Genomic DNA, 1153433 nt, shown 5'->3' on the forward strand with positions numbered 1-1153433 from the left:
ATCTTTCCATTTTTTTAGGTCTTTTCATTATCCACTACTGTTTTATTGGGTCTTCATACAGTTTAATTCTTTCATTTGATTTTTTAAAATTTCCATTGAGGCTTTTTGTAAATTATATCCTCTTACTGGTTGTGGTTTATATTTTTATTTTGATTTATATATGATAATTTTGTATCCATCTTTGTTTATAATGTATTTTTCATTGATTTTATTGCTTTTGAAGGAATTCATCAAGTCATCTGCAAATGAATTATGGTTGGCCTTCTTAAATTTTACCTCTAATTTCTTTAGCTTCTCTAATTACAGAGTGTGTCCAGATCAGTGTTAAGTAATAGTGGTAACAGCAGATATCCATGCCTGGTGTGGATGAATTAATAAATGAAAGCAAATATGCTATTACGAGAAAGAGTGTTGAGAATTACCATCTTCTTCTAAATGCAAACTCATTTTTCAGTGCTTCAACAACATGATTCATCCTCAGAAGCCACACTAATGCAGAGACTGAATTTATTTTCATATTCTTAATAGTAAAATTCATTCACTTTTTACTGCAGGTAAGAACCACTTTAAGGTTTCTCTCCCACTTCTGATTTTTGATTCCTATGGATGTGATATAATCAAAGGGAATTGGAGTACCTGACTATTTTGGACTTGTGATCATGGCTGCCTGCACCAGTTCTTCTAGCTGTCATCTTTTGGGGTGCCATGAACCCTGAATCTATATAAACAAGTATAGTTTGGGTGTCCCCAATTGCTGAGAATTTTAAGTTTCACACATAACAAGAATTCAGGAACTTCATGCTGAAAAAATAGAAAAGATTAAAATTAATGTCTTATCAAATGAACTATCTCAAAGAATCTCAAGTAATGCTGATATAAATGAAAAAAATTAGAACACTTTCTTTCCTTCTTAACTCAAGTACTTTCAAGCACCAGTCTAACGGATGACATCCTGGTCTACCGTCAGGAAAGAGCTGATAAAAAGGCAGACACGGGGAAGGCAGATAGCATGGTGGTCTGCACACCGGGGCCCTCTCCGCCTTCTCCTGCCTCCACGGTGGTCCTGACTGGCTGCCCCAGGGAGTGGCAGGGAGCGACGTGGATGTACAGTTGACTGTGGAACTCGGTAAGGGCATTCATTTCTGACACATACATTGCTTTCAGCTTAGATTTTCTCACCACTGGCCAAGAGGCGTAACACACTTGTGTTTACACGGCTTGAGGTGCCTTTTTCATCTTTTCACTAGTTCCTGTGACTAATGAGAACTAGTGAATTACATTTCTTATGCCTTACTGACTTTTAGGGATTTATAAGTTACCAACTGGTATTCCTTCCCCTTTGAGTTAGGCTAAGAAGTTTTTCTTATCTGGTATGAAATATCTATTCTCTCTAAGTTCCTCTCTGCCTCCAATCATCTTGTTTTGTACCATCATCCCCACCCCCTCTACCCAAGGAAGAAGATAGTGATTGTCAGATTAAATATTATCAAGGGAATCTGACAAATAAGGACTGAGGAAGAGTATGTGTGTATGTGTGTGTGTGTGTGTGTATAAAAGTAATAGCAAATAATAAAAAAAATTTGTCTTGGAAACAACTTTTGTATTATATTTGCCTGTTTTTTTGCTTTAAAACTTATGAACATGATTGGAGCTAAGAACTGGAATTCAGACAAGGCTTGCTTATCTCACACTTCTGTCACAGTCATTCTCACACACCACTTTACATCAAGCAACCCCACAAATCCCTCCTGGGGATGGAGCCATGGATACCGCACCTTCTCCCAAGGCTCTCATTACCTGGAGTGCAAATGTTTGGACGGTGGTCCCTGTTTTGTTATATACAAACTGACCTAGAAAAATTTCTTCTCCTTCACATTGTTTCAAGACGCCCTATAAAGAAAGCAACAGACAGGGAGGTTGTAATGAATGTGTGTTCTGTTAAAATAAACGGAGTCAATTGTCTGTTTAAGTAACAATTCCCCAGACATCTTTGGTGTCCACCAGGGACACACTGCTGCGCTGCATGTCAGCACTGGGTATGGAAGCGGGGGAGGATTGTGAGGCAAGAACCAGCCTAATTAAAGGGCTGAACAGACTAAGATGGAGAGAGACAGACAGACGGGATGAAGAGACAGATGACAGCACATGTCAGCATTGACTTTGACCTCCTAACTGTATTTACTACGCTTTGGGTAAAATAAACCAAAAAATGAGCCCCAACATCGACCCAAAACGCGTTAAACTTCACCAGTTTGCTGAACTTTGATCACACAGATAGCTCCATCCAAAAAGTAAGCTTTTGTTGATATGTGTGTGCAATTTCCCTTGTGCTTTTGACCTTTCTTCTCTACCCTTTAAAGCTGAAGATTTATGAGGAGAGAGAGAGCACACTGGTGGACATTATCTTGCAAATCTAAAGTTTATGGTTAGAGTCTTTGAATTGCAGCACCTCAACAAAAAATAAAGTTTCATGAGTTCAATCATTTTGTAATGAAAATCATAATATTTAAAATATGAGTCAATTTTGTAAAAGAATTGGGACTTCCCTGGTTATCCAGTGGTTAAGAATCTCTGCCTGCCAATGCAGGGGATGCAGGTTGGACTCCTGATCCGAGAAGACCCCACACGCCACAGGGCAACGAAGCCTGTGGGCCACAAGTACTGGGCCCTCGCTCCGAGCTCACGAGCTGCAGCTACTAAGCCTGTGCGCACAGCTACCGAAGCCCAGAGCCCAGACCCCACTGTCCGCAACAGAGTAGCTCCTGCTTATTGCAACTACAGAAAGCCCACACGCAGCAGGGAAGACCCAGCGCAGCCAGAAATAAATGGATAACTAAAAGAACTGGATACATCATGATTAAATAATGCCCCACAATTATATATACTTTTCATCTATACAATGACATATATAAACATACATATTTCATATTTGACATATATATATATCATCTCATATAGTTCCTTTAGCCTGTTCAGAGAGATATGCTAGTTTTATTTCAAACCTTCTTTATGATCCTGTTTTAATTTCACTTGGTTCATAAATGTGCTAATATTGAGAAAAACAGTGAGAAGTATTTTGTCTTACTAAAAGGATTTTTTTTTTCACTCTTTAAATATGGTCAATTTCTTAAAGGATTCTTGCCTGAAGGATTCACTCATAATTCCTCTCTAATGAGCAACTGTGTGCACTTTTCTGATACAGGTTTGACCTGCTCCAATCCAGTATAACTCAACTACAAGTGTCTGTAGACACCGACTGTGAGTGCCAGCAGGCTCGCATCAAAGGATGGCAATCTGTTTTACAACTCGAGAGCCACAGCATCTAAAGGTGTTCCAACGACACACAAGGCAGGTAAGCGCCGTGTTTAACGCTGAGCCCCCTTCAGAGAGGGACCCTGAGGGGACGGAGTAAGGCATAAACCTCTGAGGGAAACACGGGCGCAGACCCGAAGAGAAAAGCGTCTGGAGACGGCCAAACGGCGCACTGGCCTAGAGGAAACTCAAGTCGCGCTGGCTGCAGGGGGCAACCAGCAGCACGCTGGAGCTGGTGCTGACTCCCAGTTTAGAAAGGGCCAGAGGTGGGGCCACGGTGTGGAGGCCAAGCATGAAGCTGGGAGTCCCCTCATTTGAGGGTGGGCTGATGATCTTTTTAAAAAGCGATTAAGTTTTCATCGCACCGGGTCTTCGCTGTGTGCGAGCTTTCTCTAGTTGCGGTGAGCGGGACCCACTCTTTAGTTTCTGCGCATGGGCTTCTCACAGCGGTGGCGCCTCTTGTTGCAGGGCACAGGCTCCAGGCACACAGGCTTCAGTAGTTGCAGTGCGCAGGCTCAGTACCTGTGGTGTGTGGGCTTTAGTTGCCCTCCGCAAGTGGAATCTTCCCAGACCAGGGATTGAACCCGTGTCCCCTGCATTGGCAGGCAGACTCCCATCTGCTATACTACCAGGGAAGTTCCTCTGATGGACTTTTTAAGGAGCATTTAGAGCCTAGCCATCACTCCTGTCCTGGTGCAGAAAAGAACTGTCGTTTTCTTCCCACCTCCAGGACAACTGACCTCAAGGGCATCCTGCAGAAATAACAGGGGAAGGTAGATCCTATCATGAATGATGGGCTGTGCACTGCCACACCCAGGGTGTGGGCGGAGCTGAAAACCCCTGGGCACAAGGTTGTAGGATTCCTGGGGTCAACCTTCTAGAAACCACACTCTGGGGTCTCCAACCAGACCATCGAGCTGTGAAGCTTGCTGTCAGCTTGCCCATAATGTGTGCAGAAAAAGCCAGCTTTTGACTGTTCAGCTCTTAAATGAGACAGACAAGCATCACCAAACACACGAGGAAAGCACTTAGCAAGGAAGATGGAGCCCATATTATAAATAGCAAGGGAGGTACTTGGGAGTATGTGAAGGAGCTGAAAACATGGAACAAATCTACATCTGCTCATATCTTCAGACGTTGGAGGGAAGTATTGCAACCATGAAGGAAGATATTTAGATTCTAGAAAAGGGAGCATTTGCAAAAAAAAAAAATCAGAATAATCATAACAGCAGAATTTAAATATTCAAAATTAGGTTTAAAATATAAATTGATTAGATATTCCAAACAGTAAAACAGAAAACCAAAGAAGAAACATTAAAAACATTTTTAAAACAACAGATTTAAAACAAGTCAAATCCTCAGAGAGTGGAGCTGAAATCCCCTGATAACAGCTGTGCAGCAGGCCTGACCAGGCACCAGGTGGGAAGAGATGTGAGCAGACTGCTCCCGAGGGATATCTTTAAAAAATAAAGGAACTTCCCTGGTGGTCTAGTGGTGAAGAGTCTGCGTTGCAGTGCAGGGGACATGGGTGCGATCCCTGGGAAGGATGCAGGGAAGGGATAGTTATGGAGTTTGGGATGGCTACGTACACACTGATACATTTAAAGTGGATAACCAACAAGGATCTGCTGTAGAGCACAGAGAAAGAACTCTGCTCAGTGATGTGGCAGCCTGGTTGGGAGGGGAGTTTCGGGAGAATGGATATGTGTATATGTACAGCTGAGTCCCTTTGCTGGTCACTTGAAACTATCACATTATTAATAGGCTATACCCCAATACAAAATTAAAAGGTTTTAAAAAAAGAAAATGTATTCAAGGGCATTGTATGACTCAGCTAAGAACAATACTGTTCACAGACTCACAATGAACACATTGGATGTGTACTGAAGCTGAGATATACCATCTGCCAGTGTCTCACACATGAAACACAGATTTATCATGTGATCTAGAAACTCTGCTCCGAGGCACAAACCCAAGAGAAATGAAAACTCAGGTCCACAGAAAGCTTTGTACCCAGTGCCTCACAGCAGCACTGTTCATTGTTCATAACAGTTAAAAGAGTGGGATCCACTAAGATGTCCAGCAACTGCTGAATGGATAAATAAAAATGGATATTTTACTATCCATATAGTAAAATATTATTCAGCAATTAAAAATGAAATATTGACACATTTTAGCCTACATAGACCTTGAAAACATTATGCTGAGTGAAACAAGCCATTCACAAAAACCATTCACATACAATATGATTCCATTTTATAGGAACTATCCAAAATAGGGCTTCCCAAGTGGCTCAGTGGTAAAGAATCCGCCTGCTAAGCAGACGACATGGGATCTATCCCTGGATTGGGAAGATCCTCTGGAGAAGGAAATGGCAACCCGTACTTGAGCAGTATTCTTGCCAGGAAAATCCCATGGACAGAGAAGCCTGGCAGGCTGTAGTCCAAAGGGCTGCAAATGGTCAGACATGACTTCGTGACTAAACAACAATGACAACATTTGAAAGAGGCAAATCTATAGATACAAGAGAGACTAGTGGTTGTCAGTAGCTGGGGCAGTGAGGTGGGGGATGAGAAGTGACAGCTAAGGGGTGCAGGGTTTCTCTGGAGAATAGTAAAAACACTCTAAAATTGATCATGATCATGGTTACGCAACTCTGTGAATATACCAAAAGTTACCAAGTGTACACTTTACCTGACTGAATTGCTGATGTGTGAATTATATCTCAATAAACTTGTTTTTTTTTTTCTTTTAAGTTAAGACATAAACATTTTGGGAGAATTGGGAGAGGCATGGAAGAGAACTAATCTCCATTTTCCATTCAAGGAAGTCAATTGTAACAATCAAAACTGAAAAATCAAGGAATAACAGTAATAGCAAATATGAAGGGAGTAACCACACAAGCAGCCCAAACTCTGGCAAGTGAAAGCTTCCAGGGAGTAAAAATTGGTGGGAGAAGTGAGACAAGGGAAAATCTTGTTTCATTTTCATCTATGGGAATTGTACACATAAAACTTGGATCTATTTCTGCTTTATTGACTATGTCAAAGCCTTTGACTGTGTGGATCACAATAAACTGTATAAATTCTGAAAGAGATGGGAATACCAGACCACCTGATCTGCCTCTTGAGAAATCTGTATGCAGGTCAGGAAGCAACAGTTAGAACTGGACATGGAACAACAGACTGGTTCCAAATAGGAAAAGGAGTTCATCAAGGCTGTATATTGTCACCCTGCTTATTTAACTTCTATGCAGAGTACATCATGAGAAACGCTGGACTAGAAGAAACACAAGCTGGAATCAAGATTGCCGGGAGAAATATCAATAACCTCAGATATGCAGATGACACCACCCTTATGGCAGAAAGTGAAGAGGAACTCAAAAGCCTCTTGATGAAAGTGAAAGTGGAGACTGAAAAAGTTGGCTTAAAGCTCAACATTCGGAAAATGAAGATCATGGCATCCAATCCCATCACTTCATGGGAAATAGATGGGGAAACAGTGGAAACAGTGTCAGACTTTATTTTTCTGGGCTCCAAAATCACTGCAGATGGTGACTGCAGCCATGTAATTAAAAGATGCTTACTCCTTGGAAGGAAAGTTATGACCAACCTAGATAGCATATTCAAAAGCAGAGACATTACTTTGCCAACAAAGGTCCGTCTAGTCAAGGCTATGATTTTTCCTGTGGTCATGTATGGATGTGAGAGTTGGACTGTGAAGAAGGCTGAGTGCCAAAGAATTGATGCTTTTGAACTGTGGTGTTGGAGAAGACTCTTGAGAGTCCTTAAACTGCAAGGACATCCAACCAGTCCATTCTGAAAGAGATTAGCCCTGGGATTTCTTTGGAAGGAATGATGCTAAAGCTGAAACTCCAGTACTTTGGTCACCTCATGCGAAGAGTTGACTCATTGGAAAAGACTCTGATGCTGGGAGGGATTGGGGGCAAGAGGAGAAGTGGACGACAGAGGATGAGATGGCTGGATGGCATCACTAACTCAATGGATGTGAGTCTGAGTGAACTCCGGGAGTTGGTGATGGACAGGGAGGCCTGGCATGCTGCGATTCATGGGGTCGCAAAGAGTCGGACATGACTGAGCGACTGAACTGACTGACTGAACTTGGATAAAATTTTTTAAAATAGCATTAAGTAGTAGTAATCATCTGGTCCAACCCTCTCACTTTGCAGATGACAAAGCTGAGATACTGGAAGTAATACACAGAAATGTTTAGCTGCACAGCTCAGATGAGACCCCAGCTCCCAGTTCCTAGCTGATCACCTCCTATAACCCCTTCTGAAGGAAGATTTAGACAGCTTCTCACATAGACAGAAAATTCCTTGGGTGCGCTGGAGATGTTTCCTGAGGGGGACACCTTCTCTGAGATGTGCTCCATGGTAACAGCAGTTGGTATGATCTTCCTGGCAAGCTTGATTAGGGCATGACCCTGGGAGCCTGGAAAGGCCCAGCACTTCCCAGGGTGGACGTCCGGCTGGAAAGAAAGCACTGCATCAATCCCTGACTTGCTTATATATTTCCACTCCTACAAGGTTGGCCAGCTAATCACTACTGACTATAGATCTTGCTTATGCCTATAATATGAAGGCACTGTGTGAGACATATCAAACAGCAAAGCTGCCAGAGTCCCACAGGTGTGCTGATGTCAATCAGAACCTTTATTTCATGTGTGTCTTCTTTTGTTGCTCTAATTAAGACTGTAAGCTGCTAAATGCAGCCGGTTGGTATGAGTGGTGATAGCACTGGAGAAGATAGTGCTGGTTGTGGTAATGAAGAGAGAGGTGACAGTGACGGCAGGTGACGGTGATGATGGTTAATGTGATGGTGGTGGTGGTGGTGCTGGTGATGGTGGTGATGGTAGGTGATAGTGGTGATAATAGTGGTGATGGTGGTGGTGATGGGTGAGCATGATGATGGGGTTGTGATGATGGTGGTGGTGATGGTGGTGGTGGTTGGTGATGATGGTGGCGATGGCGATGATGGTGGTTGTGATGGTGGTGCTGGTGGTGCTGGTGCTGGTGGTGATGGTAGGTGATAGGTGATGATGATGATGGTGGTGGTTGGTGATGATGGTGGCGATGGTGGTGATGGTGGTTGTGATGGTGGTGATGATGATAATAGAGATAATAGAGATGATAACGGTGGTGACAGTGATCCTGGCACTGGTACTAAGGAAGAAAAATGATGTCCACCATTTTCTAGATCTAGACTGTACTCTGGACTGAGATTTATAGGTTTGCCCCTGAAGGTATTTCTAAATTAGAAATAAATTCAGGTGTGTAATTATGGTTAAATACTCTCCTGTCAGTTGGTATCAAGGGCCTTTTGAATTGAACTGAAATGTTAATGAAAATATTACTTGGAATTGGGCTTTATAAAAATGTGGTGACCTGAACAGCACAAAGCACAGTACTTGCACTCAGGGGTCACTCACCTTCAACAAATATTTGTCAAGTGACTGAAGTTTTTGGTGCAAAACGAAGACTACAGAATCAGCTTTAAGAGAAGATATGGAATGTATATGTCCTACTTGAGAAGTACATAGTCTAGTTCACTGATCTTAAAATAGTAATCAAGTAGCTAATCATAGTTTTCTGCCCATAAAATAAGAAATAATGTATTTTGATGAGTATAAAAATGCATTTTCTGCCCATGTATTTTGATAACTATAAAAATGCAAGGAGATGGTTTCAGGTTCTCTGACAAGTTCAGAGCTGCATCTCTTTCAGACATTAATATTTTCATGATAAATAATAGGAACAAGGTCCTAAAATATAAACAGGTTATTTTTAATTTAACTCTTACCTGGAGAATGATGTCTGGAGGCATTTCATAATTTAAGAAGCCAATCCCATGCCAGTACAGTTTTGCTTTATTATTTTTGTAACTTTCTGAGGTCCCAGCTTCAACAACAGAGGCTCCTGATAAGATAAAATAATTTTTAAATTAAAAAAAATCACACAATTCAAAACACCATTTAGATTTTAATGTGGCTGGAAAACTATTACTGGGCAACTCACAAATGAGGTAAAACTCATACCAGGAAATTGGTGGTAGAAGTATGATTTTCAGCTTTAATTACCACTGAAATCTTGTCACTTTGAGAAAATCATGTTTGTTCTGTGGTTTCACAAAATTTCTGGAACTGACATTATGATAAAAAAATGAAATCTGGAGCCACTGATTTAGACATGGAACTATTAGGTGGATTGTGTTTATTACCTAAAGAAACATGGATCCCCACATTTTAACAGCTTTTGTGATAAATAAACCTGATTCACTCAAAAACAAAAGCAGAAAAACCAACTGTGTCATAAATATACTAACAAGTTGTATTTATAATGGCCTTTCTTCAGATTCATTGAGTTTTAATTTTAATCAAAGAAATAAAAAATATACTCATCAAATATTATCCCTTCAAATTACTTCATTTTAGAAATAAAAGGTGTTTTAAGAAATAAAATGCAAATCACTTCCTTAAATTCCATCTGGGTATCAAAACACAGCATTAAAAAAACACAAGTATGAGTGAATATCAAATCACCAGTGCTTTTTCTGAGAAGGCAGGCTTTGCAATAGTGAAGTTTGAGAGTGTTTACAAATTCTGGATGAAAGGCCTTTGTCAGCTATTTGGTTTGTAATACTGCCTCCCAGCCCATGACTTGTCTTTTCATTCTTTTCAATATCTTCTCGCCAAGCAGAAGTTTTAAATTTGGATGAAGCCCAAATGACCCATTCTTTTCCTTTTGGAACTATATGTCCAACTCTTTGAGCACCATCAACTTGCTTTTTCCCTACTGTCAAAAGTTAATCAGTGTGGGATTATTTCTGGACTTCCTATTATGTTCCATTGATTTCAAACTCTCATTACCGCAGCTTTATAATATTGTAGCTTAACATCAGGGAGTCCTCCAAATTTGTTCTTCTTTCAAAACTGCTGCAGCTATTTTAGAGACAGTTCGTAGACGTCTACAAACAGTCGTGCTGGGATTTTGATCAGGATTGTATTGAATCACCAAACTAGTCAGAGAATTGCCATCTTAAAAATATTGAAACTTTTAATCGACAAACATGGAAGATGTGCCCAGCATTTAGGTCTTCTGTTATTTCTTCCATTTGTGAGTTTTGTTTGTTCATCTGTCCAGTTTTTAGCACACAGATCCTGTGAAAATTTTATTAAATTTACACCCAAGAATTTCATGTCTTGCACTGTCATTGTGAATAGGACTGTTTTTGAATTTTCTTTTCCCAATTTCTGATCATGAGCATTTAAAAATGAAATATACACGGTTGAACTTACTAATGTCACTTATTCTAATAGAGTTTTGATGATTCTCTATGTAAATCTCTATGTAAGTAATAATTATTTGGCAGAGTCTTGATGGCTATACATGGTATCGTGTCATCTGCAAACTGACACGATAGTTTTACTATCATGATAGTTTTACTTCTTTTTCTCCCATTTGGATGCCTTTTACTTCTTTTCCTCTCTGATTGCTATGTCCTGGATTTCCAATACGATGCTGAACAAAAGTACGAAAGTGGTGAGAGCAGGCATCCTTGTCCAGATTCCGATCTTAGAGGAAAAGCGTTCAGCTTTTCACACTGAGTACGCTGTTAGCTGTGGACTTGGCATAGATGCCTTTACTACGTTGAGGTAGGTTCCCTCTGTATACTTTGTGTTCTTTTTAGTGATTGCTCTGGCAATATTAATACACATAACTAACTTTTCAAAGTCAGTTTGCAGTTAATATCTTACCAATATGTGTAAAATTCAAAATTTTATAACCATAGAGTTTAACCTCACCCATTGACCTTCCCTCAAGACTTGTCACATCTACATGTATTAAAACCCCATCAGGGACTTCCCTGACAGTCCAGCGGCTAAGACTCTGCACTTCAAAGGCAGGGGGGTCCAGGTTCGCAAGTCACGGAGCAGCTAAGCCTGTGCACCACAACTACGAGCCCACGTGCTGCAATTCCGAAGCACACGTGCTGTGACTACGGAAGCCCGCAGGCCTGTGCTCAACAAGATAAGCCAACGGAATGAGAAGCCCGTGCACCGCAACAGAGAGTAGTCCCCACCCACCGCAACTGGAGAAAACTTGGCACAGCAGCAAAGACCCAGGGCAGACCAGTATTTAAAAAAAATTTTTTTTTTTAAAAAGGACATTACATAGAGTTGAGACACTATCACTTAATCACTAATGGTGCATTGAGACCAGTCATTAGCAGTCATTTTTGTATGTAGAAGACAAAATGCAACGAAGTTTGTGATGCTTACGCAAACTTGCTGTGGCAGGCAGGCTTTCTCTGTGGTCCTCTTCGCGGACGCTAGTGAACGGAGATCGTTCTGAACTCCTGACTTTTTATACCCAGCTTAACGTTTCTTTACTCACCTGCTGACTTAAGGGCATAATCAGCCATCTGGACTTGATCTTCTCTCAGCTTTTTCAGTATGTAATTCACCAAGTTGGACATTTCCTATACAAATTGTAAAAAGAGTTTCCTGTTAAGAATCTCCATCAATCACCTTCTTGAGTCTTGACAATTTACTCTATTGATTCGGACCTACGTTTGCTAATCGGCCAAACACACACAGGTTCTTCCTCTCCCCTCTGCAGATCAGTGGGATCCGTGTTTCACAGGCAGCTGAGGTATCGGGGAGCTGAGAGTTGCTGGGCCACTTGCCAAGGTCATGGAAGAAGGCTGGATGTCAGTCCCCTGAGGAGTACCCCAAAATGCTCGCACAGTGGAACAGCCCAGTGAGGTTGTGTGTGCGACCTGCTGGGCCCCCCTGCTTAGCAATGAAGACTGGAGTGTTCTGTAGCTGTTTGGGAATTGAAGGCAGTTTACACAGAGCACATGATTGCTTGTGTTAGAAATTATTCCTCTTTTAAATCAATATTGGGTTATAAGGATGTTCTCAGTCTTAAGAAACCAAGCATCCTGAGAGAATGTAACGGTCTGAGTTCTAAATGACAAAGCACTTTGTCCCAGGGCCGTGAGGATGGGGGCTTGGAGGCAGTGGTGGTCAGCGTCAGCAGAATGTGTACTTCAAAAAACAGAATCTCAGGAAAAAGAAACGAAGCCAGTGCTAACAGAAGGAGAAGAAGTAAAACCAAGCTCTTGGTCTTCATCATCATGTTGCCTGATCTGGTGCTCATCCGGTCAGATACACTAGCGTTAGGTCCCTGAATAAAAATATTTTACTATTTAAGTATTTGTGTATAAACGTTCAGAGACTGCCATTTGTGAATAAGCAGTCTTTTTTTTTTAACTGCAAAATAAAACAGTCAGTTACTTATTTGGGTGGAAAGTCAGTCTTACTGCAATACAAAATCTTCCCTGTGACACAGCCATTATGAAAAAGTGTGCTTCTAGGGGTGAGCCTTAGTAAAAGTAAAGTAGGGGCTTCCCTGGTGGCTCAGATGGTAAAGAGTTTGCCTGCAATGTAGGAGACCCAGGTTCGATCCCTGGGGTGGGAAGATCCTATGGCAAAGGGAATGGCTAGCCACTCCAGTATTCTTGCCTGGAGAATTCCAAGGACAGAGGAGTCTGGCGGGTTGCAGTCCAAGGGGTTGCAAGAGTCGGACATGACTGAACAACTAACACTTCACTTTACAAGCTAATGTAGAAAAGGAATTTTCAAGAAGAAAGAAGACAGACCACACATCCCAGCCATCAATCATTACATTTCCCCATCACATAAGTTGTCCACTTTCTGAAAGGGGACACGCCCCTGCCTCCCTCCCACGCTCACTTACCTCGTCGATGACCTCGGTGTGGTTCCAGCCTTCAGCGGGGTCTATGTCGGCATTCCAGCTGTAATTGTGCAGACCATCCTGCATGTCTCTAAGCAATGCCTTCAGAACATCTATTTGTTCAATTAAAAAGAGAATTTCCCGGAAGTTGTTTTCCAAAGTCTGGCTCTCCTTCCTGTGAATGGAGACCTTCACTGTGAAAGGAGGAAGCAGTGGGCTCCTTGCCAGCCCCATGCTGGGCTTCAGGGCCAGCAAAACCAAGCAGGGCTTGGTTCTCTCTCTTGCAGAAGAGAGAACCCTGAGTGAGGGGTGCCCCCTTTTCTAGAGAACGGCCCTGCGCTGTGCATGAGGAGCAAAGACATTTCGGGAAGCACTCCTGAGGGCATCGCAGGCGTGGGCTGCGCTCTGTGCAGGGAAGGGGGGCTCAAAGGCCTTCACTCCTCCCATTCCTCCCTCAGGGATTGAGGCCACGCTGACTTGAGCTGGGCAACTCCACAGTGCCCCAAACCCCCCTTCTCACCGCCTTAGGGGCAGGGCACCTTGCACTTTGAGTGGAGTACAGAGCAGGGGGATGCCAACCAAGCCCTGAAATTCTGTGAATCAGCCTTTAGAGACGAGTGACTGAAAGATTCAGGGGCCCAGGTGTGGGGCTTAGGGAGTGGGGTGGGGGGGCAGCTGCCTTTCACCAGCTCAAGGGTGCAAGATTTTACTTCCCAAGAATCGGCTCTGCTACTCGTACAGTTTGAGAGTTACTGGTAGAATAAGAAAATGTCAAACCAATGGGTATTTCTTTATGTTGAAAAAATGTAAGTACTGTCATTACTTATTGTGTGTGTGTGTGTGTGTGTGTGTGTGTTTAGTCACTAAGTTGTGCCTGACTCTTTGTGACCCCCATGGACTGTAGCCCGCCAGGCTCCTCTGTCCATGGGAGTTTCCAGGCAAGAACACTGGAGTGGGTTGTCCTTTCCTCCTCCAGGGGATCTTCTCCATCCAGGGACTGAACTCATGTCTCCTGCATTAGCAGGCAGATTCTTTACCGCTGGCTTTCCCTTTACCAGGGAAGCCACTTCTTTCCCCCCAGTTTATGAAATGGGCTTCCCTCATGGCTCAGTGGTAAAGAATCTTCCTGCCAACGCGGGGATGCAGGTTCAATCCTTAGGTCGGGAAGATGCCCTGGAGAAGGAAGAGACAACTCGTTCTAGCATTTTTGCCTGGGAAATCCCATGGACAGAGGAGCCTGGCGGGCTACAGTCCATGGGGTTGCAAAGAGTCAGACACGACTGAGTAACTAAAAACAACAAGCAAACAAAAACGTATGAATCAATATATGGTCACAATTTGGAAAATGTAAAACTGCTGAAGAAATAGAAACTGTTAATAGTTTTTGTAAAAGTTTTTATCTCATGCAAAAAAGTTGTATTAAATAACAAAATAATTTTGTGTCCCACTACACTTCTCAGATAACCAAATATATTTTAAATTATTTTAATGGCTTCATAATTCTCTATTCCAGGTATTTAAAACCTGGCTTATTTTTCTAATTTTATCCCATTAAAAAAAATAAATAATACTGAAAGCATCTCCCAGTGTACGTTCCCCTTCAAGAAGGATCCACAGAAGTAGAAATTAGCTTTATAATTTTGCAAAAGCATTTCAGTGTTTGGACACACGCCAGAAAGTCACATACATGAGAACATCTCACTCACTTTAAAAGTTCCAGTTGCTCTTTTGGCATTCGAAGCCTGGCCTGAAAAATAAAACAGAGCAAAGCGGTTTCATTCCAAATCCTGCCTACTCAGGCGGAGTTATTTTTTCCTATTTGTGGAGGGGGAAGGAAATCACACGACCACCCTTGATAGACACACCTAGCCAGCAGGACCCACAGTCTCTTAAGACACCTACATCTTCCTGCAAAGAGTGATATTTAGAGGAGATGCAGAGACATCCAGCCCTGAGGCTTGTCCCTGTAAACAGTGAGGAGCATCCCCTTTCTACATGAGGAAGCTGGCTGCTGGAATCCATTAGCCATGACATCAGGAGGATCACAGATGCTTATCTAACACCGACAGGGTGTCTCAGAAGGACCGTCTTGTGTGTGAACAGGTGGTGCCCCAGCCAGGCTGACGATGCTACTGATGTTGAGGATGTGCACGGCCTCGGTGGAGGCAGTCCACACAGGGACAGCGGACCGAGGGTCTGCTCAGGCTGCCGTGCCCCAACCCTGGTACCCCCACCAGCTCCTCTGTGTGGGAGGCTCCACATGCCACTCAGGATCCCCCAGAAATGGCTGAAAAGCTAGCAGTTTAAACTGACAGAGGTGAATTCTCTCATGGGCCTGAAGGCCGAAAGTCCAAAGGCAGGCTGTGGGCAGGGCCGTACTTTGCTCTCAGGCTCCAGAGCTCTGTTTCTTGCCTCTTCCACCTTCTGGCGGCCCTGGGCTTCCTGGCTGGTGCAGCACCATCCAGGCCTCTGCCTCGTCCCCACGGGCCCTTCGCCCCCGGGTGTTTCTCCTCTGTGTCTCTCTTCTGAGGACACATCTCAGTGTGCTTGAGAGACCATCTGGGAGAGGCAGGACGACTTCATCTCAGGATCCCCAATTACGTCTACAGACTCTTTCTTCAAATAAAGGTCCCGTGGGCAGGTTCTGGGGGTTGGGCCATGAAATAGCTTCTCGGGGCTCACTTTCACCACAGGGACCATCCACGTGTTCTCTGACAAACGAGGCCCATCCTTTCAGCAGACAAGTCTGCTTCCATGTTTCAAAGACTCTGGCTTCCCATCAGTTTGCTGCCAAAATGGTTCAAGGGGCGAGGGACATCTTATCCACACCACTGTACACTGCACAGAAAACAATCACCTCACTTTTTTTCTCCTGCTGAGCATTTTAATTTCGTTTTTAAAATTTTTATTGGACTATCGTTGCTTTATGACGTTGTGTTAGTTTCTGCCATACAGCAAAGTGAATCAGCTACCCGTATACACGTATCTCCTCTTTTTTGGATTTCCTTCCCATTTAGGTCCCCACAGAGCATTGAGTAGACTTCCCTGTTCTATACAGTAGGTTCTCATTAGTGAGCAATTTAACTTATTACAGGCTCTCCTCGATATTTTTCTTTGTACAGAGATGTGGAGTTGGGAGCTGAAGCTGGGAGCTGATTTTTGGTAGGGATAAATTCTTATTTCCAGTGTTTCAGTTGCTGTTTGAATAGGTTTCCTTTCGCTAGGGGCAGTGTTTTGCATTTCTGTTACTTTTTTCTGTTTTACCCTTAAAAGAACATATAGAAAGTATGCCTTCACTAATTTGCTGATAAATGAATTTCAGAGTTCTTTGAAAGCTAACATTCTCCTAATTTTTAAAAGCATTTGCCTCATTCCCAAAAGGACTTCAGGTGGCTTCCACTTTACGAACAAACATAGAATAAAAAGTCATTGAACAAAAAGATGAGGCAATGAAAGTGAATAGAAAACAAGGACTGGAAAAGGACGAAAACGTGTGAAAGATGAGTGTGACTTCAATTCCTGGAGTTCTCAGCTGTGGCCCTACATCTGTTCCTAACATTGTAACAGCGGAATTGGGTGCGGGTGGGAGGGAATGGGGAAGACAAGAGTTGACAGCGGCCCACAGGGAAAAAAGAAAACCTCAAAGATGTGGCAGAGGCTGCTTTGCCTATGGCTGGTAATCCATCCCTTCCATGAGGCTCCTGTGATAAGAACGTGCTGGGTGTCTCCTAAGAACTTTCCCAGGGCTTCTTCCTGGCAGGTGGGCAGAGCCCCATGGAAGGTTAGGACAGCCATCCAAAGCCTTCATTAAGACTCTGCAGCAACTCCAACAAAGCACCTGCTGGCCAACCCTAAACATGCCCATTAAAGGAGGACCAGTGGGCATCTGCAGTCAGTTGAATGGGTGTAGAATTGGCAGCCTCCTGAGAAATGACAAGGTGAAGGAGAGAACGCAAAGGAACAGCTGTGGGCAGGGCCACAGCCTTGCTTCTTCTTGTTGTTTCATTGTTTTACCCTTAAAAATATGGAAGACTTATCAATTAAAAATAAATAAATATTTTTAAAAATATGGAAGCCTTCACAAATCTGCAAGTCGTCCTTGTATGGGGGCTGTGCTGATCTCTGCATTGTTCCAGTTTTTGTATATGAGCTGCCAAGCTGAGCGCTGTTTTGTTTTTCCAGGTAAGGTTGACTGAGATCCAAAACTTTATGTCTTAGAACGTGGCTCCGATACTTAGAGCTGGGACAGATTGGATGCAAGAGCTCACAAATGCCTCACATGGCCAGTACTTCTTCTTTTAGACAAAACTGTCAAAAGTTAGGGCTTCCCAGATGGTGCTAGTGGTAAAGAATCTGCCTGCCAATGCAGACGACAGAAGAGACGCGGATTGGATCCCTGGATCGGGAAGATCCCCTGGAGGAGGACATGGCAACCCACTCTTATATTCTTCTCTAATCCCGTGGACAGAGGAGCCTGGCGGGCTACAGTCCTTACGTCGTAGAGTCAGACAGAACTGAACAACTGAGCATGCATGCAAGTTATCTAATTTTAAACCCTGTAACTTCCAGGTGAATCCTGGAAGCTATCGGATTGGCCAAAAGTTCGTTCAGTTTTTTTCCTGTAAAATGGCTCTAGTAGTGTTTAGCTGTCTTTAACTTTGTCTTAAACAATTTTGTTAGGTTGTATTGTGACTGCTGACATATCAGTGTGCATTTTAAAAAAAATTATCAAATTGGTGAATTTTTGTGTGGCCATTTTAATATTGAAGACAGAAGGAAAAAGGAACAATTCTGGCATATTATGTTTGGCATAATATGCATATACCATTTTGGGCATATTTAATATATCAAGAAAGATAAAAATGCAACTGAAACACAAATATTTGCGGAGAAGCTGCTGTGAGTGATCGAACACGTCAAAAGTGGTTTGTGAAGTTTTGTGCTGGAGATTTCTGGCTGAACGATGCTCCATGTTCGGGTAGACCAGTTGACAGGGATTAAATCACGACATGAAGTGAGATTACTCAATGTTATATCATGTGGGAGATAGCCACCATACTCAAAATATCCAAATCAAGTGTTGAAAATCATTTGCACCAACTTGGTTATGTTAATTGCTTTGATGTTAGGGTTCCACATAAAGCCTTCTTGACCATACTTCCACCTGTGATTCTCTATTGAAACATAATGAAAATGGTCTGTTTTTAAAACAAATTGTGATGAACAATGAAAAGCTGAAGAGACTGTGGGGCAAGTGAAATGAACCACCACCAGCCACACCAAATGAATATGTACTGCTCTCAACTAGACCAACTGAAGTTAGTACTCAATAAATAGTGTCTAGAATCAGTCAACAGAAAGCCCATAATCTTCCATCATGATAATGCAAGACAGCATGTTTCTTTGATAACCAGGCAAAAACTATTGCAGCTTCGCTGGGAAGTTCTGATTCATCTGCTCTATTCACCAAACACTGCATCTTTGGATTTCCATTTATTGCAGTCTTTATAAAATTCTCTTAATGGAAAAAGTTTCAAAAACATTTTGGGAAAATGGAATTATGAAGTTGCCTGAAAAATGGCAAAAGATAGTGGAACAAAATGATGAATACATTCAATAAAGTTCTTGGTGAAAATGAAAAATGTGTCTTTTATTCTTACCTAAAAAATCAAAGGAACTTTTTGGCTAACCCAATACAATGATTGCAGATTGCACCTGCAGTTAGATCATTAAGCTTGCTGCTTTACATAGAGTTTTAGATCTAAACCAATTAAATATTTGGAGCAAGTAATTTGCAATCACTGGTCTTAAGCCCTTCATTGTGATGGTGAGTATATGGTCCACTGAGACTGTACTGTGTGTGACAGCTGAACTGTGTCCTTAGCGTAAGTAAACAGGACAGACCAATGGCCACGCACAGCAAAGCTGGAGTTTGTCTTTCATCTCTGGAATTTAGAGCTGTGTTGCTTTAGGCACACACAGAAATTCCCTCAATTGTTCTGATCCAGCATCTTGATCTATAAATAGATTCGCTCCCATTGGAGGATAAAGTGATACCTGTATTTAATGTACTTACAAATAACTTCTGGCGCATTATCCTCCCGTTCTCCATGGTGGGAGACTGGGGGGTGGGGCACATCTAACTTTCTGAAAAGCAATATTGGGACTTTCCTGGTGGTTCAGTGGTTAGGACTCCATGCTTCCACTGCAGGGGGCATGCGTTCGATCCCTTGTCAGGGAACTAAAATACTATATGCCTTGTGGCAAAAAAAAAAAAAAAAAAAAGTATTGATTAATTAAGATTCACTATTAAAAGGTCACCTAAAAATTGTGAATATCCTTCCTGTATCCTTCTTTTAGTTTATCCTAAGTAAAAAATCAAGAATGAGTGAAAAGATTCAGCAACAATGACATTTATATTGACAAGTTGAAAACAATTCGATTGTTGAGAAATAAGTATTTGTTGAATATATTATTTATTCATTGGAATATTAGTTAGCAATCAAATGCTGTTAAAAATAATATCTAAGGACTCCCCTGGTGGCTCAGTAGCCAAGACTCCATGCTCCCAGTGAGGGGGCCCTGGTTCTATCTCTGGTCAGGGAACTAGATCTTGCATGCTGCAACTGAGACCCAGCACAGCCAAATAAATAAATATTTTTTAAAACAATAATGTCTAAAGACAGGGGAACATCTTCAAATCTATTGTTAGTTGAATTTTAAAAAAGGCTGAGAAACAGCTTCTATTGCATGTAGCTTGGGATCTATAAAGAAGTCACATGGAAATGAGTCACAGATTCATATGGTTTGTAGCAGAACTTTCTTCTGTGTGAAAAACAGGTTAACCATTGGTTATTGATCATAGTAAAATGCTGATGCTGTTGTTTAGCTGCTAAGTCGAGTCTGCCTGTTTTGAGACCCCAAGCCTGCCAGATATCCTCTGTCCACGGGATTTTCCAGGTAATACTGGAGTGGGTTGCCATTTCCTTCTCCAGGGCATCTTCCCCAGCAGGGGACAGAACCTGTGTGTCCTGTATTGGAAGGCGGATTCTATACCATTGAGCCACCAGGGAGACCCAGTAAAATGCTACCCGCGTGAAAAATACCGGCTTTATATGCTCAGCCTTAGAAATTAAGGAGAAGGCACTGTCGAGTGTGCTGATCCACCTAAACCCATGAAGTGGAGAGGAAGGTGGCCTTTCAAAATGACAGCACTCTCATTCATTCCTTCATTGACTCATGCCAGTGTCTGTGGAGACTCCGTGTTCCGGGAACACGGGTGTCAGGCTTGCACAAGCTCTCTGCTCATTTCAACAAGTCCACGGTGAAGTAGAGGCAACACTTGATATACGGGGACTGTCACCAGTAGGCGGCTGGCCACAGAAGCCTCTCCCAGGTGACACGTGAGCTGGGCTGAAATGCCAGAGAGGAGTTACTCCTGCAAAGATCTGGGGCAGAATATCATAGGCAGAGGGAGTATATTAGTCAGGGTTCTTCAGAAAAACAGAGCAGGATGTGTGTATTTACACAGAGAGACTTACTTTAAGGAACTGGCTCATGTGATTGTGGAGGCTGGGAGTCTAACATCCGTGGGGCAGCCCAGCAGGTCCATGACTCAGAGGAGAGCTGATGTTGCAGCTCAGGTCTGAAGGCATCTGGAGGTGGAATGTCTTCCTTTTTAGGAGAACTTGGTCTTTTTCTCCTAAAACCTTCGACTGATTAGACAAGGCCCACCCACCATATGGAGGATAATCTGTTTTACTCAAAGTCTACCAATTTAAATGTTAAACTTACTTTAAATATACCTTCGGAGTAACATCTATACTAGTGTTTGACCAAACATCTGAGCACCATAGCCTAGCAAAAGTGGCCCATAAAATTAGGCATCACAATACAGTTGATCACGATTTGGCAATAATTGGAGGTCGCCATTGACCATGTCTCATCTGTTTTTCTGGTGATGAGCTCTCTCTGGCTCCTCCTGTGAACCTAGGGCCCTGGGCTTTGATGTGGGGACCTCGTGGTGTAGGAGTTATCTCGGGTTTCCACAGACCCACAAGGAGATGCCCTTCCATCTGGGACCTGATTCTCAGATTCTCAGTGTGGGCAAAAGGAGCAGCATCCTTGAACCTGTGGGTGCTTCCCGTGTGACCTGTGAACTCCCCAGGGAACGATCCTCACTAGGCTGGAAAGCTGCAGGGACCACACGAGCTCCATCTTCCCCTTTAGGGGCTCCTCATGACAAGCACCCTGAGATTCAGAAATTGCTGGATGAACCAGGAAACAGAGAATTTCAAAAGCCCCAAGGGAACTCAGGTCAAGTTTGCTGATGGGGTGAGTTCATTGATCTGTCCCTTCTTCCGACAGAGCAGTGGTTGACTTGATTGAAGCTCCTGTCTTTCTTCCCCTCTCTTGTCTTCAGAGGCCAAAGTGTAGGATGGACAAGGCTCCTCCTGGTGCACTGGAGAGCCAGGGCATGGACCAGAGAGCAAACACCAGTGTCCGGTCTATTCTCCTCTAGCTAGCTCCAGGACCAACGTGAAGCCATTCCGTCCAGGGCTCCAGGCAGGGGTTAACTGAAGTGCTATCTGCCAGAGCTTCCCTTGGGGTGCCAGCTTAGTTTGTTTGGGTTGCACCAGAACACCAGAGACTGTTCAGCTTGTGAAGAACAGTTGATTTCTCACAGTTCTGGAGCTGCAATTTCACGATCAAGACACCAGCAGAGCTGGGGTCTCTCTTTTTCGTTGTATTGATTCATTCATTCATTTGACTACACTGGGTCTTCACTGCTGTGCACAGGTCTTTAGCTGCGGCAAAGGGGAGCTACTCTGCACGGTGGTGGGTGGGCTTCTCATGGCGCTGGCTCCTCTTGTTACGGAGTGCAGGCTCTAGGCTCACGGGCTTCAGTAGTTGTGGGGCACGGGCTTAGTTGCTCCTTGGCATGTGGAATCCTCCCAGACCAGGGATCAAACCCCTGTCCCCTGCATTGGCAGGTGGATTTTTAACCACTGGACCACCAGGGAAGCCCTGGGTTCTCTTTCTTTATAGTACTAATCCCAGTCAGGGGGCTCCACCCTTATGACCTAATAACTTCCCAAAGGACCCACCTCCTAATACCTGGGGTTTGTTGTTGTTGGTTAGCTGCTAAGTCACGCCCAACTCTTTTTTGACCCTCACGGACTGTAGGTCGCCAGCTCCTCTGTCCACACAATTCTCCAAGCAAAAATACTAGAGTGGGTTGCCACTTCCTTTTCAGGGGATCTTCCTGACCCAGAGATCGAACCTGAGTCTCCTGCATTGGTGGGTGAATTCTTTACCACTAAGCCAATAGGGAAGCCTTAATACTTGGATTGCCGCTGCTACTGCTGCTAAGTCACTTCAGTCATGTCTGACTCTATGCGACCCCATAGATGGCAGCCCACCAGGCTCCCCCATCCCTGGGATTCTCCAGGCAAGAACACTGGAGTGGGTTGCTATTTCCTTCTCCAATGCCTTGGATTAGGTTTCAACATATGAATTTTGGAGGTGACACAGCAATCAGTCTATGACATTCTAACTCTTGCCCCCAAATTAATGTTCCTACATGCAAAATACATCCTTTTATCCCAACAGACCCCAAAGCCTTCATTCATTCCAGCATCAACTTATGTCTGAAGTTCAATGCCTCAACTAAATATCATCGAAGTCAGATACGGATGAGACCCCACATACAATCCATCCAAAGCAACCTCCCCTCCAGCTAAGATGCTGTGAAATCAAACAAATTGTGTACTTTCAAAATACAGTAGTGGGATCAGCATACTATAGACATTCCCATCGCAAATGGGAGAAACTGGGAAGCAGAAAAATTGATGAATCAGAAACATCCAATCTGTGGCAGGAGTTTACAGGGATTGGAGACTGTGGAGGATTTTTAGAGTCTCTTAGTCACAAAACCGGAGAAGGAAATGGCAACACACTCCAGTACTCTTGGCCTGGCAAATCCCATGGGCGGAGGGGCCTGGTAGGCTTCAGTCCATGGGGTCCTAAAGAGTTGGACACGACTGAGCGACTTCACTTTCACTTTTCACTTTCATTCAATGGAGAAGGAAATGGCAACCCACTCCAGTGTTCTTGCCTGGAGAATCCCAGGGACAGGGGAGCCTGGTGGGCTGCCGTCTATGGGGTTGCACAGAGTCAGACATGACTGAAGCGACTTAGCAGCAGCAGCAGTCATAAAACCACTTAGTAGATCTCCAGTCCCAACATTATTTATTTTTTTTTTTAAAATTATTGGAGTACAGATGATTTACAATGCTATGTTAGTTTCTGGAGTACAGCAAAGTGAAGCAGTTATACATATCCATGCATGCTAAGTCACTTCAGTTGAGACCCTATGGACTGTAGCCCACCAGCCTCCTCTGTCCATGGGATTCTCCAGGCAAGAATACTGGAGTGGGTTGCCATGTCCTCCTCAAGGGGATTGTTCTGACCCAGGGATCGAACCAGAGTCTCTTACACCTCCTGCATTGGCAGGTGGATTCTTTACCACTCAGTCAGTTCAGTCGCTCAGTTGTGTACGACTCTTTGCAACCCCATGGACTGCAGCACGCCAGGCTTCACTGTCCATTAGCAACTCACAGAGCTTGTTCAAACTCAAGTCCATCAAGTTGGTGATACCATCCAACAATCTCATCCTGTCGTCCCCTTCTCCTCCTGTCTTCAATCTTTCCCAGCATCAGGGTCTTCAAATGAGTCAGTTCTTCACATCAGGTGGCCAAAGTATTGGAGTTTTAGCTTCAGCATCAGTCCTTCCAATGAATATTCAGGACTGATTCTTTTAGGATGGACTGGTTGGATCTCCTTGCAGTCCAAGGGACTCTCAAGAGTCTTCTCCAACACCACGGTTCAAAAGCATCAATTCTTTGGTGCTCAGCTTTCTTTATAGTCCAACTCTCACATCGATACATGACTACTGGAAAAACCATGGCCTTGACTAGATGGAACTTCATTGGCAAAGCAATGTCTCTGTTTTTTAAAATGCTGTCTAGGTTGGTCATAACTTTCTTCCAAGGAGCAAGCGTCTTTTAATTTCATGGCTGCAACCACCATCTGCAGTGATTTTGGAGCCCAGAAAAATTAAGTCTCTCACTGTTTCCATTGTTTCTCCATCTATTTGCCATGAAGAGGTGGAACCAGATGCATGATCTCAGTTTTCCGAATGTTGAGTTTTAACCCAGCTTTTTCACTCTCCTCTTTCACTTTCATCAAAAGGCTCCTTAGTTCTTCTTTGCTTTCTGCCATAAGGGTGGTGTCATCTGCATATCTGAGGTTATTGATATTTCTCCAGGCAATCTTGATTTCAGCTTGTGCTTCTTCCATCCCAGCATTTCTCATGATGTACTCTGCATATAAGTTAAATAAGCAGGATGACAATATACAGCCTTGATGTACTCGTTTCCTGATTTGGAACCAGTTTGTTGTTCCAAGTCCAGTTCTGTTGCTTCTTGACCCGCATACAGGTTTCTCAGGAAGCAGGTCAGGTAGTCTGGTATTCCCATCAATTGAAGAGTTTTCCAGTTTGTTGTGATCTACAGAGTCAAAGGCTTTGGCATAGTCAATAAAGCAGAAGTAGATGTTTTTCTGGAACTCTCTTGGTTTTTCAATGATCCAGTGGCTGCTGGCAATTTGATCTCTGGTTCCTGTGCCTTTTCTAAATCCAGCCTGAACACCTATTAGATGTTCTATTAGATAGTCACATGCAAAACCAATATAACACATGTCTAGTTGGACTCTCTTTGTAGCACATTAGATTTTAAATGAGTAACAGACAAAATGATTTAAGGAAACATCACCTGGTAATTGTAAAGCCGTGAACCATATTCTGCAATTACAGCATAAATTTGTCTAGATTTCTGAGGAAACGCTTTCTCTTTAAGCTTCATGTGATTTATAAATCCTGTTAAAGAAAAGATCAACTTCGATTAAAGAGTTTATCTGGAAATACTTATATTTTACATTGATGAAACAATTTATATTTTCAGGCAGCACAAGAAAAAAATAAAATTCCTTCTCTGTGTCCATTCAGGCCTTCTCCCTCCCTCCTTGATGTATGGTGTGCATGCACATTACACATTAATCAGAGTGCCTCAAAAATGGGGATGAACTTTATATAAATATCAGTATGTCATTTTAACATATGAGCCTTTGTCTCAAAAATGTATATGACTGTGCCTTCAACTTCTAACACATGGAACAGGTCTCAGAGCTTCTAAGAGTCTGTCTCGTGGGATACAATCCTCAGTTTAGCTTGGATAAAATTCCTCTTTTTTCTTAACTTGATTGTTAGTTGAATTGTTGTTGACAACATATATTAATAGAAATTCCTCTAAGGAGGGAAGCTATAGCAAGTTACTTTTTTTTTTTTTCATTTTTCATTGTGTTGGGTCTTCGGTGCTGTGGGGAATTTTCTCTAGTTGAGACCAAGGGGGCTCCTGTCCATTTGCAGTGCTCAGGCTTCTCGCCGCAGTGACTCCTGTTGTTGTAGAGCACAGGCTCTACGGTGCACACGCTTCAGTAGTTGAGGCTCACAGGCTTAGCTGCTCCTCGGCATGTGGGATCTTCCCGGACCAGGGATCAAACCCTTGTCCCCTGCATTGGCAGGCAGATTGTTTATCACTGGACCATCAGGGAAGTCCTATGTCAGGATCTTGAGGGACAATAATTTTCAATGGCAGCAAAAGGTGCTCAAAAAATTGTTTCTCCATTGAAACAATCATCAGCTGGCAAAGACTATCAAGATCAACTTTATTGGAATTCCAAAACCTAATCACAAGCTTGCATCAACCAGAGGACTGAAGGAAAGGGCAGATTATTTTTGGCAAGAGAGCAGTGTGGCATTATCACTCACTTGCATACTATCTCCCAGAATGGTGGCAGTGGCTTTGTGGGTGGCAGCCAATATTTCTGATGCAGCTTGCTTGTGCCAGGGATCTAACACAGACCTTATTCTTCAACTACTTTGACTCTATGTGCTTATCTGCCTGGTGTTGCCCTGATTGTCTAGTGCAGAGGCCAATCTTTGTTTCCATCCACTCCCATGCACTAGAAAAATCTTCTGGGAGGGTATAATGACTGTTGAAAGAATTAAAGACATAAACTGGCCATGACCATCTGAGCAAGGGACTGTGAATGGAGAAAGTGGCAGACAGATCCAACATCATGGGAGAGAGAAGGCAGAGGATGAAGGCTCATGTGGGAACAAGGGCTTGGAAGGGAAGGGAGAGTGCGGTATGCGTGTCCAGGACTGGACACATGCTCAAGAAAGATCCCAGAGAAGACCCCAGGCTTACACCTTAGGTGGATCTGTGGGCTGCATGCAAACAGGAGGTGAAGATTATGACAGAGTTGTGGGTGGCCCAGTTTGGCCTTGAAATAATGTCCCAGCTTAGAGCCAAACAGCCCGGACTGGGAGAATGGTTCTCACATCCTTGCTCTTTCTTTCTTATTCATTGATCCTAGGAAACCTGTCAGGACATTGGTTGACCACTGTGATATCAGAAAAGTGACCATCACTAAACAAACAAATGACTACAGCCCTCAACAAGTAATAAAGCAACCTTTGGAAAAGGGGAAATGCCAATTCCTAGAGTTACTGCATTATGAAACTGAAATGTCTGGTTTACAACACAAAATTACAAAGCATACAAAGAAAAGTACAGCTCATTAAAGGGAAAAAAATTTGACTGACATCTCTGAGGAAGCTCAAACTTTGAACTCACTGAACAAAAACTTTACAAATCAACTGTCTTAAATATGCTCGAAAACTAAAGGAAACCATAGAAAAGAAGTAAAGAAAACCAAAGAAATGAAGTATGAATGAAATGAGAATATCAATTGAAAAATTACAAAAGGAAACAAGTTCTGGAGATGTAAAGTACAATAGCTGAAATGAAAAAATTCACTAAATAGGCTCAACAGCAGATGTTAGCGGGCAACAGAGAGATTCAGTGAACTCAAAAATAGAACAACTGAGATTATCAAGTGTGATGAGAAACAGGAGAATTGCAAATCCAGAGCTAGGCCTATACATCTAGGGCTGACTGAATTTTTTGACAAGGGTAACAAGACCATTCAATGGGGAAAAATATCTTTCCAACAAATGATGCTGAGACAACAAGATATCCATTTGCTAAAAAATGAATTTGGTTCATTTTTAATTCATTTGCTAAAAAATGAAATTTAAAAATTCATATTATATATAAAAAGTAACTCAAAATGGATCGATTAGCTAAACATAACAGTAAAAATCATAAAGTTCTCAGAAAAAACACGGGGGTAAGCTGTCATGACCTAGAATTTAGTAATGGATTCTTAGATATGACATCATTAAAACTGAAACCTTTTATGCATCAAAGGACATTACTTAAAAAGTGAAAGGACAATCTATTGAATGAAGGGAAATATTATGTATCTGAGAAGAGTCTAGTATCCAGAATATATTTTTAAAAAACTCTTACAAGTCAACAACAAAAAGACAAAACCCCAATTAAATGGGCAAAAGATTAGAAGAAATTTTCTCCAAAGAAGAGGTATAAATGGCAAACAAGTATGTAAAAAGTTGCTCAATATTAGTTTATATCATTCATTGGTGGTGGTGGTGATTTAGTCACTAACTCATGTCCGACTCTTGCAACCCCATGGACTGTAGCCTGCCAGGCTCCTCTGTCCACAGAATTTCCCTGGCAAGAATACTGGAGTGGGTTGCTATGTCCTTCTCTAGATACCAGTCATTAGGGAAATATAAAGTACAGAATAAAAAATACAAAATCCCAGTGAGACAGCACTTCACATCCACCAGGATGGCTACAGTTGTGAAAAAAGAATGGCAAGTGTTGGTGAGGATGTGGGAAAACTAGAACCATCACACACTGCTAGTGGGAAAGTAACATGGTGCAGTTTTTCCGAAAAACAGTGGCAATTCCTCCTTAGCAATTTACTAGTAGGTGCATAACCCATAGAATTGAAAACAGGTATTCAAACAAAGGAGCAGTGGCTGCGATGGCGCAGGAGCGGCCAAGAGGAACTACTCCACGTCCAAGGTCAGGGGCAGCAGCTGCGCTTTGCTGGAGCAGCCGTGAAGATATACTCCACACTCAAGGTAAGAGAAACCCAAGTAAGACGGTAGGTACTGAGAGACGACATCAGAGGGAAGACAGACTGAAACCATAATCACAGACAACTAGCCAATCTGATCACACAGACCACAGCCTTGTCTAACTCATTGAAACTAAGCCATGCTGTGTGGGGCCACCCAAGACAGATGGGTCATGGTAGAGAGGTCTGACAGAATGTGGTCCACTGGAAAAGGGAATGGCAAACCACTTCAGTATTCTTGCCTTGAGAACCCCATGAACAGTATGAAAAGGCAAAAAGATACGACACTGAAAGATGAACTTCCCAGGTCAGTAGGTGCCCAATATGCTACTGGAGATCAGTAGAGAAATAACTCCAGAAAGAATGAAGGGATGGAGACAAAGCAAAAACAATACCCAGCTGTGGATGCAACTGGTGATGGAAGCAAGGTCCAATGCTGTAAAGAGCAATATTGCATAGGAACCTGGAATGTTAGGTCCATGAATCAAGGCAAATTGGAAGTGGTCAAACAGGAGATGGCAAGAGTGAACATTGACATTCTAGAAATCAGTGAACTAAAATGGACCGGAATGGGTGAATTTAACTCAGATGACCATTATATCTAACACTTTGGGCAAGAATCCCTTAGAAGAAACGGAGTAGACATCATAGTCAACAAAAGAGTCTGAAATGCAGTACTTGGATGCAATCTCATAAATGACAGAATGATCTCTGTTCGTTTCCAAGGCAAACCATTCAATATCACGGTAATCCAAGTCTATGCCCCAACCAGTAATGCTGAAGAAGCTGAAGTTGAATGGTTCTATGAAGACCTACAAGCCTTTCTAAAATAACAACCCCCAAAAATGTCCTTCTCATTATAGGGGACTGGAATACAAAAGTAGGGAGTCAAGAAACACCTGGAGTAACAGGCAAATTTGGCCTTGGAGTACAGAATGAAGCAGGGCAAAGGTTAATAGAGTTTGGCCAAGAGAATGCACTGGTCATAGCAAACACCGTCTTCCAACAACACGAGAGAAGACTCTACACATGGGCATCACCAGATGGTCAACACTGAAATCAGATTGATTATATTTTTTGCAGCCAAAAATGGAGAAGCTCTATACAGCCAGCAAAAATAAGACTGGGAGCTGACTGTGGCTCAGATCACGAACTCCTTATTGCCAAATTCAGACTGATATTGAAGAAAGTGGGGAAAACCACTAGACTATTCAGGTATGACCTAAATCAAATCCCTTATGACTATACAGTGGAAGTGAGAAATAGATTTAAGGAACTAGACCTGATAGAGTGACTGATGAACTATGGAGTGAGGTTCGTGACATTGTACAGGAGACAGGAATCAAGAACATCCCCAAGAAAAAGAAATGCAAAAAAGCAAAATGGCTGTCTGAGGAGGCCTTACAAATAGCTGTGAAAAGAAGAGAAGTGAAAAGCAAAGGAAAAAAGGAAAGATATATCCATTTGAATGTAGAGTTCCAAAGAATAGCAAGAAGAAATAAGAAAGCCTCCCTCAGTGATCAATGCAAAGAAATAGAGGAAAACAATAGAACGGGAAAGACTAGAGATCTTGTCAAGAAAATTAAGAGATACCAAGGGAACATTTCATGCAAAGATAGGCTCAATAAAGGACAGAAATGGTATGGACCTTACAGAAGCAGAAGATATTAAGAAGAGGTGGCAAGAATACACAGAACTGTACAAAAAGATCTTCACAACTCAGATAATCACGATGCTGTGATCACTCACCTAGAGCCAGACATCCTAGAATGTGAAGTCAAGTGGGCCTTAGAAAGCATCACTACAAACAAAGCTAGTGGAGGTGATGGAATTCCAGTTGAGCTATTACAAATCCTGAACGATGATGCTGTGAAAGTGCTGCACTCAATATCCCAGCAAATTTGGACAACTCAGTAGTGGCCACAGGACTGGAAAAGATCAGTTTTCATTCCAATCCCAAAGAAAGGCAACGCCAAAGAATGCTCAAACTACTGCACAATTGCACTCATCTCACACGCTAGTAAAGCAATGCTCAAAATTCTCCAACATAGGCTTCAGCAATACGTAAATGGTGAACTTCCAGATGTTCAAGCTGGATTTAGAAAAGGCAGAGGAACCAGAGATCAAATTGCCAACATCTGTTCAATCATCAAAAAAGCAAGAGAGTTCCAGAAAAACATTTACTTCTGCTTTATTGACTATGCCAAAGTCTTTGACAGTGTGGATCACAATAAACTGTGGAAAATTCTGAAAGAGATGGGAATACCAGACCACCTGACCTGCCTCTTGAGAAGCCTGTATGCAAGTCAGGAAGCAACGATTAGAACTGGACACGGAACAACAGACATGTTCCAAATAGGAAAAGGAGTACATCTAGGCTGTATATTGTCACCCTGCTTATTTAACTTATATGCAGAGCACATCATGAGAAACACTGGGCTGGATGAAGCACAAGCTGGAATCAAGATTGCCAGGAGAAATATCAATAACCTCAGATATGGAGATGACACCATCCTTATGGCAGAAAGTGAAGAAGAACTAAAGAGCCTCTGGATGAAAGTGAAAGAGGAGAGTGAAAAAGTTGGCTTAAAGCTCAACATTCAGAAAACGAAGATCATGGCATCTGGTCCCGTCACTTCATGGCAAATAGATGGGGAAACCATAGAAACAGTGGCTGACTTTATTTTTGGAGGCTCCAAAATCACTGCAGATGGTGGCTGCAGCCATGAAATTAAAAGACGCTTACTCCTTGGAAGGAAAGTTATGACCAACCTAGACAGCATATTAAAAAAGCAGAGACATCACTTTGCCAACAAAGGTCCATCTAGTCAAGGCTATGGTTTTTCCAGTGGTCATGTATAGATGTGAGAGTTGTACTATAAAGAAAGCTGAGCACTGAAGAATTGATGCTTTTGAACTGTGGTATTGGAGAAGACTCTTGAGAGTCCCTTGGACTGCAAGGAGATCCAACCAGTCCATCCTAAAGGAGATCAGTCCTGAATATTCATTGGAAGGACTGATGCTGAGGCTGAAACTCCAATACTTTGGCCACATGATGCGAAGAGCTGACTCATTTGTAAAGACCCTAATGCTGGGAAATATTGAGGGCAGGAGGAGATTGTTGGATGGTATCACCGCCTTGATGGACATGAGTTTGGGTGGACTCTGGCAGTTGGTGATGGACAGGGAGGCCTGGCGTGCTGTGGTTCATGGGGTTGCAAAGAGTCGCATACAACAGAGCGACTAAACTGACTGAAACAAATACGTGTACACACATGTTCTATACACAACACCCAAAGGGTGGACACACTGGATGTTCATCCATAGCTGAATGGATAAACAAACTGTGGTCTATCCATACATTGCAATGTTATTCAGCTACAAAAAGGAATGATCCATCTACAATAGGGATGAGCCTCAAGAACATGAGCTTAGTGAAAGAAGCCCAACGAAAATGGCCATACATGGTATGATTCCATTTATATGACACATTCAGAACACGTGTGTCCTTAGAAATAGAAAGCATATTATTGGTGGTTGTTGCCAGAGGGTGGGGGTGGGGTGGGGCTGCGGATTGACTAAGAGTGTGGGATTTCTTTTGGCATTGATGAAAATATTTTGGAAATAGAAGTAGTACTTGCACAACATTGTGAATGCACTAAATTCCACTGAGTTGTTCATGTCAAAATGGTTCGTTTTATATTATGTGGATTTCACCCTAGCAAATAAAAATGGATGCAAGTTCAGTTTAATTCCATTGAAATCATTAACACGTCAGTGGTGGCTAAAAAGGATCTGGCACTTTTGTGGGCAAATGAGTAACCTTACAGTGAAAGTGAAAAGTGAAAGTGAAGTCGCTCAGTCGTGTCCGACTCTTTGTGATCCCATGGACTGTAGCCTACCAGGCTCCTCCGTCCATGGGATTCTCCAGGCAAGAGTACTGGAGTGGGGTGCCATTGCCTTCTCCAGGGGATCTTCCCAACCCAGGGATCGAACCTGAGTGGGGAAAGACAAAGAAGCAGTTTGTACGCACTAAGAAGATGTATATATTTCAATCTTAAAAGATGTCAAAGCAGAGACTTTGCTGGCAGGCCGGTGGTTAAAACCTCCCCTTCCAATGAAGGGATTGCAGATTCAGTCCCTGGTTGGAAAATAAGATCCCACATGCCTCTCAACCAAAAAAAAAAAAAAAAAAAAAGTAAAACAGAAGCAATATTGTAACAAATTCAATAAAGACTTTAAAAATGGTCCACATCAACAAAAATCATCAAAAGAAAAATGTCTAAGGGATATAGGGCATTCGTTTCCAAAATAAGGAAAATTCTGAGCACAAACAATTCTACTGTTCACAGGGCGTGTTCCTGACACAGGCAGGGCGGTGGAGCCTCAGAAGAGCAGGCGTGCGTCACTGGACACAGGGCTGGGGTAGGGCTGTGGGAAGTCTCAAGGGCAGAGGGCTCGTGAGTCAGGAGCCAGCAACAGCCACGGGGTCGGGGGAGGGCTGCTGAAGCTCACAGGCTGAAATCAGCAGAGGTGAAGACCAGACAGATGGAAGCAACAGAGCCAGACAGCGTGCAGTTCTCAGTAGAACTGGAAACTTCAAGATGAAGTTTAGAGGTCTGCTGAGATGGGATGGGTGCTCAGGGCACTAAGATGCAGCTGACGGAAGGCTGGCACAGACTTCAGAGAGCCCTCAGTCCAGGTATCCACGTGCAAGCCCAACTGAACAGCCCCCGTTGCTGCGTAAAACGGCATTTTGTGGCGATAGCTGGGTGAAACTCTGACTTCCCTGGACACTCTGCAATTCAAGGTGTCCGCGTACCACAGAACAATTCCTCATTGTACTAGGATTCATGGTGTGTGATATTTACAGCCAGAAAATGGCAAAGCATGTGTTCTAGCATTTCTTCAAGAACCCCATGATGAGTCAGTCTCTGGTTGTCAAAATCCTTCAAGATAAGTCGCCCAGATTTAGAAAAGATCAATTCTATGTGTTTGCAATAAAAATATCAAGGATTCCTAACTTCAAAGCAACTTCTCTTATTTTGAACCATGATTAGTAACAGGGAAGAAAAAAATCTGACTCCATATTGGATCTGTTTCTTTTACTTTAATCATTGCTTCCCACGGCTTTTGTCCATTAAAAAGATATTGTCTATACATAATGGCTTGCCTTGGGGAACCCTTCCCTACTGCATGAATGTTAAACTAAAGTGTCTTTGTTCAGCTCACTGGGAGACATTCTGACCCTGCCCACTTGTGAATGACAGCAGGAAAAAGAAATGAATGCATCCCTTCCCTGAGGATGGCCAAACCAGGAGGTATTTTGCAACACTTATGGCCTTTTGATTTCCCAGATGGCTCAGATGGTAAAGAATTTGCCTTTAAAGCAGGAGTAATGGTAGTGTTAGTCGCTCAGTAGTGTTAGTCGCTCAGTTGTGTTCAACTCTTTGCAACCCCATGGACTGTGGCCTACGGGTCTCCTCTGTCCATGGGATTCTCCAGGCACGAATACTGGAGTAGACTGCAATGCAGGAGACCTGGATTCAATCCCTGGGTTGGGAAGATCCCCTGGAGAAAGAAGGGATTGGCAACCCATCCAGTATTCTTGCCTGGAGAATTCTATGGACAGAGGAACCTGGTGGGCTACAGTCCATGGGGTCTCAGAGTCGGACACGACTGAGTGACTAACACTACCACTACTACTACTACTCGGCACTGCAGGACTGAGTGACTTACACTTTCGCTTCATGGTCTTTTTACTTTACTTCCTTTCCTCCTCCTCCTCCTCTGTTTTGTAAAAGAAACTGGCATCCAGACCCCATAACATAGTACTCCAGGACTCTCATCCACCATCTTCTCGGATGCCCAGCTTTCTGAATGAAGTCTCTGTTTCTTGCCTTGATACCCTGCCTCCCGATTTATCGACCTGTTCTTGTCAAACAGAACGAGCTTAGATCTGGTAACAACTCTAAGAGAAATAAAGTTCTCACTAAGTTTTCAACAAAGAAACCCAGATCACTTTTACAAGAGAACCTGAGTGCTGCAACCACTGAGCCCACAAGCCACAAGGAAGACCCTGCATGACGCAATGAAGACTCTTCATGCCGCAACTAAGATCTGATGCTGCCAAACAGATTCATAAATAAATATTGAGCGGGGGGAAGGAATGGTTCAAGAGCATTCAGTCACTTCCAGGTTTCTGGGGCATTTATTGCAAATGTGAGTCATTCCCCTGCCAGCTCTCTCATCACACACACACCCTGTGAAATGGCTTCAAGGATCGTTGCTTAGTAAGACTCACCTAGAAGAAGTAAGGTCAGTATAAACACCATACCCATGACAGCCTTCCATGATCGAGTTAACCTAAAAAGAAGAAAAATAACAGCAAAAAGAATTTAGCAATACACCACTCTTAACCTTTAATTTGAACTTTAACCTCTACAACCAAGTCAACAGACATGACTAGGCTGAGCATGTGAGTTAATTTAGTTCCTAATCCACTGTGAAACTGAGTGAAAACAGTACTCAGAGTGGTATATATACATATTCACACATATATACACCATACACAGCCCTCTCTTTCACACATATTACTGCCCTGTTGTTGCAGGTTTTTATGCCTACAAATGCTTATGAAGAAGAAAGCAAAGGAGGTTATCCTAGAGGTCTGCAATGTATCATCAGTCCAGAAGAAAAAAGAAAAAAAGAGTCTGGACTGAGTCCACGAGGCTCCTCTGTCTATGGAATTCTCCAGGCAAGAATACTGAAATGGGTTGCCATTTCCTACTCCAGGGGATCTTCCCCGCCCAGGGATCGAAACTGTGTCTCCTGCTCTGGCAGGCTGATTATTTACCGCTGAGCCAGCTGGGAAGTCCAAAGAACTATGTCAATGAACACAAAATTCTGATAAAATTCTCTAAAGCAATCCTAACCCTTTCCCTCACTTTTTATTGAAATATAACATACATAAAGAAAAAAGCACAGATCATGGCACAGCTCAGTGGATCCAAAGGCCAACTCCACCCTCCCACTGGCAACCAGTGGGACAAGAGCTTTTGTAGACAGGAGGCGGCTCCATGCAGAAACAGCACAGTCAGCTCCCACAGCTGTCTTCAGATTGGTCACGGATGGTCTGACCAGCATCATCCTGATTCTTTTAGGTACAGTTAATCTTCAATTTCAGGGTCCATTTTTCCCCATGTCTTTGAGGTCAGTTCTCAGAATTTCGGCAGTTTAAGTTGTGGGTTCACCTTGGAAAGTCTGGTCATTATGCAGTTAACTCCTTCTATCTGAGGTTTCAATATCTATAAGACAGCTCACACGATATGGCTCAGAATATTAGGAACTAAAAGGTCCTTGACTATGCTTAATGACTACATTATTATTATCTGGTCTCCTTCATTTTCCTTTGTTTCTGTATTTCTCATTTCCCTGATTAAACTTATTCTTTGACTCAAGTTTTCCACAGACAAAAGGCAGGTGGAGGACAAGGGGCGTTGGGACAAGCACCATGGGGTCCTGCTCTGTTGGGCCAGAAATTGCTGGGTTTGTGCATATCCGGTCTCAGCAGATCTTTCCAAAGAGTTTCACAAAGTGATTGCAGTGACCTTTCCACATCCAACTTTAAAGATTTTTTTTTTAAGGAGAAAAAAAAAAAAAAAGAAAATGGCTAAAATAGACTAATCTCACTGAAACAGAAGGCTAGGAGCTTTGGGACAAAGTACTCTAAGACAGCAAATTGAAATTTCTATTTAAAACATATAAAAACCAGTTGATGATGAGTCATTCATTAATTACAGAAGGCACCTTGATGTAGCAGGAGAAGCACTGAGTCACAGCTCAGAAAAGGGGGTGAAGCTGTCACCGACTGTGCTGGTCACACAGTGAGGCCAGACCATACAGAAAGGTGGAGTTTGGAGCAGAGAAAGTTTTATTGCATGGTGGGGGGCAAATTTTGTTAGGAAGTATCATTACGAACAAAGCTAGTGGAGGTGATGGAATTCCAGTTGAGCTATTTCATATCCTGAAAGATGATGCTGTGAAAGTGCTGTACTCAATATGCCAGCACATTTGAACAACTCAGCAGTGGCCACAGGACTGGAAAAGGTCAGTTTTCATTCCAATCCCAAAGAAAGGCAATGCCAAAGAATTCTCAAACTTCCGCACAACTGCACTCATCTCACACGCTAGTAAAGTGATGCTTAAAATTCTCCAAGCTGGGCTTCAGCAATACGTGAACTTTGAACTTCCAGATGTTCAAGCTGGTTTTAGAAAAGGCAGAGGAACCAGAGATCAAATTGCCAACATCCACTGGATCAACGAAAAAAGCAAGAGAGTTCCAGAAAAACATCTATTTCTGCTTTACTGACTATGCCAAAGCCTTTGATTGTGTGGATCACAATAAACTGTAGAAAATTCTGAAAGAGATGGGAATACCAGACCACATGATCTGCCTCTTGAGAAATTTGTATGCAGGTCAGGAAGCAACAGTTAGAACTGGACATGGAACAACAGACTGGTTCCAAATAGGAAAAGGAGTTCGTCAAGGCTGTATATTGTCACCCTGTTTATTTAACTTATATGCAGAGTACATCATGAGAAATTCTGGGCTGGAGGAAGCACAAGCTGGAATCAAGATTGCCAGGAGAAATATCAATAACCTCAGATATGTAGATGATATCACCCTTATGGCAGAAAGTGAAGAAGAACTAAAGAGCCTCTTGATGAAGGTGAAAGAGGAGTGAAAAAGTTGGCTTAAAGCTCAACATTCAGAAAACAAAGATCATGGCATCTGGTCCCATCACTTCATGGCAAATGGATGGGGAAACAGTGGAAACAGTGACAGACTTTCTTTTTAGGGGCTCCAAAATCACTGCAGATGGTGATTGCAACCATGAAATTAACAGACGCTTACTCCTTGGAAGGAAAGTTATGACCAACCTAGATAGCATTTTAAAAAGCAGAGACGTTACTTTGTCAACAAAGGTCCATCTAGTCAAGGCTATGGTTTTTCCAGTGGTCATGTGTGGATGTTAGAGTTGGACTGTGAAGAAAGCTGAGCGCTGAAGAATTGAAGCTTTTGAATTGTGGTGTTGGAGAAGACTCTTGAGAGTCCCTTGGACTGCAAGGAGATCCAACCAGTCCATCCTAAAGGAGATCAGTCATGGATGTTCATTAGAAGGACTGATGTTGAAGCTAAAACTCCAATACTTTGGCCACCTGATGTGAAGAGCTGACTCATTTGAAAAGACCCTGATCCTGGGAAAGATTGAGGGTAGGAGGAGAAGGGGACGACAGAGGATAAGATGGTTGGATGGCATCACCGACTCAATGGACATGGGTTTGGGTGGACTCCAGGAGTTGGTGATGGACAGGGAGGCCTGGTGTGCTGTGGTTCATGGGGTCACAAAGAGTCGGACATGACTGAGTGACTGAACTGAAGCACAAGCCACCTAATTTCACCCAGTACAGAATCTCTAAGTAGCTCATCCACTTACAGAAAGCAATAGTGCCCATTGTCTGTCCAATGTGTTATTGTTATTGTTGTTCAGTCGCTAAGTTGTGTCTGACTCTGTGACTCCATGAACTGCAGCACGCCAGGATTTCCTGTCCTTCTTCATCTCCCAGAGTTTGCTCAAACTCATGTCCATTGAGTCAGTGATGCCATCCAACCATCTCATCCTCTGTTGTTCCCTTCTTCTCCTGCCTTCAATCTTTCCCAGCATCAGGGTCTTTTCCAATGAGTTGGCTCCTCACATCACATCAGGTAGGCAAAGTATTGGAGCTTCAGCTTCAGCATCAGTCCCTCCAATGAATATTCAGGGTTGATTTCTTTTAGGATTGAGTAGTCTGATCTTGCAGTCCAAGGGGCTCTCAAGAGACTTCTCCAGCACCACAGTTTGAAAACACCAATTCTTCAGCACTTGGCCTTCTCTATGGTCCAACACTCACATCTGTACATGACTAGTGGAAAAATCATAGTGTTGAGTCCTGTCCCCCAGGCCATAGCTGGGAGGCTTTGCACCAAAACCACAGAAGCAGAGCCCAGAATCAAGGTCACCTCTGAAGCTGACTAAGCCCCTTTGTAACCGTTGCCAAAAGCCCCCTAATAATCACTAACAAGCTTCCTGATTCCCAATTAGGTAAAGATGCCCAACCAATCAACTAGTGTCAGCTTTCCTGTAGGAATTTTCTTTGCCTTGAGGCTATAAAAATTGGCTATTAACCCACAAAAACTGTCAACCGTCCCTGGTCTGCCAGGAGGTTGACCCGCTGCGCTTGCAGTGCCCACATTATCTCTGTTCTTTGTTCTTAATAAACTCTCCTTTCTGCAATACTCTGTCTGGAAATCCTTTTCCAATCCCAGCTTAGACTGCTTCAACACATAGCTTTGACTATATGGGCTTCGTTGGTAAAGTGGTATCTCTGCTTTTTAATACACTGTCTTGGTTTGTTGTAGACATGTGCTAAAAGCAACAGAGAAGAAGGTCGTCCCAAAAGTCTCCTCTGAAGGGACACGAAATCTTGAAATCACCATCCTTCACATCTCACTGGTCACATGAGGGATCCACTGTCTAAAGAGAGTTACTCAAAGGTCATAAGACCCTCCCAAGGGACTGGCTTAAATGAACATTAACCAAAGGTTCACTAAGCTTTTTCATTAAACCTTAGCTGTTATCCGTGGGGTGGTTATTTCATTACTCTCTGTTTTCTTTTACCAGCAGGCAGTGCCTTCAAGGGCAAAGTTGATGAGGCTTGGGTTTTGGGGCCATCCAAGTGGTCCAAGATTTCCTGCTATTTCCCCTTCTTCCAGTTAGAGGAGGCACAGTTGTTAGCTCAAAACGTACACCCACTAACAGCCCGTGTAGTTAGTTCTCACCCAGGGATGTAACAAGCGCCCTGCATGTAAAGACTTGCAAAGCATGGTGCTGGACCTTGCACCTGGCAGAGACTGAGCAGGAGGCCACTGACAAATGATCGACCAATGAGGCTGCAGGTTGCAGTCATAACTTCACACTGCCGGTGAGACTCATTCCTTTAAAAAGAATGTCTTCTCTTCCACAGACTTCGTCCCCCACTTGCTGTGTGTGCTGTGCCTAGTCCCTCAGTCATGTCTGACTCTTTGTGTTCCCGTGGACTGTAGCCCACCAGGCTCCTCTGTCCATGGGGATTCCCCAGGCAAGAATACTAGAGTGGGTTGCCATGCCCACCTCCGGGACATCTTCCCTCCCACTTGCTGTAATTAACCCCTACCACAGAAGGAGACAACAGGTCAGAAAGTACTGGGATCCAGAGAAATCTTCAGAGGTTCTCTCTATAAAGGCAGGTTATTTTCCAGGGGGACGAGCACACGTGATACATGACATGTACACTATCAAATCTTAAGGAGATCACCCTGCAGTTACGTACCCGCTGGCGTCGGGGTTTTCCTGCTGTGGGAGCACAGCGCTCCCACTAGAGCCGCTGCTGGCGTCCTCAGAGGGAGCCCTGAAGAGCCTGGAGCTCCCCCTCGAGTTGGGTCTCCCACTCATCTCCCCCAGCCGAGTAGCTGATTGCTGGCAGCCTCTTTGCTACTTGATGGAAAACATGAGGTGATACAAAATGGTTTGGGATTGGCTTGGGGTTTTGCCTTCTTCCTTCTCGGCTGTTTCTCCTTCGAGGGGGAAACTGTGAGTGAACTAACCCTGGAGGAGGCACCCCAGCTCTTCTGTTGCATCACCTTCTGTGACACATCACAATGGCTGGACGCCCAGAAAGGGGGCACGCGGCCTCCCCACCAGCCAGCACCCAGCCCGAGTGTGTATCACAAGGCATCACGGCAGCGGCTCCCAGACACACCGCGAAACGCCAGGGTCCCCCAGGCCCCACGCTTCTGCCACAAGAAATCTCTGTTTCACTGTGCTTGCTTCAATACTTTTTCAAAAAATTAAATATCACGAACATAATATCATGTTCTGGGATCTTCCTTTCTTTCCTGCAGAAAAATGAAAATTGATATACAAAACGTTTTTGTTATTTTACCACATAAATATGTATCCATAAATGTTTTCACGCTGTGAATTCAAATGATAAGCTACTCTCAGATATCTTAGATTACTGGTCTTGAGAAATACTCACTTCAGATTACTCATTTTAACTGCTGTATAGTATTTTATCACACATATATCTGTCGATGACAGACAAATTCACAATCTGAAAGTTAAGTTTTTTTCAGTGGCCTTATTAAGGGCTGGGCTTTCCCAGTGGCTCAGTGGTAAAGAATCAGCCTGAAATGCTGGAGACACAGGAGAAATGGGTTTGATCTCTGGGTCCGGAAGATCCCCTGGAGGAGGGCATGGCAACATGCTCCAGTATTCTTGCCTGGAGAATGCCATGGACAGAGGAGAGTGGCAGGCTACAGTCCACAGGGTTGCAAAAAATCATCCACGACTGAAGTGACTGAGCTCAAATGCCCTGAGGACTAGACCAACACAAAATTTCTCAGGTAGCTCTGAGGAACTGTCCCGAAGAGGTAAGGAAGGAGCTAAGATATATAGGGGATTTTGCTGAAAATCAAACAGACTCACATGCAGTAGAATATCGAAAGATGACTGCTAATCACACATCTGAACTAATGGATTAATGCTTCTCCATTAATGGGAAGATACAAGAGTCTGGGCTCACTGAAATCATGCCTTTGACATAGACCTTAACTCTACAGGGCTAGCATCCTGCTTTTCTCCACTGTGAGTCCTGTCGGCAGTGACCGATGGCCTGATGGTCGGGCAGCATTCCTTCTTTACTGGAATGGCAGGCAACACATCACAATTCACTTTCCCAGTCTTTTATCATTTGCTTTTGGTTTTTTAGCAACACGATCAAAGTTCAATGCCTGCCTTTGTCCCGTGCACACCACAAGGGCTTCCCTGGGTGAACCTCCGGAATGGAATTGCTGGAATGATGAGCATGCTTACTTGGGGCATAAAACTACAGGCTGACAGTTATTTTCCTCTGAGTCCTTTGAAGATGCTATTCCATAGTCTTGGACTTGGCTGTTGGGGATAAAAATCCTGCCTAATCTTCATCTCTCCTTATTCCTTTTTTGTGTGACAGACTGTGTGGCAACTTGGTTTTTCTTTTCCCTTTGGTCGTTTTCAAGGTTTTCTGTTCATCTTTGATGTTCTTCAGTTTCACCAATGTACCACATTGTGATCATGGTTTTTAATCTTTTCTCCTTTTTGGAGGAAAAAAATCATACGAACTGCTGAGTCCATGTCTCTCCGTGTCTGTCATTTTGATAAATGTTGCCTTTGTCCTCTCCAGAGGCTCTGCCAACTAAGTTTCCACTGGAATTTATGATATTTTCCTCTTATTCACCAACATGGTATATTATCAACCTTTTAATCTTTGCCAATTGAATACCTTTGTAAAAACGGTACCTCAGGAGAGTTTCTTTTTGCATTCTGATGAGTGAGTTTGAGCTTTTTTCCCCACGTGGTTAAGACCCACATTCTCCTGGGTTCTGCTTTTCTTGTTTACCTGTTTTTGCTTTGTTTCTTTTGCTTGGAAACGTATTTTTAAATTCATTATCATTCTTTCACTTAGGTCTTTGTTTTTTTAAATTTTTATTTATTTTTGGCCATGCTGGGTCTTCGTTGCTGTGCGTGGGCTTTCTCTCGTTGCCAGGAGCCGGGGTTGGGGGTGGCCACTCTCCAGATACAGTGTGTGGGCCTCTCATTGCAGTGGCTTCTCCTGCTGTACAGCATGGGCTCCAAGGCCCATGGACCCCAGCAGCTGTGGCACTTGCGCTCAGCAGTTGGGGCGCACAAGCTTAGTTGCTTCGCTTGCATGTGGGATACTCCCAGACCAGGGGTCAAATCCGTGTCCCCTGCATTGACAGGTGGTCTGCCAACCACTGAACCACCAGGGAAGCCCTCATTTATGTCTTGAAGTGTATAGTTATTTCTTTAAGTATGTACTTATTTTAAAAGTCATTTTCAAGCAACTGAATTAAAAATAAAATCTGCCTGGAGATTACTCATTTTCTGATGAGTCACCATCTTTCCATGGCTTATTTCTACAGTGACTTAGGGTTGTGCACGGCAGACTTATTTTGAGTGAAGAGTTTCCTATTTTCACTCTTGTTCGTCTCTGATCCTCTGTGTTTATTGGCCTCCCATGACTTCCAGAGTTGTAAATTATTTTCTATTTGCATTTCATCTACTGCCATTATAAGTTTGGAAATAGGAGGTACTTGAGACCTTGGAAGGAAAGTTATGACCAACCTAGATAGCATATTCAAAAGCAGAGACATTACTTTGCCAGCAAAGGTCCATCTAGTCAAGGCTATGGTTTTTCCAGTGGTCATATATGGATGTGAGAGTTGGACTGTGAAGAAAGCTGAGCGTCGAAGAATTGATGCTTTTGAACTGTGGTATTGGAGAAGACTCTTGAGAGTCCCTTGGACTGCAAGGAGATCCAACCAGTCCATTCTGAAGGAGATCAGTCCTGGGTGTTCATTGGAAGGACTGATGCTAAAGCTGAAATTCCAATACTTTGGCCACCTTATGCGAAGAGTTGACTCATTGGAAAAGACTCTGATGCTGGGAGGGATTGGGGGCAGGAGGAGAAGGGGACAAAAGAGGATGAGATGGCTGGATGACGTCACCGACTCGATGGACATGAGTTTGGGAGTTGGTGATGGACAGGGAGGCCTGGTGTGTTGTAATTCATGGGGTCGCAAAGAGTCGGACACGACTGAGTGACTGAACTGAACTGAACTGAGACCACAACCCCAAAGCTTGTATTTGGCAGAAGACCCCAACCTATTTGTAACTGTTTATTTTAAAAAATATTTATTTATCTATTTGGCTGGTCTTGGTCACAGCATGCAGGACCTTCATCACACCGTGCAGGTCTACAGGTCAGCAGTTGCAGCATGTAGGCTCAGTTGCTCCACTTGTGATCTTAGTTCTCCCACCAGTGATCAAACCCATTGTAACTGGCAGAAAAAACTGGGAGTTGTCTCATACAGTAGGCCTGGCAGTGAATGCAGGCAGCACACAGAGACAGATGTCCAGGACATCCCTAACGTTCCAGTGACTAAGGCTGCACTTCCACTGCACAGGCTGTGGGTTCGACCCCTGGTCCAGGGAGTTCCTCCTGAAAGCCAAGTGGCATGGCCCCAAAAATTAAAAAAACATTGGTTTCTGATAGCCTGTAATAACTTAGCTTTTTCAATAATAAATCATACATGATAAATGGCCTTACTATTTTTAAAATATGAAGTATTTCTTCAAAACTAATACAATTACCTTAGCATTATATATAAATTGTTGCATTCAGTTCAGTTCAGTTCAGTCGCTCAGTCGTGTCCGACTCTTTGCGACCCCATGAATCGCAGCACGCCAGGCCTCCCTGTCCATCACCAACTCCTGCATTATAGGAATTTAAATTAAAACGATTTAAACTGTTCTGTTACTTTCATATATTTTTTTACTCTGTCTCTTTTCCAAAACATTTTACTGTTACATCTTAAGAAAGGTAATCTGTTTAAATTTATTGTAAAATGTGAAGTTTTTCTACCAAAGAGAAAGATCATTATCACTTTAACACATAATGGAGGGGAGATGCTGATAAGGACACAAAGAAATCCTGTCTCATTCTGTGCCAACCACAGATGATAATCTTGTTTCCACAGATGATAATCTCGGTTTTCAACTGGACTGAAAACCCAAAATGCTACCTAATACTGAAATACATAAATGTGTCGAAAAGGAAGCATTTGTCTTGAAATGATTAGATTATCATCAAACAGAAAACACCAAATTTGGAAATCCCCCCCATTTTATGAAACTGTAGTCTAAGGAATATGCTGCATATTATGGAGGATTGAGTCTCCTGGGAATGATGTTTAGGGAAAGGAATTTATATACTGGGTTGGAAGATGAAACAAGGATGGGCTTGAGCCTGAAGATGTGTCTTAGGAGTTTAGAAATATTAGCTTCAGTCAACAACATGAGCAAACCAAGAGCAGGCAAGAAGGAAGGGTCCGAGGGCTGTTAAAAAATCGGAATTTATACTCAAATACATGTTTTCCTCTTCCCCAAAACTCATAAACAGTTTATAATCATATACAATATCTATGTAAGATACAAATCTCTAAGAATTTATCCATATATAAAATAGAGATAATACTTTAAACAAACATCTACAAATAATTGAATATTTTTTCTCCATAAACTGCTGACTAAATCTGTACATGAAGTGAGATTGTATACGAGGAAAGGCTGGATCCTTCTAAAAACTCTGGGCTATTGTATGAAAGAAAGATCATATGTGTTAAAGTATAGCAAATAAACAGAGAAATCTTCACAATAGATTTTTCTTGTGCCATGTTTTCATTTGTATAGCAGCTCATTTACGTTCTTATTTAATTTGGCATCTGCAAATACTTGTGATTTCAGTCGCATTCCAAAAGTCAGAACTTTATTCTGAGGAATGATCACTCTTCATTATAACTCAAATCATGATTTCAGCTAGTAAAAAGGGCTGTCAACGTGAGTAAGTTTCCTTCTCGTCTGTTAACCAAGCTCAGAAAGAGAGAAAGATATTCTTTAGGCAGGATGGCTTCAATCAGTAGGATACACTATTTTAAAAAACCACCTTCTCTTGGCGCACAGTTCCCTGGGTAAACAATGCCCTGACTTATGCAACAGGAAACCCTGTTATACTTAGTGAGAGTCTACATGTCTACCTGCAATGGGACAAACATTTGACATTGAAAAGTGACGTCTTGCTTACTTTCAAAACTGGGTCAGCTGAGGATCCTGAAAATATTATATGAGAGCTGGATAACCCACAGTGAGAGTAAATTCCTGTCACAAGAATTCTCTTCTCCCTACCAAATGGTTACATCACCTCTCTTCTGCTAGATTTCTAATGCTTAACTTGTGTAGTAGCAAAAGCAGCGCCTTGTTTAAAGTTGCCAAATGACCACCGTTAAGACATCGTGATTTTTCTATTTTAGCAAAAGACAACCTTAGCTCCAACTGCTGCCTGGGCTGGTGGAATCACAGAAGGACTACAAACCAAGTTTCCAAACCAGAAATACTGAAAAAAATAACGTATGAGGAAAGACGTGTGCATAGTAATTTTCCTACTAATACACAACTGGCAGAAATGGCTGTCTTTTGAGTTTCCCCAGGTACTTACTCGTCCTCTTTTTAACAATGTATTAAATAAATCGGAGATGGACAAGAAAACCGCTGTTGGGTTTTCCAGGACGTCAGGTGGGCGGAGGTCTCACCAGGAGAACTCTGAGGCTGGCACGCCCCAGCAGCCACGCTGCCAAGCCGGCGCCACCACCTCGACAACCCCCAAGCCCCGGGCAGTTGACTGTAGGCGCCCAAGCCATGCCCCTGACGCGATTGGCCTGGCCTCACACTGCGCCGATTGGCTGCCTGTGCTCCTTCCGCGGCCGCCGGTTGGCCCAGGCCGTTGCCCTGGCGACGCGGGTTGCTGTAGTTCCGCGCCTCTCTGGGAGTTTGGGATTGGTCTCAGCAGCCAGCGGGAACAGACTGGTCTCAGACTTTGCAGGTGGCACCCACCCAGACCCTAGGTCGGCAGGTGAGCGGGGTCAGACGGCCAGTGGGGTCGGGACCGGGAGGGACCCCTGTCTCCTGAAATGGGGGAGCCCCGGGCCGGGGCGGGACTTCGGAACCTGCTGTCTCCTGCTGGCTACTCTGCGTGTGTGCCCATGATGCATATACCTTGGCTGGACGCGCCCCTGTTGATGGCTTGCCTGGGCATGCGCGCACTACCTGAATGGTGAGACTCCTGCATACCTGTCAGGTGGAGGAGGACGGACCGAGTAGGGGTGCGGACCCAGCCTCTGCAGCTCAGTCCCGGCAACGGTTCCTGGCTCACCCGTGAACACCCGGCCCAGCGTGTCTCAGGGCATGAGGAATACCAGCAAGGAGCTGCATGGGGCCGCGAGCCGCTACGCTCCCTGCGGTGAGTGACCAGAGGAGAGGAGATCTGCCTTTGTTCTGCTACTGGACAGGCTCACCTGTATTCTGCATGCGTGTGTGGAGAAGGCGGTGGGGAGGGGACAGGACTAACACGGGGTACCATCAAAGAAAGCTACACACTGCCCCTGTGCCCCTGGGTGGAAGTAGGCTTAAAAGTAAGGTGGGGATCTAGGGGTAGAGGGGAACTTGACTTCTGGGGTTTTTTCGTTTGTTTCCCTATTTTCAACAAAAGAAAGCCAGGGTACCGGCCCACTGCTGTTAGAGCTACTCAGTTCTTGGAGCAATAGCATCTCTGAAAATTTCTCTGTATGGGTAACCGTGTGTTGAGTTGGACACTTTCATTTTCAGCTGCATCCTTATGTATTTCATTGATCACCTATCTCTTGCTCCTAATTTAGACTCCAACCAGGGTAACTGTCTCCTGCTTTAAGCGGATTAACACAGGAATTAAGCCTCCGGCGGAGGTTGGCACTGCAGTGGGCTTCTCATTGTGAAGTTGGAAGAAGGGAAAGAAGAAGACCTAGCTGCTGTGGTCTGATTTTGACTTTGTTGTTATTCTTCCACATCTCGTGAAGGGCTGGAGTAGGAGGATGGAGAAGAGGGCCCTGAAGCTCTGTTGGAAGAGGCGGGGTAGGGGTTGGACTGCAGGCAGCGGGGCCCGAGTGTGGCCTTCACAGGGTCCCTGTGCTTCTTGCCCAGAGCTCTACTGTGGCCGCTACTGATGAGGCTGTGGCTGTGCTGGAATGGAGGGGAAGGGGCACAGGAGGCCTGGGTCCCAGTCTCCACTGTGGGCTCTCAGCCTGGTTTTCTGGTGTCTCGGCGCCCTACTGCGTAGCCTCCCCTGTGTGCTAAACACTGTCACACTGACATTGAACTTCAGGACAACCTGCTGAGGGGTTGTTAGCTCTGGTCTGCAGATGAGAAACCTGAGGCTTAGAGTTTCAAAAACCTGCCCTGTTCTCCAAGGCTGAGGCTGGTTGCCAGGATCCTGCCTTTGGGTTGCCTCTCATGGCTCAAAGACCAGAGAACTGCAGGACTGAGTCACCCTACGGTCATCTCTGAGCCGGGCTCCTTGGGACAGGGGAGCCGGTAAAGAAATCTACATGGTCGTGAGTGATCTGGTGCCAGACAAGTACTAATCATGTGTGTGTGTGTGTGTGCACGTGTGTGCACACGTGTGTGTGTGTGTGTGTGTGTGTGTGACAGTTGGTTCACAGTGACTCATGTGCTGACTCTCTGCAGGGCACGCCATCATAAACTGCCAACCAAATCAGAGCTCAGTTCCTGCCCGAAGCTTCCAGTAATGAGATGTAGAAACTGTTCTCTGTGGATTAATTAGTAATCAAAATACAGAGAGGAAAAATAAAGCAAGAACTGAATGCTTTCCCTCTGAAAGAAAATATTTGAGCTGAAGACAATCAGATATGATGCTCCTAAGCCCTTCCTCCTGGATCTAAAACTAACTCTGTGAGCTCAGGCAAACTTCTTGAAAGCTTTCCTGTTGGGTTCCCCCCACCCTTTCTCTTTTCTCCTTCTCCTTCTATTGTGTTTTCACTATAGTTTTCATCTCATTATTGTTGTTCAGATATTTTAAAGATTTTTCCATGAACATTCATTTTTTACGCAGTGAACTCAGCTTTAGTTCTAAGTAGAAATTGTGTGGCTAACTTTTAGCTGTGGAGGAAGGCGACTTCTTGTTCTTGGAATCCGTGTGTGCTTGTGTAAAGCCATCTTATTCAGCCTGTTTTCCTGTGATCCTGCTGTATCACTCGGAATTCTCCAGAGCCCAACAACATCTGTGCCTGTGTGTATGTGTGTGTGTGTGTGTGTAGAAAGAGAAAGGGAGATTGACTGAGACATAGATTTATTTTAAGGAACTGGCTCACACAGTTGTGGAGCAGGCCGAGAAGGAGCTGATGCTACAGTCCTGGGTTGGAAGGCCGTCTGGGGGCAGAATTCCTTCCTTCTCAGGAGACCTCAGTCTGGGAACTGTGGCCTAGCCAAGTGAACGCAGGAAATCACCCATTGCACCTGCCAGGAGCTGGTCCTGTGTTAGACCCTGACTGTCATGCATTTTGGACAGCTGGTTCCAGTAAGCTCTTAAATTCTAGAGACACTTGTGCCATGGTAGTGGTGTCTTTTTAATTTCACATCCCTTCTAGATTTTGTTCCCCTAGTTCTCAGTCAGCTGTGATGTCTGTTCTTATATTTGGACACGTGGGTTCATCAGTTTCGGATGCAAAGTGTCACCAGAACACCAACAGTCCAAGTGTCTTCTCTCTGTGGGATTATGAGTGGACCTGATAACTGCAGGTCCCTGGGCTCCTGCTGACACCTCTTGCTCCTGGCAGGGACCCTCATAGGTGGTCACCAAAGCCACCTGCAGGGTTCTGTCCTGGGTGCCCACTGAGGGGCCTCAGGGCTCTGCCAAGGCCCGTTCTGCTCACCACACATGACCACTCTCTGGGGCAGGTAGGGGTCAACAGATCAATGGGGAGGGAGGTGAGAGAGTAAGCTGGCCTTCTCTTATCCCCCTTTGTCCTCCCACCCTCGTCTTTATCCGATCTCAGATCCTAGAAATCTCATACGCTGTTTAAAATGTATTTGTTTATTTTGCCTGCACTGTCTCTTCGCTGCTTGCATGGACCTTCCCCAGTTGTGGCGAGCAGGTGTCTCTCTGCAGTGGCTTCTCTTGTTGGCAGAGTGCAGACTCTAGGGCACACAGGCTTCAGGAGTTGCAGCACGTGGCCTCAGTAGTGTGGTGCACGGTCTTAGTTGCTCCAAGATTGCACAAGGGATCTTTCCAGACCAGGGATGGAACTCACATCCCCTGCATTGGCAGATGGATTTTTAACCACTGGACACACGCTTTATCTGTACTCATCGCACGTCAGTTTTGCGGGACCCAGCTGGATGTTTCCACGGGAACCATACTCAGCCCCCGATCAGTCTGCAGCCTGAGAGGGTTCCCACAGCACGAGGTTGCCCAGGGCAAAGCCCCTGCCTCTCTGTTCAGCAACCCTTCAGGGTGCTTCTCCCTTTTCCCGTCTGACCTCTCGGGATGTCCTGCTTCCCGCCTCGAGCAAAAGGAAAGCTGAGGGGCTTGTGTGGAGAGGGTGTGGCCAGCGTCTGGGAGGAGGGCCTGCCAGGATGCCCCCCTGGGGGGTGGGTGTCAGGTCAGGTTGCTCACCATCTAGCCTTCCTGAGGTGGCACTCGGTCCTGCTCCTGTCAAATTAGCAAACATGTTCACTAAAGCTGTGACTTCTGTCTCAGTATGTTTGTTTTAATTGAAGTATATAGCTGATTTGCAATGTGGTTTGTGCTAGTTTCAGATGTACAGCAAAGTTATTCAGTTACACACACACATATATATATACATTCTTTTTCAAATTCTTTCCATTATAGGTTATTAAAAGATATTGAGTATAATTCCCTGTGCTATACAGTGGGTCCTTATTGATTATCTATTTTATATATAGCAGTGTGTACATGAAAATCCCATGGATGGAGGAGCCTGGTAGGCTGCAGTCTGTGGGGTCTCGAAGAGTCGGACATGACTGAGTGACTTCACTTTCACTTTTCACTTTCACTCATTGGAGAAGGAAATGGCAACCCAGTCCAGTGTTCTTGCCTGGAGAATCCCAGGGATGGGAAAGCCTGGTGGGTTTCCGTCTATGGGGTCGCACAGAGTCGGACACGACTGAAGCGACTTAGCAGCAGCAGCAGCAACATGTGAATCACAACCTTCTAATTTATGCCTCCCCTCATCTTTCCCCTTTGGTAATCATTAAGTGTGTTTTCTATGTCTGTGAGTCTGTTTCTGTTTTATAATTGAGTTTATTTGTATCATTTTTTAAGATTCCATTTATAAGTGATACATGGTATTTGTCTTTCTATGTCTGACTACTTCACCTAGTGTGATAGGCTCTAGGTCCATCCATTCTGCTGCAATGTCATTAGTTCATTCTTTTTTATGGCTACGTAGTATTCCATTACATGCACCACATCTTCTTTATCCATTCATCTGTTGATGGACATTTAGGTTGTCTTCATATCCTGACTATTGTAAATAGTGCTGCTAAGAACATTGGGGTGCATGTATCTTTTTGAATTAGAGTTTTCTTCTTTTCTAGATATATGCCCAAGAGTGGGATTGTAGGATTGTATGGAAGTTCTATTTTAGTTTCATAAGAAAGCACCATAGTATTCTCCATAATGGCTGCGCCAATTTACATTCCCACCAGTAGTGTAGGAGGGTTCCCTTTCCTCCCCACCCACAGCATTTTTTGTTTGTAGACTTTTTGATGATGACCATTCTACAAAACTACAATGACCTCATTGTAGTTTTGATGTGCGTCTGTCTGCTGCACTCAATATGCCAGCAAATTTGGAAAACTCAGCAGTGGCCACAAAACTGGAAAAGGCCAATTTTCATTCCAGTCCCAAAGAAAGGCAATGCCAAAGAATACTCAAACTGCAGTACAGTTGTGCTCATTTTACCTGCTAGAAAGGTTATGCTGAAAATCCTTCAAGCTAGGCTTCAGCAATACATGAACTGAGAACCTCCAGATGTACAAGCTGGATTTAGAAAAGCCAAAAGATCAGAGATCAGATGATTCGTTGGATCATAGAAAAAGCAAGAGAATTTAAAAAAACATCTACTTCTGTTTCACTGATGACGCTAACGCCTTTGACTGTGTGGATCAGAACAAACTGTGGAAAATTCTTAAAGAGATGGGAATACCAGACCACCTGACTTGCCTCCTGAGAAACCTGTATGCAGGTCAAAAAGCAACAGTTAGAACTGGACAGGGAACAGCTCACTGGTTCAAAATTGAGAAAAGAGTACGTCAGGCTGTATATTGTCACTCTGCTTATTTTATTTATATGCAGAGTACATCATGCTAAATGCCAGGCTGGATGAAGCACAAGCTGGAATCAAGATTGCCAGGAGAAATATCAATAACCTCAGATAACACCACTGTAATGGCAGAAAGTGAAGAGGAACTAAAGAGCCTCTTGATGAAGGTGAAAAAGCCGGCTTAAAACTCAACATTCAAAAAACTAAAATAATGGGATCCAGTCCCATCACTTCATGGCAAATAGAAGGAGAAAAAGTGGAAGTAGTCACAGGTTTTATTTTCTTGGGCTCCAAAATCACTGCAGACGGTGACTGCAGCCATGAAATTCAAAGACACTTGATCCATGGAAAGAAAGCTATGACAGACCTAGACAGCATATTCAAAAACAGAGATATTACTTTGCTGACAAAGGCCAAAATAGTCAAAGCTATGGTGTTTCCAAGAGTCATGTACAGATGTGAGAGTTGGACCATAAAGAAGGCTGAGCACCAAAGAATAGATGCTTTCAAACTGTAACGCTGGAGGAGACTCTTGAGCGTCCCTTGGACAGCAAGGAGATCAAAGCAGTCAGTCCTAAAGGAAATCAACCCTGAATATTCATTGGAAGGACTGGTGCTAAAGCTAAAGCTTCAATACTTTGACTATTTGATTCAAAGAGCTGACTCATTGGAAAAGACGCTGATGCTGGGAAAGATTGAAGGCAGGAGGAGAAGGGTGTGACAGAGGATGAGGTGGTTGGATGGCATTACCAACTCAATGAACGTGAACTTGAGCAAACTCTGGAAGACAGTGAAGGACAGGGGAGTGTGACATGCTGCGGTCCATGGGGTCACAGAGTCGGACATGGCTTAGCGACTGAACAACAGCAATAATTGATGATGTTGAGCATATTTTCATGTGCCTGTTGGCCATCTGTATGTCTCCTTTGGAGGAATGTCTAGCTTTTCTGACCATTTTTTGATTGGTTTTTTGGGGGGCTTTTTGTTGTTGTTATTGCATTGTATGAGCTGTTTGTGTATTTTGGACATAAGCCTTTGTCCATCACATAGTTTGCAAGTATTTTCTCCCAGTCCATAGTTTGTCTTTTCATGTTGCTTAAGTTTCCTTTGCTGTGCAAAAACTTGTAAGTTTGATTAGTCCCCTTTGTTTGTTTTTATTCTATTGCCTTTGGAAACTGACCTAAGAAAACAGTGTTATGATTTATGTCAGAGAATGTTTTGCCTGTGCTGTCTTCTAGGAGCTTTATGGTGTCATGTCATATTTTTCTCTCAGCCATTCTGAGTTTATTTTTGTGTGTGGTGAGAAAGTGTGTTCTAGCTTCATTGATTTAAATGTGACTGTCCAGCTTTCCCAATACCACTTGCTGAAGAGACTGTCTTTCCCACCTTGTATAGTCTTGCCTCCTTCGTCAAAGGTTAGTTGACCACAGGTGTGTGGGTTTATTTCGGGGCTCTTTATTCTAGACCATTGATTGCTTTGTCTGTTTTTGTGTCAGTACCACACTGTTTTAATTACTGTAGGTTTGTAGTATTGTCTGAAGTCTGGGAGAATTATATCTCCAACTTTTTCTTTTCCTCAAGATTGGTTGAAAATTCTGGATCTTTTAATATTCCATATAAATTTTAGGATTATTTGTTCTAGTTCTGTGAAAAATGTCATGGGTAATTTGATAGGGATCACATTACAGCTGTAAATTGCTTTGGGTAGTATGGTCTTTTTAACAGTATTAATTCTTCCAACCTAGGAGCATGGGATATCTTTCCACTTCTTTAAATCATCTTCAATTTCCCTTACAATTAGCAGCATATGTGTCTTCTGCCTCCTTGATCAGGTTTATTCCTAAGTATTTTATTTTATTTATTTATTTTTTATGCTATTTTAAAAGGGATTTTTTTTTTTTACTTTGTGATATTTCATTATTAGTATAAAGAAATGCAACAGATTTCTGTATGCTAATCTTGTATCCTGCTATGTGGTTAAATTTATTTATCATTTTTGGTAGTTTTTGTTTGGAGTCTTTAGGGTTTTCTGTATATAGTATCATGTCACCTGTGTATAATAACAATTTTACCTCTTTTCGACCAGTTTGAATACTTTTTATTTATTTTTCTTTGTTGACTGCTCTGCCTAGGATTCCAGTACTATGTTGAATAGAAGTGGTAAGAATGGGCATCACTGTCTTGTTCCAGAGTTTAGTGGGGAGGTTTCAGCTTTTTACCATTGAGTATTATGCTGGCTGTGTGTTTGTCATAGTAGCTTTTTATTATGTTGAAATAGGTCCCTCTATGCCCACTTTGGTGAGAGTTTTTATCATGAAATCTCAGTGTTTTAAAAGTCTAAGTTGATCAAATCTTGGCCAACTTTTGGCCACATAGTCCAGAGACTTGCCCATGTTTAAGTGATTTTGGATCTTTCAGGAATGTGTGGGTGCATGATGCATGCTCAGTCGTGTCTGACTCTTTGCGACCCCATAGACTGTATAGCCCATCTGGGTCCATGGGATTTACAGGCAAGAATACTGAAGTGGGTTGCCATTTCTCGCTCCATCAGGAATGCGTACTTCCTGACATATCCAGAAATGCAGTCAAGTCCCAATTCAGGGAAGATTGAAGGAGAAGAGAGATAGACAATTAGGGAATTTGGAAACCTCACTGGGAGGCTAAGACCCCCAGGGAAGGGCTCTGGTCTCACTGCTTTGGGACAGCGGGGCAGCTGGGCGCAGAGGCCAGCCGGCCCCCTCGAGGGTGTTCTCCTGCTGGGCACTGTGGCTGCTGCTGGTGGCCTTTAGGATCTGCCGACTCCATGACCACAGGGAGACGCATCAGGTAACAGGTGTTCAGAAGAGGGCAATTTCTCCTTTGCCGGTGTCCTGGGGAGGGTGAGACAGCCTCCTTGATGTCTCCTGGGCAGGGGGCCAAGCCAGCTTGGGCTCCGTGAGTAACATCCCGACCCTGGGCCTCCTCTTCCCTAGACTGGTATTACCACCTTCCTGTGAAGCAGTCAGAGAAGGCTGTGGACGCCCCGCCAGCATCGCAGATTCCTGGCCTCAGCGACCCGAGGGAAGCCCCCAGTGGGCACACGCTCGGGCTGCGGAGGTACTGGGTGAAGGAGACAGACTCGGAGTACGTGAAGCTGGCCAAGCAAGGTGGCCGCCCTGGTGAGTGCTTCTGTGTGTGGGGGCGGTGGGCAGGTGGTGTGACCTTGTCGTCTGGACATCCAGATGCCATCTGTGATCTGGACACTTGTTACTGTCAAGTGTAGGAATTTTGCCCAAGGTCATAGGGCATCCAGGTCACCTGATACAGCCCAGGGTGCAGACTCTTCAGGGACATGCTGCCGTTTATGGGAAAGACCGACTGGACTGTGCATTCACCAGACTGGGATTTTCTTTGGATTTCTCCTGAGCACCACCCTGGGGTGACTCCCACGCCAGCCTCACTGTCTAACTGCAGAGTCGCTGTCTCTGCACTGACTGTGGTCACCCTTCTGGGGGGTAAGAAGGGGTTGCCCCTTCTGCACTTGCCCGTGAAGCATCTTTGCTTCCTGTTGCTCGGTCTCCTCATCCCTCAGGGGTATATTAATATCTCCTGCATGGTAGAGGCTGATGAGTGTCAGCGGTGATGTTGACAAACATCCGGCCTTTATCCATGATTTCGCTGAGCAAGTCTTGCTCAGTTGTCCTAACTCAGGTTGCTGCTCAGGTTAGGAGTCACGTCTGGAACACCTTCGGCCGGGCCTTTGTGGAGAGCGACCCTGAGAAACGCTGACCTTTCTCTTTCTGGCCGCTGTTCCTTCCATGAAGGTTGTCGCGGAGAAGATGGGCTACGTGGCAGATGGTGGCATCTGGGCTGTGATGCTACAAAGCCCAGAACAGACTGTGTGACTCATTGCGTGTGAAGCACAGAAGCAGGGTCCCCTCCTCACTCTGAGCCTCAGGCTAAAAGAACATCAGTGGGACAGCTGGCAAAATCTGAATAAGATCTGTAATTGGATAAAAGGATTGCATCACACTGACTTCCTGATTTTGATCACTGCGCTGTGATTATGTCATAACTGTCACTGGAAACACCCCACGTGGTCCCCCAACGAGCAACAGACAGTGACAATACTAATGGGGGAGAGAAAGAACGAGCAAATGGGAAACGAAGCATGGTGTTTGGGGAATCTGGGTGACGGGTATAGCGGAATTCATACCTTATGAGGGAACTTTTGTCTACATTTGAAATATTTAAACAATGAAAGTTCACATATTAAAAAAGTTTCAAATGTCTACTAATAGTATTGGCCACTGACCCCCCCCTCCCCCCATAGCAGGCAAAACCTGCTTAGCAGGCAAACCAGTCACTCCCAGCTGGGGCCCATCGACCTCCTGCCTGAGCTGCCCCTGTGAAAAGCCTCCAGCCTGGGGGAGGGGGACGAAGACCTGGCAGCAAGTGGGTGGGTTGGGAGCTGGAGTGAGTCTCTGTGCCTCTCAGCCTGGCTCTGAAGGGGACACCGGTTAATAGGACCCCTACTCTCGTGATTTAGAGGGGCTGGTGCCCGCTTCCCACCAGAAACCTGGAGGCTTACCCCAGAAATGCCCCGGGTGTGAAGGAGTAGGGACAGAGAACAGACCCTCCTGGGCTGAGAGAGGAGACAGCAAGCGACCCCCCGGCCCCCCAGCCCGATGAGTTTTGTCTCCACAGTCACTGGCATGGAGCAACGACACCCCCCACCTCCTCCAGGGACGCTTGGATGGGAGGAGGAGGTGGTGGGGCAGAGGGAGGGGCTGTTCTCTGGGCAGGCAGCGCTGGCAGGTGAGAACCAGGGACACCCTGACGTCCGCCCCCCGCCCCCCGCCCCCACCCCCACACAACCCCGACCCCAGTCAGAGAAGCTCAGGAGGAAGCCCAGTTCCCTTGTCAGCAGTGGGGACGTGCTGGCTGGTGATGCTCAGGCTCGGATCGGGGCGGTGATGCTCACCGCCACGTCTTTTTGCCTTCGAGATCTGTTGAAGCACTTTGCCCCCGGGACCACGAAGGGCTCCCCAGTGGCCTACTCCTTGCCAGACTGGTACATCCACCACAGCAAGCCGCCGACGGCAGACCAGAGACAGTGAGTGTCCTGACCCCCGCGTTGCAGCCACCGCCCAGCCCGGCACCCCCAGCCTCTGACTTCGCTCCCGGCCACTCTGCCTGCAGCCTCCTTGCCGCTGCAGCCCTTTTCTCTCTCATCCTTCCTGGCGCTCTGCTGGCTGCCTAGCTTCTCCTGGGCCCTGCATCCCAGAGGCTTCCCCGCTTCCCTGCTGTCTTTTCCCTCCCTTCTTCCCTCCCTTCCCTCCCCCTCTCAACTCTTCCCCTTCCCTTCCTCCTTTCCCCCCGCTAAGAGTTGGAAGTTTATCCTAGCTGAATGAGGAGCCAAGAAAATGAGGGGTGGGGGGAGGTGGGCGGGGCCTGGAGAAGGTCAGTACCGGGTGCTGGAGATGGGGGAGCAGGGGAGGGGGAATCCGGAGGTGGTCCTAAGCAGCTGGCCGGGCCCTTTCCTTTGTTTCTGCAGGGTGCCTGCTGTGTCCATACCTGACTACATGGTTTATGAAGAGTTTAACCCAGATCAGGCCACTGGCAACTTCGAGTCCAGAATGGGCCCCTTTGACTTTGACATGAAGACGATTTGGCAAAGAGAGGCCGAGGAACTTGAAAAGGAGAAAAAAAAGGTGACAGGAGCACCAGATAGATAGCATGGCGTTGCTTGTCAGCTGTGTGTGTCTCGTGGCCCCGGAATCTGCCTTTTAAGTTTGATTTTTTCAAAGGCCAGTTGTTGTTCAGTCACTCAGTCATGTCCCACTCTTTGCAACCCCATGGACTGCAGCACGCTAATCTTCCCTGTCTGTTACCAACTCCCAGAGTTTGCTCAAACTCATGTCCATTGAGTCGGTGATGCCATCCAACCATCTGATCCTCTGTCATCCCCTTCTCCTCCTGCCTTCAAACTTTCCCAGCATCAGAGTCTTTTCCAGTGAGTTGGCTCTTCTCATCAGATAGCCAAAGTACTGGAAAATACAAAGGTCAGAGGCCAAAATAAATTAACTTCCTTTTCTCCTTTTTTTTTTATAATAACATTTTAAAAATATAGATTTATTTATTTTAATTGGAGGCTAATTATTTTACAATATTGTATTGGTTTTGCCATACATCAACATGAATCCGCCATGGGTATACATGTGTTCCCAATCCTGAACCCCCTCCCACCTCCCTCCCTGTACCATCCCTCTGGGTCATCCCAGTGCACCAGCCCCAAGCATCCTGTATCATGCATCGAACCTGGACTGGTGATTCGTTTCATATATGATATTATACATATTTAAATGACATTCTCCCAAATCATCCCACCCTTTCCCTCTCCCACAGAGTCCAAAAGACTGTTCTATACATCTGTGTCTCTTTTTCTGTCTCGCATACAGGATTATCATTACCATCTTTCTAAATTCCATATATATGCGTTAGTATACTGTATTGGTGTTTTTCTTTCTGGCTTACTTCACTCTGTATAATAAGCTCCAGTTTCATCCACCTCATTAGAACTGATTCAAATGTATTCTTTTTAATGGTTGAGTAATACTCCATTGTGTATATGTACCACAGCTTTCTTATCCATTCATCTGCTGGTGGACATCTAGGTTGCTTCCACGTCCTGGCTATTATAAACTGTGCTGTGATGAACATTGGGGGTACGCATGTCTCTTTCAATTCTGGTTTCCTCGGTGTGTATGCCCAGCAGTGGGATTGTTGGGTCATAAGGCAGTTCTATTTCTAGTTTTTTAAGGAATCTCCACACTGTTCTCCATAGTGGCTGTACTAGTTTGCATTCCCACCAACAGTGTAAGAGGGTTCCCTTTTCTCCACATCCTCTCCAGAGTTTATTGCTTGTAGACTTTTGGATAGCAGCCATTCTGACTGGCGTGAAATGGTACCTCATTGTGGTTTTGATTTGCATTTCTCTGATAATGAGTGATGTTAAGCATCTTTTCATGTGTTTGTTAGCCATCTGTATGTCTTCTTTGGAGAAATGTCTGTTTAGTTCCTTGACCCATTTTTTGATTGGGTCGTTTATTTTTCTGGAATTGAGCTGTAGGAGTTGCTTGTATATTTTTGAGATTAGTTGTTTGTCAGTTGCTTCATTTGCTATTATTTTCTCCCATTCTGAAGGCTGTCTTTTCACCTTGCTTATAGTTTCCTTTGTTGTGCAGAAGCTTTTAATTTTAATTAGGTCCCATTTGTTTATTTTTGCTTCTATTTCCAATATTCTGGGAGGTGGGTCATAGAGGATCCTGCTGTGATTTATGTCAGAGAGTGATTTGCCTATTTTCTCCTCTAGGAGTTTTATAGTTTCTGGTCTTATGTTTAGATCTTTAATCCATTTTGAGTTTATTTTTGTATATGGTGTTAGAAAGTGTTCTAGTTTCATTCTTTTTACAAGTGGTTGACCAGTTTTCCCAGTACCACTTGTTAAAGAGATTGTCTTTTCTCCATTGTATATTCTTGCCTCCTTTGTCAAAGATAAGGTGTCCATATGTGCATGGATTTATCTCTGGGCTTTCTATTTTGTTCCATTGATCTATATTTCTGTCTTTGTGCCAGTACTATACTGTCTTGATGACTGTGGCTTTGTAGTAGAGCCTGAAGTCAGGCAGGTTGATTCCTCCAGTTCCATTCTTCTTTCTCAAGATTGCTTTGGCTATTTGAGGTTTTTTGTATTTCCATACAAATTGTGAAATAATTTGTTCTAGCTCTGTGAAAAATACCATTGGTATTTTGATAGGGATTGCATTGAATCTATAGATTGCTTTGTGTAGTATACTCATTTTCACTATATTGGTTCTTCCAATCCATGAACACGGTATATTTCTCCATCTATTAGTGTCCTCTTTGATTTCTTTCACCAGTGTTTTATAGTTTTCTATATATAGGTCTTTTGTTTCTTTAGGTAGATATATTCCTAAGTATTTTATTCTTTTCATTGCAGTGGTGTATGGAATTGTTTCCTTAATTTCTCTTTCTATTTTCTCATTATTAGTGTATAGGAATGCAAGGGATTTCTGTGTGTTGATTTTATATCCTGCAACTTTACTATATTCATTGATTATTAGTTCTAGTAATTTTCTGTGAGTCTTTAGGGTTTTCTATGTAGAGGATCATGTCATCTGCAAATAGTGAGAGTTTAACTTCTTTTCAATTTGGATTCCTTTTATTTCTTTTCTGCTCTGATTGCTGTGGCCAAAACTTCCAAAACTATGTTGAATAGTAGTGGTGAGAGTGGGCACCCTTGTCTTGTTCCTGACTTTAGGGAAATGTTTTCAGTTTTTCATTATTGAGGATAATGTTTGCTTTGGGTTTTGTCATATATAGCTTTTTATTATGTTGAGGTGTGTTCCTTTTATTCCTGCTTTCTGGAGCGTTTTTATCATAAATGGATGTTGAATTTTGTCAAAGGCTTTCTCTGCATCTATTGAGATAATCATATGGCTTTTATTTTTCAACTAGTTAATGTGGTGTATTACATTGATTGATTTGCAGATATTGAAGAATCCTTGCATTCCTGGGATAAAGCCCACTTGGTCATGGTGTATGATCTTTTTAATGTGTTGTTGGATTCTGATTGCTAGAATTTTATTAAGGATTTTTGCATCTATGTTCATCAGTGATATTGGCCTGTAGTTTTCTTTTTTTGTGGCATCTTTGTCAGGTTTTGGTATTAGGGTGATGGCCTCATAGAATGAGTTTGGAAGTTTACCCTCCTCTGCAATTTTCTGGAAGAGTTTGAGTAGGATAGGTGTTAGCTCTTCTCTAAATTTTTGGTAGAATTCAGCTGTGAAGCCATCTGGACCTGGGCTTTTGTTTGCTGGAAGATTTCTGATTACAGTTTCAATTTCTGTGCTTGTGATGGGTCTGTTAAGATTTTCTATTCCTTCCTGGTTCAGTTTTGGAAAGTTGCACGTTTCTAAGAATTTGTCCATTTCTTCCACGTTGTCCATTTTATTGGCATATAACTGCTGGTAGTAGTCTCTTACGATCCTTTGTATTTCTGTGTTGTCTGTTGTGATCTCTCCATTTTCATTTCTAATTTTATTGATTTGCCTTTTCTCCCTTTGTTTCTTAATGAGTCTGGCTAATGGTTTGTCAGTTTTATTTATCTTCTCAAAGAACCAGCTTTTGGCTTTGTTGATTTTTGCTATGGTCTCTTTTGTTTCTTCTGCATTTATTTCTGCCCTACGTTTTAAGATTTCTTTCCTTCTACTAACCCTGGGGTTCTTCATTTCTTCCTTTTCTAGTTGCTTTAGGTTAGAGTTATTATTTATTTGACTTTTTCTTGTTTCTTGAGGTATGCCTATATTGCTATGAACCTTCCCCTTAGCACTGCTTTTACAGTGTCCCACAGGTTTTGGGTTGTTGTGTTTTCATTTTTGTTCATTTCTATGCATATTTTGATTTCTTTTTGATTTCTTCTGTGATTTGTTGGTTATTCAGCAGCATGTTGTTCAGCCTCCATATATTGGGATTTTTAATAGTTTTTGTCCTGTAATTGACATCTAATCTTACTGCATTGTGATCAGAAAAGATGCTTGGAATGATTTCAATTTTTTTTAAATTTACCAAGGCTAGATTTATGGCCCAGGATGTAATCTATCTTTGAGATGGTTCCATGTGCATTTGAGAAAAAGATGAAATTCATTGTTTTGGGGTGAAATGTCTTATAGATATCAATTAGGTCTAACTGGTCTATTGTATCATTTAAAGTTTGTGTTTCCTTGTTGATTTTCTGTTTAGTTGATCTATCCATAGGTGTGAATGGGGTATTAAAGTCTCCCACTATTATTGTGTTATTGTTAATTTCCCCTTTCATACTTGTTAGCATTTATCTTACATATTGTGGTGCTCCTATGTTGGGTGCATATATATTTATAATTGTTATATCTTCTTCTTGGATTGATCTTTTGATCATTATGTAGTGTCCTTCTTTGTCTCCTTTCATAGCCTTTGTTTTAAAGTCTATTTTGCTGATATGAGTATTGCTACTCCTGCTTTCTTTTGGTCTCTATTTGCATGGAATATCTTTTTCCAGCCCTTCACTTTCAGTCTGTATGTGTCCCCTGTTTTGAGGTGGGTCTCTTGTAGACAACATATATAGGTGTCTTGTTTTTGTATCCATTCAGCCAGTCTTTGTCTTTTGTTTGGGGCATTCAATCCACTTACATTTAAGGTAATTATTAATAAGTATGATCCTGTTGCCATTTACTTTATTGTTTTGGGTTCGAGTTTATACACCTTTTTTGTGTTTCCTGTCTAGAGAAGATCCTTTAGCATTTGTTGGAGAACTGGTTTGGTGGTGCTGACTTCTCTCAGCTTTTGCTTGTCTGTTAAGCTTTTGACTTCTCCTTCATATTTGAATGAGATCCTTGCTGGGTACAGTAATCTGGGCTGTAGGTTATTTTCTTTCATCACTTTAAGTATGTCCTGCCATTCCATTCTGGCCTGAAGAGTTTCTATTGAAAGATTAGCTGTTATCCTTATGGGAATCCTCTTGTGTGTTATTTGTTGCTTTTCCCTTGCTGCTTTTAATATTTTTTCTTTGTGCTTGATCTTTGTTAAGTTGATTAACATGTGTCTTGGGGTGTTTTGCCTTGAGTTTATCCTGTTTGGGACTCTCTGGGTTTCTTGGACTTGGGTGATTATTTCCTTCCCCATTTTAGGGGAAGTTTTCAACTATTATCTCCTCAAGTATTTTCTAATGGTCTTTCTTTTGTCTTCTTCTTCTGGGACTCCTATGATTCGAATGTTGGGGTGTTTAACATTGTCCTGGAGGTCTCTGAGATTGTCCTCATTTCTTTTAATTCATTTTTCTTTCTTCCTCTCTGATTCATTTATTTCTACCATTCTGTCTTCTATTTCACTAATCCTATCTTCTGCCTCTGTTATTCTACTATTTGTTCCCTCCAGAGTGTTTTTGATCTCATTTATTGTATTATTCATTATATACTGACTCTTTTTTATTTCTTCTAGGTCCTTGTTAAGCCTTTCTTGCATCTTCTCAATCCTTGTCTCCAGGCTATTTATCTGTGATTCCATTTTGATTTCAAGATTTTGGATCATTTTCACTATCATTATTCGGAATTCTTTATCAGGTAGATTCCCTATCTCTTCCTCTTTTGTTTGGTTTGGTGGGCATTTATCCTGTTCCTTTACCTGCTGGGTATTCCTCTGTCTCTTCATCCTGTTTATATTGTTGTGTTTGGGTGGCCTTTCTCTATTCTGGCAGTTTGTGGAGTTCTCTTTATTGTGGAGTTTCCTCACTGTGGGTGGGGTTGTACAGGTGACTTGTCAAAGTTTCCTGGTTAGGGAAGCTTGTGTCGGTGTTCTGGTGGGTGGAGCTGGATTTCTTCTCTCTGGAGTGCAATAAAGTGTCCAGTAATGAGTTATGAGATGTCAGTGGGTTTGGAGTGACTTTGGGCAGCCTGTATATTGAAGCTCAGGACTGTGATCCTGTGTTTCTGGAGAAATTGCGTGATATGTCTTGCTCTGGAACTTGTTGGCCCTTTGGTGGTGCTTGGTTTCAGTGTCGGTATGGAGGCGTTTGATGAGCTCCTGTTGATTAATGTTCCCTGGAGTCAGGAGTTCTCTGGTGTTCTCAGGATTTGGACTTAAGCCTCCTGCTTCTGGTTTTCAGTCTTATTTTTACAGTAGCCTCAAGACTTCTTCATCTATACAGCACCATTGATAAAACATCTAGGTTAAAGATGAAAAGTTTCTCCACAGTGAGGGACGCCCAGAGAGGTTCACAGAGTTACATGGAGAAGAGAAGAGGGAGGAGGGAGTTAGAGGTGACCCGAATGAGATGAGGTGGAATCAAAAGAAGAGAGAGCAAGCTAGTCAGTAATCACTTCCTTATGTGCGTTCCACAGTCTGGACCACTCAGAGATGTTCATGGAGTTATACAGAGAAGAGAAGAGGGAGGAAGGAGACAGAGGTGGCCAGGAGGAAAAAGGGGGGAATCAAAAGGAGAGAGACAGATCTAGCCAGTAATCAGTTCCTAGGTTTTCTCACCATCTGGAACACACAAAGAGATTCACAGAGTTGGGTAGAGAAGAGAAGGGGAGGGGAGGAGATAGAGGCGACCTGGTGGAGAAAAAAAAGGAGAGTCAAAGGGGAGAGAGCAGTCAAGCCAGTAATCTTGCTCCCAAGTAAAAATGGGTACTGAAGATTGGGTTCTTAAAGGTACAAAATTGATAACAAATACCAAAAATCAAAGATTAAAAATCTAGACGAGAGGTTGGATTTTCAAAAATACAATATTAAAGAAAAAAGTCACAAAATTAATATATATATATATATATATATATATATATATATATGAAGTTTGCTTTAAAAATAGGGTCTCTTTTTTTTTTTTTTTGCAAAGTAGTAGTAGGTTATAAAAATGAAAATTAAAGGAGTAATAGAGGACTTAACATTTTTTTAAATTTTAAAAAATGATAGTAAAAATATATCTAGGACTTTCTTTGGTGTTGTTGTGGGCAGTTTGGGGTCAGTTCATTTTCGGATAATTCCTTGGTCCGCTTATATTTCTCAAGATCTATAGGCCCCTTCCTAAGTAGTCAGTACTAAGTACAGGGTTTTAATCTATTGCACCTGTCACTTCCAAGGCGGTTCCCTCTGTTTTAGCTTCTGTTTGCTGGTCTCTTCAGTGTCTGATTTCCGCCCTGACACAAGAGGGCGGTGGTGGACACTTTTTTACGCTCACTTGTTCAGTTGCGCTGTGGGGAGGGAGGGACACTGCAAACAACACTGGCATGTGCTCGCATGTCTCAGCCACACTGGGCCTGCCCCAGCTCACCGCACATGTGCCCTCCCTGCCCACACTGCTCAGGCTCTAGGTTGCCCTGCTGGGAACTGTCTGAGGCCGGCCCCGGGTTGTATGCACCTCCCAGGTCTAAGCTGCTCAGGTTCAGGCACTTGGGTAGTCCTCAGAGGTGCAGACTCGGTTGGGCCTGCATTTTGTGCCCTTCCCAGGTCTGAGCAGCTCAGGTGACCAGGTGTTTGGCGAGCGTGGTCGCTGAGACTTATCGCCTCCCCCATCCCTGCCGCTCGGTTTTCTGGGTGTACAACCAGCACACCTTCTCAGGCGGATGTTGACTGTCCAGAATCCCAAGAAGTCTTAGTTAGTGAAGAAGCCTGCTTGCAGTTTGGTAGATAATGCCACTCTGGGGCCGCGATTGCCCCCTTCCAGCTCTGGCTGCCTGTCACCGGAGGGGGATGGTCTGCAGCCCACTAGCCCTGTTCAGTCTTTTGTTCTATGAGCGGGTCTGACGGGGTCTTAGGTTAGGGCTTTTCTCGTAGCTCTAGTCAGTCCTTTGTTCTGTGAGTGGGCCTGGTGGTGTCTTAGGTTAGGGCTTTGGGTGTGGTAGCTATCCTGCAGTCTGGTTTGCTAGCACAAGTTAGTTCCCTCAGACTGCCCTCGGGGCATTCAGGCCTGGTCCTTACTCTAAGCAATGCAGCCCGCGCCTCCCTGCCCAGCCCCTGCCTGCTAGTGGCGGGTGCAGGCGTCTGTGCTGCTTCTCCGCTGGGGAAGTTACCGCTGGACATGTAATCTGTGGGTTTTAATTACTTATTTATTTTTCCTCCCAGTTATGTTGCCCTCTGCGGTTCCAAGGCTTGCCACAGACTCGGCAGTGAGAGTGTTTCCTGGTGTTTGGAAACTTCTCTCTTTTTAAGACTCCCTTCCCGGGACAGAGCTCCGTCCCTACCTCTTTTGTCTCTCTTTTTGTCTTTTATATTTTTTCCTACCTCCTTTCAAAGACAATGGGCTGCTTTTCTGGGTGCCTGATGTCCTCTGCCGGCATTCAGAAGTTGTTCTGTGGAATTTACTCAGCGTTTAAATGTTCTTTTGATGAGTTTGTGGGGAAGAAAGTGGTCTACCCATCCTATTCCTCTGCCATCCCAGGACCGCCCTATCCTTTTCTCGTTATGAACATCAAACCTGTGATGTGAGACTGCCTTTTGTTTAAGGAGCTGACATGGGGAAAGTTAGCCATCACTTCTCATCTGCCCAGATAGGAAGGACATTATCCAGTTCCTGAATGAGCCCATTCTGTTTGAGGGTTTAAGGTAAAATTCCCCAGAATACTGTGTGGACAGGAAGGGAAGAGGAGACAGTGCTTTGCAGCTGCACAAACCCCACAAGTGTATTTGACCTTGAAGGAATGCTGGCTCCAGGGTGACACACTTTTAAGGCATTTCTGTTTCAAGGGAGCCATGGAAGGCCATCCCTGGTTGGTGGCTTTATGGTGGTGTCTCAGTTCAGAGGCCATTGGTCACAGCTCCCGGGATGTGGGGATCTATGGGTAAGCTGGTGATGTTCATGTTAAAACTAGCAGCCGTGTCCCGGCAATGAGCCAGCCTTGCCACCCTCACACTCACACACACACACACACACACACACACACACATACACACACACACAACAACCCTGCCTTGCCAGGGAGTAGCCTTGAGGCCCACTTCCCAGTGTCTAGTTGGAGGAGAACCCTTGGAAGTTTATTTTGGGGCTTGGAAAATTGAGCCCCATGTGCAGGGTCAGCTGCCTATATTTAGCTGGCTGTTTGCCCCCAAGACACCCAGTCCCAGCCCTGAACCTGGGTCTTGGCGTTTGCACAATCACTGAATGAGCTGCTCTCAGGAACATGCATGTTTCTGGCAACACCTCCCAGCAATACCCCGAGCCTTCAGATAGATGGTAAACAGGGTTGGTGCACATGCCCTGTTAAAGGCTGAAATGCTGCATTGCCCCCAAACCATGGACAGAGTTATCCAGGTGCTGAGAAAGTGCAGGGCTGAGAAAGTGTGGGGAGCAAGCCCGTTCTATCCTGTGTTTCTCTGCACAGGTGAGGCTCAGTTCAGTTCAGTTGCTCACTCATGTCCGACTCTTTGCGATCCCATGTACTGCAGCACCCCAGGCTTCCCTGTCCATCACCAACTCCTGGAGCTTGCTCAAACTCATGTCCATTGATGATGTCATCTAACCATCTCATCTTCTGTCGTCCCCTTCTCCTCCCACCTTCAATCTTTCCCCAGCATCAGGCTCTTTTCCAATGAGTCAGTTCTTCACATCAAGTGGCCAAAGTATTGGAGTTTCAGCTTCAGCATCAGTCCTTCCAAAGAATATTCAGGACTGATTTTCTTTAGGATTGACTGGTTTGATCTCCTTGCAGTCCATGGGACTCATCAAGAGTCTTCTCCAACACCATAGTTCAAAATCATCAGTTGTTTGGCACTCAGCTTTCTTTATAGTCCAACTCTCACATCCATACATGACTACTGGAAAAATGATGGCTTTGACTAGGTGGGCCTTTGTTGGTAAAGTAATGTCTCTGCTTTTTAATATGCTGTCTAGGTTGGTCATAGCTTTTCTTCCGAGGAGCAAGCGTCTTTTAATTTCATGGCTGCAGTCACCATCTGTAGTGATTTTGGAGCCCAAGAAAATAAAGTCTCTCACTGTTTCCATTGATTCTCCTTCTATTTGCCATGGAGTGATGGGACTGGATCCCATGATCTTAGTTTTCTGAATGTTGAGTTAAAGTCAGCTTTTTCACTCCTCTTTCACTTTCATCAAGAGGCTCTTTTGTTCCTCTTCACTTTCTGCCATAAGGGTGGTGTCATCTGCATATCTGAGGTTATTGATATTTCTCCCTGCAATCTTGATTCCAGCTTGTACTTCATCCAGCCCAGCATTTCATATGATGTACTCTGCGTATAAGCTAAATAAGCAGGGTGACAATATACAGCATTGGTGTACTCCTTTCCCAATTTGGAACTAGTCTGTTGTTCCATGTTTGGTTCTAGCTGTTGCTTCTTCACCTGAATACAGGTTTCTCAAGAGGCAGATCAGGTGGTCTGGTATTCCCATCTCTTTCCATGGTTTTTTCTATGCTTTTTCTGTTTCTTTGCTTTTTCTATGATTCAGCAGATGTTGGCAATTTGATCTCTGTTTCCTGTGCTTTTTCTAAATCCAGCTCAAACATCTGGAAGTTCACGGTTCACGTACTGTTGAAGCCTGGCTTGGAGAATTTTGAGCATTACTTTACTAGTGTGTGAAATGAGTACAATCATGTTGTAGTTTGAGCATTCTTTGGCATTGCCCTTCATTGGTATTGGAATGAAAACTGACCTTCCAGTCCTGTGGCCAGTGCTAAGTTCTCCAGATTTGCTGGCATAATGAGTGCAGCACTTTCACAGCATCATGTTTTAGGATTTAAAATAGCTCAACTGGAATTCCATCACTTCCACTAGCTTTGTTCATAGTGATGCTTTCTAAGGCCCACTTGACTTTGCATTCCAGGATGTGTGGCTCTAGATGAGTGATCATACCATTGTGATTATCTGGGTTGTGAAGATATTTTTTGTATAGTTCTTCTGTGTATTCTTGCCACCTCTTCTTAATATCTTCTTCTTTTGTTAGGTCGATACCATTCCTGTCCTCTATTGTGCCTGTCTTTGCATAAAATGTTCCCTTGGTATCTCTAATTTTCTGGAAAAGATCTCTAGTCTTTACCATTCTATTGTTTTCCTCTATTTTTTTTGTTGTTGTTGTTGTTGCATGGATCACTGAGGAAGGCTTTCTTATCTCTCCTTGCTTTACTTTGGAACTCTGCATTCAAATAGGCATATCTTTCCTTTTCTCCTTTGCCTTTCACTTGTCTTCTTTTCTCAGCTGTTTGTAAGGCCTCCTCAGACAAACTTTTTGCCCTTTTCCATTTCTTTTTTCTTGGGAATGGTCTTGATCCGTGCCTCCTGTACAATGTCACAAACCTCTGTCCATAGTTCATCAGGCACTCTGTCTATCAGATCTAATCCCTTGAACCAATTTGTCACTTCCACTGTATAATCATGAAGGATTTGATTTAGGTCATACCTGAGTGGTCTAGTGGTTTTCCCTACTTTCTTCAATTTAAGTCTGAATTTGGCCATAAGGAGTTCATGGCCTGAGCCACAGTCACTTCCCAGTCTTGGTTTTGCTGACTGTATAGAGCTTCTCCATCTTTGGCTGCAAAGAATGTAATCAATCCGATTTCAATATTGACCATCTGGTGAACGTCCATGTGTAGAGTCATGTCCTGTGTTGTTGGAAGAGGGTGTTTGCTATGACCAGTGCATTCTCTAGGGAAAACTCTGTTAGCCTTTGTCCTGCTTCATTTTGTACTCCAAGGCCAAATTTGCCTGTTACTCCAGGTATCTCTTGACTTCCTACTTTTGCATTCCAGTACCCTTATGATGAAAAGGACATTATTGGGGGTTTTTTTGGGTGTCAGTTCTAGAATGTCTTGTAGGTCTCCTTAGAACCGTTCAACTTCAGCTTCCTCAGCATTACTGTTTGGGGCATAGACTTGGATTACTGTGATATTGGTTTGCCTTGGAAACAAACAGAGATCATTCTGTCATTTTTGAGAATGCACCCAAATACTGCATTTCAGACTCTTTTGTTGACTATGATGGCTACTCCATTTCTTCTAAGGGATTCTTGCCCACAGTAGTAGATATAATGGTCATCTGAATTAAATTCACCCATTCCAGTCCATTTTAGTTCACTGATTCCTAAAATGTCAGTGTTCACTCTTGCCATCTCTTGTTTGGCCACTTCTCATTCACCAGTCACATCCTCAACTGGGCGTTGTTTTTGCTTTGGCACCGTCTCTTCATTCCTTTTTTTTTTAAGTTTTATTTATTTATTTATTTAACTTTACAATATTGTATTGGTTTTGCCATACATTGACTTGAATCCGCCATGGGTGTACATGTGTTCCTCATCCTGAACCCCCCTCCCGCCTCCCTCTCCATCCCATCCCTTTGGATTATCCCAGTGCTCCAGCCCCGAGCACCCTGTATCGTGCGTCAAACCTGAACTGGCAATTTCTTTCACATATGATATTTTACATGTTTCGATGCCATTCTCCCATATCATCCTGCTCTCGTCCTCTCCCACAGAGTCCAAAAGACTGTTCTTTACATCTGTGTCTCTTTTGCTGTCTTGGATACAGGGTTATTGTTACCATCTTTCTAAATTCCATATATATGTGTTAGTATACTGTATTGGTGTTTTTCTTTCTGACTTACTTCACTCTGTATAATTAGCTCCAGTTTCATCCACCTCCGTCTCTTCATTCTTTTGGGAGTTATTTCTCCACTCTTCTCCTGTAGCATATTGGGCACCTACCGACCTGGGGAGTTCATCTTTCAGTGTCCTATCTTTTTGCCTTTTCATACTGTTCATGGGATTCTCAAGGCAAGAATACTGAAGTGGTTTGCCATTCCCTTCTCCACAGGTGAGGCTGCCAGCCATCAAGTCCAAGTATCCAAGCAAAGTGGGGACCCCTCTTGGCCACAGAGAGCCTGCAGGAAGCAAACTGTCCTTTCCACCCATGTAAGTGCATGGGCTGGGCAGCGCAGTCTGGATTCGGTGTGGGTTTGGTCTTTGGTACAGGTGGCAGGCACCCTCCCACACCACAGGCGGATGCCGCCTAAGGCTACTCACCTCCCAGCAGCAGGCTTCAGGGGTGTCCCTGCAATTGCACAACCTCCCGCGGCCCGGCCTGTCCACTGGCCTCTTCTCCCGTCTCCCCTTCCCTCCTGACGCCCCTGGACCCTATGGCCCCCTTTGTCCCCTTGTTGTCTCATGCGCCTGTGAGCGCGGGCTGAGTTGTCTCCTCCATCAGCCCGAGTGCTGCCTTCCCCCTCTCAGGAACCCCCTCACCCAGGCTCACCCTGTCAACCTGGGCCCACTTGGCCTAATACGTGTGTGCTGCTCAGTCCTGCCGCCTTCTGTCCCTGGGGCCTGGCCCCCGGTGTCCATGCCAAGTGAGCCCCCGACTCTGCATTCCGCTGGAGCATCCATCAGGTGCCCTGACGTGTGTGTAGTTGCCTGGCTAGAGAGAGGGCCCCTAATGCCTTCTATTTCTCTTCACTTTCCCAGAATCCCATTTTAGTGCCAGAACCAATGCCGTTAATTGTCCGACTAATTCTTCAAATGTCTTCTCCGCTAGTAGGTGGAGGGGAAGGGGAGTGATCAATCAGTCACATTATGTGTGACAAATGTCATGAGAGCGCCGCACTCAGACTATGAGGGCAAAAAAATTCTATCATCTACCTAACTTTCCATCTCTCTGTCTATCCATTCGTCCTTCTATCTATTCCCCTAATCATCTATCATCTGTGCAGAGAAGCAGAAGATAATCTGTAATGTGAACTGGGCAGAACTCATTAAGAAAATAATAATTTGTTGCAAAGTGGTAGAGTCAGAGTCACTCATCCCTCCCCAGGGACAGGGCAGTGCTTTCTCCGGAGAGCTCTCCAGAGAATGCTGGAATTCTGCTTCTTCTCATTGTCTGTTCTGAAGAAAGGCTTTTGGAAGCTGAACTAAATGTGAGCTGAACTAAGTATAAGTGTCCAGGGCGTGCTTGCTGGTCACTTCTTTATGTTTAAAAGTGGAGAGAGATTGAGAAAGAGGTGGAGAGAGGCAGGGAGAGAAGAGAACCATCTCTATTATGTCTTTAGGAACAATAACACATGTAATTTACCATGAATATGTTTGCTTCTGGATTTTCATTCACCTTTGTACTTAAGTACTTAATTTTTCTCTTTTTGAGACCTGGTCAAAGACCCAGTTCACCTACAAACTTTTCCAAACTGATTAGCAATGGATATAAGGATGAGTGGTTACAGCAGCAAGCGGACTCAGACAAGAGGGCCCCGCAGACCCCTCAGTCCTCTGTCTCATCTCCGTCCCCACTGGATGCTGAGCCGCCCGCAGACCCAGAGGCTCCCGGAGACACCACGGAAGCCGCAGGTGAGGAGCATGGCCACCGAGGCCCCTTGTCTCATTCACTGTATCATAATGAGTGATCCAAAAGCCACATAAAAAACCTACAGAAGTATTGAGGTTACAGGCACACATGAGGATAATATGTATTTTATTTTTTTCCCTGTTTATTCGGATGAATAGCAAAAGTCATTATTTCTGTAGCTTTACATTTTCTTTTAGTTGTTGAAAATTCCGACGCTTCTTGTGTTGTACCACACACATAATATCGATTTTAGTCTCCTGGATCCAAAAGGTTCTGACCCACGCAATGACTGGTCTTCTCTGGGGCAGCTTCAGAAAAAGCCATGGTTTCTGAAAAGCACTAGCAGTTCACGGTGGAGTCGTGCCATTGTCAGCACTTCTTACACTTTGTCATTAAACTTTACGTATCAACAGTTTAGTCCTTTCCCTGAAATTTGCTACCCAGAAACTCTATTTGATTTTTAACAATCGCAGTCACAGGGACAGTTGGTCTTATTTTTTGGCCACGTCCGTCTTCAAATCCATCGAGTACTATGCTTAGTTTCTGTGGTTCAGTCGCCAAGTCACGTCCAGCTCTGTGACTCCATGGACTGCAGTAGGCGAGGCTTGCCTGTCCTTCACAATCTCCCAGAGTAGGTAGCTCTAGGAATTATTGACCGTTTACCTCTAGGAAACTTATTTTCACCCTGAGGCTTCAGTTCTCCGATTAAGGAGGCAGGAACTGTGTTATGTCCCTTCAAGCATCTCAAATGTTTTATATATAAGTGATCTCTGTGCACCTTCCTGTCCAGTGGGCACCTCACTGCCCCAGCCACTGTCTTAATGACACACTCCCTCCACTGTCACCATGATGCCATCTTAAGTCATACAACTTTTTTACTAATTTTTAAGTAATTATTAAAAGTAATTCTTTTAAAATTAGCCTGTTTTATTGAATTGAAAAACTAATGTACTTGTTCTTTATTCCAGAGTCTTCTCCTCTGAGTGAGTATTTTTAGAGAAACTGACCTGCGTCCAAATATAAAACGTGTCTTAGACGCACAGAACAGTCGATGGACATAGTTCTTGAACCTGAAGCTGACATGTCTCAGAAGCCTATGAGATCCCTCTCTAAACTGCTGGTGTCCTAACTACGAAAGCTGGTGCCATCTACCCCTTTAAAAAGTCGAGTTCTAGCAACACAGTCTGGGGACAGCAAAAGGAGCACTTACATTATTACAATAAGACTGGTCTTTTATGCAGATCACACAAGATAAAGCATAGTATAGTTCACTTTGCTGCTGCTGCTGCTAAGTCGCATCAGTCGTGTCCGACTCTATGTGACCCCATAGACGGCAGCCCACCAGGCTCTGCCGTCCCTGGGATTCTCCAAGCAAGAACACTGGAGTGGGTTGCCATTTCCTTCTCCATTGCATGAAAGGGAAAAGTGAAAGTGAAGTCGCTCAGTCATGTCCGACTCTTCACGACCCCATGGACTGCAGCCTACCAGGCTCCTCCGTCCATGGGATTTTCCAGGCAAGAGTACTGGAGTGAGGTGCCAGAGACCTACATTTTATTAAGCACCGTGTGAGAGATGTGGGTTTAAATAATGGTAAAGAAGTGAAAGGGGCTTCCAAGATGACTCAGCGGTAAAGAATCCGCCTGCCAGTCGGGAGACACAAATTCATCCTCTGGGTCAGGTCTTCTCCCTGGAGAAGGGACTGGCAACCCACTCCAGTATTCTTGTCTGGAGAATCCCATGGACAGACAAGCCTGGCAGGCTACAGTCCATGGGGTCGCAAAAGAGTCAGATACGACTTAGCAACTGAGCACAAAGAATGAAAGGCCACGAGAGGACCCCAATTTAAATACAGATGTGGCAGGCACCAAGGCCCACCTACGGAGGGTCTCCAAGGGGTTTTATTGTCATTTTTCTGCATCGTCTTAAGTAGATAGAATTTACTTCACCACCACCAAAATATGTTATCTGGTTAAAGAACATTAGTCTAAGGTTATATACTTCCTACTGGGAAATAAATCATTGCACGTGTTGTATAATATCTCAGCACACGTGGGACTGACTCAGGGACCACCAGCTGCCTGCGAGTTGGAAGCCGGTGTTTCTGACACGTGATTAGTCCTTGTGGGTAGGACAGTACACTAGAATTTTATGTAGACTACAGTTAGAATCCGGTAAATAGGATTACTACTTTAGTAAATCAGTACAGAGACATTTCTTTTCTTTTATTTAAAATAGATTAATAAGTTAGGGACTTCCCTGACAGTCCAGGGGTGGACTTCCCCTTCCTATGCAGGGGTTGCAACTTTGACCTCTGATCAGGAAGCTAAGATGCTACCTGCCTCCTGGCCAAAAAAAACACAAAACATGAAACAGAAACAATATTGTAACAAATTCAGTAAAGACTAAAAAATGGTACACATGAGCCTCTCAGCCTTCTGAGATGGCCCACACTCTGTCTGGGGACCCTGTTTCTCTCTAAATAAACCCACTTCTTACCTATCAAAAAAAAAAGATGGTACACATTAAAAAAAATCAGCTTGCAAAAAAAATACAATTAATAGGTTAGATTTTTAAATTTATGAAACAGGCCATCTTAATATCTTTACTTGTCAACTCTTTGTTTTATATTGCAGGTTCAGCAGCACCTCCACCTGACTCAACACCCGTGGAGCTCAAATAATCCCGGACATAAAGGGCATCCTGGATCTATGTTACAGCTATAGTCACAAGTCCCCTGTTATAGTTTATTAACACAGATTTTACAGAGTGACCCGTCTTAGAACAGATGTGAACTCCCTGCTGCGTGGCGGTGCTGGTGTTGGGTTTTGTTTCTTGCGTCTCTCTGGGATGGCAGGCAAGTGGCCTCTGCCCCGCTGCGCCTTGCCGGCCTGGGATGTCCCAGAGCTGCTTCCTCCCCATCCTCAGCAGATAGCACGTCACCTCCTGCCGTGTGAGCCTCTGTGGGTCCTACCTCTTTTGAAATCCGTGGTTTAGATGCTTAACTGGAAAAAAACTCACCAAAACTTTTTCACTGTTTTGGTCTTGAAATTTTTGTAGAAATAATTTTTCTGTTACAAAACAGCATTTAATTCCAGAATATTGTGATATAGTTTATATTAAGAAAAAGATTGATTTGTTATACCTTGAAGTTTTAAACATTTAATATAAAAACATTGCTGCATTTTCTAGTTTTAAATGTTTGATAATATTTTTTGCATCAACTGAAATTCATAGTAGCGAACATTTATTGTTTTGCATTAAGTAAAAATGTTTAAATACTTAATTTAGTATTCTTAACAAAAATGTTTTAATACAGAGACAGTTCTCTCATTTTATAAATTTCATTGCCATTTAAATGTAAGTAATTAGCATAAAATGTAATTTTATATTTTGTACATTTAATTCATTAATAAAATAATAATTTTCTGCTGGAAGATTTCAGACAGCCAAGTAAAGTCAGAGATATTTTAGCTTCTTTCCCAGAATAAACTTATCATGTACTTGCTCACCTCAAATTGAAGTTTTCAATTAATTCTTCATTTAAGGACACTGAGTTGAGCACATGGATCTGTATCCTTGAATCAGCCATAGGGAGATTGTGAGTGGTGTGTGTGCTGAACAGAGAGAGTTCGCTTTAGGGGAAGGTGCCAACTTTCTTTCCTTTGTGACCTTTTCCTTCCTCTTCTTTAAAACCTACCCCATCCTCACCCTTCCCTCCCCAAGAAAAAACCATCAGGAACAGATACAGTAGCTTAGTGTTAATTGCTCTGTCATGTCCAACTCTTTGTGACCCTATGGACTGCTGCCCACCAGGCTCCATGGGGATTCTCCAGGCAGGAATACTGGAGTGGGAGAAGATCCCTTCTCCAGGGGATCTTCCCGATCCAGGGATCGAACCCGGGTATCCTGCATGGCAGGTGGATTCTTTACTGTCTGAACCACCAGGGAAGCCCCATACAGTAGCTTATGACTATTTAATTCTCTTTTGAGGGTATTAGAGTACAGAAACCTGTGGTTTAGGAAGAGGACAGAGTTGGAGCAGGGAACCTGTGACCAGACCTTGGTTCCATGCAAGGTCTCTGGTGTCTGTTACTGGTAAAAAAACAACCCTGCAGTTAACTTTCTGCTTTGTAATAAACAACAGACTTTATGAAAACAGAGGTTTTGCACATTCCATCCAATTATTTTGAAGCAAAGGGCTTTTGCCAAAAGTAAGAAAATACAGCAAAATCATTCTAAAGAAAAATTGTCAGCTTCAACTAGCAAAAAAAGCGTTTAATGAAATACCTCTTTTCACACATGTGCATGCAGGCATGGGCAAGCACACCCTTCCAGGGTCCTGATGGTTTTGTGACAAGCATCTGGCAATCTCAGCTCACCACAGACTGCTCTCAGAGCTTAGCTCCAGGCCTCGGTTTCCTTCTTTCTCAAAAAGAGATACGTCCTATCCAAAGGCTGTTGTGAGCATTAACCAAAATAAAGTTCAGCGAGGTTCCTGACACAACATCTGACACAGTACTCAATCATTCTCTCGGCTTTCAGATCCAGTGCTCAGTTCGGTGGTCAGCTTACAGTGAAGGGAGCCCAGACCCACAGAGGAAAAGCAGCGTCCCTGGAGAAAGCCGTGACTCCTACCTCTGTCAGCTGGTGTACTTTCCGCTTATACACAGCCTTGAGAACTGCTGAAATGGGCCCATGAAAAGCAAAGCAGAAATTAGTGGAAAACTGAAAAGACCAGAGAAGCACTTCAAGGAGGAGAATGCAGAACAAAAGCAACCGTGAGGCAGCATGGGAGAAAGCAGAAGTGAGTGTCAGGAGTTAGAGCAGACATGAGGATGGAAGAGAATGAGGCTCTGAACCCCTCGATAGGCCTAACCTGAGTCCGAAAACAGTTTAAAAAATTTGCCAGACTGTAAAAAAAGTAAAAGAAAGTCCAGATGGATTCATTGGTGAATTGTACGTTGAAGAATTTATAATTTAATTATAATTATATAATATATAAAACAATTATATGTAATTATTTATAATTATAAATGATTATAATTAAAATTTATGATTAATATATAATATAAACATATTTATAAATATATAATTATAATCTGTAATTATATGAATTAATTATAATTATACTAATTCTACAATCTCTTCCAGAAGATAGAAGCAGAAAGAATAAGTCCTGAATCATTCATGAGATCATCATTATCTGTATACTAAATTCAGACAGACATTACAAGAAAATTATGGATGCAAATTAAAATATCTCTCATGAACATAGATGCAAAAATCTCTAACAAAATATTAGCGAGTTAAATCCTAAAATACGGACTTCCCTGGTGATCCAGTGGCTAAGACTCCATGTTCCCAATGTGGGGACTCAGGCTAGATCTTTGGTAAGGGAACCAGAGTCCAGATGCTGCCTGCTGCAACTAAGAGTTCACGTGCCACAGCAAAAGATCGCATGTGATCCAGTGGATGCTGGCAATTTGATCTCTGGTCCCTCTGCCTTTTCTAAAACCAGCTTGAATATCTGGAAGTTCACAGTTCAGGTACTGTTGAAGCCTGGCTTGGAGAATTTTGAGCATTACTTTACTAGCGTGTGAGATGAGTGCAATTGTGTGGTAGTTTGAGCATTCTTTGGGATTGCCTTTCTTTGGGATTGGAATGAAAACTGACTTTTTCCAGTCCTGTGGCCACTGCTGAGTTTTCCAAATTTGCTGGCATATTGAGTGCACCACTTTCACAACATCATCTTTTAGGATTTGAAATAGCTCAACTGGAATTCGGAGAAGGCAATGGCATCCCACTCCAGTATTCTTGCCTGGAAAATCCCATGGACAGAGGAGCCTAGTAGGCTGCAGTCCATGGGGTCGCCAAGAGTGGGACATGACTGAACAACTTCACTTTCACTTTTCACTTTCATGCATTGGAGAAGGAAATGGCAACACATTCCAGTGTTCTTGCCTGGAGAATCCCAGGGACGGGGGAGCCTGGTGGACTGCCATCCATGGGGTTGCACAGAGTTGGACACGACTGAAGCGACTTGGCAGCTGCAAGAGCAGCAACTGGAATTCCATCACCTCCACTAGCTTTGTTCATAGTGATGCTTCTTAAGGCCCACTTGACTTCGCATTCCAGGATGTCTGGCTCTAGGTCAGTGATCACACCACTGTGATTATCTGGGTCGTGAAAATCTTTTTTGTACAATTCTTTTGTGTATTCTTGCCACCTCTTCTTAATATCTTCTGCTTCTGTCAGGTCCATACCATTTCTGTCCATTATTGAGCCTATCTTTACCTATTAGTCATGATAAACACATTCACAGGATGGATTGAAGGCTTTCCCACCCAGACTGAGAAGGCTAAGGAGGTGATAAAAAAAATTGCTCCATGAAATCATTCTGAGATTTGGCTTGCCCAGGTCATTACAAAATGACAATGGGACATCATTTACTTCTAAGTTCATCCAAGGGGTCTCTAAAGCTTTGGGCATTACTTATTATCTCCATTGTACCTGATAGCCTCAGTCTTCAGGAAAAGTAAAAAGAGCCAACCAATTCTTAAAATCAGCAATAAAAAAGATAACCCAGGAGACCTCCCTGGGATGGAAGGAGGCTTTACCAGTAGCTGTCCTCCACACCTGTATTGACACTGTTTCCACTGTTTCCCCATCTATTTCCCATGAAGTGAGGACCAGATGTCATGATCTTAGTTTTCTGAATGTTGAGCTTTAGGCCAACATTTTCACTCTCCTCTTTCACTTTCATCAAGAGGCTTTTTAGTTCCTCTTCACTTTCTTCCATAAGGGTGGTGTCATCTGCATATCTGAGGTTATTGATATTTCTCCCAGCAATCTTGATTCCAGCTTGTGCTCTTCCAGCCCAGCGTTTCTCATGATGTACTCTGCATATAAGTTAAATAAGCAGGGTGACAATACACAGCCTTGGTGATTGCAGCCATGAAATTAAAAGATGCTTACTCCTAGGAAGAAAAGTTATGACCAACCTAGATAGCATATTGAAAAGCAGAGACATTACTTTGCCAACAAAGGTCCATCTAGTCAAGGCTATGGTGTTTCCAGTGGTCACGTATGGATGTGAGAGTTGGACTGTGAAGAAAGCTGAGTACCAAAAAATTGATGCTTTTGAACTGTGGTGTTGGAGAAGACTCTTGAGAGTCCCTTGGACTGCAAGGACATCCAACCAGTCCATTCTGAAGGAGATCAGCCCTGGGTGTTCTTTGGAAGGAATGATGCTAAAGCTGAAACTCCAGTACTTTGGCCACCTCATGCGAAGAGTTGACTCATTGGAAAAGACTCTGATGCTGGGAGGGATTGGAGGTAGGAGGAGAAGGGGACGACAGAGGATGAGATGGCTGGATGGCATCACTGACTCAATGGACACGAGTTTGAGTGAACTCTGGGAGATGGTGATGGACAGGGAGGCCTGGCATGCTGCGATTCATGGGGTCGCAAAGAGTCGGACACGACTGAGCGACTGAACTGAACTGAACTGAACACCTGTATTGCCCCTAAGGAACAGGTTGGTCTTAATCCTATGAGATGCTATATGGATGACCTTTTGTTTATGTCAATGACCTCTTCCTAGATCCAGAGGCTCAGACCCTCTGGTCTTATACCACGGCCATTGGGCAATTCCAACAGGATATACGCTTGTGGGGTGTCAACCAGGAACCAAAAGGTGGCTCTAAAGAGCCACCATTATATGCTCCAGGGACTCAAGTCCTAATTAAAGTCTGGAAAGATGGGTCCCCAAAGGCTCAACTGCAGCCGACATGGAAGGGCCCCTACCCTGTAATACTTTCTACCCCTCTACAGCAGGCAAGGTACCAGGACACGACTCCTGGATTCACTACTCATGAGCCAAGCTGTGGAAAAAAACAGAAGAGGACACTCAATACACCTGTGAGCCCCTGGGAGATCTCAGATACCTATTCAAGACTACAAATGAGTGCCATTCTAATGAACACCCCCAAAATCTGGTGTCTGGGGATAAGATTTCTCAGGAGAGCTCTAAACAGCCAACACAGCTTGAGAGATTGTACTCCAAAACAGACAGGAGACAGATCTCCTGATCCCTGAACAAGGAGGGACTTGAGCCAACTTGCATGAGATGTGTTGTTTCTGGGTAAATATTTCCAGCTAAGTTAAAGAAAGTCTTACCGTCCTCAAGAAAAACATTCACATTCTACAGGAACTCAAAGAATGAGCTGGAGAGTTCTTGGGTGACTACAATCTCTCTTTGGTGGATATTTCTCCTGGCTAGGGGGAATTTGCAGTTGGCTGACTGAACTGAACTGGCAGTTGGCAGAACTGATGCCCCTACTAATCCCTGTTATCACCATATTGATGCTACTTATGACTGCTCCATGTATTATCAATTGTCTCACTCATTTTGTCTCTTTCCAGGTCAACAAGCTACAAAATGCAGTGCTAGTCAACAAGAATATATAAAACTACACCAACCATGGAAAATATTACTCACCCTTAGATGGACACCTCTATAAGGACTCTGAGGCTTGAGACTAGCAAGAGGGAGAGGCCCAATGCCCCTTGCCATCCTAGCTCAGCAGGAAGCAGTAGGCAGAAAGACCTTGATGCCCATATTTCCAAAGAATTATGCCTCCCATTTTTTGAGGAGGGAATGTTAGGTAGTTAGATTAGGAAAAATGAGGCTAAAAGATAAAGAAGAGAAAAGCCCATGAAAATTGAACAAATAAAGGTCCAAGCACCAGAGTGAGAACCTCAGGTGAAATAAACAGCCCTCATGGCTAGCCCAGTTTACAAAGGGCAGGCTCAGGGGGAGGAGAAAAAACATAAAAAGAGGAGCCAAAATTGAGCCTAAGGCTTCTCCTCTCCACTCTGCGCTTCTTTTGGGTCGACCTGCTCTCATGCCTTGAGGATGTATTTTCCTTTGCTTGCCAAATAAAACTGAGCTGTAACACTGATCCGTTCATCACTTCAAATTTTTGCTATGGCAAGGCAGAACTAAGGAAATTACAAACTCGCCCCAACAATAATAATTAATACACCTAGACAGAATATTAAAAAGCAGAGACATTATACTTTGCCAACAAAGATCTATCTAGTCAAGGCTATGGTTTTTCCAGGAGTCATACATGGATGTGAGAGTTGGACCATAAAGAAAGCTGAGCATCAAAGAATTGATGCTTTTGAACTGTGGTGTTGGAGAAGACTCTTGAGAGTCCCGTGGACTGCAAGGAGATCCAAACAGTCCATCCATCCTAAAGGAGGTCAGTCCTGGGGGTTCATTGGAAGGACTGATGTTGAAGCTGAAGCTCCAATACTTTGGACACCTGATGTGAAGAACTGACTCATTTGAAAAGACTCTGATGCTGGGAAAGATTGAAGGCAGGAGGAGAAGGGGATGACAGAGGATGAGATAGTTGGATGGTATCACCAACTCAATGGACATGAGTTTGAGTAATCTCTGGGAGTTGGTGATGGACAGGGAGGCCTGGTATGCTGTAGTCCATGGGGTTGCAAAGAGTCAGACATGACTGAGCAACTGAACTGAGATATAACACCAAAGGCATAAGGTGTGAGAGAAATAATTGATAAGTTGGGCTTAATTAAAATGAAAAACTTCTGCTCTGGGAAAGACATTGTTAACAAAATGAGAAGATAAAACAGACTAGGAGAAAATATTTGCAAAAGATGAATCTGATACAGGACTGTTATCTAAAACATACAAAGAAATATTAGAGCTCAATAACAAGAAAACAAACAACCTGATTGAAAAATGGACCATGATAGACACCTCACCAAAGAAGATATGCAGAGGGAAAATAAGCATATGAAAGGATGTTTCATGTCAGATGTCATCAGGGAAATGCAAATTAAGATGAGATACCACCTATTCAGTTCAGTTCAGTCGCTCAGTTGTGTCCGACTCTTTGCGACCCCATGAATTTCAGCACGCCAGGCCTCCCTGTCCATCACCAACTCCCGGAGTTCACTCAGACTCACGTCCATTGGGTCAGCGATGCCATCCAGCCATCTCATCCTCTGTCGTCCCCTTCTCCTCCTGCCTCCAATCCCTCCCAGCATCAGAGTCTTTTCCAATGAGTCAACTCTTCACATGAGGTGGCCAAAGTACTGGAGTTTCAGCTTTAGCATCATTCCTTCCAAAGAAATCCCAGGGCTGATCTCCTTCAGAATGTACTGGTTGGATGTCCTTGTAGTCCAAGGGACTCACAAGAGTCTTCTCCAACACCACAGTTCAAAAGCATCAATTCTTCGGCACTCAGCTTTCTTCACAGTCCAACTCTCACATCCAAACCTGACCTCAGGAAAAACCATAGCCCTGACTAGACGAACCTTTGTTGGCAAAGTAATGTCTCTGCTTTTGAATACGCTATCTAGGTTGCTCATAACTTTTCTACCGCCTATATGGATGGACAAAATCTGATGTTGACCACACCAAATTCTGGGGAGAATATGGAGCTATAGGAACAAGTGTTTCATTGCTGTGGGAATGCAAATTGTGCAGCCACTTTGAAAGGCAGTTTGGCAATTTCTCACAAAAAACACACTCTTGTCATAGGATCCAGTGTTCAGACTCCTTGGTATTTACCCAAATGAGTTCAAAACTTGTCTACGCATGTACCTGCACTGGTTATTTATGGAAGCTTTATTCCTAATCATCAAAACTTAGAAGTAACCAAATTCTTCATCAGTATGTGAGTGGACAAATAAACTGTGGTCCATGTATACAATGAACTATCACTCAGTGCTAAAAAGAGTTGAGTTATCAAGACTTGAAAGGACACAGAGGAGCCTTAGACATGTGTGACTAAGAAAAGAAGCCAGTCTAAAAGGCTCCAAACTATATGATTCTAACTATGACATTCTGGAAAAACACAGAATTACAGGGACACTAAAAAATCAGAGCTATCCAGAGGTTGGGGAGGGTGGGGTGAGTAGGTGGAGCACAGAGGATTTTTAGGGCAGCAAAACTACTCTGAATGATAATGCTGGATATACTCAATCACTCAGTCATGTCTGACTCTTTGTGACCCCATGGACTGTAGCCAATGGAGCTCCTCTGTCCATGGGATTCTTCAGGCAAGAATACTTGAGTGGGTAGCCATTCCCATCTCCAGGGGATCTTCCTGACCCAGGGATTGAACCTGTGTCTCCTGCATTGCAGGCAAATTCTTTTACCCCTGAGCCACTGAAGAAGCCCATAATGGTGGATACATGTTATTAAATATTTGTCAAAACTCATAGAAATGTACATTACTGGAAGTGAACCCTAATTTAAAACTGTGGACTCTAGGTGATTATGATGTGTTAATACACGTTTGTTAATTGTATCAAATGTACCATCTGGTGCGGGATGTCGCTTGTGGGGAAGGCTGTGCACGTCAGGAGTCATGGGATACACAAAACTCTCTACACTTGTCACTTGATTTTGCTATGAAACTAGAACTGCCCTAAATGTGGTGGCAATACTCACTTCTCTCCTGCTCCCTTACAACCCACACAGAATGCTTCACTTCCCATACTTCTGGTCATAAACTGTGTGTTTATCCCCCAACAAGCAATTCTCTGCAACGGCAGGTGGTATCTTACAAATTAACTTAATTCTGACCCTATCTTATCTGGAAATAGTGTCAGATCCCACAGGTCAAGGGCTCAGTCCCACAGAACTGCCTGCCTCCAGCACCCACCCCATGCCCCCAAGCACAAGTCTAAGTTGTCACCTCTACTCTTGGTCAAACTGCTATAAATTGGGGCTCCCAGGATCCCCTCCTTACATTTGATAATTTTCTAGAATGGCTCACAGAACTCCAGGAAACCCATTTGTTATAAAAGAATGTGATAAAAGATACAGATAAGCATCCAGGTGGAAGAGATATACGAAGCAAGGTATGCATAGGGGAACACCAGAGTAGTCCTCTCTCTCTGGACATGTCAGCCTCCTAGCACCTCCATGTGTCCACCAACTTGGAGGATCTCTGGACCTGGTTCTTCAGGCACTTTTATGCAGGCTTCATCACTTAGGCCTTAACTCCATTTTCAACCTCCCTCCCCTATCTGGAGGATAGGAGGTGGGAGGGAAATGTTCAGCCATCTTCATAGCTTAATCATTCTGGTGACAAGTCCCATCCAGGAGTCATGTGGAAGTCAACCAGAATTGACTCATATAAGACACACAGATGGGAAAGGGAGAAATACACCTGTCTATTTGCAAATAACATGATTTTCTATGTAGGAATTTCCGAAGAGGAGAGTGAAAAAGCTGGCTTAAAACTCAACATTCAAAAAACTAAGATCATGGCATCTGGTCCCATAACTTCATGGCAAATAGAAGGGGAAAAGTGGAAACAGTGACAGAGTCACTGCAGTAGATGCTTGGTCCTTGGAGGAAAATCTATGACAAACCTAGACAGCATATTAAAAAGCAAAGACATCACTTTGCAAAAGTCCACATAGTCAAAGCTATGGTTTTGACAGTAGTCATGTATGGATTTAAGAATTGGACCATAAAGAAGGCTGAGTGCCAAAAAATTGAATGGTTTTGAACTGTGGTGCTAGAGAAGACTCTTGAGAATCCCTTGGACTGCAAGGATATCAAACGAGTCCATCTTAAAGGAAATCAACCCTGAATATTCATTGGAAGGACTGATGCTGAAGCGCCAATACTTTGGCCACCTGATGTGAACTGCTGACTCATTGGAAAAGACCCTGATGCTGGGAAAGATTGAGGGCAGGAGGAGAGGGGGGCAGCAGAGGATGAGATGTGTTAGATAGCATCACCAACTCAATGGACATGAATTTGAGGAAGCTCCAGGAGATAGTGGAGGACAGAGGAGCCTGGTGTGCTGCAGTCGATGGGGTTGCAAAGAGTTGGATATGATTTACTGAGTAAACAATCACAACAACCTCCCAAAGGCCCTATCTCCTAACACATCACATTAGGGGTTAGAACTTCAACAGAGGAACTTGGGTGATGTAAACAGTCCCTAACACCAAGGGTGGAGAATTCTCACTAAATTGACTCATCAGGATTCCTGCTAAACCTGGAACGAGCAGGCCAAGCCCACAGTGGTGCCTGGTCAGGAGGAAGACTCAGGATCCTGACTTACTCTACCCAGTAGAAAAGCCTCTATGTGATTACAGTAATCATAACAGGCCAATGTTGACACATAGATGACCACAACTTCTATAGAGTAGGAAGCCCAAAATCCCTACACAGACATGACCAACCAGCTTCTGACAAAGAGGCTGAGGTTATTCAGTGCAGGAAATACAGCCTTCTCAACAAGTAGTACTGGAGCTCCACCAAAAATAACTCCAAAAATCAAAACCCAAAAAAATTCACCCAACCATCACATCTAAAAAGTGACCATAAACATGAGTTTTACCTTAAAACTGTAACATTTTTAGGAAAACAACAACAACAAAAGAGGAAATCCCCAGGATTTATGATGCAGCCAAGAGTTTTTAAGACTTGACAGCAAAAGCATGACCTGTAAAAGGGAAAACAGATAAAAATCCCATTAAAATTTTAAAAAAAGCTGCCCTGTGAAATCTATACCAAGAGGATAAACAGACAAGCTACAGACTTCAAGAAACTGTAAATGGTATCTCCAAGAGAACTTGTGTCTAGTACATACAAAGAACTCTCACAACTCAACATGAACAGGGAAAAGAAAAATAAAAACAAGCAATTTGAAAGTAAGGAAAAGACATAAACAACAATTTCAAAGAGGATACACATGAAAGACACTCAATACCATTAGCCATCAATAAATGCAAATTAAAACCACAATGAGATATCATGGCATGAGGATTAGAATGGCTGAAACAATGAAATGACATCAAGTACTGGTGAGGACTCAGAGAAACTTGACTTCACATCCACTGTTGGTGGAAATGTAAAATATTACAGGCACTCTGGAGAAGAGTCTGGCAGTTAAGAGTCTGGCAATTTCTTGGAAGATTAAATGTGCAATTATCATACAACTCAGAAGTCAGCCACTTGGCTTCTATCCCAGACGAATGAAAATTTATGTTCACACAAAAACCTGTACATTAAATTTCATGGCAGCTTTGTTCTTTATGGCTTAGAGCCAGAAATAACCTAGATGTCTTTCAGCAGGTAGATGGCTAAGCAGCTGGGGCAGATCCATGTCATGGAATGCTGCTTGGTGAAAGAAGGGAATCAACTACTGATACACGCAGTGTGGACAGATCTCTGGAGATTCTGCTAGATGGAAAACCTAGGTCCAAAGTTAGACACTCTATGGTGGTGGTGGTGATTTAGTCGCTTAGTTGTGTCCAACTCTCTGCAGCCCCATGGACTGTAGCCCAGCAGGCTCCTCTGTCCATGGGATTTTCCAGACAAAAATACTGGACTGGGTTACCATTTCCTTCTCCAGGGGATCTTCCACACCAGGGATTGAACCTGTCTCTCCTGCATTGCAGGTGGATTCTTTACCAACTGAGCTACCAGGGAAGCCCCTGCTGTTGTTGTTGTTCAGTCCCTCAGTTCAGTTCAGTCACTCAGTCGTGTCCGATTCTTTGTGACCCCATGGACTGCAGCACACCAGGCCTCCTTGTCCATCACCAACTCCTGGAGTTTACTCAAACTCATGTCCATTGAGTCGGTGATGCCATCCAACCAGATCATCCTCTGTCATCCCCTTCTCCTCCCGCCTTCAATCCCTCCCAGCATCAGGGTCTTTTCCAATGAGTCACCTCTCCACATCAGGTGGCCAAAGTATTGGAGCTTCAGCTTCAACATCAGTCCTTCCAATGAACACTCAGGACTGATTTCCTTTAGGATGTACTGATTCAATCTCCTTGCAGTCCAAGGGACTCTCAAGAGTCTTCTCCAAAGCATCCAAAGTCTTCAAAAGCATCAGTTCTTTGGCTCTCAGCTTTGTTTATAGTCCAACTCTCACATCCATACATGACCACTGGAAAAACCATAGCCTTGACTAGATGGACCTTTGTTGGCAAAGTAATGTGTCTGCTTTTTAATATGCTGCCTAGGTTGGTCATAACTTTCCTTCCAAGGAGTAAGTGTCTTTTAATTTCATGGCTGCAATCACCGTCTGCAGTGATTTGGGGACCCAAAAAATTAAAGTCTGCCACTGTTTCCACTGTTTCTCCACATATTTGCCATGAAGTGATGGGACTGGATACCATGATCTTTGTTTTCTGAATGTTGAGCTTTAAGCCAACTTTTTCACTCTCCTCTTTCACTTTCATCAAGAGGGTCTTTAGCTCTTCTTCACTTTCTGCCATAAGGGTGGTGTCATCTGCATATCTAAGGTTATTGATATTTCTCCCAGCAGTCTTGATTCCAGCTTGTGCTTCATCCAGCCCAGCATTTCTCATGATGTCCTCTGCATAAGTTAAAAAAGCAGGGTGACAATATACAGCCTTGATGGACTCCTTTTTCTATTTGGATCCAGTCTATTGTTCCATGTCCAGTTCTAACTATTGCTTCCTGCCCTGCATATAGGTTTCTCAAGAGGCAGGTCAGGTGGTCTGGTATTCCCATCTCTTTCAGAATTTTCCACAGTTTATTGTGATCCACACAGTCAAAGGCTTTGTCATAATCAATAAAGCAGATTTTTTCCTGGAACTTTCTTGGTTTTTCAATGATCCAGCAGGTGTTGGCAATTTGATCTCTGGTTCCTCTGCCTTTTCTAAATCCATCTTGAACATCTGGAAGTTCACAGTTCACGTATTGTTGAAGCCTGGCTTGGAGAATTTTGAGCGTTACTTTACTAGCATGTGGAGAAGGCAATGGCACCCCACTCTAGTACTCTTGCCTGGAAAATCCCATGGATGGAAGAGCCTGGTAAGCTGGAGTCCATGGGGTCGCTAAGAGTCAGACATGACTGAGCAACTTCACGTTCACTTTTCACTTTCATGCATTGGAAAAAGAAATGGCAACCCACTCCAGTGTTCTTGCCTGGAGAATCCCAGGGATGGGGGAGTCTGGTGGGCTTCCGTCTATGGAGTTGCATAGAGCTGGACATGGAGTTGCATAGAGCTGGACATGACTGAAGTGAGTTAGCAGCAGCAGCAGTTACTAGCATGTGAGATGAGTGCAATTGTGTGGTAGTTTGAGCATTCTTTGCCATGGCATTTCTTTGGAATTGGAATGAAAACTGACATTTTCCAGTCCCGTGGCCACTGCTGAGTTTTCCAAATTTGCTGGCATATTGAGTGCAGCACTTTCACAGCATCATCTTTTAGGATTGGAAATAGCTCAACTGGAATTTCATCACCTCCACTAGCTTTGTTCATAGTGATTCTTCCTAAGGCCCACTTGACTTCACATTCCAGCATGTCTGGCTCTAGGTGAGTGATTAAGCCATCATGGTTATCTGGGACATTAAGATCTTTATCTGGGTCGTGAACATCTTTTTTGTACAGTTCTTCTGTGTATTCTTGCCACCACTTCTTAATATCTTCTGCTTCTGTTAGGTCCATACCATTTCTGTCCTTTATTGAGCCCATCTTTGCATGAAGTGTTCCCTTGGTATCTCTAATTTTCTTGCAGAGATCTCTAGTCTTTCCCATTCTATTGTTTTCCTCTATTTCTTTGCACTGATCAACGAGGAAGGCTTTCTTTGCACTGATTACTAAACAAGGAAGCTTATCTCTCCTTGCTATTCTTTGGAACTCTGCTTTCAAATGGGTATATCTTTCCTTTTCTCATTTGCTTTTTGCTTCTCTTGTTTTCACAGCTATTTTTAAGGCCTTCTCAGACAGCCATTTTGCTTTTTTGCATTTCTTTTTTTAAAATGACCAGTTTTAGCAATGAAGGACAGATCAGGGGATGCCAGGGTTTAGAAGTTGGTATGGGTGTAGGCTGTCAAACGGTGACATGGGGGTCTTTGGGTTATGAGATGTTCAGCAGCTTGACTATGCTGGTATCATGCACACAACAAAGTCGTACAGAACAAAAGAGTACAAAAAAGTTGAGAAATCTGAACCACATTGCGGGGGGGGGGCTCTGTTAATTTCATACTCTGGCTAAGATATCTACTACAGTTCTGCAAAATATTGCCATGAGGGGAATCTGGGTAAGGCTACAAGAGGCCCCTCTGTGTCATTCCTCTTTATTCACATACTGAAAGTGAAAGTGAAAGTTGCTCAGTTGTGTACGACTCTTTGCGACCCCATGGACTAAAGAGTCCATGGAATTCTCCAGGGCAGAATACTGGAGTGGGTAGCCTTTCCCTTCTCCAGGGGATCTTCCCAACCTAGGGATCAAAGCCAGGTCTCCTGCATTGCAGGCGGATTCCTTACCAGCTGAGCCATGAGAGGCTCAAAAACAACAAACATTTATCTCCCACAGTCCTGGAGACAGGACGTTCAGGACCAGAGCATCAGCAGACCCGGTGTCTGGTGAGGCCCCTTCCTGGTTTATAGCCGCCCATCTGCCCTGAGTCCTCACCTGGAGGAAGGGATGCGCATCTCCGTGTGTCTCCTCTGTGAGGGTACCAGCCTCATCATGGGAGCTCTACTCTTGTGACCTCATTGCCTCCCAAAGCCATCACTTTACAGTTAGGGTTTCAACGTGTATGTTTCCAGGGAGGTGGAATTTACACATTCAGACAATAATGGACATAGTAATGTACAATATCATCTTAATACGATTTCACAATTTTCTCAATAAAAATTCAGTTGAAAAACTGCAGTGGGCCCATGGGCTACAGTTTCAGGGCTAAGGCACTGGGAGGTGACTGAGGTCAGGGGCGACTCCTCAGAGATGATCTCGAAGTCGAGAACTAAGCCAGGAAAAGTTGCTCAGACAGGGTGAGTGTGCACTGAGTGGGCAGGAGCTTGGGGTGCCCACCAAGGACCTTCCTGTTTCCTCAGCTGAGAGGGTTATCTGTTGTAACTGGAAAGAACAGAATTGATTCCAAGTTGGGTCTGTTTCTCTTCTGTTAACATTTGCTTCCGTTGCTTTTGTTATTATTATCACTAAAAGGATGCTGTCTATAGGTGTCAGCATTGTAATGGCCCGCCTCAGGGAACCTGCCCTTCTGCTTGACTGCTAACCTAAAGTGTCCTTGTCCAGCTCACAGGGGGACATTTTGACCCTGCCCACCTGTGAATGGCTGCAGAAAAGAAGAAATGAACACATTCCCTCACCAATGCTGGCCAACCCAGGAGGTATTTTGCAAGACTTACGGCCTTTTTACTTTCTCACTTCCTCCTCCTCCCTGCTCTCTAAGAGAAACTGGCATCCAGACCCCATTAAGACAGTACTCTAGGGTGCTAGCTCGCCATCTTGGCAGGGGCCCAGCTTTCCGAATAAAGCTGTGTTCCTTGTCTCAACACTCTGAATTATCGGACTGCCATGTGGTGAGCAGACCGAGCTTGGACTCAGTAACACTGTGACAAACTAGGGCAAATTTCAAAAAGTCTCAAGTAAAAAGGTGACTGTGGGTACTGGGTGGTTCTGTGTGGTGGGTGAGGGATGCAGAGACATGTAATTTGACAGGAACCTGTTACTGACTCCAAGCTGGATCTGCTGGACACACACCAGGCCAATGAATAGGAGAGATGAGGTGCTGACGCAAGGAATATGACTTTATCCAGAGAGCTGGCTGACCAAGAAAATGGCAGTCGAATGTCTCAATATAACTATCTTGTCAGGGTCTGGATGTCTGGTTCTTTAATAGAGTCAGAGAGAGAGAAGCAAAGAGGAGCTAGTCAAAAGGCAGCAGAGACAGGGAGAGGCAGAGAGGAAGTAAAGTAAAAAGGGTCTTCCGTCTTGCAAAACATCTCTGGGAAGGGCCAGCCTTCGGAAGATCAGTCGCTCAGTCGTGTCCGACTCTTTGCGACCCCATGAATCGCAGCACGCCAGGCCTCCCTGTCCATCACCAACTCCCGGAGTTCACTCAGACTCACGTCCATCGAGTCAGTGATGCCATCCAGCCATCTCATCCTCTGTCGTCCCCTTCTCCTCCTGCCTCCAATCCCTCCCAGCATCAGAGTCTTTTCCAATGAGTCAACTCTTCGCATGAGGTGGCCAAAGTACTGGAGTTTCAGTTTTAGCATCATTCCTTCTAAAGAAATCCCAGGGCTGATCTCCTTCAGAATGGACTGGTTGGATCTCCTTGCAGTCCAAGGGACTCTCAAGAGTCTTCTCCAACACCACAGTTCAAAAGCATCAATTCTTCAGCGCTCAGCTTTCTTCACAGTCCAACTCTCACATCCATACATGACCACAGGAAAAACCATAGCCTTGACTAGACGAACCTTTGTTGGCAAAGTAATGTCTCTGCTTTTGAATATGCTATCTAGGTTGGTCATAACTTTCCTTCCAAGGAGTAAGCATCTTTTAATTTCATGGCTGCAGTCACCATCTGTAGTGATTTTGGAGCCCAGAAAAATAAAGTCTGACACTGTTTCCACTGTTTCCCCATCTATTTCCCATGAAGTGGTGGGACAGGATGCCATGATCTTCGTTTTCTGAATGTTGAGCTTTAAGCCAACTTTCTCACTCTCCACTTTCACTTTCATCAAGAGGCTTTTTAGTTCCTCTTCACTTTCTGCCATAAGGGTGGTGTCATCTGCTTTTCTGAGGTTATTGATATTTCTCCCGGCAATCTTGATTCCAGCTTGTCAACGAGGGACAGGGGAGATACAAAAGCCTGTTATGATTGGTAGGTTTGCTGCAGAGAGAAGCCAGTTCTGACTCCATGTTGAAAACTATTTCTTTAACTTGCCTTTCATTGCTCTTGTTCTCTTCTTTTTTTGTAACCATTCACAGGTGGACAGGGTCAGATTATCATTTTATGAGCTGAACAGACACTTTAGTCAGGCAGAGGGGCAGGGTCCTTTGAGGCAGGCCATTATGTACGATTATAATAACAAGAGCAACGAAAGGCAAGTTAAAGAAATAGTTTTCAACATGGAGTCAGAACTGGCTTCTCTCTGCAGCAAACCTACCAATCATAACAGGCTTTTGTATCTCCCCTGTCCCTCGCTGACCCCTGCAGAAAGGGCATTTTCCCATCTGAGGGATGACTTCAGAAAGTCACCAGTCAGCACACAGCACAGCCAAGGTCACCAGGGGAAAAGTCACCACGGATTGAGCACCAGTTAAAAAATTAACTGACTATTCCTGAGCGGCACAGTGAAGGATTTCTGTGTGAGACAATGGTTTAGAATGAGGTAGAAAGCGATGAGGATGAAGGCTCTGCAGGCAGAGCTGTGGGGATACTGCTGGGCCCTCTGCATCTTTGGTGCGGTGTCCCAGAGGGGACATTCAGGCTGGTGGCCGGGGGTGGGGGCTGCTGCCCTCGGCTGTGCACCGCGCACAGCACTTCCACTCGTGCCCCTTTTTCAGCAGGGGGCACGAGCCTGTCAGCAGGCAGCATCAATTTGGGGACTGGGGGCGCTCTGATGTTTGGGTGGGTGAGTGGTCTTGTCACCTAGTCCAAGTTCGCTCTGTTAGGCAGTAAGTAAAAGGTGCTCAGTTGTGTCTGACTCTCTGCAACCCCATGGATGATACAGTCCAGGGAATTCTCCAGGCCAGAATCCTGCAGTGGGTATCCTTTCCCTTCTCCAGGGGATCTTCCCAACTCAGAGATCGAATCCAGGTCTCCCGCATTGCAGGTGGATTCTTTACCAGATGAGACACCAGGGAAGCCCAAGACTACTGGAGTGGGTAGTCTATCCCTTCTCCAGGGGATTGTCCCGACCCAGGAATCAAACCAGGGTGTCCTGAATTGCAGGTGGATTCTTTACCAGTTGAGACACCAGGGAATCCCCACAGGGCAGCCGATTAACTGAGAGACAAGATGCTGAGGCAAGGAATAGGACTTTATTCGGAAAGCCGGCTGACCAAGAAGATGGCAAACAAATGTCTGAAAATAACCATCTTATGGGGGGTCTGGAGGCCAGATTCTTTTTATAGAACAGAGAGGGAGAGGAGGTGAACAAATAAAGTAAAAAGGCCATTAAGTTTGCAAATATCTCCTGGAATGGCAAGCCCAGGAAAGGGATGTGTTAATTTCTTCCTTCCTCCCATCCACAGGTGGACAGCATCTGAAAAAAGGCATTTTAACAGTCAGGCAGAGGAGCAGGATTCTTGGTATGAGCAGCCGTTATGTATGATTATAATAATAAAAGCAACAGAAAGCAAATCAGAAACAGTTCCAACCCAAATCAGGATTGGCTCATCCCTGCCACAGCCTGAGAACTCTGTGGGTGACACACAGTTACCTGTGCAGGGAGGGGGGCTCTTCTCCTCTGTTCTGTCTCATGAGCAATCAAACGCTGGCTGTGCCCCACTATGTTGTTTCATGACCTCCTGATGGGGCTTGCCAGCTACTTGGAAAACACTGTTCTTTGGGGATTCCACCTTCACTCAGTGAGGCATCCAGGGCAGCCCCGGGATGGACAGGGACTTGGGGAGTGGACCCAAGCAGCAGGAAGCCTCACTGAGTATCTCTGAAATACTATCAGGTTTAAGAGAATCCGGCTTTGGAATTAGTCTGGGGTTGCCCTTACTCCTTGGGAGAAAAGTTATGACCAACCTAGATAGCATATTGAAAAGCAGAGACGTTACTTTGCCAACAAAGGTCCATCTAGTCAAGGCTATGGTTTTTCCAGTGGTCATGTATGGATGTGAGAGTTGGATTGTGAAGAAAGCTGAACGCCAAAGAATTGATGCCTTTGAACTGTGGTGTTGGAGAAGACTCTTGAGAGTCCCTTGGACTGCAAGGAGATCCAACCAGTCCATTCTAAATGAGATCCATCCTGGGTGTTCTTTGGAAGGAATGATGCTAAAGCTGAAACTCCAATACTTTGGCCACCTCAGGTGAAAGTTAACTCACTGGAAAAGACTCTGATGCTGGGAGGATTGGGGGCAGGAAGAGAAGGGGATGACAGAGGATGAGATAGCTGGATGGCATCACTGACTCGATGGACGTGAGTCTGAGTGAACTCTGGGAGTTGCTGATGGACAGGGAGGCCTGGTGTGCTGTGCTTCATGGGGTCGCAAAGAGTCGGACATGACTGAGCGACTGAACTGAACTGGGCTTCCCTGGTGGCTCAGATGGTAAAGAATCTGTCTGCAATGTAGGAGACCTGGGTTTGATCCCTGAGTCAGGAAGGTCTCCTGGAGAAAAAAGTGGCAACACACTCCAGTATTCTTGCCTGGAGAATTCCCATGGATGGAGGAGCCTGGCAGGCTACAGTCCACGGGATCGTAGAGTCAGACACATGCATGACTGAATAACTAACACTGCTTTAACCTTTGGTGAGCCCGACTGAGGGTGTGTCACACTTGGTGTGGTCTGCCCTTCTAAGGAAGACAGATTCTGCAGAATCAGGAGGAGTTCTCTGAAGGCGTCCAAGTGGGTGGGGTGGACTGGGATGGTGACTGCTGGCTGTCCTTAGCTTTGCTGGCTGTAGGGGCAGCGCTGGAGCTGGTCGGGGTGTTGCAGAGAAGCCAATTCTGACTCCATGTTGGAAACATTTTTAGACTTGCTTTAAGTTGCTTTTGTTATTATAATTATACACAATAGCCTGCCTCTGAGGACCCTGCACTTCTGCCAGATTGTAAATTAAAGTGTCCTTGTTCAGCCCATAGAAATAATCTGTCCCCGCCCACCTGTGAATAACTTCAACAAAAAGAAAAGATTAACATACCCCTTTCAAAGGCTCTCATTTCTGGAGATGTTTTACAAGACTGAAGACCCTTTCACTTTACTTCCCCACTGCCTCTTCCTCTCTGCTCTGCCTTTTGACTTCAGATTCTGATTGCTTCTCTCACAGGCTCTGTAAAAGAACCTGGCATCTAAGCCCCCACAAAATGGTTATTTGGAGACGTGAGTTGGCCATCTTCTTGGTCAGTCTGCTTTGGCTTTCCAAATAAAGTCCTATTCCTTGCCTCAACACCTCCTCTCTCATTGGCCTGTCCTGCAGCAAGCAGAGTGTGAGCCTGGACTCAGGAAACAGGCTTGACTGGGTTCATCTGTATGTTTTAGAAATGGCTGGAGGCAGCTTGTTTCCAGGTGTCACATTTACCAGGTTCTAACTTAACAGAAGGAAAGTTATGACCAACCTAGATAGTATATTGAAAAGCAGAGATACTACTTTGCCAACAAAGGTCCGTCTAGTCAAGGCTATGGTTTTTCCAGTGGTCATGTATGGATGTGAGAGTTGGACTATGAAGAAAGCTGAGCGCTGAAGAATTGATGCTTTTGAACTGTGGTATTGGAGAAGACTCTTGAGAGTCCCTTGGACTGCAAGGAGATCCAACCAGTCCATCCTAAAGGAGCTCAGCCCTGGGATTTCTTTGGAAGGACTGATGGTAAAGCTGAAACTCCAATACTTTGGCCACCTCAGGTGAAAAGTTAACTCACTGGAAAAGACCCTGATGCTGGGAGGGATTGGGGTCAGGAGAAGAACGGGATGACAGAGGATGAGATGGCTGGATGGCATCACCGACTCGATGGACATGAGTTTGAGTGAACTCCGGGAGTTGGTGATGGACAGGGAGGCCTGGTGTGCTGTGCTTCATGGGGTCGCAAAGAGTCGGACACGACTGAGCAACTGAACTGAACTGAACAGATTGTTAAGTCCTTGGTGTTTGGTTTTCTGGCTCAAGTGCAGCCTGTTGGAAAGAAAAGGACTTCATCTCGCAGGGATAGCAGGCCACTGCGTGCACTCCCCAGAGGCCTGGGGCTCCTGGGGGGGCGGGGCGGTGGGGTGCCTCCCAGGTCCCCTAGTGACAGGACTGGCAGGACCGCCTGCGCTGGCTGGAGGCCGGGAGGCAGTTCCGCTGCCTCAGCCGGTGGCTCTGAATGAATGAGTCATTTCCTCCCGCCCTCCCGGGCGCTACTAGGACCAGGCGAGTCCCAGAGTGAACCCGGGCCAGAGAGACCCAGGGGACCACCTTTGGCCTGTGGGGCCCACTCTCATCCCCAGCCCAACGCTAGCTCCACACCGGTAACTCTGGCACTCGCCCCAGACAATCCGCCTGCCCCACGCTTGCACTCGGGGTGGGTTCCCGCAGATACCCTGGCTCCGGCCGGAGCGGTGACCTCGGGGGGTCACCTCTGTCCCCTAAGTCTCTGCTGTCAGGAGGGGAAGAAGCCGCAGGGAGGTGTCGTGGGCGGGACGAGTGGCTTAATGAGTAAGCGGTTGGTCTCCGGTCACCCGCCGTCGCCCGCTGCGCAGCAGGAAACCCGCCGGGGGTGGGGCGGGGGCGCCGGGATGGGAGGAGCTGCGGGCCGGCGGGCGGGGACCCCCGGGAGGCCTGACTCCACCAGCTCCCCAGTACCTCCCGACACAGGTCGGGCAGTCTCTGCGCGGGGAGCCTCGGTGGCCGGAGTCCAGTTTTCGGGAATCACCCTGCCGGTAAGGCGACTCGGTGCGAGGACGCAGGGCCATCGGCGGGGAGGGTGCGCGGGTACGATGTGCCGGGAGAGCGCACGGGGAGCGAGTGCGCGGAGCGAGCGCGGGGAGGGCGTGCTCCGAGGGTGTGCGGGGAGGATGCCCCGGGAGGAGGTGCGGGGAGACCGTGCGGGGAGACCGTGAGAGGAGGACGTGACAGGAGGGTGTGCGGGGAGGGCGCGCGCAGAGGAAGTGCGGGGAGGATGTTCCGGGAAGGTGTGCTGAGAGAGCGCGCGCGGAGGACGTGACAGGAGGGTGTGCGGGAAGGGCGCGCGCGGAGAATGTGACAGGAGGGTGTGCGGGGAGGATGCTCCGGGAGGATGTGCGGGGAGGACGTGACGGGAGAGCGCGCGGGGAGGACGTGACGGGAGAGCGCGCGGGGAGGACGTGACGGGAAAGTGTGCGGGGAGGATGTGCGGGACGGAGGGCGCTCATCTTTGCCTCCGCCGTTGGGGTGTCGGGGCTCCGCCAAGATGCTGGGTCCACCCGGTGCATGAGATGCGCAGTCCAAACCGAACGAGATAGGTCCCGGGACACCTGGAGCGTCCCCTTCTCGCGAGGGGCGACGTTTTGGAGAAAGACTGTTACCAGACCTTCAGAGTTAAAATGAACCCAAGTGTGTGCGTTGAGCCAACAGATTAAGTGTCACAGCGTAAAATACTGGCGTCAAGGTGTCCGGCAGGTCAAAAGAGAAAACTTCACAGTTAAAGTACCTGACAAATATGATTTGCACCGGGGAGCGGGTCTGTTTGCCGCTCTTGAAAGCGGCCGGTTGCTTTTAAGACGGGCGTGTGGGGGCGCCTCCCCAGCTCTGGGGTCTGGGCGTGTCCAGGTAAGTCAGAGTCCCCGCCCGCAGCCTTCTCCTACCCGCTCTTTCCCAGCCCTGGCCGTCTTTCGCTTTCCTCGCCAGAGGTCGGCTCTGCCCTGGGCAGTTCCCGGCTGATGGTGACTTGCAGAGAAACCCCCTCTGAAATCCAGGCTGGAATGGGGCCATATCCTGTTAGCTGGCTCCAGGCGTAGTGACTCTGCGCTCTGAACTCTTCGGCTGTTTTCCGTCCTCCCGGCTGCCTCTCCGTCCCCTTGCCCTGGTCTCCCTTCGCAAGTCTTACCCCCCCTTGCTGTGTTTCCGGGTCAGAGACCTTTGATTCCATTCATTGGCTGTGACCCTGGCTTTTAAAAGATTTGCACTTTCCCTGAATAGAAAGAACCATCGCCCAGTGGGTTTCCCACCCTGCCAACCCCTCCCAGGACTGCCTTGCCTTTCTCTCGGGCTGCCTGACTCTTAGCAGAGGGCCCCCTCTCCCACTTCTGGGTCAATTCCACCCCCCTCCTCCGGCCCCACCTTTCAGAGGCCAAACTGACCTTTTAGTTGTCTTTCTGCATTCGCTTGAAGACTGCAGACTAATTCAAACAAGTTTATCAGACATGAATTATATTTTTTATTCCAGTACTCTCAACTCTGGTAGGCATTGAAGTAGCACTTTAGTTGAAACAAAGTAGTTATTCTTTACATTGGCTTTTGTCCAAGTGAACTTTCTCATTGTCCTAAAATTAAAAAAATTTTTTAAACAGAACAAATATACAACAAGAAAGTGAAACTTTCAGTTTTTCTGCTTCCTAAAGATAAAGGGCTTCCCTCATAGCTCAGTCAGTAAAGAATGCAATGCAGGAGACCTGCAATGCAGGTTTGATCCCTGGGTCCGGAAGATCCTCTGGAGAAGGAAATGGCAATCCACTCCAGTACTCTTGCCTGGAAAATCCCATGGACAGAGGAGCCTGATGGGCTACAGTCCATGGAGCCACAAGAGTCAGACACGACTTAGCAACTAAACCATGAAAGACAAACCCTGAACATCTTTCTTGTCTCCCCTCCCTCCTTCCTCTCATATACACACACATTTGCTTTTGAAATATGTTCATTCAAAAAAAATATATAAACTTTTACACACTAATCTATATGCCCAAAGTAATCCGCCTGTCTGAGTTGGATTAAATAGGTTAAAACTAAAATAAAACAGAACAACAACAAACACAAAACAAGAAAACCAAAACCAGCTGCCAGCTGGAGGGCTTTTTGATTTTGCAAGTTGGATTTAGCAGAGCTAGAGTGAGGACCCAGTTAAGGAAGTGGTGCTGGTGGTTTAGTCGCTAAGTCGTGTCTGACTTGCAACCCCATGGACTGTAGCCCACCAGGCCCCTCTGTCCATGGGATTCTCCAGGCAAGAATACTGGAGTGGGTTGCTATTTCTTTCTCCAGGGGATCTTCCCAACCCAGGAATAGAACCTAGATCTCCTGCACTGCAGGCAGATTCTTTACCAACTGATCTCTGAGGGAAGCCCCTGTAAGGAAGGGGTGGGGTCAAACTAGGTTACATCCTGTCTCACAGAAGAACAACAGGCAATGGAGAAATGGAAACACTCTCGGACAGCCCTCAGTTAGGAACCAGAGTGTGAATTTCAGAACCTTTGCATTCTCTGCACTGATGGTTGGCAAGAAGGTGACTGATAGCCTCCTGTATCTCATGTGGAAATGTTGCCAAGCTCTTGGCTCCCACTCCACCAATGCTGAATAGAAAGATGGAGACAGTTTGGAGGAAATAGAAGTGACTTTATTCCTGTTTGCTGGGCAAGGGGGAGAACATAGCAGGCTAGCACCTCAAGTACTATGCCCCGCTTCTAGCGGAACCGAGAGACTTTAGAGCCTGGGTCTCGTCGTCTAGGATAGATGATAAGGCTCACAGTGATGAAGGTCTTGCCTTCTTGCATTATTTCAAAACAGTCACAGCTGGCAACAGGCTGCCTGGTAATTGGGTCCATTTGTCTCTGGGTTATGAGCTTCCCTGGTGGCTCAGCTGGTAAAGAATCTGCCAACAATGTGGGAGACCTGGGTTCAATTCCTGGGTTGGGAAGACCCCTTGTAGAAACGGAAAGGCTACCCACTCCAGTATTCTGGCCTGGAGAATTCCATGGACTGTATATTCCAGTTAGTCAGTCATTCAGTTCAGTCACTCAATCATGTCTGACTCTTTGCGACCCCATGGACTACAGCACACAAGGCCTCCCTGTCCATCACCAACTCCCGGAGTTTACTCAAACTCATGTCCATCGAGTCGGTGATGCCATCCAGCCATCTCATCCTCTGTTGTTCCCTTCTCCTCCTGCCCTCAATCTTTCCCAGCATAAGGGTCTTTTCCAACCAGTCAGTTATTTGCATCAGCTAGCCAAAATATTGGAGTTTTCAGCTTCAGCATCAGTCCTTCCAATGAATATTCAGGACTGAGCTCCTTTAGGACTGACTGGTTGGATCTCCTTGCAGTCCAAGGGACTCTCAAGAGTCTTCTCCAACACCACAGTTCAAAAGCATCAATTCATCAGCGCTCAGCTTTCCTTATAGTCCAACATTCACATCCATACATGACCACTGGGAAAACCATAGCTTTGACTAGATGGACCTTTGTCGGCAAAGTAATGTGTCTGCTTTTTAATATGCTGCCTAGATTGGTCATAACTTTTCTTCCAAGGAGCAAGCATCTTTTAATTTCATGACTGCAGTGATTTTGGAGCCCAAGAAAATAAAGTCTCTCATTGTTTCCCCATCTATTTGCCATGAAGTGATGGGACCTAATGTCATGATCTTAGTTTTTTGAATGTTGAGTTTTAAGACAACTTTTTCACTTGGTTTTTTCACTTTCATCAAGAGGCTCTTTAGTTCTTTGATTTCTTCCATAAGGGTGGTATCATCCACATATCTGAGGTTATTGATGTTTCTCCCAGCAATCTTGATTCCAGCTTGTGCTTCACCCAACCCAGCATTTCTCATGATGTCTTCTGCATATTAGTTAAACAAGCAGGTGACAATATACAGCCTTGACAGACTCCTTTACCAATTTGGAACCAGTCTGTTGTTCCACGTCCAGTTCTAACTGTTGCTTCCGGACCTGCATACAGATTTCTCAGGAGGCTGGTCAGGTGGTCTGGTATTCCTGTCTCTAAGGCTTTGGCATAGTCAATAAAGTAGAAGTAGATGTTTTTCTGGAATTCTCTTGCTTTTTCGATAATCCAACTGATGTTGGCAATTTGATTTGTGGTTCCTCTGCCTTTTCTAAATCCAGCTTGAACATCTGGAAGTTCACGGTTCAGGTACTGTTGAAGCCTGGCTTGGAGAATTTTGAGCATTACTTTACTAGCATGCTGCTGCTGCTGCTGCTGCTAAGTCACTTCAGTCGTGTCTGACTCTGTGTGACCTCATAGACGGCAGCCCACCAGGCTCCCCCGTCCCTGGGATTCTCCAGGCAAGAACACTGGAGTAGGTTGCCATTTCCTTCTCCAATGCATGAAAGTGAAAAGTGAATGTGAAGTCACTCAGTCGTGTCCGACTCTTTGCGACCCCATGGACTGCAGCCTACCAGGCTCCTCTGTCCATGGGATTTTCCAGGCAAGAACACTGGAGTAAGTTGCCATTTCCTTCTCCAATGCATGAAAGTGAAAAGTGAATGTGAAGTCGCTCAGTCGTGTCCAACTATTTGCGGCCACATGGACTGCAGCCCACCAGGCTCCTCTGTCCATGGGATTTTCCAGGCAAGAGTACTGGGATGGGGTGCCATCATGTGGTAGTTTGAGCATTCTTTGGCATTGCCCTTCTTTGGGATTGGAATGAAAACTGACCTTTTCCATTCCTGTGACCACTGCTGAGTTGTCCAAATTTGCTGGAGTATTGAGTGCAGCACTTTTCACAGCATCATCTTTTTAGGATTTGAAATAGCTCAACTGGAATTCCATCACCTTCACTAGCTTTGTGCCCATCTTTGCATGAAATGTCCCCTTGGTATCACTAATTTTCTTGAAGAGATCTCTAGACTTTCCCATTCTGTTGTTTTCCTCTATTTCTTTGCATTGATCACTGAGGAAGGCTTTCCTGTCTCTCCTTGCTATTCTTTGGAACTCTGCATTTAAATGGGTATATCTTTCCTTTTTTCCTTTGCCTTTGCTTGTCTTCTTTTCATGGCTATTTGTAAGGCCTCCTCAGACAGCCGTTTTGCTTTTTTGCATTTCTTTTTCTTGGGGATGGTCATGATCCCTGCCTCCTGTATAATGCCATGAACCTCCATCCATAGTTCATCAGGCACTCTGTCTATCAGATCTAGTCCCTTAAATCTATTTCTCACTTCCACTGTATATTCGTAAGGGATTTGATTTAGGTTGTACCTGAATGGTCTAGTGGTTTTCCCTACTTTCTTCAATTTAAGTCTGAATTTGGTAATAAGGAGTTCATGATCTGAGCCACAGTCAGCTTCCAGTCTTGTTTTTGCTGACTGTATAGAGCTTCTCCATCTTTGTCTGGAAAGAATATAATCAGTCTGATTTCGGTGTTGACCACCTGGTGAACGTCCATGTGTAGAGTTATATCTTGTGTTGTTGGAAGAGGGTGTTTGCTATGACCAGTGTGTTCTTTTGGCAAAACTCTGTTAGCCTTTGCCCTGCTTCATTCTGTACTCCAAGGCCAAATTTTCCTGTTACTCCAGATATTTCTTGACTTCCTACTGTATAGTCCACGGGGTCAGAAAGAGTTGGACACAACTGAGCGACTTTCACTTTCAGTTTATTGGCCTGCAACTGTCTTTCTGCAATGCAGAAAGCTACAAGGGTTGATGTATTGCACGGGAGCGCAGGGAATGTAAGCACCTGCAGGCCGTAGTTTATGGAGTTAAGGGTGGTAAGTTGGCTTTGTGAAGTAGAAATCTCGTTACAGGCAGCACAGATTCTCTGCAGTTAAAGTAGAGCCAGGAGTGATGAACTCTTTCGGCACTCTGCTTCCTCTCTAGCCTGTTCACTGCTCCCTTTACTTTCCTTGTTCTCAGGAGAGAAAAACTTCCTATCTATTTTTGCTACAATAGAAACAAAGAGTAGTTCTGAGCAATTAATGATTTTAAAAAGAACAAAAAGGGAGGGAACCAGCAACCCTTTTCAGGCACGAGAAGTCACTGTAGCAAAGACCAGAAAGCAGTCATAAAGACCCCAGTTCTGTTCCAGAGGTAAAGATCATCCTGGTGAATATTCTTGAGCTGTTTTGCTCAAACCCACTCAAGGGCTCAACCAGCAGATGAGCCTCAGGAATGGTGATGCTGACCTGTGCTGACCCCCGAGATGTGCTCAGCAGGTGCCTAGATCTTGTCAACCTAAAGCGGATTTAGGAAGGGGGCCCCTTCCAGGGCCCGAGAGTGGGCTCTTGTCTAGAACTCAGAAATGAATTGTGCTAGGAGATGCGCATGCTGACAGAGCAAGAAACTTTCTTTATTGGGAAGGGGCGCCTGGCCGGAGAGCGGCAGGGTAAGGGAGGGAACCCAGGAGAGCTACTCTGCTGGATGGCTCCTAGTCTCGGGTTTATATGGTGATAGGTTTAGTTTCCGGGGTGTCTTTGGCCAGTCATTCTGACTCAGAGTCCTTCCTGGTGGTGCACGCCTTGCTCACCCAAGATGGATTCCAATGAGAAGGATTCTGGGAGGTCGGTGGGAGATGTGGGGTCGCCTTTGATCTTTCCTGAATTCTTCTGGTGGGTGGTGTTTGTTCTTTGTACCTTACCAGGACCTCCTGTCAGAAAATAACTCTCGGCAGATGGTTACTGCGGTGCCTGGCCAGCAGGAGCAGTTTCCATCTGTTTCTCCTAACAGTGACTTTGCCTCTTAGTGCTAAACTCTCTGCTCTTCGGGCAAGATTGCTGCTGGTTTTGCACATACACAGGATGCTGGAGTGTGTTATCCACTGGGCAAGGGCACCTAGGACTCCACTCTACAGGGAAGGTCACACATGCCCTATGGTGAACACACGTGCCCTTTGGTGAACACACGTGCACCCTTGGCTTAGGCCATCCCATTCTGCTACTGGGGGAGACAGCGCTTTGAGGGCTAACTCCCTGTCTCTTTGCTTGTTACCAGTAGTAAACGCTCCTGCTTTAACCAAAGGCTCCTGGTGTGTTCAGAGGTTCCGCACCCCTGGCATTGGGTCCATTGAGTCTCCTAGCAGTCGGCAAAGAGTCGACATTACTGAGACAACGACAATCAGGAACCCTCCTGCTCACAGCAAAGCCTGGGACTTGCGAGCCCAGAGCCAGGTTCTGAGGTCTCTGGGAGGCAGGACCTCTGGGCTTGGAATCTAGTGGAACCCTCCTCTTTAGAGAACAGAGGTTTCCTAGAAAGTGAGAGGGGCCGTCTTCAGAACACCTGCAGCCCTTGGGACAATGTTAGAAGAAATGTTTTCTAAAACTGACTCCAGGACAACCACATCCTCAGGTGCAGGGTCTAACCCATGGAGCCCGCCCTGCTGTGGGAAAGCCATCAGCTCTTCTGGAAGCCCTGTACCAGCTGACCATACTGGACCACTGACCAGTGAGCATACTATCACCCTGAGCCCTGCTGACCCTAGTTAGATCAGACCTGTGAATGACAAGAGTTGAAAGTCAGTGCTTCCCCAGCAACCGATCCCTAATTCCTACCTTCTCCTTGTCCACAAGCACTTCCACCTTGGGTGATGCCTGTGGGCATCTTGTATGGGAAGCCGGCGCCTCTGATGAAACATTCAGGTTGGTACATCATGTGGCCTTCCTTCCCTGCAAATCCACTGGACACAGGCATCCCTTACAGCTTCATCTGAATGCCACCTTCCAGCCCTTAGGATTCACCTCCTGGATCCAGGATGCACCAAACTTTCCTGTTGTGATTGCATCTCTGCTCACCCTCTGTGCACAGATCACATGTTGGGGAAGAAAAACTTCTATCCATTTAGATTCTATTCTTGTTGTTGTTCAGTTGCTAAGTCTTCCGCATAGAAGTTAAATAAAGAAAGTGAAAGTGAAGTCACTCAGTCATGTCTGACTTTGCGACCCCACAGACTGTTGCCTACCAAGCTCCTCTGTCCATGGGATTTTCCAGGTAATAGTACTGGAGTGGATTGCCATTTCCTTCTCCAGGGGATCTTCCCAACCCAGGGATCAAACCCAGGTCTCCCGCATTGTAGGCAGATGCTTTACCATTTGAGCCACCAGGGAAGTCGTTAAATAAGCAGGGTGACAATATACAGCCTTGATGTACTCCTTTCCCAAATTTGAACCAGTTCATTGTTGCATGTCTGGTTCTAACCGTTGCTTCTTGAACTGCATACAGGTTTCTGAGGAGACAAGTAAGATGGTTTGGTATTCCCATCTCTTTAAGAATTTTCCACAGTTTGTTGTGATCCACACGGTCAAAGGTTTTAGCATAGTGAGTGAAGCAGAAGTAGCTGCTTTTCTGGAATTCTCTTGCTTTTTCTATGATCCAACAGATGGCAATTTGATCTCTGGTTCCTCTGCTTTTTCTAATCCTACCTGGTACATCTGGAAGTTCTCAGTTCATGTACTGCTGAAGCCTTGCTTGAAGGATTTTGAGCATTACCTTGCTAGCATGTGAAATGAGCACAATTGTAAGGTAGTTTGAACATTCTTTGGCATTGCCCTTCTTTGGGCAATGATTCTATTCTTGGAGACTGCAAATTAAAAAGACAGGTTACCAAGAGAACAGACCGACTTGAATTTACATGTGTATGGGAGAATTCAGAGAAAAATGCAATCTTAGGAGGTGGTTAGAATCCGGGGCTTACATACCATCTTAATGGAGGTGGGGAGAGGCAGAGAGGCACTTGGGAGAGAAAATGCCTTCTTAGAAGAGGGTGGGGCAGGAAGGGCACTTATGCAAACACTGAGGAGAATTCAGAGACAAATGCAGTCTTAGGAGGTGGTTAGAATCCGGGGCTTACATACCATCTTAATGGAGGTGGGGAGAGGCAGAGAGGCACTTGGGAGAGAAAATGCCTTCTTAGAAGAGGGTGGGGCAGGAAGGGCACTTATGCAAACACCGAGGACCTTGGAGAGAGAAGTGGTCACTTGAGAGAGATGAGCAATAAGACAGGACAATATCTGTTTGGGTTTTTTCAGAGAAGAGGAGATTAGTTTTTTCTAGGAGGGGTAGTGACACGTTTGGAAAGTCCCAAGGTTCAGGCATGTAAGGGCTTTGAGGACCTCAAAGTCTTGAGAACAGAATAGTTGTTAGGTAACAATGGCTTATTCTGGAGCCCTTTGTGTGGATCTCATATGAAAGCCTCTGACTGCCATTCACTGCGCCCAAGATTTCAGAGCCCCCAGTCACCTCCAGGATGGGGTCACGTTGGTGGTGACACCTGGCCGCCCTTGCGCCTGGTCCCGGGCCAGCGCCCAAGTTACCTCTCTCCACCCCGAGCCTGCTGAGCTGCTTGGCTCTGCATCCTCCACATGTCTCATGGGTTCAGGTCTCCTCGCTGTGAATACTGTTTGTCCTGTCCTCTCTCGGCTGCATCTTTCCTGGCTATTTCGAGGAATCCGGGATCATTAAGAAACAACTCGTTCCTCACGTTGAACTAGAGAAGTTTGTGCCTTTACCTGGCTCTCCCTAGGCCAACAGGCATTGGAGTTCATGTTCACACATGTTTACTACACTGGACTCAGAGTCCTGCATCTTGTCCTCTCTCTATACACACAACACGTGCTGATACAAACCTTAACAGGTACACCTGTTGGTGATTTTACTTGAATGACTAATGAGTGCAATTCTTAGCACCTTCTCCTATCTTACAGATAAATAGGAAGGCATTGTAGTTGTTCAGTTGCTAAGTTGTGTCCAACTCTTTGTGACCCCATGGACTGCCGCACACCAGACTTCACCATCTCCTGGAGTTTGCTCAAGCTCATGTTCACTTAGTTGGTGATGATATCCAACTATCTCATCCTCTGTTACCCCCTTCTCCTGCCTTCAATTTTTCCCAGCATCAGGGTCTTCTCTATGAGTCTGCTCTTCGAATCAGGTGGCCAAAGTATTGGAGTTATAGCTTTATCATCAGTCCTTCCAATGAATATTCAGGGTTGATTTCCTTTAGGATTGACTTGCTTGATCTCTTGACTGTCCAAGGGACTCTGAAGAGTCTTGTCCAACACCACAGTTGGGAAGCATCAGTTCTTCAGCACTCAGCCTGTTTTATGGTTCAGCTCACATTTGTACATGACTATTGGAAAAACCATAGCTTTGACTATATGGACTTTTGTCAGCAAAGTGATGTCTCTGCTATTTAATATGCTGTTTAGGTTTGTCATAGCTTTCCTTCCAAGAAGGAAGCATCTTTTAATTCCATGGCTGCAGTCACTGTCCACAGTGATTTTGGAGCCCAAGAAAATAATCAGGCTTTAGTATAGTGAGTGAAGCAGAAGTAGATGTTTTTTCTGGAATTCTCTTGCTTTTTCTATGACCCAATGAATGTTGGCAATTTGATCTCTGTTCCTCTGCCACTTCTAAATCCATCTTGTACATCTGGAAGTTCTCTATTTACGTACTGCTGAAGCCTAGCTTGAAGGGTTTTGAGCATTACCTTGCTAGCATGTGAAATGAACACAATTGTATGGTAGTTTGAATCTTCTTTGGCTTTGTCCTTCTTTGGGATGAAAGCTGCTGACCTTTTCCAGTCCCATGGTCATTTCTGGGTTTTCCAAATTTGCTTTCATATTGAGTGCAGAACTTTAACAGCATCATCTTTTAGAGTTTTAAATAGTTCATCTAGAATTCTATCACCTCCACTAGCTTTGTTTGTAGTAATGTTTCCTAAGGCCCACTTGACTTCACACACCAGGATGTCTGGCTCTAGGTGAGTGACCAAACCATCATGGTTATCTGGGTCATTAAAACCTTTTTTGTATTGTTCTGTTTATTCTTGCCACCTCTTAATATCTTCTGCTTCTGTTAGGTCCTTGCCATTTCTGTCCTTTATTGAGCCCATCTTTGGATGAAATATTCCCTTGCTATCTCCAATTGTCTTGAGATCTATAGTCTTTCCAATTCTATTGTTTTCCTCTACTTTGCATTGTTCACTTAAGGGCTTCTTATCTCTCTTCTCTGGAACTCTGCATTCAGATGGGTATAGCTTTCCCTTCCTCCCTTGCCTTTTGCTTCTGAGTTACTAAAAAGGTGAAGTAAAAGTATGAGGCAAGCACCTGAATCCCCCCTGACATTTCCGCTCCGGCCACAGCTGTACTGGGTGAATAGGGGTGGGCAGCACCGGGTGGCACCTTTTGTGGGTGGACAGCACTGTGGTGCTGATTCAGTGCTAGCGTTTCTCTGCCACGGAGGAAATGAAGTGGGTGCCACACAAGTATTGACCTGGGGTGATGCCCAGGCTGAACGTCAGTTGTACAACATCAAGGGTGTGTCCTTAGGAAATACATAAGCATATTGTCTGTTGGAAGAAACAGGTGCATGATAGCATTAATTCAGTACAGCAAATGAAAAAGCAGTTGTCAAAAATGTTCCCTAAATTCTCTGAATGAGCTTACCTATGATGACTTCTAGTTACACTGCACAAGGACTTCCCTGGTGACTCAGATGGTAAAGACTCCCTGCAATGCAGGAGATGTGGGTTCTATCCCTGGGTTGGGGAGATCTGGAGAAGGAAATGGCAACCCACTGCAGTATTCTTGCCTGGAAAATCCCATGGGCAGAGGAGCCTGGCAGGCTACAGTCCATAGTGTTGCAAAGAGTCGGACAGGACTGTGAGACTTAAACTTCCAACGCTCTTTAAGTTGTGACCTGAGTTGAACCAACTGCAGTGCACCCTGGTGGGCTCCCTCTCTCTTTGTCTGCATTAACCCCAGGGGGACAGACTTTGGCCTCGATGGTGAAGGACCTATTTTCTGATTCCTTTGATGGCTGGAAAAAAATAATGCATCTTCTTGACAAAAAATAAAACACCACCACACAACTTAAAAGTTGGGAATTAAGTTTTGTTTGATGGACTTACTGAGGACTTAGGTCTGGGGAACAGCCTTTCAGGTAGCTGTGAGGAATGCTCCAAAGAGATAAGAGTGGACCCAGGATATATAGGAGTTCTGCTGAGAGCAAAACAAAAGCCAGACGTTTAAGTTGAACATCAGAAGATTATAGCCAATCGCAGAAACCAGACATCTCAAGTTAATGATCTCAGCGCTTTTCTATGTATGGGAAGATGTAAGAGGCTGGGCTTCTTGAAATCATTCACCTGATGTTCATCTTAACCTCCTAGGGCCAACGTCTTGTTTTTCTCCATCCTGAGTTTCCTGGGGTGCACCATGGGGATGGCTGCCTTGGCTGAGGACTTGGTGGAGGCAACATTGTTTACAGCAGTGACTGGTGACATCCTTTTACCCACAAGCTTCACATACACATTAAAAGATTTATTTATTTGGCTGCACCAGGTCTTAGCTGAAGCCTGTGGGATGGAGTTCCCCAACCAGGGCCCCTGCATGGGGAGCTCGAAGTCTTTGCCACTGGGCCACGGGGAGTCCCCTATACATTTTTATTAACTTGAAAATTTCTTCTGAACTTCCACCTTCACATGGTTCCCTGATTGGTTATTCTTACGCATCACCAGGGTCTCCTTTTACAGAAGTGGGGCGCTCACTTTGTTGGTGGCCTGCAGAATAAGGGTGAGTCTGAGTGAGCAACCAGTCTGCCTGTGACAGCGGTGTGGCTCTTGGACCCCGTCTGTTCCAGCTGGTCTGAGGGCAAGTGAATTGAGAGAGGGGAGGGACTTCCTTCACCCCCTCCCCATCTTTGACCTTTCACTGGGTGAGTGGGGTAGCCATATCATTTATCCTCCACACCCAGCTCCTTCTGAGAGTGACATACGGCTCTGGTGGTTGTACCAGGATTCCTTAGGCAAACGTGCATGCATGCTCACTCCACCTGAACATCTTAAGATATTTAGTGAGGAAGTTACCAATTACAACATTGCAAAGGCTGTAATCTTCTCTGCACAAAGTTGGTTAAATAAAGCTTTCTTGTCGGCAAAGCCAGGACCTGGCCCCAGGAGGAGTTGTCTTGGGGGTGGGGAGCTCACAGCCTGGAGGGGAACACGTGTCAGGCACTAAACTGAGTCTAGGAAGCCTACCACACTTCAGGAAGGAGCTGAGGTCCAGGGTGGCAGAGGGCAAGGATAAGACAGAGAAAATGCATGCTCTGCTTCAGAGGGAAGCAAAGAACTGGGCTAGAGAGTAACACTAGCAAGTCCAGACAGGATGCCTTCTCTGTGGCTAAGTTTCAATTCCTGGAAAATAGGGATGGATTCTCCCTGAGGACCCCTGGGCTACCCTCTGAACTCTGTGATTCAGCTGCCGCCCTGTGGGAAGGCACCTCTCACCCTTCCTCTTTCCCATACCCGCCTCCCCCATACCACCCCCAGAGGAAGAGCTGGCAGACCAGAGGGGGCAGATTGCAGGAGGAGGTGACTGACTCTCCATGACCCTCTGCCCGACTTCATCTCTCAGGGGACAGTGAGGGCCAATAAGGAAGGCTGTGGGCTGGTGCTCCGGAAGACGTGTCTGCACTTACTACAGACAATGAGATGGATCCCAGAGGGGCGGTAGCTGCTGCCTGCAGGGTGCACGTGACGAGAGTGGTGTTTCCTGGATGCCAGGCTTCTTCAGAAACTGGGCTGTCTGCGTCTCATTTCATCCATCTGCCTGCTGGATGCTGTAAAGGCAAACTATGCCCTTAAGAGTTTGATCACTGAGCACAATTCTGATTTGTTTTCCCCACACCATCAAGCAGTTCTCCACACCAGCTCCTACACCATCAGGGAGTCCTACAGTTGGATTCAGTTCTGACACTGTCTACCTGGGGACAGTGTCAGACTCCACAGGCTAGGGGCTCAGTCCAACAAGACTGTCCGCCTTCCCCAACCCCAAGCCCTGCACTCCCATCACAAGTCTGGGTTGTCACCTGGCTATGGATGAGAGGTTCCCAACAACCACCCTGCCCTGCCCAACTTGGGTACAATCAATTTGTGATGGACTCAGGCTGCTGGGCTTCCCAGGTGGCACCAGGTTTAAAGAACCCGCCTGCCAATGCAGAAGACCTAGAAGACACAGATTCAATCCCTGGGTCAGGAAAATCCTCTGCAGGAGGGCACAGCAACACGCTCCAGTATTGTCTGGAAAATTCCATGGGCAGAGGAACCTAGCGGGCTACAGTCCATAGGGTTGCAAAGAGTCAGACATGACTGAAGTGACTTAGCACGCATACATGCACAGGCTGGCAATTCCTGAGAAGCGTCCTATAAATGCTAAGGGAGGATGAAGTCCAGGTGAGGAGAGACAAGGTAACTCTCCAGAAAAATCTGTGCCCCAGACCCAATTATGATAATATTCTTTGGTCTTCAGCATTTTCTAAAAATGGTCAAAATTTAACTGTGTAACAGCAGCCATCGATCCTTTTCTCCAAAAGGAGACCTTCTGGGTTTTCGCTTGGTGGGTTTGGTTTTTTGATAAGTGGCTGGTGGGGTTCCAGGTTGAGAGCCTGAGCTGGGGTTGCTGGGGGTGGCTCCATGCAGAATCCACTCACCGTGTTCACCTCTGGCAGATCCTCAGGCTCAGCGCTGCAGTGTCAGTAAGATAACTCTGGTTACCTCTCATGGCCTTCCCTTCTTCCCGCTCTGAGTTGGAGCAGGGCGGTGGGTTGATCCATACCTGCCCCAGGTCCTTCCCTTCCCTCCATGGCAGGCTCTGGAGAGCTGCTGCCTTTGCTTGCTCCCTTCCTGCCCTGAGCTGGAGGAGAGTTAAGATTGTAGAAGGATGAGGCAGCCCGGTGTAGTCCGCTGGGTCAGGGCTGTCTTGCCCCAGGGATTGCATGAGACGCCAGCCCACACTCTGGGTATATTTCCACCAGCTGCTCTCTGAAATTAGCAGCCTTCCTGGTTGTTACGTGCTGGCACGTGATGCAGAAATGTAGGATTCCTCTCGAAGGCGCTGGCCTTCCACAGGTTAACGTGGCCTTGCTGACTGAGCGACAGTGGTTCCTATTGGGAGGATTAACTAGCGTTCAAATAATTAAACAAGGAGCCCACTGGACCGTGGTGGCTCTAATGCTGAGGCAGCCCGTGTCAGCAAACTGAAATCTAAGCGATAAATGCCTCAAGGCTGCAAATTCAAAACAATACGAACAACCATCACACACAGCCATCTGGGCCTCTTGCTGCGGCCGTCAGTCACCTACTCGCTTTGCTCCCACCTTCTCTCCGTGGGTCGCTCTCCAGCTCCCTGGGTGACCACGGACTGCGATCGCTGTGCCCTCAGATGAACTCCTAAAATGTTCACTATTACCTTCTCACAGACTCTGCCGTCTTCTCCTAGGGTCCTGCCTCAGCTGAGGGAATGGCCTCCACCGCGGCTGAAACGGAGAAGCCGGAAGATCACAAGTAAGGTGACCTGCGTGCTGCCTGGCCTAGGCTGGTGGGGATGACCTCGAGCCCACAGGAGCTGAGGCGTGTGGACACTTTGGTTCTTGGGTCTGAGGCCGAGCGGGGTCTGGGGGACTGAACGCTGGGTTGGCTGGCAGCTGAGCTGGCTGAGAACGCCTGGCACCTGGTGCCGGGCACAGCTTGCAGCCTTGGAGTGTTTGTCCCTCAAGGATTCAAGCGCTCAGACCTGTATCCAGTGGGGTTTCCTTACTCCCGGACACTCTGTTTTTTTTTTTTTTTTTTTGAGCTAAATTTTATCTGGGGCAAAAAGAGGACTGCAGCCTGGAAGGCAGCCTCAGATAGCTCTGAGAGGCCACTCCAAAGAGGCCGTTGGGGAAGGTCAATACATAAGATTTCGGGGAAGGGGGAGCTCAATGCAATCCAATGATTACTTTATAAGAAGCTTTCTCCTCTTGGACACTTTCTGAGTCACAGTCCCTGCTGCCCTCCCAGCTCTCTTGGTTCTGACTTTCAAACACTTTCCTTATTTCTTTCCAGTTGTTCATTATCCACTGTATGATTCACATGGCCACTCTTTTATGTATATTAGTGCATTGCTGGTACTGATGAAAAAAAATTAATAGTCAATATGAGAAAAAAAAGGAAAATTATATTCCAGTTAGCCTGAGAATTATAACCCAGGAGATGGCTTTTCAAAAAGCTCTAAGGACTGTTTTGCCCAAAAGAGGTCAACGGTTTTGAGACAAAGTGTAGTAACATCAAATGGTGTATTACTGGGGCTCCTCAGGTGGTGCTTGTGGTAAAGAATCCACCTGCCAGTGCAGGAGATGTCCGAAATGGGTTCAATCTCTGGGTCGGGAAGATCCCCTGGAGAAGGGCATGGCAACCTCCTCTGGTACTCTTGCCTGGAGAATCCCATGGTCAGAGGAGTCTGGCAGGCTATAGTCCATAGGGTCACAAAGAGTCACGACTGAAGAGACTTAGCATGCCTGCATGCACGCACACACGACATATTACTGACAGTTTACACAATCCAGATACACGTCCACAGAGCAGTGAGTCATGGGTTGTCATGACCCCTCACAAGATTAAGGAGGAAGATGACAGCTAAAAAATTTATGGCGTTTTGATTCCACTTGTTTGACTTAGTATGAATAGAATGCTAGATTTGTAATTTATGTATCAATGGCACCCTACTCCAATAATCTTGCCTGGAAAACCCCATGGACAGAGGAGCCTGTTGGGCTGCAGTCCATGGGGTCGCTAAGAGTCGGACATGACTGAGCGACTTCACTTTCACTTTTCACTTCCATGCACTGGAAAAGGAAATGGCAACCCACTCTGGTGTTCTTGCCTAGAGAATCCCAGGGACGGGGGAGCCTGGTGGGCTGCCGTCTATGGGGTCGCACAGAGTTGCACAGACACGACTGAAGTGACTTAGCAGCAGCAGCATTCACTCAAAACTTTGATATAGTTCCGTGTATTTTGGCATCGGTATTACTGCTAAATGTCTAGAAAGTTTGTTACCTTGGTGATTTAAAAAAAATTTAAATGAGGCTTGAAAGTTCTAATTCAATTTTGAGAATATGAAGAAATACTATGTTATAAAAAAATATCTAGGAAACGTGTTATACAGTATTGTTAACTAAAGTAGAGATTTTGTTTAAATCTAACAAAATTTTATGCTAGTGTCCATTGTTTTCATCCCTTATTCAAGATTCATGTGTTCAGTTGCACTGAGCAGCTTCAGCTGCATGCAACAAATTCTGGTAAATTCTCTTTTCATTTTTATTCTGTTACAAATATTTTCTAATTTTCCATTTTATGGTTTCTTAGATACACACATCATTTAAAATGGACATTTAATTTCCAAATACATGGGATTTTTAAAGTATCTTTGCTATTAATTTCTCATTAAATGCTTTCTTCTCTGCAATCAGCCCCTGTGTTTCTTTAGTCTCCTAACTTTATTGAGACTTCCAATGGCTAAGTCAAAGATCTCTGTCGGTAAATGTCACATTGCACTTGAAAATGTGGGTTATTTTGAAATATCTTTTGATACTAATTTCTAACATAATTCCACAGTAATAAGAGAACAGACTCTGTATGATTTCAATACTTTTAGACCTAAAGGCCATCCAGTAAGAGAGGAGAAACCCACCAAGTTAACCTAGGAGTACTGGACAGAGGTAATTGGCCACGAACTCAGCAATTAGTTTGACTTTCGAAACTTAAAAATGACTGAGCCCAAGGAAGAAATACTTCTGGTTTATAAGCAAAAGTGTGAGCAATTATTAAAGTAATTAGCTTACAGGCCTGGTCTGGCATCTTGGATCAGATGTCTACTTCAGATATCATAATTTTCTTGTCCTGGTCTGGCAGTATTAATCTTAATCAAAGTCTAAGGAAGCCTAATAGAGTCCCTTCCAAAAGTCCTTTATCTGATGTCTTTCCCACATGTATAATCCCCTGGTTGCAGGCCATGGTACATGTGATCTTCGTTCAAAGATAGATTACTGTAATAAGCTTCAGAAACAAACTGTACCATAATGTAGCACAGCAACAAGGAGTCATCTGAGAAATGCATCCTAGTCAGTAAATACAGACCTCAATTAGTAATTATTAATTAATTTTATTACCTGATAAAGCTGATGAGAAGGGAAGAGTTTCCAATTTCTGGAGAGATCAGGTAGAAAAGATAACTGTCTGAATTGTACTTACTAACGTGTAATTTACCAAATTTCTGTAATTAGCTTGAGGGGAAGAGTTTCCCTGTGTCTGGAAAACAGGTCCAGTGGTTAGGACTCTGAGCCTCCAGTGAAGGGGTCACGTGTTCAATCCCTGGTTGGGAAACTAAGGTCCCATAAGCTGCTAAGCAAGGCAAAAAACAAAATGAGCAACTCCCCCCATCAAAAAAGTAAATAAATAAAAACCACCGACCAGGAAGTGAATCCAAGTCCTGGTAGTTAAAGTGCCAAGTCCCAACCACTGGACTGCTAGGGAATTACCAGAAAGTTCTTGCTGTGGAATCTTTTTGAAGATGAAGCGGTCTGTAAATGACAAATGACTTAAAAAGGCAAGGTTAAAGGTCTGATTACATTGTATTTGGTAAAGAAACTTGGCTATTTCTGTGACATACAAAATTTTAACATAATAACTACAATTATGATTATAAACATTATCAGGATGTACCAGATTCTAAGGAGTGGCATATAATTTCTAGAACATGTATATTAGTAATACTTAACCCACACAATGTAACCTAAGAATATTTACCACGACAATGCTGCCCATGTAATTTAACATACCAAATAAGCCTCATGAGTTTAATTTTACTCTCTCTGAGATGCTTCAGGGGTCCTTTCTGAAGAATCCCAAAGTCAACCTCAGGGAGAATTTGGGAAGTCTGTCAAAATAGTAAAAAAGTTTTAAAACACTTGGTCAAATAGGACCTTAGGTCACTGTGGAACAATACTTAATTCACTTAACCAAAGTGAGAGCACAATCTTTCAAAAGCAAATACAGCTCACCTGAAAGGCAAAGACGTACAATCCAGTAGGGAAAACGGCTTGATATTCCAAGAGAACTTTATTTTTTAAACATTAAAAAAAAATACGTATTCATTTTTCACTTATTTAACTGCATTGCATCTTAGTTGTGGCATGTTGGGAGCTAGTTCCCTGACCAGTGATCGAACCTGGACCCCCTACACTGGGAGCGCAGCATCTTAGCCACTGGACCACCAGGAACGTCCCTCCAAGAAAACTTTATTCTCTTAGCACAGAGAGAAAACCAAGCTTCAGTTTCGTATCAATTACTCTTAGTAACAAAATATATTTAATTGAATTCAGTCCTCACTATACATAAAACTCTTTTCTCAGGATTCCCTTCTAAGAAGGGCTCCTTGGTTCTCTTCTTGGAGGTTCCTCAGGAGGTCCTCTGGAGCCTCACACAGGTTGGTCACCTGCTCACGTCCTAATCCCACATGGACACCTGCCCTTTCCTTCCTTCCCTGCAGAGTCTTTGGCCCATTTTCAATTTTGGGGGCTGCCCCGGGAATGGCGCTTGCAGAGATAACTTTACTTGAAATAGTAGGGTCCTGAGTGCTTCCTATCATTGACAGCCAAACACACCCTGTCCCCACTGTCCTCTCCCTGACCTCTGCCCCCAAGTTGAGGACCCTGGGGGCTGATGGAGTGGGGATACTATGAAATAAAGGCTGGAGAAGGGGACCTGGGCACCAGGTGAGGTGCAGTGACCCCTCCTTTGGTTTCAGAGTCCCTTCCTCATCTGCCAGCCCCTTTTTTAGAAAATGTTTATTTGTATTTATTTGGCTGTGCTGAATCTTAGTTGCAGCACGTGAGATCTGTCTTAGTTGGCACATGCAGGATCTCATTACCTGACCAGGGATTGAAGCCCAGGCCCTCTGCATTGGGAGCATGGAGTCTTAGCCACTTGCTCACCAGGGAAGTCTCTCTGCCTGTTTCTTGACCATGCGACCCTAGACATCTGGGCCAGTTTGTCCAATAGCCATGTTTTTCCCTCCCTGCTGATAAACCCCTGGAATCATAAGTCAGGTTTCATTCCTTTTGCATGCCACCCATTTCTTTTACAGAGTAGGTGCTCAACGAATATTTGTTAAATAAAGTGACAGAATAAAGGAAGATACAGTCAAGTTTGAAACTGTGTGTAGGCTAGAGGAACAGTTTTCCATTAATATGTCTTTTACTTGTTATTTTAAAATCCTTTTTAAAAATGGAGTACAATCTTTAAAAAATTGAATCACTATGGTAGACCTGACTCTATTACAACACTGCGGGTCAATTAAGCCTCAGTAACAAAAGTAAGTCTGGGCTTGTTCTGTTCGCTATTATGTCTCCAGAATTACACCCTATTTCCTTCTCTTCCTGGAATGAAAGAGGAAAGAAAGCTTTCGTATTTTGAAATAAGTGACAAAGTTGTTTGGTCACATCCTGTTTTGTCAGTTCCGATGCTTGCCTAGTAACGCTTCTGTTTGTAGTCTGTCTTGTGAACATCCTGAAGGAGGCCAAGAACCATAATTGTAGTAAAACAATTACCTTTAAAGGAGCTTCAGATGCTGTGATTGTGTTGCGACTTCAGAATTTCAGCTTGGCCTGGAGATTCAGAAGGCATTCAGGGAAAGCTTGGGATTTGTCCCCGCTGGATTTGGTCCCCTGGAAAGAGACCCCCTGCCCCAGGAGGGTGGGCTTGGCTGGGACTGGTTGGGGTCCAGCACAGACTGTGGCTTGGGCAGGTGGCCTCTTCTGAGTAAGACTCTCCCATCTCTGCCCCAGGGCCGTCCTGCGAGCCAGCCATCAGCACCTCCCCTTTAGAAAAAGATCTGTCTCTCTTTAATATTTTGTTTGCGTCTTTAAAATTTTTTTTAATTTTTTTCACTTGATAATTTTTATTGACATGTCTTAACACAAAAAATAATGCATTTGCATTGCAGAAAAATGTTTACCTCTTTTTGTATTGCTTCTTGACACTGTTGGGCTGTGAATTAACTTGGATGCCATTCTAAGGAAATAGGAGGGAAATGTGAGAAGGGAAAGGAAGAAGTGATGAGATGCAGAAAACAGAGGAGCAAACACCTTTGGTCTAGAGCCTGGTCTAGAGCGAGGACCAGTGGATGCCAGGAAAACAGGGGCTAGAGACAGCAGAGGAGGTGGCCTGGGTCAGTCGCATTGTGGTGTTTACAAATCCCAGGACGCTTAGACCTTCTCCTGGATGTTTTTTTCTCACAGTTAGATTGAGAAGGAAATGTGATCAGTGGGTTCTGAGCAGAAAGTCTGACTCAGAAGGAAGAAATAGAAGGTCCTAACTGCTGTGAACTGGGGCCCCGTGCTGCTTCCCTCTTTGCCCCTGGCACTGGGCAGCACACTTGTGTTTGGGATCTGGAAGGCACAGGTGTAGAAGGAGGTGTGTCTAAGGCTGCAGATGCAATCTAGACCTCGGCATCATGTTTAAAAATAAAGTTTTATTGGAACACATCCATACCCATTTGCATGTTGTCTGTGGCCACTTTGATGTGACAACAGCAGGGTTGAGAAGAGGTGATGGAGCCCATATGACCTTCAGGGGAAAAAATATTTACCATTTGGTCTTTTTTGGGAAATGTTTGCTGACCCCTACTGCCAGCTAGCAGTGTACCGTCCAAGAGAAATACAATGCAAACCACACAAAGTTTCAAGCAGCTGCAGAGAAAAAAACAAAATGAAAAGATGTCTTTTCTCATCACTCTCTTTTGATGGTTGTACCAGCTAAGTGCTGGCTAATGGCAAGGAAAGGAAAAGGAAAGGCGTCAGATTGGAAAAGCCATCTCTGAGTGGGAGGATTATAGGCCATTTTTTTACTTTTATTTCCATGCATATTTCCTGTGATAAGTATATTATTTTTAACACAAAGCCACATTTATATGTTGAGTGAGCTTGAGTTGGGTAGCAACTGGCTACACTCTTTATAGAGTGAATTGGCATTTTGAGCTTTGTATACCATTCGGTGCTCTTGTGAGTTCTGTCTGATCACCCTCCAAAACCAGCCCTGGAAGTGAAGAGGGGGTGAAGGGGAGGAGTGGGGGGAACTCAGATGGAGCAGAAGCCTCTGTAGGTTGGGGTTGTCCCGCTGCTGGGTTCCACGTGCCTCTCTGGCACAGAGTGCCTCAGTGGTCCAGTTGGCCACTGGACACTGGTTCTGTAAACTGTCTCCTTTCCTGTTTTGGGCAGTGACTTGGTGCAGCTTTGCAATCCCCACATAGCAGCAATGAAGGAAGACATCCTCTACCACTTCAGCCTCAGCACTAGCACGCACGATTTCCCAGCCATGTTTGGAGATGTGAAGGTAAAATGCTCAGGGCTTTCAATTCTTGGAATTTGTCCTAAGATCACTAATATTCTTAAAGCTTCATTGAGAGACTAGAAAAGAGCAGACATTAAATCTTTTCTGGGGGACTGAGGGATAACGAGGAGGAGCAGTCACCATGTCTGCTTGCTGTCTGTCATTTAAGATGCACATCGATTTGTTGAGCTGCTTCCTTCAATGACTTAACCTGCTGAATGCAGCTTCCAGGCTCCCCTCGTCCGGAGCCTGAAGTGCCTGGGTCCAGAATTGTCCTCATAGAGGACTTTTAAAGTGGACTAAAGTTTAGGATTCTAAACTGAAACAGGCCGCTGACCCTAGATCCAGGGCTGCCTCATGGGATCATAAGGTCATGACCAGGTTATGTCCCACTGGCCACCTGGTTCTTTCATGCTGTTTGTTTCAAACTGAGGGACGATTTTCCATTTCCATTCTTCCCTTAAATCTAACCTATAATTTTTTTCTAGACTGTAAAAGTTTTCTTTTTTATGTTTAGAGACTAATAATTCTTTGATCATTGAGTCCCTAGGAGTGACTTATTTGTTTTTCTTTTGTGAGCTTTCTTGTTTTGCACTTTGCAGACCGCAGGTTCTGTGTCTCTGAGATTTACCCGCTCCGTCCACAGCTACGACTCCCCAAGCCCCCACTGGCCCCTGACTCTTTCTCAAATTGGCCATTGGGTTCTCTGCCGGCAGGTGAAAGAGCGGTTAGAAGTCCATTTTATGGATAGGCTGCTTGCACACTGAGGGTCCTGCCCCACCTTATTCCGAACCCAGATGGATGCCCACACAGCTGCCGCCCACACAGACGGATGGACCCCGGGCTGGCGTGGAGCCTGGATTTAATCTGCCCAGCGAGGGCGAGGCTGTCCTGCATTTTGTGCGTCTGATTGCTTCACACTGTTGGGTCCAATAGCAATGAACTGAGTCCACGAACCAGTGCTTCTTACATCTGAAGGAATGCTGGAATCACCAGGGGGCCTCCACGGCACACAGATTACTGGCTCCCCATACACAGCGGGTCCGGGGTAGGCCAGGGAAGGGACCTGCACTTCTAGCAAGTTCCAGGAGATGCTGCTGCAGTGGGGGGTCCCACTTTGAGGACCCATGCTCCTCAGACGGGGTGCATTCCCTCTGCTGACGGGGTTCTGTTTTCTGTCTGCAGTTTGTGTGTGTTGGAGGAAGCCCTTCCCGGATGAAAGCCTTCATCAAGTACGTGGCCATGGAGCTGGGCTTTGCCCACCCGGGTGCTGACTATCCCAACATCTGTGAGGGCACTGACCGCTACGCCATGTTTAAAGTGGGCCCGGTGCTGTCGGTCAGCGTGAGTACCTGCCCTGGCGGGAGGCCGGGGCTCCCGGCTCTGCAGGCTCCCCGCCTGCCCTGCACACAGCCCGGCAGGGGGGGCAGGGGTGAGGGGAGCCTGGAGCTGGGGCCTGCCTTCAGGACAGGCCAGGACACACATGGACACACATGGTGGTGCACGCCCACCCGGCTGTGTGCACGCGGTGAGGACCCAGGGTGGAAACCAGGAGGACCTGCCTAGACCGGGGCCCCAGGGAGAGCCAGGACCGGGACCAGGTGGCCCCCGCCCTGGCCACCTCACAGGGACTTACATCACACATGTGTGATTCAGCAGTGAGTGAACACATATCTCTGGTGTTTCTCGGTTCCCGGTTCTGGTTCCTTTGTAGGCAGGAACATTAAGCAAATGCTGCCATAGAGTAAGGCTGCCCAGAGGGTGCCCCTGCTCTGAGTAGCTGAGATGTTTGGCAGCTTCAACAACACTGCACACACCCAGGAATCAAGACGTGTTCAGATCTGGATACTAATAATCCATGGAAGCACTTCCCACATGCCAGACTCCATGACAAACACATCCTCCAAGGACTGCTCCACCTTGGATCAGCTCCTGGTGGCCGTGACTCCAGCAGACCTCTGAAGAAGGGCGAGGGTTGGGGGTGGAGAGGCAGCGGGCTTCATAGGGCGGAGCCACAGGCCAGCCATTGAGGATGGCTGCGGCAGAGCATGTGGAGAAAGGGGAAAATGTGTGCAGGGCTTCCCAGGCCAGAGGGGCTGCTCGTTACCTGGCAACCGCAGGCTTCTGGTCCTCAGCTGAGATCCGTTCTATTGTTTGTGGTGCATCAGATGGGGTCATCCGTTCAACAGCATCATGCAAACCTTCCCCACATAGTCATAATTTTTAACTACGTTTTGAAGTTCATCTTCTTTACGACCACTTAGCAATGCACCACAGGGCACACAGAGACTCCACCGGAGCGTGACGCTAGTGTTTCTCCCTGGTTCTAGCACGGGATGGGCGTCCCCTCCATCGCTATCATGCTGCATGAGCTCATCAAGCTGCTGTACCATGCTCGCTGCTCCGGCGTCACCCTCATCCGCATCGGCACTTCCGGTGGGATAGGTCAGTGTGCCGCGCATGACCGGGACCTTCTGGGGGTAAGGGGGGGCATCGAGGAGACCCAGAGCTCCTACCTGGGCTGTGCCCAAGTACAGCTCAGCAGCAGCAGCAGGTGTGACAACATGTTTGTTTTGTTATTTGTGTTTTTTTTTGTTGTTGTTTTTTGGTCCAACTACTTCTCCCAACCCATACCCCAGAAATAGCTGCAGAAAGCTTCCAGGCCACCCGCATGTGAAAACCCATTCTTTTCGGGGTATACTCTCACGCCTTCTTGTTTGCTTGATTCTCTCTTTTTATTCTTTCTACTCCCTCATTTCTCTTTCTCCTTCAATTCGCTCACTCCTCCCTATTCTTGCAAGGATGTGAAGTACCTTATGAGAAAACCTACAGGAAACTCAAAGGGGGAAGAAAGAGATGGAATACAAAATTAAGATAAGTGTTCTTAAATTGCCTAAAAGCCCTCAGTGCTCATCGTAATTTTTTTTTAACATCCCCAAATGCTTAAACTTATGTTGAGTTTTAAGCCAAAGTCGTTGAAACAAACTTGTTTTATGTAAGTTGTCCTGCTTTCAGATGTCCCAACTCAGGGCAGGTTTTTCTGCTGAAAAATGGGTTCTGACAGTTCTCACTCCCATCAAGGAGCTGGGAGCTGCTGGGAGGCCTGGCCTCTGCATTGGTTTTTGACTGTCTAGGCCTGACTTCCCCTGGATTTACGGTAATTTGAAAATTTAGGTTTCCTTGCTGTGAATGGGGCTTCTGTAGGCCCTAAATCTTCTTGATACATAGTCTCATTTTCTTTCCACTACATAGACAGATTGATAGGTAGCATCCATGTTTGCAGATTGTCATTCAAAGTTTAACGGGGTTCTCAGAAAACACCCCAATGACTAGGGAGGGCCCTGCCCACTTAGCTGTGGTACTTTCCAGTGCGCAGGCTCTCCTTCATGCACGTGGCACCAGTATCGCCAGAAGCGCCGCCAAACTTTTCCTGAGTTCTTGCTCTGCAGGGATTTTAAAACCAATAACCAGAGAATGAATTCTGGAGGGAGTAGGGTGGGTTTTGAGTCTCCCAAAATTGCTCCATAGAAATGGACAGATCAACTAAAGAGCTGGACCCCAAATCCTCAACAGCAAAGTGTGACATGGCATCTCCCCAAATCCCAAAATAGGAATAGTGGGTGGGTAGCACAGGCCCCCACTCAGGAGGAAGCATGAGAAACTCTGGGGTTCCTGATGGATGTGAGAAGAGAATTCTGAAATAGCCAATGGGTATCCTGAGAGAGTGCAGGGTCTGAGGAAGAGCAGCTGCACCTAGAGGAGGGCTGCACCCTCCAATTTGAGGCCTGAAGCGGCTGGAAAATCCTGGGCACCATGAATTCATAAAAGCCACCATCTGAGGGTTCTTCCAGGTCCACACTTGGGGTGGGGAGACACTTGAGAAGTGTCTGTGTTGAAGCAGCAAGGAAAGTCCAGATGGACACACAGTGGGGTGAGCAGAGCCAGAGCTTGAGGATTGGTCATATTTTTTAATGTTTCATGAAAGCAGCTGATATGGGGGTAAGGGCGTGGAGCCCTGGAACAGCTCTCATGGCTTCTTTCTCCTTAATGTCTAGGAAAACCAACATCCCATTAAAGCAAGTAGTGGTGAGAAATGCTAATGGTCAAATCTCAAGCAAAGTTATTAACAGTCCAAAGACGGAGGAGCAGAATAATGTTGGTACAAATGTGGAAACACCCAGGGAGGCCCAGAAAGCAGATCCTCACCAGGGGTCACTCCTGGAGGGAAGCCAGAGCATCAGGGGCTGGTGGCCACAGGAACCAGTTTTGGGGGAGCCTGGAAATTCCTTACAGTATTCTTGCCTACTTTTGTTTTACTCAAAACCTTAAATACTAAAGAAAAAAAAAAAAAAAAAAACAACTACAAAACAGGGACCAGCTGAACACTTGCTGGTAAAGGGAGCCCCAGAGAGTTCCAGCAGCAATTGTTAAGACGCTGCTCAGTGGGGTGCATAGGCCCTTTTTTGCACTTTTTCGTATTTTCTGTATCTTCTACCCATTCGTTTCTTTTACCATCAGGAAAAATAAATCTGGTGTCGAAAAGGGGTCCTTACCTATTTCTTTTTAGGGCCTGACTGACCTTTCAGTGTACCTATGAATGGACCAGGCCCTTCCCTGCCCGACCCCCGCCTTGCTTCCTTCAGGTCTGGAGCCCGGCTCGGTGGTCATCACCCGGCAGGCAGTAGACCCGTGCTTTAAGCCGGAGTTCGAGCAGATTGTCCTCGGGAAGCGAGAGGTCCGGAACACGGACCTGGATGAGCAGCTGGTGCAGGAGCTGGCGCGCTGCTCCGCGGAGCTCGGCGAGTTCCCCACAGTCGTGGGCAACACCATGTGCACCCTGGACTTCTATGAGGGTGAGGGGCGCTCTGGGCTCCTGCTGGGGGTTTGCCGCGGACTTGTGCTTGCTTCGCATGCTTTCCACTGCGGGCCGGATTTTGAAGGGGAAGCAGGCCGGGCGGGCTCGAAACCACCTCTGAGTCTGGGGAGTGGGATGGGCGTGCAGTGGGTGTTTACTGCGTGCCCGTGCCGAGTGCTCCACGGTTTTCCAGGGCAAGGCCGCCTGGACGGGGCACTCTGCTCCTACACTGAAAAGGACAAGCAGGAGTACCTGCAGGCAGCCTACGCGGCCGGCATCCGCAACATCGAGATGGAGGCGTCGGTCTTTGCTGCCATGTGCAACGCCTGTGGCCTCCGAGGTGGGATCCCTAGGCCGCCCCCCGCCCCCCCGCTGAACCCCCTGCTTCTCCCCGCTCCTCACGCAAGTCCTTCCGGGGATTACCCGCCCACCCTGCCCCCAAGGCATGCCTCGGGGCCGAGTGCATAGCGCACCTCTCTGCTCTTCAGATTGACACGCGCTGCAAAGCAGGATCCGCAGTGTCTCTGCTGGACTCAGGTGCCACTAAGGAACCAGAAAGATGAGAAAGCTGCCCTCTGCCAGCTGTCCAGTGAATCTGGCCCTCAGAGGTCCTGGGATTTCTGAGTTGTAGTTCCTGGCCTCAGCCCTCCAGTCCAGCTCTGCTTCCAGAAATCCTGCCATCCCTGTTGTCTCATCACAGCCTTTCAAGGCAGTACAGGGGCCCGAGCTAGTCCTGAGGTTCGCTGAGGGAATCTCTTTGGGACGCAAAGGCAGCCGGAGCATGAGACAGTGGGACAGGATGCTCTGCATCCCACACCTTGTGAGGAGTGGAGGCTGGTCTCCCGGGATTAAGCTAGAAATCCCCCTGTTTGTGCTGACCTGACGTTTGCTCCCTGCAGCGGCCGTGGTGTGCGTCACCCTCCTCAACCGCCTGGAAGGAGACCAGATCAGCAGCCCCCACGAGGTGCTGGCCGAGTACCAGCAGCGGCCCCAGCGGCTAGTAGGCCAATTCATCAAGAAGCGCCTGATGCAGGCCTGATCCCCCAACATTTATCTAGAGGGCGTTTGTGGTTCCTGCAAATAAAATCATTGCCACAATCTCCTCTGTGTGACTTCCTGGATCCTTTATACAAGAATCTAGGGAACTGATTTCAGGTCAGAGGCAAAGAAAATCCTGCCTTAGCTATGCAGATTAAAAAAAAAATTTTTTTTTTAATTTATTTTTTGGCTGTTCTGGGTCTTGATTGCTGCGTGGGCTTTGCTCTAGTTGTGGTGAGTCGGGGCTTCTCACTGTGGTGGCGTGTCTTGTGGAGCACGGGCCTTGCGGCATGCGGGCTTCAGGATTTGTGGCACACAGGCTCTGGAGCACTGGCTCAGTGGTTGTAATGTAGGGGCTTAGCTGCTGCCAGACAAGTGGGATCTTCCCGGATCAGGGATCTAACTTGTGTCTCCTGCATTGGCAGGTGGATTCTTTATCGTTAAGCCACCAGGGAAGTCCAAGGATTTTTTTTTTTAAAGCTTCGTTGGAGCATGCCCCCATGTTAGCCTGATTTGGGTTTTCTTTAAGAAAGTTCCTCAATATTTGAAATATTTCTAGGGAGCTTTTTCAGACTTGCAAATACTAATTGTAGTCAGATTTCACTAAGTGAGACTCAGGTCCACTTTGCCTGTAAGCAGCCCTGCATCAGTGCCTCCGTGTCCCTCAGCTTCCTCCTGGGGTCAAACGCCCTTCTCCAGACTGGAGGCGGAAAGGGATTGGAGGGTACTCCAGGGTGTCCTCTCCTGTCTCAGACGTGTCTGGCAGTAGCTGTTTTTGGGGTATCCCCAGGTCCCCCAGCCCAGAGGCAGGTGCCCTGGTTGCCTTTTTGGCACATCTACACCCTTGTAATGTTCGGTATTCAACTCTGTTTTAGGTTCTCAGAGGGCTGTTTTCTGATTGTACACCGAGGCCTGCACCTGTGCCTTTTTGGTTTGGGGAATCATGTGGGGACCGTGGTGTTGATGTATGAGTATGGTCCATGCACTCTTCAAAAAGCCTCTTTCCTGAGATTTTGAGGTTCATCCCAAATTGAGGGTTGGTAATCAAGTCATTCAAGAGGCACCAAGCTGGGCGCCGGTCCAGATGCCAAGACCCCTCTATTACAGGGAGGGGCCAATAATGACTCCATGTTAGAACTTTTACTTTAACTCTTGCTTCCCTCTTGCTCCTCTTCACAAAAAGGATACTGTTTATACATAATGGTTTGCCTGGGGGAGTCCTGCCTGGCTGCCGGAATATTAAACCGAAGTGCCTTTGTTTAGGACCCTGTCCACCTGTGGATGGCTGCAGGAAGGAATGAACACATCCCTTCCCCAAGGCTTGTCATTCTAGGAGATATTTGCAAGATCAATGGCCTTTTAACTTTGTTTCCTCACCTTCCCCATCTCTGTTCTATAAAAGAACCTGGCATCCAGACCTCAAGGTGGTTACTTTGAGACTTTAATCTACCTTCTCTGTCAGCCTGGTTGTGGAATAAAGTTGTATTCCTTGCCTCAGCACCTGCTCTCCATTAACTGGCCTGTGGCGCAGTGAGCTGAGTGAACCCCCTGTAACACCTCCTGGCTCCCAGTTGCTACAGGCCGCAGTGTGGAGAAGGAATGCCTGCGGTTTTTCCCTCGGTCCCCTCAAGGGGTATCTGCTGCACCCCAAATTTGAGGCTGTTCCAGAAGGAGCCGCCTGCAGCCCCCCAGCAGCTGGCAGGTCCTGGAATATGTGTGTCCTCTCGCGTTTGGCAGCCTCTGACTCTGGCTCAAGGCTGCAGGAGCTGTTCCCAGGCTCCTGTCACCATGCTCACATCTGCCCCCCAATTCCCAGTGCCCCAGGCTTCAACGGAGACATTTCCAAGTCCGTCTGCTCGCGGGTCTGCTGTGCCCGCAAACCTGGGTGCAGGGGCAGACAGGGTCAGTCTCCGAATGCCTGGCTGGTGGGCTGGCTGGCGGCCCCTGCAGCCCAGGTGTGGGGCTAGGACCCCGTGCGTGTGGTCACCAGGCTCAAGTCCCGTGAGGAGCCGCGGGGACCTGCAGGTGGGTCCTGTGTGTGCCGCTCTCACGCAGGTGTGGACGTGGGGTGCCCCGTGTGAAGCGGGGAGACGGCAGGAGCTTGGCAGTCAACAGCACGAGAAGCTGTTTACAGCCAGAGAAACGGAATCCTGCGACCGCAGTCCCTGCGGCGTCTCCCGGGCCGGCAGTCCCTGCCCCGCGTCCACGGATGGAGCCTCCTGAAACCTGCTCACTGGTCCTCTCCCCCTCGGCGGCGAGGACGAGGGAGGGGGGGCTCGAGACTAGGTTCTTCCTCACAGACGCCGAGGCCACGCGGAGGCGCCCGGCGGGACCTGCGCCGCTCTCTGCTGGCCACAGTGGGAAGGGGTTGGCTCACCCGCGGGGCCGCGCTGTACCCACCCAATGGGGTAAAAGCAGCTGATCACACCTATTTCCAGCGACACATCCGACCCTGTGGACTAATAGAGATCCGGGTCGACCCCAGAGCTGACGCTCCCCCGCCCTCGCCGCCCACCCGTGCCCGGGTCCCCCCCTCCATCCTGCGCTGGCAACCGCCCTCCCCGCCCACCCGCGACTTGCCCCCCACCCCCACCCCCGCTCCAACTCCCATCCTTCGCTGGCAGAGAGAACGGGCGCCAGAACTGAGGCGCAGGGCACCTGGAGAGCTGGTTCAGCTGTGTGGGTGGTGCGACTGTGCTGGTGCGGTGTGCTCGGTGCGCGCACACAAAACAGAAGTCCACGTACGCACATGCTCCGTGCACACGCGGGCCCCGCAGACATTCACCAGGTAGAAAGCGAGTGGTACTCAGTGGCCTTAACGTCCTCCCGGAAAAGGAGAACTTCGGCCTAGGTCCCACCCACTGGGCCAGCCTGGGAGCCCCGACGAGAGTGGGGCACGCCTGCTCCTATTAGGGTCTCCTCCAGGTGGCGCTAGTGGCAAAGAACCCGGCTGCAGGTGCAGGAGACGGAAGAGACCGGGTTTCCATCCCTCGGTCGGGAAGAACCCCTCAAGGACGGCACAGCAACCCACTCCAGTGTTCTTGTCAGGAGAATTCCACGGACAGAGGCCCCTGGTGGGGGTCCGTAGGGTCTCAAAGAGTCAGGCACGACTGAAGCGACTGAGCACACACGTACCAGAAAGTGGTTTAAAAAGAAAAGTTTTTAAAAGGTTAGGTACGGCTGTCACTGGGCTCCAGAATCACTGCAGATGGTGACTGCAGCCATGAAACTAAAGGACGCTTACTCTTTGGAAGGAAAGTTATGACCAACCTAGACAGCGTATCTAAAAGCAGAGTCATTACTTTGTCAACAAAGGGCCGTCTAGTCAAGGCTATGGTTTTTCCAGTGGTCATGTATGGATGTGAGAGTTGGACTATAAAGAAAGCTGAGTAGCGAAGAACTGATGCTTTTGAACTGTGGTGTTGGAGAAGAGTCTTGAGAGTCCCTTGGACTGCAAGGAGATCCAACCAGTCCATCCTAAAGGAGATCAGTCCTGGGTGTTCATTGAAAGGATTGATGCTGAAGCTGAAACTCCAATACTTTGGCCACCTGACGCAAAGAACTGACTGGTTGAAAAAGACCCTGATGCTGGGAAAGATTGAGGGCAGGAGGAGAAGGGGATGATAGAGGATGAGATGGCTGGAAGGCATCACCAACTCCATGGATGTGAGTCTGAGTGAACACCGGGAGTTGGTGATGTGACAGGGAGGCCTGGCGTGCTGCAATTCATGGGGTCGCAAAGAGTCAGACCCGACTGAGCGACTGAACTGAACTGATGACTGTCACACAGGCATCAGTGAAACATGTGTGGTAGAAGTGAAGGGTCCCTCCATCTGTTCAGGTGTGTGCGGAGGGAGCAGACTTTGTGTCCAGAGGGGCCCAGGTGCCACTGGATCAGGCACAGTGGGAGCTGTACGCGGAGGCTGGGTCTCCCATCCTGTGTGGGCCTTTAAAAGAGGCCTGTGTTGCTCCTCTTAGCCCAGAGGGAAGGACAGTGCTCAGCCCACGGTGCTGGTGTAGTCTTGCCCACGCCCTCGAGGCATGGTCTGCTTATGCACAAGTGTGGGTGAGCCTGGCTCCCTCGTGACCTGGGACAGCTGTTTTGCTGGAATTCGCTCATCAGTGACGTTAGATTCCTCTAGTCATGTGGTGTGACGGACCCAGACGTCAGGACCACCTGGCCCCGTGGAGGGCGCCCTGGACCGCTGTGGAGCTCCTCCTGTCACGCTCACGCAGGGCAACTAGGGGGTCCTGAGGTGCTTGCTGCCCTGGGAAGGCCTCTGGCACAGTCGGCCTTGAAATGCCGCTGGCATGCCTTCCTTCTGAGGTTCTCCCTCTGTTGCTGTGGGTGCTGCTGGCCTCACTTTACTCTGCTCTGCTGACCCCTGAGGCCACGGAGGGGAGCGGCCCATCCCACCAGCACTGGGTGAGGCTCGGGTCTAGGAGTCAGGGAGGCACAGATCTCTGAGTCTGCTGGTTCTCATCCTCAAGGGCTTCCTAGCCCCTTCCCTCAACCCACCCCCCCCCCAGGCTCAGAGGTTCTGTGACTCCTCTAAGCCTCATGGCTAAAATGTCAGTGGAAAAGGTGCAATGGAAAATGGAAATGGGCAATGGTCAGTGGAAAATGGCTGTGGAAAACAGTACAGCAGAACCTCAAAGAATTACACACAGAGTCACTGCGGGATCCAGCAACTCCACGTCTGTGTACCTGGATGAAAGGACTGAAAGCAGGGATCCGAACGGACGTTGGGACACTTGTGTTCACAGCAGTGTTATTCACAACAGGCACAAGGTGGAAATGGCCCAAATGCCCATCAATGGATGACAGGATAAACAAACTATGTCCATGCAGACAAATGGGGCTTATCCAGCCTTAGAAAGGGAGAAAGCTCTGTTACGTGCTGTAACTCAGAAGAACCTTGAGAACACTATGCTGAGTGAAATAAGCCGGTCACAAAGGACAAATACTGTAGGATTCTACTGATATGAGGTTCCTAGAGTTGTCAAGTCCATAGAGACAGAGGTAGGATGGTGGTTATTGGGTCTGGGGAGGGGAGATGGGGGGTCAGGGTTTACTGGGGACAGCGCTTCAGTTTGGGAAGATGAGAAAGTTCTGGAGCCTCCCCCCTGCCCCAGTGTGCTTCCCTGACCATCTCCAACACCAGGTGGGTGGGTGGGTGGCTGATAATTAGATTCGATTCTGACACTTACCTACCTGGAATTATATCTGATTCTACAAGTGGAAGGGAAAGGTCTTGACCGCAGTGCCCTTGTTTTAGATGCCAGCTGCAAGCAGGGTCCCCAGGCTACCCACACTTCAAATCTGGGGCTTTCTGTGATGCTCTCAGGTTTGACATTTGTTAGAATGACTGAAAACACTTGGCGAAGTGCTGTACTTACAAATGTCATTTTAGCACATAGGCTGTAAATGAACAGTGGACCGGGAGCCCAGGTCTAGGAGTGCCCAAGTACAGGCGCTCCTGTCCCTAGGGCTCAGTGTGAGTCTCCCTCCTATACATCCATGTGGTCACCATCAGGAAGCTCCCTCAAGAATGGCGTTCAGCATTGGTACGTTGAGTTTCCATCATCCAGAAGGAAATGGCAACCCACTCCAGTGTTCTTGCCTGGAGAATCCCAGGGACGGGGGAGCCTGGTGGCTGCCGTCTATGGGGTCGCACAGAGACGGACACGGCTGAAGCGACTTAGCAGCAGCAGCAGACACGATGGAATAAAGCACTGGCCACAGGAGTGAACGCAGTCCCCAGCCCTGCTGCCCTCCCCTTCCCGGACGTCAGATACAGCAGAAAGGGGGGTGTTACTGTTCAGTCAGCTGAGGCCGCTGCAGCACACTGCCACAGACTGGGAGGCTTGAATGATGGGAATTCATTTCTCACAGTTAGGGAGGCTGGAAGTCCAAGAGCAAGGTGCCTGCTGACACTGTTCCCTGGCGAAAGCCCTCAACCCAGTCTGTAGTCTGTTTTCTATAAGAGTGTTAATCTCTTAATGAGGGCCCCGCCTTCAAGACCTTACTGCACCCTCATCACCTCCCAAAGGCCTCACATCCAAACACCATCGCGTTGGGAGTCGGCGTTTCAACACATGATTTCTGGGGGGACACAGTCAGTCCATGGTGGTAAAACAAGACATTCCAAGGATTTCTGAAACAGGATAAAGGCCAGATATATGTTTATTAGCTCACAATATCATCTAGGTTTATCATATTGATAAACCTAAGTATCCTTAAGGCAGTGGTCTTTAAGTTTTTTGGTCATTTATTCCTAAATATGGGTTCCTTGATGGCTCAGAGGTAAAAAAATCTACCTGCAATGCAGGAGATGCAGGTTTGATCCATGGGTTGGAAAGATCCCCTGGAGAAGTAAATGGCAACCCACTCCAGTATTCCTGCCTGGAAAATCCCATGGATAGAGGAGCCTGGTGGGCTACAGTCCATGGGGTCACAAAAGAGTTGGACACAACTTAGCGACTAAACAACAACAACAAAATTCCAGAATATAATTTGAAAATCTGTGTACCTCCTGGGAAAACTTTAGGTCTACATCTAACTTTTATCATAAGTTTAGTAGAGGCAAAGGATGTAATATCTGGGATATCTATTGTACTTTTGCTTTAAATGTATCCAGTCAAACCTCAGAGCGGAAAAGTTAGCTCATTTGATTTCAGATGTGTCATATATTCTAATTGACAGAACTCATCCAGTCAGTCATAATAGACTTTCTGTCAGAAGAAAAATTGATTCTTTTCAAATCTATTCACATTTCTATTTGAATAGAAATCAATTTCAAGTTCTACTCACATACACATTATTAACTAGCAGTTCTGTTACTCTGAGTTGGAGGGCTGTCTAGACAGGCAGGAATAGATGAACAATAGGGAACAGATGCCAGGCCTCCCAGCCCTTATCACCTGGAAGAAATAAAGCATGTACCCAGTGCCTCCCTGCTTTCTACCAGAGCTCTTCTGGCTCAGTTTCTGGATTCTCTCTTGAGCTGTTAGACATTCTCACTTGGTCCGTAGATTTGGCCCCAGAAGTTCTTAGACCATAACGTGTACTTTTTTTCCCCTTCAAATGGAAATAAGATTTATTCATTTCATGTACAAGGAATCAGGAGTTTGATCCAATAAGAGGGCAGTTACAATAAATCGAAAGCCACTGAGTATATAACAGTTTGACTTTTTGAACTTGACCTGATTTTTCTAAAAGTATAAATCCCACACAAACAGCTTTTATGAATTATGCCAAATCAACTAGTTTTCAGAGGTGTGTAACATAAATCTTTAAGGAAGCAAGAGAAGATGAAGAAACGTGGCCTTTGTTCTTTAACAACAGAAAACCTGAAAGGGAAGAGAAAATACACACATGCCCAAATTAATTTCCACGTTGAGATGATCGTGGATGCCAAGAGATGTTTTAATACTAAATATCACCTTTTTCAGCTCTTAAAGAATTGCCACAGTAATTCACAACTATGAAAAGGGTAGAGAAGCTGCTGAAAATTGCTTTTTAAAGTAATCTGTTCTTTTAGGTTGTATTAACACTTTCACTTTTCACTTTCATGCATTGGAGAAGGAAAGGGCAACCCACTCCAGTGTTCTTGCCTGGAGAATCCCAGGGACCGGGGAGCCTGGTGGGCTGCCGTCTATGGGGTCGCACAGAGTCGGACACGACTGAAGCGACTTAGCAGCAGCAGTGGCAACAGAAGTATTGGGACTAGACCAGAAATGACTTACTAGGTAGATTCTTACAGATTCTTGGGATGGGAACTACAGTTTAGCTTACATGGAAATTTAAACATCTAGGTATTTAACATGAAAATCCAGGTTTTCATCTTGTCTTGAACAGCGGGAGCGCCACAGGTGACTGGAGCCAGGGGCTGTTCTGCTCAGTGGCAATCACCTGGGATACTGCCTGGACGTGCAGCATCCCATCGGGTTGGAGCCACGGGGCCCAGAGGGGGGAAAGGGGGGGCTGGGGCGAGGGGGTCGGAGGGGTACAATGGGGGTCCACACTCGGGGGTCGCTCTTGAGCAGGCCCTGTCTCTGCACACCCATACAAGCGTAGGAGCACGAGGAACCCCAGTAATGAGGGTCGCCCGCATGTCTGGGTGGGTGACATTTAAACCCATACCCTTAAAAATGTAAGAATGAGTAAGTTTAGCTGGGTAAAATGCCTTGGAAATGAATAGTATTGTTGGAAAACTGCATTCAGTCCAGCAACGTTTTCCAAAACTGGAAGGATCTTTCTCATTTTCTGGAATAATAATGAATTTCATCTAATGAATGGACCTGAGTTAAAATCTACTCTAGAGCTGGAATATAGACTAGAACACATACTCAGCCCTCAGGTTGCTGAGCATTGAAGGAGAGGAGGACATTTGGCATTAAACAACTGGGGTAGAGTCTGCAGTGATGCCGGCGGGGAGGGCTTGATTTCTCTTCAGACATATGCTGTTATTTCAGAAGATGGTTATCAGCTTTCCAGGTCCTGGTATCAAGAGCCAGGGCACTCCAGTGAAGTGCTGAAGCTGCTTTGAACTCAAGGATGCCCCATGGTTTACACTTGTCACAGTTTCCCTGAAGCAGGTTACTGCCTACCACCTGGCTGTTTGCAAAGACCATCAGTCCTGTGATGCTAAGCAGCACTGAGCAGGCCAGGAAGTCTGGTGGGGAAGCCCTGCCAGAGACTGTGGTGCAGGTGGGTCATGGCCGCTTCTGTACTGAGCGTGCTCAGGTCCCAGGGCATCAGTGTGCCTGAGGTTTTATGAAATGAGAAAAATGTCCCTGCCCTGAGTCCAAGGAGAGAATAGATTAACAGGGTTTGCAGACTTTTAGCAGCTTCTCTGGAGGGTGCTTATCCCTTAGAGATAACTTCATGTACCATAATCAATCCAGGCTCCCTTTATAACCAATGTTTGGGGTCCCTTAAAGAACAGTTTGCCAAATGAGCTGGAACAAGTAATTCCCCAGCAGGACACTGCTATTTCATAGGACATGAAATGAATTCTATTACTGCTGATCCCGAAATGACCATAATCTGAATGGCTTGCATAGTGATCATGTTGTTCCTCTAAGAAATATTTATCATATGGTAGCAGAACATTGTCCTGGGGGAGGGTGTTCTGTGTGGGATTCCCTGATGCCTTTGGATTGAGTCACCTTGAATCACATGGAGCTCAGGTGTGTTCCCTTGAAGAAGTATGGCTGCCCTGCAGGTGAGCTCAAAATCACTCAGGAAACAGGAAGGAACTGAAGCCATAGCCCCAAACCGTGGTTCAGGATGCATGATGCTGAACTTGCAACGTGAATATCACTTGAGAACGTGTTGAAAATGCAAATCCCCAGGCCCTCGGTGGACTGAGTTAGAAAATCTGTGTGGGACACAATCTATGACCTAACAGCCCTTCTGGGCAGTTCTGATACAAGCTCCTGTCTGAGAACAGTGTACAAAACCTAGGGGAGCTCAGTTAGTTCTGCTGATGAGGAGATTCTGACCATCTCACTTGGGACACTGTCGCCTCCAGGTAACCACTCTGCCCTCTGTTGTTCATAACTCACATTGCAAGTTGTGCAGGTGGAGCTGGGTTGGGATCAGGGTCACTTACTGGCTGCTGCCACTTTTCTGTGGCTCTCCCTCTTTGCTCTCTTTTAGGATTAGTTTCACCTCCATGCAGTATTGAGATGACTATGGGGTTTGCAAGTGTCACATCCAAAGTCAAGGCCATTGCCCCTGATGTCTTCTTCCCAAGAGCCTAGACAACTGTCAATGAAGTGGCAGTAGAGCACCCAGGACCAAATGAAACCACTGGGTTGTGTCTTGGGGGCTCTGAGGACCTCTGGTTCTTTATGTCTCTGCACAGGAAGAGTTCAGCAAGAGGCAAAGTTGTAGATAAGAAATGATTTATTAGAATAAGACGCTTGTGAGGTTGACAAGCAGACAAGCAAGAGGGTGCCATGCCCTGAGAACTGAGTGGGCCACAGTTTTATAAGCAAAGAAAAAGTGGGGAGGAGGAAAACACCTTCTTCTTCCTCATTCTTCAGTAGAAACGCTTCCATCATCAGCTCCTCCTCCATGTCGGCGAGGGGAGTTTTCTCCTCCCTATGTGGTCAAGCCAAGACAGTCGTGGCACTTTGCAAAAATTATTTCAGGCCTCAGTATGATGAAGGTCTTTCACTTTGAAATATCATTTTTCCATAAGTGCTTGTTCATGCCCTAGGGTCATTAACTTCCTGAGCTCATTGGGCAGCAGGCGGGGCTCAGGCCACCATTGTTTTATTGTTTGGGGGCACATCTCATGCTTTTGTTGCATGGTAACATTGCTAAGCAAGCCTGCTTGATTTTGTAGTTATACAAACCTACTTCCTTGAGTGATCGTTAACTTACAGGAGTCTCCCATATATTTTTCTTTACTTACAGTCCTCTGGTGGGATTAACTATTTAATTGCCTACTTTGTCCCTGGGCTTCCCTGGTGGCTCAGTCAGTGAAGAATCTGCCCGCAATGCAGGAGACCTAGGTTCCATCCCTGGGTCAGGAAGATCCCCTGGAGAAGGAAATGGCAACCCACTCCAGTATTCTTGCCTGGGAAATCCCATGGACAGAGGAGCCTGGTGGGCTACAGTCCATGGGGTCACAAAGAGTCGGGCATGACTGAGCGACTAAACCACCACCACCACTTTCCCTGTCAAAGATGTCTCATGTGAGACCCCTGCCCCAGTTCTGTGGGAGGGGGACGAGACTGCCTAGGTGGGTCAGTTGAGGTTTGCTTCTGAAACTGGGGATTATGTACTTTGCTTTAAGTCTCATGCAGCAGCTTGGCCTCCAGAACAGGAAAAGACTGGAGCTCTGCCAGCTGGTCCTTTCTGATTTACATACAACGCAATGAACCTTTAAAATACACAGTACTATGGCTTTTCACAAACATTTTGGAATAAGTGTAGATACAGAAGTTGCAAAGACAGTCCAGAGAAACCCCACAACCCTTCACATGGTCTCCCTCAGTGGTTATGGCTCACATAACTGGTGTAACACCAGAATCAGAAAATTGACATGGGTGCGATGTGTGTATATGGTTCTGTGCTATCGTATCACACGTGTAGGCTCAGGAACCACAGTCGATAACACAGAACTGTTCCGTGCCCACAGAGACTTCCCTCTAGCTCCCTCCTGTAGTCAGACCCAGTCCCCGCCCCCACCACTAAGACGGTCTCCATCTTTACAACTCTGTCATTTTGAGAATGTCACAGAAGTGGAATCACACTGTATGTGACTTTTGAGGTGGATGTTTTTCATGTGATTCATCCAGGTTACTGCCTGTATCAACACTTAATTCCTTTTTATCTTCCAGGGTGTGGATGAATGACAGTGTTTAACTCTTCGCCTGCTGAAGGACATTATGATTGTTTCCAGTTTTGTGCTATTTTATGAATACAGCTGCTATGAATGTTTAGGTACAGGATTTTGTATGAACATAAGTTTTCATTTCTTGGGGATAAATGCCCAGGAATATAATTGCTAGGTAATATGCTAAGTGTATGTATACTTAATTTTTAAAGAAACTACCAAATTATTTTGGTGGCTGCACCATTTTGCCATCCCATCAGCAATATAGGAGAGATCTAATTTCTCCACATCCCTGCCAGAGTTTGCTGTTTTCACTGATTTTCATTTTAGCAGTCTTAAGAGGCAGGTGGAGATATCTTATGTTGGTCTTAATTTGCATTTCCCTGATAATTAGTGGTGTTGGACACCTTTTCATGGCCTTATTTGATATTTGTACATCTTTTTCCAGGAAATGTCTCTTCATGTCTTTTGTTTCGACAGCTTTTAATATATTCTAAATATAAGCCGTTTGTCAGATTTGGTTTGCGATTATTTTCTCCCAGCCTGTTGGCTTCTTTTTAAATTCTCTTATCAATGCTTTTCACATGGAAAAAATTTTAATTTTGATAAAGCCTAATTATGCATTTTTTCCTTTCATGGATTGTCTTTTTGTGTTATGTCTCTTTATTCTTCATTTGTTTTTTTCTATGCTAATTATCTTTTTCCACTCTTTCCTTCACACCAACGCTATGAATGTTGCAAACTTTGATATTGTTCACAGGTCTGGAGGCTCTGATTATTATTATTATTTCAATCTTTTTCCTTCTATTGTTCAGACTGGATAACTTTTATTGATCTATCTTCACGTTTGCTGCTCTTTCATCTTTCACATCCATTCTGCTACTGAGCTTCTTCAATGAATTTTTTCCTTCTGTTATTTTATATTTAAGTTTTAAAATTTCTCATTTGGTTCTTTTTATACATAATAATTTTTTTTTGCTGAGAATGTCCATCTCTCCAGTTGTTACAAGAGCCATTGTCTTTAATTTAATGAAGCATGGTTATAATAATTACATTAAAGTGAAACTGAAAGTCACTTAGTCGTATCCAACTCTTTGTGACCTCATGGACAATACAATCCATGGAATTCTCTAGGCCAGAATACTGGCATGGGTAGCCTTTCCCTTCTCCAGGGGATCTTCCCAACCCAGGAATCGAACCCAGGTTTCCTGCATTGCAGGTGGATTCTTTACCAGCTGAGTCACAAGGGAAGTCCTGTGTTAAAGTAATTATTTAATGATTCCAACATTTGGGTCATCTCAAGGTTGCTATCAGTTGGTTGCCTTTTCCCTTGAGAGTTCTCTCTTTAAGGTTTTTCTGGCTTTTAAAAATAAATGACCCAATCAAAAAATGGGCCAAAGAACTAAATAGACATTTCTCCAAAGAAGACATACAGATGGCCAAGAAACACATGAAAAGATGCTCAGCATCACTCATTATCAGAGAAATGCAAATCAAAACCACTATGAGGTACCATTTCACGCCAGTCAGAATGGCTGTGATCCAAAAGTCTACAAATAATAAATGTTGGAGAGGATGTGGAAAAAGGAACCCTCTTACACTGTTGGTGGGAATGCAAACTAGTACAGCCACTATGGAGAACAGTGTGGAGATTCCTTAAAAAACTGGAAATAGAACTGCCTTATGATCCAGCAATCCCACTGCTGGGCATACACACTGAGGAAACTAGAATTGAAAGAGACACGTGTACCCCAATGTTCATCGCAGCACTGTTTATAATAGCCAGGACATGGAAGCAACCTAGATGTCCATCAGCAGATGAATGGATAAGAAAGCTGTGGTACATATACACAATGGAGTATTACTCAGCCATTAAAAAGAATACATTTGAATCAGTTCTAATGAGGTGGATGAAACTGGAGCCTATTACACAGAGTGAAGTAAGCCAGAAAGAAAAACACCAATACTGTATACTAATGCATATATATGGAATTTAGAAAGATGGTAACGATAACCCTGTATGCAAGACAGCAAAAGAGACACTGATGTATAGAACAGTCTTTTGGACTCTGTGGGAGAGGGAGAGGGTGGGATGATTTGGGACAATGGCATTGAAACATGTATAATATCATATATGAAACTAATTGCCAGTCCAGGTTTGATGCAGGATACTGGATGCTTGGGGCTGGTGCACTGGGACAACCCAGAGGGATGGTATGGGGAGGGAGGAGGGAGGAGGGTTCAGGATGGGGAACACATGTATACCTGTGGTGGATTCATGTTGATGTATGGCAAAACCAATACAATATTGTAAAGTTAAAAATAAAAAAAAATTAAAAAGAAGTTTTTCTGGCTTTTAATGTATGTTGAGTGATTGTGGGGCTTCCCTAGTGGCTCAGAGGGTAAAAAGTCTGCCTGCAATGCATGAGACCTGGGTTCGATCCCTGGGTCAGGAAGATCCCCTGGAGAAGGAAATGGCAACCCACTCCAGTACTCTTGCCTGGAAAATCCCATGGACAGAGAAGCCTGGTAGACAACAGTCCATGGGATCACAAAGAGTTGGACACGACTGAGCGACTTCACTTTTATTTCTTGAATGATTGTGAATTCTATCCAGGGCACTCCTGAATATTATAAGACTGGGTCTATTAAAATTTTCCAGGGAATGTTGATTCACTTTGTTTTAGCAAGCAGTCAACACAGTCAGGTTCACTGTGCAAGTCCTGAGCCATCTTTTGTGGGCTTTGCTGCCAGTGTTAATTTTCAGACTTTGCAGTGCTAGTCTGGTCTGCTTCACACGTGTGTCCCCCAGGGTCCAGTCTGAGTCCTGAGCAGTGTCGACTTGGAGTTCTGTTTGCAAGCCCTTTGCTATATTGACATTTTTTCTATTCCAGGACTGCACAGCTCAGGGGGATCCCAGGGCTTCATGAACAGAGCTGCAGGCTCTCCTTCTCTGCCCCATGTGGTCCGAGATGTTCCCCACACAGAGGTCCCTGAGGTCGCCTTCTCCTGGTGCCCCGGCTGGGAGCAGGGCCTTTAGGGTCCTTGTGCTGCTGCTGCCCTTCCCTGCTTTGGGGTCTACGTCTGTTATGGGGTACACCAGAGGCTCAGGAGGCTCACCAGAACTCCATGCATACTGTGAAGCCTCTCTCTAATGTTGCTGCATGCTGGCTTTCTCTAGATGTGGCAGGTGGGGCTACTCTCTAGCTGTGGCAGCTCCTCCTGTGGCTCACAGCTTCAGAGTACAGCCTCAGTAGTTGTGGCACGCAGGCTTAGTTACCCCACGACAAGTGAAATCTCAGACCAGGGGTCGAACCCGTGTCCCCTGCATTGGCAGGCAGATTCTTATCCACTGGACCATCAGAGAAGTCCATGAGGTCGCTTTGTACCTCCTCTGGCTCAAGGAAGAGGTTTTATTCTAGGAGCTTCCCCATCTGAGTTTCTTCACATTCCCAGGACTTGGGGGACCCTCAACTGTCAAGCAGGCAGTACGGAAGGAATGCCTCCCAAACCCCTTAAAACAAAAAAGAAACTCACCATCATAGGGATCAGTGTTTGAGTTTGATTTGCTATTCAGTTTTCCAATAGTTACTTTCCATATTCTGTCCAGGAGTTTTAGCTGCTCTCAGTGGGACACGAAGGGTAGAAAATGCCTAATCCATTGTAACCAGAACCAGACTGGACAACTGAGCTTTTAGGTCAAGAGGCCACTGGTCCAGATACAAGGCAGAGTTATTTGGAGGGCTATTCTTTGATTTTTGTCTGTGTGTCTCCTCTTCTGGGAGTCCACATAAAGTTGTCTGATGCTAGTAGATGGGATTCTTGGGGAAACCTGAATGGAAAGATTTTTTTTTTTAGAGGAGACCCTTACCCCTTCTATCTTCCTTCTCATGTTATCTCCAGGGTGGGGCTGGGACACCACAGCACCAGCCAGCAGGGTGTGAGTGTGCAGGGGGCTGGCGGTCCTCTGTCACCTGAAGCTGTGCAAGGGGCCCTCCTGTCATGAGGCTGGTGGAGTGGAGACGGCAGTGCGGCAGAGAGGGGCAGAGGAAGCCCACCATGCATGTGGCCCCATGCTTCCCAGTTGGAACTCCACTCTCAGGACTTCCCCTGGTGCTGAAGTGGCTGATATGCCTCATCCCCAGTGCAGAGGGCCCGGATTCAATCCCTGGTCGGGGAGCGAGATCCTACATGTTGCAACTAAGAGTCTGCATGCCACAACTAAGAGATCTTGTGAGCCAGACAAATAAAGAAATAATTTAAAAGAGCTCAACTCTTTGGCCATGGAATAAACGGAGATCACATTTCATGTTTTCTCCTGGAGAAATACAACTCAAATGGAAGGTACAAGAAGCGTGACTCAGGCCTCAGCTTGTCTAGAGGGGACTACAAGACTCCTATCCATGCCCTTATATTTGGGTCATAGGTTGGGCAACTCTCCTCTCAGTATTCTTAGTGGATTGTTGATGGTATCTTTTCACTTTCTTAGCTCAGTGGGCACCAGGTGGCATTAGAGGATGAAAACCACATATTCCAGTCAATTTATTACCTTTTGAATGCACATCCTTTAGATACAAATTGGTGTTATGGTGTTCTATTAGAGAAAAAAGAGAAACTAATTCAGATTCATGGGAAATTATTGAAATTAGAAAGAGAATTTCAGTATCAGAGGAAAGTACATTATTTAAATTGCCCATGAGGTTATTATTTTTCAAGATTTATAATAAAAATTGCAATTAAATAAGGTACAACTGGGTCATGAAAATTCTTTCTGCTATGAAACTTCTAATTGCTTATTGTCCCTAATTTTAATAAAACTTTTAAACAGAGACAAAGAGGCAATTTTACCTGAAGATCCTGAAGAATTTGCATTATAACTTTCAAATGACATTACCATATCCTTTCAGAGGGACCAGCCATGTGTATAAAGTAATCTCCTGCATTCAAGCTCGCAGCATGCTCTCTGAAGACATGGTTGTCTCTCTGGGAGCCTGGAGAAAGCCCCTGGGGAAGCTTCCCAGCTGGTGCGGTGGTAAAGAATCTGCTTGCTGATGCAGGAGACACAAGAGATGAGGGTTTGATCCATGGGTCAGAAAGATCCCTTGGGGTAGGAAATGGCAACCCACTCCAGTATTCTTGCCTGGAAAATTCCATGGACAGAGGAGCCTGGCCAGCTACAGTCCATGGGGTCGCAAAGAGTCGGACACAGCTGAGCACTCGCTCACTCACTCACTGGGCTGGTGGAAACTGGCCTGTTTAAGGAGAGTGGGAGAAGTGCAGCTGGGATAGAAGAGGGTTGGAATCAGCCCTCTGACCCTCCCCTCTGTGTGCCTGGCCTCACATCCACTTTGCTAACCTAACTCCGTTTGCTGGGAGTCAAACCTTCATGCAAAGGATCCAGCTGAGTGGCAGTGGGATGAACGAATGGTGGGTGGGGTGAGGGTGGGCAAAGAGCAGATGCTGGGGGCAAGCCCTGTGATCACTTCTGAAGCCAGATGTTATCTTTATAAACTGGTATGTGATGCCTTCTGACAAACGGTCAGTGAAGAGAACCCTGATTTGTAATGACTGGACCTGAGGCAAACTGTGTACCCAGCACAGATTACTCAGGAGCCCGTGCTAATGCAAGTGACCAATTCTCTCTCCAGGGAAACATCAGCTTTACAGAAAATCTCCAGGAGTTCCATTCTCAGGATCCTTTCATACAAAGACTTTTCTGCTAACTCCATGATCTCCTGAGTGTATTCCATGGCCAGAGGTATGCCCAGATCTGGGTAAGTTGCCAGCACCAGCAAGCCTCACCTGCAGAGACACAAATGCAACTCTAGCCTCCCAGACCCCTGCTGTAAGACCCCTGCATTGGCTTCCTAGGGCTGCCAAAGTACAACACGGCAGGCCGGGTGGCTGCACATCTAAGGCCAAAGTGTCAGCAGGGCTGGTTTCTGGTGAGGCCTCTCTTCCTGCCCTGCAGATGCTCACCTTCTGGCTGGGTCCTTGAGTGGCCTTTCCTCTGTGTGTATGTGGAAAGAGAGTGATCTCTGGTCTCCTCCTCTTCTGGTAAGGATACCAGTCCTATTGAGTCAGGGCCCACACTTACAACCTCATTTAGCCTTAGGGTCTGATCACCCTAAGGGTATGATCTCTAAATACACATCTGGGGTTAGAGCTTCAACATAAATTTTGGGGGACACAATTCCATCCATAACACTCTCCTTTTCTTCCTCCACTCACCTTGTTATATAGGTTTCACACTTCCTGTTTCCTAATCATCGATGAACCAGCAAACCTTCTTTCTTGTGCATTATAAGGAAGAGGAAGGGTGAGCCTCCTCTCATGCTTTCTTCCACTAATTGTCATGGTGACATTTGAACTTTCATGCTTCTCTCTGGATGTGATGGCCCTTGATTAGAGAATGTGAAACAGGAGGTTGTCTGAGTAAGATGGCTGGGGTGTGTGTGTTTGTGTGTTGGGAGCGGGCAACAGGTGGGTGCTCTTGGTGCTGGACAGTCTGGGAGCCTGCTGCACGGGGGTATGGGTGGGGAACCCTTCTGGGAGAGGGCAGGCAGAAGGCGGGATCACTGTAACCCAGGATCCACATGGAGGGACAGGAGTGGGAGAGGGGCAAGGAGTAGGAGGGTGGGAAGAGGGAGGGGAGGGTGACGGAGGGTCGGCGTCGTGAAAAGTGCCCCGTGGGTCATGGCCAAGGTAGCAGCACTCAGCGCCTCAGTGAGCATGACACAGGCTCCGTGCCGGGGGCTGTGCCCCAGGTGGGAGTTCCTGGAGCCCAGGTTCCTTCCTTCTTTTCGTTAGGGTGTGCGTGGGGATGCGGAGTCTTGCAGGCCCCCGTCTCCTCCGCAAAGCAGCCACTCCCCCTGTGGGGGCACCATTCGGACTGCTGGAATCTCAGTCTCGGGCCTCGGCACCGCTCCATCCAATCCCCAGCCGTCCTGCTATACAATTATTACTACGCGATTATTGTTTACAGCGTGAGGCTGTCTACGGGCTCAGCCGGCTGCTGGAGAAGAGCAGACAGAAGCTGGCTGGGGCTGGCACTGGGTTGGTTCGCATCCTGCGAGCTTTCTGGGGGGCAGGGAGACGGGAGAGGGGTAGCCTTGCAGGGGGTGTGGGGGCAGGTCACCACCAGGGGAACCTGCGCGCGCCGCTGGCCCCCAACGACCACCACTGTCCTCTAGCTCGGTGGAGGTTTGGCTGGACTCACCTTGGGTCCCTAGCCTGCACGTTACCCTCGGAGGGTGCGTTCTCGAAGCGGTGGGTACTGGGGCGGATGCGCGCCGTGTGGAGGGCGAGGAGTTCAGGTCGCTGGGACGGATCGGGTAGGCGGGTGGTGTCCCCTCCACCCACGAGCTGGAGCAGCAGGCTGGCCGTGGGGCCGCCACATCTCTGTGTGCACATGTGTGCACGTGCGTGCCCGTGTGCCTACACCTGGGTGTGCGTGCGTGTGCGTTCATGTGTGTTTGTGTGCCTGTGTGTGTACGTGTGTGCGCGTGGGGAGCCGCCGCCGTAGCCGGGGGCAGTTGTGCGGAGCGCTGGGGAGGGTGGGCACCGTCTGGGAGGAGCGTCTGCCTGGCTTCGCTCAGGCGAACCAACCGCAGCCGCTCCCGCCTGACTCGTGGGGACGTGGACGCGGCAAATTCACAGATTTGGCCCCACGAGGGGCCAGCGTGGTCCAAGCTGCCAGGATCAGACGCTGGTTCTCCGGCCGCGCTGCACCCCACCTCATCCTCGGGTAAGCGCGGCCCGGTGGCTGAGGACAGAAGAGTAAGGACAGCCACTGAAAAGTAACTCCCTGAGGGACACGGGCACGTGACATGAAACTGGCCATCTGACAGTGAACAGTGCATCCACAGGCTGCGACCACCTCTGTTACCTGGTCCCATAGCGCGGCCTCCCATGGGGAGGCTGACCTGCCACCCGCATCGGTACCCCGCCTCCCCATCTCTCTGCTCCAGCCCTCTTCACGGCTTCAGCTCAGTGGTTTTGTCTCCTCTGCCCACTCCCGTGTGCAGGACTCACACGTGTGGCCTCTCCTGTCCGCCTTCCTCCACTGGGTACCCTCAGTGTTATTGAGGTGTCTGCATTTCACTCTGTTACACGCATGTATCTACCAACATGTGTTGATCCACTTGTGGCTTCCTGGACATGAGTGTTTCCAGCTTTTGGCAGTTGTGAATGTGCTGCAGTCAACGTGGGTGTGCCTGGACCCAGACGAGTTCCCATTTTGGATTCGCAGCGGTTTATACTTAGCACTGGAATTTCATAGTCACCTGGCAATTCTCTGTTTAACTAAAAGTCACTTTTTGAATCTTGGACAGTGGCCCTGGGAGCAACCCCTCCTCACTGGTGCAATTGGGACCTGAATGCCATGCTCATGGCATGGTTCCAGAGAAGGATGAGTGAAGCCACGTGCAAGTGAGCAGAGCACTGGCTGCTATAAGATGAAATGGGGAAACTCCATGCTTGGGGGCTTTTCCTTACACCGGATTTTTTGAGAAGAATGACGGTCCCCTGGGATGTGAAGTGTTGTCTGCAAAAGGGTTGGGTTTTAGGGAGGAGTGGAGGCATCTGTGGCTGGAGCATCAGGCAGGACTGTGTGCTTCCCCTCCACCCCCATGACCTTCAATTTGGTGCTTCAACCTTGGTTAAAAATGAAAGAAGTGCTCAGACCCTCACTTGGGTCCGACTCTTTGCAACCCCATGCACTGTGGCCTGCCAGGCTCCTCTGTCCATGGAATTCTCCAGACAAGAATCCTGGAGGGGGGTGCCATTTCTTCCTCCAGGGGATCTTCCCGACCCAGGGATCAAACCTGAGTCTCCTCTTTACCACTAGCGCCACCTGGGAAGCCCAACAAATAAAAGAACATTTAAATTTTTATTTATGTATTGGTCTCCTGCACAGCAATGTGAAATCTTAGTCCACAACCAGGGGTGGAACTTGCACCCTCTGCGTTGGAAACCCAGAACCCTAACTACTGTACCACCAGGGAAGTCCTCTAGAATACCATTTAAAAATGATGTTCTTTTAAAAAATAGGTTTGTAGGATAATTGACTCTGCTGAAGCCTGTGCCCTTTGCTGTTGCAAAGCCCACTGATAGAGCATTGGTAGCTTGAGACAATGGCTTTATGAAATAAGAGACCACAGAAATCCTGTTGCCTGACATCCTCCTGACCACAACACCAAGTCCACAGGAACCCAGGAGCCTTGGCCACTAGGAGGATGGAGCAAGTGCTGCCCAGCTGAAATCTCCAGCTGGTTAGGAAGCTAAAGGTGTGGGGAAATCAGCCGGGCTCCGCAGCTTGCTGGTTCTCACTGCTCTCCACGGCGTGCCCAGAGCTCTGTCGGTTGCTTTTCTCCAGGGGCAGCGATAAATTACAGATGGGAGAGCATAGGGGGTTTACTCACAGAACCAGGAGAGGTCAGCCAGGGCCCCTGGGCTTTTGGGGGAAAACAGATGAAACACGTGGATTAAGCGGGGCGTGACAGCGCAGCGGAACTTGAAGTATGTTCTTTCCATCCCCCGGAGACCAACACTGCTTCCCTCGGTCCTCCCATCTCTTTCCCACTGATGATCTGCCACTGGGCGTCCGAAATGGAGCCTGTTGTGGATTGGTGTGATAGCGGGGGTTTCAGGGGAGGGCAGGGGTAACTCCATCCGGTTAACATCAAGGGGAAAAGGGGCAGCGCTAATGTGAGCATTGCTCCTGGCCGTGCGCTCCGCAGCTGCAGCTGCGTGGGTGCTTGGAAGTGCGCGTGCCTACAGGGCCCGGAGGCTGCCTTCTGCAGCCCCACTCTCCCCGACGCTGGACTGAGTGAGAAGGTAAGATTTCTCAACACACGCAGAGCAGGAGGACATTCGATGCCCGCCTTGTTCAGTCACCTGCAGGTTGTCTTGCATCACTCACTTTTGTTGGAATTGACTAATCCGCACCGGCCTCGCCCAGGAGGCCAATATAAGCCGGGTGCTTGGGGCCGGAGTCCTGAGCGCCCTGGAGGGCAGGCATGGGGCGGGCGGGTCGCCAGTTCCGGGCCCTGGTCTGGAAGAATTGGTTGTGCAGGGTCAGGCACCGGGTGAGTGCTGTGTGTCCTCAGGGTTCCGGGGTCGCAGAGGCTAGTGAGGTGCGGGCGAGGGGCTGGTCTGGCTCACTTAGGAAATTGCGGACACTGGATTATTGAAATCCAGAACCTACCCCCCAGGCTAAAGTATTATTAACAAAAGCTGAGCCTTCCTGACCATCTGTAGCATTGGGTTAGAAAACTGCTAGTTTATAAAAACTTTTTTTTTTTTTTTTTTTTTAAAGAGAATTTGAACTGTACTCGGTACTTTGAGCATCTGTGGTAAAAATTGAACTGCAAATCTTCTGGTTGAAAGGACAGGGCATTACATCCTTTTAATGCATAAACAGAACATCACAGGTATGGACTGCAAACCAGGAGGCTACACAGCCTAGGTAACCAGAATTGGCAAGAAGCATCCATTCTATTATTCTTTGATGTTGTATGTTTAGTGTTAATCCACATCTCTTGGGAGCTGCATCCAAATTGCAGAGCAAGGCTCTCCTAAGAAGACTGGACTTGTTCAAACCAAATTTGTGCTGATGCTACATAAATATCCTGCACAGGTGTGTTTTAATGACGTAGAATCAATGGCTTATTATTACACTTGGCTTTATTCCTATGCTTTAATTTAATAATTCCTATTATTAGACTATGCTTTATTCCTAATGCTACAAGATTAAAATGAACACTTGGAAATGTTATTTCCAGTAGAAGTAGACCTGCGGTAATATCTGCATCATTTCTGATTTTAAGGTCCACACTTAGCGTGTGGAGTTTGTGTGTGTGTGTGTGCTGACCAATTCTTCTTTTGGAAGAAATTCAACGACTGACATTGAATTTCATTTTGCTAAATCCTCATCTGCAAAATATTCTTGCTTCCTCAAAATAATGTAAAAAATGTTTTGAAAAGATGCTTTCTTTCTCATGCAAAGATCTTCAGGATGAAAATGATTTCAGTTGGAAATTTGCGCAGAATTTTGAAGGTCAGAAACTAACAAGTCAGACTTTGCTCTTGATGGATTGTCAGTGCACTGGTGTCTGTGAAAGTGGTTTTCAATTTATGAAAAGCAGATTTTATTGACATTTAGTTGGTTTGGGGGAATGAAGCCTATTTTCCTCTGAAAGAACATTGTGGGTAGAAGTCAGGTTCTCAGGCTCCACACTTTCTGCTTTTGGTCAACTGATTTAAAGCTCAGAACAGCTCAATAGGGCAGGCCTGTCTCTCCTTCATTATCAGACCCTTGAATTGTTTAAATATTTTCACGACTGAATGCTGCTGAAATAAATATCCCCATCAAAAATATTTTATGCATGTATTGGTCTGTTGACCACTCATTTCAATGGTAGCTCCTGTAGCCCATCATTCTTTGCCTTATTTTTCTTAGTATTTATCACCTCATAACACATCATGAATTTACTGATTGGTTCATTTGCTCTGGAACTCACATTAGATTGTCAGGTCCCTTAGAGCTGAGAGTTTTTTCTGATTTGTTCACCAACGTATTCCCCAGCACCCAAAACAGTGCTTGGAACAAAACCAGTGTTCAATAACTATTTATTGAATGAGTGAAAGAAGAAAGGAATATAATATTTATTGCATCTCTGCTGTGTGCTAATAATAGATGCCTGCTGAAGCTGCCAAAGGTGTGCCCTGCTCTCATGGAGCTACAGGTTAGGACAGAGAAAGTGATGGGGTCTACAAGCGCGTGTGTAATGAACCCGCCTTTGGGGAAATATTGGGAAGAGCTGTTTGCACACAGTCATGCACTGCAGCGCTGTGTGTAACAGCAAAGGAGTATTGATGACCCCAGGGTTTGGTGCTGAGAGCACGTCCCACCTCACCCTCACTCCTTCGCTTGTGGAGGCAGATCTCCCTGTGAAGGGAGAGTGAAGGATTAGAGTCGGTGCGTGTCACGTGTTCGCAGCAACGCCTAGCACAGGAGTGAGACCTGTTTTCTCATTTGGCCAGTTTCAGAGATGGTAGAGGTGGGGGTCTCGGACATCTGGGGGGGTGGGGGGTGGGAGATGACCCAGAGGAGTGAGAGAGGAGAGAGATCCAAGGGCAACTTGTGGCTCCTGCCGCATGAGTGGGTTGGAATGGAGCCCTGGGGACCACACGCAAGGAGGAGTTCACATCTCACGCGATGGCCTTGCACAGATTGAGGCCAGGGCCCCTCTGGGCGAATGTCTTTGACCTACTTCTCACAGCTTCCTCCTGGTCCCCAGTGGTCATCTGTAAATTCTTTGTTCACAGCAGCTTCCCGACTATGAGAATGGGGTGTCGGCAGAAACAGCGTGGGGGTAGTCAATCGGACCGAGTCACTACATGGCCTCAAATAAATGTTTCCTTAGTGAATAAAAATTGACACTGCATGTAAGATGAGCATACCACTGAAGGAAGTATGTTTCTTTTTATATTTACTTTAAAAATCCCTTCATTTTTATTAATTTTATTATTATAGTTCCTTTAAGAAACCTTTTATTAGTGACATTTCAAACAGAGAAAAATAGTAGGAATAGTATGGAATGAATGAATAAGACCCATCACACTTATATTAATTCTTAGTTTTATAGATTTTTGAAATGCTACTGTTTCTGGAAAAAGTCGGTTTTAAATCAAGCACATTTTTATAACTACTTTAAATTACTTACTTTTTCTCTTGAATGTTATTTATTATACAAACAGCACCATAACAATAAGGAAAAGTTTAAAAATCACCTAAAATTCCATTATCCAAATGTGTCTGTTACTTTTGTGGTCTTGTCTTTTGGTAGGTGTTATACAACATTTTTCTGTGGTTAAAATGCTAGCTTTCTTTTTCACTTAACATTGAATCACAATATTTTAAAAGTTGCTGCTTAGTCTTCATATTTAATGGTTATATTGGACAGTAGTTTATCAGTTGGATAGAAGTTTATACAGTTGGCATAATTTATCCAACTGTATCCTGGTGTTGGGTGTGAACATTCCTCCCAGTGTACTAGTGAGAATAACTTCTTGGTGCCTGAAGGATGTGTCTCATGCTGACTCATTGCTCTGGAAGGAATTTCCTGGAGTAGGTTTCTGGTTCAGATGTAGGACGCATGCATTTGGGCAGGTCCACGGCAGTTGGCGGTGGCCCCAGAGGAGACCAGGTGGGACACTTCTAAGAAAGCTTTCCAACACTGACAAATATCTCCTGGCAGTGACCCATGCTTTTCCACCTGAATTTATGTATTCATTTTTATATTTTTGTCTGTAAGTTGATCTGTCCACTGAGTCTCATTTTAATAATTTAATAATAAGAACCAGATAATGTAAGCCAAGTGTCTACTGCTTGGATGTCTCCCAGCTCTGCAGTCTTTGAGGTTTTTCCATGTTTTATTAAGGAGAGGCTGAGCAGTGCTTGCTCAGCAGAGATGGCTCTGTTCCTCCAGGCAGCCTGTGGCTCATGGAGCGGTGACCGGCTCTGGGCTGAGGTTGCCTCCTGTGCTCTGCACCTGCGGGAACCTTCCTTTCTGCCCTGCAGCTCACCTCCTGTGACTCCCCTCACCCTTGCCAACTCCATCCCCAGTTGGACCAGCCTCTAACTCCTGACTCCTGAAGGAAGGCTAATGCAAGCTTTGGGCTTTGGTGAGCTTTTACTGGAGACTCGGCTAACAGAGGGCGCTTGGAGTGTGGTTTATTGCAAGGACACTTTCATCCTGTAAATCCATGGTCCACTCTCAGCTGTGGGTTGAAGGGAGCTGGTGGAAAGAATAACACTCTCCTGGTTACCATTTAACCAACAACACACTTCTGCCTGTCGACACACATCCAGACCCACGCCCACACGTAAAGGGCTGTCTTCTTGCCATAAAGGACCACCTGTGTGGTAAAACGCATACCTCTTGTACAGAATTATGGTGTCTTCACCAGGGCTGCTCCTTCTGGCTTGGCTACAGGAAGCCCCTGATACACGAAGCGGGGGCAAGTTCAAGCTTCAAGCCTCCCTCTAGAAAACCCCCAGGAAGACCACGCACTCCAGGCTGCATCTGGACTCTGTCTCCCTCCCATCTAGGCTTTTGTCTACCTGCCTGGTCCTTAAATCGACCCCCGGATCCCACTTCTCCTTAACATGTAAAGAGCAAACTCAGTCTCAGCTCTAATTCCTTGAAACCTGAGGACTTTTGTGTGCACGTGTCTGTGTTTTCTTTACAGAACAAATCCCTCATATTTCTTTGAAATTTCAGGTGCTAAAAGCCTAACATGGTGTTAAAGAATAATTTCCTTTGAGAAACAACATGTGAAGTGAATTGAAAGTCACTCAGTCGTGTCTGATTCTGTGACCCTATGGACTATACAGTCCATGGGATTCTCCAGGCCAGAGCACTGGAGTGGGTAGCCGTTCCTTTCTTCAGGGGATCTTCCCAACCAGGGATTGAACCCAGGTCTCCTGCATTGCAGGCGGATTCTTTACCAGCTGAGTCATAATTTCTGTATATTTCTAGAATTGTGAAAAATTATAGACATCAAGTCCCAGAAAGTAAAGAAGCTCTTACTTCTTTTGGAAAAGTACTGAAGTCTTAGAGGTTGATGTTTGCTGGTTTTGTACTGTTCAGTCGCTAAGTTGTGTCTGACTCTTTGCAACCCCATGAACTGCAGCACACCAGGCTTCCCTGTCCCTTCACCATCTCCTGGAATTTGCTCAAACTCATGTCCATTGAGTCAGTGATGCCATCCAATCATGTCCTCCTCTGCTGCCCCCTTCTCCACCTGCCCTCAATCTTTCCTAGCATCAAGGTCTTTTCCATTAATAGACTCTTTGCATCAAGTGGCCAAAGTATTGGCGCCTCAGCTTCAGCACCAGTCCTTCCAATGAAAATTCAGGGTTGACTTCCTTTAGCATTGACTGGTTTGATCTCCTTGTTATTACAACTGGAAAACCATTCAGAAGAGTTCTGTCCAGCTAAAGAGACAAAGCTGACCATCTTTCTACTGGGCGTTGCCTCTGTGTACGTCTGCAGGGTCCTCAGGGCTGGCCTGGTTGCCCTGGGCCCTGGGAGGAAACAAACCCAGTCAGGGAAGGTCAGCAAAGGTCATTTGCATGTGTTTTCAGTTTACTCAGAGCACTGATCTAGGAAACAAGCGAGTACGGAAACGCAGGCACCCTTGCGGAGTGTGGGGCAGCCCCAAGCTAGGCAGTTTGGGTTTGTTTGCTTTGCCCTCCGGTCATAATCATGATCTCAGCAGAGCCCTTTCTTTCATTCTAATTTATCTTAATTTGCTTCTAAGTCTCTGGCAGTAGCTCGGTTTTCCTCCTTTGTGGTCTTTCGAAGCTCTGGTGATTAAATAAACAATGGAACAAAAGGTGATTTTGAAGGGCGCTTCGGGAGTGCTTGCAAAGGAAGCCTCTTATTCAGGGTTTTCTTTGGCTGGAAGTGTTCTCGTTGTCCTTCGTCACTGCCTGAGTTTAACAATGTAAGAATATCCAGTCTTTTTAAGGTATGGGAAACTGACGGGATTTCAAAACCAAGGCATCCAGTTTCTCATTTTTCAATTTGATTGTCAGGGTGAAAAAACACATCTCTTTGCTTCACTCTTTCGCTAAAATGGTTACCAGCATATTGAAGGGAGGGGCTTTCCAGGCCGTGCTAGACATAAACAAGCTGCCTGCCTGCCAATGCAGGAGACATAAGAGACGTGGGTTCCATCCATGGGCTGGGAAGATCCCCTGGAGAAGGAAATGCCAACCCACTCTGGTATTATTGTCTGGAGAATTCCATGGACACAGGAGCCTGGTGGGCTACAGTCCATGGGGTAGCAAAGAGTTGGACATCACTGAGTGACTGACACTTTTACTTTCTTTCATATGGGAGGGAAAGTGACAAGATCTTCACGGGGAAGATTGTTTCTAGGATGGTGGGTTAGCTTCTGTGGGGAAAAAAAATCAACTGAAAACCACAGAACAAGCGCCTCCTTCTTATTTGATGGAAATTCTGGAGTTTCCCTGGTTTATTTAGTTGTTTTCTTTAGCCTGGATAGGCCTGGATTTTGCAATGATTAGAAAGACTAAAAACAACCAAACAAACCAACCTGACCTCCTGGTAACAATAACTGCAGAGACAGAGGCAGAGGACCTTGAGGCTTGATTGATGCAATTGTCTTGGAGCTGAGGCTGCCTCCTGGGGAACCTTCTAGACTGAAGAGCACCTTTTCCAGCCGAGGATCCAGGGGCCACTTTGTAGGGCCTTGCTCTGAGGTCAGCTCTGCGCTCTCCACTCCAGATGCATCTCCTCCCCCCTTGGCTCTCACCTGCTGGGGACCTTTCCTTCCTGCCCACCTACTGCTCCCGTCACACCCATGCGCCCTGGTCCTGGGGTGCACTCACCAGCAAGGACTGGTTTGAAGCTGAAGCTCCTGGCAAGAGTCTGACCTGGATACCCTAGTCTCTCCCACTGCCAATTTGGAAAAGAATCGTTCCTTAGGGCCGGTAGGAGGGAAGCGGAGGCAGGGTGCCTGCATCTCATCTTGAGCTTTGTCTCAGACTTGCAGAATCCCAGCTGAGTGTGGGGCAAGGGGCTGCCGAAACAGCAAACCTGGGAGTGAAAGCAGAGTTGTGCTGTGACCAGGGTGAAGCTGTGCGCAGGGAGACCTTCCTCCGCTCGTCTCCTCTAGCCTGGGTCTGGGTCGTGCTGCCCAGCCCAGTGGCCTCAGACCATCACCTTCTTTAGATCAGGATCCAAACTTGCCTGGTCTTGACACAGCCTGCCTGGCAGGTCCCATTTCAGTGCCTGGGTCTGGAGCCTCACTGCTGGGGACCCCAGGGCTTCCTCCCGAGTTCCTCCAGTGAACACCTTCAAAAAACATGTGCAAGGTTTATTTGTTGAGGGCTAACCCACTCCAGTGGAGAAGGCAATGGCACCCCACGCCAGTACTCTTGCCTGGAAAATCCCATGGGCGGAGGAGCCTGGTAGGCTGCAGTCTATGGGGTCACTAAGAGACACGACTGAGCGACTTCACTTTCACTTTTCACTTTCATGCATTGGAGAAGGAAATGGCAACCCACTCTAGTGTTCTTGCCTGGAGAATCCCAGGGATGGGGGAGCCTGGTGGGCTGCCGTCTATGGGGTCGCACAGAGTCGGACATGACTGAAGCAACTTAGCAGCAGCAGCAGCAGAGCTAGAGAAAGAAATGGCAACCCACCCCAGTGTTCTTGCCTAGAGAATCCCAGGGACGGCGGAGACTGGTGGGCTGCTGTCTATGGGGTTGCACAGAGTCGGACACGACTGAAGCGACTTAGCAGCATCAGCAGCAGCAGAGCAGCTGAGTTCTAGAAGGTTGCACCTGTATGGCTGAATAGGACAAGACGCTACAAACAACAAGGATTAGGAAATTCTTTCCTGCTGGGGATGGTTTGGCCATCTCCATGGGGAGCTGCTCGAGGGCCCTGTCTCTAGTGCAGCCTTATAATCTGTCAGTCTCACAGCTGGTGTGGTGTCAGACCCAGACACACAGGCGTGAGCTCCCCTCCTGAGGTGGCTCCCTCGTTCCCAGCCTGCTGAAAAAGTAAGTCTTAGAATAAATCCAAAATAGCAAGATAAGCCAAAGGGAACTCAAATTACCATCCATCTCGAGGGTTTGTGCTACCTGTCGGTGGCTTCTCTCCAGAAGGGATGTCACGTCCTGTGACGCCAGTGGTGTGTCCAGGTTCTGTCTCATGGCCCTGTCGTTCTCCAGCTATTGGAGTGTGTGTGTCATCTATGTGTGCATAGTAAGGCTTATTCAGTAGTCTACCTTGAGGGTTAGTGTAAGAAGGAGGGATATATATATATATATACACACACACACACCTATATATACATATATATATAGTTGCATATAAACTGCCCATTCTCTTCCAGTTTCTTTTTAAAAATTTTATTTATTCTAATTGCTGCACTGGGTCTTAACTGCAGTGTACATCTTTAGTTGCAGCATGTGGATCTTCCTCGTGGCATGTGGGATTAGTTCCCTGACCGGGGATTGAACCTGGGCCCCCAGCACTGAGAGTCTTAGCCACTGGACTGCCAGGGAAGTCCCTCTTCCAATTTCATAATTAGAGGCTTGGCAATTTCTCTTGCTCATTGGTTATTAAGACCTCGCTACATGTATTACCAGTTTCTACGCCTTGTTGTTCTTTTTTGGTGTTTCCTTATTTTTACTGTTCAGATTGAATTTGTGTGTTTTGTCTCTGTTTCTCTTTGAAGTCTTTTGTAATTCCCAAAGTGCAGGAATTTCATACTTCATTCATCCTTAGGTTTGACCAGCATTCTCCTACAGCCTTCTAGTTTTTCTACTACTGAATGTACTGTTCTAGACTTCTGTCTACTCAGAGTGCACATTTGAGCACTGTATAAGACTTTAGTTTATCTTTGTGACAGAGTCCAAGTTCAGGTGACCTAACAGTATGGTTGAATGCTTCCTTGCCTCCCTGAACCAAAAACGTTCTTTAGTCATATGGTTTGAAACATAGTTGAGTCAATTTTGGACTTCCCATGCTGTTTCATGAACTTTCCATGTATATCTGTTATTGCACCAGTTTCATTTTTTAAAAAGTATCTATACTTTAATATGGGCTTCCCTGATGGCTCTGCAGGTAAAGAATCCGCCTGAGTACAGGACACACAGGAGGCTCGGATTCGATCCCTGAGACAGGAAGGTCCCCTGGAGGGGGGAAATGGCGACCCACTCCAGTATTCTTTCCTGGGAAATCCCATGGACAGAGCCTGGCAGGCCATAGTCTGTGGGGTCACAAAGAGTTGATACAATGGAGCAACTGACTCATGCATGTATACTTCAGTATGTTCTATTATACTGCTTTTGTAGAATTATAATCTTTCACAGCTCATCTTTGCTTTTGGAGCATATATGCTCACCAATTATATTTTAGCATCATTTTTGAGTTAAAAATGGTACCAATTAAATTTGGATCAGAATTGTGTTTGGTGTGAGCAGGTGCTTGCGGGGAGAGGGTGGTCTCAGCCCTCCTCTCCTGTGCCTTGTGGTAATCTTGGCCATCTGTGTCCCTGTGGATGGAGCAGTCAATCCCTGGATGTGCTTCGCTTTGCCTTTTTCCTCGCCTGTAACCTTTGCCTCCTTGTGGCTGTAGCCTTTTGTATGACTTAGCTGTGGCAGGAAACAATATCAAAATCACTTTTGGGGGGTAGGTATTTTTCCAACTGTCTCCTTAGAAGCATCCATTGAATTGGAATTTTTGTTTCAAAACATCTGCACATCTACTGCTTTGAAACAAATAATTCACCTGACTTCTGGAAAGGATGCACCAATGTGTGCCTCCTAACAGTGTTCCCTTTAATTTGGGTGACCTGTTCGCTTGTTTCCTTTGAATCCTTGAGGGAAGAATCTATTTCTCATTCATTTTTATGACTCACTCCGAACTCTCCCCACCAGTACTGAAAAGAAGGAACTGTCTAATGAATGTTTATTTTTTTAATTAAAAAAAATTTAAATTAATTTTTATTGGTGTATAGTTGCTTTACAATTTCGCATTAGTTTCTGCTGTGCAGCAAAGTGAATCAGCTATATGCATTTAAACGAATGCTTAATGTATGGGTTTGAAAGAAAGGCAACTGTTTTTCAATATAAAGCTCAAAAAATCAAGGAAAGAGAGAGTTTATTCGTTTCTCCCTTTCAGTACCAAACTAACTCCATAACCAACTTAAAGGTTTGCAAAAGGTCCTCTTGGCCGGGAAGTTTACACTCTGAAGGAGGGACTGTCAGAAGACTCGGTTCTGAGCAGCTGTGGGCTTCGACCAGCTCAGCTGATGGTTGCCATTGGACTTTGGCTTATTCTTTGTCTGAACCCCTTCTCTTGCAGTGTTTTATAGCAGGGACCTTATAATACTTCTGGGAAAGTCTCCTTTCCTGAGTGCCTGGCATCCAGAAACCTGAGCACTCCAAAGAGACACAATAGAATTTCATCCTTATGTAAAGCCCTTTGTTTCCAAGGAAAAGGGCGGCAGCCTAATTATAGGTTGGACTTCAGCTTCCTCGATATTTGAACCTTATTAGGCTGTTTTCCTCTTCTCAGCCAGTGAGATCTCTGAGATCTCGTGACCTGCTCCTCCCTCCAAGGACCCTCTTTCCTCCTTCATTTGTTTACAATTTTGCTTTTTGTCCCCAAGTATTTTATTCTTTGTGCTTTTCAGCCATAATCAAACCCACATGCTACCAGAGCAACTTGGAGGTTTTAAAATAGGGTTTAAACTCAGTCCGCAAGATATTTTCTTCAAGTGAGATGGAAAGTTAGCGTATTTAATTTGCAGGCATGAGGCTCAGTCTCCAGATTCAGGTTCCATCACAAACAGGTTCAGGGGCTCCAGGGAAAAGAATTTTCTCTGTGGTCCCCAGTGTGTGAAGCCAGTGCGTGTTTCCTACCTCACCGATGTTGGGAGGATAAAGTGATGGATGAATGAGCACTCTTGAGCACTCAGGGCGATGACAACAAACGGTTGGAGGAAGGCCTGGTCCTCTTTACGGCGGTGTCTGCCTCATTGCCTCCTTGTGTGGGCTGGAGGCTGGGCTCCACACGCTTTCAGAGGCGCTCACGCCTTCCTTCCGGGCGAGGATTCTGGTCCTATGCATTCTTTGCTGTTTCCCCAGCCCTATGAGCTGTACGCGCCGCCTAATGAGGGAATTGGTTCACTTGCTTACAGCTCTAGTGCACCAGTATTTTATTGATCCATCCTCCTAGTCTTTCTTTTTTTCCTGCATGACTTCCTCCAATTTTTTCCATTCACAAATAATGCTATTGTAGGTAAAGCATCTGTCTACGATGCAGGAGACCCAGGTTCAATCCCTGGGTTGGGAAGATCCTTTGGCGAAGGAAATGGCAATCCACGCCAGTACTATTGCCTGGAAAATCCCATGGACAGAGGAGCCTGGTAGGCTACAGTCCATGGGATCGCAAAGAGTCGGACACGACTGAGCGACTTCACATACGTACGTACGTAAGCAGTCTTGAACACACCTTTGGAAAACAACTGTAATACCTTTTCAAAAAGTAAGTCTTATGTTGAATCTTTTTTTATAAATTAAAACTAGTCCAATATAGGGAGTTCCTTGGTGGTCTAGTGGTCTGGAGTCTGCTCTTTCCTTGCTGTGACCTGGATTCAGTCCCTGTATTTCTATTGATTGTTACTTTATGTATATTGGCTACATTTGTTAAGCATATAAATGCATAACATTTTATAGCTTCCTATTGTAAGGCCTCTTTTATTATGTAGTAATCCTCTCTGTGTATAGTAATACTCTGTGTCTTCAAGTCTCTTGTTTGATATTACTGTAGTTCATTTATTATTTACCTAACTGTATATTTTTCATCTCTGCTTTCATCTGTTCTATATCCTTATGTTGAATAAACTGGTTTCTGGTTATCTGAAACTCTTACCCTCATTTTTGAGAGATGAGTTTTCTGGGTACACAATTCTAGATCAACCAAGTTTCTCCAAGGGATCTAAAGATACTTAATTCTCTTCTGGTTTCCTGCTGTTCGTGAGTTTTTGTAAGTCTCATATTCCGTTGAGGTCATGTGTTGTTATCATGTGAATTGCTGCTGAGATTATCTCTTTGACTTCTGTATTTGAAGTTATTAATGTGGATTTCTGTTTCCTGATACATGTTCTATTTCCTTTATCAGTGAAATTTGTGTATTTTATGTGTTCTGGAAAATTCTCAGCCATTAGTTATTTAAATATTGCCTCACCTGCTTTCTCTCCAATCCCCTTGAGGGAACTTGCTCCTTTGTAATTCGGTCTTAAAGATTCAACTCATGACTTCTTATTTCTTTTTAATTAATTTTTTTGGGGTCAGTTCCTCTTTCCAGGTCTTTGGAGATTTCTTTTACTCTCTCATCTCTGTAAGATCAGCAATACAATAAAACTATATATTTTTTTCAGCAGGTGTTGCCCTATTGTTCTGGTCAGCATAATATTTGAAGCAAAGTGATACTGGATTTTTAATTTGGTCCCATTTTCATTTCAGCTGGATTTCATTGCTAAGCCTTTTTATCGCCTCAGGGTTCATGGTTAATAATTATCTGTGTGCTTTTACCGCGTTTGAGTCAGTTCTAGTGAGGTGGATGAACCTAGAGCCTATTGGACAGAGTGAAGTAAGTCAGAAAGAGAAAAACAAATACCTTATATTAACGCATATGTATGGAATCGAGAAAAATGGTACAGATGAGCCTATTTGCAGGGCGGGAAAAGAGAGGCAGACATAGAGAACAGACCAGGATACAGCGGGGAAAGGAGAGGGTGGGAGAAATTGAGAGAGTAGCATTGAAACATACACATTACCATTTGTAAAGCAGATAGCTGTTGGAAAGTTGCTGTATGACACAGAGAACTCAGTGTGGAACTCCGTGACAACCTAGAGGGGTGGGATAGGGTAGGGGTGGGGAGGAGGTTCAAGAGGGAGGGGATACATGCATACTTATGGCTGATTCATGTTGTTGTATGGCAGACACCAACACAGTATTGGAAAGCAATTATATTCTAATTAAAAATAAAAAAAAATTATTGATGTTCTTTTATGGTTGTGAATGTATGTATATTGGTTTTTATTTAAGGATCATTTTGGCTATGTATCATATGATTATCACACTTTCTTTCTCTTAGAACTTTGTAAATATTGATGCATCATTATCTAGCACTGGATATTTTGAGGACATGTTTGAGGCCAGGTAGGTATCTTTCCTCCTCTGTGGATATTTTCACAGGTATGACCTAGAGCCAGACATCCTGGAATGTGAAATCAAGTGGGCCTTAGGAATCATCACTACAAACAAAGCTAGTGGAGGTGATGGAATTCCAGTTGAGCTATTTCAAATCCTAAAAGATGATGCTGTGAAAGTGCTGCATCCAATATGCCAGCAAATTTGGAAAACTCAGCAGTGGCCACAGGACTGGAAAAGGTCAGTTTTCATTCCAATCCCAAAGAAAGGCAATGCCAAAGAATGCTCAAACTACTGCACAATTGTACTCATCTCACATGCTAGCAAAGTAATGCTCAAAAGTCTCCAAGCCAGGCTTCAACAGTATGTGAACCTTGAACGTCCAGATGTTCAAGCTGGATTTAGAAAAAGCAGAGGAACCAGAGATCAAATTGTCAACATCCGTTGGATCACTGAAAAAGCAAGAGAGTTTCAGAAAAACATCTACTTCTGCTTTATTGACTATGCCAAAGTCTTTGACTGTGTGGATCATCACAAACTGTGGAACATTCTTAAAGAGATGGGAATAGCAGACCAACTTACCTGCTGCCTGAGAAACCTGTATGCAGGTCAGGAAGCAACAGTTAGAACTGGACATGGAACAACAGACTGGTTCCAAATAGGAAAAGGAGAACGTCAAGGCTGTATATTGTCACCCTGCTTATTTAACTTATATGCAGATTACATCATGAGAAATGGCAGGCAGGATGAAGCACAAGCTGGAATCAAGATTGCTAGGAGAAATATCAAAAACCTCAGATATGCAGATGACACCACCCTTATGGCAGAAATCGAAGAACTAAAGAGCCTCTCGATGAAAGTGAAAGAGGAGGGTGAAAAAGTTGGCTTAAAACTCAGCATTCAGAAAACTAAGATCATGGCATCAGATCCTATCACTTCATGGCAAATAGATGAGGAAACAATGAGAGACTTACTTTTCTTGGGCTCCAAAATCACTGCAGTCATGAAATTAAAAGACACTTGCTCCTTGGAAGAAAAGTTATGACCAACCTAGACAGCATATTAAAAAGCAGACACATTACTTTGCTGACAAAGGTCCATCTAGTCAAAGCTATGATTTCTTTCAGTAGTCATGTATGTATGTGAGAGCTGGGCTGTAAAGAAAGCTGAGCACCAAAGAATTGATGCTTTTGAACTGTGGTGTTGAAGAACTCTTGAGAGTCCCTTGGACTGCAACAAGATCAAACCAGTCGATCCTAAAGGAAATCAGTCCTGAGTATTCATTGGAAGGACTGATGCTGAAGGTGAAACTCCTGGCCACCGGATGTGAAGAACTGACTCATTGGAAAAGACCCTGATGCTGGGAAAGATTGAAGGCAGGAGGAGAGGGAGATGACAGAGGATGAGTTGGTTGGATGGCATCTCCGACTCAATGGACATGAGTTTGAGCAAGTTCCGGGGTTTGGTGATGGACAGGAAGCCTGGCATGCTGAAGTCCATGGGGTCGCAAGGAGTCCAAACGACTGAGTGACTGAACTGAACTGTTTTTTCTTCATCTTGGGAGTTCAATAGCTCTAGGGCAACTGCAGCTTTTTTTTTTTTGAATTATAGCATACTCTTTCAGTCTTGAGACAAAATTTTCATCAGAGTTTTCTCTTTTTAGGAAATTCTACTGTTATATCTTTGAGCATATTTTTCATTACATTTGTTGGATTCTCTGTTTTAAGTATAGCACTTACCATTATATTGTGGAGTTTTTGCTTTCCAAAGCTGATTCTATTAGCTTTTTGTATTAATATTTTGCCTTAAAAATGTTTTTTTAAGAATTCACTGTTGTTATCTCAAACTGTTTGTCTAACATAGAAATGAAATTTAACCAGTGTCTATGCTCTTTTTTCTGGTTTCTAAATCCCTTAGAATTCCACAGTGATGTTTTTTGTTGTTTTTTTCCCCTTAGATCTGTAACCACTTTTTTCATTTAGCATCTTTTTCCTAGGCTCTTATTTCTGAATGTTTGTTCTTCTCACATTGTTCTTTGTGAAACAGGTGTACAGAAAGTCTTCATGTTATTTGAGTTGCTTCTTTGCCAGTCATGCTCCTTGACTGTCTTTTGCTTTGCTCTTTTCCCAATGTTTAGACAGCTGTTTTTCTTTTCATCTGACTCATCCTTGGGCAGCTTAGCCCAGGTGATGCATTTGTCCTTGACTCTCTTTTCCATACACCTGAGATGAGTTTGATTTCTCCCTTAAACTTGGGTGGAGCGTCTGAGCAAATCTTTCATGTGCCAGGTTTCTCCAGCAGGAAGGAGAGAGGCTTGGGGAGCTGGTGGGGACGATGTGCAGTCATGTTAGCCTTGCTATGCTCTGAGCTCTCTTTCAACATCTTGTCACTCATCTGTGTCCAACTCTTTGCAACCTCATGAACTGTGGCCCGCCAGGCTCCTCTGTCCATGGGATTCTCCAGGCAAGAATACCGGAGGGAGTTGCCATTCCCCTCTTCATGGGATCTTTCTGACCCAGGGATCAAATGTGGGTCTCCTGCATTGCAGGCAGATTCTTTACCATCTGAACCACCAGAGAAGCCCTCCTTCAACACCTTGTTAGAGGTTTTGTATCGTATTCACCTATCCAGTTAGGGAAGTTATTCTCTGACTGTGGGTTCTTTCCTCGTTTTTGTGTACAGCCTAGGGAGTGTCTCCAGCAGTTAGCTCCTTGTTCACTTTCTGCCTGTCATTCGAATATCCCCGGCAGCAATTTCCTCACTTCCGGGGTCAGAAGCAGGAGAAAAGGGGATCCCTTCAGGGCACCCGAGTGGTGGGGAGATGCGTGTGGTGGGGAGAGTCACTGGCTCTGGAGACTCTGGGCCGCACTGGGACTGAGCCCTGGTGGGTGATCCCCACTTAGAGGTGACCCCCCTCCCCAGCTCCTCTAGCGTTTCTTTTCATTTTTCTCTCTCTTTATGGTGTCCGGAAAAAGGACAAGTCTGTGAGGAGATTTCAATATACCTTTTCACCCAGGGCTCCTTTATGTGTACATTTGTGTGTAGGTGTTGTTAAGGGCTCCCCACAAATGTCGTGGTATTCTGAGGGGCCTGAGGGCAGCGCTCCCATAAGCGTCACTGTGGGATGTGGGATGTGGGCTACAGAACAGGCATTTGGGCACTTCCGGTGAGAGCTTCTCTGCTGGCACTCACGGCAGGAAGAGGGGACTTTGTGGTGGTTTGGAAGAGCAGTCCCTGTTTCGTGAGCACTAGTGGGGCTTCCATAAGGCTGTCTTCCTCGAGAGCGGGGCCTCGGGCAGCATCTCCTTCTGGCTGCCTCTGGCACAGCTTTGGGACCCCTTCCTGCCGCTAAGAAGCCGTGCCCAGGGGGCCTGCAGCGTGGGAGACCTGGGGAAGCACAAAAATTAACCCGAAAGCAAGAGTCAAGGACAATAACAACACATAAGAGAAAAACATGACAGGAAAATCTGATGAGACAGGGGAGGCTGCTTTTATGCGCTTGCGGAGAAATAGTCCTGTGAAAGGAGGTGAGTCACTCACTCACAAGGCACAGCCGCACAGCACACCTGGGCCGGCCATCGTTTTCTTCTGAACCAGGGAAGTTCACATTCAGACCAGTGGCAGATTTTTCCTACCGTTGCTTCTCAGAGGGTCACTGATTGGCTTGTAAATGAAAAAAAACTGAGTTACTATAATTTTACGTTTAATTGGAGTTTTAGTTAGCAAAGAAGCCTGCTTACAGTTTTATAGATAATGTCTCTCTGGGGCTGCGATTGCCCCCTTCCGGCTCTGGCTGCCTGTCACCGGAGGGGGAAGGTCTGCAGCCGGCTATCTCTGTTCAATTCTTTGTTCCGTGCGCGGGCCTGGCGGTGTCTTAGGTTGGGGCTGGCTTTTCGCGTGGTAGATATCCCACAGTCTGGTTTGCTAGCCCAAATTATTTCGCTCAGATAGTGCTCAGGGTATTCAGGCCAGATTCTTACTCTAAGCGATGCAGCCCGCGCTGCGCCTCCCTGCGCCTCCCTGCCCAGCCCCCGCTTGCTAATGGCGCATGCAGGCATCTGCGCTGCTTCTCCGCTGGGGAGTTTTACTTTTATTTCAAGATCTACAGAGAAACTTTTCAATTATAAGTCTACCAATTTATTTACTGGTAGATAAGAAGTAGATTTATTTACAGAGAAACATACCCCGCAGAGTGTGGGCCATCTCACAAGGAGAGAGTGGTTGCGTTTTATTTTTTTTTAAGTATTATTCTCATTTGAAACTAGAGATGTGCCATTGATTTTATGACTGGGATGACAAATATTTATAATTTCACAGTTGCCATTGCCTATTTTAATTTGGCTTTGACAAGATCGTTTAAATTATGGCGGTTTTTATGTGTAGAGAAAAAAAATCTAGATACTAAAAATAAAGAGATTGATAAACTGATTGCTTAAAAGATTTAGACAAGGGACTTCCCTGGTGGTCCAGTGGTTAAGAATCTGCCTTGTGATGCAGGGGACGCAGGTTCAATTCCTGGTTGGGGAACTAAGATCCCACATGCTGTGGAGATACTAAGCCCTAGTGCTGGAACTACTGAGTCCTCGAGCCGCAACTAGACAGTCCATGTGCTGCGAGGAGAGATCCTGCTTGCTACAACTTAGATCCAAATAAATAAATATTTCAAAAAAGATTTAGACAATAAAAAGTCTAATATAAACAAGTTGGAGAAAATATTTTTATTGATGGTCTTTGGTTATATCTACCCATTAAAATCTAAATTAAAAATCATACATACTTTGGCTCAAAAAATCTTATTTAACAGTGCTACCTCAAAAATATACTTGCAAAAAGTCAGCCAAATGTACAGAAAGCTCACAATAGCACTGGTGCCGAACAGAAAACTTTGCAAATTCCATAACTGGGTGATTGGTTAAATACATTAAAATTTACCATATCTTCTTATGTCATCTTTAAAAACAATGGGGCTGATCTACAAGTACTGATCCAAAAAAATTGTTTCTAAAAATACTTGTTACATTTATTTATATTTGTAAAAAATGAGTTAAGAAAACTGTGTAAATTTTTTGGGAGAATGGTTGTATTCTTCCTGTACTTTTTGAATACCTAACCATGTATCTATTTGTGAATTTATAATATCAAAAAGGGTGGGACTTCCTGATGGTCCAGTGTCTAAGATTCTGTGCTCCCAACGCAAAGGGCCCAGGTTCAATCCCTGGTCAGGAACTAGACCCCATAAGTCGCAGCTAACAGTTCACATGCCACAGTGAAGACCAAGGATGCCATGTGTGCAAGTAAGACCTGGTGCAACCAGATAAATGAATGTTGAAATAGAAGGGTCTATATGAGTTTTGACTGTATGAGCCATTTTCAGTTTTCTTTATATTTATTTGTTTTAAAAAAGGCTATCTTATATTATTGGGGGCTTCCTGGTGGCTCAACTGGTAAAAATTTTATTATTTTATTTTTAACATTGTATTATTTACTTTTATTTATTATTTAAATTATAAAATAAAAAGTTAATAACAAAATAATTATATTATAGTTATAATAAATGTTATCATTATGTTATTTAAAATGCTATTAACATTTTATTATTTATTAATAATAAAAAAAATTTTAGTACTAACTTTTTTTAACCTCCCCAATTACTTATGTATTTATTCTTCCTAATGATGTCAAGTTATTCTTTAATATGAGGTATAGTTTCAATCTTGCACATTTATATTTAGCCAGAATTAATTACAGACACCCCACCATCCCTGGACTTCAAGAAATGACTCATTTGTTACAGAGAATGAACAGGTGACTTAAGTTCTTCTGCAGAGTGTTTGACCAATTAATTTGGTTTAATTACTATCCTTTGAGCCAGAGGGATCAAAATTATGCCAACCTAGACAGCATATTAAAAGCAGAGATGTTACTTTGTCAACAAAGGTCTGTCTATTCAAGGCTATGGTTTTCCACTGTATGGATGTGAGTGTTGGACTATAAAAAAGCTGATGGATGTGAACTGTGGTGTTGGAAGACTAGAGTCCCTTGGACTGCAAAGGAGATCCAACCAGTCCATCCTAAAGTCAGTCCTGAGTATTCATTGGAAGGACTGATGCTGAAGGTGAAACTTTTTTGGCCACTTAAACTTGACTCATTGGGACCCTGATGCTGGGAGGTATTGAGCGCAGGAGGAGAAGGGGACAGTATGAGATGATTAGATGGCATGACTGACTCAATGGACATGAGTTTGATTAAACTCTGGGAGTTCACAATGGACAGGGAGGTCTGGCATGCTGCAGTCCATGGGGTCACAAGGAGTCGGACACGACTGAACTGAACTGAGCCAGAGGGTGCCCTCCCTTAAACATTTCTCTTTTATCAGGGTGGGTGGTGTTGGTTTTCAGCACTTTCTCAGAGAACTTTCCATAAGGATACAGTTTCTGGCACGAGAAATTCTTCCTCATGACTCATTTCCAAGAGGGTGCTTTCTTTTCTTCTTTAATTACACCAGGGATGGAAACATTCTTTCCCACCTGAGTTTTGTCTTTATGGTTTCAGATCACATGTGCTCACCTGGTCACACAGGTGACCAGGAAGAAGGTCTGCTGGAACTTCTGGGGAAAGGCTGGGACCAAAGCCTAGGATGTAGGGCTGTGGTAGGTCAAAGACCAACGCAGTAAAGTGACAGGAAGCTCACTTTAGTTCAAAGCATCATGATTTTGAAGTCTGAAAGAACAAGACATGCTTTTTCATGCTGACAGCATCCTTAACTTCCTAACCTGCAGATTCTTAGGATTTTGTCTGTGCCATTATTGATCTGTGCCTTGCTTGATCTGTGTCTGGCTGTAAACTTTTGTATTTATAAACTGAGTGGAAGCCAACAGAAAACATTATGCACCAGAAACCAAGTGAAGAATGTTGGCAATAAAAATAATCTTGTGATAATTGAGGATTTTCTATTAATTTTTCATTAGGCTATTCTTCAGGTGTTTCCTTCTTAAATAATTAAATTCCATGTATCAATGTTAGTTCCTTTTCTTTTGACTTTGAAAATTCAGGATTATACAAATAATTGCAATCCATATGAGTGGCTCTTTTGCCACCTGTGTCAAGAGATTTGACTTCAATAATCTGACTTTTCAGAGTTTGTTCCAATCTCAAGAAAGTGATTTAAAAGAAAATTACTTTTACAAAAAAATTTATTGACAAAAGATGTCAATTATGATGTGTTCATTTGTAAGAATGTTACATAACCAGTAAGATGATAGTTAAATACAGTGTGTGGCAACACGTGAAAATATTCATAAGATGAAACCAAGTGTCTGCCACCACCAACCCTGGAAAAATAGCTACTTGGATGGAAAAGTCAGACATGTTAAAGAAATGAGAAAAATAAAAATAGTGAATCTGTTGGAGTGTGAGAAATATGGATGAAATTATTTGTTTAATTTCTTTAATGTCATAAGTTCTTCAATAAATAAAAATGTGAGGAAAAAGGGGAGGAACAGAAGCCAGGTCTGGTAGGAGAAAGACAAAGCTCTGACAGTTGTGGATATGGATACAGTGAACAGGGGCTATCTCTGTGGGGCCCGTCTCAAATGATTGTTCTTAGGTACACACAGGAAGGATGACAATGACTTCCTTTAAAGGAAGCCTACTCTGGCCTACGAACCCTCCTTCAACAGGGGGAGATCTCATAATGCTTTGTGATTTATTTAGACACTAATTTTTTGGACAACTTTCCAGGTGCTCTCCCTGGCTGAATTCTTCTGGCCTTGTATCCTGTTCATGATTCTGACAGTACTTCGTTTTCAAGAACCTCCCAGACACAGAGACAATTGTGAGTTTCATTTTTATTATAATTTTTGATGACCAACATCTAGAGAAGAAAATGCAGCATTCTTTTTTTTTTTCTATTGTTCTTTATAAATTCTGAATCCTGAGTGAAATGAATGGATAGGGTTCTCTTGTTTATACCTCTATTTCTGGGATATATGCCAGTAGGCATCTATTTAGGTTTTTTCTCTTAAGAATGATATTCACATTTGCCCAATCTAACAGATAGATTTACTCCTTAAATTAAGCTGTCTCAATTCAGGATATAGGTATATAAGTCATTATAAACATAGAAAGAGTAGAGGAAGAGGTAAATGTGGGGGAGATGCATTTCATTTTACCAGCGTGATGATGGTGATGATGATGGTGGTGGTGATGGTGATGGTGGTGATGGTGATGATGGTGCTGGTGGTGATGGTGATGATGAAGATGGTGGTGATGAAGATGATGGTGGTGATGAAGGTGATGGTGGTGGTGATGGTGGTGGTGGTGGTGATGGTGGTGATGGTGATGAAGATGATGGTGATGGTGGTGATGATGGTGGTGGTGGTGATGGTGATGATGAAGATGGTGGTGATGAAGATGATGGTGGTGATGGTGATGAAGATGATGGTGATGGTGGTGATGAAGATAATGGTGATGGTGGTGATGGTGGTGATGATGGTGGTGGTAGTTTTGATGGTGATGGTGAAGATGGTGGTGATGAAGATGATGGTGGTGATGGTGATGAAGATGATGGTGATGGTGGTGATGAAGATAATGGTGATGGTGGTGATGGTGGTGATGATGGTGGTGGTGGTTTTGATGGTGATGGTGAAGATGGTGGTGATGAAGATGATGGTGATGGTGGTGATGAAGATGATGGTGATGGTGGTGATGATGGTGGTGATGATGGTGGTGGTGGTGGTGATGGTGATGGTGAAGATGGTGATGATGAAGATGATGGTGATGGTGGTGATGAAGATGATGGTGATGGTGTTGATGGTGATGGTGGTGATGATGGTGATGGTGGTGGTGGTGATGGTGTTGATGGTGATGAAGATGATGGTGATGGTGGTGATGATGATATTGGTGGTGGTGATGATGATGACAATGATGGTGGTAAAGTGTTTAGAAACCATTATAAATAACTTCCTCTGCTCCAGGTGTTTTATCAGAAAGACCATTTAGTTCATCTGGTTTAAACCTCAACACTCCTTGAGAAATGATTGCCTGTTTTGTTCCTATCATGCTTATGCTCACTTGAAATATGGATAATGTGGTTAATTCTAAAAATGTTATATGATTAGAAATTATTAAGGGGTGACTTTTATCTGAAATAGTATGTCACTATTCAAAATAGTAAATTAATGTATTTATTCATTTGGCAAATAATGTTTTGAGTGCCTTTGTGTCCAAGCTTTGCTCAGGATGAAGTGGTGGACACAGTATTTTCCCTGTCCTTCCAGAACTTACTGTAGGGTCAGACTATGATAATGCAGTGAGATAGTGTCATGTTGGGACTCCACACAGGGTACCAGGAGCACAGAGGAGAAGTGGCTGCTCCGTTCTGAAGAAGGGGTTCTGAGGAGTTAGCAAATGTGAATCTTTGTCAGATGAAAGAGTTCAGGGGAGGACAGATCTGGGCAGACCAGATAGCATGGGGGAAGATCAGAAGAAAAGGAGTTTATATGAATGAGAAGCAGACATGTGGCTGGAGGAACAAACAGGTTCAGATGAGTAAAAGCTTTGAAGGATGTGGAAGACGGTGACTTCCCAAAGGGTGCTGAGGGGGCTTCCCAGGTGGCACTAGTGGTAGAGAACCTGCCTGCAGTGCAGGGGCCATAAGAGATGCAGGTTCCATCCCTGGGTCGGGAAGATCCCCTGTGGAAGAGCGTGGCAACCTACTCCAGTATTCTTGCCTGGAGAATCCCATGGATAGCGGAGCCTGGTGGGCTACAGTCCATGGGGTTGTGAAGAGTCAGACGCGACTGGAGTGATGGAGCACGCACACACACACACGTCTGGGTTGGGATTGCTGAATCACATGGTCATTCTATTTTTAGTTTTCTGAGGAGCCTCCACTCTGCTCTCCACAGTGTCTGCACCAACTTACACTCCCACCAACCGCGTGAGAGGGTTCTCTTTTCTCCAGAAAGTGGTTTATTGTACCATTTGTCCTGAAAGCCCTTGGATCCTATCCAGTTTTTCTAAACATCTTCGCGTTAAATGACCTTTAGTAACCACACTCAAGTTCTTAAGAATCCAAGAATTCCTCTGCTTTTATATGAGACGAAAGGAGGTGTTTGCTCTGATTCTTCCAACCCACAGCCTGTTCACAGTGTCTGGAGGTGAGGTTGAATGACGAGGTATTGACACTCCCTCAGCAGGGAGAGGAGTCTCATGCAATTGTGCTTATGGCCAGGCAGAGCCGTCCTGCCTTGCAGCCTGTGGGTAGGCCCTGGAAGAAAGGTGTTAATGTAAAAGGTTTCTGTCCTTTCTTTTTCCTGTTGGGTTGCTGAGGTGTTTTGGGAGAATGGCATTGAAACATGTATAATATCATATATGAAATGAGTCACCAGTCCAGGTTGATGCATGATACTGGGCGCTTGGGGCTGGTGCACTGGGACAACCCAGAGGGATGGTACAGGGAGGGAGAGGGTTCAGGATGAGGAACACGTGTATACCTGTGGCGGATTCATGTTCATATATGGCAAAACCAATACAATATTGTAAAGTTAAAAATAAAATAAATTAAAAAATAAGTAAAAATAAAAATAAACTAACAACAGGACTAATAATGTAATAACGTGATATCACATATTACTGAACTCACTAGGTATTCCATTTCTGGGACCAGTCGTATGGACTCATTTCTGTCTTGTATCCACATCCAGGCTATTTGCAACCCCGGGATCTGCCCAGCCGGGGTGTTTTCCCCTTTGTCCAAGGCCTTCTTTGCAACACCGGGTCGAGGTGCAGGAACACAAGCTATGAAGGGGCTATGGAGCAGCGTTTTCGGTAAGAGAAACACAAACATCCTTTTCACGGGAAGCTCCTGAATAGAACTGACATGAGGCTTTTAGTTCAGCCTCAATAATTTGGGGTGGGCCAGCCATCATAAGAAACACAGAATTTAGAGTCACCAGGAAATCGGCTTTATGACATTCAGACTCACATGCAAACAACCTCCATAATGGTTCGTTTCTAGTAACAGGTCTTTCCACAGCTGTTCCAAGAGTCACAAAGTGATTGCTGATTAGCAGATGCGTTTTGCTTGTCCTAGTTTGTTTTCTGTAGGTTAAAACTCTGACCTCAAAATTACCCTCTTGGCCAACTATGCATTTTTGGCACCAAATGCTTGAAAACAAGTATTTGTTTGAGTTACCCACTGGCTTTTCCTACTGTGCTATTTTGGACCAGCATCTGTTCACAGCTGAGATACGCTTGACCTGGACCAGGTGACAGTAGCCATCGTGACTCTGGATGCTGAGCCTGGCCTGTGTTTACCTGTGGCAGCAGTCTGGCACCAAAGACTAAAAAGAGAAGCAATGGGAGGTATTTTATGTGAGAAGAGTCAAAATACAGAAGGGTTTTAACTTAGAGCTCCCTGAAGGCTCTGGAAACTTCTCTCAGTGGAGTTAGAAATGAAAAGAAGCAGCTGAGTCATCAGATAGTTTGAATTTTTCACATGTGAATCATCTGTCTTTGCTTCCTCCATCCTTCCTGCTGTTGACCCGTCTATGACATTGAAGTGTAAAGCATGCAAACATAAGTGATCTTTAACTTTCAACTGTAAGTTACAAGAAGAGAATGCAAAGCTTCTAGGTAATTTTGGACACATCTGGTATGATATTTTTAAAGGGTGGGTGCTTACATTTTTTTTGAGAGAGGTAATATAAACATATGATATTAAGAAAACCATTAGAGAGTAAAGTGTAAAGTTATAACCCTGGAATACATGCTGGCCTTTTTCTTTGTTTGGGAAAGAAAGTGCCTTTCTGGGAAAATGAGAAGTGTTTGAGGCTGATCAGCGTCTCTGTTTCAGGTCTCTCTCACATCTCTTCGTCACTTAGAGTGGGAAATTTGTGTGTCCTTGAAGGGGGAAAAGTGGGGCTTTGCACGCAAACCATATCGACCCCATCTCTTCTTAGTTGTGTGCTTCTGAGCAATTTACTTAATGTCTCTACATTTGCTTCTCACTCCCCTCCTTCCACATCGTGAGTGTTGAAGTGCTGGCAGGGTAGCCCTCCTGCGGTGGGAGTTAGCACTCTCCCATCCCTATGGCTCTGGCTCCAGCAGTCACACCGACACTGGAGTCTCCACATCAGAGAATAGCTCTGCCTTTGTCTCTCAGGCCACTCCACACCCTCACCTGCACTTACTGAGAACAGGTGGTCACACAGCCTGCAGAGACCTCTCCCCACATCCTGAGAACCACAGTACTTTTCAGAGCCTTGGACGCCGATGAGCAGGAAAGAAGTCCCTCCCGGTTCTGGGCTCTGTCCTCGGACCTGCCCCCTCCACTCAGAGGCTCTCATTGTTTTCATGCTGGTCCAGGACGAATTCAGTGGACTCCCAAAACCATAATTAAAAATTCACTTCTGATCACTTTTTGAGAATTGTCTCAGATTATGAATATCTGAAAGCAAAATTTAAATCTATTTAAACATCACGGTTAACCAGTTTGTGGATTTCTGTGCCCTTTGTGATCCCTGGGGAAAATTCACTTTGGGCAGGAATCTCAAATTTCATCTGATCTAGGATCAGTTCAGTTTAGCTGCTAAGTCATGTCTGACTCTTTGTGACCCCGTGGACTGCAACATGCCAGGCTTCCTTGTTCTTCACCATCTCCAGGAGTTTGCTCCCTGGGGAAAGTTCACTTTTGGCAGAGATCCCCAGTTTCATCTGATCTAGGTTATGATTATGAAAATCCACTTTCAGATTCCTGGTTTTATTACAGAGCCAATGCTCAACACTTAAAAGGTGATTTCAGAGTTGGAATCGTGAACCATGGATCATGACTCCACAGATTAAGTGGGTGTGTGGCAACACAAGGAATCGCTCTTCATTGTTTACAGTCAAGCTGATGGCAGAAAAGCAATGGAAAGTGCTTCACGGAGCGAACGCACTGTCTGAACTTGCCCCCTGCGCCCTTTCACTGTCAGGACCCGCAGGAGCTGCTCGCCAGGCCAGGCCGTCCTTCATTCTCATCCCAGCCCCTTGAAGGGTTTCCATCCAACTGTTCCTGACTATTCCCTACTCTTCTCACTTTCTTATCTTCAATATTTTAATTTTTCTTCTTCCTCGATCCCAGATCCCCCAGAGCCATCTCGCTGACTCCACCTCACTCCAGGAAGGCCTCCTGCTGTACATCTCACTTACTCCCTGACTGCGGCCGCCTCCCTCTTGGCTTTTCCTCCGTTGGCTTTTCCCTCTTGGGATGCTCTTTATAGTGCCTTCCAAGCTTTAGCCTCTCTAGTGTATAGTTTTCCTGATCACAGGGTCCAGCCCCTTTGCCATGAGTTGAATCATCTTTTTCCAACCAAAGCAGCTAAGAATTTGATGCTTGTCTCATCAGCGACTCCTCTGACAGCAGGGAGGACTCAAGTTCAAGGAAGGAGTAAGGTGGCCCTTTCCCATACTCTGTCCTTCTCCTGGGGGCCTCCTTTCTCTCACTCTGTCCCCACCCTCCAGCCTTTGGAGGCAGGCTGCTCCCCGTGGTCCAGGTTCCCCATGGGGAGAAACCTTGTGGCCTCCGAGCAGCGTGGATTCTCTGGCTACACCTGTTGCACCAGAGCAGAGAGCCTGCAGGTTCCTGATCCAGGCTCTCGCACACCTCCCTCCCCTCCTGGCCTCGGAAAAGAGGGGTCACAGTTAGGGTGATCACAGACGGGGAACTGCCCGCACCACTCCACGGTGACACAGATGCTTCCGTTGAGCAAAGGCGCTTCCTTTTCTGCCCAGTTGGAGGGTCTGCCCCCTGTGCGATGAACTTTCTCTTCTCTCTTTCTCGGGCTTTCCCAGCCGTAATCCCAGCTTAGTCCCTGTCCTTACGCCATTCCTCTGTCTCTGTAGTGTTGGCTCTAACAAGCCACAATGAAAGACAATTTTGCGGGGTCCTGGGTGTGTTTTCAGGCCCTGAATTTCCCGTGTTTCAGTGAAGCGCTGGCTCAGCGCGTGTGAGGGATGTTCCCCTGGGCACGGAGCCCCCCTCTCTGACCTGCGGTCACCCAGAGGTCCTGGTCTATCCTCTGGCTGCGTGTGGGTGGGTCTCCCCCCAGGAGCCCCCTCCAGGCCCAGCTGAGCTTCCTCTCTTTGGTGTTCAAGAACTTGGGGAATCAGATGTGTTCCTCTCTCCATAAAACTTGGATTATATTTAGAACATGTTTATCTCTTTAGTTAATAAAGATAACTTCCTTGGAGAAGAAAATGGCAACCCACTGCAGTATTCTTGCCTGGGAAATCCCATGGACAAAGGAGCCTGGTGGGCTACAGTCCACAGGGTTGCAATAGTCGGACACGACTTAGCAACTAAACCACCATAAAGATAATTTCCTACATTATCTTCATTATCTTCCAAAAGTACGGGTTTCCTTTCACGTGTAAATCTCTCATCCGTCTGGGCTTTATGTCTTTGAATGATGTCATAGTGATCCATTTTAGATTTTTTCCATTTGGATTTGTGATTGCTGTAGCACTCTTTAAGGAAATCGCCCATCTTGCCCTGATCTGCAGTCCTGAGGGTCTACGTGTCAAGCCTCTTGTGTGCCCTTTTTCCAATGTCTGTTCTGTCCAGCAGGCCATCCCTGAACTATTCCTCAGTGTCTTTTTTATGATAATGTCTGACATCTGATGTCTGACATATTTTGCTCTGCTCCTTGAGGGAAGTCTCTGCTCTTCCATTTAAATTTATAAATTCATTGTCAAGGTCAATGAAAAAACCCTATTGGCATTTTGATTGGAATTGCATCAAGTCCCATGGTTAAATGACACATCATTTAATTTATAGCTTCATAATATTTTTGCTTAAAAGCCATGCATATTTTTTATTGAGTATGATCTGATTATACTTTTAGTTTGCATTTCCTTAATCATGGATGATGTTGAGCATCTTTTCATATCTTTATTGGCTGTTTGACGTTCTGTGTATAAATGGTTTGTTCAAATCCTTTTTTGGTGGTTGTGGGGAAGTGCACTGCATGGCATGTGGGATCCTAGTTCCTCCACCACTGATCAAACCCTGCAGTGGAGTGTGGATTCTTCAGCCACTGGATCGCCAGGGAAGTTCCCTGTTCAAATCTTTTAACAATTTATTGTGTAATTTTTGGTTTTACTGCATTTTTAGAACTCTTTACTTACTTTGTTTGTAAATCTTTTATCAGAAAAATGTGTTGTGAATATTTCTTCCAGTCTGTGACCTTTTTTGAAGAGCAGAGTTTTTTTCATTTTGATGAAATTCAGTTTATCAGTTTTTTTCTGTTTTGGTTTATGCTTTAAAAAATTAAAAAAATTTAGGTATAGTTGATTTACAATGGTGTGTTAGTTTCAACTATACAGTAAAGTGATATATATATAAATGTCTGTATCCCTTTTTAAATGTTCTCTTCAATTATAAGTTATTATAAGATACTGAGTATAGTTCTAGTGTAGGAACTATAGTAGGTTCTTGTTGATTACCTACTTTATATGCAGTAATGTGTATATTTTAATCCCAAACTCCTGATTTATCCCTCTCTTCCCCTCCCCTTTGGTAACTCTACGTTCATTTTCTATGTCTATGGGTCTACCTGTTTTATAAATAAGTTCACTTGTATCCTTTTTTAAACTCCACATATAAGTGACACTATGTAATATTTGTCTCTGTCTGACTTACTTCATTCAGTATCACAATTTCTAGGTCCGCCCAAATTGCTGTAAATGGCATTCATTATTCCACTCACTTTTATGTCTGAGTGTTATTCCTCCGTATATATGCACCACGTCTTCTTTCTCTGTTCACCTGTGTCCACTCATTGGTCGATGGACGCTGGGCTGCTTCCGTGTCTTGGCTATTGTAAATGGTGCTGCTGTGAACATTGGGTGCATGGATCTTTTTGAATTATGGTTTTCTCTGGGTATACATGCCCAGGAGTGGGGCTGCTGTCATATGATAGCTGTTTTTAGTTTTTCAAGGAACCACCATCCTATTTCCCACAGTGGCTGCACCTGTTTATATTCCCACCAACAGTGTGGGAGGGTTCCCTTTCCTCTATACCCTTGCCAGGGTTTATTGTTTTTTATAGATTTTTTGATGGTGGCCATTCTGACCACTGTAAGATGCTATCTCATTGTAGTTTTTATTTGCCTTTCTCTAATAGTGATGCTGAGCATCTTTTCAAGTGCTTTTTGGACCTCTGTATGTCTTGTTTGTCTCTTTTGTATTTTTCTCTAACAATGAAATATTTGTGTAACTGAAGATCATTACAATTACCTACTGCAGTTTCTGTTAAAAGTTTAATAGTTTTAACTTTTGTTTGGGTGTATGATGCATTTTTGAGTTAGCTTTTGTATATGATGTAAGTGTTGCGGTTTATCTTACATTTGGTTGTTTAGTAGTTCTAATACCATTTGTTGAAAATACTAACATATGCCCATTAAATATAGTTGGCACCTTTGTTGAAAACCAGTTGATCTAATAATATCATGTAGATCTGCTTTTGTTCTCTTTTATTTCAATGGTCTTTACGACTATCCTTAGGCCAATACTCTATAGCTTTAGAGAAAATGTCTTGAAATCAGGTACTATATGTGTCCTTCAACCTTTTTTTTCAAAATTATTTTAGCACATCTGTGAATTTCCATATATATTTAAAAATCAGCTTATTTATTTATACATGAAAGTCTGCTGGGATTTTGATGAGGATTACATTAAAAAATAGCCTTATAGAGATTTAATTCATATACCATAAAATGACACATTTAAAGCATAAAATTCAATAGTTTTTAGTGTATTTACAGAATTGTGCAACTATCACCACAATCAACTATAGAAAATGTTGAATCACTCAAAACAAACAAACAAACAAACCTGTATCCATCAAAGCTCACCCCTCCTTGTCTCCTCATTTTCCCTACTCTTGGCTTCAGGTCAGTTCAGTTCAGTTCAGTCACTCAGTCGTGTCCGACTCTTTGTGACCCCATGAATTGCAGCACGCCAGGCCTCCCTGTCCATCACCAACTCCCGGAGTTCACTCAAACTCACGTTCATCGAGTCGGTGATGCCATCCAGCCATCTCATCCTCTGTCGTCCCCTTCTCCTCCTGCCCCCGATCCCTCCCAGCATCAGAGTCTTTTCCAATGAGTCAACTGTTTGCATGAGGTGGCCAAAGTACTGTTGGGTGGCATTAAATCTTCAATATCTTTACTGATTTTTTGTTTGTTCTATAAATAATCAAGAAAGGATTTCTAATCTTTGTAATTGTGGCTTTTTCTGTTTTTTCAGTTCTACTGATTTTTGCTTCATTTACTTTGAAGCTCTGGTGTAAGTGCATGCATGTTAGAGTCAATCTTTTCTGTGTTGATTCATTTATCATTGTATAACTTAATCCAGTTATCTCAGTTATTAGACATGCATACAAGACATTGTACATGCAATATATCACACAATATGTTATATGCATTATACTATATCCATTATGTAAAATACTATAATACATAATATATGATATGTTAATATAATCTCTTTATCCCTGGTTGTATTTCTTGTTTTGAAGTCTATTTTGTTGGTATTTACATAAGCCCTGTAGCTTTCTTTTGATTAGTGTTACATGATATATCTTTTTTTCACCTCTTTTACTTTCTGGCCATCTTTAAATTTTATTTTTAAAATGTAATGGCGTAGAGTTGGTTCTTTCTTATTATTCAGTCTGACAGTCTTTGCCTTTTAGTGTTTAGACCACTTGTTTTTATTATATTGGATTTACTTTTGTTTCCTTCTTTTGCCATCTTTCTGTATTCCTATTTTTCTCTTTGTTGCTTTTGTTTATGAAAATTGAATATTTCGTATCCTTTAATGTTTCTCTATTATTGACTTATGAACTGTACCTTTTTGTTATATTTTTCTAGTGGCTTATGCATTTTCATACTAATGTAGATGTATCTATAGGAGTGATTACTAGAAGCAGAATTTCAAGTCAAGAGAAAAATGCATTTTTTATTTTAATGGCCTTTTGCAAACGATCCTATATAGGGATTATAATATACTGCACTCTACCTTTTGAAATATGAGGCTATCTCTTTCTTTAGTAAGGCCAATAGAGGGTCTGGTTGAAATTTTAGATTTCTGCCAACCTGATTTTTTATTAATTTCTTGATGAGAAATGATATCTTGGTGCATGTTTGATTGGGTTTTCCCTATTATGGAGGATGTTGAACCTGTTTTTATATCTTTGTACAATTTATACTTATTTTCATGGCCTTTGTCAATTCTTCTCATTTATTATTTTTCTTCCTGATTCCTAGAGACTCTTTACATATTAAGGAGTTAAATCCTTCATCTGTTGTATGAGTTGTAAATATTCTTTCCTGAGTTTATCATGTATTATTTGACTTTATTTTTCTTTAACTTTCATTTTGAAATAATTATAGACGTAAAGGGAGTTGTTCCTCAAATAGTGAGATCTTATGTAACTATTGGGCAATATCAACATAGGAATGGGGGGACTTCCTTAGCAGTCCAGTGGTTAAGATTCTACACATCCAATGTAGGGGAATGAGTATAGATTCTGTCAGAGGTAAATTTTCAAAAAATTAAAAATGTCTTTTGTATAACAGATATATCACTGAGTGTTACTTCATTAATTACATGATCAGTAGGAAGACAAAGTTGGTTCAAGGAACAGTTGAGAAACTAGTTATGTCAACCTTTAAAAACACGAATATTAATTCTGTAGGTAAGACACAAAGCTTGTTTGGGTCCAAGAAGGACAATAAGGCAATAACTTTGGAGGTGATCTTTTTAACAGGAAAAAAGTCTTCAAGTCGCATGTAGCTTCAGAGCTGTATTCTCCAGGAAAAGCAAATAATTCCAGGGTGGACATGGATTAAAAAAAAAAAAAATAGATCTAAAGAAAGTGCCAAAGACTTTTTACTTTATTTCTTCCTTCCTCAGTTGGGAATTTCTCTAACTTTCCCTCTCTTTTAAACTCCAGATCGATTACAGGTTTCAAAAGCCTTTACATCCTTGAGACTCTGCTTGTCAGCACTTGTCCTAGGTTACTGGTGGGCAGTGAAGGGAGGCGTCTGGCTGGCCTTAGCGGCCACAAGGCAGCTGAAGGGCATTCAAGACAAGACAGTTCCTAAGAGAATTACTTTTTTGTATTGGGATCTGGCTGTCTTAAGAAACAATCCTAATTCTGTTAGACTGTGCCTTGGCAGTAAATGAATGAGAAAAATTTACACGTGTGCTCAGTCGTGTCTGACTCTACGTGACCCATATGGGCTGGATATACCCCATCATGTTCCTCCATCCGTGGAATTTTCCAGGCAAGAACTGCACTGGGTTGCCATTTCCTGCTCCAGGGAATCCTCCTGACCCAGGGATTGAACCCACATCTCCTGTGTCTCCTGCATTGCAGGTAGATTCTTCCACTGAGTCACTGGGGAAGATCCCAGTAACAGACATTAGCAGAATTTATAATAGAAACAGTGCTTCCCAGGCAGTGCTAGTGGTTAAGAATCCGTCTGCCAGTGCAGGAAGGAGATGTAAGAGAGGCTAGTGCGATCCCTGGGTTGGGGAGATCCCCTGGAGAAGGGCACAGCAATCCACTCCAGTATTCTTGCCTGGAGAGTCCCGTGGACAGAGGAGCCTGGTGGGCTACAGTCCATGGGGTCACAAAGAGTGAAGCAATTTAGCACACACACACACACGTAATAGAAGCAACTGTCCTGTTTATCTTGCTTGCTTTTTCCTGCAGCTCTTGGGCTGAAAATGTGTCTGTCCCAGCATCAGCTGTATTATTTCTGCCCTTTATTTTTAATTTTAAAATTGTTTCACAGTCCTACTTTATATGTAAAAATTACTTATTTATTTGGGTTGCACTGGGTCTCCATTGCTGCACACAGGCTTTCTCTGATTACGGAGGCTGCTCTTCATCGCAGTGTGTGAGCGTCTCATTGCAGTGGCTTCTCTTGTTGTGGGCTCTAGGGTGTGGGCTTCAGTAGTTGTGGTACACGGGTTTAGTTGCTCTGTGGTATGTGGGATCCTCCTAGACCAGGGACTGAACCTGTGTCCCCTGCACTGGCAGGTGGATTAGTAACCACTGGACCACCTGGTAAGTCCCTATTACTGCCCTTTAAAGAGAGCTGGGAGCTGGACTCTGTGCTAAGATTTTACATAGATTCCCTCTGCTGACCCTCCAACAACCTTATTAGGGTTCAGGTCAGTTCAGTTGCTCAGTCATGTCTGACTCTTTGTGACCCCATGGACAGCAGCATGCAAGGCTTCCCTGTCCATCACCAACTCCTGGAGCCTGCTCAAACTCATGTCCATTGAGTTGGTGATGCCTTTCAACCGTCTCATCCTCTGTCATCCCCCTCTCCTCCTGCCTTCAATCTTTCCCAGCATCAGGGTCTTTTCCAATGAGTCAGTTCTTACATCAGGTGGCCAAAGGATTGGAGTTTCAGCCTCAGCATCAGTCCTTCCAGTGAATATTCAGGACTGATTTCCTTTAGGATGGACTGGATCTCCTTTCAGTCCAAGGGACTTTCAAGAGTCTTCTCCAATACCACAGTTCAAAAGCATCAATTCTTTGGTGCTCAGCTTTCTTTATAGTCCAGCTCACATCCATACATGACTACTGGAAAAACCATAGCATTGACTAGACAGACCTTTGTGGGCAAAGTAATGTCTCTGCTTTTTAATATGCTGTCTAGGTTGGTTGTAGCTTTTCTTCCAAGGAGTAAGCATCTTAATTTCATGGCTGCAGTCACCATCTGCACTGATTTTGGAGCCCCCCAAATAAAGGGTTTTATTATTTAAATCATAACCTATTAGGGTTATGATCCCATTATTTGAATGATGACTTTCTAAGGGAGACATTGCTTGAGAAACATTTTGGCTTTGGGGACCCTCAGAGGGCTTCAGTTTCCTTGTCTGCAAACTGAGGGAGGGGCCTGAGTGATTCCTCCCACCTCTGACATCCTCAGGTCCTTCACTGAAATCCCACGGGGGTTGCTGGACGTAGCGTTTGGCTCGGGGCCCTTTGAGAGGGTGGTTTCCTACTGGTCTGAGGGCCACCTGCAAGGTGGCCTTTTCTTGTCTTCCTGAATCAGATCTCCTTTGTCCGCTCTTCCATTCACGGCTCCTCCGATACCTGGCAGGGTCCAATGTCACCTGATAAAAAGACCAAAGAAAGAGTTGGACTTGGGAAGGAGGAAATTGGTCTCCGCACAATGCCTGTTTCAGCCCTGGGATTTCCCCGTGTGTGCTAAGTTGCTTCTGTCATGTCTGACTCTTTGTGACCCCATGGACTGTAGCCTGTCAGGCTCTCTGACCGTGGTATTTCCCAGGCAAGAATACTCGTGTGGGTGGTCCTTCCCTTCTCCAGGGGATCTTACCGACTGAGGGGTCAAACCCATGTCTCTTGTGTCTCCTGCACTGGCACGTGGGTTCTTTACCTCTAAGCAACTTGGGAAGTCTCTGCTTCCTTGTAGGTGGTGACAATTAAAGGCTGATGTCCCAGGGGGGCTGATGCAGCAGGTAGATTTACCTGTTGACAACCGTTCCTCCAGTCACAGTGTTTGAGAATTTATATAATAAAAGGTTTGGGAGTTAAAAAATCTAATTGGATCTATAACTTTTAATCAGGAAAAATTTCTCCCAATTTTACTTATTTTTTCCTCTGATGTGCTAAAAGTAATTGGACACCTACTTAAACAAGCTTCCAGCAATTTGTGAAATGATTCCTTGTTTTATTTTAAATCAGCAGTTTCTTACTGACTAAGGTAAGTTCCCACTGAATTTGAGAATGGATGTAGATAGGGTTCAGTTCAGTTGCTCAGTGGTGTCAGACTCTGCAACCCCATGGAGTGCAGTAGAGGGTAGATTGTGCTGATTTTAAAGGTCATGAGAATGTTTTCTCTTTCTCAGTCATGAAAAATAATTTTTCCTCCACATATGACAAGTATTAATATAAAGTTAAGAAAAAACAGCAGTTTTATCATTTTTTAAATTAGAACTACAGAGTGTTGCTAAAAACAAAAATTCACAAGTAGATTTTAAAGGTTGAATTGGCTGTATCCAATGATTCATGAATCGAGCAGCACCCTATCTGGTCAGTAGAGAGGGCTCCTTGTCTTGCCTTTAAAAACCTCACAAGCAAAAAAGAGCATTTCAAGCTTAGGCAACCTTCCTGTGTGGAAAGAGAGGGTCCATGTGGCAAACTGTCTTTCTTTGGGGATGGAAAGGACCACCTCCTTGGTGTTGATCAGAGAATTTCACACTGAAATTACATCCCACAGGGTTATTTTCCTGGGGAAACCGACCTGCAGTTAGGTTGGGGGTTAAGTCTTGGTTTTAGCATGGGGGACCATCCGGGGCCTGTGTATTTTCCCACATCATGAAGTCAGCCAGGATCGTCCCTATTAGAACCACTAGGAGGGCGGGTTAAAATGCAGAGTCCTGGGCAGCCTCCTGGCCGAGGGTGGGAGGCAGACTCAAAGTCTGTACTTCACAGACTCCCACTCAGTTCTGACCATTTCTGTGGAAGTCTGCTTCCTGGAACCCCATTTTTAAAGATGAAAGGAAATCTTTTCATAAGCATGTGATGTTATGTTAACGCTTCTCCTAGAACTTGACATTTACATTGGGCCTAGATCTTACCCTTTTAGATCATTGCTCTGATGGACATTATTGTTGGCACAGTTTACATTCCTCAGTATCTTCTAGTGGTAAAATTATTCAAGGCTGAAATAAATTGGAGAAGGAAATGGCAACCCCCTCCAATACTCTTGCCTGGGAAATCCCATGGACAGAGGAGCCTGGCGGGCTACAGTCCTTGGAGTCGCAGAAGAGTCTGACACGACTTAGCAACTAAACAAACAACATAAAATTAAAGGGAAAAACAAACAAACAAACCGGGAGAGGATATTTCTTATAAATATGACAAAGGGAAGCTGTGTTTCAAACATGAGAAGACAGGGGACATCCCAGCAGAAAACGGGGCTGTGGCCTTGACCACCCAGTGGGGACGGCCCTCTTCCCTCCTGATCGCTAGTCCTTGTGACCTGGCCTGACATGTGTCCTTTTTGTCTGGGGCTGCTCTGCTTCTACCCACAGCTGACCTCTCCTGGGGAGGCACCCCCCAGTGCTCCCTGGACATCCCCCTGAGCCCCTCTGCCTGACGCCCCATCTTCATAATGCCCAAGTGGGTCTAAAATCAGGGGTGAGACACACAGACTTGTCTCTGGGCTGCCCTGCTGGGCTCCCTCTGCCCGCCCAGAGCTTCCTGCTCACCCCAAGCTCAACGGAGCCTCGGGATGGTTGACCCACCTCTTGGTTGGACTTGGCGTTTACCATGGGGCTCCTCCTGCCTCTTACACCTGCAGGGCCTCACTCACTGCTGTGTTGACCCCCGGCATGTTGCTTGAGGCATGCGGTGTAATCAATGAGAGGAATGAAATGACTAATAAACATATAAAACGACTGAGCCTCACAGATAATAAACAGACCGAGGACAGCTTTCTAACTGTATTGTTTTTCATTTTAAAAAAATTTATTATTATTATTATTATTGGCCATGCTGCAAGACATGCAGGATCTTAGTTCCTGACTAGGGATCAAACCTGTGCCCTCTGCAATGGAAGCATGTAGTCTTAACCACTGGACCATCAGGAAGTCCCTTTTATTGTTATTTTTAAAACTGAAGTATAGTTGATTTACAGTGTTGTGCCAATAACTTTCTCATTTTAAATTGGCCAAGGTTTTAAAAACTATTGATGTGGCTGTGTCTGGTCTCAGTTGTGGCACACGGGTCTTCATTGTGGGGCAGGGACTGTCTAGTTGAGCTGCACGGGCTTAGTTGTCCCGCAGCATGTGGGCTCTTAGTTCCTCGCCCAGGGATCCAACCTGCATCTCTTATATTTCCAGGAGGATTCTTAGTCACTGGACCATGTCCCTGGACAAGTTTTTAAAAATTTTTATTTTATTTATTTTTTTAAAGACAGTATTTTTATTTTTAATATAAATTTATTTATTTTAATTGGAAGCTAATTACTTTACAATATTGTATTGGTTTTGCCATACATTGACATGAATCACCATGGGTGTACACGTGTTCCCCATCCTGAACCCCCCTCCTACCTCCCTCCCCATCCCATCCTTCAGGGTCATCCCAGTGCACCAGCCCCGAGCACCCTGTCTCATGCATTGAACCTGGACTGGCGATCTGTTTCACATATGATAATATCCATGTTTCAAAGCCATTGTCCCAAATCATCCCACCCTCTCCCTCTCCCAAAGAGTCCAAAAGACTGTTCTTATACATCTGTGTCTCTTTTGCTGTCTTGCGTACAGGGTTATCGTTACCATCTTTCTAAATTCCACATATATGCATTAATATACTGTATTGCTGTTTTTCTTTCTGGCTTACTTCACTCTGTATAATTGGCTCCAGATTCATCTACCTCATCAGAACTGATTCACATGTATTCTTTTTAATGGCTGAGTAATACTCCATTGTGTATATGTACCACAGCTTTCTTATCCATTTGTCTGCTGAGGGACATCTAGGTTGCTTCCATGTCCTGGCTATTATAAACAGTGCTGCGATGAACATTGGGGTACACGTGTCTCTTTCAGTTCTGGTTTCCTCAGTGTGTATGCCCAGCAGTGGGATTGCTGGGTCGTATGGCAGTTCTCTTTCCAGTTTTTTAAGGAATCTCCACACTGTTCTCCATAGTGGCTGTACTAGTTTGCATTCCCACCAACAGTGTAAGAGGGTTCCCTTTTCTCCACACCCTCTCCAGCATTTATTGCTACAAGTTTTTTTTTTTTTTTTTTTTGAGTCCATTATGGATGAAGGTCCAGGAGAGTGGGCTGTTGGGGCATTGGAGGAAGTATAAATGGGCACAGGCTCAAGTGAGGACAATTGGGCCTTTTGGTACCAAGAACCTTAAACTGCTGAGGAGACTCACCTATAGATGAGTTCTACCTGGGTATTTACTTCATTTATTTAAAGTTCTCCTAGGTTCCCAGCTGCAGCTGCTCCTCACCAGAAGGTCGACAACCTGGCCTTCTTAAAAGAGATACAGGACCTTGCCCAGGAAGTTTATGAAGTGATGGACAAGGCTAGAAACTTACAAAAACTCTGGGCAGAAAGATCCAAGACTCCAGGCAAGTAAATCTCTCAGACTCTTCACTTCATCCTGGTACTTGGGGTTGCTCATTTAGCTAATGAGAACAAAAGACATTCATTTAAATTTTTACCGTAAGTATATTTGGTATATAATTTTTACCACAGGCTCTCTGAAGCCATTGTTTAGGGCTTTTTTTCTGTGGTGGTTCCCTTCGGCAGGCTCCATTGATTAGGATTGGTGATTCACTGCATCTCCAGCCCCTCACTCTCTGATGGTCAGGGGTGGTCACTGGTGCGGGGGGAATGAAAGGTCCAGCTCTGTTACCAACTTGGGTTCTTGGGCTCCTCGAAGTCAGTAGAAATTGATCAGAGACCAGATGAGAAATTCAGGTGAGGCTTTATTGAGGCCCCTGCTGCCCAGAAGAGAGCGAGATCAAGTGACCGGCTCCCTTAAGTGGGACGAGGGTGGGGCGGGTGAGTGGGTCATATTGGGTGATCTGCCCCTGGGAGGTGCAGTCTGCAGGGCTCATGTTCAGGACAGTTGGATTGTGGCCTTTTTTATCCTGTTCATACTTTAGCCCAACTGCAGGAGATGTTTGTCCCAAGTAGGCCCCAAGTCCAGCCTGTCTCAGCAATGTGTCTCGGCTTTTCCAGTGAAGCCATCTGCACACCCAAGCGCCCAGGCATGTCCTCAGTGTTCAGAGGCACTGGCATCACTTGGAGGTCACAGGGCTTTTTGAAGCTCTCCTGTCAGGAACAAGGACTGACACACAAAGAGATGCTCCCATCACACCCTCCACTCGGGAAATGAGAGTTCTAGGAGCCTGTGTTAGTAGCTGGAAGCAGAGGCCAGAACATATTTCTTATTTGGTCACAACCAGATTCCAAATATAATCTGAAAGTCACACTTTCATGTTCCTCTCCCTCTTCTATCTTTTTCTTTCTCTTGTTTTTCTTTACTCTCCCTTTATCCTCTCTGTCCTGTTCTGTACGCTCACAATGCCTGTGGAATTGGAGACTGAGAAAATAATAGATGGTTATTTGGTGATTCCATTTAATTTATTGGTTATTCCAATAAATAATTAATGGCAAATGGTTGAAATTTGGTTTACCAGTTAAATCACTTCCCTGGAATTTAACAACAATGTGTTTTGAAAGGAGTGACTGTTTTCTTCAGATTTACTTCTCAGGTTGTTGTAATCATCTCTCAGAGCAGGACTCTGTGATTGGCATTTGATTTTGGAGCTAGAATAGGTGCTTGGCATGTGCTGTCTGGCTGCTGCCTGAACTAATATCTCTGACGTCTTCTTTTTGTAGATTCTCCTTATGGTTCCAGTTTTTAACAGTAAGTATTTTAACAAAAGTTTGAAACTTAGTCTTCAGAGACATAATGGCATTGACTGAAAAAAAAAAGCTGAGAATTATGTTTTTAAAATATTTTTAATTTTTGAGTTTTTGGCTGCATTGTATGGCCCAAAGGATCTTAGTTCCCTGATCAGGATGGAACTCATGCCTCCTGCAGTAGAAGCACAGAGTTCTAACCACTGTACCGCTGGGAAAGTCCAAGAACTATTTTTTTTTTTTTTTTTAGAATTATGTTTTATTCAGTGGACTTGCTGAGGACTTAAGCCAGGGACAGCTTCCCTGATGGCTCAGATGGTAAAGAATCCGCCTGTAGTGCCAGAGACCCAGGTTCGATCCCTGGGTTGAGAAGATTCCCTGGAGAAGGGAATGGCAACCCACTCTGTATTCTTGCTTAGAGAATTCTATGGACAGAGGAGCCTGGTGGGCTACAGTCCATAGGATCTCAAAAGAGTCAGACTTAGCGACTAATGCTTTCATGTACACTTACAGTCTCAGTTCTCTCTGAGGAACTGCTCTGAAGAGGCAAGGGAGGAACCTGGACATGTAGGAATTTTTGCAACACAGACAGGGAAGTCGGAACATCGAAAGATTCCTGTTGATTAAGGAAAAAGCAGATCTTGTGTGAATGAGCTCAGTGCCTCTCCATGCATGGGAAGATGCAAGAGTCTGGGCTCACTGAAATCATCCTTTGGATGTGCATCTTAGTTATCTGGGCAGTGTCTGGCTCTTCTCCATCCTGAACCTCCTCAGGGTGCGCAGGGGAGGGGTGTGGAGTTGGGGGGTGGGAGAGTGGCCTCGGATGCAGCGCCTGCTGGCTTGATGGTTGCAGCGTTCCCTGTTTACTGATATGACAGGTGACATTCTTCTTCCACTACGGTTAAGTTCAAAGCACTGATTTTAAGTTTATTCTTCAAATACATCTTTCTAGTGATTTGATTGTTAGTTAACACTGTATAGAAGCTGTATTTGAGATAGCCAGAATCGTGCAGGAGATGGATTAAAAGGCGAGTTTACTTTTCTGAAGGAAGGTCGTGAGTTTAGAAACCCAGAGGGTGAACATGGCGTTGGGTGACGCAGGGCAAGTGGCCCTGCTCTCCCACTGGAGGGTGCCCAGGTTCCGTCCCTGGCAGAGAGCTAAGACACCGCAAGCCACAGCATAGCCAAAAAAAAACAAAAAAAATGATTCTTGTGTATGGCACAAACCTTTGACTTGCATTAGACACACAGCCTTCAGTTAAGGCCCCAGTCATCGCCGGGGGACATTTTGCTTTCCAAGGGACATTTGACAGCGTGGAACGTAGCTTTGGTCACATGTTGGTGGGTGCGGGGGGAGGACGAATTTTTGTGAGGATGGAAGTATTCAGTTATTGACACTATAACTGATATAGTCATGATTATGCTCAGCTGCAAGAACAGAAAAAACCCAGATAACAGTAGCTATTCCAGTTTTGTTCAGATTTGAACAGTTCATCATCTGTTTCTAAATCTATCTCAACATCTTAGAAATTGGTTCAGCTTGTTACAAAAACAGACGTCTACCTCTCTTCCCTGGTTCAAACTTCCACAACAGTTAAAAAACCAACCTCACAGAGTAAATTTAAAATCGGGTCTGTTCAAAGTAGTGACTCGGGAGGTGCGACTTTGGCCCCCAGGGTCTCTACGTTCTTACAGCTGTTGTGGCCCTGCGCCTCCCCGACTCCCACATGGCATTTTGTTCCATCAGATGGATCTCAATAAGACCGAGGAAGTGATTGAGAAGCTAGAGAGTCTCCACCAGCAGCCTCACCTCTGGGACTTTCTGCTTTTACTGCCAAGACTCTACACAAACACCTTCCACGTTGCAGATGTCGTCCTCGCGGGCGGACACCTACTCCACGCGGTTCTGACGTAAGTTAAAATGAGAAATGCAACCAGCTACAGAGGATTTGGTTCATCCTTCTCACTTTTTTTTGTTGTTGTTTGTTTTGCTTTGTTTAGTTTTGGCTGCGCTGGGTCTTCTTTTTTGTATTTTCATCTTTTTCCTAATTTTATTTTTAATTGGAGGATAATTGCTTTGCAATGTTGTGTTGGTTTCTTCCTCCTCACTTTTTTATTGAGAAAATACATCTCTGAATGATTGCTACAAGAAAAACAGGCATTATATCCCTGGAATTATATCACCCAGAGATGGCCGAGCTCTTGCTTCGCCACACCTGCCTCGCATTCCCTGTATAAATATTTTACATAAGTGCAGTGATGCTATTCAGAGCATGTGCTCCCTGATTTAAACAATATAATGTTGCATCATTAATGTTTCCTGTGTCCTGATAGTCTTCAGATGAATAACATTCCATTTTGATAAGGTACTGTAGACCGCAGTTTACTTGATAATTTAGAACTGGTCTTTGGTTGTTTCTGAGCTTTTCGTTACTGGAGATGTGACATGAACATAATGTTACTGAGTCCAAGCTTGCTAAGCTTGCTCTGCTCGCTGCATGACAGGCCAATGAATCCAAGAGATGGGGGGTTGAGGCAAGGAATCCGACTTTATTCCGAAGGCTGGCTGGCTTACTGAGAAGATGGCCAACTACCGTCTTGTCGGGGTCTGGATGCCGGGTTCTTTCATGGATCACAGATGGGGGATGGTGGGGGCACAAAGTAAAGAGGCCATTTAATCTTGCAAGTATCTCCTAGAATGGCAAGCCTCAGGCAGGGGGTGTGTTAATTTCTTTCTTTCTGCCATCTCTAAGTGGACAGGGTTCTGAACAAAGGCACTTGTCAGGCAGAGGGGCAGGATTCTCTGAGGCAGGACATTGTATGAGAGTAATAATAATTATTATTAATAATAATAACAAAACAACAGAAAGCACATCAAAGAAACAGTTCCTATAAGGAGTCAGAATTGACTTCTCCTGCAACAATAACACTTTAAACTAGTTTCTTAGTAAATGATGCTCAGTCTTACCAGTTGTGGTTCATGGAGCGGCATGCTGGTCTCCTGTGATGGACCTGACCCCATGTTACCCTGGGTTGAGATAGGAGTGAGATTTAAGCCCCCAATTAAAGTAACAACCTTTTGCTTTCCTTTCCCTTACCTTATTTTAAATAGCTGCTGCTCATCAATCACCGCTTTCACGTCTGTGTTCTTGCTTCCTAGTTACACCCAGGGAAACGAGGGCTACCTGGGGAGGGGAGGGATCTGCAGTTTGAGCAGAAAGTTTACTGTGTATAAAAGATACCCGGAACAAAGCTGGGGCACTCAGCCTTTGGAGGTGACTCTGCTGGGCCCACAACAGTGCTGAATAAACCCGGCTGTTCTGCATCTTTGAGTGCTGCTTATCTCTTTCTGACACATGGTTTCCATAACAGGGTGACCTTTGAGAGGACCCCTTCCCAGGTGGCTTCCCACATTTTAATAATGTGGTCTTCCTCCCCTCCCCAAATCGGACTCTGTGTAAATCTTTTGTACCAATAGGGTATTTTATTAGTAAAAGTTGATATTCTTTCCAGATTTTAAACCATGACTTGTTTTCTCTGCCATCAGTGAGAGCAGTCAGTGTTGTCCTCAAGCCAGGGGGGAGGAGTCCTTTTTCCAAAGGGGGCCCCTGGCCTCTGCAGCAGCCGGAGCTCCCTGTGCAAGGGGCCAGAGCCCACTCTGAGAGCTCCATAGGCCCCTTCCCTACCCACCATGGAGGGCAGCTCTCCCCACTGGAGTGTGCACCCCCAGGTCCCTGGGTGGTCCAGGGGCTGCTGTGGGCAGGAGTATAAGGTAGGGGTGTGGATGGTGCTTGGATGTGCAGGCAGGAGGTCCAGGGGTGCAGACGGGGCCTTTGAGATTCAAACAGAGCTGAGGTACAGGCAGAGCTGGGGAGTGGAGGGCGGGGGGACCAGGGACTCCTACCCCTTCATTCTGGTGCATAACTCAGAATCAGAACATTATGAAGTTGAACAAGGCTTCCCACAGGGTTCTCCAGTAGGCAGGGGGTCCCCGGATATTAGACTGAGTGTCCAAACTTGACACAGGAGGGCTGATGAGCACTTTTCTGAGGTCACAGCACTTGGCACCTGTCGGCTTCCCGAGTGGACCAAAGAACGCGCTTAACTTTTGTTAACTTTTGGTCCAGGGAGTCGGGGTCACACTCCAGCCCTGTGAGTTCCAGCCACATCCTGCTGGGGTGGGGCGGGGCGGGCCAGGGGGATGCCACCTGTTTTGCTAATGGTGTTCTGGTTCTGCTTCATTTCCAGGTCCTTATCAGCTCTAGAAGATTTAGATTGGCTGCCTCTCAACCACACCTTTTTCAGGGTCTCTGAAATGGTGCTAAAGGCGGCTGTTTCAACGCTGGCATCCCTGCAGGAGAGTGGAGCCATGGCCACAGGTGTGGGCATCTTACCACTATTGTGACATTTCACTGTTGTACTGGTTAAATTTATCAGCAGCCACCACAGAGCTCACATGCTGCTCAAAGAAATGATTTAAATAAAATATCAAATGCAAGAAAGAATCGGTTGTTTCTGATAGAGGTAGACTGAAAATTTGAAACTCAAAACAGCTTGATTTTCTACCAAAATTCTGCAGTCATTTCTAATAAATATGTTATTTTTAATTAAAAAATAACTGATTTTAAAACTCTTGGATTGTGCCCTCTAAGAATAGACCTGTCATTGGTTCTTTTTTTTTTGGTTGTACCACTCGACTTGTGGGATCTTTGTTCCCTGAGCAGGGATGGAAACCTGGACTCCTAAAGGACGTACAGAGCCCAATCCATTGGATTGCTAGGAAGTCCCATTAGTTCTTTGATTTCAGCCTTTCTTCCCTCCTGAACTCCTATTATTTGAAAAATATTTGAAGTATTTGAAAAACAATAAGAGCAGAAAGGTGATATGGATTTAGAACCATCCCCCCACCCCCAACCGAATAGTCTTTCCACAGGAAAAGGTGAAATGACTTAGCTTGACCCAGGTATCCTTTCTTGTTTCCTTAAATTTTCATTTTCTTTTATTTTACTGACAAAATTGTATATATTCAAAGTGTACAAGGTAATGATTTGCTATATGTATACATGGTAACATGATCACCAAAAACAAGTTATTTAAAACATTCAGCACTTCACACAGTTGCCTTTTTTGGGTGATAATGATGTCTGAGTGATAAGTATATAATACGGCATTGTTGACTGTAATCCCAGCGTCATGCAGGAAATCTCCAGCACTTACCTTTAACTGAAAGTCTATACTATGACCAATATCTCCTTCCTGGCACCTCTGCACACACAGGAAGTACTCGTTTTAATCTCAGAACCTGTTTTTTCCCCAAGCCAGATTCCTGGGTAGCCGCCCCCTCCCCTCCACTTCAGAACCTACCCAGAGTTCCCTGTGACCCTGACTTCCTGGCATCTTCACAGCAGTAATTTCAGGGCAGGTGAAGTCTCGTAGGAGGGCTTGAGGTGGAGGCTTGTGTAACTGTAGCACTCAGCTGATGCTTGTTGAATCATGATCTGAAATGACCTAGAGTGGGTTTCCAGATGCAGCTTCATCTTGGAATTTGTGTGCTTTTAGGTTTGAAGTTGCCATACTCCCCGGAGGTCACCCGACCTTGGAGGTCTCAGGTGTAGATTTTGGGGCAGGGGTTGCCACTTCTGTATGGTGTTGCTGGGTTACTTGGGTACCTTATGGGTTTTATATCTTGATTAGCTCTGTTATGGGAAACTTTTTCTTTGGTTTTAAATAATTTTTATAAATATAATTTTAAAGACTCCACAGTATTTTGTGCTATAAATAAATCATATTTCCTTCCTTCCTCCAGTGCCAGACACTGAATTGGTTTTCAATATTTAAACAGTGTAAAATCAGTGCAGTAATATCATGGTTCGTGACTTTTCCTTCAGGCATTTATTAGGTTTCTTCAGATAGATTTTTTAAAACAAAATTATTGGGTTCAATATGTGAATTTCATAAACTTCTTGCCATTCCCTTTTCCAGGGAATCTTCCCGACCCAGGGATTGAACTCAAGTCTCCTGCATTGCAGGCAGATTCTTTACTGTCTGAGCCACCAGGGAAGCCCATTATCAAATTACCCTCTAGAAATTTGTGGTCATTTATGCGCCAGGAGGTGGCTCAGTAGTAAAGAATCCACCTGCTAATGCAGGAGATGCAGGAGATGAGGGTTAGATCCCTGGGTCGGGACCATCTTCTGGAGGAGGAAATGGCAACCCACTCCAGTGTGCTTGCCTGGAAAATTCCACGGACAGAGGAGCCTGGCTGACTATAGTCTATAGGATCTCAAAGAATTGGATAGGGCTGAGCATGCAAGGAAGCAAGTGATGTATCACCGCAATCTCTGTAGCTCTGGATTAGCTTCTGTTTGCTCTTCCTGTGAATGGTCCAGTTGGCCTTTGCACTGCATTTGCCTTTCTGTTCGAAGTGGAAAAGACATCATTTTCTAAATGACTTTCGACCTGTCACAGTGCTGCTGCAGCCGACAGTATAAAGCACTTGTTGTCTTGCAGAGTCAGGTTACAGCCTGTCCGTGAAGGAACTGATGTGGGACCCACAGAAGGTTCAGGCTGACCTGAAATCCCAATTTGGCTTTGATGACCTTCATGCAGAACGAGTCCTGAATTACTCTGCTGACCTAGACGAGGTACGCACGCTCGGCTGCTCTCACGCTTTGGGTTTCTCCCCAAGGGCAACTCTAGAACCTTCTCCTGGGACCTCGGGGCGGGAGTTCCCTTACTGAAATCTGGCTCCTTGGACCCGGTGGGATGCTGCTGTGTCTGACTGTTCTAGAACTGCTCCTTCCCTCTTTCCTTGACACGTGATCCTGCCTCAAACACAGTTTGGATGTAATAGAACACCTCTAGGCAGCAGGGGGACAAGCCAGGCCCCTGAGGGTGGGAGGTTGTGAAGGCCAGTGGGGTCCAGATGGGGCAGAGGGCATGAAGGGACTGCTTTCCAGGCAGAGCGATGCCTGGGGTCTGGGGAACCAGCTGGCTTCACCAGATCAGAGCCTCACTTTCCAAACTGTAAAATCAGGGGCTCTGACCCACTGACCCCTCCAGGCCCCACTAGCAGCTGCTCCTGCTGGTCTGGGAGGCCCTTACCTGCTGACCCTTTGGTCTCTTGGCACATCTGTGGGTGCTTCTGCTTCTCGCAGGGCAGGAGCCAAATACTGTAGCCCTGTCTCCTTCCTGTGCCTGCTCCCTCAGACCCCTTTCCCACCTCCAGATAGGATGACACCATGATTGTTATAAAACTATGTAATAGAGGAACACAGTTCACTCCAACAAGAACATACATGTTTAATAGCATTGTATTAGAGAAACTTCATGTGAAGGTCATTCACAGGAATAAAGGGGGTTTGGTTTCAAAATATTAAGTGATTTCTGACTCAGAACTCTGATCCAACTTCATCCGGCTCTGATACTTAGAAAATGATTTTGGCAAAGCAAATTTGTGAGTCCAAGGTATCAGTTAAACTGGGCCAGCATGTGGGTGCCTTTGGCCCAAGGGAGTGGAGATGAACAGTTTCTGAAATCATCCTGTGTCCTGGAGAAACTGAGATTCTCCTGAAAAGGGTCATCAGCTTACTGCTGCGCTCTGAAGGCCTCCCCTCCAGGTAAATGCATGTGAATGATAGCGCTCTGTCAACTTGTTATGTCTTCAGTCAAACAAATGTCGGAGCTTTTTCTTCGGCAAGATTGTGGTATTATTAGGAGAAAAACATCCCAGGAAAAACACGCTGATTTCTAAATAGTTGCTGTATCATTGGCAGATCCCCACAGACGGTTCCCTGGAGCAGATGCTGTGCTCAGCCTTGTCTGGCTCCTCCGAGGATGAAGATGACCGAGAGGGTCGCCCTGCAGACTGTGACCCTCAGTGGTCAGCGGCCAAAGACAACCTGGTCCAGGCGGTCAGCCGGCTGCACCTCTACAGACAGGTGACGTCCACAGTAGACACCTGTCCTGGCGTGCCCACACCGAAGCACTTTCCTCCTGAGTGTTTCACTGCTGGGTTTAATTTATTTATCTAACCCTTTGGATTTTTTTCTGGGTTTGGTTTCTTCTCCTGCCCCCCCCCATTTATGTACTTTTGGCTGTGCTGGCATTTTGCTGCTGCTCTAAGACCTTTCTCTGCGGCAGGTGGAGGCTACTCTCCAGTTGCAGTGTGCAGGCTTCTCACTGCAGTGGGTTCTCTTGTGATGCGTGGGCTCTAGGGCACACGGTTCAGTAGTTGTGGTGGGTGGGCTTAGCTGCCCCGCAACATGTGGGATCTTACCCACGTGATCCCTGACCAGGGATTGAACTGGTGTCCTGCACTGGCAGGCGGATTCCCAACCACTGGACCACCAGGAAGTCCTGAATTCTTTTTAATACTTTTTTTTTAAATTGAAGCATAGTTGATTTACAATGTTGTATTAGTTTCAGGTGTGCAGTTTTATATATATATATATATATATTTTTTTTTTTTAATTTCAGATTCTTTTCCCTTAGAGATTCTCATAAAATATTGCATATAGCTCCCTCTGCTATACCGTAGGTCCTTGTTGGTGATCTTATTTATACTTATTATTTTATTTTATTGTGTGGAGAACACTGAACATGAGATTTACTCTTTCACCTGATTTTTAAGTGTCCAGCACAGCAGTGCTGCCTACAGCTCAGGCCATCCAGCAAAGCCCAGCGAGGGTGCACCTGGCTTACTGGAGCTTTACAAGAGTCAGTCCATTCATCACTGCCTGCCCCCTTCCACATCTTTCTGTGGGGGAGGCCTGAGGAGCCCCACAGCCTGGCCTCCTTCTGCAGCTTCATATGCACACAGACAGCACCAGGGATCCCTCTTTATTTTATTGAACTATAGTTGATTCACAATATTATGTTAATTTCTGCTGTTTAGCAAAGTAAATTTCTGCTGTTCAACTATATATACACACACATTCTTTTTCATACTGTCTTCCATTATTGAATATAGTTCCCTGTGCTATACAGTAGGGCCCTGTTGTTTATCTATCCTGTATGCAATCATCAGAAAGTTGAAAGGGACAGCAGTGACCTGACCAGCATTGCCACGGTCAGTGGAAGCCTTGTCTGGGTGGCGAGCTCGTGGAGAAACGGAAGATAGTCACCGCACAGCCCTGTTCTCTATACATCCCCATCCTTTCAGTCTGGGCGGGAATGCCCTGTTTTAGTGTAATGTTGATAACCCACAATATGAACCGCCTTTAGAGCCCCCAAGTTCATGACATAAAATGATATTCAGTAACTGTGTATTAGCTATATAATTTTCAGACATATGAATATATTTATACCATTCCACATCAGCTTAGTTTTTAAGATTTATTTCACTTATTTAGAAGTGTACATTATTACCTTCGGACTTCCTGATGGCTCAGCAGGTAAAGAATCTGCCTGCAGTGCAGAAGACACAGGAGACTCTCCAGGCTGGGAAGGTCCCCTGGAGGAGGAAATGGAAACCCACTCCAGTATTCTTTCCTGGAGAATCCCACGGACAGAGGAGCCTGGCGGGCTACAGTCCATGGGGTCATGGAGAGTCAGACATGACTGAGTGACTAAGCACTGTTATATTACCTTTTCTTTTGAAAATGGGGAGAGGGGAAGGAAAAAGAGAAATTGGGCCAACGAAACAATTGCATGCATCCGTTGTAGCAATTTGCAATTTTTAATTTCTGAGTAGAAATGAAACCCTAATACAGTTGTTAACAGGTGTTTCAATCTGCCAACCACATAAAAACAGGCCATCTGTCACCTGGAATAGTCTGTTGTTATTCCTGTCTTTTTTCCTCTTGTTTTTGGCTGTGCTGAGTCTTTGTTGCTTTGGGTGGGTTTTCTTCAGCTGCAGCAGTGGAAGCTGCTCCTCAGTGTGGTGCATGGGCTTCTCATTGCAGTGGCTTCTCTTGTGTTGGGCACAGGCTCTAGGGGGTGTGAGCTTCAGTAGTTATAGTTTGTGGGCCCGGAGGTTGTGGCTCCCAGACTGTAGAGCTCGGGCTCAGTAGTTTTGGTGCGTGGGCTTAGGTGCTCCTTGGCATATGGAATCTTCCCAGACCAGGGATCGAACCTGTGTCCCCTGCATTGGGAGGCGAATTCTTATCCACTGTGCCACCAGGGAAGTTCTGTTACTATTTCTTAACTAAACTCTATCATTTCCAGTTTATTATTGTTGATAACAATGTTCCTGTTTCTTGACATTCAGGTATTTGATCAGCAGTGGAAAGGCAGCCTCTTCCAGCAGGTCCTGGCGGGGATTGGCCGTGGCCTGGAGGCACTGAGGACTCAGTCTGGGGAGGGGAGCCAGCCCTGGAAGGTGGTCAGGGCTTTGCAGGCCGCTCTCCTCCTCCTGAATGACAGCGTGGCAGCAGATGGCCCCGAAGGCAGCCACACACCTACCAGGATGTAAGGCACTTTTTCCTGTTTGGTTGTTGACGAGGTTTGACAACTCCAGTTTTAAAGAGTGCATGACTCTTAGGATGCTTTCTCTGTAACCCCAGTTAGACAACAAAGGGCTAGTTAGCAGCTGCAAAGTGCGAGGCTTGTATTGTGGACCCTGGTAGGATTGTTTGCAGCAATCTGCGTGCCTGTACGCCAAGGAGGCCTGGCGTGCTGCGATTCATGGGGTCTCAAAGAGTCGGACACGGCTGAGTGACTGAACTGAACTGAACTGACATGCCTGTACAGGTTTAAAAACAACCAATGAGGGTACAATGTTTGAGGCGGTTTTCAGATTCTTGACCTTTAGGTCTTATGTCTCTGATATTTGTTTTAAAATGAACAAAAATATTTTAAAGGTCCTTTCCTGTAAGGAAGTACCTATTTCCTTATTTCTTTATAACTTTTTGTGTAGTTGAAATGTTTACGTGAGGTCCAGAAATATTTCAGAAGTAGGAAAGGTGGGTCACGTGTTTTCGTGTTTAAGATACTGAAACCAGCACTCACATGGAGGAGGGAGGAGTCTAGAGTGGCATGGGGTCTGTTTCTTCAGCAGAGGTGGCTGTTTGTAGTGATTTGATGAATCTTGTGTTGTTCGGTCGCTGAGTCACGTCTGACTCTTTGCGACCCCGTGGACTGCAGCACGTCAGGCTTCCTTGTTCTTTACCATCTCCTGGAGCTTGCTCAGACTTGTCCATTGAGTTGGTGATGCCATCCAACTATTAAACTCCTAAAGTTAGGGCTTTCCTTTGAATAGAACAAAACTTGAGTGGTTGCCCAGGGCATGTGGGTGCTGTGGTGAGGCTTCCCACAGGAGGGAGGGGCAGGCACCACAGGAGGGGTGAGGGGTCAGCCAGCCGCAGACACTTGCCCGATTAGCTGGAGAAATCATGAGACACATGGTCCTGTCTCATGAGAGCTTCACATACAGAACACGAACGAGGGCATTAAAACCTTCCCTGCTTGGCTGTCTACTTTAAAGCTGTTAAAAATAGCACCTCTGTTACTTAATGCACATCAGTAGAGACACTGCAGTGGGTCATCTTAACAATCCTGCCAACTTCCAGTGTGTCCTGGCACTTCTGCCCAGGGTCCTGCCTGGATTGTGATGGACCACACTGTTGGGGGCCCCAGGAGCCCTGCCCCCGCTCTTGGCTTCTCAGGGATTCGGGGCATCAGTGACCACATCGTGCTCTGAGCCCACTGACCAGGCATCCTCCCGAGTGACCCAGAGTTGGAGGAATGCGACTTGCCCGCGGTCATCCTGTCAGGCCCTGTTATGGAAGCCACCTAACAGGGTGCAGGGGTCTGGTTGGAGCTGGGCAGCCTGGACTCCACCACACACCATCTGGACATTGAAACACTCTTAAAATACACTTCTGTGCAAAACTTTTTCTAATAACTCAGGTTTCATGCAAATGTCTTTAAATCTCACCTGGAATTTTATCCTAATCCTTGTCTCTTCTACCCACTACTCAGAATAAACTTTTCTGTTTTGGGGTAAAGAGAGTATTTAATCCATGTTCAGCCTAAAAGAATCTCCAAATTGGAGGATTCAGGGGATACGATCTGTCAGGAACTTGGTTATCTGTGTCTGTGGGGACGTGAAATCCTGAAGCTGTGGGGGATTCTCCTGGGAGCGGGATTTTATTTCCCAAGGAGGCCCGTGAACTGCTTTCCATCGAGTTTCATTTGTATATTTCCGCCCTCAGATTACTGTATATGCAGAGACTGCAGCGCGTCCTCCGGAAGCTGCCCCCGGGGCCGGCCCTGACGAGACTGCTCCAGCTAGATGGGGCTCTCAGGAACGCAGGGGCCCAGGATCTACACCTCGTCCGAGGTAACTAGTGCCAGGCTTATTTGTCCACACTGCACATCAGGGCAAGTGTGAGCGCAGGGAGGGCAGACTCCAAGCCGCCAGACACCTGTCGGGTTTGCAGGTGAGGTGCAGGCGTGGAGTACATACTGCCCGAGGTGCTTCAGACCTGGCACGTCCAGGCTGAATAAATAGCTTGTCGCCTTGGAGGTCACACCCTGCTGCTCCCTGTCAGCCTCCCTGGGGCCTGGATGGGCTCCTTCCTGGGACCAGGTCTGCTGTCCCATCCACTCCCATCCCCGGTGCTTGGGCGGGACTGATGCTCGCACCCCTCCTCTGTTCCCTCCCCACGGCCCTGGCATCCCCCTGGGCTGAAGGCCTTGTCCCCCTCGTCTGCCCAGCACTGTTCCCTGACTGAGACCATGACTGTGGTCCCAGGAGGCGGCCGTGTGCACTGGGCAGTCAGGGTTCTGTCCCTTCTCATGGTGGAGGGGGAGCGAGGTGGCTGACGGAACCTCCCCTAGTGAGTCTTCAGAAAGAGGAGCCAGGATCGTGGTGACTTTCTCAGCTCCCTCCTCAGGGAGACAGGAATGTCTGACCGCAAGTCTGGGTGCTGACACGCCTGCTTCCAGGGTTCAGTCTGTTATTTGACAGCCACATGTTGAGTCAGGCACGGAACAACCTGAGGGGCTGAACAGTAACCCGTCTTTCTGTCCTTCAGAAATCCTCATTTGCCTCGAGGCTTCTGCCAACAACTCTAGATCCCATGGACCTGGCCAATCGAAACTGGAAAAGGACATGCTTTTTAAGGAGTTAAAGCAGGTAAAACAGCAAAGAATCATAAATAAACAACTTGGCTAGAACACTCGAGAAAATCAAGTGGCATTTCCTTTTGCTCCTGCTTTTCTAGCAAAGTAAAGAGAACAGTAGGCAGTTTTTATGCCTTTTTTTGGCCATATTGTGTGGTATGTGGAACTTCCCCAACCAGGGATGGAGCCCGTGTCCCCTGCACTGGCAGGCGGATTCTTATCACTGCACCACCAGGGAAGTCCCAGTAGGCAATTTTAGAGGAACTTTGTTTTCTCTTGTAAGTCTGGCTCCTGTTCGTGGCCTCTGGCTCAGAAACTGTCTCACGTTGCTCTCCCTGCCTCTGTTTGTCTTAGTTGCTGATGAATAAGAATGCCACTTCTCTCTGCCTTGGTGGGTGCTTGTTGGAGACGGGAGTTCCCCTGCGTCCCAGAGTGGCTGGCGTCCAGGAGGCCCTCGGGGGACTGACCTGTGGTCCTCTCCCCTCCAGCGAGGCCAACGCTTTACACAAGCTGCTTGGGTCCGTGCAGGACTCTGTGAGTACCCACCATCTGGCCTCTTCCGGGCCTTGGGAGCTCATTCCTGAGGTAGATTCACTGAAGATATCCATCCTGGAGCTGTGGTTTTATGAGGCAGCTGCTGATGTCGTCGAGCCCCAGCTTCCCCGGGACCCCAGACCTTGTCTGGCCGCCTTAGGAGGTTGTGTGCCCCACCTGGCCAAAATCTACTTGATGTTGAACGGATCTCCCCAAGAGCACCCAGGACTGTCCCCAGGTCACATCTGCTTCCCTGTATCCGGCTCCACTTCCAGGTGCAAATGCCACAGCGGGTGGAGCCGTGTCCTGAGGTCAGTCAGCGGTGGTCCGAGTTATAGCTCCAGTGGCCAGAGCTTGGTGGGCATGTGCTCTCCCTACGTCGTGCCCAGGACCTGGGGCTGCCTTCCCCCAGTATCTAAGTGTGCAAAGTGTGCAGCATTAGTGAAAAGGACCGTGTCAAGTCCAGCCCACGTTTTTCCTACTGAACACTGTTGTGTCTGCCCAGTCATGTCCAATTCTTTGTGACCCCATGAACTGTAGCCCGCCAGGCTCCTCTGTCCATAGGATTCTCCAGGCAAAAATACTGGAGTGAGCTGCCATTCCGTTTTCTCCAGGTTATCTTCCCGACCCAGGGATCAAACCTGGGTCTCCCGCATTGCAGGCAAATTCTTTACCTTCTGAGCCACAAGGGAAGCCCTACTGAACACTGGAAGTTATATGAACGTTCATCCTTTTTATTGATAGTTCATCTCACTTTCAGTATTTCCTGTTTCACGTTTATCTTCTTTCATATAAACCATGGAATAAAATCGGTGAAAAGATGAAACTAGTGAACTGTAGTAGTAGCAGTAGTGTAGTTGCTCAGTCGTGTCCAACTTTTTGTGACCCTGTGGACTGTAGCCCACCAGGCTCCTCTGTCTATGGGATTCTCTAGGCAAGAATACTGGAGTGGGTAGCCGTCCCCTTCTCCAGGGGATCGTCCCAACTCAGGGATTGAAGCTGGGTCTCCCCCACTGCAGGCAGATTCTTTACTGTCTGAGCCACCAGGGTAGCGTGTCAGTCCAGTTGGTGTTTTCTCCACACCTGCTCTGTGAGGGATTGTGGGTGGAGGGGTGCACGCCGGCCTGACTGAGGAGGGCGGGGGGCAGCCTGGGTCCCTGGTGGGGCGCATCCTCCCGGATGAGTGTATGAGCTCGTAAGGAGGCTGGGGACTGGAAGCAAGGAGAACTTGGGGAGAGTGCTGGCCAGAGGCAAGGTGTGTGCAGGCACAGAAGCCATCGCCTGTTGGCACAGCCGTTTTCCTGCTCTCAGTTTGTAAACTCTTTCCCATATCTGTAAGGCCTATGTCATGTCGCCCATGGGCTTCCCAGGTGGCTCAGTGGTAAGGAACCTGCCTGCCAATACAGGGGACTCAGATTCCATCCCTGGGTCAGGAAGATCCCCCAGAGAAGGGAATGGCTACCCACTCCAGTATTCTTACCTGGAGAATTCTGTGGATGGAGGAGCCTGGCAGGCATGGAGTTGCAAAGAGTCAGACACGACTAAGCACACAGCACACTTGGAGCCAATAGAGCCGGCATCTGCTGGTGTTGTGAGGTCGTTATGTTCATATATTTATGTACATGTGATAGCCTTTCTGATGGGGCTTAGGCTATGTGTCACTAACGAACCCCTAGAGTGTAGCAGGTGGTTCTGATGGTCCCACCAGATGCCTCTCTTTTAGCTGCGGGAGCCTGGGGGTAGTTGCAACTGGGTTGGGGCGGCTGTCTCCTCCAAGTGCCAGGGTCCCTCTGCTCCTTGTGGCCTCTTCATGTGGCCCCCAGCAGGGCAGCCACACTTCTCCTGTGGCAGCCTGGGATCCCAGGCAAGAGAGTGGGGCTGGGAGCCGATGTCCTCAGAAAGGGTGGGGCCGGAAGGGCCGTGTCCTTCTGCTCTGTGCTGGTTAAACGTGGGTCCCAGCCTGGCCTCGATGAGCTGCAGGGACCGGTTACAGGGCTGTGATGCTTGGAAGTCTGCTCCACTGGGATCATGTGGGCAACAAGCCAGTATAGACGGGCTTGAAGAGTAGGTGCTCTCTGGTTGATGTCTGCCTGCAGCTGAATTTGGGGTTTGTTCAAGTGAACAGACACACAAGTCCAGGACTTGGTGGTCCCAACCCTACGTGGTGCAGTTCAAAGGGACCCGCTGCTGAGTGAGAACAGGGCAAGGCTGCATCACAATTGCCCACAGTTTAATCACTTTATGGACCACAAGCCATGCTGTATCTGCCTTTTCAGAGTCATCTTTTGCAAGCAGTCATTACTGGGCACACAAGTATGCCAGTTTCAATACCAGAAGATGCCCCGGACTGGCAGGACCTAGGGGCACAGCTGCAGGAAGCGAGCCTGCCCTGCACTCGGCTCCTGCGGCTACTGAGAGCTGATGTCTCCGCTGCTGACTGTGCAGACCAGCTTTTCTCCACAGTGTAAGTAGTAGCTGTTAGGTGGAAAACATCTGCACTATCGGAAACCGAAGGGATTCCTGTGGCTTCCTTCTATATGAGCGATAGGTCAGCATGGCATATTCTACTTATAAATAGTCACTTAATTTTTTTTTCTATTTTAAAAATATTAGCCTGTTTGGTACTATTGGAAAGCATCTACAGGGTATAAAATAGTAAACAGTCCCTTTTAACCATTGGCTTAATCTTTCACAGGAAATCTAGAACCCTCATTTAGTCCAAGGAGCTTTATTTAAGAAAAAAATATATATATATATTTTTGGCAGCTTTGGGTTTTAGTTGAGGTGAGAGGGCTTAAGGTTGCCTTGGGGCATGTAGGATCTTAGCTCCCAGACCAGGGTTTAAACCTACATCCCCTGCACTGGCAGGCAGATTCAGTAACCACTAGCCCACCAGGGAGGTTCCCCAAGGTGCTTGTTTACCAGGTCACCCAGGATGCTTGAGTGAATCGCCAGCAAGTGGCTTTCAAAGGAGCTGTGCTTTTCCAGAAAATCCGCCTTGCTTTTATTTTCTCAAACCATGGATTGTACGTGTAATGAATTTCCATTCTCCTCAGCTGCTAGGATGTTCAAAGTCGAATATGTCAAATGGGAAATGTGTTTTTTGTAACTCAGAACTCGCTTCATATCGTATCCTTTAATTTCCCACTTTCTCCTCTCTTGGCTTGTTGTCTTATGTTTTATGTATTTCCATAAAATAATTTTTCCTCATTTTGCAAATCAGGATCGGAATGTTCATAAATAAGAAAACGATTTCAAATGTTCTAATGTCCTGTACAATCGGACTGTCAGACATTCGTATATATTTGTACTTAGATGAGTTTGTGATAAGACCTTCTGGAAAATCATTATTAAAAGTTGTTTTTTCTGGATTGGTTTTAATTGCAGGATGTTTGATACACTTGAGAAAGCACAATCATTCCTGGAACACACACACTTTTGGAAAGCCTTTATGGGGTTTATCAGGAAGACTTGCGAAGTGGCTCGATATGTGAATAAGCAGGAGGGTATCCAGAACAGTTCACTGGGTAAGTCGGTGCTCTGGACTCCAGCCATGTGGGTGTTTTCCCCATTTGCTGTGGCAGCACAGCTTCCTCAGAGACAAGCAGTCCCTCCGAGGGGAGGGGGCTGACAGCGGGGGCTTGCCAGCACAGGCACACTGAGCTTTCCCGTTTACTCTATCAGTGGTAACAAGACTGACCACAGGTCCCAGCACAGTGACTGCTTCCACTTTAAACTGGCCCAGTTTGGCCCATAAATACTTATCTGTACAGACTCATCGTAACCCAGCCTTTGAAAGTCCAGATGCTCTGTGTGCGGTACCACCTCCCTTGGCAGTGTGCCTGCCCCAAGTACCCGTGGCAAGTAGATTCCCCTCTCTCCTTACCAGTGTCAGAGCCAAAAGCCCCTTAAAATATGAACTTTACAACTTACAACTACAGAACTCACAGAGAATCATACTGGTCTCCGAGAAGCTGTGCTTTTAGAGAAGATGCTGGCAGGGATACACCTCCATCTCTGCGTCAGCTTCTTCTGGGTCTAGAGCTGGGGGTGTGCTTCCATCTACCTTGGGAACCACGTGCCTGGTTCTCCTGTGTTACATAGGCTCTGGTCCCATGCGGTCATCAGCATCTCCTTGGAGCCCCTGTGTCTTGAGCTTGGGGATTGGGGCCTGGGGATGACAGTTTCCTGTTCCTTTTCTGTGGCCGTGTCCATCTAACACTCCTTCCTTCCTCCTCAAACTGATCCGAGGGGCTGCTAGAGACCCCATGTCTTTGGTTCTTGGTATCAGACTCATCAGCTGTGAGAGGGGTCCCTGCATTCACTGTTGTTACTCTCCAGGCTATGTACCCCATATACAGAGCTGGGTCCACGTGGCTTCTCCAGTGGGATGGCCGTGTTCTTCTGTGTTGGGTGCTCATCCTACATGTTGGGTTTCCCTGGTGGCTCAGTGTAAAGAATCTGCCTGCCAATGCAGGAGACAAGGGTTCAATCCCTGGGTCAGGAAGATCCCCTGGAGAAGGAAATGGCAACCCTCTTCAGTATTCTTGCCTGGGAAGCATTCTTGCCTGGCAGGCTACAGTCCATGGGGTCACAGAGTCAGACATGACTTAGCGACTAAAAAACAACAACCTACATGTTAACTTCCTGCTTCAACACCTTGTCCTCCTTTTCATCGCATATTTCTGTACAGTTCTACCATTTCCAGAAACACGGGCTACAAACATACTCACCATGAGCCAGAGGCCCAGGTTCAGAAGTCTCTAGTATTGATAATCACACACAATCCTCATGGCAACCTATGAGTTGGGTATAACTTCATTCCAGAGCTCATGCAGATTACATCCTGCCGGAGTCCAGCTCCAGCAGCCAGGGAATCAGCCTGAAGGGATGAGCGGTGTAGGCGAGTAACGATGCAGCCTCTCATTCAGCTTTCTTGGACTGCATGTTTATTTCAAGCTTTAGGTTCTCTTTTATACTTTGACAAAAGCATTAGGTCAGAGGTTTGACATTTTCAATTTCCCCTCACCCAGATTTATTGTCTCCATAAATCACTGTTGCCCTTCAAGCAGAGTTTCTGCTTCAGGGGTTGTCTCAGAATTGTGTTTGCTTTAACTTGTGATTACATTTCAACTCGTGCTTATATCTGGGCTGCATACCACAAACCTCAGTTTATTTCTTATCTTTGTAAATCCTGTTTGCCCCTAGTATCCTGGTCTCACTATCTCCTAAAAAGGCTTCTAGCTATTAATATCTCTAAAATTCCTAATCTCTATAAGCTGTAGTAAAATATGCTAACATTATAACATTCCTTAAATCTTTAGCTTCTAACTATTTCTAATTATTCCTAAGCCCTAAATTCAGCAAGCTCCTTTGCTATAAACATTTCCTTCACAAATAAGTTTCAGATAACAATCCTTCCCATGGCCTCAAGCTGTGGCCTACGTGCTCATCCTGGAACACTCTTTTGTAAAGATCCTTGAACAAATGTCAATGATTAACTTTATGAATTATTCTCTGAGCACAACTGCAGAAGGCTTTGTGCCTTCTCATGTCCTCTCAAGAATAATAAGCACCTTAATATTCTTTTCAGTCAACTCAGCCGAGGAAAGGAAAAAACAAGTCAGAATCACAAGATCTAGGTCCTTCATCCTGGGTCCATGCCTGCGGGACAAGGAGAGGGAGTTGGGGCCGTGCCTCCATTTTGTCAGTAATGGCTAACACGGCTCCCGACAACATCCCTGGAGGACGTCACAAAACTACTAAGTGTCAAATCCAGAAATCCTCACTGTGGTGCCTGCAAGCTTGACCAGTCGCTTCCCTTTGGAGGGATCCTTGCAGGAGCTTAACTCTGCCTAAACATGCTCCATTGCAGAAATACAGCCTCTTCTGACAAAGAACTAAGTTTTGTTGGTTTCTGCTGTATGTTTTTTTCCTATTACGCTAATCTTTTTTTTTTTTTTTTTGGTCTTTATTTCCTTCCTTCTAGTAAATTTAGTTTGATGTTCTTTTTCTAGATTTTTGATTCTCAGATTTTCTTTTCTAATATATGCTTTTAGGACTATACATTTTCCCCTCTGCAAAGTTCTGCATATATTCCATACATGTTGATACATCATGTTTTACATCAGACCTGCAAATCTTTCTGTATTGAACACACTCAGATTTTAAGGCTTTGGGTAGTGAATGTATTGTCAGGCAGTTTTGATGGTCACATGGAAACATTATTTGATTAATAATGGTCAAGGGAAGTTAGTGGCTCTGGGCCCTTTCCTGACTGTGTTGGATGAGTTACACACTCCTGATTCACATATATCTTTGCTATTCAAAGTGTGGTCCCTGGGTCAGTGGCATCAGCACCGTCTGAGAGCCCATGTCAGATGTACTGAATCAGAGTGTGAATGTCAAGACAACATAGTACTAGGACAAAGCCTATTGGTCAGCGTTCATCTTTAGGTTACACATTCCATATTTTCCTTCCTCCAGTAGGAAACAAAACCAACTGCACGTGATAAGAATTTGTTATTTATCTATAATGGTTCAGTTCAGTTCAGTCATTCACTCGTGTCTGACTCTTTGTGACCCCATGAACTGCAGCACGCCAGGCCTCCCTGTCCATCACCAACTCCCGGAGCCCACCCGAACCCATGTCCATTGAGTCAGTGTTGCCATCCAACCATCTCATCCTCTGTCATCCCCTTCTCCTCATGCCCCCAGTCTTTCCCAGCATCAGGGTCTTCTCAAATGAGTCAGCTCTTTCCATCAGGTGGCCAAAGTATTGGAGTTTCAGCTATAATAGAGATACTAACTAAGTGTTCTAATAACTGGATTCTGTTGTAAGCATTTAAACTGTGCAGTGCAGGCAGTTTTGCAGGCAGATGGAGTTGGGAGCAAACCCTGTTTGTGATACAGACTTTACTGAGTGAGTTATTGGCCTCCCATTGCAATCAGTTTTCTCCTTGGTGACATAGAAATTATACGGTCTACTTTACTGGGTCCTTATGAGGATTAAGCAAGCTAATGTACATAAAATGCCTAGTGCAGTACTGTTAGGCAGTTGCCATAGATGCTAGTTCCTTCTTCTCCCCACAGAAATGATGCCAGAGTAGTACTGTACCACAAACAGTGGCCACGGAATTCACTTTACTGGATCCTATTTTTATTTTTGTTTAAAAAAGTTATACCATACAGACTGGTTTTTCTGGTAGCATTTGCTTTAAAAAAATCTGATATTAATCATACACACCTGTGCTCTTTTTCGAGATGGTTACCATCTTTTTCCCTGTCTTAAACACTTATGAAATTATATACACATAAGCCAATCAATTGCAGTGGGAACTCAGTGAAGCATAAAAACTGCAAGTTTTACGTAATTTTTCCTCTGAAATAGGTGCTAGAGAGATTTAATTACTTGCCTTAAATGAGAAGGATTTCTTTTTAAAAATTAGCTTTATTGAAATATAATTGCTATGTATAACAGATCACATGTGTTTAGATCATGGCATCTGGTCCCATCACTTCATGGGAAATAGATGGGGAAACAGTGGAAATACTGTCAGACTATTTTTTTGGGCTCCAACATCACTGCAAATGGTGACTGCAGCCATGAAATTAAAAGACGCTTACTCCTTGGAAGGAAAGTTATGACCAACTTAGATAGCATTTCAAAAGCAGAGACATTACTTTGCCAACAAAGGTCTGTCTAGTCAAGGCTATAATTTTTCCAGTGGTCATATATGGATGTGAGAGTTGAACTGTGAAGAAAGCTGAGCGCCGAAGAATTGATGCTTTTGAGCTGTGGTGTTGGAGAAAACTCTTGAGAGTCCCTTGGACTGCAGGGAGATCCAACCAGTCCATTCTAAAGGAGATCAGTCCTAAAGGTGTTCATTGGAAGGACTGATGCTAAAGCTGAAACTCCAATACTTTGGCCACCTCATGTGAAGAGTTGACTCATTGGAAAAGACTCTGATGCTGGGACGGATTGGGGGCAGGAGGAAAAGGGGACGACAGAGGACGAGATGGCTGGGTGGCATCACCGACTCAATGGACATGAGTTTGAGTGAACTCTGGGAGTTGGTGATGGACAGAGAGACCTGGCGTTCTGCGATTCATGGGGTCACAAAGAGTCGGACACGACTGAGTGACTGAACTGAACTGAATAACAGATCTCACGTGTTTAGATATACTATTTATTGGGTCCTGACATGTGTGTGTGTATCCATGAAACTATCATTATAGTTAAGACAGGGTTTTGCCCACCTCTTCCCAGTGTTAATTCCAGCCCCGACTCCTGTCCCCAGGCAACCACTGGTCTGCCCTTGGTTGCCATCAACTAGTTTTTTCCTTTTCTAGAAATATATATAAATGGAATTATATAGCGTGTTCTCTGACATCTTTTACTTACTGTCATTAATTAGAACTAATTAGCTTCGGCTTCATTCATGAGGTGGTACGCGTACTCTTGACTGCTGAGTGTGGATACATCACAGATTGTTTATCCATTCACATGACTTACAATTTGGTTCCTGTTTTGGGCTACTGAAAATAAAGTTTTTTTTATGGAAATATGCTTTTTTTCCCTCTAGAAGTAAAATGGCTGGATTATATGGTACGTGCATGCCTAACTTTTTAGGAAAATGACAAACTGTTTTTCAAGGTTGTACATTTTGCAGTTTCAACCAGCACCTTTTCTACCAGAGAGCTCTGATCCTGCCACATCCTCAGCAGCACTTGGTGTGGTCAGTGTAGAAACTTATAGCCATTCCAGTAGGTGTGGTTTCTCATTATGGATTTCATTCGCATCTGTGACTAGTGATTTGAACAGCTATCTTGATGTGTGCTTACGTATCCTCTGTGCATCATTAGTCATGAATTGTCTATTCAGATCATTTCCCCAGTTTTAAAATTAGTCTGTATGTTTCTTTATTGTTGAGTCTGAAATTTCCTTGTAAAGGTAAGATATAGAAGCCTTTTAGCACATATGTCCATTGCTAATATTTTCTCCTACTCTCAAGCCTGTCTTTCCACTTTTCTCAACAGTGTCATCCAGGAGCAAAAGGTTTGATTTTGATCAAGTTCTTCTTATCTTTTTCTTTTTTCCCCAGTGGATCATGGTTTTGGTATTGTAGCTGAGAAGTTTGCTAGCTCTCGAGGTCACAGAGATTTTTGAGCTATGTTTTCCTCTAGAAGGTTAATAGCCTTAGGTTTTAAACAAGGTCTATGGTGCATTCTGAGTTAATTTTTAAACATGATGTAGGTGTATATCAGATTTTATTATTTTTTGCACATGGAGATCCAATTGCTCCAGAAAAATTTATTGTGACAATTCTTCTCTCTCCACTGACTACATTTGCACTGTTGTTAAATACACTGTGCAAATTCATGGGTCTTTCTCTGCACTGTTTCATCTGTTCCAGTCATCTCTGCACCAGTATCACCTGATCTTGATTATTATAGTTTAATGGTAAATCCTAAAGTCAAGTGAAATCTTTCCAACTGCGTTTTCTTAAAAAAAAGTTTTTAGCTATTCCAAGTCATTTGCAATTTCCAATCTGAATGCTTGTCAGATTCTCAAAATCCTGCTAGAACTTTTTAATTGGATTGAATTGAATCTATCAGTAAATTTAAGGGAGAATGATATTTTTCTGGTAATAATGAGTCTCTGACTCATGAACATAGAGTATCTCTCTGTTTATTTGTGTCTACTTTACTTTCTCTTAACAACTTGTAGTTTTTCATTGTAGTTGTCTTAATGTTTTTATGCTATTGAAATGCTAATGAAATATATATATAATGTTAAACCAACTTTGTATAAATGGGACAAATCCCAACTGGTAAGGTGTAAACCTTTTTTTATATTATTGAATTCAATGTGCTAAAATTTTATTTAACACTTTACATTTGTGCTATGATAGATATTAGACTGTAGCTTTGCTTTCTTTTAATATCTTTATCTTATTGTGTTATCAGAGTGATCCTGGCCTCATGAGTTGAAAAGTGTTTTCCCCTTTTTAGTTTTTTGTAAGAGTTTGTGTATTTTTTCTCCCTTAAACATTTGGTATATTTCACTAGTGAAGCCATCTGGGCCTTTTGTTTTCTTTGCAGGAAGATTTTAAACTACAAATTCAATTTATTTAATAGCTAAAGGCCATTCAGATGGTCTATTTCTTCTTGCATGGGCTTTGGTAGATTGTATCTTTAAGGAATTTTTCTCTTTCATCTAAAATGTCTAATTTAGTGTTTTTCATAATATAGCTGACCTTTGAACATCATGGGTTTGTACTGCACTGGTTCACTTGTGCGTGGATGTTTTTCAGTAGAAAATGCTACAGTGCTGTGTGAGCCGCAGTGGGTTGAATCTGCAGATATGGGGGATGCGATCTGGAGGGCTAACTACACATGATACATGGGTTTTCCACCTTGTGGAGGGAACCCTGATTCCCATGTTGCTCTCTGAATGTTAGAGAATCTGTAAACTCTTTGCCTCTCTCACACCCCTTCTCAGTAACGTTGCCTTTCTTTTTGCTTGACCCTCTGTCAGAGGTTTGTCAGTGTTACTGATCTCAAACAAGAAGCCTTTGGTTTTGTTCATTTTCTGTTCATTGTTTTTCTTTTTCCTATTTTCTCGGTTCCCACCTTGATCTTTAAGATTTTCTTTTTTTACTACTGCAGGTTTTAAATGACTCTTTATTTCTCTTTTCTTAACTTGGAAACTGAGATCTTTATTTTTTCCAATACAGAAACTTAATGGTATAAATGTCTTCTTAAGTACATTTTCTTAGATGGCATCTCACAAATATTAGTATACTGTACTTTCATTTTCATAAAATTTTAAAGTGCTTTTTATTTTACCTTTTGATTTCTTTTTTGGCCTGTAAGCTGTTTTCCAGGTATATTTATGTCATTGATTTTTTTTTAAATTATGGAAGTATGATAACACATTTATAGGAAAACTTGGAAAATACAGAACAAAGTTTCACTATATTACAATTATCTTTTCAGTAGATAAATTAAGACTTTAGTTGAAGTTTCAATATCAAACTCTCAGAAATTAATAGGCTGAATAGACAGAAAAGTAGAAGGATATTGTAGACCTGAAAAGCTCTATGAACCAATTCAACAAAAGTAAGATTTATACAATTTTCAACACAACAGTAGGATATAAATTCTATTCAATTTCTCAGACTATAAAGTAGGAGATACTGGAATTGATAGGGACATAAAACAAGGTGCAAAAATTCATAGTCTAAAGGTATTGAGATCATATAGAGTCTATTCTCTTATCACTGTGGAATTATGCTAGAAATCTATATCAAACCTCAATAAAGTTAAAAAACTGAAAATATACAGAAGGTGATTGCAGAGAAAAATGCATTTAAGTGAGAAATTATTATCAAAATGAGAAATTAATATCAAAGATTATGTTTATTGATATATAATTATGTCATTGATATATAATTTAGTTAATCAATGAACATTCTTTGTATGACTCTAATCTTATTAAATTTATTGAGATTATTTTTTATAGTCTAGAATATGCATGATCTTATAAAATATCCCATTGCTTTTGGAAAGAATATGTACAATGTTGTTGTCACGTGGGGCATTCTTTAAGCACCAGTTAGATCATGTTATCTGATAGTATTGTAGAAATCTGTATCCTGATATTTGTCTTCGTCTTCTATCAATTATTTGGAGAGAGCTATTGAAATTTCCAACTATAATTGTGGCTTTGTCTATTTATCCTGTATTTCATCAGTTTTTGTGTCATATGGTTTGAGGCTCTGTTATAATGTGCATAAAGATTTAGAATTGTTATGTCTTCCTGATTAATTGTTGCTTTTATGGTTATGGAATAACAATGATACTATCATCTGACATCTACTTCATCTGAAAGCTTCCTTTTGAAAATGTAGGGTGATATGTCTTTTTCATCTTTTTACTTTTAAGTTTTTATGTCTTTTATTTCAAGTACATTTTGTACATGCAACATATAATTAGTTCTAGTTTTGTCTGACCTGACAAATTTTGCCCTTTAATTGGGGTTTTTAAGCTAAGTATTATAAACTGTTTTATGTGATGAGTCCTCTTATCTACTAATTCTACTTGAATTCTGTCAGTTCTGGCTAAGTTTTGATTAATCAATTTTTCTCCTAGTTATGGGTCACCTTTTCCTGCTTTTCTGCATGCCTTGTAATTTTTGACTGAACGCTAAATATTATGAATTTAACCTTGTTTTGTGCTTGTTATTTTGTTTTCCTTTTATTGAAAACATTGCTTGAAATAGTTTGATCCTTTAGGGTCTTACTTTTAAGATTTGTTGGGCAGGGCTGGAGCAGTGCTTAGAGAGGTTGTAAATATCCCATTACTAAGTCACGACCTTTTTTTTTTTTGCATCTTACCCTCAATGTCTAACACATCATGGATCACTCCAGTCTGATTAATGGGTTCAAAGTTTTTTCCTGGTCCTGTGTGATCACTGGCCAGTGAATTGTTCATTTATTTATTGGCTGTGCTGGGTCTTTGTGGCTTCATGTGGGGGTTCTTGCTGGTTTTGATGTGTGGGCTTTTCACTGTGGTGGCCTCTCTTATTGCAGAACACAGGCTCAGTACTTCTGGCACAGTGGCTCCTTAGCATGTGGAACCTTCCCGGACTAGGGATCAAATCCGTGTCCCCTGCACTGGCAGGTGGATTTTTCTTTTAATTAATTTTTTTAATTGAAGGATAATTGCTTCACAGTATTTTGTTGGTTTCTGCCATACATCAACATGAATCAGCTGCAGGTATACGTATGTCCCCTCTCTCTGGAATCTCCCTCCCACCTCCCTCCCCATCCCACCCCTCCAGGCTGTCACAGAGCCCCGATTTGAGTTCCCTGAGTCACACAGCAAATTCCCACTGGCTGTCTATTTTACACATGGTAGTGTATATGTTTCCCTGCTACTCTCTTCATCCTCCCACTCTGTTCTTCCCTTGCACCCCTGTGTCCACACGTCTGTTCTCTGTGTCTGGAGGCAGATTCTTAACCACTGGACCACCGGGAAGTTCCTAAATCTTTAATTTTGGTGTGGGTCTTTCCCTGGTCTCAGGGAGCCCCTTCTCGTGCACGGATCAATTTGTCCTCAGCTGTGTACTTGGAGAGGGCAGATGGCAGAAAACTCGCTTCCTTAGTTCTGCTTCCCTGTCCTGTAAATTCTGCTATCTCTTGGACCCTAAACTTTTTCCCCTCAACTCAGGACGCCCACCAGGCCCCAGCTCTGTTCCTGCTGTCTGAGTCACAGCCTGGAAGGTCTCACCTTGCTTATTTTCTGTGGTTTGTGGGTCTCTGTCCTACATTGCTTGATGGCCAATGGTACCTCATCTTGGCCGCAAGTGGAAGACAAATGAGAAGGACTTCTAATCCTCTTTTGTTATACTTTCAACCATGTTAACTGAGATACTGTAGCATTTTTCACTTTACTAGACTTGACCTTTTATCCAATTTGAAATCAATATATGAAATGCCTTTCTATTTAGGTTTCTCTGAGGAATCTCCTTGTTATAAAGAAAACATGGATTGGAAAAGCATCAGTGATAATTATTTTGCATTTTTGAATAACTTGTTCAGGACTCCAACAGCTTCCATGTCCAGGTGAGTTTTCAGAATTCAACTTCTAGGTCTTGACTTAACTATTATTTGAAATAAACAAAACGCTTGCTTTAAAACATGAGATCCTGATTTAGCTGTTGATAGTCTTTCATATGTATTCAATTCTCAGTAAATATTTGTATAATAGAATATATAACTCATGTTTCCATGGATTTTGAAAGGAAACAAATTAGAGGAATAAGATTTCCATTTGATAATGTAGTTTATTATAAAATCCCCCCACTACAAAAAAATCATTCTTTGAAAAATAGTCTTATCTATTTACTTAGAGTTTACACTGGGGGTCAATGATTTAAGAGTCTGAAGTTCTGGAGACTTTTGGGAGAGAAGTGATCTTTGGACCAAATCTGCCAGATTATATACTGCTATACTGTTTCAGTGCATGTACTGAAATGGACATTTTAATATATAATCATGGATACTGTGTATAGTTTAAAAGCACACGTTATTGTCTGTGGGGTGTGTTGGGACATGATGTGACAGAAGCTTTGCCTTAGAGTAGTAGTTCTCAAACTTGGAAATGGATAAAATTTATCTATAAAGTTTGCTGAAAATACAAGTGCTTGAACTTTGCCCCAGACATGCTAAATCTTGCTTATGTGTGGGACTCAGATTTCTGTAGATAGGAAGAATTCTATAGGTGGCTCTGGTATAGGTCAAAGTTTAAGAAGCATCCCATAACAAGTATCCATCACTGGGATCCATCACTCCTGGGAAGCTTTTTTTTTTTTTTAAATTAATTCTTTTATTGAGGGATAATTGCTTTACAGCATTTTGTTCTTTTCTGTCAAATCTCAACATGAATCAGCCATAGGTATACATATATCCCCTCCCTTTTGAACCTCCCTCCCATCTCCCACCCCATCCCACCCCTCTAGGTTGATACAGAGCCCCTGTTTGAGTTTCCTGAGCTATACAGCAAATTCCCATTGGCTATCTATTTTACAGATGGTAATGTAAATTTCCATGTTCTATCAAGTATTTAGAGAAGAGCTAATGCCTATCCTTCTAAAACTCTTTCAAAAAATTGTAGTGGAAGGAACACTTCCAAACTCATTCTACGAGGCCATCATCACTCTGATTCCAAAACCAGAGAAAGACAACACAAAAAAGAAAACTACAGGCCAATATCACTGATAAACATAGACGGAAAAATCCTGGGAAGCTTTTTAAGCTTAGCTATTAGTGGGCACAGGAGGAATAGCAGGGGACGGACCCTCTGGAGAATCAGCCCTTTGCTCACTTGAGTTAGGTTTATAATACCTCACTTTCCTGAAGATCTTAACTACTTAATAACACAGAAAGCCAGCAATGAAACTAGTCTAGATGCTCCAAGAGCATGTTTTAATTTTATATTTGTAGATCCGTAGCAGCTGGCACAGTGTCTTTAATGATAGTAGTAGCAGTGTTAGTTGCTCAGTTGTGTCTGACTGTGACCCCATGGACCGTAGCCCACCAGGCTTCTCTGTCCATGAAATTCTGTAGGCAAGAATACTGGAGTGGGTAACCATTCCCTTCTCCAGGGGATCTTCCTGACCCAGGGATTGAACCCAAGTTTCCTGCATTGCAGGCAGATTCTTTACCATCTGAGTCACCACGGGAGCCCATCTTTCATGACAGGGGCTAGGTACCTAGGTGTTGACTTAATGAATGGATGAAGAAGAATGGACACTAAGCACAACTAATATTAAGACAGCTGAGCCTGAAATGAGAAAACGCAGCCCATACCTGGTTCCTGCTGTACAACAGCAGTTTGAATTTGCTAACTTAAAAAATCCTGAAATGTTTCTTTCCATATGAAATGGAAATAATGATGTTTACTTCGAAGGGCTGTTGTAGGAATGAACTAAGATGATAGTCGAGAAAGTGCTTAATAAACTGTAAGGTGATATAAATGTGGGAGGCAGCATCATTATTAGTAGCAGCAGTTCTGACTCGGTTCTCAGTCATCTGACTACTACTGCTTCATGACCTCCAGTTGCTAATGAAAAACAAGATCGTTCTGCATTCTTCTGTACCAATAACACAATCTCTTCGTGCATGTATTTCTCTGCCTGGCTGAATTTGAGTAAGGCTTATCTCAAATTCTTCATAGTCGAGCTTTCTTTTTCCTAATGGAATTTTCTCCAGGAAATGTTTTCAGTGTTCCATGGTTCAAACTAGTAGCTCTCTGTTCTACAAATAGTAGTAAACTTAACTGAGCCTGTAGTTTTTCTGCTTTCAGATCTCAGCTCTGAGAGAGGAAAACGATTCCTGCATCTCATCCATCCTCTCTCTATTTTATGTCAGGCTGGGTTACACACAGGATTATAGAATTAAGCAAGTTCAGAAAGTAATTCACCCTTTAAGGCAATAATAGCCAAAACAGGTCAAAATCCTGTACCCACAGTTCTGAAATCTTAAAAAGTCTGAAAATTGAAGCTCTTCTTATGGTTGGCAGCACAGCTCATTCTGCAGACTTAAAGTGTTTGTTTTTTTTTTTAACTTAAAAAAAATATTGGCTTTGGGGACTCTTCACTGTGGCATTAAGGCTTTTCTCTAGTTGAGGTATGTGGGCTTATTTGCCCTGCAACATGTAGGATCTTAGCTCCCTGAGTAGCGATCGAACCCGTGTCCCCTGCAGTGGAAGTACTAAGTTGTAACCACTGGACTGCTGGGGAAGTCCCAGACTTAAGTGTTAAGGGTCTGTTGCCCACACACACTGAGCCTCTTCTGAAGTTTCCCTGCAGAAGTGTTGGTGGGCTGATAGAGGGCTGCCTGGTGCCCATGGGTGGAGGGGCTGTGAATGCACGTGTGGTAGACACAGGCACAAGTTTCCTTCCTAGAGTCCAGAACACACAGCCCCAGGACTTCAAAAGTGGGTGTGTTGTTCCTGAGTCTGAGAAGTAACTCCTTCAAGTGAAGACTCACACTGTAAGTGTAGATTTGTCATAATTGCTGAGCTGCTCCTTTGAGACCTCTTTGTGTTGTAAAAATAAACTCCTGGAGGAGAAGTTTATTTTATACCATCTAAAACAATAAGTTTCTCATAGTCAGGAGTACAGCATTGTTTACAGAGCACTGTGATTGCTTTTTAGAATGAGAAATCTCAACACTTGTCCTTGGATCATACAGGGGCAAATTGTCTTGCCATTTGGACAACTTCTATCACTAGGACACTCTGAGATGTAATAAGGAATTGAATGCTAAGATTCTTCTAGAATAAATAGCAGACGTTAATGACCATGCGTATCAACTCATTGAGTAAAATAACTTTAAAATGCATTGTTTTTGGTGCAAGAAGCAGAATTTAAGCTAAAAGTATGCAACTACATTGTAGATTGCTAAAACATTTTCAGGTGTTCACATTAATTTAATCTCTGTGGGAAAATATATTGCCTAGTAAATATTTCATTTATGTTTTCCTGTAAACAAGACTGCATATTGTCTGAAAATTTGATAAGTTGAATTTTTCTTAAAGGTATTTTTTTCTGGTACTGAATTGGTTCTGTTAATATTGTAGGGTCTTAAATTATACAAAGGAACTTCTAGTGATGGAAAAGAAGTTGCAGACCCATAAAGATGAGCAAATAAACTTCCTTTTATCTTTTATGGAATTTTTGGAGAAATTGCCTAATCCATTCAACTTATCCAATATTCTCAAATTCTATAACCTCCCATCTGTCCCTGAGATGACTCTAAATACAAGTCATTTGTGGCTAAATCATTCAGCAAGTTTAGGGAGAGATATACCTGGCATGGATACTCAGAAACTTCTGGAAGTCAGCAAAGAGATGATTGAAAAAATAGAAACTCATGAAAGTTTCTGGATAAGGAAGGAATCAATAAATATCTTGAGATTTGTGGAGTTAATGCTTCTGGGCATGAACCCCAAGTTTCTGGCATTTTGGATGCATGGCGCTTCAAAAGAAAAGAGAGCTGAACTGGGACTCTTGCCTGCACTTGCAAATTTGTCTGATTCAGAAAATGAGATGATTCATAGGAAAAGCTTTAACTTTTCCCAATTGTTTCATTCAGATTGGCCTCAATCACCAGCCATGAAAATGGACTTTGTTCATGTAATTGAAGTGATAATAAATAGTCTCTATGAGTTTGGATTTCTGAGCCAGGAACAAGTCTCAGAAACTGTGGACACACTCTATGCTATGAGGAACGCATCCAGTCTTTTCTTAGCCCTTTCTGAACCTCAAAAACAAGACATTGAGAAAATTTTGACTTGTGTATATCTACATGTCTTCCAGGACAAAGATTCAGCTTTACTTCTGCAAATTTATTCTTCATTTCACCAGTATATGTATAAATTCATGGGCATTCAGAGCAGAGAGTCTTTGCTTTTTCTCCTTATGCAAATCTCAAAACACATTTTGGATATCCTAAAGCAATTTAATTTCCAAAACATCAGCAAAGCATTTTCATTTTTATATGAGACAACAGGGGTCCTCGGGAGGATTTCTGAAGTACCTTACTGTCAACAATTGCTTTCAATTTTTAACTTTTTGGAGCTTCAAGCCCAATCCCTGGTGTCCACAGAGGGCCCTGCAATGGAAGTCATCCATGCTACTTTGAGAGGCCTCAAGCACCTCTTCATGGTGGATGACGGTTTTCGTAATTCTGTATTTCAGTATGTGAGTCAACTCTTTAATGGCTCAGCAGAGGCCCTGCTGGGTGATGAATGCTTTGTTCTGGATAATAAAAGCATTTCTTCTGCAAATTATTCACCAGCTGAGGGGTCTCCATTTATCCTCCCATGGGCACAAATCCTTTCAAACTTCCCAGCAGATGGCAGTGAGTTCCACGAGTTTACAGCTCTTCATTGCACCACTCTGTGGCTTCACACGTGGACCGAGGTCTGTGGACACATAGCTCAGATATTTCAGCTGGACACGAACGTTTTCACTCCTCTTCGTGTTGGTCTCAGTCAGCTTTTGGATGAACTGGAAAGTCATAAGAAAATTCCTACAAGCTGTCAGGAAGTAATTCCCAACCATCACCCTGCTAGACTCATCTTACATTTGTTTAAGAATGTAACTCAAACTGATGGCTTTCGTGATTGGAATGATTTCCTGAATCTCAGGGATCTCTGGGTAGCACTGGGTGATGGATTCGTTCGAGTAAAGTTGCTTAACCTGGACCAGATAGAGAAATCCCTTTTCACCATGGAAACTACCCTGAGTCAGCTGAAGTCACTAGATACCAACACGAGCAGAGAGTTTTTATATTCTCTGCTCAACATGTTTATTGAGTTGAGCAATACCTCAGCATCTATAGATAGAAGTGTACATTTGATGAATCACTTTCTCTTAAGGAACCTCACAAATTATGAAGTAAAGTTTGCAAGTGTCATCACCGACCTAAGAGACACGGTATTATTTCTTAAAAATATGTCCCACAACCAAGATTTATTGTCCTGTGCTGACATTTTCCAAAATGTCACTGAGTTTATCTTGGAAGATGGTTTATTGTATGAAAATTCTTCCCAGAGGGCATTCCACATTCTGGCCATGTTGAATTCCACATTTTCCTCTGTGGACATAGTTAGCAGACTGAAAGGATGTGCCACATGGGTCAGCGCTATAAACCACCTGTGTGCTGTGTATAACTCCAGTTTTTCACAAGGCCATCTTCACGGTGTTCTGCAGAGTCTCAGAGAGGTGAAAGACAAACTGAACTCTACTTTGAAGCTTGTTACTGGGATGTTGAATATAATGATGGAGCCATGCTCACTGAATAGGTCACATATAAACTGTGTGAATGTTTACTTAAAAAACGTGACAGACTTTCTAAATGTTCTACTCACCGCAGTCTTTGGAAAAGAAAAGGTACCACATTTTGAGATTTTATTAACTCTTTTAAATGATTCCACAAACCAAGTAAGGATGATTATCAACAACGTCTCAAGAGACTTTGATTTTGTACCTCAATCTAACTGGACACATTTTACTGAATTAATTCTAAAACCCATAGAAATGTCAGATGAAATGCCTCTTCAATTTCAAAATATTTGGCTGCAATTAGTAGCTCTAGGGAAGGAAATTCAAAATCTTGTGAAAGATATTTCCCCTAACAACCTAGAAAATAACACCTCATATAAAGCTGAAAAAAATTTAAACATAATTGCTACCAGTCCAAAGGAAAAGGATATACACAGCTTAGGCAATTCATTTTACCAGTTAGCTAGTTACCTTACCTTCAATTTATCTCACGATCTCCAAAGTTCACCCAAAATAATTTCTCAAGAAGTAATGAAAGCTGTGGGTCTCAGTATTCAACTCATGAAGGATTTGTTCAACTCCCTAAAACCCTCTGCTTATCACAATATTCCACAAGAGCCAGGTGACTTGCAAATTTTAAAGAAGATGACTTCTGTCCTGCACACTGTTAAGAAAACAGACATATATCTGCTAGTAGATCAGCTTGAACACATTAGTGAAAGCATGATGGATTTCTTTAAGAACATCAGCAGGTTAGGTGCTAGCAATTTGGGGATCAACTTCTTTGTTGACTTAATGGAAAAATTTGTCGACAGCTCACATTCTTGGAGTATTAACCACCTGCTGAGGCTCTCACGTCTGTTTCCTAAAAAGGGTGCTGATGCCCTGGTGGATGTGTACTACATGCTCCCGCATGCCATGAGGCTCCTGCGGGGCATGGGCGACAAGAACATCACAGAGGCCCTCAGGGATGTCTATAACTTCACACTCCTCCATGGCATACACCTGTCAGATGTCACCAAGGAAGACTTCACTGCTGCGATAAAAACTCTTATGGACACAATTGAATCAGTATCAGCTCAACCGGGCATCCTTTCGGAGACATTAACTTGTCTTCCTGTGTTTTGGTGCTGGAATCATACAACTTCTGGGTTTCAGCAGAACCCAAGATCAGACGCCTGTAATGCTCATAAGCTCACATCTTCCTTTTACAGCAAAGTAGCCAGTATCCTTGACCACCTCCACCTGTCTCCCCATGGTGATGATTCACAATGTTTGAATGAAAGCTCACAGATGGAAATAACTAGGAAAGTAGCCTGTGTAATTCATGAACTAATGGACTGGAGTTCCATTCTTCTAGAGCTGTGTGAAGTTTTCCACGTTAAAACTCCACTTGTGAAATCTGTGCAAGAGTTTTGGCATAAGGTGTTACCATTTGTCCAGCTTTCTGGAAATCAGAGCAGTGGTGGCATCTCTGAGCTCTGTCCTGGTTATCTCATAAAGCAAGTCGCTTTGCCAATCATAGAAAAATTTAAAAACTTCAACTTTACAAAAGTCACATCAGATGAAAACCTTCTTGAAAAACTAGTTAGTTTAAACAAGGTTCTTAATGTGGATGAAGGAGAAGAAACATCTGTTCGGTATAATATTTCCTTTCATTTGAAAAGGATAACAGACTTTCTTTCTAGGAAGGAGAACCTGGTAAACAGCACCAATTCGCTAGTTTCTCCTTTCATGACATTGCTGAATGCAAACCTCACAGGCAGTAGTTTAGAAGCATTATCATGTTTTATTAAGAAAAGCAAAGCAGCTTACAACTTGGAAAAACAATGGCTTGAGTTTGAACAAATCATGAAAGATCTAACCCATAATTTTAGTATCAGACCCCTATATTCTAAAATTGACAACATGATACAAAGGACTAATTCAGTGGCTCTTCAAAACATAACCTTACCACTTGCTCATTTTTTGGAAAGCCTGGATTTATCATCATTGAAGACATTAGAAATTATTGAAGATTTTTTACTGGTCATAAAAAACTGGTTTCATAAATTTGCACATGAAGATTACTTCAAAATGATACAAACATTGTTTCTTCTTTCGGCTAACAAGAGTTCAACTGATGATATCGCTTTGGTGACTAAAGACATTGCTACCTTTTTGGGTTATCTCAAAAATGTTTCTAGAGAAGGTAATTTTGATGTTGCCCTTCTTACTCGTCTGCTAAGTCAAGAACAGCTAACTAATTTCTCAGTTGTTCAGCTGCTTTTTGAAAGCTTCCTAATTAATTCAATCAATAACTTAGCTGAGCGTTCTCAAGGAGCAGCCTTGAACTTAAGTGATGCTGACCTTCAAATAATGAATCTCATTAACCTCGTCTTGAACCACACACAATCAGAAAATGGTAAGAGAATCGTTCTCCCTCCAAGAAGCAGAGTGGGTTTCATGGAACAGCTTTTGAAAACATTCTTCTTTTTACTAAAGGAAAATTCTGGGAACAAAATATTTCTTCTGCTAAAAGACATCCACAAAGATCTCTTTGCAGAGATAAGGTGAGTTTATTTTTGCTTGTAGAGCACCTGTAGTTGTACATTACAATCCAGTTTATTTCCTCGAACTTCTACGAAAACTTGGAATGATCTTTGAACTGAATTTTGTCTTAATGAACATTTTGGAAAAACCAAGGTAAAGTATCTTTGATGATTGTCATCTAACTAATAAACCTGTATACAAATGTATATATTATAGTATTATGTTTTATTATATTTCAGATTATGAAAATAGTTGTTAAAATTATATTTTATATGGAACTGAAAAATTATTATATACATTTATGGATATATGCAGTGTGTATGTGTGTGTGTGTGTATAAGTGCTAAGTCATGTCCAACTCTTTGTGACCCTATGGACCATAGCCCACCAGACTCCTCTGTCCATGGGATTCTCTAGGCATGTCCTCTTCTAGGGATCTTCCCCACCCAGGGATTGAACCCAGGTCCCTTATGTCTTCTGCATTGGCAGGCAGATTCTTTACCACTAGCACCATGTGGGAAGCCCAGATGGATATAAATCAGGGTCATATTTTGAATTAAGGCATGAACCGTCTAATTACGAATGAAGGGCTTAAATATTTTCATTCTAATAAGTTTACTATGATGTTTATATTTGGAATTGATAAAACTCCAACATTTTAAAACTGATAGTCACACTATATTTTTTCATATATTATGTTTTCATCCACTTTTAAGCTTGCCAATGAAAAGACTGGAGGGAAATTCTCATTTATCTAGGATATCTATATCAGTAAGGTGTCAACCTCAGAAGCAGAACGAAAACAAAGATTTCATACCAGGACTGGCTTCTGCAGTTTTGGGGTTGGCTCAGCGAGCCTAGAATCAGCAGGGCAGGCCATTAGGAAACAATAGAGCCTGTCCCACAGATAGGGGCTGCAGGTTCCCATCCACAAGGGCTGGTCAGGGGGTAATGGGATATGTCCAGTCCAGGACATGCCCAACCACTCACCCATTAGAGCCCAGGAGGTCCTAACCCTCTCGAAGACCCTCCATCTATGAAGTCAGCCTTTCCAGGGCCACATACCTTTGCACTGACTGGGTCTTTAGTCACATCTGACAAATCTCCCTAAGCAGCACCTATCTTAGTGTTTACAATGATACAATGTGGGCATCCTGACTCTCGTAAGTGGACCCCCTGTGAAGCCCAGCAAAGCAGAAACACACCGGAGAGGGCTCTGCGGCTGTCACGTGGCCCAGCTAGCCGCCACTAAGCCAAGCAGCTTGCCAGGACTTGGGATATTCAGAAGGATGTTCCCTCCCACCCTGAGCATCCCATTTGATCATTTCATGTTCCTTTCCTTTCTAAAGGCAAAAGTGCACGGCTCTTTAAGTTGTTAGGTTTGAGGCTTTGCAATGGATTGATACATAAAACCCACCCACTCTTTTCATTATTTGGCAACAAAACATTAATTTTCATCTGGAATGTATTGTAACATTTCAATTTTTCAGTATTATCCTCCTATAATACTATTGTAAAGCCCCCGAGAAATCACTGCAGTTTACACTTGAACAACCTCATGAGCCCAGTTATACTTGGATTTTTTCAATAAATACATGCTACAGCACTACCCAATCCATGGTTGGGTGAATCCGTGGGTAGGGAATGGCAGACACAGTTTTTAATCTATGTGGAGGCTTAGTGCCCATAAGCTTTGGATTGTTCAAGGGGCCACTGTGTAAGCTTTCACTCTTTTCATTACTAACCATGAAATTAAAAATATATATTTACAGTTTTGTTCCAAAGGATAAAATTCTAGAAAATCTGAAACTCGATCATTTTCTCACCTCCATGAAAGAAGATAGATTGGTGAGCGCTTTTTCAACTTTAAAGGAGACTGTGTATCATCTAATAAAGAACTCATTTACGTTAGATGATGGAGAATTATATTTTGATAATCATCAAGGACTGCAGCTCCTGGGAGATTTATTCCACACTCTTCTAAGGGAAACATCAATGAAAAACGAGACTGAAAATGATCTGGAGTTTCTTATGGTGCTGAATCAGTTGCTTTCCCATATGAACAGTTCTGAGGACCTTTTCAAACTCAATCAAGATCTCCGGTCAGCTCTTCACCTCGTGAGAGAAACCTCCATAGTGATAGCACATTTCATGGACACTCTTTTAAGCTCTCCTGTTAAGGACTTCCGTGTGCTGTACCCTTCCCTCCAGGAAGTTATACTTGCAAATCTAACCGATTTGCTTTCCTTTGTAAACAATTCATTCCCCCTAAGGAACAGAGCAACATTAGAAATTACCAGGCACTTACTGGGTGTTATCTCAGGAGCAGGTGGAGGGAACTGTACCCTTGACCCACTCTTGGAGATGTCTGACACTCTGACCATGCTGGCCGACGATGGTGTAGAGATGAAAGGTCTTGCCACGTCAGTCACCTCCACCGTGAAATTTCTTAAGTTAGCCAAGAAAATCGCAAGAAAGGTGGCCACCATGTTTCAAACTCATCTCATTTCCATTGCCAATGACACCATGAAATTCTTTGACACTCTTTATTTTCTTTTGCTACAAAGTGTTCGAAATGTTGTCAATGAAATGATTACTTTAAAAAAGGCAGATCATTTAATATTTGAAAATATAGATGACTTGTTGATGCTATTTCTTGACTTGGCCTTTGGGATGATTGGAGTTAAGCCTAATATTTCCCAAGACTCAGATATCCTCAATATGTCATCTGGCATATTCACATACATGAACCAGTCCAAACATCTTTATGATATTAGGGAAGAAATAGCTGACTTTTTAACTTCTGTGAAAATCAATTTGGGAGACGTGGAACGTCTCCTGGCTGCATTTAAAAATGGGGCCCAAATATTTTCTGTGGATTCTGTCAATTTATGGGAAGAAATCCTTGATTGCTTAGTTCTTATAAATAACATCACCAGCCATATAGACTTCTTATATTCTAACCCAACTTCCACTCATAATTTCCCTCGAGATACAAAATGGGAAATAACTCATGAAGTGATCCTGTTTCTGCGTGAAATCCTGTCCCAAAACAGGACAGAGCTAGGGAGCTACTTGAGAACGGTGATCAACCTCATCTCGGTCACGCTTTGGAATGACACAGGGAAGGACCACAGGGGTGTTTTGAATCTGTTGCTGACATTGGCTCCGCATCCAGATGACCTTCTGAAACTCATCAGGACAGTGGCAGAGGCCTCCCGTGAAGCGTCACTTTTTAACACCTCTTGGATTCAGAACGTGACTGAGCAGCAACTCCAAGAAGCGATCCAGACCCTGCTGAGGAAAATAGCTCTCATGAAGAAAGAGCTTCTCCTCAACAGCTCTCAGTGGACGCACTCCATGAGCACTTTGCTTCAGCCCTTTTTTGAAATTTTTATTCATGCAACCACTGGAACACATGAGAAGACCCAGAAAGAGCTGGTTGACATTCCCAACATCCTCAAACCATTATCACGTTTTGAGAAATACCGGAAGGCATTGATCGCATTGGTTGAATACTGGCAGAGGGTCTCGCTGATTGATCAAAGGTAATGAAACACCCAATTTGTTTTATTCTGCCTGCCCGCACCACCCCTCCCCCGCCACAGTAACTATAAAACAGAAGCAGGCAGGAATCACACTGATCCAGGGTAAGTATAAGTTCAGTTCAGTCGCTCAGTCGTGTCCGACTCTCTGTGACCCCATGAATCGCAGCACGCCAGGCCTCTCTGTCCATCATCAACTCCCGGAGTACACTCAGACTCACGTCCATCGAGTCAGTGATGCCATCCAGCCATCTCATCCTCTGTCGACCCCTTCTCCTCCTTCCCCCAATCCCTCCAGCATCAGAGTCTTTTCCAATGAGTCAACTCTTCGCATGAGGTAGCCAAAGTACTGGAGTTTCAGCTTTAGCATCATTCCTTCCAAAGAAATCCCAGGGCTGATCTCCTTCAGAATGGACTGGTTGGATCTCCTTGCAGTCCAAGGGACTCTCAAGAGTCTTCTCCAACACCACAGTTCAAAAGCATCGGTTCTTTGGCGCTCAGTTTTCTTCACAGTCCAACTTTCACATCCATACATGACCACTGGAAAAACCATAGCCTTGACTAGACGGACCTTTGTTGGCAAAGTAATGTCTCTGCTTTTCAATATGCTATCTAGGTTGGTCATAACTTTCCTTCCAAGGAGTAAGCGTCTTTTAATTTCATGGCTGCAGTCACCATCTGCTGTGATTTTGGAGCCCCCCAAAATAGTCTGACACTGTTTCCACTGTTTCCCCATCTATTTCCCATGAATTGATGGTACCAGATGCCATGATCTTCATTCTCTGAATGCTGAGCTTTAAGCCAACCTTTTCACTCTCCTCTTTCACTTTCATCAAGAGGCTTTTTAGTTCCTCTTCACTTTCTGCCATAAAGGTGATGTTATCTGCATATCTGAGGTTATTGATATTTCTCTCGGCAATCTTGATTCCGGCTTGTGCTTCTTCTAGCCCAGCATTTCTCATGATGTATTTTCCTATAAATAAGGAACTTTTTAAACAGACTTTTTATATTCTAACCCAAATTCCACTCATAATTCCCTCAAGATACAAAGGGAAAGAACTCATCATCCTGTTTTTGCATGAAATCTTGTCATGAAACAGCAGAGAACTAGGGAGTTACTTGAGAATGGTGATCAACCTCATCTCAATCACGCTTTGGAATAGCATAGGGAAGAACCACAGGGATGTGGTCTTTGAGTTCAGCCTTCTTCTCCCTCTGATACTGGCTTCCACAGGAATGATTCAAGCCCAGTCCCTGCTTGCTATTTGACTAGTCAGCACTTAAATATGATTTGAATTTATTCCAAATCTTTCCATTCATTTTCCCCAAAAGTAAAAACCTCTCATTCTATTCACACATCCCAAGACTAGGTAGCTAACTGGCATTTCTGGTCCCCTGCTCTGGCAGCCAAGGGTCCTGCTACTTGATATGGAAATAGAGATTTGGGACCACTCAAGTCACACAGAAGTCTGCCCTTTCAGTGGTAACTGCCCACTGGGCAAGGCCAGATTTCACCCCTCCTCAGATTCCATCCAAGACCATGTGGTTGACCCACACCCAAGCACCAGCCGCCCAGCCTGAATGGTGGGTCAGGGGAATGGCAGGTTCCTGGAAGGCCCAGTGCTATTGGCCGTCATGCTCTGGAGGCTGTCTGCTGCCCAAGGATGTGGGCGAGAGCAGATGTGCCCTGGCCCATCCTCTCTGTGTGTGACACACGGTTCCAGTGGTCTGTGGGCTCCGCGGTACCGATGGCTCTGTGAGCCCCAAAGGGAGATGGAAAGTGAACCCTCACTCACCTGCCAGACAGCCTGACCTGCTCTCCTCTATCCCTGTTGCCACAGGGCTGCACCTTGAATCCACTCCTTCTTAAAAAGTTGGAAGGGTCTCTCCTTGGATAGTGAAGCAGGTGTTTATTGGCATGAAGAGCTATTAATAGCAGTGCCTTGGAATTTGAATGCTGGCTTTCAGAGCCTCACTGTTTCTGATCCTAAACTCTGTCTGACTTGACACTTGTCTCCGAATTTTTATTTGAGCTGGAGGTGATTCCGGCAACCCCTGCTCCCCACCAGTCCTGGCTTTCACCCTGAAGTGTCCAGTCCTTCATGGAGGTACTTTACACCGTGGCCCCAAGACTGGAAACTAGTGGGCTGTGATCTGGCTGGGTGTGGTCATCCAAGGCACAGTGCCCAGTTTCATTCCACTTTAGTGATTCCTTCCTTCCACTATTTTTTCCCTGTCTTTTTGTTGTTGTTCGGTCACTCAGTGACTCTTTGTGACCCTATGACTGCAGCATGCCAGGCTTCCCTGTCCTTCACCATCTTCCGGAGCTTGCTCAAACTCATGTCCACTGAGTCGGTGATGCCATCTCCTGTCTTTACTTTTTTTTGATCACTGCCTTCTTGATGAGGAAGATACAAAAAGTCCAAGACAGAGAACCCCTCTGGTAGGGAGGGAATGCCAGGATTGTTGGCAACAAAATGATGCTCTGAATGAAAACAGGAGACCTACTGTCTCCTCGGCTGTGTCCTCTGATGTCTGTGGAGTGAGTGGCCCAGCAGTGGGATGGTTCTTTCACAAGTGTTACACATGCAGTCACTTAGAGAAGCTGGTCTTCACCTCTAATATTCCTGTCTGTTTCCCCCAAGTGTCTTGGATACCTGTCAGGCTTTCCTGCAGTCCCCGAAGCCCCCGGATGCTGTGGTGACCCTGTGGAGAATGGAGACGCTGGCCCAGCGCATGCTCCTCCTCCTTGCAGGTGAGCTGCTCTTGGGAGAAGGGCTGGTTGGTCCCCGCCTGTTTCCAGAGCTCAACTGGCCACAAGATGGTTGGATGCCCTTGAGCTACTCTTGGGCTCAACTGCAGCCTTCTTGCCAGGTTCCCTAGACCCTGAGGACCTCCTCTCCCCCTGCCCCCAGCACTGTGACCTCCAGCCAAGGTGAACATCCCCCTCCCTGCTCCAAGCTCTGCCTCTGCTCATGGAATGTGCTTCCCTGTCTCTGTGGCCTCAACTTCAGCCACGCCCTCTGGCTGGAGCCAGGGCATCTCTTCCAGGAGGAATGCCTGCGTCCCATTTGCGTCCTGTTTGCTTGTGGTGACCTTGAGTTGACCTCTATCTAATGTGGTATTAAGGCTCCTATTTCTTAAGTCTCCCTCCTCTGCCCGAGTCAATGTTCTTTGGAGGCAGCAACTGTGTCTCCGTCTCCTGTGCGTGCCCAGTGCCTGGCGTGGAAGATCACTCTACTGACAGGTGCTGGGTGGTCCATGCAGTGACTCAACTCCTAGAACACTTTCTCTGAAGTCCTGGCACTGAGTGCTTGTCTTTAAGTTTGTTGGACCCTCTCCTGCATTTGTTTGCTACCTCACTGAGAACAGGATCTGTTACTCATTCAGTTCTGTCTCCATGATACTCAGCATAGAGTCTGTGACAGTGAGTCATTGCTACTTACATTGTAAACGAATTCATTCATCTAAGATCCTTCTTACCAAATCCATTACTACAGATTTCAGTGACATTTCCCTGGCATACCATTGTGGAAGGAAAGTACCACGAGCTGCCTCGTGGGGCTCCTGGGTGATTTTTAGATCTTTTTCCAAGACGTGAACCCTGGCCTCAGAGCACATTTGGACCATAGACTGCACAGTGCTGCTGGAGTGTATTCACCCACGCATGCATGTTGCTGCTTTTTCACGCGTAGGCTCCTAAATGAGGCTGCACCCAGACCTCTTTTTTTTTTTTTAATTAAAACAATGTGTTTTTGGCCACATTCCTTTGTGGCTCAAATGGTAAATAATCTGCCTGCAATTCAGGAGACCTGGGTTCAATCCCTTGGTAGGGAAGATCCCCTGGAGAAGGGGATGGCAACCTACTCCAGTGTTCTTGCCTGGAGAATTCCATGGACAGAGGAGTCTGGCAGGATACGGTCCATGGGGTCATAAAGATTCAGACATGACTGAACGACTAACACTTTCACACTTGCTGCTGCATGTGGAATCTTAGTTCTCTAACCAGGGTTGGAACCTGTGCCTCTGCATTGGGAGCACAGAGTCTCAACCACTGGGTCACCAGGGAAGTCTTTGCACACAGCTGTCTTGGTGTAGTCGGGCCTAAAGTCCTTGACAGCAATGGTGTCAGGGATGTTGGGGAGATGGGTGTGAGCCCAGAGGAGGACACGAGGAAGCTGAGGTGGGCTGATCAGGAGAAGAGAGGAGCTGGGGTCAGTGGAGCAGGCTGTGAGCCCTGGGTCCCGCGTGGAGCCTGCCAGGCCAGCTCTGCCCCCTCCCTGTCGTCCCAGGTGGACCTGACACCTGTCTCACGCTGCTGCCTCCTCCTGACTTACTCTCTGATGACTGTAATTACTTAGATGATTATTCTCAGGTGAGGCGTTATGTCCCCTGAGAAGCTCTTCTCAGCACCCCTGCCTGGGTTCGGTGGCCCTGTGTCAGGCCCCTTAGCTGTGCCCTCTGGGCAGTGAGCCCGTGGGCTCCTTGTGACTGCATTTGAATGTGGGGACTGGAGCCGGCAGCCACTGGCAGATGCTTGGTGAGTGAACACGTGAGCACGTGTTAGCAGCCCTCTTGGGCTCAAGTCTCTGTCCCCCGGGACTCCTGCATGAGCGTGGTCTGTGAATTTTGCTCTGACATCCTGGAGGGAACATGTGGCCCTGGCAGGCAGTGTCCAGGCCCAGGTGTCCCTGTGTGGCTGTGTGGCACTGGAGGACACCCTGCAGAGGTTGCTTGGGCTCAGTGCAGGAGTGACCACACCCGCCACCAACAGTGATCTAGGGCCTGGAGGGGGTTGACTAAGGGTGTGCGCAGCAGAGGCTGGGGCTTTGGGAGGAGAGGCTCGTTTAGGGCAGGACCCAGCATATCAAGTGTTAGTGTTAGTTGCTCAGTTGTGTCAGACTCGGCAACCCCATGGATGCAGCCCGCTAGGCTCCTCTGTCCATGTGATTCTCCAGGCAGGAATACTGTGGTGGGTTGCCTTTTCCTCCTCCAGGGGATCTTCCCGACCCAGGCATCAAATCTGGGTCTCCTGCATTGTAGGCAGATTCTTTGCCATCTGAGCCACCAGGGAAGATGTCAACTTTGATCTCACATTAAGTTGAATCATGGTGGCTGGGGCAGGGGAAGGACCAGGGCTTCCAGACCAAATGGGCCGGGGTCCAGTGCCTGCAGACACAGGCTGGCCTGAGCTGGACACAGAGGCTGGAGCTCGTGGCTATTTCCAAGTGAGAGGATGAAATCAGTGAGGCATGGATGCATGGGTGCCTGGCATGTACTAGGCCTGCTCCTGGATTCTGTTAAGAGGGCAGGTTGAGTATGGGTGGCCCTGCCCACCGTGAGGACATCATCCCACAGCTTACGAAGAGCTGTTTGTAGCGAAAAAGGGTAACTTAGGGTCTAGCACAGGCTTAGCTTTGATCCACTCACTCACCTCTCTTTTGTAATACCTTCTTAAACCCAAGAATCGATGAATCTTTTAGTGGCAGAGCAGGAGAGGAGTGAGGCTGGTCTGGGAGGCAAGGTGAATTCATTTTATAAGTGAAATCCCAGTTGTCATGTAGGTTTATTTTTTTCTTTAAAGAAAAATCTCTGTTCCCAGCCAGAGATGTTATGAGTGTTGTTGCTGTATTATGCACCTCGGCTCACCTTTGGGTGGCTGACAGATATTCTCACATGCAGAGCTCGCACTCTAAAATGTGGCTGCTTATCTGACATAGTGAACCCAGCCACACTTTAAAGCATAATTATTTCACTGTTTTATAGTCAGCTAATGTAATGGCTTTTAAATAAATTAAACATTCATCAATACTTGAATTTATATGTATTTTGCCATTCTGTACTGCATTTGCTAAATTAATATAGCACACTTGAGTCACTTCGTTACTGAAGATTAATTTCTAATTTTTATATTTCATTTCAAGAAAACCCAAGCATGTCATACTTAAGCATGAGTAACATTCAAACTTCATCTCCACTTTCCTTATTAAGTTGTCACTCCATTCTGTAGTGACAGGCCCCGAGAAGTTACAGGGTATTGGGTAGAATGGGCCAAAATGGGCAAGTCGTCCTCCTCTGTCACACAGAGGGAATACAGTCAGATCTGTTACAGTGACTGTTGACAATGAAACAGTGATTGGTGTGTCACAGAGTTAAGTTCAGCAACACCATGAGGAAAGTAACATTTTTGTCCTTTGGATCTAGTACCTGAAATACGTTAGAAAAGTCTGCCTGGGAACAGGGTGTGTAGTTTGACGGCTCTTAAACCAAAAGGGACCTTGTAGTCACCTTTGACTTGGTTTGATCTGGTTTCCCAAATTGGCAAACAAAGGTCCAGAGAGTGTGAGTGACTTGCCCAGGGCCTGGGGTGTGGGGGAGAAGTCAGAGTCCCTCTTCGGTGGAGAGGCATAGAAGGGATGACCAAACAGAGAAGAGGGTCCGGACAGGGAGATGGGCCAGGCATGGGGGTGGCCTGATGTGACCAAATGCTGGAAGAATGCCAGTAGCAGGTGGGAAGAGCCAGGACTGGTCGAGGGGGCAGGTCTGCAGAGGCCAAGTGAGGTGCAGCAGGAATGGGCCTGGAAGGTAGGGGACAGAGGTTAGCATTTCCAAGCCTCCTGGGCAGCTGCAGGACAGTGTCAGTGGTGGGGCAGCTACATCTCCAAAACAGAGGGTCCATTTGTTCTCAAGGCTTCCCTGGTGGCTCTGATGGTAAAGAATCCACTTGCAATGCAGGAAACTTGGATTCGACCCTAGGATTGGGAAGATTCCCTGGAGAAGGAAATGGCAACCACTCCAGTGTTCTTACCTGGAGAATCCCATGGACAGAGGAGCCTGGTGGGGTCACAAAGCATCAGACATGACTGAGTGACTAAGCACACACACATTTGTCCTCAAAGATACATGCTGGATGCTTCATATACCTTCAGATCAGATCAGATCAGATCAGTCGCTCAGTTGTGTCCGACTCTTTGCGACCCCATGAATCACAGCACGCCAGGCCTCCCTGTCCATCACCCACCCCCGGAGTTCACTCAGACTCACGTCCATCGAGTCAGTGATGCCATCCAGCCATCTCATCCTCTGTCGTCCCCTTCTCCTCCTGCTTCCAATCCTTCCCAGCATCAGAGTCTTTTCCAATGAGTCAACTCTTCGCATGAGGTGGCCAAAGTACTGGAGTTTCAGCTTTAGCATCATTCCTTCCAAAGAAATCCCAGGGCTGATCTCCTTCAGAATGGACTGGTACCTTACCTTATTCATTTTCCATTTTAATAAGAGATTACTTGTATTTTTAACAATAATATGTTGGGTTTCAAAATCAGAGAAATAGCAAGATTAATGAGAAAATATAAACTGGGTGGTCTGCTTCTGGAAAGTGTGAATTTGGGTTTATTCTATGCACTCTACCTTGTCTGCAGTTCAAAACCATTTTAGAAAAAGAATTTTTGAGAGACAATGTAAAAATGTAAGAAGCAGGACTTTTGCTTCTTTTTTTTCCCTATGTGAAAGTGACAGAAGTTTTGTTATTCGTGAGAATACATTTCATCTTCTGTAAGGTGAAGACACAGAAGCACGTGTGAAGCCAGGGGCTGCACGCCTGTGGATGCGCTAGGTTTGCGCATGCGCAGTGGAGCCCTCTGTGATTCAGCAGGGTGGGTCGCGAGGCTGCGCTGAGCAGCGTTGCGAGCAGCCGGGAAGCAAGGCAGTTGTAGTCCTGAGAAGATAAGAGGTCAGGAGCCTGGGGAAGGAGCCGAGAGCGAGTGAGATGGAGCCGCAGGTTCCTTCACCAGCTGCCTGCTTTAGGAAGAGCACGTGGCCCAGGGTGGAGGCGAGTTGGGGGGAGGGAGTGGCGAGGGACAGGCCTGTCAGGGTGTCACCCTGTCCTGGGCATGACCTGGGGGCTCTGGACAAGGCACAGTGTCCAGAGGTGTTGAGTGTGACTGACAGTCGGGTTTGTGAGGAGCCAGGTGGTACTCCCAGGATGCCGCATCTAAAGGGTGGACGGTGGGGGCCTGCTGTCCATCGTGTGTGTGTGTGTGTGTGTGCGCGCGCACGCGTGCGTGCACGCATGTGTGAGTGAGAGAGCTCGAGCAAGCGAGAGACGCACCTTCAGACTGAGGCCCTTCTACCTGTCGCTACTCCAGGCCCGTTGGTGAAAACCAAGACTGCCCTGGGCAAAGTGGGTGACGGGGGCACGTTGCCCAAGGGGTGCGAAGACGGGGGCCGTTTGGGGCGGGGGAGAAATATCTTAACTTCTATACTTTCAGTTAGACCAGAATAAAACAGTGTTTATTTAGTTGCATTTGAGACTCAAAAGGAGCAGCGTCCCCCTCATTTCTGGTAGTTTTAGAATTCTTTATGAATCTGAGTCATTTTGAACCTTTTAACAGTGCCTTCGTGAGAGCCGAGGAGAACTGCATACTGATGGCTTCTCTGTGTGTTTCCTCTGCAGAAAACCACTCTCTGACGAAGGACATATTGTGTGCCGCTCTGCACTGTGAGCAGAGCGTGGCGAGGCTTCTGCTGTTAGCTGCCCTGCGAGCGGTCGTTCTGGGGCACGACCATTACCAGGTTTGGCATCTTTGATGACTCAGAGACCTCCCTATTCCTTATGACTGGCCTGTGCAGGACAGTTTCCTGTTCCAGGCTTGCTGGCGTGGTCCTAAAGACAAGGGACCATGGTGCAGAGCTGTGTGGGGAGTCAGGGCTGCAGACTGGGTGTCCACACCTCCTCCCCCAGGTCTTCCGGCTGCTGCTTGAGTGGCTGGCACAGGCTTGGGAGAGCTGGTTGTTAAATGTTTAAGAGTTTTGCAAGTTGGTTCTTAAACATAGACATCATTAAGAATCCAATTATATATGGTAAAATAAAGTTGAAAACAAAGACTCTAAACATTAAGATTCCTCACTTCTAATTAGTTTAGCATGTTTTGCTCTTGTCTGAGAAGGTTGGCGTTCTTTTATCTGCACAGTGGGCCTGCTACTGCTGGTCTCTTCCCCATCCTGTGTTCAGTGACGTCATGTAGCCTGTTTGAGTAGGTCATGCCGAGAGTCTGGCAGGCAGAAGGAACATGGGGGCAGAGGAGAAAAGCCATGTGTGCGTGAGTTTGCCACCAAGTAGGAAGCGAATAGTCTGGTCTGATGGACTGCCCAGCCCCACCCTCCCCAGGCCTCAGATGGACAAGACTCCGGCCAAGGCCTCATGCTCTGAACACCACTGGTCCCAGGCTTCTCGTCTTCCTTGCTCCACAATTCAGAGGTTCTGTGTGGTGGCCCCTTTAGGGGACTTGCGTTTTGGTGCTCATATCACATGCAGAGTTCATTTGTGCCCAGGAAATCCCAAGGCAGGGACTCAGAGGCCAGGACTCTCTACTTTGACACCTCAGAATTCTTCACATTTGACTTGCTTGGAACGCACATTTGTTAGTTCTCTGATCATCTGAACAATTCATGACTTTCCTTTGTGAGAGTGATCAGTGGCAGTTTTGAGAAAGATATTTAGAAGCGTTATTAAAATGTAATGTGTTCTCTCAGCCTTAGCACCATCTTTGGAGAAACCTCTGTGCCATGAGAGTGAAGTGGAGGGAGAAGCCATTGTGCAAAAGAAAACAGATGAGGCGGAGGTCCAAGCAAACGTGTACACCCATGGCAGCCACAGAGGCAGGAACAAGGGAAGCCAGAGGCCAGGGACGCTGGGACAAACTGCTGGACTGCATGCCTGCTATCCAGAACTTGTCTCAGTGGATCTGGAACTTTGAATGGTCTCCATGGCCATTCTGATCTCCTCAATCACCTTTGAGAGACTCAGCTTGCTTGTATCAAAGCAGCCCCTTTTGGTCCTTTGCCCTGGACCTGTGACATTATGGGCTAGTTCTCTTCTCAGTTGTGGCTGAACGTAACGTGTACAATACATCATCTCTTTTGCTGTCTTAGCTGAAGGAAAAAAAAATAGTATGTGTTGATTTACATGAGATAGGGGCTTCCCTGGTGGCTCAGTGGTAAAGAATCCGCTGGCCAATGCAGGGAACTAGGGTTCAATCCCTGGGTCAGGAAGAGTTCCTGGAGAAGGAAATGGCACCCCACTCTGGTATTGTTGCCTGGAGAATCCCATGGACAAAGGAGCCTGGCAGACTACAGTCTACGGGGTCACAGAGAGTCAGACGTGACTGAGCATGCGTGAGTTACATGAGATGAGATTTCCCCAAATCCCCACAACCTGGGACTGTGCTTGCAATATCAGGAAGAACTGGGTGATGAAATAAATCAATTCTGATGATGTGAAATAAATGATATACAGCAGAACTATATTTAAAACGGGTAACCAACAAGGACCTACTGTATAGCACAAGGAATTCTGCCCAGTGATGTGTGGCAGCCTGGATGGGAGGGGAGTTTGGGGAGAATGGATCCATGTATATGGATGAGTCCTTTGCTGGTTATCGGAAACAACCACAGCACTGTTAATTGGCTATACCCCAATACAAAATTAGAAGTGTTAAGTTTGGAGGAAAAATGATATATAGCAGAACTGCTGAGTCCAGGGAAGTGTGTATAGGTTTATATGTGTCTGTACATACAAATACATGTGATCTCCTGCATTTGGGGTCATTTTATATTTTAAGTGAAGTTATATTTGCCAGTTAGTTTTATGAATTATAGGTATTTTACATTCTTATCAATTTATAGGTATTGTATACTTTATAAAATGATCAGTCTTTTATACAGCTGTTTATGCTTGTAAAAGATGCTGATAACGTGTCCATGGAGTCTTAAGAGTCAGGGCCTAGACCAGGGATTCTTCCATGGGGTTTCTCTAAGCACCCACTTCTCCTGCCAAAGAGTGGCCTGGCACCTTCCTTGAACAGTGTCTGTTTTCAGGCTCTCAGCTGGGCAGTGCTGGTCCTTGCCATGCCCTTGTGTCCGCTGGGTAAATGGCAGGGCCAGGCAGAGCAAGGCTCTCCTGGTTCCCAGCCAAGGGCTCCTTCCAAGACCTTGCAGTGTGCACCCAGGCAGTTGGGCAGGATCAGACATTCTCCGTCTCCTCTGCCCTGTTTCCTTAGAGTGAGGACGGTGGACTGGCAGCTGTGTAGACAGTAGACTGACGGTCCATGTGATGCTCGGCAAGGATGCCAGCGTGTCTGGTTGAGTTCATGCCAACAGTCTCCAACTGTATCACTGCTGTGTTTTCTAGGAATTGGAAAAGATATGGACCTCTCCCCATCAACTAAGCTGTGAAGGCCTTCACAGGAATCTCTCTAGAGCCTTGGAAAGCTTCAGAAGCAGTTTGGAAGATGCCAGTGAGCAGGACTGTGAATGCCAGTCTGGGCCGGCCTCCAAGCCACACACGTATGCCCTGGTGGGGCCCAAGCTGCCTCAGTCTCTCTCTTCATAAGGATGATGTCGTGCATTAGTAAATTATGAATCTCAGGCAATAATGTATAACATACACCGTTAATGGCTCAGAGGGTAAAGCATCTGCCTGCAATGTGGGAAACCGGGGTTTGATCCCTGGGTCAGGAGGAGCCCCTGGAGAAGGAAATGGCAACCCACTCCGGTACTCTTGCCTGGAAAATCCCATGGACGGAGAAGCTTGGTAGGCATCATGGGATCACAAAGAGTCAGACACGACTGAGCAACTTCACTTTCACACACCGTTAATGTACACATTAATGCATGTATTTTCTCACCCACACCAAAGTTTCCCATGACTTTTAACTTTTGAAATTGTAAGTGGTAGGAGCAGCATTAGTGCTGAGGCTGGCTTTATTGGGGAACAAGAAATTGAATCAAAATGTCAAGATTCAACATTACAATATGGTAGTAAAGATGTTCTGTAGAGTCAGGCAGTGATTTTCCAAAGCATCTTCATACTGGGTTAATTTTGCTCTGTGTTCTCAAAGTGTTAACCCTCAGAAAAGGAAGTTGGGGACTTGTTTCTGAAAGTGACTTATTCCCAGAAAAAATGGTGTTCCTCTGACTTTTTGGTATCCTCATTTCTCATACATTCCATGGTCTACCCTAACTGTTCTTTCTGCATTTATGAGAAGCCATTTGTTATGCATCCTTACTCTCCTGCCTCCTCCTGCTTGGCAGGGGGTGTCATGATATTAATGGGTGTCCACACACAGACACATCGTGTGTCCAATTATCTGAGAAATTTTAGGGAAAGGCAATCTTGTTATCTAGCTCATTTCCTGGGAACTGAGGCAGTGTATTCAACGAACATTGTTCCTGGGGCTTTATCTTGCCTAAATTAGCTTTAATTTTCTGCCATTTTAGGTTGGCCCAAAGCCTGGAGAAGACTTTATTGTTGTCTGGGAATCCCATAATGACTTTTCTTAGCAATTTCACAGTAGCTGAGGGTGAGTATGTAGCTCCTCCAAGTGTGCTTGATTAAATATTAAATTTAGTTTCTCACACAAATATATCATTAAAATAAAACATGTAAAGGGTGAGTTATGCTATCTATATGTGGTAAATAGCAATTTAGAGCCTGGATGCTCTGATGTATTTGGGGCTGAGAAGAAAGTCCTAGAATCCTGGGTACCAAAACGAAGAAAGGATGAGAGACGCTTCTGTGGTCCAGGAGTCTCCCTGGCCCTGTCTCCCTGTCTCCCAGTCTTATAGATCCCGAAGCCCCCTTGCATCACCGTGTCAGGTCTGAAGAATTCTGGCAAATCTCTTGTTCGGAAAAGTGAGATGAATAGATATGTGGGGAGAAGTGAGTTTCCTTGGTCACTGTTCCCTTGGTGGGGACACTTCTTTCTAGAGTAAAATTTAAAATGCATGGGTCTTAGAGGAAGCAACTGAGCAGAATTGCCACATCATCTGGGGTTTTGTTTTACTTCTGATACAAATGATCGCAGCACCCCCACGGAAGAGTAAGGTTTGACTTTATTTGGTGCTTGTTATGGGCTGGATGGAGTGGAAGAACGGTCCTTGCCAGGTTTTCATGTCAGATCTTATCTTCACTACTTCAGTCAGGAGTAGCCCGAATATTTATTATTATAAGATTTCCTTCCTTCTGATTGTCTTTCAGATGTAAAAGTAAAAGATTTGATGCAGAATATCAGCAAGTTAACTGAAGAGCTCCGATCTCTGCACATCTCAGATGGAACCATCAACAGTATTTTAGAAGCAAACATCTCCCACTCAAAGGTGGGGTTGCCACTTCTGTTCATGGCTGGGGCTGCTGACTAACCCCTACCCCACGGCTGGGGATCCCCTGTGAACTGTGTGTGTGTATTTGTTAATTGCTCAGGTGTGTCTGAGTCTTTGCAACCCCCTGGACCGTAGCCCATCAGCCTCCTCTGTTCATGAAATTTAGCAAAGAATACTGGAGTAGGTAGCTGTTTCCTTCTCCAGGGGATCTTCCTGACCCAGGGATCCAACCTGAGTCTCCCGCATTGCAGGCAAATTCTTTACCATCTAAGCCAGCAGGGAAGCCCCTGAACCATGTAAATGGAGCCAGAAAGGAGATCACAGAACACGCTGGCAACCCAGGGGCATCATGATCTGCTGCCAAGACCTTGGAGTCTTCAGTTTCATAATAGTGTCTTTACCAGAGTTCAGTTCAGTTCAGTCACTCAGTTGTGTCCTACTCTTTGCAACGGCAGCATGCCAGACTTCCCTGTCCCATCACCAACTCCTATATCTTGCTCAAACTCATGTCCATCAAGTTAGTGATGCCATCCAACTCTCATCCTCTGTCGTCCCCTTCTCCTGCCTTCAGTCTTTCCCAGCATCAGGGTCTTTTCTGATGAGTCTATTCTTCACATAAGGTATTGGCCAAAGGATTGGAGTTTCAGCTTCAACATCAGTCCTTCCAATGAGTATTCAGGACTGATCTCCTTTAGAATGGACTGGTTGGATCTCCTTGCAATCCAAGGGACTCTCAAGAGTCTTCTCCAACACCACAGTTCAAAAGCATCAATTCTTTGGCACTCAGATTTCTTTAGGGTCCAACTGTCACATCTATACATGACCACTGGAAAAGCCATAGCTTTGACTAGATGGACCTTTGTTTGCAAAGTAACATCTCTGCTTTTTAATATGCTATCTACGGTGGTCATAGCTTTTCTTCCAAGGAGCAAGCGTCTTTTAATTTCATGGCTGCAGTCACCATCTGCACTGATTTTGGAGCCCCCCAAAATAAAGTCTGTCACTGTTTCCATTGTTTCCCCATTTGTTTGCCATGAAATGATGGGACCAGATGCCATGATCTTGGTTTTCTAAGTGTTGAGTTTCAAATCAACTTCTTCACTCTCCTTTTTCACTTTAATCAAGAGGCTTTTTAGTTCTTCGGTTTCTGCCATAAAGGTGGTGTCATCTGCATATCTGAGGTTATTGATATTTCTGCTGGCAGTCTGGATTCCAGGTTGTGCTTCATCCAGCCCAGCGTTTCTCATGATGTACTCTGCATATAAGTTAAATAAGCAGGGTGACAATATATAGCCTTGATGTACTCCTTTCCCAATTTGGAACCTGTTTGTTGTTTCACATTTGGTTCTAACTGATGCTTCTTGTCCTGCATATAGATTCCTCAGGAGGCAGGTCAGGTTGTCTGGTATTCCCATCTCTTTAAAAATTTTCCACAGTTTGTTGTGATTCACATAGTCAAAGGCTTTGGCATAGTCAGTAAAGCAGAAGTAGATATTTTTCTGGAACTCTCTTGCTTTTTTGATGACCCAACGGATGTTGGCAATTTGATCCCTGGTTCCTCTGCCTTTTATAAATCCAGCTTGAACATCTGGAAGTTCACGGTTCACATACTGTTGAAGCCTGGCTTGGAGAATTTTGAGCATTACTTTGCTTGCGTATGAGATGAGTGCAATTGTGCAGTAGTTTGAGCATTCTTTGGCATTGCCTTTCTTTGGGATTGGAATAAAGACTGACATTTACCAGTCTTGCATCCACCGCTGAGTTTTCCAAATGTGCTGGCATATTGAGTGCAGCACTTTCACAGCATCATCTTTTAGGATTTGAAATAGGTCAACTGAATTCCATCACCTCCACTCACTTTGTTTGTAGTAATGCTTCCTAAGGCCCACTTGACTTCGCATTCCAGGATGTCTGGGTTTAGGTGAGTGATCACGCTGTTGTGATTATCTGGGTCATGAACATCTTTTTTGTACAGTTCTTCTGTGTATTCTTGCCACCTCTTCTTAATATCTTCTGCTTCTGTTAGGTCCATACCATTTCTATCCTTTATTGTGCCCATCTTTGCATGAAACGTTCCCTTGGTATCTCTAATTTTCTTGACAAGATCGCTAGTCTTCCCCATTCTATTGTTTTCCTCTATTTCTTTGTATTGATCACTGAGGAAGACTTTCTTATTTCTCCTTGTTATTCTTTGGAACTCTGCGTTCAGATGGGTATATCTTTCCTTTTCTCCTTTGCCTTTAGCTTCTCTTCTTTTCTCAGCTATTTGTAAGGCCTCCTCAGATAACCATTTTGCCTTTTTGCATTTCTTTTTCTTGGGGATGATCTTGATCACTGTCTCCTGTACAATGTCACGAACCTTCATCCATATTTCTTCAGGCACACTGTCTATCAGATATAATCCCTTGAATTTATTTCTCACTTCCACTGTGTAATCGTAAGGGATTTGATTTAGGTCATACCTGAATGGTCTAGTGGTTTTCCCTACTCTCTTCAATTTTAGTCTCAATTTGGTAATAAGGAGTTCATGGTCTGAGCCACAGTCAGCTCCCGGTCTTGTTTTTGCTGACTGTATAGAGCTTTTCCACCTTTGGCTGTAGAGAATATAATCAGTCTGACTTCGGTGTTGACCATCTGGTGATGTCCATGTTAGACTTGTGTCTTGTGTTGTTCGAAGGGAGTGTTTCTATGACCGGTGCATTCTCTTGGCAAAACTCTGTTAGCCTTTGCCCAGCTTCATTTTGTACTCCAAGGCCAAATTTGACTGTTACTCCAGGTATCTCTTGACTTCCTACAAATTTTGCATTCTCGTCCCCTATGATGAAAAGGACATCCTTTTTGGGTGTTAGTTCTAGAAGGTCCTGTAGGTCTTCATTGAACTGTTCCACTTCAGCTTCTTCAGCATTACTGGTTGGGGCATAGGCTTGGATTACCGTGATATTGAATGGTTTGCCTTGGAAACGAACAGAGATCATTCTGTCATTTTTGAGATTGCATCCAAGTACTGCATTTCGGACTCTTTTGTTGACTGTGATGGCTACTCCATTTCTTCTAAGGGATTCTTGCCCACAGTAGTAGATATAATGGTCATCTGAGTTAAATTCACCATTTCCAGTCCATTTTAGTTCACTGATGTTCCTAAAATGTCGATATTCACTCTTGCCATCTCCTGTTTGACCAGTTCCAATTTACCTTGATTCATGGACCTAATGAATGGTTGTTGCTGACCCATGAAAAGACGTAGGGATTCTTGGCCTCCGGAAGAGAAGAACTCAATCTGGGGCCAGAGTCGAGGCTTGATTGCTCTGAGCTTTTGGGCAATAGAGTTTTATTAAAGTGTAAAAGGGATAGAGAAAGCTTCTGACATAGACATCAGAAGGGGTCACAAAGAGTACCCCCTTGCTAGTGTTAGCAATGGAGTTATATACCTTATACCTTTTAATTAGTTATTATAGTGAATAAAAAAAATGTCTCAAGTTTGTGAAAATTTTATGAGACCTACTCTCACAATTTACAGTTTAGGATAACAAGATTAGAATTTAACAATAGAAAGATCCTCCAGACCTACTGCCATAATATACATTCTAAGATATCAGGATTAGTCAGAAGGTTTTCAGGAAGGAGAAACTGTCCTCCAGCCGGATACATTGTTGTTATGTAATCCCTAGTACAGAATTTAAACTGAGTTTTGTAATTGACTGAGACTACGGAATGCAGAGGAAAAAAGTTTTTCCTTTCTCCTCCTTGAGAGTTCCAGACCCCCAATCTCCACTTTGAGAGCCCCAGACCCCTTTCTCCTCCTTGGGGACCCTGAACTTCTTATCAATCTGCCTGGGAATTGACTCTCTCACTAGCATTCCAGGTTCCTATGCACTGTTGTTCTCTACAATTGTTGTCTGGACTTGACCAGAGTTAGAAAGGGTAAAATTGGTGGTGATGTTCGTTCCTGATTCCCAAACTGATTTCCTTTCAGTAGGGAATGGTCTGCAAGCTGACAGCATGTTGGAGCAGTGTGACAGCAGCGGGCAGGCCACCACCTGGTGGGTGAGGAGCACTGAGGGCCCAAGAGTAAGGAGATGGGGATATAGGCTGGGTTTGCCCATGCAGGGCAGAGCAGGTGAACTTCATCTGGATCCTCCGCAAGTGCTTTGCTGAGATCACCTTTTGGCTCTCGCATGGGGGTTTACTTCCCTGTTGGTAAAGAATTTGACTGCAGTGTGGGAGACCCAGGTTTGATCCGTGGGTCAGGAAGAACCCCTGCAGAAGGAAATGGACAACCCACTCCAGTATTCTTGCCTGGAGAATTTCATGGGCAGAGGAGCCTGGCGGGCTATAGTCTGTAGCAACTGAAGCGACTTAACACCGCACAGGTTGCTGCCTGATTAGCAAGCGGCCGCCAGGTGTCACTGACGCTCTGCCGCGAGAGGGCTGGGCCCTGCAAGGGCTTGAGGTCTGAGGTGCCTTTGCGGTTGAGGTGGCTGTGCGGTGCTTTCTTGTGTGTGTCCTTCTGACCATGTGGGTCACTGCGGATGGTCACCCGAGTGGCTGGATGGTGAGGCTATCGGCAGGGGCGTTTAAAAAGCTTGCATTCTTGGGATTCAAATTAGTAATGTAAGTTAGTAATATTTGCTGTGCTACCTAAGTGGATACATGAACTCTTGTGTGCCTATAAATCTGAGATAATAAATTCATGTTTGGTTAAGTGACACTTGGGCCCTAGATTCTTCTAGATTGTTAGGTTGATGGCAGCATCTCTTAATACATATTATCAGTAGTAACTTCGGCATTTCTCTCTTTGAACTTCTCTGCCTTTCCCTGGTTGGGAAGACCCCCTGGAGAAGGAAATGGCAACCCACTCCAGTATTCTTGCCTGGAGAATTCCGTGGATTGAGGAACCTGGTAGGCTACAGTCCACGGGGTCTCAAAGAGTCTGAGTGGCTTCGCTTCGCTTCGCTTCGCTTCGCCTTACCCTCAGCCAGTGTTGAGTTCGTCACCTACCTCAGAGGTCTCAGAGCTTCCAGAACGTGGAGTCCGCAGTTCCCCAAAGGCAGCAGGTGTCTGATGGGCTGGCTTGCAAGATAAATAGATGTGTTTGTGCAGCAGAGTTCCAGAAGCATGTGTGAGGTGGCGTTTCAGTGTGAGCCATGCAGTGAGGGAGCCCCTGGGCGTAAGGAGCTGCCCCGAGGATGGGGCTGAGGGCTCAGATGGAAATGGGGAGAAACCCCCACTGTGAGAAGTCACGGGAGAGCCACAGGTTGGCTGACTTGGGTCAGGGCTCCCAAGGAGGCAGAAAGGGACGGAGCCGGCCGACCAGTGGGGACACGGGCATCCGGGAAGCCCCTCTCTCCCCACGCTCTGTCCGTGAACGCCTGTATCTCCAGGTTAAACCTGAAACATAGACTCCTGGGTCCTGGAGTCCACGTCCTGGGACTGAATCCCCTCCCCGCGCCCGAGGCCAACCAAGCTTCCTATGCTGGGATGCGGTGTTCTTGGCTCAGGTCAGCAGTGACTTCCTCCCTGTGTGTTCCAGGCCACATTTTTATTCTTTTAAATGTCACAGCGAGGTCTAAGAGTTCAGGACCAAATAGACTGAGAGAGCAACCAGAGGCGCTTCTTCTCCCTGGATGCTCTCAGCTGGGGAAGATTGGGTTCTAGCATCCTCAGCAGCTTTGTCCCTTCCCTCCCCCCAGCACCCAGGTACTTATGGAGGGAGGAAGGGAAGGGCTGCCCCGGCTCCGATCTCTCCTGGGAGGCTTCTAAAGGGAAGAAGTACTCTGAAACCTTGTCTTATTTATGTCCCTCGGGCAGAAATGCGTGCATTTGGTGGGCCTGGCACAGTTTCTCTCTCTCACTGGAGGAGGCTGTCACTGAGCATCAGGAGCGACTGGTGCTCTGTTAGCTGAGAGATGCCTGGTCCGGATTCAGCCAGCTCCACACGTCCCATTTGTTACAACACACGAGGCTTGTCTTCTGGAAAGCTGCAATGGATAGTTCTTGGTGTAACTCGTTTCAGAGTGGACCCCGGTAAACAACTGGCTCATTCTGGCTTTTCTCTTCCCTGAGAGAGAAAGAAAGAATTACTTTGTGAGTGGAGTTAAGAGTTTCTGGCCCAGGCAGAGGACTGTGGCCAGGTGTGCCCTTTAGGGGGCTTCCCTGGTAGTCCAGTGGCTGAGACTCCGAGCTCCCAATGTAGGAGGCCCGAGTTTCATCCCTGGTCAGGGAACTAGATCCCAGGTGCTACAAGTGAAGATCCCGCATGCCACAGTGAAGATCTAAGATCCTGAGTGCCACAACTAAGACCCTGTGCATTCAAATGCATCAGTAATAAATATATTAAAGAAAAAAGGCACCGCCAACCATGCAGCATTTTACCCGAGGGAGCTGGTGCTAGCCTTGCCTGCAGGTAACCCCACCCCTGTGGCTTCAGATTGGAGCTTACATAAGGCCCTTTTAACTTGGGGAGCTTCAGACCCCCACTGTCAGTAAAGAAACAAAAATGTTGAATGGCCCCTCTAATGGGGCCTCTCTTTCATTACTCACACTTAGGTAAATATTTTTAAGCCTAAGTCTTAAGATTGATTGCATTAATTTCTGCAGAAAGTATTTCTTACCGATTCTGGCCAATTATTCTAACCATCAAGGTGTTTTCAGTCCTGATCCACTTTGCAGAGTGTCATTTGTCTCTCATCTTGGCTAGTCACAAAGGAGAAAATCACACCATCTGTATCTCATTCGTGTTATCAATGTAGAAAGAGGCTTGTGACCTGAGCAGTTGCCAACTCGCACCTGTTTAACAGTTTGGGCTCTTAGACCAGCTGTAGCACAACTGGTAACTTGTGTGTGTGCTAAGCCACTTCAGTCATGACCTACTCTTTGCAACCCCATGGATTGTAGCCCACCAGGCTCCTTTGTCCATGGAATTCTCCAGGCAAGAATACTGGAGTGGGTTGCCATGCGCTCCTCCAGGGGATCTTCCTGACCCAGAGATAAAACCTGCATCTCCTATGTCTCCTGCATTGGGCGGGAGAGTTCTTTACCATTAGTGCCCTGGTAACATACTAATCTAATAACTCTGCTTTTGAAAGAAAATGACTTTGAATTGATCTGGCATGATTTTAGCAATTGCCATATTCTTAAAGGGCTCGTGGCTAACCCAGGGTCAGAATTCACACCAGGGCTGACATTATCTGACAGTCATTTCTAAAGTTTAAAAGATAAAGCTAAGGTGGTTTTACCTTTCTTCTTGACTTCTAAAACACTCTTGGTGATAGACTGTTATACTGTCTGAAGCCCTGGGAGGAGGGGGCCCTGGGGATGGGCCGGGGTTGGGGTCTTGGGGGGGAGTGGAGTTTCCCACCAGGCCTGCAGCTGGTGGGTGACTGTCTTGGGGGCAGGCCCTCCCCCTTACTGCCACTTCAGGACAGGATGGGGGGCTTGATGCTGGCCCATAGACTTTTTATAGGAGTATGGAAGCAAAGAAGGAATTCACTAATTTAACTCTCGTTCTTAAATTCAATACTTTTCAATCAGTAAACCCATCTAATTCTTACACATCTTTCCTCACATTCCAGTAAGTCAAGCTCTGTTTTTGCTGTTAGCCTCCTGTCAGCTATAATGGATGTCACTGGGCTGTGTGTCATTTATAATGATCTCGTTTGGTTCTCCCCTTGGAGCACTTTTGGGTCTTGTTATCGTCTCTTTTGCTCAGATGGATAAACTCAGGCTAACAGTGTTGACCTCTGGGAGGTCCCACAGGAGGAGTTGGAGTTGCCTTATTCTGGACCCTTCCTGAGTCCTCCCCATGGTCTTCCCACTGCGTGTGGCTGCAGCTCTTCCAGATGGTCTAGGAGCCACCTACTGCCCTCTCATTGCACCCATCCAGGCCTCTTCATTGTGCGGGCAGATCCGAGCCCGATGGGACCCTGGGAGCCGGGCCCCAGCTCCTCTCTGTCCTGTAGAAACTGGTGCCTAGTATCCAGTCCCACTTCTTTGCTTTGACAAAAGCGGAGGTAGTCCAGTCACCTCCTGTGATGTTCCCCATCCTTCCCCGTCACTGTCGGTGCTTTTCTTCTAGTCACAATTAGGCTGAGAACAGTGATTCCTCCCAGTGTTTCTGTGCGCCTCTGAGTCTGAAATTACCAGCTGTGCAAACCCACCTCTGAACTGCTGCTCTGAGCGCAGTTAGCGTTTTGGCAGATCCCAGGAAACAAGCTCCTGCTGAAAATGCAAATATCTCTCCTGGCGATCACTTCCACTTTTATAGGGAGTCTGTGAACGCAAATGAATGTCTCATCGAGTGTGTGTGTGTGTGTGTGCTTGGATCACAGTGGTGGGGAGCTGTCTGCCCTGGACCCCTGGCTCCTTGAAGTTTTCCAAGCAAATGTGGACACGTAGGAAAGGTGCTGGCAACTTGGCATCCGCATGTTTAATTAAACTGCCTGGACCAGTCTGAGCTGAAAGATGACTGACTCTAAAATGGATTCACCCATGATATTTTGAGTCCAACAAAACTGAGTATTTTCTCTGTTTTTCCTACTCCCTGCCTGTTTCAGGTGCCTTTTATGCATGGAAAGTGGTCACAGTAAAATTAAAAACAAAGATAAAGAACGAAGTAGGGAGGCACAGAGCAGGCATGGAAGCAGACAGCGTGCAAGGCGCTGTTCTGTATGTGGTGTGGCCGTGAGGTTTCTGCATGAAGGCAGCCCCTGGGCCCTCCCCGTTGGTTGAGAGACATGTATACAAGTTTTAAGACAAATGTTGTCTTTAGGGCTAAATTCTAAATGATGCATGGAATATGATCTTTCTTGGGGACCACGCTTGATGCTGAGATGGTGCAGAGGGACCCTCACCAGCTGGTTCTGGTTGGTGCCCACATGAGACCGGGGCAGTGATCCCGACTCAAGGAGAACGTCCATGGAAGTCTGTTTTACAGAACTGGCCAAAGAGGGGCTTCCCTAATCAAAGTGAAGGGTGGATGTACATTACCCCCCCAACCCCTCTTTGAAACCCTCTTTCAACCAGAGGCATGCACCTTCCCTTAGAGACCGTGATGGAACAGTGGAACAAGGATATCTTTCCCAAGGTACACCTGTGCCTCGTAAGTCCCCTATGGAAAAAGAGCTTTTGGTTAATTAGGTATGAAAACAACATCTTTCTCAAAGATTCAAAATGTCCATCAGCATATTAAATTCTCTCTCCATTTGTGATGGTTAGTTTTATATGTATATAGGGCTAGGCCACAGTACCCAGATATTTGGCCAGATAGCAATCTAAGTGTCCCTGCGAAGTTATTTTTTAGATGAGATTAACATTGAAATCGTAGACTTTGTGCAGATGGTGGTTGTTGTTCTATTGCTCAGTTCTCTCTGACTCTTTGCAACCTTATGGGCTGCAGCACGCCAGGCTTCCCTGTCCCTCACCATCTCTCCGAGCTTGCTCAAACTCATGTCCATTGAATCAATGACACCATCCAACCATCTCATCCTCTGTTGCCCCCTTCTCCTCCTGCCCTCAATCTTTCCCAGTATCAGGGTCATTTCCAATGAGTCAGCTCTTTGCATCACGAGGCCATCATGTTGGAGCTTCAGCTTCAGCATCAGTCTTTCCAATGAGTATTCAAGATTGATTTCCTTAAGGACTGACTGGTTTGATCTCCTTGCAGTCCAGTCTTGAGCAGATTACTCTTTGTACTATGGGTGGGCCTCATCCAATAGGTTGAAGAACTAAGTAAAAAGACAGAGGCTTCCCGGGGAAGGGGGATTCTGCCTCCAGGTGGCTCCTGGGGCTAGTCTGCCATGTTGGCTTGTCCCTGGGCTTCCCTGATGCCAGCCGACCGTGCAGAGCATGGTCTTGCCAAGCCCCGACAACTGAGTGAGCCAATTCCTTAAAAAAGTCTCCCAGAAGATGCGCATCCTATGGTTTCTGTTCTCTAGAGAACCCCCATTAGTCCATCGTTCTACCTCTTAATGATGCTGGGGGCTTTCTATGGCATTACATGAAAGCATCTGATGAGTTCTCCATGTTTAGAAGGCTCCTAATAAGGGAACAGTAGCTCTTGTTCACAGAGGGTCCCTCTTGGCTGGAATGTTTTGCAGTAATCACAGCCATCAGAGTATGAACACAACAGGAAGTCTGCTGCTTGTTTTAAATTCTGCTTTATAATTTGTCACATTAACCAGAAGACCATTAACCGGAATTCATTCCCAGGCAGAGACGCAGCCCCGGCCTTCTCACAGAGGGAACAGCGGTGTGCCCAAGAGCAGCACAGCTGTCCTCGGGCCCTGCTTTTCACACTGTTTGCTTTTTCTTTTCAAAAATGATAACTGCCTTGGAAATCTGGTTTCCAGTTGGAGATGGAGGAGAAAAAATGGTTCACGCTGATAACAGTGAAAAAAAAAAACAAAAAAACTGATAACCTGAGAGCAAAGGCTAAGACTCACTGTCAGAGGGAGAGACACAGACATGACTTCTGAGAGCACCTTGGGTGGAGGGTGGGAGGCAGCTGGGGGCCTGAAGGTCCCAAGTCATCACTCTGTTGCCTACGGATTCAGGGGATTATGTGTACATTTTGGAAACCTTTCCCTTCAAAATGTTTGAAATAACACAGGGTTTGGGGAATCCATGAAAATGCAGGTAAAGCCTCAGCATCTTGGGAGAATGGGCTTTCCAAGGTCTCATCACTGGGGCGTTCTGAGTCCGGGGACTCCACATCTCAGGCATAGTCATGTCCAACCCTCGTGCTTTGACACAGGTGCTGCCCAGTGCCCTGACAGTGGCTTTGTCTGGAAGTTGCAACAGGGACATTCTTCAGCTCCTGCTCCAGTTCCCTGAAGATGGGAAGTCCGAGTCTGCAGCAAGGGAGCTGTGTGGCCTGCCCAGGGCCCAGGTGTTTTCCATGATCGTGGTGTTGGCTCGAAACCTGGACCTGCGGAACTTCGTTTACAAGGTAAGGGGAAGGCGGGTGCTGGCCTGGCTTGGGCAGCATGAGGGGCCGGTGTGGATGCCTCAGGGCCAGCAAGGCAGGTGCAGAGTTCACAGCCTTGGCCTGTCCCCGAGCCTCCTGGGCACCACCTCTGGGTCGGGGGGCTTGGAGTCAAGGGTTGCTCAGGAGATTTTCTAGGGCCCTTGCAGTTAGACCCATCAGGACATTTGGCGCAGCATTGGTGCAGTCAGCGTGCTCACTGTGGAAGGACCAGTGAACAGAGTCACCACCCGAGCTTAGCACCTGCTCCCTCCTCTTTGAGGAGCACTGGTCTGACTTTCTCTGGGAGGCTGGGTTCTGCTGCCCATCACCCCTAGTGGCCCCTCTGAGTCAGAGCCATTCCCCTACCTTGGCCATGACCTCCTCTGCCCCCCGTTACATCCTGGGGCACACGGACTGTGTCCCATGAGGGGACGTGCCCACCTCTGCTGTGGCCTGTCCAGGAGAAGGTGTGCAGATGGTAGGGGCATCGGGCAGCCCCTTCCTGTGTGAACCAGCTTGTTACCTCCCCCACCGCCACCACATGCCCACGCCCAGCAGGTGAGGGGAGAGAGATGGGAGGAACCGACGGTTATAGTGTGAGTGAGAAGGAGCTGAAGGTGACCGTGGGGACAGCTGCCTGGGGAGCCCAGCCCCTGCTGCACACAGGAGTTATGCCCGAGGGATTGCACGCACATGGCTCATGGCCTCGATCTTGCGCTCTTGGTCCTGCCTCGTCTACAACTTCCTCATCTTCCGGCCTCCACTCTGTGTATGTCTCCAGACCCTTCACCCTTGACCTCTAGGGGCTGGTCTTGCTTCAAGTTTCTCCCCAGGGAGATCAGCCGACATCTGGGCCGATCGGAGTTAGCACGGTGGCTTTGGGCGCTCCACATCCCAAAGGACAGTTTCGGGCTCAGGAAAAGGCAGATTTGCCAGTCCAGTCCTGTTTCCTCCGTGGCCTCCCTCTTTTCAGTAACTCCAAGAATCCAGTGGGTGGATGTTGTATCATACACACACACACGGAACAAAGAATAACTCTCAGGATGAGAATTAATTCTGAACATTTCAGAATTTTCATTTCAAGCTCACAAGCAGGAGAATGAGCATGTCCTGAGTCTCCATGACTGGTGAGGCCGCCCCCACCGAGGAGTGTCCGGACCTCCAGCTCACGTGCAGGCGGGTGGGTCCTGTGCTCAGCAGGCCTCTTCACTGTGCCACGTGCACTTTGGGAAACATGCTGCCCGGCAGAGGCCAGCTCTCTTAGGCACACAGAAGCGACCGATTTGAAACTGGTGCTTCTCGGGCCCAGATAGTTACTTTGACAAGGGCCATAGGGATGGAATACTGGGTTGGAGTCGCTCTCCCAGACACCATGAAATGGACACCACGGTTAGTAGCACCAGCTCCTTCTAGTTTCCCGGCTCCAGGGAAGCCTGTTGGTCCATGGTGATGCTCTGGTGTTAGAGCCCTATGGACGCACATGGGAGCCACACCAAGCCCAGGCATCAGCAGGCTCAGCCTACGCCCCGGGCCTCTCGACTGACAGCGAAGCTAAGGTGCATTTCACAAGACACCATTTGTGGTTAATGTCCAGTGTGTTCCTCTGGCCTTAGCTGCTGGGTCCCAAATCTAGCCACGCAACAGCCAGTGTCCCTGAGGGCAACTTCTCAGGTGCGGCTGCAGTTAGAAAGGCGGTGGAAATGTGACAAGAGCCAGCGCTCCCTTTGCTCCTGTCCAAGGTGTCTCTGTTGCCTTAACTGAGGACAGTCGCTTTGTTGAGTGTGTGAGGGACAGAGCGGGGCTTCTGTCCCGCAGGTCATGGGCAGAGCCAGCAGCCACGTGGCAGGTGCAGAATTGTTAGGGGCCAAGGCCCGAGTATGCAAACCTGGAAATTCAGATGAGAGCAAAGGGAGGAGACCTACTGTGCAGCCTCCACCTCTGTGGGAAGAGGCAGAGTTTGCTGACTTACCCATTCATCCAGAGACTGGTATTTTTTGGAAATTTTTATTTATTTGTTTGTTTGTTGACATTTTCTCCTAACACAGTCTCCAAAAAAACTTTTTTTTTGATCTGGACCATTTAAAAGTCTTTATTGAATTTGTTGCAATATTGTTTCTGTTTTGGTTTTATGGCCATAAGGCATGTGAGATCTTAGCTGTCTGACCAGGGATTGAACCCACACCCCCTGCCTTGGAAGGCAAAGTCTTAACCGCTGGACTGCCAGGGAAATCCCATGACAATCTTTTCAAAAATTTTTTAACCTTTTAAATTATAGTTGGTTTATAGTATTGTGTTAGTTTCAGATATATAGCACAGTGATTCACTTATACATACATGACTATTTTTTCAGATTCTTTCCCCTTATATGTGTGTGTTCAGTCATTTGAGTTGTGCCTGACTCTTTGCGACCCTGTGGACTGTAGCCCACCAGGCTCCTCTGTCCACGGGATTCTCCAGGCAAGAGTGGGTTGCCATGCCCTCCTCCAGGGGATCTTCCCAACCCAGGGGTCAAACCCAAGTCTTCTGCATCTCCAGCACTGCAGGCAGATTCTTTACCACTGAGCCACCTGGGAAGCTCCATTCCCCTTATAGGAAAGGGGAAACAACCTTATGGATTATTACAAAACATTGAGTAGAGTTCCCTGTGCTAAGCAACCAGTATTGCCAAAGGCTGTTCTAGTCCCTGTGGCCACATCAGTGACCACGACAGGCAAAAATCCCTGCCTCCATGGAATTTACATCCCCAAACCAAGAGGATGCCATGCATAAGTCAAGTGTAGAGCATTCAGTGGTGATGGCACAGGTGGGTCCCAGGATAAGGAGACACTGACGTCTCTAAAGCACCCAGGTTGCATTCCTGGCCCTGATCATCCAGCTGTGATGCTGTGGGAACCCTTGCATCTCTCTGAACTCAGGTTCTTCACCCACAAAACCAGCCCCAGCACACAGCCTGCAGGGGCAGGGAGGACTGGAAAGGATGTGTGCTGTGACCTAGGAGGACTGGAAAGGATGTGTGCTGTGACCTAGGAGGACTGGAAAGGATGTGTGCTGTGACCTAGGAGGACTGGAAAGGATGTGTGCTGTGACCTGGAGGACTGGAAAGGATGTGTGCTGTGACCTAGGAGGACTGGAAAGGATGTGTGCTGTGACCTAGGAGGACTGGAAAGGATGTGTGCTGTGACCCAGGGAGGCAGTGGATAGATGGAAACTGTTTCACACGTAACAACTATCTCATTTTGACTCTCTTCTTAAATTTCCACTCAGGGCACCCCAAAGACAGAAATATTTTTTTAGACTAAAAAAAAATGTTTTTAGTTCTATCATTTTTGCTGCTGTTTTCCAATTCATTAATTTCTGCTTCTATCGTTATTATTAAATGTTTCCTTTTTTGATCTCTTTAGGGGTAATTTTGTTGCTCATTTTCTAACCTCTTAAATTGGATGCTTAATTATTCAATTTTTTTTGTAAATGTAAGTATTCAAGGTTAAGACTCAGCCTTTAGATACAGATGCAAACTATTTTGGGCTTCCCAGATGGTACTAGTGGTAAAGAACCTGCCTGCCAATGTAGGAGATGTAAGAGATGCAGGTTCCGTCCCCGGGGTGGAAAGATTCCCTGGAGGAGGGCATGGCAACTCACTCCAATACTCTTGCCTGGAGAGTCCCATGGACAGAGGAGCCTGGTGGGCTACAGTCCATGGGGTCACAAGGAGTAAGACACGCCTGAAGTGACTTAGCACACACGAACTGATTGTTTTATTTATTCATTTGTTTGTTTATGGCCACGTTGCAGGTGGGATCCTAGGTCCCTCACCAGGGATCAAATCCTTCCCACGTGCAGTAGAAGTATGGAGTCTTAACCACTAAACTGCCAGAAAAGTACTAGAAAGAATTTTGAAAGTGGTTTGAATTTTAACAACAGGTCCCATCTGCCCGTGCTTTACGTGCTGACAATCCCAGTGCGGTAGAGTGTGCTCCAGAAATGGAGCCGATAGAGAGGACCTCACAGGGCACAACAGAGGTGTCTCCCAGGCTCAAGAGGATAAAATCCAATAACACTCTTCACTCCCTTCACTGTCCAGCGTTGGTTACGTCGTGTTGTGTTTCTTTTGAGACTCTGCTTCCTGCTGAAGCCAGCAGCCTGCTGAGGGCCCTGCTGGACGTCGTGTCCAGGCTCAGCCACCTGCTCCCCAGAGCTGGCCGCGTCCTTGAGCACCTTCCAGCATTCCTCCATGAATTTAAGATCACTGCTTTGCTGGATGCACCCGACTTCCAGCAGGTGGGTGTTTGGTCTTGGCCCCGAGAAAGGTGTGGACCCTCTGTGTCTTTGTGTTTGCTCCTTTGTTTTTCTTTCTCTTTCAAAGTCTGAAATGTGCATTGATGACCAAGCATGGGGCTGAGGGGACCTCTTAATGGTTCTGGAGGCAGCAGTGTTATGACATCGTGATGAAGACCAAAGCCTGGGGTGTCCTTCAAAATCCAAGGAAGCAGACTCCAGGGAGGCACATCCATCCACGCATGTGTGTTTTCTGTGACCTAAGAAATCACAGAATTGATCATCCACACAAATGAGATTCCAGGGGCTTTTTTAGCTTCTCAGAGAATACATTGCTTTCAAAAACCTCAATACATTTATTTGCACACAAATAATTGGGTTACAGATTACATATTGCAAATACAAACACAAAGTCCAGTGAGGTTAGTATCCTGAGGTTCGTTTTGCTTGGACTCTGTCTGCCTGGAATGAAATGGTGGGGAGGGGGCTGTGTGGGGGCCTGCTGAGTGGGAGGGGCAGGATGAGGGGTGGGTGGTGTGTCCTTGGACCTGCCGTGGAGGCAGTACTCGGGTTGGTCATCAGCTGAGGGCTGCTTTGATGATCCTCAGGCATCTGGGAAATTTGGTTGTAGAGACACATATTCATACTATTGGTTAGTCTGAGTTAGTGATATTTATTGAGTAATAATTTATGTGTGTGTATGACATTTGTCTCTTCAAGCATATAGACTAGCAGAATCAAGGGCAGAAAAGACTAAAGCTCAGATACTGTATTTTTGACGTGGTGACAGTCTTCTGTGTTCCTTTGGAGGAGGGACGGCAGGCTCAGGAGCCTTTGAGGGAATCACTCTAAGCCACTGTTTGCCTGGGACTTATTTTTCTTTTGTTCTCAGACTTCACAGAGTAACCAGGCCAGAAGTTCAGCCATTGGTTCTTTCCAGTCTTTGATGAAGATGGTTTGCAAGGACCAAGCGTCTTTCTTTAGCAGCTCTGACACCTTTCTTAACTTGCCTAGAGTTCATGAACTCTTAGGAGATGACAAAGAGAAATTCAACATTCCTGAAGATTCAAGTAAGAAAACAGTAATCCATATGTGTTTAGATTAATTTGCATTTTGATAATTAGCCCTGCTTTGTACAAGATACTCAGTCTGTGTGGCAATTGGGAACATACTTGCCAAGAATTTCCTGTTCCACCGTCCAACCTGTATCCTTCATTTAGTGTAAAGTCAGTAAATGCTGGTCTGGCAGTTGGCTTTGTAAGACCCCTGCACCCTTGAGCACAGGCTAATTCTGTTGCCTGTGATGCCATGGAACTGGGTCTTAAATTCTGGTGCACCTGAAGCCCCAGCCCTTTGGGATCCCGGGATAGCTAGTGACAGTGAGAGGTCCGGGCTTCGGTTCCTGCAGGATGGCTGTCTCACAAAGCCTGGAGAGCTGTATGTGGCCTCCCACAAACTTGCCTTCTAGATCAAGCTCAGTAGCAAATAACGGCAGAGTTAAAAGTGATTTCCTGGCCCTACTTGAAGTGGATGCATTTTGATTAGAAAGACAGACTAAGGGTAAGCGTGCTGATAAAGGTTTAGACTGTTCAGTCCCACCAACAAGTGGGGTGTCTTCGGTCCAGTGACTTCACGTCTCAATCATGTTCATCTTGTGTTTAACATGGAAACTTCATACCTGCCTCCTAAGGTTATTATGAGAGGCATTAGGAGTGACGCCTGCTAACTGCTGAGGACCGTGCTCTAGTGTGTCCTAGTGTATGAATTACTCTTCCATGCTTCCCAGCAAGTCAGCGGTTTAGGACACACACACTCATCATCTCATAGTCTGTAGGGGCCACAGTCTGAGCACTGACTAGCTGGGTCCTCTGTCGGGACTGACAAGGCTGCAGTGAGAGTGTTCATTGGAGGTGGTTGTTGGTAGAACTCACTTTCCTGCAGGTGTAGGAGCCCTGATGGCTGCATCTTTAAGGACAGCAGTGCATCTCTTTCACAGGGGGGCTTCTGGACTCTTTTAAAGGGTTTGGCTGATGGTTCAGCCAAGATAATCTCCCCTTTGACCAACTCCGGATAACCTGACCATGGGTGTGTCCACATAAGAAGGCATGTGTGCCTTGAGGCCATCTTAGACTTCTGTCTGCTGTACCCAAGACCCCTCTTTCTGTACTTGTGCCTGGGATGGATGGAGGTGTTGATGGGTCGAGGGGAAAGGAGAGTGTTGGACTGTGTAGAGGAGGAGCTGCAAGGTTCCTGAGAGCTGCCTAGAGACAGGGTGTTGGTGTGTTCATCAGCTGATGGGTAATTGGGTGGCTGTTGAACAACATATAGTGTGGCAGTGTAGATACACATTAAGGCTACTAATGTGGATACTTTTGTTGTCTCCTATACTAATCCTCATTTCCTCTTTTTTCTTACATATGGGTTTTTTGACGATTATTGATTTGTTCATCAAATCCAGTCATTCAACCATTTATCCATCCATTTATCCTTCCATCTTTCCAACTATGGATCCATTCATCCTTCCATTGATCCATTGATACAGTCATCCATCCACCCATCAGTCCGTCCATTCAGCCATCCATCCACCCATCCACTCATGTATCCATCCAGCCATCCATTTATCCATCCATCCAGTCATTCATTCACCTAACACTGAGGACCAGTCTTTCTGGGTTCTTTCATACATTTATTTCAGATGATTATCCCACTAACCATAGGAAATATTAATACCTTCATTTTTCAGTTGACATGATAGAAGCTCAGAGAAGGTTAACTGACTTGCCCAAGTTCACACAGCTCCCAAGTGGCAGATGTCAGGATTCTTGGTTTCAGATTTCTCTTTATGTTCATATTCTTTTATGTTTTCCAAGCTAAAAATTGCCACCATCTATATTAAGCTTATAATTTCAAGTATAAGTTGTTAAAATATCAGTAAGAAGGATAACCTCTATACTTAATGCTATAAAAGTCATTATGGAATCATGTACTTAATTTATATTTTGTGAAATTATTTCTTTCAATTTTATTGTGTTTATTTAATAAAAGGAATTTGCTTTTATTTTCAAATGGGGAATTTAGAAAGATGAAACTAATAGTGAAAATTATCATAACAGTAATTTTCATACACTGGATATTACAGATAATGGTATCAAAGCTAAGATAATATTCTCATTTTAAATACTCTCTTTGGGAGTAAAAGAATGGGTTATACTGAAGCATTTATCACTAGCTTAAAACCTTTAATATTTGATTACTAATATTATCATGGTAAAGGTGCCACCTTCATTAGGTACCTATTGGTTTCGTCAAGTAAACCTTCCATTGAAAGCAACCAGCACCACAGCAGGTATGAGTGCCATCACAAGGAATTGATATTTGGTGAAAGCTAGGCTCTTTAATGGAGAAGGCAATGGCACCCCACTCCAGTATTCTCGCCTGGAAAATCCCATGGACAGAGGAGCCTGGTAGGCTGCAGTCCATGGGGTCGCTAGGAGTCGGACACGACTGAGTGACTTCACTTTCACTTTTCACTTTCATGCATTGGAGAAGGAAATGGCAACCCACTCCAGTGTTGTTGCCTGGAGAATCCCAGGGATGGGGGAGCTGGTGGGCTGCCGTCTATGGGGTCGCACAGAGTCGGACACGACTGAAGGACTTAGCAGCAGCAGCAGCAGGCTCTTTAATGTAACAAAAGTAGTCAGTACCTCAATAGTTAGTCAGTAGTCAGTAGTAGCAACAGTTCTTCATAAATGCAACAAAGGAAAGCCTGTAGCATTTCATAAAGCTAAATCTTTAGGATTATGAAAAAGCCTGTAGCATTTCATAAGAAAAACCTAATTCTAATCTTGATACTGTGACTGTTGAAATGAAAATTTTCTAGATTAAACACCAGATGCATTCCTTTTACATCACTGTTTTCATTTTCAAGTGTCTTTGTCATTATTTGGTAGCTTTACTGATGATTTAGTTTAAAAATGTGAAAATCATATTTCCTTTTCATTCAAAATATCGATGGGAACAAAGTTTTGAGAAAAGAACTGCCGAGGACCAGCCCCGGCTGATCCAGGGTATTCAGGGAGACGGTGTCGACCTATTCAAATGGTAATTAGAGATATAAAGAGTAATAGAATGAGGATAGCTCAGTAAGAAAATTCAGTGGAGAAAAGAGGCTGAGTAGCTTGGTTTACGCGAAAATCAATATAACCCGTGACACCAGGTTAGCTCTGACCACGGAGGCCATGGCGCCCTCTCGAATAGCGGAAGGTGCCCCACCTTAGACACCTTCTCGAGTGGGTCTTAGAAGCCCAGGCAAATAAGTGGTCACAGAGGATATCCACGCTCCAGATGGAGACTTCAGCCGGAAGTTAAAGGAAAGAATGACATGGGGAGACAAGCATTGGTGAGCAAGGCCCCTAGCTTTATTTTTAACAGGGGCTTTTATACCTAAGTTACACATAGAGGATAATAGGGGATGCAAAGTCAGCAGTCTTTGATTCTTATAAAAACCAGGGTTTCTTTCCTGCAAATTTATAGTATACAAATGGTTTAGGTGATTTACATCATCTTCTGGCCAGAAGGCCTACTAACATTTTATGACTCTTGACAAGGACTTATCAACAAAGACTTATTTTCTCTAAGAGTAATTATTTTAAGGTTTGGCGCCATCTTCCAAAGATAAAATTGCATTCCTATAGGGCAGATGTGTAATGGGTTTACAACAAAGGAAAGAATTTATTACCTTAAGGGTCTAAAGTTACTAACACCAAGGCCACTACTTATTTTTTCTATATACCAACTATTAATTAATACACATTCAAGGATGCAATTCAGGGATGTGAAAACTTGGCAACAAGCATTGACTCATCAATGAAATCCTTTACTAGTTTATTCTGACAGTTTCTAACTCTCTGAGAGGCTCTAAGCTATTTGAATATCTTAAACTTCCCGTGCCTCTGGAGGCTAGGAGACTGTAAACAATCGTATGCATAGCTGCAGGAGTCCGGGTAAACTTGTCAGGCGAGTTAGAGAGCCATCTGAGGGGTTTGGATTTAAACACTCCTAATTGCCCAGGAACTTTATTAATTGGAGCTGTAAGTTAACTCTTTGACAGAGAGAGAGCGAGATGGTGGTAGGGGACAGCCCCCAGTAAAGTCAGAGGTGAGAGCACAAAGCAATAAAGTAGGCAGACTCTGGTTTTTTTGGGGGAAAATGCTCGAGAATATCCGGGCGGACTCCTGAGGCTCGATCCCGCCTTTGCGTATGCCGAGCCTCCTTCCTCATGACCTTTGTCACGAGCGGAATGCCTCACCGGCTCCCGGCAAAGAACTGCTAAAGACAGGGACCAAAAAATTATTTCTGACCTGACTGCCCCAATTCAGAACTGAATCATGAAAAAAATATATAAACCACTCATTTGAAAATGAGGTGTCATGGCTATATAAGTGAATTCTCCTGTATCATGAGTAACACTTTTTTTTTTTTTTTTTAATGGTGACAGCACCATTTTGCTTGAAGCTTTATCAGGAAATTCTGCAGTCTCCAAATGGCGCTTTGGTGTGGTCCTTCCTAAAACCTGTATTACATGGAAAGATACTGTATACACCAAACACTCCAGAGATTAATAAAGTCATTCAGAAGGTGAGTGTGACTGAATAAGTGTGTTACAGACCGTACAAGAAGTGCAGTGGGGAGCAGGCTGCTAAAATATTTATCATGATTGTTGTATAGCTCGTATTACACACAGTTTTCTTATGTTGATGACAATTCATTTTGCTTTTTGTTTTGTTTTTTTTTTTGCCTGTGCCCTTTGTTGTTGAGCTTAGATGTGCTGCATCATTCTCTCAGGACATCTGGGGGGAGGAGGTGTTATTTAGAGTAACTAATGCAGGGGGAACAATTAGACAGAAAGAAGGAGGCCGGTCAGGTGGTCCCAGGAGGATGTGGAGAATAGGTGGGCACCTGGTGATGAAGGGAGAGTCAGACCCTGTGTTTGTGGTCTGGGTCTGGTCGTGTCGTTTCTCAAGTTGGTGGTGAGCCTTTGGTGCCCTCACTTTCATTCCTTGGTCCCCGCCCCACTCCACCTGATGGCAGGCAAGCTCAGGTGAAGAAGTAGAGAGCTTCCCTGGAGGAGTTTGGGCATTGCACAGCTCTGCGTTTTTCCTTTCTTAGGCTTCTTACCTTCTCGTGCATGCTAAATTGCTTCAGTCGTGTCTGACTCTTTGTGATCCCATGGACTGTAGCCCGCCAGGCTCCTCCATCCATGGGATTCTCCAGGCAAGAATACTGGAGTGGGTTGCCATGCTACTGCAGGGGACCTTCCTGATTCAGGGATTGAACCCGGGTCTCTTATGTCTCATGCATTGGCAGGTGGGTTCTTTACCACTAGCACCACCTGGGAAGCCCCATTCAATTCAGGATTTATCATTGGTCATATTTACGCTTTCTTCTGAGATGATGGTGCTGTGTTTTCCTGCAGTCTCATCTTTTTTTCTGATAGTGGCTTATGAGTCCGCAGACACTTTTGAGGGGCTTCAGGAAGCCATGGGGCCTGTCAGACCTGAGGAGGAATCACCAGTCCTATTAGTGCTGAACTTCCAGGCTTCAGATGCTACTCACAACTTAAAAGCTGAAAAGTTAGTGGTGGTCATCCAAGCAGTTGGGTTATTTTGGGTCCAAGTAGGTTTTACCAGTTCATGTTTCCTTTCCCTTACGGCTGCCATGTGGAGTCTCTTTCCCACCTGTGACTCAGCTCAGGGGCTGTATTTGCCACTGTTTATTCTGATGGGGAAACAGTGGCTGACTTTATGTTTTTAGGCTCAAAAATCACTGCAGGTGGTGATTGCAGCCATGAAATTAAAAGATGCTTATTCCTTGGAAGGAAAGTTATGACCAACCTAGACAGCATATTAAAAAGCAGAGACATTGTCAACAAACGTCTGTCTAGTCAAGGCTATGGTTTTTCCAGTGGTCATGTATGGAGGTGAGAGTTGGACTATAAAGAAAGCTAAGCACTGAAGAACTGATGCTTTTGAACTGTGGTGTTGGAGAAGACTCTTGAGAGTCCCTTGGACTGCAAGCAGATCCAACCAGTCCATCCTAAAGGAGATCAGTCCTGGGGGTTCATTGGAAGGACCGATGCTGAAGCTGAAACTCCAACACTTTGGCCACCTGATGTGAAGAGTTGACTCATTTGAAAAGACCCTGATGCTGGGAAAGATTGAAGGCAGGAGGAGAAGGGGATGATAGAGGATGAGATGGTTGGATGTCATCACTGACTCAATGGACATGAGTTTGGATAAACTCCGGGAGTTGATTATGGACAGGGAGGCCTGGTGTGCTGCGGTTTATGGGGTCACAAAGAGTTGGACACGACTGAGCAACTGAACTGTGCTGATTCTGAACGTGCTTGATAACTTCTGCTTTTATCTTGAGAATGTCCATTTGGAGGGGTATTTACCGAAAGCCTGGGCTCTCACAGTGAAGTGACGTTAATCTACACGGGCATCAGGCATTCATCCTTTCAGGCCTGTGCTTTAGAGGGGCCTAGAGCCAAAGCCAGTGTTATTCAGATAATCTCAGTGCATTAAGCTTTTAAGGACTGTGGGTATTTTAGAAATTTCACAGAAAATGGCTCTATATCACAGCTTTATTTTAACTTCAACTTAAAAAATTCAACAAAAAGTTATTATTGTTATAGTGAATATTATTACACATAATATCATTGATAACAATATTATATGCACTATAGTATTATATACTGGGCTATATTCTGCACTGTAACAGCTAGTGTGACCATCCTCTTGTTGAAGAGCTCACCCTGCAATGGGGAAAGAGAAGACAAACATCTGAGGAAATAACCCAGAAATAATGTGATGAGCGATTCATTCTGAGAGCAGTGTTCACAGGCTTCCTTCCTGGTCTGTGGGTCAGGGTTCAACCAAGAGAAACAGCAGGGAGAGTTAAGAGGAAGCGTTACCACTGTATCAAGGTGCTAGGGTGATGGGCCGGTCAGTGATGTGAAGAGAATTTTAAAGCAAGAAGCCTCTCTGCTGGGCTAGGAGGGTGTCCGAGGAAGGGACAAGACCGGACGTGGCCTCCAACCAGGGTTGGGGTCCCGACCTCCCTGGGGAGAGTGTGGTTCTGGCCAGCTGGGTGGCCAGGTTGCCCAGGAGCCTTCCTGGTATGGTTTCAGGGGCATCTGCGTACTGGGGGCTGGAGAAGGTCTACACTCGGTGACTCTCAGTGAGGTTGGACCAAGCCAGGCCTGGGGGCATCATCTGCATCAGGGAGTCGTCCACAAGGAGGTGCCAGGCCAGCAGCAGCCCCTGCTTTGGAGGAGAGCCTGGAAAGGTGCTGTGTGCGGGGGGCCAGGTGCACGGTAGCTGGGTAACCAGGAGGCTCTGGAGGCAGCTGCCTGCTGGGTGGGGACTCCACACTGAGGTCAAGAGGAGAAACCTCTGAGGGAGCTTCTGGCAGGTGCTGCCTGCCAGGGGGAACTCCACAGTGAGATCAAGAGGAGAAGCCTCTGAGGGAGGCTCTAGGGGAGCCGCCTGTCAGGGGGGTACTCCACAGTGAGGTCAAGAGGAGAAGCCTCTGAGGGAGCCTCTGCGGGGAGCCGCCTGTCAGGTTGGGGGACTCCACAGTGAGATCAAGAGGAGAAGCCTCTGAGGGAGCTTCTGGAAGGTGCTACCTGCCAGGGGGAACTCACAGTGAGGTCAAGAGGAGAAGCCTCTGAAGGAGCCTCTGGAAGGAGCCACCTGCCAGGGGGGGACTCCACAGTGAGGTCAAGAGGAGAAGCCTTTGAGGGAGCTTCTGGAAGGAGCCACCTGCTGGGGGAGACTCCACAGTGAGATCAAGAGGAGAAGCCTCTGAAGGAGCCTCTGGGGGGAGCCACCTGCCAGGCGGGGACTCCACAGTGAGATCAAGAGGGAGAAGCCTCTGAGGGAGCTTCTGGAAGGAGCTGCCTGCTGGGTGGAGACTCCACAGTGAGATCAAGAGGAGAAGCCTCTGAGGGAGCCTCTGGAAGGAGCTGCCTGCCAGGGTGAAGACTCCACAGTGAGATCAAGAGGAGAAGCCTCTAGGGAGCCTCTGGGGGGAGCTGCCTGCCGGGTGGGGACTCCACAGTGAGATCAAGAGGAGAAGCCTCTGAGGGAGCTTCTGGAAGGAGCCACCTGCCGGGTGAAGACTCCACAGTGAGATCAAGAGGAGAAGCCTCTGAGGGAGCTTCTGGAAGGAGCCACCTGCCGGGTGGAGACTCCACAGTGAGATCAAGAGGAAGAAGCCTTCCCAGCAGCCCTCCAGATCTCTGTGGCAGAGCCTCATATCGAAGCAGCCAGCATGGGCCAGCCCTGCCCTTCAGACCGGGCCTGAGTGTGGACTTGGAGCGGGGGGATGACCAGATACCCACATAGTGGGTCCTGCGTGGGCTTCTTCATCTTAGGGACCTGGGGCTCCTGAGGGATAAGGAGTTCCCACAAAGCTCCTGGAGAAGGAAATGGCAACTCACTCCAGTATTCTTGCCTGAGAAATCCCATGGACAGAGGAGCCTGGTGGGCTACAGTCCATGGGTTCGTAAAGAGTAGGACATGACTGAGCATGGTTGCACATGGAATTAAAGTACAAAGCTCATCAGCTCTTAAATGTTAAGTCTCAGTTTATCAAATATATATTGAGAGGAGGTGGAGGGAGAGATACTAGGGAGGAATCCCTGCTGGAACCTCATCCAGCCCTCACACCCACAAGGAGTGTTAGCAGTGACCTCACTCACTCCTCGGGTGAGTCTCAGGGGCTAGTCAGCATGGCAGAATCTCTCAGCAGGGGCAGTGGTGACTTCTGAACCTAGGTCTGTGTGTCTCCAAGGCCCATGTTTTTCTTTTCTGTCACACCTCACTGTATCCCTACCCTAGGATGCAAGTGCTAGCACAGCAGCTCTGTCCTCAGAGGAGTGTGTTGTGGGCAAATGGGACACGGATCCCCAGCGACAGCACTGGGCAGCAGGGTGGGGAGCAGACTGCTTCCCACAGGATGGGTGGTTATGGGAGGTCATGGTAGGGGAGGCTGGTCACTGCTGGCCTTAGGGCTTCTGATGGGGTGAGGGGCGGGGGTGGGGGCCGTGTGGGTGGACACCCATTCCTGCTTCTGCACTCAACACGTTCAGATGCAGATTGAACCACGTGCTTCTCCAAGGTTCCAGGAACCATCATAGTCACTTTCCCAGATCCTCTCTCGTTCACATCTCAGAAGAACCCAGTAGGGCAGGTGCTTGTTGTTTGAAATCATTGAGTTGTGTCTGACTCTTTTGTGACCCCACTGACTGTAGCCCACCAGGCTCCTCTGTCCATGGGATTCTCCAGGCAAGAGTACTGGAGTGGGTTGCCATTTCCTTCTTCAGGGGATCTTCCCGACCCAGGGACTGAACCCACATTTCCTGCATTGGCAGGTGGATTCTTTGCCACTGAGCCATCAGGGAAGCCTGCGGGTAGGTGCTACTAGGTCCATTTTACAGATGGAACATAGTGAAGGCTGGTGAGGTTTACTCTCCCATACTGATTAGCTGGTGCATGCATGCTCAGTCACTCAGTTGTGTCTGACTCTTTGCAACCCCATGGACTGTAGCCTACCACACTTCTCTGTCCATGGGACTTTCCAGGCAAGAATACTGGAGTAGGTTGCCATTTCCTCTCCAGCGGATCTTCCTCACACAGGGATCAAACCCATGTCTCCTGTGTCTCCTGCCTTGCGACTGAATTCTTTCGCTGAGCCATCAGGGAAGCCCTCATTAGCTGGTACATGGAAGCATATTGTGGACTCCATAGCTAAATGCTTTTCACCAGCTGTATTTACAGTGTTAGGTTGTCATGTGGGAAAGAGCTTGTGCCCTGCAGCACCCTTTACTATTATCAGCCTGGGACACTAGATTCCTGATCAGATGCTCTGCACGATTTTATGCCTGTGTGTATTGGTGCGTGGTGTTTATGCACCTTCAGCACGTAATTGCCTTCAGGGGAACTTTGGGAGGATGAGAATCAGCCTCACAGGTTACAGATGGAAAGAGGCTACTGGTGTTTTAACCATTAAATGGACATAAAGCCTGATGATTAAGTAACTGAATAGAAATGAAAATTCTGCTTTCTGCTGCTTGTCAAAGATGAACGATGTCCGTGAGGTGGGAGCCTCCCAGGACTGGAGTCTGTAAGTGAACCAGGCACAGGCTGGAGGCGCATGCGCCCTGCACACAGGACTGTGTGTGTGCACAGAGCACTGTGGCCCCAGGAGGCAGCGACTGTCCCCGGGGAGCCCCTCAGAGGGAACAGAACTCGCACTCATTTGATGTCTGACTGCAGGCATCAGATCACTCATCTGAAAGTAGGTCCTCAGCGTTCACCCCAGAACGAGATTCTCGGGTGGGTGGAAGTGTTCAACATGAAACATTTTATCAAAATGCAGCAAAGTTGCCCAGAGAAAAAGTAATTACGTTTACGAATAGACTAGTTTGAAGTAATCCCTTGTAAAGCGGCGGTCCCTTGAGAAAGCAGCATCAGTAGGTCTGGGAATACACTGTTCTGTGAAACCAGATAATCCCCAGCCCCCGAGATGCATGCTGCTCCCAGAGACCTCGGATGTCTGTGTGCTGTCATCATTTTGTCCTCAAGTCCAAGGCCACGGGTTAATTAAGGTGACAGCTGTGAGATGGCTGAGCCAGGACAGACAGCCAGCCAGCCACATCCAAGCACCATGAGAGATGATCACCTTCAGCAGGTTGCTTTGTAAACCCGGCTTCAGAGCTGAGATGGTTTGCTCAGGGTCTCTCCACAGTCCTTGGCCAACCTGGCCTCCAGCTCATGTCCTTTGACTCAGAAACCTTGTTCCTCCTCCAGGTCCCTCAGGCCTCATTCCCCTTAGAAGCATTAGGCAAATATTCTGAATGCTGAGGAGGGAGCAGGGTGATGTAAATAAGAAAATAATGAGCAGAAAAAATAAGTCCACAGCTAAGATCTCATGCTGAGATCCAGTCACCTCTTTCTTTCTTTCTTTTTTTAAAGTCAGAATTAACTGCAAGTAAGACAGGCTATTTTCTAAAACCAGCAGTTATTAGGTGATTGATAGGTGAAAAGAGAACCCAAGCAGTTTCTCCCAAGGAGGTAGAAGTGAAGATAAGACTTGAGGCTGTGGCATTTCTGAGAATTGTGCCCACTTCCAGGTGGGGCTCTGAGCTCCGAGCCTCCCGGTCTCCCTACAACCGTCTGAAGGTTTTGTTCAAGTTCTTGATTCTGTAAGTTTTCTATTTCACCAGTTTGGGGAAGTTTTCAGCCATTATTTCTTCTGATAGCTTTTCAGCCCCACTCCTATCTTTCTTGGACTCAGATACAAACATGGAACCTTTTGTTATTGTCTTACAGGTCCCCAAAGCTCTGGCCGCCTTGTCTGTTTTTTCCTCTTGCTCATATTGGTTGATGTGTAATATCCTGTCCTCAAGTTCACTGGTCCTGTCCTCTGTCATTTCTACTCTTCTACTTGAGGTCATCTGGCAAATTTAAAATACTTTTTGTTACGGCGTTTTCCAGTTCTGTACTGCCCTGTGCTTATCTGTCTTTCTAATAACTTGTATTTTCTTGTTGAGATTTTCTGCTATTTAATTTGCTTCAAGATAATTTTGAATTGCTTGTTGAAGCATTTCTATGATGACAGCTTTAAAATACTTGCCAGATCGTTCCAGCATCAGCTTTGTCTCAATATTGGCGTCAGTTGACGGCTTGTGAGTTCTCTGGTTCTGTGTGCAGCAGGCGATGTTCGGTTGTATTGTGGGCATTTTGACTGTTGCGTTCAGAGACTGTAAGAAATACCTTTCATTTTTGCAGACAGTCTGTTGTTTAGGTTTAACACACAGGTCTCAGCCTTGTTTGTAGGCTGTGACTCCAGGGACGTCTAATCATCACAGGCTTTGTGCTGTTATTTTGATCTGCTCGGTTCATCTGGTGCCCATGAGGCTTCCAGTAGTTTCCAGTCCTGCTGCCTGAAGTGGGGAGGGCTTCTCCAGGAAGTCTGTGCCTTTGCCTATTTCACTGGAGACCACCAGTTTGTTCTCTGAATCTCTGAGTGTGTTTCTGTTTTGTTTGCTGATTTGTTTAGTTTTTTATGCTAAGTGAAATAAATCAGAGAAAGACAAGAACTTAAATGTGGAGTCTAAAAAAAAAAAAAATGAAACTAGTGAATATAACAAAAGAGAAGCAGGACTTTCCTGGTGTTGCAGTGGGTAAGAATCTGCCTGCTGGTGTAGGAGACATGGGTTTGATCCCTGGTCCGGGAAGAGTCCGCTTCCTGTGGAATCGTAGTTGTTGTCTGTGGAGAGACTAAGGCACAACTAAACCCATGTGCCTCAACTGCTGAGCCTGTGCTCTAGAGCCCGAGAGCCAAAAGTACTGAAGCCAGGGTGCCAGAGCCTGTTCTCTGCAACAAGAGAAGCCACCGCAATGAGAAGTCTGCGAACAGCAGTGACGATTAGCCCCTGCTCACTGCATCTAGAGACAGCCCGGTGTGCAGCAACAAAGATCCAGTGCAAATAACAGTAATAAAAAGACAACCCTTAAAAAAAGCAGCAGACTCACAGATATAGAGAGCAAACTAGTGGTTGTCACTAGGGAGAGGGGGTGGAACAGGGGCTGGGGAGCAAGAGGTACGGACTCTTATGTATGAAATAAGTTGCACGGGTATATTGTACCACATAGGGAATATAGCCAGTACTTTATAATAACTAAAATAGAGTATAATCTTTAAAAATTGTGAATCACAATATTGTATACCTGTAACTTATATATATTGTATAGCAACCATACTTTAATTAAAAAAAAACAAAACCAGAAATGGTCTTCAGATGTGCAGACTCAGCAGTGGTTTTCCCCTTCCTGTGATAACTGGGCCTGTTATCTAGCCCTTTCTCTGCTCTGAGTTCCAAGTCCTCCCTGGCTTAGATCTCTTGCATCTGTCTTGATTGTCTCTGACTTGTCCTTTTCCTTCTTTGTCTCCAGCCTCCTCTGAGGGCTGGAGTGGGGTCTGTGTTATGGCTCCAGACCAGTCCCCAGGCTGTCCCCTTTGCTTTGACTCCGAGCCTGTGCTCAGCCTCTGGGTTGCACCTCTTCCTGTGGGGTCGTTCCCGTGTCATCACGGCCTCCTCACCACCTCCTCTGTGCTCCTGGATGTTTCTTGAAATACACAGTAGTTGCTCCATACATTTTTTTCCTGTCTTACCCTAAATCAGTTCCAGATAAAGACCTTTATTCTGACGCATACACTGGCCTCGTCTTTTGAATAGAAGGATCTCTTCATGTGCCCCTTGGTGTTTCCCATGCTTGCTCATCCTTAGGAACAGAGGCTCACACTTACCCACAGACGTCATGTGGGTCCACACCTCCCAGGGTCATGTGAAGGCAGAGGGGAGGTGTATGGACAGGCTGCACCTCCCTTTATGGCTCAGACCCCAGCAGCCGAGCAGAGGGTGGGCACACGTGCAGGGCGGGGAGGGCAGTAGGCAGCAGAGGCAGCCATGTGCTGGTGAGCGCTTCATCCTGTCCTGGACTCCTGGTGGGAATTAGCAGCAGGAGCCCCTCGCTTCTTTCCAGCCCCTGAGCTGGCGTGACCTGTGCCCTTGTGACCTCAGAGGTGTGTGGTTGGACTCCCAAACCCTCTTTAATCTTATCTCTTTGCATTTAGACTGTTTTTGATATAGAAATATAGTAATGTGGCCATAGGCATCTTCATGGGACTTTCCAGGTGGCTCAGTGGCAAAGAATCCACCTGCCAGTGCAAGAGACGCAAGGGATGAGGGTTCGATCCCTGGGTCAGGAAGATCTCCTGGGGAAGGAAATGGCAACCCACTCCAGTATTCTTGCCTGGGGAATTCCATGGACAGAGGAGCTTGGCAGGCTACAGTCCACAGGGTTGCAAAGAGCTGGACACGATTAAGTGTGCACACACTCACACACACACACACACACACACACACACATAGAGGCATCTTCATGGGTATAGCTTTGTATTTCATTTCAATTATTTCCTTAGGACAGTATCCTTTTATTTTGAGAGAAAAAGGCAAGGAAGTTTTTTGTAGGTCAGTGACTATGAATATTTTTTATGATACCAAATTATTTTACAAAACCCTTATGCTCATTTGCTCTGCCAGCAGCAATAAATAAATAAATAGAGTTTTGCACTACTGGTGATAATGTAAATTAATACAGGCACTATGGAGAACAGTACGGGAATTCCTTAACAAACTAGGAATAAAACTACCATATGACCCAGCAATCCCACCACTGGGCATTGTTGTTGTTCAGTTGGTAAGTCGTGTCTGACTCTTTGTGACCCCATGGACTGCATCGTGCCAGGCTTCCCTGTCCTTCACCATCTCCTGGCGTTTCCTCAAACTCATGTCCACTGAGTCAGGGATGCTGTCTAACCATCTCATCCTCTGACATCCTCTTCTCCTTTTATCTTCAGTGTTTCCCAGCATCAGGGCCTTTTCCATTGATATGGCTCTTCGCAGCAGGTGGTCAAAGTATCGGAGCTTCAGTTTCAGCATGAGTCCTTCCAGTGAATACTCAGAGTTGATTTCCTTTAGGATTGACTGATTTGATCTCTTTGCTGTCCAAAGGACTCTCAAGAGTCTTCTCTAACACCACAGTTCAAAAGCATCAATTCTTTGGTGCTCAGCCTTCTTTAAGGTCCAACTCTCACATTCGTACATGACTACTGGAAAAACCATAGCTTTGACTGGATGGACCTTTGTTGGCAAAGTGATGTCTTTGCTTTTTAATGCCATCTAGATTTGTCATAGGTTTCTTTTCAAGGAGCAAGCGTTTTTTAATTTCATGGCTGCAGTCACTGTCTGCAGTGATTTGGGAGCCCAAGAGGATAACATCTGTCACTGTTTATACTTTTTCCCCTTCTATTTCCCTGGAGTGGCTACCCACTCCAGCATTCTTGCCTGGAGAATTCCATGGACAGAGCAGCCTGACAAACTACAGTCCACAGGGTTGCAAAGAGTTGGACGTGACTGAGTGACTAACACTTTCATACTACTGGGCATATACCCTGAGAAAATCACAATTCAAAAAGATATATGCACCCCAGATTTCATTGCAGCACTGTTTACAATAGTCAGGACATGGAAGCAACCTAGATATCTGTTGACAGAGAATGGATAAAGTTGTGATACATATATGTAATTGACTACTACTTAGCCATAAAAAGAAATGAGTTGAGAATCAGTTGTAGTGAAGTGGACGAACCTAGATCCTATTATACAGAGTGAAGTAAGTCAGAAAGAGAAAAACAAATACTGTAATTAATGCAGATATATGGGATCTAGAAAAATAGTACTGACGAGCCTATTTGCAGGGAAGAAACGTAGACACAGGCTTAGTGAACAGACTTGTGGACACAGCGGTGGAAGGAGTAGGTAGGATGGATTGAGAGAGTAGCATTGTAATGTAAAAACATTACACACCATGTGTAAAATAGACAGCTGGTGGGAATTTGTTGTATGACACAGGGAGCTCAAACCAGCGCTCTGTGAAAACCTAGAGAAGTGGGATGGGATGGGAATGGGGAGCGAGGCTTGAAGAGAGGGGATATATATAGTTATGACTTATTTGGGTTGCTGTATGGCAGAAACCAACACAAAAAAAGCAATTATCCTCTAAATAAAAAAAATTATCCTCTAATTAGAAACAGTTTTGCTTTCTCCTAAATAGAGTTGGGTATCATAAACCAGATCATAGATGCTAGTTGAGAATGTATGGTTGAGGAGGACGTGTGGGCAGATGTTGTCTTATTTAGCCAGTGTATACTGGAACATTCATTCTTAGAGTGACCCGTACCCTGGAGACTCCATGGTGAACAGATGGGCAACATACAGTGGAAGGAGCCTGGAGGAAGGGGCACTGGCACGGTCACCTTATCCGGTGACGTGTGGCCTTGGAAGATCTTTGCTCTGATGGCCAAGTTGCACACAATGTGTATCTCCTTGTTGTGGCAGCCACAGGGCTGGAGGATCTGCCCAGTGCAACACAGCTGAACTAGAGACACACCCTGATGTGCTTTATTTTGCAGGTAAATCATACTTTTGATTTTGTGGGCAAGTTGAAGACTTTGTCAGAAACACTGCTGAGTGCGTCCAGCATTTTTCAGAGCAGTGGAAACGGCCAGATGCTCCACCAGCTGCAGGTGAGGGGTGGCTCCTTTGCCACCAAAGGCTGGGAGACCCCAGGTGTGTCTGCAAAACCAGAGGTCTCTCAGAGGGCGCTAGAGAGTCACCTGCGGCTTGGCTTTGCCGGGTGACTAGTAATGTTGATGTAAAATTGGATAAGTGAGAAAACTTCTTGTAAATGATCAATTGTTTTGCCCATGTAAGATCTTACTGCTGTGAGAATGATCAATAATTCATTAATATTTATTTGTGCTTTAAATTCCATATTAACTTAAAGCTGGTTTTTTTTTTTTTTTTTGAGCAGAGAACAGTTTATTTCAGGGCCATGCAAGGAGACAAGTAGCTCGTGCCTTGGTCTCAGTTTTTTATTGGAATATATTTGCTTTACACTGCTGCATCTGTTTCTGCTGTACAGCAAAATGAATCAGGCATACATATATGTATATCCCCCCTTTTGGATTTTCTTCCCATTTAGGTTCCCGCAGAGTATTGGTGAGAGTTCCCTGTGCTATACAGTAGGTTCTGTTAGTTATCTATTTTATACATAGTTATCAATTGTGTATATATGTCAATCTAAATCTCCCGATTCCAGTTCATCGGCCCTGCCAACTGAAAGCTTTTTGGAAGGTTTGCATGCTTTTGAACTGTGGGCCTGTTAAACCCTTCATTCCCTAATATTCTGTATTGAGAACATAATGTATTCCAAAAAATCATGGACTTTAGCTTCAAATGTCTCAACCTCTTCAGAGAAGGACAATCACTAATTACAAAACTTTAATCAAGGTAGGTCACATGATAACTTTCTGGGGCATCTGTGTCACTCTAACTTGAGCTTGAGAAAATATACCTACGTTTTGTTCTTGTTTGGTTTGTTTCTTATCCACCAGACGTGTAGTTCTAGGTGGTCCCGAGCAGGGACTCAGAGCTGGAGAGTCTTGGATTCCCAGCCCTGTCCCCACTGCCGTGTGATCTTGAACTTCTCTGTGCCTTGGGCTTCTTACCTGTGAAGGGAGGAAAGAACCACAGTTTTGAACTGTGAAGCGATTTAGATTATGTAAATCGAACAGGACTGAGTGGCTTCATTTCCACTTTTCACTTTCATGCATTGGAGAAAGAAATGGCAACCCACTCCAGTGTTCTTGCCTGGAGAATCCCAGGGATGGTGGAGCCTGGGGCTGCCGTCTATGGGGTCACACAGAGTCGGACATGACTGAAGCCACTTAGCAGCAGCAGCAGCAGCACCACCACCAAAGCACTGGTACGTAGGAGAAGATGTCTCTGCATCTGGGTCCTTCCCAAAGCAGATACTGAGATGAGATTGCATCTGTGAGGATTTTGTCAAGGAAAGAGGTGTTGAGGCAGAGGCAGGGAGGCAGGAAAGTAGGAGAGGTTGGTGAGGCAGGAGAGGCAGATGAAGCAAGGGAGTCAGGGGAGGCTGATGAAGCAAGGGAGGCAGGGGAGGCAGGGGGGCAGGGAGGCTGATGAAGCAAGGGAGGCAGGGGAGGCAGAGGAAGGCAGGGGAGGCAGGGGAGGCTGATGGAGGCAGGAGAGGCAGGGGAGGAGGGGAGGCAGGGAGGCAGGGGAAGGCAGGGAGGCTGGGAGGCAGGGGATGCTGATGAGGCAAGGGATGCTGATGAAGCAAGGAGGCTGGGGAGGCAGGGGAGGCAGGGGAGGCAGGGGGGAGGCTGGGGGAGGCAGGGGAGGCAGGGAGGAAGGGGGGGAGGCAGGGGAGGCAGGGGAGGCTGGGGAGGCAGGGGAGTCTGATGAGGCAGGGGAGGCAGAGGAGGCAAGGGAGGCAGGGGAGGCTGGGAGGCTGGGGAGGCAGGGGAGGCAGGGGAGACTGGGGAGGCAGGGGGAGGCAGGGGAGGCTGGGGAGGCAGGGGGAGACTGGGGAGGCAGGGGAGGCAGGGGAGGCAGGGGAGGCTGGGGAGAAGGGGAGGCAGGGGAGGCAGGGGAGGCTGGGGAGGCAGGGGAGGCAGGGGAGGCTGGGGAGGCAGGGGAGGCAGGGGGGGGCAGGGAGGCTGGGGAAGGGGGAGGCAGGGAGGAAGGGAGGCTGGGGGCAGGGGAGGCAGGGGAGGCTGGGGAGGCTGGGGAGGCAGGGAGACTGGGGGGGCAGGGAGGCAGGGGAGGCTGGGGAGGCAGGGGGGAGGCAGGGGAGGCATGGGAGGCAGGAGAGGCAGGGGAGGCTGGGGAGGCAGGGCAGGCTGGGGAGGCAGGAGAGGTGGGTGAGGCTGGGGAGGCAGGGAGGCAGGAGGCTGGGGAGGCTGGGGAGGCAGGGGAGGCTGGGAAGGCAGGGGAGGCAGGGGAGGCTGGGAGGCTGAGGAGGAGGCTGGGGGAGGCTGGGGAGGTGGGTGAGGCTGGGAGGCAGGGAGGCTGGGGAGGCTGGGGAGGTAGGGGATGCAGGGAGGCTGGGAGGCAGGGGAGGCAGGAGGCTGGGGAGGCAGGGGAGGCTGGGGCTGCTGGGAGGTAGGGGAGGTAGGGGGAGGCTGGAGGGCAGGGGAGGCTGGGGAGGCTGGGGAGGCTGGGGAGGCAGGAGGAGGGAGGCAGGGGCTGGGGCTGGCTGGGGGGCTGGGGAGGCAGGGGAGGCTGGGGGCTGGGGGGAGGCAGGGGAGGCAGGGGAGGCTGGGGAGGCTGGGGAGGCAGGGGAGGCAGGGGGCTGGGAGGCTGGGGAGGCAGGGGAGGCAGGGGAGGCAGGGGGCAGGGGGGCTGGGGAGGCAGGGGAGGCAGGGGAGGCAGGGGGCTGGGGAGGCAGGGAGGCTGGGGAGGCAGGGGAGGCTGGGGAGGCAGGGGAGGCAGGGAGGCTGGGGAAGCTGGGGAGGCAGGGGAGCCAGGGGAGGCAGGGGAGGCAGGGAGGCTGGGGAGGCATGGGAGGCAGGGGAGGCAGGGGAGGCTGGGGAGGCAGGGAGGCAGGGGAGGCTGGGGAGGCTGAGGGAGGTAGGGGGGAGGCTGGGAGGCTGGGGAGGCAGGAGAGGCAGGGGAGGCATGGGAGGCAGGGGAGGCTGGGGAGGCAGGGGAGGCAGGAGAGGCAGGTGAGGCTGGGGAGGCAGGGGAGGTAGGGGGGAGGCTGGGAGGCAGGGGAGGCAGGAGAGGCTGGGAGGCAGGGGAGGCAGGGGAGGCTGGGGAGGCTGAGGAGGTAGGGGCTGTTGGGAGGCTGGGGAGGTAGGGGAGGCTGGGGAGGCAGGGGAGGCTGAGGAGGCAGGGGGCTGGGGAGGCAGGAGGCAGGGAGGCTGGGGAGACTGAGGAGGTAGGGGATGTTGGGAGGCTGGGAGGCTGGGGGAGGCAGGGGAGGCTGGGGAGGCAGGGGGTAGGCTGGGGAGGCTGAGGAGGCAGGGGAGGCTGGGGAGGCTGGGAGGCTGGGAGGCTGAGGAGGTAGGGGAGGCTGGGGAGGCTGGAGAGGCAGGGGAGGCAAGGGAGGCTGGCGAGGCTGGAGAGGCAGGGGAGGCAAGGGAGGCTGGGGAGGCTGTGGAGGAAGGGGAGGCAGGGAGGCTGGGGAGGCTGGGGAGGCAGGAGAGGCAGGTAGGGCAGGCTGAGAGGCTCAGGAGGCTGGGGGGACGAAGGGAGGCAGGGGCTGGGGAGGCAGGAGAGGCAGAGAAGGCACAGGGAAGGCAGGGGAGGTTGGGGAGGAAGGGGGCAGGGGGAGTCAGGGCAGGCTGGGGAGGTAGGAGAGGCAGGGGGAGGCAGGGGAGGCAGGGGCTGGGAGGCTGGGGAGGCAGGGGAGGAAGGGGAGGCAGGGCAGGCTGGGGAGGCAGGAGAGGCAGAGGAGGCAGGGGGAGGCAGGGGAGGCTGGCGAGGCAGGGGAGTTTGGGTGCTGGGTCCCCAGTCAGCAGATCTGGCCCTGCAAGATGTGGGTTGTGGGGCCGGGTGGAATTGGCCCCGCCAGTTCCTGTGTTTGGTGAGTGCCTCCGTTGAGCTGAAGTCAGTTACCAGGGGACAGGTTCCTGTGTCGGGGCGCCGTGGCTCTTAGGCGTGACTTTGGTGATGGTCACGGCTGAGAGCAGCCTGGGGAGGTGTGGCCTCTGGGCAAGGATTTCCAAGCATAGCAGTGGGCCTTGGCCGGTTCCGTTCCTGGAGTTGGAAGTCTGTGATGCTCTTGTGGTGGGTATGGCTGTTACTGCTTTCTTCTTTGTTTTCCCGTGGGTTTGTCTGCTGACATAAAGATCAGGAGACATTTTCTGTTATGAATCATATAGGGTAAATACTTCAGGCTTTGATAAGGGCTCTGCTATAACTACAGATGATTACATGCAATATGTGTGGGTGTGCTTAGTCCCTTCAGTCGTGTCTGACTCTTTGTGACCACATGGACTGTAGCCCGCCAGGCTCCTCTGTCCGTGGGATTCTCCAGGCAAGAATACAGGCGTGGGTTGCCATGCCCTCCTCCAGGGGATCTTACCAACCCAGAAATCAAAGCCATATCTCCTGTGGCTCCTGCATTACAGGCAGATTCTTTCCCACTGAACCACTGAGGAAGCCCTACATGCAGGATAATAAACAGCAAATCGAGTGTCTAGAAAGTAGCATGAGACATGTGAGCAGGAGAGCACATGACAGTGCCCAAGTCCGTCTCAAGAATCAGGTGGTTTGTGGAGGGGTAGGGAAAAATTAGGAGCTTGGGGTTAACAGACAGTCACTACTGTATATAAAACAGATAAACCACAACTTACTGTATAGCACAGGGAACCATATTCAATATCTTGTAATAACCTAAAATGGAAAAGAATATGAAAAAGAGTAAAAGACTACACATACGTATAACTGAATCACTATGCTGTACAACTGAAACTAATACAACTTTGTAAATCAAACATACTTCAGGAAAAGACAAGGAGGCCGTTTCATGGCGAAATCTTCAGTTTAGCTGAATGCTGTTTACACAGTAGTCAAGTTAGAAATTAAAGCCAGTTATTCAGTCACTTGAAGAACTTTTTGCTAAGAGAATGAAGTGTGGTGAGTGGCTCTATTTCTTAGCATCAGGATCGCATTCAAGGAGCATCCGTAATATCCTTGGACTTTCAATAAGTGATGTCAGGGCCCTTCGCTGGTCTGGCTCTGCCCCCAGAGGGCCAGGTTAGTATTCTGCTGATGCCGGCAACCCTGACTGACTTTTTCCTTCAATTAAAAGCATCTTTTTGTGGAGATGTTGCTGAGATTAAACGACTAATACATATAAAGTGCCTTCCACAATGGTGGGTGAGTAGCTAGTGCTCAAAGAAGATCCCTGGAGATGTAAATGGCAGCCCACTCCAGTGTTCTTGCCTGGAGAAATCTATGGACAGAGGAGCCCGGTGGGCTACAGCCCATGGGGTCACAGGAGTCAGACACGACTTAGTGACTGAACAGCAGTAGCGGCAGTGTAAGAATATAAACAAGATTTTTAAAAAGCAGACACTGAGGTTTCATCACGCAGTCCTGTCATCTGTAGACAAGAGGTGACTGTGAAATTAAAGAGCTAAATGCAGAAGGTGGTTCTTATTTGAAAATTGTCAGAAGTCCTCAAGTTATAAAGTTGTTTGGTAAAGGTAAGTCAGGATAACATCAGTGTTCTCCAGGGAGCTAACAAATCCCCAAATTAATCCCCACTCAGAGCTCCCCCTCCCTTCAGCTGATCCTGCGTTGGCGCCCTGCACCTACATTTTCACTCTCAGTGGCCTGTCGAGTATAGTAAGTGGGTGGTACCCCAGTGGGCGTGTGCATGTGCCCGCTGCAGGGTAAGCAGGCAAGAGGCCATCAAGCTGATGAAAGTAATCTTGGAGAACCTTCCACAGGGAAACCTTTGACCAATGAGGTGGAGCTGGAACTGTCCATAGTGAAAGAAGATGTGCATGATGATATGAAATGTGCTTCCAAAGAGAAGGCTTTGAATATTGCAGATTCAAGACAGGGTTTGGGAAAAGGCTGAAACCTTTCGTCAGTGTTTTTGTAACAATGACCCCCTCTTTATAACTGACCTGTGGAAAAGGCAACACAAAGGATTTATATAAAGGACCACCAAATAGTTTTGTTAGAAAGATTTGAAAGAAAAATCAACACTGAATTCATTCTTTGTTTTTAATGAGTGTGTCCTAAGTGATTCAGGAGTGTTCAACTCTGTGATCCCATGGACTGTAGCCTGCCAGTCTCCTCTGTTCATGGGATTCTCCAGGCAGGAATACTGGAGTGGGTTGCTATGCTCTACTCCAGGGGATCTTCCTGACCCAGGGATCAAACCTGCATCTCTTACATCTCATTGGCGGGAGGGTTCTTTACTACTAGCACCATCCAGGAAGCCCCTTATTTTCAATATTAGTGCATAATTACCACTATCACTCAAATTGTTTTCAGTCTTAATGCATATTTACAATTATAACCTAAGTGGTTTACTTTTGTTTTTCAAGTAAATTCCTGAGCAAATGTTGTCCTGTTATTCACTGGGGTGTTTTAAAACCCTTTACAGAGGACTCACTTTTTGAGCCATTTTCCCGTATCATGAAACTTGAGATAAACCTAGCAAATATTATTTGACGAGAGGAATGGTGGGATTATTTTTGTTAAACTATATTGTTTTCCTCTAGGAAGCCCTGAAAAACAAATTTATAAGAAGCTTTATAAAAAGCCAGCTGCACATTGATGTAGGCAAACTGACTGAAAAGCTTCAGATCTTCGGTAAGTGTGGTGGATGGTGTGGTGGGTCCACCCTCCGGCCAGGAAATTTCTGGGTGACACAGATAAGCCACTGCTTCCTCCCCCAGTTTCTGGTTTCTCATCTGTTAGATGAAGAGCTTGAATTAAATATACTCCATAGTTTGCTTATAACTGAAGTTTTCTTACTTGCTGATTCAGGGCTTGAATAGTAAGGGACTTAGTTCAAAAGGAAGGGTTCTGATTTAAATATATGAATTGTGAGGTATAACACAAGTTTATAAAAGAAATGGCTATCACTGAGTTACTAAGTCAGTTGAAAGCATTTATATTGATTTGAGGATTTGAAGCTCTGAAGCTTAGATAAAAAATTCATCAATCAGCAAATGTTTATTGCATGCCTACAGTTTATCAATCCGTGACTTCATTTAGATACTCAACAACCGTTTTGTGAACATGCAGGAGAGTCAGGCTCTGAGCGAGAATCTGATTTTCCAGGTGCGTCCCAAGGATGCTCCCAGGAGCATGGACCAGTAGATGGAATGGAAGTACTTCCAGGAGGGGAGGAAGGGTGTCAGGCCATCCGAGGCCCCCGGCATTGTGCTTATGCCCAGGACAGGGGCTGCGTCTGCCTGGAGCATGAGGGTTAGTGGGGGGCAAGGCATTAGTGATTTATGGCCTTAGAAAGTTTAACAGTATTTTTAAATAGATATTACTGCCTTGAATCATGTTTTCATATAGTTAAAAGCAGACTTGAAAACACAGTCATTCTGGAAAACTAGCAAGTGGCTCCCTTGCGAGCTGTGGGGCGAGGATCATGCTTCCTGTCCCGACACTGAGGCTCATTACTGTGTGTGCCTGCAGCCCCACTAGGGCTACCTGGGGGCGCAGGGACCAAATGCTTCTCCAGCACCCTGCTGATAACCCATACCACTTCTCAACAGGTTTCTATTTTCCATATTATTCAGTGAAGTGGTTTTTTTTTTTTGGTTCTTTAATTATTTGAAGGTTTATAACTTAATTTAGAAATATTTGGGATTTTCCACTTATCTTTATGTTACTGATTTCCAGCTTCAGGTCACGGTGGTCAAAGCATGTACAGTCAATATGACTTCATTTGTTCCAGATTTGTTGACTTAATGCCCCTGCATGGTTAGCCTGGCTTCTCCATATAACAGTTCTATGTGGGGACGGGATGCAACCCTGTATGCCCTTGGTTTTTGTAAGCCTGTTCTATTGGCTATTAAGAAGTGCGTGTTTATATTTCCCGTTATGGTTGTGGATTTGTCTATTTCTCCTTGATTCTGTCAGTTTAGGCTTGATTTGTTTTGAGACTGTATTTAATTTTCTACTGAGAACATGTAAGATCTTTATTTTCTTATGTTTGTATTTAAAATTTTTGTTTCTTTCTAGCAGTTTTACTTTACATTTTACATCATGGGTTTCCTGGTTTGGTTTTGAGGCACTTCTTGAATTAGTTTCTTGATATCGTACATTTCGGGAGAGTCTTATTCATTTTCTCTTGGTATGTTACTTCTGAGCAATTTTCTCTCTAATTTTCCTCTGAAACTCCAATTAAACACCATGAAAGATTTTATTTGTCCATATGCTTATTTTATCTTTTTCTCTTGTTTTCTAATCTTTTTTTCTCTGTGCTTCAGCTTGAGGTCTTTTTTTTCGTGCTTTTTTAAAATCCGCTTATTCTCACCTCAGCTGAGAGTTCTTTGTTTCATTTGTCCCGTTTCCCAATCTAAACTTGCAATTTGATTCTGGGTTGGTTTTTTTTTTTTTTTTTTTGGCCATACCTCTTGGCATGTGGGATCTTAATTCCCCAACCAGGAATTTAAATCTGTGCCCCTGAAGTGGAAGCGCAGAGTCTTAACCACTGGACTGCTAGAGAAGGCCCTGGAGTTTTTTTAATAATAGTTTTCAGTTCTTTGCTGAAATTCTCCTGATTTGATCTAATTTTTGGACAATTGTATCCAAAGATTTTTGAAACATGTATTGAGTCTCTTGTTAGTTTTTCATCTTTTTTTTCTTCTAGGTTTTTGGTTATTCTGTTTTATGATGTCCATGAATACTAATAAGTTGGCAGTATCTCTGGAAGCTCTTTGAAGCCTTCACACAGATTTTTAAAAATCATCTGTATTTTCTAGTTGTTTGTCTTCAGCAGGTTGTCCATCACTATCATTAATACTTTAATATTGGATCCTTTTAGTCTGCAGGCAATTGTCCTTCACATATCAGATATTTTCCTGTCATTTCATTGAATCTTTCACCTGTATGTAAAAAATAATGTCATTTTAATCTTTAGGTTCATTTTTGATCATTGTTTCTGTTTTTTGTTACTCATTTTGTTTGAATTCTCTCTTTCATGTTGGAGGGTTTCCTTAAAATGTTTGGTGAGGTTAAGAACGAGGCGCTGAAACCCAGTTGGATGCTTCTCATGTGCATAGTGCTTATTTGGCCTCAGTTTCCTTCTGTGGGTCTCAGCTGAGGGAGGGTTTGTCCCCAGGGGCACCTGGCAGGGTCACAGCTGGTGAGCTGCTCTGGCCAGGACAGCTCCCCTAACAGCGGTGGCCCCAGATATTGGGAAGCCTTCGTCTGGAAGAGCCAAAAGCATCAGGATGGAGGCAGTTGTTGAACATCATTTTTAGGGCCAGAAATCGGGGACCTTAGGTCTCCTTGGAGAAGAAGATGGCACCCCACTCCAGTACTCTTGCCTGGAAAATCCCGTGGACGGAGGAGCCCAGTAGGCTGCAGTCCATGGGGTCGCTCAGAGTCGGACAGGACTGAGCTACTTCACTTTCACTTTTCACCTTCATGCATTGGAGAAGGAAATGGCAACCCACTCCAGTATTCTTGCCTGGAGAATCCCAGGGACAGGGGAGCCTGGTGGGCTGCCGTCTATGGGGTCGCACAGAGTCGGACACAACTGAAGCGACTTAGCAGTAAGTCTCCTTGCTGGTCACGGCTCACACTAGTGTGTCTCAGGCCCTCAGTCATAAGCATCGAATGGGAAAAATGCTCAGCTTCTCCTGGCAAAGCTTGGCTGAAATCACTGTAGAATCTTGTCCCCTGTGCCTGTGTGAGCCTCTGAGTCTTGCTGCCTTTGCAGGCTGACTGGGACCCCATGGCCTTCCTATACCTCCTGCTCCTTGGTCCTGTGTGTCTTCCCTCCGTCTCGTTGTGTGTGATACAGACCCAGGAGAGAGAAGCCAGCCTGGTCCAGGCCTCTCACGGTGGGCTTTTGTGCCCTGTCCTGTTTCCATCCTCTCCTGTGGAGGTGCCCCCCCAGCACTCCCCAGCACCCTCGTCAGGCAGGGGAGGGCATTGCAGTGTTCAGACTCAACAAATGGTGAAGACTTGAGAGGCTCTTGTGGTACACTTGCTCCGTTGAGTGAGAGCTCTCTCCACATACATGCTGCTGCTTTTAGGGGTTGAGGGAGGGCTCTGCACGGGACCCTGAAGCCTGTGGCATTTGTGTGGTGCTGCTTTTCTAACAATACACATGTACACACACAGCTATAATGATTCAGTTATATAATGATTCAGCTATGCCAAGCCCACTTAAAGCAGCTTTGGTTCTGTCCCTGGGAGACAAGCAAAGCCACACTCTGCAGAGCCCAAGTCACTCCTTATTCCATGAAGCCTCTGGAATGACACACAGTGAAATTTCTGGCAACCTTCCTGGGCAAGCTTGTAGAGCACACATTCCAAATGACAGACGATCGGCAACACAGAAATGCCCCCTTGGCCCCATGCTGCCAAATCGAACACTTTGCCATTCTCTATCAAAAACAAGAAAACAAAAATCCCCAACAGTCAGAGCCCCTCAAGAGTGTGCAGCCCTCCTATTTTCTAGCTGTTGAGCTTAGTTTCATTGGGAAGAATTGAATTAAGATTGGTGCCTAGTTCTCCTCTTCAGCAGCTGGAACCATGACAACAGGAGGTACTCAGTAAGCACTTACACACACGAGGTACCCATGAATGCTTAATCCTCAGGACGATCCCATAGGGGATTCTGATTTCTTCACACTTCAGATGAGAACACAGACTTTGACATTTCAGACAACTTTCCAGTGTAAACATGGAGTTACAGTAGAGCTGATTCAGGAGCAACACTGGATCTTGTCCCCATTGCAGAACCCGCTACCCGGCTGCCCTGAGAAAGTACAGAGGGGGGCAAGGCCACCTCTCGCTCAGAGCTGGCTTCTTCCAGCCCATGTCTCTCACCTTCTTTCCCTTGGTTCTTCATTCCCTCTGGCCCCTGCTACTGACTTGCCCATTGGTTGCAACCTCACCTTCTGTGATTTAACTGTTTTCTCTCCAAGTATCAACATCACAGGGAGTGTTTGTGAAAGTTTGCCCTCAGCATGGAAGCAGCAGTTTTAGCATGGAACAGAACTGGACTGTTTCGAGTAATTTTCTCATGAGGGAGCTTATTTGCATAATCCCCGCTGTAGGAACCGTACATGCTGTGCCGAGAAAACTTGCTATGTCCTCGTTTTATGCTCCTCAGGAGGGAAGTTGGACGCCATGTTGAACCACACGGGCGCCGGCCGCCTGCGCTCCCTGGGCCGCGTCCTGGTCGACCTGGCCTCCTGCGTCCGGCTGAACCGCTTCCGGGGCCTGGCCTCTGCTGCCGCCCTGGAGGCCACAGCACAGGCGCTCCTGCGGAAGAACACTTTATTGGCCAGTAAGTATTCAGTTAACACGCATGCTCATAAGGGCAGTGCTTGCATATTTCTCCCCAAACGTGTCATATCATGGCTCCAAAAGAAACGGAGTGCTTCCCAGGTAAAACGAGTAAAGCAGAATTGGTTGCCTTGAGTTGGTGGAAAGATCGGCCTTGTATGCTATTTCCAGTGTCTGTTTTTCCCAGTTTATTAAACTAATTTACTAGTTTATGGTTAAATTTCGCATGACACATTACACGACACGTTACGCTTTTCTTGATTAAATCTATGATTTCTTACATCTCTGTTATTTTTACCATGGTGTCTCAACATCGTTGGTGTCAGCGAAGAAGAGACGGTGGCTAGTTCAGGTCTTATTGAGTCAACATGAATATGATGTATTCTTGTATTCCTTTTGAATAAACAGTGAATTGTTTCTATTCAGCTTTGTGTTAGTTTTCTAAGGCTGCTGTGACAGTCTCACAGACTAGTAGCCTAAATAGCGGAAATTAATTTTCTCACAATTCTGGCGTCCAGGTACGGGCAGGCCTGGCTCCCTCAGAGACCTCGCTCCTCGGCCTGTGGACGGCTGTCTGCTCCCTGTGTGTCTCCTTGCCTCCCCTCTGTGTGTGTCTTTCCAAAATTCCCCTTCTTATAAGTATCCCAGTCCTTCTGGGCTAGAGCACATCTTGTGACCTCATTTTCACTTGGTGACCTCTGTAAAGGCTCAGTCTCCAAACAAGGTCATATTGTGAAGTACTAGGGGTTAGAGCTTCAACTTATGAATTTCCGAAGGGCGGACTTCAACCCACAGGGGATTTTATATAAGAAGTTGGAAGAATTACTATAGCAGAACACAGAAACCAAAGACATCAATTCTTAGGGACATATTTTATCCCATGGAAGGAAATCCTGATTATTTAAGCAGGCTCGTGTGATTTTTCAAGTCCTGAAAAAATGCAAAGGAAATTAATTTTTATGTATTTATGACACCACAGTGTTGGTTTTATTAAAATAAAAAAGACAGTTCTTTTAAATTACGGATATCATTTATGAATATTGACATAAAAATCTTGAGCAAAATGCAAGCATATGAAAGCAGTACTTTAAAAGGGTTATATTACTATGACCAATGGAGATTCATTCCTGAAATCTGCGAATAGGTTAACAGACACAAATTAATCAATGTGATATGTCACTATAATAAGATGAAAGGAAAAAAATCATCTCAATGCAATAAAAGAATTCCACAGAATTCTACATTGTTTCATGATAAAAACACTTAATAAACTAGAAATAGAAGGAAACCTACCATGATAAAGGCCATATAAGAAAAACCCACAGCCAGCAAAATATTCAGTGGTGAAAGACTGAAAGCTTTCCCCCTAGAATCAGGAACAATGGCCACTTTCGACACTTCTAGTCAATTTTATGGACTTCCCTAGTGTGTCAGTGGTAAAGAATTCACCTACAGTGCAGGAGACATAAGAGATATGGATTCGATCCCTGGGTCAGGAAGATTCCCCTGGAGTAGGAAATGGCTACCTGCTCCAGTATTCTTGCCTGTAAAATTCTGTGGACAGAGGAGCCTGGATGGCTACAGTCCATGGGGTCATAGAGAGTCGGACGTGACTGAGTGCACACACACATATACACAGTCAATATTATATTAGAAGTTGTAGCTAGAGCAAGTACTCAAGAAAAAGTAGGGAGTTAGGAGGTCTTGGTTCTACCTAATGGCTGAGGGCTGTGTCACACAGATTAGCCTCATCTGCCCGGAGTGAGGCCCCTGCATGATGGGGGAGGGACTGAGCTGAATGTCTTGGATGGTCTGGTCAGACCGGTGCTGACGCGCTGTGAGCCTCTCCTAGGTTATGATGACCCCTTGTTTGCCCTTTTCTGACCTTAGGCATCATATTCAACAGTTCCTTAGTTGGTAAGAACCTCAGCTCAGAATCTCTGCAGCTACCGCCCCAGGTCACCTACAGCATCCGGACCAGTATCTTGTATAGCATGAGAACGGATCTGGTGAAAAACCCTTTCTGGAAGTTCCACCCTCAGAGCCTCCCAGCCGACGGGTTCAAGTATAATTACATCTTTGTGCCATTGCAAGACATGATCGAAAGAGCCATCATCTCGGTGCAGACGGGGCAAGAGGCCCTGGACCCGGCCACACAGGCCCAGGCCATCCCATACCCCTGCCACACCAGCGACCTGTGAGTACCCTGGCCATGGTGGGGGGCCCTGTGTTGGGAGACCGGATAGAGGAAAATCCTGGAGCTTCTGCATAGTCGTTCCACTACAAAGCATTGGAAGAAAATCCATTCTCCATTTTGATTTCCTAAGGCTCATTTCTATCTGAGCCATCCAGATAGAAGAAGAATTGTTGAGACAATGTGTTCGGTTAAAACTGACATCAGGCATCTGTAGCCTCAAACACCCCTTGGAATAAGTTTGATGAGTACTATTCAAGGGGGCTTCCTCCCACCTGAACTAGGGAATCAGAGAAAGCGTGTTTGTTCTTCAGCAGAAATCCTTACAGTTTAGGTCTGCGCCACCCACATGTAGGGGTGGGGGATTCCCAGAGGCTTGAGGCAGTGGCTTAGTGGGGTCTGTGTTGAACTGGGTGATTCGGTGGGTGATCTCTTGGGGTGACAGTGAGGGGAAGGTCAGTTGAGGGGACCCAGGGCAGTGCCCACCCTTGGGATGCCCTTCTGTTTTCGACACTCCAGAGTGAGACACGGGTGGTGATGGGGTGGTGCTGTGTTTAGAGAGGTGTGCGTGCATTCTCATCCTTCCTCCTCCTTGATTATCCCAGTGGGTTAGTAAACAGGACTGGGAAAGGAGAGGATGAAATCAGACTCCCTTCTCCAGGGCTGGGGAAGCCACACACTTCTGTGTGTGCATCTGGCACAGGCTGGGAGGGAGGGCACAGCCCTGATGTGAGCCTTGAGAGCCCCAGATTCACCCCTCTCTGAGTGCCTTCCTCGCCCATATCATGAGTCACAAGGGACTCGAGCCCCAGTGCTGGAGAGGGTGGTAGAGGCAGAGAACCTGCATCAGCCTGGCACTGGGGTCATGGGTGGGTTGGAGGTAGATGAAGGGGAAAAGGCAGTTAGGAGGCCAGGAGGGTGAGCTGGGGTGAAGTGTAGTGGGCAGTGGAGGTTGACCACCACCCTGCACTTGCACCGATGTCATGCATCTTGAGAGACAAGAAAAAGAAAGCGTATTTCTCCAGTGCTTCTTTCTGCATGTACAGTTTTGATTCAACATGCTCATCATTTTCTGTCTTTGAACTCCCGGGACGCTGCTAATAGAGGCAGGGCACAGAGAAAACTCTATTAACAGGGGCGTTATTAACATGCAGATCAGGGATTCGCCACCTTCAGGAAAAGCGATGGTGACAATGAAATGTTTATGAAGATCAGAGTATCCTTTTAAAAAGACTTTAATGAAAATGTTTGATTTCCTCATTTCAAAATTTGTTGACAAGCTTTTGTTTGGGTTCCAGAGTAAGGATAAATACTCAGAAGAGTCTGGAACAGGTTTGTTTAATTCATGCTGTCCAGATAACAGGGAGGTGACAGATAGTCCTTTCTCTGAGGTCACTTAGACATCCTTGATTTAATATGTTTCCTTTTTTGTTAGGTTTTATGAACAAATGGCTGTCAAGAGTTAAGAAAATAGAGGGAAAAAAACCATACTTCATACCCTTTCCTAAATCATAAGTTGGTTTATTTTGTTTGTGGAGTATCCTTGCTTACCTTGTGATACATATTTTATATACTTGAAATCATGACATCTTGCTAAGAGTGCAAGTTTTTGTGCTGTTTCTTCATTTGAAGCCATTTATGGAGCATTTGCTATGTGTCATGTATGTATTGGACTGTCGTACTTGGTGGTGAAAATAGGTGTTGCTCCTGCCTTCTGGAGGCTTGCAGACAAGGATTAACCAGGACCATGTGAACCCCGAGAACTACGGTCACCCTCCCCTGTAGGATGCCCCAGGGGTGAGAGTCAGAGGACCTCTTCTTGCCCAGTTGGGAAGCTGGTGGAGGTGCACATGCGTCAACATTGTGTATCAGCCTCTTCCCTGAGGTCCGAGTGAGGATTTGAGGCCAAGCAAAATGACCGCGGTCCTTCTCCCCTGCCTCCTGCTCCTTCATTTTCTCTCTGTCTGTAGTTACTCCCTTTTCAACACACTTCTGTGTGTTAAAAATTCACTCGGGGCACACGTAATTTCCTTATTTTCTTGTTCTGTTGTTATCTTTTCAAAGAATTGCACTTGGACTTTATCAATTCTCTTCTTTTGTCTTACTTACTTGTTGTTTCTGCTTTTATTTTTATTACTTCTTCACTTTTATGTATGGTCAATTGTTATGCTGTTTCTTTGGTACTTTTAAAAAAGATATTAATTTATTTATTTGGCTGCATTGGGTAGTTGCGGCATGCGAGGGATTCTCTCTAATTGTGGTGCATGGGCTTAGTTGCCCCTCAGCGTATGGAATCCTCCCAAATCAGGGATTGAACCTGCACCTCCAACATTGCCAAGCAGATTCTTAACCACTGGACCACCAGGGAAGCCCGTGTGTCTTTGATAATTGTCTTTGATAATTGAGACTTGTGTTTGATTCATTATTGTTAATGTTTTTTTCTTCTCTTTAATTTATGTGTTTGCCTAAGGTGATGACTTTTCTTTCAATCTTTATTTTAACCACCTCCCATGGATCTGATATATGACTTAAAGTTCATTGTTTTGTAGACACTTGCAGTATGGGTTTCTATAATCTTCTTGACCCAAGAGCTGTTTAAGTAAAATTTCTTTCAATTTCCAGATGGAAATTCTCTGGAATTTTAGGCATATGAAATTACTCAGCTTACTCCTAATAAGAAAAATTCAAATTAAAGCTAGTCTGAGATAGCATTTAAAAAATCAGATTGACAAAAATCCAAAAATTGCATCATACCCTAAATATTGCTGATAAATCCTAATTCTTGCATTTGCCACCAGAAGATACTGTCTTAATCCTTTTCATTTTTTGAACGTATGGCATTTTCCTCTATCAACTAATATATAATCTGATGAATGATTTACGGGCACTTGAAAAGAATTTTTAATGTCCTGTTTTTGTAGTGGAAAATTTACCTGCATTAACTTTGTTATTTAGGAGTTCTCTGTCCTTGTTTTGTCTACTTCATCTGTCCTGAGCTAAAGAGAGAAGTCACAGTCCCTGCTTCTGGAACGTGCCCTCGATTTTTCCTGTGGTTTGGCCTTCTAGTCTTGAGGTTGAGTTGCTCTGTGCAGAGCTGTGAATAACTGTGTTCTGGGTCTTTCTTATGTAGTATGTCTTTAGTATGTCTCATTAGTATGTCCTTAGTAGTATGTCATTCTACTTTGTATATGGTTAAATTAGTGGTTTCTGCTTTTCCTCCTTTCTTTTCTCTCTCTGGATTCTCATTTGCTGCCATGCCTTTTGCCCATCCTGTCATCTTAAACTTTTCTGAAGTGTTTTCTTTCAGGCGTGTCTGTTGTGAGCAGCACATAACTTCTTACACAGGTGAGGTTAGCTGTTCAACAGTATGAAATGGAATTTCATGTGTATATGGTCTTAATTGTGTCTTATATTTTTCTTATTTATATTTAGTCATGTTCTGCTGTTCTAGTGGTTGCCTTGTAGTTGTAACTTTGTATAAATATTATCAATCCTTTTTTTTAACCATGACCAATAAAAAACATTTTTCTTCTTCCACTAAAGTCTTCCTTTGTACCATTAGAAGATGACTGACCTTGTAGTCTACATTTGTCAGTGTTAAAAAAAATAGCCTTTAAAAAAAAAGATTGATTTCTTTGTATGTGTTGACTGGTGGGTCTTCGTTGCTGTGTGCAGGCTTTCTCGAGTTGCTTCGGGCAGTGGCTTCTCTCCATTTGTGGTGTGCGTGCTCCTCACTGTGGTGGCTCCCCATTGTGGAGCACAGGCTCTAGATGGATGGGCCTCAGTAGCTGCAGCTCAGGGGCTCTGGAGCGCTGGCTCGGTAATTGTGGCATGTGGGCTTAGTTGCTCTGCAGCCTGTGGGATCTTTCCAGACCAGGGATGGAACCCATGTCCCCTACATTGCAAAGCAGATTCTTAACCCCTGGACTGCCAGGGAAGCCCCAAACAAATAGCCTAATAATAGCCTTTTATTTTGGATTTCATCAACTTTATTCTTCCTCTCTGGCTCATTTCCCCAATCTTGCAATTGTTGTTTTTTGTCTCATTTTTACATTTCCAGGAACAAAACATTTCCAGTCTGTCTTGTCACCTTATTTTTAATATTTGTTTCAGTCTTATTTTTACTGGAAATACAGTCACTTCTTGCTTTATCCTTTCTTTATCTTTATCCAAAAGAATGCACAAAAGTCATTCTTTTGTGGGCTGGTTTGTCTTCTGGTAACTTCCTGAAGAAGATCTCTTGAGATGATTTAACCTGAGTTCTTATATACATTTTTTCATGTAACTCTCATGTGAACTTGATTATGTTTAGCAGCTTTTTCGAATAGTTGGCCGTCTCTTCCAAATATGTATCAGAATCACAGTGTCAGTTTTTCCTTCCCTTGTTGGTTGGGACTCATTTCCAGGAGCAGATTGGAAAGGGGTTGAGTTATACATCCATGTATTGTAATTTCTCTTCAGTTTTTTATTCTCTTTAATTTGCATGAAATGGCCTCACTCTGAAAAGTCTGTGCAAAACATCTGGACTTCTCTGGATCTTGGATAGTGACTCCAAGAACCCCAGAGTCTGGTTCCTCCAATTCCAGGCCCCTCATGACTCTCTCTTTACTCTGTTCTGTGAGGTTTAGCACTTAGTATCCTTCAAAATCAGGGTACCCAGCAGTGGTTCTGCCCCAGTCATAGGGTCAAATGAGGTTGTGTTCCTGGGTGAACCCCAGGGCTGTAAGGACTGCAGGATGAAGTGTGGGAGCTGAACTCACTGAGAGCATCTTGGGGCAGCCTGGATGCTGACTGGCCCGTCCCCACAGGTTCTTAAACAACGTCGGCTTCTTCTTCCCCCTGATAATGATGCTCACGTGGATGGTGTCTGTGGCCAGCATGGTCCGAAAGCTGGTTTATGAGCGGGAGATCCAGCTGGAAGAGGTAAGCAGCCTGGGGGAGGGGAAGGGGCAGCGACTGGGGGTGGCCGGATACCCTGTGTGTTTGGCTGGGTCCCACTGTCCCAGGAGAGAAGCCGCATGCCCTGCCAGAGCTGTACAGTTGACACATCTGGTTCACCCACAGAGAGGGAGCGAGGCTGCAGATGGTCCCGTTAGAGTCAGCAGCGTTGGTGCTCATGTGACCTAGACGGACATACAGACAGAATTACCGTCTTCATTTACAGTTGAAATTCTTTGTGTGTAGCCTTGCTATTTTCGTTAAAACTTGAAACTATCAAAACTGCTTTTAAGAATGAAAGTTCATAACAGCATCCAGAAAAGACCAAGCCTCCCGTTCATCTGGGCCGATGCCTGGGCACACGCGATCCACGTGTTCATTAAAGAAAAGGGAAGGTGCAGAGAGTACAAAGTGCATCTCATTCCGTTTTGACTAGAATCGCACTTCCGTTTTGTAGGTAGTTTACCTGTGTGGAACACATGCATTCCTGGATTTCTGTGTTTCTTCCCCGTCCAGCTGCTTCCCCTGGACCTCGGGGTTAGTGAGGCTGTGGGGCTGCGGGTGCATCCAAATTATTCTCATCTTCGAGTATTCAGCCCCACACCCAGAGATGTCACCCCATTATAGATGGGCAAGCAGGAGGTTAGTGGATAGATAAATTTTAGTGTCATGATTTTAACCTGAGTTATTTTGCAAAACTCGCTCTAGAACCTGAGCAGTAAGCCTCAGAGAGCAGCTTAAGGCTTTGTGTTTCCTCATCCATTTTTCTGTTTGTTTTTATTAAACAAACCCAAGACACACCAAATGACAAATAAAAGAACACAATCGACGGAAGCTCAATAAACAAGGGAAGGCAGCAAGAGTGTGGCTGGTCAAGCTGGGGTTTTGGGTCCCTCCTTGAGGTTGGTCTAAGGTCACCTGGTCCCAGTTCTTACCTCTTCACAGCCAGCGACCTGCTCTGCTGGGGTCTCATTCAACTAAACGCCGACTCTGGGCAAAGTGTCTGGTGTGCTGCCTCTGGGGCCAGGTGTCCACGACAGCAGCCCCTTCCCCTGGCCCCACACAGCTGTGGCCTTCCCGGGAACCTGCCCTGCTCGCTCTCAGTCCCCGTGCTGACCTGCTGTCCTCTCTGTGTTGACAGTACATGAGGATGATGGGCGTGCACCCGGCCGTCCACTTCCTGGCCTGGTTCCTGGAGAATGTGGCTGTGCTGACGGTGAGCAGTGCCGCCCTGGCCCTCATCCTCAAGGTCAGCGGCATTTTCACCTATAGCAGTGCCTGGATCGTCTTCCTCTTTCTCCTGGACTTCGGCGTGTCAGTGGTCACGCTGAGCTACCTCCTGAGCGCGCTGTTCAGCCGCGCGAGCATGGCCGCCCTGTGCAGCAGCCTGCTGTACACGGCCAGCTTTCTGCCCTACATCGTGCTGCTGGTGCTGCACGACCAGATGGGCGCCACTATGCAGACGCTCCTGGTAAGTGTGTTGTCACTCAGTCGCCCATTCGTGTCTGACTGTTTGAGACCCCACAGACTGCAGCACACCAGGCCTCCCTGTCCTTCACCATCTCCCAGCGTTTGCCCAAGTTCATGTCCATTGAGTCGGTGATGCCATCCAACCATCTCATCCTCTGTTGTCCCCTTCTCTGGTCTTCAATCTTTCCCAGCATCATGGTCTCTTCCAGTGAGTTGGTTCTTTGCATCAAGTGGCCAAAGTATTGGAGCTTCAGCTTCAGCACCAGTCTTTCCAATGAATATTCAGGGTTGATCTCCTTTAGGATGGACTGGTTGGATCTCCTTGCTGTCCAAGGGACTCTCAAGAGTCTTCTCCAACAACACAGTTCAAAAGCATCAGTTCTTCAGTGCTCGGCCTTCTTTAAGGTCCAACTCTCACATCGGTACACAACTACTGGAAAAACCATAGCTTTGACTAGATGGACATTTATCGGCAAAGTGATATCTTTGCTTGTTTAATATGCAGTCTAGGTTTATCCTAGCTTTCCTTTCAAGAAGCAGTCATCTTCTAATTCTGTGGCTGTAGTCCCCATCTACAGTGATTTTAGAGCCCATGAAGAGGAAATCTGGTAAGTGTGCTGTGCTGTGAAACTGCAAAACAGGACTGCGTGTCCCCGGCAGCACACAGCCCACGCTCTCCACGTGTCAGCGCACCGTTTCAGCTCTGCAGGGCTTCCCACCTCCCATGGCCTGTCCTCCCAGCTCAGGGCAGCCTTGCCATGGGTGGGGCCACTGAGACCACAGAGGACGGCCTGTGAGAGACCGTCACTCGTTACATGACGGGGACTGTCCTCTGAAGACTGTTTCCCTCAAGAGCATCTTAAAGGAAGCCCTTGACTCTGTGTCTCTTTATGTGGAATGAAACAGATTTCCAAAGCTATTTTAGAAGTAAGAAATACACATTTTTCCTTGAAGTATCACGAATTACTTTGCATTAGGTGGAAAGAACTCTCCTTTGGCAGCATCAGTCATTCATTTAGAATGTAGCTCTCAAAGCATTAGAGTACTTGCTGGTCTGTGATATAAACACTCAGAAGACAGACACTCATCTGCTTTTTGATGACGCCTGGCAAGCATGGTGCTGACACACAGCAGAGACACAGGGCAGGAGCCCCCCACTGGAAGGGAGGAGGAGCTGGGGTTAAAGGTGTTGTTGTCATGTCATGCAAACCTCCCACATGCTCAAGGGCAGGGCAGGTCCTCCCCACAGGCCGGGGAGTGTGATTGGAGTCCCCCAGCTGGAGGGAGGATCTGAGGAGGGACCAGGGGGAGAGTCAGGCAAAGACAGAAACCTCCAGGTGCTGTATGTTTTTCTCTTGAATGTGGAATCCAAAATATACAACAAAGGACCATATAACAAAGCAGAAGATGACTCATGGATACAGAGAGCAAACTAGTGGTTACCGGAGTGTGTGGTGGTAAGGGAGTGGAGGGAGGTGTAAGGGAGGGTAGAGGATTAAAAGGTGCAAACTGCTAGGGACCAAATGAACATTCCGAGGATGTGACATACAACACGGGGTAGAGCCACTATTTTATGGGAACTCTATGTGGAATATCATCTGTAAAAGTATTGAATCACCATGTTGTACACTTGAAACCAACAGAATACTGTTAAGTCAACTGTGCTTAAGTTATTAAGAAAGACTCCCAGTGCTGCCAGGGGATGACCAAGGCCTTCAGAGGTCTCCCGGCCCCCTCACTGGGGCGGGGGTCACAGTCTGCTCATTTCATGCCTCAGAGTAAAATATCAGTGCTTCCAAGAAAACGGAATTATTTTTCTCTAACATCAGTACGCCCTTCAAACCCACCTGGTTTCCGCAAGTCATAAGCATAGACGGGCACGGTGTTCATCAGTATTTTACCCCCTGGTACGTGCTTCTCAGTCGGGATTAGTTTGTGTCCTGCCTGTAGTCATTCATAACCAGTCATCTTGTGTGTTAAATAGGTGTTTGCCGAATAGTGGAAACACCTGGGACCCCCGCCTCCCCACCCCCAGTGCCCCCTCACATACTCCTTACATGGGGAAAACAAGCCATCGGCCAATAAAACATCCGCCTGTAAAACTCAACAAAACTTGAGTTTCAAGTGATGTTTTTTTTTTTTTATTTCAGTCCTTAGATTTAAGATTTTATGTACATGAAGGCTGATTTCCTTTTTATATGCTGAAATTGCTTCTAGCAAATAAAAAGTCTGACTCCTGTACATTATATTTTTAAATGTGAGATACTTTTCCAGTAAGGTTTTTTTTTTTTTTTTTCCTTAAACACAAGACCTTCCACTGGAGATGAAATAACATTTTCCTCCAATGCACCCTCTTCTCACGTAGAATCGTGTGTGTTCGGCGTCCAGTCTGCCTTCAGTGTGCTCCAGGGCCTTCACTTAATAATAAAACACAGTGAATTGCTCTATTCCATTTTCCACTGTTTGGTGTTATAGGTTTCTGTGTACAGTGCGTTGGATTTATGACACTTCAAACACTGCAGTAAAGAGAAGTAATTCCTTTTAACATTAAAAACTGGCTTGTTGTCACACTTTTCAGAATGGAATGATGCGTGGCCCAGTCCTGGGTTCAGACGTTGGAACCACCACCTGGAGTGGTGGTTTACATCATTCGCGCCTGAACGTGCAGTGGTTTCTCTCTTTGAATTCAGTGCTGTGGATTTTCCCTGGTCCCCAGTCAAGCACTAACTCTCTGTTTTTCTCTTCTCTCCCTCAATCTGCGGGCAGTGCCTCCTCTCCACAACCGCCTTTGGACAAGGAGTGTTTTTTATTACATTCCTAGAAGGGCAAGAGGCAGGTAAGAGGACGCAGTTTTTTAAGTAGTGACTCTAAGTGACTCAGGTTTTTGGAACTGTATAGTTATCATGTTTCAAGTGATAGAGTAGAGAGTGTCAGTTACTAAGCAGAAGGTTTGGAAGGAGATTCTGGTGTTGGTTTGCTGCTGCTGCTGCTGCTAAGTCACTTCAGTCGTGTCCGACTCTGTGCGACCCCATACACGGCAGCCCACCAGGCTCCCCCGTCCCTGGCATTCTCCAGGCAAGAATACTGGAGTGGGTTGCCATTTCCTTCTCCAATGCATGAAAGTGAAAAGTGAAAGTCAAGTCACTCAGTCATGTCTCTTAGTAACCCCATGGACTGCAGCCTACCAGGCTCCTCCGCCCATGGGATTTTCCAGGCAAGAGTACTGGCGTGGGGTGCCATTGCCTTCTCCCACTGATCACCCTACAAACATTTAAAAAACCGTTGGCAATAATCTTCACTTATATTGGGATTTTGGCAACTAAAATTCTAGACCAGAGGAGACGTGTATTTCTTAGATGTTTATATGATTTTTGTGGTACATTGAAGATGCAGGGAAAATGTATACCATATATGAAACCAAACTCCAGATCTCATTACATTAGCTCATGAATTTGTGCCTGTCTTGAAATTCTCAGACTTTTCGGTAAAACATGTTGAACTGTCCTGAACTATACAACACTAAAACTGTATTAAAACAGATGAGTCATCCTGAAATGACCTATCCTGAGTTCTTTGAACTGATTTTTAAACTAAACAGGATCATGAGAATATGGAAGAAATATGGTTACTGTTAGAGTGTTTGAATATTTTGATCCAGATTCCAATAAGTCCACAATGTTGCAACATTTATTTGCTCATTTATTGGCTGTGTTGGGTTGTTATGTGTGGAGTTTGCACCAGTTGTGGCAGTACTCTCCAGTGGCTGTGTGCGGGCGAGCAGGGCTACTCTCCAGTGGCTGTGTGCGGGCGAGCAGGGCTACTCTCCAGTGGCTGTGTCTTGGGCGAGCAGGGCTACTCTCCAGTGGCTGTGTGCGGGCGAGCAGGGCTACTCTCCAGTGGCTGTGTGCGGGCGAGCAGGGCTACTCTCCAGTGGCTGTGTGCGGGCGAGCAGGGCTACTCTCCAGTGGCTGTGTGCGGGCGAGCAGGCTACTCTCCAGTGGCTGTGTGCGGGCAGGGCTACTCTCCAGTGGCTGTGTGCGGGCGTGGCTGTGCAGGGCTACTCTCCAGTGGCTGTGTGTGGGCGAGCAGGGCTACTCTCCAGTGGCTGTGTGCAGGCTTCTCTCCAGTGGCTGTGCAGTGGCAGGGCTACTCTCCAGTTGTGGAACATGGGCTACTCTCCAGTGGCTGTGTCTTGGGCACACCAGTGGCTGTGTGCAGGCTTCGGTTGCAGTGGCTTCTCTGGCCTGGGCAGGCTCTGTGTGGCCTGGCAGGCTCTGTGGTTCCAGTTCTCTGGCCCTGGAGCTTGGGCTCTGTAGTTGTGGCACATGGGCTTAGGTGATCCGTGACATGCGGGATCTTCCTGGGCCAGGAATCCAACCAGTGCCCTTTGTACTGCAAGGCAGGTTCTTAACCACTGGAGCACCAGGGACGCCCTGAAACATTTATTTTATTGAGTTCTAGGTTAGTACCATCGGAGAAGGCAATGGGACCCCACTCCAGTACTCTTGCCTGGAAAATCCCATGGGTGGAGGAGCCTGGTAGGCTGCAGTCCATGGGGTCACTAAGAGTCGGACACGACTGAGCGACTTGACTTTCACTTTTCACTTTCATGCATTGGAGAAGGAAATGGCAACCCACTCCAGTGTTCTTGCCTGGAGAATCCCGGGGACGGGGGAGCCTGGTGGGCTGCCGTCTATGGGGTCACACAGAGTCGGACACGACTAAAGTGACTTAGCAGCAGCAGCAGCAGGTTAGTACCATAGGAAAATTGAGAAAGATGAATATTTCTTGTAAAAAAAATTAAAGAATCTGCCTGCAATGTGGGAGACCTGGATTTAGTCCCGGGGTTGGGAAGATCCCCTGGAGTAGCAAACGGAAGCCCACTCCAGTATTCTTGCCCGGAAAGTTCCACTGATGGAGGAGCCTGGTGGGCTGCAGTCTTGGGATCGCAAGAGTTGGACACGACTGAGTGACTGAACCACCACAGAATTAATTTTAATCCAGCAATACCTTGCAAACATATTGTTAGAAGAGAATGATTCTTTCCTACTGCAGATGCTGTATCCTATTTATATATATTCCAAGAACAATAGTATAATTTAGAGTGGGTGCTCAAGGACTTTTCATCTTGTTTTTAAACAGGTTTATTTCCCCTAAATATAGACTTTTTTAGTTAAGCAAGTAAGCTAGGTATAAGCAAAGCAACCTTTAAAAATTTTTAAATGTTAGATATTCAAGTGTTGTTAATAGTCACCCACCTGCTGTCCTTGTCGGTGTGAGATGAAGCCAGAACTTCACTGGAAGGCCAGGACCCATGGCCTTGACCTTCCTTTTGTTTTAGCTGTGCTTAGCTTTGCTTCGGAGAAGGCAATGGCACCCCACTCCAGGACTCTTGCTTGGAAAATCCCATGGATGGAGGAGCTGGTAGGCTGTAGTCCATGGGGTCGTTAAGAGTCGGACTCGACTGAGAACTTCCCTTTCACTTTTCACTTGCATGCATTGGAGAAGGAAATGGCAACCCACTCCAGTGTTCTTGCCTGGAGAATCCCAGGGACGGGGAGCCTGGTGGGCTTCCGTCTATGGGGTCGCACAGAGTCGGACAGGACTGAAGCGACTCAGCAGCAGCAGCAGCAGCAGCTTTGCCCCTGGGCGCAGTGGACTCAGGTCATCAAAGTCTGCCCTGAAAGAGGATGAGCAGTGCTGACGCTGACCTTTCTCTTCCTTCCAGGGATTCAGTGGGATAACATGTACCAGTCTCCAAAAGTGGCAGGCATGACATTTGGATGGGTTTGCTGGATGATTCTGTTTGATTCAGGACTTTATTTTCTATGTGGATGGTACTTGAACAGCTTGATTCCTGGTAAGATTTCTGCACTTTATGACAAAATCAACTTAAAAAACAGTTTGAGCAATGTATGTGAATATTGGATAATTATTTGTTCTTTAAATAAGACACGAGAAAGGGAGTTGATAGGATGTGTTTTAAAGGGAGCTGAGCATGTTTGAGGAAAAACTGGTGCTTCTGAATCCTGAGGCAACCGAGACCCTGTGAAGACAGGTGGTGGAGGGGTCCCATGGGCCCACCGTGCAGCTCCCCAGCCTGGGGGCTGCAGAAGATGTAACGGCAGAGAAGCTGGTTCTCAAGATCATGTGTGTGAGGAGGATAGAGGTGAGGGAGTGAGAGCAGGAGAGCCTGGCACTCATGTGTCTTGGGTCCCTGGAGCCCAAGGTCAGGGGTTCAGAGAGCGCCGTGAGGTAGGAGTAAAAGGACCTGGTTCTCAGCCAGGCCAGTGGGTGGCAGGACCTGGAGGTAAGCTGGGCTGGCAACAGGGGGCTGAGCGGGGGCCTGGTGGTTGGGAGTCCTCCAAACCAGAGTCAGTAGTGTTGTGTGTGGAGGTGATGCAGGGCTGGCTGCCCAAGGCGATGGGCCTCCCCTTCGGTCAGTGGGGGAGGAGGCGCTCATGCCACATGCCTGGCTCAGCCCCAGGCAGCAGAGAGAGCGCTTCAACCTTTTTTAGTTTATGTATTTTAGAAATAGCTTTTAAATGGTATCATACTTTCTTGCTGAAATTGCTTGTGGTTCTGGCTATTTACTTTCCAAACAACTGGGCATTTCAAGCGGCATCTAACCTTTAAAGTTAAGAACTAAAAGAGATTCTAATCATATACAAGTTGAAAATGAAGGGATAGGAGAAAATAAAAAACCTTCATTCTGTTTACAAAAATATATTCTATGCCTGGAGAGTTTATGCACCATTTAAGGATGAGTAAAAATCAAAATAAAATGGGTCATTGAAAAGATTATTTTACATATGAGCAGGAAAAGTGATGCCCAAGAGGTAAAGATATCATAATTTAGAAATGTGATTTATTCTGGAAAAACTTAGATTGCACTGTTGTGATATTTGAATAAAATTTAAGAACAGGTGGATCTAGGAAATGAGAAAAAAAATTAACCGAGGAGGCCAAGGTGAAGGGAAGCTGGAAAAGGCTGGATGTTACCAAGAAGCTGGTTAACCACGAGGGATGTTGTAGAAGATGGTGGGATGTTGGTTTGAAATACACAAGAAGTGGTGCAGAGGAGCGGCCATGCAGTCAGGACAGGGACATGCCCAGATGGTGCCGGGAAAGTGATGGATCAGGCAGCCTGTGAACCCCAGACTCCCACCCCTAGACAGATCCAGGGGGAGAAGAGGAACCATCACGTTTCAATGAGAAAAACCTGATTTGGAAAGTAAAGGCTCAGCACATTGCACACAAAATAATAATTAAAAAAAGCTGTATTTAGATGCAAAATGGCAGATGTCTTGGAGTCCACAGAAAAAGAAAAGAATTCGAGGAGTGTAAAGTCCAGGGAATCGTGTTGCCCTCGTCTAGGTGAAGATTATTAGCAGATTTGTCCCTGGATCCAGAAGAAGCTGAGTTTTTCCTTAGCGCTAGGGCCTTGAGGCAAGAGGTCCCAGGTTCTAATTTTCATATATTCCAGTGAGGCAAAGGGGCTTGTGATGCTCAGCAAGGGCTTGACCCCCAGTTCCCGCTGGGACATTCCAGTGGAGGAAGCCCAAGTCTTAAGTGGGAAGGTGCTTCTGTCCAGACCTGAGGCCAATGGACGGGGACTGGTCAGACAGGGACTTCAGAGGCTTCCTGGCAGCACCTGTGAATGAGCCTGGCATGTTGCTCAGGAAGAGGGAGAGAGACAGAGGCACATTCAGAAGACAGAGTGACCAGAGGGAGGTGGCCTGGTTGGGACCATCCTGCAAGTTTGGGGAAGCTTTGGGGAGGAACTGGGTAAAATCTGAAAGTAGGGAGGCAGCAGCTGTGGGAAAGTGCAGAGGACAGGCTTTCGATCTGATGATGATTCTTGTGGATGTTGGGACTTGAGAGGGGGGGCATCTGGGGCTCAGAAAGCCCTGCTGTGCAGGAGGGGCAGGGCAGGGTTGGAGTAGGGTGCCAGAAGGGGCCAGCACACGTGGCGGGGTGTGCCTCTATCTGTCTGCCTGTCCTGGGCGCCGAGGACCTCCGCCACAGGTATGGGCTCAGATGGGGGCACCTGTCTCCTCCCGAGGAGGTGGGGGCACCTGAGACGGGGTGGAGCTGGAGGGGCGGGTTCGTGTCTCTGCTCCGCCCCCCAGCTGTCTGCCTGCCCCTACTTGCTCGCTGTGACAGGGATAACCTGGGAGACACAGGTTCCAGCTGTGGGAAATGGAGAATCAGAGACAATGGAAAAGATAGAGAAAACCAGGGTGTCCCTAGCTCAGTGTGAGAATCAGGTGAAAAACAGGCCCATCAGATGACTGGTCACAAATACACATCCGTGAACATCAATGCCTGACTCTCTGTTGTCAGTAAATAGAGACTGCAGTGGGGAAGGTAGCATTAAAATAAATAACAGTGTGACTCAATGGAGAGGAGAATGTTTGTCAAATTAAATATTTAAAATAGGTTTGAATAAACGGAAAGAGATGCCACATTCCTCAACGTGGCTACTTGTCATGAATATGTTGATTTTTTCCAAGTTGATGTATAAATTTATATAATTTTAAATTATATAACATTTACTATGAAACATGTCAATGTAAAATAATGAAATTTACATAATCATTTAAATTAAAAATACTGTTACAAGGGATTTGTTTTTAATTGATGAAATGTTTCTAAAGATAGCTAAAATATGACTTGACAACAAGTATCAAAATTTACTGAAAATGATAAGAGAGACAGGCGTCTGATGATTATGTAAAACCTCTATATTTGACAGGGATTAAAACAATGGAGTACTCATGCAATAATAAAGCAGTGGAATATATTGAAAATTCAGTAACCAACCCATTTATATATAGTAATTTACTCTGGGCACTGAGATCATTTCTGTATCTCAGCCGTTGTAAACAGTGCTGTGGTAGAAATACATGTGCTTACACTTCATGGGAAATAGATGGGGAAACAGTGGAAACTGTGTCAGACTTTATTTTTCTGGGCTCCAAAATCACTGCAGATGGTGACTGCAGCCATGAAATTAAAAGACGCTTACTCCTTGGAAGGAAAGTTATGACCAACCTAGATAGCATATTCAAAAGCAGAGACATTACTTTGCCAACAAAGGTCCGTCTAGTCAAGGCTATGGTTTTTCCTGTGGTCATGTATAGATGTGAGAGTTGGACTGTGAAGAAGGCTGAGCGCTGAAGAATTGATGCTTTTGAACTGTGGTGTTGGAGAAGACTCTTGAGAGTCCCTTGGACTGCAAGGAGATCCAACCAGTCCATTCTGAAGGAGATCAGCCCTGGGATTTCTTTGGAAGGAATGATCTGAAGCTGAAACTCCAGTACTTTGGCCACCTCATGTGAAGAGTTGACTCATTGGAAAAGACTCTGATGCTGGGAGGGATTGGGGGCAGGAGGAAAAGGGGATGACAGAGGATGAGATGGCTGGATGGCATCACTGACTCGATGGACGTGAGTCTCAGTGATCTCCTGGGGTTGGTGATGGACAGGGAAGCCTGGAGTGCTGCGATTCATGGGGTCGCAAGGAGTCAGACATGACTGAGCGACTGAACTGACACTGTTTCAAATTCATGTTTTCATGTTCTTCGGATAAATATCCAGAAGTGGAATTGCTGGGTCATATGGTAGATCTAGCCTTAATTTTTTGAGGAATTCCCATGCTGTTCTCCATAGTGGCTGTACCAATTTACATTTGACTAACAGTGTAGAAGGTTCTTTTCTCCACATCCTGGTTATTTCCTGTATTTTTGATCACAGCCTTTCTAACTGGGCATGAGGTAATACTGTGCTTTTCATTTTTCTTTCCTAATAACTACTGATACTGAACATCTTTCATGTGACTGTTGGCCTTCTCAATGTCTTTTATTGAAAAATGTCTATTTAGAGCCTCCACCTAGTTTTTTATCATAATATTTTCTTTGATGTTGTGTTGTATGTTAATAATATATTAGATGTTAACCTCTTGTCAGATATATGAGTGGGTTTCCTCATTCCTGCTCTTAAAGGGATAGCTTTCAATTTTCCACCAGTATAATGTTACCTGTGGGTTTGTCATATATGACCTTTATTATGTTGAGGTATCCTCCTTCTGTACCCATTTTTTGAGAGTTTTTTTTTTATCATAAATGCATGTCATGTCCTTTCAGATGCCTTTTCTGCATCTTTTGAGGTTATTGTATGATTTTTATCCTTCATTTTGTTGATATGGTGTATCAGGTTTGGTATCAGGGTACTAATGTTGGCCTGGTAAAATTAATTTGGAAGCATTTCCTCCTTTTCAGTATTTTGAAAGAGTTTGAGAAGGGTAAGTATTGAGTCTTCTTTGAATGTTGGATAGAATTTACCTGTGAAGCCACTGGGCCTAGAGTTTTGTTTTGGGGGATGTTTCTATTACTGTTTCAGTCTCCTCCTAGTGGTCAGTCTATTCAGATTTTTTCTTTAAAATTAAATTGAGTCAGTCAGTTTATTTCTGGCTGTGCCGGGTCTTCGCGCGGGCCTTCCGCAGTGGTGGTGAGGGGCGCTCCTGTCTAGCTGCCGTGCTCAGGCTTCTCACTGTGGCGGGTGATCTCATTGTGGAGCGTGGGCTCCAGGTGTAGAGGCTTCAGTGGTCACAGCGTGTGGGCTGCAGTGGTTTTGGCACATGGGGTAGTTCCTCTGTGGCATCGCCAAGCGGATTCTTAACCACTGGGCCACCAGGGAAGTCCTGTTCAAATTTTCCGTTTCTTTACATTTCAGTCTCCGAAAGCAGTATGATCCTAAGGATGTTCTTTTTCTTCTGGGTTGTCCAGTTTTTTGGTGTGTAGTTCTTCATAGTATTCTCTTGTAATTCTTTGTATTTCTGTGGCATCCACCATAATTTTCTGTCTTTTTATTTCTGACTTTGTTTATCTGAGCCCTCTTTTTTCTTAGTGAGTCTAGCTGAAGGTATGTCAATCTTGTTTTTATTTTCAGAGAACCAGCTCTTAGTTTCATCAATCTTTTCTGTAGTCTTTTTAGTCTCTATTTATTTCTGCTGATTTTTAATTATTTCTTCCTTTATACTGAGTTCCAGCTTTGCTCAGTCTTCTTTTTCTGGTTCCTTTAGATTTACGGTTAAAGGCTAGGGCTTCCCAAGTGGCTCAGACAGTAAAGAATCGCCTGCAGTATAGGAGGCCCAGGTTCAATCCCTTGGTTGGGAAGATCCCCTGGAGAAGGGAATGGCAACCCACTCCAATATTCTTGCCTGGGGAATGCCATGGACAGAAGAGCCTGGCGGGCTACAGTCCTTGGCATCACAAAGAATCAGAGCGACTTAACACTTTCACTTTTTTCACTGAGGTTTAAGGTTAGATTGTTTGAGATTATTCTTGTTTCTTGAAGTATGCTTGTATTGCTGTAAACTTTCCTTTTAATATCACTTTTGCTGAACCCCATGGATTTTGGTATGCATACTTTCATTTCCCTTCAGGTATTTCTTGATTTCTCCTTTAACTTCTTTATTGACTTGCTACTGAACTGAGCTTGATTGTGCTCAGTAAGGCCAAGCTACTGACCCTGAGTTGTGGTTAAGGAAAGTGCAGCCTTTATTGCAGGCACCAAGCAAGGAATCCAGGCAGCTAATGCCTCCAAGCCTTGAACTCCCCAGAGGCTTTCAGGGAAAGGTTTTTAAAGAAGAGAGAGGGAGAGGGTTGAAATGTGTGTGATCAACTCATGGACATTCTTCTGATTTGTTGATAGTGAGGTAATTAGGAGTCAACATCATCAACCTTCGGGTTCCAACTAGTCTGGGGTCCATGTGCTTTGGGGCAGCATACAGTTAACTTCTCCCACCTGGTGGGAGTTTCGGTATCTGCAAAACAGCTCAAAGGACATGGCTCAGAATATTATCTATAGCCCTTGAAGAGGAACTGAATGCCCTTTGACTTTGTTTCATGGCTAAACAATTATTATTTTGTCTTGCTTGACCATTTCCCTTTGTTTCTGCATTTTTTCAGTTCTCTGATTAAATTTATTCTTTGGAATGCAGGGAAGGTATAGGAGGTCAACGTTTTTCTACAGCAAGAGCCAAGTGGAGAGCATGGTAGTGGTGGCAGAGGGGTTCTGTCCTGGGAAGACCCCATAGCGTCCTGCGTGGTTACAGACCCAATAGCTGTCCACTAGCATCCTATTTAGTCTCCATAAATTTGTGATTTTCCCAGCTTCCTTCTTGTAGTTAATCTCTAGTTTCATATCATTGTGTTTGGAAAAGACGCTTGAAGATATGATTTCAGTCTTCTTAAATTTATTGAGATTTGTTCTGTGTCCCAACGTACGATTTATTCTTGAGAAAGTTCCAAGAGCATCTGGGAAGAATGTGTATTCTGCTGCATTTGGATGGAATGTTCTGTGTGAATCTATTAAATCCATGTAATCTAATGTTTCATTTAAGCCTGGTGTTCTTTGTTGGTTTTATGTCTGGTGGATCTATTAATTCATGTAGGTTGAATGTTAAGTTTGCTTAACACAGTGGTGTTGCTGTGTTTAGGTCTGTGGCTGGTTACTTTATATATTTTGATGCCCCTGTGTTAGGTGCGTATATGTTAATAAGTGTTATATAAAGAATGAGTGTTATCACTTCTTGAGGACTCGTCCCTTTTAACGTGACATAATATCCATCTTTGTCCTTGGTTATCTTGTTTGGCTTGAAGTCTATTTTGTCTGTGTAAGCATAGCCACCCTACTTTCTTTTGGTTTCCATTTACTCAGAGTATCATCTTCCACCTGTTCACTTTGAGCCTGTTTTCGTTTATGGAGCTGAGCTGAGTCTCCTGGAGGCAGCATATGGTTGGGTCTCATTTTATATTCCATCCAGACACCCTGTGTCTTTTGCTTTGTCAGTTCAGTCTGTTTATGTTTAGAGTGATTGTTAATGCGTGAGGACGTAGTGCTGGCATTCTATCTTTTGTGTTTTGGTTGCTCTGTATCTCCATTATGCCTTTTCCCGTGTGTCTGCCATTTTAGCCAGGTGATTTCCCATGAGGTTTTCTCAGTCTCCTCCTTTTTGTGTTTTATGTACCTCTTTTAGATCTATGTTTTGTGTCACTCACGAAATAAGAAGTTTTGTGTAAAATGTATCAGATAATATAGTCCTTTTACTGCTGATATTTGGCATCTTAACTTCATTTGCTTATATGGGTTCTATCCTTTCCCTCTGTCCCATTTATCTTTTTGTCTTCTCAAATTATCCCTTATGATGTTGTGAGCTTGTGACCAAATTAGTTATTTTTACTGCATTTTAAAAAGTTTTATTCTATAATTGTTTAACAATCTATTCTTATACAGTTTCACTTGTCTTTCTTTTTTTCTTTTTTATGACTGTGCACTGCATGGCATGTGGGATCTTAGTTCCCTAACCAACCAGGGATTGAGCCCTCCACACTGGGAGCTCCGAGTCTTAAGCCCCGGAACACCAGGGAACTCCCAGAGTTTCACTCCTCTGTCTGCTTACTGTCTACCTTACTCAAAGTTTTGTGTACTTTTGCCTCTTTGATTCAGATAGAAAAGCTTCTTTCAACTTTTCTTGTAAGGCTGGTCTAGTGGTGATGAGCTCTCACAGTTTGGGAAGATTTTATTTCTCTTTTGTATCTGAAGGATAACTTTGCTGGACGGAGTATCCTTGGCTGAGAGTTTGTTTTCATCTTTTAATCTTTGGCTCTGATATTCCACTCTCTTCTTGCCTGTAGTTTCTGATGAGAAATTTGCTGATAGCCTAATGGGGATTCCTTTGCAGGTTTCTGCCTTTTTTAGAACCCTGGCTGCGTTTAAAATTCTTTCTTTGTCATTTTTGACAGCTCTAATGTGCTGTGATAAGGTGTTTTTGTGCCGAGGTAATTACTGCAGCTTTATGGACTCACATACCCAGTTCCTCCCCTGGGTTTGGGACATTCTCAGCTCTTGTTTCCTTAACTAAACACTCTCTTCCCTCCTTCATCTCTCATCTTTCTGGGACACACGCTACCTTTATGGGCCTTTCCTGGTGGGGTTAGATAGTTCCTCTGGAATTGTTTAATTTTTTAAAAATCATAGTTTTCTCTTCTTCTTCTACCTGAATCATTTCCAGATTTTTATCTTTGGCCTCAGTACTCTCTCTTCCATGTGGTCTGCTCTATTTCCAGTGCTTCCTGTCTCATCGTACTTATTGAATTTTTTACTCCACAATTTTTGTTTGGTTCTTTTTTAGAGTTTCAGTCTCTTTGGCAAAGTATTACTTCTATTCCATTAATTTTATTCCTAAGCTCATTGAACTGCCTTTCTGAGTTTTCTTATAGCTCATTAATTTTCTTCTTGAGAGCTATTTTGAATTCTCTATCAGTTAGATCAGATACATCCACATCTGTCATTTCCTCTTTGGCCGAGCCACTTCATTCTTTCTGGAGCTATTAGTAATTGCCCTTTTGTCTTCCCCAGTAGCATACTGGACACCTTCTGACCTGGGGCAGAGCTGGGGGGCTCATCTTTCTGGTGTCATATCTTTTTTCTTTTCATACTGGTCATGGGGTTCTCCAGGCAGGAATCCTGGAGTTGGCTGTCATTTCCTCCTCCAGTGGACCATGTTTTGTCAGAACTCTTCACTGTGACCTGTCTGTCTCGGGTTGCTCTGCATGTCATGGCTCATAGATTCATTGAGTTGTGTAAGCGTCTTCACCACAACAAGGCTATGCTTCCTGAAAGGTGATTCAAGCTGACTTGGAACTCAACATTAAAAAACTGAGATAATGACATCCAGTCCCCATCACTACATGGCAAATAGAAGGGGAAAAAGTGGAACTGGTGACAGATTTTATTTTCTTGGGCTCCAGAGTCACTGCGGATGGTGATTGCAGCCATAAAATTAAAAGATGCTTGCTCCCCAGAAGGAAAGCAGTGACCAACCTAGACAGCTATTAAAAAGCAGAGACATCACTTTGCCAACAAAGGCCCACATAGTCAAAGCTATGGTTTTTCCAGTAGTCGTGTATGGGTGTGAGAGTTGGACCATAAAGAAAGTTGATTGCTGAAGAATTGATGTTTTGAATTGTGGTGTTGGAGAAGACTCTTGAGAGTCTTCCAGTCAATCCTAAAGGAAATCAATCCTGAATATTCACTGGAAGGACCCATGCTGAAGTTGAAGATCCAACACTTTGGCCACCTGATGTGAAGAGCTGACTCACTGGAAAAGACCCTGATTCTGGGAAAGGAGAAGGAGGCGACCGAGAATGAGATGATTAGATAGCATTGCTGACTCAGTGGACACCTCCCGGAGATAGTGAAGGCAGAGGAGCCTGGTGTGCTGCAGTCCATGGGGTCACAGCGAGCCAGGCACGACTGAGGGATTGAACAGCAACAACAACAATAAATCAGATTACTAAATTCTTTAAGTTTGATTTCTGAAGAATTGTCATTTTTGTCTCTGCGATACCATGCTATCATGGTTTCTTTGGCGTGTGTGTGTGAAACTGGATGAATTTCTCTTCTGCTGGTACATTTGAAGTAGTAAACACTTTTCTCATTTTCAGTAACGCTTTTTTAACTTTGATTCTGAGTTCAGCAGATTGATGACTAGAGGCCTTTTTCCTGGATTTTCAGTAGGTGGCGCTGTAACTCAAGTTTTTGGGGTCTCTTCCCTGAGTGGCCTCTGGCTGCATTTGAGACAGCGTTTCCACACCCACAGCTCTGCTGGATGCTTCCCCACTGCCTGTTGTTGCTCCGTGTGTCTCTGGGGTCATGGGTCTCTGCTGTCACTGGCGTTGCTGCTGAGGGGGCACTGGGATGGAGGATGCTCCCACCCCCATGGTGGGGGTTTGCCGGGGTCAGGTCACTGCGCCCTAGTATGGAGAGTTGGAGTGGGAATGAGCTGGGGTGGCTGGCGTCTCCCTGGGTCTGGGGTTGTCCAGTTGGTTTGTGGGTGCCATTGCCTCAGGCAGGGGATGAGGCGGCTGGAGCGGCTGGGGTTGTCAGCCTCTTCCCTGTGGCTGAGGGCACCTCCATGCTGGAAGTTGGGGTCCTGGGCACCACACCCCTGCTGCTGTGGTTCTCTGCCTGGAGCTTCAGCATCAGCTGCTGTGGTCCCCAGTGGAGAAGGGGTGTGAAGGACAGAGGAGCCTGGTGTGCTGCAGTCCGTGGGGTCGCAGAGTCGGACATGACTGAGTGACTAACCAGCAACAGCAGCAAATCAGTGGTGTCACTGACTTTTGTGACTTTAAGTTCGGTGTCTGGAGAGCTGTCATCTTGTCGCTGTGATGCCATATTACCATGGTTTTTAGTGACCTGACCTCACGGAGCGTCCCCAGTTGGGGATTGCAGGCCCCGCCTCCGCTGCCCTGCTAATCCTGCCTACTCGGTATGTTCCAGTGCGCCCACCTTCAGACACACAGGTGTGGGGGTCTCTCCAGGGTCCTGGTGTGCTGGGCAGAGGAACCTTGGCTGAGTCATGGATGTTTTACTAGTTGTAGATTGAAGCAAGGAGATGAAGAGGGCATCTTATGCCCCCCTGATGCTGATCTTGAATCAAAGTTGACATTTTTAATGGAAGAGAAAGAATATAGAATTCAGTCAATCCACTAGTGAGAAAAAATATTACTCATTCATAAATTCATCAAAAGTGGTATCATTAAAATAATGAAAAAATAGGAAAAGTATGGTTTTAAAGAGAAGGAAGGCCTTTTGCACTGTAATGCCAAGGACATAAATGATAAAAATCACTAGTTTCTGACTCACAGAATGAACCATAAGAACGAACTTACGGTTGCCGGGGCAGGAAGAATGGTTGGAAGGGAGAGTTAGGGAGTTTGGGATGGACATGCACACACTGCTATATTCAAAATGGTCCAACAAGGACCGACTGTGTAGCACAGGGAACTCTGCTCAGTGTTACGTGGCAGCCTGGATGGCAGGGGGATTTGCGGGAGAATGGAGACATGTGTATCTACGGCTGAGTTTCTTTGCTGTCCACCTGAAACTATCACAGCGTTGTTTATCAATTATACGCCAATATGCCTGGAGAATCCCAGGGACGGGGGAGCCTGGTGGGCTGCCGTCTATGGGGTCGCACAGAGTCAGACACGACTGAAGTGACTTAGCATAGCACAGGGTAAAAAGTTTAAAAAAGACACAAAAAACAAAAAAATCACCAGTTTCTATTATAAGAATTTCAATCAGTATTTCAAAAATCCAAATGAGAATTATACACTTTTCAAAGTTATAAAAGCTATTTAATGAGTATATGAAAATTGAAATTCTCGAGTCAAATTTTAAAAACATATATCTCAGCAGATATCCTAGCAAATAACTTGAACCATTTGTTAGAAAGTAAAGTTTATATTTAGTGAATTTATAAAAAACTTTAATGAGCATACAAAAGTATAAATTTGCAAAATACATAGAAGACAGTTTTTTTCCTCTATGATAAAAATTACAGTAATTAATGCAGAAGATAAATTGTAAAAACTGACTATATTTTCTTTTATGTTTTCTCAGCATGCTAAATAATTTAATAAGAGGAAAAGAAAGCAAAAATTTTTGTTGAGGTGGTGGTGCAAAAGACAACCTAGAAAGGAGAGAGGCATGTTTGGGAATGTGGCTGGAAGAATCTACTTCGTGGTTTTGGTGATGAAAAACTATTTCTTCCTATTCTTCTTTTGAAAGGTGTAAGAGACTTGGTTCTGTTTCTCCTGGAAGGAACTAAAAGAACAGGGAAAAAAAGTGAAAGTGTTAGTCCTGCCCAACTCTTTGTGACCCCATGGAATGTAGCCTGCCAGGCTCCTCTGTCCATGGCCAGAATACTGGAGTGGGTTGCCATGCTCTCCTCCAGGGGATCTTCCCCACCCAGGGATGGAACGCAGGTTTCCTGCACTGTAGGCAGATTCCTTCCTGTGTGAGCCACCAGGAAGCCCCCGAACAGAACTGTAAGTGAACTGTGGATGTTCCGTGAGCAGGTAGTGTTGCAGGAAGGGAGACCCCTTCCAGGGCCCGAAACTGGGCTTTTGTCCAACACTTGGAAATGAATTGTCCGAGGAGACACATATGCTGACAAAGCAAGAGATTTTATTGGCAAAGGGCACCCGGGTGGAGAGCAATAGGGTAAGGGAACCCAGGAGAGCTGCTCTGCTGCGTGGCTGGCAGTCTCGGGTTTTATGGTGATGGGATTAGTTTCCGGGTGGTCTTTGGCCAATCACTTTAATTCAGAGTCTTTCCTGGTGGCGCACGCATCACTCAGCCAAGATGGATACCAGGGAGAGGGATTCTGGGAAGTGGACGGACACGCGGTGTCTCCTTTAGACCTTTCCTGAACTCTTCCGGTTGGTAGTGACTTATTAGTTCCGTATCCCTTATCAGGATCTCCTGTCATAAAACAACTCATGCAAATGGTTACTATGGTGCCTAGCCAGGGTGGGCGGTTTCAATCAGTGTGCTTCCCCTAACAGTAGGAGGCAGGGTCTTTAGAAAGACGATGATGTGTTGTGTCATGGGCGATGAGATCCACTGGGTTTGCATTGGTACTGTCCACTTGGCTCTGGATAGAACAGAAAGACACAGGATCTTCCCCTGCGATTGGACATGGGTGTGCCGGGTTCGTGGGCCTTCAGACTCAGACTGAGACTTGTACTAGCAGCATTCCACACCCCCAGTTCTCAGGTCTTTGGGTTTGAACTAGAACCGCTCAATTCACTGTCGTGGCCTCCCGCTTGCAGAGAGTAGGTGGGACTTCTCAGCCTTAATGATTGCATGACCCAAGCTCCCATGGTAAACTTCTTTCTGTCTGTCTCTACACAGATAGACACTCACACACACCCCTGCTTGATTCGGTTGCTCTGGAGATTGCTGAGTGACACACCTGCCAAATCATAGCGATATCAATAGAGGGTAGAATGGGGCTCACTAGGGGCTGGAGGAGAGGGGGGTGGGGGCCTGGATGGTACAGGATGAAGGTAGCTTTGGAGATGGCTGCACAACAGTGTGATGAACTTCACATTCCTGAATTGTTTGCTTGAACTTGGTTCAGACGGTAATTTTGTGATATATACTTTATAATAGTTAAAAGAAGAAACCGAACCCTTGAGGGAGATATCTGGTGCTCAGAAATCCCACTTTCTAAATCACGTTTAAGGGGAAGAAAAGGAAGCTTGGGCAGGCTCCTGGAGGAGGGGAGGTCAGCTCAGAAAGGCTGAGAGATGGCAGGAATTTCTCAGGAGGGAGGAAGTGCTTAGTCATCCCTTGTTGTGTGAGTCTGCAGAAGATCAGCCAAGCTGGTGATTTTTAGAGAGTATTTGATATTTTTCTAAAAGGTAAATAAGGTCAACCTAGGGCTCAGAGGGGAAGGAAAAGTCATTTTCCTTAAGTGACCAGGAGACCTAAAAGCCCAAGTTGCTTATCTTTTGGAAAGAGCATGATCATGAGGGCCACTCTGGGTTGGGGATTCCATGCCTCTGGTTCCTCTCTTGCTGGTCGCCTAAGGCCCACGTGTCTCCTGGCTCCTCTGCTGTCCCTGCTGCAACAGCCACTGTATCCAGGCACCAAACCTGCTGCCCACTCCTCTCCTGGTACATTTCTGTCCCTTAACTTCCACCAGTAACGTGAGCACCAAGTCAACCCTCTCCTCCCACCTCAGACCAGGGCAGAACCTCACCCCTGAATCAGACCCCCCATGCTACCCCATGCAGGGGACACCTCCACTCTGCCTGCAGGTCTTACGAGGTCTGTAACCTGGATATGCTTGGGAGTCCCTCCATGTCACACTCTACTCCTCACAGAGGGGAGTGAAGGCAGAGAACCTGGAAGCAACCTTTGCATGAGGAATGCCCCTCTCTGCATTTTGTGTAGAGAATTTGAGTGGGTTTTTCTCTTTCTGGCTGAACTAGCGGCTAGTTAGGAAGAAGACCAAAGTCTATTTCAAGATAAAAGATCAAAACTCCAAGATCTTTGTAAGAAGATATAAAAATAAAAAGACACAGAATTTACCAGAGATGACAATAAATATTTTTCCTTTTTTTTTTAAATCATGAAATTCCTTGATTCTTCATTTCAGAAGTTAAAAGAACAACTGTAATTGGTATTTTATGTACCCTTAAATAACACAGAGTATTTATTTTCAACTTTGATGAAGTCTGCCAATAATAACAAAAATGAAATTGCTAGAAAGTATCAGTGGACTCTTAGATCCATAAGTACTAATTACAGTTTCTGGGCACTCTCTGACTCAGCACACTTATTTTTTTTTTGGGGAGGTGAATAAATTTTATTTTCTATGATTTTCAAAGCCTCTTTATTTAAGTAGGATACATTAATGATAGAACTAGAAGGATTTCTAAAGGGCATCAAGGTGACAAATGAGTTTCAAATGAGTGACAAACGATACTTCCAGTGTCATTCAGTACTCTCTTTTAAGACAAATATTTTGTAACACACCCTTGAAGATGAAAGTCACAGACAATAAAGCCTACCTATATATTATATATATATAAAATTCTTGCAGGTAATTTAAAAAATTAGTGTAATGTCTTAACTATAATATAAAAGAGAAAGCAATTCATAATGAAATAATATATGAATTCTCAATGGTCAACCCAGACTTTATTAAAACACAGAATGAGGTAGATACTCAGATTCTGGGCATAAATTTGTATTTAAGGGAAGGAAAATGATCAGAAAGCATTGGTATTAAAAGTAGAAGAAATTTATGAGAGGAGATGAAGATAGAGACTAAAATAAAGCTAATATTAAGATAAGGAATACCAGATAAGACTTGTTTGTATATGATAAAAAATATGGAAATAACATTAATTAAAATAGGAAAAATGTGAAAGGAAAAATTAGGCACAAATGGAGTGGATAAAAGAATGCTATTTTGGTAAATTATCTGGGTCTTATTTAACAGTGTACGATCAGATAATTCCTTAGGTCATTTCACAGGACTGGTAATGATGAAGCAGCAGATACATCTGTCTTACAATTTGACCTCATGTCAGAGCCTCCATTCAGACTCCAGGTTTTTGGATTTTAGGTATTATATTCTGTTGCCAGTGACAGGAAGTAGAGGGTGGGTGGGACAAAAGAGCATTAATAAAGGGGGTTTGAGGAGAAGATGGGGTGAATACCTGAGAACAGCGTCAGAGGGAGATTGAAATCTAACAGGAAGCCTGCATATGAATCATTTTAATGTGCAGTTTTACACAATGGATTTCTTATTATTGTACTATAATGCTTATATATACACATATAATAATAATGCAAAACCGTTTCCAGAAAACCTTTACGGATGAGATTTAGTGCATTCATAAAACTGCCACCATAAGCACCTTTGGTTCTGAGTTTGCTAGAAGCATCTCAGCGCTCTTGTCCTGTGTCTGTGGGTCCTGTGCTGAGCTGTGGCCACCGTCATGCTGCACTGCAGACCAACAGCAAGTTGCTGTCACACTCGTGATGGGGTTTCCTGAAATGATGAACAACTTCCCCATCAGATCATCTTTCACTTGGTGTTAAGGCGGTTGCACTCCTGGAGAATTCAGTATGTAATGAAATTACACAGAAGCTCTGGGTTTATGTGTCCGGCACTCACATGAACAAGGGCTTGTCCCCTGTATGAGTGTGTGTGGTGGTCTCACAGGACACAGGTCAGGGACAGGCCTTCCCTTTGTAGGATACCTGCCATCTAGGTGCCTGCCCACTGGAGGGGATTTGTGTAGTCCCTGCTCATTCATCCGTTCATCAGGCCTTTTTATTTCTAAAATAAATACAAATTCCTGCTAATGTGATGTGCTGGGGCTTTCCTGACCCTGGAGAGACTGCAGAGGCAGGGACCCCTTCTCCCCTACAAATGAATCCCTGGAGACGGTGAAGGCTCTGCCCATAAGCATGCCTTTCACACTCAACACAGGAAATCTGGGCCATACGCCAGCCTCTGCTACGTGCTTCCACCCTCTGGCCACTGTCCCTGCCCTTGTCACCCAAGGCCAGGAACAGACAATCGGGGGAGCCCTGTGCCCAGAGCCCAAGGGCATTACCCAGACTGACTGGTCCTAAGCCCGCTTACCCATTCCTTCCAGGGAAGCCACAGTACAAACTGTTGTCCACGATTCCCCTGGCTTCCTCTGCTCCCTGCCCAGCTCTGGTGCTTCCTCAGGAGGCCCTGCCAGGTGTGGCATGTCCCTCCTCTTGAGAATGGGGTTAACCAGACTTGGTGGCCTCACTGTGCCTGAATAATAATGATGCCCATGTTTAAAAACACCCATTCACTCTGTCAACCCAAAGAACCCCTTCCCACACATCCAGGACTCCCTGGAGGGCTCCCAGGCACTTGGTGCTCAGTCACTTCAATTGTGTCTGACTCTTTGTGACCCCATGGACTGTAGCCCACCAGGCTCCTTTGTCCATGGGATACTTCAGTTGTTTTCGACTCTTTGTGACCCCATGGACTGTAGCCCACCAGGCTCCTCTGTCCATGGGATTCTTCAGGCAAGAATACTGGAGTGGGTTGCCATTTCCTCCTCCAGGGGATCTTCCCGACCCAGGCATTGAACCTGCATCTCCTGCACTGCAGGCAGGTTCTTTATCAATGAGCCATCAGGGACGTGCCACTGAGGCACTTGGGGATGAGGACAGTCACCGTGTGACAGTCTCCCTGGGTAAGAGGGTCTCCCCGGCTTGGGGGGTGGGTGACAACTTTCTGTCTGTCTCACACACACGTGTGTGCACACCCACACAAGTGCTTTCTCTGCATTTTTTTTTCTTGGTGCAGCAATGGTGTGGAAACTGAGCCTGGCATTTCCTAGGCTCAGTATCTGAGGGGCATGCCCTGCAGACCCAGAGTCACAGATGACCGAGTCACAGGTCACTGCTGCCAGCAGGGTTCTGTGTCTACTGCAGGGCCCCCAAGCTCCACTCAGTGCATGAGCAAGCATCTGGTCCTCCTTGGGAGTTCATTTCACGAACTCTTCTTATGTATCTCCAGCCGGATTGGGTTTGGCCCCAGCTGTCTCATGTCCCTGGCTTCTTCCTGCACCGCTATCAGAGTAGAGGAAACATTGATTCGCTTTCTGGTCTGTGCAGGCTCCCGGTTTACACTCTCAAGGAGCCGACTCTGGATGGACTGAGGGCCTTCGCTTGTATTAATGCTCCCATTATACTTGGTGACGTGAGCAGGGCGCTCAAGAACAGGTGTGACTTTAGGAGCAAGAGCCAAGGGCAGGGGAGAGCTGATCGGCCTCTGTGGTGCCTGGGCCTTGGCCCCTCCCTGTCTATCTTAGATTAATAGGTTAATTAGGAGGATTTAAACGTCCAGACAGAGCAGAGCGAGGGTGGTTTAATTAGCAAATAAGCCATTAATATTCAGTTTACTTCTAATTTGTTTTTCTAACTGAATGGCCTCTCCCATTCTGCCCCCACCTTTCCATCCCTGCAGCCGTGACCCTGGCTCAGGCCTCAGGCATCCCATCTGGACCTCTCAGCATCCTCCCAATTCCCGTCCAGGCCTCCAGGCGCCACCCCCCAGCCCCACCACCTCACTCCTGCTAATTCACAGCCTGTGCCTAACCCCATGCATCTGATCCCACCTGCTCTTAACAGGCAGGGCCCCTTCTTCTGGCTGTGGCTGTTCCTGAGCTTGGTTATGGTCACCTAGGCGAGGTCCCAGCAGGAAACTGCTGCTGCTCGAATGGGCCAAAGGGAGAGAAGGCAGCCGCTGGCATCACAAACTAGTTTTCCTTATATGTTTGGTGCTCACTCTCTTTTATTTCCATGAACTTGTCATTCACACGAGTGCCCAAGGCTCCCACCAGGGGGTTGAAGACAGTGGAGTCCAGGAGCCAAGGCAGGCACTCTGCTGGTTTGAAGGGGGTGATGGGCAGGTGCTCCCAGAGGCTGCCTGGCAGCTCATTGTGTGGCTTCTGCAGCCTCTTGTCCCAGACCGCCTTGCTGCCTCCCTTCCGCTTGGAGAGGAGAGGTGACAGCCCTGTCCCCATGGACAGTGTTTTCAGGACCCTGGACAGTGCCTGGCATAGCATGCAGGTGCAGGGCAGGCTGTGATGTGACCTAAGGCATGGTCATTAGTATGTAAGGTCCTGGGGAATAGTCCGTGTGCTCTGTTCAGTTTGGTCTGCCATTACAGAGTACACAGACTGCGACTTACAGGGGTGTTTATACTCTCACAGCTCTGGGCTCCAGACATCCATCTCCTCTTTCCATCTCCTTCCTGTGTCCTCACATGGCCGTCCTTTTGTGGGTGTCTGAGTCCTGATCCCTTATAAGAACACCAGTTCTGTTGGGTCAGAGCCCACCCCCATGACCTCATTATATCTTAATCACCCCTTTAAAGGTTCTTCCTCCAAATACAGTCACAGTCCAAGGTACCAAGGCTAAGACTCCAACAACCCATGACAGGTGGTAAATACCGGACCAAACACCAGCTCAGCATCTCCCTTCACATCAAAAGACAAGGGACCCGGTGCTCTTATTTGCAGTCACCTCTTTGAATCTTTTGTGTGGAGTGTGTGAGGGACTGTGTGTCTCTTCTGTGCTTTATAGTCAGAGAGCTAAAACATGAAACAGTCTGCATGGAGGTCTTTATCTCCTCAAGCACTTGCAGAATTTAGACCACCATCAAACTTAAGCTAGTCTGACTGTGTTGAAAGAAAACTGAGAAGCATTAATAATTAAATCTCCTTTCATTTTGACACATAATGGGGTAGTGACTATTAAGTGGACGAAATGAATTTGGAGAATCCATTTGAAGAATGGCAGTATGTTTCACATAGAAATGTTAGCACTCTGAATTATCCTTCTCTGTAGGGTTTTAATTGATTAATTCCTTCAGCTTTTAATCATGTCTAGTAATCCATGCAGATGGCAAAGACATACAGGAAGAGTGACAGCTAAACAGGAGGGGGAAGGCTGGGGGAACATTCCCCAATTATTTAACGCTAGTCTTACTTCTTTTTTTTATTATTATTTTTTTAGTCTTACTTCTAATAAATACCTGCCTGTTTGTTGAACACCTGCTCAGATGACTTTTTGTGGGAAGGGGATGTGAGGACATCATGGAGGGCCCTGGCCAGGCCGAGGGAGGCTGGGGGCTGATGCTCTGTCCCCTGTGGTCACTGGTCCATGTAAGGGATGTGGATGGAACATGATAAGATGGGATAAATTTTTATAGTAATTTAGCTAAGATATTCCACTACAGAATCTTCTTCTAAGTAGAAAAACAAGCAAATTGATTTCAACTCATCTTATTTTTTTAGGAACTTTCGGTTTGAGGAAACCATGGTATTTCCCCTTCACCGCATCCTACTGGAAGGATGTGTGTGGGCTAGTGATGAAAAGGCAGAGCCCGGCCAGTTCTAAGCTGTTCTCCTCTAGTGAGAACTTGGATGGTCAAGGTGGGTAAAGGGCGTGTTGGAGGTGTCTTTCTCCTTCCAGTCAGCTTTGGTTTTGGTTTTCCTTTCCAGTTGAGCCTTTGCAACTGTGAGTGCATGGCTGCCCAGAGACCTGCCTTCCATCCTAGGTGGGCAGGAACCTGTGTGTGAGTGTCACTGTTCACAGCATCCTCTGTGCCTCTGCTGTAACTCAGCTAATTGAAGCTCCATTAGTAACATGACTTTGTGTAAATAATAAAAGCAACGATGGACAGCTACTGAGGTGTAATATACTTTAGAATGTTCAGTGTTTCACAAGTGCTAGTTTATTCCAGGCTCCATGATAGAGAGACTGTTGCTGTCCCTACAGACGGGGACATGCTTCCCAGGAGACTCCGTGGGCACCTGCCCTGGCCTGGGGCTCGTTCACAGAGCACAACTTTTTGGGGAAAAAAAATCTATGGATAAATTGGTTCTCACCATGATAATTTTGTACTATGAGTCAATACTGTAATTTTCTGACTATACAAGTCAGAAATACAAATCTTACAGAAAATTTGGATCAGCACCACCTATTAACCTCTGGAGACTTTTGAAGTCTTCTCAGGGTGGACTGCATTTTCCTCACAAATACAAATACAAATCTTACAGAAGATTTGGATCAGCACCACCTATTAATGGTCACCTCTGGAGACTGTCAGTTATGTGTAACTAATCTGATATTGTTCTTCTGTGTATATGTATATATAAACACGTGTGTGTTTATTTTTATTTTCTTGCAAAATGTATAACGTAAGGGCACAGAACCTTGCAGTCAGTGCTTTCATTTAAGTTTAGCCATCATATAATGTGCCTGTTGATTTAGGTAGAGAAAGATTTTGGAATTGTTTCATAAGTTTCACAAATTCAGGCCCGAGGTAGCCGCTGGGTTATCACGTGTGAACATTGATTTGGAGACTTTTGAGGTCTTCTCAGGGTGGACTGCATTTTCCTCACAGGCTCATCCCTGCAAAACGGGAAAGGAGAGCTGGAAGGAGGCTCCCCCGGCGTTGTCCTGCTTTCCGTGACCAAGGAGCACGATCGCCACAAGGCGGGGGTCTGGGACCTGACCCTGACCTTCCACAGGGACCAGATCACTGCGCTGCTGGGGACCAACGGGGCTGGGAAGACCACCGTCATGTGCGTCCCACTCCCCTTCTCCCGCCTTCCCTCCAGGGCTTTGGTTCTTAGAGATGTGTTTACCTGTGAGATAGGGGCTGGATCCCTTTTTTGTTTGTTTATTTTTGTTTAGTTTCAGTTATTGTTGTTCAGTTGCTAAGTCCTGTCTGACTCATTGTGACCCCACGGACTGCAGCACACCAGGATTTTACTGTCTCCTGGAGTTTACTCATATTCACGTCCACTGAGTTGGAGATGCTATCCGACCATCTCCGTACAGAGTTTACAGACACATCAGAAAGACAGCCCTCTCAATAGAGCTGCTGCAGGTCTGAGCAGGCTCAGGGGTAGGGGGGAATCTTTTAAAATAGATTTAATTCTTCTTTTATTGCCTGCAAAATATTCATGGGTTTACTTTGGCCTTTGAAAAGTCTTATGACATTCTTTACCCCCCTCCGACTAAGTTTAATTCTGCTTGCATACTTAGAGGAAGATGAAATTTTAATGATGTTTGCAAATTTTTTAACACTTCAGTATTTTTCTTTTTCATGTTCTGCTTTTTATGTAGTTGTGTTTTTGTGAAGCCTTTATTTTTGATATGGGATCCAGTGGTTCCAGATTTGCTTAAAGAATCGGATCATGTGATCCCAGAGAAAGAATGAGCTGAAACACTCACAGTCCACAAAACAGCCCCAAGTTGGCTGTGGAAATGGGGTATTTTTAAGGCCAAACCACCCAAATTATGGAGTTTCTGTTTTGAACAAGTGACTTTCTTTTTGTTCTGTATTAGTAGGGCTAAATAAAGTATGCTTAGTTAACACAAGGAAAGGGACTATTTGCTTCAAGATTCTTAACAAAAGAAGAAAAATAACATTCAAAAAGCTTCAGCAATCTCTTATTGACAATAAATTGAAAAGAAACATCTCTTTTCTTGGATGCTGAAAAAGAACTGAAGATTTCATGAAGGATGTTTTTAGTGTTTTCAGATTGGGAAATGTTGCACTAATAATGACTCCGAAAGCCAGCCTCCACACTGAGTTTTTACTAATGCACGTTTCCTGCAAGAAAATCTGGAGTCTGTGTTTTGCACAACGAAGAGAATTAAATTAGGAGTTTTCAGATGTTTTGAGGGTCGCTGGCTGCACTGCTTTTAGTGACTGTTGGAAATCGGTCGTGAGTCTTCCCAGCAATGTCTCTTCCTGGCACTTTTCGGAGGAGAGGCTGAGAGGCTGTTTCCGGGCTGGTTGTCACCATTTGAAATGAGGCACTCCGAGGTGCACTGATATGGTTATACTCTGTGTCATTGTATTCCCCGGTGAGGTCTGAAAACCATATAGCCAACAGCTGTCAGTCAAGGTTACTGAAGTGCAGTTTATTCCCAGGAAACAGTATATGTCCAGGTGTGCATCTGATGAGCTGGGCTTGGCTAAAGCTGCACAAAGGCCGGGGGACAAACAGGATGCCGACATGTGAACTCTCCCCCTGCTGGCCCCTGGGCCTCCTGGATCCTGCCCCCTGAGTGACCACAGTCCTGCTGTTTGAGGCTGTGGTTCAGTTAGAATTTTCTAGCATTTCCTATAATGGAGTCGTACTGAGTCTCCTGTTGGTATGATGCTTGGAGACCCACACGTGGTGCTGTTGGATCAGCTGTCAGGTCCTGAGGAGTCCATGCCATGGAGACACTACAGTTTATTTATCTTTTCATCTGTTGGCGCAGTTGAGGCTGAGTCCAGGTTTTGGTGATGATGGACATTCACGTACATCATTTGTGTGGACATAATATTTTAGGTTCTTTCTGTAAGTAGTTAGGTGTGGTTTGCTAGGTGCTGTGGTGGGTATATGTCTAACTTTTTAGAAAGAGAACATAGTGTAAAGCATGAATAATAAATGACCTGAACTAGGAGATGGCAGTCCTCAGGTGTCCTGTGGGCCGGCAGACAGGAGCTTTGGAGACGAGCTCTTGGCTTGTCATGGATTTGACATTGGCAGGTGGGTGACTCAGGCATGGAGGCAGGAAGCTTGGCTGCAGGGCTGTGGGGGGCTGATGGAAGTATGAGCTGCTGCTTGGCTCACATCTAATGATGACTTGGGTGGTTACGCCATCCATTTAGGCTGTTTCCTCATCTGTGAAGACCCTTGAAGTCATCATCGAAAACTCTCAGCAGGGATGGTCATTGGGCACAGAGCATCCTAGGCGAGCATAACCCGATCACAGGCCCACGTCCCACCAAGCTCTGTCCAGCTTTTGTCTCACCATGTAGCAGGCGCTGGCGGGGGAGGCTGGCTGTGAGCTCCCCACGGGATGCAGATGTCCTTGGGGCCGCCGGGTGGTCAGGGCAGCAGCACATCCAACTCCCGTGCCCCCACTGACGTGTCTTCTCTGCAGATCCCTGCTCACAGGACTCTACCCTCCCACGTCCGGGACCATCACCGTCAATGGCAGGAGCCTGCAGAAGGACCCGTCTGTGGTCAGGGCGGAGCTGGGGGTGTGTCTGCAGCGGGATATCCTGTTCGACCGCCTCACGGTGCTTGAGCACCTGCTGCTCTTTGCCTCCCTGAAGGCACTGCGGGGGACTCGCCAGGAGCTGCGTGAGCAAGTCCACAGGTGTGTGACACCACCTCTGTCCCCTGCCCTCCATCCTATGTGGGTGTGGGGGGTGCAGGGAGATGCCTCACGAGCATCACCGCTGCCTGTATGTGTGAGAAGAAAGCGTTAGCAAGTGGTTCTAATTATGGAATTACGACCCCAAACCTGGGATCAGAAAATGTCCCAGGGAGGATACCGAACCTGGTCTGTCCTCAAGGAGGGAGCAGACAGCATGGGGACTGAGGTCTGTGTCCAGAGTGTGGGTGCCTGTGGGTGTCCTGAAGTGAAAAGGACGGGTGGGGGAGTGAGGAGTGGGTTAAGGAGCCTGAGCAGTCCTGCCGAGGAGTCTAAATGTCACCCTGCAGATTCGGGGTTATGGACTGGAGGGGGCAAGCAGCCCGGGGCCTGAAAGACGTACCTGTGACCCAGGGTGGGTACCAGGCCTGGCTGGGGACGGGACATGGAGAGGCCATAGGGGAGGCCCAGGTCTGAAGGCTGTTGGAGGCCAACTTGACAAACTGGGCGTCCAGGGTGGGGAGGGGAGAGTCTGGGGTCCGGATACATTCCAAGGGGAGCAGAGGACATGCGTGTGGGGAGAGGAGGCAGGGGCTGGGATGGCAGGACGGGCCGGGGTCACGGAGCTCCTCCAGTCTCACAGAGACTCACAGAAGCGGAGCCCACAGGGAGGAGAGGACCCGAGGTCCCTAGTCAGGAAACAAATTGGTGTCTCCAGGGGGTGAGTGTGGCTGGGGGGCCGAGGGGGTAAGATATGGCTGGAGTGGGGCCTGAATCCAGTGGGGGAGCTACTGATCTAGAAGACGCGGGGTGGGGTTGTATGTGTGACAGCTGTGGCCCAAGCTGGGCTCTGCCCCTTGAGGGGACCGTGAGACCACAGTGTGGAAGCTCCTCACTCTCAAGCCAAGTTCATGAAGCAGGATATCAGTCAGGCCTGACCCATGGGGGACCAGGCCAGGGCGTAAGGACAGATGGTGAGTCACTCATGTGCCTTAGAAGAAGAGGGGCCCCTGAGGAACTATGACTGTTACTGCTTATTGCTGCCTTAAAATATGTTTGCAAGATTGGTTTTGTAAAATAAGGATTTACAGTCATGTGGTTGGCAGCTAACTGGTGTCTAAGGCCGTTCACCACCACAGCAGGACTGACTCACATCCCGTCTTCAGAAGTGGCTGCTGATGACAACCACACCAGTGATGATGGGGACTCAGATACACAGGAAAACATCTACTTTGCACCAGTCAAGCCTGTCCTAAATGACAGCAGGAACTTAGGGAGAAATAGTGCACATCTCTAAAGGACAAACTGGTTACATGCTACCTATACTTTTAAAAAAATTCCCAGGCCACCAATTTTCATTCAAAGTCTGCACCTACCCTGGACCATGGCAGACTTTGCTGTGCTGGGGGCTGGGCCCAAACCCAGCTCTTAAGGATGCTCCGAGGGCTTCATCTTCTGATGTGGGCACAGCAACCTCACGGGTTATCAGTTTGCTGTGAGTTACCTGGCAACGACGCTGGTGTGCACAGAGGTAGGTGGGGAGAGATCATGTTTTAGGATAGCCATACTCAATTAGAGGAGCAAGGGCTGAAAGCCCTGATTCAGAGGCAGGGCGATCAGTGTCAGCTCCTGTGGCAGCACTTGGTTCCCCTAATGGCCATCTTGGTTACAATCGAGCTGATGCAATCTGGGGTAGACTCCTTAGAGAGAACATTTGTCTAGAGTCAGGTCTTTACCATTTTGCCTTTTATTTGAAGGAGAAGGTAGAAGTCAAGAGGGGAACTTAATCAATGGGATATCATGATGCAGTTAGTGTTAGTCCTGAGGATTCTGGCAAGCATCACAAGGCATGAGCTGCAGGCTGGCTTGTTTGATGGTGATGAGACCCACAAGGGCATGTGTGCAGGTGGACATAAGCAGAGGACACAGCATTGAATCCTGTATGCTGCCATGTGAAGAGGATGGAGGGATGAAGAAGGACCTGCCAGGAATAACCGGGAAAGAGGAGAAACTAGTCCATTAAAGAGCAGGGATCAGTGAGGAAGGAGGAGGGATCAGACCATTAAGGAGGGAGAGGTCTGGTGCATCAGATGCTGCTGAGGGTCAAGTAACATGAAGACTGAAGCTTAACCTCTGGACTTAGAGTGAGGAGGTTGCTAGTTGACTGGATCAGAGCCATCTTGGTAGCACAATGGGGAGGGAGGTCTCTCTGGAGTCAGGGGAGAAAGGATGGAAGAAGATTAGAAACTGAACTCTTCTGAGGAGTTTTATGCAAAAATGGAGCAAAGATTTGCGACAATATCAAGATGAAAGAGAAACAGACATTTCAAATACTGAACAAACCACTGAGGCAACACAAGGTGGGTGGCTTTCTGGGTGCCATCCTGTGAGCAGTGGTTGGGATCTGTGGGGGGTGGCCGTGACACTGTGGCGGGCAGAGCCTGTGGACACAGGAAGCAAGGAGGGGGAAGGGAAGAGAGTTCCATTTTGTGGGAGTGATAGCTGGAGGCAGGGACCGGCTGGCGAAAGGATGTGTGGGAGAGGATGGGTGGAATTGAGCCTCTGGCGGGGCCGTGGATGCTGGAATCAGCCAGGTCCAGGGTGTGGTTTGGTCCTGAGTGGCTAGGAGTGTGCTGACTTCAAGATCAACAGAGAACGGGGAGGGTTTTGGTTTAAGGTAGAAGTGTAATTAGGATGTGGATGTTTGAGAACATCTGACATCTCACTGCCTTGTTTTTGTTTTCTGTGTCAGTCAATCTCTGGTTAATGGAACTAATGGGATTAATCCCCAGAGGGTCACCTCCTCTGGAGCGGGAGCCACCAGGTGGGAAGGGATTGCTGGCTTCTAATGGGAATAAAGGTCAAGACAGCCCCCTGCTGAGATGGGCCACTTGTCCTCTTCCTCCCAACTGGGCTGCTGTCCACAATGGGAGCATCTGACAAGGGCAAAAACTGCTATAAATGTAGGTTGAGGTTCACTCCACAGGAAATGCAGAGCCACATGGACTAACGGTCCAGTGGGCCTACTGACAACCAGACCTGAGAAGGAGCCTGGGCTCCTTCTGGGTCTGGATGAGGAATCTGTCAACAGTGAAACGTTTACTCATTGCTCAGGTGCAAGTACCTGGGATTTTACTGGTGTTTGCATGAGAGTTTTGCAGTTTTCTGGGTCCCAACAGTCTTGAAGCTCAACTGCATGGAACCTTGTAATCCCTCCTCTCCCTGACTCCTCCTCCTCTGGCTGCTCCTTGGCCTCGGGGAAGTTGTGACTGGCCTGTGGCTCAGACGGAGGGAATCTACTGGGTGTGGTGCTCAGAGGAAGGTTTCCTGTGTGTGTGTGTGGGGGGGGCGGATAGGGGGGGACGGTGCTGCTGCTCCAAGAGGGGGCTTAACAGAGAGTGAGATGAAGTAGGTGGTGACAGTTTTAAGTGTTCACGTGTTACTGGGCACATGGTGCAGAGTGAGAGGATGCTTGTGAAGTGGCGCTTCCTATGCATCGGAAGATGCTGGGTGTCTGCAGTCAGTGCGGAGATTGGAAGTTCGTGGAGAGAAGAGGGCTGGTCCTCATGTTAGCGGCATCTGTCGCTCCTGCTCTGCAAACCTGGGCTGCGTCCCCAGGTACTCAGGCAGGAAGGGGCTGATGCGGAGCTAGTGCTCCTGGGCCAGGTCAGTCTTCTGTAGACGCGTGGATGGACAGTGGGCGGCCTCTGCCTGTTGCTCTGACCACACCTGCCCATCGGCCATCCTCCCCAGGGTCCTGAGGGGATGGAGGTCCCTTGGCAGGTGAGCGAATCCAGAGGGGACACAGCACGTACTTCCTACAAGCAGGACCCACCCGGCACGCCCTGCTGCCAGGGCCTCATGCTGGGTCCCTGGATGTGGTCGTATCTGGTCCCCAAGGAGGCCGGCACTGTGGCGTCAGGATCATGGGCACGTGGTTCTGAGTCCCGCCATGTGTCCGCGGATGAGAAAAAGCCGAGTCCTCGCGGTGACTGTTTCCTTCCAGAGTGGGACGTCAAGCGCCGCTGAGGAGTCCGGGAGACTGAGGGCTCTGTTCTCGTTTCAGAACTCTTCAGGATGTGGGGCTGACGCCACACCAGCACCAACAGGCTCGAGTGCTCTCGGGAGGCACGCGAAGAAAGCTGTCCATTGGCATCGCCTTCCTGGGCGCGTCGGGGACCGTGGTCTTAGATGAACCCACCAGCGGGGTGGACCCGTGCTCCCGCCGTGGCATCTGGGACATCCTCCTCAAGTACCGACAAGGTGGGGCTCAGCGGAGCGCTAGTTTTCTTCCCGCGATATCACGGAGGAGGGCGGTGCTTTACGTTCTCTTTCCGTCCTATCACCGTGAAGGGCTGTGCTCCATGTCCTTTTCCCGCGATATCACGGAGGAGGGTTGTGCTTTATCTTCTTCATCCTGTCACCGTGAAAGACGATATCGCTCTGTTTTTTCTTGGGTATTGAGGTGGAGAGGAATGAGGCCCATGTCCCAATAATGATACATATTCCCAGGGAAAAGAAAAATTCCTGGAACTTTCCTGTCAGTCCAGTGGTTAAGTCTCATGGCTTCCAGTGCAGGGGGTGCAGGGGAACTAAGATTCCATGTGCTGTAGAGCATGCTTCCCCCCACCTCCCCCCAAACAATAAAAAAATTACCCAGGGGCGCATAGAGAAGAGACACATCCATCGTGACCTCCCCATGGTATTGGGGGTCTGGGGGTTGCTCAGAACCAGCAGTGGTGTCTTTCGAGCATGTTACGCATGATACGAGCGGACACAGCACTCATCCACAGTGGCTTCCATTCTGGAGTAATTTTGGGATTGTCAGAAGGGGTATCCCAACTAAAATCTGGAAAAAAAGAGTTTCCTCACTTTTTTCAGTGAGGAAACTGAGACACAGAGAGAAGGGTGTGGGGTTTGCTTAAAGCCAGCCTCAGAGGTGGTTCACCCAGCCAAGGGAGGAGTGGACATCTGGTCTGGAGGCTTCAGGTTTCTCGTCTTTGTTAAGGTGAATTTCTAACTTGAGATGGGCAGTTACTGATTTCCAGCTTCTCATTTCTCCTGTGTGACAGCCAGAAAACATTGCTATGGGCATTTTGTATAGAAACACTGGAATTTGGAAAGAAACCTCAGGAATAGGGGAACATATCTTGTGCTTCTAGACAGGTGTGGGAGCGTCAGTGGCAGGGTTATTGCTGATTCTTACAAAACACAGTTTTGCTTTTCTTTTTGCCCTTTTGGGTACAAAGCCTTTCTGACTTGACCTGAAACCTTCACTTCCCTGAAGTTAGGGTTTGCTCCTTAAGAAATGCAAGGAGAAGGGACCCAAGAAAAGTCATCAAATTCTCTCCTTAGGGCAGGAAAGATGCCCCTGCCACTTAAAGCTTAGTCTGGGGTCAGGGAGAAGCCCTGAAAGGACCATCTTATCCTTTCTATTCCAGAAATGTAGAGGAGCTGCAGAAGGACACAGGAAAATCAGATGCAGGCGTGGCTTTCTATTCCTTTCTGGGCACTGGCCTGCGCTGGGCGATCATTCCAGGACCATGAGGTTGTGCCGGGGGCACAGATTCATCGGACCTGGTGCAGCTACGTCAGAGCTCATGAGGCCAAGCAGGACCCTGGCCCAGGGCTATGCCCAGTGCAGGTGTCCTGAACTTTCACAATTCCCAGCTTCTGGACTGATAGGGAGCAGAGCCTGCCAGGGAGGCTGCCTGGAGGGACTAGGTGGGCCCTGGAAGCTGGGAGAGTCTAGGGAACGGGCAGCCAGCTGGACTGAGGAGCCCCAGGAAGTAGGAGGTGCTCGAGGCCATGGACTGACCTTGTCTGAGGCTCTGCTGTACAGGTAGGGCAGGGACAGGTCTGAGTCATCACCTGGGGCCAGGAGACACTGACCACACTGCGCCTGAGCACCTCGCCTGCCCATTGCTCCGAGATCCCATCCATCCACTTACCTAAGGCCTTCTGGGGAGGAAAGTAGAGACCAGAAATGAAAACTCGTGACTTTTGAACACCATTTAAAGGACTGATGGAGTTTTGAGATAAATGTAAATCATTGCCCTGCTCCTGGAGTGGGGGCAGATGACAAGGATGGGTGAGAGGCAGACAGATCAGTAGATTTTGTTTCCCTGCTCGCATGAATTGCATACCGCTCGAATTTCATACCACAAGTTCATGGCTCTTGTTTACTTGAAAAATCAGAGTTGGGGTCTTCATGGCTCAGCTGACAGAACATTTGAGTCACAAGCTTAATTTTAATTGGATACAAAACTAGATCCAATAAAAATCTCAGAAATAGGCAACTTTCTTCAGATTCTCTTCTTATGAGTTAAATGTTTTCTCACTGTTCTTGGTCGTTTGGCAATGGTTGTCTTTCAGGGGCTCCTTGGAAGACTGGCTGACGTGCAGAATCAGGATCGGGTGGGGGGTCCTAGGAGGGAAATATGTTTTCAAGAATCAAAATGTAGTCGTTTCTGGAAACAGCTCCAAGCCTCCAGGCAGCTGGGCCACAGCTTTGTAAACCAGATCTAAGCGCAGCATGAAAACAAGCGACCCCTGCTGAGTAGAAGAGGGTTCTGCTGGCAGAATTCGGGTGTTTGGGGCTCTGTCTTCCTGGGGCCTGACCCTTGTTTCCTGCTGAGTGACAAGCAGTGCCGACTGCCTGGTGACCAGTGCTTCTGTGCCTGCCTTAATGGGAGCAATAAAAATGGAAAAGGTACCAGAGCAAATCAGTCTGCTCGTCCCCCTCCTGCTCCACACGTCCTATATGGCCTGGAGAAATGATCTCACCCTTCTGGGCAAACAGTTTTCCTGTTTGCAAGTGGAGGGGATCATGCCGCTGGTAGGGTGGTGTGAGGTGTGTGTGAATGTTTACAGATGAGCACCTGGTACGTGGGTGCCTGGCCAGTGGCCGTTCATCAGTGCTGTTAAACAAGAGAAGTGGGTGTGGGAAAGATCACTTCCTGAGGAGAGGGGTTCAGAGGCAGCACCCGAACCGGGGAAGCAGTAAAGACGTGTCTTGCAGAGTGACACTTGTCCGTTGAGGGTTGAGGTGTGTCTCAAGTTGCCTAAATGTCCACTGAGAAGCATCAAACATCTGTGAACTTCATCTACATTTTTGGGGAATTTACATTCCAGCTGACTTTAATTTTTAGATGATATGATTGTCTGCAAACACGTCATCTGGTCTCTTAACTCCAGATCAGGGACTGAGCATATTTTCTTAGCCTTGAAGGAACTTGTGTTGTGAGGGGATTTGGCTTCGGCCTTTGGGACACATCGCTGGTGAACAATAGAATAGGCACATACCTTTTAGGTAAACTGGAGAAGGAAATGGCAGCCCAGTCCAGTATTCTTGCCTGGAGAATTCCATGGACAGAAGAGCCCGGCGGGCTACTGACCATGTGGTGGTAAAGAGCCAGACGTGACTGAGCACACGTACACCACGTGGTGAAAGTAGCCACCATGCCCCCTGCTCCTCGTCACTCTAGGGTCTACATATCATGGTTTCCTTTTGATGTAGTTTTTAAAAGATGAATTGAGAATCCTGGTCTTTCTATCTTTCTCTGCTATTTAAAAATATAAACTCAGATAGAGTTAAAATTGGGCTTCCCAGGTGGCGCTAGTGGTAAAGAACCCACTTGCCAATGCAGGAGACATAAGAGATGCAGGTTCAATCCCCAGGTTGGAAAGATCCCTTGGAGGAAGACCTAGCAACCCACTCCAGTATTCTTGCCTGAAGAATCCCATGGACAGTGGAGCCTGGCAGTCTACAGTCCATAGGGTTGCAAAGACTCAGACATGACTGGAGCGACCTAGCACACAGGCACGCAGAGTTAAAATCATGTTCAGTTTTTGCTCTTGGAAAATTTGCTTTTGAGATAAGAATCAATCAGTGTGTTTATTCAGTAAACCAGAATAGGTAGAATTGGGCTTGATATAGGCCTGTGGGGGAATGTATTGAGTTGGCTAAAAAGTTTGTTCAGAGTTTTCTGTCACATCCCCAAAAAACTTCTTGGCCAAGCCAATAGAAAGTAAAAGTTCAGAGAGTGTCCCTTCATGTAACTGACATGAAATTTATGAAAATGCCTTCCAGGCTCTCTGGCCTCGGGCCCCCTGAGGTCAGTTTGGGCCCTTTCCTCCCCCAGAAAAGGCTGGAAAATGTGACCAGATGTGAGAATTCATAAAGGATACATATAAGCTGATCATTTGTTTCTGCAAAAAGTGGCCACATGCCCTCTTTCTTCCTGGGGAGGCCCTGGCTCATGCCCACCCCTCCCTCGCCCCCTGCCCAGTGCCCAGAATGCTCTCTCTGTGGCCTTGGCTGCTGTGAGCTCTTCCCAGGAGGAGGTAAGTGTGGTGCCCCCCATGACTCGTGGTCACATCACTTGACAAGGGCGTCGACTGGCCCCTTGGATGCTACCCTGCCCTTCACAGTGCTTACTGATGTTCTCACGCAGCAGCAGCAGTGCTTCCATAGGACAGAGCTTCTCCCAGCATCCGGCAGAGGTGGTAGTGAGGTTGAGGGTGGAGGGTCAAGGATCAGAGGACAGAGAAGGATGTCCCGTTCAGCTGTCTCTTTGTGAATTTCTCTTCTACATCCACTCAGTGATCTGTCTCGGGGCTCACACATGGGGCGACTGGACCCGGGGACACCCTGACTTGCCCCTTAGTGTCACGCCTGGTGATGGTGGGTTTGCAGAAGCCACGTCCTAACCCCAAGGTGTTTCCGGGGCTCTGATTTGGGGGGTGATCTCAACTGACTTAAAACCCTGTGATGCTCTTGACACCACCAACCCCCTGCCCCAGCTCCTCCACTGGAGGGAGGGGATGAACCCCTGGTGTGCCGTGCGGATCTGATGCCCCTTTTTCTGGGTTGCAGGTCGGACGATCATCTTCACCACTCACCACCTGGATGAGGCTGAGGCACTGAGTGACCACGTGGCTGTGCTGCAGCGGGGGCGGCTCCGCTGTTCTGGGCCCCCTGCCAGCCTGACCCAGGCCCATGCCCAGGGGTTCCGCCTGACGCTCAGCAGGCAGGTGAGACCCTGGTAGCGGACACAGGGAGACGTGGCTCTCCTCGGTTGGGGGAATGGAGGAGACAAATCGAAACTGTTCCTCAGTTACAGCATTTCCACGTTGCAGTCAAGTCATTCAGCAGATCTTCATCCCAAATCCAGGCAGGGCCTTGCTGGCTGTGGATCTTGGGGGAGGTGACAAAATAGGGGGCGTGCTTTCTGCACAGGGTCCTTGGGGGTCTCAGTCTTTGGGGAGGAAACAGTGTGGCCGAGAGAGTGATAAACAGAGCATGGTCACTGGTGGGCGCGGAGTTGGGAGGCAGGGAGGTGGGAGGGCCTGGGATGAGGCTGGGAAAGGAGGGGGTAGTTAAGTGGAAACCTTTGTGTACAGAGGCCCTGATGCTAAAATAAGTTTTACAGCAATGAGTGGGGCCTCACAGACGCTTTCTGTCTGCCAGGAGGAGTCAGGTGGGATTCAGGGCCCCTGATGGGAAACAGGGTTGGCCTGAGAGGCTGGCTGGGCACCACCATGGCCCCACCTGTTCCCAGGTAACTTTCTGACCCTGATGCTTGGTTAAGAGGCTAAAGCTATACCATAGAAAGGGTGAAGTCAGAGTTCTCAATGAGAGACATCCTCATTGCCCTGTGTCAGCTGGGGGCGGGCCGGAATTGCTCTGGGGCTGGGATTCAGGGCTGAGGTCTCTAAGTTGCCCCCTACCCCCGCCCCGCCCCTGAGTCTTGATGGTCTGACCCTTGGTGGCCCTGAGTCCAGGTTCTTATTTCCTCTCTATCTTATCTTCCTCTCTATTCTATCTTCCTCTCTATTCAGGGGGAGTGTCTTACTGTCCTGGGGGAGGGGGCGTTCCTCCATGGGTGGGGGTCCTTGTCTCCCTTTTAGAAAGGCTCAGCCCCATATCCTGTGGTCCAGTTGCTGGGCTGGAGTGGCTTTCAGGATTCTCCGTAGGCAGCGAGGGTGTCCGTAAGCATAGACCTCCTGGGGGCCTGTCTCATGTACCTGGGGACCAATTAGTGTTACATCTTGCCTGGCCAGCTTTCCCACTAGATTTAAATTTAAAAAGGAAAAGGTGCAATGCATCCTGGAAATGCTGTTTCTTGATTTTGCTGCTTGGATGAAATTTCAAAACAATTTGCTTAGGGGTAGAGGTGAAACCAGTTAATGTAAATTTAGTATGTTTGGGTTTGCTTTCCTTACTGTTCCCCTGCTTTATTGGGGGGTAGCCTTCTGTTCCAGAGGCTGATGACCCGAAGGACACAGCTTGTGCCACGTCTCTGATCCAGACCTACCTCCCGCAAGCATCTCTTCAAGGCAGCAGCCAGGGCGAGCTGAGCTACGTGATCCCTGAGGGTGCAGACAGAGCCTGCTTCAGAGGGCTCTTCCAGGCCCTCGACCAGAACCTCCACAAGCTGTGCCTGACAGGCTACGGGCTCTCAGACACCACCTTAGAAGAGGTACCTGCTGATAAGAGATACTCGAGCAGGCTTTTCTGGTCTGTGCTTTGCCGCTGTGCGTGGGAGAGACAGCAGGGAAGGACGTGCTGGGCACCCTGTGCATTTTCATTAACTTCCCAGCTCTGATTCGTGGCAGGCATGGCATTTATATGAATTTAATGCACTCGATAGGTGACTGGTTCTTTAAGGGGGATAGCATTTTTATATTTGAGAACTTTGATTTCTTTAATCCAGAAGCACTAGTTCTCCAGACAGTTTCAGCAGCGGGAGGCTGGCTGGTCCTATTTGCTCACCTGGAAGCGTCCTCTTTTCTCTCTGGACCTGGTTCTGCTCAGAAGTCCCAGCCCCACCCTGGGAAAAGATAGGCAGAAGCTCACCCATGGGAACGATGCTCCTTCCACTCTGCTCCCCTCCCATTCCCCCTCCTCCAAGGGAAATCATGCTGGTGCCTGCCCCTCAGAGTATGGGTGTGGTTTCTTCATGAATGCTCCAAGGAGCCAGAGGCAGGCTTTTCCTCCAGGAGGAAGTTGCTATTTTGTGTAGACAATCCAATGGCAAGCTGTGTGTGAGGGCCTTGAGGTTGATTGTGAGCCAGATCTGAGTTTTACAAAGCACTGCAGATTTCAGATGAAAGTCAAGTGCTGAAGGTTAAAAACGTCTGGAAAGAACCTTGGGCCACCTTCTCTGTATTACCCGAGAATAGTAATAGAGTAACACCTGGGACTTTCAGTGGCCACGAGAATTAAAATACTGAGGCTTCTAGAATGTCAAAGGCTGAACTTCTGGTTGGGTTTTGGAAGGGATTTGGGGGCTGAAGGCACATCCCTGGTTGGGTTAGTGATGCAGTAGTTAAGGCAGCCACTTGTGTGTAAATCAGTGTGACTCCAGGTGACAGCGGCCACTGCAACTTTTCTGTTGAATTGCTGCTGCGAATAAGTGGTCATAAAAGATTGGAAAGCAGTAAAAGATTTGCAGTGCTACAAGCAGCTTTTACGCATAGAATGTATTTGATTTTCCCTTCCTAACTCTGTAACTTATTATTCCTGTTCTAAGGTTGAGGCTCTGATAGGCTAATTTTACCCTGGATTGCAGGGCTTATAAATGATAGTGCTGCTCTTGGACCTAGGTTTTCTGAGAGTGGGTCATGTTGAATGGGTCACCATTGGGGGGATGCTCTGGCTTCCATGGACCATCAGCTGTCCTCTTGTTCTTGTTAAAAGAGCAGCTGAGGCCTATAGGACAACAGGGGATAGCCTGATTCACAACCAGGAAGGGTGGATATGAGCTGCTTCCTCAGCCAGAGCTTGGAGTCCTGAACCCTCTTTGTCAGGGCCGGCTTTCCCTCTGTCGTCCTTCCAGCTGAGACACGGATGCTTTCCCCATTGAGAGGCAGCTCTGATCCCACGGTCCTGGAAGCTCTGTGCACCTTCTCTGCCTGCCCCACTATGGTCCTCTCCACAACCCCCTCTGACTTGCCATCTTGCGCCTAGGATGCTGAGGGTCTTCTGTGCCCAGCTGCACTCTGCTGCGCTGGTGCACGCTTGGCCCAGTGGCTGCTGATCAGCATTGCCTTGAGAGCTTGCTTGGAGGTTCTAGTAAGGGAGCACAGCTGCTTGTACACCCTTGACCGAAGCCTGATCCTTCTCTATCAGGGATGGTCGTCCTCTTCACCTGAGCTCGCAGCTTCAGAAGGGATACCCATGGAGTGGTGAGGGAGGAAGGGCAAAGACCCCTAGGCAGCCAGGTCAACCGAGTCACCCTGGCGATCAGCGGAGTGACGGATGTCGCAGCCAGATCGCCCTCACATCCTGATGAGTGTTTGCTGAGTGGCGGGGTGTCCGGCTTGTGGGGACAGCCTGTCACCATGGAGGTGGTGAGTCTCAGCCCACACCTTTCCCCCTCCAGTACCTGCGGCCTCGGATGAGTCATTCAACTCCTGAGCCTCAGTTTTGTGGTCTTTGAAATGGAATAATTATTCCAGGAATTACCCGTAATAGTTAAATGCCTGGAATGAACCAGGCAAAGCAGTAAAGGTCCTTCTTGCCTTGGAATGTGAGACTGTTGCTGCGGCTTTGGGGTAACAGTGGAATTAAATTGCGTGTATGCTCCAGGAAAAGGCACCTCTTGCCCAGGGCCTTTGGCTGTCATCCGACCTGCCTGTGTGGATATAGCAGACGGGGCATTTCCCAGACCCTCTCCCACGATGCCTGAGTCAGCGGGGTTGGGGTTCTCCTTTGACCTGGGTGGATGGCCCGGGCAGCTGCTTGGAGCCCCGATGGGTCTGGACTGTGGTTATGCCACACACCACTGGCACTGTCCTCTGAAGTCTGGATGACCAGTCTGAGTCATCCAGGAACCTAGTCACTAGTTACTAGCAAGCTCGTGATCTGTACAGTTAGGAGCCTCTGTGTGGTGTGAATCACAGCTTCTCTGCAGATGGAGAGGAGGTGCCTTTGGGTGTTGTTTTGCCAGCCTAGGTCACCTGAAAAAGAAGACGAGTTTTTTTCAAATTGTTAGAAGAGGGGTTTGCCAGTCACGCGCAGACGTGTTACGCACTGTCTCTCTGGAGTCATCTTGTCGCTGGATGTTTCCTAGGGTATGTTGCCTGGTGTGGACAGATGGACACATGTCCTGCGCTCGCTGGACTAGCTAGGGCTGCCGGGCCTGAGGGGGCATGGCTCAGCCTTTTGGACCAAACACACTCACCAGTAACGAGTGTTCACCCTTCTCACGTGTGTGCTCACTTATTTACGGCTAAAGCCATAGCTAGAGCAAGTGTTCCTTCGTGTTAGTGGCATCTTCCTCTGCTGCCCGGGAAACAGGGAACCTCAGGAATCCTGTGATGCTTGTTGCGAGGTGGAGGGAGGTGGTGGGGAGGGATCGGCCTATTTTATGGCTTTAAGCATCCCAGGGAACGTGGTGAGGAGGGTCTTTAAGTTCTGGGCAGATGCTCAGCTTTTAAATGTTTCATTAATCAGTACGCTTCATGGAACCAGTCAGTACTGTCTCGAGGCAGCATGAACATCCAAGAAGAGGCTTACTGAGAACTATGCTTTATGTAAATCAGATCCTTCAGTATTCTTAGTAACTCCCTCCCTTCCCCCTCTCTCCTTCCTTCCCTCCCTTCTTCCCTTCATTCCTCCTTCCTTTCCTTCCCTCTCTCCTCTCTTTCTTTTTCCCTAATCGCTTCCTTCTTTTCTTTCAAATGATGGTTGTGGCTGCATGTTCCAGCCCTGCCCACAGCAAGGAAGCTTCTGGAGGAGAGATGGCAGCCCTGCTGTTTACCTGTTTGTTTGTATCACTATCATCTGCCAGGTCTTTTTAAGCCAGTTGTCTCCTTCATAAGCGTTATTCTTATTGCATGCTGAGTTGCTTCAGTCCTGTCTGACTCTTTGTGGCCCCAGGGACTGTAGCCCGCCAGGCTCCTCTGCGTGAGATTTTCCAGGCAAGAACACTGGAATGGGTTGCCATGTCCTCCTCCAGGGGATCTTCCCGACCCAGGGATTGAATCTGGGTCTCTTAACGTCTACCTGCATTGGCAGCAGTTCTTTACAACTAGTACTACCTGGGAGGCCCCTTATTTCGGTAAAAGCTAGACAAATTGATGGAAAATTGACTTGAAGTGCAACAGCAAGCTGTGGCCTGCTGAAGCAGAGGAAACAGTGAGGTGGCCTCTGTCAAACTGTTGACCATGGCTACATGGCTGACCTAGAACATGTGTAGTGATGCCTTAAATGCTAGGGATTCTTATCTGCTGACAGGGTTCATCTCGGGGTAGAAGTGGAGGTTTCTGTATGCTCCCTTCATGCCTGGGCGATGATGACCTGCCTCAGGAAGCCCTGGTCTGGCTGCCTCGTGGGATGGCCCTCGAGGTTTTGACAGAATTCAGGGAGGCCCAGCCCAGGCACTGGACGTAGAGCCCACGGGTTGTGGTCCTGCCTTCAGGCTATGGGCACGTCTGCCCCCTGCGCTCTGTGCCTCCACTGAGGAGCAGGGAGCTGGGCTGACGGAGGGGACCCCAGCGTAGGCCTGGTGTGGTTCAGTGTGACTGGGGCCTGCGTGGGAGACTGCAGCCTGGGGCCACTCTCCCTGGATGGGGCATCCTTGGGGCCTCCACCCCATCTCATGGGAGTGTCCCTTCTCCTGCTGGGCTCTTTCACCTGCCAGCCTCCTCTCTCAGCCTCCCCTGGGTCCCCCTCTCGTGGCTTCTCCCTGATTTCTGACTACACCCAGCTCACCCCCATCTCTTTCCTCTCTTCTCCGTGGAGACCTTCAGCTTGTTAGGAACCTGCCCAGAATTTAATTTATTTCTATTTTCCTTTATATAATTTGCATTTATTTATTTATTTTTGGCCAAAGGGCACATGGGACCTTAATTCCCCAGCGGGGACTGAACCTGTGCTCCCTTCAGTGGAAGTTCAGATTCCTAACCACTGGATGCTGAGGGAATTCCCTTGCCCAGAATTCTAAATTAGGTTTGAAATCTCATTGCATTTATATATGTGTGTGTGTATATAAAAGAATCAGGAGTTACCCAATTAACGCTATTTATCTCAAGCAGTATCCATTTCCCCCATAACCGTTATCTTTATGGCTACATAATTTCTAGCATCAAGCAGTTCCACGATGCAGTTTCTCACTTCTGCCCTGTAGGGCACTTAAATCGTGTGCAGTGTTTCCATACTGTCAATAAGATGATGCAGAGCTCGGTGAACAGGGTGTGGGGGGCGTTCTGCTGTCCTCGCCTTAGAGTCAGAAGTGTGATTTCTGGGACAAAGTTAGGAACCTTCAGAACTGTAATCATGCACCTGTTTGTAAGCCCAGCGTTTTTTCCCCTGGTAACCCCTTCCCCGAGTCCCCGAGTCGTCCCCTGTCCCACTGGGGAGGAGGGAGTGTGAGGTCCGGGGAGTGAGCGGGTCTTGCTGTCAGGGGAAGCCGGTCTTCCATCCTAGGCTGGAACTCCACGTTTCTCATTCCTAAAGGAGACAAATCTTCCCTAACTTTCACACGCAGTTTTCGTCTGGATCGAGTAATATAATAATACTGAGTACAGGTTACAAATAACAAGGAAACACACAAAGGTGAAGACTTACCAGTATTACTTTTTCTGCTGCTGTGTCCAGAGTACCCGTGCAGTGATTTATTCTGAAATTAAAGGTTTCTTTATATTTTTAATGTCATGATCAGTGTTCCATCATAGCATGACTTCTAAAAATGGTTTTTATGCTGTATTCCTTAAATATTCCTTTCTGTTTAGTATCTGCCTTTCTTCTCCAAAATATTTTTACTTTACCCATACATGTTCTTTTTGAACACTTCTTTGATTTTGTTGAGCTATAGTTGATGTAAAATGTTGTGTTAGTTAGTTTCTGGTGTACAACAAAAGTCATTCAGTTATATCTATCTATCTGTCTATCTCAGATTATTTTCCATTATAGTTTATCAAAAGATATTGAATATGGTTCCTTTCAGGCATTTTAAAATCCTCCTTCTCTTTACTCTCTTTTTTAAAAAATATATTATTTAAATTGCATGCAGTAAAATGCACTCTTAAGCACTGTGGCAATTGCAGAGGATCATGGGACCTCCACCGAACTGGACACACAGAAGGCTCCGTTCTCACTGCTTCTCGAAGGAGTCATTCCGCCAAAAACCTCTCCTCCCTGTAAACTGCCTTTTCTCTTCTAGGGTCCCCTCCCCACACCTCACATCCTGTTCAGTTCAGTTCAGTTCAGTCGCTCAGTTGTGTCCGACTCTTTGCGACCCCATGAATTGCAGCACGCCAGGCCTCCCTGTCCATCACCCACTCCCGGAGTTCATGCAAACTCACGTCCATCGAGTTGGTGATGCCATCCAGCCATCTCATCCTCTGTCATCCCCTTCTCCTCCTGCCCCCAATCCCTCCCAGCATCAGAGTCTTTTCCAATGAGTCAACTCTTCACATGAGGTGGCCAAAGTACTGGAGTTTCAGCTTTAGCATCATTCCTTCCAAAGAAATCCCAGGGCTGATCTCCTTCAGAATGGACTGGCTGGATCTCCTTGTAGTCCAAGGGACTCTCAAGAGTCTTCTCCAACACCACAGTTCAAAAGCATCAATTCTTCAGTGCTCAGCTTTCTTCACAGTCCAACTCTCACATCCATACATGACCACTGGAAAAACCATAGCCTTGACTAGATGGACCTTTGTTGGTAAAGTAATGTCTCTGCTTTTGAAATGTGCTATCTAGGTTGGTCATCAGTTTCCTTCCAAGGAGTAAGCGTTTTTTAATTTCATGGCTGCAGTCACCATCTGCAGTGATTTGGGAGCCCCCAAAAATAAAGTCTGACACTGTTTCCACTGTTTCCCCATCTATTTCCCTTGAAGCGATGGGACCAGATGCCATGATCTTAGTTTTCTGAATGTTGAGCTTTAAGCCAACTTTTTCACTCTCCTCTTTCACTTTCATCATGAGGCTTTTTAGTTCCTCTTCACTTTCTGCCATGAGGGTGGTGTCATCTGCATATCTGCTGCTGCTGCTAAGTTGCTTCAGTCGTGTCCGACTCTGTGCGACCCCATAGATGGCAGCCCACCAGGCTCCCCCGTCCCTGGGATTCTCCAGGCAAGAACACTGGAGTGGGTTACCATTTCCTTCTCCAATGCATGAAAGTGAAAAGTAAAAGTGAAATCGCTCGGTCGTGTCCAACTCTTAGCGACCCCATGGACTGCAGCCTCCCAGGCTCCTCTGTGCATGGGCAAGGTTATTGATATTTCTCCCAGCAATCTTGACTCCAGCTTGTGCTTCTTCCAGCCCAGCGTTTCTCATGATGTACTCTGCATATAAGTTAAATAAGCAGGGTGACAGTATACAGCCTTGATGTACTCCTTTTCCTATTTGGAACCAGTCTGTTGTTCCATGTCCAGTTCTAACTGTTGCTTCCTGACCTGCATATAGATTTCTCAAGAACTTCCAGATGTTCAAGCTGGTTTTAGAAAAGGCCGAGGAACCAGAGATCAAATTGCCAACATCTGTTGGATCATTGAAAAAGCAAGAGAGTTCCAGAAAAACATCTATTTCTGCTTTATTGCCTATGCCAAAGCCTTTGACTGTGTGGATCACATCCTGTTAATCATCCCCAAACAAGCCCAATGAGGAGTCACAGAACCAACTACTCAATTACTTTGAAAGTCTCATCTGCTCCTCCAGTTTCTTGCAGTAATTTCCACCTGCTACGTTTAGTACACGCTTTGTGTGTAATAGGTACTAAATAAATATTGATTGATACAGTCTCATCTCTCTTCTCTCTCTCACACACACACAGATACTAAAAAAGAAGGTATCTGTTGTTAGGGGCAGCCAACATTTTATATATCTCAGATAGGAGATTTAATGAAATATAATTTTATAGTATATTTGGATCTATTTGAGAAAGCTTTAAAAATGGAAAAAAGATTAAGCCCCTTAAAAAAATTCTTTTGTTTGGTATTGTCTATAAAATACCCATCTCCACCAATTTTGTGTCTTTACACTTGGTGAGTATTGACTTTGCGTCCTGAGTCTGTGATCGATTACGGTTAGTGGGGCTATGACTGCACCCAGGACGTTTTCTTTTGTTTGTCTGCATTCTGCCTGACGACTTCCTAGTGGGTGGGGAGGGGCTGCCAGCGGCACGCCTGGCTCTGCAGCTGGAGCCCAGGCTTCACTTGAGCTGCGATCATGTCCTTGTAAGTCACGGTCCCGAAACAGGCCCCAGGCCAGTGAGACTGGGATGTGGAATTTGATTGTGGTCGTCACTGTCTTTATTTTGGCAATTACATACCCACCCCTCTATCGATGCTTTCAAATAGTGGTGCTGGAGAAGACTCTTGAGAGGCCCTTGGACTGTAAGGAGATCAAACCAGTCAATTCTAAAGGAAATCAAGCCTGAATACTCATTGGAAGGACTGATGCTGAAGCTGAAGCTCCAATACCTTGGCCACCTGATGCGAAGAGCCAACTCATTAGAAAAGACCCTGATGCTGGGAAAGATTGAAGGCAGGAGGAGAAGGGAACAACAGAGGATGAGATGATATGACATCAGAAACTCAATGGGCAAGAGTTTGAGCAAGCTCCGGGAGGGGTTGGTGATGGACAAGGAAGCCTGGAATGCTGCAGTTCATGGGGTCATAAAGAGTCAGACACCACTGAGCGACTGAACATCAACTCCAGTGCAAGGGATAGTGTTTACTGTGTGGGGCTGTGGGCCAGGAGAGTGGGAGCCCCCAACCTGCAGATAAAGTCTGTTTACAGACGTCTCTAAGGCTAAGACAGAATCTGCTGACGTAATGCACATAGGGTGAATATGAGTAGCATGGTGTTGAACAGACTAATTTTTGGAGCCGTTTTAGGTTCACAGCAGTGGAGCAGAAGGTACCAAGGTTTCCCATACATCCTCTACACTGCTGCACCCCCCTCCCTCCCAACAGCGTGTCCCTCCATGATTAGTGTCCTGCTGCTGCTGCTGCTGCTAAGTCGCTTCAGTCGTATCCGACTCTGTACGACCCCATAGACGGCAGCCCACCAGGCTCCCCCGTCCCTGGGATTCTCCAGGCAAGAATACTGGAGTGGGTTGCCATTTCCTTCTCCAGATTAGTGTCCTAGGGCAGTTTTAATATACCTGAAGTTTTTAGTATTTTAGGAAGTCAGACTGGCCGTGTGAGATGGGCAGTTTCTTTCCACCGAGCCTGCAGAGTTCCTCTAGGAGGGTTTCCGTTGTCTCTCTGTCAAGAGGATCCTGAGTGTCATTCCCTCTGGTGCCTGAGCTTGGATGCCTTCATCTTACACAGCATTAAGAGGATGGAAAAAATCAAGTCCAGAGTGGGAATAAGGACCTGACATTCATGTTCTAGTTATTTACTTTTACTCTTTGAGAACAACTTTCAAGAACAAAGAACCCCCAGGCATTCTTCGCCCATCGTGTTTCAGTCATCCCACTCTTGCCCTTAAGAGCAAAAGGATCTGATTCATCAACACGAGTCTTGCTCAGCTCACTGCCCATCTCGGCAGCAGCCATCAAGCAGGAAGAATCCCTGTTCCCTTGACTTAGTGATCTGGATGTTCCTGCAGATGATGGAGCCCTCACTTTGCGGTGCTGTGGGTTCCTCCTGTTCACCTTCTGGCTGGAGAGTCACAGGAGGCCCGCCTTGTCTCTTTGCTCCCCACTGCCTGGTGCTGGAGGTCCATCCATCACACTGTGACCAGAACGTTGATCGTCCAGGTCAGGCAGTGTCTGCCAGGCATTTCCCCTGGAAGCTGTTTCCTTTTTCCATCATTATTGCTTATTTTGTAAGGATATGCTTTGAGATTCTTCAAATTCCCATTCTTTCTTTCTTTCTTTTATTTTTAACTTTACAATATTGTATTGGTTTTGCCAGATATCAACATGAATCCGCCACAGGTATACACGTGTTCCCCATCCTGAACCCTCCTCCCTCCTCCCTCCCCGTACCATCCCTCTGGGTCGTCCCAGTGCACCAGCCCCAAGCATCCAGTATTGTGCATCGAACCTGGACTGGCGACTCGTTTCATATATGATATTATACATGTTTCAATGCCATTCTCCCAAATCATCCCACCCTCTCCCTCTCCCACAGAGTCCAAAAGACTGTTCTATACATCAGTGTCTCTTTTGCTGTCTCGTACACAGGGTTATTGTTAGCATCTTTCTAAATTCCACATATATGCGTTAGTATACTGTATTGGTGTTTTTCTTTCTGGCTTACTTCACTCTGTATAATAGGCTCCAGTTTCATCCACCTCATTAGAACTGATTCAAATGTATTCTTTTTAATGGCTGAGTATTACTGTATACATGTACCACAGCTTTCTTATCCATTCATCTGCTGATGGACATCTAGGTTGCTTCCATGTCCTGGCTATTATAAACAGTGCTGCGATGAACATCGGGGTACACGTGTCTCTTTCCCACTGGTTTTAGCCCTTCTCCATGTTCCTTGTGGCTGAGACATCTGCCAAGGGGACAATTTCCTAACCCCAGTGTGGAGTCTACATTTTTAAATTGACATTAACATGAGGAAGCACTGTATCTTCACCCTGTCTGTTGATGTCCATAGTGACGCATGGCTTCCTATTTTGTTCAGTGAGCTACAGTTCACTGTGATAATTATTCACTTGGAATTCATATCGGATTTAGCCAGTGGACCCCACTGGGCTGACCTGTGTCTTCTAACATGTCCCCCCATCTTTGAGCTCCAGATCCTATTGTAATTCCCAGGAGCTAGAGTCATTGTCTCTCCCAGGAGCCTGGCTGCTGGATGCCATCATGGTCAGGAGGGGGCTGCTCCCTCTGATCCCTTCCTGGTGGAGTCTCAGGCTCTGCACTCACTCCAGCTCTCGATATATACTGAGAACCACTCGGAACCTCCAGAGCCGGCATATCCCTGGAACCCTGGAGCAGGTGATGCCTTTGTGGAAGCAGAGATCGCAGCGATGAGCTTTGAAGACAGAGGAAGGGGCTTCGAGCCAAAGAAACAGGCCACTAGGAGCTGAAAAAGGCAGCAGAGGGCCTCCTTCCTCAGCCCCTGCAGAGGGAACCCAGCTCTGCAACATCCTGATCTTAGTCCTTGGGTCCATTTTAGATTTCTGACCTTCAGGAGTATAAGGTGGTAGATGTGCACTGTCATAAGCCCCATGTTTGTGACAATTTGTTATATCAGCAATTGGGAATTCATCAAGTTCTTTGAAATAACAGAAGTCCTTCTGTGTGCACGGTGTGACCTGGCAGCAGAGAGCCCTGCCCAGAATCCCATGCCTGGAGAGGCTTGGCCAGTGACTGTCTTATTCTTTATCATTTAAACCATCTCCATGATTTTATCTTCCATCGTTTAAAAAAAAAAAATCTCTTTGGGGAAGCTGAAAGACGCAGCTTACGCTACATTGGCCAAAGTTAGGCAGTTCTTCCTCTGCTCACGTTCTTCCTGCAGTGATGCTACCATTGTCTTACAGAGGCTGGTCAGTTTTGTGAATTTCTGCAGCATCCAGGCAGAAGGTGTCTTGCACTGGCTGTCTCAGGATGCAGTCCATCAAGCTGGCATTTTCAGTGCAGGTCAAGTTTGGGGTCTAACCGTGCTTGATGAGGGCACAGGCTCGGCCCTGCGGTCTGAGGATTGATGGCCCAGTTGACATTGAGGTGACCTGGGACCATTATGGAAGTTGGATCCTGCAGCTCTTCTCAATTACCAAAACACAAATCCCCGAATGAAGGCTCCCCAACACCCGACCTTCTGTTCCTTTAGAGGTGCCATAGGCTTTGTTCTTAAATCCATAGTTTTGTTAAATTGTCAGTTGTTTTCACACTGTTTAGTGTCCCTGATATTTAATTTGGTTATTTCTTTCTTCTCAGTTTTATCGACATATAACATTGTATCAGTTTAAAGAGCACAACATTATGATTTATGTATATATTCGGAAATGATCACCATTATAAATTTAGTTATATCCATCGCCTTACATAATTGTGTTTTTTTTTGTTATGAGAAATTAAAAAAATTATTCTCTCAGCTACTTTCAAATATACAACACACTATTGTTACCTGTAGTCACCCTGCTGTACATTATCGCCCCAGGCTGCTGAGACTAGTCCTTACGACACAAGTTCTGTGTTGTACGGATCTGTCCGGTGGTCTGTGAGCTTCTGAGAGCAGGGCCTCTGCCTTTATTTTGTTTCCTCGTCCCAAGTACACAGGTACACATGCACACACACACACTGCCTTGCTAGGAAAGGAGAAAGAGAGGGAAACTGTTAGAAGAGCAGATGAAGATGATTATCAAGACTCCCTCCTTTGTTTTCAAGGTATGTTTTGCATAATTCACAATTACATTTCAAAACCCAGTGAAAATTCCCATTAAAATGAGGTACAAAGGAAGCCTTTGCTCAGTGAATGAATCTTGAGTTGCACTATTTCTCCTGTTTCTAATTTCATTCTTGGTAAACGCATCAGGTGAATGCTGGTTTCACTGGGCCTCGGCGCTCTCTTCTTACGGGGATGACCATGCCGATCTCATTGGGTCAACTTAATAATTAAGTGATGTGACACTTTGCAGGCGTCCAGCTGTCATTATTCCTCCTCCCATCACTCTTGGGCTCAGATATCACGAGCTTCTCATTTGGCTAGCATTGTCTTCCCAGCTTTACATGCAAACACATTCACTTTTTGCAACAATTCTATTTTTTGTGTCTTATTATTAATACCGTTAATGAGATGAGGCAGTGAAGGTGACACATGGCACAGCGTTGCTATTCTCTTATTATTAAGCTATTGTTCCCACTTGTAGTAATTGTGAGGTCTGCAGCTTTTCCTTGGGGTCTTACTGGGAATCAGCAAGAGGTTATCTTACTAATAAAAGCAACCTCATCAGATCGAAAGTAATGACAGCTCATGGCTCATCACTAATTCGGAGGACTCAGACTCCTCTCAACAGGATTCTGCCCAAAATAATTCATCATATGTACTGAGAAGGCAGGTCTCTCCCCCTTGCCAGCTGCTTCTCCCCTGGCAGCCTCTCCCCATCTTCTCCTAGGGGCCACGGGCTCCCAGGAATGCCAAGAGTCAGTCAATATTTCTGTGCTCATTCCCCGAAATAAACTCAGTCAGAATGGAAATGCTGTTTGCAGAGTTCAGAGTCCAGAGAGGGGGTGACTTGAAGTCACAGTGGGAGCCCACCTGGTGGGGAGGCTGCAGCGGGGCCGAGGTCAGGACCCCAGGGCTTTGCAGCAATGGGCAGCAGCGAGGGGGCATGTGTGTGGTGATGCCACCAGGGGAAGGGCAGCACTGGGCAATGCCTGGCTCAGTGATGGTCCCCAGGAGAGGCTGAGTGGACTGTGGCTGAGCAATGAGTGAGGAAACCCACTGCCTGCTCCCGGGTCTGTGGCCGTTATGCACTGAGTTACTGTCACTCTGGTCTCGGGATGTGTGAGTCCTCTGTCTGTGGCGCAAGGCTGACCAGACCTTTGCTGGGCGTGGAGCCCCTGCCTCAGAGCCCAGCGCCTCTGCCCTCTCCACATTGCCTCTCCTCGCACCCTTCGAGGGTTCTCATCAGGGACACCCTCTCTCCTCTGCACGTGGCCTGTCCCCTCCCCTGAGCAGTCACCCACAGACTCCTGTCCTCGCATCTCCCTGTCTCCAGGCGCATGCTTTTGCACCTCGCTCGTACTGATTTTGGGCCTAGTCCTTGGATTAAAAATTTTTTTTATGGAAATATAGTTGATATTCAGTGTTGTGGTAGTGTTAGGTGTACAGAAAGTGATTCAGTTGTGTGTATGTATAGTAGTAGTCACTCAGTTGTGTCCTACTCTTTGTGATCCTACGGACTGTAACCCACCAGGTTCCCTTGTTCAAGGGATTCTCTGGGCAAGAATACTGGAGTGGGTAGTCATTCCCTTCTCCAGGGGATCTTCCCAATCCAGGGATTGAACCTGGGTCTCCTGCATTGCAGGCAAATTCTTTACTGTTTGAGCCACCAGGAAGCTGTGTGTGTGTGTGTGTATACACACACATACATATATGTATATATATATGTGTATGTATATATATGTGCTGTGCTGTGCCTAGTTGCTTAGTCATGTCTGACTCTTAGCAACCCCATGGACTGCAGCCCACCAGGCTCTTCTGTCCACAGGGATTCTCCAGGCAAAAATACTGGAGTGGGTTGCCATGCCCTCCTCCAGGGGATCTTCCCAACACAGGGATCCAACCGAAGTCTCTTGCATTGCAGGCGGATTCTTTACTGTCTGAGCCACCAGGGAAACCCATGAATATTGGAGTATTCATGAATACTGGAATATTGGATCCTTCTCCAGGGGATCTTCCTGACCCGTGAATCAAACCAGGGTCTCCTACATTGCAGGCAGATTCTTTACCAGCTGAGCTGCCAGGGAAGCCCATATAATACATATATATGTGTGTTCATGTGAATATGTATATATTCTTTTCCAGATCCTTTTCCCTTATAGGTTATTACAAGATATTCAGTATAGTTCCCTGTGCTATACGGTAGATCTCTGTTGGTTATCTGGTTCTTTTATAGTAGTGTGTATGTAAGTTCATTCCAAACTCCTAGTTTATCCCTCCCTCCTTCCCTGTTGGGTAACCGTAGCTCTGTTTCCTATGTCTGTGAGTCTGTTTCTCTTTTGTAAATAAGGTCATCTGTCTCATATTTTAGATAGAATGTATGAGCAATTTTTATGATGTCTTTCTTTTTTTCTGCCTTTCTTCACTTAGTATGATCATCTCTGTGTCCATCCATGTTGCTGCAAATGGCATTATTTCTTTCTTTATTATGGCTGAGTAATATTCCATTGTATATATGTACCACATTGTCCTTATCCATTCCTCTGCTGATGGACATTTAGGTTGCTTCCATGACCTGGCTACTGTAAAGTGTTGCAGTGAACATGTATCTTTTCAAATTATGTTTTTCTCCAGCTACGTGCCTAGGAATGGGATTGCTGGGTCATGTGGTAGCTCTATTTTTAGTTTTGTAAGGAACCTCCATACTCTTCTTCATAGAGAATGCTCTACATTCCTACCAACAGTGTAGGAGGGTTCCCTTTTCTCCATACCCTCTGCAGCATTTATCGTTCATGGACTTTGATGACAGCCACAGCCCTTCGGTCTGAACAGTGAGGCAGCGCGTCGGCGTCCAGCACTAACCAATTACTGACTTCAAGCCAGTTTATAGGACAAACCTGTTTAGGTATTAAGAGGTCCCAGAGCCTGTGGAGAAGACTCTGTGGTGGGGATTGTCACACGTGGGCCCACCCACTCTGAATCCGCGGTGCGGCTCACGAGTTTGTGGCCTGATTCTTCCTGAGTTTCTCAGATGCTGGACAGTGCTTCACAAACCACAGTTGAATTGGATGCTCTGTGTGATCGGCCCCACCACGCTCTGCCCATTCCTTCCTGGCGGCTTGGCCAGGACCGAGGTGCCCTGAGGTTCAGACTGGTTTTACTCACCTTTGTGTCCTGTGGGCAGGACCAGGTGGCCTTAGAGTTCTGTCCCTTAACTGAACGACCAAGTAAAATATGGTGGCTGTTTGGTGAATATTGTCATAATGACCCAGTTGGGTAATTGAGGCAGAAGAGGTACAATGTGGAAGGGAACATAAAATAACGTGAAGCTCTTTTCCATTTTCAAAAAGGTGTTTCTGCATCTTTTGCAAGATTCCAAGAAGCAACCTGATACTGCCCTGAGCTTGGAGTCGGCACCCCCAGAGCCTGGTCCTGGTCACCGTAAGTCAGGGGACTTCTTTGCATTTCCACTGGGTGAGGGGGTGGGGGTGTGTGAGGTGAGGCCCCCACCCTTACCGCCACCTTGTTTTAACAAAGTAAGTCAGGAAGAGAAAGACCAATACTGTATATTAACGTGTATATATGGTATCTGGTACCAACAGTCCTATGTTCAGGGCAGCAATGGTGACGCAGATGTAAAGAACAGACTTTTGGACTCAATGGGAGAAGGAGAGGGCGGGATGATTTGAGAGAATAGCATTGGAACATGTGTTACCATACGTAAAATCGACAGTCAGTGCAAGCTTGATGTATGATGCAGGGCACCAGAAGCCGGTGTCTGTGATAACCTGGAAGGATGAGCTGGGGAGGGAGGTGGGAGGGGGGTTCAGGAGAGAGGGTTCACGTGTATGCCTGTGGCTGATTCGTATTGATCTATGGCAAAATCCTTCACAATATTGTAAAGTAATTGTCTTCCCATTAAAATAAATAAATTAAAAAAAAGTTGGAGAGGAAGAGATTAAGCACAGTGAGGGGTGTAATTGAATGGAGGCAGAAAGCTTAGTGTTTTTCTTTGACTTGAATCAAACATCTGTGTGTTTGTGGGACAGCTTTACATTTCTTCAGAACTTAATTTATCATAGAAGCAATGTCTTAGTGTAGAAAATGAGGGTAACAGAATCAGTCCATTTTGTTTTCCTGCCTCACGAACAAGCCAGTCCAATATCATTCTCGATGGGCACCTTATGTGCAGGGACTTGGCCAGGACGGGTTTACATGCAGAAAAATCCAAATGTGAGTCTTGCTCCCTGGAGCCTCTGTCCTCTTGGGACTGAAGTGTGTTCTTAAGTTTCATGTGCAGATCTCCATGCACAGGCGTCAGCCATGGAGCAGAACCCTGGTGTGTGACTAGGCCTCAGTGAAGCCAGTTCCTACCCGACCTGTGGGCAGTGACCCAGAAAGGAGGACAGAGCTGGGCTGAAGAGGCCTGGAGGAGGACAGACCTCAGAGGCTTCCTCAGAGACTCCAGGCACATAGAGGGCAAATAAGTGACCAGAACTAAGTGCTTCCGGATGTTGACGACAGATGTTTGGTAGACTGCATTCTCACAAGCAGTGTATGAGTTTCCATCGGCCCTGCTTCCTTTTCAGCTCTTGGTACTGTCAGGCTTAAAAATTATCTATTTTAGGCATCGTAATTGGTTTGTAGGGATCTCTCATTGTGGTTTTAATTTGCTTTTCCCTAATGATTAATGATGTCGGGTGTATCTTATTCTAACAGCTCTATTGAGATAATAATTTTACACGCCACACAGTTTGTCCATTTAACACAGTTCAGCAGTTTGTGGTTTATTCAGAGTTGTGTATCCCTTGCCCCCCTCAAGTTCGGAGCAAGTTGCACTACCACAGGTAAACTCTCCTCAGGTTACCTGTCACCTCCCCTAAGCCCCGTGTGCTCCAGTCATAGGTCAGCTGTACTCTGCTGTCTGTGTCTGCGTGCCTGTCTGCTCTGGACATTCGTACAAGTGGAGCCCACGGCACGTGGGTGTCTGTGTCTGGCGTCCTTTACTCGGCCTGATGTTTCCCAGTGATCACGTGCTGGTCTGTCAGTGCTTCATCCTTTGGTGGCCAGACCATGTTCATTGTCCAGGTGCACCAAAATTGGTTTGCTCTTTCACCAGCTAATGATCTTTCGGGTTGCTTCTAATTTGGGGCTATTACGAAGCTGCTGCCATGAGCATCTGTGTATGAGTTATCTGTGGACGTACGTTCTCTCCTGGGCGTGCATCTAGGAGTGAGATCACTGGTTAACCATGTGAGGACCTGCCGGAGTATGATCTTCCTCCAGTTTCCAGCAACAGGTACCTCACTTCCTCTTGAGCCTCCTCGGTGGCATCTGTAAAGTTCAGGTTTCAGACTGTCTAAAGAAGTTTAAGCTGACTTCACTCAGTATAATAATCTCTAGGTCCATCCGTGTTGATGCAAATGGCATTATTTCATTCTTTTTAGTGGTTGAGTAATATTCCATTGTGTGTAAATGCCACATCTTCTTGACCATTCATCTGTCAGTGGACATTTAGGTTGTTTCCATGCCTTGGCTATTGTGAATAGGGCTGCGGTGAACACAGGGGTGTATGTATCTTTTTGAGCTATAGTTTTGTTCAAAATATGCTCAGAAGTGGGATTGGTGGATCGTATGGTAGCTCTGTTTTTAGTTTTAAAAGGAACCACTGTACTCTTCTCCATAGCATCTGCACCAGTTTACATTCCCATCAGCAGTGTAAGAGGGTTCCCTTTTCAACACAGTCTCTACAGTATTTATTATTTGTAGATTTTTTTTTTTTTGATGATGGCCTTTCTTTTTACTGTGAGGTGATACCTCATTGTAGTTTCGATTTATATTTCTCCAATAATTAATGATATTTAGCATCTTTCATGAATTGGAGAAGGAAATAGCAACCCACTCCAGTGTTCTTGCCTGGAGAATCCCAGGGATGGGGGAGCCTGGTGGGCTGCAGTCCATGGGGTCACACAGAGTCGGACACGACTGAAGTGACTTAGCAGCAGAAGCAGCAGCATCTTTTCATGTACTCTTGGCTATTTGTATGTCTTCCTTTGGAGAAATGTCTTCTTAGATCTGCCCATTTTTTTGATTGGATTGTTTTTTTTGATATTGAGTTGCATGAGCTGTTTATAAATTTGGGGGACTAATCCCTTGTCACTCACATCTTTTGCAAATATTTTCTCCCATTCTATGGTTGTTTTTTTGCTTCTCTTATGGTTTTCTTTGCTGTGGAAAAGCTTTTAAGATTAATTAGGTCCCACTGATTATTTTTGTTTTTATTTCCATTATTCTAGGAGATGCCTTGGAAAAAATATTGCTGCAATTTGTGTCAAAGTGTGTTCTGCCTATGTTTCCTCTAAGAGTTTTATAGTATCCATTTTGAGTTTATTTTTGTGAATGGTGTTAAAAAATGTGCTGCTTTCATTTTTTACATGTTTTCCCGATACGATTTATTGAAGATATTGTCTTTCCTCCATTGTATAGTCTTGCCTTCTTGGTCATAGATATGTGACCGTAGGCATGTGGGTTTATTTCTCGGTTTGCTGACCTATTCCATTCATCTGTATTTCTGTTTTTGTGCCTGGGCCATACTGTGTTGATGACTGCAGCTTTATAGTATAGTTTGAAGTCAGGGAGCCCGGTTCCTCCAATTCTGTTTATCTTTGTCAAGATTGCTTTGGCTGTTCAGCATCTTTTATGTCTCCATACAGATTTTTAAGATTTTTTGTTTTAGCTTTATGAAAAATGCCATTGGTAGTTTGATAGGGATTGTACTGAATCTGTAAATTGTGTTGGTTAGTATAGGCATTTTGATAATATTCATTATTCCAATCCAAGAACATCATATATCTTTCCATTTGTTTGTGTTATCTTTGATTTCTTTCATCAGTACCTTATAGTTTTCAAATACAAGTCTTTTGCTCCTTAGGTAAGTTTATTCATAGGTATTTAATTCTTTTTGAGATAATGGTAATGGGGATTGCTTCCTTGAGTTCCGTTTCTGAATTTTTGTTTTTAGCATCAAAATGCAGCAAAATTCTGTGTATTAACTTTGTATCCTGAAACATCACCAGATTCATTGATTAACTCTAGTAGTTTTCTGGTAGTATCCCTAGGATTTTCTATCTATAGTATTATGTCATTTGGAGACAGTGACAGTTTTACTTCTTTTCCAATTTGGATTGGAATTTGAATTCCTTTTTTTCCCTTTTGTTCACTGATTGCTATGGCAAGGAATTCCAAAACTGTATTGAATAATAGAGGTGAGAGTGGACATCCTTGTCTTGTTCCTAATCTTAGAAGAAATTCAGTTTTTCACCATTGAGAATAATGTTTGCTCTGAGTTTGTCATATATGGCCTTTATTATGTTGAGGTAAGTTCCCTCATGGTCAACAAAAGAGTCCGAAATGCAGTACTTGGATGCAGTCTCAAAAAGGACAGAATGATCTCTGTTTATTTCCAAGGCAAACCATTCAATATCATAGTAATCCAAGTCTATACCCCAACCAGTAACTCCGAAGAAGCTGAAGATGAACGGTTCTGTGAAGACCTACAAGACCTTTTAGAACTAACACCCCCAAAAGATGTCCTTTTCATTATAGGGGACTGGAATGCAAAAGTAGGAAGTCAAGAAACACCTGGGGTAACAGGCAAATTTGGACTTGGAATACAGAATGAAGCAGGGCAAAGGCTAATCGAGTTTTGCCAAGAGAACACACTGCTCATAGCAAACACCCTCTTCCAACAACACAAGAGAAGGCTCTACACATGGACATCACCAGATGGTCAACACCAAAATCAGATTGATTATATTCTTTGCAGCCAAAGATGGAGAAGCTCTATACAGTCAGCAAAAACAAGACCAGGAGCTGACTGTGGCTCAGATCATGAACTCCTTATTGCCAAATTCAGACTTAAATTGAAGAAAGTAGGGAAAACCACTAGACCATTCAGGTATGACCTAAATCAAATCCCTTATGATTATACAGTGGAAGTGAGAAATAGATTTAAGTGACTAGATCTGATATAGTGCCTGATGAACTATGGATGGAAGTTTGTGACATTGTACAGGAGACAGGGATCAAGACCATCCCTATGGAAAAGAAATGCAAAAAAGCAAAATGGCTGTCTGAGGAGGCCTTACAAATAGCTGTGAAAAGAAGAGAAGCAAAAAGCAAATGAGAAAAGGAAAGATATAAGCATCTGAATGCAGAGTTCCAAAGAATATCAAGGAGAGATAAGAAAGCCTTCCTCAGTGATCAATGCAAAAAACAGAGGAAAACAACAGAATGGGAGAGACTAGAGATCTCTTCAAGAAAATTAGAGATACCAAGGGAACATTTCATGTAAAGGTTGGATAAAGGACAGAAATGGCATGGACCTAACAGAAGCAGAAGATATTAAGAAGAGGTGGCAAGAATATACAGAAGAACTGTACAAAAAAGATCTTCATGACCCAGATAATCATGATGGTGTGATCATTGACCTAGAGCCAGACATCCTGGAATGTGAAGTCAAGTGGGCCTTAGAAAGCATCACTACGAACAAAGCTAGTGGAGGTGATGGAATTCCAGTTGAGCTGTTTCACATCCTGAAAGATGAAGCTGTGAAAGTGCTGCACTCAATATGCCAGCAAATTTGGAAAACTAAGCAGTGGCCACAGGACTGGAAAAGGTCGGTTTTCATTCCAATCCCAAAGAAAGGCAACGCCAAAGAATGTTCAAACTACCATACAATTGCACTCATCTCACAGAGCTAGTAAAGTAATGCTCAAAATTCTCCAAGCCAGGCTTCAGCATTACATGAACCGTGAACTTCCAGATGTTCAAGCTGGTTTTAGAAAAGGCAGAGGACCCAGAGATCAAATTGCCAACATCTGCTGGATCATGGAAAAAGCAAGAGAGTTCCAGAAAAACATCTATGTCTGCTTTATTGACTATGCCAAAGCCTTTGACTGTGTGGATCACAATAAACTGTGGAAAATTCTGAAAGAGATGGGAATACCAGACCACCTGAACTGCCTCTTGAGAAATTTGTATGCAGGTCAGGAAGCAACAGTTAGAACTGGACATGGAACAACAGATTGGTTCCAAATAGGAAAAGGAGTCCATCAAGGCAGTATACTGTCACCCTGCTTATTTAACTTATATGCAGAGTACATCAGGAGAAACGCTGGGCTGGAAGAAGCACAAGCTGGAATTAAGATTGCTGGAGAAATATCAATAACCTCAGATATGCAGATGACACCACCCTTATGGGAGAAAGTGAAGAAGAACTAAAAAGCTTGTTGATGAAAATGAAAGAGGAGAGTGAAAAAGTTGGCTTAAAGCTCAACATTCAGAAAACGAAGATCATGGCATCTGATCCCATTACTTCATGGCAAATAGATGGGGAAACAGTGGAAACAGTGTCAGACTTTATTTTTTTGGGATCCAAAATCACTGCAGATGGTGATTGCAGCCATGAAATTAAAAGACACTTACTCCTTGGAAGGAAAATTATGAACAACCTAGATAGCGTATTCAAAAGCAGAGACATTACTTTACTGAAAAAGTTCCGTCTAGTCAAGGCTATGGTTTTTCCAGTGGTCATGTATGGATGTGAGAGTATAAAGAAAGCTGAGCACCGAAGAATTGATGCTTTTGAACTGTGGTGTTAGAGAAGACTCTTGAGAGTCCCTTGGACTGCAAGGAGATCCAACCAGTCCATTCTAAAGGAGATCAGTCCTGGGTGTTCTTTGGAAGGACTGATGCTGAAGCTGAAACTCCATTACTTTGGCGACCTGATGTGAAGAGCTGACTCATTTGAAAAGACCCTGATGCTGGGAAAGATTGAGGGAAGGAAGAGAAGGGGACGACAGAGGATGAGATGGTTGGATGGCATCACTGACTTGATGGACATGAGGTTGGGTAAACTCCGGGAGTTGTTGATGGACAGGGAGGCCTGGCATGCTGCAGTTCATGGGGTTGCAAAGAGTCTGACATGACTGAGTGGCTGAACTGAACTGAGGTTCCCTTTAGGCTTTACTTTCTGGAGAGATTTTTTAAAAATCATAAATGGGTATTTAATTTTGTCAAAAACTTTTTATGCAACTATTGAGATGATCATGTGGTTTTATTCTTCAGTTTGTTAGTGTGGTATATCATACTGATTTGCAGGTGTTGAAAAATCCTTGTATCCCTGGGATAAATCTCACTTAATCATGGTGTATGATCCTTTTAATGTGTTGTTGGATTTGGTTTGCTTGTATTTTGTTAAGGATTTTGCGTCTGTGTCCATCAGTGGTATTGGCCTGTAATTTTCTTCTTTTGTGTTGTCTTTGTCTGATTTTGCTATCAGAGTGATGGTGGTCTTATAGAATGTGGAGTGTTCCTCCCTCTGCAACTTTTTGGAATTGTTTAAAATGATAGGTGTTAGCTCTTCTCTAAACGCTTGATAGAATTTATGTGTGAAGTCATTTGGTCCTGGGCTTTTGTTTGTTTGGAGTTTTTATTTTTGTATTTTTTAAATTTTATTTTATTTTTAAACTTTACAGTATTGTATTGGTTCTGCCATATATCGAAATGAATCCGCCACAGGCATACACGTGTTCCCCATCCTGAACCCTCCTCCTCCTCCTCCCCCATACCATCCCTCTGGGTCATCCCAGTGCACCAGCCCCAAGCATCCAGTATCGTGCATTGAATCTGGACTGGTGACTCATTTCATATATGATATTATACATATTTCAATACCATTCTCCCAAATCATCCCACCCTCTCCCTCTCCCACAGAGTCCAAAAGACTGTTCTATACATCAGTGTCTCTTTTGCTGTCTCGTATACAGGGTTATTGTTACCATCTTTCTAAATTCCATATATATGCGTTAGTATACTATATTGGTGTTTTTCTTTCTGGCTTACTTCACTCTGTATAATAGGCTCCAGTGTCATCCACCTCATTAGAACTGATTCAAATGTATTCTTTTTAATGGCTGAGTAATACTCCATTGTGTATATGTACCACAGCTTTCTTATCCATTCATCTGCTGATGGACATCTAGGTTGCTTCCATGTCCTGGCTATTATAAACAGTGCTGCGATGAACATTGGGGTGCATGTGTCTCTTTCCCTTCTGGTTTCCTCAGTGTGTATGCCCAGCAGTGGGATTGCTGGATCATAAGGCAGTTCTGTTTCCAGTTTTGTAAGGAATATCCACACTGTTCTCCATAGTGGCTGTACTAGTTTGCATTCCCACCAACAGTGTAAGAGGGTTCCCTTTTCTCCATACCCTCTCCAGTATTTATTGCTTGTAGACTTTGGATCGCAGCCATTCTGACTGGTGTGAAATGGTACCTCATAGTGATTTTGATTTGCATTTCTCTGATAATGAGTGATGTTGAGCATCTTTTTCATGTGTTTGTTAGCCATCTGTACGTCTTCTTTGGAGAAATGTCTATTTAGTTCTTTGGCCCATTTTTTGATTGGGTCATTTATTTTTCTGGAATTGAGCTGCAGGAGCTGCTTGTATATTTTGGAGATTAGTTGTTTGTCAGTTGCTTCATTTGCTATTATTTTATCCCATTCTGAAGGCTTTTTCACCTTGCTTATAGTTTCCTTTGTTGTGCAGAAGCTTTTAAGTTTAATTAGGTCCCATTTGTCTATTTTTGCTTTTATTTCCAATATTCTGGGAGGTGGGTCATAGAGGATCCTGCTGTGATGTATGTCGGAGAGTGTTTTGCCTATGTTCTCCTCTAGGAGTTTTATAGTTTCTGGTCTTACGTTTAGATCTTTAACCCATTTTGAGTTTATTTTTGTGTATGGTGTTAGAAAAGTCTGTACGTGTCCCTAGATCTGAAGTGGGTTTCTTATAGACAGCATATATATGGGTCTTGTTTTTGTATCCATTCAATCAGTCTATGTCCTTTGGTCGTAGCATTTAATTCATTTACATTTAAGGTAATATCAATATGTATGTTCTTATTGACATTTTGTTAATTGTTTTGGGTTTATTTTTGTAGGTGTTTTTTCTTCCCTTTCTCTTTTGTTCTCTTGTGATTTGATGCCTAATTTTAGTGTTGTGTTTGGATTGCTTTGGTGTGTGTTTGTGTGTGTGTGCATGTATAATGGAGATTTTCAGTTTGCAGTTGCTATAAGGTTTTGATATAGCAGGCTATATATACATACACACATACATATATACACACACACACACACACACACACACAAGATTGCTTGAAGTTACTGATCTTTTAGTTTCAAATGCATTTCCAATATCCTACATTTGTAGTCTCTTCTTACAATTGCTGGTTTTACATCATATTTGTGTGCAAAATATTCACTTATCTCCCAGTCTCTGAGGTCAGAAGTCTGGAGTCTCCCAAGGCTGAAATAGAGGTGCCATCTGCTCTACATTCTTATTTAGAATCCTCCTTATCTGGATCCTCTACCAGATTTTCTCAGCTTGTGGGTAGAATTTAGGTCCTTGTGCTCATAGAAGGCAATGGCAACCCACTCTAGTACTCTTGCCTGGAAAATCCCATGGATGGAGGAGCCTGGTAGGCTGTAGTCCATGGGGTCACTAAGAGTTGGGCATGACTGAGCGACTTCACTTTCACTTTTCACTTTCATGCATTGGAGAAGAAAATGGCAACCCACTCCAGCGTTCTTGCCTGGAGAATCCCAGGGACAGAGGAGCCTAGTGGGCTGCTCTATGGGGTTGCACAGAGTCGGACACGACTGAAGCAACTTAGCAGCAGCAGCAGCTCATAGAACTGGGCTCTACCATGGTTGGCCAGCAGTGAATGGATTTGCTCTCAGATCCTATAAGTCACCCTCAGGTCTTAGCCATGTGGCTCTCACACAAGAGGATGCATTTCTTCTTCAGACTGAACAGGAGAAAGTCCCTGTTTTGGTTTTTTTAAAGGCAATCTTAATTAAATATGTAAGTTTTTACTTCTGCTGTTGTGTAGCCTAAGTGTAGGAGTGACAGCTGTTAGATTCAAGGTCTTCCCCTATAGTCAAAGGAAAAGGCCTGTAACCCTTTATGAAGGGTCAGCCTTTGGGTTCCTTCAGACTTATATTATTGTAACTGCCGAGCTTATTTCCATGTTACTAATTAATTTGGGCCCCTCTTCATATTTACAGTGATTTGAATTTGTTTCAAAATCCTGTAATTGTTTACTTTTCCCATGAATCATTAATTTTTAAAAGTAGTGTTTTATGTGTGTTTTTACTAACAGAAACTGGGTGTATCTGACCATAAAGGGCACAGTTCTCAGGCACACAGTTGGGTGAACTTCCCATGGTGCACCTGTGCAGCCATCACCCAGGCTGGCTTGGCTGGCCCTCATGTCCTCGCCAGTCAGACCTTTCCTCTGACAGTAGCGCTCTAACTTTCAGTAGTTTTGCCTGTTTTCTTAACTTCATATGAGTGGAATAATACAATATGCACAAAATTGTGTGGGTTTTTTTCCTATGTTTTATCTCTGAGATTCATCTGTGTTACTGCTTGTGTAACTTCTGTGTTAATATTCCGCTGTAGATATCATAACTTGTCTCTGTTTTATATAAAATTTTTATTTTAACTGAACAGAGGCATTATTTTTTCTTTCAGTACTAGAATGTTGCCTAAGGGGTTAATTTTTGAGTCTTCAGTTTTTTATGTCACGTTAGTTAAATGACTTTTATATATATGCACAAATTTAAAGAAAATATGATTATGCTCTCATAAACATTTTGTCATTGTTGAGAATTTAAGATATTTACATTGAAAATGTATTGCCTACATATATATCCTCTTCATTCTGGCTATATGTCTCTTTTGAAAATGATAATTCCATGTTCTGAATTTGGGGAACATTATGAAAATCCATGTAAATATGTTAGAAATAGACATACAAAAAAGCTAACATTACTTGAAAAAGAGGTATGTTTTAAATTTTAAAGAGAATCCCGAGGAAAGAAAAAAATTATAGTGTTTTCCATTACTGTTGTAAAATATGATATAAAAATGTAATCTCATTTATCATTGAAATTACAAATTATGGAACTGGAAAATACATCATTTGAAAATCTATTTAAGTATTTCATTACTAAAAAGAAATGAGTCCAAGAAACATTAAAACAAATTTGGTACCAGATTGCCTACATTTACCAATTTTATCATATTCTGCAAAATCCTCCTGTTCAGCTCAGCATGAGGCCTGTACCTAAGTAAAATTTATGCTACTTCCTGGAAGTAATTTTATCAGAAAGTTAGATCAGGATTTCGGAGACTGTGTGTTTTCATGTCTTCTGGGTAAAATGCTTTAGTGACTATGTTTGTCTATTTTTGTTTGCGTGATCCCCATTAGGGAAACATGATTTCTAGAGTAACCACTTACAGAAAGGTTCCTCTTCCAACGAATGCCCTGGAAACTTACTGTTTGTCATGTTTTCCTATACCGGGGGCACCCCCTACCTCTGCAGATACCCCTTCTCTCTACACACCCCGTGTCTTCAGAAACAGCCTGCCAGTAAGTCAGTTCTTATTTCTCTGAGAGACTGATGAAGGCAGAATAAAATATAGAATATAGACTTAATCCTTGGAGCCCCAGTGCTCCACAGAGATGAGCTGTGGAGTCTAGTCCTGTGTGGTGAGGCAGGCGTGGGAACTGCCCCCACATAGAGGCACCCAGAGGGCGTCAGACCTGTGACACACACACTGTGTGTGTGTTCTCACTACACACCCGCAGCCAGCCTAGAGGCAGGCCTTCCCACCTGTCTGGGTGAGGAGGCTGAGATTAAGTTATCCTGTCTGTCTGCCCACCCTTAGCAGGTCCAGCAGGAAACGCCCATCCAGGTGCACTACCTGCTGTTTCGGTCTCTTTGGATCCTTTATTTTTTGCAAAGGCTTTTCCAAGATCTAATATACTTGGGTTTATTATAATACTTGATGTATACCTAGAGAACTGGATTCACTGGTTGACTTACTGAAAAATTTACTGAGCACACATCAAAATGTTGACCCAGAGAATTTGTTGAGATATTGAGCACTGAACTTCACCCCCAGATTCCCAGTTTAGTTGTTTAGGATGGGGGCCAAGGACCTGCATATCTGATGAGCTCCCAGGCATTGCTGCTGCTCCAGGCCCCACACCTTGAATCCACTGGTTGGGTGGAATAGTTGGGCAGTTCTACTTAGAATCACAAGTTTCAAGTCTGTTGGCTCTTTCTGCTGCTTTCTAGCAGGGCATTGGTGTTGCGGACTGAATGATGAATGATGAAAGAAAGTGAAAGTGTTAGTTGCTCAGTTGTGTCCAACTCTTTGTGACTCTATGGACTGTAGCCCACCAGGCTCCTCTGTCCATGGGATTCTCCAGGCAAGAATCCTGGAGTGGGTTGCCATTTCCTCCTCCAGGGGATCTTCCTGACCCAAGGACTGAACCCAGGTCTCCCACATTGCAGGAATACTCTTTATTGTCTGAGGCACAGGGACTAAATGGTGTCTGTTAAAGTACTGGTCCCACCACCTCAGCAGGTGAGTGTGTTTGGAGGCAGGGTCTTTAAAAAAATCATTTTTTTTAATGCAATCTTTTAAAAAATTTATTTATTTTAATTGGAGGCTAATTACAATATTATATTGGTATTGCCATACATTGACATGAAACCGCCGTGGGTGTACATGTGTTCCCCATCCTGAACCCTCCTCCTACCTCCCTCCACATCAAATCCCTCTGGGTCATCCCGGTGCACCAGCCCCGAGCACCCTATATCATACATCAGACCTGGACTGGTGATCCATTTCACATATGATAATATACATGTTTCAGTGCCATTCTCCCAAGTCATCCCACCTTTGCCTTCTCCCACAGAGTCCAAAAGACTGTTCTATACATCTATATATCTGTCTCTTTTGCTGTCTTGCATATAGGGTCATCATTACCATCTTTCTAAATTCCATATATATGCGTTAGTATACTGTATTGGTGTTTTTCTTTCTGACTTACTTCACTCTGTATAATAGGCTCCAGTTTCATCCACCTCATTAGAACTGATTCAAGTGTATTCTTTTTAATGGCTGAGTAATATTCCATCGCGACCCAGATAATCACAATGGTGTGATCACTGACCTAGAGCCAGACATCTTGGAATGTGAAGTCAAGTGGGCCTTAGAAAGCATCACTACGAACAAAGCTAGTGGAAGTGATGGAATTCCAGTTGAGCTATTTCAAATCCTGAAAGATGAAGCTGTGAAAGTGCTGCACTCAATATGCCAGCACATTTCGAAAACTCAGCAGTGACCACAGGACTGGAAAAGGTCAGTTTTCATTCCAATCCCAAAGAAAGGCAATGCCAAAGAATGCTGAAACTACCGCATAATTGCACTCATCTCACACGCTACTAAAGTCATGCTCAAAATTCTCCAGGCCAGGCTTCAGCAATACGTGAACCGTGAACTTCCTGATGTTCAAGCTGGTTTTAGAAAAGGCAGAGGAACCAGAGAGCAAATTGCCAACATCCGCTGGATCATGGAAAAAGCAAGAGAGTTCCAGAAAAACATCTATGTCTGCTTTATTGACTATGCCAAAGCCTTTGACTGTGTGGATCACAATAAACTGTGGAAAATTCTGAAAGAGATGGGAATACCAGACCACCTGACCTGCCTCTTGAGAAATCTGTATGCAAGTCAGGAAGCAACAGTTAGAACTGGACATGGAACAACAGACTGGTTACAAATAGGAAAAGGAGTCCATCAAGGCTGTATATTATCACCCTGCTTATTTAACTTATATGCAGAGTACATCATGAGAAACTCTGGACTGGAAGAAACACAAGCTGGAATCAAGATTGCCGGGAGAAATATCAATAACCTCAGATATGCAGATGACACCACCCTTATGGCAGGAAGTGAAAAGGAACTAAAAAGCCTCTTGATGAAAGTGAAAGTGGAGAGTGAAAAAGTTGGCTTAAAGCTCAACATTCAGAAAATGACCATCATGGCATCTGGTCCCATCACTTCATGGCAAATAGATGGGGAAACAGTGGAAACAGTGGCTGACTTTACAGAAAAATAAAATAAAAATGCTGGAGATTTTACTCACTGCAGATGGTGACTGCAGCCATGAAATTAAAAGACTCTTACTCCTTGGAAGGAAAGTTATGACCAACCTAGATAGCATATTCAAAAGCAGAGACATTACTTTGCCAACAAAGGTCCGTCTAGTCAAGGCTATGGTTTTTCCTGTGGTCATGTATGGATGTGAGAGTTGGACTGTGAAGAAGGCTGAGCGCTAAAGAATTGATGCTTTTGAACTGTGGTGTTGGAGAAGACTCTTGAGAGTCCCTTGAACTGCAAGGAGATCCAACCCGTCCATTCTGAAGGAGATCAGCCCTGGGATTTCTTTGGAAGGATTGATGCTAAAGCTGAAACTCCAGTACTTTGGCCACCTCATGCGAAGAATTGACTCATTGGAAAGGACTCTGATGCTGGGAGGGATTGGGGGCAGGAGGAGAAGGGGACAACAGAGGATGAGATGGCTGGATGGCATCACTGACTTGATGGACGTGAGTCTCAGTGAACTCCGGGAGTTGGTGATGGACAGGGAGGCCTGGCGTGCTGTGATTCATTGGGTCACAAAGAGTCAGACACGACTGAGCGACTGAACTGAACTGAATATTCCATTGTGTGTATGTACCACGGCTTTCTTATCCATTCGTCTGCTGATGGACGTCTAGGTTGCTTCCATGTCCTGGCTATTATAAACAGTGCTGCAATGAACATTGGGGTACACGTGTCTCTTTCATTTCTGGTTTCCTCGGTGTGTATGCCCAGTAGTGGGATTATTGGATCATATGGCAGTTCTATTTCCATTTTTTTAAGGGATCTCCACACTATTCTCCATAGTGTCTGTACCAGTTTGCATTCCCACCAACAGTGTAAGAGGGTTCCCTTTTCTCCACACCTTCTCCAGGATTTATTGCTTGTACACTTTTGGATGGCAGCCATTCTGACAGATGTGAGATGGTACTTCATTGTAGTTTTGATTTGCATTTCTCTGATAATGAGTGATGTTGAGCATCTTTTCATGTGTTTGTTAGCCATCTGTATGTCTTCTTTGGAGAAATGTCTGTCTAGTTCTTTGGCCCATTTTTTGATTGGGTCATTTATTTTTCTGGAATTGAGCTGCAGGAGCTGCTTGTATATTTTTGAGATTAATTCTTTGTCAGTTACTTTGTTTGCTATTATTTTATCCCATTCTGAAGGCTGTCTTTTCACCTTGCTTATAGTTTCCTTTGTTGTGCCCAAACTCATTCTATGAGGCCACCATCACCCTAATACCAAAACCTGACAAAGATGCCAGAAAAAAAGAAAACTACAGGCCAATATCAGTGATGAACATAGATGCAAAAATCCTTAACAAAATTCTAGCAGTCAGAATCCAATAACACATTAAAAAGATCATATACCATGATCAAGTGGGCTTTATCCCAGAGATGCAAGGATTATTCAATATCTGCAAATCAGTCAGTATAATACACCACATTAACAAATTGAAAAATAAAAGCCATATGATTATCTCAATAGACACAGAGAAAGCCTTTGACAAAATTCAACATCCATTTATGATTAAAAAAACTCTCCAGAAAGCAGGAATAGAAGGAACATACCTCAACAGAATAAAAGCTATATATGACAAACTCACAGCAAACATTATCCTCAATGGTGAAAAATTGAAAGCATTTCCCCTAAAGTCAGGAACAAGACAAGGGTGCCCAGTTTTGGCCACAGCAATCAGAGTAGAAGAAGAAATAAAAGGAATCCAAATTGGAAAAGAAGAAGTAAAACTCTCACTGTTTGCAGATGACATGATCCTCTCCATAGAAAACCCTAAAGACTCCACCAGAAAATTACCAGAGCTAATCAATGAATATAGTAAAGTTTCAGGAAATAAAATCAACACACAGAAATCCCTTGCATTCCTGTACACTAATAATGAGAAAATAGAAAGAGAAATTAAGGAAACAATTCCATTCACCATTGCAAAGAAAAGAATATAATACTTAGGAATATATCTACCTAAAGAAACTAAAGACCTATATATAGAAAACTATAAAACACTGGTGAAAGAAATCAAAGAGGATACTAATAGATGGAGAAATATACCATGTTCATGGATTGGAAGAATCAATATAGTGAAAATGAGTATACTACCCAAAGCAACCTATAGATTCAATGCAATCCCTATCAAGCTACCAACGGTATTTTTCACAGAGCTAGAACAAATAATTTCACAATTTGTATGGAAATACAAAAAACCTCGAATAGCCAAAGCCATCTTGAGAAAGAAGACTGGAACTGGAGGAATCAACCTGCCTGACTTCAGGCTCTACTACAAAGCCACAGTCATCAAGACAATATGGTAGTGGCACAAAGACAGAACTATTGATCAATGGAACAAAAGAGAAAGCCCAGAGATAAATCCACGCACCTATGGTCTCCTTATCTTTGTTGTGCAAAAGCTTTTAAGTTTAATTAGGTCCCATTTGTTTATTTTTGCTTTTATTTCTTTTACTCTGGGAGGTGGGTCATAGAGGATCCTGCTGTGATTTATGTCAGAGAGTGTTTTGCCTATGTTTTCCTCTAGGAGTTTTATAGTTTCTAGTCTTACATTTAGATTTTTAATCCATTTTGAGTTTATTTTTGCATATGGTATTAGAAAGTGTTCTAGTTTCATTCTTTTACAAGTGGTTGACCAGTTTTCCCAACACCACTTGTTAAAGAGATTGTCTTTTATCCATTGTATAGTCTTGCCTCCTTTGTCAAAGATAAGGTGTCCATAGGTGCGTTAAGTGAGGTTACACGAATGGGTACTAAACCTGTATGACTGGTCTCCTCAGGAAAGGCGATTTGGCCATAAAAAGAGACACCAGAGAGCATGCCTGACTGGGAAGAGCCATGTGAGGACCCCATCTGCTGGCCTGGAAGGGAGGCCTCAGGCACAGCAGCTCTGCTGGCACCTGATCTTGGACCTCCAGCCTCAATGCCAGAGATAAAGCATATTTCTATAGCTGAATCCACCAGGACTGCCTACTTTGAAAGGCTTTCAGAGCAACTGGTGCAGCCAAACAGCATGAGGTGTTTCCCTGCTGTGCTCTTCACACAGGACACAAAGGTGGAGTTGCAGGGTCCAGCCCTGTGGCTCAGCCACACCCTTGGTGACCTTGACCTTCTGCCTGCCTTGAATCCGCTGACCCCAGGGCATGGTGATCAGCCTCTGCACCCCAGGCCTCTCCTCTCTCCTGAGTGGTCACATCCCTGCAACGTCCAGTGTGTTGGTCCTTCACAGGTTTGACCAGGCTGAGTTCTCTTCACTCACTTGCATGGTTCTCACTTTCTTCCGAGAGGCTTCTGAACGCCTCTAGACTGCGCAGTGGCGGCAGGGGATGGATGCTCGGTGACTGGCTCTCGGCCGTCCAGCTTGCCTCCCTGGGCTCCCATGGTACTGGTGAGAATTCAATCACTGGAAATTGCACCCTCCTTGTGGCTCTGGCCTCCCCCTTGCCTCTTCTGCCACAGAGAGCACTGGCCTCTGCCCCCCTACCCCCCACCGCCCCTGCCTGCTCCACTCCTTCTTCCCTTGTCTCCTCCCAGGAGAGAGAGGGTCCCCCTTCCTGGGTGAGCACAGGTCCTCTGCCCAGGACAAGAGCCTCCGACCTTCTGAGCAGAAATCCTTTCCTTTGTCTTTTCAGTCTCCTATCTCCTGAGTCTCTCCCATCAGGGCTTACATAGGCTCGTGGGTCTTCCTTTGGAAACCAAATGGCACATGAAAGCAGAAACTTTCTCCGCAACCCCTGCCCCCACAGACCCGCCCGCCTCCTGGCTTCCTGCAGGGCTCCCCCCTTCACACGGACAGTGAGATACCCTCACATCCACCCGCTGTGTCCTGTGCCCACGCCGCTCACCCAGGGTTTGCTCTGATTCCCCAGTGGCCCTGTGCCGCTTGCTCTGAAGGCCTCACTGCTGACCTGTGAGTGGCGTTCAGCCCTGACTCTGTGCACAAAACCCTCTTTCCTGGAACCTGGTGATGTCGCACGTCTGCAGGCTCCAGGCCCCGGCCTCTCCTCTTGTCACCCCTCTCTGAGCTCCACTCTCTGCCCACGGCTATCTCTTCCTGGCCGGAGGCGGCAGTGTCTGTCTGCTCGTCCCTGTAGCTCTTGAGGAATCTCTGGTTACACCCCCCAAACCCAAGCTGGGGCTGTGACCACCTGCTTGCAGCTCCATCCAGGAGCCTCTCAGCCCCTTCCTCTCTGTGTGGTCCAGCCCAGCTCATGATTCCCACCTGTCAGTCTTCCACCCCTTCAGAGAACATCATCTCTCTTCACTTGGTTTACATGACAATCACTCCAATCCCACTCTCCACATAGCCAGAGGCATTGAAGTATTTGATTGCAAACTTCCTACTCAAAGTTTTCCGTTTTTTGGCACCCAGATTCTGCCCACAGACCTGATCGATCCATAGCTGGCAGTGCCTCCCAGTGTCTGTGCTGCAACCAGCCCGGATCCCTTCCATATCTTGAGCTGTGGGGCTCTGTCTGGCCCCTGGGACCTTCACCTAGCCCTTCTCCTGCCCCCAAGACCTCTCCCTTCCCTGCATCTCTGAGCACATCCCAGCTTCGGCTGGTCCAGTTGTTCCTCATTTTTATTGCTAAATAATATTCCATTATAAATATATATATATGTATAAAACGTGTGTACAGGGTTCTGACTTTTCCACATTCTTGCCAAAAGTTTCTACACAGCCAAGGAAACAACAGAATGAAAAGGTAGCCTACAGAATGAAAGAAAATATTTGCAAACTATGTACCTGATAGAGGTTAATATCCAAAATATGTAAGGAACTCCTGCAATCAGTAACAAAGAAACAAATAACTTGATTTAAAAATGGGCAGAGAATCTGCAATATTTCCAGAGGAGACATACAGATGGACAACAGTTAAATGAAGAAATTCTCAAAATCACTAACCATCAGGAAAATGCAAACAAAACCATAAATGGAATCACCTTATATGTGTTAGGTTTGGCTATTTTATATATATAAAGCAGGGTAACCTGATGTTTATTAAAATGGCAGATTTTTATGCCTGACTTCCACAAATTTGGGGCTTCCCTGATAGCTCAGTTGGTAAAAAATCTGCCTGCAACGCAGGAGATTCCGGTTCGATTCCTGGGTTGGGAAGATCCCCTGGAGAAGGGATAGGCTACCCACTCCAGTCTTCTTGGGCTCCGCTTGTGACTCAGCTGGTAAAGAATCTGCCTGCAATGTGGGAGACCTGGGTTTGATCCCTGGGTTAGATAGATCCTCTGGAGAAGGGAAAGGCTACCCACTCCAGTATTCTGGCCTGGTGAATTCCATGGACTATACAACCCATGGGGTTTCAAAGAGTTGGATGTGACTTTAACTTTCCACGAATTTTGATTCCAAAAACTTAGACGTTTGCTTTTTTAAGCGTTCATCCCAGTTTACTTTGATTTAGGTAGTCTGTGGTCACTGCTATAAAAGCACCCTTTAAGAATCTCTTTAAACCAAATTTGATGTGAAACTTCACAAATTCATCTAATAGTGAATGTAGGAAACAAGTGTTTTCTCCCTATAAGGCTTTGCTGCTGAGATCCCATTGATATTCTGATAACTCTGGTTGTCAGCATCACTTTATCTAAACTTCTTTCTTTCCCCTCGATTTAATCTTCTGTACTTCGTCTATAATTACTGCTTTTGTGATGATGGGAAGCAATTTTGGCAGTGAGTAATCTGAAGGCTCTGCGGCCTCTCCTGTGGTTTTTAAGACCATCCTGTTGACTGCCATCCTACCGGGAGGCCAATATTCTCTGCCTCTTCATTGAGCTGTTGCAGATTCTGTATATCTCCTAGGGCTTGGCCTTGGCATTAGATGCAGAGCTGTCTTTTCTTCTTTGTCCACATTTCCTCAAACTTCAAATGCTTCCTTCTCTGTAAGAGGTGGTGGTGGGGTGGGGGGGGGCGGAAATTCGTGTCTGCTGCTGCTTACACCTGCCAGAGAAGGTCTGTGTGCCAAGTTCGCTAAAATCAGCAGAGAGCTACTGGCGGGGTGCTTTGCAGAAAATGGTCTGCCAAAATAAAAATGGGATTGAAATAGACTTGGGTGGAATACATGCTAGTGGCAGGTGCCAGAAAGCAGCAGCTTTGGTCACAGGGGACTCGGGAAGCAGGGAAAGTGTGTGGAGCTGGCATGCAGATCAGAACTGCCAGAGCAAGCTCCCGAGGCTGGTGATGTTTGTGCTCAGTTGGGTCTGACTCTTTGTGACCCCATGGACTGTAGGCCGCCAAGCTCCTCTGTCCATGGGATTTCCCAGCCAAGAATATTGGAGTAGGCTGCCATTTTCTATGCCAGGGAATTCTCCTGACTCAGGGATTGAACCCACATCTCTTGAGTCTCCTGCATTGGCAGGTGGATTCTTTACCACTGGCGCCACCTGGGAAGGTTGGCGATGAATAGTTACCATATCATCCTCATTTCCTGAACTGGAGTCTCATCTTCTTGTGAAATATTTGACAGAGAATGTGTTTTACTTCTCTGAAGTGTAGTCATTGCCTCAAAAGTCATGGGACCAACTCGGGTAAATCAGACAGGAGAGCTCTGGGCACCTTTAGGGGCCTGCCAGTCCTCAGGAAGCTGAGGATAGATGTGCCCTGGATGCTTCCCGCCCCCTCCACACACCCCCCCTGGCCGGAGTGGGTGGAGATTGAGTCGGGCATCCTGAACTGGTACCTTGTTTGTTCCTCCCTGATGGTTGCAGCTGCCTTGGGGGTATCTGAGCAGCTGTATTTACGTCTCTAAACACCGCAGGGTCGTGTCGTTGCTTTGTCACCTGCTTCAGCGTTGTTGTTTATGCTGATTAAAATCAGATTGAGATGGAGCCACCAGTGGTGTCTTGAGGACAGCTTATGAGGCCCACTAGGCATGACTGTCATAACCAAGAGGGTACGGGGCCTGGGGAAATGCACAGGGGTTGTTTGTCAAGTAGGGAGAAGGGCCTGGGGTGGGGGTGGGGGAGCCACAGCCCAGTGAGTTACAAATAGATGGGGATGCTGGATCCAGCCATGCCTTCATCCATCTAACCCATGCAGAACAGAGCCCGAGATGACGGCCAGGGGTCAAGATGGGGGTGCAGTGGAAAGTGTCCCCAAGTCCTCTTTCCTAATCATGTGTTAGAACTTTGGAGGGAGCTCAGATTTGAAAACCCAAGAGTGAGGCCCTTTAGATACTTCTGGAGGACCTGACTTTGGTGCACTTAAGACAAAATGCAAATTCTGAGCTTGTGACTTGCCCAGGTGATGTTTGCAGCTCGTGGCAGAGCTGGGATGCACCCTGGTTCTCTGAAGGTCAAGTCACTGTTTTTTCAAGGTAAGTTTAAACAAAGGGATTTCGGCAACCTTTACATTATTAAAAAAAAATATGGCTAGGTATAAGGGGTGACCCTATGCCAGAATAAAATGCTAATTTGATTCCTTTAACCTTTTGGTTATTACAGTCATGGTGGCTTTTAAAAATTTTATTAAAGTACAGTTGATTTACAGTGTTGTAAAAGTTTCTGCTATACAGCACGGTGACTCAGTTATACAGATATATACATTCTTTTTCATATTCTTTTCCATTATGGTTTATCCCATAAGATTGAATATAGTCCCCTATGCTAAACAAACTTGTTGTTCGTCCATCCTACATATAACAGTTTGCATCCGCTGTTCTCAGACTCCCACTCCTTCCCTCCCTCACCCCCCACCCCTTGGCAACCGAAAGTCTGATCTCTATGTCTGTGGGTCTGTTTCTGTTTCGTAAATAACTTCATGTGTTTCACATCTTAGATTCCACATGGCAGTGACTTCATACAGTGTTTGTCCGACTTGCTTCACTTCGTATGACAATCTCTAGGTCCATGCGTGTTGCTGCAGTTGCCATGGTTTCATCCTTTTTTATGGTTGAGTCATATCCCATTGTATATATGTACCACATCTTTCTTCCTCTGTTGATGGACATTTAGGTTGCTTTCACATCCTGGCCATTGTAAATAGTGTAGTGAATGTTGGTGTGCGCGAAGCCTTTCAAACCGTGTGTTTCTATGCATATGTTTCCAGGAGTGGGATTGCTGGTCATATGGTCACTCTATTTTTAGTTTTTAAAGGAATCTCCATACTGTTCTCCATAGTGTGGGAACCAAGTTACGTTCCCACAAGCAGTGGGAGAAGAAGTGGAGGGTTCCCTTTTCTCCACACCCTCTCCTGCATTTATTGTTTGTAGACTTCTTGATGATGGCCATTCTGACAGGTGTGATTGTAGTTTTGATTTGTGTTTCTCTAACATTGCAGCCATGAAATTAAAAGATGCTTATTTGTTGGAAGGAAAGTTATGACCAACCTAGATAGCATATTCAAAAGCAGAGACATTACTTCGCCAACAGAGGTCCGTCTAGTCAAGACTATGGTTTTTCCAGTGGTCATGTATGGATGAGAGAGTTGGACTGTGAAGAAAGCTGAGCACCGAAGAATTGATGCTTTTGAACTGTGGTGTTGGAGAAGACTCTTGAGAGTCCCTTGGACTGCAAGGAGATCCAGCCAGTCCATTCTAAAGGAGATTAGCCCTGGGGGTTCTTTGGAAGGAATGATACTAAAGCTGAAACTCCAGTACTTCGGCCGCCTCATGCGAAGAGTTGACTCATTGGAAAAGACTGATGCTGGGAGGGGTTGGGGGGCAGGAGGAGAAGGGGACAACAGAGGATGAGATGGCTGGATGGCATCACTGACTCGATGGACGTGAGTCTGAGTGAACTCTGGGAGATGGTGATGGACAGGGAGGCCTGGTGTGCTGTGATTCATGGGGTCGCAAAGAGTCGGACACGACTGAGCGACTGAACTGAACTGAACTGAACATTTAACGATGTTGAACATCTTTTCACCAGTCATAGTGCTTTTTAAAGAACCAAATCAAGGATATATACCTGTACAGAAACTGGAACGTTCAGTGGCTTGTCATGTAGAAAATTATTCTATCACATACTTTTTTCTTTTTTTAAAGGAAAATCATGTCTAAGAAAATAGTATGGTTATTACAAGAAACGAACAGGTAAAGTGCTATAAAATTTGGGTAAAATAGAGTTATGAAATTATTTTCAAAACAGTTTAGATAAAATAGACTCTATTTGTTAGCTTTTTAAAGAATTCAACATAATATTGGATTTGCTTTATAAAAGAATAGTTAGCAAAAGTCACAGTAAGTTATGTGGTTTTACGTTTTATATATTTTTATATTATCGTGTTTAACATTTAAGAAGTAAATGTATTTTGGGTTTATGTCATATTAATAAGCCTATAATGTGTCACAAAACTTCCTTTTAGATTTTTCCTCATTCTTTTTCAATTTTCTCTTTTTCTCTCTTTCCCACCCCTGTTGCCCACTTTCCTTCCTTTCTTAATTGGAGGATATTTTATTTTGTTAGTTTTCTTCTTTAAATGGTATGAATTCTTATTCATAATTCAGTCAGAATTTGCATAAATGTGGTACAGTTATCATCTTTACTGGAACAGAGATTGGGAACCACCCCAGCTGCATCTTTTGTGTTCTGAACAGGGTCACTGGTGGGACAACCCCTGCCCAAAGGTCAGTGTGTCCACATGAGGCCCGGGTGTCTGGGGCCCGATGCTGGAAGCTGTGTCCCTGTGACATGTTTTCAGTGTTAATGCCCATCTACAGGTGTCCACTGGGTTAACTGAGAGCATACCCCCCCAGGAACCATCCAGCACTGTCAGTTTTCCATACAGCTCACTGATTCTAGTTTTTGGACTGGTGAGAACAGATGAAATGGTGTAAGCTTTTTACTGTCTGCTAATAATTTTGAAATCCCAGGTCATGACCGGGGTGCAGTAGAAAACATCGTTGTCCCTCCATGTCCAAGGGGTGGGCGTGGTTCCCAGACCCCGTGGACAGCAGAGTCCCCAGAGGCTCAAGCCTCTTCTGCAAAATGGTGTAGTATTTGCATATAATCTACACACACCCTCTTATATTTTTAAATCACCTCCAGATTGCTTTCAGGGCTTCCCAGGTGGTATAGCAATAAAGAATCCGCCTGCCAATGCAAGAGACGCAGGTTTGATCCCTGGGTCAGGAAGGTCCTCTGGAGACGGGAATGGCAACCCACTCCAGTATTCTCACCTGGGAAATCCCACGGACAGAGAAGCCTGGTGGGCTACAGTCAGTGGGGTCACAGAGAGTTGGACATGACTGAGTGACTGAACATGCCTGCTTACAGATTACTTCTAATACCTGATACAAATGTAAATCCTATATAGTTATCAGTTCAGTTCAGTCCAGTTCAGTCACTCAGTCGTGTCTGACTCTTTGCAACCCCATGAATTGCAGCAAGCCAGGCCTCCCTGTCCATCACCAACTCCCGGAGTTCACTCAGACTCACGTCCATCGAGTCGGTGATGCCATCCAGCCATCTCATCCTCTGTCGTCCCCTTCTCCTCTTGCCCCTAATCCCTCCCAGCATCAGAGTCTTTTCCAATGAGTCAACTCTTCGCATGAGGTGGCCAAAGTACTGGAGTTTCTGCTTTAGCATCATTCCTTCCAAAGAACACCCAGGACTGATCTTTAGAATGGACTGGTTGGATCTCCTTGCAGTCCAAGGGACTCTCAAGAGTCTTCTTCAACACCACAGTTCAAAAGCATCAGTTCTTCGGCACTCAGCTTTCTTCACAGTCCAACTCGCACATCTATACATGACTACCGGAAAAACCATAGCCTTGACTAGATGGACCTTTGTTGGCCAAGTAATGTCTTTGCTTTTGAATATGCTGTCTAGATTGGTCATAACTTTCCTTCCAAGGAGTAAGCGTCTTTTAATTTCATGACTGCAATTACCATATGCAGTGATATAGTTACCAGTGTGTGACAAATCTGAGTTTTGCTTTTTGGAACGTTCTGGAACATTTTTTCTTGAATATTTTTGATCTGAGGCAGATAGGGAGGGCTGGCCACATCCATAATACCCAGCTTACCATGTTTCTGTCTCAGAATTCGTTTCTTCTCCCTGGAGGTCCTCTCCTACACTAGGCATGCCTCCGTACCCATCAGAGAACATTTTTTACTCCTTGAATTTCTGGCAGTGACAGCTCTTTGGAGAAGTCTGACCCACTGTTGAACAGAGTACACTGTGTTGGTCTTGTTTAATTGTCATGTTTTGTTACATTTAACTCTATTACAGGACTAAAAGCTTTGAGGACTTTATTCAAAGAGACAACCTAAGGGTGTAGCAAAGCACTTATACATAATAAAGTCCATGGTTTGTTCTCCCAAATTTACCTTCCCTTCACAATTTCTCTTGAACTGGGTCTGTTTATAAGTAAGTGAAACGTTTGAATTACTATATTTAAGATCCACTTCAACTGTAAAATACTCTAACTCAGTGAATAAAGAAAGATACTATTTCTGTTTCGTAAAATCATACCTCATTTCCCAGATAAATACACAGTCTTTACAAAATAATTATTGATTAGTAGTGGTTTCATCTCTAAGTCATGTCCAACTCTTGAGACCCCATGGATTGTAAGCTTACGACATGCATAAGTATTCACTGTTTAAAACCCAGAAACTATGAAGAAGAAAGTTGAAGTAGATAATCTTACTGCACAAGGAGTTACAAATCTTTAGTAAGTAGATTGAAAATGTGTATAGCACTTCAGCTTTTTGAATCTAAAAAAAAAAAAATCACTTGGTCAAATTCAAATTATGTATAGAGTGTAGCAATTCATAAAAGACAACTTTTCACTAAGGAATATACACAAAACAGTAGCAATTTATTCTCCATGTGTTATGTTGTAATGCATTTTTCTCTACTGCATGGTTGTATTATAAACTGTTGAGTTCATCCCTGTGTGTCGGACATTTGTTTCCAGCTCCTTGCTACTGTTTTCTATAGGATGTAACAAACCACCTTGTTTGCTCTATTTGATGAATTTCTCTTGCTTTTTTGACTAATCCCACTCTTGGATTGGAATTAAGCTGATCAGACGGGGCTCATATTTGTTTCCCCTGGAAAGACTGGCCAGGTCTGTTCTTCCAGCACTGCTGCTGATGTGGCCAATTTCCTAAAACCCTCAGTGATGGTAGGGATTCACCTTGTTTTTAATCCTTACCATGTTGATCATCTGAAAACTTATTTTCCAGATAAATTTTCTTCCGTGAAAATATCTGATTTCCCAGTAAGCATATTTTTACTATTTTGTAGTATTTTTTAATGACCTGCACATTCAGATATGCTGTTAGCCCAGTTTTCTTTTGGAGTACTCATTTTTAGAAAATTGATTTAAAGGCATTACATTTGTAATGCTTTATTTTAAATTCTTTGAGAATATTTGGATGAAGTTGGTGATGTGGAGATCACACTCTGGGGTGTATGCAGAGTCCTTGACCTTTTAAGTTATTTCTTAGTAGGCATTAATGTTTCAGCAATCGAAGCCATCTGACCCAAAAAAAAAAGAAAAAAAAAAACCTTTGTACATCTTACCTAAGCAATATGATGGTCAGGGTAAATGAGGGTGAATAATTATGGGCATAATGGGAGTCCTTGAATATAATTGGACTCATAAGTCAAATGAGACAGTTCATAACAGTTTGGCCCAGTATTTCAGTTTTGTCTGTTAAATTATTCATATGAATACTTTTATGAGTTTAGCCATGAATATTTGATTGGTGTTGATTCATGACATCAGCTATCTTAGCTTCAGTATCTTAGCCCTTTATTTTTTCCATTTATGTACAATTAATGATTATGGGAAGCTGGGGAAAACTCATTTTTCTTAATATAAGGAACACCTTTCTCTGCAGACTTATTGGGGCTGTCTGATGAGTATTTACTATTATTGGTAGTTTAATAAGTGTGGTAATAATAATCCTCACTAAGGGAAAATACTATAAGTCTGTATTTTACAACTGAGGGAAATGGCATTCAGAGAGGTTAGGTAAGTTTCCAGAAGTTACACAGCCTGTTGGCTGAGATTGGATTCAAATCCTAATTTACGTGGATTAAAAGATGAGGCTGTACCCACCCCACAGTGATGGCCAGAGGGCAGAGGGCCATTCTCTGACTCGGGTCCAGCTCCTCCATCACCAGGGAATCCAACACCCACGTAGTCACATCCTCTTTCCATTTTGTAGCATCTGCTGCATAGACAGACCATTTGTGATGTGAACAGGTGTTTACAGTCACGGCCTGCGGTGCATGTGTGTGAGAAGGTGCGTGTATGTGAGAAGATGCACAGTATGGAAGCAGCTGCCGTGGCCAGACATGCACTCAGAGGATGCTCCTTAGAGGCTGGCCCAAGGGGTGTGACTCCCAGTGGACAGTGTCCAGAGGCGTGGCAGAGACCAAGCCCCAGAGTCCACCAGTGACTTCCGGTTTGAATGGAAAGAATGAGGCATTCTGTTCTGGCAGAGAAAGAGCTCCTGAGTCCAAGGCTGTGAACATCGAGCAATTATCTCAGCAATCGTTTTGGAAATCTAGGGGTTTGGCAACCGGCAACATCTCAGTTATTTCAGCTTGAGCTAGATAATTCACATAATTATCCTAATAGATCTGCACGCATAATGCCCAGCATCAGTATTATTCCACACCAGAATCTCCTAAAATGATTGGGAAGGGGGTGTTTTATATTCACATCTGTATTTATGTGAGAAAGGATCATATTTAGCTTAGTAATACACCTTTTTCTAGCACTAGAATCTTTCCATCTGCTCATTTAATAAGTGCTTCATGAGTTACGTACGAATCCCCATTGGTTGTGCATTATATCAACCATTCAGAAACCCAGCTGAACATCAGGAGCCTCTGGGAAGTTTTTCTTTTTTTAACTTTCTGAGTCTTTTTATTTTATCAGTCTGAAGATCTGATTCTGTTGGAGGTGGACCTGGGCATCAGCATTCTTCAAAAAGTTCCCCTGGAGAATCTGATACGTAGTTGAAAGTATTAACCGCTGTTTCCACCACACAGTGCCCACCCTTGTTAGAGAATGCTCCTTGTTTTACAGTACAATATTACTTTATATCATAATGTGCATCCTGTCATGGGACCTTCAGTCCAGTAAAGATCTGTAATCCTTCAAGTGGCTGGTAAAGATCTCCATGAGTCAGTATCTATCTTTATTTTATATTCAAGATTTATTTATCTCATGGGAGTATATTTGTTTTACACTACTGTGTCAGTATCTGCTGTACGGCAAAGTGAATCAACCATATGGATACATGGTCACCTCAGAGCACTGAGTAGAGTTCCCTTTGCTGTACAGCAGGTCCTCATTAGTTACCTATTGTATACATAATGGTGTGTATATATCAATCCCAGTCTCCCAAGTCATCCCGCTCCCTGGGCCCCACTTGGTATCCATATATTTGTTCTTTACGTCTGTCTCTATTTCTTTTCTTTTTAGAACAATACTCAGTTTTTGAATTAATTAATTTTTGGCCGCGCTGGGTCTTCACTGCCGTGCACGGGCTCTCCCCAGTTGCAGCGCGTGGACTTCTCAGTGCAGTGGTGTCTCTTGTTGCAGAGTGCAGGCTCTAGGCACACGGGCCTCAGTAGCTGTAGTGTGTGGGCTCTCCAGCTCAGCTTCAGGAGGGGTGGTGCACAGACCTGGTTGCCCTGTTGCAGGTGGAGTCTTCCCTGAGTAGGAGTCGAACCTGTGTCCCCTGCATTGGCAGGTGGATTCTTAACCACTGGACCACTAGGGACGTCCATGTGTCTCTATTTCTTCTTTGCGTATTAATTTTTAAGCTGCACCTCTGCCACTGGCCACATATACTCTGCATCTCACACAGAATATACCATGAGGGTTAGTACGTCATGTTCATCTTTAAACATCCACATTTTCTTTCAGACATCTCCGGAGTCTTAAAGATTCTGCTTCTGCACTTTCCCCTTAAACCTCCCAAGACTGTGTCCTTGGCACCACCCCTTCAGCCCCGCCTGGGCTCCGCATGATTGTTTTGTCGTGTTTACCTTGTGTTGGGTTATTCATACTTTTGTCTCAGTCCCTACTTTATGCCTTTTTTTGAGGCCAGAAATCAGACCACCGGAGCCTGCCACGCCCTGGGGCTCACTGAGGACCTGCAGATGAGGGATTTTCCCGACGTGTGTTCCACACCTCCACCCACGTGCCTTTGCACCTCTGTTCTCAGTGCCATTATGAACCATTTATCTTTCAAATGATAGTTTCTGTAGAAATATTTTCTCTGGGACTTTAAGCTTATTCATTGCTTTTTTATTAACTATATAGCAATTTGATGTTTGTATTAATAAGCAGTATGATCAATTTACCATATCTGTTCTTTTTTTTTGTTTTGTTTTTTGGCCATTCTGCATGGCTTGTGGACCTCAGCTCCCCGACCAGGGATTGAACTAAGGCTGCCAGAGGTGCAAGCCCAGAATCCTAACCACTAGGCCACCAGGGATCTCCCGTATCTGTTCTTTCAGAAATCCACATTTCTAGTACCGTGCCTTAGGAGGACTCACTGGGGGCCCATGGACCTGGCCGGTGGTTTGAGCAGCATCGTCCTCTAGACATAGCTGGAGACAGCAGGCCTTGGGCGCCTCAGTTTGCTCCTGCCTGGCGTCCTCGTTGCTGGACACAGCCGCTGGCATCACTTGTGGGAATGGGGGCAGGTTCACTGTGGGGTGTGGACCCAGATGCCCAGCCTAAGAGGGAGCCTGGTGAAGGACCGAGCTAGGGCGTCAGCTTGCACTACTTCCTGGGTCTGCATTTTGCCCCTCTGTTCACAGAGGCCATTTTCAGATCTGCCATGTCAGGAAGGGTGGCCCGGACTGCTGAGACTGACAGGCTATGAGTGGATGAATTAGAAGCTGGGACCCCCTGCTGCCCCAGAGGTTGCCCCAGGCTCCTCCCCACTTGGGATGTCTTGGATGGGCAGGGGACGCAGGTGCGGGCTTCATGGGGACCTGGGTGGAGGCAAGCATGTGCTGCCTGGATCTAAAACGAGATGTACCAGTGTCAGGGGTAGGGACTCAGGGTGTGGACAGAGGCAAGAAGCCTGGAGATGACGTCTCATTTGGGTGGCACCGTCTCTGCCACCCCCAGCCCTCCGTTGGTGGCTTAGAATTGAAGCTCATATCACAGGCTTTGTTTTAATCTGCAGGAATAAACATGAAGCCTTTCTCCCTGTCCTTTCCCATCTGCCCACCCCCCTTCAGCTGCAGGAACCAAGGGGGGCTACCATGATGTCTGTCCTTGTGTTTGATGTTGTGAGATGCCCTGTGTGTGAAACTTCCCAGGGTGTCCTGACTTAGGGTATACCTGAGACTGTTGGTGCAGGGACTTGCAGGATGAGAGCAGGGTGGGGGCTGTCACGGATGCTGCAGGAATCCCAGGGACTCAGACCTGCCACATCTTCCTCTCCTTGCAGACCGCACACCTGCTGGCACACCCCTGGTGCAGGGTGGCCCCCTACTCCTGGCACAGACAGCTGCCCTCCTGCGGAAGCGGCTTCTCCATGCTCGCCGGGCCTGGAAGGGCACCATCTCCGACCTACTGCTACCTGTGCTCTTCGTGGCCTTGGCCATGGCCTTGTTCATGGTCAGGCCTTTGGCCATCAACTACCCTCCCCTCAAACTGGCCCTGGGTCATTACGACAAGGCAGAAACCTACTTCTTCAGGTAAGAACCTTTCCTTGTTTTCCCTCCTTGTGCTTCCAAATTACATCCGGACAGGTTATGAATAGTGGTAGCTCTGATTCTTGAAGAATTTCAAATATACACAAGTTGTTATCATTTTGGAGGTCTGTGTACTTGAGGGTGAGTGCTGAATAGTTTTTGCTTTTTTGGAGTCTGTCCTGTGATAGATGCTAGGGGCACACGAGGCAGACCTGGTCCAACCTCTGTGTCCCTGGGGGTCCTGCCCACCCCCCACACCCCCAGGTAGCCAAGTCCCCTCTGTGGAAAGGGCCATGACTTCTGATGTGCAGGGGGTTGGGAACACAGCTGCCCACAGGCCCACAGGACTGGGACGGCTGTTTCTGGTCCAGGATGGTTATGACTTTAGAAGAGTACGTGTGTGCGTGCGTGCTAAGTCACTCAGTCGTGTCCGACTCTTTGCGGTCCCATGGACTGTAGCCCACCAGGTTCCTCTGTCCATGGGATTCTCCAGGCAAGAATACTGGAGTCGGTTGCCATTTGCTTCTCCAGAGGATCTTCCCGACCCAGGGATCAAACCCTCATCTCTTACATCTCCTGCATTGGCAGGAGGGTTCTTTACTACTAGCGCCACCTGGCAAGCCCTTAGTAGAGTATACAGATTGCGTATTTCACACTTCAAGGCTGCTTCGAGACACTGGCCCTCAACTGTGCACGCCGCTCTACAGAGAAATGTCTGGATTTTTCTCTCTAAACAGGATGGGTCCAGGCACTGCTCCAAGTCAGAATAGGTCCTATTTCTGCCAGCATGTTCAGGCCAGTTCGAGTGTTGCCACCAGATATGTTTATGTAGGAATTTCTCAGAGCTTCGAGGGGTGCTGTTTCACTCACGTGGAGTTGGGGACCCGAGAGGTGTCCCTGGCCCCTAAGACCCTTGTCCTGGGCGGGCTGGCTCTGCCAGATTGCGTTCAGAGCATCGCTGCTGGGCACCCGCCATGGTGTCTTTACACTGAGCGCCAAGACTGGCCCGTCCTCCTTCTGGGAGGCAAAGCCCAGTCCCGTCGGAGTGGAGACCAGGGCTCGGGGCACCTGGCCCCGCCGAGCCTGCGTCTTCATTGGGCTGTGCACGGTGTGGGCAGCCAGGAGGTTGGGTTACTTTGCTTTTGTCAGATGCGAATCTTGATGAAAATACTGAGCTTCATGAGCTCAGCTCTGCGTGCCTGCTGACCTTTATGTCAATTTTGGAATGAGATTTAAACAAATATAGGCCCAAAAGGGAAAGCTGAGAATACACTATTTAGTTTTTTCTATCTCCCATGGTTATTGGTATTTGCCTCCCCCATGGAGTCTGGGTTTGACCAGCAGAAAGCCCTCTCCATTGCCTGCCTGTGTGAAGGATTCTGTGTCTGTTCTGACTAGTCCTTTCCAAGTGGGGTCCTCCTCTCTGGCCATGTACTTTATTTGCCTTCTCTCATTTCTCGTTTATGCTATGCTTTAAATGTGTAAGACGAATGTCTAATAATGCCTTCTCTGGCCAAGTGTTCAGATTTCTGTCACTCTCCTCAGCGGTATAGGAGGAGCTTGTATCCTACTGAGCCTTCCTCAGCAACCAGTGCAAAGAAATAGAGGAAAACAATCAAATGAGAAAGACTAGAGATCTCTTCAAGAAAATTAGAGATCCTAAGGGAATATTTCATGCAAATATGGGCACAATAAAGGAAAGAAATGGTTATGGATCTAACAGAAGCAGAAGATATTAAGAAGAGGTGGCAAGAATACACAGAAGAACTGTACAAAAAAGATCTTCACGACCAAGATAACCACGATGGGGTGATCGCTCACCCAGAGCTAGACATCCTGGAATGTGAAGTCAAGTGGGCCTTAGGAAGCATCACTACGAACAACGCTAGTGGAGGTGATTCAATTCCAGTTGAGCTGTTTCAAATCCTGAAAGATGATGCTGTGAAAGTGCTGCATTCAATATGCCAGTAAATTTGGACAACTCAGCAGTGGCTGCAGGACCGGAAAAGGTCAGTTTTCATTCTAATCCCAAAGAAAGGCAATGCCAAAGAATGCTCAAACTACTGCACAATTGCACTCATCTCACATGCTAGTAAAGTAATGCTCAAAACTCTCCAAGCCAGGCTTCAGCAATACGTGAACCATGAACTTCCAGATGTTCAAGCTGGTTTTAGAAAAGGCAGAGGAACCAGAGATCAAATTGCCAACATCCGTTTGAGCATAGAAAAAGCAAGAGAGTTAAACATCTACTTCTGCTTTATTGACTACATCAAAGCCTTTGACTGTGTGGGTCACAACAAACTGTGGGAAATTCTGAAAGAGATGGGAATACCAGACCACCTGACCTGCCTCTTGAGAAATCTGTATGCGGGTCAAGAAGCATCAGTTAGAATCGGACATGGAACAACAACTGGTTCCAAATTGGGAAAGGAGTGTGTCAAGGCTGTATATTGTCACCCTGCTTATTTAACTTATATGCAGAGCACATCATGTGAATTGCTAGGCTGGATGAAGCAGTAGCTGGAATCAGGATTGCCGGGTGAAATATATAACCTCAGATACACAGATGAAACCACCCTTATGGCAGAAAGTGAGGAACTAAAGAGCCTCTGGATGAAAGTGAAAGAGGAGAGTGAAAAAGCTGGCTTAAAGCTCAACATTTAAAAAACTAAGATCATGGCATCTGGTCCCATCACTCTATGGCAGATAGATGGGGAAACAATGGAAACAGTGACAGACTTTATTTTTTTGGGCTCCAAAATCATTTGCAGATGGTGACTGCGGCCATGAAATTAAAAGATGCTTGCTCCTTGAAAGAAAAGCTATGACCAACCTAGACAGCATATTGAAAAGCAGAGACAACTTTGCCAAAAAAGGTCCGTCTAGTCAAGGCTGTGGTTTTTCTAGTAGTCATGTATGGATGTGAGAGTTAGACTATAAAGAAAGCTGAGTGCTAAAGAATTGATGCTTTTTGTTGGAGAAGACTCTTGAGAGTCCCTTGGACTGCAAGGAGATCAAACCAGTCAATCCTAAAGGAAATCAGTCCTAAATATTCACTGGAAGGACTGATGCTGAAGCTACAATACTTTGGCCACCTGATGCAAAGAACTGACTCCTTGGAAAAGACCCTGATGCTGGGAAAGATTGAGGGTAGGAGGAAAAGGGGACAACAGAGGATGAGATGGTTGGATGGCATCACTGACTTGATGAACCATGAGTCTGAGCAAGCTCTGGAAGTTGGTGATGGACAGGGAGGCCTGGTATGCTGCGGTTCATGGGATCACAAAGAGTTGGACACAACCGAGTGACTGAACTGTTATATCCATTATAAGCTATAACTATTTAACCCTCTAAGTTATAAGCTATACAACCCTGTAACTATGTTGAGCTTTTGAATTACAAAGTATGTTTTTTGAAGCAAGTACTGTAAGAGACAGGGTAGCCTAAATTTAAAAGTAAATCATGCATGTTCCTGCTAGCCCTACCTACTGCAAACCTGTTGGTGTGTCATCGACTCCTCGTTACATAAAATATTTTCCAATCCAGGCATTTTTACTTTTGGGCTTCCAAGGTGGTGCTAGTGGTAGAGAACTTGCCTCCATTGCAGGAGACACAGGAGACACTGGTTTGATTCCCGGGTCTGGAAGATCCCCTGGAGGAGGAAATGGCAACCCATTCTCCCATTCTTGCCTGGAGAATCCCATGGACAGATGAGCCTGGCAGTCTACAGTCCTTAGTGTTGCAGAGAGTCGGACAAGCTGGAAGTTACTTAGCACACATGCATGCATTTTTACTTTTATAGTGATGAGCTCACACTGTAACACTGTTCATCATTTGCTTTTCTACTTGATAATGCATTTGTGGATCTATTTTTGTACAGTGGTGCCAGTTCCTTGGACTTGCTGTAGAATGTTGCCTGGAGGGGCTGAAATTTATGTCAACAGTCTCTATTTGGGGGCATGTATAGATTTGTTTATTTATTTAGGTAAGTGTTCCTACTATGGACAGTGGTGTAGGAATACTTTGGATTTATGCAACTGTCCATTTTTTCCATTACCATACATTTCTGTCACAAGTTTTTCCAGGATAGCATCAGTAATTTCAGGGAAGATATTACCAAATTATCCCTGGTGGCTCAGTGGTAAAGAATTCACCTTCTGGTGCAGAAAACATGGGTTCAATCCCTGGACTGGGAGGATCCTCTGGAGGAGGATATTGTAATCCACTCCAGTATGCTTGGCTGGAGAATTCCATGGACAGAGGAGCCTGGTAGGCTGCAGTCCATGGGCTTGCAGAATGGGACACAGCTTAGCCACTCAGTCACCCTCACCACCAGCACCAGCCACCACCATCCTTACAAATGTGCACTAACTTACAGTCCCATAACACTTTTGTTTTATTCAACAATATTGATTACACATCTGTGTGTGCATGGTCAGTCTCTTCAGTTTTGTCCAACTCTTTGTGACCCCATGGACTGTAACCCAACTGACTCCTCTGTCCACGGAATTCTGCAGGCAGGAACATTGGAGTGGGTATGCCTTCCTCCAGGGGATCTTCCAAACCTAGGGATCAAACTTATGCCTCCTGCACTGCAGGTGGAAGCCCTATTATGCACCTACTGTGTGGCAGATACCATTCTTGGTGGTCACACACATGTGAGTAGAACAGGCTAAAGTCCCCAGGTTTGTGGGAGAGGGGAAGCTTGTTTCTCCCAAGTGTTCTCTATTACTTTTGACTCCGTGACTTGCTACTGTGTTTCTGTTAGGCAGCTGTTAGGTTTCTCTTAAGACTGAATGTTCCCAGTCGCTTTGTGGTTGTTCTGCATTTAACTTTGCATGTTGAATAGATCAAGCATCACATACAATTAATCTCCACTCAGTGTTTTTCCCTCTCCTCTGCCCCATCTTAACCTTTTCTTCTCAAGCAGGTGAGCATTTCTCTTCATTGGGCTCATGGCACTGAAATGCTTCCAGTTGGTTGCCAATACCAATTCAGTTTCTCTGCTGTGTTATTAATTTGGTAATTATGATTTTTTTGTTTGTTTGTGAGCATTTCTTCCAGCTCTCACAGTATTAATCTTTCATAAAAGTAATGCACTCCAAAATTATTTTGAGTCTGAGAGTTAGAGATCTTTTAATATTTTCTTCCATTTCTAAGAGTAAGTCTTTCAAGTGAGAACAAAGATATTTCTCATGTTGCATAAATTATGAAACAGAGGAGCCTACATATTCGGTGCTCATTTTCTCATATTTACAGATGGGGACCCATCAGAGATTGCATATTTCCCTTCTACTTGTCTTTCAGTTCAGTTCAGTTCAGTCGCTCAGTCGTGTCCGACTCTCTGCAACTCCATGAATCGCAGCATGCCAGGTCTCCCTGTCCATCACCAACTCCCGTAGTTCACTTAGACTCACATCCATTGAGTCGGTGATACCATCCAGCCATCTCATCCTGTGTCGTCCCCTTCTCCTCCTGCCCCCAATCCCTCCCAGCATCAGAGTCTTTTCCAATGAGTCACCTCTTCGCATGAGGTGGCCAAAGTACTGGAGTTTCAGCTTTAGCATCATTCCTTCCAAAGAAATCCCAAGGCTGATCTCCTTCAGAATGGACTTGTCTTTAATTTCAGACTAAACAGAAAAGAACAACTTTACAGGTTGTTACTTTTTGTTTTAGTAGAGTAGGAGTGTACCTAAATATGGAGGTGGGGGGAACTAAGATCCTGCGGGAGATCATTAATTTTCCTGGAAACGTTCCTTCCTCGTCTGAATTCTTGTCTTTTACGTTTGCTGTGGGCCAGAGGAGAGCCTCTGCCCACTTCAGTGGGCACAGCTGTGCTGCTGAGGGCTCTCCATAGTCCTCACTGCCTGCTCTGGGTCCCAGATGCCCTAGTGGGGTGACCCCATGTCCTGGTTTGCTAGAGGTGAGGTCTGGCATCGTGGTGCATAAGTTAATCATTCCCTTTCGTGCTCAGAAGTTTGCTCGAAACCCTATGTCTTGGTTTCAGAAAGAAAACCCCGTGTAGGCGTGTGAGTCTCAGTCACTGTTACTTTATTTATTTAGTTTGGTTCAAGGTGTCTATTCATTCAGTGACTTTGTTTTTGTTGTGGTGAAATATGTATGACAAGAAGCGAAACCATGTAAACTGGTTCTAGCTGTGTTGACCTTATATTCATTGAGTGTCTGTGCTCTTTGGGTTTCTCTGGCTGCTGGGGCCCTGGGGCCGTGTTTGTTCTGAGATGCTTGGGTGGTGCAGAGGGGCCCAAGCTGTGGCGGTTTCCTCCTCTGCTTCCTCCACACTCCCTGGCTCAGGAGGAGGAAGGCGTCTGCCCTCTCATTCAGCTTTTCCTCTCCTCTTTGGGGCCAAGAGACCAGGGAGGTTGTGGTCAGCAGGTCTCTGAGGGCCATCCTCTGGAGGACTGGCCCATTCTCTTCCTTGCCCCGGGTGCTTTGCAGCTGTTCTTCAAATGCCATCCCTGTGCCACCTGGCCCTGAGATTGCTCTGCCTGAGGAAGTGCCCACGAAGCCCAGCATCCCCTGGAGCCGATGCCTGTCCGATCCAGGGCTGGCTCGGGGCAGCGGGGCACTGGACAGCAAGCAGGGTGGGGAGAGTCACGTGCAGGTCGCTTCCTCCCAGAAGCCCCACATTTCTTGATTTGGTTTGATTGCCAGGAGCTATACCTGGGGACTCTTGTTAACAACACAAAGACCTTTGGGATGATGTGTAGTAATCCACATTAGCTCAAACAAGCCCCTGGGCCATGCTGCTGCACGTGAAGTTTTGAGATGTGCTGACATGGAGAGGAAGCAGTGCCCATGTAGGAGATGCCTCAGGAGTCCCAATCTAGCGCTATTTCCAATTCCTGCAGTCTAGTAAGGACAGGCTTCTCATGCTTCCAGCAGTGCTCTAAATACAGCTAAGAGTTTGAAGAGAACCAAAAAAGGAGTTAAAGAACAGGCCACGGGCTTGATCCCTGGGTAGGGAAGATCCCCTGAAGAAGGGCATGGCAACCTACTCCAATATTCTTGCCTGGAGAATGCCATGGTCAGAGGAATCTGGTGGGCTACAGCCCATAGGGTCGCAAAGAGTTGAACACGACTGAACCGACTTAGCATGCATGCATGCACAAAGAACAAGCATTTGAATTTTATGGCAACATGGATAATGTAAAGCTAGTTTTTTTTTTTTTTTAAGTGACCTTTAGACCTAAGCAAAAAAGTGGTAAAAGTAAGCCATAACTTTGAAACTTGCTTTCAATAATTATCCCTAGTAAACAACTTCGTGGATCAATATTTTTTTCAGGAAAAAAATTTCAAACTTTCATATTTGTTCTTGGATTAATGGGTCAAAAGAGTGCAATTCAGAGTATTTCCACAGATGCCACAAATAATGTTTTCATTTTACGAGCCACATTTCCTTGGAAAATATGTCCCTTTCCTTCTAAAAGTGTTTTCTCATTTGTCAGAAACTTGAAGACTATTTATACAGAGGTCACACTGCCTACTTATGAGATGTAGCTTTGCCGTAAATTTCAGTATCTTTCATCACTGCAGAGTTCTGGCCATGGCTGTAGGGAATCAGATTAGGCCAGCTGTAAACCACCTGGATATTTTAAACTCATGGTTATATTTCATGCAGTGGGGAAGGTGGCATTTTCCTGTAAATAATTATTCGTTTTGGTTTTGGATGCTGTAGCAGTATTTGCATTCCATCTTAGGTCTGAAAGTAAAGTTGTCCTCAGCAGAAATATATGACTTATTTGGTGTAATGAGTTGTTATTTCTTTTCCATTAAAACTGGTCCTTTCTCAAAGGTAAGAGGTCCAGCAAGATCCAGTTGAGAGAAGTAAGATAACTGGGTGGAGATGAAGGATTAGGTCAATGATTTCAGCATATCAGCAAGATCACAATTTGTTCACAGATGGCTCAGATATAAAGAATCTGCCTGCAAGGCTGGAGACCCGGGTTCAATCCCTGGGTGGGGAATATCCCCTGGAGGAGGAAATGGCAACCCACTCCAGTGTTCTTGCCTGGAGAATCCCATGGACAGAGGAGCGTGGCAGGCTACAGTCCATGGGGTTGCAAGGAGTCAGACATGACTGAATGACAACACGCACGTGCATGGTTGTGATTAATCGTAGTACGACCCACTGCTAATCAGCCTAATTGAGGCAGGTTTGAAATACTGTTTCCTCTGCATTTTCTCAAGTCAAGATGTTTTGTAAAACTGATGTATAAAATTTACAGTTAAGTTTGTTTCCACATCTCCGCCAGACTAGAAGAATAGTGTGTCTTATCTTTGATGGTGTCTTCAATAAGGAGATTCCATCCATGGCTTGGTTCCCATGGATGCTGCTTGAAATGTTAATTAACTTCTGAGATTCATGCCAGTAAAATAGAGACTATAATTCATTGTGTACTTAAAGCATACCTAGAGCTTCTTATTGGAGAAGGCAATGGCACCCCACTCCAGTACTCTTGCCTGGGAAATCCCATGGACAGAGGAGCCTGGTGGGCTGCTGTCTTTGGGGTCGCACAGAGTCGGACACGACTGACGTGACTTAGCAGTAGCAGCAGCAGAGCTTCTTATCAAGAAAATACTCAGTATAGTTTACATATTCATGTCTGACTCTTTGTGACCCTATGGACTGCAGCCTGCCAAGCTCCTGTCTATGGGATTCTCCAGGCAAGAATACTGGAATGGGATGCCATTTCCTCTTCCAGCAGATCTTCCCCACCCAGGGATCCAACCCACATCTCCTGTGACTCCTGCATTGACAGATTCTTTACCATTACCACCACCCAGAAAGCCTGTATAGAAACATTCAGTCGTGTCTGACTCTTTGAGACTCCATGGACTATACAGTCCATGGCATTCTCTAGGCCAGAATACTGGAGTGGGTGGCCTTTCCCTTCTTCAGGGCATCTTCCCAACCCAAGGATCAAACTTAGGTCTCCTGCATTGCAGGCAGATTCTTTACAGCTGAGCCACAAGGGAAGATCAAGAATACTGGAGTGAGTAGCCTATCCCTTCTCCAGCAGATCTTCCCAATCTAGGAGTTTAACCGGGAACTCCTGCATTGCAGGCAGATTCTTTACCAACTGAGCTATCAGAGAAGCCTGTAGAGAAACACACAGAAGACCAAATATAAGAAGTTTTGTCACTGGGCTGTGTAGTAGAGCAAATGTTCATAGCAAACCAGAGCTCCGGCATTAAGAGAATAGTTTTATAACTTTAATATGTTAACATGATGTAATATTATGCAGCCTTTCAAGTTAATTTTTTAAAAACATGCAGAAATGCTAGAGTTAGTAATATTTTAAGTGAAAAGATGAGACAAATGATGCACTCGAGTGCAAATATATAAAAATGGGTTTATCTGTGGTGGCAAAACTGTGCTTTTACGATGCCTCTTCATCCTGGTTGACTTCACCATAAACAAAGTGAATGATGAGCTCTAACTGCTGCGCTGGGAACACGTGCCTGGCCTGGTGGGCCTGGGGCTGGCTCTGAGGCAGAACATCCTGAGAACTCCCGGCTGAGTACTGACCTCCCCCATTGTCCTTTGTCTCCCGATGAGCAGCAGTGAGAACGATGGCCTGGAGCTCACCCGGGTGCTTTTGCGGAAGTTTGGGGATCAGGATCCGCCCTGTGCTGACTTATACCCAGACCTGTAAGTACCTGACACCCTTTGCAGAAGAGCAGGCTCGAGCTGGCGACGCATAGGCTGGCAGGATCTCCTGGCACCTGTTCTCACTACAGGGAGAGCAGTAGCCAGATGAGAGGGCGAGGACTGAGCATGCCTGATGCTGGCTGTTGATAAGATGACCTAAGAGAAACTCCATCACTCTCCTTTCCCTTCCTTGGTAAATACAGGCTTTGTATCATTGCAAAATCAATTAGTAAAATCAATATTGAATAGCATTCAGTTAACTTACTAAAACCTCCAAAGAATAAACCTGTAAAAAGAATAAAGTAACAATTAAATATGAAATAGATATTGTTAATATTTATTATTTACTTTTTAGGTAAAACTTGTACCTATGAAAAGATTAATTGTGTTTTTTTTTTTTTTTTTTTTTTAACTAAAGAGAGTTAAAAAGTCAGTAACATCAGTGTGGGGTGAATTACTTTGAAAACTTTTTTTTCCTAAGATTTGAAAATGATATTAATAGTATAGAGATGAGACCTTGATAAAGCATGCCTTTCTTCATAAACAGTCTTCTCTCTTACTTTGCTTGACTGTTATTTATTGAGGATCATGCTGTTGTAGGAATCAGGATTGATGGAGGACTTAGGAATTTACAAATGGGGAAGTGATAAAAAAACCATAATGATGTATTAAGTACTGAAGTGTATGTTTTTCAGTAATAAATACTAAAATCCAGACAATAATGCCGTATCGGTGCGTGTTCTCCTAATTTGTGATGACTCGTCTTGTGCATTATTGATGTTGGTAATGAACATGAGACTGAATACCTATTACTGGTCTCAGTGAGGAAGAATTAATAGAAAGTTAATCACATTGTTTCACTTTAGTCTTCTCTTGAAAAAGGAAGTAATTAATTTAACTAAATAAAAGCTTCCATGGTGATGCTTTTATTTCCCTTCCGTCTAAAGAAACATGCAGGATGTAAAAACTGTCTACCTTTGAGAAATTGAAATATAATCTGGGGCCCTGCAGGGTTTAGTCTGGGCCCAACCTGGCAACAAAGAAGAAAGAACAGTTGGCAGAAAAGAAAAAGATATTTATCTGGCCTTTCTAGAGGAGGGAAAAGGTAGAATCAGTGCTAAGACAGGAGACCATGTTCCAAATTCTGTTCAGACGTCAGTTTTACCCTCACGAACTGTTGCCAGGAGTCCGTGGCCCCCAGGCCCTCCTGCCTCACCCCGTGCCCCCGAGCTCTGCCCCTGCCCCACAGCCTGCAGATGCTCACTCTTCCCTCCTCAGCCTTTCCTCCCACTTCCTGGGTCTGCTTCTTCTTCTTGTCCCTTAACTCCCTTCTAACTGTTAACCATTTCTGTGCTTTTCCTTGGTCAGCATGACCAAAAGCTGGAGGAGGGTGCTATACAAGGAGGCGCTTTGCATACTTACATCAGTAATAATTTCTGTCCACGTCTCACAGTTAAGTCTTATTTACCGAAATCTCAGGTTGAAACAAAAGGTTTTATTTAAAACAAATAATTTTCCTTCTATAAATGTAAAACAGTATTGAATTCAGTGTCTACATTTTCCATTGTGGGCAGACTTTAGCCATCATTTGATTATGAATTAGCAGACACATTTTAAGACAGTAGACGAGATTCTGTGTATTGACTGTTTTTCTGCTCAGACTCTGAGCTTCTGCTGAGGGAGCATATTGAACCCCCAACTTTACCTCTTCTCAGGCAGGAAAGTGAAGAAAGTGATAGTCGTTCAGTCATGTCCAACTGTTTGCGACCCCATGGACTGCAGCTCACCAGGCTCGTCTGTCCATGGAATATTGGAGAGTGTTGCCATTCCCTTCTCCAGGGGATCTTCCCAACTCAGGGATTGAACCCAGGGCTCCTGAATTGCAAGCAGATTCTTTACCATCCAGGCTGCAGAGGACCTGGGGCAATGGAAGGTGAGGTCAGGAATCTAAAGCACACCCAGAATGCACATATCGAGCACCCAGGAAAACTGGGGGAGACTCAGATTCTGGGTGGGGCCACAAGAGCCTACATCCCAGCTCTGCTGAAGACACTCTTGAGTGATGTGGGCGTGACTCACCTCCCTCTGCTCTTTTAGCATCACTGTGCTCCCACGTCTCGCAAGAGAGCAAGTGTCACCTCAGACCACAGGGTGTCCCTGTGCCGAGACTTTTGTTCCTTCAGGCAAGTTTGTGTCAGAACCTTCCCTCTTGAGAGTAGGTCCTGAGAACCTCTCTCTGGCACTGAGATGCAAAGTGCACATTTGAATGTTGAAAACTGCAGGCAGGCGGGCCTGCGTCAAGGAGACCCACTCAGTCCAGCCTCACCAGATGTGACAGACAGAGGGACCATGTCAGACACCCCCTTGGGATGACATCACTGCTCATGTGTCCTGTGAAGCCTGGCTGGTGTTCCACACACAACCCTGGGGTCCTGATGTTGGAGGGGTGCGAATAAGTCTGATCCTACATCTCCCATCTCCTGCGCCCTCTGCGAGCACAGCTTCCCAGGACTTCCTGGAGGCTGGGAGGCTGCCATATCTAGAACCTGCTAAATGCTGTTGCTGGTCCCTGTGCAGCAAGGTGCATCTCTTTACTGTCTAGACTGGAAGCTAAGAGAAAAACCAGTGGAGGATTTGGAAGAGACAACGAGACATTTTGAAGAAATGCATTATGTTGTAAATACTTGCTAACAGTCATCAAAGACCAGCAGTGGAAGCAAGGAAGGCTGCAAACTTCAGGAATGTAAATGGAGTCATTTTTTTCCAAGTGATTATCAGATACAGCAAGCAGTCTGATTAAGCACATCACTGCCTTGGCTACTGTCTTCTTGTCACTTTCAAGGCTCAAAACAGGAGTCTCTATAGGTTGGTTGACCGAGAAAGTCACACCAGGGAAGCCTTGAAGTGATTTTTGATATTTCAGAAATTTACATGGAAATTATATTTTGCTGACCTCGTTAATAGAAATGGCAGATTTCCTTTCATTGGCCTGGACGTTTTTCACCTTAATGTTCTAACACTAGAGCCACACCGCCTGGAGCAAAGAGCGAGGGCTTGGAGCACGTGAGACTGTCTTCCAAAGGGTGATGTCGTGTGAACCCCTGACCTCTGAGAACCCCAACCCTTCTTCCCAGAAGTGAGGTTGCAGATGTTTGTGGTGAAAACATCTAGCCAGGTACCTGTAGTTCAGTGAAGGTTAATTTCCTCCTTTCTCTCCCAGTTTGTGAGTAAATAACAATTTTTAGTACTAAAGCAGATTTCAGTTTGTAAACATTGCTGAAAAAAAATCAAAACAAGAGGACTAACAAGGAGAACAGTGACAGGGAGCTTTGGAATACAGAGATTCTGAAACTCTGCAGTAAGTTGGTTTCATAGCAATTTCTGAGGCACCACCGTTCTTCATGACAGAAATTTAATACTAGTCGCTTTTCTTTAAATGATGATCAGTTATGATGTCACACGATGAAAAGGAGTTAGCAACTTCCTGTGTTTAGGAGTTGCTGTGCTGAGGGTACCTGGTTTGGCCACCAGGAGTCCTGGGGTCCATGACAGCCCACCGGGAGCCTTAGTGGCAGATTCAGTGCACGAACAGAGAGCATCATTTAATATAATGGAAATAATGTGATTGTAATAAAGCATTGTCATCAGATTAACAGCTCAAGCTGTGAAAACAAATGTGAGCACTCTGCCTTCTGCATCACGGGGAGATGATGCTCTTGTGAGCCGTGCTCCGGTCTGGGGGATGCTGTCATGGAGATGCAGCAGCTCTGTGATCTGAGTATCATCTTACCTTCTCCTTCGTTTTGTCAGGGAGAATTCTTCCTGCTGGCACACCGACCCCTCCTCTCACTGGGGAGTCCAAGAGTCCTGTGGCTGCCTGGTAGGTTACCTCAGTGTTTTTGATTTTTTAAAAGCCTAAACCTCAAGGAACAGAAGTGAGTTCACCTATTCTCCCAATTCACCCAACCCTCCCCTTCCCCTGCCACCCCTTCCACTTGTCCATTCTGTACATCTGCATCTCTATTCCTGCCCAGAAGACAAGTTCATCTGGACCATTTCTCTAGATTCCATATATATGCATTAATATATGATATTTGCTTTTCTGTCTCTGACCTACTTCACTCTGTATGGCGGACTCTAGGTCCATCCACATCTCTGCAGAAGTCCGACTCTGTTCCTTTTTATGGCTGACACTACTGTGTGTATATATACATATGTGTGTGTATACACACACACACGCACACACATCTTCCTTCTCCGTCCATCTTTTGACATTTAGATTGCTTCCCTTGGTGCTCTGTGATGAGCCAGGTGGGTGGGATGAGGGGAATGGTGGCGGGGGTGGGGGAGGTCCACGAGAGTGGGAATACACATATAGCTGATTCCCTTCCTTGTTCAGCAGAGACTAACACAGTATTGTAAGGGATTTATATTCCAATTAAAAAAAAATGAGTTCACTCCCATCTGAAAAATCTTTGTTTTTGGTAACTACATGAACTTTCAGACTAAATGAGTCTTAGGTTTCCTTGATTGGGTGCTTCTTGGAAAGGTGTCATGACGTGGTTTCCAGGGTGACCCTCCCATTCATTTTCCACTGGTCGCAAATCAGCGACAGTCCAACAGCGGACCTAGAATGCACTTCAGGGGGGAAATTTCCCAGAATTTCAAGGCAGGGTGACCTCAGGTTTCTTGTATTTTTATTTGAGTTTTGAAAGCTGGATGTTAAAAACTAAGATATCACATGGCTCTTCTAACTATGGCTGAGCAATACAAAGGCACACAGAAGTGGGTTACCCCTGTTACAGTGAGAGGCACGCTGTCCAGTCTGTTGAGAAGAATGGAATGAAATTTATGTGGAAAACTGGTTGGAACTCATCTCAAAGGAAATCTCAAGAGGCAGTTAGTAAAGGGCACAGGTGTATTGGCTAAAATCAAGAAACAGATATGGCGATCCTAATTTATAGGAAAAAAATAAGACAAACAAAAATCTTAATTTAAATTGAATTTTAAGAAAATGACCATGTGAGCATGTTTATAAGTCTTTTCTGTTTAGTGGTCCACAGGGTGTGTGTTAGTTGCTGAGTTGGTTCTGACTCTGCGACCTTATGGATGGTAGCCTCTGTCCATGGAATTCTTCAGGCAAGAATACTGGAGTGGGTTGCCAGTCCCTTCTTCAGGGGATCTTCCCAACCCAGGGATTGAACCCATGTCTCTGCATTGCAGGCAGATTCTTTACCGTCTGAGCCACCAGGGAAGCCCTCCTAATAGTGTAGTGACTTTCGAAAGGCTTCCTTTCGATGGACCCGGTCTCCTTTCTTCTCTTAGAGCGAATGTCTGCACTCAGGTGAGGCAGTCACACAGCACCGTGGATGTAGGTAGGGCCCACCAGAGACCGCTGATGGATGCCGCATGCCACCCTTACGGCCTGGGCCATTGGTGATGCTATTTGCTGCTCCTTTGTGGTGACCAGCTGCTCTGCTCAAGTTCTTTATGGACCCAGTGATTGGTTTCTTCCCCATCTTGTTTATTCCATTAACTCAGGAACCCTATAAGTTTTCACTCCATGCTCTGATTCTTTGGCCTTGATTCACTCATTCTGTTAGACTGGTACTTTTTATTACAAGCTGCCTGAAATTTATTGGAATTAGATTGGGTGTCAGTATCAGACAAATGAATGAACAAGTACCAGAATGGTTGATGTTGAATTCGCTTGAATTCACATGAACTGTGAGATCTCAGAAATATGTGTGCAAGGAGAAAAGGATTTCCTGTGAAAAAGCTCCATAGCCAAGGGAGCTTCAGAAATGTCAGAGAAAGCCCCATGTAACGGGTCTCTTTGCCATAGCTCCTGCAAGATGCTCAAATCACAAGGAGTGGGAAAGAGGCAGCTTTTAATTTATCTGACTAAAGAATCCTTATTTTTGTATGTGTGTGTGGGGTGCCTAGGTGCCTTGGCAGAATCTTCTGGAAATGCTAGTCTACTTGTTAGGAGCCAGAGGCCCTCAGGAGAGAGGGAGTCAGGTGGTCCCTGCTGGGCAAATATTTCCAGGTTCCAGGCCTCTGAGTGGCTGCAGAAGAGGAGTTTGGTCTCTGTTTCAGGCATTTAGGGAAGAAACAGTCTTTTGAATTTTCTCGGTTATTGTCCTCTGACTCTCTTGGTGGTTCATCAAATGCAAGATGACCCCAGTGAAAACATATTTTCCCTTTTGAGTTCTTACCCATCTGCCCAACTTATATAGAGGAAAGGATTGAAAGTCCCCCAGTGTAACTAGGGGCAAAGGTTGCAGTGGAATTCTGGTATAATTCTCAAATGTAGGTGACTCTCTTAAGAGAGACATGAGGAATCAGAACATATAAAAGGCCATCGATGAGTCACTGAAAAAGTGAGAGCTGGGAAGAGTCACATTTGCTTTACTTAAGTGGTATCGGGGAACCTGCATGTGCGTGTGAACGAGCTTCTACTTCCCATCTTTGGAAATGATTGCAGAAGTGCCCCAATGCGAGCACCAGGGCTCCCTACCTGACCAACCGCCTGGGCCACCGGCTTCTCAACCTCTCTGGCCTCCCCCTGGAGGAGTATTTGCTGGCGCCGATGGAAAAACCAAGGTGGGTTTGAAACCTCTGCTATATCTTTCCTGTTCTCAGAGTTACTTAGGAAATCTGATCATTTCAAATGCTGATGTTCTTCAATGCTCAGAAGTCTCCTGGTAACCTTGATACTCATAAAAATTCTGAAGCCGTGCTGCAGAACTTAATCAGATTCCTCCTGCTGACTTTCACTCCGGCCCCGGGGGGAGTGGGGGAGTCATGTTCATGGAGTGTCACCTAGGGGAGCCAGAAGCAGCTTGACTGCTTTAGAGGATAAGCCCTGAGACGTTCACAGCATAATGAGGGAAGCTCTCCATGGTATCCTAACGTCCCTCTTAAGAGATTTTGAGGAAAGCTTTTGTTCTGTGCTGCATTTCCTTGAGCTTGAGAGGGGGAATCTAGATGAGAGGATAGGGATGAGCTGCTCATTGCTTTAAATTACAATCATACTCACTATTCCATCAAATGTCCTGAGACCCACCCCCCAACACAAAAGCATCATTGTATGGGGTGTCTGCGATGCCTAGAACATCCTCCCACCCCACCCCCAGGCCCTTTTTCCTTCTGATGCTTCCCGGACCATCTCTGGCCCCTGCTGCCCTCCCGTTGTGCCTTTAAACACATCCAGGAATCTCTGATTTTTGAAGGTGGGCGCTTGTGTGCCTAGGACTTAGAATAGTATCTGGTATACAAAAGGCACTCAATCAATGAATGCTTGAGTCTCTGAAATGAATGACTGAGTTAAATTGAGCTGAGTAGGAATCTATCCTTATTCTTTTGCCCCAAATTTCTGCTCAAAATCCAGGCACAAAGGTAGAAATTTGTTGTTTTAATCTCCTTTTATCCAGAGCCTGGGAAACAAAGTTTAGTATATGTTTTTATTTCTAATGTCCAATATTTTTAGAAGCTTCATAAGTGCTAAATATACTATATAACCCAAGGGATATGGAGAGAAAATTCACCCCACATGCCGGGAGAAACTCACAGAGCTGTGTAAGAGATGAACTGGCAAAAAAGACAGTTAAGGCCCAACATAGCAATCAACACAAGAAATGGAAATTAAGGTGTTGTGAGAACCCCAAAGAGAAGGCGATTCACCCCAGTCGAGGTAGCCAGGGATGCCTTCCTGCAGGACGCAGTGTGTGCACAGAGAGTGAGAGAAGCGAGAGGAAGAAAACTGTTCAAAGCAGGCTGACTCAGGAGCAGGGCAAACCAAAGGGGACTGAAAGCTGATTTTAGGGGAGACGGCCATTAATGAGAACACCAGCAGGGCAGGCGAGCACAGCAAAGCCATGCACGGGGCGTGTGTCCTCACACCGCGGGGAGTGCTGAGAGGCTCTACTCTAACGTGGGTGAGGAGTGGGTGATCTCATCCATCCCTGCTAAATAAGCAGCGCCTTCCTTGGATACCTGCCTGGGGCCAGGCCGCATCCCGCAGCGGGCTGACCCCGGGGGGCTGCGATCCAGAGCCTGGAAGTTCCGCAGCCACTGTTTTATGGCCTCCGGTGTGGTGGGTGGGAGACACCCTCTGTTAGGAGGTGTCTGCCTGGTGCTGCCTGGCGGAAGCTCTGACCTCTTGTTTACTTCCCCAGGCTCGGAGGATGGTCTTTTGGAGTACAAATCCCCAATCAAGTTCAAGACACGAATTCAAATATGTCAAAGCCCCAAAATCTGGCAAAGGTACAGTCTTTCCTTTTTTCCTTTTTTTCTTGTTTTAGAAAGCATTCAGGGAAACTTGCTTTGTAAATATCTTTGTGGGTATAGGCAAAATCAAACCAAATACCAGTGTTTGTTACCCTGAAACACAGCCAGTTGTATGTGAGCTTTCTCTTGAAAGAGAAAATGAGTCGTTTCCTTTAGACTATCTAGAAATATATGAAATAGGTCACTGTTTTTTGTAAAGATGAGAATTCACTTGATAGACCTAAAGCAAATAAGGAAAGTAATCTGCTTTTAAAGATGCTTATCATCAGGGTAGGGCTTTCCAGGTGTCACAAGTGGTGAAGAATCTGCCTGTCAGTGCAGGAGACAGAAGACATGCAGGTTCTATCCCTGGGTTGGGAAGATCCCTTGGAGGAGGGCATGGCAACCCACAGCAGTATTCTTGCTTGGAGAATCCCACTGACAGAGGAGCCTGGAGGGCTACAGTCCATAGGGTTGCAAAAAGTCGGACACGACTGAAGGGACTTAGCCACAGCAGCAGCAGCAGCATCAGGATGACAGTGATCTTGATACATGTATTTATTGACCAAAAAGTTCATTCGGGTTTTTCCTGTAACATTCTGAACCAACTTTTGGGTCAACCCAATAAATTCCTTTTCTTCCTGATGACTGGATGGACCCAGAGTGGTGAGCACCCCTCCCAGGGGTTGGATTTTTAAGCCCTCCAGGTCTGGCCCTATGAAATGAGGAAAATCCCTTTGGCATTACCAAGAGTGGCCAGGAAAGACCCCCTTACCCACCAGTACCACCCTTACCCCCTTCGCCACCAAGGAACTCAGAGGCAGGTAATCAGGACAGGTTTCCCTAAGAAAAGAGGTTGGTACAGCCTTAAGATGGGAAAGATTTGAAGCTCTCAGTCTGGGTGATTGGGGAAATAGTCTGGTTTTGGTCCCAATTTTGAGAGAAAATGGGAAAGAGTAAGTCGTGGGAGTGGTGTGTGTGTGTGTTAGTTGCTCAGTTGTGTCCGACTCTGTGACCCCATGGACTGTAGTTCTCCAGGCTCCACTGTCCATGGGATTCTCCAGGCAAGAATACTCGAGCAGGTTACCTACTCCAGGGGATTTTCCTGTCCCAGGGATCAAACCCATGTCTCTCGAGTCTCCTGCATCGGCAGCTGGATTCTTTACCACTGAGCCACCTGGGAGTGATATCTGCTTGTACACCTGTCATATCACCGATGAAATGTTTGCCTTGTCGTGGGGCCTTTCGTGGTTCATTGTGACTCGGAAAAGCTTTTCAGGATCCAGGCTTATGCCTGTTGAAGGATTATTCAGTGAAATAAGGTGCTTTACAGGTTTTTAACAATGTAATCCCTGGTGAAAATGTTAACATTCATACTTCACAATCTAATCACAAAGAAAAGTTTTAACAGTTGTATTTCACAATGTAATCCCTGATGAAAAATTCTGGTCCCTGTGTAGACTGTTCAGACATCCCTCATTTCAGCTGAGGTTTGTTCAAATCTCTCTCACGCTGCAGGCCACACACAGGGAAAGATTTATAGCTTAAGATGAAAAGATCAAGATTCATAGCTTGATAGAAAAATAATCTAAAATACCTTTGCTGGCTTTTTGAACACATGATGTGACTGTTATTAATAAACCCAGTTTGTAGGAGGAATCTGCCCATTTCCTCCGAGAACATTTTTTAAGTTTCTAATCTGTGTGAATACCAAGCCTCCTGCTGACAGTGGAACGTCCTGTCTGTGCTTCTAGGGTCTGGGGCAAGGCAGCCAAGGCTCTCCTGTGTCTCTGCTCCCGTGACAAGGGCTCAGCACCCTGTGTCTCCCTGACACTCGCTCTTTTTCCTCTTTGTTTGTCTTCTGTATCGACATGTTTGAGCAGTGACTTCTGCAGCTTCTGATGTTGTTTGACATGGACTTTGCCATACTCAGGTGTGCAAGTATCCAGCCCTTTGGGGAGAGAGCCTCTTTTCAGGGAGCTCAATGATCGTGAGTCTGCATTGGACTCTAAAGGGCATCTGGTGTCTCAAATTCCTATAGCATTGTTGGTGGTTGATGTCATGTCAAATTATTACATTAACCTCTTGGTAATTAACCACCAGCCTTTTACTTTGGCCTTTGGGGTACATTCATAAGACCACAGAGTTTACGATTTTCGCAGTCTTTTTGAGGAGAAAATGGGAAATTTGCATATGAATAGGCTTAATACTTAAAATTCATCGTATTTTAGAATATCTCTCACAGAACCTTTATGAATGATTTCATTCACATCTTGAGTGTTCAGCTGGTTTAGTTAAACACCCTCTAGAATGTATTTTGTTGTTGTTCAATTGCAAAGTTCTGTCCAATTCTTTGTGACCCCATGGACAGAGGGAGCCTGAAGGGCTACAGTCCATGGGATTTCCTGGGCAAGAATAGTAGAGTTGGTTGTCATTTCCTTCTCCATGGGATCTTCCGATCCAGCAATAAAACCTGCGTCTCCTGCATTGGCAGGTGGATTCTTTACCTCTTAGCCACCAGGGAGACCCTTTAGAATGTATACACTTCAGTTAAAAAAGCTAAACACACTCCCCTCTTGTTTGGTGTTCATTCTGTTCTGTTCTCGTGTATACTTTTATGCATTTGAATATCCATCCAGAGATTTTTTTTTTCCTTATAGTAACTTAGTTGCCTCTCTGAGGAACTGTTCCTGGGGATCCTGACATGAAAGGTCTGTTTTGAGGTGTCATGATGTGTTCCTAAAAGGAGGTTAACTTCCTCCTTCAGCTGTTGGATTTATTGATCCTGTCTTAGAGACCAGCAGGGAAGGAAGTCCCACAACTTATTTAAGATCATCATGAAGCATCTATCACTTACTTAAAAGAATTTATAAAATTTCTCCCAAGCAAAAGCCAGTTTGTAGTAGAACCAAAATGATGTTCAAATTGTTCCTTGGAACTCTGTATATTGTCATCTGTCCTGAAAGTGATGCCAGGGTCGTCAGGACCATCAGCAGCTGGCCGTCATGGAGCTGGGCGGGGCTTTTAGGGGCTGTGCTCTGCACAGAATGCCGAGTCTCCCTCTGGTTGGGGAGACTCCCTGACTGGATCCCACCCGGTCCCCTGGCACTGTCGCCATGGCCGTGTTCTCAGTGCCTATACTCAGGCTAATGGAGCAGCTCCTCACTGGCCCCCTGCCTGCAGAGAGCAGGGCTGGAGCCCTCAGGGGCCAGCATGGCAGCACCCCCTGCCCTCTGACCTGGCCCCGTTGATGAACCCTGGCGTCTCCTCATCTCACTGAGGTCTTCAGGCCGCATTATGGCTCCTATTAGGACAGGTTTCACCCTCTATGGTTAACGAGCATTTTGGGATGTCAGGGTCCTCAGGGTTATACCCTTTAGGTCCCTGGAAGCCCCTCTGTCGCCTGAGAGGGTCATTGGGCACCACCCCTCCCTCAGCAAGCATCACCAAGTTTCACGGCCACGCCTGTGACTTAGTGTTGATCATGAGGCAACCCTCTTGACCTTTGGCCTAGAGACTGTGTCCCTGAGTGGAGAGGTTTGTCAGCTGCTGGTCTCAACTGGGATGATGGTGGGGACCCAGTCCTGGTGGTTGCCTGGGGCACCACGGTGACAGCAGAGGCACAGGGGCTGAGCCCAGGTCGGAGACCCACAGCCATGGCTAGAGGAGAAACGGAGCATGAACTCGACCCAACACAGAAGCTGAAGCTGATGGGGAGGGGTGGGCGAGATGCCCAGGCTCTGGGGTACCCCACCTCCACCATAGCTATCCCACTTTGGTTTCTGTGTTTTTGTACACTGTATTTTTTTTTAATACAATCCCTATACAGTAAATCCTTGTTGCTGTTTTATTTTAATCAATCACTTAATTTTTAAAGATGAAAAAAAATTTTTTACCAAACCATGAGGCAGGTGGGATCCTAGTTCTCCAACCAAGGATCGAACCCAAGGCCCCACACTGGATGTGCGGTGTCTTGGCCACTGGACCACTATGGAATTTCCGTGTACAGTGTCATTTCTAAGCTGAGAAAAATGTCACCCTGCTTTTAAAACAAAATTTCAAACAAACTAATTTGAAGGCCCCATGTCTAGAGCAGAGAACACCCCTGGCTTTCATGTTTTTCTCCTCCAGTTAAGCAGTTAATGGAGCCAAGATGGTGGTGGGGGGAGCAGGCCGTGGACTGTGGTTCCCGTCCACAGCAGAGGTTTTATACTGTATGTCCTTTAACTTTAGCAGTCTTGCATTTTGCGTCATTGTATCCAGACGCATAGCTAGTCCCTGTATGTTAGCACATCTGCAGGTGTGTGTGTGTTTGAGGGTGGGGGTGGTGAGAGGTTGACTGGGGGCATCCTGCAGGGCCTGGGGTCACTGTGTTGGCTATAGAACGGGGGCAGATACCCTCTGGTAAGTGATCTCAGTCCAGGGCAGGGCGGGCTGCCCTGTGAAGGGAACCCATGCTTTCCCCCACTTTTCAGAATCCTGTGTCTGAATTACACCCATTTGTGAGTCTGTGGATTTTTGTGTTACCAGTCTCAGATCCACTTGAGCACAACTGAGGGCATCAGCAGGTTGTCCTGGGTCTGTGGATAGTCGGTCTTGAGCAGAATTTCTTCCTTCTTGGAGTTGGAAGGAGTGACTGCTAAGGGTTTCCCTGAACCTAAGAAACTATTTGAAGATGGGAGTGTGTAATGGCAGCTGCTGTGACAGAGGGCAGGGTTCTGCCTCCTTAATCACCCAGGGAGGTGGGCTTCCTAAGAAAGAGTTGGGCCACTGTCCTGCAGAGAAAGGCATTTTCATGAGCTGTCACTGGATACTTAGTTCCCCCCATGAACTCAGGACCCTGGTGGAGACAACTGGTCACCCTGTGATGGGGTTGGGGAGGGGAACGGGTTGGAAGCCCAGGGACCTGAGATTTGGCCTGAACTTTGCAGAAACTGTGAGAACCTGTACAGCTTCCTCTGAGTAGAAACCAGCGAGGGAGCAGCTATAATTCCACAAAGAAGACTGTCACAAAAGACAGTGTCATCTAGAGAAATGAACTTGAATTAGGGTCAAAATTTGCTGGTTGATTCATTATCTCTTAAAGACATTCACCAGCATTCCACTGAGTACATTAAAATTTTTTTCATTAAAATATCAATATTGTGAGATATAGATATACTGATGGTTCAATTAGTATTTTTTATGCTACTCCTTATTTCAATTTTAATAACATTGTCTGTCTCCCATTTTCTCCTTCACCTTCCTCCTGTCTGACGGGCCTGCTGCGTTATTCTCCATGCTCAGCAAATGTTCACTTCAATTTATTTTGAGGAATAATGCTCCACATTCAGTTATTAATTTGAGAGTCATCATTTTTTTCTTATCATTTCTGTGCTTTTAATTTGCAGGTCAGATTTCATTAGCTTACCAATGGAGAAAGAAAAAAAATAAATGGGCTTAGATTCCTTTTTTTTGCTGTGAGAATATAATTATAGAGCAACACTCACATTTGTTCTGGGGAAAATTAATCTATTTTTAGCTATAAATTATATGCTGGAGATAAATATAAAATTAGCAGGCTGGAATTCACTGCTCACTGTCAGCCATGCGGGACCATTACACGGAGGCCTGTGTTCAGGTGCTGGAGAAGCAAATTTACATGTGTTCCTTATATGTGAGAACAGCTTATGAATAGACTTAAGAACTAATTTCAGGAGGGCCATTAAGTTATCTTTCTCTTTTAGGTGTGGTACAACCAGAAAGGCTTCCACTCCCTGCCTTCCTACCTAAATCATCTCAACAATCTTATTTTGTGGAGGCGCTTACCCCCGACCGCAGACTGGAGACAGTATGGTAATGTTATTCTGTGTGCATTTTCTAATTCACTACTTTCCAAAGACAGTGTTGTTAATGGGAAAGAATCACAAAAAGTTGTGAGCAGAAATGTGAAGAGTGATGCGAAGTTTCTATTTGGCAGCCAATCCGTGTAGAAGCGCGTACACATTGAGAGGCTGTGGTGGCTTTTGTGTGTGTGTGTCCTTCAGTGTCTTTACCTGTGAAGTTGTGACCTCAGCTGTGAGATGACAGGAGTTGAAGCTGACTAGAAAGCTCAGTCCCAGTGACTTAGCATCCTCCAGAAGCAAGAGTAATTGCTCTTTCTAAAGACACTATCGTGTGGTCCAGGTCACCATTACTGATGGGAAGGTGCTCATCGCTTACCATAATTTACTTTATGCTGAGCCCTCCACTCATCAGTCACCTTTGTTGACTATGAATTCACTCCCTGTGCTTTCTTCTTTTGGTAAACGACACGGGTCCATTTCTGGAACCCAGAGTGGATTTATTGGTTTAAGGGGATGTTATATGCTTCACTTGAGTAGTTTATCAAATTCATTCAGTTCTTTGGAAAAAAAAAAAGAAAGAGTGCAAGCAGATGTATAAATACCAGCAGGTCATAGCTGTCATAATTTATTTACATGATTTTTTTGAAGCATTAATTCACATAGAAATAAATGTTAAACCATTTCCCCAGTATGCCATGACTTTATTCCAAATTCATTCTGCCGTATTTGTTTTCCCCCCTCCACCAATTTTCAAAATAAAACAGGTTTAATTATTCTGTGGCACTGCAATTGTTTGGGGATGGCAGTGCATATAATATAAAAATGTGTATGCCCAAGTGAAGTAATAAAGAATAAAGAGTGCTATGGAAGAGGAATAGCAGAGTGGTGTTTATTGTGTCTGAAATGTACTAGGGGCATTAGATATTTTTATATCCATGGTCCCATTTAGTGTTTGTGTTAATTTGTAAGGTGGGTGGCATTTGCCTCTTTCACTGTTTAAAAACCTGAGATTCAGAGGAATCACCCATTACCTGCTTGTTAAGTGAAAGGGCCACAGTTCGGTTCTAGGTATGGCTGATAACACAGCCTTTGCCTTTCTGTTGCAACAAACTGAGAGGGTGCTTCTAATAGGCACAAATGGAACATGCTTCATGGAGGGGAACATGCTTCATGGAGGGGAACATGTTTCATGGAACATGGGGGGAACATGGAACATGCTTCATGAAGGGGAACATGCTTCATGGAGGGGAACATGCTTCATGGAGGGGAACATGTTTCATGGAACATGCTTCACGAAGGGGAACATGCTTCATGGAACATGCTTCATGGAGGGGAACATGCTTCATGGAGGGGAACATGCTTCATGGAGGGGAGCATGCTTCATGGAACATGCTTCATGGAACATGCTTCATGAAGGGGAACATGATTCATGAAGGGGAACATGCTTCATGGAGGGGAACATGTTTCATGGAACATACTTCATGAAGGGGAACATGCTTCATGGAGGGGAACATGTTTCATGGAAAATGATTCATGAAGGGGAATGTGCTTCATGGAGGGGAACATGTTTCATGAAAATGATTCATGAAGGGGATGGAGGGAACATGCTTCATGAAGGGGAACATGCTTCATGGAGGGGAACATGCTTCATGGAACATGCTTCATGTTTCAGGGAACATGCTTCATGAAGGGGAACATGTTTCATGGAACATGCTTCATGAAGGGGAACATGCTTCATGGAGGGTAATGTGTTTCATGGAACATACTTCATGAAGGGAACATGCTTCATGGAAACATGTTTCATGGAGGGGAACATGATTCATGAAGGGGAACATGCTTCATGGAACATGTTTCATGGAAACATGATTCATGAAAGGGAACATGATTCATGGAACATGCTTCATGGAGGGGAACATGCTTCATGGAGGGCAACATGTTTCATGGAACATGATTCATGAAGGGGAACGTGCTTCATGGAACATGCTTCATGGAGGGGAACATGCTTCATGGGGGGAGCATGCTTCATGGAACATGCTTCATGAAGGGGAACATGCTTCATGGAGGGGAACATGTTTCATGGAACATGATTCATGGAGGGGATCATGCTTCATGGAGGAGAGAATGCTTCATGGAACATGCTTCATAGAGGGGAGTGTGCTTCATGGAACATGCTGCATGGAACATGCTTCATGGAGGAGGTCACTAACACTGGATCAGGAACATGAGCAAAAGTGTGACTGATGTCAGGATGCTACCATGGGTACTAGTGGTGCTGATGTGAGAGAAGTCAGAACATCTGCTCAAGTTACTGGAGGAAGTTCCAGTTGACCTCATCCCGAGGGCGAGTGTACAGGAGGAGCACTGTTGATCTGTCTGAGAGGGCCTCTGAGGCCAGCTTCTGCTTGACCTTCACTGACAGGGGAGGATGATGGCCTTTATGCGGTGGGCAGCCAAAAGCCTTGGTCTGTATCTGGGAATGAGGATGACAGGATCCCAGGAGTGTGTCAGGAAGAATAATCTGAAGCCACATGGTAAAGGGAGGGGCCCTGGCTGCTGCCACATGCCCTGCTGGAAGGATGCTGCTCCCAACTTAGGAGTGACCCAGGTAAGGCCAGGACGCCTCAAGGCAAACAGGTGAAAATTATCAGCTTCAAAGAGGTGGGAGGAAAGGTTGAGCCTTTGGAGAAGGGAACAGGAAGAAAAATTAAGAATTTGACACCAGGACATTTAGAGGAAGAGCTTAAAGGATTAAAATATAAAGCTGAGCTTTTAGTAATGAATGATGTAGTGGTCAGTACTGATGACCTGGGAATGATTCAGGAGCAAGAGACAGAGTAAGGGATTTATACAAGTTCAGAGGTGGTGGGTTCATGTCACATGTCAGGTGAAAATACATGTGCAGCAGGATTCAGACAGCTGGAGAGATAAGGGCAGGAGAGGGGTCATGAATAAAAACCATTTAGCTCAAACTGACATGGAGACAGGAAAGTCGGGGTGAGAGAGGGTGGGAGTGGGAAGGAGGCAGAGGGGCTGTGGCCCCTGAGGTAAGAGATCTCGGCACAGAGTCCAGAGAAAGGTAGAGTGTCAGGAAGAGCAGGAAAAAAAAATCACCCAGTATTCCAGCATCTCCAGGAAAATGGGTGTGCGGTGCATTGGCTGGTGGCTTCTGTGGACTAGACGTGGGGACTTGTGGAGATAGAATCAGAGGGAAGGAGGGTGGTGAGGGAGGCCTTTTCAGGAATTTAGGAGGCCAGATGGATAAACTCTGCTCTGTGGGAGGTTGGCTGTGAGGAAGGATGATCAGGGAATGTGCGTGTCATGTGTGTGCATGTGCGTGTGCATGTGTGTGCATGCATGTGTGTGTGTGTGTGTGTACAGCTGCATGTAACATAAGCAGCGATTGGGCCTAGGGACAGTGTGACTAGCCCACAGGCGCCTGCCGATCGTGTCTTCTCCGTCCTGTTTTCTGGGGTCCCAGGCCTTCCTGGTGAGAGGGTCAGCTGAGAAGTGTCCACTGGTAGTAGACTTTCTGTTCCTTTGTTGTAAGGTTGTGTTGACTTGAAGAAGACATTTATTATCGGCTACTGGCAACTTCTTGAGCAGTATGTTATCTGTGTCACATCCCAGTTCCTCGTGGCATGAGTACGTGGTCCTCGTGGGAAGGAAGGTCTATGCAGTGAATCGGGAGCACAGTCCCTCGGGAGAATGTGTGGGGACCTGTCATAGCCAAGTGTTGATTAAGGACTCTGATGAGCAGGGCTCTGCACAGAAGCCCCTCCTCACACCCCTGTCTGTCTGTCTGTCTGCGATGGACAGACAGCGAGCTGTTAGCTTAGCCATTATGATGACTCAAGAGCTCATGGGCCATGGGACTCAGGTAGGGCCATGCAAGCGGAGCCTGAGTCCTGAGCCCAGCAGAACTGGGAACCTGATCAATGGGCATCTTGGCAACAACTGCTGATGAACCGCTCTGCATACAACATACCTGCTTCTTGTCTCCAAGGCCCTGGGTCCTGGCACACCTGGATGTCCCCGCCTTCAATGGAGGAGCTTTCTGAGCCCTGACCTAGCCTGCCCACCCTGCTGTGCCCCAGCAAATTTGCAGCTTGTCAGGGCCCCCCTGATTTTAAGCGTGAAACTCAATGTAAAGCAGGTGACTAGCCTCGCCCAGCACCTGGAGTCATCGTTAGATGACTGGCAGGCTGGTGGTGGTCTAGACGAGTAGACGTGTTCATGCACGGACTCTGCAGGGAGGCTCTTCCACGTGAGTCCACGTGTCCTGCTTGGTGACTGCCCACAGTGGCCTGGACATCTGTGGGTTCTGGGCAGAGCCATGCAGCTGGGGAGGGGGCAGGCGTGGATGTGGCCTCAGTTCATCTGAGGAGTGGGAGTTACAGAATGCGGCAACTCAGAGGCTTTGTTCTCATGTCAGCAGGATAGTCACACGGTAAGGTCAGACCCCGGGAGACAGTGAGGGACAGGGAGGCCTGGCGTGCTGCAGTCCATGGGGTCACAGAGTCGGACACAACTTGGCAACTGAAGAGCAACAACAGCAAGGTCATGTGATGATGTTTTTCTGGGTTCCGAGGGAAGTTAGAAGTCAGTTGAGGCCAAGTCCCCCCAGCCTGGACAGCTTCTTCCTGCGCCTCCCACCATCGGTCCATCTCTCTGCCCTTGGGATCCTGAATATTCTCAGTATCTGCACCACCTGCCCCTGTGTCAGCCTCGTGGGCGAGTCCCTGGACTCCCACTTGCCCCCAGCCCCACAGCCTCATGTCCTCTAAGTGCCCACGTCACCCACAGGATCCGTCCTTCAGATCACACACCCACCTGCCTTCCTGCATCTCCTATAATCAAATAAAACAGATTCCTCCTACAACCTGAGGCCCCCCACTTCTGGCCAGACAGCTCCTCCTGACTCTCTTTCTTCCGAATTCCTCTCTGCCACGTCCCTCCCTCCTTTCTTCTTGGTTCTTGAGAAGCCTGACTGTTTGTCATACCCTCCTGGATGAAATAATAATAAAACCTTCAAACCCAAACCCAAGTTCAGTCCTGCTTGCCCACCGCCGGCACCTCACTCCCCCTTCACGTTGTGCACACGTCTGCATCCGCCTGGCCCCAGTCTGGGTGCTCCCCTTGGAAAGTATTTTTGTTGAGATTTCACTGATAGTGATTCAAGAGTAAAGACATGGTGAAGATGCTGACGCTTTGCTGGGGGAAGCATTTCTAAAGCGGTGAGGTTGTCCTGGCCCTGTGTTCAGGCATCAGTGCCTGTGTTGGCTCCCACGTCAAAGGCCGCCTTCTAATCTGCTGCTGACCTGTCACTGCGCCCCGTTCCTGCCATGCTCCCCTCCTACCCTCTCTGTGGCCAGCACGTCACCCCACTGACCTGCTGCCCCTTCGGGCCTGGTTTCTGCTCAGCTTCTGTCCAGAGCACCTCTTTTCAGTCTTCTTCACCTTAAAAATTTCTGCCCAACTTTCTACATTAAAAAAACCAAAAAACTGTATTGAGATACGTTTGACATATGAAAAATTGTAAACACAATATAGACACCTTGATGAGTTTGGGGTAAGTATACACCCTAAAACCATCATCATGGTCAGGCCCCTAATGTTACCTTTGTCTCCCTTCTGTCCCACACATCTGTCTGTCCATCTGTCTATTTCCCTCTATCTCTCTACTGTCACTCTATGGTGGCTCAGACGCTAAGGAATCTGCCTGCAGTGCTGGAGACCTGGGTTCAATCCCTGGGTTAGGAAGGTCCCCGGCCTGGAGAATTCTGTGAATATTCATTGGAAAGACTTATGCTGAAGCGCCAATACTTTGTCCACCTGATGTGAAGAGCTGACTTATTAGAAAAGACCCTGATTCTGGGAAAGATTGAGGGCAGGAGGAGAAGGGGATGACAAAGGATGAGATGGCTGGATGGAATCATTGACTCAGTGGACATGAATTTGAGCAAACTCCAGATGATAGTGAAGGACAGGGAAGCCTGGCTTGCTGTGGTCCTGGGGGGGGGGCGGGTCACAAAGAGTCGGACATGACTTAGCAACTGAACAACTACAGCAATCTATTATCTATCTATCTATCCCTCTATTATCTATCAATTTATTTTGTGATTAAAAACATAAAATCAATCCTTTTAGCAGATTTGTAAATGCACAATGCAGTGCCTTAAACCCTAGGCTCTGCACAGACTAAGACTTACCGCTTGTATAATTAAAACTTTATACCTTTGACAAAACCCCTCATCTCCCTTCCTCCAGCACTTGATAACTACTATTCTATTCTCTGCTTCTAGGAGTTGAACTAGTTTAGAATTTTCATGTAAGTGGGATCATGTAGTATTTGTTCTTCTGAGTCTGACCTGATTACTTCAAGGAAACAATAAAATGAAAAGTCACCTTATGGAATGGGAGAAAATATTTGCAGACCATATAGCCCATGGACTTAATATCCAATACATATAACACCTTTGACTCAATAGCGAAATAAATGGGCAGAGGACTGAACAGATGTTTTTTAAAGAAGGCATGCAAACGGCCACATGGGCTGAACTGAGGGCACCTGGCTGAGTCGTACTTCGGTTACTGCGGCAGGGAGACAGACAGAGGGTGAGTGGGAGCCACAGTCAAGGGCGCCCCCCTTGCCTCCTCTCTGAACTCGGACACCGCTGCCCGGCACGACGGACACCTGAGTTGGGGGCAGGAAGTATGGTCCTACATCAGGAGCCAGAAGGAGCTTGTCCGTTCCTCCCACACCCCCCCTCCTCTGCTCCATACCCCACTTTCTGAATCCCCTTGGAGGGGACAGTTTGCAAAGGTGCTCTCAACCCCAGAGAGGGGAAGGTGACTGGGGCAGGGCACACATGGGAGCAATGATGTGCCCGCAGGTGGGGGTGAGATGAGCCTGTGAGCAGGAGGGAAGCAGGTTATGGGCTACTTTTTTTTTTTTTTTAACACAATACAATTTTAGTTATGGTAAGAGTAAGCCTCTCTACTCACAGGATTGTTTTAAGATCAAAGTAATTCCTACATAAGACGGTTTGGGGGAAACCATGCAGCCAAACAATTCCAGTTGCTGGTATTTTTCAGGAGGAAGTAATGAGCATATAATTTCAGAATTATCTTTAAAGCTATGCTTGTATAATGGTTTAAAATAGTTTTTAAAAATTATAGCAACATACATACCTCCAAGCAGGAATTTGATATAGTGGAATAGTGTAGAGAGACAATAGGTATCTATGTATATAACACACACACACACACACACACACACACACACACAGATTCAGAAATATTAATGGTGGCTTTTTCTCTGAGTAGATGAATCACAGAATGTTTAAAATTTTCTGTCTCATACAGTAAGTTATGAATTTTCTCCCATGTATGTATAACTCTTAAAAAAAAGACTGCTTGGAAAAAAAATTAGTGTTTCACAGTAAAAACAGCAATTAGATAGCTCTCCCCAGAATTTTTATCCTTAAAAATTTCACTGTTCAAAGCCTAGAATGGAACAGTAAATACAAGGCCACTTCCTCAGAGTGATCAGAAGGAAAATATGTTTAGCAGAGTTTCCTCACTACATTGCTTTTGATGGAATAAGATGCACACCCCCTAGGAATAAACCCCTGAGTCCTGGTGAGAGAGCCCAGGCCTGAGAACTGGAGGTCAGCTCAGATCGGTCCAGCAGAGTTTCTGCCCAAAGAGATGTCGGGTGTCAGGAACTGGCCGTCAGCACTGGCCTTCAGTTTGTTCAGAGATATTTGAGAGAGAAAATCCGGTCTCACCCAAGTGGAGGTGACGAGCTCCCTGTGCTGAGAGGGCCGTAGGCACTGAGGTGTCAGGACCAGCCCCTGGCCTCATTGAGTAGGAGTCAGAACAAAAGACAAAACCAGCTGTCAAACCCAGCACGGGGTCAGGGACCTGCCCCACGTCTCATGGAAGGAAGACACCGCACACACTGAGAAGGGGCTACCAAGGGAGCATCCTAGGATGAGCTCACGTCCGCACAGATCCAGGCAGATGTGTGAACTCATGAAACAGAGGAGAAGAGGTGCAGGAAAGCCAGCCCACGTTGCAGGGCTGGGGCAGAAGACAACTGCTGCGATGCGGATGGTGGCACACGCTTTCACTGGATGCAGAGTCACCGTACTGATTGCAAGTCTTCCTGTCCCGCCTGCAGTCTCCTCAGAGCACAGAGGGAAAGCATGATGTCATTAAACTGAGGAGGAGGAGGAGGAGGAGAGCTACTCGGATTAGGTAGAGAAAGAACACAGACAAATAATAATTAAAGTAACAAAGAATGATGAGAGAAGAAAACGTGCATCAGAACAAGACACCATGACTTTGGACAAACAAAGCGTTTGCCATAAATCAAGCAATATTCTCAAACTGGAAATGATGAGATAGAAATTATTGATAAAAAAAAATCTGATGATTTTTCTAAAGTTCAAAGCTAAAGAACAGTCTCTTTTACAAAGCTGTAACAGATTACTTTTGAAGTAATACAAATAAGATTGGCTTCTGACTTTAAAAAATTTCCTTTGACACCTGCTCTTGTACTCGGGGATTATTTAGAAGTGTGTTGTTTAAATTGTAGTCTTCTGGAATTTTCCTGTTACCTTTCTGTCATTGACTTTTTGTTTGGGTCATCATAGTTAGAGCACACACTCTGCATATTAATGATTTTATGTTGGCTGAGGTTTGTTTTATGGTTCAGGTGTGGTTTATCTTGGTGAAGTTTTCATGGGGGATGGAAAAAATGAGTATTCTGCTGTTGTTGGGTGGAGTGTTCTGTATATATCGATTAGGTTTTACTGCCTGTTTTTGTGGCTGAGTTCATCGGTACACTTGCTGATTTTCTGTCTGGTAGTTCTGTCATATGCTGAGTGGGGTGTACTGAAGTTCCCAAATATCATTGTGGATTTGTCTGTTTCTCCTTTCCACTGTGCCAATTTCCGCTTCATGTATTTTGAGGCTCTGATGGTTGGTACATAGTTATGTGTTCTGGGTGGACTAATTCATTAGTCACTGTGTAGCATTCCTCATTGTTACTATAATTTTACCTGCTGTTAAGTCTACTTTAATTGATATTAATACAAATTTTCCTGCTTTTTAAAATTAATATTTGCACAATATATCTTTTTGTTCTTTTATTTCTAGCCTATGTCATTATATCTGAAGTGAATTTTGTGTAGACAGGGTATAGTTGGATCTTATTTTTTAATCTACTCTTACCAATCTCTGCCACTGAATTGGCATATTGAGACCATTTATATTGAATGGATTTACATTTTGATTCTGACACTTTATTATTTGTTTTCTTTCTTCTGTTTTCTTTTTCATTCGTTCCTGTGAAGTATGGAACAGTTTTTGGGATTCTGTCTGGTTTAGCTGTCATATTTTGATTTTCTCCCCTGATCTAGTTTTCATAGTGATTCTCGGTGTTACAGTGTACACAGGTGACTAACTGGTTTTGGCATTTGCCACTTTGCTCTGTAGAAACATTCCTTGAACTTAGGCCCCTTAGGTCTCTCCATTCATAAATTATAACAGTCTTAAGTATTTACTTATAACTGAGTGCCATCTTATATCCTGTTCAAACTATTGCTTATGTCACAATCTGTGACTTGAGAAACTCATGTGATAAAGGCCAGTCTGCTATGTTTATCTCCATTTTTAACACATCCTGATGTTGTTCTGTCACTTCATGGGAAATAGATGGGGAAACAGTGTTAGACTTTATTTTCTGGGACTCCAAAATCACTGCAGATGGTGATTGCAGCCATGAAATTAAAAGACGCTTACTCCTTGGAAGGAAAGTTATGACCAACCTAGATAGCATATTCAAAAGCAGAGACATTACTTTGCCAACAAAGGTCTGTCTAGTCAAGGCTATGGTTTTTCCTGTGGTCATGTATGGATGTGAGAGTTGGACTGTGAAGAAGGCTGAGCGCCGAAGAGTTGATGCTTTTGAACTGTGGTGTTGGAGAAGACTCTTGAGAGTCCCTTGGACTGCAAGGAGATCCAACCAGTCCATTCGGAAGGAGATCAGCCCTGGGATTTCTTTGGAAGGAATGATGCTAAAGCAGAAACTCCAGTACTTTGGCCACCTCATGTGAAGAGTTGACTCATTGGAAAAGACTCTGGTGCTGGGAGGGATTGAGGGCAGGATGAGAAGGGGACAACAGAGGATGAGATGGCTGGATGGCATCACCGACTTGATGGACATGAGTTTGAGTGAACTCCGGGAGTTGGTGATGGACAGGGAGGCCTGGCGTGCTGCAATTCATGGGGTCGCAAAGAGTCAGACACGACTGACCGACTAAACTGAACTGAACTGAACTGATGTTGTTCTTTCCTTTTGGAAGTTCTAAGTCTTCTTCTGCTATGATTTCCCTTTTGCTTAGAAGATTGACTTTTGCTATTTTAGAGTGTAGGTTTCAGTTCAGTTCAGTTCAGTTGTTTAATCGTGTCCAACTCATTGTGACCCCATGGACTACAGCACGCCAGGCTTCCCTGTCCTTCACCAACTCCCAGAGCTTGCTCAAAGTAATGTCCATCGAGTCGGTGATGTCATCCAACCATCTCATCCTCTGTCGTCCCCTTCTCTTCTCACCTTCAATCTTTCCCAGCATCAGGGTCTTTTCTAATGAGTCAGTTCTTGACATCAGGTGGCCAAAATATTGGAATTTCAGCTTCAGCATCAGTCCTTCCAATGAATATTCAGGACTGATTTCCTTTAGGATGGACTGGTTGGATCTCCTTGCAGTCTCTCAAGGGACTCTCAAGAGTCTTCTCCAACACCACAGTTCAGAAACATCAATTCTTTGGTGCTCAGCTTTGTTTCTAGTCCAACTCTCACATCCATACATGACTACTGGAAAAACCATAGCCTTGACTAGATGGACCTTTGTTGGCAAAGTAATGTCTCTGCTTTTTAATATGCTATCTAGGTTGGTCATAGCTTTTCTTCTAAGGAGCAAGCATCTTTTAATTTCATGGCTGCAGTCACCATCTGCAGTGATTTTGGAGCCAAAAAAAAAAAAATAGGGTCTGTCACTGTTTCCATTGTTTCCCCATCTGTTTGCCATAAAGTGATGGGACTGGATGCCATGATCTTCGTTTTCTGAATGTTGAGCTTTAAGCCAACTTTTTCACTCTCCTCTTTCACTTTCATCAAGAAGCTCATTAGTTCTTGTCCGCTTTCTGCCATAATGGTGGTGTCATCTGTGTATCAGAGACTATTGATACATGGAATAACAGACTGGTTCCAAACTGGGAAAGGGGTACGTCAAGGATGTATATTGTCACTCTGCTTACTTAACTTATATGCAGAGTACATTATGTGAAATGCCAGGCTGGATGAAGCACAAGCTGGAATTACGATTTCTGGGAGAAATATCAGTCACCTCAGATAAGCAGAGAGGTTTATTAATGGCAAATTCTCTTTTCTTTCCACTGAGAATGTTTTAATTTCTCCTTCATTCTTGAAGTATATTTTCTTTGAATATATAACTCATGGCTGTCAATTAGAAAAGAAAATTCTGCACTTGAAAAATATGCCAATTTCTTTTGGATACCATGGTTCCAAATGAGGAATCAACTGTGTTTTGAGTTTGTGTTAACCATCTCTTTCTCTGGCTGATTTTAAGACCTTGTAAAATTATCTTTAATTTTTGGAAATTTAATTATAATACATTGTATGGATTTATTTGTGTTTTCCTGTTTGGGATTCACTGAAGTTTCATTTAGGATTAGCTCTGGACTTTGTAGGGTTACCTCTTCTGCCAGTGTAGCAAAGTTTTCAGCCATTATGTCTTCAAGTGCTTTTTCAGTCCCTCTCTTTTCTTCTTGGACTATGATAATAAAAATGTCAGGTCTTCTGTTAGTTTTCCATAGGTTCCTTAGTTTCTGGGATTTATTTTCTTTGTTTTTTAGCTTGGGTAAGTTCTGTTGTTCATCCTCTAACTCACTGATTCTATCATTCTATTTCCACCCAACTGTTGAGTATATCTAGTACATTTTTAAAATTTCTGTTACTTTCAGTTTTAGAATTCCCACATGATTATTTTTATCACTGCTATATTTTTTTTTTTACTGATACACTAAAATATTTTTTACATTTAAAGAGAATTCACAATTACATGCTGAAACACCTTTATGCTCTGTGTTGTCAGATAATTCTCACATCCTGACTCATCTCAGTGTTGGTGTCTGTTCATTGTCTTTTCTCTTTCAAGTTGTGATTATTCTGGTTCTTGTTATGAAGGATATTCTAAATTGAATCCTGGACATTTTGGATGCTAAATTATTAGATTATGAATCCAATGAAGTGGTTTGGTTTGGTTTTTAAGCAGGCAGTCCTTGTTGAAATCTAGCCTAAGAACGAGGTAGATAATGTATGTTGAATGTACCCCTGGGCCCTGCAACAGATCTGCCTTGTTTTGGAGAGTGGGCTCAGATATACTGAGCCTGGCGAATAAGGCACCAACATGCACTGTCTCATTGCTCCCAATTGAGGGTTTAAGTTCATCTCCCAGAGGCCCCTTGGCATTCCAAGTGCCCCACCTCACAGCCCCCTTAGTCTCAGTGGTGCTGGTGGGATGGAGGCATGGCCCCTGAAGGGCTGTAGGGCGGGACTGAGCGTGGTGGTGAAGCAGGGCGCTGGCAGCCCTGCCCCACGTGGCCACGTTGTTGGTGCCCCAGGTGGATCGGGGCTGGGCTTCCTGCTGCCTTACTGCGCTCCGCCTCCCTCAGTCAGTCTCACTGGCCAGGTGTGGGAAAAGGCTCAGCTCACCTTTGGATGCTGGCAGGGGATCCATGGTGCCAGCTGTCTCTATAGGTAGGAGGGGATCCACTTGCAGATGGGACCTGCTGTAGGACAGTTTTCCTAGAGACTTTTGGCTGGAATGGCGGGTGGAGTGGATATTGCCAGGAGGGTTTTCTTTCACTGGGCCACACTTTTCTGACTTGCTGGCTTCTTGGAGCCAGCACAGACAGAATGTCTTTCCCTGCTGGCTGTTCCCACTTGGAGTTAGCGCTTGTCTGGGTGTGTGGGGGCAGTGAGTAACCCGGGGACACGCAGTGTCCTTCCCTGTGTCCTCAGATCTGCCTGTCACAGCTTGCTCTGAGTTCTGTTGTGTGATGGCCAAGGGTTTGTGGTCTCACAAGGGAGTGGAGGAGCCACAATTTGATTTCTGACTCTAACCATAGTCTCCAAGGCAGCAGGTCCTGTAACACTGCCTATAGAACATGGTGGGAAAAAGCCAGGCACCCAAACTCCTGCTCAGTGGTAAAGAATCCACTTGCAATGCAGGAAATCTGGGTTTGATCCCTCAGTTGGGAAGATGCCCTGGAGAAGGGAATGGCCACCCACTCCAGTATTCTTGCCTGGAGAATCCCATGGACAGAGGAGCCTGGCGGGCTACAGTCCATGGGGTCGCAAAGAGTTGGACACGAGTGAACTGTTAACACTTTGACCAAACTCCATACATTGTGAAAGTGTTGCTTGTAAAGTAAAGAGACCACAGAAATACCCTTCTGTGGGATGTAGCTCAGAAGCATATCATCAATATTCCTAGGGAAAACGAATGCCCAAAGACAGTCATGTAAGGGATTCATCAGGAATAATATCACAGAAATATTGAATCCATAGAGTGAATAAAATAATTTGGTGAACATCAATTCTAGTGAAGCATATAGATTATGCACATGTTTGCATACATGTAGCAAAAAATTGTTTTTGGAGAATCCCAGGGACGGGGGAGCCTGGTGGGCTGCTGTCTATGGGGTCGCACAGAGTCGGACACGACTGAAGCGACTTAGCAGCAGTAGCAGTAGCAGCAGCAAAAAATTAATTGAAGGTCATGAATGAGCCATGAAATAGAAGATACCTAAAGTGAAATATAATTTAATAATAATGTGTGTATGGACTAAACCTTGGACATTTTGAAATGATTAATATCAAAATGCAAATAGTATTTAATTCTGGTTGGTTTGGGGGTGGATTATGGTTTAATTTTACTCTCTACCCTATTCTTTATCTAAAATCTTTTATGATTGGCATCTACTACTCAGTAAGCATAATAATTAATCTTACTATTGATAACAAAATCTTTTTTTTCCAGAAGAGATTAAGAGAAAGAAGAGACAGAGAGAAAGCCATCAAAATGCCTTCTAGTCAGAAAAGTTCATACATTTCTCTTACTACTCTGTCAGATTAAATAAACTCTTCCATCTCTCATAGTGAATTAATTAAAAGAACAAAAACTTTTGCCCATGAGTTGATGCCAAAGCCAGTCTTTTCTTTAGGTGTAGATGTTTACAGACATCTGGGCATTAGTACTTGCAAAGGTAAGTTTTACAGAAGAAATGAACCCAAAAGTGACTGCTTGAATTGGAGACAAGTTAAGTACTTTGCTATTGTAATGAATATTGGACAAAAGCACAGATGTGCATTTTTACAAATGACACATATACAGACTCTGGAAACCATAGAAGACGTGGTCTAATGAAAAGACTAAAAACTAATTTTATACATTTGTACATTGCCATGGGCCAATTCTTAGAAAAGCTGGACTATAAATGGCAAGAATAATCAAAGAAAAATCAGGCAAGTGTATTCAAAATGTACTTTTTGAAACGTCGTTTCTGAAAGCCTTTGGAAGAGACATGTGAGTGATTTCCTTTCATCCTGTGCAGTGCTGGAACCATGGTCCTTCTCGAGGAGCCTGGGCCTTTCCCTCATAATCAGCTCCGAGTTGTTGCCTAAGCGCAGCTCTGAGTACACGTGATGTGACGGAAACAAAACCCAGTTACAGGGCTTGCTGTTGCAGTTCCATGGTTCCTACAGCAAGGGCATCACAGGCTGTAAATGCAGACAGTGGATGAGCTGGGCTCCAGGTAGTCAGGATTGTGGCTGTCGCTCGCCTACTGATTGTGTTTGGCCTTAGGTGGCTCAGATGGTAAAGAATCTGTCTACAATGCAGGAGACCCAGGTTCGATCCCTGGATCAGGAAGATATTCTGGAGAAGGGAATGGCAACCCACTCCAGTGTTCTTGCCTGGAAAATTCTATGGACAGAGGAGCCTGGCAGGCTACAATCCATGGGGTCACAAAAGAGTCAGACATGACTTTCTCTTAGAGAGGCCACTGGAGCCTCCTCCACCTCAGTTTCCTCCCTCCTCTCAAGCCTCCTCTCAACTCTGCAGCTTCTGAGCGGCTGGCTACAGCCTCTCCATCACGTTAGAGAATTCACTAGAAGCTCACAGAACTCAGGGAAGCCCTGGCCCTACAATCACAGTGTTATTCTGTTACAAAGACTGCAAGTCAGAAACACCAGCCAAATACAAAATGCTGAAGATGCAACCTCCTGCCTCAGAGGTCAGGCTGGCCCACAGTTTCAACCCTCTAATCATATGCTTTTTTTATCTCTTCTGAATCTACCTCCTTGGACTAACTTCTAGAACATTGTAGACCAAGTCCATCTTCTGTGCTTATGACAATCCTCTAGCCACCTGAAGGCATTTTCAGGCTCCCTCTTGCTTCAGGGGTTATTTTCAGGTTAGTCAAGTCCAGTGTTCTCCCGTGTTGCTAAAATAAAATATTTTCCAAGCTGCTTGTCAGCGAGCTGCATTTTTCTAGATGTTTTCTCGTCTAGAACGTGCTGTTCATCCATGTAGCCCTGAGTGTCGCACGGCATTGCCAATGCCTGGTGGGACCCTTGCCAGGTTTTGGCTGGATCTGCATGTTTTGAGCACAGTCCTCAGTCCCTTAGCTGCTGGGCCACCTCTCAACAGGGCTGGTGGATGCTGAACCGCTTGTCAGGTGACTCAGCACCTGCAGGAGCCGGAGCTGGAGGATACCTAAGGAGGGGGAAGAGCCTTGTTCCGGCAGAGAAAGACAGAAGAGGGGGTGTCAGTGGTCCCGATAGGCAAGTGGTCAAGAGCAGCAGAGTTGGCTCATGGCAGATGCGTATGTACATCATGTCTAGGGGCTGGGAAACCCACTCCGGGCATTTGGTACACAGGCTGAGAGTCTGTGGGAGAGCAGCCAGACAACATTAATTTAGAGTCCAGAAATGGTTCTGGAAAGCTGGACCAGTAGCTCCCACTGTTCTCTCTGCTGTGAAAGCTGTTGCTTTGGTGTGTGGCTGAGCCCAGGGTGGGAGGAGAGAAGCCTGGAGTGGGAAGGAGGCACGGGGGTGGACAGGGATCAGGGTGCCTGGTGGCAGGGCTGGTGGGACCCTGGCTTCTATTGTCTCTTCTGGCACCAAGCTCTTTAATTATGTTTACTTCTGCCCCATGTGTTTCCATAAATATTTGGCATGCTGTCATAAGAGAGTGCAAAATACAGATCACTGGCTAGAGCCACCAGAGGAGGAGACGTGTAGGGGAGCTGGGTGAGATGGGGCAAGGATGCAGTGATGAGCTCCATGTGCAGCTGCGCCTCAGCTCTGCACCTCTGAGATGACCAGTCAGAACAGGAAAAAGGGTTGGTCTTTATCGTTGACAGTAAGACGAGATGCCTGATGCCCTGGAGTTCTTCTGGATACAACACTGATGGAGTTTGCTGGGGTGGGGAGCACACATGGATGTCTCAAAAGCCTTCATGATGAAATCCTGTTTTTTAAAAAATGATTTTATTTTTAATTGGAGGGTAATTACTTTACAATATTATTATGGTTTCTGCCATACATCTCCATGCATCAGCCCTAGGTACACACAAACCTATTGATACTTTTGAACTGTGGTGTTGGAGAAGACTCTTGAGAGTCCCTTGGACTGCAAGGAGATCCAGCCAGTCCATCCTAAAGGAGATCAGTCCTGAATATTCATTGGAAGGACTGATGCTGAAGCTGAAACTCCAATACTTTGGCCACCTGATGCAAAGAACTGACTCATTTGAAAGGACCCTGATGCTGGGAATGATTGAAGGCAGGAGGAGAAGGGGATGACAGAGGATGAGATGGTTGGATGGCATCACCGACTCAATGGATATGAATTTGAGCAAGCTCTGGGAGTTGCTGAAAGACAGGGAAGCCTGGCGTGCTGCAGTCCATGGGGTCGCAAAGAGTCAGACACGACTGAGACTCAGCGACTGAATTGAATTGAACTAATACACGAACCTAGAGCCTATCAAGGAGAGTGAAGTCAGAAAGAGGCAAATATTGCGTATTAACGTATATATATGGAGTCTATAAAGATGGTACAGATGATGAAGTCCTTTTAATCAACAAGTTGATGGCAAGTTCTCCATATTAGCTACTGTGGTTACAGCAATTAAAAGCCTCAAAAAACTAACAAAGCAAAAAACAAAACAATCCCCAAAGCAAAGCTGGGCCAATGGAGTGTTTCAGGTTTCTGTCTAGACTTGGCTTGATTTGGAGGAGAAGTTTTGAGTATTTCAGTGGTTTCCATGAAGGAATACCCTTGGTGTATTGTTGTTTGGTCTTCTTGAGCCTGGCTCCCCACAGTAAACCACGGGTAACACATTACCCGGGCCACAGTGACGGACAGTCCGTCGCTGTGACGTGTTAGCACTGAGGCTAGCGTGTAGGGCAGATGTGTTCAGTACCTGTGGGTGGTTTCTGGGAGCAGTGGCTGCAGAAGTTCTAGTGCACGCTGGTTGACCTGCTGGCTGCGACTCGCCGTTGTCCAGGTGGAGGGACTGGCCCTGGCCAGGTGGGCAGGCAGCACTGGGCACAGTGCCTCGGGTGGCTAGCAGGGGGGGCTGTCCCTGGACCGCAGGCTGGGCTCTCTCACTCATTTTCAACTTGTCTTTCGTAGGAATCACGCTCTACAGCCACCCGTATGGAGGGGCCTTACTGAACGAGGACAAGATGTGAGTTGAAGGAACAGAGGGAGGGCTGGCTAAGGAAGAGCATCTTGGGGTTGGTAGGGGTGCTTCTCATCCCTCTTCTCATCTGTGAGTGATGCTGGCAGATGCACTGAGTGGAGCAAGACTTGGGCGTTGAGTGCAAAGCGTGAGGACAGGGATGAGTGAAGGAGGGCGTGCATCGGCTGAGTCTAAAAGGGATGCGCGTGTTGTATGGCTTAGTTCCAGGTGGAAGTTGTTCTGAGGGGATGATTCACCAGAGCCCATGGGACCCAACATCTTTCTCAAGTGAAGATTATAAGCACAGTGTTTACTGAGGTCACCATAACAATGCATCTTGACAGCTCCCGTGAGTCTTTCCTCGATGTCCACATGGAGATGGTGCTAGTGAGCCCCTTTATGTACAGACCCGAGAGTCTTCTCCTCCCCGTCTCCCTTCTCTGCCACACAGTGAGCAAACCTTTAGTGAAAAATGGGTGACAAGAAAAAGTATTATTTATGCACTTCCTGTGACTTACCAGACGGGGTGGGAGGACATCGATCTGCCTGATGGGCGACCTCCCCTCACGTCCTGAACATGGCAGGTGGTCCTCACGCTTGCATGTGGACTCTTGGGGTCCTTTCTTTACCTGACGCCTGCCCCGGATTCTAGGCGTGGGCCTGTCAACTTCGGTTATACAGTAAGACGTGATGGACGGTTTGAGCTGAGCCATTCAGTCGGGCTCTGACCATCCCCGAGGAGGAGGTGGTGGTGGGCCAGAGGTGTTAGCGATGCTCCAGTTAAAAATGGCCCAGGAAGCACAGTGCGTGTCATCGCCGAGCACCACCATCTATGCAGAGCTTCAGTGCTTTGAGAGCTTAGGTTCCGAGGTGGGCTGATCGCCTCCCTGCTCCCATGGGAGCTGCTGTCCAGTGAGGTGGCCCCAAGTGGGCAGAGGGCACAGCTCAGCACGCAGGCCAGGTGGCAGGGGTCATCCGTTTTACCTGAGCGCAGACTCAGTGTCATGTCAAGGCTCTGAGTGGGCAGACGGGCACCTGCGGGAACCCTTCACTCTCCTCTATGTCCTCTGGATGCTGGGAGCTGTAACCCAGGCCTTGAAAGGTCATCAAGGGGATTTAGTAAGAGAATCCACACCCTTAGCCAATATGCTGGCTGGTCCGGTTTATTTATTTTTTTTCCTTTGAGGAGAGATATATATATTCACAGTGTAGGCAGAGCTCACTGGCTATTTGAAAAGTAAATGAATGAATCTGCATTTTTAATTTTTACCTCACTTTCTTACAGTAAAATAAAATCCATATGAAACAAACACTTAAAAGTAAAACTTTAAGATAATGAAAGAAAATGTCTGAATATTTTTGTAATTTTCATGAACTAAAATTTTCTAAGCCCAATGCAAAGCCTATAAAGTTAAAGAATATATTATATAAATTATATAAATATATATATTCAAAAGTAGAAAGTAAGTCTGTCAAGAAATAAACTTTAAAAAGTGAAGAGAAAACAAAAATATTTACAACACATCTGGCAACAGCTAGTTTTATTGAGATTGTAGGACCTTCTTATAAGTCAGTAGAGAAAGGATGAAAGATCTTTTTTTTTCACTTTTTAAAGAAAGTAAGTGAAAGATTCTTTAAATTCTGTCATGCTTTACAGTTTTCAGAAGTTTCACACATATGATTTCATATCATCCCATAATAATTTTTCCCCACCCTGTCCTCCCTTCGGGCTGCCCTGGTGCTCAGGTGGTAAAGAATCTGCCCGCAGTGCAGGAGACGTGAGTTCTATCCCTGGGTTGGAAAGATCTGCTGGAGAAGGGAGTGGCAACCCACTCCAGTATTCTTGCCTGGAGAATCCCATGGACAGAGGAGCCTGGCAGGCTACAGTCCACAGGGTTGCAAAAAGTCAGTCCTCCCCATCCCTGTAACCATTCAACTGATAACTAGCAGTTCACTGACTGTGGCAGCAGGAGAAGCCCCGGGTCCCTGTCAGCCGCTGATGCCTGTTCTGCTCCTGCCCGCAGCCTGGAGAGCATCCGCCAGTGCGGTGTCGCTCTGTGCATCGTGCTTGGCTTCTCCATCCTCTCTGCGTCCATCGGCAGCTCCGTGGTGCGGGACAGGGTGACCGGGGCCAAGAGGCTGCAGCACGTGAGCGGCCTGGGCTACAGGACCTACTGGCTCACACACTTCCTGTTTGACATGGTAAGTCTCTGGCGCTGTCCCTCTGTGTCCCTGCACCCCCGGGAGGCGTGTGTGCGTGCGTGTGTGTGTGTGTGTGTCTCCACCTTGCTGGCCAGTTCCTGGGAGCACATTTGACGTTAAGCCTCCTCTCTGCACTTCCCAGTCATGTTGCTTCTGAGGAGGGGAAGATGGATATAAGCTGGGATCTGTGCAGCTGTGGGGACAAAAGATGTAATTCCCACCCAGACGAAATGCACAGAACTGTATAAGAGATGAACTAGCAGGAAGACGGTTAAAACCCAGCATTGCAATCAGCACAAGAAATGGAAATTAAGGTGTTGTGAGAACCCCAAAGAGAAGGAGATTCACCCAAATCGAGGTAGCCAGGGATGCTTTCCTGCAGGATGCAGTGTGTGCACAGAGAATGAGAGAAGCGAGAGGAAGAAAACTATTCAAAGCAGGCTGACTCAGGAGCAGGGCAGACCAAAGGGGACTGAAAGCTGATTTTAGGAGAGGTGGCCGTTAAGGAGAACACCAGCAGGGCAGGCGAGCACAGCAAAACCCTGCATGGGGTGTGTGTCCTAACACCGTGGGGCGTGCTGAGCGGCTCGCACTCTAACGTGGGTGAGGAGTGGGTGATCTCATCCATCCCTGCTGTTTAAACAGTGCCCTCCTTGGATGCCCGCTTGGGGCCAGGCCGCGTCCTGAAGGCTGACCCTGTGGGACCACGACACAGAAGCATGGAATCGGGAGTAACTGCTCCGCGGTCGTGTGTCCAGAGGGTGCAGAGCAGGCGGGGCAGTGCCAGTTGCCCAGTACTGGTTCAGGGACCTCCGTGGCTGCCCATCGCCATGCCTGCTATTTAATGATGCAGAGTGACCCTTGCTTCCAAGAAGGAGAAGGGGCGGGATGTACCTGGAGAGCATAAGAGCAGGCAGGAGAGACCCAGAGCCTCCCCCTTCCTGAAGTCATGAGTCGACTGTCCTCCTCTCCCTCCCACTAACCGTGGCTCCTCTACTCTGGGGGCATAAGTCAGGGAGCACTGCTTTCTTCTCGGTTTCCCACCTCCATCCAGTCATTCCCCACCTAGTCAGTCACTCATTTAATGGAGGCTTTTGAGGTTTTGCTCTGGGCCAAGGTGTGGCTCAGACGGTAAAGCCTCTGCCTGCAATGCGGGAGACCTGGGTTCGATCCCTAGGTTGGGAAGATCCACTGGAGAAGGCAATGGCAACCCACTCCAGTACTCTTGCCTGGAAAATTCCATGGACAGAGCAGCCTGGTAGGGTATAGTCCAAGGGGTGGCAAAGAGTCGGACACAACTCAGCCACTTCACTTTCTTTACTCTCACTTTCTTTAAGGTGTGTCTGAGGTGTTGTGGACAAACCATGAACAGAGCAGAGAGGGTCTCTGCCTGTAAAGAACTTGTGTTCTTATGGGCGGGAGCAGAAAGCAAGTAGATAAATACAAATAAATACACAGGATGCAATCGTCTTGAGACTCGGTTTGTCAGAGGTGTGGGAGAGGGCCACTGGACAGAGGGTGACGAGATCAGAGCTGTGGTCTGACGCTTCAGGAGGGGCACTGCTGCTGGGGGGTTTTCCACGGGTTGTCAGTCCTCGGGGGCTGCTCCCTGCAGGAGGGGTTTCTAGCCTTGGCTCTTAGTGTAGGAAGAAGCTGTGCGTCCTGGCAGGGGCTGGGTTCCTGCCCTTTCCCGTAGGAGGTGGGTGTGGGCGGTGTAGACATTAGACGTTTATCTCGTGGCCCCTCTAGAGGCTGGAGTCCCAGGTCCCGGCGTGGGCAGGGCTGGTGATACTCCTGAGGCCTCCGTCCAGGGCTGGTGGACAGCCGTCTCCTCCCCACGTCCTCGCTCTGGGAGCCTGTGTCCTCATTTCCTCTCTCTGTAAGGACCCCCACCCGGTGGAGTCAGAGTCCATCCTCACGACCTCATTTTACATGAATCTCGAAAGGGACATGTTTCAGTCCCAAACTGTGACTCTCCAGGCCTGAGTCCACTGCTGTAACCGTGTGCTGGGCCAGACAGGACACAGGCTAAGTGGGAGCCGAACCGAGAGCTTGTGGTCAGGCGTGCGTGCTCGGTTACTCAGTCATGACTGACTCTTTGCGAGCAACCCCGTGGACTGTAGCCCTCTAGGCTCCGCTGTCTATGAGGATCCTCCAGGCACGAATACTGGAGTGGGTTGCCATGCCCTCCTCTGGGAGATCTTCCCAACCCAGAGGTCTAACCCAGGTCTCCTGCTTTGCAGGCAGATTCTTTCCTGTCTAAGCTGCCAGGGAAGCCCAAGAATACTGAAGCAGGTTGCAATGCCCTTCTCCAGGGCGTCTTCCCGACCCAGGGATGAAACCCGCATCTCTTGTGTCTCCTGTATTGGCAGGCAGAGGTCAGGAGATGGTGATAGACAAACCCTTGTGCTAACAGGCCCTCTCCTCTTCATTTCTCAGCTCTTTTACTTGGTCTCCGTCTGCCTGTGTGTCTCTGTGATCATGGCCTTCCAGCTAACCGCCTTCACTTTCCGGGAGAACCTGGCGGCCACGGCCCTGCTGCTGGTACTTTTCGGGTATGTGATGGGACGCGTGGCTGCAGAATTACGGCTTGTTTTCTGAAGGAGAACCCCCCGGGGCAGCTTTGAACCTGCTGCCGGCTTCATGGTTTTCTCTCTTTCCAACCAATTACGCTGTTGCTTCTAGGGGCACGGAGCTGAGCAGCCTGAGCAGGACGCCTGGCGCCTGCTCACGGTTGGGGGGCAGTGATGGGGACAGCTTGGCCCCATCTGTCTCAGAGCCCGTCATTCCGTCTCTGATGCTCCTCTGGGGCTCAAACACACCACCCACTCCGCTCCGGAGCTGTCCTGGAACTCATGAAGCTCTACGGCTGCCGTATTTCTCCCTCTCCTGGTCTCAGAAGTTTGGAAATGTTTTGTCTAACTTCTGTCTCTTTATTATTTTTCTCACAGCATCAAAGTAACAAAAGCAGAAAAATCATTTTACAAATTTCTCCTTTGTACACACTGATCAGGATCCTTGCTAGCAGTCCCCAGAGTGTATCTGCCAGGCAGCAAGAATGCATAAGATCATCATTTGACTCTAGATCTAGGCTAGGTATGTGAGAGATGCTTGATAATAGTAGGGAAAAAATTAACTTGTGACTCACTGGTAAAGAAGCCACCTACCTGCCAGTGCAGGAGACATGGGTTCAATCCCTGGATCAAGAAGATCCCCTGGAACAGGAAATGACAATCTATTTCAGTATTCTTTCCTGGAAAATTCCATGGACAGAGGAGCCTGGAGGGCTACAGTCCATGGAGTCGAAAGAGTCAGACACGACTGAGTACACACACATGCACACATATACACTTATATGTGTGTGTGTGTGTGTGTGTATATATATATATTTTTTTTTTTAACAGAGCATTCTGCTTTTATCTAAGCCAAAGTTTATAAAATGGTTTTTACATAGATGACAGTTGTATCAGCAATTCAGACTTTTCAAAGCATCTAATTAGGGAACAGTTATATCCTTACTGGGATGGATAGATGAATAGATGAGGGACAAAGAGAGAGACAGAGAAACCTTAAGCTAAGAATTCTCTGCACGTTCATGACAGCAGCACTTTTCAAAGGATTTCAGGAGACTCACTGGTCTCTTCGGGTTGAGGCACAGCCATGGGCCCAGAGAGGGACATGTCAAGTGGAGGGTCCTAGGTGAGGGGGACCCAGAGGACCTGGAAAGGTGACTCAGGCCGGTTCTGGGGGGGAAGCACAAAGCAGGGACCCACCAGGCTCTCAGGTGACATCCCAGGGCTGGTTCAGTTTTTAGACAGGTCCTTCCTCCACTGGAGCCCAGGAATTTGCAGGACCCTGACACGGTGACTCCCCTGAAAGAGGAGAGATCCCTGGGGCCCCAAATGCTACCACGTCCCCTGAGTGCCCCAGTGGACAAGCGTGTTGACTGACCCCTCCTGTCCACAGAAGGAGCCCCAGAACCACCTCAAAAAGGCTGATCCCAGAATAAGCTGAGACCCAAGAACACAGTCAAGCATTAAAAGGGGCCGTTTGTTTGGAATCTGGAAAAACTAGGGATTGTGTAAGTGATCAGAGTCTCATAAGATATAATAGGAAAACATGCCCAGTTACAATTTTCCTTTTTCTTTTCTTTCTCTCTATAGAGGAAAAATCAATATTTAAGCTGGAAAGGGAGAATAAGCATCAAAAAGTAAAAAGAAAGTAAACCTAAAAATCTCAGAGAGAAAAGAGAATCTAACTTATATAAAAACATGAAACCTTAACCACTATTTAGTGCACATTTAACACTAAAGGATGAGAGCACAGAATCCTGTTCCACGTCTTGGAAAATTCCTGCTGTGTGGGGGGAGGGGCCAGTTTCAAGGGAGTAAAACCCCGTAAATGGGAGAATAATGGTTAGCAGGCCTCTGACCTCCAGTGTTAAAGTATTAAAATGGCATTATAGTTTAATAAAAAATGGAGGATGTTAGAAGCTACCATAGGTTTCATTAAAAATAGGTTATGCCCTTTGTGTGTGTGCTCAGTTGTGAATGACTCTCTGCGACCCCAGGGACTGTAGCCCGCCAGGCTCCTCTGTCCGCGGGATTCTCCAGGGAAGAGTACTGGGCTGGGTTGCCATGCCCTCCTCAGGGGATCTTCCCAACCCAGGGATTGAACCCACGTCTCCTGCACCTCCTGCAGTGGCAGGCAGATTCTTTACTACTGAGCCACTGGGGAAGCCTGCTGAGTGGCACACAGGCTCTTAATTCCCTGACCTGGGATGGAACCCGTGCACCCTGAGTGGAATCGCAGAGTTCTAACCACTGGATGGCCAGGAAGTCCTTGAAACAGTAGTTTTAAGTTGTTGGGGAGGGAGTGTTGGCTCATTCTTGGAAGGAATTTCACAGCAATTACAGCTGCCTCCCACAACTGGCTCACAGACTGCTGCTGCTCCTTGTGTTTCGGTTAAAATCTGCTCTGGCTGCTGCTGTCTCATGTGCTCATCCAGAGAGCCGCACAGCGGCAGGGTAGCGCTTGTTTATGTCCTGGGGGACAGAGAAGGACAGAGAGTGGCCGTGTGGGGCTGAACGTGAGGCAGGGCTGCTCTCTGTATTTCAGATGGAGACCATGGAGCCATGACCTCTTTGGTAATTAATTTAGTTTATTTTAAAATTAATTTTTATTGGAGTATAGTTGATTTATAGTGTTGTGTTAGCTTTCGATGTACAGCACAGTGAATGAGTTACGCATACGAAGCTCCAACATTTTGGCCACCTGATGTGAAGAGACAACTCATTGGAAAAGACCCTGATGCTGGGAAAGATTGAAGGCAGGAGTAGAAGGGGGTGACAGAGGACAAGATAGTTGGATGTCATCACTGACTTGGTGGACATGAGTTTGAGCAACTTCTGGGAGATAGTGCAGGATAGGGAAGCCTGGCTTGCTGCAGTCCATGGGTTTGAAAAGAGTGAGGCACGACTTAGCAACTGGACAACATATTTCCACTCTTTTTAATATTCTTTTCCCATATAGATCATTACAGAGCATTGAGTCGAGTTCCTTGTGCTATACAGTAGGTCCTTATTAGTTATCTATTTTTTACATAGTAGTGTGAATTTAGTTCAGTGATCACTAATCATTGAACTGTTTGATGCAACAGCTAATTAAGACCAGTTGCATTAAAGCACTTACCTTCCTCTTGTGTGCTCAAAACTCATTTTCTTCATGCCTGAATTATGAGGCAGACTGTTGACAGAAGTTTCTAACATACTGTATGATTTTATGTTTAATATTAAACATATATAATATTAGTATTTTCTGAAATACAAGGATGTATTTTTGATCCAGGGGCAAATACCATAGCTTTCATGTGGATAAGGAATTACACTCAAATCTAAAACTATTTCAAGAGCCTGCTGAGCCAGGGAGAGGGACTTCAGAGTTAAATGGTAGCTGTATTTTTAGTTTTTAAAGGAACCTCCATACTGTTCTCCACAGTGGCTGTACCACTTTACAATGGAATGTTACTCAGCCAATAAAAATGATGAAATGATGCTAACATTGCAGCAGCATGGATGGACATAGAGATTGTTCCGGATGGAGTAAGTCAGACAGAGGAGAAATATCGTATGACGTTCCTTCTGTGCAGAATCTAAAAAGAAATGATACAAATGAACTCCCAAAACAGAAACAAACTCACAGACTTAGAGAACAAGCTCCTGGTTGCCAAGGGGGAAGGACAGAGGGAAGCGATAGGTATGGAGTTTGGGATTGGCATTACGCGCGGCTGGGCTTACTAGGTGGCGCTGGCGGTAAAGAACCTGCCTGCCAAAGCAGAAGACTCAAGAGATTCGGGTTCGATCCCGGGGTCAGGAAGATCCCCTGGAGGAGGATCCAGTACTCTTGCAGCCCACTCCAGTATTCTGGCCTGAAGAATCCCGTGGACAAAGGAGCCTGGTGAGCTACAGTCCATGGGGTCGTAGTTGGACACTAGTGAAATGACTGAGCACACACGTACACACTGATATATTTAAAATAGATAACCACCAAGGACCTACTGTTTAGCATAGGGAACTCTGCTCAGTGTTATGTGGCAGCCTGGGTGGATGGGGAGTCTGGGGGAGAGTGGATCCATGTACATTTGTGACTGAGTCCCTTTGCTCCACCTGAAACTATCATGACATTATTAATCAGCTCTACTCCAATATAAAAAAGTTAAAAAACATTAATAAACATTTTTTTAAAAAGTCAGTGACTTCTCTGCTGGCGTCCACATTGAGGTACCAGCTTCCTTTGCTTGGTGGGGTAGGTGGGTTGGGGAGGTCACAGGAGGAAGCCGAGGGGAGTCAACCGTGAATAAATCCTGGCTCTGTGCTCTGGAGAAGGAAACACGAAGAGGTGTTTTCCTGTGAGGAACCTTGTGGGTGTTTTCCTACAGCGTGAGGCCGTCTGAAGCCTGTGGGGGCCACTTCTGGGCTTCGCTGTCCACTGCCCAGCTTCGGGTCACACAGAAACGACTCCCACTTCAGCTCCACGTCCTTTCCAGCTGTGGGTTCCCAGTCAGGCATCTGAGCCTTGTCAGTGCTGTGGTAAAACGGGGCCACGGCTCCCACCTGGGGGGCTGTAGGAGTGGGGAGGTCAGAGCACACACTGGAGGCATAAGGCATGAAGCCCGTGAGGGCACCCCAGAGAGGAAGCTTTCCATTTTCATCTGAGGTCCTCTTTTTGTATAGCGTTCTCCGCTTGTGATAGCTTTAATTCTCACTCTGACAAACAGGTGTCATGTCTCTTTGCTGAGAAGCTGTGAGCGAGGAGCAAGGCCAAGCTCGCCCCACCGGGTGGGGGAAGTGGGCCTTTCTTTGGCTGATGAAGCTGCACGCCCAGGCCTGGGTTTGACCCAACCCAGGCTCTGATATTACGGAAAATGCGCTTCATCTTTAGAAAATACTGCCAGCTTTATTAAGTCAAGTGTGCTTCTGTTCATTGAGGGAGGAAGACTAACCAGCCAACAGCATCTCGTCTATGATTCAGTCTCTAGAGAAGGAAGAATTGCAGGTCGAGGAGCACGGCTTTTCACTTTGCTTTTCAGGTATGCCACTCTTCCCTGGATGTATCTCGTCTCGAGGATCTTCTCCAGCTCGGACGTCGCTTTCGTCTCCTACATCTCCTTGAACTTCATCTTTGGCCTCTGTACCATGCTGATGACGGTCATGCCCCGGCTGCTGGCCATCGTCTCCAAGGCTCAGGTCTGTGACCCTCTGCATGGCCTCCCAGGGGCGAGGGGAGGGAGAGAGGGTCGACTCACCCCGAGACCATTCCTTTTCCAACTGGGCTTCACTGCAGATGTGCTGGTGTCCACTGTCTTTACCTCCAGAGAGAGACAGGGACTCCACTTAGCAGAAACATCTGTGCCTTGACACGCAGCAGATCCAGGCTGGCAGCCGCAGGCAGAAGATGAGTTGTTTGTGCTCCTGCTTCCTGGGTGAAGGGCAGACTGAGCAGTGCATTCACGGCCGCATCCCTGTTTGTGGATGAATGACCGATCGATGGTTGAAAGAGTGGCTGTTTGTGTGAAGTGTGTCCTGTCTGGGCATCATGGGAACAGGGCTCAGACATTCCTGTCTTTGGGCTCGGATGCTCCGGTCTGGCAGCCCACTCCAGTACTCTTGCCTGGAAAATCCCATGGGTGGAGGAGCCTGGTAGGCTGCAGTCCATGGGGTCACGAAGAGTTGGACACAACTGAGCGACTTCACTTTCACTTTTCACTTTCATGCACTGGAGAAGGAAATGGCAACCCACTCCACTGCTCTTGCCTGGAGAACCCCAGGGACTGGGGAGCCTGGTGCGCTGCTGTCTATGGGGTCGCACAGAGTCGGATCCGACTGAAGCGACTTAGCTGCAGCAGCAGACCATACTCTCAGGCCACAGCGGGTTTGGATTTTCCAGGTGATTGTGCCCTCTCCCCTTGGAGCCCTGGGACAGATTTAGATTTGCTGCTCTCAGAGTTTTGGAGCAGAAGGCTTCCCTGTTACTGGACTCCTGGCCCAGGAATATTTATCCGGGTGAGGAGGTGCCTCTCTCAGGGAACCCCTTCCATCAGGCTGTCTGTATCGGGAGGGCCACTTCGGGGTTGTCACTCCAGCAGGTATCAGGGTCCAGTGGAACCCAGCAGTGCTGGCTACCCCCTCCCACCCGCTGACTCTTGTTGGGCCAGGCTCCTCCTTGTGAGGCCTGCTGGGTTTTGTCCACAGTAACTCATCTTCTCTCTTTCTCAGCCTCCCCTGGGCTGCCTGTGGGGATGGACTTCAGAGTTTGAAGCCTCCTCTGCCTGTCTTTCCACACTTTCCCTTCTTGGCTCTGGCCACACCGTTCTCTCCTGACTTCCTACTGTCTGTGTGGGCCCCGTTCCTCACTAGTCCTGGCGTTGGATCCACTCAGAGGCTGAGAAAACAGCCCCAGAAAGGCCCAGTCTGGAGGACAAGCTGCTGGTCAGTGTCCAGCAAGTTGGAGGCTGAGCTCCCTTCCTGTGCCCAGACGCACTGGGACATGATTGATTCTACAGCAACAGCTTGTGTTCTTTTCCTCAAGTTTGTACAGAAGCAGCGAGCTCTGTAAACAAGCGTTTTTGGATCCAATTGAAGGAAACAATTTATTCTGGTGATTTTTTTAGATCTGTTATTGACACTAATCTGTATTAGTATGTCTAGACTTTAAATAGCAAACTAGCAGAACGATTCATTGACTTTAACTCGAGAGAGCATTGAAGTTAGTGGAGGCAGAACAGAGCTTCCTTGTCCCCATCAGAGCGCTGATATACCATGGATCTCAGTCATGAACTAAATGGGAAGACAGGCAGATTCGAGGTAGACAGTCCCTGCCCTGGGGACGGGTCACAGACAGAAGAGGAGGAGGAGGGGTCTTCTAGACCTGCAGAGCAAACCAACCCAGAGTCTTGAGGTCCTGAGACTGAGGTCAGTGGGATGCCTTGTTCCCTCCCGTTATAAACAGCTTTGTTCACTTGGAGAGAAATCTGCAGGCAGTAAGTTGTTTGCAAAAAAATGAGTCAAGCTCAATTGTTAACAGATAACAAAAGGCATTTCCTTGCTGTTGCTGAGGTCTTTTTTTCCCTTTGCTCTTTATTTTGATATGCTCCACTTAAAAAGATCAACATCATAAGTGGGTGATTTTCAGATATTCCTTTGTAAGTTCAAGAGGTAACATATTCCTATGAAAACATGACATAAGATGAGAAAGGGGACTAGGTTTTCAGACCAGTGCCAGAGACCAGTACAGCTGGTATTAACCACTATGTAGACAAACAATCGGAGAAGGCAATGGCACCCCACTCCAGTACTTTGCCTGGAAAATCCCATGGACGGAGGAGCCTGGTGGGCTGCAGTCCATGGGGTCGCTAAGTCGGACACAACTGAGCAACTTCACTTTCACTTTTCACTTTCATGCATTGGAGAAGGAAATGGCAACCCACTCCAGTGTTCTTGCCTGGAGAATCCCAGGGATGGGGGAGCCTAGTGGGCTGCCGTCTATGGGGTCGCACAGAGTTGGACACGACTGAAGTGACTTAGCAGCAGCAGACAAACAATACTGTTAATGTGAGCATTTTAGTTTTGACCAAGTCACAGTTTATAAGCAGATATGCACAGAAAAGGCATTTGGGACTCTAATTCAGGCTGCGGCGCATCTGTCTCTCCCACTGCGGAGGTTCTCTTTTGAGGGATGGGGGATGCAGGTAGGTGAAAAAATCATAGTTTTTTTTTTTTAATGTTTATTTATTTGGCTGCGTTGGGTCTTGGTTGCGGCACGTGGGATCTTGGTTGTGTCGTGTGGATCTTTCATTGTGGTGCACGGGCTCTCTAGTTGTGGTGTGCCTACTCAGTAGTTTTGGCTTTTGGAAAAAACTCATAGTTTCAGTAATTTATGTCTCTACTTTATCAATCTCCAATTGATAAAGTAGAGACATTATGAATCAGACACTTGTGAATTGCTGTTCTGTGACTTTGTGTGGCTACACTCAACACATGTGGGTTATTTACCAAGTTGGTGTTATGAGTTGCAAATAGCTTCGTTCAAGTGGTAAGAGATAGTGTGTGACTTTCTTGCAGTCAGATCTGAGTCCTCACCATTAATTAATTATTCCCTGAACTGTCAGATCCTGAGTTAAAAGCTATAATAGTCTTCTGTTTCCATCTTGTTAAAACGGAACCCTTTGAAGTCATATATTATTTGATCCAGGGACATAGTTTTATGAAAAGTGGGATAATAAGCCCCTTTAGGACTGCTTGAAATCTGTAAATAGTGGTAGTTGGTCAAGACTTGAACCAAAGGATCATTAAATGAGCCTTTCATGTTTTTCTCATGTCTGCATGCAAAGGACAGTAAACTGTGATGTAACAATACATGCCCCCCAAAAGTCATTTTTTGCTTTATTACTCTTATTTTTCAGCTTATTTTTTTATTGAAGTAGAGTTGAGTTACAATGTTGTGTTAATTACTACTGTGCAGCAGTACAGTGACTCAATCGTATGCATCTGTACATTCTTTTTCATGTTCTTTTCCATTATGGCTGATCACAGGGTACTGAATGTAGTTCCCTGTACCATACAGTGGGGCCTGGTTGTTGATCATTCTTTATATTGTAATAGCTTGCATCTGCTAATCCCAAACTCCCTCTCCACCCCTCCCCTTCCCCCCTGCCCTTGGCAACTGCAGATCTGTCCTCTATGTCTGTGAGTCTGTGTCTGTTTCACGGATCAGCTGATTTGTGTCGTGGTTTGGATTCCACATATGAGTAATAGCATATAACATTTGTCTTTCGCCTTCTGACTTGCTTCACGTAGTGTAATAACCTCTAGTAGCCTCCATGTTGCTACAGCTGGCATTATGTCATCCCTTTCTATGACTGAGTAATGGTTCATTGTGTGTGTGCACCACATCTTCTTTATCCCTTCATCTGTTGAAGGACATTTCGGTTGTTTCCATGTCTTGGCCATTGTAAATAGTGCTGCTGTGAGCATCGGGGTGCATGTATCTCTTCAAATTAGATTTTCACTGGATATGTGCCCAGAAGTGGGATTGCTGGATCATATGGTAGCTCTGTTTTTAGCTTTTTAGGGAATCTTCGTCCTGTTTTCCATAGTGGCTGCACCAGTTTACTTTCCCACCCCAACAGTGTAGAAGGGTTCCTTTTTCTCCACACCCTCTCCAGCATTTGTAGACTTCTTGATGATGGTCATTCTGACTGGTGATATCTCATTGTGGTCTTGATTGGCATTTCTCTAATACTTAGCAATGATGAGCATCTTTTTATGCCTATTGACCATCTGTATGTCTTCCTCAGAGAAATGTCTCTTTAAGACTTCTGCCCAGTTTTTGATTGGGCTGTTTGATTTTTGGTGTTGACCTAAAAGCCTTTTTTTTTGGATTTTCTATTGTCCTTGAACCACACTAGTAGAGACAACTCATTGTGAACAGCCGTGAGTTTACATTGTAAGGGAACACTGGATGGTATTGGCTGTAAGATTGAGGGTTTTGTATGTCTTCTTTACGAAGAGCTCTCATTTTGACTTCTCTTTCTTTCACTGCACAGAATTTACAGAACATCTATGACGTCCTCAAGTGGGTCTTCACTATTTTCCCTCAGTTCTGCCTGGGTCAGGGGCTGATAGAACTCTGTTACAATCAGATCAGGTACGACCTGACCCATAACTTTGGCATCGACTCCTATGTGAGCCCATTTGAGATGAACTTCCTGGGCTGGATCTTCGTGCAGTTGGCTGTACAAGGCTCGGTCCTTCTCCTCCTGAGGGTGCTGCTTCACAGAGACCTCTGGCTGCAACCCAGGTACGTCCTGCAGGGCTCGTCCTTGATGGAACTAGTGTCTGAATAAAGATGGAGCAGCAAATCCATCCGGGAGGCTGCGGGACAAGAAACATTCTGAACAGTGTCGTACCCACACCTCATAGTTAGGGTTTGACAGTTTTTGTTTGCTTTGTTTTTGTTTGTTTTTTTCTTTTCATTGGTGAGTTTCTGACATTAGGAAGGGGAATGACAAAAGAAAAGATGTCAACCTCTGAGATAATCCACCCAATTCTTAATTGGGTGAGATAATCAACCCAACCCATTAGTCACCTTAATGAATTTTCCTTCTTACAATTGCTCAGTTTTCCTCTTACTCTGATTGTAGCACCTAGGGTGAATTCAGTTGATCCCATAACATACTCTTGACTTCCCTGGTGGCTCAGATGGTAGAGAATCTTCCTGCAATGCAGGAAACACTGATTCGATCCCAGGGTTAGGAAGATCCTCTGGAGAAGGAAAGGCAACCTGCTCCAGTATTCTTGCCTGGGAAGTCCCATGGACAGAGGAGCCTGATGGGCTACTTTCCATGGGGTCTCAAAGAGTTGAACATGACTTAGTGACTAACACTTTCACTTTCATAACATAATATCATTTTGTGGCAAAATAGCATCAACTCCTAAAAGCAGGTGTGTAAGAAAGTCAGTGCTGATAACCACTTGCCCTTTGAAGATCCTCTTGTTCAGTTCAGTTCAGTCACTCAGTCGTGTCCGACTCTTTGCGACCCCATGAACTGCAGCACGCCAGGCCTCCCTGTCCATCACCAACTCCCGGAGCTTACCGAAACTCATGTCCATTGAGTCGGTGATGCCATCAAGCCATCTCATCCTCTCTCATCTCTTTGTCCTCCTGCCTTCAATCTTTCCCAGAATCAGGGTCTTTCCCAATGAGTCAACTCTTCACATGAGGTGGCCAAAGTATTGGAGTTTCAGCTTCAACATCAGTCCTTCTAATGAACACCCAGGACTGATCATTAGAAGGACTGATGCTGAAGCTGAAACTCAATACTTTGGCCACCTCATCTTGAGTTGACTCGTTGAAAAGACCCTGATGCTGGGAGGATCCCTTGTTATTAGCACTAAAAATGTTTTATTTAATTACTGTTATTCAGTAATGGTGCTGATAATGTCCTCCTCTTTGTTAGGTGAGAATGAAAGTCAGTAGCCCAAGGGGTGTGTGTGTATATGATGTGTGCTGTCCACGTGAGTTTGTGTGTGCCCATGTCCACACAAACACATTCTTATACCCGCATCTCTATATTTTCAATAGGATCACAAGTGGTTTTGCAAGGATGTGTGAAGTATTGACAGATAACACATTTTAAATATTAAGCAAGGAGTGTACTTTCTTATGTAGGGTCCACAATGGCATGTCTCTCCCTCTGTAACCCTTGTGGCCTGAATCTGTGGAGTTGCTCTAATAAAGGGATACTTCATGGAGAAAGTACTAATTAGGACTATATCACAGGAGAAACTGTTAAATATTATAGACCTAGTAGTAACACTCCATGATGATTTCCTTATAGAATTTCTCCCCCTCAGTCAATTCATCAACATACTTCCTTTAGAATCTGCTAAAGTGGAGAACCATTTGAATAGCCATCACAAACCTCTCTTGAGTTAGCCACAATCCCTCTGGAATCTAGATTTCCAATACTGGCAGAGGTTGAAATAGAATTCTGTGTGTCTTTCAAATGTAATTGGTCCTGTATTCGGCCCTCCATAGTTTAATCTATTTTAAAACTTATTTTGTAGAAACCCCTTCAGCAGATTTCAGGGTATTCAATCCTGCTGCAGCATCAAAAGATTTTTCTGTAAAGACTTTGGGTGTTACCTTACATGAAACCCCATGGACTGCAGCATGCCAGGCTTCCCTGTCCATCACCAACTCCTGAAGCTTGCTCAAACTAATGTCCATCAAGTCATTTGACGCCATCCAACCATCTCATCCTCTGTCATCCCCTTTTCCTCCTGCCTTTAGTCTTTCCCAGCATCAGGGAATTTCCAAATGAGTCAGTTCTTTGAGTCAGGTGGCCAAAGTATTGGAGTTTCAGCTTCAGCATTAGTCCTTCCAATGAATATTCAGAACTGATTTCCTTTATTTATTTATTTTTACTTCTCTGTACATACTTTTATTAGAATCACTAGTGAAATACATTTTATTGCTATTTGGCAATGATGATGCTTATCAATTAAGGAAAATGTTCTACCAAACACACTAATTGACAGGTTTGATCTCCTTGCAGTCCAAGGGACTCTCAAGAGTCTTCTCCAATACCACAGTTCAAAAGCATCAATTCTTTGGTGCTCGCTTTTCTTTATGGTCCAACTCTGACATCCATACATGACCACTGGAAAAACCATAGCTTTGACTAGACGGACCTTTGTTGGTAAAGTAATGTCTTTGCTTTTGAATATGCTGTCTCGGCTGGTCATAGCTTTTCTTCCAAGGAGCAAGTGTCTTTTAATTTCATGGCTGTGGTCACCATCTGCAGTGATTTTGGAGTGGAAAAGTATAAGTGAAACCAAATATTAGAATAACGTCCTTGTTATCTGCAGTAAATAGTCAATATTTGTTGTTCTTTGTCATTGTGAAGGTTACAGAATCCAGAAATTAAATATAACTTAGACACTGGGTTACCTGTCACTCCATTAAGAATGACAATGATCTGACCAAATTAATATGTTTTTAAAATGTAGATCTAACCAGGTCACTAATCACTGCCTGAAAGCTAAGTCCAAGGTTCTCAGCCAGGCCCTTCAAGCCTGGCAGCTCATGCTCAGGGCCGCTCCATGTGATGTCCCTTCTGTCTCCACCTGTGACATTGGCCCTGATCTCCAGTCTGCGCTGGTCCTTTGCCAGGACGGCCTTCCTCATCTCCAGGACCCTCCCCGTAGGTCCTCCTGCCTCTCCAGCCCAGCATGATGTCCTGCCAGTGTTTCTGTTACAGCTCGCATTTACCATCAGGGCCGTCAGTGTTGTTTTAACGTGTTTGTTCCTCTCCTCTACCTGACTCTATAAATTCCTTGTGCAGGAAATATTTTACACTGTTGCAGTGAATTCCTGGAAAAATAGGAACACCCTACCCTCTGCATCTGGGCGGACAGTTCCTGCAGCCCTCCTAAGTGGACTGTCTCCCGCCTGACTTGGTGCCGGTTCCCTACTGCCCTTGCCCACCCGGCGCCTGCTTACAGCCTGCAGTCCCTCTGTCAGCCTGTGTTGTCTGCCCAGACCCAGGACCACATCAGAACCTACACTCCAGCCACACACGAGTCAGGTTGGGTGGGTTTTGGTCATGGGGTGGGGGGTCAGGGGGAGGTCCCTGTTTGTTGTCTCTCTGGTCTGGAGGCAGTTTCTGCTCTCTATATCCCAGTTGCCAGCTGGGTCTGAGCAGCCACATGGCCCAGGGCAGCGTCTCCCTTCTGATATCAGCTGCACTAAATCCCTGCAAGGACCTGCTGCACCAATGCCCACCAGGCTCCTTCCTCTTGACACAGATGCCGTTTTTCATGATTGTCAGTTGGAGGATGGCCAGGCAGCTCGTTTCTGAGTACAGGGGCATGAACTGCATGTTGTGTTGTGGGGAGGAGGCCAACGGGCAGTGACCTCACTCAGAGCCCCCCACCCACCAGATCCACTTGAGATGAAACCAGTAGATGTGCTGGAGCCCCAAGCCCTAAGAGCAGACTCTCTGGCCTGAGACCAGGCAGCAGGCACAGAGCTGCCCGGTGATGCTAATGAGGAGATGGTCGAAACTGCTGATGGGTCTTGGAAACAGGAAGGGATAAGGTGATGTGTGTCCTGGTGGAGTGAGAGACAGCCTCTGGATGACCAGACAAGGCTGAGGGCCATAGAACGCACCCTCACCTGGGGAAGGGCGCCCAACAGTCAAGGTGAAAGTGTCAAATTCAGTGAGTGTTCGTAAATTGAACACAGCTGCGATACCTTCCCCCAGTCAGTAGCACCTGAAGTCCCCTCAGAACCCCCTGTCAGTCAGCCACACTCTGTTTGCTGTTCAGTCCCTAAGTCGTGTTTTTGCAGCCCCATGGACTGCAGCACACCAGGCTTTCCTGTCCCACTCTATAGACGGATTCATTTCTTATGCTTTTGAACGTTATATAAAATCCATAATATAACACATACTCCTGCATGTGTAGCTGTATTTTCTAATCATCTGTGTTGTGTGTTGAGAAAATTATATGTTTGTCGTGATTTCAGGTATGGAAAAGATAGTACAGGGAAAGGGGCTGGGGGCACTGGAGTCTAGCTCTAGATATTTTATTGTATTTTTAATACTTTTAAAATTTTAAAATAGCTTAAGACTCATAAGAAATAGCAAAATCAGTCCAGAGAAATTCTATGACCCCTTCACCCAGCTTCTCCCAACAATACTGTGATAGGATAAAACACAGTACACTACAATATTACATTGATAAAACAGGAAATTGATGTGGGTGCAACACTATCTCAGTGATCTGTACTCATTTAGTTACTAAAATATTGGCTTATTACAGTTTGCAGAAATTGGGATTTACTCGAAAGGCAAAATGCACCAGAAAAGAAAATCATAAAGATTAGAAAGTGAGCTGGCTCAGATTTAGGGGAAATAAATCAGAGGCGAGAGTTAGCTTTGTGCTCACCTGACAGGTGTCTGTCGCGTGCCTCCCGTGTATTCTTTTACACAATCCAGCGCGTGCTGCGGAACTGTAGCACTTGGAGACTTTCATGTATAATCTAGTTTATCAAGGGGCTTGTTTGCTCCAGGGCTTTCCTGCTGACTCAGATAGTAAATAATCCACCTGTTAATGCAGGAGACCCAGGATCAATTCCTGGGTTGAAAAGACCCCCTGGAGAAAGAACTGGCAACCCACTCCAGTATTGCTGCCTGGAGAATTCCGTGGACAGAGGAGTCTGACAGGCCATAGTCCATGGGGTCTCAGAGTCATACACAACTGAGCAACTAACTCTTGGCTTCACTTGCTCAAAGTGGTCGGACTAGTTGATTTCTTACAACTTTGTGATAAATTATTTGTCCTCTGGCACAAAAGTCTGGCGTGACTTTATTGTTCATAAAATCAGCAAGTGGTTTGAGTTTGGTGTCCATCCGTGTCACCGTTTGGATGATCTCTGACCTTTCTTTCCCCCTTTCCGGCGCATCTCCCAGGTGTGAATTAACTCTGAATTATCTATCCTCCCAGGGGCCACTCTGCCATTCAAGGCACAGTCACATCTTCCAAGGACATAGATGTTGAAAAAGAGCAAGTGAGGGTGCTGAAAGGCAGAACCAGCGGAGACACTCTGGTGCTGTACAACCTCAGTAAGAGTTACAGGGGCTTCTTCAAGAGCACGACCGCCGTGCAAGATATCAGCTTGGGCGTACGCAGGGGAGAGGTAAGAGACTTCTGCCTGTACCTTTTCTTCTGCAAACAGGCCTCAGTCTAATTGTTGATCTTCTCATGTTATTCCCTTAGAATATCTGACATCACAACTGAAAGCATCTGCACATTTTAGGAATCTCTCCTGGATCTGTATAAAGAGTCGGTTGACTTTCGCTAGTGAAAACTCTGCTGACTGATTGATGGGGTTTATCCTCTTTCATAATTTTAAAAATTTAAGTGATCAAGGTTGGTGTTGTTCAGTTGCTAATGCATGGACTGTAGCCCACCAGGCTCCTGTGTCCATGGGATTCTCCAGGACAGAATACTGGAGTGGGTAGACATTCCCTTCTCTAGGGGATCTTCCCAACTCAGGGATTGAACTCGCATCTCCTGCTTGGCCAGCGGGTTCTTTACCAGGGAACCACGAGGGAAGCCCAAGTGACCCAGGACTTTTCATTGTTGTTTGGGTTACAGGGTGACTCTCCATTGAGTGCAAATATTTTATAAATCCGATTAATTAAGGAAAACACTTCTAACTCCTGTTTGAACTTCAGTACTCTTTAAGTGGCCAATTAAGCCATCTAGTAAAATGTTACTCTGAAAAAGTAAAAACTCTCACACACCACAGCTAGCTTAGAGTTGTTTTTCATGAACGTGGCATTAATTCTAGTAGAAGTGTTTTTTCTGAACTGACAGAAGCCACGTAAATTGTTCCTGATGCATGCTTAATGCATAAAGGGAAGTCAGTTCTGGAAGTGATTATTTTTAATTAACTGTTAAAATAAATGAGACTATCTTGCATTCATATTGTTCCAAACTTCTGAGGAATTCAAAGTAGGTTATATGGGTATCTGATTGGTATCAGATAAGTTCTGATTGGTATCAGATTGGTAAGTTCTGCCGTGAGTGGATCTGAGGTAGAGAGGAGCCGAGAGAGGATGGATCCGTGCCTACCCAGGGACATGGCACCCTGCACCGAGGTGTGCGGTCAGACAGGACAGATGTTAAACAAATGTTTTTTTGCAGGGTTTGTGTTTGCTGCTCAACTCTAGGACTAGTATTGTGATTTTTGCCATCTTATGGAATTATTTTTTTACCCTCGCTTAAAAAGTAAGCAACTTCCATTTTGCTATTACTTCTCCATGACTTCTATGTTTGCTCAGTGTAAAGAACCTGCTTGCCAGTGCAAGAGATACAAGTTCAATATCTGGGCTGGGAATGACTCCCTAGAGCAGGAAGATCTTCTGGAGGAGGAAATGGCCCACACCAGTATTTTTGCCTGGGAAATGCCATGGACAGAGGAGCCTGGTGGGCTACAGTCCATGGGGTCTCAAAACAGACATGACTGAATGACTAACCAACAGTTCCTTCTTCGTGGTAGATTTAAGGAGTAAGAAAAAAACCTTGAAAAATGTCCTAAGAGAAATGCTCCAGATATCTTAAATGGTCCAGGATGCATTCATCTTGGGATTCTATTCACTAGGCTTTATTTGAATGTCTGAGTTTAATGACGTAGATGTAAAGAATTGTGCAAAAGCCTACGGAAAACACCGAGATGGCTATGCTGTGCCCCTTTCCCTCCAGGAATTAATAATTGGGCAGGCTGTGGGAGGTCATAAACAGTGCCCAGTGTGATGTAACAGCGGATCAAGGTTGAAAGGCGCAGAGTGAAGTGAATGGTCTCAGAGCCATAAGTCTAGAGAGGGCGGCGGGGGTGGAGCCTGAGAGCAGGGAGGCAGGAATGGGCGGAGTGGGGAGGCAGGAGTGTGAGAAAGAGGGCTCTGCTAAACTTCAACCTCAACCCGGAGGGTAGAATGTGCTCCAATTACCTAATGGTGTTGTACCTGGGGCAGCAGCTCAGGTGTGGTCTGGCTGACAGTGACAGGGGACAGCACAGATCTGCAGCAGGATGGCCCCATGTTTCAGAGGGTAGAAGAGACCCACTAAGGTGGGGAAAGCATAGGTGTTGAAGCAGACTGCTCCCAGAGCTACAAAACAGGGCTCTGTGCTAACTAAGTGGGCTCAGCCACAGGAAACCCAGGATTCAGGGAGCCAGGAAGCCAGCAGTGCCCAGACATCGAGAAACAGGTGTCCTGGAAGGAGGTCAGTAAGGATAAGCGTCTCGGCTTCCACCACAGCATCTCCAGCTAAGAATAGCCTAGGTTCAAGGTAGACACTGGGCTGCAAAAGACAGCAGGGCTGTGTTCCACACAGAATATGACACAGTCATGCAGGAAAAGGTGACCTGACGCTGAGTGAGATCATATGGAAATAGAGGGCTTTCTTCACTAGTTGTCAGGCTTAGGCCATCATCAGAGTTAGAGGACAGAGAGAGGTTCAGAGACAGAGGAAGGCACTGGGATAGTCCTGACTATGATGATGTGACTCCTAAAAATCCTGTGCTAACCAGAGGGATACAGGAACCTGTGATGTGGGCCCCTGTCTTATCAGACAGGATTCAGCATAATTTGTGGTAATTGCACTTACTTGTCATGCTCTTTCATTTTCCAGACGTGAATATATTGTCTGTGAATTAATGCTGAAATTATACCGCTCAAATGTCACAGTGATTTCAGAAGTACTGTGTGAGCTATAAAGTGCTTTATACACTTATTTTATGATTGTAAAAGGCTACAAATAATACAAACCAAAAGTAGCACAAAAGGAGTTGAAAGCAAGTGCCATTTCTGATGTAATTTTGATTTTATGGTCTGTTTCTTTTTCTGCCTTCAGTGCTTTGGGCTTCTCGGGGTGAACGGGGCTGGGAAAACCACCACTTTCAAAATGCTGACTGGGGACCTGCCTCCAAGCTCGGGACACGCCGTCGTCAGGACTCCCACGGGGTAAAGTCCACGTTCCATCACGTTATTGCCTGTAGAGATGATCATCAAATCTAGAGAATCCCAGCCTCCCCCCATCCTGTGCTCTAAAGTCAGAGGAGGTCATTGGCCTCCAAATTTATTTCCAGTGACCACTGCTCACAAGAGGGGAAAAAGGCCTCTAAGAGGGAATGAAATGGACTTGATGTTTCCAGCCAGAGGGTGGTGAAAGCAGCCCGGGGCCACCCTCTTCCAGCAGTGATGCTGGGTGCTCTGCCCCATGGAAGCCGGGCGGGTGGGAGTGGCCGGGGCCGGCTTCTTCTGCTTTGCCACGGACGGGGTGGAGCTTCAGAGGGCTCACTGCAGTGCAGGGGCTGGCAGGGGCGGGGTAGTTTCATTTGTTTTACCCCCAGACTTTGCCTTTCTGGCAGTTCAGCAGTTTTCCGCCTGTCCCATCTGTGTGCCGTGCGTATGTGTCCTAATAACCCTTTAGCTGTTCCCCACGCCCACCCTGTACCCTGCTCTTCTGAGCATCAGTGCTGTACGACAGGTCCCGGCACATATCCTTCTGCTTTTCCTGCTAGAGCGAATTAATTGTAACTTGATAATAGATTTCAGAAACCTCTCATGGAACTGACATAAAGAACGCGACAGGCATTGTGATATGTTCTCTGAGGGTCATTATATAAATAGCCACCAAGTTCTCAGTTTCATAGTCTGTCTACCAGGAATCCTAGAGTTATCTCTTAATAGACTTGGAAGTAATTTGCTTGAGATTTTTATATATAGGTTCAAATAAATTCATGGAAACAATTTCAAAAATATCATAAGTACTCATTAATTAGCTAATTTTTTTTTTTGCATTGACAAATAGTTATCATCCATCTATGACGTGCCAGGCACGAGGAGAACAGAAATTCATCCTCTAATCCTAAAATCCAGTGTTAATATTTGTATGTCTCCTGCTCGTTGTTTATACACAGGTGTCCATGTGTATGGATCTGATTTTATCACTTTCTGCATATGTGTAGGCATGTCAAGTGTAGGTGATTAAATATGTGGGGAGAAGTGTATTTTAAAATCAGACACGATTATAAAGATCACTGTGTAGACTTCATCTACACTTATTCCATGAACAGTTCATAATCCTCTTCAGGAATAGTTATTAAAAGGTTTAATTTTTCACAAGCCTGGTGGGCAGGCAATTTCATTGTTAGATTGATTTGCATTTCTTTAATTACTCGTGAACTTGGCAGAGTGCTTTCCCTATATCTGTCTGTTCCCTAGGGTTTCTTTCTGCCAATCACCTGTCATGACTATGGTTCTTTTTTATAAGGTTGTCTTTTTTACTCATTAGGTAAGAGTTTTTAATATATTCAACTGGCAATATATTCACATATTCAATATCTTCAACGTGCTTTATATGTTTCAAGTATTACCTGTTAGTGGTTCCTTGTATTTTAATTTTGTTATAGACATTCTCAGTTTTGATAAGACAGTTTGTTCTTTTATTCCTTTGTTATTTCTTCCTTTTTGAGTCTCAGGAAATTCTCTTTCTACGATGATAAAGCTATTTTCTTTTCAGAGGCTTCTTTTCTACATTCATGTTTATTATTTGCATGGAGTCTATATTTGAACATATAATCTGATTTTTTTTCCAGTCCAAGATTCCAGTTCCAGTTTGTCTAAGGCCACCTTCACAGCCATGTGTCTTTTGTCTGTTTTTTTCTTTGCACCGAGTTCGCAGCTAGGCTGGGACTCACTTTCCCTTCTTCTGTTTCAGATGTATACTGGTGAGTTGGTCCCTCCTGACTGTTTTCCTAGTTTTTTTCATTTCCAGAATAATTTGGACCACTTTGGTACCTTTATGAGTTATCATTTTTAGAATCATTTTGGTAACTTGTATAAAAGTGTCACAATATTTGAATCTTGATTGGAATGGAGTCAAATTTATTTTATATTTTGAAGAGATTTACATCTCTATGGTAGTTTGTGTTCTTTATCCTTAACTCTGGTACAGAGCCATTCATTCAGGTCATTTAAAAAAGCGTCATTTACTTGTTTTGCACTTTTCTCTGTAGAATCCTTGCATATCTGTTTTAGATCTGCAGTGAATTTGTCCTCATCAGGAGGTAATTCATCTCTTGAAAATGCAAAGTGTTAATTGTGTCAGATTCTGTGCGATCCTGTGGACTGTAGCCTCCCAGGCTCCTCTGTCCGTTGAATTCTCCAGGCAAGAGTACTGGAGTAGGTTGTGATTTCCTTCTCCAGGGGATCTTCCTGACCCAGGGATTGAACCCATGTCTCCCATGTCTCCTGCATTGCAGGTGGATTCTTTACCCACTGAGCCACCTATGTAGTAGTATATATGTCAATCCCAAACTCCTAATTTATGCCCCCCCCACCCTTACCCTTTGGTAACCATTCGTTTCTTATGTCTGTGGATCTATTTCTGTTTTGCATATAAGTTATTTTTTTCAATGTAGAGAAAAAATGTAAAGCTGTTTTCACAATTCACACTGGAGTTTTGACTTTATATTGCATTTATAGTAATAGATTAACTTGAAAATAACTGGTATGTGAATGTTGGTCTTCTCTGCAAACCTTCTATATTTTCCATTCATTGAAACAAATCTAATTCCTTTTAAAAAGTATTTTATTCCATCCAGAATACAATATTTATCCTAGTAATTCATGAAAATCTTCTGTTTCTCCTATAGTAATGCTTCTGATTCCTGTTTCCTTTTTGGTTTCCTTAAAACCATTCAGGCAATGTTCAATGGTAGTGTATCTTACTCACCTAATAATAGTGTTTCTTTTTATTTTTTCCCTCCTCTATTTTTTTATTCCAACTTTATTGAGATATAATGGACATACAGTAGTATCATTTTATAAACCTGTGTAAATTGAAGGAGTACAGCATAATGGTGTACATGTATCATGGAATGGCTTACGTATATCATGAAATTAGTATCACAAATTTAGTGATCATCAATCATCTCATATAGATATAAAAGAAAGAGAAAATTATATTTTCTGTGTGATGAGAATTCTTAAGCTGTCTTCTCTTAACCACCATCATGTATAGCACACAGCGGTGCTAATTGTATTCATCGTGTTGTACATTTACATCCCTAATACTTATTTATCTTATAACGGCAAGTTCGTGCCTTTTGGCTGTCTGCATCAGATTCCCCTTCCCGCCATTCCTGCCTCTGGTGACCCAAATCTCATCTCTTTTTCCATGAGTTTGTCAGTCTGAAGTGTAATTGGCCTATAACACTATGCTAGTTCCTGGTGTGCAGCGTAGTGATTAGCTCTTTCCATACATTACGGCAATATCACCAGGGTGATCGAGTTACCATCTGTCACCACACAAAGTTATTATGTTATTATTGACTATATTCTCCACACTGAACATTTCATCCCTGTGACATATTTATGTCACAAATAAAAGATTGTCGATTATCAATCTGTCCTTTTATTTCTGCAGCACAGTCTATTTTGTCAGGAATTTAAATATTTTATTTGTTAAATTTCATGCATCATTTAACCTTCGATTCATAACAAAACTAGTTGTTTTGTTAAAAAAAATCTGATGTTAAATCCGTACTATTAATTTGTCATTGTTTAGTCATTCAATCGTGTCTGACTCCTGGGACTGGGCTCCTCTGTCCATAGGGTTTCTCAGGCACGAATACTGGAGTGGGTTGCGTTTCCTTTTCCAGGGGATCTTCCTGACCCCAGGGAGGGAACCTCGTCTCCTCTATTGGCAGGCAGTTTTTTACTGCTGAGCAACCATGGAAGCCCTACTGTTAAGTTACTTCTATTTTTTTGTTATTTTGACAACAAAATATTTCTCTCTTCAATGAACCTATTTACTCTATTTCTTTTTTTTTTTTATTTATTTATTTTTTTTAATTTTATTTAATTTTTAAATTTTACATAATTGTATTAGTTTTGCCAAATATCAAAATGAATCCATCATAGGTATACATGTGTTCCCCAGAAGTATAGTTGATGTACAATGCTGTGCTAGTTTCAGGTATACAGCAATTTGATTCAGTTATACATATAGTCACAATTTTTCATAGTCTATTTCAATGTAGGTCACATTACAGAGTATTGAGTAGAGCTCCTTTATTAGTTACCTGTTTTATACATAGTAGTATATATTTATCAATCCTGATTTTCCAGTTTATCTCTTTCCCACCTTCCCGTTTGGTAACCATAAATGTTTTCTACATCTATGACTCTATTTCTGTTTTATAACCTATTTACTTAATTTAAAATTTTAAGTACCTACATGGAGTTATAACTATGATCATCTTAATATTTGTATTTTTCCTCTCTCTGTACCTGTATAGTTGTGATTTTTTCTATTAAATTGTCTTTGTACTTTCCAGACTATGACTGTTTTACTTTAAAAAAGAACGAAAGATCAATTTACTTAGTAATTCAAATGTTTTTCAGTTTCAAATTTATTAAATTTTGTCATTTTTAACAAAGTCACAGATCAGTTTATTTTACCAAAGTTTACAATCGATATTTAAAAAATAGATCTTCCATTTTATTTTGCTTCAGCTGAGAAAATCACACACCAGTTTTTCTAAATAATACCTTCTAAAAAATTCTTGTTTTTAATATTTTATTTTTAAACTTTTTATTTTATATTGGAGTATAGCTGGTTAATAATGCTGTGAGAGTTTCAGGTGCACAGCAAAGTTACTCAGCCATCCTTCCCAAACTCCCCTCCCAGCCAGGCTGGCCCATAACACTGAGCTGAGTTCCTGTGCTCTACAGTAGGTCCTTGTTGGTTATCCATTTTAAACACAGCAGTGTGTACATGTGGCTCCCAAACTCCCTAGCTATCCTTTCCCTCCATTCTCCCCACCACCCCCAGCAAGCCTAAATTCATTCTCTAAATCTCTGTTTTGTAGATAAGTTCATTTGTATACTTTCTTTTTAGTCCGCATTAGGTTCATTTGTATTATTTCTTTTTAGTACACATTAAGGGATGTCATGTGATGCTTCTGTTTCTCTGTCTGACTTCACTCACTATGACAATCTCTAGGTTAAATTTTGTCATTTTTATTAGCCTTTCCATCATACTTTTCTCAGTTTAGTTATGTTGTTTTATTTCTAACTTGATTTGAATGAATTTTAAAATCTTTTTCTTTAAATAAATTATCAAACCAAGTCTATACATATGTTTCTTTGTACAGATTTATTTTAACCTAAAAATTTCATAAGTGATATTATTGCTGTCATTGCTCTGTACATAATATATATAATTTTGATTTCATCTTTCCAAAATTTACTTACAAGGATATTTCTACTATCTCAAAATCTTGTGTTTCTTGGTTTAATGTATTTTTTTAAATGCCTTTTAAAATTTTTAATTGAAGTTATAGAAAAGAACATTTCAATGAATTTTTACAAAAGTGGAATACTTTTGTAATCTGTGTCTCTCTCAAGAAACAGTTCAGGACTTTTGTTCAGTAGTTCAGTTGTAGCCAACTCTTTGCAACCCCATGGACTGCAGCACACCAGGCTTCCCTGTCCATCACCAACTCCTGGAGTTTGCTCAAACTCATGTCCATTGAGTTGGTGATGCCATCCAACCATTTCTTCCTCTGTCATCCCCTTCTCCTCATGCCTTCAATCTTTCCCAGCATCAGGGTCTTTTCTAATGAGTTGGCTCTTTGCATCAGGTGGCCAAAGTATTGGAGCTTCAGCTTCAGCTTCAGCATCAGTCCTTCCAATGAATATTCAGGACTGATTTCCTTTAGGATTAACTGGTTTGTAGTCAAGTGACTCTCAAGAGTCTTCTCCAACACCACAGTTCAAAAGCATAAATTCCTCAGTGCTCAGCCTTCTTTATGGTCCAACTCTCACATCCATACATGGCTACTAGGAAAACCAAAGCTTTGACTATATGGATCTTTGTTGGCAAAGTAATGTCTCTGCTTTTTAATTAATGCTGTCTAGGTTTATCTTAGCTTTTCTTCCATGGAGCAAGCATCTTTCAATTTCATGGCTGCAGTCACCATCTGCAGTGATTTTTGAGCCCAAGAAAACAAAGTCTGTCAGTGTTTCCATCGTTTCTCCATCTATTTGCCATGAAGTGATGGGACCAGATCCATGATCTTCATTTTTTGAATGTTGAGTTTTTCACTCTCCTCTTTCACTTTCATCAAGAGGCTCTTTAGTTCCTCTTTGCTTTCTTCCATAAGAGTGGTGTCATCTGCATATCTGAGGCTACTGATATGTCTTCCAGAAATCTTGATTCTCGCTTGTGCTTCATCCAGTCTGGCATTTCCCATGATATACTCTGCAAACAAGCAACGTGACAGTATACAGCCTTAACATACTCCTTTTCCAATTTTGAACCAGTCCATTGTTCCATGTTTGGTTCTAACTGTTGCTTCTTGACCTGTATACAGGCTTCTCAGGACACAGGTGAGATGGTCTGATAGTCCCATCTTCACAGGACTGTACCCCTTAAATCCCTATCCAGTCATTTTTCCCCTTCAAAGCTAACTCCAATTATATTTTTTTAATGTAAATTAGTATATTATTATAAGGCAAGCTTTTATCACTAAGACTCTGACCACGACCCAGAACTTTGGCAGGTAACCCAGAAGCCAGTGTGCCTGCCCTGTACCAGCGACATCCCCTCTATGTAGAGGATCCTGTGTGGCTTTATCTCCTGAGATTGCCCTGGACACAAGCGTTTAGACTTGCTCATTTGTAAAGATCTCATAGGACTTTTCAGACTCTCAGTTTACAGGTCCCCTCTTCCTTTCTTTCTTTTCTTTCTAATCTGCCTTTGATCCTGGGCCGTTGGATTTGGAGAGAGCTGCCTGTGGATCACACGATTGCATACAAATGATGTGGCCTGATGTGATGTTCTGTCCTGTTTCTTACAAGTTGCTGCTGGGTCCAGAGTTATAATCAGTCTTTGGGTCTGTCCTTTGGCACAAGTAAGCAGGAGGTAGTATTTTCGTGTTTTGATTTTTCATCAGGAAGCATATAATATTTGGTCTTGTCACCTTTTTTGATGCCTAATGCCAAGGTTAATGCATTAATTCATTGGAGATTGCAAAATGGTTATGTATTAACTTGTCATTTTGTTTTCATTTACTAAATGGAATAATTTTATAAGTAGTTTCTGTTCCTATATTTTATTTCACTACCCAGAGGTATATTTCACATAAAAAAAGAACAGATAAATGCTTGCTTTTGTTTTTCATTTCTATCTATTCAGTTTTCAAGATAACCAATTCCAATCACCCTGAGAGGTGAAAAATTAGGAGTTGTTTGCTTGTTTGTATTTGGTTGTATTATTCTAATTTTATTCTGATAGATTTAGAATATATCAGACATTTACTTGTGTTTCATTATTCCTTTCGCTTCTTAAGATGGCATTTTTCCTACCTCTCCCCATTCCTCCAGTCTGGCTTCCTTATCCTTTAACTAGGAATGATGTTCTTAGATGTCGGAGATTCAGAGAGGTCTGATATCCAGCAGCTGGTGTGCACTCCTCATGCAAGGACTGTTCCCATTCTTGGCTTCTGTGAGGACAGTTGGAGACCTGAAATCATATCTGTCTTACTCCAAAGACTGTGTGTCCATTTGTTCTGCCATCTATTGGCTCTTGTTTGCTTTGTTGTTTTTAATTTAATTTTTGCTTTATGTTATAGTTGATTTGTATGGGCTCTTAACTGTTATAATCATTGCTGTCTGTGGACAGAGACTTCATTAAACTTCAGTGAGTCTGTGACAATTGATTAAAAAGTCAGTATTTGGAACTAATTATGTTCAAGAACAGAGAATAGAAAGAACTGATAAGTTGAGTGAGTGAGTGAGGTCTGTGGAGGTAGGGTTGTAGATCCCAGTTGTCACCCCGAAAGGGAACCGAGCCCTGTGCACCTGAGGCTCTCGGGTGGTGCATCGCTCATTTTCCTATGCAGCCATACGAGTGAAAGGTGCTTTTGCTGCTTCTGCGGTGCCCTTTCCCCTCCAGTTTCTCTGTTTACACACACATGTGCGCTCAGTTGCTCAGCTGTGTCCCACTCTCTGTGACCCCATGGACTGTAGCCCACCAGGCTTCTCTGCCCATGGTGATTCTCCAGGCAAGAATGCTGGAGTGGGTTGCCAGTTCCTTCTCCAGGGAATCTTCCTGACATAGGGATCAAACCCGAGTCTCCTACATTGGCAGGTGGATACTTTGCCATGGAGCCACCAGGGAAGACCCAAATAGCACAATATTACTGCTTATCTGAACATGAGGTACACATGTGCTCACTGGCTAAGTATACATGGCCAAAAGGATCAGAATTTCAAAAGAAAACAAAAGTATGGGGTTCATTTTATCAGCCCTGCAAGGCTGACTCTCTCCTTAATAATCCCATTCCATCATTTGTCAAGTAATTGGAAAATGAAATTCAAATAGCTGATCTTGAAAGGAAGAATAAATTTACATCCTTATAATGGTCTGTAAGACCCTTATTATGCTACATATCTGTGTAATTAGTTTAATTATAACTAGGTCACACTTGCATTCATTTTATTTTTAACCTTGATTATTTGTAATGTTAATTGTACATTGGTATTCAAGGGAGTAAATGGATAATTAGAACACAATGGAATTTTTAACAATTTAGGGAGTTGGTATATACCTTTTATGCCTAGGAAGCTCATAATTTAACTGTTACCTAATTGAAACACAGCAATTCATTCATTTGTTAGATTAGGGTTCCTTTGGCCTCTCCTTTGAAATTATGTTATCAGAAACAGTTGTGTTTTCCAATTTATTAATTTCTGTGATTCAGTTCAGTTCAGTTCAGTCACTCAGTCCTGTCCGACTCCTTGCGACCCCATGAATTGCAGCACGCCAGGCCTCCCTGTCCATCACCAACTCCCAGAGTTCACCTAAATTCATGTCCATCGAGTTGGTGATGCCATCCAGTCATCTCATCCTCTGTCGTCCCCTTCTCATCCTGCCCCCAATTCCTCCCAGCATCAGAGTCTTTTCCAATGAGTCAACTCTTCACATGAGGTGGCCAAAGTATTGGAGTTTTGGCATTAGCATCAGTCTTTCCAAAGAACACCCAGGACTGATCTCCTTTAAAATGGACTGGTTGGATCTCCTTGCAGTCCAAGGGACTCTCAAGAGTCTTCTCCAACACCACAGTTCAAAAGCATCAATTCTTCGGCACTCAGCCTTCTTCACAGTCCAACTCTCACATCCATACATGACCACAGGAAAAACCATAGCCTTGACTAGATGGACCTTTGTTGGCAAAGTAATGTCTCTGTTTTTGAATATGCTATTTGGTTGGTCATAACTTTCCTTCCAAGGTGTAAGTGTCTTTTAATTTCATGGCTGCAATCACCATCTGCAGTGATTTTGGAGCCCCCAAAAATAAAGTCTGACACTGTTTCCACTGTTTCCCCATCTGTTTTCCATGAAATGGTGGGACCGGATGCCGTGATCTTAATTTTCTGAATGTTGAGCTTTAAGCCAACTTTTTCACTCTCCTTTTTCGCTTTCATCAAGAGGCTTTTTAGTTCCTCTTCACTTTCTGCCATAAGGGTGGTGTCATCTGCATATCTGAGGTTATTGATATTTCTCCCAGCAATCTTGATTCCAGCTTGTGCTTCTTCCAGCCCAGCGTTTCTCATGATGTACTCTGCATGTAAGTTAAATAAGCAGGGTGACAATATACAGCCTTGATGTACTCCTTTTCCTATTTGGAACCAGTCTGTTGTTCCATGTCCAGTTCCAACTGTTGCTTCCTGACCTGCATATAGATTTTTTAAGAGGCAGGTCAGGTGGTCTGATATTCCCATCTCTTTCAGAATTAGCCACTAGAGAATGCCAAGCTTGAGAATATGATGTGATTATTATGATTTGGTTTAAAGCGGTATAACGGCAGCAGTCACTAAGTGGAACACTGCAGGCCAAACCCCACCCTCCCTGTCCTTACCTGAGCACAGTGTTCAAGTGCTGACCAGCTCCATGTCGTGGGCTTGGCTTCCTCCACCTTATCTCATAATTGTAACAACCTTGAGAGGAGGCTGCTACCCTAATTTGAGGGAGAAAGAAGCTGAGATTCAGAGGACTTGAGCGGAGGACAGAAGGCAGACTCCCGGGAGGAGCAGAGGACATGAATCCATGCTCATAACATATTGTCAGCAAATAACTGATGGTTGGAATCTAGGCCCATTATTGGGACAGCAGGCCAACAGGAGACTGAGGTGCTGACTCCGAGCCCAGCTGGCCTGACCTGGTCCCTCCTGGAATAAGCTCAGATTTGGAGGCTTCTCAGCAGGTGTAAATCAGCTCTGGGAAAGGACCCTGTGCATTGCTGAATGTGTTTATGTCATATCCTGTCAGCATTGTGGAGGCTGTGCCATTTTTTTTGCTGGTCCTACTGATAGATGATTAAAGTAAAAGATAAAAGATAAAGTTAGTCACTCAGTCGTGTCCGACTTTGTGACCCCATGGACTGTAGCCCACCAGGCTCCTCTGTCCATGGAATTCTCTAGGCAAGAATACTGGAGTGGGTTGCCATGCCCTCCTCCAGGGGATCTTCCCAACAGGATCCCAATGGGATCGAACCCATTGACTCTTTTTACATAGTGGAGAAAAGGAAAATCCTGTTTGCGTTTTTCCTTTCAGTTCACCTCTCTTGTCTGTTCTTGATCCTAAGATCAACTTCCTTTCCCACACCCTAATCACTCTGATCCCAATGATAACTTCTGATCCCAGTAATAACTGTATATAGTTCTACATGCTACATATGCTTCCCAGGTGGTGCTTCCGGTTGTTGTTCAGCCACTCAGTCATGTCTGACTCATTGTGACCCCGTGGGCTACAGCACACCAGGACTCCCTGTCCATCACCAACACCGGGAGCCTACTCATGTTCATCGAGTCAGTGATGCCATCCAACCGTCTCATCCTCTGTCGTCCCATTCTTCTCATGCCTTCAGTCTTTCCTAGCATCAGGGTCTTTTCCAATGAGTCAGTTCTTCACCAAAGTATTGGAGCTTCAGCTTCAGCATCTGTCCTTCCAATGAATATTCAGGATTGATTTCCTTTAGGATTGACTGATTTGATTTCCTTGCTGTCCAAGGAACTCTCAAGAGTTTTCTCAAACACCACGGTTCAAAAGCATCAATTCTTCAGTGCTCAGCTTTCTTTATGGTCCAATTCTCACATCCATACATGACTAGTGGAAAAACCATAGTTTTGACTATATGTACCTTGTCATCAAAGTAATGTCTCTGCTTTTTAATATGCTGTCTAGGATGGTTATAGCTTTTCTTCCAAGAAGCAAGCGTCTTTTAATTTCATGGCTGTGATCACTATCTGCAGTGATTTTGGAGCCCCCTAAAATAAAGTCTCTCACTGTTTCCGTTGCTTCCCCATCTATTTGCCATGAAGTGATGGGACCAGATGCCGTAATCCTGGTTTTTTGACTGTTGAGTTTTAAGCCAGCTTTTTCACTCTCCCCTTTCACTTTCATCAAGAGGCTCTTTATTTCCTCTTTGCTTTCTGCCATAAGGGTGGTGTCATCTGCATATCTGAGCTTATTGATATTTCTCCTGGAAACCTTGATCCCACTATGTGCTGCATCCAGCCCTGCATTTCATATAATGTACTCTGCATGTGATTTAAATAAGCAGAGTGACAATATACAGCCTTGATGTAATTCTTTCCCAGTTTGAACCAGTCCATTGTTTCGTGTCCATTTCTAACTGTTGCTTCTTAACCTGCATATATGTTTCTCAGGAGGCAGGTAAGGTGGTCTGGTATTCTTATCTCTTGAAGAATTTTCCACAGCTTTCTGTGATCCACAAAGTCAAAGGCTTTAGCATAGTCCATGAAGCAGAAGTAGATGTTTCTCTGGAATTCTCTTGCTTTTTCTTTGATCCAGCGGATGTTGGCAATTTGATCTCTGGTTCTTCTGCCTTTTCTAAATCCTGCTTTAACATCTGGAAGTTCACGATTTACTTACTGTTGAAGCCTGGCTTGGAGAATTTTGAGCATTACTTTGCTAGCACGTGAGGTGAGTGCAATTGTGCAGTAGTTTGAACATTCTCTGGCATTGCCTTTCTCTGGGATTGGAATGAAAACTGATCTGTTCCATTCCTGTGGCCACTGCTGAGTTTTCCAAATTTGCTGGAATATTGAGTGCATACTTTAACAGCATCATCTTTTAGGATTTGAAATAGCTCAGCTGGAATTCTGTCACCTCCACTAGCTTTGTTCGTAGTGATGCTTCCTAAGGCCTGCTGACTTCACATTCCAGGATGTCTGGCTCTAGGTGAATGATCACACCATTGTGATTATCTGGGTCATGAAGACTCTTTTGTATAGTTCTCCTGTGTATTCTTGCCACATTTTCTCAATATGTTTTGCTTCTGTTAGATCCATATCTTTTCTGTCCTTTATTGTGCCCATCTTTGCATGAAATGTTCCCTTGATATCTAATTTTCTTGAAGAGATCTCTAGTCTTTCCCATTCTGTTTTTTTTTTTTTTTTTTTTTTAGCACTGATCGCTAAGGAAATCTTTCTTATCTCTCCTTACTATTCCTTGGAATTCTGCATTCAGATGGGTATATCTTTACTTTTCTCCTTTTCTTTTTGCTTCTCTTCTTTTCTCAGCTATTTGTAAGCCCTCCTAAGACAACCATTTTGCCTTTTTGCTGTTTCTTTTTCTTGGGGATGGTTTTGATCACCGCCTTCTGTAGAATGTCACGAACCTCCATTCATTGTTCTTCAGGCATTCTGTCTATCAGATCTGATACCTTGGAATCTATTTGTCACTTCCACTGTATAATCATAAGGGATTTGATTCAGGTCATACCTGAATGGTCTAGTGGTTTTCCCTGCTTTATCAATTTAAGTTTGAATTTGGAAATAAGTACTTCATGATCTGAGCCACAGTCAACTCCCAGTCTTGTTTTTGCTGACTGTATAGAGCTGCTCCATCTTTGGCTGCAAAGAATATAATCAATCTGATTTTGGTATTGACTATCTGGGGAAGTCCATGTGTAGAGTCTTCTCTTGTGTTGTTGGAAGAGGGTGTTTGCTATGACCAGTGCACTCTCTTGACAAAACTCTATTAGCCTTTGCCCTGCTTCCTTTTGTACTCCAAGGCAAAACTTGCTTGTTACTCCAGGTATCTCTTTACTTCCTACATTTGCATTCCAGTCCCCTATGATGAAAAGAACATCTTTTGGGGATGTTAGTTCTAGAAGGTCTTGTAGGTCTTCATAGAACCATTCAGCTTCAGCTTGTATGACATTACTGGTCAGGGCATAGACTTGGATTACTGTAATATTGAATGGTTTTCCTTGGAAACACAGAGATCATAATGTCGTTTTTGAGACTGCATTTTGTACTCTTTTGTTGACTATGATAGCTACTTCATTTCTTCTAAGGGATTCTTGCCCACAGTAGTAGATATAATGGTCATCTGAGTTAAATTCACCTGTTCTGCTCCATTGTAGTTAACTGCTAAAATGTTGATGTTCACTCTTCTCATCTCCTATTTGACCACTTCTAAATTTACCTTGATTCATGGACCTAATATGCCAGGTTCCTATGCAATATTGTTCTTCATAGCATTGGACTTTACTTTCACCACCAGTCACATCCACACCTGGTCATTGTTTCCACATTGGCTCAGCCTTTTCATTCCTTCTGGAGCTATTTCTCTGCTCTTCTCCAGCAGCATATTGGGCACCTACTGACCAGGGGAGTTCATCTTTCAGTTTCATCTTTTGTCTTTTCATACTGTTCATGAGGTTCTCAAGGCAATAATGCTGAAGTGGTTTGCCATTCCTTACCCCAGTGGACCACGTTTTGTTAGAACACTCCACCATGATCCATCTGTCTTGGGTGGCCCTACGTGGCATGGCTCAGTTTCATTGAGTTAGACAAGGCTGTGATCCATATGATCAGTTTGGTTAGTTTTCTGTGATTGTGGTTTTCATTCTATCTGCCTTCTGATGGATGAGGATAAGAGGCTTGTGGATGCTTCCTGATGGGAGGAACTGGCTGTGGGGTATACCCAGTCTTGCTCTGATTGGCAGGGCCATGCTAGGTAAATCTTTAATCCAATTTTCTGCTGATAGGTGGGCCTGTGTTCCCTCCCTGTAGTTGGCCTGGGGTCAAACTGTGGTAGGGGCAATGGTGGAAGTCCTGTAATCAAATCCCACTGGGCTTCAAAGTCAAATTCCCCAGGGGTTCTCAGTCCCTTTGCCAGATCAGGTAGGAAATCTGCTGTGGGCCCTAGAACTTTTGCAAAAGTATGAGAACTTTGGTATAATTGTTCTCTAGTTTGTGGATTGTCTGCTCAGTAGCTTTGTGGTGGGGCTAATGGTGAGCTCTTCCAAGAGGACTTATGCCAAACGCCATGCCTCCCAGGTCTGCTGCAGCCAGAGCTCCTGTCTCCTTGGCAGGCCACTGATGACCCATGCCTCTGCAGGAGACACTCAAACACTCAAAGGCAGGTCTGACTCAGTCTCTTGTGGGGGGTCACTGCTCTTTTCCCTGGGTCCTGGTGCATACAAGGATTTTGTCTGCCCGCTCCGAGCATCTCTGGTGGATATGAAGCTTGATTCTAAACACGATTGTACCTCTCCTAGCATCTTGCTGGGGCTTTTCCTTTACCCTTGGATCCAGGGTATCTTTTTTCAGTGGGACCAAACATTCTCTTGTCGATGGTTGTTCAATAGGTAGTTGTGATTTTAGTGTTCTCACAGGAGAAGATGAGTGCACTTAGTGGTAAAGAATCGCCTATATATTTATATATTGCATGTTAAGTATGTTTTTTATATAAAATATATATTAGACATGATAAATATATATATTTAAATATTCCTTTCAGAAAGATATATACCAAATTTTATCTTTCTCAGATATAAATACACTTAAATTATAATACTTATATGAATATTTATATACTGGTAATGAATTTAAAAAATTTTTGATAAAACTCAGATACTGTCATTCACACTTTAGAAAGTGAACAGACTGTCCACAAAAATAGTTTGGAGACTTGAAGAGTTTGCACTTAAAAAAAATGTAGGTCTGATTAGTCTGTATAAATTTCTCTGGCAACAGTAGTTAACTTTTAACCTCCCACTCAAAAAACTTTACCACTGCAATTATTCCCTATTACTAGTACCATGGTGATCATATCACCAAATTTTCCCTGAGATCAGTGTTTAATGTTTCTCTTAGAAACCTAGAAATAATGCAAATATATATAAACATTCATTAGTCAATGGGGAATTATTTATTTAAAAAAATTATTTATTTTAATTGGAGGCTAATTACTTTACAATATTGTGGTGGTTTTTCCCATACATTGACATGAATCAGCCATGGGTGTACATGTATCCCCCATCCTGAACCCCTCTTGCAACTCCTTCCCCATCCCATCCCTCAAGGTCATCCCAGTGCACCAGCCCTGAGCACCCTGTCTCATTCATCGAACCTGGACTGGCAATTTTTTTATACGTCTCAATGCTGTTCTCTCAAATAATCCTGCCCTCGCCTTCTCCTACAGAGTCCAAAAGTCTGTTCTTTATTACATCTATGTCTCTTTAGCTATTTCACATATAGGGTCATCATTACCATCTTTTTAAATTCCATGTGAAGTGAAGTGAAGTTGCTCAGTTGTGTCCGACTCTTTGCAACCCTGTGGACTGTAGCCTACCAGGCTTCTCCATCCATGGAATTTTCCAGGCAAGAGTACCGGAGTGGGTTGCCATTTCCTTCTCCAGGGGATCTTCCCGACCCAGGGATTGAATCCAGGTCTCTCACGTTGTAGGTAGACGCTTTACCCTCTGAGCCACCAGGGAAGCCTTTAAATTCCATATATATGCATTAATATACTGTATTGGTGCTTTCCTTTCTGACTTACTTTGCTCTATATTATAGGCTCCAGTTTCATCCACCTCATTAGAACTGATTCAAATGCATTCTTTTTAATAGCTGAGTAATATTCCATTGTGTATATGTACCACTGCTTTCTTATCCATTTGTCTGCTGATGGACATCTAGGTTGCTTCCATGTCCTAGCTGTTGTAAATAGTGCTGCAATGAACATTGAGGTACACGTGTCTCTTTCCCTTCTGGTTTCCTCAGTGTGTATGCCCAGCAGTGGGATTGCTGGATCATAAGGCAGTTCTATTTCCAGTTTTTTAAGGAATCTCCACACTGTTCTCCATAGTGGCTGTACTAGTTTGCATTCCCACCAACAGTGTAAGAGGGTTCCCTTTTATCCACACCCTCTCCAGCATTTATTGTCTGTAGACTTTTGGATAGCAGCCATTCTGACTGGCGTGAGATGGTACCTCATTGTGGTTTTGATTTGCATTTCTCTGATAATGAGTGATGTAGAGCATCTTTTCATGTGTTTGTTAGCCATCTGTATGTCTTCTTTGGAGAAATGTCTGTTTAGTTCTTTGGCCCATTTTTTGACTGAGTTGTTTATTTTTCTGGAATTTAGCTGCAGGAGTTGCTTGTATATTTTTGAGATTAATTCTTTGTCAGTTGCTTCATTTGCTATTATTTTCTCCCATTCTGAAGGCTGTCTTTTCACCTTGCTTATAGTTTCCTTCATTGTGCAAAAGCTTTTAAGTTTAATTAGGTCCCATTTGTTTATTTTTGCTTTTATTTCCATTACTCTGGGAGGTGGGTCATAGAGGATCCTGCTATGATTTACATCAGAGAGTGATTTGCATTATGTTTTCCTCTAGCAGTACTTTGCCTGGAAAATCCCATGGATGGAGGAGCCTGGTAGCCTGCAGTCCATGGGGTTGCGAAGAGTCAGACACGACTGAGCGACTTCAGTTTCACTTTTCACTTTCATGCATTGGAGAAGGAAATGGCAACCCACTCCAGTGTTCTTGCCTGGAGAATCCCAGGGACGGGGAGCCTGGTGGCTGCCTTCTATGGGGTCACACAGAGTCAGACACGACTGAAGTGACTTAGCAGCAGCAGCAGCAGGAGTTTTATAATTTTTGGTCTTACATTTAGATCTTTAATCCATTTTGAATTTTTTGTGTGTATGGTGTTAGAAAGTGTTCTAGTTTCATTCTTTTACAAGTGGTTGACCAGTTTTCCCAGCACCACTTGTTAAAGAGATTGTCTTTTCTCCATTGTATATTCTTGCCTCCTTTGTCAAAGATAAGGTGTCCATAGGTGTGTGGATTTATCTCTGGGCTTTCTATTTTGTTCCATTGATCTGTGTTTCTGTCTTTGTGCCAGTACAATACTGTCTTGATGACTGTAGCATAGTCTGAAGTCAGGCAGGTTGATTCTTCCAGTTCCATTCTTCTTTCTCAAGATTGCTTTGGCTATTTGAAGTTTTTTGTATTTCCATACAAATTGTGAAATTATTTGTTCTAGTTCTCTGAAAAATACCATTGGTAGCTTGATAGGGATTGCATTGAATCTATAGATTGCTCTGGGTAGTATACTCATTTTCACTATATTGATTCTTCCGATCCATGAACATGGATCCATTTATTTGTATCCTCTTTGATTTCTTTCATCAGTGTTTTATAGTTTTCTATATCTAAGTCTTTTGTTTCTTTGTGTAAGTGAAGTTGCTCAGTCGTGTCTGATTCTTTGCGACCCCTTGGACTGTAGCCTACCAGGCTCCTCTGTCCATGGAATTTTCCACACAAGAGTACTAGAGTGGGTTGCCATTTCCTACACTTTGTTTCGTTTGGTAGATTTATTCCTAAGTATTTTATTCTTTTTGTTGCAATGGTGAATGGAATTGTTTCCTTTATTTCTCTTTCTGTTTTCTCATTGTTAGTGTATAGGAATGCAAGGGATTTCTGTGTGTTGATATTATATCTTGCAACTTTACTATATTCATTGATTAGCTCTGGTAATTTTCTGGTGGAGTCTTTAGGGTTTCTATGTAGAGGATCATGTCATTTGCAAACAGTGAGAGTTTTGCTTCTTATTTTCTAATCTGGATTCTTTTTATTTCTTTTTCTTCTCTGATTGCTGTGGCTAAAACTTCCAAAACTATGTTGAATAGTTGTGGTGAGAGTGGGCACCCTTGTCTTGTTCCTGACTTTGGAGGAAATGCTTTCAATTTTTCACCATTGAGGATAATGTTTGCTGTGGGTTTATCATATATGGCTTTTATTATGTTGAGGTATGTTCCTTCTATTCCTGCTTTCTGGAGAGTTTTTATCATAAATGGATGTTGAATTTTGTCAAAGGCTTTCTCTGCATCTATTGAGATAATCATATGGTTTTTATCTTTCAATTTATTAATGTGGTATATCACATTGATTGATTTGCAGATATTGAAGAATCCTTGCATCCCTGGGATAAAGCCCACTTGGTCATGGTGTATGATCTTTTAATGTGTTGTTGGATTCTTATTGCTAGGATTTTGTTAAGGATTTTTGCATCTATGTTACATCAGTGATATTGGCCTGTAGTTTTCTTTTTTTGTGGCATCTTTGTCAGGTTTTGGTTTTAGGGTGATGGTGGCCTCATAGAATGATTTTGGAAGTTTACCTTCCTCTGCAATTTCTGGAAGTTGGAGTAGGATAGGTGGTAGCTCTTCTCTAAATTTCTGGTATAATTCAGCTGTGAAGCTGTCTGGTTCTGGGCTTTTGTTTGCTGGAAGATCTCTGATTACAGTTTCAATTTCCATGCTTGTGATGGATCTGTTAAGGTTTGTATTTCTTCCTGGTTCAGTTTTGGAAAGTTATATTTTTCTAAGAATTTGTCCATTTCTTCCAAGTTGTCCATTTTATTGGCATATAGTTGCTGATAGTAGTGTCTTATGATCCTTTGTATTTCTGTGTTGTCTGTTGTGACCACTCCATTTTCATTTCTATTTTTATTGATTTAATTCTTCTCCTTTTTTTTCTTGATGAGTCTGGCTAATGGTTTGTCTATTTTATTTATCTTCTCAAAGAACCAGCTTTTAGCTTTGTTGATTTTTGCTATGGTCTCCTTTGTTTCTTTTGCATTTATTTCTGCCCTAATTTTTATGATTTCTTTCCTTTTACTAACCTTGGGGTGCTTCATTTTTTCTTTTTCTAGTTACTTTAGGTGTAGAGTTAGGTGTTATTTATTTGATTTCTCTCCTATTTCTTGAAGTAGGCTTGTATTGCTATGAACCTTCCCTTACTCTGCTTTTACTGTATCCTATAGGTTTTGGGTTGTTGTGTTTTCATTTTCATTTGTTTCTATGCATATTTTGATTTACTTTTTGATTTCTTCTGTGATTTGTTGGTTATTCAGAAGTGCGTTGTTTAGCCTCCATATGTTTGTATTTTTAATAGTTTTTTTTCCTGTAATTGACATCTAATCTTACCACATTGTGATTAGAAAAGATGCTTGAGATGATTTCAATTTTTTTGAATTTACCAAGGCTAGATTTATGGCCCAGGATGTGATCTGTCCTGCAGAAGGTTCCATGTGCACTTAAGAAAAAGGTGAAATTCATTGTTTTAGGGTAAAATGTCCTATAGATATCAATTAGGTCTAACTGGTCCGTTGTATCATTTAGAGTTTGTGTTTCCTTGCTAATTGTCTGTTTAGTTGATCTATCCATAGGTGTGAGTGGGGTATTAAAGTCTTCCACTATTATTGTGTTACTGTTAATATTCCCTTTCATACTTGTTAGCATTTGCCTTCCATATTGCAGTGCTCCTATGTTGGGTGCATATATATTCATAATTGTTATATCTTCTTCTTGGATTAATCCTTTGATCATTATGTAGTGTCCTTCTTTGTCTCTTTTCACGGCCTTTATTTCAAAGTCTATTTTATCTGATATGAGTATTGCTACTCCTGCTTTCTTTTGGTCTCCATTTGCGTGAAATATCTTTTTCCAGCCCTTCACTTTCAGTCTGAATGTGTCACTTATTTTGAGGTGGGTCTCTTGTAGGCAGTATATATAGGGTCTTGTTTTTGTATCCATTCAACCATTCTTTCTGTTATGGTTGGGGCATTCAACCCATTTACATTTAGGGTAATTATTGATGAGTATGAGCCCGTTGCCATTTACTTTGTTGTTTTGAGTTTGAGTTTATACACCTTTTCTGTGTTTCCTGTCTAGAGAAGATCCTTTAGCATTTGTTGAAGTGCTGGTTTGGTGGTGCTGAATTGTCTCAGCTTTTGCTTGTCTGTAGAGCTTTTCATTTCTCCTTCATATTTGAATGAGATCCTTGCTGGGTACAGTAATCTGGGTTGTAGGTTTTTCTCTTTTATCACTTTAAGTATGTCCTGCCATTCCCTTCTGGCCTAAAGAGTTTTTATTGAAAGATCAGCTGTTATCCTTATGGGAATCCCCTTGTGAGTTATTTGTTGTTTTTTCCCTTGCTGCTTTTACTATTTGTTCTTTGTGTTTGATCTTTATTAATTTGATTAATATGTGTCTTGGTGTGTTTTGCTTTGGATTTATCCTGTTTGGAACTCTCTGGGTTTCTTGGATTTGGGTGGCTGTTTCCTTCCCCATTTTAGGGAAGTTTTCAACTGTTATCTCCTCAAGTGTTTTCTCATGGCCTTTCTTTTTGTCTTCTTCTAGGGCTCGTATGATTCGAGTGTTGGGACATTTGACATTGTCCCAGAGGTCTCTGAGATTGTCCTCATTTCTTTGAATTCTTTTTTCCTCTCTGCTTCATTTATTTCTACCATTCTATCTTCCACCTCACTTATCCTATCTTCTGCCTCCGTTATTCTACTGTTGATTCCCTCCAGAGTGCTTTTGATTTCAGTTATTACATTATTCATTAAATATTGACTCTTTTTTATTTCTCCTAGGTCCTTGTTAACATTTTCCCACATCTTCTCAATCCTTGTCTCCAGACTTCATTTTGTTTTCAAGATTTTGGTTCATTTTTTGCTATTATTATTTTGAATTCTTTTTCAGGTAGACTCCCTATCTCCTCCTCTTTTGATTGGTTTGGTGGGCTTTTATCATGTTCCTTTACTTGCTGAATACTTCTCTGCCTTTTCATCTTGTTTAGATTGCTGTGTTTGGGGTGGCCTTTCTGTATGCTGGAAGTTTGTGGTTCCTCTTTATTGTGGAGGTTATTCCCTGTGGGTGTGGTTGGACAAACGGCTTGTCAAGGTTTGCTGGTTAGGGAAGCTTGCATCGGTGTTCTGGTGGGTGGGGCTGGATCTCTTCTGTCTGGATTGCAATGAAGTGTCCAGTAGTGAGTTTTGAGGTGTCTATGTGTTTGGTGTGACTTTTGACCCCCTGTATTTTTGTGCTCAGGGTTTGTTCCTACATTGTTGGAGAATTAGCTTGGTATGTCTTGCTCTGAAACTTGTTGGCTCTTGGGTGGAACTTGGTTTCAGTGTAGGTATGGAGGCTTTTGGATGAGCTCTTGTCAATTAATGTTCCTTGGAGTCAGGAGTTTTCTGGTGTTCTCAAGTTTTGGATTTAAATCTCCTGCCTCTGGCTTTCAGTCTTATTCTTACAGTAGCCTCAAGACTTCTCCATCCATACAGCACCAGTGATAAAACATCTAGTTTCATGGTGAAAAGATTCTTCACAGTGAGGGACACCAGAGAGATTCACAGATTTACATGGAGAGGAGAAGAGGGAAGAGGGAGATAGAGGTGACCAGGAGGTGAAGAGGAGGAAGCAAAAGGGGAGAGAGCAATCTAGCCAGTAATAACTTCCCTATGTGCTCTCCACAGGAGAGGAGGGGGAGTCAAAAGGAGACAGACCATTCTAGCCAGTGATGAGTTCCCTAAGTGTTCTCCACAGCCTGGAAAACCCAAAAAGATTCACAGAGTTAAGTAGAGAAGAGAAGAGGGAGGGAAGAGATAAAGGCGACCTGGGGGAGAAAAAGGAGAGTCAAAAGGGGAGAGAGCAATCAGGCCAGTGATCACACTCTTAAGTAAAAATGGGTACTGAAGATTGGATTCTTAAAGGAACAAAATTGATAACAAATACCTAAAAGTGAATATTAAAAATCTAGAGTTTTGACTCTCAAATATATAATATTAAAAAAAATCTCAAAAGTTATTAAAAATATATGAAATTTGCTTTAAAAATAGGGTCCTTTTTTTTTGCAAGGTAATAGTAGGTTTTAAAAATGAAAATTAAAGAAGTAAAAAGAACTTAAAAAAATAAAAAATGATAATAGTAAAATATATCTAGGAATTTCTCTTGAGCTATTGAGGGCAGTGTGGGGTCAATTCAGTTTCAGATAGTTCCTTGTTCCAGCTTATACTTCTTCTCAAGGTCTATGGGTCCCTTCCAATGTAGTCAATGCTAACTACAGGGTTTTAATCTGTTGCACCTGTCACTTCCAAAGCAGTTCTCTCTTCTTTGTTTATTTTGGCTTCCTCTGTTTGCAAGTCTCTTCAGTATCTAACTTCACCCTGACACAGGGGGGTGAAGGTGATCATTTATTTAGGCTCACTTGTTCAGTTGTGCTGTGGGGAGGGAGGGACACTGCAAACAAGTATCACCGGCATGTGTGAGGAGTGCTCGCAGTGTCTGGGCCACACTGGGTTTGTCCCCACTCACACCGTTTGTGCTTTTCTGGTCTACACTGCTCAGTCTCCAGTTTGCTCTGCAGGGGAACTGATAAAGCAGGCCCTGGGTTGCATGTGCTTCCCAGGTCTAAGTCGCTCAGGTTCAGGTTCTTGCTTATTCCACAAAGGCACAGACTCCTGTGTTTTTTTGCCCTTCTCTGGTCCGCACAGCTTAGGTGACCAGGTGCTTGGCGAGCACACTCTTCCCAGGTAGGCGGTGTGCCTTATCACCTCCCTAGTCCCAGCTGCTCGGTTTCCTGGGTGCACAGCAGGAGTGCTGTCTGAGGTGTGCTGTGTGTCTCCTCTGGGGAACTGATCTCTGGCTGTGACCCTCCTGGTGGATGTCAACCGTCCAGGATCCCAGGAAGACTTGGTTAGCAACTGAGAGCCTGCTTGCAGTTTGGTGGTGGATGCTGTCTCTGGGGCCAAGATTACCCCTCACCTTCTGGCTCTGGCTGTCGCCCACCTGCCTCCCTGCCTCTGGCAGGGGATGGGCCAGTCCACAGCCAGCTAGCTGTCCTCTGGTATTCGCTCAGTCCTTTGTTCTGTGAGTTGCCTGGCAGTGCCTTAGGTTAGAGCTTTTCACAGGGAAAGTTCCCTCTCTCTCTTTCCTCTCCCCACCACCACCCCCCCACAGTTTGGGTTGGTATCTCACATTAGCTCCCTCAGATTGTCCTCAGGGCATTCAGGCCTGGTCCTTACCCTAAGCAATTCAGCCCACGCCTCCCTGTTCAGCCCCCGCTTGCTGGTGGGGACGCGAGCATCTGGGCTACTTCACTACTAGGAGTTGCAGTTAGGCATGTAATCTGTGGGTTTTATTTAGTTATTTTTTCATCTGGGTTATGTTTCTCTCTGAGATTCCAAAACTCCCCACAGACCCACCAGTGAGAGGGTTTCCTGGTGTTTGGAAACTTCTCCTCCTTCTCGACTCCCTCCCCAGGACAGGTCTCCATCCCTCACTCTTTTGTCTCTCTTTTTATCTTTTATCTTTTGTTTCACCTCCTTTCAAAGACAATGGGCTGCCTTTCTGGGTGCCTCTTGTCCTCCGCCAGCATTCAGAAGTTGTTCTGTGGAATTTGCTCTGCGTTCAAATGTTCTTTTGATGAATTTGTGGGGGAGAAAGTGGTCTCCCCGTCCTATTCCTCCACCATCTTAGGACTGCTCCCCTATTTCTGAACATTAATATAAAATTCTTCATGCAAAATACAGATATATTTAAATGTGGAAATTCTGCATTTTTCTGTAAGCAAAAACACTAAAATTTAAAGGCAAAAACAAGCATCTAATGACAGGATACACATATAAAGTAGTTATAAGTTTGACTGAATACTATTTATTGACAGTTAAGGTGAAAGACTGGAATAATCTTACAATGCTCTTATTACTAGTTAAACTGTGATTACTTTATAAGTGCCTATCTGAGACCACAAGAAGGAAAGGGAATCCTGGTTCTATGACTGAAGAGGAAACTCACAAAGCAGAGTGATTGCTTGGGCTGGTGCTCTGGCTGCCTGACAAAGCCAGAGCACCTCTGGGTTTGGGAATTGGAGGTTGTGGTTTTAAGGTCCCTGAAGGTGAAGAGATGTGGCTGCAGCTTTGTACAAGGGAAGACTTTGAACCTATAATCAGTATAAATCTAGCATCACTGAAGGGCTGAGTCCTCACTGATGCAGTGGGCTTTTCAAAAGCTGGCAGAGAGAGAGATGATAAGAAAACTTGTTGGTTTCAATTGTGGGTCAGAGTTTAAAGGCAAGGTTTCCCCTGGGATTTTGAAACTCTGGGATTCTACTGACTGTGGGGAAGGGGGTTTAATTTAACTACCTCTGGAAGGATTTTCATCTCTCCCTACACAAGAATGTAACATAAAGATAACTTCAGGCTGATGGTCCCCATGGGCACCTGCAAGAAGACAACATGAAATTTATTTGAAAGGGTGCTTCCACCACCCAGACTTTATGGGAATTTCATTTAAAAAAGCAGAGTCCCACTAAAATAGAGTTTCCAATCAAACATTGTAGAACTCAAAAAATTATCTATTGAGGATATACACTGATGGGTATGACAGAGGGAACGTGTGTGCATGCTAAGTCGCTTCAGTCGTGTCTGACTCTTTGCGACCCATGGACTGTAGCCCTCCAGGCTCCTCTGTCCATGGGATTCTCCAGGCAAGAATACTGGAGTGGGTTGCCTTGCCCTCTTCCAGGGGATCTTCCCAACCCAGGGATTGGCAGGCAGGTTCTTGACCACTAGCGACATCTGGGAAGCCCATGACAAAGGGGACAGTTAGCCTCAAAGAATCTAATACAATAGAATTGTAACCTCATAGAGAGCTTGCAACATGAAGGAAGCAACAGGACATCATAAAAAAGAAGCGATTTGAAAAAAAGGATCACTTTCTAAGGTTGAAAAAGATGGTCATTGAAATAAAAAATAAAATACAGTTTTTGTGTTGAAAACAAATAATACACAGCTTATAAAAAATATGTGAAAGAGAAATTAAGAGATATGAGGGGTAGAAAGAGAAGATCTAACACGTGTTTAATCAGATTTTTGAACAACAGAAAAGATAGAATAGAATAAAGCTACCACTGGAAGAAATTATAGCTAAGACTTTTCCAGTACAAATAAAAAGATGATTCTTCAGGCTGAAAAGCACTATGCTTCTCAAGCATAACAAATAAGAAGATATTCATACACATCTTACAGTGAAACGGCAGAATTCCAAAAGTAAAGAAAAAAAGGAGAAAACATAGATCATCATAAAGGTGTGAAATTAGACTTGTACCTGTTCAAAATAGTCATTACTAAACATTCATGGCTTCTAGGCTTCAATTTAAATAAGTTAATTTTAAATTTAATTTCTTGGTAGCACTAGCCACATTTCAAGAGCTTCAACAGTTTCTTCTGTTTTAGATGGCATAGAGGCAGAACATTTCCATGGTCACAGGAATTTCCACTGGGCAGTGAGGACATACACCAAAGCCACCCTCTTAGCAGCAGGATTATACATAGAAATAATGGAATAATAGCATGAATGAAAAATCTGAAATTTCTGGATAGGTCAACAGTTGTTTTGTCTCAGTGGGGAATGACAGATAATTTTTATTTGTTCTTCATTCTTTCCTCTGTTTTTCAGCTCATATCATGATCCTATGTTAAACTGTCAGATATTTAAGTAATAAGCAATAGAAAAACTTAAGATACAAGGCTTTCTCTTCACATTTCAAACCAGCATTTTCTGAACCTGCTCTATTTTAATATGTACAAGTGATAGACTTTTTCCCCCTTAGTTTCTCCCTGTCTTAAATGATCACTATCATAGGATTCATGGGAACAGTAACTATAAAGTGCTGTAACTCCATCAAATTGCTAAGCATTATGGAATTACAGCATTTAGGAACTTATATACAGGTTCCTTTGCTTCATTTAAACCACTGCAATACCTATATAAAAACACATGGAGCTCATTTATTGCTAGTAAAAGCCTTATCTTCCTTTAGATTGACAGGAATCCCAAATTAGAGTAATTTAAACCATAAGCTCACCAACTAGGAATTGCTTGAACATGTATTTCTATTTTAAATAAAATCACAATTTAACAACACTAATACAGTTAGAGAAACAATGAAGGAAAACCTTGTATAATCTTACATTAAAGTTATTTTCATTCTTGTAGTCCCAGTTTTGCAAAAGAAATGTAGCTATGTGTCTATATACACATGTATATATGCAGATATACATAAATACGTAGTTGCAATAACAATATTATTTTGGAGCTCAGAATGCAACTTTTTAAAATGGAAAATACCTTCAGGATGTAAAGGATTGCTGACCTTTCATATGGAGTGTGCAGCATGACTTATTATTTCTTGCTGGGGCTTTATCCTATGCCTGCAAAATTGCTCTGTTCTCCTGCCGTGATGTGCCAGTATAATTGCCTCATCTTAGGCAATCTGTGTGTTTCATTACAAACCGGTATTAGAGGAACTCTGAATGTCCCCTGGCAGAGCTGTGTCCTTAAACATTTTTTTAATTAGGGATAATGCTCACTGAAGAGGGACATTGAAGACAATTGCTTCCTTTCTTAGATACTGAAACACAAAAGCCTTGTGGAGGTCTCTGTAAATTGAGAATATATTTTTCTCAGGCTGCTCTAACATGGAGCCATATTTCCTTTAATAAATAGACTAGGCTACAAAGAGTAGGGGGCATTAGGAACAGCAACCTCAGACATTTGATTTTTCACCCCAAGATTTTTAAGTGTCAAAAACCATCACATAGAAACTCTACTCAATACTCTATAATAACCTAAATGGGAAAAGAATTTGAAGAAGAATAGATACATGTATACACTGAACTGAATCACTCTGTTATACACCTGAAACTAACACAATGTTGTTGGTCAACTGTACTCCAATATAAATAAAAAATTTTTAAAAGTCACAAATTTAGAGCTTGTATCTTGAGCTGTACAAGGGTTCTATTATGAGCTTGGAATATTAAAATAGAGTTGGTTGTCTCGGCTCAGCCACTGTCTGTGGACCCTCATCACCATTGCTGGTACCCCTGCCACATGGTGACAGCCGTTCCCAGCATCTTGTGGGTCCTTAGCACCTCTCTAATTCACTGTGCTCAGTTGCTCAGTCATGTCTGACTCTTTGTGATCCTTCGAATCCCTGAGGGGAGGAGGAAGTGGCAACCTACTCCAGGATCCTTGCCTGGAAAATCTCATAGACAGAGGAGCCTACTGGGCTACCATCCATGGAGTCTTACAAAAGAGTCAGAAACAACTTAGTGACTAAATAGCAGCAACATGTTAAGATTGGTGAAGAAGGTGGTCACTTCCATGACATACCTGTGGCCAAAAACCTAAACTTAGGGGTCATTATATATCTCTTAGTCTGATGCTAAAGATTTCTGGTTCCTCTCATGAACTATACCTATAAATATGTTAGCTACCTAGATTGCATTTCACATGTCATTTATAAGATTAATTTTCACCATGCTCTAACTGAAGCAGCATGATTAATATGACTGAGGAAAAATGATTTAAAAGATTTTTCTATTGACTTAAAAGTGAGAGTCGTCATTATATTTTCTGTCATTGAATTGACAATCTGTAAGGACATGACCATGTGAATGGAGACAATGCAGACCACTGTGTGATTAATCAAATATTTAACTAGTCATGTAGGTGAAATAAAACTGTAACCTTTGAGATTACAGCAGAGACATTATTTTGCCCACAGAGGTCTGTTTGGTCAAAGCTATGGTTTTTCTCATGTATGGATGTGAGGGTTGGACCATAAAGGAAGCTGAGCTCCAAAGAATTGATGCTTTTGAACTGTGGTGTTGGAGAAGACTCTTGAGAGTCCCTTGGACTGCAAGGAGATCAAACCAGTCCATCTTAAAGGAAATCGGTCCTGAGTATTCATTGGAAGGACTGATGCTGAAACTGAAGCTCCGATACTTTGGCCAACTGATGCAAAGAACTGACTCATTTGAAAAGACCCCGATGCTGGGAAAGATTGAAGGCAGAAGGAGAAGGGGACGACAGAGGTTGAGATGGTTGGATGACATACTGACTCGATGGACATAAGTTTGTGCAAGCTCTGGGAGTAGGTGATAGACAGGGAAGCCTGGCATGCTGCTGTCCATGGGGTCACAAAGAGTCAGACATGACTGAAGGACTGAACTGAACATTTGAGATGTATTAAAATAGTAACTAAAATTATAACACAGTGCTTTAAATCTCCAGCCATTGCCATTATATCTTAACTGCACAAAACAGACATTGTTCTATGTGTTATGTATTTTCATGTATAAACCATGATCTTGACCTTCAGGAATCTTCCTGGGTTAAGGGCAGTGTTTTACATTTGGAGCATAGGAGAGACTCTCTCTTGATCTAAATCTTAGTTTTGCAACTGACTAGCTATGTGAGCTTGGGTGAGTTATTTTGTCTTCATTAAATATAATCTTTTGATATTTAAAATGAGAAAACAATAGATTGAAATAACTTACCCCAGGGGTCTATGTGAGGGTTAAATGAGACAGTCCATGGCTAGAACATAAGGAGTGATCAATAAATTTTTGCTGTTTTTATTACTGCCTTTGTTGAAGTTTTGACCTTAAGATGTCTAGAAAACAGGAAGAATGTCATGAACTGTAACAGCCTGGTTCAGCAGAACACTTCTATACTCCCTCTCTCCTTCAAGCTCATGATTAGATGGTACATAGCTGACATTTTTGTGCCATGCCTATCATGAAATGTCTGAATATTATATATTTTCACAGAAAATTCAACTTTTCATGTACTCCCTTGTGTATCAAGCATTTTATATATTTCTTGTTTTTATTGTTGAACAAAAGTCCGTTGAAACAGTTGTTTTCTACTGTTTTCTTTTCTTTTTTTTTGCAGTGGATGGCACCACGGGTTGAATGACAGTATGTGTGTGTTTGTATGTAAGTGTGTGTGTAATATTACACTCAGTCGTGTCTGAGTTTTTGTGACCCCACGGATTGTAGCCCGCAGGCTTCTCTGTCCATGGGATTCTCCAGGCAAGAATACACGAGTGGGTAGCCATTTCCTTCTCCAGGGGTTTTTCCTACCCAGGAATCGAACCCGGTCTCTGGCATTGCAGGGAGATTCTTTACTGTCTGAGCCACCAGGGAAGCCCTAGTATTACACTGTTATATATATAATAATGTTCTAGGGATGCCACAGCAAAATTACATAGACAGGTGGCTCAGGCAATAGAAATTTATTTTCTTGTGGTTACTTTTTTTAATTAAAAAAATTTTTTTGAAGTATAGTTGATTTGCAATGTTGTGTTAATTTCTGCTGTATGGCAAAGTCACTCAGTTATATATATATATATATATACACATATATGTATATGTATATATATATATGTATATATATATATATGTGTATATATATATGTATGTATTCTTTTTATATTCTTTTCTATTCTAGTTTATCACAGGATATTAGATATAGTTCCTGAGCTATACAGTAAGACTTTTAGTTTATCCATCTCATATGTAATAGCTTGCATCTACTAACCCCAATCCTTCTCTCCCTACTTTTGCATGGTTCTGAAGAGAAGTCCGAGATCAAGGTGTCTACAGGTTTGGTACTACAGAGGCCATCCTCCTGAGCTGGCAGAGGGCTGCTTCTTGCTGGGTCCTCACCTTCCTGGGATCTGTCTGACTTTCCAACCTTATGACCATATTTAGCGTCGCTTACCTCTAAGGGCATGTCCCCAGAGTATTTGAAAGTCCCAATCTGAGGCCCTGGGGTTAAGATTTCATGTTTTCTACACAAGGACAAGTCATCACTGCTCTGTTCCTCCCCTGCACCCCTGCTGTGTCAGCTGTCACACCTGGCACCCCACAGGGCTTCACTCCATCACATGGCAAATGGGACAAGAGAGCTGTCAGCTGAGATTTCATCTCTCTGTCTTCCTCCTCCCCAGTTCAGTTGCACAGTCATGTCTGACTCTTTGCCACCCCAGGGTCTGCAGCACGCCAGGCTTCAGGCTTCCTAGAACTTGCTCAAACTCATGTCCATTGAGTCGGTGATGCCATCCAACCATCTCATCCTCTGTCTTCCCCTTCTCCTCTTGCCTTCAATCTTTCCCAGCATCAGGATCTTTTCTAATGAGTCACTTCTTTGTATCAGGTGGCCAAAGTATTGGAGCTTCAGCTTCAGCATCAGTCCTTCCAATGAATATTCAGGACTGATTTCCTTTAGGATTCACTGGTTTGATCTCCTTGCAGTCCAAGGGACACTCAAGAGTCTTCTCTAACACCACAGTTCAAAAGCATCAATTTTTGGGTGCTCAGCTTTCTTTATGGTCCAACTCTCACATCCATTCATGACTACTGAAAAAAAACATAGCTTTGACTAGACTGACCTTTGTTGGTAAAGTAATGTCTCTACTTTTTAATAATGCTAGATTGGGCATAGCTTTTCTTCTGAGGAGCGTCTTTTAATTTCATGGCTGCAGTCACCATCTGCAGTGATTTTGGAACCCAAGAAGATAAAGTCTCTTAGTGTTTCCATTGTTTCCCCATCTATTTGCCCTGAAGTGGTGGGACCGGATGCCATGATCTTAGTTTTTTGAATGTTGAATTTTAAGCCAGCTTTTTCACTCTCCTCTTTCACATTCATCAAGATCCCCTTTAGTTCCTCTTCACATTTTGCCATTAGGGTGGTGTCATCTGTGTATCTGAGCTTACTGATATTTCTCCTGGCAATCTTGATTTCAGCTTGTGCTTCATACAGCCTGGCATTTCATATAAGTTAAAGCAAGGTGACAATACACAGCCTTGATGTACTCCTTTCCCTATTTGGAACCAATCTGTTGTTCGATGTCCAGTTCTAACTGTTGCTTCTTGGCCTGCATACAGATTTCTCAGGAGGCAGATAAAGTGGTCTGGTATTCCCATCCCTTGAATAATTTTCCACAGTTTGTTGTGATCCATATGGTCAAAGTCTTTGGTGTAGTCAATAAAGCAGAAGTAGATGTTTTTCTGGAATTCTCTTGCTTTTTCTGTGATCTAATGGGTGTTAGCAATTTCATCTCTGGTTCCTCTGCTTTTTCTAAATCCAGCTTGAACACCTGGAATTTCTCAGTTCATGTACGGTTGAAGCATAGCTTGGAGAATTTTGAGCGTTATTTGTTAGCATGTGAGATGAGTGCAATTGTGCAGTAGTTTGAGCATTCTTTGGCATTGCCTTTCTTTGTGATTGGAATGAAAACTGACCTTTTCCAGTCCTGTGGCCACTGATGAATTTTCCAAATTTGCTGGCATATTGAGTGCAGTGTTTTCACATCATCATCTTTTAAGGTTTGAAATGGCTCAACTGGAATTCCATCACCTCCACCAGCTTTTTTGCAATGATCCTTCCTAAGGCCCACTTGACTTTGCATTCCAGGATGTCTGGCTCTAGGTGGGTGATCACACCATCGTGGTTATCTCAGTCATTAAGATTTTTTTTTTAGTATAATTCTTTTGTGTATTCTTGCCATCTCTTCTTAATATCATCTGCTTCTGTTAGGTCCATACCATTTCTGTCCTTTATTGTACCCATCTTTGCATGAAATGTTCCCTTCGTATCTCTAATTTTCTTGAGGAGATCTCTAGTCTTTCCCATTTTATTGTTTTCCTCTATTTCTTTGCATTGATCACTGAGGAAGGCTTTCTTATCTCTCCTTGATATTCTTTGGAACCCTGCATTCAAATGGGTATATCTTTCCTTTTCTCCTTTGCCTTTTGCTTCTCTTCTTTTCTCAGCTATTTGTAAGGCCTCCACAGATAGCCATTTTGCTTTTTTGCATTCCTTTTCTTGGGGATGGTCTTGATTACTGCTTCCTATACAGTCTTGCAAACTTCCATCCATAATTCTTCAGGCACTGTATCAGAGCTAATCCCTTGAATCTATTTGTAACTTCCATGGTATAGTCGTAAGGGATCCTCCTCCCCAGATTCCACCATTCCCGCCTTCCTCCTCCTGCCCCTCTTCCTTCTCTTTTCTGGAGGAGCTAAGATGGTGAGTGTACAACACACAGAAGCCACGTCTGCTGGAAACTGAACAGACACTGCCTTTCTCGTCATTGCATTCTGATCTCCTCATTCTGTATTTCACCCTGTCGCTTTAGGGCAAGTAACTCTCCTACTCATTTCAGCTTTCCTCTGCATTGCACTTGGTGGACTAAATTAGAAACCTCTTCCAGTGCAGCACGGGGTGTGGGCTCTCCCAGGAGAGCCAGGCAGGCTTCTAGAATAAGATCTGCATGTGTCATTCTTCATGCCCACCTTCTGTAGCAGGAATGCTGGAAGTGCATTCTGAGAGAAAACAAATACTATAATCTGAAATACTTATAAGAATCAAGAAAACAAGCAAACTAAACACACACCACTTTGTTAACATCCTCATGGAAGTAATTGACATTAACACTCTGAATTCCCAGACAAATTTTTATGATTGGAGATGAGATGATTTTAGTTTTTCCTTTCTAGTTATGATGTTCAACCCTAGAGTAACGCATAGCAATGCACAATACTGTCTTCCCCACCTAAGTAGTAGAGATGGTCACACAAGACAAAATTCTGATTCCTTGTTTATATCAAAATCCTTTTGGATCTGTATCTTATTCAGGGATACAAGAATGAGATACAATTAAGATTTGAATTTTAAAAAGGGTTATCCATTTATTCCCATACCCATGCATAGTTGATGTTTATTGATTTGAAGTGACCCACTTAGCATTTAATACACTGTTAGGTTTATTTATATAAACTTGATATGTTTATGTGCTTTAAGTTTCAAACTCGTTTGCATTTTCTGGCACAAATTCTACCCTACATCTTTCAAACTATGGTTTTATAATATATTTTATGATCAAAGCAAGTTCCTTTATCATTAGCTATCAGAATTTTCCTGTTGTGAAATCTACATAGATGTAAAGACTTGTTAAAACATTGAAAATATTGATGATTCTAAGCCTTCTTATTTAGGACTATGGTTGCTACACTTTTTGCAGTTTTCTAGTGATTCTTCCAGAGAAGGCAGTGGCACCCCACTCCAGTACTCTTGCCTGGAAAATCCCACGGATGGAGGAGCCTGGTGGGCTGCAGTCCATGGGGTCGCGAAGAGTCGGACACGACTGAGTGACTTCCCTTTCACTTTTCACTTTCATGCATTGGAGAAGGACATGGCAACCCACTGCAGTATTCTTGCCTGGAGAATCCCAGGGACAGGGGAACCTGGTGGGCTGCCGTCTCTGGGGTCACACAGAGTCGGACACGACCGAAGTGACTTAGCAGCAGCAGCTGCAGCGATTCTTCATTAAATTTTAACATAACCTGCATATTTCACATTCTGGATGTGTCTTCATATTTTATGTAATTTGATAGTGCTGTGAAAGAAATTTTCCTTCACTTATATTTTTAATTGATTAATGTTGATATCCAAGGAAACTAATTTTTTAAAGCTGTTTCCATTTTGTAAAATTGTTGTATTTGATCTGTTATTTTCCTAGTTAAGTATCAGCATTTTTTCTTGGTAGAGAAAAATATTACTTCTTATTTTATAATATTTATATATCTAATATTTATCTCTATATTTTATATGATTGAATTTATTTGAACTAGAATTATGCTAAACCTGCATAGGTAATAAGTATCTTTTACTAAGAATTCACTTTTCTGAATTTTTCCATTAGGAATGATTGCTGATTTTATCTAAATCGTGAATATCAGTGATCTTTCATCATCTGAACTATATTATTTTACATATTTTTTTAAAGGAATACATATGCACAGTGGTTAACTTTTCTGTTCAGTGTCTATAATATTCAGTTCATAAATACTACTTGTAGTTGAGCTCTTTTGTTTTTTGCACTAAAAGTCTTAATGAAGACTCTATGGGTTCTTTTAATCAGTAAAAGCTTGCTTCTTTTGATGCTTAGACATCTTCTTGATTTTTTTTTTTCTTTTATAATTTCCCCACTTGTGTTTCTTTGTTATCTCTTTCTTGGTCTTCTTTATTCAGCTGTCATGTCTCCTAGAATGAAACATTTTCTCTTCTCTTTTCAGCATCTTTGTTTTCTAGTTCTACTTTCTGGGAGATTTTTCTCAACTTTTAATGTAATCATTGCTTTTACATTTTTACTAGTTTATTCTCTGTGGTTATTTATTTATTTATAAAACATGACATTCTATTTGGTTTTTTGTTCCCCCTCTCATTAATCCAGAGGTGACTGGATCTTTTTCCTCTTCCAACTTGATCATATAAAGAGATTTTAGATTCAGACTGTTGCTAAATTTTTGTATTGTTCTTTCTCTTTTTAAAGAAGAAGGTGCATGTGTGCCGATGCATCATTTATTTAGATATATGGCTGTTTTAATTGGTGTCAGTACTGATCATCAGCTTTTCCATTTATATTTATAGTGTCTAGTCCTACCTAGGTTTTGTTTGTTTGTTTTAATGAAGGATAACTGGGATGTAGAGATATATGTGTTCTGGTTGCTGGAGTATCAGAGACTTGCCTCCGTGATGAAAGACAACCTGAGTGTATGGATGTCCGCAGGTCCCATGGTCTTTCTCAGAAGCTCTGGATGTTGCTCCATTGCCTGCTGCCTATAAGCCTCACTTTGCTTCCCTTTCAGATATCTGTATTGTCTTATTTTCTTTCCCCTTAAATTTACCAGAACAAGCAAAAAAACAAAACCTATTAACTATTCTTCAAGAATTAGAGAATTCATAGTTTTTTTTTAATTTTGGATTATGTTTAGCCCTCTCTCATATGTTTTAAATTAAATTCGAGAAGATAATTTTGGTTTCCTAACTGTCCTTCTTTATTTGAAGTTATGACCTGTTATTCTCATCCTGGGAGACTTTTTATTTTGATGCCCTTTTACCTGCCGTTTCTCTCCGTGGACTAATGTTTCTCTTTCACTGAGGCTGCTCTATCTCATGTTCTACCAGGATTGTCTACATATTTCCTAAATGTTTCAGACACCCTCTTGATGAATTTTCTGGATGTTGCTCCCTTTTCACTCTTCAACACTGTTTTTAGGGGATATCATTTTACTTCTCTTAGCAAAGGTGTGCTCTTTCTTAAGTTGATGTTTCTTGGAAGCAGTGGTAAGCAGGCTTCTCTATGCAGGTGGGACTAGTTGTGTATAAAATTTAGAGATGCCTGCAGGAGAGGGGCGGAGAAGGCAATGGCAGCCCACTCCAGTACTCTTGCCTGGAAAATCCCATGGATGGAGGAGCCTGGTAGGTTGCAGTCCATGGGGTCGCGAAGAGTCGGACACGACTGAGCGACTTGACTTTCACTTTTCACTTTCATGCATTGGAGAAGGAAATGGCAAACCACTGCAGTGTTCTTGCCTGGAGAATCCCAGGGACGGGGGAGCCTAGTGGGCTGCCATCTATGGGGTCGCACAGAGTCGGACACCACTGAAGTGACTTAGCCGCAGCAGCAGGAGAGGACTGGCTGCAGGTCCGTGTGGGTGGCCAGCAGGTTTTTCCCTTTTGTTGGCCCCTTGTACTGAGGTGGCATTGATTCTCGCCTGTGCTGCCTTGTCCTGCAGCTCTGAACCAGCGTAGAACATAGACACGAGCTGGGACTCAGAGCGGCACCTGAGGTTTCTGGAGCCCTGTCTTCTGGTGGCTGTTCTTCTTTCTTCTCTGACCCAGGATCCAGGTGCTGCATCTGTGGGTGGGGGAAGGTGGATGTGGGTTTACCCGCCTTTCTTCACGTATTCTCTTCTATGATTCAAATCCTTATTATGAACTGGGTTTTTAATAGTTTCTTAAAATCCAAGTCCTTTGGTTATAACTATTAAGATGCCCTCTAATATTATTATAGGTTATTACATTGCTTCTCTGTATGAAGAGATTTTGTTGAATTTTATGGGCTTCCCAGGTGGCACTGGAGCCCGCCTGCCAGTGCAGGAGACATAAGAGACGGGAGTTCAATCCCTGGGTCAGGAAGATCCCCTGGAGGAGGGCATTGCTGCCCATTCCAGTATTCTTGCCTGGGAAATCCCATGGACAGAGGAGCCTGGTGGGCTACAGTCCATGGGGTTGCAAAGAGTCGCACATGACTAAAGTGATTTGCACACATGCATATAGAGCCATCTTAAGGTAAACATTAGGGATGTAATTTTTAAATGGAAGTTTGACCTCTGGTTGTAACACTGATAATGAAGTAAAGTGAGAATTGATGTGGATTAATATGAATTAACATTTTTTTCTCCGAGATGTAGGCAAGGTTCAGTGGTAACCAAACCAGGAGAGAAGAGTTGAGGAGAAAAGAAAGAGGCCCAAATAGTTCTGGGAACATAGTGCCATACATTTTGAACAGGGGCATTGAAAGAAGATTGAGAAGTGTGAGTCAAGATTTTCTGAAGATTGGAGTGTTAACCAGCAGTAGAGTTGCAAACTAAAAACCAAAAAAAAAAAAAAAAAAAAAAAAAAAACCACTGAGGGCAGAAGATCAGGGCTTTACTGTTGTTTCTTCTTTTTTTAAATTTTGTATTCAGTCTTATGTTCCCTGCAATATATGCTCTTTTCTAAAAGGGACAAATGCATCATATTTATGTTATTTTTCCTTTTATTCCTAGACAAAACTGTAAAAGGTAAATATGCTTCCTGAGACAGACAGGGATGAAGTTGTGCTTTTGATGTAAATTGTTGCCTTTGAATATGGTAGATGATTATCCAAATTATTTAGCATAAATAGTAAACATTTGGTATTATCTGTCATAACACTGATGTATTATAATTTCCATGGGGAAGGATGATGCTTTTTAGCCTCTAGATCACAAAAGAGTATATTTTAAAGGCTGTGGGCTTTGTATGGATACTATTTAATACTTTGGTCTAAAATATCAGTTTCCTTTTTGCATTCTTTTTATCAGGTAAATAATTTTTGTGATGTTGCTTCAGCATTTGTCACCCTCCTTTTAGCTCTTTCGGAATATGCAGTGCATACATGTGGTAGAAATACTCAAAGACTGTAGATTATGGGGTAACTGGGTTCCCCAGTGGGCCGGTACCCCTCTGGAGGGTTCATGCTTCAGTCTGTGCTCCTGCTTGCCTAGACATTGTGGAGGGAGAGGGAATGAATGGGAGTTAGTCATCAGCATCTATTTCTCAGTTTCTGAAATGGTAATTGGTCTACATTTTGGCTGCCAGCCTAGGGTCAGAGGGGGCTATTTCTATTTCCTGGAAAATAATTTCATCCAAATGTAAGTTTATTTGCTTTGATATGGGCAAAATAATGTCTTCTTATTGTTTTACTTTCCTCTATATTTGTAATGTCATTGTTTTTATTTCACATTTTAAGCTTTGAGATTTTTATCTTTTTTTTTTTCCTTAGTGGAATGGATCTTTTGTTTACTTTTTTCAGCTATTAATTGTTCTAGTTTTTGTTTCCAGTTATTTAATTTCTGATTTTTATTTATTCTTTCCTTCAATGTCCTTTTAAATTTTCTCTAGCTTTTTAGTATGCTGCTTAATTCATTAAATCCAATTAGTTCTTCTCTGTTATTGAAAATTTTAAATCCATGAACTTTCCTCTGATCATTGTTTTTGACAGTATTCCACGTATGATTTCATTTTGTTATTTTCCATATATTTTGCACAGTCATTTGATTTTTCATTTTGGAAAGAGCTTTCATTTTGACATTTCAAAGTTCGCAATGTTTGGTTTCTCCGCTGGTTTATTTCATTCACTAGGAGATTTTCACAGGCCCTATTTCTTCTTGGTCTGTTTTTGTTTCTGTTGAATGCTCCTTTTTATTTTCTGAATGCCTCACATTTCTTCTGACAATTTTGAGGGTTTTCAGACTGTGTTCAACTTCTCTGGTTTCTTCTACAAATATAATTGTATATAATACATAATTTTATACTTTATAGAGACTATTATCTCCTCAGCATCAGTAAGTTCAGTTCAGTCGCTCAGTCGTGTCCGACTCTTTGCGACCCCATGAATCGCAGCACACCAGGCCTCCCTGTCCATCACCAACTCGCGGAGTTGACTCAGACTTATGTCCATCGAGTCAGTGATGCCATCCAGCCATCTCATCCTCTGTCGTCCCCTTCTCCTCCTGCCCCCAATCCCTCCCAGCGTCAGAGTCTTTTCCAATGAGTCAACTCTTGGCATGAGGTGGCCAAAGTACTGGAGTTTCAGCTTTAGCATCATTCCTTCCAAAGAAATCCCAGGGCTGATCTCCTCCAGAATGGACTGGTTGGATCTCCTTGCAGTCCAAGGGACTCTCAAGAGTCTTCTCCAACACCACAGTTCAAAAGCATCAACTCTTCTGTGCTCAGCTTTCTTCACAGTCCAACTCTCACATCCATACATGACCACAGGAAAAACCATAGCCTTGACTAGACGAACCTTTGTTGGCAAAGTAATGTCTCTGCTTTTGAATATGCTATCTAGGTTGGTCATAACTTTTCTTCCAAGGAGTAAGCTTATTTTAATTTCATGGCTGCAGTCACCATCTGCAGTGATTTGGGAGCCCCAAAAAATAAAGTCTGACACTGTTTCCACTGACTCCCCATCTATTTCCCATGAAGTGATGGGACCAGATGCCATGATCTTAGTTTTCTCAATGTTGAGCTTTAAGCCAACTTTTTTACTCCACTTTCACTTTCTTCAAGAGGCTTTTTAGTTCCTCTTCACTTTCTGCCATAAGGGTGGTGTCATCTGCATATCTGAGGTTATTGATATTTCTCCCGGCAATCTTTTTTTTTTTTTTTCTTTTTGTGACCCCATGGACTGTAGCCCACCAGGCTCCTCTGTCCCTGGGATTTTCCAGGCAAGAATACTGGAGTGGGTTGCCATTTCCTTCTCCAGGGTCTCCCGGCAATCTTGATTCCAGCTTGTACTTCTTCCAGCCCAGCATTTCTCATGATGCACTCTGCATATAAGTTAAATAAGCAGGATGACAATATACAGCCTTGATGTACTCCTTTTCCTATTTATACTCCTCAGCATAAACAATAGCAAAGTCCATACGTTCCCAATTTCAGACATCACCCCCTCTTTTCTTTTTTTTTAACGAATTTTCTCCTTTCACTTTTTACCCCTAGCATTTTTTTGTGGGAGGTGATACAGCATCACTGATGTAGGAGTGAGAACTGGACAAAAGCAGAGACTTTGGTGTCACTTGGTTGTCAGACCTTTACCGGTGTCTCCACGTGAAGCAGTGTAACTCATATATTAGCTTTTTCTCTGACCTCTAAACTTGTAAAATAATGACCTTGAGTTTTCCAGACTGTTTTTTTTTAATTGAAGAAAATATGTTAGAATTTCAAACTTTAAAGAATGCCATAAAATTGAGGCATTATCATCTTATGTCTGCTGTGTATCAACAGCTTATTAGCACTAAAAATGAAATTATTTTGCTAGTAGTATTATTTGTAGCTTGTTATTTTCTATGAGACTCAGTAGATTTTGACACATGACATAGTAAAGTAACTTACATGTCTAATGTAGGCATTACAAGTCTCACATTGAGAAAATAAAAACCATAGCAACTTTGCCAGTCCTGCTTAAATATTCCAACTATTAAGTAGGTAGAGAATATAAACATTCCCAGTTTGTCAATTTTTATGAATATCCTGGTGTTTTAGTATTTCTTTATATGAAGATTCATTATAAAATTTTATTTTTCTTAATACATACATATATGATTGAAGTACAGTTAACATGCAGTGCTTCAGGGGCACAGCAAGGTGATTCAGTTATAGATATACACAAATATTATTTTCAGATTATTTTCCATTAAACATTATTTATTACAAGATACTGGCCATAGTTCCTGTGCTATACAGTAAATCTTTGTTGCTTGTTTCATATCTGTTCTTTTTATTTAGAAATCTAGTATTCCATTCACACCGAGTCAAACCAGTGGAATCAAAATGTCAAATTTTTTAGCCTTGTATAATTTTAAACAGAGCTACCCACTATTAGAATAATTTAAACTATTTAAAGAACAAAAAAAACACTCTTCCTGACAATATGTATTATAGTCAGAAATAGATGCTGTATTTCTACTCATAGTGCATTTAATATAATTTGAATCCACATAGGTACAAATATATGCAAGACATATTACAATTATCCTGTGAGCCAGTGACCCTCAGGCTTACTGTCCTGATCCTGTGAGCTCCGGTGACTTATTCCGCCTTTAACCCTGACGTGAGGAGGGGTGTGTGTGGTGACGTGGTGCTGCAGACAGGGCGGCGCTGCTGATGCCCGTGGTTTCCCACGTGGACCAGCATGTCTCATTTTACGTCTGGCGTCAAGTGAGAAAGCGCTGAACGGACAGACCAGTGACGGTGCAGCAGGAGACTGGCAGAATCCCAGCATTTGTTCTTCAGGAACAAGTCTTCAGTGTATCCACCTCATCTTTCCTGGAGTAAATGAGTAGATTGAAGACTTGTGCACCAGCAATGTGTCTAAGGCAATGAGCCACTTTGCTGCCAGAAGTTTGTAGTGTTGCCTTGGGCAGGAAGGCAAAAATCTCAGCCATAGAAAAATATGATTGGGTATCATTTTACTGTTTTGAAAGGACATTACTTAATCAGGTTGCTGGCTTCTCCCTTTGTCAGTTGCAAAGAGATAATAAAAATAAATACAAGTCATAGCTTCTGCTGCTGCTAAGTCACTTCAGTCGTGTCCGACTCTGCGACCCCATAGACAGCAGCCCACCAGCCTCCCCCGTCCCTGGGATTCTCCAGGCAAGAACACTGGAGTGGGTTGACATTTCCTTCTCCAATGCATGAAAGTGAAAAGTGAAAGTGAAGTCACTCAGTCGTGTCCGACTCCTAGCGACCCCATGGACTGCAGCCTACAAGGCTCCTCTGTCCATGGGATTCTCCAGGCACTCCCTAAAAGAGTGACCGTGTTCTCCGAATGTTGCAGGTGTGCTTGTGTTTAAGTACTGATCTGAAGGACCTGAGAGAAGTCAGGTCCTCTGAGTAGTAGACAGTAGAATATGTGTGCTGTGTGTGGTATGTCTGTGTGTTTCTGTGTGTGTGTGTCTGTGTGTTAGTGTGTGTGTTTATGTGTGAACCAGGGGAATGAACTTATTCTGTCTTCAGAGAAGGAGCTAAAACATGTTATTGATTCCTATTTAAGAAACAGAGCAACATGTCAGCATGTCACTGTAAAGCCACATCAAGTCATCATGGGGGTTAACCTCCCGGAAATCCAGTCGCTGAGTTTGTTCTTGGGCTCAGGGGTTTCTCCTGACACAGGGCTCATGTCCAGGAGTCAGTGACACTGACTCACAGTCCAGTTGCTCAGGAATCATGTTTGAAGACAGCCCTGCACTCACCTGACGACAGAATGGGGGTGAATTAGTGGGTAACCTTGCAGTGAGATGTGGACGGTGTCAGCAAAACATCAAGCATTTTGAGGGCAAACAGGTTTAAAATACTGACAGGAAAGCAAATCAAACCAGGGCCACCAAACAGTTCTTTCTTGGCTCTTTTTGACCTATTTTGGCAGCTTACAAACTGCTGATGATACAAAGAAAATTAACGGCCTGAAGTGAAAAGTGAAACCCTGGTAAAACCTTTCCCAACATTAAACCATTGGTTTGGTAAAGACCTCTCAGAATGCTCCAGACATTTTATTTAATTTTCATAATTTCATGCCGTGTTATTAAATAAAGAGAAAAATAGCCTAGTCAGCATGCATCGTGGTAAAAGCCACTCGAAGTTCATTCTTATGTCAGACCTTCAACTGAAAAATATCTTGCCTTTCTGATCGGCACTAGAGCATAAAGCATACAGTGTTATGACCTTTCTTATTAGTTTGAGATAACTGAAATGCAAGTATGTGGAAACTGAAAAATAGATGTGAGCATTTTCCAATAGCACATAGATGTGATTGACAGTGATTTTGATTTGGAAAATGTTTGGCTAGCATCACTCATGGATGAGTTGGGAGATTAATATCCACAGGTTCATCTTCTTTTAGGTCAGTTAGAATGAACTCTGGTTTGGTCCTGTACTCTGGCCTTACTCCATAGCTTCATTGTCATATGATGCCCTTTTGTACATACAGGGGATTTTTTTCTCTCTCTCTTTTTTTAATTAACTTTTATTGGAGTGTAGTTGCTTTACAGTGTCATGTTAGTTTCTACTGTACAGCAAGGTGAGTCAGCCATACGTACACACGTATCTCCTCTTTTTTGGACTTCCTTTCCATTCAGGTCACCGCAGAGCACTGAGTAGAGATCCTTGAGCTACACAGTAGGTTCTCCCTGGTTATCCATTTTATACATAGTATCAGTAGTGGATATATGTCAATCCCATCTCCCAGTTCATCCAATCCTCCCCTTCCCCTTGACATTCATATGTTTGCTTTCCCCATTCATATCACTGTTTCTGCTTTGCATATGAGATCTAGATGTTGAATATAGAGAAATGGTATGTGCATGTATACTGAGTTGCTTCAGTCATGTCCAGTTCTTTATGACACAGTGGACAGTAGCCCATCAGGCTCCTCTGTCCATGGAATTCTCCAGGCAAGAATACTGGAGTGGGTTGCCATGCCCTCCTCCAGGGGATCTTTCTGACCCAGGGATCAAACCTGCATCTCTTATGTCTCCTGCATTGGCAGGTGGGTTCTTTACCAGTAGCACTACTTGGGAAGGCCGAAAAAATGGTATAGATGATTTTATTTGTATGTATGTTTTCACAAGGCTGTGCCCACTCCGTCTCTGGTTTATAGCTTGATGTCATTGAAAGTGAGTCATGTTCAAGCTGAACTTGAGGTGTCAGGTTGATCTCTTCGAGGCCTTATTTCCCCCGAAATTTTGATAAAAAATGTTTTCTAGTTACAAAGCAGCAGGTATTTAAGCTAATGAGATAGAGCTAAGGAAACCTTGACATGCTTTGACTTCATGTGTCTTTAATGCTGTTTGAGCAACTAGCTCCACTGCGGTTCAGGAGCCCCACAGAGATGAATGCCAATTCATAATAAAAACTATAGAACTGACAACTATCCTGTGCCAGATGTGAGCAGGGAAGCGATTCCTTCTCACTCAAAGCAAATGCAAACATTTTAATCGCATAGCAGGCAGAAGACACCCTGCTCTAAAAGGAGAGGGTAAAAGCACTTTATCTCACTCCATTGTGAAATCTTGTCCTTAGTTAAAAGCTATCAGTCCTGTGTGACTAGAAATTAGGCTGCAGTCACTGGGCTAAGTAACGAGTAAGTCTGAAAAGAAAAAGGACCAGACTCTTTCCATGGCTGGACCCCTGCCTCCCCAGCCCACCATCACTCACTTACTCTGAATTGTTCACCTCTTCCCAAGTTCAGAGATACCAACACTGGCACTAGTGGTAAAGAACCCACCTGCCAATGCAGTAGATGTAAGAGACATGAATTCAGTCCCTGGGTCAGGAAGATCCCCTGGAGAAGGTCATGGCAACTCATTCCAGTATTCTTGCCGGGAGAATCCAACGGACTAGAAACTTGGTAGGTTACAGTCCATAGGGTCTCAAAGAGTCAGACACGACAGAGTGACTAACACTTCCACTTTCCCAAATTCAAAGATACCAACTGGAGGGTTACAGGCAGGGTGTGGGCAGAAAGTCCTAAGCCCACTGAATATTGAAAAGGTTAATTGAAAAAGCTATTCCATCTCTTTAAATGGTCAGAATGTTTAAATTCATACAAGCTTTATATTGTTAAATTGTCAAAGACTTGAGATGGGGAAAGTTGTTTCAGGAAACCATGAAAACTTACTCCTGCAGAACTTAGGGTAAGATTTCTGGGTTGGGAAGATCTGCTGGAGAAGGGATAGGCTACAGATATGCAGATGACACCACCCTTATGGCAGAAAGCGAAGAAGAACTAAAGAGTCTCTTGATGAAAGTGAAAGAGGAGAGTGAAAAAGTTGGCTTAAAATTCAACATTCAGAAAACTAGGGTCATGGCATCTGGTCCCATCACTTCATGGCAAATAGATGGGGAAATAGTGGAAACAGTGAGAGACTTTATTTTTTTGGGCTTCAAAATCACTGCGGATGGTGACTCCAGCCATGATCCTTGGAAGAAAAGCTAGACAGCATATTAAAAAGCAGAGACATTACTTTACTGACAAAGGTCCATCTAGTCAAAGCTCTGGTTTTTCTAGTAGTCATGTATGGATGTGAGAGTTGAACTATAAAGAGAGCTGAATACTGAAGAATTGATGCTTTTAAACTGTGGTGTTGGAGAAGACTCTTGAGAGTCCCTTGGACTGCAAGGAGATCAAACCAATCCATCCTAAAGGAAATCAGTACTGAATATTCATTAGAAGGACTGATGCTGAAGCCGAAGCTCCAATACTTTGGCCACCTGATGTGAAGAATTGACTCATTAGAAAAGACCCTGATGCTGGGAAAGATTGAAGGCAGGAAGAGAAAGGGAAGACAGAGGATGAGATGGTTGGATGGCATCACTGACTCAATGGACCTGAGTTTGGGTAAACTCCAGGAGTTGGTGATGGACAGGGAGGCCTGGCATGCTGCAGTCCATGGGGTCACAAAGAGTTGGACATTACTGAATGACTGAATTGAACTGAACTGAACCCACTTCAGTATTCTTGGGCTTCCCTTGTGGCTCAGCTGGTAAAGAATCAGCCTGCTATGTAGGAGACCTGGGTTCAGTCCATGGGTTGGAAAGATCCTTTGGAGAAGGGAAAGGATACCCACTCCAGTATTCTGGCCTGGAGAACTCCATGGTCTACATAGAACATGGGGTTGCAAAGAGTCGGACACAACTGAGTGACTTTCACTTCACTTCACTTCTTAAACAGTAAAAATTGTGTTGTGTGCTGTACTTAGTCACTCAGTCATGTCCAACTCTTTGCAACCCCACCGGCTGTAGCCTACCAGGTTCCTCTGTCCATGGGGATTCTCCAGGCAAGAATACTAGAATGGCTTGCCATGCCCTACTCCAGGGTATCTTCCCAACCCAGGCATTGAACCCAGTTCTCTGGCATTGCAGGTGGATTCTTTACTATCTGAGCCACCAGGGAGTCTTATAAATTAACATGTACAACAGTTTTTTAAATTAAAACTGCATTGAGATATTTAATACCTAGAACTTCTCAGTGTATAAGGTGTGGTGGGTTTTCATCATGTTAGCCCACCCAGATAAGCACATAAGCAAGAAATTAACCTTTGCCAGGACCCAGAAACCACCATCACGAACTCAGTCGAGAGCCCTCATCCAAACTAAAGCAGTGTTCTGACTTTTATCACCTAGATTATAGTTCTCCTGTTTTAAAACTTTATAGACATGAAGTGATACAGCATATGCTTTGGTGAGGGGCTCCTTTCCAGCAGTGTTGTGTTTGTGAGATGCATCGTGTTGTTACGTGTTGCAGTAGTTCACTTGGTTAATATTAACAGAGACGTGTTGTGAGCATTTATTGTTGTTGAGTTGCTCAGTCATGTCCGACTCATTGTGACCCCGTAGGCTGCAGCATGCCAGGCTTCCCTGTCCCTCACTATCTCCCAGAATTTGCTCAAACTCATGTCCATTGAGTCAATGATGCCATCCAGCCATCTCATCCTGTCACCGCCTTCTTCTCCTGCCCTCCGTCTTTCCCAGCATCAGGGTCTTTTCCAATGAGTCAGCTCTTTGCACCATTGCATTTGTTGGGGAACATATAAGGCATCCCAGTTGTATACATATTAAGGAACATGGCTGTTTGCAGGGAGCATGTGCGTTTTCAGCCTTTGTGGCTACTGACAAACTGTTTTGCTCTATGATTCATATACCATAAAATTCATACTTTTAAGTGTAGAAATTTGGTGGTTTTTAGTAATTCACAAAGTTATGCAACTATTTCTACTAATTCCATATCATTTGCATCACTTTTTTTTTCGCCATGCTGCTTGGCAAAGAGGATCTTATTTCCCCCACTAGGAATCGAACCTGTGCCTCCTGCAGTAGAAGGGTAGAGTCCTAACCACTGGACTGCCAGGGAAATGCCCATTTTCAGGTGGCCATTCCCTGTTGTCCCTCCTCCCTGTGGCAGCTATCAGTCTGCTCTCTGTCTCTGTGAATTTGCCTATTACAGACGTCTGTAAGAATGGACTCACACAGCATATAGCCTTTTATGTTTGGCTTCTCTCACCTAGCGTGTTTCCAAGGTTCGTTTGTGTTGCAGCCTGTGTCGGTCCTTCACTCCTGTTTATGACAACAGTACTTAATGGTATGAGTCTTTCAAATTTTGTTTATCCACTCATCAGTTCAAGGACATTTGGTTCCCTGCTTGTTTTGTTATTATGAGTAAGCTTCTATGAACATTAATGTACATATTTTATCAGACATATGTATTCAGGTCTATTGAGTGTATAACCAGAAGTGGAATACTGGGTTGTATAGCTAGGTATCTAAGCGTAGCATTTGAGAAACTGCCAAACTGTTTTCCAAAGCAGCTACACCATTCCTGGTAGTCATATACGAGGGTTCCGATTTCTCTACCTCCTCACCAACATGTACCATGTTTCTTGTTTTTTAGTATGGCCATCCCATGGGGTGTGAACTGTATTTTATTATGGCTTTGATTTGTGTTTCTCTAATGACTAATGATGCTGACAACTTTTTCTATGTTTATTGGTTATTTGGAGAAGGAAATGGCAACCCACCCCAGTGTTCTTGCCTGGAGAATCCCAGGGATGGGGGAGCCTGGTAGGCTGCCGTCTGTGGGGTCACACAAAGTCAGACACGACTGAAGCGACTTAGCAGCAGCAGCAGCAGTACATCTTCTTTGAAGAAATATACATTCAGATCCTTTGAATATTTTTCAAATTGGGTCACTTTTTAAAAATTACTGAGTAGTATGAGCTGTTTACATTCTAGAGTCAGCCCATTATTAGATATATGATTTACAAAAACTTTCTCCAGTTGCATGGGTTATCTTTTATAGTCTTGATAGTGTTTTGAAACAAAAAAAATAAATTTCAGTTTTATGCAATTTATCTTTTTTGTATTTTTTCAGATTCATTGTGGTATAATTGATAAAATGTAAATATGTTTAAAGTGCATATGGTGATGACTTGATATATAATATATAATGTGAAAAGATTTCTCTCATCTACTTAAAGAATTCATATATTACACACTGATTTTGAGTCCTGAAGTTTTACTGAATTTGGTGATTCATTCTAACAGTTTTTTTTTTTTTTTCATATAGAGTCTGGATAGATGCTGTCTTTTCTATTGTTGCTTATCCTTTTTGTGTCATATCTAGGAATTATTGCTTTCTCCAAGATCAGGAAGATTCAGGCATATGTTTCCTTCTAGGAGTGTCATAATTTTGGTTCCCATGTTTAAGTTTTTTTTTAATCAATTGTGAGTTGATTTTTACATATGGGGTGAGGTATGGATCTAATTTGTTGGTGTACAATATTTACAGTATTCCCTTATACATTTTTTTTATTTCTGTAAGTTTAATACTAATGCCTCTTGTTTAGTTTAATACTAATGTCTCCTCTTTAATTTTGATTTCAGTAATTTGAATCTTCTCTCCTTTTTCTTTGGTCAGTCTAGCCTGTGGATCCTCTTGTGTTTTTTCAAAGAACCAACATTTTGTTTTGTTGATTTTCCTATAATTTTTCATATTCATTTTTTGTTGTGATTTTATATTTTTCCCTTCAGATTGCTTTAGATTTAGCTTGCTGTGATTTTTTCTAATTTATTACTGGGAATGTTAGGTTGTTGTTTTGAAACTGACTTTCTTTCATATATATATTGCAACTGTTTCTTTCCCTATATGTACTCCTTTAGATGAATCTCATAAATTTTTATATGTTTTATATTTATTCTAGTCATCTCAAAATATTTTCTAGTTTTCCTTCTTTGGCATATCATTTTCTTGGGAGCATGTCATTTAAATTTTACATATTTGTGGTCCTCTCAAATTTCCTTCTTTTTCTATTTCTAATTTCATTCTATTGTAGTCAGAAAGCGTATATTGATTTTTTTAATAAGCTCACAAATATTTTATCTGGAAAATGTTTTAAGAGCATCAGAAAAAGAATGTCCATCTGCTGTTGTGGGTGAGGAATTCTATAAAAGTCTCTTGGTCCAGTTGGCTATAGTGTTGTTCAGGTTCTCTGTTTCCTTCTTAATTTTTCTGTCTGATTTTTCTATCCATTATCAGATGTGATATTCTGAAGATTCCAACTTTTATTGTTAAATTGTTTCTTCTTTACTTCTGTCAGTTTTTTCCTCATGTATTCAGGGGGCTCTGTTCTAAGGTAAAAACATGTTAATATTTGTTACATTTTCTCAAGGAATTGAGGCTTTTATTATTATGTGCTTTCCTGTGTGTCTATCAAGTTTTATACTACAATTTATTTTGTCTGATACTAGTATAGCCACTCCAAAATGCTTTTGGATACCATTTGCATATCTTTAAAAAATTTGTTGTAAAACATACACAGCATAAACTTCACCATCGTGACAATTTTTAGGAGTACAGTTCAGTATTAAGCTATGAAAAGTTGTGGAAGAAACTTAAATGCATATTACTAAGTAAAACAAGCACATCTGGAAGGACTATATATCTGTGTAATTTCAACTCTATGGTGATCTGTAATAAGAGTCAGAGCTATGGAGACAATGAAAGATAAGTGATTTCCAGGGAAGATGGAGAGAGGGGTGGAGAGGCTGAGCACAGACTTTAGGGCAGTGAAGCTGACCTGTGTGCTTCTGTGGGTACCTGACATCATGACTCTGACAAAGCCCACAGCATGTTCAACTCAAAATGCAAGCCCCAGGGTGGATTGTGGACATTTGTTAATAGGAGTATCAGTCAGTTTTAACAAATGTGCCATAGCAATGAAGATGATAATTGGAGGGGGGTGATTCTAGGTGACCTCCTTCATCTTCCTGTACTTTCTATTCCACTTTCCCATAAACCTAAACCACTCTAAAAATTAAACCGATTAGTTAAAAAGGTAATAACCTCCTCTCTTCCTTTTTTATATTGTCAATTTATCTTTGTACAAAAGTGTTAAAGAATGAAAACAATGGTAGACTTGTATGGGCCACATAAAGGTGTTAGAACTGGTTCTGTAGCCAGTTCAAGGCAGCGGTGCCTTGCAGGGTTTAGTTTTCACATATACAAAATGGAAAGTGGTGATTAAAAAAGAAGATGAGGGGCTGGGCATGACTCATACATGCATGTTGATCTAAAACAGATAGAATAAATAGACTGCTGGTTATTTTTCCAGCAAGGGTGGGTTTGGGGGATCATCAAAGAAATTATGATTTGGGGTCTGCAACCATGGCAATGCATTGGCAAGTCCCCCTGTAAAATGCAGAAAAGAAAGCTTTTATAGAATGGAAGGGAGGGTGGGTGGAGCAGTAACAAGGAGCCTGCAGCTGACTTTCCATTGGCTGAGTCCAGGCCAGAAGAGAGGTCCCTCTGCCTGTGGGCCCTGCCGCTGTCACAGGGCTTGAGAGCTCCCTGCTGGTCTCCTATGTATGTTAGCCGCCTAGTCATGTCTGAGTCCATGACCCCATGGACTGTAGCCCACCAGGCTCCTCTGTCTATGGAATTCTCCAGGCAAGAATATTGGAGTAAGTAGCCATTCCCTTCTCCAGGGGATCTTTCCAACGCAGGGATCGAACCCGGGTCTCCCACATTGCAGACAGATTTTTTACCATCTGAGCCACCTCAACTAACTTTGTTTGACTGAAGTTTCTGTTTCTTTATTTTAAATATATCAATAATTATGAGGTTACCTTTGAGGATATTGGAAATGTTCTAGAACTAGATGTTAATAGTAATGATGAGTGTATAGAATGCTTTTAATATTCCACTAAATTTTATACTTAAAATGTAAAATGGCTAAAATGGTAAATTTTGTATAATGTCTTTTACCACCATGAAAAATAAAAAGAGGATAGAAAAAAGTTATTGAGTGAAGTTTTTCCAGAGGCAGTGGTTCAAAACAAAACCTGATGTTACATATTGAAATAAAAAATTCTAATATGCCAGTAAATTTGCTGAAAAAGATACACACCACTGTATGTCTTGTGAAATCTCTTAAATACACTGATAAAGAAAATTCCTAAGAGTGATCGAACAGATGAACATATTTTCTAAAGAGTAGCAAAAATCAGGCTGAAATAAATTTTTGCTATTTGAAATTTAGGGAAAAATTTTACACAAAACCAAATTTTCTTGCATTGTTTACTTGTTACCAGGTACTTGTACCACTTAAATACAGATTAAAACATTCAGTCAGTAGTCATGTCCAACTCTTTGCGACCCCATGGACTGCAGCACACCAGGCCTCCCTGTCCATCACCAACTCCCAGAGTTTACTCAAACTCATGTCCATTGAGTCGGTGATGCCATCCAACCATCTCATCCTCTGTCGTCCCCTTCTTCTCTCGCCTTCAATCTTTCCCAGCATCAGAGTCTTTTCAAATGAGTCAGTTCTTCGCATCAGGTGGCCAAAGTATTGGAGTTTCAGCTTCAACATCAGTCCTTCCAATGAATATTCAGGTCTGATTTCCTTTAGGATGGACTGGTTGGATCTCCTTGCAGTCTAAGGGACTCTCAAGAGTCTTCTCCAGCACCACAGTTCAAAAGCATCAATTTTTCGGCACTCAGCTTTCTTTATGGTCCAACTCTCACATCCATACATGACTACTGAAAAACCATAGCCTTGACTAGACGGACCTTTGTTTTGCAAAGTAATGTTTCTGCTTTTTAATATGCTGTCTGCTCCTGCTAAGTCACTTCAGTCGTGTCTGACTCTGTGCGACCCCATAGACGGCCTCCTACCAGGCTCCTCTGTCCCTGGGATTCTCCAGGCAAGAACACTGGAGTGGGTTGCCATTTCCTTCTCCTGTCTAGGTTGGTCATAACTTTTCTTCCAAGGAGTAAGTGTCTTTTATTTCATGGCTGCAGTCACCATCTGCAGTGATTTTGGAGCTCCCCAAAATAAGGTCAGCCACTGTTTCCACTGTTTCCCCATCTATTTGCCATGAAGTGATGGGACCAGATGCCATGATCTTAGTTTTCTGAATGTTGAGCTTTAAACCACCTTTTTCACTCTCCTTTCACTTTCATCAAGAAGCTCTTTAGTTCTTCTTCGCCCTTCCATAAGGGTGGTATCATCTGCGTATCTGAGGTTATTGATATTTCTCCCAGCAGTCTTGAATCCAGCTTGTGCTTCCTCCAGCCCAGCATTTCTCATGATGTACTCTGCATAGAAGTTAAATACGCAGGGTGACAACATACAGCCTTGACGTACTCCTTTTCCTATTTGGAACCAGTCTGTTGTTTCATGTCCAGTTCTAACTATTGCTTCCTGACCTGCATACAGGTTTCTCAAGAGGCAGGTCAGGTGCTCTGGTATTCCCATCCCTTTCAGAATTTTCCACAGTTTATTGTGATCCACACAGTCAAAGGTTTTGGCATAGTCAATAAAGCAGAAATAGCTGTTTTTTTGGAACTTTCTTGCTTTTTTGATGATCCAGCAGATGTTGGCAGTTTAATCTCTGGTTCCTCTGCCTTTTCTAAAACCAGCTTGAACATCTGGAAGTTCATGGTTCATGTATTATTGAAGCCTGACATGGAGAATTTTGAACATTACTTTACTAGCATGTGAGATGAGTACAATTGTATGGTAGTTTTAACATTCTTTGGCATTGCCTTAATTTGGGATTGGAATGAAAACTGACCTTTTCCAGTCCTGTGGCCACTGCTGAGTTGTCCAAATTTGCTGGCATATTGAGTATAGCACTTTCACAGCATCATCTTTCAGGATTTGGAATAGCTCCACTGGAATTCCACCACCTCCACTAGCTTTGTTCGTAGTGATGCTTTCTAAGGCCCACTTGACTTCGCATTCCAGGATGTCTGGCTCTAGGTCAATGATCACACCATCATGATTATCTGGGTCATGAAGATCTTTTTTGTACAGTTCTTCTGTGTGTTCTTGCCACCTCTTCTTAATATCTTCTGCTTCTGTTAGGTCCATACCATTTCTGTTCTTTATTGAGCCCATCTTTGCATGAAATGTTCCCTTGGTATGTCTAACTTTCTTGATGAGATCTCTAGTCTTTCCCATTCTGTTGTTTTCCTCTATTTCTTTGCACTGATCACTGAAGAAGGCTTTCTTATCTCTCCTTTCTGTTCTTTGGAACTCTGTATTCAAATGGGTATATCTTTCCTTTTCTCCTTTGCTTTTCACTTCTCTTCTTTTCACAGCTATTTTTAAGGCCTCCTCAGACATCCATTTTGCTTTTTTAGTCATTGAATGACTAGATTCACTTTTTTTTTTAATGAAAGATGATCATAACAGCTTCTGTAGTAGTCATGATTTCTCAGCAAGTTTTTCTTTACATAATGTTCCATTTTGAAACTGTAAATTTTCCTTTCTGAAGGGTTCTCAGGAAAATTTATAGACTTTATGATTCTGTCTATGTAAAAATGCGTAGAAAGACATCAGTGTTTCATGTTAAATGTGATCACATTTGAGTAGTTTAAAAAGGTCCATGATGAATATCTATTAATAATAAAATTAGGATAAAACAGGAGCTCTTTTCCTTTGAGTAAGTACAGTTTTGTATAATCCTCAGCAAGTACTCGTGGAGCATTGCTACACTTAAAGGATTAGCAGGAGCATATCAATGGTAGATATTACCTGAGGGCTGAGACCATGAATTTTTCCTTTTAGCCTCTATTTTTCTGTATGTTCAGTCAGATATATATTATTGCTATTGTAAAAGTGATTTTAAAAAAATGTGGTACTGAGTGATAGCCTCACCATGGATTTATTAGATGTTCATATAAATTGTTTTGGTTGGGAGAATAATAGCTGTGATGGCCATTTATGGAGCAGCAGGCACTGTTGCCAAACCCCTAGGGAATTTGACTTTGGAGGCCAGTGGGATTTGATCACAGAAGTTCCACTGGGGAAACAGACTCTTGGAGGGCACAAACCAAACCTTATGTGCAGCCAGATGATGCTGGGAAGCTCTATGCCTTATGCCTGTTCTTTGACATCCAGAGCATTCGTGGCATTAGAGCTAGGTCTGTCCTACCCACACATGGACTGCTACTAGTTCACTGAACCCATTTATACTAAGTTAACTAATTGAATTAGACAAACTGCAACAGGGCTTCCCAGGTGGTGCTCGTGGTAAAGAGCCTGCCTGTCAAGTCAGAAGATCTAAGGATATGGGTTTGATCCCTGGGTCAGGAAGATCCCGTGGAGGAGGGCTTGGCAACCCACTGCAGTATTCTTGCCTGGAGAATCCCATGGACAAAGGAGCCTGGAGGGCTGCAACCCATAGGGTCACAAAGACTTGGACACGACTGCTAAGAACCACTTAGCACGCGCTTAGTATACAGCACAAACTGCCACAAGCTTGTGACCGGTGAGCCGGTTTTAAGAAATGGGTGATGTTTGTCCAGGAAGTTGGATCTCTGTATGCTGCTTCTTCTCTTGGCAGAGAGGATGTGAATCTGTCTCTTGCTGGTGCAGCTGGCATCCGCATTGGCTACTGTCCACAGCAGGACGCCCTGGACGAGCTCCTGACGGGCTGGGATCACCTGCACTACTACTGCTGCCTCCATGGGATTCCAAAGCAGTCTATCCCCAAGGTAAGAGCCTCCTGGGGTTTCCTGAAAGAGGGACCAGCAGAGGAGTGCGTGGCAACACCTGGGTCCCAGGCCAGCTCTCTCAGCCTGTGATGAGGATCCTCAGTGTCAGATTAAGTGTCCCTGAAATATATTTCCAATATTGTCACACTGAAGTTAACACAGATATGAAGTTAACACAGATATTCATGATGTATATTTAGAATAGGTCCCTGCCCAGAGAAGAAGCCGTGGGTAGGAGTAAAAGCCCACATCCATCTGCAGTCTTGTTTTCTATAGGACCCCCTCCCCCACCAAGCATCTTTTACATTTAGTGGGCTGTTAATTTATACTGAAGAGCAAATAGCATAGACTTGGATCCCAGGGCCTGTGGAGAAGGACTTAGCTCATGTGTGGATTTGGTGGGTGGATGGAAAGGATGACTTCCTGTTGAGGGGGCTGCCAGCCGCATGCCTGGGCAACTTTCTGGAGGGTTCTGCATCTCCTTTCTGGGGGGTCCAGGGGGCAGATGTGTGGCGGGAGCCACAGAGTCCCCCTTCCCTTCGGGGCTGAGGGAGTGGGTGCCACTGAGAGAACCAGAAGCAGCTGCCCTTCTGTCGCTTCCAGCTGTGGCCAGTGAGGCGGAGCTGACAGTCTTAACTGACAGCTCAGGCCAGGGGGCCTCAGACTGGCAGTGGTTTTACCTCTTCTGCACCTCACTGTGGAGGGTGTGAGGTGCTGCTTGCCTGTCTAGATTCTGAAGTTGGAGCAGAAATAAGGGGCGTGTGGGATGCATTTTCAATGAGCTTCTGCAGGAGATGGAGCAATCCTGGGGTTCCCAGGAGACAAACCCACAGCCATCTCCTTCACCAGCCCATGAAAATTCATTCTCTGTGCTGCCGTGCCGTGCCGCAGCCTTCCTTTCTTACTTATGCTCTGTGACTTGAAGTGAAACCAGAATGAGATTTTTCCATGTCCCTAGAGGGGTGCTAGTCCACTCACCCACCTCCCATCTCAATAAAGCAAAGACACGTGTCTGCCCAAAGGACCCTGCTCACCACAGTTTAAGCAGCTCTTGACATCCAGGGCTAGTTGCTGGCTCAGCCTTTAATGGGTGTTCATCTCCGCCAGCTCCCATGGCTGGTTTCTGATTAAAGAGGTGGATGCTTGGCGAGCGCTCAAAGCTAGCTTCCCTGTTGTCCCGGGGAGGCGGGGGAAGCACGCCCTTTGAAAGCATTCTTGTTAAGACAGTGAAGCTTGCTGTCTTCCAGAGCAATCGCTTCTGACCCTCAGCTGTCTTGCGAGCTCGCTGTGCTGAGCGCCTCCACAGAGAAAAGTTATCTTAATGGTCGCCAATTAGGAACTGGCTTCATTTCTTTCATAAAATGGCAAGTGATTTTTGCAGATAGAATAGCTGCTTACTCAGAGGTTTCTAAGATGTCAGCACATGTGTTCCGAGAGGAATTAGCTCCCCTGATGACAAATTCCCCTCTCCTGTAAATTTTAGAAATATGTGAAATATAGAAGAGGCTTGTCTGTTCCAATGCACTCATCACTACATGACCAGAAGGAATTTTGATAAAAGAGCAGAAAACAATAGTTCTCTTATTGTGGGCAAGGCACTGTTCTGTTTTACAACCACCATGGGAGCTGTGCAGGGTGTATTCCTCATTTCAGAAATGGTGGGATGAGATGGTGAGATAGCATCACTGACTCATTGGACATAAATTTGAGCAAACTCTGGGAAAGAGAGGACAGAGGAGCCTCCTGTGCTGCAGTCCATGGGGTCTCAAAGAGTCAGTCGGACACGGCTTAGTGACTGAACACAGGATAGGAAGCCGCCCAAACCAGTGGCTGGAATGTGGGTGGTTTGTTTTGAGGGCAGACGGACTGGCTCCGAAGTGTGGGTTCTCAGCACATTTGGGTGGCTGGCTGATCAGACGGAGTTTCCAGTGCCCCGAATGGCTCAGTCTGGATTTCCGCACCTGGTGAGTGGCTGAAGGAGGGAAACCTCATGAGGTTATGGCAAGGCTCCTCTGACGGGGAGCTGTGCTGGGTTTCAGGACTCCCAGATCTGGTAGGAGGCTTTCCTGGTGTCTGCGCTGTACTGGGCCCTCTTCTCGCTGTCCTCGCTGTCACACGATGCCCACCCTTATGTCTTCTGTGATTCTGGAGGCAGAGCCCCTCTGGTTCTGGGGAAGGTCCGCCCCCAAGCATCCCCCCACCTGGTGCTGCCACTGTGCTCCAGGGTCCTTGCTCACGTCCAGCTTGGGGTCTCCAGTGTGTGGTTGTATCACCCATTTCCGTGACCTTCCAAAAGTTCAATTTGGTAAGAAAAGGATGCTGTCTTCATTCAGCTTGAATTTAGGCTCAGCAGACTGATGTAATCATTTAAATTTTTTCCCCCACTGTCCACACTGCATAGTTTTGGACTGTATCCATGTCTGAGCCTGAATTCAGTTAATCCAATTTTTAAAAACTTAGGTAAAGTTATAACAAAATGATTATAACATGGTCTGGATTGCTAGAGACACATGTAAGAAAATTTCAGAGTTAGAGTCATATTCAAAACACCAAACCACACTGCCAATGGGATGGAGCTGGGATTTCTGTATTTTAATTTTCCCTGGAATAGATGGGGTAGGCCCTTAGCCATCTCTTCTTTGTTAATACTGGCAAACACCAATCAGGGAAAAACCCTACTGCATCTTTCTACTTATCTTCTGCACAGATATCACTTGTCTCCCAAAGTTTTCTTCTATTCCCAGTTTTGTTAGAAGGAGCTAGATGTTATAAAACAAGAGGGACAGGGGCCAGAAGGAAATAGAGAGAGGATCAGAAAGAAGGCATTCTGCCTTAAGCCCTTCACTCCCCTTTTCTACTTAACACTTCATTTTGATCTTTTAATCTCATGAAACATTTCAATGTGGTTATTGACACGTAAGCTAGTGGAAAAAATTTGGGCTTTGGAGTCAAATGGATGGATGTATGAATCTCTGGGCAATTTATTTTGATTCAAATAATATTTATAGAAGTTCCATTATATGTTAAAGATGATTAGAGATTGAGGCGATAAAGTGAATAATCCCAAATTCTTGCCTTAAGTGCAGTACAATTTCTAGAATTTATGCCAAGAAAATATCTAGCAGCGGAGAGAGATCCCATTAACTATTGACATTTTGGTGTTTAGATGGCATTTTGCAACCACAGTGACTAAGGCATTACTTTTGCCATTATTTTGACAAGAGTACTGAGTGCAGGAAAGACTGCAACAAAACACTTCTTATTAGACCATTTTCAGTTATTTTTCTGAAAACATGATATTCTGAAAGTGGATCAAACTAATACGTCTGTTCCTGTATATTCTGGATTCTTTGCTATGGTTAACCAGTCCAGAATTTGAAGGTTGCAACGCTTAACCTTTTGTGAAATTGGAAAAGCATGACACATGTTTCCTGATTTCATAAAAACTCTCAGTATCAGTTTGGTAGGCTTATTCAGAAGTTCTCTTATCCAGGAGTGCATTTTCTACAGCAACAGGCTGTACTTTTGTGATTGTCTTATTTCATTTTTCTGCTTATAAGCTTTCATTTAGGTCTTGCTAGGCTTTAAATGAACTTCCCTGTTGGCTCAGATGATAAAGAATCTGCCTGTAATGCAGGAGACCCATATTCGATCTCTGGGTTGGAAAGAGCCCCTGGAGAAGGGAATGTCTACCCACTCCAGTATTCTTGCCCGGAAAATTCCATGGACAGAGGAGCCTATGAATAAGGAGAATGGGCATGAAATAAAATTTATTTCTGATACATATGTATATTTCCAGTCTCTTTGGTACGATTTTTATGGATCTAAAAATAACCTAAAAATATCATTTTCCCACCAGCTGCCCCACAGCTGGTGGCACCACCTTCCAGGAGGAGTAAGCTTCCCAGCAGACTCTGCCTTCCCAGTTTCCTCCTTTTCACGTGAACAGAGCCTCTTCTTCCAAGAAGCCTCTTTGGCTGTCTTCTTTCATTTTCTATGTGAATGTCTGCTTGTGGACTGGTCTTATTCTCTGGAAGACCCTCTCTGATTCCAGCCATCATATCTCTGTCTCCCTCTCACAGGACTGCCTTTCACACTTCTGTCTGTTGTGAATCATTTGTTTTGTTCGAACAACTTTTTACTTACTTCATTCATTTACTTTATGTTAGGGGCTTCCTAGGTGGTGCTAGTGGTAAAGAACCCACTTGCCAATGCAAGAGATGTAAGAGATGGGAGTTCAACCCATGGGTCAGGAAGATCCCCTGGATGAGTACATGGCAACCCACTCCATATTCTTGCCTGGAGAATCCCATGGACAGAAGCACCTGGTGGGCTACAGTCCATGGGGTTGCAAAGAGCTGGAAATAGCTGAAGCGACTTAGCACACAGGCACTTTGTGTTAATTGGAATTATTATACTTACTGGAGCTATGGAAAGGGATAGTACCTCTAAACCCATCTGGGAAAATGATGGCATTTCCAAGATGAACAAACTACTGGCTGAGATGTTATTCTTTGCCAGATCTCAGGGGATTTAAGACCATCCTCTGGAATCTCTGGGGCCTTGAAATCTTCACCTCCTCGAATTAACTGTTTCACAACTAGACCAGTCACGGAGACTCTTAATTCTTTCTGGGTCATTTTGAGGCTGTACAAATAAAGTGAAATAGCAGTTGATCTTGAAAAGTGAAAATGTTACTTGTTTTGTCCTGTCGGACTCTTTGCAACCCTATGGACTGTAGACCACCGGGCTCCTCTGTCCGTGGGATTTTCTAGGAAAGAATACTGGAGTAGGTAGCCATTCCCTTCTCCAGGGGATCTTCCTGACCCAGATCTCCTGCATTGCAGGTGGATTTTTTTGCTGAGTTATTGGGGAAGCCCCAGTTTATGTTAAGGAGTTTTTATTGGGTGGCCTAAATATTATCCTAGTCTTAGAAGTTCTTAATATTTCATCATTGCAATTACCACTGTTATTATTACTATCCCAACTTTTATGCATTTATCAAAAAAAAAGTGTATGTATGAGTTTAAAACTGTGCTCTATTGGGTTATTTAGAACACACACTTATTAGCTCACCCCCAGAGTCCTACAGAGGTTTTCCCACTTCTCTGATGTTTGAATTGAGGTACGATTTTGACCAGTTCAGTTACATGATGATATTGAAAGAAACAAATCTATGTTAATACTTCTAGGATCACAAGAGTTAAATAAAATTGTTTACAACATTTTAAAATCATGCATAGTTGAAAGCACACGTTTCTTCATCTTGGCCCCCAGAGGAGCCACCACAGCCAGGAATCAGACAGAAAGCGTGTGAAGCAGCTAAGGTGGTGGGGGGAAGCTGTTTTCTGCTGGGAGGGAAGGAAAGGATCTGGGGCTTTCAGGAGATATAAAAGTGTGACGGGCTGCAAGGTGGAGGGGGAAGAGGAGTGGTGACCGTACCTGAAATACCGGGGACTGGGATGCCCCTGGGGCTGGAGGTGCTCTGGTGATAGGCAGTCAGCATCCTCTGGACCTGATCAGAGGGTGCTCAGTGGTTGCAGATAAACAGGACACCCACTCTTCTTCTTTCTAAACTGAACCAGGAGTGCAGTCTCTGGGGAAGAGTCTTCCTTTCTTGGCATACTGAAGTCTCCAGCTTGCTCCTCTGTCCCCTGAAGCTTCCTCTCCTCAGGTTTTGCCCCCCTCAGCTCCATCTTTGTCCTTGCTTGGCTCACCTGTGTTTGCTCACCTCAGCATGGAAGTGTGTCTGACCCACGCTGGACCCCACGTTGATGGCCCTTGCTGCTCCCTGAGTCTAAGACCTGAGCTCAGGGTTCTGGCCATCAATTCCGTAACTCATAGGCTCAAAAAACCCAGCTTTGTCCAGGGGGGCTCCTACCTGTTCATTCCCAGCATCCCTGTGTCATGGGGGGTTGTTCAGGAGCAGAGCTGAGTGTGGGTGTGGGCAGGGCAGGAGGCAGCAGGGCTCCAGGCCCAGAAACAGGTGTCGGGGGGGCCCTTGGTGAATGGGGTGCCCTTACAGAGAGCTCCTCTCTTCCAGGTGGCTGGAGACCTCGTGAGACGCCTCCACCTAGAAGCCCACGTGGACAAACCCGTGGCCACCTACAGTGGGGGCACCAAGAGGAAGCTGTCCACAGCCCTGGCCCTGCTGGGGAAACCTGACCTTCTCTTACTGGTGAGTAGTGGATGGAGCAGTGACATGCCAGTGTCTCCAAATAAAATGCTTTGATCTATCAGAGGTCCTCCGGGGAGGATGTTCAAAATTTGCAATGTCACATTTCTGAACTAATAAATGTTTTGCCCTGAATCAACATTTTCCAAACAGAATCTATAATACCATTGGAATTTTACTGAGACAAAGCAGACTCTTTGGAGTCCTTTTTATTTATCCAATTGAAGATTCCATAAAATCTTAACACTAAAGACAATATTTTTAAAAGAATACCAGAGCCCACTTGTAATCTGAAATCCAAAGCACGCCTGTCCTCTGGCCTGTTGCTTTAAGTCTTCTCCTGCAGATACGATGGTCAGAGCTATAGGGACTCTGTGGTGAATCTGAGGGTGGGGGTCTTGGGGAAGGAAGAACCTGCGGGGGAGGGGAGGGCGTCCAGCAGGAGAGCAGAGCACAGACAGTGGACCTGAGACAGGGCCACCTATAATCCACATGGGCACTGAAATTAATCCAGTTTGGCGGATAGAAGCATGAGTTAGAGGTGGCCCAGGTGTCAATAAACAGAGCCAATTGTTTTGCATTTCAAAAATAGCTAAGAGTAGTATCATTTAAATAATAAAAAGAAGTCATTATTTGTGGGCCATAGACTGGATTCTAACCATTAAAGGACCTCCCAGGGTTTTGCACTGAAAGGACATCTGAGGAACATGGAAACAGTATGGGAGATAAAAGACAGCCTTTCTTTGCCTGTTATTGTTTGTTCAGTGGAGGCAGCGTTTCAGTGGGGGGACTTAAGGGAGATTCAGAAGACCTGCTTTGAAGAAAGGGCCCCATCGTGGAGTGTCTTCTGGAATCTGAGCTGGATTCTCCTCTTACTTGCACTAAGCTTGCTTTTTCCCAAGGTCTGGAATCAAAGACGACTGTGTAATCCATCTTCTGAAACCGGGTAACCAAAGCTTACGCTTGTGTGATTTTGCAGTTTGCAGAAGGCCTTTTCCTTACAAGAGGAGAGTCTGGCTTGCCTTAAAGCGTTCCCGGCGGGGCTGTTCCCTGCCTTCAGCAGGATCCTCCGCTCAGCCTTGCCTCACATATCCTGCATTGGCTGGGACTTTGGTCCTCGATCCCACTCTCAGCTCGCTAGGTCTCCCGTGCTTGGGCGGTGACCTGGGTGGGGACTCACAAGTCCTGTGCGTGTTTCCTCCTCATCTGAAGTGGTCCTTGACAACAGTGTGTGTCTTTCGGAGTCCTTGAAGTCACCCTTGAAATCCTCCACGTGAAGTGTTAGTGACAGGGGTGACTGTGAGTGTGTGCATCTGGTGGAGGAGGTATGCTGAAGGACGCTCAGCATCCTCCCCAGAGACAGGACAAGTGTCCTGCTGCCGACACTTGTGTGGAAATGTGGAGTGATGCCTCCGACTCTCTCAGGGAACAGTGGCCAATCACGCCTTCCACTTAGTTGGTTTGTAACTATTCACCGTGTCATGTGATTTTGGGGCAGTGGATGACCTCAGCTCTTAAGAAAAATATGTTCGGTACTCCCTGACCGCAAGAGCACAGAAATGCATCAGGCAGCCTACACATAGCTCTCTCTAAAGGGGCTCAGAGAAGAAGTGCTTGGGTGTTTGTCGAAGGAGGAAGCTTCCAGTTTAAAAGAGATTTCACTGTCCTTGATGTTGTGAAACCAATGAAGCCTGTTTCTGCTCTTGTATATCTTCTAGGGTAGATGCTTCTGGTGTTATAAAGAGGTTGGGGTGCATCAGGGAAGGCCTGCCTCCCCAGGATTCCAAGGGGAGCCCAGCAGACTTGAGGGGTGCTGGTGCCTGCTGAGCATAGCGCATGGGCTGGAGCTGGGGCTGGATTTCCCCCAGCCTGCACCCTTGCTCCGGGGAGTGTGTTCCCGAGTGCCTTCTCCCCCTCCCCTCACCCTCTGTTCTCTCTCCTTCAGGACGAGCCCAGCTCAGGCATGGACCCCTGCTCCAAGCGGCATCTGTGGGAGGCACTGAGGAAGGAGGCTGAGGAGGGCTGTGCTGTGGTCCTGAGCTCCCACAGGTGAGCCCAGTGGCTCCCCAACCAGGTGCAGTGCCCCACACAGCACTGCCACACAGATGCCATGTGTCACCCCCTGACGGAGGTGGGGACACTGACCAAGCCATTCCCCCGACGTGTGGCCCGGCTGGGACTCTGCAGCCAGTGGGCCCTCACTGACCACACTCTGTCTGTCAGTCATGTCTGAAGAGCCAGGCATCCTCCTCAGGCCCTTCTGCGACCAATTTCAGCCCCTTTATTCCAGCAGGAGAATTAGCTGAAATGAAAACTCAGCACGTTTCTAAATAGGGTCTTGTATTTTCTTCCTCACAGAATTAGTCTTGTAGTGAGATTTTCACATGGTTGGCTTCTTTTTGGCTTTATGCTGCACTGTTCCAGGCCGCAGAGGGACGCAGTTCTTGGGTTTCCTAAACTCACGGAGGGAGAGTGAACACAGTGATTTGGCTCATCAGCATTCTTTTTAAAATTTATTATTTTGTTTAATTTTTATTGGATATAGTTGATTTACAATGCTGTGTTAGTTTCTCTTGTACAGCAAAGTGAATCAGTTATATGTACATATACTCCCTCGTGTTCAGATTCTTTTCCCATAAAGGTCTTCACAGAGTACTGGGAAGAGTTCCCGGTGCTCTACAGTAGGGCCTTATTGGTGATCTGTTTTATACATGGCACTGTATGTCCTACAGTGGAGATCAGGCTTTAGAGTTTAGAGGTGGTTTCTTCTGCCTTGGAAGTCAAATATGCCAGGAGCAACATATTAGCAACGGTGAAGGATCTGGGATTCTTCCTTACTTGCAAGTTTACAGATCTGGCGTATGGGCTTCCTGGATGCTTCCAGAAGACAGGAGACTCATGAGTCAGAGAGAAGCACCCTGCATCAGCAAAGTCATCTGGTCCCCTGAGCCTGGGTCACCCCAGGGATGCCAAAGACTCAGACAGAGACCTGTGGGCACAGGACAGACACACGGACCTGGGAACCCTCTGCTTGATAGCAGCTGACAAGCCAGCCAGCTCTGCCTCTGAGGGCGGAGGGCCCTCATTATGCGGGGTTGCTCATGAAAACACAACTGTGGGCAAAGGCCCAGGTCAAGACCAGCTGGGATCTTGCAGGCTGGGGATTCCTAACCAGATCTGTGAGGGAGGAGGGGCCCTGAGGAGTGTCCCCCAAATTTCCTCAATGGATAGGTCTGAGCTGGACTGAGTGGCCTGCTCCTTGTTGCTAGAAGTGAAACACAAAGCCAGCCCATCACTCAAGATGGGAGGTCTCCGAGGGGGTCCTGGGAGACACTGCCGATGACTGCAGCAGTGTCAGTTCCTGGAAAAATAACACCAGGCGCTGTCAATCCAGGCACACAGACCCGTGGCGGGAATGCTATTACTAGAACTAATTCCCCTGGGAGGGCTGGGGGCCGCCCTCAGGTCCCGGCGGGTCGACCCTCATCGGGGAGGGATGCTGTTCACACCACTGCTTCCTCTTTGTGTTTTTCTAGCTTACACTCGCTCAGTGATGGGCTTCCCAGGTGGCTCAGCGGCAAAGAATCTACCTGCCAAGCAGGAGACCTGAGTTCAATCCCTGGGTCAGGAAGATCCCCTCGAGAAGGAAATGGCAGCCCACTCCAACATGCTTCCCTGTAGCATCCCATGGACAGCGGCATGCTATAGCCCATAGTGTTGCAGAGAGTCGGGCACAGCTCAGCAACTAAACGGCACAGCAGCAGTCAGTGATGCTTTGCCTGCTGCCCGACTTTCCTGAATTTTTTTACTGTCAGACCTCACTCTCCATAGCCCAGTCATGTCTGACTCTTTAGGACCCTGTGGACCCACCAGCCTCCTCTGTCTATGGGGTTCTCCAGGCAAGGGTACTGGAGTGGGTTGCCACCTCCTCCTCCAGGGGATCTTCCTATCCTAGGGATTGAACCCGGGTCTCCTGCATCTCTTGCATTGGCAGGTGCATTCTTTACTGCTGAGCCAGCAGGGAAGCCCTTACTGTCAGACTACCCACTGCCATTTAAAAAAAGGTTCTTTGAGGTGTGATTTATGTACCGTGTGATTTCTCCACTTTAAGTGCACCTTCCTGTGTGTTTTTCGTCACCACAGCCCTGTGCCTCGTCATCAAGACCCAGTTCAGGGCATCTCCATCGCTTTGGAGGGTTCTCACTTAACCCCCGTCCACTGCAGTCTCTCTGTCTCCATCAATGTGCCTTTCCTGGATGTTCCATCCACATGGAGTCATGTGACCTGTGATCGTTTGTTTGTGACTCTGTCATTGTCCTCTGTCTGAGAGTCACCACTCGGCATCCAGCAGTGAGCTGTGTCCCCTGGGCAGCAGGACAGTGCTTGCTGCCCACTCCCCGGTCCTGGCCCTTTGGATGGTTCCTACACTCAGCTGTTCAGTGCAGAGTGCTGTCAACAGCCGCACACATATCTTTGTCCAGACACACGTTTCTAGCTCTCTCAGCGTCTTTTTCTGGGTGGTATGGTAACTTGTGTTCAGCATTTAGAAAGCTGCAGAGCTGTTCTCCGAAGTGTCAATCATCTTTTAATCCCAGGAACACTGATGGAAGTTTCTAGGATCTCCAGGCTGCCATCAACACTGCTGGTCTTCCTGTTTGTAACCGTCCTGGTGATGTGTGGTTTTAACTCACATTTTTGGAATGAACATCTCTCCTCGCTGTCTGTTCACCTGCGTTGCTTCTTATAAGAAGCCAGCCGCTAACAGCTCCGCTGCTCCCTGGATGTCCTGAGTTTTGTCTGGCTCTCTCCAGATTTCTCAGTGCCTTTCAACGGCTTGACTTTGATGTGTTTGGATGTAGATCTCTGTGTGTTCTAGCTGGGTTTTGTTCATGTTTCTTGCAGTGAGCAGCTCCTGATGCTTCTGTCTAGTTGTTTTTTTCAACTTTGTTTTCATTTTTTGAAGCCTGGGTGTTTCTGGAGCCACGCTGTTTTTGTCCGGGCGAGTTGCCAGTTAGAGCCTTTGCTGGACTCTGGAGAAGGAAATGGCAACCCACTGCAGTATTCTTGCCTGGAGAATCCCGTGGACAGAGGAGGCTGGTGGGCTGCCATCCATGGGGTCTCGCAGAGTCAGACACCACTGAATCGACTTAGCAGCAGCAGCAGCAGGTCTACAAGGATTCAGTCTCTGCTGTCACCTGAGTGTGGCCAAGGCGGGGCTCTCCCAGCTCAGGCCGTTTTCTAGTCGGCCTGGTTTTGTCTTTCCTGTTCCCTCTAGTCTGTGTAGGGTGCATGTGGATGGCAAGTGTAAGGCTTCTTGGCTCACGTGGCGTGAGTGGCTGGCCTGGACTTCTCCAACCTCTAGTGCTGTACATGGAGCCTCACGGGCTCCGCGCGTGACATAGCCACAGGCCAGGTGCTGGGCTGCTGGCCCTTCCTGCTTGTGGAGTCTACAGCGGGACAGGGCTGACAGGTGTGGGCTCTGCCCCGCCCTGCACAAGGCGCGCATCCTTCCACAGGGCAGAGAAGCTGCCGATGCTCGTGGCCTGGCCCCCTGCTAGGAGCTGCCTGTTGCAAGCCAGGATGCCACAGCCCATCCCCCTTCTTACCCTGGATCAGCAGTTTGTCAACTGTAACTGTTTCTCTTATTGTCCTATGCTTTTGGTCAATTTCCAGAATTCTGAAACATATCATTTTTGTTCACTTTCTCCAGTTTCTTAATTGTCTTTTGAACATGACTACCCTTGGCAGTATGGCTGTTAGCTGAAAGTCCTGAGTATGCTTTTTTTTTTGTCTTTTTTCATTTTCTATTCAGAAAATAAAATGTTACATTGAAGTAAGATAAATTCGCAAATCCTTTGCTTTATCATAATACATTCCTGCTTCCAGTGACCATCTTTCTCTGCCAGTCCTGGGAACTCTGATTTCTATTGTCATTCTGCCAGTACTTAGGTCCCCTGAGCTCTAAGATTGGGAACTCAGGTGTCACGTTAAAAGGTCTTTATAATTCTCATGTAACATATAATTATTGCAGAAAGCTCTCAGAAAGACCAAATATCACTGTAATTTCTTTTTTATATCCTCCTGTTCATTTGGTCTCACATTAATGATGTATCTTTATTTCCAAAAATCTGTCTGTAGTCACACAACACGAAGGTCTAAATGACTGACCATGGAGAGCAAGGCAGCCTTGGACTGATTCCCTGATTCTAGGAAGTCTCTGAACTAGAGTTTCCTTTTAATTAGGAGTCCATCTCCCCCCTCTCCAAGTCCCTATCCTATGGGACTGTGGTGGAGAGCAGGGGTAGGGCACAGAAGTAGGAGTGCTGGGTCCTGATTTACGTTTTATGAGAAATTAAAATCAGCCCGACCAAGAGGGCCAGAACTGCTTCCTCCTCACTCATCAGACACTGATCTGAGAAATTCACCATAGGATGTCCACTGTATACAAACGAGTTCCATTCTGAGAACACATTTGTAAGTTCAATTTGTTTATAAGTCCAAAAAGTTAGCCTAGGTACCCAACTAACACAGTCAGGTCTGTAGTACTATACTATATAAGTTTATATAACTTTTCTCACGAATAATAAACAAAAATCACAAAAATAAAACATTTTTAATCTTACAGAACAGTACCTTGAAAAGTACAGTAATGCCAGCTACATCACCACTGCATTTACACTTGCTCCTGGACATCCAGGGCTTGAAATAAACATGCTGCACTGCTGTACTGTATCCCGCACTGTGTGGTACATGAAAGCACAGTTGTGTGTAGAGGATGCGTGCACACGACAGTGTATGCAGACACGTGAGCTAACTTACATGATTGGACATGTGAACACATGTTCGTGTCTTTGAAAGTTTTTGACTTGAAGGTTTGTCTGTAGGGGATTTACCATATAAACACTTAAAGCTCTGAGTCACCTGACCCAGTTCTGTCCCCATCTGCTTAATCACCAAAAATAAACAGCATAGTGTTTATGTTTGAATGAATGGTCAGAGATTCCTTTCATTGTGTAGAACCTTGACTCTGTGTATCCTTCCTGATGCTGAAGACCATCAGCATCTCAAATCTCTGCCTCTGGGTCAAGACTCTATAGAATCCCAAGTTTCTGGAGCATAGTTGTTTGATAGCAGATACTCAGGCAATTGGAAACTGCAAGTCGTTATTCTGCGGCCTGAATAATATCAGTTGTTGGGGTCTTGTGTTTAGGAAGGTCATATAGAAGTGACTAGATATTCTATCACTTTAATTAGAGACCTACTGCTGCTGCTGCTGCTAAGTCACTTCAGTCATGTCTGACTCTGTGTGACCCCATAGACGGTAGCCCACCAGGCTCCCCCGTCCCTGGGATTCTCCAGGCAAGAACACTGGAGTGGGTTGCAATTTCCTTCTCCAATGCATGAAAGTGAAAAGTGAAAGTGAAGTCGCTCAGTCGTGTCCGACCCTGACCCTCAGCGATCTCATGGACTGCAGCCTTCCAGGCTCCTCCATCCATGGGATTTTCCAGGCAAGAGTACTGGGGTGGGGTGCCATTGTCTTTTCTGAGACACCTACTATGCACTCATAATAAAAAATGATATGGTTATTTTAAACTGAAATTAATTAGGAAACATAGAGAAAGGTAACATATGCACAGAAAAATATATAAAGCATACTTGGGATGTGAATAGCCCTGAGACTTCATGTTAAGCTACTGTAACAAAGACCCCAAATGACAGTGACCCAGACCAGACAAACATTTCTCTGCTGCATTCTCAGTTCACACGGGGGGGCTGTGTCAGAGCCAAGGGTCATCCAAGGACTCCGATTCTTTCCACCAAGTCACTCATTCTTTATCTTCAGTGTTGAGTTGACTCAGTAGCTGTATCCACATCGCAGCTTATGGGAAGTGGGAAGATCCAAAACCCAGGGCAAGTGGCTTGCCCCCTTCAGTGTGACTCGTAATTTGTCCTTCACACTGACCTGTTTGGCCGCGTGTCCCCCTGTGGCTGCATGGAAGGCTGACCAGTATAATCTTGATAAGAACGTACACTGCACATGTATACCTGTGATGGATTCATTTTGATATTTGGCAAAACTAATACAATTATGTAAAGTTTAAAAATAAAATAAAATAAAAAAAAAAGAACGACACTGACCCGACGAGCACACTGTTTTATGTCCACTCCCCAGCAGGAAAACTACCATACTTTCTTTAGAATTTGTAAAATACAACACGGTAGAAGAAGGAGAGAAATTCCACCAGTAACTTCACTTTTCAGGTATTTGATAGTCATACTTTTTTGTGCTTTTCCTTACTGTTTTTTTAAACATATATGTGCAGTTTTCCCAACACACATTGTCATTTTACCATTGCTAAATCGTTACCTTTTCCATATCCAATTAATTGACTTTGGAAACCCTCATTTCAGTGGCTGATGCACATATGGATGTACCCTCATTTATGTTTCTGTATTATTCTATTGTGGAACCTGTCTAGATTTTTTACAGTTATAAACAAGTTGTTATATGCATTCATATTTTCTGTATTTCTTTGCTAAGGTGAGTCCCTAGGAAAGGAATTTTTGGCAAATTGTTTTTCACCAAGGTATGCCAGTGTTTTATTTCCAACAGTCATATATACACTGACCTGTTTAAAATTACTGAGAGAGTGTCTAACTTTGGGAGTATTTTTTTGGATCTGTTTATTGTTTTTATTCACATAGGAGATGGAGGGAAAAAGAATTTTTGTCTGTAACACATACAGGTATATGTGACAAATGCCTGTCAGGCTAGAAAATAGTTTTAAGATCACTTATTTGATGGTTTCGTTTGTAATTTATTGGTATGTTTATTACCCATAAATGACTTTTTTTGAAAAGTCTATATATTATTTACCCTTTCTCTCTTGAGTTTTTGTTTATTTTTATAGTTGTATATATGAGTTCTGTGGGCTTCTGAGGTGGCACGCATGGTAAAGAACCTGCCTGCAAATGCAGGAGACATGAGTTGCAGGTTCGATCCCTGTGACTTCTTTCCTGCCATCAGGAAGATGCCCTGGAGGAGAGCCTGGCATTCCGCTCCGCTGTTCTTGCCTGGAGAATCCCAGGGACAGAGGAGCCTGGCTGGCTACAGTCCATGGGGTCGCAAAGAGTCAGACACGGCTGAAGCAACTTAGCACACACACACGAGTTCTTTATAATAAGTGCATCAAATATTACCCTTTGTGTTTGTTGCAGGTTTTTAAGTGTTAGTTTGCTGTGTTTTGACATACTTATTAGAAGTTTGTAGCTTTTCATTGTCAAGTACATAAAACTTCCCTTCACAGTTTATTCCACTGCTCTTATGCATGGAGTCACGTTCCATGCTCTAGTCTGTATTTAAAATACTAATGTCTCATCTGCACTGTCATATTTTGTTCCAAAGATCTTCCTTGTAATTCCTTAGCATACTGTCTCTTTTTAATTATTTAAGAAAATGTTAATATTTTCTGGAATGAGTCTTATTTTACTTCTCTCTTGTTTGACCTTTTTCTACCTCTCTCTAAATAGTGTTAAAGTATATTTTTAAATTGTTTACAGTTTTTCTTGTGGGGAGTGATAAACTTTTGATCAGTATTATACTAAATTCTTAAAATTTATATTATACTTTTATATATTTAGAATGATATAATTGTAAATTTTAAATCTTGATAACATACTTCATATCAACATAATATTAAATTATATTACAAGCTAAGTTATAAATTACATTGTTATTTTTATATATAACATACTGTATTAAAGTATGACTTTTGTTTATAGTTTATACAAAATTTATACTTGTCACATTTTATACTTACATTATATTATTTATATTATAATGATTTTCTTAAACAATTTCTCATTTAAACTGTATTTGTTCTTTTCCCTCTTTCTTATATATCTTCCCACTGATTCAAAATTTCATTTTCCATCAGTAAATCTTTCTTTTCATAAGAATTCCACATTTATGAAGGTCTTTCTGATCTATTTTGCATTTTGTGCTATTGCTAAAAGGTTTTCTCCTATATATTCAGTAACAGTTTTTCCTAGGATAGGGAAAGACTACTATATTTTAGTTAATCGTGTAGTTGGCCATGTAAATGAAGCCTTAACCATTTCCAGAGTGCTGTTTTGAGTTCTGCGAGGTTCCTATATGGAAAGTCAGCTGATTTTCAATAATGGCGTGTCTCTCCTCACCCATCCCCCTGTTGATTCAAGCCCTGAGTCTGGGGCTGCGGCTCACCCCTGGTCTTGTCTCCCACAGCATGGAGGAGTGTGAGGCTGTGTGCACAAGGCTTGCCATCATGGTCCACGGCAGCTTTCGATGCCTGGGTTCCCCACAGCACATCAAAAACAGGTGCGTGCCATCTTTTCATTTAGATGTCTGCTGTGAATTTGTAGCTGGACCCGTTATAACCGGAGGGGCACTAGGGTTGGCATGGTGCAGGCCCCTCATGGCCTGGGAGAGGAGACGGAGGCTGCGATGGGAAGGGTGTGTGTGAAACACCATCGCCGAGGGGTGCCCACTCTCAGCCCCACAGAGCCCAGCATTTCCCCACAAGGTCTTCTGCCCCCAAGGACACCCACTGTCATTGTGGTGACATTGGGAGGGTTCGAAATACCACTGCAGAGTCAAGATGAAATGGGACCAAAAGCATCCTCACTGATACACAAAACCTCATGGAAAGATTGTACTGACATATCCCTCACCCAGAGTGGGTAAGTAACCTGTGCTGCACTTGGAGAAAGACCCCATGGATTTAGGGTGGTGAAAGATGGTCCTTGTGGTTGCTTCCTAGTTCAGCTAATAAACTAGAGACTTTGTGCTTTAATAGCTTAGATTTCTTCCTTGGTTAATTGTCTTTTTTTCCATTTACTCTTTGGAATATTAATGATTCTATAATCAAGTTGTATGAGTGTTTTTAGGTATTCATATAACTTAAAAAAATTCAGAGTTGCCTAAACTGTTTTCAAAGTTTATAAGGCATGCCACAATTTTATTGCGTTTTACTTGACTGCACTTCACAGATGCTGCGTTTTTTTCAAGTTGAAGGTTTGTGGCCACCGTGCACTGACTAAGTCAGTTGGTACCATTTTCCCAACAGCATTTGCTCACTTTCTGTCTTTGTGTCACATTTTGGTAATTGTTGCAGTATTTCAGACCCTCCACTAGCAAAAAGATTATGAGTCACTGAAGGCTCAGATGATAGCATTTTTTTTTTTTAGCAACAATCTTTTTAAAATTAAGATATGTACATTTTTGGGCTTCCATGGTGGCTCAGACAGTAAAGAGTCTGTCTGCAGTGCGGAAGATTCAGGTTCGATCCCTGGGTTGGGAAGATCCCCTGGAGAAGGAAATGGGAACCCACTCCAGTATTCTTGTCTGGAGAATCCCATGAATGGAGCCTAGCAGGCTACAGTCCATGGGGTCTCAGAGTTGGACATGACTGAGTGACTTCACATCACATGTACATTTTTAGACATAATGCTATTGTACACTTAATAGACTACAGTATAGCATAATTTTATATGCACTGAGAAGCCCCCCAAATCATGTAACCCCTGTAATTGTGGTATTTGCTGGATTGTGGTGGCCTAAACCAAACCTGCAGTGTCTCCAAGGTCTGCCTGTCATTTCTTTTAAATGTGTTGTTTAATCTGTCCCTTTTGACCTAGAGTAATTTATCCATGTATGTTGATAAATCTCTTTTATTTAGTCAACGTTTTTAAATTTGGAATTCCAAAGCAGAGATTTGTTAAATTTGTAACAAATTTGTAAATTTATATATTAGGTTGAAATATTTTTTATTCTATGGAGAAAATAACAATGAATGCTTGGATCGAGATGCTGAGTTGGGAAGTAGATCGCTGTTTTCCGGTGGCTCAGAGTTGGGGCACTGCTTGTCTGCCCTGCTCACTCTCATTTCAGGTCAATCCCTCATCAGATAGCCTGCTGGAAACTTCTCTCAGAATGTGCTCTGCTCACCTTTAATAAGGATCATCAAAAGAAAAATAATATTTCACGCTCCCTCACCTTTATGAATGCCCACATAAAGTTTTACAGCCCTTGCCCGATTGCTGGGTGATGTATGTCTGAGTTTGGCTTCTTGCCCTTCAGGAGGTCTCCTGACCTCACTGGAAGTGGCAGTGAGCAAGGTCCCTGGAGGAGCATCCTCTCCCCGCTTTGGTCTGCATGCTCTCACCTGCTGCTGAGTTTCACGTCTGATAATGTGTAATGTGTCACTCAGATGGTAAAGAATCTGCCTGCAATGCAGGAGACCTGGGTTCAATCCCTGGATTGGGACGATCCCCTGGAGAAAGGAATGGCAATCCACTCCAGTATCCTTGCCTGGACCATTCCATGCACAGAGGGGCCTGGTGGGCTACAGTTCAGGGGTCACAGAGAGTGAGACACCACTGAGCAATTATCACTTTCAGTGTGTAACAGGATTGAGAACAGATGGTCAGTAAGTATGAATAGTACAATTTTGTTAAGAGAGATAGTTTGTGGGTGATTGACTGGAATCTTGAACTTAATACATTCAAAAAATGATGTGTAAAGTTGGTATATTCTTGTGACACACTGAGTGCATGTGTTTCCATAATATTGAGATAAAGAATACAGGGTTCATCATAAAAGGGAATGCTGGGCTTCTAAACCTGGGGGTCATCAGTGCGGTGCCTGCTTCTCTCCTCCAGGTGTTGGGGGGCTTCAGGAGGCAGCTCGGGGAAGATGGTGCCCCCTGGGCCTCAGAGCCATCACGTCATGTCTGAGCCTGGGGGCGAGACCAGGTCCAGGTCTTCCCTCTGCCTCCCTCCTTCCCACTGCCTCTTCTTGGGTGGTTTCCATAGACACGACATTCTTGCTGCTCTGATTCTTTTTTTTTAATTAATTTTTTTTATTGAAGGATAATTTCTTTACAGAATTTTGCTGTTTTCTGTCAAACCTCAACATGAATTAGCCACAGGTATACATATATCCCCTCCCTTTTGAACGTCCCTCCCATCTCCCTCCCCATCCCACTCCTCTAGGCTGATACAGAGCCCGTTTGAGTTTCTGAGCCATACAGCAAATTCCTGTTGGCTATCTAATTTACATGTAAGTTTACTTGTAAATATAAATTTTCATGTTACTGTCTCCATACATCTCACCCTCTCCTTCCCTCTCCCCATGTCCCTAAGTCTGTTCTCTATGTCTGTTTCTCCACTGCTGCCCTGAAAATAAGTTCCTTGGTACCATTTTCTAGATTCTGTATATATGCATTCAGTTCAGTTCAGTCGCTCAGTCGTGTCCAACTCTTTGCGACCCCATGAATCGCAGCATGCCAGGCCTCCCTGTCCATCACCAACTCCCGGAGTTCACACAGACTCACGTCCATCGAGTCAGTGATGCCATCCAGCCATCTCATCCTCTGTCATCCCCTTCTCCTCCTGCCCCCAATCCCTCCCAGCATCAGAGTCTTTTCCAATGAGTCAACTCTTCGCATGAGGCGGCCAAAGTACTGGAGTTTCAGCTTTAGCATCATTCCTTCCAAAGAAATCCCAGGGCTGATCTCTTTTAGAATGGACTGGTTGGATCACCTTGCAGTCCAAGGGACTCTCAAGAGTCTTCTCCAACACCACTGTTCAAAAGCATCAATTCTTCGACGCTCAGCTTTCTTCACAGTCCAACTCTCACATCCATACATGACCACTGGAAAAACCATTGCCTTGACTAGACGGACCTTTGTTGGCAAAGTAATGTCTCTGCTTTTGAATATGCTATCTAGGTTGGTCATAACTTTCCTTCCAAGGAGTAAGCGTCTTTTAATTTCATGGCTGCAGTCACCATCTGCAGTGATTTTGGAGACTCTAAAAATAAAGCCTGACACTGTTTCCACTGTTTCCCCATCTATTTCCCATGAAGTGATGGGACCAGATGCCATGGTCTTCATTTTATGAATGTTGAGCTTTAAGCCAACTTTTTCACTCTCCACTTTCACTTTCATCAAGAGGCTTTTTAGTTCCTCTTGACTTTCTGCTATAAGGGTGGTGTCATCTGCATATCTGAGGTTATTGATATTTCCCCCAGCAATCTTGATTCCAGCTTGTGTTTCTTCCAGTCCAGAGTTTCTCAAGATGTACTCTGCATAGAAGTTAAATACGCAGGGTGACAATAAAGAGCCTTGACGTACTCCTTTTCCTATTTGGAACCAGTCTGTTGTTCCATGTCCAGTTCTAATTGTTGCTTCCTGACCTGCATACAGATTTCTCAAGAGGCAGGTCAGGTGGTCTGGTATTCCCATTTCTTTCAGAATTTTCCACAGTTTATTGTGATCCACACAGTCAAAGGCTTTGGCATAGTCAATAAAGCAGAAATAGATGTTTTTCTGGAACTCTCTTGCTTTTTCAATGATCCAGTGGATTTTGGCAATTTGATCTCTGGTTCCTCTGCCTTTTCTAAAACCAGCTTGAACGTCAGGAAGTTCACGGTTCACATATTGTCGAAGCCTGGCTTGGAGAATTTTGAACATTACTTTACTAGCATGTGAGATGAGTGCAATTGTGCGGTAGTTTGAGCATTCTTTGGCATTGCCTTTATTTGGGATTGGAATGAAAACTGACCTTTTCCAGTCCTGTGGCCACTGCTGAGTTTTCCAAATTTGCTGGCATATTGAGTATAGCACTTTCACAGCATCATCTTTAAGGATTTGAAATAGCTCAACTGGAATTCCATCACCTCCACTAGCTTTGTTCGTAGTGATGCCTTCTAAGGCCCACTTGACTTCACATTCCAAGATGTCTGGCTCTAGGTCAGTGATCACACCATCGTGATTATCTGGGTCGTGAAGATCTTTTTTGTACAGTTCTTTGTGTATTCTTGCCACCTCTTAATATCTTCTGCTTCTGTTAGGTCCATACCATTTCTGTCCTTTATCAAGCCCATCTTTGCATGAAATGTTTGCTTCGTATCTCTAATTTTCTTGAAGAGATCTCTAGTCTTTAGTATACGATATTTATCTTTCTCTTTCTGACTTCCTTCACTCTGTATAATAGGCTCTGAGTTAATCTACCTCATTATAACTGACTCAAATGCATTCCTTTTTATGTCTGAGAAGTATTCCATTGTGTATATGTATCACAACTTCTTTATCCATTCATCTGTCGATAGACATCTAGGTTACTTGCATGTTCTAGCTGTTGTAAATAGTGCTTCCACGAACAATGGGATACATGTGTCTCTTTCAATTTTGGTTTCCTCAGGGTATATAACTAGGAGTGGGATTGCTGGCTCATATGGTAGTTTTATTCCTAGTTTTTTAAGGAATCTCCATACCGTCTTCCACAATGGCTGTATCAATTTACATTCCCACCAGTGGTTCAAGAGGGTTCCTGTTTCTCCATACCCTCTCTAGCATTTATTGTTTGTAGACTTTTTGATGGCCATTCTGACTGGTGTGAGGTGATATCTCATTGTAGTTTTGATTTGCATTTCTCTAATAATGAGCAATGTTGAACATCTTTTCATGTGTTTGTTAGTCATCTGTATGTCTTCTTTGGAGAAATGTCTATTTAGGTCTTTTCCCACTTTTTGATTGGGTTTGTTTTCTTGGTATTGAGTTGTATGAGCTGCGTGTATATTTTGGAAATTAATCCTTTGTCAGTTGGTTCATTTGCTATTATTCTCTCCCATTCTGAGGGTTGTCTTTTCACCTTGCTTATAGTTTCCTTTGCTGTGCAAAAGCTTTTAAGTTTAATCAGGTCACACTTGTTTACTTTTCCTTTTATTTCCATTACTCTAGGAGGTGGATCATAGAGGATATTGCTTTGGTTTTTGTTGTCAAGAGTCCTGCCTATGTTTTCCTCTAAGAGTTTTATAGTTTCTGGTCTTACATTTAGGTCTTAATCCATTTTGAGTATATCTTTGTGTATGGTGTTAGGTCTGATTCCTTTCTTTTTAAAAGAATTTATTTACTTTTAATTGGAGGATAATTCCTTTACAATATTGTGTTGGTTTCTCCACCTTTGCTTGTTTGAATTCCTTTCCTGGACCCAAAGGGGCAGACCCCAAGAACCGCCCAATCAGAGAATGTTCCTCCAAAGGGCAAGCCCTTCCCCAAGTCCTTTCTGAGCTTCTCAGCCCAGCATCCTGCTGCATGCCCATCCTCCCACCTCCTCCATCCCTCCTGTTTTAAATGCATTCATCAAAATATGAATTGTCATGAGGCCCACAGACTAGAAGATGATTGGACCGAGGGCTTTGTCACATCTTCTGGGCAGAGGTGTGAGGCTTGAACTCAGTGGGAGGTACCAGATTGGCCCAATGGAGTCTCTCCCATTGGGTGCCCATCAGTCTCGGAAATGAGCTCATGGTGCCTGTGGCATTCATAGGCCTGGTAGGTGGGCATCTCAGGAGAGGTAGCAACCATGGGTCCAGGAGAGGGGACTGCTCTGGTTGGGGGTCATAGAGAAGTCTCTGAGTACAGGTAAAAGTACCATGGGGAGACTGTTTAAAGGGCATTGGATTCTTGATTGCATAATAGACACATCTCTATAAATACTGGATGTGAGAACACTTAAGAGGGATGAATGTACACCAGCTAAAGAATGCTTTGATTTAATGTTGAAATTAAAGGGAATCATTGGGCTGAGTGAAATCCACCCTGGGAATAGCTGATTTTTAAATATTGGTGGGAAAAGACCCTGATGCTGGGAAAGATTGAGGGCAGGAGGAGAAGGGGATGACAGAGAATGAGATGGTTGGATGGCATCACCGACTCAATGGACATGAGTTTGAGCAAACTCAGGGAGATAGTGAAGGACAGGGAAGCCTGGCATGCTGCAGTCCATTGGGTTTCAAAGAGTCAAATACAGCTGAGCAACTGAACAATACATATGGCTGAACGACCATGGGTTTTCTGGCCTTACCTTGGGTTTCACAAGCCTGCATTCTTTTCATTTTGGGGTGGATCACTCTTTCAGCGGAGCCTGTCCTGTGTCTCATTCGGCAGCGCCCCCAGCCTGGGGATGACAGCACAGCATGTCCCCAGACATGGCCCTGGTTGCGAAGCACCATCTCACCTGCACTTTCCCCCGTGTCTTCAGGCAGTCAGAGATGGCTGGACATGCGGGCAGAACTGAGGTTGGAACTCAGAGTCCCCAGGGTAGCTCAGGCTGTAGCCCTGCCCTTTCCCTGACCTCCAAGGTGTGGCTCTGCGTCAGCTAGAGGAGAGACCGTGAGCGGGATGGGCTGGGAACAGGCCTGATGAGGGCCAGCTCTGCACACACTGGGGGATGGTTCTTCCTGTAGGCTGGTCCTCTGGGCCCTGGGTAATCTCATTTTGCATAAGTTCCAGGATCTAGTGAGAAGAGCATCTTCCTCTCCTTCCAGCCTCAGTCTGGTCCAGCTCAGATGTGAGAAATGGTACCCCAGTGCCAGCGGGCCTGGAGGACACTGTGAAGATGGCAGGTTGGGGTCCCCCACATCCTCTGAACATCCCTCCTCTTCCTGCCTCACTGTCTCCCGCTTGCTTGGACACCTTGCAGCCATGACTGCACCCCACCAAGCCGCCCGCACCGCCCTCCTTCCTGGCCAGGGCACGGGGCCTCTGGCCTCTCCGAGGCTCAGCACTTCTCTGCCTTGTGTCTTCGCAGCTACTGCTTGTCTCTTCTTTGGCAGGAGCTGTCTCCTCCCTGCCAGGAGTTCTGTCTGTGCCAGACCCACCTGGTTCCAGTGAGACCTGACGCTCCTGGATAACACCGCCTGGATGCTTTGTCTGCCAGCATCGCCCTGGGCTCAGCATCCGTGCCGTCTCAGGGATGGAACCTGGGGGCAGTGAGAGCCAGTCCTGGATGCCTTGGTGCAGGGAACCCAACAGAACCACCTCAGAGATGCGCATGTGGTCCTGAAATGTTCAGGCTTTGATTCCCAGGAGCCCTCATGTTGCCAGACTCTAGACTCACTCCTTTGTTAATAATTGGACATCCTATTTTGTCAGGTTCCAGGCCTTCTTTTTATAACTTTTTAAGGTATCTTAAGTCATATTTCTAAACAACTAAACATTGTGTTTGGAGAAGGAAATGGCAATCCAATCCAGTATTCTTGCCTGGAAAATACCATGGATGGAGGAGCCTGGTGGGCTACAGTCCATGGGGTCGCAAAGAGTTGGACACGACTGAGTGACTTCAATTAGTTAGTTAATTATAAACATTGTGTTTAACCTTAGAGCTGGCATTCTAATTTATTTTTAAATGTTTTTTGTGTTTGCAAGCCAAGAACAAACCAAGTCGAGTCTGATCACTGCTAGGTTTCTCTTCCTGGGACTTACCCAGGCTCTGGCTCTGCTGGTCCCGGCTTCAGCCAGCATCGCATCCTTAGCCTGCCTGCTGTGGAGACAGGAGGATTTGGCTAAAAGTGGGACCGGTGGGCCAGGAGGACCCACAGGGTCTACGACTGACTTTCTGAGGTGTGGTCTCTCAGGGAGGGTGGCGCCCTGGCTCCGCCCCCATCTCTACCCCATCTCTGTGCCTCCCCATACCCCGCGCCCCCCAGCCTCTGCTTCAGGCTAGAGGTGTGTGTCCCTGCCCCCATCCAGCCACAGGGCTCTTGCCATCTCAGAGCTCCTCTCAGATCCCTCCTCAGTCTCGTCTGCACTCCCTGCCTTTCTGCGCTCAGCCAGACCACCTCCCGGACATCATCCCTCCTCCGCCAGCCTCTGGGGGTGGGGGTCATGCCTGTGCTCAGTGGCTGTGGGGCTTGGATGCCACTTTACTTTGTCCCCTGTTTCCAATCAGAGCAGGAGAGTTCCTGGCGCCCCTGGAGGACCCCTTTAGGGTCAAGAAACTTGGGAACATGTCCCTCATCCTTTGGCCTTTTCCTTTTGAAAGTGAAAGTTGTTCAGTCATGTCTAGCTTTTGCAACCCCATGGACTATACAGACCATGGAATTCTCCAGGCCAGAATACTGGAGTGAGTAGATCTCCTTCTCCAGGAGATCTTCCTAACCCAGGAATCGAACTGGGGTCTCCTGCATCATTGCAGGAGGATTCCTTACCAGCTGAGCTACATGGGAAGCCTGTGGTTAAAGAAGTCGCCTTCTCTGAAATGTATAGAGCATGACAATAGCCCGCAGTCCCAGACCATCGCTCCTCGGTGACTGGGCCCTTCCAGGGAGTCACGCCCATTGCCCTTTCTCGCTTCCCCAGGCTCTGGGTCAGCCCTTCTAAGTTCCAAATTGCCTTTCTTCCCTGGTGGCCATTGATTCCTGTTTTCATCCCTGCTGGACTAAGTACTGTGTATAGATCATCTAGCTTGCTAGGTAGTAATACCCAGAGATGACACCTGTAGAGTGCATTCCAGACGCTGGTGTTAAGTGCACGTGCACATGTGTGTTTGTGTGAGCCACTCAGTCGTGTTTGACTCTGCGATTCCCACAAACTGTAGCTCACCAGGCTCCTCTGTCCATGGAATTCTCCAGGCAAGAATACTGCAGTGGGTTACCATTCCTTTCTTCAGGGGTTTTATGTGTATCAGGTAACTTATTCCTCATGACCATGATGACCAACCCAGGAGCCGACATTATGGCCTCTCTACTTTTACAGGCACAGAAAGTAAGACTGGAACATTTGGGAGTCTCTCTAGGTCACTGGTTAGTGAATGGAAGAGCTGGATTTGAGCTCAAGCACTGGGGCTGACCGTCCCCATCTAACAAGTACAGGAGTGAGCCAGGGTGAGGTTGGGGCTCACCTGTGGTCCATCTGACTGCTGAGCCCCCGGGTGGTCAGCTTGCACCAGGCTGGCTTCCCACTGGCTGCAACCTGGGGCTGTACAGATGAGAATGAATGCAGATGCGTGCCGGGTCTTCAGCCACACCAGCCTTCCTCTTGGTGTGTTTCTGCATATTCTAATTGTCACTGAGAATCTGACCCCCCACTTAACGTTTAACTTCTGATTTCCAGGTCTGAAAGATGCTTCAGTGGGGTCTCACTAAATATTTATTCAACATTCTTCTCTTCCTATGTCCCTATTTTTGAGGAAGAAAATTGCTTCTTTATCAAGTGTATTTCTTGTATCCATTTGATACTGACGTGATCTCCTCCCCTTGAGACCTTCCTCCAGTGGTTTTCTCCTTCCTCTTCTGGATCTTTCAGGTTCTCTTTTGTGTCAGTTGTGAGATACATTTATCTATTAGTAACAGAACATGAGACACATTGAAGAATATTTATTAGGCATATTCATTTTCACATGTAGTAAAAACCCAGAAGCAACTGGTTATTGGCACTTGTTCACTTGGCTTGAGTCTTCACAATTTGCTTGGTCCCCAGAATAGCTGCTTGGCTCCACCCACCCGTCACATCCATGTCCTAGATGAGAATCAAGAAGGAGGGAAAGGCAAAAAGGGCCCATGCCACCGTCCCCTCTTCAAGCAGGCTTTTCCAAGTCCCGCCCAGCGACTTTCACTTATATGTTGTTGGTCACCCTGGCTACTAGAAAGGCTAAGAAATATAGACCTGAGCTAGGGGCTTCCCCAATGAAATAAAGTTGATTTCTGTTACGAGGAAGACAAGGGAGGTAGATGCTGGGTGGTTCTCTGCAGCGTCACATTCTGATAGGATTGTTTCCTCAGTTGAGAGTGGTTGTCAGTTTCAACGGGCTGTGATCTGTGGCTTCTGGTACAAGACTGATGTGTGATATGGAATATATGTCTGTACATCGTGTGCACGTGTGTATGTCTGTATAAAGGAAAGCTGGAGGCAGCGGTGGCTACCTGGTAACCAGGGATGACCAACACCGACCTCTGTGGGCACTGGTACCTCGTCCCAGGTAGTGAGGGATGCAGATTGTAATGGAGCACATCCTGAGAGTCTGGGCAGCTGCCTTATCACCTGCAGGCTGTGGGCACGTTCATGACCCACCAGGGAGGGACCGTAACAGCCGTGCATCACACCCCTTTGCTTTCCCTCCCTTGGGACTGGCTTAAGCGGGAGAGTTAAGTCTGAAGGTGAAAAGCGGTCCTCCCAGGAAGGAAAAATGAGTCACATTTCTGAAGCACAGAGTTTACACTTTGAAGTCTGCTGGGCCAGTTTAAGTGGAGAGGGAAGATGGGGCTGTTTATGTATACACAAAATAAAACTTTATGTGATTTTAAAGAGACTACTTAAGATGATGAGAATTTTCATTTCCTTGAGTTGTCTGACATGCAAATTTTAGGAACTGAGAAAGAAAATGAAACAAACCTCAAAGGATGTGCTCATCCGTCATTTATGTTGCTATTTTACTTAAAATATAAAGAATGTGAATGTCATTCAGTCGCGTCCAACTCTTTGCGACCCCATGGACTATACAGTCCATGGAATTCTCCAGGTCAGAATACTGGAGTGGGTAGCCGTTCCCTTCTCCAGGGGATCTTCCCAACCTAGGGATCAAATCCAGGTCTCCCACATTGCAGGCGGATTCTTTACCAACTGAGCCACTGAGGGAAGTGCAAAATATAAAGAATAACCTGGAGGATTTATCCATCATTTTTCCACGAAGAGACAAGAGGAGGTACAATGATGTTTCAGTTCTCAAACTGTGACTTTCTGGGCATCTGCAAATTAATATATCACCTATGTGACACCATATGCTTAAGCATGACAACTTCAATCTATTACTTCTACAAAACATTACCACATACATAAAAGCCTAGACTTAGATTATATCGCCTGATAATAAACTGGCTCACTTAAAAATGAAATATCTGATGATTCTGTGTGTTTATATCATCTTCACAAAGGAGGAGGCACTTTGTACATGGGTGCATAGAATGACTTCTGCCGTGGCACGGAGCTTTTGAATCACAGGGGACAAGATTCTACTGGTCTGCGTTTTGCTTGCTTAGAAGCATTTCACCACTTCTAAAAACAATGAATTCATTCTCTTTACTAGAAATGGTTCTTTTGAGAGAAAGGACTGAGCTCTCCTCAGCATGTGTGCACTTTACAGAGGCGAGTAGTTTGTTATCCTGTTTGCTTTGAAGACACCGAGTTGCCTGAACACACTCAGTGTTGCTCCAGGGGTTTCTGATCTACGTGCTCCTCTCCCGCTGGACTTCTTGGGCGATATCCCTGGTCTTGGACATTCAGCTCATGAGGGATGTCATCCAAAGTGTCACTTTACCAGAGGGAGCACCGTGCTTTGATTTTCTCATATTTTCCCTTGGAACAGTGGGACTGCTTCTTGCCTACAGTGAAGATGTGCAATGGAAGTGATGGGAGATTTTTTCCTGGATTCAGACTCACACCGTGATCCCTTTTCATTCGTGCACATTTGATGAGGGCCTGTGTCAGGACCCCAACTTGAGCCTGGTCCCTTATGTCAGTAAGTCTGGTGTCAGATGGACACACATTACAAAGACATGTAAATGCAACACAGTGAGGTAATTTTGTGGACAAAATGCTGTATGATGCAACTGTTATTGGGTGTCTCCTTAGTCACAGGGTCTTTAGCTGGATAGATGAATAAGGTGCAGCCCAAATAAAAGCTTACATAAGATACCATAAGTGCTACTCATGGTAAGACTTAGGAGGAGACAGCCCAGTGTTTTAGATGATGGATTGCCTGGGTGGCTTCCTGGAGAAGGAGGCATTTAAACCAGGTGTATTTGTGGGAGGTGAATCAACTGTGTGAGCCCTTCTGGTGGTAGGAGAGTCATGGAGATGAGTAACGCAAATCACATTTGAGAAGAGCTGGACTGTCACACAGGTGCAGGGTGAATAATGGGGGCGTCCACTTGGAGACAGTGTTTGGGGTTAAACCAAGGGAGGTTTAAATTCTGGGGTGGAAAATTAGGGAACAAAGGGAAGCAATAAGAAACAGGAGCAGAAATGGTCCATTAAAAGGTGACTTTTGTTCTTTAGCTGGAAGTTAATTAAGATGAACTGGAGTCAGCTGGGAACAGGGCAGGCAGGAAAGAAAGCATTGGTGGGGAGGCTTGGCAGAAGAATAATAGAGCTTTACAGCCAGCTGGTCTGAGGCAATAGGAGAGAAGGAGCTGTCATGTCACTAGCCTTGGGATCTGGGAGGTGGAAGATGGTGATGTCAGGGGAGAAACACGAAGTCAGGATGGGCTGAGAGGGAGGAGCTAGGAGCGTGTTCTTTGTGAGCCTGGGGGCTGCCCAGGGGTTCCTAAGGAAGAAAGGATGCTGTGTTCTGCCCGGATGCTCTTAGCTGTGGCAGGAGACAGGGAGAGAAGCCTAAATCTGATGGTGATCGTCGACTCTCTCGGGAGACAGAGGCAGGGGGTAGCTGGATTCAGGCCACCTTTGTCACTTTTGCGGATTTGGATGTCGTGGGGCAGGGCTCTCATCCATGTGCTTACCTTTCCTGAAACATTACTGAACTTGGGCCATTTGTCAAGTGCTGTTTGCGCATCGTCTCATTTAATAGCCTAAACAGCTGTGATTCACCTGCTTCACCATAACGCAGCTCAGACCTAAACAAGCTCGGCAGTTGGCTCAGAATGCAGAGTTACAACTGAACCAGTTTTAGAACTCAATTCTCAACTCCTAAGATCCTCATACTACGGCTGTCTCCCCAACTCACCCCAAACTGACGGCATGACAGAGCTCTGCTGCTGGGAGCTCTTGGGCGTCTGTCTGTGATGCCAGCTGTGAGCTTCCTCTGTAGAACTTTCTTCTCTTGCCTCTGCGGAGAGAACAGACTCCCCTCGTTTTGAAACATGGGCTGACTCCTCTTTGAAAGCTAGTATGGCTGGATGAGATGCAGCCAGTCAGTCAGTCTGACGTTACAGTCAGACTTGGAACATCACCTCTAGGGCTTTGAAAAAGTTATTTAACATTTCTGAAAGCTTGTTTTTTTCTCTTAATGGGGACAATCATACGTATTTTGTGGTACTGTGGAAAGAAGTAGCTGGATACAGTGAGTGTATTTCTACCTTGAGGGCTAGGATGCCCTGAGATCAAATTGTGCTTTATTTCCTCAGTTCTTTTCTCAAAAGTTACTCTCCAGTTGGATCTCCCGTATGTAGTCCACCTATTCATAGATGCATGAGAGCCCCTGGATGTTAGCTAGCAATATAGCCACTTGGAAATAAGAATGCACTTTCCAGCTCTCACTGTCTGTACATGTGGGCAAAGAGATTATAGAAGAGGTACTAGCAACTTCAAGGATATGAATTTGTAAGGAAGGGTGTGCACTTTTTCTGCCTCTTCCTTCCTTGCTTCTGATGTGAATGCAGATGTGATGGTTAGAGATGAAGCAGCCATCTTGGACCCTGAGGCAACTTCAGCAATGGAGACCTGTGAGCAGAGCAATATTACAGGATGGGCCAAAGAAAGGCCTTACCCTTTTGTGGTTGCCTGACCTCAGATTTTATACTTGCTAATATCCTGCTTCTCTGGGTTTTCTGCCACTCATTTATGAATCTGAACAGACTAGCACTCTCTGACATATAAAACACAACATTCGTGGTTTTTACTATTTTAAACTTTTTCCTGATAGAATGTAAATCCTTTGACAGTAGACCTTTGTTTTTATTAATGTATCTCTGACATTCGGGACAGTACATGACGTATGCTCAGGGTACTTGTTGAACAAATAAATAGATGAGTGAATGAACGCAAACTCTGTAGTGCATGGGATACCTTTGCTAGATGATATCTTCTTCCAGGCTGCTTTGATTGAACTTTAAAAGAGCAGTCAGATGAGACTGTGGGAGAATTTAGGCTCTGCTCAGCTTAATGAAGAATAATAACAACAATCAACCCCTTTGATAAAGATTTCTATCCAGCTCCCACTGATCTCTGGACCGGATGAAGCCTGCTTTCTCCCAGAACCTTCTGCATTGTTTGTCCTTTGTTGGCTGCTTTTAGAAACAGGCTCTGTCTTACTCAGTGTCTCCATGAACAGGAACCATCAGGTGCGTGATGCAGGCCCAATTGCTGCTCAGTCTTGGCAGTGTTTTCCTGTCACTTCCCTGCAGGGTAGCCAGACCCAGTACTGACGTAGCCTGACCTGCCAAGAACTAATGTGCACATAGACAGCAAAAATGTGCCACTCCAAAGCTCAGTGGGCACTGCAGGATGGTGAGTTCCGGTTGCAAATGCAGCTTAATAAGCCCAGGAATACCCAGGCTAGCCAAAGAAATGGATTCCTCTTAGCCCAGGACTTTGCTTCCCTGTTGGCTCAGATGGTAAAGAATTTGCCTGCAATGTGCGAGACCTGGGTTTGATCCCTGGGTTTGGAAGATCCTTTGGAGGAGGGCATGGCAACCCACTCCAGTATTCTTGTCTGGAGAATCCCATGAAGAGAGGAGCCTGGCAGACTACAGTCCCTGGGGTCACAGAGAGTTGGACATGATTGAGCGATGGAGCACAGCACCGTGAGGAGGTCAGCTCAGTGCAGTAAATGGTGAACTAGGTCGGAACTGTATTTCAGGTTTCAAATAATTCAGGATTAAAATTTTGGAAGTTTATTTACTCTGGGTTCAGTTAGCCTAAAATTTAGGTGTGTGTGTATATGTATCTCTGTGTGTATGTGTGTGTACATGTTTCTCTGTGTGTGAGTGTACATGTGTGTCTGTGCATGTATGTATGTTTGTATGTGTGTATATAAGTGTGTGTGTTCGTGTATGTGTGTGCATTCAAAGAAAATGCATGAGGCCGCAACGGTTTAAAGGTTTCATAGTTGAGAAGCATTTTACAAATTTGATTTGGGGCTCTCTTTTATCAAAAGCATAAAAAAAAACTTTGCATGAGTTAGCTTTTGTTGTAAACAGCTGCAAAGTGAAGTTTATGAGATGCAGTGGCTGATATGATTTTCATTCATCCTCCAGCAGCTGCAGATGGGCTGGTCTGGATGGTTCAAAGGGGCTGGCTCTGTCCCACCTGTAACACATCCTCCTTCCAGAATCAGTGTCTGAGCATTTTCCAAACAGGAAAATGTCTAGAGAGCACAAGTACGATTCAAGCCTGAGGTCACATCGCACCTGCAAATCGTGTCACATGGCTGTTAAGAAAAAGAGCAGGAGAACAGTCTCACCCCTTAAGGCAAGAACTCAGCAGGGTGATACGGCAAAGGGTATCATGTTGGAGCCATGCTTCCCTGGTGGCTCAGAGGGTAAAGAAACTGCCTGCAATGCGGGAGACCCAGATTTGATCCCTGGGTTGGAAAGATCCCCTGGAGAAGGGAATGGCAGCCCGCTCCAGTATTCTTGCCTGGAGAATTCCATGGACAGAGGAACTTGGTGGGCTAGAGTCCATGGGGTCACAAAGAGTCGGACACAACCGAGTGACTAACACTTTTACAATCTACTACAGTCCCAACCACTTGTCATTGATTTTTCAAAACAGTGGCCATCCTTTCTTTGTCTTTTAACAGATTAATTGAAATATACTTTACATGTCATACAACTCTCTCGCCTAAAGTGTATAATTCAGTGCTTTTTAGCATATTTACAATTATGTGCAACCTTCTCCACAGTCAATTTTAGAGCATTTTCATCATCTCAAAAAGAAACCCTGTCCCTTTAGCGATCAATTTTCTTTTCATTCTAGTTCTAACCTCCACTGATCTGCTTTCTGTCTCTATAAAGTTGTCTCTTATTGACCTATAAATGGAATTACATAATATATGGTCTTCTCTGACCAGCAGCGTTCACTCATTGCAGCGTTCACTCATTAAGGCTCATTTGTGTTATCAGTACTTCATTTCTTTTTAAGGCCAAAAAACATACAACACTTCTGTTTGTTCATTGTCAGTGGGCGTTTGGGTTATGTTCACCTTTTGGCTGTTATACATTCTGTTGTTACAAACAATCAGCTAGGAGTTTTCTTAGGGGCATATCTTTTATTTCTTTGGGTATATACCTTTGAGGAAAATTGCTAGATCATATAGTAAAGTGAAAGTGAAAGTCACCCAATCGTGTCTGACGCTTTGTGACCCCTTGGACTACACAGTTCATGGAATTCTCGGATTCTTTACCAGCTGAGCCACCAGGGAAGCAGCTCATATCGTGAACTCTGTGCTTAAACATTAAAGGAGCTGTCAGTTTGTTTTCCAAACTCTCTGTACATTCCTATCAGCCCTGAATGAAGTTTGTAATCGCTCTACATCCTGTTCATTACTTTTTATTATCTGAATTTTTATTCTAGCCATCCCAGTGAAGAGTAGTATCTTGTGGTTTTGATTTGTCCACGTGCTTGTTGCCCACTTGCCTGTCTGCTGTGGAGAAATGCCTATTCATATCTTCTGTCCATTTAAACAGTATTAGGTTGTCTTTTTATTATTGAAAGAGTTGCACATTCTAGGTACAAGTCCCTTTTCAGATAGGTGATTTGCAAGTATTGTCTCATTTTTAAATGCACTTTTTAATTGGAGTATGATTGCTTTACCATGTTGTATTAGTTTCTGTTGTACAACAGTGTGAATCAGTCATAGGTATGTCCGTCCCCTGCCACTCGGGGCTCCCTTGCGCATCCTCCCACCCTTCAAGGTTGTCACAGAGCACTGAGCTGAGCTTCTTGTGCCGCGCATGCGCATCCTCCCACCCTTCTAGGTCGTCGCAGAGCACTGAGCTGAGCTTCCTGTGCCAAGCAGTGGCTTCCTGCTAGCTGGCTGTCTCACACGTGGTCGTGTATATATGCCAGTGCTACTGTCTCAACTTGTTGGTTTGCTTTTTCATTTTCTTGATAACACCTTTAGAAGCACTGCAGCTGCTGCTGCTAAGTCGCTTCAGTCATGTCTGACTCTGTGCGACCCCATAGATGGCAGCCCACCAGGCTCCCCCGGCCCTGGGATTCTCCAAGCAAGAACACTGAAGTGGGTTGCCATTTCCTGCTCCAATGCATGAAAGTGAAAATGAAAGTGAAGTCGCTCAGTCGTGTCGGACTCTTCTCGACCCCATGGACTGCAGCCTACCAGGCTCCTCCTTCCATGGGATTTTCCAGGCAAGAGTACTGGAGTGGGGTGCCATTGCCTTCTCCATTTAGAAGCACAGATATCTTTAATTTTGATAAAGCCCAACTTACCAGTTTTTTCTTTTGTTTTTCATGTTTTTTTTGTCATTATCTGAGAATCTCTTGTGAAATCAGAGAAAGTGAAGATTTATCGCTATGTATGATTTTAAGAGTTTTGCATTTTTACACACCTACATTTAGATATTTGATCCATTTTGCATAAACTATATGTGTTAACTCTTGGTATTGCTGTATATCCAGACCAATTTGATGAAAACATTATTCTTCTCATTGAATGGTTCTGACCACCTTGTCAGAACCATTCAATGGGTTGACCATAGGCCCACAGGCTTATTTCTGGACCCAATACTGTTCATTGGTCTATATATCTATCCTGATGCTAATACGAAACTGTCTTGATTACTGTTGCTTTTGAGTACGTTTTGAAATTTGTATTAGTCCTTCAGCTTTCTTCCTCTTTTTAAGATCATTTTAGCTAGTCTAGGTCCAGTGCAGTTGCCGCCACCCTTGGGACCAGGTCAGCTCAGCCGTGTACCCTCTCATCATGTGCCCCCAAACACATCAGGCTCCAGTGTACTGCGAACTTAGTCACTTCCCTGATGTTGTTGAACATGGAGCTGGGGGCAAGGTGGGCACGGGCAGCACAGAGCTTCCCGTTTGCCTGGCGCCATCCTGCACCCACTATTTCTCATCTCCACACTCCTCTGGCAGGCAGCATGTATCTACCCTGGTGCCCAGCAGGAGTGTTTTAGCCACATTCAGGCCCCAGAGACTTTTGCCCTGAATCTGGCTTCTTGAAGCATTTTCTCAACAAGGGGAGGGAGTCTGCCTCTTAATTCCTCTCTGCTAAGAAAATCATTTTTCTCATTATTCCCTTATTGTTTTAAAGGCTGTATTACATAGGGTCTGACTGGAGTCCACAGAGATTATTTGGGAACTCTCTAAAATGAAATTCAGAAGAGCTTTAATCACATCTTCTAAGAGGACCCATCCCCCTTACACCCCAGGAGTTTCAAACTCCAGCCAGATAGCATCAAGTGCATTTGCTTGTGGGCCTGGAACAGAGTACTTCCTGCTGCCAGAAAGGGCTTTTTGAAGCTGTGATCTTTGTCCAGAGGGCAGCTGAGTGGGGTGCAGGCTCTGAGGGTCCCCATTTTCATGGTGCTATTTCCTTCCTGGGATCTCATGCGTAAGTTCTTTGGCCATCTCTCCAGGCAGCACTCATCAGGTCAGGCAGTAAATTGCAGTGGCCGTTTTCCATGGGGCGTTTGCTGAATTATGTAGAGAGGCTCAGAGGGAGAAGTCAGGAGGAGAATGATTACCTTAGTCCCATCTGCCTCTGCAGGGGACCCTGGTGTGAGCACAGCTTGGCAGCTGAGACTGTCTGCAGGCAGATCTCCAGAATTTGTCTTGTTATGAAGTCTGATGTAACTGGACATCCATCCAGCTGCTAGAAACTTCTACATTTGCTAAAGACCCTTCCCTTCTTGTGCTGACATTACCCAGGATGGACAGACATTAAAACCACAAAAAAGCCATTCTCTTTGATGACCAGGCTTCTTTTTTAACTTAATTTTAATTGCAGTATAGTTGCTTTTTAGGGCTTCCCAGGTGGGTCAGTGGTAGAGAATCTACCTGCCAATGCAGGAGACATGGCTTCGAACTCTGGGTAGGGAAGCTTCCCTGGAGGAGGGCGTGGCAATCCACTCCAGTATTCTTGCCCTGGAAATCCCATGGGCAGAGGAGATTAATGGGCTACAGTCCATGGGGTTGCAGAGTCAGATATAGCAGAGCATGCACACATGCACGCAGCTGCTTTTCAATGTTGTTAGTTTCTGCTGTACAGCAGAGTGAATCAGCTCTGTGTATACATACATCCCCTCTGTTTTGGATTTCCTTCCCATTTAGGTCACCACAAATTACTGAGTAGAGTTCCGTGTACCATATGTTACGTTCTCATTCAGTTCAGTTCAGTCACTCAGTCGTGTCTGACTCTTTGATACCCCATGGACTGCAACACACCAGGCTTCCCTGTCCATCATCAGCTCCTGGAGGTTGCTCAAACTCATGTCCATCGAGTCGGTGATGCCATCCAACCATCTCATTCTCTGTCGTCCCCTTCTCCTCCTCTCTTCAATCTTTCCCAGCATCAGGATGTTTTCAAAGGAGTCAGCTGTTCGCATCAGGTGGCCAAAGTGTTGGAGTTTCAGCTTCAGCATCAGTCCTTCCAATGAATATTCAGGACTGATTTCCTTTAGGATTGACTAGTTGGATCTCCTTGCAGTCCAAAGGACTCTCAAGAGTCTTCTCCAATACCACAGTTCAAAAGCATCAATTCTTTGGTGCTCAGCTTTATCGTCTAACTCTCACATCCACACATGACTACTGGAAAAACCATAGCTTTGACTAGATGGACCTCTGTTGACAAAGTAATGTCTCTACTTTTTAATATGCTGTCTAGGTTGGTCATAGCTTTTTTCCCAAGGAACAAGTGTCTTTTAATTTCACGGCTGCAGTCACCATCTGCAGTGATTTTGGAGCCCACAAAATAAAGTCTCTCTCTTTCCGTTGTTTCCCCATCTGTTTGCCATGAAATGATGGGACCAGATGCCATTTTAGTTTTCTGAATGTTGAGCTTTAAGCCAACTTTTTCACTCTCCTCTTTCACTTTCATCAACAGGCTCTTTAGGCTTCCTGGTGGTGTTATCTGCACATCTGAGGTTATTGATATTTCTCCCGGCAATCTTGATTCCAGCTTGTGCTTCTTCCAGCCCAGCGTTTCTCATGATGTACTTTGCATATAATTTAAATAAGCAGGGTGACAACATACAGCCTTGACCTACTCCTTTCCCAATTTGGAACCAGTCCATTGTTCCAAGTCCGGTTCTAGCTACTGCTTCTTGACTTGCATACAGGTTTCTCGGGAGGCTTGATGTGAGAGCATTACTACTAGGAATGCTATGGGGGACTTCCCTGATGATTCGGTGCTTAAGAATCGCCTTCTAGTGCACAGAACTTGGATTCAAAACCTGACTGGGGAACTAAGATCCCACATGCCATGGACAAAGTGTCGACTTAAAAATTAGTCACAACCTGAAAGCAGACTGAAGGTAGAGATGTTTTATTTGGTGGGAAAATCTTAGGACTTCAAGCCCTGGAGACAGCATCCCAAGTAGCCCTGAGCAGTAGGTCAGTTTATATTGATGTTTGCAACAAAGGGGGCAGGCAGCCTGAACATCAAATATTATTGTTAAGTAAGGAAAACTAGACATCAAGTTAAAGAATTTAGTATTCTTCTATGTATGGAAAGATGCAAGAGTCTGGGGTTATTGAAGTCATTTCTTTCGTATGCATCTCAGCTGTCTAAGGCCAAGCATCCTGTATTTTTACAAAGGTATTCTTTTCTTTCTTGAATTCCCTTAGGGCTCACTGGCTCACCCTGGGGTAGATTTATAATCACTGATGACTATGACATCCTTAAGTTGTCGAGTAGGGAGTGGCACACTTATCGTCTGCATGGCTCAGAAATTCACATTTGGAGGGCAGGAATCGCAGATAGCTTTGACATTCTTGTTTGTTTATATGGCAGGAGATATATTTCACAAAAGCCTGCATGCTGCAACTAAATAAATATTTTTTTAAAATGAATGCCATGAGTGTGAGCGATTTGCAGAGGAGCCTCTGGAAGCTGAATAAAACTGATGAGTATCCATCACTGAGTCACTCCCTCCTTATTTCCTCCCTGGCTTGTACAGTATATATGTGTACACTTCTTATTCCACTAGTCCATTGCTACTCGCCTGTTTTACTGTTTATTGCATATGTTACACTGAACGTTTGTGGTACCTAAATGCTGATTCTCAATAGTGACTGAGTGCTTCTTACAGGCATCTTCAGTGACAGGTAATGCTGTTTATTTGTCTTTACGTAATTGCTGGCTTTGCAAATGATGTGGATGTGATCGGTTATCTGCAAATGTGAGAGGGATGAGTGAGTTTATACACAAATGACTCCTTTGCTACTTTGAAAGCTTTTAGAATGGAAAGTGCACGAATTGAATAAATCCTTCGTGGAATTTAGATCATTGGCATTAAGTGCAGGTTATAGGCAGAAGTGAGAAAGTAAGAATAATGTAAATTAGATATATCATAATTTGATTCTACAAAGATTCTCTCAATTATTGAAGATGCTGTGATTGTATAATTTTCTGTCTGCATGTCTTATCAAGTATTCTAGAGAGATCCTGAGGAGTTTGCAATCTATTTCAGAAACATTTTCTCTTTGGTGGTTTTTTTTTTTTTTTTTAAGGAACTGTGCAATTCTGATTCTCTAGAGTAAAGCTGAAATGGCTTAGGGCACATATAACTTTTAAACATTAATTTGTATACATGCTTATGGTGAGAATATTAGACCATTATTGGAATTTAGCGTGCATTAAACAACATTCTAGGAGAATACCCCTGGAGGGCTGCCATTTCTGATGATGTGAAGGGGATCCTAATGTGCGTGAAACAATGAAGTCATTTCTGCTTAGTCAGTGTCACCTCTCACCCTGTATTTCTGTGTAATATGTGCTGCAGATTCATGTTCTGATTCTTTACTTTTTGAGGTAATAGTTGATTATTATTGATTAATATTGTGTTAATTTCTGCTGTGCAGGAAAGTGACTCAATTATGCACATATGTACATTCTTTTTCATATTCTTTTCCATTGTTGGGTAAGATATTGACTATAGTTCCCTAAGCTATACAGTAGGACCTTGTTGGTTATCTGTTTTATATAGAGTAGTGTGTATATGTTAATCCCAAGCTTCTGATTTATCCCTCTGCCTCTCCCCCTTGGCAACAACAAGTCTGTTCTCTATGTCTATGAATCTGTTTCATTTGTGTCATATTTTAGGTTCCACATAGAAGTGATATCATATGATACTTGTCTACCTCTGTCTGACTTCCTTAGTGTGGTCATCTCTAGGTACACCTGTGTTCTGATTTTTCATTTGCTTTGTCTACGTTCCCCAGATCTGTGAGCATCTTCACACCAAGGATGTTCCTCATTCTGGGCCTGTCCCATGTGGAACCTCACTTTCACTGGATGTTCATGCACCTGCTTCCTCAGGGGTTCGTGTACTCAGGCTTCTGACCCCCTTGTCAGGGGCCTCGTTCTATGAGCCTGTTTTCTAGATGAGAGAATGGAAGTGAGACAATTCGACTCCATGGGGTCAGAGGTCTGGTGCATGGATGGGGAGCTGGATTCACACATAGGCTTCCAGACACTTTGACCTTCACTCTCAGGCTGGCCATAACCACGTGACTAGGAGCATCTCTCCCCAGGACAGCAGAGAGCTCTCTGAAGGACAGCAGCTTCTGAGACAGCACCTCACCCTGGGAGCCGTTCAAGGATCTGGGCCTCAGCTCTTCCTCCATGGAACCCTGAAATACACCCATGTGGGAGGCTCTCAGGGACACAGAGCAGGCACCCTGGTTCCACGTCAGACATGCACCCCTGATCGAGGGGAGCCCAGAGCACATACACTTCCTGTACTAACCAGGTAGGGTCGGCCTCAGAGAGTCCTGGGAACGAGCTCAGGAGAGCCAGATGGATGGGCTACCTCCCTGGCTGCTGTCACTCAGGTTTTGCCCATGTTCTCAGTGACCTCTCATCCCGGAGTGGACGTGAAACCATGAACTTGGAATAGCTGGGGGCAGTTGGAGTCACACACAGATCTCAGAGGAAGTCTGAGATCAGGGCAGGAGGTGGGAAAGCAGAACCGGGACCAGGATCTCTGGGTCTTTGCAAGGCTGTTCCGTGTCCCTGAAGCAAAGCCATATTATCTTTGTCCTCTTCTTCACCAGGTAGACTTACCTGAAAAGTGATTTGCCCATAAATGTGTTAGTTAGTCTCAGTCATGGAAAATTGACTTAAAAGTATCACGTTTCCCCCAGCAATGATCGTGCTTGTAAGGCTCTGGGCGTAGTATTTTTTCATTCATTCATTCAACTACTGTTTATTAGTTCTAGGTACTTGGGGTAAATATATCAGTGATTTTTTGCTGATATAAAAATATATCAGCAAAACCAGCAAAAAAATCACTATATCATGATATATTTGTGTATTTGCTTTCACTCAACAGATCTTCACTGAGATCTGACTGTGTGTCTGACACCATGCTGGGCACCTGGCCTATGTAATAGAACAATGTAAATCATCTTGGGAAGCCCCCTCCACTCTTGGGGTTCACTATTAGAGGTTGTGTGTGGTAGGAGTGTCACCTCGGTTGTGGTTGCTCAGACCCCAGCAGACCTCCATTCACAGCTCTGTGACGTCAGGGCCTTGGCCCCCTGCAGTTGCTGGGCCCTCAGAGTTTGCGGACAGTTGAGGGAATTGTTTTTCATGATAAGCAAATGTCTGTCTTGATTCCATGATCAGCCCCTGTTACCGTCCACTCTTCTAGCCACTTGGGCATCAGTGCAGTTCTTGAGACTGGGATAGTCTCAGGGCTCATCTCCAACTCAGCTCTGGCTTCTTAACTTAGCACTTTGTCTTCACAGCTTGCATTTTCACCCTCTCTTTTGTATTGAACCAGGTGTTGATTCTAAGATTTGCTAAGTTTTCAAACAGATAAATCAGTGTCTGTGTTATTAATTCTTGAATATTCTGTTTTTGAGAACACACAATCTTCCAACAGTTTGGAATAGTTACTTACTTTTTCTGCCTTCCTGTGAAAATGGACTTAGAGTTTATCTATCTTAGATTTATATAATAGTAACCTTATTTTTTAAATTCAACTCTCAGGTTTGGTGATGGTTATACAGTCAAGATTTGGCTCCGCAAGGAAGTAGATCAACACAGTGCTGTCTCCGACTGCTTGAAGCTCTATTTCCCAGGAATCCAGTTTAAGGTAGTGCTAACATTGTACATTACTTCATTTTGAGCTAAAAACCTCTCACAAATGCCCTTGTCTTTCCCCTATTTTAATTCTATGCTTCAAAGACAGTGCCTACTGTTGTGAGCTCATTGCAAAGTACAGGCCATATCTCTTCCCCCAAAACAGCAGGGGCTGTCTGTGGGTGTCACCTGACCTCTCTGAAGGATGGCGAGCCTCTGGTCCTGTTATGAGGTCTCCCAGTGCAGATAGTTCTTATTCATCTTCCCTTTCCTGTGGGCACAACTTCACATAGTTCATTTTCTTTAGGAGGGAAGATACACAAGTTAGCTTCTTCCATACATTTACTAGGGGGTTTGTAGCTTCTGTGGTTTCAGCATTAATTCACAAGAACTGCCCTGGGCTTGAGGTCACAGCCCTCTACACACCTGATGCAAAGTGTGGTCCCTGAACCAGTGGGTCCTCATCACCTGGGAGTGGGTGAGACCCGTAGCATCTCAGTCCCCAGCATCCTAACCCCTGGTCTGTGTGTTACCAAAGGGACCAAGCAACCCCTGTGCACAGGAACCTCTGAGAAGCACCATTTGCAGTTCTCTTGGATGACCCCAAGATTCCTGTTTGTCATAACTTCTAATAGATTGTTGTCCTTAAAGAAGCTATTGCTTGTCTATTTCATCTACAACCATTGGGTAAAATCCTACCCAGCAAGAGGCATGCTGTCTAGGTTACAGGGGTTCACGTTCAAGGCCCTCTACCCTGTGAAACTACTACTGGGGTCTCCACATGCACCCCTGAGAATGGGGCTCAGAGAGTTAAGCATCTTACTGGGAGTCGCTCTGCCAGTGGTGAGGATGGCGGGTGCTCTGGTGTGAGGTTCAGGGGTCTCCGTGCATCTGTCTCTGATACCACGTCCACCTCCCTCTCCCTAGCTGTTAACAGGGTCTTCTTTCCCCAAGAAAGGGTTTCCCAGGCTTGTGGCACAGTGGGGACAGAAAGGGGGCAGAGCAGCACCCCTCCGTGGGGGATACCTCTTATCAAATATGCCTCATGGTAAAGCACAGCCCATGAGCATTCTTGGAAGGCTCACAAAACTGACCTCTGACTTTAGTTGGTATCTGAGGGTTTGAAAAGAGTTTGAAAAGGGTTTGAAAAGACTCTGCTTTGAAAAGAGATAGTTTATTTGGCAATTAACTATAGTGTGGTCAGTTTTAATGATTCCTAATCCTGTGATCCAATCTTTTTTTTTTTTTTTTTTTTTTTCTTTCAGGGGCAGCGCCTTAATTTGTTGGAATATCACATGCCAAAAAGATGGGTGTGCTTAGCCAACCTGTTCAGAGTTCTAGAAGACAATAAAAGCTTCCTGAATATCAGACATTACTCCATCAACCAGACCACTCTGGAGCAGGTATAGTACCTTGAAGGAGACACTGGGTGGTTTTTCTTGAGGCCTGCTCCAGCTGATTTAAAAAAGGGGCAGATTACTTCTTTAGGTCACCATTTCTTTTATTAACCACTTTTTGAGTTTATAAAGGAGGTCTGTTGATTGTGTGCTCTCCACTCAAGGTAAGTATTCAGCATTCAGGGCTTCCATCAGCTCCTAGTTTCATTGGTATTCAATAAGCAGGTCAGGCTGTCATCCACTGTGTCTCCATTTATCCCCCACCCCCACTAATAACTGGGCTTCCCGGGTGGCGCTAGCAGTAAAGAACCCTCCTGCCAATGCAGGAGACATAAGAGGCGTGGGTCAGGAGAATCCCCTGGAGGAGGGCATGGCAACCCACTCCAGTATTCTTGCCTGGAGAAACCCTTGGATGGAGGAGCCTGGTGAGCTACAGTCTACAGGGTTGCAAAGAGTCAGACATGACTGAAGCGACCTGGCACCCACGCACACCACTAATAATTAAAGGGGCTCCACTGTGAGCTGACCTTAGGAAAAAACGTGCTTGGTTCCCTAAGAGTCCAGCTGACCTTAGGAAAAAACGTGCTTGGTTCCCTAAGAGTCCTGGCATGTGAAATTAGATCATAGGTCAATCTAAAATTGTGCTTAAGGCATCGAGAATTTCCTGGCAGTTTATTGTGTCTGGAAATGTTTATCATTCCTGAAGTTCGGACCTATGTGTTGAAGGTGAATCGGAAGGATTGGTATGAATGAATGGTTGTGATCCTTAGGAATGTTTGAGAAGATGTTCCTTGTATGAGAACAAAGGGTTGAGGGTTCCTCGAAGTTAGCAATTGTGTTCATCATTTCTTCCAGATATTTGTTAATTTTGCGACTGAGCAGTGGCAAACTCCATCACCTTCTGAACTGTCCGCCAAGTGTGATCACTCACGGCACCTGCCTGTCTAAGCACTAAGAAGACGCTTTTTAGGGAAATAAAACCTTGTCTTTTGTTTTAATTAAATTCAAAGATCAAAGAAGCAAGTGGGCCCCAAAGAAGGTGGAAGACACGGGTGGCAATCCAGTCTCATTCTCGCCTTCATGTTCTGTTTTGAAGCTCTTTGTTAGTTAATAATGAACACACTGAAAGGTCATGCTTTTCTGTAGACTTTTGGGCACTTTCTCTGATTTAGTTACTCTTTTTGCCAAGCCAAGGTGGCTTCCTGGGACACAGGAAGGAATTCACATTCCTTCAGGAGCTAGAAAGGCTGTCAGAGGTTGTCCGGGTGAAATGTTCCATTTTAGTTTTAAAGCAGCTGAGGCCCCGAAGGTTAAAGACTTTCCTGACTTATTTGCATAGAGAATAATACCCAGGATTGTTTCCTGTTTTTGTCGTCTTTTTACGAGGTTATCTTTGTTGTTGTTCAGTCGCTCAGTTGTGTCTGACTCTCTGCGACCCTTTGACTGTAGTTCACGAGGCCCCTGTCTCTGTCCATGGGATTTCCCAGGCAAGAATACTAGCGTAAGTTGCCATTTGCTTCTCCAGGGGAATTACCTTTACATGTGTCTAAGTAACAATTCAGTGATTTAAATGCACCCTTTCCATAACCCTGGATGACATTATATGGTATGAAATGAAAGCATACCATTTCTTCCTTATAAAAGAGTCTTTTTAAAAATAGTAATTAAAGAAATTTTTAGTCAATTTTGCTTTATCAAAATTAAGTAAATTGAACTGGGGACTCTGTATCATTTACAAAAATTTGACCAAAGTTTCCCAGATTATAAATTTAGGGAAATATAGAAAGAATTGTGATATAGATGTATTTTCCTTTTATTAATTTGAATTAGTTATTGTTGTTCTTAAAGTTATTCTAAGTCAGTGGTTTTCAGAGTGTGTTGGTGCCCATAACAGCTGCATCAGCATCTTCTGGGAGCTTGGTAGAAATGCAGGTTTTCAGCCCCACCCCAGAATCTAAAACTCTGGGCCGGGGCCCTGCAGTCTCGGTTTAAACAAGTCTCCTGGGTTTCTGAGGCACTTTTCAGCTTGAAAATCAACGATCTAAGAAATACTTAGATACCTTCTAATTATAGAAGCAAAAGTACCACTATATGTAGGAAACACTGATTTTTAGACAAGTTTTATATTTCTAAAGTTATGTTATTCTCAGAATTATTGTCCTTGGAATGGTCTCAGATATAAAGCGCTCAGGTGTGGCTCTAGAAGGCTGTGTAAACTTGAATAAAATCACCATGTCTGCTCCTTGAAAGAGTTTCTAGGCAGACACTTCTGAGTTGAAAGTTTTCTCAACCTTCATTGAATAACATTTTTCTAAAATAGAGGACTGTACTGACTTTATTTTAAAATTTAACTTTATGCAATTAAGTTATTGAATAATAGTAGCTTGTGATCAAAGCAAAACACTTTCATGTGGTATTTCTTTGCTGAAGCAAGATTTCATTAAAATATAATCTGTCCTGAATATAACTCTATACTAGAGATTTTTTAGTTGGTAAGGATTAAGCCAATCATGAATTGTTTTGGTGGAATGATTTTGATCCACATGTATCACTTGAATTATGCTTTCTTGAAGAAGTTACAATTCGGGGTTTTATGATCTTCCCCAAATTCTCACATTGTCTCCCTGTCAAAATGGAAGATGTAATCTTTTGTTGTTGTTGTTGAATCAATAGGTAAAATTTGTGAATAATGAACATGTTTATACTGCTGTGAATAAATGAGATGTACTTTAACTTGCTTCTTGGAATGTAATTGTGTTTCCACCAGTATATTTCCTTGCATCTTTAGGAATTGAATTTAATTTTGGTAAGCAGGAAAAGAAACTACTAGATCTTTTAAAGCTTGAAAAGGTTAAAATTTTATTGAGTTTTACTCTGCTACAATCTGCTCTTAGGGATTGTTTTCTAGGCTTTGAGATGCTGTGTTCTTGAAGTTTATGCTTCAAGGGGTACTCTGAACAATACACAGGAAGGAAAAGAGAAGCCATACCTGCTAACACACCGTATCCCAGAAGGCTGGACACAAAAGGTCAAAGCTTATGTTAATGTTGAAAATGTCATTGCATTCATAAGTCATGCAGATATGTTATGCCTTTGAAGTTGAACATTTGTCTTAAGACCTTTGGGCTTAAGGTCACCCAACTGAGACTTTTAAACAAACTCCCATCATTTGAAAGCATTATGAGTGGAGTACTTTGTAAGGCAGACACAACCATTATGATTCCACTTCCACTGATCTGACTTTTATTATATGGTGTATCTTTACCCAGATGTTTAAACAGAGGATGTATTAAGACCCTCATGAAAAATCGAGAGTGTAAAAAGCAAACAAGAAGTATATTTTTGGAATAGTAAAGAGTAAGAGCCTTAAACTTACACTTAGTTTGGTTTAGTAGATATTGAATTAAAAAGTGGAGCTAGAGTAAACTCCAGGAGATAGTGAAGGACAGGGAAGCATGGCACGCTGAAGTGCTGGGGGGTCACAAAGAGTTGGACATGACTTAGCGACTGAACAGCAATAACATTATTCCTCCAAATTATCTTATGAAATGCATGCTCCTCACATACCCTTCCCCTGATATTTCATGTCATAAGTAGGATATGAATACTTCAGTTTAATCACAGATATTCCTACGCAAATGGAGGATATAGACATTTTAAATTTCCCAACAGGTATGGCTGTGTTTTCTCCTTGTTATTGCTTGGCTGTTGCATTAGTCCTGCTTAGTGATGGTTTGGGGGCGGTCTGTCTATGGTATGTTTCAGCTCAGTTTCATACCCTAGAATAGTCCAAAGCCCTTTCAGTCACATAAGTGTGCATGCACATGATCATTTTTTCAATTAATATTATCAAGCCCTCTCTGTGTACTAAATGAAAGGTGAGAGTGCAGTAAGCAAGAGGTAGTGTATTCAGTAAAAAGCTTGAGAAGCAGGCGGTTGGTGGAGATGGCAGGTTGAGACCTGTGAGCACTGACCACCCTCTGCTCTCCAACCAGTGGTGCGGGTACTGACCTCATGGAATCCTCACCATCTGGATGGGCCTCCAGAGATGGAGAACAGGAAGAAGTATATTGAGGGTAAGAGAATTTTAGAGCAAATAAACACTCTTCAGTGAGCAATGGCTATTTGCCTACAGTTCTGGAGGAAACATATAATGGATCCACAGACACTGAGAACCCAGATCTGCCATCTTTAGAATTTCCCTTATATTCCAAAGTGGCTGCTAAAGCTCCAGCTATCACAATATAATCCAAAAGGAAAAAAAAAAAAAGGATTAGGGTGGGGTAGGGGGAAGTACAAAATTTAAAGAAGTCTCCTGGCTTATATGACATTGGCCAGAAATAATCACATAGCCATAGCTTATCTGCAAATGTTTGTGCAATACATTGTCAGGAATGGCCCTAAAATGAAATGTGGGTTCTGATTTTATGCAAGAATAAAATAGATACTGGATATAAGCAGCCAGCTATTACTACCACAGGAACACACTACAAGTTTTGTGGCCATTTCACCGTGAGAACAGAATGAAATCAGTTTTGGCCGTGCTGAGTGAACTAGGTGACTATCTTGGTGCAGCCCAGGCTCTAAGAGCATTACTATTTTTAGGATGAGTGTAGTGTTATTAATATCTGTGGGCTACCCTAGTGGCTCAGATGGTAAAGAATCCACTTGCAATGCAGGAAAACTGGATTTGATCCCTGGGTCAGGGAGATCCCCTGGAGGAGGGCATAGTTACCTACTCCAGTATATTTTCCAGGAGAATCCCATGGACAGAGGAGCCTGGAAGGTTGCAGTCCATGGAGTTGCAAAGAGTCAGACACAACTGAATGACTAACACACACACACACACGCACACACACACACATTAACATCTGTAGGTCAAATGCTGTTTGTATTTACAAGCATTATCAAATTGGATCCAATAGATAAAGAAAATAAAAAATGTTATGTATATATTCAATTTGGGCTAAAAAAATATCATTGCCATTTTCTCCCAGTGAGAATTCCTATGGAAAGCTTTAATGGATAATTTTTTCTTGCTGGAAAGGGTTTCAAATTGCTGAAAGAAGTCAGAAGCATTTTTCTTAATTATTTGCTATTGCTTATCATTGCATGGGGGATATTTCACTATCTTATCAGTCAATTTATCATATTTTTCTTTACATTCAAGTGTTTCAAGGAAAAAATGGAGTCTACTGAGGTAAATGCATTTCTCAAACCCAGCAAAATGTACTGGTTAAAAAACACATCTAGAAGCTTCATGAGACTGTCTTTCAAATGGGAGGCATTATTGTGAATACTATATTTGCCATGGCATATATGTATATGTATATGCCAGGACTGTATATTCAACTTTCACTTTCAATTTCATATGTCCGAGGGTATGACTTTGTACACTGAATCCCATGGGTTACCAAATTATGGGGATGTATTTGTGGTTTTGTTCATTAAACACCAGGATGTAACTTCAGACAAACCCTTCCTATGGTGTCATGATGGCTGATTGGTCACTGTTCCTCCCCCAACCCCTGCCCCCCCCACATTCATAATTACCCTGTGCTGGGCTATGCTTAGTCACTCAGTCGTGTCCAACTCTGTGACCCCATGGACTGTAGCCTGGTGGGCTCCTCTGTCCATGGAGATTCTCCAGGCAAGAATACTGGAGTGGGTTACTATTCCCTCCTCCAGGGGATCTTCCCAACCCAAGGATAGAACCCAGGTCTCCTGCATTGTAGGCAGATTCTTCACTGCCTGAGCCACCAGGGAAGTCCAAGAATTCTGGAGTGGGTAGCCTATCCCTTCTCTAGGGGATCTTCCCCACCCAGGAATTGAACCAGGATCTCCTGCATTGCAGGTAGATTGTTTACCAGCTGAGCTACCAGGGAAGCCCCATAGTTACCCCACCCAAATGTAATCGGATGAAGGCTTCATTCACCTTTGCATAAACTGAACTGAACCAGGGTTATGAGCCAGGGTCAGACAGCAGGTCAAGGGCAAGATCACCAGCTTGGGCGCCAGCAGATCTGGCTCTGCTTCCAGCTCAGATGTGATCTTCTCCAGCCCACTTTGTGATGTACACTTCCCTCCAATACATCAAAGCTTCTGAGTATTTTTTCTGTAGTTCCTCTGAAAAGCATGTTTCTCCTCTCTTTGCTGAAATGCTATAAAATTCAGGGCAGTGGAAGGATGGTTCCTGAAATCAGAAAGACCTAATTTCAAATCTTGCCTCTTTGACCTGAGAATAGCGGGTCTTCTGGGGGTGCTGGGGCTTCCCTAGTGGCTCAGACAGTAAAGAATCTGCCTGCAATGCAAGAGACCCAGGTTCAGTCCCTGGGTTGAGAAGATCCATTGGAGGAGGAAATGGCAAGCCATTCCAGTATTCTTGTCTGGGAAATTCCGTGGACAGAGGAGCCTGGCAGGCTATAGTCCATGGAGTTGCAAAGAATCGGACACAATTGAGTGACTAACACTTTCACTTTGGGAATGTTACTTGACCTCCCTGGATGTGGAGGGCATTTGTAACTCAGGATCAAGCTAGAACATTAATGCAAATCTCTCTTCATCACTGTCCAGCATGGAGTAGATGTTCAGTGATATTAGCAGCCCTTGGAATCAGTCCTGAGGCAGGATTGTGCTGACATGAATAGACTGGGCTTGACTGTAGGTCCTAGTGGTGCAAACTCGAGAGCTTACTTAACTGGCTGTGATTCAGCTTTTACATAAAATATGTGTATGATCACTGCTGTTGTAGGAACTCAGTGAGATGACCCATGTAGAGCTTTCATGTGGTGAACAGTTAAATAAATGGTCTTATTATCACTATCACCATCACTGCCCCAGGCCTGCCGTAACAACATGCTGTGGACTCGGGGGCTGAAACAAAAGAAAGTTACTTCTCTCAGATCCTGGAGGCCCCAGGTGCTTGGGGGTAGGTCTGATTCTCGGCTCTCTTCCTGGCTTTCAGGGCTGAGTGCTCAGCTGGTCTGAGCTTTCAGAGAGAATGAGCTGGTGCCTTCTCTTCCTCTAAGGACACTGATCCTATCAGACCAGGGCCCTACCTGTGACCTCATTGAGCTATAATTCTGTAATGGCCAGTTTCCAAATTTAGCCATATTGGAAGTGAAAGCTTCAACATATGAATTTGTGGGAGACACAAGCATTCCATCCAAAGCACTGTTATCATTCCTGTCATTATTTTTAATTCAACACAGGTATCATCCTATTATTTCAAATATATATTTTTAAAATTAATTTTTGTTGGTGTATAGTTGCTTTACAATGTTGTGTTTCTGCTGTACAGTAAAGTGAATCAGCTGTGCATATACATATATTCTCTCACTTTGGATTTCCTTCCCATTTAGGCCACCACAGTGTACTGAGTAGAGTTCCTGTGTTATACAGTAGGTTTTCATAACTTATCTATTTTATACATGGTATCAATAGTGTATATGTATCAATCTCAATCTCCCAAATCATTCTTTTTTTACTTAAAAAAATTTATTTTATTGAAGTACTGTTGCTTTACAATGTTGTGTTAAACTGTGCAATACCACAAAGTGATTCAAATATATATATATATATATATATTTGCTTTTATATTTTTTCCATTATGATTTATCCCAGGAGATTGAATATAGTTCCCTGTGCCATACAGTAGGACCCTGTTGTTTCAGCTTAGTCGCTCAGTCATGTCCGACTCTTTGCAACCCCATGGACTGCAGCACACCAGGCCTCCCTGTCCATCACCAACTCCCAGAGTTTGCTCAAAGTCATGTCCATCGAGTTGGCGATGCCATCCAACCATCTCATCCTTTGTCGACCCCTTCTTCTCCCGACTTTAATCTTTCCCAGCATCAGGGTCTTTTCCAATGAGTCAGTTCTTCACATCAGGTGGCCAAAGTATTGGAGTTTCAGCTTCAGCATCAGTCCTTCCAATGCATATTCAGGACTGATTTCCTTCAGGATTGACTGGTTGTATCTCCTTGCAGCCCAAGGGACTCTCAAGAGTCTTCTCCAACACCACAGTTCTAAAGCATCAATTCTTTGGTGTTCAGCTTCGTTCATAGTCCAACTGTTACATCCATACATGACTACTGGAAAAGCCATAGCTTTGACTAGACAGACCTGTGTTGGCAAAGCAATGTCTCTGATTTTTAATAATGCTGTCTAGGTTTGTCACTGGAGACGGCAATGGCACCCCACTGCAGTACTCTTGCCTGCAAATCCCATGGACAGAGGAGCCTGGTAGGCTGCAGTCCATGGGGTCACTAGGAGTCGGACATGACTGAGCAACTTCACTTTCACTTTTCACTTTCATGCATTGGAGGAGGAAATGGCAACCCACTCCAGTATTCTTGTCTGGAGGGTCCCAGGGATGGGAGAGCCTGGTTGGCTGCTGTCTATAGGGTTGCACAGAGGACAACCCTACAGACACGACTGAAGTGACTTAGCAACAGGTTTGTCACTGCTTTTTTTCAAAAAAGCAAATGTCTTTTAATTTCATGGCTACAGTCACCATGTGCAGTGATTTTGAAGCCCACAAAAATAAAGTCTGTCACTGTTTCCATTGTTTCCCCATCATACTTGCCATGACGTAATGGGACCGGATGCCATGATCTTAGTTTTCTGAATGTTGAGTTGTAAGCCAACTTGTTCACTCTCCTCTTTCACTTTCATCAAGAGGCTCTTTAGTTCTTCTTTGTTTTCTGCCATAAGGATGGTGTCATCTGCTTATCTGAGGTTATTGATATTTCTCCCTGCAATTTTGATTCCAGCCTGTGCTTCCTCCAGCCCAGTGTTTCTCATGATGTACTCTGCATATAAGTTAAATAAGCAGGTGACAATATACAGCCTTGATGGACTTCTTTCCTGATTTGAAATCAGTATGTTGTTCCATATCCAGATCTAACTGTTGCTTCTTGACCTTCATAGAGATTTCTCAGGAGGCAGGTCAGGTGGTCTGGTATTCCCATCTCTTTAACAATTTTCCAGTTTGTTGTGATCCACAGAGTCACAGGATTTGGCATAGTCAATAAAGCAGAAGTAGATGTTTTTCTGGAACTCATTTGCTTTGTTGATGATCCAACGGATGTTGGCAATTTGATCTATGGTTGCTCTACCTTTTCTAAATCCAGCTTGAACATATGGAAGTTCTCGATTTACATATTGCTGAAGCCTGGCTTGGAGAATTTGGAGCATTACTTTGCTAGCGTGTGCGATGAGTACAATTGTGCCTTAGTTTGAGCATTCTTTGGCATTGCCTCTCTTTGGGATTGGAATGAAAACTGATCTTTTCCAGTCCTGTGGCCACTGCTGAGTTGTCCAAATTTGCTGGCATATTGAGTGCAGCACTTTCACAGCATCATCTTTTAGGATTTGAAATAGCTCAGCTGGAATCCCATCACCTCCACTAGCTTTGTTCCTAGTGATGCTTCCTAAGGCCCACTTGACTTCGCATTCCAGGATGTCTGGCTCTAGGTGAGTGATCACATCATCATGGTTACTGGATCTTGAAGATCTTTTTTGTACAGTTCTTCTGTATATTCTTGCCATCTCTTCTTAATATCTTCTACTTCTGTTTCGTTCATACATTTCTGTCCTTTATTGTGCTCATCTTTGCATGAAATGTTCCCTTGGTATCTCTAATTTTCTTGAAGAGATCTCTAGTCTTTCCCATTGTATTGTTTTCCTCTATTTTTTACATTGATCACTGAGCTAGGCTTTCTTATCTCTCTGTGCTGTTGTTTGGAATTCTGCATTCCAATAGGTATATCTTTCCTTTTCTCCTTTGTCTTTAGCTTCTCTTCTTTTCACAGTTATTTGTAAGGCCTCCTGAGACAACCATTTTGCCATTTTGCATTTCTTTCCCTTGGGAATGGTCTTGATCACTGCCTCCTGTACAATGTCACAGACCTCTGTCCATAGTTCTTCTGATACAGTCACTGTATCAGATATCATCATTTGAATCTATTTCCCACTTCCACTATATAATTGTTAAGGGATTTGATTTAGGTCATACCTGCATGGTCTAGTGGTTTTCGCTACTTTCTTCTATTTACATTTCAATTTTGCAATAAGGAGTTCATGATCTGAGCCACAGTCAGCTCCAAGTCTTGTTTTAGCTGACTGTATAGAGCTTCTCCATCTTTGGCTGCAAAGAATATAATCAGTCTGATTTTGGTATTGACCATCTTGTGATGTCCATGTGTAGAGTCTTCTCTTGTATTGTTGGAAGAGGGTGTTTGCTATGACCAGTGCGTTCTCTTGGCAAATCTCTGTTAGCCTTTGACCAGCTTCACTGTGTACTCCAAGGCCAAATTTGCCTATTACTGCAGGTATCTCTTGACTTCCTACGTTTGCATTACAGTCCCATATAATGAAAGCATCATCTTTTTGGGGTGTTATTTCTAGAAAGTCTTGTAGGTCTTCATAGAACCATTTAACTTCAGCTTCTTCAGGGTTACTGGTCGGGGCATAGACTTGGATTACTGTGGTGTTGAATGGTTTGCCTTGGAAACGAACGGAGATCATTTTTTTTTTTTTTTTTGAGATTGCATCCAGGTGCTGCATTTCAGACCCTTTTGTTGACTATGATGGCTACTCCATTTCTTCTAAGGGATACTTGCCCACAGTAGTAGATATAATGGTCATCTAAGTTATATTTGCTCATTCCAGTCCATTTTAGTTCTCTCCTAAAATGTCGGATGTTCCCTCTTGCCATCTCCTGTTTGACCACTTCCAAATTGCCTTGATTCATGGACCTAACATTCCAGATTCCTATGCAGTATTGCTCTTTACAGCACTGGACTTTACTTCCATCACCAGTCACATCCACAGCTGAATGTTGTTTTTGCTTTGGCTCCATCTCTTCATTCTGGAATTAATTCCCCACTGATCTCCAGTAGCATATTGGGCACCTACCGACCTGGGGAGTTGATCTTTCAGTTTCCTATCTTTTTGCCTTTTCATACTATTCATGGGGTTCTCAAGGCAAGAATACTGAAGTAGTTTGCTGTTCCCTTCTCCAGTGGACCACATTCTGCCAGACTTCTCCACCATTACCTGTCTATCCATCTTGGGTGGCTCCACACAGAATGGCTTAGTTTCATTGAGTTAGACCAGGCTGTGGCCCATGTGATCAGATTGGTTAGTTTCCTGTGATTGTGGTTTTCATTCTGTCTGCCCTCTGATGGAGAAGGATAAGAGGCTTATGGAAGCTTCCTGATGGGGGAGACTGACTGTGGGGAAAACTGGGTCTTCTTCTGATGGGCAGAGCCATGCTCAGTAAATCTTTAATCCAATTTTCTGTTGATAGGTGGGAATGTGTTCCTTCCCTGTTGTTTGACCTGAGGCCAAACTATGGTGGACGTAATGAAAATAATGGTGACCTCCTTCAAAAAGTCCCATGCATGCACTGCTGCACTCAGTGCCCCAACCCTGCAGCAGGCCCCTGCCAACCCACGCCTCCACCAGAGACTCCTTACACTCATGGGCAAGTCTGGCTCAGTCTCTTGTGGGGTCACTGCTCCTTTCTCCTGGGTCCTGGTGCACACAAGCTTTTGTTTGTTCCCTCCAAGAGTCTGTTTCCCAGTCCTGTGTGAGTTCTGGTGACTCTACGGTGGGGTTAATGGCAACCTCCTTCAAGAGGGCTTATGCCATACCCAGGTCTCCTGCAACCAGAGCCCCTGTCCCTGCAGCCATCCACTGCTGACCTGTACCTCTGAAGGAGACACTCAAACACAGTTCTGGCTCAATCTCTGTGGAGTCTCTGGGTGCTGGTGTGCACAAAGTTTGTTTGAGCTCTCCAAGTGTCACTGGTGTGTATGGAGTTTGATTCTAAATGTGATTTCATCCCTCCTACCATCTTGCTGGAGCTTCTCCTTTGCCCTTGGACGTGGGGTACCATTTTTTGGTGGGATCCAACATTCTCTTATCAATGGTTGTTCAGCAGTGAGTTGTAATTTTGGAGTTCTCTCAAGAGAAGCTGAACACACGTCCTTCTACTCCTCCATCTTATTCCTACCTTGGTGTTTATCCATCCTATATATAATAGTTTGCATCTGCTAAACCCCAACTCCTAGTCCATCCCCCTACCCACCCGCCTTGAATATCATCTATTTTTAAGCCTTTCTTTACTTCCCAGAAATGATTTACTCTCGGCATTAGTCTAGATGATTATGCATATACATCACAATACACATGTATGTATTTCCTACTACGAGACTTGAGTTTTTGGCATCCTGCATCCCTTGCCTCAGTCGCATATTTGGAAGTATCTTAATGTTTCTGATGCCCTGGGTCTGCTCGCAGACGCTCCTCTGCTCTCAGTCTCTCTGTGTTTCCTTTCAGATGCTCTTGTTGCTGTGTCTTCACATTTGATAACCTGTCCCCTCCGTGCTGAGCAGAAATCTTTTCTGACTCTTACTCAGTATTTTTCATCTTAGACATTATAGTTTTCAATTCTAGAAATTCAATTTGGGCTGCATTTTTTATGTCTTCTATGGCTTGTACTTTGCTGTGCTCTGCTTCCTTGAATATATCAAATAAAGTTGTAATGAGTGTCTGAATGTCCCTGCTACAATAATTCTGTCATCGTCATCTCTTTCTGGATCAGCTTTGATAGATTTTTATGCTTCTTTCATGTATGGAAATGTTTAATTAGATGTCTGACGATGTTGTAATTTTACTTTTTTGAGTTCTGTACCTCCTTTTACTTTCAACAATTCTTCATTTTTATTCTGTTAAATTACTCTGAAACAGTGGGGTGTTGTTGAGACTTGCTTTTCAGCTTTGTTAGACTGAACCACACCAGCATTTGGTGTGGGATGTATTTTCTCATGATTGAAACAAAACCCTCCCATGGGGTTAACTCTTCCCGATCCTCTGTGTATTATGACTTTTTTTCCACTTTGTACAGTGGAGGTACCAACTATCCTGGCCTGAGGGAGCTTTGAAGATGGTTCCACCTGCTCCTGTGGGATCATTCTCCCAGAGCTTCAGGCATATTCCTCAGCCTGTGCTCCCATCAGCCCTCAGCTAAGAGCGTGGGGTGGCCCTCTGCAAACTTTGGAGACCCAATCCCTCACCTCTCCATGGTTCTTGGCCTTGCAATCTCTGACTCATCTCCAGAATCCACACTCTGTCTCTTGTCACCATGGCAATCGCTAGGCTCCATCTGTGTTCCTCATCCAACAGTCACAACCCAGAATCCTTCCCCAGGCAGGCAGCAGGGCAAGCACAGGGCTTTTACCCTTTGCTTCTGTTCTCTCAGAGAACTCTCATGTCTGAAAACCATTGTTTTATAAATGTATATTTTCCTCATTCTTTTAGTTATTTAAGGTGAGAAGGCAAATCTGGTTCCTGGTTTTTCCATCTAATTGGAAACCAAAGTCTCTCTGTAAAGATCACTTGGACAGAGGAGAATAGAAACCAGGTAGTAAGAATACCAGGCTTTTCCTGACAACAGGTGGTGCAGTGGCAAATTTGCCTACCAATGCCAGGAGATGTAGGTTTGATCCTTGGGTTAGGAAGATCCCTTGGAGTAGGAAATGGCAACCCACTCCATTATTCTTGCCTTGGAAATCCCATGGATTTCCAGTCTATGGAGTCTCAAGAATCAGGCACAGCTGAGCACGAACACACACACCCATACACAACTGACAACAAGGCACAAGGAATCTCACTTTGTGATACAAAGGGAATGCCTTAGAAATAAACAAGAGTCCACAACTACTTGAATTGTGTCTAAGTGGCAAGACTTACATTAAAATGTCCAGCACAGTTTTGACCCAGATTCTGGACTCCCCCATTGCAGGACAAAGGCAGTGGTGGTGACCTGCAATTCTGCTCATGGTCTATTATTGCATGTCCTTCGATTTTCTGAACCAACACTGGTTGTGGAACTACTGATCACGCATTCACAGAGGTTTCAATAAAAGTTTGTTTGAACACCAAGTTGTCTATTTTTCTTTGTCTAGAATAAATACTGTCAAGATTGGAATTCTGTTACGGTGTGAATTGTGGATACAACTAGTTCTAATGCAGTTTTTAATTAATCTGAAATCAAAAGGCAGGTTATTTGGAATGTTTAGGTATTTCCAAAATTTATTTCCAAGACCTAAAGAGTTAAGCTTCATTTGCATGAATTTTCTCAAAAGACTGCTCCTCCTGTAGATTCCCAGCACATCCTCATCTTCACACTGCTTTTAAGTAATGAAGCAATGCAAATTGTTTTTCATGCATATGGATTAGAACATTCAATTAGTTTTCAATTATGTACCCAACTGCTTTTAAGAAACTCTCAATTTGTACTGTGCTAACACTAGATCCTTCTTCTTTTTCTTTTTAAACCTTAACCAATTTTAAGAAATCATCTAGCAATATTACAGCATCTTTTGAACAGAGGAAGGAATAGTTCCTGAGTTTTCAAAATAAAAGGTCTCAAAGAGCTCAAACTGTCTTGTCTACTGGATTAAATTCCATTAACGGCATTATTTGCTGGGAGTTTAAGGTGTATCTCAAGGTGCTCATGATCTGGTGTGTAAGAGACAAACTTTCAGAGGGGTAAGTGGAAGTTGCTAGAAAAGCAGAGAGACAAGGGCATCCCAGCCAGATTGAAGACCAGGAGACACATCCAGAGGTTTGTTCTTTCGTTTACTCACTCATTCCTTGAATGTTTCACAAACATTTGTATGGTGATGACAGGTACCAGGTGAAGAGTTGAGGGGTGAGGGGAGGAGAGTATGAAGGTAAATCAGACATGAGTTCAAGTTTTAGGGAGTCTGTGTATGGAGCTGACACCAAGCATAACTAACCAACACATTCTCTTCTGTTACCTGATTCTTCTATGCAAGTGTTCGTTTATTTCCTTGTTTCTGGCTGCACCACATAGCAGACGAGATCCGACCGGGGTTGGAACCTGTGTTCCCTGCAGTGAAGTGTGTGCATCCCTGCTAAGTTGCCTCAGTTGTGACCGACTCTTTGCAACTCTATGGACTGTAGCCTACCAGTCCACGGGATTGTCCACGGGATTCCCAGGCAAGAATGCTGAGTGGGTTGCCATTTCCTCCTCCAGGAGATCTTCCTGACTCAGGGATTGAACCCACATCTTCTGCAGCTCGTACATTGCAGGTAGATTCTTTACTGCTGGACCACCAGGGAAGTCCCAGCAGGCACTTTATATGCCTTAACTGGTCTAGTCTTCCCTACAGCACTGTGCAGCATGGGTTATTATGTCCATTTTACAGATGAGGTAACAGCAAAAAATGGTATTCCTAAGTTAGCAAGAAAATAGTTGAGACGCAGCTCAAAACAAGATCAGTTTGACTTTAAAGCAATTTTTTTCCAATGATGAAGCATAGTTTCCTTTTTCTCAAAATTTCTCTCCTAAACTAATAATTCCACGTGAAAATAAAGCAGAAGGCAAGATGGAAAGGGGTAAAATTTGCTGTATCTGCTCTCCTCTGCCCTTCTTTGCAAAGTGCTCTTTGCAATCTGCTTACCTGGTCACCTGCTCATCTGCTCTTAGCTCTTGAAAAACAGTGACTGGCATTTAGTAGATGTAATTGTTTCCTAGTGTTGCTGTAACAAATTACCACAAACCAGATGGCCTGAAGCAGCAGATATTTGTTCTCTTATCGAAATCCAAAATGAAGATTTTGGGCAATGCTGTGTCTCTTTGAAGGCTTGTGTCTCTGGCGACTCCTGTCAATCCTCGGTGTCCTTGGCTTCTAGCCCATCATCCCAGTCTCTGTCTCCTGGTCACATAGGTCATCCTTCATGCATCTGCATCTCGCCTCTTCTTCTAAAGACACCACTCATCTGGCTTAGGGCCCAAGCTAACCCAGGATGATCCTGTCTTAACTGACTGCATCTGCAGAGACCCTACACGCACATGAGATTTGAGGTTCCACTTGGACATAAGTTTTGGGTGTCACATATTCAGACCACTGCAAGATAATAAACAAATGTAATGAAGACTTGCTGAATGAGAGAGTGAATGAATACCCTGTAATATGCATGTCCCTGGCTCCTCACCCAAAGATAATGATGGTCCATGGAACACTGACCACGGCCACTTGATTGAAGCAATGAGACTGATCAGTCCATGCCTGATGGAGTCCACAACTGTGAACCTGGTCTTGTCTATGGAGCTTTCCCTGAACAATAAGACATTTGCAGACACGATGCACAGACTTGGACATGCTCATATGTTAGGACTAGTTAGCTGTCATCATCTGAGCCTCTGGATGATATGTCTCCTAAGGATGAGTGGCCAAGTGGAGCTTGAGTGGGTATTCTATTTTATTAAAAATATTTGCACACACAGACACACACACACACATGTCTATGCTATTTCTATATCCTGCTCACTAAAATTAACCTTTTAATTTTATTGAAGTCTTCCAACTAGAGGAAGATATCTAATTAAAGATGTGACCCATTTAAATTTTAATTATTCCGATTCTTAAATGCATTGTTTCCAAAGAAGGGAGACTTTCACTGAATTACCATTTTGAGGGTCATTCACTTTGAATACATTGGAAACGCATCCCCTTCCTTGTTGTCGTACAAGAGAACATTCCTACTGCTGTCAGAGCATGGTATGTATTTCTGTATATGTGTGCGTTCATTCAGTTACAGCAGGGTGTCTGTGATTCCTCTTTTAGTAATCTCAAATCACATTATACAATAAACAAATAGAAGATATAATTCAAATTTCATCACACGGAAATTTCAACAGAGCCCTTAGTTACTAAGATTTCCTCATAAGACAATACCATCCTAGCAGATAAAAATGGTGCCTGCAAAAGTCTAATGTAATTGATAATATTACCAAAATGCATCAGGGTAATGAAGTATTTGCAGTGAGCACAACTTTTGGTGGGAGGAATTTTTGAAAGTTTGGTCCTTTTCTGGAATTTTGTTTAGGCAAAACCAAGATCACTGGAGTCTGAACATTTCTTAGTTCTTGATGGATGCCTTCTTTCTCAGTGTAACCAGAGATCAACTCTATCGAATTGCTGGAATGAAGAAATGGTAGAGAAAATGTACATTTGTTTCCATGAAATTGTCCTCAGAGAGAAAAGTTGACTCATGGAATCCAAAGGAGAGTCTCGACTTTCTGAAAGATTAGAATTCAAAACAGCCAGGTGCCCACGTCTGGGGAGGCCCACAATCGGGAACTGCCCTCGCCGAATGCTCAGACCTTGAGGCCCTGGCCAGGGCCAGCACCATCAAGGCTGCTTTTTGTTTGAGGGCCTTGAAAATCCCCTTATTGTACAAGAAATTTTGGGGGTAGGCATTCACTATATTTATCTCTTATTACAACTAACAGGTTGTCAAAGTCTACATATGCAGGAGTTTGTCTAAGAAAGGTGTTTTCACACAGTTTTACCATAAAATTGGTTGCTGCATAATGAGATTCACTGAAAGTTACTTTTCTTTTTATCAATCTTGTTCACCTTTTTATGTGAAAGTGTCAAGAAAAAATACCTTGTGTTATGTTTGTGCTGTGCTTTGATCAGCATGGTTTTGCCTGAATATTTGCTATTCTAAGACCAGTGGCTGCCTCTTGCAGGTTCCATTGTGGGGCCAGGATGTGGTTCTTTCTGATTTCAACAATCCCATCTGTTGAGAAAGATAAAACTTCTGGTTTTCCTGGCATTTTGGCTGGAGAGGAAATTGAGGCTGAAACTTGGAAAATGCTTACTCTGTAGCTTCTTCTTGAATTCTTAACCAGCTGTCACTGGCAGGGCCTCTGCACATCTTTCTGCTTCTAGGGTCCCGATGGTCTGGGATAGGCAGACTTGTGGTTAGGAGATGAGGAAATGGAAATATCAACTGGTCCAACATGACAGAACTAGTAACGTGTGGATAACTATCCAAATGGTAGTTGTCACAGGCAGTCTTGAAGGCAGAATGAACGTCTGAAATCTAAGAGAAACCCTGCCCCTTCCTTGGGGGAAGTCTAATGCTTTTATAAAACACATTTAAACTCAGGGTGCAAACCTTGAGATACATGTCTGCCTGAGAAAAAGATTTCTTCTTCTAGGGGCAAGAATTATCACAAAATATTGTAAAACAGTTTATTATCATATTGCAATCATCTTATGTACATTTGCTATGAGCCAGCTGTGAACTGTGTTGTTACATGCCATAATTTATCTTGTGTTCATGTTATCCTGGCTCTGCTGGAGAGACACAGATGCACCCATTTTACTGATGAGAAAACTGAGGCTCAGGGATTTAAGGAGGGAGAAGAGAAAGACTCAGGCAGTGAAACAGAGATCATACTTTGAAATAGTAGATACATGTATACGTGTAACTGAATCACTTTGCTGTGCACTTTAATATAATGTTAATAAACTCCAATATAAAATAAAAATGTTTTTAAAAAGGGAGGATAAAATAAGTAAATGGATTCCCATTGGGAAATCAATTATGGAAATGAAAAGAGTTAATCATCATCTTATTTATCAAGTATAGGCTTGTGGAGATTGGGATGAAAGACACTAAGATGTTATGGACTTTCATATTTCGTGATTTTTTGTTTTCAAGTTGGTAAAGTATTGAGTTGGCCAAAAAGTTCATTTGGGTTTTTCTGTTACATCATATGGAAAAGCCTAAAAGAACTTTTTGGGCCAGTCCAACAGAATAGAAACACCAAAACAAAACACAGAGCAGACATGAAGGCCACACGCCCAGGAGTGCACAGCCTAAGGTGAAACATGTCAGTGGGTCTCCTCATTTCATTCTCTGTTCTGCTTCACTTTACATTTAGACATCCGCCTTGGTGTCCTTTTTATGTTGGATATTTTTCTTTATATATATATATTTTTTTTTTTTTTATTGAAGCATAGTTAACTTACAGTGTTTCAGGCGCACAGTAAAGTGATTCAGTTATACGTATACACATATCTTCAGAGAAGGCAATGGCACCCCACTCCAGTACTCTTGCCTGGAAAATCCCGTGGGCGGAGCCTGGTAGGCTGCAGTCCATGGGTTCGCTAGAGTCGGACATGACTGAGTGGCTTCACTTCCACTTTTCACTTTCATGCATTGGAGAAGGAAATGGCACCCCACTCCAGTGTTCTTGCTTGGAGAATCCCAGGGACGGGGGAGCCTGGTGGGCTGCCGTCTATGGGGTCGCACAGAGTCGGACACGACTGAAGTGAGTTAGCAGCATACACGTATCTTATTTTTGAAATTATTTTCCATGATAGGTTATTGCAAGATATTGACTGTAGTTGTTCGTGCTGTTCAGTAAACCTCTGTGGCTTGTTGCATATCTTTTTTTCTTTTAATTAGAAATCTATTCATTCTACTCATACTAAGTCAAACAAGTGGAATAAAAATTGCTCAAATTTTACCTTTTTTTCTTCACAATCCAATAGGATAATAGACGGAAATGAGTAAACCGTGATGAAGCACTGAGCTTCAGAGAGGTTGGTAAATTACTGACAGTCACAGGGGAAAGATAGAACTTGACCCAAGTTCTCTCTGACCATGAACCCTGTCCACATATCATGATGTGTCCAAGGTGGCAGGGTCTGCAATGAGATTCTGTCCACAGTTTAGGAAGACTGGGTCCTCTAAAGAGGTCGACCGTGGCATGGCCTACTCTCATAGTGTTGCTTTTTTCCTTCAGGTAGAGGATTTAGGGAGGGAGAGCAGAAAGACTCAGGACATTGAGGCAGCTTTCCTCAGGGGCTTCAGTAGATTATTTCTCCTCTCTAACCTTAAGCCCTGCCTTCCTCCCTGTTCCCAGTGACCTTCTTTAAAGAGAGAGCAGAGACTCCATGACTTTGAAGACTCCATGATAACATCGATGCATTCTGCTTGAGGAGGTTGAACCGATGGGTAGTAAAAATCAAATGAAATGATCATAGTGAGTCCTTCTGCAATTGATAAACTGGAAGTGAAGTGAAGTGAAAGTCTCTCTGTCCTGTCCGACTCTTTGTGACCCCATGAACTATAGGGTCCATGGAATTCTTCAGGCCATAATACTGGAGTGGATAGCCTTTCCCTTCTCCGGGGGATCTTCCCAACCCAGGGATCGAACCCAGGTCTCCCGCATTGCAGGCAGATTCTTTACCAGCTGAGCCACCAGCGAAACCCAAGAATACTAGAGTGGGTAGCCTATCCCTTCTCCAGCAGATCTTCCTGAGCCAGGAATCGAACTGGGGTCTCCTGCATTGCAGGCGGATTCTTTACCAACTGAGCTATCAGGGAAGCCCTAATAAACTGGGCAAAATGGAAAAAATATTATTTCCTCTTTCTGGTTTGCAAGTAAGATCATCTATATACCATTTTTATAGATTCTCTATATATGCATTATATATGGCATTTGTTTTTTTCTGACTTAACTTCATTCTGTATGACAGTCTCTAGGGCTAAACACATATCTACAATGAGCCGCTGCCTTTTTATAGTGGAGTACTATTTGTATATATGTACCACATATTCTTTATCAGATAATTAATAAGAACCTACTGTTTAGCTCATGGAATTCTACTCAGTGCTCTGTTGTGATCTAAATGGGAAGGGAGCCCAAAAAAGAAGGGATAGATGAGGAGAAAGGGCTGACAGAGGATGAGATGGTTGGATGGCATCACTGATTCAATGGACAGGAGTTTGAGCAAACCCCAGGAGATGGTGAGGATAGGGAAGCCTGGTGTGCTGCAGTCCATGGGGTTGCAAAGAGCTGGACACAACTGAGCGACTGAACAGCAACAACAATATATATATATATATATATATATATATATATATGATTCACTTTGCTGTACAGTAGAAACTAAGACAACATCGTAAAAGCAACTATACTCAATAAAAACTCATTTAAAAATAAATAGAAAATATTCTCAGAAAAAGATTTTTGCCACTTTATTTTTTAATTGAAGGATAATTGCTTTACAGAATTTTGCTGTTTCTGTCAAACATCAATCAGAATCAGCCATAAGCACACCCATGTCCCCTCCTTTTGAACCTCCCTCCCATCTCCCTCCCATCGCACCCCTGTGAGTTGATACAAAGCCCCTGTTTGAGTTCCTGAGCCTACAGCACATTCCCGTCAGCGTCTGTTTTATACATGGTAATGTAAGTGTCCTTGTTACTCTCTCCATACATCTCGCCCTCTCCTCCCCTCCCCCCACATCCATAGATCTGTTCTGTTTCTTTATTGCTGCCCTGGAAATAAGTTCATCAGTATTGTCTTTCTAGAGTCCATATATATGCATCAGTAGTTGGTGATGGACAGGGAGGCCTGGCGTGCTGTGATTCATGGGGTCGCAAAGAGTCGGACACAACTGAGCGACTGAACTGAATTGAACTGATATGATATTTATCTTTCTCTTTCTGACTTACTTCACTCTGTATAATAGGCTCTAGGTTCGTCCACCTCAAAGATTTTTATGATAAAGTAAATGTACCGCATTCGTATATAGGATACAGTTATCAGTCTATTTTGATTTTTCCCTATTGTGTGCTCACACTTTTTTCTACTACTTACAAAAAAGAACATCAAGCATCACACATTCATACTTGTAAATCACACTTGTAAATCAGGCAAAAAGTCCAGAATAATCATGAAAACATTAAAAAGAACAGATCATAACATTTTGTTGCACTTTTTGCACAATGCATTATTTCCTATTCTAAAAATATAACAGCATGTTACGAACGTCAGCACTCGCCATCAGAATGACTGTGCCTGCTTTGCGGGTTGATTCCTTTTGTTCTTCACGCCATCTTGAAACTCACAAGAGCAGATGTGCATCTGGAAGCAAACATTGCCGTCACTTACTGTCTGTGTCCACACGCATCCTCGATGTATTCCAGGAGTATGTCAGCACCACAGAGACGCTCATCTGGCTTTGAATTTCTAAAAGGCATCAATTAAATGTAATAAGAAGGTGTTGCCCAAGAACATACTTGGCAAGCATCCTCCCAACAAGCATCTTACGACAACACACAGTAATCACCTGTGGAGGTGTCTGCCCTGAATGTTTTCAGCTCATCAAAGAGATTATGGATTTGCACAGTCTCTATAAATTGCATAGGAGCAAAAAGCCATTTGAAGCACCTACATTTAGCTTTTTAAATAAAATTTATACTCAAGAATAGCATGGTAAAAATGGCCGCATGTAACACATTTCTAGTCTGTTTTAAAACCAATCCAGATCTATTGTGATTTTTGAGCATCTATCTTGAATCAGACTCAATGTTTCCCAAGTCAAAAATGTTCTGCAAACACAGCCTCTACTCACTGAACGAATGATACACTGGGCTCCTGTGAGGGCACGGTCAGAGCAGTGATTAGGAAGGTGTGAGGCATTGGCATCCGATGTACACGGATCCAGAGCCCACCCTTGTTCAGGGACGCGTGCTTTCCCCCAGGGCACCGTATCTGCTTCACTACAGCACACACAGCCTGTCTTCTAATTGTCTGATTATACCTTTGTTGTGAGTGACAAGGAAATTGAATGTTTCATTCCTCTTGTTTTTAGCAGCACTACTGATGCATGGTAGGTGTTCAGTACATTTTCTTGAACACAAGTTAACCGTAGATTACACAGAAAACTTTAAAATCAAGTAGGCTATAAATTACTGGGCTGGGACAAGTAAACGATTCAGCCTAGATTCTTTTCCCATTCTCCAGAATGACTTTTCATCTTTATAGCGGTGTTTCTTTGTGTGTGTGTGTGTAATTATGTAAAGAAAGCTATGGCCTAACACTGGTTCATGTGTCAGTGGCCATGGGTTAGAGATTACCTCCCAGATAAGCAAACCTCAGGAAATCGGTCTTGAGGGTCTGCTTTAAACTTTCCAGGATAGTTGAACTCTTGCCACAGTTGGACAAATAGAAATAAAGAAATTTGTCTATAAAATCGCTATAGGATTCTGTTTGTCCTTTAGCAAATAAGAGTCACAAAATTCATATCTGTTGAGATCTGTAAACTTACTTAAAGAAATTACTTAAGAGAAGGAGGAGCTAAGATGGCAGAGAGGAGTAGGACGGGAGAACACTTTCTCCCCACAAATTCATCAAAAGAACATTTAAACACCAAGTAAATTCCACAAAAAACAACTTCTGAATGCCGGCAGAGGACATCAGGCACCCAGAAAAAGCAACCCAAGTCTTGAAAGGAGGTAGGAAAAAATATAAAACAAAAAAAAAAAAAAAGACAAAAAGAAGGAGGGACAGAGTTCCGTCCTGGGAAGGGAGTCTTAAAAGAGAGAAGTTTCCAAACACCAGGAAACCTTCTCACTGCCGAATCTGTGCCGAGCCTTGGAAGCACAGAGGGCAACATAACAGGAGGAAAAATAAACAAACAATTAAAACCCACAGATTGCAAGCCCTATGATAACTCCCCCAGTGGAGAAGAAGCACAGATGCCTGCACACGCCACTAGCAAGCAGGGGCTGGGCAGGGAGGGGCGTTGCGGGCTGCATCCCTTAGAGTAAAGATCTGGCCTGAATACCCTGGCGCTATCTGAGCGAAATAATTTGGGCTAGCAAACCAGACTGTGGGATATCTACCACGTGAAAAGCTAGCCCTAACCTAAGACACCGCCAGGCCCATGCACGGAACAAAGGACTGAACAGAGATAGCCGGCTGCAGACCATCCCCTCGGTGACAGGCAGCCAGAGCCGGAAGGGGACAATCGCAGCCCCAGAGACATTATCTATAAAACTGTAAGCAGGCTTCTTTGCTAACTAAAACTTCTTGGGGGTCTGGACAGTCAACATCTGCCTGAGAAGGTGTGCTGGTTGTACACCTAGATAACCAAGCGGTGGGGAGGCGATAAGTCGCAGCAATCGCTCAGACCAAACACCTCATCACCTGAGGTGCTCGGATCTGGGAAGGGCACAAAACACAGGCCCAACCGAGTCTGCGCCTCTGAGGACTACCTGAGTGCTTGAACCTGAGCGGCTTGGACCTGGGAGGTGCAGGCAGCCCAGGGCGGCCCGGGATGGTTCCCGCAGAGCAACCTAGAGCCTGAGCAGCGTGGGCAGAGAGGCTACGTGCCTTGAGCGGGGCAGACCCAGTGTGGCTGAGGCACTGCAAGCACATGCCAGTGTTATTTGTTTGCAGCATCCTCCCTCCCTCCCCACAGCAGCGACTGAACAAGTGAGCCTAAAAAAAAAAAAAAAAAAAAAGTGTCCTCCACCGTCCCCTTTGTGTCAGGGAGAAACCAGACACTGAAGAGACCAGCAAACAGAAGAAGCTATAACAGAGGGGAACTGCCTTGGAAGCTACAGGCAATAGATTAAAACCCTGTGGTTAGTACCAACTACGTAGGAAGGGGCCTATAGATCTTGAGAAATATAAGTCGGATCAAGGAACTAGCCAAAAATGAACTGAACCCACAATACTCACAACAAAACCAGAGAAAGTCCTAGATATATTTTTACTATTTTTACGATCATTCTTTCTTTCTTTTTTAAATTAAAAAAAATATTAAGTCCTCTATTATTCCTTTAATTTTCACTTTTATAACCTATTACTTTTGCAAAAAAAAAAAGACCCTATTTTTTTAAAAAGCAACTTCATATATATTTATTTTTATAATTTTTTTTGACCTTGTTTTTTTTTTTTGCTTTTTGTTTCTTTTTTTTTAACATTGTATTTTTGAAATTCCAAACTCTACTCTAGATTTTCAATTTTAGCTTTTTGGTATTTGTTATCAATTTTGTACCTATAGTTTTTTTTTTAATAATTTCTGTGACCCTTTTTTTTTTTTTTTTTTTTCTCTTTTCTTTCTCTTCTTCTTTTAAATAACATTGTATATCTGAATTTCCAAACGCTACTCTAGATTTTTAATTTATGCTTTTTGGTATTTGTTATCAATTTTGTACCTATATTTTCTTTATAATTTTTTGCAACCTTGTTTGTTTTTGTTTGTTCGTTTTTCTCTCTTTCTTTTTTTCTTTTAACATCGTATTTTTGAAATTCCAAACTCTACTCTAGATTTTTAATTTTTAAGCTTTTATGTATTTGTTACCAATTTTGTACCTTTAAGAACCCAATCTTCAGTACCCATTTTTCACTAGGGAGCAAGATTACTGGCTTGACTGCTCTCTCTCCCTTTGGACTCTCCTTTTTCTCCACCAGGTCGCCTGTGTCTCCTCCCTAACCCCTCTCTACTCTACCCAACTCTGTGAATTTTGTGTGTTCCAGACGGTGGAGAATACTTAAGGAACTGATTACTGGCTGGATCTGTCTCCCTCCTTTTCATTCCCCCCTTTTATCCTCCTGGCCACCTCTGTCACCTTCCACCTTCTTCTCTTCTCTGTATAACTCTGTGAACATCTCTGAGTGGTCCAGTTGTGGAGTGCACGTAAGGAAGAGATTACTGGCTAGCCCACTCTCTCCTCTATTGATTCCACCTCATCTCATTCGGGTCACCTCTAACTCCCTCCTCTCTCTTCTCTTCTCCATGTAATCCTGTAAACCTCTCTGGGTAACCCTCACGGTAGAGAAACTTTTTATCTTTAACGTAGATGTTTTACCAATGGTGCTGTATAAAAGGAGAAGCTTTGAAACTACTGTAAAAATAAGATCGATAACTGGAATCAGGAGGCTTAAGTCCAAAGCCTGACTCCAGGGAACTCCTGACTCCAAGGAACATTAATTGACAGGAGCTCATCAAATGCCTCCATACCGACACTGAAACCAAGCACCACACAAGGGCCAATAAGTTCCAGGGCAAGACATACCAAGCAAATTCTCCAACAGCAAGGAACACAGCCCTGAGCTCCAAGATACAGGCAGCCCAAAGTCACCCCAAAAACCATAGACATCTCATAACTCATTACTGGACATTTCATTGCACTCCAGAGAGAAGAAATACAGCTCCACCCACCAGAACACCGACACAAGCTTCCCTAACCAAGAAACCTTGACAAGCCACCTGTACAAACCCACACACAGCAAGAAACACCACAATAAAGAGAACTCCACAAACTGCCAGAATACAGAAAGGACACCCCAAACTTAGCAATTTAAACAAGATGAAGAGACAGAGGAATACCCAGCAGATAAAGGAACAGGATAAATGCCCACAAACCAAACAAAAGAGGAAGAGATAGGAATCTACCTGATAAAGAATTCCAAATAATGATAGTGAAAATGACCCAAAATCTTGAAATCAAAATAGAATCACAGATAAATAGCCTGGAGACAAGGATTGAGAAGATGCAAGAAAGGTTTAACAAGGACCTAGAAGAAATAAAAGAGAGTCAATATATAATGAATAATGCAATAAATGAAATTAAAAACACTCTGGAGGCAACAAATAGTAGAATAACAGAGGCAGAAGATAGGATTAGTGAATTAGAAGATAAAATGGTAGAAATAAATGAATCAGAGAGGATAAAAGAAAAACGAATTAAAAGAAATGAGGACAATCTCAGAGACCTCCAGGACAATATTAAATGCTACAACATTGAATCATAGGGTCCCAGAAGAAGAAGACAAAAGAAAGACCATGAGAAAATACTTGAGGAGATAATAGTTGAAAACTTCCTAAAATGGGGAAGGAAATAATCACCCAAGTCCAAGAAACCCAGAGAGTCCCAAACAGGATAAACCCAAGGAGAAACACCACAAGACACATATTAATCAAATTAACAAAGATCAAACACAAAGAACAAATATTAAAAGCAGCAAGGGAAAAACAACAAATAACACACAAGGAATTCCCATAAGGATAACAGCTGATCTTTCAATAGAAACTTTTCAAGCCAGGAGGAAATGGCAAGACATACTTAAAATAATGAAAGAAAATAACCTACAGCCCAGATTATTGTACCCAGCAAGGATCTCATTCAAATATGAAGGAGAAATCAAAAGCTTTTCAAACAAGCAAAAGTTGAGAGAATTCAGCACCACCAAACCAGCTCTCCAACAAATACTAAAGGATATTCTCTAGACAGGAAACACAAAAAGGGTGTATAAACTCAACCCAAAACAATAAAGTAAATGGCAACGGATCATACTAATCAGTAATTACCTTAAACGTAAATGGGTTGAATGCCCCAAACCAAAAGACAAAGACTGGCTGAATGGATACAAAAACAAGACCCCTACATATGTTGTCTACAAGAGACCCACCTCAAAACAGGGGACACAACAGACTGAAAGTGAAGGGCTGGAAAAAGATTTTCCATGCAAATAGGGACCAAAAGAAAGCAGGAGTAGCAATACTTATATCAGATAAAATAGACTTTAAAACAAAGGCTGTGAAAAGAGACAAAGATGGTCACTACATAATGATCAAAGGATCAATCCAAGAAGAAGATATAACAATTATAAATATATATGCACCCAAGATGGGAGCACCACAATATGTAAGACAAATGCTAACAAGTATGAAAGGAGACATTAACAATAACACAATAATAGTGGGAGACTTTAATACCCCACTCACACCTATGGATAGATCAACTAAACAGAAAATTAACAAGGAAACACAAACTTTAAATGATACAATAGACCAGTTAGACCTAATTGATATCTATAGGACATTTCATTCCCAAAATAATGAATTTCACCTTTTTCTCAAGCGCCATGGAACCTTCTCCAGGATAGACCACATTCTGGGCCATAAATCTAGCCTTGGTAAATTCAAAAAAAAAATTGAAATCATTCCAAGAATCTTTTCTGACCACAATGCAGTAAGATTAGATCTCAATTACAGGAGAAAAACTATTAAAAATTCCAACATATGGAGGCTGAACAACACACTGCTGAATAACCAACAAATCACAGAAGAAATCAAAAAGAAATCAAAATTTGCATAGAAATGAATGAAAATGAAAATACAACAACCCAAAACCTGTGGGACACTGTAAAAGCAGTCCTAAGGGGAAAGTTCATAGCAATACAGGCACACCTCAAGAAACAAGAAAAAGTCAAATAATAACCTAACTCTACACCTAAAGCAACTAGAAAAGGAAGAAATGAAGAACCCCAGGGTTAGTAGAAGGAAAGAAATCTTAAAAATTAGAGCAGAAATAAATGCAAAAGAAACAAAAGAGACCATAGCAAAAATCAACAAAACCAAAAGCTGGTTCTTTGAAAGGATAAATAAAATTGACAAACCATTAGCCAGACTCATCAAGAAACAAAGGGAGAAAAATCAAATCAATAAAATTAGAAATGAAAATGGAGAGATCACAACAGACAACACAGAAATACAAAGGATCATAAGAGACTACTATCAACAATTATATGCCAATAAAATGGACAATGTGGAAGAAATGGACAAATTCTTAGAAAAGTACAACTTTCCAAAACTGGACCAGGAAGAAATAGAAAATCTTAACAGATCCATCACAAGCATGGAAATTGAAACTGTAATCAAAAATCTTCCAGCAAACAAAAGCCCAAGTCCAGACGGCTTCACAGCTGAATTCTACCAAAAATTTAGAGAAGAGCTAACACCTATCCTGCTCAAACTCTTCCAGAAAATTGCAGAGGAAGGTAAACTTCCAAACTCATTCTATAAGGCCACCATCACCCTAATACAAAACCTGACAAAGATGACACACAAAAAAGAAAACTACAGGCCAATATCACTGATGAACATAGATGCAAAAATCCTTAATAAAATTCTAGCAATCAGAATCCAACAACACATTAAAAAGATCATACACCATGACCAAGTGGGCTTTATCCCAGGGATGCAAGGATTCTTCAATATCTGCAAATCAATCAATGTAATATACCACATTAACAAATTGAAAAATAAAAACCATATGATTATCTCAATAGATGCAGAGAAAGCCTTTGACAAAATTCAACATCCATTTATGATAAAAACTCTCCAGAAAGCAGGAATAGAAGGAACATACCTCAACATAATAAAAGCTGTATATGACAAACCCACAGCAAACATTATCCTCAATGGTGAAAATTGAAAGCATTTCCTCTAAAGTCAGGAACAAGACAAGGGTGCCCACTCTCACCACTACTATTCAACATAGTTTTGGAAGTTTTGGCCACAGCAATCAGAGCAGAAAAAGATATAAAAAGGAATCCAAATTGGAAAACAAGAAGTAAAACTCTCACTGTTTGCAGATGACATGATCCTCTACATAGAAAACCCTAAAGACTCCACCAGAAAATTAATAGAACTAATCAATGACTATAGTAAAGTTGCAGGATATAAAATCAACACACAGAAATCCCTTGCATTCCTATACACTAATAATGAGAAAACAGAAAGAGAAATTAAGGAAACAATTCCATTCACCATTGCAACGGAAAGAATAAAAAATACTTAGGAATATATCTACCTAAAGAAACTAAAGACCTATATATAGAAAACTATAAAACACTGGTGAAAGAAATCAAAGAGGACACTACTAGATGGAGAAATATACTATGTTCATGGATTGGAAGAATCAATATAGTGAAAATGAGTATACTACCCAAAGCAGTCTATAGATTCAATGCAATCCCTATCAAGCTACCAATGGTATTCTTCACAGAGCTAGAACAAATAATTTCACAATTTGTATGGAAATACAAAAAACCTCAAATAGCCAAAGCAATCTTGAGAAAGAAGAATGGAACTGGAGGAATCAACCTGCCTGACTTCAGGCTCTACTACAAAGCCACAGTTATCAAGACAGTATGGTACTGGCACAAAGACAGAAATATTGATCAATGGAACAAAATAGAAAGCCCAGAGATAAATCCATGCACATATGGACACCTTATCTTTGACAAAGGAGGCAAGAATATACAATGGATTAAAGACAATCTCTTTAACAAGTGGTGCTGGGAAAACTGGTCAACCACTTGTAAAAGAAATGAAACTAGAACACTTTCTAACACCATACACAAAAATAAACTCAAAATGGATTAAAGATCTCAATGTAAGACCAGAAACTATAAAACTCCTAGAGGAGAACATAGACAAAATACTCTCCGACATACATCACAGCAAGATCCTCTATGACCCACCTCCCAGAATATTGGAAATAAAAACAAAAATAAACAAATGGGACCTAATTAAACTTAAAAGCTCCTGCAAACAAAGGAAACTATTAGCAATGTGAAAAGACAGCCTTGAATGGGAGAAAATAATAGCAAATGAAGTAACTGACAAACAACTAATCTCAAAATATACAAGCAACTCCTACAGCTCAACTCCAGGAAAATAAATGACCCAGTCAAAAAATGGGCCAAAGAACTAAATAGACATTTCTCCAAAGAAGACATACAAATGGCTAACAAACACATGAAAAGATGCTCTACATCACTCATTATCAGAGAAATGCAAATCAAAACCACTATGAGGTACCATTTCACACTAGTCAGAATGGCTGTGATCCAAAAGTCTACAAGCAATAAATGCTGGAGAGGGTGTGGAGAAAAGGGAACCCTCTTACACTGTTGGTGGGAATGCAAACTAGTACAGCCACTATGGAGAACAGTGTGGAGATTCCTTAAAAACTGGAAATAGAACTGCCTTATGATCCAGCAATCCCATTGCTGGGCATACACACTGAGGAAACCAGAAGGGAAAGAGACACATGTACCCCAATGTTCATCGCAGCACTGTTTATAATAGCCAGGACATGGAAGCAACCTAGATGTCCATCAGCAGATGAATGGATAAGAAAGCTGTGGTACATGTACACAATGGAGTATTACTCAGCCATTAAAAAGAATACATTTGAATCAGTTCTAATGAGGTGGATGAAACTGGAGCCTATTATACAGAGTGAAGTAAGCCAGAAAGAAAAACACCAATACAGTATACTAATGCATATATATGGAATTTAGAAAGATGGTAACAATAACCCTGTGTACGAGACAGCAAAAGAGACACTGATGTATAGATCAGTCTTTTGGACTCTGTGGGAGAGGGAGAGGGTGGGGAGATTTGGGAGAATGGCATTGAAACATGTATAATATCATGTATGAAATGAGATGCCAGTCCAGGTTCGATGCACAATACTGGATGCTTGGGGCTGGTGCACTAGGACGACCCAGAGGGATGGTATGGGGAGGGAGGAGGGAGGAGGGTTTAGGATGGGGAACAGAGATATACCTGTGGCGGATTTATTTTGATATTTGGCAAAACTAATACAATATTGTAAAGTTTAAAAATAAAATTAAATTAAAAAAAAAGAAATTACTTAAGAAATCCTCTCAAACACAAATTAGAAATGCTGTTTAGAGAGAAGGAGATGCAAGAAGATTAGTTATGATGAAACACCTGCTCTGTGGCAGGAACCCTACACTTGGTAAATGTGTGGACTCTTCCTGAAGCAGAGCCCAAGATAAGCAATTCTGAAGCAGGGACTGGGTGAGACTAGATGATCTGACAGGGGTTCATCAATGTCATGCTGGATAGAACAAAGATTCATATCTAATTGTGCAGAAATCAAGACTTTTGCTTCCCAACTGACTGTCTCTATTGTATAGGGATGAAAAGGAAAGAGGGCTTAATTCTTCATCAAAGCATAACTACATAAAACATGCTAAACTCAAAGCCTGAAACATGGAAGGAATGATCTATTCCACTATTATAGCACAGTGATGTCACCTAAATCTGATGACTGGCCTCTTCATAAGATAGCTCTTAAAAATTACACTCATAACATTTGTGAGAAGATAAATTTATTTTTATTGGAGTTTAGTTGGTTTGCAATGTGGTGCTACTTTCTGTTGTATAGCAAAGAGCATCATCCATATGTTTTCATACATCTGGGCTTCCCAGGTGGCACAAGTGGTAAAGGACCTGCCTACAAGGCAGGAGACACAGGTTCGATCCCTGGGTGGGGAAGATCCCCTGGAGGAGCGCACAGAAGCCCACTCCAGTATTCCTGCCTGGAGAATCGCATGGGCAGAGGAGCATGGTGGGCCACAGCCCATGGGGTCGCAGAATCAGACACGACTGAGCGACTGAGTGTGCACGCGTATGTACACTCCTCCTTTCTAGACTTCCTTTCCATTTATGTCGCCGCAGAGCATTCAGTGCAGGTCCCAGTGCTGTACAGTATGCGCCCATCAGCTGATTATGTTGCACATACTATCAACGGTGTACATGTATCGATCTCAATCTCCCAGTTCCTCCAGAAATTTGATTCATATAGGAACAGATCCTCGGGAAGGAAAACAAATCAGGGAATATTAATTAGAAGAATTTGAGTTTATATAAAAAATTATTTTTAGAATTGCATGCATTGGGAGCTTGGTGGGCTGCCGTCTATGGGGTCGCGCAGAGTCGGACACGACTGAAGTGACTTAGCAGCAGAGAACAGACATGGTTGCCAAGAGGGAGGAGGATTGGGGGACAGGTTGACTGGCTGTTTTGGACTGAGTGGGTGCAACCTATTACATACAGGCCGAATGAACAACATGGTCCCACTGTACAGCATGGGGAGCTATACTCAGTATCCTGTGATAAGCCATAATGGATAAAAAGAATGTACATATATATGTGTGTGTGTGTAACTGAGTCATTTTGCTGTACATAAGAAATTAATACAGCATTGTAAATCAATTATACTTCAATAAAAATGAATATATAAAACATGCTAATTCATCATACACGTTAAAAGTTATCTTTTTCAGTTTGTTGCTTATTTTTAAATAAATTCAGGGCTCTTTAAAAGAGATATGCTTCCTGATTCTTCCTAAGTAATAATTTAAAATTTGATAGTAGCAATAAAGATATCTTTACTTTCCTTGTGAATCTCTGTCACAGCTCCTTGTCACTCTGGTAAGCCATCCAAAGAGGTGCCTTTCTTAAGCTATTTATTTATTTTTCCTTATTAAGTTATTGGGCCTCTTGCAAAATCCAGGTGCTGTTAGCTGTGGTGAAGGCATAGCTCCTGGCCAGTATTGATGCCCAGACTCAGAAGCTAACTTGCTGTGCATGTGTGACAGAGTGAGAGACTTTACCTTAATGAATGGCCACTTTGCCTTTTCCCTGCAGTTGTCATAAAATACACCTTAGAGGGGTAATATCTCTTTTCACCAGGACTTTTTATTGCTTGTAATTTAAAGCTGCAGTAATTGAGATGTTGAGTAGGGAATTGTGACAGAAAGGTGAGAGCTTGGGGAAGGAAGTTAGGACCCCAGAAGCTAATAACGCAAAATCACAGACTGAGGAGATGGTGCGTCCTGGTTATTCATGGTGGGAAAAACAGAGACTCCTCTTTTTTATGGACTAGAATAGCAGCCTTGGATACTGTGGGGCAGGGGTAGATAAATTATAGTGAAGACACTGGGACTGGATTTGTTGAGAAAGTTGCATTGTTTGGGGAACAATGAAATCCATGCACTTGGTTTATGTTGGCAGCAAAACTTTCTGAATAGTATTTGAGAAGAGCTTCCATCCTTTCTTGCTGCTGAGAAACCAAACCTGTGTTCCAAATATAGCACATGTATAAGATCTGATAGTATTTATTTTATGACTAATCTTTCCCTTGAATGAAAATTAATTTACTGCTTTTGTTCATGCATCTTTTACTTTTTTGATGTTGTATGTATTTCTTATCTAAAATTCTTCATAGATTTACTTAGCATTTTTCTTTTTTCCTATAAACTATCAAACAGAGATTTAGTAAATGTTTTATCTCAAAATTACTTTGAAATCGGGAAGATACAACTCTAAGTTTCCTAGTAGATGAAGTTTTCAGATACTGAGACCCATCTCAGACAAGGGTAAGAGGATACTCTGAAGGTGAGGTGAGCCTTGGCTGTTTGCTGGCCTTGCAGGTTTCCCCTCCAGGGTCTCTGAAAGCTGTGCTATATGAATCATCTTTTATTTTTCTTTTATTGATTTGCTAATTTCCCTGGGAAAAAGAAAAGCCATTAGGGCCTCTGATTTTTCCTGAAAATCTTATTTTACAGAAAAGCTCTCCATTTAATATAATCTTCACCTATTGTTGTTGTTGTTCAGTAGCTAAGTCATGTCTGACTCTTTGCCACCCCATGGGCTACAGCATGCCAGGCTTCCCTGTCCCTCACTATCTCCTGGAGTTTGCTCAAACTCATGTCTAGTGAGTCAGTGATGCCATCCAACCATCTCATCCTCTGTTGCCCTCTTCTTCTCCTCCCCTCAGTCTTTCCTAGCATCAGGGTCTTTTCCAATGAGACAGTTCTTCCTATCAGGTGGCTTGGAAGTATTGGAGCTTCAGTTTCAGCATCAGTCCTTCCAGTGAATATTCAGGACTTATTTCCTTTAGGATGGACTGGTTGGATCTCCTTGTAGTCCAAGGGACTCTCAAGAGTCTTCAACACCACAGTTCTGTGCTCAACTTTCTTTATCATCCAACTCTCACATCCATACATGACTACTGGAAAAACCACAGCTTTGACTAGACAGGCTTTTGTTGGCAAAGTGATGTCTCTGTTTTTTATTGGGTTATCAGCTGAAATAACTTTGGGACTAGTCTCCAACAGAAATGGAGCAGGACTCTATGGTCCTTGCCCTCATGCCCTCTGCCTGATTTTTGCCTGAGGAAAAACTTTAGCCAGAGAATAAGTTTAATCAGAGCAGTAAGAACATGTAGAAACAAAGGAAAACAGCCAAAGGATGATAGTTTAGTCATTAGGCGAAGCCAAGGACCTTTAATTCCTTTAGATACTGAAACCCCCACCAGCTGGAAGAAGTTAACTATATGGTGACCAGACTTTAGCATGACATAACCTGCCACAATTCCTCCCCTCAAGGAAATGGGAACAAACTAATCCTGGAACTGAAGATAAACTGTACATAAAATAATCAACATGACACTGGTCAGACTACTCAGGACCAATTTCAAGATGATTGTTAGAGCTGACTGGCTGTTTCTGAACGTAGCCCCCTCCCTTTGTCCATAAAAGCTTTTTCTCACTGATTATCAGTGGGGCAGTCGGCCTTTGGACAGGCATCCAACCTTTTTCCCACCCAACCCTGTTGCCAGCCTCTGAAGCCAACCTTTCTTTTCACCAGCCTGGCCTCTTTATTGGCTTTTGAGTGGCGAGCAGCTGGATGCCACTTTCGGTTACATGAAGGTCCTTTTCTTTATGCCCTTGGACCATATCTAAAATATTCCCAAGTTAAGTTATTTTCATGATGGATAATTTCTTCCCCTTAGTATCTGATGTCTTTTCTTGGCACTTAGCACTCTCTCCAGTCTGGTTCTACCTTTCATCCACATCTATTCTTTTTTTTTTTTTCATCCACATCTATTCTTTACCAAACTCTCTCAGTTGTCAGCCCTCAGCAAGTTTGTCTCCTGGTGGGATGCAGACTTTGGCCTTATACCCTCTTCCCATGATTTTTGTTTCACCTTTCCAGGTGTGTGTGAGTTTGATCTTATATCAAGGTACTCATCATCTTCTGCATAGAATTCTTTTTGGTTTTGGTTTCTCATATCCACAGCTGAGAGTCTAAAATAAATAGAGAGGGGGAGATGAAAGAGTCTTGGAAAGGTTTTCTTTTACATACAAAATAAGAATGAGACAGATTGAAGGTTTAAGATTAGGATGGAAATATGAAGCTCAAAATCTAGATTCTTCTTCTCCATTAGACCACGTATGACTCAAATGATCATAAATATTTTCCAGGGTTGTCTTCCTATTCTTCCCTCCCAGGGCCTACCACCCATTGCTCAGCTATTGTCTGTCTACTATCTACCTATCTAGCTACATCTCTGTGTGTGTCAGTCTACCCATCTGTCGTCTACCTTAGCTATCTGTCATCATCTACCTAGTTATCAGCTATCTGTTATCTGTCTGTCATCTGTCTACTTATGGTCTCTCTGTCTCTGTGTCTATCTACCTATCATCCTTCTTATCTATCATCCGTCTATCATCTAGCATTTGTCTGTCTATTATCAATCTACCTCTATGTAGTTATCTATCCACCCATCTCTATCATTTCTCTCTTCATCTCTCTCTGTATCTATTTACTACTTCAGTCAGTTCAGTTCAGTTGCTCAGTCGTGTCCGACTCTTTGCAACACCATGAATTGCAGCACACCAGGCCTCCCTGTTCATCACTAACTCCTGGAGTTTGCTCAAACTTATGTCCATCGAGTCAGTGATGCCATCCAGCCATCTCATCCTCTGTCGTCCCCTTCTCCTCCTGCCCCCAATCCCTCCCAACATCAGGGTCTTTTCCAATGAGTCAACTCTTCACGTGAGGTGGCCAAAGTATTGGAGTTTCAGCTTCAGCATCAGTCCTTCCAAAGAACACCCAGGACTGATCTCCTTTAGAATGGACTGGTTGGATCTCCTTGCAGTCCAAGGGACTCTCAAGAGTCTTCTCCAACACCACAGTTCAAAAGCATCAATTCTTCAGCACTCAGCTTTCTTCACAGTCCAACTCTCACATCCATACATGACCACTGGAAAAGCCATAGCCTTGACTAGACAGACCTTTGTTGGCAAAGTAATGTCTCTGCTTTTGTATACGCTATCTAGGTTGGTCATAACTTTCCTTCCAAGGAGTAAGCGTCTTTTAATTTCATGTCTGCAGTCACCATCTGCAGTGATTTTGGAGCCCCACAAAATAAAGTCTGACACTGTTTCCACTGTTTCCCCATCTATTTCCCATGAAGTGATGGAACCAGATGTCATGATCTTTGTTTTCTGAATGTTGAGCTTTAAGCCAACTTTTTCACTCTCCTCTTTCAACTTTATCAAGAGGCTTTTTAGTTCCTCTTCACTTTCTGCCATAAGGGTGGTGTCATCTGCATATCTGAGGTTATTGATATTTCTCCTGGCAATCTTGATTCTAGCTTGTGCTTCCTCCAGTCCAGTGTTTCTCATGATGTACTCTGCATATAAGTTAAATAAGCAGGGTGACAATATACAGCCTTGACGTACTCCTTTTCCTATTTGCAACCAGTCTGTTGTTCCATGTCCAGTTATAACTGTTGCTTCCTGACCTGCATACAGGTTTCTCAAGAAGAAGGTCAGATGGTCTGGTATTCCCATCTCTTTCAGAATTTTCCACAGTTTATTGTGATCCACACAGTCAAAGGCTTTGGCATAGTCAATAAATCAGAAATAGATGTTTTTCTGGAACTCTTTTGCTTTTTCAATGATCTAGCGGATTTGGCAATTTGATCTCTGATTCCTCTGCCTTTTCTAAAACCAGCTTGAACATTTACCTATTTATCTATCATCTATCCACCTATGTATGGTCTATCTTACCTATCATTTATCATTTACCTATCTATCATCTACTTATCTGTCCCTCCATCTCTATCTACTTATCTGTCATCTACCTATCTTACCTATCATCCATCTTATCTATCTAATATAGATTTTAATGAATTCAAGTGTAATGCACAATTTTAGACCTTGAAGATTGCTGAAAAAATCTGACACAGAGAATATCTTTGACTTTTAAAGGTTCTTACAGTCCATTTGGGGGAACACTTGGTAGAGGAATGATTTCAGAGGCTCTAAAAGGAGGGGCAAACCATTGGGTATGGGTTATGGATTAAAGTTACCATCCCCAAACTTACAAAAAATAATAAAATGACACTAATCAAACAGGTACTATTTCTGAGCACCTGAATTAAATTGGGTGTCTTATGACATTCTCTCTTTCTGTGGGCAGCTACCAGGTCTGTTCTCTTCCTCCAGTTCCACCCAGGACATTCTCTAATAGCTTGCTTATAAAATAATGCTAATAGCACATAATAAATAAGGGAACTGAAATTGTGCACCAGCCCAAGCTGGGCTGCTGGAGTGAAGAAATATTTTAATTTCACATTGAATGCTGGATGACTCTCAGCAGCTACCCCAGACTGTGACAACTGAGTCAGGTAGACCATCCTGAGCCCCACCCTTAGGCACTGCCCCATGGGTGGCTTATCCCCTTTAGTCAGACCCTTAAAAATGGCTAACATCAGGCCACTGTAACCAAGTAGGACCCTATGAGGCCCTGCTGGAAAAGACCCCAGCATGTCCTCTGCCTGCCTTTGTCTTTAGAAAAACTTCAGTCAAAGAATAAACCTAATCAGAGAAGTGTGAAAATGCAGGAAGGAAAACAGCCATATAGGATAAAATAATAATACTTTAGGCATTGAACAAAGCCAAGGAACTTTAGTTCCTTCCAAGAACCATAGATAATACTCTTAGCCATGTCCTTCGAGGTGTTTTACAGATACTAAAACCCATCAAGTGGAAGAAGTTAACTTTAAGCTGCCTACAAGCATGCAGACTGGTTGAGACTGGAAGGTTGATGACAATGACTCTTGATGACCTCATCACCAACCAATCAGAAGAATGTCCACAAACTAACCATGCTGTCTTTGAACCATTACTGTAAAACTCACTACCCCTTTCAGATCAGGACACAGAGTTAGGAAAGAGGGCATTAACCCAAAGTGTCCCTCTTTGCCTGGCAAAGAAATAAAACTCTTTGTATTTCACCCAAAACTCCGTTTCCTTAATTTAATCCAGCACCAGTGGACAGAGGCTGAATTTGGACAACACACCGAGTTAACTCAGTCACATGGTGTCTTTCAACAGAAAACTAGCTACGAGCTCATTTTTTCCCCAGCTTTGGTTGGAATTTAATGTCACTTGTCATCTGTCCTCTTCTTTCATTGCATTCTTTTCAACATAAACAAAGGCTGGATTTTAGCAGCATTTAAAACCTCCAACAGACTTCCTGTTTTGGCTCATCCTGAGACCCTTTCCCCAACCTCTTCAGATAATTTAGTCGTAAACCATGGGAGCATCTGCTTCATAGAGAAAACACACGATTTCAGCATCTGAAAGAGGCGGGTTGATTGGGGCTAGAGAACGGCGCTCGCGTGGCAGGTCCCTTTCAGCGAGGCTGGGGACTGAGAAGGAGCCGCTCTACACAGCTGTTCTCTGAATGGCACTTGAACAGCACGTGCTGCCTGAGGCTAATGAACGTCTTGAGGAAAACAAATAACCCAGGGCTTAAAATTAGAAGGGGAAAGAGCTAGTTACTGGATTTTTTTCCCAAAAATCTGTTACTCATGCATTTCCTTTAAAATCATACTATCTGCTAGTCCCTCTTTGCTTCAAAGCCGCCTGGCAAGTGATATACCTTCACAGGCACAAAGCACCATGCTTGTTTTCACAGTTGGGGACAGGCTGTGAACTGCACGTGTGGTTGCGGATCCCTCTTCCATAGCTGGCTGCTCACCTGCCGCCCACCCGTGCGCATCCCTCCACTGAGGCATGACTGCCCACTGCTGATGAGGAAGCCGCTTCCACATTTCTGCCAGCTCGGGCCCTATTACACATGCAAAATCTCTGGATGGGAGTGGTGCTCCAAAGGGTCCATTAAAGCAGTGGTCCCCAACCTTTCTGGCACCAGGGACCAGTTTGTGGAAGACAGTTTTTTTCTACAGATAGGGTGGGAGATGGTTTCAGGATGATTCAAATGCATTATATTTGTTGTGTACTTTGTTGTTCAGTCTCTAAGTCCTGTCCAACCCTTTGCGACCCCATGTACTGCAGTATTCAAGGCTTCCCTGTCCTTCACCACCTCCCAGAGTTTCCTCAAACTCATGTCCATTAAGTCAGTGATGCCATCCAGCCATCTCATCCTTTGTCGTCCCCTTCTCCTCTGCTTTAAATCTTTCCCAGCATCAGGGTCTCTTCCAATAAGTCGGCTCTTCCCATCAGGAGGAGCTCCATCTCAAATCATCAGGCATTAGATCTGGGAAGTTGGGGACCCCTGCCCTAAAAAATTGTCTTCCAAAGAAGAACCCCTGGCAGAAGACGCCTGGAGGCTGATCTTCCCAGGCAGATACTTCCTGAGTATCTTTAGTCAAACTTTAGTTAAAGCGGCTTCTGTTGCTAAAAGGGTTGACTTCAGGGAAAGAAGTGGGGCCTGAAAATTAAGCGTGGGTTAAGTCAGCTGTGCTTAGGGGCCCTGACCCAGTCCCAGAAAGGACTCCAAAGTCTCTCGAGGCTTTCTTTTCAGCTCTGCTTGTCTAGTCCCAGCTTCAGAACAGGGATCCTGGTGGCAGGATCCTGCCAGCAGTGGGGTTTCTGACCCTCAGATGTGCCTGGTCTCAGGCGTGCTCCTGTTTTGATCCCCAGTGGGTGAGGGTCCGTTAGTCATAAAGACAGATTCCTGCGGGTTGGGGTGGGTAAGGAACACATCTTCAGTTTCCATGAAGATGAGAGGGAAGTCCTGAGCCCCAGAGAAGTGAACTTCAGTGCAGGGGTCACACCTGCCAGGGGTGAAGAGATCTGGAGAAGGGGGAAAAATTAGAAACAGACATTTGCACAGCACTGTGGTTGTTGTAATTAGGATACTTGGAGCAATCCCTAAGGCCCCTCAATAGGTTTCATGTGTGAGATCTTCATGCCAGGCGATCTGGACAGCAGGGGTTCAGTGCAAACTGAAGACCAGACTGTAAGCAGGAGTGCTGGTGGTGACAGGTGGGGGCGGGCTTGTTTTTCAGGCAGTTGGCCCAGAAACAAATATACAAGCAACTCCTGCAGCTCAACTCCAGAAAAATAAATGACCCAGTCAAAAAATGGGCCAAGGAACTAAATAGACATTTCTCCAAAGAAGACATACAGATGGCTAACAAACACATTAAAAGATGCTCAACATCACTCATTATCAGAGAAATGCAAATCAAAACCACATTGAGGTACCATTTCACGCCAGTCAGAATGGCTGCAATCCAAAAGTCTACAAGGAATAAATTCTGGAGAGGGTGCGGAGAAAAGGGAACCCTCTTACACTGTTGGTGGGAATGCAAGCTAGTACAGCCACTATGGAGAACAGTGTGGAGATTCCTTAAAAAACTGGTAATAGAACTGCCTTATGACCCAGCAATCCCATTACTGGGCATACACACCGAAGAAACCAGAATGGAAAGAGACACGTGTACCCCAATGTTCATCGCAGCACTGTTTATAATAGCCAGGACATGGAAGCAACCTAGATATCCATCAGCAGATGAATGGATAAGAAAGCTGTGGTACATATACACAATGGAGTATTTACTTAGCCATTAAAAAGAATACATTTGAATCAGTTCTAATGAGGTGGATGAAACTGGAGCCTATTACACAGAGTGAAGTAGGCTAGAAAGAAAAACACCAATACAGTATACTAATGCATATATATGGAATTTAGAAAGATGGTAACGATAACCCTGTTTGCGAGACAGCAAAAGAGACACAGATGTATAGAACAGTCTTTTGGACTCTGTAGGAGAGGGAGAGGGTGGGATGATTTGGGACAATGGCATTGAAACATGTGTAATATCATATGTGAAACAAATCACCAGTCCAGGTTCGATGCATGATACTGGATGCTTGGGGCTGGTGCATTGGGACGACCCAGAGGGATGGTACGGGGAGGGTGAAAGGAGGGGGGTTTGGGATGGGGAACACGTGTATACCTGTGGCGGATTCATGTTGATGTATGGCAAAACCAATACAATATTGTAAAGTAATAAACCTCCAAAATAAAATAAATAAATTTATATTAAAAAAAATAAAAAGACCATCTTCAGCCCCTTATGTACTGAGTGGAGCTCTGGGTCAGCCCGACTCTACAACTGAAGTAGATCCAACAATGAACCTTTTCTCCCCCAAGATCCAGGATGTGACCTTGCTGAGAAATTGGTATTTGGAAGACAGACTCATCAGTGGCTTTCCAAGTCCAGAAGTCAATTTCGAAGTCAGGGAGGGAGTGCTGAACCACTGGGCTTCTCGGGAGATGATGGAGACGTTTGGGGCAAAAAGACAACAGAGGGGGAACGATTTCTACACCGAGTGTGTCATATGGATGCACTCTGCGTGGCCAGCCTGCTCCATGGACAGTGATGAGTAAGAGTCAAAGTCAGTCTTCTCTCCTTCAGGCAGATCGGGAAATAGTTCTAGGTGACCACGAGGTTCTGGGCATGTAAGGAAACCTCCTATTTCATTCATCTGCCTGAAAACACTGCCTCCTTAGTCACCCACCTGAGGAGATTGGTTAATGAGTCTGGTGCCTCCTTGAGAAAAATATGGAGACTGATAAACTTGGGAGTAGAAATCTGGCTTCAGGTATTCTCAGGGCAAAGGAGGTGCAGTGACCTCTGGGGGAGAATCACCTGCAGAACTTCCACCAGGATGCAAACCTGACTCTCGAGCTAGTCAAGACCTAGAAGGAGGCTCCTTAGAAGCATTGATGCAGAAATAATTTAAATTTCTCTCCTACACATTTTAAAGAATTACTGATTAGTCTCAATGCTATACCCTGAGTACTTCTTAAGATTAATTTTTTTGGAGTGTAGCTGCTTTACAATTAGTTTCTCCTATACATCAAAGTGAATCAGCTATATGTATACATATTGTTGTTGTTTAGTTGTTAAGTCATGTCCGACTCTTTGTGACCCTATGGACTGCAGCCTTCCAAGGCTCCTCTGTCCATGGGAGTTCCTAGGCAAGAATACTGGAGTGGGTTGTCGTTTCCTTCTCCAGGGGATCTTCCAGACCCAGGGATCAAACCTCTGTCTCCTGCATTGGCAGGCAGATTCTTTACTGCTGAGCCACCAGAGAAGCCCATGTATACATATAGCCCCTCTTTTTGGACTTCTTTCCCATTTAGGTCACCACAGAGCACTGAGTCGAGTTTGCTGCATTATACAGTAGGTTATCATTGGTTTCTGATACAGAAGGTTTGGTACATGTACACAATGAAGTATTACTCAGCCATAAAAAAGGAATGAAATTGGGTTATTCACAGAGACGTGGATGGACCTAGAGACTGTCATACCAAGTGAAATAAGTCAGAAAGAGAAAAGCAAATATCATATATTTACATATATAAAATATAGAAAAATGGTGCAGATGATCTTATTTACCCTGAATCTTGTTATCAGCTTGGCTTTTGCTGCACCATCAGGTGAGTGGATGCTCCCCTGGCTTTTTCATCCAGAGGTTCTGAACCATCAGGACACTTGCCTCCCCCCACCAAGTGGCTGTTTGACAACATCTGCAGAAACAGTTTTGGTTGTCAGAGCTGCAACCAAAGGAGGATGCTTGTGGCATCTAGTTGAGAGTGAACAGGGATGCTACTAAACAGCAGTACCAGCATGCAGAAACCACACCCTAACTGGGGTTTCCACATTTAGTACCTAAAAATAATGGGTGCCCAGTTAAATTTGATTCTCATATTTTAGTATATCTAGGGGTGTGTGTGTGTGTGTGTGTGTGTGTGTGTGTGTGTATGTGTGCATATGTTAGTTGCTCAGTTGTGTCCAACTCTTTGTGACCCCGTGGACTGTAACCCGTCAGGCTTCTCCATCCATGGAATTCTCCAGGCAAGAATACTAGAGTGGGTTGCCATGCCCTTGTCCAGGGGATCTTCCCAATCCAGAAATTGAAGTTCAGTCTCCAAAGGCAGATTCATCACCATCTGAGCCACCAGGGAAGCCCTTAGTGTGTGTTATAATTGCACACACACACACATATATAATTGCATGGGACAATTATAGGTTTAATATATCTGAAATATTGAAAAGGGTGAATACTTACACTAAAAAATTATCCATAGTCTATCTGAAATTCAGGTTTCTGCACTTGATCTGGCAACCCTGGCTCTATCTTTTTACAAGAGTGTGTCCAACCTTTTCTACAAATTCCACAAGATAGAACTTCCTTCAGTTTGAGGTGATCATTGTAAAGAAGGCATTATTATGTAATAGCACAAGCTTTGAATAAAGCAAATTTCCAACCCCACTTCTGGTCAGCTGTATAGTCTTTAATTTCTCTAAGCCTCAGTTCCCTCATACACGTTATGGGAATATGTTATGACTATTCCATGAGATCACTGAAAGAAGCAAATAGAATCATGTATGCAAAGTGTCTGATATTCATAAAGGATACTTATCATTGTTAGCATTAATTTTTTCTTTCCCTCAGTAATATCTTGAAGTTCCACTTAAGTTCAGGCTTTATCAAGACAATTCTCCATTCTGATATACTCAGTGGAATTATGGAAGCATACAGTATTGGACGAGCCCAAAATAAGTTGACTGTTTTTCTTTTTAATGGTTGTTGTAGTAAAACAAACATACACTTGAATTAGCAAATCTTCATTATACATCTCATTGTTAGTTTTTTTTTTTACAAACTGAACACACCCAGGTAACTGTCACCCAGATCAAGACATAGTCAGCACCCCAGAAACTTTCTCATGACTTCTCCCCTTCATCACACTGTCAGAGACAATGCCATTTCCATGCCATTCACCACAAATTCGTTTTCTCTTTTAGAACATACTATAAATTGAATTATGTGGTAAGTACTTCTTTGTGTTGGGATTTTCTTTTTGTGTTTATATCTTTTCTCAACATTTATCCATTAAATTTCTCATGCTGTTGCATATAGCAGTTCTTTAATATTTTTCTTTGCTGTATGATATTCCATATAGAAATATCCCAGGATTTATTTATCTCTTCAGTTGCTCCTGGGTATTTGGGTAGTTTTCTGAGCTTTGCCACTGTCAGTGGTATTTCTGTTAATATTTTGTAGTGACTTTTGATAACTATATGAATACATTTCCATTGATGGAAGACTTGTGTTACCATTCATGCTTACATTTAGTGCTAAGTATATCGTCTTACAGGTTTGCATGGAGACTCCCAATTTACCCCCAACTAGCAGTGTCTGGAAGCTCATGGTCCCACATTCTCCCTGCACTTGGTACTGTCCATTTTTATAAATGTCAGCCCTTAGGACAATTCTAATGCTATCACACTGTGGTTTGAATAACATTTTCCTGACAAGAAATGGTGTTGTGTACTGACCACAGTAATATAGGTTTATAAAAGATTCTATCTTGACCCAGGTTTGGAGAGGCAGAAGCTAGTCACATTTAAAAGGTATCAAACAGATCTGTTGGTCGTCAGTCTGTCAGGCTGCCTCCTGGAGCAGAGCCTGGGGGCTGTGAGTGACAGGGGTCCCACTTTTGGGAGCGCTGTGTGTTCATCATAGGAGTAGCAGGGATGGCTCAGGCAGGTGTCTAGGTAGGGGGCCTGGTGAAGGTTACAGGGCCCAGCGTGCTTCCTCATGGGGCCAAACAAGATGCTGAGCGTGCCCATCAGGACAGTCCAGGCCTTAGAGTTTACCTCCATGAGCCAAGTAAGGGCCCAAGCTTTCTCAGGGCAGGTCAGTCCTTTCCTGCAGTTCCCTGCAGTCCTTCCCTGGAATCCTGCCTTGCTGGGTGTGGTTCTGCTTCCAGCCTCACTCCTGCCTCTCCTTTAGTGGAGAAACTGCAAAGTTCCTGGTGAAGGGTGTGAATGCAGAGGAGTAAAAGATTGAGGAAATAACATGATCTCTCACAATAAGCACCCTGGGACTCAGATCAGGGAAAAAGGTAAGAAGAAAATATACTGAAAGCCTCTGTGCCCAAGGAACCAGTTTGAAACAGAGTGTGACTGTGATAATAATGTTTGAATTTAACAGAGAATTCGAGGAACCACATTGACTGTGCAGAGATGTGTTACAGGTATTTGAAGATGGTGAAAATTGACGTTTGGGTGAGTGGCTCTGAATTACCTAGTATCAGAGAAATGGAGGGGAGGAGACAGAAGAAAAACAGATGCTATCAGGCGGTGGATGTGGGGCTTGAACAAGGAGCAACTGAAGATGATGCTCTGTTTTCCTGATGGGTGCTGGGGTTGCAGGAATGAGCTTAAGAGAAGCAGAAGAAAGAAACATTTTGGAGAGAAAGCTGAGCTTAGTGAGGGGTTCCATCACAGTTGGCTTGCTAAAAATTTCTCATCTGTAACCAAGTTCTTTTCCATGGCAAGGTCTTTGCACAAATGGTTCACTTCCTAGGTAAAATATTCAACCTAACCCATGCTTCTGACTCTGTCCTGCCCTCCCATCAAGTCTCAGTTAAGCATCGCTTCCTTCAGGAGCTGTTTGCATCCATATATGAAACCTCCCAGTTTAATGCAATCCTCTTCTTTAATTTTTTCTTTCTTTTGTCATGATTTTTTCTCCTGATTATTTTTTCTGTTTAGTTGTCATGATTTTTTCCTTTTTGTCATGATTTTTCTCCTGATTATTTCTTTTATTTAGTTGTAACATCCATGATGATGGGCGTTACCTCTATCTGGCTCCTGTCTGTATATTTCCTATGCTGAGCTCATTGTCCCATAGTTGGCACTTACTGAATACATTCTGAATAACTCAATCAATGAAAGAATGAATAAATAATGCTTTTATTATTTGCTAGAAAAAAAACTCTCAAAGGATGAGCTAAAATCTAATACAAATACTTGTTTGTCAGGCAGGAGAATTTGGATGAAGGATATATGGATGAAACCAAGACTTTCCTGAGTGTTTCTTTAAATATAGTTTGGACTTTTGAAACAGAAATATTTTACATGTTAAAAATAAAAAAATAAAATTTATTTAAAAAGCACATCCTGAAACTCAAAATAAACAGAAACAAATGAACCCATATATTAATATAACCACAAAAATGAAACAATTATTTTAGTATTAAGTAACAATTTTGAATGCACTGATATTATCATAGACCTTTCAGTTGGTTATGCTTTAAGAGTAAAAAAAAAAAAAAAAAACTGAAAAGAATTTTATAATTCTATTAACTATATTATGAAAGTAGCAATATTAATACTGTAATTTTAAAACTCTTTTAATAAAACACTCAATCAAAAAATGGCAGAAGACTTGAGTAGACATTTCTCCAAAGAAGACATACAGATGGCCAAGAGGCATATGAAAATATCCTCATCATTGCTAAATAGTAGAGAAATGCAAATTAAAACTACAATGAGGTACCACTTCATACTCTTCAGAATATTCATCATCAAAAACTCTATTATTATAAGTGCTGGAGACAGTGTGGAGAAAGGGGGACACACCTACGTGGCTAGTGAGGGTGAAAAGAGCCACTAGGGAGAGCAGTGTGGAGGTTCCTTAAAAAACCAAAAAGAGAACTATTATATGACACAGCAGTCCCAATCCTGGGCATATACCTGGAGAGAAGTTTAATTCAAGAAGATACACTCACCCCAGTGTTCACTGTAACAAACAAACATATCATCACTAGGGGTCAAGAGCGGGAAGGGATAAATTAGGAGCTGGATATTAACATATACACACTACTATATAAAAATAGATAGTTAACAAAGTTCTCTGTATAGCACAGAGAACTACACTCAATATTTTGTAATAACCTATAAGGGAAAAGAATTTGCAAAAGAATATAAATATATAAAACTGGCAGCAAGCTGCTGCCATTATGGGTGAACCAGCTTTCAAGGCAATGTCTGTAACAAGTGATCTGATTGGTGGAAGCAGTCATATGCTTTCACTCTAGCTGCAAGGGAGACGGAAAAGGGCTGCATCTGGCTTCCGTTGTAAATGGTGGGAACTTAGAGCAGGTAAATTCCCAAACACAGGAAGGTGCTGGGCAGTCAAAAAGAGAGAAGAGTATTCTCTAGAGGTGACTTACCGAGCAAACCCCATCCTATTCCCTGACTCCTCCCGTTCAGCATCTCCAGGTATTAGCAGCCCCAGAACCATCTTACTGAGTGAAGTGTGCTTCAGGTGTAATAAGGCATGGGTATAATAAAAAAAAAAAAAAAAACTGAATATATATAAAAACTGAAAAAATATATGTATAAAAATATATGTAAAAATTGAATATATATATGTGCTGCTGCTGCTCCTAAGTTGCTTCAGTCATGTCCGACTCTGTGTGACCCCATAGACGGCGGCCCACCAGGCTCCCCGTCCCTGGGATTCTCCAGGCAAGAACGCTGGAGTGGGTTGCCATTTCCTTCTCAATGCATGAAAGTGAAAAGTGAAAGTGAAGTCGCTCAGTTGTGTCCAACTCTTCACGACCCCATGGACTACAGCCTACCAGGCTCCTCCGTCCATGGGATTCTCCAGGCAAGAGTACTGGAGTGGAGTGCCATTGCCTTCTCAATATTTGTGGAGGTTCTGTTTTTGCACTGAAAATTCTCTTCATCAACAACCATCATAGTTTAGCAACTGTTGAAATTTCTGTCTTAATTGAATTTTTTTTCCAGAGTGTTGAAAAATGGTGATTTTTCTAATTCTCTCATTCTTTCTTCATTTATGAGTTAGAATTATTCTTTAAAACATGACATGAGCTTACCTTCATCGAAAGAGTCATCTTTAAAATAGAATTTGAACTATGGTGTATTTACAATGTGTTAGTTTCAGGTGTGCAGCAAAGTGATTCAATGCTATATATATTTGTGTGTGTGTATGTGTATATATATATATATATTTTTAGAAAAATCCCAATTTTCCAACACTCTGGAAAAAAAATTAACTAAGACAGAAATTTCAATGGTTGCTAAACTATGGTGGTTGCTGATGAAGAGAATTTTTCAGTGCAAAACAAACAGAACCTCCACAAATAACTTGCTCATTGCAAAGGGGAACATGTGACTTTCGTTGAAGATCTGAGCATGGCTGGTAGTGTGGTGTCCTGACTAACCCGTGCCCACTGATGTGGTTTAGTAGAAAGGGTACAGCATCACTTGGGAATCTCTTAAGCCAAATGTTTAAAGTGAATCCAATCAAATCTTCAGGCCCAGCTTTCATTTAGGAAATAAAGGGATAGGGCAAGATTCTCCAATCTTGGCTATGCACCGCAAACACCCTACAAAGTGAGACCATACTAATGCCTGGATTTTATCCCTAGAGATTCTGTAGAACTGAAGAAATGGGAATATGAATGGATATTAGAAAATTATTCTTTAATTAGTTGTGATGATGATATCCTGATTCTATACAAATGGAAGTCTTGGAAAAAGTATTGAGAGTAATAGCAGCTATTAAATTCATATTTGATATCGATTTGATATAATCATTTAAAACAATGTTTGAAAACATTACATTTAATTAAGAAATAATTAAAGGCTTTCCTTAACTCCCCAGAGTGCTCAGTTTCTGTTAGTGTTCAAGTTTCCGTAATACTTATCACTCTTTGTGATGATGTGATTAATTTTCTTGTTTCCATGTTCTGTGTTTGTGTGTCTAGAGGCTGCACTTGCCTCTGTCTGTATAAACAGTAAGTCGTAGCCAACGCCAGGGCCCTGGATGACTTGCAGAGATCAGCGCCCACCATCCAGATCTTACATCTGCAGGGTGCTGGTTTCCATACCATCCATGTGCGCCTGAGTGTGCACAGGCAGAAGGCATGCAGATCTTGGCAATGACTCAAACAGGTGGTGAGGACCACAGTGGTTTGCTGCAGATGTGGCTTGTTGAGTCAGCAAATGAACAAGTGTCTGGGGCCTGGTGTCCTGCTCCTGATTCTGTGAAGGTTTTCTCTCTATACCTGTTAAAAAGACCAGTAGTGTTTCCTCTTATCTCAATATTAATATATTTTACTTATATATTATATATATATATTTATATTATGTGGTGGTGGTTTAGTCACTAAGTTGTGTCAGACTCTTGCAACCTCATATGGTGAATATTATTATATTTATTTTATTTTTATAAATTACACTTGATTGTGATAATCAGTTTGGGCCACTGTAATAGATTGGGAGTCTTATACAACATGATTTGTTTCTCCGTTTGGAGGCCGGGAAGCCTTGATCAAGGAACAGCAGGTCCAGGGTGTGGTGAGGCCTCTCCTGATTTGCAGATGGTATCTTCTCACTGTGTCCTCACATGGTGGAGGCGTAACTCCCAAGTCTCTTCTCATAAGGGCACTAATCCTTAAACCTGAGGGCTCCACCCACAGGACCTAAGTACCACCCAGAGGTCCCACCTCCTCATATATCCAATTGCAGCTTAGGATTTCAACATGTAAAGTTTGGGAGGATACAAACATTCAACCTGTAGACTATAAAATATAATTTATGCATATTATTTTTGTTTTCTTCCTTCTTTCACTCTCTTATCACCTAATGATTCACTTCAGATCAGTTCAGTTCAGTCGCTCAGTTGTGTCTGACTCTTTGAGACCCCATGAACCGCAGCACACCAGGCCTCCCCGTCTATCACCAATTCCCAGAGTTTACTCAAACTCATGTCCATTGAATCAGTAATGCCATCCAACCATCTCATCCTCTGTTGTCCCCTTCTCCTCCCACCTTCAATCTTTCCCAGCATCAGGGTCTTTTCAAATGAGTCAGTTCTTCGCATCAGGTGGCCAAAGTATTAGAGTTTTAGCTTCAGCCTCAGTCCTTCCGGTGAATATTCAGGACTGATCTCCTTTAGGATGGACTGGTTAGATATCCTCACAATCCAAGGGACTCTCAAGAATTTTCTCCAATGCCACAGTTCAAAAGCATCATTCTTTGGCCCTCAACTTTCTCTATAGTCCAACTCTCACATCCATACATGACTACTGGAAAAACCATAGCCTTGATTAGACGGACCTTTGTTGGCAAAGTAATGTTTCTGTTTTTTTTTTTTTTAATATTCTGTCTAGGTTGGTCATAACTTTTCTTCCAAGGAGCAATCATCTTTTAATTTCATGGCTGCAGTCACCATCTGCAGTGATTTTGGAGTCCCCAAAATAAAGTCTCTCACTGTTTTCCCATCTATTTGCCATGAAGTGATGGGACCAGATGCCATGATCTTAGTTTTCTGAATGTTGAGCTTTAAGCCAACTTTTTCACTCTCCTCTTTCACTTTCATCAAGAGACTCTTTAGTTCTTTGCTTTCTGCCACAAGGGTGGTGTCATTTGCATTATTGGTATTTCTCCTGGCAGTCTTGATCCCAGCTTGTGCTTCATCCATTCCATCATTTCTCATGATGTTCTCTGCATATAAGTTAAATAAGCAGGGTGACAATACACAGCCTTGATGTACTCCTTTCCCAATTTGGAGCCAGTCTGTTGTTCCATGTCCAGTTCTAACTTGCTTCTTGACCTGCATAGAGATTTCTCAGCAAGCAGGTCAGGTGGTCTGGTATTCCCAACTCTTTAAGAATTTTCTAGAAGTTCACAGTTCATGTACTGTTGAAGCCTGGTTTGGAGAATTTTGAGCATTACTTTGCTAGTGTGTGAGATGTGTGCAATTGTGCAGTAGTAGGAACATTCTTTGGCATTACCTTTCTTTGGGATTGGAATGAAAACTGACTTTTCTAGTCCTGTGGCCACTGTTGAGTTTTCCAAATTTGCTGAAATATTGAGTGCAGCACTTTCACAGGATCATCTTTAAGGATTTGAAATAGCTAAACTGGAATTCCATAACCTCCACTAGCTTTGATCGTAGTGATGCTTCCTAAGGCCCACTTGACTTCACATTCCAGGATGTCTGGCTCTAGGTGAGTGATCACACCATTGTGATTATCTGGGTAGTGAAGATCTATTTTGTGCAGTTCTTCTGTGTATTATTTCCACTTCTTAATATCTTTTGCTTCTGCACCTAATAGTAAGATCTGCTCATTATAGTTAACTTTACATCTTGGTGTGTAAGTTGCGGACTGTCACAAGAGATGAGTGTGTGTCACTCGAGGACTTTGTGTCCTTTCTGGGGGAGGGGTAACTTTAGGCTGTACATGGGGTGGTTGTGTCATGTCAGGCAGCAGCATGATTCTATCACTGAGTGTGTGTAGGGAACAGAGTTAGGAGAGGTGGATGAGTACTCACTTGACAAAGCAAAGCCTGGTGTGGTGTCAGCTTGCTAGACTCAAGCGTATCCCCTAGAATCCCCTTTTCTGGCTTGTCTATCAGGAGGATGCAGGAGAGATTCCTTGTGAAAGTTGTAGGATGGGAGGGAGCAGCAGCTGTTTTGGGGTTTACACACACCTTCAGCCAAGTCGTTCAGTCAAATATGAACCTAAGCACTTGTGTGAGGGAGTTGAGTGGATGTAATCAAAGTCCCTAATCCCAGCTGATTCTGAATTAGGGTGGTTATATTGGTTGGACTTGACTCAATTAATCAGAAGGCTTTACAAGTGGATTTAGACCCTCTCTAGGGAGAGAAAAGGACTCTTGGCCCCTTCCATGGATGACTGTGTCTTGTGGCCTTGGGGTTCCACCCCCTTGGGTTCTTCTATTTGTAACTATCCAACTTATAGGCACTGAAATCCATGGCCAGCCCCACAATTTCACAATTGCGTAAATCCGTTTCTAGTAATAAACCCACATACAAGTATGTGTGTGATGTGTCTGCATGTGCATGTGTATATGTGTGTGTGTGCATGTGTGCTAAGTCCCTTTAGGCATGTCAGACTCTTTGCGACCCTATGGCCTATAACCCACCATGCTCCTCTGTCCATAGGATTCTCTAGGCAAGAACACTGGAGAGGGTTGCCGTGGCATCCTCCAGGGAATCTTCCCAATCCAGAGATTAAATCAGTGTCTCTTACATCTCCTGCATTGGCAGGCAAGTTCTTTACCACTAGTGCCGCCTGGAAAGCCGTATGTGTATATACATGTTTGTATCTATGTATGCATGTGAGAGTACATACATGTATGTATATGAGTCCATTGGCACTGGGCCCGTTTAGCAGAGGTTTGGGTCAGAAACCCATTCATATTCTGACCCCCTTGTGCCCTCATTCAAACCAGTGGTGGATGGGATAATTTTGGACCCCAGGTATTAGGATTAACTGACTCACTCTCTCAAAATCCTCCAAAAGGCCTGGTATTTTTACCCTCCAAGCACTGCTGCCCTGGGACACAGTTGCAGGCCACCTTGGGAAAAATGTAGAGGAAAGTTTACACATTATATTTATTACAGTGTTGCAAGGACATTCCTCAAGGACCTCTGGCCTCTTCTTCAATCAAGGCATCTTGGTTTGTAAACTGACTTAGATTTGGGGATGATGACTGGGTGAATCTGGGCCATTTCCTTTATTTTCTTGGGTAACCTCTAAGATTGGATGCTCTAACATCCTGTCTTTAAAAAAGTGCCATGGAAAAATATATGATACCACTTATACATGGAATCTAAAAAAATGATACAAATGAATCTATTTACAAAATAGAAATAGAGTCACAGATGTAGAAAATAAAATATGGTTACTAAAGGGGAAAAGAATTTGGGGAGGGATGCTTTGGGAGGTTGGGATTGCCATATACACACTGCTATGTACAAACTGGATAGCTAATAAGGAACTACTATGTAGCACAGGGAGGGTCTCCCTAAATGTGGTGCAGTGGTAAAGAATCACCTGTCAATGCAGGAGATGCGGGTTCAGTCCCTGGGTGGAGAAGATCCTTTGGAGTAGGAAAAGGCAACCAGCTCCATTATTCTTGTCTGGAAAATGCCATAGACAGAGGATCCTGGTGGGCTACAGTCCATGGGGTTATAAAGAGTCAGAAATGACTGAGCATGCACACAGGTATAAAAGAGGGAACTCTACTCAAGACAGAGGGGCCATCTGTATAATGTATAGCTGAATCACTTTGCTGTAATACCTGAAATTAACACAACATTGAAAAATAACTATACTCTAATGAAAATTAATTTTTTAAAGTATCATAGAATTGTCATTTTGGTGACAGAATTCAGAGTCAGTGTTTATTTTTCAAAGGCAGGATTTCAAGTGACCTGGGTATTTCAACTGAGAATAGGAAAAAAAAAAAAACCCAAAGCCAAATCATTCCACTGACAGGGTGGTCTCACAGAGGACACTCCTGTTTTCATGTGACAACATAAAAATCTTCTGTGTGGCTTTCAGACCTTTCATCCTCCTACTAAAGAATCAGGAGCCCTGTCTTACTTTGTGATTCTCAGAGCTGTCACCTCCCCTGCTTCTTACTGAAAATCCTAATCTCAAATTTTTAATCTGGCAAACTCTTCCTCCTTTTAAGTGGATGCCTATAGTGTTGGCATCTGTGAACCATCCCTACGTTTCCCTTCTCTGGGCTCCAAGAAATGCTTTGCTTTTATTTCAAAAACAAATTGAAATAAAAATCTGTGGTGTGGTCTCCCTGGATGAGGATAGGGACTCTATTGCATTGATTTTGGCTTAAATGACTAACAATGGCCATATTAGTGTTTACCCCACATTTATGTGTGTAAGAGGCAAGTTCAAGGCATTTCCTCCTGTCCAGTAAAACACATGCTTTCAATAACAGAGAGAACATTAAAGATTGGACATTTATTACTTTCAATTAATTGTAATTATTATTATTCATTTAATGTATTTGTTAGGATGTTTGTATGTTTTTAATGAAAAATGGAATATTTCCTGCCGTATCAATAAGCAAAGACATCACAGTCATCAGCAATTGCAGCCACCTCAATGGTGAGCCCTGAGAGAACTCAGGAAGGAAAGAATACCTTCCATCTAGCAGCCATCAGATATAGCCACTGCCTGAGGTGAGCGCTAAGGAAACTCAGGATGTGAAAACATAGGAAATTGGCCCCAGTGAGCCCAGACTCCTACATCTTCCCATACATAGAAAAGCACTAAATTCCTTAACTTGGGATAGCTGGTTTTCTTTAATTAATAACAATCTGAAATTCAAGAGCAGTTACTTATAGTACAAAATGAAGGGACACTTTTGAGACAACAGGACATAGGGATGGGCAGTTACTTTTGTAACTCTTTTTCTCCAATATTCCCAAGAAAATGGAAAGTCTTTCCAATTCTGCTCTGAAAGAAATATTGCTGACTTAAATCATCACCCATGACAGAGGACAGAAATCACACTTTTCAAGGTTTCTCATAGTAGCGTTTAATGGTGTGGCAAAGTGCCTGAAACCCCCTTTCCAAGATCTCCTTCTCAAACTGGTGCCTCAGATCAGACACATGTGTGTATGTGCAGGTACACACACACACACACACACGCACACACGCACACACACACACGCACACACACACACCTGTTTTGAAATCCAGCTGTATTTGTGATCATTTCAGCAGTGCTTTCTGGCACAGCTGTAGAGCACTTCTCTGATGACTTATAACTAGAGAAGACTCGGCACTGGAAAGGCAAAATCAAGTGGAAAAACTTGCTACAGAAACAATGAATAGGCATCAACAACAGTGCATCTCATGGAAGCGACTGGTGTGGGACCTGTCCAAGGCCCCATCTCTGTGGACCTCGAGTTTAGATCCAGGCTTAAGAAAGGCATTTCACAAAACCTTTCTTCAACAAATAAGTTTTGCTAATGTGGAGAGGAAGACCCAGGGAATGAAATTCCTAATGTCACATGCATGTAAGACTGCAGAGAAGCAATGGATCAGATCTCACCTTATGTATTATGTTCAGAGAAGGCAATGGCACCCCACTCCAGTACTCTTGCCTGGAAAATCCCATGGATGGAGGAGCCTGGTGGGCTGCAGTCCGTGGGGTCGCTAGAAGTCGGACACGACTGAGCAACTTCAATTTCCCTTTTCACTTTCATGCATTGGAGAAGGAAATGGCAACCCACTCCAGTGTTCTTGCCTGGAGAATCCCAGGGACGGGGGAGCCTGGTGTGCTGCCATCTCTGGGGTCACACAGAGTCGGACACGACTGAAGTGACTTAGATAGCATATCATATTATGTTCTATCTAACGCACCATGGCCACTATTGTCTTACAGTATGGATTCATTACAGTTTAAAAAATAATGTATAATGCTCTATTGTGCAACAGGAACTAATATAACGTTGTAAGTCAATTATACTTAAAAACAAACATAGTAAAAGAGATCCAACTTCTGGTTTCCAGAGACAGGAGGTATGGGGAGGGGACTGGAGGAAGGGTGTTGAAAGTTATGAATTTCTAGTTGTAAGATAAGTAAGTTCTAGGATGTGAATATACAACAAGATGAATATAATTAACAGCATTGTGTGTTATATATGAGAGTTGTTAAGGTAGTAAATTTTAAGAATTCTCATCACAAGAAATATTTTTCTAGCTCTTTAATTTTGTATCTATATGAGAGCATTGTAAACTTACTGTGGTCATTATTTTGTGATGTATGTAAGTCAAATCGTGATGCTGTACACCTTATACTTTTATAGTGTGTTAGTAACTCAGTTGTGTCTGACTCTTTGCGACCCCATGGACTGTAGCCCACCAGGCTTCCCTGTTTATGGAATTCTCCAGGCAATAATATTGCAGTGGGTTACCATTTTCTTCTCCAGGGTATCTTCCTGACCCAAGGGTCAAACCTGGGTCTCCTGCATTGCAGCAAATTCTTTACCGTCTGACCCAAAAGGGAAGCCCCAGTTGACAGTGCTGCATGTCAATTATATAAGTCTCAATAAAACCAGAAGGAAAATGAAAAAGAAACATAAATTCAGAAGAAATTAAAGAAGCATTGCCTTGGAGAATGCAAGTAGGAAAGGTTCCATCAGAAAAATCAACTGGCAGAGACTGGAGCCCAATGGTTGGACTTAAAAGGAGCAGCTGGTCCTAGAGTTTAGCTGATTGCAATCACAGAGGAATGCCAGCCCAGATTTACTAGACCTTCTGGTTTTCAGAGAGAAGTTGGAAATCCAGATTTTTAAAATGAACAATTTCCCAATTATTAAATTTGGCAATTCATTCAGCATTCTTGGAACCTTGGGTTAGGCCACATAGGTATGACCAAAAAGTTTATGGTTTTATGATGCTGCACATGGTGAAATTAAGTGGGTGTGAAAAACATGATAGCTTAGAAGAAAGACAGTTTGTTGGAAGTTCAAAGAGTTGATCTCAAGGCTCATGAATGTTGAATTTTCTGTTCTCTTTAGCACAGTGGACATTCAATGACTGGGACTTGGTGATGGATGAGGTACCAGTGCTAGCAACCCAAGGCAAAACACTGTGGAATTTCATCCAATATTTTTGCTTTTCTTCTCTCCTGCCCTGATAACTGAGATGGGAGAAAAAAGTTAACTTCTGTATTACTTAGCTTAATATTTAGCACTTTTGGGGATTTCCTCAGGCTAAACACATATCAACAGAAATATGAAGACATTATTGGCTGGAATAATGACTCCTTGCTGTTGTTCACTCAGTCATGTCCGACTCTGCAACTTTGTGAACTACAGCACACCAGGTTTCCCTGTCCTTCACTATTGCTCAGAGTTTGCTTAAACTCATGTCCATTGAGTCAGTGGTGCCATCCATCCTCTGTTGCCCCCTTCTCCTCCTGCCTCCAATCTTTCCCAGCATCAGGGTCTTTTCCAGTGAATTGGCTCTTTGCATCAGGTGGCCAAAGTATTGGATCTTCAGCATCAGCACCAGTTGTGAGAAGTCAGAAGGCTGACAGTTCTGGAATTCCCATTCTGTTGTTTCTGAGCGGGTACATGCTGTTAACCATGTTGAAGCATTAGGAGATGAGGCAACTTCCTGACTCTCCCCATAGAATGTGTCAGGTCAGGGTCACCTACACTCAGTCATGATCTGTGATCTGAGTATCCTTGACTCTTCCAGCTCTGCAGTCCTCACACTATGGGAGGAAGACTACATTAATCAGCCAGCATGCAAAGTAGGCAAATGAGCCACCTTGGATATAGTTTCAGCTCCTACTCCACAGCTGCTTTCAGAATCCCTAATAATAATAAGATGGACTAAAGAAATTACAATACAGTAATATCAGTTGAATCGATAAAGTATAAAACACAGAGAGAAATTTTTGTGTAGTTATTTTCAGCAGAAACGGACCTGTTGGTACAAGTGGGCACTAGGCAGACAGAAAGGTCTGAAGGATGCAGAAAATTCAGCATGAAACTCTTATATTTGTGAAAAAAAGTAATGTGAAACGCCCGTTAGTGAAGTCGCCCAGTCATGTCTGACTCTTTGTGACCCCATGGACTGTAGCCTACCATGCTCCTCTGTCCATGGGATTTTCCAGGTAAAAGTACTGGAGTGGATTGCCATTTCCTTCTCCAGGGGATCTTCCCAACCCAGGGATCAAACCTGGGTGTCCCACACTGTAGGAAGACTCTACCATCTCAACCACCAGGGAAATGCCCTATTAATGGAGTATGGACCAAGTTGGTTATTCTGGGTTTGCCTGAAGGGGTTTGTGGCATTTATTTTAGTGTAAAAAATTCCTGAAGAGCAAAGAATATCCTGTTATCATTATTTTTAAATCTCCAATGGTGCCCCCACCTCACCCTGCTCCTAAAACTACATGACTGCAAGACTACCTGTGCATGCAGCCTGGGTGATGGACAAAAAGGACTGTGGGATAAAACATGTAAACATCAGACATGCATAAGATGTGTGAAATGGATGTGCTTGATGAATAAATTTCAACAAGGATGAATGAATGTCTTCACAGCATCAGTGACATGATCAAGCAGTTTCTTTCCCTTTAGCTATTGATTTACTATGTTAATAGACTTCTTAATTAAAAAATGCCAGGGAATTGCAGAGTTAGTCCTTGGGTGGTTATCATATGCAACCTGTCAAATTTGCTTTGAGGATGTTGTCCACACTCTACTCCCATGGGCTCCATCTGCAGGTTCTTTTGCTCCTCCTCCGGGTTCTGGACACCCACACCTGCAAGGTGTTCTGGAGTCCTGCCCTTGGGCTACTGGAACCTCCTGGATCCACTTTGCAGATGCACAGAAAGCAGAGTGCCTGTGATTTTATACTCCCTGGAGCAGCCCGCAGACTTCCCAGGTGGTGCTGGTGGTAAAGAGCCCACCTGCCAGTGTAGGAGACATAAGAGACTTGGGTTCAGTCCCTGGGTCTGGAAGATCCCCTGGAGGAGGGCAAGGCAATCTACTCCAGTATTCTTGCCTGGAGAATCCCGTGGACAGAGGAACCTGCTGGGCTACAGTCCATAGGGTTGCAAAGAGTCGGACATGACTAAAGTGACTTAACACACACATGCAGCATGGAACAGTCCATGGTCAGAGCCTAAGGAGAACGAAAACCCAGCTCCTACTTGTCTGGAGCTAGGATGCATCCCTGGGATACCTATAGCCCTGGAGTCTCCCTCGAGGATGTGGCTGAAGCTGCTGTGCCTGGGACTGTCTGACCTGAGGCCTCTCTCTCTTCCCTCTTCCCTTCACTCCTTCTCTCCTCTCTTGCCTGCTTTCCTTGATGAGTTTCCTAAATAAACCACTAGTGTTGAATCTCTGTCCTACTGTTTGCTTCTGGACAGCCGGCCTGAAATAAGTGCACTAGATCAGGTGTCCCCAACCTCCACGGTTTATTGCCTGATGATCTGAGCTGGAGCTTATATAATAATAATAGAAAGTACACAATAAATGCAATGTTCTTGAATTATCCTGAAACCACCCCACCACCTCAGTCTGTAGAGAAATTATCTTCCAAGAAACTGGTCCCTGGTGCCAAAGAGTTTGGGGACTGCTGAGCTAGAGGATTGGATTTGTTGTTAAGCTTTGATTTTAGCCTATGTATGAATTTTCTGTTGCTCCTGTAACAAAAAACACCACAAATGTAGTGGACTAAAGAAGTACAAATTTGGGGGCGAATAAGACGGTGGAGAAGAAGGTGGACGTGGAGTATATCTGTCTCCACGGATTCATCAGGAATACACCTCAGACACAGAAGTGCATGCAGAACACCAGCTGAGAGCAGACAGGAGGACCTGACCAGCAGAAAAGAATGTATTGAACCATGCAAAACTCAGTAGGATGAAGGAACTAGGGGAAAAACAGGAGTGTTAGAAGGACTGGCCCTGCTCTCAGCGGGTGGAGGAACTGAAGCAGGGGTCTGATCCCCACACTGGGGCAATTGTCTGAGTCAGAGGAGAAACATTTAAGGCTGAGAGAGGAACAGCTGATCTGTGGCAGCCTAAATGGAAGGAGAATCAGACAGTCCTTGCCACAGCCATAAATACCTCAGACAGGGACGTGGGCCCCCTGGAGAGCACAGCCTCTGGGACCTGGAGTTTAGGGATTGTGGAGCAATCCCTGGGCGAGGGCTGCTGTTGACTGTGGAGAGATGGATCTATGGGATGTGTGGGAAGAGATTGTGGTGGGAAATAACTATGAAGGAAATCCAGGCAGCCATGGAAACAAGGCAATACTGCTGAGTCACACGTAGTGGGGTGGAAGCATCACCATAGCCTCTCTCTCCCCACACGCCAGAATCGGCAGCTGAACAATAGAGACTCTGGCTCATCAAATGCCTGACGCACTGAACTACAGAGTAGGACCCACCCAGGCTGCTCCTTTAAGTGACTGATGCACCGAACTGCAGATTAGGACCCCAGCCAGGGTACCCTTTTAAGTGCCTGATGCGTCGCTCTATAGAGAAGGACTCCTGCCAGGGGGGCCCCTCTGTGTGCTTGATGTGCTGAACAACAGAAAAGGACCCCAGGCAAGGGAGCCGTCTAAGTGTCTGAACGGGCAGAGCGATGGAGAAAGACTGGCCAAAGAGACCTTCTGATCGCCAGCTACAAGAGGCTCAAAAAAAGACTCTGAGAGGGCCATAACTCCTGCGGTGGAGGCAGTCCGTGTCCCTGCACACTTGGTGCCACCAGGGTCCCCAAAAGCCAAGCAGCCGTGCCACTTTCATGTTTACCTTCACTGGGGCAGAGCTGTCACAGGCAAAAAAAGTCTAACTTTTATGCATGCAGGGTTGCATTGGTAGTGTCCGACTCTTTGCGCCATCCCTGTGGACTGTGGCCTGCCAGGCTTCTCTGTCACGGGGGTTCTCCAGGCAAGAATACTGGAGCATAGACTGGTTGCCATACCCTTCTAGATCACTGTATCTCCTGCTGCCCTAGCCGCCAAATCCCCTGAGTACCTGTGCTGCCAGAACCCCTGCAACCCACACAACTGCACCACCCCCACACCTGGCCCTCACATGAGCAGACCCAAGTCCTCCAGGGCATCCCCAGGAGCAAAGCCCAGTGGACAACCCACATGCAGAGGTGGAAATAAAACCGAATTGAAACCCAGGTTCAGTGTGGCTAAGGAAGAAGACCCAAAACCTTCCCACTAGCTGTACAAGCTCCAGATTAAATCCACACGATCAACTAGGCAGACTCTGTGTCTACGGAATATATAAAAGGCCACTGAAAACTCCCACAAAAGAAAACACACTAGTTCTGATAGCTGTGGATTGGAGGCAAGAACACACAGGAGTAGGACCAGATCAGAATCTGAGCTGCCCCCACAGCAGGTCCAGAGACCAGCACGGTGTGGGAGGGCATCTGGGGGAGGCGAGGTGGACTGTGACTCCCAGTGAGTGAAAGGACTCTGGTGGCAGTGACTCAAGAAAAACATTTATTATTCTTATATTTTGACTTGTTCTATAGATTCTTTTGGATTTTTTTTCTTTTTCCTTTCCCTGCCCCCAGTGTAGTTGTTGATTTTATTGGCACCATGAAATCTAATTAAGCTTTTGAACTTTTTTTTACCCTCAGTCATATTTTCTGTTGTTATAAACCTCTGCCTCTATGTTGGGCTTTTTGCAGTTCTGTGGAGTTTTCCTTTCTTCTTCTTTTTTTTTTTTTTTTTTGCTTTTCTCATTTTTTTAATTTTAATTTTTTAACCCTATTATTATCTTTTCTACATTTATTCCTTTGTTTGCTTTTCCTACTGTTCTTTTCCCCTTGCAGTTAATGTATGTAATTTTTCTTTATATACCTCTATTTAACTTTATATTTATATTTTTTCTTTCCTTTTCTCTCAACATATTTGTTAGTTTTATTTTTATTGCTTTATTCCCCACTTGGGACCTTGCTTAGTTTTGTTTTCCAGTTTGTGCTGTAGTTAGTTTTGTTTTTAACTGGTAGATATAATTTTTATTTCCTTTGTTTGCCAGGTCATTCTACTGTACTTTATTGATTTTGCTTATGGGTGTAAATGGACATGTGCATATTCCATATTTTAATTATAATTTGCCTGGTTTTGTAATTGCCATTTGTCTGGGGTTCATCTTTGCTTTCTTATTTTTGGATATTTGTTTTAATCTCACTTAATGCCATAACAAACCACTTGTGAAGTCTTCATTCCTGACCAGAGATCAAGCTCTGAGCCTTTGGAGTGGGAGCACTGACTCCAAGACTGTAGACTACCAGAGAACTAACCCTAGGGAGTGTCACATAGTGAGAACTCACACAGAGGAAGCCACTTGAACACAAGACCTGGCATCACCCAGCCACCAGTAGTGCCTGTGCAGTGCGCTCCAACTAAACAACACATAAAATAAAAGTACAAACCCAGTCATCAACAGACGGGATTACCACCTCACTCAGCCTTGCCCATCAGAGGGAAAAGAAACAGAAAGCTCAGCAGAAATCTCACCCTATTCGAAGCTTACAGAAACCACTAGACCAACCTTAGAAGGGCAGAAACCAAAAGGAAGAAAAAGTTCAACCTTGAAGCCTGGGAAAAGGAGACCTCAAACACAATGCATTAAAAAAAATGAAAAAGCAGAGAAATACTACACAAATGAAGGAACAAACTAGAAACACAGAAGTCCAAATAAATGAAGAGGAAATAGGTGAACTACCTGGAAAAGAATTCAGAATAATGATAGCAAAGATGATCAAAAACCTTGGAAACAAAATAGAGAAAATGCAAGAATCAATTAAGAAATACCCAGAAGAATTAAAGAATATACATACAGAGACAAACAACACAATTACTGAAATTAAAAATACTATAGAAGGAATCAATAGCAGAATATCTGAAGAAGAAGAATTAATCAGTGAGCTGGAAGATAAAATGGTGGAAATAACTTATGAAGAGCAGAACAAATTAAAAAGGATGAAAAGAACTGAGGATAGTCTCAGAGACCTCTGGGGCAATATCAAATGCAGCAACATTCAAATTATACGGGTCCCAGAAGAAGAGAAAAAGAAAGGGTATGAGAAAATTTTTGAAGAGATTATAGTTGACAATCTCCCCAGCATGGAAAAGGAATGTCAATCAAGTCCAAGAAGCACAAAGAGTCCCATACAGGATAAACCCAAGGAGAAACACACCTAGACACATACTAATCAAGCTAACAAAGATTAAACACAGAGAAAGAATATTAAAAGCAGCAAGGCAAAAGCAACAAGAAACATACAAGGGAAACCCCATAGATTTAAAAGCTGATTTTTCTGCAGAAACTCTGCAGGCCATAGAGGAATGGCAGGATATATTTAAAGAACTGAAAGGGACAAATCTACAACTAAGATTACTGTAACCAGCAAGAATCTCATTCAAAATTGACGTAGAAAAAAAAAAGCACATACAAGCAAAAGTTAAGAGAATTCAGTACCAGCTTTACAGCAAATGTTAAAGGGACTTACTTATACAGTCAAGAAATACAAGATAAGAAAAAGATCTACAAAATCAACCCCAAACAATTAAGAAAATGGCAATAGGAACATATATATCAACAACTGCTTTAAATGTAAATGGATTAAATGCTCCAACCAAAAGACACAGACTGGCTGAATGGATACAAAAACAAGACCCATATATATGCTGTCTACAAGAAACCCACTTCAGATCTATAGACACATACAGACTGAAAGTACAGGATGGAAAAATATATTCCATGCAATTGGGAAGCAAAGGAAAGCTGGAGTAGCAATCCTCATATCAGACAAAATAGACCTTAAAATAAAAATATTACAAGAGATAAGGTAGGACACTAAATAATGATCAAAGGATCAATCCAAGAGGAAGACATAACAGTTATAAATATCTATGCACCCAACATAGGAGCACTCAATATATAAGACAATCACTAACAGACATAAAAGGAGAAACTGACAGTAACACAATAATAGTAGGAGACTTTAACACCCCACTCACACCAATGGACAGATCTTCAAAACAGAAAATTAATAAGGAAACACAAGTCTTAAATGATACATTAGATGAGATGGATCTCAGTGATATCTTCAGGAAATTCCATCCAAATGCAGAAGAATACACCTTCTTCTCAAGTGCACATGGAACATTCTCCAGGATAGACCACATCTTGGGTCACAAATCAAGCCTCAGTAAATTTACTAAAATTGAAATTGTATCAAGCATCTTCTCTGACCATAATGCTATGAAACGACATCAATTACAAGAAAAAAACTGTAAAAAACACAAACACATGGAGATTAAACAACATGTTTCTAAATAACCAACAGGTTTACTGAAGAAATCAAAAGGGAAACAAAAAAAAATCTAGAAACAAATAACAATGACAACATGACAACTCAAAACCTATGGGATGCAGCGAAAGCAGTCCTAAAGGGAAGTTTATAGCAATACAATCCTACCTCAAGAAATAAGAAAAACAGTGAATTAAGCAACCTAAATTTATACCTAAAACAACTTGAAAAAGAAGAACAAAAACACCCCAAAATTAGTAGAAGGAAAGAAATCATAAAGATCCAAGCAGAAATAAATGAAAAGAAAATGAAAGAAACAATAGTAAACATTAATAAAACTAAAAGCTTGTTCTTTGAGAAGATGAACAAAATTGACAAACATTTAGCCAGACTCATCAAGAAAAAAAAAGAGAGAAGAATCAAATCAACAAAATTAGAAATGAAAAGAGAGAGGTTACAAACAATTCAGAAATACAAAAGATTATAAGAGACTATTATGAACAACTATATGGCAATAAAAAGGATTACCTTGAAGAAATGGACTATTTCTTAGAAAAGTTCAATCTTCCAAGACTGAACCAGGAAGAAATAGAAATTATGAACAACCCAATTACAAGCACTGAAATTGAGGCTGTGATCAAAAGTGTCCCCCAAAACAGAAACCCAGGACCAGATGGCTTCACAGGAGAATTCTATCAAACATTTAGAGAAGAGCTAATGCCTATCCTTCTAAAGTGCTTTCAAAAAATTGCAGAGGAAGGAACACTTCCAAATTCATTCTATGAGGCCACCATCACCCTGATACCAAAACCAGACAAAGACAACACAAAAAAGAAAACTACAGGCCAACATCACTGATGAACATAGATGTAAAAATCCTTAACAAAATTTTAGCAAACAGTATTCAGCAACACATTAGAAAGCTCATACACTGTGATAAAGTTGGGTTTATTCCAGGGATGCAAGGATTCTACAATATATGCAAATCAATCAAGGTGATACACCATGTTAACAAATTGAAAGATAAAAACCATATGATCATCTCAATAGATGCAGAAAAAGCCTTTGACAAAATTCAACACCCATTTATGATTAAACTCTTCCAAACATGATCATAGAAGGAACCTACTTCAACATAATAAAGGCCATATATGATATGTCCACAGCAAACATTATTGTCAATGGTGAGAACTGAAAGCATCCTCCCTAAGATCAGGAACAAGACAAGGGTGTCCACTTTCACCACTGTTATTCAGCGTAGTTCTGGAAGCTCTAGCTACAGCAATTAGAGAAGAAAAAGAAATAAAAGGAATCCATATTTGAAAAGAAGAAATAAAGCCCTCACTGTTTGCAGATGACATAGGACTGTACATAGAAAACCCTAAAGATAGTATCAGAAAATTACTAGAGCTAATCTGTGAATTTAGCAAAGTTGCAGGACAAAATCAATACACAGAAATCACTTGCATTTCAATATACTAACAATGAAAAATCAGACAGAGAAATTAAGGAATCAATCCCATTCACCATTGCAACAAAAAAATTAATTATCTAGGAATAAACTTACCTAAAGAGACAAAATAACTGTACACAGAAAATTATAAGACATTAATTAAAGAAGTCAAAGATGACATAAACAGATGGAGAGATAGTCCATGTTCCTGGGTAGGAAGAATCAATATTGTGAAAATGACTATACTAAACGCAAACTACAGATTCAATGTAATCCCTATCAAATTACCAATGGCATTTTCAACAGAACTACAACAAAAAAATTTCACAATTCATATGGAAACAGAAAAGACCCTGAATAGCCAAAGTAGGCTTTAGAAAGAGAATGGAGCTGGAGGCATCAACCTTCCTAACTTCAGATTATACTACAAAGCTATGGTCATCAAGACAGTATGGTACTGGCACAAAAACAGAAATATAGACCAATGGAACAAGATATAAAACCCAGAAATAAACCCATGCACCCATGGGCACCTATTTTTGAGAAAGGAGGCAAGAATAAACAATTAGGCAAAGACAGCCTCTTCAATAAATGGTGCTGGGAGAGGGAGAGGGTGGGAAGATTTGGGAGAATGGCACTGAAACATGTAAAATATCATGTAAGAAATGAGTTGCCAGTCCAGGTTCGATGCACGATACTGGATGTTTGGGGCTAGTGCACTGGGACGACCCAGAGGGATGGTATGGGGAGGGAGGAGGGAGGAGGGTTCAGGATGGGGAACACATGTATACCTGTGGTGGATTCATTTTGATATTTGGCAAAACTAATACAATTATGTAAAGTTTAAAAATAAAATAAAATTAAAAAAAAATAAATGGTGCTGGGAAAACTGGACAGCTACATGTAAAAGAATGAAATGAGAACACTTCCTAACACCATACACAAAGATAAACTCAACATGGATTAAAGACCTAAACGTAAGATCAGAAATTATAAAACTCTTAGAGGAAAACATAGGCAGAACGCTTGATGACATAAATCAAAGCAAGATTGTCTGTGACCCACCTCCTAGAGTAATGGAAATAAAAACAAAGGTAAACAAGTGGGACCTGCTTAAACTTAAAAGGTTTTGCACAGCAAAGGATACTTTAAGCATGGTGAAAAGACAACACTCAAAATGGGAGGAAATAATAGCAAATGATACAACTGACAAAGCATTAATTTCCAAAATAAACAAGCAACTCATGCAACTCAATACCAGAAAAACAAACAACCCAATCAAAAAGTGGGGGAAAGACCTAAAAAGACATTTCTCCAAAGAAGACATACAGATTACTAACAAACACATGAAAAGATGCTCAACATTGCTCATTATTAGAGAAATGCAAATCAAAACTACAATGAGATATCACTTCACACCGGTCAGAATGGCCATCATCAAAAAGTCTACAAACAACAAATGCTGGAGAGGGTGTGGAGAAAAGGGAACACTTTTGAACCATTGGTGGGAATGTAAATTGATACAGCCACTATGGAAGATGGTATGGAGATTCCTTAAAAAACTAGGAATTAAATCACCATATGACCCAGCAATCCCACTCCTAGGCATATTCCCTGAGGAAACCAAAATTGAAAAAGACACAAGTATACCATTGTTCATTGCAGCACTGTTTATGATAGCTAGAACATGGAATTGCACCCCACGCCAGTACTCTTGCCTGGAAAATCCCATGGACGGAGGAGCCTGGTGGGCTGCAGTCCATGGGGTTGCACAGAGTCAGCCACGACTGAAGTGACTTAGCAGTAGCAGAACATGGAAACAACCTAGATGTCCATCGACAGATCAATGGATAAAGAATTTGTGGTCCATAAACACAATGGAATACTACTCAGCCATAAAAAGGAATGCATTTGAGTCAGTTCTAATGAAGTGGATGAACCTAGAACCTATTATACAGAGTGAAGTAAGTCAGAAAGAGAAAGATAAATATTGTACTCTATTGCATATATGCGGGAATCTAGAAAAATGGTAATGAAGAATTTATTTACAGGGCAGCAATGGAGAAAGCCACTCCAGTATTCTTGCCTGGAGAATTCCATGGAGAGAGGAGCCTGGTGGGCTACAGCCCATGGGGTCACAAAGAGTTGGACATGACTGAGTGACTAACACTAACAGACTAAATGGAGAAACAGACATAGAGAATAGACTTATGGACATGGGGAGAGTGAAGGAGAGGGCGAAATGTATGGAGAGAGTAACATGGAAACTTACATTACCATATGCAAAATAGATAGCCAATGGAAAATTTCTGTATGGCTTAAGAAACTCAAAAGGGGCTGTGTATCAACCTTGAGGTGTGGGATGGGGAGAGAGATGTGAGGTGGTGTTTAAAAGGGAGGGGATATATGTATACTTATGGCAGATTCGTGTTGAGGTTTGACAGAAAACAACAAAATTCTATAAAGCAATTATCCTGCAATTAAAGAATAAATTAAAAAATAAGTACAAATTTATCTTCTTATGGATCAGGGGCTCAGCATCCTCACATGGGATGGTGAAGCTGTGGTTCCTTCTGGAAGCTTCAGGGAGAATCTGTTTCCTTGCATTTTCCTGCTGTGGTCCTTCCTCCACCTGGGAGCTATACCACTGCATCTCCTGCTTACACCTGAATAATCCAGGAGCATCTCCTCATCTCAGAGCATACTTTAAGCAAAACTTCAAGTGCTTTATGTCATGAAAGGTAACTTACTCACAGGTTCTGGGAGAAAGATGTGGAAATTTTGGAGGGAGGTGTTAGTTTTTCTACTAGGCAGCTATGCTCATTAGTGAGATTGATCTATAATTTTTGTGAGTGATTTGTCTAGTATCAGTGTCAGAATAACAGCATTTGTTGAAAAAAGTATTTTTATTCAGTCTAAAACTTGGAAAAGATCCTGATGCTTGGAAAGATTGAGGGCATGAGGAGAGGGACGACAGAGGATGAGATGGTTGGATGGCATCACTGGCTCAATGGATATGAGTTTGAGCAAGATCAGGGAGATGGTGAAGAACAGGGAAGTCTGATGTGCTATAGTCCATGGGATTGCAAAGAGTGGGACATGAGTTAATGACTGAACAACAACAAAAAACTTGTTATATACAAAAAATATACAATTCCTGGAAAATATGGGAAAAAATTGCCTTAAAAACCAAAAGGTAGATATGAAATCTGCTTCTTAAAAGCATATATATATTTCCAGTTATTTCCAATGCTTTTTTCCTAGTAGGGCTTTTCTTTCTCCCTGTGTCAGTTCTGGAAATATTTTTCGTCAGATTGTTTACACAGCGATTTTCAAAGTCATCTGGAAAGCACTGTAGAGGGTGTTGTTTTCTTCTGGTGTGCTGTCATTTTACGGGTTTTTTTTTTTTTTTTTTCATTGTACAGTGAGTCTCCTACATAGGAAACTTCAAGTTGTAACTTTCAAAGATAAGAATGTGCACTTGAATGTCCAGTCACATATCAGTTCATGTGTCTGGCATATATTGACATGTGTGCATCCTCTATAAGTGTTTGTGCTTTTGTGTACTTTACAATACTGTCTCTTATGTTTTTTTTTCTTTAAATTCATTATTTGTGGGAAAATATAAACATTACAGTATAGTACCATATATCTGATTGTGCTAGCTGGGTAACTAGGATAACTTTGCTGTACTTACAAGCAAACTGGACTTACAAACATGCTCTCAGGATGGAATTTATTCATGTGTAGGGGACTTATTGCACAAAAATGACAGAATGATCTCTGCCTGTTTCAAGTCAAACTGTTCAATGTCACAGTAATCCAAGTCTATGCTCCAACCAGTAATACTGAAGAAGCTGAAGCTGAATGGTTCTATGAAGACCTACAAGACCTTATAGAACTAAAACCACCAAAAAAAAAAAAAAAGATGTCCTTTTCATAATAGGGGACTAGAATGGAAAAGTAGGAAGTCAAGAGATACTTGGAGTAACAAGCAAGTTTGGCCTTGGAGTACAAAATGAAGCAGGGCAAAGTCTAACAGAGTTTTCCCAAGAGAATGCACTGGTCATAGCAAACATCTTCTTCCAACAACACAAGAGAAGACTTTACACATGGACATCACCAGATGGTCGAAATCAAAATAAGATTGATTATATTCTTTACAGATGAAGATGGAGAAGCTCTATAGAGTCAGCAAAAACAAGACTGGGAGCTGACTGTGGCTCAGATCATGAACTCCTTATTGCAAAATTCAGATGTAAATTGAAGAAAGTAGCAAAAACCACTAGACCAATCAGGTATGACCTAAATCAATTCCCTTATGATTATACAATGAAAGTGAGAAATAGATTCAACGGATTAGATTTGACAGACAGTGCTTGAAAAAATATGGATGGAGGTTCGTGACATTGTACAGAAGGCAGTGATCAAGACCATCCCCAAGAAAAAAGAAATGCAAAAATGCAAAATGGTTGTCTGAGGAGGCCTTACAAATAGCTGAGAAAAAAAAGAGAAGCAGAAGGCAAAGGAGAAAAGGAAAGTTATATCCATCTGAATGCAGAGTTCCAAAGAATAGCAAGGAGAGATAAGAAGGCCTTCCTCTGTGATCAATGTAAAGAAATAGAGGAAAACAATAGAATGGGGAAGACTAGAGATCTCATCAAGAAAATTAGAGATACCAAGGAAATATTTCATGCAAAAATGGGTACAATAAAGGACAAAAATGGTAAGGACCTAACAGAAGTAGAAGATATTAAGAAGAGGTGGCAAGAATACACAGAAGAACTATACAAAAAAGATCTTGCTGCTGATGCTAAGTCGCTTCAGTTGTGTCCAACTCTGTGCGACCCCATAGATGGCAGCCCACCAGGCTCCCCCGTCCCTGGGATTCTCCAGGCAAGAACACTGGAGTGGGTTGCCATTTCCTTCTTCAATGCATGAAAGTGAAAAGTGAAAGTGAAGTCGCTCAGTCGTGTCTGACCCTCAGTGACCCCATGGACCGCAGCCTACGAGGCTCCTCCATCCATGGGATTTTCCAGGCAAGAGTACTGGAGTGGGGTGCCATTGCCAATGACCCAGATAATCGTGATGGTGTAATCACTCACTTAGAGCCAGACATCCTGGAATGCGAAGTCAAGTGGGCCTTAGGATGCATCACTCCAAACAAAGCTAGTGGAGGTGATGGAATTCCAGTTGAGCTATTTCAAATCCTAAAAGATGATGCTGTGAAAGTGCTACACTCAATATGTCAGCAAATTTGGAAAACTCATCAGTGGCCACAGGACTGGAAAAGTCAGTTTTCATTCCAATCCCAAAGAAAGGCAATGCCAAAGAATGCTCAAATTACTGCACAATTGCACTTATCTCACATGTCAGCAAAATAATGCTCAAAATTCTCCAAGTCAGGCTTCAACAGTATGTGAACCATGAACTACCAGATATTCAAGCTGGATCTAGAAAAGACAGAGGAACCAGAGATCAAATTGCCAACATCTGTTGGATCATTGAAAAAGCAAGAGAGTTCCAGAAAAACATCTACTTCTGTGTTATTGACTACACCAAAACTTTGACTGTGTGGATCATGACAAATTGTGGAAAATTCTTAAGAGTTTGGAATACTAGACCACCTGACCTGCCTCCTGAGAAATCTGTATGCAGGTCTGGAAGCAACAGTTAGAACCAGGCATGGAACAACAGACTGGTTCCAAATTGGGAAAGGAGTATGTCAAGGCTGTATATTGTCACCCTGTTTATTTGACTTCTATGCAGAGTACATCATGCAAAATGCTGGGCTGGATGAAGCACAAGCTAGAATCAAGATTGCTGGGAGAAATATCAATAGCCTTAGATATACAGATGACACCACCCTTATGGCAGAAAGCAAAGAGGAGCTAAAGAGCCTCTTGAGGAAGGTGAAAGAGAGTGAAAAAGCTGGCTTAAAAATCAACATTCATAAAATGAAGATCATGGCATCCCATCCCCTCACTTCATGGCAAGTAGAAGGGGAAGTAATGGAAACTGTGGCAGAATTTATTTTCTTGGGTTCAAAAATCACTGCAGATGGTGACTGCAGTCATGAAAGTATAGGATGTTTGCTCCTTGGAAGAAAAGCTATGACCAACCTAGACAGCATATTAAAAACCAGAAACATTACTTTGCCAACAAAGGTCTGTCTAGTCAAAGCTATGGTTTTTCTAGTAGTCATATATGGATGTGAGAGTTGGACTATAAAGAAAGCTGAGCACCAAAGAATTGATGCTTTTGAACTGTGGTGTTGGAGAAAACTCTTGAGAGTCCCTTGGACTGCAAGGAGATCCAACCAGTCCCTTCTAAAAGAAATCAGTCCTGAGTATTCATTGAAAGGACTGATGCTGAAGCTGAAACTCCAATACTTTGCCACCTGAGGAAAAGAACTGACTCATTGGAAAAGACCCTGATGCTGGGAAAGATTGAAGTCAGGAGGAGAAGGGAACAACAGAGGATGAGGTGGTTGGATGGCATCACTGACTCGATGGGCATGAGTTTGAGCAAGCTTTGGGAGTTGGTGATGGACAGGGAAGCCTGGCGTGCTACAGTCCATGGAGTCACGTAGAGTCAGACATGGCTGAGGGACTGAACTGAACTGACAGGACTTACTCTATAGAGTTTTGCATTTTATGGAATGTTGTTATTGTATGGGGAGCTATCTGAAAGCATTTGTTTAAGATTTAAATAATTTTGGGTCTTTGTTGCTGTGCAGGCTTTTCTCTAGCTGGCGGCAGGAGGTGGCATCTCTTGTTGCAGAGCATGGCTCTAGATGTACGGGCTTTTAGTCCTCGTGGCTCAAGCACTCAGTAGTCGTGCACAGGCTTAGTTGCTCTGCAGTACGTAGGATCTTCCCGGACCATAGATCGAACCTGTGTTCCCTGCATTGACAAGTGGATTCTTTACCACTAGACCACCAGGGAAGCCCTCAAGACAGTTTTGTTAAAGAAATACCTTTGATTTTTTTTATATTGATTTGTTATCTGGCAAACTTGCTAAATAATCTCCATAATTCTGACTGTTTTCCTGTAGAGGATTGCATTTTCTAAGTCTACAGTCTGCACATAACTTCTTTCCTTTCCAAACCCTTCTCTCCTCTGTTTCTTGTGCCTTTATTGCTGTAAGCCCTGGCACAGGGGCATCAGGATGGATGGAGGGGTGGACCTTCCTGGTCTAACCGCAGACCTCAGTGAAAACACTTCCCTGTTTCACCAAAAGGTATAAGGCATGGAGAGGAGGAACTCGTTTATAGCACCATGTGTCTGGGGAACACAATTTTACCAGCTGAGCTGTTTAGAAATCAAACTTTGAGCAGCCCAAGTGTGCCATACACTGCGGGTCTCCTGATGAATGGATGAAGGACATTCCTTTGTACCAACCATGTAAGAGTGCAGGAACTCTTTCTATCCTCCCGGAGGCTGGTTGCTGGACCCTTGATGGTTCTACCAGCATGTTGTACCCCCTGCTCCCCGTCTAGCCAGGAAAAGCTCCTGACTTTCTGCCTCATTCAGCAGATGAGTGAAATGCCTCCCTGGTTCCATTGCTTTCCCTGGCCAGTTGCTAAACTCAGCTTTTCCTTTTTTTTTAATTTCAGAAAGAACTCTTTTCTTTCTAGATGGCCAAAAATCTTGAACGAAAATTGAACTTTATAAAAAGCTTTAATCTGTCTCTTAAAATGGTTATATATGTTTTTCTCTTGCATGAAATAATTTTTAAATGTTGAGTTAAGGTTGAATTTCCAGAATAAATACAACTTGGTAATTACATAGTTTCCTTTTTTTAGGAAATCTGTGCTAGATTTAGTTTGCCAATATTTTATTTTGAATATATGCACCTTTTTAATGAAAGATGAGATACAAGCTCACTTTTGTTGGAGAATGTAAGCTTCTCTCTCAATTTTCTCTAAGAGTGGGTAGAGATTGAAACATTTCTTTCTTGAGTATCTAGTACTCTTTGCCAGTGACACCATGCCATGCTGAGGTTTCATTGTGGGAAGATTTTTAATTACATATTCTGCATTTTTAATATAGATTTTAAATTTAAATGTAAAAAATCTATATTTTTCATATAGATTTTCAAGTTACCAATTTATCTTTGAATCAATTATTTTTATTTTTTTCTTATTATAGGTAAAATTTTAAATGATTAGCATAAGATTATTCATAATATCCCTTTATTATCTGTTTAATGTCTGCAGAATTGGCAGTGGTTTTTTTTTCCCATTCTTTATATTGGTTGTTTTTGTTTCTTTTTTCTAGTTCAGTCTGCTAAAACTGTGTCAATATTCTTTTTAAAGAACTAAATTTTGGCCTTATCTGCCATCTCTTTATGCTTGTTTTCTATTTCATTAATAGCTACTCTTATCTATATTAGCATCTCCCTTGATTATTGATCTTTGTCTTCTTGTTTTTAATTTTTAAAATTTTCCTACCTTCTGTGAGGATGCTTCACTCAGAGATTTATTGAATTTCTCTCATTTTTTCTAAGAACATTAATTCAGTCAGTTCAGTCACAAGAAAGTCACATATAAGATAATAAATTTCCTTCTAGTTGGGGCTTTAGTGAATACTTTAGAGATGGATTATTTTAACTATCCTTTAATTCATAGTAATGTATGTTTTCCTTTATGATTTCTTCTTTGACAATGTGTTATCCATAATTATGGTTTTAATCTTTAAAGAGATATAAGAATTTCTAGTTATTTCTCTTTTATCGGTTTCTAATTGCAGTGTGCTAAAGAGATACATTCTGTAGAATTTAATTCTGTAAAATTTAATTATAAAATAAGTAGTCTTCCTTTGTTCATGTTGTATATTTTGAAACTATTGAATTTATTTTTCTTGATGCTTAATCAAGTGTGGTTAAATCTTCAAAGTGTTTCATTTCTGTGTTGAATCTCTTCCTCAGAAGGGTGTTTTTAAAAACCCTCAGGATGTTATATTTTTCTAGCAAATTGTTTTGTCAATAGAGTGTGTTTATTTCATCTTCCAAAGCAGTATTATTTTTCTAGTTTATTCATCAATATTCATTTGGATTTTCACATTTACTTTTCACTTTCTTTGCTGCTCACCACCTTTTGTCTTCAGGGTAATTCGCCTGGGATCACTTTTCTTCACGTGTGTCCTTCAGATTTAGAATTACCAGGAGGGAGTGCATTAGCCAATGGACTTACACCAAAGTAAGGTTTAGTTGTGAATCAAAGGTAAATACTGGTGGCATCACTGTTTTCTCACTCCTGCCCTGTCTGATACTGGCTTCACCTGATGTGGCTTCACCTGGGCCAGTTTGCCAGTGTCGTGTCCCAGGAATCTGGATCAGGTTGCTGGGTTGGACCGATTATCAATAAGTAAGAATTTGGCTCCATTAATGCTTTACGTCTTCAATTTTATCTTATTTGACAATGACTTTCTTTGTTCTCATTTTTGCTTTTTATTTTAATGCCTTTGACCGTAATTTTATTTTTAACCATTTTGTGTCATTTGGTTTCATAAGCTGTGTCTTTTATATTTTGTATATTCCTTCACTCTTTTCATTTCCTGTTCTATTATTATCTTGTTCAAGTTTCCATGACTTTCCCCATCTGCAAATCATAATTCCAATATTTATCCTCTTATCATTTCAAAACGTGCTTGATACTTTGTTTTTATAATGAGAATAAAGATATCTCAGATAACACAATATTTCCCAAAGTAAGGTGAAAATTTAATTTTATCAATTTTTCTTTTATTTTCTTTCTTTCTAAAAATATTCTATTTTGGTAATTTTTTACTAATAGGGATTTTTTTTTTTTTTTTTTTACTGGTAAGTCTTTACTTACACTGTGACCAGTTGAAGAATACACAGATTTGAACAAATAGCAAACATTTAGAGGACTTCAGAGAAGAGCATAAAATTTCTTTGAAGAAAATAGGAGTTACAGGAAAAGGTCAAGAGAGCTAAAACCAATTTACTAAGAAATTCTGAAGAATGTCTTAGAAACTGTCTGAAAACATACCTTTCTTTTATGGATTAAATAGGCACCATCTCTTCTGAGGGTCATGATTCCCCTCTCTGTGTCCTTTCACAAATATAGGGTTCTTGAACCAGATAATAACTATTAATTTTTAAATATTCTGATATTCACTTTATTTCTAGTCACGTAATTAAATATAAAATAGATTCACTCTATTATCTATTCAGTTAGTTCGGTTGCTCAGTCATGTCCAACTCTGTGCGACCCCATAGAAGGCAGCCCACCAGGCTCCCCCACCCTGGGATTCTCCAGGCAAGAACACTGGAGTGGGTTGCCATTTCCTTCCCCAATGCATGAAAGTGAAAAGTGAAAGTGAAGTCGCTCAGTCATGTCCGACTCTTAGCGACCCCATGGACTGCAGCCTACCAGGCTCCTCCGTCCATGGGATTTTAGAGGCAAGAGTAATGGAATGGGGTGCCATTGCCTTCTCCATCAAACTTTTTAGTGGACTTTAAATTGTTAAACTTTCTGTATTAACATTTTTAGATATATTTAGTACTTGATGTATATTTATTTTCATTCTTTGAATTCTCTTCTATTTGTTCAAATATCTTGATATTAAGCAATTAACAGACTTCTAGTTATTATTTATGTCTATCCTTCTGTCAGTTAATCAGTTAGGGAAGCTCTTTCAACAATTCGCTGATGTGTGATTGACTCACGAGATCATTTCAATCTGTGGAGATGTGAACCTACTGTGACACAGACTACATGGCATATCTGTCAGTTAATAAATGTTGGATTGAGAGGACAGAGGCACTTCGTTGTTAATTATGTGATGTATGCTTAGGCAATTATTTACCCAATTTTTAAATAAACTTTGTCTTTCTACAACATGAACTCTTCAGAGATATAAACTGACACAGCATGTAAATATTTATGAAATTGCCTGTGTTTCAATTCGGACACCTTTTCCTAATAAATGGCTAGAGAACGAACAAGTGTACATTCTTGAAATTCTGCCATAGATGTTCAAACCAAGAGAGAAAGATCCATATGTCCACCAGGGAGAAGAGGGTGAGGCGGCAGGAAAGCATCTCCAGGAGCAGGGGGCACTAGAACAGTTGCAGGCTCTTCCGGGTTGAACAGGTGTGTGGTCCATAGCAAGGCTGGTGGTTTGGAGGAAGGGGATGCTCAGGACTGTTGTCCCGGGAGAGAGCAGGAGTCAAGACAGATGGGGCACCATGGTGAGGAATGCAGAAATAATAACAGACAGGAGTAAGCATGCTGAGAAACATTCTAATGTTGTCCTAATGAAAAGATTCAACTCAGTTCAGTGTCTGAGATGTCACTGTTACTGTGGCTGATTATTGGGGTTCCACGGGAGAGCTACTTAGATCACACATGTGATCCAGAATGCTTCCATCAGAGTCTAAGTCCCTGACTGTGATTAATCACAACTACAAGTTTGTTGATTTTTAAAAACTCCACCAGTGGATTCATCTACTCCTATGTCTTAGTGGCGTATGATTGTCAACTACATTCACAAGTAAATATTCGAATGTGCAAAGTACTTAACATTTCATTTATAGTGTTATGGTGACCTGCCATGGTTTACACATTGTATACTCGTTGTGCACACATGGTTTACACACTGGATTGGTTACTTCAGCTGCTGTTAACTTTAACAACAATCTTGGATGGTGTCAGTTCCTATTTTTCTAGGAGAATTTAAAAATCAATTAGGTAACTTAAATTTTTCCTTTGCATTTTTGACTGATTAAAGTATATAAATTAGGTTAGAAAATCGGTACTTGTTCTCCTCATCCAAAAAAAAAAAAAATTGCAATTTCTCTGCATCTATCCAAGTCATCTTTTATACCCATCTGTAAATTTTTATGACATTCTCTTGTAGTTTTAGTGTGTCTGTATTGAGATGGAATCAAGGCTCCAGTTAGAAAACTCTGAAATGTCTGTCTGGGACTTAAACTCTCTGGGAACTCCTGAAGTGAATGTCCACTCTTGGAAGGGCAAAAATGTGGAAGACTGGTTAATTCTGGCCTTTTCAATAAATATTGTTAGACTTTGTTCCTGACAGATTAAGTAACAGGTAATTAACATTAAGCATGGCAATAGAGGAACTGAAAAGTTTTAATAGTAGACTTTGGCTGCATTTGTTCTTTACAGAAAGCTTATCATTTAAAAAATTATTGTTAACATAATTTTACTTTTTTCTAGTTTATTTACTTTAATTTTTAAATTTCTAAATTTTATCTTATATTTATTATGTTTTAACCTAAAACTTCAGAAATTCCTAGAGATAAAAGATTGCTATAAAATAGAATACATGGATATATATCTTCATCATTTATGTAAATTACATATAAAAATCAATTTTGAGTATTAAATCTTCACATTTGCAGGTTGAGCAGCATTACTATAACAGGTGACTAGAAATGGGAATGAATAAAATTAGTTTCAAACACAAGTATATATAAATGTATTTTTAAATATTGGGGTATATGTATACATAAAGCTGATTCACCTCACTGTACAGTAGAAACTAATACTCCACTGTAAAGCAACTGTACTCCAATGTGTGTGTGCCTAGTCGCTCAATGTGTCTGACTCTTTGTGACCCTATGGTCTATAGCCTGCCAGGTTCCTCTGTCCATGGGGATTCTCCAGGCAAGAATACTAGAGTGTGTTGCTGTGCCCTCCTTCAGGGATTGAACCTAGCGTTGTGCCCTTCCCAACCCAGGGATTGAACCCAGGTCTTCTGCATTGCAGGCAGATTCTTTATCATCTGAGCCACCAGGGAAGCCCCTATATGCCCATAAAAATTAATTAAAAGTAAATATATAATGCATTTATATAAGTAGATATATATGTATTCAGTTCAGTTCAGTTCAGTCGCTCAGTCGTGTCCGACTCTTTGTGACCCCGTGAATCATAGCACGCCAGGCCTCCCTGTCTATCACCAACTCCCGGAGTTCACCCAGACTCACGTCCATCGAGTCAGTGATGCCGTCCAGGCATCTCATCCTCTGTCGTCCCCTTCTCCTCCTGCCCCCAATCCTCCCAGCATCAGAGTCTTTTCCAATGAGTCAACTCTTCGCATGAGGTGGCCAAAGTATTGGAGTTTCAGCTTCAGCATCATTCCTTCCAAAGAAATCCCAGGGCTGATCTCCTTCAGAATGGACTGGTTGGCTCTCCTTGCAGTCCAAGGGACTCTCAAGAGTCTTCTCCAACACCACAGTTCAAAAGCATCAATTCTTTGGCACTCAGCTTTCTTCACAGTCCAACTCTCACATCCATACATGACCACTGGAAAAACCATAGATTGACTAGACTGACCTTTGTTGGCAAAGTAGTGTCTCTGCTTTTGAATATGCTATCTAGGTTGGTCATAACTTTCCTTCTAAGGAGTAAGCGTCTTTTAATTTCATGGCTGCAGTCACCATCTGCAGTGATTAAATAGGTAGATATAGATATATTTATGATTGTTTGTGATCTCAATGTATTGTATTGAGTTAAAGACTTAAAAAACAAAATTGTCAACATATAGCTTGAGTTTTATAAATTAAAGCAAGTAGTGTATCTTACAATATGACCCCTTGTAGAACATTAGGACAAACCACTAATTTTCACAATGTGTATTCATGGCAAAGTTTTATCTACAAGCATCTGAAGTTACACACATACTGCACACACATACACACATATTCTGTTTACAAGCTCCTTCAGAGCAATGAGCCCTGGAGTGATGTTGGGTAGAAGCTCTAGATTCAATTTCAACGACAAGCTGCACTTTCTGTCCTCACATAAAATCCATGAAGTTTATGAAAGCGTTGGTGTGTTGCGTCTCTGTGGCACTCTCGGTCATGGTACAGTTCAGGAGTCATTTCCCATGTGGTCCACTTTCTCAGTTTTTCAGTAGTGGCAGTAATGTTTGACATCCCCAAACCTATTATATGCAAAATGACAGGTGCAAGCCAATCCTGATGACTCCATTCTGAGCCTCCGTAAGTGCTTGGTTTAGGAGTAGGGGTGGGACCGACCTTGGCCATGAGTCTGAGCTGGAGGCGTCTTTTTATGATTGGATGTGGCTGTTGGAGGTGTAGCAGCCAATGCTGCCTGCAGTGTGGGAGACCTGGGTTAGGAAGATCCCCTGGAGGAGGGCATGGCAACCTACTCCAGTATTTTTGCCTGGAGAATTCCCAAGGACAGAGGAGCCTGGTGGGCTACAGTCCTTGGGGTTTCAAAGAGTCAGACATGACTGAGCAACTAAGAAAAGCACAGCACAGCAGCCAGTGTGCTGCCAGCCTGAATAAAGCAGAGCCCGGGACTCTTGGTGGATCCTGAAGGGAAACTGACATGACAGAGAATGAGTATCTTTATCGTGTAAACTGGATTGCATTGATGTATTTTTTGTTAACAACAGTCAAATGAGTCCTAACAAGTTGAGTAAAATTTGATTGACTATGTTGATAGTGTTCCTGTTGCTGAGGTCTATTAATATCCTCCTGTATTCAGGAGCATTCAGATTTTTGCATGAAATGTTAGTCTCTGCTCTTGCTCAGAATTATGCTTTTTCCTTTAATCAGTTTGCCATTTCTGTTTGATGGTTCCATGGCCCTGCACTCAACTTTAAGCACTGTTCATAGGTGCCACTGCATTTGTTATCGTCATTGGTCAGTGTCACAGTTGTATTGTGTTTCTGCTGCTGCTGCTGCTGCTAAGTTGCTTCAGTCGTCTCTGACTCTGTGCGACCCCATACATGGCAGTGCACCAGGCTCCCCCGTCCCTGGGATTCTCCAGGCAAGAACACTGGAGTGGGTTTCCATTTCCTTCTCCAATGCATGAAAGTGAAAAGTGAAAGTGAAGTCCCTCAGTCGTGTCTGACCCTCCACGACCCCATGGACTGCAGCCCACCAGGCTCCTCCATCCATGGGATTTTCCAGGCAAGAGTACTGGAGTGGGGTGCCATCGCCTTCTCATTGTGTTTCTAGTCTAGTCTAAACCAGAGCTGTCCAAATACAAGTGTTACTCACCAGGGTTCTTTAATCACTTTGCCCCTTCAGTTCAGTTCACTTTAGTTCAGTCGCTCAGTCGTGTCCGACTCTTTGACACCCCATGAACATCAACACACCAGGCCTCCCTGTCCATCACCAACTCCCAGCTCATGTCCATTGAGTCAGTGATGCCATCCAACCATCTCATCCTCTGTCGTCCCTTTCTCCTCCTGCCCTCAATCTTTCCCAACATCAGGGTCTTTTCCAATGAGTCAGCTCTTCGCATCAGGTGGCCAAAGTATTGAAGTTTCAGCTTCAACATCAGTCCTTCCAATGAACACCCAGGACTAATCTCCTTTAGGATGGACTGGTTGGATCTCCCTGCAGTCCAAGGGACTCTCAAGAGTCTTCTCCAACACCACAGTTCAAAAGCATCAATTCTTCTGCACTCAGCTTTCTTTATAGTCCAACTCTCACATCCATACATGACCACTGGAAAAACTGTATCCTTGCCCCCTTAATCATTAGAAATTGATCAGAGGCCAGAACAAAAATTCAGGCAAGAGTTTATTGGGGCCCCTGTCGCAGCAAGGGGGAGTGAGAACAAACAAGTTCTCTTGCTTGCTTGCCAAGGGTGGGGGTGAACTAGTTACTTTCATGGGGTGAGGGTAGGGGTGGGTCCAAGGGTTGAGCCTAAAGCGTGGCTTAGGTGTTTTGCCCATTCCTTTGGTGATGTTGAGTGCAGGAGGCCCGCGCAGCAAACCTACTTTTGCTCCAAAACCCCTGCTTTTGCTCCAGGCTCTTCAATAGTGGCAGTTGGGTTTTTTGGTTTCTTTGTATCTCTTTCTCCAGAATTTGTGTTAACTCCCATACACCCAGTTATTTTTAGTCCCCTATAGGTTCTTTGTATTTTGTTGCCCAAGGAGAGATGTATCCAGGTGCATGCACTGCTACAAAGGGTCCTAGGTTCCAGGTTTGTCTCACAAGGAGATCTCTATATGAAATGAAAAATTTCCTAATGGCCTCATTTAAAACAGAAACAGGGAAAATAAAATTTAATACTACGTTATTTGATTCAACAGACACAAAAAGTTCAACAACTCATGTTTTTTAGAAGAACTAGCAAAATTACTCATTGGGAGGAAGCCACCACACTGTGAAGTAGCTATTTACTAAACTATTAATTCATCACAGATACACATATAGGCACCATTAGCTGGCTCTTGTTCAGTGTAATGATCTCAGCTCCTTCCTTAGTGTCAAGTGGGGACCGAAGTCTGGAGTCCTGTCTCTGTCTTCATCATGCTCTAGGACTATGAACACAGCCCTTGGAAGCACTTATTTTGCTCTCACACTTTATTTGTTGATTTCCACTGAGATTTAGATACACTGTTTGTGTATTTGAATTTAAGCCAACATGAAACACTGCTAATTCACCTCTTTATTTTCTGAGAAGGAAAGGCACTAAGCTAATTCCTTTGGACCCCACACCCGACATGACCCTGTTAGGTGGGCATGGACCTCTGGCACCTGCCACAGACTTCAGTCTCTGAAAGATGTGACTGCAGCATTTATGTCGTCCTCCTTCATGAATTTCAGCTTTCTGTCTGGTTGCTGAAGGCAGAGAGAACCTGTGTGTCTCTTCTCTGATTCATTCCTCTAGGCCATTCATGACTTTTCATCAGAAGTGAAATATAGGTTGAAAAGAGCCCTTTTTTTGTGAACGATGATGGCTGCCTAAGAAATTTTGTCTTTAAATTATACATACTTCTCTGTCTTCCTCCCTTTCCCTCCTGTTTGCAAAAGACTTGAGTAATGCTGCAATTCTGGGAGTCTGGGTGTTGTGGGTATCCTGCAATGTATACAGATTGTGCTTACATCTTCTTTATTTGAGTGCTTCCTTCCTCACTGTGGAGGAAGAGAGCAGTTAGAGACCTCCTTTGCTGAAGAATGAGCATTATAATTTTTTATATTTTTTTTTATTAATTTTTATTGAAGTATAAGTGCTTTACTATGTTGTTAGTTTCTGCTTTATAGCAAAGTGAATCAGCTATATGTGTACGCGTGTATGTTAGTTGCTCAGTTGTGTCCAAGTCTTTGTCACTCAATGGACTGTAGCCCTCCAGACTCCTCTGTCCATGGAATTCTCCAGGCAAGAATACTGGAGTGGGTAGCTATTCCCTTCTCCAGGAGACCTTCCCCACCTGGTGATCAAACTCAGATCTTCTGCATTGCAGGCCAATTCTTTACCATCTGAGCCACTAGGGAAGTCCATATGTATAAACATATATCCCCTCTTTTTTGGATTTCCTTCCCACTTAGGTCCCCACAGAGCAATGTGTAGAGTTCCCTGTGCTATACAGCAGGTTCTCATTAGTTATCTATTTTATACATGTGAGTGTATATAGCTGAAACTCCAGTACTTTGGCCATTTCATGCGAAGAGTTGACTCATTGGAAAAGACCCTGATTCTGGGAGGGATGGGGGCAGGAGGACAAGGGGATGACAAAGGATGAGATGGCTGAATGGCATCACCGACTCGATGGACGTGAGTTTGAGTGAACTCCAGGTGTTGGTGATGGACAAGGAGGCCTGGCATGCTGAGGTTCATGGGTCGCAAAGAGCTGGACACGACTGAGCAACTGAACTGAACTGAACTGAACTGAGTGTATATAGGTCAATCCCAATCTCACAGTTCATCCCACTCCCACTTCCTCCTCTTGGTGTTCATGTGTTTGTTCCCTACGTCTGTGTCTTATTTCTGCTTTGCAAGTAAGATCATCTATATCATTTTTCTAAATTCCACGTATATGCATTAATATATCATTTTTGTTTTGAATTTCATTCAGAGGCTTACATTGTTAATACTTGGACAATATAGTGCAATTTATAAAATATGTTCAATTGTACTATTTCATTGTTATCTTTTAAGTAATTTGACTTATGTTCCACACTGTCAAGCTCAAAGGGCATTAGTAAGATCAGATGGTGAGGTGTGTGTGTGTGGGTTTGTGTTTGGGATGGACCAGACTGGTCTTCCACCCAGGATGCTTGATTCTGGGTTTTCTCCAAGACACTATGATTTAATGTTTTTGTCCCCCTTCTGTGGGCTATGGAAGGAGGTGTAGACCTTCTCACTGTCTCCCCAAGCTTATGGATTAACAACTCTCTGCAGCTTAGGGAGAGTAGGGGGAGCTGGATCACACAGAGAGAAAATAGGGCAAGTGACTGGCTCCATTGTTTCCAAGTTAACAAACATGAGTTCTTAAGCAAAGGGAAGTCTCTTGCCTTGGGAGACATCATTTCTGAGGAAGTCTTGAAGTGCAGAAAAAGTCTAATAGTTGCAAAATACTATTATTGATAACATAATATATATTATATAATTATAATATAAATATAATTATTGTATTATATATAATATAATAATGTAACTGCAATATGTTCACAACCTTACATTTTACCTTGCTGAATCATTTATGGTTTTACATCACCTTCAGAAAGCCGTACAAGGCAGGAATCAATTATCAAGAGTTTATAAATGAGAAAACTGAAGTTCTGTAATACACCCACACTTACCCACTAAGTCAGCAGTCATATGAGGATAGGACCTCAGGACCCTCTGTAGGGAAAGTCACACACTTTTCCTCCACGGCTATTAGTGATGCGAGTGGGTGGCAACCTGTTTGCACCCACTTTTCTATTTCTCCTATTTTCCTGTTTATTATTCCAATGCATTCTACTTTTCTTTCCTGAGACTTCTCTGATTAAGGACACCTAAATCACAAGATCAGACTCTGTCAAGCAGCCGCAAATTTATTTTATTCCTACTAGAGCAGAAAACTACAGTTTCTGTTTCCTGTACAGATTTTGCAGTGGAGTTGGGCAGGTGATAAATTACTGGCACCTTCCAACCATTGGTTATGTCTTTAGGTGATGCTGGGACTCAGGGTGTGCTGTATACAATCTTTCAAAAATGCAAGTGAAAAACGTGTTTGTTTTATTTTTCACCTCTGGTGATTCATCACCCAATTCATTACAACTTTTGGCAGGAAAAAAAAAAAAACCCACAGGGATACAAAATTTTTAAGGAAGTATTTTGAATTCTTTTTATTTTTTTGGCTGTGTCGCCTGTGGGATATTAGTTCTTTGACCAGGGACTGAACCCAGGGCATTGGCAGTGAGAGCACTGAGTCTTAATCACTGATCCACAAGGGAAAAGGTAGTGTTTGGACTATATGTAAGATAGATAACCAATAAGAATTTACTAGATAGCACAGGGAAAATAATCTAAAAAGAGTCGGTATATGTATATGTATAGATGATTCAGTTTGCTGTACTGCAGAAACTAACACAACACTGTAAATCAACTATAGTTCAATAAAAATAAAAAAGTAGTATTTGGACATTTTTGTCACCTATATTTAATATGCACTCCAGAAGGAGGAAATGGAAAATACATGTACAAGTTTACGAAATATCTTCAAAAAGTAGAAGGTTAAAATGGAAAAATTAGCAGGAAAGATTTGAGAGCTCCTAATATCCACTATTAGGTTCGTGACATTGTACAGGAGAAGGGGATCAAGACCATCCCCATGGAAAAGAAATGCAAAAAAAAAAAAAATGGCTGTCTGGGGAGGCCTTACAAATAGCTGTGAAAAGAAGAGAAGCAAAAAGCAAAGGAGAAAAGGAAAGATATAAGCATTTGAATGCAGAGTTCCAAAGAATAGCAAGAAGAGATAAGAAAGCCTTCTTCAGCGATCAATGAAAAGAAATAGAGGAAAACAACAGAATGGGAAAGACTAGAGATCTCTTCAAGAAAATTAGAGATACCAAGGAACATTTCATGCAAAGATGTGCTCGATAAAGGACAGAAATGGTATGGACCTAACAGAAGCAGAAGATATTAAGAAGAGGTGGCAAGAATACACAGAAGAACTGTACAAAAAAGATCTTCATGACTCAGATAATCACGATGGTGTGATCACTGACCTAGAGCCAGACATCCTCGAATGTGAAGTCAAGTGGGCCTTAGAAAGCATCACTACGAACAAAGCTAGTGGAGGTGATGGAATTCCAGTGGAGCTATTTCAAATCCTGAAAGATGATGCTGTGAAAGTGCTGCACTCAATATGCCAGCAAATTTGGAAAACTCAGCAGTGGCCACAGGACTGGAAAAGGTCAGTTTTCACTGCAATCCCAAAGAAAGGCAATGCTAAAGAATGCTCAAACTACCGCACAACTGCACTCATCTCACACGCTAGTAAAGTAATGCTCAAAATTCTCCAAGCCAGGCTTCAGCAATATGTGAACCGTGAACTTCCTGATGTTCAAGCTGGTTTTAGAAAAGGCAGAGGAACCAGAGATCAAATTGCCAACATCTGCTGGATCATGGAAAAAGGAAAAGAGTTCCAGAAAAACATCTATCTCTGCTTTATTGACTATTCCAAAGCTTTTGACTGTGTGGATCACAATAAACTGTGGAAAATTCTGAAAGAGATGGGAATACCAGACCGCCTGATCTGTCTCTTGAGAAATTTGTATGCAGTTCAGGAAGCAACAGTTAGAACTGGACATGGAACAACAGACTGGTTCCAAATAGGAAAAAGAGTACATCAAGGCTGTATATTGTCACCCTGCTTATGTAACTTATATGCAGTACATCATGAGAAACGCTGGACTGGAAGAAGCACAAGCTGGAATCAAGATTGCTGGGAGAAATATCAATAACCTCAGATATGCAGCTGACACCACCCTTATGGCAGAAAGTGAAGAGGAACTAAAAAGCCTCTTGATGAAAGTGAAAGTGGAGAGTGAAAACTTGGCTTAAAGCTCAACATTCAGAAAACAAAGATCATGGCATCTGGTCCCATCACTTCATGGGAAATAGATGGGGAAACAGTGGAAACAGTGTCAGACTTTATTTTTCTGGGCTCCAAAATCACTGCAGATGGTGACTGCAGCCATGAAATTAAAAGACGCTCACTCCTTGGAACGAAAGTTATGACCAACCTAGACAGCATATTCAAAAGCAGAGACATTACTTTGCCAACAAAAGTTCGTCTAGTCAAGGCTATGGTTTTTACTGTGGTCATGTATGGATGTGTGAGTTGGACTGTTAAGAAGGCTGAGCGCCGAAGAATTGATGCTTTTGAACTGTGGTGTTGGAGAAGACTCTTGAGAGTCCCTTGGACTGCAAGATGATCCAACCAGTCCATTCTGAAGGAGATCAGCCCTGGGATTTCTTTAGCAGGAATGATGCTAAAGCTGAAACTCCAGTACTTTGGCCACTTCATGCGAAGAGTTGACTCATTGGAAAAGACTCTGATGCTGGGAGGCATTGGGGGCAGGAGGAGAAGGGGACAACAGAGGATGAGATGGCTGGATGGCATCACTGACTCGATGGACGTGAGTCTGGGTGAACTCCGGGAGTTGGTGATGGACAGGGAGGCCTGGCATGCTGCGGATTCATGTGGTCGCAAAGAGTCAGACACAACTGAGCGACTCAACTGAACTGAACTGAATGTCCACTATCGGAGAAGGCAATGGCACCCCACTCCAGTACTCTTGCCTGGAAAATCCCATGGATGGAGGAGCCTGGTAGGCTGTAGTCCATGGGGTTGCTAGGAGTTGGGCACGACTGAGCGACTTCCCTTTCACTTTTCACTTTCATGCATTGGAGAAGGAAATGGCAACCCACTCCAGTGTTCTTGCCTGGAGAATCCCAGGGATAGGGGAGCCTCGTGGGCTTCTGTCTGTGGGGTCGCACAGAGTCGGACATGACTAAAGTGACTTAGCAACAATATCCACTATCAGTCTATAGCTGATAGAGTTCTGTGCTGTCATTCAGCAGAAAGACAAAGAGGAGACAGCATTGATAGGAAACTGTCCAGTGGAGAATCAGAGTCCATGGAGGAAGCTGACCTTTTCTCCTCATGTTTCTATGATGTGTTCAGTCACTTGGTTGTGTCTGACTCTTTGCAACTCCTTGGACTACTAGTCTCTTCTGTCCATGGGATTTCTCCAGGCAAGAATACTGGAGTGGGTTGCCATTTTCTTTCTCCAGGGGATCTTCCTGATCCAGGGATTGAACCCAGGTCTCCTATGTCTCCTGCATTGCAGGTAGTTTCTTTACCTGCTGAGCCATCGGGAAAGCCACCATATTACTATGTTCATCCTTAATTTATGACTGATCTTGGACATTCAGGTCCTCTTGGAATGTATGCATGGGCTTTTGCCAACACTTTTGCCCTCTTAGGAAAGTGTCATGAGCAAAGGTCTGCCATCTCCTCCAGCCCCACTTCTTCCTCCACATCAGGGAAGGATACCTCACCAGTTGGGTGAGGCTAGGGGTAAAAGTCACTTTATATATGGAACCTCCACCCTTGTTTCATTTTTCTCTCCAACCTGTGTGACAACAAGCAACATGATTCTCATTCTTTCTAGCCAGTTCCCTAAAGACCAAGGCTGTCATGATCATCAGGGCAGCTGATTGGGTCAGTGTGTATATTCCGCTAAGCCTGGATACTGGTTCTAAGACCAAGTTGGGGATGGGGAGGAGGCATCTTTTTCAACCACATTCTAAATCACATTTTTTAGGACAGCTGTCAATTGCTGATATTTCTATTCTCATCTAACCTTGGTTTGGGTCTATAATTCTGAACCTAAAGGAAGAGCAAGCATTGTGACCCAGTGTCTGGGTGGAGTTGGGTTAAGAGCAGGATACAGTGGAAGGAGGGAAAGCCTTCCAAGAGGTCACTGAGGCCCAGAAACTAGGCTTTTCAGGGCAACTAGGCTTTGTGAGGACCTCAGAATTTTGATGCTCACCAAGCAAATTTCAGGAGACTGGCCCTCAGGTGTGGGAGGTAAAGCTTTCGGGTACCTACACTTCTTGGGCCACAAGTTTATCCCATACAGGGATATCTAAATGACATTCCTACTGGAAACAAAGATGGCCCTGTGAGCCTGGACTGGGGCAAAAGACAATGCACTGGGTGATCCTAATGGCTTGTGTTGGTAATTTTGACAACCTACCAGAGACATGGGCTTTGCAGGTGGGGCTAGTGGTAAAGAATCCACCTGTCAATGCAGGAGATGCAAGAGACACAGGTTTGGTCCCTGGGTTGGGAAGATCCCCTGGACAAGGAAATGGCAACTCACTCCAGTATTCTTGCCTGGGAAATTCCATGGACAGAGGAGCCTGGGGGGCTACAGTCCATGAGACCACAATGAGTCAGACACAGCTGATCAACTAAACACACACACAGAAACACACACTTCAGAGACACAGCAATGTGGCCATGATGAAGACAAGCCAGTAGGGTTTTTGTCAGGTGTGGAGGGGTCCCCCATATCTTCTACTTCCTCTTCTCCTAGGACCTCTTTTCTTCTTCAGACACAGATGTTAAGGATATAGACTTTAGGGAAAGAAGAAACCTGGGATGGAATCCCAGGTGTGCCGCTTACTGGTTGTACACACTTTGGACATAAGACTCATATGAGCCTCCATTTGCTCACCTGAAATGTGGAGGTGTAATAATCATAGTGGCGTGAAGGACAAAAGAGCCTTGTAAAGATACTTGTAAAGATACAAGTAAAGATACGTGTAAAGACGAAAGATACTTGTAAAGTGCAGCATCTGGATCATAGTCAGAACTATTTTTAAACCACTGGATGTCTAGTAACTGAACCCTGGGAAGTAGTCTCAGCAAGAAATCGAGTGCAGACATTGTTTAAAGAAAAATTCTGCAGGGCAGATGTGGAAAGCAAATGAAATCTCCTTTGCAATGCAATAATCATTGACTTAATCAGAGATGAAAGCCAAACTCTGGTTTCCTTAGGCAGAAACCATGATTATCCTGTAACCAGTATCTATCATGTGTAGCTGCAGAGGAGTGAGGTCAAGAGCAGTCTTTGGGGTTAGACAGACAAGGATACAAGTTCCAGATCCCCATTTAATAAGTAAAGCTTGGGTTCATTCAGGTTTAGGGAAAATAATTCTAAGTCTTTCATAGTGTTTCTAAGGTGCCTTGCACAATTACCCAGTATGCAGTTGGATAATTAACAACCAGTCAACACCAGTCAATCCTGAAGGAAATAAGTTCTGAATATTCTTTGGAAGGACTGAAGCTGAAGCTGAAGCTCCAATACATTGGCCACCTGATGTGAAGAACTGACTCATTTGAAAAGACTGATACTGGGAAAGATTGAAGGCAGGAGGAGAAGGGGACAACAGAGGATGAGATGGTTGGATAACATCATCGACTCAATGGACATGAGTTTGAACAAGCTCTAGGAGTTGGTGAGGGACAGGGAAACTTGACACACTTCAGTCCATGGGATCACAAAGTCTGACACAACTGAATTACTGAACTGAACTGAACAATACCATGTTGCAGCAGCTATCCTGGCAGCCAAAACCACAGTTGTGCAAGCCATTGCTTCATTTCCCAGCCATCCTTCCATTTTCCCATTCTCTTATCCATACATACACCCACCCCTGTAACTATCCACTCACCCATCCACCCACCTATCCATCCATCCATTTACTCACCCATGCACCCATCCATCCTTCCATCCTTTTATCTCTACCTCCTTTTATCCTTCCATTCATGCTTCTTCAGGCACTTTTATGGGCTCAAGCAGAGACTTTACACAAAGGTGCTGGAGACACAGATGTCTTTGTGGTGACTTTGGGGACACTGGGAGGTCTGGCATCTGGACAAGGTAAGGAAGGCCTGACAGGTCATCTTTAATCAAAGCAGCTTCTTATTTGAAGGAAGGAAAAATGGCTTGAAAGTCTAGATAACTAAATTATTCTGAAGCATTCTGGGGGTATACTCCATGAATGTATTTGTGGATGGCACAGTTGCCTGGCCTGTGCTGATTTGCAGTGGTCGTGCTGTGACTGTTAGGAACGTTTAAATACTGCAGAACTGGAACTCCTCAGAAGCCTGACACAGATTCTTCTAGACCTAGTAAAATTATAAGGCAAAGTTTTCTTTTTACTGTTTGTATTATGGATTAATTCAGAGCTAAAACGTGAAAATCAGTGACAAAAGGAAAATGTTCATTTACTCCATGGAATGGATGGGTTTACTCAGTGACAGATGTGTGAGCTGTGTTATGTGTACAGCTATATTTACTCATTGTGTTTACTCATTAGGATCACTCATCATGGCGATGATAGTCAATTTCAAAGTTTAATTTAAGCTTTATTTGCATGCTACTTTTTATAAAACTCTTAGGGATTTTAAAAGGTGTTTTGGTTTTGTTTTTTGTTTTTTGTTTTTTTGAAGCAGTTTTATGTTTCCAGAGAAATTGAGAAGGGACAGAGATATCCCAAATATCCCCTGCTCCACATATGCACAGCCGCCCCAATTGTGAACATCCTTCATCAGATGGTACATTTGTTACAATTGACAGATCATGTGACCCACATTCCACAGCTTCTCTTGGAGTTCACTCTTGGTGTTGTACGGTCTATGGGTTTGGACAAGCATATCCATCATTATGGAATCATACAGAGTATTTTCATTGGCATGAAAATTCTCTGTGCTCAACCCATTCCTCCCATGTCCCCCAACCCCTGGAACCCTTACTGTTTCCATAGTTTTGCATTTTCCAAAATATCATCAAGGAAATTACACAGCATGTAGCCTTTTCAAATCAGATTCTTTCACTTAGTAATATGCATTTAAATTTCCTCTGTGTCTCTTCGTGCTCTGGTAGTTTATTTCTTTTTATCACTGAATGGTATTCCATTGTCTGGATGGACTGTGGTTTATTTATCTATTCTCCTACTGAAGGACATCTTAAGTGCTTCCCAGATTTGGCAACTGTGAATAAAGCTGTTATAAAAATCCATGTGCAGGTTTTGTGTGAACATGTCTTCAGTTCCTCTGGGGAAATACCGAGGAACGTGCGTGCTGTCTCCTATGGCAAAAGTACAGTTAGCTTTGTAAGAAGGCGCCTGCCTGTCTTCCAGAGTGTCTGTAACATCTTGCATCCCCAGTAACAATGGTGAGAGTTCCTGTTGCTCCACATTCTCACCAGCATTTGGTGATGTCAGTGTTCTGGATTTTGGCCATTTTGATAGGTGTGTAGTGTGATTTTTCAGTTCAGTTCAGTTGCTCAGTCATGTCCAACTCTTTGCGACCCCATGAATCCCAGCACGCCAAGCCTCCCTGTCCATCACCAACTCCCAGAGTTTACCAAAACTCATGTCCATTGAGTTGGTGATGCCATCCAGCTATTTCATCCTCTGTCGTCCCCTTCTCCTCCTGCCCCCAATCCCTCCCAGCATCAGGGTCTTTTCCAATGAGTCAACTCTTCGCATGAGGTGGCCAAAGTATTGGAGTTTCAGCCTCAGCATCGTCCTTCCAATGAACACCCAGGACTGGTTTCCTTTAGGATGGACTGATTGGATATCCTTGTAGACCAAGGGACTCTCAAGAGTTTTCTCCAACACTACTGTTCAAAAGCATTAATTCTTCGGTGCTCAGCTTTCTTCACAGTCTAACTCTCACATGCATACATGACTACTGGAAAAACCATAGCCTTGACTAGATTGACCTTTTTTAGCAAAGCAATAGCTCTGCTTTTGAATATGCTATCTAGGTTGGTCATAACTTTCCTTACAAGGAGTAAGTGTCTTTTAATTTCATGGCTCCAATCACCATCTGCAGTGATTTTGGAGCCCAGAAAAATAAAGTCTGACACTGTTTCCACTGTTTCCCCATCTATTTCCCATGAAGTGATGGGACCAGATGCCATGATCTTCATTTTCTGAATGTTGAGCTTTAAGCCAACTTTTTCACTCTCCACTTTCACTTTCATCAAGAGGCTTTTTAGTTCCTCTTCACTTTCTGCCATAAGGGTGGTGTCAGCTGCATATCTGAGGTTATTGATATTTCTCCCAGCAGTCTTGATTCCAGCTTGTGCTTCTTCCAACCCAGCATTTCTCATGGTGTACTCTGCATATACATTAAATAAGCAGGGTGACAATATACAGCCTTGACGTACTCCTTTTCCTATTTGGAACCAATCTGTTGTTCCATGTCCGGTTCTAACTGTTGCTTCCTGACCTGCATATAGGTTTCTGAAGAGGCAGGTCAGGTGGTCTGGTATTCCCATCTCTTTCGGAATGTGTGATCTTACTGTCGTTCTAATTTTCTTTTTCCTAATGACATATGATGTGGTATGTCTTTTCATATTCTTATTTGCCACTTGTGCATCTTTTTTGCTTAAGGTCTTGGGCCCATTTTAAAAATGAGATTGCTTGTTTTCTTCTTGTTGAGTTTTTTTTAAAAAAATAATTGGAGCATAGTTGCTTTATTATATTGTGTTATTTTCTGCTGTATAGCCATACATATACATACATCCCCCCTCCCATTTGGGCTACCACAGAGCCCTGAGCAAAGTTCCCTTTGGGTTCCTTTAGTTATCTGTTTTATCATAGTAAGTACATACATATCAATTGCAGTCTCCCAATTCATCTCACTCCCCTTTTCCCCTTGGTGTCCATACATTTGTTCTCTATGTCCTGTTTCTATTTCTGCTTTGTGAATCTGTACCATTTTTATAGATTCCACATATTAAAAGTTTTTGTATATTTTAGATAACAGTCCTTAATCAGATGTGTCTTTTCAAATACCTTATAGTCTGTGGCTTATCTTCAAATTATCTTGATACCATCTTTCACAGAGTAGGAATTTTTAATTTTAATGAACCTTATCAAGTATCTTTTTCATGGATCATGTCATTGGTCTTGTATCTGAAAAAATCATTGGCCCTGCCCAAGCTTATCGAGATTTTCTGTTATATTATCCCCTAGGCATTTCATAGTTTTGTGTTTTTCACTGACATCTGTGATCCATTTTGAATTCATTCTTATGAAGGGTGTGAGGTCTGTGTCTAGATTCAGTTTTGTGTGTGTGGGTATTCAGTTCCTCCAGCATCATCTGTGTTGCCTTTTCTCCTCTGTCAAAAATCAATTGGCCACATTCATGGAGGTCTATTCCTGGCCTCTCTATTTGGTTCCACTGATCTATTTGTCTGTCCTTTCACCAATATCAGACTGTTTTGATTATGATAGCTTTATAGTAAGTCTTGAAGTTGAGTAGGTCAGTCCTATTACTTTGTTCTCCTTCAATACTGTGTTGGCTATTCTGGATCTTTTGCCTCCTCTCCATAAAAACTTTAGAATTACTTTTTTTGATATCCATGAAATAACTTGCTAGACTTTTTATTGGGATTGAAGCTTTTAGTTACTTTTAATGTCTGACATCTTATTATTATTTTTTGTCTTATTTTGTATTTTCAAAATACTTTCTATTTTACAAATCTCCCTTGGCCCTCAAAGTGACCTTTCTGCACAGATATATCTCAAGAGAAACAAAATGAGGCTCAGGGGTTTGTATGAGTTTCTATAGCAAACATGTGGCAGAGCTCCCAATGCTGGTGACCTGTGTTCCATCCCTTATCATGCAGGGAACTAGATTCTGCATGCTGCAACTAAAGAACCCACATGCTGCAATTAAGACCAAATTTAAAAAAAAAGATGCATTGCATTAGAATGAACTGCATTTTAATTGTACTTTTTTTTTTTTAATCTTACCTGCTTTCTACACACTGATCACCTTTTATTCATGTTACATTGGCAAAGGACTAGTTTCAGTCATTCATATTTTCAGACAAAGGCTAGATATTACCTTTAACAAATTAGATATTACGCTGATGCATGGTGGCAGCCACCGTTGGAATGCACAATGAGGGCAAGAATGTCTATTTATGATTATTTTCTGGGTTCCTGTACCAACAACTTTAAGTTGTTTTGGACCAGGAAATCACAAAGTATGTTTCTTATCATGTAATCATTTTTTTTTTTTTTTAGTTTGAATGCACAGAATTTGAATGGACATGCACACACACTTATACTTTGGGATTATATTAAAATGAGCCTCAAACAACACAAACAGGAAATTACCTCACTGCTTAAACTCCTGCCTACCCTCTTTGTTCACATCTCGCTGTCCTCCTCTCCCTCCCACCCCCCACTCCGCGGCCCAAAGAGAATCACTACCATACATTTTATCTTAATTATCCACCTATTTTTCTTTATTCTCCTTACTCCATCAGCAATATGTGTATCTCTAAGCATTATATTGTCTGCTTTTAGCAAGGTTTGGGCTTTTTCCAAAGGAATCATACTGGGTGCATTATTTTGAAATGTTGTTTTTTTGCCCAGCTTGTTTTGAAGATTCTTTTTCACATGTGTCAGACACACAATTTGTCCTAGAAAGGAACAATTTAAAAATTGATTGGTAGTGGAATCACCCATTTCCAACTAAATGGACAATCCATATTGCTGGGATAAAAGCTCCAATTACACCTGGTTGAATAACAGCCTTTAACAGAGCTCTTTTTAGGGTGTGGGCGGCCTGGATTTCTGGAACCTCTAAACTCTTGTGAGTTTAAAGTTCTGTCCAAGGGCTTTAACCAGTGGAGGTCCACCTCAGCCGTCTGTCCTGCACCTGATCCCCTACCACCATCCCGCTCCCACCCTGCTCCATGCCACCAGAATGAAGTCAGGCCCTCAGGATGCCTTCTTGATGTGGGCAGAAATGTGTTAGTCAGGGTTCTCCAGGGAAACAGAACCAATGGCAAGTGAAAACACGTGTGTGCTTGTGTGTATGCATGTGTTTATATATACTATACAGAGATTTATTATAGGGGATTGGCTCATGTGATTACAGAGGCTGCCACATATATGTATGCAGTGTGGCCACAGGCTCAAGACCCAGGTGAGCCAGTGGCGCAGATCAAGTCCAAGGTCAGCCGACGGCTGTGCACTTCCCTCTGCTGGGGGTAGGGGCGGGTGGGAGGCCAGATGTTTTGTTCTATTCTGGCCTTCAACTGATCAGACAAGCCCCACTCATATTATGCAGAGTGATCTGCCTATTCAAAGTTCACAGATTCAGTGTCAATCTTATCCAAAGATTCCTGCCAAGTTGGCATATAAAATTTACACAAAGCACAAGGGTGGACATTCAGGTTTTTGAGGTGTCTACTTGAAATTCTCATCTGCTGCTGATCTGCTGCTCCAGTTCATCCCTTTGGATCTCCCCTGGGCCTTTCCTGCATCCCGGAGAGCTCTCACCATGCTTTGGGATGCTCTCCACGTAGTCCTTTCCAGCTTCGAGGCCAGATGATGAGTCCTGTCTCCTTGTGGATCCCTGGGGCCTCACTGTGCACAGCAGGGATGCAGTCAATGCTGGCTGAATGCCAAGCAATGCAGCCTTGGGACAGCCCACAGCACATCTCGGTAATCCTTCAGTAGAGCCACTGAATAAAAATAGCCCTGCTTCATAGAACATCCTGGAAGGAAAGACTGTCTTCTCCTCTTTTTTCCTGGCATTGAGTTTGACTAAGTATCTGGAATGATCTATTCAGACCCTGTCTGTGAATTACAGGGCCAGGCCAGGCCTTCTCTACAGTTACATCTTTATAAAAAGGGCAGACTAGCAGCACCTCTGTGCACTCTGGCCCCACTTCTAGGAGTCCACCACGACTGTGTGAGCACAGCGAGGTCTGGCCTCATCTTTTCCTTGCCTTGACTCTGCTCCTTGACCCTGTTTCGTAGAAAGCTCTCACTTTCATCTCAGGCTCAAAGGATTTGTTAACAAAATAAGCCCTACAATTAGGGCTTCCCTGGTGGCTCAGACAGTAAAGAATCCTCCTGTAATGCAGGGGACCTGGGTTTGATCCTGGGTCAGGAAGATTCCCTGGAGAAGGGCATGGCAACCCATTGCAGTATTCTTGCCTGGAGAATCCCATGGACAGAGCAGTCTGGCAGGCTACAGTCTATGGGTTTGCAAAGAGTCAGACATGACTGAGTGACTAACACTACTACTACATATAAATAAATAATATCAATATTTATTAGAATTATCTAGCTTACTTTCAATATACTGATATTGAAAGAAAAGAAAAACAGAAACAGCAGAGGGTGCATCACCAAATTAGGTTTTGACCAACATCCAGACTTAAATAGCACTTGGATGTCACAGCACATCTGGAGTCCCAATTGGGATAAGATCACAGACAGCATGCCCATTCCGTGAGTGAGACTTCAAAGACTGCAATTCAGGTTCCTTCTTATAATTATAATCCCAGAGTGGAAATTGATATGTCATCAGACTGTGAGCAAGTTGCAGCTCTGTGTGTGTGTGCTCAGTCGTATCTGACTCTTTGCAACCCTTTGGACTGAAGACTGCCAGGCTCCTCTGTCCGTTGAATTTTTCTAGGCAAGAAGACAGCAGTGAGTTGCCATTTTCTCCTCCAGGGGACCTTCCCCACCAAGGGATCAAACCTGTAATCTTGCATTTCCTAAAGTGTAGGTGGATTCTTTACCACTACCAGCACTCAATGCTGTTTGTTTTGTTTTGTAAAACTTGGAAATGTTGTTAAGCCCAGGGCATGGTTGGCCAGACACCCTTTTGGGCTCAATAATCTCAAGATTCCTCCCCCATCTTATCTGTGGTGCCACAAGGCTTGCCCTCAGAGCAGGCAGTCAGGGCACTCCCAGTCAGGGCAGTGTCAGGGCAGGTTAGAAGCAAGGTCAGAGGCCTGCTCCGCTTTGTCTCTGAAGCCTAGAAGAGACTACATTTAATTTCCCTAACAGTCCCTCACTTACGACCCAACTCCTGGCTCTGGGATGTCCACTTGCCTCTCAGGTGCTGTGTTCAGCCGAGTTCATCTATGTGGCCTGGGATTGGTTATGGGGGTTTGCAGGGTTAACTACCCCTCCCCACTTTCCTCAGCCCCCCTCATCCCAGGTTCAGCCTTTGAGCCTCCAGCAGCTTACCCTGAGGGTGGCCTGGGTCACCACTCTCTGGCCAATTGCAGCACGGTGACCGCATCAGCGCTGGTCAGGTAGAGTTTTCTTGCAATAGGGCCATGGAAACACCTCTGGGCATGGAGAGCCAGCCCCTAAGAGTGGAGGCATGTACAGTGGTTCTGTGGTTTCATTTAATTTTGTGTGGAAAGCCTGTGGATGGAGGTGTGGTTCACCTGGTTTACCTCCTGGTGCTTCAGAATAGGGGTGTGAGCTATTACATATAGGATGGATAAGTCACAAGGTCCTGTGGTACAGCACACGGAACCACAGTGGAAAAGAATATAATGACAAATATGCATATAAACCCGAATATATGTGTGTTAAAGTCGCTTCAGTCATGTCCGACTCTTTGTGACCCTATGGACTGTAGCCCTCCAGGCTCCTCTGTCCATGGGATTCTCCAGGCAAGAATACTGGAGTGGGTTGCCATGCCCTCCTCCAGGGGATCTTCCTGACCCAGGAATCGAACCCACGTCCCTGACATCTCCTGCGTTGGTAGGTAGGTTCTTTACTGCTAGTGCCACCTGGGAAGTCTTGAATATACATATAAAACTGAATCACTTTGCTGTACAGCAAAAATTATTATAACATTGTAAACAACTATACTTCAATTAAAAAAAAAACAACAGTGTAGCCACAGTTCAAATCCAGATCTGTCTAGAGGGGGATGGGAAGACGAGGTCCTGGGTTTTGGAAAAAGCATTTTATCACCTCATGTCCCCTGTACCTGCTCATTATCTGGCCCCGAGGGCAGAAGACCGCAGACCAATGTGTCAGCCTGCCTTCCTGCCTGCTGACTGCCACCCTGCCCTCTCCTGGCCACACCCCAGGCTTCCTGCCGCAGCAGCCCTAGCATGTGGGGCTGGACCAAGTAGACCTCTGTCCCCGCCCCTCCCTGATACCCTGTCTGTCACCATCTCAGGAGATGATTCCTGATGGGAGATGAATATTCAGGCTGAGTGCCAGACTGGCCGGCATGCTGGGGACCCCACACCCTCCGGGTATCAACCTTCATCCAACGGACTGACTGCAGAATCTATATTCATCTGATTCTGACAGAAAGCACACTGCAATTTAAAACAGTTGGAGTGTAAATAGTAAAATGTGATCAAAGGGTAACCTTAAGGTATAAGGAAACTTCACAAGGCACCGAGACCAGAGAAGCACCAGCATCCTCCCCTGGATGGAGTGGCACGCAGTGTTTTCCAGTCTCCCTGTGGGCTCACAGCTCAAGTTAGCCTTCTTTATGAGCTTTCTTCATTTTATCGACTCACCTCCCACTACCCTTACATTTGTTTCCTGGGACGACTTCCACGCGCATTCTTAGCTCTTTATGTGCTTCTGGGGAAACACATCCTCAGCAGACAAATCAAGCACAGAGCTTAAGGATGAATGATATGTTGCAGGTTTTTACGATGCCAGCATGTGAGGTCATAATGAACGATATAAAGCAAGCAAAGGTAGCCACATTGGGACTGAGGAATTGGGAGTTACTTAGTAAGTGGACAATATCTGAAAATCATACAAGCTATATTAGGTCCCTTGCAAAGTGCAGCAGCTAACTCAAAGGGCTATTGAGAGGATGAAATGAAATTGTAAATGAAAAGAGATTAGCATGCTTACCCGAAAACCTCTGCCTCTGATCAGACTCTTTATGGGCTAAGCCCATAGGTGTATCTTCAACTGTAAAGAGAAAGAAAGACATTGTCCAAGTTTGTGACTAAAACAGGCAAAAGGTCTTGATGTCATAGCTTTGAAATAGGCAGGACATTTGGGGGAAACTGAGAGAAACCCAACTCAAATGAGTGTAAACAAAAAAGAGGCCATATTGGCCAACAGAACTGAAAAGTCCAGGAGTGATGGCTTCAGATGCATCTTGAACAAGGCACGTACAAATATCTTTTCTCTATATTTCTGTTTTTCTTCTTGTTGGGTTCATTTTAAGTTCAGGCTCTTCCCTTGTGGGGCCCCAATCACCACTATAATTCCAGTGAAAGGAATTCACATCCTCCTCAGAGATATGACAGACTCCCTGAGAGTGTGATTATTTAGCAATCGCCACTATCACCTCTGCAAGAGTGTGTCCCTCATCCTGTGACTATACCGTTTCCTTTCTGGACTCAGGCAAGAGGTTTTACATGCATACCTATTGAAATCTATCCCACAAGATTAAGCTTATTAATTAAGCCTTTAGAAAAACTTTCTAAATTGGCATATGAACAGAAGTTTACACTCTTTCCAGACTTCACAATGGCTAACGATTTAATGATGGTCTTCTATTATGATGTCCAAAATGATGCCACAAAGTTGAATGGTGAGCGAGTCTAATGGTGGTTTCCAACGACAGAGGAATTAGGGAGATTATGGTCAAAGGGTACAAACTTCCAGTTAGAAGATGAATACATTCTGGAGATCTAATGCATAGCGTTGTGATGATAGTCAACAATGCTGCTCTATTCCTCAAAGTTGCCAAGGGATTAGATCTTAAATGTCCTCACAACAAAAGAGAAATGGTAATTGGATAATGCATTGGCTAATGCCAGAGTGGCAATCATACTGTAATGTATAGGTGCATCAAGTCAACACAATGTACATCTTAAACTTACGCAACATCATGTCAATTATATTTGAATAAAGCTGGAAAAAGCTGGATGCTCAAAAAAAGAAAAAATGAAAGTTGGACAAAGTCAAGGACATAGTTTGGCCCTAGGACTTCTGTAACTGAGGCTTGTCCATCCTCAGCCAGCTCAAAGCTATTGTCATTCATTTATATTTTGATTTACACATATAGTAATCCAATCTGAGCAATTTGAAATCTTCACAAATATATCTCTTTTTAATGATGATGGTTACATAACAGTAAATTTAGTACCAGCTTTTAGTTACAATAAAGAATAATAGCCCCTCAAAGATGTCTATTTCTTAGTCTCTGGAACCTGTGAATAACTCTCCTTATATGGTAAAAGAAACACGTAGATCTTGTTGAGTTAAAGGTCAGAGATTATCTTAGAGTATTTAGGAGGGTGAAGAATTTATAAAAGGGAAAGAAGGAAGTGATCAGAGGTGTATGAAAGAAATTTATAGAGTTATTTTCTTGCACCAGGATTCTCACAATGCATTGCTAGGCTGCAAAAGGAAAATTGGAACATTTTGCCACATTATAAAAAAATAGATTTCTCAACTAGTAAAAAGCAGGGTGTTACATGAAACTAACAAGTGAAAGAATTCAAGTTAGGGTCATTTACCTGACTTTATTTAACCTTGGATTCTAATCTCGTTTCCTTATTACAAATAGTGACAGTATAACTGACCTGTACATTTCACACAAGGATGCTGTGACATTTAATGGAGAAAAATTATGTTTTATTTTTGTTTTATCTTATAAGACACTTTATATGTTTATTTCATTGTGATGATAATGTAAGGTATTATTAGTATCAGTTCAGCTCCTTATTTTCAGAGAAATTTCAGAGCATCTGAGGTTCACAAATGTTATGCAGCAATGATGATAAGATAGCAATATTTGTGTATCCTAATCACCCATTTGGAAAATTAGTGCTACTTTGAAATTAATGAAATACGGGAGTGTCCAATTAAGGTGAGTGTTAAATTCATCTAACGAGCATTACCTGTGCATCAATTGTTCCCCAAAGAACAGAGGTGATTTCTCTGGAAGAGTTACATGTATTAAACAGAAAATTTATAGCTGTCTCCAAGATGTTTTTGCTCAAATGGTATAAGAGGGTTCACCTAATTGCAGCGATTATCTTTCTGCACTTCAAATTGCAGATAGCACATGGCCAGTATCACCTAATAAATTGCCACTCTTGGGGCACTGATGGTAGATTTCAGCAGGATTCATTTTCTGTTTTATTTCTTTCCCTCTTTTTTAAATAGATAGAAATAAACTATGAAATTTTCAACCTGGTAACTAATGTCCTTGAAGCAACCAGTAATTTTCTGCTAGGAGGAACGAAAAGGTTTTCCCTCTGAGGTTTTAGCTGCTTTTTGGGACATGTAGCAGATCTAAACTTAGGGGATCAGATGCTCCTGGGTGATCAGACTGTCTTGTGTGAGAAGAAAGAAAGAAAGAAAGGAAGGAAGGAAGGAAGGAAGGAAGGAAGGAAGAAAGAAAGAAAAGTGAAGTTGCTCAGTCGTGTCTGACTCTTTGCGACCCCGTGGACTGTAGCCTACCAGGTTCCTTTGTCCACGGGATTTTCTAGGCAAGAATACTGGAATGGGTTGTCATGTGGCAGAGAGGAGAGCTGCAAATACTGGAGAGAAAGAAAATATGAACAAAAGCTGACATCATCCTGCTAATGGAGCAGGCTTGACCTGTTAGGGCAGGAAGTATCACTAGTAGCAATAGCAGGAACAAATAAAAATAATTTATTTTAGAAGAGATGCATTTAAAATTGCTTACCTGAAAACTGGATAGGGTTGTTATCAAGAATGAAATGATCATCCATGAACATTTCCTTGGAGTCAAACCCATTTGGGTTGGAATCCTGGATGCCCCTTTAGCTCTAACAGGAGCTGGTTTTCACATCTGAGAACAGACAGACATGACCTTGCCTTCAAGCCGGTGGCTGGATGGGGTGCAGCTCATGCAGTGCCCATGTCAGGCACCTGTGCCAACCACGTGCTGTCACTGCTGTCCTTGATGATAGTGCTGGCATGGGTGGGAAAAGCTGGTATTATAACAAGCCCCTGTCTGCAATCAGGCTTTCCCACTGGAGATAAAATTAGTGTCCTGAATGTTGACTTTGAGGTAAACTGAAGTTGTTTTCTATTTTCTAGGAGCAAATACATCCACCAAAGCGCAGGGTTTGCCTAACTAAAATATCTGTAACTCTGAGCAGCATCGTGCTTTGTGCCAGAGAAGGTGGGACATTGTGTGTTTAGCTTCTTTCTCTGCCTCAACCCTGACCTTTACTCTCAATCATTTAGGGCTCTTATTTTCTACCCCTATTCTTTAAAAAAAAAAACTAACAGTGCAAGTTTTTTTTCCCATTGCATGCCTTTAATTATTTTTATTAAAAATTTTTTTTGAAGTACAGTTGATTTACAGTGTTGTCTTAGTTTTCAGTGTACAGCAGAGTGATTCAGTTATATATGCACTCTCACACACACATATATATTCTTTATTTTTTATACATTCTATTCTATTATGGTTTATCTGAGGATACTGAATATAGTTCCCTGTGGCATACAGCAGGATTTTGTTGTTCATCCATCCTATATATCATAGTTTGCATCTGCTAATGTCAGACTCCCAATACTTCCCTCCCTACCCCTTTGGCAACCGCAAATCTAGGTCTGAGTCTGCTTTGTTTCATAGAAAAAAAAAAAAGTTTTCTCATGTTTTATTCATTGTCATGACAAATATTTATTGATCATCTGAGCTGGGCATTGAGCGGGACCTGGGGCCCCTGGGAAGACCCTGGTAGAACAAAAGGACGTTATTCAAATAAGAACTACCAACTGAGAAAGTTCAGTCTTTTCTAGAAAGTTCTAGAAATGTCCTCAGAGGCCTTCAACTACAGGAAGCCTGTCTTCAACAGGCTTATTTAGAAGATTAAACTGAAGGAAATAAATTTGTGTAGAACTCCAAAAAAATGACAAAGTGGTAATTATTCGAATGAATGTCTGATGCATTAAAGGACTCTTTACCAGTAAAATTCCATCTCATACTTTGAGCTTCTCCTGTGTGCCCGACCCCGAGAGCAGCACAGAATAACTATGCTGAACAATATTCATATTCTGCTCAGGACACTTCACTTTGTTATCAGGTGCAGGTCTGTGAAAAGCTTATTTGTGGACTAGAATCCAAGCATCTGAACTAGTACTCCCAGGGCCGCCCATAACCACCATGCAGCTGGACTGCCCTCCTGTCACCTGTCTGTGCCCTCTTGGGATTGGTTTTCTCTAACAGCCTCCCTGGCCTACATGTAGGATTTTTCAGAAACACAAACATATAAATTTTTGTTCCTCTGTAACAGCCCACGAGAGGAACTTCTCTTTTTGATTGTTGATTTCTTTGTCTTGGCACAGAAAACATCTCCTTCTTTCTGTGCAAATGGCTGGTTTTGATATTTAGGACACAGAGTCCAGGGTTGTGATTCATATTGAACACTATTCCAACTGATTCTCATAGGCACATTCATATATTAATTTTCAGCAGCGTTTAAGATATGGGCCCTGGAGAACTCCTGCTGCTGCTGCTAAGTAGGAGAACTCCTACTCCACTGATACTAAAGAAAATTTGGGGAAAGCATGGACTTGCTCAAGAAGGCTGGAGCAGTGGTGGTTCTGGTTTTGGTTAATTTGATGACTCAGTGAGGCTACCCTCTTTCTGTCTGCATGTTTTGCCTCAGCATGTTTTGTTTTGTTGTTGACTTCTCTTCAGAGGGCCAGGATGACTCTGGGAGGTGTATTCGTCACATAGGTACATGGCCATGTTGAAGGCAGGAAGGAGACAATGCCCGCAGACTTCTGCACATGCCTCTGGACAGATTGTTTCACATGCTTTTCCTAATCTAATAACCAGGAGAAGGGAACAGAATGGCCAACACTGAATTAGACTTTCAGGACAGATCCTTCCTAGAACTGGAGGTCTATTCCCTTTGCACATGACTTGGTAGCACAGGTAAATGAAATAGACTGAGCTCTGTCCGCAAAGAAGAATAGCAGGTTACTCTGACAAGTATGCATGAAATTTCCTTCGTGCCTCACCTGAGGTTTATCTTTCTTGGATGAAATGTGCTCAAGTATTCAATCCCTATTATTTGCCCTATTATTTGCAAATGCCTCAAATCCTTTTTCCTCTAAACAAAGTGGAGGCAGAAGCAAAAAAAACAGATCGTAAGTGTTAAATACACCTCTACCTGTGGTCAGGCGATAAGCCCTGTGCTTGAGAATGGAGGCAAAGACATCGAAGAAAAAAGCAGCAAGGCTAAAAGGTTGGGGTTCAAGGAGGAAAAATAGATCAACAGGCTTTGCTATGGGCCTGAGGAAGAGCCTGGAGTTGGGGGGCGTCTGCCATCACTGATGCCAGGGAGACCCCAGAGGTTTGGCTTCTCATCATTGACGGGAACTCAGGTGACGAAGATGCTTATGAGCTTAGATTTAAACGTACCCTGTTGGGGGGTGTTCTGAAGAAGAAGTCCCAGAGGCAGTTGCATACATGCGTAAAACTACTTTCAGAAAAATACCTTCCTGAACTTCAGAAAAATGCTTTCCTAACTGTCCTCTCACTTGCTCTTTTCGATCTTGCTGAGAGAAATACATTTTATCTGAAGAAACTGAAACTGTGGAGTATGTGGGCTTTCCCCAGCATAATGGAGTGAACACAGGACCAGACCTCTTGGAAGGGCTGTTGATTCAGACTTTTGCACACACTGTAGACCTCCACCTTGACTAAGACTTCACTTGGTGGGAGGGGCGCTTTGGACTGGAGTCCACAGCGCTGGGTGGGGTCTGTTGCTTCTTAGTAGGTTAGGAAAGGAAAAAATGCTGCAGCTTTTGGCCGTATAGATTATCTGACTTTTGCTCATTTTTCCATTCTTCACTCATTCGTTCATTTCCTCATTCCATAGCCACTGAAGGAACACAAGTATTCTAGGCATTGCACCTGGTACTGTGACACAGTTTGGGATGAAGTCACATAAACAGCATAAATTGCATCTTAAAGCAATTATTATCCAATGAAAAAGTAAATCTATTAATACGTATTTTGTTAATATATTGTGGTTGTTCAGTCGCTAAGTCGTGTCCAACTCTTTGTAACCCCATGGACTGCAGCATGCCTGGCTCCTTTGTCCTTCACTATCTTCTGGAGTTTGCTCAAATTCATGGCCATTGAGTCAGTGATGATACCTAAGGATCTCATCCTCTGCCGACCCCTTCTTTTGCCTGCAATCTTTCCCAGTGTCAGGGTCTTTTTCAATGAGCCAGCTCTTTGCCTCAGGTGGCCAAAGTACTGGAGCTTCAGCTTCAGCATTGGTCCTTTCAATGAATATTCAGGGCTGATTTAGGATTGACTGGTTTATCACCTTACAGTTCAAGGGATTCTCAAGAGTCTTCTCCAGCACCACAATTTGAGACCATCAGTTCTTCAGTGCTCAGCGTTCTCTATGGTCCAACTTTCATATCTCTGTGCTTAGTCTCTCAGTCAATCATTTTTGACTGTTTGAGACCCTCCTGGACTGTAGCCGACCAGGCTCCTCTGTCCATGGGAATCTCCAGGCAAGAATACTGGAGCGGGTTGCCTTCTCCACTCACATCCCTACATGACTATAATATAAAATGATATGGTAATTTATGATATGAAATGACATATAACATCATATAATAATATAATATGTCTAAATTCTATTTTCTGCAGTGTGTCTGTTGACTTTTCCCAACCAGAATGATTTTAATTTAGAAGATAGGGAACAAAAACTGAAGAGGCAGTCGAAATGTTGGCTGAGTATAGAAAGTATTCTAAGGAGCAGAGGAAGTTTTTGCATAGAACCCGACACCCAGGAGTGCCTGCTATTTTTCCTGTGTCAGTGGCAGGGTCCTGGGGGAGGAAGGATTCATCACAGCAGGTGAAAAAGTGGGAAATTGTCTAGAGTGAGGATTGCAAAGTTGTGTGGGAATGAAGCAAAGTCTCCTGGATTGTCATTACTCCAGGGATGCTACCACCAGCCCCATCTGTATGCGCCTCTGGCCTGATTTCCCCTTTCGTGAGTCAGAAATGGGGAGCAATTTGACAAAATGAAAGCCTTCATGTCTCTGGTATCAGGTTGAATTTTCTCAAAGGTTATGTTAAAACACTGCTGTGGTTATAGAAAATGTCACACAGAGCTTGTCAAGTTTCACTGAAGTTCCTGAAAATTGGTAACTTGCCAACAGAATAGCAATTGGGAATCGAGGAGGGTGGAGAGCATCACAGGGCATGTTTCAGTCAATCTCTTCTGAATCTGAAGTTCACACAGCCTTCGGCCCTTCCATCCTCAATTCTGCAGAATCGCCAGTCCTGTGAATTTGTCCTCTGAGGTTTTATTCATCCCCACTTGAAATGATGCCACAATTCCAGTGGCACTGAAGTTGACCCAGATCAGGGCCGGTCTGACACTGGATGGAACAATTGCAGCCACACTGGCCTGCACCTTATGGGTCCCTGGGCTGCTTCTGCTGACTCAGCGATTGGCCCTGGGCTTTCTTGCCTGCGGCTCTTGAGGGTGTCCAGCTGACCTTAGTAGAGGAGTAGATAAAGATCCCTGCCCACAATTGAGCATTTTGCTTGTATGAGCGTCACTGATCTGCTTTTGTAGGGGAAAGGAGCTTGACAGAAATGTCATGCCCATTCTCGTCCTCCTGTCATCAAATTGCAGACACTCATCTTCTTTTAAAAGGCAGGACCTTGAACTTCCTATCTGATGGTGAACATCATATTGCTTTCTCTCAATCTCTTCATAGGTTATTCCTTGCAGCCTATGATACACTCAGTACTTCTCATCCAAGGTGTGTTAAGTCCCCCAGGTCCCTGACTGTCCTTCTTGTGCTCCCGCTCACCAAAATCATTTATAATGCAGTATGTCTTCTTGGCATTACATCCTGACCCCGGGTTCACTCCTATTTCATAGCAATCAGTTTCCTGTCTCTGGAAATCAGACACTTAAAGATCATCAAGAATATGGTGATTCTATGTTTGATGTGTAGCTTCTCAATTCCCTCTCTCTAGACCACTGGGCAGGAAAGAAGATGTTTCTCCTGAAATAGCACTTTGAGTAGTGGAGGAAGCATCATCTCTCGGGTCTAACTCTGGAGCTTTGGTTTCACCACTTTCCAACTGAGTGAGCCTGGTTGGGCTATTGAAGGTTATTAAACCCGTTTTGCTCATCTATCCAGTGGGAATACTGATCCTTACTTTAAACTGTTTTCCTGAGGATTCACCTTGAGGTCTCTTGTGTGTGTGTACTTAGTCATGTCCATCTTTTTGTGACCCCACGAACTGTAGCCTGCCAGGCTTCTCTGTCCATGGATTCTCCAGGCAAGAACACTGGAGTGGGTTGCCATTTCCTTCCCCAGGGGATCTTCCTGACTCAGGGATTGAACCCACATCTCCTGTGTCTCCTAAATTGGCAGGGGGATTCTTCACCACTGAGCCACCTGGGAAGCTTCTTGAGGTTCCTATAGGACTCTTCAAATTCACCACAAACAACTCTGACCTTATCATCCACTTTCCAGACTGCTGTCCCCTGGACACCAGAAATAAAACCATTACTCAGTCCTCATGGGAATGAGCCCCAAGTTCATTCTTTGGCTTCACTTTCTGGAATTTTTATAGTCTGAGTTCTTTTTACCATCATTTTCTAGCTCTGTATCTTATTTTTTCTTGCTTTATCTGTGATAATTACATCTAAATTATCCTCCCCATTTTCAGCCTCTGCTTCTCCTTCTCATGTGCACTTGAATCATCTTCCAGGTTGTAGCTTTCATCATATGGCTCCTCATGTAGTCACTGTGGAAACTGCCACTTGGCCACAGATAAAGTCACGACTCCAATATTCCATGACTTTATAGGAATTTAATATCCCAGATTTTAATTTTGAAATGTTCTGCCTGACACCATTCCTGGGCTTCTCCTGCAAGAGGCTGCTCTCTGTGCCCTGAACGACACCTGCTCTTCTCTTCTGCCCTGATTCAGCATCCCCAATTTAGTTCTCTCCCTCAAACATTCCCCCTCGATGTCACCCTATCTCTGTTCTCAGAAGCCTTTTGTATTCTAAAAATGGTCCCCTCTTTCAAGAAATTATCCAGAGATGAACCAGTTTAACCTAGTCTCCGCTGTCGCTGCTCTGCCACTGCTGTTACAAGGACTTCATCTCAGGTATTAGGATATTGTGTCTTTGCATTCATTCCTTAAAGTAAGAGGCCACTGTTTTTAAAATGTTTAGCTTTCCTCAGTGCCACGAATATGTTCATTTTCCACTGATGATTATTTCATTCAATTATTGACTTTATTTTATTTTTTTTTTAATGTTTTTTTGTTTTATTTTTTTAATTTTATTTTATTTTTAAACTTTACATAATTGTATTAGTTTTGCCAAATATCAAAATGAATCCACCACAGGTATACATGTGTTCCCCATCCTGAACCCTCCTCCCTCCTCCCTCCCCCATACCATCCCTCTGGGTCGTCCCAGTGCACTAGCCCCAAGCATCCAGTATCGTGCATCGAACCTGGACTGGCAACTCATTTCTTACATGATATTTTACATGTTTCAATGTCATTCTCCCAAATCTTCCCACCCTCTCCCTCTCCCACAGAGTCCATAAGACTGTTCTATACATCAGTGTCTCTTTTTGCTGTCTCATACACCGGGTTATTGTTACCATCTTTCTAAATTCCATATATATGCATTAGTATACCATATTTATGTTTTTCCTTCTGGCTTACTTCACTCTGTATAATAGGCTCCAGTTTCATCCACCTCATTAGAACTGATTATTGACTTTAGAATTCAGAAAAAGATGGGATTCCCTTGGTGGTCCAGTGGTTAAGACTGTGCACTTATACTGTAGGGGTCTGGGGTTCAATCCTGGTCAGGGAACTAAGAGTTAGCATGCCACAACTAAAACATCCCACATGAGGCAACTTAGACTCAGCACAGTCAAATAAATAAATAAATAAATATATTTTTACCAGATGAAATAATTTTATTCAGTGGCAGAAGCTCAGAACTGATCCCAAATAATTTATCATAATGCTTTTCTTTCTCATTTGTCTTATTCTCCATGTAATAGTTTTAAATGGAATTTTTTAAAAACATATAAATTTATTTATTTTAATTGCAGGCTAATTACTTTACAATATTGTATTGGTTTTGCCTTACATCAACATGAATCCACCATGGGTGTACACATGTTCCACATCCTGAATCCCCATCCCACCTCCCTTCCCATACCATTCCTCTGGGTCATCCCAGTGCCCCAGCCCCGAACATCCTGTATCATGCATCCAACCTGGACTGGTGATTCGTTTCACGTATGATATTATACGTGTTTCAATGCCATTCTCCTAAATCATCCCACCCTTGCTCTCTCCCACAGGGTCCAAAAGGCTGTTTCATACATCTGTGCCTCTTTTGCTGTCTCACATACAGGGTTATTGTTACCATCTTTCTAAATTCCATATATATGCGTTAGTATACTGTATTGGTGTTTTTCTTTCTGGATTACTTCACTCTGTATAATAGGCTCCAGTTTCATCCACCTCATTAGAACTGATTCAAATGTATTCTTTTTAATGGCTGAGTAATACTCCATTTTGGATATGTACCACAGCTTTCTTATCCATTCATCTGCTGATGGACATCTTGGTTGCTTCCATGTCCTGGCTATTATAAACAGTGCTGCAATGAACATTGGGGTACATGTGTCCCTTTCCATTCTGGTTTCCTCGGTGTGTATGCCCAGCAGTGGGATTGCTGGGTCGTATGGCAGTTCTATTTCCAGTTTTTTAAGGGATCTCCACACTGTTCTCCATAGTGGCTGTACTAGTTTGCATTCCCACCAACAGTGTAAGAGGCTTCCCTTTTCTCCACACCTTCTCCAGCATTTATTGCTTGTAGACTTTTGGATTGCAGCCATTCTGACTGGTGTGAAATGGTACCTCATAGTGGTTTTGACTTGCATTTCTCTGATAATGAGTGATGTTGAGCATCTTTCCATGTGTTTGTTAACCATCCGTATGTCTTCTTTGGAGAAATGTCTATTTAGTTTTTTGGCCCATTTTTTGATTGGGTCATTTATTTTCCTGGAATTGAGCTGCAGGAGTTGCTTGTATATTTTTGAGATTAGTTGTTTGTCAGTTGCTTCATTTGCTATTATTTTCTCCCATTCTGAAGGCTGTCTTTTCACCTTGCTTATAGTTTCCTTCGTTGTACAAAAGCTTTTAAGTTTAATTAGGACCCATTTGTTTATTTTTGCTTTTATTTCCATTACTCTGGGAGGTGGGTCATAGAGGATCCTGCTGTGATTTATGTCAGAGAGTGCTTTGCCGATGTTTTCCTCTCAGAGTTTTATTTTAATACAACATATCTCTAAGTTAAAAAGAGAGAGTAGAGCCAAAACTCCTACAGGTAAAGTAGCAGTCATGTCACTTATAATAGCTGGGGTAAGGGCTGTTTGGTTATTTTTGTAGTGTGGACAATTTCCATGATGCTGTATTCTGACAAGACTGTAGAGTGATCTTGCAGTTTTCTTGTCCTGTCACTTCACAGAGGGGCCTTGTTCATACTCAGCAGGAACTCAGCTCCAAGCCCCAGATGGTCGCCTCTGGTCAGCTTCCTGCCATCAGCATTGCTTGTCCAGGGCTCCCACCAGTTCGCACCGTAAGCAAATCTATACCAGGAAGTAATTCCATCTCTCTATATTTCCAGAATTAAAAGTGTATTATATTATACTAAAGATAGTTTTTCATCTCCTTCAAGCAAAATACAGATTTGAAAGTAAAAAGTCCTTTAGAATTCATCGGTGATCTAACCCTGAATTAGTCAAGGTTCTCCAGAGAAGGAGAACCAATAGGAAATACATAAAGATATGACTATTGCAAAATAGAGATAGAGAAACAGATGTAGAGGACAAAGATACAGACACTAAGGGGGAGTGTGGGTGGGTGGGCTGAATCCGGAGACTGAGGTTGATGCATACACACTACTGATACTAAGCGTACAATAGGTAGTTGATGAGAGCCTACTTTGTCACACAGGGAACTCTGATCGGTGCTCTGTGATGATATAAATGGGACGGAAATCCAAGAAACGGGATAAATGCATATGTGTGGTTGATTCACTTTACTGTATAGCAGAAACTAACACAAATTGTAAAGCAACTATGCTGCAATAAAAATTAAGAGTGCTGAAGAATTGATGTTTTGAACTGTGGTGTTGGAGAAGGCTCTTGAGCGTCCCTTGGACTGCAAGGAGATCCAACCAGTCCATTCTGAAGGAAATCAGCACTGGGTGTTCTTTGGAAGGACTGATGCTAAAGCTGAAACTCCAGTACTTTGGCCACCTCATGCGACGAGTTGACTCATTGGAAAAGACTCTGATGCTGGGAGGGATTGGGGGCAGGAGGAGAATGGGACGACAGAGAATGAGATGGCTGGATGGCATCACCAACTCAATGCACATGAGTTTGGGTGAACTCCAGGACTTGGTGACGGACAAGGAGGCCTGGCATGATGCGATTCATGGGGTCGCAAAGAGTCGGACACTACTGAGCGACTGAACTGAACTGAACTGAACTGAAATATATAAATATAATGATTAATTTTAAGAACTTGGCACACATGACTCTGACAAGTCCCAAATGTTACAGGGTGATTAGGCAGGAGCTGGACACCCAGGAGAGCCAACTTGCAGTCTGAGTAGGCTGAGAACCAACCTTGCAGTCTCAGTCCAAAGGGCCTGAAAAGCGGGGGACCCTACATTTTAATTTCCAGCTTGAAATTGGCAGATTCAAGACCCACAAGGAGTGTATGTGTCGGTTTGAGTCTAAAGGCAGTTAAAAGACTGATGTCCCAGCTCTTGCAGTCAGGCGGGAGGAGGTCCCTTTTACCTAAGCCTTTTGTTCCATTTGAGCCTTCAGCTGTTGGGCTGAGGCCCACCACATTGGGGAACACCATCAGCTTGTCCAGTTTACTTATTCACCGGATAAATGAATTCCATCTGGAAACACCCTTCCAGATATCAGAATCATGTTTGGCCAAATGTCTGAGCACCTTCTAACAAGTGCAGTTGATGTATAAAATTAACCATTAGAAAACCCAAGGTGAAAGCTATCCAGCAGGAAATTTAAGCAGTGCTCAGAGAAAGGTTTTCTGGATTCTTGCAGACTGTCCATCCCACCTGAGCAGTGCTACTTTATTTAGAGAGGGAAACGATATACTATCCATGGACCTGCCAGGTTAAAACACAAGCAAATAAGCAAAACCATCAAACATAAAACCAGGCTCTCTCTGTTTCTAGTTGTGTCTACCCGGGGAGGGATCAAGAGACGGCTTTGCCTAGACAGCCTTATATCCCAAGAGGACCATAGTATTAAATAAGTGTATTTAGATGCCTGAGTTTTGAGAAGTTGACCTGAGCCCCACCCTGACTGTTAACAATTGGATATTGTAGGTTGTTTACACTAAGTTGAGGCAAAAAGACACAATGGAACCAAAAACTGGGCTCAAAATGTGACTAAACAGTTGCCAAGGAAACTGATGAAGCTACAAGAGTCTCAAGGATTAAAGGAGAACTTATGAGAATTATGGATGTTGAGTTTTAAGGCAGAGGAGCCTGGTAGGCTGCAGTCCATGGGGTCACTAAGAGTTGGACATGACTGAGCGACTTCACTTTCACGCATTGGAGAAGGAAATGGCAACTCACTCCAGTGTTCTTGCCTGGAGAATCTCAGGGATGGGAGAGCCTGGTGGGCTGCCATCTATGGGGTCGCACAGAGTCAGACATGACTGAAGTGACTTAGCAGCAGTTTTAATTTTGTCTTATGCAATTATGTCCTAGGAAACACAGGTGATATTTCGACCAGAAGGCTGGAAAAGGATCAGAGAGGTCATCAGACTATAGTTAATTATGTGAATTAATTATGTGAATTAACTATACTTTCTCCCTTAAGGCCTTCCTACAGAAATTTGGTTGTGTGATGACTTATGATCACACTAGGATTTCAGGGAGAAATAGCCAAGGTACCAACATGGCAAAAGGGAGACTGGCTGTGGTCTCCTGCATATCCTACTTATAATGATATCTCTTCTTATGGTCCATATTAAAGACAAATTCTAGTGTTTTACCATAAAGTATGGGCTTCCCAGGTGGCTCAGGGGTAAAGAATCTGTCTGCCAAGCAGGAGACATGGGTTTGATCCCTGGGTTCAGAAGATCCCTGGAGAAAGGAAATGGTAACCCACTCCAGCATTCTTGCCTGGAGGAATCCCATGGACAGAGGAGCCTGGTGGGTTACCTTCCATGGGGTTGCAAAGACTTGGACATGATAGAGAGACTAAACAACAATAACATGATTTTTATAGTTGTTTCTAAGTTCCTGAGAAAGGTGTGTTAATATCTTCTGATATTATTGTGGATTTGTTTATTTCTAGTTTTAGTTCTGTCAATTTGGCCTTTTATATTTTTAGGCTAGTTCTAGGTATATACCAATTTAGTATTATTTTAAATTTCCGGTAATTTCATGGCTGTTATGGATAAAAAAGAAAATCATTCTTTAACTCTAGCAATTTTTTTATTGGACAATAGTTGTTTTATAATACTGCGTTAGTTTCTTATGAACGATAACATGAATCAGCTGTACGCATACACATATCCCTTCCCTCTTGAGCCTCCCTCCCATTCCTCCCCACTTTCCACCCCGTTAGGTCATCACAGAGCTGAGCTGAGCTTCCTGTGCTCTACAGCAGCTCCCTGCTGCTCTCTGTTTTAAGCATAGGGGTGTACACATGTCACTGCTATTCTGTCAACTCGCCCCACCCTCCCCTTCCCCTGCCCCTTGCCCCGTCCATGTCTGTTCTCTGTGTCTGCATCTGTATTCCTGCCCTGCAAATAGGTTCATCAGAACAGCAGTTTTAGATTTTTTTAGATTCCTCATACATGTGTCAATATACGATATTTGATTTTCTCTTTCAGACTTACTTCACTCTAAATAACAGACTCTAAGTCCATTCACATCACTACAAACTCTAGTAATATTTTTGTCTTAAATTCTACTTTGGTTGGCATACCAGCTTCCCTTTGGCCCATGTTCAGATGATACATAAGTTGTTTGTACACTGTTTATTTTACCATTTTCGCATTCTTATGTTTTATGTGTGTCCTGTAAATTAGTATATAGCTTGATGTTTTAAAATCATTATCTTTTAATTAGAGTACTCTGTATATTTATTAATTGGAATCATTGATACTGGAGGTTTAAATATTTAGGTTCACTTCCTGTTTGCCCCACCTCTTCTATCTTCCTTTTTTCTTTCTTTCATACATTTAGACTGAATGGTTTATATTTCTCTTTTACTGTGCGTTAGGTTTGTCTATTATATATGCTTGTTATCCTTTAATATTAATAGTTGCTCTGAGATAGACTATGTACCAAATATTCCTCAGCATCTACATTATTTGTTATTTTAATCCTTCTCCTAAAACTGAGTCATTTTCTTCCTCCTTTATTTATTATTTTATACACATTTATACACTTTTCATACACATTTATACACATTATACAGATTCTATATTGTTTTCATATGTCACATGGTAATAAGATAAGTAATTATCATTCTTGTTTGACAGATAAGTGTCCATTTACATTCATATACAGATTGAACATTTTTCTGCCTGTTCATCAGTGTCAGAACTTATTATTTTTTTTTTCCTCTAGAATATTCTACTTTTTGATGCATTTCCTGTAGATCTGCTGGTGACAAATGGCCTCAGCAAGTGGCTGTTTGAAATTTTAAATTTTCATCTTCATTTTTAGAGTTATTTTCACCAGGCATAGAATTCTAACCTGGGAGTTATAGTCCTTCAATGTTTTAAAGATACCATCCTTCCTTTTTTCCCCCAGGCTTCCATTGTTTCTGAGAAAATAAACTCACAACCCAGTGGCTGCTGTTTTTTTTTTTTTTTCTTTACTGGCTATTTCTATCATTTATTTTTGTTTTATTTTTCAATGTTTCCAATACAATCAGCCCTCGCCCCGTCTCCCTACTACCATCATACTTTCTTGAGGTTGCTTGAAACTCTGGTTTGATTCATTGCATGAGCTCTAGAAAGTTGCTTAGCTTTGATCTCTTCAAGTCTTGCTTTTTCTCAATTCCTCCATTTCTGTCTTGGACTCAGATTACATATATATTAACCCTGCTCCTCAAATCCTCTACTCTATTACTTAAATTTCTGTATTTTCTCTACTTTTATCTTTTTGTGATTTATTTTGAATATTTTATTTTGATCTATCATGCAGTTGATTTTCATTTTGTGTGTTTTAATCTATTGTTAAGTCCATTCGATGTCTTTAATTTTTGTTATTACTTCCATAAGTTGTATTTGGTTATTTTGTATGATTTCCAGTTCTCTACAAATTCTCAATCTTTTCTCTGATCTCATTAAAAAGTTCAAGAATGTTTAAGATATTTACCTAATAATTCTTACTTATGAATTCCTACATATGTCTTTGTATAGTTTGTTTCATTTAAATTTCATTTGTTTATCCAGTTATTTTTAACTGTGCTGCTTAAATTGTGTGTTTGAAATATTGATTATAAAAAAAGTAATTTCAAGTCTAGAATAATGCTACCTTTTATTGAAGAGAGTCAGGTTTTCTTTGGCTGGGCATCTGACACAATGGGCCTCTGGCATGACTGCAGACACTTCTAGGCAGTGGGATGGTTGGAGGCTGAGTGCAGGCCTGGGATGGCCACTTCTGTTACTTCTTTTCTGATCTAGAGGCTGAGAGTGTCTCCAGGACTCTTCCACTGGGGACCCTGAGCAACGCCAGCTTTCCTCCTGGACATTCAGGGCCGCCTACTTGCTACTGAGATCCCAGGGACACAGGCAAAGTGCCTAAGGTTTTCTGTCCATGGAACTCTCCAGGCAAGAATACTGGAGTGCGGTGCTATGCTCTCCTCCAGGGGAATCTTCCTGACCCAGGGATCGAACTCAGATCACCCACATTGCAGGCAGAGTCTTTCCCATCTGAGCCAGCAACAAAACTACCTCCAAGATACCTCAAATGTGTTACTGAAGGCTCTGGAGTTTCCTTTAGGAAAATAATCTGAAAAAAAAAAATATATATATATATATATATACAAAACTGATTCACTTTGCTGTACACCTGAAACTGATACAATACTGTAAATCAGCTGTGCCTCACTTTAAGATACCTCAAATGTGTTACTGAGGGCTCTAGAGTTGTAATAAGTTGTTTAAGACAAAGCCACACGGATGCAAGAGGGAGAGAGCAGCCCAGGGTTCAAAGTCTTGCACTTGGAGATCCTGTTGGTTATATCTTTCATATGCAGTAGTCTGTATATGTTAATCTGAAACTCGTGCTTTATCCTCCTACCCCCTCCTTTCTCCTTTGGTAGCCACAAGTTTCTTTCCTATGTCTACGAGTCTGTTTCTGGTTTGTAAATAAACTTATTTGTATCACTTTTTATTATTTTAAATTATTTTATACTTATTTAATTTTTGGCCACACCTTGTACCTTGTGGGATCTTAGTTTCTGAACCAGGCCCCTGCCAAGTGTTTGCCTGTTGTTCTAACAAATGGACCTCCACGGAATTCCTTCATGTTTTAGACTCCACTTACAACTGGTATAACATATTTTTACAAGTCTTCATCAGAATGGTTGACCTGAGTCACTCAATTTCTCATAACCTGAATTCATGCAAGTACTGTATCCATCCACCATCCACCAGCCCCGTGGAGGTCACCCTCTGCTACACAGACACCAGGTCTGGTCCATGCTGACTTTCAATATCGAGTACAATGCAGGGACCTTTGGGCACTTGCTCCAGAGCTGTGTGCAGGAGTCATGGAAACAGTGATACAGAGAGAGAAAAGCCTCCTGGCTTTTTCCAGGAGGCTTGCAGAAAGCTGTTCCTGTAATAATTCAAAGTGGGTGTAATTCTTGTTGCTGCTAATTCCTGCTCTAACTCTGCTCCTGAAGAGGACTGCTCCTTGCCTGGCAGGTGTACCTGGTGTCATCTACGTGTCCATCTTGAGAAGTTTCTGACCTTACAGCTTTCTGAGGTGTCAATGAAGGGCCTAAGGTCTGAGATGTTTCTCAGATCTGTAATTAGTTCTGTAAGGAAAGCCTGTATCTACAACCTGAAGATATTTCATTTTCACATAACTTGGTGCTTGAGAGATGTTAAGAACATTTTCATAAGCCCTAAAGAATAGAGTACAGCATGTCAAAATTATCAGCAAAATAATGTTACTTTGTGTTATGAGTGGGAAACTTCAAGGAAGTAAAGTGAAAGTGTTAGTCATTGACTCATATCTGACTCTTTGCGACCCCATGTACTGTAGCCCATCGGCTCCTCTGTCCATAGAATTCTCCAGGCAAGAATACTGGAGTGGGTTACCATGCCCTTCTCCAGGGGATCTTCCCAAACCGGAGATCGAATCCGGATCTCCTGCACTGCAGGCAGAATCTTTACTGTCTGAGCCACTTCATAGGTGAAAGGAAAAAGTATCTAACTCATTTTCCCACTGAAGTGTCATGGTTTTCCTGCTATTTGTTTAGCAGCTGTTAAAATCCTTTCTCCGGATAAGTCCTTTTTGATTTACGTGTTCTATTTTGTGGTGTCATTTCCCCTTGAAAACCTAAGAGTGTTCTAAACACCCTGTGGTAAAGGAAAGCTCCCTCGATAAGCAACAGCCATTCAAAGTCTACAGTGTGAGCTGCTGAAATAAGATTTGGATTTGTGTTTTAATCAGTATGGAGGGGACAGGTAACGTGGTTATGTTTGCAACATTCCTGACTTAATCAGTGAGTGAAAATTGTTCTGCTCTTTTAAAACCATCATTCAAAACACACCCTGAGGTCTTTAAAGATCCTAAGACATGAAGCTCATAAACTTTTCATTTTCTGGAATCGAGAGGAGCCTGCAGCAGCCTTTGACTGATAGGTTTCTCCATCTCAAGTACTCATTTGGTCCCTAACTCACTCCTAGCCATCAGCGTCTCCTGCCATAATTCTGCCAGGTGTTTGTGAAAAACTACTGCCTTGGAAAGTTACAGGCAGAGGATGGAAGAATTTAACTGTTTCCTACCACAATTACCGGGCTTCCCATAAGTGCTGGCCAGTGCAGGAGACTTAAGAGATGTGGGCTCGATCTCTGGGCTGGAAAGATCCCCTGGAGGAGGGCATGGCAACCTACTCCAGTATTCTTGCCTGGAGAATCACATGGACAGAGGAGTCTGGCAGGCTACAGTCCATGGGGTCGAAGAGTCTGGACAGGACTCAAGCTACTTAGGGGGCACATGCATCACAATTACCAAGTGACAACTGTTTGGGGAAGTTAAACAAGCTTCAGACACAAAGCAGAGCGGGCCTCTGCCCTTGCTTCTAACCTGCCTGAACACTGCCCTGGCTGTGTGTCCTGACTGCCTACTCTGAGTGCAAGTCTTGTGGCACCACAGGTAGGATGGGGGAGGAATCTTGAGATTGTTGAGCCCTGGGAGGGAGGGGAGTTTGGCCAACCAAGCTCCAGGCTTAACAACATTCCAAGTTTGACGTGACAAAACAATTAGCATTAACATGAAACCAGAGCTGCAATTTGCTCACAGAATGATGATGATACCGGTTTGCATCCTGGGATTATAAGCAAGAACTCCTAACTGCAACCTTTGAAGTCTCACCCAGGGAGGGGACACACTGCCTGGGACCTTTTCCCGGTTGGGACTCCAGATGTGATGTGACATGGGACTTCCAGCACGGATTGAGTCTGGATCTTGGTCAGAACCCAATTTGGTGATGTGTCCTCTGCTGTTTCTCCTTCTCTTTTCTTTTAATGTTAGCATATTGAAAGTAAACTAGTTAATTCTCTAATAAATACTGGTATTATTTATTTGTATAGGACGAGAGGCTTATTTGGTTAACAAATCCTTCGAACCTGATTCAAAAGTGAAAACTTTCGGCAAAACAACAATCCTGACCAATACCCAACACAGTTCAGTTCAGTTCAGTTCAGTCGCTCAGTCGTGTCCGACTCTTTGCGACCCCATGAATCGCAGCACGCCAGGCCTCCCTGTCCATCACCAACTCCCAGAGTTCACTGAGACTCACATCCATCGAGTCAGTGATGCCATCCAGCCATCTCATCCTCTGTCGCCCCCTTCTCCTCCTGCCCCCAATCCCTCCCAGCATCAGAGTCTTTTCCAATGAGTCAACTCTTCACATGAGGTGGCCAAAGTACTGGAGTTTCAGCTTCAGCCTCATTCCTTCCAAAGAAATCCCAGGGCTGATCTCCTTCAGAATGGACTGGTTAGGTCTCCTTGCAGTCCAAGGGACTCTCAAGAGTCTTCTCCAACACCACAGTTCAAAAGCATCAACTCTTCATCGATCAGCTTTCTTCACAGACCAACTTTCACATCCATACATGACCACAGGAAAAGCCATAGCCTTGACTAGATGGACCTTTGTTGGCAAAGTAATGTCTCTGCTTTTCAATATGCTACACAGTGAGCCCCTCCATATGAAACTTCAAGTTGCAGACTTTCACATACTAACATGCATCTGATTCTAGGGAACCACAACCTTTGCGTCCACGTCAGGCATCAGTGAAACTGCAGCTTGCCCTCCATCCCCTATTGCTGACGATCCTTCCACTTCACCGCCTCCCACCTCCTCTCCTTCCTCCAGTCAGGAACGCTTCTTGTCTGTCCACTTGATGCCAGCCCCTGTATGCCAGCTGTTGTACTGCACTACTGTACTTTTCAAGATACTGTAAGATTAAAAATATTTTCTTTATTTTTTGTGTTTGTCTTTATGCACTATTTGTGTGAAAAGTATTATAAACCTAGTCCAGTATAGTACTCTATAGCTGATTTTGTTAGTTGGGTACATAGACTAACTCTGTTGGACCTACGAACAAATTGGATTTAAGAACATGCTTTCGGAACGGAACACATTGGTATGTATGGGACTTACTGTAGCATTAAATCAGTGGACTTTGAGTGAAGCAAATTGTCCTCTATTGTGTGGGGGGCTTTATCCAATCAGTTAAAAGACTTAAGACAAAAGGTTGAGGTTCCTGGAAGAAGAGCCTCTGAGATGAGCTGTAACATCACCTCTGCCCTGAGTCCCGACTTTCCTGGTCTACCCTGTGGATATCAGCCCCCATGGTCTCAACCAGCCAGTTCCTTAAAGGCAATCATCCTCTTTCTCTCTGTGTCTCTTTTGACACACACACACACACACACACACACACACGCACGCACACACACTATTGCTTCTGTGGAGAACTTTGACTGATATAAATGGTTGCAGATACATAAAGAGAAAAGAGATACAGTCCTGAGATTAGAGATTCAAAAATTAGAAACACACATCTTTGCTGAGATATTGCTTGTGGGGATCAGAGAAAAGAGAAAGCAAGCTTGGATCCTACATTTGGGTATGATGCCATTTCCTGAGATGGGGAGAGGGAGGGATGTTAGTTGTGGCAGTGGGGTCACTGGGGGTCAGTGTGAGGGTTAGTGAGGGTCATTGAGGGTCAGTGAGAATTAGAGGGTTAGTGGGGGTCACTGGGGTCAGTGGAGGTCATTGGGCATCAGTGAGAGGGCCTTAGTGGGGCATCAGTGGGGTTACTGGGGGATCAGTTGAGGTCAGTGGAAGTAGTGAGGATCAATGGGTGTTCTTAAAGAATTGTCCTGGAGGTGTGGAGTTTGAAATACCAATTATTCCACACAGCGATCCCATGTGGTACAGGCTTGTGTCAAAAAGGCACCTTGGGTTGGCAAGAGCATAGAATTCAATATCCCAAACACCACTCAAATCTTGATTTTCCCACTTACAGTCTCGGAGCAGGTGACTTAGGCCTGTGGATCCTGATTCCTTTTTATAGTCTTGAGATAAAGAAACATCTATGTCACAGAGTATTTTTGAGATGACATCCCAAATATTTATGTTAATGCCAGCTTCCCAGGTGACTCTGCCATAAAGAATCTGCCTACCAATGCAGGAGATGCAGGAGGCAGTGTTCAATCTCTAGGTCTTGAAGATCCCCTGGAGGAGGAAATGGCCACCCACTCCAGTCTTCTTGCCTGGAGAATCCCACGGACAGAGGAGCGTGGTGGGCTACAGTCCATTGGGTCACAAGGAGTCAGACACCACTGAGCAGCTGAGCATGCATGCATACACATCCACCAATATCAAAGATACAAAAGTCATGGACGTTCCAGTGGTGCGAGCCGGGAAATGCTTGTTTTGGTGAAGGTGAGGGTCACTGGCTGTGTTATTCATCAGTCTGATGCATCGGGTTCCACGGAGCAGGACTGCTAGGAGGACTGCTGGGAGACCAGCTTCCAGGCCTGGGTGGGGCCCCAGGGTCCCTGTGGAGATCAGGTGGTGGGAGCTGACTTCACAGCGGCCACTGCCTCTCTCAGTGCTTCCACGCCATCTGTGGGAAAGGACCCATTCCCATTGTTTGACTCCTTAACCTTTGATGGAGCAGAACTTTTAAAACAACAGAATAAAAATAAAATGCTAGAAACACAATTTTAAGAATGACAAAGCATACTACAAGCCCTGGTTTCTATAGGTATATTCAGCATGTAATATCAGTCTGTGAAATTTCTGTAAAAGTTACCAAATATTTCATCTCCATTTTTTGCATTTGTCTAGGCAAGGACTTGCAGCTTCCCAAGTGGTGCTAGTGGTAAATAACCCACTGGCCAAGGAGATGTAAGAGACATAGGTTGAGGAGGGCATGGCTACCTATTCTAGTATTCTTGCCTGGAGAATCCCAAGGAGGGAGGAGTCTGGCAGGCTACAGTCCACGTGCCGCAAAGAGTTGGACACGACTGAAGTGAGTGAGTATGCATGCAGACAAGGACTCATAACAAGGACATCACCTGCTGTGAACTCAGGAACATCACTGGAGCAGCATCGACTGTGAAATAATTCTCAGAAATGTTTGAGCTGGAGACCACAGGGAACAGATCAAATTTATGGTGATTTATTAGAGGAGGGGTCAGAATTGTAATTTGGAAATCACAGGTGTCCCTGTATTTGTGACTTGGGGGGAATGAGATCCAGGGAACTCAGGTCCTCTTAATCTTGCTCTGTATCAAGCCCTTCGCCTGAGGGTTGTGGGTGTGGGCAGGGGAGGGTGTCCAGTGGCCACACTGCGTCCCTCCTAGTGTGGGAGGTGCTGCTCTGCCTGGGAACCCAGCCAAGTGTGGGAGGAAAACAAGGGTGGTATTGCCCACGGCCAACCTGGCAGGACTTTCCACCTGTGCTCTCATTAAGGATGTGAAGAAGGGGAATTAAGCTCCATTTGGAGACCCAGTTCTCAGCTGTGAAGAGCCAAGTTTCCTGACCCCAGGCACTCTTGGAAGTTGGTGGAGGCAGGAGACCACTGTAGCCTGCCCACAGCCCCACCCATGGGGCCAGCACAGGGTCAGGGATCAAGGGCAAGGGAGGCAGCTCTGGGGGGCAGACTGTATATAGCCCCTGTCTCCTTGGTTGACATCTCCTGTTCCAGGGAACTCCTCTGTTAACTAATTAAATATTATTGGTAAGCATCCCCCTTGAAAGATGCCAACAAATGATATCTCTGAAAGAAGGCTTTGCTAACTAAGAAGGGCAAAAATTGCTTGAGCCCTGAGAACCATAATAAATTTGAGAAGAAATTCAGGTCATACACAGATTTTCCTGGGAGTGGGAGCAGGAATGTTTGATTTTCCTCTGTAGCAGGCACACTGAACAGGAAGCCAGGAAGGAGACAGGTACCTATTGCATCTGATGATTCAGGAGACGAGTCCCAGCATGTTCCAGAGACCACACTTGGGAGAGGTTTGGATCTGGTGTGGATTAAGCTCAGAATGCTATGTCTGGTCGTTGAGTCCAGAAACCCTGTATAAGGCACTGTTTATTTTTCTAAGGACAAGAAAAAGATTCAGATATCATTTTTTTCTTTACTTTGACTTGAGGCAATTAAAAGAAATGTTTAGACAATATTGGAATCTAGCCAAAAGTGGAAGACATCCAGATGAGGATAAAATAAAAATGGCAACAGTGGTAGGGTCTTGGCAACACATAGTATTTCTAGAAGTCGGCCTTTCTAGAGTCTGTTCCTGAGCCTCCAATATTACGCATCAGCATGGGGAGTTATTAGAGTCTCCTAGCTACATGACAAGCTAGCTAGTTGTGTAGAAACAGTGCTTTCCAGAACTGGAGACACGAGGAGTTGATCCTGTGCAGCCTCATAAGGGAATATGGAGTGAGTAATATACACATATTTGGTTCTTTGCTAAATATTAAATACAAAGCTGTTTTCAAGCGAATTGATGTCATAGTGCATACATGCATATGCATGACATATGTTGTCATTTAGTGTAGCAGCTCGCTTTGCCTGCCAGGTGTTCCTTTAAATGCAGTCACGGTGCGCTGGGCACTATGTCAAAGTCGGAAAGTAGCGCAAGACTATTTTCTTATTTAAGTGCATGAAAATGCATACGTAGTGTTCAGAAATGCAAATCCCTTAGATAAATCCCTTTGATTAACTCTGGCTTTATTTCAAATGGTTATAATAGAGGCCCTTTCACATAAATAAAATATTATGATTCCGAGACAAAGAGTTTCTGAAAAAGTTCTCGTGAGATCGTCCAAGTGGAGGTGTTGAAAAGGAAAGGGCAACCGAAGGCTTTTCTCCAGCTGCTTTCTTGGCCTGGGAAGGACCACGTGCATACTTGCTCCTCTTGCTCTAAAACTCAGGGCAGCTTCATTTTTCTAAAGTATCTGGGTGGGAAGCCAAGATGATGCATCATTTTGATTTATATCAATAGTTCTAATGGTCCATTTTCTTCACCGCTGCCTTTCTACCACCTCTGGATGGATTGCAGTACACTCTCTGCCCAAGTGCTCTTTGTAACAAAATAGGTACAGAAGACCACAGAAATATATTCTTAACTAAACTTTCCAAAATATGAAATAAACTGTGTGTGTGTAAATAACTAGAATCAACTATCACCAGAATATGATATATTTTTTTGTGTATTTTTTTGTGATAGCTTTTCTGAATTCATTTAAAAGAGAATTTGTTAAAAAAAAAAAAAAAAAAATGTGCCATAGTTCCTGTCTTTGTAGATTTCTTTCCAAGATCTATTTAATATTGTCATTTTAGATCAGAGGAGTTTTAGATTGTTTGACTTGTTTCATGTTTGCTGTGTAATACTCTATATTTTCATGTGTTCTTCTTAAAATTAATGTTTGAACATGTTGTAATTCGCTTACATAGTCTGCGAGTATAGGATTGTCTCTTGTTCTCTGGTCCTTACTTTGATGTTGAATATGAAGCTGTGGGCAGCTGCTGCTCTCCCCACATCACTGCTGCTCTGGGATTCTTCCTGAACAAGCAGCTCTCACCTGAGAACTTTCTTGTCTCAGAGAAGAGGAGATAAAAGATGTTGCAGAACTGTCCATGCTTCTTAGAGGATCTGCATCCAGGGGCTCAGGTGAGCTGTGCTCTCAGGGGCTGGAGCAACGCAGGTACCAAGTCTGTAATCTCTAAAGAAGGAAGGACAATCCAGCCCATGGAGAAGCCACAAGTCTTAGACCAGTAACAGAGTCCGGGGCAACTGCCATGCTCTCCTGCTGCTCTGAGACACAACCTACTGCATTTTAATGTAGCAGTCTCTACTCACGTGTACAACATTATATCAAAAATGTGTTTTCATTTTTCATATGTTTACAATCTGTTTTCTTTCCTTCTTTACTTCGCATCCTTAGCTAAAATGCTAGATAAACAATATCATCATTTAATCTTTAATATTAAATGTCTCTAGTGAGTCGTGTCACTTAGTTAACAGCATGCTAATTGCCCTAGGAGTAGACACAACTCAGAAAAAAACTGTCATTTGGGAACTACATTAGGGATTTATTCATTTTACAGCTTAAATATATTTACAGGCACAAGTCAGACCATTTCCAAAGTACGGAGGAGTCAGGGTGTCAATAGGATCAAGAAAGCAGAATTTCTGTGGGTCTTTTATGTCTTTATGCCACGTTCCTTTGTAATATTCAGCCCTTGCTTTCCCACTCACCAGGAAAAGGCAGGGTGCATTATTTGATGAGTTAGGTCTTTTAGTTCAGCGAATTTTAAAAAAATTATCATTTTAAAATTCATCTTTAGACACTTGAACAAACGAGGCACAAGAAATTATGTAAAACTGACAATGAACTAATATTTTTGAAGCTGCACTGGCACTGTTCAAAATTTTACCAATTTGATGAATAGTTGGGGCTAAGTTTCTCAGTAGCTGTGTGTGTTGAAAGCCACCATCTATTTCCTGATCCTCTGGAAACATTTCCTTTCCTCGTTGTGAAATGGAGCAGGGCCCTAGGGTCCTCTCCACATCATGTTTCCAGCTGCCTTTTGTTTACGGAAAAATTTTAGCTGAAGTATAAGCTTAATAGAAGAAGTGAGAAAAAGCAGAAGCAAAAGTAAGCAATCAAACCGGACAAAACAATAATAGTTTAATAACTAACAAAGTCAAGGACCTTTACACAGCTGTAAATAGTATTCTGAGCCATATCCTGTGAGCTGTCTTATACTGAAATCCCCACCAGGTAGAAGAAGCTACCTGGTGAAGAAGAAGTTACATGATGGCCGGGCTGTAGCCATGACATAAGCTCCTGAACTCTGAGAACTGACTTCAGACAAAGGGAACAAACCAACTCTGGAACTGAAGATTAACTGTACCTAAAGCAATCAAGATGACACTGATCAGACCACTGTATGACCAATTTCAAGATGACTGTCAGAGCTGATTCTGCTGTTTTTATATATAGCCTCATCCCCCTGCCTATAAAACCTGTTGCCTCTTGCCCATTGATTGCTGGTGGGGAGTGTAGGAGTTGGGGGAAGTCAGCCTTTGGACAGGACTTCGTCTCTCCACATTGCCCCATTTCTTTACCCATGGTTGTCAGCCTCAGAAATAAAACAAAAGTTTCCCTTCCACCAGCCTCACCTCTTTATTGACTTTTGAGAGGAGGCAAGCAGTTGGCAAAAGTTGCCACTTTTGGCAACATATCCAACAAACAAAATTCCTCTCTTTGGTGATTGCTTTATATAACATTGAGACTAAATCAATGCTTTTCTCAATCTTTTAAAGTCAAATTATATTATTCAGTAAAATTAGCATTTGTAAAGTCACTTGAAAATAAAACTTTAAAATTCTAATAAAATTTTAAAAATATTTATTTACTACATCAAAATCACTGCAGATGGTGACTGCAGCCATGAAACTAAAACACGCTTACTCCTTGAAAGGAAAGTTACGACCAACCTAGACAGCGTACTAAAAAGCAGAGACATTACTTTGCCAACAAAGGTCCGTCTAGTCAAGGCTATGGTTTTTCCAGTAGTCATATATGGATGTGAGAGTTGGACTGTAAAGAAAGCTGAGTGCTGAAGAATTGATGCTTTTGAACTGTGGTGTTAGAAAAGACTCTTGAGAGTCCCTTGGACTGCAAGGAGATCCAACAAGTCCATCCTAAAGGAGATCAGTCCTGGGTGTTCATTGGAAGGACTGATGTTGAGGCTGAAACTCCAATACTTTGGCCACCTGATGCGAAGAGCTGACTCATTTGAAAAGACCCTGATGCTGGGAAAGATGGAAGGCAGGAGATGGGGACGACAGAGGATGAGACGGTTGTACTGCATCACTGACTCAATGAAGATGAGTTTGAATAAACTCTGGTAGGTGGTATGGACAAGGGGGCCTGATGTGCTGTGGTTCATGGGGTCACGAAGAGTTGGACACTATTGAGTGACTGAACTGAACTGAACTGAACTGAATGTAGTAAATAAAACAATATAATTTTAGCTCTTAAAAATCGTTTCATGATCCTTTCATCTCTCTGTTTTTGTTTTCACATTCTTATCTATTTTTTTCTGTTCAGTTCAGTTCAGTCACTCAGTCGTGTCCGACTCTTTGCTACCCTATGAATTGCAGCACGCCAGGCCTCCCTGTCCATCACCAACTCCTGGAGTTTACCCAAACTCATGTCCATCGATTCAGTGATGCCATCCAGCCATCTCATCCTCTGTCGTCCCCTTCTCCTCCTGCGTCCAATCCCTCCCAGCATCAGAGTCTTTTCCAATGAGTCAACTCTTTGCATGAGGTGGCCAAAGTACTGGAGTCTCAGCTTTAGCATCATTCCTTCCAAAGAAATCCCAGGGCTGATCTCTTTCAGAATGGACTGGTTGGATCTCCTTGCAGTCCAAGGGACTCTCAAGAGTCTTCTCCAACACCACAGTTCAAAAGCATCAATTCTTCGGCTCTCAGCCTTCTTCACAGTCCAACTCTCACATCCATACATGACCCCTGAAAAACCATAGCCTTGACTAGATGGACCTTTGTTGGTAATGTCTCTGCTTTTGAATGTGCTATCTAGGTTGGTCATCACTTTCCTTCCAAGGAGTAACCGTATTTAATCTCATGGCTGCAACCACCATCTACAGTGATTTTGGAGCCCCCAAAAATAAAGTCTGAAAGTTCCCACTGTTTCCCCATCTATTTCCCATGAAGTGATGGGACCAGATGCCATGATCTTCATTCTCTGAATGTTGAGCTTTAAGCCAACTTTTTCACTCTCCTCTTTGACTTTCATCAAGAGGCTTTTTAGTTCCTCTTCACTTCCTGCCATAAGGGTGGTGTCATCTGCATATCTGAGGTTATTGATATTTCTCCCGGCAATCTTGATACCAGCTTGTGCTTCTTCCAGCCCGGTGTTTCTCTGATGTACTCTGCATATAAGTTAAACAAGCAGAGTGACAACACACAGCCTTGAAGTACTCCTTTTCCTATTTGGAAGCAGTCTGTTGTTTCATGTCCAGTTCTAACTGTTGCTTCCTGGCCTGCATACAGGTTTCTCAAGAGGCAGATCAGGTGGTCTGGTATTCCCATCTCTTGAAGAATTTTCCACAGTTTATTGTGATCCACACAGTCAAAGGCTTTGGCATAGTCACTAAAGCAGAAATGGAACTCTCTTCCTTTTTCCATGATCCAGCAGATGTTGGCAATTTGATCTCTGGTTCCTCTGCCTTTTCTAAAACCAGCTTGAACATCTGGAAGTTCATGGTTCATGTATTGCTGAAGCCTGGGTTGGAGAATTTTGAGCATTAGTTTACTAGCGTGTGAAATGAGTGCAATTGTGCAGTAGTTTGAGCATTCTTTGGCATTGCGTTTCTTTTTTCTGTATTCATATATAAATTGTAACATTAACACCATATTCCTGCTTTGTACTCTCATTTGGTTATTTTATACTAATTGTTTTCTCATTTTAATGTTTTTAGTCACTGATTTGTGTCTGACACTTTTGTGACTCCATGGGCTACAGCCTGCCAGTCTCCTCTGTCCATGGGATCTCCCAGGCAAGAATACTGGAAATGGTTGCCATTTCCTACTCCAGGATCTTCCTATCCAGGATCAAACCCACATCTCTTGCATTGGCAGATAGCCTCTTTACCACTGACCCACCAGGGAAACCCCTCATGTGAATAGATAGTTTTTTTTTAATTTAATTTAATTTTATTATTATTATTTTTACTTTACAATATTGTATTAGTTTTGCCTAGATAGTTTTTAAAATCATTAATGGCTACATCATATTTTATCAGGCCAGTAAACTACAGTTCACTTTGTATAATTAAATAGTATCCTAGTTTGGAGATTTGTTTTCTTTCCAATTTTTCATTAGCACACAATATTAAATGAAATAATTATTTTTATTCTTAGAGGGTTTCTTTTATCAAAATACTCATCGTAAATTCTAACAGTGACTTTACTGGATTTGGCACCTTTTCAGCTCTTGAAATCAGTGCCAAATTGCCTTTCTAAGACAGATATTTTAATTTACAGATCTGAACAATTTATTACAATGTGTGTTATTAAACCATCATCAATGGTAATTAGAAAATTTTGCTACATAAATTGTAAGGCTTTTAGTTTTAAACCCTTCTTCTATTCTTTAATGCATTTTATTATTTTTTTTATTTTTAATAAATTTGTTTTATTATTTTATTAATCAAAATAGGAACCATTATAATTAACACATTCTTTTCCAAACAAGTAAGTTTGTTTATTCCTATAATGTGAAAATCCATGCTTCAGGATTCAACAGAATCTTGGAAAGGATTTTCTGCCTCTTGCTACTTGTGGAAGCATTTCCCTGAAAAAAGTTGTCAGATGCTTGAAGAACTGGTAGTTGGTTGGTGAGAGGTCAGGTGTATATGGGGTGAGGAAAACTTTCATAGCCCAGTTTGTTCAACTTTTGAACCAGTCAACAGGAAGGGCCCAATTCTTTAATGCATTTTAAATTACCATTATTAACAGTAATAACAATAGCCATTATTAGTAATTAGTAGCAGTAGTATAAAATACATAGGCAACATGTATCTTTATGACCTTAATTTCTTAGAGTCTTGACATTGTTACATACAAGCTATTCCAGCCATCTTTTATTTCTGTTACAGATATTCTTCTTTCAGTTATATAAATGCTTAATCAAATATGTGTATCAATTTATTGCTCTATCAGTCAAAAGCAAATTCAATACTAAACATTTAGTTATAAAAATGTTAACTGCTGGAAATGTAGAGCATGACCTCTAAGTTAATCAGGGAGCAGGAACAACAGGAAGGTATGGCCATGGAGGAGGGGATGTGGACACTCAGTCCTCTGAGATGGGTCAGCAGGTTCTTCTGCTCTAAACCCAAATGAGGTGCCTGTAAACCTGCGACCTTGACCTTCCACAGGAGCTGCAGCTGCTGGAGACAAGATGCATTGCTGTGGGGGTGCAACAGCGACCACGGGGGGACAACAGGAGGGAGCCAGCCGCTGCTCCTGCACGTGCTGGAAACATTACAGCCCCAGACTCGCAAAGCAAGGGACAGAAGAGTGAGTTTGGCACCAAGGGCAGCAATTTAGTATCTGCAATAAGAAGTGTTAGAAGAGGCAGGGCTTCCCAGGTGGTATAGTAAATAATCTTCCTGCCAATGCAGGAAACACAAGAGACTGGGGTTTGATCCCAGGGTTTGGAAGATCCCCTGGAGAAGGGCTTGGCAACCCACTCCAGTTTTCTTGCTTGGAAAATTCCATGGAGAGAAGAGCCTGCTGGGCTACAGTCTGTCGGGCCACAGAGAGTCAGACACGACTGAATGACTGAGCACGCACATATTTAAGTGTTTATATATGTATGTGTACAGAGCTAGTGGAAGCCTATTTTTTGCTCTGTCAGTTGAGAAGTTGAAAAAAAAAAAAAAAACCCTGCCAACTTAGAAGACAAAAGACAAGCCAGTTTGGTCAGGAAGATTCCCTGGACAAGGGCATGGCAATTCACTCCAGTATTGTTGCCTAAAGAATCCCATGGACAGAGGAGCCTGGTGGACTAGAGTCCATGGGTCACAAAGAGTTGGACACGACTGAAGCAATTTAGCAGGCATTTACTATTTTCCAATAAAATACATGAGGGCTCCTTGCAGAAGTGATGATTTGTGGAAAAAAATAAAGAAGATAAGCCTGAAGCATCTTGAAGTACTAGGAAATAAAGAAACACTCAAACACACATGCTCACAAAAATGCATGTCCACACATGGACACACACAGACACACCACAAAATCACACATACCCACACTCACATGCCCACACACAGTTGTTGAGGATATTTCAGAGGAAAAATGCAGAAGCTGACTCACAGTGCTCCCAATATTTAAAACTGAAACAATGTTAACATCAAAATACATATAGTAGTTTTGAATTATAACTCAATAAGTATAACATAAACATCCATGAGCCATACTGATATAAATGATAGAATAAATTAATAGATAAAGGCATAGAGACAAACTTTTCATGCAGAAGAATTCTGAATTATTTGTGTAGGGATTCCAGCGTCAAGGAAGGGGGTATCACTCCCGTTCCTGCAGTGTGAACCTTACAGATCCACGTGTTTCCAAAGTGCATGGTGTGGAAGGAAAGGGGAGTGGGTCATGTTGCAGTGGCAAAGCTCCACAAAAAAAGGCCCCTGCCACGTGGGCAAGGCCAACATCAGCAATCGTGTTGACCCCTGACTCATGACAAACGTTGACATTCGTTGACCCCTGACCCTGCACTGCGTCCATCTTCCCAGTAACTCACAACTGCAGTCTTAGCATGAGAAAATGATCAAACTGCTTTTACACCTCAAAATTGGTTAAGGTCATTAAAAGAAGGAATAAGAAAAATGAAAGCAAGGAAAGTTTGGGAAACCGCCACAGCCAAGAAAAGTTTAAAGAGACATGACAACTCAGTTTAACGCGGTGCCTGCACAGGATTCAGAAACAGGAAATGGACAGCAGGTGAAAACTATGAAAATGTAAATAACTAATGAACTTTCATGGGTGGGTGTTAATCACGATAACAATGGCTCACACCAGTTCACAATGTTAAACCTGTACAATGCATTTCACATGGGAACAATAGCCGGGGAGACAGTGTGGGGTATATGGAAACTCTCTGGACGATTTTCTCCTTTTTCCTATAAATCTCACACTGCTTAAAAAAAATAAAGACATTAAAAGTAGCTACAGTGAATATCTTTATGTACACATCTCTGCAACTTCTGTTTATTTCTTTGACATGTGCTTCTGGAAGTGATATTTCTTTCTGCAAAGATTTGTTTCTTATTAGCTTGGACGTATTTGAAAATATGTCTTGATTGCTTCTAGAGAAATTTTTATCAATTTATACTCATGCAAGGGTGCATTACAGCCCTGGGTTCTCATACTATTGCAAATATTGGGTATCATTTTTTTTAAGTTTTCCAAAAAACTATTTTACTAAAGCATTAATAATGTAGTTCAACATCTTATACTATTATTTGACTCTGAAAATGTATGTGCTGATATACTAATTTTGGAATCTAAATCCCTAAACCTCTTAAATTCACAAATTTATTCTTTTCATCCTTTCCGGGGTCCTTGTACCTTCCTGTCAGCACTTCTCACGTAGTTTTGCCCACTAATGTACCCATAGCAGACCTCCCAGTGGGCACACCCCTGGCTTCCCCACCATGTTCAAGGCCCCGTGGCATCCACCCCACCCTCTCATCTGAAGACTCTTGTTCCTTCATGAGGAAACTGAAGCTTCTGACATGATCTCCCTCAAATTCTAGCTTACATTGACATGGTAGATTTATCAAAACTAAAAAAATTAACATCAGCACACTACTTTTTTTTTTTCTTTTAAATGTAAATTTTATATTAGAGTATAGTTGATTAACAATGTTGTATTAGTATCAGGTGTATGGCCAAGTGATTCAGTCATACGTATACATGTTGGCCATCTGATGCAAACAGCTGACTTACTGGAAAAGTCCCTGATTCTGGGAAAGATTGAGGGCAGAAAGAGAAGAAGTCATCAGAGAATGAGATGGCTGGACAGCATCACTGATGCAATGGTCATGAACTTGGGCAAACTTCGGGAGATGGTGAGGACAGAGAGGCCTGTCGTGCTGCAGCCCATGGGGTTGCAAAGAGTCAGACACGACTGGGCAACACAGCAACACTTTTTTTTCAAATTCTTTTCACATTTTGGTTAATCACAGAATGTTGAGCAGAGTTCCCTGTGCTATACAGTAGGTCTTTGTCGATTGTCTATTTTAAGTATAGCAGTGTGGAGATGTCAGTCCCAAACTCTCAGTCTATCTCTACCCAACCCTTTCTTCCTGGTAACCATACGTTTATTCTCTAAGTCTGTGAGTCTGTTTCTGTTTTCTAGATGAGTTCATTTGCATAATTTATTTTAGGTTCCTCTTATAAGAATATCATACAACACTTGTCTTTCTCTGTCTGAATCCACTAAGTTTGATAATCTCCAGGTCCACCATGGTGCTGCAAATGGTGTTATTTCATTCTTTTTAATGGAGGAATAATATTTCATTGTATACATATAGCACACCTTCTTCATCCATTCATCTGTGGATGGACATATAGGTAGTGCATTACTGTTATTTAAAATAGAATTTCTTGATTTATTTATGTGAATTTCACCAGCTTTCCTAATGCCCAACCTAGGAAACCATGCCACATTTAGTCATCATGTTTCCTTAGTCTCTACCATTCTATTCTCAGTTGTTTTTTTTTTTCCCCTATTGCTTGTCTTGTCTATGACACATTTGAAAATCACCAGTTTCGAAATTTGTAAGGTTTTCCCAATTTGGGTTTTTCTGATATTTTCTCCTTATTAGATAGATTATGGACTGGGAAAGAATATCACAGAGGCAAAATGTTTTTCTTTCTCACTGTATCAAACCAGAAGACACATGATGTCAACATGATTTATCACTGATATTAGCTCAAACATTTCATTAAGTTGTATCTTATGTTGTTTTTATAATTCTGATCTCCTTTTTGTTAGCTGTGCCTTGTTAAATCCAGCCTATACTAAAGGGCAGGGTAATTCAGCTCCACCTTCCAGAAAGAGACGTTTCAAATAATTTGTGAACATAGGTTACAGCCACCATAGTAGTTTGGTAAGGATATAATTTCTGTACAAAAGTTTTTCTATGAGTTTTCACTTACAGGCAGGTTTTGCCAGCAGCAACTATCACTCTAACAACAGTTTTTGATTCTCCTCACTATTCCCCTCTCTTCTTCCACATTTATTGCTTAAGGTCATTCCCTAAGAAAAGTGTGACCTTACCAAATATTTGCAGAGTCAGTAATTTATCCATCAGTACAAAGTCATAACCTCTTCATGGATCACAGCCTTGTCATGGTGAAGGGGCTTGTGTAACTCAGTGAAGCTGTTAGCCACGCTGTGCAGAGACCACCTAAGACTGATGGGACATAGTGAAGAGTTCTGATGAAACATGATCCGCTGGAGAAAGAAATGGTAACCCACTCCAGTATTCTTGCTTCGAAAACCTCATGAACAGTATGAAAAGGCTAAAAGAAATGACACCAGAAGATAAGCCCCCACACCCCCTGGTCAGAAGGTGTCCAGTATGCTGCTGGGGAAGAGGGGACAGCCATTATTAATAGCTCCAGAAAGAATAAAGTAACTGGGCTGAGGTGAATGTGTCTGGTGGTGAAAGTAAAGTTGGATGCTGTAATGAACAATATTGCATAAGAAAGTGGAATGTCAGGTCCATGAATCAAGGTAAATTGGATGTGGTCGAGGAGATGGCAAGAATCTCCTCCTCCTAGGAATCAGTGAACTAAAATGGACAGGAATGGGCAAATTTAATTCAGATGACCATTATGGGTGAGAATCCCTTAGAAGAAATGAAATAGCTCTCATAGTCAACAAAAGAGTCTGACATGGAGTAGTAGGGTACAATCTCAAAAACGACAGAATGATCTCTGTTCATTTCCAAGGCAAACCATTCAATATCACAGTAATTTAAGTCTATGCCCCAACCATTGATGCCGAAGAAGCTGAGTTTGACTGGTTCTACAACATCTACATGAAAACCGACAACATCTTCTAGAACTAACACCAAAAAAGATGTCTATTTTCAACATAAGAGATGGGAATGAAAATTAGGAAGTCAAGAGATACTTGGAAAAACAGGCAAGTTTGACCTTGCAGTACAAAATGAAGCAGGGCAAAGTAATAGAGTTTTGTCAAGAGAACACACTGATTACAGCAAACACCCTTCTTCAATAGCCCAAAAGATGACTCTACACAAGGACGTCGCCAGATGGTCAACGTTGAAATCAGATTGATTATGTTCTTAGCAGCCAAAGATCAGGAATCTCTATACAGTCAGTGAAAACAGGACCTGGCACTGACTGGCTCAGATCATGAGTCCTTTATAGCAAAAATCGGCTTAAATTTAAAAAAGTAGGGAAAACCACTATGTCATTCATGTATGACCTAAGTCAAATCCTTTATGATTATACAGTTCATGTCCAACTCTTTTTTTTTTTTTTTTTTTTTTTTAAGCTTTTATTGCCTTGACAGCTTTTCTCCAAACATGGAAAAATGGCAAATTTGTCATAGCCATTCTTTTAAATGTTTGTTTTTTTTTTTTTTTAAATTTTATTTTATTTTTAAACTTTACAATATTGTATTAGTTTTGCCAAATATCAAAATGAATCCACCACAGGTATACCCGTGTTCCCCATCCTGAACCCTCCACCCTCCTCCCTCCCCAATTCTTTTGTGACCCGTGGACTGCAGCATGCCAAGCTTCCCTGTCCTTTATCATCTCCTGGAACTTGCTCAAACTCATGTCCATTGAGTTGGTGATATCATCCAACCATCTCATTCTCTGTTGTCCACTCTCTTCTGCCTTCAATCTTTCCCAGTATTAGGGTCTTTTCTAATGAGTCAGCTCTTCTTATCAGGTGGCCAAAGTTTTGGAGCTTCAGCATCAGTCCTTCCAATGAATACTCAAGGTTGATTTCCTTTAGACTGGTCTGATCTCTTTGCAGTAGAAGTGACAAATAGATTCAAGGGATTATATCTGGTAAACAGAATGCCTGAAGAGGTTCATAAGATTATACAGGAGGGAGTGGCCAAAATCATCCCACAAAAAAAGAAATGCAAGAAGGCAAAGTGGTTATGTGAGGAGGTTTTACAAATACCTGGTAAAAGAACAGAAGTGATGATAGACAAGAGAGAAAGGGAAAGATATGTCCAACTGAGTGCAGAATTGCAGAGAATAGCAAGGAGACATAAGAAAGCCTTCTTCTTTTTTTTTTTTTCTTAAGAAAGCCTTCTTAAATGAACAATGCAAAAAAAAAATTAAAAAGCAGAGGAAAATAATAGAATGGGAAATACTAGAGAACTCTTCAAGAAAATTGGATATCAAGGGTATATGTCATGAAAAGATGGGCACCACAAAGGACAGAAATGGTAAGACCTAACAGAAGCAGAAGAGACTAAGAGGAGATGGCAAGAACACACGGAAGACCTATGGATAACCATGATGATGTGATCATTCACCTAGAGCCAACCATTCTGGAATGAGAATTCAAATGGGCCTTAGGAAGCATTACTCTGAACAAAGCTAATGGAAGTGATGGAATTCCTGCTGAGCTATTTAAAATCCTAAAAGACGATGCTGTGAAAGTGCTGCACTCATGTTAGCAAATTTGGAAAATTCAGCAGTGGTCACAGGACTGGAAAAGGTCAGTTTACATTCTAATCCCAAAGAAAGGCAATGGCAAAGAATGTTTGAACTACAATACAATTGTGCTCATTTCACATGCTAGCAAGGTAATGCTCAAAATCCTTCAAGCTAGGCTTTAGCAGTACATAAACTGAGAACTTCCAGATGTACAAGCTTGGTTTAGAAAATGCAGAGGAACCAGAGATCAAATTGCCAACATTTGTTGGATTACAGAGAAAGCAAAGGAATTCCAGAAAATATTTATTTCTGTTTCACTGACTATGCTAAATACTTTGGCTGTGTGGATCACAAAAAACTGTGGAAAATTCTTAAAAAGGTGGGAATACCAGGCCATCTTACCTGTTTCCTGAGAAAACTGTATGCAGTTCAAGAAACAACAGAACTGGATGTGAAACAACTAACTGGTTAAAAGTTGGGAAAGGAGTACATCAAGGCTGTATATTGTCTCCTTGCTTATTTAACTTACATGCAGGGTATATCACAAACTGGAATCGAGTTTCCTGGGTGAAATATCAACAACCTCAGATATGCAGATGATACCATTTTAATGGCAAGAAGTGAAGAGGAACTAAAGAGCCTTTTGGGGGCAAAAGAGGAGAGTGAAAAAGCTGGCTGAAAACTTATCAGTTCAAATAACTAAGATCATGGCATCCAGTCCCATCATTTCATGGCAAATAGATGTGGAAAAGGTGGAAATAGTGACAGATCTTATTTTCTTGGGCTCCAAAATCAGTGTGGACAAAGACTGCTGCTGTGAAATTAAAAGAAGCTTGCTGTTTGGAGGGGGAGCTATGACAAATCTAGATAGTGTATTAAAAAGCAGAGACATCACTTTGCTAGCAAAGGTCTGTATAATCAAAGCTATGGTTTTTCCAATAGTCTTGTATGGATATGAGTTGGACCATAAAGAATGATGAGTGCCAAAGAACTGAAGCTTTTGAACTGTGGTGCTGGAGAAGACCCTTGAGGATCCCTTGGACTGCAAGGAAATCAAACCGGTCAATCTTAAGGGAAGTCAACCCTAAATAATCATTGGAAAGAGTGATGCTGAAGCTGAAAATTCAATACTTTGGCCACCTGATTTGAAGAGCCCACACACTGGAAAAGACCCTGATGCTGGAAAAGATTGAAGACAAAAGGAAAAAGGTTCACCAGAGAATCAGATGATTAGATAGCATCATCAACTCAATGGATATGAATGTGAGCAAGCTCCAGGAGACAGTGGAGGGCAGAGGAGCCTGGTGTGCTGCAATCCATGGGGTCGCAGAGTCCAATATGACTTAGTGACTGAACAACAACACAAAGTCATAAATATTTCAATCTTTTGGTTACAAATTAAAATTACTGTTATTTGTTCTGTTTCCCAAGTTTTTCTGGCTTTGGCCCCTGTGAGTTCTCTTTCAGGTATGCTCGTGGTATCATTTTGACCCTGCTTTAAAAGCTGCTTTTTCTGGCACTCAAAGTTGCTCCAGGCTCAGCCTGCCTCAATCCTAGAATCAATCACTTCTCCAAAGATTCTTTGTTCCTTTTATTAAAGAATGGGAAAATGAATCCAGCACTCTATAGAAAGAATTATGTAATATGACAAACTGGAATTTATTCCAGGTGTGCAAAGCTATTTTAGCATTCAAAAATTAACTAATATAATCTGTCATATCAACAGGTTAAAGAAAATCATATAATCATATCAATAGATGCAGAAAATGTACCTGCCAAAGCACAACACAGATTCATGAAATGAATTCTCAGCAAATTCCGAGCAGAGGGAAATTTATACCAGCTAATAAAGAACATCTTCATAAAATCTACCTAAAACATAATGTGATAATGGATCATGAGAAATGTGACAGAATTGTTCACTTACAATCTTCTTCTCTTGCTTAAAAGTATTAGCTAGGTTTAAAATTTTGTCTTGCTGCTTTCTAATATTCATAGTAAGTTGTTGAGTAGAAGTTGGGAGACAGTGTTATCAGAGTCAATGTTTTGTGTCTGCTTCTGAATATTTCTTCATTGATCATGATATATTCTATTTGAAGGACACCCTCTTCTTTTTTGTGTTGCAATACTAGTTTTATTTTTGCTTATTTAAAACAATTTTTTTTGGAATGTGTTTGCTTTACAATGTTATTTCAGTTTCCACAGTACAGAGATGTGAATCAGCTACACATACACATATATCCCTTCCCTTTTCGATTCCCTTCTTATTTAGGTCACCACAGACCGCCGGAGAAGGCGATGGCACCCCACTCCAGTACTCTTGCCTGGAAAATCCCATGGGCAGAGGAGCCTGATGGGCTGCAGTCCATGGGGTCACGAAGAGTCGGACACGACTGAGCGACTTCCCTTTCACTTTTCACTTTCATGCATTGGAGAAGGAAATGGCAACCCACTCCAGCGTTCTTGCCTGGAGAATCCCAGGGATGGGGGAGCCTGGTGGGCTGCCGTCTATGGGGTCGCACAGAGTCGGACACGACTGAAGTGACTTAGCAGTGGCAGCAGACCCTGGTAGTTCCCTGTGTTGCACAGGGCATTCCATTAGCTGTCTGTTTTGTTCATAGTATCAATAGTGCATATGTGTCAACCTCAGTCTCCCAATCCATCCTACCCTCGGTGTGCATACGTGTGTTCTCTACATCTGTCTCTATGTCCGCTTTGCAAATAGAATCATCTGTATCATTTTTCTTGATTCCACACAAATGTGTTCATATATGACATTTGTTTTTCTCTTTCTGACTTACTTCATTCTGTATAACAGTCTCTAGGTTCATCCACATTTCTGCAAATGGCACGATTTCATTCTTTTTTATAATGATACTTCATTGTATATATGTGCCCCATTTTCTTTATCCATTCCTCTGTGTATGGACATTTAGGCTGCTTCCATGTCCTGGCTGTTGTAAATAGTGCTGCAATGAAATTTGGGGTGCATACATTATATGGATTTATGGTTTTCTCTGGGTATGTGTTCAGGAATCGGATTATTGGATCATATGGTAGCTCTATTTTTAGCTTTTTAAGTAACCTTCATACTGTTCTCGATAGTGACTATATCAATTTAACTTCCACAAACAGTAGAAGGAGGGTTCCCATTTTTCTAGTTTTATTTTTAAATGTAGACAGTGTTTTCTCCCACATGAGCATCTGGATCTTTGGGATTGAATTCCAACTTTGACCACTTATTTCATGTGAGACCATATGTAAGTTATTTATACAAACTGTGGCTTGGTTTTACTATATATAAATAATTATATTAACAGTACATGCATTATAGTATTGCTGTAAAAATAAATTGCTGAATATATGCTAGTGCCTGGCATACAATGAGCTATGTAAGTATAATTATTATATTATTATTCTCCTGCAGTTCTTAGCTTTGCACAGTGGATTTTCTGATGTTGAGCTGACCTTAGCTTTATAAAAAATGCTACTAGTTTTCCTTCCTACAATTTGTTCTTTTATATTTAATGGTAGAAAATTGCAAAAATTTGAGATTAAAAAAATTGAAAAGAAAAGTAACACCAAATACCATCTTCAAGAATTGTCATTGTTAACATTTGACATTTTTTCCTGATAATACATTTTTTGTATGTATTTTTCTTAGAATTGGCACTGTACATGCAGATAACTTTATATCCAATATCTTCTTTCAAATATCACCTACCACATATTTACCTATGCAATTAAGTGACACTCTCGGTGCCATAAAAGCCAATGTTATTTTATGTTGGATTCCTATGTAGCCACATTCCACAGGACTGCTCAGAATTTCTGGAAAAATAGATAAGAGCATTTTCCACTTGACACAAACTGCTTACCCTATTTTATTGATCATTATGTGTACATGGTATGTGTTCCCTAGAATTCTTTTACAAATCCAACAGAAAAGGAAAGCAAAATTATCTTAGCCACATGCAAAACATGTGATGACACTACAATTTCCAGGCTGCAAGTTTCCCAGTGACAGTGAATTTCTAGTAAAATCTATTTTTTCATAAAAGACACAAAATATTGGAAACATTTTCACCACCTGCTACTTCTGCTTCAGTTTTTTTAATTTCCTGGCTTCATGCCCAAAGCCAATAGAATCTCTTCTTATAATAAGTCTATTATTTCATAGATTTAAATGAGACAGGAAGCTATGACATATAACAAATGCTGCTAATTGAAAAATATTCATGAATGTATTCATTTAAAAAAGACATAGTATTTATTTTACATTGTTAAGGAGCTCATGTAGACATGAGGTTATAGTTACTTATAAGGGAGAAACCCCACTATGGTGTTCCTTTTCTGTTACTGCTTTAACAGATTAAACAGTCTGTGACTTAAACAATACAAAGTTATTAACTTATAGCTCTAGTCCCCCTAGGCTAAAATCGAGATGGGAATTGGGATGGTTTCTTTTCTAGAGGCTTTGGGGAAAAGATCCAGTGTCTTGCTCTGCTGTTTTCTGGGGGCTCCTGGCTCCATCTTTCCACCTTCAAAGCCAAAATGCTGCATCTCTGATTATTCCCATAGTGGCACCCAACTCTTCCATATATGGTAACACATTTACAAGATCCATGGATTAGGAAATGTGCCGGGGTCCTTCCCCGGCTGATCTAGGGTATTCGAAGTGGGGACGGCATCAGCGACCTATTTATTTAAATATTTTATCAAAGATAAAATTCAGTGGAGAAAAGAGGATGAGTAGCTTGGTTTACGTGGGAGACCAATAAAACTTCAAGGCAAGAAGTTTGCACCACTTACGTAGGCCGCAGGCGTCCTTCCGTTCTCCCAAAGGAGAGGAGACACTGAGGCCTCCCTGGTCGGATCTTAGAAGCCCAGGCATAATTAGTAAGCATGGCGGGTTCCTCGCTCCAGATGGAGACTCAACCAGAGTGAGAGAGAGAGCGACATGGGGAGACCAGTATTTCGAGAAACTGATCCCTATTCTTTATTTTCCATGGTCTACTTTTATACACTGAGATGTTATGCAAAAGTCACGCGGGGTCAGCAGTCCTGACTTTTATCAAAGTCAGGGGCTTCATACAAATGTATACAGAGGTCTTAGGGGTGTTACATCATCTTCTGGCCAGGGGGCCTGCTGACAATTTATGACCCTCTCCTTGTGACAGCGGTCAGTCAACCGGGACACTTATTTCTCCAGGGGTGATTATTCTTAAAACAGACACTACCCAAATAAAGTTACATTCCTATAGGGTGAGGGTGTAGTGGGTTTTAGTTAAGGAAAGAATTTACTTAGCCTAAGGTCTAACGTGATTAATATCAAAGGTTAATACCTATTTCTTCTATATATTCATTAATGTGTGTAAGGGCAGGGGATGTGGAGACTTAGCAACAAACATTGGCTCAACAAATGAAAAACCCTTCACCAATACAATTTCTAATCAGCCCATTATACTTATACTAATAGTTTTCTAACTTTTCTAAGGAACCTGTTTTTAGAAGGTTTAAAGCATCTCGTGCCTCTCACAGTTGGGAGGCTGTGAGCAATCACATGTGGCCGACAAGCCCGTCAGGCAGGCCAGAGAACCTTCAGAGGAGTTTGTAGGTTAAAACACTCTTGTCATGCCCAGAAGTTTTTATTAACTGGAGCTCTAGGTTAACTCCTTCTCTGAAAGAGGTGGTGGGGGACAGCCGCCCATAAAGTCAGAGATGTAGGTGAGAGCACAAAGTAGTAAAGTAGGCAGGCTCTGGTTATGGGGGTAGATGCTCAAGGAGTTCCAGAGGGACTCCTGAGGCTCGATCCCGCCTTTGCGTATGTCGAGCCTCCTTCGTCATGACCTTTGTCATGGGCGGAGTACCTCACTCTGGCCCCCAACAGAAATGGATGTTTTTTTGGGGGAGGGAGGACATTTTTCTGCCTCGCACATCTTTATAGTTAAAAAAAATGGACTATAGCCCACCAGGTTCCTCTGTCTACGGAATGATCCAGGCAAGAATACTGGTGGGTAGCCATTCCCTTCTCCAGGGGATCTTCCTGACCCAGGGATCAAACCTGGGTCTTCTGTATTGCAGACAGATACTTTACTATCTGAGCCACCAGGAAAGCCCATGTGGTAGGAATTACTAAATTAAATGTCTATGGAGCAGAAGGAACATTTTATAAGGCACATCCACAGGAGAAATTCAGACAATTCAGTTTACATGTTATTTTCTGTGCTTTTCCCTCTTCAACCAGGACCTTACATATTTTAAATCTTATAATGTTAGCCTTAAAATTGGACATTATGCACTTCAGCAAATAGCCTCGATATTCTAGAACCTCTAGTTTAGATTTGCATCCCCTTATCCAAATTTTGGGCATGCCCCCATCCCGCTGCTTAGGACTCAGAATTTTAATGTTAGTTCGTTAGAGCTCAATACCTGAAGAGTTTAAACCTAGAGTGTAGTACTTGATACAGGTGTTGGGGTGATAAGCTGGACCCTAGGAGTCAGTAAGTTGATATTTGATGTCAGCTTTTAGAAGGCAACATTAATTTCTTCAGGTAAAAATGCTGTTGTATTCAATTTAAGTTTTTGTTAGAATAAATGGCATTTAGGTTTTCTAAAGGAATCCTGGAGCCTGTGGTGAATCCCTCATGTGTTTGGTGCACCATGGCTCTTTCCACCAGGCCAGCCGTAAAAACCAGGTCACATTCTAACACCTCTCTGAAATGGTCCAGGACAGAGGATTGGGCCTTAGTTAGTGAGGGGGTCAGGCCTTCTGTCAGGGACATTAGCTAGGAAGAGTGTCAGGACCTTAGTTATTGACAGAATTGGGCCCATGTTAGGGAATATATCAGCGTCTAGTTAGGGTCAGTGTTAGGGCCTTATTTAGGACCAGTGTCAGGGCAGTGACAGGGCCTTAATTATAAACAGTACAAGGACATGTGTTAGAGAAATCTTCAAAGACTTAGTAAGAGATAGTTCAGGTCAAGAGTTAGGGACACGGTCAGGGCCTCAGTTAGGGACAGCATCACGGTATTAGCTTGGAGATGTGGTCAGGAACTAGAAATCCCATCGTTTAATTACTTACATCTTTCAGCTCTCCTTAAGCAACATTTTTAAGCTCGACAAAATTATTTCTGATGGCTGTGACTGCTGTGTCAGGCAATTGTCGGGCATTCTAACTGTGGTTATCAGAGAAACACACAGCCCCCAGATTAAAGGCCCAGCAGCCTGGACTGTTCTTCTAGAGCTCAAGCTTTGATTTGGGATAATTCCTTTTTGTCTGGGGACTCAGACACTCAGTGGCTTTTACTCCCCACTCAGGGAAAGTTACATAAGTCTGTTTCTTCATGTATGCTAAGGACAACAGTACCTAACACTTTGGGTAAAGTGACGTCTAAAAGCATTTGGCTCACCAGAATTACACAGAGGTTCCATAAGCCTTAGTTCTGTATCTCTGACAACCCTATGAATAGGTTCTGCTTGCATTTATTTCATAAAATTTGCTAACAGATGAATCAGTTCAGTTCAGTTCAGTCGCTCAGTCATGTCCAACTCTTTGCGACCCCATGAATAGCAGCACGCCAGGCCTCCCTGTCCATCACCAACTCCCGAAGTTCACTCAGACTCACGTCCATCGAGTCAGTGATGCTATCCAGCCATCTCATCCTTTGTCGTCCCCTTCTCCTCCTGCCCCCAATCCCTCCCAGCATCAGAGTCTTTTCCAATGAGTCAACTCTTTCCATGAGGTGGCCAAAGTATTGGAGTTTCAGCTTTAGCATCATTCCTTCCAAAGAAATCCCAGGGCTGACCTCCTTCAGAATGGACTGGTTGGATCTCCTTGCAGTCCAAGGGACTCTCAAGAGACTTCTCCAACACCACAGTTCAAAAGCATCAATTCTTCAGCGCTCAGCTTTCTTCACAGACCAACTCTCACATCCATACATGACCACTGGAAAAACCATAGCCTTGACTAGATGAACCTTTGTTGGCAAAGTAATGTCTCTGCTTTTGAATGTGCTATCTAGGTTGGTCATAACTTTCCTTCCAAGGAGTAAGCATCTTTTAATTTCATGGCTGCAGTCACCATCTGCAGTGATTTTGGAGCCCCCAAAAATAAAATCTGACACTGTTTCCACTGTTTCCCCATCTATTTCCCATGAAGTGATGGGACCAGATGCCATGATCTTCGTTTTCTGAATGTTGAGCTTTAAGCCAACTTTTTCTGTCTCCTCTTTCACTTTCATCAAGAGGCTTTTGAGTTCCTCTTCACTTACTGCCATAAGGGTGGTGTCATCTGCCTATCAGAGGTTATTGATATTTCTCCCGGCAATCTTGATTCCAGCTTGTGTTTCTTCCAGTCCAGCGTTTCTCATGATGTACTCTGCATATAAGTTACATAAGCAGGGTGACAATATACAGCCTTGACGTACTCTTTTTCCTATTTGGAACCAGTCTGTTGTTCTATGTCCAGTTCTAACTGTTGCTTCCTGACCTGCATACAAATTTCTCAAGAGGCAGATCAGGTCGTCTGGTATTCCCGTCTCTTTCAGAATTTTCCACAGTTTATTGTGATCCACTCAGTAAAAGGCTTTGGCATAGTCAATAAAGCAGAAATAGACATTTTTCTGGAACTCTCTTGGTTTTTCCATGATCCAGCAAATGTTGGCAATTTGATCTCTGGTTCCTCTGCCTTTTCTAAAACCAGCTTGAACATCAGGAAGTTCATGGTTCACATATTGCTGAAGCCTGGCTTGGAGAATTTTGAGCATTACTTTACTAGCGTGTGAGATGAGTGCAATTGTGCGGTAGTTTGAGCATTCTTTGGCATTGCCTTTCTTTGGGATTGGAATGAACACTGACCTTTTCCAGTCCTGTGGCCACTGCTGAGTTTTCCAAATTTTCTGGCATATTGAGTGCAGCACTCTCACAGCATCATCTTTCAGGATTTGAAATAGCTCCACTGGAATTCCATCACCTCCACTAGCTTTGTTCTTAGTGATGTTTTCTAAGGGTGAATCTTAGTGATTCATCCCTAGATGAATCAATTACTGATTTAATCTTAATTTGTTTACTGGACTTTCCATTTCAAGAGGACTGAATCCACATTTTTCTCACGTAGCCCAGTGTATCTGGTGTCCAGCACTGTTTAGTGTTTCTAGTAAATGCAAAGTATTTCCTCCACGCCAAGATCCCTTACATCTTGATTTCACACCTATGACTCATAAGAAGCTTGCCATGAATATTGTGAGCAGTGGCACAGTATTTTTGTTTTTCTTTTCCAGTTGGGGTATAGTTGGTTTCAACCAACAGATTTTATTTTCTTGGGTTGCTAAAGCTCCAATCCTTTGGCCACCTGATACGAAGAGCCAACTCACTGGAAAAGACCCTGATGTTTGGAAAGATGGAAGGCAAAAGGAGAAGAGGGTGGCAGAGGATGAGATCACCAGATAACATCATCAACTCAATGGATATGAATTTGAGCAAGCTCTGGGAGATAGTGAAAGACAGAGAAGCCTGATGTGCTGCAGTTCATGGGTTTGCAAAGAGCTGGACACAACTTAGCTACTGAATACACAACAATAGTTGCTTTACAGTGTTGTGTTAGTTTCTGCTGTACAATGAAGTGAATCAGCCATACGTACCCATGTATCCCCTTGCTCTTGGATTTCCCTCCCACCCCTCTCCCACCCCACCCCTCTAGATCATCACAGAGTGCTGAGCACCCTGTGCTATACAGCAGCTTCCCACTAGCTACCTGTTTTACACATGGTAGTATGTTTGTGCTATTCTCTCAGTTTCTCCCACCTCCTTTCCCCTCTGTGTCCATAAGTCCTTTCTGTATGTCTGTGCCTCTATTCCTGTCCTTTAATAGGTTCATCCCTACCATTTTTCTAGATTCCACGTATATGCATTAATCCATGACATTTGTTTTCCTCTTTCTGACTTACTGCATTCTGTATGACAGACTCTAGGTCCATCCACATCTCTACAAAAGACTCAACTTCATTCTTTTTTATGGCTGAGTAATATTCCGTTGCAGTTATGTACCACATCTTCCTTATCTATTCACCTGCCGATGGACATCTAGGTTGCTTCCATGTCTTGGCTATTGCAAATAGTGCTGCAGTGAACATTGGGGTATGTGGGCCTTTTCAATTAAAGTCTCCTCAAAGTTTATGCCCAGAAGTGGGGTTGCTTAGTCTCAGGCATCACAATTTTAAACCAATTGCCTGAATGACTGACAGTCCTTCTTGTTGGAGTCAGACAAGACTAACATGCAGATGATCAGACACCAGAAAAGGAACCAGTCCTGACTCTGTGTGAGATGGAAGGGTATAGAGACCCCACAGAAAAGGCCTGCGCAGGCTCAGGACCCAGCCTGGGTCAAGGCAAGTCACCTGGTCTACGCACACGAAGAAGAAAGTGCTGAGATTCAAGCCTGGAATATTGTGGTCACAACACGCTGAGCTGGTACAACCTGCTTGACCATTCAACTGAAAAATTGAAAACAAAAGTATTCGAAGAGATATACTGCATAGTTGGAATGGATTTAGAGAATTAGTCGGCAGTTATGTTTAACCCCAGTAGGATTTATTGTGAAGCTGATGAAGCTTGGACTTCACCTGAGCAGGCCTTTCAAAGACCTTGGAGTGACTAGCAGTTTGGTTCCATGAATATGCGGTTGTGCAAAATTTGCAGTGCTGTGCTTCTAGTCTTTCTCTTTCCTAACCCCTCCCCCCAAAAGTTTAGCTATATGGTCCCATCTTTCCTCACCCTTTATGTCCACCTTGCTTGAGCATCCAGAGAGGTTCCACTTGGAGGAGAGACTGGGGCCCAGCATCGCTACAAGACGGAGGCATCAGGGTTCTCTGGGCTGTGTGGCTGGCAGTCTCCAGGCTGTGGAGCTTCCCTTGGAATCTGTGTTTTCAGGCCAAAGTGAGCCTGAGCAGAAATGTCCTGAGCAGAAACACAGGATCTTAAGGAGAGTTTTGTTTGCTCACAGGGAGAATATTTGGAAAAACAGAGGATACCTAATATTGAGGTGGGCGTCTGTGCACAGAGTGACACCCTGGAAGAACTTTTTATTTTGAGTGGGATGAATTAAAAAGTGAAAATAGCTTTTTTTTTTTTTTTTCTTTTTTGATCACCTTGAAGAACTCAGTCTAAATTTATGGGCTTCTATTTGCTCAGGTTGTAAAGACAAAGTCAGAATGTTGGGTCCTAATGGTAACACAAAACCTAATGCTTTTAAAGCTCTTCCAGTGGGTGAGGCACAGTGACAACCATAGTCAATCCTCAGAAAAACCTAAATGAATTCAAAGTGGTTTCTATCACAGAGAAAACTATAAAATCATTAGAGGAAAACAGAAGGATAATTCTTTTGACCTAAGATCTATTCATGGGTTTTCAGATTTGACACCAAAATCACAAGCAACTAGAGGAAAAAAGACAAATTAAACTTCATTAAAAATAAGAATTTTTGTGCATTGAAGAACATTCTCAAGACAGAGAAAAGACAAACTACAAAACTGAAGAAAATATTTGCAAGTCACATATCAGATGGGGTTTCCTTCTAGAATATCAAAAGAACTCTCACACTTCAGCAACAAGACAGATGATCCAGTTTTAAAAATGGGCAATGGACTTGAATAGATACATCTCCAAAGAAATATGCAAATGGAAAGCAAGCACATAAAAAAATACTCAACTTCACTGGTCACTGTGCAAATGCTAATTGAAAACAATGACAGATGTCACTTCACACATGCTAAATGGTTCAAATTTAAAAAGAAAATCTGAAACTAACAAGTGTTTAAAAGGATGTGGAGAAATAGGAACTCATACGTTTTCTGTAAGGATATACAACCATGCAGGTTCAGAGAAAAACAGCTTGACTCAGTGATTTTAAAAGTTAAGCTTAAAATTACCACGTGACAGTGAAATTCCACTCATGTAACACACAAGGGGGATAAAAACATATATTAAATTTCTATGTTCACCCAGACACTTTTATGCATGTGTGGGTATACATAAAATAAAACATTCAGTTCAGTTCAGTTGCTCAGCCATGTCCAACTCTTTGCGACCCCATGAATTGCAGCATGCCAAGCCTCCCTGTCCATCACCAACTCCCGGAGTTCACTCAGACTCACGTCCATTAAGTCAGTGATGCCATCCAGCCATCTCATCCTCTGTAGTCCCCTTCTCCTCCTGCCCCAATACCTCCCAGAATCAAGGTCTTTTCCAATGAGTCAACTCTTCGCATGAGGTGGCCAAAGTACTGGAGTTTCAGCTTTAGCATCATTCCTTTCAAAGAACACCCAGGACTGATCTCCTTTAGAATGGACTCAGCTATAAAAAGGATACATATTTCCATATATTTCTTTATATGAAATATAAATAATAGGTAAATCCATATCGACAGGAAGCAGATCAGTGGTTGGCCAGGAGGTGGAGTAAAGGAGAAATGGGGAGTAAGGAAAGGAGACAAGATATTGTTCTGGGGTGACGAAACACGTGAAACCTCAGAGAGGTGTGGCTCACACTGCTGCAGATGCACTAAGTGCCATGGAATCATGGACCTTGTTTTTTTTTAATTTTTTATTTTATGTTGGAGTATAGCCAATTAACAATGTTGTGATAGTCTCAGGTACACAGCAAAGGGCCTCAGGCATATAGATACACATATCCATTCTCTCTCAAATGTCCCTCTGCTCCAGGCTGCCAAATAACAGTGAGCAGAGTTCCCTGTTCTATACAGTAGGTCCTTCTGTTGAGTTCAGTTCAGTCACTTAGTTGTGTGCAACTCTGCGACCCCATGGACTGCAGCACGCCAGGCTTCCTTGTCCATCACCAACACCCAGAGCTTGCTCAAACTTATGCCCATAGAGTTGGTGATGCCATCCAACCATCTCATCCTCTGTTGTCCACTTCTTCTCATGACTTCAATCTTTCCCAGCATCAGACTCTTTTCGAATGACTCTTTCCTTCACATCAGCTAGCCAGAGTATTGGAGCTTCAATATCAGTCCTTCCGATGAATATTCAGGACTGATTTCCTTTAGAATGGACTAGTTTGATATCCTTGCAGTCCAAGGGACACTCAAGAGTCTTTTCCAACACCACAGTTCAAAAGCATCAATTCTTTGGCACTCAGCTTTCTTTATACTCAAAATCTCACATCCACACATGACTACTGGAAAAATCACAGCTTTGACTAGATGAACCTTTGCTGGTAAAGTAATGTCTCTGCTTTTTAATATGCTGCTAGGTTGGTCATAACTTTCCTTCCAAGGAGTAACTGTCTTTTAATTTCATGGCTGCAGTCACCATCTGCAGTGATTTTGGAGCCCAAAAAAATAAAGTCTGCCACTGTTTCCACTGTTTCCCCATCTATTTTCCATGAAGTGATGGGACCAGATGCCATGATCTTCATTTTTTGGATGTTGAGTTTTAAGCCACATTTTTCACTCTCCTCCTTCATTTTCATCAAGAGGCTCTTCAGTTCCTCTTCACTTTCTGCCATAAGGGTGGTGTCATCTGCATATCTGAGGTTATTGATATTTCTTCCAGCAATCTTGATTCCAGCCTGTGCTTCATCCAGCCCAGCATTTTGTATGTTGTACTCTGCATATAAATAAGTTAAATAAACAGGGTAACAATATACAGCCTTGATGTACTCCTTCCCCAATTTGGAACCAGTCTGTTGTTCCACGTCCAGTTCTAACCGTTGCTTCTTGACCTACATACAGATTTCACAGGAGCCAGGTCAGGTTGTCTGGTATTCCCATCTCTAGAAGAATTTTTCACAGTTTGTTGTAATCCACATAGTCAAAGGCTTTGGCATGATCAATAAAGCAGAAGTAGATGTTTTGGGGGAATTCTTGTTTTTTTTTCTATGATCCAAGAGATGTTTGCAATTTGATCTCTGATTCCTCTGCCTTTTCTAAATTCAGCTTGAGCATCTGGAAGCTCAGGATTCATGTACTGTTGAAGCCTGGCTTGTAGAACTTTGAGCATTACTTTACTAGCATGTGAGATGAGTGCAATTATGCGGTAGTTTGAATATTCTTTGGCATTGCCTCTCATTGGGATTGGAATGAAAACTGACCTTTTCCAGTCCTGTGGCCACTGATGAGTTTTCCAAATTTGCTGGCATATTGAGTGTAGCACTTTCACAGCATCATCTTTTAGGATTTGAAATAGCTCAACTGGAATTCCATCACCTCCACTAGCTTTGCTTGTAGTGATGATTTCTAAGGCCCACTTGACTTCACATTCCAGGATGTCTGGCTCTAGGTGAGTGATCACACCATCATGATTATCTGGGTCATGAAGGTCTTTTTTGTACAGTTCTTCTGTGTATTCTTGCCACCTCTTCTTAATATCTTCTGCTTCTGTTAGATCTCTACCATTTCTGTCCTGTAGTGTGCCGATCTTTGCATAAAATATTCCCTTAGTATCTCTAGTTTTCTTGATGAAATCTCTATTCTTTCCTATTGTGTTGTTTTCCTATATTTCTTTACACTGATTGCTGAGAAAGGCTTTCTTATCTCTCCTTGCTATTCTTTGGAATTTTGCATTCAAGTGGATATATCTTTCCTTTTCTCCTTTGTCTTTAGCTTCTCTTCTTTTCTCAGTTATTTGTAAGGCCTCCTCAGACAACCTTGTTGCCTTTTTGCATTTCTTTCTCTTGGTAATGTCTTGATCACTGCTTCCTGTACAATGTCATGAATCTATATCCATAGTTCTTCAGGCAGTCTGTTATCAAATCTAATCCCTTATATCTATATTTCATTTCCACTGTATAATTATAAGGGATTTGATTTAGATCATACCTGAGTGATCTAGTGGTTTTCCCTATTTTCTTCAATTTAATATGAATTTTGCAATAAAGGTCATGTTCTGAGCCATGAGTAGAGTCTTCTCTTGTGTTGTTGGAAGAAGGTGTTTGCTATAGCCAGTGCATTCTGTTGTCAAAACTCTGTTAGCCTTTGCCCTGCTTCATTTTGTATTCCAAGGCCAAGTTTGCCCATTGCTGCAGGTATCTCTTGACTTCCTACTTTGGCATTCCAGACCCCTAGATGAAAAGGACATCTTTTGGGGGTGTTAGTTATAGAAGGTCTTGTAGGTCTTTATGGAACTGTTCAATTTCAGCTTCTTCAGCATTACTGGTCAGGGCATAGACTTGGATTACCATGATATTGAATGGTTTGCCTTGGAAACGAAGAGAGATCATTCTGTCCTTTTTGAGATTGCACCCAAGTACTGTATTTTGGACTTTTTTCTTGACTATGAGAGCTACTCCATTTCTTCTAAGGGATTCTTGCCCACAGTAGTAGATATAATGGTCATCTGAGTTAAATTCACCCATTCCAGTCCATTTTAGTTCACTGATTCCTAAAATGTTGATGTTAACTCTTGCCATCTCTTGTTTGACCACTTCTAATTTACTTTGATTCATGGACCTAACATTTCAGGTTCCAATGCAATATTGTTCTGTACAGCATTGGACTTTACTTCCATCACCAGTCACATCCACAACTGGGTGTTCTTTTTGCTTTGGCTCTGTGTCTTCATTCTTTCTGAAGTTATTTCTCCACTGATCTCCAGTAGCATATTGGGCACCTACAGACCTGGGGAGTTCATCTGTCAGTGTCTTATCTTTTTGCCTTTTCATACTATTCATGGGATTCTCAAGGCAAGAATAATGAAGTGATTTGTCATTCCCTTCTCCAATGCACCACATTTTGTCAGAATTATCCACCATGATTCATCCATCTTGGGTGGCCCTACATGGCATGGCTAATGGTTTTATTGAGCTAGACAAGGCTGTGGTCCATGTGATCAGTTTGATTAGTTTTCTGTGATTGTGGTTTTCATTCTGTCCCCTCTCTGACTGCTAAGGATAAGAGGCTTATGGAAGCTTCCTGATGGGAGAGATTGACTATAGGTCCCTGTTGGTTCAATTCAGTTCAGTTCAGTCACTCAGTCATGTCCGACTCTTTGTGACCCCATGAACTGCAGTACACCAGGCCTCTCTGTCCATCACCAACTCCCGGAGTTCACCCAAACACATGTCCATTGAGTCGATATGCCATCCAGCCATCTCATTCTCTGTCATCTCCTTCTCCTCCTTCCCCCAATCCCTTCCAGCATCAGAGTCTTTTCCAATGAGTCAATTCTTTGCATCAGGTGGCCAAAATATTGGAGTTTCAGCTTTAGCATCAGTCCTTCCAAAGAACAACCAGGACTGATCTCCTTTAGAATGAACTGGTTGGATCTCCTTGCAGTCCAAGGGACTCTCAAGAGTCTTCTCCAACACCACAGTTCAGAGGCATCAATTCTTCGGTGCTCAGCTGTCTTCACAGTCCAACTCTCACATCCATACATGACCACTGGAAAAACCATAGCCTTGACTAGATGGACCTTTGTTAGCAAAGTAATGTCTCTGCTTTTGAATATGCTATCTAGGTTAGTCATAACTTTCCTTCCAAGGAGTAAGTGTCTTTTAATTTCATGGCTGCGATCACCATCTGTTGGTTACCTATTTTACATACAGCAGTGTATACATGTTGATCTCAAACATACTAACTATCCTTTCCCCCATCCTTCCCCTCTGGCAAGCATAAATTCATTCTCTAAGTCTGTGAGTCTCATCTGTTTTGTAAATAAGTTTATTTGTATCATTTCTTATATAAGGTATGTCATACAATATTTCTTCTTCTCTGACTACCTCACTCAGCATGACAATCTCTAGGTCTATCCATGTTGTTGAAAGTGGCATTAGTTTATTATTTTTAATGACTAGGTAATGCTCCGTTGTATATATGCACCTCATTTTCTTTATCCATTCATCTGTTAATGGACATCTAGGTTGCTTCCATGTCCTGGCTTTTGTAAACAGTGCTTCAATGAACATTGTGCTGCACATGTCCTTTTGGACCATGCTTTTTCTACAGATTTATGCACAGGAATGGGATTGCAGGATCATATGGTAGCTCATTGTATATAATCTGAATCTGTCCTCAATAAAAAAGCAATCACTGTAATTTATTAAATATATATATATATATATATATATATAATATATATAAAAAAAAAAAACATGTTGTTATCTCAGCAGAAGCAGAGAGAGAATTTGGCAAAATCCAACATCCATTATTGAAAAACTCTCAGCATAGCAGGCATCTGTAAAGTTGCTATAGCCAGTGTGATATTTAATGAAGAAAGAATGGGTGTTCTGGCCTAAATTCCTGGAAAAGATGAGATTGTCTGTCCTCTATGTATAATAAGATGGGATAGATTGAGGTCACTGGAAGAAACACAACCAGTGGGAATAGAGATGTTGTCATCCATGGCAAGCAGATTACTTGGCAGCTATTCTCCAAAGCCAGGCAGAAACCCTTGCCAGTCCAGAGAGGCCTGTGATACCTTCACAACAGGACCAGTCTGGTAAGACCTTCCCAGGAGGGCTTCACACAGGGTCAACATGGTTTTGGAGGAGGAAGAAAAACTCTAGATAAGAAAGAAAATGGTGATGTGTTCCTCATGGACCAACCTGCAGCCTCCACCTCCAGGCAGGCCTCCAGTGGCTGTGGGAGGAGTCTCCCTGTGAAACAAGAATTAAGTTAAGGCTGGGCAATCACCTGAAGTAACCATAGAAATGTGTTGATTCCCTAAGAGAGCAGGCTTCTATGGGACCTACAGAGGTTTCACCTAAGACCACGCCCCTCACAGGGCAAGGGCAGCACAAGATTCGATTACTCCATGATTGCAACTGACAAGCTGTGCCCATGCCATGCAGAAAGGAAAAAGGAGCAATCAGTAACACTCAGATGACCTTGGTAGGCATCAGGATTGTTACCCGGGGTATGAATTCTTTGTATAAATCTATCCTTGAGTGTTACTTCCATTAGGTGACTTAGGGAAAACAATAGTTATTCTGAATAAGAAATCAGTCACTTCTACTCGCTCTGACAAATACGTCGTCAAGATGGCAACCCAGGATTTCTGAAGATTGTGCTTTCTTGGATTCTCAGCTTACGTACATCCTTCCCTTCTGTTGCACTTTGTATTGCATCGGGGATGAAAAGTCAGGCAAGACCACTGATGGCTCTTAACGAAGCACCCTGCACTAGCGCTTCTGTAACTTGGCGGGGAACATTCTTTCCCACCTTAGAAGTTAACGTCTTGCTAGGAGTAGCGGTGTTAGTCACTCAGTCCCGTCTGACTCTTTGGCGACCCCGTGGATTATATCCCGCCAGGCTCTTCTGTCCATTCTCCAGGCCAGAATACTGGAGTGGATAGCCATTCCCTCCTCGAGGGGATCTTCCCAACCCAGGAATTGAACCCTGGTCTCCTGCATTGTAGGAAAATTCTTTACTGTCTGAGCCACCAGGGAAACCCCAACATCTTGCTGCCAGTACTTAGTTCAAGAACCATCACTCACCATAAGGCCCCTTCTCATCCTCATTGCCTGAATGGGACTTTCCTCTCTTTTAAATTTTGCACCAGTTTTCCATTAAGCTTTCTGATGATATTTTAATTTTTCCACGAAGGCTACAAAACTCTAATTTAGAGCCATGTTTTACCTGCAGGGGTTTCCCTGGTGGTTCAGACAGTAAAGAATTCACCTGCAATGCAGGAGATCTGAGTTTTACCCCTGGGTTGGGAAGGGAAGGGCAACCCACTCCAGTATTCTTGCCTGGAGAATTCCATGGACAAATAAGCCCGGCGGGCTAGTCCATGGGATTACAGAGTCAGACACAACTAAGTGGCTAACACTTTCACTTTTTTACCTGCCGGGATTTCCCTGGTGGCCCAGGCAGTGAAGAATCCACCTGAAATGCAGGAGAACTGACTTCAATCCCTGGGTCAGAAAGAAACCTTGGAAAAGGGAATGGCAACCCACTCCAGTATTCTTGTCTGGAGAATTACATGGACCGAGAAGCCTGGTGGGCTACAGTCCATGGAGTGGCAAAGAGTTGGACAGGACTGAATGACTGACACTTCATTTCATTTTACCTGCAGAATTGCCTGCTACAGCAGATGAAACTCTTTTAAAAATACCTGCTCAGTGGATAAATGATTGCATGGGTGGAAATAGAGGAGCAAATTAGGGAAGGGAGTTACTATTGCATCTCCCTTTAGCAGGGAGTGGAACTAAGGAGCCTCAGAATTGATCAATATGTGGCCAATCTCAGCAGTAGAGGGACAGAAGTATTAGAACAGAAGCCTCACACCCACAGCCTTTGCCTGATGTTCTGCGCAGGCTTCACTACAACATTAGTAATGCTCTGATTCCTCATCCCTAAAGGAGTTACCAAATGAAAGAGAAAGGTCATCTAATTTAAAATCTGATGTCATTCCATGATGCGTAATCTCCCAGCTCCTTAGCCCTGTTAACTGTAGTGGTCATCACATTTGCTTTGCACATTTAGAGAGGAACAAAGCCCTGCCAACATGTGATCATGTTTTATTAAAGTGAAGACGCAGAGGACACATCTTAACTGCTAAATACTTTCTCAGTACTGGCTTTGCTAAGAAAGCATTTTCTTTCAATCAGATCATCATTTAAACAGGATGACATCTGTTTCCTCCCACATTGCTTTCTTTGCCTGTGTGTGAGCTCAAGATGATCATAGGTCTCCTGGTTCTCACCCATCTTGTGTTGCTCACCATCAAATAAGGAACATATATCTGAGAGGCGACTTTTCACCTGTTTGCTTGGTATTTATTAGACAAGTACTAACAGCTACCAGTTATTAAATATTTAGTACTGTTTTCAAACATTGTTATTTGTATTGAGAAAAGATGGGCTTCCCAGGTGGCACAATGGTAAAGAATCCACCTGCCAACGCAGGAGATGTGGGTTTGATCCCTGTGTTGGGAAGATCCCCTGGAGAAGGAAATGAAAACCCACCCCAGTATTCTTACCTGGGAAATCCCATGGACAGAGGAGCCTGCAGGGTTACAGAACAGGGGTTGTGAAGAGTTGGACACAACTTAGTGAACAAACATTAAGAAAAGACAATCTCTTCAATAAGTGGTGGGAAACCTGGACAGCTACATGTAAAAGCATTCTTAAGGGAATTAAGAGGTACAAAGTACTATGGACAAAATATGCAACAGGGAACTGTGCACCACAGGGAATATAGCCAATATTTTATAATAACTATAAATAGAGCATAACCTTTAAAAATTGTGAACCACAATGTTGTGCACTTGTAGCATATATAATATTGTACATCAAATATACTTCGTTTAAAAAATCCCCCCCAAATTTTATATGTACATTCTCATTACGCATATTCATTCCCGAAGAGAGAACACAATTATAATCTCAGTTTTGCTAACAGAGAGGCAGAATCCTGAAGCGATTCTAGTAGGTGGCAGAGCGGGTACCCGAACGAAGTCTGAATGCGAAGGCTGTGTTCTCTGGAGCTACACTGTAAGCCTCTCCTTCACTGTTACAGCCAGTTCACCTTGACTGAGCTGTTAGGTTGTGCCTGGGACTGTGATAGGAGCTTTGCAAACTGTATCAAACTGGATGGCAGATGCTTTTACGAAACTTCTGAGGCCTTCCGATTTGTATTTCTTCCTCCTGAGTGCCGGGAGCGCCTCTGTTCTTCTAACTCTCCTTAAATGGATGCTTCTCCCCTGCATCCCCCTCTCTCTCTCTTTCTCCCCTCCCCATGAACGTTATCCTGGTTCCAGTGATTCTCCTGCAGTACTTCATGACCTTTGCCAAAGCAACCCTTTTTAAGTCAGGCATCCAGAGAGCCCAGCCTCTTCCCATGTGGAGGGAAGTGAGGCTGGGTCCTGACCCCCGAAGCCAGCCCGCTGCCCTCTTTTCCCCTCTCCCCAGCAGTGGTCTCTGTGCTGTGTCCGTTTTCAACATTTGTGCCCTGAAACAGGAGTTTGTCAAAAGTTTATGCTTCTGGTCACCGTGAAGACAGCTTCATCTTCACTCTCGATGCCTCGCATCCTTTCTCACGGCCTCTGGGACCAGGCATTCCAACTTCTCTCCACATCCCTGTGGCTTATATGTGAAAACATGGCCATGAGAATCAAATGCTCAGCGTTGGTTGTTTCTGGGTTGTGAGAGCAAGGACACAGATTGGGACCAAACAGTTACACTTAGAGGTGAAATTTACCACAACTAAGAATGCCAAGAGTCTCTGGAGAGTGACTGGTTGAGATGGTCACGTGGACACTGACTCAGTCGATATGATGAAGTGCACAGAGTAGTTGGACACGACTGAGCGACTGGACTGAACTGGCCTGAACTGACAGAGGTAGCGTCTTGAAACTCCTGACTCCTCCTGTGAGAGGAAGGAGAAAAATTCTAACATTTGTGTATACTTGTAGCAGAAAAGGGAGCATATAACAGTATAGCATTTTTTCCCCTGCTCAACTATGTAAAAATCTATATCAAATATCAAGACTTCCCTGGTAGTCCTGTGGTTAAGACCTGGCCTTCCAATGCAGAGGGTGTGTGTTCTCTCCCTGGTTGGGGAGCTAAGACTCCGCATGCCTCTAAGCCAAAGAAACCAAGAGTTAAAACAAAAGCAATTGTTGTAACAAATTTAATAGACTTTAGAAATGGTCCACATAAAAAAAAAATCTTAAAAAAAACCCATATCAAAAGTCTTTCCCATCTTATTCAGGACTTGGCCTTATCAGCTGTCTCTTTGAACCCACGGACCCCCCACAGTGCCTGTGCACGGCCCCTTGCCCTGGCCCGCGGGCCAGCCTGCTCCTGCCTGCCTCTGGGCCTTTGCTCACGCTCTTCTTTCTACCTCAGCCCTCTCTACCAAGGTATTTGAAGGGCTCGTTCTTATTCCTTTAAGTCTTTGCTCAAATTCTGCTTTCTCTGGAAAGCCTCTTCTCATTGTTTTGTTTAAAATTTCAGCCTCCTACACCTTTTCTGTTTCTCTTTCCAGGTCCCGCAGCATTTACCACATTCTATCATACTACACAATTTACTTATTTAATTTGCTTATTGTTGCTTCTCTCTATTGAAATGCAATTTTCATAAGGCGGGCTTTTGCTTTTTGGTTCTCTGCTGCATCCTCAAAGCATAAAACAGTGCCTCATGCTTATTAAGTGTTCATTATTTGTATGATGCATGAATGAATAAATGATGCAGAGAAGCATCTTTGTGTGTTTATCTTTTTGTCATCTAATACATTTTGAATTGATTATAAGCTTCAACTGTGAAACTTATCTTCTTGAGTATCAGAGAGCTCCTTGCCCTTTGGAATCTAAAAATCAACCAGATTCTTCCATAGCTGATTAAATCGTTCTGGTAATTGTAATGATTGCCCATGTTGCTCCGAGATGGATGCATTCACTGGGGCTGGTTGTGGAGATTGTTGAGATGCTCCTAAATTTGTGCTGTATACATGATTTCCAAGGCTGAGCAGACACCACCAGAAGCATCACTGATTTGTGGAAGGAGATTCTTTTATCTAAAAAAACAGCTTTATATTGAAATTGTTTTCATCTTAAGAGTAAAGTGCTTTTTCTTCTTTGTCACATTGTGTGGCATGTGGGCATGTGGGAATCTCAGTTCACTAACCAAGGATCGAACCCGTGACCCCTGCAGTGGAAGTGCAGAGTTTTTAACCAATGGACTACTAGGGAAGCCCCCTGGAAGGGAACTCTTAAAATAAGAAAAATAAATGGCACAAGATGGCAGCCTCCCATAAACTCACCTCCTTCCATAATCATTATTATTGTAGTGTGTGTTCACGACACACACACACACATGCACAAATAGTCCTGCGTATTTGCAAGTGCTCTGCTCTGTTCCTGAACCTTTCTCCCTCCTCCCCAGATCTCTTCCCAACACCCCAAATCTAGCTGTGGAGCTAAAGGCATTGGGTCTGCTGGCCACCAGGGTTCAGTGGCTCTTTGGTTGGCTTCAGATATTCATATTTTTGGCAATTTATCTTGTTAAAGTATTATACATGTCCATCCCAGGGAATCTTAAAGACAGAAAAGCACAAATGAGAAAAATCATGTGTAACTCCATGATTCAGAAATGACATCTATCTCTCAAAAATGTTTGGGCGTTTTTTTTTTTTCCCTAGAATTTATTCATGCACTTTTATTCCTATGCATATCTTCTCACAGAATTGGGGTCATTGGGTGCATCTTGTCTGTTATCTACTTTCTTTCATGGAATAATAACTATGAAGATTTTCCTATCCAGCTAATCTTCCTATTTGTTGCTTGCAAGCCATTTATCACCTACCCTGATAGACTTATTAGAAAGACCATACACACAAAAGTTACAGAATAATCACCCTGAATGCTAAATGAAATCAGAAACACATCATCCTTCCCCTTCTCTATTTGTGGCAAATACCATTATCTCTCCTGTTTGGCCTCCAGCTGGAATTTATGTTCTTGAAGTGTTTTTATCAAGTAGAGGAAAATGATACTTCACCTTTCACTCTCAATGTTGTTATAGCATGTGATGCTCCCAACAGCATCACACTGGAGTCTCTAATCATCAGATGCAGTTGAATGGTTGGAGTCTGTGGCTCTTGTATTTCCACTTCTCATTTTCCTCCATGGCTCTCCCTGAACAGAACCTATCTGACCATGAAACAAAGTTGGAGTTCAAGTAAATATCACATGAAGCAACTTTCTCCCCTTTAATGACAAATTTAGTTGGTATTCCAGTTCTTTTGGCTTCCCTGGTGGCTCAGTGTAAAAGAATCCACCTACCAATGCAGGAGATGCAGAAGACATGGCTTTGATCCCTGGGTCGGGAAAATCCCCTGGAGAAGGAAATGGCAACCTAATCCAGTATTCTTGCCTGGGAAATCCCATGGACAGAGGAACCTGGAGGGCTACAGTCTATGAGGTTGCAAAGAGTCTGACAAAACTGAGCACACATGCACAAATTGAAGCTTAGGGACATCGTTTCATACATACATGCTCAGGAAAAATTAGTTGTGATTACCTTCCCATATTTGGCAAAGGTTGGTGATGCAAGAGGAACTCATGGGAAAAAATTTGTTACGATGACTCTAGGAGTTCCTTTAAAATCATCTATTAAAGTTTAATGGCCAAACATGCAAATTTCCAGGCAGAGTACACTACCCAATGGTAACATTTCCACATTTATACCTGAATAAACATGCATGAGCGGAGAAGGCAATGGCACCCCACTCCAGTACTCTTGCCTGGAAAACCCCATGGATGGAGGAGCCTGGTAGGCTGCAGTCCATGGGGTCGCTAAGTCGGACACGACTGAGCAACTTCACTTTCACTTTTCACTTCCGTGCATTGGAGAAGGAAATGGCAACCCACTCCAGTGTTCTTGCCTGGAGAATCCCAAGGACAGGGGAGCCTGGTGGGCTGCCGTCTATGGGGTCGCACAGAGTCGGACACGACTGACATGACTTAGCAGCAGCAAACATGCATGAGAGTTATAGCAGCAGCATTTGTAATAGCAAAACAAATCATTAATAAAGCCAACCAAAGAAGCATTGACAAGAGTATGGACAAATGAATTGTGGAATATTTGATAGAAAGACACTCCCACAGTGGGCATGAATTCTGCTAGAAGCTGAAATGTATACAAATTTCACAAGCCAGGTTGACTAAAAGAATCTGGGCACAGACTCACGTGTCCATGGATGCCTGAAAGGTGTAAATGTCTGGCCCAGGTGAGAGAAATAAACAGATCTGTAACCTATGGCCTCGAATATAGGAGTGCAGTTGCCCAACCAGTACATGGAACCAGCTCATTCAACAAGCATGGAGAGAAAGAAGGAAGAAAAAATCACCTAAATGTCAGTGAAGGAGAAGCAGAGAGGTAGGTTTTTTTCCTTTCTGGAGTCTTGGCTGAGAAAGGAAAGAAAAAGGTCTTAACCAGATGGGGATATACAGTATGAGAAAAGACTTCCTTCCATGGAAGAAAACTGCACATTCATCTAGTAAGATATAAGGATGAGGGGGAGGGAGCGTTTTGCAGGTATCAAAGGGACAAGAGAGGATTCATTGAGTGTGGTTCCCAAGGTGGCAGGTGGAGGGTCCCCTGTGCCTTTCAAGCAGTTGGAAAGGCTGTGACTGTGTGTGGAGAGAAAGGAGTGTAGGAATAGCCTTGAGGGGTGGAGACGTTCTGTTAATTTAACTTCGGTGAAATGATAGTTCTAACTGATATAAACTTTCCAACAGGATGAGAAGCTTCATGGTCGATAGCAACAGAATTCATGCTCCCCATCATTCCAGCCTGGGGTCTCCCTCCTCAAAGTCATGTCTGCGGCTGTCTCTTCGGATGTCTATTTGCATAGGTATCAAACATCCTGCACTTTTGTTCCTAGTCATGCAGATTCCAGTTTTTATGATGGATACACATCTGATACAGTACCTGTGACCCGGGCTCACACGGAGTGCTCCCTTTATGGTTCTATCATAATTTTTCAAGCCCTCTTTGCCACTGAATCTATGATAATTTAATTACTACTGATGATCTACCAAGTTTATCTATAATTGTTTCCTTTCTTATATGTTCTCATCTGTAAAGTGAAAATGATACAAAGCTTGATTCCACTTCATAGTGGTTAAAAGGAGTGAATGTCTCTGTGACAACCCAGAGGGGTGGGATGAGGTTGGAGATGGGAGGGAGGTTCAAGAGGGAGAAGACATATGTATCCCTATGGCTGATGCATGTTGATGTAGGACAGAAACCAACACACTGTTTCAAAGCAATCACCCCTCAATTAAAAATAAATACATTTTTAAAAAGATGAGTGAATATGTGTATGAATAAAGGATCATAAAGACTTCAGCTCATGATGCACAATTGTTAACTATTTTCCAGAGAAGCAGAGGAAGATATAGAACTTGGTTACTCAGGTTAAATTCCAAATTCCTTGACCTCACACCTGATACTATACATAGTAGGCTTCACTGTTGGGTTTTTTTTTTTTTAATAAATGTAAATTAAAAAAATCAGCATCACTTTGAAATGTTAGAAACAGCGTTGCCTGGCACATAAAGGTCAACGAGACATCCCAAGTGCACCTTGATGGGTACCTCCATCTTCTCCTCAAATTTATTTTATCCCTTTGACCTTTTCTTCCAGCCTCAGCTGAGTGATTCTACAATTTTGCTGAATACATTCTGCAGCGATGTTATGCTTTTGTGAAGAATGAACCCTTCCGAATGTCAATACAAATACCAAGTTCATGTTAGAGCCATTCTGGAGGGAGTACTGATTATGAGTTTATTTATCAAATAGTGAATATTACTCATTAGTCTGACACAGACTCATTTGAATGGACAGGATGGGTTGGCTCTTTGGTGGCCTTGTGCTATCTTAGCAATTCTAATCACAGAAACACTGGGAGGGTCATGACAGTTACAGAATGGAGCCCGTGACTCTTGATAAAATAAGCCCCAACATAGCATTAAATACTCTGCAAAAGCATTGTGATTTGTCATTCTCCCATCAATAACCCACAAATTTTAAACAAGATGGAAAACCATGAATATCCAACACAGATGCCCTAGATGCACCAAGAAGAATGACTCATGAACTTTTGTAGCTTTTGTCTCCCAGTTAGCAGAGCTCTTTCTAAAAATACCTTGCACCATAGCCACTCTGAGAAACTCTCTTTTTGCAGCCAGAACTTTTGAAATCTCAAAATAATATAGACAATGTCACCTTCTCAGAGAGTGGATTCCTGACTTTTCAGGCTAAGTGGAAACTCCTGAACCCCATTTAAGCCATAGGGAACTATATTATTCTCTTCGAAGCTCAGCTATCTAAAATTATATCATCTTGTTTGTTTGTCCAAATGCTACTGTCTTCTCTATCTAGAATTTAGTCTCCATATTGGCAAGAACTTTGCCTGCTTCCCTCCGCCACTTTATCCCCATTACCTGAAGAAGTTTCCAGCACACCATTGTTATTGCTGTTTAGTCACTAAGTTATATCTGACTCTTTTGTGACCCCATGGACTGTAGCCCACCAGGCTCCTCTGTCTGTGGGTTTTCCCAGGCAAGGATACTGGAGTGTGTTGCTATTTCCTCCTCCACGGAACCTTCCTGAACCAGGAGCTGAACCCATGTCTGTTGTTTGGCAGGCAGATTCTTTATCACTCAGGATTCCACAAAGGATTCCATTCCTTTGACAAGCCACATGCCAAATTGTGGAACTGGGAATTATCAGAGGAGTACAAGAAGCAGGTCTGAAAATAAGCTCTAGTTCTTGATTCTGAAAGTTTCAATTTGGGTATCTCAATTTGGTTGTTTTACCTTCTGATGAGTTTTTACAATTTTATGATCATTATTAGTTAGCCAGCAAAATTTTCTATATAAATCTAGTTCCTTAGCTTTTGAAGCAACAAAATTCCCATGTAAAATGCCGTCTTCAGTCGTCCAACACGTTCATGTCAAAATGTGATTGGAATATGATATAGTTGAAGAAATACTGACATACCCAGAGATATTGCTCTAGATCACCATGATAAAGCAAATATTAAATACAGCAAGTCACTTGAATGTTTTGGTTTCCCAGTGGATAATTATAATTACATTTGTGTAATTACAGTATGGATTACTGTACTGTAGTCTATTAATTCTGCAATAGCATGTCGAAAAAACAGTGTACATACAATAATTTAAAACTTTATTGCTTAATATTGTTATCATCTGAGCCTTCAACAAGTCATAATTTTTTTTGCAATAGTAACATCAAAGATCACTGATTACAGATCACCATCACAAATGTAATAATAATGAAAAATTTGAAATGTTATGAGAATTGCCAAATATAACAAAAAGACACGAAGTGAGCAAACGCTGTTGGAAAAATAGCACTCTTAGCCTTACTCAATGCAGGGTTGCCACAAACCTTAATTTTGTAAAAAGCTCAAAATTTTCAAAGCACAGTAAAGTGAAGTATAATAAAACAAGATGTGCTCATATTCTCTTTTGCAGTAAGAAATATGCAGATATATGGAAAGAAGTTTCCCAACATGAATGCATTTAACTAGAAGAATCAAGGGCGAAAGGACAGCTTCCTCTAAGGAATATATCTCAACTCTGTTTGACGAATGATCCTCCTCACTGACCTACTTTGTTCTATGAGCAATCAGACTCCTTTATTTCAAGAGGAACGTGCAAGTGTTTGAAAACACTGTTGCAACACAATGGTGATCCTCACTTGTAAGTTTTCAAATCGAGGATGCAGAAGATTTATGATTGCTTGGTTTGGGGACATGACAGAACTGTCACAGAAGCACATGGACAGCCTTGGCATTCTACAGTAGTGCCCAGAATACTTGACAGAGGATGGACCCACAGTCCTAGGGAATGTGGTGGAAGACAACTGGGACTGTGAAAGACCATGTGTATGGTGACGGGGAGGCAGAGATGCTAGTTTCTGTGCTACTATACTTACCTGCTTTACTTTGGGCAACTTGCACAACATCTCAAAGTCCAGGATCCTAATTATTAAAAAAAAATCAGAAAAAAGTAAATCTCATAAAGGATTACTAAGAGATGTTGATACCTATCAGACTTTGATTGACAGTAGACTAGAGGTCAAGTACCCTTTTTCTCCAAATGAACCTTAGAGTTGTCATTCTCCTGTTTCAAAACCTTGTGCTTTGACAGTTCTGTAGTGTTGTCCCTGCATTTTAGAAGTTCATAAAAAGGCTCGAAAATTGAACAGGTTTAAAATTAATAGTGCTTGGTCATGCATTGTCTCATTCAATACATTTCACATTAAATCCTATTTAATGTGATGTGCAGTGCTCTTTTATTCTCCTATCAGATGAATTACTAGCACATTATTCCAGAAAAGGATATAGAAATGTACTTTAATCCTGTTTGCTTGGCTATGGGAGATGTAAAATGTTAAATTTACCTTGGAGTAATGAGATAGAAAATGTTTATATGAATTTATTCTAACTTTTTCAATTCTTATCTACATTTCTTTTCAGCTGCATTTTAATAAATTATTTATCTTTATAAGATATATAAAGTATTTCAAATAGAATTTTGATTCTTAAAAATTTTAACTGCTTCTTCTGTCATTATTTAATAAACAGCAATGATATTAAATAAATGAGGATCTCTTTTAACAGTGGTGAAACAAAGTACTCTAGAAGAGCTAGTAGCTAATGTCATATTTTTATGAATTAATTAGTATATTTTTAATAGCAGATCCTTGCTATTTATGTATTTTATTTTTTATTCATGGAAAGGGATTTTATTTAGCAGTGTGAACATGCAAATTCCAAAGTCCCAATTTATCCTTCCCTCACCTCTTTCACCCTGGTAACCACAAGTTCCTTTTCTAAGTCTGTGAATGTATTTCTGTTTTGTAAACAAGTTCATTTGTATCATTTTTAGGTTCCTCTGATAAGCACTATCAGATGACATCTGTCTTTCTCTGTCTGCCTTACTTCACTTAGCATGATAACCTCCCAGTCCGTTCATGTTGCTGCAAATGGAATTACTGAATTCTTTTTTTATGGTCGAGTAATATTCCATTGCATATATTTACCACATCTTCTTTATCTGTTCATCTGTTAATGGATTTCTAGGATGCGTCCATATCTTGGTTATCATAAATAATACTGAAATGAACAATGGCGGCATGTGCCTTTTGAATTATGGTTTTTTCGGGGTATGTGCCCAGTAGTGGGATTGCAGGATCTTATGGTAGTTCTATTTTTAGTTTTTTAAGGAACCTTCATACTGTTCTCCATAGTGGATGTATCAGATTACATTTCCACCAATAGTGTAAGAGGATTCCATTTTCTTTATACCCTCTCCAGAATTTTTTATTTGTAGATATTTTTATGATGGCCATTCTGACTGTGTGAGGTGATACCTCATTGTATTTTTTGATTTGCTTTTCTCTAATAATTACCAATGTTTAGCATCTTTTCATGTGCCATCTTTGTATCTTCTTAGAGAAATGTCTCTTTACCTTTTCTGCCCATTTTTTGATTGGGTTGTTGTTGCTGTTGTATTTTAATATTGAACTGCTTGAGCTGTTTGCAAATTTTGGAGACTAATCTCTTGTCAGTTGCATAGTTTGCCAAATATTTTCTCCCATTTTTTGGGTTGTCTTTTTTTTTTTTTTGGTCTCCTTTGCTGTGCAAAAGTTTTTGAGTTTAATTAGGTCTCATTTCTAAAAAAAAAAATTTTTGTTTTCATTTCTATTACTGTAAGAGATGGACCAAAAAAGATCTGCAATTTATGTCAAAGAGCGTTCTGCCTATGTTTTCCTCTTAGTGTCCTGTCTTACATTTAGGCCTTTAATCCATTTTGAGTTTACTTTGGGGTATAGTGTTAAAGAATGTTCTAACCTCACTATTTTAGATGTAACTGTCCAGTTTTCCCTGCACTGCTTATTGTAGAGACTGTCATTCCTGCACTTCATAGTTTTCCCTTCTTTAGCAGGTTAACTGGCCACAGGTGTGTGGGTTTATCTCTGGACTTGCCAGCCTGTTCTGTTGATCTGTATTTCTGTTTTTGTGCCAGTGGCAAACTGTTTTGTAGCTTTGTAGAATAGGCTGAAACCAGGGAACCTGATTCCTCCAACTCCATTTTCATTTCTCAAGATTGCTTTGGCTATTCAGAGTGTTTTATGTCTCCAAACAAATTTTAAGATTTCTGTTCTAGTTCTGTGAAAAATACTATTGATAATTTGATAGAGATTGCACTGAATCTGTAGATTGCCTTGAGTAGTACATATTTCTGAATTATAGATTAAGTTATCATTGTTCTGGTAATGTCAATTTTGAGTAAGGGTGTTCAGGTAAATAGTAAAACTGAGATCCAATAAAAACTTTATGCAATACCAAAAACCTATTAACAACTTTCAAGGCATTCAGAGTGTATGAACCAAGATCATGGAGAAGAGAGATGCCAAGAGCTAAGGATGCCATTCAGGGCTCTTATGACCTATAGATGTTTACTGTTTGTGTTTATAGTTGTGTTTACAACTTTGATAGAGATGACAAGAAGCCCAGGAGGACTTCAAAGAGTAATGAAAACAGACAGACCAAGTCCAGAGTTCAGGGGCCACAGGGAAGAGTGGCTCTGATTAGTTCCAGGGTTTGTACTGGGCTCCACAAAGCTACAAACTAAAAGTCCACTAAACAATTCATGACTCACAAAGCTCAGCTCGGAATAATTTTCGGCTCTTATTGTATTAAGCTGATCTGGGATCCTCTGCATCCCTGGAAGAAGACCACATCATATAAAGCTTTGAATCACCTGTTCAACATTTCATATGTAACAATGAACATTCAATAAAAATAACCAGTCATTTGAAAAGATGAGACTATATGGCAAAAAGACAAGCAAAATTGTAGACAAAGAAATATACGTTTGGGAAGCCAGATAACTGGTATAAAAGAAAAAATTGGTGAACTCAAAGATGAGTCAGAAGAAAATATTCAGACTGATGAACCAAGAAACCAAAGGATGAAATATTCAGAGAAAGTCATAAGATATATATAAAATAGCCTGGCACCATTAGATCCTACATGATTGGGATTCAAGAAAGAGAGTATGAGACAAACTGCAATTGAAGAGATAATGATTGAGAATTTTCTAAAAATCCTAAAGTTATCAAGTCACAGATTTTAGAGGCACTAAGAGGCTTAAGAAGGATACATGAAAATAATACACCTAGAAATACGATTTTAAAAAGTAAAGGCTGAAACTATATTTTTAGGGTGTAGAGAGAAAATGATATAAACTTCCAAGAAACATCAATAAATGTTGCAGCTGACTTCTCTGAAATATCAATGGAAATCAGAAGGCAATGGAACAATATCTAAAAATTCTAGTAGCAAAATAAACATTATACAGAAAAATCAATATCCAAGCAAAGATGCGCTATGCTATGCTTAGTTGCTCAGTCATGTCTGACTCTTTGGGACCCCATAACTGTAGCCTACCAGGCACCTCTGTCCATGGCTATTCTCTAGGCAGGAATACTGGAGTGGGTTGCCATGTCCTACTCCAGGGGATCTTCCCATCCCAGGGAATGAACCCAGGTCTCCCACATTGTGGGTGGATTCTTCACCATTTGAGACACCAGGGGAGCCCCCAAGCAAATATATTTATCAACAAAATTGAAATAATAGATTTTCAGATAAACCAAACCTGAAAAAATTTGTCACTGACAGGCTATAATAGAGAAAGCAAATATATTCTTTTTTTCAGTAGGAAAAGATCTCAGGTTCAAATGAAGAAGTAAGGAAGTATTATCATATTATAATAAATTAATAATTTTTATGTATTAAGACATGCAATTTATGAATACAAACATGTATTTATTATGTATAATATATATTTATATAATATATAATATTAGTAAAGAAGAATTAACATACAATATAATAGTAATTGTGTGTGTTAGTCACTCAGTCGTGTCTGACTCTTTGTGATCCCATGGACTGTAGCCCACAGATTCCTCTGTCCATGGACTTCTCCAGGCAAGAATACTGGAGTGGGTTGTCATCCCCTCCTCCATAATAGTGTAAAGCTGAAAGAAGGCACATGGAGCTAATATATTGTAAAATCTTCATAATATCCCTTCAGTACGTGTGTGTTTCTGTGTGTGCATGTGTACACATACATGTACAATAATAAGTTACAGATGCAAGAAGTACTCTTCAGGAACACAACAAAAAGCTGTAAAAGAATATATAACTATCAAACAAATAGAAGGAAAAAGATATATATATATATAAACTCACAAAAAATTAAACATAATGACATAGATTAAAAAGCACATTGAATAGACAGGACAAATTGAAGCTATATTAAGATAATAGACTAAAACTCAAATATATCAGAAAGTGCAATAAGATGAATGGATTTAATATTCAATGACCAATTTTCCCAGATAAAATAAAATTATAACAAATTTCAATTATATGTTTCTTATGAGACAATATTAGAGGGAGAGAAAGAATGGAAAATTTATAATATGTAATGTAAAGTGTAATAAAAAGCAAAATATTATTCTTTTTACAAGATAAACAATAAGTAAAATATATTTGAAATAAGGAAACATTTTTATAGTATTTATATTATGCATAGAGTTTGCATTATTGTATTTTACTGTATTCACATAGTATATATTTAGTACTAATTTTATAGTTATTTGCTTGTAATTTATAATTAAAATAAAGAAAGATAGTAGGTTTCTAGGTTTTTATTCACTTAATAACATAACTTCAAAATATTTTAAGACAAAATGAAATAGAAAAGAAGAGATAAATTCCCAGTTACAGTGGGAGACTTTTAATCCAGTTTTCAATGACTAATAGATCAAGAACATAGAAAACTTTAGTGTTTATTACATTTAAACATTAAATGTTTTTTAATGTTTATTAAAAAACATTAACAAATTCGATGTTATTTACATGTATAGAATACTGCAATGAATAACTTCAGAATACTCATTCTTTTCAAAACACACAAAATATTGTATAAAATCAGAGGTGATAGACTAGCGATATATAACTAAGATAACACCGGGAAATTCCTACATTCTAAGAAATTAAGAAATTCACTTTTAGTAACCATGAGTCAAAGAAGAAATTAGTAAAATTTAGAATACATTTCAATGCTAAATACTAAACATGTGGATGCAGTTTAGCCATACGTACAAGGACAATTACAGCCATAAACACACACATTATAAAAGACAAAGCTGGAGATCTATTTTCTAAGGATCTGTGTAAAGAACGAGTGAAGTAACAGTTACACACACACACACACACACACAAATATTTAAAAAATAGCACAAAGGAAACAAAGGGAAAGAAACAATAAAATAGAAAGGAAATAAAGACTCTTTGAGAGTCTCTGAAAGAAGAAATAAAACCTTGTATTATGCCGGCTTCAGAAAGATGTGAGGAAGAGAGAGAGAGAAAAAACAAAAACAAAATGCAATAACCAATACCATGCACGACACCAGTGGCATCAATAGGATGTGACGGATACCATAAAGATAAGAGGATCACTTCAACACATTAAGCTGGTAAATCTGAAAGTTTAGACGACGTGAACAGAGTCCTAGAAAAACACAGTTTAGCAAAACTAAGCAAAAGACATTTTGAAATGTTTAATGTATGCTACAGGGAAGATTGGGCTTCCCTGGTGGCTCAGAGGTTAAAGCGTCTGCCTGCAACGCAGGAGACCTGGGTTCGATCCCTGGGTGAGGAAGAGCCCCTGAAGAAAGAAATGTCAACGTACTGCAGTATTCTTGCCTGGAGAATCCCATGGATGGAGGAGCCTGGTGGGTTACAGTCCACAGGGTCTCAAAGAGTCGGACACGTCCCATGGAGGGAGGAGCTTGGTGGGCTACAGTTCACGGGGTTGCAAAGAGTCGGACATGACTGAGGGACTTCACTTGCACTTTCTCTTTCACAGAGATTAAACTTATAGGCAAACGTCTACCAAAGATGAAATCTATTCCAAATGCTAAATTTTATTATCTTATGAGGTCAGCATAATTTTAATGTAATAGTTTGACAAAAACATTAAAACAGCATCAATAGTCTCAACTGTGAATATAGACTAAAGACAAATAATTTAGATACTGTATCTAGCCATTTATAAGTGAAAATTTAATTTATTTTATATTTAAGTTTAAAAATAAGTAGAGAATAAATATAGCAAAGTTGGGCATTTTATCTCAGTAATTTAATCTCAGTTTAACACTAAAAAAATAATTCTTGTAATTCACTGTATTAACAGAAGTGAGAATAAAAAGTATGAGTGTAGCACTAGATGACGAGAAAGCATTTTATAAAATTTAGCATCTATTTACAATTTTAAAAATTCCAAGCAAACTAGAAATGCTTTAATCTGGTTGTGCACATGTCCAGTTTATCTACTGAAAACGTCACACTAAATGGTAATACATTGAAAGCTGATGTGTGAAATTGGGGGTGCTAACAGATAAACTGCAGAAAAATTGAGGCATTTGTTGTTGTTCTTTGTTCGTTCAGTCGTGTCTGACTCTTTGCAACCCCATGGACTGCAGCACTCCAGGCTTCCTGTCTTCCACTATCTCTTGGAGTTTGCTCAAATTCATGTCCACTGAGTCAGTGACGCCATACAACCATCTCATCCTTTCACCCCCCTCTCTTCCTGCCTTCAATCTTTCCCAGAATCAGGGTCTTTACCAATGAATTGTCTCTTTGCATCAGGTGGCCAAAGTATTGGGGTTTCAGCTTCAGCATCAGTCCTTCCAATGAATATTGAGGACTGATTTCCTTTAAGATTGACTGGTTTGATTTTCTTGCAGTCCAAGGGACTCTCAAGAGTCGTCTCCAACACTGAAGTTTGAAAGCATCAGTTATTTGGTACTCAGCCTTCTTTATGCTTCCACTTTTACATCCATACATGACTACTGGAAAAACCATAAATTTGACTAGACGGACCTTTGTTGGCAAAGTGAGGTCTCTGCTTTTTACTATGCTAAGTTTGTCAAACTTTTTTTCAAAGAGCAAGTGTCTTTTAATTTTATGGCTGCAGTCACTATTTGTGTGATTTTGGAGCCCAAGAAAATAAAGTCTCTCACTGTTTCCATTGTTTCCTTGTCTATTTGCCATGAAGTTATGGGACCAGATGCCATGATCTTAGTTTTCTGACTGTTGCATTTTAAGCTATCTTTTTCACGCTCCTCTTTTACTTTCATCAAGAGGCTCTTCAGCTTCTCTTTGCTTTCTGTCATCAGGGTAATATCATCTGCATATCTGTGGTTACTGATATTTCTCTCTGCAATCTTGAGATTCCAGCTTGAACTTCATCCAGCCTGGTATTTGGCATGTAAGTTAAATAAGCAGGGTGACAATATATAGCCTTGACATATTCCTTTCCCAATTTTGAACCAGACCGTTGTTTCATGTCCTATTCTAACTGTTGCTTCTTGAACTGCGTATAGACTTCTTAGGAGGCTAGTAAGGTGGTCTGGTATTCCTATCTCTTCAAGAATTTTCCACAGATATTTTGTGATCCACACAGTGAAAGGTTTTAGCATAGTCAATGAAGCAGAAGTAGATGCTTTTTGGAATTTTCTTGCTTTTTCTATGATCCAACAGATGTTGGCAATTTGATCTCTCAATCCTCTGCCTTTTCTGAATCCAGCTTGTATACCTAGAAGTTCTCAGTTCATCTACTGTTGAAGATTCTCTTTAAGGATTTTGCAAATTACCTTGATGGCTTGTGAAATGAGTGCAATTGTGGGGTAGTTTGAACATTCTTTGGCATTGCCCTTCTTTGGGATTGGAATGAAACCTGATATTTTCCAGTCCTGAGTTTTCTAAGTTACCTGACATATTGAGTGCAGCACTTTAACAGCATCATCGTTTAGGATTTTAAATAGCTCAGCTGGAATTCCATCACCTCCACTAGCTTTGTTTGTTGTGATGCTTTCTAAGTCCCACTGGACTTCACACTCCAGGATGTCTGGCTATAGGTAAGTGACCTAATTTTAAGTTTAGTTAAACAAAAGCCAATTTGAATCATACAGCACCAAACCATGAGTTTTTAGAACTCTTCCCACAAGAGCTAGGAAAAGGCTCAGAGAAGAAAAAGAAGCAAACTAAGAACATTGTTTGATTTACCGTAGCGTAAGCAGTTGTCTATTTGGGGAGCCTAGTTGGCTGTTTGTGATGGATCATCCTTAGGTGTGATTTCTTTAATTTGAGGCACTACAGGTTTAGGTTTTGATTTGCTTGCTAAGCGGTGAGGCATTAGGGCCACCTCAATCTAATGGCCTCCTTGTTTAATTAAGTCAATAGGAGTCTGGGTGCCACTTCTATTCAACTTTGTACAGCAGGACCTCAGCAATGCAAACTTTATTTATATTTTTATATGCATACCTGTGTGTACATATGCATAAGGATAGGAAATAAAAATACATTTTGTCATCACACATGGCACATTGAATTTTTTTGAAGTCTGCAGATAATTATGAAAATTTAAAAAATAGTTCCTCTGAATTTAAGGTCAACAAATAAAATGAAACATTTCCCTATGTCAACAATAAACAGTTATAAAATAGTTTATAAATGATGTAATTCACATTAGCAATCAACATCAAATATATATACATACATAAATTAATGTGCAAAAATATTTAAGAACTGTAGCTGACTATTAAATAATATTAACATAAAGAAGATTTAAATGGAAGCAAAATTTTATTTATGGATGAGAAAACTAAACACTGCAATGTTGTCAGGCTTCAAAATAATCAATGGATTTAGGACATTCATGATAATAATTCATCCACTTATGCCTTTGTGTGTGTGTGTGTGAAAGAGAGAGAATGTGTGAATTAACAAGTTGGTTCTATAATTTATGTAAAATTACAAAGGGACAAGTTTACGCAAGATACTTTTAAAGAAAAAAAACAAGTTGGAAGATATGTCTACTGTGTATCAAGACCTCTTAGTAGGCTACATAATCTTCCTAGTCTGGCAATAGTACACCAAGAGTGGATAGACCAGTGGAGCAGCATAGAGACTCCAAAGTCATACACGTCCCTATATAAATAGTTGATTTATGATAAAGCTAGTGTTTCAGAATAGTAAAATGGGAGTTTTTTTGTTTCTTTTTATTGTTGTGCTGAGTCAATTAGCCATCAAGATGGAAGAGACAAACAAAAATAAAAGATAAAGAATTGCCTGCAATGCAGGAGGCCTGGGTTTCATTCCTGGGTCAGGAAGATCCCCTGGAGAAGGAAATGGAAATCCACTCCAGTATTCTTGCCTGGAAAATCCCATGGACAGAGAAGCATGGCAGGCTACAGTCCATGGGGTCACAAGAGTTGGACATGACTTAGCCACTAAACCACCACCACCACCACACCAAATATAAACATTAATTTCAAGTGACTTCTAGATCTAAATGTAAAAGAAAATCCCCAAAGGCTTAAATGCTGTTATAGGAGAACATCTTTATGACCTCAAGATAGAGAAAGTTTTGAGACGATACAGTACATTTTAAAGACAGTGATAATTGGTACGTACTTGAAGTTTGTGTGCACTGAAACATCCCTGGGGAAGTGAAATGTGACCAAGGTGTTGGCTCAAACACAGCCGTCAGCAGGCTTGAATCTGGAAATACTTAAATAAATCTTATAACGATAACAATACAATTAAAAACACGCACGAGACAATGTATGCATGTAGACGTCAAGTCATGGATAAGAAAGCTCATCAAATCGTAGTGTGGCTGACAATTGCCATAATCTAGAAATTTCAAATGTCTATCAGTTGTAACATGGACAAATAAATTTCACCACAGCATTCATAAAATGGACTTATGAATAAAATGGACACACACATGCACACACACAAATTAAAATGCACATGCAGCTTAATACGTACATGATAACTGTACAACAATAAAGACACATAGCACAACAAGAGTTCAAAATGGGTAAAATAACCTGTGGTTGGCAGTGAGGATTAGAAGGCCCCTTTGGGAAGCAGGAGCGGGTAGAGCATGAAGAGGCTTGAAAGGAACTTTGAGCTGGGGATGCTCTTCTTTTCCTTGGTCTGTAGAATCTGTGGGAAGCCACACACATACACAGAACTCATTGACGATGGGTTCCTGGGGAGCAGAACCTGAAGCCTGGGAATTATGGAGACAGTGTTGTCTGGGACACACAGGAAGCAGGAAGGTGACAGGGAATGGGGAGAGGGAAGATGCTAGAGAGGACGGAGCCTTGGATAAAGGCCAGCCTGAACTTCACCCGTAGAGGGGAGGACTCTGAACCGAAGTTCACGCAGGCAGCCCTGCTTGCCTGAGGGCAGAGGGTTATTTCATCTCGATTGGTTAGTCACTGGCTGGTGGTTATCTTCGAGCTGGCTGCGAAGACTGCCCCTTCTCCCAGGAGGTAACTCCTAGGTAATTCTCCAGAGAAGGGCCAGCACTTGGAGTAGCTTGAAGGACACCCGCCTGGTGGTCAAACAAAAAACCCTAAAGCATCTACTGGGGACTGGAATCCTACAGCTAAGGAATGTACATATTCAACTGTGCTCAGTACCAAAGCCAGGGGCTAACATGGTGTCTCCTAGCAGGTCCTCTAAGCACTGTCCCTGGCTTGCCTGTGGGTGCTCCTCACTCTCGGCCTCTCCGCAGCCCCACAGCTCTGGAAGCATCGATATCTTTTGGCACTTGTCTGTCCCGTGTGTACTTTTGGAGACCACCCCACCTTTGTCAAAGCATCCCCCGGTCGCCACCATCCCAGGAGGTCCACACTCTCTGTTTCAGTTGTCCCTTCTGGAGTAGCATTAGTAAGTCTGCTGAGGGAATGGGAAAGAAAGACCCTGAGCCGTTTCATGGTATTTATATTCCTCCTCAAATATTTAAAATGAAAAACGTCTACTGCCTTGAGGAAAACCTCCCACTGGGTTGGTGAGTGTCATAATTCCATATTAATGAAACTGATACACATTCCTCATTCCCTCAACTCTACATTTTAAAGCCTTTTCATGGAGACTGGCTTTGGCCAAAGCTCTTTCACTACATCTTAGATTCTTTCTCTAGTCTTGGAGAGGAAAGAGCTTCTCATTTTTCTGCAAAAATAGTTCACTCACTTTTGAATATTCCCATCCCTGGTACAATAGAATAGGCTATGTTAATAGCTCACATAGAGAGAAAAGGGAAATTATAGAGGGGAGAGAAAAATTACTTTTCCCTACACAGTGTGAGAGATGAGACTAAAGAGATCACCTAGAGGAACATGATTTCCTCAATATATCATTCAGTAGGTCAGTTTAAAACAGAAGATGTATACACAGGTATGGACATGAAACACAGCCCTTCATCTCACTTCCAAAGTGTCATCAATGATATACACATTTCACATAAAATAAGTAGATAATTAAAATTAGGAAAAGCAAATAATACAGAAAGATGCAAGATTTTAAGTGAATTCTTCCCTCAGCTTCATGTCTGAGTCTTGTTTTCAAAGGTAAACATTGGCAGCAGATTTTTGTTATTCCTTCGATAATCAGGGGTTCATATATATGTATGTAAGCATTTGTTGAATATATATATAACATTTATAAATATATAATATATATTCAGCAAAAATATATAAAGAAACATAGTTACGTGTGTATGTGTATATACACATATTGATATATGCACAGATATATTACATATATGTGCATGCATAAGTGGGCTTCCCTGGTGGCTCAGCAATAGAGAACCCGCCTGCCGACACAGGAGATGCAGGTTTGATGCCTGGATCAGGAAGTTCCCTGGAGAAGGAAATGGCAACCTGCTCCAGTATTTTTGCCTGGGAAATCCCATGCATGGAGGAGCCTAGAGGGCTACAGTCCATGGGGTTCAAAGGAGTCAGACACAGCTTCGTGACTGAGCACACACACACACAGGGATGTATATATCTATGTTTACACAAATGGCGTGACACTGTGCACACTTAGTTTCCTCAGTTAATGTCAGGTCCTGGAAGGTATGAGCCTAACATGTGCACCTTTGTTTTTTCACAGAGCTGTCTTTCCTGCTTTCAAATAAAGTTTGTTTTGAGTGACTAACAACTGTTAATATCCTTTGGTCAGCAGAGTTCCAGATTTCCATCCCAGCCATTTCCAGAATCACATTTCCATTAAAGATAGCTAGATTTTTAAACTAACTGATTTCCAATATAAATTATACATTTTCAGGAAAAATGATTTTTTTTTTTTTTAGTGTGTGTGTGTATCTAGTCCCTTCCTTGTTCAAACCTCCAGGTTTAACTGATTTGAACACATTAACCAAGAAATAATGCAAATCCATAAATGAAATAAGTATTATGCCTTGCAAATACCACATGAAAATTACTGTTTTTTTTCTATTAAGGGCATTTCTATTCCTTCATCATTTATGATTCCAAATTCTGCATTTGTACTTAACTATTTCAAGAAACTTCACTTACCAACACAGAGGCTTCAAGTTGTCTATGTAAATACTGTTTTAAGTGGGAGGATTTTAAACATTACTTTTAAACATTGATACTGTTACAGATTTCTCACAGGTTTAAGTAATCTTTGCAGAGTACCCTTGTAGAGTTTTAGCCGCATCACTGATAATTTAAGATAAATTCTTTGAAGTGGGATTACTGAGTCAGGAATATGAATCCCAATCTTAAGATACATCAGATGCTTTGATGTAGGGCGATAGACATACTGATGTTTGCCTTGTTGAACAAGTTCCTATCGATGAATAATGCATAAACCCCCAGTTGCCAAGTAGAAGAGGAGTAATACCCCTGGGAAGTAAAATACATGGGCAGCTGGAAAGAGGAGGCTTTGAGCTATGTTATTGGGGGGAATAACTTAAAACAGTACCAAAAATAAACAAATAAGAAACCCCTGATGGAATCCCATGAGATTCTCCCAGAGAGGAAAAGGAGGATGAAGAAGAGGCTGGGCAGCCACGATACCCCTGTGAATAGAAGCCATAAAAATGGTTTATGGTGAAGAGCAGCTGGAGTCAAGGAGATGACAACAATCCCATACCATGAGCTGGAAACTGGACACATTTGAGCTGGAGAAGACTTGGGGGAGAGGACAGCTTGAGCATCTCTGATGGGCGTTCCTGTGCACCTGTGGTGTGGTAGCAGCAGCCACGGGAGATGGGTTGCGCCATCACCTGCATGCAGAAAGAGACACTGGACCAGCCCTGTGACTCCACCAGAGGAGGGGCTCTGGAACCCCCCAGGTGCCTGGGAGAGGGTTCAGCGGAAGCTGCAGGCTTTGGCTGCCTGATCCAGAGATTCTATAAAGCACAGTATGACTGCTTTCTCTACAAGACCTCATTGATGTTCAGTTGCTAGGTCATGTCTGACTCTTTGTGGACCCATCGACTGTATCCCGCCAGGCTCCTCTGTCCATGGGATTTCCATGGCAAGAATCCTGGAATGGATAGCCATTTCCTTCTCCAGGGGATCTTCCTGACCCAGAGATTCCTTACCACTAAGCCACCAGGGAAGCCCACAGGACCTCATAGGATTGGCTATTTTGAAAGAATTTGCATAGTTTGCTGAAAAGAACAGGAACAACGATTTGGCAAAGCAGTGAATCCTGCAAAGGAGGGAAGAGAAAGAAGAAAGAAGAGAAAGTTAGTGACAAAGCTGAGATCAAAGCCACCTGGCTTCCTCCTGCTCCTCTCGTGCTCCAGGGGCCACAAATTTATCTGCTAGCATTATGGACTTGCTTCCAGAATGTTCTCACTCAGTTCTCTCAGCGTGCCAGTGCACAGCACCCCACATCAGGATTGCCCCCAGCTCTTTCCACAATGTGCCCCATCTGAGCCTCCAAGTAGCTGTAGCCACGGCACAATATTTCCAGTGAGTCTGTATTGCTCTGCTTACAGTGAAAGGACTGCATTTCACCATGAGAATTTATCAGAAAGACAGGCACAAAAGGAATAAATGGGGTGGTGGCATCCTGAACTACCATCCCAGGATGAATAAGAAACTGGAGGGCCCTGTACAAGGCCCCCTGTGGGTGCTGGCAAGACCCTCACATTCTGCCTTCCAGGGCTCACCCGCTGTTTCAAAAATGAGGATGACACATCCTGGACTCTAACATTTCTTGAATCCCTAAAGGTGTGTGAAGACAAGTGAGAGAAAAGTGATATCCCCTGTTTGAAAACTATGCTGAGAGTTTCTAGAAGGATGATACAGCCAGAAATGAAAGCATAGGAACAAATAGACATGAAAACCTTTAACCAAATAAGAAGTGAGAATGCCACAGAACATGCTTTCATAGAACTGTTTTCTCCATTAAAATGAGATTTTTCTATTGCATGGTGTTTTAATCAGAATGACACTAGGAAGCTGAAATGAAACCGACAGACTGTAGTCAGTCTATTTGTCTAACCAGGGGACTGGTTTCTAAGCATCTTGCTTCATTTCAACCTCTTGCTGTGCCACGTCACATATCCGGGATGCAATTGAAAATGAAATTATCTGTGACCACGTCAGCTTCCTAGTATTTATTTAAAATGCAAGTGCTCTTTTCTGGAGCTTTACTAATTCAAAGACCGAAGAATAGTAATTTTAACAAAGTGAGATGCGTTAAATTAAATTCTAAGATGTGCCGAAAGTTTAGTCAGTTAATGTGCGTGTGATGAGTGGCACATGTGGACGTGGTCGCAGCTGGGAGAGAAAGTGTTCTCAAAAAGGGTGCCCGGTTCATTTCACCCACTTGAGACATAAAACTGTACCACAGGGGCTGGAGGGGGTAAAATTGCTCAGTGATCTGAAACAGAACCTGAGCTTCCCTTTAACGGGGAGGAAACTAACAGCTGGGGTTCTCAGGAGGGAATAACCTCACCCAGGGATGTTAATGATGCTCATTTTATGAAACTACCACCTGGAGCAGAATATTTACATCAAACTACAGAGAACAAGGAGTCACTTCATTTCTCAGATACAGCTTTTCCTCATTTAGAAGCTGGTGAGAAGCTCTCTCCAGGGATGGCTGTGAGAAGAGATCCATCCTGGTGGGGTCATTGCTTGAAGACGTTCAAGCTCTTCTGTGTGTGTGTTTATTACCTTTAAACATTTCTGTTGGATCACAGTTGCTTTACAATGTTGTGTTTCTACTGTACAGCAAAGTGTATCAGTTATATGCATGCATGTATCCTCTTTGGATTTCCTTCCCACTTCAGTCATTACAGAGCACTGAGGACAGCTCCCTGTTCTGCGCTGTAGGTTTTCATCTCGTATCTACTTTATACATAGTATAAATCATGTCACCCATATTTCCTCACTACAAGGGAGGCTTGTCCAGTGCTCATTTTAGTTATCGCCTTTATCTGTGTGTATCTGGAGATGTCTCTTTACATCAGCTAGCCCCTGCAAAGTGCTTGCTCTTTGTCCTAACTCTATGTTTACTTGCAGATTTGTTTTCGGAGAATCCCAAACTCAGGTTTTATGGGCATCTCTCTGTGTCTGGGTTCTGATGGGACATGGTTTCTTTGTGACAGGAATGTGACCAGAGTAAAAGGCCTCGCCTGCCTGAACGCCAAGATATCTGCTGTGTGTAAGCCCACCACAGAGCACCTCCCTGGTTCAGGCAGCCCGAGGACTGAGCTGACCCAGACATCTCACTGTCTGGCTCCTGTGAACAAGGGCAATATCCTCCTGTTTCTTAATGTTTGAAAAATCTGGGGATGCCTTTGGATCAAAATGACTCTGCCAGACATATTAGGGTAATAGTGAAAGTCACTCAGTTGTGTCTGACTCTTTGTGATCCCATGGACTGTGGTCCATGGAATTCTCCAGGCCAGAATACTGAAGTGGGCAGCCTTTCCCTTCTCCAAGGGATCTTCCCAACCCAGGGATCGAACCCAGGTCTCCCGCATTTCTGATGGATCAGCTGAGCCACCTAATAGCATTAAATAAACTTTGGACTGTGTTGCACAGGAAATGCTCATCTACTACATCTAAGACTTTCAGAAGTTTAAAGAAACTGACGTATAATAAAGCCCCAAAAGACTATATGAATAAGAAAAATACATTAAAAAATTTAAATTATGAAATATTCCCTATAATAATGGAGAAGTTGAAAAATAAAATGGCATTAAAAGAGAGAGAGAAATAAACATTAATAACTTTGTAATTACAAAGAAAAATTTCAATAGTAAAGCTGGAAAATATAGTACAAAAATAAAGGATAGACTATTCACACCTTCATGAATTTACTTTCAAAGGTTCTATATAATAAAATGGCAAAGATCAGTAAGGAGCCTGGCAGGAGGCCTGTAGGCATCCTTGCCCACTAGTGTTGACACTCTGGGAAAGGCCTGCTCCTGGAGCAGGGGCTGAATTTAGTGATTCACTTCAAATGGACAGAATACAGTAGAAGCGGTATGAGTTTACTTTCATGATTGGGTTGTAAGAAGACTGTGGCTCTGTCTTGGGATGGCTCTCTCCTATATGCTCAATAGGCCAGCAGCCATGATGTGGGTTGCCCTGGAACCATCGAGGTCACTGTCTGAACTTACAGCAGGTATTCCCCAGGAGAGCCTTCAGCTGAGATCGCAGCCCCTGCCAACACCTTGCCTACAGCCTTGCCCACAGCCTTGACTGTGACATGGCTTGCCCACGGTGGGCTTGACTTGCCCACAGACTTGACTGTACTCCTGGCTCACAGAAATTTGGGAGATAATGTGTTAATTGTTTTAAGGGAAAACATTTTGGTGTCATTTGTTATGCAGCAATACATAATTACCCCAGTAAGTTAATCTTCACTCACCATGACAACTAAACTTATCTCATAAAATTTAAGGGTTTAGGAAATTCTTCCATTTATTTAGCCAAGAAAAAATGTGTGTGTATATACACATGCCCTGTGAAGTGAGAGAAGTGGTCCCCGCCCTCAGAGACTTTACACTGAAACAAGAAAGACAACAATTAAACTCGTCATTACAATAACAGATGACGGGTGTTTTATTTGATAAATAAAAGTAAATGTCAGGGACTAATCCTGTTTATCAGTCAAAGAAGACTTTCTTGAAAAGGAGATATGTAAGCTGACATCTAAAGATTGAGTTGTCATTATCAGGCAGTGGCATTGAGTATTTTATGTCAATGACCAGAGAAGAGAAATGATGGTGTATCTGAAGATGGTGATATACCCCTGGAGGATGTGAAGAAGCTGATGAGAGATGAGGCTGGAAAGCTGACTTGGGGTCAGATCGTGGAGATTCTTGCAAGGCACATTAAAAAGGGTGGAAGCTGTCTTCCAACAGATAGGAATTTAATGAGGGATGTAAAATTGGATGGTGGCATGTTTCGAGCTGGTTTTATAAAGTTCTTGGATTTACTGTATAGAGTTTCTGGAAACAGGATAATTGTGGAGACACGTTAATAGCTTGATGACACAGTAGCTAGGACAACATTCTCTACTGTGGACATTTGTAATGAGAAGAGGATTAAGAGAAATTCAGGAGGGAAAAAATAGAAATTGGTGGCTGGTTTGGAGGTGGTGGCAGGAGAAGCAGAGACGGGGGTGAGTTCCCAGCTTCTGTCTGATGAGTCTGGGGTGGCTGGTTGTCCTGGGAACGCTCAGTTCCATCTGCCTCCTGCATCTCTCTTCCATGTGTCTCTTCCACTTCTCACTCAGGGAACTTCATTTCTGACACTTCTGGTCATGAAATGTGTGGGTTTTTTTTTTTTTTCTTTTTTTCCCCAGACCAAGCAATTCTCTACAATACCAGCTGGGTGTCTTACAACTTAACTCGGTTCTAACACAATCTTCCTGGATGCCATACAGGTTCAGTCTTGTGAGATACTACCACCCCCACTTCAGATGCCAAATGCAACTAGTGGGTCTCTGTGTCACTGACAACTTCTGTCCAGTTTTGCTACAAACAGCAGATTCCCACCATCCTTTCCTCGGGTTTGATTAACATGCTTGAGGAAACTCAGGGAAACACATTTATCAGTTTATTAAAGGAATCAGAAGAATCAGATAAAGAGACATGTAGGGTGAGGTCTGAGGGTCCTGAGCATGGAAACTCTGTCCCCATTGAACTGGGGTGTGTCACCAACCTGGAGGGTCCCGCAACTGCACTACTGAATTATTATGGAGGCTTCCTGATGCAGCATGGTCAACTATCAACTTCATCTCCAGCCTTTACTGCCCTCTCTGGAGAGGTGGGGCGGGGCTGGGTTAACAATTCCAAGCTTCTAAGCCTGGCTTAGTCTTCCTGGTGGCCAGTCACGTCCAGGAGCCATGCAGGAGCCACTCTGAGTCACCTCATTAGAATAAGAGATGTTCCTGCTGCTCTTGTGACTCAGGAATTCACAGGTGTTTCAGGAGCTCTGCGCCAGGAACAGTGGGCAGAGTCCAATCGGTGTTTTCTATTATCATGCAATGCTGGTTGGTAAGCTTAGTGGAAGAAAATAGACATTTTCTATTTTAAATTTAGATATAGGGGTTTGAGATGCCTGTAAAGCATCCAGTTGGAGCTTCTCAGAAGAAAGTTGAGCTAAATATTTAAAATTATTATTATAAACATAGCATTTCAATGTGTGTGTGTGCTCAGTTGTGCTCAACTCTTTGTGACCCATGGACTGTAGCTTGCCAGGCTCCTCTGTCCAAGAAATTTTCCAGGCAAGAATACTGGAGTGGATTGCAAGAAAGTAAATGCAAGTAACAAAGAATAGTGCATATAGTAAAAAGAAATGTAGTTCTGAGGACAGTGGTATTTATGTATTAGAATAAGAATAAGAAATCCACAAAGAGTCTTGGGAAATAATAGTCAAAATTTATAAGACAAACTAGAAGTATATTTTTTCTTGAAGCTCAAGGGAAAAACTAGAATTTTAAGAATAATTTTGTAAAAACTGTGACCAAGATGGGATTTTCAAAGTCTATGGAAAATAAATGCAAAAAAGCAAATTGGCTGTCTGGGGAGGCCTTACAAATAGCTGTGAAAAGAACAGAAGCAAAAAGCAAAGGAGAAATGGAAAGATATAAGCATCTGAATGCTGAGTTCCAAAGAATAGCAAGAAGAGATAAGAAAGCCTTCCTCAGCGATCAATGCAAAGAAATAGAGGAAAACAACAGAATGCGAAAGACTAGAGATCTCTTCAAGAAAATTAGAGATACCAAGGGAACATTTCATGCAAAGATGGGCTCAATAAAGGACAGAAATGGTATGGACCTAATAGAAGCAGAAGATATTAAGAAGAGGTGGCAAGAATACACAGAAGAACTGTACAAAAAAGATCTTCACGACCCAGATATTCACGATGGTGTGATCACTCACCTAGAGCCAGACATCCTGGAATGTGAAGTCAAGTGGGCCTTAGAAAGCATCACTAGGAACAAAGCTAGTGGAGGTGGTGGAATTCCAGTGGAGCTATTTCAAATCCTGAAAGATGATGCTGTGACAGTGCTGCACTCAATATGCCAGCAAATTTGGAAAACTCAGCAGTGGCCACAGGACTGGAAAAGGTCAGTGTTCATTCCAATCCCAAAGAAAGGCAATGCCAAAGAATGCTCAAACTACCGCACAATTGCACTCATCTCACACGCTAGTAAAGTAATGCTCAAAATTCTCCAAGCAAGGCTTCAGCAATACGTGAACCGTGAACTTCCTGATGTTCAAGCTGGTTTTAGAAAAGGCAGAGGAACCAGATATCAAATTGCCAACATCTGCTGGATCATCAAAAAAGCAAGAGAGTTCCAGAAAAACATCTATTTCTGCTTTATTGACTATATGCCAAAGGCTTTGACTGTGTGGATCACAACAAACTGTGGAAAATTCTGAAAGAGATGGGAATACCAGACCACCTGACCTGCCTCTTGAGAAATCTGTATGTAGGTTAGGAAGCAACAGTTAGAACTGGACATGGAACAACAGACTGGTTCCAAATAGGAAAAGGAGTACGTCAAGGCTGTATATTGTCACCCTGCTTATTTAACTTCTATGCAGAGTACATCATGCAAAATGCTGGACTGGAAGAAGCACAAGCTGGAATCAAGATTGCTGGGAGAAATATCAATCACCTCAGACATACAGATGACACCACCCTTATGGCAGAAAGTGAAGAGGAACTAAAAAACTTCTTGATGAAAGTGAAACTGGAGAGTGAAAAAGTTGGCTTAAAGCTCACCATTCAGAAAACAAAGATCATGGCATCCGGTCCCATCACTTCATGGGAAATAGATGGAGAAACAGTGGAAACAGTGTCAGACTTTATTTTTGGGGACTCCAAAATCACTGCAGATGGTGACTGCAGCCATGAAATTAAAAGACACTTACTCCTTGGAAGAAAAGTTATGACCAACCTAGATAGCATATTGAAAAGCAGAGACATTACTTTGCCAAAAAAGGTTCATCTAGTCAAGGCTGTGGTTTTTCCAGTAGTCATGTATGGATGTGAGAGTTGGCCTGTGAAGAAGGCTGAGCGCCGAAGAATTGATGCTTTTGAATTGTGGTGTTGAAGAAGACTCTTGAGAGTCCCTAGGACTGCAAGGAGATGCAACCAGTCCATTCTGAAGGAGATGAGCCCTGGGATTTCTTTGGAAGGAATGATGCTAAAGCTGAAACTCCAGTACTTTGGCCACCTCATGCGAAGAGTTGACACATTGGAAAAGGCTGATGCTGGGAGGGATTGGGGGCAGGAGGAGAAGGGGATGACAGAGGATGAGATGGCTGGATGGCATCACTGACTCGATGGACATGAGTCTGAGTGAACTCCGGGAGTTGGTGATGGACAGGGAGGCCTGACATGCTGCGATTCATAGGGTTGCAAAGAGTCAGACATGACTGCACGACTGAACTGAACTGAACTGATTAATTTCATAACTATTGTGTCTATGAATGAATAAAAATAATACAATAAGTAATAAGAACTTGGCATTGGATTAAATTGATGAACAATTAACTATCAGTTATATTATTATTATTGCTATTATTACTAATAAAATTATTTAAATGCAAGTGTAAGAGAAAAATATTTTAACAGCTCCTAGCCATATAACCTGTTTTCTAAAAGAGTGTTAGGTCATTCTATGATATTATTTTCTCTATATGTAGGCTTAAAAAAATTTCTAATTGCCAGTGTAGGTGAGGACATGCTAATCTGAAATTCAAAGAAAAATTATTCTTTATAATATAAGGTGAAAGCATCTGAAGCCAGATGGACGTTTGCACTCCTTGAGGAAGTGGGCAGCACAGGTTAGCTCAAGTCATAACAGATGGTGAAAAGAGCCTTGTAAGAAGGGTTGCCTGCAACGATTTCCTGGGAAAATCCATCCTGGCTTGGTATCCTTCCTCCTGGCTTGACTTTACTTCTCAAGGAGCCAACTGGATCTATTTTTACATTTCAGTCTTTTGAGCAAGGATGCTCTCTGCATGATGCACAGAGCTTCATAAATTGATTGGGTTTTAGGTTTTGAAACTTAAGATCAAGGTTTGGAAACAAACAATCTAGTCCTGGTACTCAGAGGCTGGGAAGTTGTGTGGTCAAGCAGGGTTTTCAGCTACAAAGTATTTGCTTTCTTTGGAATCCAGTGAGGACTTTGAAAGGATTAGTGAGGATAATGCTAAGAATTCAGAAGAAAAGTGCAGCATGACAGGTTTCTTATGTTCAAAGGGAACCAAATTTTTCTTAAAATATTTTTTAGTTTAACAAAGGGACATAAAGAACCTTGAAGAAATTATATTTTTGACCTATTTTTTAAAATTATACTGAGACCAGTGTCCAGCTAACAAAATTTCAGACTCTCGAAGGTTTTCATCATGATGTACTATAGTCTCAAGCCTAATTGAAATCTCATCTCCACTGTGCATTGACTTGATGGTTTGGGGTCAGGTCCTCACAGATTTGAGCCGTTAGCTTCTCACAAATGAATTAGAGGCAGCAATTCTGACCCTGTAACCATGCCAGGGCTTGTACATCAGTGCTTTCCAGCATCTTTCACTGGAGCGTCTTCTTCACAAGCAGATGAAAGATGTCACATGAACCTTGAGGAAACCACTTTGAAGCCCATTTGGAGTCTATTGGTTTCACTTTAGTGTGTAATTTACTTTCTGTTCACACAAAATATAAAATTGATGTTCATATTTCCATATCTTTGATTTTTTAAACTTTTTAAAATTTTATATTGGAATACAGCTGATTAACCCCTGAAGGATGGCACAGCAGCCCACTTCAATATTCTTGCCTGGAGAATTCCTATGGTCAGAAGAGACAGGTAAGCTACAGTCCATGGAGTCACAAAGGGTCAGAAAAAACTAAGTGACTAAGCACAGTACAGCACGTGGCAAACTGACATTGTTGTGATAGGTTCAGAGGGCAGCAAAGGGACTCAGCCATGCATTACACGGATCCATTCTCCCTCGTACTCCCTTCTCATCCAGGCTGCCACAAAACAGTGAGCAGAGTTCCCTGTGCTATACAGTAGGTCTTTGATCATTATCCATTTTAAATATGTGTGTGTCTGTTAATCTCTCAGTCGTGTCCAGCTCCCTGAAATCCATAGACTGTAACCTACCAGGCTTCTCTGTCGATGAGATTCTCCAGGCAAGAATACTGCAGTGGGTTGTCTTTCCCTTCTTCACTGATTTTAAATATAACAGTGAGTTAAATTGGTAACCAGTCAAATGTATGATATCACAATAACAAATAACCCCAGGGCCAGTGCTGGACACAAACATTGATTTATCTCTATGTCAAAACCCAGTGGATATGGGCAAATGTACCGGGTAGCTATACACTGGGGCCAGCTCAGAAATCCAGCTTATTTCCATCTCATGGAACCTGTGGGTTTATATATATATATATATATATATATATATATATTCTTTTTTCCGGTAGGGAGAAACCAGACTAAAGAAGTGAGACAGGTATACCTCAGTAGTATTTCAGATTTGGTTCCAGAACCTGCAATAAAGGATACGTTACAATAAAGCAAATCAGAGGAATTTTAGGTTTCATAGCTCACATAAAAATTATGTTTATACTATACTATAGTTTATTGTGTGCAATAGCATTGTCTTAAAAATAAGTGTACATACTTTGATTCGAATACCATTTATTGCTAAAAAAAAATGCGAACCATCATCTGAGCCTTCAGCCAGTGGGTAGTCTTTTTGCCTTGATGTATGTGGCTACTGACTGATCAGGGTGGTGGGTGCTGAAGGTTGGGGTGGCTGTGGAAATTCCTAAAGGCAACAGTGAAGTTGGGTGCATCGGTTATTCTTTCTTTCATGGATGATTTCTCTGGAGCATGCAATGCTGTTAGTTACTGTTTTACTCACAGCAGAACTTCTTTCAATATTGGAGCCAATCCTCGCAGATCCTGCCACTGCTTTACTAACAAGTTTATGCAATATCCTAAATGTTTTTTTATTTCACCAATCTTCACAACTTCTTTTCTAGGGGTAGAATTCATTTCGAGGAACCACTTTCTTTGCTCATCCATAAGAGGCAACTCTTCATCCTTCAACTTTTATCCTGAGATGGCAGCAATTCACTCACATTTTCAGGTTTCACGCCTAATTCTAGTTCTCTTGTTCATTCCAGCACATCTGCAGTTCCTTCCTTCACTGAAGCCTTAAACCCCTCAGTGTCATCCAGGACAGTTAGAATAAACTCCTCTTCCAAACTCCTATTACTGTTGCTCTTTTGACCTCTTTCCATGAATCACAAATGTTCTTTATGGCATATAAAATGATGAATCCTTTCCAGAAGGTTTTCAGTTGACTTTTCCCAGATCCACCAGAGGGATCAGTAGCTATGGCAGCTATGGTTTCATGAATGAATTTCTTAAATAACAAGAGTTGATGGTCAAAATTACTGTTTGATCTATGGACTGCTGAATAGATGTGCTAGCTGGCATGTATACAAACATTAATCTTACTGTTCATCTACATCAGAGCTCTTGAGAGGTCAGGTTCAATGTCAATAGCAGTATTGTTTTGAACGAAATATGTTTTTTGAGAGGGAGGTCGCAACAGCAGGCTTAAAATATACAGGACAACATGTTATAAACATATATGCTATCATCTAGGCTTTGTTCCATGTATGGAGCACATGCAGAGTAGATTCGACTTAATTTTTAAGGACTCTAGAATTCTTGGAATGGTGAATGAGCTTTGGCTTCAATTTAATGTCACCAACTGCATTAGCCCCTAACAAGAGTTAACCTGTCCTTTGAAGTTTCGAAGCCAAGAACTGACTTCTCATCTCTACCTATGAAAGTGCCACACGACATCTTCTTTCAATTTAAGGCTGTTTCATCTCCACGGAAAATCTGTTGTGCAGTATAGACACATTCATGAGTAATCTGAGCTACATCTTCTGGGTAACTTGCTACAGGCTCCACAGCAGCACTTACTGCTCCTCCTTGCACTTTCATGCTATGGAGATGGATTCTTCCCTTAAATATTGTGAAAAAAGCGCTGATATCTCCCAACTTTTCTTCTGCAGCTTCCTCACCTCTCTCAGCCTTCATAGACTTGAGGAAGAGAGTTGAGGCCTTGCTCTAGACTAGGCTTAGGCTTAGGGGAATGTTGTGGTTGATTCGATCTTCTATCCAGACCACTATACTCACTGGACATGAGTTTGAGCAAACTTTGGGAGATAGTAGAGGAGAGGGAAGTCTGGCATGCTGCAGTCCATGGGGTCGCAAGAGTTGGACAGGACTTAGTGACTAACAACACCCAGATTGCTAAAACTTTCTCCATATCAGCAATAAGGCTGTTTCACTTTCTTGTCATTCTTGTATTCATTGAGGTGACTTCTTTAATTTACTGTAAGAACTTCTCCTTTGCATTCACAGCTTAGTCAACTGATGCAAGAGGCCTAGTTTTCAACCTAACTCAACTTTCTCCATGCTTCCTCACTAAGCTTAATGAGTTCTAGTTATTTATTTGAATTTCTTTTTAAAATTTTATTTAAGTTGGAGGATAATTACTTTACAATATTGTAATGGTTTTTGCCATACATCAACATTAACCATCCACAGGTATACAGTTGTCCCCCCATCCTGAACTGACATCCCACCTCCCTCCCCACCCTATCCTTCTGGGTTGTCCCTCTGGCTTTGGGTTCCCCATCTATTTTACATATGGTAATGTACATGTTTCAATACTGTTCTCTCAAATCATCCCACCCTTGCCTTCTCCCACTGAGATCAAAAGTCTGTTCCTTACATCTGTGTCTCCTTTGCTTCCCTTTATGTAGGATCATTGTTACTGTCTTTTTAAATTCCATATATATGCATTAATATACAGTATTTGTTTTTCTCTCTATGATTGGCTTCTCTCTGTATGACAGGCTCCAGATTTATAAAGACAGTCTCTTCAACAAGCTGTGCTGGGAAAACTGGTCAACTACATATAAAAGAATGAAACTAGCTCTTTTTCGTGGTGCCTTGGAGGCTGTCAGCTACTTCAGAATGAAGCTAAGCATCTCTTTTCCGGCCACTGGCTGCCAGAAACTCATTGAAGTGGACGATGAGTGAAAACTTAGTACCTTCTATGAGAAGCATATGGCCACAGAAGTTGCTGGTGACGCTCTGCATGAAGAATGGAAGGGTTATGTGGTCCAAATCAGTGGCAGGAACGATAAGCAGGGTTTCCCCATGAAGCAGGGTGTCTTGATCCATGGCCGAGTTCTCCTGCTACTGAGTAAGGGGCATGCCTGTTACAGACCAAGGAGGACTGGAGAGAGAAAGCACAAATCCGTATGGGGTTGCATTGTGGATGCCAATCTGAGTGTTCTCAATTTGGTCATTGTGAAAAAAGGGGAGAAGGATATTCCTGGACTCACTGATACTACAGTGCCTCATCGTCTGGGTCCCAAAAGAGCTAGCAGCATCCGCAAACTTCTCAGTCTCTCTAAAGATGGTGTCTGCCAGTATGTTGTGTGAAAGCCCTAAACAAAGACGGTAAGAAACCTAGGACTAAAGCACCCAAGATTCAGCATCTCGTGACTCCACGAGTTCTGCAACACAAATGCCAGCATATTGCTCTGAAGAAACAGCGTACTAAGAAAAATAAAGAGGCTGCAGAATATGCTAAACTTTTGGCCAAGAGAATGAAGGACGCCAAAGAAAAATGGCAGGAACAGATTGCCAAGAGACGGACGCTGTCCTCTCTGAGAGCTTCTACTTCTAAATCTGAGTCCAGCCAAAAATGAGATGTTCTAAGAGTAACAAATAAATACGATCAGACATCAAAAAAAAAAAAAAAAAAGAATGAAACTAGAACACTTTCTAACATCACACACAAAAATAAACTCAAAATGGATTAAAAATCTAAATGTCAGACCAGAAACTATAAAACTCTTGGAGGAAAACTTAGAATACTCGCCGACATAAGTCACAGCAAGATCCCTTACGACACACCTCCCAGAGCATCTGAAATAAAAACAAAAACAAACAATGGGACCTAATTAAACTTAAAAGCTTTTACACAATGAAGAAAACTATAAGCAAGGTGAAAAGACAGAACTCAGAATGGGAAAAAACAATAGCAAACAAAACAACTGACAAAGAATTAATCTCCAAAATATACAAGCAGCTCATGCAGCTCAATACCAGAAAAACAAACAACCCAATCAAAAAGCGGGCAGAAGACCTAAACAGACATTTCTCCAAAGAAGACATACAGATGGCTAGTTTTGTAGTTAAAGTGAGGGACTCTTCCTCTCACTTAGCACTTAAAGGCCATTTTAGGGTAACTGACTGACCTAATTTCAATATTGTTGTGTCTCAGGGAACAAAGATGCTTGAGGAGAGGGAGAAAGATCGGGGCGCGGGGGGGACATCTGCCAGATAGAGCAGTCAGAACACACACATTTTTAGGTTAAATTCAAGGTCATATAAGGGTGTGGTCTGTGGCTCCCCAAAACAATTATAATAGTAACACCAAAGATCACTTATCATAGATCACCATAACAAATATGACAAAAATGCAAAGGTTTGTAATATTGCAAGAATTACCAAAATATGACACAGAGAGACAAAGTGAGAAAATGCTGTTGGGAAAGTGGTGGCCACAGACTTGCTTGATGCAGGGTTGCCACAAACTTTCAATTTGTCAAAAAAAAAAAAAAAATCGCAAAACATAACAAAGCAAAGCAGGCCAAAAACAAGGTTTTCCTGTACCAGAAATTAAATGCTTCCCTGCGGAAGAGAGGTACATCACCTCTGCTTTCATTTCATTGGCCAAGGCATGTCATGTGTCTACTTCAGTGTTGGGAAAATCAGCAGATGGAGACAAGCCACTGGGTGAACACTGGTCAGTGGGAGGAATAGCCATTGCACAGTAACCTCGGCACTTTGCTCTGAAATTCTATATGCACGTGCAGATGGAGTGAATAACCAGAAAGAAAGCAGTGATAGATCAAGATGTCTTGCAGTCCAGGCCAGCTCCCTACCAGTCATGATGCACTGGCTGCAAACCTGGAAGCTTCTCCGCTGCTTATCTCCCTGTTTTTGGACTGCACTGCCTTCACACCACGATGGAGTGCATCCTGGGAAGCCCTTCAGTGGTCCTCAGAGACAAGCTGGCCCTGGGAAGTAGGTTGGGAAGATGCACTGTCCTGACTTCCGTGGTTGAGGCCTGAGGTGGTGAACTGTCTCAGTTTCAGACTTGAGGGCCCTGCATACAAGCATTCACCATGGCACAAGAACCATGCTGCATGGTTATGTGAATGTCACATTTGGGCAGCAGAGTGAGGAGCTGAGAGAAGAAAGAACCCCTGTGTCCTGGCACTCAATTTGAGAGAAGTCAGATGTATATCTTAAAGTAGTTTATTTCTTTTTATTTCACTTTCTGTAGGTTCATATTATTCTTGTTAGTTGAACAAGATCATTCTCCTTATGTAGCAAAGCACCACGGCAGATCCTGGTAAAACAAAGCCGTGGAGACTGCCCAACGCCCCGTGCTCTTGCCAGGCCCTGCCCAGTCCCTTGGGAACCTCCATACAGTCCTCCATGTGGATGCCCTCCTGCAGCCTCACCGTGTCTTGGACCCTGCCTGGACTCATGAAGGTTCTAATGAGATGCATATTCAGAACTCCCTTGTAATGGGAAATAAGGAGGTGTGAAGAAGTTACATCTCAACAACTCCCGAGATTTGCAGTAGGACTTCCACAAAACAGTGTCAGTAGTCCCTCTTCCTCTGTTCACAGTCTGACTGCCAGACCTCTGCTCACCCATCTTTGGTCACTCACCACTTCCTAAAACATCAGACTAGTAAATATACCAAGATTGATATCAGGAAGGGGAATGTATAGATAGCCAGGCAAAATCTTGTATACCATAGATATACAAGATGTTGGATGCTCAGTTGTGTCCAACTCTTTGTGAGCCCATGGACTGTAGCCTGCCAGGTTCCTCTGTCCATGGAATTCCCCAAGCCAGAATACTGGAGTGGGTAATGATTCACTTCTCTAGGGGATCTTCCCAACCCAGGGATTGAACCTAAGTCTCCTGCATAGCATGTGGATTCTTTACTGTTTGAGCCACCAGGAAGCCCTGTATATCTAAAGGTAACACATAAAATAATAAAAAAAAAAAAGATTCAGGGAACTCTGCTTTCAATATTCTGTAATAACCTGTATGGGAAACAAATCCAAAAAAGAATGGGTATATATCTGTATATAACTGAATATATGTATAATGAGCATATATACAATGCATATGTATAACTGAATCATTGTGCTATACACCTGGAACTAACACAACATTGCAAATCAACTTTAATATAAAATAAAAATTAAAAATGTAAGTGATTAATAAACATACTGAAACCTAAACTTACTCGTATTCAAATGATTAACATTGTAAACAAAGCACTCATTTTTACCTTCATGGCTGTTTTAGAAAGCAATAATACCCACTTTGGAAAAAAATATAGTCAAATATATAAACATTCTGTGCAGGCAAATTTCACTATTTCTTAAACATAATAGAAATATTCATACTCTTGATCATAAATTTCACTCCTTGGGATTTCTTGTGGGGAAATAAACCACATACACAAAAAAAGGAAGTGGAAAAATTACAAGTGTTCAAAAGTTGTGGAAAGGTTAACTAAAGTATGGTACATCTATACAGAGAAAATCTTTGCAGCTATTAAAAAAATGATGATACAGGAAATACTCATGTATCACAGTCAAGCAAAAAGTAAATATACACTGCCATAGTTTTGAGCATGGAGTGGCTGTCATATTCCATTTTGGATATTACTATCTCCTTCCCAAATATTCTACAAAAATCATGTACTGTTTTTAAGATCAGAAAAATGTTAACAAAACATTTTGGCATGCATTTGTTATTGTAGGAAATGACAATCATTTTGTACAGGGTTGTTATATGCTCAGCTTATTTAGGTACAAGTTTCTCAGGTGGAAGTGTTACAGTGAATTTTGTCTTTGCAGGCAAATTTTTCTTGATGCTTTTGGGAACAACTACAATGTGGGTAAGGTACCTCTGCTTAACTTCTCACCAAAACTCTTACCCCAAAACTATGCATGTAGGAACTTAATCAATAGGCAGTGAGATGTAATAGTCACTAAATACGGCAAAGGGGGAAATGAAATGTCCTGTGTTCCCGCCAATCCTGTCTTTGTGGACTCGCTTTGAAGCTCTGGTTGGCTGGGTGGATGAGAAGGCTTTCGTGGTGTCTTCTCTGCTGGTGTAGTCAGCTTCCCACTAAGCCAGTGCACTTGGATTTTTACCTTCTATAGGATCTATATTTAGTTTAATGCTCTATGCTTGCCACATTTCTTCACTGGATTGTCCTCAAATGTGTCTGTCTCTATCTCCCTGTCTATTTATATATCATCTATTTATTGCCTATCATCTCCATCTATCTACTTACCTAACTCTGTCTTTCTGTATCACTGTGTCTGCTGCTGCCACTACTTGGTCACTTCATCCTGTCTGACTCTGTGGGACCCTATGGACTACAGCCTACCAGGCTCTTCTTCCATGGGATTCTCTAGGCAAGAGTACAAGAATGGGCTGCTATGCCCTACATCCAGGGGATCTTCCCCACCCAGGGATCGAACCTGGGTCTGCTGCATTACAGACAGATTCTTTACTGCTGAGCCACCAGGGAAGTCCATCGCTGCCTCTGTCATCTTTCCATTTCCATCTATCTCTATTTATCATTGATCTATTTATCCATATCTACATATGTGTGTGTGCTTGTTTGTATTTATGTATGTATGTGTCTTATCTATCTATCTATACCTGTCTCTGATGATCATCTCTTTCATGTAAAATGCTGGGATAAGTGGGTATATTTTCTTTCTTTTTTAATTTAAATTTATTTATTTTAATTGGAGGCTAATTACTTTACAATACTGTATTGGTTTTGCCATACATCAACATGAATCCCCCATGGGTGTACACGTGTTCCCCATCCTGAACCCCCCTCCCACCTCCCTCCCTCTGGGTCATCCCAGTGCACCAGCCCCAAGCATCCTGTATCCTGCATCGAACATGGACTGGCGATTTGTTTCTTATATGATATTATACATGTTTCAATGCCATTCTCCCAAATCATCCCACCTTCTCCCTCTCCCACAGAGTCCAAAAGACTGTTCTATACATCTGTGTCTCTTTTGCTGTCTTGCATACAGGCTTATCGTTATCATCTTTCTAAATTCCATATATATGCATTAGTATACTGTATTGGCGTTTTTCTTTCTGGCTTACTTCACTCTGTATAATCGGCTCTAGTTTCATCCAACTCATTAGAACTGATTCAAATGTATTCTTTTTAGCGCGGACGGCTGTGACTGGCGCATTTAGCGTGGGCAGCTACCCCACGTCCGAGGTCAGGGGCAAGTGGCCGAGAGTGCCAGGCTGCAACGGTGCAGGAACGGCCAAGAGAAGCTACCCTATGTCTGAGGTCAGGGGCAGCAGCTGGGAGGAGCTACCCCACGTCGGAGGTTAGGGGCAGCGGCTGAGAGGAGCTACCCCACGTCTGAGGCCAGGGGCGGCGGCCGGGAGGAGCTACCTGACACCCGAGGCTAGGGGCAGCGGCTGGGAGGAGCAACCCCAGCTCCAGGGGAGCAGTGGCTGTGCAGGCACAGGAAAGCCTAGAGGAGCTATTCGATGTTCAAGGTCAGAAGGGGCGGTGGTGAGGAGATATCCCTCGTCCAAGGTAAGGAGCAGTGGCTACACTTTGCTGGAGCAGCCGTGAAGAGATACCCCACGCCCAAGGTAAGAGAAACCCAAGTAAGACGTTAGGTGTTGCAAGAGGGCATCAGAGGGCAGACACACTGAAACCATATTCACAGAAAACTAGTCAATCTAATCACACTAGGACCACAGCCTTGTCTCACGATGGTGAGATCACTGATCTAGACCCTGACGTCTTGGAATGTGAAGTCAAGTGGGCCTTAGAAAGCATCACTAAGAACAAAGCTAGTGGAGGTGATGGAATTCCAGTTGAGCTATTACCAATCCTGAAAGATGATGCTGTGACAGTGCTGCACTCAATATGCCAGCAAATTTGGAAAACTCAGCAGTGGCCACAGGACTGGAAAAGGTGATTTTATTCCAATCCCAAAGAAAGGCAATGCCAAAGAATGCTCGAACTACCACACAACTGCACTCATCTCACATGCTAGTAAAGTAATGCTCAAAATTCTGCAAGTCAAGCTTCAGTAATATGTGAACTGTGAACTTCTAGTTGTTCAAGCTGGTTTTAGAAAAGGCAGAGGAACCAGAGATCAAATTGCCAACATCCGCTGGATCATCAAAAAAGCAAGAGATTCCAGGAAAACATCTATTTCTGCTTTATTGACTATGCCAAAGTCTTTGACTGTGTGGATCACAACAAACTGTGGAAAATTCTGAAAGAGATGGGAATACCAGACCACCTGATCTGCCTCTTGAGAAATTTGTATGCAGGTCAGGAAGCAACAGTTAGAACTGGACATGGAACAACAGACTGGTTCCAAATAGGAAAAGGAGTATGTCAAGGCTGTATATTGTCACCCTGCTTATTTAACTTCTATGCAGAGTACATCATGAGAAACGCTGGACTGGAAGAAGCACAAGCTGGAATCAAGATTGCCGGGAGAAATATCAATAACCTCAGATATGCAGATGACACCACCCTTATGGCAGAAAGTGAAGAGGAACTAAAAAGCCTCTTGATAAAGGTGAAAGAGGAGAGTGAAAAAGTTGGATTAAAACTCAATATTCAGAAAACAAAGATCATGGCATCTGGTCCCATCACTTCATGGGAAATAGATGGGGAAACAGTGGAAACAGTGTCAGGCTTTATTTTGGGGGACTCCAAAATCACTGCAGATGGTGACTGCAGCCATGAAATTAAAAGACTCTTACTCCTTGGAAGGAAAGTTATGACCAACCTAGATGGCATATTGAAAAGCAGAGACATTACTTTGCAAACACAGGTCCATCTAGTCAAGGCTATGTTTTTTCCAGTAGTCATGTATGGATGTGAGAGTTTGACTGTGAAGAAAGATGAGCGCTGAAGAATTGATGCTTTTGAATTGTGGTGTTGGAGAAGACTCTTGAGAGTCCCTTGGACTGCAAGGAGATGCAACCAGTCCCTTCTGAAGGAGATGAGCCCTGGGATTTCTTTGGAAGGAATGATGCTAAAGCTGAGACTCCAGTACTTTGGCCACCTCATGCAAAGAGTTGACTCATTGGAAAAGACTCTGATGCTGGGAGGGATTGGGGGCAGGAGGAGAAGGGGATGACAGAGGATGAGATGGCTGGATGGCATCACTGACTCGATGGATGTGAGTCTGAGTGAACTCCGGGAGTTGGTGAGGGACAGGGAGGCCTGGCGTGCTGTGATTCATGGGGTCGTGAAGAGTCAGACACGACTGAGCGACTGAAGTGAATACTCCATTGTGTATATGTACCACAACTTTCTTAGCCATTCATCTGCTGATGGACATCTAGGCTGCTTCTATGTCCTGGCTATTATAAACAGTACTGCGATGAACATTTGGGTACACGTTTCTCTTTCCATTCTGGTTTCCTCGGTGTGTATGCTCAGCAGTGGGATTGCTGGGTCATAAGGCAGTTCTATTTCCAGTTTTTTAAGGAATCTCCACACTGTTCTCCATAGTGGCTGTACTAGTTTGCATTCCCACCAACAGTGTAAGAGGGTTCCCTTTTCTCCACACCCTCTCCAGCATTTATTGCTTGTAGACTTTTGGATCGCAGCCATTCTGACTGGTGTGAAATGGTACCTCATTGTGGTTTTGATTTGCATTTCTCTGATAATGAGTGATGCTGAGCATCTTTTCCTGTGTTTGTTAGCCATCTGTATGTCTTCTTTGGAGAAATGTCTATTTAGTTCTTTGGATCATTTTTGATTGGGTCGTTTATTTTTTCTGGAATTGAGCTGCAGGGTTCGCTTGTATATTTTTGAGATTAGTTGTTTGTCAGTTGCTTCATTTGCTATTATTTTCTCCCATTCTGAAGGCTGTCTTTTCACCTTGCTTATAGTTTCTTTTGTTGTGCAGAAGCTTTTAATTTTAATTAGGTCCCATTTGTTTATTTTTGATTTCCAAGATTCTGGGAGGTGGGTCATAGAGCATCCTGCTGTGATTTATGTCGGAGAGTGTTTTGCCTATGTTCTCGTCTAACAGTTTTATAGTTTCTGGTCTTACATTTAGATATTTAATCCATTTTGAGTTTATTTTTGTGTATGGTGTTAGAAAGTGTTCTAGTTTCATTCTTTTACAAGTGGTTGACCAGTTTTCCCAGCACCATTTGTGAAAGAGATTGTCTTTTCTCCATTGTATATCCTTGTCTCCTTTGTCAAAGATAAGGTGCCCATAGGTGCGTGAGTTTATCTCTGAGCTTTCTATTTTGTTCCATTGATCTATATTTCTGTCTTTGTGCCAGTACTATACTGTCTTGATGACTGTGGCTTTGTAGTAGAGCCTGAAGTCAGGCATGTTGATTCCCCCAGTTCCATTCTTCTTTCTCAAGATTGCTTTGGCTATTCGAGGTTTTTTGTATTTCCATACAAATTGTGAAATTATTTGTTCTAGTTCTGTGAAAAATACCGTTTGTAGCTTGATAGGGATTGCATTGAATCTATAGATTGCTTTGGGTAGTTTACTCATTTTCACTATATTGATTCTTCCGATCCATGAACACGGTATATTTCTCCATCTATTAGTGTCCTCTTTGATTTCTTTCACCAATGTTTTATAGTTTTCTATATATAGGTCTTTAGTTTCTTTAGGTAGATATATTCCTAAGTATTTTATTCTTTTCGTTGCTATAATGAATGGAATTGTTTCCTTAATTTCTCTATTTTCTCATTATTAGTGTATAGGAATGCAAGGGATTTCTGTGTGTTGATTTTATATCCTGCAACTTTACTATATTCATTAATTAGCTCTAGTAATTTTCTGGTGAAGTCTTCAGGGTTTTCTATGTAGAGGATCATGTCATCTGCAAATAGTGAGAGTTTTACTTCTTCTTTTCCAATTTGGATTCCTTTTATTTCTTTTTCTGTTCTGATTGCTGTGGCCAAAACTTCCAAAACTATGTTGAATAGTAGTGGTGAAAGTGGGCACCTTTGTCTTGTTCCTGACTTTAGGGGAAATGCCTTAAATTTTTCACCATTGAGGATAATGTTTGCTGTGGGTTTGTCATATACAGCTTTTATTATGTTGAGGTATGCCGCTTCTATTCCTGCTTTCTGGAGAGTTTTTATCATAAATGGATGTTGAATTTTGTCAAAGACTTTCTCTGCATCTATTGAGATAATCATATGGCTTTTATTTTTCACCCTGTTAGTGTGGTGAATTACATTGATTGATTTGTGGATATTGAAGAATCCTTGCATCCCTGGGATAAAGCCCACTTGGTCATGGTGTATGATCCTTTTAATGTGTTGTTGGATTCTGATTGCTAGAATTTTGTTAAGGATTTTTACATCTATGTTCATCAGTGATATTGGCCTGTAGTTTTCTTTTCTTGTGACATCTTTGTGGCATCTTTGGTATTAGGGTGATGGTGGCCTCATAGAATGACTTTGGAAGTTTGCCTTCCTCTGCAATTTTCTGGAAGAGTTTGAGTAGGATAGGTGTTAGCTCTTCTCTAAATTTTTGGTAGAATTTAGCTGTGAAGGCATCTGGACCTGGGCTTTTGTTTGCTGGAAGATTTCTGATTACAGTTTCAATTTCCGTGCTTGTGATGGGTCTGTTAATATTTTCTATTTCTTCCTGGTCCAGCTTTGGAAAGTTGTACTTTTCTAAGAATTTGTCCATTTCTTCCATGTTGTCCATTTTATTGACATATATTGCTGATAGTAGTCTCTTATGATCCATTGTATTTCTGTGTTGTCTGTCGTGATCTCTCCATTTTCATTTCTAATTTTATTGATTTAATTTTTCTCCCTTTGTTTCTTGATGAGTCTGGCTAATGGTTTGTCAATTTTATTTATCCTTTCAAAGAACCAGCTTTTGGTTTTGTTGATTTTTGCTATGGTCTCCTTTGTTTCTTTTGCATTTATTTCTACCCTAATTTTTAAGATTTATTTCCTTCTACTTACCCAAGGGTTCTTCATTTCTTCCTTTTCTAGTTGCTTTAGTTGTAGAGTTAGGTTATTTGTTTGACTTTTTTCTTGTTTCTTGAGGTATGCCTGTATTGCTATGAACTTTCCCCTTAGCCCTACTTTTACAGTGTCCCACAGGTTTTGGGTTGTTGTGTTTCCATTTTCATTTGTTTCTATGCATATTTTGATTTCCTTTGTGATTTTTTGGTTATTCAGCAGCGTGTTGTTCAGCCTCCATATGTTGGAATTTTTAATAGTTTTTCTCCTGTAATTGAGATCTAGTCTTACTGCATTGTGGTCAGAAAAGATGCTTGGAATGATTTCAATTTTTTGAATTTACCAAGGCTAGATTTATGGCCCAGGATGTGATCTATCCTGGAAACGGTTCCACGTGTGCTTGAGAAAAAGGTGAAATTCATTGTTTTGGGGTGAAATGTCCTATATATATCAATTAGGTCTAACTGGTCTATTGCATGATTTAAAGTTTGTGTTTCCTTGTTAATTTTCTGTTTAGTTGATCTATCCATAGGTATGCGTGGGGTATTGAAGTCTCCCACTACTACTGTGTTATTGTTAATTTCCCCTTTCATACTTGTTAGCATTTGTCTTATATATTGTGGTGCTCCTATGTTGGGTGCATATATATTTATAATTGCTATATCTTCTTCTTGGATCGATCCTTTGATCATTATGTAGTGTCCTTCTTTGTCTGTTTTCACAGCCTTTGTTTTAAAGTCTAATTTGTCTGATATAGTATTGCTACTCCTGCTTTCTTGTGGTATCTATTTGCGTGGAATATCTTTTTCTAGTCCTTCACTTTTGGTCTGTATGTGTCCCCCGTTTTGAGGTGGGTCTCTTGTAGACAACATATACAGGGGTCTTGTTTTTGTATTTATTCAGCCAGTCTTCGTCTTTTGGTTTGGGCATTCAACCCATTTACATTTAAGGTAATTATTGATAAGTATGATCCTGTTGCCATTTACTTTATTGTTTTGGGTTTGAGTTTACATGCCCTTTTTGTGTTTCCTGTCTAGAGAATATCCTTTAGTATTTGTTGGAGAGCTGGTTTGGTGGTGCTGAATTCTCTCAGCTTTTGCTTGTCTGTAAAGCTTTGGATTTCTCCTTCATATTTGAATGATATCCTTGCTGGGTACAGTAATCTGGGCTGTAGGTTACTTTCTTTCATCATTTTAAGTGTATCTTGCCATTCTCTCCTGGCCTGAAGAGTTTCTATTGAAAGATCAGCTGTTATCCTTATGGGAATCCCCTTGTGTGTTATTTGTTGTTTTTCCCTTGCTGCTTTTAATATTTGTTCTTTGTGTTTGATCTTTGTTAATTTGATTAGTGTGTGTCTTGTGGTGTTTCACCTTGGGTTTATCCTGTTTGGGTCTCTCTGGGTTTCTTGGGCTTGGGTGATTATTTCCTTCCCCATTTTAGGAAGTTTTCAACTATTATCTCCTTGAGTATTTTCTCATGGTCTTTCTTTTTGTCTTCTTCTTCTGGGACTCCTATGATTCAAACATTGGAGCATTTAAAATTGTCCTGGAGGTCTCTGAGATTGTCCTCATTTCTTTTAATTCATTTTTCTTTTTCCCTCTCTGATTCATTTATTTCTACCATTCTATCTTCTACTTCACTAATCCTATCTTCTGCCTCTGTTATTCTACTATTTGTTGCCTCCAGAGTGTTTTTGATCTCATATATTGCATTATTAATTATATATTGACTCTTTTTATTTCTTCTAGGTCCTTGTTAAACCTTTCTTGCATCTTCTCAATCCTTGTCTCCAGGCTATTTATCTGTGATTCCATTTTTATTTCAAGATTTTGGATCATTATCACTATCATTATTCTGAATTCTTTATCAGGTCGATTCCCTATCTCTTCCTCTTTTGTTTCGTTTGGTGGGCATTTATCCTGTTCCTTTACCTGCTGGGTATTCCTCTATCTCTTCATCGGGTGGCCTTTCTATATTCTGGCAGTTTGTGAGGTTCTCTTTATTCTGGAGTTTCCTCCCTGTGGGTGGGGTTATATTGGTGGCTTGTCAAGGTTTCTTGGTTAGGGAAGCTTGTGTCAGTGTTCTGGTGGGTGGGGCTGGATTTCTTCTCTCGGGGATGCAATGAAGTGTCCAGTAATGAGTTATGAGATGTCAATGGTTTTGGAGTAACTTTGGGCAGCCTATATATTGAAGCTCAAGGCCATGTTCCTGTGTTGCTGGAGAATTTGCATGGTGTGTCTTGCTATGGAACTTGTTGGCCCTTGGGTGGTGCTTGGTTTCAGTGTAGGTATGGAGGCATTTGATGAGCTCCTATGAATTAATGTTCCATGGAGTCAGGAGTTCTCTGATGTTCTCAGGATTTGGATTTAAACCTCCTGCTTCTGGTTTTCAGTCTTATTTTTACAGTAGTCTCAAGACTTCTTCTGTACAGCACCATTGATAAAACATCTAGGTTAAAGATGAAAAGTTTCTCCACAGTGAGGGACACCCAGAGAGGTTCACAGAGTTACATGGAGAAGAGAAGAGGGAGGAGGGAGTTAGAGGTGACCCCAATGAGATGAGGTGGAATCAAAAGCGACAGAGCAAGCTAGCCAGTAATCACATCTCTGGACCACCCAGAGATGTTCACAGATTTATATAGAGAAGAGAAGAGGGAGGAAGGAGACAGAGGTGGCTAGGAGGATAAAAGGGGGGAATGAAAAGGGGAGAGACAGATCTAGCCAGTAATCAGTTCCCTAAGTGTTCTCTACCATCTGGAACACACAGAAATTTACAGAGTTGGGTAGAAAAGAGAAGGCAGAGGGAGGAGACCGAGGCGACCTGATGGAGAAAAAGGAGAGTCCAAAAGAGGAGAGAGCAGTCAAGCCAGTAATCTCGCTCCGTACAAAATTGATAACAAATACCAAAAAGCAAAGATTAAAAATCTAGACTAGAGGTTGGATTTTCAAAATACAATATTAAAGAAAAGAAGAAGAAGAAAAAACAAAATCACAAAAATCATTAAAAATGTATATATATGAGGTTTGCTTTAAAAAATGGGGTCTTTTTTTAAAAGTAATAGTAGGTTATAAAAATGAAAATTAAAGGAGTAATAGAGGACTTAAAAATTAAAAAAGGTAAAAAAAAAAAAAAAGGATCATTAAAAATAGTAAAAATATATCTAGGACTTGCTCTGGTGTTGTTGTGGGCAGTATGGGGTCAGTTCATTTTCGAATAGTTCCTTGGTCCGGCCTATATTTCTTAAGATCTATAGGCCCCCTCCTATGTAGTCAGTACTAACTACAGGGTTTTAATCTATTGCACCTGTTACTTTCAAGGCAGTTCATTCTGTTTTAGCTTTTGTTTGCTGGTCTCTTCAGTGTCTGATTTCTGCCCTGACACAAAGTAGGCTGCGGTGGATACTTTTTTTAGGCTCACTTGTTCAGTCACGCTGTGGGGAGGGAGGGACGCTGCAAACAAATAACACTGGCATGTGCTCACAGTGTCTCAGCCACACTGGGCCTGCCCCCGCTCATGGCGCTTGTGCCCTCCCTGCCCACACAGCTTAGGCTCTAGGTTGCTCTGCTGGGAACCGTCCGAGGCTGGCCCTGGGCTGCATCCACCTCCCAGGTCTAAGCTGCTCAGGTTCAGGCACTCAGGTAGTCCTCAGAGGTGCAGACTCCATTGGGCCTGTGTTTTGTGCCCTTCCCAGGTCTGAGCAGCTCAGGTGATGAGGTGTTTGGCGAGCGCAGTCGCTGTGACTTATCACCTCTCCCATCCCTGCTGGAGAATCCCAGGGATGGGGGAACCTGGTGGGCTGCCGTCTATGGGGTCTCACAGAGTGGGACATGACTGAGGCGACTTAGCAGCAGTCCCTGCTGCTTGGTTTTCTGGGTGTACAACCGGGGCACCTTCTCAAGTGGATGTTGACTGTCCAGAATCCCAAGAAGTCTTAGTTAGCAAAGAAGCCTGCTTGCAGTTTCGTAGATCATGTCTCTCTGGGGCTGCAATTGCCCCCTTCTGGCTCTGACTGCCTGTCACCGGAGGGAATGGTCTGCAGCCAGTTAATTCTGTTCAGTCTGTTATTCTGTGCATGGTCCTGGCAGTGTCTTAGGTTAGAGCTTTTCACGTGGTATCTATCCCACAGTCTGGTTTGCTAGCCCAAGTTTGTTTGCTCTGATTACCCTCGGGGCATTCAAGCCCGATCCTTACTCTAACCAATGCAACCTGTGCCTCCCTGCCCAGCCCCCACCTGCTAGTGGCGGATGCAGGCGTCTGCGCTGCTTCTCTGCTGGGAGAGTTACCGTTGGGCTTGTAATCTGTGGATTTTAATTATTTATTTATTTTTCCTCCCTGTTATGTTACCCTCTGTGCTTCCAAGGCTCGCCACAGACTCGGCAGTGCGAGTGTTTCCTGGTGTTTGGAAACTTTTCTCTTTTTAAGACTCCCTTCCCAGGACGGAGTTCCATCCCTACCTCTTTTGTCTCTTTTTTTTGTCTTTTATATTTTTTCCTACCTGTTTTCAAACACAATGGGCTGCTTTTCTTGGTGCCTGATGTCCTCTGCCGGCATTCAGAAGTTGTTTTGCGGAATTTACTCAGCACTTAAGTGTCTTTTGATGAATTTGTGGGGAAGACAGTGGTCTCCCCATCCTATTCCTCTGCCATCTTAGGACCGCCTCCCGGTATATTTTCATAAAATCATTTTGCTACTGTAGACAACTACTTTCCTCTTGTTTTTCTCATTAAGTTTTAAAACAATATGTAAATTCAGATATGCTAGACTGAAGCCCTATTTTCCATCTTTTAGAATTTGTCTTTAATCAGTGAAAACTCTGGGTCTGCCCTTCATGCACCAGCACTCCACCCCAGTCAAGATTTCACGTTGATTTCACCCTCAGCAAGAACCAAGCCAGAGATAAATGGTCAGTTCATATACATCAGGTGGTTTTCAGCCAGCTTCTCTGCTTCTTTAGAAATGACATTTCAGCCCAACCATGGAGGAAGGACTGAGGTTGAATAGGGAAAGACAGAGAGGTATTTGGAGCTTCCCAGATGGCTCAGTGGTAAAGAATCTTCTTGCCAATGCAGAAGATGCTAGAGACGTGGGTTCAATCCCTAGATTGGGATGATCCCCTGGAGAAAGGAATGGCAACCCACTCCAATATTCTTGCCCAGAAAACCCCATGAATAGAGGAGCCTGGTGGGCTACAGTCCATAGGATCGCAGAGAGTCAGACATGACTGAGCATACATGCAAGAGGCATTTAGGACTGCTGGTTGCACAGGAGAGGGATTGTAAGGAGTTACATATGGGCAGTGGGAGAGGGAGAAGTAAAGCTCCCTCTGTGGATGACAGCATCCTACAAGGGGCCTGTCCCAGAAGTTCTCCTTCTGGCTGCGTGGCTGAGTGAGGGGAGGCAGAGCACCACCAGCTGAGAACTTAGTTGACAGGTTCTCAGAGCCATTGGTGTCCTGGACTTCAATTAGACCATAAACTCTACTCCAGGACACACACTTACCTACTTTATTTCATATTCTTAGTGCATGATTCACGACCTGCCCCAGAGGAGGAGGTTTCTGTGAACACTAGTGATGGAGAAGTTTATCAGACATTCTGCAATTTCCTAGAGTCCTAGGAAACATTCTGCAATTTCCTAGAGTCCAGTGAGTCCTAGAAACTCCTATATTGAGTTGAAATGTATATCTGTAGTCTATACTAACCACATGTGGTTGACACCCCTGTCCTCACCCCCTTGTCCTGTGGCTGTCTCCCCCCACAGAGGCTGGCAAAGCCAGGCCCCAACCTCCCAAGGCTGTGGGAAAGGTGGGGCAGAAATGATGCTGGAAGAATTCCTCCTGTGGAAACTCTCTAAATATAGTTTCTCTTTAATAGAAGAGAAGTCCCAGCAAGGTTGCTTCTGTCCTGCCCTATTCCTGGTCCTCTGAGTCTGCACGTGATTGTGGGTGTGAACCCAGGAACCACAGCAAGATTTGGCAACATAAATACCCCTAAGTCTCCCCAGTGCTGACGCAGAACACAGACGGCTGCCTGCTCACAGATTTACTGTTATGGGAGAAAAATACCATTTTATCCAACTACTCTTTCTGTTACTCATAACTAATGCATTCCTAAGTGATGTCAAACTCAGTGTGCACTGTTTCCTCCTTTTCTAGGTTTGGGAAATGGAAGCCCATGTGGTTTCTTTCTTCCAAACCTTCACTGCAGTGTTGTGAATCCTCAGGTCAAAATATGTAGAATCAGAACACATTGATATGTTTTTTTTTTTTTTTTAGCACAAGCTATTCAACAAGCCATGTGCCTAGCGCCTACTTTTAACCTTTCTTGTGCTTCAGCTATGTTTCCATCTTATGTCCCATCAGTGCACCTGAATTGCAGAGCACTTTCCTTCTTGGGTCCCCTGAGTAAAGATCAGAATTCAAGAAGCCTCTTGAGTGACATTAGCTATTGTGGAGATGCTGGCTGTTGAAGCAGATGTGATGGACATGTGTTTTTATGAACAAGAATCTTTTCAAAGGCTTTTCTGTTGTTGCCTTTGCTTCACCAAACTGGATCCTGAAGGACAATGTTGTATTCGGTTCAGTTCAGTCACTGAGTCGTGTCCGACTCTTTGTGACCCCATGAATCGCAGCACGCCAGGCCTCCCTGTCCATCACCAACTCCTGGAGTTCACTCAGATCCACATCCATGGAGTCAGTGATGCCATCCAGCCTCTCATCCTCTGTCGTCCCCTTCTCCTCCTGCCCCCAAACCCTCCCAGCATTTGAGTCTTTTCCAATGAGTCAACTCTCCGTATGAGGTTGCCAAAGTATTGGAGTTTCAGCTTTAACATCATTCCTTCCAAAGAAATCCCAGGGCTGATATCCTTCAGAATGGACTGGTTGGATCTCCTTGCAGTCCAAGGGACTCTCAAGAGTCTTCTCCAATACCACAGTTCAAAAGTATCAATTCTTCGGCACTCAGCTTTCTTCACAGTCCAACTCTCACATCCATACATGACCACTAGAAAAACCATAGCCTTGACTAGATGGACCTTTGTTGGCAAAGTAATGTCTCTGCTTTTGAATATGCTATCTAGGTTGGTCATAACTTTTCTTCCAAAGAGTAAGTGTCTTTTAATGTCATGGATGCACTCACCATCTGCAGTGATTTTGGAGACCAAAAAAAAAATAAAGTCTGACACTGTTTCCACTGTTTCCCCATCTATTTCCCATGAAGTGATGGGACCAGATGCCATGATCTTCGTTTTCTGAATGCTGAGCTTTAAGCCAACTTTTTCACTCTCCACTTTCACTTTCATCAAGAGGCTTTTGAGTTCCTCTTCACTTTCTGCCATAAGGGTGGTGTCATCTGCATATCTGAAGTTATTGATATTTCTCCCGGCAATCTTGATGCCAGCTTGTGCTTCTTCCAGTCAAGCGTTTCTCATAATGTACTCTGCATATAAGTTAAACAAGCAGGGTGACAATATAAAGCCTAGACGTACTCCTTTTCCTATTTGGAACCAGTCTGTTGTTCCATGTCCAGTTCTAACTGTTGCTTTCTGACCTGCATACAAATTTCAAGAGGAAGTCAGGTGGTCTGGTATTCCCATCTCTTTCAGAATTTTCCACAGTTTATTGTGATTCACACAGTCAAAGGCTTTGGCATAGTCAAGAAAGCAGAAATAGATGTTTTTCTGGAACTCTCTTGATTTTCAATGATCCAGTGGATGTTGGCAATTTGGTCTCTGGTTCCTCTGCCTTTTCTAAAACCAGCTTGAACATCTGGAAGTTTACGGTTCACATATTGCTGAGCCTGGCTTGGAGAATTTTGAGCATTACTTTACTAGGGTGTGCTGCTGCTGCTGCTAAGTCGCTTCAGTCATGTCCGACTCTGTGTGACCCCATAGACGGCATCCCACCAGGCTCCCCCGTCCCTGGGATTCTCAAGGCAAGAACACTGGAGTGGGTTTTCATTTCCTTCTCCAATGCATGAAAGTGAAAAGTGAAAGTGAAGTCGCTCAGTCGTGTCTGACTCTTATCAACCCTATGGACTGTAGCCCACCAGGCTCCTCCATCCATGGGATTTTCCAGGCAAGAGTACTGGAGTGGGGTGCCATTGTGTGAGATAAGTGCAATTGTGCGGTAGTTTGAGCATTCTTTGGCATTGCCTTTCTTTGGGATTGAAATAAAAACTGACCTTTTCCAGTCCTGTGGCCACTGCTGAGTTGTCCAAATTTGCTGGCATATTGAGTGCAGCACTTTCACAGCATCATCTTTCAGGATTTGAAATAGCTCAACTGTAATTCCATCACCTCCACTATCTTTGTTCTTAGTGATACTTTCTAAGGCCCACTTGACTTCACATTCGAGGATGTCTGGCTCTAGGTGAGTGATCACACCATCGTGATTATCTTGGTCGTGAAGAAAATAGGGAAAACCACTGGACCATTCAGGTATGACCTAAATCAAATCCCTTATGATTATACAGTGGAAGTGAGAAATAGATTTAAGGGACTAGATCTGATAGACAGAATGCCTGATGAACTATGGATGGAGGTTTGTGACATTGTACAGGAGACAGGGATCAAGACCATCCCCATGGAAAAGAAATGTAAAAGAGAAAAATGGCTGTCTGAGGAGCCCTTACAAATAGCTGTGAAAAGAAGAGAAGCAAAAAGCAAAGGAGAAAAGGAAAGATATAAGCATCTGAATGCAGAGATCCAAAGAATAGCAAGAAGAGATAAGAAAGCCTTCCTCAGTGATCAATGCAAAGAAATAGAGGAAAACAACAGAATGGGAAAGACTAGAGATCTCTTCAAGAAAATTAGAGATACCAAGGGAATATTTCATGCAAAGGCGGGCTCAATAAAGGACAGAAATGGTATGGACCTAACAGAAGCAGAAGATATTAAGAAGAGGTGGCAGGAATACGCAGAAGAACTGTAGAAAAAGATCTTCACGACCAAGATAATTTTGTATTGACAGCCACCAAAAGGGAATGGATAGGTCCTGATGTTCTTGTCATAGCAGCACCTGATCCTACACTTCTCTCATCTCTGGTAAGTTTAGCTGAATAGGTGCTACTTTGAGTGTGACCTTATTACCAAGTGACAGTCTTCTTGAAACCCCATTTAGAATGCTTTCAGAGTTCTGTGCCCCTTTGGTGCTGAATGTCATTCTTGCTAGGAGATAAGTCAGTGTTAAAATACCACCCTTTCTTGAGCTCTCCTAATACCTCAAACTTAGAAACTTTATAAAATTGGAATATATTGCAGTTAAATAGAGAATGTGTCTTTTGCCTCTTCTGTGTGGGCTTCTCTGGTGACTGAGATGGTAAAGAATCTGCCTGCAATGCAATCAAACCTGGATTCAATCCCTGGATTGGGAAGATACCTTGGAGAAGGAAATGGCAACCCACTCTAGTGTTCTTGCCTGGAAAATTCCATGGACAGAGGAGCTACAAAGAGTTGCAAAGAGCTGGACACAACTGAGCAACTAACACACACACACACACACACACACACACAAACACCTGGCTTTCTAGAGAAAAGGTGTGAAAAAACTAATCAGCATGTGCTAGAAGTTCACACATGATTAAACAGCAAGGAAGAGGTTTTTTCCCCGTTTGGTGTTCCCCTAAGGCAGAGATGCAGATATGCTCTCCTAGTAAATGAAACAGTCTCCTTCTCTGATGCTGACAGCTGTGCCCTTAAGTTCTGAATGATAGAAGAAGAACAGAGAACAGAGCTAATGAATTGTCCCTGAAGTCATTCAGCATCTTCCGGACTTTCCTGTTTGGTCAAATTGTTCCTTAGCATTTACATCTTGCTGGTGTCAAGAGGCACAACTAAATTCCTAGATTAGAAAGACTCCATGAAGTTTTTAGAAGTAAATTCATATGTGATAATTAGTTTAGGAAAACTGGGAAGAGGAAAAAAAAAGATATAGGTAAAAATTTACGCTTGGCCTTAAAAAATTCAGATTTCTTGGATATCATAAACATTTTGATTGATTGGAGACCTTCAAACTCTTTTCCACCACTGTCTGAAGTTTGCCTCCCTTCAACTGTCTCTCTAGCAAATGCATGTGTTTCATTTGTCTGGTTTCTGTTGAAATATTCATCTCTGGTAGGAAACATACTATTTCTGAAGGTACACATTGGAAAGGTTCATTTTCTCTGCATTTCATTATCATTTCTTAGTTGCTTCTGAAATAATTTACTGAGTGTTCCCTCTTGCTCTACATATGATTTTTTTTTTAAAGTATTTTCTGTATTTACTTATTTGGCTGCACTGGGTTGCAGCATATGGGATCTAATTCCCTGACCAGGGACTGAACTAAGGCTCCCTGCACTGGGAGTGCAGAGTCTTAGCCATTGAGTCAAAAGGGAAGTCCCTATATTTGATTCTTACTGAGGGGTACACGTTGGTTTTGCTTTGGGAGGTTGCTGCCCAGTCAACACTCTAGAACCTTTAGAACCTCGAATCCTTCCTGTTTGCAGACATTAGAAATAGTTTGGGCACGTGGTCCAGCTTGGGCCAATCAGATCCCCCGATCCTCTGCTGGACCCCTGTGTGAAGTATTCATGTACAGTTTAATCGTGGCAGTCATACTGGAGATAGCTGTAAGGTGAACAGAGAAAGTCGAGAAATTCTGGTTTCTTTGGAAGAGAAAAACAGCAAGTCACTCCCTAGAACAAACACCAATGAACAGGCAAGCGGCACCACATAAAGAACATGGAGATGATTATCCACCCTCTATCTTGAGGTCGTTCCCTTCCAGTTATCAGCGCCTGCCTCTCATGAGGTCTTTTTTGCCCTGAAGGTCCAGAGATTCTCCAATTTCCTTCTGTTGAAAATAAGACAACTGGCCCCAAATGAAGTCGCTTTATGCTATGCCCCAAGTTGTCAAGCTGAGACTCACTTACAGCAATGAAATCATAAACCAGTCAGTCAGGAATCACCTGCTCACACTACTCAAGTGGTGTGACCGAGAGACCCTGCCATGCTGTAAAGGAGATTAACCTGGCATTAACCAACACGGTCTTTTGTATAGAATGACTTCCTATTTCTTGCTCCCTTTTGCGTATAAAATCTCTTGCCTTGTACAGCTTTTTGAATTCCCGTTCTGTCTGCTGGTTTGGATGCCTCCTGATTCAGGAATTGTTGAGTCAAACCAAAAACATCTTTAAATTTACTCAGCACTTCCTCCCAAAATCTCCCTTTCATTGCTTTGGCCAGTTTAGGGTAGTTATATGCTATAAAACAATGACCCCTGCCTGGGACTTTTTTATTCCCATAACCAGGGAACAGATTTCTTTGAACAAGGAATGTTTATGGCTGCCTCTCTAGTGAGGGACCACAGAGCTCTATTCTTTTTACACACGTTCTTTGTTTTCCATTGTTGAATCCCTTTTGCACCTGACACCTTCATTCTTTAATCTTTGTGGAGGGTGTTAGGCATGGAGAAAGTTTTTCTCCGCTTTTGAAGCTAGTTCCCACCATGACTTAAATTTGTGCTGGAGCCAGTACATAGGGACAGCCAGAAGGTTTAAAGAGTGATCTGTTAAATGTCTACAGGATGGTCAAAACTTAACAGAGCCTGGGTTCAAAACTGAATTGAGCTCATTCTTATTTCTTTCCTGAAATCTTTTCTTCCTTCTCTCTGTTTTTGAGTATTTCTTGCTATTAGGAGACACTGAGAAAACATTGTCATGCCAGTTTTAATTTAAGTTATCTAGAGGTGAAAAGTGAAATTAAAAAAATAATTAATGTGAAAGCTTCTAGAAAAGTCATGATAAATTGAGTAGGGTCACAGTGTTCAAGACAACATCCTGCTTTCTCTGACACTGACTTTAGCATCGCTGGTACATTTTCTGGTCTAATAGAACGTAATAGCCTAACAAGGTCGGCTGTGATATGCACCTCTTCCAAATACATTTCTGTTTGTTTGCATTCGCGAGGTCTAATTATAATAAAAATACTGTCACTTGGATTCAAAACACATTTGTATTACTGTAGCGTCTAACATTTTTCAACTAATTAGAAAACTGTACCTTTAAAAACCACAGAGCTGATACATATAACTCATAAAAGTACGCTGCTGATTTTGTTTTCCATTTTTTCCCTAATAGCTGAGCCTATGACTACTGCCTCTGGAAATGTTTATCAATTTAATATGAGCTAGGTGCACTGCCAGTGCTGCCTGCATAATTCTTGGGACCCAGTGCAAAAGGAAAAAGGAGATTTATATAAAAGGGAAAATCTTCATATAAAGGTACTCAAATATAGGTCTTTTCCTTTTAATTGTATTTTATTCTCATGAAACCTAATAGAGAAACGAATGATATAAAAATCTAACATGCATTTATAAATTATAAGAAACAAAAATAATATCTGTGTGTGATAATTTTATATAATTTTTAGGTAATAAATGCTTTATTAATGTGATGCTGAAGAAGACTCTGACAGTCCCTTGCAGTGCAAGGAGATCAAACCAGTCAATCCTAAAGGAAATTAACCCTGCATATTCATTGGAAGGGCTGATACTGAAGCTGAAACTCCAATGCTTTGGCTACCTGATGGGAAGAGCTGACTCATTGGAAAAGACCCTGATGTTGGGAAAGATTCAGGGCAGGAAGATAAGGAGATGACAGAGGATGAGATGGTTGTATGGTATCACTGACTCAATGGACATGCATTTGAGCAAACTCTAGGAGATAGTGAAGGACAGGGAAGCCTGGCATACTACAGTCCATGTGGTTGCAGAGTCGGACACGACTGAGCAACTGAACAACAATAACAAATTAATGTGATATCTTGATTGCACTTAAGGCTTTCTTGACTAAATTTATACAAATGAATTTATTAAGTCAAAAATTTGTAGTGGAGAAATTTCAGTTCCAATTGATATAACTGAAAGTGAGATCTGTCTCTCTTAGCAAATGCAAATTCCTGACAATATCAGTGCAAAGCAGGAGGGCAAGAAGGAGAGACAGGCTGGCTTTTCCAAAGATCCAGGCCTGCAGCCACAACCGTCTGACTTCTGGGTCCAGTTCTTTGCAGCTCCCTCTGAGAGGTGAGAGGCACAGGCAATGGTGACTTGGAGTAAAATGGCATCAAGAGCTCACCTCCAGGGCCTTGTGACCAACAGCTGTGGCCAGTGTCCAGGTTCAAATTGCCTGCAAGGAAACTGATCCAAATCCCACTGACTGCAGCAGGCAGGGTCTGAGCTGTGGGAGGTCAGGGATCTTCCATCAGGATGAACAGAGGACCTTATATATGAGACACCACCTATTAAGGAAAGTGAGCACATAACCATGGGATTAAAGCTGCCCCCAGGTCCACCAGTTTAGTCTGATCACCTTAACAAATTCATGTATAAAGAGATAAAGGAAAACAAGGTACTTTGTAAAATCAGTCAATCCAGGGCTATGCGGATTATTATCCAGGGCTTTGTTACTGTCAGTTAGCTTTAAGAAGAGGTATTTTATTTTATTTTTTTAATTTTATTTTATTTTTAAACTTTACATAATTGTATTAGTTTTGCCAAATATCAAAATGAATCCACCACAGGTATACATGTGTTCCCCATCCTGAACCCTCCTCTCTCCTCCCTCCCCATACCATCCCTCTGGGTCGTCCCAGTACACTAGCCCCAAGCATCCAGTATCGTGCATTGAACCTAGACTGGCATCTCATTTCATACATGATATTTTACATGTTTCAATGCCATTCTCCCAAATCTTCCCACCCTCTCCCTCTCCCACAGAGTCCATAAGACTGTTCTATACATCAGTGTCTCTTTTGCTGTCTCGTACACAGGGTTATTGTTATCATCTTTCTAAATTCCATATATATGCGTTAGTATACTGTATTGGTGTATTTTTCCTTCTGGCTTACTTCACTCTGTATAATAGGCTCCAGTTTCATCCACCTCATTAGAACTGATTCAAATGTATTCTTTTTAATGGCTGAGTAATACTCCATTGTGTATATGAACCACAGCTTTCTTATCCATTCATCTGCTGATGGACATCTAGGTTGCTTCCATGTCCTGGCTATTATAAACAGTGCTGCGATGAACATTGGGGTACACGTGTCTCTTTCCTTTCTGGTTTCCTCAGTGTGTATGCCCAGCAGTGGGATTGCTGGATCATAAGGCAGTTCTATTTCCAGTTTTGTAAGTAATCTCCACACTGTTCTCCATAGTGGCTGTACTAGTTTGCATTCCCACCAACAGTGTAAGAGGGTTCCCTTTTCTCCACACCCTCTCCAGCATTTATTATTTGTAGACTTTTATTTTATAGTCATCTTTTATGTGTCACTCCAGCCAATAGCAAAGTGCACAAATGCTGAGCAGGTAATGCCCTGGTAGCTTGTCACCATCTGCTTGGACCTTTAGCTAGATCACGTTATGTTAGAGACAATAACAAAGCTAGAACTGGCCTTTAAATGCCTGTTTAGTAATTGGCTGTTTATGGCCCACTTAGCTAAAGTACATCTCATTAACACAAGGGGACTACAAAGGAAAAGACAACAGCACAACGTACTGTGGACAAATGAATGTTGTGACCCATGGACACTGTTGTCAGGGCCTTGGGATTGGCACCCAAGTTTGTCCTGGTCTCCCAAATGCTCCTTGTGTTCAGCATGGGCCCTGAACTGGATGCTGAGGGACCAAGAGGTCAATGGACCATCTTAAACTTGACTGCAAGTGAAAGTGAAAGTGAAGTCACTCAGTCGTGTCGACTCTTTGCGACCCCATGGATTGTAGCCTACCAGCATCCTTTATCCATGGGATTTTCCAGGCAATAGTACTGGAGTGGATTGCCATTTCCTTCTCCAAAGTGAAAGTGGCTCAGTCATGTCCAGCTCTTTGCAACCTCATGGACTATACAGTCCATGGAATTCCCTAGGTGAGCATACTGGAGTGGGTAGCCTTTCCCTTCTCCAGGGGATCCTCCCAACTCAGGGATTGAACCCAGGTCTCCCACACTGCAGACAGATTCTTTACCAACTGAGCTATCAGGGACTGTTGAATAAAACTGAAAGACAGGGACTGGACATTTACTTCTAAAGGCTTTCATGAAAGATGGTCTGGATTTCTGCTGAAAGGTAACCTATTTGTAATATCAACAAATCAAACTAGACGTAAAGGCACATGCTCAGTCCAAAAATATGATGTCCTCTTTCCAAATTTCCCTTTTAATTTGTAAACAAAGCTCATAGCAAGAGGACTACAAATTCAACACAAGCACAAATGTTGCATAAAGCTGTAAAACATTGGTGCACTATGGAATTGGATATACTATACTGTTTCATGTGGATGAAAATTTTTAATTGAAGTGAGAAGCCATAATGTGATGACTGTGGGTGAGGGTGACTTCCTCCGGTTTCACTGGGTCTCAGGCGGTACATGTAGAACCCATGATGGCATTCGTCCAGGGCAGGTTTCTGCTAAAACAGATTGTCTGGGCTGAAGCTTCTGAGGCTCCTCACACAGAGAATATGTCTCACCAGTGATTTGTCTGGAATGCTGTGCTTCAGCCCTTCATATATGAAAAAAAAATGACTTAAATTCACTTCTCTGCCTTTATGAAACAAGCACAAGCTAAGAAAGGAAATTAAACATCTACTGTATGCCTGATACAGTGCTGAGCATAATAGAATTGTATACAGAATGGTGTATAATATAAATATTATTTTGTCTTCCCAGTGACTATTACATATATTCATATTCTGAATTTACTGATGAAACTAAGCCACAATCCAGATCATACTGATACCAAAGATCTGTTTTTCTTTCAGGGAATGACAGTGATCTAGAGCCTGACCTTATTTTCTGAACTTCTGGTCATTTTTACTATAGAAGCATAATGAAAAGCAGTGAAGTACTTGGGAACTGTCAGTTTTCCTTATGAATATGCATGCATTAGCTTTCAGTGCTCCAGGTAGGAGCATCCATTCATCTTGGAAATGAATGGTTCTGGCTGTCCTCATACGGGACTAATGATGTGTGGACAGTACACAATCAGAAACTATCCTAGTCATAAAATCTCAGTGTACTTCATCAGATGGTTCTTTGATATGCAAAGTCAACAGAGTGCTCAGAGGATGAAAAATGATCCTTCACTGAGCAGGAGCAGTGTCCTTAGAGCAAAGCAGGAGTTGGGGTGCAGCAAGGACTTGCACCTGGATGGAAGCTCGTGAGATGCCTTTGGCCCGGGGAAAAGGGGAGGGGACCCTGAAGTTCCAGGTGCGTTTTGAAAGGTGAATCTGGACTGGAGGGCAAGGCCAAGAAATTGGAAGGATTCCGCTGGCCTTCAGGCATGTCTGGGGCCTGGGGATAAAGATGGTGCTGAATGTGATGCAGAGGAGCCCCTCCTGCACTGTTGGTGGGAATGTAAATTGGAAAATTCACTATTTCCCACTATGGAAAGTAGTACCGAGTATCCTCAAAAAATTAAAAATAGAAGTACCATATGTTTTTACCATCTCATGTTGGGGTATGTATCCAAAGGAAATGAAATCAGGATCTTGAAAACATGTCTGCACTCTCAAGTTGACTGCAGCATCAAAACCAAGCATGGACAGTCTTTTGGACTCTGTGGGAGAAGGCAAGGGTGGGATGATTTGAGAGAATAGCATTGAAATATGTATATTATCATATGTGAAACAGATTGCCAGTCCAGGTTTGATGCATGAGACAGGGCACTCAGGGCTGGTGCACTGGGATGACCCAGAGGGATGGGCTGGAGGGGGGCTCAGGATGGGGAACACATGTACACCCATGGCTGATTCATGTCAATGTATGGCAAAACCACTACAATACTGTAAAGTAGTTAGCCTCCAATTAAAATAAATTTTAAAAATACAAAAAAACAAAACAAAAACAAGCATGGGTCAAAGAAATGAGGACCTAGGAGAAACAGAAATAGAAGAAATTGTATCAGAGAGGTGTGCTCAGTCACTCTGTTGTGTCCGAATCTTTGAGATACCATAGACAGCCAGCCAGTCTCCTTTGTCCTTGATCCCAAGGCAGAAATCCTAGCAAGAAAACTGGAGTGGGTTGCCATTTGCTCCTCTAGGGGATTGTCCTGACCCACGGATAGAACCCATGTTTCCTACGGCTCCTGCCTTGGCAGGCACAATCTTTACCACTGAGCCACCTAAGAAGCCCATCAGCAAGGTAATCTGGGGCTAAAATAAGTTTCAGATGTCAAACCTTTTGGAGGCCGGGGTTTCAGGGTCATGCTCTGAGTGTGTCTGTCAGAGCAAAAGGCAGAGACTGTGACAGCAGAGGGATGAGAGCCATGGGACTTGCTTGCAGCCAACCATGCTGAGTGGAAAAGGCCCTTCTTCAACGATTTTATAGAAGTAACCCTGAGATTCCCCAGATTGCAGATGTGGAGTCAGTGTGACCTTAACCAAAACTCACCAAAATACAGGTTGATATTCATTAGAGGGAAGGAAAAGAAGCAGATGTTTCCTTGTGAGGTTACAGCATCTCAATTTTCTAAAGTGGTGGTGGTGAAGGGAGAAGAGACTTAACACTTAGGTTACACCCTTGCTTACGTGCTACCATTGTACTCACATGACATTTGTGACTGTCTGAGATGTTTCGGTGTATCAGACAGTGTGTGATTCTGGAAATATGTAGAAAAATGAGTCACTATGAATGGCTAGAGTCAAGTGTGTGAAAGTAAGGAGAAGGCGCAGACTCATAGGGCAAAGGACCCATAAAAGAAGGGGGTGTCCCAAAGGCACAAGAGCTGATGGGAAACCAAGAGAGCAGAGCTGGTTTTGTGGCTGGAATTTCACAGCCTCACCAGCCTCACCAAGCTTGCCATCCACTCCATTCCTTAAGTTAGATTACTTCTATATAGTGGGGGCCTCACCTCCTAACTTGGGGGATAAAGGTTTAGCACAGGTTCAGTTCAGTTCAGTTCAGTCGCTCAGTTGTGTCCGACTCTTTGTGACCCCATGAATCGCAGCACGTCAGGCCTCCCTGTCCATCACCAACTCCCGGAGTTCACTCAAACTCATGTCCATTGAGTCGGTGATGCCATCCAGCCATCTCATCCTCTGTCATCCCCTCCTCCTCCTGCCCCCAATCCCTCCCAGCATCAGGGTCTTTTTCAATGAGTCAACTCTTCACATCAGGTGGCCAAAGTATTGGAGTTTCAGCTTCAACATCAGTCCTTCCAAAGAACACCCAGGACTGATCTCCTATAGGATGAACTGGTTGGATCTCCTTGCAGTCCAACGGACTCTCAAGAGTCTTCTCCAACACCACAGTTCAAAAGCATCAATTCTTCGGCGCTCAGCTTTCTTCACAGTCCAACTATCACATCCATACATGACCACTGGAAAAACCATAGCCTTGACTAGACGGACCTTTGTTGGCAAAGTAATGTCTCTGCTTTTGAATATGCTATCTAAGTTGGTCATAAGTTTCCTTCCAAGGAGTAAGTATCTTTTAATGTCATGGCTGCAGTCACCATCTGCAGTGATTTTGGAGCCCCCAAAATAAAGTCTGACATTGTTTCCACTGTTTCCCATCTATTTCCTATAAGGTTACTCAACATCAAAAAGACAGTCGATATTATAATGAAATAATTATAAGACATCTATTTGAACTTCTAAAGGGAGAATTTTTTAATATTTCTTAAATCTATGCCACAATTTATGATGAGTCAAAAGATACCTATGTGATAGCATGGTGTGGGTCCTTTCCTCAAGTACAGCCAGCACTGTGGCTCAGTCTCACACAATGGAATTTCAGAATTATTTGGAAAGTTTGATTTTCAAAGTGTAGATCTTTGGACCTTATTGTAGACTCTCTGAATTATAAATCTGAGGGTTAAGCCCAGGGATTTCTACTTATGAAAGCCTCAGAAGCTTATACTGATGCTCAGAATAATGGAACAACTAGTGCTCTCAGAGAGCCTGAGGACCCTGGACTCAAAGCAAGTCCATGGACTCCTGCTGAGGATTCTGCAGACTTTCATAATCTCAGTCTCTGGTCTCTCCTGCATGTCCACCTGACACAAAGCTGTCAGAGTAATCTTTCTAACCGGGTCCTCTGACTATGCTGCTTACCATCTCAGAGTTACTCAGCTTCCTCTGACCTACAGAATGATCAGATAGACTATATGATTTCACCTTACCTTGCCTGTAGGTACAGTGTTATTCTGTCAATCCGTATGACAGCCATGTTCCCACATGACTAGGTAGGTATACAAGATCTTTGTACACCTGAATCTATGTCACAACTGCATTTAACCACTCATCTATATCATAGGTCTCATATGGAACTATAGTTCTTGTTTGTGGACATTATAAACATTAACTATGTGAGGAAAAAAAAAAAAAAAAAAAGCACTTCCCTGGTGGCTTAGCGTGTACTCCCACCTGCAGTGTGGGAGATCTGGGTTCGATCCCTGGGTTGGGAAGATTCCCTGGAGGAGAGCATGGCAACCCACTCCAGTACTCTTGCCTGGAGAATCCCTGTGGACAGAGGAGCCTGGTGGGCTACAGTCCATGGGTCGCAAAGAGTCAGACATGATTGAGCAACAAAGCACATACATATGAAAAAAAAATGACTATTTTTTTCTTAGTGGCCTTTTCAGTAGAATACAGGCTTACATAAGTATTTGAAAGTGCATTAAAAAAAATGTATTTGATCTGGGTTGATTGGATATTTGAAACCATTAAAAGAAAAAGTGATTGTTTTGAGTCCTTAGAACACTTCAGAGGCCTTTCGCCAATCAATCTTCTTCTTTAATATCAGAGTCTCTATGGCTATGCCCTTCCCCAATCCTCTGGCTTTCAAGTTGCCTTTTATCCTAAGCAATTTGCATCGTATTACCTAGATCTCTAAGTAAGATTTAGAAGGGAAAAAAAACCCATCTTCTATCTTGAATTCAATTCTATAATTGCAAGATCTGCATGGAGGCTGGAAACTTCACAAAGCTTTTATTTGCCCTTGGGTGAGTTGCCGATTCTCTGGAGCAATCTTCTCTTTTTTTGCATGCACGGAGTGAAGTGGTAGAGATGAAAGACAACTTTGAGCCTCAGCTACAAATCAGAACAGAAGGCTGATGCTTGACAGCCTCAGAATTATAACTGATCCAGCTTGGCTCAGCAGTGATTGGAAGTAGGTCAGAAAATGGTTGTTGGAAGAGTTCAGAGTGTGCCATAGAATATTATTTCTTCTTCTTCTTTAATATTCCAATAAATTCTTGTCCTGTTCTCAAAATTTGTCTTTCTTCTCTATCTATATATATGTAGGTATCTATACATATATATAAACAAAAATAGTTAAGAAAACTTTGATATAAAAAGTGATGAGAGAACATGACTTACAAGATAATAAAATATATTTAAATCATAACAGTAGTTATAAAACTGAGATCATTTTGCAAAAAAAGTGATAAATAGACTGATAGCTCAGAATGTAGATCCCAGAAAAGAACCTATAAAAACTGGTAACTGAAAAATAGCAAATTAAATCAGTGGTGAAAATGCAAACCATTTCATAAATCATGTTGGGGAAATGTCCATCAGGAAAATTTGACTACTTTTCCATCAAAGTAAATATTTACTGGGAAAGGGAGTCAAAATTGGTTTTAAGATTTGGTTTCATCACCAAGGTGGGAGTAGGAGACCCTGGTCTCCATTCTCCTACAAAGATCAATAAAAAGACAGCTACCTATGAACAAAACCAGCTCCGGGGTTCTTAAGAAATTTTACAGTAGAAGGAAAATCATGCACACAAAGATGAGGAAGGCAGGCTTCAGAATCATCCCAGTCCCAGGTGGGCACTGCTCAGTTAGAAAGTGTTCCCCTCACCAGGAAAGGCAGAGCAGGGTAAGGGCCAGTTATCCCAGTCTTTGGTGGCACCATGTGAAGGCTCCACTTTGGTTTCACCACACCCAGACTGGTAAAGTTGAGACCTTCAGAGAGTAGGAACAGGAGGAAAATCAGGAGCTGCCACTCTCAGGATGCAGTGGAAGAGACCATATTTCTGTCACCTGCTCTGCAGAAGACCCCAGCAGTTTTACCACTGAAAAAATCACCACAGCTATGCAGACTCCTGCAGATATCCCCAGTTTTAGCCACACAAATGTTCACATTCACAGCCACCAGCCACCTGAGTTCCTTCACGCTCTGTATCCCCTGCTCTTTTCAGAGCCTGGGACCCACAGCCAGTGCGGGCACACACAAGTGCAGAAGTTCATGGCAGCAGCTTAGACCCCTGCCGTTGGCCCTGCCATTGTGTGCACACCTGGGCTAGCCCCTCTAGCTATGCACTTGCACACTGCTGGCTTCATCCCCATCACCAGCCTCCAATAACATGTGTCCAATGTTGCCCTTGCTAGGGCAAGATGTGGCAGCACAGATGTGCACATTGATGACCAAGGCCCCACAGATCCTTGTGACTCCAGATTTGGCTTTGTCTTCTATCATTACCTATCCCTCTGGCCTTCCCCACAGGTGGTTCCTCCAGGTGAACACTGGCATGGGCTCATCCTCACCTTTATCACTAGCCTCTGCTGCTGTATGCCCCCTGTGAGACCCTGCGGTCACTGGAGTACATGCTGACAGCCAGGGGCCTCACGATGGCTTGTGGGCCTGGATTCAGCCCTACCTCCAGTCACTGGTCTGTACATCTAGGTTCCTCTGTATTTAGCCTCTCCAGCTATATATCTGCACACACCCTCCTGATTTCTGGCACTGGTCTCTGTTGCCATGTGCCTGGGATAAGACTCAGAAGCCACAGAAGTGCACACAGACAGGGCCCCCAGAGCTTCTGGTGAATCTGCAGTTGGCTCCAACCCTTTCTGCTTGCTCTGGCCTCCACCATGACATGCATCTTTGCAGCTGACCCTTGATACTACCCGGGCATTGGAAATGGACCCTGAGTGTGTGCACACCACAGGCCCTGGCCCCTACTGCCCACTGCTCCAGTCCCCAGCAGATGGAACTGAAAGCACCATTGAAGACTTCAAGAGTCTGGTAGCCTCTGCAGAGCCCACAGTGCTCACCAAAGACCATGGTTGCCAATTCCATGGACCTCAGTGGCCTGATCCAAAGAGACATTGCCCCCCAGATTCGGAGCCATAGCACTCCCCCCACATTGGAGCCAGGTCTCAGACTGCCCCAGAAAGTCTCCATCCACAGGTGAATGTCTTTTCTTACTACAGTCTCTCCATAAATTCTGGAAGAGATGACTGCTTCTTCAAATGCACAGACATCTGTGCATAGCTACAGGGATCATGAAGAATCAGGGAAACATGACTCCATCAAAGAAACACAGGAAAATTCCAGTTATTGACTTAAAGAAATGGAGATACAGGAATAGCTAAACAACAAAGTAGAATAGTTGTTTTAAAGATGCACAGAGTAATACAAGAGAATGTAGAAAAACAATTTAATGAAGTCAGAAAAGCAAGAACAAAAAGAGACACTTTACAAGGAGATGGAAAACATATAACTAAACAAAAATTTGGGAATTGAAGAATTTAATAAATAATCTGAAAAATTCAATAGAGAACTTCAACAATTATATGTGTCCAAACAGGAGAAAAAAATTCAGTGAGCTCAAAGGCAGATCACTGAAAATTATCAGTTAACAGGAATAAAAAGAATGAAAAGGAATAAAGAAAGTCTACAGGATTTAAGGCATTCCATTAAAAGAAATAATCTACCCATCACTGAAGTTCCAGAAGGAGAAGAAAAGAAGAAAGGGTTAGAGAGATTATTTAAAGACCTGAGAAGATATTTACATATCCAAGATCACCCCAAAATTTCAATCCAAACAATCTTCTTCAAGACACATTATAACAAAAGTGTCTAAAATCAAAGACAAGAATAAATTTTAAAGCTGCAAAAAATTGTCTTATACAAGGGAGCCCTGATAAGACAATTATCAGATTTCAAAGGAGAAACCATGCAAGCAAGGAGAGAATGAGATGTACATGAAAGGTCGTTGTTGAATCATGCAAAGATGCCAGGATTCTTGGCCCCCGGAGGAGAAGAATTCAGTCCGGGGCCAGAGACAAGGCTTGATCACTCAGAGCTTTTGTGTAATAAAGTTTTATTACAGTATAAAGGAGATAGAGAAAGCTTCTGACATAGGCATCAGAAGGGGGCAGAAAGAGTACCCCCTGCTAGTCTTCAGCTGGATGTTATATAGTCACTGCTGCTGCTGCTGCTGCTAAGTCGCTCCAGTCGTGTCCGACTGCGCGACCCCATAGACGGCAGCCCACCAGGCTCCCCCATCCCTGGGATTCTCCAGGCAAGAGTACTGGAGTGGGTTGCCATTTCAGTCTGTTAATGAAAGAAAGGAATGTCTTAAAACTCAGAATGGCACCAGGCCCCTCACCCATAAAATGCATTTTGGGATAATCTTGGCACCAAATGGTTCATCCTGGGCAATAAAATGATTAACTTGAATCTTGAAGAAGGATAGATCACCATACAAATAGTTTTGTTTACATAGATTAGGGGAACAATGTCTGAGTATAACATATTGGTTTGTCAAGTATGTTCTGAGCCAAGAGGCGGAACTGACTTGAAGACAGAGTCTGGGGTAAATGCATAGTACATTAGCATAGCTTAAGACAAACATTTCCATAAGAAAAAGGCATTGGTTATCTCTAGGTTTGAAAATAGTTAACTTCAGGTGAAACCAGGTGTCATTATGGCAACACAGTATTTTAAGAGAAACCTCCTTTTAAATTTGTATAGAGAAGGAAAAAAATATCGCTAGTTTGTTTCCTCCTGCCGCTTAAGAGAAATAAGAATGTCTGACACTTGCAGCCTATTTCCTCCATTTGGAGACCCCTGGCCTTCCTGCCTGTTACCCTCTCGTACATTCAAAGTGCTGAAAAGAAAAAACCTGCCAATCAAGAATAATTTACCCAGAAAAGTGGCCCTTCAAAAATAAAGGTGAGATAATTTTTTTTTTCCTGACAAACAAAAGCATGGGCGGTTCATCACTATTAGACCTGTATTACAAGAAATGCTGAAAGCAGTGCTTAAAAGTGATTTGAAAAGGCATTAATTAGTAACGCAACAACATATGAAGATTTACAGCAGGTATTGGTAAGTAGTCAGATTCAGAATACACTAATATTGTAATATGGTATTAGCCACTTAACTGTAGCATAAATGTTAAAGGACAAAAGGATGAAAAATGGCTATAGCTGTAATAATTTGTTAATAAATACACAATATGAAAAATATAAATTGTGACATTAAAACATAAAATATTATAGGGGAAAGTAAAAGGTTAGAGTTTTTGTATATGATGGAAGTTAAGTTGTTATCAGCTTAAACATTTACCAGACAGAGAAAGACAGTTATCATATGATATCACTGATACACGGAATCTAAAAAAATGGCCCGGGTGAACTTATTCACAAAACAGAAGTAGAGTCACAAGTTTAGAAAACAAACTTGTGGTTACCAGGGTGTAAGGGGGGGACAATTTGGGAAATTGGGATTGACATACAGACTACTATATATATATATATATATACATATATACGTGTGTGTGTGTGTGTGTGCGCATATATATATAACAGGCAACTAATAAAGACCTACTTATAGCACAGGGAACTACACTTAATGCTCTGTAATGGCCTATGTGGGAAAAGACTCTAAAAGAGAATGGACATATGTATACATGTAATGGACTCACTTTGCTGTATATCAGAAACTAACAAAACATTGTAAATCTCAGGAAGCAGCAGTTAGAACTGGACATGGAACAACAGACTGGTCAAATAAGAAAAGGAGTACGCCTAGGCTGTATATTGTCACCCTGCTTATTTAACTTATATGCAGAGTACATCATGAGAAATGCTGGGCTGGATGAAGCACACATTAGAATCAAGATTGCCAGGAGAAATAGCAATAACCTCAGATATGCAGATGACACCATCCTTATGGCAGAAAGTGAAGAGAAACTAAATAGCCTCTTGATGAAACTGAAAGAGGAGAGTGAAAAAGCTGGCTTAAAGCTCAGCATTCAGAAAACGAAGATCATGGCATCTGGTCCCATCAGTTCATGGCAAATAGATGGGGAAACAGTGGCTGATTATTTTGGGGGGCTCCAAAATCACTGTAGATGGTGATTGCAGCCATGAAATTAAAAGACACTCCTTGGAAGGAAAGCTATAAGCAACCTAGATAGCATATACAAAAGTAGAGACATTACTTTATCAATAAAGGTCCATCTAGTCCAAGCTATAATTTTTCTAGTAGTCATGTATGGACGTGAGAGTTGGACTATAAAGAAAACTGAGGGCCGAAGAATTGATGCTTTTGAACTGTGGTGTTGGAGAAGACTCTTGAGAGTCCCTTGGACTGCAAGGAGATCCAACCACTCCATCCTAAAGGAGATTAGTCCTGAGTGTTCATTGGAAGGACTGATGTTGAAGCTGAAACTCCAATACTTTGGCCACCTGATGCAAAGAGCTGGGACTCATTTGAAAAGACCCTGATATTGGTAAAGATTGAAGGCAGAAGGAGAAGGGGTGGCAAAGGATGAGATGGTTGGATGCCATCACTGACTCAATGGAAATGAGTTTGAGTAGACACTAGGAGTTGATGATGGATAGGGCAGCCTGGTGTGCTGTGGTCCATGGGATAGCAAAGAGTCAGACACGACTGAGTGACTGAAATGAACTGAACTGAACTGAAAAAATAATTTAAAAGAAACTGTTATGTGTAAAGATGCTTTAAAACTGTTTTTTTATTGATCTACTTATTTTCTCTCATTTTGGCTTATTTTATTCTGCTTTATTTCATTAACCTTTTATTTTAGAGCTAATTTTAACTCCCCTAAATCTTTGGGAATCCCAAGCACATGGGTTGAGGGTGGTTTTCTCTAGACATGATATTTTCCTGGTGCAAACACCTAAGGAATAATGGGATGACTACTGAAAGCAATCATTTTGGGGGAGGCAAGAATTGTTCTAAAGTGAGATGGCTGTGGTGGTTGTGATTATACTAAAAGCCACTAAACTGCAGATGTTAAAAGGGTGAATTTTATGGGATTTGAATTACATCTCAATAAAGCTGTTATACAAAAAACAGCCAAGGGATCTTAGTTGAACTCAACTACCTTGAGTGTTTCTGCCAAGGAGGTCCCTGGGGTCACCAGGAGTCACACTTTCTCCCAAAGAATGATGAGGTGAAAGAATGTCTGATGGGAATATCCATCAAGGCAAAGAGTGTGTCCTCTTAATAATTCCAGAAGGAAAAAGGAGTGAACATAAGTTCAAAGCTAGGCTTCCTTTTCAGCAAATAAGGTTGTAATTTTACATTAGTATTTGTCAGTCTCTGATTCTCAGTTTTTGCCAATTCTGCTTTATTTTGTCTAATATTTTCCAAGACGATAGATTTTCAAAAATGTATCCTCATTGTTGTTTTAACTTGAGTTTCTTTGATTACTTTTGTGCCTGAGAGTTTTTCCTATTAGCTGTTCTTTATATTTTTAAAATTACCTTTTCAATTTTTTACTCATTTTTTTTTCCATAGTAAGACCTTTTCTGTTATTAAGCCTCAGGAGCACTTCATAAATCAATGATGCAATCATGTGTCATATATTAAAAATATTCCATTCTAAGTTGCTGCTTTCTTTCAGTTTTGTTTATAATACTTTATGACTTCTATTATATATTGTATTTATAGTTCTTTATCACAGGAAATCACCAGTATTTAATTACATAGGTAAAACCCCTAAACTATTTCTTTAAATAATTAAAGCCAACAGAACCATATGAGAACAACAACAAAAACTGAATAAATGCCTTTTACAACTGGAACAGAGAAATTAAAGTGTGTTTAGTACTTCCAGGGCCAAAAGTTATTCAATAAAATTACAGAGTGTTTAGAGGTTACATTTACTTGCACAAAACTTACATTGCAGTAAGACCACTTTGCTAAAATCATGCTTACAAGGGCCGTTTTAGGAGGTAAAGGAATATATACTTTTTTTGAGTTGCATGGAAATAGAAATAATTTTAATCTTATTGATCTTTTTTTGTTCTTTTGTCACTAGTTTTTAGAAGAACTACAACAAAAAGTCCATGAAAAATAATCATTAGTTATCATGAAGAGGCAAATAAAAAGCATGGGAAATTCAATGAATACAATATGAAAAACAAAATGTGGAATGATAATTTAAATAGATGCAGCAAATTTCATCATTACTCAGCCTGGCATTTGACTATCTACACTGGAAGGACACCATCTAGATACCTATGATAGAAAATAGCACCCAAGGCAGTTCTCAATCATTAAATTTTTTTTTTAAAGATTTCATCCTCACATCCTGTCCTACTTAAAGATCCTGGGGAGCAGGTTCTAATAGGAAGAAGAATGAGGAAGTGAACCAGGGCAGATGCTGGAGTACCAGTCATGATGTTGTGGGGTGTGGAAGATGAAGACAGTCACCTGACTGGCCAAAATAAAAAGTCTCAGAATCCTAAAAGTTAATGAGGATGCAGGTCAGCAGAAATTGTCCCACGTGTCTCAGGGAGAACAATCTGATGAAAACTCTTCAGAAAACTGCCACACCCATGGAATCTGAGCATCACCTTGCAGATGCCAGTCTCCACAAGGAAACAGCTATTCGCTAATCCTTTGAGTAAATTTATTTCAAAAAGCATGACCTTTCAACATGATTGTTAGTGACAAGGAGGGAGAGAGATTAGGTTTGTTATGAGATTTTGTTACTAGAGGGCTCCTTTTTTTGGTCTTATGTTATTACAAGGGCTTCCCAGGTGGCTCTGGTGGTAAAGAATCTGACTGTCAATGCAGGAGACAGAAGATCCCTGAGTCAGGAAGACCCTTGGAGGAGGTCACAGCAACGCACTTCAGTATTCCTGCCTGGAGAATCCATGGACAGAGGAACCTGGCAAGCTATTGTCCATAGGGTCGCAAAGAATCAGACACGACAGAATTGACTTAAGCACACATGCTGGCAAACTATTACTAATGGACTCAAAGAAGTTAATCACTGAGATTTCATATCTGATACTCCATTGGGAGTGGTTGGAGCAGGAATCATCTCTCACCCTTCACATTTTCCATCTCAGCATCTTGTAAACTCCCAGGCATTTTTCAAGGACTCAAACAGGAAAGGTTGAATAAAAAAATATTAGAAGACAGGCTGGCTGCACGGTGCTGCTAGTGCAGGTGATGGAATTCCAGTTGAGCTCTTTCAAATCCTAAAAGATGATGCTATGAAAGTGCTTCACTCAATATGCCAGCAAATTTGGAATACTCAGCAGTGGCCACAGGACTGGAAAAAGATCAGTTTTCATTTCAATCCCAAAGAAAGGCAATGCCAAAGAATGCTCAAACTACCACACAATTGCACTCATCTCACGTGCTAGTAAAGTAATTCTTAAAATTCTCTAAGCCAGGCTTCAGCAATACGTGAACTGTGAACTTCCAGTTGTTCAAGCTGATTTTAGAAAAGGCAGAGGAACCAGAAATCAAATTGCCAACATCTGCTGGATCATCAAAAAAGCAAAAGAGTTCCAGAAAAACACCTATTTCTGCTTTATTGACTATGCCAAAACCTTTGACTGTGTGGATCACAATAAACTGTGGAAAATCCTTCAAGAGATGGGAATACCAGACCACTTGACCTGCCTCCTGAGAAATCTGTAATGCAGCTCAAGAAGCAACAGTTAGAACTGAACATGGAACAACAGACTGGCTCCAAACAGGGAAAGGAGTACGTCAAGACTGTATATTGTCACCCTGCTTATTTAACTTATATGTAGAGTACATCATGAGAAACACTGGGCTGGATGAAGCACAAGCTGGAATCAAGATTGCCGGGAGAAATATCAATAACCTCAGAAATGTAGATGACACCTCCCTTATGGCAGAAAACAAAGAGGAACTAAAGAGCCTCTTAATGAAATTGAAAGAAGAGAGTGAAAAAGTTGGCTTAAAACTCAACATTCGGAAAACTAAGATCATGGCATCCAGTCCCGTCACTTCATGGCAAATACATGGGGAAACAGTGGAAACAGTGCTGACTTTATTTTTCCGGGCTCCAAAATCACCGCAGATGGTGTTTGCAGCCATGAAATTAAGACACTTACTCCTTGGAAGGAAAGTTATGAGCAACGTAGACAGCATATAGACATTACTTTGCCAACAAAGGTTAGTCTAGTCAAGGCTATGGTTTTTCCAGTAGTCATGTAAGGATGTGAGAGTTGGATTATAAGGAAAGCTGAGTGCAGAAGAATTGATGCTTTTGAACTGTGGTGAGGGGGAAGACTCTTGAGAGTCCCTGGACTGCAAGGAGATCCAACCAGTCCATCCTAAAGGAAATCAGTCCTGGGTGTTCATTGGAAGGACTGATATTGAAGCTGAAACTCCAATACTTTGGCCACCTGATGCAAAGAGCTGACTCATTTGAAAAGACCCTGATACTAGTAAAGATTGAAGGCAGGAGGATAAAGGGGATGACAGAGGATGAGATGGTTGGATGGCATCACTGACTCAATGGAGATGAGTTTGAGTAGACCCCAGGAGTTAATGATGGACAGGGCAGCCTGGTGTGCTGTGGTCCATGGGGTCACAAAGAGTCAGACACAACTGAGTGACTGAACTGAACTGAACTTAGAAGACAGGCTTACACACTCTTTTTGCAACCTCAAAGCATAAAGTTCTGTAGATTTTCTTAAAGTAAAATATAAAATTAAAGAGATTGCTTATAGTGCAATCATTGCAGTATAAACACAATTTGCCTAAATAGTTTATACTCTTTATATGAGTAAATAATGCCCTTTCTATGTTTCTTCATGCTACATGATGCCTTGCCATGAAATAAATGATCTGGAATCAACAGTGTATTTTACACCACCACAGTGAATATCCTTTATATTATGAACATGTTCAAAATGAGGGCAAGTGTTGCTTTAGATTTTCTTCCAGTGTAAATATATTATGTGACCCTCTCTTAAACGGGTTGGGCTCGTCAGATGAGTCAAATGTCAGGTCTCTGCTTTAGGGATGACTCTGTTACCACCCCACTTATAATTGAACTCTTCATTAGTCTAGTCTCCTTGTAGCTCACATAGTATTACAGATTTTTTATTTGTTTGTTTTCTGTCTCCTCTAGTAAAATGTCAACTTCTTGGAGCCATTGTGTCAACTGTGTTTATGGATCTATCTCAAACTCTGGTAATGTCAGTGAGGTAAGAACCTACACTCCCTGTCCCCTCAGGATACACCTCTATACTTTTCTCTTTTAGGGGCTGGATGTAGGGGCCACAGCCATCAGCTTTCTGGGCTCTCAGCTCTGAGGTTTTGTTCTCTCTCAGCCCTCCTCCACAGCAACTGTGATCAAAATGAAAAGTGAAAGTGTTAGTTGTTCAGTTATGTCCAACTCTTTGTGACTCCACAGACTGTAGCCTGCTAGGATCCTCTGTCCATGGAATTCTCCATGCAAGAATACTGGAGTGTGTTGCATGCTGTCCTCCAGGGGATCTTCCCAACCCAGGGATTGAACCCTCCTCTCTTATGTCTCCTGCATCAGCAGGCCGGTTCTTTACCACTAGCACCACCGGGGAAGTCCACTGGAGTGGCTAGCCATTCCCTTCTCTTGAGTCTCCTGCATTGCAGGCAGATTCTTTACCATATGTTAAACAGGAAAAGCCAGCAGCTGTGATCTTTCTTGGTAATTGACAGCCCCAGAGCCCACAGTGATGGTGAGCATCTTTGGAGCTGTTGACCTCCACCTGGCACCAGCTTGCAAATCTCAAATGCCACTGTTTTTCTTCCTCTGGGTGCAGCAGGAGAATCCCTTCTACTCCCTTTGAGAAGTTTAAAGATAGAAGAGTGTCTTCTACCTCTTGTTCAACTCTCAGGAGGCTGTGTTAGGGCATAAATAAGCACATCTTCATTGATCCTAAGTCAATGAAGTCCCATCTGCCCCTCTTGGCTAGATATTTTGATATATGATGATTTTCTCTAAGAGGTGCCCCTGTATCCCCATGAATGGCATTTCTAGAAGTTGTCTGGATGCCATATAGATGTTCTACATTTATCTACACTTGTACTCCAAATAAGTCCCATCATCATAAATTCCTTGCCATTGGGTTTCTGGATGCAAAGGATGTGATTGGACACACAAATTCCACTACAGCTAAGAATTTCTCAAATGTTCCCTGGCAGCTTAGAGCCTGCTGTGACCCACATAAACTGGGAACATCGAGGTCTTGCTCCACACGGCAGCAAATAAGGGCATCAGTCTGTATCAGCCCAAACAGTAAAGACAAAGGATCATAATCACAGAGAAGAAAACATCAGGCCAGACTTCAGCTTCCTTGGTAATTGGTCCCCGGGGAGGAAATGAAGAATTTATACAAACAGATGCAAGTGGACTTAGTCCATGGTGAGTCCAAACAAGACAGTTGCAAGGGTCCTGTAAGAAATCTCTTCCATCTTGTCCCTGGGTTTTCATCTCCAGCAAGGATGCTTCCTTCAGCGTGTTAGTTCCTGATATTCACCAGCCCAGTTTTAGTAACTGTCCACAGCAACTCAAAATAACAGTTCTAAAGCAAACACATGTGTTGACACGTTTTTAGATAGTGGTAAGTACCTTGTATACAGAAATATGTTCATTTTAAATATGAATGCACCAGTTGTAGAAATTTAAAAATATAAGAAGAAAGCTATTTCCTAAATCCCCTTTAGCCATAAAATGATTGTCAGGACTTCTTTTATTTCCTCTCTGTTCTCTCTAAATATAGTTGGAGAGCATCGTTGATTTCATGCTTGAATTAAGTTGTATATCTTGCTTTCCTACTTGGAGTGAGCTTATGGAGCTCACACTTCATGTGATAAAATTCATTTTAAATTGGCTGCATATTACTTCTTTGACCAATTCTGATATAATTAATTGGGGGATCTTTTGTTTCCAGTTTTAATTATTAGTGTTTGATATCATTACTGCTATGGTCTGAATGAATCCTTTTCTGGTCATTTGGTTGGAATCCTAGTGCCGTAGGTGGTATTATTAGGAGGTGGGGGCTTTGGGGCGTGATTAACCCATGAGAGTGGAGCCCTCATAGTTGAATTTAGTGTCTTATAAAAAATCTCAACATATATAGGATCCCCACACTGTGGGTAATTCAAATCTATATGACTCAGATGGGACAACTAATTATTTCTTGTTTTACACTCACCCAATGGGGCTTATTGGGCAAGGCAATGGCACCCCACTCCAGTACTCTTGCCTGGCAAATCCCATGGATGGAGGAGCCTGGTAGGTTATAGTCCATGGGGTCTCGAAGAGTCAGACATGACTGAGCAACTTCACTTTCACTTTTCTCTTTCATGCATTGGAGAAGGAGATGGCAACCCACTCCAATGTTCTTGCCCGGAGAATCCCAGGGACAGGGGAGCCTGGTTGGCTGCTGTCTATGGAGTCGCACAGAGTCGGACATGACTGAAGCGACTTAGCAGCAGCAGCAGCAATGGGGGTTATGCACAGAGTTGAGGTCATGCTTAAACCAATGATGACAATTAATATGCCCTGGAACCCTCTTTTGTTCCAGCCACTGTGAGGGCCCTGACAAAAAAGCACTTGTGCTCATGTGTGAGAAAATAGTAAAACCAAAAAATTTAATAAAATGTGATGACTGCCATTGGGTCCAAGAAAAGGAATGTTTGCCAGTTCTCTGGGTGGGAGGTCAGTTAGGTCTGGCTTCTGAAGTAACCATTACACATCAGTGGGGTCAGAGGGATCTAGCAGTATGGACAGGTGAGAAGGTAACTGGGGAGCCAAAGGAGCTCTCTGCAAAGTGGCCAAACAGGACCCTGCTGGCCTTGAGGGCAGGGGCTTTCTCCTCAGTCCCCTGGTACCTCCTCTCATGCTGCCTGGTCCAGAGGTTCCTGATACACACAGAGTAGACAGGTATGTAGGCAGACAGATGCTAGACAGGTTGACAATAGACAGATAGATAGATGGGCAGGACAGATGATAGAAGAATGGATGGATAGAGAGGTGGCCAGATGACAGTGAAGAGGTTCAGAACATGTCACCCTGAAATATGTCATCTTGTCATAGTGATTACTTGGAATTAAATTCATTTGAGAAACAGTAATTGCAGGGAAGACCTTCTGATCTCCCCTCTTCTACCTAAAAGTAAGTCTAAAGATTTTCAGTGAGAAACACACCCTCTCAGCACCAGGAAGAGAAGAACATTTTTATCACCCAGGGGCTAGGAGCTGACACTGAAATGGCCCTGGACAAAAACTCTACTAAAGTGACCTTTCCTTTCCACTGGTCTCCTCCACACAGTTCCTGGCCCCTGTCCCACTTACTGCTTGCTGCCCAAGCTCAAGCCCTTTGTCTCATCATAGCCTCAGAGTTTATCATCTATGTGCCAAAGGTAGATGAGCTTTAGAGTTTAACAGCACCTTCAGGGCTTCATTTTCCTTTTGAACTCCCCCAACCATGTGTGAAAAAATAAATTTCTATGTTTTTCTTTTGTTATCCTATTTATCTTCTATTATTTTAATTATTGTCCAGTCAAAGAACCTAAAGGGGTAAAAGGAAGTTTTTCCTTCCCTGCAATAGATAGATAGACACACACATACATAAATACATATGAACACTCACACACATAAATAGATATAAATAGATGATAGATTGAGGGGACAATTCTCTTAGTTAAATGTTAATCATTAAATACTAATTACAGGTAGATACATACATAGGTACATAGACAGGGCGGAGATACAGGTAAACATACAAACACATACATACATAGTTAAAGATAGCTGACAGATGCATGCATACATACAATAGCAGTTAGGTACACAGATATACACATATACACGTACATACATAGATATGGATCGATGATAGATACAGATTGATCAACAGACATATTGGAGATATATAGAGGTCAATTGAAACACAAATGCAGTCATAGATCTATTTATTGACTGATCTACGTATGGACAAATAAATAGATCAATATCTATCTATGTATATCAACATCTATCTATTGATTATCTATATAGCTATAGAGGTAGATTATAGGTAGCTAGCTAGATAGCTTGATATGACCTTTGTGGAGAGAGAGAGTTTCATCTTTCTACCTTTAGTGAAATCCTAGAGCAAATTATAAGTTCAACAAATGCCTGATGGTTAAGGAAATGCTTGGTCAGTGGGTTCTAGGTGTCTACATGAATCTTGCTATGTGGGCTCATGCAGACTCTTCTGGTGGCACCGTCTTCATCCCCAGGCTGGCGTGGCACCAGGAGCTGCACTGCCATGAGCTGGCTCCCCCAGGGAAGAGCGAGCAGTAGCCTTACTGGTCTAGGTCATTTACTCTAAACTGCTCTCTCTTTATATTTTCTTTCTTTTTAATATGGATGAGAGAAAAAATCTGTAACCTTTTCTCACAAGCTTAAGAAGGATGTACTCTTTAGATTCAGATGCAAGTTAGATGGAAGTTGAGAAGACATGGGGACAATCATATAATTCACAGGCAATATAATCACCATGAAAATACAATCTTTTTGTTCTTTTCCTTTAGAAATCTAGTTGCTATCTTTTAAAAACTGCTTGTGTCAGGAAAACCAGCTTATTAAAATGCATAAGGCTGAGCTTGCTGACTGTCACCAATAATCAGAGTATTTTTATCTGCAGTGCATATCACAATCTCATTTTTACAAGAAGTGTGGTCTTTCCAAGTTTTGCAAATATGAGAATCAGGTGCATGTGGTTTCTCCATGACTGGCTGGTGACCTTCTGTCACTCACCTGCCCAGGACACTGTCTTCTCTACTCTGATCTCCTCACAGGCAGTCTTCCTGGTCTGCATTTGACAAAGGGCTTCACCAACCGCTGTCTGACGGATGGATGCAATGTCTAACATGCTCAGATGCCTTCTTCTGCAAAGAAGACAAAAATACTCTTAGTTCCTTGTGTCCTGTCCTGTGATCTTGGCTTTGTTGCCTGAACATGTAGCCGTTTTTCCCCCTTGAGCTCTGCCTCTGCTTACTCTGAATCTCCACCTACTTTCTTCCCACACTCACCCCAGAGACTTTCAGAAAGTGACAGAACCGTTAAAGATTTCAAAAAGCCTATGCATGTCTCCAATCTGTTGAAATCCTGTTTCCTAACATAAATTCGCCCTTGATAAAGAGAAAGAATGTTGGAAATGTTTGAAATAATGCCTTTACAGTGATGATCTGGATTTGATTCTGTGGGTGGACTCCTTTCATGGTGATTCAATTATTTAAAATAATAACCATTACCTGAAAATTAATGATTGTGAGAAAACAGTGACCATTTTTTTTTATCTGAACACAAAAAGATTGGAATATTTCCACAGATAAAAAAATCTCCCCTAAAACTCAATGCATGTGTTGGGTGTAGACTTTAGGTACCCTGGGACCTGTTATCCTGTTATCCTATCCTATAGCCCAGGTTTTGAGTGTATAGAGGACGATGTGACTGCTTCAGGCAAGCTGCCCTCTACACTCAGCCTCAGGATGTCAGATGCTGTAGAATTTCTGCCCTGTCCCTGCAAAGCATTTGGATTTTTTTGACCCAGTTCTTATCTGGTCTGGTCTATAGAATTGCTGCTTTCTCACATGAAGGAAAGATGAGTGGATTGCCTCAAAGGATTTCTGTTCTCTGTCTGGATTCTCACTGATGTGAAGGATCCCAGCAGAATCTGGCAATTCTGAACATGCAAGAAAAGAGAATTTTAGATGGTAAGATTTGCGTCTACTCTTAAACAAATAGCTATCAAGCGTTTGAGAGACCAATTTAAAAAATATAAAACAAAAACCAATTTCTCTTCTCCAAGAGGGAAAGAAACCTTAACTCCAGGGGTTTTAAAAGCTTCTTTCAGTTTGATAAAGTGGAACATTGAAGAAGATAATTGAGAGGAGGGGAAGAAGAAAGCTAACACAGAGATGCTATATTATTTAGCAGATTTGCCAGGCTCAACTTTTTTTCGGATGTGTATATACCCCAGGTGCTTCTATTCTTTTTACTTTTCAGAAGCTCTAAAGTGAAAAAAATCAAATTCCCAAATCACATTAACACATTTACTTTATATTAAAGGAAAAAGAATCATATATATGATATTAAAAATGTTTTATTTAAATGCTGGAGAGGATGTGGAGAAAAGGAACTCTCCTACACTGTTGGTGGGAATGTAAGTTGGTAGAGCCTGGGTTGGGAAGATCCCCTGGAGGAGGAAATGGCACCCCACTCCAGTATTCTTGCCTGGGAAATCCCATGCACAGAAGAGCCTGGTAGGCTACAGTCCATGGGGTCACAAAAAGCTGGACATGACTGAGTATACACACAGAACCACCAGAAGAACAACATGCGGTTCTTCAGAAAACTAAAAATAGAGCTACCACATGACCCAGCAATCACACTGCTCGGTAAACATCCAGACAAAATTCTAATAAAAAAATATACATGTACCCATATGTCCATAGCAACATATTCACAATAGTCAAAACATGCAAACAAACTAAATGTCCATCTACAGATGAATGGATAAGAAGATGTAGTACATGTATACCATGGACTACTACTCAGCCATAAAAAGACTGAAACAATGCCACTTGCAGCAATCTGGATGCAACTAGAGATGATCGTATAAAGTGAAGTAAAGTCAGAAGGAGAAAGACAAATATTATATGATAACATTTACATATGGAATCTAAAATAGGACATGAACTTATCTACAAAACAAAAAAAGATTCACAGACATAGAGACAGACTTGTGTTGCCAAGGAAGGGGGAGGTGAAGGAGGGATGGAGTGGGAGCTTGGGATTAGTAGATGCAAGGAAAATGAAAGGAAACTGAAGTCACTCAGTCGTGTCTGACTCTTTGCGACCCCATGGACTGTAGCCTACTAGGCTCCTCTGTCCATGGGATTTTCCAGGCAATAGTACTGCAGTGGATTGCCATTCCCTTCTCCAGTGGATCTTCCCGACCCAGGGATGGAACCCAGGTCTCTCGCATTGTAGACAGACGCTTTACCATCTGAGCCACCAGGGAAGTCCAGTAGATGCAAACTATTATAAATAGAATGAATAAGAACAAAGCCCTACTGTATAGCACAAGGAACTATATTCAGTATCCTACGATAAATTATAACAGAAGGAATATTAAAAAGAATGCATATATATGAATAACTGAATCACTTTTCTGTTCACCTGAAATTAATGCAGCATTGTAAATCCACTACACTTCAATTTAAGAAATTAAAAATGTTTGCTTAAATGTCCAGTAATGATGAAAGCTCCAAATAATCAAAATTGACACATTTGTATTTTAAGAATATTTTGTTATAAAGTTTAACCAACCAGGGAAAGCAAGAGTTGACACAGTTTGGCAACCATAATGAAAACACATTTGCTGGCATGTTGTAAAGGCTACGGCACGTACACAGCAAGAGAAAGTGAGCTCCCGTGGGGACAGAGCTGTTGCCATGTCTGCAATGAAAGTGGCCACCCGCCTTGTGATATTTACATCTAATTCTAAAAGAAGTGTGCATTCATTAAATTCAAGGCAGGAAACATTGCCAACGTAGAAGGGTGTATCCAAAATAATCTCAGTCATTTTCGGTGTTTTATTAAACTATTTTCTGTCTATATATTTTAGTTCTTTTATTAAACCAAATGAAGCTAAGAGAATATCCTCTACACAATTTATATTCCAGCTTTTCATTTGCCCTTGTTTTATGAACATTTCACCAAATTTTATCAAAACATCATTCTCAGTGATTAACTTATAGCCCAGCAGTTTACACATGCTAGCCAGCCTCTATAATAGTTGTATATTATACATATATAAGCATATATACCCACATATATATTCAAATATATTTTCTGGTCTTATAGGTTGCGTGTTTACTCTATGATATTTCAAAAGTATAAAAGCATCTAGAAAATAACAAAGTTGATCATGATCCAATCATCCGTGAAAAGCTGCTATTATTTTTTAAATTTGTCATCTTTGTAAAAAGAAATCCTCTAGTCTTGATTTTACCTAATAATAGGCATTTTCCATGTCATCAAAATATATTTAAGCACCATTTTATAGGACATGTATTATCCAATTGTAAGAATTAATCATCATTTCCTTAAGTGTTTTCCTAGAACTGGGCCTGGATTATTTGATTTTCGTTGCTGTAAAAACTTTCTTGCCACACAAGCCACATTTCTAAAAGTTCCTAAGGTAGAACTAAGAGTTAGTCAAGCATGATCATTTTGAAGGGACAGTAACTGTGAGCAAACACATTTAACAGTTTATACATATTCATTCTGCCCACGGGGATGAGTATTAGGAGGCAGATTTCACTCCTTTCTGAATTACAGACAAATACGTACAAAGGGAATGAAGAAAAAGTACCGTAGATTTCTCCCCGTTTTCAGCAAATATCTTACAAATTACCTCAGGTTCTCACACACAAAAAAGGGAAAATAGTATAGTTTCTTAAGAAAATAAAATCACTTCAGAAAAATGGTGTTTTTGTAATTTGAAACAAACCCTGAGATGTCAAAATGGCTGATACATTGAGTCACTGAAGAGAAGACAGGGCAGGAAGGAGCAGGGGTCCCCAGGCTGGTGGAGGGGGTTTCCCAGTGGAGGGTCTTGGCTGGGGCCACAGGACCATATTATAGATTGTTTATTGATTATTTTGGAGGACACCTCCCATCACACTGATGCAAACAGCATGACTCAGTTCTGTTCCTCAATTCCTTTGTAATAATTATTCGCCTGCTAAGAATGGACCCTCCCTCTGAACCACCACAGTTTTGTTGGATTTCTGGCCATCTGTTTGGGTCTTGGTAGCCTCTTCTGGGTGCCAGCTCTGGTACCTGGGTGGACGTCAGCAGGGCGGCCAAACTGCTTGCCACATATTGAGGCATATTTCTGTGCCAGTGGAAATACTGCCTCTGATCCAAACCCTACCATGTGCCTGTGGAACCCTCAGAACCCATCGTCCAGCAACAGCCAGCATCTCTTGGTGGTGCCCATGTGAGTCCTGCAGATTCGTATTTTGAATGTCATTCTTCTCTGGTCCTGCAGCCCCTGCTGAGAAACACGCCACTGGGAAACACCCACTGCGTTGGGCAGTGCTGGGGCTCCCCATCCTCATGGAAAGGTCTGCCAAACTGTGCTTCCAGAACAGGTTACCGTGTCAACATGGGGCACCGGTGGGTCCCTACCTTTAGCAAAAGCTCCCTCCTCATCTTCTCCTGCCAAGAGGAGGGTGAAAATGTAAAAGTGTTAGTCGCTCAGTCATGTCTGACTCTCTGAGAACTCATGGACTGTAGCCTGCCAAGCTCCTCTGTCTGTGGAATTCTCCAGACAGGAATGCTGGAGTGGGTTGACATTTGCTTCTCCAGCCAAGAGAGGCACTCTTCAATTCAAAGCACAATAAAAATGGTACAAAAAGATATACGAGGATGTGGACTGAAAAGGAAGAAATGTCTCTGAAGATCAGAAAAAAAGAAGAGATGTTAAAGTTTTAGGATGGGTGTTTCTGGATGAATAGCCAGGGGACTTCTGAAAATTTAGCAAGAGGGTTTCCTGGAAGGCTCAGTGCTAAAGAATCCATTTGCCAATGCAGGAGTGCAGGAGATGCAGGTTGATTCTTGAGTTGGGAAGATGCCCTGGAGGAGGAAATGGTAGCCTACTCCAGTATTCTTGCTTGGAGAATCCCATGGACAGAGGAGCCTGGTGGGGCACATTCAATAGGGTCCCAAAGAGTCATATACAACTGAGCGACTGAGCAGAAGAGCAAACACCTTCCCCTACAAGCCAATCAAACCTTATATATGTCAGGGCCCGGTGGTCCCCTGGACCAAAGAAAATACCTCCTTCTGTCAATGAATTTGTAGGATTGGCTAGTTTGAATGATTTTATTTGGCTCTGGGGTTCAGGGGCTGCCCCTGGTACCTGGTCTTGGGGTATTTAGGGGAGGGGGATCCCAGAGTATGAAGGCCTGATAGAGGAGGTGATAGAAATGTGAACTCTGCATTGATTGGTTCACATTTGAAGGGTGCTAGGAATCAGCCTACCATGCAGGACAGTCAAAGCATCAAAATACAGAAAACAAAAGACAGGAGTAATACAATTATGCATAGGGAAGACAATTGTGGGGGATGTGGATATTGTTGTTCTGGGGACACAAATGCTTGCAAAAGTTCAAAAAAGATAGAGAGAAGAGAACTGTCTGTTGCTATTCTCCAGTTGCATGGAAGAATGGCAGCCATCCTGTGACCATGAGGTCACAAGCATTAGGAGAAATAGGAAGTATGAAAGACACATGGATTTAAAAAATATTCACAACCAAGAAGTTGAGAGCTATGTTTTATTTGGTGGGGATTTTTATCATTTATCACTCACCAGGAGATGTATCTCAAGTGACACAGAGAACTGCTCTGAGGAGGTGGGGGGATGGGGGGGAGGAGCCAGGTTTTATAGAAGGCTTGCACAAAAGGCAGGAAGTCCAAATATCAAAAGATTATTGTTCATTAAAGAAACTCAGATAGCCCAAGTTAAGTAATTTAGCACTTTTCTATGTATGGGAAGCTGCAAGAGTCCGGGCTCACTGAAATCTACTCCTTTGGTATGCACCTCAGCTCTCTGGGTCCAGGTTCCTGTGTTTTCACATCCTGAGTTTTCTCAGGGCTCACCAGCTTACCTTCCATGGTGCCTGTAATTACTGACGACTGTTACACCCTTATTTACCCATGTGGCAGGAAATATTCCATTTCTCAGGGAAAGTAGCAAAACAATGAAAAAAATCTAAGGACTTGATGGCACAGTAGAATCAGTCTCAGGAGAGCATTTACTTCTTTGTTGCCTGTTAAGTTAGAGCAATAACCCCTATTTCTTCAAGTCATTGTTGAACAGGGATTTTGTGCTAAAGATATTCCTGATGCTATAGTGGGACGTTTCCATGAATCTTTCCCTCTTCCTGCCCCTGTCCCAACTTTACAGCATACATTTTATACTTATTTGTTAATTATCTTTCTCACTTACTAGAATGTAATGTCCATGAGAGAAGGACTTCTGTTTGTTCCATGTACCTGAAGTTGATGGAAAGCCCCAGAACACAGCAATCACTCAGTGGATACTTCTTGCATTAATGAGTGAAGATGCTTTATTAATCACATCCGTAAATGTTTGTTACAAAATAGAGTCCTGGCAAGGGAAAACATGTAAACTGAATTGCAGATGTTTCAGAGCTGAAACAGAAAGTAGAAAAAATTAGAAAGTTAGACATTTTCATGTGAGAAAACAAAGGTCAAAGGGAGATGTCAGTTGACAACAGTCATATTGTTAATACAAAGTTCGAGTGCCTGACACAAAAACAGATTGAAACGCCAGTGTTTAGAGCAGAAAGTGTTGTTGCAGGATCATGCAAAGTTAGAGGCGGCTCATGTTCTAATGGAGCCCTGAGCTTCCCCAAAGGGTTTCATCAAAGCATTCTTAAAGGCCAGATGAGAGAGTAAGGGGTCAGAAGGGTGTGTAATCAACTCGTGCACAATTCTCCGATTGGCTGATGGCGAGGTAACCGGGTAGTATCACAGAGGTTAACATTATCACGCCTTAGACGCCAGGGGTCCTGGGGCTACGTGCTTTTGATTATCAAGTAGTTAGCATCTTCCATTTGTGGGAGAAGGGGAGACTTTTTACATCTCTAAAAACTCAGGGAATTTGCATCAAATACTATTAACTATGTAACTTCAGAGAGGAGCTAAAGCAGAGGATATGGGGGAAGACCTGTCCTTGGAAGGCCCTGTATGGTCCTGCTCCATTACAATTCCCCCCTTTTCTTTGATACTCCTCAATTTTGAGAACAAGTTTTGAACAAGAAAAAGGTTCAGGTAAGGAGGTTAATCATAAATTTGACAGACATACCCACAGGGTTCTGCTCAGTTACAACACTTATATTGTTATTACATGGGCAAACTCTACAGACCTGATGTTAAATTAATCATGTGCTTTCATTAATAGCTTACAAACTATTTCAACTCACATACTTATAGGTTGTGCCATTTCCAAATGCCGTATTCAATCACTTTTGACTTAACAATATTAATTCTACTTGGCTCATCCTTACAAGCTGTAGTTTTATAACTTTATTTTTGATCAATATATCAAAAAGATTCCTTCTTAAAAAGCTAAGTCATCAAATACTGAAAGTGTGTATTATATTTAACATAGTCTCTATTTTTAATAAGCAGTGCTATTCTGAAACCCACTCCAGTGTTCTTGCCTGGAGAATCCCAGGGATGGCGGAGCCTGGTTGCCACCTATGGGGTCGCACAGAGTTGGACATGACTGAAGTGACTTAGCAGCAGCAGCAGCTATTCTGAAAATATGTAAATTAAATGTTTAGTAATTTAAAATAATTGGTTGAGGAATAAATCATTTCATTTGGTCTAGAAATTGGATTTAGACTTTATTTTTTCCACCAATAGAAAGTCTGAGATTCAATTTGAAAATAAAACATTCTCAAAATAATAATTTCAAATAATACAATCTCTAAATAGTTCAAGTTCAAAATAATAATACCTAAAATTCTTATAATTTTGTAAGAAATTGTCAGTATTTATTATAAGTAAACATCGTGATTTAAATACATTTATCAGTTTCAAGAACAGTTGATTTTTCAAGCCATTGAGCCAAGATTATTTAGTTATGCATGAATACTAATGAAGCCTAGAGGGAGGGTTGATCTGATACTTGGATGTATGTATTATCCAAGGAAACCATTGATTAAAACTCCATATTAGCATTCATTTCTTTGTTCACTGATGCTTATATTCAAAGTGTTTGATAAATTGTATAGTTATTTTATTTAACAAAAGCATCTACTAAAGAATACATCTTATATTTCCTTGGCCAAATTATCAAACGGAAGCAGCATAAGCAATCTGGTCTCAGGAGATCCCCAGTGGTAGATGAGGCAGGCTTATCAATACGGAATAATGAACTGCAGAAGAAACAATTGATCATTTCAGCTAACTATTTGACTTAAAACGTGCTCAAGGCATGGGGATCCCTGTCAGGCACACAAGCACTTCAAGTATTTCTTTGACTCCTTCATCAAAGCATTTATGGAGGCTTATTTTTTTAAGTAATTTTTATTGGAGTATAGTGGTTTCATAATGTTGTGTTAGTTTCTGCTGTATAGATACACGTATACATATATCTATCTCCTCTTTTATGGATTTCTTTCCCCTTTGGGTCACCTCAGAGCACGTGAGTTCCTTGTGCTATACAGTAGGTCTCCAACAGCTATCCACTTTATACATAGTATTATTAGTGTATATAGGCCAATCTCAGTCTCCCAATTCATCCCAATCGCCCTTCTTCCCTGGTAGCCACATGTCTGTTCGCTATGTCCGTGTCTTACAGAGGCTTATTTAACAACAGCGTTTGTGCTAGACTCTGAGACAGGCGGTCCTGGAGTTGAAGACCTGAGGAAGATGGTGAGGGGACGTGGCCACCGTGGCCCACTTCCCCATCCTCCCATAACTGCATGTCTGTAGTGTGTGTTGGTGCAGGGGTGGCAACAAGAAACCAGAAGACAAGTGAGGAGTTGGGAACTTTGGCAAGGATAACCCTGAACGGGTCCTGTGCTATCAGAGCTGGTTTATGAAGCTGAAGGTAATGTGGGAGGTGTAGATGGGGAACAGTGTCCCAGAGCGCCACGTCGGGGAGCTGCCTATTGACTGCATCCTAAAGCACAGGGATCGTGTCCCTGCAGAAAGAGCAAGGATGAAACGGAAGGCAGGGCAGTGAGGGAGGAGGGGGAGCGGTGTTACCTCTGTGGCTGGTCCTGGGGAGGCGTGACAGACAGCCTTGGGGTGGGGGCCTGAATCAGGCAGTGGTGTCCCATGAGTGATCATAGAAACAGCTCCCGGGAGTGAGAACGTGTGGAGGAAGGGCTGCCAAGGAGAAAAGAGCTCATGCTAAAGTGACCTTGACCCGGATGTGACCTCTCAGGAAGGGGAGTGGCTTGCCAGGGGAATCTTCTGTTTGTCTCCCTGAAGCTACTTGCAGGGTGGACACACTCAATGAAGAAGGGCTGGGGAAGAGGCAACTTGGAATGAAGGGGTCGTCCTGGACCTAGAGGTGATCAGGCTGAGTGAAGGAAACCAGACGGAGAAAGATGATTATCCTATGATATCACTTATATATGGAATCTAAAAGAAAAGAACGGTACAAATAAAGTTATTTACAAAATAGAGATAGACCCACAGAAGCAGAAAACAAATTTATAGTTACCAAAGGAGAAGCGGGGAGGATTAATTAGGAGTTTAGCATTAACAGACACATGCTCAGTTGCTCAGTCATGTCTGGCTTGTTGCTGCCCCAGGGACTGCAGCCTGCCAGGCTCTTCTGTCCATACAATTTGCTGTGTATAAAATAAACAACAAGCACCTACTGTATAGCATAGGGAACTATACTCAGTATCTTGTAATAATAATTTATAAGGGTAAATAATCTAGATATCTGTGTGTGTGTGTGTGTGTGTGTGTGTGTTAGTCACTCAGGCATGCCCGACTCTTTGCACCATGAACTGTCACCCACCAGGCTGCTCTGTCCATCAGATTTCCCAGTCTAGAATACTGGGGTGGATTGCTATTTCTTCCTTCAGAGGATATTCCTGATCCAGGGATTGAACCAAGGCTACCTGCCTTGCATGCAGATTCTTTACAGTCTGAACCACCAGGGAAGTGGTATATTCCGTGTACCACATCTTCTTTATCCTTTCATCAATCAATGGACATTTAGGTTGCTTCCATGGCCTCGTTGGTTCCCCTGGTGGCTCAGATGGTAAGAAAAACCTTGCCTGAAATGCTGGAGATGCAGGTTTGATCCTGGGTTGGGAAGTTACCTGGAGAAGGGAATGGCAACCCACTCCAGTATTCTTGCCTGGAGAATTTCCATGGACAGAGGAGCCTCATGGGCTACAGTCAGACACAACTATATATATATATATATATATATATATATATATATATATATATGAATCACCTTGTTGTACACCTGAAACTAGCACAACATTGTTAAACAACTGTGTATATATATAAAAAAATTAATCCAGTGATTTGCACCTGCTTCTGAAAGGAGACCTCAGACAACTTAACCTTGGACAAACCACATGATTGCTGAGTTCTCCCTACGGTATTTTTCCATTTGGGGGTTTGTGAACCAAGCACTTCTGAGGCATAATAGGAGCCTCCTTGCTGCTTTTCTACTGTGAACAGGTGAGTCCACCTGGGGCTCATGATCATCACAGCCTTGGAGCCCAGAGCAGAATAAGTTCTTGGGAAGAATGATGAACAAACCAAATGCCCCCAAGTGTGTGGCTTTCCATCCAGTACTCTTTTGGGGGGAGAGTCTTCCCAGTCAGCAACTGCAAAATACATCCTGAAACCTGCCTCCAGCTGAGAAGCAATGCAAATTCAATTAATTTAAAAATACACTGTTGGTAGGCATGTAAATTGATGCAGCTACTCTGGAGAGCAATGTAGAGCTTCCTTAAAAAAAACTGAAAAGAGTTACCATAGGATCCAGCAATCCCACTCCTGGGTATTTATCTGGAGAAAACCATAATTCAAAAAGATGTATTCACCCCAATATTCATTGCAGCACTGTTTACAATAGCCAGGACATGTGTTAGTCACTCAGTCATGTCTGACTGTAGCCCACCGGGCTCCTCTGTCCATGGAATTCTCCAGGAAAGAATACTGGAGTGGGTTGTCATTCCCTTCTCCAGGTACCTTCCCAACCCAGGGATCAAACCTGTGCCTCCAGCATTGTAGGCAAAATTTTTTTTACCATCTGAGCCACCAGGAAAGCCAACGAGAACATGGAAGCAACCTAAATGTCCATTGATAGATGAAAGGATAAAGAAGATGCGGTACATGGACTAATACAATGGAATGTTACTCAACCATAAAGAAGATAAAATAATGCTATTTGCAGCAACATGGGTAGACTTAGACAATATTATACTATTGATGTAGGTCAGACAAAGGAAAATATCATATATTTAGCTGCACTCTAAAAAGCAATAATACAGATGAACTTACTTGCAAGTCAGAAACAGACTCTCAGAGAACAAACTTATGGTTATCAGGGGAGAAGAGTGAGGGCGAGGGATGATTAGGGAGTTTGGGATGGAAACGTACACACTGCTATATTTAAAATGTATAACCAACAAGAACCTACTGTATAGCACAGAGAACTCTGCTTAATGTTATGTAACAGCCTAAATGGGAAAAGAACTTGAAGAAGAATAGATACATATATACCTAAATCACTACTGTATATCTGAAACCAACAAAACATTGTTATTCCACTCTACTCCCATATAAAATAAAATGTTTTTAAAAAGTCTAGAATCTTATGGCACCCAAGCAGGAGGAGAGATGCAGGCAAGAGTCTGAGGCAAGAAGAGTCAAAGGGAAATAACATGATTCGCATCCTTGGCATCACACACCCTCTCCAATCCCCTTAAGAGTTGTTTACCATTTTAATATCAGCGTTGACCAATTCAGTAGAAGTTTCCTTGCAGAACTAGTGTTTTCAGGTCTGTTACAAGCCTGTGGATTTTGTCTCCACCAGCCCTGGGTGGGAATGTGGTTCTTCCTGGGAGGCTGGCAGTCAGCATCCTTTTAGCCCTAAACATGAGGTGTTTCTCTTTCCTGATTTCTCTTGGCTCTTATCGCCTCTTGAAGGTGAAATGTTATATAAACATTATGTACAGTATGATCTCATGTCATTACAAACATAGACAACAGAGTGACCCATAAATGCACAGACTATCTGGGAACCTCTGCTAACTGATTCCCTCCACAACCAGGAGTGGGCTGATTTGGGAGGGACCTTGATTTTTTATTTTATATATTTTATTTTTTAAATGTGTGAATTACTTTCACAATTAAAAAGTATGTTATGCAGTAAACCTAAAAGCATGACTAAATATTTAAAAATGAATAAATTAAGTTTAAAAATACAAATATGTGGTTTGAATGTTTTTTTTTCATTTGGATTTCAGAAAATTACAAAGTTCTCTTCTGAGTGTTTTAGGACATAACTGTTGGGTTCCCAGGAGCACATCCAGATCAGAGTTCTATTTCCAGGTTGGGGATTTCTGAGTTAAATTGTTTAAAACATAAGCTCGTTAATGCGTCTGTGCTCTGAAGACCTAAAAACAACTTTGTTCTACTCCCTCTGCCTCCTCTGCCCCAGCCATGTGGATGAACTAAAAGGCATTCTTATGCAAAGGAGGCAAACTTGAAATGGCCCTGTGATCTGGTCCACATTCTGACATGTGAATCTTGACTGGCTGGGACCTGCCAGCCCCGATGCAAGCACAACAAATGTGAGACTTGGAGCCGAATGGTGGATCCCAGGACATTACTTTCCATAGGAGACAGTTGGCTACATTCCATTTTTAGTACTGATCTTGGCCAGGCAGCTTTGAGTGGTGGCATAAAGAGAGATCTTAATTCCTTGCCCAGGAATTGAACTTGAATAGCCTAGATGAGAAGCTTCCTAGGTGACGCTAGTGGTAAAGATCCCACCTGGAGACATAAGAGATGCCGGTTCGATCCCTGGGTTGGAAAGATCCCCTGGAGGAGGGCACAGCAACCCAATCCAGTATTCCTGCCTGGAGAATCCTGTGGACAGAGGAGCCTGCAGTCCATGCGATTGCAACGGTCAGGCAAGACTGAAGTGACTGAGTTCACACACACAGCCTGGATTAGAACCAGGAATCCTAGCCTCCATGAAAAAGACGTTTATCATGGAGGCAGAAATGGTAAATGCAAGTACAAAGCTTATTATTAAAGACAGAGTACGAGAACAAGTGGGAGCGCACATAGAGAAACTCTGTTTAGTTGACAGAAGGCAGAGCTGCACACGCGAAGAGAAACGGCGTGGGCATCTCCCCTAAGCTCCCCAAAGGAGGAGGAGTGTGGTAAAGAGGCATTTGCCATTCGTATAGATCATTTCTTCCAGGTCTTTGTCTTCCTTCAGGCCAATTATCTGGTTTCTTTTTCCACACCTGACCTACTCGGGGACACTCCCCTGGGGTGCACACAGACCTCAGCCAAGATGGATCTCGAAGGGAAGGCTTCTGGGAGAAGCGAGACCGTAGCCTGGCATTATCCCCTGACTTTTGACTGACAAGGAGGCTTTCTGTGCATGTGTAGTGCACTCTTGTCCCAAAAGGGTGGAGGAAGAAGATTCCTTAATCCTTTATGCGAACAGCGTTTTGGCCCTCTTTGTCTTTGCCATGACTATTACCTTAAGGTGTTTACAAGAGGCAAACACTGGCTATTTACCCTGTTTCTGTTGTTACTTCCACTTCAGAGGGCAAACAGGAGGCTGACTGTAAATGCCTCAACTGGAGCCCACCTAGCTTTTGTCTCAGGAAATGCAAACAAGAGGCTAGTTGTAAATGCCTAACCTGAAGCCCATCTATCTCCTATATCAGTACTAAAGATAAGAATTGATGGACTATGTAAAAGTCCTATTTTCTCCCCAGAACAAAGGTACAAATATTGTATGTTCATCTCACTAATTAACAGTTTAAACGGAAAGGGTTAGTTTTTCTCAGTCTGATATACTTTCTTAATTCAGCCCTCTGTCTTCATTCCAGAATTTGCCCATTTCCTGCATAATTATTAGTTAAAACAAGCATTTTATTCTTGGAGATGACTAATGCCACAGCGCCGCTGATGCAACGAATCTGTTGGACACAAGAATCCACCTTCCACAGCTGGAACACTGATGCTGTGCTCAAGCTCATGGGCCAGGCACTCTGTGCAGCAGTTTTATCTGACGATCGAGCCCAGGCACTGCTGCAAAGGCCTTAGAAACATCCAATCCTTGACTCAACCAGGCAACTCTTTTTCACAGAGGAGGAAATGCTGTTTAAGTAACTGACTCAATAGACATGAGTTTGAGCAAACTCCAGGAGATAGTGAAGGACAGGAAAAGAGTCAGGCATGACCAAGAAACAACAACAACATCCAAGGTTTCCAGTTAATAAAAGCAGATGGAAGTGACATTCCAAATCCCAAAACCTGCCTTGGAGACCATACTTTGTATTAAAATCTTTATAACTTTCTGAATTCTCTTCCCACTGTAGACTAAAAAACAAAACAACAAAACTAGTCGCAACCTACCAGTTGAGAGTTATGTTTTATTTGGTGGGAATTTTTAGGACTTCAAGCCTGGGAGACAGCATCTCAAGTACCTTGAGAGAACTGCTCCAAGGAGGTGGATGGGAGAAGAGTCAGGTTATATAGAAGTTTGCAACAAGGGGCAGGAAGTCTGAACATCAAAAGATTGTTTTTTTAACTTTGCCATACTAGTTTATTTACTTATTTTTTTTCTATTTATTTTAATTGAGGCTAATTACTTTACAATATTGTAGTGGGTTTTGCCATACATTCACATGAATCAGCCATGGGTGTACATGTGTTGCCCATCCTGAACCCTCCTCCCACCTCCCTCCCCATCCCATCCCCCAGGGTCATCTCAGTGCACCGGCCCCACACAAAAGCTGGCTTTTTTTAAATTCAAAAGACTAAGATCATGGCATCCGGTCGCATAATTTCATGGCAAATAGATGGGGAAATGGTGACGGATTTTATTTTCTTGGGCTCCAAAATCACTGCAGATGGTAACTGCAGCCATGAAATTAAAAGACCCTTGCTCCTTGGAAGAAAAGATGTGACAAATCTAGACAGCATGGTAAAAAGCAGAGACATTACTTTGCAGACAAAGGTCCATCTGGTCAAAGCTATGGTTTTTCCAGTAATCATATATGGATGAGAGAGTTGGACCATAAAGAAAGCTAAGCCCTGAAAAATTGATGCATTTGAACTGTGGTATTGGAGATGACTCTTGAGAGTCCCTTGGGCAGCAAGGAGATCCAACCAGTCCATCCTAAAGGAAATCAGTCCTAAATATTCATTGGAAGGGCTGATGCTGAAGCTAAAGCTCCACTACTTTGGCCACCTGATGCGAGGAAGTGGCTCATCTGAGAAGACCCTGATGCTGGGAAAGATTGAAGGCAGGAGGAGAAGGGCACAATAGAGGATGAGATGGTTGGATGGCATCACCGACTCAATGGGCATGAGTTTGAGCAAGCTCCGGGAGTTGGTGATGGACAGAGAGGCCTGGCCTGCTGCAGTTCATGGGGTTGCAAAGAGTCGGACATGACTGAGCAACTGAACTATGTGTAGGAAGATGTAAGAGTCTGGGCTCACTGCCATCATTCCTTTCATATGCCTCTCAGCTGTCTGGGGTTAGCATCTAGTGATTTGATTTTTCACATCCTTACTTCCTTACTCACCATAGGGAATGGTAGCAGCCAGATAGCTGCTGGATGGAAGGTACTGCTTTCCTTGGGCACCCTCAGGGCTCAGAAATTCACATTTGGAGTGCTGGAATCACTGATGGCTGTGACATCCTGTTTATTGATGTGGCAGGAAATACTCTACTTCTCGCCACCTTGTATATATGTACATCAAAAATGCAAAATTAATAAAATAGAGCCACTGACTACACACTTGTATGACACGCAGTGGGAAAGCTTCTTGGAGATTTGAGCAATCGAGATTCATGACATGTGGTGCAAGGATGCCTGGGTAAGCTGTCACCATCAATAGCTTGGAAAGTGTTGGCTGAAATTGCAGTTGCAGCAGAAGAGGTTGGATAATTGGAGAGTTTTGCTGTGTTTTGGTTTGCTGTAAGTGGTATTTATTTGTCAAAGTATTGGAAAAAGAAGGGGAGAGAGAGAGCGAATGAGAGGGAGAAAGAGAGATGAGAATGCAAGCATAGAGAAAGAGACAGAGGCAGAGAGAGAAGCCTTAGAAAAGAACACTCACTTTACAAGCAGAAATGGAAAAAAAAAAAAAAAACCAACAACAGAACAGGGAAATCTAAAAATTTGTAGCTTTAGATGGTAGGATAAACCAGTTCTGGGTAGCTCAATATTAAGTTGTGGATCTGAGAAAAAAAAAAAAAAAAATGATAGATACTCAAGAAAACCTCTGCAGGTTACAAGGAACCCAGACAAAACCCCACTAAAGGTTTGTTAACAAACTACCCACCCTTTGCTCCAGACTGCTCCAGCCTGTAGGTTCAAAGGAAGCATCTGGCAGTAAGAAATCAACGAAAGACAGTAAATTTGAGAACTATCTGGAAAAGAATGTGAGCTATGGCTATTGACACAGAACTGCCAGGCCTCCCTGTCACTCACCATCTCCCGGAGTTTGCCCAAGTTCATATCCATTGCATCAGTGATGCCGTCCAACCATCTCCTCCTCCGATGCCCTTTCCTCCTTCTGCCATCAATCTTTCCCAGTGAAAGGAACTTTTCCAATAAGCCAGCTGTTTGCATCAGGTGACGAAAATACTGGAACTTCAGCTTCAGCATCATTCCTTCCAGTGAGTATTCATGATTTATTTAAGATGTACTGGTTTGTTCTCCTCACTGTCCAAGGGACTCTCTTTTTCTTAGTGGTCTATAAAATATGATGATTCTTATAACAGATGACAGGTCACTATTACCTAAGAGAACTGTGCAGAAAGTAAAGCAAAACAAGAAAAAAGTAAAAAAGAACAAGCATAGCACTAGAATGTTAGTAAATATGCCTTTCACTGTGTTGACTGGGCTGCCCAGCTGTGCATCTTCTGACAGCCGCATCTGAGGGGCCTGAGAGAGGGTGGAAAAGGCAGAACCTCCCAGGAAGAGAAGGGGCCCCGGGAAGCTGCCTCGGGGCCTTTGCGTGTGCTGGAGCAGCCGCATGGGCCAGGCTGCACTGCCTGTGACATCAAACTGCCCTCAGAGAACTTACGTGGAGCTGAGTGCATGTGAGCTGGACCTCCTGTAAGTCAGCAAGCAATTCTTGTCACTTGTATCACTATAAGACCACTATGAGGTTTAAATCCAAGCACAATCATCTTTTTTTTCCTTAATTCAAACTGCAGTACTTAAACCCAGTCAGATCACCCAGGCGACAACTCAGGGCCAAGAGAAGTCAGCAAACTTGGTTACAGTGCGTTGGCATCCTAAGGGAAAATCAGATTTGCAGGCAACATCTCCTGGCCCCAGGGAGCCCTTTTCCTGGAGGCCATTAAATATACAAATGGTCCCTACACTTCAGCTTATTTTGCGTTTCACCTCAGCAAGCCAGAATCATCAGGCGCTTTCTCTGTTGTGCAACACTGGGCACGGAGGCAGGTGCATGGTAAATTGGCAGATGTTTATTCTGAAGGATAAAACCCATAGAGGAAAGTCCAGTCAATACCTTTGTGGGTTTTCCTCTTATTTTTTGAGGGTTTATTCAAAATATAGAAAGTGTATTGCTGCATGTTTTAAAGGAAGCTAGACTAGTTTGCATGGAAGTTTCAGTAAATATAAATAATTTTCTTGTACCTTCTCCCCCCTTCTTCCCACACACAAAAATTATAGCACAGTCATTCAACTCAGAACAGGGAAATTTCAAAATAAATTTCAGGATACAGGATCGTTTGCACTGCATGTGAATTATCTATTTTTAGCCTCAGCATAAGACTTATTTTTAGAGCCTGAAATCAGCTGAGGTAGCCTTATTTATGGCATGACCCAACTGGGAGATGAAGCTGGCTGTGATCATGGGCCCGAATACATAAATTCTAACTTCGCTTATTTAATGCAAGGGATGCTTGATGACCAACAGTAACATTTGTTTGAAGTTTTCAGAACTCAGAAAGGATTTTCCCTTTTTAATTGTTTCTAGACTTGAAGTATACTTAGATTAACTTCAAAAGATTGAAAATGTCTCTTTTAAATTCAGTAACTAAATTCCATTTAAGATGATTTTGGGTCTTGGCATGATTACTGACAGGAGATTAGAAATCATCCTGGAAACATCATCCAATTCCCCCTTTCACGTGGTGCCAAGAGTCGTTCTCACTGACTTTCATGTGTGTTTTGTGAACTCAGGTTAATTTCATCAGAACATCTGCTTACGGAGTTGTTAACATGATTTTATTTCTTTTCAAGATGATGTATCAGCTAATCTAAATGCTGACATAGAACCAACTGAATTCTCAACAGAGTGATAGTCTATACTCTTATTTTACTTAATTTCATTAATTCTTATTTACAGGGGAGATTGGACACTTCCGCAGCTATAAGGATTCTAAATTAGTCATTGAACATGAGCATCATCTCAAGTTTCAGGTCAATGTCATCCTAAATCAGTCCAGACTAAAGCTCACTCAAGCTACACAACATTTCTCATAACTGGTTTTTAATCATCTTTGCTTATGAAAGCATCTTTAAAAAATGTATGAGTGAGAAGTGAAGTGAGCAGAGCAAGAATCTGCATGATGCTGGATGCTTGGGGCTGGTGCACTGGGACGGCCCAGAGGGATGGTATGGGGAGGGAGGACGGAGGAGGGTTCGGGATGGGGAACGCATGTATACCTGTGGCGGATTCATTTTGATATTTGGCAAAACTAATACAATTATGTAAAGTTTAAAAATAAAATAAAATTAGAGAAAAAAAAAAATAAAGACATCAGGGAAGAGAGCAAAAGGGATGAATTAACCAACACCATGAGCTCATCCTTTTTGCCTCTATAGTTTTGGTTAGTTTGTAAGAGTTGAACAACTTTATGATTTAGAGTGATAGGAAAATGCTCCAGTCTATCTCAAAAGATGGTTTCTAAGTTAATCTCACATGGTGGATCTCCAATTTTATAAAAAACATATACCTTTAAAATATCATTTTTAGCCCTTTTTCTTTGGCCTCGTATCCCTTGCTTGTATTTCTTTCCCCAGCTTGAGTATGGTTTAAATTCAATATTTTGTTTCTATAATTGGGAGGATGTTAGATTTCATATAATCTATGTGTAAATAAATCACTACTCCACTATTTTCCAGGTGAATGAAATGAGAACAATATTGCCTATCTCATGGAACTGGCTGAAAGAGTTACTGATAAAATGTAAGAGATCCCTAGCACACAGAATGTCTGGTAGACAGCTGTCTTTCAAAGAAATATGTTAAATTAGTAAATCTCTTCATGAAATCATTGAAGATTTATATATACCAAGGATACACACCCAGATCACATAATTAAGTGGTAGAGAGAGGATTTGAACCCAGGCTCTCTGGTGTTGTCCCAACCACATTTATGGGCCCAAAGATGTCAAGCCAAAACAATAATAAAACTTATATACTCATAAGATCATGTGTTAAATATGATATCCTCTAACCCTGTGTTCTAGAATTAAAATTCTCTAAGACAGTGAAACTTAAATGTTCTCACCAAAATAACAAAAAAAGGTAACTATGTGACTAATGGAGGTCTTAAGTGGGTAGATGGTAGATGGGTGGAATCCTTTCCCAATATAAAGGATCAAGTCATCACAATGTGTATTTTCATGTCTTGCAATTGTATTTGCCAACTATACCTCAATAAAGCTAAAAGAGAAGACCCTTAAAATAATAAAAGCATCCAAATGTTTCCCTTCACATCTGACAATATTCTACCCTGTTGCCCTGGCTTACACAGCTCTTCACGCCTCCCCAGCCACTGCCCCAGCTTCACCCCAGCAGAGCCATGTTCATGGCCTAATCAGTGACAGGTTAGCCATGGGGGCTCCTGTGTGTGCTTGTAATTCCATGTTACCAAGGTAAGGGCTTCATACATGCAAGTGCTCCCAGTCTGGCACCCTCTTTCCAATGATATTCACAAGGCAGGTTTCTTCCCACTATTCAGAACTCAGAGACAACTTCACGGGTAGACAGTTCCAACCAACTGTCCAATATTTCCTTCACTTCACAACATTCTCTTCTTATCACAAAGCACCATCTTTTAGCTTTCTAACCAATGTATGAAGGGTATTATTGATGTATTGATTCATTTACTTCCTCTCCATCTGGCTCTAGAGGATGCATATTCTTAAGGAACATGTTTTCTCATTCAACACTATTTTTTCAGTTCTGGGTTCAGAGGAATGTCTGATGCAGAGAAACGACTCCAAAAATGTGCTGAATTTAGACTGTGAGGCAGTTGTTTGAACAGCATATGTGTGTGTGTGTGTGTGTGTGTGTGTGTGTGCGCGCGTGTGTGGGCTGTGCTCAGTCGTGTTCTGCTATTTGCAGCACCATGGACAGTAGCCCACCAGGCTCCTCTGCCCGTGTAATTTTCCAGGCAAGAATACTGGAATGGGCTGTTGCTTCCTACTCCAGGGGATCTTCCCAACCCAGGGACTGAACCCATGTCTCTTGCAACTCCTGCCTTGACAGGCAGATTCTTTACCACTAGTGCTACCTGGAAAGCCCATATACATCAAACATCCCAGTAATATTAACAGCATACATCAAAGTAATTTGGTAAAAATGCACCCTTTGCATGTTAAATCTACCTTCATCCGTTGCTTGTTAGTATATTAAAATAAAAATAATTTTTATAATTAATTTGATCACAAACACATGTACATGTGAAACATGTATTAATAATTCTATAACAATACAGCATTGTGTGGTGGTTTTAAACACTTTAAGATCTTTTATTATTCTCATCAAAATGGAAACACAAAATTAAGCAGTACTCATAGGAAACTCACAGACCTTGGAAAGGTATCTATTGGATTTCAGGGTTTTTAAACCTATGGGGCAAGTGTTAAACAAGTTACCTCAGGATGCATGGGTTCTAGTGTCTTTCTGAGTTCAGGACTTTGAGGCTGATGGTGAACCTGGGACCGCTCGGTTCCTTGGGAGGCCTGAACCAAGGATCAAGCTATTTTCTCCTTCAGCATCTTAATGAAATCGTCTGAGTGCAAAGTCATTCTTCTGTTTGATAGGAGAGTTTGGTACAGTTAAAATTTTGCTGATTACTAGGACTGACTTGGAGAAGGCAATGGCACCCCACTCCAGTACTCTTGCCTGGAAAATCCCATGGACAAAGGAGCCTGGTAGGTTGCAGTCCATGGGGTCGCTAAGAGTTGGACACGACTGAACGACTTCACTTTGACTTTTCACTTCCATGCATTGGAGAAGGAAATGGCAACCCACTCCAGTATTCTTGCCTGGAGAATCCCAGGGACGGGGGAGCCTGGTGGGCTGCCGTCTATGGGGTCGCACAGAGTCGGACACGACTGAAGCGACTTAGCAGCAGCAGCAGCAGCAGGACTGAAGTCCAGGGCTCTTGGCTCAATCATAAAGGTCTCTTCCAGTAACTCACCTTCTAATAAAAGCAGATGGGTGGGTCAGTATTTTTTCCTTTGTATTTGATTTTTCTCTTCTGGGTGATTCACTGTTAGATATAACTGCTATCGTGTGAACACAAGAAAGCTGCATTTCCACAGCCAAAGGAAAGGATGCCTTTCCTTAGCAGTGATAAAGCAGCATTCAAAGGATTGATGTGTGGCAGTCATGTGATGCCTTTGGCAAAACTGATAAATCTCACGGAACGGAACACTGAGAGTGAGGTCAAGTGTTGCTATCAATTAGTGCTTGATACAGGTTCATGTCTTTGTATCAGCAACAGATGGTTTTCAATTTAATTGTCCCACATCTTCTATAATTCTAAAGATGAAGCTTTCATAAGAAAGGAGGTTATAAACAACCTGAAAAATTAAGGCCCCATTTTTTTTATGAATAACTCATTGTCATCATTCTATCCCACCATTTTTATAGTGATCCTTAGGAAGTTACAGGTACATTTTAAATTATGAAAAAGGATGAAAATTATATATGAAAACTGTAGAAAGCTATTAGGCCTCTGTCATAATTAATTTTTTAATAAAATTGATTTTACTTTATCTCAGAAGAGACAAAACCATGGAATGACATGTCATTAATACAAACTCCCTACTTGCTTGAATTTGCACTTGCTAAATTTTAACTGAGGTCCAGTACACACAAAGAACTAAAAAGAGAAATCTTTCACTGCACCGATGTCAGGCCTTCAATGAAAGCCACCCTGCTGGTTGTAGCTCTAATAATAAACTTTCTTTTATACAAGGCCTTTCAAAGTTACAGGGTCACAAAGTTCCTTGAAAATAAATCTCGGAAAGAACAGCAAATTCTGGAACCACATCCAAATTCTTTAGGCCTGTGACTCTAACAGAGTTAATAAATTGTAGGTGTAAATGACTAACGGCATGCAGACCCAGCGGTGAGTATGTTCAACAGATAAAAATGAACAAGTGTTGAGGACCAAAGAAAGGATCTATGAGCAGCGGTGATTTAGGGCAGATACTTCCAGAGTTTAACTGAGGCTGCAGGAAGCATAGCTGAGGGCCTCAGATGAGGGAGCCTTGGAGATACATGCAGCTGGAAGGCCACCGCCCCTGTGGGGAGTGGAAAAGGGTGATGTCACATTCGTGAGCTTGTTAACCACCATTGGCTCAATCCTTGGGAAAACAAAAACCTATACACCATTGGTGTGTGTGTGTGTGTGTGTGCATGTGTGTTAGTCACCCAGTCCCACCCAACTCTTTGTGATCCCATGGACTGTAACCCGCCAGGCTTCTCTGTTCATGGAATTCTCCAGGCAAGAATACTGGAGTGGGTTGCCATGCCCTTCTCAATACACTATTGATACTATGTATAAAATAGATAACTAACGAGAACCTACTGTATTGCACAGGAACTCTACTCAGCGCTCTGTGGTGACCTAAATGGGAAGAAATCCAAAAAAAGAGGGATATACACATATAATATAGTTAATTCATTTTGATGTATGGTAGAAACGGACACAACAGTGTAAAGTAACTATTTTCCAATAAAATTTTTAAAAATAAAATAACTAGAAAAAAAAGATGTATGACAAAGAGAAAAAAATCTACAAAAGTCTTAACTGTTCATTTTCTGCAACTGCTTCCTAAGCAAAGCCCAAGGGAGCCCAATCACCCCCCACCACCCACTTTACACAAAGATCACTCATTCTCATTTTTTCTTTCTTCTTCCCTCAAATACTGAGAAAGAGCAAAGGATCAAAATGGAAGACTTGGTGTAGTTTGACATTTGACAATTGAGACCCCTATGGAGGGGCAGGGGAGACCCTTCCAGTGTTAGGACTTGGTTCTCTTTATAAGGAGGTATTTTCCCTTCCTAATTCCAAAAGCACCTCACGTTCTTGACTCTGGACACATTCACCTTGCTTTACATCTGACATCAGTGTCTTTTTATGCCCCCCTTGCTCATTTCCAAGCATCTCTGATGGGACCTTAATCAAGTTCCCTCTCTTGGGGTCATCCATTCCTTATTTTTGTTTCTGGTACAGTATCAACAAGTATTTCTCATTTTCCACATTATTGATCTCCTGGTAAGAAATTTCAAAATACATTTTGTTAGTTTCCTTATTATTAATTTTTTTTATTAGAATAGGCTTGTTTTTGCCTAACTGATTGAATTTTCCCTTACTAAAATCCATATTTGTTTTATCTGAGTTAATTGTCTGAGGTACTGAAGAATCCTTTTCAGACTTCTGCTAAGTTATAAGTCATACATAGGTTTTGCATGCTGGCATTTACAACATTGCTTTTATTTTTTACTCACTATAAAATTTATTTTAAAGTTTAACTTTTTTCCAGTAATTATTTTTTTTTTTACTTTATTTTTAATTTTACAATATTGTATTGGTTTTGCCATATATCAAAATGAATCTGCCACAGGTATACACGTGTTCCCCATCCTGAACCCTCCTCCTCCCCGCACCATCCCTCTGGGTCGTCCCAGTGCACCAGCCCCAAGCATCCAGTATCGTGCATCAAACCTGGACTGGCGACTCGTTTCATATATGATATTATACATGTTTCAATGCCATTCTCCCAAATCATCCCACCCTCTCCCTCTCCCACAGAGTCCAAAAGACAGTTCTATACATCAGTGTCTCTTTTTTTTTTTTTTTAATTTTATTTTATTTTTAAACTTTACATAATTGTATTAGTTTTGCCAAATATCAAAATGAATCCACCACAGGTATACATGTGTTCCCCATCCTGAATCCCCCTCCCTCCTCCCCATACCATCCCTCTGGGTCGTCCCAGTGCACTAGCCCCAAGCATCCAGTATCATGCATCGAACCTGGACTGGCAACTCATTTCATACATGATATTTTACATGTTTCAATGCTATTCTCCCAAATCTTCCCACCTCTCCCTCTCCCATAGAGTCCATCAGACTGTTCTATACATCAATGTCTCTTTTGCTGTCTCGTACACAGGGTTATTGTTACCATCTTTCTAAATTCCATATATATGCATTATTATACTGTATTGGTGTTTTCCTTCTGGCTTACTTCACTCTGTATAATAGGCTCCAGTTTCATCCACCTCATTAGAACTGATTCAAATGTATTCTTTTAATGGCTGAGTAATACTCCATTGTGTATATGTACCATAGCTTTCTTATCCATTCATCTGCTGATGGACCGAGATGCCAGTCCAGGTTCGATGCACGATACTGGATGCTTGGGGCTAGTGCACTGGGACGACCCAGAGGGATGGTATGGGGAGGGAGGAGGGAGGAGGGTTCAGGATGGGGAACACATGTATACCTGTGGTGGATTCATTTTGATATTTGGCAAAACTAATACAATTATGTAAAGTTTAAAAATAAAATAAAATGAGACACTGATGTATAGAACTGTAAGGTGGAACATGTTACTAGATCATATCTCTGATGGCTTCATTAACTATTAATTTGCATTTAGGTACAATGTCCTGCTTTACCAGAGAGTCTCTTGGCCCAGAAAAAGGTTATTAGTTACCCAAGTCAACAGTTCCATTTAATGCTCAAAATTTTGCCAGTATTTTGCCAGGTTGTAACCTGTCATCTTGATCATTATCAACACTTCCAAGTGACTGGAGATCAAAATCACCCTGTTCCATATTTAGTCATTTTTTCTGAAGTGAAATTCTACCTGAACTAAAACCACTATGCCTTTCAATAGTCTTAGTCACAGACCCTGTGGAAAAGAAAAAAGTTATTAATAACATCCATGTGACAGCTTTAATGTTATCTTTAAATGTTTCCACTCACCCACTGAATCTCTTCATTTAATGTACCACTGGCCAGGGTCTCCTGAGAGAGCTTGTTTGTGTTACTGATGGGACATTCAAATTACAGCAAGAAAAGCCAAGAGTAGGACAGAGCAATGGCTTGTCTTTACAGCACACTTTCTGTGCATCAGAGTAAGGGTTTTTGAATCACCAGGATCTGTTGAATAACATTAGGCTTAGAACTCAAACTTTTATTCTTAAATTTGTGCACTGATTTATTCCCCGAAAACCTGCTCTACGGGAGTCCCTAAGATAGCTGTACCATTTCACATTCCCATGAGTGATGCACACAGGTTCTACTTTCTCTGTGTCCTTGCCAACATTGGGTACTGTGTTTTTATTACAGCTATTGTACAGGCGTCCGTTTCATTTGCACTGTCCTAAGGACTAACGCAGAGAAGGCAATGGCACCCCACTCCAGTACTCTTGCCTGGAAAATCCCATGGACGGAGGAGCCTGGTAGGCTGCAGTCCATGAAGTCGCTAAGAGTCGGACACAACTGAGTGACTTCACTTTCACTTTTCACTTTCATGCATTGGAGAAGGAAATGTCAACCCACTCCAGTATTCTTGCCTAGAGAATCCCGGGGACGGGGGAGCCTGGTGGGCTGCCGTCTGTGGGGTCACACAGAGTTGGACATGACTAAAGTGACTTAGCAGCAGCAGCAGCAAGGACTAATGAGGGCTTCCCAGGTGGCGCTAGTGGTAAAGAACCCACCTGCCATTGCATGAGACAAGAGATGTGGGTTCGATTCATGGGTTGGGAAGATCCCCTGAAGGAGGGCATGGCAATCCACTCCAGGATTTTTGCCTGGAGAATCCCATTGTCAGAGGACCTTGATGGGCTACAGCCCATGGGGTCACACAGAGTTGGAAGGATTAATGAAACTGATATCTTTTTATTTGCTTGTTTATCATTCAGATATATTTTTTGGTGAATTGTCTGTTTAAAACTTGTGCTCACAATTCTGTAAAACAATTATCCTTCAATTAAAAATAAATATTTTTTAAAAAGCAAAAACAAGAAACAATGAAAAAAAAACTTGTGTGCAATTTTAAATTGAGATTTTTATTTAGTTATCATTGAAAAATTGAGTTCTTCATAATCTATCAAATACATGATATGTAATTGTTTTCTTCCAGTTTATGTATTGCCTTTAATCTTCTTACTGATTGTTTTTTGAAGCACAAGCTTATACATTTTTGATATAGTTCAGTTTACCAATCTGTTATTTTATGTAGTGTTGTATCTAAGAACTTTTTGCCCAAATCAAAATAATGAAGATTTTCTCTTATATTTTATTTAAAATGTTTTATAATTTTAGCACTCATATTTACATTAATGATTCACTTTGAGTAATTTTTCTATTGTGTGGTAGAGGTCCAAGTTATTAATTTGCTTCTGAATATCCATTTTCTCCTGGCTTTGCTTATTAAAAAACTCTCCATTATCCATTGAATTACCTTGGAATCATTGTCAAAAGTCAAATAGCCATCCATGTACCTCTTTCTAGTTTTTTGCACAATTTAAAAACTAACTGCAGCACTTAACATTGATCACTGTTCCACTTTATCAAAATTGAATCAACTGTTTAAGAATTAAAAGTTTAACAAAGGAGAAATGGAATTTTTTGAAAAAATACTTAAAATATTAATAAACTTGAAGATGCATTTATTTCACAAACAAATAAAGTATGCATCAGCAGAGATTTTAAAGTACCCAGAAAAGCTTTCAAATGATGATTAATTCATCTGTAGACAATGTTATACCATTAAATTAAGTGCCCATATGTATATATATATATATATTATCAATCAGGCAAAAACCTAGGAACTCAGGAGGCAGCAAGGCTGGAGGAACCCAGTATTCGTCTGAGGAATACTTCTGATAAGATTCTGTGAAAAGAGCAAGGTCACAGAGGAGTGAGGGCAGTGAGGGACCCCCCAGAGTAGGTGGGCAGAGGCTGTTCAGGACACACCCAATATGTGAAAGAGGCAGTGGTCAGTCATGGAGCCAAATACCAGATGAGAAAAAAAGTACAGCTCTGTGATAAACAGAGAAGAAATGTGATCCAAGAGTCAGTTCAGTTCAGTTCAGTTCAGTCGTTCAGTCGTGTCCGACTCTTTGCGACCCCATGAATCGCAGCATGCCAGGCCTCCCTGTCCATCACCAACTCCTGGAGTTCACTCAGACTCACATCCATCGAGTCAGTGATGCCATCCAGCCCTCTCATCCTCTGTCGTCCCCTTTTCCTCCTTCCCCCAATCCCTCCCAGCATCAGAATCTTTTCCAATGAGTCAACTCTTTGCATGAGGTGGCCAAAGTATTGGAGTTTCAGCTTTAGCATCATTCCTTCAAAAGTAATCCCGGGGCTGATCTCCTTCAGAATGGACTGGTTGGATCTCCTGCAGTCCAAGGGACTCTCAAGAGTCTTCTCCAACACCGCAGTTCAAAAGCATCAATTCTTCGGTGTTCAGCTTTCTTCACAGTCCAACTCTCACATCCATACATGACCAGTGGATGATCAAAGAGTCAGTTGTGACCAAAAGCCAGCTTTAAAGATCAGCATTAAAAGTCTCTCTCACTTGCATCTTCCTACATTTTAAGATCTGAGCAAGCCAGAATGATTTTTGACCCCCAAGATTATTAGAGAATATTGTCAAATGCTATTTTGTTGTATAACCCTGAAACAGCATGGAAAAACATGGAAACAGTTTTCCTGGAGTGTCTCCAAGTCCAGTACTATGTTAGGTGTTTCCACGCATATTTCTTTATTTTGTGTTTAGGCACATTGAAGTATCATTTTCAGAAAGACAAAAGGAAAACTAACTGTTCAGGGCCCAGAGGACCTGAGTTCAGATTTATAACCAGGTTCTCTTCCCTTGTGTCTCCTGCAGCCTGGAAACTAAACAGAGAGAAATACAGTGGGTGATTTGGGTGATTTTTTTTTTTTTTTTGCCCTGTCTTCTAACTTTCAGGAACTGCGTGGCAGGGCCCCATGAGATTAAAGAACACCCCATCAAAATGCGACAGCTAGTTCATTCTAGCTCTGGTCCACACAGCTTGGGGGTAATAAAGTATCATCACAGTGTATGCAGCTTCTATGTCCCAATAAATTTCTGCTGAGAGCAGATTATTAGGAAAGCGTTGCAAGGCTTCTTAGAGCCAAAATATTTTACTTTTGTTTTATTCTTGTCACTTCTAGTTTTACCCAAAGAGATAATTGTTCCTGATTTCCAGGTTGAGCTCTTAACTAGGCCAGGGTCTGAGGACACTGACGGGAGTAAGGATGATTCCCAGGGCTTTTCATCATCAAAATTTTTACCCAGAGCATATTTTGTGCTGAGAATGGTGGTGAACATGTATTACCTACTATCTGTCTTTTTCACCAGAGTGCATCCCTCTAATATTCTGTGTGCATAAAAATCACAGCAGGAAATTTCCAGATGCAGTTTCCTGGTGGTGCAACCACTAAAGACCCTGACTGAATGGTTCTGGGATGGAGCTCCATATATTAAAAAAAGAAACCCATCAAGTTGTCCACGTGATACGATGCAGATGGTCACAGATGAAATTTTGAAAATCTTTTCTGTACTGCATGCTGTAGATTTGCACAATGCGAGAGTTGTGAGTTAGGTTTTATTTGGGGCCAAATGAGGACTTAAGCCAGGAGACAGCATTTCAGATAGCTCTGAGAAACTGCTCTGAGGAGGTGGTGGTGGCAGTGGAACTAGGGTATACAGGAGTCTTTGCAACCAAGAGCAGGTAGTCAGGAACATCAAAAGATTGCTGTTAATTAAATGGAACAGATATATCAAGTTAAAGAGTGTAGCACTTTGTATGGGAGGGTGCAAGATTCTGGGCTCACTGAAATGGCTCTTTTGATGTACATCTCAGCTCTCTGGGGGCCAGTATCTAGTGTTTCTGGGCTTCGCTGGTGGCTCATTGGTAAAGAATCCACTTGCAGTGCAGGAGACATGGGTTCGATCCCTAGGTAGGGAAGATCCCCTGGAGAAGGAAACGGCAACCCATTCCAGTATTCTTGTCTGGGAAATCCCATGGTGAGAGGTCCCTGGTGGGCTACAGTCCATGAGGTTGCAAAGAATCAGATAGGACTTAGTGACTTAACAACAACAACAACAACAAATAGTGTTATGGACTCTGAAACTTCACTGTAGCTTCCAAAGCTTCCTGAAGGAGGGAAATCATTGGCATACTTGTGAAAATTAGGTTTTAATTTACCAGCAAGATTGTTAGTTGGAAGAAAAGGAACCAGCATTATGATTTTTGACCATCCTGAATGTTTTAATGAAAATTCAAAATTTGATAGTTTGAATATTTTTTTACTTCTAAAATATTTACATTTGCTGCCAGAAAAAAAAAAAAAAGCCATGTATTTATCAGCATTGTCTTTACCACAAAATAAATGCTCTGAATATTTTTTGGATGAATAAAGATTACTTTATAGTTATCTGCCTCATAGATGTTGTATATGGCTACATTTCATATCCCTGGTATTGGTTGATTTGCTAAAATAGGTAGATAGATGATTGATAAATAGAAATGCAGTTCATCCCTTTTTATTTAGAAACGTACAAATGCCTACAGCACTGTGGAATTTCAAACTCCATCCTTTACTCAATTATCAGGACAAGGGAAGATGTAATATCATTCTTGTTGTTGTTGCTATTTTTCCTAATGAAATTAGAGATAATTATTTTCATAAACCTCTGGCTTATTGAAATCCAGGAAGATAAGAGTTTGCTGCTAGCACTGGGAAATTATTAAAAGCAAAATTTCCTGTCTACCCAGGATACTGCTCCACAAATGTAGACAAGAATAGTTTTATTACTGGGTAGGTAGCCAACTGACTGCTGTATATCACAGGCAAGCTCCTAGAGTGATTACAAAAGCAGAACAAAATCTGCAAAACCAGAGAGCAATCCAGCCAGATACAATGCAACGAATGCATTTTCTCAGGATAAACAATAAATAGTCCTCAAGTAAGAAAATATGTGCACTAACTGTCACACATACTTTATCTTAAATTCACATGGTAATTAAGATGACGATATGTGTTCAATAATTGCCTTTATTCAGAGCAAAAATAGGACTTCTTTTTTCTCTATGACAATCCGGTAGTTTTACAACTTGGAGCCAGGCACCAAGTTAAACATACCTTAAGCTCTCCTCCCCGCAGGAGGAGAGATTTGGCAGGGTACCCATTTCCTTGGTGTTCATATTTCCAAGAAATGACTCCCAGGGCCTCAACTGGAGAGAAACTTATCTAGCTTTTAAAAAGGTCTACATGCACCTCCAAGGGGCAATTACATTTTCTAAAGGAAGTATTCTAAAAAGAAAACTGTGGGGGTGGGGAGAGGAGATTTCTATCCTCTTTCCACCAGGGAAATTTTAAAAGTTTATTTTAAGACTTGTATTTGCTCTTACAGTAGCATACTTTTTTTTCTGACAAAAAAAAATGAGATTTCACCAGAATTTAGAATAAAGCATATGTTCTACAAATTAGGTTGTTACTGACTTCATATTTCCTCACAGTTTGTTTACTTATTCCAAGCATTTTCCAATTCCACAAGGGCTTGTTAATAAATCTTAGGGGAACTGTTTGCCTGTGTCAATCAAAAGTCTTCAGCATATTTGTTATGAAACATACACACACTTTAAGAGAACTCCAGACTCCTAGCTCTTCCCTTTCCCTGAGATATTTTGGAAGTTAAGTTTAAAGGCCAGTTCAGACCAGTGATCTATTCATGTTTTATTTTTGGCATGAAATAACCCACCTTGAAAATGATGCATCTCTAGAAAATCTTGCAGTGGAAGAGATCCTAGTGGTGCAACACAACCAGGTTCTTCCAATATGAGAAAAAATTCGATTCCAATGTTAGTATAGTCCTCAGTATTAAAGCCCTTCCCTTACTAATGTTGAAGTGTAGAGTCATTCTTCCTTCCTTCCTTCCTTCAACACCAGCATATCTACCACGTGCCAGGAAATAGCCTATGGCTTTGTGGAAGGTTCTAGAAAGTGGTCAGGGATCTTCCTGTCCAGTTTGCTGAGCCATGACCAGACCCTGAAGGAGTCCTCCTGCACCTCAGATGGGCAGAAATTTGCCGGGCGGCACACCTGGATAGAGCATTCCAAGCACACGAGAGACACAAGGACTTGAAAAGGGATATTTAGAAATAATTATTTTTTGGTGGTAATGTGTTAATTTAAGAATGTCTCAAGAGAACAAGTTGAATGTGAGTTTGGGGTATTTCTTTAAGAGTTGACGGAGCAGAGTTTTGGCTGAACATCCTGTACTCATCTGAAGAGGCCAACGGAGGCGGACTTGGAGTAGAGGCGGAATGAGACGTGTGTTTGTAACACAGTATTTCCCCCGTGAGAACCTGGAGCATGACCGGAAGTGGCCGGAAGGCTCTAGGTGAGACCCAGGCCACACAGGGTGGAGGCGGAATGGCAGGAGTTGAGCTACTAGTAGAAGGGATGGAGAAGAACTGAACGGACCCCAGTTCTCGCCTCAAAGTTGAGAAATGGAAGGGCGTCCTTTGGGGGTTTTGTCTCACAGCTGTGAACTTGGAGTGAGCAAGCAAAAACTTAGCCAATTTTTGATAAAATTTGCACTGTTGAAAAATGGGATTTCTTTGATATTTCTTTAAATAAAAAAAAAACCAACAACTTGGGAATATTTTATGACTAGCCTTATTTCTAGGGTGCCTCTGGCTGCCGTGAGGGCCTAGAAGTCTCTTTAATTAATCAGTGTCTAAGCTGGCACAGAAGCTGAGGGTTATAGCAGCTGGTTTCCCTCCTCCTTTGGCTGCCGCCTTGTGGTGTCACTTCTGTCCACAGTCCTGACCGTGCTCAATTTATATTCCCCTAAATGCAGAATTTGGAGAGGTTAGACCTATCTTCTGGAACTCTTACTTAACATCCCTTAATTTGGAGCTCATGGCCTAGTTTTCAATTTTAAATTCTCCTAAATGCGATTCTCATGAGGAAAATTTTCTTTGACATCTCAGAAAAGCTTTGTTCACATCTACTTTGCGTGAATGAATTGACCAGTAGTGTATATACCAGAGTGGGCTTCCCAGGTGGCTTAGTGGTAAAGAACCCACCTGCCAATGCAGGAGACATAAGATACATGCATTCAATCCCTGGGTCAGGAAGATCCCCTGGAGGAGGGCATGGCAACCCAATCCAGTATTCTTGCCTGGAGAATCCCATGGAGAGAGGAGCCTGGTGGGCTACAGTCCATGGGGTCACAGAGAGTCAGACATAACTGAAGTGACTCAGCACACACACACAAATACCAGAATATTATCCCTTTTTAAATTAAGATAATCTTTTTCATGTTAAAAAGTAGTCTTAGATTATTCTCATCTGTGAAGTGAGAATGCAATTTTGAAACTGTTCCAGAAAATTGGACAAAATGACAGGATGTGATTTCTCCTCGCTGGTGAGATAATGCCTGGCAGGCATTCAGGATGGTCATCCTGATGCTCAGCCCCAGGTGCCCTGTTTGAATGCTCCAGTGTACTTATTCACACTAATTAGGAGATAGTCATTTTGTCCCAGGTAAACATTCAGGGTGAAACTATATATGTGTCTGTATAGTTCAGTTTACTGAAGCTCAGTGGTAGACAATGCCCTGATGGAAAGTGTTCCTCCAGGAACCTGTGGGTCAGAGCAGGAACGTAATTCTCCTGCCCCTGATATGGATGCTAGAAGATGCCGTGGAGCTTTGGTTAACTTTCTTCTGCTAATTTTAACAGTTCTCTACATATTTCATCCTAGGGTGAGGAGACAGAATCTCGTAAGATGGGTTAACCTGCCCCAGATTTTGCAACTGGTAAAAATGAATATTTGGGGGAACAAGGATTGGAACAGAAGTTTGCTTTGGAAGAAGTCTTTTCTCTACATCCGTTTGCATCCAAAATTAAACCATCCATCAACCATCCCCTGGAAGCAACATTGCAAAACAAGAAACAGCTACTTTGACTCAGAGCCGTGGAAGAGAAGTCTTGCCAGAAAGGAATCAGCTTTGATAAGGGTCTAATACTCCATGCTCTGCTAGTCTCTGACATTTACCATCAGATTTAATGATAAAATAATCCCCCTTGAATCAAACACTATTATCTTCATTTCTACAGATGAGGAAAACAAACTATAACAACAACCCCCCAATATTCAACTATATCTCAAATGACTAAAGTTGGGACCAACTGTGTTGAATGCTCAGCTTTAAAGTCCCCTTCACACTTGGGAAGTAGTTCACAGTTTGAGATCCAGTCTATATAAGTCAGTGGGTTTCCCAGAGAGCACTAGGGGTGAAGAAACTGCCTGCCTATGCAGGATACATAAGGGATGTGGGTTTGATCCCTGAGTTGGGAAGATCTGGAGGAGGGCATGGCAGCCCACTCCAGTATCCTTGCCTGGAGAATCCCATGGACAGAGGGGGACTATAAGGTTGCAAAGAGCTGGATATGACTGAAGCGACTCAGCACACATACACACATATGAGTTGATGTTATTGTCTCTACCTTCTAATTGAGGAGATGTAGGTCTCAGCCATGTTTATAGAGTTTGAATGTGCAAAGTAGGGCTTCCAAACCCATATCTACAGCTTTTCTCCAGGGATTGGTCTTGACCTTGAAAGTCTACGTGGAATATTGCTGTCTCTGTACTTTTAATTAGGATTTTCTCTTTGCTCAAAACCCCTTCCCTCCAAGTTAGCAAACTTAATCTTCAAGATTCTGTATATTTCATAACTGAACCCAAACTTTTTTAGGAATCTACAAATGGACCCAGGAATTATGCTATATGCTGGAGAAACTCCAGCAGGAAATTCACTTTCTGTGATTAATATAATAGAGAATTGCCTTCAATCTTGGTCACATCTCATTCCTAAGAAGTTTCTTCATAAGCCTCCAGTCAGTCAGTCAGTTCAGTCGCTCAATCGTGTCCAACTCTTTGTGACTGCATGAACTGCAGCACGCCAGGCCTCCCTATCCATCACCAACTCCTGGAGTTCACTCAAGCTCATGTCCATCGAGTCGGTGATGCCATCCAGCCATCTCATCCTCTGTTGTCCCCTTCTCCTCCTGTCCCAAATCCCTCTCAGCATCAGAGTCTTTTCCAATGAGTCAACTCTTTGCATGAAGTGGCCAAAATACTGGAGTTTCAGCTTTAGCGTCATTCCTTCCAAAGAACACCCAGGACTGATCTCCTTTAGAATGGACTGGTTGCCCCATAAGCCTCCAGGAAGTAGTAAAGTCTACCTGTCCCTTGCATTCCTGTTTCCTCATGGCCCTGATATGACCTTTATCAAAGGCATCTTTTGACTATACCTATTTATGATCTGTGATGTCTGCTAAAATTTGAGTCTGGAAGGACAAAAGAATGCTATTCTTTCTCTATCTTCTGTGGTCCCTTACACAGAACTCAATGAATAGTAGCTTAATTTGAGAAATAGGGTAAAAACACCCACAGATCCAGAGTGGAGAGGAAGGAGTGGCCTTGTTAACCAGAGAGAATCATCCAGAATTGCATAATGACTCAACAGAGCCAGTTGGCATTTGGGAAAGCGTGTGTTAAACTGTTGGCCCAGTAACGCTTTCCTTGTTCATCTCTCTCATCACCTTTCTGGGCAAAATTTTCATAAAACAGCTTGGAAGCTCAGATGCTCTCAGGCTGTCATCCTGTCGCTATGATAATTACTGTGCTAATCACCAACACCTTGCAGATTAGTGGAGATTAATGGTGGGCTGGAGGAGTGAGGAGGCAGGCTGGCTCAAAGGCTGCATTTACAGGGCCCCCAGAGGACTATTGCATGCAGGCTGGTGGAGGAGAAACAAACAAATCTTCTGGTGAGTTGCTCAGGAAGGCTTTGGTGAGCCCTGTCTCCTGGGAGTTAGTTTCTGGAGGGGTGATAGGCCCAAACCTCAGTCCTGCAGGGGGCAGGGGGTCCTCAACAATGTAAACTTGCCGCACACTTTACTCAAAAAAGGGAAATCAAGTGAGAAAGAAGGTTTCAACTCCAAATTGGCTTGGGGTTCCCAGGAATAAGTAAAATGATTGTGATTTTATTACCCCAGGACTCTTCAGAACCCTCAACATGTCAGTGTGAGTCTGGAGTCTTCAACTTTAAATGCAGGAATTTATTGGTGCCCAGACATTTTTGATGCCAGAATTCTTGTCATCTCCCCTACCCCAGTCCCATAAACCACCATTTCACAGGATGGGTGTTCTTCTTTAGAGTACGCTGGAAAATCCTGACCTAGCAGTAGATTTTGAAGGAAGAAAATTATCTTTCATTGAGGATTAATCTGGTACCAACTACAGGTGTTAGGTGATTTATATACTTTTCTTCATTAAACCCAGAGCTTCCCTGATGGCCCAGTAGGTAAAGAATCTGCCTGCAATGCAGGAGACACAGGTGATGCTGGTTCAATCCATGGTCGGGAAGATCCCTTGGAGGAGCACGTGGCAACCCACTCCAGCATTTTTGCCTGAAAAATCCCATAGAAAGAGGAACCTGGCAGGCTACCGTACAAAGGGTCACAGAGTCAGACACAACTGAGCATGCATGCATGCCTCATTGAACCCACCCAAATCAGTGATACAGAGAATACTGCTTGTCTTATACAGATGTGAGCGTGAAAGCCCAAAGAGCTTATGTGGCAAAGTCATGTTCAATGGGGCTGTGACGTGGGTCCAGATCTGCTGCTGATACCCCTGGTGGGATAGAGATGCTTCAGCTGCTTGTCAGGGAGAAGAGGTTTCTATTTGGCTGAGGAACAACGCAGAGGCTCTAACAAGACTAAGGTTCTGTTAGCCTGGGGAGAAGGAGGGCTATAAACAGAAGCCCTTTATAAAACCTTAGGGAGTTCCCTAGGGGTCCAGTGGTTAAGAATCCTCCTGAAAATGCAGGAGACACCAGTGTGACCCCTGGTCAGGGAACTAAGATCCCACATGCCACAGAGCAAATACTGAGCCCGGGTGTCACGACCAGAGACTCCGTGTCCCCCAACAAAAGATCTCACGTGATGCAACACAGACCCCGTGTATTACAACTAAGACCTGACACAGCCAAATAAATAAATAAGTAAATAAATAATAATTGAGTAAAACCCTAGTGCTCAAGGAAGGGCCACACAGAAGCTTCAGTTGCCTGGTTAGATTCAAGAGACAAAGCAAAAGAGAAATGACTTTCTCGAAGCCTAGATTCATGAGGGATAGCTATTCATGCCAAACTGTCTGGGTGGCGTCATCAGTCTCCTGACCTAACATACTTGCCATACCAAGAGGTCCCTCCCCTCCTAGGCTGGTCCCATTGGGTTGAGAGGGTGGCATCTATGGGCTGATATTCCATTGGATGAGGCCTTTGGAGTTAGTTTAAACTCTGGACTGGGGCTTGCTAAAATGTCCCTGCTCTTTGCTGCATGGCTATCTGCTAATTCCGGTGGGAAACAATGAAGTTGAAAGTAGGGATGATGGTGGTTATGGTGATGGTAATATCTCCCCACAACTAAAGCTTTCAGGAGGAAGTGTCAGATCAACTATAAAGGGCATCATACACGTAGTCTTAAAAGCAACAAGGGCAAGGACACAGAGTAGTTTGGTTTTTCTAAAGATAGAGTAGGGATATTTTACATTATCTTTTCCACTAATTGTAACCAAAAATCCTGGTTGGAAACCATAAGACAATGATCTGAAAGCAGTATGTTTCTTGTGATTGTGTGTGTGTGTGTGCATGTGTGTGTGTGCGTGTGTGTGTGTGTGTGGTGGGTATGGGTGTGTATACATGATGTTTGTGTATTTTTCATCTCAAATCACTTGGCTTATACTTGGGACAGCTTAAACGCCTGACTGTTCAATACTCACCAACAGAAAAGTTTCCAGATAAACCTGTTTTGTTTCGAGGACCAGGTTCCCTAATGACTGGAGAGAGAAGGAAAGCCTCTGTTTTGTTTCTTTGCTTATTGTGTTCTGTTTTAATGTTTTCCCAACCTAGCCCCTACGTAAATCTCAGTCCTCAAAATACCTTTCTATGGAGTGAACCTCAGCATCTGTTGCTAAGACACCTAAAGCTCTGGGAGGAAAATCCTTCTTCCTGATCACATCAACTGGGAACAGCATCCTCTGTTGTCTAATCAGTGAAGGAGGATCTGTGCTACATTTTACATCTTTCTAACCTCCTGCCAGAGGTAGACTCAGGTTCAGGAATTGTGTTATAAGAGGAGGGTGTTGTTGTTGTTGCTGCTGTGGTTTAGTCACTAAGTCATCACTCTTTTGTGATTCCATGGGCTGTAACTCAACAGCCTCCTCTGTCCATGGAATTCTCCAGGCAAGAATATTGGAGTGGGTGGTCATTTCCTTCTCAAGGGGACCTTCCTGACCCGGGGATTGAGCCCGCATCTCCACATCTCCTGCATTGGCAGGTGGATTCTTTACCATTGAGCCACCAGGGACGCCAAGATGAGAGTGAGGGGGTGAACAAATCCATAGTTTATAGTGAGGAGACAAGAAAAAAGAAGCTATTGAATACTGGAGAACTGAGGAAATCATAGATGGGAGGGAGCTCAAAGAAAGATTTCTTGAAACTTGTATGAAATTCTGGGCTACAGAGGCATGTTGCTATTGTTCAGTCACTCAGTTGTGTCTGACTCTCTGCGACCGCATGGACTGCAACATGCCACACTTCCCTTTCCTTCACCATCTCCTGCAGCTTGCCCATACTCATGTCCCTAGAATCAGTGATGCCATCCAACTATCTCGTCCACTGTTGACCCTTCTCCTCCTGCCTTCAATCTTTCCAAGCATCAGGGTCTTTTCCAATGAGTTGGCTCTTTGTATCAGGTAGCCAAGGTATTTGGAGAAGGAAATGGCAACCCACCCCAGTATTCTTGCCTGGAGAATCCCAGGGATGGGGGAGCCTGGTGGGCTGCCGTCTATGGGGTCGCACAGAGTCGGACACGACTGAAGCGACTTAGCAGCAGCAGCAGTAGCAGCCAAGGTATTGGAGCTTCAGCTTCAACATCAGTCCTTCCAATGAATACTCAGGGTTGATTTCCTTTAGGATTGACTGGTTTGATCTTCTTGTAGTTCAAGGGAGTCTCAAGGGTCTTCTCCAACACCACAGTTTGAAAGCATCAGTTCATTGGTGCTCAGCCTTCTTTATGGTCCAACTCTCACATCCATACAAAGTGAAAGTGAAAGTCACTCAGTCGTGTCTGACTCTTTGCAACCCCCTTTACTATACAGTCCATGGAATTCTCCAGGCCAGAATACTGGAGTGGGTAGCCTTTCCTTCTCCAGGGGATCTTCCCAACCCGGTGGTCAAAGCCAGGTCTCCCACAATGCAGGTGGATTCTTGACCAGCTGAGCCACATATGACTATTGGAAAAACCATAGCTTTGACTATACAGACCTTTGTCAACAAAGTGATGTCTCTGCTTTTTTATATGCTGTCTAGGTTTGTCATAGCTTTTCTTCCAAGGAGCAAGCATCTTTTAATTTCATGGCTGCAGTCACCATCCACAGTGATTTTGGAGCCCAAGAAAATAAAAATCTGTCACTGTTTTCATTGTTACCCTGTTTGCCATGAAGCGATGCATGGAAATGACCTAAAACAGTAAACTAAGTTAAACTGAGAAATAAACTGTGATATCAACCAGCAGCTGGGAAGCTGACTGGATTTTGGAGGGAGCTCATATAGAGAAGATTTGAATATCTCTGCTTAGGTTTTAAACACTGAACTCACATTGTAACTGTAGAAGGTGAGTCAGACTTGCAGCTGGATTCTAACTGAAATCAAAGATAAAATAAAAGTAAAGGGAGAGGGAAAAAAGATGTAACATGGAAACAGTGATCAACAGGAAGCTGTATTAGGTATATTAATTAGATAAAGTGGATTCAGAAGAACAAAAAGCATCAGTGATAACAAGGGATGTTAATCATGGTAAGAGAGTCAGTGCACTAAGAAGAAACCAATCCTGCATAAATGTGCACCTCATGACAGAGATTATAACAGTATATGAGACATACAGCAAAAACTGGTAGAGCTGAAAGAAGAAATGGTAAAAATCTGGTTAAGTTATAGAACAGTCTGACATGAAATCAGCAAGGATATAGAAGACCTAAACAACAACATGAACCAACTAAACCAAGCGGAAAGGTGTAGCACACTCTACCCAGAAACAGCAGGAGACATACTGTTTCAAGTTCATATGAATATTTATTTAAACATATCCTCAGTTAAAAAAAATTTTTTTAAATAATTGAAATAAAGCAACTGTAATAATAAAGTATTAAAAAATAAAATAATTGAACTATGAAAATATATATTCTTTGACATAATGAAAATTAACTAGATATCAGTAACAATGACAACTAGAAAATTTTCCAAATATTTGATGCTAAATAATAAATTAATAAATCATGGGTCAAATGCTTTGTTAATTTATTGTTTAACAATGGTAAGAGAGTCAGTGTTTGGAGATTAGAAAACATTTCAAAAGTGAATCAAAATGAAAATAAAACATTAACATTTGGGAGATAAAACTAAAGCAAAGTTTAGAGGGAAATTTGTACTATTAAACCCTTAAATTAAAAGAGGTCTCAGATTCATAATCTTACTTCCCACCTTGATAAACTTGAAAAATAGAGAACAAAATAAAGTAAATAAATTAATAAATTAAATATTAGAATACAAATCAATGAAGTAAAAAAAAAACCAGAAAATTAATAAAACAAAAGCTCTGTATTTTAAAAAATTAATAAAATTGATAAACTTCTAATAATAATAGAGTAAAATTCTATTTGGTAGAATTACCAATTCCTAAAGTTAAAAAGGAAATATCATCATAGAACTCATAGCTATCAAAAGGTTAATAAGTGAATAGTGCAAATAACTTTACACAAAATTTGACAACTTATATTAAAAGGACCAAATACTCATAAGTGCCATGAAGTTCACTCAAGACGAAACAGATAACTAAAATACTAAAATATTTATCAAGAAAATTAAATTTGTATTTAAAAATCTTCCAAAAGAGATTAATCCAGGACAAACTGTTTTTACCAGTAAATGCTGCTGCTGCTGCTAAGTCGCTTCAGTCGTGTCCGACTCTGTGCGAACCCAGAGACGACAGCCCACCAGGCTCCCCTGTCCCTGGGATTCTCCAGGCAAGAACAGTGGAGTGGGTTGCCATTTCCTTCTCCAATGCATGAAAGTGAAAAGTGAAAGTGAAGTTGCTCAGTCATGCCTGACTCTTAGCGACCCCATGGACTGCAGCCCACCAGGCTCCTCCGTCCATGGGATTCTCCAGGCAAGAGTACTGGAGTGGGGTGCCATTGCCTTATCAGACCAGTAAATGCTACCCAACATAAATGGAAAAAATATTAGAAATTCTACATAATCTCTTCCAAAAAAAACAGGAGCAACTTGCAACTCATTTTGTGAGCTAATATTGTCTTGACTGCAAAGTCACAGAAAAACATTGCATAGGAAGAAAGCTATAGACAAATTTTTAAAAATAAATTTAGACACAAAAATTCTCAACAATATATTAATGAATCAAATAGTTAATACATAAAGAGAAGAAATTCCAGCACCACCAGCTGGAATTTATACTGAGGAGTGGAAAGTTGATTCAACATTTGAAAAGTTAATCAAATGTTTCATATGGGAAAATGCATGATACTTTTGATAGAAGAAAAAATTTGCAGGCAAAATTACCATTTATTCATAATAAAAATTCTCAGAAACCTTGAATTCCCCTTATCTTGATGAGATATCTACCAAAACAAACATGCAAAATACAAAGCAAAAATTTAATTCAGTGGTGAAAGAGTTAATGCTTTCCCTCTTATGGTGGGAGCAAAGCAAAATATCTATTCTCATCTCTGTTCCTTAATAGGGTAGAGGAAGTCCAAGCTGGTTTAACACATTGAAGAAATAAATACATGACATAAAGACTCGAAGGGAAGAAATGAAACACCCTCTATTTACAAAGGCCATAGTTGTCTACATAGAAAATCCCAAGAAATATTTATAAGCAAAATAAAAATCTTGACCTATATTTCAAGCTTTTAAAATCAGTAAATCAATACAGGTCCTAAGATGGCAGAGGAATAGGATGGGGAGACCACTTTCTCCCCCATAAATTCATTGAAAGAACATTTGAACGCTGAGCAAACTCCACAAAACAACTTCTGAACGCTGGCAGAGGACATCAGGCACCCAGAAAAGCAGCCCATTGTCTTCAAAAGGTGATAGGACAAAATATAAAAGATAAAAAGAGAGACAAAAGAGTTAGGGACAGAGACCTGTCCCTGGAAGGGAGTCTTAATAGAAGAAAAGTTTCCAAACAACAGGAAACCCTCTCACTGGCTGGTCTGGGGGAAGTTTTGAATTTCAGAGGGCAACATAACCGGGAGGAAAAATAAATAAATAAATAAAACCCACAGATTATGTGCCTAAAGGCAACTCCTAGCAGAGAAGTACCCCAGAAGCTTGCATCCGCCACCAGCAAGCAGGGGCTGAACAGGGAGGCACGGGCTGCATCGCTTAGTTAAGGACTGGGCCTGAATGCCTGGAGGGCAATCTGAGGGAGCTAACATGGGGTAGCAACCTAAACTGTGGGATAGCCAGAGAGAGAGAGAGGAAAAACAAAAACGAAAGAGAGAGAGAGAGAGATTTTTACTATTATCATTTTTATTTTTTTTCCTTTTTTAAAACTCTTCTATTACTCCTTTAATTTTCATTTTTATAACCTACTATTACCTTGCAAAAAAAAAAAAAAAAGGACCCTATTTTTAAAGCAAACTTCATATATATTTCTTATAGATTTTGTGATTTTGTTTGTTTTATATTGTATTTTTGAGAGTTTAAACTCTATATTTTTAATCTTTGCTTTTTGATATTTGTTATCAAAGTTGTACATTTAAGAATCAATCTTCAGTACCCATTTTTACTTAGAAGTGTGATTACTGGCTTTATTACTCTCTCCCCATTTTGACTCTCTTTTTTCTCCCTCAGGTCACCTCTATCTCCTCCCTCCCCCTTCTCTTCTCAACCCAACTCTGTGAATCTCTGTGTGTTCCTGACGGTGGAGAACACTTAGGGAACAGAGTACTGCCTAGATCTATCTCTCTCCTTTTGAGTCCCCCTTTTCTCCTCCTGCTCACCTCTATCTCCTTCCTCCCTCTTCTCTTCTCTATGTAACTCCATGAACCTCTCTGAGGGGTCCAGACTCTGGAGAGCACATAGGGAATTGACTACTGGCTAGACTGCTCTCTCCCCTTTTGATTCCCCCTCTTCTCTTCCTGGTCACCTCTATCTCCCTCCTCCCTCTTTTCCATGTAACTCTGTGAACCTCTCTGGGTGTCCCTCACTGTGGAGAATCTTTTCACCATTAACCTAGCAGTTTTACCATTGGTGCTGTATGGATGAAGAAGTCACGAGGCTACTGTAAGAACAAGACTGAAAATCAGAGGCAGGAGGCTTAAGCCCCAAACCTGAGAACACCAGAGAACTCCTGATTTTGGAGAACATTAATTGATAAGAGATCATCCAAAAGCCTCCATACCTACACTGAAACCAAACACCACCCAGGAGCCAATAAGTTCCAGAGCAAGACATACCACACAAATTCTCCAGCAATGAAGGAACTTAGTGTTGAGCTTTAATATACAGGCTACCCAAAGTCACACCAAACTCATTGACATCTCAAAACTCACTACTGGACATTTCATTGCACTCCAGAGAGAAGAAATCCAGCTCCACCCAGAACACAGACACAAGCTTCCCTGACCAGGAAACCTTGAAAAGCCACTCATCCAACCCCACCGGCAGGAAGGAACCTCCACAATAAAGAGGAACCACAAACTTCATGAATACAGAAAGGCCACCTCAAACACAGCAATCTAAACAAGATGAATAGGCAGAGAAATATTCAGCAGGTAAAGGAACATAATAAATGCCCACCAAACCAAACAAAGGAGGAGGAGATAGGGAGTTTACCTGAAAAAGAATTCAGAATGATGATACAAAAATGGTCCAAAATCTTGAAAACAAAATGGAATTACAGATAAAATAGCCTGGAGACAAGGACTGAGAAGATGCAAGAAATGTTTAGCAAGGACCTGGAAGAAATAAAAAACAGTCAATCAATAATGAATAATGCAATTAATGAGATCAAAAACACTCTGGAGGGAACCAACAGCAGAATAATGGAGGAAGAAGATAGGATAAGTGAGGTAGAAGATAGAATGGTAGAAATAAATGAAGCAGAGAGGAAAAAAGAAAAAAGAATTAAAAGAAATGAGGACAACCTCAGGGATGTATGGGACAATGTGAAATGCCCCAACATTCAAATCATAGAAGTCCCAGAAGAAGACAAAAAGAAAGGCCATGAGAAAATACTTGAGAAGATAATAGTTGAAAACTTCCCTAAAATGGGGAAGGAAATAGTCATCCAAGTCCAAGAAACCCAGAGAGTCCCAAACAGGATAAACCCAAGGTGAAACACCCCAAGACACATATTAATCAAATTAATAAAGATCAAACACAAAGAACAAATATTAAAAGCAGCAAGGGAAAATCAACAAAGAATACACAGGGGATTCCCATAAGGATAACAGCTGATCTTTCAATAGAAACTCTTCAGGCCAGAAGGGAATGGTAGGACATACTAAAAGTGATGAAAGAGAAAAACCTACAACCCAGATTACTGTACCCAGCAAGGATCTCATTCAGATATGAAGGAGAATTCAAAAGCTTTATAGACAAGCAAAAGCTGAGAGAATTCGGTATCACCAAACCAGCTCTTCAACAAACGCTAAAGGATCTTCTCTAGACAGGAAACACAAAAAGGTGTATAAACTCAAACCCAAAACAACAAAGTAAATGACAATGGGACCGTACTTACCAATAATTACCTTAAACGTAAATGGGTTGAATGTCCCAACCAAAAGACAAAGACTGGCTGAATGGATACAAAAACAAGATCCCTGTATATGCAGTCTAAAAAGGAACCCACCTCAAAACAAGAGACACGTACAGACTGAAAGTGAATGGCTGAAAAAGATATTTCATGCAAATGAAGACCAAAAAAAAAAAAAAGCAGAAGTAGCAATACTCATATCAGATAAAATAGACTTTAAAGGCTGTGAAAAGAGACAAAGAAGGACACTACATAATGATCAAAGGATCAATCCAAGAAGAAGCTATAACAATTATAAACATATATGCACCCAACATAGGAGCACCGCAATATGTAAGGCAAATGCTAACAAGTATGAAAGGGGAAATTAACAATAACACAATAATAGTGGGAGACATTAATATCCCAATCACACCTATGGGTAGATCAACTAAATGGAAAATTAACAAGGAAACACAAACTTTAAATGACACAATGGACCAGCTAGACCTAATTAATGTCTATAGGACATTTCACCCCAAAACAATGAATTTAATCTTTTTCTCAAGTGCATAAGGAAATTTCTCTAGGATAGACCACATCCTGGGCCATAAATCTAGCCTTGGTAAAATTAAAAAAAAAACTGAAATACTTCTAATCATCTTTTCTGACCACAATGCAGTAAGATTAGATCTCAATTACAGGAGAAAAACTATTATTCCAACATATGGAGGCTAAACAACACGCTTCTGAATAACCAACAAATCATAGAATAAATCAAAAAAGAAATCAAAATACGCAAAAAATGAATGAAAATGCAAACACAACAACCCCAAACCTATGGGACACTGTAAAATCAGTGCTAAGGGGACAGTTCATAGCAATACAGGCTTACCTCAAGAAACAAGGAAAAAGTCAAATAAATAACCCAATTCTACACCTAAAGCAACTAGAAAAGGAAGAAATGAAAAACCCCAAGGTTAGTAGAAGGAAAGAAATCTTAAAAATTAGGGCAGATTTCTTATATGATATTACATGTTTCAATGCCATTCTCCCAAATCATCCCACCTTCTCCCTCTCCCACAGAGTCCAAAAGACTGTTCTATACATCTGGGTCTCTTTTGCTGTCTCGCATACAGGGTTATTGTTACCATCTTTCTAAATTCCTTATATATGCGTTAGTATACTGTGTTGATGTTTTTCTTTCTGGCTTACTTCACTCAGTATAATAGGCTCCAGTTTCATCCATCTCATTAGAACTGATTCAAATGTATTCTTTCTAATGGCTGAGTAATACTCCATTGTGTATATGTACCACAGCTTTCTTATCCATTCATCTGCTGATGGACATCTAGGTTGCTTCCATGTCCTGGCTATTATAAACAGTGCTGCGATGAACATTTGGGTACACGTGTCTCTTTTGATTCTGGTTTCCTCCGTGTGTATGTCCAGCAGTGCCCAGAGGGATGATATGGGGAGGGGGGTGGGAGGGAGGTTCAGGATGGGGGAGCACATGTCCACCTGTGGCAAATTTATGTTGATGTATGGCAAAACCAATACAATATTATAAAGTAATTAACCTCCAATTAAAATAAATAAATTTAAATTAAAAAATTAAGGCAGAAATAAATGCAAAAGAAACAAAAGAGACCATAGCAAAAATCAACAAAGCCAAAAGCTGGTTCTTTGAAAGGATAAATAAAATTGACAAACCATTAGCCAGACTCATCAAGAAACAAAGGGAGAAAAATCAAATCAACAAAATTAGAAATGAAAATGGAGAGATCACAACAGACAACACAGAAATACAAAGGATGATAAGAGACTACTATCAGCAACTACAAGCAAATAAAATGGACAACTTGGAAGAAATGGACAAATTCTTAGAAAAGTACAACTTTCCAAAACTGAACCAAGAAGAAATAGAAAATCTTAACAGACCCATCACAAGCATGGAAATTGAAACTGTAATCATAAATCTTCCAGCAAACAAAAGCCCAGGACCAGAATTTTAGTAGAATTCTACCAAAACTTTAGAGAAGAACTAACACCTATCCTACTCAAACTCTTCCAGAAGACTGCAGAGGAAGGTAAATTTCAAAACTCATTCTATGGGGCCACCATCACCCTAATACCAAAGATGTCACAAGAAAAGAAAACTACAAGCCAATATCACTGATGAACATAGATGCAAAAATCCTTAAGAAAATTCTAGCAAACAGAATGCAACAACATATTAAAAAGATCATACATCATGACCAAGTGGGCTTTATCCAGGGATGCAAGGATTCTACAATATCCACAAATCAATCAATGTAACACATCACATTAACAAATTGAAAAATAAAAAGCCATATGATTATCTCAATAGATCCAGAGAAGACCTTTGACAAAATTCAACATCCATTTATGATAAAAACCTCTCAGAATGCAGGACTAAAAGGAACATACCTCAAAATAATAAAAGCTATATATGACAAACCCACAGCAAACATTATCCTCAATGGTGAAAATTGAAAACATTTCCCCTAAAGTCAGGAAAAGGAAACGGTGCCCACTCTCACCACTACTATTCAACATAGTTTTGGAAGTTTTGGCCACAATCAATCAGAGCAGAAAAAGAAATAAAAGAAATCCAGATTGGAAAGAAGAAGTAAAACTCTCAGTGTTTGCAGATGACATGATCCTTTACATAGAAAACCCTAAAGACTCCATCAGAAAATTACTAGAGCTAATCAATGAATATAGTAAAGTTGCAGGAAATAAAATTAACACACAGAAATACCTTGGATTCTTATACAGTAACAAAGAGAAACTAAGGAAACAATTCCATTCACCATTGCAATGAAAAGAATAAAATACTTAGGAATATATCTACCTAAAGAAACAAAATAACTATATATAGAAAACTGTAAAACACTGATGAAAGAAATCAAAGAGGACACTAATAGATGGAGAAATATACCATGTTCATGGATTGGAAGAATCCATATAGTGAAAATGAATATACTACCCAAAGCAATCTATAGATTCAATGCAATCCCTATCAAGCTACCAATGGTATTTTTCAGAGAACTAGAACAAATAAATTTACAATTTGTAATGGAAATACAAAAACCTCGAATATCCAAAACAATCCTGAGAAGGAAGAATGGATCAGGAGGAATCAACCTGCGTGACTTCAGGCTCTACTACAAAGCTACAGTCATCAAGACAGTATGGTACTGGCACAAAGACAGAAATATAGATCAATGGAACGAAATAGAAAGCCCAGAGATAAATCCACGCACCTATGATCACCTTATCTTTGACAAATGAGGCAAGAATATACAACGGAAAAAAGACAATCTGTTTAACAAGTGGTGCTGGGAAAACTGGTCAACCACTTGTAAAAAGAATGAAAGTAGAATACTTTCTAACACCATACACAAAAATAAAATGGATTAAAGATCTAAACGTAAGACCAGAAACTATAAAACTCCTAGAGTAGAACATAGGCAAAACACTCTCTGACATAAATCACAGCAGGATCCTCTATGACCTGCCTCCCAGAATATTGGAAATAAAAGCAAAAATAAACAAATGGGACCTAATTAAAATTAAAAGCTTTTGCACAACAAAAGAAATTATAAGCAAAGTGAAAAGACAGCCTTCTGAATGGGAGGAAATAATAGCAAATGAAGCAAATGGCAAAGAATTAATTTCAAAAATATACAAGCAACTCCTGCAGCTCAACTCCAGAAAAATAAACGACCCAATCAAAAAATGGGGCAAAGAACTAAACAGCCAGTTCTCCAATTAAGACATACAGATGGCTAACAAACACATGAAAAGATGCTCAACATCACTCATTATCAGAGAAATGCAAATCAAAACCACAATGAGGTACCATCTCACACTGGTCAGAATGGCTGCGATTCAAAAGTCTACAAGCAATACATGCTGGAGAGGGTGTGGAGAAAAGGGAACCCTCTTACACTGTTGGTGGGAATGCAAACTAGTACAGCCACTATGGAGAACAGTGTGGAGAGTCCTTAAAAAACTGGAAATAGAACTGCCATACGACCCAGCAATCCCACTGCTGGGCATACACACCGAGGAAACCAGAATTGAAAGAGACACGTGTACCCCAATGTTCATCGCAGCACTGTTTACAATAGCCAGGATATGGAAGCAACCTAGATGTCCATCAGCAGATGAATGGATAAGAAAGCTGTGGTACATATACACAATGGAGTATTACTCAGCCATTAGAAAGAATACATTTGAATCAGTTCTAATGAGGTGGATGAAACTGGAGCCTATTATACAGAGTGAAGTAAGCCAGAAAGAAAAACACCAATACAGTATACTAATGCATATTTATGGAATTTAGGAAGATGGTAACGATAACACTGTATGTGAGATGGCAAAAGAGGCACAGATGTATTAACAGTCTTTTGAACTCTGTGGGAGAAGGCAAAGGTGGGATGATCTGAAAGAATAGCACTGAAACATGTATATTATCATATGTGAAACAGACTGCCAGTCCAGTTTCGATGCATGAGACAGGTGCTCAGGGCTGGTGCACTGTGATGACCCAGAGGGATGGGAGGGGGAGGATTGTGGGAGGAGGGTTCAGGATGGGGAACACATGTACACCCATGGCTGATTCATGTCAGTGTATGGCAAAACCACTACAATATTGTAAAGTAACTAGCCTCCAATTAAAATAAATAAACTTAAAAAAATAAAAAATAAAATAAAATCAGTGAATCAAATTGTATCAGAGGATGGAATGTAAACTGTGAAGGTATAAATGTTGAACAGGAAACACAGCAGAAAACCTGTGATAGTTTGGATGTCATCAAAAATGAAAATGTTGATCTATGAAAAACACTGTTAAGAAAATAAAAAGGCAAGTTTCTGACTGAAAGGAGGGACAGTTCCTATACTCAACAAATTGTGTCTAGAATGTGCAAGGAACTCTCAAAAGCCAGTGATAATAGACAAACAATCTAGCTGAATAGGGTAAAAAATTGAAAAAGGCACTTCACCAAAGAAAATAATAATCACATAAAAGATATTTAGCATCATTGTTATTTGGGAAATGTAAAATAAAACAATAAATGCCACTTCTCATTTACTATAAAGAAAAATTTTTTTAAAATCTGTCATTGCCAAGTGTTGATGAGAGTATGCATCAACAGGAAATCTCATTCACTGCTTGAGACAATGCCAAATGATTAACCCACTTTTTACAACAGGTGTGCAGATGATTATAAAGTTAAACATACACTTACTATTGTACTTAGCAGTCCCACTATACTAGAAAATAGGAAATTATGTCCACACAAAATCACAAAAACATTTATAGCAGCATTATTTGTAACTGCCTCAAACTAGAAATAACTCAGTCATCAACAGATGAATGAATAAATAAAATACTACTCAAATATAAAAAGTAATGATCTACTGATGCCTGGAAAAGTGTGGTAAATCTCAGTTGTACTATTTTAAGTGAAATTAATCAAGCCCAAAGTTACAGAATGTGCAATTTCTTTTACATGAGATTTGGTAAATGCATAACTATATGTAGAGAAAGCAAATGTACTTGCCAAGAGGTAAAGGTGAGGGGCTGTTTGACTAGGAAGGGGCAGAGCAAAGGAAACCCTTGTGGTAATGAAACCATCCTGTATCCTGATGAGGTTGGTGGTTACACAACCAGGCACATGGAAGAGATGTCTGCTCACCCAAGTTCATTGCAGCATTATTCACAGTAACCAAAATACAGAAGCAACCCATGTCTACCAAGAGATTAATGGACAAAGAAAATGTAGTATATACATGTAATGTATACTATTCAGCCTTAAAAATGAAGAAAATCCTTCTGTTTGTGACAGTGTGGTTGAATTAAGAGGCTATTATACTTAGCGACATAAGCCAGTCGCAAAAGGGCAAATACTGCATGATTTCATTTGTACAATGTATCTAAAGTAGTGAAACTCATAGAAGCAGAAAATACAGTAGTAATTGCCAGGGGCTATGGAGTGTGGGTCAATGAAGATTAATTTCTAGCTCTGCTACGTTAGTAAGGTCTAGAGATCTGACATGTGACACAAACCTGTAGTTAACAATATGCTGTTGGGTACTTATCTCGTGTTATATGTTCTTACCACAAAACAAACAAACCAAAAATAAAGGTACACAGGGAAGTTTTGGGAAGTGTTGGATGTCTGTCATCTTCATGGTGATGCTGGTACCCCAGGCATTTGCATATGCTCAAACTCCTTAAATTATACACATTGCATATATGCAGTTTTTTATCAATTACCACTCAATAAAGCTATTAAATATGTAGAATTTTAAAGCACAAAAAGTGAAATTTACTCAGTATAAATTCAAAATAGGAGTATCTTGAATGCCATAACTTGAATGTAATTTAACTCTTTCTGTCCTATGGAGGATTTACAGTGTTTCAATTTTAGCTTATGATATAAGCTACAAAAATCATAGACTTTGAATTTCTAGAAGAAACAGGGAGGGATAAAGATTTTGGGATACACTAAAATTGGAGGTGTTTGGGGGAAAATTGAAAGCGACAATAAGCAAATTATGATTTTTAAGACGAAGGCAGAAGGAAAAATCTACAAGATTGGAGATTTGTAGCAGCAAGCAAATCCATGTGGATTTCTATAATATTTTCTATTTCACAACTACACACTTACATGCTCATTGATTCATTAGACACCCACCACAACCCTGTGATTCTCATTTCAAGTATATTTGGAAAGAGTTACCTAAAATCTCGATGAGGAAAATGTGACTTTTCAGATCCTTCTTTTCATTCACATCTCAGCATGTGAATGCGTCCTCAGTTGTGTCTGACTCTTTGGGTTCCCCATGTACTGTAGCTTGCCAGGCTCATCTGTCCATGGGATTCTCCAGGCAAGAATACTGGAGTGGCTTACCATTTAGTACTCCAGGGGATCCTCCTGACCCAGAGATTGAACCCACATCTCTTGCACCTTCTAAACTGGCAGGCAGATTCTTTACCACTGTGCCACCTGGGAATCCAGCTTGTGTCTCAGTGCTTCTCCTAAATGATGCATGAATATAAATTTGTTCTCAATCAAACTTGTGAAAGAGATGAAATTGGTATATTGTATTACCTGATAAAAATTAAGTTGCATCCTTTGTTGAGTAAAGGCTAATGAATTGCATTTATAGCCTATTTGCTGGTCAGTAGCCTTTACCATTCTTCCCAATTATATGGTAGCCTGGTATAATTATATTTTAAAATGATTTATTCATTTGTCCTACCCAAGCAGCAACGGTTCATTTTAAAATTGATACTTCAAGCATAAGCTTATGAACCACATTTCACAAAATAAATAATCATTTCAATGAACAGAGCCTAGTTTAATTAATTAAATTGAACCAAAAATGTTGTCAGTGATCTTTCTGTCACACAAATTTAGTAGCTGGGGTCATCAGGGCAAAATATTTGCATGCATTCACATTATATACATTAATAAAAAACAGTTTCACACACATTTGAGTAGTTTTTATCATTTTGTAGTAATTACTAAATCAAATGACACTGTGACAATGATATTTAATTAGTTATATTCATTGAAATACCATGAGTGATGAATAAATTCAGTAGTTATCAAGTACTTATTGATGATATAATAAATTTTAAAAATCATAGGGAAGTGAAATTGTGACCACTTTTGGAATTAGTCACTCAGTCATGTCCAACTCTTGCAATTCCATGGACTATCCCTGCTGGGCTCCTCTGTCTATGGGTTCTCCAGGCAAGAATACTGGAGTGGGTTGCCATTTCTTTCTCCAAGGGATCATCCCAGTCCAGGGTTCAAACTCGGGTCTCCTGCATTGCAGGCAGACTTTTTACTGACTGAGCCACCAGGGAAGCCCACTTTTGGAATAATGTGAGCTGAGTAACAATAGTTTAATTTTGAATAACCAGCCATAGTTTACTTGCCTCAGATCTGCTCCTTACTGTTGTAGTTGTTCAGTCGCGTCCAACTCTTTGTGAACCCATGGATTACAGCATACCAGGCTCCCCCCCCCACTTTACCATCTCCCGGAGCTTGCTCAAACTCATATCCATGAGTCAGTGATGCCATCCAACCATCTTGTCCTCTGTTGTCCTCTTCTCCTCCTGCCTTCGGTCTTTCCCAGCATCAGGGACTTTTCTAATGAGTCAGCTCTTCGCATTAGGTCGCCAAAGTATTGCTACTTATTAGCTGCTTGATATTGGCCAAGACACTAAATTTCTCCAAATTTCAGTATCACTATTTATAATACAGATATAGAACATTAGCTAACTAATAGGACTATTGTGGAAATTAAATAAAATATATTTAACACAGTGCCTGATGAAAATAAGCTCTGCTGTTGTTACTATTACTAGTAATATTATTATTAACATCACCTAGTCTACCTATTCTTTTATTAGGAAGAAAGATAAGATTTGTGCTTACAAGCAGAGGGAAACTGACATGGTGATCATTACCTGGATGTTACTACAATACAAGCATCATTTCATGAAATTGAGGTCAATGCAGAGCTTGGCATTTTACCAGAAATTTCCACAAGGCCTGAAGGAAAACTGGTGATTCAAACCATTGCCTTAACAAAGGGATCATATGTAGAGAGTAGCAAGGCATTAACACTATAGACAACCCCAAATTAGGTGTCAGGTTAAGTGCTGAAGGCTCTTGGTCAGAAGTCAAGCGGCCAAAAAGAGTAAGAGATACAGAGAAGTCTGGAAGTAAATCCATATAAACATTGTTCCATTTGAACAATCAATAGTTCAAGTAGCTGCATCATTCAGGGTTTAGTCAGGAGACAGAAAGCACGTGGTCACTTCAACAGGGAAATTTTAATGTAAAGAATTGGTAACTGTAATGTAAAGTAAAATTTACTTTAATGTAAACTTTATGTAAACTAATACTTTATGTATTTAGTACTTTGTGTAAACTAGTATAAACTTTAATGTAAAGAACTGGTAACATCGCTCTTTGGTAGTTGGTACAACGCAGTGCCAATGCCCTCCAGCTGCTTCTACAGCAGTCCTGCTGGGGCTTCCTGCCCAACCGGGGAGAAGGAGTAAGAGAGAACTCTGAAAAAAACCTGAAGGCTCAAAGAGCACCCTAGAGGAAGGAACAAGTGTAGAGGGGGTTCTCTCCTCAAGGTTGGATTTACACCTGGTTGGCAAGGGTGTGGCGGTGGCCCAGACTGGTGGACAAAGTGGCTGATTGCCTTAACTGGACCTGCCCATAGGCTGTAGGGGGAGACCAAGGAGCAGGAAAGAATCCCTAGGCCTAGTGAGTATAAAACCTTCTTTTGGGGGTGATGCAAGTCCCCAGTACAGAGCACATGGAGCTCACTGTGTGCTGATTCTAGGAGGCTGTGCTGAATATCTGGGCCATAAGCTATTGAGCCAGCATCATGCCAGCTGCCAGAAGAAATATTGAGAGGGACCAACTCCATCCAGCACAGCAAGGTAGTGAAGGATGGCTTTGGAGTTCACAGTAAGGAAAATCAAATTCTGACTCCATGTTAGATCTGTTTCTTTTACTTTAACCTTTGCTTCCCATTTCATCTGTTCCTAAAAGGATACTGCTTAAACAAAATGGCCAGCTTCAGGGAACCCCGTCCTTCTACCTGAATATTAAACCAAGGCGCCTTTGTTCAGGGAAATATCCAGACCCTGTCCATCTGTGAATGGTTGCAAGAAAAAAGAAATTAATGCATCCTATCCCCGCAGGCTGGCCATTCCATGAGATATTTTGCAAGACTTACGGCCTTTTTCTTTTATTTCCTCAATGCCTCTCCTTCTCTGTTCTATAAAAGAACCTGGCATCCAGACCCTAATAAGATGGTTATTTTGAGACATTAGTCTTGTCTTCTCAGTCTGCTGATTTTCTGAATAAAGTCATTATTCTCTGCCTCAACATCTCTTCTCCAATTTATTGGCCTCCAATTTATTGCTTGTCACATGGCAAGCAAAGGGAGCTTGGACTTGATAACATCAATACATTGAAAACTTCCCAGTAGCAATATCTGACATTATTAAAACTTACCTTGTACCAAGTACACAAGTTTATTTAGTCTTTATAATAGCCTTATGATTTAGAAACTACAGTGTGAAAAAAAGACCATGAAGAACACATACAGAGTCAAATGAATTTAGGTTTCTTAGCTTTTGCAGAAAAGAACATATTTCATTAAAACTGAGGGCATCGCCCAAGTGAGGGGTGCCATGGAAGGTTTCTCTAAAGCTTTGAGGCTGAGAGTGAGTCTCAAGACAGTCTCACTAGTTATGATCAGGATTCATAAATCAAGAAAATCACTAGAACAGTGAGTGAGTAGACTCATTTTTAGAGCTAATCCATGCTAACTTATTGTTAGATCTTTTTGACATGGTCTTATCTAAAACTTGGTGCCTGTAAATGAAATTTTGCTTCAAGGGTTTGAACCTAATCTGCATTCATGGTTGGCATGGTTAATTTGTTTGGAAAGCCATAGTACAGGTTTGCAAGCTGTGTTCTTGTTTTCAGCTTTCAGTTTGTCCCGTGAACCCACAACAGAGCTATTCTTAGTAACATTTGCACTGGAGTGGATACCCACCAGAATCTGACAATCTCAGAACATCAGAGCTGGAAGGATCTTGGAGATCGCTTGGTTTAAAGCTGGAAGTTGATGATCATTGTCTCTTGTACTATACCACCCAGTCTTTGCTGTCAAATTAGCAGAAAAATAAATTGTCTACTGGGGTAAACATTCTATGTCTTGTGAATCAAGTAAATGTGACAATTTACATTTAGAGGCGACATCAGCTACACGTGCAAAAATATCCCTTTCTCTTCACCAGCAAATTCTCTCTCTTGCTCTCTCTTTTTTTTAACAGTGCATAAAAAATCATCCTTGGAGTAGCTTTATGGTTCCCTAACAACAGGCCTTTACAGTTAAATATCTTGATTTAAGGTGACAGAATTTGATTTAATTCTACTACTATATCTTTCAACCCAGAGATTTAATTTAATCACCTATTGTAATTTTCTGTTTAATATCAATAAAATGTCTTCCCCATTGCCCTTACATTGAAAATGAGATCAGATTAATGCTGTAGGTCTTCCCAGATTTATAGCTGGAAGGGAAAGTGAAGATTGAAATGAATTTATTTAAATTTACACTGATTGAAACTGAATATCCTACAAGTCTTAACTAAAAACAGCTTCTTTGACAGGGAAATATGTACAGTGCATATTAGAGTTTTTATGAAAGTTTAATTCCCTTTTAGTGCTTTTTATGTCAGGGAAATATATTGAAGTAGAGAAAATTTATCATCTACTTGTGAACATTTAATGACTAAAAGAAATAAAGGTAGATTCAACTCATACTGTATGTATTCTGCATCATGATCAGCTCCATTGCTGATCAAGCAAGGACGATTGAAAATTACATTAACACAGAAAATTGCTCAGTAGGTCCACAGTGGACTGGAAAACCCCCAGCTCTACATCTATGGAAGTGTCAGGAGCAGATTTTATTAACACATCCAGTGTCAGAGTGAGTGTAACAGAGGTGAAATGGGGAAATCCAAGTGGCAAGGTAGACTCTCCCGGGTGTGGATGTCACAGAAGTTGCAGTATAAGTCACTTGTGCCTTTGTGGATACTTCTCGCATATTTGTAAAGTCATCAGAGCACGGTGCTCCTTGTGGGTCTAGAACACTGCACTTGAAACTGGGGTAAGAGGATGAGAGAAAGACACCCTCTGTGACTGAAAGCAGGTCGTCTGTGGACAGGAAGAAATTCACAGAGATCGCTTCATTTCAGTATCGTGAGAGGAAGCAGAGTGCGGCTGTCAGACCACGTGGCCCAGTTGGTGGAGGCGGAGTGTCCTGGAGTGGGAGTAGCAGTCACTACAGGGGGGCGGGCATCTGCATTCACAAGAACGTTTACCTCTCTGGACAGTTTCAACAGGTGATATTACTGGGCAACGAAGCACAAGCCAAAGATAGCAAGAGATTTGGAAAAGAGGGGGAAGCCAGGTTTTGGAGCAGCTGGAAATACTGGTTTGGGTTTACAAAGCTTAGACTCTTTGGACTGGTTTTCTTGTATCTGAGATCACTCAACAGAGTACTGATTTTAAGGAGAAAAATGGAAAACAGAACATTAATACATAGTCGAGACAAGGCATCATGGTGACCTAAATTTCAGGGTATGGTAAGAAATGACAGGAGATGGATTTAAGAAAGAATCCTCAATTTCTTGTGCAGAAAGAGAAGAAAAGGGAGTGGAAGACTAATTAAGTGAAGGATAAATCAGCAAGGAAAAGATGGGGAGAGTTACCAGCTCTCAACTTCCAAGTCTGTAATCCTCTCAACTCAGTAATCCTGTGGAAGTTACTCCTACACCACAACTGTATGTAGGAATTGAAGGAAAAAATGTTGGGGTTGCTTAGGATGAAAAATCCATTTGTGTTCATTGCACCTCTCTGTTTCTTTTCATCACTAAGTGTTCAAAATAAATGATAATTTTTCACTTATCAATATATATCTCTGATCAACACATCAATGCTGGGATGTTTTAGTAATAGTATGCACCTTAGTGTAAGAAATAATCTTTATAAAGTCATCATCATTGACACATCAGTTTTGTATATATTAGCCTTTTTCATCCTCCCCAAATAATGTCCTGAGTGAGGCGTACGGTCACCCCTGTTTTGCAGCACAGCCTGCTTGGGGTCCTAGTTCCTCAGAACTTATGTCTCTGAACTCCTTTCTTCAGGACGCACAGTTGGTATCTGGGAAAGCAGGAATCAATGCTCAAGTACAAGTTCCTCGTTTTCAGTGTCCTCACAAAGAACCAGGATTGTAAATCTGAGGGTGCTTGGTTTGGTTTTTCTAGCTCTGCATTACTTGTTAATAACCCTCAATTCCAGGATGCTGAACTACGTGCCTTTGCACTTGGTTTAAATAGCTGTCCCTCCAGTAATAGTGTGAGATGCTGAGTGTCTGAGCAGAGCCTAGGCAAGGAGTGCTCAGGTTGCCCAGGAAAGTGGGGAGACAGGCACTACAATTTCACTGAGTGTGTGTTAAGGGTTATTTGAAATTATGAATAATAAGTGGATTATGAATAATAAGTATATTACTTGTTTAGGGGAAAAGTCTATAATTCCATAAAACTGGCTGAGTTAATGGTCTAGAAACCTATTAAGCAGGGATTCGTTTTGCACCAAAATGTTGTTATTTCAACTAGCAATTCATGACATAATGACTGTTTTTAGATGCCTGCCCCCCTCCTCAAGCCCCCTTGGTACCAACATCCTTTTAGTTCAGCCTCAAAGAAAGCACTCATTTATGTTCACCATGTGTTGATAATTGATTGACTGATGAGATTGGAAGGAGAGCGAAACAGTGGCAAAATTGAATAGGATTAAATAACCCCTGATCGTCTGTTCGAACCTGGGAAATTCACTTTTGAGGTTTCTTTCCTAGGATACTTTATCAAGGACTTTGTTCACTTTTCCTTTATATTTATTCATTAAAACTTCAATAAAGAGATGTCAAATACTTATGTGCATTAAATAGCATCATTGGACTCATAAACAAAGCACAGGGAATAGTGGGTTAGCCATAACCAACTAGGGAAATGGGTCTCAGGGGGACTTGGCACGGAAGTAAGACCCAGGCAGGAATCTGGATGGCATCGTAGGGATGTGAACACAAAATGGCAGAGGGACCTCCATCTGCAGAATCACATGCTTCTGGAAAATGCAAAACTGGAAAGCAGGCTGCTCAAGTAGCCAGGTTGACCATTTGAAAGGTACCAATGGCACCCTCCCAGGACTGCTTCATCTCGTGTGCATCATCCCTCCCCCACAACTGCCCTTGCCCACCTTCACATCCTGTGTCCTGGGTGATGGCTCCTTTTTTGAGGCATCACCCACACTTTGACATAGTTCTTTGTCCCCTTTCTTTCTTGCAGTTCATTTTACATTGTGGATACACCAGCCGGAGAGTTGTGGGGAAGGACAGGAAGGTTCTGGTGTATTTCCTATTCTCTCTTTCTGTCTAATTGTCTTTTCAAAGAAAATTTTATTGGAGTATAGTTGCTTTACAATGTTGTATTAGTTTCTGCTGTATAGCAAAATGAATCAGCTATACCTATATGTTTATCCCCTCTTTTTTGGACTTCTTTCCCATTTAGGTCACCACAGAGCACTGAGTAGAGTTCCCTGTGCTATGCAGTAAGTTCTCATTTATCTATATTATACATAGAAGTGTATATATGTCAATCCCAGTCTCCAGTAGGTTTTGACAATGGCTCATCCCTCTGTCAATGCCCCCCAACCCCTTCCTGCTAGCCTCTCCAGCTGCCTCCTTTAAGAGCTATGCTCCTAGGAACATCACTCCCTCACCTGGCCCCTTGGGCTGGAGCATGAAGGTCACTAGTCCTTGGGGGCTTCTCTCTGGACCTGTCCCCATCACTGTAAGTAATCATTTCATTAGACTTTCTTTGGTTAATCCTTGGATAGACCATCTGTTTCCTTCAAGGATGCTGAGTCATAACTGTTTTCTAAGCTTAACACTGCAAAGATTTTCCTCTTAGGAAAGTAATTTTGTGCTTGAGCAATTCACTGAAACCTTATGATGGCCATACAAATTTCCTATGAATTATGATGTTTTTCAAAGTAGCTTTGCTAATGATGTGGTCAAATAAATCAATCTCTCATTCATCTGTAGGGTCAACAAACTTATAAGCTTATAGAGATTTTCTGAAGGTATATTAAGTGTGGAAAGCTCATACCAGCTAGCATTAGTCAGTGGATTTATAAATATGCAATGATGCAATAAATGACACAAGTGTTAGAAAACAAAATCTCCTGTTTTGAAATCCTTTTGTCAAAGTGTTAGAAGAATAGTACCAAAAATTAAATGACCTATATTCTCCCTTTGTGTTTTTATTATTTTAAATCTCTCATTATTGCTTATTGAAATTATTGCCATAATTAATTGACTGCCAGATGTTTGGGCCTGCAGTCCATTTTCCTTTTCCCAGCTAGAACTGCCCAATGATACTGCTTCCTAATCTAAGATTTCAGTAGCTGACTACTGATAGGTGAAAGTGAAAGTCACTAACCTGAGTGGTCAGGCACTCTGATCATCCTCCGCCCTGTTCCTCGGGAGTTCACAGACGCAACTCATAGGAACCATATCCCCCAACAGTACTGACTGTGCATCCTTCCCTGAAGGTATCATTTTTACTCTTCTTCATTTTTGAAGTCATCTTCTGCTTGTATCAGCCAGAGCGAACTCTACTTCAGGTCACGGTAGAAGTAGTTCTCTGAGAAGGCTCCCCTAACATTTTTATTCTTATTTCCTTGCATCTTCTCTGTGCTTCCGTTATAATTGACTCATACCTTCATGACATCCTATGTCATACTGCATATGCATATTGCCTTTATCTGCCCAATGATATAAACTACTTGAGAAGGGAAAGCAAGCATGTTCATCTTTATATTCCTGATGCCTTGCACAACGTCTGGCACAGAAAAAGTGCCAACAGGTCTGTTGACTGCAGAATTGTAGAGATGAGAATGGCCTTGTGATTCGGCTTGGATTGTGAAGAGAAGAATCCTTCTTGTGTTGACTACTCCATCCACCAAATGCCATAACCAAAGTCAACAATCACTGTCTTCATACCTGTAAAATTTACTTAAGCATTTGCATAGAAAATGCTCTTAGAATTTTATTATTTGATGGCAAATGATGGTTGACAGAACTTCAAACAAGGGCACTGAGTCAGTAATAGATAATATGAATGGATTCAGTCAAAGAAAGATTAATGTCATATTTCTTTCTGTCAAGAAGCTTTTATGTTTCTTCATGCCAGGATACTTTTCTCATTTATTCAATAATAAAGTAAAGCAATGGGGAAATTCATTTAGGTTGGTTTTTCTCTCGATTTTAAACAAAAAGGTAAATAAGCTCTTTCAATTTTTTCAGCTGTAACATAATCCAATAGTTCTGGTAAGATCCAATTATATAATGGCTTAATTGAAAGAAAATTAAGCAAGTATATGTCTATGTTCTGTCACGCTAAATGAGATTTTAAATTACTCTAGGAACAGATACTTCAATTCTGATATGATGATTTTAAACAGTGGTATTTGCTTTTCAGAACAATCTACAAGAATTTCACAAACATTTGGGAGCCATCTTCTATTGATCTTGCACAAAATTAAATCAAATTCTACTTTATGCCCAGATGATCAAGGTAAAAGAAAAAGAAGCTGAAAAGCCAGTTTGAGCTTTGTTAAGTACTTTCTAAAATGCCTTCCATGGTAAGTAGTGAGAATGGATTATCTTCCCTATCTTACTCTTAGGAACCAAGAAGCCAGGAGTAGGCTAAAACTGAGCACAGGCACTTAATCACCCTGTAAGTTAGTTAGGTATTTATAGAAAAATCCCGCTCCATACCTTCATGTTTCTACATAAATATGGATTACTGGATGATTTATTGTTAAAGAATTTCTGTTTTATAGCTTATTCCATAGAGGATTTAAGGAACATTGTAAAGTGAAATACAATAAATCAGGACAATTAAAATTTAAAGGCAAATAAAAAACCAATTAGGAAGAAGATGAAAGCAAATGGAATAGTTTCCTCAAATGATTCAGGTACCTCCTCCGAGCACTGCCTTCTGCCCTGCGGTTCAGCAGCACCAGCAAAGAGGAAACACCTGCTAAGGATTCTAACTTTTTTTCCTCCTTATGGAACATTGGTTCAGCTAAAGACTCAATGATGCTGGGTGCAGTAGACTTTGGGGAGCGTGTCCCTTGATGGGGAGCACTGCCTATCATATATAAATTCAGGGTTGAAGCAGGTAGAGAGACACATCTCCATGAAAGCTAAGCAATCACATTCAATACAGTGTAGTGAAGCTGGTAAGAGTTTTATTTTTCACAAGATATTGAATACAGTTCCCTGTGCTACATAGTAGGACCTTGTTTAACCATTCTAAATGTCACAGTTTGCATCTACCAATCCCAAACTCCCAGTCCACCCATCTCCCTTTCGCCCTCCCCCTGGCAACCGTTAAGTCTGTTTTCTATCGACAACCGTTAAGTATGTCTGTGAGTCTGTTTCTGTTTCTTAGACAACTTCATTTGTGTCACATTTTAGATTCCACATATGAGTGATATCATATGGGATTTGTCTTTCTCTGTCTGACTTATTTCACTTAGCATGATAATCTGCAGGCACATTCATGTTGCTGCAAATGGCATTATTTCATTCTTTTTATAGCTGAGTAATATCCACTGTGTATATGTATCACATCTTTTCTTTATTGGAATATTGTTGTTTTAGAAAAGAATATTTAAGAAGAATGTATAAAATGTGTATATACTGTGGCATATATTGTTATAAATAATTTTAGACACAGTATTCATCCAAAGAACATTGTCTCTTATTACAGGTTAAATATTTCAAGAGGAATATAATAATGTAACTGAAAAATACCTTGATCTAACACATTGACTTATTTTATGTTTTGTATTTACTATTATCTATTGAATTTGCTTTGGTTTCACTTATTGAGATTTCTTATTTTTAAAAAAGGGTTCTCTCTATTTATTGTAAGTGTGCTTCCTTCTGATAATCTAAATTTGGAGTTAATGACTGGTCACTAATATGGTCTGGCTAGCATATGCCGCCAGTGAATTTTACTGGTGGAGGTATGTCTGCAAACTCAGCAGTTTATCAGCACCCAAGTGGAATCTGCCGTCAGCATCATTTGCTAAAGAGATATTAGCCTACTTATCCTCATTTGGGCACATTGCACTGACATAAAACTGTGCAGAGAATAGCCATTAAGGGATGCCTCATAAATCAAAAGATCCCTTCCTGTGAATGCCATTCTTACAGGTGGAAGAAATGCCACAGTCACCTGCTGTTGCTGCTGCTAAGTCGCTTCAGTTGTGCCCGACTCTGTGCGACCCGATAGACGGCAGCCCACCAGACTCAGCCGTCCCTGGGATTCTCCAGGCAAGAACACCGGAGTGGGTTGCCATTTCCTTCTCCAATGCATGAAAGTGAAAAGTGAAAGTGAAGTCGCTCAGGCGTATTCGACTCTTAACGACCCCATGGACTGCAGCCTACCAAGCTCCTCCGTCCATGGGATTTTCCAGGCAATAGTACTGGAGTCACTTCTAAATGCTTATTAAACATTTTCTTTACAATGGCGTAGGCTCACCTCCTGCCTCTAATACTTTGCCATGTGTGTGACCTTTGGTAAATTACTTAACTTCTGTGTTTCTGCGCTTGCAATGGGGTGGTAATACCTGCTTATTGATTTGTCATGAGGAGTAAATATCCCGTGAGTCATGTGGCAACAGTTATAGTGTCTGAGGTCAATGGGTGTGTTATTTTCGGCCCCTTTTTATTTAGCCTAGGCTTTCAATTTCATGTTGTCTGGTACATTGTGACAAGAACTGCTCTACCTTCAACTTCTCAGACTCAGCTGCTGCAGTTAATTCCAGTCTTATTACTTTGGGATCTCTGCTGTGCACATGGCTGCTTTAGAACTTCTGTTTTCACATGTAGTACTGAATGGTCAGTGTTCTGTTAAACTAGGTGATATCATATTTTCACCAGTTTCCTTTATACTAGATAAAAGCCCCAGTAAAGATCATCCCTTGCATTTCAACATTACTTTTAATCTAGTGTGTCACCATTTTTAAGTCAAATAAGCTCAGTGCTTGACATTGCTTTTGTTTATATCTACGTTTATTCTAAATTCATCTTCTTGACTTAGAAAAGTAAGGGTCTAAATATTCCCTGCAGTAATATCATGATGGATGATAGTAGATGGCACCTTATCATTGTTGTTTAGTCGCTAAGATGTGTCTGGCTCTTTTGCGACCCTCTGGACTGCAACCTGCCAGGCTCCTCTGTCCATGGGATTTTCCAGGCAAAAATACTGGAGTGGGTTGCCATTTCCTTCTCCAGAGGATCTTCCCAAGTGGGGACTGAACCCACATCTCCGGCTTTGGAAGGCGGATTCTTTTACCAGGAGCCACCTGGGAAGCCCAGGTCCTTGTTAGCTATTTTATACACAGTAGTGTTTACGCCGGAGAAGGCAATGGCAACCCACTCCAGTACTCTTGCCTGGAAAATCCCATGGACAGAGGAGCCTGGTAGGCTGCAGTCCATGGGGTCACTAAGAGTCGGACACAACTGAGCGCCTTCACTTTCACTTTTCACTTTCATGCATTGGAGAAGGAAATGGCAACCCACTCCAGTGTTCTTGCCTGGAGAATCCCAGGGATGGCGGAGCCTGGTGGGCTGCCGTCTATGGGGTCGCACAGGGTCGGACACGACTGAAGCGACTTAGCAGCAGCAGCAGCAGCAGTGTTTATGCTTCAGTCTCAGTCTCTCAATTTATCCCTCCCCCTTGCTTTACGTCTGGTAACCATAGATTTGTTTTCTGTATCTGTGACTCTGTTTTGTAAATAAGTTCATTTGTACCATTTTTATATTCAATATATAAGCATTATATTTTAAAATATGTATTTTATAAATGACTATATCTGTCTTTCTCTGATTTATTTCGCTGAGTATGACACTCTCCAGGTCCATCCATGTTGCTGCAAATGGCATGTCCTTCTTTTTCATGACTGAGTAATATTCCATTGTATACAGACACCAAATCTTTATCTATTCATCCATCAATGGGCATTTAGGTTGCTTCACAGCAAGGACAATATCATATCTGAATGGAGGTGAGTTGATGAAAATCTTTTCTCAAAATAATTACATTTCTTCAATTCAGTTAAAGGGTTTGTTTAATATCAAATGAAATGTACTGAATCAATGATATAAAAGTTTTAGTCTAAAAAGTAGACTTTACCTAATAAACAGTTATATATTGACACTTCCTAACCAAAACTTTTTGGTGGGAGGGCTTATCATGTTAAGTGTTATAGTAATATTCTCAAGAAGTTAAAGAATTCCACCACAATATGGACCATAATTACCATGCTCCTATCAGTATTAGGGTGTAAGACCTTTGTGTCTCCAATGCTTAGATTTACAGATAGAGGAATAAATTTGTCAATAGGACTTCTGAAGCATCTCCTAGTTCACAGTGCTATATCCACAGCATCGGTATAAAGTATCAATATATAGCTTTTATTTTCCTCCTTAGGATAAGGTAATGAGTTAAACTTGTTTCAGTCAGTCAGTCAGTTCACTCACTCAGTCCTGTCTGACTCTTTGCGACCCCATGAATCGCAGCACACCAGGCCTCCCTGTCCATCACCAACTCCTGGAGTTCACTCAAACTCACATCCATCAAGTCAGTGATGCCATCCAGCCATCTCATCCTCTTTTGTCCCCTTCTCCTCCTGCCCCCAATCCCTCCCAGCATCAGAGTCTTTTCCAATGAGGCAACTCTTCGCCTGAGGTGGCCAAAGTATTGGAGTTTCAGCTTTAGCATCATTCCTTCCAAAGAAATCCCAGGGCTCATCTCCTTCAGAATGGACTGATTAGATCTCCTTGCAGTCCAAGGGACTCTCAAGAGTCTTCTCCAACACCACAGTTCAAAAGCATTAATTCTTCGGCACTCAGCTTTCTTCACAGTCCAACTCTCACATCCATACATGACCACTGGAAAAACCATAGCCTTGACTAGACGGACCTTTGTTGGCAAAGTAATGTCTCTGCTTTTGAATATACTATCTAGGTTGGTCATAACTTTCCTTCCAAGGAGTAAGCATCTTTTAATTTCATGGCTGCAGTCACCATCTGCAGTGATTTTGGAGCCCAAAAAATAAAGTTTGACACTGCATTTGGTGGCTGCAAATTATTTTTTAAAAAGTAATAATTTTGACTGAAACTTATCTATTAAGATAATGGTGGTGTTCATTTTAATTCTGCCTTTACAATCATGAACCAGGCTCAAACTCACGTCCATCGAGTCGGTGATGCCATCCAGCCATCTCATCCTCTGCAAAAACCATAATTTTAGCATTTACTCTTAGTATAATAATAATTTGGATCTCAAATTATTATTTCTGGGTGTGTGTAACATGAGGTAGAATTTGTAGACTTTTTGCATATATTTATCTAGTTGTTCTGACACAATTTGAATTGCACTGGCACATTTGTTGTGGGGCTATTTCTATATTACTTTCTCTTTCATTGATTTACTTGTCTATTGTTGAGCTAATACCACATTGTCTTTATAACTACAAATGTATGACTTCTATTGAAATCAAGAGGTGTAAGTTCTCCAGTTTTTTTCTTTCTTAGCACTTTTGAATATAATGATTCACTTTTCTTTGAAATTTCACCGCTTGTCAAAGTTTTCAAGGAATTTCCATGAATTTTATTGAAATTTCATTGGTTCTATATATTAATTAATGGAGAATTGAAATTTTAACAGTTTTAAATCTTCAATTAAAAAATTAAAAATTATTCAATCCATGAATATGTTATAGCTCCATCTCTTTCTGTATATAACAGATTGGTGTTTTCAATATAAAGGTCTTACATGACATTTGTTTAATGTACTACTGCATATTTGATGGAGTGACAGCAAATAAATCTGCTTTTTTAAACATTCATTAAAATATAAATAAAAACTGCACATATTTAATATAATTTGATAATTTTTATGTATGTATATACCCATGAAACCACCATCACAGTCAAAATATGAACTTGAAAAAAAAGGAAATTTAAGAGCTTAGGGAGAATCTGTTTGAACAAATATCACTGAAATTTTCTGTTGTATTTTCTTCTAAAAGTCTTACTGTTTTAGTTTGTCTTATTTGCCTTACCTTTCAGTCTAATATAATTTTTGGATTAATTTTGTGTATGATATGAGATATAAATCCAAGTTTATTTTTTTGTAAGTGGATATCCAGTAGTTAACAGCAGCATTTGTAGAAAACACAATTTGTTTTCCATTGAACTTCTTTTTCATATGTATCAAAGATGAGTTGTCCACATCAATTCAGTTCAGTTCAGTCATTCAGTCGTGTCTGACTCTTTTCGACCCCATGGACTATAGCACACTAGGCTTCCCTGTACATCACCAACTACTGGAGCCTACTCAAACTCATGTACATCACATGAATGATGCCATCCAACCATCGCATCTTCTATTGTCCCCTTCTCCTCCTGCCTTCAATCTTTCCCAGCATCAGGGTCTTTTCCAGTGAGTCGGTTCTTTGCATTGGGTGACCAAAGTATTGGAGTTCAGCTTCAACATCAGTCCTTCTAATGAATATTCAGGACTGATTTTCTTTAGAACTGACTGGTTGGCTCTCCTTGCAGTCCAGGGGACTCTCAAGAGTCTTCTCCAACACAGTTCAAAGGCATCAGTGTTTCGACTCTCAGCTTTCTTTATGGTCCAACTCTCACATCCATACATGACTACTGAAAAAAAAAATTGCTTTGACTAGATGGACCTTGGTTGGCAAAGCAATGTCTCTGCTTTTTAATATGTTGTCTAGGTTGGTCATAGCTTTTCTTCCAAGGAGTAAGCGTCTTTTAATTTCATGGCTGCAATTACCATCTGCAGTGATTTTTGAGCCCCCAAACCAAGTCTCTTACTGTTTCCATTGTTTCCCCATCTATTTGCCATGAAGTGATGGGACTGGATCCATGATGTAGTTTTCTGAATGTTGAGTTTTAAGCCAACTTTTTCACTCTCCTCTTTCACTTTCATCAAGAGGCTCTTTAGTTCTTCACTTTCTGCCATAAGGGTGGTGTCATCTGCATATCTGAGGTTATTTATATTTCTCCAGGCAATTTTGATTCCAGCTTGTGCTTCACCCAGCCTGGCATTTCACATGATGTACTCTGCGTATAAGTTAAATAAGCAGGGTGACAATATACAGTCTTGACGTACTCCTTTCCTGATTTGGAACCAGTCTGTTGTTTTATATCCAATTCTAACTGTTGCTTCTTGACCTACATACAGATTTCTCAGGAGGCAGGACAGGTGGTCTAGTATTCCCATCTCTTTAAGAATTTTCCATAATTTGTTTTGATCCACACAAAGTCTTTGGCATTGTCAATAAAGCAGAAGTAGATGTTTTTCTGGAACTCTCTTACTTTTTCAATGATCCAGCAGATGTTGGCAAGTTGATCTCTGGTTCCTCTGCCTTTTGTAAATCCAGCTTGAACATCTAGAAGTTCACGGTTCATGTACTGTTGAAGCCTGGCTTGGAGAATTTTGAGTGTTACCTCGTTACTATGTGAGATGAGTGCAAATGTGTGGTAGTTGGATCATTCTTTAGCATTGCCCTTCTTTGGGACTGGAATGAAAACTGACCTTTTCCAGTCCTGTGGCCACTGCTGAGTTTTCCATCACTGCTGAGTGATCATACCATTGTGATTATCTAGGTCGTGAAGATCTTTTTTGTACAGTTCTTCTGTGTATTCTTGCCACCTCTTCTTAATATCTTCTGCTTCCATTAGGTCCATACTATTTCTGTCCTTTATTGAGCCCATCTTTGCATGAACTATTCCCTTGGTATCTCTAATTTTCCTGAAGAGATCTCTGCTGCTAAGTCGTGGCAGTCATGTCCGACTCTGTGTGACCCCACAGATGGCAGCCCAACAGGCTCCCCCGTCCCTGGGATCCTCCAGGCAAGAACACTGGAGTGGGTTGCCATTTCCTTCTCCAATGCATGGAAGTGAAAAGTGAAAGTGAAGTTGTTCAGTCGTGTTGGACTCCTAGCGACCCCATGGACTGCAGCCCACCAGGCTCCTCCATCCATGGGATTTTCCAGGCAAGAGTACTGGAGTGGGGAGCCATTGCCTTCTCCAGAAGAGATCTCTAGTCTTCCCATTTTATTGTTTCCTCTATTTCTTTGCATTGATCACATTGCTTTCTTATCTCTTCTTGCTATTCTTTGGAATCTGCATCAAACTACTTCTGGACTTTTTATTCAGGTCAGTTGATCTATTCATCTATATTAAGCACTAGACACATTGTTCTGATTGGTTTATAAGTAATAAAGTATGAGTTATAATCCACTTCTTCTTTTTTGAGGGTTGTTTTAATTTTTCTAAAAATGTCATAATCCACTTCCTTTCTTTGTAAGAGTTGTTTTAATTTTTCTAAAAATGTTAGGAAAAATTGACACAAAAGAAAATGTTTTCTATGTTCTCTGTATTTTTCATATGAATTTTTGAATCAGTTTGACAAATTATACCAAAACAATTGCCTGCTGGGATATTTTTTTAATTAAACTTTTATCTTGAAAGATTCAACTGTTGATTTACAAACACTTATAAGAAATAATAGAAAGCCACTTGATCATGATGTATTATCCTCTTCTATATATTGGATTTATTTGTAAATATTATATTTAGAGTTTTTGCTTCTGTATTTAAGAAAAATTGGTCTGTGACATTCTTTTCTTATAACAACTTTGGCTCCTTTTGGTATCAGTGTAATGCGGCCTCATAAAATGAGTTGGAAATTATTTCCCACTCTAATTTTATGAAATTGTTTCTGTTAGAATTGATATTATTTCTTCCTTAATGCATCTTCAGTGAATGTGTCTGGACCTATAGTTTTCTTTGTGGGAAGGGATTTACCCACAAATAGCATTTCTTCAATAGACATATAGTTATCTGGTTACCTATTACACTGAGTGAGCATGTGACTTCCAAGGAATGTTGAAATTCATCTGAATTATCCAGGCATTAAGCTTCGTAATATTTTCTTATTATCAGTTTAATAGCTGTGGAATCTGTAATGGTATTTCCTCTTTTATTCTGAATATTGGCAGCTTGATTTTCCCCTATACCAACTGATTTTGGTTTTGTTGACTTTGTTTGTTTGTTGACTTTCTCTTTTGTTTTTCTAATTTCATTAATGTCCCCTATGATTTTTATTATTTTTTCTTCTATTTACTTTGTGTTTCATTTGCTCTTCTTTTTCTATTTTTTTTTGAAAGTGGAATTGGAGGCTATTGTCTTAAGACTTGTCTTTTCCCCCTAGTATAGAAATAAGCACAGAAAATATACCATAGAGGGAACTTTCAAATACTGCTTAGTGGCATCCTACAGATATTAATACTATCAGGTTGTGTTTTCATTCCTTCAGTTCAAAATCCTTTATTTCCATTTTGATTTCTTTTCTTGACTTATATGTTATTTAGAAGTTTGATTTATATTCAAATAGCTGATGATTTCCCAATATCCTCTATTGTTGATTATTAATTAATTTATATCTACTTTAATCCTTTTCAATTCACTTATACTTGTTCATAGTCCTGAATATAATCTGGCTGGATAGATGGTCTGTGTGAATTTAAAAATAATGTGCAATCTTCTGATGTTGATAATGTTCTATAAATGTCCATTAAGTCTCATTAGTTGATAGTGTTGTTCAAGTCTTCTATATCTTCATGGATTTTGTGTCTATTTTTCCTATCATTTATTGAGAGTATTGAAATCTCTTTTCAATACTACAAAATAGGGTTTGCTTATTTCTCCTTGCATTTCTATAAGTTTTTGTTTCATGTATTTGAAAAAATTGTTTTTAGGTACATAAACTTTTAGGATTTTTATGTCCTCTTGATCAGTTGGCTCATTTATTATTATAGTTTAGTTCAGTTCAGTTGCTCATTCATGTCCAACTCTTTGTGACCCCATGAACTGCAGCATGCCAGGCCTCCCTGTCCATCACCAACTCCTGGAGTTCACCCAAACCCATGTCCATTGAGTTGGTGATGCCATCAAACCATCTTATCCTCTGTCGTCCCTTTCTCCTCCCAGCCTCAATCTTTCCCAGCATCAGGGTCTTTTCAAATGAGTCAGCTTTTCGCATCAGGTGGTCAAAGTATCGGAGATTTGGCTTCAACATCAGTCCTTCCAATGAACACCCAGGACAGATCTCCTTTAGGATGGACTGGTTTGATCTCCTTGCAGTCCAAGGGACTCTCAAGAGTCTTCTCCAACACCACAGTTAAAAAGCATCAATTCTCTGGCACTTAGCTTTCTTTATAGTCCAACTCTCACATTCATACATGGCCATTGGAAAAACCATGGCCTTGACTAGATGGACCTTTGTTGGCAAAGTAATCTCTCTGCTTCTTAATATGTTATCTAGGTTGGTCACAACTTTCCTTCCAAGGAGTAAGCGTCTTTTAATTTCATGGCTGCAGTCACCATCTGCAGTGATTTTGGAGCCCAGAAAAATAAAGTCAGCCACTGTTTCCACTGTTTCCCCATCTATTTGCCATGAAGTGATGGGACCAGATGCCATGATCTTAGTTTTCTGAATGTTGAGCTTTAAGCCAGCTTTTTCATTCTCCCCTTTCAGTTTCATCAAGAGGCTCTTTAGTTCTTCTTCACTTTCTGCCATAAGGGTTTTTTATTATTCCAAGACCTTGCTTATTCCTAGTAAAATTTTTTCTTTGAAATCTACTTTGCTATTTTAGCATAATTTTTTATTGAGACTAGCATGGTATAACTTTCAATATTTTTATTTTTAACATTTTAATGAATTTTATTTAATGTACATATCATAAAGAGTGTAAGGTTATTTTGATTTTGGAAACAATACAACAATCTTTATTTTAATTGAAGTATTTAGTTTACATTTAATATAAGCATAGTCAGTTAAGCCTATCATGCTACAATTTTTCTTTTAGTGTGTCTTACATATTTTGTGATTCCACTTTCCCATCTTTTTATGCCTTATTTTGAATATCTTGAGTGCACTTTATAATTGGATTTCATTTTCTCATTTGGCTTACTAGTTATACAACTTTTTAAAAAATTGTGGGTTGTTTGTTTTTAGAATTTATGTTCTACCTTTTATCTTATCACTACCTGCCTTTAAATGATGTTATACCACCTATTTATGATATAAGCACATTTTAACTTCTTCTTTACTGAATTTTATGCCATTTTAATTATAATTTTACTTATATATCTGTTATAAACCAAAGAGTACATTATTAGATATTTTTTTGCTTATATAGTCTTCCTGGTGGCTGTTGGTAAAGAATGCATCTTCATTGTGGGAGATCTGGCTTCAGTCCTTGGGCTGTTAAGGTGCCCTGGAGGAGGACATGGAAACCCACTCCAGTTGTCTTGCCTGGAGAATCCCATGGACTGAGGGGAGCCTGGTGGGCTACAGTCTATAGGGTCTATAGGGTCACAGAGTCGGACATGACTGAGTGACTAAGCACATAGTCTTATATTTAAATATTAAAAAGTATTTAAACAAGAAAAGAAAAATATCTCATATAGTTACTGATGTGTTTACCATTTTATGTGTCTTTACTCATTTGTATACATGCGTATTTCCAAATGTTATTTTTTTCTATCTGAAAACCTGTGGCTGATCAATTCTGTTGTACATAAAAAAAGAAAAGAAAAAAATAAAACCACTTTGTTTGCTCTTGTTTTTAAAATATTTTTCTAAGTTAGCGCTTTTAATTTTTCTTCCAGAACTTAAAAAATTGCTCCATTGTCCTCTGGGATGCATTGTTTCCTTTGAAGAATCTAACCTATTTTCTCCTGTTTTTGTTCCTCTGTATATAATATGCCATTGTGTGTGTGTGTGTGTGTGTGCCATTTATTTTATCTGGTTGTAGATTCTTCTCTTTCACTGGTTTTGAACAACATGAATAAAATAATGCTTTAATGTATTTTCATATTTCTTATACTTGAATATTGTTAAGATTTTTTCAACTATGATTTTTTAGTTTCCATTAGAGTTTTAACTCTTTCACTCATTATTATTTAAAATAATTTTTGTCACTTTACTTCTCTCCTTTTGGGATTCTAATTACATATACATTAAACTGCTTGAAGTTTCTCTTAAACTCTTCATCCATTAAAAAAAAAACAACTCATTTTTTATCTTTCAATTTGAGTGGTTTCCACTTCTATGCCTTCTTCACTAATCATTTATTCTGCAATGTTGAATTCAGTGTTATTTTCATCAATGATCTTTTATCTCAGTTTTTGTAGCTTTCATCTCTACAAGTGTGATTTGTTTTTTATTCCATATTTGTCTCTCCTTAACTTTGTGAACATAAATATATAATAGCTTATTTTCTTTTCTTAATTGTAACATTTGTGCCAGATCTGAGTTAGTTTTCTTGATAGGTTCTTATCTTCATTTGATTCAAATGTTTCTACTTCTCTAAATGTCTGGTCATCTTGATTGGATGCAAGACATTGTGAATTTTTCCCTGGTTGATGACTCTATTTTTTCCTAAAATATTCTTAAGCTTTATCCTGAGATACAGAAAAGTTGTGTGAAGGAAGTTTTCCCTCGTTTCTTGCTTTTTCAAGTTTGTTAGGCAGTGCTAGAGAAGCATTTATAACTAAAGCTTATAATGCTTATACTTATAACTTCTGCTACTGAGGCATCTGTTCTCTGTACTCAGCCTAAAAGCCCATCCTCTTATCATCAACATCTTTGTCTTTATAAACATCCTGCCTATTACCTGAGAGAGTTAGCAGCATTTTATTTGTTTATCCTGTAGGTGTTCTGGTGCTTAAAGGAGTGCAGCATTAAACAGCAACTTAGAAAATCCCGTGACAGATTGAGACTGTAAAAGAAAGAAAGAAGGTTTTATCATGATATTTGAACAAGGCATTCCACATTTTTGTCTGGGACTCACAGTAGTTATGATTCTAGCCTTAGAGTGTCAGACAGTAGAAATTTATTTCCTGCTCATCTAACAGTCTCACGCCTGCCTTCATCATGGTGTCAGCAGGCAAGCCTTCTGCATCCTCCCTTAAAGCATCAGGCTCCTTTCACCTTGAAGCCCAACTTTCTCCAGAACTCTGGATTACTTTCGACTGATTTTAAGCCAAGTTGAACACTGAAGAAACTTATCTGCATTTCCCTCTTATCTTTCAAGTGTCTTGGTGCTAGTGTTATACTTTACTTTAACCACAAATTAGCATTTTTGTTTGTTTAGTGTTAACATTTTAATAGCATTTTTAAGGGGCACTACAGGTCCCAAAGGTCCAAACTTAAATTGCTCTATCACCTGTAGGTTACACATACACATTTTCTAATAAACTCTTGTAAGTTTTAATTGAAGATGAATTTAAAAATTGGTTTTAAAAGATGTCTGAAGTTGAATAATAATATTTCCTTTGTCACATAAAGTAGTTTAGATTATAATAAAATGTAGTGAAAGTATTATTACATACAGAGCATAAAGGGGATTATCAATCTCCACTTATAGAGCAATACTTTTAGGTTAAGTGGGTTTATTGAGTCCATGATGTGAATGTTTGTCTTCTAAGATATATAAGAGCTTTTATACAATCAATCAAGAGAGAACGTAGACATACAGGGCTGACTTCAACAAGACGAAGAACCAACTTTGTAAATCAGGTGGATGTCAACCAACTTAGTAAATTAGGTGGATACTGGGGCAAATTAGACAAGGAATTTGATGGAGTTACAACAAAGAACGTACAGACAGTGTACATTTTCAGAAATGTTGGTTTCATTTTCAATGCATAGCAAAGACTCATCCAAAATCAAAGTTTAGTCATTGACCAAAGACCTGCAGGATGTAGCTGGTTTTGTAGTTCATCATAATTCACTATTTCTGATTTACATTTCTCTAGACGAGAACTGATCTTTCCCTTCATGATACTTATAATATTTTTGATTACTGAATTAATCCATACTAATTCTATGAATTTTGAAGATAGAAAAGAGCTAGAAAATACCAATAAGCACAGCACACAGCACACATGAATTCCTTGTTCTTGATGATTGCACTGCAGTTGTGTAAGATGCTGAATTAGAGGGAGTCTGGTGAGGGACATGAGACAACTGCGTATTTTTTGTAACTTTTTTGAAAGATAAAAATTAGTTTGGAATAAAAAGTTTAAAAGTGATCACAATTTTTATAGACTTTAAAATATTTGAGACCACACTGTATATGTATTGTATCCTGCTTTTTTCAGACCACTATTGTCATTAACATTACCAATCAAGTCATATTTAATGGCCACATGAAATGCCAATTAAAAAATATATCATCACTTATCCTACTATTGATATACTACTATTGAACTATTGGTTTGATTTCATTTGTTTATAGACACCTTTGCAATAGATATAATTGTTGGATTATTTTTGTCTTAATCATGGGTTATGCTCCTTATGTTACAAAATCAGAGGTATGAAAACATGACCAAATGTTATCAACATTGAAAAGAATAAGGTCATGTGTGCACCCCAGACCTGAACTGCAGCAGGAGCCACAGAGCAGAGAGGAAAAAGGAACCCAAGCTGAGTAGGACCAGAATTTTATAAATTAGATTAGTTACATATTTTAGTTTCTACAAGTGTAACAACAGCATGTGAGGCAATATTTAGGTATCTGGTAGTCTTTGACTTAACAGACACATTTGGCCTTTGAGTAAAGAATAAAGCAGGGCAAAAGGTAACAGAATTTTGCCAAGAGAATGCACTGGTCATAGCAAACACCCTCTTCCAACAACACAAGAGAAGACTCTACACATGGACATCACCAAATGGTCAACACCAAAACCAGATTGATTATATATTTTTGCAGTCAAAGATGGAGAAGCTCTATACAGTCAGCAAAAGCTAGACCGGGAGCTGACTGTGGGTCAGATCATGAACTTCTTATTGCAAAATTCTGACTTAAATTGAAGAAAGTAGGGAAAACCACTAGACCATTAAGGTATGACCTAAATCAAATCCCTTATGATTATACAGTGGAAGTGACAAATACATTCAAAGGATTATATCTGATAGACAGAGTGCCTGAAGAACTATGGATGGAGGTTCATGACATTTTACAGGAGGCAGTGATCAAGACCCACTGCAAGAAAAAGAAATCCAACAAGGCAAAATGGAGGTCTTACAAATAGCTGAGAAAAGAAGAGAAGCTAAAGGCAAAGGAGAAAAGGAAAGATGTATCCATTTGAATGCAGAGTTCCAAGGAGAGAAAGAAAGCCTTCCTCAGAGAGCAATGAAAAAAAGTAGAGGAAAGCATTAGAATTGGGAAAGACTAGAGAACTCTTCAAGAAAATTAGAGATACCAAGGGAACATTTCATGCAAAGATGGGCACAATAAAGGACAGATGGTATGGACCTAACAGAAGCAGAAGATATTAAGAAGAGGTGGCAAGAATACACAGAACTATACAAAAAAGATCTTCACGATCCAGATAATCACAATGGTGTGATAACTCATCTAGGGTCAGACACCCTAGAATGCGAAGTCAAGTGAGCCTTAGGAAGCATCACTACGAACAAAGCTAGTGGAGATGATGGGATTTCAGCTGAGCTATTTCAAGTACTAAAATATGATAGTGTGAAAGTGCTGCACTCAATATGCCAGAAAATTTGGAAAACTCGGCAGTGGCCACACAACTGGAAAAGGTTAATTTTCATTCCAATCCCAAAGAAGGGCAATGCCAAAGAATGTTCAAACTACTGCACAATTGCACTCACCTCATACACTAGCAAAGTAATGCTCAAAATTCTCCAAGCCAGGCTTCAACAGTACATGAATTGTGAACTTCCAGATGTTCAAGCTGGATTTAGAAAAGGCAGAGGAACCAGAGATCAAATTGTCAACATCCGCTGGATCATTGATAAAGCAAGAGAGTTCCAGAAAAACATCTACTTCTGCTTTATTGACTATGCCAAAGCCTTTCACTGTGTAGATCAAACAAACTGTGGAAAATTCTGAAAGAGATGGGAATACCAGACCACCTGACCTGCCTCTTGAGAAGTCTGTATGCAGGTCAGGAAGCAACAGTTAGAACTGGACAGGGAACAACATATGTGTTCCAAATAGGAAAAGGAGTATGTCAAGACTGTATATTGTCACCCTGCTTATTTAAGTTATATGTAGAGTACATCATGTGAAATGCCAGGCTGGATGCATCACAATCTGGAATCAAGATTGCTGGGAGAAATGTCAATAACCTCAGATATGCAGATGACACCACCTTTATGGCAGAAAGTGAAGAAGAACTAAAGAGCCTCTTGGTGAAAGTGAAAGAGGACAGTGAAAAAGTTGGCTTAAAGCTCAACATTCAGAAAACTAAGATCATGGCATCTGGTCCCATCACTTCATGGCAAATAGATGGGGAAACAATGGAAACAGTGGCTGACTTTACTTTTCTGGGCTCCAAAGTCAGTGTAGATGGTGATTGCAGCCATGAAATTAAAAGACACTTGCTCCTTGGAAGGAAATTTATGACCAACCTAGATAGCATATTAAGAAGCAGAGACATTACTTTGCCAACAAAACTCCATCTAGTCAGAGCTATGTTTTTCTAGTAGTCATATATAGTGGTAGTGAGAGTTGGATTACAAAGAATGCTGAGCACCAAAGGATTGATGCTTTTGAACTGTGGTGTTGGAGAAGACTCTTGAGAGTCCCTGAGACTGCAAGGACATCCAACCAGTCCATCCTAAAGGAAATCAATCCTGAATATTCATTATAAGGACTGATGCTGAAGCTGAAACTCCAATACTTTGTCCACCTGATGTGAACAACTGACTCATTGAAAAAGACCCCGATGCTGGGAAAGATTGAAGGCAGGAGGAGAAGGAAATGACAGAGGGTGAGATGGTTGGGTGGCACCACCAACTCAATTGTCATGAGTTTGAGGAAGCTCCAGGAGTTGGTGAATAACAGGAAAGTCTGGCATGCTGCAGTTAATGGGGTTGCAAAGAGTCTGACACGCCTGTGTGACTGAAGTGACTGATTGAGTCTTTGACTTATTTCTAGGGTAAAGTTTTCTGATCAACTGGGTAGTAAGGCTACCTATTGTCTAATAGATGGTTGTCTAATGCCTTGTAACTAGGTTCTTGTAAGTTCATATTTTGGAATCCAAAATCTCTTCTTTAGTAAGGACAATAGTAAATAACTAATAATATATAAAGGATGCACTATTCTTTAAGGGGATGAATACTAGTGTCCTACACATTGTTTCAGGCTCTTGCTGACTTGAGCTTTTCTCATAAGGATGGATTAATTGGGAGCAAAGAGGAAGTTTTGGGTCTGGGCTTCCATCCATGAACAAACAGTGCCACCCTTGTGATTCCAGAGGATTGTTCTTTTGCATAACTGAGTATTTGTGGAAGAAAATGACTTTATGTCGGTTTGGGAATTGGGGATTCACTGGGGCCAGAGTGGCACTGGGGGAAATTTGTATGGATAAGTAGTAGCTAGCTCTATTAGGCTCAAGGCATAGGGTAAAGGTGACCTTACTAGGCTGGTGAGTAAGGTCATCCACAGATAGGGTAGAAGTCATTTTCAAAATATACAGATCCTCAAGCTCTACATGACATGCCAAGTCAAAGTCTCTAGGGGAAGTATCAGAAAATCTTTACTTTTTCAGAACTCCAAAGCAACTATGACATAACTCCCAATTTGGAAAGGGCTAACCTAAAGCCTGGAGGCAGAGTTAAGAGCTATCATTGCAAGAGGGTTCCTTTTTTCCATACCCTCACGTTTGGGGGGAATGTAAATTAATACAGCTACTATGGAGAATCATATATAAAGGTTCTTTGAGGCACTAAAAATAGAACTGCCATATGACCCAGAATCCCACTATCTGGGACATATGCCTGGAGAAAACCGAAAACCGTAATTCAAAAGACACATGCACCCCTTCCTCACAGCGCTATTCACAATACAGGATATGGAAGCAATGCAGTGCCCATCAATAGAAGAAAGGACAAAGAATATGTGTCACATATACATAATGGAATATTACTCAACCATAAAAGGAATGAAATTGGATCATTTGTAGAGACGTGGGTGGACCCAGAGTCTGCCATACAGAGTGAGTTAAGTCATAAGTAGAAAAACAAATACAATATATTAACACATATTTGTGGAATCTAGAAAAATGGTACAGATGAATCTGTTTGCAAGGCAGAAATAGAAACACAGGCATAGAGAACAAATGTGTAGACAAAGAGAGGGGAAGAGGGGTAGGATGAACTGAGAAATTGTGACTGACATTTGTTTACTAATATGTATAAAATAGATAATTAATGAGAACCTGCTGTGTAGCACAGAGAACTCTACTCAAAGCTCTGTGATGACCAAATTGGGAAGGAAACCCAGAAAAGAGAGGATATATGTGTGTGTGTATATATATATATATATATATTTTTTGCTGTGCAGCAGAAACTAACACAACACTGTAAAGCAACTACACTTTAATAAATAAAACAGAGCTATCATGGGAACAATTTATCTGCAAGGAAAGGATAACACACATAGTGGAGGAAGTAGAAATAATCATAAAAAAAACGGAAAACTCAAACAAGGGGGTGCAGATAAATGACTGTGACTTTGGGCAGAACCTGGATTGAAAAGGAAGGAACTCTATGCAGTCTCCAGCTGGAAGTGTGGCATGAGCTAACAGTGGAAAAAGTAAGGGTTGTGGTTGCTTGGAAAACAGTGAACAATCATGAAATGTTTAATGGGTGCCTGGGTTATCTTGACTGATGCAGTTGTGAATCGCTAGCACTGAAGTGTTAAAGTGTATTGTCACACTCAAGTGGACTAGTTAGGACCAGGAAACTAAACACAAAGATCTCAGAAGTTTTGTCACTGCAAGGTGTTCACTTTTTCTCCCTAAAACTTTAATTCTATTTTGGCTGTAGAAAGAGCAGAGGAATCTGACCAAATGAGCAATGTGCTGACTCCACTTGATGTGGGGGCTATAAGGCCATATCCACCACTCTGCTTTGGTTAACTTTCATTGGTTAGCTGTCCAAGAGGTTAACCACACCCCTTGTTAATTTGAACTAAATCATTAGATTTATTTCCAATTTAAATGATGACTCAACCAATGAGTCAAATGAAGTAAGATATATTTATTAAAATTTCATTTCCCTAGAGCCCAACAGTACCTGCCATAGAGTGTGTGCACTTATTGGGATGCACTTACTTAGATAGAATCAGTCTTCTAAAAACTATAATTTGAGTGAATTAAGCATATGAGTATCATTGATACAGTTCCCTGGTCATTTGGGGAGTTAAGGATTGAGATATTGAAAGGAAAATATACACAGGAGGAATTTACATGAGGCGGTGCCATGCTGACATAATTCAACAAAAACAAGCTATTACTCAAACCCATATACCATGTACACACAATTTGATTTAAATAAGAACCAATAAATTTGTTGATTGGATAAACAAGGTCAAAGCATGAAATTTCTTATTTTGGTCATTAATCTTAAGGGCAGAAGGGGGGGGGCCAATATTAAAACAGATTTTTCAGCATTAATTAAAGGGTTTTTAAGCCTCCAGAGTGGGTGTACAGATATATGGAATTATATTAGTAGAGCGAGCAGGAAGTACTTAGTTATATAAAGTGTAGCACATGGTATGACTCAAGAATTCCACTCCCGAGAGTGCATACAAAAAATGAAATGTCAAACAGGTTTGTAGGTGTATTCATTAGAAAGTTTATGGTGTGAGGAGTTGAAAGCTACCTAGATATACATGTAAAGTGCAGCAGATTCAGAGTTAGCACACCCCTGTCTTTGGTGTGGTTCTCTGGAAGCAGACCTTGAAATGTTGAATCTCATGAAATGATTTATTGAAAAACCATAAGAAAAAGTGAGGGGGCTGGGCAAATACATGTTTCTGGAGAGGGGGAGCATCAGCCTCACCCGTGGGGTGCCCTGGAGCATACATAGTGGCAGAGTTCAGTTGGTCTTACAGAGGCACCTACGCCTTCACACTGGTTGGTAGTGACTGACCGCGGAGGTGAGAAAAGGCTGTGTAATCTCATATCCTCAGAGCAACATGGCTCACCTCAGTCCAGGGCATTGCTTTAGAGAAGAGTACAGGTGTGAGGGGTTTTCCCTGATGGCTCAGCAGTAAAGAATCTGCCTGCAACTCAGGAGACCCTGGGTTCGATCCCTGGGCCAGGAAGATCCCCTGGAAGAGGAAATGACAATGCACTCTGGTATTTTTCTCTGGAGAATCCCATGGACCTAGAAGCCTAGAAGCTACAATCCACAGGGCCCCAAAGAATCGGACATGACAGAGCACATATGCATGTTGTATATTGCACAGGGGTGAGAATCCATCAATCAACATCACTAAGGATACAGATGGGCATGTTGTCCCAGGTGAAAGCAGCCAGCAAAGGGACAGAACAGAATCTGCTATCTGATAGAAGAAATGGATTAGGTGTCCACTCAGGAGCATGGATGGATCTCAAAATTATTGTGCATAGCGAAAAAAAATGGTAAGAAGCAAAGTTCCTATTATGTGTAATTCTATTTACAGAAAATAAAAATACATATACACTAAAAATGTACTTAAAAAAAAAACTTAAGCTTAACAGCTGCATATAGAATGATACTCAAAATATTTAACAACTCTCTTGGGAAAAATACTGATCAAATAGAACAGGACGCTAATACTCACCTTAAGAGACCCAATGGCAAGAGTGGGGGCTTGTGTAGATTACTGATGCTGACATTTGACAGTATGTGAAGTGCACAAACTTGAATTTGCACTTGAAGTTTGAAAAGGAAAAACATGAAAAATAAGAAAAGACTGGGGAAGGAACTCTTCTCTTCTTCCTCCATAAAAGTAAGGAGGTTTTGAACAACCTTCCATTTGCAGGATGGATTTCTCTGTTCTTTCCTTCCCAGTAATGAATTAAAAGACTTTTTATACAAGCCTGTCACTATAATTCCCACCAGCTCTTGATGGTCTCCAGGCAAGGCTTTCTCTTAGAAAAGTGAGCAATGGCTGCTTTGCCATGTATCAGAATTATTAGTTTAGATGTTCAATTTTTTGAGGTTTGCATGAAATAGTAAGGAATTTGGTGATGACTTAGTTTGAATATTTAAGGTGAGAAAAGCTTTATCAGGATTAAGGACAAAGGTAGCTTCTGAAACTGATTTTCTCTACCCCATGAGAGACTGAATATACAGACGAGGACCAGACCATATATAAAAATATGACTCCCAACCTACAGCAACCAGCCTTGAAAACCAACATCCTTATTTATAATAAACAATGCAGAAAGCAGCCTGCTAAAAGTCAGACTTTATGGAAGTCTGATTGCTAAATACTCCAGAACGTTAAACACTAACTTCTCTAATGACTGTCCCTGGGTGATCACTTGTGATTGATAACTGATAGCCTCTTTAATTTTTGGCCCCACTTCCAACTTATTAGTTAGAACAAACACAGAGAGGCAAATATGGCTTCCTTTTTCCACTGTAAAGCCTTTTTGCACTGTAAAGCTTTCCCACTCCTCTGCTGCCTTTTGGTCTCTATGAGAACACAAATAATGGTAGCTGACTCTCTTGCTCTAACAAGCTCTGAATAAATAGCCACGACTTATTTCCATTTGGTTGGTCTTCATTTATTTCCACAGTTAGTGATGAAGGCTCCAGTGAGGTCCAGTTTGCACTTCCCATCACTTTAGACCCTGGTCTTCAACCAACTGTGGTAACACAGAGGCCCCTGTTGCCCTGCTGCTCACTGCTCGCCAAGGCCAGGAAGATGTGGAAAGACAGCAAAGAGTCTGGACTGTGTTCTTTGCATTGAGTGCCTCAGCTCTTTATTCTTAGTTTGGTACCAGGTTTTGTTATGTTTCCTTTGTGTTTGGCATCCTTGATGAAATCAGAGCAGTCCTCTTCCTTCCGTTTGGCTGCCTTCTGTGTTCCTGTCTTGGTATTGTGCTGAGTCTGAAAGTGTTGTTTGTCATACGGAGAGTCACAGGCTCTGTAAGCTTGTTGTCTGTGGCAGGGTCATCATCCAGTGGGCTTTTGGTTCTTACGAGAACTGCTCTTTCACTTGGACAAACTCTGCCATGGATCACCAATTAAACTAGATGGGATTCTGCTTCTGCCTTGATTGTGTGTCCTGAAAGCCTGGCTTTAGATTTAGACAGAGCTTTGGTTTTCCACCTGCTGGGTCTGGGTTTGGAGGAGACCCACCCTCAGGGTCGGCCCTGAGACAGGAAGTGCTCAAGCGTTATGTTCCGACTGACAGCTGCCATGGCCAGGGGTCCTGTAATCAACTCCTCCTCTCTGCCTGGGTGAACTCTGCTTCTTATCTGTCCTCTCTTTACAGCCCCAATTCCTGTGCTTCTCTTTCTAAACCACATAGAACCCCATTCACCAAGTGGACCCAGGCCTTCAGTGTCGACTCTTAGGGACATTGGATTTGAGCCACATTGTTCATTTGAGAGGCAACTTGAAAAGGAAGGGAATCAGACCTTGTTAGCCCAATGGATAGTATTTCTTGATTGTTATGCAGAGGCCTCCAAATGCAATTCTGAATTAAAAATTGCTTCACCAAAAGAGTGTGTGGCCAAAGGTAGTGAGCAATGTGACAACCTTAAACAAGAAAAAATTAGACTTATTTCCCTCAAATCTTCCCTTCACCTTCCTGCATCCAACTGCCCCACTTCCCTCCTATGCTGGTCTCCCTCCCTTACGTCTGTAAAAATAAAAAACAAAAACATCAAATACATAGAGTCAGGAGACTGAAAGGGGAATCCTCATTCCCCTAGACAGAGGCCAATCGACAGGAAGAAGAGAGACCCCTTCTCTTTCCCAGCAGGGACTCAGCCAATGACAAGCCAGACTCTGTTCACTAAACCTGCCCACCTTCTTTTCCCCCATAAACGTTTCCTTCTTCCCTTGCTGTGCAGGGAAGTACATGAGACTAGCTATGGTTTCAGATCCTAAATTGTAATTTTCTGTTGACCATGGATAAACCTATCTTTGCTGGAAAATATCTCACAACCCATTTGTTTCAGGTTGAGATTTCTCTCCTCTTTTTGTGTATCTTTCCTTCTACTTTTCCCTAACAACTCTCCTAAAAGCCCCCAACAGAGCTGGCTCTAAGGACCTGCCCTGCCCATGAGCCATGAGTTGTGCTCTGACCAGTGTAGAATTTAAGCCTTGGGTACAAGCTCAATTTAAGAGTTATAATGAAAGATTTTTCTAAATCTAAATAACCCTGTGAATATTCATAGAAGAATTTAGAATTCTTTTGGGTATATATAACCCAGGGCTATCCAACCTATATCAACTCACACATGTGTTGATCAAAGCCATACTGGTTGCTTCTGTATGATAAAGGTGATTGGACTGACCTGGAAAGAGATACAGGAACCTTCCCTTTACAATAAACCTCAGAGTGGACTTCGCTGGTGGTCCAGTGGTTAAGAATTTGCCTGCCAATGCAGGGGACATTAGGTTCTATCCCTACCAAAGCCCATGCACCTAGAGCCCCTGATCCACAGCAAGAGAAGCCGCTCCAAGGAGAAGCCCCTAACCCTAACTAGAGAGTAGTGCCCCTCTCCCATCACAACTAGAGAAAGCCCACACACAGTAATGAAGACCCAGCTCATCCAGAAACAGAAATAAAGAAAGGAACCTCAGGATGGGGCAAAAGCAATGACAAAGCAAAACAGAAAGGCCAGAAAAGTAGACATGAAACATTTCCAATAAAAAATGGATTGGACCAAACTTCAATTATGTAAGCCAGAAAGACAATGAAACTATAGGAGATTTTCAGGATAGATTAGAAAATACCTCCTGACAACACTCAAGAGTGAAAGGAGGGGCTTATGTAACAGCAGGTTTCTCATCGCATCTCATCAATGGAATTAAACCTGAACTTGGAGAATTAATTTGAAAAAAAAATTACAATGAGAAATAGCTCCTTCAGCTGAACTATAACACAGGTAAGAACATTTTTAAAAGGCATTAGAATAAAAATGAGAAAGAACCGAAAATATGAACCTCTGCAGTTCAAATAGCAAGGTGCCCCGCCCCCAACCAACTACTTGAAAGTATAAACTAAAAGGACACTAAAAAAGTATTCCCATCTCATAAAAGAAGACAAAGACAAAGAGAAATCCCTTAGCTCAGATCAGTGAAGGTGTTCTGTGGAAGAAAAAAGTGCCCAGTATCCAACTATATCCTTAATCTCTCAAATTGAAATATTTATAAATTTTAGATGATCATCCTCATTAAATCTTGATAGATGCAGGTGCTACTCCTCCTGCATTAAACTCTGACAACTGTACTCAAATTTCCTTAGAGTAACATACTGTACAGGTGGAAATTATCTCAAATAACCTACAAATGTTCCCTTATCTCCCAGCCCTTAACTGTGACCCTTGAGCCCTTGACTGAGAAACATCCCTTACTGCTCTGTGATACCACCTCTGTGACTTCAATAGAGAGAGACTTAGTCTGCAAATGGAATTGCAATATTAAATGCTCATCAAGTGACTCTTTCTTGATGTCCCAGAAGATGCCTCTATTCATAATTGAGCAGTGTATGCCTTGGATGTACCTTTTTCTCCTTTATTATATTTCATGCATACTCAGATAAGGATTCTTGACATTGTATCTGACTTGCAGCTAAAACCTCTACAGATATAGGAAAAATAATTGAAGCAGAATCTATCAAAGTTCATATAAAGCCTCCAACGTAGCTGCGTCTAAGGACCTGCCCTGCCCATGAGCCATGCTCATGAGTTGTGCGCTGACCAGTGTAGAATTTAAGCCTTGGGTCCAAGCTCAATTTAAGAGTTATAATGAAAGATTTTGCTAAATCTAAATAACCCAGTGAATATTCATAGAAAAATCCCTTACTGCTTGCCTATACTTTCCCAATAGCCCTTAAAACCAGAAGCAAAGGAAGATGTCAAATGTAGTTGAAAGCCTTATATTCAAAGGCTTCTCATGCCTTGTGCTAGCTCTTATAACACTCCTGTCCTGCCATTAAAGAACCAAATGGACTAGGATATAGATTTATCTAAGAAGTTAGGGCCATCAACAAGATTGTTATCCTTTGCTGCCCTGTAGTACCATCCTCGGAGAAGGCAATGGCAACCCATTCCAGTACTCTTCCCTGGAAAATCCCATGGACGGAGGAGCCTGGTGGGCTGCATTCCATGGGGTCGCTAAGAGTCGGGCACGACTGAGCTACTTCACTTTCACTTTTCACTTTCATGCATTGGAGAAGGAAATGGCAACCCACTCCAGTATTCTTGCCTGGAGAATCCCAGGGACAGAGGAGCCTAGTAGGCAGCCGTCTATGGGGTCGCACAGAGTCGGACATGACTGAAGTGACTTAGCAGAAGTACCATCCTGGAGGAGGGTGTGGCAACCCACTCCAGTATTTTTGCCTGGATAGTCTCCATGGACAGAGAAGCCTGGTGGGCTACAGTCCATGGGATTGCAAAGAGTCAGACAGGACTGAAGAGACTTAGCAGCAGCAGCAGTACCATCCTGTCCTCACTTCCAGGAGTTCTGCTGTGGTGGAATTTTGTTCTGCCTTTTCCACATGCCTCTAACCAGGAGAGTTAGTGCCTTTCTGCTCTCACCTGTGGAGGGCATCAGTTTACCTGACAGCCTGGCCAGGGATTCACTGAAGATCCTCCTACTTCTCCCAGGTCCTCAGTCAAGACTTACAGGGTCTAAACATAGGCCATGGTTCATGTTGATACATGGTAGAAACCAACACAACACAATAAAGTAATCAATTTAGTTCAGTTCAGTCGCTCAGTCGTGTCTGACTCTTTGCGACCCCATGGACTGCAGCACTCCAGGCTTCCCTGTCCATCACCAACTCCCAGAGCTTACTCAAACTCATGTCTATTGAGTTGGTGATGCCATCTAACCATCTTAACTTTTGTTGTTCCCTTCTCCTACCTTCAATTTTTCCCAGCATCAAGGTCTTTTCAAATGAGTCAGCTCTTCACATCAGGTGACCAAACTATTGGAGTTTCAGCTTCAACATCAGTCCTTCCAATGAGTATTCAAGACTGATTTCTTTTAAAATGGACTAGTTGGATATCTTTGCAGTCCAAGGGACTCTCAAGAATCTTTTCCAACACCACGGTTCAAAAGCATCAATTCTTTGGCACTCAGCTTTCTTTATAGTCCAACTCTCATATCCATATAATCCTCCAATTAAAATTAAGTACATTCATTAAACACAGACCATGACTACTGGGGCACTAGGTAATGAGCAAAGGAATCGTGATGCTTTCCTTCTGCCACTGTTCATTGTCATCCCTTTCACCCTGCTGCTGCTGCTGCTGCTAAGTCGCTTCAGTCGTGTCTGACTCTGTGTGACCCCATTGACAGCAGCCCACCAGGCTCCCCCATCCCTGGGACTCTCCAGGCGAGAACACTGGAGTGGGTGGCCATTTCCTTCTCCAATGTATGAAAGTGAAAAGTGAAAGTGAAGTCACTCAGTTGTGTCCAACTCTTCGAGAACCCATGGACTGCAGCCTACCAGGCTCCTCCATCCATGGGATTTTCCAGGCAAGAGTACTGGAGTGGGGTGCTATCGTCTTCTCTGCTCTTTCACCCTGCCTTTCCCTTAATAACAGAAAATGACTCCTTTTTTCAACCATCTTATCTTTTCTATTGCCTTTCTTTCTGTCAACTTCTCTGTCTTGTCTCTCTCATCTCATCCTACTTCATCCCTTTCACTTTACTTATCTCTGCTTTCTTTCTTTAACCAATTATTGCAGTGAATTCTATTACCAAAAAAGGAAAAATTATTATGCTATCAATAAACACAAACTTTCAATATACTCAATTATACTTTTCCCTGGCATGGATCAGAAACTTACAGCATTGAAGGGCTTTTCCCCATGACCATAAGTAAACTTTATCCTCCTATGATCTGCTGTTATGAAGAAGTTTCCAGATTTCACTGTTTTATCTCATTGAGACTGCTATGAACCTTGAGTGAAAAATGTTAACATTTCCAAAAGATGCTATAAGTTTAATAATGATACCTCCCATTATGATTAGTGTACCACCAGCAAAATTGTGAAATTGTTAATCAGAACATAGTAAAAATTTTTAAACTCCACTAATTTTCAAGAAGATTCTCTAAGAAAAATAATCAAACATAAGAAAAATATGTTTTGGGCATGCATAAGTTAACTGAATTGTTATTTATAATAGTAGTAAAAATACATAAAAATTCAAAATTAGAAAAGTGGAAGGATTTACCCATTTTGTTAGATTTGGCATTCAGCATAATTCATGGTACAGAGTAAATGCTAAGTTTAAAAATATATTTAACTGAATGGAATGTAATTAAATTATGAAAAGAAATGAGCAGAAAAATTTTTATGTATGACATATTTAGAAAAATATACTTTTTATTAATTTGAACACAAACATATTCATAAACTGTAATTACAACTGAAAACATCATATGCTGTGCTGTGCTGTGCTTAGTCATTCAGTTGTGCCTGACTCTTTGTGACCCTATGGACTGTAGCCCACCAGGATCCTCTGTCCATGGGGATTCTCCAGGCAAGAAGACTGGAGTGGGTTGTCTATCCTTTCTCTAGGGATCTTCCTGACCCAGTGATTGAACCAGAATCTCTCGCATTGCAGGCGGATTCTTTATTACCTGAGCTATCTGAAAACATCATATGCAAGCAGGTAAAAAATTTTAATTTTTAGGATGGGATGATTGCACGGAAACTTTTAAATTTTATTGTCTATGTACTAAAATATTATATCTAAATTGCTAATAAATAATAAGTATTAAGAAAAAGTGTAGCTTTACATAAGTCATATTGTAAAAATCTCTGATTTGTGAGTTTAATTGTTTGAAAATAAGATTTTATAGTTTCAATAAATTCTTATAAAGTTGAAACTGTTTCATACGACTTGTTTTGTCACCTATAAACTAAAAGTGAGTGAATACACTTGACAAGCATTTGCTACATATACATATGGGCACATTCTCCAAGACTGCATTTCTTGCTTAAATATCTCTGTAATAAGATTCTTGCTGACAGTGATGGATCTCACATCACTTTTTTCAATAAAACCTAAGCTCACTGGATGTTGGTTTTGCCAAATTGACTTCAGTTTCTCATTGGCGAGAAGATTATTATGAAATGGGAGTTTCTAGTGCATGAGCTGTTCCCTGTGAAATTCTATACTCTGAACAGTCTCCATGTCCTTTTTCTGAACTCCTTACCTTCTCTTAGTTGTTGAAATTAATGACTAATTTATTCAGGCTTGCATGCATTCCTGTAGCCTGTAATAGTGTTAATTAGCACCTAAATTTGGCAGTGTATAATAAAAATTGTGCACACCATTTTCTATTAAAAAGATGAAACACATGGACTTAGTGCAAAACATTTACTCACTCCCTAAAATTCACACTAACATATTCGTTAAAAAAATGATATATTTAAGGTAACAAGGATTAGAAGTCATTTTGAAGGCAGCAATGCCTCATCTCAGTTTTTAATTTTTTTTTACAGTTAATTAGTTTACACATTTTACAGGCATCAGAAAGGCCCCATACATAGCCATAAAATCTGTAGTGATCTATAGTGACTCAAATAAGTCAAAGTCTAGTCTGCTTGGCAGAATATTTGCCAGTTTTTATTAACCTTACAATGGCCTGCTCAACCAAAAACGTCAGGACAGCTAGTAACTATGGCAGCAGCCTTACACACCAAAGATGCACCTTATCTTTCTAGTCTGGAGTCAATTTTGTGAGCAATCATCTTCCTCCTTACAAGACCCAGAAAATCTATCATGTAGAAGCAGCACTAGGAAAAAGAGAAAGAGAAACAGCTTGAGAAGGGGAAGAAATCAGGGAGAAGTACAATTTAAATTGGACAGTGATTGAGATAATGACTTGAATTTGAATAAAGAATCAAAGTGTACTGGATTCAACTTAATTTTCTCTCTATTTGAAAGATGGGGGCTCTAGAGCTAGCATGATCTTGGTTGTACAAAGCATTATTATTATTTTTAAATTCCTGGATTTTCAGCCTGTAGTGACAGTGAAATGTCATACTCCCTAGGCAGATATTCACATATACTTTTTGGAGTTGGCAGAAATTAACCTTGTTCTCCATCTGAAATGAAGAATTCGGCCTCAGATGGATTCAGTTTGGTTCTTAAACCAGAGTGTTCATCTTATTCCTTCATGAGGGCATCCCAAAATTCATCAAGGATGCTGTCATTAAATGATTAATCATCATTTACAGAGAATGCCTATCTAAACTTCTCTAAGCCTCTCAGTAATGAATTGCTATTCTGTTGCACTTGCAATAAACTTTATAAATCAAATTCTGGCTGTGTGGTATCCAACCCAGATACCCAGAGCAGTGAACCCCTCAGAATAACAGCAAGACATGGAGTGGCAGCACCACCTCTGAGACCCCATGATTTTCCAAAGGAGGAAGCAGAAAGGAGTCATGGGCAGAAGGAGGGTGTCAAATTGCAGGGTTAGGGTCCTGGCAAGTGAGCAAGGAGTTGTGCAAAAGCATAGATCACCATAAACTTTAGTTGACTCAACTTTTTAATGACTTTGCTTCAGTGTGTATTTTGGCAATATCTCAAGTTCTGGCTCATTAAAATTCTGGAAAATAGTAAGAGAGACAAAAATGTTTTTAATGGATTAAAATGAAACATTTAAAAAGATCTTCACCTCCAATTAAAATAAATAAATTTATATTAAAAAAAAAAAAAAAAAAAAAAAACTTCCAAAACATATTCACTCCAAAAAATTATATTTGCATTAGTATACACTTTCTTGGGTTTATACTGCGAGGACAAAACAAAAACATTAAACACCATCACTTTTCCATCATACTTTGCAGTTAAAAATATTTATTCATTTTTCACTATAAGTAGTATACACTGTGGAGAAGTTTGCATATGGCAAAAAATTAAAATAACATTGGTTTTGCTCTCAAAGCTTTATATCATGGTGAAATGATAGAATAGCAAGTAGGTCAAATTAAATATTGGTGGAAATAAAAACAGCAAGACTGTTAAATTATGGATGGGCATAAAGCAGGACTACTTTAATGAAGTAATATTTAGGAGGTCCGGTCTTTGCCCTACTGGGGGACACTTGTTACTAGATCCTATAAGCATTTCTTGTTTGTCATCTGATCTGAAGATAACGAAAACATCAATTTGAAATTTAAAAACACTAATATATGAATCCCTATGTTCATTGTGGTATTATTTACAATTGCCAAGATATGGAAGCAACTGAAGTGCCCATTGATGGATGAATGGGTAAAGAAAATACGCACACACACACACACACACACATCTCCCTCTTCTTGGATAAGCCACTAGCATATTTGAGAAATTCAGATAGCTCAATTACTTCTCACTATAGGGCATGGTATGGAAGCAAGATCCGATGCTGTAAAGAGCAATATAGCATAGGAACCTGGAATGGTTAAGTCCATGCATCAAAGCAAATTGGAAGTGGTCAAACAGTAGATGGCAAGAGTGAATGTTGACATTCTAGGAATCAGTGAACTAAAATGGACTGAAACAGGTGAATTTAACTCAGATGACCATTATATCTACTACTGTGGGCAGGAATCCCTTAGAAGAACTGGAGTAGCCATCTTAGTCAACAAAAGAGTCTGAAATGCAGTACTTGGATGCAATCTCAAAAACAACAGAATGATCTCTGTTCATTTCCAAATCAACCCATTCAATATGGTAATTTAAGTCTATGCCCCGACCAGTAATGCTGAAGAAGCTGACATTGAATGGTTCTATGAAGACCTACAAGACCTTTTAGAACTAACATCCCCCAAAAGATATCTTTTTCATTATAGGGGACTGGAATGCAAAAGTAGGAAGTCAAGAGATACCTGGAGTAACAGGCAAATTTGGCCTTGGAATATGGAATTAAGCAGGGCAAAGGCTCATAGAGTTTTGTCAAGAGAATGTACTGGTCATAGCAAACACCCTCTTCCAACAACACAAGAGAAGACTCTACACATGGACATCACTAGGTGTCCAACACCGAAATCAGATTGATTATATTCTTTGCAGCCAAAGCTGGAGAAGCTCTATACAGTCAGCAAAAACAAGACCAGGAGCTGACTGTGGCTCAGATCATGAAATCCTTATTGCCAAATTCAGACTTAAATTGAAGAATGTAGGGAAAACCACTAGACCATTCAGGTATGACCTAAATCAAATCCCTTACGATTATACAGTGGAAGTGGGAAATAGATTTATGGGACTAGATCTGATAGAAAGAGTGCCTGATGAACTATGGATGGAGGTTCATGACATTGTACAGGAGACAGGGAGCAAGACCATCCCCCAAAAAAACAAATGCAAAAAAGCAAAATGGCTGTCGGAGGAGGCCTTACAAATAGCTGTGAAGAGAAACTAAACACAAAGGAGAAAAGGAAAGATATACCCATTTGAATGCAGAGTTCCAAAGAATAGCAAGGAGAGATAAGAAAACCTTTCTCAGTGATCAGTGCAAAGAAATAGAGGAAAGCAATAAAATGGGAAAGACTAGAGATCTCTTCAAGGAAATTAAAGATACCAAGGGAACATTTCATGCAAAGATGGGCAAATAAGGGACAGAAATGGTATGGACCTAACAGAAGCAGATAATATTAAGAAGAGATGGCAAGAATACACAGAAGAATTATAAAAACAAACAAACAAACAAACAAAAAACCCTACTGACTGAGATAACCACGATGGTGTGATCACCCACCTAGAGCCAGACATCCTGGAATGTGAAGTCAAGTGGGCCTTAGAAAGCATCACTAGGAACAAAGCTAGTGGAGGTGATGGCATTCCAGTTGAGCTATTTCAAATCCTGAAAGATGATGCCGTGAAAGTGCGTCACTCAATATGCCAGCAAATTTGGAAAACTCAGCAGTGGCCACAGGACTGGAAAAGGTCAGTGTTCATTCCAATCCCAAAGAAAGGCAATGCCAAAGAATGATCAAACTACCACACAATTGCACTCATCTCACATGCTAGTAAAGTAATGCTCAAAACTCTCCAAGCCAGGCTTCAACAATGTGTGAACTATGAACTTCCAGATGTTCAAGCTGGTTTTAGAACAGGCAAAGAAACCAGAGATCAAATTGTCAACATCTGCTGGATCACCGAAAAAGCAAGAGAGTTCCAGGAAAATATCTGTTTCTTCTTTATTGACTATGCCAAAGCCTTTGACTGTGTGGTTCACAATAAACTGCAGAAAATTCTTCAAGAGATTGGAATATCAGACTGCCTCACCTGCCTCTTGAGAAATCTGTATGTAAGTCAGGAAGCAACAGTTGGAACAGGACATGGAACAACAGACTGGTTCCAAAGAGGAAAAGGAGTGCGTCAAGGCTGTATATTGTTACCCTGCTTGTTTAACTTATATGCAGAGTACATTATGAGAAATGCCAGGCTGGATGAAGCACAAGCTGAATCAATATTGCTGGGAGAAATATCAATAACCTCAGATATGCATATGAAACCACCTTTATGGCAGAAAGTGAAGAAGAACTGAAGAGCATCTTGATGAAACTGAAAGAGGAGAGTGAAAAGGTTGGCTTAAAACTCAACATTCACCAGAAACTATAAAACTCCTAGAGGAGAACATAGGCAAAACACTCTCCAACATACATCACAGCAGGATCCTCTATGACCCACCTCCCAGAATATTGGAAATAAAATCAAAAATTAACAAATGGGACCTAATTAAACTTAAAAGCTTCTGCACAACAAAGGAAACTATAAGCAAGGTGAAAAGACAGCCTTCAGAATGGGAGAAAATAATAGCAAATGAACCAACTGACAAACAACTAATCTCAAAAATATACAAGCAACTCCTACAGCTCAACTCCAGAAAAATAAATGACCCAACCAAAAAATGGGCCAAAGAACTAAATAGACATTTCTCCAAAGAAGACATACAGATGGCTAACAAACACATGAAAAGATGCTCAACATCATTCATTATCAGAGAGATGCAAATCAAAACCACTATGAGGTACCATTTCACGCCAGTCAGAATGGCTGCGATCCAAAAGTCTACAAGCAATAAATGCTGGAGAGGGTGTGGAGAAAAGGGAACTCTCTTACACTGTTGGTGGGAATGCAAACTAGTACAGCCACTATGGAGAACAGTGTGGAGATTCCTTAAAAACTGGAAATAGAACTGCCTTATGATCCAGCAATCCAACTGCTGGGCATACACACTGAGGAAACCAGAAGGAAAGAGACACGTGTACCCCAATGTTCATTGCAGCACTGTTTATAATAGCCAGGACATGGAAGCAACCTAGATGCCCATCAGCAGATGAATGGATAAGAAAGCTGTGGTACATATACACAATGGAGTATTACTCAGCCATTAAAAAGAATACATTTGAATCAGTTCTAATGAGATGGATGAAACTGGAACCTATTATACAGAGTGAAGTAAGCCAGAAAGAAAAACACCAATACAGTATACTAACTCATATATATGGAATTTAGAAAGATGGTAACAATAACCCTGTGTACGAGACAGCAAAAAGAGGCACTGATGTATAGAACAGTCTTATGGACTCTGTGGGAGAGGGAGAGGGTAGGGAGATTTGGGAGAATAGCATTCAAACATGTATAATATCATTTATGAAACGAGTTGCCAGTTCCAGGTTCAATGCATGATACTGAATGCTTGGGGCTGATGCACTGGGACGACCCAGAGGGAGGGTATGGGGAGGGAGGAGGAGGAGGTGGGTTCAGGATGGGGAACACAGGTATACCTGTGGCGGATTCATTTCAATATATGCAAAACTAATACAATATTGTAAAGTTTAAAAATAAAATAAAATTAAAAAAAGAATAAAAAACCCCAAAAAACTCAACATTCAGAAAACTAAGATCATGGCATCCGGTCCCATCACTTCATGGGAAATAGATGGGGAAACAGTGGAAACAGTGCTGACTTTATTTTGGGGGGCTCCAAAATCACTGCAGATGGTGACTGTAGTCATGAAATTAAAAGATGCTTACTCCTTGGAAGGAAAGTTATGACCAACCTAGACAGCATATTAAAAAGCAGAGACATTACTTCGCCAACAAAGGTCTGCCTAGTCAAGGCTATGGGTTTTCCTGTGGTCATGTATGGATGTGAGAGTTGGACTATATGGCAACCTGAGTGCAAATAATTGATGCTTTTGAACTGTGGTCTTGGAGAAGACTCTTGAGAGTCCCTTAGACTACAAGGAGGTCCAACCAATCCATCCTAAAGGAAATCAGTGCTGAATTTTCATTGGAGGGACTGATGTTGAAGCTGAAACTCCAATAGTTTGGCCACTTGATGGGAAGAGCTGACTCATTTGCAAAGACCCTGATTCTGGGAAAGATTGAAGGTGGGAGGAGAAGGGGATGACAGAGGATATAATTGTTGGATAGCATCACAGACTCAATGGACATGAGTTTAGGTAAACTCCAGGACTTGGTGATGGACAGGGAGGCCTGGAGTGCTGCAGTCCATGGGGTCGCAAAGAGTAGGACACGACTGAGTGACTGAACTGAACTGAACTGATAGGTCATGGTTATGCTCTAGATGTTTTTCTGTGATAAAATAAATATTTAGTTGACTTGTTAAATAGTGTTCATTAGTAAGTGGTGGTAACTAATATTCAGAATCTACATTGCACCTAAATGCAATTTGTTAATTTCTCCACAAGACAACAATTATCACTCACGTCTAATGCACTCTCATTCAAAACAATGAGACCTGAGTGTTTACTGATGAAAATAACTTCTGTTCTAGTCCTCAATCTATTCTTTCTATGACACACCCAATAATATCACTGCCCCTCAGTAAACATCAATGTAGTTAGGGTTATATATGCTAGATAAGCTGCTCTTTGCTAAGTCGCTTTAGTCCTGTCTGACTCTTTGAGACCCTGTGGACTGTAGCCCACCAGGTTCCTCTGTCCATGGGATTCTCCATGCAAGAATGCTGGAGTGGGTTGCCATGCTCTCCTCCAGGGAATCTTCTTGACCCAGATAAGCTAGCACTGTTACGCCTCCTGCACTGGTAGGAGGGTTCTTTACCATTAGTACCAGCTGGGAAAATCTCCTTTACCTTTCCAATAGAAGCCACTAGCCACTACTGGCCCAGGGTGGCCTCAGGGCTTGAGGCCCAGGAGTCGCTCTCTGGCTGTGAGGTATGATTTCAGGAGCGGTCTGGCCGCTGGCAGCAGGATCCTTGCTGCAGGAGCACTCCCCCTCGCCCTGGTGCTGTCCTCACAGTGCCCACTTCTCCTTCCCAGCGTCTTCGCAGCCCTCTTGTTCACCTTACCCTCACAGTGCCCCAGCACTCCTGGCTGTTTCAGCAATGCATCCTGCAGCACCAACTGCCTGGCCCCCCTCGCCAAGGTCATCCATGAACGATTTGGGATTCTGGAAGGGCTGATGGTGAGCTGAAAGGTCATTTCATGGTCACTGGTGGCTTTGCTAGCGTGAACACTCCAAGACAGTAGTGAGCTGGGGACTCCTTTTTCATTTCATAGCTGAGCCATCTTGCAGGGCCCTGTCCCCAGACCCCCAACCCACCCCAGTGAGGCTCCATCAAACACTGAGCACCCAAGAGACTGAGATCCTGAAGGTCCTTCTGCAACCCATGCTTATCTTTGACATTCTGATGCCCAGGTCGTGTCCACGACTTCCTTAGCTATATCCACTCGTCTATCTTTGATACTAAGGCCGGCATCATGCTCAACGACAACTTCGTGAAGCTCCTTTCAGCTGCGCCCCGTGTCTCTGCGCCGGTCACAGAGGGGTCCAGTCGAGATCCAGACCCACGCCGCATGCGCTGGCTTGGTCCCAGCACCCGACGCGAGAGCCGTTCCGAGAGGCCGGGACCGCGCGGGACCCGGCTCCGGCTCAGTCTCTTTGCTGGCCACTCCGGGCAGATATCTGAAGATAAGCTAGCACATGTAAAAGTTTTCTGCTAGCTATGAAAACTCTTTAGCATAAATATCTAGCAGACGAATAGGGCTCTGTTTCCACTCTGTAGATGAAGGCCAAAACTCCACCCATAGAAACTACAGTCTTGATCTTGTTTTCATATGCAGGTATTATTTATGATTAGACTTCTATTTGTATTACTAGAGATATGACTCTTTCAAGGAGAAAATCACTGGCAAGTACTTAGTAGTTAACTAGAAACATTAAGTCATCATTAAGCATTTTTATTGGTTTGTAAATCTACTCTGTTGCCTTCTTTAGAGCTTTATTCATAAAACACTTCAGATTTGTTTTTTTCCTCTTCTTTTTTTCCTAACTTTCTTGATATATAAATTAAGGTAAGTCTTAGGGCTCTTTTCCAGTCCTGTGGACCAAGCACATTTTATTCTTCTTTCTGTTGTTTGTCCCAGGATAAGCTTGAGGACCATGATATTATGTTCCCTGATGCCAGCATCTAGCCCTTCAGGATAACTTCCAAATGCTAGGGAGAGTTGGCTGGGAGGGGAAGTACCACAGGGAGTGATCCAGACTTGTTCAGGTAGATGGAGCTCACACGTGGCCGAGTAAATGAAGCCTACCTTGCTTTGGATAAATCTGGGTAAATCTGGGTATGGGTGTTCTTTTCCTCTGAAGAAGGTGCGGGTAGCTCGGGTAGTCTCTCTGATCTTTGGCAAATCACTCAACCCTCTCCTCCCAGTTTCCCCAAGAGCAACACCAGATAATGTTTCCATAAGGATTTCATAAAGTTTGCATGCAAAACAGTGAAACATAGGAGGGACTCAACATAGCATAGCTTGAATATTATTATAGGAAACAACAATTTTTTTTTTTTTGAGAGCCAAGAACCTTGGTCTGACACTTTTAACCTGTGAAATATTCTGCAAGTTGGCATCAGGGTCCCAAACACCTTAGAGGCACCTCCACTAGCCATTGTAAGCTCACCTGCTTTGCTTCTCATTTTCCTGTTTTTCTCAGTGTCCGTCTTTGACTTTTCTCTGCCTGCCTTCGCTCCACTCTCACCGACAGGTACCCTGCAGTCACATTGCCCTCACTCAGCCTGGCTCAAGACTAGAAGTAATATATCTCTTTGGGACTGCCAACACTTAATGCCTGTATGCCGTTTTGTGCAGTTCTATCTGGTCCCCCATTTCAATGATCTGTATTTGTTTATGTCCCCTCTATTAGTCTCTTATGACCTTTGTTTATCTGAATTTGATTGACAGTAGACACTTATAAATGCTGGACTTTTTGCTGGACCACTTTGTGACAACATACATGCAAGCTGAAAGCCAGGGAGCATGTTTTCCTGCCTCAGAAAGTGAGTGACAAGGATCAAGATTCAAACAATGGCTACAGGCATTTGGTGGATGGCAGAGGGGCCTGGGGGAACAGAACACACACACTGGATTCTGACAGTGTTTTATTATGGCCACGGAAGGTTATATAATCTGATGAGATGAGAAGCGGCAGAGCCACAGGGGCCATCACCCTCTCTTGGATACATGCTCAGCTGCTCAAAGAAGGAGCAGGCTCCCAGCTCTGGTGCCCGGTGGGGATCCCGGCTGCAAGAACAAAGGCCGGCCCAGTGCCTGGGTTTCCAGTCAAGTGGGAGGATTGTACATGGCCACTCTGGCCTGGCGAGGGGTGACTGACAGAGCTCCGTGCATACAGCAACTAGACCTAATCAATTTGCTATTCTCTCCTACCTGAGCTACCTGTACCTTCTTCAGAGAAAAAACACCCACACCCAGATTTACGAAGCGACTAATATAGCCATGCAAAGGCACATTACATTGCTGTACTTCATCTGACTGTAAAAAGTGTATATACATTGCAACAGACCAAAAAATACTATGGTTTCTTATAGATGGGAAATTAAGGCACTGATTTATTAATTTGCAAAGTGGTTAAATCTGTGCTTAAGAGTCCCAAAGGAAATTGCAGGAATCAAAATTTGAAAACATGTTTAAAATTTATTTTTTATTGAATTGTAATTGATTTATAATGTTGTGGTAAGGTTCAGGGATACATCTAAGTGATTCAGTTATATATGCGTATATATTCTTTTTCAAATTCTTTTACATTATAGGTTATAAGATATTGAAAATGTTTAGTTCCCTTGCCATAAGTAGGTACTTGTTGGTTATCTGTTTTATATGTATCAGTATGCACATGATATATTAATCTCAAACTTAATTTATTCCTTCGTTCACCTGCTTCCCTTTTTGTAACAATAAATTTGTTTTCTATATCTGTGACTCTAGTTCCCGCTTTGTAAATAAGTTCATATGTATCATTTTTTTTAGATTCCACATATAAGTGATATATAGCATTTGTCTTTCTCCTTTCTGACTTACTTTGCTTAGTATGATCATCTCTAGGTCCATCCATGTTGCTGCAAATGGCATTATTTCACTCTTTTTTTATGGTTGAATCATACTCTTTTTAGAGAAGGAAATGGCAACCCACTCCAGTGTTCTTGCCTGGAGAATCCTGTGGACAGAGGAGCCTGATGGGCTGCTCTCCATAGGGTCTCACAGAGTCAGACACGACTGAAGTGACTTAGCATGCATGCATTGGAGAAGGAAATGGCAACCCACTCCAGTGTTCTTGCCTGGAGAATCCCTGGGATGGAGGAGCCTGGTGGGCTGCTGTCTATGGGGTCGCACAGAGTCGGACACAACTGAAGCAACTTAACAGCAGCAGCAGCGTACTTTTTTCTAGTTGCCAAAACAAAGTAGTCTTCCCTGATATTTCTTGTAAAGTTGGTTTCAGTTCAGTTCAGTTCAGTCGCTCAGTCGTGTCCAACTCTTTGCAACTCCATGAATCTCAGCACGCCAGGCCTCCCAGTCCATCACCAACTCCCGGAGTTCACCCAGACTCACGTCCATCGAGTCGGTGATGCCATCCAGCCATCTCATCCTCTGTCGTCCCCTTCTCCTCCTGCCCTCAATCCCTCCCAGCATCAGAATCTTTTCCAATGAGTCAACACTTTGCATGAGGTGGCTAAAGTACAGGAGTTTCAGCTTTAGCATCATTCCTTCCAAAGAAATCCCAGGGCTGATCTCCTTCAGAATGGACTTCTGAAATTGGCTTCAAGGGCATGTTAAATTACAGCTACTCAGCTACTTGAAAACTGAAATGGTTTTATAAGCTCTGACGATAGGCCAAACTCCTTGATTTGATAAATAAGACTTTTGTACAATCAGGGCCCAGTTTTTCAGATAGCCCAGACCTCTCGACACCTAAACCACCCCTTTTCTAGTTTCCTGTGTTCTGTTTACTCTTCTGCAAACAGCATTTCCTATCTGTGTTTTGCAAGTGGCCTGGACCATGCTTCTGCTCCAGAACTTATGGGAAAATTTAACTCTATCATATCTAGTTGAAAAATGTGTAGAAACACTTTTATGCTTTATGAACACCTTCCTTCAGGCACATCTCTCATTGTATTTTGTGGTGGTTAATCATTGCATATATGTGCTTCTGGCTAAAATGGGGAAAGATTAATGACAAGAAAGTAGTTTTCTCTGTGTTAAATTTTACACTCCCTAGCACTCAGTAGTTGAGAAGGAAATGGCACCCCACTCCACTATTCTTGCCTGGAGAATCCCCTGGACAGAGGAGCCTGGTGGGCTACAGTCCATGGGGCCAAAAGAAGTCAGACATGATTGAAGGGACTTAGCACGCACCACAGAGTAGTCCATATATCTGTTGAATTAATTAATCCAGCTTATTTTTAATTATTCTCTTCAACATAAATCAATATTAATTAAATGTATCATCTTAATCCATCTTCAAAACGATGATTATTCTTCAAAGGTGTACTTCCTTCTTTAAAATCTATACACAGGAACTCTTGCTGCTAAGTCGCTTCAGTCGTGTCCAACTCTGAGCGACCCCATAGACAGCAGCGCACTAGGCTCCTCTGTCCCTGGGATTCTCCAGGCAAGAACACTGGAGTGGGTTGCCATTTCCTTCTCCAATGCATGAAAGTGAAAATTGAAAGTGAAGTCGCTGAGTCGTGTCCAACTCTTAGCCTGCTGCTGCTGCTGCTAAGTCGCTTCAGTCCTGTCTGACCCTGTGTGACCCCATAGACGGCAGCCCAACAGGCTTCCCTGTCCCTGGGATTCTCCAGGCAAGAACACTGGAGTGGGTTGCCATTTCCTTCTCCTATGCATGAAGTGAAAAGTGAAAGTGAAGTCGCTCAGTCGTGTCCGACTCTTCTCGACCCCATGGACTGCAGCCTACCAAGCTCCTCCATCCATGGGATTTTTCAGGCAAGAGTACTGGAGTGGGGTACCATCACCTTCTCCGGACTCTTAGCCTAGTTACAGCCAAAGTAGAAGCACCAGAACTACACGTATCAAATACATACACACTAAAGGCATGTAGCTAAGAGCTACAGGAACTCTTGGGAAGAGATATAAAGTTGTATTGAAGAGCAAACTCTGTAGGCTCATCTCTGCCATGGAATGAAAGTCTTGGAAATCACAGAGTCAAACGAGCCAGAGACAGTCACCCGGGAGCCAGGCTGGCCTCTAAGTCTGGCCTTAGGAATTCACTGGAAAGTATTGGTAATTCTCTCATTCTCCAGTTTATTTACACACACCTTCCACTGAGGATTCCTGCCTGAGGAAGAATCAAAGAACAGCTCTCATACTATAACAGTACAAAGGCAGGAGGACAAAAATTTAATTTGTTCCCTTGGGGTTTTGAAGAAGCATTTTTCTTCTGTTTCATATTTCAGGTGTACGAAAGGGCAAAAAATAGTTCAAGGTTGTTAAGGAAGAGAAACAATAAAATCCAGCTGGTTATAATGCCCCAAACAGTTTATCTTGTATGAACGTCTTCTTCCAATGCATGCATGCATGCTAAGTCACTTCAGTCATGTCCAACTCTTTGTGACCCTATGCTTCTCTGTCCATGGGATTCTCCAGGCAAGAACACTGGAGTCGGTTATTCACTTTTATTGTATTGATTTTCAGTTTTTCCAATTTCTTTCTGCATGCTTACATGTATGACTCAACTTTCTTACCTTATCAATAAAGAAAATGATTCATTAGACACCTCTGATGAATTCTGGTGAGTTCTTTTTTGCAACTCCTGCTTGCTTGCTCACTTAGTAGCTCAGTTGTGTCTAACTCTCTGTGACCCTGCGGACTGTAGCCCATGAGTCTCGTCTGTCCGTGGGATTTCCCAGGCAAGAATACTGGAGTGGGTGGTCATGGCCTCTTTCAGAGGATCCTCCCGACCCAGGGATTGAACCTGTGTCTCCTGCATTGCATGTGGATTATTTACCTGCTGAGCCACAGGGAAGCTTCTGTAAATCCTGCACCCATATCATTTAGAAGCTTCATGATGGTGTTGCTTTTTATCCACAGAATCATACACTTTTAGAGTCACAGAAAAATTTTCAACTCATGGAAAATCTGGGTCAAACACCTAATTTCACAGGTGAGGAAGCCCACAACTGGTTGGCAGATGCTCAAGGTCACAAAATTCATTAAGAAAAGCCTGAGGATGAAACTATGAATCTCCTAACTCCTAGAGTTGCTGTCAGACTATGGGGCTTTTCATGTCAGGTCACATCTTTCATTTGACTGAACCATTCTTATAACCAAAGCTCTAGAAGTTTCCCCTCGGGCTAGACCCGATGAGCTCCAGGGTATAAGGACAAGGACTCAGCATCAGAAACAGTTGGATCTGAAGCTTGACTCTGCCATGTGGGGACAGGCCTGGCCAAGTTAACTCACCTTCTCATTTGGAATCTCATTATCTGTAAAAGAGATTTGTGACACTTACGCCACAGGGCTGTCATGAGGCAAACATTAAAGAATAAATATACAATTTTAGTTCAGTTCCCAAGAAAAAGAAATAGACTTTCTCTCAGCATCTTCCCTTTGAGCTAAGGATATTTCATTTCATGTGTTTAAATGTCTATTAAGATGAGTCTAAATAATAATTTGCTTTGTCCTTAGAAATCTAGGCCATTTTTTAGTAAACTAGAATAAAGTCATAATTTTCTTTACTCTAGTTTACTAAGAAATGCATTTTTTTCCCAAAGTATTCTACCTGCAGAGAAATGGTAACAATTTTGTTAATTCTCTCATAAACCAGCATATCCTCCTTGGGAAGATAACATTACAGTTTATATTTATATTAAACAGTTTATATTTTATATTAAAATCTGAGAACATATATTTCTATATTGCTATCTGTTATCTATTCCTCTGTGTGTGTGTTTATGTGTGTCTATATCTAGATATTTCTCCATAGAGGAGACAGGCTATGTAATATTTTGAACCTTGCCATGTTTCATTTAATAATAAATCACTGGCATTTTATCAGGCTGTGTTCCTGAACAACAGAATCTTAGCCAAGGGTCTTACGTGTGATATTTGATTTAGAAATGTGATCCCAGGGATCAGGGCTGAAGGATGAAGAAATACAGCAGACTGTGAGGAAGACTGTGGAAATAAGATGTAGCGAGGTGACTGCCATGTGGGTTATCATATCCCAGAAGGTGCAGGAGGCGTCGCGGGACAGACTGTCCAGTGCAGAGGAGAAAAGACCCGGGTGCTGTCTCCCACCTCCAGATGAGCTCATGGCATGTTAGACATCCATAGTGTTGGCTTTTGTGGGCTTGGACCCAGGGGGAATTGCTGTGGCTTTGCATGTCATGCTATAAGTAGAGAAACTCTAGAACACATATGGGCAGGACACTCACATCACAGACTGAGGCCGGAGTGCAGCTGCTGACGTTCACACAGAACAAGAGGCAACAGAGTCGAGGGAACCTCAGCGCTCCTCAGTAGGACTATGTCTGCTCCAGTCAACCCCTTGCACCATTCAGGGTTCCTGTGGCACCCACTGCATTCTCATCCCACAGTGATCAACCTGGACTCAGCATAGGTGGGGAGATGCTCTTCCTCTTCCCATGAGAAAGGGGGGATACAAGACCAGCCCACTGCAGAGTCCATGCAAACGTTACCACAGTTGCAGACCCTGAAGGCAAACAGCCAAAGGGATGTGGTCCTTAATGCCGCATATGGTGGTGAGTCTCTGAGGATGTTTATTACACTTTCCTCTAACACCCACTCTATTCTTCACTCACCTTCACCGGTAATTTGTCCATTTGGGGTTGCTAGTCCTCAGAGGTAGCCTTAACTTTATCCTGGGAGGAACTGAACCCGTCGTTGCTGTCCCTCTTTGAGGCTTTCTGCTCTACAAACCATTCACTGTTATCACTCAGAAGGAAATACCAAAGGGCACCCCCAGGGGATGATGCTTCAGCCTCTTGGCATCCTTCTGGACTCTGTTGTGTAATAGTAACCAAAGCTCCTTGTAATGATCGGGATGCCTTGCCCTCGCAATTCCACTGGCACAAAGAACCCAAAGTGTAACTGCAACAACCTCTCCTATATTCCTTGTTGACAGGGTACACTTCCTGGGAATCAGGACTCCTTACCTCTCTGGTCCAAGGTCTGGAGAACTGGAAACACAAATCCCTAAGGTGGGGCCCTGGAAGGGATGTGAAAGGGACGATCTTGCGTCCACTCTTTTCCCCATTCCATTCTCTCCACTCCATTCTCCTGGCCCACGTCTTCCAGCTCCTGGGGACACCACACCAAGTGTTGTCAATGTTTCCAGACTTGCTGGACTTTTCTTTACAGCTGCACTAAATGTGGGAATCATCCCTTTCTGTGTTAACTAAAATATCACACCAACTCACCTGTGGACCTGATCCTCGTCCTTTCCTCCTTTGTCAGTTGCCACTAGGGTTAAATAGAAATGAGGGTGATACAAGTATCTGGGCACCCCATTCCTAAGTTTTCTGTGGACCCGAGGGCCCAGTTACAAATATACCATTTCATCATATGATTTGGATTGCTGGTGCTTAAACACGAACATAGGTAAATTGTACGGCCTGTGTTTCAGCATATTTAAATATATGATTGGGTGAATCTGAAATAACCCAGCAGCCCTAGCAACATAAACACAGTAGCCCAAGGTCAGGTGTTAAGTCTTGATTAGGATCCAGCAGGGGAGCAGGAATGGTTTTATAATACAGAGAGCTACTTATTCTTGCTGTTTGAGGCATGGTTTCTTCAGAAATCTAGGCATCTGCACTGATGTTCTCTCTGTTGCACGAGATGCAACTTTTCTTTGATAGAGGGGTATTCTGGCATGCCACAGACCACTGCAGCCGCAAAACTTCACCAGTGTGTGAGGTCAATGAATCCTTTGCTGTTTTCCCCATACTATAAGATGTTAACGGTATCAATTTTTACAAACCATATCCAATCAGTATGATGATGTTATTAGTATAGTGCAGTCACATGGAGCTTAACAGATGCCAAGAAAGAAAACATAGAAGGTCAAACTACTTTCTTGTTTAAATTTTTTATTTTGTGTTGGTGTATAGCCACTTAACAAAGCTGTGGTAGTTGTAGGTGAACAGCAAAGGGACTCAGCCATACATACACCTGTATCCTTTCTGCCCAAAACTCCTCTCCCATCCAGGCTGCTACACTATGCATAACTCCCTATGCTATACAGTAGATTCTTGTTGATTATCCATTTTAAATATAGCAGAGTGTACGTGTCCATCCCAAACTCTCTACCTCTTCCCTTCAAACTGCTTTTGATCAACGCTCCTGAGGTGCATCAAGAGTTGCACTTTCCCAGATGAGTGCCGGAAGCTATATTGATCTGCTTCAGTAAAGTACCCCATCAGCACAGCAGCTGTGATTAGAAAAGGCAGTGCCAGCTGGTTACATTTACAATAATCCTGCCTCGTCTGTGACAATGCCACAATTCTAGCAAGAGCCAGAAATTGGATAGGATATCATGCCAACCACCAGTTTCATATCCCTTGAGTTGGGAGTTGGCAAATGTTTTGTGTACAGGATCAGATAATAAAGATTTTAGGCTTTGCAGGTCAAAAGGTCTCTGCCACAATTACTGAACTCTGCAGCCATAAATTATCTATGGCTAAAGAGTGTGGCTGTATTTCAAAAAACTTTATTTTAAAAAATAGGCTGTAGATCAAGTTTGTCCAGTGGAACAGTTTGCACAGAGGGATCAGTGCTGGGATATGTTACTGCTACTGATCCTCTCTCTTTTTTAAACACTCTTTTTTTTTTTTTTTTAACTAGGTACATTTGGTTTATTTATTTATTGGCTGCACAGCATGTGAGATCTTAGTTCCTCTACCAGGGATTGAATCTGTACTTCTGGAAATGCAAGTAAGGAGTCTTAACCACTGGACCCCCCAGGAAAGTCCCTGATTTTCTTTTTTTGCTGGATGAAGCAGTGGGTTGAATAACATCTCCCCAAAATTCATGTCCACAAGGAAACTCAGAATATGTCTTTATTTAGAAATAGGGTCTTTGCTGGTGTAAATAGTAAGGTTGAGATGAGGTCCTATAGATTAGGTTGGGCCTTAATCCAAACCTGGTTACTTATAAGAAGAGAAAACAGAGACAGAGCTGCATAAAGAGGAGATATTCAGGTGAGGGTGAAGGCAGAGAGATGTGGCCACAAGCCAAGGACATTGAGGGCTGCCAGCAGCACCAGAGGCAGGAGAGAAACATGGAACAGCTTCTGCCCAGAGACTCCAAAGAAACCAACCCTGCCGTGCCTGGATTTCAAAACTTCTAGCCTCTGGAGCTCTGAGAGAGCTCATCTCTGTTGTCAGTCATTCTTAATTGTAATCTGATAGGACAGCCCTGGTAAATTAATACATCTCCCTGTCTTGATAGATCTTGCTTGAGAACTCTGGGACACAATTTGATGGTTCTTCTTGTTGTTAAGTATTTTTGTCTTAATTACATACTCAAGTGCAGGATGTTTAACAGTATGGTGGACTCACAGGCATTATAAGTTGGTCACCTGGCCTTCGTGGTACCCAACCCAAGCCATGCGATTCTGATGGTTCCCTTGTATTCGAGTGAGCTCAGGTTCATACTGTCCAGCTCTGAAAAAAAAAATTCATTCAGATTTGCTTTGTTCAGAAATCATTGCCTTGGAAAACAGCCACACCCCTTTGTAAAAGAACTGGGAGAATATGTACTTCAAATACTTGCAATAATTTTTTAGGATCTTTTGTCAGAGAAACATGGGCATCCTTTAACTGGATGGCCTTGGCCTCTGACTTAGATCTGAAAACTGTCATAGAGGTTATGATTTTCTATTGCAAAACATAACATAAGCTTTCTGATCACAATATTATGACTTTTTAATGCACATTTAGAGCATAGTCATTTTTCATCTAAATCACCCCTTCATTTTCCATGATCCATTAGCTATGGCTATATGTCTTTGCATACTAATCATCATGGATTCTGCCTATTACAGTAATCGGGGCTGCCTTTTTGTCCAACATTGTTTTTTTTTTTTTGTTGCTGAATATTAGTTCATAGAATTAATAAACCACTACTATTAATAATTAAAATTTATCCTGCTGATAACTATTTGGTTGTTTCCAATTTTTAATCATTAAAAACTAAGCTCCTATGCATTTTGGAGATAGCATATTAATCATTTGGGTATGTTACTCTGGCCAGTTCACCAGGTAACCCAAATAGCTGGTGGTTTTAGGGGGTCAGAACAAGACAAGGTCGTGCGGTGGGTCCAGGCTGCCAACAGTACCTGGAATGTCACAGTAGATAGGGGTAGTGTTACACTGCTTTCTTATTTTAAACATAAAACATTTTCTGGATCATCTAGAGGTGAAAATGAGACATCAGGTGTCCTGGCTATAAAATATCACTGGTTAGGCATTGTTACAGGAATGCTATAAATGCTCTAGATAAAATGATGTAAAATAAAAAGGTGAAGAGTAATAAGTATAAGGTGTACCTAATGAAACTGTTCATAATTCAGTAGACAGCAGAATATTGTAGAAAATGTGAAAGTGAGGTTTCAATATTTAGATATATTGATGGTGGCAAAAAGTGCAATACAAGTTAAAGATTGGAAATAATATATAAATATTATATATATATAATAACTCTCTGTACCTATATTACATATATATATAAACAGATACATATACACCCACATACACACATATAATTCCTATTCCTAAATACAGATCATCATAGGAAGAAGTTTGCAAAGATGTACATCAACATGTTAGTAATGATCATTATCAGTAAATGTGAAAACAGCAGATGATTGTTTTTCCTTTTTAAAATGGTTTGTTTTTTCTTTCTAAAATGTCCTCACACGATCTGTTAAACAGAAATACTCTGGAGGACATAGACAAACACTTTACTTTTCAAAACTGGGCAAATAAGAGTATGACACTGACCGACAGAAAGCCCTGTCCTGCCACATGCCTCCACCCTGATCGTTACTGTGTTTTGAATCTGTGAAGGGGGTCAAAATGCACTCCTCAGAGAGCAGGTGCCTAAGGGGATGAAATGATTGGGTGGAGACCCCCTGCTGCAGTCCTGGAGTTGATTAGGTCCCAAGAATTGACAGATCTACTAGAATCTGAGTTTCAAGGTCTGGTTACTCCTGGTCCTTCCCCTCCAATACAGTTGGATCCCCCAGGTCTTCCTATTCTGTCTTCTTCATTTCCTTTTCTGAATAGCACAGAATTTGTCTTATTCACCCTGCTTTTACTCCCCCTACTCTAACCCAGTTCGGTCATGATTGGTAAAGGCGTGTGGGGCAGTGGGGATGGAGATCTTGGGCCCCCTACATTTCCCCTGGTGCAGCTTGGCCACTAGGACGTAACTCCCCTCTCTGGGCTTCTGTGTCACCCTGGAAGGGAAGGACATGGGTGGCTTCCAAATCCCTTTCCTGAAAACACGTGTTCTGTTCTCTCTGTTCCATCACCCAGCACCACAACCATCCTGTGCTCGCCTCCCAAGGCTGAAACACTCTGTCCCTAATAGGACTCCTACATGCTTCTCCCCTGCAAAACCTTCTTAAACTACCCCAACACAAAATATCCATTATTTCTGATTTTCCTGAGTATTTATAATAAATGTTCCAAACTGACTTATTTGGGGAAGGAACGGAATAACAGAGACCATTGGAAAAAGAACCAACAAGCCTCATTGGGTGGTGCCTACGTGTGAGCAGGCCAGCATTTGCCCAGCTTTGACAGCTAGTGTAGCAGGCAATGTACTGAGATATCAGTATTGCTTTTCCTAAATCTCCTTCTCTTTACCCTCAATCCAAGCAGGTCGACTCTTTCTTTAAGGAAAACATATTAGTATATTAAAAAAAAAATGGAAAAGACTTTTCTAGATGCAGAGTAACTTGAAACATTCAAAACATAGCAACAGTTCAGGCTAAGACCAACTCCCTGCCGAATCAGGTGTGGTCCCCAACTTGAGATTGCTAAGAAAAAATGGTCCTGTGTCCTGCCCCCACTATCCCAGTCCTGTCCCGACGGGACAATGACCCACCATCAGCTAGAGCTGGGTCTTCCTACCCAATAAGAAGACAGGAATTGAAAAAATATCTAGAATATAAATGGCTACTATAGAGATGTTTTTAGGCAAATGGGCCCGATACCCTTCCTAATTTTCTGTGGCCCAGGAGTGGTTTGATAATGCTTTCTACTCAGATGGGAGGATACAGGTAATGATCAGAAACTGGCTACAATGAGGTCTTTGGGAGTAGGAATAATGCAGAGCAGGAGCTTGTGTGAACAGCTGAAAAGCAAGTGGAATTCTACAAATCTCCACACCACTGGTGTAGATAAATGATCCAGAGGGATATTTTCCCCCGTGTGCTGGCACCCTGGTAGCCGCCTTGAACTCAGATACATTGTAGATGGCTATTTGGTGCCAGAGCATTGAATTTTTATCACCCAAGCTGCATGGGAGTTTGAAATGAAAGTTAAGTTGATCTCTAGACAAACTGAAAGTTAAACATAAGTAAGCCTGTGGACAGACTCCTACTACACAACGTACATTGCTTGTTTAGTTTGGTACAAAAGGAGAAGGCTCCTCAGGGCTTGGTGAAAATTCATCTGTCAAGGGTCAAGTAAATACCAGATGGAAATTAGGAAATGTTCAAGTGTGGCCGGGCTGTTAGGAGAGATACATAGTAAGTTCACTTTGAGTAAGTATTCGGTTGGCCAAAATACAAAAGCAAAGCAAGATTCACTGACCTGAGTTTTGACTCTGCCATTAGTAACCTTTTTGGTCTGACATTGTTATATTAGCTGCGGTGTTATTTTAGCTGAAAAATTAAAGATTTCAATAATAACTAAAAATTTATTAATATCTTGGAATCTAGACCAATGATTTAAAAAGTGTGATACCTGGACCAAGAGCACCATCACCAAGTAGAAACTTGCTAAAATGGAACTTCAGAACAACCAAATCTAAAATTCAAAATGAGACCCCCAAACTGTATCATTTAACACACCCTCCAGGTGATTCAGACAAGCATTAAATTTTACAACAATCAGTCTAGATAATGAGAAGTTAAATTCTAGCAGACACTCTGAAGGGAGGGCTTCCCAGGTGGCGCTAGTGGGAAAGAACTCGCTTTCCAGTGCAGAAGACATGAGACTCAAATTCAATCCCTGGGTCAGGAAGATTCCCTGGAGGGCATGGCAACCCACCCCAGTATTCTTGCCTGGAAAATCCCATGGTCAGAGGAGCCTGGTGGGTTATAGTCCATGAGGTCGCAAAGAGTTGGACACGAATGAAGCGAGTCATGCAAGCAGGCACCCTGAATGGAGCAGTATGATGGAAGGATATTATATTTCTGCAGCCAAAGGAGATTAAGAATGACTATGACATTATAAAATGTGGACATGGTTACTTGAAAATGTTCAATACCCAAATTGCTGCTAGAAAAAAAAATGTAACTGTTAAAAAATTCTATTGTTCCCACAGATTGTGGTCCTTCACTAAAGAATCTTTTGAACTGAATAGCTGTATTTGCATTAGTTTTTACTTGGTTTGTATCCATATTTCTTTTCTGTGTTTGAATGAACTTTGTGATGATGAACTCATGTGATTGATGATGAAAACTTCAACTGAGAATATACCTTATTATTTTTCTCCTTTGAATTATGTACATTTCAAATGCTGTGAAACTTCAGAGTAACCCCTGATCCTATAATAGTACTTCATCATTGATATAATATGCCATGAGCCCCAGCATTGATGAAAAATGCTACTTTAGAAAAGTCCTTCAAAAATGGACACTGAAAATTTAACAGGTTATTGCTCTGAGGATAGAATGTGCATGCCAAAATCTCTGATTTTCCTGTGCATGTTAAAGTGGGATGTTAGTTTGTGGAGAGACTAAAAGATGGTTGATTTGCCCCCATAAATGCTGTTCTTAAACTGCAAATTAAACTGCAGAGGCACATGGCAGTAATATGAAAGATATACTTGAATTTATTTTTTAAAATGTTTTCAGATTTTACATTTTTATTAAAAAGTTATAAATCCTTTGTCCTTGAAATAATTTCTCTTTCAGTATAAGGAACTAGACCCATCAATATCTCTTTCTTTCTTTTCTTTTTTTAATTTGAAGTTTGATGATTTGCAACATTATGTTAATTTCTGCTCTTGCTGTTTAGTCTCTGAGTCTGATTCTTTTGGAACCTTATGGACGGTAGCTTGCCAGTCTCCTTTATCCATGGGATTTCCCAGGTAAGAATACTTGAGCGGGTTGCCATTTCCTTCCCAGTCTAGGGATGGAACCCATGTCTCCTGCATTGAAAGGCAGATTCTTAACCACTAGACCACCAGAGAAGCCCCTATCCCCATGTTAAAGGTGAGGAAACTGTGCCACCAGGACTTTGAGGCCTGTGTCCATGGTAACATAACAAATGGCAGTTCTGGGAACCAGAACCTGTGCTCTACAGCGCTCGATCAACCCCACTTTCAGGAAAATGAGAATGCCATATTGACCATTTAAACGCTACAAAAGGAAATACAGAAGAAGAGTGGTGAGTTATTGTGAAATTTCACACAAAAAGAAGTGAAAAGTCTAAATGCTTGATTGAAAGAGGATTTCACAAAAAATTAATAGGAATCAGACTAACGACAAACTTCCAAACAGCAGCACCAGATGGCAAAAGGCAATGCAGTGATATTTTTTAAAGTATCAAAGGAAAAAAAAAATGAGACTATAATTTTAAATCTGGAGAACGTATCTTTCAAACATGATGACATAATCACAATATTCTTATTCAAGGAAGAAGAAAAAATAAACCCAGAATATGCTCAAAGTATGATTAATCAAATTTCATACAATTTATGGTTGTCTAAAAAATCATTAAACTTAAAACCAAAATAAAAAATATAACTAGAAATTCTATCCCTAAGTATCCAGAACCAACCTCATATGATACTTACATCATTAGGATGCTGGTTTGGAGAGAATGGCAGACATGAGGCATTTGCTGTTTTAAGGGAAGATATGGAGGGTATTGTATTTAAGAAATCAATCAGTAAATAAACATAGACATGAGTCTTGGGCAGCCACGAAAAAACCAAAAACAGAATGGACATATTGGTTGACCAATAGAAGAAAGCTGTGCTAGATTTTCACAAGCTAGCCTGGAAATAAATTTTCCTACTTGGGAAAGAGTAGTCTGTTGGATTTATGGACAAGATAGAGGCAGCTGATGTAGCTTAACAAGTAAGTGCATTTTTCTCTTACATTGCAGTGCATAGGTAGGTAGCCTGGTAGAGTGACTCTACTGCAGGTAACTAAGATCCCAGACTCCTTGTATCCGACTACTTTGCTCTGTACAGCCTTCATTCAAAGGATCAAATTGTGCTTCACCTAAAATAAATGCTCCAGGAGTTGCTTGTATATTTTTGAGATTAATTTTTTGTGAGTTGCTTCATTTGTTATTATTTTCTCCCATTCTGAAGGCTGTCTTTTCACCTTGCTTATAGTTTCCTTTGTTGTGCAGAAGCTTTTAATTTTAATTAGGTCCCATTTGTTTATTGAGACACAGATGTATAGAACAGTCTTTTGGACTCTGTGGGAGAGGGCGAGGGTGGGATGATGTGGGAGAATGGCATTGAAATATGTATAATGTCATATCATAAATGAATCGCCAGTCCAGGTTCGATGCATGATACTGGATGCTTGGGGCAGATGCACTGGGATGACCCAGAGGGATGGTACAGGGATGGAGGTGGGAGGGGGTTCAGGATGGGGTGTACACCGTGACAGATTCATGTTGATGTATGGCAAAACCAATATAATATTGTAAAGTAATTAGCCTCCAATTAAAATAAATTTATATTAAAATAATAAATAAATAAATGCTCCAGCTCTAGTCATCAAATTCTGCTAATCAGAAAGAAAAAAAAAAAAAAAAAAGATCTTTATCAGAAATCTTCTAAGGAAGATTTCTAGGAACTATCATACACTTAACTCCATGGTCACACCTAGTTTTTATGGGAAATATATTCTGGTGGCCTCATCCCTATCAATGGAGAAGGCAGTGGCACCCCACTCTAGTACTCTTGCCTGGAAAATCCCATGGACGGAGGAGCCTGGTAGGCTGCAGTCCATGAGGTCGCTAAGAGTCAGACACGACTGAGCGACTTCACTTTTACTTTTCACTTTCATGCTTTGGAGAAGGAAATGGCAACCCACTCCAGTGTTCTTGCCTAGAGAATCCCAGGGACTGGGGAGCCTGGTGGGCTGCACAGGGTCAGACACTACTGACTCGACTTGGCAGCAGCAGCAGCAGCAGCAGCAGCATCCCTATCAAAAATCAGAACTTATCTTATCAAGGGCAAATTTATCTTGGAGGATAACTTGTAATTTCTGCTACAAATGTTGTGAAATATAATTATTACTCTCCCTTTATGGGAAAAAGGACCCAAACACAGAAAGAAAAGCTATTTCTCATGGCCACACACAGTTTATAAGGGACACAATTATAATTAAATCAGTATATGTGATGGTTAGATAGTATAACCAACTCAATGGACATGAGTTTGAGTAAACCGTGGAAGACAGTGAAGGACAAGGGAGCTTGGTGTGCTGCAGTCCATGGGGTCAAAGGGTCAGCCATGACTTAGCAACTGAACAACAAATGTCTTATTGCTACAGTGTTCATACTGTTTTCAAAAAGCTGTATAAAAGTATAGAATTTTGCCTCACATGTCATCTAGCCTCATGTGGAGCATAGAGACTGAAGTAATATTACCTAAGAACCCAAGGCACTTTTATTTAATTTCAAAATTTTTTTTAAAGTTTTACAATGTTGTGTTGTTCATGCAGGCCACTTTAACAGCTGTGAGACCATTATTAGAAGGTCCTGTACCCTCGTGGGCCCCAGGCTCCTCTACCATAAAATGGGCTTATAAAATATTCCACTGGACCTGAGAATCAAGTGAGATAACATACATAAGGGTCTTAGGCACAGAGAAAATTACGTTAATATTGACTATAATTATTGTTTTCCACTTTACATGTCAGATAATTTCAGTCCACAAAGGAGAAGGAAGATGCTTATAATCACTCATAAGGTAACTTAGGAAGTGGGATTTGATTCTACTTGCAGTAGAAAAAGTAAGAAACAATGCATCTCTAAACAAAAAAGATCTTCACGACCCAGATCATCACGATGGTGTGATCACTCACCTAGAGCCAGACATCCTGGAATGTGAAGTCAAGTGGGCCTTAGAAAGCATCACTACGAGCAAAGCTAGTGGAGGTGATGGAATTCCAGTTGAGCTATTTCAAATCCTGAAAGATGATGCTGTGAAAGTGCTGCACTCAATATGCCAGCAAATTTGGAAAACTCAGCAGTGGCCACAGGACTGGAAAAGGTCAGTTTTCATTCCAATCCCAAAGAAAGGCAATGCCAAAGAATGCTCAAACTACCACACAATTGCACTCATCTCACACGCTAGTAAAGTAATGCTCAAAATTCTCCAAGCCAGGCTTCAGCAATATGTGAACCGTGAACTTCCAGATGTTCAAGCTGGTTTTAAGAAAAGGCAGAGAAACCAGAGATCAAATTGCCAACATGTGCTGGATCATGGAAAAAGCAAGAGAGTTCCAGAAAAACATCTATTTCTGCTTTATTGACTATGCCAAAGCCTTTGACTGTGTGGATCACAAGAAACTGTGGAAAATTCTGAAATAGATGGGAATACCAGACCACCTGACCTGCATCTTGAGAAATTTATATGCAGGTCAGGAAGCAACAGTTAGAACTGGACATGGAACAGCAGACTGGTTCCAAATAGGAAAAGGAGTACGTCAAGGCTGTATATTGTCACCTGCTTATTTAACTTACATGCGGAGTACATCATGAGAAATGCTGGACTGGAAGAAACACAAGCTGGAATCAAGACTGCTGGGAGAAATATCAAGAACCTCAGATATGCAGATGACACCACCCTTATGGCAGAAAGTGAAGAAGAGCTACAGAGCCTCTTGATGAAAGTGAAAGTGGAGAGTGAAAAAGTTGGCTTAAAGCTCAACATGCAGAAAATGAAGATCGTGGCATCCGGTCCCATCACTTCATGGGAAATAGATGGGGAAACAGTGGAAACAGTGTCATACTTTATTTTTCTGGGCTCCAAAATCACTGCAGATGGTGACTGCAGCCATGAAATTAAAAGACGCTTACTCCTTGGAAGGAAAGTTATGACCAGCCTAGATAGCATATTCAAAAGCAGAGAGACATTACTTTGCCAACAAAGGTCCGTCTAGTCAAGGCTATGGTTTTTCCTGTGGCCATGTATGGATGTGAGAGTTGGACTGTGAAGAAGGCTGAGTGCCGAAGAATTGATGCTTTTGAACTGTGGTGTTGGAGAAGACTCTTGAGAGTCTCTTGGACTGCTAGGAGATCCAACCAGTCCATTCTGAAGGAGATCAGCCCTGGGATTTCTTTGGATGGAATGATGCTAAAGCTGAAATTTGGCCACCTTATGCAGAAAGCTGACTCATTGGATAAAACTCTGATGCTGGGAGGGATTGGGGGCAGGAGGAGAAGGGGACGACAGAGGATGAGATGGCTGGATGGCATCACTGACTCAATGGATGTGAGTCTCAGTGAACTCCGGGAATTGATGTTGGACAGGGAGGCCTGGCGTGCTGCGATTCATGGGGTCGCAAAGAGTCGGACATGACTGAGCGACTGATCTGATCTGATCTGATCTAAGATGTTTAGAAAATATATTTAGACAACAGACTTGAAGACTGGTGGGATGAGGAGGAGAGAGAAGTGAATCATACAGCATCCAGGTTTGCAGCCTGGGTCAGCATGGAACACTGGATCCTGTGGACAGGATGAATTTCAAGTTGCTGAGACAAAGAGTGAGTTCAGTCTGACAATTGCTGGGCTTGAGATGCCAGTCACACATCTCAAGAATTTGTGTCATGATTGCCTGCCCATAAGCCTGAGGCACAGGGTTTGTGCTGAGTTCCTAAATCTGGGAAACAACTCTGCAATACTGGCAACCACAGCCATGCCTGCAGAGAAGAGAGGATGCAGAGAGAGGTGGGAAGCTAGACTGGAGACAGGGTAAGAACCACATCAAGAAGCGTGCTCAAGAAGCAAGAAGAAGGGCATGGACATGATGGAGAAGAAGGTGTTTGTGTTAGAACACTACCTCCACCCGCAATGTGTATTACCTGGGATGCTCTCCTGCCTTACTTTCCCAGTTGGAACAAGATGCAATTTCCTCCGAGATGCACTCAGGATTGACCAAGAGTAAGGCAATCAGAGTGGGGTGAAATTTAGGAAATACCAGCCTCCAGGAATGCAGGAAGGAGAAAAGTTTAAGAAGGACCGAAGATCAACAGTCATTATACTGCAGACACGTCAACTAAGATTTATTAAATGAACTTGGTAAGAACTTTTCTGTGAATTAATAGTGTTATGAAGTGAATGGGTAATAACACTGACATCAGAAAATGTGTTTATTTTGTTTATCGTTCATGTATTTTCACTTTACACATTTTCTGAGAAGAAAAACTCAGCTGCAGGGTGAGACTGAAGCTGATGACAAGAATGTTGATACCATAGTTAATGAGGAAGCACATGAGTTTCTCATTGGGAGACTGATACAGATGGATTTTTACATGGTAAAAGATACATTTATATGCTAGAGATATGGATATAAATATTTATCTAAATATAACATTAGATAGAATGAATTTGCAGATGGAAGGATGAATGACAAGTACTTCAGAAGTATAATTAAACCAGAAGTGTAAGAAGATTAAAGTGGCTTTGAAAAATAATGGGACAACTGCAAAGGATACTTGTTACAGTAATTAGGGATTAAAATGTAAATCTCAAATTGCCTCTGGCTTTTGAGATTTTTACCCTAAATTCTTAATTTTACCCTTAAATTTCTTAATTTACCCTTACATTTCTTAATTCCAGAAAGCACGAGGGTTTAGAAAAAATGGTAACTAGTGGTTAAATTGTAAAATAACAAACTGCAATATACAAATAAATGTATATTGCTGTTCTGAAACACACGATGAGTTGAGTTCAAAGATTTACTTATTTTATTTCTTTGGGTAAAAACTGTACATGTTTAGGGTGCACAACATAATGATTTAATATACATATAAGTAGTAAAATTATTACTAATTAATTAGTAAGACTAATTAATATAGTATATCTTCATATTTTTGAGATGATAAGAACAGAAGTGAAATCTACCTTTTAGCAAATTTCCAGGATTAATAATGTAGTCATCATACTGTACATTAAGGTCTCTAGAATTATTTATCCTAAATAACTGCAACTTTTCAGCTTTTTACATTTCCCACTTCTTCTTTATTGGTAACCACTGTTCTACTTTCTGCTTTTGTGTGCTCTGCTATTTTAGTAATACACATATAAATAAGATCATGCATATATAATTGTATTTCCTGCCTGGCTTCTTTTACTTAGTATAATGTCCTCCAGGTTCATTCAAGTTGTTGCAAATGGCAGGATTTCCTTTTTAAAGACATAACAATATTCCATTTTTTATATATTGCAGTTTCTTTATCCATCCATCAATCATCCACCCATGATTTCCAGATCTTGTATATTATGATTAACAATGCACTGAACATGAAGTGCAGCTGTTTCTCAAGTTTAAGATTTCATTTCCTTTGGGTAAATACCTACAAGACATATTTCAAGGTCATGTGATAATCCTATTTTTAGTTTAGTTTTTTTTTTTTTTTTAAAAAACTCCATACTGTTTTCCATAATGGGTGAACCATGATGAATGAATACATGAAAAAAGACTAAATATAAATAGTAACTGTAACGGTAAATTTGGGAAAATTGAAGTAGCTCAATATTATTAGGGTGAAAATATAAGGTTTAGGGCTGTGGCAATTAAAACCTATTTCCATAAGTACGTATACTGGCTCTTCTAGGAATGAATCCTGACTCAGGAAAAGGGAATCTCAAGACTTTCTGAAAGTGTACTTACCACTTTTAATAGCTGGTGGTGGTTTACACCAATTATGGCCATAGCACACACCTGTCCTTCTATCAGCCCAGGTGGGTTTCTGAGGTTTAGCAATAGCTTTACAGAAAATAAGAAGGGAAGGGGAGCTGCAAAAGTTCCTGTGCATACGTGCTAAGTCCCTCAGTCATGTCCAAGTCTTGCGAGTCTATGGACTTTAGCCCACCCTACTCCTCTGTTCATGGGATTCTGCAGGCAATAATACTGGAGTGGGTTGACATACCCTCCTCCAGAGGATCTTCCTGACCCAGGGATTGAACCTGCATCTGCTGTGTTTCCTGCACTGGCAGGTGGGTTCTTTACCACTAGCACCACCTGGAAAGACTGCAATAGTACCTAGGAAGGAGTAAACCAAAGATTGAGACAGTGATAACAATGAACACACCTAAGTTCCATTCACTCACTCAGCTATGTCTGACTATTTGTGACCCCATGGACTGCAGCACATCAGGCTTCCCTTTCCATCACCAACTCCTGGAGCTTGCTCAAACTCATGTCCTTCGAGTCAGTAATGCCATCCAACCATCTCATCCTCTGTTGCCCCCTTCTCCTCCTGCCTTCAATCTTTCCCAGCATCAGGGTCTTTTCCAGTGAGTCAGTTCTTTGCATCAGGTGGCCAAAATATTGGAGTTTCAGGCTCACCATCAGACCTTCCAATGAATACTCAGGGTTGATTTTCTTTAGGATTGACTGGTTTGATCTCATTGCAGTCCAAAGAACTCTCAGGAGTCTTCTCCAGCACCACAGTTCAAAAGCATCAATTCTTTGGGACTCAAGAGGAGTTACCCCACATCTGAGGTCAGGGGCAGCGGCGAGAGTGCCAGGCTGCAACGGTGCAGGAACGGCAGAGAAGAGCTACCCAAGTCCGAGGTCAGGGGCAGCGGCCAGGAGGAGCTACCCCACTTCTGAGGTCAGGGACAGCGGCCGCAGAGAGGAGATACCCCACGCCCTCACGCTGGAGGCCAGGGGCGGCGGCCAGGAGGACCAACCCCACGTCCAAGGAGCAGTGGCTGCCCGGGTGCAGGAGGGCCTAGAGGCGCTGTCCCACATTGAAGGTCAGGAAGGGCAGCGGTGAGGAGATACCCCTCGTCCAAGGTAAGGAGCATTGGCTGCGCTTTGCTGGAACAGCCATGAAGAGATACCCCACGCCCAAGGTAAGAAAAACCCAAGTAAGACGGTAGGTGTTGCAAGAGGGCATCAGAGGGCAGACACACTGAAACCATACTCACAGAAAACTAGTCAATCTAATCACACTAGGAACACAGCCTTGTCTAACTCAATGAAACTAAGCCATGCCCATGGGGCAACCCAGGACGGGCGGGTCATGGTGGAGAGATCTGACAGAATGTGGTCCACTGGAGAACGGAATGGCAAACCACTTCAGTATTCTTGCCTTGAGAACCCCGTGAACAGTATGAAAAGGCAAAATGATAGGATACTGAAAGTGGAACTCCCCAGGTCAGTAGGTGCCCAATATGCTACTGGAAATCAGTGGAGAAATAACTCCAGAAAGAATGAAGGGATGGAGCCAAAACAAAAACAATACCCAACTGTGGATGTGACTGGTGATAGAAGCAAGGTCCGATGCTGTAAAGGGCAATATTGTATAGGAACCTGGAATGTCAGGTCCATGAATCAAGGCAAATTGGAAGTGGTCAAACAAGAGATGGCAAGAGTGAACGTCGACATTCTAGGAATCAGCGAACTGAAATGGACTGGAATGGGTGAATTAAACTCAGATGACCATTATATCTACTACTGCGTGCAGCAATCCCTCAGAAGAAATGGAGTAGTCATTATGGTCAACAAAAGAGTCTGAAATGCAGTACTTGGATGCAATCTCAAAAATGACAGAATGATCTCTGTTCGTTTCCAAGGCAAAAGCATTCAATATCACAGTAATCCAAGTCTATGCCCCAACCAGTAATGCTGAAGAAGATGAAGTTGAACGGTTCTATGAAGACCTACAAGACCTTTTAGAACTAACACCCAAAAAAGATGTCCTTTTCATTATAGGAGACTGGGATGCAAAAATAGGAAGTCAAGAAACAGCTGGAGTAAGAGGCAAATTTGGCCTTGGAATACGGAATTAAGCAGGGCAAAGACTAATAGAGTTTTGCCAAGAAAATGCACTGGTCATAGCAAACACCCTCTTCCAACAACACAAGAGAAGACTCTACATATGGACATCACCAGATGGTCAACACTGAAATCAGACTGATTATGTTCTTTGCAGCCAAAGATGGAGAACCTCTATACAGTCAACAAAAACAAGACCAGGAGCTGACTGTGGCTCAGATCATGAACTCCTTATTACCAGATTCACACTTAAACTGAAGAAAGTAGGGAAAACCACTAGACCATTCAGGTATGACCTAAATCAAATCCCTTATGGTTATACAGTGGAAGTGAGAAATAGATTTAAGGGCCTAGATCTGATAGATAGAGTGCCTGATGAACTATGGAATGAGTTTCGTGACATTGTACAGGAGACAGGGATCAAGATCATCCCCATGGAAAAGAAATGCAAAAAAGCAAAATGGCTGTCTGGGGAGGCCTTACAAATAGCTGTGAAAAGAAGAGAAGTGAAAAGCAAAGGAGAAAAGGATAAATATAAGCATCTGAATGCAGAGTTCTAAAGAATAGCAAGAAGAGATAAGAAAGCCTTCCTCAGTGATCAATGCAAAGAAATAGAGGAAAACAACAGAATGGGAAAGACTAGAGATCTCTTCAAGAAAATTAGAGATACCAAGGGAACATTTCATGCAAAGATGGGCTCGATAAAGGACAGAAATGGTATGGACCTAACAGAAGCAGAAGATATTAAGAAGAGGTGGCAAGAATACACAGAAGAACTGTACAAAAAAGATCTTCATGACCCAGATAATCATGATAGTGTGATCACTGACCTAGAGCCAGACATCCTGGAATGTGAAGTCAAGTGGGCCTTAGAAAGCATCACTATGAACAAAGCTAGTGGAGGTGATGGAATTCCAGTTGAGCTATTTCAAATCCTGAAAGATGATGCTGTGAAAGTGCTATACTCAATATGCCAGCACATTTGGAAAACTCAGCAGTGGCCACAGGACTGGAAAAGGTCAGTTTTCATTCCAATCCCAAAGAAAGGCAATGCCAAAGAATGCTCAAACTACTGCACAATTGCACTCATCTCACATGCTAGTAAAGTAATGGTCAAAATTCTCCAAGCCAGGCTTCAGCAATATGTGAACCGTGAGCTTCCTGATGTTCAAGCTGGTTTTAGAAAAGGCAGAGGAACCAGAGATCAAATTGCCAACATCCACTGGATCATCGAAAAAGCAAGAGAGTTCCAGAAAACATCTATTTCTGCTTTATTGACTATATGCCAAAGCCTTTGACTGTGTGGATCACAATAAACTGTGGGAAGTTCTGAAAGAGATGGGAATACCAGACCACCTGACCTGCATCTTGAGAAATCTGTATGCAGGTCAGGAAGCAACAGTTAGAACTGGACATGGAACAACAGACTGGTTCCAAATAGGAAAAGGAGTACGTCAAGGCTGTATATTGTCACCCTGCTTATTTAACTTCTATGCAGAGTACATCATGAGAAACGCTGGACTGGAAGAAGCACAAGCTGGAATCAAGATTGCAGGAAGAAATATCAAGAACCTCAGATATGCAGATGACACCACCCTGATGGCAGAAAGTGAAGAGGAACTCAAAAGCCTCTTGATGAAAGTGAAAGTGGAGAGTGAAAAAGTTGGCTTAAAGCTCAACATGCAGAAAATGAAGATCATGGCATCCGGTCCCATCACTTCATGGGAAATAGATGGGGAAACAGTGGAAACAGTGTCAGACTTTATTTTGGGGGGCTCCAAAATCACTGCAGATGGTGACTGCAGCCATGAAATTAAAAGACACTTACTCCTTGGAAGGAAAGTTATGACCAACCTAGATAGCATATTGAAAAGCAGAGACATTACTTTGCCAACAAAGTTTCGTCTAGTCAAGGGTATGGTTTTACTTGTGGTCAAGTATGCATGTGAGAGTTGGACTGTGAAGAAGGCTGAGCGCCAAAGAATTGATGCTTTTGAACTGTGGTGTTGGAGAAGACTCTTGAGAGTCCCTTGGACTGCAAGGAGATCCAACCAGTCCATTCTGAAGGAGATCAGTCCTTGGATTTCTTTGGAAGGAATGATGCTAAAGCTGAAACTCCAGTACTTTGGCCACCTCATGCGAAGAGTTGACTCATTGGAAAAGACTCTGATGCTGGGAGGGATTGGGGGCAGGAGGAGAAGGGGATGACAGAGGATGAGATGCTGAATGGCATCATGGACTCGATGGACGTGAGTCTGAGTGAACTCCGGGAGTTGGTGATGGACAGGGAGGCCTGGCGTGCTGAGATTCATGGGATCGCAAAGAGTCAGACACGACTGAGCGACTGAACTGAACTGAACTCTCTCATCCATACATGACGATTTGAAAAACCATAGTTTTAACTAGATGGACATTTGTCGGTAATATCTCTGCTTTTTAATATGCTGTCTAGGTTTGTCATAGATTTTATTCCAAGGAGAAATCGTCTTTTAATTTCATGGCTGCAGTCACCATCTGCAGTGATTTTGAAGCCCAAGGAAATAAAGACTGTCATGGTTTCCATTGTTTCCCCATCTACTTGCCATGAAGAGATTTTATTGGATGCCATATTCTTCGTTTTTTGAATGTTTAGTTTTAAGCCAGCTTTTTCACTCTCCTCTTTCACTTTCATCAAGAGGCTCTTTAGTTCCTCTTTGCTTTCTGCCATAATACTGGTATCATCTGCATATCTGAGGTTATTGATATTTCTCCCAGCAATCTTGATTCCAGTTTGTGCTTCATTCAGTCTGGCATATCACATGATGTACTCTGCATATAAGTTAAATAAGCAAGGTGACAATATACAGCCTTGATGTACTTCTTTCCCATTTGGAACCAGTTCATTGTTCTATGTCCAATTCTAACTGTTGCTTCTTGATCCTCATACAGATTTCTCAGGAGGTAGGTAAGGTGGTCTGTTATTCCCATCTCTTAAAGAATTTTCCACAGTTTGTTTGATTCACACAATCAAAGGCTTTGGCACAGTCAATAAAGCAGAAGTAGATGTTTTCTGGAACTCTCTTGCTTTTTTTGATGATCCAACAAATGTTGGCAATTTGATCTCTGGTTTCTCTGCTTTTTCTAAATCCAGCTTGAGCATCTGGAAGTTATTGATTCACATACTATTAAGCCTAGCTTGGAGAATTTTCAGGATTACTTTGCTATGGTGTGAAATGAGTGCAATTGTGCAGTAGTTTGAGCATTCTTTGGCATTGCCTTTCTTTGGGATTGGAATGAAAGCTGACCTTTTTCAGTCCTGTGGCCACTGTTCAGTTTTCCAAATGCAGGCATATTGAGTGTAGCCCTTTAACAGCACTCAATTTGCTGGCATACTGAGTTCACACACCTAAATCTAGAATAATCCTCTTATCTCTGGGTCTCAACTCAGTCACACAAACCGAATCCCTTTTGTTATATATGATAACATACACAGGTTTTGTGAATTAGGACCTGCACATTGTAGGAGAGAGAGGGGCCTGGTGGGCTACAGTCCAGAGGTCACAAGGACTCAGACATGACTGAGCCACTGAGCACAAAGGCATTGTAGGATAAGGTATTTATTCTGTGTACTATAGATAATGTACTTACATTACCTCATAATCTAGACAGTTAGTCAGAATGACTATAATGAATGATCAGAAAGATCAAATCATATTTTCTCTGTACAAAATGTATGATTTGCAGAGAAGCCATATGAATCCTCTTCCATCCCCAACCCCATGTCTTTTCATTAAACTATGGTGCATCTGGTCATAGTCTCTAGGAGCCTATAATACTGGCATCTAATACCTGCACTGGTCAAACCAGAAATAAAAAGCCAACCAATTAGTCAACACAAAGAAGTAATAAGTGTTTTATGAAAATAAAATGAAACATAAGACAAGCCCAGAAAGCATGTAGGTGATTTTCATGAAAAAAATGTACAGTTGTTAAGATAAAAATTTTAGTTCAAATAGGTGCATCTGTGTTTCTTTTTTATATAAATTTATTTATTTTAATTGGAGGCTAATTACTTTACAATATTGTATTTGTAAGTGCATATGACACTAGCCTGAAACCATGAAGTTTCCCAATACCACTTTTCACTTTATAAAGGCATCTATCTGAGTTTACTTTATTTTATTTTAAGAGAGAGTTTTTGCAGCTTCGCACTTATTGAAATTCCTAAACACAAAAAATGCATGTGTTAAAACTGATTTTCCTCTGTTAGGTTGGACTGAATCTCATTACGGAGACACTGCCTCAGCGAGAACGGTTTCCATAGTCATGGGTAACCTGGAGCACCTCAGAGATGCCCGCACCAAATTGGCTGAAAATGAGTGCAGAAAACATTCTCACACTGTGTCTCTTCATTGGAAAATCTGCCGAAAGGTTTCCATTTGGATCCTACTCAATCAAAAGCAACTGCTACCCAGCAAAATCAATTCTAGGCTGATATAAGTGAGACAAGAAGTTTTGGAAGGAATACAGATTTTGAATATTTTGTTAGTTTTAGAAAATTTAATCACGTTCTTTTATCCACATAAGTGTCTTTTTACCTAAACATTTAAAATACGTGTACCTTTCTTTTATCTCCCCTAAATATCCCCAAACTGCCTCCTCAGGACTCTGTTTGATAATAGTCATGTTTAAGCCAATCAAGAACGTGATGAGACACTGATTAATTGTAAGTGGTTAGGAAATATAATTCTCCTTTTGATAGTTTTCTAATTGTTCTATATTCCTGACAGAAAACAGACAAAATGTACAATTCCATATATAATAAGTTCTAGATAAAATGTAGCAGAAATGATAAAGTCAGGGGCGAGGACACAACAGGAGGAGAATGACTACAAGAGGTTAGGAAGAAATTTTGTGGGGTGATGAAATTATTCTGTATCCTGAATATGGGGTATTCATATCAATCTGTGTCTTTTTCAAAACATATTCTATCTTAAATTTATAATTTTTATCTGATGTAGCTGGCCAAACAGCAGAAGGATGACATAAACACCTGAGCAATCTGTGAATTTTAGAAAATTTCCATCCTCTGTCTAGAGCAGTCGGCCTAGCCTGGCAGAAAGAGTCATAAGGGCCCACATCTTAGGCTAGACCATCACTACAAGGGAGATTTTTAATGCCAAAATGGCATTGAGTAGCTCCAAAGTGGGTGAGGAAAAGAAATACAGTGATTTGTAAATACCATGGGCTTCCTAGCCACGTGTGAGGTATCACAAATACCATACCTCCCCTACCACCCTCCCACATCTAATCCCAAGTCAAACTAGATGCTGAGATGAAGTCTTCTTGTGTATCCTCCACCCAGAACCAAAATTAACCCAGGTCTGGGCTGTGCCCAGGTCTATAAGTGAACTGCAGATGGCCAGCAATGAAGAATTGCCCAGAAAGTTCACAACTGCCATGTATGAGTCCATGGCTAGATGTGATCCACGTTACTCTCAAATTTTCATTACCTGGGACCTATCTTGAGCAACAGGAAAGACGTTGGATGGCGAGGAATCTGGGAAGGCATCATCCTACACGTGCGTGATGGCTCAAGTGGTAAAGAATCCATCTGCAGGGGTTTCTTTGCAGATGGGACACAGGATCAAATTCCCTGGGTTGGGAAGATCCCCTGGAGGAGGGCAGGGCAACCCACTCCAGTATCCTTGCCTAGAGAATTCCATGGAAAAAGGAGCCTGGTGGGCTAAGGTCCATGGGGTCGTGAAGAGTTGGACACAACATAAGTGAGTGAGCACCACTGCCACCACCACCGCATCCTCTGCATTGTGCATGCTCCTTCCACCCCAGCATTCAGAGCAAGGTCTCGTGAAAGTGACAGGCTTCCTTCATATGCTAGTGATGTTGAAAATGATGTTCTTTGGAGGGGTCTCATTCAAGTCATAAATAATGGAGGATGGTGAACAAGTAGTGATTTTCATGAGTGAGGGAGGGAATATTCAGTGAGGGCATTTGGAGGGTATTGGAGAGTCTTCCTTGAGAAAGCAACTGTGATCTTTATTACCGAATTATGAAGAATCCATAAGAAGAAGGTCCAGTAGGAGAACATTTTCAGCCTAAGAGAGAAGTGCACAGGTATTAAATGAGTAACAAACATTAAATATTTAACAGACACCTGTATGGCAAACATTGTCAGACTTAGTGAACCGAAGTCAGGCAGGGGGATCATAAAACTGATGGTGATCAGAGTTTATTGTAAAAAAAAAAAAAAAAAATTGGAATTTTATCACATTTTGATGGGAACTCATTGAAACATTTTAAGACAGTGAGTGAATTGTTTTGTTTTACATTTTAAAAATAACTTTGATTATTTGATTTGAGAAGGAAGCAATAGGTGGACAAGTCGAGAAGCAAAGGAATTGATTTGAAGGCTATGGAAGGAGCCAGATGAGAGATGATTTGGTGGGGATGAGGGTGTTAGCAGTGGACCCAGGGAAGACCCTGAGATTTGGGGCACATGGATGTGGGACCCACTGGGACTTCTTGGATGATTGCTGTTGTTCAGTTGCTAAGTCATGTTCGATTCTTTGCGACCCCACGAACTGCAGGGTGCCACCCTATCCTTCACCACCTCCTGGAGATGATGACAGACTTCAGACACAGAGCAGGACTTGCTCTTTCACACAATGGTTTTCCTGCTTCCAGGACCCAATGCTCTGCTTATTCTTTAAAAAATCATATTAGATCCATTTCATCAGAACAACAGTTCTTTTTTCCCTGGGAAAACCCTTGAGTCCTCTGTCTGTGCTCTCACATTGCTCTGCTTGCTACTTTAATGAAGCCTTTAAGCTTCATCTTTTAGTTATAGTCAAGGCTGTGGTTTTTCCAGTGGGCATGTACTGATGTGAGGCTTGGTTCATAAAGAAGGCTGAGCACTGCAGAATTGATGCTTTCTGACTATGGTGTTGGAGAAGACTCTTGAGAGTCCCTTGGGCTACAAGGAGATCAAACCAGTCCATTCTAAAGGAAATCAACCCTGAATATTCATTGGAAGGACATGCTGAAGCTGAATATTTTGGCCACCTGATGTGAAGAGCCAACTCATTGGAAAAGACCCTGATGTTGGGAAAGATTGGGGGGCAGGAGGAGAAGGGGAGCAACAGAGGATGAGATTATTGGATGGCATCACTGACTTAATAGACATGAGTTTGAGCACGCTCTGGGAGATAGTGAAAGACAGGGAAGCCTAGTGTGCTGCAGTTCATAGGGTCACAAAGAGTGAGACACAACTGAGCAACTGAACAACAACACATGTCTACACAAACCAATAACAAAAATGGTGTCTATGCACTACTGAAAAGCTTTCCTTTTCTCATATTTAGATCTGTTGTCATTCTACTTGTGTAGTGCAATATTTTGAGCCATGTAATCACACAGGCAAATACAAAATCATGTTACAATGTAAGTTTTCAATAACATAAGCTTTCAATAATTTGCCCCAAGCAATTACTCAGGACATAGTCATTGTACCACCAGGGTTTCCCTGGTGGCTCAGATTCGTCTCTTAAGAACCCAGGTCTCTCAAGTCTCCTGTATTGGCAGGAGGCTTCTTTACACTATAGCATCACCCGGCAAGCCTTGTACCAGGTCTTACTTGTGACTAATTGTCTGACAGCTTTAATGCAAAGAATACAGGCTAAAAATCTTAAAGTTTTCATGGTTGATCTTCCCATATGTAAACTGATGTTCCTACTACCTCGCCAGAAGATTGTGATAAATACTAAATAAGTTAATGTAAGTAAAATTCTCACTGAACCCTAAAGTTACATCAATATTAAGGATTATTCCAGAAACCGATCAAAGTCTAATTGTGCCCTCATCCCTCCCATCTTTTGTTTATTCACTCACTTATTTAACAGATGTACTTGAGTACATACCTTAGGCCAGAATCTATGTCTGGCACTATTCATATCTCGGCTTTGATGTTGACGTTCCTGGTGGCTTTGGGAAAACTCGTCTTTCTGTGTACCTTTCCCCTGTCATCTCTAAATTGGGTATTTATTAGTACCTACTTCATTAGATTGTTGTGAGGATTAAGTTAATGATTATAAATGATCAGAACAATGCCTGGCACAAGTCTACACATCGTGTTTGTGATAATTACCCGTATTATCATAATTAGATAGTATACTGTGGGCATAAACAGCTTACTTGAAGGACTCAGGAAATGAGAAAATGAATTTGAATCACATACCATTCTTCTTCTTGAGTTTACAGCTTTCAAAAAAGTCCATTCTGAATATGTAAAAAGTCATAATTGGCTTCAGGGTGATTTCAAGGCAAAATCTAGGACTTTTCAACTTAAAACATGGTTACCTGAAAAGTGAGTTGCATCCATTGCTTTTTTTTTTTTTAACTCTCTGGAAATGTGACATATTTTGCTAAGAAAACTTGCTACATAGTCCAAAATGACACTGGGTCAGGTTGTATTTGAATCCCTTGTCTTAAAAACTTTGCCTTCTCAGATCAAAAATTCAAGCTATTCAATTGTTGCTATGTTGTTCATACCAAGAAGTAAGCTTTCTGCAATTGCAAATCAGCTCTCTTGGAATCTGCTTGTAATTAGGAGTTCTTAATGAAGGCGAGGGTGTTCCCTTTGGGGCTCACATGCTGGCACCACCAGATGTGTTACTTATACTGTTTATTGAATGAGTGAAATAACAGTTTATCAAAATGAGATTGAATCTTAAAAACCTGAAATATTTCACTGGTGACAAAATAATTGCAATGATTCCCACATACAGATGGGCAATTGACCTTATAAATCTCCTGAATTTCAAGAGTGCAAATTGTAGATAGTCAGGTCTTCTTCAGAAAGTATGTTAACATGAGTCGCATTCACATTTCTTTGTTATTAGCCAACCAGTTTGCATCATGGCATAATCTCCTTTCACTGATTAATGCAAGATAATGATTTTTTTTTTTTCATTAGGAAAGGAAAGAATAATAGACAAAATTCCTTGTGCCTTGCTAATTAGAAACAGGCAGATAATGAGAGTCTTTTCTGTAATACTCTTCAACTACATAAAAGTGATCTGTGGAGGAACCCTGCTGGACTCAAAGGAGCCTTAGCATGCAGACTCTTTTGTTCTGGATGCTCCTCCCTCTAAATCGGAAGTTGGAGCACGATGCCCCGTGGGGCTGGGCATCATCACTGCAGCCCGCGAAGTCCATGGAATTGAGGTGGAGGAAACTCTGAGCCAAAGTATTGTGGGCCATCAGTTCTGCATTCGACAGTTCTAGATGAAAATTCCAGCTTTTTTCCTGACTTTATTTGTAACTCCGAGTAATGCTTTCATCTTTTTGAGTTTCTATTCTTTTCACTTGCAAAGTGGGGCCTAACTTCACAGAAGGATGGTGGTAGTTATCCTGGAGGAAGTGCTGACTCGGTGATGGTGCTGCACTACTGAGCATAAATGTCCCTGGAAGCGCTTGTCTCCCTGTAAAGTGTTACATTGTTTAAGGTCCACAACAACTGCTCGCAGCAAGTATTGTGTGTCTCTCTAGCAAGCTCTTTCCTTCTCCAAACAATCTGATTTGCTCCAGTCAGTCCTTCCTTTGCCTGTCTCAGGGAAGTGATTCCATCTTAGTTACAAGTGTGAAAGTTAAACCAGTTTGGACAGCCCTGTTATCTTGCTCATGTTAGATGTTGGAAAGGGCATCTGATCCAAATCTGACCTATAGGAAGTCACATTTCCCTGGAAGGGGACAGCTGCTGTGGTCTTCTGAGAAAGGATTCCTTGTTCTTCATGAGATGCAGGATAATGTAGTTGATTTCAATCATCTGGGCTCTAAGGAGGCCTGGGGGTGATGCTGGGTCTCAGGATGCAGACAGCACAGAGGAAGGCAGAGATAAGAAAAGGTAAAACCCTGGTCATGGTGACTAGAGGATGACTCACTCCAGGCTGTGTGTATGTAAGAGAAAGCATTTTATTGTTGACTAAGCACTGGAAAAGGTCAGTTTTTATTCCAATCCCAAAGAAAGGCAATGCCAAAGAATGCTCAAACTACCACACAATTGCACTCATCTCACACGCTAGTAAAGTAATGCTCAAAATTCTCCAAGCCAGGCTTCAGCAATATGTGAACCGTGAACTTCCTGATGTTCAAGCTGGTTTTAGAAAAGGCAGAGGAACCAAAGATCAAATTGCCAACATCCACTGGATCATGGAAAAAGCAAGAGAGTTCCAGAAAAACATCGATTTCTGCTTTATTAACTATGCCAAAGACTTTGACTGTCTGGATCACAAGAAACTGTGGAAAATTCTGAAAGAGATGGGAATACTAGACCACCTGACCTGCCTCTTGAGAAATCTGTACAAAGGTCAGGAAGCAACAGTTAGAACTGGACATGGAACAACAGACTGCTTCCAAATAGGAAAAGGTGTACGTTAAGGCTGTATATTGTCACCCTGCTTATTTAACTTATATGCAGAGTACATCATGAGAAACACTGGGCTGGAAGAAGCACAAGCTGGAATCAAGATTGCCAGGAGAAATATCAATAACCTCAGGTATGCAGATGACACCACCCTTATGGCAGAAAGTGAAGAGGAACTCAAAAGCCTCTTGATGAAAGTGAAAGTGGAGAGTGAAAAAGTTGGCTCAACATTCAGAAAATGAAGATCATGGCATCTGGTCCCATCACTTCATGGGAAATAGATGGGGAAACAGTGGAAACAGTGTCAGACTTCATTTTTCTGGGCTCCAAAATCACTGCAGGTGGTGACTGCAGCCATGAAATTAAAAGACGCTTACCCCTTGGAAGGAAAGTTATGACCAGCCTACATAGCATATTGAAAAGCAGAGACATTACTTTGCCAACAAAGGTTTGTCTAGTCAAGGCTATGGTTTTACCTGTGGTCATGTATGGATGTGAGAGTTGGACTGTGAAGAGAGCTGAGTGACGAAGAATTGATGCTTTTGAACTGTGGTGTTGGAGAAGACTCTTGAGAGTCCCTTGGACTGCAAGGAGATCCGACCAGTCCATTCTGAAGGAGATCAGCCCTGGGTGTTCTTTGGAAGGAATGATGCTAAAGCTGAAACTTCCATACTTTGGCCACCTCATGCGAAGAGTTGCCTCATTGGAAAAGACTCTGATGCTGGGAGGGATTGGGGCAGGAGGAGAAGGGGACGACGGAGGATGAGATGTCTGGATGGCATCACTGACTCGATGGACGTGAGTCTGGGTGAACTCCGGGAGTTGGTGATGGACAGGGAAGCCTGGCGTGCTGAGATTCATGGGGTCGCAAAGAGTCGGACATGACTGAGTGACTGAACTGAACTGAACTAAAGCCAATCTGGGACTTCCCAGGTAGCTCAGATGTAAAGAATCCACCTGCAATGCAGGAGACCTGAGTTCCATCCCTGGGTCAGGAAGGGCATGGCAACCCACTCCACTATTCTTGCCCGGAGAATTCCATGCACAGAGGAGCCTGGAAGGCTACAGTCCATGGGGTCGCAAGGAGTCAGACACGACTGAGTGACTAACACTTTCACTTTTTAAGCCAATTTGGGAAATCAAAACATTCCCACTGAAAATCCTTTTTTCCTACACAAGAAGATTGAAGTATGGATAAGTTAAATACTTAATTTCCAACAGGTAGAAAGTTCCAGAGCCTATGTGAAAGAGACTACTTCCAAGCCCATAGTTCTTAACCCATGGGTTCCACTGCCTTCCATGTTTGAGTTCAGCTATCTTCTCCGCTGTCATCAACATCTTCATCAAACCTGTTCTGCTCTGACAGGAGCATCCTCTACTCCAGTCTTCAGCTCAGCATCCCCTCTGGCTCCTTGTCCCTGTAATTCATTCCTTGGTCTTATAATTAACTCCTGTCTCAGGCATTGCTAGAATTTCCTGCTTTGTTCCTATCTTCTTTTCTTTTAATCAGTCTGTCTTGTCCTCCTATGAAAACTATCCCTGGAAAATTCTCAGAAATCTAGTTGAAGTGTTGTATAATGTAGAATGTGGAGCATTTACACATTTAAGAACATCTTTTAAAAGATCTATAATGGCCAGGAAAACAGGTCATGATCCCCACACTATTTACCTATCTAGAGGCACTATGGCCAGTTTTTACACTCCCATCATTATAATCATTTCACCAACCACAGTTCATGCTTTCCTTCCCAGTGTGTTGCATGCTCAGATTTGCTGTGATCAAAGATCTTGGTTAATACCCTTGCTTCTGAATTCACTGAGTAACCACAGTCAAGTAGTCAAGATCTGAGGCATGGGCTCAGTGGTAAAGAATCCACCTGTAATGCAGGAGACACAGTTTCAATCCCTGGGTTAGGAAGATCCCCTGGGGAAGGGAATGGCAACCCACTCCAGCATTCTTGCCTGAGAAATCCCATGGACAGAGGAGATTGGCAGGCTACAGTCTATAGGCTCCACGGGTGGCTCAGACAGTAAAGAATCTGCCTGCAATGCAGGAAACCTGGGTTTGATCTCTGAGTAGGGAAGATTACCTGGAGAAGGGAATGGCTTACCCCCTCCAGTATTCTTGCCTGGAGAATCCAAGGAACAGAGGAGACTGATGGGCTATATATAGTCCATGGAGTCACAGAGAATCAGACTGAGCAACTAACGACACTTTCACACTCGTCTGGATAATGTGGATAATCAAGGTTAAACTCATCTTGAGTTGTGGGTAGAGTAATAAGATGGTGCCTGACATCAAGGAACTGATTAATAAATAATAGATGTTACCCCTTTGTTATTATCCTCAATACCCATCACTTTGTTCTATGTATTTGAAGATCTTTGGCAAAAACTAACTTGGAAAATTTCCTGAGCTCTCAGGCTCTGGCCAAAGTCACCTACCTAATGAGAACCCAATGTCAAAGAGGCAAGGTTACCACTGAATTACACTGAGTTCTGTTGCAGTTGTGTGACTTTGGAATGAGAGGATTTCTTTATTTCACAGTTAGTACTCAAGTCCTTTTCCTTGATAATAAGGACATGTAGATTCACCTCAGGATAAGCTAAAGCAGACAAAAGAGATGCAAGTTAGTGAATTTCCCTGTAGTATTTCAAAGTTCAATGATATTATCAATATGCACAGGATATTTAGTGTGAGGCTAGAAATTTTAAAAATATGTTGAAGCATTAAAAGCCAATACAATATTGTAATTAGCCTCTAGTTAAAATAAATAAATTTAAAATAAAAAATAAATAAAAGCACTTATTTATAATAGCCAAGTCATGGAAACAATCTAAATGACCATGGATAGGTGAGTGGATAGAGATGTGGTACATATATACAAAGGAATACAACTCAGCCATCAAAAAGAAATAATTTGTAGGAATGTGGATGCACCTAGAGATTATCACACTAAATGAAGTAAGTCAGAAAAAGACAAATACCATGTGATATCACTTATTTGTGGAATCTAAAATATTACACAAATGAATTTATCTATGAAAGAGTTGGTACAGGGATGATTGGGAGTCTGGGATTAGCAGATGCAAAATACTACGCATAGGACAGATAGACAAGGTCCTATTGTATGGCACAGGAAACTTAATATTTTCAATATCCTATAATAGACTCTAATGGGCAAAACTATGGAAAAGAGTATATATTGGAAGCAACCTAATATTCATCAACAGAGGAATGAATAAAGAAGATGTGGTATGTATATACAATGGAATATTATTCAACCATAAAAATGAGTGCAATTGGATCATTTGTAGAAATGTGGGTATACCTAGAGACTGTCTTACAGAGTGAAGTGAGTCATACAGAGGAAAACAAATACTGTATATTAATGCATATATGTGGAATCTAGAAAAACTGGTATAGATGATCTTTCTTGCAAAACAGAAATATAGAGAACAAACCTATGGATACCAAAGGGGAGAGGGTCAAGTTGGTTGAATTGGGAGATTGGAATTGACATGTATACATTATTGATACTATGTATAAAATAGACAACTAATAAGAGCATATTGTATAGCACAGGGAACTCAGTACTCTGTGGTAATCTAAATAAGAAGGAAATAAAAAAATGAGGGGAGATTTTATATATGTGTGTGTGTGTGTGTGCATGTGTGTGTGTTTGTATAATCGACTTATGTTGCTATACAGGAGAAACTAGCACAACATTGTAAAGCAACTATATTGCAATAAAAATTAATTTAAAAGAATATATATGCATAAATATGCATAAATGTACAGTAGACATTAACACAACATTGTAAATCAACTATCCTTCAATAAAACAAATTAAAAATAAACATTGAAAATGCTAAATTCTTATTTTGTAGACTTAAATTTCAGGAACTGAGCACTATATTGAAGCCAGTTTTGTAAGTCAGCTATATGCTCTTCAAGCATTTTTCTCTCAGTGGAATGAGGAGATATCTTTACATAACCACTAAATTCTCTTTCAGATACGAAGTTCTATGAAGGACACGGCAGGCTTAAACCTTCCTCTGTTCATTACATTTTCATATAGCATTTACTGTGAACCAGGTGTCAGTTTTGGTTTTGAGGTCTGAGTGTAGAAGAATGAGCAAGTGAACAAGGATTCTTGTGTCAGATCTTTCATAGTCTGTTAGAGGAGGCAGACATGCGTCAGATAGTCACACCAGCTACCCTGAAGGAAACTCGGAAAGTGTGTATGGCAGCTATGATGATGCCAAGGCCAATACAAAATTAATCATGCACAGGAATAAGCCAAGTGAGAGAAGAGTGTAGAAGAAGCCTTCTAGAGAGAGATGATATGGTCTTATTTGAGCCGAGATTATGGAGCCACGTGACTTCAACGTTCTTGTAGAACAAAACATGCAAACGTCAGGACTTCTCTGGCCATCCAAGGGTTAGGACTTCATTTTCTGATGCAGTGGAAGTAAGTTTGACCCCTGATTGGGGAACTAAGAGCCCACATGCTTTGAGGCCCAAAACCCAAAACGTAAAACAGAAGCGGTATTGTAACAAACTCAAATTTTAAAAGTGATCCGCGTTAAAAAATACTTAAAAAACATGCAAATGACAGTTATGCTATCTGGTTGATCTAATAGTGACACTTGAAATAAGAAGAGTGTGCCCAGAGCACAGGATAAGATGAGAAATTGGCTTTTCTATTTGGACCATACAATCAGAGTCAGTGGGTCCTCAAAATACCAAAAATTTTTTAACTATTTGAGAAGACATCTACTCTAGAACCATTCTAAAAATAAAGCTATGTGATCAGATATCTAGCAACATAAGCAAGGACCCTCCCTGAAGAGAAAGAATTCCTAGGTGTGTGGACCTCTGTTTTCTCAATGGAGGAGAGCATGCACAAAGTGTCCAAATGAGGACAAATGCACAGCTTTACTTGTCTTCTCTCCTGGGAAAAATTAGTTTTTCAAAATTATTTAAATAATTACTTCCTGCAACACATAGTCCATTCCTGTGCAATTTCTTTGTTAAGTTCCAGAAGGAAAGATGTTCTTGCAATCATTTGTGACTTGAATGGACCCCAGAGATCTGAGGTTTCCCAGGTGGCACAGTTCAGTTCAGTTCAGTTGCTCAGTCGTGTCCGACTCTTTGCGACACCATGAATCGCAGCACGCCAGGCCTCCCTGTCCATCACCAACTCCCGGAGTTCACCCAGACTCACGTCCATCGAGTCAGTGATGCCATCCAGCCATCTCATCCTCTGTCATCCCCTTCTCCTCCTGCCCCCAATCCCTACCAGCATCAGAGTCTTTTCCAGTGAGTCAACTCTTTGCATGAGGTGGCCAAAGTACTGGAGTTTCAGCTTCAGCATCATTCCTTCCAAAGAAATCCCAGGGCTGATCTCCTTCAGAATGGACTGATTAGATCTCCTTGCAGTCCAAGGGACTCTCAAGAGTCTTCTCCAACACCACAGTTCAAAAGCATCAATTCTTCAGCACTCAGCCTTCTTCACAGTCCATCTCTCACATCCATACATGACCACGGGAAAAACCATAGCCTTGACTAGACAAACCTTTGTTGGCAAAGTAATGTCTCTGCTTTTGAATATGCTATCTAGGTTGGTCATAACTTTCCTTCCAAGGAGTAAGCATCTTTTAATTTCATGGCTGCAGTCACCATCTGCAGTGATTTTGGAGCCCAGAAAAATAAAGTCTGACACTGTTTCCACTGTTTCCCCATCTATTTCCCATGAGGTGATGGGACCGGATGCCATGCTCTTCATTTTCTGAATGTTGAGTTTTAAGCCAATTTTTTCACTCTCCACTTTCACTTTCATCAGGAGGCTTTTTAGTTCCTCTTCACTTTCTGCCATAATGGTGGTGTCATCTGCATATCTGAGGTTATTGATATTTCTCCCAGCAATCTTGATTCCAGCTTGTGCTTCTTCCAGCCCAGCTTTTCTCATGATGTACTCAGCATATAAGTTAAATAAACAGAGTGACAATATACAGCCTTGATGAACTCCTTTTCCTATTTGGAACCAGTCTGCTGTTCCATGTCCAGTTCTAACTGTTGCTTCCTGACCTGCATACAAATTTCTCAAGAGGAAGGTCAGGTGGTCTAGTATTCCCATCTCTTTCAGAATTTTCCACAGTTTCTTGTGATCCACACAGTCAAAGGCTTTGGCATAGTCAATAAAGCAGAAATCGATGTTTTTCTGGAACTCTCTTGCTTTTTCCATGATCCAGCGGATGTTGGCAATTTGATCTCTGATTCCTCTGCCTTTTCTAAAACCAGCTTGAACATCTGGAAATTCACGGTTCACATATTGCTGAAGCCTGGCTTGGAGAATTTTGAGCATTACTTTACTAGCGTGTGAGATGAGTGCAATTGTGCTAGTTTGAGCATTCTTTGGCATTGCCTTTCTTTGGGATTGGAATGAAAACTGACCTTTTTTAGTCCTGTGGCCACTGCTGAGTTTTCCAAATTTGCTGGCATATTGAGTGCAGCACTTTCACAGCATCATCTTTCAGGATTTGAAATAGCTCAACTGGAATTCCATCACCTCCACTAGCTTTGTTCGTAGTGATGCTTTCTAAGGCCCTCTTGACTTCACATTCCAGGATGTCTGGCTCTAGGTCAGTGATCACACCATCGTGATTATCTGGGTTGTGAAGATCTTTTTTGTACAGTTCTTCTGTGTATTCTTGCCATCTCTTCTTAATATCTTCTGCTTCTGTTAGGTCCATACCATTTCTGTCCTTTATTGAGCCCATCTTTGCATGAAATGTTCCCTTGGTATCTCTAATTTTCTTGAAGAGATCTCTAGTCCTTCCCAGGTGGCACAGTGGTAAAGAATTCACCTGTAATGCAGGAGACACAAGAGATGTGGGTTTGATCCCTGGATCAGAAAGATCCCCTGGAGAAGGAAATGGCAACCCATTCCAGTAGTCTTGCCCACAGAATTCCATGGACAGAGAAGCCTGGTGGGCTACAGTCCATGGGGTCGCAGAGAGTTGGACACGACTGAACAGAGGACAGCAGAGATTTGATGTAAGAGAATGGAAGAGGATTGGAGCTGATGGGCCTGTGGGCTAACCTAATCCAAGTGTGATCCAAATCTATAGCTGCTTAAATATCTCAATGGTATGATCAGTTTTAAGTGGATATTTAATTCACATCCAAATATGTCCTAGCCCTTTCTTGGTTCCACCTGATGCCTCAGTGTCTGGTGGAGGCGATCTCTCTGTCAGAACACAGGGACTTCTTCACCCAGGGTCAGAAACTCCTGATTCCTGGACCCTTCCAGGCCTTTTTCTGTATGCACCTCTTCATCTGACTGTTCATCCGTATCCTTTATAATATCTTTTGTAAGAAACCAGTGAGCATATGTAAAGTGTTTGTCTGAGCAGTTCCAGAAAATTAGGAGTCCTGAGGCAGAGGAGTTTGTTGCCAAATCAGATAGAAGTGTGAGTGCTCTGAGGACCATTGTTGGTGATTGTCATCTGAAGTGGGAGAAGTTTTTAGGGCTGAGCCCTTAAGTGGCAGAGTCCGACGATAACTGGTAATTCTGAGCAGTTGGTGTAGAACACAGCACCCAGCTGGTGTCCAGAACTGCAAAACTGGCTGGTGTGGGCAAACCCCTCATATACTTGACACTAGAAGTGTTGTGAGTGGAGAAACAGTTGTCCTTTACTTAACACCATGCTACTGTCTCCGTTAATAGAAAATAAAAAAATAACTGATTTAAAATCCTGGAAACTAAGAGTCTTTCTAAAATGAGAGCCCATTCAAAATACATGGTAACCTGGGTCCTAGGCATATTTCACCATCTGAGCTTATCAAGCTTATCAGAGTAACAGAAACTTGAAGACATAATCCTGAGTTAAAGAGAAAGAGAATTTTTCAGAACAGAAAAAAGTTTATCAGATACGTAGAAGACACTGCTGGACACTCTAATTGCCAGTAGATTTGTGGGTTATTAGGTCACTTCATAGGAAAAGCTCCTTTCCAAGACTGATCTCCTTCGCAAAGGGCATCTTTCAGAAACTATTTTACACACGTGCCACATTGGTCAGGCAGTTATCTTTGTCAACCAGAAGGAATTCTTTCCTATTCCTAAGTTAACGATAACTTTTACAATGAATATGTTTTAGCTTTTTTGTATTAGCTTTCTGCATCTACATGATTGACCACATGCTTTGTATGCATTGATCTGTTAATAAAAATTTACATTCATTTATATTCTGATACTGAGAATAAATATGCACAAATGTTTATTTGTATATATTGCTGATTAGAATTTTAAAATTATTGTATTAATAATTTTTACACATATTAATCAATGAGATTGATACTGGCTTTACTTTTTATACTCTTCTGTTTGGTACTGGAATCAGGAATTTATTAGCTTTGTAAAATTAATTCAGCCCTCCCTCTTTTACTTGCCTTGTATGAAGTGGGCTTCCCTGGTGGCTCAGGTGGTAACGAATCTGCCTGCAATGCAGGAGATCCAAGTTCAATCCCTGGCTCAGGAAGATCCTCTGAAGGAGGGAATGGCTACCCACTGGAGTATTCTTGCCTGCAGAATCCCATGGACAGAGGAGACTGACAAATTACAGTCCATCGGGTCCCAAAGAGTTGGACATGAATGGGTAACTAGCACTTTCACCCTTCTCTTTCACTTGTATAAAGCAGAAAATTTCCGGTCTCATGCAAGTTTTCTAAAGGGATTTTCTTCATGGTGTCAGAATATTTGCACATCAGAAAGGGAAGGATTTATTTTGGACAATCCGTTCATTATTCCCCAGGACATGGTGTGCACACCCAGTTACTTCTGTGAGCACTTGGCTCTGAATCCAAGATGCGCTGAACAAGAGCATGGACTCCACAAAGATCTTACCTGGGGAGCAGACCTGCCTTTGCTGTGGTGTCTCATCTTATGTCCAATCACCAGAAGTCTGAGGTCGAGTGTTCTATGTCTTAGCTATTGTTACACCTGAACTTCTTTAAAGCAGTAGGACTCTAGAAAAACTCTTAAAAAAAAATAACAGATATCACACAATAAATGTATACAAATAAAACTCTTCTGACTTCACTCTCTTTTCTTGCTTTTGTTCTCAAGTTGTCTACATATTTTTCTGAGGTTTATCACTTAGGATTCAAATACATAGTTTTTCTTCACTTTAAAAGATACTTACATCCAACAATGTAATTGCACTTAATATCACTGAATTGTGGGCTTAAAAATGGTCAAGATGGTCAATATGTTAACATATTTTTACATAATAAAAATGCAGGACAGAAATGCACAAACATACTACAGTATTAATTTCATATACTTTGCCAACAAAGGTCCATCTAGTCAAGGCTATGGTTTTCCAGTGGTCATGTATGCATGTGAGAGTTGGACTGTGAAGAAAGCTGAGTGCCGAAGAATTGATGCTTTTGAACTGTGGTGTTGGAGAAGATTCTTGAGAGTCCCTTGGACTGCAAGGAGATCCGACCAGTCCATTCTGAAGGAGATCAGCCCTGGGCTTTCTTTGGAAGGAATGATGCTAGAGCTGAAACTCCAGTGCTTTGGCCACCTCATGCGAAGAGTTGACTTATTGGAAAAGACTCTGATGCTGGGAAGGATTGGGGGCAGGAGGAGAAGGAGAAGGGGACGACAGAGGATGAGATGGCTGGATGGCATCACTGACTCGGTGGACGTGAGTCTCAGTGAACTCCGGGAGTTGGTGATGGACAGGGAGGTCTGGCATGATGTGATTCATGGGGTTGCAAAGAGTCGGACACAACTGAGTGACTGAACAGAACTGAATTTTCTTCATAACACTTTATTTTCTAATTATTCTATAATAAGAATGCATTATTAGTAGAATAAGAAATTAAACAGTAAACACTGTAAAAATTTTATATCAGCAATGCTTTTTAATTAAAGTTTATGTATGTGCAATTTTATATTTGTTTCATGTGTAGAATTGACACTCACAGTGATTGAATATTTATATAGACTGTGTCTCATTTAAAGTCATTATAAAATAATGTCTATATGTCCTATTTCCCTGTGCTGTACCTGTTCCTGTTTATCTACTTTATGCCTTGTAGTTTGTACCTGTTAACCCTCTACCCCTAACTTCCCTTCCTCCTTTCCCCTCCCCACTGGTACTCACTAATGCTTTGAGTTTTTTATTGAGTAAATTGTTTATTTCCGTTTCATTATTTTTATTGTTCTTTTTCTCTTTCTTTTTCCATTGAGTTCAGTTCCTCTCTTTGATTTTGCCTGACTGTGGGTTTAGGTGGAACAGCTACTTATTGTGGTCTTAGAGGGGTGTCCTTATGTGAGAGCTTCACTGTACAGTCCAGCTGTAGCCCATGTCTTTGGTGGGAGAGCTGGATTTGGTGTGACTACAAGTTACATCCTTCCTCATGATGTGCTGGCAGCTAACACCTTGGTAGATGTAGCTGGATATAGAGGCTTAGGGCTGTAGCTATGAGCTGGGGTTTCCTCTCTGCTCAGTGGCTGTCACCATCTCTCCCAGAAGGGATAAGATCTCAAGTTGCTGGAGCAGAAGCCCTGAGAGTCTGGTCTGAGCGAACTCTTTTCCTTTAAGTGTGTATGTTCCTATCTCTCCACACTGGTCCCTTGCCTCAGTGCTGGGCAAAAGGGGTGCATTCGGGCTCTTGATGGGCATGGGCTCCATGGGCTGCACATAGACAAAGATGTTGAGCTGCCTCCAAAGCACCGTCTCTGCAAGCATCATCAATAACAGCCCCAGCTGCACTTCCATCTCCTTTTTCGCTTTCATCTGGACCATTCACTCCACACTTCACCACCTGACCCTGTTGGGAAGCTGTGCTTACAGTAAGGCAGGTGGGCCCATGTAGGCCGTCAGTGTGTAATGGGGTTATGGGCTGGTGGTTGGGCTGCTCTTGGAGATTGGGACCAGCCCAGTGTGCCCACCATATGAGAGCCAGCATCCCATGGCCAGGCTCTCTTCCCATTCATGGCATCCCTCACTCCCATGCAGAAGTGCAAGATGAAGTAAGCAGGACTTGAGCATGTGCATGGCTCAGGCTTGAGCACAGGCTAAGGCAGCTGTGGGAAACCAGGCAGCCATTGATGTGATCCTCATCCATTGCCTCCACCCTGCCTTCAGAGCAAGTCAGTAATTGGGGGGTCATATGAGTGGAGTTCAGGCTTCCCGCAGCCCTCCTGCTCATTCCCATTGGAGCTCATCTTCCTTGTGCTAGACCCCAGAACTAGAATGCCCCGTATTCCCCAGGGCAGAACTTTCTATAAGACCGTAGAAGTTATCATACACTTTTGCTCTTAATAATATTAATTTTATCTATTATGTATTTATTGATATTTGTATACTATGTAAACCTTGTATTCCTGGGATCAATGATACTTGCCAGGAATAAATTTCTTTTTTATGCTGTGGAATGCATTTTGCTAGCATTTTATTGTGGATTTTTTGTTTGTTCATAACAGATATTTGTGCTATGTTGCGATTTTTTTTCCCCTTAGGTTTGGTATCAAGGTAATGCTGACTTCATAGAATGAATTAGGCGGTAGTAATTCCTTTTCTATTTTTGGAAGAATTTGTAAAATACTGATAATTCTTCCTTAAAAAGCTTGCAAACTTTGCTAGTGAAACTGCCTGGACTTGAGCTTTTCTCTGGAGGAAATAAGTGTTCAGTCTCTTGTTGTTTAGTCACCAAGTCATGTCTGACTCTCTGCAACCCCATGAGCTGCAGCATGCCAGGTTTCCCTGCCCTTCACTGTCTCCCAGAGTTTGTTCAAACTCGTGTCCATGGAGTCAATCTCTTAAACCTATTCAAAGTTTCGGGTTGCTCTAGATTCAGTTTCAGAATTTTGTGTCTTTCTAGGGATTGGTTAATTTCATCCAGGTTATCTCCTTAGACCAGGTCTATTATAATAGAATGCCATAAACCAGGGAGCTTGTAAACAACAGAGTTTTATTTCTCACAATTCTGGAACTACAAGGTCCAATAGTATGGTCCTGGAAGAGTTAAGATCTAAACAGTATAACATTTTTATTCATAAATGGCTGTTTTCTTTCCTTGTCCTCACATGATGGAAGGAGGCAGGGGAGCTTTCTGTCTCTCTTTTATGAGGTCACCAATCTCGTTCATGGGGGCTCTGCCTTCATGGCCTCATCACCCCTGAAAGGCCTCACATCCAATGGTCATTCAATGAGGATTAGGTTTCAACATGTGAATTTTGGAGGGACACAAATATAGCTGTTATAAGGTTTGTTGGTATACAACTGCTCATGGTGTTACCCTGTAATTCATATTATTTCTCTAAGGCTAATTGTGATGCTCCATCTATCATTATCGCTTTCCACAGTTTGAGTGCCATGCCACCCCCCCCCCTCCCTGCCATTAAGCAAGTTAAAGATTTGTTCATTTCAAAAATTAAATTTGCTTGTGTTGATTTTACTTTTTTTTCTCTATTTCATTTATTGCTATTTCCCCAAAGGTAAAGAACTCCAAGATTACCAACAGAGACTCTTGGAAAGCTGAATGGATCATTCTAAGAAGTGTCAGACAGTCTACAGTCTCCATTTTATAAATGAGTTTCAGGGGACCTGAGAAATTTTTGACAGTTGGTAAAATCTATAATATTCATTTTTGGTAAATAAATATTTGTATTTAAATGTATGCTCCTATCTGCCTAAAGAGTTCTAGATTTTCCTGGGATATGATTGTTTCTCTGTCTACCTTGACTATGTTGATTACCACACATATCTTTGTTCTTCTAGTGATTATAAGACAATATAGATAAATATGAAGATAATAGCAATCACAACAGTACCAATTATATTATTGAACTCTAACATGTATTAGATTTGGGGCTTGTCTTCTCTGTAAGTTATTTTCAATGCTCACTGTGTTATGGTTAGTATTATTTCCTCTAATAACTATCTGATCTCCATTTCTGCTTACCCATAAAGTGCCTCATTTCAGAGCAGCTTAACATGGTGCTGTGTAGGTGTTGACCATTTTCAATTGAGTAGAAATAACTAATTTTATTTTTTGTTGAGTAGTTTTGCTTTCTCACAAGAAATAAATCACTTCTTGAATACATATCTTTCCAACTGCTTGAGAGATATGACAAATTGAAAACTCTCTGAGGTGTGTTAATACATTTTACTGTCTGGTTATATTGTATTTTAATGTGGGACTCTATAAAAGATTACTTAGATTTTGTTCTGGCTTTATAGAGGTATAAGCTGTACTCAATAACCCTTGTCAGATAAAGGTAAGAAACTAATTAAGTAATAAATCCATACAAATTGTTATAGAAAAGTTATGACTTCCTTGCTTCTTTTATAATAGCAATACTGTATTAAAAGCATTAGTTAGCATGGAAATCCATGACTGGGTCTGAAGACAAAAAAATCCCTTTTCTCATTGGGATTTAGGTCATATCTGCTCAGTTTGGTTTAGAATAACTAAGCAGAAACTGTAAGACTCATCTAATTGATTTCAGATGCTTTAAGCTCCTTTCTAATGTAATCTAAAACTTAGGTCCTACAGTTATTAGTAGTAAATATAGGAAAAAGTTTACTTTATGAGAATAAATTTCGTGTTAAGATAAAATTATTGGAAATTAAAAGAAAATTAGCTTTCTTCAACAAACATTTAGTAAACAGCTGTCATTGAGATGATTTATGTGGGATAAAAGGTGTGTGTTTTAACATGCTTAAAAGAAGGCACAAGGCCAAGGCAATGCCCTCAACTAAGTTACAAGTTGGTTAATTCCCTAGTTGATTGAATTGCCTTTGAATGATTACTAATTAATGAAATTAATTTTGTATTTCTTCAGTTCATCACTTTAGAGTCCATTTTAGAACCATAAACTCTGAGGGTTTGAAGTTACCATAAACAATTCATAGATAAGGAAAGAGAAAGAGACTTTAAACTTATATAAATAAAGTACATTGAAGAGACCTTCAGTTCAGTTCAGTTCAGTCTCTCAGTCATGCCCAACTCTTTGCGACCGCATGAATCACAGCACCCCAGGCCTCCCTATCCATCACCAACTCCCGGAGTTCACTCAGACTCATGTCCGTCGAGTCGGTGATGCCATCCAGCCATCTCATCCTCTGTCGTCTCCATCTCCTCCTGCCCCCAATCCCTCCCAGCATCAGAGTCTTTTCCAATGAGTCAACTCTTTGCATGAGGTGGCCAAAGAAGAGACCTTTAAAAGTACATAAAAGTATGTACATTTAAAAAAGTACATAAAAGTACATATATATAGGGCAAATGACATGAAGCTCATTCAAAATCATAAAGTCAGCTGGGACAACTTAAAAATAAATTTAGGCTAGTACACTTAAATTTTATGTTTTTATTTTTTTAATTAATTTTTACTGGAGTATAGATGATTTAAAATGCTGTGTTAAGTTTCTGCTATACAGCAAAGTAAATCAGTTATTCATATACACATATCCAATCTTTTTAGAGTGTTTTCCCCAAATAGGTCATCACAAGTATTGAGTAAAGCCTTGTGCTATACAGCAGGTCCTAATTTTGTATCTATTTTAGGTACAGTAGTGTGTACATGTCAATCCCAATCTCCCAGTTTATCCCTCCCTCTCCTTTGGCAACCATATTTTTTCCCTACATCTGTGACTCTGTATCTGTTTTGTAAATAAGTTCATTTGCACCATTTTTTTAGATCCCACATATCATACAATATTTATCTTTCTCTGAGAACATGACCATGACATGTTCTCATGTTTCACTGAGCATGACAATCTCTAGGTCCATCCCTGCTGCTACAAACTGCATTATTTCATTCATTTTAGGGCTGAGTAATATTCCATTTATATATGTACTGCATCTTTTTTATCCATTTATCTGTTCATGGACACTTATGTTGCTTCTATGTCTTGGCTATTGTAAATGGTGCTGCAATGAATATTGGGTGCGTGTGTGTGCTTTCAAATTATGATTTTCTCCAGATATATGCCAAGGAGTGGGATTACTATACCTGGTGGCTCAGATAGTAAAGAATCTGCTTGTAATGCAGGAGACCCAGGTTCAATCCTGGGTCAGGAAGACCCCCTGGAGAAGGAAATGGTTGCTCACTCAGGTATTCTTTCACGGAGAATTCCACCGACAGAGGAACGTAGTGGCTCCTACCGTCCATGGGGTTGCAAAGAGTCAGACAAGATTGAGCAACTAAAACTTATGCTAATACTATTTTTAGTTTTTTAAGGAACTTCTATACCATTCTCCACAGTGTCTGTACCAATTTACATTTCCACCAACAGTGTAGAAGTGTTCCCTTTTCTCCACACACTCTCTAGCATTTATTGTTTGTAGGTTTTTGGATGATGGCCATTCTGATCTCTGTGAAGTATTACTTCATTTAGTTTTGATTTGCATTTCCCTGATAATCATGATTTTGAGCATCTTTTCATGTGCTTTTTGACTATCATATGTCTTCTTTGGAGAGATGTCTATTTACATCTTTTGTCCATTTTTTGATTGGGTTATTTTGTTTTTGTTCTTTGCTATTGAGTTGCTTGGTTATTTTGGAGATTAATCCCTTGTCAGTTTTTTTTTTGCAAATATCTTCTCATGCTCTGATGGTTTTTGTTTTGTTTTGTTTGTGGGCTCCTTTGCTGTACAAAATCTTTGTGTCAGATTTCATTTTAATGTGAAAAATGTATCAAGGATCAAGGAATGTCAGTGTTTAAAAAAAGCCACTACAGACAGTGTAATTTTGTGATCCACCCAAGTGCTTGAAATATTCCCCCAAACACTTACAAAAATAGCTATGCAAACACTTCCTGAAGTTATTATTATAGTGAGTATTTCAGGTTCTGCATTGGATCATAGAGAAGGAATACTAGGATAAGAAAGTGATGTTCAGGATGCAATAGTGGTTTGGGCTGGGGGAACATTGATACAGAACTGAAATATAGACAAAGTAGGCATGGATGTAAGAAAACCTCAGTAAAAACAAGGAAATAGGAGTTGTGTAGGGCTAAAGCAGTTACAATGATGATGCTGTCAATGACGATGATGATAAGTCTCTCTAATTCTCTAAATGGATATTGAAAATACATTTTAAAGTATGTATATGAGTAGTTGATCATATTGTTTTCTTACAAAGCAGCTTGAGACAAATAAGAATCAAAATAAAAGGTCCATTGGATAAGTAGCAAAGGGAAAGAAAATTTCATACAGTAATACTGTGCCAAGAAACAGTATAACAGAGCACAATTTCCAGGAAAACTTTAAAAAACTTCCAGTGTTTCCTTCAAAAAGTTGGAACATATTTTGCCAATGCAAAGTAACAATTTTTAAGTTCTGCATTCTAGAAACAATTTTTGGTAATATGAAAAAATCTCAGAGCAGATTTGTGGCTTTCTATTAATCTAATAGTATGTAGGAATAAAGCTTGAAAAATCATAAGAAGTAAGTTGCTAGAATATGCAACTTTTGACTATTTTTAAGGGTAGCATTCTAAAAAAATGAGAGTAACATTCTTATTTTGACATTTTACTGGTATTTTATAAAAGATAGCTCAAATTTTAAACAATTGATGAGTACCCAAACTGTGGGTTCCATGTTATAGTGTTAAAAGAGATATATGACATGGCAATAAGTCATTTTTTAGTGAAAGTCAAGTGACTTGTTTTATGTTATATTAATATTTGCCTAGTGTTGGAAAAAACTTAAAAGCAAATAAGTGTCTTAAAACTTAGCTCTACATCTACTAGAAAGTCCAAAGAGACTACTAAGGATCAAGAAGAGAAAAGAAAGAAAGCAGATGACAGAAGAAAGTGGTAGCTTTAGAGAGCAAATTGGGGAGATAAATATATGATAATAGAATCTCAGTCCTTTTTAAAGAAGTGATGGATTGAGAAAACAGTGAGAAGCAGGAGGAAAGGAAATGGTGGAGTGAAGACACCTCATTGTCCTTCCTACCTGAAGTCTTACAGCCCAGCACTGAGATCAGGCCATCAGTGACCCCTGCCTTCACAGTGCTGAGAGCAGGTGATACCAAATCTTCAGACCTACAAAAAGATGCAACTCTTTTGCTTTGAAAGATTTAATTTTGAGCAGGACTGCATACCATTTGTCCTGTCAGTAGTCCTGTAACCAACCACAAGTCCTCCAAGCAACTTGGCTAACTTCTTGAGTATAATTTTTGATGTTACCCATTTTAGAAAGCGAAAACAAAGCACAAAAATTAGCATGCAAATTTTAAAAGTAAATATTTAGCTGGATAACTGTGAACTATTTTTGCTGTTCCTAGGTCACTTGATATAGTACTTAAGTATAATCTATACTGAAATATGGTTGATCACTGGACTATGCAGATCCATAAGCAACCCTCCAAGAAGGGTTAAAAATTTTGAAACAAATTGCTAAAAATTTTAAAACAAATTGCTAAAAATTTTAAAACAAAGTGCTAAAAATTTTAAAACAAATTGCTAAAAAAATTTAAAACAAAGTGCTAAAAATTTTAAAACAAATAAACAAAACTGAAACAAATTTAACAAAAACATTGGCACCTGCACATGGCTTTGTAAGCCTGGATGTCACTTAACTAATGATAATCAAGATCTATCAGGAAAACAGATCAGAGATGATGGTTACTGTAAAGTGTTAGTCACCCACTCATGTCCGACTCTCTGCAACTCTTTGGACAGGAGCCCACCAGGTTCCTCTGTCCATGGAATTCGCCAGGCAAGAATACTAGAGTGGATAGCCATTCCTTTCTCCAGGGATCTTCCCAACCCAGGGTCTGAACTCAGGTCGCCTGCACTGCAGACAGATTCTTTACCACTGAGCCATCTGGGAAGCCAAATTGCTATAATATGTTATCAGAGTCCAGTTTTCACCCAAAATGCAAGACCTGTGATGGAACAGGAAACTGTAACCCATACTCATGGGGAAAAAAAAAACTTTTAATGAAGATGATATTTGAGTTGTGTTTATGTTATATTTAAAAAAAAAAAAACTTCAAGGCAGCTATTATAAATCTGTTTCAATAATGAAATACAAGTACATTTACATAATTAATTGAACATTTGTTTACAATGAGTCAGCAAGTAGGGATGGAGAGTACAAAGAATGGGAATTCCAAAATTGAAATATATAAAATCTGAGATGAAGATGTTACTATATAGCTGAAGCAATAAAATGGGATATCAGGGGGAAGAATCAGTAAAGTTGAATAAATACTGATAGAAAGTATCTAATCTGAATCAACAGAGAAAAACTTTGAAGAAAAATGAACAGAACTTTAGAGACTTGTTCCAACTTGTGAATAATGGGAAATAGAGCAGGAAGAAATATTGACAGGAAAAAGTAACGGAAAACATAACTGCTGAAAATGTCTGAAATTTGATGGCATATATTAAGTTACAGACCCAAGGAACTCAATAAATCCCAAATAGGATAAATACAAAGAGAATCAAATTTGCTGAAAAGGAATGTATGCACTCTATACACTTAGTTCTACTGCAGACAAGCATTCAGTTAATGTCTCCACAGATTACAACTAATTGTAAAACCTGTTTACAAAATATTTCATAAGTAAATATAAAGTCAGTCAATGCCAAAGAATGTTCAAACTACCGCACAATTGCACTCATCTCACACACTAGCAAAGTAATGTTCAAAATTTTCCAAGTTAGGCTTCAATAGTACATGAATCGTGAAATTCCAGATGTTCAAGCTGGATTTAGAAAAGGCAGAGGAACCAGAGATCAAATTGCCAACATCTGTTGGAGAATCAAAAAAGGAAGAGAGTTCCAGAAAAACATCTATTTTCACTTTATTGACTACGCCAAAGCCTTTGACTGTGTGGATCAAAACAAACTGTGGAAAATTCTTGGAGATGGGAATACCAGACCACTTGACCTGCCTCCTGAGAAATGTATATGCAGGTCAAGAAGCAACAATTAGAACTGCACATGGAACAACAGACTGGTTCCAAATCCGGAAAGGAGCATGTCAAGGCTGTATATTGTCACTCTGCTTATTTAACTTATATGCAGAATACATCATGCAAAATGCCGGGCTAGAAGAAGCAGAAGGTGAAATCAAGATTGCTGGGAGAAACATCAATAACCTCAGATATGCAGATGATACCACCCTTGTGGCAGAAAGTGAAGAAGAGCTACAGAGCCTCTTGATGAAAGTGAAAGAGGAGAGTGAAAAAATTGGCTAAAAACTCAACATTCAGAAAACTAATATCATGGCATCCGGTCCCATCTCTTCATGGCAAATAGGAAAACAATGGAAACAGTGAGAGACTTTATATTTTGTGGTCCCAAAAATCACTGCAGATAGTGAGTGCAGCCATAAAATTAAAAGATGCTTGCTCCTTGGAAGAAAAGCTATAATCAACCTAGACAGCATGTTAAAAAGCAGAGCCATGACTTTGCCAACAAAGGTCTGTCTAGTCAAAGCTATGGTTTTTCCAGTAGTCATGTATGGATTTGAGAAGTGGACTATAAAGAAAGCTGAGTGCTGATGAATTGATGCTTTTGAACTGTGGTGTTAGAGAAGAATCTTGAGGGTCCCTTGGACTGCAAGGAGATCCAACCAGTCCATCCTACAGGAGATCAGTCCTGGGTGTTCTTTGGAAGGACTGATGCTGAAGCTGAAACTCCAATTCTTTGGCCACCTGATGTGAAGAATTGGCTCATTGGAAAAGACCCTGATGCTTGAAAATATTGAAGGCAGGAGGAGAAGGGGATGACAGAAGATGAGATGGTTGGATGGCATCACCGATCAATGGACATAAGTTTGAGCAAGCTCTGGAAGTTGGTGACAGGCTTCAGTCCATGGGGTCACAAAGAGTCGGATACCACTGAGTGACTGAACTGAACTGAAATATAAAGTCAGTGAACCATAAATGTGAAAAATGACAATGTTCTGTGTAAGATCCCTGACTCCAGACCAAAGTCACATGCCCTGGGCTCATGGCCCAATCCCAGCCTCAATGCTGCCTCAAGTTCTCCATTTTAAAAAGGGCTATACATTTTAAATTTATGTTTCCAATTTAAAATATTTTAAAAGTTATAATATTTCAAATGTATTTGGAATATCATAAAAGTGTATATTTTAAACATTTATTTTAAAATCTTTTTTAAAGTTCTGGTCTTACATTTAGATCTTTAATCCATTTTGAGTTTATTTTTGTGTATGGTGTTAGAAAGTGGTCCAGTTTCATTCTTTTACAAGTGGTTGACCAGATTTCCCAGCACCACTTGTTAAAGAGATTGTCTTTAATCCATTGTATATTCTTGCCTCCTTTGTTGAAGATAAGGTGTCCATATGTGCGTGGATTTATCTCTGGGCTTTGTATTTTATTCCATTGATCAATATTTCTGTCTTTGTGCCAGTACCATACTGTCTTGATAACTGTGGCTTTGTAGTAGAGCCTGAAGTCAGGTAGGTTGATTCCTCCAGTTCCATTCTTCTTTCTCAAGATCGCTTTGGCTATTCGAGGTTTTTTGTATTTCCATACAAATTGTGAAATTATTTGTTCTAGCTCTGTGAAGAATACTGTTGGTAGCTTGATAGGGATTGCATTGAATCTATAAATTGCTTTGGGTAGTATACTCATTTTCACTATATTGATTCTTCCAATCCATGAACATGGTATATTTCTCCATCTATTAGTGTCCTCTTTGATTTCTTTCACCAGTGTTTTATAGTTTTCTATATATAGGTCTTTAGTTTCTTTAGGTAGATATATTCCTAAGTATTTTATTCTTTCCGTTGCAATGGTGAATGGAATTGTTTCCTTAATTTCTCTTTCTGTTTTCTCATTATTAGTGTATAGGAATGCAAGGGATTTCTGTGTGTTGATTTTATATCCTGCAACTTTACTGTAGTCATTGATTATTTCTAGTAATTTTCTGGTGGATTCTTTAGGGTTTTCTATGTAGAGGATCATGTCATCTGCAAATAGTGAGAGTTTTACTTCTTCTTTTCCAATTTGGATTCCTTTTATTTCTTTTTCTGCTCTGATTGCTGTGGCCAAAACTTCCAAAACTATGTTGAATAGTAATGGTGAAAGTGGGCACCTTGTCTTGTTCCTGACTTTAGAGGAAATGCTTTCAATTTTTCACCATTGAGGATAATGTTTGCTGTGGGTTTGTCATATATAGCTTTTATTATGTTGAGGTATGTTCCTTCTATTCCTGCTTTCTGGAGAGTTTTTATCATAAATGGGTGTTGAATTTTGTCAAAGGCTTTCTCTGCATCTATTGAGATAATCATATGGTTTTTATTTTTCAATTTGTTAATGTGGTGTATTACATTGATTGATTTATGGATATTGAAGAATCCTTGCATCCCTGGGATAAAGCCCACTTGATCATGGTGTATGATCTTTTAATGTGTTGTTGGATTCTGATTGCTAGAATTTTGTTAAGGATTTTTGCATCTATGTTCATCAGTGATATTGGCCTGTAGTTTTCTTTTTTTGTGGGATCTTTGTCAGGTTTTGGTATTAGGGTGATGGTGGCCTCATAGAATGAGTTTGGAAGTTTACCTTCCTCTGCAATTTTCTGGAAGAGTTTGAGCAGGATAGGTGTCAGCTCTTCTCTAAATTTTTGGTAGAATTCAGCTGTGAAGCCGTCTGGACCGGGCTTTTGTTTGCTGGAAGATTTTTGATTACAGTTTCAATTTCCATGCTTGTGATGGGTCTGTTAAGATTTTCTATTTCTTCCTGGTCCAGTTTTGGAAAGTTGTACTTTTCTAAGAATTTGTCCATTTCTTCCACGTTGTCCATTTTATTGGCATATAATTGTTGATAGTAGTCTCTTATGATCCTTTGTATTTCTGTGTTGTCTGTTGTGATCTCTCCATTTTCGTTTCTAATTTTGTTGATTTGATTTTTCTCCTTTGTTTCTTGATGAGTCTGGCTAATGGTTTGTCAATTTTATTTATCCTTTCAAAGAACCAGCTTTTGGTTTTGTTGATTTTTGCTATGGTCTCTTTTGTTTCTTTTGCATTTATTTCTGCTCTAATTTTTAAGATTTCTTTCCTTCTACTAGCCCTGGGGTTCTTCATTTCTTCCTTTTCTAGTTGCTTTAGGTGTAGAGTTAGGTTATTTATTTGACTTTTTTCTTGTTTCTTGAGGTGTGCCTGTATTGCTATGAACTTTCCCCTTAGGACTGCTTTTACTGTGTCCCACAGGTTTTGGGTTGTTGTGTTTTCAGTTCTAATATTTTCCAATATTTTAAATAGGGTCTAACTCACGGGAGTGTAGTATAGAGTATATGAATTAACAGGTAAAAACAATTTGAAGAACGGATGGCACATAATGACCACTAAAATCCCACCCAAAAAGCAAATAACAAAAACATGCTGTCTCTGTTGCTGTACTTTGATTATTTTTGAATGGGAAATTACTGAGTAACTTATGCATCATATAGGACTTCCCTGTGGCTCACACAGTAAAGAACCTGCCTGCGATATAGGAGACCAGGGTTTGATCCCTGGGTTGGAAAGTTCCTCTGGAGAAGGGAACGGCAACCCACTCCAGTATTCTTGCCTGAACAATCCCATGGACAGAGAAGCCTGGTGGGCTACAGTCTGTGGGGTCACAAAGACTTGGACATAACTGAGTGACTAACACACATACACATACATCATATATTTTATGTTGCCAAGTAGAAGCACATTTTTACCATAGAGAAATTTGCTCTCTTTCTATTTATTTTTTTTATTAAGGAAATCACACACATACAAGGAAATAATATTAGAAGGAGAAGATAATTGGTTTTATAATCAAAAGTGAACTTAAGCCCTGGCTATGTCTGTTTAAACTTGAGCTAATTATCTAATGTCTCTGGGTCTGGTTTCCTTTTCATTAAATAAAACAAAGACCAAATAAAACATGTTTCAAATTTGTAGGATTACATGACAGAAGATGAATAAGAACCCTTGTGGCATCATTTATTTATTAATGAGCTTCCTCTGCTTCCTTCTAAGGAGAATAAAAGAAGGATTACCAAACTCTTCCTTGGTTTGTTTGTACTCTTGGGCATATTATTGCCTCCTATAGGCAGGCAAGGAGGACTATTGACCAGCATGGATTCTCATTGAAATTTAACTGAAGATCAAAGTCAGGAAGACACTTTTTAAACAAATTTTAGAAGGGCCAAAACAAAAGAAGAAATGCTTCATTTATAGCACCAATTCTAAACCAACGTTTTGATATAGAGGGCGGGGTGAGCTATCACTTTTATTGAGAAAATATAATTTAAGTTTCTCTATCATTTTAAAAGTCTGAGATAATTGGTTTGCTTGTATGGCTCAACACTAATTATCTGCATTTGAACAACCCCTTCATAGAATCAATGTCACCAGAGAAACAGGATCAATATATTTAGAATGAGGGAAAGTATTTCTGACACATGGTTCCAGATCCCTCTAGTCTCCACATATAAAAAGAACTCAATGAGATGTTTGCTTCTGTGGCAAAAGACCGAGGAATAAAAGATTTGTTTTATAGTTTTAAACAGGACAAACTTTTAAAAATTCAGCAACATATGTACTTATAAATTATGAAAATACATTTTTTCTATACACTGATTTTCTTCTTTAATAATGAGGTGGTATCATTCACTGCATCAATGTAATTAAGAGTTGATTTATTTCTTTCTTGGGAGAGTTCATTTTAACCATATTGTACTTATGAGTAAAGCTGTGTTATTCCCACGCCAAATCTTACTTAATGAAACCTTCTACATTCTACAGGCTGAATTTATGGAACTTTCCATAGCAGCTTATTTTTGATGAAGAGTGGAGTCATGAGTGACTGCGGGGTATCAGGTGCACCATTCCATAACTTAAAGTGATGGAATACCCAGTAATGCATGATGATGGTGCTGGGAAACTCAAGTGCAAACCACTCACTATTTCTTCTGTCAGAATTTTTTCACTTTCTTAGAACAAACTTAAAATAAGTTTGAAATAAGTAATGTGAGTTATCCAGTGCAGCTTATTTTGAAATTGCTCTTCTCTGTGCTTCAGGGTCATTATTCACAGGGGGTTATGGATTAACAGAGCCATTATTAATTAAAGCAAGTAATATACAACCAATAATGCCTGGCATTTGATTGCTTTGTAAAATTTTGTGTCCTCCTACCATACAAATAAAGACAGTGGAGGACAAAGGAGCCTGCATGCTGCAGTCCATGGAGTCGTAACATCAGACACAACTTGGCTACAGAACAACTATCCATTCACTCTCCATACAGTGGTGAATTCTGATGATATATTTTAATAATGAGAATGACTGAAGCGGTAATTTTCAATCATTTCTTTGCTTCTTATATACGCTATTGTAGAATTATTTTTCCCATGTTTGAATTTAGACATAAACGCAGAATGATAAATCTAACATTTTGTTGTAATTTTTTTTAACCTTTAGATAAAGCATGAGTAACTGTGGATAAAGACAAATTAGACATAGACTAAGATATTCCCAAGGCCATAGTAAGTGAGTGAAAATGGAAATTGAAAGCTATCTCGTTAAGCATGTGAAGCAAGACACCCCTGGAGCAAAGAAAGCACAAAGCTTGAGAATCGAGTTGGGACCTAGCAGGGCTGTTCCATCAGTGTAGGGGGAACTAATAAACCATTTCTACTAGTCTAGGTACATGGCTATACACAATGTTTCTGCCCAAGATTATGAAAAGAAATTTAAAAAATCACATAGGAAATTAAAATCACTGAATTATACAGTATGCACAGTCATTGTCTAAATTTGCTCAACTCAGTTGATACCAGATGACCTAGAAAGAGCAAATGTATTTGGTACTATATGTCAGTAATAGGGAGAGACAGAACAAAACTTCTCTGAGAAGAAACTTGCGCAGGGATGCCAAAAGGTCTTATGTGACATAAACAAACAAACCAACCAAAAAACCCTCCACTGAAAATGAATTAACAAACAACAGTAAAATAAAAGAGGAAAATGCCAAAGTAAAGATTCATCAGGAACAAACTCATCAGAGACAAAATAACAGGAATACGCTCATTCCAAGAATATCAGGACATAGGACAATCTATATAAAGACAATAACATAAAAGATACCATAAAATAAAGCTGCTTAAAATAACTGAAGAAATATAAGAAGGACGGAGAATCAAGTGGAAAAGCATATTCTGTGATGAAAAACATGAGAACATAAAATAGAACAAGAAAAAACTACCAGAAATTAAATATAATAGCTGGAATTAAGCACTTAATAACTGGATCAAGCAACAGATTAAATTTTGTTACAGAAAGAATTTATGAACTGAAAGCTATAAGGATAATATGCATATATAAATCTCATGTATATTAAATATATGTCTGTAAAAAAAAATCTAAGATATGAAAGATACAGTGAGAATTTCTGAAATATATCTGATTAAATTATTGTAATTTTAAAATTTAATTGTGTAAAAATAGTATTTAATAAAAATTTCTGGGAGTTTTACAAAAATAATGAAAGATTACCCTCAGATTTAAGAATTTAAGTGAATAGAATATTCAATACATAGAAAAATTTCAAAAGGACTGTTTATTAAAAAAATAATAAGACAAAAAGGATAGAGTAAGGACAGACGCCAGAAAATAATTTAAGGTTTTGTAGGATACAATTTACCATGATACAGGCATTAAATTTTTTAAATAACTGTTCAAATGAAAGATATTTGATAGTAAACTGGGGATAGAAAATGCATTTACCCTGAAAAGTATTCAGTACAGAATAATCTATAGTAAACACAAAATTCAGTAAGAAAAGACGAATGGAATCATAGTCTTTATTTTTTTTTTTTGAATCATAGTCTTTAATAAATCTTTTTATTTGCAATATTCAATAATATTCTGAAATATTAGTAAGTTCCCCACTAGGAACCCCTGTTCAATGAATATTTGTTAATTGAACAGGGGTTCCCTAGTGGTTCAGATGGTAAGGAATCTACCTGCAATTCAAAAAGATACATTCAAGATCCCTCAGTGGGGAAGATCCCCTGGAGAAGGGAATGGCTACCCATATTCTTTCCTGCAGAATTCCACGAGGAGGGTACAGCAGGCTCATGGGGTCCCAAAAGAGTCAGACATGACTGAGCGCCTAATGCACACACACATTCATTGACCAGTAAAAAGTTCTGCCCTTCAAGACTGTGAAAAGATGATACATTCTTCTCTAACATACTTGCTATATTTGTACAAATTGAAAATGTACATATAACAAATATATGTATGTGTGTTCCGCTGCAGGGGGCACAGATTCAATCCCTGGCCGAGGAACTAAGATTCCACATGTTTTGTGGCATTGTTTTGCAGAAAGTTTTCACTTTGTGTCAGGTTCAAAGAATTTGTTAACAAAGTAAGCCACTCATTCTATACAAATAATATAAATATTTATTAGAGAATTATCTAGCTTACTTTCAATATGTTAACATTGAAAGAAAAGAAAAATAGAAACAGCAGAGGATGCATCACCAAACTTGGTTTTGACCAATATCTAGACTCAATCAGCAGTGGTGAGTCCCGTGTCACAGCACGTCTGGATTCCCAACTGGGGAAAGGTCCCAGCAGCACATCCTCTCAGTGGGTGAGACTTCAAAATTGTGGTTCCACTTTACAACGCGCAGGAAGCAAACTGGTATCATCAATCTGTGAGCAAATTGCAGCTCTCGTTTCATGTTAATGCTGTTTGTTTTGTCTTATAAAACTGGGAATGTTGTTAACTCTGGTACTTGGTTGGCCAAACTCCCTCCCAGGGCTCAACAATCTCATGATTCCCCCTTATTTTATCTTCGGTGCTGCAAGGCTTGCACTCACAGCAGGCAGTCTGGACACCCACAGTCAGGGCAGTGTCCAGGCAGGTCAGAAGCAAGGTCAGAGACCTGCTCTGTCTCCAAAGTCTAAACAAGACTATTTAATTTCCCTAACAGTAGTGATCAAAAAATTAGAAAATAAAAGAATAAATGAGGTCGTGAGAGTGGAGCCCTCATGAATGCAATGAGTGTGTTTGTAGCAAGAAACTGAAGAGTCACGATGCCATGTGAAGCTGTAAGACTTTACAAGGCAGGAAGGGGGCCCTCACTCAGCATTGAATCTGCTGGTGCCTTGACCTTGAACTTCCCAGACTGCAGAACTGTAGGAAGTAAATATTTTTTAAGCCACCTGGTGTATTGTGTTTGAGAAGCTGAAACTAAGACACCAACCATCTTTAAACATTTCCCAGGAGGTACAATTTCCACAATCCCTCCAGTAGGCAGTAATGCCTCTGAATCACTATCTCAGTGGGCAAAGACTTACTCTTCCTGTGTACAGTGGGACCCCATGGACTGTAGCTAGCCAAGCTCCTCTGTCCATGGAATTTTCCAGGCAAGAATACTGGAGTGGCTTGCCATTTCCTTCTCCAGGAGATCTTCCCAACCCAGAGATCAAACCTGCATCTGCTACACTGGCTAGAATATTCTTCACCACTGAACCACCAGGAAAGCCCCATTATGCATGCTCCAGACCATGAACCGACGTAACTATTCTCCGTTGCTAAGGACATCTATCCTTAGACACCTATGAACTAGAGAGATGGCCACAGAGTAGATGATCCTATCTATTGCACATTATGGGACACATTCAAGCTAAAAAGTGATTTGTCAACTGGCTTCTTAGCTCTCAGTCTAGCCAGAGGATCAATCCAGGGTTTCAAACATTTGATATAAATTTTAGCTTTAAGCTCATAATAAACAATCTGAAAATTCAGGAGTGTGTCCATGAGCCCAATACACTGTTGACAAATGGCCATAAGTCTTTTTGGAGAAAGACTAAAGGAATAATTACTGCATAATTTTGTGGTGGTGTTGCTGAATTCTTACTGAAGAAGATCTGAGCTCCCCCTTAATCAATGAATTTCATTTTCTATCAATGTTGCAATCTAAATTATGTCTGGAACTTGCATGAGGGACTGAATGCTTTTATTGTGGCAGCTAAGGTCTTTCTGACTGTCATCTCTTAAATTAAATGATTCTATAAATTGAGCAAAACCCCAGTCAGCTGCCCTCTAGCTTGAACCCATGAATATTTTGATTTGTTAATGTCTCTGCAACCTCTCAGAGGAAACAGGTTTTTAGGTAATGTCTACAAAGATCTCCAAATCTAACCCACTCACCAACTTGGACCTCTTTATCCCTTTTCAGTACTGTTTAGGGGAAGTTCATCTATGAGAGTCCACTTTCATGTCCAAGCCCTAAGTAAGCCTCCCTAGAAAATTATTAGAATCAGCTCTAAGTATTTTTGTCAAAACATCAAGTTCCGCAAATGGCGTGAATCACCCCACGTCAACTTATTTTTCTATGGAACCTAGTATTTTGCAACCCTCTTGCTCCAGAACTATCTTCTCATGTAATTCCTTGTTTCCTGCTAGCACGTATTAACCAGCTCCAGCACTTCTTTACCCATATAGGCTGTGTGGAGAAATGGTTATGTTCAGGTTCTGCTGAGTTGTGCTGTGGCAATGCCCACGAGGGGCAGGTAGAGAACCAGTACCTTCTGCAGGTGAGGTTACTCTCCATATAAGGGGGTTGTGCTCCTCTGAGGAGGAGCAAGGGGCTCCTGCTGGTGGCTGTAAAGGTCCTTCACATTTGAGACTTCCAGATTTTCATGTCCCTTCACCGTAGTATCTGCATCCCAAAACTTAGAGCCTTGCTCATTTCTAATCACAGCATTGACTTCAGTATGGAAAACCACTTGTCTCCTGCAGTCATGCAACATCCAAATGTTTAGTCTGAGTTCAGAAAAGCCACAAGGAACACGGCCCTTTATGCCTTTCAGAGCTTAGAACATTGATTAGATTGACTAGCTTAGAATCTTGATTAGATTGATTTGCTTGTCAACTACTTGATCTGAGCCTATCATTCTGGGTGTCTAAAAATACAGCACTATCAAAACTTCTATTACACTTCACAGTTCTTAGTTTATCATCACACCCTAACCAAAAAAAAAAAAAAAAAATGTAGCCATGAATTTCTCAAATTCTTAGCATCTGCTTGTACTTGTACCACTCATAGATTAAAACTTGAATAATTATGGAACGTTTATGTTCTCAGGTTATTACCTGCTAAGGGCTCCTGCCTACTATCAGACAGGGTTTAATTCAGCTCCAAAATCCCTTCCTGATAGTCTGATTTATGACTTCTCCTATATTAGCTGGATTACCCAAGAAACTGAGCGGAAACAAGGATTGTGTGTAAATATTCCTTGGGAGAAGCCAGCTCAGGTATGAGAGGGGAACAAAGGAATTTTTGAAAGGAAAGGTGAGAATCATGCAAGTTCATCCATCTCTAAGCTACTCTCTTTTCAGTTTTAATTTTTCCAGTGTATGCAATCGTAGGTCATATGGTTTGATTCAATCTCATGGCCAATGATCAGATCAATTGCTCTGTCATGTCTGACTCTTTGCAACCCATGGACTGCAGCATGCCAGGCTTCCTTGTCCATCACCAACTCCTGGAGCTTGCTCAAACTCATGTCCATCGAGTCAGTAAAGCCATCCAACCATCTCATTGAACATTTTTACATATGCTTATTGGCCATTTTTATGTCACTTTTTCTGACGGTGTCTGAAAATTTTTTGCCCATCTTTTCTAACTAGATTATTTGTCTTTTGCTATTTCATTATAAGTTTATATCCTATGGATGTGAGTCTTTTGTCAAATCAAAGAAACCAAAGGTAACATAAGCAAATAGAAAGGTATACCATGTTCTTGGATTAGAAGAATCAATATTGTGAAACAGACTATATTACCCCAAACAATCTACAGTTTTAATGTTTCTATCAAATTACCAATGACATTTTTCACAGAACTAGGACAAAAATTGTTTAAATTTGTATGGAAACATAAAAGATCCTAAATAATTAAAGTGATCTTAAACAAAAATAGAGCTGGAGGAATCTGGCTCCTGATTTTAGACTATGCTAACAAAGTACAGTGATCAAGACAGTATGATATTGCCACAAAAATAAAAAATATAGATCAATGGAATAGTATAGAAAGCCAGCCTAGAAATAAACCCATGGACTTTTCGTTTTCTTAACGGTGTGTTCTAGACAGCAGATGCTTTTAATTTGAATGAAATTTGATTTATCACGTTTTCTTTAGAGTTAGTGCATTTCATGTCCAAAGAAACTGTTGCCAATCCCAGGATTTTAATTGGTTTTTAGTCTCACATCAAGATCAAAAGAGCAAGACTCAGTAAGATTCACAGTGACCCCAATTTTATGTTGGCAGTAAGTGAAAGAGTCTTGGTAGACACTCAGAAATGCTTCAGTATTTGGGACAAAGCATCATGATTCAGTCTTTCTTGACATCATATTGAGTATTATACTTTATTGCACTGTAAAATAAAAACTAAAGGAAGGATTTTTAATTTTGATAATTTCTTTTGCTCTTAATAAAATTAGAATTCAATAGGTAACTTGATTCTGCTATAACTGATTGAGTTACTATTTCTGGTAGAAGTTTTCATGTTTAACTGCATGACTTTCATCTTGAAGTTTCTTCTTCTTCATGACTTGTGTTTATGTAGAGTCTCCATACTGTAGAGAACCAAGTCATCAACTCTCTGAACTGGATCTTCTAAATTTCTGAACAAGTATGTGGTTTTCTTAGGCTATTCTGTTTCTGTAAACATTTCTACCACTTCTCCATTGAGACTGCAAGAATGCCTGTGATAGAGTCCCTGTCTTGTGGAATTTTTCCTTAGATCCAATATCTGTTTCTTAGTGTCTGTCATATGTTTGGGATTTTTTTTTGTAATATATGTGCATACTGTATCTTATTATATTAAAAGACACTTGCTCCTTGGAAGAAAAGCTATGACCAACCTAGACAGCATATTAAGAAGCAGAGACATCACTTTACCAACACAGGTCTGTCTAGTCAAAGCTATGGTTTTTCCAGTAGTCACGTATGGGTGTGAGAGTTGGAATATAAAGAAAGTTGAGTGCTGAAGAATTGATGCTTTTGAACTGCGGTGTTGGAGATGACTCTTGAGAGTCCCTTGGACAGCAAGGAGATCCAACTAGTCCATCCTAAAGAAAATCAGTCCTGAATATTCATTGAAAGGACTGATGTTGAAGCTGAAACTCCAAAACTTTGACCACCTGATGCGAAGAATTGACTCATTTGGAAAAGACCCTGATGCTGGGAAAGATTGAAGGCAGGAGGAGAAGGTGACCACAGAGGATGAGATGGTTGAATGGCATCACTGACACGATGGACATGAGTTTGAGTAGGCTCTGGGAGTTGGTGATGGACAGCGAAGCCAGGCATGCTGCAGTCCATGGGGTCACAAAGAGTTGGACACAACTGAGTGAATGAACTGATAGTTTATTTACTATATTAGTTTCAGGTATATAATCTAGTAATTCAAGATTTTTATAGGTTATATTCCATTTAAAGTTATTATACAACAGTGGTTGTATTTACCTTGCTGAACAATATATCTTTGTCCTCATTTATTTTATGCATAGTAGTTCACATCACTTCATCCCAAACACCTATATTGCCCCCTTTCCTCTCACCCTTAGTAACAACTCATACCATTTTTGTTTTAAACTACAGTATTAGACTAGTATGTGCTATTTCAATATTTCCAAATATTGAAAAATTACAATTATATCAAACAAAATTTACCACCTTCACTCTCTCCCATTTATTCCTCAAAAAACATTTTCCCCTCGTAATACACACACACACGTGGGATAAGCATCACAAATAAGGACTGCATATGTTAACACAGAAATTGATTTGCAAACAAATTCAAAGTAAAAGCAATGTTCAGCTAAAATATCAATCATTCATTTTAGATAGATGTTAATTTATTTTGAAACAGATTATGGATTCATGTCTTCTTAAACAGAGGGAAAACACCTTTTTTCTATAAGATTACTTTCTGGTAGATTACTCAGAAACATTTTCCCTGTTATCAGTATAAAATGCTTTTTTCTGTGCTACATGCTTTCTATAATCAGAGACATGACTCCACATGTATAGAAAACCTACTGCATGGTGAGTGGTATACTTGCCATTCCATTTGAATCATAAAGTACACAGTTTTACAAAAAAGCAGGCTTATAGATTGAGGGAGTACTATCCTGAGGTTTTCACACACTCATCCAAAACTGTACAATAGTTCATAATGTAATATTTACACAGCTAAGGAACTGAGTCAAAAGTCACAGTAAAAAAGCAATAATTTTATTGGAAAAGGCTCAGTCAGTGAAAAGTCTGCCCACAGTGTAAGAAGTCCAGGTTCAATCCCTGGGTCAGGACGATCCCCTGGAGAAGGAAATGGCACCCCACTCCAGTGTTCTTGCCTGGCAGGAGCACTTGCCTGTGTTCTTGCCTGGCAGGCTACAGTCCAGTCCATGGGTTCACGAAGAGTTGAACACGACTGAGCGACTTCACTCACTCAATTATGTAGGGAACAGAGTGTTTCAAATTTGTAATAACAAAGCTAAGTTTTCTGTGTGATTTTCAAAATTAATTGTCAATTTAAAAATTAATTTTAATATAACATCATGTCTTAATTTCAAGCTAGAGCTATGCATTTATAAATAAAAATGATCCTCTATAGCCTTTAGATTTCCTCTAAGGTTTTATTCCTGGCCTTATAATTTGTTTAGAAGTAATTCATAACAAACAGGTAATACAAACAACAAAAACCCAACAGCAGCTTAAAAAAAAAAAAAAAGCCAGCCAAATGGAAAGTCATTCACTAAAAGGAACTGAGTATTTCTACTTAGTCTGTAAAAGCTTTCCCCTTTTCCTGGGGAGAGCAGGGTTTCTCTGAGATTGCCATAGAACTAGTAATGGCAGGACCATGGCAAATTGTAGTTCTGATTTGACCCCTTTAAAAAGATTCCTGCTTTAAGAAGAAATGCCTGCCTTTGAAAATGCAGGTTACAATGCCATTTATAATGGCTGCAATATTATTCTAAGTGCGTTCCTTCAATTTAATCTTAAAATAGTTTTGTGGAATTATTTTTTTTTCAAAGAGACATGCATATATGTGAAAAATGGCTCTTTGAATTTCTACTATATCCTTGAAAGTTTCTTATATATTTTTTTCCCCAAGGAGGCAATCCTACCCCTCAAACTGTGTCAGAAAGAATCTCAATAAATGCAGAGGAAAACTTCCTGGGCAATGCAATGCACCTGTAATTAATACTGTAAAAGAGCTATATGTCTCCTCCATTCTTCAAAGCCTTCTTATTGTGAAATTAAGTTCCTATCAAAATTGTTTTCCAAGACCCCTTTCCTGTTACTGGTATGCTGAGATTTAATGGGAAAAGTACAATGGATATTCATATATAACTAGCTGAAATCACAAGGTGTCAGATAAGCTACACTAAAGTGAATGAGAACCAATATTTTTCTTCATGGTAACATATGAACAAGTTTGGAAATGGCTTAAGTAAATTATGAAAAATAATATGTATAATGAAAATGAAATGTGATACGTTAGCACAAGCTCCAGCAAACAGAAGATGCTCAAATGTTTGTTGTGAAATTAGTTTGTAACACTATCAAAATTTGCTACCTTTTTTTCTAACAATCAAAATGATAATTTAAGATTTTGGATCATGAACTTTCTATTGGATGATGGGTTGGTCCCAAAGGCTATAGATAGCTGATGGAACTATGCAGGTTAGTATCCAAAAAAAAAAAAAAATCCATCTTACAAGAACTTAACACAAAGTTGCTAGTGAGATAGAATGTTGAGTAATGTCTTAAGAAACAAACTCAAACTACAACTGTATTGCTCAAAGCTTGATAAATACACATCTCCTATGCTCAAAAGCTGAGGCAGTCTATTATACAAATTTGAAAACTAGTGTTTGATACAGTTCTTGACACATAGCAGGATCCATGTTTTATTTATCTATTTGCTTCAGTGCAATTAAATTATTCAACATTTCTTCATTTATATCCTTATGATGAATCTTTATGGATTTCTACCAAGAAATATTTTATTTTCTGTTACATATAAGATGTCTGATTCTAATTAGTTTTCAGCTAATCTTTCTGAGGTTTCTATTCTTCTGTTTAAAATTTTGGATGTAACTCTGGTTTTCTGAAAAATGTCTTTGATCTAAACATTTAAGATAAAATGCTTTATTGTTAAGTACTGAAAGTGTAAAAATATTATCTTCAAAAAACCCAAGCAAATTCTATTTCTTACTGGAATGCCAGACAAAATAAATTACTTAATAATTATTTGTAATATTAATGAACAAGAAATAACCCTGCCTGATCTAAAGGAGATAAAATTTGTCCTCCAACTGCTAACATCAATGCAACGCAAACATTTAAGATTGTATCTTGAGTACTTTTTGAGGAAATGCAAATAAAAATAATGATAATAATAAACAACATAAAAATCATTTGTTATGTTCCTAAGTTATGTGAGTCACTGACTAGGGATAATTTACAGTTGCTATTAACATTGTTTCTTAAGATAGTCTTTGTAGTATTTTCCTTAAAGGTGAGAGGATAAAGGTCATAAGCAATGGATTACTGGCAGCCAGTCACACACAGAGTGGGTGGGGAACCTAGTTTCAGACTCCGATAAATTCTCTGTGCTGTTTTCAACCCTTTGCCATTGAAAGGCAAGTCCATTTTATATTTAAATATGACTCACAATAGATTATTGACAAACCGCAATTCAAGGGGAGCTTATGAAAAGTAAAACTGTATTTATCTATACATTAGAATTAACTAATTGTAATAATGCGTAGTGTTTGTTTTTGGTGTCTTTCTGTCTTCATTCTTTCTTCATGACTCCCACATACAAATAAATTTGCCACATTTATCTTCGATTGTCCTTGACTGTATTTCACATTGTTCTTTGTTTTGTTGTCACTGATCTGTTTGCACTTTAAATTTATGCAGTTATATTCATGTCATAAATACTAATTTTTTCAGAATAGATTGCAGCCATTTTCTAATATGTTCTGCTGCATCTAACATCTATATTTCAGGTTACGTATCAGGTTAAGTATGTTGTGCTTCTTGTGTTGCACAAAACCTCTTTTCCAGGACCCAGTGATGGGTGCACGTTAGTGGGGTCTTGGGTAGGTAAGTGTAGTTGTTCAGTTCAGTTCAGCCACTCAGTCGTGTCCGACTCTTTGAGACCCCATGGACTGTAACACGCCAGGCTTCCCTGTCCATCACCAACTCCCGGAGCTTACTCAAACTCATGTTCGTAGAGTCAGTGATGCCATCCAACCATCTCAACCTCTGTCGTCCCCTTCTCCTCCTGCCTTCAATCTTTCCCAGCATCAGGGTCTTTTCTAGTGAGTCAGTTCTTTGCATCAGGTAGCCAAAGTATTGGAGTTTCAGCTTCATCAACAGTCCTTCCAATGAATATTCAGGACTGATTTCCTTTATGATAGACTGGTTGGATCTCCTTGCAGTCCAAGGGACTCTCAAGAGTCTTATCCAATGCCAAAGTTCAAGTGCATCAATCTTCAGCACTCAGCTTTCTTTATGGTCCAATTCTCACATCCATATATGACTACTTGAAAAAACATAGTTTTGACTAGATAGACCTTTGTTGGCAAAGTCATGTCTCTTCCTTTTACTATGCTATCTAGTTTGATCATAGCTTTTCTTCCAAGGAGCATGTGTCTTTTAATTTCATGGCTACAGTCACCATCTGCAGTGATTTGGGGGCCCCCCAAAATAAAATCTCTCACTGTTTTCCATTGTTTCCCCATCTATTTGCCATGAAGTGATTGGACCAGATGTCATGATCTTAGTTTTCTGAACGTTGAGTTTTAAGTCAACTTTTTCACTTCTTTCACTTTCATCAAGAGGCTCTTCGGTTCTTCACTTTCTGCCATAAGCGTCATATGTCATCTGCGTGTCTGAGGTTATTGATATTTCTCCTGGCCATCTTGATTCCAGCTTGTGCTTCATCCAGCCTGGCATTTCGCACGATATGCTCTGAATAGAAGTTAAATAAGAAGGGCGACAATATACAGCCTTGGTGTACTCTTCCCGATTTGGAACCAGTCTGTTTTTCCACATCTAGTTCTAACTGCTGCTTCTTGACCTGCATACAGATTTCTCAAGAGGAAGGTCAGGTGGTCTGGTAGTCCCATTTCTTGAAGAATTTTCCACAGTTTCTTGTGATCCACACATTCAAAGGCTTTGGTGTAGTCAATAAAGCAGAAGTAGATGTTTTTCTGGAACTCTCTTGCTTTTTTGATGATCCAATGGACATTGGTGATTTGATCTCTTGTTCCTCTGCCCTTTCTAGATCCAGCTTGAACATCTGGAAGTTCTCAGTTTACATACTGTTGAACCCTGGCCTGGAGAATTTTGAGCATTACTTTGCTAGTGTGTGAGATGAGTGCAATAGTGTAGTAGTTTGCAAGTGTAGTAGCTAGTTGACCCCTTATTCAAGTGTGATTTTTTCCAGATATGTCAATGATTACTTTTGACAACTCATTGTCAAAGGTATGAATGTTAATACACACAAATTTTCCTCCAAATTTGTGGTTCTCAAACTGTTTTTTGTGAGCTAGGTAGTAATCACTTTATATCACAGGGAAGGAATCAGGAGAATAAATGGTATTATCTTTCAGATCACAGGTTTCAAGGCTGAGTGTGATCTGAGCTGAGCGAAGAGGCATAGCCATAAAATAGAGGCTTGATGTTACTCGAACTGGGATGTTTTGCTCTCAGAAGGTGACATTGTTCATTAATTTTTGAAAATGTCCAAAGGGACTAAGAGATTTATCTGTTATGTAATCCAGAGTCAGAAAACTGAGAACAAGCAAGTCTGTAATAAAAGACAGTAGTTGTAAGGAAAAAAACAAAAACAAAAACAAAGCTGTTGGGTGAATCCACTGACTCGCACTCACGAATAAGCTGCTCGGACTGAGCTCCTGCTCCTCTGAGAACGTGTGGACAAGTGGTAACAGATGATCTCCTCCAAGGCGGAGATCAGACCTGCATCTCCTAAGAGCCTCCTGCATTGGCAGGCAGGTTCCTTACCTCTAGCGCCACCTGGGAAGCCCGATTCTCTCTCTCAAGGCTAACAAACAGGAGGCCATTCCTCCTACTGCAGCCAGGTTTAAGCTTCAACATTAAATCAAATTCTCCCACCACTTCTTTGGAAACAGAAGAAGGTTGACAACTTGTTGGTCGTGTAATCACCCACTTAAAGTTGAAGATGGCATTAAATATTTCACTTACTTTACTATTTTTCAAAAAGCCCAAATCACTTAATCTTTGCTCATAAAATTTATTTGCATTTCCTTTGTCTTCCTCTCAAAGGAACCATCTTTCCTGATGACATGACGATCATTCATATATTGTACTGAGAAAAGCAGAAGCGTATTATTAATAGCTGTGGTTGAGTCAGTGGGTTTATACAAAATCTTTCAATTAAAAGAAAATATAGGAAACACAGGAAGATATTCATCTTCACACTCTTAATCTTTCCTCAGAGATGGGTCCTATTTATCTATGTTTACTTCTTTTAATTTTTTACTGAATTTTCTACACTTGAATTCTATCATCTGTTTAAACATTTAGATAGTTAAGATATTGTGAAATCAATTTGAATATCAATTTTGAAAGCATGTGTTCTGGGAAGTGCAATGTATATAGCTTAAGTTTATGTAAGTGTGTCATATGCCTTTTGTGTGTGGATAGGGTAAATCCCATTTCTAATAAATTTACTGCAATTCTAATAAAATAAAACCTCCATGAAGAGGAAAATATCTTCCATTGAAAATTTCATAGGTGTGTTATGCACACATCAGGGCACGTATCTATATATATATGTGTGTGTATACACAGTTATGTATATATGCTGTGTATACACATATAAGCTGTAATACGTATATAACTGTGTATAAACATATATATATATAAATATATATATATATAATGCACAGTTCAGTTCAGATGCTCAGTCATGTCTCTTTGCAACCTCATGGACTGCAGCATGCCATCACCAACTCCTAGAGCTTGCTCAAACTCATGTCCATCACATCGGTGATGCCATCCAACCATCTTATCCTCTGTCATCCCCTTCTCTTCCTGTCTTCAGTCTTTCTGAGCATCAGGGTCTTTTCCATTGAATGAATTCTTCGCATCAGGTGGCCAAAGTATTGGAGCTTCAGTTTCAGCATCAGTCCTTCCAATGAATATTCAGGACTGATTTCCTTTAGTATTGACTAATATGATCTCCTTGCAGTCCAAGGGACTCTCAAGAGTCTTCTCCAACACCATAGTTCAAAAGTATCAATTCTTCAGTGCTCAACTTTCTTTATGGTCTAACTCTCACATGTATACATGACTGCTGGAAAAACCATAGTTTTCACTAGATGGACCATTGTCAGCTTTTTAATATGCTGTTTAGATTGGTTATAGCTTTTCTTCCAACAAGCAAGTGTCTTTTAATTTCATGGCTGCAGTCACCATCTGCAGTGATTTTGGAGCCCCCCAAAATAAAGTCTGTCACTGTTTCCATTGTTTCTCCAACTATTTGCCATGAAATGATGGGACCAGATCCCATGATCTTAGCTTTTCAGTGCTGAGTTTTAAGCCAGCTTTTTTACTCTCCTCTTTCACTTTCATCAAGAGGCTCTTTAGTTCCTCTTTGCTTTGCTGCCTAAGGGTGGTGTTATCTGCATATCTGAGGTTATTGATATTTCTCCTGGAAATCTTGATTCTAGCTCGTGCTTCATCCAGCCTGGCATTTTCCATGATGTACTCTGCATAGCAGTTAAATAAGCAGGGGGACAATGTACAGCCTTGACGTACTCCTTTCCCAATTTGGAACCAGTCCATTGTTTCATGTGCAGTTCTAACTGTTGCTCCTTGACCTGCACACAGATTTCTCAGGAGGCAGGTCAGGTGTTCTGGTATTCCCATCTCTTTAAAAACTTTCCACAGTTTGTTGGAAAACTAACATCCACACATGATTAATGGAAAAACCATAGCTTTGACTATATGGACCTTTGTTAGCAAAGTAATGTCTCTGCTTTCCAATATGCTATGTTGGTTTGTCATAGCTTTTCTTCCAAGCCATGTATATATAAGTTGTGTGTATATATACACACAGGTTCATAAATCAGAAACACACATATTGATGAATTTTTATAAAATGCAAATAGTCATGTGACCAATACTGGCACATGACCAAGAAACAACGTTGCTCACCTCATGGAAGCCCACTTCAGATTCCTGGAAATGTTTCCCCACCCCTCAGGCAACCCCAGTGGTGAATTCTCATGTAAGAATTAATTCTTCTTGTATGTGCACTTCCTGTAAACTGAGACATCCTCAGGACTCATCTCTTGTGCTTGACATCTTTCGTTTGACCCTTTGGAGATTGATCCATGTTGATAAATATAGATACATCTTTTTCATTCTCATTACTTTATAGTATTACTTCATAGTATTACTTCAGATAAATGTTCCACATTCTACTTATCATTTCTTGGTTAATATCTGTGTTTCCCTCCTCTTTCACTATTTCTTCCCAATTTGGAGAATGGGTTACATTGGGCTTCTGCACTTCCTTTCTTGTCATCAAGCATACTTCCTGTTTTGCCATAAAGAGTAGTCCTCCAGAAGTGACCTGGACATGTATCTGTTCCCCACTTTGTAGAAGGACACCCACAAGTACCTCATTATGATTGTAAATAAACGACTATAGCGTTTGATGCAATCAAAGAAAGTAGACATGTAAACATTTCTAATTCTTTTCTGGGAGGAAAATTACAGGCATATAAAGTATTTTTTCCCTTTCTTGGTTCATTTTGGTAATTGTGCTACTTTCATTTCATTTTCCTCTCTGAATTTGCAGTCTTGAGTGCATTCTCAGCTGTTGAGAACTAGAGTGCTGGTACCTTCTGAGACCCCAGGCTCTCTCAAGCAGAAGGAGAAATTCTATCATCTGCTTATGCTGTAGACTTTGCAGCTTTGGGGATGCAGTCATGTCAATGCAGTTGACGCCGGTTCTGGGCCTTTGACATTCAAAGGCAGTTGTCCCACACTATCAAACCCTCTCCTGAAAGGGTGTATATGGTACGGATGCTCTCTGGCTATTGACAGTGTGCTGTGAAACTACTGCTAATTTCAAAACCTCCCCAAACTATCAGTTCAGCTTGGTTCAGTCACTCAGTCATGTCCGACTCTTTGTGACCCCATGAATCGCAGCATGCCAGGCTTCCCTGTCCATCACCAACTCCTGGAGTTCACCCAGACTCATGTCCATCGAGTCAGTGATGCCATCCAGCCATCTCATCCTCTGTCGCCCCTTCTCCTCCTACCCCCAATCCCTCTCAGCATCAGAGTATTTTCCAATGAGCCAACTCTTCGGATGAGGTGGCCAAAATACTGGAGTTTCAGCTTTAGCATCATTACTTCCAAAGAAATGCCAGGGCTGATCTCCTTCAGAATGGACTGGTTGGATCTCCTTGCAGTCCAAGGGACTCTCAAGAGTCTTCTCCAACACCACAGTTCAAAAGCATCAATTCTTGATTGCTCGATTTTTCTTCACATTCCAACTCTCACATCCATACATGACCACTAGAAAACCCATAGCCTTGACTAGATGGACCTTTGTTGGCAAAGTAATGTCTCTGCTTTTGAATATGCTGTCTAGGTTGGTCATAACTTTTCTTCCAAGGAGTAAGTGTCTTTTAATTTCATGGCTGCAATCACCATCTGCAGTGATTTTGGAGCCCAGAAAATAAAGTCTGACACTGTTTCCACTGTTTCCCCATCTATTTCCCATGAAGCGATGGGACCAGATGCCATGGTCTTCATTTTCTGAATGTTGAGCTTTAAGCCAACTTTTCACTCTCCACTTTCACTTTCATCAAGAGGCTTTTTAGTTCCTCTTCAATTTCTGCCATAATGGTGGTGTCATTTGCATATCTGAGGTTATTGATACTTGTCCCAGAAATCTTGATTCCAGCTTGTGCTTCTTCCAGCCCAGCTTTTCTCATGATGTACTCTGCATATAAGTTAAATAAGCAGGTGACAATATACAGCCTTGATGTACTCCTTTTCCTATTTGGGACCAGTCTATTGTTCCATGTCCAGTTCTAACTGTTGCTTCCTGACCTGCATACAGATTTCTCAAGAGGCACATCAGGTGGTCTGGTATTCCCATCTCTTTCAGAATTTTCCCAGTTTCTTGTGATCCACACAGTCAAGGCTTTGGCATAGTCAATAAAGCAGAAATAGATGTTTTCCTGGAACTCTCTTGCTTTTTCTATGATCCAGCAGATGTTGACAATTTGATCTCTGGTTCCTCTGCCTTTTCTAAAATGAGCTTGAACATCAGGAAGCTCACGGTTCACATATTGCTGAAGCCTGGCTTGGAGAATTTTGAGCATTACTTTACTAGCGTGTGAGATGAGTGCAATTGTGTGGTAGTTTGAGCATTCTTTGGCATTGCCTTTTTTTGGGATTGGAATGAAAACTGACCTTTTTTAGTCCTGTGGCCACTTCTGAGTTTTCCAAATTTGCTGGCATGTTGAGTGCAGCACTTTCACAGCATGATCTTTCAGGATTTGAAATAGTTCCACTGGAATTCCATCACCTCCACTAGCTTTGTTGGTAGTGATGCTTTGTAAGGCCCACTTGACTTCACATTCCAGGATGTCTGGCTCTAGGTGAATGATCACACCATCGTGATTATTTTGGTCATGAAGATCTTTTTGTACAATTTTCTGTGTATTCTTGCCACCTCTTCTTAATATCTTCTGCTTCTGTGAGGTCCATACCATTTCTGTCCTTTATCGAGCTCATCTTTGCATGAAATGTTCCCTTGGTATCTCTAATTTTCTTGAAGAGATCTCTAGTCTTTCCCATTCTGTTGTTTTCCTCTATTTCTTTGCATTGATTGCTGAAGAAGGCTTTCTTATCTCTTCTTGTTATTCTTGGAACTCTGCATTCAGATGTTTATATCTTTCCTTTTATCCTTTGCTTTTCACTTCTCTTCTTTTTCACAGCTATTTGTAAGGCCTCCCCAGACAGCCATTTTGCTTTTTTGCATTTCTTTTCCATGGGGATGGTCTTGATCTCTGTCTCCTGTACAATATCACGAACCTCATTCCATAGTTCATCAGGCACTCTATCTATCAGATCCAGGTCCTTAAATCTATTTCTCACTTCCACTGTATAACCATAAGGGATTTGATTTAGGTCATACCTGAATGGTCTAGTGGTTTTCCCTACTTTCTTCAGTTTCAGTCTGAATTTGGTAATAAGGAGTTCATGATCTGAGCCAAAGTCAGCTCCCGGTCTTGTTTTTGCTGACTGTATAGAGCTTCTCCATCTTTGGCTGCAAAGAATATAATCAATCTGATTTTGGTGTTGACCATCTGGTGATGTCCATGTATACAATCTTCTCTTGTATTGTTGGAAGAGGGTGTTTGCTATGACCAGTGCATTCTCTTGGCGAAATTCTATTAGTCTTTGCCCTGCTTCATTGCATATTCCAAGGCCAAATTTGTCTGTTTCTCCAGATGTTTCTTGACTTCCTATTTTTGCATTCCAGTCCCCTATAATGAAAAGGACATCTTTTTTGGGTGTTAGTTCTAAAAGGTCTTGTATGTCTTCATAGAACCATTCAATTTCAGCCTCTTCAGCATTACTGGTTGGGGCATAGACTTGGATTACTGTGATTTTGAATGGTTTGCCTTGGAAATGAACAGAGATCATTCTGTCGTTTTTTGAGATTGCATCCAAGTACTGCATTTCAGACTCTTTTGTTGACCATGATGGCTACTCCATTTCTTCTAAGGGATTCCTGCCCGCAGTAGTAGATATAATGGTCATCTGAGTTAAATTCACCCATTCCAGTCCATTTCAGTTCGCTGATTTCTAGAATGTCGACGTTCACTCTTGCCACTGTTTGACCTGTTTGACCACTTCCAGTTTGCCTTGGTTCATGGACCTGACATTCCAGGTTCCTATGCAATATTGCTCTTTGCGGCATCGGACCTTGCTTCTATCACCAGTCACATCCACAGCTGTGTGTTGTTTTTGCTTTGGCTCCATTCCTTTATTCTTTCTGGAGCTATTTGTCCACTGATCTCCAGTAGCATATTGGGCCCCTACTGACCTGGGGAGTTCCACTTTCAGTATCCTTTCATTTTGCCTTTCATACTGTTTATGGGGTTCTTGAGGCAAGAATACTGAAGTGGTTTGCCATTCCATTCTCCAGTGGACCACATTCTGTCAGACCTCCCCACCATGACCCACCCATCTTGGGTGGCCCCAAAGGGAATGGCTTAGTTTCATTGAGTTAGACAATGCTGTGGTCCTAGTGTGAATAGATTGACTAGTTTTCTGTGATTATGGTTTCAGTGTGTCTGCCCTCTGATGCCCTCTTGCAACACCTACCATCTTACTTGGGTTTCTCTTACTTTGGACGTAGGGTATCTCTTCATGGCTGCTCCAGCAAAGCACAGCTGCTGCTACTTACCTTGGACAAGGGGTATCTCCTCACTGCCGCCCCTCCTGACCTGGAACGTGGAGTAGCTCCTCTAGGCTCTCCTGCGCCTGCGCAGGCACTGCTCCTTGGACGTGGGGTTGCTCCTGCCGGCCTCTGCCCCTGGCCTCGGGCCAGGGTAGCTCCTCCCGGCTTCTGCCCCTGACCTCGGACGTGGGGTAGCTCCTCTTGGCTGCTGCTCCTCGGGCATGGGGTCCTCCTAACTGCCGCCCCAACCTCGGACGTAGGGTAGCTCTTCTCGGCCGCACTTGTGTGCCGTAATGCCCACTTAACATTTATAATTTCTCCAAGTGAAATAGTCATAAAAATATCTGAAAAAACAGAGCAAGGTTTGAGGTATTTTGTTTGCATGTGTGTGTGTGCTTCTAGTTAAAGAAATTTGCCAGCGTCTATAGACAGGACAACCTGAAAAAGTGAAATGTTATATACATACATCATATATATGTGTAAACAAACATCAGTTCTAATTGCACTTTCCAGGATGGGTTGCTGAGCCCATTGACTTTCAGAGGCATTCCTCATGTCTTCTCACATCCTTCTCTTTTGACAGACTTATGAGTTGAAGACAAGGTAAAACAACCAACAACTTCAGCAGCAGAGGATGTTTTATATAAATATCTAGCAGCACTGTTCTGCTTGACAATTTCTAAACTCTAGTACTAATAAATCCCATTTCTTGTTATTTGTTCCTACCATTAATTCCCTCCTATTGTCATCATTTTCCAGAATTAAAGATATTTTTATTATTTATGTTTCAGACTCAATTAAAAAGAGAGCTCTTTGGGGTAGAGCATTCAGGGCATTTTGTTACAAGTTTCAGGCTCTTAAAGAACAGACACACAGCGGGATGGAGTGTGCACATTCTGCCAAGGAGGATGGGAAGGCTGTTCACTGAGGAGAATGTAAATCACAGAAAGAGAGAAAACTTAAAAGAATGAGACATACCCTAAACCCTTTGCAAATCAGCATACAAATTAGTGCCAAAGTATTTACATTCATTAGTGTTCCAGGAACAATGAGATAATGCTATTGTCCTTTCAGTATGTTCATGTTTAATCATTCATTAGGAGACTTTTATATAAAAATTCTGTCCAGCTCTTTGGCCAGCAACCCACCCATTGCCCTCTGCTGCGTCCCCAGATCTAGTCTATCTCTTCCTTTCCTTCAACTTGGGAGGAACCACTGCCAAGATGCAAATTTAATTTAAAGTCTACAAGAACACCAACACCCTTGAGGTTGAACCTTGGATATAATAGAAAAGTTAGAGGCAAAGCTTTAGTATCAGAAGAAAACTCCCCTTTCTCAGCAAAGACTGATCTCCTTGGGAAGCAATGGGAAGATGTTTATGCTTTGACCAGGACACTCAAAGGGATCTAGTCTGCTTCTTGTATTGAGCCCTTGTGGGTAGGGTGAGAGGTTTTTAAGAAGTGCTAGTGTTAAGGTGCCTAGAACACGAAGAAGTCTTACCCCCTCCCAAGGAGATAAGCGTCACAGAAAGATGAGCCTGGCTGTCCAGACATACTGCTAGGTGGGTGAGAATGGCAGACTCTGTCCTTTCTTCCCGGAGTGACCTTCAGAAGAATACAGTGCAGGAGTTTTATGGCCACTCTGACAGCCATTATCAAGGCAAACGTTGTCTGACTTGTTGCTTCAGCAAATCAGAAGACAAGTAGCTGTGTGTGGATTAATAAAAGACATGAACTAAAAATTTAAAATCCCGTTCATGTTCATAGAGTTTCTTATGAAATGGGTAGGAGAAAGTATGCATATGTGAACTCTGAACACTATAGACTCTTAGTATGAATATAATATGATATTTCTCTTATGTGGAATCTAAAAAGAAGTGTACAAATGAACTTATTTACAAAAAACAAAAATAAAGTTACAGATGTAAAAAATAAAATTGTGGTTACCAGGTTTAAGGGAGGGGAGTGATAAATTGAGAGATTGGGATTGACATGTACATATTACTAAATATAAAGTAGGTAACTAATAAAGACCTACTGTATGGCACAGGAAACTCTACTCAATGCTCTGTAATGGCTATATGAGAAAAGAATCTAAAATAGAGCAGATATATGTATGTGTGTGTGTGTGTAAATATGTATATATATATATATATATATATATATATATATTTGATTCATTTTGCTGTACACCTGAAACTAACACAACTTGTAAATCAACTATACTCCAAAAAAAAAAAAAAAAAAGATAATGGACTTTTGGTATAGCATTTGCATCCATAAGAGTCCTTGGAACTCCCTTGTGTCTTAAGGAAAAGCTTTGTTTCAATCATCTTGGGAGATAAACTTCCAGGCAGGGCAGGAGTGTTGCACCAGGAGTCACTGAGCTTTGCTCTGAGGAGATGCTTCTCCTGAACTTTTAACTTTTCAAACTATGATGTACCATTTTTTTCTTCCGTTTTTGTTTATCTTAGCTGGCCAGGGCTTAACAACTGACTCACTGTCCCCTAAAGCTTCACACCAACCAGCCCAAGAACACTCCTGACCAGAAATCAAGCCCTGAATTCTCTGCATGGTCCAAATCAGAAAAAAAAAAAAAATCATTGCTGCAAACCATGACCTCTGAGGGCCTAGAAGGAGGTCCCGGGTGTTTGCCTGCTGTCTACAGAGATCCTTCTCCCCCTGGCCTCTCTTTGACAGGGAGAACTTTGCCCTTGAATACTTAGTAAGCCCAGAACCCTGGTCAACTCTATCAGGACACTTGGAAATGAAAGTCATCCTGTCTTAGTTCTCAAGAGTAAGTTTTTTGATTCTTCTTAAGCAAAATTCTTGCCCTTTGGATAGACCATGTCCCTGAGAAGAAAATGTAGATACAGTAGGTAAGTGGTGGTGAATCTTAGTAGAATTTTACTAAATTTATTTTTTTAACATATTCTAGCTCAGTTTGCTTCTACTTTTTGTGACTGATGTCTAAACTAAATATTAAATTGGAATGTAATGATGTTTCTATATTTTCCAGATTTTATGCACTCAACTAATAGTTCTGGAAGATTTCACTGGCATTTATCAAAAGGGTCTCTGTGGTCAGAGATGTAAAGTTAACATGCAATCAATATATTAGGAAAGTTATAATGTGACTGTGTTAAAGATTCTGATAAATCTTGTGGAAGAAAAGCATGTCTAACTTGTTTAAACCAACCAAGTTTTATAAATTTATTTTTGCAGTAGACTAATACTCCATTAGGAAAAGACAGTGTTCCATAAACCATTTAGGAAGTACATTTCTAGACCACTTCTTGAAACTACTTTTGATTCTATGGAAAATTCTGATTCCCAAACAGATTTAAGTTTTTTACATCCACTTTTCAGTGTCCCCCATCTTCTTAGAAATGTGTTCCCTTTTTAAGGTTGACCTGCACACTAGTATCTCTTTTTTTATAGCTGTGTCACATCTGTAGTATGGTTAGAACTTCTTCCTCGGTTTCTGACTTTCTCACCATCCTAGCCTAGCATTCACCTGAGTGTGAAAGTTGCAGTGGCATTGACTTTGTCAAAGAGCATCGCCTGTGACGTCCTTCCTATTGTGGGCTATAATTCTCCATGTCTTGAAGCTGCATCTTCCATTTCACTTTACTAAGAACTTCCGGGAGACCTGGGTTCAATCCCTGGGTCAAGAAGAACCCCTGGAGAAGAGAATGGCTACCCATTCCAGTAGTCTTGCCTGAAGAATCCCATGGACAGAGGAACCTGGTGGGCTACAGTCCATGGGGTTCTAAAGAGTTGGACACAACTGAGCAACTAACACTTTCACTTCACTTCCCATTTTGATAAGTTTGTAGCTTCTAATTTTCATAGTTAAATAATCCTAGAGTCACAAATTCTCCTCACAAATAAAAGTAGAGAATGAAAGAGTGATCATCTCTTAACAAACTCTTTCCTGCAGGTCAAACATCAGCTTTTGTACTATGGTCCACACGCTTCTTCACTGTCCCAAATAGAGAATATTATCATTTCTGACTTGGTCTCTAAGTTCCTTTGAATGTTCTATGCAGTGAGTCATTTTCAACTTTAAAATATGCTCAGTCGTGTCCGACTCTTAGCAACCCCATGGACTGTAACCCACCAGGCTCCTCTGTCCATGGGATTCTCCAGGCAAGAATACTGGAGTGGGCTGCCATTGCTTTCTCCAGGGGATCTTCCCGACCCAGGGATTGAACCCACGTCTCCCGCATTGCAGGCAGACGCTTTAACCTCTGAGCCACCAGGGAAGCAAGGTTAAAATACTAATAAAATATTTATGGAATTTTTTTCATGTTACAGAAAAATAAATACATTTTAATCTATCCAAATGCTTATTTATTTCCATCTGCTCATTAAGTTTCGAGAGTGTATCTCAACAAACACCTATCATGTTTATAAAGCAAACTACCCAGAAGCAGGGCAAAAGGCAAAGAAACAAACAGAAACAACAGAACTTTTCCAATGACTGCAAAAGAAGAAAAGGAAGTCAACAACGACCTGGTGATTTATCATCCTGTCTTTAGGGTATCCGGGCTGTTTTTAAGGACAACATTTCACTCTCTCTCTGATTGTATAATTTATGGTTGAAGGCAGTTTTTGTTCCTGGCAGTTGCTGCAGCTGCATGGGCCTATGTTGAGAGAAATTTGATATAGTATTGACATTATTTTATGAAAGTTCTGTCAGGTTTTATTTGTGCAAATGAGAGCTGAGAGACCTAAGTGACTGTTACTTATTATGGAGAACATCAAAGGAAATAAGCAGATGGGACTGAAATAGAGTAAGTATTGAGCTTGGGCCAAAAACTTAAAAAAGGGGAGGAAAAAGATAAGTTATGCTAATTTTCTGTCATGTAAAAATACTGCTTAATGAGTAGTTCATTCTCTATTCACCCTGATCAAATGTGGCTGAAGACTAGTTAGTTATAACTAGGAACATTTTCAAACTAAACTTTATGGAAACATCTGTAGAATAATCTTCAATGCATCTGATTTCTTTATAAGTTTATATTTTTAAAAATGAGTTGCTTTTCCTTCTGTTTTGAACTGGTATAACTTCTGCAGGATTCACACATGTGCCCCGTGAGGGGGAAGGGCAAATATTTTGATATATGATAATTAGCACTTCTGGGCACAGTTTATTCCAGAGGTGCAGATAATCATATCACACCCTCAAAAATGTCTGAACGTGTCCTGTTGCTAACACTGCAGAACCTTCTCTTTCCAGAATATTCCAGATTATCTGACATCTGGCCCCAAACTTGACCATTTGCTATTTCTTCTCCTAAATCATAGCATTCCACCTTCACCCCATTCTTCCCAAACATCCTAGCTTCCAGTCTCCCTGATTAATTCGAATCTCTGATGAAAACATGTATTTTCAGCCCCAGTGTTTCTCTGCAATCACAGCTGAGAATAATGTTCCTATCATTTATGAGATACTTCCTGCAAAAACTTCTGTCCTTCAAAAGGGGTCATGGAAGTTTCCAAAATTCTCCCCATTCCTAGTTATTGTCTTAATGGTCATGTCCACAACTTTTATCTGAATCACTAAAAACAATAACAAATGAAAGATTTTATTTTGTCTCATATTTCTACTCCAAACCATGGAAAAGTCAAGGTGAAAATCCAGTTTTTGTGGGGACTGAAACTTAGGAAGTTTTGATAACTCCCTTAAGGAAAAGAATACAAAATCACACATATAAAAATCTTAGGTGAAAAAAATAAATACGAATTTAGGTTAGAAAATATATCACGATGAATCACAAAATTTAAGAAGATGACAAATAGTACAAATATCACAAAATCTGGACAAGTAATATATTTTTATCAACAAAACTACTTGAAACACTTAAAATTTTTTCTTCATTTTAGTTGCATACTCTATTCCTTTATATGCAATTATTTGGAAGACAGTGTGTTTTTCAGATATAATAAAATATAATTGAGGCTTTTCCAAGCATGATTGATCAAAAAATATTAATGATAGTTTGGAGTCTTTTTTTTCCAAAGTCGTGTAAGTTTTCAGGGTTATGTTAAGTTAGGAAGCTTCTTCATCAACTTTATTCTGTATACAACTTCTAAGACATGGAAAAATTCTAATGCATAAGGGGCAAGTGCACTGGGATGACCCAGAGGGATGGTATGGGGAGGGAGGAGGAGGAGGGTTCAGGATGGGGAACACCTGTATACCTGTGGCGGATTCATTTTGATATTTGGCAGAACTAATACCATTATGTAAAGTTTAAAAATAAAATAAAATTAAAAAAAAAAGAATCCATATCTGTATTTTGCAAACCTTACATCACATTCTTTACCACCCACTTGCAGTGCCAGGCTGTGGGTATATAAATGGCCCTGCCCCACCTGTCACAATGTCAGGAAAATCCACAGAGAAGACCTTGCTGGAATTTACTCCTCTTCCTGCCAGGTCGCAGAGACCTAGGTATTCAAGAATATCATTCAAGAATGGTCAATCACAGAACCAATACACCTGGGCTGCATGCATCTTGCTGTGTCCTTTAGCAGACCTCCAAATCTACTGTAATACCGTTCTACATCTACAGAAATGTAAGGGGCAGCGATCTTAAGGAATTGCAGTTAAAATATCTTGTACAAATATATGTATAAACTTGTGAGCAAGTGCTGTGGGCGTTCAAGGGTCTTGAAAGGAACAGATGAAATGAGGAGGCTGTCGCTTGAGCTTCACTGGCAGCCCGGTAACCCCGCCCATGGATGGAGCGGCTTTCCCCCTCATCTGTGCGGGAGACTGTTGCGAGAATTTTGCATATCCCCAGGCCCACCTTGCTGGCTCCACTGCCCAGAGTCTGAAGACCCATGGGGCCCTCCCTTCCCAGGTGCAGGACTGTAATGCCACTCCTAGTTCGCAGCCATCCTGACCTCCTGAACTCCTTCACTTCCCTCTTCTGTGAGCTGTGGGTACTTAGAGTGTTTCCTCCGTGCTACGAGCCAGCCAGCTTCTCCCGGTGACATGATAAAGGAACCAGATATAGAGCCATTGTCTATTCAATGAGGGCTCCAGATCTAGCCTTGTCTACCCTGCCTTATCCAGCCATATTTATTTTATACCTGCCTATTGATAACTGTGTGTATGTGTGTCTGGCTTACTTTTAGCAAAGATCTTTAAAAGAATATAAAATTTGTTGGTGGTGTAGTTTGACCAAGAATATCTCCCTGACCCCCACCCATCAGTGTAAACACAATTCTCAAGTGATGGGAAATGTCAGTGTCCCTGAGGGGACCTTATTAATCCTTTTTTTTTTTCTTTCTTCTTTTTTTTTTTATGGCAACCCAATCCAGCGTTCTTGCCTGGAGAATCCCAGGGACAGGGGAGCCTGGTGGGCCGCCATCCATGGGGTCACACAGAGTTGGACACGACTGAAGCGACTCAGCAGCAGCAGCAGACCTATGCCAAAGCACTTGTTTTTGTTTTCATTGTAGACAGAATCTTATTTAAAATTGCCTAATATGTGTACTATTAAGTCATAAACCGTCAGCAGATGTTTAAACACAATGATTTTAATTTCATTCTTGACTATTGCTGATGTCACATTCATTAATCCTTTACTAATGATTTAAGTATTAATTAATTGAGTATTAATTAAGTATTAATTAATTGATTAAGTATTAATCCTTTACTAATGATTTAAGTGTCTGGAAACGCATTAGAGAGTAACTGCTTGAAATTATACAAATATGTTGGCTTATTCTACATTTCAAATCCTGCTTCAGTAAAATCCAAACGCTGCTAAACCTGCGGGGTCTCCTTGGGTTTTCTGACTATCCATAAATGAGTGTTCTTATTTAATTGTTCCAATTGTCATACATTTTCTACTTTTTTTTGGCTGTACCACATGCCATGTGGGATCGTAGTTCCCAGAACAGAGATCAAACCCACCCTCCACCCACAGTGGAAGCTCAGAGTCTTAACCACTGGCTGCTGCTGCTGCCAAATTGCTTCAGTCATGTCTGACTCTGTGTGACCCCATAGACGGCAGCCCACCAGGCTCCTCCATCCCTGGGACTCTCCAGGCAAGAATACTGGAGTGGGTTGCCATTTCCTTCTCCAATGCATGAAAGCATGCTAAGTCGCTTCAGTCCGACTCTGCGACCCTATGGACTGTAGCCCACCAGGCTCCTCTGTCCATGGGATTCTCTAGGCAAGAATACTGGAGTGGGTTGCCATTTCCTTCTCCACTTACTCACTGGACCACCAGGGAAATTCCTCTAGTTCATTTTGGTAAAGCATTCCTTTTATTTTTTCAAAACCATAGCAGTTTTATGTAAGATTGGCAGACTGCAAAATTAACTCCTTTGCACAGGAGAATTTATTAGTTGACAAAGAAAACATGGGATATGTTGCTGTTTGCATGTCCTTGAAATGAATTGACACAAAGCTCAGTCTTTCTCATGTTTCTTTGTAATGATAAAGCAATTTAAAATGTGATTATTATAAGTCATCAAGAAATACTTGATTGAGTGAATATCTATACTATTGATAATGTTTCTAATTAATAATAGTGGGTTGCCATGACCTGAGGGTGGAAGATACCCTGGTTCAATATGACATTTAAATTACATATGACTTAAATCATATAGGTAGACAATGAGAGAAACTATACTGTTTTGTCAAATGATCTAAGATTTTTTTTAAAAATTACAGTTAATAACTTTCTGATTTTGAGGTAATAATTATAGTACAAGAAATTAAGTTTATAAATGCTGCTGTTTTCAGAGAAGTGGTTAGTTTCAATAGCAGGAAGAAGTTAACTCTGCAAACAAGAAAATCCAGCTAATTTAGCAACATTGTGTTGAAGCAAATATATAAAATGCAGATTTTAGTGGGAGGAGTTAAAAAATGAGAGGAGATAGTTGCCCCCAAATTAGTACTTGAACATTATATAATGCATGTGAGATTGAGATTCAAACCTGTATTTTCAATGTTTCCTAATTCAATTCTGCATGTCTTATCCTAAGATATTATATTAATATATAGGACAGATGTGCTACTAATATATTCACAAATATGTGGTCAAGCTTATTCAAGGATATGAGAAAAAATTTCATGAATATATAGCAAATTCTTGACATTAAGTGTCTACACTCTAGTCCATAAAATAACAAAGGTATGACTCTCTGCATTGCAAAGCAAAATGTTTTATTTTCTGGAAACACGTAAGAAGCTGAGTGCAAACAATGGTGCAGAGTGGAGTAGATGTCATCCACTTGGAGAAATAAAAAAATCTCAAATATCAAAGAGTGTTCTGCCCCCTTTCCTCTAGGAGATTCTTGGATCTGTCTACTGGAGCAAAGGAAATAAAAGCAAAAATAAACAAATGGGGCCTAATTAAACCTACCAGATTTTGCATAACAAGGGGAACTATCAACAAAATGAAAAGACATCTACTAAATTGGAGAAAATACTTACAAATGATATCATTTGTAAGTCATGATTAGTCATTACAAATGACTAATAAGGAGTTAATATCTAAAATACATAGAAAGCTCATATACATCAACATTAAGAAAACAACCCAATTAAATACTGAGAGGATCTGAATAGATATTTTTCAAAGAAGATGTAGAGATAGCCAACAGGCACATGACAAGCTGCTCAGCATCGCTGGTCATCAGGGAAATGCAAATCAAAACCATCACTGCACACCTGTCAGGGTGGCTGTCATCAACAAGAACACAAATACCGAGCAATAGTGAGGATGTGAGGAAAAGGGAACCCTCCTGTACTGTTGGTGGGAATGTAGATTGGTACAGTGACTGCAGAAAACAATATGAAGGTTTCTCAAAGACTGTAGGACTCCACACCTAGATATGTACCCAAAAGAAACATGAACACTGATTTGAAAAAATACATGCATCTCAATGTTCGTAGCAGCACTATTTACGATAGTCAAGATATGGAAGCAACTTAAATGTCTATCAACAGATGAGTGGGTAAAGATTGTATATAAAAATTGTGTGTATATATACATATACACACACATACAAGAATAATAAAAATTGTGTATATAGAATTGTATATATATATACATATATACACACACACACATATAGATATACATATACAATAGATACTATTCGGTCATAGGAAAGAATGAAATTTTGCCATTTTCAGTAACATGGACAGACTTGAAGGGTTTTATGCTAAGTAAAATAAGTCAGACAGAGAAAGACATACTTTATCATATTACTTATATGTGGGCTATAATAAATATACAACAAAATAGTGAATATAACAAAATAGAAGCAGACACAGCTTTAGAGAACAAAGTAAGCTTGTGTTTACTAGTGGGGAGAGGGAAGGAGGAGGGGCAAAACAAGGGTAAGGGAGTGAGAGTTACAAACTGTTGTGTATAAAGTAAGCTACAAGGATATACCGTACAATCTGGGGAATATAGCCAAATTTTTATAATGACTCTAAATGGAGTATACCCTTTAAAAATTATAGCTCACAGTATTGTGCACCTGTAACCTATATAATATTATACATCAACTAAACTTCACTAATGGAGAAGGCGATGGCACCCCACTCCAGTGCTCTTGCCTGGAAAATCCCTTGGACGGAGGAGCCTGGTAGACTGCAGTCTATGGGGTCGCTGAGAGTCGGGCACGACTGAGTGACTTCACATTCACTTTTCACTTTCATGCATTGGAGAAGGAAATGGCACCCCACTCCAGTGTTCTTGCCTGGAGAATCCCAGGGACGGGGGAGCCTGGTGGGCTGCTGTCTATGGGGTCGCACAGAGTCGGATACGACTGAAGCAACTTAGCAGCAGCAGCAGGAGCAAACTTCACTAAAAAATGACCTCATAGTCAGCTGGGTCTTGAAATTTTGGAATTAAGGGAAGACATAAAGTCAGCCTAAAGAGGCAAAGATGAGGTGGTACCAGGGGTAAAGGGAAGCCCCATGACTGCATGACTGCCTGAGCTATGAAAGCCAGTCTTTCTGGAATAAAATAGAGGATGAGAATGAAGTACCCTGAAGGTTAGGGTGAAATAGCTAAGAAAGTCACCGAATCTAAATGACTAGATTACATGGTAATTTAAAGATAATTAAACTTAATTCCACCTAAAATGTCATCCCTACATTCTATTTATTCTCATCTAAAAATCAACTATTCCATACTGTGATGTTCCTTCTATGCTATCCAATACTGGGTTGCAAGGAATTTTACTTTCTTCAATTTCTTGTAGTAATTTATTCATGTCACTATTATTTTATCCCCCACAATATGGTCTTCTGCACATTCTGAGTCTAGGACAGTCTTCTTTAACATATATGACCTGGCTTTGTTTTTTCTTTATTCACTACTTAGGAGGGGTCTGTGGGGTTCAGAGTGTGCTATAAACAGCCGGATGGGTGGTCCATTGGTACAGATGCAGCAGCAGCGATTGCCCTGGGCGGGGTGACTTTCCGTCAAGAAGCTAGTAAATTAATGTTTGTTGCTGTCTTCTCTGGAAGGTGAGCTCTGTTCTAGGAGGTCGGTGCCTAGTTCCCACTGGTTGGGAAGCTTGTGAATATCATGAGTTTATCTAATACTTATTTGTATTCCCAGATCTTAACATGAAGTGTTGGATGTTGCACCTGCTTTTCCTTCTTGCTGTTTTGAAACCTTTTTATTATATGCAATTGCATCTGCTTGAGGAAAGATACCTCCAGAAAAGTGAGAATCAGTAATAAAAGACGTCGTTGGGAGAAACAAAATAAAGCTGTTGGTGATTCTACTGATTTACACTCACTAAAGAACCAGCTTTCTCTGACTGGACTCCTGCTCCTTTGAGACCATGTGGATGGCTGGTAACGGGTGAGGCAACCTCTGTGTTTCTCTGCGGGAGACAGTGGTGCCTTGTTCTGTCTTCACTTACTGGACCTCCCTTTTTAGCTAAAAGCATCAGTGGGTCTTGGCTGGTAGACGTTCCTCCAGCTGACTGTCCTCCGTACTTCAGAGGATGTTTCAATGTGGTTGAGAGACAGGGTGAGGAGGATCTCTGTTCAGAACTCCAAGTTCTTTGACTAATGCAAACATGCAGCAAATAACTCATCAAATTGTCTCTTCCGGCTAAAGCCCTATTTCAATAACAGAAAAGATTTGAAATATTCAGAGTATTTTCTTATCCTGCTTTCTAGAGGTCCAAATTCCATTCTCAACACAAAGGCAGGATGTCACGAGGAACAAAATGGATGGTCAGCATATTTCTCTTGGTGAACTACTGAGTGGTGCGTTCTGTTCAGCGCTAGCCACAGAGGGGATCTCTTAACCTTGAAGCAGTAACAAATGGGACTTTTCCCCTCTCAGCTTGGCAATGACATTGTGATTTCTCTAAGTCTGGAAAGTAAGTTGATATATTTTGAAAAATCAAGTAAATCTTATATTCCTTTACCTGTGTGCTTTTATTTACGTTTAATTTTTCCATTTTTTCCTGTTTTTTGTTTTTAGCTTTTATTTCTTTACCTGTGCCCTTTTATAACGAACTGTCCTCGGTTTTCTCGGAGAACACAATATTCTAGTGAAAGACAGTCCAATAGATGTGTATGAAGGAGCAGGATTGACAGTTGAAGGCCATTGTTTCAAAATATTTGAGGAGGAAAAAGGGAGGGTGATATGTCTTCTCAAATGGGACACACATTGGGTAGCACTTAGAGAACTTTTTCAACTATCAGCAAAAAAAAGTGTCTCTTTGTGGTGTTTCCTGACTGCTGTAATTTATAGAGGCTTGTTTATCTCTGTTATTTTGCAGCTGTGGACACTATTAACTTAGCAATTTAAAAATAACATACTCAAAAGTGACAGGCATGAACTATGAGAACAAAGTAAAATTTTCTATTTGGATAATGATTTTTAAAAATACTTTCAGTGTGGTAGCTCTTTCCAATGCATGTTTCGGAGACTTTCAGAGCTTGCAGGAGGGTGGAGTCCAAGCCACCTGGAGGAGATGTCCGAGGAACTCAGAGCATCCTGTAATCTGTGTGGCCAAAGAGATGCAGGTGCTCACCTGTAGCAAAGGGGCAACTAGCTTCTCCCCACTCCTTCCTTTCCTTTCTTTTATTTCTTTTTTTCCTTTTGTGTGGTCTCTCTCTGTCTCTGCTTCTTTTTTCCTTCTTTCTCTTTTCTTCTTGATTCCCCCTTCCCCCATAGTTTGTTTCTGAAGTTAAATTCTATCTTTAGATCCCAGCAAAAAATTCAAGTGATCACTTGCCCTTCCTTAAAGTCATAATGAAGGGAGAACTAATTAATGAGCTTCTTCTTAAGAAACTGTGTAAAGAAAGAACCCACAAGAATTATTATTACAGATACCAAGAGAAGCCTTCTCGTGAAACACCACTTTAGAAAGTTTTGACAATGAGGATCTGAAATCCAATCCAAAAAGACACTGAATCTATTTTTGTTAATTTCATTATTATTATTATTTACTTTACAATATTGTATTGGTTTTGCCATACATCAACATGCATCTGCCACGGTGCTCCCACTTCCCTCCCCATACCATCCCTCCAGGTCATCCCAGTGCACCAGCCCCAAGTTTCCTGTATCCTGCATCGAATCTGGACTGGTGATTAGCTTCTTATATGATATTATACATGTTTTAATGCCATTCTCCCAAATCATCCCCTCCTCTCCCACAGAGGCCAAAAGACTGTTCTATACATCTGTGTCTCTTTTGCTGTCTTGCATACAGGGTTGTCGTTACCATCTTTCTAAATTCCATATATATGCGTTAGTATACTGTATTGGTGTTTTTCTTTCTGGCTTACTTCATTCTGTATAATAGGCTCCAGTTTCATCCACCTCATTAGAACTGATTCAAATGTATTCTTTCTAATGGCTGAGTAATACTCCATTGTATATATGTACCACAGCTTTCTTATCCATTCATCTGCTGATGGACATCTAGGTTGCTTCCATGTCCTGGCTATTATAAACAGTGCTGCGATGAACATTGGGGTACACGTGTCTCTTTCCCTTCTGGTTTCCTCAGTGTGTATGCCCAGCAGTGGGATTGCTGGGTCGTATGGCAATACTATTGCCAGTTTTTTAAGGAATCTCCACACTGTTCTCCATAGTGGCTGTATGAGTTTACATTCCCATCAACAGTGTAAGAGGGTTCCCTTATCTCCACACCCTCTCCAGCATTTATTGCTTGTAGGCTTTTGGATAGCAGCCATTCTGACTGGCGTGAGATGGTACCTCATTGTGGTTTTGATTTGCATTTCTCTGATAATGAGTGATGTTGAGCATCTTTTCATGTGTTTGTGAGCCATCTGTATGTCTTCTTTGGAGAAATGTCTACTTAGTTCTTTGGCCCATTTTTTGATTGGGTCATTTATTTTTCTGGAATTTAGCTGCAGGAGTTGCTTGTATATTTTTGAGATTAGTTGTTTGTCAGTTGCTTCATTTGCTATTATTTTCTCCCATTCTGAAGGCTGTCTTTTCATCTTGCTTATAGTTTCTTTTGTTGTGCAGAAGCTTTTAATTTTAATTAGATCCCATTTGTTTATTTTTGCTTTTATTTCCAATATTCTGGGAGGTGGGTCATAGAGGAACCTGCTGTGATATATGTCGGAGAGTGTTTTGCCTATGTTCTCCTCTAAGAGTTTTATCGTTTCTGGTCTTATGTTTAGATCTTTAATCCATTTTGAGTTTATTTTTGCATATGGTGTTAGAAAGTGTTCTAGTTTCATTCTTTTACAAGTGGTTGACCAGTTTTCCCAGCACCACTTGTTAAAAAGATTGTCTTTTCTCCACTGTATATTCTTGCCTCCTTTGTCAAAGATAAGGTGTCCATAGGTGCATGGGTTTATCTCTGGGCTTTCTATTTTATTCCATTGATCTATATTTCTGTCTTTGTGCCAGTACCATACTGTCTTGATGACTGTGGCTTTGTAGTAGAGCCTGAAGTCAGGCAGGTTGATTCCCCCAGTTCCATTCTTCTTTCTCAAGATTGCTTTGGCTGTTTGAGGTTTTTTGTATTTCCATACAAATTGTGAAATTATTTGTTCTAGCTCTGTGAAGAATACCGTTGGTAGCATTGAATTGCATTGAATCTATAGATTGCTTTGGGTAGTATACTAATTTTCACTATATTGGTTCTTCCGATCCATGAACGTGGTATATTTCTCCATCTATTAGTGTCCTCTTTGATTTCTTTCACCAATGTTTTATAGTTTTCTATATATAGGTCTTTAGTTTCTTTAGGTAGATATATTCCTAAGTATTTTATTCTTTTCGTTGCAATGGTGAATGGAATTGTTCCCTTAATTTCTTTTTCTATTTTCTCATTATTAGTGTATAGGAATGCAAGGGATTTCCATGTGTTGATTTTATATCCTGCAACTTTACTATATTCATTGATTAGCTCTAGTAATTTTCTTATGGAGTCTTTAGGGTTTTCTATGTAAAGGATCATGTCATCTGCAAACAGTGAGAGTTTAATGAATCTAATTTTGATGATTCACCACTTACAGGCGCCACTGCCTCTCCCTTCTGCCAACACCTAAGCACAGTGATGGGAAGGCCAGAGGGACTTTTCCCCCACTGCTAAAGCCTTTATTCACATGCAGAAACCTTCATCCCAATGCCATCCCCAGCCTCCATGAAACCCCAAAGGCAGTCTCCTTTCCCTACTCTTTTAAATCATGTTAAGAGCTGCTTAAAAGCCTGCCTTAGTCCCTCCAAAAGCCTCGACTTGTGGGAAATAAATGTTTTCAGTTCACAGAGCTCATTCACGGTTTATTGATTTCTACATACACTTGTGTGAATGCATGACTGTGTGTGTGTGTGTGTGTGTGTATGTGTGTAGTTCTATGCAGATCTATTGTGTGTAGGTTAGTCTAACCAATCAGCATGCAGAACTGTCCTGTCACCACAAGTCCTTCTCAGGCTGTTCATTTGTCAACAAACTTGCTTCTCTTGCAGTCTCCATCCTAAGCCTCGACAACCACTAATAGGCTTCTGATCTCTATAATTCTGTTATTCAAGAGCATTATATAAATGAAATCAAGCAATAAGCAGCCTTTGAGACTGATTCTTTTCTCTGGGAATAAACCTTTTGAGATCCAACCCAGCTGCTGTGTGGATCACCGGCTCATTGCTTTTCAGTGCCAAGTCGTATTCCACGGCTTGGATGTTCCACAGTTTGTTTAACCACTTGGCAAAGTAAAAGACATTTAAGTTGCTCCAGTTTTTTTTTTTTTTTTAACCTACTATGATTAAAAATGCTATGAGCATCTATGTACAAGATTTTGAGTGAACACTGTTTTTCATCATACTGGGATAAATGCCCCAAAGTGCAATTACCAGGTCATCTGCTAAGTGTATGCTTAGTTCTATAAAAACCGGTCATATTGATTACTGGAGTAGAAAATTTAAAAAGAGGTATATTTTTTAAAACTTTTATTTAAGCATAGTTTTTTACAATGTAGTATTAATTTCTGCTGTACAGCAAAATAGTTATACATATATGCATCCTTTTGCATATTCTTTTTCATTATGATTTATCATGATTCAGCACATGAATATAGTTCCCTGTGCTATACAGTAGGACCTCGTTGTTTATCCATTCTGTATAAAATAATTTGCACTTGCTTTGGTGATGGACAGGGAGGCCCGGTGTGCTGTAATTCATGTGGCCACAAAGAGTCGGACACGACTGAGTGACTGAACTGAATTGAATCCCAAACTCCCAGTTCATCCCTCCCCAGTCCCTTCCCCCTTGGCAACAAGTCTATTCTCTCTATTCTCCCAAGGCCATGCATCTGTTTCTGTTTCATAAAAGTCTACTTGTTTCATATTTTAGACTCCGCATATAAGTGATATTGTGTAATCTTTGTCTTTCTCTGTATGATTTTGCTTAGTATGATAATCTCTAGGTCCATCCATGTCACTGCAAATGGCATTATTTCATTGTTTTCAATGGCTAATATTCCATTCCACATCTTCTTTACTCACTCATCTATCACAGGACATTTAGGTTGCTTCCATGTCTTGACTATTGTGAATAATATTGCAATGGACATTGGAATGTATATATATTTCTGAATTGTAATTTTATCTGAAGACATGTCCAGTGGTAAGATTGCTCAATCTGGTAGCTCTATTTTTTTTTTTTTTTGAGCTTTCTGAGGACCCTCCACATTGTTCACCGGAGTGGCTGCACCAGTTTTCATTCGAACCAGCAGTGTAGGAGGGTTCCCTTTTCTCCACAGTGGTTCAGCATTGATTATCTATAGGCTTTTTAACAATGGCTGTCCTGGCCATCGTGAGGCAGTGCCTCGCAGTTTTGGTCTATAGATCACTAATAATCATTGTTCCTGAGCATATTTTTCTGTGCCCTTTGGCCATTAATGTGTCTTCTTTGAAGAAATGTCTATTTTGGTCCCTTGCCCATTTTTTGATTGGGGTGTTTTTTGTTGTTGTTGTTACTGAATTATATGAGCTGTTTGTATACTTTGGAAATTAAGCACTTGTTAGTCACATCACTAGCAAATATTTTCTTCCATTCTGTAGGTTTTCGTTTTATTTATGGTTTTCCTTGCTGTGCAAAAGTTTATAAGTTTGATTAGGTCTCATTTGTTTGTTTTTATTTCTATTGCTTTGGGAGACTGATCTAAGAAAGTTTTGCTGTGATTTATGTTTTGCCTATATTCTCTTCTAGGAGATTTATGGTGTCTTGTCTTACATTCAAGTCTTTAAACTATTTTTAGTTTATTTTTGTGTGTGTGTGTGTATAGTGTGAGGAGGAGTTCTAACTTCATTAATTTACATGTAACTATCCAGTATTGCCAGCACCACTTACTCAAGAGACTAAGTTTTCTCCATTGTGTAGTCTTGTCTCCTTTGTTGAAGATTAATTGTCTGTTTAGGTATGTGGGTTTATTTCTGCACCCTCTGTTCAGTTCTATTGATCCCTATGTCTGTGTCTGTGCCAATATCACACTATTTTGATTACTATAGCTTTGTAGTATTGTCTGAAGTCTGGGAGAGTTATGCCACCTGCTTTGTTCTTTAAAAAAGAACATTTCATATCCTCACAATATGTGTGGTGTAATCAATATTGACATTCAAACAAAATATTGAGTTGGGTGTTAGTGACACCCATAATATACTGAAGGTCAGGATTTCTTCCTCTATTTTACTAGTTTCTTATGTGTCTGTAAGAAAAGTAAGGGACCAACAGTAAGTATTGAAGCCACAGCTGAGCCAAACTCTAAATGAAACATAAGAAATTCATTACCTTAAAATTAACAAAAGCCTTGTAGACCCAAACTCATAGTGTAAACTTCATGCCAGTCATACGTGAAGATTTCAGGTAAATGATTCAGAGTCTCTGGGTCTACAAAGGAGAAAACGAGGAAGAATGGAAATGAATGTCCCTGTGTGGTCATTCTTAAAGCTGCACAGGAAAGCAGGCAGTTGTTTTTAAAGGCAGCCTACTCTATTATTATTTTAAATGTAGTTATAAGAATTTCAGGATATATAAGATTAATTAATTAATTAATGTAAGCTGTTGGTGTAAGAGCAGCCTGGGCAAATCAAAACCCTCAAATTAACTTTAAAAAGAGAACAATTACGGATAGCACTTCTAGCTACTTCCATAGTTTGATCCATAAAGAACATCAGGCTATTATATGATGAACCAGATTCTGATGTCAAAAAGTGAAGGACTGTGATATGAATTGGGAGACTGGAATTGACATACATACACTATTTGTACCCTGTATATAATAGATAACTGATGAAAACATGCTATATAGGACAGGAGCTTTCAATGCTCTGTGGTGAGCAAAATGGGAAGAAAATCTAAAAAGACAGGATATAAGTATATGTATAGCTGATTCACTTTGCTTTCTAGTAGAAACCAATGCACCATTCAATAGTTTCTTTGAAACTATACTCCAATAAAATTTTAAAAGAACAATAAAGTATAAGGATGATGGACTCCAAAGGAAAACAATTTAAAAAAATAAAGGACTGAGGAGAAGATCACATAGACTTTGAGAATCTCCTCAATCTAAGATTTGTAATATTTCAAATACTGAGCCTCCCTCTTCTGGTCTCCTTATATGTATAATAAATAATTATTCTTTTCTAAAGATATTTAAAATGTAAAAGGAGAACTTGTGTTTAGAAATGGTTAGCAACATTTAATATGCAAAAATAGTACTCTATGTGCTAAATATGATTGTATATATACCAGTAATATTTTCTTAAGAGTAAGAGCTTGCTTTGTTTCCCTTGGCTTGACTTAACCTTAGACTTTGAATGGTTTTAGTGGTCGATTTTAGAAATGAAAAGGTAGTATCATAAAGGAAAATAATTTATTAGACTTTAAAGGATATAGTGTGTATCAGAAGGAAGTTGATAGGTTTGTTACAAATAAAATTTCTAAATATGTCACATAATTATTGATCTTAGCCAAAAGGCTGAGGTGTAATGTCAGATAATTCTTAATGAAAAATTAGCATCATTTTCACTTGAAAATGCATGCCGTTAAGAATATAACAAATAAATAAATACACACATGCAGACATACATAAATAAAATAAAATGAAAATAAAACAAACCAAACCAAGATGAACATATAGAAAGAGCAGAGTAGTGGTCACCAGAGGGGAAGGAGGGTGGAGGAGGGTGAAATGTGTACAGGGGTTAACTGTACACTGAGGGATGGAAACCCAATTTTGGTAAACAGAACCAGAAATAATGTTGTGCACATGAGACTCATATAATGTCATCACTCAATAAAAACATTATTATTACACTAACCTTGCACATTACTGATAGAAATGATTTGTTCTATTCATGTTATAAATAACATACTTAACATATTTTATGTTTCCAGTGAATGTTTCTATAGTTGAAGAACAGAGAGAGCTCAAGTTTAGAAGGATATCTTATTGTTCCAGAACCATAAGTACCCTTATAACTTACTCGAGATACACTTTGCGATTTATCTAATAGAAAATATATAATTTAACCATTTCATTTGATTAGACAAAAATTATTTTTTGATTCAAACTAATATGATCTATTGACTGAGTGCATACTGCATGAATCACTGAAATATGAATCTCAGATACACGTTTGGGAACAGACCAATCTTATTGCAAGTAATCCTCATCCTTAAAGAATTATAACTGCTTTGACAAGGATGGGGACAAGTTAATATTTACCAAATAAACACAACCATCATTACTGACAAAAAACAAATGATTCTTTCAAAATTGAAACATTGAACTATATGCTCTTTGATATTTCTGTTGTTTGAATGTGTCATGAAAAACAAGGTGTTATATGGTATGTTTTAGCTAGGGTTTGCCAAGAAGCTGGAGAAGACACCTGAGAGTTCCTTGGACAGCAAGGAGATCAAACCAATCTTATGGGAAATAAGCCCTGAATACTCATTGGAATGATTGATGCTGAAGCTGAGGCTCCATTACTTTGATCACCTTATGTGAACAGCCAACTCACTGGAAAACTTCCCGATGCTGGGAAAGATTGAGGGCAGGAGGACAGGGCGTCAGTGGATGACATGGCTGGATGGCATCAACCATGCTATGGACATAAACTTGGGCAAACTTCCAGAGATGGTGAGAGACAGGAAAGCATGGCATGTTGCAGTCCATGGGATCACGAAAAGTCAGACATGAGTGGACGATTAAACAACAATGCCAAGAAGCCCAATTATAAAAGCCTCTGTAAACTAGGATCTTTACAACTCTGGCAAAAACGATGAACATTTCCTAGCTACTTTACATGTAATCTATCAATCAATGAAATGAATCTATGGGATTTCTAATTATTCTGGATACAAGAAGACATATAGAGTTGAGAATTTTGAAGCCTAGATATCACTTTCCCAACCTTACTTTAGCAATCTACTAATTTATATCTTTCAATTTCAGATACATAAGGTGACTTGAATGTTTCAGTTAAGTGGGGTGTTGACCACATTTTTAGTTCAGCTTTCAACTTCATTTGTCAGTTGACACTCATGATACATTATATAGCCTGAGTTCTACCTATGGTAATTTTATGTCTGTATTTGTATGTTATTCCTTTTTATGGATGAGTAATATTCCATTGTTTGGATCACCATATTTGTTTATCTATTTAATCAAATGATGAATATTTAGGTTGCTTATGAGTATTTCTGATATTAACAGCAATGTAAACATCTTTATATAAAGCATATGTTTATAATTTGGGGTATATAGCTAGTAATAAAATTTCTGAGTCATATTTCTGGGTAACTGTGTTTTACTTTTTGAGTTCTATCAAAATATATTCAAAAAGGCTAATACATTTTACATATCCCCAGAAAGAATGAGGGCTCCAACTTTTCCACATCCTCAGCTATAACTTGTTATTTTCTATTACTTTTACTATAGTCATCCTAGGATACGTGATTTAGGTCACACCTGAATGGTCTAGTGATTTTCTCCACTTTCTTCAATTTCGGTCTGAATTTGGAAATAAGGAGTTCATGATCTGAGCCACAGTCAGCTCCAAGTCTTGTTTTTGCTGACTGCATAGAGCTTATCTATCTTTGGCTGCAAAGAATATAATCAATCTGATTTCAGTATCGACCATCTGGTGATGTCCACGTGTAGAGTCTTTTGTGTTGTTGGAAGAGGGTGTTTGCTATGACCAGTGCATTCTCTTGGCAGAACTCTATTAGCCTTTGCCCTGCTTTATTCTGTACTCCAAGGCCAAATTTGCCTGTTACTCCAGGTGTTTCTTGACTTTCTACTTTTGCATTCCAGTCCCCTATAATGAAAAGGACATCTTTTTTGGGGTGTTAGTTCTAGAAGGTCTTGTAGGTCTTCATAGAACTGTTCAACATCAGCTTCTTCAGTGTTACTGGTTGGGGCATAGACTTGGTTTACTGTGATATTGAACGGTTTGCCTTGGAAACGAACAGAGATCATTCTGTTATTTTTGAGATTGCATCCAAGTACTGCATTTCGGACTCTTTTCTTGACTATGATGGCTACTCCATTTCTTCTAAGGGATTCCTGCCCACAGTAGTAGATATAATGGTCATCTGAGTGAAATTCACCCATTCCAGTCCATCTTAGTTCACTGATTCCTAGAATGTCAATGTTCACTCTTGCCATCTCCTGTTTGACCACTTCCAATTTGCCTTGATTCATGGACCTAACATTCCAGGTTCCTATGCAATATTGCTCTTTGCAGCATTGGACCTTGCTTCTATTACCAGTCCCATCCACAACTGGTTGTTATTTTTGTTTTGGCTCCATCCCTTCATTCTTTCTGTAGTTATTTCTCCACTGATCTCCAGTAACATATAGGGCACCTACTGGCCTGGGGAGTTCATCTTTCAGTGTCCTATCTTTTTTCCTTTTCATACTGTTCATGGCTATGGTTTTTTCCAGTGGTCATGTATGGATGTGAAAGTTGGAGTATAAAAAAAGCTGAGCCCAGAAGAATTGATGCTTTTGAACTGTGGTATTGGAGAAGACTCATGAGAGTCCCCTAGACTGCAAGGAGATCCAACCAGTCCATCCTAAAGGAGATCATACCTGGGTGTTCATTGGTAGGACTGATGTTGAAGCTGAAACTCCAATACTTTGGCCGCCTGATGCGAAGAGCTGACTCATTGGAAAAGACCTTGATGCTGAGAAAAATTGAGGGCAGGAGAAGGGGATGACAGAGGATGAGATGGTTGGATGGCATCACTGACTTGATGGACATGGGTTTGGGTGGACTCCGGGAGTTGGTGATGGACAGGGAGGCCTGGAGTGCTGCGGTTCATGGGGTCACAAAGAGTTGGACACGACTGAGCAATTGAACTGAACTGAGGGTATGTAATGTATTATTTCGTTGTAATCTTGATTTGTATTTCTCTAGTGACTAAAGACAGAAAAGGCAATGGCAACCCACTCCAGTACTCTTGCCTAGAAAATCCCATGGATGGAGGAGCCTGATAGGCTGCAGTCCATGGGGTCGCTAAGAGTCAGACACGACTGAGCTACTTCACTTTCTTTTTTCACTTTCATGCACTGGAGAAGGAAATGGCAACCCACTCCAGTGTTCTTGCCTTGAGAATCCCAGGGACGGGGGAGCCTGGTGGGCTGCCATCTATGGGGTCACACAGGGTCAGACATGACTGAAGCGACTTTGCAGCAGCAGCAGTGACTAAAGATGATTTTCTTGTGCTTAGTAGTAATTTGTGTATTTTATTTGGAGAAATATCTATTCAAATTATTTGACCTTTTTAGTTTTACATTAGGTTATTTATTGATATGTAAGAATTTTAAAATATATTCTGGATACTAGACATTGCCAATATGTGACTTGCAAATATTTCCTCTCAATCTTTTTTTAAATTAATTAATTAATTTTAATTGGCTAATTACTTTACAATATTGTAGTGGTTTTTGCCGTACATTGACATGAATCAGCCATGACCAATTAATTCCTCTCAATCTTTAGGCTAACTTCCCCTTTCATTACAGTGTCCTTTAATGCACAGATGTCTTAAATGTTGATGATGTTCTGTTATCTATTTGTTTTCCTTTAGTTGCTATGCTTTTGGTGTCATAGCTGAGAATCTGTCACCTAATCCAAGGCAATGCAGATTTATATATATGTATTTTTGTAGTCATTTTATAGGATTAGCTCTTATAAAGTTTTAGGCCTTTTACATTTTAAGTTAATATTTTAAATTAATTTATTTATTTTAATTGGAGGTAATTACTTTACAATATTGTAGTGGTTTTTGCCATTCATTGACATGAATCAGCAATGGGTGCACATGTGTCCCCATTCTGAACCCCTTCCCATCTCTCTCCCTATCCCATCCTCAGGGTCGTCCCAGTGCACTGGCTTTGAGTGCTGTGTTTCATGCATTGAACTTGGATTGGCGATCTATTTAACATATGGTAATATACATGTTTGGAGAAGGCAGTGGCACCCCACTCCAGTATTCTTGCCTGGAAAATCCCATGAATGCAGGAGCCTGGTGAGCTGCAGTCCATGGGGTCGCTAAGAGTCGGACACGACTGAGCAACTTCACTTTCACTTTTCACTTTCATGCATTGGAGAAGGAAATGGCAACCCACTCCAGTGTTCTTGCCTGGAGAATTCCAGGGACGGGGGACCCTGGTGGGCTGCCGTCTATGGGGTCCCACAGAGTCGGATACGACTGAAGTGACTTAGCAGCAATATACATGTTTCAATGCTATTCTCTCAAATCATCCCACCCTTGCCTTCTCCCAGAGTCCAAAATTCTGTTCTTTATATCTGTGTCTCTTTTGCTGTCTCACATAAAGGGTCATCATTACCATGTTTCTAAATTCCATATATATGCATTAATATACTGTACTGGTGTTTTACTTTCTGACCTACTTCACTATGTATAATAGGCTCCAGTTTTATCCACCTCATTAGAACTAATTCAAATGTGCTCTTTTTAATAACTGAGTAATATTCCATTGTGTATATGCACCACATCTTTCTTATCCATTCATCTGTCAATGGACATCTAGGTTGCTTCCATGTCCTGGCTATTGTAAACAATGCTGTGATGAACATTGGGGTACACGTGTCTCTTTCAATTCTGGTTTCCTCAGTGTGTATGCCCAGTAGTGGGATTGCTGGGTCATATGGCAGTTCTATTTCCAGTTTTTTAAGGAATCTCCACACTTTTCTCCATAGGGGCTGTACTAGTTTGCATTCCCACCAACAGTGTAAGAGGGTTCCCTTTTCTCCACACCCTCTCATGTATGACATAAGGTAGAGGTTCAAACTCACTGTTTTGGAAGTAGACATCCATTGCCTAGCGTCAGTTACATTTTGTGATTCTATTTGATGAATTGAGATGAACCTCAGTGGGGGAGAAAGAAATACCCACTTTTTCAAGGATACTCATGTATGCATGCACACAAGCATGCATACACACATATGCATGCACACATATAGTTAATTCCATGAATTGTCATTATTTTGAACTGCAAGCAATACTAAGTTGCATGCCATATTTATTTGTATGCATATGAAAAAACACACAAATATTAAATGCCTAGCAGACATATTAATGGGAAAAATGTTGTATACCACATTGTACAAAGTCACAGTTGCTCTGTGATTGGCCTATTCCTGATCTTATCAGGCAGTGGCAAAGGAAGATTTTCATAAGTTCTGTAGGTTACAACTGACCCTTTATTGACTGCATTAGCAAGAAATTATTTTTTAGTTTAAATGAATAGAATAAAACATTTTAAGATGCTTTCAAATATTATATGATGTTCATTTCAGAAATGTATAATGTGAAAAAATGTGTATTATAAAACTGGCAAAAAAGTCTGAGCATTACCAAAACATAAATTTACATTGCCACCATTGGTGCATGACTGGGCCTATTTTATCCTAAGCTCACCAAAACTAGATATTAGATCATACTATAATTTTCCTTCTGTTTGATTAAATCCTATAACTCATTTATATCCATATTTCTGTGAATTATATCATTATTATCTCATTTTTATGAATTTGTGATATAGTTTAAGCAGAAAAATGAAAAAAAAAATAAGAAACACAAAAAAAAGAAGATATCAGCAGTTTAAAATGTAATAGTGCATCTAACAATCTTGAGGAAATAATTAAAAGAAAATCATAAATAATTAGAGTTAATATTTTGGCCCATTTAAATAACTAATTATTATACTATAGTTAAATAACTAGTTATTTAACTATAACTTATTTATAGTTAATATATACCTTATATAACTAGTTATTTAACTATACTTAAATAACTAGTTCAAAAGTGTAATGAAAAAGATTCGATGTTTCATAGACATTCAAACATATGGTGATTAAAATTATATTTTAAAACACAAAGTACTTGCAGTATATAATCAGGTATATGAATTATGACCACTGTATTGAGAGATATCATTTTCTTATATCAGAGGACTCAAAATCTATTAATTTAATGCATAGTATGAAAATTTTTTATTGAATTTATCCAGCATTACTGAAGATCTTATTAACATTTGCATAAACATTCTAAAGGAGATCAGTCCTGGGTGTTCTTTGGAAGGAATGATGCTAAAGCTGAAACTCCAGTACTTTGGCCACCTCATGCGAAGAGTTGACTCATTGGAAAAGACTCTGATGCTGGGAGGATTGGGGCAGGAGGAGAAGGGGATGACAGAGGATGAGATGGCTGAATGGCATCACCGACTCAGTGGACGTGAGTTTGAGTGAACTCCAGGAGTTGGTGATGGACAGGGAGGCCTGGCGTGCTGCAGTTCATGGGGTGGCAAAGAGTCGGACACGACTGAGCGACTGAACTGAACTGAACTGGAACATTGTATGGATGTGAGAGTTGGACCACAAAGAAAGCTGAGTGCCAAATAATTGATGCGTTTGAACTGTACTGTTGAAGACTCTTGAGAGTCCCTTGGATCAAACAAGCAAGGAGATCAACCAATCTATCCTAAAGGAAATCAATCTTGAATATTCATTGGAAGGACAGATGCTGAAGCTAAAGCTTCAATATTTTGGCCATCTGATGTGAAGAACTGATTCATTGGAAAAGACCCTGATGCTGGGAAAGGTTGAAGGCAGGAGGACAAGGGTACGACAGAGGATGAGACGGTTGGATGGTACCACCAACTTGATGGACATAAGTTTGAGCAAAGTCCAAAAGATAGTGAAGGACAGGAAAGCCTGGCATGCTGCAGTCCATAGGGTCACAAAGAGTCAGACACAACTGAGTGACTGAAGTGACTGATAAACAATAAATTATTTAATTTTGCAGCATCTCTAAGACATTATTCTTTGTTCTCATTGTTGCTCCTATTTAAGAAAGCAAATGGCAGCGGAGCAATACATTCGGGTTTTCAGTCTAAAACCACGTGAGCGATATCCCCATAATACTTATAATAAATTCAAACAAAATGATTTTGTGGTTTAACTGATTAAATAAATATGAAAGATACCTTGGAAGCTTCAGAAGTAAACATTTTCCAAAGAAACTGTTTTAACTGGTGTTAGGCATGATTAAAGTTCAATCACCAAAATATCTTGTGTTGCTTCCAAAATAGACAAATAGATGGAGTCAAATATTTACTCCAGGAACAGACACAAAACTGTGTATGCAAAAACTACCCATATAATCATCATCACCTTCCAAACAGACCAAAAGCTAATGAATTATTCTGAAACGCTGTAGGAACAATTAGAACATGAAGCTCATCACACAGTTCAGCGCAGACAGCACCAGGTTAATCTTAAGACTGACTGATTTAAAAACAGTTGGAAGTTCATGACCACTAGACACAAGCGGAGAAGGCAATGGCACCCCACTCCAGTACTCTGGCCTGGAAAATCCCATGGAGGAGGAGCCTGGAATCTGCAATCCACGGGTCTCTAGGAGTCGGACACGACTGAGCGACTTGACTTTCACTTTTCACTTTCACGTGTTGGAGAAGGAAATGGCAACCCACTCCAGTGTTCTTGCCTGGAGAATCCCAGGGATGGGGAGCCTGGTGGGCTGCCGTCTATGGGGTCGCACAGAGTCGGACACGACTGAAGCGACTTAGCAGCAGCAGCAGCAGACACAAGCAAGATTTTTGAAAGCATGTTACCAACACTAAATTTCAAAACTTGTAGATTGGACTAAATATTTATATATTTTAAATTTCTCTACGGACATGACAGAAAGCACCAACAAAACCATCTTTAGAAAGGATGAAAATGGCAAACAGAAACATAACACATATAAGACAAACAGAAAGCAATAATCTTGATTATATTGAATCCCATGAATCTGGAAAACAACAGAACAGTAGAAAGACATCAAGAAAAATACATGAACAATCCATTCACAAAAAATTTTATTGAAATATTAATATTATATAACAATATAGTGACCACTTTTAACTTAAATATCCAGCATTCTTCAATTATATCTGATATTACTATACTAATACCATCGATATAATTATATTATAAATTCATACTATAATTTTATATCCTAGATCACTCAGTAGTTTGGCTAAAATTAATAGCATTTATATATAAATTTTAGACATTTAAATTTTACCATATATATAAATAATTCTAAGGTATTGTTCTAAGTAATTCTAAACATTGGGCTCCAAAATAGAATTTCTAGCAATAATTGAATTCATTTCTCAATTACTTATCACATTATTTTATAATCTTAAAAATTAAAAAATACATATTTTCCATAAGAGTTAAATAAAAACATTCTTGGCCATTCATGAATTTTATCAATGTATCTTAAAACAGAAGAATATTCCATAAATGAAACAAATTATAAAGTATGTTCAAATTGTATACAGTAGAGTAAGAGATGCCACTTTAGTTAAATAGTTATAATAACCTAAGTACATACACATAATTAAGTATTCATGATTAAACATGAAATTATATACATATCTTTGCTTCTGGAGTATTGGATTCAGTTATATTTTCCTGTTATATTAATACCTGCTTTTCTGTATAATGTTATATCTCTATAATGATCATATTTTGAGATAATTAAAAATCAATGCCATAAATAAATGATTAACTTAAAATAAACTACTATTAACACCAGCAACTATCTCAACTTTCCCCTGTTCCCCAAAAGCTAACAAGAGAAAACATACCAAACAAAGCATCAGAAGAAGCTTTGGCCTGCAGGGCAAGCACTCCTCTCAATTATTATAGTCATCAATCAGGTAAGGCTTCTTGTTACAATATTGTGATTTTGCTCTCAATACATTAGATATTTTATTATAAATGAACCCCGTGTGTGTATATCTCTGAATTTAAAATAGAGAAGTTTAGATGTTCTGTGTGGGTTTTCAAAGTACTGAAAAGCAACCCAGAAGAGGCACTGTGGTGTGGCAGTCCTGCATCCCTCGGGGAAGGACCCAGCACCGGGGGTGGCCCTGTTTCTTCGTCCCTTCCCTGGCGGTTGGTCCAAGGCAGCATCCTGAGGAGACTCCAGTGACAGGGCCCCTCTGAGCCTAATGGAACTTGGCTTAGCTACTTTTCTCTGATTCAAAATCGGCTTTTTCCTGATGTAACTCAGGCTTCCCTCATGGCTCAGATAGTAAGGAATCTGCCCACAATGCGGAAGACCCAGGTTCAATCCCTAGGTAGGGAGGATTCCTCTGGAGAAGGGGATGGATACCCACTCCAGTACTCTTGTCTGGGGAATTCCACGGACACAGGAGCCTGACAGGCTAAGACAGTTGGACATGACTGAATGAATTAACACTTTAACTTTGGGGTAACTCAGGCCACCACCATCAGAATCAGTTTCTCTCTTGGGAGCACAGCTACTGTCCATTTTTTTTTTTTTCCTTTTTTTGGTGGGCTGAGTTCCCTGAAAGCAAAAGGTCATGTGTTCTAGAAGGCTGCCAGCCATCAGGTCAGGCACCTGCTTTAGGAAATGACCACTCACATCCCTTCAGCAGACGCAAAGACCATTTCTCTTCAGAAGACAACCAGTATTATACCTGTCAGTCTCTAGCAAGAAAACAGGAAGTTATGTATCTAATGTGTAACTAAAGCATAACTTTTAGATTGGGAGTGAAATACTCATTACTGCTCAGCATCTGGCAGGTAGCATTTTTGGTGTCCTGGCTTGACACAGTCTACTCTTTCCATCTGTCTCAGTTGAACTTCTCCCAGCCACTGCAAATATTCATTTTGAGGCTTATCTCATTAGACTAATATTAGCTCTTTCGTTGGTTGCCTCTGATGAAAATTTTTTTTGCAATGAATTGTTGTCATTTCATATTAGCTCCCTGTCATAATACAAAGATTAAAAACAAAAGTAACCTTTTCTGCTGTCAACAAACTCTTTATCATAAATTACAAAATGTCTTGATAGCTTGAGAAGAAAAGGTAAAGATAGAGTCTATTAAATGAGTGTTAACTTGTTAACAAGTATTAACTTGCACTGTACTAAGTCGCTTCAGTCATGTCCAACTCTTCGTGACCCCATGGACCATAGCCCACCAGGCTCCTCCGTCCATGAGATTCTCTAGGGAAGAATATACTGGAGTGGGTTTTCACACCCTCCTCCAGGGGACCATCCCCACCCAGGGGTCGAACCCTCGTTTCTTACTTCTCCTACATTGATAGGCGGGTTCTTTACCACTAGTGCCATTTGGGAAGCCCACGTATTGATTTACTCATGTTTTAAATAAAGGATCTCCACATATTTGCATTAATAAAAAAAATGACTTACACTCACAGATAATTGAAAAACATTCAAGAATATATTCTGAAACCCAGATAAAAGAAAATGGAAAATCAAGTCAAACCTTCCTTGTAAGACTAACATTAACCAAATGTAAAACCTTTTAATACAAGGTAGCCAGGTATATCTTAAGTGCCAGATGGCATGATTTAAAATCTGATATAGTGTAATCAGATTAAATAGGGAGTGAAGTTCCTTTATTATATTTCTGGGCAGACATTTTAAAGAGTAGCTTTGTTTTCTCACCAGGGAGTTTGTTTAATGTAAAATTATTTAAACTCTGTGAACATTTTGATGTTTCCCTCTCATAAACAAGTTCCTACTTGTCCCAGGCAGGACCCCTCAGATGATTGGCAGCTGGTGAAAAAGGAGCCTGGTGCTGCCTTGACTGATGGAGTCACTGAAGATAGAAATAGCCCTGGCCTCTCACAAGGCAAAACCAAAGCTTTTCTCAACCTTCCCACCCTGTTTAACTAAAATTTGTAGACTGAAGCTAAATCAGTGCTGAGGGGGAATTTTACAGCAGTACACGCATACCCTGGAAAAGAAGAAAAGTCCCAAATCAATACCATAAACTCCCACATTAGAAATTAGAAAAAGCAACCCAAAATAAATGCAAAGTAAATAGAAGGAAGGACATAAAGAGATGTGCAGAAATTATTAAAACTGAAAAATAGGAAAGCAAGAGAAAGAAAATCAATGAAACAGAAAGTTGGTTTTTAAGCAATAAAATGATGAAGGCTCTACTAAGACTGCCATTTTTTTTTTCCTTTTTGGCCTCACTGCACAGCATGCAGGATCTTAGTTCCCAGACCAGGGATCACAAACCTGTGCCCCCTGTAGTGGAAGCATGGAGTCTCTACCACTGGACTACCAGGGAAGTCCACAGTCATTTATAAAAAGACACAAATTACTAACTGTAAGAATGGAACAGGTACAACACTGCAAAGCCTGCAGGCGTCAAAATGATAAGAAGGGAAGACTACGGGCAACCATGGGCTTCCCCAGTGGCTCAGTGGCAAAGAATCCACCTGCAGTGCAGGAGACGTGGGTTTGACCCCTGGATCAGGAAGATCCCCTGGAGGACAGCACGCAACCCTCTCCAGTATTCTTGCCTGGAGAATCCCATGGACAGAGGAGCCTGGCGGGCTACAGTCCATAGTGTCACAAAGAGTTGGACACGACTGAAGCGACTGAGCACACACACATGCAATGAGCAACCATACACACATAAATGTTACAACCAGTAGATCAAGTCCTCTAAAAGAACAAGCATAACACAATAAATAGGAAACAGGCCATTCACATAGCCTGTAACTATTAAGGAGACTCAATTCATAATTATAAGAAAAATGCATAAAAGAAAGACATTTCCAGGTCCACTGGAATCTACTGGAGAATTTTACCAAACATTCAAAGAAGTAGTACTGATTTTACACAATTTCTTCAAGAAAATACACGAGGTGGTAACACCTCCCTATTCATTTTAAGAGACTAGTATGACTTTGATACCAAAACCTGATATGAAAAGAGCACATTATCATACAAAATGAACAAACCAGTATCGCTCATGAACTTAGAGGAAAGAGTTCTGTACAGGTTTAGCAAACTAAACCCAACCATGTATAAAAAGAAAATAACACATGACTAAGTGGGATTTATTTCAAGTATGCATCACTGTAATACATACTATCAATAGAATAAAGAACATTTTGTTATTATGTAAATTGAAGCAATGAAAGCATTTAAAAAAAATTCACCCGTTAGTGTTAAACACTTTTTGCTAAAAGGTAAACTGAGGCACGATTCTTCACAAGTTTATTTGAATCAGGCAGCACCAAACTGAAAGTGTTTGAGAACACTCCACCCACAGGAAGCAGGGAAAGGGGTTCATACTGCAGATGCGTAAGCAACACAAGGACATCATTTGAATGGCCAGAGATGAAATGATTACCTTATTTGGAAAAGCCTAGTAAGTCATTTGTTCTTAGGTTCAGTTGCCTTAATCTTGAGACTTTTATAAGAAATTCGTCTAAGTTTGGGCTTGCTTTGAGCCACCACAGTCTAAGGGCTGCTTGTTTGATTAACAATTAGGAATAGTGGGAAACTTCCTCAATCTCATTTTTTAAAAATATATTAAAAATCTTACAGCTAACATCATACTTTCTGGAGAAAGACTAAGCACTTCCCTCACAGATCAGAAACAAGGCAGTTACATTTGCTCTCTGCCCATGTCCAAGAGTACTGAAATACTATGCTATGCTATGCTAAGCCACTTTAGTCGTGTCTGACTCTGTGTGACCCCATAGACGGCAGCCCACCAGGCTACCCCGTCCCTGGGATTCTCCAGGCAAGAACACTGGAGTGGGTTGCCATTTCCTTCTCCAATGCAGGAAAGTGAAAAGTGAAAGTGAAGTCACTCAGTCGTGTCCGACTCTCAGCGACCCCATAGACTGCAGCCTACCAGGCTCCTCCGTCCATGGGATTTTCCAGGCAAGAGTACTGGAGTGGGGTGCCATTGCCTTCTCCCACTGAAATACTAGCCACTGCAGTAAGTCAAAAGAATAAATAAATAAAAGTAATATCGTCTGGAAAAGAAATAAAATTGTCTCTAGTCTGACCAGATGATGATCAGATTGTCTGCATAGACATTTCTACATGATAACAATGAATGAGTGTGAGCAGAAATTGTAAACGCACAGCACCATTTACAACTGCTTTAATGCAAGTGAAATACCTAGGTATACATTTAAGAAAATATGTCCAAGATCTGCATGTTAAAAATTAGAAAATTAAACAGAAAATAAAGAAGACTTGCATGTATGGAAAGATATACTGCTTTCATGAATTAGAGACACATATTGAATTCTCCCTAAATTGAATGCAATTCCTACAAAAGTCTCAACCAACATTTTTTTTTAATTTAAATTTATTTATTTTAATTGGAGGCTAATTATTTTACAATATAGTATTGGTTTTGCCATACATCAACATGAATCCACCACGGGTGTACACGTGTTTCCCATCCTGAACCCTCCTCCCACTTCCCTCCCGCACCATCACTCTGGGTCATCCCAGTGCACCAACCCCAAGCATCTTGTATCCTGTCTCGAACCTGGACTGGCGATTTGTTTCTTATATGATATTATACATGTTTCAATGCTATTCTCCCAAATCATCCCACCCTCTCCATCTCCCACAGAGTTCAAAAGACTGTTCTATACATCTGTGGCTCTTTTGCTGTCTCATATGCAGGGTTATTGTTACCATCTTTCTAAATTCCATATATATGCGTTAGTATACTGTATTGGTGTTTTTCTTTCTGGCTTACTTCACTCTGTATAATCGGCTCTAGTTTCATCCACCTCAGAACTGATTCAAATGTATTCCTTTTAATGGCTGAGTAATACTCCATTGTGTATATGTACTACAGCTTTCTTATCCATTCATCTGCTGATGGACATCTAGGTTGCTTCCATGTCCTGGCTATTATAAACAGTGCTGCGATGAACATTGGGGTACACGTGTCTCTTTCAATTCTGTCAACCAACATTTTTATAGACAAACAAATTCATTCTAAAATTTAAATATACAGGGGAATGCCTAGAATAGCCAAAACCAAAAAGGAAACTAAGTAGAAGGAATCAGCCATCCCAATGTTAAGGCTGGTAATGACAGTCTTGCGCATTCAGAGGCACTGTGATGGATCATATATGTTTTCAAATCCCCCCCTCTCCTTCTCTCTTTACACATACACACACACCTTTTATTTATAAACCATTTGAAAGCAAGATGTGAATACATTGCCACTTCACCCCTTATGCTTACATTTGTTTCCTGAATAAAACAACACTCTCCTACATAACTACAAAACAAACTCAAAATTGAGAAATTAATATTACAGGCCCTGTTATTTCAATTTCACAAACTAGCTTCGTAGTTTTCTCTGTAGATTCACAATCCTTCTTTGATAACATATTTTATTTAGTTGTTATATCGCTATTCTCCTTCAATCTGAAACAATTCCTTTTACTTTTTGCTTTTTATTACTTGGATATTTTGATAACTATGACAGTCTGGGGCAGAAGTTCTATAGAAATAATTGCCTGTTCTCTTGCATTGGGAGAGCATGAGGCTGAGTTGTTATGTTTCTGGTGATATTAAATTTTTCACTTTGTTACTGGTGATCCTGGGCTTTTCTGTACTGGAAGTTAATTAATAATTATATTTTACTTATTCATAATACTTACATAGAATTAAATAGAAGATATTTTGCCACTATATAAATATCCTGTTCATCAAACTTTGATTTATTGATTTTAGCCGTCACTGCCAGTTCTTTGTCTGAATCCATTATCACTATAAAAACCAGCCAAATGGTGGTTTTCTATTTCTATCATCCTATTTATATTTATTAGTGGGTACTCAGCTGTAAGACAGAGCTCACCTCTCTTTCTTATGTATTGATTTATATCAATGTGGACTCATAAATTCCTGTTTAACTCAATGTGCCACAATTCATTATTATCATTATTTATTTTTAAGCTTAGTATTTCCCAGACTTAGTCAGTGGGAAATCCTTCAAGCTATCTCCTATGCCATTTTGACAATTCTCATTATCTTTAAAGTACTTTCTCACATTCTGGCACAGCAGAATGTGCAAGGTTCATCTTGAACTTTCTCTGCTTCAACTCTAGTTCAAGGATCATTAATTCTTGGCTCTTGGGGTAGCATTATTCTAATTTCTTTCATCAGACAGAGCTGGAAAACAAATTCATGTACACACGCATCTATATCTATTTCCATATTTGTCTTCTATATAGATGTTAACAACCTTGAGATCACAGTTTGACCTTGGATTCTAATCCAGTGCCATGGTTAATCCTAACCTTATTCATTTTTATATTTGTAACTGTCTTTTGTAACCTGACTCCCATCATACTTGATATATTTACTCATATACTTTTCTCCCTGTGCACACTTCTTTGCCACCAAAACCATTTCCACAGCCCAAGACAAGCTACTGACATGGTTTATCCCAGGGGTATTGGCCTATTCTCTGTTCTGGATAAGTCTCCAACTACACTAGACAGTTTGGAAAATTGCTTAGATTCAAGCAAGGGAAAGTGTTAGGAAATTGTATTTATTAAGCTATTTATTTTAAATTTTTATTGGAGTATAGTTGAGTTACAAATTTGTATCAGTTTCTGCATACAGCAAAGTGAATCAGCTATGCATATACATATATCTCCTCTTTTTGCATTTCCTCCCCATTTAGATCACCACAGAGCATTGAGTGGAGTTCCTGTGCTATACAGCAGGTTCTTATTAGTTATCTATTACATATATATTAGTGTGTATATGTCAATCCAATCTCCCAGTTCATCCTCTATTTTTCTCCCTGGTGTCCATATGTTTGTTCTCTACATCTGTGTTTCTATTTCTGCTTTGCCAATAGGTTCATATGTATCATTTTTCTAGATTCCACATATATACATTAATGTGTAATGTTTGTTTTTCTTTCTGACTCACTCCACTCTGAATGACATCTGTCCATCCACATCTCTACAAATGGCACGATTTCATTCCTTTTAATCGCTGAGTAATGTTCCTTTGTAATTTTGTGCCACATCTTCTTTATCCATTTCTCTGTTGATGGACATTTAGGTTGTTTTCCTGTCCTGGTTGGAGAAGGAAATGGCAACCCACTCCAGTATTCTTCCCTAGAGAATCCTGTGGATGGAGGAGCCTGGTGGGCTGCTGTCCATAGGGTCGCAGAGTCAGACATGACTGAAACGACTTAGCATGCATGCACGCATTAGAGAAGGAAATGGCAACCCACTCCAGTGTTCTTGCCTGGAGGATCCCAGGGACAGAGGAGCCTGGTGGGCTGCCATCTATGGGGTAGCACAGAGTCAGACATGCCTGAATTGACTTAGCAGCATGTCCTGGTTATTGTAAATAGTGTTATACTGAACAATGGGGTACATGTAAAAGTACTTAACAGGGACAGTTTAAATTTTCTTCCCAACTTTGTTTCTTATTTCTTTTTGTTGTCTAATTGCTGTGGATAGAACCTCACCACTATGCTGAAAAGAAGTGGTGGGGAGAGTGGGCAAACATGCCTTATTTCTGATCCAGAGGAAAAGCTTTCACATTTTTACTATTATATTTGATATTTACTGTTAAGTATGATAAATGTGAATTTGCCATATATGGCCTAAGTTGAGGCTCATTGCCTCTATTCCTATTCTGTTGAGAGTTATCAAAAATGGATGTTGAATTCTGTGAAATGCTTTTCCTGCATCTATTGATCATATGATTTTTATCTTTCATTTTGTTAATGTGATGGCTCATGTTGATTGACTTGTTAATGCTGAACTATCCTTGCATCACTGGAATAAATATCACTGGATCATGATGTTTGAGCCTTTTAATCTATTGTTAAATTCAGCTTGATAATATTTTGTTGAGAATTTCTGCATTAGGAATATAGCTATTTTCTTTTTTGTGATGTCTTTTTTCTGGTTTTAGTATCAAAGTAATGCTGGCCACATAAAATGAGTTCAAAAGCCTTCCTTCTTCTTCAGATTTTTGGAAGAGTTTGAGAAAGATAGATATTAAAAATTCTTTTAATGTTTGGTAGGTTTCTCCAGTAAAGCCATTTGGTCCTGTATTTTTGTTTGTTGGAGGGTTTTGAGTACTGATTAAATCTCCTTACTAGTAATCAGTCTATTAAGATCTTCTTTCTTTATTATTCAATCTTGAAAGATTGTATGTTTCTAGGAATTTTTTCCTTTCTTTCAGGTTGTCCAGTTTGGTGATATTTAATCATTCATAGTCTTTCATTATTCTTTATGTTTCTGTGATATTATTTGTAACTTCTCTTTGCTGATTTTATTTATTTGAGTAGTCTGTTTTTATTTCTTGGTGAATCTAGATAAAATTATTATCAATTTTGTTTATTTTTTCAAAGAACCAGTCCTTAGTTTTATTTATTTTTTTATTGCCTGTTTAGTCTCAATTAAATTTCATCTATTTCTGCTGTGATCTTTATTATTTACTTTTTTTCTACTACTTGTAATCTTTGTTTCTTCTAGTACCATTAAGTGTAAAGTTAAATTACAGGCCAATGTCTCTGATAAATATAGATGCAAAAATCCTTAATAAAATGTTAGGAAATTTAATCTAACAACACATGAAAATGATCACACACCATGATCAAGTTGGAATCATCCGTCACAGGGATGGTTCAACAAAACAGATCAATCAGTTTGATATAACACATCAACAAAAGGAAAAACAGAAACCACATTGTCATCTCAATAGATACCAGAAAAGCATTTGGTAAAATGCAGTGTCCATTCTTTATAAAAATTCTAACCAAGGGTTTTGCCATACATCAACAGTAAATAAATAAATAAAAAGCAAAAAAGAAAAGAAATCTTAAAAAAAAAAATTCTAACCAAGGGGAGTGTAAATGGAACATATCTCAAGATAATGAAACTTATTTAAGACAAACTCACAGTCAACATAACACTCAATGGTGAAAAGCAGAAAGCATTCCCATAAAATCTGGAAAAAGACAAGATGACTGCTCTCACTCCTATTCAACATAGTGTTATAAGTCCTAGCCACAGCAATCAGACTGAAAACGAAATAAAAGACATCAAAACAAAAAGGGAAGAGGTAAAACTATTGTTATTAGTATATGCAGATGACATGATACCCTATATAACAAAAACTATTAGGACTAATACACAAATTCAACAAGGCAGCAGGATATAATATTAACATACAGAAATCTGTTGCACTTCTTTACACTAACAATGAAATATCAGAAAGTGAATGTTAAAAAGAATTCTTTTAAAATTGCATCAGATCAGATCAGATCAGATCAGTCGCTCAGTCGTGTCCGACTCTTTGCGACCCCATGAATCGCAGCATGCCAGGCCTCCCTGTCCATCACCAACTCCCGGAGTTCACCCAGACTCATGTCCATCGAGTCAGTGATGCCATCCAGCCATCTCATCCTCTGTCGTCCCCTTCTCCACTTGCCCCCAATCCCTCCCAGCATCAGAGTCTTTTCCAATGAGTTAACTCTTTGCATGAGGTGGCCAAAGTACTGGAGTTTCAGCTTTAGCATCATTCCTTCCAAAGAAATCCCAGGGCTGATCTTCTTCAGAATGGACTGGTTGGATCTCCTTGCAGTCCAAAGGACTCTCAAGAGTCTTCTCAACACCACAGTTCAAATTGCATCAATGTATAGCAAAACCAATACAATATTATAAAGTGATTAGCCTCCAATTAAAATAAATAAATTCATATAAAAAATAAAAGCAAGTTAAAAAAATTGCATAAAACAAATCACCTAGTAATAAACATTTCACCAAGGTGGTGAAAGACTTATACAGTGAAAGTTATAAAACATTCATAAAGGAAATCAAAGATGGCTTAAAGAGATATAGTTAAAAGGGCCAAACTATCCAAAGCAATCTACAGATATAATGCAATCTCTATCAAGTTACCCATGGCATTTTTCACAGAACTGGAACATATAGTCCTAAAATATATATGGAGCCAAACATGACCTGAATTTCCAATACAATCTTCAGGAGAAAGAACAAAGCTGAAGGCATAACCCTCCCAGACTTCAGACAATACTACAAGGCTACAGTAATCAAAACAATCTGGTACTGGCACAAAAACAGATATATAGATCAGTGAAACAGAATAAAAGGCCCAGAGATAAGCCCACACACCTGTAGTCAATTAGTCTTTGACAAAGGAGACAAGAATATGTAATAGAGAAAAGGCTTCTCTTCAGCAAGTGGTGCTGGGAAATTTGGGCAGTCATGCCTAAATCAAAGAAGTTAGGACACTCCTTCAAATCATGTGAAAGTCAGTCAGTCACGTCAAACTCTATGTGACCTCATGCACTGTAGTCCATGGAATTCTCTAGGCCAGAACACTGGAGTGGGTAACCTTTCCCTTCCCCAGGGGATCTTCCCAACCCAGGAATCAAACTGTGGTCTCCTGCATTGCAGGCAAATTCTTTACCAACTGAGCTATCAGGGAAGCCCAACCATACAGAAAAATAACTTAAAATGGCTAAAGACTTAAATATAAGACATGACACAATAAAACTTTTAGAAGAAAGCATAGGGAAAACATCCTCTGATATAAATTATAGGAATACTTCCTTAGATCAGTCTCTCAAGGCAAATGGAATAAAAACAAAAATAAACAAACAGCACTCAAACAGACTTATAAGCTTTTGCACAGCAAAGGAAATCATAAACTAAATGAAAAGACAATCTTTAGAATGGGATAAAATATGCAAATACTTATACAGCTTAATATATTAAATATATAATAATAATAATATATTAATATATCATATTATATATAATATGATATATTAATATTAATATATACAGCAATATATAATAATATAAAAATAATAATATATTTTTAAAAATCAAAAAATGGGCAGATGATCTAACTATTCCTTTCTCCAGATATTCAGATGGCCTATAAGCACATGAAAGATGCTTAACATCTTAACATCTCTGATTATTAAGGAAATACAAATCAAAACTACAATGCGGTATCACCTCATATGAGTCAGAATGGCCATCATCAAACATCTGGAAATAATTAATGCTGGACTGAGTGTGGAAAAGGAGGAACTCTCTTATTCTGTTGGTGGGAATGTAAATTGGTGCAGCCACTATGGAGAACAGTATGGAGGTTCCTTAAAAAACTGAAATAGAACTACCATTGATATAGCAATCCTAATCCTGGGCATATCGGGAGAAAACTCTAATTCAGAAACACACACACTCTTATGTTCATTGCAGCACTATTTATAATAGTCAAGATATGGAAGCTACCTAAGTGTACATCAACAAAGCAATGAATAAAGAAAATGTGGTACATATAAACAATGAAACATTACTCAGCCGTAAAAATGAATGAAATAATGCCACTTGCAAAACTACACGAAGGGGCCTGGAAATGATCATACTAAGTGAAGTGAGTCAGAGAAAGAAAAATATACGGTATCATTCATACGTGGAATCTTTAAAAAGTGGTACAAAAGAACATACTTAAAAAACAGAAACAGACTCATAGACAAAGAAAAATATCTTGCAGTTATCAAAAGAGAAAGGTGGTTCAGTTCAGATCAGTTGCTTAGTCGTGTCTGGCTCTTTGCAACCCCATGAATCGCAGCATGCCAGGCCTCCCTGTCCATCACCTACTCCCAGAGTTTACCCAAACTCATGTCCATCGAGTCGATGATACCATTCAGCCATCTCAGCCTCTGTTGTCCCCTTCTCCTCCTGCCCCCAATCCCTCCCAGCATCAGGATCTTTTCAAATGAGTCAACTCTTCGCATGAGGTGGCCAAAGTATTGGAGTTTCAGCTTCAGCATCACTCCTTCCAATGGACACCCAGGACTGATCTCCTTTAGGATGGACTGGTTGGATCTCCTTGCAGTCCAAGGGACTCTCAAGAGTCTTCTCCAACACCACAGTTTAAAAGCATCAATTCTTCAGCTCTCAGCTTTCTTCACAGTCCAACTCTCACATCCATACATGAGCAATGGAAAAAACCATAGCCTTGACTAGACAGATCTCTGTTGGCAAAGTAATGTCTCTGCTCTAGATTGGTCATAACTTTCCTTCTAAGGAGTAAGCATCTTTTAATTTCATGGTTGCAGTCACCATCTGCAGTGATTTTGGAGCCCAGAAAAATAAAGTCTGACACTGTTTCCACTGTTTCCCCATCTATTTCCCATGAAGAGATGGAACTGGATGCCATGATCTTAGTTTTCTGAATGTTGACCTTTAAGCCAACTTTTTCAGTCTCCTCTTTCACTTTCATCAAGAGGCTTTTTAGTTCCTCTTCAAAGGTGAGGAGAGGGACAAATTGGGAGTTTGGGATTGATATATACCCACTACTATATATAAAATAGATAATCAACAAGGATCTACTGTATAGCACAGGGGATTATGTAATAGAAAAGAATCTGGACATTGGAAAAGGTATATAATATATATATTATATATATATTTAACTGAATCACTTTGCTGTACACCTGAAACTGATACAACATTGTAAACTGATTAGACCCCATTTAAAAAAAAAAAAAATAGAAGAAATAACAAATGTTGGTAACGATGTGGAGAAAGTGTAAACCTTCTGCACCATTGATGGGACTGTAAATTGATGTGGCCACTATGGAGAACAATCCATATTCCTTTGAAAATTAAATATAAAACTTCAATATGATCCAGCAATTTTACCTCTGAATATTTACCCAAAGAAAATAAATATATTAACTCAAAAAAATATATGCCCTCAATGTTCATTATGGCATTGTTCAATAGCCAAAATATGAAAGTAATCTAATAGAAGAATAGAGATATTATCTATATCTATATCTATCTATCTATCTCTCTATATATATATGTATGAAAGTAAAGTTTCTCAGTCGTGTCCGACTCTCAGTGACCCCATGGACTGCAGCCTACTAGGCTCCTCCATCCATGGGATTTTCCAGGCAAGAGTCTTGGAGTGGGGTGCCATTGCCTTCTTCGTGTATATATATGTATATATAATGTAATGTTGTTTTTCAGTCATCCAGTCATGTCTGACTCTTTGCAACCTCTTGGATGACAGCACACCAGTCCTCCCTGTCCCTCACCATCTCTCGAAATTTGCCCAAGTTCATGTCCAGTGCATTGGTGATGCCATCCAGCCATCTCATCCTTTGACATCCTCTTCTCCTTCTGCCCTCAATCTTTCCCAACATCAGGGAATTTTCCAATAAATCAGCTGTTCACATCAGATGACCAGAACAATGGAACTTCAGCTTCAGCATTAGTCCTTCCAATGAGTATTCAGGGTTGATTTCCCTTGAGATTGACTGGTTTGATCTTCTTGATGTCCAAGGGACTTTCAGAAGTACAGCACCACGTTTCAAAAGCATCAATTCTTTGGCATTCTGCCTTATTTATGGCCCAGCTCTCACAACTGCATGTGACCACTGGGAAGACCATAGCCTTGACTATATGGACCTTTGTCAGCAGAGTAATGCCTCTGCTTTTCAACACGCTGTCTAGGTTTGTCATAGCTTTCCTGCCAAAAGGCAATTTTATTCTGATTTCATGGCTGCAGTCATCATCTGTAGTGATTTTAGAGCCCAAGAGGAAATCTGTCACACTTCCTTTGGAATCTGGCCCCATTACTTCATGGCAAATAGAAGGAGAAATGGTGGAAGTAATGTGATATTATACAGATATAAAAAATCTTAGCACTTAGGTCAACATGAACAAATCTAGATGGTACTATGCTAAGTGAAGTGAGTCAAGTAGAGAAAGATAAATACCACCTAGTCTCACTCATATGTAGAATCTAAGGAACAAAACAAGCAAAATGAAAACAGACTCATAGATATAGAGAAAAAACAGGCTGTTGTTAGAAAACAGGGGCTGGGGGACAGGCAAAGTAGGCCAAAGGGGGTGAAGAGGTACAAACATCTCATTGTATAATAATAAATAAATCAGGCATAGAATATACAGCATAGAGAATATGGTTGGATAATATTGCAATAATATTTTATGGAAACAGATGTTTAATAGACTTATGATCATTTCATTCCATATGCAAATCATCATGCAGTACACCTGAAGCTAACAACATTTTCAGTTCAAAAATAAAAATATAAATAAATCCTGAAGCTAACATCAATGTTTTCAATTCAATTAAAAAAATAAAAATAGAATCAAAACCACATTTTTATCTCATTGTCAAGGCTTGTTTTTTTTTTTTTCAATATAGTAATTATATTTACAATGATTAATTATGTCACTGTAACTCACTTTCAGATATATTCCATTTTCTGATTTTGATTCATTAGTCAATTACATGACTAACTGAAGGAAAAATAATGTCTTTCAGTGGCATTTATGTTATTCATTTAAAAAGTCTCCTTCAAAGAGTCTTTGGATTATGTCTCCAGAATTAGAGAATAAACAAAAATTAATTTTCAAAAAACAGCACTAGTGATTAAGTTTTGTCATTTTTTTTCTGCAGATTATTACCTCACATCAATGGAATTATTAAAGCAATTCAGCAAGGTTAAGGTAGATGATGCTTTATCTGCTTAGCATTTTCTGTCACAGAACTCTCCCTGAAAATGTAGTGGAAGGAAATTAGTTCTGAAGATAAAAGCAAACTGCGGTGTTTAGCTATTAGGGATGATTTAGTGTTTAGCAACTTAATATTCCTCCCACAGCCAGCCACTGAGTAATGGTATATATCTTGTGATTAAAATGTTTACAAATAGGTATTTTTGAAGGTTGTTTGCATGAAGATCTCAAATAGTAAAAGTCAATAAATCTTTTCACAGTTCTAAGAGTGTTATTTAGCTAATTGGATAAATTGCCAAGTTTTACAAAGCTATTTTAGACTGTAGATTTATAATGCACCAGAACTGATCTCTATTTAAATTTTCCATTACAAGATAATGGGCTTCCCTGGTGGCTCAGAGGGTAAAGAATCCGCCTGCAATGAGGAAGACCTGGGTTCCATCCCTGGGTTGGGAAGCTCCCCTGGAGGAGGGCATGGCAACCCACTCCAATATTCTTGCCTGGAGAATCCCCATGAACAGAGGAGCCTGGTGGGCTATGGTCCATGGGGTCGCAAAGAGTCAGACACAACTGCGCAACTAAGCATAGCATATTACAAGATAAATTTTCATAAACAAATACTGAGACCTGAAATAATGCTGATAATACATCTGGCAGAACAAGAAGAAGTACTTAGGAAAAGAAATTAAATTTCATTTGAAACTGTTCTCAGAGTTGCAACTTTGGGTCATGTACTGTGATATATGTAAACAATAGTTTGTGTGGCTTCCTGATGGCTCAGTGATAAAGAATCCACCTGCCAATGCAGGAGACATGGATTTGATCTCTGATCTGGGAAGATCCCACATGCCATGGAGCAACTAAGCCTATGCATCACAACTGCAGAGCTTGTGCACTGAAGCCTGGGAGCTGCAAGTGCAGCAGCACTGAAGCCCAGGTGCCCTAAAGCCTGTGCTCCACAGCAAAAGGAGCCACCACAGTGAGAAGCCCCTGCTCACCCTCAACCAGAGAAAAGCCTGTGTAGCAACAGAAACCCAGCACAGCCAAAAATAAAGTAAATAAAAATATTTTTTAATGGAAGAGGAAATTTAATAAAAACAAAAACAATAGTTTGTGCATTGTGTTAATTATTTGTTTGCTTTTCTTTCTCCCCTTCCAAGGTTAAAGTGACTTGCTGCTGCTGCTAAGTCACTTCAGTCGTGTCCGACTCTGTGCGACCCCAGAGACGGCAGCCTACCAGGCTCCCCCGTCCCTGGGATTCTCCAGGCAATAAGACTGGAGTGGGTTGCCATTTCCTTTTCCAATGCATGAAAGTGAAAAGTGAGAGTGAAGTCGCTCAGTTGTGCCCGACTCCCAGCGACCGCATGGACTGAAGCCTACCAGGCTCCTCCGTCCATGGGATTTTCCAGGCAAGAGTACTGGATTGGGATGCCGTTGCCTTCTCGGAAAATGACTTGAGTATTTTTAAAAATAATATTTTTATATAAGCTTTAGAAAGAATGTCAATAATATTAAAGTACATTGTAGAAAAAGAACTAAAAATATGTGAATAGTTGGCAAATTAATCCACTAGCCAAAAGTGATTACATGGATATGTTGATCATCATGGAATAAGACATAAATGATTGTTTATGATGTTTGCCATGAGGATGGTCACTATATTTGAGGAAGTTAGTTCTGGTGCTGGACTTCTTTGGTTGCAATCTCAATATTATCACTTCCTGGCCATGTGAACCTTTAACATTTCCGAAACTCAGCCTTCTGATAAGTATAAATGGGAAAAATAAAAACAACAACTTCAATAAATTATCACATATAAAGCATTTAGAACAGTAACAATCATCATTATCATTGTTTTTGAAAGACATGAGTCATGTTATTTGAATCAGCATCACTAAGAGATATTAGCCAATGTTAGAGAATTTGAGGAATCCCCCACTTAAGAAACAGAGCTTTGTAGAGAAGTCTATTTTAGCTGATGGTAATTCCCGCACTTTCCCCACTATTTAGTACTGTTCTGCTAAGTCGCATCAGTCATATCTGACCCTGTGTGACCCCACAGACGGCAGCCCAACAGGCTTCCCTGTCCCTGGGATTCTCCAGGCAAGAACACTGGAGTGGGTTGCCATTTCCTTCTCCATTGCATGAAAGTGAAAAGTGAAAGTGCAGTCGCTCAGTCGTGTCCGACTCTTAGCCACCCCATGGACTGTAGCCTACCAGGCTCCTCTGTCCATGGGATTCTCCAGGCAAGAGTACTGGAGTGGGGTGCCATTGCCTTCTCCGTTAGTACTGTTCTAGCCCTCTCTAATCCTGAATTTGTATCTAGTGATGATGTTGACTCTATTATATTAGAATGGTTTCTGTATAATCTGCTCTTTCGCCTTCTTTAGTGGTTCTTTTAATTTCGGTTTTAGACTGGACTTGGAATGAGGACTCTAAAGTTGACTGTTTATGCTGAGATATTGCACATCTCTTTTTGGAAGATTTTAGAGTTTATACTGGAACATTGTGAGGCCCAGAACGATGAACTCACCTGTCCATTCACTCATTCCTGCACTGGATAAACATGTATTCATCAACTGTTACCTACTAAACATGGGTAAGTACTGGGGCTGGAACAGCGAATGATACAGATAGGAACTGTGCTTATGAAGCTTCCATAGGTGTTTAAAGACAGGGACAGAGGAGCCTTCATCACATTACTGACACCTGTGACAGAGGCCTCAGCTCTCCTCTCCAGGGATGTGGTGGCTTAGATGGTGGAGCATGAGGAACGTTGGGTTAAAAGTTAATTGTTTTGGCTTGTTTAAATCTTAGTCAAAATGTTTTCCTTTGAGTTTACTATGAGGTGTAAGTAGGACACAATGCTTCAATCCACACTAGTTCTTCCCTTCTCTATGTTAACAAGAACACCCTGCTCAAGGGGAAAGGTCTAATAGAACCTATATTCTTGAAATAATAATGAGGTAATGAAAGGACATGTGATCAATTGAACTGTGCCTTGAGAATACATATATTATAGAACTTATACTGTATAGGACTTTACCAGTTCACCACTGGAGTGAAATAAAATAAAACACATTATTCATCTTTAAATTCACCACTGCATCAAACAGAGTGACTGCCAAATAATGAGTTCCCAAAATAAGTTGAAAAACGGGAGAACAGCTTCACTTATGGCTTAACTTTAAAAACTCATCACATACTAGAGTGAAAGAAACATACACTGAAGAAAGGAATTTTATCTGTGCCTTTAAAACTAAGCAAGCCAAATATAATCACACTAAAATTTAATTTTGTGAGTGAATACTACATGCTAGAGGTATGGTGACAGCAAGGTTTTTCTGAAGATATTTAAAAAATCTTGTGTGTCAAAGTATGAATATACTTCTGGGCTAATTGTATACATACCACAGTGGAGGAAAATAATAAATGACAAAGACTTTCAAGTTATTGTTATAGACTGAATTGTGTTCTCCTAAATTTCATATCTTGAAGTCTTAACCTCCTTGGGATGGAATTTGAAGATGCGATCTTTAGAGTGGTAATAGGTAATGAGGTAAAATCAAGTCACAGGGGCCGTAATCTAACAGAACTTGTGTCCTTACAAGAACAGGAAGAGATATCTCAGAGTTGTTTTCTTTTCTCCCTGTATGCACTAAGGAAAGGTCATGTGGGGACATAGCAAGAAGGCCTGCAAGTCAGGAACAGAGTTCTCACCAGAAACCAACTCTATATGTACCTCGATCTTGGATTTTTAGTCTTCAGAACCTTGAGAAAGTAAATTTCTGCTGTTTAAGCCACTTGATCTGTGGTAGCTCATGTCTTTGTGTTCATGAAAGCTATGGCAGTATAACTCATAAAATAATCTCAGATGAAAACATTTAATGTGTATCATCTAATGTCACATAAAACCTTTGGACAGAGTTTTCCAAACTGGCAGTCTCACCTACATAAAATACCTAGTCATCTCTTAATGAAGACAGGAGATGAGGATTTAGAACATTTTAGGATAATAATTACTCTTTAAAGGTGGAGAAACTACAGCAAAGATGAGACTTATGTTTTGCTTTCGAAAGAAAAGAAGTGAAGAAGAGGAGGGAGAGAGGTAGAGGCAGAAGTTGAGGAGGGGGAGAAAGGGAGAAGTGGGAAGAAGAAGGGGACCCCTGCTCACCACTAGCCCATCTGCTCTGTCCCTCACACGCCTCATCCTTGTTTCCAGTCTTCATCACCTTTGCTTTAAGCTCTGTCTTTATAGTCATTCCCTCGCTTACATCACCCACCAATTAATCCCTTCTTTCCTTTATTATATTCACTGACAAAAAATCATGTTATTGTGTCCTAGAGTCACTCAACTCTAGGACACTAGAGTTTTAAAGGCACTTCCTTCTTACTTTGTGGGTGGTGATCTCATTTTTCCCTCTGGGTACTGATTAATCTGATCTTCAGTGATATGGATAAGAAAGTAACACCATCCCATGGGAAGCAAGGTGACACCTATCTGGAAAGTCTACCACAGCCATGACTACATCAGAGGTGAGACAGGAAGGATGAGATGAAGCAACAGAGTTGTCTGGCCTAGTTCACTCTTGCATTATCAAGATCCTCATGATCTAAGTTAATTCTATTGATTAGACTTCAGATACTGGCCAGCTGCAGTCTCTTAAAAGTACTAAATATCAACGGTTCAAACATGTAAATGACACTCTCCTTTCGTGCAACTGATAATATTCATTATTTACCTCCTCCACCAGTCATTCTAGATTTCCTTCATCTTTAATCAGCATATCAGCATTTCCATTGGTCTAGGATGCTTTTCAGAGAAGGCGATGGCACTCCAGTACTCTTGCCTGGAAAATCCCATGGATGGAGGAGCCTGGTGGGCTGCAGTCCATGGGGTCGCGAAGAGTTGGACACGACTGAGCGACTTCACTTTCCCTTTTCACTTTCATGCATTGGAAAAGGAAATGGCAACCCACTCCAGTGTTCTTGCCTGGAGAATCCCAGGGACAGGGGAGCCTGGTGGGCTGCCGTCTATGGGGTCACACAGAGTCAGACACGACTGATGCGACTTAGCAGCAGCAGCAGCAGGATGCTTTTCTGATGTGGCCACAGAGACCTTCCCAGAGAGTCTGAGCCCTTGGCCGGCTTGGGTAACTGCAGTTGTTTATTCCAATTACCACCAGTGAAAACCTATTATTTAGGAAACTCTGATAGTCTACTGGTTAAGACCTCACCTTCAAATGTATAGGGAGGAGAGTGGCAGTTTTGATCCCTGGTCTGGGAGCTAAGCCCTTACATGCCTCATGATCAAAAAACCAAAACGTGAAACAGAAGCAATATTGCAACAAATTCAATAAAGATTTTAAAAATGGTTTGCATAAAAAAACCTGAAAAAAAAAAAAACCTATTTAAAAACGAACAATATTTAACAAGCCTTTGATAATAATCCTGGTCAACTACTCTTGCCAGTGGGTGTTTTCTATCTTTGTCTACTAGTTAATCAGCTTGAGGAGCTCAAAATAATTTGGTGGGAGTTACAGCTGAAGCTCAGTGGAAAAGTAATGGAGATTCCTGGTGGAAATATCCTCCTAATGGGAAAAAAAGATCGCTTAACCAGCAGATTCTAAGGACGGAGTCACTGATTACAAACCATGGCAGAGACACGTAGGGCAAGAGTGGTTAGTTCCGCTTGCATTCCAGTTTCTAGATGCATGTCTCTAGCTCCAGAGGACACAGCGGCACTCACTGCTGTTGCCCCAGTGCCTGTTCACACCTCAGATGACAGGGCCATCCATCCTCACTGCGTTGTCCCCAGGTGGGCGCATTAACTGAATAGTTTGTGCTATTGTTCTGAGACCAGACGCCTTCAGGTGAGGTCGTGTATGGTACAAACTGGTCCCTTTGAGTAGGCACCTGGTTGGCTGGTAGTTTTCTTAGGGTGAGGGATTCATGAGACCACCCTAAGATTCCATTATTTGCTAGAAAGATCCACAGGATTCAGAAAGAGCTGTTACAGTTACAGTTTATGACACTGGAAGATTGTGAATTAAAATCAGCAAAGGGAAAAGGAGAAACCAGGTGTGAGCAACCAGGTGTCCCTTCCCTGCAGAGCTGCATAGGGTGTGATGAATTCTCCCAGTAATAATGTGTAACCACGCAGGCACAATGTCATTAACCAAGGATTCTCATCTAAGCTCAGGTGCTCAGGGCTTTCATAGTCAATCGTCCCAACACTGCTGTTGGCAGCAATGACTGATCAGCTTATTCAGAGCTCACTCTGCGGGGCAAAAACAGACATTCACCATAAATCCCACTGTTAGGGTAAACTTCTCTGGTCTTACTCTTCTCTCCTGTGAGTCAGACAAGGGTCAGTGCCAAGGACAAGCTTTTCTTTTGAACATGTGGGGTTTGTGCAACCCATGTCCGCTGAGTTCATTCTTGCATACTCTCTTTAGGTACAAAATGGGCCTCTTGGTCTAAAATGAGATTATGTAAGTGATACCATCATTCTGTGATTCTGATTTTGGTAAGACAGGCATTTTGTAAGCTGTCTGAGGGTGACGCTAGCAGTGGAGCAGAGGTGCTCAACGACAGGAATCACGCGATGCACCCTTGAAACAAGATACGTCAGGATGAATGAAGTCCCCTGCCCTCCCCAGAACTGCTCACCCCTGCCACAACTGAACGCAGAAACAGAGCAAGAGGGTCCGAGTCAGAGAGGGGATAGGGAGGGTGGACAAGAGCCCATACAACAGCCTCCAGGTTTCTTCCCCTTTCCTCTGGTGTGGGGACCAGACACTGGGTCTGACACGGTGAGGAGAGACCAAGCATAAGACTCCACACTCATCCTGCTCGTCCTCCCACAGTCCAGGAGAGCTTGCCTAAGTCTCCAGCCACGGGACCCTCGTGGGGTTGCTCAAGCGGGAGGCAGGCAGGAGTTGTACAGTTCAGCACATGGATCAGAACCAGAAGTGAATTTGCCAGCCCTAGTTTTAACCAGGTGAGAAGTTAATACGAACTATAGTGTTATTGCTGCCTTGACTTGATAACGAACACACAGTTGTTTCAAAGGATACATGTCATAAGCAGGAGTGGAATATTTCTGTTCTAAAATAACTGACAGAATAAACAGGGAATCTTGGAGTCAGGAGGGATAGTTGCAACCAATTGCCAATCTTGCGGGATACTCTGGATGCAAAAAGTAGAATAAGGATACAAAATCACAGATAACAGCAATGATTGGTCTCCAGAGGAAGCCAGCTACAAGCAACATGCCGTGTTTTCCTTCCCCATGGAAGATGGGTTTCCTTTCAGGGCCTAAAAGTTGGAGTTTGCAAATCTTTGTTCAGTGACCTCATAGGAAACCCAGTGTATCCTGGCCATGAAACACTCTGTTAAACTACCCAGATGTTGCCATGGAAAAGAGGTCCCGAATTATAAAATGTTTATGTCTGCACCACATTTTATTTGCACTTTTATGGTACAATGAGCATAAGTTCTCAGGAGAGTTCCTTCCTAAGGTTGCTATTCGGAAGTTATTTTCACTTACACACGTGCACATACAGCTACCTGGTATGAAGTAACTTACATTGTTCACATAGTGTTAAGTTCTGAAGAGTGTTTAGGTATTTGCTACAATTCTGCATGTAATTTACATTGTGTGCTAAGCTGCTATTCCATTTTTAAGTTTATAGTATCTAAAACAAATGAATCTTCTTATTCTATGTTAAATTGCACTTTTATTCACTTTGGAGTGGTGCATATCTCTACATGGTCTTCCCTGGTGGCTTGGACAGTATAGAATCTGCCTGCACTCCAGAAGACCCGATTCAATCCCTGCATCAGGAAGATCCACTAGAGAAGGAAATGGCAACCCACTCCAGTGTTCTTGCCCGGCAAATTCCATGGACAGAAATGCCTGATGCCTGGCAGGGGATAAAGAGCTGGACATGAATGAGTGACTAACATACACACACACACACACACACACACACACACCTAAATATCAGCCTAGTGTGTCAATTGTTTCATATCTGCCATGGCCCTGGTTTATCATGTACCAGATTGTGGCTCAGTTCAGTTCAGTTCAGTTCAGTCGCTTAGTCGTGTCCGACTCTTTGCGACCCCATGAATTGCAGCATGCCGGGCCTCCCTGTCCATCACCAACTCCCAGAGTTCACTCAGACTCACGTCCATCGAGTCAGTGATGCCATCCAGCCATCTCATCCTCTGTCGTCCCTTTCTCCTTCTCCTCCTGCCCCCAATCCCTCCCAGCATCAGAGTCTTTTCCAATGAGTCAACTCTTTGCATGAGGTGGCCAAAGTACTGGAGTTTCAGCTTTAGCATCATTCCTTCCAAAGAAATCCCAGGGCTTATCTCCTTCAGAATGGACTGGCTGGATCTCCTTGCAGTCCAAGGGACTCTCAAGAGTCTTCTCCAACACCACAGTTCAAAAGCATCAATTCTTCGGTGTTCAGCCTTCTTCACAGTCCAACTCTCACATCCATACATGACCACAGGAAAAACCATAACCTTGATTAGATGGGCTTTGTTGGCAAAGTAATGTCTCTGCTTTTGAATATGCTATCTAGGTTGGTCATAACTTTCCTTCCAAGGAGTAAGCATCTTTTAACTTCATGGCTGCAGTCACCATCTGCAGTGATTTTGGAGCCCAGAAAAATAAAGTCTGACACTGTTTCCACTGTTTCCCTATCTATTTCCCATGAACTGATGGGACCAGATGCCATGATCTTCATTTTCTGAATGTTGAACTTTAAGCCAACTTTTTCATTCTCCACTTTTACTTTCATCAAGAGGCTTTTTAGTTCCTCTTCACTTTCTGCCATGAGGGTGATGTCATCTGCATATCTGAGGTTACTGATATTTCTCCTGGCAATCTTGATTCCAGCTTGTACTTCTTCCAGCTAACAGAAGCAAAAGATATTAAGAAGAGGTGGCAAGAATACACAGAAGAACTGTATAAAAAGATCTTCATGACCCAGATAATTATGATGATGTGATCACTGACCTGGAGCCAGACATCCTGGAATGTGAAGTCAAGTGGGCCTTAGAAAGCATCACTAGTGGAGGTGATGGAATTCCAGTTGAGCTATTTCAAATCCTGAAAGATGATGCTGTGAAAGTACTCCACTCAATGTGCCAGCAGATTTGGAAAACTCAGCAGTGGCCACAGGACTGGAAAAGGTCAGTTTTCATTCCAATCCCAAAGAAAGGCAATGCCAAAGAATACTCAAACTACCACACAATTGCACTCATCTCACATGCTAGTAAAGTAATGCTCAAAATCCTCCAAGCCAGGCTTCAGCAATACGTGAACCGTGAACTTCCAGATGTTCAAGCTGGTTTTAGAAAAGGCAGAGGAACCAGAGATCAAATTGCCAACATCTGCTGAATCATGGAAAAAGCAAGAGAGTTCCAGAAAAGCATCTATTTCTTCTTTATTGACTATGCCAAAACCTTTGACTGTGTGGATTACAAGAAACTGTGGAAAATTCTGAAAGAGATGGGAATACCAGAGCACCTGACCTGCCTCTTGAGAAATCTGTATGCAGGTCAGGAAGCAACAGTTAGAACTGGACGTGGAACAACAGACTGGTTCCAAACAGGAAAAGGAGTACGTCAAGGCTGTATATTGTCAAGATTGTGGCTACAGGTGCATAATTTACCACCTGCCTCCTTGCTGGGGCCCCTGCTCTAATAGCTGTGTAACATGGTTTCTAATCACATATAGACTAAATCTTGAAGCTATTGTACCCTCAAACTAGCCCACCTTTAAGCAGAATGTTCTCTTAACTACCCTGTCATAATGCTCACAACCCACTCCCAGAGCAAGAGTTCTTTGTACAACTTAGAACATCTCTTCACATCAACTCCAGGCTTTATCTTTTAAAACGTAACCCAAACATCAGGTCGATAACATCCCCTTCCTTTATTCTTCAGATAAGCTTTTGGTCCCTTCATGTGCTGTTCCTTTGCTTATTTTGATATCTGGTAAAACAACTGTCTGATACCAGGATTACTTACCCTGGGGTTCTCTACAAGGTCACAGATTCCTAGAGTAGAAGGCCACACCTCAGTCTTCATTTAGAATCTTCACAACTTACTAGCATGTCTGACTCCATCACTTTATGAAAAATTACTCATCATGGGCTTTGGGTCACATCATGATTAAGGGGACAACAGAGGAAAAGGCTTATGATTTTTGAGCAATTCTATGAAATTTTCAGAAAGGAAGATCAGTGTTATGCTCTAGTGAATTTGCATGTTTGCAGTGCATATTCTCAGAACAATTTTAAACCCAGAATCTCCCTGCCTCATCTCAATAGGGGTTATTATCACAGATTTCAGGAAGAAGACACCGAGACATGAAGAGGAAAATGTTAAATAATATGACCTTTGAGATTCAGTTATAAGTTAGTTTTGCTCATGTCAGCATTTGGATCCTTAATGTAGTCAAAATAAGTTTGGGAAAATTACCATAAGCTGTTATTTTATATTGTGTAAGCAATTTTCTAGAGTATTGTATTATGTTATTAGCTCATATTGTATTCATCCTTGTTACTCTATAAACATATGGTTATTAGATTTAGAATATTATTAGCATAAATGCAATCTCAAGTAACATGAAAATTAACGTGAGAAACTCAGAATCAGCCAAGAAACACTGCTTGCATGGGCTCAGTGAAATCTCACCTATTAGCATTAAGGAACAAGCAAGTGATTGGTGTTTTAGAATTAATAGGGCAGCCACACTGTTTATGTATTCAATGATAAGAAGCAAGTCATACTTTGACAGCCATTAAAAATGTCCTCTACTTCTGCTTCTTCAAAGTTCTTAAGCTAAATGTGTTATATTTGGGGCAGCCGTTATTATTATTATGTTTTACTATTCTGACCCTCTTATGAAGTGAAGTGAAGTGAAGTCGCTCAGTCATGTCCGACTCTTTGCAACCCTGTGGACTGTAGCCCACCAGGCTCTTCCGTCCGTGGGATTCTCTAGGCAAGAATACTGGAGTGGGTTGCCATTTCCTTCTCCAGGGGATCTTCCTGACCCAGGGATCGAACCCAGGTCTCCCGCATTACAGGCAGACGCTTTAACCTCTGAGCCACGAGGGACCCTCTTATAGGTCCTTGCAAAGAGTGATTGCTCAAAAGTAAGAATTTAGAGAGGATATTTTATCTTCTATACTACAACTAAAAAATCATCCTGGTACCCACTGACCCTTTTCAACATTTTGCAGACTTTTCAGAAATAACATTTTATTACATTGCCCTGCACTAGAAGCCCAGTTCTTTCCTTTCACTATGAAAACAATTTGCAAGAATCCTAAGTGGGTAAACCATGAAACTGGAAGCAGACTGGCATACGTATTGATCCAGTGAAGGAACTGGATTATTTTTGAGAAAATAAATATTATGACCATCTTGATATCATTTTTATTCAACAAGAGAGAATACATGCAGAGACGTCTGAAGGTAGGTAAGGAAGTCTTAAAAATTACTGAAAAGTCATGCTTGGCTGAGTTAGTCTCTGAGGTACTCACAGCAAGAACCTGGATGCCAAAAAGTAGCATGAAGAGTAAGGGAAATGAACAACTTTTCAGAATGCTTTTAGAAAAATGGCATTTAAGAGAAACTTGACCTTCTGGAAGCATAGGCACCAATAATGAACAATATTAGAGTTAGGTACTTTTAAATTTGAAGTGTTTTAAACCAACTTTTCAAAAAGAAGTGATTTTTTGGACACATGCCATTGAATCTTTATTCACATAGAGACAAAAAGCCTTGAAGCCACTGAAAAAGACACACTCCTTAGATTCTGAACTTTTAAATATATGTATGGAGCCCTGCTGTTCTCTTAAAACATCAAATAACCAAAGAAGGTATCATACCATGTACAAAATTTTCCATAACTAAAAAGAAAAAAAATTCTCTTAAGTCCTTGAGCTTCTTTTACAAAGTTTTTGTTTTTCTAAAATGATGGAATTTTTAAAATAAGTTGAAGATGTTTAAACTGGAATGTTAAAAGTGATAATGCTAATAGATATTATTTATTCAGTGCTTTCTATGTAGTAGAAACTATGTTTGGGGCTTAAGATCATGACTAAATTTGCATTTTAGCTGCCATGATCAGCCTCAGATGAAAGATACCACGGCAGGGGTGGTGATGGTGGAAAAAGAGATGATGTTGGGGACCAAGGGATGTCTGAATGTCATCGTTCCTCTTCACTGTCCTAAATCCCCTGCCACTAACTCTGGAGCCCTGGGGATGAGGTTTTACTCTCAGTCTCATCAATTGTGAGTCAGAGATTGAATTAACAAAATATTTTTATTACCAAAACATTTTAAGTGATGGTATTCAGTTTTAATGATTTTTTTTTCCTTTTAAAAAAGCTTTATTTTGCAAATGGCAGTAGTGGTCTTATGAGGTTTTAGCCTTTGTCTGTGAACATCCCTTCTAATTTATATTTGCTCTCATTCTCCTTTTGTATTATTTGTTTCATCCAGCTGTATTATTACATTCTTTCTGCTGTAAGGCAAAAGAATCATTTTCGGAAGGAAATGATATAGACAAATATACATAACCATGTGTACATACGCTATAAATAAAACTGTAAACTTTACAGCAGGGAAATGAAAGCTGTTGCTATTTTATTTTATTTTTCTTTTGATAGCGGTTGTTGTTACATAAATGATCCAGAGATGGGCTCTGAAGATTGGCCCTATGCTGTGTACTTTTTCACAGCAGGCGGCTGCCTATTAGCTCAAAAGCCTGCTGGCACCAAAGTCAAATTTTTACACATCCAATTGTTTTAAATATAGTCAAAAATAATGAGATTTTCAGGCTTTTAGAGCCCACTTGCTTCTCATACCCCAGGGCACTGCACTCAACATCTACCAGTGTAGATGAAATAAACCCCCAAAACCCCAAGGCCCCCCTCCCCCGTGCTGACCTATGACCCAGAGACTCCTGCTGAGCTGCTTGCAGAGAAAGAGAGAGAGAGATTGCCTGGACATGGAAGCACCTCTAGGATCCCCAGCCCCCGCCTCCGAGAATTCCCTTCCCTCCTCCCATTCTAATTATCACCCTACCAGGGCCTCTTGATGCTAGAGACCTTCTCAGGGTACACGCTCATCAAAGCATGCCCCCAATAACCTTGCTGTGTGCTACTGCCCCCTCGTGGTCATGTACGTTTTTCCCTTTGTTCAGACCCTGCCTCCCTCACACCAGGATGGGGGGAAAAAATAAGTTGGGACCAAATACACACGTTTTGCATCCTAATGGGACTCGAATGCAAACGTCGGAAGTCAAGAAACACCTGGGGTAACAGGCAAATTTGGCCTTGGAGTACGGAATGAAGCAGGGCAAAGGCTAATAGAGTTTTGCCAAGAGAACGCATTGGTCATAGCAAATACCCTCTTCCAAAAATACAAGAGAAGACTCTACACGTGGACATCACCAGATGGTCAACACCGAAATCAGATTGATTATATTCTTTTCAGCCAAAGATGGAGAAGCTCTATACGGTCATGAAAAACTAGACTGTGGCTCAGATCATGAACTCCTTATTCCCAAATTCAGACTTAAATTGAAGAAACTAGCGAAAACCACTAGACCATTCAGGTATGACCTAAATCAAATCCCTTATGATTATACAGTGGAAGTCAGAAATAGATTTAAGGGACTAGATCTGATAGACAGCATGCCTGATGAACTATGGATGGAGGTTTGTGATATTGCACAGGAGACAGGGATCAAGACCATCCCCTGGAAAAGAAATGCAAAAAAGCAAAATGGCTATCTGAGGAGGCCTTACAAATAGCTGTGAAAAGAAGAGAAGTGAAAAGCAAAGGAGAAAAGGAAAGATATAAGCATCTGAATGCAGTGTTCCAAAGAATAGCAAGGAGAGATAAGAAAGCATTCCTCAGCAATCAATGCAAAGAAATAGAGGAAAACAACAGAATGGGAAAGACTAGGGATCTCTTCAAGAAAATTAGAGATACCAAGGGAACATTTCATGCAAAGATGGGCTCGATAAAGGACAGAAATAGTATGGACCTAACAGAAGCAGAAGATATTAAGAAGAGATGGCAAGAGTACACAGAAGAACTGTACAAAAAAGATCTTCATGACCCAAATAATCACGATGGTGTGATCATTCACCTAGAGCCAGACATCCTGGAATATGAAGTCAAGTGGGCCTTAGAAAGCATCACTACCAACAAAGCTAGTGGAGGTGATGGAATTACAGTTGAGCTTTTTCAAATCCTGAAAGATGATGCTGTGAAAGTGCTGCACTCAATATGCCAGCACATTTGGAAAACTCAGCAGTGGCCACAGGACTGGAAAAGGTCAGTTTTCACACCAATCCCAAAGAAAGGAAATGCCAAAGAATGCTCCAACTACCGCACAATTGCACTCATCTCACACACTAGTAAAGTAATGCTCAAAATTCTCCAAGCCAGGCTTCAGCAATATGTGAACCGTGGACTTCCTGATGTCCAAGCTGGTTTTAGAAAGGGCAGAGGAACCGGAGATCAAATTGCCAACATCTGCTGGATCATGGAAAAAGCAAGAGAGTTCCAGAAAAACATCTGTTTCTGCTTTATTGAATATGCCAAAGCCTTTGACTGTGTGGATCACAATAAACTGTGGAAAATTCTGAAAGAGATGGGAATACCAGACCACCTGACCTGCCTCTTGAGAAACCTATATGCAGGTCAGGAAGCAACAGTTAGAACGGGACATGGAACCACAGACTGGTTCCAGATAGGAAAAGAGGTACATCAAGGCTGTATATTGTCACCCTGCTTATTTAACTTCTATGCAGAGTACATCATGAGAAACGCTGGGCTGGAAGAAGCACAAGCTGGAATCAAGATTGCCAGGAGAAATATCAATAACCTCAAATATGCAGATGACACCACCATTATGGCAGAAAGTGAAGAGGAACTAAAAAGCCTCTTGATGAAAGTGAAAGTGGAGAGTGAAAAAGTTGGCTTAAAGCTCAGCATTCAAAAAATGAAGATCATGGCATCTGTTCTCATCACTTCATGGGAAATAGATGGGGAAACAGTGGAAACGGTGTCAGACTTTATTTTGGGGGGCTCCAAAATCACTGCAGATGGTGATTGCAGCCATGAAGTTAAAAGATGCTTATCCTTGGAAGGAAAGTTATGACCAACCAAGATAGCATTTTCAAAAGCAAACGCATTACTTTGCCAACAAAGGTCCGTCTAGTCAAGGCTATGGTTTTTTCCACTGATCATGTATGGATGTGAGAGTTGGACTGTGAATAAGGCTGAGCACCGAAGAATTGATGCCTTTGAACTGTGGTGTTGGAGAAGACTCTTGAGAGTCCCATGGACTGCAAGGAGATTCAACCAGTCCATCCTAAAGGAGATCAGTCCTGGGTGTCCATTGGAAGGACTGATGCTAAAGCTGAAAGTGAAAAGAAAGTGAAGTCGCTCAGTCATGCCTGACTCTTTGCGACCCCATGGACAATAGCCTGCACCTAGCTCCTCCATCCATGGGATTTTCCAGGCAAGAGTACTGGAGTGGGTTGCCATTTCCTTCTCAAGGGAATCTTCCCAACCCAGGGATCGAACCCAGATCTCCCGCATTGTAGACAGATGCTTTACCAGCTGAGCCACCAGAGAAGTCCCCAAAAGCTGAAACTCCAATACTTTGGCCACCTCATGCGAAGAGCTGACTCATTGGTAAAGACCCTGATGCTGGAGGGATTGGGGGCAGGAGGAGAAGGGGACGACAGAGGATGAGATGGTTGGATGGCATCACCAACTTGATGGACATGAGTTTGAGTGAACTCCGGGAGTTGGTGATGGACAGGGAGGCCTGGCGTGCTGTGATTCATGGGATTGCAAAGAGTTGGACACGAATGAGTGACTGAACTGAACTGAACTGGGCATTAATCCTGAGTAAAGGTGTTATTATCTCCTTATAAATAAAACAATAAAAATAGCAAACCAAGACTTTCCCATCTAGGAAGAAATGTAACTTGACCAGTGATGAAAAACAAACTCAACCATCAAATCCTAATCTTCTTCTGATTGTAAATCACCAGCCCATCAGCTTTTAGCTCTTTACTTCTATTTTCAAATCATTCTGCGGTTCTGTTATGCCATCCTGACATGCATCAGAAATTTAATTTTTTCCAAGCCTCAGTTTCTTTATTTGCAAAACAAATTCAAAGACATCTGTTCTTAACTTTCAAAACCATGTGAAAAGAAGCATAAGCAATTACTATATCATCTATGAGGAGTTCACACATTTGAAGAAAAGCATGTTTCTTCTAATTTTGAAATGACACTTGGACAGTGGGTCCATACATTATAGATATCATGGCACAGATATCAAATAATTCAAATTGTGATGTGAACCATTAACAGAGAACTTATTTGTGCTAAAGCAATATTTGCTGCATTAAAGAGTAAGTACTCATTACACTGAATCCAGTACCAACATACTGATTGAATAGGTCTCTGAAGACAAAGATGAACCAATTACTCCCTAGCAGTCCAAAACAAGGTAGTTTTCCAAAGACAATTTAAATCTGAATAAAGATTTTTTTGCATTAGCATTGCAAGAACTCAAACAATTCCCTTGTTTAGAAATTATTTTCACTTTAGCAATATGCTATTATCTAGCAACAGAGGTTAAGAAAGATAGTAGAATTTTCTTTTAATTTTAAAGAAATTTCTTATTTTAAAATAAGAAAAACTAATAAAAATAATATTAATATTTGTAAAGCTAGTGTTACAAATAGAGATAGTTTCAGTAATTTTTAACTGCTCACTTGATTGCCCATGGTGGGCAGAAGTGAGAGGAAGAAGATAAAACTAGTTTCCTAGCTGCTGCAGCAATTATAAGTCCTTCTTCTGCCAGAAACATGATTAGGTAATTTATGAAATGAAAAAGGAAGTCATAGTTTATTTAAACAGCAAATTGTAGAAGAATTTCTTTGGGAAATTGAATGGATCAAAAGAAATATTCAACATCATTTCCTATTGGGAGGTAACATTTGCATGAAAACTTTGAGAGGTGTGTGTGTGTGTGTGTGTGTGTGTGTGTGTGTACTTATACCTGTATATATTAAATGTATCTTTTAATTGGCGTATAATTGCTTTACAATATTGTGTTAGTTTTTGTTGTACAACAACATAAATAAGCCATGAAAGTGAAAGCATTTGTTGCTTAGTTGTGTCTGACTCCTTGCAACCATAGCCCACCAGAATCCTCTGTCCATAGAATTCTCCAGGCAAAAATATGGAGTGGGTTGCCATTCCCTTCTCCAGGGAATCTTCCTGACCAAAGGCTCAAACCCAGGTCTCGTGTATTGCTGGCAGATTCTTTTCTAGCTTGATCCCTGGGTCAGGAAATCCCTTGGAGAAGGAATAGGTTACCCACTCTAGTATTCTTCATCTTCCCTGGTGGTTCAGACGGTTTAGAATCTGCCTATTGTGTGGGAGACCTGGGTTTGATCCCTGGGTTGGGAAGATGCCCTGGAGGAGGACATGGCAACCCACTCCAGTATTCTTGCCTGGAGAATCCCATGGACAGAGGAGCCTGGCGGGCACGTCCCTGGGGTTGGAAATAGTCGGGCATGACTGAGTGAGTAAGCACAGCATGACATATGTGTATATATCTCCTCTCCCTCTTGAGCCTCCATCCCAGCACCCTCAGCCCACCCCTCTAGGTCATTACAGAGCACTGAGCGGGTCCCTCCGTTCTACAGAGCAGCTCCCCACGCGCTAGCTAGTTTACACATGCAGTGCATGTGCCAGTGCGTCTCAGCTTGGCCCTCTCTCCCCTCACTGTGTCCACAAGTCTGCTCTCCATGTCTACTTCTGTATTGTTGCTTTACAAAGAGGCTCATCAGTGTCATTTTTCTAGATCCCATATACATGTGTTAATATGTGATGTTTGTTTTTCCCTTTCTGGCTTACTTCACTTTTTGAATTACGGTTTTATCAGGGTATATGCCCCATAGTGGGATTACTGAGTCATATGGTAGTTTTATTCCTAGTTTCTTAAAGGACCTCCATATTATTTCTCATAGTGTCTGTATCAATTTATATTCCCACAAACAGTGCAAGAGTGTTCCCTTTTCTCCACATTCTTTCCAGTATTTATTGTTTGTAGATTTTTTGATGATAGCCATTCTGACCAGTGTGAGGTAATACCTCATTGTAATTTTGATTTGCATTTCTCTCATAATGAGGGATGTTTTCATGTGTTTTTGGCTATCTGTATGTCTTCTTTGGAGAAATGTCATTTTTAAAAAAATTTGAGCTGCATGAGCTGCTTGGAAATTAATATTTTGATAATTAATATATAATTATATATTATTATATTAACCTAATATAATTGTATATAGTTATATTATATGATATAATTATATATATAATTTATATATATAAATAAAATATACTTATATATTTTGGAAATTAATTCTTGTCAGTTGCTTCACTTACAAATATTTTTTCCCGTTCTGAGGGTTATCTTTTCATCTTGTTTATGGTTTCCTTTGCTGTGAAAATGAAGTCGCTCAGTTGTGTCCAACTCTTTATGACCCCATGGACTGTAGCTACCAGGCTCCTCTGCCCATGGGATTTTCCAGGCAAGAGTACTGGAGTGGGTTGCCATTTCCTTCTCAGGGGATCTTTCCAACCCAGTGGTCAAACCGGGTCTCCTGCATTGCAAGCAGATGCTTTACCATCTGAGCCAACAGGGAAGTCTCATAGAAAATAAATTATATATTATATTTATATATATAAATAAAATATTCTTATATATTTTGGAAATTAATCCTTATCAGTTGCTTCACTTACAAATATTTTTTTCCCGATCTGAGGGTTATTTTTCATCTTGTTTATGGTTTCCTTTGCTGTTGAGTTAGGTTCTATTTGTTTATTTTTTTTTTTTTTATTTCCACTACTCTAGAAGTTGGGTCATAGAGGATCTTGCTTTGATTTATGTCAGAGTGTTCTGCATATTTTCCTCTCAGAGTTTTATAGTGTCTGGCCCTACATTAGGTCTTTAATCCATTTTGAGTTTATTTTTGTGTATGGTGTTAGGAAGTGTTCTAATTTCATTCTTTTGCATGTAACTGTCCAGTTTTCCCAGCACCACTTATTGAAGAGGTTGTGTTTTCTCTATTTTATAGCCTGGCCTCCTTTGTCATAGATCAGGTAACCACAGGTGCATGGGTTTATCTCTGGGCTTTCTATCCTATTCCATTGGTCCATATTTCTGCTTTTGTGCCAGTACCATACTGTTTTGATCACTGTAGCTTTGTAGTATAGTCTGAAGTCAGGAACTTGATTTCTTCATGTCAACTTCATTTCATTTATTTCATTCCTTCAGTTTCCTTTCTTTCTCAAAATTGCTTTGAGTATTTGGGGCCTTTTTGTGTTTCCATCCAAATTATAATTTTTTTTTTTTTGCTCTAGTTCTGTGAAAAATGCCATTGATACATTGATAGGAATTGCATTGAGTCTGTGGATTGGTTTGGGTGTTACAATCATTTTCACAATATTGATTCTTCCAATCCAAGAACATAGAATATTTCCCTTTGTATCACTTTTTATTTCCTTCATCAGTGTTTTATAGTCTTCTGCATACTGGTTTTAAGAAAAAGTAAACTGTCAGTGCTTGCAGATAACATGAAAGTATGCAGAGAAAATCCTAAAGATGCCACTAGAAAACTACTAGAGTTAATCAATGAATTTAATAAAGTCACAGGATACAAAATTAATACACAGAAATTCCTTTCATTCCTATACACTAACAACCAAAAATCAGAAAAAAAAAAAAAGGAAATAACCCCATTCACATTGCAACAAAAAGGGTAAAAGAAGACAAAAGACCTGTATACCTATATTTTAAGAAAGAATTTCAAAGCAATAATAAATCATTAATTTGACCCTAATGGAGACTTTGCACAGAACAAGTTTCCTGAACTTAATGACCTGCTTTCATTTAGCCTTGAAATTAAATCCCAAGCATCCTCCTGTAAAGCTACTGGCTTTATAGTTTCTTTAGAATTATCTGACATAGACTTTGTGAAATTAGAGTCAAAATTTTCCTTTAGAATTAACAAATTTAGAATTTTGTTCCAAATAAAGGTCTTGTAAAATAGTTTTATAAACTATTATTAATGAATGCCAATCATATTCCTCCTACTTCTCATCAGTCTCCCTTGCAGAAAGCTTTTTCACAGAACGTCTCATGGGTGTTGATGCTTTCCCAGTGTTCAAACTCACTTTTCTACCCAATTTGCATATGCTCCTGGATAACTCCATACACTCTACCACAGCCATCTACATGCTAATGATTTCCAAGTTACCTGCAGCCACTGTTGTCTCCTTAATGACAGCAACTATCCATCTGTCATCTCTTTACATTTTGATGTTAGAGTTTGGCTCCATCAGACAGAGGCTGGGGGAAAGACAGAGGGAGAGATTTTATCCCTGTGCAAATTTCAAAGGTTATCTGTTTCTACTTTTGCCTACACCTTGAATTCCACCTGTGTTGGTTTACTTATAATTACTTAATAGTTTATGTTCTTTTTCAATACAGTACATGGTGTTTTCCTAGAAGACATTTTCCCACTTAAATAATTTATATTCATTCTTAGTACAAACGTAACCTTCTCTTGTAATATTGCTTAGAAACCTATCCATTGCACACTCAAATGCACTGGGCATATCTCTTTTATAACCTTTACACTCTATATGCAATTGCATAGGTAATTTTATATTATTACTACCAGTTGTTTGGCTATTTGATATGAAGGACTACATTGTTATTCATATTAGCATTCCAATGACTATACTACAATAATTTTTGCATAAGATTAACTTAATATTTCTTGAACAAAGAAATTAATAGACCATAGAATGAACAAGTTAGTGAATGAAGATGTCTGTCAAAAACATATTCCTTCTTGGGAAAATAGCTTCTGTTTCTAAAGAAATGTAGGTGAGTCCTTAAAAAATAATTATCTGCAAAGGATGCTTAAAATTTGTAGAACAGATTTTTAATCTCATCTAAAAATAAAAGATGCTTGTCTATTAGAAACCATGTCTCTGGTTAGGTATTAGATGAAGATGTTGTAATTTCTGGCCAGCACAATGAGAGCCTGTACCAAGCAAGGATCTCATCTATTGAAACTCACCAAGTTTCAGTATGGTGGTCAAAGTGACTAACTGCCTTGGTGGTAGTTAGTTGGTCAGGGTACCATTTAAGGTCCAGCTAATATGTATAACAAATAGTTCTTCCTGATGAATTAAGGAAGATTCCAAAGAGTAGGTGACACTTGAGGTAGTCCTTGAAAAAAATTTTGCAATAAACAAGATAACAGAAGAGTTTAGAAAACAGACTCTCGAGGAGAGGAAATGGAATTATTGGTGTAAGATTTGAAGAGTTAAGAAGTGGTGAGCAGTTCAGTATGGCATTGCCATGGAAACACATTTATAATTACTTTTTAGGCAAGTAGAATGAAAAGAAGCCTGGAGACTGAATCCTAAATCCCAATAGGGTGCAAGGTGAGGAAGACGTTTTACTGCTACTACCATCTAGAAGTCACTGACATTTTACTTCGTACCAGAGATAAAGCTAAAACCATGAAGCTTATTATATCATTTAATTTCCTCTTGAATCATATAAGACATATAAGTTTATTTTTAGATTGTTTTACAAATGAAGAAAGTGAGGTTTGGTCAGAATTAGTGCCTTGCTATAAGTCACCCTCCTGGTACACTGTAGAGCTGGAATTTGAAGACAGTATTCTTAATTCTACAGCCACATTTCCAATTTTGGCTTCTATTCAGTTTAGCCATGGGAATATTTCCAGATGGTAAGGATTTGCCTGTCATTGGCTGGAGCTATGCTTTGCCTCAGCTCAACTGATTACACATTGATTCCTCCTGAATAGCTTTACTGCTCAGTTGGACACAGCTTATGCTCACATCCACCAGGTCCTGTATGATGCACACCAAAACTCACACAAGCACAGTGGCCCTTCACTCCCTCACCTGAAGGATTTCCACTCTTCTCCCTGTAAATTCAGGTCTCTGACCTCTGATATCTTCCTTGGACCCCACTCACTCAAGAGGCATTCTCTGACCACTTTGGGTTTTTTGTTTGTTTCTTTGTTTATTATTGAGTATATAGCAGGAACAGTGGTAACTAGGCTTAATGACTATTGGATTTTTAAACCAAAATTACTTGCTAGGGATATGCCTTATCAAAATTAACATATATTTAGGTTTGAATGGAAGTGCATTCAGTTGTGTGGAGTGGCCAGTGTTAGGTTGCATCTCTACAGTAGGTCCAGTGTTTATGGGAAGGTCCACTACTGAGTACAGTGTCAATAGGAATTGCTTCCTGCATCTCTCCTTGCTTCTGTCTGCCCCAGAATTTTCATCATGATTGATGTTTCTCTCATCATCCTTCCCAGTACTGGGCTTAAGCTCTTCCTCAGGAGTCACCTGAGACCCAGGAATGAATGGGATGATTCAGAGAACTCCCTGGAGCGAAGCCTGCATCTCCTCTCCCTCGTGCTCTGTGAAAGCCATGCCATACTCAAGCATGAACTGAGTCCATCTTGCAGTCCCTTTTAGAATGTTATGTAGAACCAGAGTGGTCAGCTGGGGGGGATTTTACCTCCCAACTCCCACTGTTACACCCTTTTCAATCTGAATGAGACCATCTTCAGCAGGAAACCTAGGTATAGTGTACCAGCCCAGCCACCTCCTCCTGTGAACTGACTCCCAGCCCCCTAAAGAAAGAAGTTTGCAGAGAGCAGCTGCTCACGGATGCTACACCTGTGTTTTCTGGAAGGTCCATATCTTGCCGACTCTCACTGAAACATGGGTCTGTTCTCAGCCTGAATGTGCACAGTCTGAAGAGCAAACTAACAGCTGAGGAAGCCCAGGACACTTTCCATCACACCTTCTGTTGTGGAACACTCTGTTCTCCTAATCCTAGGTCCTCAAGTCAACTCATCTCAACTATATTGACCCAAATGTTCTAAGCGCTACCATTCTAAGCCTTGTCTTAAGTCAAGAGAACTAAGAGCTCCAAGCACGCCTATGCTAGCTACAGTCTGTCTATATCAGCCAGAGCTATTTGGATTTTATTTATCTCAATGCTCTAGCTGTAGCTCCCATAGAATGGAAATTCTTTACTGTATCTTTTCTGCCTACCTAGTACCCAGATAGCACTAACCTACATTCTGTTCATGAAAAGCCTAAAACCCTCATGCACCTGTGCCCTCAAACTCACCCCTTTTTTCTCCCTGGGGAACCCTTTCCCATTTCCTCTTTTGGGGCCTAATACTTTCCTTCCCTTCAAAATACTGCTCAGGTTTCACTCTTCCAGGTAGATGTTTCTGGTGCTCCCTGTTCAACTGACTCTCAAGTTGGTCTCCTTAGTATGTACCTCTGGATTCTGATTTTATCTCACCATCAATATTTTTATAATGTCTGACTTTATTTTCCACTTAGTTCCTTGAGGGCATCAGTATGCTCCATTGTACTTTTTATTCTCCATATATATTTCAGGATCACTTGATAAGTTTTGTTTATTAATGATATTACTTCTTGAAAGTAAAGTGAAGTGAAGTGAAGTGAAGTTGCTCAGTCATGTCCGACTCTTTGCGACCCTATGGACTGTAGCCTACCAGGGTTGTCCATGGGATTTTCCAGGCAATAGTCCTGGAGTGGATTGCCATTTCCTTCTCTAGGGGATCTTCCCAACCCAGGGATCAAACCCAGGTCTCCCACATTGTAGACAGACGCTTTACCGTCTGAGCCAACAGGGAAGTCTCTTGAAAGTAAACCTGTTCATAAATATTATCTTAGTCATAGGAATAATAATTAAGTAAAAAAGCAGTAAGTAACAACCTATATCTAATGTGTTCTGCTTAGAAACTTAGGTTCCTCAATGTCTCACCAAATGTTCCTAACAATCCCTGTGAAAGAAGTATAATTAGTCCCATTTTATAAGTGATAAAACTGGGGTATTTAAATAACTTGCTTGATGTTTCATATCAAGTAAGCAGCTGAACTGGTATTTCAATCTAAACACCCATTAAATTAATAATTGGTTGAAACCAGCAGGGTCCACTTAGAATGTATATTTTGATAGTTTCCTCTGTAAATATACAATTAATTATTAAGACAAGTGTTGATGAATCAGTTGATGATTTTTTTCTTTAAGTATTTTGTACTTAGAAAAACCATACCACACTCACTCTATGTTCAGATGACAAGTTATAGCTGTGCTTTCATCAGATGAATCAATTTCATATTTGTTTCCTGAATTAGACGTGAATTCTTTTGACGGTAATTAAATTGCTTTTAATCAATTTAGGAGAGGAAAAACCATCTGTCAGGTGTGTGAACCTAATTAGCCACGGTGTTTTGAATGGACTAGTATATAATGGTAGTGATTTTATTATCAAGAGTTACAATTCAAACATACAGAATTTTATCATTACACTTTGTGTGAATCTCAACAGCTAATCAAAAGTCTATTCCTGAGGAAATTGTCAAACTTTGGCTTGAAACAGAACATTTTATGGGAGATTGTGTTTGAATGAAGGCATCTATAATGAGGCCAGAATTTGTAGAATGCCTCTTATCGAAGATGACAACCGATCATCCAAACACATCTGTATTGGGCACATATCCTGGACACAGCACATATATTTGTTAGTGCCCCTGTAGTACATGCTGTGCTGGACACTGCAGGACTCAAGGATGAGAAAGACCCCATTCCTCTACACAGTGTTTTATAGCAGAGTCCAGGGAGGTATTGTTGTGGTTTAGCAGAATTAATCTAAAACTTCCTGAACTCCTTGTATCAAGCCCTGTTCTAATAAATCCTCAGTTAATCCTCACAGCCTATTCACAGTGGGCATTTCTATTTTATTTGAAGACACTCCAGGTGGTGAGCATAAAGCCATAGTAACAAGAGAGTCAGAAAAGTTGGCTTCCAAAAGCAATCAAAACTTTGACATCATGGTGAATTTTCTTGTGTGGCACCAAATTGGATTTTACTATAGTACCCATAGTTGTAAAGGTTTACAAAAACCCTTTGAACAGAAGCATGAAAAGTAGGCATTCCCCAGTAGGAAAAAATTTTCCACTTAGAAGGGAAATAGTGTAGTTCAGGATTTTTTTTTTTTTTTAACAGAAAGAAGTATCTAGACAACTCGCATGTAGATGACTAAATCTGAAATTTATAAGCTGAAATTTTATAATTTAAGACAATAAGACTGAGATATTATGGAGTCAGAACTCTACTGTAAAACAGTGAAATGACTTACTTGACATATGAGAACATGTTCAAGGTAGGAGAAAAATTAAGGCAGTAAATGACAAAGAGATAATTCATCATAGGACATAGAACTCTGGCATTAATTATCCTCAATCATCTGAGTACAGCTTTGCTTGCAGGAAGAATTAACATGAATTCCTAGCATGGTCTGTAAGTCTACTTGTAATCCCTGGCTCCTTCCCCAAAGCCTTGCTGTCTCTCAGAAATAACTGAATGTCCTAAAGTTAAATAATGTTATTGCCATTTGATAGACAACACATTGTTCTTTCATTTATAAGAATTATTAAGATTCATAATGAATTATTATTAAAATTACAGAAAAACTCACTTGAATGTCTTAAGCAATTCAACATAAAAGTACAAATATCCCATATTTCTTCACACCACAAAGCCAAGATCACTTTTAAGTATCATTTATCACAAAGAAACAAAATCTGTATCATATCAAGGGTTTATTCCAGCCTTTGCATTAGGCAAGATTCAACTTCATGCCTCAGCAAAATTACAAATTCCATGACATATTGGTTTATGAATAGACAAAACTTGGAATACCAAGTCTGCAAATGTCAAGGGTCTACTCTATTGCAAATGCCAACATCTGAACATAATTCCAAGCAGTCATTTTCCCTGAAATTTAGTCAATACCTGTGTCTTCCACAATGCGAGGAAGAAGCAGCCAATGAGAACTGGCAATTTATGTTGATGGCAAATGCTGCTATTGCTCTGGACTCATTTTGTGAAGTTAAGGCTTTCCTTTACAAGCCATTTATGACATTAAGACAAGACATTTATGAATGAGAAATGTAACAATTCTGAAATTTTCATCAAAGGAGAGACGTTCTGTCAACAGGCATATGGGGGGATGGAAATCTGAGGTAAAACATATAAAAAGAGTCATGGAGTGGAGTAAGAGGGATTTGGGGGGCTTGCAGAAAACGGGGTTGCAGTGACCTTTTGCTTATTTTTTATTAGGTTGAGATAACACAAACAAATCCATGCAGACCATTCTTAATTCCCCCAAGAAATTCTATTATTCCAGGTTCTTCTTTTTCTTTAAATAAATCATTCAAGAGTTCTGCTGACCACTGCCAAGGGCAGACCCTCTAGTCATCTGTTGCATTCCAAGGAGGCCTGCCCACGTGGAGGAAATACAGAGTTTCCGCTGAGTCAGAGATCTCGGTTGTGTTCTTGTGCACTGGCTTTTGAAACTCAAGTAAAGGGCCTTTCATTTTCGGTGAAATCCCTCTTGGTATATTTGACCCAGGCTAGTCTTTGGAGAGGCCAGCATTGGCAGCTGTAAAATAGAGAGGCTGGCACATCAGACTCCTGACACATTGAACTACAGACCAGGACCCCACCCAGGTTACTCCTTTAAGTGCCTGATGCATCAATCTACAGAGTAGGACCCCAGCCAGGGGGCCTCTTCTATGTGCCTGATGAGTGGAACAACAGAGAAGGACCCCAGGCAAGGGAGCCCTTTAAGTGCCTGAACGGGCAGAGCTACAGAAAGACTGGCCAAAGAAGCCTTCTGATCAACAGCTACAAGAGGCTGGAAAAAAAAAGACTCTGAGAAGGCCATAACTCCTGCAGTGGAGGCAGTCCATGTCCCTGCACACTTGGTGCCGCCAGGGTCCCCACAATTCAAGCAGCTGCACCACATTCACGCTCAGCTCTCACTGGCGCAGAGCTGACACATGCAAAAAAAGTCTTGCATCTATGCATGCAGGGTTGCTTCAGTTGTGTCCAACTCATTGTGACCCTGTAGACTGTGGCCTGCCAGGTTTCTCTGTCAGAGAGGGGGATTCTTCACGGAAGAATACTCGAGTGTATTGGCCAGTACTGGTTGCAATACCCTTCTAGAGCCCTATATCTCCTGCTGCCCTAGCCACCAGCTCCCCTGAGTTCCTGTTGCCAGAGCCCCGGCGACCCATGCAGCTGCATCACCTCCATACCTGGCCCTCATTGGGGCAAACCCAAGTCCTCCAGGACAGCTCCAGGAGCAAATCTCAGTGGACGACCCACATACAAAGGTGGACATAAAACCACACTTGAAATCCAGGGGCAGTGTGGCTAAGGAAGAAGACCCAAAACCTTCCCACTAGCTGTACAAGCTGCAGATTAAATCCACGTGATCAACTAGGCCGACTCTGTGTCTATGCAATATATAAAAGGTCATTGAGAGCTCCCATAAAAGAAAACACACTAGTTCTGATAGCTGTGGACATTGGAGGCAAGAACACACAGGAGTAGGACCAGATCAGAATCTGAGCTGCCCCCACAGCAGGTCCAGAGACCAGCACAGTGTTGGAGGGCATCCTAAGGAGGTGAAGAGGGAAAGGACTCTGACAGCAGTGACTCAAGAAAAACATTGTTATTCTTATGTCTTGGCTTGTTCTGTAGATTCTTCTGGATTTTTTCCTCCCCTCTGTTGTAGTTGCTGATTTTGTTGGCAGTTTGAAATCTAATTAAGCTTTTAAGCTTTTTTTTTTTCAGTAACATTTTTAATTGTTGTTATAAACCTTTGCCTCTATATTGGGCTTTTGCAGTTCTGTGAAGTTTTCTTTCTTTCTTTCTTTTTTTTTTTTCTCTTTTTTTTAAATTTTAATTTATTAAACCTATTATTATTTTTCTACATTTATTCCTTTGTTTGATTTTCCTACTGTCCATTTCCCCTTTCAGTTAATCTTTAATACATATAAATGTTCTTTCAGTTCAGTTCAGTCGCTCAGTCATGTCTGACTCTTTGCAACCCCATGAATCGCAGCACGCCAGGCCTCCCTGTCCATCACCAACTCCTGGAGTTCACCCAGATTCACGTCCATCGAGTCAGTGATGCCATCCAGCCATCTCATTCTCTGTCGTCCCCTTCTCCTCCTGCCCCCAATCCCTCCCAGCATCAGAGTCTTTTCCAATGAGTCAACTCTTCACATGAGGTGGCCAAAGTACTGGAGTTTCAGCTTTAGCATCATTCCTTCCAAAGAAATCCCAAGGCTGATCTCCTTCAGAATGGACTGGTTGGATCTCCTTGCAGTCCAAGGGACTCTCAAGAGTCTTCTCCAACACCACAGTTCAAAAGCATCAATTCTTCAGCGCTCAGCCTTCTTCACAGTCCAACTCTCACATCCATACATGACCTCAGGAAAAACCATAGCCTTGACTAGACAAACCTTTGTTGGCAAAGTAATGTCTCTGCTTTTGAATATGCTATCTAGGTTGGTCATAACTTTCCTTTCAAGGAGTAAGCGTCTTTTAATTTCATGGCTGCAGTCACCATCTGTAGTGATTTTGGAGCCCGGAAAAATAAAGTCTGACACTGTTTCCACTGTTTCCGCATCCATTTCCCATGACCGGATGCCATGGGACCGGATGCCATGATCTTCGTTTTTTGAATGTTGAGCTTTAAACCAACTTTTCACTCTCCACTTTCACTTTCAACAAGAGGCTTTTCCTGCCTCTATTTAACTTTGCATATCTATTCTTTCTTTATTTTCTTCTCAACATTTTGTTAGTTTTACTTTAATTGCTTTATTCCCCAATTGGCACCTTGCTTTAGTTTTGTTTTCCAGTTTGTGCTTTAGTTAGTTTTGTTCTGGTAGGTATAATTTTTGGTTTCCTTTGTTTGCAGGTCAATCTATTGTACTTTATTTTGCTGGACTTTGCTTATGAGGGTATATATATATATGTGTGTATATTCAGTCACACTTTTTATTGTTGCTATAAACCCCTGCCTCTACACTGGGCTTTTGCAGTTCTGTGGAGCTTTCTTTTTTCCTTCTTCTTCCATTTTTTTTTTTCTTTATTTTCTATTCTTGTTTTTTTCTTTCTCTCCTTTCCTCTCAACATACTTGTTGATTTTGCTTTCACTACTTTATTCCCCACCTGGCACCTTGTTTTAGTTTTGTTTTCCCATTTGTGCTGTAGTTAGTTTTCTTCTAAACTGATAGATATAACTTTTGATTTACTTTGTTGACTGGGTCAATCTACTGTACTTTATTTTTGTTGGACTGTTTTCACTTTGCTCATGGGGTGTATATGTTTATGTGTATATTTCATTATAGGGCGTGCCATAGCGCAGGCGGCTGAGATGGGCACGCCATAGAGCTGTGAAAAGAAGAGAAGCGAAAAGCAAAGGAGAAAAGGAAAGATATAAACATTTGAATGCAGAGTTTCAAAGAATAGCAAGAAGAGATAAGAAAGCCTTCTTCAGCGATCAATGCAAACAAATAGAGAAAAAAAAACAGAATGGGAAAGACTAGGGATATCTTCAAGAAAATCAGAGATACCAAGGGACTATTTCATGCAAAGATGAGCTCAAAAAAGGACAGAAATGGTATGGACCTCACAGAAGCAGAAGATATTAAGAAGAGATGGCAAGAATACACAGAAGGACTGTACAAAAAAGATCTTCATGACCCAGATAATCACGATGGTGGGATCACTGACCTAGAGCCAGACATCCTGGAATGTGAAGTCAAGTGGGCCTTAGAAAGCATCACTATGAACAAAGCTAGCAGAGGTGATGGAATTCCAGTTGAGCTATTCCAAATCCTGAAAGATGATGCTGTGAAAGTGCTGCACTCAATATGCCAGCACATTTGGAAAACTCAGCAGTGGCCACAGGACTGGAAAAGGTCAGTGTTCATTCCAATCCCAAAGAAAGGCAATGCCAAAGAATGCTCCAACTACCGCACAATTGCACTCATCTCACACACTAGTAAAGTAATGCTCAAAATTCTCCAAGCCAGGCTTCAGCAATATGTGAACTGTGAACTTCCTGATGTTCAAGCTGGTTTTAGAAAAGGCAGAGGAACCAGAGATCAAATTGCCAACATCCACTGGATCATAGAAAAAGAAGGAGAGTTCCAGAAAAAACATCTATTTCTGCTTTATTGACTATGCCAAAGCCTTTGACTGTGTGGATCACAATAAACTGTGGAAAATTCTGAAAGAGATGGGAATACCAGACCACCTGATCTGTCTCTTGAGAAATCTGTATGCAGGTCAGGAAGCAACAGTTAGAACTGGACATGGAACAACAGACTGGTTCCAAATAGGAAAAGGAGTATGTCAAGGCTGTATATTGTCACCCTGTTTATTTAACTTATATGCAGAGTACATCATGAGAAACTCTGGACTGGAAGAAACACAAACTGGAATCAAGATTTCCGGGAGAAATATCAATAACCTCAGATATGCAGATGACACCACCCTTATGGCAGAAAGTGAAGAGGAACTCAAAAGCCTCTTGATGAAAGTGAAATGGAGAGTGAAAAAGTTGGCTTAAAGCTCAACATTCAGAAAACGAAGATCATGGCATCTGGTCCCATCACTTCATGGGAAAGGCATGGGGAAACAGTGGAAACCATGTCAGACTTTATTTTTCTGGGCTCCAAAATCACTACAGATGGTGACTGCAGCCATGAAATTAAAAGACGCTTACTCCTTGGAAGGAAAGTTATGACCAACCTAGATAGCATTTTCAAAAGCAGAGACATTACTTTGCCAACAAAGGTTTGTCTAGTCAAGGCTATGGTTTTTCCTGAGGTCATGTATGGATGTGAGAGTTGGACTGTGAAGAAGGCTGAGCGCTGAAGAATTGATGCTTTTGAACTGTGGTGTTGGAGAAGACTCTTGAGAGTCCCTTGGACTGCAAGGAGATCCAACCAGTCCATTCTGAAGGAGATCAGCCCTGGGATTTCTTTGGAAGGAACTATGCTAAATTGAAACTCCAGTACTTTGGCCACCTCTTGCAAAGAGTTGACTCATTGGAAAAGACCCTGATTCTGGGAGGAATTGGGGGCAGGAGGAGAAGGTGATGACAGAGGATGAGATAGCTGGATGGCATCAATGACTCGATGGACATGAGTCTGAGTGAACTCCGGGAGTTGGTGATGGGCAGGGTGGCCTGGCGTGCTGCGATTCATGGGGTCGCAAAGAGTCAGACACGACTGAGCGACTGCTCTGATCTGATCTGATCTGATATTTCATTATTTTATTTATTATTTTGTAATTGCCATTTGTCTGGGTTCATCTTTGGTTTCTTGTTTTTGGACGTTTGTTTTAATCTCACTTAATGCCATAACAAACCACTTGTGGATTCTTTGTTCCTGACCAGAGATCAAACCCTGAGCCTTTGGAGTGGGAGTACTGACTCCAAGACCTTAGACACCCAGAGAACTGACACTAGGGAGTATCAAATAGGGAGAATTCACACAGAGGAAACTAGTGTAATACAAGACCCAGCATCACCCAACCACCAGTGCACCCTGTGCAGGATGCCTCATCTAAACAACAAACAAAACAATAATACAAACCCAATCATCATAGGAAAGACAAACAAACAAACAAAAACTCAGCACAAACTTCACCTTATATGAAGCTTACAAAAACCACAAGACCAATCTGAGGAGGGCATAAGCCAAAAGGAATAAAGAATTCAAGCTTGAAGCCAGATAAAAAGAAAATTTAAATCAATAAGTTTTAAAAAATGAAAATGCAGAAAAATACTACACAGATGAAGGGACAAACTAGAAACACAGAAGTCCAAATAAATGAAGAGGAAATAGGCAAACTACCTGAAAAAGACTTCAGAATAATGATAGTAAAGATGATCAAAAGCCTTGAAAACAAAATGGAGAAAATGCAAGACAATTAACAAAGACCTAGAAGAATTAAAGAATAAACATACAGAGACAAACAACACAATTACTGAAATTAAAAATACTCTTGAAGGGATCAATAGCAGAATATCTGAAGCAGAAGAATGAATCAGTGAGCTGGAAGATAAAATGTTGGAAATAACTTCTGAAGAGCAGAATAAAATAAAAAGAATGAAAAGAACTGAGGATTGTCTCAGAGACCTCTGGGACAATATCAAACACATCAACATTCAAATTATAGGGGTCCCAGAAGAAGAGAAAAAGAAAGAATATGAGAAATTTTTTGAAGAGATTATAGTTGAAAATTTCCCCAACATGGAAAAGGAAAGTCAATCAAGTCCAAGAAGCACAAAGAGTCCCATACAGCATAAACCCAAGGAGAAACACTCCAAGACACATACTAATCAAACTAACAAATACTAAACACAAAGAAAGAATATTAAAAGCACCAAGGGAAAAGCAACAAGTAACATAAAATGGAAACCCCATACACTTAACAGCTGATCTTTCAGAAGAAACTCTGCAGGCCAGAAGGGAATGGCAGGATATATTTAAAGTGTTGAAAGGGAAAGAATATACAACCAATATTACATTACCTACAAGAATCTCATTCAAAATTGATGGAGAAATAGAAAGCTTTTCAGACAAGCAAAAGTTAAGAGAATTCAGTAGCACCAAACCAGCTTTACAGCAAATGTTAAAGGGACTTATATAGTCAAGAAATACAAGAGAAGAAAAAGAGCTATAAAATCAACCCCAAACAATTAAGAAAATGGCAATAAGAACACATATATCAATAATTACTTTAATTGTAAATGGATTAAACACTCCAACCAAAAGAGACAGACTGGCTGAAGGGATACAAAAACAAGATCCATGTATATGCTGGCTACAAGAAACCCACTTCAGACCTAAAGACATATATAGACTGAAAATGAGGGGATGGAAAAATATATTCCATGCAAATTGGAAGCAAAAGAAAGCTGGATAGCAATCCTCATATCAGACAAAATAGACCTTAAAATAAAGAAGATTGCAAGAGATAAGGAAGGACATTACATAATGATCAAGGGATCAATCCAAGAGGAAGACATAGCAACTGTAAATATCTATGCACCTAACATAGGAGCACCTCAGTACATAAGACAAACACTAACAGACATAAATGGAGAAATTAACAGTAACACAAAAATAGTACGAGACTTTAACACCCCCTCACACCAATGGACAGATCATCAAAACAGAAAATTAACAAGGAAGCACATGTCAAATGATACATTAGATGAGATGGATCTCATTGATATCTTCAGGACATTCCATCCAAATTCACCTTCTCAAATGCACATGGACCATTCTCCAGGATAGACCACATCTTGGGTCACATATCAAACCTCAGTAAATTTAAGAAAATTGAAATCATATCAAGCATCTCCTCCAACTACAATGCTATGAGACTAGATATCAATTACAAGAAAGAAAACCGTAAGAAACACAAACACAAAGAGAATAAACAATACTTTTCTAAATAACCAACAGGTTACTGAAGAAATCAAAAGGGAAATAAAAAAATGTCTAGAAACAAATGACAGTGAAACAGGACAACTCAAAACCTATGGGATGCAGCAAAAGCAGTTCTAAGAGGGAAGTTTATAGCAAAAAAATCCTACCTCAAGAAAAAAAAAAAGCATCAAATAGGCAACCTAACTTTACACCTAATACAACTGGAAAAAGAAGAACAAAAACCCTCAAAATTAGTAGAAGGAAATAAATCATAAAAATCTGAGCAGAAATAAATGAAAAAGAAAGAAATAATAGTAAAGATTAATAAAACTAAAAGCTGGTTCTTGAAAAGATAAACAAAATTGACAAGGCTTTAGCTAGGCTCATCAAGAAAAAAAGAGAGAAGAATCAAATAAACACAATTAGAAATGAAAAGGAGAGGTTACAAGAGACAATGCAGAAATACAAAGGATTATAAGAGACTATTATGAAGAACTATATGGCAATAAATTAGATATCCTGGAAGAAATGAATAGATTCTTAGAAAAGTTCAATCTTCCAAGACTGAACCAGGATGAAATAGAAATTATGAACAACCCAATTACAAGCACTGAAATTGAAGCTATGATCAAAAATCCCCAAAAACAAAACGCCAAGACTAGATGGCTTTACAGGAGAATTCTATCAAACATTTAGAGAAGAGCTAATGCCTATCCTTCTAAAACTCTTTCAAAAATTTCAGAGGAAGGAACACTTCCAAGGTCATTCTAAAGGCCACCATCACCCTGATACCAAAACCAGACAAAGACAACACAAAAAAAACTGCAGGCCAATATCACTGATGAATATAGATGCAAAAATCCCCAACAAAATTTTAGCAAACAATTCAGCAACACATGAAAAAACTCATTCACTATGATCAAGTTGGGTTTATCCCAGGAATGCAAGGATTCTTCAATATATGCAAATCCATCAATGTGATACAGCATATTAACAAATTGAAAGATAAAACCCATATGATAGTCTCAATAGATGCTGAAAAAGTCTTTGACAAAACTCATCAACCATTTATGATTAAAACTCTTCAAAATATGGGCATAGAATGAACTGACCTAAACATAGTAAAGGCCATATATGATAAGCCTATAGCAACCATTATTCTCAATGGTGAAACACTGAGAGCATTCCCCTAAGGTCAGGAACAAGAAAAGGGTGTCCACTTTCACCACTATTATTCACCATAGTTGTGAAGTCCTAGCTACAGCAATCAGAGAAGAAAATAAATAAAAGGAATCCAGATCAGAAAAGAAGTAAAGCTTTCACTATTTGCATATGACATGATACCATATATACGTCACTTCAGTACAGTCGCTCAGTTGTGTACGACTCTTTGCGACCCCATGAATCCCAGCACGCCAGGCCTCCCTGTCCATCACCAACTCCCGGAGTTCACTCAGACTCAAGTCCATCGAGTCAGTGATGCCATCCAGCAATCTCATCCTCTGTCGTCCCCTTCTCCTCCTGCCCCCAATCCCTCCCAGCATCAGAGTCTTTTCCAATGAGTCAACTCTTCGCATGAGGTGGCCAAAGTATGGGAGTTTCAGCTTCAGCATCATTCCTTCCAAAGAAATCCCAGGGCTGATCTCCTTCAGAATGGACTGGTTGGATCTCCTTGCAGTCCAAGGGACTCTCAAGAGTCTTCTCCAACACCACAGTTCAAAAGAATCAGTTCTTCAGTGCTCAGCCTTCTTCACAGTCCAACTCTCACATCCATACATGACCACAGGAAAAACCAAAGCCTTGACTAGATGGACCTTTGTTGGCAAAGTAATGTCTCTGCTTTTGAATATGCTTTCTAGGTTGGTCATAACTTTCCTTCCAAGGAGTAAACCTCTTTTAATTTCATGGATGCAGTCACCGTCTGCAGTGATTTTGGAGCCTTCAAAAATTAAGCCTGACACTTTTTCCACTGTTTCCCCATCTATTTCCCATGAAGTGATGGGACCAGATGCCATGATCTTCGTTTTCTGAATGTTGAGCTTTAAGCCAACTTTTTTACTCTCCACTTTCATTTTCATCAAGAGGCTTTTGAATTCCTCTTCACTTTCTGCCATAAGGGTGGTGTCATCTGCATATCTGAGGTTATTGATATTTCTCCCGGAAATCTTGATTTCAGCTTGTGTTTCTTCCAGTCCAGCATTTCTCATGATGTACTCTGCATATAAGTTAAATAAGCAGGGTGACAATATACAGCCTTGACATACTCCTTTTCCTATTTGGAACCAGTCTGTGTTTCCATGTCCAGTTCTAACTGTTGCTTCCTGACCTGCATACAGATTTCTCAAGAGACAGATCAGGTGGTCTGGTATTCCCATCTCTTTCAGAATTTTCCACAGTTTATTGTGATCCACACAATCAAAGGCTTTGGCATAGTCACTAAAGAAGAAATAGATGCTTTTCTGGAACTCTCCTGCTTTGTCCATGATCCAGCAGATGTTGGCAATTTGATCTCTGGTTCCTCTGCCTTTTCTAAAACCAGCTTGAACATCAGGAAGTTCATGGTTCATGTATTACTGAAGCCTGGCTTGGAGAATTTTGAGCATTACTTTACTAGCATGTGAGATGAGTGCAATTGTGTGGTAGTTTGAGCATTCTTTGGCATTGCCTTTCTTTGGGATTGGCATGAAAACTGACCTTTTCCAGTCCTGTGGCCACTGCTGAGTTTTCCAAATGTGCTGGCATATTGAGTGCAGCACTTTCACAGCATCACCTTTCAGGATTTGGAATAGCTCAACTGGAATTCCATCACCTCCACTAGCTTTGTTCGTAGTGATGCTTTCTAAGGCCCACTTGACTTCACATTGCAGGGTGTCTGGCTCTAGGTCAGTGATTACACCATCGTGATTATCTGGGTCGTGAATATGTTTTTGTACAGTCCTTCTGTGTATTCTTGCCATCTCTTCTTAATATCTTCTGCTTCTGTGAGGTCCATACCATTTCTGTCCTTTATCAAGCCCATCTTTGCATGAAATATTCGCTTGGTATCTCTAATTTTCTTTAAGAGATCTCTAGTCTTTCCCATTCTGTTGTTTTCCTCTATTTCTTTGCATTGATCACTGAGTAAGGCTTTCTTATCTCTTCTTGCTATTCTTTGGAACTCTGCATTCAGATGCTTATATCTTTCCTTTTCTCCTTTGCTTTTTGATTCTCTTCTTTTCACAGCTATTTGTAAGGCCTCCCCAGACAGCCATTTTGCTTTTTTCCATTTCTTTTCCATGGGGATGGTCTTGATCCCTGTCTCCTATACAATGTCACGAACCTCAGTCCATAGTTCATCAGGCACTCTGTCTATCAGATCTAGGCCCTTAAATCTATTTCTCACTTCCACTGTATAATCATAAGGGATTTGATTTAGGTCATACCTGAATGGTCTAGTGGTTTTCCCTACTTTATTCAATTTAAGTCTGAATTTGGCAATAAGAAGTTCATGATCTGAGCCACAGTCAGCTCCTGGTCTTGTTTTTGCTGACTGTATAGAGCTTCTCCATCTTTGGCTGCAAAGAATATAATCAATCTGATTTTGGTGTTGACCATCTGGTGATGTCCATGTGTAGAATCTTCTCTTGTGTTGTTGGAAGCGGGTGTTTGCTATGATCAGTGCATTTTCTTGGCAAAACTCTATTAGTCTTCGCCCTGCTTCATTCCATATTCCAAGGCCAAATTTGCTTGTTATTCCAGGTGTTTCTTGGCTTCCTACTTTTGCATTCCAGTCCCCTATAATGAAAAGGACATCTTTTTTGAGACGGTTACTCCATTTCTTCTGAGGGATTCCTGCCCACAGTAGTAGATATAATGGTCATCTGAGTTAAATTCACCCATTCCAGTCCATTTTAGTTCGCTGATTCCTAGAATGTCAACATTCACTCTTGCCATCTCTTGTTTGACCACTTCCAGTTTGCCTTGATTCATGGACCTGACATTCCAGGTTCCTATGCAATATTGCTCTTACAGCATCTGACCTTGCTTCTATCACCAGTCACATCCACAGCTGGGTATTGCTTTTGCTTTTGCTCCATCCCCTTATTCTTTCTGGAGTTATTTCTTCACTCATCTCCAGTAGCATATTGGGCCCCTACTGACCTGGGGAGTTCCTCTTTCAGTATCCTATCATTTTGCCTTTTCATACTGTTCATGGGGTTCTCAAGGCAAGAATACTGAAGTGGTTTGCCATTCCGTTCTCCAGTGGACCACATTCTGTCAGATCTCTCCACCATGACCCGCCCATCTTGGGTGGCCCCACAGGCATGGCTTAGTTTCATTGAGTTAGACAAGGCTGTGGTCCTAGTATGATTAGATTGACTAGTTTTCTGAGAGTGTGGTTTTAGTGTGTCTGCCCTCTGATGCCCTCTTGCAACACTTACCATCTTACTTGGGTTTCTCTTACCTTGGGCGTGGGGTATCTCTTCACGGCTGCTCCAGCAAAGCACAGCCGCTGCTCCTTACCTTGGACGAGGGGTATCTCCTCACCACTGCCCTTCCTGACCTTCGACGTGGGATAGCTCCTCTAGGTCCTCCTGCGCCCGTGCAGCCACAGCTCTTTGGACGTGGGGTTGCTCCTCCTGGCCGCCGTCCCTGGCCTAGGGTGTGGAGTTTCTCCTCCTGGCCGCCGCCCCTGGCCTAGGGCCTGGGGGCGTAGGGTTAGCTCCTTCCAGCCGCCACCCCTGACCTTGGACTTGGGTAGCTCCTCTCAGCCGTTCCTGTGCCGTCACAGCCTGGCACTCTCGGCTGCTGCCCCTGACCTTGGGCGTGGGGTAACTCCTCTTGGCAGCCACCTTTCAGGCATGGGATCCTCCTGCTCTGCCCCGACCTCGTTCAATGGGTAGCTCCTCTCGGCCACACCTAGTGCGCCGGTCGCAGCCGCCCACGCTTAGTACACCAGTCGCCCTGTCGCAGCTGCCCAAAGATAGTATCACAAAATTACTAGAGCTAATCAGTGAATTTAATAAAGTTTCAGGATACAAAACCAATACACAGAAATCACTTGCATTTCTATATACAAACAATGAAATATCAGAAAGAAATTAAGGAATCAATCCCATTCACCATTTGCAACAAAAATAATTAAATATCTAGGAATAAATTTACCTAAGGAGACAAAAGAACTATACACAGAAAATTATAAGACACTAAAGAAAGAAATCAAAGATGACATAAACAGATGGAGAGATAGTCCATGTTCCTGGGTAGGAAGAATCAATATTGTGAAAATTAGTATACTACCAAATGCAATCTACAGGTTCAATGAGACCCCTATCAAATTACCAATGGTATTTTTCACAGAACCAGAACAAAAAATTTCACAATTCGTATGGAAACACAAAAGACCCCGAATAGCCAAAGCAGTCTTGTGAAAGAAGAATGGAGCTGGAGGCATCAAACTTCCTGACTTCAGATTATACTACAAAGCTACAGTCATCAAGACGGTATGGTACTGGCACAAAAACAGAAATATAGACCAATGGAACAAGATAGAAAGCCCAGAAATAAATCCATGCACCTATGGGTACCTTATTTTTGACAAAGGAAGCCAGAACATACAATGGGGCAAAGACAGCCTCTTCAATAAATGGTGCTGGGAAAACTGGACAGCTACATGTAGAAGAATGAAATTAGAACACTTCCTAACACCATATACAAAGATAAACTCACAATGGATTAAAGACCTAAATATAAGACCAGAAACTATAAAACTCTTAGAGGAAAACATAGGCAGAACACTCGATGACATTAATCAAAGCAAGATCCTCTATGACCCACCTCCTAGTGTAAAAGAAATAAAAACAAAAGTAAACAAGTGGGACCTGATTAAACCTAAAAGCTTTTGCACAGCAAAGAAAACTATAAGAAAGGTGAAAAGACAACCCTCAGAATGGGAGAAAATAATAGCAAAGAAAACAACTGACAAAGGATTAATTTCCAGAATATACAAGTAGCTGGTAGAACTCAATGCCAGAAAAACAAACAACACAATCAAAAAGTGGCAAAAAGACTTAAACAGACATTTCTCCAAAGAAGATGGACAGATGGCTAACAAACACATGAAAAGATGCTTAACGTTGCTCATTATTAGAGAAATACAAATCAAAACCACAATGAGATATCCCCTCACAGAGGTCAGCATAGTGAAGTGAAGTCACTCAGTCGTGTCCGACTCTTTGCGATCCCACGGACGGTAGCCTAACAGGCTCTGCCGTCCATGGGATTTTCCAGGCAAGAATACTGGAGTGGGTTGCCATTTCCTTCTCCAGCGGACCTTCCCAACCCAGGGATTGAACCCGGGTCTCCTGCATTGCAGACAGACGCTTTACCTTCTGAGCCACCAGGGAAGCCCAATGAACCCATGAGGTCAGCATGCTGCTGCTGCTGCTAAGTCGCTTCAGTCGTGTCCAACTCTGTGTGAGCCCATAGACGGCAGCCCACCAGGCTCCCCCATCCCTGGGATTCTCCAGGCAAGAACACTGGAGTGGGTTGCCATTTCCTTCTCCAGTGCAGGAAAGTGAAAGTGAAGTCGTTCAGTCGTGTCCAACTCTTAGCAACCCCATGGACTGCAGCCCACCAGGCTCCTCCATCCATGGGATTTTCCAGGCAAGAGTACTGGAGTGGGGTGCCATTGCCTTCTCCGTGAAGTCAGCATGGCCATCATCAAAAAGTCTACAAACAATAAATGCTGGAGAGGACATGGAGAAAAGGGAACGATCTTGCAATGTTGGTGGGAATGTAAATTGATACAGCCACTGAGGAAGACGATATGGAGATTCCCTAAAAAACTAGGAATAAAACCACCATATGACCTAGCAATCCCACTCCTAGGCATATACAATGAGGGAACCAAAATTGAAAAAGGACACAAGTATCCCATTTTTCACTGTAGCACTATTTACAATAGCTAGAACATGGAAGCAAACTAGATGTCCATTGACAGATGAATGGATAAAAAGTTGTGGTCAATATACACAATGGAATATTACTCAGCCTTAAAAAGGAACACAGTTGAGTTAGTTCTGATGAGGTGGATGAACCTAGAACCTATTAAGCAGAGTAAAGTGGGTCAGAAAAAGAAAGATAACTATTGTATTGTAACGCATATATGCGGAATCTAGAAAAATGGTACTGAAGAATTTATTTTCAGGGCAGCAATGGAGAAACAGACATAGAGAATAGACGTATGGACATGGGAAGAAGTGGGGAGAGGGTGAGATGTTTGGAAAGAGTAACATGGAAATTTATATTGCCATATGTCAAATAGATAGCCAATGGGAATTTGCTGTATCCTCAGGAAACTCAAACAGGGGCTCTGTATCAACCTAGAGGGGTGGGATGGGATGGGAGGTGGGAGGGAGGTGTATACCAGTGGCCGATTCATGTTGAGGTTTGACAGAAAACAACAAAATTCTGTAAAGAATCATCCTTCAATAAAAAATTAAATTAAAAAAAAAAAAAAAAATCATTCAAATTACATAAGTGACCCAGAGTGGGCAAAACATTGTGCTCAAGTCCTTCAACTCTACCTTCATCAGCTCACTTCTACATTCTCCACTGATAACCGTGCTCAGAGAGCATTAATGGACTTCAGCTGGACCACTGGCAAGTCTTTGGTTCCTTGATGATTCTATCATTAACATAGCACATAGATCAAGCCCTCAAACTCCATAATCACTCAGTAATATTTTTGACTCAGCTCTTCTTCTAATAAGAATGCAGTAGACACTGCATAACATCAATATTTATATAACATTTACATAACTTATACAAATATATAAATTGAGTTTAGGTAAAAATTTTGTATAATATTTATGTTAATATTATTACATATTATCTCTGCTCTATAATTCTTAATTACTATCTCCACTGAAATATAAGAAAAGTAAAACTTAAATAATTGCTTAGGGTTTATCATTGCCACATAGCAACAGCTGAGAATTAAATGGCTGTCCATCTGATTTCAGAGTCAGTTTACCTCATTACTCTATGTTACTCTCTCTTGTGACACTGGTTTGAAGTGATATGTCCCCAAAAGACTGGCTCATGCATACAGTATGTTAGGAAAAACAGTGGAAGTTTTGGTGCTGGAAAAGCAGAGAATCTCCATTCCCTTTATGAGCTGAACTGGAGGGCAGAAACGTCTCCCTCTGCTTGGTTGCTTTTTTCTCCATTTTATGAATTTTGCTTACCATCTGCTCTTCTGTGGAAACCTCATTCATTCATTCCACAATTTTATATTAAATCCTTTTTTTTTTTTTGTATTAGTGAATTTTTAGACCTTGAAGGCAATGGCACCCCACTCCAGGACTCTTGCCTGGAAAATCCCATGGATGGAGGAGCCTGGAAGGCTGCAGTCCATGGGGTCGCTGAGGGTTGGACACGACTGAGCGACTTCACTTTCACTTTTCACTTTCCTGCATTGGAGAAGGAAATGGCAACCCACTCCAGTGTTCTTGCCTGGAGAATCCCAGGGACGGGGGAGCCTGGTGGACTGCCCTCTATGGGGTCGCACAGAGTCGGTCACGACTGAAGTGACTTAGCAGCAGCAGCAGCAACAGCGTGTAATTGTGAGGACACCATCCTGTCCTCACAGAGATTTCAATTTAGAAAGATTAAATACAGGGGGGAAGAAATAGTTTTAAAACATTTATGTATGCATACATATTTGCATGTGTATATATTTAAATTATTCAATCAACTTATATTTGATTAATAATAATTTAGTGAACATCTTTATAATCCAAATGTTGGCACTACAAAATTTCTTTAGAGACTCCATCTCAGTGGCAATATTGTTTACAATGCCCTGTTCTATGCTCGGATTATTGCCATATCCATATTAATAAACATTATTACATGGAAAAAATTTAAAATCACAGTAACAATATAGCATATTTTGTATAAGAAGAATTTAAAATACATAAATGAAATACATACATAATAATGTATTTATTACACAAAATGAAACAATAAAAGAAAATAACTAAACAAAATTGTTAAGAATAAGCAGCAGAAAGAATGAGCTTAAGGCTTCTTTGAACATACATTTTTGACATAGTTTTGCTACTGAGTTACAAAAATGTTTTAGCAATTTAAAAATTAAATTAGGTGCAAAGCAAAAAAATGAGCACAAATTAAAAAAAATGTTTTATATTAAATTATTTTATTATAATAACTATAGGAAGGAAAGGATTGCTTTTGGTGATCTAAAACATAAACTACATTTATGACAAGTTAGTGGTATACACACTAAGGGACAAAAGAACAGTAATATTAAATCACACTGTATATTCTGTAGTCATTATTATTAGAATTACTGTTATCATTGCTTTGAATTTTTTTATATAGTATATGGTACCAGTGGTAAAGAATCCTCCAGCCAATGCAGTAGACCTGGGTCAAATCCTGATCCAGAAAGACTCCCTGGAGAAGGAAATGGCAACCCACTCCAGTAGTCTTGCCTGTGAAATCCCATGGACAGAGGATCTGGGTGGTGCATGGGGTCACAGAGAGTTGGACACGGCTTAGTGACTTAACAACAATGAGCAAATTAGTGACTGTGTTAATGTTATCAGTATAGAGAGAAGAGCTACAAGTATAACACTAAAGAACTTATGCCAAATCTCCCCAACTTAATTGGAATTTTTATTACAAATTTGAGGATTCAAGTTGATGTATGGCAAAACCAATACAATATTGTAAAGTAATTAGCCTCCAATTAAAATAAATAAATTTAAATTTAAAAAATAAATAAATAAAATGAAACTTAAAAAAAAAAAAAGAGTTTCTGAAATTATATATAGTTTGTACTCACAGAAAAGGCCTGGAAGCCATGATACCCAAATGAGAGAGAAATAACAATCGTGAAGCCCACCTTTCTTTTCTAATCCTATTTCTCCTCTGAGAGGAGCCAGAGTTTGTCAGAGAGATGCAACTCTGGTGTGGATGGAGGTGAGTACAGGGAGGATCTGCAGGGCCCCAAAAGGATCATAGGCTAAACTACATAACCAGATTCACCAGAGTATAACAGGCCAACCATGACACCAGCCTGCTAGTGGGGTATGAAATGGGATTGGCACTCACCTGCAGGATACCCTGGGCATTGGTCTTGAATGGCAGTCTGCAGGCACACATAAGACAGTTTAGGTGTGAGGGGATAATTACACGTGGAAGAGCTCCACAACACAGATCCCATGGATTCCTGGGAAGGTTCCTTCCCAAGCAACTGACACAGCTTCCTATCATATACTCACTATTCTCTGAGGCCAGATGCAATGTGCTGATGAAAAGTAATTTTACCATAAGCAATGTTCCTCAGTAACCTATCTTCTTTATCTGTTTTCAGGGAAACACATCAAAGAAATTAACCGAAGGTCAAGTTCTCATGCAGCAGGGAAAAGGGTTTTATGAACATTTTGCCCACAGAAGTATTAAATATTAATGCTGTGTAAAAAGTAGAAAATAATAATAATGGTTTATTGTTTTATACTTTAAAAATTAGTAATTAAAAGGAAAAAGTCTTTATCCATGGAATCCAAGTAGTACCGGCTATTAGGAATGAGAACTAACAAATGTAGGCAATTCAGATTATAGCTTTGGGGTGGTAGAAGTTTCCCATTAAGGAGAATTTGTTCAAGGCAAAGATTGCCGATCGAGCTAAAATCATCAAGTGAAAGAGGATGGGGAAGTGGGCACTTGCAGAATCGCTGAAGGCAGTCATTGAGAGGGCATGACTGCTGGACCCCAGCAATCAGAGGCTCTTCACCCCTCCTCTGCCCTTGAAATGTATGCTCTGCCCACTGTTGGCACAGCCGGAGCTGTTTCAAGGACACAATCTATAGAGAGTAATGTTTTGTTGAGACCATCGGAACATAACTGAAGCCTGTCAAGTACTCTATATCAACTTGAAGATTTTGGCAAGCAGGTGTAGGGACTACTCATCCTGAGGCACAAAGATAAGCCTCATAAGTAAGTTCTCTGCTTATGAAACCTGCTGCCTAGTCATCTGGAGAGTCTGCCTCTTCCTTAGGTCTCTGCTTGTCCTCTGTGTATGAGGGCCAGTTTTAGCTCTCACTCGGGAAGCTCCCAAAGTCAGAAACCAACATCAGTGCGTGAAAATCACCTACAGACAACTTGATGTTCACAGGGACTCCTTTACAATGCAGGGGTTTGTGCATCCCCATTATAACCCAATGGTCAAGTCAGACTCAAGTTCATTGCCCCTTATCCTTAGGAAGGAAAATCATGTATGTTCAGTGTGTTTGGGGAAGGGCATTAAGCTCCCGTGGTTCAGTCCTTCCTTCTCCACCCTCAAGAGATTTGATTTCAGGTAGGGAGCACCATTCCATTTTCCTTTGGGTCATGTATTACAGAACAGCTTTAGGGAAGGCTGTCCTGTGGGTTTTTAGCAAAGTGCTTGACTAGATAGGCCAATTGAATTTGTAATGCAACATTAACATAAAAGCTGGGCAATATATTTGTCCCAAGTGTTTCAAAGCAATGTTAGTTATTTTGATAAAACGTTCCCATTTGTTACCACAAGTTAACTCCCACTCTCTGCAGTCTGTGTTGTGTTAACTGTATGGATTGTGCTCTCTGCCCCTTACTGAGCTAACTTCTAGCAGGGTTCAGCCAATGGTGAGTTTTGCAGAAAACCAGAGAAAGGCAGAAGAATGAGGTGGTGTATTTATGTTTCTGGAGCCCTCCGAGGTATTATTGTGGGGTGATTTCCTACCTCTATCAAGGTCACAAAAATGCAAAACACTTGGGAATTCACATATGGATAGTTGCTAGTTTGGCTGTTGATACAGCTTACGGAATTTGGATAAATTCTACTATATGTGATTCCTTTTAGTAAAGAAAATTGTAGTGTGTTTAGAATTATATGTACTGTATTATTGAACATATTTTTAAAAGAGATGCCATCTGACTAAACAACAATGAAAACTGACTCCTATGCTTACAATTATGCCAGTCTGATGCTTAGGCAAGTCTTTTTGGTTTTGATTTTTGTTTTGAAACATACATTTTCTAATTACATATTATTATATTTCTCAAGTTTTAAAAGCAGAACTTTGATATAAAATACTTAGGAAATAAAACTAAATTTTAAAATGTTGTCAAAATCCTACCATTATTGTCACTAACAAAATTTTTATTTCATTTTGTTTGCTTGTGCATGTTTTACATAGCTGCAAAACTTCCAAATATTTTATTGTATATTTTTCTTTTATCATAATAGAATTCATTTTGCAAGTCAGTTGTAAACACTGTCCAATAACTATTATTGAGAATACATGTTATAATCCACTTGCATTACCCCATATTTTGACATTTTTCTTATTTTTAATATTGTTAGCATACCTAACCCTTCAATAAGTACTTTTCTATAGCAATTTTGTTTTATATTTATAATCATTACTGCTGATAGAGTACAAATAGTATTTATTAACTAGGATAAATTAGTAAATAGAGTTCAGCCATCCAGAAATACTGTACAAATTAGAACTTTTAAAATCAATAATCATAAAGCCAAGCTGGAGGGGGAAGTGTGTGGGGGGGCAAAAACTCAGTGTGAGAAGGTCCAGTTGAGGCTGTGGGAAGTCACAGCTGTGAGCGGCCCTCTCAGGATGGGCTCATTTCAGAGGAAGCCCTCATGTCACTGACGGTCACCCTTCCTGATGCCTCTGTATGCTTTGGTTAAGTCTATGAACTGTAGATTAGAAAACGGGCATGTCAGATTGTTTAAGGTTCTCTTTTCTTTTAAAATTTTAACCATATCTGAACACCATCCTCTTACAAATCATGAACACTTGCAGTCTTGCTGCCATACTAAGATGGATTGAGGGTTAAGCACTGGCCTTTAGGCTATCCTGGCAAATTGTTGACAGCCTGCAGCTCATTCTTGGTGCAAATACTGGTGCCTCCTGCACACTTTCATGGGTGTGCAGCTGACCACTGAGAGAGTGTGAGGCAGGGCTGCAGGTGCCCAGAGATAAAAACCAAGAATCATGACTGTACTGACTAGGAGAAACATGCATCTGGAAGACTCATGGGATCACAGAGGAGCCATGGATATGGGTAGAAAAGGGGGAGTGAGTGCAGATGCTAAACTGCAGGTCTAGGCCATGAAAAGTGGAACAAGAAAAGAGGCAAGGCTTACAGAAAGTGACAACGTGGCAACTGGATGAGGGAATGCATGAACGATGGATGAGGCTCAGGGCCAGTCATTTGGGACGGTGTGTGTGAACTCTGAAGGTACATATTCATGTCATATGAGACTTGAGGTGGTCCTGAAGGGCAGGACATTGACTTCAGGTGGGAACAGCTTCAAGGAGTGCTCTGTGAGTGGAAAATAAGGAGGCAAAGGTGGAATTCCCTCTTCTCTCCCACGGCCACATCATGCACTTAATCATGCACCTACCTGCTTCATGTTTGGATCTCAAGTGCTTCTAAATCACTGAAAAATGCTTCAAAGCAGCAACTAAAAAGACTGAAGAAAAAGTGGAAATTCCAGTATTATTAACCTTTTGAGGCCAATGTAATCCAGAATCCATCCTGTGTCCCCTCTAATTCCTGAGTCTGGGATTCTTTTCCCAGTGAGGAAATACAACTATCTTTCTTATTTATGACTCCAAAACTGAAGAAATAAGAGATTAATGATCTGTGGATCCAAGCATTTTCAGGGCCAAGTCATAAAAATAAAAGATATTTGCATTTGCTGACATTTCTTCTCATAGAAATGTTAAACATTCAATCACAAAACACTTGGAATCATTTGTGTTGCCTAAATGTCGCACTCTGTGAATGCACCGCCCCAAAACCTTGCCTCCTTTGCCATTTAGAAATGAAATGTTTTCTGTCCTCGCTGTTATAGCTATAAAAAATGTTGAGTGTTTTGAGATGTTTGGTGATTTAAAATCAAGTTTTCTCACGCTAATTACCCTTCATCATTCTTTCATTCTGTTCTAGATATGCAAAAGTAGGCTTTTAGATGGAGGATTTTGAAGTTTTGTTTTTGGTATGGAGAATTGAACTCTATAGCAGATTCACCTTGGAAGGTCTGTGCATTTGTAGGTGGTGATAGAGGTGCTACCTGTTTCTCATCCATCCATCCATCACTGCCTTCTCACTCAGAGCACTCAGTCCTGTCTTCACTGCTTAGAGCTGATGCACCCCTGCCAGGGGCACTGAGTGTAATCAGCACGAGCTTCATTTAGGGTTCATAGGAGAGTTTCCAACCCAAAGTCCTTGGTTCAGATGCACCCAAATGGCATCCCATCCTGGGCAGCCTAAGCCTGGACTCCTCTGGCATCCTAATAGGATGGCCAGGGCATGTATGGAGCACTAACAAACTAATACAGTCATTAATGTTGCATGGGCAGTGTCTCTTACCTGCCTGGACACTAAACTAAGTGAATAGGTCCCTCTTCATATAAAGATTTTATGAGGAATAAACTGAAATGGAAAAAGTTCTCCAAAATACAGATTGTGAAAATTCAAAAATAGAGACAAAAAAGAACTATGGTACTGTGAAAGTTGGACTGTGAAGAAAGCTGAGCGCTGAAGAATTGATGCTTTTGAACTGTGGTGTTGGAGAATCCCCTGGACTGCAAGAGACTGTGGTCTCTTGAGAGTCCCCTGGACTGCAAGGAGATCCAACCAGTCCATCCTAAAGGAGATCAGTCCCGGGTGTTCATTGGAAGGACTGATGCTAAAGCTGAAACTCCAGTACTTTGGCCACCTCATGCGAAGAGTTGACTCATTGGAAAAGACTCTGATGCCAGGAGGGATTGGGGGCAGGTGGAGAAGGGGACGACGGAGGATGAGATGGCTGGATGGCATCACCGACTCGATGGTTGTGAGTTTGAGTGAACTCCAGGAGTTGGTGATGGACAGGGAGGCCTGGCATGCTGTGATTCATGGGGTCACAAAGAGCTGGGCACGACTGAGCAACTGAACTGAATTCTGAAATGACAATACCCATTCTCTTTATCTTCCATAGATCCACTTGATAATTAGGTAATATAGTTGTGCATTCCATTCATCATAGTGTGTGCTCAGCAAATCCTTATCTATCAATTGACAGAAGCTAATGGAAATACTGGGGCTCCCCCAATGGCTCAGTGGGTAAAGAATTTGGCTACAGTGCAGGAGATGCAGGTTCAATCCCTAGAGTGGGAAGATCCCCTGGAGAAGGAAATGGTAACATACTCCAGCATCCTTTCCTGAAAAATCCCATGGACAGTGGAGCCTAGAGAGCTATAGTCCGAAGTGTTGCAAAGAGTTAGACAGGACTGAGAGACTGAGCAGAGAGCAGAAAGAATGGAAATACTACCCTCAAGGGCAATTTGAAAATTGCCTCAATATCTTTTGGATCAATGACAGTTGTCTGAGAACATTAAGAAAAATGGAGCAAACTTTTTTTTTTTTTTTTTAATGAAGTGTAGTTGATTTACAATACTGTGTTTCAGACATGCAAAAAAATTGATTCAATTATATATGTATATATACATTATTTCAGATTATATTCCCTTAATGGTTATTATAGAGTTCCCTGTGTTATACATTTCAATTCAGTTCAGTCGCTCAATCGTGTCCTACTCTTTGCGACCCCATGAATAACAGCACGCCAGGCCTCCTGTCCCTCAACAACTCCCGAAGTTCACTGAGACTCACGTCCATCGAGTCAGTGATGCCATCCAGCCATCTCAACCTCTGTCATCCCCTTCTCCTCCTGCCCCCAATCCCTCTCAGCATCAGACACTTTTCCAATGAGTCAACTCTTCACATGAGGTGGCCAAAGTACTGGAGTTTCAGCTTTAGCATCATTCCTTCCAAAGAAATCCCAGGGCTGATTTCCTTCAGAATGGACTGGTTGGATCTCCTTGCAGTTCAAGGGACTCTCAAGAGCCTTCTCCAACACCACAGTTCAAAAGCATCAATTCTTCAGCACTCAGCCTTCTTCACAGTCCAACTCTCACATCCATACATGACCACAGGAAAAACCATAGCCTTGACTAGACAGATACTTGTTGGCAAAGTAATGTCTCTGCTTTTGAATATGCATGCTATCTAGGTTGGTCATAACTTTCCTTCCAAGGAGTAAGCATCTTTTAATTTCATGGATACAGTCACCATCTGTAGTGATTTTGGAGCCCATAAAAATAAAGTCTGAAACTGTTTCCACTGTTTCCCCATCTATTTCCCATGAAGTGGTGGGACCAGATGCCATGACCTTCGTTTTCTGAATGTTGAGCTTTAAGCCAACTTTTTCACTCTCCATTTCACTTTCATCAAGAGGCTTTTTAGTTCCTCTTCACTTTCTGCCATAAGGGTGGTGTCATCTGCATATCTGAGGTTATTGATATTTCTCCCGGAAATCTTGATTCCAGCTTGTGTTTCTTCCAGTTCAGCGTTTCTCATGATGTACTCTGCATAGAAGTTAAATAAGCAAGGTGACAATATACAGTCTTGACGTACTCCTTTTCCTGTTTGGAACCAGTCTGTTGTTCCATGTCCAGTTCTAACTGTTGCTTCCTGACCTGCATACAGATTTCTCAAGAGGCAGATCAGGTGGTCTGGTATTCCCATCTCTTTCAGAATTTTCCACAGTTTATTGTGATCCACACAATCAAAGGTTTTGGCATAGTCAATAAAACAGAAATAGATGTTTCTCTGGAACTCTCTTGCTTTTTCCATGATCCAGCGGATATTGGCAATTTGATTTCTGGTTCCTCTGCCTTTTCTAAAACCAGCTTGAACATCAGAAAGTTCACGGTTCACATATTGCTGAAGCCTGGCTTGGAGAATTTTGAGCATTACTTTACTAGCGTTTGAGATGAGTATATTGTGTGGTAGTTTGAGCATTCTTTGGCATTGCCTTTCTTTGGGATTGGCATGAAAACTGACCTTTTCAAGTCCTGTGGCCACTGCTGAGTTTTCCAAATTTGCTGGCATATTGAGTGAAACACTTTCACAGCATCATCTTTCAGGATTTGGAATAGCTCAACTGGAATTCCATAACCTCCACTAGCTTTGTTCATAGAGATGCTTTGTAAGGCCCACTTGACTTCACATTCCAGGATGTCTGGCTCTAGGTCAGTGATCACATCATCGTGATTATCTGGGTGGTAAAGATCTTTTTCGTACAGTTCTTCTGTGTATTCTTGCCATCTCTTCTTAATATCTTCTGCTTCTGTTAGGTCCATACCATTTCTGTCCTTTATTGTGCCCATCTTTGCATGAAATATTCCCTTGGTATCTCTAATTTTCTTGAAGAGATCTCTAGTCTTTCCCATTCTGTTGTTTTCCTCTAATTCTTTGCATTGGTCGCTGAGGAAGGCTTTCTTATCCCTTCTTGCAATTCTTTGGAACTCTGCATTCAGATGCTTATAGCTTTCCTTTTCTGCTTTGCTTTTCACTTCTCTTCTTTTCACAGCTATTTGTAAGGCCTCCCCAGACAGCCATTTTGCTTTTCTGCATTTCTTATCCATGAGGACGGTCTTGATCCCTGTCTCCTGTACAATGTCACGAACTTTATTCCATAGTTCATCAGGCACTCTATCTATCAGATCTAGGCCCTTAAATCTATTTTTCCCTTCCACTGTATAATCATAAGGGATTTGATTTAGGTCATACCTGTATGGTATAGTGGTTTTCCCTACTTTATTCAATTTAAGTCTGAATTTTGCAATAAGGAGTTCTTGATCTGAGCCACAGCCGGCTCCTGGTCTTGTTTTTGCTGACTGTATAGAGCTTCTCCAGCTTTGGCTGCAAAGAATATAATCAATCTGATTTCGGTGTTGACCATCTGGTGATGTCCATGTGTAGAGTCTTCTCTTGTGTTGTTGGAAGAGTGTGTTTGTTATGACCAGTGCATGTTCTTGGCAAAACTCTATTAGTCTTTGCCCTGCTTCATTCCATATTCCAAGGCCAAATTTGCCTGTTACTCCAGGTGTTTCTGGACTTCCTACTTTTGCATTCCAGTCCCTTATAATGAAAAGGACATCTTTTTTGGGTGTTAGTTCTAAAAGGTCTTGTAGGTCTTCATAGAACCGTTCAACTTCAGCTTCTTCAGCGTTACTGGTTGGGGCAAAGACTTGGATTACTGTGATATTGAATGGTTTTCTTTGGAAACGAACAGAGATCATTCTGTCCTTTTTAAGATTGCATCCAAGTGCTGCATTTTGGACTCTTTTTTTGACCATGATGGCTACTTCATTTCTTCTAAGGGATTCCTGCCCGCAATAGTAGATATAATGGTCATCTGAGTTAAATTCACCCATTCCAGTCCATTTCAGTTCGCTGATTCCTAGAATGTCGACATTCACTCTTGCCATCTCTTGTTTGACCACTTGCAATTTGCCTTCATTCATGGACCTGACATTCCAGGTTCCTATGCAATATTGCTCTTTATAGCATCGAACCTTGCTTCTATCACCCGTCACATCCACAGCTGGGTATTGTTTTTGCTTTGGCTCCATCCCTTCATTCTTTTTGGAGTTATTTCTCCACTGATCTCCAGTAGCATACTGGGCACCTACTGACCTGGGGAGCTCCTCTTTTAGTATCCTATCATTTTGCCTTTTCATACTGTTCATGGGGTTCTCAAGGCAAGAATACTGAAGTGGTTTGCCATTCCCTTCTCCAGTGGACCACATTCTGTCAGATCTCTCCACCATGACCCACCCATCTTGGGTTGCCCCACAGGCATGGCTTAGTTTCATTGAATTAGACAAGGCTGTGGTCCTAGTGTGATTAGATTGACTAGTTTTCTGTGATTATGGTTTCAGTGTGTCTGCCCTCTGATGCCGTCTCACAACACCTACCGTCTTACTTGGGTTTCTATACAGTAAGTCTTTATTGCATATCTACTTTATGAATAATAGTTTGTCAGAGTCATTTGTCAGACTGACCAGAAGTGGACCAGGAATGGACAGCTGGCCTGAGCTTGAGTGCCCCCTTGCTGATCTCCCCCTCTTTCCTCATCTGCTCCAGTCACCACAAGGACAGTGGTTCTGGAGCTCACACTTTTTCCATCTGTGACAATACATAGAACTATTTGCTTGTTTACAACACATTTAACCATTTGTTTTCAGCCAGATTTCTAAAAAGCAAAAGGTGGTTTTGGTTTTATTGATCAAGCTTTTCATTGTGCCCAGAAAGGCTTTTGCTCTTTTTTTTTTTTTTTTTTTTCTTCAACTCATGTTATATAATGAAATATTTACTTTTAATATCAAAACATCTTTTTTTCTTAAGTTATATCTCTGATTTAGCAATATATGACATATCATAGTCTACTTTCATATAAGATGACACCATTGGTTTAAGAAACCAATTTTATCATCCCCTAGCAATTTCCCAGTTGCATTATGTATTTCAGCTTATATCCACAATGTGCTTAATATTGTAATTCCAAGTGGGATAATCTTTTTTTTCCCTGGATGATTTATACAGCTTTAGGTGTTGACTTTTCTAGTTGCTACTCAATTTGAGTGAGAGAGGTCTTTTTACACTAGGTGCTCTATAAAACACCTACAAGGCCATCTGCAAAAGTGGCCCATCATTTCTCTCCCTTTCTTCTCTCTCTCAAACAGGGAGTTTGACTGATTACATTAGATGTGTCTGCCATGGATTTCATCAGGAAATTTCAAAATCCTATAAAGTATAGAGAGTTTTCTAGGTATCAATCCAACCTCCTCTTCCAGAATCAGAAAAGCTTTGCTAAGATAGTTACCTCATATGTTTCACTATCAAATATTTCCTAGTTTGCTGTGGACTTTCCTACAAGAACACTGATGTGTCATGCAAGTCTTTCAGCAAATAGGTGTAGATTTCTTAAGTAAAGAATAGAACACTGTAACTTTGATGGAATCTGCGATTCTCAGTAATCAAGGCAAAGCTAAATAGTTGAATTGTCAAAAACATAATTAAATAGTACCCAGGTGTTGTGCTGAAGAATCAGACTTCAAACATTCTGGATTCCTAAGAGCTGTTTGCTAGAACCATGTATCTGAAACAAGTTATTTGATGAAAGATGGTAAGACAAGTAAACATCAAAGATATTTCAAAGTGCAGGAAATTGTAGCTCAATTATGATTATCATAATTTCAAAATCCACAAGAGAAAATCACAACATATGGATATAATCATACGTTTTAGCTGGTAGAAGCTGTAGAATTATTCTTCTTAAATATTTGTACCTAAGAATCACCTGGAAACTTCATGCAGATTTCCAGGCAATATATCAAAGATTTCAACACAGTAAGCTTGATTGTTTGCATTTTAACAGTGACTGCAAGTGACTCTCCCTCTGGTAGGGTGTCCACTGACTGCACTTTGAGGATTCTATTCCACAGTACTTTATGCACATACTAATGCTAATAATCTGGGCTTGTGATTTTTGGCCTTGTAAGCTAATATAGGGCTTCCCACGTGGCTCAGTGGTAAAGAATCTGCCTACCAATGCAGGAGACACAGGTTCAATCCCTGGATCTGGAAGATCCCCTGGATTAGGAAATGGCAACCCACTCCAGTATGTTTGCCTGGGAAATCCCATGGACAGGGGAGCCTGGCAGGCCACAGTCCATGGTGTCACAAAAGAGTCAGACACAACTTAGCAGCTAAACAACAGTGACAAGATAAGATAGCAAATTAAGGCTTTGCTTTCTCAACCTTAGTGACCTATTAAAGTTACTGGCCACTGCGCATGAATCCATGGTAAAGCTAGCTTGTGCTTTCTTCAACCAGGCACCCACCATAGACCACCTGCCTTGGGTCTCCATGCCACTAAAGAATTCCCACCCCATCCTTTCTTTGTTTAACTAGCTTGATTCCCTGATAGTTGTAACAGGCACACAATCCACGAACTACTACATTAATAAATTCAGGTCCTCTGAGAACACAAAATCTTAGACTTCTAAAAGTAAAACAAACTAATAAAAAGTTTCTAGGAAATTGGAAAAAATATAAAGTCAGGAGTCTAGTAATGTAATTCAGATGTAGACACAGATAGGCAGAGAGTATTAGTCTGTGGATTGTCAAAGCAGAATACCATAGATTTTGTGGCTTAAACAACAGCAGTTTATTTTTTCACAGTTCTAGAGAAGAAATCCAAGATCCATGTGTTCTCAGGGTTAGATTCTGGGGGAATCTCTAGCTTGTAAACCGTGCTTGTGGAGGCATTTCCTCTGCATTTACACAGAGAAAGCAAGACTCTGCATTTCTTCCTCTTCTTTTAAAGACACCAGTCCTACCAGATAAGGACCCCATACTTATGATCTCATTTAACCTTCATTTCCTCCTTAAAGGACCTGCCATCAAATCTAATCACAGTGGGAGTTAATTAAGGCTGTGATGTGGATTTTGGAGATCTATAACATAGACATACCCATAGAAGAAGATACAGGTTCATACACAGCTTTATATTTTAGACAGAATGTTCACATATTTTAGTTTGATTTAGTTTTATGATATTGCACGTCTCTTCTGTTGATACTGTTTTATGTTAGGTGTTTCTGTTCTTACATCTTTCCCAGGAGATGAAATAGAGCAGGATCATATGGTCCTCACCCCCACCCCCCCACCCCTGCCTGCCTTCCACTAAACCATGTCATGTCTTTAGTCTGTCTTTTGTCTGTGGACAAACTTTAGTCAAATAATAAGTTTAATCAGAGGAGTGAGAAAATGCAACAACAAAGGAAAAGAGTCCAACAAGACTAATTAATAACAGTTTAGTGATTAAGAAAAGTAAAAGAGTTTTAGTTCCTTTTCAAGGCATATAGATAATATTCTGGGCCATTTCCCACGCGCTGACTTATAGATACTGAAACCTCCACCAGGTGGAGAAGTTAAGTACACAATGACCAGACTGTAGCCATGACATAAGCTGCTACACTTCCAAGAACGGGCCTCGAGCAAATTGAACAAACCAAGCCTGGAACTGAAGATTAATTATACTTAAAACTATCAAGATGATCCTGGTCAGACTACCACAAGACCAAGATGACTGTCAGAGCTGGCTGTGCTGTTTCTGCATGTAGCTCACTCACTCCATCTTTAAAAACTCTTGGCTCTTGATTATCAGGAGAAAGGAATTGGTCTTAGGCCAGGAGTCCACACCTCAAACGACCCCCACCCCCCAAGGTGCTGACATCCAAAATAAAGCAAGCTTTCCTTTTTGTTAACTTTTTTTCCTTTTTTTGTTAACCTGGCCTCCTGGTGGCTCAGATGGTAAAGAATCCACCTGCAGTGAGGGAGACCTGGGTTTGATCCCTGGGTTGGGAAGATCCCCTGGAGAAGATAACAGCTACTCACTCTAGTATACTGGCCTGAAGAATTCCATGGACTATAAAGTCCAAGGGTTTCAAAGAGCTGGACACGACTGAGTGACTTTCACTGGCCTCCTTATTGGCTTTTGAGCAGCAGGCAGCTGGACCTCACTTTTGCTTACAGAGATACATGCATATCCAGAACACAGATAATATCTTATTCAAAGTTGTATCCCTCCTGTTGTGCTGGAAAACATCTTCTCTTCGTCTTGCATAAAGGACATGGGAAAGGCAAACTTCTATGCTTTTGAATATTGGAAAATGTTTTAATTTTATCCTCACTCCCTTGAGTGATTAGTCCTTGGAAAATGGCAGACGTTTGTTCTTGATTGCCACTTCATATAGAGGGAGCTGAGACTCTGAGAAATTAAAGTAATTGCCAATGTCACTCCAGTGGGAAGAAGTGGATTCTAGAGACAGCTCAAACTCTAGTATTTGAATTAATTTATTCATGAAACAGTCATCATTTCACTCAACTGGGATTTGCCAAATATCTTTTATTCTCATGGTTCTATTGCTACAAAGATAAAGATATTTCTCTGATGCTGAGAATTGTACAGTATAATTATGAAGACACAATGTCCTTCCTTTATTCTCTTTTACTTTTCCCACCTTCCAACCAAAGAGAATTCTCGCTCATCTTCTATGCCCTGCAATTCCTGAGCCCCTGCACTGGATCATGCGTTACAACACCTCCCCAACCCAAATGCTCCTAAAATCCATGCTTGACCTTCAACTTCCCATGCTTCCCATGATGACATCTTCAATTAAGAAAGCTTCTCTTTTTCTTTCCTATCCCCAAACACTATCTCCACTTCTTGCACACCATCACATACTACTTGCCACTGCATGTATGGATTTATAACTGCATGGCAGAGACAACACCCTTAGGAACTTACCCATATCTATTCACTGTCTCCCCACCTGAGCTTAGCAAACCCCCTCCCCTATGCACCAGTTGCCCTAAGTCTTTAAACCATCTCAACTTCACCACTCTCTGATTTTCTTCTCTGTGAGAACAACAGTTTTGACAATTCTCAGACAGGCTTTCCCTAAAACAGTGTTTGCCACCGCTATCATTTCCCACTCACTGCTAGCTCTATTATTATTCTTTTTAATGTTGTCTTTTTTTTTTTTTTTTTTCCTTTTGGCCTTTTGGCCATGCTGCATGGCATGTGGATTCTATTTCCCAACCTGGGATCCAATTTGCTTCCCTTGCATTGGAAATACAAAATTCTAATCACTGGATCACTAAGGAAGTCCATACTAGCTCTTTTTAAAATCACTGCTATTATATTATTATTTTCTGTAAGGAGCAGTAGACTTTACTCTCCCTAAGAATGTAATCCTGGGTTGTGTTCATCTCTCATGATATTAACAGTATGTGGCATTTAGAAAGTACTTGAAAAATATTTGAGTAAATGAATTGATTGCTATTGATATATATGTAAAAAATCATTCATGTGATATTCAAAAAACTATGAGGATGAGCAATAACTTTGAGGATGCAGATGAACTGTGCATCCCAAGTGGTGCTAATGGTAAGATCTGCCTGCCAATGCAAGAGACTTAAGAGACATAGGTTTGATTCCTGGGTTGGGAAGATCTCCTGATTGAGGGCCCAGCAACCCACTCCAGTATTCTTGCCAGGAGAATCCCATGACAGAAGAACATGGCAGTTTATACTACACAGGGTCTCTAAGAGTCAGAGACGACTGAAGCAACACGCATGCACACATCACATGAATTCCATGATACTTAAGATTTCCTTTTATTAGTTAAACATTTTTCCTGTCCTGCTATGGGGTGAACACCTGCTGATTTCCACCTGGCAAAACTTCAATGATAAACGAATATATTTCTTTATAGCATTAATTACAGGGCTTAGTTTTTCTATTCACAGCCGGAGGCACTCACACAGCAAATGGAAGTTGGAGCTTAATAAAGATCCAAAAACTGTCACTAAAGGAATTCATGTGTCAAAAGTAAGCATGATTTAAAAAAAAATAAGAATGGTACCTGCCAAGGTGTTCACAGGAAATACTGTCATTTCATCCTCAGAAATAATATTTATGAAGTAAATAATTGAAGTAAATAATTTTCAGTGAATATTGAACACTTGTTATGGACAATGATCCAAGTGTGCTATGAACATCTCATGTAAGCATTCAATACTCTCCATCCTTCACACTTAGGAACTAAAATCATGGGTATTAACCAACTTGACGGAATTTACAGAGCTAGTTCATACTATAGAGAAATCAAAGATAAATTTTCAAAATAACTATTTAGCTTTCTTTTAAATTAATCAGCAACTGTTTTTACTGTTCATTGTAGTAATACTCTTAAGAAGTTAGGACCTATAGACATACAAAACAAACATGATTACCAAAGGGGAAAGATGGGGAGGGATAAATTAAGAGTTCAGGATAAACATATATATACATAAACATATATACATAAAACAGATTAACACCAAATACAATAGGATAACACAGGGAATTATATTCAATATTTTGTAATAACATATAAGGGAAAATAATCTGAAAAATTATAGCTGAATAACTGCGCTATGCACCTGAAACTAACACACATTGTATATCAACTGTACTTTAATTTAAAAAAAGAAGTTGTGCAAGAGGAAACCTGTGAGTGAGCAGCTGAGTCTTCTGGATCGGATCAGCAGTTGATCTCTGGAGCATGGTTATGATAAGAAATATTCCCAGAGATATTGCTGTGAAGTCACAAGCTTGTACTATCAGCAACTGTGGTCCGGGACTCATAAAATCCCATCAGTTTTTCATCTTTCCTTCTCACCAGCTTTGAGGTTTCATCCCACAATGTGATCATCATAGAAATACATGCTGGCAGGGAGGGACACACCAAGATGACTTGGTTTCCTCTCAACAATTGAGTGCATTTGCCAGCGTGTCTGTTTTAGCTTGAGTTCCTGCAGAAGATAAAGATTTAAACACTGAGATAAAGATTTAAACCAACTAATTTATTTAGGAAATGATCTTAGTAATGAAGAAGTGGGACAGATAAGGAAGGCCAGCCCATTAACATGTATGTTACTTGCTGTGGGTGTTCCCCAAGAGAAACCTGCAACAAAACAATCCTCAGAGTTACCCAATGACAGATGTGAGGGCTGCTTCTGGGTCACTAATATCCAAGTACCTCCAGCCTGCCCAGTGTTGGGGCTGAGACTGTTTACGTGGTCAGAAGCTTGCAAGCAGAAAGGCACAGGTGCATGAGGTAGGCAACAGTTGGGGGGAAGGGTGAGATTCTGGTATCCCAAGGCCCTTTTCAATTGCAGCTTCATTCTATCAAAAGTCATTCAGAATGTATTCATTGAGTTTCTACACCAAACTTAATACTCTGCTGGACATTGGTTCTGTAAATGTGAATGCAACAGCATTTCTGTCCTAGAGACAGGAAAATGAAAATGGATCATTTTACTGATCTTTACCTTATGATTTAAGAAAAGCCAAGATACTGCCATCTCATGCTTCAGTGGGGTCTGAGGAAGGAGACATGGATACTTTCAGGGAAACACTGTGACTGTTTTATTGACTTTACATTCCAATTGAGTCTTGAAGGATAATCAGGGGTTTCCAACATGCCCAGTTGAAAGGTCATTTGATATAGAGTTCGAATTGTTTTTTAACACAGAAATAATTTTTCATGAAATTATACAACAGGTTTTCAGACTAAAAAAGGACTCAGGAGCAAAGTAATTAGGGTACTGGGCACTGCAAAAAGAAGGCGAAGTATCAGCTAAAATAACTGAGATCCCCCTGAGGATTAAATTTGAGCTGCTTGTATGCATCATCGACTCTCTGCCTGGTTGCTTCTTTTGGAGAATGAAATGAAGAGATTTCAACCAATTTGACTAGTTTGGATGCTAAAACCATAGACCAGGTGTGCACTGTAATATGGTCTCATCTACAACAGGGTCAGTGGGGACAAAACACAGAGGGGCAACATTTAAATACGTATAATTCAGAGAAAACTTGTTTTTGTGTTTTATCAGGCTGACTGAATCCAAGGTTAGCTTTTACAATTAGCTATCACAACAAACTGTGGAAAACTCTTCAAGAGGTGGGAATATCAGACCACCTTACCTGCTTCCTGAGAAATCTGTATGCAGGTCAAGAAGCAACAGTTAGAACCAGGCATGGAAAAACAGACTGGTTCCAAATCAGGAAAGGAGTACTTCAAGGTTGTATGTTGTCACCCTGCTTATTTAACTTCTATGCAGAGTACATCATGTGAAATACCAGGCTGGATGAAGCACAAGCTGGAATCAAGATTGCCGGGAGAAATATCAATAACCTCAGATGTGCAGATGACACCACCCTTATGGCAGAAAACAAAGAAGAACTACAGAGCTTCTTGATAAAAGTGAAAGAGGAGACTGGAAATTTTGGCTAAAAAGTCAACATTCAGAAAACTAAGGTCATGGCATCCAGTCCCATCACTTCATGGCAAATAGATGGGGAAACAATGGAAACCATGAAAGACTATTTTTTTGGTTTCCAAAATCACTGCAGATGGTGACTGCAGCCATGAGATTAAAAGATGCTTGCTCCTGGAAGAAAAGGATGACTAACCTAGACAGCATAAGCAGAGACATTACTTTACCAACAAAGGTATGTATAGTTAAAGCTATGGTTTTTCCTGTGGTCATGTATGGATGTGAGAGTTGGACTATAAAGAAAACTGAGTACAGAAGAATTGATGCTTAACTCTGGTGCTGGAGAAGACTTTTGAGGGTCCCTTGGACTTCAAGGAGATCAAACCAGTCAATCCTGAAGGAAATCAGTCTTGAATATTCATTGGGACGACTGATACTGAAACTGAAACTCCAATACTTTGGCCACCTGATGTGAAGAACTGACTCTTTGGGAGTGACCCTGATGCTGGGAAAGATTGAGGGTGGGAGGAGAAGGGGACAATAGATGATGATATGGTTGTATGGCATCACTGACTCTATGGACATTAGTTTTGAGTAAACTCTGGGAGTTACTGATGGACAGGGAAGCCTGGCATGCTGTAGTCTATGGGGTCACAAAGAGTCAGACACGACTGAGTGATTGAACTGAACTGAAAAAGTTAACAGTTAATAGGTCATTAAAATTCCTCAATGTGGTGGTAAATTGACCACCAGTGGCTCATATAATCCTTAAGAAAAATAAATACTGAAAGTTAATTAAATCATTAAGAATTTTCTGGATTTTAATAATTCTTAATAATAATAATTTTAATAATAATAAGGAATGATGCTAAAGCTGAAACTCCAGTACTTTGGCCACCTCATGTGAAAAGTTGACTCATTGGAAAAGACTCTGATGCTGGGAGGGACTGGGGCAGGAGGAGAAGGGGATGACAGAGGATGAGACGGCTGGATGGCATCACTGACTCGATGGACATGAGTCTGGGTGAACTCTGGGAGATGGTGATGGACAGGGAGGCCTCGCATGCTGCGATTCATGGGGTGGCAAAGAGTCAGACATGACTGAGTAACTGAACTGAACTGGATTATTTAATAATCATTTGCAATGTGCAAATTTTTATCATAATGGCTATGAATCAAGAGTATTTAAATGACTTGATAATCAAGTAAGTTCCTATGACCTCAACAATTTTTCGTATTTTTACTCTTTTTTTTTCAAGAGACTTAACAAGATGTATGTGTATCAAAACATTAATGAAATGGTCATTGACATTAACATAAAAATAAAAGATCAAGAACAGAAATAAAAAGCATAGAACTGTAAAAGAAATAATATACAAATGAAAAGTACTCAATGTGGTATAGTTTTAAGGTAGCAAGATTTTTAAAAAGATCTTATAACCATTTCAATAGATACAGAAAAAGCACTTGACAAAGTTCAACATTCTTTAATCATAAAAGCTCTCAACAAATTGGCCATATGAAACAAACCCACAGCTAACATCATACTCAACAATCAAATTCTGAAACATTTTCCTCTAAGATCAGTAACATGGCAAAGGTGACCACATTCACCATTTATATTCCATATAATACTAGAAGTGTTAGCCAGAGCAATTGGGCAAAAATAATTAATTAACTGGGCTTCCCTGGTGGCTCAGATGGTAAAGAATCTACCTGCAATGCTACTAATTAATTAAAAAATAAAAAGACATTTGAATTATAGTGGAAGAAGTAAAACTGTCTTTGTTTACAGATTAGATGATCTTATATATAGAAATTCCTAAAGACTCTACTAAGTCACTATTGTAATTAATTCAGTAAAGATGCAGGATATAAAATCACCTATTGAAATTAGTTGCATTTCTAGTTTATCTAAAAGTGAAATAAGAATACAATACCATTTATAATTGCATCAAAATAATAAAATACTTAGGAATAAATTTTTAAAAGGAGGTGAAAGATCTGTACACTAAAAAGTATGACATTAATAAAAGAAATTAAAGAAGACACAAATAAATGGAAGGATATCAGTGTCTATGGATTGGAAGAACTGATGATGTTAATATGTCCATACTATCCAAAGCAATCTACAGTTTAAATTTAACTAGACTTCTTAATAAATAGTGATGAACAAGATGGATACACATAAGCAAAATAATGACCCTACCTTACACCGTACACGAATACTAATTGATCTGAAGCTGTAAAAGTTCTAGAAAAAAAGAAAACAAAACAGGTACAAACACTTTGACATATTTTTGCTATAATTTTTTGGATATGATTCCAAAAGCACAAGCAATAAAAGCAAAAGTAAACAAGCGAGACTAGACTATATCAAACTAAAAGGTTCTACAGAGCAAAAGAAAAAAAAAAATCAGAAAATGAAAAGGCTGAAATTAGGGAAAAATATTTGCAAACCATGTTTCTGAGTCAGGGTTAATATTCAAAATGTGTAAAAACTATTACAACTCAATGCAAAATAAGTAAATAACCCAATTTAAAAATGTGCAGACAAAGCAACAGACATTTTCCCCACAAAATTAAAAACATACAATAAGGCAAAAATACATGAAACTTTTCTCAGCATCACTAATCATCGGGGGAATGCATATAAAAACCACAATGAGATACCACTTCACACCTGTTAGAATTGCTATTATTTTTAAAAAGTGACATACGTGCTGGAGAGGGTGTGAAGGAAAGCGAGCTCATGTACTGTTGGTGGGAATGTAAACGGATACAGCCAGCTTAGAAAACAATATAGAGATTCCTCACAGTTATTAAAAGCGTAATCGAACACCCCCACTTCTAGGTATGTATGTTGGAAGGAAATTAAATCTCTACCTCAGAGACACCTAGACTGCCATGCTTATTGCAGCATTGTTCACCACAGCCAAGACACAGAGACAACCTAAGGGCGCACCAATCAATCAATGTACCAAGAAAATGTACATAAATAGTATATAAAGCATTTGAAAGACCATAGTATGAGTTCAATATATGTATATATGAATAAACCATATGTGAATATTATTAAGCCATAAAAAAGTAAGAAATTCAGCCTTTTGTGATAGTATGGATGAACTTGAGGACATTGTGGTAAATTTTTAAAAAATCATACAGAGAAAGACAAATGCTATATGATTTCAATTCTATGTGGGATATAAAAAAATAGCCAAACACAGAGAAAAAAAGAGTAGTTTGGTTGTTGCAGAGGCTGGAGGTCCACAAAAAAATGGAAATTTTCATCAAAGGGTACACATTTCTAGTTACAGTACAAATAATGCAGAGAATGGTTGAGTATCTTTAAAAATTAAGAGAGAAGATCATAAACTTTTTTCACCACATAGACAAAAAAAGGTAATTATGTGAAATGATGAATATATTAACTAATCTTATTATGATAATCATTTTATAATATATGTATATCAAATCATCACATTGTACACCTCGAACTTACACAATGTGATATGTCAGCTATATCTCATAAAGTTGGGGAAAAAAGAGCCAATTTTGGTTTTGTTGGTTTTCTTAATTGATTTCTTGTTTTCAACTTCATTGTAATCTTCTCTAATAATATTTATTTTTTCTGCTCATTTTGGATTTAATTTGCTCTTCTTTTTCAAGCTTTTCTGAAGGAGATCAGCCCTGGGATTTCTTTGGAAGGAATGATGCTAAAGCTGAAACTCCAGTACTTTGGCCACATGCGAAGAGTTGACTCATTGGAAAAGACTCTGATGCTGGGAGGGATTAGCGGCAGGAGGAGAAGGGGATGACAGAGGATGAGATGGCTGGATGGCATCACTGATTCGATGGACGTGAGTCTGAGTGAACTCCGGGAGTTGGTGATGGACAGGGAGGCCTGGTGTGCTGCAGTTCATGGGGTCACAAAGAGTTGGACACGACTGAGTGACTGATCTGATCTCATCTGAAGGTGGAAGCTTAGACTGTTGATTTAGATTTCTCTTCTCTTCAAATATGTGGATTCAGTGCTACAACTTTCCTCTGAGCACTGCTTTTATTGCATTCCACAAATTTGATAATTTGTGTTTTCATTTTCACTTGATTCAAAATATTTTAAAATTTCTCCTAAGATTTATCCTTTGACCCATGTGTTATTTCGAAGTATGTTGTGTAGAATTTCCCTGATGGTACAGTGATTATGAATCCACCTGCTGATGAAGGGGACATGGGGTTCAATCCTTGGTCTGGGAAGATCCCATATGCCACAGGGCAACTAAGCCCAGGCACCACAACTACTGAGCCCGTGCTCTGCAACAACAGAAGCCATTGCAATGAGAAGCCCGTGCTCCACAACTGGAGGAAATCTGCATGCAACAGTGAAGATACAGCACAGCCAAAAATAAATATCTAAAAAAAAATTTTTTTTAAAGATGTATGTTGTATAATCTCCACTTATTTTGGAGTATTCCAGTTATTTTCCTGTTCTGATTTCTAGTTTAATTCCATTGCTCTTTTGTAGCAGAGATAGCATGATTTATATTATCTAATTTATTAAGATGTGAGGGATATTTTGCCTGGAAAGTGATCTGTCTTGGTAAATATTCCATATGAGCTTAAGAAGGATGTCTATTCTGATTTTTGGATGAAGTGGTCTATGGATGTGATTATATCCAGCTAACTGATGATGTGGTTGAGTTCAGCTCCTATATGCTCCCTGGTTTCTTGGCTGCTAGGTTAATCCATTCTGGTAGAAGGGTGTTGAAGGACACAGATACGACAGTGGATTTGTTTATTTCTACTTGCATTTCTATCAGTTTTTGTCTTGTATAGTTTGAAACTTTGTTGTTAGACAGGTATACTTTAAGAGTTGCTATGTCTTCTTGGAAAATTGATTTCTTATCATTATGCAATGTTTCTTTATCCCTGATGACTGTTCTCAAAATATATTCTGTCTGCAATTAATATCAGAGAAGGCAATGGCAACTGACTCCAGTCCTCTGGCCTGAAAAATCCCATGGACAGCAGAGCCTGGTGGGGTGCTGTCTATGGGGTCGCACAGAGTCGGACACGACTGATGCGTCTTAGGAGCAACAGCAGCAGTGATTAATATAGCTACTCCTGCTTCCTTCTAAAGGTATGATATGTAGTATATTTTTAAATGCATTTACTTTTAATTTAGGTGTGTATTTATATTTTAAAAAGATGTTTTATAAATAACATATAGTTGGGTTTTGTTTCTTGCTCCACTCTGACAATTTCTGTATTTTAATTAATGCATCTAGACTACTGACATACAAAATGATTATTTATATAACCGTATTAGTATACATCAGGGCTGTTTCTGTCCTTGTTTTTTGTTTCCATTTTTGTTTATAATGCCTCTTCTTCCCTTTGCGGTTTTAATTTAGCATCTTACATAATTTCATTTTCTCCCCTTTCTTAGTATATTAATTGTACTTCCTTTTTTACCTCTTTTAGTGGTTGTCCCAGTTTGTAACACACAATTACAGCTAATTCAAAGAAAAACATTGTCAGTTATAATTTTGAAAATTTGTTTATTTTTAATTGGAGGATAATTGCTTTACAATACCATGTTGGTTTCTACCATACATCAACCTGAATGAGCCATAGGCATACACATGTTCCTCCCTCTTGAAACTTCCTCCCACTCCCACACCATTCTACCCCCCAGGTTGCCACAGAGCACCAGATCTGAGCTCTCTGCATCATACAGCAAATTCCCACTGGCTATCAAATTTTATATAGAGTAATGTATATGTTTCATGCTTCTCTCAATTTGTCCCTCTCTCACCTTCCCCTGCTGTATCCACAAATCAGTTCTCTATGTCTGCATCTCCATTGCTGCCCTGCATCAGTGCATCAGTACCATCTTTTAGATTCCGTATCAGAGCAGATTAGTCGCTCAGTTGTGTCTGACTCTTTGCCACCCCATGAATCGCAGCACACCAGGCCTCCCTGTCCATCACCCACTCCTGGAGTTCACTCAGACTCACGTCCATCGAGTCAGTGATGCCATCCAGCCATCTCATCCTCTGTTGTCCCCTTCTCCTCTTTCACCCAATCCCTCCCAGCATCAGAGTCTTTTCCAATGAGTCAACTCTTCGCATGAGGTGGCAAAAGTACTGGAGTTTCAGCTTTAGCATCATTCCTTCCAAGAAATCCCAGGGCTTATCTCCTTCAGAATGGACTGGTTGGATCTCTTTGCAGTCCATGTGATTCTCAAGAGCCTTCTCCAACACCACAGTTCAAAAGCATCAATTCTTCAGTGCTCAGCCTTCTTCACAGTCCAACTCTCACATCCATACATGACCACAGGAAAAACCATAGCCTTGACTAGACGGGCCTTTGTTGGCAAAGTAATGTCTCTGCTTTTGAATATGCTATCTAGGTTGGTCATAACTTTCCTTCCAAGGAGTAAGCATCTTTTAATTTCATGGCTGCAGTCACCATCTGTAGGGATTTTGGAGCCCAGAAAAATAAAGTCTGACACTGTTTCCACTGTTTCCCCATCTATTTCCCATGAAGTGATGGGACCAGATGCCATGATCTTCATTTTCTGAATGTTGAGCTTTAAGCCAACTTTTCACTCTCCACTTTCACTTTCATCAAGAGGTTTTTGAGTTCCTCTTCACTTTCTGCCATAAGGGAGGTGTCATCTGCATATCTGAGGTTGTTGATATTTCTCCTGGCAATCTTGATTCCAGCTTGTGTTTCTTCAAGTCCAGCGCTTCTCATGATGTAATCTGCATATAAGTTAAATAAACAGGGTGACAATATACAGCCTTGACGAACTCCTTTTCCTATTTGGAACCAGTCTGTTGTTCCATGTCCAGTTCTAACTGTTGCTTCCTGACCTGCATACAGATTTCTCAAGAGGCAGGTCAGGTGGTCTGGTATTCCCATCTCTTTCAGAATTTTCCACAGTTTCTTGTGATCCACACAGTCAAAGGCTTTGGCATAGTCAATAAAGAAGAAATAGATGCTTTTCTGGAACTCTCTTGCTCTTTCCATGATCCAGCGGATGTTGGTAATTTGATCTCTGGTTCCTCTGCCTTTTCTAAAACCAGCTTGAACATCAGGAAGTTCATGGTTCATGTATTACTGAAGCCTGGCTTGGAGAATTTTGAGCATTACTTTACTAGCGTGTGAGATGAGTGCAATTGTGCGGGAGTTTGAGCATTCTTTGGCATTGCCTTTCTTTGGGATTGGAATGAAAACTGACCTTTTCAAGTCCTGTGGCCACTGCTGAGTTTTCCAAATGTGCTGGCATATTGAGTGCAGCACTTTCACAGCATCATCTTTCAGGATTTGGAATAGCTCAACTGGAATTCCACCACCTCCACTAGCTTTGTTTGTAGTGATGCTTTCTAAGGCCCACTTGACTTCACATTCCAGGATGTCTGGCTCTAGGTGAATGATCACACCATCGTGATTATCTGGGTCGTGAAGATCTTTTTTGTACAGTTCTTCTGTGTACTCTTGCCATCTCTTCTTAATATCTTCTGCTTCTGTTAGGTCCATACCATTTCTGTCCTTTATCGAGCTCATCTTTGCATGAAATGTTCCTTTGGTATCTCTGATTTTCTTGAAGAGATCCCTAGTCTTACCCATTCTGTTGTTTTTCTCTATTTCTTTGCATTGATCACTGAAGAAGGCTTTCTTATCTCTTCTTGCTATTCTTTGGAACTCTGCATTCAGATGCTTATATCTTTTCTTTTCTCCTTTGCTTTTCACTTCTCTTCTTTTCACAGCTATTTGTAAGGCCTCCCCAGACAGCCATTTTGCTTTTTTGCATTTCCTTTCCATGGGGATGGTCTTGATCCCCGTCTCCTGTACAATGTCACGAACCTCCATCCATAGTTCATCAGGTACTCTATCTATGAGATCTAGGCCCTTAAATCTATTTCTCACTTCCACTGTATAATCATACGGGATTTGATTTAGGTCATACCTGAATGGTCTAGTGGTTTCCCTACTTTCTTCAATTTCAGTCTGAATTTGGCAATAAGGAGTTCATGGTCTGAGCCACAGTCAGCTCCTGGTCTTGTTTTGCTGACTGTATAGAGCTTCTCCAGCTTTGGCTGCAAAGAATATGATCAATCTGATTTGGTGTTGACCATCTGGTGATGTCCATGTATAGAGTCTTCTCTTGTGTTGTTGGAAGAGGGTATTTGTTATGACCAGTGCATTTTCTTGGCAAAACTCTATTAGTCTTTGCCCTGCTTCATTCCGTATTCAAGGCCAAATTTGCCTGTTACTCCAGGTGTTTCTTATATATATATATGTTAAAAAATATATCTGTTTTTCTCTTTCTGACTTACTTGACTCTCTGTAATGGGCTCTAAGTTCATTTACCTCATTAAAACTGACTCAAATATGTTCCTTTTTATGGCTGAGTAATATTCCATTGTATATGTGTACTGCAACTTCTTTATCCATTCATCTGTACATGGACATCTAGGCTGCTTCCATATCCTAGGTATTGTAAATAGTACTGCAATTAATGTATGAATACATGTGTCTTTTTCAATTATGGTTTCCTCAGGTTATATGTCTCTTGGTGGGATTTTGGGTCATATGGTGGTCATATTATTATTATTAATCTTTTAAGACATCCTTACTATTCTCCATAGTGTCTGTGTCCATTTATATTCCCACAAACAGTGCAAGAGGGTTTCCTTTTCTCCACACTGTCTCCAGCATTTATTGTTTGTAGATTTTTTGATGATGGCCTTTCTGATGGGCCTACAATAACAACTTTATTGTAGTTTTGATTCACATTTCTCTAATAATGAGCAATGTTGAGCATCTTTTCATGTGTTTGTTGGCCACCTGTAGGTCTTCTTTGGAGAAATGTCTTCTGCCCATGATTTTTAATCAGTGGTACTTTCAAGGATCCTGTGTAGAATGACTCACTCTGTGTGCTTTCTCTGCTTTGCCAGACAATGAGCTGCTTTGGCCTGAGAGCTCATCTGAGTCCTCCAGTGGCCAGGTGACCAGTGTTCCAGCACAGCCCTAGACAGGGGGCACATGAGCTCACTGGTGCCAACACAGGTTTGAAAAGTCTTCTTGAATTTGCTCTTCATGGAGAGAGATCTCACAAAAAGGAGCCTGGCCAGGTACTTTTGTATAGTAAGCCTTTTAACAGGACATATATGTTGAATAAGAGAGTTTTTCAGAGCACACATCTCAAACAAACTTTATATATATATATATATGTACATGCGTATATATAGTTTATATGCTATAATTTATATATGCTATGTATATAGTTTACATATATATGTATCAAGTGAAAATGAGCAAAGATGCTAAATAAAGAGAAAATAAAATATTAATAGTGAGCAGTATACATCTTGATGCAAAAAGCATTCATCAGAATAAAATTATTTTATATTAATAAAATATGTGCTCCTTGGTAAATCTATAACAATAATTTAGCAACTCTCTAGAAATTCAGCAAAAGACTTGAATAGATGTTCTACCTATGAAGTACAGCAATGAAATTAACACATAAAAAGATGCTCCACTTCATTGGGTATCAGAGAATTACAAATTAAAATCATGATGATATAGCACTACACATTTTTTAAAAATGACTAAAATAAAATATACCAGTGTCAAATGCTGACGAAAAGTGAAGAAATGGGATCTTTTGTACCCTGCTGATGGAAAAGTGAAACAATACAGCCATTCGGGTAATCAGTGAGGCATTTTGTTTTATAAATGTAAGCCTACATTTACTATACCACTCAGAAATCACAAGAAATGTAAACTTATCTTAGGGAAATATAAACTTACATTCACAGAAAACCTGTACACGAAATTAGCTTTATTTTAAATGAACAAAAACTAATAACAACCCATATGTCTTTCAACAAGTGAATGAATAAAAGCCATTTGCATCCAAACAATGGAATGTTACTTAGCAATAAAGTAGAAAACCATAATTCAAAATGATACATGCATCCCAGTGCTCACTACAGCATTGTTAACAATAGCCAAGACATGTGAGCAACCATATCCATCAACAGATGAATGGATAAAGATGTGGCACATATGTACAACAGGATATTACTCACTCATAAAAAGAATGAAGTAATGCTATTTGAAGCAACATGGATGCATCTAGATACTATCATACTAAGTAAAATAAGCAAGACAAAGAAAAATATTATATGATAACAGTAATATGGAGAATCTTTAAAAAAACTGATACAAATAAACTTACATGCAAAACAGAGATAGATCCACAGACACAGAAAACAAACTCATGGTTACCAAGGAAAAGTGTAGGGAGGGATAAATTAGAAGTTTGAGATTAATATATACACACTGCCATCTATAAAATATATAATCAACAAGGACCTATTGTATAGCACAGAGAACTACATTCAAGAGTTTGTCATAACCTAAAAGAGAAAAGAATCTGAAAAATTATATATATATGTATATATATACATACATATATACAGTTCACTTCAGTTCAGTCACTCAGTTGTGTCCAACTCTTTGTGAACCCATGGACTGCAGCATGTCAGACCTCCCAGTCTATCACCAACTCCCAGAGTTTACTCAAACTCATGTTCATTGAGTCAGTGATGCCATCCAACCATCTCATCCTCTGTTATCCACTTTTCCTCCTGCCCTCACTCTTTCCCAGTATCAGGGTCTTTTCCAATGAGTCAGCTCTTTGCATCAGGTGACCAAAGTATTAGAGTTTCGGCTTCAATATCAGTCCTTCCAGTGAACACTCAGGACAGATTTCCTTTAGGATGGACTGGCTGGATCTTCTTTCAGTCCAAGGGACTCTCAAGAGTCTTTTCAAACACCACAGTTCCAAAGTATCCATTCTTCACTCCTCACTTTCTTTACAGTCCAACTCTCACATCCGTACATGACTACTGGAAAAACCATAGCCTTGACTAGACGGACCTTTGTTGGCAAAGTAATGTCTCTACTTTTGAATATACTGTCTAAGTTTATCATAACTTTCCTTCCAAGGAGTAAGCGTCTTTTAATTTCATGGCTGCAGTCACCATCTGCAGTGATTTTAGAGCCCCCCCACCTCAAAAAAAATTAAAAAGTCTGTCACTCTTTCCATTGTCTCCCATCTATTTGCCATGAAGTGATGGGACCAGAGGTGATGATCTTAATTTTCTGAATGTTGAGTCTTAAGCCAACTTTTTCACTCTCTTCTTTCACTTTCATCAGGAGGCTCTTTAGTTCTTCACTTTCTGCTATAAGGGTGGTGTCATCTGTATATCTGAGGTTGTTTATATTTCTCCCAGCAATCTTGATTCCAGCTTGTGCTTCATCCAGCCTAGAGTTCCTCATGATCTACTCTGCATATATTTAAATAAGTAGGGTGACAATATACAGCCTCGACATACTCCTTTTCCTATTTGGAACCAGTCTGTTATTCCATGTCCAGTTTTAACTGTTGCTTCCTGACCTGCATACAGATTTCTCAGGAGGCAGGTCAGGTGGTCTGGTATTCCCATCTCTTTCAGAATTGTCCAGTTTATTGTGATCCACACAATCAAAGGCTTTGGCATAGTTAATAAAGCAGAAATAGATGTTTTTCTGGAACTCTCTTGCTTTTTCAATGATCCAGCAGATATTGGCAATTTGATTTCTGTTTCCCCTACCTTTTCTAAATCCAGCTTGAACATCTGAAAGATCATGGTTCACATATTGCTGAAGCCTGGCTTGGAGAATTTTGAACATTACTTTGCTAGTGTGTGAGATGAGTGCAATTGTGTGGCAGTTTGAGCATTCTTTGGCATTGCCTTTTTTGGGGATTGGGATGAAAACTGACCTTTTTCAGTCCCATGGCCACTGTTGAGTTTTCCAAATTTGCTGGCATATTGACTGCAGCACTTTCACAGCATCGTCTTTTAGGATTTGAAATAGCTCAATTGAAATACCATCACTTCCACTAGCTTTGTTCATAGTGATGCTTTATAAGGCCCACTTGACTTCTCATTCCAGGATGTCTGGCTCTAAGTGAGTGATCACACCATCATGGTTATCTGGATCATGAAGATCTTTTTTGTACAGTTCTTCTGTGTATTCTTGCCACCTCTTTTTAATATCTTCTGCTTCTGTTCGGTCTATTTCTGTCCTTTATCGAGCCCATCTTTGCATGAAATGTTCCCTTGGTATCTCTAATTTTCTTGAAGCGGTCTCTAGTCTTTCCCATTCTATTGTTTTCCTCTATTTCTTTGCACTGATCACAGAGGAAGGCTTTCTTATCTCTACTTGCAGTTATTTGGAACTCTGCATTCAAATGGGTATATCTTTCCTTTTCTCCTTTGCTTTTTGCTTCTCTTCTTTTCACAGCTATTTGTAAGGCCTCCCCAGACAGCCATTTTGTTTTGTTTTTGTTTTTTTTCCCCTTGAGGATGGTCTTGCTCCCTGTCTCCTGTACAATGTCACGAACCTCCATCCATAGTTCATCAGGCAGTCTGTCTATCAGATCTAGGCCCTTAAATCTATTTCTCACTTCCACTGTATAATCATAAGGGATTTGATTCAGGTCATACCTGAATGGTCTAGTGGTTTTCATACTTTCTTCAATTTAAGTCTGTATTTGGCAATAAAGAGTTCATGATCTGAGCCACAGTCAGCTCCTGGTCTTGTTTTTGCTGACTGTATAGAGCTTCTCCATCTTTGGCTGCAAAGAATGTAATCAATCTGATTTCAGTGTTGACCATCTGGTGATGTCCATGTGTAGAGTCTTCCGTTGTGTTGTTGGAAGAAGGTGTTTGCTATGACCAGTGCATTCTTTTGGCAAAACTCTATTAGTCTTTGCCCTGCTTCATTCTGTACCCCAAGGCCAAATTTTCCTGTTACTCCAGGTGTTCTTGACTTCCTACTTTTGCATTCCAGTCCCCTATAATGAAAAGGACATCTTTTTTGGGTGTTAGTTCTAAAAGGTCTTGTAGGTCTTCATAGAACCGTTCAACTTCAGCTTCTTCAGCATTAGTGGTCAGGGCATAGACTTGGATTACTGTGATATTGAATGGTTTGCCTTGGAAATGAGCGGAGTTCATTCTATCATTTTTGAGATTGCATCCAAGTACTGCATTTTGGACTCTTTTGTTGACTATGATGGCTACCCCTTTTCTTCTAAGGGGTTCCTGCCCATAGTAGTGGATATAATGGTCATTTGAGTTAAATTCACCCATTCCAGTCCATTTTAGTTCACTGATTCCTAGAATGTCGATGTTCACTCTTGCCATCTCCTGTTTGACCACTTCCAATTTGCCTTGATTCATGGACCTAACATTCCAGGTTCCTATGCAATATTGCTCTGTACAGCATCGGACCTTGCTTCTGTCACCAGTCACATCCACAACTGGGTGGTTTTTTGTTTTTTTGTTTTTGCTTTGGCTTGTCTCTTCCTTCTTTCTGGAGGAATTTCTCCAGAAATTCCTTTTTCCCTTTTCCAGTGGACCACATTCTGTCAGACCTCTCCACCATTACCCACTGTCTTGGGTGGCCCCACATGGCATGGCTTGGTTTCATGGATTTAGATAAGGCTGTGGTCCGTGTGATAGTTTGGCTAGTTGTCTGTGATTGTGGTTTCAGTCTGTCTGCCCTCTGATGCCCTCTCTCAGTGCCTATGTCTTACTTGGGTTTCTCTTAACTTGGATGTGGGGTATCTCCTCTCCACCACTCTCCGCTCCAGCACCGTGCAGCCACCACTCACAGTTCCAGCTCCCATGTAGCAGCTTGCCACTCCAGCGCTGGGCTTCCCTGATAGCTCAGTTGGCAAAGAATCCACCTGCAATGCAGGAGACCCTGGTTCGATTCCTGGGTTGGGAAGATCCCCTGGAGAAGGGAAAGGTTACCTACTCCAGTATTCTGGCCTGGAGAACTTCATGGACTATATAGGACATGGGATCACAAAGAATTGGACACGACTGAGCGACTTGCATTTTCACTTTCATATATATATATATATATATATATATATATATATATATATGTATAATCTGATCATTTCCCTACTGGCTCAATGGTAAAGAATCCACCTGAAATGAAAACAACATGGGTTTGATCCCTGGGTCAGGAGATTCCTTGGAGGAGGAAATGGCAAATCACTTCAGTATTCCTGCCTGGGAAATCTCATGGACTGAGGACCATGGCATGCTACAGTCCATGACATTGCAAGGAAATGAACATAACTGTGTGTATATATATATATATATACACACACATATATATAAAACTTGCTGCTGCTAAGTCACTTCAGTCGTGTCAACTCCATATATATATATGGATATATATATAAAATCTCTGAACCACTTTGCTATACACCTGAAACTAACACAACATTGTGAACCAACTATACTTCAATTTCAGAAGATAATAAAAATGTAGTATGGGCCATTTATTTATACAACAGTGTGAATGGATCTTAAGAGAATTATGTTTAGTGCAAAAGCCAGTCTTAAAGGGTCATATTTTAGTGATTTTATTTACATAACTTTCTAAAAGTGATGAATTTTTAGTGGTGGGCAATAAAGCAGCAGTTGCTAGTGGGTAAGTTTGGGGAAAGAATGCAACTGTGAAAGGTCGACCTGAAGAAATTTCTCTATAGTGTTGGAAAGAATTGTCCTGATTTTGGTGACTGTTACTCAGATCCACACATGTGATAAAATTGCATGAAGTTCACACAAACAAACAAAAGTATATAAATGCAAATATTGATAAAGTCTGCACTCAAGTTACTAGAATGGTACCAACATCAATTTTCTGGTTTTGATATTATCTTATGGTTTCATAAGATAGTATTATTACTGGGTGAAGCTAAGTAGAAGGTACATTGGAACTGTCCATTTTTGGATTTTTTTGCATCTTAAATTATTTCAGAATGAAAAATTATCAGTGAAAACATACCTGGTAAAAACTAGACAGTCTAATAACCCATTCAGTATAGAGTTAGTCCCCATATACAAACGGGTTCCATTCTGAGAACATGTTTTTAAGTACAGTTTGTAAGTCCAACAAAGTTAGCTAAGGTACCCAACTAACAAATCAGCTATAGAATACCGAACTGTGATAAGTTTACAATATTTTTCACACAAAAAATACATAAAAGTAAACACACAAAATGAAGATAACGTCTTTAATCTTACAGTATAGTACCTTGAAAAGTGGGCTTCCCTGGTGTTTCAGCTGCTAAAGAATCTACCTGCAATGCAGAAGACGCCAGTTCAGTTCCTGGCTTGGGAAGATGCCCTGGAAAAAGTTAAGGTACCCACTCCACTATTCTTTGCTTCCCTGGTGGCTCAGACAGTAAAGAAGAGCCTGTAATGTGGGAAACCTGGATTGATCCTTGGGTTGGGAAGATCCCCTGGAGGAGGGCATAGCAACTCACTCTAGTATTCTAGCTTGGCAAATTCCATGGACAGAGGAGCCTGGGGGGATACAGTCCATGGGGTCGCAAAGAATCAGACACAACTGAGTGACTAAGCACAAGCACCTTGAAAAGTACAGTAGTACCAGCTGCATCACTGCTGCTTTTTTACTTGCTTCAGGACACCGTGGGTTTGAAATAAAGATACTGTACTCTGTACAGTACTGCACAGTAAAGTACATAGAAGCATAGCCACATGTGAAGGATGCATGCATGTGACAGTGTCCAACAGACACATGAATTAACTTACATGACTGGAGATGCGACACGTATCCATATCTTTGAAAGTTCACAACTTGAAGATTCATATGTAGGGGACTTACTGTCAGATCAGATCAGATCAGTCGCTCAGTCGTGTCCCACTCTTTGCGACCCCATGAATTGCAGCACGCCAGGCCTCCCTGTCCATCACCCACTCCCGGAGTTCACTCAAACTCACGTCCATCCAGTCAGTGATGCCATCCAGCCATCTCATCCTCTGTCGTCCCCTTCTCCTCCTGCCCCCAATCCCTCCCAGCATCAGAGTCTTTTCCAATGAGTCAACTCTTCGCATGAGGTGGCCGAAGTACTGGAGTTTCAGCTTTAGCATCATTCCTTCCAAAGAAATCCCAGGGCTGATCTCCTTCAGAATGGACTGGTTGGATCTCCTTGCAGTCCAAGGGACTCTCAAGAGTCTTCTCCAACACCACAGTTCAAAGGCATCAATTCTTTGGCGCTCAGCCTTCTTCACAGTCCAACTCTCACATCCATCCATGACCACAGGAAAAACCATAATCTTGACTAGATGAACCTTTGTTGGCAAAGTAATGTCTCTGCTTTTGAATATGCTATCCAGGTTGGTCATAACTTTGCTTCCAAGGAGTGAGCGTCTTTTAATTTCATGGCTGCAGTCTTACTGTAACTGAACATTTATTCTTTTATTTAATTGAGATATAATTGACATAAAATATTGTATTAGTTTAAGGTGTACAACAATGATTCAAGATATTTATATATTGAGAAATCATCACCACAATAAGTTAACTTCTGTCGCCTCTCAGAGTCACATTTTTTTTCTCTTATGATCTCAACACTTATCCCTAACTGAGGACTTCAAATTTATTCTCAAGTTAAGTAAGGAAGGAGGCAGAGAGAAGGATAAAAGAATAGGAAGAGGAAATATTCAGAGGACGAAGTAAGAAACTCAAATTAAGTGGAAATAGAAGGCAATTATCTTTTGATTAAGGTTATCCTTTAAGACAACCCCCAGCATCATATTAGGGGCCTGGTTCTCAGTACATAATTGGTTGAATGCAGGGAGTAGGGACTTCCTGGCTGGGAAGTTGGTAACCAGTGTAATGCAAGAATGAAAGGCTTGCATCTGTAGGGCAGATATCACATAGGAAAATTATGGCATCATGGTCCTTACTGACTCCTTCATGAGTCATTTTCCAGATTCCTATAGGAGAGATATGAGATTAGTTGATACCAAGTCAGAAAGTATAAAGATGGAAATATAAAATTCTATCCCTAAAGTAAAGTAAAGCATTGCAAGAATACAGTACACATACTCTTGGTCAGACAGGACCCTGTAATCTTTCCAAGCATCTTCTATTTGCATTCTCTACCAGATTCAAGAGTGAACTTGCTAACATGAAGCAGATAAAAAGGGCTTCTACACTAGGGACTGTAATTCCTTTTTGCTTGAAAGTCATAGCCATTCACTTAAAAAAGCATGAAACAAAATAAAAAGAAACTGGGACTAAAAATAATTGTCTTCATGAACAGTGGGGAAAAATTCTGTTCAAAAAATATAAAGAGACCAAAAGACCAAACTGTCACTTTTGAAGAGCATGGAATGAAAGCAGGGGGTCAGAAGCAAAAACAGGGTACTGCACATGACCCCTGCACACAATCCCACAAGAGAGGCAGCCAAAGCCCTAAGCTGCCCGTCCAACCAGTCCTCTGGACACACCCCTATTATCACCCCATAGAAGGAAGAAGTTCACCCCTCTCAGGGAGCAAGCAAGCAAAGGAACGTGTTGGAGCTCTTACTTCCTGTTTCTGTGGTAGGGGCTCCAATAAAGCCTTGCCTGAAAAGAAAAAAGCATCAAGACCAGAAGGTAAGAGGCAGACTGTTTAGACTTATGCAATAGGTCTATACAATACTTTGAAGTGAAATGGATAGTCACTCAGTCACATCTGACTCATTGTTACCCATGGACTGTAGCCCACCTCTGTCCATGGAATTCTCCAGGCCAGAATACTGGAGTGGGTAGCCTTTCCCTTCTCCAGGGGATCTTCCCAACCCAGGGATCGAACCCAGGTCTCCCACATTGCAGGCGGATTCTTTACCAGCTGAGCCACAAGGGAAGCCCAATCAGTACTGTATATATGTCAATCCCAATCTCCCAATTCATCTCACCTCCCTTACACAAATGGGCAGATCATTCAGACAGAAACTTAATAAGGGTCTTTTTACAATCATTTTGATGGAAATTTAGCTGCAAGGGGAGGTGAACAAGTGTATGCTCTGTGACATATTAAATAAGAAGCTTTAGAATCAAGCATAGAATACATGTACATTTCTGATCACTGGAGAAAGGATGACTTTAGTTCAACAATAGTCTTGGAAAATGGGTCAGCCATTGGAGAAAATGGAGGTCTATAATATTTTGCCCCAAGTTCACAAAATAATTTGATTTCTGAAATGAAAATCAGTGCGATTTGAGAATAAATCAGGGAATTTGAGGTCGTGCATATTTGCTTCTTATCCTAATCATGTAGTTTGCTAAGTCAGTTATTATGACAGAAACTCACTTAAACTGAACCTTAGCTTTCTATCTGAAATTGATGAGAATAATATCGATATTATGAGATTGGTGTAAGAATTAAAATATGTGGGGATTATCTGGCCTTCCAGTGGTTAGGACCCTGTGATCTGCTGCAGGAGACCCAATTTCCATTCCTGGTTGGGGAATTAATAGTAAGATCTCAAAAGCCACTTGAGGTGACCGAAAAAAAAAAAAAAAAAAGTGTGGAGCCACTAATAAGTCCTGGTATTCTGAGCATTTGTAGAAGTTCAAGTTCATGAAATCGAATCTATATGTCTCAAACAAAATATACGGTAGTATTCAGAAAATCTTTTCCCCTTTTTTCAGCTCTCTCTCTGCTCTTGGACTTTTAACCCTCCTCTTGTTTAACGTTCAGAAAATCCTAGATTATAGTCACAATTTCCAGTTCACAGAGAAAACTGAAAAACAAACAAATTAAATAACTTCCCCAGTATTATTGTGTCAATAAGACAGAAAACCAGAATTTCAACCCAGGACCTAGTTACCGTCTACCAGATACTGAAATGAACATATACATTCTAATGAATATAGGAAATGTTCTAAAATGATCCTAAATGCCAAAGGCTATCTCAAAACTGCACAGTTCATTGAGATCCATGTTATTATCCTGTGATATTCATTTTTTATGGTAAAATTCCAGACATTATTGTTATCCAGGGGGAATGGTAAAAACTTGACTTAGTCTAAGTTACTTCTTGGATTTCTCCATCATCTATGAAGTCTTCACTGAAGTCGTCACAAGATTTCTCACACCTGCTCCACATCCATCTCTGCAGATGTGATACTTCACGCCCTCACCTCCTCTGAACATAGCATAGCCAATAGGGCACAAATGATCTGTGAGTACAAACTGATTCACACGAATCAGTGTTAATGGGGAATCAGCACCGAATTGGGGAAGGAACCACAAACGCTCGTGATGGAGGATGGAACCGCACAGGGTGCCAGGATGAGCAGCCACAGGAAGCTGAGAAGGAGGTGAGAGCTCCTTAAAGATTGTCCTGCACATTAGATGATAAGCCTTAGCTCAGATTGATGGGGCATGATATTCAAATTGGTTCAGCATGCAACAAAACCTCTGCAGGAGATGGTACTGCTATTTGTATTCTTCACAACCTTTGAAATAGTTCCAGGAAAACCCTTCTTCTACCCTGCGGCCCCCAGAGTCCCACTCAGCACACACAGGAGACTGAAAATTAATATCCAAACAGTGTTGAGAGCTGTTAAGTTTCAAAGCTGAAATGACTGCTTAGGGTTAATGAGGAAATTACTGGCTGAATATTCAAAGAAAATGAAAAAGTAGTCAAAACATGACCAATGTTCTGATGTGTTCTTTTTTTTTAATCCAAGTGCAAGCAATTGTTTGGGCCTCTTTTAATTTACAAACTTAACTGTTTATTTGTAGTCATCTGAAAATCTAAGTGTGGGGAAGAATCAGTGTCTCTTTATATGTGGCATTATTTAATTTCAGCCCCAGGTCTTCAGAGTTTGCTCCTAAAAGTAGGCATTTATTTGCATATAAGGACCATAAAAAAAGACATTTCTAGAAAAATAAGCATGGGTTCCAGCTTGTATCTCCTTTCAGGACAAGGGTGGTGGAATATTTATCTTTGCACCCTCAGAAGCAAGCACAGGGCTTTGCATATTGTGTAAATTAAAAAAAAAAACTTGATTAAGAAATAAAATAATCAACTGTAAAATAGGCCTCACTAACTTTTATAAAGGCTGCAGAGCCTTGAATACCTCAGGGACCGTGTGTGCTGCATTGCCTGTTGTCAATACAGCATTGTCACTTCCTTCCCCAGGCCACCTCTGCACTGTGGAAAAGAAGTCAAGAATTGTATTTCCAGTAGGATTTCCAGCTGAGTTGGCCAGAGGAGAGGTACAAAGGCTGCCAGAAAGTGGGAGGCTGAAATAAAAAAGAGGTCACTACTGTTGGGCACAGTTGCAGACACACACATGTGACGAGCAGGGACTTGATCCCCCTGAGACCCCTGCTGAGGGCTGCCTTCCTGGGGGTCAGTGAGCATCCCGAGGTGGGGGAGATCTTACGGGTCAGCCCTCCCATGCACGGGGTTCTCAGACATCTCTTCCACCTCTCCACTGGGGAGCATCTCTTTTTATTTCAAGTTTATTTCCTGAAACACATCTTTCTGCACTGGATCTAGACTTCTAGAACCTAGAGCAACTTACTTCTTGGTTTCGAAGAACAGTGAATATTGCTTGATTAACTAGGGGAAATGAAGGGGGAAAATATGTGGAGAAGGCAAAAATGAAAAAAATAAAGTAAAACTACTTTATTAGCATAAAACTACTATGGGTGGTAGTTTGCCTAGTAATAACGACGCTCATCTCCCCTTTCCTTTCTTGTGCTGGAGAGGTTCCGTGGTCACCATCAGTGGCCTGGCCTTCAGGGCCCCTCACCCCCACCTGAGGGGCTGCTCATCATTTGTAGGCACTTTCTCCCCTATTCCACTCACCTCTCCATTCCTACTGGAGTGCTGCACCAGCATGTTTATACCTGCCCCAGGATGTCCAGCTTCAGCCATGTCTGCCTGATAATGGGTGTCCTTTATTTCGCCTATAGCTACATGTTCAGTGGAGAGCTGGACATGTCTACCCTGCTTTTCGAAACACAATCAGCTTGACGCCACTGAACTAAGCTTGCTCAGGTTAGTGAGGCTGTCCCAAAGCTGCTTCAAATTTATCCCTTGCTGCACTTGACTTCTCTAAGGTCTTTAAATTGTGTGTTTAAGGTCTTTAGATTGTGTGTTAGTCACTCAGTCGAGTCCAGCTCTATGCGACCCCATGGACTGTAGCTCACCAGGCTCCTCTGTCAATAGAATTCCCCAGGCAAGAATACTGGAGTGGGGTGCTGTTCCCTTCTCCAAGAGATCTTCCCAACTCAGGGATTGAACCTGGGTCTCTCATATTGCAGTCAGATTCTTTACCATCTGAGCCACCAGAGAAGCCTTCTTAAAATGATTAAGTGCAATAAAGGACTTTCTGCCACTTGACAAGCTCGGCTCCATCATCAGCTATAGCAGCTGGCTCTGAATTTCCTTCCTGCATCTCTGATCTTTTTTCTCTCAGGCTTTTCATAAGGTCTCATTTCCCTGTTTATCCCACAACTCCACCTGTGATCCAGGGCTACAGCCTCCTCTGCTTTGCCTCCCATACGTTTTTCTCACACAACTTAGAGACATAAATCCAGATGGTTTTCTGTAACAATATTTACTGATTGCACAATAATAGTTAAAATACTGAAAATCCCTGATGAAATCAGCTCCTCGCATTCCTTTTTCATGATAATTATTTCCAACATATTTATTCTCTATCAAGACTAAAGCCCATTTTCAAATTCTTATTTTAAATGTTTTACATAAGTGATAATTGTCTATATTTTTAAAATAAAAAAACAACATCATAAAGAAGTTTATAGATTAAAAAGTGTATGCTCCCAATTACAATCCTTGCCTTTTTACCCACTCAAATTATTTCACTAATTCAATCATTGACATTTAGTGACTTTATAGAAATATCTGTGCTTTTAAAGCTTGCCAATATATGCTTATTTATATATGCACACTATGTGTGTGCTTATATATAGGTTTTGTAAAAGAAATCTCTATATACACACATCACCCTCAAAAAGGGTACAGAACTGCCAGAATTCTAACACCATAGCCTATGATGGTAAACATTTATTATGTTATTGGGTTTTGCTTTATTTGAGTTATTTGCATTTGAATAGAATTGTATAATGATTGTTTGTTTCAATACTATTTAAAAGATGTCCTATCTCTACACCTCATTCTTTAAAATCCCTTCATGTATGAGGAAGGGAAATTGAGTCAGTGCTATACTTACTTGTTCAGTTGTATCTGACTCTTTGTGACCCTATGGACTGTAGCCCGCCAGCTCCTCTGTCCATGGGGATTCTCCAGGCAAGAATACTGGAGTGGGTTGCCATGCCCTCCTCCAGGGCATCTTCCCAACCGAGGGATCAAACCTAGGTCCCCCACAATGCAGGCAAATTCTTTACCATTTGAGCCACAAGGGAAGAAGGGAAATTGAATCAAGTGCTTTGCAAAGCAACCCAAACCCCTCTTCATAAACCTGAACAATGGGAGAGGTTTTGAGGGAGAAGGGATACATGTATATGTATGGCTGAGTCCCTTTCCTGTTAACCTGAAACTACCACAACATTGCTGAGTGGCTATACCCCAATTCCAAATGTTTTTGGTGTTAAAAAAAATTAAAATAAAAAATCAAAAGAAGCCCAGACAAGAGACTGGAGCTTGGAGTGCGGACAGCTGGACTGATTCTCATCAGATGTCTTGGAGGAAACTTGCTTCTGGGACCAGTTACCTTAATGCACGAGAAACCAGGGCCCCCAAGTGTCAAGACATCTCTTAAAGGACCTCCCATGGTAGAGCAAGCACAATCATCAGGCTGACACTCGGAGAGGGCTTCCATCGTCAAGAGCTCTGTGTGTCCACAGCAGGCAGAGTGATGCTGCAGGAGGATTATGGCTTCAGTTCTGTTCCCCAGATTTCCCCACCTGTGCCCCATTTTTCTACAGCAGGGAAGCAGAAACCCCTCTTCCAGTGTCAGGAGAAATAATACTGCTCCTGGCTCGGTGTCACCCATGGGAGGAAAAATGATGAGAAAAGCAGTTTCTGCTGTAATCCTTGGGTAGTCATTGTAATTAACTCCTAAAGGAATATAAAACTGCAGAGATATCTATTCACTTTATTGAAAGCGTATCATAAGTAGGCTTTATTTAACAAATACATAATTTTCCAAAAGCTTGTGATCATGGAAAGGAGCTGAGATATGAAGAGAAGAGGTTGAACTTGGCATTCTTTGCTCAGGGATCCCTGGGGCACAGATTGTCCAAGAGAGCCATAATTTTGTTTAGTCAGAGTTCACCGGAGTTCACTGCTGATGCAGGGGGCAGCCTTGTCCATGTATTAGACCATTCCATTGGTAAGTCTCAGTTTTCTTCTCTGTAGAAATGGAGACAGGGAATGCATGTGAGTCGGACCCAGAGAATTTTATTACAAATAGAATTCTATTACTAATCAATTATATTATGAATCAATATAAAGGAATTTATTACAAATCAAAACAAAGGTTAGACAGTGAAAGTGTTCATCATTCAGTCATGTCTGACTCTTTGTGACTGCATGGATTATAGCCCACCAGGCTCCTCTGTCAATGGGATTCTCCAGAGAAGAAAACTGGGGTGGGTCACCCTTCCCTTCTCCAGGGGAGCTTCCTGACCCAAGGATTGAACCCAGGTCTCCCACATCTTTTGTCTGAGCCACCAGGGAAGCCCAAAGGTTGGAAAATGAGACCTCAACATTTGGCCGAAGGTTGGTATTTGGGGCTTAGATTTGAGTTCCATGGTATTATGTATGAGCTGCTAAAATTTTCTGAGAGGAGAGCAGGATTTTGACCCTCCCAGAGTCAGACAGCAAGGAGAGCCTGACGGTGATAATGAGTGAGTTGGCTCAGAACACAAGCCTTTGTGGGTGCATGAACCTGCCCATTTAGTGAAGAAAGCCAGATTTTAAAAGAAAGAATGAAGCTGGATGAAGAAAGCTATCTGGGATCACCCTCTGAGATATAAGTGCATAACTCACAGAAAGGCTGACAATAAAATGTAAGAAGCTAGCGTGCAGTCTAGGGCATTCGTATTCCCTTAGGGGTTATATGCCCAGTGGTTAGTCCAGGCCCTTCAGAAAACACCCCAGTGGCTCTGGCCACTTCCCAGCACTCTGCCCTCATCTCTACCACTCTGCCCACAAGCTTAAGCCACAGTCGCCATCATCAGTTATTCATCCATGCACCTCTCCATCTGGCTTTTGGGCTTCATATTTACTGAGCCCTCATCTGGTTACATTATGACCCCTGGGTCTCATGCTGAGGGGCTGTCTTTCCCTTGGTATGTTAGATCTCAGATACAATGACATCTCCTTGGAAAGCTTCTGTTCAACCACAATCTAAAGTACCCGCTTCGCCTCCTTCTTTGTCAATAGCACCATGCTGCTCGCTGTTGTATTTTCCTGAAGGCATATACAACAGCCTAAAAATGTCCTATTTATTCACTTATTTATTTACATCCCCTTCCACTGGTGCAAAAGCTCCAGGAAATCATAAATTCTAACTTGTTGAGAGCCTAGTTACAACAGAATCTGGCACTGAATTGTGAAATAAGAGTGGTCCTGCCTGTGCGATGAGGAAGCAGTAGGGAGGATGAGATTGTTATGTAGTTCTCTGGGTAAGTGATGACATTTATGGAATGATTGATATAAAAAAAAGCAATAACGCAATTAAGCTATGATGGTGCTGTCAGGAAGAAATTTTCCTCTGCCCCTAGACACTTGACAGATTGTGTGTGTGATCACTCAGTTGTGTCCCACTGTTTGCGACTCCCAAGAACGGTGAACCACTAGGCTTCTCTGTCCATGGAATTTCCCAGGAAAGAATACTGGGGAGGGTTGCCATTTCATTCTCCAGGAGATCTTCCTGATCCAGGGACAAACTGAGGTCTCCTGCATTGCAGATGGATTCTTTACCTTTGCGCCAGCTGGAAAGCCATTTGACAGATTAACAGGAGACAATCAAACCAAAGTTGAATGGCATCATGGGAAAACTCAGTAACTCACCAAAAAAGCCAAAGTCCTCACCTTAAATACCATCTTCACCTGAAGATAAAGGAGGATGGTAGGGGTAATGATTTGAGACTTCAAAGGGGAGGAAAGCAATTCATATGGAGATAGAAAAGCAGATATTTGGTTGGGGGGAAAAAAAAAGGTGTCCTGACCAGGCAGAGACAGAGGGATACCAAGAAGAATTTTAACACACAAATTTTGCTAGGAATCCTCCCTGTCTACATACCTAGCTTAAACTATAGCCACCCATGGGATAGCTCATTTCCTGGAGCAAGTTTTCTATTCACATTATTTTAGGCGATTGTGCTCCTGCTGCTGATGCTAAGTCACTTCAGTCGTGTCCAACTCTGTGCGAACCCATAGACTGCAGACCACCAGGCTCCCCCGTCCCTGGGATTCTCCAGGCAAGAACACTGGAATGGGTTGCCATTTCCTTCTCCAATGCATGAAAGTGAAAAGTGAAAGTGAAGTCGCTGAGTCGTATCTGACTCTTCGCGACCGCATGGACTACAGCCTACCAAGCTCCTCCATCCATGGGATTTTCCAGGCAAGAGTACTGGAGTACGGTGCCATTGCCTTCTCCGAGGCAGTTATGAGGAAGGTCAAAGTTTCTATTTGAGTCATCTGGCACTTGATTGTTTTCAGTTCAAAATAATCTGGTGACCAAAGAGACATTTAAGGTGGCAAGTTCAGCTTTTCACAATGCCAAGGACAAGATTACCTTCCTCTGTGGTGTACGTTGGGCAACTCACTCAGTAGAAAACACCATCATGGTCAATATTGCAGGCAACACTTCATAGAACCACCCTGTTTTCACAGCAATGAGGTTTTAAAACTAGGTGCATGCTGACTTTAAATCTCACCAACACATAAGATGGCTGAGAAGAGATAAATATTAAGAAATAAATTTCCTATAATTGCATCAAATACATCAAATCTTATAGAAGGCTTTCCCCTTGGCTGTGGGAAGCACTGGTCAGAATAACACAAATTCTAACTTTGTTAATAGGTAGAGCTTAAGTCTTAATTCCTACCACTCCACTTACCAAATGAGTGACTTCAAAGTAATGTCTTAACTTTTATGATCAGGATATCCTTATTCAAATGAGATGTTCACATGACCTTGATGTAGCTTGAGAAGATTCTTGGGTGAATTATGTTAAATGCCTGCCCCATGACTGGCATGGAAGAGATAACCCAAAGCCAGCAGTCTGGGTTGTTATCTGATTTATTCTCACCAGAACCTCAGGTGGAAGGCAAGCTCAGGTGTTATAATTGATGAAGAGATAGTACCAGGAAGAAGTGCCCACAGCTGAAAAGCACAGTTTGAAACCCCATGTTCTACCCTCTGCCCCAGTGCTGCTCCTTTCCTAAAAATAACTCAACAGGACTCTTTTCTTCTTTTTTTTTAGCTTGCTTACATGTGCATGTGAGTAAATGTGTGTTGTAATGTTCTGTACATAAAAGAAATGTATAAAAGTATTTGTAAGTTCCAGAGAGGAATAAGATAGAACACAAATAAGCATGTACCCACATCCAGTATAAGAAAGAGATCCTATTACCGAATGTCTCCCACAAGTCTCCCCTGCCCCAATACCACCTACCTCTCTCCATTCTCCCAAGAGGGGCCAATATCCTGAAATTTGTGTTTCTAAAAAAATGGATTTTGAATACGGTTTTCTTCCATATGTGTTTATCTTTAAAGTTGTATCATTTCATTTTCTCACTTTTTAATTTAAATAAATGGTAGTATACCTTATATATTTTGAGTTGTTTTTTGCCACTGAATATTGGGTTCTTGAGATCCCACCATGTTGTTGAAAAAGGTAGTTCATTCTTTTTCATTTTTTTCCTTAACATAAAACATTTTGCTGTTTTGTTATTCTATTGTCAAAAAATAACACAAAAGACTTATCCATTCTACAAATGGCAGATTTTTCAGTTATGTTCAGTTCTTGTATGTATCTGTGCAAGAGTTTCTTTAGAATATAAAACTTATATGCCATAAGACATTTGTTCAATTTTCACTCAACTATTTAATTGTAAAAATTGTTTTCATTACAGGCATTGTTTAAGCACTGAAGTTAGAGCAGTAAACAAAATATATAAAAAGAGCAGTAAAGAAAACATACAAAAATCTCTTCTCTTATGGTGCTTATATTCTTGTGAGAAAGACAAATAGTACATATAATAAGAAAAAAAAAAATATTATGTTTGCCAGGATAGTCCTGATTATGCTACTGTGGTAAATATTGATAATCCTCAAAACTTAGAGGCTTAAAAATATTATTTCTTGATTATGTTACATGTTCTTTACAGGCAGCTGGAATCTCTCTCCAATTTGTCATCTTTCTCATTTGGGGACCCAGGATGACCAAAGTAGCACACTCTGGGAACACTCCAGGCACCACAGGAGGAGGACAAAGAGAATGTGACAAAAACCACATCAAGCTTCTGCACAGAACGAACACATGTCCCTCATGTGTTCATGGCCTCAGACCTCAGGAAAGGTACCTACCCTGGCTCAGGAGGCAGCGGTGAACTCCAGCCACTCACCTAGAAGAAAGAGGTGATCAAACGCTTGGAAGCAATCCCGGTGACTGACTCAAACAGAGTTTATTAGTTCAGTCACACAGTTGTGTCCGACTCTTGGCGACCCCATGAATCACAGCACGCCAGGCCTCCCTGTCCATCACCAACTCCCAGAGTTCACTCAGACTCACGTCCATCGAGTCAGTGATGCCATCCAGCCATCTCATCCTCTGTCATCCCCTTCTCCTCCTGCTCCCAATCCCTCCCAGCATCAGAGTCTTTTCCAATGAGTCAACTCTTCACATGAGGTGGCCAAATTACTGGAGTTTCAGCTTTAGCATCATTCCTTCCAAAGAAATCCCAGGGCTGATCTCCTTCAGAATGGACTGGTTGGATCTCCTTGCAGTCCAAGGGACTCTCAAGAGTCTTCTCCAACACCACAGTTCAAAAGCATCAATTCTTCAGCAGCTCAGCCTTCTTCACAGTCCAACTCTCACATCCATACGTGACCACTGGGAAAACCATAGCCTTGACTAGACGGGCCTTTGTTGGCAAAGTAATGTCTCTGCTTTTGAATATGCTATCTAGGTTGGTCATAACTTCTCTTCCAAGGAGTAAGCATCTTTTAATTTCATGGATGCAGTCACCGTCTGCAGTGATTTCGGAGCCCCAAAAAATAAAGTCTGACACTGTTTCCACTGTTTCCCCATCTATTTCCCATGAAGTGATGGGATCAGATGCCATGGTCTTCGTTTTTGGAATGTTGAGCTTTAAGCCAACTTTTTCACTCTCCTCTTTCACTTTCATCAAGAGGCTTTTGAGTTCCTCTTCACTTTCTGCCATCAGGGTGGTGTCTTCTGCTTATCTGAGGTTATTGATATTTCTCCCGGCAATCTTGATTCCAGCTTGTGTTTCTTCCAGTCAAGCGCTTCTCATGATGTACTCTGCATATAAGTTAAATAAGCAGGGTGACAATATACAGCCCTGCAGTACTCCTTTTCCTCTTTGGAACCAGTCTGTTGTTCCATGCCCAGTTCTAACTGTTGCTTCCTGACCTGCATACAGATTTCTCAAGAGGCAGATCAGGTGGTCTGGTATTCCCATCTCTTTCAGAATTTTCCACAGTTTATTGTGATCCACACAGTCAAAGGCTTTGGCATAGTCAATAAAGCAGAAATAGATGTTTTTCTGGAACCCTCTTGCTTTTTCCATGATCCAGCGGATGTTGGCAATTTGATCTCTGACGGTTGTAATAATAAGAAGAAAGATGCAACAGGAAGAGGATTAGCACAAGACTACAGAACAGGGAAACAGAATTGGGGAGAGTAATTAGCATACGGTAATTAGAGAGGGTCCCATCAAGCTGACATTGGAACCAATAACCAAAGCAGACAAAAGAATGACCCATGGTTGTGGGCGGGGGGCAGGTGTGGAGGGGGTGAGGGGCTGGGGGATGTACTTCCAGGGAAGCCCACTCCAACATTCAGAAAAAAGCTCAGGGCAGAAGCTAAGTGGAGTGTTCTAGTAAAAGGGCAAGAAGGGGCAGGAAGTAGAACCCGAGTTAAACCAGAGGCAGTTTGTGAAAAGACATTTACTCTCTAAGTTACGAAGATTTCAGTACAGGTATTTGAGCAGAAAAGTGACATGATCTGACACATTTTAGTAGGGTGGCTGCTGTGGTAAGAATATAGGGAATGACAGAGGAGGGAGTGAAAAAACCTGAAACAGGAGTCTAGTTAAGAGGATATTTTAGTAATTTAGACCAAAGATGATGGTGATATGAATTGGGCTGCTGGAAGTTAGGATTATGAAAAGTGGTCAGATTTTGGGGTCTGAAAGGAAGAAAGGAGTCAAAGAGCTTTAAGACATAGGTGTGAGCAAGAGGAATTTGCAAAGACCACTCAACAGGATGGACAAGACATCTTCAGCTTTACAAGGACAGTGAATCGAAAAAGCAAGAGAGTTCCAGAAAAACATCTATTTCTTCTTTATTGACTATGCCAAAGCCTTTGACTGTGTGGATCACAATAAACTGTGGAAAATTCTGAAAGAGATGGGAATACCAGACCACATGATCTGCCTCTTGAGAAATCTGTATGCAGGTCAGGAAGCAACAGTTAGAACTGGACATGGAACAATTGACTGGTTCCAAATAGGAAAAGTAGTACGTCAAGGCTGTATATTGTCACCTGCTTATTTAACTTATATGCAGAGTACATCATGAGAAGCGCTGGACTGGAAGAAGCACAAGCTGGAATCAAGATTGCCAGGAGAAATATCAATAACCTCAGATATGCAGATGACCCCACCCTTATGGCAGAAAGTGAAGAGGAACTAAAAAGCCTCTTGATGAAAGTGAAAGAGGAGAGTGAAAAAGTTAGCTTAAAGCTCAACATTCCGAAAATGAAGATCATGGCATCTGGTCCCATCACTTCATGGGAAGTAGATGGGGAAACAGTGGAAACAGTGTCAGACTTTATTTTTGGGGGCTCCAAAATCACTGCAGATGATGATTGCATTCATGAAATTAAAAGACGCTTACTCCTTGGAAGAAAAGTTATGACCAACCTAGATAGCATATTCAAAAGCAGAGACATTACTTTGCCAACAAAGGCCCGTCTAGTCAAGGCTATGGTTTTCCCAGTGGTCATGTATGGATGTGAGAGTTGGACTGTGAAGAAGGCTGAGCTGCTGAAGAATTGATGCTTTTGAACTGTGGTGTTGGAGAACTCTTCAGAGTACCTTGGACTGCAAGGAGATCCAACCAGTCCATTCTGAAGGAGATCGGCCCTGGGATTTCTTTGGAGGGAACGATGCTGAAGCTGAAACTCCAGTACTTTGGCCACCTCATGCGAAGAGTTGACTCATTGGAAAAGACTCTGATGCTGGGAGGGATTGGGAGCAGGAGGAGAAGGGGATGACAGAGGATGAGATGGCTGGATGGCATCACTGACTCGATGGACGTGAGTCTGAGTGAACTCCGGGAGTTGGTGATGGACAGGGAGGCCTGGCGTGCTGCGATTCATGGGGTCGCAAAGAGTTGGACACAACTGAGCGACTGAACTGAAGTAAACTGATGGAGTGCTGCGTCCAGCAGCTGTATCTGTTAGCCTACACCTGAAAGATTCAGATATTGCTTTTGTTCCATATCTTAAGTAACAATACTCCTTGAGATTTTAACCTGTTTCTAAACTGGTGGGTATGAAGTGTTACCAAGTTTTATTTTTAGTTCATAATTCCTTGATTTTTCATGAGTAATTTTCACATACTCATTTGACAATTGAGATCTTTTCAATCAAAAGACTGATTACTGAATCAGTTCTTTTTCCTATTGAGTTGCCCGTTTTTTTCTTTTTCTGTCAAAGTTGTTTATATATTTAAGTGAAATTGAAAACATCTTCTCGTCTATCACTTACATATTTTCTTCCGTCTGTGCTGTCCTTTATTAAATGCTTTTAAATTTTAATGTACTCAGATCTTTCTATCTCCTTTTACGTTATTAAAGTCTCTTATTAACATTAAACGTAAGTTTATGTTATTAAATATTGTCTCTTATTAACATTAAATCTAAGTTTACCAGTGTTTTCTTATATTTTAAACTAAAAGTTTTACTGTTTCTATTGAAGTCTTTATCCAATATTAACTTGATGTTTTCCCATGATGTGAAATTGTGAGAACATTTGTTGACAACTCTGTTTCTTTTCATGTGGTATTGTCCACTGTGACACAACAATTAACCCAAAGCTTAGTGGCTTAGAAGAACAAACATTTTGCTCAAAGTTTATCTGTATCAGGAATTGAAGAGCAGATAACCTGGGTGGTTTTGTCTTGGTGTCTCTCGTGGGGTCACGGTTACAATGTGGCTGTAACTGCAGTCACCTCAAGCTTTGACAGGTGACTGCTGGCAGTTCCTTACCGTGGGGGCTTCTCCAAAGGGATGCTTGAGTGATTTAGAACACAGCCACTGGACTGTCCTGGGAGAGTGACCTGAGAGAGAATATGTGGTAACAACAAGCCCTTTGTGACCTATTTTAGATGTGGTATGAACATGGCTTCTTAGAGGAAAGTCACCTAGTCTAACACACATTCAAATGAAGGGGAATTAGGTTTTAGTTTCTGAAGAGAGAAATATCAAAGAATTAATGAGTCACACCCACATTGGTGACTACAGCATCTCTTCTGTCACAGCTCACATGTGCTTACTTCATAGATCTGTCACTGGTACCATGGCTTTTTTGCCTATTCCGGCACCGATTCCACCCTGCTTGATTTCTGTGGCCTTGTAACACATCTTTACATTGGGTAGAGCAAGATCCCCTCAGGTAATTGTTGTTGTTGTCTTTCTCCTTCTCCACCTCCTCCTCCATGCCCTTAATCTTCCTCTCCTTCTGAAAGCAGCTCTTTTGCCCCTTTCCTGTTAGTACATTTCTGTTCACCTCTAACTTTAAAAGAATCCAATTATAGAAATGAATTACAAGGCAATTGAAACTAACTCCTGACTTATGCCCACCTGAATGCACTCCATGCCTTGTCTAATCTGCTGGATTCTTTTCCTAGATAAAAAGAGGTAAGAATGAAAAATTAAGCTGTTTTAAAAAATGACTGACTCTACCCTCCCAGCCTCCTAAGCAATTCTGCAGGCAGATCACGTGGGCAAGATAATATCTGAAGATATTAGCACCCAGTCTGTACTCAATGGAGGATGATTCAGAACCCACTCTCTTGCCTTGATGATTCACTGAGATTCTCCCCCTTTTTTAGACCCTGTAAACTGTCATTGCTGACTAGAATCTTCAGAGTTGGTCTCAGGACACAAGTCTATCTTTTCCTCAGATTGCCAACTTTCCTGATTAAGGCACCTTTCCTTTCTATTCACACTTGCCTCTCAAATTGTTGGTTTATGAGCAACAAGCAGCCAAACCTGGGTTCAGTAACATTTCTTCAAATCTTTCTTTACCCTTTGCTCTTTTCTAATGTTTTAGAATCATCCATGGTCTTTCATGGAGAAACCTGTTGTAATTTCTACTAGAGTTGCATTTACTTTAGATATGAATTTGGAGAGAACTACTTCATGGCATTGAGTTTTCTTATTTGTGAATATTTTATATATTTCTTTTATTGACATCTATTTTAATGTGTTTAAACAAACTACTGAAATATTTCTGTAGAATAATTCATATAATATTTAGATTTATTTCTAGCCACTAAAGCTTTTGGTTGCTACATCAAATGTCTTCCCAATTTTTCTCTTAAATTATCTGTTACTGGCCTATAGAAATACATTTTTTTTTTTTTTTAGAATGGCTGTATCTGGACTACCAGCAAAGCAGTATTACTAATTTTAATGATATCAAAAAGGGAATAACTACTCACTCCAGTACTCTTGCCTGGAGAATTCCATGAACAGAGGAGCCTGGTGGGCTACAGTCCATGGGGTCACAGGGAATTAGAGACAACCAAATAACTAATACTACTACTAATATTTAATGATCTTTTATACATTTTATGAGTTTTCTATATGTATTAGTCAGGCTTTCCAGCCGGTGCATTGATAAAGAATATGCCTGCCAATGCAGGAGACACAGGAGACTCAGGTTTGATCCCTGGGTTGGGATGACCCCCTGGAGTAGGAAATGGCAACCAACTCCAGGATTCTTGCCTGGAAAATTCCATGGACAGAGGAGTCCGGCAAGCTACAGTCCATGGGGTCACAAAGAGTCGGATGTGACTGAGTAACCGAGCACATACACGCACCTGTGTGTCAGTAGTTCAGTTGTTTCCAACTCTTTGCAGTTGTTTCCGACTCTTTGCAAACCCTTGGACTGTAACCCGCCAGTCTTCTCTATCCATGGAATTCTCCAGGCAAGAATCCTAGAGTGGGTTGCCGTACCCTTCTTCAGGGGATCTTCCTGACCCAGGAATCAAACCCAGGTCCCTGCACCGCAGGCAGATTCTTTACCATCTGAGCCACCAGGGAAGCCCGTATTAGTCATAGTTCTCTAGATAAGCAGAAGCAACTGCAGAGAGTTCAACTGAATGATTGATCAATATGTCAATAGGTAGGTGTAAGAGATTTCTTGTTGGAATTGAAGCACATGTTTGGAGTCTAAGAAGTCCCACAGTCTGCCTTCTGCAGGTTTGGAACAAGGAAAGCTGGTAATCCAGTCTGAATCTGAAGACCTCTGAAAATTGGGAGGCTGATGATGTACACCCTAGTCTGAGTTAAAAATTCTAAGAACCAGGAGTGCTGATATCCAAGGGCAGGGGAAGATAGATGTTTCAGCTCCAATAGAGGGAATAAATGTGCCTTTTCTTTGTTTTTCTGTTCTCTTCACCCCTCCCAGTAGTTGGATGATGCCCATTCACAAAGGTGAGGGGAATCTTTTTTACTCAGTTCACCAGTTTAAATGCTAATCTCTTCTGGAGATTCGCAGACATGCTGACAAACAATATTTCACCAGCTATATAGGCATCCTTTAGACCAGTCAAATTTTATGTTGACACATAATACTAACCATCACATAATATTTATAAAGCATTGTGTTAACATCAGGTTTGCCTCCTTTTTTCCAATTCTTACTTTTGTTTATGTTTCTAAAATTTGAATATGCTACATAGACTTCAAGTTTGGCAACACTGCTTTTTCAAGAATACTTAGTAAAATCAAATGTGCCATCACCTCTGCTTCTCTCTATCCTCAGAAAGATGTCATAGGACTTGAAAATAACAAATTACAGATCAACCTAATTTAGCTACAAAGGGAGATTATTGCAGTTTGTGCCCAATTGTTTTAGTAAAAATATACAGAGTTAAATTCAGAGGTTGGGATACTACAGTGGTACAGACATCATGTTTTACCCCTTAATAATGTTCTTTTTTTTTGGCACACACAGGAATATCCCCAACCTGAGAATGGATCAAACAAAAGGGAAACTTCCATGTGATGGAAAGATAAAATATTGAATAGTTCTTCAATCTGAGAACACATTTTTTTGTTGAATTTGCAGTCTCTTCAGTCCTCAGTCATTTGTTTTAACCTCTATTTCAATTTTAAAAAAACATGGGAAAGCCATGAAAGGATAGTAAATAATGTGGGGCACCCATTAATATGGATGAGTAGCAATGAAGTTTGTACCTTGATTAGAGATATACAACCAGATGGGTCCAATTGATGGTATACTAATACCATAAGTACTGTTTATTATATTTTCTTATTCTCATATTTTCCATGGTCGCTCCTATTTCTGTTACAGAATAAGCTGAATCTAGGTAGAATGGTGTCAATTACTGTCAGCGTACATTTGTAGCATCCCCACTCTACTTACACACACACACACACACACACACACTCCCCATCCCCCCCACACACACTCTCTCACACACACACCTTTGTTGACTTTAATTCTCTTGCCAGCTACACACAGTCCTTTGTCCTTGGGGAAGTTAATTAGAGCTGCTTTCTCTCCTGCCTACTCACAACTTCTTTCTCTCAGTAAGAAACCTTACTCTCATCTTTCCAATGTATTTTCTTATTTGTTCAATCCTTGCATGCACATAGTTTCAGAATTACTAACCTAAGCCCTTTTAAGAAATAAATTTGCTATCTATAGTATTTGTATATAGTTCTTTTTGTCTTTAGACTCAAAGTATCTAAGTCAAAATCCTGATTTGCAAAGTTATTTAGGTTGATTCCTCTTTGCCCAGACCCTTCAGTCTAGTTATTAAGTCATTTGTAATGCAGTTAGGTCACGTTTTTTTGACTGTCCTTTTATAGTTTTATTTAGCAGTATGATTCATCATGACTTGAGTTTTGTTTTGAAGCCATAATTGAGGGTCAAGTGCTAAAACCAGCATGTGTTATTTTTGGAGATACACTGTCTAAGGAAGCAGTGAAACATCATATGTAAGCAGGGTTTACAAGGACAGCATAAAAAAAGAACTTCAAGTTACAGATTTAGTTGAAAGAAAGAAGTTATATTTAAGAGTTAACAGATCTGCTGTTCAATATTTCCCATCTAAACATTGGTGCTTAAAAGGGTCTTCCACATAGGAATTTTTTTAATCTCTTGCATGGCTGCTAATCATGCACAGTTGCCAAAACATTAGTGAGAGATCACATCAGCGACGCAGGGAAAAGCCAGCAGGGTCTGCAGGTTCAGTGCAGCATAAACACTGCCCACACGGTCGTGCTTTTTGTGCATATTCTACTTGAACATGGTGATGGAATAATGGCAATGCTTATTTATTTTTTTATCTTTGATTTTGACAGAGAATGATGTAAAACAATAAATGATTACAAGGTCATCACCTGCAGTTTGAAGGTTTGAAGGGAAATGGATTGCACATATATTCAAATGATTTGGATATATTAGCAAAAAACACACTGGATGATTGCAGCTGGTGTCAAAATGCAAGCCAATGTAGTAGTCCATTCATAGATGAAGTCTTGCCTCCCCATCAAAATGCAAGCCAACGTAGTAGTCCATTCATAGATAAAGTCTTGCCTCCCCACCACAAAGCGAGCTGAGCTGAAATGCACCTAGTGCTTTGGTAAGAACTGTGAATGGCATAACATCTAGTGTCTTGAATTTTAGATTATTCTTATCAGCATCTGAAGATATAGAAACTAATTATGAATCAGTTATTATGAATGGAGAGGCATAATAGTTATCTTTGGGAAAACTACAGAATAGACATCAGCATTCCTCATTCCTCTAAGATAAGAAACAAATGTAACCTTATATTGGTCAGCAGGACTTGTAGTATTGTGTGATTTGGGTTCCCCCAGCCCCAATTTATTTAGCCACCCTTCATGGCATGTAGGCTGTTAGTCCCATGACCAGGGATCAAACCTGTGCCCCCTGCATTATAACACAGAGTCTTAACTACTGGACTGGCAGGGAAGACCCATCTTTGACATTTTTAATCATTTGAATGTATCCATGCCAGGAAGGATTTACATAGACTTGTCAATGTAGATACAATCAAAGAACAAAATTAAAACCCTTTAAGAACAGAATTTCTAGATATTATTTGATAACTAAACAATTTTAGATCAACTAAATGATGACCTTAATGTTGCATATCTATTGAAATTCTCAATAGACACTTTACTAATTGGATGAAATGTTTTAAAAATTATTTTCCGTCAAAAGAAGATCCACTGCAAGGAAACTATAGCTTTAAGAATAATTTATAAATTAAAAATTACAGATAAATGATCTTTCAGTGACACAGAATCCATTTCTTTTGTTGAAAAATCATTCAAATTTAACTGTAATTTGCATGATAATGTCCTTGAACTAGCTAATAATGTTTTAAAAATAAATTTTGGAAATATCTTTGTTTACGTTTAAAGTATCCCATTCTTCATTTGGATAAAATCTAAAAGCAAAAGTCTTAGCCTGCAGAAATTGTTTAAATTTTATTTATTTTAATATTCTTATCAACATACTTCTGAAAGACTAGTTTCTATATCAAAATTTGTTAAGACAAACAATTTAGGGATCATTACCTATGTTAATAGTTAACAAACAAGAAGTAATCTCATTGGTCCATTAAAAATCTTTAAATATTGATATTTTTAATGTTCATTATGACTTCATGTGTGTATGCATTAATATGGGAAATCAAATTTGTAATTTTGTTTAGCTACTATTGAACAGTGATAGAGAGCTAGTGATTAGTTAGAAGCATATTTTCAGGAAATAAGGTGTGTACTTTTTGTAATTCTTTTATTTCCTATATCATATTTCACTAAATTATATTTACAAAAAAGTAAGTTTATTTTTGTCTAAAGAAGTCATAAAACTAGGGAATTAGTTTGTATGTATGTCCTTCAGTTCAGTTCAGTCGCTTAGTCGCTTTGACTTTTTGCGACCCCATGAACTGCAGCACACCAGGCCTCCCTGTCCATCACCAACTCCCAGAGCTTGCTCAAACTCATGTCCATCTAGTCGGTGATGCCATCCAACCATCTCATCCTCTGTCGTCCCCTTTTCTTCCCGCCTTCGATTTTTCCCAGCATCAGGGTTTTTCCAAATGAGTCAGTTCTTCACATCAGATGGCCAAAGTATTGGAGTTGCAACTTCAGCATTAGTCCTTCCAATGATATTCAGGGATGATTTCCTTGAGGATTGACTAGCTTGATCTCCTTGCAGTCCAAGGGACTCTCAAGAGTCTTCTCCAACACCACAGTTCAAAAGCATCCATTCTTCAGTGCTCAGCTTTCTTTCTAGTCCAACTCTCACATCCATACATGACTATTGGAAAACCCATAGCTTTGACAAGATGGACCTTTGTTGGCAAATGTCTCTGCTTTTTAATATGCTAAGTTGGTCATAGCTTTTCTTCCAAGGAGCAAGCATCTTTTAATTTCATGGCTGCAGTCACCATCTGCAGTGATTTTGGAGCCCAAGAAAATAAAGTCTCTCACTGTTTCCATTGTTTTCCAATCTATTTGCCATGAAGTGATGGGACCAGATGCCACGATCTTAGCTTTTTGAATGTTGATTTCTAATCCATCTTTTTCACTCTCCTCTTTCACGTTCATCAAAAGAAGCTCTTTTGTTCCTCTTCGCATTCTGCCATGAGGGTGGTGTCATCTGCATATCTGAGATTATTAATATTTCTCCTGGCAATCTTGATTTCGATTTGTGCTTCATGGCATTTCACATGATGTACTCTGCATATAAGTTAAATAAGCAAAGTGACAATATACAGCCTTGATGTATTCCTTCCACAATTTGGAAGCAGTCTGTTATTTCATGTTCAGTGCTATGTATGTCCTTAAGTTGTTTAAAAAAAAAAAATGTTTGTCATAATATTCTAGCAATTTATTTTTTATTTAAATTTTTAAAAATTGAGGTACAATTCTCATATAACAGTATGTTAGTTTCAGATGTACAACATAATAATTCAATTTTTAATATATTGTGAAATAATCACCACAGTAAATCTAGTTACCATCCATAACCACAGGTAACTATAATTTTTTCCTTCTAATGAGAACTTCTAAGATTTACTCTCTTAACAAACTTGCAACATGTCACTTGCAGAAACATGCACAGTGATTCATTTTTATCATATTTCATAAATTATCAGTCCAGTATAGACTGAATATAAAAACTGGACAAAATTGAAAACAACAGCAAAAATAAAAGAAGAGAAAAGAAAGGAAAAGAAAAGAAAAGGATAACCTGTCCTCCATCAAAGATAGTTTGAGACTACAAGGAAGGTGTTTAATTTTGGAGTGAGCATCAGGTTTCATCCCTCCACTTTCCCCAGAGAAGGTGAAGGGTGTGGCCATCCACCAGGACATCTGGGCACCCGCAGAGGTCCTCAGTCCACTAGAGTCACTGACTGTCCCTGGAGCCTGTGGAGCCTCCACCCCTCTGGGCTCTGTGTCTGTCAGTGCGGAGGGTTTTAGTTTCTGTCTGCTGAACTGGTACTTAGAGCTTATCAAGGACAGGATTTGTTCTGGAAATGGAGAGGGTGGAAATGAGTTACTTAGTGCAGCAAAATAGAACAGAGAATTTATTATCAGAATTGAGAGTCAGGTTAAATCCCTGCCTTAAAAAAAAAAAAAAAAATAGCTTGGTTGAAAATGAATTGATTAAAGGAGTCTTATACTCTCTCATTTCGTAATCTTGGTTTCATCTTCCAAATAGTAACACCAAAGTGAGGGATGTAGAGAAGTTAAATAACAAATAACTTAGACAGAAGACACTAGACCTTAAACCTGTTTTCCTCCTGTGCTCAGTTCACCAGTTAAATCTGTCATTTGACATTGCTAAATTGTTTCCATGTTACTGACAGTGATAAGCAGATCACATCATACCTAATATGTAAAGTTAAGTTACTTAAAAACCACAGAATGCACATATCCCTAAATTATTATCTGCTTCTGGTGAGGGATCTATACTTCATTTTAATTTCTGTCTTCAAAAACGCTTTTAAGCTTGGTGGTGATTCATTTTATTGTACCTTTTATATACTTCCAGAATTGTTTCTTTCATCTATTATTTGAATGGTGATTGATGGATAAATCATTCATGATAATATGCTCCAGAAGGAAAATATACCCACCCAGCTATTGTTTCAGCTCCTTAAATCATATTTTTACTTTGTCTGATAAAAAGGCTCATTTACCTTGGAAATAGCAAATGTGTCTGCTATAAAGTGGGTTTCCTGATGTCAAGTAAGATAAATATCAGGCCAAGGAACAGAAGTACAGCTTTCTTTTTTGTTTTTGTTTTTAGTTGCTAGGTTGTGCCCAACTCTTTCAGGATCCCGTGGACTGTAGCTGCCAAGCTCCTCTGTCCATGGGATTTCTCAGGCAAGAATACTGGAGTGGGTTGCCATTTCCTTCTCCAGGGATCTTCTTAACCCAGGGATCAAATCCAGGTATCTTGCATTGGCAGGCAGATTCTTTACCACTGAGCCACCTGGCAAGCCCATAGTTTTCTTATATATTAATAACTAAATACAGAGATTTGAAGTATTAAAAATGGCATTTCTCCAGGAAGAAGGGGGTTGTCATTTACTCATCAAATATTTATTGAAAATCTATATATATTAGAAACTAATCTTAGAGCTGGAGCTACAATATAAACAAACAGAAATTCCCACCCTTAGCTCACATTGATCCTAAATAACTGTGTCTTTGCCAGAAAGAACTGAGTGGCCATTTCTACTGTCTGACTTCAATCATTGCAAACTTACCACAAAGTAGAATGAGTATCATACATTCCCTTGAATTCAACACCATCTAGAAATGTGACTGTGCGAACTTGAGCATCAGATATGAGTCAGGTGATTTACGTACATCCCTTCTCAGCCTCATAAATAAATACTCCAGGTAGGAGCTACTGTTTCCCTATGATACATCCTTACGGCTCACAATGCATAAAATGATTTCATCCAATCAAATGCCACGGCAGATCTGAGTTTTCCCCTGGTTGTTGGAAGGATTTTGGAAAAGTCTGTCAGGGAAATAGTACTGTTTAAAGCCTGTGGCTGGAATAAGTGTTGTTCTTTTGTACCCGTGCTTCTAGAAGATTTAAGGGCTGCTGGGACTTTTACGTAAATTGGCAGTTTCAGATCCTCTGAGAAATCATCTGATGCAGTTCCCTGTCTGTAGCACATTCTCTCCTAGTTAGAGTGAGAGTATGTCTGACACCAGAGGGTATTTTGACAGAAATCTTGTTTCTGATGTATATTTGTTAAGTTTCACTCTAGGTCTTTTCTTTAAGGATACAGATGCCTGTTGTTTTTCATGACTTACTGAATAAATAGAACACAAGAGGAGGTTTGATTTCTTAAATAAGGAAAGCATTAAAGTTCATGCACATAAACATATTTTATGTTAAGAAGTCTTTCAATTTAATTCCTCTTTTTTTGCTATAGTTTAAATATATAAGATTACCTTAAACTTTGAATTGACTAAATCAATGAAATTCATGCATTTTGGTACTAAAAAAATGAATTCAAAATGTAGATTTCAAATTCTGTGTTTATTCTAAAGATTGTAAGATTAAGAAAGTAGAAGCCAAGGGTTTTGCCTTAGTTCTCTTATCATCTACTTGTGAGACCTTTGTCAAAACATTTATCATCCTGAGAAAATTAATTTTCCAAAATGTCATTACATTGAAGGACCATAAAATAACTAATGGAGGCCATCAATTATTGTAATAGAAAGCTTTACTAAATATAACCATAATAAAACCAATGTCTTAGTATCATAATGATTTCATAATCAGCCACTGAACAAAGTATTTTCATTAATATAGGAAAAATCTTATACATTAATATATTGCATTCACTGTGTGATTGAATTGATAGGAATAGCAATGCTGATTCCCATCACAATACAGAGAAAAAGTAGATAAAGGAGAATGGAAAAAGATGGTGTAAAATACATCTTTTTGTCCTTGTAGTGGAGCTGGAAATATATGGAAAGCAATGAAATAATTATGGTAAATGAAGAATTGTTTAATGGATTGCTTATGTGAGGATACATACAGAGTTTTGGCCATATAACCTAGGATGAATTGGTAAGGACAGCTGTGAATGCTTATCATCCACTGATGTTAACCTGTGATTCTGAAGGAAACCAGTATTAGAAGCAAACTGCTCAAAGATTTATTCAGTGTGGCCACCAAATATGCAACCTTCTTAATTTTTTCAAAGCATTGCCCTTTAAACTATTCAGGAACATTCTAAAGAAAGCACAGCCAAAGCTGCCTCTGTCCTACCTCGAGTCCTTGCCAACCTTATAAATAAAAATTATGTGTGAACAACAGGTGTGTGTGTGTGCATGTATGTGTGGAATATAAGCATCTATATATGAACATGCTTTGTGAGTATAGCATGTATAATCAATCAGAAATTGAAGATTGCTGAGATTAATTTTTTTCTTGAGTTTTCATGTTATTAAAGATTCTTAGTCGCTTGTTAGACAATTTGTGTGATAGACTATAAAGAATTAATTGTGATGGGAAAGACAAGAAGAAAGGGACTTTTCTTGGGCAGTCAGCATCTCTCTTGTTCCATGTACTTTGCAAAGTCCTTTATAATCAGTTTTTAGTATAAATTCATATTATAGTTATTAATATTCAAATATTATGGATGAGAAAACTAAGCACAGAGAGGTTAAATAACTTATATATAATGACCCACAAGTGACTACTGTTTCAAGGTTCAAAATATTTTTTATAAAAGCCTCAAGTTTGTATCATGTATCCTCACTTAGTCTCAATATATCAGGGAGCGTCAAAGCAGTTGCTATCTCTTTGTGGCAATATCTGCTACCAAATCAATCAGGTCCCGCTACTCACTGCTCACAAAAGCAATTACATACTCATGAATGGTAGGGAAAGAAAAGTGCTTTTAATCTGAATGCCAGCAATCTGGGGAGACGGGGGACCCAAGGTCCCTTAAAACCACCTCCCAAGACTCTGCTATGAACGTTTTTAAAAGGAAGCAGAGAAAAAGTGTCAGTTAATCACTGAGACAAGCGATCAGAGGCATCGCCATCCCCTGTGTGCAGACTTGTGAGCTCCTCGTGCCCTTTCTCTAGATGTCACATGGTCAGGGCTTACATTTTGTTTGGAGGTTACTGAAGGGGAAGCTAGGGAAGAGATCTGGTCCTCTGCTAATTATCGATTCTTCATTACTACTTCTTTAACCTATGGAAAGAAGAGACAAGTTAGGAAAGGTATTGTGCAATTAAAAGATTTGAAAAATATGATTGAATCAGAGATGAGTGGAACATGGGGGTGCTTGGTTTAAAGTTAGTTACAATATAACTTTGTAAAAGTGACAGGAAAAGGAGTTTCCTCCTGAGGGCAGTTTCCCATAAAGAGTCACTTAAATGTCCTCCATAATTTAGTTGTGATTTAACTATTGATATCCACTAAGGTAATTGCTATATAACCACACGTATCATTTAGGACTGAGCCCACCTGCAAAAACAAAACAGACATCGAAGCAAAACAAAACAAGTGTCTGACTAATGAAGGCTAAATACAAAGATGAATCATCTCCTGCTGCCAAAGTCATCGCGTTAGGAATGAGTTCTGGCAAGTGAAGACAGAGGACCAGTGAAGTCATCAAGGTCCTAGGCGTTTCCTGTCTCCCTGCTCTGCCAAGATGTTTCCTCCTCTTGCACCCAAGAGGACTGCCAAATGCCTTCAGGTATGTGTTTCTGTTCCAGACATGAGAAGACAGAAAGGGAAAGCAGGGTAATAACTGTCCATGCCATCTGAGGCTGTGTCTATAATTGATAAAAACTGATATTGCATGACCTCAGCTAGTGGAAAGAGCCTGTGAATATGTGAATATATTTAATAGAGCACACTGATATCCTAAAGCAAAGAATTTCATTTTCATGGGAAAAGAAGAAAGGATTTAAGTGGAAATGAATAATGTCTATCTCACTGAAAAATTCAACTCTAATGGATATCTACAGCCAAAGACACTATTGTTTTCATCCTGTCCCCCCAAATATCGTAGACTTTTGGATACTGATCTGAGAGAACTTTAACTATTGATACAAGGGAAGCTAATCACTTGCCCTAAATCACATGCAAGTTAAGGAATGCTGGTATAAATACCCAAGGGCTATATTTTAGCTTCCCATTCATTCCTTTAAGTAGCTTTTATCTTATTAATTCTTAAACACTAACGCTTCAAATGGTCAGTCTTTCCATCTTTTCATTTGTGGACATATTTCAGTGTTCCAAGGTTTGGCCAAGAATATCACCCGCCATTTCAGTAAAGAAAGGATGCTGCAGACATAAAGACATCAGCCTTGGCAGCCACTCCGAGCAGGCACCCTGAGTGGAATTCAGGATGGAGAAGAACAGGAGACTGGCTCTGTGAGTTAAGATGCAATTCTAAGGGATAATTTCAGTGAGCTCAGGCCCTTGCATCTTCCCATATAGAGAAAAGCACTGAAATCTTTAGCTTGAGATGTCCATTTTTGTGATTAACAGTCATCTTTTGATGTTTGACTATGTATTTTTCCAAGCAAAACTCCTATATATCCTGACTCCTCCCTTACCTCTGAAACAGGCCCTCAGAATCATCCGAGAAGCTGTATCTCTAGCTATAATCCTCAGTAGTTTTGCCAAAAGAAAACCATAATTCTCAACTTTGAGGTTGTGTGTGTGTGTGTTTTTGTTTTTTTTTTTCCAGTTAACAAAGGGAGCCCATATATCTAACGTGTTATGTCATAAACAGTCAGAACTTGGGAGGTTAAGCCAGCAAAAGTCAGTCTTGTGGGCTTCCCGGGTGGCTCAGCAGTAAAGTACCCACCTGCTAAGTCAGATATGATTGAGCACAGCACACAGGCAGTGTTGTGGCTTTTCCTTTTTAGAAGTCCACTCAACCTCACCCCACTTCCTTTTCCCTGGATGTAACGCCTTCTCCAATTCTCAGCTACTTGATTAATGAGTTTTCTACAGACAAACAAGACTACTGATATGAAAGATAAGCTCAAAATGCAGAGTAGAAAGACTTGGATAAGAGAGCTGTTATCTTCTTCAGGGGTGAAAGCTGCATCTTGCTGTGCATTTACAACAATTAAGAGCTAATGCACCAACATATCCAACCATAGGAGCTTTCAAACAAGATCATGTAGGTGGATGGTATCTGGCCAATTTGTATGTATCAGAACTATCAGCTGGACTGTGCACATTTAATCAAACCTATTATCCAGGATTTAAATCCCATGTCTTGTATCTTACCTACTTCACTCAAAAACAAATGAGTTAAGCTTTAATGTTAGCAGTCATTGGCAGATAATTCTTCCTTCTAGACTTTGAGATAACAAAATCCTACCTTTGTGCTTTTGTCTTATTTTTATCCACCATCCATACATATAAATATTTCAAGATCTTTATATTGTGAAATGTAAAGAAAAAAAAAATTTCTCTGGCCTTTGGCCTCCTCCCTCCAAAGACTTTGTATATCTTCATCATATATTCACCAAATCTACGCCATCAGCAGAAATACCCACTCAACCATAGCAGTGTAGCAGTATTAGTTGCTCAGCCATCCCTGACTCTTTGCGACCCCATGAACTGTAGCTCACCAGGCTCCTTTGTCCATTGGATTCTCCAGGCAAGAATACTGGAGTGGATTTCCATTCCATTCTCCAGAGGATCTTCCTGACCCAGGAATTGAACCCAGGTCTCCTGCATTGTAGGCAGATTCTTTACCATCTGAACTACAGGGGAAATCTGTAGCAGCAATCTCCCAGCATCAATAAGACAACTCCTTCTTGATAAGATAACATTCCTTCTTGATAAGGGGTCACATGAAAGCATTTAGATCTGGGTTGTATAATACATCATTTGCTGTCAATGTCAAGCCCTCTGTCTCTGCCTACAATCCACTCCAGTATTCTTACCTGGAGAGTCCCATGGAGAGAGGATCTTGGTGGGCTACAGTTCGTGGGGTCACAAACAGTCAGACGTGACTGAGCAACTAATACTGCTACTGCTGCTACTGCCTCTGTCTCAGATCTTCCCTGTAGCTCAGATGGTCTCAAAACAATTTTTTTTTTCATATAACCGTGCCTTGACTTCTAATGGGTTGAACGGTTCTCAGAGCTTTCTGAGATGCTCTACCTGGGTTAGAATCCTTACATTTAGCTGGAATAAAATTTTTCATTTCTTTCTTAGATGAACTGATGAATTTTTCATGAATAATATGAATACTTAGAACATTCATACTATATTTAAATAGCAAATCCTTCAGTAAGTGAAAGAACCAGCCTGCAAGGTCTACTGCTCTGTTTTCCCCCATAGTATTGAGAGACAAGTGAATGAATTCAGACATTGAGTAAGAGCATGTCTCTTCTCTTCCAGTTTGGATATGGCTTTAATATCTAGTCCTCAAAGAACTGAGCTATCAGCTCAGTTGGTAAAGAATTTGCCTGCAATGCAGGGAGACTCCGGTTCTATTCCTGGGTTGGGAATATCCGCTGGAGGAGGGATAGGCTACCCACTCCAATATTCTTGGACTTCCCTTGTGGTTCAGCTGGTAAAGAATCCGTCTGTAAGGCAAGAGACCTGGGTTCAATCCCTGGGTTGGGAAGATTCCCTGGAGAAGGGAAAGGCTACCCACTCCAGTATTCTGGCCTGGAGAATTCCATGGTCCATGGGGTCATGGAGAGTCAGACGCGACAGAGTGACTTTCACTTTCATTTTTCCTTAAAGAACTCTGGAGCAAGCACTAGTTAAGTTGGTACTGATTTGAAAATTGATCTTCCTTATGTTCTACTCAGATAACGCTGAATTTGCAAGTGTAACTGGGGACAGGACATTTCACCATCTTCCAAGTCATCACACATATAATAATTTCCTTGTCTTTGTCCACTACGCTTGTGCCATATAGCTTTTTCATACAAAAATATTCTCTTAGTTGAAAGCAAGTCTGTCCACTGTGTGTCTAATTTTATATTTTCTCTTCAATTTCATCCCAATCTATTAATGACTGATCCAAAGGTGACCTTTCATGTCTGTGCTGTTTTACCACGAGAAGAAAGTAGTATACCCCCCTGGATCCTGATTTATGTCTTTCTTGTTTATTAACAAGTGATGGTTTGCTTTCATCTACATCATATGTGGCTAAAAAATTTAAGTCCTCTTTCCAGATTTGTCTTTATCTTTCAAATCTTGATTTTTTTGTGTCTTGCTTTAACTGATCACAGCTAACTGTGTTATTCTTCAATGGGATCCAGAACAGTCCACAAACCCACGGACCTCCAAGCCTGAAGCACTCCACATTCCCTTCATGGTGCTTTACAGGACACTGCCAAAGTCTGGCTTGAGGGGGCAGCTGGGAGATATAACTAAGAGGGCTCTGAGACTAGACTGCACATCTGCCTATTTCCTGACCCACCAAGGCACCATCTTAGGCTATCTAGGGACAAATATATGACTTGATCTGAATATATACATATATGTTGCTTTATTCTGCATATGAGGGCTTCCCTGGTGGAGAAGAACCCAGTAAAGAACCTGCTAGCCCATGAAGTAAACACAAGAGACTGTGAGTTTAATCTTTGGGTCAGGAGAAGGAAATGGCAACCTGCTCCAGTATTCTTGCCTGAAAATTCCATGGACAGAGAAGCCTGGCAGGCTACAGTCCATGGGGTGGCAAAGAGTCAGTCATGACTGAGCATGCATGCACACACACACACACACACATTCTGCTTATAAAGCTAATGTAGAAGTGCATTTTGCAAGCTTGGTGCTAACACTTGTTCTTCTCTTCATGGGCCAGCAGACCAATCTTTGTTTTTTAGGAAAGAGAACAAAGAACGAGGCCAAATGATGCCAGGCTTGGGAAGAACCAGAGATTGTAGAGAATTTTTTAATTGCAAGAAGAAAATTATCTGATCTAGACACAGAAAGATCTGTTATCACCACATGCAAACTCTCCCAGGCAGTGAAATGTGTCTGTAGCAGGAAAGATTTCCTGATTTTATCATGTTTTCACAATTAAAGACTGTTACAGCTGAGTGCACAGCATGTGGCCAGGAACCAGATAAAAGTACATCATCAAGAGCTCTGGGTAGATTGGGTACTTGCATGTTTGAATAATTTATAAATTTTTGAGGGGGCTACTTAGGAACAGATACTTTACTTCTGGCTACATTTTCTAATGTCTTGCTCTGAATTGAGATTGCTTTCTGTCTCTATAAGGTTTAGCAGATTGATCAGAAGTCACACTGTGGCTTCCAGATGCAATGTTTTCAGTGGTACCTGTGCAAGGGGAGGCCTGTTTACACCAGACCCACTGACGGAGAGCTGCAGAACTTGTGGGTGTCTATATTGCCTTAACAAGCTTGTTTAACTTTACAAAGTAGTTTAATAAGGCAAAATTCATTTGTTTTCCCTTCTGCAATTGAGTCTTTGAAATAAACTTGGAAGTAGCATCCTCAAACTTCCTCTGTTATGTTAAAAACTTCATTTCAATTCCGCTGTATTAAAAAGACCTAAAAACAACCTGTTTTCTTCTCTTTTGCTGTGTGTGTAGTACGTGGTTCTGCACGGCAGAATTGCGGTTGACAGTTAACTATTTTAGAAATTCTGGCTACTGGGATTTTCCTGGTGGCCCCAGTGGTTAAGAATCTGCCTGCCAATGTGAGGGACACAGGTTTATCCCTGGTCCAGAAAGACTGCATATGCCTCAGGGCCGCTAAGCCTGTGCACTACAAATACCGAAGCCCGCGTGGCCTAGAGCCCATGCTAGGCCTGTGCATCTAAACTAGAGCGTAGCTCCCACTCACTGCTGGCAGAGAAAGCCCAGGAGCAGCAGCTGAAGAGCCTGTGTTATGCTGGGAAGACCCAGGACCGTCAAAAAAGGAAGAAAGAAAGAAAGAAATAGAAATTCTGGCTACCAAAACCAAAATGCAGAATCCTCTACTGCGGGCTTCTCTGCCCATCTCCCGGTAGATGGGTAGAGCCCCCATGTCCTGGCCACATGGCTATCACTGGAGCTACCATGCAAAGTGGTCAACCTTCCCCACCAGCAGCTTCTGCTCCCAGCATTCTAGTTGGGTCCCTGTCGTGTCCAGTTATTGATGTAAGAGAGAGCAGAAAGCCTCTCTTGCTCTCATTTTCACTTGTTTGTTTTGGAGCTTTGTTTTGTCCTAATTAGAAACCCAGGAAGTCACAGTCAGTTCTCTGCAGGTGGCAAGCCTGGGCAGCTCTGGCAATGCCCCCCAGAACTCCTGCACATCGAGCAGGTGGGACTGGGGCAGGCAGAGTCCAGGTGAAGAGGAGCAGGTGAGGCACCCTTCTAGAATAAAATGCAGAAATAACACAAAATATAAACAGAACAAAACTCTGGAGTTTTCCTCTGCCTAGTATTATGCCCCGTTTACAGAAATAAAAATATCTAGAAGACAAAAACAAGCAGAGAGAAAAATAAGAGAAAATCAACGGCAGAGAACCGCAGGGAGGAAGGATGGGGCTGCGCAGGCAAGGTTGCTCGCCAGCTTCCGCCCACAAGCTGGGAGGTGCTTCCGGTCAGGCCTCTCCGGGGATGGTGGTCCCTCTGGGGGACAGGCGTGGCATGGGGCAGCCAAACGGCCCTACAGATGTCAGGCGTCAGATGGGGGAATGCCCCTTCCTCACTTGCCCCTCTCCTCCTTCTCTACACTGGATTGGGTCCTTCGTGTCCTAGGAACCAGCCCTCCAAGTGCGCTGAACAGGAGGCAGCACTTGGGGAAACAAACGAGGCTCCGGGGACACCATAGGGTCTTTACTTGAAGGATGGACACAGTTCTGAGATACTCATCAGCCTGTGGCAGGTTTTGACAAACAGTTTGAGACCCCTCCTCTCAGGGCTTCTGCTTGAGCTGGAGGGGATCTGGGGAGCCCAGGATTCCCAGGGGGAAAGCTTGGCAGGCTTTTTCTCTGTAGTGTCGATTATAATTTTAATGCACAGGTTTGTATTTTTACACCCTTGGCCGATGAATCCTGTGGATAAAATCCCAGCACATCTCTTTTAAGATATCTATTTTCCCTGGCCTACGTTTGCTTTTTTTTTTTTTTTTTCTTTCTGGATTCTGTCGAAGAGTTCTCTTAAAATTAACTCTGAGAGGGAAAAAAAAAAGTTGTAAAGCCGTTATCTAAATGTGTTATAGATCCAATTGCAATTTCTACTGAGGTAGACGGAGTGAAGCAAAAAGGTAATTAACTGCAGCATAATTGAGGTGTTGTAACAAAGAGGAATTTGTGAAACCGTGGAAAATTGATTTTTATTGACTGCACCTATCCATGAGTTCCTGAGCTCCATTTCCTTCAGAAAAGTCTGCATAGTGTTTAGCATCTTTGTTGTAATTCATTGCTTCTTGGGGATGTATTCCATTCATGCAGTCTCCTTCTGGGCTCTTGGGATGTTTAAGATAGTTGTCATGATGGAGAGTGGGGTTGAGGTTTGATGAGGGATACAGTAGGGAGGAGGATCTGCAGCACAGAAGAAGCATCAGTTCAGGTCAGTTCAGTTCAGTCAGTCGCTCAGTCGTATCCGACTCTTTGCGACCCCATGAATCGCAGCACGCCAGGCCTCCCTGTCCATCACCAACTCCCGGAGTTTACCCAGAGCATAGGGAATGTTTAAAAACTCTTTGCCTAGTGGGGACATTCATCTGTCTGGGGTAGCAGTGTAAGGGCTTGACTTGTATCCCCAGCAGTCCCCACTTTACCTTCTTGAGAGTGGATGGATTGGGGGCCCCAGTGGGCTTCCTATTCTATTCTAGTTCTTAACTATTTACAGGATGGTGTAAACAACTTTGTCCCACTTGTGCCCCTAAATGTCAAACATGAGGAAGCAATCACCACTACAGGACGCCTGCTTCTTAACTCAGAGCTCCGTTCCCAGCAGTCAGACCTGGAGCCCCGGTGGATGGTGACAACATGCCTGCCCCCGCACCCAGGTCCACCAGGTCTGAACACGTACAATTCATTTCCACCCCTGTGTTAGAGGTTGAATATAGATCCCAGATCTCAGGGAAGTTAGTCATCAGCTCCGATTTATTAATTCAACTAATAAACAACTGTTGACTCTTTATGGCCTTGGAGTTATGTTCAGTGATGGGGATAAAGTGATGGGAAAGAAGTTAAGCTGCTTTTCCTGCATGCAAAACCCCCCAAAAAATGAATGGCACTCTGATTCCAGGAGAGATATCTCATTGCATCATAGCTTAATATATAAGTAGGCAATTTATTCTTTTTTTTTTTTTATTCATCAAGACTTTAATAATTTAATGGTCTGTTATTTTAGCAGGTGATGTGTTGCCTAATTACCTACTGTTCTGCTTTATTTTTCCAAACTGATGTCTCTCAAGGAATACTTGATGACTGACTCTGATTGAATGTAGTGGTCCTGATGTTTCCTTTAGAGCTACGTTTCATTTTCCACCTTTCCCTCTGCCCAGACAGGCTGAGCTGAAGTGTTTCATTTTCTACCTCAGGCAGTGGGAATCCTGACATAGGGTCAGAAGGAAAGAGAAAAGTGAATCCAGATTGTTATTTCTTTAGCTTCCTCCTCATGGGCTGGCCTCAGGTTCTGGTAATCATTCCGTTTATCTCTCCTTTGATGGCTATGTGAAATTCAAATTAACTTGACTATTAACTTATAGACAGAAAACAATTCTAGGTGGATTGTAAAGCCAAAAGTGAAAAACCGAAAGGCTTTCCAAGATAAAATAGACAAATAACCTCATGAACTTTGGAAAGGCAATGATTCCTTTAGGAGGATACATAAGTATAACCCCAAAAGAAAGAGATTGGAGACCATTACCACATTAAAATTATACTCCTTCTTTGAGAGTAGACACAGATAAGAGAGAGAAAAATCAAGTTGTAGTCAGGTAAAAGATGTTTGCAATCCATACAGCAGAGGACTGGGGTCTAGGATACATAAATAATCTATAATCATTGGAACAACAAAGAAAACCACGCAGGGCAGTGCGAAACTATTCAGCAGGAGTGATGCTTTGTAAATAACTCATCCATATAAACAAGAAAAATCATTTTTCAAGGGTCTGATCTATGTCTTTAGTAATAAAGCAAATTAAAATTACATTTACAAAACAATGACACTATGCACTTACGAAGATGATTAAGAAAATACATGACAATACTAAATGTTTGGTGAGTATGTAGATCAGTGAGAATCCAAAGTCCTGTTGGTAGAAACATAACTTTGTACAATAATTTTGTACATAATCAGTCATCATTTACTAACCTTGAACGTACATGTAGCCTGTGACCCAGGAATTTCAATCCTAAGTGTTTTCAAAGCAGAATATATGAACATGTACACCAGGGAAAATAAATACTCTTCATAGGAGCATTATTTATAGTAACCTCCACAAACTTGAAAACAACTCAAATGTACTTCACCAGTAGATTGAATGTACAGAATGGCATATTCATTAGCAGGATGTTTCAGAGCAATGGAAACCAATGAACTGGAGACCCATACAACTTAGAAGAATCTCCCAGTTTTGAAGGGAGATACAAAACAGTGCATGCAGAGCTGCTCCACTTATATGAACTTCAAAGCAGGCCAAGCTGTTGTATACCAGGTAGTGGTTTTTCAGGAGTGCTATTCTTCAAAACTAAATGAATAAATAAATAAAAGGTTAAAAATAATCACAATGCTTATATGGAGGTTTTCACTTGGAGGAGCTTTGGGAAGCTGATAGGGACTCTACTTGGTTTTCAGTTGCAAACCTAGTGCAGAGTGACAGAGACCAGCACACCCTGGGATTTCAAAAGGAAGAACACACCCTGGGGGCCTCTTGTGCTTGGCTGCTTGGTCGTGTTGAACTCTTTGCAACCCTATGGACTGTAGCCTGCCAGGCTCCTCTCTCTATGGGATTCCCCAGGCAAGAACACTGGAGTGGGTGGCTACTTCTTTCTCCAGGGGGCAGCCTCTATACCAGCACTAAGAGACTCTACTTACCTTTCCAGGCCTCTGAATTCAGAGCCACTAGTGGACGGGCCCATCAAGACTGCCTTTCTCAAGAGCCATTAAAATCTGCAGCCTTCTGCAGTAATAGTCATGTCATAAGTGTTTAGTCTGAGGACCTAGAAGTGATGCTTCTTGAGGTGACATCTCTTTTCTAAGATATCCCCTCTTTCTCCCACTGCCTGGAGTTTCTCACCAAGTGCATCTCCAACCCTGGCTAGGTCCTCTCCATGGAGTGTCACCTGTATACGCCAATGCAACGGACACTCCAACTCTACCTCTCACCTTTGAAGTTCCATAGCGGTGACTATGGATGAACTCACATAGGCAGTTCCTTATTCTGTATGATTTTACACAGTTGACTTTTGAACGTCTTTCTTCATTTCCTCAAAGCATGAAAAGCTGCACTAAGGTGAGAGCCTTGCCTTATGCTTCTCCCTTCTCACTTGTCTCACTTAGCATGATGCTGACTACAAAGAGGTTGTCAGTAATAACGTGCTTGAAGATGTATTGATGGAGAAATGTCCATGGATCCTGATAATTAACTAAAATCAAAAACCTGAGACTGAGTCTTCCTCATAGTGGAAAGAATATAATCATATTCAATGAGGTTTTTTTCCTCCAATGAGGTATTACTGTCTGATCAGGCTATTTGGAAATGAAGGTTTATGAGTTTAGCAAATAGTTTTATAATGGGGTTTCATACTGTTTATTACAGAGTAATTTTTATAGTGGCATTAGTGGCCACAGGACTGGAAAAGGTCAGTTTTCATGCCAATCCCAAAGAAAGGCAATGCCAAAGAATGCTCAAACTACTACACAATTGCATTCATCTCACACGCTAGTAAAGTAATGCTCAAAATTCTCCAAGCCAGGCTTCAGCAATATGTGAACTGTGAACTTCCTGATCTTCAAGCTGGTTTTAGAAAAGGCAGAGGAACCAGAGATCAAATTGCCAACATCCGCTGGATCATCGAAAAAGCAAGAGAGTTCCAGAAAAACATCTATTTCTGCTTTATTGACTATGCCAAAGCCTTTGACTGTGTGGATCACAATAAACTGTGGAAAATTCTGAAAGAGATGGGAATACCAGACCACATGATCTGCCTCTTGAGAAATCTGTATGCAGGTCAGGAAGCAACAGTTAGAACTGGACATGGAACAACAGACTGGTTTCAAATAGGAAAAGGAGTATGTCAAGGCTGTATATTGTCACCCTGTTTATTTAACTTATATGCACAGTAGATTATGAGAAATGCTGGACTAGAAGAAGCACAAGCTGGAATCAAGATTGCCGGGAGAAATATCAATAACCTCAGATATGCAGAACACCACCCTTATGGCAGAAAGTGAAGAGGAACTAAAAAGCCTCTTGATGAAAGTGAAAGTGGAGAGTGAAAAAGTTGGCTTAAATCTCAACATTCAGAAAATGAAGATCATGGCATCTAGTCCCATCACTTTATGGGAAATAGATGGGGAAACAGTGGAAACAGTGTCAGACTTTATTTTTCTGGGCTCCAAAATCCCTACAGATGGTGACTGCAGCCATGAAATTAAAAGACGCTTACTCCTTGGAAGGAAAGTTATGACCAACCTAGATAGCGTATTCAAAAGCAGAAACATTACTTTGCCAGCAAAGGTTTGTCTAGTTAAGGCTATGGTTTTTCCAGTGGTCATGTATGGATGTGAGAGTTGGACTGTGAAGAAGGCTGAGCACTGAAGAATTGATGCTTTTGAACTGCAGTGTTGGAGAAGACTCTTGAGAGTCCCTTGGACTGCAAGGAGATCCAACCAGTCCATTCTGAAGGAGATCAGCCCTGGGATTTCTTTGGAAGGAATGATGCTAAAGCTGAAACTCCAGTACTTTGGCCACCTCATGCGAAGAGTTGACTCATTGGAAAAGACTCTGATGCTGGGAGGGATTGGGGGCAGGAGGAGAAGGGGATGACAGAGGATGAGATGGCTGGATGGCATCACTGACTCGATGGACGTGAGTCTGAGTGAACTCTGGGAGTTGGTGATGGACAGGGTGGCCTGGCGTGCTGTGATTCATGGGGTCGCAAAGAGTCAGACATGACTGAGCGACTGATCTGATCTATATGGCTTTAAAACCTTCATAACTTCTTCCTTTTCCAGTGTTGTTAAAGGAAAAAAAAAAAAAAAAAAAACCTCTGTAAGCATATTTCAAGTAATATATTCCCTCCTTTGCTCCTGCCATGCCTCCTATAAATAGAAAACTCAGAATATTTCTGCCAATTTCCTGTATCCAGGCCCTCCACTAGCAAACTTCTCTTGCTAGAGTAGATTAAACTACTTTTCTTTAATGTTGGCAGTTGAGGGTGAGTCAGCGTAATTATTCTGCATTTGCCTCCAAATAATCTTCTCTTTAGAAAATAAATTTAAAAGATGTAATCAGTTAAGGTCACTGTGGACTATATGCACTAATATACCGATCTTTCTCCCAGGCCCAAGTCAGGGGAGTCTTTGCACAGCCTGACCACTTCTGGGGTCATCCCCCAAGACCAGGAGCATGAAGACCCCAGAGTTGTTGTCCTGCAGGTGGATGATGGATCAGAGCTGAGGTTGCCTCATTCAGAAGACAGTGAGTGATAAACCTGGGTGGGCGGGGTTGGTCACCATGCTATCATCTATGAAGTCTCCAGGCCCCTAAGGAAGCTTCTAGACTGCTCTCTGTGTGCTGCTAGTTCCACAAAAGAAGAACAGATTCATGGATTCTATCATCTGTTACATGGCTATCCCAGAGCAACCCCATCAAACATTTGGATACAAGACCATTTTAGTGATAGTTTTCTACAGAGCAGACTAATTCCAAAGGAGGAATAACCTATGAATTTCTACTTTTTATTAAAATTTTTCTGTTCTGCCCCCTCATTCATTCTTCTGTAATATCCCTCAGAGAGAGACTTGAAGGAATGAAAAAATGTAAACTGGAAATAGTCATATCGTGTATTGAACATAATCCTCACAACAATCTACTATTTTAAATAATGCCCATCTTTGAGAGAAGCTACGTAGTAATTTGTGTAATTTAAATCAGAACCTATGTTGTCTGATGTAAAACCTCAGGATTATCCTCATGCTCTCTTCTTAGGATCCAGAGCAATTGACGTGTTGTGTATTAGGATGAGTGGTGAAAAGTTGGGATGGGGAGTGAGAACAATGGGTGGAAGGAAAGAATATCAATGAGTAGAGTTATTAGGCTCAAGAGTTTAAGTTCAAAGTAATAATTACAAGCCGTTTAATTTGTCTGCTCTGACCACTTCGCTTTTTAACTTGCTTCTTTCTTGTGACACAGTGAAAAGGTGAGAGCTGGTAGATGAGGTGACGGTCCTAAACCCTCAGGAAAGACAGGGCCTCTCCTCTGATGGACTTCGATGTCATCTTTGCTCATCTCTTCCCTCCAACTAAGACAGAACATTTTATGAGCCTGGGGGGATAAAAATGAGAATTCCAGTATCCATTGTGGTGAGAGTCAGAGCTCTGTTGGATGGCTGCACGTGCTGCTAAGCCCCCATCTCTCTCACTCCCTGCGGTTTGCATTGGGTTCTTTGCCCTTCGACACCACACTTTGCTCTGTGCTCCCGACTTCCTTGGGCTGTGTCAGTTGAGCTTCCCTGAACTGTGGGCTCCAGGAAACTGGAGTAGGAAGAAAGAGGTGGCTGTTTACTCCCCTGGCAGCATCCCTTCTGAGAGATTAATGGGACCTTCCTTTGTCCCTCAAAGCCACAGCTCCACAAGGTATCTCTTGCTTTAACTACAACTCTTCCTTATCATTCCCTTGTCCCTTCAGCCCTGAGGGATATAAAGCTTTCTCCTGTAGTTTATCTCTGGAAACTTAGATGTCTCCTGTGGGTTTCCTATGACGCTCCCTTCCCTGGCAAATAGTCCCTTCATTAAAGCCCTTTCGGTTACATCTGTGATTGTGCTTCACCTTCCCGTAAGGACCCCACATCTGCCATGATGAATTTAATTGCCAGTCCCTCATTAGTCTGTTAACTGACAAAACATATTTCTCAACAAAGGACTGTATCTCAAACTCTGTACTAAAATTAATAGTAACAAGAACTGACATTTACTGAGCGTGTCCCCCAGGCCAGACCCTTCTCTGGCAGTCTCCATTTAATGTGATGAATCATGTCAATGACCCCTTGTGGTGAGGGTATTAATTAGGATACACTAGGGTTTGTTGCATTAAAAAAATAAATACATCCCAAACCTGAGAGGTGATCACAACAGAGATTTATTACCTGGTGACATGATAATTCTCTTTTAAAAAGAGTTCTTAACAGAGATGCATGTCATTTGTGAGCACACACACAATTATTCCATAACCATGATCTATACTTTCAGCCTAATTTTGAGTATCTTAGTCATTTCAGGACAAAGTGTAACAGTATCATAGACTGGGTAGGTTGTCAACAATGGAAATGCATTTCTCACAATGCTGGGGTTGGGGAAGTCCCAGAACAAGTCACCAACAGGCTCAGTGTTGGAGGAGCGCCCGATTATCGGTTGGTAGGTGGCTGTCTTCTCGGTGTGTCCTCACAGGCGGAAGGAGTGAGGGAGCTCCCTGGGGTCTCTGTCATCAGGACTCCAGTCCCTTCCTGGGGGTTCAACCCTACACATCCCATCACTTCCCAAAGACCCCACCTTCCAGCACTATCATCCTGTGTTTTCCAGTGCCAGCCTGGGAACCTGGGGGCCAGCCATACACACGTTTTGTCCGTAACACGAAGTCGAAGTCGAAGAAGTAAAAATAAAACACGGCCACTGTAAAGAATCTCCAGATATTAAAAAAACATAATAATAAGGGTTTTCTTTTATAGACACTGAGAGAATAGACTCGTATTTGTGATTTATGCCCTATGCCTCCAAGACTGCCTTGCATTGAACCTGTGTTGGAAGATGTCTGTTAAAAATCTCTGAGATAATTACAGCTGACCTTAAGGCAGTTCTTCAGAATAAAAGTGTAGCTATACCTCCAGGTAGGATAGGCATTAATTTCATAATATTCTTTCTTCACCACATTAGGTTGATTTAAAGTAGGAAATAAAATATTGCTGAGGGCAAATATCCAAAGTCAATCTTTTGAATGGTCCACCCTCAGTGGTCATAAGACACAGGAGACTGAGCAAGGAACAAATCTGGAGATGGACATCTAATAAAAAGTTTTGAAAAGGCTCTGTGGCTTAGGTTGACTAAAATAATGGAGTAATTTAAAATTTTCATACGAAAACTATAAAAAAGGGGTAAAAACTAACCTGAAACTTTTAGATCTAGTGAATGTATTGTCAGACTTGAAATAAAGACATATAGGGGCTTCCCTGGTGGTCCAGTGGTTAAGCCCTTGCCTTCCAATGCAGGGGGTATGGGTTCAATCCGTGGTTTAGGAGCTAAGATTCCACATGCCTCACAGCCAAAAAAACAAAACATAAAGCAGAAGCAGTATGGTAACAAATTCAATAAAGACTGTAAAATGCTAAAAACAACAACAACAACAACAACAACAACAACAACAAAAACACTTAGAAAAAGAAATACAATGACAGTAATTCTAAGAAAAAGTAATCTTATAATATGCCTGGAAGTCTTTTAGAGTAACTAACGGAATATATTTATGTTATGAAATGTCCACTAATTTACTAGTTTTAAACTTCATAATAAGAGATTTTAAGAAAGCAGCCAATATTTTAAGTTAGGGAGAATTTCGGTCAGTTAGTCAGTTCAGTCACTCAGTCATGTCTGACTCTTTGCGACCCATGAATCGCAGCATGCCAGGCCACCCTGTCCATCACCAACTCCCGGAGTTCACTCAGACTCACGTCCATCAAGTCAGTGATGCCATCCAGCCATCTCATCCTCTGTCATCCCCTTCTCCTCCTGCCCCCAATCCCTCCCAGCATCAGAGTCTTTTCCAATGAGTCAACTCTTCTCATGAGGTGGCCAAAGTACTGGAGTTTCAGCTTTAGCATCATTCCTTCCAAAGAAATCCCAGGGCTGATCTCCTTCAGGATGGACTGGTTGGATTTCATTATATGCTGCCAAATTCTACTGTTTGAAAAACTGGTAGTGAAGGGGGAAGCTGGCAAAGAAATTTTACTGAAAAATAATAATCTGAATTTTATTTATCAGGGTGGAGTCAGCAGTAGTTAAATCATCTTTGTAATAAGAAATAGTTCAACTTGTGCTTTTAAGAGTTGGATTAGAGGTTAAGAACAGTGACTTTTTAAAAAATTATCTTGGCTGCACTGGCTCTTAGTTGCAGCATGTGTAATCTAGTTCCCCGACCAGGGGTTGAACTCAAGCCCTGTGCATTGGGAGCACAGTCTTAACCACAGGCCCACCAGGGAAGTATTCAGGGACACAGTAAGAATTCATTTTCATTACTACTCTCACCATGGAGAACCATCACGATCATCCTTAGCATCATCTTCATGCCAACAAAACACTTCTGGGGTAAAAGAAATAAAGGATGTCATCTCCAGGTAACCTTTCACACTGCCCTGTACATACTCACCACTTTCCTCCTTCCCTGGGGTCCAGCGCCTAGCTGTGCACGTGTAAAATGCTCCCACGCACCTGCATATCTCCTTCACTTCCGTACACATGCTTTAGAGTGTGGAGAGGACTGTGCTTTTGCATCTCCATCCCCAGCACCAAGCTCAGAGCTGAATACACTAAGCGCTCATTGTGCAAATTTACCAAGCACTTAGTTATTAATACAAAGTAAAAATCATTCTACAATGTTCTAGTTAAAGACGTAATTTTGTTTCCTCAGACACCACACTTGTATTAACTTTTCACCTAAAAATACTCTATAACCTTAAAAATATAAAGCCGGTCTTGTTTCCAGCTGCCACCTTACTTGTCTTAAGATCACACTTCTGAAATAGCTCACATTTCTACCCTGCTCTCCATTTCCCCTACATTGACTTGGTAAAAGACCTTATAAGCAGTTTTCTTATTTTCCTAAAAGCCTCTCAATTAGTCTTCCTTAAGCCTGGATTTTCCCTTTTCAATTCTGCTGCCAAAGTAATTTTTCAAAAGTAGTGAAATAATTCTGTCATTTCCAGAATCAAACTGATTCGATGGAATTTTATTGACTTTGGGGTAAAGTGCAAAGTCCTCAGAGCCTCAGTAACTTTCTACCCAAAGCATCCACAGTTCTTTTCAACACCCAGCACCCTGGTCACTGGGAAGCATCAGTAAGCCATCTGCCATGCAGATGGTAGTTGTTCCAAGTAGCGCAAAGATGCAGGCATCCCTGGCTTTTATCCACTAGACCACAGTAATGATCCCCAAATTGTGACAACCAGCAACACCTCCAAATGTTACTCTCTGTCCTCTGGTGGAGCGTGGAGTGGAGCAGAATCATCCCTGTTAAGAACCAGTGCTCCAGAGAGACTTTTCCCAGCCATTAGCAAAGTCCTTATTAAATTTTTTTTCATTATTTCTTTTCCCAATTTGGAAGATTCCCTGGATTCAGGGTTGAAATGCTGACCTTTTGGAGAATCCATGAAAGCAGAAACACTTTCTTAGCTATACAGATCAGACTGTCAGCAGGAGGTTTGCAATTTGGGGGCCCTTTGGCCATTCCCAGACAAAACCTTTAGTAAAGCTTTTGTTGATAAGATAACATTTCAGTCTTCTTGTATCATCAGTTATGAAATTGATCTCGATCACCCAGCAGTCTTCTTCCTTTGATTTGTTCCATTTTCCACATTACTCGTCTCTGTTTTTCTGTTCTTAATGAAGTGTTTTTATTTTTGCCCAGTATCATAGACGAGATGGTGCGTACCACAGATTACCATGGTTTTCCATTCAGACATTTCAGTCCTTTTTGAAGGCAGGAATTTGAGGCTTAGATTGACTCTAGTGCTCATCACTTTTAGAAGCTGAAAGGGAAACACTGTTGAGGGAAGCCATGCAGTTGACGAACCAAACATTGTACCAAACTTTTTCCATTCTCAATTCCAGTGGCTCATTCAAAATAATGCATCTAGAAGCATTTTTTTTTCTCAAACTGAATCTAACTAAAATTAGCTGCCTAATGACTAATCATTTTAAAATCTAACCTTCAAAATATTTGTGTGCCCTTTGTGAAAGGTGTTTGTTTTATATTTTGTGAATCTGTTTTGAACCTTTTAAGGAATTTTTAGGCAATTGACTTAAGAGTCTTTTTTTTTTTTCACAATGCCACATGATTCTTTATATTTATATGATGATGGTGTTCTAAGATATCATTTTTTTGTTTACAATCTAGTATTTACTTTCTAAATAGAAATACTAAAAATAAAACCAGTGAAGGTTAGTAAAATTATGACCCAGCCATCTCACTTAGTAATTTTTGCTGTCAATATATTACTGCTTCACTAAATAAAAGACACTGAAAATTGAAGTAGTAAGTGTATATACTGGAAATATATAGTTATGGAAGGAAAAATAACAAAAAGTGGCTTGTATGTGCACAGAAAACATATATTATAAACCCAGATTTAAATGACCAGATGAATACTCACGTGGTAATCCAGTGGTTAAGAATTCGCCTCCCAATGCAGGAGATGCAGGTTCATTCCCTGGTAGAGGAACTAAGATCCCAAGAGCAACTAAGCCCATGCACCACAACTAGAGAGCCTGAGCACAGCAACCAAAATCCTGCAGGACTCAACAAAGATCCTGCGTGCTGCAGCTGAGACCCGACACAACCAAAAAGACAACAGATTAAAAGAGAGAGAGAAGCACAAATGAACATAAATAAATAATGAGATGGCTTGTCTTCATTTGTTTAATATTTAATAGGAGCAAAATACAGAAAAAATATTATTTTATAACCAAGAAGAGAACAGTGAACTAATTCCTTGGCCTCCAAATGATGGGGTATTACAAGTGATTATATTATCTTTCTAATGGTTACTAATACCACGAACTTGTATTTAGACCTCTTATTACCATCTGTATGCCATGGCAGATAGTAGCTGCTGCTGCTGCTAAGTCGCTTCAGTTGTGTCCGACTCTGTGTGACCCCATAGATGGCAGCCCACCAGGCTCCCCCGTCCCTGGGATTCTCCAGGCAAGAACACTGGAGTGGGTTGCCATTTCCTTCTCCAATGCAGGAAAGTGAAAAGTAAAAGTGAAGTTGCTCAGTCGTGTCCAACTCTTAGTGACCCCATGGACTGCAGCCTACCAGGCTCCTCCATCCATGGGATTTTCCAGGCAAGAGTACTGGAGTAGGGTACCATTGCCTTCTCCGGCGGATAATAGAGTGGTACCCAAAGCATGAGAACATTATGGTCATTTGCCCTCAAAGGCACAAGCATGATCTGGCAGTGTGCTGAGCTATAAAATAATCCGTAAGGGGCAAGAAAGTCACAGGAATACAGGGCAGTGAAATAAAGTTTTGGAAAATGTAAGGAAAGACACAGCAAAACTAAATCAAAGCCAATCAGATTTAATAGAAATTTCAAAGAATGGTTTAGACAACTGTGAAACAAAGTAGAGAAGAGGGATTTGGCTACAAAAGAGATGGCTCTCTGGACTCATGCTGAAGCTACAGTAATTAAAGCTACATGGCATAGTCACCAGGATGGCCAGACAGACAGAGGAACAAAACCAGGGTCTCAAATACATGTACGCATACACACACATGTGGTCACATGCCACATGTAGCACAGACACACACAGACATGCACATGCATACCACATGCACCACATACACACACACACGAACATCCATATACACCACACGCAAGCATGCACACACACACCCACATATACCACACACACCACACACACACACAAGAGCATGCACACACACCACACACACATACACACACAAGAGCATGCACACACATACCACATATACCACACACACCACACACACACACAGGGCATGCACACACACCACACACACATACACACACAAGAGCATGCACACACATACCACATATACCACACACACCACACACACACACAAGAGCATGCACACACACCACACACACATACACACACAAGGGCATGCACACACACACCACACACACACACACACACAAGAGCATGCACATACACCACACACACATACACACACAAGGGCATGCACACACATACCACATATACCACACACAAGGGCATGCACACACACCACACACACATACACACACAAGAGCATGCGCACACATACCACATATACCACACACACCACACACACACACAAGGGCATGCAAGCACATAAGTGGCAGAGATGGTTTTTCCTCCCACCTGGCAGGCCTCTCTCCCATCTTGAATTCTTGATCTCTAAATATTAGATTTTCTAGTCCTCAGGAAACTAGACATCTTTTGTTTCCTATCTAGAATTTCTCTGCCCATTCCCTCATTTAAATTTCTTTTCCCTGCCAATGCCTTTCTCTCTTCTAACTCCAATCCTGCTGGTTGGTCTTGGGCCTTCAGACTGTCAAATCCTTCTGCATCCTCTGTTCTCCATTTGTGTGTCTAAAAAGGATATAAAACATATCCAGATAAACTCCTGATCTCCACCTCCAAACTCCTGTCCCTCCTCCATAGTTTTCCTTTATTATAAAGGGCAGCATTATTCATCCATGAACATAAGACAAAATCTCAGGAATGTTCTCAGCTTTCAGATTACGGAATTGTAAGCAGTAATTAAAACCGAATGAATTAGATCAAGAGGCATCAATATGTACAACATGTAAATGAATTGTTTGGGTTTTAAAAACACAGAATGATTTATACAATATGCTACAATGTACACAATTAAAAAAAACACACTTTAATAATATATAGTGCTTTAAGAGTATAAATATGCCATTTAGCAATTTTTGAGTTGGTGATTTCTTCACAAAACTGAGGCTGAGTTGAGTTTGAGGCTGAGTTTGAATGAAACTTGAAATATAGCTATGGTTTTGCTTCTTAAGGATAATCTAAATCAAATATGGCAAAATGTGACTACATATTCAGCTGGCATGTTTGTAATTCACTTTTATTCAGCTTTCAATACTGGATTGCATGATGTAAATAAAGAATGCACAGCAAAGAAAGGGCACTGTCAAAGGCCCTCTGTTCTCTGGGTCCTGAGAGGTCTTCCAGGGAATGAACTCTGTAGAACTAAAAGGTTTCCTGAGGGCAGACAAACTCAGAATTGGATTCCTTGTTTATTTAATGGTCTGCAATGTTATAAATATTTCATTGAATAACACTCAGGGAGGAAGCATTCTGAATGCATAATAAAATCAAACAAGAAATACTATGCAGGAAAATATTGCACAGGGTAAGCAAGTGTTGGCTGTATAAGAGTAATATATCAAGGTAGTGGTGGTGGGCAGTGTGCTGTAGAGTAGAAAGTGTCAGCTCTCAGTTAGATGGAGGTGCATCTTTATCTTTCAGTTTGCCTACAGGTAAATCATTTTCCTATTTTAACCTCCAGGTTTGCAATTTGCGAGCACTTTTAAATTTTATGTACGCATATGTGTTTGTGTGTGTTAGTCGATCGGTAATGTCTGACTCTTTGCAACCCCATGGACTGTGGCTTCTCTGTCGATGGGATTCTCCAAGTAAGAATAGTAGAGTGGGTTGCCGTTCTCTTCTTTACGGGATCTCCCTGACCCAGGGACTGAACCTGAGTCTCCTGCATTGCAAGCAGATGCTTTACCATCTGAGCCACCAGGGATGGCATGCTCACCATGTGAGCCTGAGATCTGGTTAATAGCACATGGTCCAAAAATGCTGAGATTTGTAGAATTTTGCTAATTTCCATTTTAAGTGCAGTTCTATCTATGCTTCTGTCATTCATTAAATGACATCAGGATGGTGTTCATTTAGAGCAGTCTAAAATTGTGGCTGGCAATAACTAGTAGATTACTGCATTTTTCTACTAACTGTAACTTCTTAGGAGACATATCTGATAGTAGGCATTCTATCCTGCATTGTTTTCATGAAATCTGCATTCATTCTTTCAAAATTCCACTTGTAACATGTGAAGCATCTAGGCAGAAATCTATCTGTCTGAAGTAACATTCTTGAAAGGATATTGTTTCATTGGTTTTCTCACTTTCTGCCCTGCAATTCTGATTGGCATGTATTTAGACAGCTGTTTATCAGAGCTCCTAGAAGCACTAGGATGATGACAAAAGCAGTGTTGTGATGTGAATAAACCTATACAACTGAACGAAATTACTGCATATATTATTATAGATCTGATTAATAAATATATATATATATATACAGTAATTACAAAGGCTGTTCGTCAAGGATCCATTATAAACTTTCTGATTAGTTTATTAATCAGGCCAATTAACATGAGCTGATCTAAAAATGAAGAGTCAGGATTTATTACAGCAAAGTTAATGTCTCATTTAGCTTACATGCATGTGGGTAGGCAGCTCCTATGGATGACAATGAGTGAAGATTCCTTCCACTCTTGTCTGATGCCATCTTGAAAACGGGGTTGGGGGGGAGAGATATGGAAGCCACCTTCCACCCAGAGCTCCATGGGGCTCTGCTGCAGAACCCCACTCACCTCTGGCTTCCAGGTGGGTTCAGCCAGTGGGAGGCAGTGATGGGATGTCAGAGGGCAGGAGCAGAAGACATCTGATTATACACACATGTATTCCTAGTAGTCACCTCCAAGCAGGATGGGGTGATCTGTAAGTGGCAGCTCTGGTCCCATGGCTTCATTAATACCGGGTTCCAATCTCACTGTTCTCTTTCCTCCTTAGGTCTGGGTGATGACAGCTCCCTGTTTATCTATCCCTCAGATGTTTCTCCATCACTTGTGCTATCTTTTCATTGCCCACATTTCTGGAGGTGTCCACTCCATTTGATTATCTTCAGTTGAATGTCTGAGATGCATTTATGCCCTGCTGGATACATTGGGCAACCTCATTTTCACTCACAAGCCATCATCCAGAGTGTATTCCAATGGCTCAGCCAAACTAAGAGACTAGAATCATCATCCCTCTATGCCCTCAGGAAGGGAAAACTGGGTTCCTGAGCATCTCACCTGTCCTTGCAACAATATGATTTTCAAAAAGGTCCTCCTGAGGACATATGTATTTTGGTATATTAACATAGCTTAAATCTTTAATAAATGTGTTAGTAACCAAGCAAGGGGCTTCCCAGGTGGTACTAGTGGTAAAGAAACCACCTGCCAATGCTGGAAACATGAGAGACTGGGGTTCTACCCCTGGGTCAGGAATATCCCCTGGAGAAGGAAATGACAAACCCACTCCAGTATTCATGCCTGGAGAATCCCATTGACAGAGGAGAATCCCATGGACAGTAGGCTATAGTCCATAGGGTCACAAAGAATTGGACACGACTGAAGCAATTTAGCATGCACACACACAACCAAACAGGTTTGATAAATTCCAAGCTAAAGAAGTGCAAGGTATTTCTAATATTTTATTCAAAGCCTAGGAGAAATGTGATGTGCTGATGTGCAGAAGCCAAACTCCAAGATTGAAATATCGTCTGCAGGATTTGCAATTTGGAAACCCATATTTTTCATGAAGCAAGTGATATGACCAAAATTCTTTTCTGAAAAGTCAGTTAGGGAAATGTTGTAATTCCTTCTCAGTAAGCAGATGGTGGGTCTATCAGGACTGTGTCTAGGGGAATATTTTCTGGTTTATCAAATCAAATTTCTCTTTTTCCGATATCTGCTTGATTTTTCCTATGCATCTTTCACTACTCTTCCCTGTATCATCTGCACTGGATTCTCACATTGCTTCATTTTTCAGCACATGAAGAAATTTCTCAATTATAATACATGCTTTGAATTTTTCCAATATGTCCAACCCATTCTGTCTCTTCCTCAGTGATTAACTCATTTCTAGGCCACCAAGATGACAAAGAAAATTAGAATGAACATAATAATTTTAAAATATGACCTTTATCACTTACTCAGGATCATCTAGAAAGATACTCTGTATTGAAGTCTTTCCAAATAATTCAGAAGCTCAAGAATCAAAATCATATATGGCACCGAAATTGCAGCCACATTTTAATAACATTTATTTAGATTGGGTCGCTAAGTCGCTTCAGTCGTGTCCGACTCTGTGTGATCCCATAGACAGCAGCCCACTAGGCTCTGCCATCCCTGGAATTCTCCAGGCAAGAACACTGGAGTGGGTTGCCATTTCCTTCTCCAGTGCATGAAAGTGAAAAGTGAAAGTGAAGTCACTCAGTCGTGTCCGACCGTCAGTGACCTCCTGGACTGCAGCCTTCCAGGCTGCTCCGTCCATGGGATTTTCCAGGCAAGAGTACTGGAGTGGGGTGCCATTGCCTTTTCCAATTTAGACTGGGTACTTTGATATTAATTTCACATATTATCTCATTTAACACCTCAAACAACCTCGTAAGGTAGGTTCTGGTATTGCTCCCATTTTACAGAGTCACTATCCAAGGCTTACTATATTGAAGAAAGTGTTCTAGTAATACGGTTAATGGGCTTCCCTGCTAGTTCTGCTGGTGAAGAATTAGTGCAGGAGACGCTGCTTTGATTCCTGGGTTGGGAAGACCCCCTGGAGAAGAGATAGGCTTACCCACTCCAATATTCTTGCCTGGAGAATCCCCATGGACAGAGGAGCCTGGTGGGGTACAGTCCATGGGTTGGCAAAGAGTCAGACACAGCTGAAGAGACTAAGAACAGCACAATACGGTTAATAAATGGCAGAGTAGGAATTTACCACAGGCAAATGCTTGCCTCCTGCAATGCTACCTTGGGTGATGGATGGGCTGGCACAGTCAGGAGGACAAGGAAATGTTTTAAAAACCCTCAAAGAAGACAAAGTGTATGTCTCAGGAATAAAAAAAAAAAAAAAAGACTGAAAAAGAAAACCAGCTGGAAGATAATGAACTAATGGAACAGGTAAGCACACCTCATAGTAATTTTAAATAATATTCACAGAGAAACTTGGAAACAAGGAGTTATACAGAAGAACCAATTAGAAATAGAGATTTTTGATAAACATAAATATTTAAAAAGAGCTCAAAGTACAAGTTGAGTAGCAAACATGATTTAGCTGAAATAAAATTAGTGAGCATGCAGACAGGGTTAACAACTTCACCAGAAATCATCAGTAATGGATAAAGGACAAAAAGAACCTGAGAGCTAGAGTGGGCAAAAATGGAAATATCTTATGCATTTAAAAGCAATTACAGTGTGTAAATGTCAATTCCAAGCTGGAACTTTACACAATACTATGTAACAATCTAAATGGGAAAAGAATTTGAAAAAAAAAAAAAAGATAAATGTGTATGTAGAACTGAATAACTTTGCTGTACATTTGAAACTAACACAACATTGTTAACCAACTATACTCAATATAACATAAAAAGTTAAAAATATAATGCTATAAAATGTTCCAAATATATAGAAAATCAAACTGAAAGGGCAAAGTTCAGAATACATAGCAGAAGAGATAAAAATATAATTAGATATACACTTTAAGATGCAAATACATAAAATTTCAAACAATGAGTATACCAGAAAATTGTTAAAAAAAAAAAAAACTCAAAGCTTAGAATCAACGCTGAGACAGGGATATGAGTGCAAGTGGTATATGTTAGGGATGCCAGAGAGAGGGAAATAAGACAAAAGGGAAGAAAGCTGATGATTTATTTCAGTTCAGTTCAGTCATTCAGTCATGTCTGACTCTTTGCGATGCCAGGCCTCCCAGTCCATCACCAACTACCAGAGTTTACGCAAACTCATGTCCATCGAGTCAGTGATGCCATCCAACCATCTCATCCTCTGTCGTCCCCTTCTCCTCCTGGCCTCAATCTTTCCCAGCATCAAGGTCTTTTCTGAGTCAGTTCTTCTCATCAGGTGGCCAAAGTATTGGCCAGCATCAGTCCTTCTAATAAATACTCAGGATTGATTTCCTTGAGGATGGACTGGTTTGATCTCCTTGCAGTCCAAGGGACTCTCAAGAGTCTTCTCCAACCATAGTTGGAGTGATGCTATCCAAACATCTCATTCTCTGTTGTCCCCTTCTCCTCATGCCCTCAATCTTTCCCAGCATCAGGGTTTTTTTCCAATGAGTCAGCTCTTCGCATCAGGTGGCCAAATTATTGGAACTTCAGCTTCAGCATCAGTCCTTCCAATGAATATTCAGGACTGATTTCTTTGAGGATTGACTGGTTTGATCTCCTTGCAGTCTCTCAAGGGACTCTCAAGAGTCTTCTCCAGCACCACAGTTTGAAAGCATCGATTCTTTGGCACTCAACCTTCTTTATGGTCCAGCTCTCACATCCATACATGACTACTGGATAAGCCATTGCTTTGACTATACGGGACTTTGTCAGAAATGTGATGTCTCTACTTTCTAATACATTGCCTAGGTTGTCATAGCTTTCCTTCCAAGAAGCAACCATCTTTTAATTTTATGGCTGCAGTCACCATCTGTAGTGATTTTGGAGCCCAAGAAAATAAAGTCTGTCACTGCTTCCACTTTTTAGCCTTCTATTTGCCATGAAGTGATGGGACCAGATGCCATGATCTTTGTTTTTTGAATGCTGAGTTTTAAACCAGCTTGAAGTATAAGCTTATCCAATGACTAAGCAGTTCTACTTGTAGGTGTTTATCCAAGAGAAATGAAAGTGTCTGTCTACAAAATATTTGTACAGTAATATTCATAACAGCTTTTCCTATAATACCCAAAACTTCAAAAGACCAAATGTGAAGGAGGAATTAAAAAGTTGAAGTATATTAAACAATGCTTTTTAAAAATAAAAAGAGCATGCTACTGATACACACAATAATGTGAATGGATGTCAAAGACATTATGCTGAGTTAAATGAGGATCTGGAGGCCACATTGCTTGCTGGGGCCACACAGCAAGCTTTGGAAAGGGGTAAGGGTGAAGAGGCTCTGCCTTCATTGGAGTGGAGGGTGGGGTGCTCAGCGTTTCATAGGGTCATCCCTTACTGATGAATTTTAAGCATAAGATCAGGAAGCTGGGCACTAAAGGAATAAGTTATCTGGGTTAGCCAGGGCTTCCTATAAGGGGACCTTCATGGTTTGAACAGCATGGCTCTTTATCTAGCTATTTAGTGAGTAGCTAGGTCAGGCAGCTGGCAATACCTTGATTCCAGAGGGATGTATTTGAAATGGATGTTTCGGCAATCAGAAGCTTATTGTTAGACACTTACATCATGATTTCAGAAAACCTTATTTCCAGGCACCTACAACTGCATCATTTCCCCCATCTATGAATAGTTCTATATTTGTTGTGCAGTATTTTATAAAGCACTCTAAGAACTGTTACTTTGTACATTTTACAGATGGAGAAGCTGAAGCAAAGAGACAGGGAGGCCTTGGTCATGGACATAGGTCAAGCATGTGTCATAGCAGGGATTGAAGCCTGCTACCTTTCTCCTAACAGTTGCTGTGTGGGGAGAAGACTTTTTAAGTCAGTCTAGGACTACAGGGGGAAAAAGAACAATTTTATTCAGCTAAGAGAAATGAGAAAATTTCAGAGAGAAGACGACATATGGGATTTTTATTTTTTTACATTTAATTTTCAAGGTAAATGAATCATGTTGCTCAGTCTTATGAACCCAATTCTGTGAACTCCAGAGATTTCATGAAGTGTCTGCAGAGACAGCTTGAGGGTGGGGTGGATTCCAAAGTATGAGGGTGAGGGGAGAGGGTGGGGGTGCTGGGGGGGGGAGGCTTAAGCCAGAAGGTGGTCTATACCTGTTTCACATGGGAGAATACCTTACAAAATTAATTTTGAAAAGTGAATTTAAACTTATTTTTAAAACAACTGTCAACTTAAAAAAATGCAGAATGTGAGAGTTTCAAGTTAAGCTTTCTCTGAGGCAAAATGAGGACTGCAGCCCTGGAGGCAGCACCTCAGATAACTCTGAGAAACTGCTCCAAAGAGGCAGGGGGGAAAGTAATTATATGTGTAATTTTGGTGAAGGGGGAGTTCATGCAATCAAGCACACATTTTTTGCAGAAGGGGTTCTGCTAGTCATGAGGAGCAGTCATCATTATGAAGGATTTTAGTGTGTTTCTAGATATGAGGAAACACAAGAATTGGGCTCATAAAATCCGCTTCCAAAAATATCCAACTATCTGAAGACCTGTCTCACCAATCTCCCCACCCCACCACCTGCCCAGAGCACAATGTTCCTCGTTTCTGCTCTCCACCCTGAACTCCTTTCACGGGGAGTTGAAAGTCAGCAGCTGCAGCAGCACATGATGAAAGCCTTGTAGAGGTGGAGGGCAAGTCCCCATCCACAGTCAACACAATTGTTGAGACCCACACAGCCATTTTATGATGAAAATGGCAGAGATTAAGTCAGCTAGGAAAATACAGTCTAAATAAATTTTATGCAAAGATGGGCTCGATAAAGGACAGAAAGGGAATGGACCTAGCAGAAGCAGAAGATATTAAGAAGAGGTGGCAAGAATACACAGAAGAACTGTACAAAAAAGAGCTTCATGACCCAGATAATCATGATGGTGTGATCACTGACCTAGAGCCAGACATCCTGGAATGAGAAGTCAAGTGGGCCTTATAAAGCATCACTATGAACAAAGCTAGTGGAAGTGATGGAATTCCAGTTGAGCTATTTCAAATCCTGAAAGATGATGCTGTGAAAGTGCTGCACTCAATATGCCAGCAAATTTGGAAAACTCAGTAGTGGCCGCAGGACTGGAAAAGGTCAGTTTTCATTCCAATCCCAAAGAAAGGCAATGCCAAAGAATGCTCAAACTACCACACAATTACACTCATCTCACACGCTAGTAAAGTAATGCTCAAAATTCTCCAAGCCAGGCTTCAGCAATACGTGAACTGTGAATTTCCAGATGTTCAAGCTGGTTTTAGAAAAGGCAGAGGAACCAGAGATCAAATTGCCAACATCCACTGGATCATGGAAAAAGCAAGAGAGATCCAGAAAAGCATCTATTTCTGCTTTATTGACTATGCCAAAGCCTTTGACTGTGTGGATCACAAGAAACTGTGGAAAATTCTGAAAGAGATAGGCATACCAGACCACCTGACCTGCCTCTTGAGAAATCTGTATGCAGGTCAGGAAGCAACAGTTAGAACTGGACATGGAACAACAGACTGGTTCCAAATAGGAAAAGGAGTACGTCAAGGCTGTATATTGTCACCCTGCTTATTTAACTTCTATGCAGAGTACATCATGAGAAACGCTGGACTGGAAGAAACACAAGCTGGAATCAAGATTGCCGGGAGAAATATCAATAACCTCAGATATGCAGATGACCCCACTCTTATGGCAGAAAGTGAAGAGGATCTAAACAGCCTCTTGATGAAAGTGAAAGAGGAGAGTGAAAAAGTTGGCTTAAAGCTCAACATTCAGAAAATGAAGACCATGGCATCTGGTCCCATCACTTCATGGGAAATAGATGGGGAAACAGTGGAAATGGTGTCAGACTTTTATTTTGGGGGGCTCCAAAATCACTGCAGATGGTGATTGCAGCCATGAAATTAAAAGACACTCCTTGGAAGGAAAATTATGACCAATCTAGATAGCATATTCAAAAGCAGAGACATTACTTTGCCAACAAAGGTCCGTCTAGTCAAGGCTATGGTTTTTCCTGTGGTCATGTATGGATGTGAGAGTTGAACTGTGAAGAAGGCTGAGTGCCAAATAATTGATGCTTTTGAACTGTGGTGTTGGAGAAGACTCTTGAGAGTCCCTTGGACTGCAAGGAGATCCAACCTGTCTATTCTGAAGAAGATCAGCCCTGGGATTTCTTTGGAAGGAATGATGATAAAGCTGAAAATCCAGTACTTTGGCCACCTCATACGGAGACTTGACTCATTGGAAAAGACTCTGATGCTGGGAGGGATTGGGGGCAGGAAGAGAAGGGGATGACAGAGGATGAGATGGCTGGATGGCATCACTGACTCGATGGATGTGAGTCTGAGTGAACTCCAGGAGTTGGTGATGGACAGGGAGGCCTGGCGTGCTGCGATTTATGGGGTCGCAAAGAGTCGGACACGAGTGAGTGACTGAACTGAACTGAACTGAAATGTAGTCTCATTCTAGAGTCTGCATTAACTAGACTCAGATGAAATAAAAGCTCGAAGAAAGTGGATATTTTTAAAAGACATTGTAATGCATCATTTGATGTCTGCTTGTCTTTAAATTTTAGAACAAATGACAAGACGTATATATATCTGCTGCTACTGCTGCTAAGTCACTTCAGTCGTGTCCGACTCTGTGTGACCCCATAGACGGCAGCCCACCAGGCTCTCCTGCGCCTGTGATTCTCCAGGCAAGAGCATTGGAGTGGGTTGCCATTTCCTTCTCCAATGCATGAAAGTGAAAAAATGAAAGTGAAGTCACTCAGTCATGTCTGACTCTTAGTGACCTCATGGACTGCAGCCTACCAGGCTCCTCCATCCATGGGATTTTCCAGGCAAGAGTACTGGAGTGGGGTGCCATCGCCTTCTCCGTATATATCTGAGACCTAGGTAAATCTTCAGTTCTAGTTAACTACACAACTTAGCTTTGGGAGATTTTCAGATTGTTAAACAGTTATCAAAAGGAAACCAAATGGCTAGAGAGTCAAAAAACTAGTTAGTGTAATATCATTAATAGAATAAATTATAATTATCTACTTTTATGTAACTTCCTTGAGTCTACAAAATATTTTTCCTCACCTAATTTCAATTTTGGCAAAAATGTCACCTGACATTTCAGTAAACAAAGGATATCAAGTCCATAATGTCAGCAACCACCACAGCCACCCCCAGCAGTGCACTCTGAGGGGATTCAGGATGAAAAAAGCAGGGTACTGATCCTAGCTGGGCTTCCCAGGTGGCTCAGTGGTAAAGAATCTGCCTGCCAATGCAGGAGATGCAGAAGACTCCAGTACCATGCCTGGGCTGGGAAGATCCGTTGGAGAAAGAAATGGCATCCCACTCCAATATTCTTGTGGATAATCCTGTGGACAAAGGAGCCTGGCATGCCACAGTCCATGGGGTCATAAAGAGTGGGACATGACTGAGTGACTGAATATCCTCACGAGGTTGACCCTAGAGAGTTAAGGTGTATATCAAAGAATGGTTTCAATGAGCCCAGGCTCTTGAATCTTCCCAAAACACTAAAATCATTAACTTGAGATGTGTGCTTTTTTTATGTTCTACCACCAGTTTTTGTTTTTGGTTTTTTTTTTTTCAACCAAAACTTCTCTATGAGTATACCCTGGCTCCTCCTTTGTCTGTTTGGGGCAGGACCTCAGAGCTATCTGAGAGGTCTTTTCCAGGTCAGAGTCCTCCATAAAGCCTGAATAAAACATACTTCTCAGCTTGTCAGTTGTGCATTTTTTGGTTTACACGCATGTCAAACTGTAAAGTCTGAGAATCTGTATGTATCTATATTTTATATATTAGAAAATAAAAACAGAGAAATTGATGACTAGATTTAAGGTTAGAGGAGCCAGTTTCTAATTTCATATGCTGTAATCCTGTTATTGCCTCTGTACCATGCATCATATGTAGTTTTTATACCGAGTAGGATAAGGTAGGGTTTCTGTGTCCCCATTTCTTGGTTATAGGAAATATAGGCTTTATTCAGACTCCATAACCTTCCCTTGGGTTCCAATGGGCAGGGCAGGTTCAAACATTTGCTAATGAAGGAAGAGAGGGGTTGCTGAGACAAGGAAAGAGAAGCCAAGAAACCAGAGTGCAGCTTTGGGGGAGAGTCCTGGCTCCCATTCGAGTGAAAGTGAAAGTGGCTCAGTCATGTCCAGCTCTTTGTGACCCCAGGGACTATACATTATACATATGTTAGTGTATATAAGTTTACATATATATGTATATATACATATGTGAAAGTGAAAGTGAACTCGCTCAGTCGTGTCCAACTCTGTGTGACCCCATGGACTGCAGCCTACCAGGCTCCTCTGTCCGTGGGATTTTCCAGGCAAGAGTACTGGAGTGGGGGTGCCATTGCCTTCTCTGATATACATATGTACATATACTATATACATGGAATTCTCCAGGCCAGAATATTGGAGTGGGTAGCCTATCCTTTCTCCAGCAAATCTTCACGACCCAGAAATTGAACCAGAATCTCCTGCATTGCAGGCACATTCTTCACCAACTGAGCTATCAGGGAAGCCCTCCCATTCAAGAGATACACACAGAAATATCTTTGAGCTGTTTTGCAGATGCTGAAACCTCCAGCAGGTGGGAGAAGGAAACTGTATGCTGACCACAAGCACATAGACCCCAGATTGGTTGGAAGCAGAAGGTGGGTGATGCCGACCCCCACTCACCTCATTACCAACCAGGCAGAAGAAAGTCCGTGAGTTGACCATGCTCTGCTCCTTGAACACTATAAGACTCCTCACTATCCCCTCCATAAGGGTCACACAGTTTTGAAGGAATTAGTCTGCTGTGGCCCTATTTGCCTGACAAAGCAATAAAGCTATTCTTTCCTACTTCACTCAAAAGTCTAACATTCAATTCACTGTCAGGGTCCAGAGAACAGATTTGGCTTCAGTTTCTAAATCTTAAACAAGACATTGAACTAGATATCGAACTAGACATCTTCATCCTCATTTTAAACACGAGCAAATGGGACCACAGACAGCTAAAGTGATTTCCCTTAGGAGCCCCGTCAAGTGACAAAATGGGGATTCCAATTCTGGTTTATTGAAACCTAAAGCCAACTTTCTTTCCAGCACACACTCCACTATTTATTTCCAAATCAAGCCGACATTAACATCCATGCCTTGTTTTCAATGTGTTGTTCAGAATGTCTTTCTATTCAACAAGTTTTTATTTCAATATCTAGATTGGAGGGCATCAAGGTTAAGCTGGAGATAAATGACGTATAAGGCAACCAGCTCCTTGTATAAAAGCATGTACTGTGCATTTTCCTAACAGTTTCAGCTGGGTGACAGCTGACCTAGTAAGGCAGCGGTCTAGAGCACAACTATATTTTACTTGATTTGGTAGTCTTTAAGGTAGAGTTTACCTTGAGGGAAACATGAAAGGGACTCAGTGCTTGACTGCCTTCTTTCCCTTCCCCAGCATCATCCCAAGCCCCATCGACTCTCTGCAGCCTGGACTTAATGGCTTAGAAACCCAACAAGTTAAAAAATATCACTTATCCCTGTTTTCATCCAGGACAGTCAATTGAGATAGCAAAAGACTGGATTTTCTTTCTGGTTGAATTCTTGGTGATTTTTTAAGTACTAAATCATGCTCCAAGGCCCAACTCCAAAGTCTCCTTCATTTTGATGTCCTCCTTGATTCCCCTAATGTAGAATTAATTGCTCCCTTTGCGGTTTTTATAGTTCTTTTGTTTATCTCCATAACAAAGGCTTCAAAGGGAATCCCAAGCCTTTGAGTGAAAGCTGCTGATGGGACTGTGAGAAAAGCAGATGGGTGGATGGGAGAGGATCCTGAAGAAGGAAAACAGCTTCTGAAAGGGGCAGTTGCGGGGAGATCATAGGCGTTCTGTCACATGAAGCAAGGAGAGGAAAGAGGGAGCAGCGACAAATAAGAATTCTATACAGTTCCATTTGCACCAGAGAAGTAGTTGATGTTCCCAGGAGGGCTTCCTGATATGTGAAGAATGATAAAGAGAATTGACGTGGTTCCAGAGAGATAGGAGTGAGTTGGACCCTGTACCACCAGGGACAATGGACACAGCTGAGAACACAGAAGGCTGAGAGCTGAGTATGGAGGCTCCAGACAAGGTCAGTGGTGAAAACATTCCTACTTCCCCTCAGCACCATGGGGTCATGCAGAACCTGAGAGGCAAAACCAGGAACCATTTGGTTTGTGCCTCAGGGGTTGCCACCCACATCTGCATCAAAAGACACAGAATTGGATGGTGCTAGACATCCAGCTTAGTCACCTGATGTGAAGAGCTGACTCATTGGGAAAGACCCGGATGCTGGGAAAGACTGAGTGCTGGAAGAAAGGGAGTGACAGAGGATGAGATGGTTGGATGGCATCACCAACTCAATAGACATGAGTGTGAGGAAACTCCAGGAGATGGTGAAGTACAGGGAAGCCTGGCATGCTACAGTTTGTGGTGTTGCAAAGAGCGGGGCATGACTGAGGGACTGAAGAACAACAACAAAACTCCAGCATATTGGATCTGAGCTATGCAGTGATTACTGGGATCCATATGCTTCCCTGATGGCTCAGCTGGTAAAGAATCCATCTGCAAGGCAAGAGATCTGGGTTGGATCCCCGGGTTGGGAAGATTCCCTGGAGAAGGAATTGGCTACCTACTCCGGTATTCTGGCCTGGAGAATTTCATGGACTGGTCAGTCTTTGGGGAAGCAAAGAATTGGACACAACTGGACGACTTTCATTCAAGGGATTCAAGGGATACATAGAAAGTGAGTTGATAGCCATTTGAAAATGGGTAAATAGTGAATATGTGCTTTAGAGAAAACTTTCAGCCTATAGCACTATTATCTCTAGCTGTGTGATCTGAAAATAATGTTACTTAACTTCTCAGAGTCAGTAATTTATTATTTGTAAAGTTGGGACAGAAGTTTATGTCAACAATACTTTTGTGAATAAAATAACACATTTTGTACAACTGTTGTGGAGAGTTTTTACATTTGTTGCTGTTCAGTCACTAAGTTGGGTCTGACTCTCTGCAACCCTGTGGACTGCAGCACACCAGGCTTCCCTGTCCTTCACCATCTCCCAGAGTTTGCTCAAACTCATGTCCATTGAGTCACTGATGCTATCCAACTGTTAGGTAGTTAGAATAGGAAAAAAGGAGCCCAAAATAGTGGTAACTAAAAGACAAAGAAAGGAAAAAGCCGGTGAAAATAGAACAAAGGAAAGTCTGAGGACCAGAGTGAGAACCTCGGGTGAAACAAACAACACTTGTGGCTAGCCCAATTTACATAGGACAGGCTCGGGGAAGTGGGGCAGGGGAGGGGGAGCGGTGGGGGGGACGGTGGTGGTGCAGGCGGCGAACATATGAGAAGAGGAGCCAAAATTGAGACTCTCTTCTTTTCTCTTCGCTTTTTTTGGGTTAGCCTGTCCTCATGCCTCGAGGATGTATTTTCCTTTGCTTGCCAAATAAAACTGAGCTGTAACAAAGCTGTAACCCTGGTCGGCAGTTTAGACTGAGCTGTAACCCAGCTGGAACATGGGTATGCCATTTAAACTGAGCTGTAACCGAGCTATAACACTTGGTCTGTCCATCACTTCAAATTTTTGCTGTGGCAAGACAGAACAAAAGAAATTACACACTCCCCTGACATCTCTGGTGCCGTTTCTTGGATTTAACCTGGCTGAAATGACATCAGCTCGGCCCCTGTGAGGCAGAGGCCAAGCGCAACAGAAGCCCAACTTGGCAAAAGCTCAGGCTGTGGAAGCTGAACTAGAAGAAAACCCAGAGCAGGGGAAGTAACAAGAAGCCCAGCATTCTGGAAACCAAGAGAGCAAAAAGAAACTCAGCAGAAAGCTCAAGCAGCTCAGTCTCAGATTCCCTGAGCTCTCCGGTTAAGGCAAGAGGTCCTTGCTCATATGGCTGGAAGGACATATGGCTGAAAAAAATCTTAATTCCTTTACAGTCTCTCATTTCTTGTTTCCTTGAAACCCCTGCAAACAGGTGAGCAGCAGTCAGTGCAATTGAGAGGCTCTGGCTGGGGTTACTCCCCAGTGTGTCCTGAGGGTTCCACTGTCCGCTGTACTCCAGTAGCTGTTGCCCAAGCAGGTGAGGCTTCTTCTGTCCTTAATCTCCTTTGTGCCAAGGGTCAAGCCAATGAAAACTGTGAGCACAGGTCAGATATTTAGCAGATTTTTTCCAGCAGGTTATAACGGGGATTCCTCGGCATTTTTTTCCCACTGCTTTTTCCTCCCATCCTTCAGCTCCTTTCTCCATCTATGCCACCACTTACAAAGTATTGGCCATGTCATCATCTTCCCATATTTGAAAGCTGTATTTGAAACTATTTACCTAAGATTGGGACTCCAACCCACGTGGCAGGGACTCTGTGCTATGCTTGGTCACTCGGTCATGTCCAGCTGGGACTTGAACCCAGCCAAAACCCACGGTGCCTGATTTTAGGACCTAATGAAGCTCAGGTTCTTGTCATCTCATTGAAAAAAATTCAGTGAGAGACACAGCAATAAGAAAGAGGTAGATTGGTTCAGATTCAGAGAGAAGCAAACACCAAAGAGTGTGGGCCAGCACAGAGGGTGCGTGCAGTGGCTATGGAATGAGGTGTGGTTATTTTCTAGAGCTGGGTGATTTCATATGCTAATGAGTGGGAGGGTCATTCTAACAACTGGGGAACGACTCACTCCTTGGTCTTTAGACAGTGACTTGGAACTGTCCTGGCACCTCTGGGTGTGTCATTTAACTTGCAGATTGAGGACCAAGGTTTAGTTGAATTTGACTCGTCATCTTGGACCCATTTGATTTTAATTGTTTTATGTTATGCCCTTTGGCTATGTCATTCTTTCAAAAGCTGTGCTCTGCCCCTTCCCTCCTGTTTCATGCTCTTTTCCTGAGCCCTGTCTGGGCCCACAATGTTGCCTCTACAATCTTCTGGAGGAACAAACAGAAAATAGCTAGTCCTTGAGATGGAAATACTGTATAATATCCAATCTCTGTAGGTATTCAGGCCTTCATTTTCCATGTTTCCTACAATATGTGCAACAACAGCATCTCTCAGTGAACCTCCTAGATCAGGTGACAGGCGCACAATGCCTGCTAGAAATCCATCTGTTGGTGGCATCCCTTCAAGGGCAATTGGGCTTCCAGGGACAAGGTTTGTCACTTTGGGAGATAGCCCTGCAGGCCGTTTGGGCCTAAACCCTTACTACCCTTCTCCAAAGGTTAAAACATACCCCCAGATCAAATCTCCACACCACTTTTATGGAACATCTAGTCTGTTGCCTCTTATCAATTTGTTCTTAAGCCACTTACTAACTCCTACAACCAGAACCATACCCCCTTGTAGGTAACATCACTCCACCCGCTTATTATTAAAATACTCTTAATGTACCTAGCAGCACCAGGTAACCCACTCCTTTGTCATTACTACTGTTTTTACCTAGAGTGGGTCTATGATAGTTAAATGTTTATCATTGGAAACACCCTAAACTGCTCTTATGGAGGACTAAGGGAGGAAATCAGTGACTTATATTACCTCAAGAGCAACAACAGGATAAGGTTTATGCCTGTTTCAAGAAGTTCCCAGTCTCAGGGCACAGGCTTGGATCGCTTTACATCATGATATCTATTCCCATCCATGGTGGACAAACCAGTAATAAGTTAAGATTACAACCCCTTAATTCTACCCAGCACTGGTCATGCTAGAGAGTTTGGGGATGCCCAACTCCAGTCTGGGGGCCCCAGGAGGTCGACCTGCCTTGACTCACCTAGGGATCTGGTCCTCAGAAGGTTGTCATGCCTCAATCAGCTGGGGGACCCAGGAGGTCAACATACCTCTACCTGCCCAGGGACCCAATTCTCGGGAGGCCGACCTGCCTTGACCTGCCCGGGATTTGATCTCCAGGAGGCTGTCATGCCTCAGCCTGCCTGGGGATCTGCACCCTGACCCGGGGACACCCGGCTCTCAGGTTGCAACAGTACTGGATAGGATAAGCTTCAAAAAGACTAACCCCTAAGGAAGTCCACCCATAAAATAGAAGGAGGCCTATTCGTTTTATTCTTTTTTCTTTTCCTCCCTGTCACCACAGTCTTTCAGATGTCAAATAACCAATCCACTTCCTGGCAGACACCCTGGAGATGCATCCTTGATAACCGGAAGCTGCTCAATTCTCTAACTGTAAGGGAAGTTGCTTAAAATTCTTTTGTGCCACTGAGTGGCCATGGTATCCTCTGGGGCACAAGGAACACTGACTTGAGGATGGGAATGTAAGTTACAGTACCACCCTACAGCTAGACGTATTCTGCAAAAGACAAGGGAAATGGACAGAGATCCCCTATGTCCAAAATTTCTTCTGACTAAGAGATATGACGGAACTCTGTCTTAAGTATGGGATTATTGTATGTCCTAAAAGTTAGCCTACTAGGCAAATGCTGTTAGACACAGACAACCAAGAGAAGGAAACCCCCGTGAAGGATCACCTCCCATGGCACCCGAATTGCCTGGTGCTCCTTCCTTGTATCCAAATGTGCTCCCATATCCGGGAGCACCTCCTCCATAAAAGTCAACTTGAGTATGTCCCTTAGTTGGAACTGAAAGAGAATTTGGGTCTATAAGTCCTTCTCCCTCTTAAAACTAAGACAGATCAAACAAGACCTGGGAAGCTATACAGATGACCCAGGCAAATATATAGATACATTCCAACACATTACCTTGGCCTTTGACTTGACATGAAAGGACATCATGGTCATATTTAGTCAAATTTTATCTGACCCTCCATATTTTAGAGTCTTAAAGGAAGCCTGAAGGTATGATACAGGGTTTCACATGTCCAGTGATAAATACCCAGTGGGGGAAACTGCGGTCCCCTTCTCAGATGCTAATTGGAATTATAATAACCCTAAGCACATCTGGGAAAGGGGTCATTTTCTGATCTGTGTAAAGGTAGGACTAAAATCAGCCCAGAAAAAAAGAGTTAGCTATGCCCGGGTCTCAGCAATAACCCAGGAGCCCAATGAGAACCCCATTGCCTTTCTGGAAAGGCTAAAAGAGGCCCCTCAAAAGTTTACCAGTCTGGACTTAGACTCCTACAAGGAACAAGTGATTTTAAAAGATAAATTCCTGTCCCAATGTTCATCAGTCATCAGGATAAAGTTACAACAGCTTCAGCAGCAGGACCCTCCTGCCTCTTTAGATGAGATGGTCCAGACAGCCACCGATACCTTTTATAATAGAGAACAGGAGAGGGAGGCCAAGGCCCAGGAAAGGGAGAAAGGAAAGAGACAAGGCAAATCCAGATGCTGGCTGCCCTTCAGGGAAACCCTATGGCAAACCCTGAGTCCCTAAAGAACAAGGCATGAGGCAAATGCTTAATCTGTAGATAGGCAGGACATTGGGCCAAAGCGTGTCCAAACCATGATAAGTCTCCTAAAACAGCTTGCTAAAAATTCCATCAACTGGGACATTGGGCGGCACTATGCCCTCGGGACCCAAAAGCCTCAAGGTCAAGCACCAAGCCTTCCCTTACGATGGACTTTAGCGGCCCACTCCAGCCAGCCCACCTGTCACAGATAATCTTCACGGGGCTGGAGCCAAGGGTGCAACTGGATGTGGCAGGTAAATCCGAGAATTTCTTGGTTGACACAGAGGCTACCTACTCTGTCCTGACCTCCTACTCCAGGGCCTTCTCCTCCCAAACCTGTACCATTTTGGGTGCTGCAGGAAAAACAATTACAAAAAGATTCACCCAATAACTTCTTTGTTATTTGTATGGACAAATATTTTCCCACCAGTTTTTGGTGGTCCCTGAGTGTCCTACTCCCTTATTGGGAAAAGATATACTCACTAAACTCGGAAATTTTTTCAGTCCCTAGAGCTCTACAGCTTCTGGTTACTACTGAGGAACCCATTACACCCTCTCCAATAGAGAGGGACCAAAAATTATGGGAGGACAAAATTAACCCCCAGTTATGGGACCAGGGAATTCCTGGACGAGCCTACCAAGCTGAACCAGTCATCATGGTCCTCTGAGATCCCACTCAGTTTCCTAACCGGAAACAATATCCCCTCAAAAGAGAGGCTCGGGAGAAACTACAGCATTTAATAAATAAATTCCTTGCTTGTGGGCTATTGGTCCCCACCAATTCAACATGTATCACCCCAATCCTCTCAGTAAAGAAAAAGGACAGAACATGGCGAATGGTTCAAGATCTCTGGATCATAAATGGAGCTGTATTCCCCTCTGTCCCACAGTATCCAATTCCTATGTAATCTTGGGAGAAACCCAGCCCAGTGCCAAGTGTTTTACAGTCCTGGATCTCAAAGATGCATTCCTTTGTATACCACTGGCTAAAGAATCCCAATATCTTTTTCCCTTCAAGTGGGAGGCTTCAGTAGAAAAACATCAACTGATGACTTGGACAGTATTACTTCAGGGGTTCAGAGATAGCACCTACCTGTTTGGGCAGGATCTTAGCTGGGATCTCCTAGATCTGGACCTGGGATCTAATGGGAAAATATTACAATATGTAGATGACCTACTAATCTGCTCTCCAGATGAGAAAAATGCCCAATAACATGCAACTCAGGTTCTAAACTTTTTGGCAGAGAAGGGATAAATCCCCCATGCTAAGGCACAGATGGTCGAGACAAAGGTCATTTACCTGGGAGTTCAGATTACACACGGGTCCAGGAGGTTTTTCTCTGATCGAGTACAAGGAATCCTCCAATTGCCCTCCACCATGACTTGAAAGTAGTTGTGAGCCCTGTTAGCCCCCCTTTTCTGGAAACCCCAGAAAAATCTGGATACCCAACTATGGTCTAATTGCCCAGCCCTTATGTGAAAGCTTAAAGGGACAGAATGATTCAATCCCATTGATGTGGGAAACCCCTCAAAAGAAGGCAAAAGCTACACTAAAACAAGCCTTAACTCAAGCACCCACCAGACCCAGGAAAAGCATTCCAACTTTATGTCCATGAAAGAGAGGGAGTCCTTGGGAGTGTTAACTCAAAGGTTGGGACCTGAGCCCCAGCCTGTAGCTTATTTATCCAAGAGGCTCAACTAAACTATCTGAGGCTGGCCTCCCTGCCTTTGAAATCTTGCAGCTATTGCAGTCTTGATAGAAGATACTTTAAATGTCTCTTTTGGGGGCAAACTAACTATTTTTACCAGCCACCAAGTAAAACAACTCCTGAGTGGGAGAGGCCATTTATGGATGTATGATCAAAGTATCCTCAGATATCAAGTAATGCTGATGGAAAGTCCAGGCCTGACTATATTCCCTTAAGGTTCTTAATTCAGCTATGCTCCTGCCTACCCCTGAGGGCTCTCTCCCCTTTCACTCTTACCTAGAAACTTTGGACCACTGGACAAAAACCCCAAGAGAGATTGTCAGAAGATCCTCTCACCAATCCTGAGGAAATCTGGTACAGCTTTGTCTTGGATGGAAAAAGAAGAGCTAGATATGCAGTAGTCTACAATTTTGAGACTATAGAGGCTAAACCTTTGCCACCAGGTACTTCATCCCAATTAGCTGAGCTCATAGTCCTGACTCGAGCTTCAGAGCTGGGAAAAGAAAAAAGAGTAGCCATTTACACTGACTCCAATTATGCCTTTCTGGTGCTATATGCACATGCTGCTATTTGGGAAGGAGGCCATTTGACCACCCGAGTGTCCCCAATCAGATATGGTGATCAAATCTTTAGGCTCTTGGAGGAAGTCCATCTGCCTACTGAGGTTTCAGTCTCCCACTGTAAAGGACACCAGAAAGGGAGCACTGAAGTGGCACGAGGGAACCAAGCAGCTGATCAGGCAGCTAAGAGAGCAGACTTACAGACCAATGATCTAAAAGGGGTTGTCACCCTAGATCCAGACTAATTTGCCAGAAACTCCTTCATATACTGAAGGTGAGACTCTTAAAGCTAAGAGTGTAGGCTTTCAGGATCATATGGGGTGGTTCCAAAAGGAGGGACTCCTTTTTCTGCCTGGAACCTCCAATGGAAGTTGGTTAACTCCTAACATGCCACCACTCAGGGGAGAAGGCCCTCCAAAGATGACTAGAAAGATCCTTCAGAGGAACATGCCACCAAACGACTATAAGGCAAGTGGTTTCCTCTTGTCCCACTTGCCAATTAAACAACGCCCAAGGAGCTCAAAGACCCCAGCTGGCCCAGCCCATCCAACGACATGGGACCTACACAGGAGAGGACTGGCTGATGGACTTAACCCAGATGCCAGTTTCTGAAGGGTATAAATTCCTGTCAGTCATGATAAATACATTCACAGGATGGATTGATGGCTTTCCCATCCAGACTGAGAAGGCTAAGGAGGTGGTAAAAAACTGCTCCATGAAATCATTCTGAGAGTTGGTCAGCCCAGGTCATTACAAAGTGGCAATGGGATATCATTTACTTTTATGGTCATCTAAGGTGTTTCTAAAGCATTGGGCATTACTTATTACCTCCATTGTCCCTGGAGGCCTCAGTATTCAGGAAAAGTAGAAAGAGCCAACCAATTCTTAAAATCAGCAACAAAAAGATAACCCAGCAGAACTCCCTGGGTTTGAAGTAGGCTTTATCAATAGCTCTCCTCTGCATCTGTATTGTCCCTAAGGAACAGGTTGGTCTTAGCCATTATGAGATGCTATATGGGAGACCTTCCTATATCTGGAGGCTCAGACCCTCTGGTCTTATACCAAGGCCATTGGGCAATTTCAACAAGATATACACTTGTGGGATGTCGACCAGGACCCAAAAGATTCTAAAGAGCCACCACTATATGCTCCAGGGACTCAAGTCCTAATTATAGTCTGGAAGGATGGGTCCCCAAAGGCTCAACTCCAGTCCACATGGAAGGGCCCCTACCCTGTAATACTTTCTACCCCCGCAACAGTCAAGGTACCAAGACACAACTCCTGGATTCACTACTCATAAGTCAAGCCACGGAAGAAAACAGAAGAGGACACTCAATACACCTATCAACAAGCTACAACATGCAGTGCCAGTTCTATAAGGATGTATAAAACTACACCCAACCACGGAAGATATCACTCACCCCTGGATGGACACTGCTATAAGGACTCCGAGGTCTGAGACTAGCCAGAGGGGAAGACCCAATGTCCCTTGCCATCCCAGCTCAGCAGGATGTAGCCAGAGAGACCTTGATGCCACTATTCCCAAAGAATTGGGCCTCCCATCTCTTGAGGGGGAAATGTTAGGTAGTTAGAATAGGGAAAAAGATTCCAAAATAGCTGTGGCTAAAAGACAAAGAAAGGAAAAAGCTGGTGAAAATGGAACAAAGGAAGATTTGAGGACCAGAGTGAGAATCTCAGATGAAACAGAAGCCCTCCCAGTTTACATAGGGCAGGCTCAGGAGGAGGAGCAAAAACAAATAAAAAGAGAAGCCCAAACTGAGCCTCTCTCTTCTCTTTTCTTTTCTTCACATCTTTTGAGTTGACCAACCCCCACACCTCAAGGATGTATTTTCCTTTGCTTGTAAATAATACTGAGCTGCAACTGAGCTGTAACACTGGTCCACAGTTTAAACTGAGCTGTAACCAAGCTGTAACATTGGTCTGTTTGCCGCTTCAAATTTTTGCTGTAGCGAGACAGAATTGAGGAAATTACACACTCCCCTGACACAACTGTCTCGTGCTCTGCTGTCCCCTTCTCCTTTTGCCTGCAGTCTTTCCCAGCATCAGAGTTTTTTCCAATGAGTTGCCTCTTTGCATCAGATGGCCAAAGTATTGGAACTTCAGCATCAGTACCTCCTATGAATATTCAGGGTTGATTTCTTTTAGAATTGACAGGTTTGATCTCCTTGCTTTATTCTCAAATCTGTACGTGACTACTGGAAGCTAATAGCTTTGACTAGACAGACCTTTGTTGACAATATGATGTTTCTGCTTTTTCATACACTGTCTTGGCTTGTTAATGTAAGAAAGCTGAGCACCAAAGAACTGATGCTTCTGAACTGTGGTGTTGGAGAAGGCTTTGAAAGTCTCTTGGGCTACAAGGAGATGAAATCAGTCAATCCTGAAGGAAATCAGCCCTGAAATGGAAGGACTGATTCTGAAGCTGAAGCTTTAATACTTTGGTCATCTGATGTGAAGAACTGACTCATTGAAAAAGCCCCTGATGCTGGGAAAGATTGAAGGCAGGAGGAGAAGGGGAAGACAGAGGGTGAGATGATTGGATGGCATCACTGACTCAATTGACATGAGTTTGAGCAAGCTCTGGGAGTTGGTGATGGGCAGGGAAGCATGGCATGCTGCAGTTCATGGGGTCACAAAGAGTTGGACATGACTGAGCAACTAAACTGACTGAAGTTTGTCATAGCTTTCCTTCCAAGGAGCAAGTGTATTTTAATTTCTACAACATGAGAGTTGATTAATAAATGTTAGTCTCTGTTGCTATCATTTTGCCTATCCCCATGCTTTTTCCCAATTTTCTTGCAGCTCTTCTGCTTTTTCCTGTCTAGTAAAAAACCTGCTTTATCTAGATTTTCATTTTTAAAGATTTTGAAACATATCCAACACAGAAAAGAATATGAAACACTTTAAATAGCAATATCTTGGTTTTTACATTTTGAAGCTTTTTTAAAAAACCTTTTTATTTTAGAGACTTTTAAACACATACAGAGGACAGAAAATTGTGCAATGGACACCCATAAACCTGTCACCCAGCCTCGTGACCAACCTTGTTTCTTCTTTATCCTCTTTAACTTGTTCCCACTCATATTCTCTCAGCTTAATTGAGGTGTGATTGACAAACTTAAAAATTGTATATATTTAAATATACAACATTGTATTTTTATATATGTATACCTGTGAAATGATTCTCACAATCAAGCTAATTAATATGTCCCTCACCTCACAGGTACCTTTTGTGGGTGTGTTTGATGTGAATAGTTGCAATCAACTCTCTCAGCAAATGTGAAGTACACAACACATTATTATTAACTATAGTTACCATTCTGCACATTAGGTCTCTGGAACTTCATGTTATAGTGAAGTTATAGTTTGTACCCTTGAACTAACTTCTCCTTAATCTCTCCATCCACAAGGCCCTGGCAACCATCCTTCTATTCTCTGCATCACCTAGTTCAACTGTTCTAGATTACAGAGAAGGCAATGGCACCCCCACTCCAGTACTCTTGCCTGGAAAATCCCATGGATGGGGGAGCCATGGGGTCGCTGAGAGTCAGACACGACTGAGCGACTTCACTTTCACTTTTCACTTTCATGCATTGGATAAGGAAATGGCAACCCACTCCAGTGTTCTTGCCTGGAGAATCTCAGGGATGGGGGAGCCTGGTGGCTGCCGTCTATGGGGTTGCACAGAGTCAGACACAACTGAAGTGACTTAGCAGTAGCAGTGATTTCATGCAACATTTGTCTTGTGTCTGGCTTAGTTCACTTAGCACATTTTGCCAATTTTGATTCAGATCTCCAAAATTTATCATCTTTGCAGATATGCCAGATCCTCTGGCCACCCCTTCTTCTTGTTACATCCCTGAGACAGGCCCGTTTGGAAATCATTCTCTACTTTGTCCTTGAATGCTTTAGTCTGTTTACCATAAGCTACATATCATCCTTTGGTACACTTCCAAACCACATAACAGGCTTCCCAGGCAGTGGTAGTGTTAAAGAATCTACCTGCAATGCAGGATACACAAAATACATGGGTTTGATCCCTGGGTCAGAAAGATCCTGTGGAGGAGAGCATGGCAACTCACTCCAGCATTCTTGCCTGAAAAATTCTATGCTCAAAAGGAGTCTGTTTGGTAACAGTCCAATGGGTCACAAAGAGTCGGACATGACCGAGGGACTGATGACAGAACGTACATAAATAATTCTGTGTGTAACATTGGCAACTTGCTTCTATCAGTGTTGTTTTGAGATGTATCCATGTGGATATAACACTGTCACTTTCACTTTTCATGTTGATATATGTAAAGCAAGTATATATGTATTCATTTTCATTCTCCATTGTTATAAGTGAAAATCAAACATTCATCCCTATGTCAAGGGTCAACTAAGATTTTTCTATATTTTTATACAGTACTTCACTGAAAATTCTTATACATGAATTTTGAGGACATATAGGAGTTTTTATATGAAATGATGGTGTCAATGGTATGCTTACTTTGACTTGCATAAGAGTAACCAATTTGCTATTCAGAATGTTGCAGTTTCAGTTCTGATGTGTAAAAAGTTTGGAAAATGTTACTCCCATCCTAAAAACAAGAAGAAGATAAATAAACTGAAAATCAGTGACTTTCCTCAGTTTTTGGACAAACTTCTGCCTTGAAACCTGAAGAGACAGGTGAGTCCAGAGAGCATGCAGCTCACCTGGAGAAGTTGCTAGAACTATAAACTGGGGGGAACATTAAATGATAATTTTGAAGAAGAGCTGGAGGAGGAGTGTGAAGAGAGGGACTCCTGGGGTCCCCATGTGGTCATGGGCTTCACCTTCAGGAATCTATTAAGTTCTCACGGAGAGGGAAGAAGAGGGGATTGTTGTTGTTTGGTTGTGTCTGACTCTTGGCCACCTCGTGGACTGTAGCTTGCCAGGCTCCTCTGTCCATGGAATTCCCCAGACAAGAATACTGGAGTGGGTTGCCATTTCCTTCTCCAGGGAATTTTCCTGACCCAGGAACTGAACCTGTGCCTCCTGCATTGCAGGTGAATTCTTTACTGCTAAGCCTCCAGGGAACCCATCAAGTTCTTATGGTGATGAAAAACAGTAACAAATCCCCTCTTGGCTCTGACAGAAGAAGGAGGAAGTAACCATTCTGAAATATGTCCAGAGGGTTGTCTGTAGCAAAGGCATGTTCTCCAATGGAAAAAACAAAAAACTTATCTCATCTGCCAAGGAGGCATCTCTGTATTTCTGGAGGAGGAATTCTTGTATTTCTGTCTTACCTAGTGGGGCAAGGGAAAGTTAAGGAACACAACCTAAAGATACAGACCTACTAAAAGATAGAAATTTAGTCATAAGCGTATGTATTACTGCTTCTGCCCACACTTGACCTTCACACCAACAGGGATCAATTACAGTTGCAGTAGGTTACAGAAGAAAATGCTGCAGAGGAAGAGGAATTTGAGGAGGCATTCTTAAGAAAATGCAAAATAACAGGAGAGGGAAAAACAAGAACACTAGAAGATTTTAAAGGCTCTGGTACTGTGGCTCCAGAAAATATCAAACACAGCCCAATGATGGAGAAATCAGAGCACTCATATATAGGTGTTGAGTGCCGGGGTCCAGCCCCGGTGGATCCAGGGAATTCGAAGCAGGGATGGCGTTGGCGAGATCAGGAAACAACTGCTTAATTAAACGTTAATTAAGTATATAAAGAGTGGTGAAATAAGGATAGCTCAGCGAAGAAATTCAGTGAAGAAAAGAGGCTGAATAAAATTCCAAAGCAGGGAATTTACGTCACCTACGAAGGCTGTAGGCGTCCTCCCGTTCTCCCAAAGGAGAGGAGACACTAAGGCCTCTCCGATCAGATCTTAGAAGCCCAGGCAAAATTAGTAGGCTTAACGAGCTTCCCCACCTCAGAGGAAAAATTCAGCCAGAAGGAGAAAGAAAGAACGACATGGGGAGACCAAATTTCGGTGAACAAAAGGACATATTTTATTTTCCAAAGTAGTTTTATACCTTAAGTTGTGCATAGAGGATCATGGGGGAACGGGTAGAGTCATGCAAGGACAGCAGTTCCTGATCCTAATCTAAGCCAGGCTTTCAAACTTATCATATGCAAAAGTTTAGGTGATTTACATCATCTTCTGGCCAGGAGGCCTGTTAACATTTTAAGAAACTTATTTTTCTCTAAAGGTGATTATTCTAAAGTCAGGCGCCAGCCTCCAAAAAGCACTGGATAAAGTTGCATTCCTATAGGGCAAAGGTGAGGTGGGCTCAATCAAGAAAAGAATTAACTCAAGGGTCCAAGGTTACAAACATTGAGGCTACTACTTACATTTCTATAACAAACATTGAGGCTACTACTTACATTTCTATACACCAATTATATCAATCAATACACTGCCAAGGACACAGTAGGTAAGGGATATGGAGACTTAGCAGCAAACATTGGCCCAACAAGTGAAAAACCCTTCACCAATACAATTTCTAATCAATCTTTTAACTACTCAAAGGAATCTGTATTTAGACAGTTTAGAACATCTCCTGCCTCTCACAGTTGGGAGGCTCTGAGCAATCACATGTGGCCAGAAAAACCTATTCAGGCAGGCTAGAGGATTTCCAAAGGAGTTTTTAGGTTGAAACACTGTCACACCCAGGAATTATTAACTGGAGCTGTAAGCTAACTCTTTTTTCAGAGAGAGGTAGTGGGGGACAGCCCCCCACAAAGTCAGAGGTGTAGGTGAAAAAGCAGAAAGTAGGCAGACGCTGGTTTTGGGGGTAGATGCTCGAGAATTTCCAGGGGGACTCCTGAGGCTCGATCCCGCCTTTGCGTATGCCGAGCCTCCTCCCTCATGACCTTTGCCACGGGTGGAGTTCCTCAGGCCAGCTCCCAGCAGTTGAGAATATAAAATGATGAAGCTACCCTTGAAAATACTCTGGAAGTTTCTTAAATTATGGAACATAGAGATACCATCAATTCCACTTATAGGTACACGCACATGGGAAACGAAAACATATGTCCACATAAAACTCATACAAGCGTGTTCATATCAGCACTATTCACAACAGCTAAGAAGCGGAAATTATCCAAGTATCCATCAGCTGATGAACAGATAAACAAAATGAAGTGCATTCTAACAGTGGAATATTATCCATCTGTATAAAAGGAATATAGTTCTACTATATGCTGTCACATGGATGAACCTTGAAGACATTGTGACAAGTGAAATAAGTCAATTATGAAGACCCCATAGTATACAATTCTCTTCATATGAAATGTCCAGAACAAAGGAATATATAGACTCAGAGGGTAGATTGTGGTTGTCTAGGGCTTGAGGGGGTCAGAGAATGTTAACTAAAGCATATGTTTCTTCATTTTTGTGATGTTGAAAATGTAAAATTGATTGTATTTGTAGTTCCCCATATATCTGAAAGCAACATAACTTCATACAGTAACTTTGAATCCAATAGCCTTGTTCAACTCTTTCATTAGTTCTAATAATCTATAATGTTCTCTCTCTACCCATCTTCCTCTCTCTCTGTCTCAGTCATTCTCAATTTATTTTCTTACTCTTCTAGCTATATAGAAGGAAAGTGGTAAACCTCTAAGCATATTTTTCCCAAAAATGAACTGAATACTCTTGATCACTCTATCGATTATTTTTAAAGGTATATTTTGCTAGAAACACTCAATGTAAAGACTCTTCTAACCATTCTTTTGAAAATTATAATGTTACACCTTACTCCAATATTTCTGAAACTGGATGGAAGGGAGAAGGGCACAACCTTTAAAAGAAAAACATAGCCCAAGGACATGACATAAACTGATTGGAACCAAATGGGTCCAAGATGGTGGACAAGTCAATTTCCCCTAGACATTGAGCTTTCGCTTCCCTGGTGACCCAGGTAGTATAGAATCTGCCTGTAATGCAGAAAATCCAGGTTTGATCCCTGGGTTGGGAAGATCCCCTGGAGAAGAGAATGGCAACCCACTCCAGTTGACTTGCCTAGAAAATTCCATGGACAGAGGATCCTGGCAGGCTACAGTCCAGGGACTTGCAAAGAGTCAGACACGACTGAGTGACTAACACACACACACACACACATGCTCACTGTAAAACATCAGCATCTAAGTGATACACTCACCAGCACTGTGACAGTTCCAAGACCACCAGAAAGGTCATAAAGTGGACAGAGGCTCAATTCCTGGAAACACCAACCCTTCCCTAAAATAGCTGGAATACTTCTCCTACTCATTAGTCTATGAAATTATCCAGTCCTATAAAAAGTGACAACCCCATAACTTGGGGCTGCTCTTGACTTCTGAGATGGTACACACTCTGTCTGTGGAGTGTGTTTCTCTCCAAATAAATCCATTTCTTACCTATCACTTTGTCTTTACTGAGTTTTTCTGTGGCGAGACATCAAGAACCTGAACTTCATTAAAAAATAAAATCCTCCTTTTTATTATCCTTTATTATTTGTATTATTTTATTTTATTTAGTTTGTTGTTTAGTTTTCTATTTTTTGCTCTCTCATAAATATATACAAACTTCATTAAAGCAAGAATTTGTTTTTGTTTTCTCATATAATCCCAGTAACCTTAAGAAATAATTCACACATAGTATGTGTTCGTAATACTTGTGCCTTGAATAAATGCATATTGCTGAGTTAAGAAAATGATTCCTGTTTCTACTTTGTTAACATGCACTATCCTCCTACCCAGAAGAAGTTCATGTTTTATTAATATTTATTAATTTTAAACACTTTTATGAATGTAGGTAGATGATCATATATACCTCTCCATTAATCAATTAATATAATTAATTACTACATTACAGACTTGCCAAAATTAAGCCATCCTTTTATTCCTGGGATAAAACACAATACTTGCATACCACACATACGCACCCATGTACAATCTGGTAGCCAGCCTAGACTAAATGAGACTAAGACTATTTCAGCTGTGAAGATACTTTTGAAATACTAACTTATTACAGGCATGAAATGTATTGAAAACATATTTTAGATATAAAATAAAAGCATGTTTTCCAATGTATTTTGAAAGTGACCAAGGAATGTGATGTAGCAATGCTATCTATCCCAGAGGACAGAACCAGGGCCATGGAGAACAATAAACTGGACATCAGAGAGAAGACAAAAGACCAATCTGAGAGCATTTTCTACTCAAGACACAAGACTTACAGAAAATAATAAATAAAGTGGCATGTGTACTTCTGATAGTGTCAAGAATAACACTGTGTTAGTGGAATAAGTAAATCAATCAAAAACCAAAATTGTTAAACTATTAAAAACATAAGATCCATCTTTATGCTTTCTGCAAGAAATATACTTCAGATGTAATGATATAAAAATATTGAAAGTAAAAGGATATATAAGTTACATTTTGCAAACAGAAACCACAAGAAATTTAGAGTGGTTATACTAATACCACATAAAACAGATTTGTTTTAAAAAGTCACTAGTGATAAAAAGGGATGATAATTATGATTAAAAATCAATATTTTAAGAGATATAGTGATTATGTATATGTACTTAACAAAAGAGTGCCAGTACACATGAGAATAAAGATAAAATTGCAGAGAGAAATACAGTTGTACCATAATAGTTGGAAACTTCAATTCTCTATTTCTGAAATATATGGCATAAGTAGGCAAAAAATCAACAAAGACTTGACAATCTAACAATTCACTCAATAACTTCTCAAGTGTGCAAGGAACATTTTCTACGATAGAACATATGTTAGGCCATAAAACAAGTTTCAATAAATTTGAAAGGATTGAAATCATGCAAAGTAAATGGTCTAACTACCATGGAATGAAATTAAACATTAACAACAGAAGTAAAGTTGGAAAATTACAAACAAGTGGAAATGAAACAATGCCTTACCAAGTAACTAAAGAGTCCTATTTTCCTTGTTGAAATGACTACTCAAATATTTGCCCGTATTATAATAGTTGGTTTCTTCTTGGCTTCTTGCCATTGAATAGCTGTTCCTTATGTATATATGCACAAATCTATTATCAAAACTAAGATTTGTAAACATTTTATCTCAGTCTGTGGCTTGACTTTTCATTTCATAACCATGTGTTTTGAAATGCAATGAGTTTTAATTTTGCTGAAGTTCAGTTTATCAAATTATTCTTTTATGGACCATGTTTTATGATGCTGTATCTAAGAACACTTTTCCTTTCCCAGTATCATGAATATTTTCTCTTGTTTTGTTCTCTGGGAAATTTCATATTTTTTATCACTTAGGTTTAGACTTGTTTTGGTTTAATTTGGTGTGTGTGTATATATATATATATATATGGAATAAAGATTTAAGAATTTTGTTTGTTTTGGTGTTTTATTATTTGTTTGTTTTGCTTGTTTGTTTTGTTTTTACTTATAGATCCATTCAATGGTCCCAGCACACTTTTTTTGAAAATATACTTTATAAATGTCAAATCATTTTAGCATTTTTGTCAAAAAATGAATTGATCGTTAATGAAAAGATTTATTTCTGGACCTATATTTCTGTTCCGTTAAGTTATGTATCGATATCTATGTAAACAATACATTGTCTTGTTGACTTAAATTTTCAAATTAGGTAGTTTTTCCATATCAAACTTATAACCCCAAGATTTTTCTCAATTTTTGGCTATTTTGATTCTTTACATACCCATATAAATTTAAAATTAGATTTTGAACTTCTATTTTGATAAAGATTGTCTCATGTATGTGTTCACAGAAAGGGACTAGTCCCTGAAGAGACTAAATCTGCTGATCAAGCTGCACTGGACAGGCTCTGCCCTTACTGCCTGGACTCATTGCACTGGACATGGCAACCCCTCCACCATCATAGATCTGTCTGCAAGAAAGGTCTGTAAAACTGTGATACAGTGCTTACTTACTCATACTAGGCTGTGGGTCATGTGAATGACACTGGTTCACTCTGCAATACGAGAGTGAATGGCAGAGGGCATGTCTTTACCCATTACTGATTAGTTGACCACACTCAACTCTTGCCCCCTCTCAGGGTTCTTGGTGCTGCCTCATCTCTGTGGACACTTTTTCAAGTAAACGTGTTATTGTTCCAATCTGTAGGGGAGCAGAACTTGACACCCCCAAAATCTCTCTTTGTCATGTGGACTATTTCAAGATGAAAATTATCAAGGCCCAAAAGACTCAGGAAGAAACTTTGACCTTCTCCCTAACTGCTAAAAGAATGTAAATAGAAGACTTGTTCCAGGAAGAGAACATCATCATATGTAACTAGAGCTAGCTATAGTAGACAGGAAGGAACCCAACACAGACTGTGTGGTAAAATTCCTCTCTGTGTCCTATTATCTCTGCCTGGCCCAACAAACATTGGTTTACCAAATCTTTGCTTTTCCAGCTCCCTGTGAATTGCCTTCCTCCCCTGTGAAGTCCCAAGCCACTACCCCAACATCTTTTGTCTTCAGCCAAGGATGGTATTTAAAGTGAGGGCTTCAACCATTTCAGTGAGTTATACAGTTTTCCTGGATCTCTCCCATGTATACATGTGACTAAACTTTGGTCTTCTGTTAATTTGCATCATATCAATTTAATTCTTAGATTAACCAGAAGAACCTAGAAGGGTAGAGAAAAATGTCTTCCTCCCTGACAAGTCTGAACAGCTAACTCCAGTGACACCAATGTGCTCTTGAACCTGACCTGCCATGTTTCCAGTCTTCCAGATCATCTACAGTGTGATGATAGTGTGATAGGTATTGTGAAAGTCACTTGAGAATGAGCTGATAGTCAGGCATCTGGTGTCCCCTGCCATTCACAGGCTTCTGGTATCATTGATGTTGGGAGGACCCACTAAAAAGTCAACTCAAAAAAGTTAGACACTCCTTTCCCCTCCATTCTCCTAGTCCACTCACCTCAGAGAAAGGCACTTGGGTCACTGATCATTGAATAAGGTTGTCACCAGAAAGGGATTTTACCCTCCTGACTGCTTCCTGAGTCATTATCAGCAAGGGAGTGAAAGCCTTCTGTAAGCTTATTTTGAAAACTTAGGATTCCATGCTATCCATCCTCAGCTATGTTATACCGTTCTTTCCCCCAATAGAAGCCCAGACAACTTGGTTGTCATATCCTGTGAGTGACAACAGGACAAAAGGAGCTTAAAGTTTTCAACTTAAACCCTAGTCAAGCTGTGTAAAAATGCCCTTGTCTCTTCTGCATATAGCTTGTCCAGCTGAAAAGTCTAGGTGGAATTAGAGGTGGTAAAAAAAAAAAAAAAAAAAAAGAGGTGATATGCAGATTTTGCAGATAGCAAACCCCAGGACTTGTGGTAGAAGCCCACTTAGACTCTAGGACATACGGTGTGGAGAAGAGACACAGAATTGTTCCCGGAGACTTACAAAAGAAAATGCCCTGTGCTTCTCTCGTGAATTGCTACAAATGTCTTAAATTTAGCTGATCTTTGAATGTGCCCTGCCAGATATCTTGACCATAATTTGATCCATATTCCCTTCACTTCATCGAAAATTCTTTTGGAAATAGCAGGGGATGACCTCAGCTCCTACACTGAAAAACACCTCCTTTTGCTGCCCCTGTCCCATTCTCTTCATGGTGGCTCAGTCATTGTGTGAAGAGATGAAAGCCACTTGCCTGATGGCACAGGCATGGGACAAAGCTGGACTGATTGCTCTCATTCAGGCTCTTCAGAAATAATTTTATCTAGTATCACTATCAATGTTGATAGTTTTGTCTTTGTCTAAAGTGAAAACCTGTGTAAGAGGGTATAAATCAGTCTGTTGGGCTGAAGCAGCTCTAAAAAAATGAGCTCCCCAAAGCCAGGTGAGGGAGGAAGTTTCAGGGTGTGTGATCAGTTCTTGCACAATTCTCTGGCTGGTTGATGGTGATGGAGAAGGCAATGGCACCCCACTCCAGTATTCTTGCCTGGAAAATCCCATGGACAGAGGAGCCTGGTAGGCTGCGGTCCATGGGGTCGCACAGAGTCGGACACAACTGAAGTGACTTAGCAGTAGCAGCAGGGCCTTATCACAGGGGTTAACATTCTCAGTCCTTAAGCTCCAGGAGGCCTGGGGCTATGTGCTCATGAATCATCAGGTAATTAATGTCTTCCATTTGGTGAGGGTTTTTTACATCTGTAAAACAACTCAGGAAATGTGCATAACATACTATTATCTAAGTACTTCAGACAGCAGCTACATCAGAGGATATGGGGAAGGGCTGAAAGCCCCATAGGGTCCTGCTGGGTTACAATAAGATGGCATATGAAGCTCTCTGCTCTTTTTCCCAGCTCCATGGTCTCAGGATCTGCCTTCAGCACCATCTTTCTTCTTTTTCTTCATACTGCCTACGTCCCCCTATACCCTCAGTTTCCCATACCAAATCTTTTGCTGAACTTCCCATTTTCTCTGAAACTCTCCCCACCCATTTCCCTTTGAACATATCAGAGCCTGGCCCTTTAAAATTGTCTTCTTAACCAGAGGCTGAAATGTTAATTTCTTATATTCCTTGGACTAAGGGTTAACTATGATGTATAGTTAAAAATTTTCCCAAAGTAACCAAATATCTTCACAAATTTACCAAGAAATTTAACATAGTCATTCAAACTATCAATCTGGTTTATCTGACTTAATCAGCTAGTTCATGTGCTTTTTGATGAATACCAGGCCTAGCATCAGATGTACGCTGCTAATTGTAAAATTCCTGAAAGGTTTGTAGAATTACAAGAGATCAGACTGTTTATTTATCTTATGATCAGGCTCAGGCAATCCTTAGACAATTTCATTAGACAATTCCTACAACTTTTCCAAAGACTGTTGGTTGGAAGAAAATTCACACAAAAATCTGATGAACTTGCTTATGACTATTACAATTAACTCCAGATTTTTTTTTTTTTAATGTTATTTTATTTTTAAACTTTACAATGTTGTATTAGTTTTGCCAAATATCAAAATGAATCCGCCACAGGTATACATGTGTTCCCCATCCTGAACCCTCCTCACTCCTCCCTCCCCATACCATCTCTCTGGGTCGTCCCAGTGCACCAGCCCTAAGCATCCAGTATCCTACATCGAACCTGGACTGGCAGTTTCATACATGATATTATACATGTTTCAGTGCCATTCTCCCAAATCTTCCCACCCTCTCCCTCTCCAACAGAGTCCATAAGACTGTTCTATACATCAGTGTCTCTTTTGCTGTCTCGTACATAGGGTTATTGTTACCATCTTTCTAAATTCCATATATATGCGTTAGTATACTGTATTGGTGTTTTACTTTCTGGCTTACTTCACGTATTCTTTTTAATGGCTGAGTAATACTCCATTGTGTATACGTACCACAGCTTTCTTATCCATTCATCTGCTGATGGACATCTAGGTTGCTTCCATGTCTTGGCTATTATAAACAGTGCTGTGATGGACACTGGGGTACACGTGTCTCTTTCAGTTCTGGTTTCCTCAGTGTGTATGCCCAGCAGTGGGATTGCTGGATCATAAGGCAGTTCTATTTCCAGTTTTTTAAGGAATCTCCACACTGTTCTCCATAGTGGCTGTACTAGTTTGCATTCCCACCAACAGTGTAAGAGGGTTCCCTTTTCTCCACACCCTCTCCAGCATTTATTGCTTTAGACTTTTGGATTGCAGCCATTCTGACTGATGTGAAATGGTACCTCATAGTGGTTTTGATTTGCATTTCTCTGATAATGAGTGATGTTGAGCATCTTTTCATGTGTTTGTTAGCCCTCTGTATGTCTTCTTTGGAGAAATGTCTATTTAATTCTTTGGCCCATTTTTTGATTGGGTCATTTATTTTTCTGGAGTTGAGCTGTAGGAGTTGCTTGTATATTTTTGAGATTAGTTGTTTGTCAGTTGCTTCATTTGCTATTATTTTCTCCCATTCTGAAGGCTGCCTTTTCACCTTGCTAATAGTTTCCTTTGTTGTGCAGCTAGAATAAATAATTTCACAATTTGTATGGAAATACAAAAAACCTCGAATAGCCAAAGCGATCTTGAGAAAGAAGAGTGGAACTGGAGGAATCAACCTGCCTGACTTCAGGCTCTACTACAAAGCCACAGTCATCAAGACAGTATGGTACTGGCACAAAGACAGAAATATAGATCAATGGTACAAAATAGAAAGCCCAGAGATAAATCCATGCACATATGGACACCTTATCTTTGACAAAGGAGGCAAGAATATACAATGGATTAAAGACAATCTCTTTAACAAGTGGTGCTGGGAAATCTGGTCAACCACTTGTAAAAGAATGAAACTAGAACACTTTCTAACACCATACACAAAAATAAACTCAAAATGGATTAAAGATCTAAATGTAAGACCAGAAACTATAAAACTCCTAGAGGAGAACATAGGCAAAACACTCTCTGACATACATCACAGCAGGACCCTCTATGACCCACCTCCCAGAATATTGGAAATAAAAGCAAAAATAAACAAATGGGACCTAATTAAACTTAAAAGCTTCCAGATTGTTTTTAAAGAATATTTTGATCTTCCTTCAGATACTGACCTCACCAGTGTACCTTTTAACTCTATGCCTATTTATTGAAGGAATATTTGGGCCTAGAAAATAAAACAATGGTCAAAGGCTCTTTCGAATCATCTACCTTCAAGGGCAACAAAACTGAACTTTAAGTCTCCCCCTGATGCTCTGGGTTGGTTGCATCTACCTGGGACTTATCACCCTCTGCCCAGGGGACTTATCACCCCCTGCCCCAAACCTCCCACCCCCTGTTCAACTACAAATGCCATCTCAACTGAAGATTACCCAAAAAGTCCTGCCTGGCTAACATTTCCCTTATCACTTCCACAAACCTCCCTTTAAATATGAAGCCTCCCTGACCCCTCTCCCACTCAGCCTGGTCGTTAGGGCCACTGTCACCCCTCCTTGCCTGAATAAAGGTAACCTACCTTGGTTGAGGTTGTCTCTCCTTTTCTGCCTTGGCCTGAACTTACATTTATGAGCTGAACCGGAACCTTTCCCTTCTAGCAAAAAGGACCAGCGTGGAATGGAAAACTGTCCACTTCAGATTATTTAATCTTATAAACTACTTTAGAAGAGTCACTTCAAAGGAAGAATGATAAGATTTTTAATCCTCAACTCCAGCAAATAAAGGCCCTTAAACAAAAACAAAACCCTTCTAGTTTCTGTTATTTATTACAGAGATCATTACAAATTCAAGAGCTTCAGGAACCTTCAGTTTTATAACCAATCTATCCAACATCCTTCCAATTCTCAATGATGGAGCTCCAAGGACCTACAGAGGATCTTCCCAAACCTCTGTCTTAATTGGCTTTGAGAAACATTTCTCCAGTTGAGGGCTGAGTCTCTTCCAGTCTTAAATGACACTGAAGCCATACTCTCAGCCACACTGCTCAGCCACACTACTGTAAAGCATCACAGACTAAAACAGTTTAAATAGTAGGGATTTGTAATGAACCTCAAGAGGTTCTTGTTTCCCAACCTGTTCCCTTTGGTTTATGTCCTTTGAGAAATATATACCCTTTTCTTGTATGTTCCCCCATTCCATCAGTTTAGTTGGCTGAGATGTCTTAGAGAAGAATCATGCCAGAACTTTCTTCTCCCATAAGAGGGAAATAAATCCAGAATTTGACAGTAGTTCATCAAAACAGACAACCAGGTGAATTAAGTGACACTTTGACATCTACTTCTTGCTACATTTTTGAAAATACTAGAGCTGATTCTGGAAATACTGATAATTTTTCCCTATTGAACCAGCTAACCCTCTACTTCTGGGCAAAATTACCAGCTGATCAAGATTCTAATACATCCCTGAAAACCTCTCTCTAAAATTAATATGCTAGAGTAAAGAAGCCCTTCAAGGCATAAAGCCTGTAACTGAATATTGCAAGTCTCAAACCCTCACTGTCCTTTGTACTAGTCCCTGTAATATTATTATTTTGCCAATGAGAAAACATAAGGGCTGAGGGCAGAGGATTGTTCTAGAATTCTGGGCAATAAACAACACTGTTATCATACACTTAGTGTATCATACAGTGTGCATGCACTGTTCCTTATATGCTGCTAATACCCATTCCTGCATGTGTGCCCAGTTGCTTCAGTTGTATCTGACTCTGGGACTCCATGAACTGTAGCCTGCCAGGCTTCTCTGCCCATGAGATTCTCCTGGCAAGAGTACTAGAGTGAGTTGCCATACCCTCCTTCAGGGTATCTTCCCTGACCAGGGATTGAACCTGCAGCTCTTGCATTGCAGGCAGATTCTTTAGTGCTGAGCCACTGGGGAAGCTGGGATCAGAACAAGAGCTACACCTAAATCTAAATGTACTTTTTGGCCATTCTAAGATTCCCAAAACCCCAAACTAATCTCGAACTGGAAGGATTTCCTGAGCTAATTGCTTATTACCATAATTGGATTTCAAATTTCTCTCTTGTGACCAAACCTCCTTAGTATATTCTACTAAAGAACAACAACTCTGACTCAACATTAAGGAAATGATCAGACAACATAGCCTTTGAGGTAGTAAAAGAGAGCTTGATGAACCTAATTGCCCTTGGGTATCTCATCTTTTTGTATATGAATGTGAAGGAAATGCCCTTGGGGTCCTGGCCCAAAACACGGGAACCACCATTGACCCACAGAGTATAATAGCCAACCGCTGGACCCTGTGGCACGGGGATATTCTGCCACCTTGACTTAGAGCCAATACAGCCACTACCCTTTCAGTTAAAGCCACTAAGATAATGATTGCAAGATGCCTTTTAATGGGGCTTCCTTGGTGGCTCAGATAGTAAAGACTCTGCCCACAATGTGGGAGACCTGGGTTTGATTCCTGATTTGGGAAGATCCCCTGGAGAAGGGAATGGCTACCCATTCCCATAATCCTGCCTGGAAAATCCCATGAACAGAGGAGACTGGAGGAGTATAATCCATGGGGTCACAAAGATGTCGGACATGACTGAGAGACGAACACTTTCACTTTCCTCTTTAACAATGTTTGTACCTTAGGCAGTAGAGTTCTCATCACACTCAACATTTTTCACTCAGCCACTCACCTCCAGTGAAATCCTTTTGTTAACTGCTCCTCATACAACTTGCATGACCCAGCTTCTCTTCTCCCTTCCATGACTGACAAGGTCTCTCATCACTGCTTGGCCCTGAGAGACCATATCCTCACTCCTGATGAAGAACTGCAGGAAAGTCCTTTGGGTAATGCCCGCTTCTCACTTCACTGATGGCTGCTATTTAAAATGTGGCAATAGTAGATATTGTGTTTGGTATGCTATTTCAGTTTCTTTTGATGTAGTTCAGGCAGCATCTTTACCTACAGCTACTTCAGTCCAACAGACTGAATTATATCCTCTTACACAGGTTTGCACTTTAGACAAATACAAAGCTATCAATATTCATACTGATACTAGATAAAATATTTAGTGGTTCACAACTTCATAATGTTTCTGAAGCAACTTGTCTTTCTTCCAGCAGAAATAAACTTTAAAATGGCACCTAAGTCCAGGAATTATGGGATGCAATACTTTTACCTGTCACTTTAGCTATTAAAAGATTCTAAGATATTCCAAACTTGGCTCTCTGGAAGCTAAAAGAAATCACCTTGTTGACATTTCTGCAAGGAATGCTGCCCTTAAAGGAACCAACAGCAGGCAAACCTCAATCATGGTCCAACAGGAAATTTCCCCAATTGATAACCTAGAAAATCTGATTTAGAGAAGCCCAATGATTGGCCTCAGAAAAAGAACAACAAAAAACCAAGATGGAAAATTCAACAAACGTTGGTTTGATAACAAGAGAAACTCTGGCTTGGACCAAATAAAAACTCAGTTATGTCAGAGCCAATAAAATGCCTAGTCCTCACTACTGTATGTGAATGTATGTGAAATGTATGTATGTAATGTATGTGAAACCATTGGTCCACTTAACAAAACGATAGCCTTCATGAATGAATATTGGTGGGGAAACATTAACAGCCACAAAAAGTGCCTACCTCACTTATCTCATCTGTCTGAAGTACAACCCAGGGAAGAGTGCTTCCAGGCATTTTATACTGCCTGATGGACCAACTGAGGTCTGGCAAGTGGACCTGCACAACAGTCATCTGGTCATCTGAAAGTTAAAATTTCCCAGAATTAAAGCAGATGACATTGGATTGCCCAAGACATGTGACCAGGCCTGCAGAAAGATTGTCTGTCAAACCTTGGCTCTAGATGACCACCAATGCAATGATATATATTAGATAAAAAAAGACCTCAATCTTCCTCTTAGTCCTCATTACTCAAATGCAACCACAATAGTTTCCCAATCTATGCACTTTTTTCTTTTTTAGAAAACTTATTTATTTTTAATTGGAGGATAATTGTTTTACAATGCTTTGTTGGTTTCTGCCATACATCAGTGTGAATCAGCCATAGGTATACACATGTCCCCTCCCTCTTTAAGCTCCCTCCCACCTTTCACTACATCCCACTCCTCTAGGTTGTCACAGAGCACTAGGCTGAGCTTCCCATGCTGTACTGTAACTTCTCATTAGCCCTCTATTTTGTACATGGTAATGTATATATTTCAATGCTACTCTGTCCGTTTGTCCCACCCTCTCTTTTCCCTTTTGTGTCCATAAGTCTGTTCTCTATGTCTGAGTCTCTTTTCCTGCCTTGCAAATAAGTTCATCAGGACCATTTTTTCTAGATTCCACATATATGCATTAACATATGATATTTGTCCTTCTCTTTCTAACCTACTTCACTCTGTATAACAGGCTCAAGGTTCATATACCTCACTAGAACTGACTCGAATTTTTTCTTTGCTATGGTTGAGTAATGGAGAAGGCAATGGCACCCCACTCCAGTACTCTTGCCTGGAAAATCCCATGGATGGAAGGAGCCTGGTGGGCTGCAGTCCATGGGGTCGCTAAGTCAGACATGACTGAGTGACTTCACTTTCACTTTTCACTTTCATGCATTGGAGAAGGAAATGGCAACCCACTCCAGTGTTCTTGCCTGGAGAATCCCAGGGACAGAGGAGCCTAGTGGGCTACCGTCTATGGGGTCGCACAGAGTTGGACACAACTGAAGTGACTTAGCAGCAGCATGGTTGAGTAATATTCCATTGTATATATGTACCAACTTCTTTATCCATTCATCTGTCGACAGACATCTAAGTTGCTTCCATGTCCTGGCTATTCTAAATAGTGCTACAAAGAACACTGGGGTACATGTCTTTTTCAATTATGGTTTTCTTAGGGAATATGCCCAGTAGTGGGGTTGCTGGGTCATATGGTGGATTAGGCTTCCCTGATGGCTCAGTGGTAAAGAATCTGCCTGCAATACAGGAGATGCAGGAGACATGGGTTCAATTCTTGGGTTGGAAAAATCCCTTGGAGGAGGAAATGGCAACCTGCTCCAGTATTCTTGCCTGAAAAAATCTCATGGACAGAGGAGCCTGAAGGGCTACAGTCCAAAGGGTCACAAAGAGTCAGCCACAACTGAGTGACTGAGTACACACACATGGTAATTTTATTCCTAGCTTTTAAAAAAATAAATCTCCATGCTGTTCTACACAGTGGTGGTAACAATTTACATTTCAATCCTCTCCAGCATTCATTGCTTATAGATCTGTTGATGATGGCCATTCTGACCTCTGTGAGCTGATCATTTACTGTAGTTTGGATTTGCATTTCTCTAGTAATAAGTGATTGTTGAGCATGATTTCATGTGTTTGGCATGGGATACTACACCCAAAAGAGGTCCTTACTTTTACTGAGGGACAAGAAGTCACAGAAATTGGAAAACTTAACTCTTGATCAATGGTACTTTCACCAAAAAATCTTGGTCAAAATAGGGAAATGTAAAAGTCAGGAAACAGAAACCTCAATTAAAATAGAGACTAGAGGCTAAAAGACAGGTCTCTCTCTCTCCATATAACAGTAACAGAGCCCAACCTGAAGAATATATATATATATATATATTTTTTTTTTTTTTTTTTTTTTTTTTTTTTTATCAACTCAGTGAATTAAAGTGCATGAACTCTTTGTTTATGAACGACCCTCTTCAATTTCCTCTATAAAAGCTCTCCACTCCTTTCTTTGGGAACTTCAGGTAGTTCATCATGGTTGCAGGTCCGAAATTGCAATTCTTTTTGATCCCAAATAAATCCATTTTGCTAAAGAAATAATGGGTATATGTTTGCTTTAGGTCAACAAGTCATTAGACCCATTTCATAGCTGGAAAAAAGGCTTAAAGACATCAAGGAATGGGACTTGTACCCCACTGCTTATTGAGTTCCTGGGTCAAGATCAACTTAAATAACACCTCTTTTTTTGTAGCATTCCCTAACACCCTTCCTGTCCCTATATCCTTGGTTTAATTTTGCCTTTATCTTAGTTTTAGTCCATTACAAGATTTAAAAAAACAAACAAACATATGTTTTTACATTTTCTAACAAACTTGAATGATATCATTTATTGCTGTGCTTTTAAATGGCAACTTTATTTCCATATGAATTAACTTTCAAGAATATGTTAGATTAAGATATATACATATATATGTATATATATTTTTATATAGCATGATTTAAGTAAATCATAATTCTGTTATCTAATTTTTTGACCACGCTAAATAGTTTTTTAGATATCTTACATCAGTTTCTGAGATGATATATTATCTTGTGAGTTTGAAGTGTCACCATACAGGAGGTATTTGGCTTTTTTTCAAGGCCAAACTCCCTAGTTTTGGCTTTGCAGATTCTTGCTTTGAAAACCTAAATGGTTTTCTGACTTTTGTATTTTGGTTTGCAAGGTTAACTCCTGTATTGCCAAACACATAAATGAAAGAGAAGCTTAATAATGTTTTCTATGTAAATACATTCAGTAACATGGAATACACAATGCATATGTTATCTTTGACACATGAAGAGTTGGCCACCACTGAGTGTGTATCTAAAATGCAGAAAATTTACCCTGAGACAATGACACACCAACAACTGTATATTCCTCCTGGGGATTTCTGCAGTGTATTTCTAAAATCCAACATGTCAAAACAAAGGCCTACCTTTTCTCCATAAACTTGAAGTGCTACCTTTTCCCCATTAATGTCAAGGAAATCCCAATAAGGCTACAGAGTAGGATTTCCCCTTTTTCCCAGCTTTTGCCTCCTTACCAAAACCTTATGCTTTTCCTGGAATCCTACATGGACTAGCATGATCTCTTGGGTACTATAAGAAATAAAAATCTTCTTTCAAAGGCATTGCCTTCATGTCAAAACTTAGTCACCTCTATGAATTGAATTCCTTGGGTACAAATGAGACATAACCTCTCACAAGGAGGTGGACTGGGAAGTTAGTGTCATACAGTGTTTTTCCTTATCAATAGTGTAAATATTTCCTATATGGCTGTTTCAATCTACCAGTGACATCACTGGAGTTGGAAGGAGATGGGCAGAATTGACTCTTGCTAGATGGTGAAGAAGTCTACAGAAATCCACTAATATAAATCATATTAGACATCACCTCCTTCCAGAAACCTTCATCACACACCAACTTTACTACTTTTAAAACTCTTTATATATTCTTCTTAAACATATCACATATCTCCTGTTTTTCGAATTACAATAAATAAACAAACAAAAAGTGTTAAACCATGTTTGTTGAATCAATGATCATATCCTAACCATTTTCTTGCATAGTCAATTTTAAGCCAGGTGCATGACATAGAGAGTTTATCTAATGAATATTCTCTTATCCAAGCATGAATAAATAACATATCAAATAGTTTCTGAGTGTGTCTTATATGGGGACAATGAACTAACACTTAGGTTATGAGAATGAACAAGACAAAATACCTTTCTT

General features: G+C 42.3%; 5 protein-coding genes, 1 non-coding gene and 1 pseudogene across 9 annotated transcripts; 5 read left to right on the forward strand and 2 right to left on the reverse strand.

Moving 5' to 3' along the window:
• Window positions 1-592: 592 nt before the first annotated feature.
• Window positions 593-39762, reverse strand: SUN3 (Sad1 and UNC84 domain containing 3). Its single transcript, XM_005890516.2, has 10 exons — window positions 39641-39762; window positions 34533-34594; window positions 24928-25031; window positions 14800-14840; window positions 13097-13268; window positions 11729-11813; window positions 9135-9250; window positions 7636-7803; window positions 1798-1890; window positions 593-801 (listed from the first exon to the last, which is right to left on the reverse strand). The coding sequence occupies exons 1-10, from the start codon at window positions 39760-39762 to the stop codon at window positions 682-684; spliced, it is 1083 nt and encodes a 360-aa protein (XP_005890578.2). The 3' UTR covers window positions 593-681.
• On the reverse strand, window positions 17156-17259 carry LOC138987717 (U6 spliceosomal RNA). The gene has a single exon (XR_011464096.1). It is a non-coding gene; the product is annotated as a U6 spliceosomal RNA (small nuclear RNA).
• Window positions 39763-45708: 5946 nt separating the features above from the next.
• C4H7orf57 (chromosome 4 C7orf57 homolog) lies at window positions 45709-75193 on the forward strand. 2 transcript variants are annotated; one of them, XM_005890517.3, is made up of 9 exons: window positions 45709-45838; window positions 46064-46225; window positions 54077-54262; window positions 56091-56199; window positions 56641-56797; window positions 69455-69552; window positions 70775-70974; window positions 71941-71955; window positions 73606-75186. In XM_005890517.3, exons 2-9 carry the CDS (start codon window positions 46171-46173, stop codon window positions 73650-73652), a joined length of 867 nt encoding a protein of 288 aa, XP_005890579.2. In that variant the 5' UTR covers window positions 45709-45838; window positions 46064-46170; the 3' UTR covers window positions 73653-75186. The 2 variants fall into 2 exon arrangements, with proteins under 2 accessions (XP_005890579.2, XP_070225994.1); XM_070369893.1 differs by lacking the exon at window positions 71941-71955 and having other exon boundaries at window positions 73606-75193.
• Window positions 75194-94883: 19690 nt separating this feature from the next.
• Window positions 94884-123498, forward strand: UPP1 (uridine phosphorylase 1). 3 transcript variants are annotated; one of them, XM_070369896.1, is made up of 8 exons: window positions 94884-94957; window positions 110616-110680; window positions 117430-117544; window positions 118727-118885; window positions 119872-119986; window positions 122185-122394; window positions 122590-122736; window positions 123296-123498. In XM_070369896.1, exons 2-8 carry the CDS (start codon window positions 110637-110639, stop codon window positions 123433-123435), a joined length of 930 nt encoding a protein of 309 aa, XP_070225997.1. In that variant the 5' UTR covers window positions 94884-94957; window positions 110616-110636; the 3' UTR covers window positions 123436-123498. The 3 variants fall into 3 exon arrangements, with proteins under 3 accessions (XP_070225997.1, XP_070225996.1, XP_070225995.1); XM_070369895.1 differs by having other exon boundaries at window positions 94934-95010; XM_070369894.1 differs by lacking the exon at window positions 94884-94957 and adding an exon at window positions 95219-95368.
• A 21311-nt stretch (window positions 123499-144809) lies between these two features.
• LOC138987575 (ATP-binding cassette sub-family A member 13-like) lies at window positions 144810-182754 on the forward strand. Its single transcript, XM_070368865.1, has 4 exons — window positions 144810-144879; window positions 165304-165397; window positions 168270-168393; window positions 182592-182754. Exons 1-4 carry the CDS (start codon window positions 144811-144813, stop codon window positions 182752-182754), a joined length of 450 nt encoding a protein of 149 aa, XP_070224966.1. The 5' UTR covers window position 144810.
• A 2377-nt stretch (window positions 182755-185131) lies between these two features.
• On the forward strand, window positions 185132-537010 carry ABCA13 (ATP binding cassette subfamily A member 13). Its single transcript, XM_070368866.1, has 58 exons — window positions 185132-185179; window positions 185797-185960; window positions 188298-188428; window positions 190560-190693; window positions 191825-191989; window positions 194260-194459; window positions 196205-196332; window positions 197030-197130; window positions 197472-197651; window positions 199928-200115; window positions 201039-201178; window positions 211168-211282; window positions 214803-219563; window positions 221316-223091; window positions 225734-225843; window positions 231541-231659; window positions 234277-234431; window positions 235365-235447; window positions 236125-236243; window positions 246997-247191; window positions 251323-251487; window positions 252377-252554; window positions 256982-257121; window positions 268591-268704; window positions 275239-275329; window positions 279828-280004; window positions 281894-282200; window positions 287006-287120; window positions 288277-288606; window positions 291372-291441; window positions 294334-294465; window positions 313834-313971; window positions 314946-315126; window positions 317492-317710; window positions 321774-321970; window positions 326586-326743; window positions 327961-328191; window positions 343369-343459; window positions 373493-373742; window positions 383323-383412; window positions 387223-387292; window positions 389900-390018; window positions 391593-391680; window positions 397410-397518; window positions 415301-415355; window positions 417374-417551; window positions 419991-420106; window positions 425140-425296; window positions 429655-429908; window positions 435122-435314; window positions 438035-438144; window positions 491723-491873; window positions 497917-498051; window positions 499994-500097; window positions 508316-508408; window positions 532801-532906; window positions 534159-534296; window positions 535146-537010. Exons 1-58 carry the CDS (start codon window positions 185132-185134, stop codon window positions 535236-535238), a joined length of 14655 nt encoding a protein of 4884 aa, XP_070224967.1. The 3' UTR covers window positions 535239-537010.
• Window positions 537011-724374: 187364 nt separating this feature from the next.
• Window positions 724375-725118, forward strand: LOC102267136 (small ribosomal subunit protein eS6 pseudogene; annotated as a pseudogene).
• The last annotated feature ends 428315 nt before the right edge of the window (window positions 725119-1153433 follow it).

The sequence above is a fragment of the Bos mutus genome, chromosome 4, assembly GCF_027580195.1.
Source record: "Bos mutus isolate GX-2022 chromosome 4, NWIPB_WYAK_1.1, whole genome shotgun sequence".
Taxonomy (NCBI): domain Eukaryota; kingdom Metazoa; phylum Chordata; class Mammalia; order Artiodactyla; family Bovidae; genus Bos; species Bos mutus.

What these genes read in the sequence shown, in the direction of transcription:
- SUN3 (XM_005890516.2), bottom strand. Translation starts at nt 39,762, where the DNA reads ATGAGTGGGAGACCCAACTCGAGGGGGAGCTCCAGGCTCTTCAGGGCT. An exon ending in ACTGACCTTACTTCTTCTAG is followed by an intron (nt 25,032 to 34,532) that starts GTGAGTCTTACT and finishes TTTCTTTAACAG; the next exon opens with GATTTATAAATCACATGAAG. An exon ending in TCCAAACATTTGCACTCCAG is followed by an intron (nt 802 to 1,797) that starts GTAATGAGAGCC and finishes CTATTTTTTCAG; the next exon opens with CATGAAGTTCCTGAATTCTT.
- LOC138987575 (XM_070368865.1), top strand. Translation starts at nt 144,811, where the DNA reads ATGGGGCGGGCGGGTCGCCAGTTCCGGGCCCTGGTCTGGAAGAATTGG. An exon ending in TGTGCAGGGTCAGGCACCGG is followed by an intron (nt 144,880 to 165,303) that starts GTGAGTGCTGTG and finishes ACAACTTTCCAG; the next exon opens with GTGCTCTCCCTGGCTGAATT. An exon ending in TCCCAGACACAGAGACAATT is followed by an intron (nt 165,398 to 168,269) that starts GTGAGTTTCATT and finishes ATCCACATCCAG; the next exon opens with GCTATTTGCAACCCCGGGAT.
- UPP1 (XM_070369894.1), top strand. Translation starts at nt 95,225, where the DNA reads ATGGGAGGAGCTGCGGGCCGGCGGGCGGGGACCCCCGGGAGGCCTGAC. An exon ending in GAGAAGCCGGAAGATCACAA is followed by an intron (nt 110,681 to 117,429) that starts GTAAGGTGACCT and finishes TGTTTTGGGCAG; the next exon opens with TGACTTGGTGCAGCTTTGCA. An exon ending in CAACGCCTGTGGCCTCCGAG is followed by an intron (nt 122,737 to 123,295) that starts GTGGGATCCCTA and finishes TGCTCCCTGCAG; the next exon opens with CGGCCGTGGTGTGCGTCACC.
- ABCA13 (XM_070368866.1), top strand. Translation starts at nt 185,132, where the DNA reads ATGGCGTTGGGTGACGCAGGGCAAGTGGCCCTGCTCTCCCACTGGAGG. An exon ending in GACCAGCTTTTCTCCACAGT is followed by an intron (nt 200,116 to 201,038) that starts GTAAGTAGTAGC and finishes TTTTAATTGCAG; the next exon opens with GATGTTTGATACACTTGAGA. An exon ending in CAAAGCAGTCTATCCCCAAG is followed by an intron (nt 491,874 to 497,916) that starts GTAAGAGCCTCC and finishes CCTCTCTTCCAG; the next exon opens with GTGGCTGGAGACCTCGTGAG.
- C4H7orf57 (XM_005890517.3), top strand. Translation starts at nt 46,171, where the DNA reads ATGAGGAATACCAGCAAGGAGCTGCATGGGGCCGCGAGCCGCTACGCT. An exon ending in GAGCCGCTACGCTCCCTGCG is followed by an intron (nt 46,226 to 54,076) that starts GTGAGTGACCAG and finishes CCTCTTCCCTAG; the next exon opens with ACTGGTATTACCACCTTCCT. An exon ending in AAACTGTCCTTTCCACCCAT is followed by an intron (nt 69,553 to 70,774) that starts GTAAGTGCATGG and finishes TCTCTTTTTGAG; the next exon opens with ACCTGGTCAAAGACCCAGTT.